Source organism: Mustela putorius, unplaced genomic scaffold, assembly GCF_011764305.1.
Source record: "Mustela putorius furo isolate JIRA1106 unplaced genomic scaffold, ASM1176430v1.1 tig00003834_pilon_pilon_pilon, whole genome shotgun sequence".
Taxonomy (NCBI): Eukaryota; Metazoa; Chordata; class Mammalia; order Carnivora; family Mustelidae; genus Mustela; species Mustela putorius.
In genome coordinates, this window is record NW_025421987.1 from 102,888,041 (window position 1) to 104,041,473 (window position 1,153,433).

Below are 1,153,433 nucleotides of genomic sequence, written 5' to 3' on the forward strand. Positions count from 1 at the left end.
CCATTTCAAATAAAGTAATCAGCAATGGCCTTTTTAAGAAGGTGCTATCCAGTTGGTCTTTAATGAGGAAGGTACCAGCACTGCATAAAATTGAAAGAAGTGTTGAAACTCATTTAAAAAAAAAAAGCAGGAATATTTCAAAGAAGAAGAAATAAGAACGACCAATAAGAAAAAAAGGGGGGAAAGAATGGCCAGTAAGCATATGAAAAACAATCCGCCTTGACTAGCTATTAGAAATGCAGAATGAAAACACAATGAGAGCATTTTACTACACCACATTTAAGAGTCTTGCAGTAAGAAATGTTTGCAATGATGTAGTGAAATAGAAACATACTCTGCTTATAAAAGTGTAAACTATGAAAAGCATTTTGGGGGAAAAATAGGAGGAAGCATTACCTGCTAATTTGGAAAGACACACAGTAACAATTAGTGATCCATTCCTAGGTATATACAATAAACATGAGTAAAGAGTCCATGATCTAAAACCAGGTTAGTCTACATTTGATTCCCACATTTAACTCAAACTAGGTATATAATTTTGGATAACTCAGTTTACCACTCCCAGCATCAGCTGTTGTGAAGACTGAAAAGATCATTTGTTTTAAGTAGGGCAGGAGGAAACGTTTGTAGGTGATAGATACCTTTACAGCATTGATTGGGATGACAGCTTCATTGATTTTCACGTTTTCCAAATTCAACCATATACATTAAATAAATATACATGGCTTTCTGTATATCAATCATGCCTCAATAAAGTGTTGGGGGTTTGGTTTTGGTTTTTTTTTTTTTTTTTAGAAAAAGATCACTTTTTTAGGATGGGAGGTTAGGAATATGGGTATTAGAGAGGGCACAGATTGCATGGAGCACTGCGTGTGGTGCAAAAACAATGAATACTGTTACGTTGAAAAGAAATTTTAAAATTTTTAAAAAAAGAAAAAGATCACTTTTTTATTTATTTTTTTAAGATTTTATTTATTTATTTTCCAGAAAGAGAGAGAGAACACACAAAAGCAGGAAGAGAGGCAGAGAGAGAGGCAGGCTCCCTGCTGAGCAAGGATCCCCATGCGGGACTCCATCCCAGAACCCCGGGATCATGACCTGAGCCGAAGGCAGCGGCTTAACCCACCGAGCCACCCAGGCGTCCCAAAAAGATCACTTTTTTAAACAGTAAATGGTGGACGTGTCCTAATAATTCCTCAAGAAAACAATTTAAATATAATAGTTTAAATTTCTATTGATATTATTAATAGTGTTAGAAAAAACCTTAACCCTCAGGAAGAAAGTTCCACAAATATTTTACTTTAGTATTAAAACAGAAGTTTTCCTGAAGAGAAGTCAGTATTTTCCATTTACTCCTGAAATGACAGACCCAGTTCTAAAGAAATTTTCGGAGCATTTGGGTAAGTCCATTTTATGAGAGGTGATGGGGGTGTGGAGGGAGAAAGGACGGGGGTGATCTATTTGAGTAGTCTTTTCTCTAGAATGGATGAAATCTCAAGAAAACATTAGTCCTAAAGGTGAACAAGGTTTTAAGTTCTATTGCTGTTATATCTTTTCCTTTTTTTCTAAGAATGAGTTAGACACGTGTTCTGCCTCCTAGAAGCCCACAGAAGTATTTCCTTAACCACAGCCTCAGCTCTAGAGCCGCACCGATACCGCGCTCTCTACGGGGCGGAGCCTCGGAAGGGGCGGAGCCTAGCGTGACATTTTGCGACTTCGGTTCCGCCGGCGTCCCTTGAAATACCCGCGCAGATCTGTCCGTGTGAGGAACCTGGGATTCGAAGGCCCCAGGCTGAGCCCTGCGCCCGTGCTGCGCCACCAGAACCCCAGGACTCCGGCCCCAGGAGGCGCCCCCAGAACTCCAGGCACTCTCTCTCTCTCTGCGTCGCCCGGTACCGCGCTCCGCCGCTCCCGCCGCCTCACCTGTCGTCGTCGAGACCTGTCACGGCGTGCAGGACCGGGTCCCTCACACCGCCGCCAGGCCCCGAGAGCGCCGCCCGCAGCGCTGTCCGGGTGATGGGCAGCTGGCCTCGCAGCCCCGGCGCCTACCCCGAGCCCTGCTGGGGACCACCGCCAGGAGGACCCCGCCCTGCCAAGCGCCGCAGAACCCAGGAGCCCGCGGACCTGGAGGGGCCCCAGGCCGCGGACACACTCACCTCCGTGGTGGTCCTGGCCACCGGCTGTGCCCTGCAGCTGCTCCTGGACGACGTAGACCTGGTGCTGGAGCCCGAGCCGACGTCGGCCCTGCAAGTGACCGTCGGAGAGCTCACCCTCGTGCTGGTCCCCGAGGCTCTCCTGCGCTCCGGAGGGCAGGGCCACTCGCCTGCCAGCCTGGAACGGGGCGCGTTCCCGAGCGCGCCCGAGCACGACGTCGCCGTCGAGCGGGGCCTCTTCTGCGTTTCTGCCCCAGAGATGGCCGCCCAAGCAGAGGCCTACGAGGAAGACGCCGACCCCGAGTTCCTGCCGCCTCGGATGGACCCTGCAGCGGGCTCCGTACCTGGGCTCCGCCCCTGCGCTGCAAGGGTGGCCAGCCCCCACCCGCAGGGCCCCACACCCGGTGCCTGGCCTTGGGCCCCCACCCCTAGTCCAAGGAGACGCTCTCCTCTCCGCTACTTCAACCTGGACGCCCACCTTCTGGAGCCATTCCCCAACTCGCCACTCCAACCTCTACCTCCCTCTCCGAGCCCAGGCCCCCACGCGCGCCCCCAGCGCCTTCCGGGTCCCTCTCCCAAGGCCCGGAGGCGCCTATTCCAGGAATGAACTGCTCCCACAATCCCTTGACACCCAGCGGGCCCTTGGGAGAGGCTTCCAGGAGCCGCCGTGTGTACACTGCACAACCCGCAAGAATCACCAAGCATGAATAACGGACAGATGCTCTTTTGATGCAAGCTGCATTGCAAAATTTTGGATCAATGGCGAACCGAAACATCTGAAGGGAAATCACCTCGGCAACGAAATGGTGCTGGAAATACAGTGTGCTTCCAGAAATGCGAAACGCTGCTTAGGTTGTTTTCTCTTAAGGTTACGCCTAAGTAGCTCCATTCTCCTCAGTTTCGCACTTCTTTCTAAAACCCATCCTCTCCCCAGCACCCTACCATTGCACCTCTTCCTCCAAAATTAGACATTCCTAAAAAAAATTGGGGCGGGGGCGGGTTGCGCCTGGATGGCTCAGTGGGTTAAGGCTCTGCCTTCCGCTCAGGTCATGATCTCAGGGTCTGGAATCTAGTCCCGCATCCAACATTCTGCTCAGCGCGGACCCTGCTTCCCCTCTTGCCCTCTGCCTGTCTCTCAGCCTACTTGTGATCGCTTTCATCTGACGAATAAATAAATAAAATCTTTAAAAAAAAAATTTTTTTTCTTAATGGGTTTTGCCCCTAATGTCCCTGCTAGTTTATGACAACCTTGTCATTTTGACTTTTTGATAGCTGTAGATGTTTTTGGCGAATCTAACAAATAGGTATACTGGACAAATGTTTGTTGGATACAAAACAAACACAGAATGAGGAGCAATGATCGTGTGCCCTCCTTTTCTTAATGAAAATGTTACCAAATGGTTTAAGTAATATTGCTGGGTTGGGGGGCTTTTTTCCAAAAGAACCAACTCTTTTGCATGATTTTCTTCCAGATTTTTAATAAAATTCTCCAGTGCTGGAAAAGTTTCTAATTCTAAAGACTCTGTGTTTTGATAGTTCTAAGATCCTGAATATATTTTGTACATTGTTTCTGGTATATGGAAATGATTCATTATGTTGTTCTGATATCCAGAAAAATGATTTAATTTATTTAATGCCTTATCTGTAGATTATCTTGCTTAACTAATAAAGAGAATAATATGTCGAAAATAATGAGAATATTATCTCTTTTTTCGACAAGACTCTTAACATTTTATTTTTCCTTGATATTTTTGCTGGAATCTACTCCAGCTCCAGGTGGAACGGTATGGCTGTTGGGGGCATCCCTATCTTATCCCTTGTATTAATATAAGTGCTTCTAAATTTTACCAAAAAACATGATGTACATGATACTACACATTCATAAAATGAAGGATAAAAATCATATGATCTTCTCAATAGAGACAGAAAAAACATTTGACAACATTTCTTTTAAAACACCTCGACATAATAAAAGCCATATATGACAAACCCACAGTTAACATCATACTCAATAGTGAAAAGCTAAAAGCTTTTCCTCTAAGATCACACACAAAGCAAAGATGACCACTCTCACCACTTTTATTCAACATAGTACTAGCAGTCCTAGCCACAGCAATCAGACAAGAGAAATAAATGTTATTCAAAAGGGTGTGGAAGAGGGTGCCTGGATGGCTCCACTCCTTAAGTGGCTGCCTCTGCTCAGGTCATGATACCAGGGTCCTGAGATAAAGCCCCACATGGGGCTCTGTGCTCACCTGGAGCCTGCTTCTCCCTCTCCCTCAACCTGCAGCTCTGCCTGCTTGTGTGTATTCTCTCTCTCTCTCTCCCTGTCAAATAAATAAATAAAATCCTTTTAAAAATAAGTAAAATAAAAATATTTTTTAAATGGTGTAGAAGTAAAATTGTTACTATTTGCAAATGACATGATACCATATGTTTAAAAAAACCCTAAAGACTTGACCAAAATAAACTATTAGAACTAATAAATGAGTTCCATTAAGTTGCAGAGTACAAACTAATATACAGAAGTCTGTATATTAGCTGTGTTTCTATACACTAATAACAAAGTAGCAGAAAGAGAAATTGAGAAAATGATCTTGTTTACAATTGCACCAAAAAGAGTAAAATACCTAGGGATAAACTTAATCAAGCAGGTGACAGACCTGACGAAAGAACTTGAGTTTTTCACATAAAGTATCATACCATCTGCAAAGAGTGAGAGTTTGACTTCTTCTTTGCCAATTTGGATGCCTTTAATTTCTTTTTGTTGTCTAATTGCTGAGGCTAGGACTTTTAGCACTATGTTGAATAGCAGTGGTGATAATGGACATCCCTGCCATGTTCCTGACCTTAGCAGAAAATCTCTCAGTTTTTCTCCATTGAGAATGATTTTCATGTGGGTTTTTCATAGATGGCTTTGATGATACTGAGGTATGTACCCTCTATCCCTACACTGTGAAGAGTTTTGATCAAGAAAGGATGCTGTACTTTGTCAAATGCTTTTTCAGCATCTATTGAGAGTATCATGTGGTTCTTGTTCTTTCTTTTATTAATGTATTGTATCCACATTGATTGATTTGCAGATGTTGAACCAACCTTGCAGCCCTGGAATAAATCCCACTTGCTCACGGTGAATAATCCTTTTAAAGTGCTGTTGGATCCTATTGGCTAGTATTTTGGTGAGAATTTTCGCATCTGTGTTCATCAAGGATATTGGTCTGTAATTCTCCTTTAGGTTGGGGTGTTTGTCTGGTTTTGGGATCAAGATAATGCTGGCTAATCAAATGAGTTTGGAAGTTTTCCTTCCATTTCTATTTTTTGGAACAGTTTCAGGAGAATAGGAATTAATTCTTCTTTAAATACTTGGTAGAATTCCCCTGGGAAGCCATCTGGCCCTGGGCTCTTGTTTGTTTAGAGATTTTGGATGACTGCTTCAATCTTCTTACTGGTTATGGGTCTGTTCAGGTTTTCTATGTCTTCCTGGTTCAGTGTTGGTAATTTATATGTCTCTAGGAATGTATCCATTTCTTCCAGATTGCCAAATTTGCTGGTGTATAGTTGCTCATAATATGTTCTTATAATTGTTTGTATTTCTTTGGTGTTGGTTGTGATCTCTCCTCTTTCATGCATGATTTTATTAATGTGGGTCCTTTCTCTTTTCTTTTTGATAACTCTGGCCAGGAGTTTATCAATCTTATTAATTCTTTCAAAAAACCAGCTCCTAGTTTTGTAGATCTGTTCTATTGTGGGGTTTTTTTGATTTGTTTGTTTCTATTTCATTGATATCTGCTCTGATCTTTATGATTTCTCTTCTCCTGCTGGTTTTAGCCTTTCTTTGTTGTTCTTTCTCCAGCTCCTTTAGGTGTAGGGTTAGGTTGCGTACTTGAAACCTTTCTTGTTTCTTGAAAAAGGCTTGTATTGCTATATATTTTCCTCTCAGGACCACCTTTGCTGTGTCCCCCATTGTGTTTTCATTATCATTTGTTTCCATGATTTTTTTTAATTCTTCTTTAATTTCCTGACCCATTCATTCTTTAGTAGGATGCTCTTTAGCCTCCATGTATTTGAGTTCTTTCCAAATTTCCTCTTGTGATTGAGTTCTAGCTTCAGAGCACTGTGGTCTGGAAATATGCAGGGAATGATCCTAATCTTTTGGTACCAGTTGAGACCTGATTTGTGACCCAGGATGTGATTTATTCTGGAGACTGTTCCAAGTCCAGTAGAGAAGAATGTGTATTCTGTTGCTTTGGGATGGAATGTTCTGAATATATCTGTGATGTCCATTGGAGACCTGGCAAAAGAACTTGAAGATGACACAAATAAATGAAAAGATAAACCAAGCTCATCAATTGGACAAATTAATATTGTTAAAATATCCATACTACTCAAAACAATCTACAGATTTCATACAATGCTTATCAAAATACCAGTAGTACTTTTTACAGAACTAGAACAAAAAAATCATAAAATTTGTATGGAAGCACAAAAGGCCCTGAATAGCCAAAGCAAACTTGAGGAAGAAAAAGACAAAGCTCGAGGAATCACAATCCCAGGTTTCAAACTATATTACAAAGACATGATAATCAAAATAATATGGTACTGGCACAAAAAAGGACACATATATCAATAGAACAGAATTAAGAGCCCAGAAATAAATCCACACTTATATAATCAATTAATCTATGACAAAGGAGGAAAGAATATACAATGGGGAAAAAGACAGCCTCTTCAATAAATACTTCTGGAGAAACTGGACAACTATATGAAGAAAAATGAAACTTTCTTAGGCCACAAACAAAAATAAACTCAAAATGGATTAAATACCTAAATGTAAGAACTGAAACCATAAAACTCCTAAAACAAACAAACCAACAGAGGTGGTAAACTCTTGAACATTGGCCTTAGCAGTACTTTTTCTTGATCTGTCCCCTCAGGCAAGGGAAACAAATAGGAAAAAATCATTTCAACACATATCAATAAAAAAGAAGTTCCAAAACTCAATAACATCAAAAAAGGCAAAAACATAAACACTCATCACACAGAAGATGTGACATGAATGGCCCATATATGTATATAAAAACATGACCAACTGAGTAGTCAAAGAAATACAATATAAATACATGATATCATTTCACATCATCAGATTGGAAAATGTTCAGAAATCTGACTATGGTAAGTGTTAGCAACAATGTGGTGCAGAGGAAATTCTTACCCACTGTTCACAGAAATACAAAATAGGACAACTACTTAAGAAAGCAGTTTGGCATGAACTATTATTGTTAGGGTGCCACACACTACTACCTAGCAATTACCCATTGAGGGTTTTTGCCATAAATACATAGGTAAAAGTCAAAGACCTCTGTTTTAAAATTAAATGTGTTGGTTTTTAAATCCCAAATCCAACACAAACCAAGAATTTCATTTTCTCAACTTTCCCTTCTTATCTATGAGTTCCACTAATGAGGACTGAATAATCTAATTTTTTAAACAGTATAATAGAAGTCAGGCAGCAAGTCTGAAAATAAAAAGTTAACCTTTTGATATATTTTTGCTACTGTTATTAATCATTACCACAGTCTGACCTCCAAGCAAAAGACTGCAGTTAAAATTTTTTTTAAAGTTTCACTTGATTTTTTTTAAGCTTTTTTATCACAGAAAATTAGGATTTCTAACTTCTCTCCTGATGAATTCCAAAAACCATGTAAGGGACGCAGGGAAACAGTGATCTATGATGAAGTAAAGGCTTTTCAAAGTCTTTAGAGGAGGGGCCCCTGGGTGGCTCAGTGTGTTAAAGCCTCTGCCTTCAGCTCAGGTCATGATTTAGGGTACTGAGAGCCCCCGCATTGGGCTCCCTGCTCGGCAGGGAGTCTGCCTCCACCCTCTCTCTGCCTGCCTCTCTGCTTACTTGTAATTTCTGTCAAATAAATAAATAAAATCTGTAAAAAAAAAAAAAAACAAAAAACAAAAAACTTAGAGGACATTAGATCTAGATTACTTCTTAGAGTAAGCAAATACTTTTTGATTCTGTATTTTGGTTACCCACCTCCCCACATCCCCGCTCTGGCCAAGAATAAAAGCAATAACCCCCATAAGGATATCCTAGAAGTATCTACATTGTCTTAAAAAAAAAAAAAAAACCCTGCTATGGGGCGCCTGGGTGGCTCCATCGTTAAGCGTCTGCCTTGGTCATGAAGCCAGCGTCCTGAGATCCAGCCCCGCATTGGGTTCCCTGCTCAGAGAAGAGCCTGCTTCTCCCTCTCCTTCTGCGCACTTTGTGCTCTCTGTCAAATACATAAAATCTTTTTTTTACATAAAACTTTTTTTTTTTAATTTAAAAGCAGCAAAACAAAACTCTGCTGTTGAGCTGTACTAAACCTATTGCCCTTTGGCAGAAGGAGGGGTTTATATTGAGAGGGTCCCTCGAGTCACCTGACTTCTCCTACCAATAATGCAGTGCTGACCAGTCCGCGGGAGGACTTTCAGATTCTGAAGCCAGAAGTCCGGGGCTGCGCTCCAGAACCCCAGGACTCCGGCCCCAGGAGGCGCCCCCAGAACTCCAGGCACTCTCTCTCTCTCTGCGTCACCCGGGGTACCGCGCTCCGCCGCTCCCGCCGCCTCACCTGTCGTCGTCGAGACCTGTCACAGCGTGCAGGACCCGGTCCCTCACACCGCCGCCAGGCCCCGAGAGCGCCGCCCGCAGCGCTGTCCGGGTGATGGGCAGCTGGCCTCGCAGCCCCAGCGCCTACCCCGAGTCCTGCTGGGGACCGCCGCCAAGAGGACCCCGCCCTGCCAAGCGCCGCAGAACCCAGCAGCCCGCGGGCCTGGAGGGGTCCCTGGCCGCGGACACACTCACCTCCGTGGTGGTCCTGGCCACCGGCTGTGCCCTGCAGCTGCTCCTGGACGACGTAGACCTGGTGCTGGAGCCCGAGCCGACGTCTGCCCTGCAAGTGACCGTCGGAGAGCTCACCCTCGTGCTGGTCCCCGAGGCTCTCCTGCGCTCCGGAGGGCAGGGCCACTCGCCTGCCAGCCTGGAACGGGGCGCGTTCCCGAGCGCGCCCGAGCACGACGTCGCCGTCGAGCGGGGCCTCTTCTGAGTTTCTGCCCCAGAGATGGCCGCCCAAGCAGAGGCTTATGAGGAAGACACCGACCGCGAGTTCCTGCCGCCTCGGATGGACCCTGTAGCGGGTTCCGCCGTACCTGGGCTCCGCCCCTGCGCTGCAAGGGTGGTCAGCCCCCACCCGCAGGGCCCCACACCCGGTGCCTGGCCTTGGGCCCCCACCCCTAGTCCAAGGAGCCGCTCTCCTCTCCGCTACTTCAACCTGGACGCCCACCTTCTGGAGCCATTCCCCAACTCGCCACTCCAACCTCTACCTCCCTCTCGGAGCCCAGGCTCCCACGCGCGCCCCGGAGGTGCCTATTCCAGGAATGAACTGCTCCCACAACCTACCGCCAGCTGGCTTCAGGAACTAGTGATCCTCCATGACACACTCTGAGCACGTGCCACCGATCAAAGATGGAACATCTTCATCGTAGGGACCCGGCAGCTGCGGGTTTGGTTTTTAGCTAAAATGCCTTTATCAGGGCGCTTGGGTGGCTCAATGGGTTAAGCCTCTTCCTTCAACTCAAGTATGGTCTCAAGGTCCTGGGGCTGAGCCCAGCATTGGGCTGTCTGTTCAGCAGGGAGCCTGCTTCCTCCTCTCTCCCTCTCTCTGCCCACCTCTCTGCTGACTTGTGATCTTTCTCTGTGTGTCAAATAAATAAATAAAATATTTTAAAAAATAAAATAAAATGCCTTGATCAGTAGCAGACAAGGATGGATAGATAGATCGACAGATAGATGATAGATAGATTACTTCTGGTAAGGACCTTTAGCACAGAGGATAGACCACATATAGCCAAAGATGGATTTTTAGATCCTTTGCCTGTGCTTGCTGTGTGGACTGTTTCTTCCACCTCTGTTGTCTTCAGCCAATCCTGTATTTATTTTACCCCTACTCTTGCTTCAAATTCATGTCATTCCCCACCCCCCAGTGTATCCCCTTTTCCCATCACTTCCCAATGCATCTCTCCTTTCTCACCATTTCACATTGTTTTTCCTTCCCTTTATAATTGTGAATTTGCCTGTATGAATTCCCCAGTGTCCTTGGAGGTGCTTCTGATCACCAATTTTTTTTTTTTATTTTTAGTATGCACAATACTTATTAAGAAGAGCTTTGTGAAGAAGATGACAAGTAAACAGCAGGGAGAGAGGGGTAAGTTGAAGTGCTGCAGATCCAGTGACAGCCTCAGCAACTTCTTTGGGAGCTCTGGAGTTAAAATGACTGGTCAGAGTTGTCCCAGGTAAGGCTAAAATAGCCCAACTCCCTCATCATCATCACACCATTGGCACCATTGGGTGTGAGGTACCAGGGAAGAATCATAGACCAAGGCAAGACCACTTTCTTCAGCTAAGACAGTCTCTAAAGGGGATCATAGCTGAAGGCTGTCTGTCCATAACCCTCCTAGCACTTATGGAACAATTCTCATTGAAGAGGAATCTGGGTGGTGCATCAGACCACCAACCACAACATCATAATTTTGATTCTATTTAGCATAACATTCATCTCAATTTATTCTGATCTTTAGTTATGACTAGCAATAAAAAAAATTGTAATCATCTTCATATGGGTCTTAGGTATTTGGGTAAAGTATGATCACCAATTTTATCTTTCTCTTTCTTCTTGCTTTCCAAACTCCTTTCCCTGGACCTAGTCAATCAAGATAAATGCCTACTAAATAAATAAATGAATAAATGGCACACAAATGTAATACATTGGACTTTGGAAAATATTTCTAAATTTGGAATTGGAAAAAAAACAGTGAGAATTATATTTAATGGAAGGAGGAAAGGAGAAGCTAGGACATTGTTTCACCCCAGAAGCCAACTGTACAATGTCATATTCCCCTGTAGTTTAACAATCAAGTGGGTATTTTTTTTCAAGTTTTTATTTAAATTCCAGTTAACATACTGCATAGTATTAGTTTCAGGTGTACAACATAGTGATTCAGAACTTCATACATCACGTTGTGCTCATCACAAGTACACTCCCCATTACCAATTACCCCATTCCCCACTCATCCCTCTTCTGATAACCATCAGCCTGTTGTCTATAAAGAGTCTGTTTTTTGGTTTGATTCTTTTTTTTCCCCTTTGTTCGTATGTTTCGTTTCTTTTTTTTAATTTATTTTATTTTTTTTTAAAGATTTTATTTATTTATTTGAGAGAGAGACAGTGAGAAAGAGCATGAGCGAGGAGAAGGTCAGAGGGAGAAGCAGACTCCCCATGGAGCTGGGAACCTGATGTGGGACTCGATCCCAGCAGTCGGGGATCGTGACCTGAGCCGAAGGCAGTCATCCAACCAAGTGAGCCACCCAGGCGTCCCGTATGTTTCGTTTCTTAAATTCCACATACGATTGAAATTGTATGGTATTTGTCTTTTTCTGACTTTTTTAATTTATCATAATACTCTCCAGCTACTTCCATGTCATTGCAAATGGCAAGACTTCAGTCTTTTTATGGCTGAATAATATTTCATTGTATATATACACCACATCTCCTTTATCCATTCATCAGTTGATGGACAGATGGGCTGTTTCCATAATTTGGCTATTGTAGGTAATGCTGCTATAAACGTCAAGGTGTGTGTGCCCCTTTCAATTAGTATTTTTGTATTCTTTGGGTAAATACCTAGCAGTGTGACTGCTGGATCACAGGGTCATTCTTTTTTTTAAACTTTTGAGGACACTCCATGCTCTTTTCCACAGTGGCTACACTACACCAGTTTGCATTCCCATCAACAGTATAAAAGGGGTTTTTTTTCCTCCACATCCTCACCAAAATTGTTGTTTCTTATGTTGCTGATTGTAGCCATTGTAACAGATGTGAGGTGATACTTCCTAGTGGTTTTGACTTGCATTTCCCTGATAAGTGATGTGATCATCTTTTCATGTGTCTGTTAGGCATCTGGATGTTTTCTTTGAAAATGTGTATTCATGTCTTCTGCCCTTTTAAAATCAGATTATTTGTTTTTTGGGTATTGAGTTTTATAAGATCTTGATATATTTTGGATACTAACCTTTTATCAGATATGTCATTTGCAAATATCTTCTCCTCAAATATGCATTTCTGAATTTCATGGCAGCCTGGGCTTTGCCTTGATTTCTCCTCAGGGTGAGAAGAACAGCTACTCAGTAAAAAGCACTAAGCTTCACAGCATAGACATTTGGTATAATATATTATTATGCATTTTTTTCATGCTTATGGGCCCACCACCCAAATTTGGCAGCTCTTATTTCTGAGTTCTTATTTCCTTAATGTCTTTTTTCCTACAAAGAAAATAAATTATTGCAGATAATGAAATCATATCCTTTGATCTCCATTTCCTGTTCCCTCCCCCCATTCCCAGAGGATTCTGGGCATCTTTCTAGTCAAGGGTATCATTCTAGTCAATATATGAATGTTACATGTACACAGGTATAGATATAAATAATCAATATTTATGTTTAAGAATAATTAAATTTATGTAACTACCATCACATTCTTCAGTTTATTTTTTCCCTCCACTTAGCTTAGAAATCATCCTTCATAAATAGAATTGACCCTTGAATAACATGGTTTGAACTGCACAAGTCCACTTACATGTGAGTTTTTTTCCCAATAAATAGAATAGAGTACTATAAATGTACTTTTTCTCCTTATGATTTTCACAATTGCATTTTCTTTTCTCTAGCTCACTTTATTATACCAATACAGTATATAATACATATAATGTACACAATATGTATTAAATTGACTGTTTATGTCATCAGCAAGGCTTCCAGTCAAAAGGAGGCTATTAGTTAAGTTTGGGGGGAATCAAAGTTATACACAGATTTCTGACTGCGTGGGGGTTGGCAACCCTAATGTCACTGTTCAAGGGTCAACTGTATATATATATATGGTTCATTTCTCCTAAAGGTTTCAGTTTCCATCATATGAATATATGATATTTTATTCATTAATATATTAATGGATATTTGTGGTCACAGTTTTTAATGTTACATACCGTAGTAAATATTCTTACACTTGTTATCTTATGCACCTGAGGAAGAGTTCCTATAGGAAATATCCCTAGAGATTGTATTTATGGGTGGTATGAGATGTACATTTACAGTTTTATATGATATATACAAATTGTTCTCTAGAGTGGTTGTAACAATTTAAACAGCCTCTAGCAGTCTTTCACCATACTGGATCACCAAATTTTAAACTGTTTGCAAATGGTATCTCATTTTTTAAAAAAGCAATTTCCCAGTTACTGGTAAAATAATGAATGCAACTTTTCATGTGAATGGGCATAATACTTAAAAAATAATTTCAGGGGCACCTGGGTGGCTCAGTCCGTTGAGCATCTGCCTTCAGCTCGGGGTCATGACCTCAGGGTCCTGAGATCAAGTCCCGCATTGGGCTCCCTGCTTAGCAAGGAGCCTGCTTTTCCTTCTCCCTCTGGCCCCCTCATGCTTTCGCTCTTTCTTTCTCTAAAATGAGTAAATAAAATCTTTTTTTAAAAAAAAAGATAAAAAATAAATTCAGTGGAAGGGGAGGTGAACCATGAGAGACTATGGACTCTGAAAAACAACCTGAGGGCTTTGAAGGGGCGAGGAGTGGGAGGTTAGAGGAACTGGGTGGTGGGTATTGGAGAGGGCACGGACTGCATGGAGCACTGGGTATGGTGCAAAAATAATTAATACTGTTACGCTGAAAAAATAAAAAATAAATTTAAAATAAAAAATAATTTTAAAAATAATAATAATTTCAGATACGGTGACTGGTTGGCTCAGTTGGTTAAGCGTCTGCCTTTGGCTCAGGTCATGATCCCAAGATCCCTGATTCAACATATGGAGCTCCTTGCTCAATGGGAGGGAGTCTGCTTCTCTCTCTCCCACTCCCCACTGCTCATGATCTCTCACCCTTACTCTCTTGAATAAGTTAAAAAAGAAGTTTAAAAGAAATAAAATAATTTCAGATTTACTTTCATACACTGCAAATCTTTTTTTTTTAAGATTTTTTATTTATTTATTTGACAGAGAGAGATGACAAGCAGGCAGAGAGGCAGGCAGAGAGAGAGAGAGGAGGAAGCAGGCTCCCCGCCGAGCAGAGAGCCCGATGCGGGGCTCGATCCCAGGACCCTGGGATAATGACCTGAACCGAAGGCAGCGGCTCAACTCACTGAGCCACCCAGGCACCCCTACACTGCAAATCTTATTGTCTCTCATCTTGTCACTCATCAAATGTAATCTCTTTAACCTTCTCAGTGGGAAACACAAGTACAACTTAGATTAGAGCACTTAGCTTTCAATTTAGAGTTTCAAAGTTGACTCTTTTTAGTCCATTACTAAACAAATCTGAGAATCACATTTTCTCCAGGTAGAAAAATTGCATCTTAATTTCCTAAGCAAAATACCAAAGGCCAATTTGGGAAGTTTGAACATAGAGTTTTAGTAGAAATCATTATGCAGAGAGGATGGAGGAGCTCTTTTTTGTTTTGGTTTGGTTTGGTTTTGGTTTTGGGGTTTTTTGTTTATTTTTATTATTAGTTTCAGAGGTAAAATTTAGTGATTCATTGGTTGCATGTAACATCCAGTGATCATTGCATCAAGTACCCTCCTTAATGCCCATCACCTATTAGAATTTTCCTTATTCATATGGGATTTTTTATATATTCAAGATACTAATCCTTTATTTGTTTTATATCTATAAATATTTTCTTCCAGTGTATCACTTGTTTTTTTAATTGTGCAGACCTTTGTAATTCTCATATGCTGAAATTTCACAATCTTTTCTAGTTTTTACTTTTTGTGTCAGTTTAAGAAGTATTTGCCAGGAAAGATCATAAAAGTTTCCTACGGTCTTTTGATAATTTTAAAGAATTATGTTTACCAACTTAGATATTTAGTCTCTTAGGATTTTATTTTTGTGTTTAGTTTGAAATAGGGATTAAATTTTTTCAAATAAAAAGTCATTACCCCAGGGGCGCCTGGGTGGCTCAGTGGGTTAAGTCTCTGCCTTCTGCTCAGGTCATGATCTCAGGGTCCTGGGATGGAGCCCCGCATGGGGCTCTCTTCTCAGCAGGGAGCCTGCTTCCCTCTCTCTCTGCCTGCCTCCTTGCCTACTTATGATCTCTCTCTGTCAAATAATTAAATTAAAAAAAAAGTCATTACCCCCAAATCAGTTATTGAATAGCTCATCCTTTCCAGTTCATTAGGACAATTCTGATCTATATGAATTCCATATATGATGGCAAATTAAAGACAACTTGACTTAAACAAACAATAAAAAAAAAAACCCTAAATGAGAGGGTCACCAGTAGACCCTCCCTAAAGGAAATCCTAAATGATGTACTTCAAACAGAAGGATAGCGATTCCAAGGTGGAAGTTCTGAAAAGCAAAGGGAAAAAGAAGAACAAAGGACAAAGAGAGGGGCGCCTGGGTGGCTCAGTGGGTTAAGCCGCTGCCTTCGGCTAAGGTCATGATCTCAGGGTCCTGGGATCGAGTCCTGCATCGGGCTCTCTGCTCGGCAGGGAGACTGCTTTCTCCTCTCTCTCTCTCTGCCTGCCTCTCTGCCTACTTGTAATCTCTCTCTGTCAAATAAATAAATAAAATCTTTAAAAAAAAAAAAAGACAAAGAGAGTGGTGCATAACATATATATATATAGTATGTGTATGTATAGATATATAAATTTATAATTTGTATATAATATAAATCTTAATTAAAATATAAATATGTCTTATATTTATATTATATAATATTAATGTTATAATTGATATTAATGACATTGATAGTATTAATAATATTAATAGATAGTAGGGCACCTGGGTGGCTCAGTGGGTTAAAGCCTCTGCCTTCAGCTCAGGTCATGATCCCAGGGTTCTGGGATCGAGGCCCGCATCGGGCTCTCTGCTCATCTGGGAGCCTGCTTCCTCCTCTCTCTCTGCCTGTTTCTCTGCCTACTTGTGATCTCTGTCTGTTAAATAAATAAATAAAAATCTTTTTAAAAAAATATTAATAGATAATAAATATGTCTTAGATATTATATTTTAAATAATATTTATATTAACCATCAAGTGAATGAGGAGACAAATCAGACTGGGAGAAAATATTTGCAAAAGATATATTTGGTAAAAAACTGTTAGTCAAAATACACAAAGAACTCCTTAAACGCAACAATAAGAAAACAAATCAGTTCAAAGAGGAAAGCTCATAGCAATAAATGCATACATTAAGAAGCAAAAAATATCTCAAATAAACAACTTAACTTTAACCTCAAGGAACTATAAAAAAGAATAACCTAAGCCCAAAGTTAGTAGAAATAACAAATAGACAATAACAAGGATTAAAGCAGAAATAAAAGGAATAAAAAATAAAAATAAGAAAAGAAATAGAAATTAAAGACAGTAGAAAAGATCAGTGAAACTAAGAACTTGTTTTTTGAACAGATAAACAAAATAGACAAACCTTTAGCTAGACTCACCAAGAAAAAAAAAGACAGAGGATTCAAATAAATAAAATCAGTAGTGAAAGAAACATTACAACTGATACCACAGAAATACAAACAACAAAAAAAAAATCATGAAAGACTACTATGAACAATTATAGGCCCAGAAAATGGACAACCTATTTAAAAAATAATAAATTCCCAGAAACATTTAACCTACCAAGACTGAATCATGAAGAAATAGAAAATCTGAATAGATCAATTACTAGTAAGGAAATTGAATCAGTAACCAAAAACCTCCTAACAAATAGCAGTCAACAATCAGATGACTGCACCAATGAATCCTACCAAACATTTAAAGAAGAATTAATACCAATTCTTTTCAAAGTCTTTGAAAAAACAGGGGTGTCTAGGTGGCTCAGTTGGTTACACATCTGCCTTTGGCTCAGGTAAGAATCCTGGAGTCCTGGGATGGAGTACCGCCCGCACTGGGCTCCTTGCTCAGTGGAGAGTCTCCTTCTTCCTCTTTCCCTCCCTCTGCCCCTCCCTCTTTCCCTCCCCCTGCTTCTGCACTCTCTCTCTAAAATAAATAAATTAAAATACTTAATTAAAAAAAAAACTATCTCAAAAAAATAGAAGAGGGAACTTCCAAACTCATTTTATGAAGCCAGCATTATATTGATACCAAAATCAGACAAGGACACTATAAAAAAAATTGTAGGCCATATTCCTGATAAACATACATGCAAAAATCCTCAACAAAACATTAACAAATTGAGGGGCACCTGGGTGCTCAGTGGGTTAAAGCCTCTGCCTTCAGCTCGGGTAATGATCTCAGGGTCCTGGGATCAAGCCCCGCAGAGCCCACTTCCCCCCTTCTCTCTGCCTGCCTCTCTGCCTACTTGTGATCTCTCTCTGTGTGTCAAATAAATAAATAAAATCTTTTTAAAAAATTAACAAATTGAATTCAACAACATGTAAATGGTTCTTATACCATGATTCAATGGGATTTATTCTAGAGATGCAAATGGATGGTACAATATCTGCAAATCTGTTAATGTGGTGGTGATGCACTACATTAACAAAATGAAGGATTAGAAATCATATGATCATATCAAGAAAGGCAGAAAAGGCACCTGACAAAATTCAACATCCATTTATGATTAAAAAAAAAAAACTCTCAACAAAGTGGGTACAGAGAGAACATACCTCAACAGAGTAATGGCCATATATGACAAGGCCACAGCCAACATCATACTTGGTGAAAAATCAGAAAGCTTTTCCTTCAAGGTCAGCAACAAGATAAAGATGCCCATTCTTGCTGCCTTTATTTTCAACATAGTATTAAAAGACCCAGACAGAGCATCTGCAGCATTTGCAGATGACATGATATTATATATAGGAAATCCAAAAAAAACTCTACCAAAAAACCATTAGAGCTAATCAACAAATTCTGAAGAGTTTCGGGATACAAAATCAATATACAGGGGTCGCTCAGTGAGGTAAGCCTCTGCCTTCGGCTCAGGTCATAGCCTCAGGGTCCTGGGATCAAGCCCCACATCCGGGCTCTCTGCTCAGCAGGGAGCCTGCTTCCCCCTGCCTCTCTGCCTACTTGTGATCTCTCTCTCTCTCTCTCTCTCTCTGTCAAATAAATAAATAAAATATTTCTTTAAAAATTCAATATACAGGGCGCCTGGGTGGCTCAGTGGGTTAAGCCGCTGCCTTCGCCTCAGGTCATGATCTCAGGGTCCTGAGATCGAGTCCCGCATCGGGCTCTCTGCTCAGCAGGGAGCCTGCTTCCTCCTCTCTCTCTCTCTCTGCCTGCCTCTCTGACTACTTGTGATTTCTCTCTGTCAAATAAATAAATAAAATCTTAAAAAAAAAAATTCAATATACAAAAATCAGTTTTGTTTCTTTTTTTAAGATTTAATTTATTTATTTGACAGAGAAAGCACAGTGAGAGAGGGAACAGAAGCAGGGAAGTGGGAGGGGGACAAGCAAGCTTCCTGCTGAGCAGGGAGCCCAATGTGGGAGCCGAATGCAGGAGCCTGATCCTAGGACTCTGGGATCATGACCCGAGCCGAAGGCAGACCCTTAACAACTGAGCCCCCCAGGCATCTCCAAAAATCAGTTGTGTCTCTATACACTAATCAGAGAAGAAAACAATTCCATTCATAATTGCATCAAAAAGAATAAAGTATCTAGGACTATTTAACCAAGGAGATGAAAGACCTGTACACTGAAAACTAGAAGACACTGATTAAAGAAACACCAGAAGACACAAATAAGTGGAAAGACACTCTGTGCTGATATTCTGTGCTGAATATTACTAAAAAGCCCATATTAACCAAAACAATCCACAGATTCAATGCAATCTCTATCAAAATACCAATGGTATTTTCACAGAAAGAAAACAAAAAATTTTTAAATCTGTGTGGAACCACAAGAGATCCCAAATAGCCAAAGCAATTTGGCGGGGCGCGCGGGGTGGGGTTGGGGGGGGGCAGGAAGCTGGAGGCATTACACTCCCTGATTTCAAACTATACTACAAAGCTGTAGAATTCAAAATATATGGTATTGGCATAAAAACAAACACATAGGGGCACCTGGGTGGCTCAGTGCCTTCCGCTCAGGTCATGATCTCAGGGTCCTGGGATCGAGCCCTGCGTCGGGCTCTCTGCTCAGCCGGGAGCCTGCTTCCCCCTCACTCTCTGCCTGCCTCTCTGCCTACTTGTGATCCCTGTCAGATAAATAAATAAAATATCTTTTTAAAAACATAAATCAGAAATAAATGCATAGAAAATGCATTAGAGAGCCTGGAACAGAATAGAGAGCCCAGAAATAAACCCATGCATATATAGTCACTTAATTTATTTTCTTTTATTTTTGTTCTATTTTTTTAAAATAAACTATACCCCCGATATAGGGCTCAAACTCACAACACTAAGATCAAGTGTTGCTCTACTGACTGAGCCAGCCAGGTGCTCTTGGTCAATTAATTTATGACAAAGAAGCAAAGAATATCCAATGATGAAAGGACAATCTCTTTAATAAATGAAGTTGGGAAAACTGGATAGCCACATGCAAAAGAATGAAACTGGACCAATGTCTTATACCATACACAAAAGTCAACTCAAAGTGGATTAAAGACTTGAATGTAAGACTTAAAACCATAAAACTCTGATAAGAAACACATAGGTGGTAAGCTCCTTGACATTAGTCTTAGCAATGATTTTTTTTTTCAACTTGATATCAAAAGCAAAAGACAATAAAAACAAAAATAAGCAAGTGGGACTACATGAAACTAAAAACCTTCCGCACAGCAAGGAAAACCATTAACAAAGTGAAAAGCCAACCTACAGAATAGAAGAAAATATTTGCAAATCACATATCTGATAAGAGGCTAATATCCAAAATATGTGAAGAACTCACACAACTCAACACCAAAAAGTGAACAAAAACAACTTGATTTAAAAGTGGGCAGAGGACCTGGACAGATATTTTTCCAAAGAAGACATATGGATGGCCAAGAGGTACATGAAAAGATGCTCAACATCACTAATCATCAGGGAAATGCAAATCAAAACTACAATGAGCTATCATCCCACACCTGTTGGAATGGCTATTATCAAAAAGAAAAGTGATAGCAAGTATTGGCAAGGATGTGGAGAAAAGGGAACCTTTGTGTACTGTTGGTGGGAATGTAAATTGGTGCAACCACTATGGAAAATAATATGCAACTCCTCAAAAAATTGGAAATAGAACTAACAAATTATCCAGCAATCCCACTTCTGGGTATTTGTTTCCCAAAGGAAACAAAAACACTAATCCAAAAAGGCATCTGCACTTCCATGTTCATGGTAGCATTATTTGCAGTAGACAAAATATGGAAACAACCTAAGTGTCCATCAATAGATGAATGAGTAAAGAAAATATATATATAAATATACAGTTGACCCTTGAACAGCATGGCTTTAAACTGTGTAAGTCCGCTTACATGTGGATTTTTTTCAAGAAATACAGCACAGTACCGAAGATGTATTTTCTCTTCTTTATGATTTTCTTTTTTATTTTATTTATTTGAGATTTTATTTATTTCATTCAAGCTGCCACTACCTCTATTGTTATCCTGAATTTACAGATGAGAAAACAGGGCTCACAGGATATTAAAATAGGGTCCCCATGGGGTACCTGTGTGGCTTAGTGGGTTAAAGCCTCTGCCTTCAGCTCAGGTCATGATCTCTGGGTCCTGGGATCGAGCCCCACATCAGGCTCTCTGCTCGGCGGGGAGCCTGCTTCCCCCTCTCTCTGCCTGCCTCCCTGCCTATTTATGATCTCCGTCTGTCAAATAAATAAATAAAATCTTTAAAAAAACTAAAATAAAATGGGGTCCCCAAAGTTTCCTACTTTTAATAGTGAAGCTTCACTCTTTCAGGTGAAGTCTAGAAGAACAGCAGCCCAAAGGCCTCTCCTTGGAGATGTTCTGGTGAGGATCCTAGGACACATCCTTGGCAGGCTCGTCTGTCCAAAAGCAAGAAGGCATTGAGACTTGTGAAAACCGCTTCCTGGAGAGAATCAGCCAATGATGAAGGGACAGGCTGAGGTATACCCAAAGGAGAGAACTGGTGTAAATTTTGAAGACAGCCTTTTTTTTTTTTTTTAAGATTTTATTTATTTATTTGACAGAGATCACAAGTAGGCAGAGAGGCAGGCAGAGAGAGAGAGAGGAGGAAGCAGGCTCCCTGCGGAGCAGAGAGCCCGATGCAGGGCTCGATGCAGGGCTCGGTCCCAGGACGCTGGGATCATGACGTGAGCCGAAGGCAGAGGCTTTAACCCACTGAGCCACCCAGGCGCCCCTTGAAGACAGCCTTTATAGCTAGGAAGGAGTAAGTCTCAAGCACAGAGACTCTGGAACAATACATCATATTTCCTTGAGCTGCATGATTCTGTGAAAATCCCTCCCAGTGTTGGGACCTCACTATCTCCATCTGTCAAATGAGCAGGTGTGAGGCCAGATTCCTTCAGGCTAAAGCTGGGAGACATCCATGATAGGCCAGAGTAAAGGGAGGAAAAAGGCATGGGAGAGAACAAAAGAGACAGAATATGAGAAAGTAGGGCAATCTCACCTGGCAAATTCCCGTTCAGCCTGCCTCTCCCAGGAAGCCTTCTCTGAATCCCACCCCCATGACCCTTTTTCAGGCTCCCCTTTCTCACTCAGCCAGGCCCAGCACAAGGCCTGTTCCTGGGGTAAAGGAAATGTTGGTGAAGCTAACTTTGAGGGAGAGAACACATGAACAAAGTAAGCCGCCTCCCCTGGGAGCCAGCAGGTGCTAGGAAAGCCCCGTGGAATCGAGCTGACTGGGCCTGTGAATCAGTGAAGTGTGAGTACATAAGAGAGGGAGCTGGTGAAAGAAGGACCAAGACTGGGCAGCTGCCTCTCCAGAAGGGGCCTTGGGGAAGGACACACCAGCTGGCTGGTTCTGGGGGCAGATGCCAGGCTCTGGCGCCCACAAGCAGGTCCAGAAATGGAGTTCTGAATGCATGCTCAGTGCCCCTGAGGCCTGAGTTGGGAGCTAAGGTTTGGAGAGATGCATGAAGAAGCTGGAAAGCCAAAGCAAGTTGGTGAAGACACTCCTTGACACCCCAACTCTGCAACTTGTTAACTTCTACTCATCCTCTCACAGTCAGCTGACTGTTTCTGACCGCCTGTGCTCATTTCCTTCTGCAATTATGAACTCCCAAACCCTTTCCATCATAATTTTCATGAAATGACTGTCCAGTATCTGATTGCTTTCCCCACTGGCTCTAAACATTCTGGGAGGGCAGGGACGGTGTGCCGTTCCATTGAATGGCTGGCTCCAGCCTTGGGTCTGGCACATGGTAGGCACTCAGGAAATTCATACGGAATACAAGAATAAGTGAAAGAGGGCAGAGGTGGTGGTCTGGCATTCTTCTGGCATTCTGCTCAGGGCCCCAGTGGGGGGTGGCCTGCTGAGGATGGATGGGTGGGGAGTGGAACCCCCTGCCCCTGCTCCTAGTTTAACCTCTGATGCACAGAGAGATGGAGAACCGGGGCTGACACGGCCTGTCTGGAACCACTCAGCATGCTCCAAGCAGCCTTTCAGGGAGTCTTTGCCCTGGCTTCAGGGCCTAGCTGGGAAATTGTTTCAACCAGCTTGCCTTGCCCGGGCCTGACATCATGCCGCCCATTTTCCCGCCCTCTCCTGTGGTTTGGTGATTAGGGAGTTTGCCTGTGGCTCATTCTCCATCACACAAGCCCAGATGAACCGTGGGTGATTCCTCCAATTCACACATGGAACCAAACATCCTGGCCCTGGTTTTACTTTCCCCCGTAAGCCCTTGCGCTTCCCTGTCTGAGGGTCCTCTGAAATCCTAGAGGTTTGTTCCCAAGCAGTGTATTCCATACACAGCTTGAAGTGGGATTATAGTAGAGATAAATAAAAGATTAGTTTCCAAGTTTGGGGACTAAATAAAGGATCAAATTCTTGGTGATTGGGAGATAAAAGGAATTTTTGGGTTTGTTCATGGCTGAACCAATTCAGAAGCAGTTTTGGGTAGTGGGTGGGACCAGGAGCTCAGCTTTCCCTGGGGTCTTTTTTTGGGTCTCCTGTACTACCCACCCTAGCCATCTGGTTTCACTTCTGGGACAAGGCTGAGCAAGCTAGGACAGTGGGGAGCCCAAGTAAGGAGGCTGGTTAGAGTCTCTGACTGGTCCAGGTGTTGAATCAGGGACAGAGAGCATAACCGGTTCTTATTCCAGATTCTGTCTTCCATGTCCTACTGGAATGTAATGTTCTGATAGTACACACTGCACTCCTCTGAAAGTTATGACAATCATAACTCTCCAGAACATCACTAACAACCTAGGATTAAGTAAAAGCAGACTTCTGGCATTGGATATACTCTTTTTTTTTTTTAAGATTTTATTTTTTTTAAATAATCTCTACCCCCAATGTGGGGCTTGAACCCACAAGCCTGAGATCAAGAGTCATGCACTCTACCGACTGAGCCAGCCAGGTGCCCAGATATGCTCATTTTTCATACAGTTTTATCAGCATTATCTGTCTTATTGTACCCAAGGCCTGACAGATTTGGTACAACAAGTTAGAAGGAAGAGTAGAGAAGAGTCTCTGAAGCAGAAACAGTTGAATATCAGAACAGGGAAGGGGCACCATAAAAAACAAGGAGAAAAAGAACTCAAAAAGCACTTGCTGTCCGCCATAAAAAGGTCTGACAATCTCCAGCTGGTGTTTTGCATTCTGAACCCAAAAAACCTAGGGAAAAACTAGGTTGTGCCATGGACCTTTATTTATAAAGGCAAAGAGCCCAACATGGCCTCCATGGCCCAGGTGACTAATAGTACAAAGATCTTTTCCTTTCAAGTATAAGAGTTCAGTTAACTGAGAAGTTAATATCTGTGGGAAATCCCTTTGGTTGGAGAACCCCAATTCTCCATTGGTTTGGGATAATTAAGAGATTGTTTCAGTGGGACTTGTGTTAACAGTACTGTATCAGTTGTGGTAGTAGTAGTAGTGGTAATACAGGTATCAGTGGTAGTACTAGTAGTAGTAGTAAAGAAAAATTGGCATCATTTTATGAGAATTTATCAGGCACTGTTGTAAGCACATTTCACATATTAACTTGTTTAATCCTTAGAAGAAGCCCATGAAGTTAACAGAACTTGTTAGCTGTGGGGAAAAGGCCCTGGGAGGTTTAGAAAGAATCATAATTTTTTTCATTTTTTTTAACTTTTTATTTTTTATAAACATATAATATATTTTTATCCCCAGGGGTACAGGTCTGTGAATCACCAGGTTTACACACTTCACAGCACTCACCATAGCACATGCCCTCCCCAATGTCCATAACCCCACGTCCCCCTCCCAAGTCCCCTCCCCCCAGCAACCCTCAGTTTGTTTTGTGAGATTAAGAGTCACTTATGGTTTGTCTCCCTCCCAATCCCATCTTGTTTCATTGATTCTTCTCCTACCCCCTTAACCCCCCATGTTGCATCACCACTTCCTCATATCAGGGAGATCATATGATAGTTGTCTTTCTCCGATTGACTTATTTCGCTAAGCATGACACCTCTAGTTCCATCCATGTCGTCGCAAATGGCAAGATTTCATAATTTTTTAAAAGATTTTATTTATTTATTTGACAGGGAGAGAGATCACAAGTAGGCAGAGAGGCAGACAGAGAGAGAGGGGGAAGCAGGCTCCCCACTGAGCAGAGAGCCCGATGCGGGGCTCAATCCCAGGACCCTGAGATCATGACCTGGGCCGAAGGCAGAGACTTAATCCACTGAGCCACCCAGGTGCCCCTACAGTCATAATTTTTTAATTGAATTAATTTGAATTTTTAACAAGAGCTCAAAATCCAACTCTCTCTTAATAATTCATGAATTCAGTCTGAATGATGATGATGACAACAGTGATGAATATGACTGTGAAGTCAAATAATATCAACCAAAAGTAGGTTTGTTTTTAATTTCTTTTTTTTTTTTTTTTGAGAGAGAGAGAGAAAGAGTGCATGTGAGCAGAGGGAGAGGGAGAGGGAGAAAGAGACTGAATCTTGTGCAGGCTCCATACCCAGTGTGGAGCCTAAAGCAGGGCACAATCTCATGACCTTGAGATCATGAACTGAGCCAAAATCAAGAGTCAGACACTTAACTGACTGAGCCACCCAGGCAACCCCCAAAATATGCTTTAACAGTCATCTACTTGCAAATTGCATTATTGCCCTAAAACCTAAGGATGAAACATTTACATGGGTGTTTGCAAAAATCTCTGTCTAGCAACACGCAAAATAAAAAAAATCCCAAAATGTTTTTTTAAAGATTTTATTTATTTATTTGACAAAGACACAGCAAGAGAGGGAACACAAGTAGGGGGAGTGGGAGAGTGAGCAACAGACTTCCCCAGGAGCATGAAGCCCAATGCAAGGCTTGAACCCAGGTCCCTGGGATCATGACCTGAACCAAAGGCAGATGCTTAACAACTGAGCCACCCAGGTGCTTCTAAAAAATCCCAAATATTTGACAGCCACTTTCCACTCAGTTGCTTTGGAAACTATGTAGACAGCCAACATCAGGATACAGGTTCTCTCTCTCTCTCTCTCTCTCTCTCACACACACATACATACATACCACCACCTCAACCAGAGTACCAGGCTGAGCCCCAGCCAACCTGTCTCCTGTTGCCCTTCCTGAAGGATCCTGGTCTGAGACTTCAGGATGGAGCTGAGGAGAAAAACACATGATCCACAGGGGATAACTGGTGATGGGCAGCACTGGCAACCTAGACCCCCATCACTCCCATCTGACTTGAGATAAAGGGGAAATGCCCCTGATCTGGCTGCTTCCTATGTAGGCTTCACAGATGAGAGCACAGAAACCAAAGAGCATGAGTCAGCTGAGGATGGGGCCTCTGTGGCAGCAATGAGGGCTGGAGGGAACTGTCCTTCCAGGTGACTCCCTCACAGAGGCTGTGGCTCTGGAAACTCCAAGGTGGAACTCAACTCCTAGAGAACAATGGACAGCAAACCAAGGTCTCTCTGTTTATCTTAACTTCTACTGAAGCCTCCCAGCTGGGGAGCTCTATTTCTCCCTGAGTGGGCACCAGACCACCTGCAGCTGAATCCCCAGGAAATCTGGTTAAACCTGTGGATTCCTGGGTCCCACTCCACACATGCTGGATCAGTTTCCTGGTAGAGCCCAGGAATCTGCATGCTGAAAGGGCTCCCTGATCCACCTCATGCTCTATGCAACTGAGAATTGCTTCTCTAGAGATGTGTTTCACCAGGCTGTAGCTCCTTCCATTTCTGTAAGTTTCATATTTTATCATGTTTCCATTCAACAAAAATTCATGGAAAGCCTGTTCCTGACCAGACTCTTCCAGGCATGGGGGTGCAATGCTGATGGGGACCTGGGCCCTGCATTCAGGGAGGTTACGGTGATGTCAAACTCATAACAATGCCAATGGCCAGAACATATGTTAAGACTTTGCTTTTACAAATTAGAAAAATAGGGTTCAGAGGGTGTAAGCAACATGCCAAGGTCACGCAGCTGCTAGGTGACGGGCCTAAAGCTAGAATCCACCCTCCTCATTTCAGATGATTGCACTCTGCATAGCCCCTCACCACGTTAAAGATTCAGATGGCATAGTCAGAACCAGAAGGACACTTAACAGATGATAAATTGTTCAGGAATATCCAGGAGGTTGTAACTAGCATTTTAACTCTAACTGGTTGACGTTGATTGCCTCCATGTGTGGGGGAAGGCTCTGCGGCCACATCCAGGATCACTGATAAAGACACTGCAATTGATTAATCATGTCTCTAGTGGGTACAGACTAGGGAGTGCCTGCATGTGGACTACATAGGCACATTGGTCCTATCTCTGGACAAATCCTATATTTTACTGGTAGGGAAACTGAGGCCCAGAGAGACAGACGTTGTCCAAGTCACAGACCAGGGGCTGAACTACCAAGATCTCTAAAATTCTAATCAAAGGCTCTTTACACATCTGGTGTTGCCTTTCCTATGCAGCCAAGATGGTTAAACTGAGAAATGCATTAAACTGTCAGGAATCAAAGATCTTCTGGTATTGGTGTAAAGGGTCCTATGCAGCCCGGTGGAAGTAGAGAAGGCTGAAATGGTAAGAGGACAACTAGAGAGGTGGCCCTCCCATTTCTCCCTGCCCAAGGGCAAAAGGAAGAAACCCACATTACTGACCCCTCACCTGTGCCAGGCACCATGCTAACTCTGTCAATTATTCCAGTTAATTCTTGCAATTAACCTCTGAGGAAGCTTCACTCTTCAGAGGGAGAAACAGAGTGGAAGAGGCTAAGTAACTAAGCCAAGCTCTCATTATCCAGATAGCTGAGCCAAGACCGACTCCCAGGTATTTATGGCTCTACAGCCTGCCCACGACTACACAGGGAGGTTTAGAGTACATAATTTGGAGTCAGAAAGACCTTATTTTGAGTCCCAGCTCTACCACACACTAGCTCTGTAACTTTTGGCAAGTGCCCGAACCTCTCCATGCCTTAGTTTCTTCATCTATAAAATAGGGAGATAGTAGGGCTTAGCTCAGAGGGTTGTTGTCAGTATTAAATGAAATAATATATGGGAAGTGCTAAGCCAAATGTAGCACATAGTAAATGCTCAATAAATGGCAGCTGTCACCATTGTCCTGGCACCACACTGCCCCAGACATACCACCTAAACACCTGCCACCCACCACTGGCCTGTATGTCCCACTTGCAGAAGGTCCATTCTCGTTCATTTCACTTTTCCTACAGTTGGAGTTAGGATCCCAGAGCCCCATTTGCAAATGTACTTTTGCAGTACTATATAAATCACAGGGGAGCACGTCTTTAGAGAAGTTAGGAAACCCATTACCCACAGGCAGACTCACGTTAAAGCAACTGCCACAAGATGGCAGCCATAAATCAGCAGAGCTCATCTAAACCTCACACACCCCACACCCTGGGCTTCTCTGTCAGAGGGGATCTCTCCCAGCTCTGTTCAGATCAGTGACTGTAGGCCCTGGCTATGCACAGAACCTCTTTAAAGCTCTTGCTGAGGCGGTCACTGCTTTCCTGACCTTTGTTAGGGATTGTTAGCAATCAAAGCAGGATGGTTGACGTTTTAACCTAAGAAAGTGAGGCATTGTGCTTTTATTTAGTAATTATTCTTTGGTGCCCAAGAATAATTGATGAGTTTCTTTTAAATGCTTCTTTGATGGATTAAGTGTTCCCAAAGTATATACTTAAATAAAAAGGGTTAGTGAGAGGAACAAATAAAATCAACTACTAATGTCTGTGATACACACATGAATAAAGGAACTCCTGGCTGGGGGCATTGCAATCTGTTCTGTCTTCTGATGACATTTAATCTACAAAATACATGGGTACTATAGCTGGGCCTTGGCAGCCAAAGGCAATGGTGTCTATTTTCTATTTTTAGAAATCAGATTTTAGAAAAAAGAAATCAGATCCAAAGGAATAGTGAACTTAGAAGGCCTGAGACCCCACCTCCAATGGGATCCAAAGGAATAGTGAACTTAGAAGGCCTGAGACCCCACCTGCAATGGGTTCCAGTGTGTGCCGGCATCTCCCGTGACCCCCTCACCCAAGAAGGAGCACCCCCACCCTTATTCATTCCAAAAGTGGAATTTTTTGTGCCTTATATGCATTATTTCATTGAATGTTGCTTAAAAAAAAAAAAAAAACCCTTATGCAAGTAGTACAACTACGGTTACAGGTGAGAAAACTGGAGCTGGGTGATGTTAAGTAACTTGCCCAAAGCTCTCAGCCAAGAAGTGTCAGGTCCAGAGGCAGGCTTAGTCTCTGACTCCATTACTTAATGTCTGACAGTCTCATGGCTCTATATCTCCTGCCACCCTAGAAAATCCTAAGCACCATAAAGGTTCAGACTATGAGGGTTGGGAGTGGAAAAACCACGGTTACTGCCCATAAGGGCTTTTCCATCTACCGAGGGCAGGAACAACAGTGACAGTTGCCACCATGAAGCTGGGACATTTTTCTTGGAGAACAATCTATGTTAATGAGTTTATGAAAGAGGAGCTTGCACCAAGAGTCCAGGACCTGGAGCTACTTCCCATGGCCCACTTCTGCCGGAATTCCAGAGACATGTTATTTTGACTGGTGTTTCACTGTATCAGACAATCGGGGAGAGCTGGACCATGTTCTGATGACAGAGCCAGCAGGGTGTAACCTTGACTTGACCTTGATGTCTACCCACAGATGTCCTGGTCCAGAGGTAACATAATCTGTCACCTCGGGCAAGAGCCAATATCAAGAACAGGGTTAGAGTCATTGAGTTTCCCCCTGTGAACTGCTGTGACCAAGAGAAGCACTTTAAAAGGGCAGCTGATAAAATTGCTGTTCTGACCCTCCTTTTAGCTGAAAACCAGACACCATCAAAATAGCTTTTCTTTTTATTAGCTACATTATTGGAGAAATAGTGAGGGATTGATTTCATAATTGATTCTCCAAATAAAGGTAATGTCTGTGGAGTAAGCAGACCAGAGTTGACCAGGAATGGATACAAGCCTGTGTGTGTGTGTGTGTGTGTGTGTGCGCGCGCGCGCGCGCTGGCCTGCCCTATAGTGTGGCTGTGTCTCATCTCAGAATACATGGTCCCTCAGATCCTCTCTTCAGTCTCCTTAGACAAGCTCTCTTTGCCCCCAGACCTCGTGGAATGCAGAGTCATCCAAGAACATCATCCCGGCTTTCAGCCTAAAAAGCAGCAAGCTCTAATGGAACAGCCATTATAGTGACAGCACTCGGAATGAATTTAAAGTTTAAAATAAAGTTATCCAAAAAGAAAGAAAGTTAGTTATTCACTCACTTGGGTATTCAACAAATGCTTATTGAGGACCAAGTAAGTTGCAAGGACAAGGTAAGGTGTTCGGTCCTGGGGAGACAAAATTCATTAAAAACAAACAAACAAAAAAAAAAAGCAAAAAACACCTATTTCCTCCCCTACACAGTGTGTAAACTAGTGGAAGAAGCAAACATAAATAGGCATACCGGCAAGAATAAATTACCAAAAATAAAAAGAATAAGTCACCAAAGATGATGGTAGCTTGGTTAAAGGGATAGCAACAGAGGTGGAGAAAAGACAGGATGTACAGGTACTACGAAGCTCAGACGGAGAGCGTTGGTGATGCACATGGGCAGGGAATGAGGGAACAGTCCTGCTCAACTCTGGTGCCAGTCACCAGTCTTGGAACCTGCAGAAGGACCAGGCTGGTGGTACATATGTCTGAGTTTAGTCTTGGGCATGCAAAATTCTGGATGCCTTGGAGTCATCTAAAAGAGATGTCAGAGAGCATCTGGGTGGCTCAGTTGAGTAAGGATCTTCCTTCAACCCAGGTCATGATCTCGGGGTCCTGGGATCGAGCCCTGGGTTGGGCTCCCTGGTCAGTCTGCTTCTCAGACTCCCTGGGGATTCTGCTTCTCCCTCTGCCTCTTCCCCACCCCCCTTCTTGTGTGGTCTCTCAAATAAATAAAATCTTTAAAATAATTTAAAAAATAAAAGAAATGTCAGATGAATTACTGCATCATAGGTTAGGGGTCCAAGGAACACTCTGGTCCGAAAATAGACATTCGGCAGTCAGTTGACAATGGAAGCTCAGCCTGCATGAGTCTGATTGGGTGGAAAGGATGAATTGATGAGAGAATTGGACGCAAAAGTAGGTTTTGGGGAACTCTAACACTGAATAACCTTTGGGATCTCCCCAGTTATGAGAGATTTCTGTCGTTTTGCCACCCCTTCAGTGGTATGATTTCTAGCTCTGCCATTTTCCCTGTGTGCACCCTGAATCCAGTTACTTAACCTTTCTGAGCCTCAGGACCCACACCACATTCTTTGTCAGCCCTTCATCTCTCCCCTTTACTGCCTCCCTACTCGTGCCCCATCCCTGCCTCAAAACTCCTCTACTCCCAGCCTCTCAGTGGAAGAGAACAAGGGTTTCAAAACCTGCAATTGCCCCTCACAGGGGTTCTCAGGCCTTGGTGCTCTCTGGAATCACCAGGGACCTTAACAGGATACTGAAGCCCAGCCCTGCCCACAGACACTGATGTAATTGGTCCAGGTGGCCTTTGTGGCGTGGATTTTTCATAGCCCCAGGTGATGTTAATGTGCAACCAGGGGTGAGACTCACTAGTTGAGAACCAGGAAAGCTGGTGTTGCCAAAACTGGTGAAATCATTCCTGGCCTTGTACACGACGCTGTGACTGGAAGGGTTTCTCAAGCATCACAGTTGTAGGCTCTGGTTGGGCTCTTGTGTTTCAAGACAACCACCTGTGAGAGGAGGAGGGCACTCCTTGCCTCAGAATCAGGGATTTGTAATCCTTAGAGGCTGAGAGCACAAGCTTGGGAATCAGACAGCCTGAGTCCTAGCTCTTTCTCTTCGGGTTGCTATAACAAAACATCATAAACTGGGTACCTTATAAACAACAAAGATGTCTCCCAGTTCTAAAGGCTAGGAAATCCAACATCAAGGCACCAGCAGATCTGGTGTCTGGTGTGAGCCATCTTCCTGATTCCTGACCTGTGCCTTATTATGTGTCCTTAAGTGGCAAAAGGGAAAAGGGAGCTCTCTGCTCCCATGACCTCATCACTTCCCAAACACCCCACCTCCTCACACCATCACATTGGGAATTAAGTTTTCAACATATGAATTTGAGGGTGGGGGATACAAATATTCATCTATGGCATAGGCCTTGGGATTTGGGCAATCACTAAAGTTTTCTCAGTCTCATTTTCCTCCCCTATGAGGGGGGAAAAAGCACAGTAGTAACATGCAGTGTGAAATTATCATGGGAGGGACTTACTATAATCTCCCTACACAGTGCCCACCCCTAGAAAGTTCTCAATAAATCATTACAAGTATAATTTTATCAGTAGCAAAGTTCTTTCTACCTTCCACAGGCCCACTCTCTCTTCCTCCTCCCTTCCTTTATTCTCTGGATACCCCCGATTTCCTCAGAATGTGGAACAGGGCAAGGGCCATCGGACATGCCCAAGAAATAAAAATAACAATAGCTACTACTTAGTAATTACTAACTGCGTATCTGACTCTTCGCTAATGGTTTAGACTTCAGCACAGATGCTCACATCAACAGCACAAGACAACTACTCTGATCTTCTCTTCTGGGTTCTGGAAACTTAGGCAATGAAGTTGCCCAAGTGACACAAGCAGGTGGTAGCAATGCGGGCCTATCTGACTGTAGAGACAGAATTCTCCCCTGTCTCTTGTCCTAGTATTGCAATACACTACAGTTCACAACTTGCTTACTGGTCCATGTGTTTATTCAGATTATTGTAAAATCACAGACTCTTAGCTTCCATACCAGGAGGGGGGACTGTCCAACTGTGCTCCCCAGGGCCCACGTGTCTGTGGGGCACCCTGACATGCTTAGGACACATGCGGACTGGCTCTGAGACCTCCAGCACCTCCTTTAATGAGAGCAACTCCACTCCTGTCTGTTGAGAAAATCAACAGTTTTACAGATGAGGAAACTTCCAGTTATTTGGAAATAGAAGTCTCCTCTCCTGTCAGAACACAAAAGGCGTGTGATTGCCCAGTCCAGAGTTCATGCCACTATACCAAGCTGCCACTTTTGCAACCACAGGGGCCCTTCCTCTACCTGGAGGGCAGCCATTAGGGCGTGTTGGGAAGCGCCCACCCCACAGGCCAAGAGACCTCACTGCCCTGTTTGTACTCCATTCCCGGGTCATTCCTATCAGCCTTGCCGGCTGTGGTGTCAAAGAGTGCAGGCCGGCACTGAGAGCCGGGTCACCGTGAGCCACAAGGCCGCCCACTGGAGCCCCCTGTTTATTTTCCTTCCTGGACACATTGGTGACTTGGTGTTTGAAAACCTCCAATGAGGCTGGAATGAGAGTCTGCAGGAGAATGGACGGTCACCTCACAGAGGCCTGCTGGTGATTTGGAATGTCCTTTAGAAGGCTTTTTAATAAACTTTGTTTGTATCTGCCTTGATGAGGAACACATTTGCCTGGGACCGTGCAGGGATGTTTGCTTTCGAGGCTTCCCTTTCTTGGCCTTAGAAGTTCTTGGTGGCAGTGGCTGCCCGCAGGCCCTTGGGACTCCCCTGTGGAGGGCTGACCTGCCTTCAGCTTTGCCCTAGTAACTTTAGTCGTGCTACACTCCTGGCCCCCGGGTTCCCTGATAAACTCCAGAGCACAAAGTGCAGGGTCAGTAAGGTTTGAAAGTTCAACAGGAAAAAAGGTCCCATTACCTTTTTCAAGAAGCTTCCAGGCCCGGCACTGGAATTTGGCTTTTTTTCTAATCCAGCAAATGTCTGTTTGACTCCTGCCTCTTCTGGCCTCTGCTTTTCCAGCCTACATCAATTGTGAGAAGTGCTTTCAGTGTCTTACACACACAGCAGTTCCTGGCCATGAACCCCCACTAAAAGAGGCCAACATTTAGGAGTCCGGTCCTCCCGCTGGGTTTACCTCCCAGGCAGGAGCAGGCAAAGAGCAGCTGCCCTCCCAGCTGCTCGTGGGAAGTGCGCAGAACTCAGCTAAGCGGCGGCTGTTCACAGCAATGTACTATTTGTCCAAAGAGGGATTAACCTTCTGTCGCAAGCACTCTGGGGTCTGGGGTGTGTGTGTGTGGATCAGCCCTATTCTGGGGAAAGGATGACAATGCTTCTTGCTTCCATTTGGCTCTGGTGTGCACAAAGCAGAAAGCGGTCTAGGTGTAACAGTGAGGTTGGTGGTAGTTCAGGGGACAAGAAGGAGGCAGCAAGGCAGAGCTCCTGTCCCATTTATTCAGGGTTACTTCCATGTGACCCCATGGATCAAATGTCCACAACGACTGATCCATTTGCCACAAATAACAAAAGCATGGAGAAGAGGCAGTGAGAAGAGGAACAGGTAAGATGCATGACAATTCGCTGAGACCAAGTCTGTGACCTGCTGGGAATGGGAGTTGTCTTTACAGTTAGAAATGACATATGATATCTACTATGTAAATGCATAGAGAAGAATCTGGAAGGATAAACAGCAAAGTTCAAGGAGAGGAGAGGAAGGTGGGGAGAGGCTGGAGTGCAGGAGAAGAGGAGGGCTTGCACCACCCCCACGCAGATAAGGTGTGAGTGGACAGAGAGAAAGGAGAAAAAAGTATGTGTGTTTATGTGATTTATTGTACAATATGCTTAGCGCACTGCACATAGTAAACGCTTAATAAATAGTAACTATTGGTACTCATTTTTTCCCCAAAAGTCCTAGTCACTTATGGATGTGGTAAAGGGCCTGTGATCATCAAAAGCCCCTTGCAGAAGTCCCTTTTGATTCTGACTGGGGACAAAGGAAGGAGTTCCAGTTAAAGGGCCCCTAATCCCTCTTTTATTTTGGTTCAGGAACACCAACAGGAGAGGAAGCTGGGTCTGTGGACACTCCATGGGTCATGTTCCTGTTACGAAATCCAAGAGGGAGCAGACCTGGCGAGCAGACCTGGGGTCTCCCTTCCAGCCCCCGCTGGAGCCCCTCTCAGGCTAGACTCACACTGGCCCGGTGGCCCACCGTACCTCCTTCCCGATGCCATCCTGGAGGGGCAGCCCAGTTATGCAGTACAAAAACACACCAGCAGCAGCCCATTCATAACATCACGTGTCCAAATAAATGGAGCTGTTGACTCAGGCTAATTAGATGAGGGGCCTTTCCTAAAGAGCTATGCGTGTGAAGCTTAGAAAAACAGGATTCTCCAAGGAATTAGGCCCCTAATCCCTGGCTTCCCCAACAGAGCAGCAGTATGGAAGGGCTGAGGGGCCTCCCAGAGATGTTCTGTCGAGGAGCCTGCTAGAAGGCTGCATTCCTTTTCTGCTGCCTGCCTCTGGGCTGCTTCATCCCTCCTGAGCAGGAGGACGGGAGCCTCAGGGCTTCCGTGGGCTGAGCCGTGGGCAGTTGAGTTTGGTGAAGGACCCCCACAATGTCCTCATCTTCACCCCATGGGTTATCTTGACCCCAAGAGGAGAGTAACATCATAAACGAAGGCCACCCAGGCTCACTCACCAAATGGAAATTGACTAAAGGCAAAGATGGGTTTATGGCGACACTGTCCCCCGCAACACACACACACACACACACACACACCATCAGCATGCAAAACAAAAAGTGGAAAGTGGAAAAGTAAGAAGGGTGTGCTCTAAGGCACCTGCAAGGGGCTAGACACCTCACCAGGCCCCCATTCTCTTGCACTCACATCTCTCACTGTGGGAGCCTATGAGCGGACCTTGTTCAAGCCACGTCTGCACTCGGGGCTAGTCAGGATCCAGGGCTTGCTGTGAAGACTAAATCAGGAAATTTGTGGGAAGGGCCTGCCCCTTTGCCCGACCCACAACAGATGCCTTATCAACAGTCTGCCACTGTCTGTGAGGTACGAGAGAATTGCAGAGAAGGGACTGGGGTTGTGGCCCCTGCCAGAACATGGGGAGCTTATGGACTGGGACGATATGACAGACTTCAGAGAGGCTCCTGAGCACCCTCAGCTAAGAAGCAGGACAAGAGGTTCAGAGTTCAGAGGAGAGAAAGAGATTATAGCCAAGGTCAGAGAGGGCTTCCTGGAGGAGCTGTAATTTCCAGTGGAGTCCTAAGGGGCATGTAGGATTTGGACAGGCAGGGAGGATAGGGGTGACATTTAGGTGGGGGCAACAAAAGACTGGCAGTAGCAGAAAGTCTGTGGAGGGTGCCAGCTGGTGACGTCACTTGTTGGAGGAGACGGGTGCGTTCAGCTGGACGCTGAGGGGCCCGAACAAGGCCCTTGACAGAGGGATCAGGGCCCAAACAGGAAGTTGTGCATGAATCAAACCTTTTACCTCACTGACTACCATGCACAGCCAACGTGGTGCTGCCTCCTTGTCTTTACTCACACTGTTCCTACCACCTACCTTCACATATAACCAAACTTATCTTCCCCCAGAAGCCTTTCATGTGGGAAAAGCATGGGTTTTAGACTCAGGTGGGGATTGGGCAAATCATTTAACTTCCTGATACCTCATCTCTATACTCATACTTATCTATCTGTGAAATGAGAAAAAAAAAATCTATCCCCAAGGCTATACAGAGGATGAAATTAGATAAGGTATGTAAAATGCCCAGTAGGCATCTAACACACAGTGGGTTCTCAGGAAACGTTTGTGGTATGAATGGATTCAAAGCCATCTAACTTCCAAACTTCCCTTCACTCTACACAGAAAAACCATCTCTCTATCAGGGAAAACCCAATCCCTTCTTGCCTCCCATACTTGCTAGTATAGACTTCCCACTGGAATGCCTTTCCTTCTCCCAACCTACCCAAATCCCCCATCGAGGCCCAGCTCAAGGCCCAACTCAGCATCCTCAGGTCCGACATCACATGGTCTCCTAAGAGAATACCCAACTTTATACACAGTTCTCTCAGAGGACATGTCTGGCCATCCATTCCTTGGGGGCACAGAACACTACACCTTCCTTCGTATCCTCCAGCACCCCACCAGCACCCAGGACAAAACTGAGCACACTGTGTATGCTGGGCAGGGGCTGCTGTTCAAATGTATTCCAGGACCAGTCAGGTATCACTATAAGGGATATGATGTGTGCCAGTGGGGTATGGTGGGGCCTGTGGCAAGCTGGAGACTCTTGTTATATGTTGACTGGTTATCCATTGGCACAAGGAAGAGACTTGTAGAGACAGAAATCCTAGGTCATTTGCTTGCCAGGTGACCGTAGCCAACTAGCTTCTCTCTCTCTGGACCACAGGGACCCTGTCCAAAAAAGCCAACAATCACTTTCAGGCAGCTCCCAAGCTGTGAAGAAGATCAAATGAGTCGGTGCTTATGAGAACACTTTGAAAGCCTGAGGCTCTGTGGAGATCTGAGGGACCCTGTTCAGAAGTCCTAACATCTTCCCCAAACCAGGCCCCAAATCCTAGATGATCAGGAACAGGTGTATGGTTAGGGGAGCTTAAAAGGTCCCTGCCGCCCTGCTGAGAGCCGCCTCCTATCTCTGCGGGATCTCTGGCAGCCCTGGCTCCACAAGGGGGTTGTAATTGGGTCCCTCTGGAAAACAGCAGAGGCAGCTTAGGGCAGCTGGAGGCGGCAGAAACCCTATCCCCTCCAGAGCCCTGACATTCTCATCAGCTCCTTTCCTGCCTGCCAGCAAGCCTGCAGCTTCCTGGGACCACCTGGCTTCCCCGCCCTCCTCTGTTCCCATGGCTCCCTGCTGCTCCCTTCCACTCCCTGTCAGAAGCCAGTGACTGGAGGTGCCCCAGGGCTGTCTTCCCTCCAAGGTCTTGGTGGCAGCTGCCAAATGGCACAGTGACCTCCTCAAGCCCCAGCTCCAACGTCACTCTCACCTCCTGGGGCAGGGAGGCACCGAACCCCCACCTGTGGTCCAGCTTGACCGCAGACATTGAAGCCAGCTGTCGCTGGTCACCAGAAACACAAGCTGCTCATGAACAAGAATGCTCATGGGCTTTGCATTAAAGATGCTACTGTGATAGTTACCAGGGCTCAGGCACCTGCTATTTGTCCAGTATTTTCAAGTACTCCCAACTGCTCCGAGACTCAATTTCATTATGCCCATTTTTCAGATGGGGTAACTATAGCTCAGAGAGTCTTAGTAACTTGCCAAGATGCAGGAATAGAATTCTCCACCAGTTCTGACTACAAGCTACATGAGTGTGCTATCAAAATGCTTCACAAACTTTACCAAGCACCTACTACATGCTAATCTCCTTTAGAGCACAGAGAATATAATGGTGCACAAAACATACATGATCCCTGTCTGCGTGACATTTATAAAGAGAGAAATAGACACTAAGGGGGTCAAATTGGAGAAATATATAAACACAAATCATGACAAACACTCGAGAATGGTACCAGGAGACTCTGCCCGGAGTGGGGGGTCAGTCCTGAAGGACTATGGTAGCTAGGAGAAGCCAGCGTGCTGAGGGGCATGTGGGCATGGGGGCAGTGCTTCCTGATGTGGAGAACCGCTTGAGCTGGGAAGGAGAAAGACAGGAACTGAAACCCCAGGAGGCCGGAGTGCAGGCAACCCAGGGAGAGCTCCTCAGAGGAAGCTGGGGGACAGCAGGGCCACATCACTTTGGACTTTAGAGGCCAAGGTAAGAATTTCCGATTGTCCCCAAGAGCTCCCCCAACAAGCCACTGGAACAAAAGCACAAGATTGGCATATTCCAAGATCCACCCTGGCTGCAGCAAGGATGAGGACTGTTCACACACACACACACACACACACACACACACACGTGCGTGCTGCCCATCTGATCCAATCATTTCCCCTTCTAGAATCAGGAATCAGGACTCCTGTGGGCCAAGCACCTTAGACCCAATCCAGGGTAGTTTACTTGTCTTGTCCATCTCCAGTGTATGTTTAAGTCTTTCAAAAACTAAATAAAAAAAGAAAAATGTTAGGGGATCTATAATACCTCTGTGGAGGGTAATTTGGAAATATTTGTCAAAATTACATGCATATGATTTTTGGTGAATTTTTACTCTTATAATTTCACTACTAAGATTATACATACACACAAGCAGAATTAGATACATTTCTTGAAGGACTGGAGGAAGATCCCACATACATACCTGCTTCTAAATGCATAAAATAACTCAAAAAGATATACAAGAAGCTGCTCATATTACTTGCCCATAAAAAGGAACTGATTGGTTAGACATTAGGGTAGGAGACACTTGTGTAATGAGCTTTACACCAAGTGTCCATATTATCTATTCAGTAAATTAGGATCTATACACACAATGGAATATTACTCAAACAGGAATGAACCACAGATGAACTCAACAACATGGGTGAATCTAGAAAATATTACACTGTGCAACAGAAGTAAGATACAAAAAACAGTACACAGTATAACTGCATTTATAGGAAACTCCAGAAAGACAAATCTAATCTGTAGTAAGAGAGAGCAGATCTGTGGTTTGGGGACTTAGGGGTGGGGTGCAGGATTGACTGGAAAGGGGAACAAAGGAACTTTTGGGGAAGATGGAAGTGTTCTATACCTTGATTATTCATTACATTGATGTTTAAATATGTCAAACTCCCCCAAAATACACTCTTGAAATAGGTGCATTTTAGGTATGATCATTATACCTCAGTAGAATTGAGGTTTTTTTTTTAAGATTTTATTTATTTATTTGACAGAGAGAGATCACAAGTAGGCAGAGAGACAGGCAGAGAGAGAGGAGGAAGCAGGTTCCCTGCTGAGCAGAGAGTCCGATGCGGGACTCGATCCCAGGACCCTGAGATCATGGCCTGAGCTGAAGGCAGCGGCTTAACCCACTGAGCCACCCAGGCGCCCTAGAATTGAGTTTTTAAAGAGGAAAATATACGTGTTTGATATAAATCAATAAAGAGTTATTAAAGCAACAAAAGTCCAGTATTGAGAGCCAATTGGAAAAGCACTTCATGATAAGCCTGACCTCTCCCAAAAAGCGATCATTGGAAGAGTCACAAGAACTCCCTGGTCCTTGTTAAACACTCCAGAACGGTAGCACTCCTAGCCGCACCCAATAAAGCCGAGTTATTTTAAAAGCAGATTTTCTTTTATCAACCCAACAAATCATCTTGAGAACCAAACGTGGACGGAAGCGAGCCCCTGGGTCAGCCCCTGCACCAGAATGCTGTATGTCAGTTAGCAGGTGATCTCTCCCCGCGGCTCCAACCAGCAAGAGCTCACAAGGGAGAGATCAGCCCTTCCCTAAGCCACAGCTTCTTCCACCTGGAAGGAGTCTTTGCCCTTCTCCCATGGCAAGGTCCATGCGAACACCACCACAAGAGACGGCCTGATTATTCTGAGTAGGTTCCTCCCTGCTGCCCAGCGAAGCTACTATCATCTCTCAGTAACACCTGCATTCCCTCCCTCCCAGCTCATCAACAGCCTGAACAGACGGCCAAGACCAAGTTCCACTGTCCCTTCAGGTGTCAGTCTGGACATCAGATTGGCAGAGGGAAAGATTCAGGACCTGAGACTCTGCCAATAGAAGCCAGAGAGCAGCCACAGGGACCATGGGCTCTGCCCAGAACCTGACACTCAGGGCCAAGAGGAGGGCAGCCATGGGGGTCCCCAGAAGCCAGGATTCCCATCTCCCTCCTCTCTCTCCCCTCTCCCACAGTAAAAACATGCTTCTGTTATTCCCATTAAATAGAAATATATTTATGTTTATACATATATACCTATACGGGTTGATTTATATATGTATAAATATATGTGTACATGTTATATATATTTATTTTATATATATTATTTATAACATACATATTATTAAATATATTTCTATTATGTTATTTATGGTATATATGGTATATATACTGTTTCTGACCCCTGAACACCCCTCTAGCTACTACTCTTTGCTCCTCACTTTTCATCTACTCATTTGAAGAAAACCATGAGTTCTTTCTCTGCACTTTCTCATCTCCCTCAACTAACTATAATCTGGCTGCTACATGACGCTCCCCACCATGTCACAGAAACTGTTACAACAGGGTGCTTGGGTGGCTCAGTCCAGTAAATGTCCAACTCTTGATTTCGACTGAGGTCATGATCTCAGGGTCATGAGATCCAGCTCCGTGTAGGGCTCCACACTGACCCTGGAGTCAGCTTAGGAGTCTCTCTCCTCTCCCGCTGCCCCTCCCCTCTACCCACTTGTGCACATGCATGGGTGCTCTCTCTCTGTCTCTGTCTCTCTCTCTCTCTCTCTAAAAGAAAAGAAAAGAAAAGAAACTGTTACAATAACAGTATTTATTAAAGTATTTAAGCAACTTATTAAAAAGATTTTATTTATTTATTTATTTATTTATTTATTTATTTGACAGAGAGAAAGAGATCACAAGTAGGCAGAGAGGCAGGCAGAGGGGGAGGGGGAAGCAGACTCCCCCCTGAGCAGAGCGCCCAACATGGGGCTCAACCCCAGGACCCTGAGATCATGACCCAAGCTGAAAGCAGAGGCTTAACCCACTGAGCCACCCAGGCGCTCCTTAAGCAACTTTTTAAAAAAGATTTTACTTATTTATTCATGAGAGACAAGAGAAAGGCAGAGGGAGAAGCAGGCTCCCCACTGAGCAGGGAGCCAATGTGGGGCTAGATCCCAGGACCCTGGATCAGGACCCTGGGATCACGACCCAAGCTGAAGGCAGATGCCCAACCGGCTGAGCCACCCAGGCACCCATGTTTAAATAACTTTATCATGACCTCCAAACACTGAATACAGCTCCGATGTTTTAGACAGTTCCTGACCCCTGAACACTCCTCTAGCTATTATTCTTTGCTCCTCACTTTTCATCTACTCATTTGAAGAAAACCATGAGTTCTTTCTCTGCACTTTCAGCTCAGGTGTCTAACAATAGGAAAATGGATAAACTGTGTTATGACCAAACAATGAGATACAACTCAGCAATAAAAGTTAACACACTGGGGCCCTTGGGTGGCTCAGTGGGTTAAAGCCTCTGCCTTTGGCTCAGGTCATGATCCCAGGGTCCTGGGATGGAGCCCCTCATCGGGCTCTATGCTCAGCAGGGAGCCTGCTTCCTCCTCTCTCTCTGCCCATCTCTTTGTCTACTTGTGATCTCTGTCTGTCAAATAAATAAATAAAATCTTTAAAAAAATTAACACACTATTGGTAACACACACACATGACACAAATTCAATCTCAACATCGTTATGCTGAATGAAAGAATACTTGCCAAAGAAAGTATACCTGGTAAGAATCCATTTACATGAATTTCTAGAACGGGCAAAACTAGTCTGGGTGGGTGGGGGGGACATCAAAAGAGTGCTTGTCTCTGGGTGAGTGCCGAGATTGACGAAGCAGTGTTAGGAGAGAACTTCTTACAGAGGCGATAAGGTTCTATATCTTGATATGGATTTGCATTACACAGGTGTATACATTAATCAAAACTCATGGATGACAAAGCTAATAATGGCTGATTTGTAACTAGGGGAATAAAAGAACCATAAACATATATTTAACTCGTTAACAATATGCATGAACTATTTAGGGATGGAGCATACTAATGCCTGAAACTTATTTTGAGATGTATCAAAATGTAAGATGGATAGATAAGGGAATACAAGGATTGGTAAATGGGAGGTGCCTGGCTGGCTCAGTCAGTTAAGCATCTGACTCTTGATTTGGGCTCAGGTCATGAATTCAGGGTAGTGATATCAAGCCCCACATCAGGTTCCACACTCAGTGGGGAGTCTGGCTGAGATTCTCTCTCTCCTTCTCTCTGCCCACCCCCACTGCCCTCTCCTTCTCTCTCAAGTAAATAAATAAATATTTAGAGAGAGAGAGAAAGAAGTATGAGTAAATAGATACAATAATAAAGCAAATAAAGAAAAATGATAATTATAGAATCTGGATGGATTGTACATGTATTATGTTGTGATTTTCATAACAAAATGGGAGAAAAGGAGTTACCATAATGTCCTACATGCTACATTAAGTAGAATCAAAGAAACCTGTGTTCCAATCTTGCCAAGGCCATTTCCTACCTGTCTGATCTAGGACAAAACTTAGATGTGCCAAGATCCAGTCCCATAACACATGAAAGAAAGGAGATGAATAACACCTGTGTCACAGGGTTCTTGTGAAGATGATAGAGAGAACATATGCAAAGGGTTTGGAAAGGTTTCATTGTGACCAAAAGCCGTAAGGAAAAAAAGGGGGGGGGGGTCTTCCATTACAAACTCACAGAAATTCTAGACTTAAAAATAAAAGTATCCATTTTTCAACTTCTAGCTCTCAAGAAAGAGAAATCCCTAGATGCCAGAAATAGAGGGATCAGAAAGCCAGAAGAGGAACACATGAGCTGATACTGGAGAAACCCTTAATAGGGCTTATAGACTGAAAAATATCTCTAAAGATGAGAAGCTTCAGTTCTCACCATCTTACAGGGACAAGATACAGGGTTTTGGGATCATTCAAGTTAAATTAGGAGTATCCTACCTAAAGTCCAGACTTTTGAAGAGCTGCACCCTTAGTGTAAGAGGGCTAGAAAAACTCTCCCAGCAGCCCAGAGACAGAGTCTCTTCCTTGGTCTCCCACGAGAAGCCTGAACACCAAGCTTACACCAGATGATGATTTAGAGTTGGACATATACCATGTACATTGTGCAGATATTCCAAGTCAAATAGTTAAGCAAAATAAAACCTCTCTGTATGGTCATTCCTACAAGTCATGCAGTATAGAAGTACTGTAGGGAAAGAAATCACCAATGAAAATGACAAACCATACCAAAAAAAGTTTACCATCAACAAGAGCTTTCAGACACAATAGAAGAAATGGCATATCAAGGGCTTCTAATAACTGAACATTCTGAGAGACAATAAAATAAGTATATTTAAAATAATAAAAAACAAAAAGAGAAGAAACAGAAACCATAATGAAATACCAGGCAGGTTTCTTGAAGAACCAAATAAAACTTCTAGAAATGCAAAATTTAAATTTTAATACATGAGTCTAGTTGTAGATTAGATGGAGATGAAAAGAGAATTACTGAATTAGAAACAGCTAAGAGGAAATCACTCATAAGATTGTACGGAGAGAGGGACCCCTGGATGATTCAGTCATTTAAGCATCTGCCTTCAGCTCAGGTCATGATCCTGGGGTCCTGGGACTGAGCCCTGTGTCAGGCTCCCTGCTCAGTGGGGAACCTGCTTCTCCCTCTCCCTCTGCTCCCTGGCTTGTGCTCTCTCTCTTACTCTATGTCAAATTAATAAAGAAAATCTTAAAAAAAAAAAAAAAAAAGATGCACAGAGAGAGAAAGCAATGGAAAGAATGAAAGATAATTAAAAGAAAAAAGGGAATGAGAAGGTCTGACAAATATGCAATAGGAAAGAACAAAATGAGAGAGAGATAATATTAAAACATATAAAAACCAAGAATTCTCAATAATGATAAAAATATGAATCTTAATAAGGAACAATCACTCCAATCCCCAAGCAGATTACATTAAAGTAATTTCATGCCTAGATACATCATATTAAAATTGCAGGCCACCAAAATAAAACTTTAAAAGCAACTAGAGAGAATAGACACATTACCTACAAAGGAACAACTAGGTTTATTGCAGACTTCTCAGCTTCTCTACAGAAGCCAGAAAGTAATTGAATATTCCAAGGATCTTCCAGTTCTAAAGAAAAGTAACTGCCAACTTAGTGTTCTACATCCAGCTATATTAACATGTAAGAGGGAATGAAATTTTTAAATTTCAGCAAAAGACTTACTACTTACAAACTTTTGGTGAAAACGCTATGAAAACTTCTACTTCAGGAAGAAGGAAATTGAACTCAAAAGGAAGGAATGGATGAGCAGAGAAAATGGAAACATGTAGGTAACTCTAAACAAGTACTGACTATAGAAATACACAGATAGGGCGCCTGGGTGGCTCAGTGGGTTAAGCCGCTGCCTTCAGCTCGGGTTGTGATCTCAGGGTCCTGGCATCAAGTCCCGCATTGGGCTCCCTGCTGAGCAGAGAGCCTGCTTCCTCCTCTCTCTCTCTCTGCCTGCCTCTCTGCCTCTTTGTGATCTCTCTCTGTCAAATAAATAAATAAAATCTTTAAAAAAAGAGAGAGAGAAAAGAAAAGAAATACACAGATAACAGTGACAAAGGCTCAGTACCCAGGAAGTGATTGACAAATGTTTATTGATTGGTGAGTCTTGACTGTGTGCACCCCTCTTCTGAGACATAATCCCATATATGTTTTGGCCACGAACTCAGAAGCTCTTCAGCTTATGACTGTCACATTCTATTGACTTCTTTATTCTAGGAACTTTATCATTACTGGTCTACCAAGAGTATCCCTCCATAATTTAAGCACAACTCTGTTTTGTTATTTTATCTTTTTAATTTTTACCACCTTCTGTGGGTAAGGGAGGAAATTCCAGTTGGAGTGCAGTCTACCACTTTGAAACTCAATAAGTTTTTGTTGAAATGGAAAAAACTATTCCCACCCACTGATAGTACATCCAAGAAGAATGCCCCTATTGCCTACAAAACTCCAGAGTTAATTGGTTTGGTTTGATTTGGTTTGGTTTGGTTTATTTTATTTTATTTTTTTTTTTTTGGTAGGCTCCTTGACCAATGTGGGGTTTGAAATCCATGACCTGAAGACCAAGAATAACATGCTCTATGGACTAAGCCAGCCATACATCCTCAAGGTAGTTAGATTCTTACGTGGTGATTTAGGGTCCAAGTATAAATGTTCCAACAACCAAAGTAAAGCCTGAGAAATCGCTCAGCGACACCTCTACTGTACCATATTGGTCAAGGTAGTCACAAACCCACCCATATCCAAAGGGAGGGCACGTATACCCTGCATCTCAAAGGGAGAAGAGTCACAGAATTGGGAGGACATATTTTTTAAAGGTTTTATTTATTTATTTGATGGAGATAGAGAGACAGAGATAGCCAATAGAGTACAAGAGGGAAAGAGAGGAATAAGTAGGCTCCCCGCTGAGGATGGAAGTGGGGTTCCATGCCAGGACCCTGGGATCATGACCTGAGCTGCAGATAGCCAGCTGTTCAACCAACTGAGCCACCCAGGCACCCCTGCAATTGAAAGACAGCTGAAATTTGGTGCAACTGAAAGTGAGAAGAACAAGCAACAACAACAATGCAATGAATAATTTATCGAGCATATATACTATGTCCCAGATACTTCCATATATCATTTATCCTTATATCAAACCTGTGAGATAGGTAGGAATCACATTCCCCTGGTAACAGAGGAGGAACCTGCACTCACAGACTTGGTGTGAAAGTCCCAGGTCATGCAACTAACAAGTGGTCAAATTCACACCCATGACAACCACACAGCAAGGCCACACTTTTTATCCACTCTGCTATCGTAATTCTTAAAGCCCCTAAGCAGTGATAACTCACTCTAGTCCTGACTCCTGGGGTTGCCTGGGAGGAATTCAAGCCTGCATCCAGCCATCAGGATTGGGAGGTGGCATCCCTGAGCAGGGGCTTCCTGTATAAACAGGAGGCGCATGGGAAGCGGCTCTGTGGTGCCGGGACAATGGGCAGTGAGCAGGCAGGGCCTCCTGTCTCCGGTGGGCGCTCAGGCCTGTGGGCGGCTGGGCAGGAACAGCTGGGGCCCTGACTCCCCGATGCCTGGCCCAGGAGAGGAACTGCCCCTCTCCTGGCTTTTCCAGGAGGAAGTTCCCCACTGATTCTCGGGAAGCCCTTCCCATCAGAGGCCTTGGCTGTGCCTAGACCTCCTCTTTCTTCTTTGGGAGCATGTTGTCTTTAGGGCTAATCTGGGATACAGGCCTCCTCTGAAGTCCCTGTGGCCTGGAGGTTTGAAGGGTGTGGGCAAGCATGGCCAGCCTCAGATGCCCATCCAGGAGGCAGCCACCACTGAACGTGCACTAAGGAAAAAATCATAGGGTGGTAAAATGCAAAAAAAAAAAACAAACAGGTGGGGGTCCTGTGAAGCAAAGAGACTCCACATCCCAGCTCCAGTTTTAACTAGCTGAAGGACCCTGGCAAGACATTTAACCTCTCTGAGCTGCAGTTTACACATTTGTAAAGTAGAGAAAATACTATCTATCTAAAAAGACTTGTTTAAAGATCAAACATATTAGTGTGTAACCAGCACCTCATAAGAATTACATGAATAAGAACTATGAGTATTTAGGGCACCTAGGTGGCTCAGTTGGTTAAGCGACTGCCTTCAGCTCATTTCATGATCCTGGAGTCCCAGAGGATGGAGTCCCTGCTCAGTGGGGAGTCTGCTTCTCCCTCTGACCCTCCCCCTTCTCATGCTCTCTCTCTCTCATTCTCTCTGTCGCAATAAATAAATAAAATTCTTAAAAAAAAACTGTATTTAAAGCACATAAGAAACCCCCCACTTTGTTCCACAACTAATCTACTGCAGTATCTGAATATTCTCCGTCAGAGAGACTCTGTCACCACTGAAATACCAATCACTCCATAAGGAGCAAGGTGCCACAGGCCCGGGGAACTAGAGAGGGTGGGTGGAGAGAGGGTCCTGAGCAGGCCTGACCAACATCTTCCCAAGGTCTTTGCAACATGGCACACCCTTGCTCACCTCCAGCCTCTTCGGCTGCTCCTGCCCAGCCATGCTACAGGCTCCCCACTCTACTCATCTATCTCTTTCATCTCTTTCAGTGTTCTCTTCTCTTTCCCCACATCTTCCCTGGGTGACTTCATCTTGCCCCACCTCTCTCCTGAGGCCAGGTCTACATGTCCCATAGCCTTCTAGACATCTCTATTGAAATGCTCCTTAGGCACCTCAAATGCAACATGCAGCATGTCCCACACAATCATCTGGCCCAAGAAACCTGTGCCTCCAGCCTTCCCTGTCTTAGCTAATGGCCAGGTACCACATCCAGTGACCCTGGGAGTGGGTTCTAACTCCTCCCTCCTTCCCCCTTCAATCAGTCCAGTCTCAGTTTCCACTTCTTCCTTTTTTTTTTAATATTTTTATTTATTTATTTGACACAGAGAGAGAGAGAGCACAAGCAGGGGGAATGCCAGACAGAGGGAGAGGGAAAATCAGTCTCTCCACTGAGTAGGGAGACCAATGCAGGGCTTGATGCCAAGACCCTGGGATCATGAACTCAGCTGAAGGCAGACGCTTAACCCACTGAGCCACCCAGGTGCTCCTCATAGATTCCACTTCTTTTTTTTTTTTTTTAAGTTTTTACTTATTTATTTGACAGACAGATATCACAAGTAGGCAGAGAGGCAGGCAGAGAGGGGTGGGGAAGCATGCTCCCTGCTGAGCAGAGAGCCCGATGCCAGAACCCTGAGATCATGACCTGAGCCGAAGGCAGAGGCTTAACCCACTGAGCCACCCAGGTGCCCCTAGGTTCCACTTCTTAAATGCCTCTCAAGGTGTGCCCTTATCTCCATCCACCTACCCTGTTCTTATTGTCAGCCCAACATCTCTCCTGGCCTCTCCATACTGCAGCCAGAATCCTCTTCCCAACATACAAGCCCCCCTTTCACTCCCACAGAACACCTCCAGTGGCCTCAGAATGAAGTCCAATTCTCTCAGGGAGGCACCCTTAGCCCTCAGTGATTTATTTATTTATTTGACAGAGAGAGAGATCACAAGTAGACAGAGAGGCAGGCAGAGAGAAGGGGGAAGCAGGCCCCCCGCCGAGCAGAGAGCCCGATGTGGGGCTTGATCCCAGGACCCTGAAATCACGACCTGAGCCAAAGGCAGAGGCCAAACCCATTGAGCCACCCAGGCACCCCGCCCTCAGTCATTTAGACCTTACCAACCTATCCAGCCTCACAGCCCTGTCCATTGCCCCTCCCCACACTGGATGCTGCTAAAACCAGCCACCGTTGGTTTTCAGAGAGCACCACTCCCTCCCTCAACTCTGGGCCTTTATGTACACACTTCTTATTTGAAAGTCCTCCCCACATCTTCCCTGGACTTACTCATCCCTCAGGACTTAGCCCCAGCCTCACCCCCTCCAGAAGGACTTCCCCTACACTCCTGCAGCCTTGACCTTCCCCATCACAGTTCTTATCATCCATATTTGCATTTGTCTGTTTACCCATCCAACTCCCTACTAAACTGCTCTCCCCCAAGGGCAAGAACAAAGCTTTCTTTTCTGGATCCTCAGGCCTAGCACAGGGCCAGTTCAGAGGAGATGCCTAGGTAAGTTCATCTGAATGCATGAATAAATGAATGATAAATTCTACCAACCATGCAGTGGCACCTAAAGGCAGTCTTTGGGGGCAGCAGTCTCAAGCAAACCCACACATGGCAGAAGCCTCCTTCTCCCAGATGGCTCCTATAGTTTAAAGTTTGAAGAAAAAACAAAGTCCCAGGTGCCAAAGAAAATCTGGTGGAATCTTAACAGAAATCTCCTTCCCAGACCTGAAAAATGAAGAAATATCAGGAAATATCAGTCTGTGTTCGGTAAACACAGACTGCCATAAAGAATAGGCATTCTACATGGGCAGATTTCCTAAGACTCAACCTGGCATAGAAGGGGTGTATAGGTGTGTGGGGTGGGTGTGCACGCACATCTTACACAGAGACAAGGGAAGACACACATGTATCTGTGTGTACACCTGTATGTACGTATGTGAGCATACAAGTATGCAATATCAATGTGCAACTGTGTGCCATAGGCACACTCAAGCCTACGTGATTGTGTTTTCTATTCAAATGATATTCAGATTAAGGAAAGACCATCCCTTGACATATAAATAATGTTCTGGAAGCCTTTGCCCAGTCCCACAACCCGTGGACACCCATTTCTCATTGAAAACTAGGGCCAGGGCACCTTAGAGGGCTCAGTCTGTGAAGCCTCGGACTCAGTTTCTGCTGGGGTTCTGATCTCAGTTTCTGCAGGGTCCTGGGATCCAGCCGCATAGGGCTCCACGCCCAGCAGGGAGTGTGCCTGAGGATTCTCTTACTGTCCCTCTGCACCTGCATCCACGGGCTCGCTCTCTCTCTCTCTCTCAAATAAATGAATAGGGAAGGGAAGGGATAGGAAGGGAAGGATGTGAGGGGAGGAGAGAAATTAAGAAAGAGAGGGAGGGAGGGAGGGAGGGAGGAAGGGAGAGAGAGAGAGAGAGAGAGAGAGAAAGTAAGGAAGAAAGGAGGAAGGAGGAAGGAAGGACAGTCCCTCCTGTCCTTAAAGAAGTACCAGCCATTTTCACACAAGGTGTTCCCTCCGTGTGGAATTCACCTTGTCTCCAGCGGTGCCCTGCCTAAGGAAAGCCTTAGTTGCACCTTCTTTGAGCCTTAAAAGCCCCTGTTAAAACGTCTCCGGAAGCGGCCACAGCGAAGCTGCGCTCAGATCCCCCATCTCAGGACCGATGCTCTATTCCCTTCGTGGGACAGGCACCGGAGCAGGGCTTAGCCATGGGAGGCAGTGCAAGCTGGCTGGTCTTGACGGTAGGAAAGTCAGAGGCCTCCCGGTCTCCCGGAAAGCACCAAGGAGGCAGGGAGATGACCAGGCGGCCGCTGCGCAGAACCCCCAGCCCTCCCGGCCTGGGTGGTAAGGTTCTGCGCGCTGCACGCTGCGGTAAGGTTCTCGGGCTCCCGCGGGTTTCCTGCGCGAGGCAGGGAAGGATAACACCCGCCTGGCCCCAACCTCCGACGCCGCTTCCGGTGGCCTTGGTGGGGGAAGTGGCGCGGTACAAAGCGAGGAAGCCCCCTACACGCGGGCGAGCCCCGTTTCCGGCCCGATGGGACACGCTCTGCTTGGTCAGCGTCCTGCACCCTAGCGCCCGGTCAGGCCAGGCACACCGGAAGCTGCCTGAGGCTGCTGATCGCCTTCGTCCTAGAGCCTTCCAGGACCCTCTCTTATCCGGAATTCCCCTCCTCTTGATGCTGACTCCTCGCTATCATAGAACACGCACATTTGGACCCACTCCTGGTGTCTACCTTTCACAGAACTATAATTAAATCCTGGAGCAATTCATACTAAAGTGTCAATGACTTATAACATTTGAATATCTAATCTTTTCTCAGACTAATGTTCATCTGAAAGGCACTAAATATACAAAGATATTAAGAACACAACCACTGGGGGCGCCTGGGTGGCTCAGTGGGTTAAAGCCTCTGCCTTCTGCTCAGGTCATGATCCCAGGGTCCTGGGATGGAGCCCCTCATCCCGGCTCTCTGCTCAGCAGGAAATCTGCTTCCACCTCTCTCTCTCTGCCTGCCTCTCTACCTACTTGTGATCTCTGTCTGTCAAATAAATAAATAAAATCTTTAAAAAAAAAAAAAAACACAACCACTGCCCTCAGGGAGTTTAAAGTCTAGCAGAAGATGGGGGGGGGGACAATTAAAATATATATATACATATAGGGCACCAGTGTGGCTTAGGTGGTGAAGCCTCCAATTTTTGAGCTCAGCCCAGGTCTTGATCTCAGGTTTATGAGTTCAAGCTCTATGCTAGGCTCTACACTGGGCATGGAGTGTACTTTAAAAAGAAAAAAAATATATATATATATATATATTTATGATACACATAATATACATATATTTATGTGTATCATAAATATATATATATATATATATATCAGTAAATAAGTTACAACAGAGGGTAATAATTGTTGGATACAAGGAAACACAAAGTGCCATGGGAGCTCTGACGCCCAACCCAGCTTGCTGATGTAGAGGATTGGGCCAGGGAAGACCTCGAAGAGGTGACAAGCCAACCTGAACAGCAAGCGGCTAAGAAGATGCAAATAGGCAAGTCACCATTACCATGTCCTAGCAGGGCAGACAGAAGACCCACCTGACTAAGGATGCACCTCTAGTTCCGGGTGAGAGGAGGGGTGTACAGAGCACCCAGTCCATGAACATGCTGAGATGATCAAATGACCTGTTGGAGGTAGGGGGCATGACCAACTCACCTTGAGAGCCTGCTTCTGGAGCATACAATAAATGTTCAAAAATTTGTTGAATTACACCCAGTTTTGCTGATCTATTGTGAGTCAAATGTGTGTTTTTTCCTTCCCAATCAGACAGAAGAAAACCCATCAAGGGTGGAAACTAGGTCATTTTTTATGTCCACAAGAGAACTTGATATTTCCCTGGGCAGCTGACAGGTACACAGCTGAAAGTACCCCTTGATTAAAGCAATAACATGCTGCCCTCTGACCTCCAGTGCCTACAGTGTTATTGATGAGCAACTCAGCCATACTATGACCTCTCCTGGAGGACCCGACATTTATCCATTAGGCCTTCCCAGATTACCCAGCCAGAAATCTTTCCTTTCTTCATATTCTATCCTATGGCAACTGTGTCTTGGTTTGGGGGAGCTGTATTCAGGTTGTGCTCTTGTCACCTGGAGCTCCCCAGGGGCAGTAATTGTGCATTTGTCCCTTCAGCGTCCCCATGCCCAGAACAACCACTGCATAGAAAAGGGCCCAACACATTGGGGAGGTTGTGTGCTATGGTGAGTGCTGTGAAATGTGTAAGCCTGATGATTCACACACCTGTACCCCTGAAACAAATAATATATTATATGCTAATAAAAAATAAAGATATAAATAAAAATATACAAAAAAATTAAAAGAAGAAAAAAGAAAAAGGTCCAACAAATGTGTGTGAAGAAAAAAGAAAAAATGATATGTTGAGGGTGCATTTGTTTACTTTTTTTTTTCCTCCTTTCTGTTTTTGAATGGAAGATGCCTCCTAATATCTTTCAGGACCAACAAAATCAGCTGTTTCCTAAACAATCACCTAGAGTCCCACTGTCACTGTCATCAAATGTAAGAAGAATCTATCATTCATCCAACCTGTCTTGAAGGACTCTACCTCAGAGAAGGCAAATTGTTGATAAGGAGAAGTTTCTCTTTATGGAATAGTCCATCACATTTACATTTGAGTTTATCCCATTTACAATTGCACCCAAAACCATAAGATACCTAGGAATAAATCTAACCAAAGAGGCAAAGAATCTATAGAAATAGAATCAGAAATTATAGAAATAGAATCAGAAAAGTATAGGATACCCATGAAAGAAATTGAGGAAAACACAAAGAAATGGAAAAATGTTCCATGCTCATGGATTGGAAGAACAAATATTTGAAAATGCCTGTGCTACCTAGACCAATCTATACATTCAGTGCAATCCCTATCAAAATACCATCAACTTTTTTCACATAAATGAAACAAATAATCCTAAAATTTGTATGGCACCAGAAAAGACCCCAAATAGCCAGAATGTTGAAAAAGAAAAGCAAAACTTGTGGCATCACAATTCCGACTTCAAGCTATATTACAAAGCTGTATTCATCAGGACAGTATGGTACTGGCACAAAAACATACCCACAGATCAATGGAACAGAGTAGAGAGCCCAGAAATGGACCCTCAATTCTATGGTCAACTAATCTTCAAAGTAGGAAAGAATGTCCCATGGAGAAAAAGACAGTCTCTTCAACAAATGGCGTTGGGAAAATTGGACAGCCAAATGCAAAAGAATGAAGCTGGACCATTTCCTTACAACTCAAAATGGATGAAAGACCTAAATGTGAGACAGGAATCCATCAAAATCCTGGAGGAGAACACAGGCAGCAACCTCTTCGACCTCAGCCACAGCAACTTCTTCCTAGAAACATTGCCAATGTCAAGGTAAGCAAGGGCAACTATTGGGACTTCATCAAGATAAAAAACACTTCTGCACAGCAAAGGAAACACTCAACAAAACCAAAAGACAACCAACAGAATGGGAGAAGATATTTGCAAATGACATATCAGATAAAGGGCTAGTATCCAAAATCTATAAAGAACTTTTCAAACTCAACACCCAAAGAACAAATAATCCAATCAAGAAGTGGGCAGAAGGGACGCCTGGGTGGTTCAGTTGGTTAAGCAGCGGCCTTCGGCTCAGGTCATGATCCCGGCGTCCTGGGATCGAGTCCCACATCGGGCTCCTTGCTTGGCAGGGAGCCTGCTTCTCCCTCTGCCTCTGCCTGCCACTCTGTCTGCCTGTGCTTGCTCTCACTTCTCTCTCTATGACAAATAAATAAATAAAATCTTTAAAAAAAAAAAAAAGAAGTGGGCAGAAGACATGAACAGACATTTCTGCAAAGAAGGCCTCCAAATGGCCAACAGACACATGAAAAGGTGCTCAACATCACCTGGCATCGAGGAAATACAAATCAAAACCCCAGTGAGATACCACCTCACATTTGGCCTCCAAATGTCCAACAGACACATGAAAAGGTGCTCAACATCAACATCACCTGGCATCGAGGAAATACAAATCAAAACCCCAGTGAGATACCACCTCACACCTCACTTCCTAACAAGTCAGGAAATGACAGATGTTGGAGAGGATGCAGAGAAAGGGGAACCCCCACTACACTGTTGGTGTGAACGTAAGCTGGTGCAGTCACTCTGGAAAACAGTATAAAGGTTCCTCAAAAAGTTGAAAATAGAGCTACCCTATGACCCAGCAATTGCACTACTGGGTATTTACCCCAAAGGTAAAAATGTAGTGATCTGAAGTGGCATGTGCACCCCAATTTTTATAGCAACGATGTCCACAGTAGCCAAACTACGGAAAGAGCCTAGATGTCCATGAATGGATAAAGAAAATGGAATACCATGCAGGCATCAAAAAAACTGAACTTTTGCCATTTGCAATGACGTGAATGGAACTAGAAGGTATTATGATAAGAAAATAAGTCAATCAGAGAAAGACAATTATCATATGATCTCACTGATATGTGGAATTTGAGAAACAAGGCAGAGGATCATAGGGAAAGAGAGGAAAAAATGAAACAAGATGAAACCAGAGAGGCAAACCGTAAGAGACTCTTAACCTCAGGAAACAAACTGAGGGTTGCTGGAGTGAAGGGGGGTGGGAGGAATGGGGTGGCTGGGTGATGGACACTGGGGAGGGTATGTGCTATGCTGAGTGCTGTGAATTGTGTAAGACTGATGATTCACAGCCCTGTACCCCTGAAACAAATAATATATCATACATTAATAAAAATAAATAATTTTTTTAAAAGAAGGAATGACATAATTAGAATATCACCATTCTGCTAATGGACACTAATAAATAATGGCTCTAAACAGTGGTCATCAATGGCTGTGAAGATCCAAAAGAGAAAAAAACAGACTTTAGTGTCCCCTGATGGAACTACAGAAGAGTGTTGGTGAAATGTTCTTGCCAAAATATCAAAAGTGATCTGACCAACCATCTAGATCTATAATGCACTGGAAATAGAGGACCAGGGAACATGCTAGAAGATGCCACAGGGATGCAATCACCAAATCCAGGCTGGGAGAAACTCCATAGGACAAATGCCCCACCACTGTTAACAGATATATTGCAAGGAGGAAAATGAGAGAAGAGAGATACCTATAGACTAAAAGATACTTAAGAGACATATAAACCAAATGTAATGTATGGATCTTGTTTGGATCCTGACTCAAACAAACCAGCAGTAAAACCCTTTTGAGATTATTGAGAAGATTTTAATATTAACTGTGAATTTGATATATTAAAAATAAATCTCTCTCGGGGCGCCTGGGTGGCTCAGTGGGTTAAGCCGCTGCCTTCGGCTCAGGTCATGATCTCAGGGTCCTGGGATCGAGGCCCACATAGGGCTCTCTGCTCAGCAGGGAGCCTGCTTCCTCCTCTCTCTCTCTCTCTGCCTGCCTCTCTGCCTACTTGTGATCTCTCTCTCTGTCAAATAAATAAATAAAATCTTAAAAATAAATAAATAAAAATAAAAATAAATCTCTCTCAATTTTTAGGTATGGTGATGGTATAGGAGCTATGCTTATTTTAAGTGCTTATATTTTATGGATATAAATTTATATATTTATGAGTGAAGTATTAGATGGACTCTCTGGGATTCACTTCAAAAGAATCTCATCAGGGATGGGTGAAGAAAAAGGTGAGGATACAGAGGAAACCAAATAAGGGTTCATTGTACTATCCTCTCTCCTATTTTAGGTTTGAAATCTATCATAATAAGATGTTAAAAAAACAAAGAGATCAAATATATCATCATTGGGGCACATGGCTGGCTCAGTCAATACAGCATGCAACTTTTTTTTTTTTTTAAGATTTTATTTATTTGACAGAGAGAGAGAACACAAGCAGGAAGTAGTGGCAGAGGGAGAGGGAGAAGCAGGCTCCCCAAGGGAGTCCAATGCAGGACTCCACCCCAGGACTCCGAGATCATTACCTTGAGCCAAAGGCGGATGCTTATCCAATTGAGTCACCCAGGCACCCCAAGCATGCAAATCTTGAACTTGGGGTGATGAGTTTGATGCCCACATCTGGGGTAGATAGAGTTTACTTAATAAAATAATAATAATAATAATAATTGCCAAGATTTTTTAGTGTCTCCTCTGTGCCAGACCTTGTGTTACTTTTCACACTGAATCCTATTTAGTCTTCTCAGAAACCCTGTGACCTAGATACTATCATTAATGTTTTGCAGATGAGGAAACTGAAGCACAAAGAGGCTAAATAATAGGCCCAAAATCACACAGCAAATAAATCACAGAGTCAGGATTTAAGTCTAGATCTGTTGAAATCCAAACCCAGATTCTCTCACACTACGGTTTCACTCATTGACAATGACACTGACTTCTAGGGTACAGACATCACTCTCTCTGATTTACAGATGAAGAAGCTGTTCAACAATAACTAGTAAAATTTGAAGATGTCTGTGCCCTTTGACCCAGCACCTCTCGATAAACTGTAGCACAGAAGCACTAGCAAATATATATAAGAATGTCCATAGAAGGACTACTGGTAACAGAGTAAAGAATAGTAAATAACCCAACCATCCCTCCACAGAATGTGGATAAATAAACGGTGGTGTGTGCACACAATGGAATGGTGCAACATAGTGAAAATGAATGGGGCTTGTTTTTGTGTATCAACTAGGAACTTTTCAGAAACATAAGGCTAAATGAAAAAAGCAAGCACGTGTCTTTCTACAACAGCAGGATACCATTAATATAAAGTTACGCAACACAGAACAATACTAAGTATTGCCTAGAAAAGGATACACATGTAGTACAAGTATAAAAACAGTTATGAGATTACTAAGGACCAACTTTATCCTGGTGATCTCCTCAGGACAGGGAGGGCAGAGAGGGATCAAGGAAAGGTACAGGAGGGTCCTCAACTATATCTGTAAGATTTATTTCTTAAAAAGAAAGATGTGTGTTAGTTAGGCTGTGGAGAAACAGGAATCCCATACACTTCTTATGGGAGTGTGTAATATTTCCATTAATAAGAAGGTAATTGGTAATATCCCAAAGTTACAAATGCACAAACCCTTTAACACCCTTTGACTTAACTCTTTACTTGTAGATTTTTTTACAGATATATGCACATACCTACCATACATTTTTACAGATATATGTCCATACAATACCAACATATACATATATACAAGATTATACATTACAGTATTATTTATAAAAGCAAAAGATTGTGGGTGCCTGGGTGGCTCAGTCAGTTAAACCTCTGACTCTTGGTTTTGGCTCAGGTCATGATCTCGGTCCTGGGATTGAGTCCGCATGCACATCCAGGCTCTGGGATCCATGCTCAGCAAGGAGTCTGCTTCTCAACCTCTCCCTCCTTCTCCTTCTGGCCCTCAGCCGCCCCCTGCTTGCACAAGCTCTCTCTCTAAAATAAATAAATAAATCTTTAAAAAAGGCAAAAGATTGGAAGAAGTCTAATACTCTAAAGTCTAATGCTCTGAAAAGAAAATTCATTGATATAGAAAGATTTCTAAGATACAGAACACTGTGCATTAGATGCAGCCATGTGCAAAAGGTGAAGGAGGGAAGGAGAATGTATGTACATGTGTTTGTATATGCACAAACTATGTCTGGAAGGATGTATGCAAAACCAGAGTCACTGGCTACCTATGAAATGGGTGACCTAAAGACGGAGGTGGAAGAGAGACTTTTCACTGTAAGCCTTCGATATTTTTAATTTTTGGTACATGTGAATATATTGCCTATTTTAAAATGATAAAATTGGGGGCACTTTGATGGCTCAGTCAATTAAGCATCTGCCTTCGGTTCAGCTCACGGTCTCAGGGTCCTGGCATAGAGCCCTAAGCCCCATAGGGCTCCCTGCTCAGTAGAGAGCCTGCTTCTCCCTCTGCCTCTGCCCTTCCCCCTTCCCCCATCCATGCACTGTCTCTCTCTCTCAAATAAATAAATAAAATCTTTTCGGGCGCCTGGGTGGCTCAGTGGGTTAAGCCGCTGCCTTCGACTCAGGTCATGATCTCAGGGTCCTGGGATGGAGTCCCACATCGGGCTCTCTGCTCAGCAGGGAGCCTGCTTCCTCCTCTCTCTCTCTCTCTGCCTGCCTCTCTGCCTGTTTGTGATCTCTCTCTGTCAAATAAATCAATAAAATCTTTTAAAAATAAATAAATAAATAAATAAAATCTTTTTTAGAGATTAAAAAATGATAAAATTTTAAAACTCAGCAAGTTTCCATAATTTCCCAGGCCAATATTCGTAAGAATTGGGACAGAGGTCTGTGTTAACCACTGGTGCCTCCCAGCCTGTGGGGGGCGTGCATCAATTAGAGTACCAGGACCTCCTTCCCATCTGCACTACCTCTGCGGCCTAAAGCAGCCCTTGTATATTTCTGGACCTGAGTTTCCATCACCTAAATGAGTGGTCCCTTCCTGTTCAAATAGGCTACCAATCCCCAATCCTCAGAAATGTTGCCTCCTAGCAAAAGGCTAGGTACCAAGAAGTACCTGGAATAGAACATACCAGAATGCTGGACTGTTCTCATTCAAAGCACCAAAATCCTGACCACTGTTTCCCCAACAAAAGCCTGCTTGTACCACCACAGCAGCCTGTCAGCAATTACCCCCAATTACAAACCCAGAGCCCAGGAAGCCCTCAATTAGTCTGAAAAGGGGCCTGAGGCGGAGCCAGCTGCACAGAGCATAGTGCCCATATATCACCTCCACCCACAGGGCCAGCACACTCCTCTCACTCAAACCCAGGGGCTTGGCTACTTTGTAACAACGCGCTTAGGACCACAAGAAGGCTGCTGGTTCTCCTCTGAGTGACCATTGCCTGCAGGGCACAGTCAAGTCTTCTTGCCAGAAGTGCAGTTCTCCAGATTTCAGGTTTTCTCCCAAATCAGACCACACAGATCTGCCTCCCTACATTAACACTTTCCCAGGCAAGGTGCAACATCTCTAGGTTCTAATCTCCTTCTAGGAGAAGATGAACATTCCTGGACAAACCCTGCAGATAGAGAGGTACCCAAGCTAATGCCCCTCAAGCATCATGGTCATGGGCTTGGCTCAGCATTTGGGAGGAGGACCAAATACCCATCTCTTCTCAGAGAAAGATGGCCTCTAAGTTCTGCTCTGTAGCATCCAGAAGTAGGATGGCCCATGATCCAATCTTCTGCAAATACCCAAACCATCCCTGCACCTCAGTTTCTTCATCTATAAAATGAGAATAGTACCAACACCTTGGATTTGTCATAAAAATGAAATGAGAGCATGCATGAAAAGTCCCTGGCTCAAAATAAGTGCTTATTAAAGGATATCTCTTATACTCCTTAAAATGATGCTGATGATAATTGCTGGAAGTACACAGTGGTTTTTAGAGAATCCTATCTATAAGGAAAAGGCCCTGTTAACAATATGTCTGTCTGTACAGTGCTGTAGTTTGTTCTACTTTGGAAAACCATTGGGCAATATCTTCTGTAACTACATATATGCTTATTCTCCTAGGTATTCACTCAAGAACAATAAAATGCCCCTCACAAAAAGTCATGCACAAAAATGTTGACAACAGCTTTATTTATGATATCTCAAACCTGAAAACAATAAAAATGTCCATTCATAGATGAGCAGATGAGCAAATTGTGTACTATTATACAGAAATAAAGAAAAATTAATGTCTGACATATGCAACAAGATGAATGGATCCCAAAAATATGTTATGCAGAAGAAACCAGACACAAAGGAGTACATGTTGTATGCCCCTTTTATATGCAGGCAAAGTTAATCTATGGTGATAGAAATCAGAATACAGTTATACTTGGGAGGAAAAAATAAAAGGGTACCTTCTGAGGTGACAAAAGTGTTAATATCTTTTTTTAAAGATTTATTTATGTATTTGAGAGAAAGAAAGAGCGCAGTGGGGAGGGGCAGGGGGACAGAGAGAATCTCAAGCAGGCTCTCCACTGAGTGTGGAGCCCAAGTCAGAGGGTTGATCTCACCACCCTGAGATTGTGACCAGAGTGGAAACCAAGAGTCAGATGCTCAACTGCCTGAGTCACCCAGGTGCCCTAACATTCCATATCTTGATCAGGGCAGTGGTTACATGGTATATTGCATATAAAAATACATCAAGCTGTATACTTGAGATTCATATTATTTACATATGCAAGTTATACAGCACACACACACACATATACCCCATTTTGACATAAGGAAAATCTTCAGAAGGCCAGTAGTGCAAATCACAAAACTCAGCCCTTCTCTTCCCCTTCCTCTGGACTTCATCAAAGACGAGTATCAAAAATGCCCTCCTGTACAGAAGGTTTTTACATGGTGCCCATTTGTGGAGAGAAACTTGAGCAGGAAATGAGGATGAAGAGGAAGGGCTCTTTCAGCCACCTCTGCATGGGCCTTATTGGCCAGACAGCAGGTTTTACCTTATAAGCTGGCTGCTGCAGATGCAAAAGCCACTCCATCTCTAGTAAAGTTTATTAAGTGTCTCACACAGGTCCTCAACATGAGAATGGTGGCCTGTCTCCTTGCCTAAGGTTCAGCACCATGGCTGTGCAGCTGTAATGAGCATATAGTCCCAAATGCCAGGGGGACTCTCAGATCCTGAGCTGGCCTTCCGTGGTCCAGCCACTCTTCCCCACCTGCAGTCCCTTTCTTGGAAATTCCAACTTTATTACAAGGAAAGAGGCATCTCTCAATTCTCTCTGTGGAGTGGAGGCATTTTGCAATGCCATTGGAATGCATTAAGTCAATCCTGGTGGATTGACTCAGTGGCTTAAAATCCACTGAGTGACAAGCGGAGGACAGAGTCTCTACCCATCAAGACTTACAGTCTGGGTGTGGAGAAAGGCAACAAGCCAACTTTAAACAACACATCACACTCTCAAGCATGGGGTGGGGGTACCTAGTGGCAGGGTACTCACCATTCAGGGCTGAAGAAAATGGCTTGGGGCCAGGGGAATTACAGCCATGCAACACCAAAGGAAGCTGGTGAGCAGTTCCTGCCTCCCTAGAATTGTCTCTCTGGGAGCTTCCCAAAAGTCTTTGGAGAGGGAAGGTCCCACAGTGTCCAGGAACCCCCACCCCCACCCCACCACCTTTTCTCCTTGAATTAGGCTCAACCAGGAGAAATGCCTACCACTGTCCTGCAGTCTGCCTGGTGAAGGGAAAGGCACACAGTTCTTGGGGCAAAGAGGTGATAGTGAACTTGAGGCCCAACATCAGTGAAGTAGGGAGGAGCCCAGAACTCTAGCCTACGACCTCCCAGCCCAGCCTCTCACAGGGTTTGGCCGGTAGGATTCACTAAGATACCAACTGGAAACAGCTCTCATCTGTGAGTTCTTCCCCAGAAAGTGTGGTGGCTTTTCCTCTTTCTCTCTCTCTCTCTCTCTGTCCCTCCCTCTCCACTTCCCTATTCTCTCTCACTTTCTCCCAAGCACATATTTGGGTGTCTCTGCTAATCCCAAACAGGCCAAATAACACCGGCTGGCCTGGGGCCTGGCTGTGCCGGTGTGTGTAGAAGAACCAAGCCCCTACTCCCACAGCAGCAGGGAGTTCAGCTACAAAACAGAGACCGAACTTGTGTGAATGGCCTGTGTGAAAGTGCCTCAGGGATATGTTCTGTACCTGAGCTTCCCAAAGAACTCTGAACAGCAACCTCACCAAGGGAACATCGGGTGGCCGCCCAGTCACCCTAACCCTGGGCCAAAGACATCAAAGAATCCGCAGGCTTCTGGGAGTCAGACTTGTGGACAAGAGGTCCACAAGTCTGTGTCTTGAGTTAGCTGAGTGCCCAAGTGTGTAATGAGGCTTAAAGTCCAGGCATCAAAGTGGCACGTATTCCACCAAAATCTGCAGGATCTGAACTAGTATTTGTGAGGGCAGTGGGGAAAAGAACTGCAGGGGGTACAGGGTTGACTGGAGAGAAGTGCATGGAGGAATGTGACAGGAGTAGAGAGACCTGGAGTCCACGAGGGTGTAGGTGGAGCTGGGAGTAGTGCTGACCGTTGAGGTGTGCAGTCGTGTAGGGATGTGCAAATGAACGCATCCAGACTTCCCTTTTCCCGGCGCGCGCGCCGCGGAGGCCACATCCACAAGGAGATGGCTGCGGCAGGCTCAGTTCATCTGTCCTCGCGCAGGGCGGGAAGCCCGTGAGTATTTCAGGGCCCCGCCAGAAAAGGGTACCTCGGGACCCGGTTCAAGCAGCCGGCGGCGAAACGGGGCCAGGCGATTCGTGCCCGGGAAGCGCGCTGCGAGCGTCGGGGTCGCTGGGCGGCTCTCCTGGCAAGACCCTGCCGCCGGCATCCAGGGAGGCGCAGCCGCTTCGGCGACTGTTGCGGGATTCCTGGCATTGCGGAGAGAAGCGTCTCCCTTCGTCCCTCCCTCAGGGCTGAGTGAATTGCTGGCAGCGGCTGTCGGGGCCGCGCCCCGTCGGCTAGTCGCCCGCACCGTGTGAACCCGCGGCGCCCGCGCAGGCAGACCGGCAGAAGGCACTGGCGGCTCCTGAGCTGCGACCGCAGGCCCCGGGAACCGCGGGCAGAGAGGCTAGGAGCTCCGCCCGGCCCTCGGAGGTGGGCACCGCCCCGAGGTCACTGAGCTGCGGCTCGGCGTCGCCGCAATGCCGCGGAGAGAGAGGATGCCCCCCCACCAGGAGCCTCGATGCCGTCTGCCTGCCGGACGGGATCCCGACCCCGCCAGGAAGCGGGGCCCTACCCAGCCGCCCTAGAAGGTTGAGAAGTAAACCAAGGCGCGCCCCACCGCTTCCTGGGGAGATCAATACCTGAAAGGAGCAGGACTCCTCCTCTGTCCACTAAGAAACTCCTTCAGAGGAACTCCTTCCTTTACCCCACCCCCTACAAACGAGCGCGCGCGCGCGCACACACACACACACACACACACACACTCTTTAAAGGCTGAAAAGGGAGCCGAGTTTGGAATTCGGGGAAGTGATGACACACAAAACAATGCTGTTACACCTGGCTGCTGCAGGCCAGCAGCGGAAATGCCTTCGAGGGTGAGAGAGAGACAGAGAGCCAGCCTGGGTGGTCAGAAAAAAAAGAAGAGAGGAGAGCGCTCGCGCGCGCGTACACACACACACACACACACACACACACACACACACACACAGGCTGGGGCCAGAACCAGCTGTTTTTTCCCCCGTCCAGACCGAGGAGGAGGCTGGGCGCTAGGGTCAATGTGCAGCAGACCCAAACCTCACACCACTCCCACCCCTAGACTAGGCATGGATGGGGGGTTGGCTGGTGAGGAAGAAGAAAAACACCTGCACTCCTGCTCAGGAGACAGCCATAGAGGTTTTTGAAGAGGTGTTGCTTACCCCGGTGTATACTGGGAGCAGTGGAAGAAAACAATCAAGCTACCTGGAGATATTTTCAATGGTGGGTAGATAGAGGAGGATATTTACTGAGGTGAGTTTAGGAGAGCCCTGTTCCCTCTTACTGTAATGGTCAGACCAGACTGCCCTGCTGACCTCTCTGGAGTCATTTTCAAGACATTGAATTCCAAAGAACCCCTCACCTAATCCTCCTTTCCTTTAATCTCAGAATGTAGATCAGAAAGCTGAGTGGGAAGCAGGCAACACAGGCAGGTGGGCCGTGGGTGCTGCGCTGTGGGTGCTGGGCCCATAAGAGCCCTTAGGCCACAAAGCACTCTTCAGACTTCCTCAGAGACTGGGCTAGGGGGAAGTGGTAGTAACCAGCATTGGGGCAGCCACTCCAGCCATGCTCATCCAGACATAGGACACCCCTTCATGACACTCATTCAGTCCGCCTTCCTCCCCAAAGTATCCCGGCCCCCTCAGTACCAAGCAGTTTGGGGTATGAGGATTCAAAATACAAGACGGACATCTCTCTCACACTTAATGATTACAGATCTTTTGTTAAGGCTAAGTTAACTGTTAAAAAGCACAGCTGTCTTTCCGGCCAGCATTAATTTCCCCTGGAGGTAGGAGCATTCACCCCTTGGCCCTGGAGAAAGATCAGAACAAATGTCTTGTCAGGAGAGAGATTTGAATAAATGCCTCCCTCACCGCCTCTAGCTCTTCCTCCCAGTCTGTGACAGAATATTGACAAAAAAGGGGGGAAGGGGAAGAAAGGAGAGAGGGGAGGAGAGGGAAGAGAGAGGAAAAAGAAAGAAGATGCAACATCCCAGAACCACATTTACTGATAGGTGACACACATGTACCATTACATATCTGTAATTATAAATGATTACCCCATAAATATAAATCTCACCTTGTAAGTGTGCATATCTCTGTTTTTGTCCCAGCACATGAGCACCTGGGCAGCTGGTATGTCACATATCTCAAGAACAGACCCTCCCCATGACTTCTATATGTGATACTGGTGCACATACAAATAAAATCCCCCCAAAACCCCACAGCAACGACCGTGAAGAAGCAGAACTAAAGTGGGGTCTACTTGGTGTTGTTAAACCACAAACCCAACTCGTAGGATTACAGCGCGGATTCTGAGCAGGGGTCTGATCCAGGGGCAGTGCAAGGAAGGGCGGCGCTTCAGACGGAGCTCCTGGGCGCCTCTTCCCGGATCGTCTCCCCAGCCCCATCCGGCCGAGTCACTCTGGAAGCGCGACGGACAGGCCAGGCCAGGCCAAGGTTTCTCGGTTCACTGACACGCGTTTCTGGGCTGATTTTCCCAAAGCCACCGCGCAGCTCTCTCCATCCCAGCGCTGTCCGGCCCCCTCGCCATCCCGCCCCTCCCCCAGCCCCAAGGCAGAAGTTTTGCCCGAAGACCTTAGCAAAGGGCAGATCAGGGGAGTCGTTTTCTTTCACCTGAAAGCCGCGAGGTGGCTTGGCGCGCTAGGGCCCGAGCTCCTTGGGCACTGGCCGAGTGTGGACCGACCCCGCCTGGGCCCTCGCCATCTCCCCGCCCAGTCCGCAGAGCGAGCACCCGAAGATTGCAAGGGCTTCAGAGAGCGTGAGCCGGGTCGTCCGCCGGGCCCCCTCGGCTCGCTGAGAGGGGGCAGGCCGGTCCGGGCTATGCGGGGAGTTTACAAAAAGTGACTTGGAGATGAACTCGCCCGTGCGCGACTGGCCGCCCCGCTATAGGGGCGAAGGCGCCTGACGCAAGCGGAACTCGGCGGAGCCCATACGAATCAGAACTGAGCGAGGCTCCTGGCGCACTAGGGACTCCAGGAGGCAGCTCCGCCAGAGACGCGGGTCTTGCCTCGGGAAACCGGAGGGTGGGGGGAGGGGAAGAGCGCCGAAAAGAAAACCCACCGAGGCGGGGACTGGCCTGGGCGGGGAGGGGCGGCGGGGCCGAAGCCCCTCTCTGTTGGGCGGACTCCCCATGGCCAGAGGCTGAGCTCCACTCCCGCCGGCCGCTCCCTAGGGGAAGGGAAAGAGGAGAGGAGCGGAGCGAGAGGCCGCCAGCGAGCGAGCAAGCACGGGCGGCATCTGCAGTCTCCAGAAGTTTGAGACTCGGCCGTGAGCGGACTTGGTGCGCCCGGACTCCGCCGCGCCAGCACCAAGGAAAAAGAGCAGGGGCTGCCCGGCCGCGGCGCGCCGGCTTTGTCATGATGGCTAGCTACCCCGAACCCGAGGACGCCGCGGGGGCCCTGCTGGCCCCGGAGACGGGCCGCGCAGCCAAGGAGCCAGAGGCACCGCCGCCGCCGAGCCCCGGCAAGGGAGGAGGCGGCGGCGCTGGGACAGCCCCGGAGAAGCCGGACCCGGCTCAAAAGCCCCCGTACTCGTACGTGGCGCTCATCGCCATGGCAATCCGCGAGAGCGCCGAGAAGAGGCTCACCCTGTCCGGTATCTACCAGTACATTATCGCCAAGTTCCCGTTCTACGAGAAGAACAAGAAGGGCTGGCAGAATAGCATCCGCCACAATCTCAGCCTCAACGAGTGCTTCATCAAGGTGCCGCGCGAGGGCGGCGGCGAGCGCAAGGGCAACTACTGGACGCTGGACCCGGCCTGCGAGGACATGTTCGAGAAGGGCAACTACCGGCGCCGCCGCCGCATGAAGCGGCCCTTCCGGCCGCCGCCCGCGCACTTCCAGCCCGGCAAGGGGCTCTTCGGGGCCGGGGGCGCCGCGGGCGGCTGCGGCGTAGCGGGCGCCGGGGCCGACGGCTATGGCTACCTGGCGCCCCCCAAGTACCTACAGTCCGGCTTCCTCAACAACTCCTGGCCGCTACCGCAGCCGCCTTCACCCATGCCCTACGCCTCCTGCCAGATGGCGGCGGCCGCGGCGGCGGCGGCTGCCGCCGCTGCAGCCGCGGGCCCGGGCACCCCGGGCGCGGCCGCTGTGGTCAAGGGGCTGGCTGGCCCGGCCGCCTCGTACGGGCCGTACTCACGCGTGCAGAGCATGGCGCTGCCTCCCGGTGTGGTGAACTCGTACAACGGCCTTGGAGGCCCGCCGGCCGCGCCCCCGCCGCCGCCGCATCCCCACTCACACCCGCATGCACACCATCTGCACGCGGCCGCCGCACCCCCGCCCGCCCCGCCGCACCACGGGGCAGCCGCACCGCCCCCGGGCCAGCTCAGCCCCGCCAGCCCTGCTACCGCCGCGCCCCCCGCGCCCGCGCCCACCAATGCGCCGGGCCTGCAGTTCGCCTGCGCCCGGCAGCCCGAGCTCGCCATGATGCATTGCTCTTACTGGGACCACGACAGCAAGACCGGCGCGCTGCACTCACGCCTCGATCTCTGAGAGCCCAGCGCACGCCGGCTTTGAGGATGCAGGGACGTGCGACGCCGGCCTTAGCCGAAGCCGCAGCCACCGCCGCCGGCCGGACCACGCGCCTTCTGGGGCCATCTTCTGAGCCAGCGTCCAAGGCCCTCTGAGCCTCCTCGCTCCCCTCAGCTCCTCTTGCCCCTCTTTTGTCTCCTCCGCTTCCCCTCCTGTTGCTCGCCTCCCTGCCCTCTCACTCCCCCGGCCTACAGGCCGCCTCTCCGCGCCCCTTCCGCAGGCCTCGTCTCCTCCCGGTGCCCCGGCGTCCAGGCTGGACACCCTTTGCAAAAATTCAGAGCGGAGAGGAAGTGCCGGGGCCGAGGTGCAGCCGGGCGTCGGCGGTGCAGACCTCTTGGCCTTCTCACACAGGTCGGTGCGCTCGCGCTCGGCTTTCCCCACCCGGCTGCCGCGCAGTCCTTGGCTGGAAGCGCCGGTCCGGGCGGGCAATGAGACCCGCGTCGCCCGAGAAAGAGACGAACGTGTGCTTGCTCCACGTCGCCTCTTGGAGCGGTTCAGAAGCCGCTTGCCCGGGCCCACTGGATGGGGCGGGGGTTGGGCCCGAGCGGGAAGCCGGGCTGCCTCGCTAGGCGGCCTGCGCTGGGGTTTACAACACATCCCCGCTCCGAGACAGCCTTCGTGTCCTCCGCTCTCCGTCTCCGCGCTTCGGGCACTTTTAGGCCGGGACCGCCGGCTAACGTTTCGCCCAAAAGATCGGGAGGGCTGTTTTAGATAACATTTTAAAATATTTTTTTAATGGGGGGAAAAACCTAACCGGGAAAACCGGCGAAGTATTGTGGCCTTGGAGTTTGCTAAGCAAAACATGAAAATCTCTTCCAGGAGATTTGAAGTAGAATTCCTGTCGGGCCTTCAAAAAACTATGTTCAGAGAGGTAGAATATATTCAGTAAAAGTTGGTTTCCTTTACGAATTGGGGGGGGGTCCCCCCCATCATTCTAAAAACAAATCAAAAACAAATTTCCCCGGATCTTCCGATGCAAGCTGCCTGCCTGGCGGACGCTGCAGGGACGGCTCGTCCTCTTACTGATTTTTGTTTTACAAACGTCTTGCTTCTCCCACCTTGGGCAGGAAAATTGTGAAACCTGGCAGCAGTCGGACCAGGCGGGCTTGTGGCCCGGAGCCGGCTGGCCCGAAAATCCCTAGACTTGGTTGTTCTGTAGTGTGTCGTTTGGAGGACCAAATTTTCTAGAAAGAACTAGAGCACTTTTGTTGTTTTGTTTGTTTGTTTGTTGTTATTGTCTTGTCAATTCCCAAATAAATTTTTTTGTTCTTTCTTTTCAAGCGGACTTATATTATTTCTGCCTTGCCTACGTTTGTTGAGCTGCAGGTTAAAAGAGGGAGATTTCCAGCTAAGTTTTATCCTTTTTCAGATAAATAAGGGTTGAGGGCAGCCCGAATGGAGGACATTTGTGGTTGTTGCTGCCCCTCTGTTTTCAGGGGGATTGTTTGTTTTCTGTGTCATCACTGGTCTGTAGTGACTGTATAACGTCATCAAAGAGATTTTATCAGTGGTGGTTCGTTCACAAGGCGTGGGTGTAGGTAGGATTTGTTTGATTTCTGCACCTATTTGAATTTGTATTTTACCTCTTACGCTGTCGCACTAGGTGTATGGACTGTGTGCTGATTATATTGAACGAATACGTTTGTTTTTCCAGATAAATATAATAACCAGAAAAGTTCATTCCAAATAGATAAAAATCCTGTTTGGGGAAATGTTCTATAGGCTGCAAACGTCTGTACAAATGCAAGGAGCAACTTACATTGATTGCCTTATTATTTTTAATAATCAGAATTCATTTTCCTTGAGATATGTGTAAGAGATTTAGGAGTATCAGAGAGGAATGAACATACTGCGTGGCTCTAGAAATCTAATTTTTTTTTCATTATTTTCTTCTACTGGGACTCTTCCAACAACGAATTCAGACCGGTACTTCCTCACAGGCACATGGGCAATTGACCATGTTACAGCCCCAGGAGCTCAAGGAGTATTAGGGGTGCTCAGCCTTCAGTCTGCTAATGAGATGAGAGGTACCAGCCAGCTCTCCCCTCCACCGTGGTGCAGCTTGGGCTGGACCGAACTCCCACCATGTGTCCCTCACTGCCCCCACTCTGGGCCTGGACAGCAAGGTCCACAGGTCCAGGCTGACCAGTAGGTCAGAGGCAGCTAGTAACAGGGACAAAGGCTGCAGGCTTCCCACTTCAGCCTATACTAGCGGTCCTGCTGTGGGATCATGAAGGTGGGATCCCTATTATGTGTAGTTGGGCCTAAGGGGAAGTGGCTGTGACTCAGGACAGCTTTCTCCCTTGGGCATCCCTGGGGATACTGAAAGGTGGAGGATGAAGCCACTGCTCTTCTAAGGAGCATCATCCTGAGATCTCCACTGGAACTTGCCAATGCCAGGGAAGCAGGAAGGAGCAGGCTGGAGAGGAAGGTTCAGCTGGGGTGGTAAGCCCGAGAGATGGGTCAGGGCTAGTATCTGGGTGCTTCTCGTGAGCCACTGCACGATTGTCTGGCTAAGACAAGTTGCAGAAAGGAAACTGGGCTTCTGTGCCTGTGTCTATCTGTGCTTTCTGTGGTGTGAACATGTATGCCGTGGGCAGTTGTGTAGTCGATGCCTGCTGCAAATATGTGTGGATAGTGTAAGTCGTTTCCTGGTGACAGACAGGATGGGGGGTGTGTATATCTATCATTCACCTCTGGAGAGGGCACATATCTTGGGCATCATAATAACCATATGCCTAATGCTCAAGGAGTGCTTACTGGGATCACAGTGTGTGTTGCATTCATAAGTCATTGGTAATGTGTGCACTTACGTTCTTGGTATATAGTCCTGGCTTGCTGAATGATAACAAAGAATGCATATAGAGACTTGGCTTGAGCTGGTGGAGGCTGTCTGTTCCAGGGTCGGTCCTAGGCACCCCTTAACTGCTATCCCCAGCAGAGAAAGCAAAAGAGGAAAGTCTCCAGGGAAAAGACTTCAGGGTGGTAGGGATAATTGGCCTAGGCCAGCACTGGAGGACAGCCTCTCTCTGTCCCCAAGAGCTGAAAGACAAGAGGCACCCAAAGTTCACTGGCAGTCTCACCAAGTATGGAGGATAAAATGAAAGAATCAGTGAAGGATTCCTGCTTTCCAATCACAGGGATTGGAGGAGAGATCCCACACAGAGAAGGGAGACAGATTATACCCCACTTCCCAATGGATGCCCACAGGAAGACATCTGTCTCTAATTCCAGCCCTAGGGGTTTCTCCATAACTCTGTAGTTTGGTCATTTCCCCAGTGCTAAGAGTTTGAGGCAATGGCTGCCTTTCTTCATCTCTCATTTCCTTTCTCTCCTCTCCTTCTTTGCATTTTCGATTTTCTATTAGAGAAGATGATTTAAGGAATTCCCTAAGTGAGGGCAGAAGTATTTGAGAGAGTTCCTCATATATAGCAATCATGCTTTAGCATATATAGTCTGGTCTAAATGGCTGGACCATGGGGATGTATGTATTTATGTTTGTCAAGGTATACTAGAAATACAGCTGAGAGTTTGATGCAAAAACCCTGCCAATTTCTGCATGTCCTGAGTAATGAGTTCCTACACATGGTATTGAATGAGGAGTGTGTATTTGCTTGTGTGCGTGTAAACATCCTTACCCTCATCACTGACCATATGAAACCCCCCTCACATTTTCACACAAATTTTTGGTCATCCTTGCCCCCTAAGACTGCCCAGCCAAAATACTACGGGTTAAAGGAGGTAAAGTGTCCTCTTCTCAGGGGACTGTGGGAAAAATCTTCACCAGTGCAGTGCATGCCCCAGGGAACTATGGAATAGAAGGCAACTGGGGTCTTATCTGGGATGGCCTCACTCTCTACTGCAGAGGGTGTCCTGAGCCTGCTTCCCTTTGCATAACTAAAGAGTTCACTGCCCCCACATGCCCAGTTTGGGTGGGCATGAAGCTCAAGATATTTCACCCCAGGTTAGGTGCATCTGGTACTTTCCTGGCTCTCCCACAAAGGGAGGCTGAAGCTCCAGGTTTCTACAAGCCCTCTGGTGGTAGGTGGAAATCGGGGGCAGACCAGGGCTTCTTGCAGTCAGCGGGGCAGGAGAGGATGGGCCAGGAAACTGGGTCAGACCCAAGACAGTCTGCTCATGAATAAGCTCTTCCCTTAATGGAGGCTTGTAGCACCAGAACTACTGGGCCACAGAGTGTGTCCAGGCCAGGAAGCTGCTTGGTCAGGCTCAGGAGCCCAGTGGTACCCCCACTCTGTGGAGCTAAGCTGGTGATGACCATGCCTTGTTGGTCCAGCTGCCTCCATAGGGCTGGCTCTGCTTCTTGGAGTAGATCTGTGGGACCTATAGGAAAGGATGAGACCAGAAGGCACACCTCTCCTGCGTGGTGGGGACCAGAGGCATGAAGTGGTTGGGAGTAACCCTCATGTCCCAGTTCTGCTATAGGGACAAAAGAGATTAAGGATTCTTTTTTTTTTTTTTTTTTTTTATTTATTTGACAGAGAGAGATCACAAGCAGGCAGAGAGGCAGGCAGAGAGAGAGGAAGGGAAGCAGGCTCCCTGCTGAGCAGAGAGCCTGATGTGGGGCTCGATCCCAGGACCCTGAGATCATGACCTGAGCCGAAGGCAGAGGCCTCAACCCACTGAGCCACCCAGGTGCCCCGAGATTAAGGATTCTTAAAACCAGGCAGTCTTATCTGGTTTCTATTTTCTGGAGACAGGGAGCCATTCTGTCACAAAAGAATGAACCCCAACGCTCTCAGCTTACATTTAAGGAACCAGACAGAAGTCCTGAGAAGAGAACGGGCCATCCAGAGGTCACCTAGCCATCTGTGGGGCAAATTGCCTGGAAACTTTATGGAGAGACCTGAGAGCACTGAGCCCAGCTGCCCACTGGGCTCTCGGAGTGGCACAGGCCCCGCAGGACAATGTGCGATGTTCGGGGAGCTGGGAAAGGGGCGGCCAGCCAAAGGAGAAGGAAGTACAGGACTGAGCCACATGCAGATTGTCTCCCAGAACATTCTGCTATCCTGCTGTTTGCTACACAGGCTCCAGCTTGGTGATAAGCTCTGACAAGCTTGTTCTGAGACAGTGTCAGCCCATGGAGGTGGCCTGTGCCGGGTGGGGCAATGCCAGTTCAGCCTGAAAGACCTAGTGTAGAACCCAGCAACCTGCTTTAATAACTGTGTGGCCTTGAGGAAAACAAACATTCTAAATTTCAGTTTTGTCATCTATAAAATAAAAACAATTATATCTACCTTGCAGGGTTATTAGAGTAATTAAATGTTCTAAAGACAAAATGCCCATTTTGTAGTAGATGGTCAATATGGTTTTCCCTCTCATATTGAAAAAAGGAAGATAGAAGAAAAGGGGGGAAGGAAGGGGGGAAGAAAGGAAGGAAAGAAAGAAGGAAGGAAGGGCAGGCCTTGGGTTGTAATCCCAAAGGGTCTGACATTCTAGTGCAGTGGCCACAGCCACCCTGGAGCCCCCAGGAACCCAAACCATGGAGCACTTTTCCAATGCAGAGCACAGGCGATTGCGTCCCCACTGTCCCAGTCCCCGGGCTTTTAGCAAGAGCGCATCCTGCTGTCCCGGCGGTGAATACCTGAGCCCTGGGGACACAGACCGAGAGCCTAGCCCAGGGCTCCTCCAACCGCCCTCTCTCTTCTCCTAAAGCAATCTTCGCGGGTAGTTGAGATTTTCTCCGACAAAGGCCCAGCAGACCTGCAGAGTGAGAGCCAGCCTGGCGCTTGAGTCCGGGCGCAGCCGGCCACGCTCAGGCTCCTCGGCCGGCGCCTCCTGCCTTCAGGCGCCTCCTTCTGAAACTTGAGGGGCAAACGCAGGAAGCGGGTTGGGCCGAGCTACGGCGAGCAGAGGCGCCGCCGGCCCGTGGCGAGCGGGGTTCGTGTGGGGCCAGTGGCTCCGAAGACCCGGGCCTGCGCCGCCGGAGCCTCGGGTTTGCGGGCCTGGTGGCGGCGCTGCCAGCGCGGAGCAGCGGGAGTGGAGGGATCGCTCCCAGGCGGCTCTAAACAAAATTCGGGGGAAATGCCCCGGCCCGAGGGAGCACCGGGTGCTCCCGCCGGCGGGGCGGTCAGAGGAAGCGCAAAAGACCCTGAACGTCCCCAGCGATACCTACCGAACGCAGGGGCCAGAGGCCACCCGAGCCCCCGCCACGCCGGGAGGCCAACTCCATTTCTCTGAGGTGGGAGCTCAGCCTGACCTCGGTAATGATACCAACAAGCCGAATCAAACAAATCCTTTCCCGGGATTTTCCTCTATGTCCAAAGGAAAATTCCTTCTCTACGGAGGCAAGAAAAGGAAAGGGCAGGATCCCAGGAAACTTTCATCTCTATGGACGAGGAGGGAAGGCGAATATGCTTTTTGCTTTTTCTTTGTTTCGGGGAGTGGGGGAAGGAAATTGGACACATATTTTTTAAAAATCCCCCCCTCCAACCCCGGCCAACGCTAAAGGCTGTGTGAGCAGAGTCAGGAAACCGAGCCCCCGCCTGCAGTGACACCGGGCCTTTGTCTTCTTTCCTGAAGCCCCCGACTGCTGACCGCGCCGAGATAAAGGCCGGGTCAGAGCCCGGTGGAATCCCGAGGGAGGGGGCCGCGGGGGCCGTCCCACCGGCCGCTTCCAGCAGGCCGGCCTTGCCTGAACCCGGGCTACCAGGCCAGGGCCCGGCCGCGACACCACGCCGCGTTGCCCGACGTCCCCCGAAAGCCTTCCGCCACTAAATTCTTTCTGCCACTAAGTTCCCACCAGCATTGCGTTCTCCGCTTCAAGGCTCTCAGAGGGTGAGCGACCGTGGTTCCCCGCCCGACCTCCCCCGACGTGGTGCTCCGAAGTGGAACCGTGCGCCGCTTTGGCGGAGACTCGCGTTCGCGGCGGCTGGGCTCGGTTGGCTGGCAGGATCCGAACCCGTGCGGTGTCTGTCGCCGCGGCGCCTCTGTGCCTTCTCGCAGCCCCGGAGATTCCCCCCAGCGTTTAGCCTCCACTTTTCTGCATGAAGCTCTCCTGTCCGCCCGGAATGGTCTGCGGAGACGACGAGAGAGCGTCTGTGACCCTGTCCTAGCGCTTTTTGTGATTTAGAAACACAGGTTGCCGCGGAACTCAGGCCTCGGCCGCGTTGCCTTTGCGTGGCGGCGGCCTGGGTTTCCCAGAGTACGCGTGTCTCCTTTTCTCCGCAGACCCACTTAGGTGATGCGAAGGTTGCATGGCTTGGAATCCTAACCCAAGAGAGGGAAGACGAACCCGGCTACCTGCGGGTGAGGAGGTGGAGCGACCTGCCCACAGTGTGCGCCTCCCCCGCACATCGATTGCAGGGCCTGGGACCCAGGCCGGCCCTGCCGCCGCTTATCTCCCTAGTGACCCGAACCCTCGGGTCTCCTTTTTCGAATGGCTTGTGAGGGTAGGGTGCCCAGGGCATGTTTCCTGCGCTGAAAAGAGGATCAGGATACCCCTTTTGTCTTCCTTGGGTACGCGACCTAGGGAGGTAAAGAAAAGGCGACAGACCTGAGGAGTGAGGCCCTGCAGCTTCCCGCGTTTCCTTTTCTTGCCTCTTGCCCCCACCCGCCCGTTTGGGGATCTTGGTCCCTACTGAAACTGGAGCTGCCCACCGGCTGGCAGATGAGAGATTAAGAAGCCTGGCGGCGCCGAGTCGCTGACCGGATCCGGGCTTTCCCGCACCCTGGAGCAGAAAGTCTCCCCCGATGGCAGTGACCCAGTTCGGGAGAAACGGGTCAGCTGAGCAGCGCCGCACACTCGGACTCCAGGCACAAAGAGCAGCGTTCGCATGCAGAATGCGCCTGCACACGTCTGCACGAGGGTGTCCCATATCTATGTGCATGTATGGTAGATGCATACACGGGTGCACTTGCCATGCACTTAGGGAGACACGTATACACATCTTCACACGAGTGATGTTCGTGTGCACATGTTTGGATGCTGTTCTTGCATGTATCCTGTTCACACATTGTGCAAGCACCAATGAAGTTGGCCACTCCTGAGTGGTAATTACGCCTCACCTTTACACAGACTTAGCCAGTGTTCAATCACAATTTCCACAACTACCATGGGAAATGCTCTCCTTTCACATTTTAGATGGAGAAACAAACTGAGAGAACTTAACAGATGCCCATATGCACACAGTCTGTAAAAGACGGAGGCCAGATAAAGACTGCCACTGTGGAGGTAGATGTGTTTGCCCAGCACGCTCTGAGATTGGCTTGGGTAGCGCCAAGCAACCCCAGGCCCAAGGGCTTTGGCCCGTTTCCAGGCTTGCCGAGAGACTCAACTGGCCGTCACTGGGCTTCATTTCGTTGTCCAATAATTGAGCTCTGCTGGAGCTCGGTGACCCTGGTGCTGAACACAGGGGAATTCAGGGCTCTCTGGAGCGCTGAGATAGAGCATCCAAAATTCCAGGCCGGCCACGAGCAGCTTGGTCCCAAAGCCTGACAGGCCTGTGTCTCCAGTACAACTCCATTATGCAAACAGTGAGGTGATGGGATCTTTTCACCTGAGCAGGCAAACCCAGGAGCCCTATGTTATGCCATAGCCGGGACAGGGATAAAACCTGAATTCATTGAGTTTCTGCTGTCTTGAATCTCTCAAAACCCTACAAGAACCAGAGACCACCATTTTACAGAAGAGTATTGTCGGGGTTGGAATCCCCAGTTATGTCTGTCGGGATCCCTAGACCACAGTTCTTCTGTCCCCAGCACGGATCTCCGGGTCCCTGCTTGAGCCACGTCTCCTGAGAGCCCTGGGAGCCACCCAGCTCCTAGCCTCTGACTTCACTCCCCAAGGACAAGAATATCCTAGCCCTCACTATCATCATTTAGGTTCCTACCAGCATGGAATCTGTTTGTGTGTGTATATATGTATACGTGTGTGTGTGTGTGTGTGTGTGTGTATACATGTGTTCCCTCTGTGTGCAGGGTTTTGCTTCTTGCTGCTTCTCCTAGTGCATTTGGTTACCACCGGCCCCAAATCCTCAGTCTCCGAAACTGAGATTGCCGGAGGGAGGTAATTGACCACAACTTGCCAGATGCCCTTGGGCCTTGGCGCCCGACTCCCGCAGAGATCGCTGGCCTCTGGGCTCCAAGGCCGCCCTCACCCAGCAAAGCCTGGGCGCTGGAAGGGAGCCCGCTGCACGGCGAGGTCGCCAGTCAGCCGCATAGCCTCGAGGCTGCCCTCTGCTGGCACCAAGCGACAGCATCGCCACCTCCCTCAGCGGCTCAGAATCGGAGCCCACAAGGGGGTCGCACAGGGCAAGGCGATCCATTCTCGCTGGATCCTGGCCACCCCACTTTCAACCACAGTCGAGATCCTCCCGTGTTTCTCAATCTCTGGCCCCTGCCCGCGCGGGCACCAAAGACTCTGAGTGCTGGGTTTAGGGGGCTGCTTGGAGAGCCAAAGCTCTATGCTGCCAATCCAGCTGCTCTGCGGCTTCCGCCGAGATCCCCAGGCGACTGACCCTCGGGGAGTCGCAGGACAGGGCTTGGGAAGCCGCAACCCACAGACGTCCGTCAGGTCTCCCTGCAGGCCACTGGCCGACTCTGGGAATCCCAGGGACCCAGGGAGAGCCCCGGGTTGCGTTCAAGCCCTTTTACTCCAGCACCATAGCGTGGATTGGTATCCCGAGGGTTAACTGCCCAAACCAAGAAAACCCTGTCCTCCCGTTCGGATTAATTTAACAGCCCCGTTGAAAAGTAAGTACCCTTGGCGCTGGGATGCCTCTGTTTCAATGCACTTGGCTCCCCCACCAAAGTAAGAGCGCTTCAGGACCGGCAGGGGCCAGTTTCTGACCTGCCCCACACAGAGCCTCTCTCAAGTTCTGCTAGAGGGGACGCAACTGGTCCAAAACGCGTCCATCCTTGCTCTTGAAATGAGCCCTAAACAGTGAGTAGAGAAGACACTTCCGTGGGCTGAAGTCCGAGGTGAGATCCAAATCAATCAATAATCATACCTGTGTACTTCCAGTGCTCTATATTAGAACTTTTCATGTTTTCACATTTTCCCTTCTTTACAAAGATAATTCAGATCGAAGAAAATTGGAGAAATAAAACATTAAAATTCGTAAAGAAAACAAAACTTATAGGAAATCCCGTCCCTCCCCCATGAGGTTACCACAGCTAAGATTCTGGTGACATTCCTCTGTATATAAAATTATATTTTATATAATTTTACATCATTAAACACATATTTTATATAGAATTTGCAACTTTGTATCCTGCATCTTATAACCTTTCACCATTACGGTTTCTCCATGTCTTAATCTAAGATTTTATTTATTTATTTGACAGACAGAGATCACAAGTGGGGGGGGTCAGGCGGGAGGGGAGAGCAGGCTCCCTGCTGAGCAGAGAGCCTGATGCGGGTGCTCCATCCCAGGACCCTGAGATCTGACCTGAGACAAAGGCAGAGGCTTAACCCACTTGGGCCACCGCCCAAGATTTTCTTTTTTAAGAGTTTATTTGTTTAAATAATCTCTACACCCAATGTGGGGCTCAAACTTACATCCCGAAGATCAAAAGTCACATGCTCTTTGGACTGGGTCAGCCAGGTGCCCCTGAAACCTGATTTTCAGTGAATGCTTAATAATCCATCATATGGATGAACCATGATTTTTCTTTAAAGAAAGGGAATTCTTTTTTTTTTTAAGATTTTATTTATTTATTTGACAGACAGAGATCACAAGTAGGCAGAGAGACAGGCAGAGAGAGAGGGGGAGGCAGGCTCCCTGCTGAGCAGAGAGCCCGATGCAGGGCTCCATCCCAGGACCCTGGGATCATGACCTGAGCGGAAGGCAGAGGCTTTAACCCACTGAGCCACCCAGGCACCCCATGAACCATGATTTTTTTATATAACAGTACAAATCTCTTTGTTTCAGGTCCAGGAACGTCTCCTTAGTCTCAGTCCCAGGGTCACTAAATAGATAATCAGTCATTGATCAATAAATCCTGAGTCCTTTGTTAGCCCAAAAAGGAGAGTCATCCCACCTGCAGAGCACAAAGTATTCACCCAAAACTTTGGGATTGCCTGGAGCTGAGAAAGAGCCCTCCAATCCCTGCTGACAACTCTTCCTTTCCAGGAGACGGGTGGAGCTGGAGTGCTGGGGGAAATGTCTTGAAAGAAAGCAGGGAGGGACCAGCAATGTATCTGAAGAATTGCCCTGGACAGCTTCTAGGACCAAAGCCCTATACCCACAGTTGGCACACAGGTGGTGTCTGTAACCTGAGCTTCTGTGTGCTCTATCTTGGGTTTGTTTATTTGTTTGTTTTTACTTGAGAGAGAGAGAGAGAGAGAGAGAGAGAACACAAGCAGGGGGGAGGAGCAGAGGGAAAGGGAGAAGCACACTCCCCACTGAGCACAGAGCCTGACTCAGGGCTCCACCCCAGGACCCTGGGACCACGACCTGAGCTGAAGTCAGACACTAACCACTAACCGATAGAGCCAGCCAGGCACCCCTGTGTGCAGTATCTTGTAATAGGAGACAAATATGCCTTTATTTGTAGCCTGAATCTTCCCCTTTGAGCTGCGTGACCTCAGAAAAACTGCTAAACCTCTCTGAATCTCATTCTTAAAATTGGAAAAATAACGCTACCACATTGAACTTTTACAGTATTCAAATAAATAATTACATCACTTAGCCTGGTGCCTGTACAAAGAAATTCTCAGTACATGGTAGTTACTGCTCCTACTGCCTCTGCTGTTGCTTCTGGCATTCGCTTTGGTCTTGGGGATCACTGCAATTGCCCTCTCCCTCAACTCCTGACCCCATTGCTACTGTTAAACACAAACCTGAATCCTGGCACCAAGCCGGGTCCAGGTTCTCAGGGCTGAAGAAGTCATTCCAGCACTCTAGTTGGACTGCTTAGGACCTTCTGACAATCAGGCCTGGGCTTGGACTGTTTATACTAGAACCGTTAAAACAGGAAAATATGCAAACCCTTCATTCACAGGGATCCGGCTATTGTTGGGTCAGAAATGATATTTTTGTTTCTAAAATAAAGGTACATTTGTTGCTTTACACACACACACACACACACACACACACTTTTTTTTTTTGAAGGGGGGGGGGGTTGTGTCTACAAAGCTAAGAGGGCAAAGCAAATGACCTGGCTTATTTGACCAGCTCAAGCAGTCAATCTAGAAGGGTCCCTTTGGCCTGACTGCTTATGTATCTGGGCTCCTACCGAGATGAGGAGCCTGAATGGCCTGAGACTAGGCTTTTATCCATCTCCCAAACAAAATACCATCTCCCAAACTTGATAGGGATGCCAGCTCCATCTAGAAATAGAACTAAAGAAGAATTTCATAAATTACATTAATTTAGTTTGTCTGATCCCAGTAGACTCAACGGCCTATCAAAATCTCACGGAGAAAGTTTTTAAGGCGTGGATTTCAGGGTCCTGTTCAAACTGGCTAGCTCTTGCCTTTCTGGGGCCAGTGCCTGGCAATCTACGTCGTGTGTAACTGTAAGTCAGTTCCTCCAGGTGATTCTGATGAAGTCTATGGAACCACAGTAGGGGACCACTGCTGTTCCCAATTGAATTGAAAGCTGAGGTTTCTCCAAATGGACTCCAGAAAACAGATTCTGAAGAAACTTCCTTTGGGACCACATGGAGTTACGAAGAGGCTATTCAAACACCGGATGTTTGTGTGTCTGTGAGTGTGTGTGTGTGTCCGTGCATGGGGGGCGGAATACATGTTTGGTTTTGTGTGCTTTTTTTGTGCTGTTGTCTGTATACATGTCAGGCCTCTTTGGTCACAAGTAACATAAATCCACTGGAGCTGGCTTAAACAAAACAGTGGGGATGTCGGTTTGTTATAAGGACTTGTAGGTGAGCCGTGGGGGCCTGAGCGGGGTGGCAGCCAGACTTCCTGAAGGGCTAGAACAGGAGCTGAGATGATGACAGGAACCCAGGTAGCTTCCCTCTGCAGACCAACTTTTCCAGCTACTCTGACCACCCTTTCCTCTGCTCTGTTCAGGGCAGGACTACAGTCACAGCTATAATCTCTGGTCCCAATTCCATTTTCCTGTGAGAGAGAAACTGGTTCTACTTGGTTCAGCTCTGGTCCTGGAGGTCCACCCCTGGTCTTGTCAAATGGAGCTATTGGCAAGATGGAGGATCCTGTAATTATTTCTGATGGTCTCTTCCAGAGGGGAGAGAGCAGTCACAGCTCTCATTGAAGGCTAAGCAGACGCCCACCCCAAAACTTGATTTGTCTCATTTTGGCCCCTCCAACAATGCAATAAAATAGTTAGCTGCACTCCAAAAATCACCTGGGGAGTCAAAATAATATTGCACCCAGGCTCTACATCTGGGATATAGCCAAGGCATCAGGATTTTTCAAAGCAATCCAGGTGAATCCAATATACAGTTAACATTGAGAATCACAGCAATAACCAAATAAGAAACCTACAGCCAATTTAGCCATTTCCTAAATACACAGCCTCAAAGTACAAGTAATTAAGAGGAAAATTATTAAAACGTAATGGGTTGTATATGACTGGTTTTCATCTAAACTGGAGATTGACATCCTAATCCAAACTTCAAATGCCATGATTATTCACATTTGGCATTTTCCTTTTTTTTAAGACTTTATTTATTTGAGAGAGAGAGGCAGGGCGAGAGGCAAAAGCAGACTCCCCACTGAACAGGGATCCTGACTTGGGGCTTGATCCCAGGACTCTGAGATCATGACCTGAGCTAAAGACAGAATCTTAACCCCCTGAGTCACCCAGTTGCCCCTCACATTTAACATTTTCTAAACCTCTTGGTGTGAATGTTTGGTTACATTCGTAAAGACACTTGCCTTTTCTGAAGATCCTGAGCCACTAGAACAAGGGAGGCCTCCCCATGGCCTTGAATGACCCCAACCCCCCACAGATCATCTGCCCCTTTTACCCCAAGGTCTCTAGCTTGCTGGGGCAGTCTCAAAGCTCCCAACCCTCAATCCCACTGACCTTGTATGCTCATGTCCACAGGCCTGTGCTTCAGGGTTCCCACCCAGGAGCTTCTGACACAGGAGCCTAAGACTGTGCCTCCTTCACCAAACTGGCTAACAATGATCAAAACCTTGTCCTAGTCTGTGGCAGTCTTCAGGAATATCTTCATTTTGTTTTGCTTTTTTCCCCTTCCTAGTAAATTCCCAAGCAATTTATCAGCCAAACAGCAAATATTTCCCAAATAACTATGATGTGCAAGGTACAGAATTTAAAAAAAAAAAAAAGTATCAGGGGTGCCTGGGTGGCTCAGAGGGGTAAGCCTCTCCCTTCATGATCTCAGGGTCCTGGAGTCAAGTCCCTCATTGGGCTCTCTGCTCGGCAGGGAGTCCGCTTCTCCCTCCACCCCGCCCACCTCTCTGCCTATTTGTGATCTCTCTCTGTATGTCAAATAAATAAATAAAATCTTTAAAAAGAAGAATCATCCCGAAGAGATCCTGTTACTGGCAGAAGTGCAACAGCGACCCCTCTAGGCCTGGCCTATGCATGGATCCTAAGAGCATATGAAAGGGATCCCTTTCTCAACTTCTATTCTTTCCAGCCTGGTCCAGGGCTGGGACTTGAGCAAATGGAAGAGGATAAGGGATGATAGGAAGAAGGGATCTGTCATGCCTGGTTGAGTGCAGGAATGGGGATGGGAGTTTGGGGATGTGGCTCTTCCCAAGCCTGAATGACCCTGAGAGCTGTTCCCCGGCCCTATTACTAGTTAGACAGACAGCAAGACCAAATCGCCTTCAGAAAACTGGGAAAGGCAGTCACACAAAGGCCAGTGGCTGAGGCAGGATGTACAGGCTGGGCACACATACCGTGACCACTTCGAGGTTACAGAAAGGGCTTGGAGATGCCAAATACAGCCTAAGCTAGCAGTTTTCAAAGTGTGGAACCCAGACCATCAGAATCACCTGGCGTCTGGTTAGAAATGCAAATTCTCAGCCCCACCTCGAACACACTGAATCAGCAACTCTGGGGGTGGGGACAACAATGCAAGGCCTGCAGGTGATTCTGATGCCCGCTCAAGTTTGAGAACCACTGGTCTACTCTAGGGAATGCAGGGAGGGGAGGCACTAACTTGTCTCAGACAGCCCCCATGCTGAAACACACAGTAAGTCTAATCTCTTCTGGGTTCTTAGATCTCTAAGCAGTTTTCATGACCTCAGATGTCACCCCAGCAAGAATTACTGCCAATATCCTTCCCACCACCCACGCCCTATAACACCCCCCTCCCCCCTAAAACACAGAGACTCTCCCTGCCAGAGATGACTTCTGGCCCAGGCACAGTGACACAAAGCCAGGGGCCTCTCTAGCAGTCAGGGATCTGAACAGAAGCATCACACTGCCTGAGTCCTAGGGCAGTTACCAGTGTTCTCCAAAGGCCTTTGGCACTTGCCCCCTTACCTACACCAGCTGCTGGGAAATTCCAGTCCCTAAGCTTTGGAGTACGATTTGCTTGGTTCACTGTAGAACAAAAACCGGCTCCAAAGTTAAGTGAAGCGGAAGCATATTCATCAATGGGTGGGTTCTGTGACAGTTACTGTCTAGTTTCCTCCCTGCCAACCTCTCTGGGACTCAGCCCACTGAATGCCAGGGCAGCATAGCCAGGCTTGCTCCCGCCTACATGTTTGTCAAGTGATTCTCGGAGTAGTGTCCCTGGGCCAACAGCTTGAGCAGCACCTGGAAATGGAAATTATGAGACCCCACCTAGAGAGTCAGAAATTCTGGGGGTGGGACTCAGGGGTTGTGCTTTAACAAGTCCTCCAGGAGATTTTGAGGACCACCGGCAGGGAGGTGATTCCGGCTCATCAGGAGCCGGACCAGCAGCTGGGTGCCTGACTTGGAGTATTAGGCCCTCCCCGCGCCCCGCGCGCGTGCCCTTGGCCCAGAGACCCCGGGCTCCAACCTCCCCGCCCACGTAGCCCCGTGGCCCCCCAGAGTACTGTCCCCGCCGAGCGTCCCGGGATCTGCAGGCCCCGGAGCCGCCGGCAGTGGCCTGGCAGGGAGGAATGACGGCCATGAGACTCCATTCTGACTTATTTTGTTCCATTCCGGGAGGAATAATTTGTTTCGTATTGAAATCAAAGCGCCTCTCGCGGCGCTTCCGTTTTATCTTGGCCGCTCTGGGGCCGGGTGGGAGGAAGAGGCTCTGCCGGGCGCTGCGGCTGCTTCCCATTAGTGCGGGCATGGTCCCCATTACGCGGCGGAGCCTGTCCCGGCTAACAGGACTCAGCTGACCTACCCCGTGCGCCGCGACACCCAGAGACCCCCACCTCCTCCCGCCCTGGGTACAGAAGGCCCTGAAGAAAATCAGGACTCAAATGCCGGAGCCCGCCCTGGCCGTCCAAAGAGCTCCCCTCCGCAGCTGGGCAGGCATGATACCTGCCATTAGACCCTTGGTGGTGCTGGTTAAGGTCCGGCACTGCCCTTCTTCAAAGGGCACTTCCAGACCCCATCGCCTCAGTGGAAGTTAGTTCAGGGGGCTCTCAGCTTTAGGACCTGGGCCTACCAAACGCAGCACCTGAGGAGGAAAGCATCGCAGGAATTCCCCAGAACCCCAGAAAATGTTTCATTTTGCCTGTTTACCTGAGCCCAGGTCCCTCACAGCTGCTCAGGGGAACATGCTACACTGGTCTTTCTCCTAGTTTGGTGTTCATTTCACGAACAGCACAGAACATCAATGAAGACAATACTAAAAAAGAGCCACCCCCTGTTTCCTTGTCTTACAATCTCCTGCAGACAAGGGGGAAAGCTGAAAGCCGATCATCACCCATTGTAGAAGGGGGTGGTCTCCCTACCCTGGCCAAATCAAGGAGCTGTACCTCCACTTCCTGGCTTGCCGGGAGTGGTTAAGATTCTGTGCCTGGATCTGCCATGGCTTGGAGAGCCAGCAGACATCCTTCCAACCACCAGAGCAAAGAAGGTACGACAGAGGCCCTAATATCCCTGTGAGACTTCACATTCACTTTCTTTGACTTCATTCATTTCTTTTCTTATTGCACAAACAGTACTCCAATAATCACAGCAACTTAAAAATACAATGAAAAGAAGTGCCTGGGTGGCTCAGTCCTTTGAGTGTGGGACTCTTGATTTCAGCTCAGGTCATGACCTCAGGGTCCTGGAACAGAGCCACACATTGGCTCTGGGCTGGACATGAAGCCTGCTTGAGATTCCCCTCTCCCCTCACTCTCTCTCACTCTCTTTCTCTTTCCCTCTTTAAACAGAAAAAAAAATTACGGGGCGCCTGGGTGGCTCAGTGGGTTAAAGCCTCTGCCTTCGGCTCAGGTCATGATCCCAGGGTCCTGGGATCGAGCCCCACGTTGGGCTCTCTGCTCTGCAGAGAGCCTGCTTCCCTTCCTCTCTCTCTGTCTGCCTCTCTACCTACTTGTGATCTCTCTCTGTCGAATAAATAAATAAAATCTTTAAAAAAAAAAATTACAATGGAAAGCCAAGAATCATTCAAAGTCCCACCAATAACAAAGCAAGTATTTTCATTTGTCCACATTCCTACACAGTTTACAACTATTTAACAACTGCATCATATTCAACCATGTAGATGTGGCCTAATTTATTTAATTCTCCCACTTAGAATGTTCCCAAGTTTTTCACTTTTAAAAAGGAACACATTGAAGTGGGGTCTTTGATATTTGACTGTTTCTTTCCTTTAAATTTTTTGTTTAGGAAAAATGAATAAATATAGTTTGTTGAGGAGTGTATATTTTAATAATTTCTATGTGATTATATAGGCAATAGATACTTTTTGCAGGAAATTTGAAAAATTCAGGACATTAATAAAAATAAATAAAAATCAACTATCATTCCAACTTTTTGCTCATCAATTTTCTCACTCTGAACTCTTAATGTCACATGTCCCTAGATTCCTATGACTTTGCTCACTTTCATCTTGCTTTATATTTCATAGCTATTTGTCTTTTCCATATCACCTTCATTATTGAAACAAAGACCATACCTTTTTCATCTGGCTAATAACCATAACAGCTACTTTTTATTGGGTACCTAGTCTGTGTTGGGACTGAGTGAGACTAAAATTAAACAACTTGTGCAGGGCCACGCATCTTATAAATAGCATCCTTGAAGAAGTAACTTCACATTCTTGCCCTTTCCCTGTATGGACTTAGACTAGAATTGCATTGACAGATGACCTCTAAAATCTCTTCTGATTCAGGATTACATTAATCTAATTGTGATGAATAACCTGAGGCATCTGTGCATTAATTACAATACTTCTCAATTTTTTTAAGGAATTCTTTTTTGTTGTTAATATTTATTTATTTGTCAGAGAGAGAATGAGCACAAGCAGGGGGAGCAGCAGGCAGAGGGAGAAGCAAGTCCCCACTGAGCAGGGAGCACAATGAGGAACTCGATCCCAGGACCCTGGGATCATGACCTGAGCTAAAGGTAGAGGCTTAACCAGCTGAGCCACCCAGGCATCCAAATACTTCTAGATTATTTAAATTTAATTAAGACAGTGAGGGCTTTATTAGTTCACAAATGAGAACACAGAGATTAGTGGCTCTAAGCTATGGATACAGTCACTCAAAGATTTGAGCGTGAGTCCTTCTACTTGTTGGCTTTTACTTCTGTGGACCATAGCATGTTCAAGTATCACATTCAGATTTTAAAATGTCCAATGGGAAAAGGACTCATTTCTTCCAGATTTTTTCTTAGGAATCTGGACCACTTTCCCAGAAACCCTCAGCAGACCTCCTCACTCATCTCATGGGCCAGGGCTGAGCCACACGCTTGTTCCTATTTGCTGGCAAAGATGAGATCACCATGGGCACCTGGGTTGCTCAGTCAGTTGGGCAGACTCTTAATTTCAGCTCAAGATCATGATCTCAGTGTCATGAGATTTGAGCCCTGCATCAGGCTCTGTGCCCAGTGTGGAGTGTGCATGTCCCTTTCCCTCTGCTCCCCCCAAATACACCCCTAACCCCCACTCACGCTCTCTCTCTCTCTTTGTAAAATAGATAAGTATGCCATTTGCAATGGCATGGATGGAACTAGAGTGTATTGTTTTTCTAAGCTAAGTAAGTCAATCAGAGAAAGACAATTATCATATGCTTTCCCAATATGTGGTTTTGAAGAAACAAAACAGAGGGTCATGGGGAAGGAAGGGAAAAACAAAAGAAGACAAAAATCAGAGAGAGAGACAAACCATAAGGGACTCTTAACTATAGGAAACAAACTGAGGGTTGCTGGAGGGGGAGGTAGGTATAGGGATGGGGTAACTGGATGCTGGGTATTAAGGAGCACACATGACATAAGGAGCACTGGGTGTTATATGCAACTGATGGATCACTGAATTCTACCTCTGAAACTAATAATACACATGTTAATAATTGAATTTAAATTTTAAAAAATTTAAAAATAATAAAATAGATAAATAAAATCTTTTTTAAAAAAATGAGGCCACTGTGGCTGGCTTAGACTAATTAGAATTGGTCCAGAGTGGAGCTATGGTCTCTGCAGTATTTGGGTGGTATCCCTGAACAAAACTAGGGTTCTCTGAAGAAGGAAGATATGGGAATTGACTAAGGGGTAGCTAGCATCATAATCTTAAAGGGAAATGTACCAAAACAGTGATGTATGTGAACTAAAGTGAAAACAACTTGGAAATTTCCTCCCTGCCACCCACATACACTTGGGATATTATTACTCTTTTTTAAAGCTGTCTATAGTTTTAAGTAAATTAGTTAAATGTAAATTGTCAGATGATACTGTCTTAGTTAGACTCTGCAGTTTCCTTGGGGAAAGAAAAAGGGACTCAAAGCCTCAGCAACCAGACAACAAAAAGAAATAAAAGGCATTCAAATTGGCAGAGAAGTCATCAAACTCTCTCTCTTTGTAGATAACATGATACTTTATGTGGAAAACCCAAAAGTCTCCACCCCAAAAATTGCTAGAACTCATACAGCAATTCAGCAATGTGGCAGGATACAAAATCAATGCACAGAAATCAGTTGCATTTCTATACACTAACAAAGTCTCTAAAGAAAGAGAAATTAAGGAATCAATCCCATATACAATAGCACCAAAAACTATAAGATACCTAGGAATAAGCCTAACCAAGAGGTAAAGGATTTGTACTGTAAACACTTGGGAAAAGAAATCGAGGAAGACACAAAGAGATGGAAAAGTATTCCATGCTCACAGATTGGAAGAATAAACATTGTTAAAATGTCTATGCTGCCCAGAGCAATCTACATGTTCAATGCCATCCCTATCAAAATACCATCGACACTTTTTACAGAGATGGAACAAATAACCCTAAAATTTGTGTGGAACCAGAAAAGACCCCAAATTGCCAGAGGAATGTTGATGAAGAAAACCAAAGCTAGGGGCATCACAATGCTTGACCTCAAGCTCTATTACAAAGATGTCATCATCAAGACAGCATGGTACTGGCACAAAAACAGACATATATATCAATGGAACAGAACAGACAGCCCAGAAATGGACCCTCAACTCTGGTCAACCAATCTTCGACAAAGCAGGAAAGAATATCCAAAGGAAAAAATACAGTCTCTTCCATAAATGGTGTTGGGAAAATTGGACAGCCACATGCAAAAGAATGAAACTGGACCATTCTCTTACATCATACACAAAGATAAGCTCAAAATGGATAAAAGACCCAAATGTGAGATAGGAATCCATCAAAATCCTAGAGGAGAACACAGGAAGTAACCTCTTCGACATCAGCCAGAGCAACTTCTTCCAAGACATGTCTCTAAAGGCAAGGGAAACAAAAGCAAAAATGAACTATTGGGACTTCATCAAGATAAAAAACACTTCTGCACAGTAAAGGACACTATCAACAAAACCAAAAGGCAACCTGCGGAATGGGAGAAGATATTTCCAAATGACATATCAGATAAAGGGCTAGTATCCAAGATCTATAAAGAACTTCTCAAACTCAACACCCAAAGAACAAATAATCCAAACAAAAAATGGACAGAAGGAATGAACAGACACTTCTCCAAAGGAGACATACAAATGGCCAAGAGACACATGAAAAAATTTTTCCACATCACTTGTCATCAGGGAAATATAAATCAAAACCACAATGTGATACCATCTCACACCAGTTAGAAAGGCAAAAATTAACAAGACAAGAAACAACAAGTGTTGGCGAGGATTCAGAGAAAGAGGGACCCTCCTACACTGTTGAGGGGAATGCAAGCTGGTGCAGCCACTCTGGAAAACAGTATGGAGGTTGCTCAAGCCATTAAAAATAGAGCTATCCTATAACCAGCAATCACACTACTGTATACTTACCCAAAAGATACAATGTAGTGAAAAGAAGGGGCATCTGCACCCTAATGTTCATAGCAGCGATATCCACAATAGCCAAACTGTGGAAGGAGCCCAGATGAATGGAGAAAGAAAGTATGGTACATATATACAATGGAGTATTACTCAGCCATCAGAAAGGATGAAAACCCACCATTTATATCGACATGGATGGAATTAGAGAGGATTTATGCTAAGTAAAATAACTCAAGCAGAGAAAGACAATTATCATATGGTTTCATTCATATGTGGAACATAAGGAATAGCATAGAGGACCAAAGGGGAAGGGAGGGAAAACCGGGAAAATCAGAGAGGGAGACAAACCATGGAGATTCTGGACTCTGGGAAACAAATTGAGGGTTGCAGAAGGGAAGGCGTGTGGGAAAGGCGTAACTGGGTGACGGGCATTAAGGAGGGCACATGATCTGATGAGTACTGGTGTTATATGCAACTAATGAATCATTGAACACTACATCAAAAACTAATGATGTACTTATATGTTGGCTAATTGAACTTATTTTTTAAAAAAAGAAAGAAAGAAAGAAAGAAAGAAAGGAAAAAGTAAAAATGACCTTGAGACCAGACTGCCAACAAGATCAGATTTTTCTCTGTGGTCTGGCCTTGTCTCTCCTGGACTGCCTGGTCTCACCCAGTGCCTCCCTGCTTCCCCACACATCTCCCTGGTCTCTGATTTCTCAAATGCTCCCTCTGGGTCATTTGAGAAAGCAAATGACCACTGGGTCACTCCTGGATTTGGTGGCCACCGAGTCTCCTCCAACCTCCCACTTCCTCTGCAAATTAACAACCTCTCTTGGAAATTCCTAATTCCAATTGCCGAGAGCACTGACTCTGTCTGGGGCTGCTCATCCCGTCAAGACAAGCCACCTGAGAGGTTGTGAGCCTGCCCAGCATCTGGAGTGGCTGCCCTGAGGAAATGAGCTGCCCCAGCTCCAATCAGCTCTGAACAAGGAAGGGAGCAGGGTCACTTGTCACGAAACCTGACTGCTGAAATCTGCCCCTTTGGGAAGTCTGGGCAGGGCACTTCCCATAAGAAGGTCTGACATCTGGAATTCATTTTGCTTTTCTATAACCAAATGTGCAGTCCAAAAGTCAACTCTTTATCTAACTCAAATCTGAGCATACAGTAGGTGCTCAGTAAATAAAAGCTGGTTGGTCAGCTCATCCTAAGGAGCTGTTATAAGCCCGTGTTTATTCCACTTTACTGTGCATGCAAATCAACTGGATCTGGTTAAAATGGAGATTTTTAAAATATTTTTACTTAAAATTCAATTTAAGGGGCGCCTGGATGGCTCAGTTGATTAAGCAGTTAAGCATCTGCCTTTGGCTAGATCATGATGCCAGTGTCCGGGGATGGAGCCCAGTGTCAGGCTCCCTACAGCTCCCTCTCCCTCCACCTGCCACTCTCCTTGCTTGTGCGTGCTCTCTCTCTGTCAAATGAGTACACAAAATCATTTTTTAAAAAATAAAGTAAAATTCAATTTAATTACCATATAGTGTATTACTAGTTTCAGAGGGACAGTTCAAGGATTCATCAGTTGCATATAACACCCAGCACTCATTACATCATGTGCTCTCCTTAATACCCGTCCCCCAGATACCCCATTACCCCCACCTCCCCTCCATCAACCCTCAGTTTGTTTCCTAGAGTTAAGAGTCTCTTATAGTCTGTCTCCCTCTCTGATTAAAATGGAGATTTTAATTTAAAGATCTGGGATGGGGCTTGAGTTCTGCATTCTACAACATGCACAAGTGATACAGTTGCAACTCCCCTAGAACACACTTTCTTTTTCCTTTTTTTTTTTTAACAGTTCAGTTAGCTGACATATGGTAGGTACATCATTGGTTCTTGATGTAGTGTTCAACAATTCATTATTTGCATATAACACCCATTGCCCATCACAACACATGCTCTCCTTAATACCCATCACCCAGTTTGGAGCATATTCTCAAAAGCAAAGTTGTAGGTGACGCTTAGACTTTCTACAGACCTGGGATGTATGAGGTTTTAAGATTCCATCAGCATGCACCCCTCCACCTCCTGCTGGGCTGCCTACAGCTTGCCCCTTTCAATCAGACACTTTCCTCCTTCAGTTCCTTTGCTTGGAAATTTCCTCTGTTTCAAATGTCCTCCCTAGTTCCATGCTTTCCAGATTACCACAGCACTATTAGCATTTTGGACCAGATCATTCTTTGCTGCAAAGGGCTATCCTGTACGCTGGAAGATGTTTAACGACATTCTTGGTGTTAAAAAGAAAACCACAGGGACGCCTGGGTGGCTCAGTTGGTTAAGCAGCTGCCTTCGGCTCAGGTCATGATCCCAGCGTCCTGGGATCGAGTCCCACATCGGGTTCCTTGCTCTGCAGGGAGCCTGCTTCTCCCTCTGACTCTGCCTTCCACTCTGTCTGCCTGTGCTTGCTCTCACTCTCTCTCTCTCTTACAAATAAATAAATAAAATCTTTAAAAAAAAAAAATAAAAAAAAAAAAAAAAGAAAACCACAGGGGCACCTGGGTGGCTCAGTGGGTTAAGCCACTGCCTTCGGCTCAGGTCATGATCTCAGGGTCCTGGGATCGAGTCCCGCATCGGACTCTCTGCTCAGCAGGGAGCCTGCTTCCCTCTCTCTCTCTCTGCCTGCCTCTTCATCTACTTATGATTTCTTTCTGTCAAATAAATAAATAAAATCTTAAAAAAAAAAAAAAGAAAGAAAGAAAAGAAAACCACAGGCCCAAAATGGCATCACTTGGATGAGGCCAAGTCACCAAACACGGGGCTCACTACCTAACCTAACTGTAGTCTCAATCTCCCCCAGAAATCTAAGTCCCAACCAGTCAGTCAGAGTTCTCTGATAAGAATCAATGAGGTAGGGCGCCTGGGTGGCTCAGTTGGTTGGACGACTGCCTTCAGCTCAGGTCATGATCCTGGAGTCCCGGGATCGAGTCCCACATCAGGCTCCCAGCTCCATGGGGAGTCTGCTTCTCTCTCTGACCTTCTCCTCGCTCATGTGCTCTCTCTCACTGTCTCTCTCTCAAGTAAATAAATAAAATCTTAAAAAAAAAAAAAAAAAAAAAAAAAAAAAAAAAAAAAAAGAATCAATGAGGTAATCTGTCACACAGGCCTTCTCCAGCCCCCAAAGGATGATGAGATAATCCACATCATAAGATCCCCTGTTGGTATCCCTGGATGGCTCTGTTGGTTAAGCCTCTGCCTTCAGATGAGGTCTTAGTCCCAGAGTCCTGGGATCGAGTCCCGCATTGGGCTGCTTGCTCAATGGGCAGCCTGCTTCTCCCTCTGCCTGTAGCTCTCCCTGCTTGTGCTTGCTCTCTGACAAATAAATAAAATCTTAAAAACACCCCCTGTCTTTCTCTGTAAGGGAAGCTAACTTTGTTGTGAACAATCCTTTCTTTTCATTCACTAATAATTTCTTATGCCACCATCCTTCCATAAAAACTCTCCATGTTGCACAAGCCCCAGAACTCCCCTCTGCTTGCTGGAAGAAATGCTGCCTAGTGCATGAATCACTTAATAAAGCTAATTAGATCTCCATACTTACTCAGTTGAATTTTTGTTCTTTAACAGTGGTCTCTACCCATTAGATGCCAGAGGCTTCCTCCCTCAGTTGTGACAACCAAAAATGTCTCCAGACACTACCCAGTGTCTCCTGGGGGACCAAAATCAGCCCTCCTTGAAAACCACTGCTCTAAGACTTGGAATTGGAATCTCCGTCTTAACAAGACCCTAGGTGATTCTCATGCATATTAAAATTAAAGAAGCACTGCTTGAGGATACTGCTGCAATCTAAACACTCACCCTCCCCTCTGAACCCTCACAGCCTTTGCTACCTGGGCCTCTTACCTGATGGATCCTCTCACCTCTCCTGTCTGGGCATCTAGCTGCAGCTGGGAGCTCAGCTTGAGCCTCAAGTGTTCTCCCTGCAGGGATGCGGATGTGACTGGTGAGGCACACACCTGAAACTTTGTTTCTACCTGCATCTCTTCTCCTTCCTTCTTCTAAGGGAACCTCCTTGTTCTTGGGAGAATGATCTTCCCTCACTCTTACGCCAGTCACTGATATGGGGCCACCTCCAGTCTCATGGGAAAGGAGGTCTGTTTCACCCCATCTTCAGCGGCAGGCAATAAATTAAGCCGGGGAGACCAAATTTTAGAACTTTTACAGGGACTAAAGACAAAGAAAAGATCCCTTTGCACCGAGACTGATAGCTATAAGGAAGACAGAAGCCTGAAACTTTTGGGGTCAGTCAAGTGGAAACAGTCAGCCTGAGTGAAGCCAACACAAAAGAAAACAGCACAGAAGAGGGACTGAGTTCTGACCACATTTTTTGAGCTCCTGGTTCCAGCCATACTTGAAGACTTGCCATGAGTTTTCGGTAATATAAAGTAATAAATTTCCTTAAAAAAGAAAAAAAATGAGCAACTTGAGTTTCCATCACTGCTACCAGCAGTGTCCTATCTAACATGTGGGGACTGTCTGAGAAGTTAGCTCATCAGGGATATATGTTGGGGTCCCCTGCAGCCATGAGCTGAGACAGAAGTCCTCCTCAAGAGGGTTCTAAGAGCCTCTGGCCACAAGCAGGGCTACATCTGTGCCGTCACCAGATGCCACCCTGACACAAGGGAGGTCACAGTCCGGCGGCGGCAGGGAGACTCACAACGGTGTGGTCCCTCTGAAACTCAAGGACTGCAGTTTTGCCAGCCCTGCAGATGCCCCCTGGAAAGGAGAAGAGCCTCACAGCTCCGGAGCTGCCACCCTCCAATGACTTCACAGGCAACAAAATTCCACAAGGGGGCGGGGCAGTACAGAGCAGACCAAGGTGAGAGCCACGTGGCTCTCTGAACACTTCCCTGGCAACTCCGGCAGGCAGCATGGAGGGTACCGGGTGGTTTGCGGCAAGTTGAGGTCTTGCATTCTGCAGATGGAGACTGAAGTCAAGGTTAGAGCTGCGTACCCTCACCCACAGACAGGAAAGGCTTGGTGGACCTGAGTGTCAGCAGGTTTTCCTGAGGATGCCCTTGGGAGGAGACAGATGATGGGAGGGAATAGCCACAGGCTCCCCTGGGGCTCCCAGCAGCTTGGTCAGCACCGCACTCCACCACCAGTGATGCCAGGCCAAGTGGACCATGCAGCCTGGGACAGCAAACAACTTGGCAGTAAGGTCTGGCCTCTGACATCCAGCAGCGTGGAGATTAGTCAGAATTGGGATCACTTGAAGAGAACCACAGCTGTGATATTTCTTTCACATGTGTGTTTGTAGAAGAGCATTAGTTCCTCTGTGTGTGGTCTCCGACCTCTCCAGAGCACGCTGGCAGGGGAAGGAAGGTGCGGTGTGCTTGAGCAGACATGGAAGGAAACTCCAGCAGCAGAGACCTTGTAGGAGCCTGGCTAGTCCATGTTCTGGAGCCTCCTTGCCCCTAAGAGCACAGGGATGGCTCGGCGTGAGGTCTCAAGCCAGGATAGGACAGCCACGATTGAGCCCTGTGGCCTCTCTCTTGAGCATAAATACAAGTGGCCCAACCTGCAACCACTTAGGAAGCAGAAACCAAACTCCAGCAGGTAAACAAACAAACTGGCAGGGAAACCTGCTTTGCAAGTCGAAGCACCAGAGGAAACTCTAGACTCAGAGGCTCTGAAACAGAAAGCTCCTTCCACACTGCCCAGCCCAAGTCCCTCAGGAAACCAAAAACCAGAGAAGACAGGGGAGGCTTGCCCAAGGTCACACAGTAAGTTGGTGACACAGCCAGGTGCCAAAGCCAAGCCTCCAGACCCTGGGTCTGGGCCTCTGTGCCATGTGCCACAGGACTCCCCTCCTGAGGGAAGTCTCCGTATTTCAGATGAAGAAGGAGACAAGGATTTCTGCATTTATCACTGCATTTATCAAGCATTTATCACTGCATCCGACTTCACACTCTGGAATGCTACAGTGGGAGTTCACTGCTACCACTTCCTTACAATAATGCCCATTGCTCTGACCTGTAAAGCCATGGCCTTATTAACCCAAACCAGCTCGAGCCACTGCCGACTCAGAGGACAAAAGCGGCAGCCGCCATTCATTGAGCCCTGGTCAAAGTTCTCCAGAGCAGAAGGAGAGAGAGAGAGACTAAGGAATTGGCTCATGCAATGATGGGAGCTGGCCAGTCTGAAATCCTGAAAACTGCAAGGCATGCCAACAGGCTGGACACTGCAGTAGGAGTCGGTGTTCCAGGCTCAAGTCCAAAGGCAGTCTAGAAGCAGGATTCCTTCCTCTTCAGGGGACCTCAGTCTTTTCCTCTGAAGCCTTCAACTCTTTAGAGGTTCTTTCACATTATTGGAACATAATCTGCTTTACTCAAAGTCTACTAATTTTGATGCCAGTCACATCTGAAAAATAATGAGAGCAACATCTAGACTGGTGATTGACCAAACAACTGGGTATCATAGCCTAGACCAGTGACACATAAAAATAACCATCGCAGGAGCACCTGTCTGACTCAGGTGGTAGAGCATGTGACTTTTTTCTTCCCCCCCAAAATTATTTATTTATTTTTAAGGTTTTTATTTGTTTGTTTGTTTGTTTGTTTATAAGTAATCTCTATGCCCAATGTGGGGGGCTCAAACTCATGACCCTGAGATCTAGAGTCGCATGCTCTTTCGACTGAGCCAGACAAGCACCCTGAGCATATGACTCTTGATCCTCAGAGTCATGAGTTGAAGCCCCACATTGGGCATGGAGCCTACTTTAAAAATTAAATAAATTAATTAAATGACCATCACAAGCACTAACTCAGTGCCAGGCACTCAGATAACCCCAACAACAATCCTACGGACAGCCATCATCATCCTCCCCTTTACAAAAGATAAAACCAAGGGCTTAAACCACAACAAGATGGGGACGAGTCCTGCAGACCCAGTCGCCCTTCTTCAGGCACGATGTCTACCTACTTCATCCCTTCCTCACTCTCAGCTGCTAGAGCACCAAGAGATGCTTCTAGGTTACCGGTTCTCAGTCCCTGATACACATTAGGATCGCTGGTAAAACTGATTAAAAAAACAAACAAAAACCAACCTTCAGACCTCACCCCCCCCACCAACTCTGATTCCGTTGGTCAGAGGTCCACTGAGCAATACTGTTATAACCTCTCCCTCTCCAAACATGCAGTGAGGCTGTGGGAGAGTGAAAGGCAGGACCTCTGTTTTGTGGAGTATAGATTGGCCAACAGAAAATACACAACCTAAAGGAAATCAAGTGGCTATAAAGTAGCCTGTGGGGAAACTAGCAAATATTTTTCCTCTCTCAGCATGAAATTGGCCATTTCCCCTCTCATTTTAAAGTAGCTTACAATGAGTACTTCCTTAATTATTTAATTGAAAAGACAAAAGGGTGAAAGCGAGTGTAATTCATTCTGGCAATAAGCATTTCATAAGCACTTGCTGAGTGTTGGACACTGTGCTGGACAACCAAGCAGTTAGATCTGTGGAGGTTCTCATCTTTAACCAGTTAGCCCTTGGGTGGACAGTCAGAACTACAGAACAATGTGGGAAATGCAATGACAGAGATCTGTCCCCCCAAAGTCCCAGAGTCCAGGGATGGTGACCAGCCACAGACCAGAGAGGTGAAATGCTGAACTTGATACTGTGAAGTTTCTGTTTTCAGACTTACATTCCCAAGTGGATGTCCCTCTTTGGTCACCAAGGCCTCAAGGTTCTTGTAGCAGCCAGTCCCTTGTAAAGGGAACCAGCCAGGGCTCCCAGATGTCCAGCAGAACCCATGGTGCCCTTTCCTGCCCCACCAGCCCTCAGTGAAATGAGAAAAACTTCCATTTAGAGATTGCTGCTGTTAAAATGCCCCCTTCTTTTCTGAACTGATCATAGAATTGGCTTTTGCTAATGTCCCGATGTGCCAAAGCAATAACAAGTCTATCCTGTTTCCCCAGTAACTATAGGGGATACTTCCCAGGTTCATGAACTCCAAAACCCTGGAAACCACCACACAAGACAATAACCTGGGGCCTCATCTGAGCAGGAATCACTGGGAACCTCAGCTTCTGGACCCAGACTTGTCCACTCTGCCCACCCACAGGCTGCCTGAATAAACTACATGACATACCCAGATTGTCAGCTCTCAGAAAGAGAATACCTGTTTTTTAGGGCATGACATTGGTAGAACTGTTGAACTGTGTATTTTCATGTGTTTATTAGGAAACAAACAATTACAGTCATGTACCATGTAAGGTAGAAAATGAGGACAGCATAACTTTGCTACTATTAGGACCTGGACTTCTGAGACTGGACACCCCTAACTAAATTAGGGGAGTAGACCGCACAAACTTTGGCCCATCCCTCATATGGCCCTTTGTAACTCAAATCAACAGGAAAAGGGGCTCACGCATGATAACAGTGATTACTAATAAAACAAGGTAAACCTACTACAATAAAATAAAATTCTTTGAGTGGGCAAGAACCTTGTAAGAGCAAAAAGGACCCAAAAAAGTCATCACGTTATGCAAAAAGAGAACTGAAAAACCTCAGGCAAAGCCCCTTAGGAAAAAAAAAAAAAAGTTGGGGGGCATCTGGGTGGCTCAGTCCTTAAGCATCTGCCTTCAGCTCAGGTCATGATCCCAGGGTCCTGGAATCAGGACCCCCATGGGGCTCCCTGCTCAGCCGGGAAGCCTGCTTCTCCCTCTCCCACTCCCCCTGCTTGTGTTCCCTCCCTCACTGTGTCTGTCAAAAAAATAAATAGGTTAAGCGTCTGCCTTTGGCTCAGGTCATGATCTCAAGGTCCTGGGATCGAGCCCCGCATCAGGCTCTCTGCTCAATAGGGAGCCTGTTTCCCTTCTTCTCTCTCTGCCTGCCTCTCTACCTACTTGTGATCTCTGCCAAATAAATAAATAAAAATCTTTTTAAAATTTTTAAAAAATAAAAAAATATATATATATTTTATTTATTTGTTTGTTTGTTTATGAGAGAAAACATAAGCAGGGGGAGAGGGAGAAAACAGACTCCCCACTGAGCAGGAAGCCCAATGCAGAACTGGATTCCAGGATTCTGGGATCATGACCTGAGCCGAAGATCAAAGATTGACACTTAACCAACTGAGCCACCAAGGCGCCCCTTCTTTATTTTTAAAGCGTTCTTTTCATACTCACACATGCCCTTTCAAAACCAGAATAAAAGGAACAATATAGATGGGGTGCGGGGTGGGAGAGGAGGGGGTAACGGACTGCAGAGGAGGGAGGGTCTCTACACCATCCACTAAGGCAAACAAACGAGTTCCATTATCAAGAACTATCCTGTTTTTATGGGCGCCTGGGTAGCTCAGTAGGTTAAAGCCTCTGCCTCCAGCTCAGGTCATGATCCCAGCTCCTCTCTCTCTCTGCCTGCCTCCCTGCCCGCTTGTGATCTCTGTCTGACAAATAAATAAAGTCTTAAAAAAAAAAAAAAAAAGATATTTTTCTGGGGGAAAAAAAAACTATCCTGTTTTGTCATTCCTCAGTTCTTCAAAACTGATCCTGCCGCACCCTGCACATTTCCAGTGATCCAGGCCCCCAACCACTAAGTGAAATGGACTGGGGATCCTGTGTTAGGGGCGGGCCAGGAAGGAGACGCCCAACACCAGGATCCCCCAGCCAAGTGACCCCAAAGGCAAGTCTGGGCGGCGGGCTGAAGCCGCCAGGTGGCGCCCTAACCTCTCCTCCGGCTGCCGCAGGTCGCGGGGCAGGACGCGCACCCACTGGGCGCTTGACGGGACGCGCCTGGTGCCCGTGGACCGTGGAGCTGGACCCCAAACACGGAGACACCAACTGCTTTGACCCCCAAACCCCAGTTCAGGACCGAGGGACGTCGGGTCCCTGGGACACTGGCACGGCCCTCGCCACTGCCTTCTGACCTCGCCGCCCCTCGCCTCCCGCGCGGAGAAGCGGCGGAAAATGAGACCTGAGCTGGGCTCGGGGCAAAGCCAGGCCGTCCAAAACAGGGGAACTCGCACTTGAAAAGCCACATCTTGCGGATGACGCCGTGGGAGAAGACGCCCGAACCCCGACCTCCCTTCCTCTTCCCCGCCGGCCTCGCCGGGCGCTCCGCCCTCCCTTTGCCCTCCTTCCTCTTCTCGCTCCCGGCAAAAGCAGAAGTGTCTGAAGGTCGGGAGGAAACTGGCCGGGAGCTCCCGGGGTTCCCAGCGCCGCAGCTGGGGTTGAGGGGGGTGGGGAAGAGGTCCTGCGCTCCGCCGAACTAGGGGCGCACTCACGCCGCAGGGACGCCCGGCCAATGATGCCCGCAAGGGGGCGCTGTGGGGAGGCCTGGCCGCCGGGGGCGGAGCCGGGCCGGGGGAGCGGCTCTGCAGGTCACACTTCCTTAGAAAAAGCCCAGGGACCTTGAGCCCTGGGTGGGGAGAAGCTCTCCGGATGCTACTGACAGCAGGATGCATGCCCGGCACTGGGGGCAGGTCTCTGCCTCGCTGGCCGCTGAACCTTCACTTCCTGGAACAGTGAATAATAAATGCCATAGTCACCAAATACTGATTGAGCGCCTGCTAATGCTAGGAAATGTCCTTGGCACTGGGGATACATGAGTGAACCAGACAGACAAAACCCCTTTCCTTGTGAGCTTTCTATTCTGTTGTGAGGGCAGCGAGGGGAGGCAGGGAAGACTGGCAATAAACAAGACCGAAGTAGAGAGACGTCAGGAGGGATAAATACAACGGAGAAAACAGCAGAGTAGGAGGAATAAGGAGCTGTCGAGTGAGGTGAGGATTCTTCCTACAGCATGGTTAGGGAAGGCTTCTCAGAGGGAGACACTTCAGACCTAAAAGAAGGGGCGAGGAGGGCCAGGCAGCTAGCTGCGGTAAGAGCAGAAAAATTAACGCTTCACACTGTATTAAGTGAATGAGTTTTCAAGGCAGGACCACTCTGAGCTATGGTTCTTCTGATGTACCCAGGCACCCTCACTCCACACCTGTCTGCCCCCCTTCATCCAGCCAGCCAGCCAGCCATCCTTTTGCTCACCAGTCCAGGGCACTCACCTGCTTCATGCTGCACCTTCTGCTGGGATTATTTCATTTTCGTATCCCCTACACCCAGGATATGGGAATGAAAAAGATACCCTGCTTGGAGGAAAAAGGGCCTTTTCACCTTCACTCTAGTGGGACTGGAGAATGCCACAACTTTCCTGGAGAATAATTTGACAACATCTCTTTTTTTTTTTTTTTTTTTTTTTTTTTTAAAGAAAGGCAGACTGCCACGTGCAGCGCCTCATTTGGATGTGTCTGGAGTCTTGGAAGCTTGACTACCCTACGTTCTCCTACAAATGGACCTTGAGAGCTTGTTTGGAGGTTCTAGCAGGGGAGCGCTGCTACTCGTATACCCTTGACCGAAGAACAGTCCTCTCCTCTATCAGGGAAGGTCGTCCTCTTCGACCGAGCGTGCAGCTTCGGGAGGGACGCACATGGAGCAGTGAGGGAGGAAGGGGACACCCGCCTAGCCAGCCAGATCAGCCGAATCAACCCTGGTGATCAATGGGGTGACAGATGTCGCAGCCAGATCGCCCTCACATCCGACAACATCTCATTTTTAAATGTGGTTACACTTTAAGCCAAATGTGTCCATCTGAGACCACCGACTGGAGCCAGACTGACTGGGTTTGTTTGGGTTTTCTTTTCTTTAAGTAAACTCTACATGCTCAATGTGGAACTTAAACTCATAACCCCAAAAACAAGAGTATGCTCTATCAACTGAGCTAGTCAGGTCCCGCTAGATTGACAGGTGCTGCTAGATTGACATCCCTTTTCAGGTCCAGGGCCCCAGAAATATGTTCTACCTGTATGCCTGAGCTTTCACATCTATAAAATTAAACTAATAATAATGATATCCAACTCATAGGCTTTTTGAGAAAATACATCACAAAGGGTTTAGAGCAGGGCCTGGTTCATAGCAAGTGTGCACTAAGTGTCAGCCATTATTATTTTTTGGGGCAACTACTTGACAAAAACATGAGCTGACCTGTTCACCAAAAGGCTCTTTGCAAGATTATCTACTTAACTCTGTTTAACTCAGTAAAGATCCAACAATAGGGAGATGACTAAATAGACTGTGGTGCATCCATTCTATAAAATAAAATGTAATTTTAGAAACATTGTGTCAATGAAAGACAGCTTCAGACCAATATTGTCAAGTGAGACCAGATGTCCAAAAGCGGTGAGTCCTTCGGAATGCCAAATGAGTCGCAGGACAGGACTAGGGAGGACTTCACTCAGTTCCTCCCAGGAGAGCTAATTCGACCTGTTATCTGAATAGTTAGTCAATATCAATCAAAATCTTAAAATGCACCTATTTTTTGGCCCAGCAATTCTACTTCTAGGAGCTTCTCCTTTTTTTTTTTTTTTAATATTTGATTTACTTATTTGACAGAGATCACAAATAGGCAGAGAGGGGGAAGCAGGCTTCCTGCTGAGCAGAGAGCCCAATGCAGGGCTCCATCCTAGGACCCTGAGATCATGACCTCAGCCAAAGGCAGAGGCTTAACTCACTGAGCCACTCAGGTGCACCTAGGAGCTTATCCTAAAGATATACTTGCCCATTTGCACAAAGACTCATGAATAAGAAGGTTTGGGGCAGTCTTGTCAAAGATGCAGCCAGCCTAAATGTCCACCAACAGAGGAATAGTTAAATAAATTATGATGCATTTATCCAGTGAAAGATTGTGTAGCCATTGAAGTTAGTGAGGCAAATCTATATGTGCCAATGTGGAAAAATCTACAAGATGCATTAAATTAAAAACACAGGTTAATTATATTTCAATAAAAAATAAAATAAGATAGGGGCACCTGGGTGGCTCAGTCAGTCAAGCGTTTACCTTCAGCTCCGGTCATGATCCTGGAGTCCTGGGATTGAGTCCCACATGGGACTCCCGGCTCATCCGAGAGTCTGCTTCTCCCTCTACCCTTCCCGCCTACTTGTGATCTCTCTCATTCCTTCTCTCTCTCATTCTCACTCAAATAAATAAACTCTTTACAAATAAATAGATAAGATGAGATGAGATTAGAAATGCCAAAAAGGGAGCATCTGGGTGGTTCAGTTGGTTGGGCATCCAAGTCTTGATTTCAGCTCAGGTCATGATCTCAGGGTCATGAGACAGAGCCCAAGTTGGGCTCCATGCTGGGCATGGGGCACACCTAAGATTCTCTTTCTCCTTCTCCCTCTCCCTCTTCCCACCCTATGTGTGTGTATGTATGTATGTCCACGTGCACATGCCTCTCTCTCTCTAAAATTAATTAATTAATTAATTAATTCTCCATCTCACAGTCAAAGAAACCACAAAAATTGCTGATATTCAACAATTATTTTTACGTAAAAATCCAGCAATTTCATATGGCTATTATTAACACAAAACAACATTGAGGGGATGCCTGCTTGGCTCAGGCTTTAAGATCTGCCTTCCACCTAGGTCATGACTCCAGGGTTCTGGGATCAAGTCTCAAATCGAGTTACAGTCTTGCATTGGGCTTCCTGCTCAGTGGGGAGTCTGCTTCTCCCTCTCTGTCCACACCCCCCACACCCCGCTTATGTGCTCTCTTTCTCCCTCTCTCATGCTCTCTCTCTCTCTCTCAAATAAATAAATAAAATCTTTTAAAAAAGAAAACACTGAGATACTAACTTTGTCTTTACATACTGGCAAAGATTAAAAAGGTTTGCTAACACCTTGTGTGGGTAAACCTCTGGAGAAATGGACACTGAGAGTGGAAGGCTAATTTGTACAGTCTCTAAGGAAGGTGATTTGGAAGGAAGATATCGTGCTAAGTGAAATAATTCAGACAGAAAAGGACAAATACCAGATGATTTCACTTATATGTGGAATCTAAAAAACAAACAAACAAACAAACAAACCAGAAAACAGACTCTTAAATACAGAGAAGCAATTGGTTGTTGCCGAAAGGTAGGTGGGTGGGGGTATGGATGAAACAGATAAAGGGGATTAAGAGATAGAACCTTCGGGCGCCTGGGTGGCTCAGTGGGTTAAGCCGCTGCCTTCCGCTCAGGTCATGATCTCAGGGTCCTAGGATAGAGTCCCGGCATCGGGCTCTCTGCTCAGCAGGGAGCCTGCTTCCTCCTCTCTCTCTGCCTGCCTCTCTGCCAACTTGTGATCTCTGTCAAATAAATAAATCTTTAAAAAAAAAAAGAGAGAGATAGAACCTTCTAGTTATAAAATAAATAAGTTATAGTGATGAAAAGTACAGCATAGGGAATATAGTCCAAAAAAAAATAAAAATTCACATGACAGATGTAAATACTCTTTGACTCAGCTATTATCTTACAGATAGACTCCTATACCTAGAATGTACATGATTATTCACGCACCAGTTTGTAATCTCAGACATTTAGAAAAAAAAACTGAACACCCATCAATTAGTTGATTAGTTAAATAAATTACTACATTCACAAACACCCCCCCACACACACACACAACAAAGTAAAAGTAAAAATAGAATGAGGAAATAAGCTATAAAATACACTGTTAGATTTTCAAAAACCATACACACCAGGTTCTGAACAATTGTATAGTATGTTACCACGTGGCTAAACAAATACAAATGCGTGTGTTATGGCATCTGGAAAAACTGAAAACATTTGTTGTGCTTAGAAAGGGGAATTTGGGCAGCTGGAAAATAGAGGTAGGAGGGAAACATTTCATTGAATACTGTTTTGTGCCTTTTGAACTTTGAACACTGTGAATAATTACCCATTCAAAAGAAACAACAATGACAACAAAAAAAAACCTAACCAGCCCTGGCGGGGCTCACAGTATATTCTATAAAATATGCCATTCCAACCAAAGCATTGATATAACAAAATTAGATAGATTAACTCAGCACTAAGCGTTCCTCCTCCAAAAGTCTGCCCTGTTCTTTGTAAACGTACAGCCTCAGGACATTTTATCCGGGCAAAGGTCTGTGCAGCCCTTCTGGAGCACTAGAACTCGCATACAAGTGCTAGTCGGAACTTCCTGAGGGCCTGAGGAATTCGTGAAGCCTCCCAGAGGTGCGAGAGGGAAGCCAGAGACCTGGTGGCAGGAGCTTAAAGGCAGTCTGAGGAGACAAAACTAATCCAAGTGGGAGACAGAGTTAGGAGACAGGGCAGGAGAGCCACAAAGGGAGACTGGAGTATAGGCAGCCAAGAGACCACCCGACAGCTCAGCCAGAAAAGGTAAGCTGCAGCGGAACAGAACATCCTCCTGGGTTTGGGAACCAAAGCATGGAAGCAGGAGCGGCCTATTAACCATCTCTCCCGTGACCCAGTTTGTGCTTCCTGTGCCTGCAATTCTAAACTCTGCAAGGTGGGAGGTTCTGGTACCCAAGGGGGCAGGATAAGTTCCCTTTGAATGGCAAGCTACAGCTCCTTACCAGCATCCTGCCAGTGAAAGAAAGAGTTACCATACTGGAAAAGGCAATTGACCCTGATCAGCAGAAGGAAATAGAGCTGCTTTTACCTAGTGGACAAAGGGGAACACAGGTGGAACCAATGACATTTTGGATCTGATCATTCTTTGCAGAGGAAGACAGTGGTATGCATTACACAGTGGTCAGCAGCAGCTCGGGCCTCTACCCACTAGACACTGGTAACCCTCCCACAGTTGGGACAATAAAAATGTCTCCAGGCATTGCCAGATATCATCTAGGGAGCAAAATCATTGTCTGTTGAGAACCACTGATGTAACTAATAACAGCTAAACTTTGAGATCAAGTTGGGGCAGCTGGTTTGTGCACTCAGTTAAGCATCTGACTCTTGGTTTCGGCTCAGGTCATGATTTCAGGGTCATGAGATCTAGCCCCGGGTCAGGGGATCCGAACTCTATGTGAAGTCTGCTTGAGATTCTCTCTCTCCCTCTCCCTCTGCCCCTCCCCCCACTCTCTCTAGTAGTGAAAGACCGCGGATCCCCTTACCCAAGAATCCAACACTGCCACTGGATGCAAACAGCAAGAGGTTTATTGTCACGCAGGTACCGGCGGGTAGTCGGCAGCTCCAGCTAACCGAGCACACCCACCGGAGTGAAGCAGGGTCTTTTATAGGAAGGTACAAACAAGTTTTGGGTGGGGCGCAACTGATTGGTGGACAGTTTGAACTTTTGAAAAAGGCATACTTGGAGTTTGCGGATTGGCTCCAGGGACCCACACGCGCGAAGAGAGCGGCGGGAAGGGGGAACAAGCTGATTGGTTATGAGGGCCCGCGGGTTTGAAAGGAGAGGCGGGGAAGGGGAACAAGAAGGGGGAAGGGAGGAATGCCATCATGGCGTCTCTATTATTTCTATAAGCCATGCGGCTAGAGAAGGGCAAAAGAGAAATTAATAAGCAATTAATCACACAATTGATAACCTAATTTTATACCTAAAAGCCAGCGGTTTACAGAAAAGCAAACAAGCGGTTAGTTATTCTATCTGTCTACTAGGGGAGGGGTCTTTCTAGGAGAGGGGTCTTTCAGTAGATAAATGAATCTTTAAGAAAAAGAGAGAGGGACACCTGAGTGGCTTGGTCATTAAGAGTCTGCTTTCCACTCAGGTCATGACACCAGGTCCTGGAATCAAGCCCTGCATCAGGATGCTCCTCTAGAGCACAAGCTTGCTTCTCCCTCTCCCTCTGCCTACCACTCTCCCTACTTGAGTTCTCTCTTTGCCAAATAAATAAATAAAATCTTAAAAAAAAAAAAGGTGGGGGGGTGCCTGGGTGGTTCAGTGGGTTAAAGCCTCTGCCTTCGGCTCAGGTCATGATCTCAGGGTCCTGGGCTCCAGCCCCGCATTGGGCTCTCTGCACGGCAGGGAGCCTGCTTCCTCCTCTCTTTCTGCCTGCCTCCCTGCCTACTTGTGATCTTTGTCTGTCAAATAAACAAATAAAATCTTAAAAAAAAAAAAAAAGACTGTCAAGGTCATCAAAATCAAGAAGAGTCTGAGAAACTCTCATAGCCATGAAAAGCCTATAGGGGCATAACAACTCAAGATAATAGGAGATCCTGAACCAGAAAAAGGACAATAGGTAAAAATTAAGGTCTATTTAAATTTTCTAAAGAGATGATAAAACACAAATGCTGCAAAGATGTCAATATTCTTCAAAAAATGTTATAAAAATTAACAGAATATTTTTTTTAAGATTTTATTTATTTGACAGAGAGATATCACAAGTAGGCAGAGAGGAAGGCAGAGAGAGAGAGGGAGAAGCAGGCTCCCCGCTGAGCAGAGAGCCTGACTCGGAACTTGATCCCAGGACCCTGAGCTGAAGGCAAAGGCTTTAACCCACTGAGCCACCCAGGTGTCCCCAAGTTTACTTTTTAAAAGTATAAAAATAATAATAATAAAATATTTTTCTCATAGGGTTATCGTGATGATTAAAAAAGAAAATATAGGGGTACCTGGCTGGCTCAGTCAGAAGAGCATACAGCTAGCTCTTGAGCTCAGTGTGGTGAGTTCAAGGCCAATGCTGGGTGTAGAGCTTATTTTAAAAGAAAGAAAGAGGGTGCCTGGATGGTGCAGTCGGTTAAGAATCTGATTCTTGGTTTCTTCTCAGGTTGTGTGATCTCAGGGTTGTGAGATCAAACCCCAAGTCAGGCCATGCACTCACCTCAGAGTCTGCTTGGGATTCTCTCTCCCTCTCCCCCTGACCCCCCCTCCCCCCGCACGTGTGCCCTCTCTCTCTTTCTCTCAAATAAATAAATGCACAGGAAAGAAAGAAGGGAGAGAAAAGGAGAGAAAGAAAGGGAAAAATTACAGGTAGAACCCTGAGAAGAGTGCTCAGCACCTAGTCAGTTGCTAAATAAATGCTAGAAGAATAGTAAATGTAAACCATTGAGGGAAGAAACCACAAGGTATGTTAAAAGATTAGATGAAATGTTGTTCAGGAACAATATTAGAATGGTGACCAAGGGTTACCTCATAATTTACATACTAATTGCAAAAGAGGGAAGTGCCTTTACAATGAAGAACTCTAACAACCACCATGTAAACTCAGTCTTCAAATGTAACAGGACCAGAGGTGGGACAACCTAACATCGTTGTCCCTCCAGATGGGATGCAATATAAAGTACATCATTGTTGAGATATTTCTTACCAAAAAAGTTAACCTGAAGCTAATCAAACTAGAGAGTTTTAGTTGGCAGAAAATACGAAGAACAGAGGAAGAAGTTAAATAACAGCAAGAAGAAACATTGAGGGGTGCCTGCCTGGCTCGGTGGGTTAAACCACTGCCTTCGGCTGGGGTCATGATCTCTGGGTCCTGGGATCGAGTTCCGCATTGGGCTCTCTGCTCAGCGGGGAGCCTGCTTCCTCCTCTCTCTCTCTGCCTGCCTCTCTGCCTACTTGTGATCTCTCTCTGTCAAATAAATAAATAAAATAAAAAAAAATTGGTGTCATAAAATAAGAAAGGTGGTGAGGGAGTGGATCTGTGCTCCACATAATCGCTCAGAGCCGGGCCCTGCCCTCTTTATGATGCGGTCATCCTTAACACACAGCCTACAGGGAAGGGAAAGGGGGCTGCCGAATCTTACAGAGTGGCATTCAATTGGCCACCCCAGAGAGGGATCCACATCAGTTTCCACTTGCATTTCTCTGACACAGCTTTGCCTGGTCGCCATCTAACTGCAGGAGGGCTGGGAAATGTGGCTGGAAGCTTGGGGAAAAGAGGAAAGGGATTCGGTGTGCATCTAGCCAGTCTCCCCACACAAACACCACCACCCCAGGATATAGTTCTCAGCATGACCTCTTTCAGGGAACCCTGAGCCAGGCACACCCTCAGTTCCATACCCTTTCTCCATCTGAGAGGGACCAGCAACCCAATATCCTCCTTTCTCCCCTCATCCCTCATAGTCAGTCAGTCTAAAAACCAACATCTCCAAACTTATGTAATCTCTAAATAGCCATCACCTCTGTGACTGCAACTGCTAGAGCTTAGAACGTCAGCCTCCTGTCTGCCTCTCTTCCTGCAAGGCTCTTATTCTCAGAGGACGGATATTCTTGTGTAAGGCTGAAAGCGAGCAAATAAATAAATAGACAAGATCTTTTTTTTTTCTTTTTGGATTATTTATTTGAGAGAAAGAGAGAGCCCATGCACATGCTTGCACAAGTGGGAGTGAGGGAGAGACAGAGGGAGAGAATCTTCAAGCACACTCCCTGCTGAGTGCAGAGCCCCACCTCATGACCTAAGCCAAAACCAAGAGTTGGACGCCTAGCAGACTAAGCCACCCAAACCTCCATTCAAGATAATTTAAGATAATGGTAGGAACTATGAAGGGACCAGAGGCTAAAATGATAAATAATGGCTATTTGGAGTGGGGAAGAAGAGCTAATTTATACGGAAGAGCTAATTTGACACTAAGGACGTAGCTGTGGCAGATAGCATTACCCAGAATTATCCAGAAGAGCAATCTTTCCATTTCTGTATGAACACTGACACTCTCTCCTCAAATGGTAGAGTCCATGTTCACTCCACTTGAACTTGGACAGGGCTTTTAACTTGCTGAACTAGTAAAGTACAACAGAAGTGATGCTTTGTGACTTCTAAGGTCAGGAAAGTCAATCTGCATGAACAACCAAGGCCCCCATGCCTCCACCCTGCCTTAGTCATGGACCACTGCCAACACCAACATGCCAGCCATGTGAGTGAGCCACCTCAGAAGCAGATCCCCACTCTTGGGTAATTTGCCCCAGCTGATGCTGCATGGAGCCAAAATGCATCTTTCCCATCAAGCCCTGCCCAAATTACAGATACACAAAATAAATGACTGCTGTTTTGAAGCCACTGAGTTTTGAAAGTTTTCATTATAGGGTAACAGTACTGAGCTGAGGCCTAAATACTAAGGAGCCAGCCATGAGGAAATCTTCATGGAGCATTTTAAGCATTGCCAACAACAAATCCTGTGGCACTGAGACAGGAGCAAGCTTGACACACTGAAGGAACCGACAAGGCCATGTGGCTGAGGGAGAGAGCAGTAGATGCATGATGGGAGAGAAAGGCTGGACCCACAGTTACCATGGTAAGAAGTTAGAAATGAATCAGGGGCACCTGGGTGGCTCAGGTAGTTAAGCACCTGACTCTTGATTTCACCTCACGTCATGATCTCAGGGTCATGAGATCCAGCCCTTTGCTGGGCTCTGTGCCCAATGGGGAGTCGGCTTAAGATTCTCTCTCACTTTGCCCCTCCCCCCACAGTGCACAATCCCAGAGAAAAAGGAGGAGGAGTAGGAGGAGGAGGAGGAAGAGGAGGAGGGGGAAGAGAAGGAAGAAGAGAAGGAGGAACAAGAGAAGTTCAAAGAGAATCAAAATTTCAAAAGTTCAGTGGGAGCATTTGGAGTGATGTGAAAGGGGATTTGGCTCGTCCTTGAAAGATGGATAGGGCTGCTGCGAGGTTGGTAGCCTGTAGCAGGACAAGAGTGAGCAGGGAAACCAGTTAGCAGACACTGAACTTGCCCAAGATGAAGATGATTGTCAGTAAGTGGGGGAGACAAGGTAGATTCTGGGCATATGTTGTAGAGGCAACAGGCCTTATTGATAGAAAAGATGAAGGGTGAGGGATAGGGAACAATAAGGGCAAACTTCTCGTTTTTTTCTCTCAAACAGCTAGGTGAGTAACAGTGTTACTGGCTGGATGGGGAAGGCTGGAAGAAGAGCATGAGGCAAACTTCCCTTTCCCTCAGGATATCTGATTTCAGTGTGGTTATCGAGAGCAGTCAAGCTGGTTAAGTACTTCTCACCAAGCAGTTACGGGCAGGGGAGTACAGAGTTTCTGGGTCTGTACTGATAAGTGGAAATTCTGATAACTGCTTGTCTTTTCTTAAGAATTCCTTTCTGGGGCCTGGGTGGCTCAGTGGGTTAAAGCCTCTGACTTTGGCTCAGGTCATGATCCCAGAGTCCTGGGATTGAGCCCCACATCAGGCTCTCTGCCCAGCAGGGAGCCTGCTTCTCTTCCCCTCTCTCTGTCTACTTGTGATCTCTGTCTGTCAAATAAATAAATAAAATCTTAAAAAAAAAAAAAGAATTTCTTTCAGGTTTTTGTCTGCTTATATAGCTTTAAGAACCTCCATGCAGATTGTGGTTGTTATAATTGCTGTGGCAAAGATCCCAGTTGGAAGCTGAAACATACCCAAAGGAGGAAATTGAACTCAACATGTAGGAGACCCAGCCAGGCACTTTCCCCAAACCATACTCCATGAGCCAGTCTGGAAAAGAGGCCCTAGTGACCGAGAAAAGGGAAACAGGCTTTAGGTGTTCACTGAAAGAATGACTGAAAAGAGTCAGGGCAAAGAGCAATGAATGAGCTTCTGGAAGGAAGGACTCTCAAAGCAAGCAGAAGACCTAAGCTGTTGGAAGCAGCTGCTGGATCTCCTATCAGGAAACTTTGAAGGAGAATGGGATAGCGCAAGAGAAGGAGGAGGAAGGATGCCAAGCCAGGCCACACCTCCATGCTTTCCTTGGCTCTCTAGTGATTTGTGGTTAAACTTGCCTTGCCATATTTTGGAGAGAGAGTGGGAAGAAGTAATATTTGGGCAGCAAGTACCGTGGGCTCCTAGAGACAATGGGGGCCCCAGTTCCAGGAGCTTGTCCCATCTGCTCCGTTCCCTCCCACCACAGGATGCACCACCCCCAAAGTTCAGAAGGAAAACTGTTCTCTTTACCTGATGTTCAGCAAAGGTCATTCATCTGCCTGGACTTCTTGAAGATCACCTCACAGGATCCCAGGATGGACTGGTCAGCAGAGGGAAACAGGGTATCCACCCAATCTCTATATGGGGAAAGAATGGGCAATCACAACAGCAGGGACCGGGCACTCAGTGCCTGGGATTGCCTTTGCTGATTTCCACTCAAAGCTCCGATTCCACTAACTCCTCTCTCCTGCATTTGTCATGTTTCTTTCAACTTCCCCCATTGTCTCCAGGAGCCCACGGTACTTGCTGCCCAAATATTACTTCTTCCCACTCTTTCTCCAAAATATGGCAAGGCAAGTTTAACCACGAATCACTAGAGAGCCAATGAGAACCCATATCTGGCCACTGCTCCATGTACAAATTCAGTAACTACTTATTGTGTGCCTACCACATGTGATTGTTAAAGAGCCTACTGCAGTGATCCAAGTGAAAGATAATGGAGACTTGGACCAGTGCGGAAGTAATGAGAAGCGGTTAGATTGTAGATATATTTTGAAAGGTAGACATGGACATGTCCCTGGTGAACAGGACATGACGTATAGAAGACTGGCTGGCTCAGTCAGTGGCACATGTGATTCTTGATCTCAGGGTCGTGAGTTTGAGCCCCACATTGGCCATAGAGTTTACTTAAATGAAAATTTTTCAAAAATGAAGGATGAACTCTGTGCGGTGGCAGTATTGTAGCCAATGAGGTTTATCTGAGGCACGATTATTACTAATTGAAAAATGAAGGATGCTTCCAAGTTTTTGGCTTCTGCGTCCAAAATGATGGTATTGTCATTTGCTGCAATAGGAAAGACTGCAAGACTAGTAAATTGGAAGAACTAAATCAAGAACTTGATTTGGAGACATATAAGTTTGAAATGCTCATTTAGACGTTCCAGTGGTAATATTCAGTAGCAATCCAGAGTTCCTGAGAAGGGTCCAGGCTGTAAGTAAAACTTTTAGAAATCTTAGCTTGCCTTTCTCTACTCATAAGCAAAAATAAATTGGAATGAAAAGGGGCCTACAGAATTTCAACCAATAAATATCAGGAAGTATAAGATTAACCAAGACAGGGGCACCTGGGTGGCTCAGTTGGTTGAGCATCTGCCTTTGGCTCGGGTCATGATCCCAGCCACTGTCCTGGAATCAAGGCCCGCATTGGGCTTCCTCATTCACTGGAAAGCCTACTTCTCTCTCTCCCACTCCCCCTGATTGTGTTCCCTATCTCGCTGTATCTTTCTCTGTCAAATAAATAAATAAACTCTTAAAAAGAAAAAAATAAAAAATACAATAAATAAATAAAATAATTTTTTTAAGTGCTATTTTGTTTTTAGACGTTTGCTGTCCAGTAATTATTGTTCTTTTGCTAGCTGTTTGTTTTTTCTCTCTGGATGTTTGGGTAGGTTTCCCCCACCGCCTTCAGGTTGATTTTTTTTTTTAATAGACTTCACTTTTTTGAGTAGTCTTAGATTCATAGCAGAATTGAGTGGAAAGTACAGAAAATTTCTATCTACCTCCTATAATACAATGATTATAAGAAATGTGTATTTAGTCCTATATTTCTCAGATTATTTGGTCTTCCTCCACAGTTCTTGAAAATGCTTCAGAGCCATAAAAGTGAAATGGGTATCTTATTACTGAAGGTGACTTTTGGACTCCACCCAAGGTCAGGGTCTGATTGCTAGATGGACAAACCTTGGGATTAAATGGTTGGAACTTTCAGTCCCATCCTTGACCTTCAGGGAGAGAGGGGCTAAAGGCGGGATCAGCCAATGGCCAATAACTTAGCCAATCATGATTATTGGGTTTCATAAAAACCCAAGAAGACAGCTTTTCTTTCTTTCTTTCTTTCTTTTTTTCAGAGAGCTTCCACGCTCGGGGAATCATATGTTTCCACATGCCACCAGACCAGGCCCCACGCTCCACAAGGACAGAAACTCCTTTTTGGGGGGAACTTGCCCTATGTATCTCTTCATCTGATTGTTGATTCATAATCTTTATCATAGCTTTTTCTTTGTCATATCCTTTTCTTTATCATATCCTTTAACAAATTGGAAAACATAAGTGAGTATTTCCCTGAGTTCTGTGAGCTGCTTTAGCAAGTTAACCCAACCTAAGGAGGAGGTTGTTGGAATCTCCAGTCTGTAGCCAGTAGGTCAGAAGCATGGTGATAGCCTGGGGCTTGTGGGAGGTGGGGGCAATCTTGTAGGACTGATCCCTTACCTGTGGAATCTCATGCTATCTCTGGGTAAATAGTGTCAGAATTGAGTTAGATTTTTGGACACCCTGCTGGTATCCAAGTATTACCTGGTGTTTTGTGCGGGGAACCCCTCCACGTTGGGTCTGGGAACAATAAAAGATCCCCCTGACACCTGAACACAGACTCTATCAAACATCCCATACCAGACTGGTACATTTGTTAGAATCAATGAATCTATATTAACATTATTATCACTCAGATTTCATCGGGATTCACTCTTGGTGTTGTACATTATATGGATTTGGACAAATGTATAATGCTATATATCTACCATTATAGGATCATACAGAATAGTTTCACTCTCCTAAAAATCCTGTGTGTCACCTTTTCATCCTTCTCTCCCCAGTAACCCCTGCCAATTACTGATTTTTTTACTATCTCCATAGTTTTGCAGATTTTTTTTTTGCATTTTTCCAGAATGTCATTTACTACTTGGAATCACACAGTATGTTGCCTTTTTGAGATTGGCTTCTTTCACTTAGTAACATGCATTTAAGTTTCCTCCATGTCTTTTCATGACTTGAGCCCTCATTTCTTTCTAGCTCTGAGTAGTTCATGTACTGATGTATAATATTTATTTATCCATTTCACCTATTGCCTTCAGCCATTGGTTGTTCATCTGGGTTGCTCTCTGGATACACAGATACTCTTTTTTTTTTTTTTTTTTGAGAGAGAGGGAAAGAGAGTGTGAGGGAGTAGAGAGGGGGAGTAGCAGAGGGAGAGGTAGAGAGAGAATCATAAGCAGGGTCCATGCCCAGCACACAGTACAACCCACAATCCTGAGATCACAACCTGAGCCAAAATCAAGAATTGGATGCTCAACTGACTGAGCCTCCCAGGCTCTCCTGGATACTTTTACTATAGCCTTTTTTTTTTCCTTTACTATAGTATATCTTTGATCTCCTACAGTTTCCCTAAAAAGAAGGTAGGGTGAATTTATTTATTTATTTTTATTTGTTTTCATCCTGGGATTCATTCTGATTTCTGAATCAAAATATTTATATTTTTCATCAATTCTGGGAAATTTCTCAGGTGCTTTATCTTTTAATAATATCTCTTTTTCATGTTTTCCATTCGTTTCTTCTAGAAACCAGTCGTCTATATGTTAGACCTTCTCATTGCATCATTCCCATTTCCTAACATCTCTTTGTATTATACTCTGAATAATTTCTACAATCTATCTTCTAGTTTATTATCTTCCTCTAACTTGTCATCTGACCTATTCACTTAGTGTTTTAAGTATTTAACCTATTCTGGGGCATCTGGGTGGCTCAGTCGTTTAAGCTTCTACCTTCAGCTCAGGTTGTGATCCCGGGGTCCTGGGATTGAGTCCAGCATCCGGCTCCCTGCTTGGAGGGGAGTCTGTTTCTCCCTCTGCCTCTCCCACTCTCTCTCTCTCTGTCTCTCATGAATAAATAAATAAAATCTTTTTTAAAAAGTTTTTAAAGGGGCGCCGGGGTGGCTCAGTGGGTTGGGCCTCTGCCTTTGGCTCAGGTCATGATCTCAGGGTCCTGGGAAACGAGTTCCGCACTGGGCTCTCTGCTCAGCAGGGAGCCTGCTTCCCCACCCCCCACCTGCCTGCCTCTCTGCCTACTCGTGATCTCTCTGTCAAATGAATAAATAAAATCTTTTAAAAAATAAAAAGTCTTTAAATATTTTAATTATTTTGTATAGTTGAAATGTTATATTTTATACTTTTTTTTTAAGATTTTATTTATTTATTTGTCAGAGAGAGAGAGCGAGCGAGAGCGAGCACAGGCAGAGTGGCAGGCAGAGTCCGAGGGAGAAGCAGGCTCCCAGCGGAGCAAGGAGCCCGATGTGGGACTCGATCCCATGACGCTGGGATGATGACCTGAGCTGAAGGCAGCTGCTTAACCAACTGAGCCACCCAGGCATCCCTATTTTATACTTTTTAATTGTAAAAAACATGTAACATAAAATCTACCACCCTATCCATGTTTAAGTGTACATTTCAAGAGTGTTAAGTATATTTACATTGTTGTGCAACTGATCCAGAACTTTTTCATCTTACAAAACTGAAACTCTGTACCCATGAAACAGCTCCCCATTTTCTCTTCCCTCTGGTAACTAACCACCATTCAACTTTCTGTTTCTATGAATTTGACTCTTTTAATGCCTCATGTAAGTGGGATCATACAGGGCACCCAGCTGGCTCAGTAAGAGGAGCATGCAACGTTTGATCTCAGGGTTGTGAGTTTGAGCCACATGCTGGGTGTCAAGATTCCAAAAAAAATAAAAATTTTTTTAAATGGGGGGGGGTCATACTGTATTTGTCTTTTTGTTTTGGGATTTTTTTTAAGATTTTATTTATTTATTTGACAGACAAAGATCACAAGTAGGCAGAGAGGCAGGCAGAGAGAGAGGAGGAAGCAGGTTCCCTGCTGAGCAGAGAACCCAATGTGGGGCTCATTTGCAAGACCCTGGGATCATGACCTGAGCCGAAGGCAGAGGCTTTAACCCACTGAGCCACCCAGGTACGCTGTGTATTTGTCTTTTTGTAACTAATTTCACAGTTAGAAATTCTGTTACATTGCTACAGCATGGGTGAACTTTTAGAAATTATGGTTAATTTCTGAAAGTTCACCCATGCTGTAGCAATGTAACAGAATTTCTTACTTTTTTAAGACTAGTAATATTCTAGTGTGTTTATATATCACATTTTGTTTATCCATTCACCCATCAGTGGACATTGGGTCACTTCTACATTTTAGCCTTTTTTAAAAAGATTTTATTTATTTATTCATGAAAGGGGGGTGGGGGGATGCCAAGGCAAAGGGAGAGGGAGAAGCAGACTCTCCACTGAGCAGGGAGCCCAATGCAGTCTGATCCCAGGACCCTGGGATCATGACCTGAGCCAAAGGCAGACCTTAACCGACTGAGCCACCCAGGCACCCCTATATTTTAGCGATTTTAAATAATGCTGCTATAAACATAAATGTGAAAATATCACTTTGAGACCCTGCTGTCAATTTTGTGGAATATATCCCTAAAAGTGGGATTGCTGGGTCATATGGTAACTGCCATACTGTTTTCCACAGCACCTGTAAAATTTTACATTTCCACCAACAACACACAAAGCTTCCAATTTCTTCACTTCCTCACCAACACTTATTTTCTGCATTTAAGGTTGCATGAAGTTTGTCTGGGGCAGAACAAAGCAGTTGTCCTAGACCAACAAACACAGACTCCTCGATTTTGAACTTCCTCATATTTAAGGGAAGTATCCAACCACCCGACTTGTGGTTAATTGTTCACTGGCCAAGCTAAGATACCAACTCCTGAATGGGGAGTTTCATGGATGTGTGAAAATAAGGTGGGACAGTGTTTCCCCACAGCTTCTGGAGATCAGTCCCCAGAGAAACTTGAAAACAGAACTCTGGAGAAAAGTGGGGCAGGAAGGGACTCCTGAGCTGCTGAGGACACAGCTGTTTCCTCAGGGTGACCACAGACTAGCAGGTCCGTTGAACAAATTTCCTTATTCCCTTCCCCTCCAAAGATAAGAATTCCTCTGCCCTAGCTACAGAATACAGGTCTGCTCTACCCATCCAGGGGATGATACTAAGCAGAAAATAAGGTCAGCCTTTACAAAATGAAAATTTTATTTTTAAAGAATGCTGCACTGGGCATCTGGAGCACAGAACCCTGGGTTTCACTTCTGGTGCTTTGGCTCAGAGGCTTTGTGATGTTCAACAAGCTTCCTTCAGGAATTTCCTTTTTTGGGGGATGCAACCAACTCATTTTTGTGACAATGACTATTATGGTTCTCTGAACATCTATTCTGATTCAACTGTACTTTGTTTGTTTTGTTTTGTTTTTATCATCTTTACAGAGCAGTGAAAAATCTACCTTGATGAGAAGTCTTTGCATCACTTTGTGGTTCTTTGCACCACATCAAGCCAGGCAAAAACGTGACTGTATGTGATTCCCACTCAGGGAAGTGTATAGAAATGAAATGACTCTTGATACGGTAGTGAGACTACTGGATAGGAGGCAAGGTGTACAAGGCACCAGAGGTTGTTTTTTTTTTTTTTTTAAGTTAGCTCAACATAAGGGGGTGCCTATCTGGCTCAGTTGGTAGAATACACAACTGTTAATCTTAGGTTGTGAGTTCTAGCCCCACATTAAGCATAGAAACTTAAAAAAAATTGGTACAACATTATTATATTTCCTGTTCAATGGGGATATTTATTTTTTTTTCTTAAGTCCTTTTAATATATCATTTCTTAAAAAGTTTTATTTATTTAAATAATCTCTACACACATTATGGGGCTGGAACTCACAAATCAGAGATCAAGAATTGCATGCTCTCTGACTGACCTGGCCGGGTGTCCCCTATTCAATAGTAATACGTAAACACAAATTCAAAATTGTATACAGTGGATTCTTATAAGTAATTTACTCAAGGGGCACATGGCTGGCTCAATCTGTGAAGCATACCACTCTTGGTCTCAAGGTTGTGAGTTTGAGCCCCATGTTAGATGAAGAGATTACTTTTTTTTTTTTTTAAGATTTTATTTATTTATTTGACATAGAGAGAGAGAGATCACAAGTAGACAGAGAAGCAGGCAGAGCGGGGGAAGCAGGCTCCCTACTCAGTGGGGAGACTGCTTCTTCCTCTCCTGCTCTTCCCCCACTGCTTGTGCTGGCTCTCTTTCTCTCTCAAATAAATAAATATAATCTTAAAAAAAAATAATAAAATAATTAATCTTAAAAATCAACAAGTAAAGTTTTTATCAAAGAGTAAAATTTGAAAGACCCTCCCCCTATTCTCCACCTACAATAATTTTTTTCCTTTTTTTTTTTTTTTAAAGATTTTATTCATTTATTTGACAAAGAGAGATCACAAGTAGGCAGAGAGGCAGGCAGAGAGGCAGGCAGAGAGAGAGGAAGGGAAGCAGGCCCTGAGCAGAGAGCCCAATGCGGGACTCCATCCCAGGGCCCTGAGATCATGACCTGAGCCGAAGGTAGCGGCTTAACCCACTGAGCCACCCAGGCGCCCCTCCTTTTTTAAAAAAAAAAAAAAAGAGTTTATTTATGTATTTGAGAGAGAGATAGCAAGCAGAGAAGGAGAAAGAAGTGGGTTTCCCACTGAGCAGGGAGCCCAACAACTGGCTGGATTCCGGGACACTGGGATCATGAGGCAGATGCTTAACTGACTGAGCCACCCAGGTGCTCCTCCACCTACAATGATTTGTTATAGGCCAGGTTCCCCAGGGAACAGACTGAGACAAATTCGTGTGCAGGTGGTTTACGAGAAGTATGCTCAGAAACAATGTCTGGAAGGGATGAGAGAAGCAATAATGGGCAATATCTTTGGGAACTCTGAAGCTAAAATTGTCCTTCTGAACTGTCCCAAATTGGGTCAAAGGAACATGTGTTTCTACCGCAAAATAACCAGTCATTGGATGCATTTTGTCCCCAGGAAAGGACTTAAACTTGTCAAAGCACCTACAGGCAGCTGAGGGTAATGCTTCTAAAGGCACTCTGCGTTGCGTTTGCTGTAGGCAGGCCACGTTCCTGACAACTGTCCAAAGTGCCTTGTCCTAAAAAAAAAAAAAAAAAAAAAGTGGCTAATACCCCACAGTATCCACTACACCCCTACACTCCTATTCCCTTCTCCAGAAACAAAAACCATGACATGTCTGTATCCCTCCAGATCTCTGTTTTTAAACTCATATACATATATATTTTCATATACAAGTGTATATGTATAGATGTTTTCTTTTTTTACTTCAAGTGATTCACAAGATATGCATTGTTCTATTGTGATATCCATTTGTGTTGGAGATCTTTCCATTCCAGTACAAATAACTCTCTTTTTTGTTAACAAGTGCATAACATTCCATATTGCAGATGTCAATTTCATCAAATGCTTTTTTTTTTCCATCTACTGGAATGTTCATATAGTAATCCTCAAGCTTACTAATTGTCAAGATGTTTGAAGTAAATATGCATAAGCACAGCAAAAAACATTGTATTTATTCTTTTTTTTTTTTTTTAAATAAAGTCTGTGTCCGACATAGGCTCAAACTTGCAAACTCAAGATCAAGAGTTGTGTACTCTACCAACTGAGCCAGTCAGACATCCCACACCAAAGGACATTTTCAAAAATGATCAGTAATGAAGGAAAAAATAATAAAAAATAAAAACAAGGGGTGTCTGGGTGGCTCAGTCATTAGGCATCTGCATTCAGCTCAGGTCATGAGTCCAGCATCCTGGGATGGAGCCCGCATCAGGCGCCCTGCTCAGCAGGAAGCCTGCTTCTCCCTCTCCCACTCCTCCTGCTTGTATTCCCTCTCTTGCTGTCTCTCTCTGTCAAATAAATAAATTTTTTAAAAAGTAAAACTAAAAAATTAAAAAGAGAAACAAAAAAAATAATAAAAAATAAAAAAATAAATGATCAGTAATGAGGAGAGTTACCATATCAGAAAGCAAGTCATAGTAAAAGGCAATAATAATTGACACAATATAGTTTCATTGCAGGGATACAAACAGATGAATAAAATGAATAGAAAATTAAATAACAGACTTCGTGTTTATATAAAAATATATTCAGTTTATGATAAAGGTGCAATGCAAGGAATTGGGCAACTTGATATTTAGAAATTAAGTTATACTCTACCTCACACCTTATACAGATAAAAATTCTAAACAGACTTAAAATTGTAATATAAGGGACACCTGGGTGGCTCAGTCAGTTAAGCATCTGCCTTCTACTGAGGTCAGGATTCCAAGGTCCTGATATCAAGCCCTGGGGTCAAGCTCATTGCTCAGCAGAGAGCCTGCTTCACCCTCTCCCACTGACTATGGCTCCCTCTGCTTGTGCTCTCTCTCTCTCTGTCAAATAATTAAATAAAATCTTTAAAACAAAATTTAAAACATGAAAGTCTTCATCTCATTACTACAGTTTTAAAAAATGTAATATAAAAAGCCCATAAAACTATTAGAGGAAAATATGAAAATATTACCATAAACTCAGTTCATTAATGGAAACTTTTCCTAAGCATGAAATGAAACCAAGAAACCATGAAGGAAAAATGCCAGTTTATATTGAATAAATTCAAAAACTTCTATGGAAATAAACACTCACACAAAACAAAAAACAGTATTATATGACAAGTAATAAATTAAAAAATATATATTTGAGGTGAGTACAGTTGGGGCACCTGGGTAGCTCAGTCAGTTAAGCATTAGACTCTTGATTTCATCATTGGACTCTTGATTTCAGCACAGGTCATGATCTCAGGGTCATGAGATCCAGCTGAGTCAGCTCTGAGCTGGGTATAGAGCCTGCCACAAACACAGTGTCCTCCCCTCCTGCCCCTCCCCTCCCGCCTTGGCTCAAACACACTCTCTCTAAAAAGAAAAACAAACAAAAAAAAGGAAGTGCAGATAATCATCCAAATCACTAATACACAGGATATATAATAAGGAAGAGACAGTGACAAATCATAAAAAATAATAAAAATGTAATTTATAGAAGAGAATATAAACATCCAATACAGATATAAAAAGTTACTCATCCTTACTAGAAACCACAAAAATGTGAATTAAAACAACATAATACAAAGGTGGGGAGAGAGAATCATCAAGAATTTAAATATCGTGGGCCACCTGGGTGGCTCAGTGGGTTAAAGCCTCTGCCTTCAGCTCAGGTCATGATCTCAGGGTCCTGGAATCGAGCCCCACATTGGTTTCTCTGCTCAGCAGGGAGCCTGCTTCCCCCTCTCTCTCTGCCTGCCTCTCTGCCTACCTGTGATCTCTGTCAAATAAATAAATAAAATCTTAAAAATAAAAAAAGAATTTAAATATCAGTGTTGACTGGCTGGCTCAGTCAGAAGAGCATTTGACTCTTGATCTTGGAGTTGTGAGTTCCTGCCCCACATTGGGCATAGAGATTACTTAAAAATAAACAAATAAACTTGAAAAAATATATATACATGTATATGGGGAAATGCATGCAAGAATCGTGAATGCAGTATAGTTTGTAATTGCAAAAGATTTGAAATGATCTAAGTATCCATTAATGAGAACATTTAGTCAAACATAATACATTCATGCTACAAAATATTGAACAATTTTTATTTTTATTTTTTTTTTAAAGATTTTATTTATTTATTTGACAGAGAGAAATCACAAGTAGATGGAGAGGCAGGCAGAGAGAGAGAGAGAGAGAGGGAAGCAGGATCCCTGCCGAGCAGAGAGCCTGATGTGGGACTCGATCCCAGGACGCCGAGATCACGACCCGAGCCGAAGGCAGCAGCTTAACCCACTGAGCCACCGAGGCGCCCCCTTGAACAATTTTTATTAATATATTTTCAAATATTTTATTTATTTATTTGAGAGAGAGGAAGTGCATGCCTGAGAGAGAGAGAGAGAGAGAAAGAGAGAGAGAGAGACCTCATAAGCGGGGATTCCAGGGGAGAGGGAGTGGGAGAGGAGGGTGAAGCAGACTCCCTGCTGAGCAGAGAGCCAGACGGGACTCCATCCCAGAACCCTGGGATCATGACCTAAGCTGAAGGCAGACACTTAACCAAATGAGCTACCAAGGTACCCTATTTTTTAAAGATTTATTTATTTGATGGGGGAGGGTCAGAACGGGGGGGAGAGAGAAGAATCTCAAGCAGACACCCCACTGAGCATCAAGCCTATTGGTCAGTCTCACAACCCTGAGATCATGACCTCAGCCCAAACCAAGCATTGGACACTTGGCCGACGGAGACCCCCAGGAACACCTAAACAACACTTTAGAAGAATGAGATAGAGCTGGCACTGAAAAGTCTCCTCAATACATGCACAGGATTGATGTAGTTTTGGGGTATTGCTAGGATTTAGAGCCCACAGTCAAGAAAGAATTCTTGAGACATCTTCGGTGCAAAAAGGTGGTTTTATTAAAGCATGGGGACAGGACCTGTGGGCAGAAAGAGCTGCACTAGGGTCATGAGGTGTGTGACCAAGTGTATACTTTCAAGTTGGGAAGGCGTTCGGGATAGTACAAGCCTCCAAGGTATTTTGGACCATGATGGGGCTAGCTATTGTCAGGAAAAGGTCATTTATTACTGTTTAGTAAAAACTCAGTCATGAGAATATTCAGATGTATATCGGTGGGTCTTACACTTCAGGATAATTGCCAACATATATGTTGAGGGGTAAAGATAAAGGAAGTTTCCAAAGGAATTTTTATACATTAAAGTAGACTTACAGGATCCTGAGGGTTGGGCTAAGATTGCCTTTTGCCCCCAGCAAAGTGTTAACAACGAGGCAGCTGGGGTTTCTAGAGGAATGTCACTCTGCCTGTTTCAAGGACCCATCAGTGAGCTATAGGTAAAAAGGAAATTTAATTTTTTTTTTGCTGTTGTTTCCCACATCAATATTAAGAAAAAAAATCTGATCATATATTTAAATACACATATCCTTATTTGAACATATGTATGTATGCATGCATACACATATAATAAATACAATAAACTCTTACCAGTGGCTATACATGTGGAAGAGCACTGGAACTGATCCTTGGGTAAAGTGGCACTTCTGCTTCTCATATGTATTGTTCTGTGTGTTTTGAAAATATAACAGTGAGCCTACATTATATTTTGTGATTTAAAACACAATTTCAAAAAGGGAAAGGTGATACTGACTGGTAGGATAGTACAAAAGAATATAAAAAGAACAACTGTCATCCCATCATTTTTTAAAAAAATTCTTTTTAAATTTTTTGAAGTAAACTCTATCCCCAACGTGGGGCTCAAACTCAAAATTCCGAGATCAAGAGCCCCATGCTCTATGGACTGGGCCAGCCAGGTGCCCCTGTAATCCCATCATTAAGAGAAAATGCGTCAACATCTCTTTTTAAGACTTTAAAAAAAAATTTTTTAAGATCTTATTTACATATTTGTCAGAGAGAGAGATCACAAGCAGGGGAAGCAGCGGGCAGAGGCGGAGGGAGGAGCAGGCTCCCAGCTAAGCAAGGAGCCCAATGTAGGACTCGATCCCAGGACCCTGGGATCATGACCTGAGCCAAAGGCAGAAGCTTAAGGACTGAGCCACCCAGATGCCCCATCAACATTTTAATATAAATCTTTTCAGCTCCTTTTCTTTCTTTCCTACAAGTGAATTCATTTTTTAACCTTGTTGAGATACAGACTGAACGGTATTGAAATTCTATGTATCTTTCTTTCTTCACTTTAATTTTTCCTAGAAGTTATCTAGTGTGGAGTTCTCCTTCCTCCATTAAAGTTGTTCTGCTTCTTGGGGACATGGGCAGCTCAGTGGGTTAAAGCCTCTGCCTTCGGCTCAGGTCATGATCCCAGGGTTCTGGGATCGAACCCCATATGGGGTTCTCTGCTCATCAGGGAGCCTGCTTCCTCCTCTCTCTGCCTGCCTCTCTGCCTACTTGTGATCTCTGTCTGTCAAATAAATAAATAAAATCTTTAAAAAAAAAAAAAGTTATTCTGCTTCTGGGTGAAAGTCAAAGCCACTTACTTGCTCAGGAAGGACTCTTCCCTGCTGATCACCAAGCCAGAAACTCCAGATCCTAGCTCTAAGGCACAACAGGAATGGCTTAGCCACTACCATCTGGTTCAATGAGCTTTAGACTACTTCAGGGTCACCTGGAAAGCTAAAGGTACATCGAGGTGCACGGGTGAGGGCTGGGGGATCAGACTAGGAGGCTCAGCAGACTAGGAGGCTGAGGAGTCCCTGAGTACAGCTGACTAGGTCATTAGAAAGAACTACTCAAACACAATTAAGGAAGTATAGCCAAGGTGAGGCTCCCACAGACTGAACTTTGCTCCCTTCAGCTGGATTGCAGGGCAGCACAAGTTGGAAAGAGGGAGTTTCTGCTAAGGTGCTTTTTTGCAGTGGGGAGATCTTACACTTGAGCCTAGTTCAAAGGGGAGAATGATAACCTAGCCATCAAGAGTAAATCCACACTTGCGGTTTACAAAGGACCCCTGAACAAGGCTCCTTTGGACTTAAACAATGACCAGCAGGAACAGGCCAAGCACGGGAGTGGGTCTTAGAGAGACAACTGCTCACGGCATCCTTTGGGCCCTGCGAAGAACTTTGGTGAGCAGAACCAGCATGTGGGGGACCTGGTCCTGACATTATGGGGGATGGGAGGGGGGCCACCAGTTGTATCAGCATCTGAATGTAATCCATTTGTAACCCTGCACAGTATGGAGTAAGAATCTATGGGTAAGTTTATAATCAGAGGAAATAAACATTTAGTATCCAAGAGTCAGCAAAGAGGCAAAAGAACTGATTACAGAACGCAAATAAATAAAGAAAAGAAAATGGCTAGGTTTCAGGCCCCTTTGTCCTGACTCCAGTCCTGGTGCTTTATTTACTACTCCCCAGTTAACTCCAATGCTTGCCCACTCTTGGCTGCCTGTGAAAGAAACCCAACTAAACTAGCTTAGACAACCACAGGAAGAGCCTCACAGGCAAGTGCAACTCACACTGGCTCTCTCTCTTCCTCTTCTTTCTCTTGTCTGTACATCTCTCTGCATGTCAACTTCACTCTCCCACAGACAAGTTCCTACAAGTGAATTCAAGAATAGCTGTTAGCAGTTTCCAGACCACATCTCCCAACTACCCCACCCAAGAACTTCACTCTTTCTCTTCGTGCCAATTCAAACATCCTGGTGCAGGATGGGGGGCTTGGGGGCGGTGGGGCGAGGCAGCCAGTGGCTTTGATTATCCGGAAGAAATGGGAAGATGCGAGCAGGCAATTAAACAATTAAATGTCCTCCACATGGAAGTCTAATTTTCACTGGCCTCTGTTCTTCGTTGTTATAATTGCATCATTGTTTCCACAAACTCAGTAAAGATATGGATTAAACAGGAGGTTAGTGAGCTCGACTATACCTTTTATATACATTAACAGCATCATTATTTTCATTTCCAGGTTTATTCTATTGGTTAGCTTTTATGCCTATTAGTTCTTTTTTTTTTAAGATTTTATTTATTTATTTGACAGAGAGAGAGATCATAAGTAGGCAGAGAAGCAGGCAGAGAGAGAGGGGGAAGCAGGCTCTCTGCTGAACAGAGAGCCTAATGCGGGGCTCAACCCCAGGACCCGAGACCATGACCCGAGCTAAAGGCAGAGGCTTAACCCACTGAGCCACCCAGGCACCCTGTGCCTATTAGTTCTTGATGGACTGTGACACATGGAAATTTGAGTATGCTGATAACCACCAGATATTTTGGTACATTTTTTTCTTCTTACATGGATTCATCTCTTTCTGTAATGTTAACAAGAGTAATTCTGAAGACTTAAATATAACATTTCAGAATTGATTAAGCATTGTGTACCCCACTAGATAGATTCAAATCAATGTTTGCTTGCAAAAGAATTTGCTAAAGCCCTAGATTTGTACTGTTTTTCTCACTTAGCATAGTACAAAAAAAAAGGGGGGGGGGGATCCAAACTGGGGTAGAGGGCCTGGATTGACTCCCTGCCATATCACACACCCTGTGACCTTGAGCAGGTCCTTTAGTCATTTATGTTTCTGAGTCATTCTCTCTGAAATGGATTACATTTCCTATATAGCAGGGATATTAGGAGAAGTAGAGATAACAGATGCCTAGCACAAGTTATGGGAGGCTTAATAAACGGTGCTTATTGATTTTGGCCAAACCCATAGCCTGCAGATGCCCTGAGAGATCCTTATTCCAGGTTGGGAGGACTTGGACTTGTTCCTCTACATATTTGCCTGCCCAAATTACATAGAAAGAAATCACCGGTTTACAAGGATCTTTCTTCTCCAAGCCCCAATTGCCCTACATAGCCCATGGTCCATTTGATCTTCCTATTACTCTGCCATGGGACATATCTGACATGGTTAACTCAGACCATAAGCTTCCCACATTGTTCACATGTTTCACCATTGGTTGCCAAACTGACCTCATTTCCTGCCAAGCTAACTTCATTTCCGTTTTTGATAGGGTTACTAAACTGGATGGGTTCCGAGAATACTGCTGACACAGTATATCTGGATTCTGCAAAGGGGATGATAAGGTCCCGTGGTCTCTCTGTGGCCAGGATGGCCAAAAAAAGTAATAGGGTAGATAGCAGAAGTTGTAACTGCTAGGAAGCACATTCACTCATTCACACAGCAAATAGCTACTGAGGGCCAATGTGGGGCACTGAATAAGATTCTATGGACAGAAGCGAACAAAAGAGACAAGACTTTCGGAGCTTACCTTCTAGTGGTAGGGAAAGAGACAATGAACACACAAATCATCTGGAAATTTCATTTTATATATATATATATATATATATATATATATATATATATAATCTCAGGGTCCTGGGATTGAGTCCCGGATCAGGCTCCTTGCTCAGTGGGGAGCCTGCTTCTCTCTCTGCCTCTGCCTGCTTGTGTTCTCTCACTCTCTGACAAATAAATAAAATCTTAAAAAAAAACAAAAAACAAGGAGTAACTTTAAAAATTAGCAGAACCATCCAATGAGGGAATAAGCTGCCTCAAAAAACAGTCTGCTAGGAAGAAGAAAATATACATATTCATCATGTCATCTAATTACCCTTTATTTGGTAGTGGTGAAAACCATTGAGATCTAGCAAATTTCAAGTATACAATACATTATTATGAACTCTGCTCACTGTGGTATATATTAGGTCTCCAGAACTTATCTTATAGCTGAAAATTTGTACCCTTTGACCAACATTACTCCATTTCTCAGCCCCTAGTAATCACCACTCTTTAAAAAAAAAAAAAATGATTTTAAGGGCGTCTGGGTGGCCCAGTCAGTTAAGTGTCTGTCTTCAGCTCAGGTCGTAATCCCAGGGTCATGGGATCATGACCTCATCCTTTAGTACTCAGCAGGGAGCCTGCTTCTCCCTCTCCCTCTGCCTGCTGCTCCCCTTGCTTGTGCTCTCTCTCTCAGTCAAATAAATAAATAAAACATTTCTAAAAGTAGATTAAAAAAATTTTTTTAATTTTTAAAAGATTTTATTTTTTTTTTAAATATTTATTTATTTATTTTAGAGAGAGAGCACAAACCAGTGGGAGCGGCAGAGGCAGAGGGAGAAACTCAAGCAGACTCTACCCCTGAGTGTGCAGCCTGATGCAGGGCTGGATCTCAAGACCCTGAAATCGTGACCCTAGCTGAAACTACAACCTGGGGCTGGAACCCACAACCCTGAGATCAAGAGTTGCTGGCTCCACCAACTGAACCAGCCAAGTGCTCCTCGCCACTCTTATCTCTGTTAACTATGCGCTCCACTCACAGATTCCATATATAGGTAAGATCATGTAGTATTTGTCTTATATGTTAAATTAAGCTTATTAAAAATATATATATTACAGAGACACCTGGGTGGCTCAGCTAGGTATCCAACTCTTGATCTCAGCTCAGGTCTTGATCTTAGGGTCTTGCATTCAAACCCTGTGTTAGGCTCCATGCTGGACATGGAGCCTACTTTATACACACACACACACACACATTTTATATGTACACACATTTATTATTATTATTATTATTTTAAGATTTTATTTATTTATTTGACAGAGAGAGAGATCACAAATAGGCAGAGAGACAGACAGAGAGAGAGATGAGGAGAAGCAGGCTCCCTGCTGAGCAGAGAGCCCCATGCGGGACTCGATCCCAGGCCCCTGGGATCATGACCTGAGCTGAAGGCAGAGGCTTAACCCACTGAGCCACCCAGGCGCCCCCATTTATTATTTTTTAAAAACAATTTGTTTTTAAAAGATTTCTATTTATTTATTTGACAGAGATCACAAGGGGGCAGAGCAGCAGTAAGAGATAGAGAGTGGGAAGGAGGCTCCCGGCTGAGCAGAGAGTCTGTCTCGGGGCTCAATCCCAGGACTCTGAGATCATGACCTGAGCAGAAAGCAGAGGATCACCCCACTGAGCCACCCAGGCGCCCTAGCAAAAGCTTTTTTTAAAAAGTCACTAATATCCAGGGCGCCTGGGTGGCTCAGTCAGTTAAGCATCCAACTCTTGATTTCGGCTCAGGTCATGATCTCAGGGTCCTGGGATGGAGCCCAGCATCCGGGTCTCTGCTCAGCACAGTCTGCTTGTCTCCCTCCCTCTGCTCCACTTTCCCTCTCCCCTGCTTGTGGGTGTACATGCACCCACTCTCTCCCTAAAATAAATAAAATAAATATTTTTAAATAAATAAATAAAATAAAAAGTTATTAATATCCTGGAAACTGCATGGGGAAAAAGTACTCTCATAATTGAAGAAAGGAATGCAAATTAATACAGCTTTTACTGAATTTTACTGAATTTTAGATGCTATCTAGTTTTTTTAGATGTTATCTAATTTAAAAAATAGATTACGATTGAAAGAATGGGCTGGAAATACTTATACATGTGTTAGTACACATATAGAAAACAGCCATCCTCAGCATCCTAGAACAGTCCTTATCAGATGGTGGGAAGATTTCAGGTGAAGTTTTGCTTTTTACTTTTGTACTCTGCCATATTGTTTCAATGGGTTACTTTAAGCACATATTAATTTTCTAATTTAAAAACACATTAATAGGGGCGCCTGGGTGGCTCAGTGAGTTAAAGCATCTGCCTTCGGCTCAGGTCATGATCCCAGGGTCCTGGGATCGAGCCCCACGTTGGGGTTCTCTGCTCAGCAGGCAGCCTGCTTTCTCCTCTCTCTCTCTCTGCCTGCCTCTCTGCCTACTTGTGATTTCTGTCTGTCAAATAAATAAAATCTTAAAAAAAAACACATTAATAATGATAATTATAATGAAAAATAAAATAAAAGCAAATTAATAGTAGGTTCTTCCCTAGAGAAGTGTTGGTACAAAGCCAAAAAGACTATTTGTAGTGAACTTTATAGGGAGAGTTCCACCTTGGTAGGGAATTTCAGATTGGATGCCAGCCTTCAATAGAAAACATTCCTTAGTTCTACGATGTATAACTCTGGCTGGACTTTCCAGTTGGATTATAAGTTCCTAAAGGACAGGGAATCTGAATTTTGCTTTTTAAAAAAAATGCCCCTCATCCTTTAAAAGCACAAAAGTACATACTCTTGCCAAAAAAGAATGCAGGGGGATGCCTGGGTGGCTCAGTGGGTTAAGCCTCTGCCTTCAGCTCAGGTCATGATCTCAGGGACCTGGGATCAAGTCCTGCATCAGGCTCTCTGCTCAGCAGGGAGCCTGCTTCCCCCCCACCCTTTTCTCTCTCTGCCAGCTTCTCTGCCTACTTGTGATCTCTCTCTGTTCATGCATAAATAAAAATCTTAAAAAAAAAAAAAAAAGAATGCAGGAACATCTGTTTTTTTCACAGCTGACATAGTGCAGAATCAGTGCCCAGAGCTGTAGGCGACATATTGTTGTTCTAACCTTTCCTATCATAAAGAGAAATGTAATAGCATTTTCCTGGTAAAGAAGGTTCAGTCAGCACATTTTGGTTTTGGAGTGGCAAAACAAGAGTTTATTTGTTCAAAGTTAATGGACCAAGAAGAGTTGATCAGTACATTGCCAGGATCTCAAGTTACACACCACCACCAACTACAGGTCTAGGACCTTACCCTGGGTACCCACTTCGGTCTCTAATTAGTTATCATTGATCCTTCTGGCAAAAACCTTGACCTTAATAAATGTGTTCTGAATGAATGAATGAATGAATGCAATAACAAATAAATACATGCCCAAATGAATAGACAAATTATTGAATAAACAGAGGCATAGGGGGCGCCTGGGTGGCTCAGTGGGTTAAAGCCTCTGCTTTCGGCTCGGGTCATGATCTCAGGGTCCTGGGGTCGAGCCCCACATCGGGCTCTCTGCTCAGCAGGGAGCCTGTTTCCTCTTCTCTCTCTCTCTGCCTGCCTCTCTGCCTACCTGTGATCTCTGTCTGTCAAATAAATAGATAAAATCTTAAAAAAAAAAAAAAGATGCATAAATACATTAACAAATGAATGAGTGAAACATTTTCTCATAGGGCAAACAGACATACTACGGGTCAGGGACACTGATCCTGCCCTTACTGACTGACTTAGAAAGTAGAAATGGGGGTGCCTATGTGGCTCAGTCAGTTAAGTGTCCAACTCTTGATTCCAGCTCAGGTGGAGATCTCAGGGTCATCGGATAGAGCCCCCGACACGCTGAGCTCCACACTCTGCAAGTAGTCTACTTGTCCCTCTCCCTCTGCTCCTCCCCCTGCTTGCTCACTCTCTCTAAAATAAATAAATAAAACCTAAAAAAAATAAAATAAAATAGAAAAAAGGAAGGAGAAACAGACGGGGAGAATTACAGGCTACCTGAGTGGCTCAGTCATTTAAGCATCTGCCTTAAGCTCAGGTCGTGACCCATGATCTCAGGTCATGGCTCAGGTCATGATGGAGCCCCACATTGGCTCCTGGCTCAGCAGGGAATCTGCCTCTCCCTCTCCTTGGTGCTCCTCCTGCTTGTGCTCTCTCTCTCTGTCAAATAAATAAATAAAATTTTTAAAAGAAAGAAAGATGGAAGGAAGGAAGGAAAAAGAAAGGAAAGAAAGAGATGGGAAGGAAAGGAGAGAGGGAGGGAGGAAGAGAGAGGAATGAAGGAAAGAAAGGGAAGAAAAGAGAAGGAAAGAAAAAAGAAAAGAAAAGGAAAAAAAAAGAAGAGGAAAGAAGAGAAGAGGGGAAAAAAAGGAAAGAAAAGAAATGGACACAAGAGCCCAAAACTGGAGCTCTTCTTGCCGAATGTGGCCCCATCTCCTGGTCAGTGGCCAAGAGTGTGCCCAACCAAGCAGAGCACAGAGCACAAGGTCAGAACCACACATACACAGATGGGCCCTGCCAAGGAACCTTTTATCCCTCTTCCGAGCCAAGATACAGCAACTACTCAAAGAAATACTGACCTAAGTTCCCTAATTAAAAATATTTGGTTTCCTCGTATTTGGCCCTTTATGATTCCAGGTATTTGATTCCCATTTTTTTTTTCACAACAGAACATGTCTATGTCAAGAGTGTGATCCTACCCATGTTTGTGTATGTATGTGCCACTTAATATCTCTCCCCCACCCCCAACATACCTCAGTGCAACAGAAAATAGCAATTACAGCTCAAAAGCTAAAGTGCAAAAGATTGAAGTGGTCAAGATAAAAGACTATAGGAGTGCCTGGCTGACTCAGTCAGTAGAGCATGCAACTCTTGATCTGGGGTCAAGAATTCAAGCCCCATGCTGGGTGTAGAGCTTACTGGAAAAAAAAGGTGGTGGGGGGGGGGGTGCCTGGGTGGCCTGTGGCCCTTGATTTCAGATCAGATCATGATCTTCAGGTCCTCGGATTGAGTCCCATGTTGAGCTCTCTGCTCAGTGGGGAGTCTGTTTCTCCCTCTATATCTGTGCTTTCTCCCTCTCTCTCAAATAAATAAACAAAATATTTTTTTAAATAATAATAATAAATAAAAGTAAATTTAAAAATAATAAAATTTAAGGGAGTTTCCTTTTGTTTGTTTAGGCTATTTTTCTTAAATGTTGGGGCTTTTATGGTTTATTTATTTATTTTTTTAAAATATTTTATTTATTTGACAGACAGAGATCACAAGTAGGCAGAGAGAGAGAGGAGGAAGCAGGCTCCCCACGGAGCAGAGAGCCCAATGTGGGGCTCGATCCCAGGACCCTGAGATCGTGACCTGACCTGAAGGCAGAAGCTTTAACCCATTGAGCCACCCAGGCGCCCGTTTTATTTATTTGAGAGACAGAGAGTGCCCAAGCAGGGGGAGCACCAGGCAGAGGGAGAGGGAGAAGCAGAAGCAGACTCCCTGCTGAGCAGACAGCATGATGCAGGGCTCCATCTCAGGACCCTGGGATGACTGCCTGAGCCATCCAGGCATCCCTGTTTAAGCTGTTTTTTTTTTTTTAAGTAATTTCTACCCCCACTGTGGGACTCAAACTCATGACCCAGAGATTAAAAACTGGATGCTCGGGGTGCCTGGGTGGCTCAGCGGGTTAAGGCTCATGTCATGATCTCAGGGTCATTGGATCAAGCCCTGCTATCGGGCTCTCTGCTCAGCAGAGAGACTGCTTCTCCCTCCCTCCGTCCCCCACCTGCCTACTTGTGATCTCTCTCTCTCTGTCAAATAAATAAATAAAATCTTTCAAAAAAAAATGTAAAGTGCTGTGCACATACACAATTACTTTATATACAATAAAGGAATGGGAAAGGGGGAATGTGAGAATAGAAAAAACTCTACTGTATTAATCAGGATGTGATGGAGCCAAATTTTGGTTTTCTTATTGAGAATGTCTTCTTAGTCTGGAGGAACAGAGTTCTGCTGTAAAGTAGCAAGTTCCCCCCACCCTTTTTTTTTTTTTAAGGATTTTATTTTTAACTAATCTCTACACCCAACATAGGGTTGGGGCTCAAACCCACAAACCTGAGATCAAGAGTCATGTGCTCTACTGACTGAGCCAGCCAGGGCCCCTCAGGTTCCCTTGGTAGTACACACCCTCCCATCTGCTGCTGGAACACATCTATTGTGTCTTCATCCCCCATTTCCAAATGTGCAGGTGTGTCTGTTTCATTGATCTGCCTCATTGACAAACGCTGCAGTTCACAATAAGCTTTCATGAGTTTAGTAAGAGGTGTATACCTCTTAATCCTACATTGCACCCAGAACCATCCTGCCTACCACCTTCAAATTAATATGATCCTTCTCAGCCTTGCCTCCTTCCTTGGGCCTGTGGTTGGCTATGAAGAGTGCCAGAGTCTCCTCAGGGCCTGGTTCACAAAGGAGGTATCAGGTCTGCACTGAAGGAGCTTACAAGTGGCACTAAGAGGGGCAGAAGGAGGAGTTTGCAACCATGGAGGAGGGAGAGCTTAATGATTTATTTATAACAGTGAATATTAAAACAAACCATACAAAAAAATAAATAATGATTAGACACATTTTGGCATAGTCCTTTGACTGACTATTGTATAGTCACTACAAATGTAATCATGATAATTTTAACAACTTGGAAAATAGATACTCTGTTAAGGGGGAAAGCAAAATGTAAAATGTAGATGTGGTACGTTGTTACAATTATGGCCCCAAGGAACCACACTGGATGTATCCAGATTTCATGAAGTCCCCTCCACATAGACTCTGGGTTTGACCATGTGACTTTTTTGGAAATGGGACATTAGCAAATGACGAGTCAGATTGCAGCTTGAAAACCGTTTACACAGAGGGGTCTTAACCTTTCTCTCTTACTGTTTTTGGAACACTACAACCCAGGTATTATGCTGGAAATATACCACCCAAGCCCATAGCCAGCTCCCAACATATGGGCATATTTTAGCCAGCCCCAGGGGAACCACCAGAAGACTGCAGTGGCATAAATGACCCTGGTTAACACTACGGAAGAACGGCCCAGGGGCCCCTGGTGGCTCAGTCGTTAAGTATCTGCCTTAGGCTTCTTAGGTCATGATCTCAGGATCCTGGGATCAAACTCGCATCTGGCTCCCTGCTCAGCGGGGAGCCTGCTTCTCCCTCTCCCTCTGCCTGCTGCCCCCCTACTTGTGCTCATTCTCTCTCTGTCCAATAAATAAACTCTTAAAGAAGAAGAAGGAGGAGGAGGAGGAGCAGGAAGCTCAGCTAATTCCTACTCAACTTGAGGACTCACAGAATTGCAAGCAAGTAAAAGCACTAAATTTTGGGTAGTTTGATATAATTTCTACTTTGTTAAAGTAAGTGTGCATATGTAGAAGGAAAGTACCAATGCTGTTTACATAGAAAAGACCTCACAGCAATCCTGTGACAAAAGAAACTCAGGTGAGGAAATCTGTTGACTCTGTGTAACTTGACCCGGGGCCACCTACCAGCAGAGACCAACATAGCCTAGAGAAAAAGTTATTTAAACAATAACCACAAAAATAAGCACACAAAGGAGTACAGACATTGTGTTTAGAGTGATGAAAAATTTTTGGAAATAGGGCTAGTTGGACAACATTGTGGTTTTAATTAGTGTCATTGCATTTATGTATTTTTATATGGTTAAGGGGAGCCTAGCTGGCTCAGTTCGTGGACCACATGACGCTTGATCTCCGGTTGTTAAGTCTGAGCCCCAACCCTACACTGAGTGTCAAGACTATTTAAAAATAAAATCTTGGGGCGCCTGGGTGGCTCAGTGGATTAGGCCGCTGCCTTCGGCTCAGGTCATGATCTCAGCGTCCTGGGATCGAGCCCCGCATCGGGCTCTCTGCTCAGCGGGGAGCCTGCTTCCTCCTCTCTCTCTCTCTGCCTGCCTCTCTGCCTACTTGTGATCTCTGTCTGTCAAATAAATAAATAAAAAATAAAATCTTTAAAAATAAAATCTTTAGGGAAAAAAAAAGTTAGGATATCAAATTTCATGATGTATATATCTTTCCACAAAACCATCAAATCAAAGTCACTCTATCACAAACTTCCTTCCCCAAATGGGGCTCTGTCTCTAACATGCTGTTCCAGGGGCTGCTTGGGCCACCGTGAACTGCCAGCTTGTACAGCAGGCCAGTACTAGCTTTAGGTAATTTTCTGTTTTTATACAGACTTGGGCTGAGTGATGCAACCTGATCCTGCCATCCTTTCAGAGGCCACGAATGTCAGGATGGGGTTGTGGACCTTACCCTCCTCAAAGAACCCCACCCATGTCCGGCCCACTCCCGACAAAGCTCGAGCTCTCTTCCAGGAGGCATCAAGGTGCAGGATGTATTTACAGCCACACCCATAACCAAGAATTCTCGTTTCAAAATGTCCTTCCCTGCCTCCTGTAGCAAGAGGTGACACTCACATCTGGCACCTACCCCTTTGCCCTGCGCTCCAAGCCAACCTGGTTTTCGACAACTCAATGAAATGAAACAAAGTGGGGAATGAAAATGAAACAAAATGGAAAGGGAAAGGAGTTTAAAACAGCACTTTACCCTCAGTCCCCACGCAAACGAGCCCCCCCACCCCAGCAGGTCCAGGACCTCCTTGGTGTCCTGTGTGGGACTGGGATCTCACTTGTCAATGCTCACTAGCCCCCTCAGAGGGTGTTTGCTGAGTGCCTTCCTACTGACTCTTTAATCCTAAACTTGAATCTGCTGGGACTGACTCATCCCTCCCTTGCGGCACCGATACTCAGTATCAGGACACAGCAGCTGCGGCAAAATCCCTGCCAGGCTCGGAGCTTTCTCTCCTCCTCCTTCGAATCCACTCTAACTCAGTACTTGCTGCCTACCTCAGGTTTCTTTTCTTTTTTTTTTTTTTTTTTTTTTTCTACCTCACGTTTCTCCAGTGCCTGGCCAATTCAGCACTGCAGTTTTATTTTTTTGCTTCCCTGAGCCAAAATATATTCGTTACTAATTTCTCCATTCATCCACCTCCTAGGCTTGTCTTTAGCCCTTCTTTCTGGGAGGTACTTTCCCTCAGCTTCTGGGTCCTGGTAATTACCTCGTCTAACTCAATTACGCGACCTTATTTTTTTTCCCACTTCCTTTTTCCTTCCATTGTTATGCAGAGGGAGGGGGAGGCTGCTGAGTGAACAAGGAGAATTGAATTAGGTAGCTGAGTATTTCAGCAGCTCCCTTCCTGGTTCTGCCTTCCCTGAAGATTTCACTTAAAATAGCCCTGCACCCACTCCACACTGTCTTCCCACCTGCAAAACCCCAAGTGAAGGAGAAATCAATTAAGGGTGCCTTAGGAGAGGTGACAAAGGGGAGAGTCTGGGAGATTACAAAGATGATGGTATTGTAGGGGAGGAAAAAGTTTCCCTTGACCCTCACAAGGTCCCTGGCTTGGTTAGAAGATGAAACTGACAAAGACATTAACAGGAGTAAAGCACATATGTTTTCCAAAAAATTTATTTGTACATGGGAGCCTTCCAAGAGAATGAAGACCTGAAGAAGGGACCAGAGCAGTAAGTTTTTATACCTTTTAGGGAAATACAAATTTGTGAAGAATGACAAGACAAGAGGGTTTGGACTAGGGAGAGTAAATGGTGAAGAAGTAACTAGGAAGATAAGGGTTAGTTTAATAATGCTTGTTTACACAACCTTCTTGGCCCTAGATTCTCTATCCGTGGTAACAAGAATGTCCTGCTTTTCCTCCTGTTACAGGGAGGGTTACGGTGCACAGGGGAGTTTTATGACCTGTTTCAGGGAAGAAGGTAAGGTGGGGGAGGTCAGAGTGACCATCTTCTGTGGCCTTTTTTTTTTTTTTTCCAAGATTTTATTTATTTATTTTACAGCGATTACAAGTAGGCAGAGAGGCAGGCAGAGAGAGGAGGAAGCAGGCTCCCCGCAGAACAGAGTCCGAAGCGGGGGGTGGGGGGGCGCTTGATCCCAGAACCCTGGGATCATGATCTGAGCTGAAGGCAGAGGCTTTAACCCACTGAGTCACCCAGGCACCCCTTCTGTGGCCTTTAAAAATTCCTTCAGGGGCGCCTAGGTGGCTTAGTGGGTTAAGCCTCTGCCTTCGGCTCAGGTCATGATCTCAGGGTCCTGGTATCCAGCCCCCTATCAGGCTCTCTACTCAGCAGGGAGTCTGTTTCCCCCCCTCTATCTGCTTGCCTCTCTGCCTCCTTGTGATCTCTCTCTCTGTCAAATAAATAAAATCTATTTTTTTTTTTTAATTCCTTCAGCTAGAGCCACCTGGCTGCCTCTCAGTTCTTGGAGCCTGGGACTCTTGATCTCCGGGTTGTAGGTTTGAGCCCCATGTTGGGTGTAGAGATTACTTAAAAATAAAATCTTTTAAAAAATTCCTTCAGCTTAAGATAAAAATGTAGTAAGTCAAGGTGCCATATTTTGGGGTAGCATGTCCTGGCCCCCACCAGCATCTCGTTACCGTTTAGTCAGGTGAACGGCTGATTCTAACATTACAAAATAAACTCGAGAGATTATAGAGAGGGAGATAACAGTAGTGTGGCTAAGAAAAGTAATTTTGTTCAGAGAAATCAATGCTGAGAAAACTAAAATAAAATCTCCATCCTGAACTATTTTCTCAATGATTACTCTCCTTCGTGGGGTGGGGGAGGGGGATGCCTCTTTGAAAACCTGCTAAATTATGTAGAATCTTATCTCCAGGAAAATGCACAGAAACACAGAAACCAAACCTTAGGGGTTCACCGCCTCTTTGAATCCCAGAGGTTCACGAACGGCTGGTTAAGTGATGTAAGGGAATCCGGAGCCACGATCTGGCCTTTCCTTCTTTGTAAATCCCATCTAGAGTTCAGAGTAGTTTGGGAGAAAGCATTCATTTGTTCATTCATTCAACAAGTAACTCTTTGAGAAACTTCCAAGTGTCAGGCCCCACGCTGGGCCACATTGTGAGGCAGAAAGAGGTGAATCGGACACAGTGCCTGCTCCCGGGACGCTCAAGTCTGGAGAGGGAGACCCACAGAGAACAGACAATGAGCGTACAGTGATGGAGGAGGGACGGTGGGAGCCCCGAGGGGAGGGGCAGAACTCTTTCCCACAGTTCCTCTGGCCCACAGCAGTCAGTTCCTATACCTCTGACTACAAAGCAACTGGTTTTAAAAGCCCAAGTATCCCCTGAGGGGCTAGCAGAGCAGCCGGGGTCAGAACTCTCACCCCACCCCTACCCCCACCGGCCCCATCCAGCTTTCACACCTCCAGTGGGATGGGCCTGGCTTCCGTATTTCCTCCCCCACCCCTGCCCCAACAGTATATACCTTCCCATTAGGGGCTGCTCTCTACTCCCCAGGCCAGCTTTTAAATAAGTAACCAATCCCCCTTGCACCTTCTCTCCTTTCTTTGCTTAAACCCTTATTCATTTTACTAGTCAAGCTGCCTGGAAACAAGGAGTAATGAAAATAGCTAACTTTAAGGAAGTTACAGATTTGCAAGAAACCTGGGGAGGCCCCGTATGAGCTGGTCTTTATTCACAGGCGTTAAGGCTGGGCTGGACTGGGCCTGGCCATGCTTCCTCTCATCTCTTCTCTCAATTCTCTCTTCCTTGGGGACCTCCAGAAAAAGTTTCTGACTCCAAGTCTGGGTGTCAGCAATTCTGCGTGTCTGGGTTGAAAGCTAGGCTGCATTTGATTATCCTGAGCTGCTTCCTTCTCACACCTCTGGCCCGCAGCCCCTGAGCACTTGCAGGCTCTGGCTGGCCCTCCTTCCTTCCTGGATTCAGCTCCTGACTCACAGGGGAGACAGTCCCTGTCTTCCTGATGTCCTTGAAGAGTCCTCCCCAGGCCTCTGGACCCTTTTGCCCTGACTAGCTTTCACCATTTCTGGAGGTTTCTCTGATTTGGATACATTGTCTTTCTGTAATGCATTTGCTTTGTAGACCATTCTATTCCAGTTTAGAAAATGAACGAGTTTATGATCGTAAGATAATGGCAAAACGTTTTATTAAATTGTTAAGGAAAGATAATAAATACAAGATGTATGTATGAAACAGAAAGGACCGGGCACCTGGGTGGCTCAGTCGTTAAGCGTCTGCCTTCAGCTCAGGTCATGATCCTAGGGTCCTGGAATCAAGCCCCACATCGGGCTCCCTGCTCAGCTGGAAGCCTGCTTCTCCCTCTCCCACTCCCCCTGCTTGTGTTCCATCTCTCGCTGTCTCTCTCTGTCAAATATGTAAATAAAATCTTAAATAAAATAACATAAACAGAAAGGATGGAAGGACCAAGTGATACCTAGTGTTTTTGAGGTACTAAGAGAATATGAAACACTCTAAGTATTCTAAGTATTCACGATATCCTAAAGATACATGAGACACTAAATATTCACGCATGAGGCCATTTTTTTTAAAAGATCTATTTATTTTAGAGGGACAGAGGTGGGAGGGGCAGAAGGAAAGAAGTAGACTCCCCGCTGATCAAGGAGCCCAGAAGGAAGCAGGGCTCTATCTCAGGACCCTGAGATCATGACCTGAGCCAAAATCCAAAGTTGAACACTCTACCTACTGAGCCACCCAGGTGGCCCTGATGCCTTAAGTCTTAATGCAGATGATGACAACCAGTCTAGCTCCATCCTCTGACCAAAATATACAAGTAAAACCCATTGTCACTCACTGGGCTGACTGATGAGCTACACTGGTGGCCAGGTGTACTGGCTTGTGCATTTCTTTGATGTCAACCTGTGCCTTTGATGTCAACCTGTGCCTCTGATCTGATCCAGGGAAACTGTCTATGGGTGACATGCCTTTGCTCAAACATCAACTCTAGTTCTTGTAACTGTGCCATTAGCAGGGAAGGCTGACATAGCCAAGGGACAGATCATGCAAACATCATGTCCCCTTCACCCCCAGGCTTCAGGTACCCTCATGCTTCCACCCCACTGCTTCTTATCCTAAATGTGTCAACCTGTCCCACTTTTCCTCTTGCTTCTCCCTCTTTGTGTTTTTCCTTGATTTAATAATGCGTGTGTTTTGAGCATTTAACCTGGTTTGAGACCCTTTCTCTTCCTTGACCTCAGAGATAGTTGGCCTGATAGTGCACTTGGAAGCTTCCATGCCATTACTGTATAACACCTACTCTCCTACCCTGTGTTTCTCCAAATCCTGTTTTGCTGGCTATGACAATGGAGCTCAGCATGGGCTCCCACCTTGCAAAGATTTGCCCCAAACTTTTTTCCTTCCCTTCCCCCACCACCCTCTCGATAGCAGTCCTTCCCCTGATCCCCACAATGGCCTGGGGGTGGGAGGGGCTAGAGGCTAGGTTATCACAGTTAATACCAGTCCTGTCTTACAGAGGCAAGGCTCAGGCCTCCCATGTTTAGAAGGAATCCAAAGCACATTCTCCCAACTGCAGGTGAGACTTTTGCTATTCCTTGTTTTGTTTTGCTTTTTCTTTTCTGTATGTTAGGAGCTCTTCTGCTATAAACTCCTTGAAGGCATGCTTCCTGTTTTCATTGTCCCAGCTCTTACCACAGGGTTTAAGACATACCACCTGCTCTGTGGCTGCTGAACTCAATGAATATTAATGTATCCATTTTATTCACTCATTTTGACAATTCAGCCCTTTAAATCTATCTAATCCCTAACCCAATTACTAGCAGCTCCACCTAAATTTTTCTTAAGTTGGCTTCTCTTCCACTCTTTTGCCACCATGACACTCGGGTCTAAACTACTTTACCTAGGCATTTTTCTAGCTAGGAATATATCAGAGTTTCCCTGCTTTCTGTATAAACTCCCCTAACCTTTCTCTACACAGCTGATACCGTGATATTAGATAGGGAGATGAAAGGAGGGAAGAGGGAGGGAAGGAAGGAAGGAAGGAAGGAAGGAAGGAAGGAAGGAAAGAAGGAAGGAAAGCAGCCAACCTCCTAACTCTGGAACCCTTAAAACTTGGCATATTCTGGGCAAATTTCCCAATCATGGGGAAAGTATGTCTGTGACCCCACAAGTATTTTATTTTTTCTCTTAAGAAAGTGTATCCCAACATGCGGCTTGAACTCAAGCAACCCCCGAGATCATGAGTTGTATGCTCTACCCACTGAGCCAGCCAGGCACACCCCTTTCTATTCTGTTTTAAAAAAAAAGAAATTAGGGGCATTTGACTGTCTTGTGCATGGAGCAAGAGACTCTTGATCTTGGGGTTGTGATTTGAGCCCCATGATAAGTGTAGAGATTACTTAAATAAATAAAACTTAAATAACAAAAGTGAAGAGCTTTCCAAAAAAATTAAAAATCTTAAAATAAATAAATAAAAGAAATTAACTGGCTTTCTACCCTTCACTTCCTCATCTGTCCAGGAAAAAAAAGGTGATAGGCGCTAAAGACACAGGAAGAAAAGACACGTGTCCCTGCCCTCAGTGAGAAGCAACTTATGCATACATGTGCATTGGGCCACTGTTTATCAGATCAGAAGACTCAATGGGTGGTGAAATTAACTTGGTGGATTGCAACTACAATTTTTAAAATGTGAGAGAGAACAGAAAATAGAAACGGACCAGCCAACGTCAGAGTACATCACACATAATGGGTGTATTGTTCCATCACTTTTTTTTTTTTTAAGATTTTATTTATTTATTTATTTGACAGAGAGAGAGAGATCACAAGTAGGCAGAGAGGCAGGCAGAGAGAGAGAGAGGGAAGCAGGTTCCCTGCTGAGCAGAGAGTCCAATGCAGTGCTGATCCTAGGACCCTGAGACCGTGACCTAAGTCAAGGCAGAGGCTTAACCCCCTGAGCCGCCCAGGCACCCCTATTCCATCACATTTTTATTACAGTATAAATATTATAAATTCACACAGAGACACACACAATGTACTGGGTTGTAGTGTGAAGTGCATTTCTTATGGAGTTGGTCAAAAGTTTCGAAAAGCCTGGTTTAGGCTGCTTGGACTGAAGTATGATAAGATAGTATCCTCCCAGTTTAGAGCAACCCAGAGCTCCAGACACTGAGTCATGTCATCACTGGGAAATAACACCTGGGAAGCTCGTTCAAAGACCCAGGGTGGAAGTGGAGACACAATTTCAGGATGCCGTTGCAGGGTGAACTCTGGATTTCTGTGCTTTGGTTGGCTTATGTTACATCCTCAAGGCCATTTTATCATATGCACATTCAGGTGGGCTTTCTTTCTCACTCTTTCTTTTGTTCCCCCAAATAACAGATGACTTCACAGTTTTCAAAGTTGAAAACAAAATTAATTTTTTTTCTTTTATGTATGGTTGGATCATGAATTATATATTCCTAGAAAAAAATTCTGAATTAACTAAATTATTCCTGGAAGAATAGAACTCAGGGAGGCTGGGGGACAGCAGTTAGTATGGTGTGGAAGGATCAGGGGCTATTGTCCTGAACAGAATCTCTACGTTAGCATTTGCTGGCTCTGTGGATTCAGAGGAAGGGACCTAGTCCACATTTGACGAAAAGTGACTCATCAAGGCCCTGTATCAACTCTGGAAGGTATAAAAATAAACACTGTATCTGTATTGTTAGAAAACCACAGGTCCCTCTTCCATTTTGTACAGCCCCTTGGAGTTCCCCTCCACCTACATGATGCAGTGCTACCCAATACATGAGTTGTTTTAAAAAAACCATTAGGTCTTTCAAATGAACTCAGTTGGGTTTTTGTCATTTACCATTGCCCTGTCCCCAAAGAGTTTACCATCTGGTAGAGTTATAAGTGCATAAATAAGTAGTCAAAATATAATCCCTAGAGGTTAATGTAGTTTATCAGTAATAAACTCACTGATGTTTTTTAATCAAGTCGTTTGATACTTCCAAAAATGCGTTTTGAGGATATCTAGATGGCAGACTCTGCTGGGGATGCAAAAACAAATAAGACATTATCCTTACCTTGAAGGAGTTCAATCTGATAGAGTTTTCAGTCTCAAGAGACATACAATATTTCATAAAAGTTAGGCTCATTTGTTAAGGAGTCAGGCAGATCTGGGTTCAGTTTTAGGTACATCACTTCCCAGCTGCTGTTAAACCTTTCTGAGCCTCTCTTATATGCATCTGAAATAATATATAGACATCTGGAAAATGCATATAGTCATAGACCTACTTCCTTGGCTATTAGGAAGATTAAATGAACAAATTCAGATACTTAACCCAGTGCTAATGGATAGTAGAGGAACTTGATAAATGTTTTCTATTCAACTTTATTTTATTTTTTTAATCAATTCAGCTTTATAAAATAAAAAAATACTCTTCAGTGTTTAGGACTTCATATAGAAAATCAGATGCAGTTTTGGAAAATGAGATATTGAAATTCATTATTCACTGAATAAATGTCTATAAATGCAGATGCAACATAGATTGTAGATATAAGAAATTATTTATGTTTAAATTCTGAATTATTTTAGATTTTCTTTTCCTTTATGTTATGTGATTCTTTTTTCGTAAGATTTTATTTATTTATTTGACAGAGAGAGACACAGTGAGAGAGGGACCACAAGCCGGGAAGTGGGAAGGGGAAAGTGGGAAAGAAAGCGGGCTTCTGGCAGAGCAGGGAGTCTGATGCAGTGTTCCATGAGAGGCTAGATCCCAGGACCCTAGGATCATGACCCACGCTAAAGGCAGATGCTTAACAATTGAGCCACCCAGGCTCCCCTACATTATATGATTCTTCTACGGAGTTTCTCAAACTTGGGTCTATATCAATAGAATAGGCTGGGTTTTGGGGCCCTGGGTGGCTCAGTTGGTTAAGCATCTGCCTTCTGCTGAGGTCATGATCCAGGGTCCTGGGATCAAGTCCCTTATTGGGCACCTTGCTCAGCAGGGAGTCTGCTTCTCACTCTCCCTCTGCCTGTTGCTCCCCCTGCTTGTTCTCTCTCTGTCAAATAAATAAATAAAATCTTTTGGGGAAAAAAAATAAGATAGGCTGGGTTTCCTGCAATTACAAACAGCTCCTAACCCTCAGTGGTTTAACATGGTAAAGGTTTATTTCTAGATCATGCACTGTCTGCATCAGCTCCTGTTGGCTCTCCAGGACAGCTGTCCTTGTGTTGGCTCAGAGATCCTGCTCCTTTCCGGTGCTGCCTTCATATTAGCTAGTAGGAAAGAAAAAAAAAATCTACTCTATCTCTTAAATGGTTCCATGGAGAGGAGGAGAAGAAACAGATGCCACTTCTGCTCACATTTCACTGGCTAAAGCAAGTCCCAGGGCTCTGCTCAGGTTCAAGAGTTGCACCTAACTTCAAAGGAGCAGCGAAGTACAACCCTCTCAAGTGCTCTGGAAATACTATCAAGTGATGCTAATGTCTAACTAGGGCATCCCATGCTTTTTTTTTTTTTTTTTTAAGATTTTATTTATTATTTGACAGAGACACAGTGAGAGAGGGAACACAAGCAGGGGGAAGTGGAGGGGGGAAGTGGAAGAAGCAGGCTTCCCACCCAGCAGGGAGCCCGATCAATGTGGGGCTCAAACCCAGGACCCTGGGATCATGACCTGAGCAGAACGCAGACGCTTAACGACTGAGCCACTGAGGCGCCCCTCTTTTTTGGTTTGTAAATGGCCATATTTCCTCCTGCCACAGGACCCTTGCCTTGGCTGTTTTTTCTGTGACACTCTGCTCCCATTCTTTGCCTGGTCTCATCTTCCCTTAGACTGAGGCAAGTTTTCCCTTCCTTAGGGAAACTTTTGCTTTCCCCTCCCATTATCATTTACTTTCATAGCATCGGGCGCCCCATCTTATGGCACTTAATTGTAATTTGCAGTTAATAATGTGATGACTTCATTAATGACTGTTTCTTCCTCAACAGCATCTGCTGTAGGAATCATGTTGTTTTGTTCAGGCCCCTATCTCAACCACTTATCCCAGTGCCTGGGACAGTTGCTGAGTGAAAGAAGAAGTGAATACTCTCAAAGGTCTGGGAACATTTTTTTACTCTCCAAAGTCTCGGTGTATTATTGGATTTGAAAAACAATCTTGTATGAAGTTCTCTTGGTGGCTGTTAAGGAGATATTTGACAAATACTTGCTGATCTCATCCTGAAAGCTGAGTCTAGATGGAACATCTCTATACCCTCTGAGTATGTAAGTCTTGATCTTATAAGAGAAACAATATTTACCTACTCCTTGACCAGTCTGGGGGATTGAGGGCTAGGATAGTCATCTCACATTTCACTCTGGTCCCCACCCTTTCAGATTGAGCAATCCAGAATTTTGTTTTCAAGACCCATTCTACACCTGCAAGTTTCCCCATTCATTTGCATAAGTATTTCAAAACTGCTCTAGACCCCTGAGCCCAGCATGACTTCTGTATCAAAAGTTGGTGTAGGGCCGCTTGGGTAGCTCAGCCTGTCTTTGGCTCAGGCCTCAGGTCATGATCTCGTAGTTCTGGAATCGAGCCTCACATCGGGCTCCTTGCTCTACGGGAAACCCGCTTCTCCCTCTCTCACTCTCCATGCTTGTGTTTGCTCTCTCGCTGTGCCTCTCTCTGTCATGTAAGTAAATAACATAAAAAAAAAAAAAGTTGCTGTAAGGGTAAACTGGGTGTCTCAGTAGGTTAAGCAACTACCTTTGGCTCGGGTCATGATCCTAGGATCCTCTGCTTCTCCTTCACCCCACCCCAACCCCTCCTGTCCCCGCTTGTGTGCTCTCTCACTGCCTTTCAAGTAAAATCTTTAAAAAAGAAAGCTGGTGGTGTGCCTAGGTGGCTCAGTGGGTTGGGCCTCTGCCTTCGGCTCAGGTCATGATCCCAGGATCCTGGGATGGAGCCCCACATCGGGTTCTCTGCTCAGCAGAGAGCCTGCTTCCTCTTCTCTTTCTGCCTGCCTCTCTGCCTGCTTGTGATCTCTGTCAAATTAAAAACAAAAACAAGGGGCGCCTGGGTGGCTCAGTGGTTTGGGCTGCTGCCTTCGGCTCGGGTCATGATCTCAGGGTCCTGGGATTGAGCCCTGCATCGGGCTCTCTGCTCCGCAGGAAGCCTGCTTCCCTCTCTCTCTGCCTACTTGTGATCTCTGTCTGTCAAATAAATAAATAAAATCTTAAAAAAAAAAATAAAAACAAAAACAAACAAACAAAAAACTCTTAAAAAAAAAAAAAAGAAAGCTGGTGTCAAAAGAAGTTAAAGCAAACCAATTCTTCACTTTCCTTGAGGGGAAAAAAAATGTGACGGAGCCCACTTTTTAGCTAAAGTAGTTCCCTTTGAAGTTAAGGCTTTGTTTTGCAAATATAAGGCCTTTGAGCTGCCTGAGGAGTTGAAAATAAGCTGCCCAATAAAAATTCAGTAATGGATGAATCAGGGTGAAACTATAAATAGGCCCCTGGCATTGGAGTTTGAGACATTTCTGCCGTCTTCCTAATGGGCTAGAAAATTCTTGATTCAATGTGTTCAAGGTAACAGATTATTTTTAATGCTGATCTTAATTACATTACATTATCTTCCTTATATATAAAAACAGGTTAAATTGGAGTCCTGGGTAGCTTGTCTGAAACAACAAACAAGGCAGCGCCTTTGTTGATAAATAGTTCTCATTCCACAAGGGAGAGTCACACCCAAACCCCCTGGGAACTAGGACTACAATCTTTGATCTAGCTAACTCTGCATACCAGCCCTAACTGGTTTTAAAAGTGTGATTTATTGTTTTTCAGCATTCAACTTGTATTTCTTTAGTGCTTGACACCATTCTAGAGTTGTAAACGAATAGGATTGAAGACCAATTGCACTTAAAATGCTTGTGATCAGCCTTCTCAGTTTGCAAGCCTAGTCCCTGAACCTACTTCCTGTCCTTCTGGTGCCCTCATTGCCACACCAACTCTCTCACTAGGCTCCACCTCTTCCTCTCTTGGTTTTTGCCTCTTCTTCCTCAGTGATAGGCATATCTCTCACTAAATTAAGCTCCTCTTTTTAGATATGTATTAAGCTCCTCTTTTTAGATATGTATTAATATGTAGCATATGTAAACTTTATAAATTATATATATGTGATGATATGTGAACATGATAAAAATTTCAAATAGCATAAAAGAGAATAACCATAATAATTAATTCTCCCTTCCACCCTTGTTTCCCAGGCTTTAGTTAACCTTTCTGCCAGGCAACCACAGTTACTTTTCTTTTCTTTTCTTTTTTTTTAAGATTGACTGATTGGTGTGTGTGTTTTGTGGGGTGGGGCACATGGGCAGGGGAGGAGAATAAGCAAGGGTAGCTGCAGGCAGAGCAGGCAGAAGGAGAAGCAGGCTCCCCACTGAGCAAGGAGCTTGATACTGAGCTTCATCCCAGGACCCTGGGATCGTGAGCAGAGCCAAAGGCAGACACACTTAACCCACTGAGCCACCCAGGCATCCCCATTGTGAGTTTCTTCTGTCTTATTGATGATAATCACTGCATAGCGAAATAGCAGCATATTTTAGTGTTCTGTATCTTACCTGTTTCATTGAATAATATCTGGAAGATTGTCCCTGATCAGTTCATATAGAAATGCCTCATTCTTTTTTTTTTTTTTTAAGATTTTATTTATTTATTTGAAAGAGAGAGAAAGAGAGCATGGCAGGGGAGGAGCAGAGGGGGAGGGACAAAAAGACTCAATGCTAAACGCAGAACCTAACTCAGGTTCTAGTCCACGACCCTGAGATCATGACCTGAGCAAAAATCAAGAGTTGGATGGTTAACCAACTGAGTCACCCAGGCATCTACTTCATTCTTTTCAAAGTTGTATATCACATAATTCAGCTATAATCTCTGTGCATGTGTGTCTGTGTGTGTGCACATGTCTAAGTGTTTTATTACATTTTCCGTCAAAGCCTTATGTATCTATTGCTTTGCTTTCCAGGAAAATGTAGTGTCTGGTCCCTCTTGAGTAATCTCTGCACCTCATCTGCCTCTCCCTTTCTATTCCCCCTTCCTCCCATGATGGATGGTCCTGGTGTGTATGTGGTTGGACTCCTATGTGCTGTTTTTTTTTTTTTGTAAGTTTTTAGAAATTTATTTTAGAGGGAGAGAGAGTGGACTGGGAGAGAGAGAGGGAGAGAAGCAGGGACTCTCAAGCACCACCATCCCTCACCCCTCCACTGAGTGCAGAGCCCAAGCCAGGGGTTCAGTCCCATGTCCTAAGCTGAAACCAAGACTTGGACGCTTAACAGACTGAGCCACCCAGGACCCCTTATGCTGGTCTTTGAAGGAGGTTGAGGAACGGAGAGAGAGGCAGCATGCCCATAGCTGTGAGCAGAACAGGATGTTTGAGGCTTTGTTGGTTTTCTGCTATGTGAGCTCAGTATCCAGACCTCCTTCAGAATTTAGGAATGATAACTAACTCACTTTATGCTTTTGTGCAATTCTTTTTACCTTTGAGCATTTGATTTCTCTCTGGGTAAGATGAATGGACTTTATAATGTGATTTCTAAGTCTCCAGGTTCCAAGCTTTAAAATTCTAAAAAATAAGCTTTCAAATACTCGGCTAGTGGGAGTGTTAAAAGAGTATATCCCTTGGGGCGCCTGGGTGGCTCAGTTGGGTTGAGCCGCTGCCTTCGGCTCAGGTCATGATCTCAGGGTGCTGGGATCGAGTCCCGCGTCGGGCTCTCTGCTCAGCAGGGAGCCTGCTTCCTCCTCTCTCTCTGCCTGCCTCTCTGCCTGCTTGTGATCTCTCTCTGTCAAATAAATAAATAAAAAATCTTTAAAAAAAAAAAAAAAAAAAAAGAGTATATCCCTTAAGGGGCGCCTGGGTTGCTCAGTCAGTTAGACATTTGCCTTTGGCTCAGATCATGATCCAAGTCCTGGGATCAAGTACCACATCAGGGCCCCTGATCAGCGGGGAGTCTGCTTCTCCCTCTGCCCTTCACCCTGCGTGTGCTCTCTCTCTCATTCTCGCTCAGATGAATAAATCTTAAAAAAAAAATCTTTTTAAAAAATCTAAAAAAAGGGTATATCCCTTAGATGGCAATTGGTCAATATCCTTCAAAATCACAAATATCTATACCTGTTGATCCAGTAATTCTACTTCTAGGAATTTCTTTTGTAGTTACACTTGGATATGCACAAAGTGATATAAATTCAAGATTGTTCATTGTAGCATTGTTTATAGAGCAAAAGACTGGAATCAGTCTAAATATCTATTAATAAGTGACCAGAGAAATAAATTATAGTATATTCTTACAATGGAACATTATGTAGCCATAAAAAATAGTGTAGCTACAATGAAATAGTATTTAGCAATGAGAATGAACAAAATATTGTGACATGCAATTGTGCATAAATATCAAAACAAGGTATGGGAAATGTAGAGCAAAAGAAGCTAAACACAAAAAGAGAACACCTCTGGGGTGCCTAGGTGGCTCAATGGGTTGAGCCTCCTCCTTTGGCTGAGGTCATGATCCTAGGGTTCTGGGATTGAGCCCCACATCGGCCTCTCTGCCCAGCAGGGAGCCCGCTTCTCCCCCTCTCTCTGCCTGCCTCTCTGCCTACTTGGGATCTCTCTCTCTCTCTCACATAAATAAATAAATAAATATTTTTAAAAAAATAAATAAAATCTTCAAAAAAAAAAAAAAAGAGTATACCTCTGGCACCTGGCTGGCTCAGTTGGTGGAGCATACAGCTCAAGGAGCACACCAAGGGCACCTGGGTGACTCGGTTGGGCACCTGCCCTTTTGGCTGGGATTGTGGTTATGGAGTCATGGGATCTGGCCCTGAATTGAGCTCTGTGTTAGCGGAGTATGCTTGAGAGATTCTTTCTCTCCCTGTCCCTTCTCTGCTTCTCCCCCTATGCATGCTCATGCTTTCTCTCGCTCTCTCTCTCAAATAAATAAATTAATTTAATTAAATCTTTTAAAAAAAAAGCATATCAAATGAATCTTTTTAAAAAAAGACTATTTATTTGAGAGAAGGAGAGAGCAAGAACATGAGCAAAGGGAGGTGCAGAGGAAGAAGTAGACTCCCTGCTGAGTAGAGAGCCCAATGTGGGACCCTATCCCAGGACTCTGGGATCATGACCTGAGCTGAAGGCAGATACTTAACTGACTGAACCACCCAGGTGCCCCCAAATGAATCTGTTTAATTAAAAGTTCAAAAACAACAATAAGAACAAAAGTTTAAAACAGAAAAAAAAAATCTCCAGTGCTAGAAGCTGGGATAATGGTTGTCCTTAGGGATAGGGCCATGACTGGAGGGAGTTCAGAGAAGTAGATACTAAGATGTTCTTCATGGGGCATCTGGCTGGCTCAGTTGGCAGAACATCTGACTTTTGATCTTGGGGTTATGAGTTTGAGCCCCACATTGGGTGTAGAGATTCTTTAAAACAACAACAACAACAACAACAAAAACAGAATAAAGGGGCAACTGGATGACTCAGTCGGTTAAGCATCTGACTTCAGCTCAGGTCATGCTCTTGGGGTCCTGGGATTGAGCCTAGTAATAGGGAATCTGCATGCCTCTCTGCCCCTCCCCCTGCTCGTGTTCTCTCTCTCTAATAAACAAATAAAGGCTTTTAAAAATTAAAAAATAAAAAAAGTCCCTCATATTCTTTTTACTGATTTGGGAACTAGTTACACAGTGTGTTTAGTTTGTGAAAATTTAGGATTGTGCAGTTTTTTTTGTGAGTATTCTATACACCAACAAAAGTTTAAAAGACACAGAAACTCCATATGCACTGATATAAGACAACCTGACACACATTACATGAAAAAAGCAAGCATGAGTCAAACACTTCCATTTGTGTAAAAGAAAAGTAGGAAAATATATCTGTATTTTTTAATATATGCATACAATACCTCTGGAAGGATGTTCAAGAAACTGACAACATCGGTTTTCTGAAGAGAGAGTCATAGCTGAGAGACTTGTTGCCCATTTGGTTGTACATTTTGGATCTCAAATCATGCGAATATATTACTTACACAATGAAAAGAAAGCACTCAAATTCTAAAAAGAAAAATAAAAGAAATTCTGTGATTTTAGGAAATATTCAGAAGTACTTAGAAAGAAAATAGAGGAAAAAAACACCAAAAGGTTATATATTGAAATACAATATAGAAATCAGTGATGGAAAAGTGGGGGACATGGAGAACATAAGAGTTTTCTAAAATTGGACAGATAAAACCTTCTCTTTATGTTCACAACTTTTTTTAAGTCTATTTATCTTTTTTAGTAATCTTTACGCCCAACATGGAGCTTGAATTCATGACCCCAAGATCGAGAGTTTTATGTTCTTCTGAATGAAACAGCCAGGCGCCCCTAAAGTTCACAACTTTAACTATCATTCCAGCACTAGTCACAAATTGTTTTTACCCTTAAAGCTATATTTATGAGAGGTGCCTGGCTGGCTCAGTTGGTGGAGCATGAGACTCTTGATCTTGGGGTTGTGAGTTCATGCTCTATGCTAGGTGTAGAGCTTATCTTAAAAAATAAAATACAAGTGGGGCATGTGGTGCCTGGGTGGCTCACTCAGTTAAGCACCTGCCTTTGGCTCAGGTCATGATCTCAGTGTCCTGGGATCAAGCCCCGAATCTGGCTTCCTGCTTAGGGGGAAGCCTTCTTCTCCTTCTCCCATTCTCCCTGCTTGTGTTCCTGCTTTCACTGTCTCTCTCTCTCTGTCAAATGAATTTAAAAAATTAAAAAAAAAAAAAGTGGGGTGTTTATGTGGTTCAGCCAGTTAAGCATCCAACTATTGATTTCGGTTTAGGTCACTGTATCTATGTTGTGAGATCGAACCCCGCATCAGGCTTTGCGCTCAGTGGGGAATTTGCTAGAGATTCTCTCTCTCTCTGCTCCCCACAATTGCATTCTCTCTCTTTCTCTCTCTATGTATGTAATAGATAAATAAATATTTTTAAAAATATTTTATTTATTTATTTGATAGAGAGACAAAGAGAGCTCGAGTGAGGGGAGGGGCAGAGGCTGAGGGAGAGGGACAAGCAGACTCCCTGCTGAGCAGGTAGCCCAACTGGCACTCAATCCCAGGACTCTGAGATCATGACCTGAGCTGAAGTCAGATGCTTAACCAAACTGAGCAACCCAGGTGCCCCACTAAATAAATCTTTAAAAAAATAAGACCAGGGGCGCCTGGGTGGCTCAGTGGGTTAAGCCACTGCCTTTGGCTCAGGTCATGATCTTAGGATCCTGGGATCGAGTCCCACATCGGTCTCTGCTCAGCAGGGAGCCTGCTTCCTCCTCTCTGCCTGCTTCTCTATCTACTTGTGATCCCTCTCTCTCTGTCAAATAAATAAATAAAATATTAAAAAAAATAAGACAAAACTGTATTTATTTGATTAAAAGAATAAGTTAATACATATACTGGTTATAAGAAGTAAGTTAATTCAAAGATCTATGTATGTTTAAAAAAGATTGGGAGGGGGGCATCTGGGTGGCTCAGTTGTTGAGTTGTTTGCCTTCAGCTCAGGTCATCATCCCCAGGTCCTTGGATGGAGATCCCAGTGGGCTCCTGCTCAGCAGGGAGCCTGGTTCTTCCTCTGCCTGCTGTTCCCCTTGCTTGCACAATCTCTCTCTCTGACAAAGGAATAAATAAAATCTTTAAAAAAAAAAAATGGAGGATAATTCTTCCCATCCAAATCTTCCTCTTTCAGCCCTCTCAGGTATCCAAAATAATCAGCCTACTATAAATCCTTCCACCACTTTCTTTTTGCTCATGTAAACATATATATAAATGGCTAGCAATATACTACAAGGGTCATAGTACTTTTTATCACTCTGCAATTTGAATTTTCTACTGTAGCAATATATCTGAACATACCTCTGGGTTAATATAAATACATCTACTCATCTTTATCATTGCATAATATTCCATAGTACAGAGGTAGTACAACAGATTCATGGATTCCATTACCTATGGACAATCAGGTGGTTTCCAGTTTCTTTGTGTTTGTTATGTACCACAAACAATATAAATATCTGTCTTAGTTTCCTGTAGCTACTTTAACACATTACCACAAACTGGGTGGCTTAAAATAATAGGAATCTATTCTCTCAGAGTTGCTAAGTCTAGAAAGCTGAAGTCAAGGGGTTGTCAGGGTTGTTAGCTTCTAGAAGTTCTGAAGGTGGCTCTGTTCTATACTTCTCTTCTAGTTTCTAGTAGCTGCCAGCAATCCTTGGCATTCTTTTTTTTTTGTTTTTTTAAGATTTTATTTATTTATTTGACAGAGATCACAAGTAGGCAGAGAGGCAGGCAGAGAGAGAGAGAGGAGGAAGCAGGCTCCCTGCCGAGCAAGCCCAGTTGCGGGACTTGATCTCAGGACCCTGAGATCATGACCTGAGCCGAAGGCAGAGGCTTTAACCTACTGAGCCACCCAGGCGCCCTTATTTTTTCATTAATGGTTCTGGGCTTAATGATTCTTGCTTAAAATTTCCCCCTCAGGGAAAAGTTATATTACTATTCTTTAAAAAAATTTCCTCCAGGTTTTTTTTTCGATTACTTAGCTATTTGCCTGAGCTATCATAGTAGCAGTAAGTTACAATAACTCTACAATATAACAGCTTTACAGTAAGTTAAGATTTCAGCAAGTGCAATTCAAGCGTGCCACTAAGGAAGAGGGCCATACAATTTCCCGGTCGAGGTCAAAAGATAACAAGAGATAAGTTATGCAAAAAGGGTTGAATAAACTGTTAAGGCACCGCATACAAATGTTAGTTATTACTACCGCAAAAGTGAACACACAGAAAACTAATCTTGGGCTTGGAAGGCTGGACTTTTGCTTTTATTACCATTAACATTTTTGGAATCGAAGGAACAGCTATGAGGCAGCACTCCATCTCCAGAACTCAGAGAAGTGGGAAAAGCGAAGGGCTGTGTCCAATGAGTCTGTCTATAGTTCCAGAACAGAAGGCCAACAAGAAAACCTAGGAACAGAGGGGTGTCTCGGGAGGGGGCTACGAAAGCCGGGGCAGATGGCAGTTGTCCGCTGAAGGCTGCCTGTTGGAGATTGCCGATCCCACGGTACTCGCTGAGCCCAAGAGGAGCCGGACCTGCCTGGCCCTAAAGGCAGCTGGAGACGACGAGGCGACGGTGCGGCGTCCTCCCCTGCGGGGCCAGTCCCGCGGGTCTGGCGGCGGCCGCTGAAGGACCGGGGATTGGTCCGAGTGGCGCAGGGGGCGGGGCGAGGGCTGCTGGGAGGCCGGCCTGGGAGGTGCGCGCGCGCCCGCACGCGGCGGCGGCGCGCGCGTGCTCCGTCGGTCGGTGCGGCGGCGGTGGCTGTGGTGGAGCGGGCCATGGCTGTGGGTGGCTGGCCGGTGTAGCGCCGCGCGGGGCAGGCGGGAGGCGACCGAGAGAGGCGGGGATGAGGGCACCGCAGCTGCATGGTCGCGGTGGCTTGGGCTGCTGACCGTGTCCCCGGAGCCAGGAGTAGGCGGCGGCGGAGCACCGGGCAGGTGAGAGCGGCGGCGCGGGACCCGGATGCGGCGCAGCTGAGTGGCGACGCGGTCGCGGCGGCGGGTGAGGTGCCCCCGCGCGGGCGGGCGGCGCGCTCTTGCCTGCCTCAGCCTCTGGCGCCACCGAATTGTGTCCCCGCTGCGCGCTTCCTGCCGGCGCGGAGGACACCGGTCCGCCGGCCTGCGGGGGCGCCTCGCTCGACTGCGGCCCTCCCGGGGCTCTCTGAGGTGAGAGGCGCTTCCCGGCCTCTGGGCGGCCGAGTCCCGACCGAGCGCCCCGGGCCGCTGGTGCTTCTGGTGGCGTTCCTGAGGGGCCCTCTGTGGAGAGGCGGCGCCCTCGCTCTCGTCTCTCCTCAGCCTATGCGGACACCCCCGGGGCTCTCAGACCCTCAGGTGCCTTTTTACATTGAAGCGCATTTTAGGGGCGGAGATCCTGGGCTGTTGGGGTACGGGCGTGTTTTCAAATCCCAGCGCTTCCACCGACCAGCCTTGGGGCCTTGGGCCCAAGTCTCCTGATTCGTTAATGGGAATAGGAATACGTACTTCACAGGGTTGTTTTGAGGCTAGGACAGGATGATGCGCAGGACCGATCAGCCCGCGCTCGGTACGTGGTAGGCTCTTAGGAGCAGTCCTGGTGCAGCATCTTTTCTGGTTAGCTGTTGCTGATTCCTGGCTGCGGGAGTACGTTTGGGGCACATTTATTTCCGAACTGTTCTGTTGTTGCAATAACCTCCACTGGAGTTTCTTCATATTGGATCCTGTTCTCTTCCAGGGGCCAAAATATTGCCCACCCTAGAATCATGCAGTCTCTCTCGCTGAGTTGGCTTGGGATACCTGTCTCAGGCGCTGAGTGGAAATTGTAGTAAATAAGACCGAATGGATTTTAGATTCGCTTAAGATGGAAGATGGTGGGACACACAAACTGGAAGTGCTTTGCTGTTTAAATAATCTTAAGTGACACTTAACTGTCGCTTGTTACATAGTATAAACACATGAGGAGTCTGGAAACAGACTCCTTTTTCTGCCTTGCTACATCCAAAGGGAGTGACAAGTGCTTTTGTAAACATCATTGTGGGCAGTGTTAGTGTGTGGTGAAGTCATCATAATTAAGTTAGATGAGTACTTATTTTGAAGCCCTGAATAAATGTTTGGAAATATGATTCCTAATAAAATCATCTTTAAGGAGTCAGAATTCTCAGCAGTTCATTAATCATTTGGGGATTTTTATGCAATGCTGCAAGATTTTTATGGTAAAAGCAGAACTGTTTAAGTCATCATAATGTAGCTTAAGAGAGAGTGGTCAGGATAAAGATCTTAGTTTCAGAAGGTAAGTGTGAAAACAAGTAAAAATCTTAAACTTTAATAACCAAAATTGCAGAGGTGCTTGAGTGGCTCAGTTGATTGAGCATCCCACTCTTGAGTTCCTCCTCCGGTCATGATTTCAGGGTCCTGGTATCAAGCCCCCCATTGCGCTCACACACAGTTTGCTGATCCCTTTCCCTCTGTTCTTCCTCATCTCTCTCTCAAATAATAACTTAAAAAAAAAAAAACAAAAAACAAACTGAAATTGTATTTACTAAAGCAAAAATGACTGAAAAAAGCCTCTTGTTTTACACACCCTGATTCATTCTCTGTTGAGAGTCTTCCACCTTCAGGGTGTGTTTTAGAACTATAGAAAATTGAATTGGCTTTTAAAATATTTATTTATTATCACAAGTAGGCAAAGCAGCAGGCATAGAGAGAGGGGGGAAGCAGGCTCCCTGCTGAGCAGAGAGCCCGTTGTGGGGCTGGATCATAGGACCCTGAGATCATGAGCCGAGCTGAAGGCAGAGGCTTTAACCCATTAATTTATAGCCATTTTGTACCTCTCTTTCATGTTTCCTAGTTTTCTTTAGAGACCCATCCATAAAGGCTTTGATTCAGCTTGTTTTTGAATGTGAACAAAATACGTAGAAAAAAATAAAATTAAGCCTTGTAAGTTATGTTCTTCCCAAATTTTGGTCTTCCCTGTTGTCTAACTTCATTCAGACTGGTGACCTGAAAGTAGAAGCATTGCTAGCCTCTGTGAAAAGGCCAGGGATCAGAAGTCACGTCTTGCTTCATTCTAGGCCTGGACTTGGGTTCCTATTAGCTGGGGCTTTGAGGATGTCACTCAGTCTTTTTGGGCCTCAGTCTTTTTATTTATAGAGTGTGAGTGGGTGTGTGTCACAAGGTTTGGGGGTGGTGGTGGACTAGAGAATCACGTTATATAGAAGAACCTTTCAGATTACTACGCTTTTATGGTTTTCCTTCCCTCACTCTTTCTTTTGTTGATTTTTTCTTTCTCTTCCTGAATTCAAAACATCCTAATGCCTGGGGGTATATAGCTCAGGGGTAGAGTATTTGACTGAAAAACCTCCTAATGCCTTAGTGCTTCCAAGCCTTTACCTCTACTTTTTTTTTTTTTTTAAAGATTTTATTTATTTATTTGACAGACAGAGATCACAAGTAGGCAGAGAGGCAGGCAAAGGGGGAGAGAGGAGGAAGCAGGCTTGCCGCCGAGCAGAGAGCCAGTTGTGGGGCTCAATCCCAGGACCCTGAGATCATGATCCGAGCTGAAGGCAGAGGCTTTAACCCACCAAGCCACCCAGTCGCCCCCCCCATTACCTCTACTTATTAAAAACATTTTTTTAAATATATATTTTTATAGTTTTATTTATTCATTTGACAGAGAGATCACAAGTAGGCAGAGAGTGGGGCGGGTGGGGAAGCGGGCTCTCTGGTGGGGCTCGATCCCAGGACCCTGAGATCATGACCTGAGCCGAAGGCAGAGGCTTAACCCACTGAGCCACCTAGGCGCCCCTAAAAACGTTTTTTAAGTAATCTCTGTGCTCAACATGGGGCTTGAACTCATGACCCTGAGATCAAGAGTTGTATGCTCTAGGGTCGCCTTGGTGACTCAGCCTGTTAAGCTAATCTGCCTTTGGTCGTGGTCTCAGGGACTCGGGATCAACCCTTGCATCAAGCTCTCTATTCAGTGACGGTCTGCTTCTCCCTCTTCCTCTGTGATCTCTCTCACTCTCACTGTCTCTATTTTATTTTTTATATTTTAAAAGATTTTATTTATTTATTTGACAGACAGATCACAAGTAGGCAGAGAGAGAGAGAGAGAGGAGGAAGCAGGCTCCCTGCCGAGCTGAGAGCCCGATGGGAGAGGCTCAATCCCAGGACCCTGGGATTAGGACGAAAGCTGAAGGCAGAGGCTTTAATCCACTGAGCCACCCAGACATCTCTCTTCTACTTTTTTCTACTTGCACTCTTTCTGGGTGCTCTTATGTCCACTGTCAATGTGCTGTTGACTCACATTTTCTTTTTTTTTTTTTAAGATTTTTATTTATTTATTTATTTGAGAGAGAGAGACAGTGAGAGAGAACATGAGCGAGGAGAAGTTCAGAGAGAGAAGCAGGCTCCCCGTGGAGTTGGGAGCCCGATGCGGGACTCTGGGATCATGACCTGAGCCGAAGGCAGTCGTCCAACCAACTGAGCCACCCAAGCGTCCCGACTCTCACATTTTCATCTTCAGTCTTGAACTTCAGATTTCCTTTACTGCCTGTGTGGTATCTTCACTCCATTTGTCTATAGGCATCTTAAACTGAACATGTTCAGAGTGGAGCTCTTGATTTCTGTTCCTCAACCCATTCCTTCCTCAGAAGTCTCCATTTCGTAAGAGCACCCTTCTGCCCCCGAACTTCACCATCCTTACGTGAAAAATATGGTGGTCATCCTTAATTTGTCCCCTTCACTGTTCCCCCATCCCCCACACAATCAGTCCTTCAGCAAACCCTGTTAATTTTAGCTCCAAATACCTTTTTTCTTTCTTTCTTTCTTTTTTTTTTTTTTTGAGAGATTGCTAGAGAGCACAGAAGTGTGCAGACTGGGGAGGGCAGAGAGAGAGGGAGAGAGAGAATCCTAAACAGGCTACAGGCTCAGCAGGAGCCCAAGGTGGGGATCCTGACCTGAGTTGAAATCAAGTGTAAGACCCTGAACTGACTGAACTACCCAGGAGCCCCCAAAATACATGTCAAGTGTATTTACTTCACTTTGAATTGCTACCACCCCCATTATTCTTGGGCAGTGGCTTCCTAACTGGTCTCCTTGCCTCTGGTCTTGCTTTACTATTTCAAACAGCTGCCAGAGTGATATTTACTCATTTTCCTGCCTCAATGGCTTTTCATTACACTACGAAGTAAATCCACACTCTTTATACCTGCATTATCTTCTAATTATTTTGCTTATTTTCTTATTTATTTGCTTATGGTCTTTTTTCCTCCAGCATACTCTAAACCCTGAGGGGGAGATTCTTGTTTGTGTTCCCTATGGTTATTTTTTAAAAATTATTTATTTATTTATTTTTTAAGATTTTATTTATTTATCAGAGAGAGAGGGAGAGAGCGAGCACAGGCAGACAGAATGGCAGACAGAGGCAGAGGGAGAAGCAGGCTCCCTGCTGAGCAAGGAGCCCAATGTGGGACTCGATCCCAGGACGCTGGGATCATGACCTGAGCCGAAGGCAGCTGCTTAACCAACTGAGCCACCCAGGCGTCCCTATTTATTTTTTAATATAGGTTCCATGCCCAGCAGTGCTAGAACACAGGTGCCTGATATCAAGACCTGAGCTGAGATCAAAAGTTCAGTCCCTTAACGGGTTGACTGAGTCACCCAACTGCCCGTCCCCCACCGTGGTATATGCTTCGTTATCAGAACAATGTCTGAAACATTTAACTTATGTTGAATGAACGAATGTGTGAATGAAATAAATCACAATCTTTTGATTGCAGGTGCAGTATATACTGAACAAACTACCTTTATTGGTCCCAGATTTGTGCAAATGAAGGAGTAATCAGAGGGCATAGAGTTATTCTGTTTAGGTATTACTCCTTCAGTCTTGGTTAAGGTGTTGTACCTCCTGAAAAGGCTAAGCATTTAGACATTAAGCCATTGATAGCAAATGTGAATTTTACTCATTGTGTCCTTGTTCATTAGTGTTTTTGTAAATAAAGAACCTAATGGGCTTAACAGGCTTTTTTGGTTCTTTTGAGAGACATTAAATTTTGTTCTTTGGGGGGTGGGGGATGGGGATTGGCTCTAGAGTATGGTAGTTTCATCCAGTATTACATACCAAATCCTTTAGGGTAGCAATTGAAATTTTTTAGAGAACAGATATTTTTATTTCAATTACACTATTTAAAAAAAATCTGACATCCTGCTCCTGTATATCCAGCCTCTGAACCATTTGATTTGGAATTACCGTATCTGGGGGATAAGTCCCTATCATTTGGTTTCTTTTCTTTTCTTACTTTTTTTTTTTTTAAAGATTTATTTATTTGAGAGGGAGAGAACATGAGCTGGGAGAGGGACAAAAGGAGAGAGAGAGGGAGAATCTCAAGCAGACTCCCTGCTCTGTGTGGAGCCCCACACAGGGCTCGATCCCATGACCCTGAGACCATGACCTAAGCTAAAATCAAGAGTTGGATGCTTGGGTGCCTGGGTAGCTCAGTGGGTTAAAGCCTCTGCCTTCGGCTCGGGTCGTGATCCCAGGGTCCTGGGATCGAGTTCCGCATTGGGCTCTCTGCTCAGCAGGGTACCTGCTTTCCTCTTTCTCTCTCTCTCTGCTTGCCTCTCTGTCTACTTGTGATATCTCTCTGTCAAATAAATAAATAAAATCTTAAAAAAAAAAAGAGTTGGAGGCTTAACTGACTGAGCCATCCAGACACTCCTCTTTTTTTTTAAGATTTTAATTTTAAGTAATTTCTACACTTATGTGGGGGATCTACACTAAGAAGTAAATCCACACTCTTTATACCTGCATTATCTGCTAATTATCTTGCTTATTTTCTTATTTATTTGTTAACAATACTGAGTTCAAGTCAATAATATTGAGATCAAGAGTTGCATGCTCCACCAACTGAGCCAGCCAGGTGCCCCTCATTTGATTTGTTTTAACTGCTCATTTGAGAACTTCATCAAATTGTAGAAGGAGGGAGGTAAACTTAGGACTTTTACCCCCACTTTAGACCTGTTTTGTAGCCCTAAAAACTTGGAAGTATGAAAAGAAGGGTATGGAAAAATTAAAAGTGTGTAATTCCGTTGTCAAAGTAGAAATACTAGGAAAAATATATTGGAGGAGAAAATCCTAGACTGGAATAATGATACTGACTGAACATTTGGTAGAAGAGCAGAAGAAAAGGAAGATAGAGAATGTCATTGATTTTTAGGCTTGTATGGGACAACATCCCTTACTGCGCCTCTTCTCACTTCCCTTCCCAAACTTTGTCACTTGGATATTCTTCCCACTGCTCTTTCTCTGTTCCATGATTGGTATGGGTTGTTTTTCTAAGGAGTGCCTATGAGCCTTCAGTAGTCTTAATGTCTGCTGGAATGCTTTGTGAGAGGCTTTTCTCCTTACTCCTAGTCAAGGTTTGTCTTCCTGGATTTTCTAGCCATTGGGTCTAGCTTTCCCTTTAGACTGGCTTATTTCCTTTTTAAGTTGTTGTTCCACTGTGTATTCCATGGTTGCTTTTATGTTATTATCTCCAGGTTAAATAGTTCTGAGTCACAAGCTTCTGTTTGAGAGAGGGAAAATGAAAGGGATTAGATGTGTAGTTGGGTGTATATAGTGTGTTTGCTCCAGTTGCTCTGATAATGCAGATTGTGTATCTAATTTAGACCTTTCTTTTTCAACAGACTTTTTTTTTTAGATGACTAAAGAGATTTTGATAAAAAGACATTTCTTTTTCTTTCTTCTTCTTCTTCTTCTTTTTTTTTTTTTTAAAGATTTATTTATTTGACACAGAGAGAGATCACAAGTAGGCAGAGAGGCAGGCAGAGAGAGAGGGGGAAGCAGGCTCGCTGTTGAGCAGAGTGCCCGATTCGGGGCTCAATACCAGGACCCCATGATCATGACCTGAGCCAAAGGAAGAGGTTTTAACCCACTGAGCCACCCAGGCGCCCCTAAAAAGACATTTCTAAAAGGGGTGATGTTGAATTTAAAAACTTTTATACACAGTAAATCTCAAAAATTTTAAATTAGTTTTTAAAAAGGTCCAGTACAGTTAATATACAGTGTTATATTAGTTTGGGGTATACAGTATAAAGTATTCAACAGTTTTATACATTACTCAGTGCTCATCATGATAAGTTTACTTTTTTTAATTGGTTTTTTAATTAATTAGTTTACTCTTTAATCGCCTTTACCTATTTCCCCCACCCCCCACCCCCTCCTCTCTGGTAACCATAAGTTTGGTCTGTATAGTTAAAAGTTGGTTTCTTGGGGGCATCTGGGTGGCTCAGCCAGTTAAGCATCTGCCTTTGGCTCAGGTCATGATCCCAGGGTCTTGGGATCAGGCCCCACATTGGGCTTCCTGCTTGGCAAGAAGTCCTGCTTGTGTGCTTGCTCGCTCTCTCCCTCTATCAAATAAGTAAAATATGAAAAAAAAAAAAGGTTGTTTCTTGGTTTGTCAGAACTCAATTTCTTTCATGTATAGTCCTGAGTTAACACACACATAGATTTTTGTAATTGCAGCCACCACTAACAGTATATAAAACAATTCTGACACCCCAGATAATAACCTTGTGTTACCCCTTTGTAGTCCCCTTCTTCCCTATTCATAACACTTGGGGCTATTTGTTATTTATTTATTTATTTTTAAAAAAGATTTTATGTATTCATTTGTCAGAGAGAACACAAGCAGGGAGAGCTGCAGGCGGAGGGAAAAGGAGGCTCCCTGCTGTCAGAGGATCCCAGGACGCTGGAATCATGACCTGAGCCAAAGGCAGACACTTAACTGACAGAGCTGCTCAGGCATCCCGGGGGTTATTTGTTATTTATTTATTTATTAAAAAAGATTTTATTTATTTATATGACGAGAGAGAGACACAGTGAGAGAGGGAACACAAGCATCAGGAGAGGGAGAGGGAGAAGCAGGCTTCCCGCTGAGCAGGGAGCCCGATGCGGGGCTCAGTCCCAGGACCCCAGGATCATGATCTGAGCCGAAGGCAGACACTTAACCATCTGAGCCACCCAGGCACCCTGGTTATTTGTTTTTTAAGGAAAAAAATTTTCATGGCTAGAATATGTTAGCACTGGAATCAGTGGATGATTGATCACCCTAATTTTTTTTCTTTTTTTTTTTTTAAAGATTTTATTTATTTATTTGACAGACAGGGATCACAAGTAGGCAGAGAGGCAGGCAGAGAGAGAGGGGGAAGCAGATTGCCCGCTGAGCAGAGCGCCCGAATCGGGGCTCGATCCGAGTACCCTAAGATCTTGACATGAGATCATGACCTGAGCTGAAGACAGAGGCTTTAACTAACCCACTGAGCCACCCAGGCAGCCCCATGATCACCCTAATTGTTGGTGTTCTTCTGGAAATATAAGTGAGATCACTCCAGTCTTCAATATGCAATAAAGTAATTATCTTTGTAGATACAGGATGTTTATAAAGGCTTTGAATTTAAAAAAATTATTGTGTAACTTCTGGAACCTATGAAGGGAGACTAATCCGATAATGTCAAGTTACAATAGGGACCATCTAACAAAGAATTTGGGGACTAAGTCTGATAAAATAATAATGGGTGGCATCACATACCCACTTATCTCTCTTTGGTAAATCTAGACTTCCTCTTTACTGCTGTTGCAGGGTTAGCTAGAGATTAATTTTATCAAGGCTTATGTTATAAAGTTTCAGTTTTTCTCCCTCGTTTCTCTCTAGCATTGTCACTTTCTGCTAACCTATCTATTTTTTTCCCAGCACTTAAAATTGTTTCAGCTATTCAATTTCTGTAGGGATTGAGAGGAGGATATGCTATCTGTATACCCGAAGTATATTGCTAATATAGCTTTCAGTCATCCTATTATATTAGTTCCAGCCTAAAGCAGTTAATAATCTAAAAACTCCATCATTTACATACAAAATTCATAAATCCTTATTCTGAGTCCTGGCTCCAGGATATATTTCTCCCCCACCTCTCTACCAACAACCTCCTTATTTCCTGCGTATTTAAAGTGGCTCACTTGAGATTATTACTGGTTGACCCTTTAACTGGGTGTATTTACTGGTGAAATAAAGAGTGTTATTCTGGATGGTCCCCTGTATTGTGGTATTGCTCGAGCCAGATGTGCAGCTCATAGTCCTCTAGTGTAAGCTCAGGAAGAACTGATGGGCTCGTCTCTGACTCTGTAGGTTGTCCTTCCTGGGTGCTTTAGTCACTTGGGAGACCACCAGGCAAACTTAAAGGGAAATCCTGATTATCCATGCCTTCAGGAGGAGGATTATGTGGATTAAAAGAAATCCATGCGTAATCCAGAAGCTTTATTTAAACTGCAGTTTAACCACATTCCTGAGCATAGTTTTTCCTTGCATTTCTAATAACTAATTTATAATATATGCTGATTTCATATCTATCTCCTTCTACCATTTAGAAGTATTGGCCGTTGTGAAGTAGGAAAGGATAGGAGGGGTCAAAGGAGCTAGATAATGAACAGGCATTGCCCTACATAATTTGGTGTTGACTGGGTGGTTTAACCACAGTGCTTACTAGACCCTGAAGACCTGAATTCCATGAATTCCTTACCTGCTGAGCCACTGGAAGAAATTGGAGGGGACTGTCAGCAAGAGGTCAAATTCCATTTTGAGATATTTGTGCTCTACTAGTTCAAATGATTCTTGAGCTTTCATGATTTAATAGTGAGTATTAAGGATTATAAGTATTTCAGAATTATAACTTTAATGCAATTTGAAGTTTTCCTTAATGTTTATTTACTGATTTAGCTTATTGACAATTTTTGTAGGAATTAAACCAAAAAACTGCAATTCCAAATAAGAGATGCTCAGTTTTTGTAGCCAGGCCACCCACTACTACCTCTGACAAGTTACATACATGTAGTTACACAGTAATTTCTATTGATTAGTTGAAACATGGTCCTTTAACATTGTGGGGGGGGGTTGGGTGCAAAATGTGCTTTTTTTTTTTAAGATTTTATTTATTTACTTGACAGAGATCACAAATAGGTAGAGAGGCAGGCAGAGAGAGAGGGGGAAGCAGGCTCCCCGCTGAGCAGAGAGCCTGATGCACGGCTGGATCCGAGGACCCTGAGATCATGACCTGAACTGAAGACAGAGGCTTTAACCCACTGAGCCACCAGGCACCCCCAAATGTGCTTTTGTTAAAAGATTTTATTTATTTGACAGAGAGAGGGAACACAATTGGGGGAGCAGCAGAGGGAGAGGGAAAAGCAGGCTCCCCACTGAGCAGGGAATCTGATGTGGGACTCAACCCTAGGATTATGACTTGAGGTGAAGGCAGACACTTAACTGACTGAGCCACCCAGGCGTTCCAAAAATGTGTTTGTGTTAAAGTATGGGGACAGGAACTGTGGGCAGAAAGAGCTGCCTGACATTGTGTATTCTTGAACTACTGATTTATTGTAGGTCTTGTGTTTAGGTACTATTAAAATAATTCGCTAGGCTTTAGAAATCATTGAAAATTGCTGTTCTTAGGTTATCAGAACAAAAATTAAAATTTGTTAGCTAAAACTTAACTCTGCAGGGGTGCCTGGGCAGCTCAGTTAAGTGTCCGACTTGTGGTTTTGGCTGGAGTGGTGATCTCCGGGTCCTGAGATCAAGCCTCTCATTGGACTCTGCACCCACAGTGGAGTCGGCTTGAAACTCTCTCCTTCTCCCTCTGATTCCCTTCCCATGGGTTCCTGTGTGTGCGTTCTTTTTCTGTCTCTCAAATAAAAAAATAACTCTTTAAATCTTTTTTAAAAAATTATTCTTCTTTAATTTTTTTTTTTTAAGATTTTATTTATTTACTTGACAGAGACACAGCAAGAAAGGGAACACAAGTAGGGAAGTGGGAGAGGAAGAAGCGGGCTTCCCGCTGAGTGGGGAGCCTGATGTGGGGCTCCATCCCAGGATCCATGGGATCATAACCTGAATTAAAGTCTTTTTTTTTTTTTTTAAAGATTTTATTTATTTATTTGACAGAGATCACAGGTAGGTAGAGAGGCTGGCAGAGAGAGAGAGAGAGAGAAGCAGGCTCCCTGCCGAGCAGAGAGCCCGATGTGGGACTCGATCCCAGTATCTTGAGATCATGACCTGAGCCCAAGGCAGTGGCTTAACCCACTGAGCCACCCAGGCGCCCCCGAATTAAAATCTTGAGTCAGATTCTTAACTGACTGAGCCACCCAGGTGCTCCTATAATGGCAACATTTTTTTTGTTTTTGTTTTTTAAAGATATTATTTATTTGACAGAGATCACAAGTAGGCAGAGAGAGAGAGAGAGAGAGAGAAAGAGGGGAGGAAGCAGGCTCCCTGCTAAGCAGAAAGCCCAATGTGGGGCTTGATCCCAGGACCCTGAGATCATGACCTGAGCTGAAGGCAGAGGTTTAACCCACTGAGCCACCCAGGCGCCCATTATAGGCAAACCCATTTTGCCTATAATGGCAAAATTTTAAAGTAACTTAAATGTTCCTCAGGAGGGCATTGGCTTAAAAAAGTAATACACTCATGTGATTGAATGCTCTGTAGCCATGAAACAGATGAGGAAGGTTTTTTCTCTACCCTCAACATGGAGCTCCCCCTCAGGACCCTAAGATCAAGAATCGCACATCCTACTGGCTGAGCCAGCAAGACACAAGGAAAGTTTGTATGTACTGATATGGAATGATTTTTCCATATAAATGGGCAAAGTTAAAAAAAAAAACAAAAAAGATGTGGTCACAGTATGTGTAGAATACTACTATTACTAGTTTTTATTTTTTATTTTTTTTAAAGATCTTTATTTATTTATTTGACAGACAGAGATTACAAGTAAGCAGAGAGAGAGGAGGAAGCAGGCTCCCTGCTGAGCAGAGAGCCCGATGTGGGGCTCGATCCCAGGACGCTGGGATCATGACCTGAGCCGAAGGCAGAGGCCTTAACCCACTGAGCCACCCAGGCGCCCCTAGTTTTTATTTTTTATTTATATTAAAAAATATATATGTATTTTATTTGACAGGGAGAGAGTGCGTGTTTATGTGAGCACGAGTGGGGGGTTGGGGGTGCAGGTAGGGGTGGCGGAGACCAGGAGGGCAGAGGGAGAAGCTGAATCCCTGCTGATTAGATCCCAGTACCCTTTGGATCATGACCTGAGCTGAAGGTAGAGGCTTAACCAACTGAGCCACCCAGGCACCCTCTCTGCCCATTTTCTGATTGGATTGTTTGTTTTTAGGTGTTGAGTTTAGAAGGTCTTTATATATTTTGTTTTTTAAAATTTGTATTTATTCATTTTTTTTTACATAAGGTCTGTGCCCAATGTGGGACTTGAGCTCATGACCCAAGATCAGGAGTTGCTCCACTGACTGAGCCAGCCTGGTGCCCGATGTTCTTTATAGATTTTGGAAATTAACCCCTTGTCAAATATATCATTTGCAGGTATCTTTCCCACTCATTGTTGCCTTTCTGTTTAGTTGATGGGTTCCTTTGCTGTGCAAAAGCTTTTTAGTTTGAGGTAGTCCCAGTTGTTCATACTGGTTTTGTCTCCCTGCCTGGGGAGACAGATCCAGAAAAATACTTCCAAGGTTGATATTCAAGAGATTATTGCTTATGTTTAGTTTTATGGTTTCAGGTCTCACATTTACATCTTTAGTCCATTTTGAGTTTGTTTTTATATATGGTGTAAGAAAGTGGCTGGTTTCATTTTTTGTATGTAGCTGTCCAGTTTTTGAAGAGACTGTCTTTCTCCTATTATATTTTTTGTGTGTTGTTGTACATTAAATGACCGTGTAAGTATAGGTTTATTTGTGGGCTTGCTGGTCTATTCCATTGATCTGTAGGTCTGTTTTTGTGCCTGTACCGTGTTGTTTTGATTACTATAGCTTTGTAGTATAGTTTGATGTCTGGGATTTTAATATTTCCAGCTTTATTCTTTCTCAAGATTGCCTTGGCTATTTGGGTTCTTTTGTGATTCTGTACAAATGTTAGGATTATTTGTTCATGTTCTGCAAAAAATACTGTTGGTATTTTGATAGGGATCATATTGAATCTGTAGATTGCTGTGAGTAGTATGGGTAGTATGGACATTTTAACAGTATTATTCCAGTCTGTAAGCAGGTGTATCTTTCCATTTATTTGTGTCATCTGATTTCTTTTTCAGTGTTTTATAGTTTTGAGAGTATAGGTCTGGTCTTTCATCTCTTTGGTTAAATTTATTCCTAGTTATTTTGTTCTTTTTGGTATACTTGTACATGGGATTGTAAATTTTCCTTTCTTCTGTATTATTTATTTATTTATTTTTATTAAAATTTTTTTTTAAAGATCTTATTTATTTGCTTGACAGAGAAATCACAAGTAGACAGAGAGGCAGGCAGAGAGAATGGGGAAAGCAGGCTCCCTGCTGAGCAGAGAGCCCGATGCGATGCGGGGCTCAATCCCAGGACCCTGAGATCATAACCCGAGCTGAAGGCAGAGGCTTAACCCACTGAGCCACCCAGGTGACCCTCTTCTGTATTTTTTAAAAGATTTTATTTATTTGTCAGAGAACGCACAAGCAGGGTTTGCGGCAGGCAGAGGGAAAAGCAGGCTTTCCACTGAGAAAGGAGCCAAATGTGATGTGGGATTATGACCCTGAGCCAAAGGCAGATGCTTAACCGACTGAGTCACCCAGGCATCTCTCCTTTCTGCTGTTTTGTTGCTAGTATCTAGAAATGCAGCATATTTGCATATCTTGATTTTGTATATTGCAACTTCACTGAATTTTTCAGTTCCATTAGTTTTTTTGGTGGAGTCTTTAGGGTTTTCTGTATGTCCTGTCATGTCATCTGCAAATAGTGACAGTTTTACGTCTTCCTTACCAATTTGGATGCCTTCTATTTCCTTTTTGTTGTCTGATTGCTGTGGCTAGAACTTCTAGTACTATGATGAATAGAAGTGGTGAGAGGTTTTTCTCAATTTTTGGGGGGAACAGCTTTGTTGATTTTATTTACATATATGCACACACATGCATATATGTATATATGTACATATACATACACACATATGTATATGTACATATGCATATACACACATATACGTATATGTATACATATATATGCATATGCATATACACACATGATTAACATACTGTACAATTTATCCATTGAACATGTGTAATTCAGTAGTTTTTTGTATATTCCTATACCAGTTTTTATTTTTTTAAAAGATTTTATTTATTTATTTGACAGAGAGAGAGATCACCAGTAGGCAGAGAGGCAGGCAGAGAGGAGGAAGCAAGCTCCCTGCTGGGCAGAGAGCCCGATGCGGGGCTCGATCCCAGGACCCTGGGATCATGACCTGAGCCAACGGCAGAGGCTTTAACCCACTGAGCCACCCAGGAGCCCCTCCTATACCAGTTTTTTAAAAAAATTGATTTTAGAAAATTTTTTATCCCTACAAAAAATTAACCGTTTAGGGGCACCTGGGTGGCTCAGTGGGTTAAGCCGCTACCTTCGGCTCAGGTCATGATCTCAGGGTCCTGGGATCGAGTCCCGCATCGGGCTCTCTGCTTGGCGGGGAGCCTGCTTCCCTCTCTCTCTCTCTGTCTGCTGTGATCTCTCTCTGTCAAATAAATAAATAAATAATTAAAAAAAAATAACCGTTTAGCTATCACTGTTCAAGTCCATCCATGTCCCCAGCCCTAAGCAATGACTCATCTATTTTATGTCTCTATAGAACTTCCTCTTTTGGACGTTTCATATAAATGGAACCATATAATACAAAGTCTTTTGTGATTGGCTTCTTTGACTTAGCATAATGTTTTTAAGGTCATCTGTATTGTAGCATGTGTCATTACTTTCTTTTTTGCTGAATAATTCTGTTTTCTTTTTAGATTCCATTAGTAAATGTGTTTTGCTATATATTAGGGTTGTTAATCAGGAGATTGTCCATGACCTAGGTTTTTCTTCTGTATATCATCTGGTTGTTAATATATATTTTTTTAAAGATTTTATTATTTATTTGACAGAGATCACAAGTAGATGGAGAGGCAGGCAGAGATAGAGCGGGAAGCAGGCTCCCTGCCAAACAGAGAGCCTGATGCGGGGTTCGATCCCAGGACCCCGGGAACATGACCTGAGCCAAAGGCAGAGGCTCCAACCCACTGAGCCACCCAGGCGCCCCAGGTTGTTAACATTTTGCTGTGTATTAAACTCTTAAAGTATTGGCAGAGAGAGGGAAATGGTGTAAATTTAATTTTTTACTTTTTAAAATTTTTTAAAGATTTTATTTATTCATTTGACAAGAGAGAGACATAGCAAGAGAGGGAACACCAAGCAGGGGGAGTGGGAGAGGGAGAAGCAGGCTTCCTGAGGAGCGAGAAGCCTGATGCGGGGCTCGATCTCAGTATCCTGAGTTCATGACCTGAACTGAAGTCAGACGCTTAACAATTGAGCCACTCAGGCGCCCCAAATGGTGTAAATTTTAAAGCGAGTTTAGCTGTTAGTATCATTAGCAAGAATTTTAAAAGGAGTATGAAATTATGGGATAAATTTAGCAAAATTTGGAAATTAGTCCTACATTTTACTTTTTATGGTTTTTCTCAGTTCCTATTATATCTTACATTCATTTGAACTAATACTGTGTATTATTATATCTAAACCTAAAGTAAGGAGAAAAGTAATCATATGTAGAATTGGAGTGTTGGAAAAGAGATAGTTTCATATTCAGAGTACTTCTATCCTAAAATCCAGTCTAGATGAATCTAGATGAGTCTCCCACAGAATTTTACGGAACACGTTGAGTTGCCTTACTTTATTTAATCTCAGGTATTTTGCCATATGTATATTTTAAAGAATGGTTTCTCAGTTAATCCAAGAGGCATAAAAAAACAGTAAACTCTCATATGTTGTCTTTTAGAAAGAGGTTGGTTCCTGAAATGTTCTGTTTGTTTTTTGGCTCCAATCAGCTTTTTAAAATTGTTTTGTTTGGATTTGGATTGTTTTCAGTTTGGGGCTATTACGAATAAAAGAAGTATGGTTTATTTTTTGTGTGAACAGAAATGTTCCTTTCTCTGATAAATTGCCTAAGAGTGCAATTGCCACCTTGTCTGGTATTTACTGTTTAGTTTTATAAGAAATTGCCACAGTCCCTTTTATCATACAAGGAGTAATAGGGAAGGCTTATGTGAACAGAAGCTAGCTGCAGTATGTAAACAAATCCTAGCTGAGCTGCTGTTCTGGTTGAAGTAAGCTTGGGAGTTCCACCTGCTTGATCACTGCCTAGTGACGGTGCCACCCTTGTGTGCACTCTTCACCCAGACTGGAACTGAGGGCCAGACAGGTGAAATGACATTATTATTATTATTTGGGTGGACAGCAAAGCAGAGTTTATTGAGTGATAGTAAAGCTTATTGAGGAATATAGTACAAAGTTCTCAAAGAGGAAGGGGACCCGAGAGGGTTGCCTGACATTAAAAAATTTTGTAAAAGGGGTGCCTGGCTGGCTCGGTTGGAGAACATGGAACTCTTGATCTTGGGGTCATGAGTTCCAGCCCCGCACTGGGTGTAGAGATTACCTAAATAAAAACTTAAATAAAAATATTAGGAGTGATTTTAGGCTTATTATCAGCAAAACTGTTATTGGTACTCAGATTTCTTGATTACTAATTTTTTGTTGTTTTTATAAATTAGGCTAGTCTTTCATACGTATGTTTTGAATGGTCAAATAGTCCTCTAAGGTTTGTTATGAAAAATAATAGTATTATGCTGTTCCACTTCCTTCTGATAATTGTACCAGGGCATTTACGATTGGTATCTGTATTATTTTGTACTAAATTATCTTCCTTTTATTTCTCCTTTATAATATAGTTTGGACTGTATATAACATATACATACATATAATTATTTAAAATTATGTTTTGTTTGTATTATTTATAAATTTTATTTCAGTGAGGTAAAGAGGTTGTTACGAAATACTTCTTATTCTAAAAAAGGGACCATTGGGTCTGACATGACTGAGTACCCCTAGAATAGGTGGGATTTGGTGGTACAGTGCATGGGAAAACTTTGATGGGAAGGTGGCTGGGGTCTTGGAGAAACTCAAAGGAGGCTATGTATAGTTGGAGAGAATAGAGTGAGTAGGACATGTGTAGGATGAGTGCCAACAGGGAGGCAGGGGGCCATATGGGACCTTGTTGGAAGAAACTTGGAGAGTTGTTTCTCTGGAACTAAAGCTGAGCAGTTTTAAGGTATGAATTGCTTGACCAAGTGTAATTTATAGCTGAAATGGACTTAAAGATCTTATGTAAGTTTATAAGTCAGAAAATGGAAGTTAATGGAATTTTCCCAAGGTCATGATAATGGATGAACTGGAGCTATAACTTGACCTTGCTAGTTCATTGTTTACACTGGACTGCCAGGCAGAGGGAGTAATTTTTTTTTTTTTTTTAATTTTATTTTTAGGAACTCTCTTCACACCGCATGGGAGTTGAACTCCCAACCCCAGGATCAAGAGTCCTATGTTCCACCAACTGAGCTAGCCAGGTGCCCCACAGGGATTGCATTTTAGATAGTTGGGAGCATTTCAGGGTTCACCAAAGGGAATTCTGGGATGAAGATGGCTGGATGGCTGTGTGTAGGCTGGAGGCAGTGGGTATTGGGAAGCCACAAAGTCAGCCTTCCCGCCCCCCTGACTTTATCCTCTGATCAGACTGAATCATGAATTACGAGCTCTGATCTTGACTTATGCTGTTATTTAATAGCTTTTGTGTTAGTATGCTTATCTCTTCTTCTAGATAGTGTGCCCTTTACTTTTTATTTTGTATACATTCTGGCTCAAATACTTTATAAGTAATGAGTTTTACTTGTAAGTTGCCCCATCATCAGGTTTGAATTGGGCCACTGGTTTACTAGAATCTTCATTTTATCTTTGTGCATTGACTTTTTAGCCTGGATATGTATTTTGGTTCAGAAGACTTATGGTTGCCTGCAAAGATAAGTTAATGCTCTCTTTGTAACAAGGTTCATCTCCAGCAACATACTTTGATGACTGCACTTTTTTTTTTTTTTAAAGTAGGCTCCATGCCCAGTGTGCAGCCCATTGTGCAGCCCAGTGTGGGGCTTGAACTCAGGACCCTGTGATCAAGACCTGAGCTGAGATCAAGTGTTGGATGCTTAATCAGCTGAGCCACCCACGTGACCCTGATGACTGTACTTTTAAATAAAACTGAAAATTAGGAAATAGGAGCTCTATAGTTTAGATATTGTTTAGAAGATTATTATTTTTCCTTTTTTTTAAAGATTTTATTTATTTATTTGACAGAGAAATATCACAAGTAGGCAGAGAGGCAGGAAGAGAGAGAGGGAGAAGCACGCTCCCTGCTGAGCAGAGAGCCTGACTCGGGGCTTGATCCCAGGACCTTGGGATCATGACCTGAGCTGAAGGCGGAGGCTTTAACGCACTGAGCCACCCAGGTGCCCCTTTTCTAATTTTTTTTATTGTAATCTTTCCAAAATTTTAAAGACTTTTTTAAAATTTTAATTTTTTTTTAAAAGATTTTATTTGACAGAGATCACAAGTAGTCAGAGAGAGAGGAAGGGAAGTAGGCTCCCTGCTGAGCAGAGAGCCCAACGCAGGGCTCTATCCCAGCACCCTGGGATCATGACCTGAGCCGAAGGCAGAGGCCTAACCCACTGAGCTACCCAGGCGCCTCCAAATTTTAAAAGACTTTTTTAAAAATATTACTTATTTTAGAGAGAGAGAGGGAGGAGATAGAATGTGCTTGTGCAGGGTGGGGGAGAAGCAAGAGAATCCCAGGCTGATTCCACCTTATGCGGGGCTTGGGGCTCTAACCCTGAGATCTTGACCAGCTGAAACCAAAGGAGTTGGACGCTTAACCAACTGAGCTGCCCAGGCGCCCCAGGACTTTTTGTTTGTTTTGTTTTGTTTTGTTATAGTTACAAGTAGAACCTTCCCTTATGTGGATATACCATAATGTACCTGACCAGCCCCCTATTAGTAGACTTTCAGGTTTTCATCTTTAGCCCATTCAAGCATTCATTCAAGTAATGAATAAATAAGATTTATTATTATTATTTAAAATATTTTATTTATTTGACACAGAGAGACACAGCCAGAGAGGGGACGCCAGCAGGGGTAGTGGGAGAGGGGGGAGCAGGCTTCCCACCGAGCAGAGCTGGATGTGGGGCTGGATCCCAGGATCCTGGGACCATGACCTTAGCCGGAGGCAGACACTCAGTGACTGAGCCACCCAGGCACCCTTATTATTATTATTTTAAAGTATTTTGTTTATTTGACAGAGAGAGGGAACACAAGCAGGGGGAGCTGGAGAGGGAGAAGCAGGCTCCCTACTGAGCAGGGAGCCTGCCTGATCTGGAGCTCAGTCCCAGAACGCTGGGATCATGACTTGAGCCAAAGGAAGACCGTCAACAACTGAGCCACCCAGGCGCCCTTGAATAAATAAGGTTTAGGTTTTACTTTGAAACATTTGGTTCAGATTCTGTATGATCTAATGTATGAATTATGACCACTGAAAGAAACAGGGAGGGCAGATAGACATACTGTAATAAATGGCTCAAATTCAGAATAGTGATTAACACATCTGTATGTAAGGATATAATTTATGTGTTTGAGGGCACTTCCACAAAGAGCTATAGGAGTTTTGGAATGATTACATATAGTATAAAGCTTGAAAGTCTGAAAATTTATTGTAAAAAGTAAGCCTCTGTTTCTTTGCCTAGGGATCCCTGTAATGTCCCACTTTCTTGTGTTTTGATGATCGTGTTTTTCAGTGTCCAGCATGTTCAGCATCATCACTGGCCAGTCCACTTGTTTTCCAGGGTAATCCCAGAAATTGCCAGTCTTCTTACTAGTTCCCTAATGTCAAGTTTATTTTTCTTCTGGCCATTCCAGCTCTTTACCTTCCATTGGTCTCTTTTCAAGTCTTACTCCCTCCAGAGTAATTTTGAATAAACAGGTGCCAGATTCTCTAGAGTTCAGTCTTCTCTTCAGTTCCAGCCTTAACCAGATAGGATGTCAGTTTAGTCATTCCTAGGGCTCCTCTGTCTGCTGAGCATGTTTAGTAATCATGTGGCTGGATGAGTACAACGGTGGTTCTCTGGTAGGTTTCTTTTCAAGCCTGAAAAACCACTGAAGGTTTTATAAACAAAGCACTGATGTGTTTATAATGTTATGTTAATCCATCTTTCTCTTAGTCAATATAGAAACTGTTGCTCTGCTGATCTAATTAAGGAAATTCTGATTTTTTTGGTAAGGGGAAGGAAGAATCATTTTATTTATTTATTTATGAAGATTTTATTTATTTATTTGACAGAGAGATCACAAGTAGGCAGAGAGGCAGGAAGAGAGAGAGGGGTAAGCAGGCTCCCCACCAAGGAGAAAACCTGATGTGAGGCTTGATCCCAGGATCCTGAGATCATGACCTGAGCTGAAGGCAGAGGCTCAACCCACTGAGCCACCCAGGTGCCTGTTATTTTTTTTTTTTAAGATTTTATTGATTTATATATGACAGAGATCACAAGTAGGCAGAGAAGCAGGCAGAGAGAGAGGAAGAAGCAGGCTCCCTGCTGAGCAGAGAGCCCGCTCCCAGGCAGAGGCTTTATACTGAGCCAACCAGGCGCCCCAGGAAGAATCCTTTTAAAATGGGAAGTGGAGGGGCGCCTGGGTGGCTCAGTGGGTTTAAACCCTCTGCTTTCAGCTCAGGTCATGATCCCAGGGTCGTGGGATCGAGCCCTGCGAGCCCTGCATCGGGCTCTCTGCTCAGCAGGGAGCCTGCTTCCCCCTCTCTCTGCCTGTGATCTCTCTGTCTCTCTCTCTCTCTGTCAAATAAATAAATAAATAAATAAAATCTTAAATAAAAATACAAATAAAATGGGAAGTGGATTTCCAAATGCTGATATTCTTTATACTTAATGAGTTTGCTAAAGGCTGCTTACACTATACCTAGGAAAGAAAAAGAATTCCTGAGGAGGGGTGCCTGGGTTATGCAGTTGGTTAAGCACCTGCCTTCTGCTCCAGCAATATGTCAGGGTCCTGGGATTGAGCTTTGTGTTGGGCTCTCTGCTCTGTGGGTAGTCTGTTTTTCTCCCTCTCCCTCTTGCTCTCTTGCTCTCTCCCTCTCTCAAATAAATAAATCAAATCTAAAAAAAAAAAAAAGAATTCTTAAGGAATTGTGAATCTTGCATTTAATGGTCAGATTTTCATTTATTTTGTGGAGCTGTTCTTTTTTTTTTTTTTTTTTTAAGATTTTATTTAACAGAGAGAGAGAGCGCGCACAAGCAGGTGGAGCTGCAGGGAGAGAGAGAAGTAGACTCCTTGTTTAGCAGAGAGCCAGATGCAAGTCTCAGTCCCAGGACCCTGGGATCATTATCTGAGCTGAAGGCAGACACTTAACTGACTGAGCCACCCAGGTGCCCCTGTAGAGCTGTTCTTAACAGTTGGTGAGATTAATCACATGAGTATAATGTTATATCTATTTAAAAGCCATAGAAGGCTCTTTGAATAGGTAATATAAAGCATAAATGAACCTAATGGATAATACTTTCTCTTCTGTGACAAGAGAACTGGAAAATAAGAAAAGTTATTTTCTAAACCATTATATTACAGCTCTATGAACAATGTTCTAAGGTTATGCCAGAGTGAATGTCTTAGAATGGTTCTGTATTTACAAGTTGTGTCACTAATGCAAAAATATTTTGTGATTTTATTTTTATTTTTTTAAAAAGATTTTATTTATTTACTTGACAGAGAGAGACACAGTGAGAGAGGGAACATAAGAAAGGGGGAGTGGGAGAGGGAAAAGCAGGCTTCCTGCTGAGCAGAGAGCCCAGTGTGGGGCTCTGTCCCAGCACCCCAGGATCATGATGTGAGCAGAAGGCAGAAGCTTAATGACTGAGCCACCCAGGTGCCCCTATTTTGTGATTTTAAGTACTAAAAGTTTAAGACTTCTGCTTTTATAAAATTTTATAATAGGGGCTAGGAAATTATTTTGATGATTATTATTTTCTAATACTCACATGGCTTTTTCTCCATAAGAGATCAAGTAATTTGTCAGGTTACTTCTGTTCCTGTTTACTTTTCTAGAAAATATAGTAACAGTGTTAACCCATTTATTTTAGGTGATTTAACATTAATTGAATGCTTGCCAATATGTGAAATGCTAGTGAGCTGACTGTAGTCAAAATTCAGACCTTTGGAATGTTAGATGTGTTCTGCCAAGAGGTTGGGACTTTCTTGGGCATGTAAGCTACCAAGACTTCCTGAAAAGTGTGGGAGAGAGCCTCTGTGTTTTAGAGTTTCGTTTTATGGTATAGAGTAAGACCTAGAGAAGGAGGCCATCACTCTAGGGTGTACAGGCTGCTCCCCTAGAGCGCCAAGTTCCTTTAGCTCTGCCTTGACTTTCCCCTTAACTCCTGAGAATTGTTCCAAGAGCTTTTCCCTTTGTCTTGATTGCATAACATCCCATCCCAGTCCCATCCTAGGTCTTACTGCAGAAGGATCTCTTTTTCCTTGGTGCAGGTACTTTGCATATCCAAATAATGGATGAACCTAGACATAATGGTTGAGCATCAAGGTGCTGGGCAGACATATGTGTCCTATCTTCAGTACTGTTATGATACTGTTTAATTCGATTGGGAGGGTGATGTTCATTTTTAGAAATGTAAGGTGGCATTGATTTAAAAAACAATGCAAATAAATACAGGAAAAAATGTTTTTTCGTATTCTAATTTGATTGACAAAATTTCAAGAAATTCATAAGCTGAGAATACCTGTTTCATTGTTAGTCTTCGGTAACTGGCACTCTCTCTACCTAGACACCCAACACTCCTCCCTGCCTTTTTTTTTTTTTTTTTTTAAACAGTGGTTAAATTGTCTTGTTGCGGAGGAAGTGGATACTTCTTTTTGTCAGAAGACTGGAGCAGTGGGTGTTTGTTTACAGTTTAAGATACTTTTTTTTTTTAAGATTTTATTTATTTGTTTGACAAAGAGAGATCACAAGTAGGCAGAGAGAGAGGGAGGTGCAGGCTCCTTGCTGAGCAGAGAGCCTGATGTGAGGCTCGATCCCAGGACCTTGAGACCATGACCTGAGCCAAAGACAGAGGCTTAACCCACTGAGCCACACAGGTGCCCCTAAGATACTTTTTTGAATCTGCTTTTCTTGTTCCTTCAGGGCTGAACTTTGAAAAGGTCTAATCTAGTGTGGTCATACCAAGTCTGAATCTATCCTTTATTCTGTCTCTGGAATTGTTACGGGTATATTGTAAGATTTTTCTTTTTTTTTTTTTTTTTTTTTTAAAGATTTTATTTATTTATTTGACAGACAGAGATCACAAGTAGGCAGAGAAGCAGGAAGAGAGAGATGAGGAAGCAGGCTACCCGCTGAGCAGAGAGCCCGATGCGGGGCTCGATCCCATGACCCTGGGATCATGACCTGAGCCGAAGGCAGAGGCTTTAACCCACTGAGCCACCCAGGCGCCCCTGTAAGATTTTTCTTTTATGCATTTCTGTTAGCTAAAGAACTGGCCATGGGAAATCTACTTTATTCACATACACCTTTTTATATTAAGGTATGTGACTATTTTTCTCTATCACTTATTCATGGAATGTTTATTGAGAGGATATATGGAATTTGCTGTGTGAGGCTCTGGGGATACAAGGTTGAGGGCTCATGGTTCATGGCTTAAAGGAACTTTTTTTTTTTTTTTTTTTAAGATTTTATTTATTTATTTGACAGAGAGAGATCACAAGTAGGCAGAGAGGCAGGCAGAGAGAGAGAGAGGGGAGAAAGCAGGCTCCCTGCTGAGCAGAGAGCCCGATGCGGGACTCGATCCCAGGACCCTGAGATCATGACCTGAGCCGAAGGCAGCAGCTTAACCCACTGAGCCATCCAGGCGCCCTAAAGGAACTTTAAGATAAAGACAGACAAATGAACAGATTATTCTGATGCCATGTGGCAAGTGCAAATGATAGAGCCTATCAGGGTATTGTGGGAGCACAGAATGTAGCAGTAGTTCTTAAAGTATGGGGACCCTGGTAGTCCCTGAGCTCGTGATTTATCTGTAAGGTCAAAACTGTTTTTTAACTTAAGACATTATTTGCTGTTTTTGCTTTCATTCACTTAAAAATATGTGGAAGAGTTTTCCAAAGGCAGTATTATTTGTGGTATCACAATAGATTGAATACAGAAACAGAGATGAGAATCTGGCTGTTGTCTTTTTTTTTTTTTTAAAGATTTATTTATTTTATTATTTTTATTATTTTTTAAAGATTTTATTTGAGAGAAAGAGAGAACAAGAGAAGCAGAGAGAAGCAAACTCCCTCCTGAGCAGAACTCTATCTGGGGACTCCAGGATCTTGACCTGAGCCAGAGGCAGGCGCTCAACCAGTTGTGTCACCCAGGCACCCATTATTATTATTTTTTAAGATCTTATTTATTTGAGAGCGAGAACTTAAGTGGAGGGGAGAGGGAGAAGCAGATGTCCCACTGAGTAGGGTGCCCTGCGTGGGGCTCAGTCCCAGGACCCTGTGATCATGACCCGAGCAGAGGCAGATGCTTAATTGACTCTGCCACCCAGGTGCCCCTATTTATTTATTTGAGAGAGAGAGAGAGAGAGAGAGTATGAGCGGGAAGGTCAGAGGCAGAGGGAAAGGGAGAGAGAATCTCAAGCAGATTCCACACCAAGTGGAGAGGCTGACGTAGGGCATGATGTGGGAGTTGCTCTCACAACCGTGTAGTCATGACCTGACCCAAAACTCAGGCACCCTTAGCTGTCTTCTATTAAGCCAGACATTAAGGAGATTTGCAGAAATATAAAGCAGTATTACTGTTCTCACTAAAAGTTTTATTTTGAAAAATATGGTTTTCAAAATTAAAATATATTTAAAAATAAAATGTGTTTTTAAAAGCGAAAGCGAGCACAAGCAGGTGGAGGAGAAGAGGCAGAGATAGAGAATCTCAAGCAGACTGCATTGTGAGTGCAGAGCCTAACACAGGACACCATCTCACCACCCTGAGATCATGGAAGATGAGGGCAGAGATAGACAGATAGGAGATAATGTAGGTCCACTTAGGTAGGGTTACAATGGGATGCTTTTGGAATGTTTTAAGCAAAGAATTGGGAGTTATCTGATTTATGGTCTACAAAGTACATTTTGGATTCCTCAGGCACAGTTGAATTGTAGAGAGCCTAGAGTAAGAGTCAGAGAGACTGATTAAGAGGGTGTTGCAGCAAAACAGCCAAGAAATACTGATGATGACTTAGACTGAGCCTGTGTCAGAAACAGTGGGAGTGTTGAGTGAGTTTGGTATGTTTTGGAGGTAGAGCCAGTTTTTTTGTTTGTTTTTGGTTTTGTCTGAAATGATGTTTGAGGGGGAGCAGAACAGGAGGATATCAGTAGTTCACATTGTAGCATTGTAAAAAAATATGGGAAACAATATAAATACCCAGCAAGAATGGTACATCCACACAATGGAGTACAGGGCAGATGTAAGTAAAGAATGTGAAAGAGTTCTGTGAACGGATACAAAGTAATTTCCAGGACATACAGTTAATGGAAAAAAGCAGAGTGCAAAAGAATAACTATGTTACCTTTTATGGAAGAAAAGAGGGAAATAAGAATATAGATAAGTATTTCCACATTTGTGCAAGAGTAAACACAAGGAAGGTAGTCCAGAAACTAGTGAGATTCATTTCTTATAGTATTTAGGTGGGTACTGTATGGAATGGAAGGGAATAGGAATTAAGTAGTAGGGATGGAGAGAGGGATACTTTTGTGAAGGTATCTTTTTGTGTAGGTCTGACTTTTGAACCATATTAATGTTTCACATAATCAAAAATAAATACATAGGGTGCCTGGGTGGCTCTGTTGGTTAAGCAACTGCCTTCAGTTCAGGCCATGATCACGGGGTTCTGGGATTGAGTCTTGCATCAGGCTCTCAGCTCCATGAGGAGTCTGCTTCTCCCTCTGACCTTCTTCCCTCTCATGCTCTCTCTTGCTTGCTCTCTCAAATAAATAAATAAAATCTTAAAAAAATAAATAAATACATTAAATCTATTAGGATGGAAAGGGAAAAACCCAAACAAAATAAAAACAAATGAGCTTAACTGGACTTCTAATAAAGAACACCCACATTGAAAGGGAGAATAGGGGCACCTGGGTGGCTTAGTTGTTAAGCTTTCTGCTCAGGTCATGATGTCAGGGTCTTGGGATAGAGCCCCCCCCCCGGGGGGGGGCTCTGCTCAGCAGGGGGCCTGCTTCTCCCTTCCCCTCTAATTGTGCTCTCTCTCACTATCTCTTTCTCTGTGTCAAATAGATAAAATCTTAAAAAGGGGGGGGGAGGATAAAAAACAAAACCAATTAACTGTGCAGAATTTTGACTATAAACCCCGGGCTCAGAACAAAGTAATCTGTAAACACATAATGAACATTTGTTAGTGGAGTTGTTTTTTGTTTGAATTAGGAATTTTGTAACTATTTTGTGTATTTTAGATTATTAGTTTTTTTTAAGAGAGCTGTAAATATGCCTTGAATGACATTGTGGTTGGATTAGAATCTGAGATCACTATGAATTGCTGGTCTTTTTAGATAGACACAGGAATAAATGTAGATGTTTGTATGTATGGATTACAGGCATATATATCCTAGTTATTTCTGTCTGCTCTTCCTTATCATTTTCTGACAAAATAGAATGCTTTGTTGAATTTCTGGAGATGGAGGAGAGGTTCACAGTTAACTAGGATGTATTTAGGAGGAATCCTTTTTTTTTTTTTTTTTAAAGATTTTATTTATTTTTTGACAGATCGTGCGCAGCAGGGGGAGCAGCAGGCAGAGGGAGAGGGAGAATCAGGCTTATCAAGCAAGGAGCCCAACGCAGGGCTTGATCTCGGGACTCCAGGATCATGACCTGAGCCAAAGACAGAGAAGTTTAACAACTGAGCCACCCAGATGCCTCTTAACAGGCATTCTTAAAATTCGATTTTCTCCTTAGTTCCTTGTTTTTTTTTTTTTACCAGTATTTGATAAAATTTGAAAGCACACTCTGAATGATAAACATCTGCCATATAGTTCTTGGGCATATATGAATAGTTGATTATTTCTAGTCTCTGCTTCCTCTTCCTCAGGCCACTTGGGACAGCCCAGATGGAAAGCTTGTGTGAGTTAGTGTTTAAAACACCATGTGGAGAAATGTCTGATCCCTATAATCTTGGCTACTTTCTTAGAAGATGCTGTATATTCTGGGGCACCTGGGTGGCTCAGTGGGTTGAGGCCTCTGCCTTCGGCTCCCGTTGTGATCCTGGGTCCTGGGATCCGGCCCTAGGTCGGCTCTTTGCTCGGCGGTGAGCCTGCTTCCTCCTCTCTCTGCCTGCTTCTCTGCCTGCTTGTGATCTCCGTCTGTCAAATAAATAAATAAAATCTTAAAAAAAAAAAAGAAAAGAAGATGCTGTGTATTCTTATTTTTTGTTGTCATTATAACTTTATAATTTTGTTGTCATTATAACATTATAATTTCTTAAAAACAAAAAAGAGTAAAAGTCATAAAATTTAGCACTCCATCAATTTTGTTTTAATTAACTTTTAATAGGTACACTTTTGAAATAATTTTCTGCAACATTCACGAAGTATTGAGATATTTTTAATTGTTTCATGTTAATATAAGATATTTCTGTAAGGAAGAGTGTTACTGGAGTTGTTTTTTCCTTCAAAGCAGGGAGTGAATGAAGTAAAATGTCTTTGGGACTAAGAGAATATTAAGTGGGATTTCAACCATGCTCATAGTTTGCCTACATGTGTAGTTTCTTTAATTCTTTCAGTGAGCCCTTTTGATTACCTGCCATTTGTAAAGGCACTTTGCTAAGTATTTGGATTATAAGTATGAATATGACTCTCTCTTTGTCCTGAGGGATTCACAGTCCAGTAGGGAAGATAAGCAAACTAATATTTGTAATGTAATGATTTAAAGCTAATAATATACTGTCGCAGGTTACAGCAGGATCCTATGCAAGTGAGCCTTTGGGAATTAGGAAAGGGCTCTAGAGAAAATGTCACCTGAATTGGTACAGGTGCATAGGAGTTAGCCTGATGGATAGGGTGCTGGAATGAGCAGCAATTTAATAGATACCATAGTGTTTTGCATTTTAGGTAAGTGAGTGGTGGATGATAGAATTCATTAAGGAGGATAATTCATGATAGGGGATATCTCATTGTTTAAGGAGGAGATCTCATTGGTTGACAAATTCTGGATGGTTTCTTTTCTTTCTTTCTTTTTTTTTTTTTAAGATTTAATTTATTTATTTGACAGATCACAAGTAGGCAAAAAGGCAGGCAGAGAGAGGAGGAAGCAGGCTCCCTGCCGAGCAGAGAGCCCGATGCGAGAGGCTCCATCCCAAGACCCTGGGATCATGACCTGAGCTGAAGGCAGAGGCTTTAACCCACTGAGCCACCCAGGCACCCCTGGATGGTTTCATTTTGTAGGTTTCCTCATTTATTAGACTGTGACTTATTTGTTGGGGTGAATTCCTGGTTAGTAGGAAAGACTAACCTTTGGACTCAATAGGTGAGTGAGAACCCTTAGGTGAGGCTTTTGTTCTAAAGAGACTCGAGATATGTGTGTGTTTGTGTGTGTGTATATAATACATACACGTACATACATACATATGTATATATACCTACATACATGTATACACATGTACTTACATATGTATGTGTGTGTGCAGAGGTTGACCTTAAACCTAAGAGAAGCAAAATGGAATTACAGAGAAAATATCTTTAGAATACTAGTGTTAAGGGATCTTGGGCTGATGACTTAAGCCAGATGGACCTAGTCATCCTACAGATTTCAGTAAGATAGCTGCACAATGCTGGGGTCTCAGTTCCAGAGATGGTAAAAGGATAGTTCCTGTCATCATGTGTGTATGTTGATAATATTAGGACCCCATTTTGGTTTATTAGTTTACTGACATATTTAGTAGCAATTCCTAAATTGGGATTAAACACTTTTTTAAAAAGATTTTATTTATTAATTTGAGAAAGAGAGCACAAGCAGAAGGAGAGGCAGAGGGAGAGGGAGAAGCAGACTCCCTCCTGAGCTGGGAGCCCGACGTGGGTGGGGCTCAGTGCTAGGAACTGGAGATCACGACCTGAGCTGAAGGCAGATGCTTAACCATCTGAGCCAGGTGCCCTCGGATTAAAAACTTTTTAAACATAAAAAGTTAAGGGTGCCTGGGTGGCTCCGTCAGTTAAGTATCTGCCTTTGGCTCAGGTCATGATCTCAGGGTCCTGGAATTGAGCCCCACATTGGGCTCCTTGCTCAGTGGGAAGTCTGCTTCTTCCTCTGCCTCTCCTCCCCACTTGTTCTCTCTCTGTCTCTGAAATAAGAAAACAAAACAAAGCAAAAATTAAAAAAAAAGAACTTAAAAAAGCTAAACAATGTAAACCTTCCCACCCCTAGCCCTAGGTCAATCCTGTTTCTGTTTACCCCATTCCTCTAGCACACTTACCCCACACAGGAAACTTTTTATTTATGTATCCTTCTAGGGTTTCTTTATGTAAATAAAGGCAATTAAAAACGCAGATTCTTATTTCTTTCTATCTCTACCCTCTAAAACCCACCAAAGCCCCCATATTATACCTGTTGTTCTACACATTGGTCTTCCCACTGTTCCCTTTACATATTGTGTTTCTTAACAATGGAAATCTTCACAAAATCTTCCCAGAGAGTATGTATAATTTTTTTTTTAAGTTGTATGGTTTCCTTTTGGATACTTTATTTAACTAGTTCTCTCTTGGTAGTCATTTGGGTGGTTTCTAGGTTTTTATTTTTTTAAGATTTTATTTATTTGACAGAGAGAGAGAGATCGCAAGTAGGCAGAGAGGCAGGCAGAGAGAGAGAAGGGAGGAAGGAGGCTCCCTGCGGAGCAGAGAGCCCAACTCGGGGCTCTATCCCAGGACTCTGGAATCATGACCTGAGCCAAAGGCAGAGGCTTTAACCCACTGAGCCACCAAGGCGCCCCTTGTTTTGTTTTGTTTTTTTAAGCTGCATATTTTTTTTTCTTTTTTAAAAGATTTTATTTATTTATTTGACAGGCAGAGATCCCAAGTAGGCAGAGAGGCAGGCAGAGAGAGAGGAGAAAGCAGACTCCCTTCTGAGCAGAGAGCCCAAAGCAGGGCTCCATCCCAGGACCCTGGGATCACGACCTAAGCCGAAGGCAGAGGCTTTAACCTCCTGAGCCAACCACCCAGGTGCCCCTGGTTTCTAGTTTTTAAAGAAAATTTTTTTTAAGGATTCCATCTTCTTCTTTATTTGAGAGAGAGAAAGAGAATGCAAGCAAGAATGGGGGGGGGTGGCAAGGAACAGAGCAAGAGGGACAAACAGACTCCGCTCTGAGTGTGGAGCCCAATGCCATGCTCCTTTGCACGACCAGATCATGACCTGACCTGAAATCCAGTTGGTCGCTGGCGCCCTGTTGATTATTATAACAGTGTTGTCATGAATTAACTTGTACGTGTCATTTTGCCCATAAGCAAGTATAAAATTACGGAATAAATTCAGATGTGGTATTACTAATCAAAGGCCATATATCTTTGTAATTTTGATAGGTATTGCCAAAATGCCCTTATGTTTGGACCCAGATTCTCCCATTGATTATAAGGGATAATGTGTATTTCTCCCTTGAAAGCTTTATTCAGATTAAATTGACATACAACATTGTGTAAGTTTAAGGTGTACAATGTGATAATTTGACATATGTATATATTGCAAAATATTTACCGCAGAAGGCTAGTTACTACATTTCACATAATTCACGTAATTACCATTTTGTTGTTGTTATTGTGGCTAGTAGGCTTTTTTTTTTTTAATATTTCATTTATTTATTAGAGTGTGCATGAGAGAGAGCCAGCAGGGGCAGAGGGAGAGGGAGAAGCAGTCTTTCCGCTGAGCAAGGGGATTTGATATAGGGCTTGATCCCAGGATCTTGGGATCATGATGTGAGCCAAAGGTAGACGCTTAACCAACTGAGCCATCGAGGCACCCATCTTTTTTTTTTTTTTTTTTTTTTAAGATTTTATTTATTTATTTGAGAGAGAGAATGAGCACAACCAAGACCTGAGCCAAAGGCAGACGCTTAACCAACTGAGCCACCCGGCATTTCTTCACAGCTTTGCCAAGAAAGTACCTTGTAAGAGTGCCTGGGTGGTGCAGTTGGTTGAGCATTGGACTCTTGTTTTCAGCTCAGGTGGTGATCTCAGGGTCCTCAGATCAAGCCCCCTGTCTGGCTCTAATGCTCAGAGTGCAGTCTGCTTGAAATTCTTTGTTCTTGCCCCTCTGCACTCCCCCCCAACAGGTGCTCAAGAGACTTCTCTCTCTCTCTCAAATAAATCTTTAGAAAGTGCTTTGCTTGGCAAACAGGGATTTTTTTTTTTAATGTTATTTATTTATTTGACAGACAGAGATCACAAGTAGGGAGAGAGGCAGGCAGAGAGAGACGGAGAAGCAGAAGCAGGTTCCCCGCTGAGCAGAGAGCCTGATGTGGGGCTCCATCCCAGGACCCTGGGATCATGACCTGAGCCGAAGGCAGAGGCTTTAACCCACTGAGCCACCCAGGCGCCCCCAGGGATTTTTGATAAACTGCTATGTGGAGGGGCACCTGGGTGGCTCAGTGGGTTGAGCCTCTGCCTTCAGCTCAGGTCATGGTCTCAGGGTCCTGGGATGGAGCCCCCGCCTCAGGCTCTCTGCTCGGTGGGGAGCCCGTGTCCCCCTCTCTCTGCCTGCCTGCGTACTTGTGATCTCTCTCTGTCAAATAAATAAATAAAGTCTTAAAACAAATAAACAGACAAAAAATACCTGCTATGTGGAAAGTGGTGTATCAGTGTAGATTTATTTTATTTTATTTTATTTATTTATCATTCTAGTAAATATGTTTTGGTGAAATGTGTACATAGTTCTTTTGGATGTATGTCTGTGGTGCAATTCCTTATGTCAGAAGATATGTTAATTTCCATTGCTTACATTCTCAGCAAGCCTGGATATTCTTAGTTTCTTTAAATTTTATCCATTTTGGTAGATACGAAGTGGTATCTTACTGTGGTTTTAATTTTTATTTTTATAATGAGAGTGTCCATTTTCCCCCTATGCTTGTTGGCTATACTGTTTTTTTTTAACTTTATTTTATGTTATTTTTTTATTTTAAAAAAAGATTTTATTTATTTATTTGACAGAGAGATACAGCAAGACAGGGAACACAAACAGGGAGAGTGGGAGAGGGAGAAGCAGGCTTCCCACTGATCAGCGAGCCCAGGACGGGGTTCGACCCAAGCCAGAGGCAGACGCTTAATCGCTGAGTCACCCACGTGCCCCGGAAAAACTTTATTTAAAAAACCCCAGAATATTTAATCTCCATTTGTTAAACAAAAAGAAAGACAAACGCTTTTACACTAGCAACCTTAATCTGGTTCGTTCTTGGGTACTATGTATTAAAGAATATTTTTGACTCTTCTAATTGCCTTTTGTAAAAAAGTTAAAATGTAGAAATTAAATTACTTTATCCTTTGATGTACGTCTAGGATTTTGTGGTAGTATGCAAGAAGTACTTTGAATTCAGTAGAAAGGGATAATAAAGAGGAGAGAGAGAAATACTTAGACCTCGAAATGATTTTTGAGTTCACCCGCTTTTGCTTGCTTATTTGTGGGTGGAGGTTGGGAGGTTGAAATCATTGTTACTTAGATAGAATAGTTGAGCCAGCTCTAAAATTATAATATAACTTGCAAGATTGAGGCATAGTATTTGTTTTGTTTTTGTAGGAAAGTACTTTTATGTGAACAAGGACTAGAGATACAAGGACTAGAGATAGACTCTGTGTAGGGGATTTTGTTTGTTTATATGCCGTTATCAGTGCTTGGATAAGCTTTTGAAATCTTCCCCTGCATCTTTTTAAAGTTTAATGGGTGTTTGTCCAGAATTTTTTCCTTTCTTTTCACAATAAAGCAGTGAGAATGGATCTTCATGTGTAAGGTTATTAATAACATTGTTCTTACCCAAAGCTTTAGTAGGAATTTTAAGAGTAAATTTTTTTTTTTTTTTTTTTCTTTTTAAGATTTTATTTATTTATTTGACAGACAGAGATCACAAGTAGGCAGAGAGGCAGGCAGAGAGAGGAGGAAGCAGGCTCCCTGCTGAGCAGAGAGCCCGATGCGGGGCTCGATCCCAGGACCCTGGGATCATGACCCGAGCCGAAAGCAGAGGCTTTAACCCACTGAGCCACCCAGGCGCCCCAAGAGTAAATTTTTTTATTTAAAGATTTTATTTATTTATTTGAGAGTGTGCACGAGCGGGGGAAGGGCAAAGGGAGAAGCAGACTACCTCACAGATATCATTTTTTGTCAGTTTTAGGTTCACAGTAAAATTGAGTAGGAGGTTCAGAGAATTCTCTTATATCCCTGCCCCCACTGCATGCATTGCCTCCCGGTCAACATCCTGCAGCAGCAAATTGCCATTATTTTTGAGTTGACTTATTCCCTTTTGGGAAAGTGAGCAGTTTGATATATTTTAGCATCATCTAAAGTCTATTTTATAACATTCTTCTCATTTTATTTTATTTTATTTTTAAAGATTTATTTATTTATTTATTTATTTGACAGAGCACAAGTAGGCAGACAGAGAAAGAGGAGGAAGCAGGCTCCCCACAAAGTAGAGAGCCCAATGTGGGGCTCGATCCCAGAACCTTGGGATCATGACCTGAGCCAAAGGTGGAGGCTTTAACCCCCTGAGCCACCTAGGTGCCCCAACATTCTTCTCATTTTGAAAACAGTATTATTGACCTTACTACCCAAAGAAACCAAGACTGTAATTGAATTACTGGCTTCCTAACAGAATTTTATTTTGAAGATACAAAGTGAAAAAGATTTTCAACCGTATATCAACAGTTCCGCTCTTTTAATTCCTCCTAATTTTATGAAACTTGAAGATTTTTAAGTCTTTTCTCCCTTTTGTACATCTTTATTTTTTATTTATTTATTTTTAAAAAAGATTTTCTTTATTTATTTGAGTGAGAGAGAACATGAGAGGGGAGAATATCAGAAGGAGAAGCAGACTCTCTTTGGAGCTGGGAACCTGATGTAGGACTTGATCCTGAGACTCCAGAACCATGACCTAAGCCGAAGGCAGTTGCTTAACCAGCTGATCCACCCAGGTGCCCCTGGAGACAGGTGTGATAAAGGAAATACAAGCAGGAGAAGCGGGAGAGGGAGAAGCAGGCTTCCCACTGAGCAGGGAGCCGATGTAGGGCTTGATCCCAGTACCCTGGGATCCTGACCCGAGCTGAAGCAGACACTTAATGACTGAGCCACCTAGGCACCCCTAAATAAAATCTTTAAAAAATTTCTGACTTGGAGTATTATTGAGAAGATATATATAATTCCAGACTTGGTGTATAGCACAAGCTCTAGTCCGATTTGAGTGGGTTTGCCTAGAAGTGAATTAAATGATGTGATTAGGATGCTGCTATCAGTAGAGGACGTAATGTCCCTTAAGATTTTATTAGTGAGGAATGGGACATTATGGCTGAGAAGAGATCCCAACTGATCATTGGGAAAGACCCATGATTTAGGACTCAAATGAGAAAGCAAAGCCTAAAACTTTGTGAAGACTATAGGATTTTTTTCAACGAGACAGAAGGGTCCACTAAAAAAAAAAAAATTAGTAGTTTTAAAGTTAATGTTCATTCAAAGACACCATAGGGGCATCTGTGTGGCTCAGTTGGTTAAATGTCCCAATCTTTTTTTTTTTTTTAAGATTTTATTTACTTATTTGACAGAGAGAGAGAGATCACAAGGAGGCAGAGAGGCAGGCAGGGCGGGGGGCGGGGGGGAAAGCAGGCTCCCCTCTGAGCAGAGAGCCCAATCCCGGGACCCTGAGACCACAACCCGAGCCGAAGGCAGAGGCTTAACCCACTGAGCCACCCCGGCGCCCTAAATGTCCCAATCTTGATCTCAATCAACTAAGGTCTTGATCTCAGGGTCATGAGTTCAAGCGACACGTCAAGAAAATGAAATGATAAACCAACTTGGAAAAATATTATTGCAAATTGGGAAAAATAATTATATATACTAGAGAATTAGTGTTCTAATCAGGCTGCCTTCATGGATGTATAACCTGTAAAGTCACACAGGGCCCCATACTTTTTTTTTTTTTAAGATTTTATTTATTTATTTATTTATTTGACAGAGATCACAAGTAGCCAGAGAGGCAGGCTCCCTGCTGAACAGAGAGACAGTGAGAGAGGGAACACAATCATCAGGAGAGGGAGAAGGAGAGGGAGAAGCAGGCTTCCTGCTGAGCAGAGAGCCCGATGTGGGGCTTGATCCCAGGATCCTGAGATCATGACCCGAGCGGAAGGCAGAGGCTTAACCCACTGAGCCACCTAGGCAGCCCCCTGCCCTGTACTTATTTTATTGTTAAACTGTCACTGTCTTAAAATTTTTAATTTTTGAATAATGGCCCTGCCGCTTTTTTCTAAAGATTCTATTTATTCATTTGAGAGAGAGTGTACATGACCATGAGTTGGGGGAGAGGCAGTGAGAGAGGGGAGGTACAAGCAGAATCCCCACCCAACACATGGGGCTTGATCCCCAAAGTCAGAGGCTTAACTGACTGAGCCACTCAGTTTTGGCCCTGCTTTTTAATTTTGCAGTGGGCCTCCAGATTATGTAATCAGTCCTGGTCCTGATACATAAAGTCAGGTAAGAAAAACACAACCCAATATAAAGGGCCAAAACTGTGAACAAAGGAATTCAAGAAGGAACATAGATAATTAATAACTGTGTGAAAAGGTCCTCAACCTTACTAAGTAATACAGACTGAAATCATAGTATATTTTCTGTATTGCCACAAATTAAGAAATCTGACTTTACCAGGTAGGTAGTGGAGAGGATTGTGTCATCACTTTACATACTGCTGGTGACTTGGTAGAGTGGTACAGTTGGAAGACAGTTTGGCATTTTTGGTAAAGTTGGGAATTTGCATGTCCTATAACCCACCAATTCCACTTCTAGGTTTAAAGCATACCCTAAAGAAATTCTTGTTCATGTGCACCTGGAAAGTTGTATAATAATGTTGATAATAGCAAAAAACTTCAAACAATCCAAATGCCTGAAAACAGAATGGATAAATACATTTTGGCATATTTACATAATGAAACACTACAGAGCAATTAAAAAGTAACATGAATAAAGCTTAGAAAAATATTTCAGCGACAAAATTCACATCTCTGAAGACTGTCAGCATATGAATTTATCAAGCTGAAAAAGGGAGCCAGGAATATAAACCTAAACAAACCATTATTTATGGATATATACATATGTGACAAAGTTCTGTTTTAAACAGTAATGGAATAATTATTTAGGATAAAGGTTGGGATGAGAAGAGCATGTAGGTAGATGTAATGGTATTGGTGTTCTTTGGGATGGTGATTTATAGCATTCATTTTGTTTGCTTGCATGCATCTTTCTGTATATTGTGTGTGCTTTAAATATTATATTAAAGAAGGAAAGGGGGAAAGTGAAATAAGCTATCAATAGTAGCTTATGATGTAGATAGAGGAATAGGTTGAGAAGTAGAAAGAAAGAGCATGTTACAAAAAAGAGGTTTCAAAAAGGTGACCTAAATGAGAGGATTTAGATAGTTGAATAGGATGTCTGCTTTAGGTCCCTTCTCTCTCTAATGCTCTACAATTTTATTATTGTAGTTCATATGTTTTTTATATTTTTCCTCATATTTAAAAATATAGTTATAAGCTATCATGTCATACAAGTAACAACTTTATTTTTAATTTAGCTCATTTAGTGTTAATACCTTTTATCTTCATCCTTTTTTGTAGTGTGTCTTCTAATTTGAAAGTCTTCATGAAAACTTCAGTTTAAAAAAATAATGCCATCTTCTGATAAAATAAGACTGAAATGGGGGCTGTCATTTTGAGGTAAGTGTCATCTTTAATTAGTTGCCAGTTTTCCGGAAGTTGAAAAATAGAAGGAAAATGTGAATATTGGTTAGATTCTAATTTTTTTTTTAAAGATTTTATTTTTAGGTAATCTTTACCCCCCAACATGGGGTTTGAACTCATGACCCTGAGATGAATAGTTAATGCTTTTCTGACTAAGCTGGCTAGGCACCCCTAGATTCTAATCTTTTAGTTAATCGTGTGGAGATTAACTAAATCGTGTGTTTGAGAGGTAGAAATCCTAGGCCGCCTTCTAAAATAGTCTGATAATTAGGATTATGTTTACCCCATTGTTAACAGCTTCATGAAGGAGAGAGGAGGGGACAGTATTGTTGAAAGCTGTTGAGAGAGGTTAATTGAAAACTGAAGCTTTTTGGAGCTTTATTGGAGTTGGTAGTTAGGAGGTTATGGTTAACCCCTTTCAAGACAGTGTTTGTGGCTGAAAATAAGTGTGCAGTAGAAAATAAAGAGTGAAGAGGAGGTGATAAAGTGAATATTTCATCTCTAATTCATTTATTAAATCAATAGGTAGAATGTGCTTAGGATGCAGCAATCATTTTCCTAAGTACTTGAGTTCTAGTTAATGTGATCATGTATCCTTTTAAGACTCTTGTGGTTTAAGACTCTTGTGGATCAATTAATGCCAATTTTTTCCCCCTAGCTTGAGATATAATTGACAAATACCATTCTGTATTCACCCACTTTTTTGTGTGCTATACTTTTTTTATTCCTGTGGCTTAGTTCTTATCTTTTTTTTTTTTCTTTACAGATTTTATTTATTTATTTGTCAGAGAGAGAGAGAGAGCGCGAGCGAGCGTGAGAGAATGAGTGCACAGGTGGGGGAGCAGCAGCCAGAGGGAGAAGCAGTTTCCCCACAGAGCAGGGAGTTGATGTGGGACTCGATCCCAGGATCATGGGATCATGACCCCAGCTGAAGGCAGATGCTTAACCGACTGAGTCACCCACGCATTCCAGTTTTATCCTTTTAAATTTTTTATTGTTCTTTACTATTTTTATTTATTATTATTATTTTTTAAAGATTTTTATTTATTTGACAGAGAGAGACACAGCAAGAGAGGGAACACAAGCAGAGAGAGTGGGAGAGGGAGAAGTAGGCTTCCCGCTGAGCAGGGAGCCCGATGTGGGGCTCGATCCCAGGACCCTGGAATTATGACCTGAGCCAAAGGCAGACACTTAACAACTGAGGCGCCCCTATTTTTATTTTTTAAAGTAATCTCTGTCCCCATCATGGGGCTTGAACTCACAATCCCAAAATTAAGAGTTGCATGTACCCTGCCACCACCCTCCCTTCTAGCCATCCCCAGTTTCGTCTATATTTAGGGATCTGTTTCTTTGTTTGCTTGATTTTAGATTCCACATATAAGTAAAATCATAAGGTACTTGTTTTTGACTTATATCACTTAGAATAATACCCTGTAGGTCCACCCATGTTGTCATAGATGGCAAGATTTCACCTTTTTTATGCTGAGTAATAATTGCATTATATATATATCACATCTTTATCCATTCATCTGTTATTGGATACTTAGGCTGCTTCCATATCTTGGCTACTGTAAACAATGCCGCCATAACCATAGGGGTACATATATCTTTTTGAAGTAGAATTCTTGTTTTCTTTTTTTTTTTTTTTTAAGATTATTATTTATTTGACAGAAATCACAAGTAGGCAGAGAGAGAGGAAGAAGCAGGCTCCCTGCTGAGCAGAGACCCCCCCCCCCCCCGCAGGGCTCGATCCCAGGAACTTGAGATCATGACCTGAGCCGAAGGTAGAGGCTTTAACCCACTGAGCCACCCAGGCGCCCTGAGTTTTTGTTTTCTTTTGGTAAATATCCAGAAGTGAAATTACCTGATTATATGGCATTTCTTTTTAAATTTTCATTTATTTTTATTATTATTTTTTTAGGATTTTATTTATTTGAGAGAGAGTGGGGATAGCAGGGTGAGGGGCAGAGTGAGATGGAAAGCAGATTCCTTGCTGAGCAGGGAGCCCAACCTAGGGCTCCATCCCAGGACCCTGGGATCATGACCCTGAGCTGAAAGCAGCTGCTTAACCAACTGAGCCACCCAGGCACCCTGGTATTTCTGTTTTTAATTTCTTTTTTTTAAAAGATTTTATTTATTTATTTGACAGAGAGAGATCACAAGTAGGCAGAGAGGCAAGCAGAGAGAGAGAGGAGGAAGCAGGCTCCCCGCTGAGCAGAGAGCCCAATGTGGGGCTTGATCCCAGGACCCTGAGATCATGACCTGAGCCGAAGGCAGCGGCTTAACCCACTGAGCTACCCAGGCGCCCCTATTTTTAATTTTTTGAGGGACCTCCATGCTGTTTTCCAAAGTGGCTGCACCAATTTACATTCCTACTGACAGTGCCCCAGGATTCCCTCTTTTCAACATCCTTACCAATGTTTGATACTTCTTGTTATCTTTTTGATACTAACTATTCTGACTGGTGTGAAGTGATACTGTGGTTTTGATTTGCATTTCCCTGATCAGTGATGTTGAGTATCTTTTCATGTGTCTGTTGCTGTGTGTCTGTCTTCTTTGGAATAATGTCTGTTCAGTGCTTCTGCCCATTTTAAAAATCAGATTGTTTTCTTGGTGTTGACTTGTATAAATTCTTGATGTATTTTGAATATTAACTACTTATCACATATATAGTTTGTAAATACCTTCTGTCATATAGTAAGTTGCCTTCTCATTTTGTTGATGCTTTCCTTTGCTGTGCAGAAGCTTTTTATTTTGGCATACTGCCAACTTCCCTCCCCCCTCTTTTTCCTGCTTTGGTTTCCCTTGCTTGGTAAGACAAATCCAGAAAAATACTGCTGAGGTTGATATCTAAGTATTTACTGCCTATGTTTTCTTCTGGGGGTTCTGTGGTTTCAGGTCTCACGTTTAGGTCTTTAATCCATTTTGAGTTTATTTTTGTGTAATGTATGGGAAAGTGGCCCAGTTTAATTTTTTTGCATGTGTCTGTGCAGTTTCCCAGCACTATTTATTGTCCTTTCCCCATTGTTTATTGCCTCCTTTGTTATAGATTAACCATATAATTATGAATTTATTACTTGGCTTTTTATTCTGTTCATTGATCTGTGTGTCTTACTTTTGTGCCAGTACCATGCTGTTTTAATTTCTATAGCTTTGTAGTGTAATTTGGAATCTTGAATTGTGATACTTCAGTTTTTGTTTTTTCTCAAGGTTGCTTTGGTTGTTTGGGGTCTTTTGTAGTTCCATACTAATGTTAGGATTATTTGTTCTAGTTCTAGTTCTGTGAAAAATACTGTTGGTATTTTGATAGGGCTTGCGTTGAATCTGTAGATTGCTATGGGTAGTATGGACATTTTAAGTGTTCATTCTTCCAGTCTGTAAACATGGTATATCTTTCCATTTATTTTTGTTGTCTTCAATTTTTTTCTTTATTTTTAAAGGCTTTTTCTTTCTTTCTTTCTTTCTTTTTTTTTAAGATTTTATTTAGGGACGCCTGGGTGGCTCAGTGGGTTAAGCTGCTGCCTTCGGCTCAGGTCATGATCTCAGGATCCTGGGATCGAATCCCGCATCGGGCTCTCTGCTCAGCAGGGAGCCTGCTTCCCTCTCTCTCTCTGCCTGCCTCTCCATCTACTTGTGATTTCTCTCTGTCAAATAAATAAATAAAATCTTTAAAAAAAAAAAAAGATTTTATTTATTTATTTGACAGACAGAGATCACAAGTGGGCAGAGAGGCAGGCAGAGAGAGAGAGAGGGAAGCAGGCTCCCTGCGGAGCAGAGAGCCCGATGCAGGGCTCAATCCCAGGACCCTGAGATCATGACCTGAGCCGAAGGCAGCGGCTTAACCCACTGAGCCACCCAGGTGCCCCCTTTTTTTTTCACGTTTTTAAAAGTGGAGCATGGATTCCAGTGCAGGGCTTGAACTCATGCCCCTGAGATCAAGACCCGAGCTGAGATCAAGAGTTGGATGCTTAACTGATTGAGCCACCCACATATCCTGTCTTTAGTTTCTTTCATCAGTGTCTTATAGTTTTCAGATTATAGGTCTTTTATAAATTTATTTCTAGGTATTTTATTCTTTTATGCACTTGTAAATAGGATTGTTTTCTTAATATCTCTTTGTTAGTTCATTATTGCATATAGAAATGCAAGAGATTTCTGTATAGTAGTTTTGTGCCCTCATATTTACTCAATTAAATTTTTATTTCTAATTTTTTTTGGTGGAATCATTAGGGTTTTTTTTTAAATTTTCTATATATTGTACCTTGTCATTTGCAAATAGTGACAGTTTTACTTTTTCCTACCAATTTGGATGCCTTTTATTTATTTTTGTCTCATTGGTGGACATCCTTATTTTATTCCTGATCTTAGAAGAAAAACTTGCAGCTTTTCACCATTTAGTATGATGTTAGCTTTGAGTTTGTCATATGTGGTTTTTATTATGTTGAGATGTGTTTCCTCTAAATTTGCTTTGTTGAGAGTTTTTACCAGGAACAGATGTGGAATTTTGTCAAATGCTTTTTCTGTATCTATTGAAATAATCCTATGATTTTTATCCTTCATTTTGTTAATGTGGTACATCACATTGATTGATTTGCAAATATTGAACCACTCTTGCATCTCTGGATGTCCAGCTGTTTTCTTTAAGATTTCATTTTTTTATGTAATCTCGACACTCAAAGTGGGGCTCAAGCTCACGCCCCTGTTCAAGAGTCACATGCTCCACTGACTGAGCCAGCTAGGTGCCCTGGGTTGTTCACCTATTTTTAATTCCCTCTTTTGTTTTTAAGTCTTTTGGTTTAGATGACAAATTACATGGCTTATCCAGTGATTAATACATGGATGATAAGTATAGTTAACAGGGACAGACATTACCTGCCTGGGTTTATTTTGCCAGTATACTGGGCTTCTAGTCTTGCAGGCAAGTTAAGTGCTTAACATATATTTATGAAATGAATTGGCTAATTACAGCTGTGATCAGGGCTGCAGAAGTGAAATAATGACTACCTGCTTGAGTTAATTTGACAACGGAGATTTGAGAAATAGATTTAGCAGAGACTATGGAAGAAAGGAGTCATACAGACGAATCCAGTATTTTGAGGTCTGGTAGATTGAAGTATGATGATACTATGAACAGAAAAAGTAAGGAAACTATGAGGAAAGACTGGTACTAATGATCTAGTGGGTTGGACTGTAATATGATGAATTTGTTAGACAACATTTATTAAATTATAGGTGGAAGTGTTAGAATATCTCCTTAATTGTGGGAATATGAGACTGGAAATTAGAAAAAGATACTTTAGGACCTGGATATAATAGATTTTGGAGTAATCCACACATAAAGTGTCAGTTGTGAAAGTAGGTAACATTTCCAGGACGCTAGCCGAAAGAAAAATGTTAAGTGCTGGACTTTAGGAAATGCCTTTAGTAAATGAGTGGATGTTGTTAGAAAGAATCAATAAAGCAAAAATAAGAAGAAAAGTATTAAGGAGACCAGAATTAACGCAGTTTCTTTCTTTGAAGCATAGTAAAAAATTTCAGGGAGTGGCTCCTTAGAGGGATGAGATGCTGTAGAAGGATTAAGAATTTTAATACCCTGGAAAGCATAACTGAATTTAACTATTAAGAAATTATTGAGGGGCACCTAGGTGGCTTAGTCAGTTGAGTGACCAACTTTTTTTTTTTTTTTAAGATTTTATTTATTTGTTTGAGAGAGAGAGCATGAGAGGAGAGAGGTCAGCAGGAGAAGCGGACTCCCTGCAGGGCAGGGAGCCCGATGCGGGACTCGATCCGGCCACTCCAGGATCATGACCTGATCCGGAGGCAGTTGCTTAACCAACTGAATCACCCAGGAGCCCGTGACCAACTTTTAAATTTCAGCTCATGTCATGATCTCAGGGTTGCGAGATTGAGCCCCTCTTTGGGCTCTGTGTTAGGTGTGGAACCTGCTTAAGATTCTCTCTCCCTCCCTCTCTGCCCTTCTCCACTTTCTGTCTCTTAAAAAGAAAAGGTTATTGATAACTGAGAGAATAAATTAAGTAGACCAGGATGAATTGTAAGAGGTTAAGTAAATGGTTTTACAAACTACACAGCATAAATAAGAAAGTAGAATGTTTTTCAAGAAGTTTGTACAGTTGTGGGGACTTAGCCACATAGATATTTTTGCATTAATACATAGTATATTTTTGGTAAAGGGGAGTGATCCATTGGTAGTTTAAATATTAGAGTGATTAATTGCCAGGAGAGATAGGTTTGAGATCAAGGACGTGGGTAAAGGACGTAATTCTTACAGAAAAGTAGCAACATTTTTGCTTAGAAACCAGAGAAATAGAAGAAAATAAATCAGGGAATTTTTAGGCAAAGAGGAAGAAAACTGTGTAATTCCTTACCTTACTTTTTAAATAAGTTAAGGATTGAGGTTATGTGCTAGGCATATAGTTAATTAGCAGTGGTGTTGGGATCCTGGGTGAAGAAAATATTTAGGGAAAATTTTGTAATCATCAAATTCACGGAATATTTGTTAAACATGTGCTTTGTGCCAGGTATTTGTATAGATAAGATCGGTTCTCATGGAGCCAATTATTAATAATGAACCAGAAAAATACCAAATTGTAATGTGATAATGAAGAGAATTTTAAAACAAGCTTCTTGGTAGAGTGACTGGGTGATTACTTCTTTTAATTAATTAATTAGTTAATTATTTTTGAAGATTTTATTTATTTATTTGACAGAGAGAGAGAGTGTGTGTGTGCACAAGCAGGGGGAGTGGCAGGCAGAGGGAGAAGGAGAGGGAGAGCAGGCTTCCTGTTGAGCAGGGAGCCCATTTTGGGGCTCAATCAGGGGACACTGGGATCATGACCTGATCCAAAGGTAGACACTTAACTGACTGAGGCATCCAGACACCCGCTTTCTTTCTTTCTTTTTTCTTTTTCTTTTTCTTTTTTTTTTTTTAAAGATTTTATTTATTTATGTGACAGACAGAGATCACAAGTAGGCAGAGAGGCAGGCAGAGAGAGAGAGAGAGAGAGAAGCATGCTTCCTGCGGAGCAGAGAGCCCGATGCGGGGCTCGATCCCAGGACCCTGAGATCATGACCTGAGCCGAAGGCAGCAGCCCAAACCACTGAGCCACCCAGGCGCCCCCTGCTTTCTTTCTTTCTTTAAAGATTTTATTTATTAGAGCATAAGTGGGGTAAGGGACAGAGGGAGAAGGAAAAGCAGACTCCACTGAGCAGGAATCCTGATGTAGGGCTCGATTTCAGGACCTTGAGACTATGACCTGAGCCGAAGGGTTGCTTAACTGACTGAGCCCCCCAGGCACCTCTCGGTGGTTACTTCTGAGAAGGTGACATTAGGATAAGGTGTGAAAGACAAAAATTCAGTCACTTGAAAATAAAGCTAACATAAGAATCTCAAAGTGGAAATAAGCTTATTGTGTTGGAGGATCAGAAAAAAGTTGCATACTCTAGAACAGAATGGAAGAGGACCATAGTATCATGAGATGAAGTTGAAGAAGTAGGTAGGGCTGGGCCATGTTGGTCCCTGTGGCCGTGGTAAGGAGTCTAGATTCAAGGAAGTTTTTTAAGGAAGGTTTTAAGCAGAAAAATGTCTTGATATGTTACATGTTTTAATGATTACTCTGTCCACTTTATTAAAGATGGGTTATAGTAATAGAGGGGAAGCAGAAAGGTCAGAAAACTGGCTGTTGGCCAGAATTGACCAGACCAGAGATGATGGTGGAGAAGCTTGATGTGATCAGTAGGATAGAATAGAAAGGATTGCTGAGCAGTCAGTAAAGGCCCAGTTTAAGATAAGCTAGCATAACCTGGCAGGCAGTGTGAATTTAGCTTGCACAGTCGTCTGGATGGAAATGAGAAATTTGACATTGGTGGTTGAAAGAATTATCTCTAGGATTCAGGCTTGGTAAAAGGGAGTATATTAAGGGACTGGAGGCCATGATTGAGTCAGTATATATTTTTGAATATCTAGTATAACAAGAACTGTGCTAGCTGGTAGGGTTACAACAGTGAACAAAAGCAGAGGTCCCTTTCTCATGGAATGGATATTCTCATGAGGATGGGGAAGATAATAAGTTAATATATACTGTGTTGGGTGGTGATGACTATTAAGAAAAGTATATTAGGGAAATATATTAGAGAAAAGTAGATATTGATGGGGATATTGATAGGATAGATTTACTATTTCATGGGGGGTGGTTAGAGAAGACCTCTCTGATTAGGTGACATTTTAGCTGACAGATCTAAGGAAAGTAAGGAAATAGGTCAGGTAAATATTTGGATTAGGGGTTGGGGAGAGTTCCAGGCTGAAGTCACCTAAATACAAAGGCTCTGAGACTGGACTGTGCTTGATGTATTCTGGGAGCAGTAAGAGGGCCAGTATGACCTGAATGGGGTCAGTGAGGGAGGAGGTAGTGGAAGCTGACATTGTGAAAGTAGAGGAGGCTTGCTTGAGTAGAGTTGTAGACCATTGTTCAGCCTTTGCATTTTCTTTTGAGTGGTGATGGGGCTGTAGATCTAGAGGTAAGGATGTGGGAGGAGTGAAAGACAAAGCTATAGCTGAGTGGTGTAACTTGTAGCTAATGAACAGTGAGGCCAGATGTTTGGAGTATCTGAAAGTGCTGGTAATAGAAGGGGGTGCACAATAAAACAGATTTTTTAGTATAAAAGGGATGTGTAGCCATCACTACTATCCATCTCCAGAACTTTTTCATCATCCCAAACTGAAACTACAGTAAATAGTAACTTCCCATTGCTCTCTCATTCTAATCTCTGTTAACCATTGTACTGCTTTCTGTCTCTATGAATTTGCCTCTAATAGGTAGCTTATGTAAGTGGAATCAAACAGTATTCGTCTTTTTGAGGCTGGTTTATTTCACATACCATAATGTCCTCAAAGTTCATCCATGGTGTAGCATGTATCACTGTATCCTTTTTAAAGGCTGGATAATAGTTGATTGTATGTATATACCACATTTTGTTTATCCAAATTTTGTTTTTTTTGACCTTTGGTTATTGGTAGTAATATTACTTGCATTGCAGGGTGAGTCCCTGCTTTTAATGCTTTTTAAAATTTATAAAAAAAAATTTTTTTTTCAAGATTTTATTTACTTATTTGACAGAGTGAGAGAGAGCAAGAGAGGGAACTCAAGCAGGGGTGGTGGGAGAGGGAGAAGCAGGCTTCCCACTGAGCAGGGAGCCTGATGTGGGGTTGATCCCAGAACCCTGGGATCATGACCTGAGCCAAAGGCAGATGCTTAATGACTGAGCCACCCAGGCGCTCTTTTGCCTTTTTTTTTTTAAATTTTTTAAAGATTTATTTGTATTTGAGTGAGTGGGGTACAAGGAGCAAAGGGAGTGGGAGAAGGAGAGAGAGACAAGTAGATTCTCTGCTAAGCCCAGAGCCTGATGTCAGGCTTGATCTCCTGACCTTGAGATCATGACCCAAGCTGAAATCAGGAGTCACATGTATAACTGATTGAGTCACTCAGGTGCCCCCTACTTTTAATTCCTTTGGGTAGTGGAATTTTTGGATGATATGGTAAGTCTGTGTTGAAATTTTTGAGGAACTGCCATGTTCTTCCACAGTGGTTGCACCATTTTACCTTACCACCACTAATATACAAGGGTTACAATTTGTAGTTTATTTTTGGTTTTGAGTAGTGGAATGTTATAATTATGCATATTTTCTTAGAAGAGTATATATCATAGATTGTTTTTAGTAGTTATAGAAGTAACACAAATCCTCATGCTCTGCTATAGGATCAGAACTGGTAAAGGAAGTTGTGTTCTAGTTAAATTCTAGTGAGAGAGCTTCACAAGAATTAAAGTTCTGGAGGCTTAAAAAGAGTATGTTGCAAGAAATGAATGGATACTGCGTCTGTGTAGCTTGGCTCTGATATCTAATATACTAGGACCTTCATTTGGATCTGGAGAAAGCTTTATGTTTTGATTAGTAGGCAGGAATAACTATAATTTCCCAGGGTAGGACAAGATGATTAAATGATCTGGAATGACTACCCCCCTGCCCCCCAGCAAAGAGTATACTTGTTAACTTATGAGATTAGAAATTTTATAAGGAGGTTGGGAAATTTTCATCTTGCTGTTGACTAACACATTGTGTAACAGTTCAGGAAAGATATTGTCTGCTTATTTATTTATTAAAGATTTTACTTATTTATTTGAGAGAGAGAATGAGAGAGAGAGAACATGAGATGGGTGAGGGTCAGAGGGAGAAGCAGACTCCCTGTTGAGTAGGGAGCCTGATGCGAGTCTTGATCCTGGGACTCCAAAATCATGACCTGAGCTGAAGGTAGTCACTTAACCAACTGAGCCACCCAGGCGCCCCAAGATATTGTCTGTTTATTTTTTATTTTTATTTCTTTTTAGATTTTATTTATTTATTTGACAGAGAGAGAGATCACAAGTAGGCAGAGAGGCAGGCAGAGAGAGAGAGGGGGAAAACAGGCTGCCCACTGAGCAGAGAGCCTGATGCGGGACTTGATCCCAGGACCCTGAGACCAGGACCTGAGCCGAAGGCAGACGCTTAACCCACTGAGCCACCCAGGCGCCCTGATATTGTCTGTTAGATGAATAGTAGACCAATAAGTATTAAGGGAAAAAATGTTGATGGGGTTATAGCTCTTACTGTGGTTTTTGAAGCTTTGCACCATGCTTGTAATTGTCATTAAGATTTGTAAATTTTGAAGTAGATCATATTCTTGTCTTCAATATTGCTGTAATTATGCTTTTTGTTGGTAAATGATATGTTTTAATTTAAAAAAGTTTATTTTATGGGGGGCCTAGGTAGCTTGGTTGGTTAAATGTTTGCCTTTGGCTCAGGTCATGATCCCTGGGTCTTGGGACTCAGCCCTGCTCTGGGCTCCTTGCTCAGCAGGGAGCCTGCTTCTCCCTCTCCCTCTGCCTGCTGCCTCATCCACTTTGTACTCTCTCTCTCTAAAATAAATAAATAAAATCTTAAAAAAAAAAACATACTTTAGACACTTATCATGTTACATGAACACTGTGAATAAACTGAGTGGTTTAAACTTGCCTTCCGGTCTTTACTAATTCCTCTTCCTCCAGTTCTTGTCTTTGCCTCAGGGTTCTTTTTCTTTATGTGTAGTGAATGTTTATGCAGTTAGAAAAAAATGTTCATAAAGATCATATTGTTGAGTGCCTGCTGTTTCTGGTCCTTTGATAACATGGTTTTTGCTTTTACTCAGAAAATAACTGTGGTCAGATTGTCCATATAGTCTACCATAGATAGTGAGGATATTGTGAAAGAAATTCTGACTATCTGTGTAGCATGACCTTTCAAAACTGTTTTCTTTGCTGCAAGCATCTCACTTAGCCTTTTGACTGCCACATGAGAGAGGAAGTAGTATATAAAGGGCAATATAAATGGCTGCCTTGTTGATGTCAATACAGTTTTCCAATGTAACAGCATGCTCTTATGTTGCATATATTATTAAATATGATTATTTTGTTTATGTGGAGGAATAACAGTTTTCATGCATAATACAGAGTATATTTTAAGTATAATTATAAATATTATTATAGTTAAAACTGAAATAGAAAATAATTTATGTGGGGCGCCTAGCTTGCATGTGACTTGATATCTTGGGGTCATAAAGTTGAGCCCCACATTGGATGAAGAGGTTACTTAAAAATAAATGAAAACTTGGGGTACCTGGGTGGCCCCGTGGGTTAAGCCTCTGCCTTCAGCTCAGGTCATGATCTCGGGGTCCTGGAATCGAGTCCCGCATCGGGCTCTCTGCTCAGCAGGGAGCCTGCTTCCCTTTCACTCTCTCTGCCAACCTCTCTGCCTACTTGTGATCTCTCTCTGTCAAATAAATAAATAAAATCTTTAAAAAAAAGAAAACTTTAATAATCTATGTTACTTTGAAAAAAGATCTTAATTTTTTTTTAAGATTTATTAATTTATTCGACAGAGATCACCAAGTAGGCAGAGAGGCAGGCAGAGAGAGAAGGGGAAGCAGGCTCCCTGCTGAGCAGAGAGCCTGATGTGGGGCTCGATCCCAGGACCCCGAGATCATGACCTGAGCCGAAGGCAGAGGCGTTAACCCATTGAGCCACCCAGGTGCCCAAAAGATCTTAATTTTTTATTCAGAATTTTTAAAAATTCAGTTTTAGAATTACTAATGATTGAGGATTATTATATACAGACCATGACTACAAATCCACTTTTTTTGTGGGCAGAGATTTCAAAGCAACATTGGAGGTATCTTTCTGCTGTTCCTGAGCAATTAAGAGATTTTTCTTTAAACTCTGTTGGGCCTCTAGAATTGTTGAATTACTGTGTTGAATACATGAAATTAATATAACATTGTATGTCAACTATTTATCAGTTAAAAAACCCAGTGCTGTGAAAGGGCCTGGGGAATATGAATAAGCACCAGCATGTTTTTTATTTTTATTAAAGGTTTCATTTATTTTTCTAGGAGAGGGGGAGGGGTGAAGGGCAGGAGGGAGAGAGAGACTCTCAAGCCGACTCCCTGCTGAGCTTAGCACCTCCCTGGGGCTGGATCCCAGGACCCCAATTTCATGACCTGAGGGGAAGTCAGGAGGTGAATTCCCAGCTGACTGAGCCACCCAGGGACTCCTGCACCAGCCTGATTTTAAACTTTAATCTTATTTTCAGGTAATAGCTTAGTTTTATAATGTTTGTATTTATTTATTCATCATTCAGCAGATGGTTACTCGTGTCTGATATCAGGCATTGTACAGAACCTGAAAGATAAAAGAGCTTGTCCTTGTTGTCAGGAACTCACTATTTAGATATTAGCAAGGGTAATAGGAATAAAGTTTGGTGGAATTATAACTCCTATGTCAGTTAGCTGCTAATGTCAGTTCCCTCCCAGAATCTAGAGGTAACAACAAAGGTTATAAGGCGAAGCAGTAAGGGCATGAGGATGGTTGAGATTCTTAGGTTGGAGCAGTGCTGGAGGAGAAGTAACTGCAGGTGACAGGAGAAATCTGGAGCTTGGGTTTAGTCATCACCAACACAGAGGTCACAGAGCAAAATGGGGTGTGGGTTCCACCATCAAATGCATTCTCTATGCTAGGTGCTGCCTAGAAGCTTTACATATGTTATTGCTTTCAGTCCACTTAAAGAAGTGTGAAATTTAGCATGTATACAGAAGATCAGATGAAAACTGAAATACATAATTTAAAAAACAATAAAAATAAAACCTCTGTGCATATAGCTAGGCAAATCCTCTGTCTTGTTGTAGCATATTTTTCTTCCTTTCCCCAAGCTACACTTAGATGAATATTTTATTTTCTTACTTTTTGTTTTTTTCCTTTTTTTTTCCTTAAAGATTTTATTTATTTATTTGACACACAGAGATCACAAGTACGCAGAGAGGCAGGCAGAGAGAGAGAGGGGAGGGGAAGCAGGCTCCCTGCTGAGCAGAGAGCCTAATGTGGGGCTCGGGCCTAGGACCCTGAGATCATGACCTGAGCTGAAGGCAGAGGCTCAACCCACTGAGCCACCCAGGTGCCCCTGTTTCTTTCCAATTTTGGGGAGGGGGTGGGAAGGACTGAGGGAGAGGGAGAGGGAGAGAGTCTTAAGGAGACTCCACTGTGAGCACAACTCCTGACATAGGGCTTAGTCTCACAACCCTGAGGTCATGACCTGAGCCAAAATCAAGATTCAGATGCTTAATCTGACTGAGCCACCCAGGCACCCCAACCTCGTTTTTCTTTATAGCTTTACCATCTGTATGTATATCTCTGAAAAATATTTAACATATTTGTACTTAAGTAAATGGAATCACATTGTATATATATTTTTTCTCTTAACATTGTAAGCTTCATCAGGGTATTGTGTATAGGTATATTATGCTAATTTTCCATATTATAAAATATTCAGTACAAGTTACTGATCCATTCTATTAATGTATGTTTAGGTTGTGTCCAGTTTTCAAATATTGTGGACAGTTCCACACTGAACATTCATGTACATGGGACATCATTGATTAAGAGTTTTTCAAGGATATGTACTTAGTAAAAGAATTTTTTTTTTTTTAAAGATTTTATTTATTTATTTGACAGACAGAGATCACAAGTAGGCAGAGAGGCAGGCAGAGAGAGAGAGAGAGAGAGGGAAGCAGGCTTCCTGCGGAGCAGGGAGCCCGATGCGGGGCTCGATCCTAGGACCATGAGATCATGACCCAAGCCGAAGGCAGCAGCCCAAACCACTGAGCCACCCAGGCGCCCCGTAAAAGAATTTTTGATTCCAGACTCTGAAAGAGGTTGAATCAGTTTATTCTCCCACTAGTAGTGATCTATGAAATGGTGTCTTCTTTTGGTTTTAATTTATTACATTACCTTGATGACTAATGATGTTGAACATTCCCCCCCACCATATTTTAAGGATTTTTTGAGCTGCTATGAAATTTGTGTTTAATAATTGTTATTATTATTAAAATTTTTTTTTATTTATTTGACAGACAGATTACAAGTAGGCAGAGAGGCAGGCAGAGAGAGAGGAGGAAGCAGGCTCCCTGCTGAGCAGAGAGCCCGATGCGGGGCTCGATCCCAGGACCCTGAGATCATGACCTGAGCCAAAGGCAGGGGCTTAGCCCACTGAGCCACCCAGGCACCCCTGTGTTTAATTATTTTGCCCATTTTTCTCTTGGGCTCATGAATTTTACATATTTATTTTCTCACCAAAAGTTATAAAAATTGTTTATTTGATTAATTTTTGTTTTTTTATTTTTTACTTTTTTAATGCTTTTTTAAAAAAAATTTTTTTTTTTTTAAGATTTTATTTATTTATTTGAGAGAGAGATAGTGAGAGAGAGCATGAGCGAGGAGAAGGTCAGAGGGAGAAGCAGACTCCCCGTGGAGCTGGGAGCCTGATGTGGGACTTGTCCCGGGACCCCGGGATCATGACGTGAGCTGAAGGCAGTTGAACAACCAACTGAGCCACCCAGGCGTCCCTCATTCAGTCTTTTTTTAAAAAAAGATTTATTTGTTATTTTAAAGAGAGAGTGTGGGTGGGGAGAAGGGGAGAGAGACTCCCAAGTAGACTTTTCACTGAACATGTCAGTTGAAGCAGGGCTCCATCTCATGACCATGAGATTATGACCTGAGCCAGAACCAAGAGTTGGACTTAGCTGACTGAGCCACCCAGGCACCTCTCACATGTCTTTCCTTTATAGAATCTTTTCACTGGCTAAACTTAAAATATAATATTGAGGGGCTCCTGGGTGGCTCAGTGGGTTAGGGCCTCTGCCTTCGGCTCGGGTCATGATCCCCGGGTTCTGGGATCGAGCCCCATATCAGGCTCTCTGCTCAGCAGGGAGCCTGCTTCCCTTCCTCCCTCTTTGCCTGCCTCTCTGCCTACTTGTGATCTCTGTCTGTCAAATAAATGAATAAAATCTTTACAAAAAAAAAGGGGGGGGAACATGAAGTTCCTAAGAGGAGGATCGTGTGATAATACATGACAGCTCCCGCCTTACCCCTCATATATCTTTTTTTTTTTTTTAAGATTTTATTTAGTTATTTGACAGACAGAGATTCTTGATGTCTCAGGTCCATGATATCTGGGCCTCAGGTGAAGAAACTCATAATCTGGAGTCAGGAAGGCCTGTTCACTCAGAAGTCTGGCTTTGGTGCTGGCAGTCAGTGGAGGTTGGTCAGACCACCTACACGTGGCTTTTAGAATGACCATCTCACAAGCAAGTGTCTTAAGAAATGACAGGTCGAAACTACCAGTTTTTTTTTTTTTTAATTTATAAAATTTAAATTCAATTTATTAACATATAATGTATATTAGTTTCAGAGGTAGAAGTCAGTCTTTTTTTTTTTTTTTAAATATTTATTTATTTATTTGAGAAAGAGAGAGAGAAAACAGAAGCAGGGAGGAGTCTCAGAGGGAGAGGGAGAAACAGACTCCCAGCTGACCCAGGAGCCTGATGTAGATCTCCATGTGGGGCTCAGTCCTAGGACCTGGAGATCATGACCTGAGCCAAAGGCAGAGACTTAACGAACTGAGCCATTCAGGTGCCCCTTTCAGTCTTATATAATAACTGGGGTTTGTTACATCAGATGTCCTTGATGTCCATCACCCAGTTATTCCATCCATCCCCTGCCCCCCAGCAACCCTCAGTTTGTTTCCTGTGATTAAGAGTCTCTTATGGTTTGTCTCCCTCTCTAGTTACTTCTTGTTTCATTTTTTCCTCTTTCCCCTGTGATCCTCTGCCTTGTTTCTTAAATTCTAATATGAATGAGATCATATGATAAAATTGTCTTTCTCTGATTGACTTATTTCGCTTAGCATAATACTCTCTAGTTCCATCTATGTTGTTGCAGTTGGCAAGAGTTCATTTTTCTGGTGCCTGAGAGGTATTCCATTGTGTGTATATATACCACATCTTCTTTATCCATTCATCTGTCAATGGATATTTAGGCTGTTTACATAGTTTGGCTGTTGTGGGCATTGCTGCTGTAAACACTGGGGTGCACGTGCCCCTTCGGATCACTACATTTGTATCTTTGAGGTAAATACCCAGTAGTACAATTGCTGGGTAGTAGGGTGGCTCTATTTTCAACTTTTTGAGGAACCTGAATGCTGTTTTCCAGAGTGGCTGCACCAGCATACATTCTCACCAGTGAGGCTAGGTCTTCTAGTATTATGTTGAACAAAACTACCAATTTCTTAAACCTAGGTCCAGATACTAGTATAGCATTACCATGCTTTATTTAATTGGCCAAAGAGAGCTCAGGTAAGAGGAAAGAGCATAGTCCTCAATTCTCAGTAGAAGGAAAAAAAAGTGAAGAATAGTAGGAAGTTAGAGGAGAAATAAAGGAGAAGGAATAGAAGTAAAGGAATTTGGGGGGCTTTTAAAAAATCATTGCAGGTCACTAGGCAGAACTCTTTATCATGTAATTACAGTGTTTTGCAGCTAGGTTTTATATTTATTTATTTATTTTTTTAGTTAAAGATTCTATTTTATTTATTATTTTTATTGAGAGAGAGAGCAAGAGTGAGCACAAGCAGTGGGGAAGGGCAGAGATGAGAGGAAGGAGCAGACTCCCTACTAAGCAGGTAGCCCCACATAGGGCTTCATCCCAGGACCCTGAGACCATGACCCCTTGAGCAAAGGCAGATGCGCAACTGACTGAGCCAGATGCACAACTGACTGAGCCACCCAGGCACCCCAGATTTTATTTATTTATTAGAGAGAGCGAGAGAGAGTACATGGGTTCAGAGCAGGAGGAGGGACAGAGGGAGAGGGAGAAACAGACTCCCTGCTGAATAGGGAGCCAGATGCGAGTCTGGATTCCAGGACCCTGAAGTCATTATCTGAGCCCAAGGCAGACAGATGCCCAACCTACTGAGCCACCCAGGTGCCCTTGCAGCTAGTGTTTAAATATTCCATTAGATTGTTTTGTTTCTTTTTTTTCTTTTTTTTTTTTTTTTAAGATTTTATTAATCAATTTTTCAGAGAGAGAGAGAGAACATGAGGGAGAGCACAAGCAGACGCAGGGGAGAAGCAGACTCCCCACCGCGCAGGGAGCCAGATGCGGGACTCAATCCCCAGACCATGGAATCATGACCTGAGCTGAAGGCAGCCACTTAACCGACTGAGCCACCCAGGCGTCCCGATTGTTTTGTTTCTTAAAGCCTTCTTTCATTGCTAATGTTTTAGCCATTCCGTTTTAAATTTTTTGAGAGTATTCCCTCAGTTTCCAGATGGTGTCCTTTTTGAAGCTGAGAAATAGTCAAATGAACCTCAATAGTAACTTTAATTTTATTATTATTTTTTTAAAGATTTCATTTATTAAGTGAGAGAGGGAGAGTACAAGTGGGGAGAGGGGCAAAGGGAGGGGGAGAAGCAGGCTTCTCGCTGAGCAGGGAGCCTGATGTGGGGCTTGATTCCATGACCTGAGTGGAAGGCAGATGCTTAACCAACTATACCACTCGGGCACCCTGTAAGTTTTCCTTTAATAATAATAAAAAAAGACAAGAGGAAAAGTATAGGTTGGTTTTAAGAGCTGAATACAATCAGGAAACATTTTTTTTGTCTCGTTTTTGTATTAGTGATATGAAATTGATACTGACATTTTCCATTTTATTTTCTCTCATTCATTTTGATAGTAAGTGATGTGGGGTGGGTGGTATAAATGAATAAAATGAAAATCACACTCCATAAGAAAACAGTATTTTATTTCATTTTATTTATTTTATAATACTTTATTTATTTGAGAGAGAAAGAGCGCAAACAGGGTGAAGGGTTACAGGGAGAGGGAGAAGCAGGCTTCCCACTGAGCAGGGAGCCCTGTTTGCTGCTGTATCCCATGACCTGAGCCGAAGGCAGATGCTCAATGACTGAGCCACCCAGGTGCCTCCAAAACAGTATTTTAAATGGTATATTAAGAAGAGAAGAGAAAAAAATAATGTTGTTTCAACACCAACAAATAGGACAACCTTAAAGAAATAGATAAATTCCTAGAACCATACAATCAACCAAGACTGAATGAATCGTGACGTAGAAAACCTGAATAGACAGATTACTGGTAAGAAGAATGAGTCAGTAACTAAAAACCTCCCAACAAACAACATTCTAGACCAGATGGCTTCACTTGTGAATTCTACCAAACATTTAAAGAAAAATTAATACCAGTCCTTCTCAGCCTCTTCCAAATAAACAGAAGAGGAGGGAACTCTCACAAACTCATTTTATGAGACCAGCTTTTTACTGACACCAAAACCAGATAAGGGCCCACAAGAAAAGAAAATTATAGGCCAATATTCCTGATGAACATGCATTAAAAAATGCTCGTTGAAATATTAACAAACTGGGGTGCCTGGGTGGCTTAGTCGAAATGTCTGCCTTTGGCTTAGGTTGTGATCCTAGGGTCCTGGGATTGAGCCCCAGAAAACTGGACAGCGACATATAAAGGAATGAAGCTGGATCTCTGTCTTAGACCATAGATAAAAGTTAACTCAATACAGATTAAAGAAGTGAACTTAAGACCTGAATCCATAAATTTTTAGATGAAAACATAGGTGGTAAGCCCTCCTACTTTGATTTTGGCAGTGATATTTTGGATTTTATGATGAGTTTTTTGGATTTGACACCAAAAGCAAAGGGGAAAAAGCAAAAATAAATGGGACTAAATCAAACTAAAAAACTTCCATACAGCAGAGGAAACCGTCAATAAAATGAAAAGGCAGGGTACCTGGGTGGCTCAGTGGGTTAAGCCTCTGTCTTTGGCTCAGGTCATGGTCTCAGGGCCCTGGGATCCAGCCCTGCATGGGTCTCTTTGCTCAGCAGGGAGCCTGCTTTCTGCTCTCTCTCTGCCTGCCTCTGGGCCTACTTGTGATCTCTCTCTCTGTCAAATAAGTAAATAAAATCTTTAAAAAAAAAATCCCTGAGGGAAACTTACGTTTCCTGCAGAAGAAAATAAAAAAGGAAAAAAAAAATAAAAGGCAGCCTACCAGATGGGAGAAAATATTTGCAGAGGGTTTAATATTCAAAAGATACAAAGAACCCATACAAGTTACTAGACACTCCCCTCCCCCCCGCCACCAGGTGGCAGATACCTGAATAGATAGATATTTTTCCAGAGAAGACCTACAGATGTCTCACAGGTACTTGGAGATTTGCCCAGTATCGCTAAGCATCAACGAAATTTAAATAAAAAACCACACGGTAATCACCTCACCCTGTTAGAATGGTTGGTATCAAAAAGACAGGCAGTAACAAATACTGGTGAGAATGTGGAGAAAAGGGATCCCTTGTGTAGTGTTGGTAGAAATGTAAATTGGTGGAACCATAACGGAAAATAGTGTGAAGATTGCTCCTAAAATTAAAAATAGAGAACTACTGTCTGATCCAGCAATCCCACTTCTGGGTATTTATCTGAAGGAAACAAAAAATAGTAACAGAAAAAGATGTCTGCATGCCTCTGTTCATTGTAGCATTGTTTACAATAGCCAAGATGTAGAAGCAGCCTAAGTTTCCATTGATGGATGAACGGATAAAGAAGTTATGGTGTGTATACACACACACACACACACACACACACACACACAGGAATATTATTCAGCCATAAAAAGAAGGAAATCTTACCATTTCCAACAACATGGATAGATCTTGAGGGCATTTGCTAAGGGAAATAATTCAGAGAATGACAAATACTGTATGATGTCACTTACATGTTGAATTTTTTAAAATTCCCCAAACCAAACTAATCAATAAATAGAACAAATTGGTGATTGCCAAAGGCATGGTGGGGTGTAGGCAAAATGGGTAAAGGGGGTCGAAAGGTACAAACTTCTAGATATAAATAAGTCATGAAGAGTGTATTATACAGCATGGTAACTGTAGTTAATAATACTGCATTACATAATTGAAAGTTGCTAAGAGAGTAGCATGACCTTCTCATGACAAGGGAAAAATGCCTTTTATTTAAAAAAATTTTTTTTAAACATTGGGGCTCCTGGATTGCTCAGTTGGTTAAGCAGCTGCCTTCAGCTTGGGTCATGATCCCAGCATCCTGGGATTGAGACCCGGATCAGGCTCCTTGCTCAGCGGGGAGTCTGCTGCTTCCTACCCCTGCTGTTGTGCTCTCACTTGCTCTCTTGCTCTCTCTTTCTCCCTCTCAAATAAGATAGATTTTTAAAGATTTTACTTATTTGAGAGGGAAAAAGAAAAAGCAGAAGCAGCATGCTCATGTGAGCCAGGGAGGGGAGGCAGAGGGGAGAGAATCTCAAGCGTGAGCTCAATTCTACCACCCTGAGATTATAACCTGATCTGAAATCAAGAGGGGATGCTCTCAATCAAGGGATCCACCCAGACATGTTTGGTGATTTAAAAATGGTGTTTTAAAAATAATGCTGTAGGGGCGCCTGGGTAGCTCAGTGGGGTTACAGCCTCTGCCTTCGGCTCAGGTCATGATCTTAGAGTCCTGGGATCGAGCCCTGCATCGGTTTCTCTGCTCAGTGAGAAGCCTGCTTCTCTTCCTCTCTCTCTCTGTCTGCCCCTCTGCCTACTTGTGATCTCTGTCAAATAAATAAATAAAATCTTTTTAAAAAAACGCTGTATTTGAAGTTTTTGTTTTCTTTTTTTTAAAGTTTTATTTACTTATTTGACAGAAAGAGATCACAAGTAGGCAGAAAGGCAGGCAGAGAGAGATGGAGAAGCATGCTCCCTGCAGATCAGAGAGCCTGATGCGGGGTTCGATCCCAGGACCGTGAGATCATGACCTGAGCCGAAGGCAGAGGCTTAACCCACTGAGCCACCCAGGTGTTCCTGTATTTGAGGTTTATGAAACAAAATGTGGTTTATTAGATTAACTATAGGATATTGTTCCAAATTAAATGCAGGACAGTAGCCAGAAGTGGTTTGAAGCATAAATAGATGAAGATTTCAGATTTTTTAAAAAAAGATTTTATTTATTTACTTATTTGAGAGAGAGAGAGAGAAAGAGTGAGCATAGAAGCAGGGGGATGAGGTGGAGAGAGAGGGAGAAGCTGGCTTATGGTGAGCAGGGAGGCCGAGGACCCCGAGATATTGACCTGAGGTAAAGGCATATGCTTAGCTGGCTGAACCACCCAGGCACCCCAAGATTTCAGTTTTTTGAGAAACTAGACATAGTGACATATGATGACTTATACTCCAAACCATGTAACTTCTAGTACTTGTTCTGTTGAGCACAGGTCGTTGGTTGAGGCAATGTGTGGCCATGGGGGTGGGGTTTCATGACAGCAATACTGTGTTGCTGCCTCACCTTTTCAGGTGAGGTCTTCTGATCCCTAGACACTACTTTCCAACCTCCTGTGTGAAGTTTAGGCAGGTACTTTATATTTCTCATTTACAGTAGTCTATCCTTATCTCTTGTGATTGAAGCTCTGTGGGGGTTGAGGTAGAAAACATTAATAGTAATATGAGCCTTTACTTTCTTTCTCTCTCTCTCTCTCTCTCTCTCTCTCTCGGTTTTATTGCCTCTAGTAGTTTCAGACGGTGCACCATCTGAATGAAACAGAACAGACAGATCTCCCATTCATCTGTCTCAACCAATCTAAATGCTTTGTTACTGGCTGGGTTGCAAATTGGTCTTTGTTTTATTTTTGTAATTCCCTCTTCTCCCAGTCACGTGTGTGACTGTGGTGTCTTAAAAAGTGTAAGTAATGGGGCACCTGGATGGCTCAGTGGGTTAAAGCCTCTGTCTTCGGCTTAGGTCATGATTCCAGGGTCCTGGGCTCGAGCCCTGCATCAGGCTCTCTGCTCAGCGGGGAGCCTGCTTCCTCCCCTCTCTGCCTGCCCCTCTGCCTACTTGTGATCTCTGTCTGTCAAATAAATAAAATCTAAAAAAAAAAAAAAAAAAAGGAAAAAAAAGTGTAAGTAATAAATATTTATTATTATTTTTTTAAAGATTTTATTTATTTATTTGACAGAGAGAGATCACAAACAGGCAGAGAGGCAGGCAGAGAGAGAGGAGGAAGCAGGCTCCCTGCCGAGCAGAGAGCCCGATGCGGGGCTCGATCCCAGGACCCTGGGATCATGACCTGAGCCGAAGGCAGCGGCTTAACCCACTGAGCCACCCAGGCGCCCCAATATTTATTAATTTGAATTCCAATTTTTTCCCTGTCTTTTTCTCTTGATTAACGCCTAGCGCTGAGATTACACTATCAGCCTGCCTCTACTGATTTACCATGTCCTCTAGATAGAATAGACAGTGAAAGAAGAGAGTTGGCAGCAACCTCTTTAATTTTTCCTGGCTTTTAAGATTTTTTCAAACTCTGTTTACTGTCAGTAGTGAAGAGGAAATGAAAGACAGAAGCATTTTGTCATTCATGGCTAGATAGCTTAGGAGGATAATTTTCTCTGAAGAAAAGCATTTAAACAGACAAATACTTGCATAGACCAAAGTTAAATTAGTATCTCAAGTAGTAATCCTGAAATGGCTTGGGAGAAATGCCAGCTTTTTAGGATGCTGTTTGAATTTCTGTGTATTACAACTTATTTTCATAATGACAACGGACAGAACTAAAAGGTTTGGAGCCTGGAGTAGTTCTTTTTTCTACAGCTGTAAAGCTATTTAAAATTCTTCTCATGTTACTGTTTGCCATCCAGATGGCTTTTTGGCACTGACTCAGTTCCTGGATGTGAGGGCTGTTGGTTAGTTACTCACCAGCATCACCATACACTTGTACAGTTTGGCTCATGACTCACTCACACAGTACTTAACATGTGGATATCCTTTGCTCGATACAGTCATTTCTGATTGTCATTATGTCACTTGTTATAAATAGGTACCAGAATTGATTGGATAACATTTCTGGGATGAAGATGGTTGATATCCCCCTCCCCTACCAAAAGAAAAAGACACCCAGTGAGTCTTTTGGACCCCCATTGCCTCTGTATTGAGATACAGAAGTTGTCTAGATGAAACTTCTGTCTAAAATATGTATCTGGGGGCGCCTGGGTGGCTCAATGGGTTAAGCCGCTGCCTTCGGCTCAGGTCATGATCTCAGGGTCCTGGGATCGAGTCCCGCATTGGGCTCTCTCTGCTCAGCAGGGAGCCTGCTTCCTCCTCTCTCTCTCTGCCTCTCTGCCCACTTGTGATTTCTCTCTGTCAAATAAATAAATAAAATCTTTAAAAAAAAATAAAAATAAATAAAATATGTATCTGCATAGTAGATCCAAAAGTATATCCAGTAAACCAGAATTATTTACCTTATGCCTGCATTATTAACTGAAATGATTAAAAAACAAAAAAGAACTTTTCTCAGAAGTCAGAGTTGAGATGAGAGGTTAGGGAGACAAAGGGGTTTGTTACCTGAAAGGAACACCCATGGAGGCTCTGAATGCAGTGTTCTATTGCAGTGTTCTGTTTCTTGACCTGGACTGTGGTTTGCTTTACAGTAGGTGTTTGTTTTATAGTAACTCATTGCATACTTTCTTTTTTTGCATGAGCTTTTTTATTTTTTAAACAATATGTTTAAAAATAGAAAATACCCATCATGTACAAGAATTCCTTCAGCAGTATCTTCAAAGGATAAAGAAAGTCACCATATTTTGAACTAGATAATTGTTATTAAGTCTTTTCTTACTAGTTTTATCTATCTATCTATTTATTTATTTTTAAAAAAGATTTTATTTCTTTATTTGCCAGAGAGAGAGAGAGAGCGCGAGCGCACAGGCAGGCAGAGTGGCAGCAGAGGCAGAGGGAGAGGCAGGCTCCCCGCTGAGCAAGGAGCCGGATATGGGACTGGATCGCAGGACGCTGGGATCATGACCTGAGCCGAAGGCAGCCACTTGACCAACTGAGCCACCCAGGCATCCCTAGTTTTATCTATTTAGTAAAATAATCAGTGTTACCCTAAAACATGGTTATGGTCAACAGTGATTTAAGTAGGCTTAACAATTAGTCCCCATGCCCAAAATACCATTCATTTGGACGTGGAAGAGAAGGCACAGGGTGAGGGGAGAGCATTTCTTGGAAATGTATCCGATTTGAGTAATATATTGTCTTTCTTGTTGATAAACATGATCGAATATTTAGAAGAAAGGAGGGCAGACAAATAAAACACTGAAAAAATTAATTAGCATTACTTAATAAAAATTAATATTTGGGGTGCCACAGTGTCTCAGTCCTTTGGCAGTCTGTGTTCAGCTCAGGTCATGATCTAGGATCCTGGGGTCCAGGATCCAATCCCTGCATTGGGCTCCCTGCTCGGTGGGGAGTTTGCTTCTCCCTCTGCCCCTCCTCACCATTCTTGCTTTCTCGGTTGCTTTCTTTCTTTAACTCAAATAAGTAAAGTCTTTAAAAAATTAATATTTATATCAAAACCATTTATTTTATTTTCTGAGGATTTGTTTATTTACTATTTTTTAAAGATTTACTTATTTTAGAGAGAAAAAGAATGTGAGTGCACATGTGAGTTGGGGGAGGGGTAGGAGAGAGAATCTCAGGTGGACTTCTTGCTGAGCCCCATGCGGGGCTCTATCATGACCCTGAGATGACCTGAGCCTAAACCCAGAGTCAGAAACTCATCCAGGTGAGCCATCCAGGTGCCCCAAGACCATTTATTTTATTTTATTTTATTTTTTATTTTTTAAAGATTTTATTTATTTGTCAGAGAGAGAGAGAGCGAGAGCGAGCACAGGCAGAGTGGCAGGCAGAGTCAGAGGGAGAAGCAGGCTCCCTGCGGAGCAAGGAGCCCAATGTGGGACTCGATCCCAGGACACTGGGATTATGTTGAGCTGAAGGCAGCTGCCCAACCAACTGAGCCACCCAGGTGTCCCAAGACCATTTATTTTAAAAGAGTATCATAAACAGGTTAGCACTTTATTTTTGAATAATGGGATGATAAGATTTTTATTTTTTTATAATCTCTGTAGGAAATTATTAACATTCTTTAGACTTAGGAATCTGCTGAATTAAAACTTTTTCATCAGCCCATTTTGTCTGAAGAAATAATACCCAACAGTGTCCCCTCTCCCCATTGGAATTCCACTACTCTATCTAATTTATGTTTAATCTTTTACCTAATAATAATGACTTTTAAAAAGTTGTTGGGAATGTAGGAGTTATTTAAAATTCTCTAGTGTCTTTTAAGTGAATATAGCTAATTTATATAGCTTGTTTCTTTAAAAAAAGGTTTTTTTGTTTTTTGTTTTTTGTTTTAAAGTAGGTTCTATGTCCACTGTGGGGCTTAAACTTACCACCCTGAGATCAAGAGTCCTATGCACTACTTGCTGAGCCAGCCAGGTACCCCAGTGCAGCTTGTTTCAAACATTATTTGTTCAGTGATTATCAGTGGAAGGTGGAAGAAAAATGTAGGTAAATGGCATGAATTGTAGAGCACCCTGTAGTTTGGTGTTCTCCATAAGTTTTGGGATACATTGCACTTTTTTGAAAAAATGTGATTTAATTTTTATTCCAGTATAGTTAACACACAGCGTCAGTGTACAAATAGTGATTCAACAATTTCGTACATCATCAGTGCACATCTCAACAAGTGCTTGCCTCTTGAACCCTATCACCTATTTCACCCATCCTCCCTCCCACCTCTTTTCTGGTAACCAGTGTGTTCTCTGTAGTTAAGAATCTGTTTCATGAAGCCAAAGTTGGTGGCATCACAATTCCAGACTTCAAGCTCTATTACAAAGCTGTCATCATCAAGACAGTATGGTACTGGCACAAAAACAGACACATAGATCAATGGAACAGAATAGAGAGCCCAGAAATAGACCCTCAAGTCTATGTCAACTAATCTTCAACAAAGCAGGAAGGAATGTCCAGTGGAAAAAAGACAGTCTCTTCAACAAATGGTGCTGGGAAAATTGGACGGCTATATGCAGAAAAATGAAATTGGACCATTTCCTTATACCACACACGAAAATAGACTCAAAATGGATGAAGGACCTCAATGTGAGAAAGGAATCCATCAAAATCGTTGAGGAGAACACAGGCAGCAACCTCTTTGACCTCAGCCGCAGCAACTTCTTCCTAGGAACATCACCAAAGGCAACAGAATCAAGGGTAAAAATGAACTATTGGGATTTCATCAAGATCAAAAGCTTTTACACAGCAAAGGGAACAGTTAACAAAACCAAAAGACAACTGACAGAATGGGAGAAGATATTTGCAAACAACATATCAGATAAAGGGCTAGTATCCAAAATCTATAAAGAGCTTAGCAAACTCAACACCCAGAGTTTGTGTATGGTGTAAGAAAGTGGTTCAGTTCCATTCTTTTGCATATAGCTATCCAGCTTTCCCAATACCATTTGTTGAAGAGACTTTTCCTCATTGTATAATTTTGCCTCCTTTGTCAAAGATTAAGACTATATAATTGTGGGTTTATTTCTGGGTTGTCTGTTGTATTCCATTGATCTATGTGTAATATTTTCCAAACAAAAACAAGAATTTTTTTTTTTTTTTTTTAAAGATTTTATTTATTTATTTGACAGAGAGAGATCACAAGTAGGCAGAGAGGCAGGCAGAGAGAGAGAGAGGAGGAAGCAGGCTCCCTGCTGAGCAGAGAGCCCGATGCGGGACTCGATCCCAGGACCCTGAGATCATGACCTGAGCCGAAGGCAGCGGCTTAACCCACTGAGCCACCCAGGCGCCCCAAGAATGCTTTTTGAATACTGATTCTGTTAGTACACAGAGTATGCTGTGCATGGAATTTTTTTAAAGGAAAAAAATAATGGCAGCATTATTAAAATTGAAAAAATTAAATTGAATTATATTGATTAAATTTGAAATTAAAACTAGTTGAATTGGGGCGCCTGGATAGCTCAGTAGGTTAATGTCTCTGCCTTTGGCTCAGGTCATGATCTCAGAGTCCTGGGATCAAACCCCGTATCAGGCTCTCTGCTCAGTAGGAAGTCTGCTTCCCTTCCTCTCTCTCTGTGCCTCTCTGCCTACTTGTGATCTCTGTCTGTCAAATAAATAAATAAAATCTTAAAAAAAACCAGTTGAATTAAATTAAAATAGAAATTACAGTTGAAGTTATTAAAATTGAAATTTAAAACTGAAAAAATAACAGTTTGTGATTATTTCCTTTTTTTAAAACTTTAAAAAAATTATTTATTTATTTATTTGACAGAGAGAGAGAGAGAGAGAGAGATCATAAGTAGGCAGAGAGAGGCAGGCAGAGAGAGGGGAAGGGAAGCAGGCTCCCTGCTGAGCAGAGAGCCGGATGTGGGGCTCGATCCCAGGACCCTAGAGTCATGACCTGAGCTGAAGCCAGAGGCTTTAACCCACTGAGTCACCCAGGTGCCCCTGTGATCATTTCTAATGTAACATACATGACATATATGTTCGCATTCTGTGAAGTCTATTTAGGACATTTCATTAACTGTTAAGCTTTAGTTAATTTAAACTTACTTCAGATGAGTATTCGAAATTAAATGTGTTTGGAACTCTCTTCTTAGAAAGCAGGATTTTATTACGGAGATTTAAGTGTTTAAGTCTCTTGGAGGTTTAAAAATATATTTTTTAAAATATTTTATTTAAAAAATATTTTATTGGGGTGCCTGGGTGGCTCAGTGGGTTAAGCCGCTGCCTTCGGCTCAGTTCATGATCTTAGGGTCCTGGGATTGAGTCCCACGTGGGGCTCTCTGCTCAGCAGAGAGCCTGCTTCCTCCTCTCTCTCTCTGCTTGTCTCTCTGCCTGCTTGTGATCTCTCTCTCAAAGAAATAAATAAAATCTTTAAAAAAAATTTTTTTTATTTAAAAAACATTTTATTTTGAAACTAATATTATATAATATGTTGACTAAGTAGAATTATTTTTTTCAAGGTTTTATTTATTTATTTGGCAGAGAGAGGCAATGAGAGAGGGAACACAGGCATGGGGAGTGGGAGAGGGAGAAGTAGGCTTCCCACCAAGCAGGGCGTCCGATGTGGGGCTTGATCCTAGAACCCTGGGATCATGATCAGAGACGAAGGAAGACACATAACGACTGAATCACCCAGGTGCCCCAACTAAGTGGAATTTAAAACCTTTAAACTAAAAAAAGTTTTATTTCTATACTTTTAAAGATTTTTATTAAATATTTATATACTTATTTTAGAGAGAGAGAGAGAATATGCACGTGCTTGAGCAGGATGGGGGCAGAGGGAAAGAATCTGACTCTCCATGGAGCACAGAGTCTGACTCAGGGCTTCATCTCACAGCCCAGAGATCATGACCTGAGATGAACTTAAAAGTCTGACACTCAGCTGACTGAGCCACTCAGGCACCCCTAAAGATTTTATTTTTATGTAACCTTTATACCCAGCATGGGGCTCAGACTCACAGCAATCAATAGTTTCATTCTCTACGGATTGAGCCAGGCAGGTTTCCCTTAGTGCTCTGTATTATAATACCAGTTATTCTCAAAGCAGATATTCTCTAAGATGCCAGAGTGTTCAGTTTACTTGGATAGTATGCCTTAATGTATTAAAAGTAACAGTCTAAGATAAGGAAGCAACAGGTTAATAAAACCATGATTCATAGTTCTAACATTTTCATATGGTTATCATTTACTTTACAGTGAAAAAAGTATCAATGTTTAAGTGAAACATCTGTGTGACCAAACACATACAGAAATTCAAATTTCAGAAAACTAAAGTTTGATTTTATAAGTAATCAGAAAAATGCAGTTTAACTCACAAGAACTTTTTTTGCCTTCAGGTAATTGACTAAAATTAAAAAACTTGTATTACAAATCTGTTAATACTATATACATCCATCAGTGTAGAGGGAATACAAATTGGTAAAGACTTTCTAGAAAATGTCTTTCTAGAAAGTTAGATAGTACATATAAAGAACCCCGATGAATTTTATAGCAGTGATTCTAAACCCTGTTGGACTCAGTTTTTTCCCTTTTTCTAAGTAGGCTCCACGCTGGCATGGAGCCCATTGCAGGGCTTAAACTCACAACCCTGAGATCAAGAGTTGGGCATTTAACCTACTGAGCCACCCAGGCGCCCCTCACATCCCTTTTTTGTAGCATGTTATGTAATACTTGTACTGTATTGAAATAGAATTTACAGTTAATATAATCTACCTACATATGTTACAAGAAAAATATAATTCTTTAATTATATTAAAAATATAATGCAATATAAAGGAAGATCATTTGTGATAAAAATTGGTATGCATTTCATTATGTAAATACACAGGTACAGCTGTAGAAGCCCAGGGGTGCCTGGGTGGCTCAGTGGGTTGGGCCTCTGCCTTCAGCTCAGGTCGTGATCTCAGGGTCCTGGGTCCTGGGATCTCAGGGTCCATCGGGCTCTCTGCTCAGTGGGGTGCCTGCTTCCCCCTCTCTCTCTGCCTGCCTCTCTGCTTCCTTGTGATCTCTGTCTGTCAAATAAATAAATAAAATCTTAAAAAAAAAATAACAGCAAAATCTGTAGAAGCCCAAAGTTAGGTGCTTATATCTGTGCTTGAATCACTGTGAATGCATTGACTACGAGTAAACACTGAAATAGTGATATTGATTTGAGAACTTTAATTCCATAAGTAGTAATTATAGGTGCTGCTTTTGAGCCTATATTGTGGCTTAGAAAATTACAAACTAAATGAAAAATCCTTAACTATGGTTGCATAGTTTTTATTCATAAACAGTATGAAAAGTCATTAAGCACCTCTTCCTCAGGAACCATGATGGATTTGCCAGGGGTTTTGGCCTTTATAAAGCAAAATTTTTACTCTTATGCATACGTGGTAGGAATTGCTCTGTCATATTGTATGTTACTGATACTGTGCAGTGCCCAGTATTGTAAGGTGATGGAGGAATCTTTCAGCAGCTCATTTTGCTTTCTCTCTGAGCATTAGCATTAACTTTATCATGGTTTTGGAACCTTTTTAGTAGTTGGGGAAATTGGTTTTCTATAAGAAATATATAAAGGTGTTTTGCTCCTCTACTTCTGATTGCTTCATTGAACTGTTTTTGAGCCATTTACCCTCATGAATAATACCACATGATAGTAAAAAATATTTAACAAAAATAAATTGCTGTAACAATGAAGTAAAAATATATTTGCTAAGTCTGGAAGCATCATTTCAACTGTTAGCCAAGAGAAATTAATCATTACAGCTCTGCTAACCCAGAATTGTTTTGTGTGTTTTCTGTACAAACTGTGATTATATTTGGGAAATTATGTGAGCCAACCACCTGGTAGGTCACTAGAAGACCACCTTTTGAGGAACTTTGTTCTAATTCCTTTCACACCAGGCATTCAGGGTCATTGTTGTATGCTGTGGAAAGGAGTCATGGCTGTTCTCTCCTTGGAAAGAAACAATTATTATTGTAAATTAATATTAGTCATCGATTATTGTGTGCTTTTTATTTTTTATTTTTATTTTTTAAATTTTTAAAAAAAGATTTATTTATTTAAAAGATTTTATTTATTTATTTGATACCCAGAGAGAGATCACAAGTAGGCAGAGAGGCAGGCAGGGGAGGTGGGGAGGCAGGGTCCCTGCTGAGTAGAGAGCCTGATGTGGGATTCGATCCCAGGACCCGGGGATCATGACCCGAGCTGAAGGCAGAGGCTTAACCCACTGAGCCACCCAGGCACCCCAAAAGATTTATTTATTAAGAGAGAGAGAAAGGGAGAGGGTGAGCAAGCTTTCCCTTGCTTGTGGAGGGGCAGAAGGAGAGAATCTTTTGGGCAGGCTCGACGCTGAGCACAGAGCCAGATCATGACCCAAGCTGAAACCAAGAGTCAGATGCTTAACCTGCTGAGCCACCCAGGTGCCCATGAGTGCTTTTTATATATAAAGTGCTATGCAGTGTGCTTTTGTGTATACACTATTTTATTTAAAACTTAAACCAACTCTGCAAAGTAGAAATTACTTACTCCTATTTATAAATTAGGAAACTGAAGGTCAGAGAGGGAAGTAAATTATCAGGGTTATACCCTCCAAGTTGTACAACATAATGTGTGGGTGAAACTGTATTATGAAAAGAACTTCTTGGTGTTTCATTAATAAAATCTCTGGATCTGGTTCAATATTGATGCGTCAGATACTCGATTAAAGAGAATCATAGAATTCAATGTTAAATACTTGATTACTTTTATACATTAGATCTTACAGTAACCTTTCAGAGTTAAGTAGCATTTACATAGTGGATAATTTTATCTGAGATGATTGCTCTATTGAATTTGAATATTTTGGAGCTTCTCTTTTAAGACCCAAAGACAGTAGTGATCTATTTTTTGGGAGTGGGGAACTTTAGTAACTATATATGTTTCATTTAAATTTGTGCTATTTTAAGTGTTGGCTGTGTTTTCCTCTTTAGGATGTGTACCATGATGGGAACTACCTGTCTGTGCATTAGAGATTGCTTGTTGGGAAGTTGTTTAAGAGAGAAATTTCCTTAAGCAAGACCGCAGTTTTGTCTGTGCCTATGTTAGCCACTGAAATAATTTTGGTATATTAAGTATATGTGTTGTGGTTTTAAAAAATTGCTCTGTTGTCATGGACATTGAAATAAATCTGACTTATAATGAGAAAACTTGTTCTATAGAGACACACTAAATATTTATTTTTGTATTTTTTTAATTTTTAAAAACGATTTTATTTATTTATTTAACAGAGAGATCACAAGTAGGCAGAGAGAGGGGGGAGAAGCAGGCTCTCCGCTGAGCAGAGAGCCCGATGTGGGGCTGGATTCCAGGACTCTGAGATCATGACCTGAGCCGAAGGCAGAGGCTTAACCCACTAAGCCACCCAGACGCCCCAAACACACTAAATATTTATAAATGTATTTTGTTTATATTGAGGTTAAGTACTAAGAATATAAATCTGTAGTTTAATTAATTAAAAGTAGGCTCCATGTTCAGTGTGGGACTTGAACTAACAACCCTGATATCAAGAGTCACATGGTTCTCTGACTGAGCCAGCCAGGGGCCCCATCTCTGGAGGTATCTTTTACATAGACTTACGATGATTCCAGTCTTTACAAAACAAGTTCTACTCTGTTCATATTTTCAGTGCGTAGTATAATGCTTCTCTGTAAACAAATCAGTTGAGGCTGATTTGTTGTTTTTGAACAATGTGGATATCAGAACTGAGGCCCATATGAATCAAGATCCCATCTTTTACTTGGTGTCTGATTGAAACCTGAATATTTGAGATGGCAAAGATAGTAATCTTCAAATGTGTACAGCCCCTTTCAGTGCTGATTTTTTTTTTTTAAAGATTTCATTTATTTATTTGAGAGATAGTATGAGTAAGATGAGAGAGCACACAAGCAGGGGCAGAGGGAGAGGAAGAGGGAGAAGCAGGAACCCCTGCTGAGTGGGTAGCCCAACTTGAGGCTCAATCCTAGAACCTGGGGACTATGACCTGAGCCAGAGAGAGATGCTTAACTGACTGAGCCACCCAGGTAGCCCAGTGCTAATTTTTTTTATGAACATTCACTTATCTTCTAACTATATCATATAATAAGACAGAAATTAATATTAGGTAAATACTATTGCATTTAATTTTTGTTTTAAGATTTAAAAAAATTTGGGGGGCACCTGGGTAGCTCAGTGGGTTAAAGCCTCTGCCTTCGGCTCAGGTTGTGATCCCAGGGTCCTGGGATTGAGCCCCAACATCAGGTTCTCTGCTCCGCAGGGAGCTGCTTCCTCCTATCTCTCTGCCTGCCTCTCTGCTTACTTGTGACCTCTGTCTGTCAAATAAAAAAATTAATAAATCTTTAAAAAAAAGTTTTAAAAGATTTAATAATTTTTTAAAGTTATTTCCACACCCAGTGTGGGCCTTGAACTCAAAACACTGAGATCAAGAGTCCCATGCTTCACCAAGAGAGCTAGCCAGGCACCCCTGTTGGATTTAATTTTTTTAAAAATTGTCTTTCAGTCTCTCAAAATCTCTTCCATAATTTTGTGGAGTAGTTTTTGGTTAAACTTGTTCATCTATAAGTTTATGTTGGCTTCTACTTATGATTTGATTTAAAGAAGTGTAAAATCTAATGGCTCTGATGACATATTCCTGTGGAGACTGAGAATGTTTAAATCCTTTCTTCTTTTTCTGCCAGTGAACAATTAGCAGGATATAGGTTTATAATTACAGTATGAGGGTTTTAGTTGAGCAGATTGTCATTGCTAAAGTTCCATGCCCTCTGATAGCTTCCTGGAAGAGAGTTGTTTTCATAGTTGTGTCATGCTTGTCCTCACGCTTTGATCATTGCCTACATGTTTAAACAGAAGAGTGATGCAAGACTGGGAATTCTGTGGGGCTAGGTAGCCCTGGGAAAGATACTTCCTTTAAAGGCAAAAGGAGAGGGCATCTGGGTGGCTCAATTAGTCAAGCCTCTGGCTCTTGGTTTCAGCTCACATCATGATCTCAGGGTTCTGAGATTGAGCCCTGCATCAGGCCTCCCCACTGATCTACTGAAGATTCTCTCCTCCCTCTGCCTCTGCTTCTGCTCACAGGCACAAACATGTGCTCACTCTCTCTGTCTAAAATAAGTTATTTCTAAAAAAGAGAAAAGGAAAACAAAATAAGGGGGAAAAAGATTTTTAAAGGTATGCTGATTGCTTGGGAAAAATCTGACTTTGGTTCTAGCTCTGTTGCTGTGTCATCCTCGATAATTAATTTCTTCGGGCCTTACTTTTCTTACCTTTAATATGAGAAGGGTTTCTAACTTTTTAAGATTTATTTGAGAGAGAGTGAGTGTGCAGGGGAGGGGCAGAGGGAGAAAGGATCTCAAGCAGACTGCCTGATGAGCACAGAGTCCAGTGCCCTTATGGGGCTGGATCCCATGACCCTGAAGTCATGACCTGAGCTGAAATCAAGAATTGGAGGCTCAACCTGGAGGCACCTCAGGGTTTGTGACACTTTTTTTTTTAAGATTTTATTTATTTATTTGAGAAAAACTGGGAGAGAGAGAACACGTGTGGGAAGGGGAAACAGGAGGAGAAGAAGCAGGCTCCCCATTGAGCAGGGAACCTGACTCGGGGCTATCCCAGAACCCTGGGATGATGACATGAGCCAACATAGATGCTTAACTGACCAAGCCACTCAGGGGCCCCAAGGTTTGTAACTCTTAAGGCATCTCCCAACTGGAAACTCTTGAGTTAATTCTTAGGCTGGACTCATGTGTGGTGCTCCCTATGAAATAAGGTGACAAAGGGAAATAGGAACCAGATATATTTTACATTTGAATGTGTAGCAGTAATTTTTTTTTTCAAAATATCTCTACAAAAGATTTATCTGTTAGCATTTGGTTTGATACCTCGATGGCTTAGCAACCACATCAGAGTTTTAATTTGATAAAGGACGTGCTATTTTAATAACAGCACAGCACATTTTGTAAGTATGCCCCCTCTCTCAGTACCTATATACAGTGTTGTACATGATATTCTGAAGAGCCACAAGTTATCCTGTGGGTTTAGTTTGACCACCCCATCTTTAAGTTTGTTTACTAAGAGTCATGAAAGTTAAGAGCTAGTCATACTGGCCTTATATTCCTCTGATTGTTTAAGGGGCTAAAGTTTTCTTTACTTTAGCTTCTTTTTTTACCCTTCAAGAATTAGCCAGACAGCATAGCCAAATATAAGAAACGTTGGTTTGCCAGTAGAAATGTATGATAAATTGTGTTCATTACTATTTTAAATACCTAGTATAACTAGGTCTAGATAAAAACATTTCTGGATTGGGGTGCCTGGGTGTTCCCTTTGGTCATAATCTCAGCGTCCTCATATTCAGCCCTGAGTTGGCCCCACCCTCTTTGCTCAGCAGGGAGTCTGCTTCTTGTTCTCCCTCTCCTTCTGCTCCTTCCCCTGCTCATGCTCCTTCTCTCTCTCAAAAAATAAAATTAGGAAAAAAAAAAAAAAAAGACCATTTCTAGGTTACTACTACTTTGAGAAATAATAGGAATTGTCCTAGAGCAGTGGTACTGAAAGTGAACAGTGTGACTTTCCTCCTATAAGATGTTTTTGAAATTTGTGACAGACAATTTTGTTTATTTGTTGATACACTGACTGGGGGAAGTGCTACTTAGTAGTAGGCCATGGATTACTAGATATCCTGCAATGCATTAGACAGTTGTCTACAACAAAAAAAGTCTCATGTACAACACAGTTTTTGAATTTTCTTTCCGATAAGGTGAAAATTCTATTTACTATCTGAGCTGAGTTCTTAACCCTATATTACATAAAAATATAATAGAAAGTATTTTTTTACATGGTTTCAAAATATTGATGTTGAAAGATAAAGATTTAGAAAATCTGTGACACCAGTGAGTGGCATTTGTAGTATTTGATCATCAGTACAACACATCTGGATTAGTCATCTGAATTGTCATATCCATGGTGATTCTGTGTTGAGAGGCAAACCTGACTGCTTCATTAGCAGATGTTTGGTCATGTCCAAGTATTTACATATTGAGAAAAACCTTATTTTTTCTTTTATTTCTCCTTGTATGTTATAGCTGGGGCATTACACGGGTTTATTTTGAAATTAGGTACATATATAAGATATATGAATAGTTTAATTTCAGGTTTTTGAAGTGTTTGTATAATATTTGTTTAATAAGCATATGGAATATGAGAGGATTGAAAACGATTCTTCTACATAGTATTTGGCTTAAAATACTTGAAAACCTTTAACATTGATCTGAACAAAAGTTCTTTTATTAAAGGGACACACAAGTACAACCTACACGTTAGGCTGTAATTACATACCATATGTTTACCTGAGCGGTGTTTTATTTTGTTTTGTTTTGTTTTGTGTTTGTGTTAAGTAGGCTCTGTGCCCAGTGCCCAATGTGGGGCTTGAACTCACAACCTTGAGATCGAGAGTTCCTTGCTCGGGGCACCTCTTTCGCTCAGTTATAGAACATGTAGCTCTTGATCTCGGGGTCATGAGTTCAAATCCCACTTTGGGTGTGGAGCCTGTTTTAAGCAAAAAAAGTTCACGCTTTTCTTTTTTTTTTTTTTTTTTTTAAGATTTTATTTATTTATTTGACAGAGAGAAATCACAAGTAGGCAGAGAGGCAGGCAGAGAGAGATAGAGAGGAGGAAGCAGGCTCCCTGCTGAGCAGAGAGCCCGATGCGGGACTCGATCCCAGGACCCTGAGATCATGACCTGAGCCGAAGGCAGCGGCTTAACCACTGAGCCACCCAGGCACCCAGTTCACGCTTTTCTGACTGAGCCAGCCAGTTATTAGTGAATTATTTATTTATTTGGGGGGAATTATTTATTTATTTTTAAAGGTTTTTTTTTTAATTTATTTGACAGAGATCACAAGTAGGTAGAGAGGCAGGCGGTGGGGTGGGAAGCAGGCTCCCTGCTGAGTAGAGGACCCCACACCAGGACCCAAGACCATGACCTGAGCCGAAGGCAGAAGCTTAACCCACTGAGCCACCGAGGCACCCCTGTTAGTGAATTATTAATATGACAATATTATGGTAGAAATTAATGGACATGTTTGTAATCTTGCAATATTCCCTTTTGATAATTTACTTCTGGTAGAGAAAAACACTTCTGTCTTTTTTAAAAACATAGTATTGCTTAAGAAGCATCTTTATTATCTTGCTGAATCATTGGAGTATTTTTAAAGTAGTTGACATTTGAAAGTGAGGATTTTGCCCTTGAAATTGAAGATCAAAGAGTTAATTTTGGGGATTGGTGTGCTGTTCCTTTAAGAAGCAATGAGCATGATTACCTGTAAAGCTAAATGGTTAAACTTGCCTTTTTGATAGGTTCTGAGATAGCACGAGAAAAACTTATTTGGCCAGTTTTAAAAATTTAATTTATTTAAATGTTTCTAAATATTTCTGTTGTGAAATGTAGCATAGATATAGAAAATACAAAAGCATAAATGTGGAGCTTAGTGAATTATTCTTTTTCCCTATATTAAAAATAATGGTTATCCCTTGACGTCATGGGAATTCTCCAGTCTGTCTAAATTTAGTAGATGTCATTTTATGGGAATAAGCTGTTCTATAGTTAAACGTTAGTTGAAAAAGCATCAGTTTTGGAAGGAAATGCCTGTACTGTTACTGGGTTGCTATATAGTGGGAATGCAGTGCTTAGGTTATAGATAAGATATATTTCATGTTCCTCTTCACATGACAGGAATGTATGGATTGGAAACAAAGTGATATTAAGTGAAGCTTGATCCATTGCAAGTGATTATGTGATCAGAATTCTGTATATTCGTTAATATTTTTCTGGTTTACTCTTTTATGGAAAGGTACATCTATAAAATATAGACAGAGATTTTTGTAAAGCCATGGGCAAATAGATAAGCAATACCTGAATTAGATCATTTCAGTATTTTAAATTTAGTGAGTTTTAGGAAATCTATATGTGTATGGCATTTTATCTGTGTAATGGTACATATTACCATGACTTCATGTCAAGATGTCACGTTTGTGGGCTGTTTATGGAATTTCCTAGACTAGGCACTGAGAGACTGCATTGAAGCCACATAGTTAAATTTTTCCTCTGAGGCATGATTTAGATCACATTTTTAATTATCCAGTACAATTGTTCTCCTAAGTGACTTCCATAGAATTCGTTCACTCATTCATTTATTCATTTACCCATATCTAAATATTTACTGAGGCCATACTATGTGTCAAAGCTGCAAATAAAGAGGTGAGAAAGACCTGTGACCTTCAGTGTAGCGTGCTCTTGCTTTGACATAGATATGCCCTGGTGCTTGGGTGCACAGGATTATCAGGGAAGGATTCCAAGAGTCTAGAAGAGTAAGAGTTAAAACTAATGAGGTACTGTATGTTGACGAACATAACATAATTTTTAAAAAATCATTAAAAAATAGAAGAGTAAGTTGATCAGGAGATATGTAGATAAGGACATCTTAGGGAGAGAGAATGATGGTTAAGGTAGGAGGTAGGAGAGAGTATGGGGTATGTTGGCAAGTATCAGTGGTTCAGGGTGTCAGGATTAAGGATAGGATATGTGAGAGTATTGAAGAACAGATCTAGAAAGGAAGGTAGGTAGGGGCCCATGAATTTATTCTTGTAATTCATTTATTTATAACTATGTCATCAAGAAATTCTTTTTGTTTTTTTAAAGATTTTTATTTTTATTTATTTGAGAGAGTGAGAGTCAGAGAGATCACAGAGGGAGAAGCAGACTCTCTGCTGAGCAGGGAGCCTGACGTGGGGCTCAGTCATAGGACCCTGAGGCCCTGACCTAAGACAAAGGCAGTGTCATCAAGAAATTCTTAAATCTACTATAGTGCTTTTTCATCCAATAGCCCCAGAAGTTCATAATTTTGTATATGGGAAGTTAATGCCATAGGGTGGTTTGAGGTGTAGTGTCTTTGAAAAGATTGCTCTTCTGGGCTTCAGGACCTGGGAAGCCTCAGCATTTCCAGCTGTCTGGTAAGGGTGAGATCTTAGAAATTTTGTTTTTATAGGTTCATGCTCCCTTATTGCTGTTGTTATTTATTAGGTGATTTGGTTTTAGTTGTGAGAATCTTGCCAAAAATCCATGCTAAAGAAAGGAGGGGCATGTACAGGTTTATCATGATTGTAATTGTATGATAGGTGGCTGATGTTTCATAAACCCTTCTCTATTTTAAGTGCAGACTTCTGTTTTTCCAGCTTTTGTTGCAAATTCCTGATTCATGTCATACATGCTGTGACTTGGTATTCAGGAGCTGGCTTTCCCCCATCTTTGTGTGGTGGTGATGAAAGTAAGCAAAGCATGGTCTTTATAATTTTGTGTAGCATATTTTCTTTAACACCTGCTATTTGCAAGGTTGAAGAACAACTCTCCTAAAGACAGTCTCAATAGGCTGTTCTGCAGTGATGTACCTAAAGCTATTCCAGGACCAGTAACTGTTAATGACATCTGTAGTAACTGTGAGTAGTTTGTTCATGTTTATAAAAGTATCAGTTTAGGGCGCCTCGGTGGCTTAGTTGGTTGAGTGTCTGCCTTTGTCTTGGGTCATGGTTCCAGGGCCCTGGGATCGAGTCCCATAATCAGGCTCTCTGCTCAGTGGGGAAGCCTGCTTCTCCTCTCCCTCTGCCTGCCACTCCCCCTGCTTGTGCTCTCTCTCTGTTATATAAATAAAAATAAAAATGAATCTTTGTAATAAAGTATCAGTTTAGAGCGCCCAAGTTTAATGATTTCTTTATATACTGTGGTAAGAGACAGTACTTTAAAAAGCATCGGGGGAAAAAAGCAAAAATAAAAGCATGGGTCAAGCCCTCCAGAAGCTTATAGTTAACGTGTGGTTTATTATGGTTAGTAATAATATAATAATAAAAACTTTTTTCTGGTAATTTAAGAGTTATTATGCAGAGGGTTGTATAGTGCTCATACTCTGTAGCTAGACCCATCTTCAAATCCAGGACTGCTATTTGGTAGCTATGAGATAACAACCTCTTTAAGTTCCTCAAGGAGTAATAATATTACCATAGGGGGGTAATAAGGATAAAATACAGAAATGCATGTAAAGAAATTACTAGAATGCTGGCACAGAGTAAGAACTCACCTTTAGCTATTTTAGATTTTATTACCCTGTGAGCTTTTTTTTGAATTGTAGGAGTAGGGATAATAATGTTTTGTCTTAAAAACATTGAACAGTTAAAAAATGGCTACTATGTGCTGATCACTTTTGGGGAAATGAAAGTAGTTGAAAATATATAATTCATAGCTCAAAAGAACTTAGGGCTTTTGAATTAAAAAAACCAAGTTAGTTGCAAATATTTATATTTAACTTACTAAGTTCCAGGCGTTCTTTCTTTAATTTTTATAGCTATGTGCTCTAAGGTAGTTACTGTTGATTTCATCATTTCACAGATAAGGGAACTTAAGTAGGGGAGAAGATACATGATTTGCCCGAGATCTTTCAGCTGGTAAGGGATGGAACGAACTCTCACAAGTAAGCTGTTGGATTCTGAGACCACAGTCTTTCATCAGTGCACTATCTTGCCATCAGAAACAGGACTGGCACATCAGAAAGTTTCAGGGCCTGTATAAGTGTCAGTGTAATGGGTCCAGATTATAAAAGGGTGTAAGAGTTAGGGTAGAGGAATCAGTAAAGGCTTGAATATTCAGGGAGTGCGGTTTCTTGCATCCTTGCCAACACCTGTTGTTTCTTGTGTTGTTAATTTAGCCATTCTGACAGGTGTGAGATGGTATCTCATTGTGGTTTGATTTGTATTTCCTTGATGATGTGTGATGTTGAGCATCTTTTCATGTGTCTGTTAGCTATCTAAATGTCTTTTTTGGAGAAATGTCTTCATGCCTTCTGCCCATTTCTTAACTGGGTTATTTGTTTTCTGGGTGTTGAGTTTCGTAAGTTCTTTGTTAGATTTTGGAATCTTACCCTTTATCAGTATGCATGCAAGTATCTTCTATTCTTTAGCTGCCTTTTAGTTTTGTTGATTGCTTTCCTTCACTGTGCAGAAGCTTTTTGCATGCTTGTATGACTTGATGAAGTCATAATAGTTCATTTTTGCTTTTGTTTCCCTTGCTTCTGGTGATATGTCTAGTAAGAAGTTGCTACAGCTGTGGTCAGAGAGGTTGGTGCCTGTGTTCTCCCGTAGGATTTTTTTTTTTAAGATTTTATGTATTTATTTGACAGGCACAGATCACAAGTACGCAGAGAGGCAGGCAGAGAGAGAGGGGGGAAGCAGGCTCCCAGCTGAGCAATAAAGCTGGCTTTAACCCACTGAGCCACCCAGGCGCCCCTTCTGTAGGATTTTGATGGTTTCCTGTCTCACACTAAAGTCTTTCATCTGTTTTGAATTTATTTTTGTGTATGATGTAAGAAAGCAGACCAGTTTGGAGGCACTTGGGTGTCTCAGTTGTTTAAGTATCTGCCTTTGGCTCAGCTCATGATCTCAGGGTCTTGGGATTGAGTCCATCAAGCTCCACATAGAGCTCCCTGCCCGGCAGGGTATCTCCTTCTCCTTGTTCCCTGCTCTTTCCCTCTGCTCTTTCCTTCTGCTCCTCTCTGCTCTCTCACCAACTTTCTTTTGACATACATTAACATGATAGGTGGTTCTCCATCTCCAATCTGCGGGTGTCTTTAGGTCTAAAGTGAGTCTCTTGTAGGCAGCGTATAGATAGATCTTAATCTATTAAGATCCCATTTTTAAGTAATCTCTGCACCAGTTGTGGGGCTTGAACTCAACCCCACGAGTAAGAGTCATATGCTTCATTAAATGAGCCAGCCAGGTGCCCCACCACCAGACCATTATTATACTTCACAAATGCAACAGTATTTCCTTAAAATCATCTAGTATGTAATTCATATTTAATTTCCCAGTTTGTCTTAAAGATGTTTGTTGTTTTTTTCTTTTAAAAGATTTTATTTAGGGACGCCTGGGTGGCTCAGTTGGTTGGACGACTGCCTTCGGCTCAGGTCATGATCCCGGAGTCCCAGGATCGAGTCCCGCATCGGGCTCCCAGCTCCATGGGGAGTCTGCTTCTCCCTCTGACTTCTCCTTGTTCATGCTCTCTCTCACTGTCTCTCTCTCAAATAAATAAATAAATAATCTTAAAAAAAAAAAAAGATTTTATTTATTTATTTGTCAGAGAGAGAACGCACAAGCAGGCAGAGTGGCGCAGGCAAAGGCAGAGAGAGAAGCAGGCTTCCTGCTGAGCAAGGAGCCTGATGTGGGACTGGATCCCAGGCATGACCTGAGCTGAAGGCAGAAGCTTAACCGACTGAGCCACCCAGGCGTCCCTAAAGATAGGTTTTTATAGCTGATTTGGTGAAATAAGTGTTGGATTTGGCTGTCTCCACTCCCAACACGGAACTGAGGCAGGGCTTGATCTTAGAACTGTGAGATCATGACCTATTCCAAAATGAAGAGCTCTAGGCTTAACCAACTAAGCCACCCAGGTGCCCCTCCTAAATGTTGATTGTTAACAGTCCTTGCATCATTTTCTTTTCTTATTGTTGATTAGCTTCTTTTGTTTTTGTTGATTACTTTTTTTAATTGATGATTCATTAGGAACTTGACTGATGTTTCCTTGAAGTCTTTAGTTCCTGTCTCTGTTTTCCTATTTCTTGTAAAATGATAAATAATTCAGATTTAGAGTCTTGATTAAATTCAGGTTCTTTTTGTTTGTTTGTTTTCTAAAATCAACTATATCCTATAGGGTGTGGTTAGTACTTCTGTTGCATTGTAGGAGGAGACATATGTCTGGATTAGTCACAGGATTTAGATAGTGTTAACCTGATACTGTTCATTATAAAGTTACTCATCATCCTTTCACTTTATTTTGTAAAATTTTTTAGCATCCATAAATTATGCATTATTGCCTAGATTCATTGTTTCATTAGAGGTTGCACAACGGTGGTTTTCTAATTTTATCGTTCTTTCTGTGCTTATGAACTAAAGTTGTTCTAAAACTTAAGGAAAAACCTTACCCTCATCAGTCATTTGGTTACCCTGAAATATTTGGTATAAGCTGGTCAAAACATGTTTGATTTGCTTCCCCATTCTTTTTTTTTTTTTTTTTAAGTTTTATTTATTTATTTGACAGAGAGAGAGAGACAGATCACAAGTAGGCAGAGAGAGAGGGGGAAGCGGGCTCTCCGCTGAGCAAAGAACCCGATGTGGGACTCGATCCCAGGACCCTGAGACCATGACCTGAGCTGAAGGCAGAGGCTTAACCCACTGAGCCAGTGGTGCCCTGCTTCCCCATTCTTTATCAATTTTCAGAATAGGGACTTGGTCTTAGCAATCTCCAGTGGTGATCAGTAAATTGTTTATTTGTTTCTTTTTATTATTATTAAGTCATTTTTATATTTTTGATGCATTTCAACCCGTGGATGTCATGGATATTTTTGATGCTCAGAAATGCTTCAAGTTGGCTCTTGTCTCTTTTGATGTGATGCTTTCATTCTTTCAGTAAATGGGATTTGAATCTTGATTTAATTAACTTTAGTGCCCGTGTTCCGCCCACTATTATTGCGTGCTTTCTTCAAGGAAGCTCTCAAGGAAGTCTTGAAGGTGCAGTTCAGGGGCGCATTTGTTGGAATAGGGGTTTGATTCCAGGAGTGTCAACATTTGTCTGAACATAGTTCCAACAGTAGATTAGTAGCCTTTGTGGTACAAAGGCTAAGGTGGTGCAGTATTAGGACAAGCAAAGGAACATAGCACAAAAGGCCTTGCCAGCTGGGTTGAGGAATTTGGTGTTTTTAATTCTTAGGTGATGGGTCATGAGACTGTAAGTTCATGACATTTTGTTTCTCACATGAGATTGATAAATTAAAAAAAAAAGATTTATTTATTTTAGAGTGAGTGTGTCTAAATGGGGTGGGGGGAGGCAATTTGAGAAAGGGAGAAAATCACAGACTCCTTGCTGAGTATGGGGCCCAACACAGGGCTTGACCTGATGACCCCAATATCATGATCTAAGTTGAAATCGAGGGTCAGACAGATGCTCAACTGATTGAGCCACCCAGGTGCCCAGATAGAAAATTATATTTGAAAGAAGGCCCTCTTGACTACTGTTTTCATTGGAGTTTGCAGAGAAGAACTCAGCGAAAGCAGCCAATATTATTTAATAAAATCTGGAATCACCTGTTGAGTGGTTGTTAACGGAATTTCTTAGAAACCTCTAATCTTAAATCTTTCATTTTTCATATGTGATACACTTTTGTTGAATTTGAGTAGAGTGTGTGTGTGTAATGGATCTAATGATAACCGACAGTGTTTTTAAATAATTTTGTTTCTGGTGGCTTAATCTTTAATTAGCCATTTGTTATATTATTGGCTATATTGAAATCCAAAGACTAATATGGATTGGTGGTCTTTAACATATTTTATTATAAGATTTGGCTAATTTTCTGTTTCACCACGTTTTACTTAATAATTTTTAGGGCCCCATGGTTATGAATGTGCTTCAATTTCATAATGCCTCCTGCTATGGCAGACATCCTTGACATCTGGGCAGTGGATTCACAGTTAGCATCTGATGGCTCCATACCTGTGGATTTCCTTTTGCCCACTGGGATTTATATTCAGCTGGAGGTTCCTCGGGAAGCTACCATTTCCTATATTAAACAGGTATGTTAATAAGTGGAATTTTTATAAATGTAGCTTACTTACTATATCACTTAGGGGAAGATGTTATTCTATTATAGAAAATGTTATTCTATTATAGAATTTCTATAATCCTATTATAGAAATGTCATTCTATTATATGAAAATCAGGGGATATGATACTTTTAAGAAAAAGTATTTATGATAAACCTTTTTAAAGTTCTTGACTTTAAATAATTAAATGTAAATAATATGGTCAGTTTGAGGGAAAATTAACATTTAGGATTTTGATACATGCTTTGTCTTTTGTAGATGTGTAAAAGGTAATTCTCACTCTCACTTTTAATCTATATGTAATACCTGAATTAAGAAAAATTAGGTTAGTTTGAAATGTTCATTCAGGTTGTTTAAAGGAATTTGACATTGTCAAAGAAAGTTTTGAGTTAAAATCTTTTTAAGTACTATCTTTGAACTTGTCATACTTTTTTGTATGTGATTTTTGGTTGGTTGTCTCTTCCCCTTTTCTTTCCTCTTCTTCCCTCCATACCCTCATTACTCTTCATGATGATTGTGGGGAAGAAAAAGTTTTCCCCTAGTAGTGAATAGCATGCCCTCCTTTGGAAGCAAGTTCTTTTTTTTTTAAAAAAGGTTTAATTTAAATTCAGGCTAGTTAATATACAGTGTGATGTAAGTTTTAGGTGTACAATATAGTGATTCAACAGTTGCAAACAATACCCTGTGCTCATCACTACAAGTGTACTCTGTACTCTTTAATCCCTATCACCTATTTCACCCATTCCCCCAACCATACCTCCCTTCTGTAACCATCAGTTTGGAAGCACCTTCTTCTATTTATTTATTTATTTAGGTTTAAAGATTTTATTTACTTATTTGACAGACAGAGATCACAATTAGGCAGAGAGGCGGGCAGAGAGAGAGGAGGAAGCAGGCTCCCCACCGAGCAGAGAGCCGGATGTGTGGCATGATCCAAGGACCCTGAGATCATGACCTGAGCCGAAGGCAGAGGCTTTAACCCACTGAGCCACCCAGGCGCCCCGCAACTTCTTTTATATAACTAATCTTGCTTGTTTTCACGTTAATTGATGAGTGGTATTGATTTGTGAGTACAATGAAATGTAAATGAAATTATTTTCCTAAACTTTCTCTTTAATGTTTTCCAAATAGCTGAACCCAATATGAAAATCAGGGGATATGATACTTTTAAGAAAAAGTATTTATGATAAACCTTTTTAAAGTTCTTGACTTTGGATAGCCTCTTAACTCTTTACCAAGCTTCTTCATCTGGGAGACATGAGAATTCTAAAACTGCATCATCCCTGAAGTAGAAAACAAAAACACCCCAAAATTATTTTAGGTATCCCAAGATTCAGAGGTATTAACCTGGTGTACAGGTTCAGTACTTATCATTATAGTCATCAGTGACAAGTATGGATGTCTGTGGCTGCACCTGAAGCTGGATTAAGCATTCATGCACTCCATTCTTTTAATTGTAAAACATACATAACGTGAAGTTTACCATAAGAATAATTTTTAGGTGCATAATTCTGTATTAAATACATTCACAGTATTGCCCAACCATCAGCCTTATATAGAAACACAAACACTGTTTTCATTAAATAAAAAACTTTCTTCTCCAAGTCTCTGGTAATCCCTATTCTAGTTTCTGTCTCTAGGAATTTGTCTATTCCAGCTACCTCATAAAAGTGGAATCAAACAGTAGTTGTCCTTTTGTGTCTGACTTATCTTACCTACCATAGTATTTTCAAAGATCATCCATATTGTAATTTAAGTCCAAATTTCATTCTTTTTTAAGACTTAGTAAAATTCCACTGTTTGGAATTTTATGCCACATTTTGTTTTTCTGTTCATCTGTTGATGGATATTTTGATTGTATCAGTCTTTTGGCTATTGTGGACATTGGTGTACAGTTATCTGTTTGAGTCCCTGCTTTCAGTTTTTGGGGGTATATGTCTGGAAATGGAATTTTTATATCTTTTGGTAACTCTGTTTTAACTCTTTAAAGAACTGCCAGACTGTTTTCCACAGTTGCATTATCCTTTTTCTTTCCCACCAGCAATACTCAAGAGTTCTAGTTTCTCCACATCCTGGCCAACACTGGTTATTTTCTGTTTTTGTCGTTTGTTTTTTATAATAACTATTTTTATAGCTGTGAAATGGTATCTTATTGCAGTTTTTAGTTGTATTTCCCTGATCACTAATGATGTCGAGCATCTTTTCATGTTCTTAATGGCCATTTGTAGAATTTTCTATTTAGGACCATTGTACATTTTGTAATTCAATTGTTTGCTTCTTATTGTTGAGTCATAGGAGTTCTTCATATATCCTGGATATTAATCTCTTATCAGATACATAATTTGCAAATATTTTCTCCCATTCTTTGGGTTGCCTTTTTATTTGCAGTACTGTCCTTTGATGTATAAAATTTTTAAAATTTTTATGAAATCCAGTTTACCTATTCTTTCTTTCTTTCTTTCTTTTTTTTTTTTTTTAAGATTTTATTTATTTATTTGACAGAGAGAAATCACAAGTAGGCAGAGAGGCAGGCAGAGAGAGAGGAGGAAGCAGGCTCCCTGCCAAGCAGAGAGTCCGATGCGGGGCTTGATCCCAAGACCCTGGAATCATGACCTGAACCGAGGGCAGAGGCTTAACCCACTGAGCCACCCAGGCGCCCCACCTATTCTTTCTTTTGTCGCCCAGCAGCACTGCTTTCTCCTGAATATAGCTGAATCTGAAGATTAGCTATGATTTTTACTAGGGTCTTTTTTTTTTTTTTTTAAAGATTTTATTTATTTGTCAGAGAGAGAGAGAGGGAGCGAGAGCGAGCACAGGCAGACAGAATGGCAGGCAGAGGCAGAGGGAGAAGCAGGCTTCCTGCTGAGAAGGAGCCCGACATGGGACTTGATCCCAGGACTCTGGGATCATGACCCGAGCTGAAGGCAGCTGCTTAACCAACTGAGCCACCCAGGCATCCCTTACTAGGGTCTATTATTCTCAGTTCTTGGTTTTTATACTGGCTGCAATTACAAATTTGTAATCCACCTTGCCATTTGTATGGTGACCTTCTTTTATATGATTTCATTCAGGAAGCTTGGGGGAAAATGACAAGAGATTGATTCTGCTTCTTCTGACAGGGCACTGTTAATTAATGATGATAATCCTGGTCAATAGAAAAGAATCCAGGAAAAATAATATTTTGTAAGGGAGGATGGTGCATACTTTGAATTTTCTGTTTTTTTGTTTTGTTTTGTTTCTCATTAAACTTTTGTTTTAATGGGTCTCAAAATTCTGTGACAGATTTTTGGTCAAGTTGTTTCCATTAAAAAGTACTGATTTTAAAAACTAATAACTTAAAACTGCCACACACACACACAAAAACAAATGGTCCACAAAACATTCTCCTTTCCTTCTGAAGGTTTTATGATGCATTGTTATCATTAACCAGTCTTTTACTATTAAACTTAAATGGCCAATTGACACAAACAGTTCTGAGACCGTTCTTCTACCACTGATTAAGACTGGGGTGGCAGGTATTGGGGATAATATTCATTTAGCCTTCTGAGCTTTCTGGGCAGACTTGGTGACCTTGCTAGCTCCAGCTGCCTTCTTGTCCACTTCTTTGATGACACCCACAGCAACCATCTGTCTCATGTCACGAACAGCAAAACGGCCCAGAGGAGGATCGTCAGAGAAGCTCTCAACACACATAGGCTTGCTAGGAACCATATCAACAATGGTAGCGTCACCAGATTTCAAGAAGTTGGGACCATCTTCCAGCTTTTTTCCAGAACGACGATCTATCTTCTCCTTCAGCTCAGCAAACTTGCAAGCAATGTGAGCTGTGTGACAATCCAGCACAGGTGCATATCTAGCACTAATTTGGCCTGGATGGTTCAGGATAATCACCTGAGCTGTGAAGCCAGCTGCTTCCATTGGTGGGTCATTTTTGCTGTCACCAGCCACATTGCCATGACGAACATCTTTGACAGATACGTTCTTGACATTGAAGCCCACATTGTCCCCAGGAAGAGCCTCACTCAAAGCTTCATGGTGCATTTCAACAGACTTGACTTCAGTTGTAACATTGACTGGAGCAAAAGTGACCACCATGCCAGGCTTAAGAACACCAGTCTCCACTCGGCCCACAGGGACAGTACCAATACCACCAATTTTGTAGACGTCCTGGAGAGGCAGATGCAAGGGCTTGTCAGTTGGACGAGTTGGTGGCAGAATGCAATCCAGAGCTTCAAGCAGTGTGGTTCCACTGGCATTCCCATCTTTACGGGTGACTTTCCATCCCTTGAACCAAGGCATATATATTAGCACTTTGCTCCAGCATGTTGTCACCATTCCAACCAGAAATTGGCACAAATGCTACTGTGTCGGGGTTGTAGCCAATTTTCTTAATGTAGGTGCTGACTTCCTTAACGATTTCCTCGTGTCTCTTCTGGCTGTAGGGTGCCTCAGTGGAATCCATTTTGTTAACACCAACAATTAGTTGTTTTACACCCACTGTGTAAGCCAGAAGGGCATGCTCACGGGTCTGCCTGTTCTTGGAGATACCTGCTTCAAATTCATCAACACCAGCAGCAACAATCAGGACATTACAGTCAGCCTGGGATGTGCCTGTAATCATGTTTTTGATAAAGTCTCTGTGTCCTGGAGCATCAATGATGGTCACATAATACTTGCTGGTCTTGAATTTCCACAGGGAGATATCAATGGTGATACCATGTTCACGTTCAGCTTTCAGTTTATCCAAGACCCAGGCGTACTTGAAGGAGCCTTTTCCCATCTCAGCAGCCTCCTTCTCGAATTTTTCGATAGTTCTTTTGTCGATCCCACCACATTTGTAGATCAGATGACCAGTAGTGGTAGACTTGCCCGAATCTACGTGTCCAATGACAACAATGTTGATATGAGTCTTCCTTCCCCATTCTGGTTTAGGTTGAGCGGTGGTTTTCACGACACCTGTGTTCTGGTGGCAGACCTGTTACGAAAAAGCTTGTTTTTTTTTTCTAATTAGAAGTTACTTATGTTCATAAGAATGATAAATATGAGGGCGCATTGGTGGCTCAGTCGTTAAGCGCCTGCCTTCTGCTCAGGTCATGATCCCAGCGTCCTGGAATCCAGCCCCACATTGGGCTCCCTGCTTGGCTAGAAGCCTGCTTCTCCCTCTCCCACTCCCCCTCCTTATATTTCCTCTCTCAGTGTCTGTCTATGTCAAGTAAATAAATAAAATCTTTAAAAAAAAAAAAGGTAAATATGAACATCTTCATAGATAATCACTTTTTTAAAAAATTGAAGTAGAGTTGACATACGATATTATATTACTTTCAGGTTTACAAACTATGATTCAGCAGTTACATACATTATGAAATGTTTACCATGATATGTATAGTTACTGTCTATCACCACACCAAGTTATTCCAATATTATTGACTGTATTCTCACTGCTGTACTTTACATCTCCATGATTTATATATTTCATAACCGGTATTTTGATATTTTAATCCCCTTCATCTATTACACCTTTCCCCCCACCAGTTTGTTCTTTGTATTTATTATTTTTTGTTTTTATTTTTGCTTTTTAGATTCTACATATAAGTGAGATCATGTGATGTTTGTCTTTTTCTGACTTACTGACTTAGCATAAGGCTAGGTTTTGATATATACTTATTTTTCTTTGATATAAATGGCATTGTTTTCTTTCTTTGCTAGTATATGGAAACAGGTTTTTGTATATTAATTTTGTATTCTGCAACTTTGTGGAATCATTAGGGTTTTTTTTTTATATATAGTATCATGTCTTATGCAAATAGTGACAATTTTACTTCTTCTTTAACAATTTGGATACTTTTTCTTTTTGTCTGATTGCTGTGACTGGGTCTTCTAATACAGTATGTTGAATAAAGGTGGTGAGAGTAGACATTTTTGTCTTGTTCCTGATCTTAGAGCAATAGCTTTCAGCTTTTCACCATAAGTATGATGTTAGCCATGGGTTTATCATATATGGCTTTATTATGTTGAAGTATATTTTCTCTGTTCCCACCTTTTTGAGAGTTTTTATGATGAACAAATTTGGAATTTGTCAAATGCTGTTTTGGCGTCTTCTGAGATGATTAGATGATTTTATCTTTCAGTTTGGTATATCATTTTGATTGATTTATGGATGATGAGCCATCTTTGCATCTCTGGAATATTTCCTACCTGATTGTGGTGAATGAACCTTTTAATGTCTTGTTGAATTTGCATTGCTAATATTTTGTTGAAGATTTTTACACCTGTGTTCATTGGGGATACTAGTATGTTTGTTTGTTTGTTTGTTTTTGGTAGTGTTTGTTTGATTTTGGTATCAGAGTAATGCTGGCCTTGTAGAATGAATTTGGAAGCATTCCTTTTTCCTTTTTTTGGATGAGTTAAAAAAGAATTGAGGGGTGCCTAGATGGCTCAGTTGGTTAAGTTTCTGACTTTTTTTTTTGTTTTTAAAGATTTTATTTATTTATTCAACAGACAGAGATCACAAATAGGCAGAAAGGTAGGCAGAGAGAGAGGGAAGCAGGATCCCTGCCGAGCAGAGAGCCTGATGCGGGGCTCGATCCCAGGACCCGGAGACCACGACCTGAGCCGAAGGCAGAGGCCCAACCCACTGAGCCACCCAGGTGCCCCTCCGACTCTTTTTTTTTTTTTTTTTAAGATTTTATTTATTTGATTTGATTTATAAATTTTATTTTATTTGAAAGACAGAGATCACAAGTAGGTAGAGAAGCAGGCAGAGAGAGAGAGGAAGAAGCAAGCTCCCTGCTGAACAGAGAGCCTGATATGGGGCTCGATCCCAGGACCCTGGGATCATGACCTGAGCAGAAGGCAGAGGCTTTAACCCACTGAGCCATCCAGGCTCCCCTAAGTTTCTGACTCTTAATTTGGCCTCAGTTCATGACCTCAGGGTTGTGCAGTTGGGCCCATACTCAATGCAGAGTCTGCTTGAGATTCTCTCCCTCTGCCTGTTCTTCTTTCCTCACTTCCATGCTTGTAGCACACGCTTTCTCTATCAAATACATAAATAAAAGAAATCTTTAGAAAAAAGGAAAATGATTGATATTCATTTCTTTTTTTCTCCCCAGCTAGAGAGGGAGAGCAGGGAGGGCAGAGGGGAAGAAAGAGAATCTTAAGCAGGCTCTATGCCCAGCAAGGAGCCTTTGGCCGGGCTCTATCTCAGGACCCTGAGATCATGACCCTAGCCAAAATCAGGAGTTGGATGCTTAACTGAAAGAGCCATTCAGGCACCCTGATACCTGATACCTCATTCTTCTTTGAATGTTTGGTGGAATTCAGCAATGCAGCCATCTGGTTCTAGACTTTTTTTATTTTTTAAGATTTTATTTATTTATCTGACACACACAGAGTGAGAGAACACCAGTGGAGGAACGGCAGGGGGGAGAGGGAGAAGCAGGCTCCCTGCTGAGCAGGGAGCCTTATAGGGTGGGGGTGGGGTGGAGGTGGGGTGGGGGTGGGGGTGTGGCTACTCTTGACCTAAGCTGAAGGCCAACGTTTACTTGACTTAGCCACCCACCGGCCCCTAGACTTTTTTTTTTGGTGCAAGTTTTTTTAAATTACTGATTCAATTTCATTACTGGTTATCACTCTATTTAGAGTATCTGCTTTTTTTCTGATTAAGCCTTAGAAGATTGTATGTTTCTAGGAGTTTTATCTGTTTCTTTTGGTTTTCCAGTTTGTTGCCATATAATTTTTTATAGTAGTCTCTTAAAAATCTTTTGTATTTCTGTGGTGTCAATTGTAACTTCTCTTTCATTTCTGATTTTGAGTCTTCTCTCTTAAGAAGTCTTGCAGATTCTCACTTAATTTTGTTTATGTAAATGCGTTTTTTGTGCGTTGTACTATTACTTACAAATATGGGTTAATACTATATGTGTTCCCTTGTAAGTTGGTATTTTATTTATTTTTTCTAAATTATTTTCATTAACATTTAATGTGTTATTTGTGCCAGAGGTGCAGGTCTTTGAATCATCAGTCCTGCACATTTCACAGCACTCACCATAGCCCATACTCCCCAATGTCCATAACCCAACCACTCTATCCATACCCCTCCACCCCCCAGCAACTCTCAGTTTGTTTTGTGAGATTAAGTCTCCTATGGTTTGTCTCCCTCCTGATCCCATCTTGTAAGTTGGTATTTAAAAACAAACAAACAAACAAACAAAAACCTTAATATATCTTGGACAACTTTCCATGTTACTGTGTATTTTTATTTTAGTTTTACAGATTTGTAATATTTTATAGTTGATTTAGCCAGTCCTTCATTGCTAAACATTTGGCTTGTTCCTATTTTTTTGAGTTTTATAGAGAGTGCTGCAGTGAATATCCTTGTAGATGTATCCTTTGTACACTTGAACAAGTTTTTCTGTTCCAGAAAGTGTCTTATTTTTTTCCTGCAGATGTTATGGAAGCAAGTTCACAATTACCCAATGTTTAACCTCCTTATGGAAATTGACTCCTATATGTTTGCATGTGTGAATCAAACTGCTGTATATGAGGAGCTTGAAGATGAAACAAGAAGACTCTGTGATGTCAGACCTTTTCTTCCAGTTCTCAAATTAGTGACAAGAAGTTGTGACCCAGGGGAAAAATTAGACTCAAAAATTGGAGTCCTTATAGGAAAAGGTAACTTAAAAACTTACTGGTATGAATTCTTTACATATTTATGGTTTATGTATAAACATGTAAGTATGATCAAAGACATTGCTTTGTAGAATGTGGCTCAAAGACCAATACTTACTTGTAAATTTATAACTAGTTTGAGATAAGGTGCATGTAACAATTGAGAATAAATGTTTATAAATTCCTGTAGCAATGTGATAACCCCTGGGACACTATGGTAATATGTTTTGTGTATCTTTTTTAGCAACTTATTTTTATTAGCCAGAGTATATGTCCTTTTTGGCAGATTGGAAAGGAAAAAGTTCTCCCTTTGTCTCAGATAGTTTGAGAAGCCCTTTTCTAAGAGATACATCCTCCATTTCTTTTGAACTTCCTCTACACTATAAACTATACACTATACACAATACACACAACTTCCTCTACACTATACACACTATTTATATAAAATTCTGTATATCAAGACTTTAAGCTAATTGAAAAGTTTCTGTCAATAACCCATATTACTGACAAATTTTACTCCTTAACTAAAATTATCTTTAAGTAGAGATACTTTTGTAGGGAGTCAGGATATGTTATGTCTACGTTATTCTTTGCAAATTAATTCCAGGGAGAATCATGAGTAACAAAATGTGGTAGAGTATCTTTTGCTATAATAATGTTAGGTATCACATGGGCCAATGGTATATCAATATCCTGCTTTAGACAAGATACTAGAATCAAGTACTGTGAGAGGTTTACTGCAGAGGAGGCTTGAAGTTTATTTATTTTGCAGTAGCAGTTTTGTGTTGTTGTTTTCAGTTTTATTTTTTAAGAGACTTGAAATTGAACTAAAAAACCAATCTACCCACTGGAGGCTTTTGGATTTGGATTAGCCTCTTGTATTGACTAAATTCACTCTTAAAAGATAATATGGTACCATCCCATTTAATATTATAAGTGTCTTTAAGATAACCTAGTATCATCCCTTCTAAGAACCATGTCCTAAAGACTGCATTCTTTGATCTTGACCTATAGTGATTCAGACTAACTAATGATTACAAGTGTAGGGCTACATTCTTCCCTCTGAGTGCTTAGAAGAAAAACAGAACTTCGTTGAATTACTGAATGACAGCCTATGTGTATTTCTTTCTCTTTTTTCTATGTATTTCTTTCTCTTTTCTTTCTTTCTTTTTCCTTTACTTTTTTTTTTTCAAGTAGGCTCCATGCTGGGCCTACGAGTACCAGGCTTGAATTCAACAACACGGAGATCAAGATCTGAGCAGAGATCAAGAGTCAGATTGCTCACTGACTGGGCCAACCAAGTACCCAGACAGTATAGTACTTAAAAAGGTTTGATTACTTCAGAGGAGAGCTAGTTCAGTTTAGGAAATAATTTTTTGTTTCTTCAATAAGTTTGTAATTATTTACCATATAGGATTCATCCACCCACCCAACCATCCATCACTCCTTCCTTCCTTCCTTCCTCCCCATCCCCCGCCTCTTATTTTTTTATTTTTAAGTAATCTCCACACCCTGTGTGGGGCTTGAACTCACAACTCTGAGATCAAGAGTCACATGCTCCACTGACTGAGCCATCCAGGAGACCCCACAATTTTCTTATATATTAATGGCCTCATTAGAAAGCACTCCTTTCCATTTGCTAGGGCTCCAAAGATTTTTTCATAAACTTTAAATTCTCCATGACAAAAAGTCTCCTTTGTTTGAATTGAAGAATATATGGGAAAGTAAAAAATAATAATGACTTACAGTGTTATTGAAGACAAGAATATCCACTGATAATATTGAGATATAGTTCTTTCCAAGTGGCTTTTTGTGTATGTGTCTGTGTGTATGAAATATATAGCTTTTAGGTTTCCCTGCTGATGGAAGGAAGTAGACCAGAACCATATTGATTGTTAAGGATTAAATATTTGATAACCCAAAAGATTAGCATCACAGAGAGAGCTAACTTTTGTCAAGATATAGATATCTTTCTGAGTTGTATCATGTTTTCAAAATTTAGATCACTACACTATCTTCTAGTTGAGATCTTCAAAAAATATGGGCTCATTAGCCACTGTTATTTCTACATGAGCGTGGCAGATTTAGCAAATAAAAATATACTAGATGCAAATATTACATGGGATATACTCAATGATGAAAATCATTCATGGTTTATCTAATTCAAATAGAATTGGGCATGCTGTTTTTTTGCCTTTGTTTTTATTTGGTAACCCTGACTTTACCTTGCCACAGTGCAGGGGTCATACGTATGTAATATATAAATTGAATTTTTCTTTCTATAAGCAGTGTGACCATATTTTGTTCTGTATCATAGGTTTATTATATGAAAACTTTTAATGAAGTGTGCCCTGCAGTTTGAGTGATCAAGATGCAAACTCTGTTTTATATTAAACTGAACAGCTTATGGGTCACCTGGGTGGCTCAGTTGGTTAAGCATCTGCCTTCAGCTCAAGTCATGATACCAGGGTTCTGGGGTCAAACTCCATGTTGGTTCTGTGCTTGGTGGGGAGCCTGCTTCTCCCTCTCCCACTGCCCTCTCCATGCTTGTGCTTGCTCTCTCTCTCTGTCAAATAAATAAATAAAATCTTAAAAGAAATAAAATGAACAGTTTATAAATGCTTAACAATAAACTGTACTTGAGATTTTCAGCATATCTAGAAAACCTGATGTTAATGATCATATACACAGATTCAGGTGTTAATGTGCATTTAGGAAGTTGAGTAAGTCTGTTTTAATATTTTGGAGTGAATTTTCACTTTAAGTACCTAAGAAGTCCGTTTTCGCAGTTGCTAATTTGTATGTGATGACTATAACTGGGGCTTGGTGAGGTCATGCCTCCTGGTAAAACAATAAACAATTATTTCAGTTTAACTTCAGGAACGAGTTTGCTGCCTTCTCCTCCCCAAAGAAAACAATGGAACCTTTACAGATGTTATTGCCCTGGTGGGTCTAAAAATACCTTTTCCTGCATGATGATTTATCTCATTTTATTTTCTAATGTTTATTATAAATAATTATTTACAGAATTTCTATTTGTCTTCTGATTATGCTCTGTAGTGAAGGTCACCCCTTCAAATGCCCATTAAATCTTGATCAGAGGATTTTGTCAGCATCCTGAAAAAAATATTTTGAAAACTCCCTTATTTTTTCCCTGACCTATCTTAAGTTGTGATATATTTTAAAGTGACTGCAGGATTTTAACAATATCTTTAATGTGAAGAAAATATTCAGCAATACCTTTTTTCTTTTAAGATTTTATTTATGTGGTAGAGAGCGAGTGAGCACGCGTGTGTTGCACTATCAAGGGAAGTGACGGGCAAAGGAAGCAGGCTCCCTCTTGGGAGCCAGACATGGGGCTCAATCCCAGATCCCGGGACCCCGGGATCATGACCTGAGTCAAAGGCAGATAGGAAACCAACTGAGCCACCCAGGTGCCCCCACTCAGTGCTTTTTTTATGTGAAAAAATTACATTTGGGACACCTGGGTGCTCAGTCGGTTAAACATCTCACTATTGATCTCAGCTCAGGTCTTGAACTCAGGGTTGTGAGTTCAAGCCCTGAATTGGACTCCATGCCGGGTAGGATGCCTATTTTATTTTATTTTATTTTTTATTTTTTTAAAGATTATTTATTTATTTATTTGACAGAGAGAGATCACAAGTAGGCAGAGAGGCAGGCAGAGAGAGGGGAGGAAGCAGGCTCCCTGCTGAGCAGAGAGCCCGATGCGGGACCGGATCCCAGGACCCTGAGATCATGACCTGAGCCGAAGGCAGCGGCTCCACCCACTGAGGCACCCAGGCGCCCCTAGAATGCCTATTTAAAAAAAAAATTATACTTGACTGTAAATGATAAAATATTCTTATCTTGAAATTTAAGGCTTGCTATCAAATTTTCTTACCAGAAGACATGTAGAAATTAAGTTTAAAATTAAATTACTTACCTAATTGTTACATTTATTTATATTTAAAGTAATCTTTATATCCATTCTGGGGCTTGAACTCACAACCTGGAGATTAAGAGTTGCATGCTCTTCCGACTGAACTAACTAGGCACCCCGCTAATTTCTTATTTTTTGGCAAAGTGTCTATTTTTTTAAAAGATTTTATTTATTTATTTATTTGAGAGACAGAGATCACAAGCAGGCAGAGAGACAAGCAGAGAGAGAGGGGGAAACAGGCTCCCCGTGGAGGAAAGAGCTCGATGCGGGGCTCGACCCCAGGACCCTGGGACCATGACCCGAGCTGAAGTCAGAGGCTTTAACCCACTGAGCTACCTAGGTGCCCCAAAGTGTCTATTTTTAAGAACTCTTTGTAGTGGTTTCTAAATTCAAGTTTTATTTTTCATTTATTTTTTAAAAGGAGATTCTCAGATTGGAATTCAGTGAGTCTGTGATGAATTAAAGAAATCTATACTCTTCAGTTGGTTCTAACAGTTATGTGAGCAGAGTTCCTTATTTACAATATATTGAAAAAATTACCAAAGTAGTAGCAATTGCAGTTCAACAGTAGCAGTGAGCTTGGGTCTTTGCTTGGAGCTGACAATGCTGTGGAAAATGTGGATCAGTGAATAGACAATTAGAATACAGTGTGTAAACTGCTATAAGTCAAAGAGGTAAAATCAGCTGAGTGAGAGAGGGTTGGCCTTATAGAAGACACACAACTAAACTGAGCCTTCAGTGCTGATGAGGAGTTGAGCCAGGTAAGGAGGAATTAGAAGGATAATTGAATGGGAAGGGCACGTATGAAGAATGGCCTATTCACGGAATAAAAGTAATTGATTATGGTTTGTGTAAAGGGATAGCTAGGACAAATAGGAAGATGAGAGAGGCAACCAGCTTCAGAGTATGTGGAGCCATTCAGGTCATATGAAAAATTAGAGACTGATTCCTAAATGCAATTGGGAAATCAAAAGGATTTAAATGGTGGAGTAATATGATCAGATTATATTTATAAAGATGATTCACATTGTAAAATAGAGAATGAATCAGATTAAGACTGGGAATAGAGAAGTTAGTGAAAACTGATGTGGTAACCTAAGGGAGGGTTGGTGATGGCCAGGGTTAAATTAATGACTGCAGGAACTAGAAGAGTAGACAGAGTTGAGGAACATTTAGAAAGTGGATTAGACATGACTTTTAGTAGATAAAGGGAGATAAAGAGTTTGATTTTTGTTAGATGTATTAGGTACTCATTTTTCTTTTCTTACCTGTAATACCTATGTTTGTGGGTAGAAGTAGTTTCAGCGGTGCTGGGGAAAAATCTCCAAAGTGCCTCAGCTAGTTTGTCTTAAGTTACACTTCCTTCATAGCTGATTTAGAGTGTGTATTTCCATTCCAGATCTAAAACTCTCCAGGAAGTCACAGTGTACCCTCAGGATTTTAACTTTGCTGCATTATGCAACTTAAACATTTTTATTTTTCTGTATTTAATGCCACAATTGATTCTAATATTTATTTAGTAAAGATTTTTATTTGGGGGAGAGGGGCAGAGCAAGATGGAGAAAGAGTTTTTATTTTCCTTTAAAGTTTTTTTTTTTTTAAGATTTTATTTATTTATTTGAGAGAGAGAGAGCATGAGAGGGGAGAAGGTCAGAGGGAGAAGCAGACTCCCTGCAGAGCTGGGAGCCCGATGTGGGACCCGATCCCAGGATTTCAAGATCATGACCTGAGCCGAAGGCAGTGGCCTAACCCACTGAGCCACCCAGGCATCCTTCTTTAAAGGTGTTTTAATTCATTTGGGATAGAGAGAGAGGGAGAGAGAGAACAAGCACAAGCTAGGGGAGAGGCAGAGGGAGAAGGAGAAGCAGACTCCCCACTGAACTGGGAGCTGACATAGGGCTCAATCCCAGGACCTGGGGATCATGACCCAAGCCGAAGGCAGATACTTAACCATCTGAGCTACCCAGGCACCCCAGGGAGAAAGAGTCTTGAGCAGACTCTGTGATGAGTACAGAGACAGACGTAGGGCGCGATCCCATGACCCTGAGATCATGACCTCAGCCAAAACCAAGCATTGGACGCTTGGCCGACTGAGCCCCCCAGGAACACCTACACAGCACTTTAGAAGAATGAGATAGAGCTGGCACTGAAAAGTCTCCTCAATACATGCACAGGATTGATGTAATTTGGGGCTGTTGCTGGGATTTAGAGCCCACAGCCAAGAAAGAATTCTTGAGACATCTTCGGTGCAAAAAGGTGGTTTTATTAAAGAATGGGGACAGGACGTGTGGGCAGAAAGCTGCACTGGGGTCATGAGGCGTGGCCAGTCTGAATAATCTTTAAATTAAAGTGTTTGCCAATCTCACCATTAATTTTTTTTTAATATTTCATTTATTTATTTGTCAGGGAGAGGGAGAGAGAGAGAGAGCACACAAGCAGGCAGAGAGGCTGGCAGAGGCAGAGAGAGAAGCAGGCTCCCTGCCGAGCAAGGAGCCCATGTGGGACTGGATCCCAGGACTCTGGGATCATGACCCGAGCCGAAGGCAGCTGCTTAACCCACTGAGCCACCCAGGCGGTGGTGAGCCACCTCACCATTAATTTTTATATATAATGTACATATAAACATTTCTGCATGTTCATTTATTATAGATTTCAGAGATTATTTTTTATTTTATTAAAAAAAAATTTAAAAATTTGACAACAGAGATAGATCACAAGTAGGCAGAGGCAGAGCAGCAGGCAGAGAGAGAGCCTGATGCAGGGCTTGATCCCAGGACCCTGAGGTTCATGACCTGAGCTGAAGGCAGAGGCTTAACCCACTGAGCCACCCAGGCATCCCAAAAATTATTTATTAAGATAATGATAAGTTTAAGAAAACGTTGCTATATTTAGTTGTTTTGATGGTAGGAGTGGTCATAATTAAGTACAACAAAGAATAATTTTATGAGATTTTTTATTAATTGATACACTGTAACTGTTGTTAAAATCATAGTGAATTGAAAGTTTATAAAATTTAAATTTACTGAGTTTTAAGTAATAGCTTGTTAAAGTTAATAAAAAGTAATAGTAATAATATTAATATAATAATTACATTATTTATTATATATAAATAATACTTATATATTATATATTAATTATATCAATTATATTATATATAATTATATAGCTATATATAATTATATATTGTATAATTAATATTATATTAATTATATATAATATAATATAATATAATATAATAATAATAATATTACTATTTAAAGTAATAGCTTGTTAAAGTTAAGTAATAGCTTGTATTTTAAGTTCATTAACTGAAAAGTTTTCAGATTCTTAGGTTTTCTCAGATACAGTAAATGTGACTTACTTGGTTTGTAAAGAAAAACTGGATAATTTATATGTGTTTTTAAAGTGTGTACTATTTCAGTGATTGATTACCTTTATAAAACTCATACCAAATTGCATTTCTTTAACGGTTTCAAGTTTATCTTCTTTAGAAATCTAATTATGTTCATCTTCTGTACATGAAATTTGTTACTTTTTCTGGATGTTCTTTTGATCTTTCATCATATTTTCCTGCCCAGTTTTATTTGCGTGATAAAAACCAAATATCCAATATATTTGGTTGAATATATTTTGTATTCTCTTGTATTATTATTAGCTACTCAGAATGACACTTTAAAAAAATTTGTTTAGGTCTACATGAATTTGATGCACTGAAGGATCCCGAAGTGAATGAGTTCCGAATAAAAATGCGCAAATTCAGTGAGGAAAAGATTCAGTCGCTTGTGGGATTGTCTTGGATGGATTGGCTAAAGCAGACATACCCACCAGAACATGAACCATCGGTCCTTGAAAACTTAGAAGATAAACTTTATGGAGGAAAGCTCATTGTGGCTGTTCATTTTGAAAATTGTCAGGTAGTGTTATGTTATTTTAAGAAATACATTGTAAAAAATCTTTGATTTTTACCTGAATGCAACACCAGTCGTAGAGGAGATAGCTGGCAAATTTTATTAAAAAGAGCATTTTTAGATTTAAAGATGGAAATTTAGAATTACGTATAACAATCAAATGACACATCTTTTGCACGTATGATTTTTTGATACAGTGATATATTAGTCTAGATTGGGATTGGGAAACCAGTTTTTGAATGGTATGTATGTATGCATTTATTTTTTAGAAATCATTTTTATTTCACTTTATTTCTAAATTTTATTTAAAATCAATTAACCATATAGTATATTATTAGTTTCTGGTTTTTATTTTAAAAGGATGTTAAAAAACTCAAGGAATTTTTAAAAGATGGAAGGAGAAAGGAAGAGAGAGAGAATGGAGGGAAAGAAAGGGAGGAAGGAAGGGAGGGAAGGAGGGAGAAAGGAATGGGACACAGACTCATGGGTTGTCAGCAAAGCCTGGTTCTTCACAGAAAAAGATTGCCAGTCCCAGTCTAGATAATGTTCTTTAGTGTAGATATTTTATTTTCTTATTTGATTTTTCTGTTGCCTATGAAATGAAAGGTTTGATCAAATGATCTCTTTTTTCTCATATTCTTATATATGCATTTCATGGTGATATGGAAATGGGCATTATATTGGAGTATATTTAATCCATACCTGAACGGTGACAGCTATTTTACAAACCAGATTATGAGACTGCCTTTGTATCTAGTGTGGTCATTTTATCATCTAGGATCTGGATTTAGAATTAGGGTAGGCATTCAAGGGTATTTTGTGGTGTTCTTCAGTTACTGCAATAACAACGACATAAACCATTTCAGTAGCCATTCTGTATTGAGCACTTTACCATGCCAAGAACTATGAAAGATATATATTTTTTAAGTATATTCTCCACTTTCAAAACAACTATAGGGGCGCCTGGGTGACTCAGTGGGTTAAGCCTCCTCCTTCGGCTCAGGTCATGATCTCAGGGTCCTGGGATCAAGCCCTACATCTGGGCTTTCTGCTCAGCAGGGAGCCAGCTCTCCCCACCCCCATCTCTCTGTCTGCCTTTCTGCCTACTTGTGATTGCTCTCTCTCTCTCTCTCTCAGTGTCAAATCAATCAATAAATAAAATCTTTAAAAAAAACTATAAAATGTTATCATCCCCATTTTACAATGAAGAAAATGAAAGGGAGAGAAGTTTTTTTTCCCCCCTCCTCTTTTCTTTTCTTTCTCTCTCTCTCTCTTTCTCTGTTTCTTTGTTTCTTATTTCTTGTTTCTTTCTTTTGTGCCAGGTCTTATATCTTATAGCTGGTCTGTGGTAGTGACAGGATTTTATCCAGGTGTTTAGTTTTATTCAGTTCTGCCTCCTTTCCAACAATATGTTTCTAAAGAATTGTAAAAACAAATACAAAAGAAGGAAAGAAAGAGCCGGCTGGCCTTCTGGCATTTTATGAAAGAGATTTATCTAGCTTTAAAGTTTTTTTTGTTGCTCTCTCCCGAGGTATGTTGAGACTAAAGTTCAGTTTAAATCAAGATTTGGATATTACAAAGTCTCACAATCAAATTTGAAATACGATTTAGGGAATTCTGCAGTGTTGGAAGAGGTGGAATGAAGAATTTTACCACTAAAAGGTGACTAGAATTCAACTTGAAAACACTGGCTCAGGGCAATTTGCCCTTCTAGGTCAGTCTGCATTTCAGTACATATGGGTCAGTTCTCTACTGGATATACGTATTTTTCATGTAATCATCATTGTAACAAAGTATATGTGAAAATAAATGTTTTGAAATAAGAAGAAAAATGGGGATATTGTGAAATCTACTGGATTCCAAGCAATCATAGAATTTTTTCCCAAATTCTTTTATTTACTTCTAGTTTTTTAAAAAATTTATTTTAGGGGCACCTGAGTGGCTCAGCGGGTTAAGCCTCTGCCTTCGGTTCAGGTCATGATTTCAGGGTCTCTGGATTGAGCCATGCATTGGGCTCTCTGCTCAGCAAGGAGCCTGCCTCTGTGCCTGCCTCTCTGCCTACTTGTGATCTCTCTTTCTGTCATAAATAAATAAAATCTTAAAATAAATTTATTTTAATCACCTAGTTGTTAGCAAGAAAAGTGCACTCCTAATCCCTGTCCCATCCACCTACCATCCCATCCCAATCATTTCACCCATCCACCTACACATCTCCACTCTGGCAATGATCAATTTGTTCTCTGTAAAGATTTCCTTTCTTGGTTTGTCTCTCTCTGTGGGTTTCTTTGAGTCTAAAATAAGTGTCGTATAGGCAGCAAATAGATGGGTCCTGTTTTTTTAATCCACTCTGTCACCCTATGTCTATCGATTAGAGTGTTTAGTCCATTTACATTCAGTGTAATCATATATGTATATATATGTATATTGCCATATTATTGTTACCTGCTTTGTGGTTGTTAATGAAGATTTTCTCTGACCCTTTCTTGTCTTTTATCTTTCATGGTTTTCTTATTTTCTTTAGTGATACAATTGGATTTCTTTCTCTTTTATTCTTTGCATATTTATTAGTGGTTTTTGATTTGTGTTGCCATTAGGTTTGTGTATAATCACTTCTGCATATGGCAGTCTATATTAAGTTAATGGTTATTTAGGTTTTAACCCATTTTTTACTATTCTCCTTCCCATGTTTTAGGTATGTGTTGTTATATTATATCTTTTCGTTTTGTGAGTTCCTTGACTGATATTTTGCAAAAATACTCATTACTGTTTTTGTGTTTCCTACCTTCATACTTTCACTTTTGGTCTTTCTTTTCAGCTGAAAGAGTCCTATGTTTAATATTGCTGGTTTAATGGTCATGAACTCCTTTAGTTTTTCTTTGTCTGATAAACTCTTTATCTCTCCTTTTATTTTTTTTTAAAAGATCTTTTAAAGATTATTTATTTGACAGAGAGAGAGAGCGAGAGCGAACTTACAAGTAGGAAGAGTGAGGGGGGGAAGCAGGCTCCCAGCTGAGCAGATAACCTGATGTGGGGCTCAATCCCTGGACCCTGAGACCATGACCTGAGCTAAAGGCAGAGAGGCTTAACCCACTGAGCCACCCGGGCACCTCTTTATCTTTCTTTTTATTCTCAGTGATAGCCTTACTAGATAGAGTATTCTTTACTGCAGGTTTTTCCCATTCAGCACTTTAAACACATCATTCCACTCCTTTTGGCTTGCAAAGTTTCTGCTGAAAAATGGGCTCATAGCCTTATGGGGTTTCTTTCATATGTAACTTTCTTCTTTTGTCTATCTGCTCTTTTTTTTTTTTTTTTAAGATTTATTTATTTGATAGCAAGAGAGGAAACACAAGCAGGGGGAGTAGTAGAGGGAGAAGTGGGTTTCCCACTGAGCAGAGAGCCTGATGCAGGACTTGATCCCAGGGCCCTGGGATCATGACCTGAGCTAAAGGCAGACGCTTAACAACTGAGCCACCCAGATGCCCTGTCTTTCTGCTCTTAATATTTTTTATTTATTCCTTTATTTTGCCATTTTAATTGTAACATGTCATTGTGTGGGGCTGCTTTTGTTGATTTTGTTGGGGGCTCTCTGTGCATTCTTCATCTGGGTATGTTCCCTTCCCCAAAGTAGGGAAGTTTTCAGCTGTTATTTCTTCAAATGAATTCTCTATCCCTTTTCCCTGTCTTCTTCTGGGAGTCCTGTAATGTGAATGTTACTACTTTTGGTGTAAGTATTGTGTTCCCTAAGTCTGTTACTGTTTTGTACTTGTTGCCTAAGTACTTTTTTCTCTCTTGTTCATCTTGATTACCTTCTGTTTACTCTGTCTCCTAGGCTATTAATTCGTTCCTCTGCTTCTTCCAGCCTGATGTTCATACCATCAAACATGTTTTTTATTTTATTTATTGAGCCTTTTAGCTCTACCATGTTTTTCTTATTCGCTGGCTAATGGTCTCACTGATGTCCTCTATTCTTTTCTAAAGTCCAGTTAAGTATCCTTAATGATCATTGCTTTAAATTCTCCATTAGGCATGTTATTTATATTTGTTTTGCTTATATCTCTGGTCTTGGTCTTGGTCTGTTCTTTCATTTGGGACAAATTCCTCTGTCTTCTCATTTTGTCTCTGTGCCTGTTTCTCCATGTGTTAAGAAAGTTAGCTACATCTTCTGTTCTTCTGAGTAATGGCCTTAAACAGAAGAGGTCCTGTAGTGCTCTACAGTGTAGTGTTCCCTGTTCCTCACAGCCTGGTGCTTCCAGTAGCATCTCTGTTGTGTGCTGAGTGTTTTCTGCTTTTGTGCCCTGGCTACTTTATCCTTCAGATCAGTATAGTACACAGAGGCTCTCTCTGCCTGTTGTGGGCAGTGTTTGGTCCCTGGCCTGAATGTGGTGTGTTTTAACTAGATGTGCTCTGGTCTACTTATGAAATGAGATCTGTTGCTGTTGCCACCAGAACCGAGGCCTCACAGAACTCCTGGGTCAGGAGATACGGTGCTGGTCAAGGGTTTGGGCTGGTCGTCTGGGTGTGGAAGCCTGCTGTGGTGGGACTGAGGCAAGTGTAACTGGGAAGGATGGATCCACAAGAGTGCGGGAGGCAGGGCTTGGTATATATAAGCAAGTTACATGTGAGTGCTAATGCTGTGTTCATTACCTCAGGTGGCTCTGTGTTTATGCTGAGGGATAGGGAAGGGAAGTGGTGCCTTGCAGTTCCTTTTTTCCCCCATGAGGTTTCTCTGGGAGGGCTGCCTCTCTGGAACTCTTGCCACTGCTATGAGTTGAGCAAGTAGCTACTCCATTGTGCGTGTAGGCACCCTAAAGATCTCTGTTTTCATTCTGTATTTCCTTGGGCTGTTTGTTCCACCTTATTTCTAAGAGTAGCCCCCATGCCTCTGGACTTTTCCTGAGCCAAGCCACTGCCTTTAGAACTGCAGACTTTAAGCCCCACTGGCTGGTTGCAGGAACTTGTGAAATGGGACTCTCTTGCTTTTCTTGCTGGTTACTATGTGGACTCCTTTTCCCCAGGTGCTCCTCTGTGTTACAGTTTGTCTCTTCTTCTTCTGTGCTGTAGCCGCTCCCTCTGTACTGCAAAAGCCATGATTTGTTTCTCTCCTAAGCTTCATCTTCGCAATTTCCTCCAGTGTGGTGGCTCTTCTATCTTTAGTTCTGGAGTTTTTTCTACCAGTCTTCAGATTCATTTCTGGAGTATTTAATGTAGGAGGATTTGATAGTTATCTGTTGTATTCATGGGACTGGGTGATCTTCTCTTCCTATTCTGCTGTCATCTTCCCCTCCAACAGTCATAGACTTTAATGCTGAAAGTAGTTTGAAGATCATCTAGTTAGATTCTTTATATAATATAATCTTTTCACCATCCCTTATATAGTATAGTTTCTTTATATAATATAATCTTTATATATATAAAGATAATATAATCCTTATATAATATATAATCTTTATATTATATATACAATATATAATATAATCTTTATATAATATAATCTTTTCACCATCTCTTATATAGAGTAGTTTCTCTGACCAAATACATTCAGTACTTGGGGAAGTACTCGACCTTTAGAGTAGCATGTTTTCACTTTTGACAATCACATATTTAAATTTTAATATAAAATGTATTTAAAAATTCAAACTAGCCTTTTAGACTTCTTCCCATGTGGTTGTCCTTTCTCATTTTGCATAAGTATCCATTCAGTCTACCCTTTATTATATGTGTCAAATATTCATATAGTTGAGATAGAGCTATCATAACTCCCCTTAGTTTACTTTTCTTTTAGCCAAACAGTTCCCTGGGGATTAAACAAAAAGTTCCTATTTTGTATTGTATAGACTAGTAAAATTATTGTTATTAAAGAAACTTGGAAAGCCACATAGAGTTTATCCTTCTTTGTTTAGGCAACTAAGTCCATTTTAAAAAACACAAATTTGGAGCCTAGCTGGCTCAGTTGGTAGAGCACGAAACTCTTGATCTCAGGGTTGTGAGTTCGAGCTCCACACTGGGTGTAGAAATTACTTACAAGTAAGATCTTGAAAACAAATAAATAAAACCCCAAATTCCTAATGTATTATCAGTACTATTTCATAAGCGGGTAAATACTTCACCAACAAAAAATAAGAATGATGATTTCAGAATAAAGAATGGTTAGCTTACTGATCCCTCATACATGCATTTTTTTGCCCATCCAACTTCTATATAAAATAATAATTTTGCCATTTTGTCATTACTGTTAATGACCAACATTAGGAACACTAAACATGAGATGAAGTATAACAAAGTACTCGTATAGGTTAAAAATGGTTTTACAGGATAGATAGGGAGCAATATAGACAGTAGTTTCTGTGAAAAAGATGAAGTTTTTGATGACCATATCTTCAGTATCATCCAGTTTAGAGCAGGGCTCTTGAGAAGCAAGATAAATAAAATCATGGAACTGTCATGTTTCTGTTTTAAAGAACATTAGTTCCCAGCAGCCACACCATGGCATTATTTTTAATTCCAATAGTCATAATTTGTTAAGGATACCAATAAACCTGAGCATCACTTTCAAACCTGTGTTTTTTTTAAACCTCAGCCAGCATAAGTTATATGAAATAATTGCATCAATTAAGGGAGAAGGGCATGTGGCATTTGAAATAGTCTCCTGTGTGTTAGGGAACAGGGCGGGTTGTGGAGAAGGTAGAAGGAGGTAGAGACTATATGGGGGGAATTTCAGAGAATGTATCAGAAGCATGGGCAGAAATATGAGAAACAATGAAGCACAAAGCGTAAAACTATCAAGAATAACTTCTTCACCTGTGTAGACATTATCTGAATAAGCACAGATGTCATGATACCGATGTAGTCACAAATGAACTGTATCCTTTCCTTCTAAACAGGAGTTTCTGTTCCGTCCTTATGCCCAGTATCTTCATTGGGTAGTCTCTCATGTAGCTGACTATAAGCATTAAGCAATGCAAGTTGACTCCTGAGGAAAATCCAAGTCTTTTAAAGATGCAATATTTTGTGAAGTTTTTAAAAGAAATGTTGGAAAACTGCTTGATACAGGAAAAACCAGTTGAGTTCTGACCAAGTCAGTCTAATTAACAGTTTATGTGAAGAAAATTAACATGGGTGATGAGATACACCAGTACTTCAGAAGACTTGAATGTAGTCATCATGAGATTATGATTGGTATTTAAAGGAAGGTTTCAAGCCCTTGGTACTATATATAGATCCATTATACAAATGTGCAGTTGACCCTTGAACATGCAAGGGTTGAGTGCCAACCCCTCCACATTCAAAAATCCACAGATAACTTTTGACTCCCACAGAACTTACTAATAGCTTTCTGTTGACTCTCTTACTAATAACATAAATAGTTGATTAACACATATTTGTTATACATGTCATATACTGTATTTTTAAGTAAAGTAAGGTAGGGGGAAGAAAATGTTATTAAAGTCATAAGGAAGAGAAAATACATTTACAGTATTTATTAAAAAAAATCCACATAATTAAGTGGACCCACACAGTTCAAACCCATGTTGCTCAAGTGTCAGCTGTATCTCCATGGTCTCAGGTGCATCTCTCTCAGAACTGATGATAAAGTATGTCTTTTCACATATTTATGAAACATTCATATTTCTGTTGTGTTTGTTTCTTGTCTATTTTAAAACTGTGTCATGTGTGTCTTACTGATTTGTATACGTTCTTGGTTTTTGGGAGTAGTGAATCTTTGTCATTGGGAATGTGTTCTCCCTCTATATAATATAATCTTTATGTGTCTTGTCTTTTTTATTCATTGTTTAGCTAGTTTATTTTACTTGATTTTATCCTCAAATTCTAGTCCATTTTCAGATTTTTCTCAATTCTTGTGTTATATAAATGTATACACACAGCATTTCAAATCCAACATTGTTTTGTTTGAAATAACATCAGTTTATGTATTTGTATTAGAATATACCTAGAAATGGAATTGGTGAGTGATGGGTATATGGGTGTAATTGGTTTTTAATATATATTGCCAAAAAGTTTTTCTTTCTTTGTTTTTTTAAAGATTTATTTATTTTGAGAGAGATAAAGAGCAAGTAAGCATGCTTATGCAAGCAGGAGGGGCATAAGGAGAGGGAGAGAATCCCAAGCAGACTCTGGCTGAGTACAGGGACACGATGTGGATCTCAGTCTCAGGACCTTGAAATCCCAACCTGAACTGAAACCAAGAGTTTGTTGCTAAACCAACTGTATCCCCAGAGGTGCCCCCCAAACAGTTTTTCCAATTTATATTCCTACCAGAAATATATTGAGAGTTTAGTTTCTTCACATCTTTGCTAACACTTGATATTGTCAAATTTGAAAAATGTTTTAAAATTTGTCATGTTCCTTTTCATTGAGTTTTAAATTTCACTTAATATATTTTGTTTCTTGGAGTTCTCTTTGATTCTTCTTCAGTTTTTTTGCTCTTTACTCATTTTCAAACAACCTTTAATTCTTAACACATTAACTAAACTTGTTTTATTTTCTGAGTATTACTTGTAATATCTGCAGTTTTTCAAGCCTAGTTCTGATTTCTGGTCTTTTCGATAGGTTCTTGCTATCTGATAATGAGTGTGTCCTCTAGTTTTTTTTATTTCTAAAGGGTCTGTTTATGAAATAGAGAGTAAATAGGAGTCATAGAATAATTTTATGGTATATTAAGGAGCTTAAGGCCTTATTATTCAGACCTGTATTGTTTAAATACAGTAGCCACTAGCCACATTTATACATTAAATTTGAATTTAAGTTAATTAAATGAAGTAAAATTAAAATTCAGTAATTTGCACTAGCCACATATCAAGCTTCTTGAGAACTTGCCCTTGTGGAGGGGCGCCTGGATGGTTCAGTAAATTGAGCGTCTGTCTTCGGCTTAGGTCATGATCTCAGGGTCCTGGGGTCAAGCCCTGCATCGGGCTCTCTGCTTGGCAGGGAGCCTGCTTCCCCTCCTCTCTCTCTGCCTGTCTCTTTGCCTACTTGTGATATCTCTCTCTCTCTCTGTGTCAAATAAATAAATAAAATCTTAAAAAAAAAAAAAACACTTGTGGCTAAGAGGCTGTTGTATTGGACAGCATAGAATAGACTATTTCCATTTTTAAAGAGTTTTATTGGGTAGCGCTGCTTTAGACAGTTACGACCATTTGTATTATGTTAAAAAAGTATCATATCTGGGACGCCTGGGTGGCTCAGTTGGTTAAGCAGCTGCCTTCGGCTCAGGTCGTGATCCCAGCGTCCTGGGATCGAGTCCCACATCGGGCTCCTTGCTCCGCAGGGAGCCTGCTTCTCCCTCTGACTCTGCCTTCCGCTCTGTCTGCCTGTGCTCGCTCTCGCTCGCTTTCTCTCTGACAAATAAATAAAAAAAAATCTTTAAAAAAAAAAGTATCATATCTCTTTGTGAATCTATTTTTTAAAGTAGGTTACTTTCTAAGGTAGCTGAAGGTTTTGAGGTGGATAGTGCAAGGAAATTAAATAAGAAGCTATATTGCTCTTTAGGAGAAAGATGAAGAATTGCCAAAATAGAGTAGTGTGAATGGGATAGAGAGGAGGTGACAGTTGGCAGCCCAAGGATAGGAGGTTGTTGGTATCTTATTGGGAAGTGAGTTAGGGGAGGAAAGTGGAGTCATGTGACTTTTCAAAGGACTCTATGGATCCTGGCTCATATGCTTTGATGCATATAGCACCAACTCATACAGAACATTAGGAAAAAAAGGTAAAAATACTAGAGAAAAGGAACACCCAGTAAGTTTAGGTTAAAAAAGTTGAAATTTGAAGTACCTTATGGAAAAGGGAGGTGACTTAACTTGGTGAAAATACTGCAGAAGCAACCTCTGGTCAGTAGAGAATTTTCTAACAGCCACAGTTGTGCAGAGTAGCAGTTAGCTGCTTTAGGAGATAGTGAATTTTCTTAAATCCTTGGTATGTGATCATATGGTGGGAAATTACTTTGCTGGATGATGAGAAGTTTCAGTTGTTATTAAGTGATCTTTAATATCTATACACTTGGGATTTGTGATGAGAAGATTTGATATTCAGTTCTGACTATATTTCTCATTAATGAAACCTTCTTTGTTTCTTTTTTACATGTCTATAAAATTGGACTGAATTGTTCATTTATAATTAATTGGTATATTCATTTATAATTTAATTGGTATATAACATAAAATTCTTAGTATGGACTACATTTGAACAACTACAGGATTTTTGGAACTTTTTAAAACAAAGATATTAAAAAATATAAAAGATATTTACTGAGAAATGTATTTGAAACTCATTGGTAAACTTTAGTTAAATATACACTTTAGTTAAATATGAATCTTATCTGTGGGATCTGTAGCACTTTGTATAGTGTAAGATGACTTGCAAATTATCAGAAATCTTAAGTTTGTTGTGGACATACTATATCTAAAAAATAAGAAAATGTACTGGAATGTTAAATGTAAAGGATATACATATGTAACATATATATATGAACATACTATGTATGGCTATATACAATGTAGTAATAAGTATAAATGTAAAGAGAGTTTTTTCAGCACAAATATAAAATTTGCTCCTTTTTTCTACCCCCTCTTTTTAGGATGTGTTTAGCTTTCAAATATCTCCTAATATGAATCCTATCAAAATAAATGAACTGGCAATCCAAAAACGTTTGACTATTCATGGGAAAGAAGATGAAGTTAGTCCCTATGACTATGTGTTGCAAGTAAGTGGGAGAGTAGAATATGTGTTTGGTGATCAGCCACTCATTCAGTTCCAGGTATGTGTATTACTATCACTTTTCCATAGATACGTGTGAGTGTGTGTGCGTGCGTGTATGTACGTGTGTTTTAACAATTTAAATTTCTGATAAAAATACATTATTATAGTTAAGTATTCAGAACCTACAGAAAATTATACAAAATTAAATAATAGATATTCATAATCCTACCCACCTCTGAGATAACCATTGTTAAAATTTTGGCATGTTTTTGTTGTTTACTTGCAGTTATATATTTTTGGTATAATGATTATATTAATGTGTGTATCTCAGTGTTTCCTTTCTACTTTTTTGGTTGTTTCAGTGTTAGCATTTCCTGTGGCATAATGAATTTTTTTTTTTTAAGATTTTATTTATTTATTTGTGAGAGAGAGAGAGAGCGAGCACTAGCAGTGGGGTCGGGCAGAGGAAGATGGAAAGGCAGACCCCCTGCTGAGCAGGAAGCCAGACATGGGGCTCATCCCAGGACCCTGGGATCATGACCTGAGCTGAAGGCAGATGCTTAACCAACTGAGCTACCCAGGCATTTCAGCATAATGAATTATTAATAAAACTTGCTAAAGCTGCCTACTGTTTTATCACGTAAACATAATAATTAGGTAGACAATATTCTGGAGGAAATAAAATACAAGATTTTTTGATTAGGGGCGCCTAGGTGTCTCTGTGGTTGAGTGTCTGCCTTTGGCTCAAGTCATGATCCCAGGGTTCTGGGATTGAGCCCCGCATTAGGCTCCTTGCTTTGCCGGAAGCCTGCTTCTCCCTCTCCCTCTTCCTGTGCTTGTGTTCTCTCTCTGCCAAATAAGATCTTCAAAAAAAAAAAAAAGATATTTTGATTAAATAGCCACTAATTAAATGGTAAAGAAACTTATTTGTGATTATCAGTTAACAGGGTCTTATACCTTTTCATTTTGAATTAGAAAGCTTTTCAGTTCAGTCTAACATTTATATGTGTAATTGTCTTTCCCTCTGTTTTTTGTTACTTCCATATATGGTAGGAATTTTGAAAGCATTAGGTCTGTTCATCCTCAAAAGCTTTCCTCCATCTTTGACATACCTATTTCCATGCAATCACAAGTTCCTTGATGATAGTGCCCCAGATTGTTTTTGGAGTTAAGTAGGGTTTAAATAAGGTAAATGAGGGGCACCTGGGTGGCTCAGTGAGTTAAATGACTGACTGTCATGATCCTTGGCTCCTGGGATCCAGCCCTGTGTTAGGCTATCTCCTCAACTGGGAGTCTGCTTCTCCTCCCCTGCTTGTGTGCTCTCTCTGTCTCTGTCAAATAAATAAATAAATAAAATCTTAAATAAATAAATAAATCTGTAGTGCAACACCTCTCCCCCACCATGATCTGATCAAATAGGATCTTGGATGTGACTATCAGTTAACAAGGTCTTTTTTTTTTTTTTTTTAAAGAAGTTAACAAGGTCAATACATTTTCACATCCTTATACTGTAGGATCTGATTACTCTTGTGATTTTTATTTCTTTTTGTTTTAAAGAGGGATAGAGGTATGCCAGATATTAAGTGATGGCTGAGAAAAAGCTGTGATTTTGGGGTGCCTCAGTAGCTCAGCCATTAAGCACCTCTGGCTCAGGTCATGATCCCAGTGTCCTGGGGTCAAGCCCCACATTGTACTCCCTGCTCAGTGGGAAGCCTGCTTCTCCCTCTTCCACTCCCACTGCTTGTATTCTCTCTCTTGCTGTCTCTCTCCCTCTGTGTCAAATAAATAAATAACCCCCCCCCCCCAAAAAAAAAACCAACCAGGAGCTTTGATTTTTTTTTTATTTAATTAGTGGAGGGCGTATTGTTTTGCCAAAACTAGGATATATGGGGTTTTTTTGAGTTTGTGTTTTAGGATTTGTTATTATAAAGAAAAATAAAGAGTTGTATACATTTTTGTACAAGGTCTTGTGAGAGAGAAAGTATAACATTTAGGTAAAGGAATGTGAAGGAAATGGAATGATACATATTTCATGTGTTTGATTGAATATATTTATCATAATATGTGATTTCTTCTTACAGACCATTCTGGATTTTTTTTTAATTTCTAAAAGTATTTTGTGGTTCTGAATTTAATGTAATATGCTGAATCTATATAGGAAATTTATTCTTCTGAGGAATATATTAAGTTTCTTTCTATCCAGTTTGTTAGGCATCCCTGGTAATGTGAATAACCATCCCTTTCCTTATATGCCTTTGGAGAGTTGTCCTGGTCTCATGGAAATAAAAGAGTTTCAAACTGAGATGGTCAATGTTTTTGCAAGGGAGATAGTAATGGTTGTCTTCTGGAGCCTTGTTCTATAAAGGTACTAGGTTGACTTCAGGGATCTATGGGAAGGTCTAAGATGACCACCTTAGAATGTGAAGAAGTGGCCACATGTGTACTACATGTCTACTTTTCCTGACTGACTGATCAGAGTTTACACTATGATATCACAGTCTTTACCGGTACGTGTGTCAAGTCCCACCCCTGGGACAGTGAGCCACTTGGTCAAAATGTCAGGTATTAAGTGCAAAGAGAAGACAAAACATCAAGCCTGAGGTACGTATTTCTTAAAGGTTTAGCCAAAAAAAAGAGGGAGAGAGAGAGAAACAGGTAGATTTAAGATGCCAGGTATGTAACTTAACTCTTCTTTTAGTTCTTTCATCTGTTAACGGGAAGAAAATCTCTCTTACAGGGTTGTTAGAAAAATTAGTTAGTTCTTCCAGTGCCCGGGTGGCTCAGTCGGTTAAGTGTCTGCCTTCAGCTCAGGTCATGATCCCAGGGTCCTGGGATCAAGCCACATGTTGGCCTCCCTGCTCAGCAGGGAGCCTGCTTATCCTTCTGCCTCTGCCACTCCCCCTGCTTGTTTGTGCTCTCTCTGTCTCTCTCAAAGAAATAAATAAAATCTTTAAAAAAAAAAAAGTATCTAGTTCTTAGGTACTTAGGTATTCAATTAATGGTAGCTATTTTATGTTGTGATTTTAATTTCTCATATTCTTAACATTAGTTGTTAAGATATATTTTCATAGTACATTGGTATAGTGATGTTCATTTAATATTATTCTTCTGTCCATTTAAGTATTTGCTTGAAAATCTTTACCTTATTCTTTGTTGCCTCTGTAGTATATTCGGAACTGTGTAATGAACAGGACCTTGCCCCATTTTATGCTTGTGGAATGTTGCAAGATCAAGAAGATGTACGAGCAGGAAATGATTGCCATAGAGGCTGCCATAAATCGAAATTCATCAAACCTTCCTCTTCCTTTACCACCAAAGAAAATGCGAATTATTTCTGTAAGTTTCATGTGTGAACCTTTGGTAACCCCAAAAAGCGTATAATTTTGTTAGGTTGTGTGCTTAAGCCTCACATATTTTCTCTGCTCACTTCTCATTCTGTGAAAACCAGTGCACATTAGCCGAAGATCCGTTACCATTTATTGGTAATTATCTTTCTAGCTACTGTTCTTTTTCCTCAACTCAAGGAAATGTAAATATGCGATTTCTGGTTTTGGTATTCTTTTGGTATCACAGAAAAATGATACCAAATTAGAAATTTCTTGAGAGTGCAGGTGAACATAAACTTCAGTGAGCAATTTGAGAGGTTCTAGTAAAAAAGATGTTCAGAAATAGTTGATGTTCTTGTGTATTTAATTTATGTCAGCTTAGCTTATGCTAGCAATTTTTATATAACTTGCCTTCTTATTGAATACTTTTAGAATTTAAATATATTAAAGATACCATTTTTTCCCTAGAATGTAATATATTTATATAAAGCAATTCCTGTTTCTGTTTATTGATTAGAACAGTTAACATTTTTTAATAGTTACTCAGTTTTAACAAGTTGTATGTTTAATCTCTCCTTGATGATTAAGATATTAGCTCTGTATTAATTTAAGTGGGCAATTCTTAATTCATCCAAAGCTTTAATACTTTTTGTTTATTGTGTTTAGTTTAGTGAACCTCTTGGCAGTATTGGAATGCTGCCTGTATTTTGCTGGAAGAACTAAGTGGTAGTGGTTGTGATGCTTCATTTAGTATATGGGATTTTCAGCTGTTAGTTCGGAGGTCTATTTTCATTATTTTGCCAGTTGACATGAGAACAGATAAGATGGTTTCATTGCTAGCATAGAATATTTATGTCTTTAATTAAAATACTCTATTTCATTCTTTTGCAGCATGTTTGGGAAAATAACAACCCTTTCCAGATTGTTTTGGTTAAGGGAAATAAACTTAACACAGAAGAAAGTGTAAAAGTGAGTACTTGTTAAGATTTGAGTTTTTTAAAATCTGTTCCATTGTTTTTGTTATTTTTAAAAGATTTATTTATTTACTTTAGAGAGAGAAAGAGCACTGGAGCACTAGAGCAGGGGGAGGGGCAGAGGGAGAGGGAGAGAAGCTGACCCCATGCTGAGCCTGGAGCCAAATGTGGCCTGATCCCAGGGCCCAAGACCATAACATGAGTGGAAATCAAGAGGTGGCCACTCAACCAACGAGTCACCCACGTGCCCCTATCTACTCCATTATTTGAATAACTCACTGATACGCTTAATGAATGTCGCACTGGAGATTAAATTTTCCCTATATTGGTCAGTTACACAAGACAGAATATGGTGACTTAAAGTTAGACGAGAATTTTTGTTTTTATCTTTTTTTAAAGATTTTATTTATTTGACACAGAGAGAGATCACAAGTAGGCAGAGACAGAGGGGGAAGCAGGCTCCCCCCTGAGCAGAGAGCCCAATGCGGGGCTCAATTCCAGGACCCTGAGATCACGACCCAAGCCAAAGGCAGAGGCTCAACTGACTGAGCCACCCAGGCACCCCAAGAATTTTTGTTTTTAAAGTATTCTTTGAATAGTTGGAGATGTACTGGATATAGTGACGTTTTTCTGTATGTGTTGTATAAAAGAACTTGCTTTAGATCAGGAATTCAGCAAATACAATTTAAGCCATAGGTTCCTATGCAAGCCCAACCTCCTTTGTCAGCCTTGTTTAGAGCTGCACTCGGCCTCCTTTCTCAGACCTCTCCTTTTCTTTTAAACTTGCTGAACACAGAGAAAATGTAGTATCATTTCTTGGAAGGAAATAGATGACTACATTATGGACCACAAGTTGTTAGCTCATGGAAATTTATTACATAACCCCATACAATTAAGTAAAGATTTAACAAGGCATTTTGTCTCAAAGTGTAAAGCAGTTTCCCCCAGTTGTGCTTGGCAGGAAATTAAGTGAATAGTTTTGTGATCCAAGAAAGAGATTCACGTAGTTTGAGATATTTGCTGGCATGAGGATATATTCAGGAGCACCTTGCCAAAGATTATCAGTGGCTTGCTTTTATTGGTGGACTTTAAAGATTCTTTGGTTAGCTGTCATCAAAATAGGGATTTTTTTTTTTTTTGCTCTTATTTCCTCAGCTAGGATTTAATTTTTAATGAATATGCTAATAGCCAATTCTATTTTTTATTTAATTTAAACTTTCCTTACTATTTTTTTTTCACTTGCAGAAGTACAACGTGTTTGTTGGGACAGGTAAAATAGTCCAAACACCATTAAAGAAAAAAGCTATTGATCTTTTTTCCATTATAAATTGGATTGAGAAGCTTTCCTCTTATCAATTTTCTGAATAAGCTTATATAGGATTGGTATTATTTCTTCCTTAAATGTTTGGTACAATTTACTCCAAGCCATCTGACCCTGGAGTTTTCTTTGTGGGAAAGTTTTTTTTTTTTCCCTAAAGATATTATTTATTTGAGAGAGAGAGCATGAGCATGAGCAGGGGAGAGGAGTAGAAGGAGCGGGAGAAGCTGACTCTACTCCAGGAAGCCTGTTGTGGGTCTGGATCCCAGGACCGTAGTATCATGACCTGAGCCCAAGGCAGATGCTTAACTGATGGAGCCACCAGGTGCCCCGTGTGGGAAGGTTTTTATTAAGAAATTCAATTTCTTTCTTTTTTTTTTTCTTAAAGATTCATTTATTTATTTGAGAGAGAGACAGAGTAAGCTAGTGTGGGGGGAAGGGGCAGAGGGGAGGGAGAGAGAGAATTTCAGACAGACTACCCATTGAGCGCAGAGCCTGATGCAGCACAACTTTGAGATTATGACCTGAGCTGAAAGGAAGAGTCAGGCTTAACAGACTGAGCCACCCAGGCACCCTTAGGAATTTAATTTCTTTAATGGATATATGGATAGTCAGGTTTTCTATTTCTTTATGTCAGTTTTGATAATTTTTGTCCTTTGAAAAATTTAAGTTGTTACATTTTTCGCATTAAGTTTATAATAGCCTCTTACATTAGTTTTTCTATTACTATTTGACAAATTACCACAAATGTAGCAGCTTGAATGCCTGTTTGTTAGCTTGCATTTCTGTTGGTCAGAAGTCTGAGCATGGTGTGGCTGGATTTTCTGCTTATGTTCTTGTAAGGTTGAAATCCAGTGTTAGTTGGGTTGTTTTTGTTCCTAAAGGCTCTAGAGACGAATTTGCTTCCAAGGGGATTCAAGTTATTGGCCAAATTCAGTTCCTTGAAGTTGTAGAACTAAGGTTCTCATTTTCTTGCTGGGTCTTGGTAGGGGATTGACTGGGGATTGCTCTCAGTTAGTAGAGGTGTCTTTCAAGGCTGGTTTTGTGGCTCTTTCTATTTCTAACTCTATAGAAATGGAGAATTTCTCAAGCTTCAAATCCTTCTCACTCTTTGAATTTCTTGCCAAGAAGAACCTGGTCCCTTTTTAGAGACTGACCAATGGATCAGGCCCATGAAAGATAGTCTCCCTTCCTTGAAGTCATCTATGTTAAGTAGTATAACCTAATCATAGGAGTGAAATCCATTATATTTAGTCCCAGGGATCTTTTTTTTTTTTTTTAAGATTTTATTTATTTATTTAACAGAGAGAGATCACAAGTAGGCAGAGAGGCAGGCAGAGAGAGAGGAGGAAGCAGGCTCCCCGCCGAGCAGAGAGCCCGATGCGGGACTCCATCCCAGGATCCTGAGATCATGACCTGAGCCGAAGGCAGCGGCGTAACCCACTGAGCCACCCAGGCGCCCCTAGTCCCAGGGATCTTAAAGGGCACATGAATGTCTTGACCCTGTGAATGTGCTTAGAATTCTGGAGCATATTCCTTCGTGATTTGGTCCTTTCTTACCCTTGTAGTTCACTTTTCAGGTATGCATCTTTTTTTTTTTTTTAAAGATTTTATTTATTTATTTGACAGATAGAGATCACAAGTAGGCAGAGAGGCAGGCAGAGAGAGTGGGGTGGGGGAAGCAGACTCCCCACTGAGCAGAGAGCCCAATGCGGGGCTCGATCCTAGGACCCTGGGATCATGACCAGAGCTGAAGACAGAGGCTTTATTTAACCCACTGAGCCACCTAGGCACCCTCTCAGGTATGCATCTTAATATTTAGGAGAATCCTGAACTCAGTGCTGTCCCAAATCTAGAAGATGACATTAGTGCACACAGAACTCAAGAAGCCCTCTAGTTATAGCTCTAGTGGGAAGGAGGGTTTCTAACCCTCAGAGAGAGCAAGAATTTCTCTGCTTTTTACCTCTGTTATTTGTTTCCTGTTCTTTTTTCTCATTTGTTCCAGTTTCTAAGAAGTCCTGTGGCAGTGGCAGCAGCAACAACAAGGGGGACAGGCCTAAAGTGCAAAGTTGAACCTTCTCTGATTAGAAGAGTTGTACAGAGAATGGGGAAAATCCTCACAGGCTTTTTTTTTTTCTTTTTTCTTTTTCTTCTGTTTGGCATAGTTGCAGGAAGTGTGGGTAAATAAAGCTTTAGCTTTATGGCTGGGTGATAAAAAAGGGGAGCCCTAGGCAACCAAAAAATAATTGGATGATTGAAGAGTGGGAAGAGCTCGGGAATGCAACTCTTTGAAGTTGTTTATGTTTATAGGTTTATTCCTGAGCTGTACTTATGTGGATTTGAATCTTTACTGCCTACATAATTTGAAGACTGAAATGTAGCATATGTTCCCACCAGGTCTCAGTCTGGTCACTGTATGCTGCATAGAAAGGACAGATCCAAGCACTATGCAACGGATTTTGAAAACTGAACTGATATTAGAACCATAGCTTCACGGAGCTTGTTTCACCTTGTAGTCTGAACTTAACCATTGTTTCCTAAAACATCAGTGTTCTCCGTAGGATATAAACAAAACCCAGAGTCTTAAAACATAGTGGTCATAATGGTCTATGCAATTTAAAATTAATTGACATCATAAAGAGCCAGGAAAATATCAAGCTGTATGGATAATGATAACCAACAGGTATCTGCTCAGATGACATATATGTTGTTAGTTACAATAATGCTCCAAGTAAGGGCAAACACACTTGAAAGGGATGGAAAAATAGAAAGTATCAGCTAAGAAACAGAAGATGTAATAGGAGCTATATGGAAAATTTAGAACTGAAAAATACAGTAACTTACCATTTAAAAACTCATGGAATGAGGTGCCTGGGTGGCTCAGTTGTTAAGTGTCTGCCTTCTGCTCAGATCCTGGGATTGAGCCCCGCATTGGGCGCCCTGCTCAGTGGAAGCCTTTCTTCTCCGACTCCCCCTGCTTGTGTTTCCTCTCTCGCTGTGTGTCTCTGTCAAATAAATAAATAAAATCTTAAAAAAACCCAACAACTCATCGAATGGATTCAGTAGTGAAATGGTAATTAGAAAGGAAAGAGTCCATGAATTTTAAGATTAATAAAAATAATTTCCAATTTGAACAAAATGGAGAAAAATGATTGAGGGAGAAAAAACTCCTTATAGCTTCAGATACCTGTGTAACAATATCAGAAGGTTGAACATTTGTGTAATCTGAGTTCTAGAAAGATAAAGAGTACAGTTAAGAAAAACTATTTAAACAAATTATTATTGGGAGCTTTCCAAAGTGGGCAAAAGACATAAATACAACAGATTAAAGAAGCTCAATGAACTACAAATAGGATAAACCCAGAGAATTTCAAGCTCACGTACATCTGATAGCACACTTAGTAGTCAAAAATCGTTAACACCTCATAGCCTACTTATGTGGGTCTTAGCACACCTAACTGTTAAAAAATAAAAATAACCTGAGGAAAGAAGGAAACTCTCTTAATCTTTATCTGGTATTAGTGCCTGACACACTAAATAAGTATTTGTGCTATGAATTAATACATTTTAATGTAACTATTTCTAACAACCTTATAATCTTAGTTAAAGGTAGCATAACACTCCTTCCAAAAGCAAGAACAAATCTGCCTCTTTATAAAGTGATGCCCTTCATGAAACCATGGGAATTTCAACCTATTAATCCCACTGACCTTTTTCTATGTCTAATATCTAAAGGTAGAAAGTAGTGGATTTTGGCCGTTATTTCTGAATAAGAAGGAAATTAGGTATAATGTTGGGGAAAAGTTTCATGTATTATAACACAGAAACATTTTTAATTGTTGAATTCAGGAATTGTGTGTGTAGCTTTGGTATATCCTTTCTGTAGCACAGTGAAAGGTTCTTTGCATGATAAAGCCTGCCTTCCCTTGTTCTTCAAATGTTGTGGGCCTTGTGAAAAAGGATCTCTTTGGAAGTTTACTAAAGTTGGATAATAAAGCACAACTGTGTGAAGCATGATGGTGCTTTAAAATTCTTTACTTTTCAGAGTCTGAAGATGATTCAGACCAAGTATCAGGGAATGGGATAATTTTGACAAAATTCCATGTGATGCAAGTTCAGAGTATAGTTTTTCTTACTGATTTTTCTGAAAACAACTACTTCTCTTTAATTCTGCTACCATGGGAAATTCTACGTTCAGAAAACAGTTTTTCCCCTATGTTATTTTAAATGTAGATTACTTTTATTTTATTTTTTATTATTTTTTAAAAATTTTTATTTATTTATTTGACAGACAGAGATCACAAGTAGGCAGAGAGAGAGGTGGAGGCAGGCATCCTGCTGAGCAGAGAGCCTGATGTGGGGCTTGATCCCAGGACATGGGATCATGTCCTGAGCTGAAGGCAGAGGCTTAACCCACTGAGCCACCCAGGTGCCCCAAATGTAGGTCAATTTTAATACTCTTTTTTAAACCATGTATTGAATTATTTTAGGGTGGTTTTTTTGTTTGTTTTTGTTCTTTTTTGTTTGTTGTTGTTGTTGTTGTTGTTACCACCCATGCCTTGGTTGGAGTCATTATTTTTATTCTTTTGTAGATCATATCCTTTGCTATTGCTGTTTATAGCTAGTATAGAACTTTTGGAGTTCATTATACTTAAGTTTTTTTGAACTTTGTAGCCACCTGATCCATAATTTTACTTCATTCCTTATATCTGAATTCTTATAGAAGTTGGTTGATGGAATTACAACTAGCATTTTTTGTTTTGATTCTTTAAATGCTAGTATTTTTTGAGTACTTATGTAGTAGACTCTATATGTTCTTTTTTTTTTTTTTTTTTTAAGATCTTATTTATTTATTTGACAGAGAGAGATCACAAGTAGGCAGAGAGGCAGGCAGAGAGAGAGAGGAGGAAGCAGGCTCCCTGCTGAGCAGAGAGCCCGATGCGGGACTCAATCCCAGGACCCTGAGATCATGACCTGAGCCAAAGGCAGCGGCTTTAACCCACTGAGCCACCCAGGCGCCCGACTCTATATGTTCTTATTCTCAAAAATTGTCAAAAACCAAGGAATGCTAACATTTTCGAGTCTAGCAGTTTATTATAAGTAGCTTGTTTCTGTTACAAAAACACTGAAAAATATTCATTTCTTTAAACTTGTAATTTTTCTGAATAAACTATTCCAAATGCCAAGGGTGGTAAATTCATGTCTTGTTAGTGTTAAGGGTCACCAAGAGTAAAAACTGAATAGCATTTTTATCTTGAAATTCATTCTATGCTATCATACAAAAGGTGCAGAATGTGTCTTATGGATATTTTGTTTTATTTATGATATATCAAATCTTACTTTACAGATGTTTGAGCCAAGCGTATGTGTGTTCGTTCCGTCTGTCTCATTCCTCTCTCTCTCATGACACATATGAGAGCCCATATACAAAATTTTGACTTTTTAGAAAATAATTGAGGATATTTAATAGTCAAAAAAGTCAGGAGCAAGATTCACAGAGAGTATGTATATGGTAAGATCCTCCATAAGTGCATGATGTTAGATTTTGCTTTCTTAGAATAGAGCTAGTGGTCAAAGCAAAGAAAACATTGTCAGTTGTACTCAGAACTTCCTTATATAAACACATCTGTTATTCACGTGTCTAGAACTCATTTTCACACTGCTATAAATTGAGAGATGTTAGTGGTTCCTTCTGAATGAGACACAAGAGGAGATAGAGTGGGTACCAACACCCATGCCAGCATCACTACAGTAGATAAAATAATGTTTCACATAATCTTTCTTCTTTAAAAAATTTTCAATTTAAATTCAATATAATTAACATATAGTATATTATTAGTTTCAGAGGTAGAATTTAAAAATTCATTCAGTCTTTTTTTTTAAATTATTTTAAATTTGTTTTCAGCATAACAGTATTCATTATTTTTTCACCACACCCAGTGCTCCATGCAATCCGTGCCCTCTATAATACCCAACACCTGGTACCCCAACCTCCCACCCCCCTGCCACTTCAAACCGCTCAGATTGTTTTTCAGAGTCCATAGTCTCTCGTGGTTCACCTCCCTTTCCAATTTCCCCCAGCTCTCTTCTCCTCTCTAACTCCCCATGTCCTCCATGCTATTTGTTATGCTCCACAAATAAGTGAAACTGTATAATTGACTCTCTCTGCTTGACTTATTTCACTCAGCATAATCTCTTCCAGTCCTGTCCATGTTGCTACAAAAGTTGGGTATTCATCCTTTCTGATGGAGGCATAATACTCCATAGTGTATATGGACCACATTTTCCTTATCCATTCGTCCGTTGAAGGGCATCTTGGTTCTTTGCACAGTTTGGCGACTGTGGCCATTGCTGCTATAAACATTGGGGTACAGATGGCCATTCTTTTTACTACATCTTTATCTTTGGGGTAAGTACCCAGGAGTGCAATTGCAGGGTCATAGGGAAGTTCTATTTTTAATTTCTTGAGGAATCTCCACAGTGTTCTCCAAAGAGGCTGCACCAACTTGCATTCCCACCAACAGTGTAAGAGGGTTCCCCTTTCTCCACATCCCCTCCAACAGCTGTTGTTTCCTGTCTTGTTAATTTTGGCCATTCTAACTGGTGTAAGGTGATATCTCAATGTGGTTTTAATTTGAATCTCCCTGATGGCTATTGATGATGAACATTTTTTCATGGTTCTGATAGCCATTTGTATGTCTTCATTGGAGAAGTGTCTGTTCATATCTTCTGCCCATTTTTTGATATGATTGTCTGTTTTGTGTGTGTTGAGTTTGAGGAGTTCATTATAGATCCTGGATATCAACCTTTTGTCTTTCATTCAGTCTTTTTTTAAAAAAAGATTTATTTGTTATTTTAAAGAGAGAGCGTGGGTGGGGAGAAGGGGAGAGAGACTCCCAAGTAGACTTTTCACTGAGCATGTCAGTTGAAGCAGGACTCCATCTCATGACCATGAGATTATGACCTGAGCCAGAACCAAGAGTTGGACTTAGCTGACTGAGCCACCCAGGCACCTCTCACATGTCTTTCCTTTATAGAATCTTTTCACTGGCTAAACTTAAAATATAATATTGAGGGGTGCCTGGGTGGCTCAGTGGGTTAGGGCCTCTGCCTTCGGCTCGGGTCATGATCCCCGGGTTCTGGGATCGAGCCCCATATCAGGCTCTCTGCTCAGCAGGGAGCCTGCTTCCCTTCCTCTCTCTTTGCCTGCCTCTCTGCCTACTTGTGATCTCTGTCTGTCAAATAAATGAATAAAATCTTTAAAAAAAAGGGGGGGGGACATGAAGTTCCTAAGAGGAGGATCGTGTGATAATACATGACAGCTCCCGCCTTCCCCCTCATATATCTTTTTTTTTTTTTTAAGATTTTATTTATTTATTTGACAGACAGAGATCACAAGTAGGCAGAGAGGCAGGCAGAGAGAGGAGTAAGCAGGCTTGCTGCTGAGCTGAGAGCCCGATATAGGGCTCGATCCCAGGACCCCGGGATCATGACCTGAGCTGAAGGCAGAGGCTTTAACCCACTGAACCACCCAGGCGCTCCCCCTCCCTGCCCGCTGCCATATATCTTTACTTGGAGATTTGTGGAGCTTTGGGTGCATATGAAGCAGCATGAGTTTTTCTGGGAGAAAAATACTCTTTAAACCCTTTACTTCATCCCAACATATATGTCATTCTCATTCTGCCCCACTGACATGACTTCACAATTTAGTAGTATTCTATCTATAATTGGTGAGTATTAGATTCTGATTTTTTTATTCGTTACATAAGTCGATCTTTCTCTTTACTTGCTTTCCTTACCTTATAAATAATAATGGACTAGTATTTCATTATTCTAATATTTTATAACTTCTAAATAGAGTAGTTTGACTGACAGGAGGTATCCATCAAAGCCTGGCATCTTTGGGTAACAGAAAACCCAACAAAAAAAAGGAGCTTAAATAGGGGCTTTGCATTTTAAAAAAAAATAGTTCTCATCTTATAGGAGAGTAAATGATTATGCAGGTTTTCAGCAGTTAATTAAAGGTAAGAAATATTCTTGTAATGATGAAAGAATAATTTTACATTTGAGACTGGTCAGTCTTGACCCCAAACCATGTAGTATGGAGGAGAGGCAGTTAATTAGGTTTATCCAGGATAGAGAATTCAGATGAGTGTGACAGAGGAGAGACACCCATTGACAGAGAGTTTTGGTGAAGGCAAAGGACGACAAAGGTGATAGAGAAAAGCGGGGATTGGGGGGAATATTGGTCATTGAAATGGAGGCCTTAAAGAGGGTAAGTAGATTATCCTGTAGGAGTGTCAGAGTGATTTGGAAGGGGAGGTGAGTAGAGAGTAAGATGTAGCAGGTAGTGATTTGGAGATGCTAGGGTGTGGTGGGAAAGTCCAGTTCTAGATTTGTTTGGGTTTGTGTGGCCGAGGGGAAGAAGAGCAAGCATTACGGAGATCTTGAGATCCCATGGATTGTTTGCTTGAGGCATGTGCACCCTGCCTCAGCAACACCTCTTAGTGTTTTTCATGTCATTTGGATTCTTTATATCTTGAAAAACAATTACTGATATCCTCTTTTTAAGAAAATTGAAAAAACTATACCTTCTTCACTTATGATTCTCAAGCTGTTGGCTGTAGCCTGGCTATCTCTTCAGTTCCAGACTCCTGTTTTCACATACCTCAGTGTATACTTCTTGTTTTGTTTTTTTTTTTTAAGATTTTATTTATTTGACAGAGAGAGAGAGAATGAGTGGAGAGAGTGACAGGGAGAGAGGGAAAAACAGGCCCCCGGCTAAGCAGGGATCCCAACATGGGGCTTTATCCCAGGACCCTGGGATCATGACCCGAGCCAAAGGCAGATTCCTAACCAACTGAGCCACCTAGGTGCCCCGTTACACATTTCTAAAGCCAACTTTATTTAGTGTCCCCCAGTTCATTCTCTTAATTCCTTTAACTCCTTTTCCTCTTATATTTGGTAAAGCAGCTGGAGTCACCACTCTCCCTTACTTACCATATTTATTCAGTTGATCACATACTGTTGATCCTACCTCATTGAAATCCTTTACTATCCATTCTCTCCTCTTTGTCTTCCGTACCATTTCGTAGCTCAAGCATTCATTGCCTCTCCCTGAATTACAGCAACAGCCTCTCTCCAGTGATCTCCTTGCCTCTGTTTTCACATCTTTCACCTTACACCCAAACTTCTCTCTTACCTGAAAACAAAATAGTCTTTCTGTGATTTACATTCTGTTCCTGTTGGGCGCCTGGGTGGCTCAGTTTTTAGGCGCCTGCCTTCACCTCAGGTCATGATATCAGGGTCCTGGGATCAAGGCCCACATCGGGCTCTCTCCTTGGCAGGAAGCCTGCTTCTCCCTCTGCCCCTCCCCCCTGCTTGTGTGTGCGCCCCCCCCCCCCCGTCTCTCTCCGTCAAATAAATAAAATCTTTAAAAAAAAAAAAAAAGTTCCAGGGCGCCTGTGTGGCTCAGTGGGTTAAGCCACTGCCTTCTACTCAGGTCATGATCTCAGGGTCCTGGGATCAAGTCCCACATCGGGCTTTCTGCTCAGCAGGGGACCTGCTTCCCTTCCTCTCTCTCTGCCTGCCTCTCTGCCTACTTGTGATTTCTCTCTGTCAAATAAATAAATAAAATCTTAAAAAAAAAAAAATTCCATTCCTGTTTAGTAGTGTCAGTAGGCACTGACTTTGCTGTTCACCTCTCCAACCCACGCACCAGTGTGGCCCCCTGATGTGCCTCTAGCTGTGCCATAGTAGTTTCAGTTCTTAAGGCATGCCAGGGGAGTTTGTCTTTGCCTAGGCAATAGGCACCGCTTTCCTTTCTTCCTGTTGAACTTCTTTTAAGATAATGACTGGTATGATAGTGGTGGAACTTTTTTTAACCTCTTGATAAACTAAAATTACCATTCACTATGTGTTTATTAACGTGCTCAGTCTTCCTGAGGTATATCAAGGAGAAAAGGAAAACTTCGAAATCTGGATTTTGTGCTCTTTTTAGTTCCCATATAATTTTACTAACACTAAATGCCATTTGTTGAGCATTTCATGATAGGGCCATTTTTTCATTGCTTAGGAGAAAATAATTATGGTTCTTATAGGCAATTGCAGTTTTCTTTATAGAATAATTATTCATCTGTATATATAAAAAGAATAATTGTTATTTCTGTTTTTGTCTTGGGTATTAAAAATTCTACTACTATGATAAGTGTCTCACCGTTTATTTTGAGTATAGAGTAAAGGAAAATACAAAGATTTCCTAATCGTGCAGTTGTATAAATCCTTCTTTATAATTATTGTTACATTCTTCACAGAGTAAAAATGAATCCCCAGACTTTTTGCCTTATTTTGGGGAACACAGGGAAATAGCATTTAAGGTAGGGTAGAGGCATGGACTTAAAAGTTGCTTAAGGCTATGGCTGCTCAATCTTGACATTTTCTATTTATTGATTTATTTATTAAAGATTTTTTTTTAAAGATTTTATTTATTTGATCAGCAGACTACAAGTAGTTAGAGAGGCAGGCAGAAGCGGGGCGTGGGGAGCAGGCTCCCTGCTGAGCAGAGAGCCCAATGCGGGGCTTGATCCCAGGACCCTGAGATCATGACCTGAGCTGAAGGCAGAGCCTTCACCCACTGAGCCACTGAGGCACCCTTTAAGATTTTGACACTGTTTAAAAACAGATAATCTTGGATGGGTTTTTAAAAAAGAAAAGATTTTATTTATTACAGAGTGAGGGAGAGAGTGAGAGTTTATGCGTGTGCACATGTGAATTGGGGGGAGGGGCAGAGGGAGAGAGAGAATCTCAAGCAGACTCCACACTGAGTGTGAAGCCCAGTGCAGAGCTGGATCCCACGACCCTGAGATCATGGCCTGAGCTGAAATCAAGAGTGAGACACTCAACTGACTGAGCCACCCAGGCCCCGTCAGTTGTTGTTTTTAAACTGATTTCCATTTTCACTCACGTTTGCATTAAATTTAATGAATTTTGAATTGATTGTGAGCATTTGGTGTTATGCCTGTATTTAGGATCTTAAATTTAAGTTCATCTAGCTGATTTGTGTTGTACTTTCTAGAATAGTAATTTTAAAATATTTTAAAGATAACATTATAAAATACAATCTATGATTACTTAAGAGAATGATAAATCACCAATATTCTTGCTATCCTACCATAATTAGTTTTATTTGTATTAATTTCTTTGCACCATCAAAATGTGAATATGCTTTTAGTGAGTATGATTGAATTATTTTATTTTTCATTTAAGAGTACGTTGTAGGAAAAAAAAAGTACATTATAGGGATGCCTGGCTGACTCAGTTGAGAGAGCATGGGACTCTTAATCTCAAGGTTGTGAGTTCAAGCCCTACATTGGGCATAGAGCCTACTTTAAAAAAAAAAAAAAAATCAATATATTTTTAAAAATTTAAAAATAGATTATATTATAAATCACTTTCCTCTTGTATTACAGTATAGGCTTGATTATGGATTGAAAGTAGGAAACATGAGTAGACAGACACTGGCACCATTCTCATTATGATTAGTTGGGTTCCAAAGAAGGTTTTTGTTTGAGCTTGACATAGGTGAGAAATGCTTAGGTTTTATAGCCTGCTGGGGAGGGGATTTTTCCAATTCAGAGAAACAAAGGAGCAAGGTCTAAGTACTTGGGAAATTGGAACAAGATGGAAGTAGAGGTTTTGAGTAGAAGGAATAATCCCTTTTCTGTGAATTTGAGGGCAATCAGGTGTGTATTCAGATGAAAATTCTTGGTGGCCTGAAAATTTACTGGAGGTGCTTTTAGCAATTCTTTGTGTACTCCCTATTACTTTAATCTTTATTGTGTAGAAATAACCCATATGTATTTGGAATAACTGATTTTCTTTAGCTTAAAAAATTTTTTTTTAAAGCTTTTATTTATTTATTTGACAGACAGAGATCACGAGTAGGCAGAGGGGCAGGCAGAGAAAGAGAAAGAGGCAGGCTCCTTGCTCAGCAGAGAGCCTGATGCGGGGCTCGATCCCAGGACCCTGAGATCACGACCTGAGCCAAAGGCAGAGGCTTTAACTCACTGAGCCATGCAGGAGCCCTTAGCTTAAAATTTTTTAATGGAAAAACTCAAACATACACAAAAGTAGAGAGAATAGTGTAATCAATTTCTGTGAACCCATCACCATGCTTCAGTAGTTAGCTTTTACATTTTTGCTTTTTAATGATTTTAGCATATCTAACCCTTTTATCTGTGTTTATTTTTATTTAGGATTTTATTTATTTTGAGAGAGAGAGAGATTGTGTGTGTGAGCAGGGGGAGGTGCACTGGTAGAAGGAGAGAGACCCCACACTGAGCACAGGTCCTGGTCTCCGGGGTTGTGAGATCGGCCGCACATCTGGCTCTGAGTCATCTGGGCACTCCAATCTGTGTTTATGTTGTCGGAGATAGATAAATGAATACTGTTCATTAAAGTAAGCCGTTCTTTCCCTGTTACATTACGAACTGACTATATGAACTATGAACATTATGAACTAACCTGTAGTTTTATTTATGTAATTAAAACAATTTTAAACGCTTTTAAACTCAATTCTAATATAACTATTTATAACTTTAAAATTGATGGTATTACTTAAAATTTCTTATCTCTATTGAAATGTTTCTGTCTCAAAAAAAATGTTTCTGTCTCTGATAGAATGGGTATTCTTGATATTACCTTTTTCAAAATGAGGATAGTAACTCTTCTAATAAGTTAGTTTTTATTGATAAGCCCATTTTAAACTAAAAATGAACCTATAAAAAATGAACCTATATATTCACATGTATTAATTTATTCAGTAACTAGTAAATTGAGTACTACTGTGTGCTAAGATCACATTTGAATAAATCAATGTAAAAACATTTGACCATAAAGTCAGTCTGTGTTTCATATTGTTTTGCTACTTTCACCACCTACTTTTTAATTTATTAGTCAACCAGTTTTATTGATGTGTAGTTGACACACAATGTTACATTAATTTCAGGTGTACAGCATAGTGATTGTACCACTCTGTGCATTGTGCTGTGCTCATCACAAGTGGAACTACGATATGTCACCGTACAACACTGTTACAGTACCATTGATTATATTCCCTATCCTCAACCTTTCATCCCCCCTGTAACTTATTCATTTTATAACTTGAAGCCTGTACCTCCTTTTCCACTTTACCCATTTGCCCATCCCCTTCATCTACCCCTCTAGCGACCGTAAGTTTCTTCTCTGTATTTATGGGTCTTTCCTGCTTTCTTTGTTCATTTGATTTTAGATTTCACATATAAGTGAAATCATGCAGAAGTTGTCTTTCGTTCTGACTTATTTCACTTAGCATAATACCCTCTAATGTTGCAAATGGCAAGATCTCATCCTTTGGTATGGCTGAGTAATATTCCATTACACACACACACACACCACATCTTTTTTTTTTTTTTTTTTTTTTTTAATTTATTTGTCAGAGAGCGAGAGCGCATGAACACAGGCAGACAGAATGGCAGGCAGAGGCAGAGGGAGAAGCAGACTCCCCGCCGAGCAAGGAGCCAGATGTGAGACTCCATCCCAGGACGCTGGGATCATGACCTGAGCTGAAGGCAGCTGCTTAACCAACTGAGCCACCCAGGCGTCCCCCACATCTTTTTTTTATCCATTCATCTATGGATGGACACTTGGGTTGCTTACATACCTTGTCTATTATAAATAATGCTGCAATAAACATAGGGATGTATACATCTTTCAAACTAGTTTTTTTGTTTTCTTTGGGTAAATACTCAATAGTGGAACTACTGGGTCATATGGCATTCCTATTATTACTTTTTCAAGAAAACTTCTTACTGTTTTCCATAGTGGCTGCACTAATTTACATTCCCACTAACAGTGCACAAGGATTCCCTTTCTCCAGATCCTCATCAGCATTTGTTATATCTTGTTTTGACTGAAGCCATTGTGACAGGTATAAGGTGATGTTTCATGGTGGTTTTGATGTCATTTTCCTGATGATTAGTGATGTTGAACATCTTTTCATATGTTTCTCGGCCATCTGAATGTCTTCTTTGGAAAAATGTCTGTTCAGGTCCTCTGCCCATTTTTAAATTGGATTCTTTGATTTTGGGGAGGTGTTGAGTTGTGTAAGTTCTTTATATATTTTGGATATTAATCCCTTATTAGATACATCATTTGCAAATATCTTTTCCCTTTCAGTGGACTGCCTTTTTGTTAGGTTGAGGGTTTTCTTTATTGTGAAAAAGCTTTTTATTTGGTTTAGTCCCAATAGTGTATTTTCGCTTTTGCTTCTGCTGCTGGAAGGAACATATCTAGGAAAATGTTGCTAAGGCCAGTATCCACAAAATTGTAGCCTATGTGGAAGTAATTTGAGTGCTGTGATTTCAGATCTCACATTTAGGTCTTTAATCCATTTTGAGTTTATTTTTGTATATGGCATAAGAAGGTGGTCCAGTTTCATTCTTTTCTACGTAGCTATTCAGTTTTTCCAGCACCATTTATTGAAGAGACTATCTTTTCCTTGTTGTATATTCTTGCCTCCTTTGTTGTGGATTAATTGACCAGGTAAGTGTGGATTTATCTCTGGGCTCTCTATTCTGTTCCATTGATTGATGTCTTTGTTTTTGTGCCAGTACCATATTGTTTTGATTACTTTAGCTTTATAGAAGAATATCTTGAAATCTGGGATTGTGTTCTTTCTCAAGGTTGCTTTGGCTATTTGTGATTCCATATAAACGTAAGGATTATTTGTTCTACTTCTGTACTACTCAGTTTTAAATTTAGAGATAATTGGGTTATGTCATAAAAAACTATATGAATGACTGAGTAAAATTTTCTGGGACATTTTGCGTATGTCCTGCATTACTCTGGACCTGTGTCTTCAGGAAAAAATGAAACACAATGATGTGTAGAATAATTGTAAATATGGATAGAATATCTTTAAGAAGGTGGGTCTTAGAATGTCCAGTTCGTACATTATTAAGAAGTAGAAAGAGATTTCAGAGACATTTTATCTATCACTTACTTTCCAGTTATACAAAGAATAAGACAAGACACCCCAAGTAAATGCAGTCGTCCGAGGTGAACATATGATAGTAGTTTTCATACTTACGGTCTTAGTTTCTGTAGATCTGTTTATACCATTGAGACATACTGCATTTTTTAGTTGGTTTACTAAGTGAAAACAGGTTAAAATAACAGTTTAGTGAATTATATACTGATACTTACAGCCTGATGTTTCTGTGGACGAGAGTTGGTGTGCTACTTCTCCTAATAGATGTTTGTTTTTCAGAGTTGAGGTGTTTCAGTGGTGCAGTACTCCTAATTCTGTGTTTTTGTCTCCCTTATTACAGGTTCATGTCAGGGCTGGCCTTTTTCATGGTACTGAACTCCTCTGTAAAACCATCGTAAGCTCAGAGATATCAGGGAAAAATGATCACATTTGGAATGAACCACTGGAATTTGATATAAATACTTGTGACCTGCCACGAATGGCTCGATTATGTTTTGCTATTTATGCAGTTCTGGATAAAGTGAAAACAAAAAAGTCAACTAAAACTATTAATCCCTCTAAATATCAGACCATTCGGAAGTCTGGGAAAGTGGTAATTATACACTACCGAAAAATTTTTTCAATGGAATAATTTTAAGAGACTTTGAAATAATTGAGTAACGTGAAATGATAGCGTATAACTTTCGTCCCTATGAAGTGATTTTAAAAAGATGATAGATCTTCATTTTTATTTCTGTTCATTTATTTCTCTTTTGTCAAATTATTTTAGCAAATACCGTATTGTAAGTGTTCCATTATAAATATAATACTTTAAAAAATATAGATAAAAAAGAATGAAAGGATTAGAAAACTGTATTTCCACAATACCTTAACTGAAATTCTATGTGCCACATATGCTCAAACATTCAGATTTTTGTGAATTTTAGAAAGATTGTACAGTATACTTTATTCAACACATCTGTGGGGCCTGGATCACAAATCTGTAATCAAACACATCATTGCTTGGCAGTGAAGTATGTGAATAGTCACATTAAATGAGACAAATGCAGAATATTAGTTAACTTCAGGCCATTTCTGGCCACGTTTTGCTCTCCTATGAATTATGAATAAACTTTTAGTTTTCAGTTTATTAGATTTCGAAATTGAGGAAAAAGGATGATGGTGTGCCTGTTCTCATATTCCATTTCATATTTTTAGTTCTGTCTTTTTCATTTTCTTTTAAGTTTATGAAAAGTTGTTTTGGAGGGATGGGGACACGAATTTTATATATTTAAAAAAAAATGGTTGCTATATTTATGTACATGAATTTGTGTCCTTTATTCTTTAATGTAAGAATTAAGCAGGCTTTTCCTCTGGTTATTATCATACAGTTTTTTAAAAATAAATTTTAGGGTGTAAAAGTCATGGAAGAGTACTTCCTTAGTGTTTTTTCTTACACTGATAAAGAATTTTACTCAAAGTATTTGACTGTTTATAAGGTTTTTTGATAAACTGTGACCAAGTTAATTGATCTAGGTGTCTAGGCTTCCTTCTAAGAAATAAAAATAAATTCTACAATACCTACAGACATTGTCTTCTACTACATTAAGGTTTAATGAGGTGTAAAGCTCATAAAACATATAACCTGATATATCATACGTATTTTCTTGAATCATTAAAAATTCCTCATCATTTGCATTGTTTATATAAGAAATAATGTTTTTTGGATACATTATTTCATCATGAGACATTAATTGACTTTCAGTGTTTTCTTGAACCATTGTAAAGATCTAGAACATTTTTCCATGTACAGCTTGTTTTATTTAGGATGATTTTTTTGGAAATCGTCTGGAACTCTAGATATTTCTAGATCTAAATTTTTGAAACAAAGGGCATGTACATGTTTACCTTCTGAAGTTCTTTTTCAGGATATTTATACAGTGGTATCTTTTTCAACAGCATTATCCTGTAGCATGGGTAAATACGATGGTTTTTGACTTTAAAGGACAGTTGAGATCTGGAGACATAATATTGCACAGCTGGTCTTCATTTCCTGGTAAGATTTATATCCTAATCCTTAAAGAGTAACTTTTGGTATGTGGACTAGTTAGTTTCTTTATGACTCACTGTTCTTTCAGTTTAGAAAAGAAACCATCTTTTTGTATCTTTATTATTTATTCTAAGGCAGATGCCCGCAGATTGTTTTAATGTATTTAAAAGTGATTTGTATCTGAAGATATTTGTTATCCTGGTGAATATGTTCTTGCTTTAAAAGTTTTATTTTTATAGATTTTGGAGAAATTCTCCTAAGGAACAATATCTTCTTTGTAACAACCTTTTTGCTTCTAGTTGTACTAAATTTCTACACTAATAGAAGGAACATTCACTAATATGGGAGGAATAGTAAAAACACAGCAAGTGTTTAGTTGGCTTTAACCTGAAATTTGAGCTAAGAGGAGCACCTTCCATATGCCTATATTTCTGAAGTACTATTCAGAGCACCCCAATAAGGAAACCAGTTTTGTAAGACTTACAATCTAGGTTCACTTTGGTTCAAAAGTAGGATTTGTACAGAAGACTGTTTGATTCTTTCCATTATTCCATACTGCGTTTCCTGGATGTTTGAAATTTTTAGTATAAACTTTGCATTATAATAGCTGTTTTCATTCCCCCCTGCCTTCATAGTTTGTTAATACAGTTAATAAAACTGTGAAATTACTTGCATTTTAAAGTTATTTTTTGGGTGACAGATACTTGAAAATGTTTATTAGTAGTTGGCATCTGAGAAATTGGTTTTAGATAATCAGTTATTTACAGACATATTTAAAACTTACGTTCTAGGAGCGCCTGGGTGACTCAATGGGTTAAAGCCTCTGACTTCAGCTCAGGTCATGATCCCAGGGTCCTGGGATTGAGCCCCACATCAGGCTCTCTGCTCTGCAGGGGCCTGCTTTCTCCTCTCTCTCTCTCTGCCTGCGTCTCTGCCTACTTGTGATCTCTGTCTGTCAAATAAATAAATAAAATCTTAAAAAAAAATTACGTTCTAATATTTTATGTGTGTATATATTCTTCAGTTACTATTCTTTCCTCATATACCTATAGTAGTTTTTACTACTGCATGTTTTCACCCAAATATAAGAGAGTAGTGTGCATTTATATATTTCTTAAGAGAAACTGTGAGCTTCATAGTTAGAGTAAAAATTATGCATTTCAGCAGTTACACCTTTTTGAAAATTTTAATTTAGACTCACACATGTTCTCCAGAATCACCAAGCAACTCGACTGGTATTTTTAGTAAAATAGACAATTATGGGCAGTATTAACTTGGCATACTGTGAGCCTGACTTTATCTCTAACAAAATGTAATGTGAAAAATAATAAATGAACACATTTGCTATGCATGTATGACTTCTCGAATTGTCAATTTATCGCAGTAGGAGTGAGGCTGAAAAAAAGGAACTACAAATAATCTATTGTATAGAGTCCCTAGGCCATCATTAAATGGTATATAATCACATTACTGGTTGCTTTTTTATCTTTCCAGATTTCTTTGCATATACACTAGGAAATACAAATGTAGATTTCTAGTTTTCTTCTAGTCTTAAAATAGCATTCTGTGCAGTGTTCTCCTTTTTGCTCCTTTAACCTTATCTGTCTATATAGAGTTCTGCTGCTGTTCTTAAACCATACTTACCTTTTGATAATTTAAGCAGTGTTACAGTGAATAATCTTGCTTATGTGCAGGTATATGTCTGAGATAAATTCCTAGAGGTGGGTCTGTTAAGTTAAAGAATAAATACATTTGTTATTGTACACGTGACACTGATATAACTCTATGTTAGCTAACTGAAATTAAAATAAAAACTTAAAAAAACTTGGAATTTTAAAATAAAAAAAGAATAAATAGGTTTGTTATTTTGATAATCACAAATTGCTCTCCAGTTGAGGTTGTACCAAATTGTACATTCTATTTATAAAATATATTAGAGTGCTTTTTTGGTAATCACTTTCAAGCAAGGTTACCTCTCTATGTTTGTTAGTAAGAATACTAAAATGCTACATTTTACTTAGCTAGATTGTATGTGGTAAAACAAAGGAGTATAATGCTACTAGATAGTATAAGTGTAGGATTTTAATTTGCTGAGAAATCTGCTTTAGAGGTATATAAATGAGAATTTCTCCCTTCTGGGTGACAATGGAATCTGAAATTTGAGAGTATTAAACAACTCAAGCGAAGAATTGATCAACGAGCTGAAACGTGGAAATACTCAAAGATTTTCTAGTGGAACTCCTGGGTAGCTAAGGTGGTTGGCATCTGCCTTCATTTTAGCTCAGGTCACTAACACCAGGTTTTGGGATTCCCACCTTTCCCCCACCCCCCCACCCCAACAGCCTCCCTGCTCACTAGGGAGTCTGCCTCCCCCCCACCACCCCACCCCTGCTCCTGCTCTCTTTCTCTCTCTCAAATTAATAAATAAAAAGAATATTTTCTAGCATTGGTAAATAATTTGAGTATGCATAATATCTAGACATTAGGACTGGACACAGTGGATTTTTATTTCTTTAGGAGAGAACAGCTGTGCTAAAAGTCTGTATAAGAAAGAGATAATAGTTTGGAGAAGAGAGACTTTAGGTTGTACTGCTAATTCCATTCTCTTGAGTTTATTGTCTCTTCGACAGTTTACTACTTATCTGTGAAATGAAAGTTTTATGAGAACACTGAAATCTAAGAATCCCATGCACAATTCTGTGAATGTACCATGGGGGAGCAGAGGGAGTGCCTTAAAGAAATAAGCAGTTTATTCAGTTAAAGGAGTACCATTTGAATGGAGTGTTGCAGAAATTATCAGAGAGCCCTTTAACTGTTATCAGCAGTTTATGGGCTAATTGAGAAGCATAAACAACATTAGATATGTCTGAAAGAATGTCATTGATGATTCTCAGAATATCAGTTTGGGTACTGTGATGACCATGGAAAAATAAGGAGTCCATATATGTGGTGAAGTAATAAAAATTCTGTGAGTCACTTTATATTGATGGAGAACAGTTTCCATTAAGTTTTTTTTTTTTTCCAAGATTGAGAATACTAGTCAAATTTGAAGAAAGAGGTGAGGTGGGTATTTTTATAAACTTTCTCATTTTAGAGCTGTATGTAAACTCACATTCAATTCTTGTGTCAAGTATAAACAGAAAGTTAGAAGCTTACTGATATGATTGTCTACCAAATTCCTTAGGTGGCCTAGTTGTAAAATAATTTTTTACTAAGGATTTATTTTAGTTTAGTTTTTAAAAACATTTTTTAAGAATCAAAATTATTTGTATATTTTAGATGAACTTGAAGAAATGTTGAATCCAATGGGAACTGTTCAAACAAATCCATATACTGAAAATGCAACAGCTTTGCATATCAAATTCCCAGAAAATAAAAAACAACCTTATTATTATCCTCCCTTCGATAAGGTAAGCTAATTATTTAAAGAATCAGTATGCATGAAAATTACTGAATCATTAGTTCTTGGCTCTGCATGTTTATAGTTTAAGCTTTCCATGTTTGTTTCTCTTTCAAAATGTCACATACATTCGCAGCTTGGTTCAGTGGAAAGACCAGTGATCATGGAGCCAACTAAATTTGTATTTAATCTTGGCTTTATCACTGACCAGGTGAGACATAATATCTTTGAAGGTCAGGTTTCTCATTTATAAAATGAGAAAATCATAATTGTTCTCTCAGGTTCTTTTCAATGCATTTATATAAGTCTGAGTATGTGATATGTACACTGAAGCTTGCCCGGCATCTTAGTTTAGGAATTAAAGACATGGTAACTGCTGTGTCAGAATTGGTATTCAAAAAACAGAAGATTTATGTTGACTATTACTATTAGTAAGACTTCCTAAGGTATTGTTACTTGTGTAGAATCTATAGCAAGGACTTCCATTTCTAAACCTGTTTCCTTAGTATACAAACTGCTTATCTTAGGTACCAGGAGGATATCTGCTGGAGTTGAAAATGGGGCTATGCTAATTTACATTCTGAACATATGCTAAGCAGTCATATGTTTTATCTTCAGGTTTGGCATCTTTGTTGCAGGTATGATTGATGCAGTTTTTATGAGAAAATCTTGGAGCAGATTCTCAGATAGTAACAAGTTTATTCCCTTCATCTATGTGAGAAAAAGCTTCCTTTAAAAATCAGTATTATACTAAATAATATTTACATTAATCCATCTTTAAACTAAATTGTATTTTAAAATTCAGCATTGCCAGACCTGTATAGAGTAAATTTTTAAAGTAATACATAAATTAATGTTACCTAATGTTTCTTCTTTACTCTCATTTTCATTGAATTTTTTCCACACAAGGTAACTTTTCATTTCCAATTCTTCTGAAATGATTTTCTAATCAGTAATATACAACCAAATTAAATTTTGTGGTTATACAGTTGAAATCCCACATATGTCAAGAACCATCTACCTTAGTGTACACTGAGTTGGAAAAGGTGCATTTCTGACTCATCCATTGCATTCCTGCCATGGCTTTATTCCTTAGAATAGCCTGGGTGGCTCAATTGGTTAAGCAGCTGCCTTCGACTCAGGTCATGATCCCAGCGTCCTGGGATCAAGTCCCGCATCAGGCTCCTGGCTCGGCGGCGAGCCTGCTTCTCCCTCTGCCTCTGCCTGCAATTCTGTCTGCCTGTGCTTGCTCTCTCGCCCTCTCTCTCTGATAAATAAATAAAATCTTAAAAAAAAAAAAAAAAAGAGTGCTAAGAATAGCAATTTAACCAGAAGGCATAGTTACTTGTGATACATTTTATACTCCATGCTATGACTGTTTTTGTGTTCGCTTAATAGTATGTGTTCAGCAATCAGTTATAGTTTCTTTTGGATCAAATGAGGTGCTTTTTGAACCATTTTTATGACTATCCTATGCAGTTACATGTAGTTTTCATGTTATATTTCAAGAGAAGTCCAGCTTCTTTAAAATATTTTATTTCAACACTGCTTAAGTCACTAAACTTTCCTTTTGCCTTTGTAATCTCTTAGAGAGTCCGTCTTTGAAGATCAACTTGTGATAGAGGATTTGTCTTTAAATATATATAAATATACTTACTGGGATTTTATAAAAATTGTATAATTTATAAGTGCACCATTTAAAAAATCAAATAATACAGATAGAAAAATTGAAAGTTCCCTGTATTCTTTTTATTTAATTTAATGATTTTTGTTGTGATCATTTGTGTACATTTTGCTTTTCAAGACAATTTTATGGTTATTGATAATTTTAATAACTAACTTCATTTTGTCATTATAAAAACTGTATGAAATAAAATAACAGTTATCACTGCACTTTACATTTGTGGATATAGTTAAATTATTCATTTAGTATTATGTAAGTCAGTAACTGGATATAAATCTTCAGATTCTTTTTTTTTTTTTTTTAAGATTTTATTTATTTACTTGACAGACAGAGATCACAAGTAGGCAGAGAGGCAGGCAGAGAGAGAGAGGAGGAAGCAGGCTCCCTGAAGAGCAGAGAGCCTGATGTGGGGCTCCATCCCAGGACCCTGGGATCATGACCTGAGCCGAAGGCAGAGGCTTTAGCCCACTGAGCCACCCAGGCACCCCTCTTCAGATTCTTTACCCACTGATTTTCCCATCTTTTTAAGAATCAGAGCCCCCTTTTAAGTAAAAAAATTCAAAAGATATTTTTAGATTATCCCCTGATAGTCTATTTTTTTATGTTAATTTAGGAAAAAAATGACAAATGAGAAAAACTTACTTATTTAGTAATTCTTACATATCTTTGCATTTTCTTAATCAGAAAATATTTACCTGTATTTAAAATTCTTTCACATACCAAAGAATTCTTTCACATACATATTCAAACCATTGCTTATTTTATCTACAGACAATGCTAGTAGTGTACCCTGGGAGTCACAGTACCATTGACTCTTAGTTGTCAGGAGTTTGAAGATTGGGAATCCCCACATAATACCATTTTCACTTAAAATTCATGTTTACATTATAAAGTATAGAAATGCCAGACCCTATGTTGTTTCTTGTAGTCTAAGTACAATTATAATAATTTATAATTAAAATTTTACAAATACAGGGCGCCTGGGTGGCTCAGTGGGTTAAGCCACTGCCTTCAGCTCAGGTCATGATCTCAGGGTCCTGGGATCGAGTCCCGCATCGGGCTCTCTGCTCAGCAGGGAGCCTGCTTCCCTTCCTCTCTCTCTGCCTGCCTCTCCGTCTACTTGTGATTTCTCTCTGTCAAATAAATAAATAAAATCTTAAAAAAAAAATTAAAAAAAAATTTTACAAATACAAGCACCAGAATTTAATTAAAAACTTTTTTTAACAGATAATTGAGAAGGCGGCTGAGATTGCAAGCAGTGACAGTGCTAATGTATCAGTAAGTATCAAGATTTTAAATGGCCCTTTCTTATTATAACATTGTGTTCATTTTTAGTTACCTTTATCTGATATATGCTGATGACTTACAGACTGTATGTGAATATGTACATACTAATGTTCTTTTGAATGGCAGCTGTTTGTAGATATTCTGTGTTCAATGGTAAACCCTTTTCTGATATAAGCACAGGCTTAGCAGTTTGTCTTTTTTTTTTTTTTAATTTAGTTAATTTATTTTTTAAAGTAGGCTCTCACAAACCTTGAGACCAAGAGTTGGATGTTCTATTGACTGAGCCAGACAGGTGCCCTCAGTAGCTAGTCTTTAAGAGACGCTCTGGCACCTCCGCATCGAGTAACAGTACTGTTCTTTTAAATATTATTCAATTGAATGAAGAGGCTGTAATTTTCTTTCTTTTTCACATGTAACAGCAGATATAATCAGGTCAGGATTTACAGTGCTAGGGAACCAGTTTTCTTCCATCTTGGTGCTCTGTCTTGTTAATATGTAGTTTCTGTCTCATGGTTTAATACTAGTGCTTCAGTTTCTCATATTGTTATGGTCCAGCCAGCAGGAACAGGAAAAGCAAGAATAGAGGCCACACCTATTCTTTTTGAGGAAATCATTAATATGCCTCATTGCTGCTCACATCTTATTAGCCAGGAATTAGTCACATGGCCATATTTTAACCACAGGTGAGGCTGGAAATACAGTCTTTAGTTGGCCAGGCATGTGCTTGACTAAGAATAAGAGATCCTAGTTAATAAAGGAAGAGCAGAAAGAATACTGTGGGACAAACGGCATCTCTGCATACACACTATGCCTATCATTTTTACCAGAGACGACAAAATAGATTATTTTGTTTAGTTTACAATATTTGTAATATTTCTATCACTTATACTTTTTAGCTTAATTTTTTGACTGTTAAAATAGTTTAAGACGTTGCCGAGTCTAATCTGATACTCTTTTTTCATGTTCATCTGTTTATAATTTTTATGTGTTTTCAGTATAGAACATACATTTTATTTACATAAAATGGCAATAATAGGCCAGGTGGCAAAATGGAGATAATGTATATTTTTATCATTTACACAGAATCAAAGCACTATGTTATGTTGGCTAGTTGAAGAAATGTCTGGCCCAGGGTGTCTTCTCCTTTGCCCTTGGAATTCTCAAAAATATCCATAGTCCTGCAGTGCAAGTCATCTACTATAAATACTTCGAGCACTTCTCTTTAGTGTAATAAAAGAAGCTTATTACAAGTATACACTTACCAGTTTGTCCATCAGTTATATTGAAGATACTGTGGGTTCTGTTCCAGACCACTGCAATAAAGGGAAAATCATGATAACATTAGTTGTGAATTTTTTGGTTTCCCTGTGCATATAAAAGTTAGGTTTACACAATACTGTAGTCTGTCACATGTGCCAGTAGCATTATGCCTAAAAAACAATGTATATGCCTTAATTTAAAAATACCTTTTATTTTAAAAAGTGCTGATCATTAGCTGATCTTTCAGCAAGTTGTAATCTTTTTGCTGATAGAAGTTCTTGATGTTGATGGCGACTGATTGATCAGGGTCGGGGTTGTTGAAGGTTATTGGGATAGCTGTGGCAGTTCTTAAATTAAGCCCACAATGCAGTTTGCTGCATTAATTGACTCTTCTTCCTTTTATGAATGATTTCTTTGTAGCATACAATCTGTTTGGTAGCGTTTTACCCACAGCAGAACTTCTTTTAAAATTAGATCAGTCTTCTCCAACCCTGCAGCTGCTCAAGTAAGTTTATGTAATATTCTAAATCTTTTGTTGTCATTTCAATAGTCTTTACAGCATCTTCACCAGCAGTATGTTCCATCTTAAGAAACCACTTTCTTCACTCATCCATAAGAAGCAAGTCCTCATCCGTTCAAGCTTTTTTCGTGAAACTGCAGCAATTCAGTCACATCTTCAGGCTTCACTTCTAATTCTAGTTCTCTTGCTCTTTTTACCGTATCTGCATTTACTTCCTCCACTGAGTTCTTGAACCACTCGAAGTCATCTGTGAGGGTTGGAATCAACTTCTTCCAAACTCCTTGTAAATATTGATATTTTGACCTCTTCCTTTGAATCCCAAATGTTCTTAATGGCATCTAGAGTAGTGAATCCTTTCCAGAAGGTTTTCAGTTTAGTTTGCCCAGACCCATCAGAGGCATCACTCTGTATGTACCTTTGATTTTATGAAATAAATGTCCTAAATAATGAGATTTGAAAGTCAGAATTACTTCTCCGTCCATGGGCTACAGAATGGATATTGTGTTAGCAGGCATGAAAACAACATCAGTCTCATTATACATCTCCATCAGAGAGCTCTTGGGTGATCGGGAGCATTGTCAGCATTAATGTTTTAAAAAGAAGGTCTCAGTAGGTCTCAGTAGTGAGCATAAAATATTCATTAAACCATCTTGTAAACATACGTGCTGCCATCAGGCTTTGTTGCTCCATATATAGAACATAGGCAGACTAGATTTAGCATAATTCTTAAGTGTCTAGGATTCTGAAGTGGTCATTGAGCACTGGCTTCACCTTAAAGTCACCAGCTGTTTTAGCGCCCAGAAAGAGAGGTCCATCTGTCCTTTGAAGCTTTGAAGCCAGGCATTGACTTCTTTTCTCTAGCTGTGAAAGTCATAGATAGCAGTCTCTTCTAATAGAAAGCTATTTTATCTACGTTGAAAAGCTGTTGGGTTAGTGTAGCCATCTTCATTAATGATCTTAGCTAGATTTTCTGGGCAACCTCTTGCAGCTGCTATGTCAACACTTGCTTCTCCTTACATTTTTATGTTATGGAGATATTAAACCTCTTAAACAACTTCTTTTAGCTTCAAATTGTTCTTCTGCAACTTCCTCACTTCTCTCAGCCTTCATGAACTTCAGGAGAATTAGGGCCTTGTTTGCATTAGGCTTTGGCCTAAGGGAATGGTTTGATCTTTTATCTATACCACAAACACTTTCTCCATATAGCAATAAGTCTCCTTTGCTTTCCTGTCATTAATGTGTTCACTGGAGTAGCACTTTTCATTTCCTTCAAGAACTTTTCCTCTGATTCACCACTTGGCTAATTTTTTGGCACAAAAGGCCTAGCTTTTGCCTGTCTTGGCTTTCAACATGCCTTCTTACTAAGCTGTATCATTTACAGCTTTTGATTTAAAGTGTGAGACGTGCAGCTTTTCCATTCACTCTAACACTTAGAAGCTATTGTAGGGTTATTAATTTGCTTAATATCAATATTGTTGTGTCTTAGAGAATGAGGAAGCCCTAGGAGAGAGAGAGAGATGGGAACAGCTGGTTGGTGGAACAATCAGAATGGGTATAACATTTATTAAGTTTGCCATCTTCTGTGGTATGGTTCATGGCACCCCCAAAAAATTAACAGTAGTAACAGCAAAGATTGCTGACCACCAATCACTGTGACAAGTATAATAATAATGAGAAAGTTTGAAATATTCAGAGAATTACCAAAATGAGACATAGAGACAGTGAGCAAATGCTGTTGGAAGAATGGCACTGATGGACTTGCTTAATGCAGGGTTGCCACAGGCCTTCAATTTGTGAAAAAAATATAGCACAGTATCTGTGAGGTATAATAAAATAAGCCTGCACCAAAACAGATAATTACAGTTTTAGGTTTCAGAGATAATAGTTATATAAAGATATCTTCATTCTAATTCCTCTTTCTGTTATCCTTTATTAGTCTTTATATTGAACCCAAGTATCAGAAGGGTAACTGATAATTTTTACTATTTCTCTTATGCTTTTAACTGCTCCCTCACTTAAATCAGAAGGTTTCCTTCTTACTGAGGTTGTGATATTCTGGCCCACATTAGATGTGCCTTTTTTTTTTTTAAATCGAGGGCATAGTACAATTAATAAATGGTGAAACCAAAAATTAAAGTTATTCCTATAACTGCCATCTACTTTTTATCCTCAGAGATAACTTGTCAGGAGTGTAGCTTATAGGTACTAATCCTAATGCAATACATGGATTTACATACCTTTATATATAATATACCCTTTTTTAAAAAAAATAAATGAGATCATATAGTTTCTTCCTTTTTAATTTAATGCATTTGTGGATTTTGTCTCTTTCAGAGGTTCACTTCTCTTTATTTACTTTGTAATTTTTATTTATTTATTTTTAAAAGACTATTTATTTATTTATTTATTTGACACAGAGAGAGAGAGAGAGAGAGATATCACAAGTAGGCAGAGAGGCAGGCGGAGAAAGAGGGGGAAGCAGGCTTCCGGCTGAGCAGAGAGCCCAATGTGGGGCTCGATCCCAGGACCCTGAGATCATGACCTGAGCCGAAGGCAGAGGTTTAACCCACTTAGCCACCCAGGCGCCCCTCTTTTTATTTACTTTTTTATTTATTTATTTATTTATTTATTTATTTTTAAGATTTTATTTATTTATTTGACAGAGAGAGATCACAAGTAGGCAGAGACTCAGGCAGAGAGAGAGAGGAGGAAGCAGGCTCCCTGCTGAGCAGAGAGCCCGATGCGGGACTCGATCCCAGGACCCTGAGATCATGACCTGAGCCGAAGGCAGCGGCTTAACCCACTGAGCCACCCAGGCGCCCTTATTTACTTTTTTAAAAAGATTTATTTATTTTAGAGAGAGAGAGAGAGTAACAGTGTGAACAGAGGGAGAGGTCCTGGGAAAGGCGGTGGGAGTGGAATAGAAATCCTCAAGTAGTCTCCCAAATGAGTACAAAGCCCCTGACCCCCAGGGATTGATCCCAGGACTCTGAGATCATGACCTGAGCTAAAATCAAGAGTCAGAAGCTTAACTGACAGAGCCACCCAGGCACTCCCCACTTTTTAAAGTTTTTTCAACATTCTGTGGCATTATTAGCAGCTATTAGTTATTGAACATACATACTCCTGGGGTTTTTTTGTGTTTTGAGGGGTTTTTTCCCCTCGTTTTTACTAAAATAGTGTTGTAATGAATATTTTAGAGATACTTCTTTAAATATGTATTTTGTGTTTTTAAAAGTATGTATGTATGTATTTATCTATTTAAGTAGGCTCTGTACCCAGCATGGGGACTCCTGACCCCAAGACCAAGAGTTGCATGTTTCACTGACTGAACCAGCCACATGCCCCTACATACATGTATTTTATCAGATGGATTCTTAGAAGTGAAATTATTAGATCAAAAGCATCCCTTTTAAAATAAGAATTCTGCCAAATTGCATACCTTAAAATACCTTAAAATTTATAACCCTAGCCACACTGTGGAAGAGCTTTAATATCATTCTACATGTCCTCCTGCCCTTTTAATCCTTTTTTTAACCCTTTTAGTATTTTAATCCATTGGACAAAAAATTGATGTCACACTACTTTAACTTGCATTTTTTTTTAAGGTTTTATTTATTTGTCAGAAAGCATGTATGTATGTATAAGCAGGAGGAGCTGCAGGCAGAGGCAGAGGGAGGAGCAGACTCCCCATTAAGCAAGGAGCCCGATGCTGGATTTGAACTAATGCTGCTATGAACATGAATATACAAATATCTTTTTAAGACTCTGCTTTCAGTTCTTTTGGATATATATACAACCAGAAGTAGAATTGCTGAATCATATTGTAGTTTTCTTTTTAATTTTTTTAAGGAACTGCTATACTGTTTTCTATAATAGTTGTACCATTTTACATTCCCACCAGCTACAAAAGCAATGTTTTTTATATCCTTGTCATCACTTTTGTGTTTTTTGACAGTAGCCATCCTAATAGGTGTTAGTATTTTTTAAATTGGTTGTATGCCAAGGACCTTGGGTCTGTAGAATAGGAAAAATGTGATCCTTGTGAATTATGATTATAGAATTGGCAGTTTTTATCTTCGTATCTAGTGGAACTCAACCTGAGACTAACTTGCCCTTTGTGGGCCATTTGGCATTGTTTAGAGGTTTTCTTGGTTGTGAGGGTGTTCCTGGCATCTGGTGGGTAAAGTTCAGGGGTCTGCTAAATTCCTACAATGTACAGGACCATCCTTCTACAACAAAATAATAATAGCACTGAGGTTTAGAAACCCTGCTCTAATCTAAAACGTCCATATTATAATTTTATCTTATTTTCTACTGTGGAAACTCAGGCATAAAATTTTAATGGTTGGCTTTGGAGTATGCAGATGTGATAACTTAAGCCAGTGTTCACAAGTCCTAGAAATCTACCTAGGAAGTTTTCTTAGGAGAATGATTTGGAGTTTTTATAGCCCTCAATTTTAGGGAAGGAAATAGCAAAAATTTAAAAGATTTTTTAAAACTTAAGTCAAAATTTGCAGGAAGTATTCAGAGAATTCCCATATAGCCTTTCTTCAGCTTCCCCACCTGTTAACATTTTGGCACATTTGTTTTCTAAAAGATTCCATTTATTCATTGACAGAGAAAGCAGAAACGGGGAGTGGCAGGTAGAGGGTGAGGCAGAAGCAGACTCCCCAGTGAGCAGGGAGACCGATTTGGGGCTAGATTTCAGGACCTCCAGATTATGCCCAAGCTGGGGCAGATGCTTGTTAAGTCAGTTAGACTGAGCCACCCAGGCACCCTAGGTGCGAGATACAGTAATAAATGTTTATTAAAACAAGTGGGTGAAAGTTTGATGGGAAACAGGACGGTTAGTCTCAAAACAGGCCCACAAAATACTTCTTGTTAACTTTATCCCAGAAAAACCTAGTAGACACTATCCTAATGAAGTAATAAAAATTAACATCAAGGGGCACCTGCATGGTTCAGTGGGTTAAAGTCTCTACCTTCAACTCAGGTCATGATCTCAGGGTCCTGGGATTGAGCCTGAATTGGGCTTTCTGCTCACTGGGGAGCCTGCTTCCTCCTCCCTTTTTCTCTGCCTGCCTCTCTGCCTACTTGTGATCTCTGTCAAATAAATAAATAAATAAAATCTTTTAAAAAATTAACATCAATAGCAATAGGACAAATTAACATTATTTGCCTCCTGTAAGAGGCACACTCCACCAATTCATTGTATTCATACCAAAAATACATAGCTGGAATCTGATTATGACAAAACATTAGGCAAATACATGTTGAGTAACATTCTACAAAGTAATTGACCTGTATTCTTAGAAAATGTCAGAGTCAGTGAAGGTAAGGAAAGACTGAGGAACTGTTTTAGAATGAAGAAACCTAATGATAAATGACAGCAAAATGCAACAGTTAAGCCTGGGTTGGATCCTAGATCTATAACAAGCATTGTTTAGAAAACTGGAAAAATTGAATGGAATATGTGAATTAGACAATAGAACTATGTCATTATTATTTTCCTGATTTTTGTGAACAGATTCTGGTTAAGTATGAGAATGACCTTGTTTTTAGGAAATATACACTGAAGAATTGAGGAGCAGAGGGGAGTATTGTGTGTATGCCACTTAATATTACATGTTAAGAGTCTTGATTCCATATGTGGAAAGTATTTAGAATCCAAGATTTGGGCACTGTATATGCTCATTGCTATTGGCATGCACTTGTATCTAGGCCTTTTCACAAAACAGCTAGGTAACATATATATATTTGCATATATTTGGGCATATATAAGCACCAAGATATATTGCTTTATCTATTAAAAAACATGAGCTCTTATCAATGTTTTTAATTTATTAGGTCCACCACTACAGGATTTTTTCTAGCCTTTGCCTTTCAATATTTGTAATTCTGTTTTCTGACATTGAGAAATCTGGATGTCTGTTAGCCACAGTATATTTGCTTATTTGCTTAATCCCCTGTTTGTAATCAGTCTCCCAGTCATGTAACTCTCTTGTCAGTTTGTCTGGCCACACATAGTTAATTCTGTCCTCAGCAGGCATACTGGTAACATGCTGAGTTTAAGTATGACTAATGAGGGGCACCTGGGTGGCTCAGTTGGTTAAGTGTCTGCCTTTGGCTCTGGTCATGATCCCAGGGTCCTGGAATTGAGTCCAACATTGGGCTCTCTGCTCAGCGGGGAGCCTGCTTTTCCCTCTCCCTCTGTCTGCTGCTCCCCCTGCTTGTGTGCTCCTGCATGCTCTCGCTCTCTCTCTGCCAAATAAATAAATAAAATCTTTCCCCCCCCAAAAAAATGACCAATGAGTTTTCCAGTCTTTCATTCCCCTCCCTCAAAACCAGATCCCCCATTTAGAAGAGGAAAGAAGCACAGTCATTTTTTGATGTACTTATAGCAAAGTATATTTGCTTTGTTCTATTTTCATTAGTAATGGTTATTACATCATAATATGTATATGATTTTGAAAAATCTAAACATAAAGAAAGAGAATATGAATGTTACTCTTCATTGCTTTCTGCCATTACTTTAGTTCAAGCATTTGAACAGATGTATAAATTCACCATTTACCCTGTGCAGTTTAAGTTTTCATTATTGATTATTTGGGGTTTTGCAAAAGAATGTAAGATTCTGTGTTTTCTTTGGGCTTCCTGCCACATTTCTGGTAGTTGTTTATTTTTACCTTGGCTTTATTCAGTGTTATGCTTTTCATAGCTTAGTAAACAATCATAGTACAATTATACAGCTAAACCTCTATTCTCCCCTCTTCGTTTACTCTTAGGTCTTTAGGATATTTACTTACAGTAGGTCTGTAGAGTCTAATTTTGATTCACAAAATTATAATAGGTTTGTTGGCTTTTTGCCATATTTAACTTAATAGTGGTCTGTTTCTCTGACATGAACAGTTTAGGCTCTGTGTTGTTTGCAGTAACAGGTTTCGAGATGTGTAAGTGTAGGAGTTTGATTTTCAAATTCCGATGACTTGTGATGGTAACTTTTCAGAGAAACCCAGTCAAGCCTGTAAAATAAAGCATACTCTTTCTACGTTGAGGATCTGAATATAAAACCACTGTAATCATAGCCTTTGTGCGTGTGTGTATGTATGTTTAAAATAAGATTTTTAAAAAAATTTTTTATATTTAAAAAAGATTTTATTTATTTATTTAACAGAGACCACAAGTAGGCAGAGAGAGAGAGGAAGGGAAGCAGGCTCCCTGCTAAGCCAAGAACCCGATGCGGGACTCGATCCCAGGACCCTGGGATCATGACCTGAGCTGAAGGCAGAGGCTTTAACCCACTGAGCCACCCAGGCACCCAAGATTATATATATATATATATTTTAAAGATTTTATTTATTTATTTGACAGAGAGAAATCACAAGTAGGCAGAGAGGCAGGCAGAGAGAGAGAGAGGAGGAAGCAGTCTCCCTGCCGAGCAGAGAGCCCGATGCGGGACTCGATCCCAGGACCCTGAGATCATGACCTGATCCGAAGGCAGAGGCTTAACCCACTGAGCCACCCAGGTACCCCCCAAGATTATATTTTTTAAAGAGCAGTTTTAGGATCACAACAAATATGGGAGGAAAGTACAGAGATTTCCCATATATTCCTGTCCCTTCACATGCACATCCCTTTCCCATTATTAGCATCACTCACCACAGCAGTACATTTGTTACCAAAAAGAAACCTACACTGACACATCATAATCACCTAAAGTCCTTAGTTTACCTTGGGTTTCATTCTTGGTGTTGTGTGCTTTGTGGGATTAGACAAATGTATAATGATACATATTTACCATTATCATATCATACAGAGTATTTTTACTATCCTGCATATCCTCTGTCCTCTGCCTGTTCATTCTCACACCCTACCCTGGCAACCACTGATGTTTTTATTTTCTTCATAATTTGACCTAAATTTTGTATAATTTAGAATCATACCAAAAAAAAAAGAATCATACAGTTTGTAGTCTTTTCAAACTGGCTTCTTTCCCTTAGCAGGAATTAAGGTTCCTCCATGTCTTTGTGGCATGAAAGCTCATTTCCTCTTAATGATAAATAATATTCCATTCTGTGTATTACAGTTTATCCATTTACCCCACTGAACGACATCTTGGTTGCTTCCAAGTTTTGACAGTTTTGAATAAAGCTGCTCTGAACATATGTGTGCAGGTTTTTTGTGGGCATAAGTTTTCAACTCCTTTTGGTAAATACCAAGGAGCGTGATTACTGGATTGTATGGTAAGAGTATGTTTAGTTTGTAAGAAACTGTGAAACTGTCTTCCTCTGCATTATTGTAGTATTTTACATTCCTGCCACCAGTGAATAAGAGTTGTTCCACATCCTTGACAGCATTCCATGTTGTCCGTGTTCTGAATTTGGGCCATTCTAATAGGTGTGTAGTTTTACCTCACTTTTGTTTTAATTTGCATTTCCCTGATGACATAGGATTTTAAGCATCTTTTCATATGTTTCTTTGCTGTGCCTGTATCTTATCTGGTGAGGTATTTGTTCAGGTCTTTGACTCGTATTTTAGTTTGATGGTTTATTTTCTAATAGTTAAGTTTTTAAAGTTCTTTGTTTATTTTGGATAACAGCCCTTTATCAGATAAGTCTTTACAGATATTTTCCCCCAGTCTGTAGCTTGTCTTTTCATTCTCTTGACAGTGTCTTTCACAGAGCAATTAATTTTAAATTTCATGAAGTAGTTAGTTTATCAGTTTTTTTATTGATAGGTCGTGCATTTGGTGTTAACATGTAAAATGTCATTGCCAAAGCCCAGGTCATCTAGGTTTTCTCCTGTGTTATTTTCTGGGAGTTTAATAGTTTGGTATTTCACATTTATTTCTACTAATTTGGGTAGTATCAGTCCTTCACCTTTTTCTTCTTCAGTATTGTGTTGGCTTTTCTGGGTCTTTTGCCATTCCATATAACTTTAGAGTCAGTTTGTCAATATCTATAAAATTTTGATGGGGTTTGCATTGAATCTCTTGATTACATTAGAAGAGCTAATTTTGGACATATATACAATCTTCCTATTCATGAACATGGAATATCTATTTAGTTACTTGATTTCTTTCATCAGAGATCTATAATTTTCATTATATATGGATTTTGTACATATTTTGTTTAAGTTTTCATATTTTGGGGTGCTAATGTGATATTAGATTTTTAATTTCAAAAACCACTTGTTTATTGCTGATATATGGAAAAGCAGTTTACTTTTGTTTACTAAATTGTGTCCTACAGTCTTGCTTTAATTATTCATTGGTTCCAATAATATTTTTGTTGGTTCTTTCAGATTTTCTACATAGACATCTATGTAGATAATCATAACCCCCATTCTTTTGTACATATGTGTTATTTTGAATCTCATTACTTTAGAAAATTAGCATTTTAACTATTAACTATTTTAATGCTTATATGAAATTCCATTTAGAAACATCAAGTACAAAATTATAAATAATAGAATATACGATTTTACAGAATCTTGCCTGGTTATTCTGGAGAGGTTTTTTTGTTTTTTTTAAAGATTTTATTTATTTTAAAGAGAGCATGCACACATAAGCAGTTGGGTGGGGGAGAGGGAGAAGGAAAGAGAACCTAAAGCAGACTTCCCACAGAATAGGGAGCCCAGCACAAGGCTTAATCTCTGACCCTGATGTCATGACCTGAGCTGAAAACCAGGAGTCCAGCCTTCAACTGACTGAGCCACCCAGGTGTCCCTGTTTTGTTTTTGTTTTTAATGTATTTTGGCCTAAATAGTATAGTTCTACTTTAAGTGTGGGGAAATGAATCTCTTTCTTTTAATGTTGCTACAATTCAGAGTGTATATCCAAAAAATAGATTGGGCCATCTTCATTATTTTGGTATACTCTTGTACAAATTGGGGAAGAAAATGGGATAATATTTGTTTCATGTTTAGTTTTAGCCAGGATTCAGTTCTTTTTTTTTTTTTTTAAGATTTTATTTATTTATTTATTTATTTATTTGACAGACAGAGCTCACAAGCAGGCGGGGTGGGGGGTGGGAGGGTGGTAAACAGGCTCCCTGAGGAGCAGAGAGCCTGATGTGGGGCTTGATCCCGCATCACTACCGGAGGCCAAGGCAGAGGCTTTTAACTCATGGAGCCACCCAGGTGTCCCAAGGATTCAGTTCTTAATCTAAATCTAAATGGTTTTAATGCCTCTGAACCAACAAGACACTTATGCTTTTTTTTTTTTTTTTTTAACTTTGTATGTTCGGGGATGTCTGGGTGGCTCAGTCCGTCTTTGAGTCAGTCATGAACCCAGGGTCCTTCCAGGATCATGCTCCTTGCTCAGTGGGAGTCTGCTTCTCCCTCTGGCTCTCACTCTCCTTGCTTCTGCTCTTTTTTTCTCTCTCTGACAAATAAATAAATAAACTCTTAAAAAAAGAAAAAACCTAGTATGTCTGTTTTGTCTTTGTTGATTTGTTTATAGCAATTGAAAATTAAAATGGAAGGATAGAAAGAAACAATTTAAATAATAAAGGACTTTTTAATCCAAATTGCAATTCTGCCACCTAGCGTTTGCATGGATTTTTAAAGAAACAGGAAGGGGAAACCCCCTTTTTAGAACTCTTGGAGAATACTTTATTTCATCCTTAGCTTACAAATTTAATATGCTACCAACTTATGAAAAGGGCATCCATCTTTATTAATTTTTTTAAGGGATCAGATCTTTAGTATCTTATTTTAAAGCTTATAAATTATTTATAAATTCCTTATAATATAATTTTGCTAAGTGTTTGCCAGTGATGTTCATGGAATTAAATTATGTAATAAATGAGAAATTTTACTTTCTTAGAGTCGAGGTGGAAAAAAGTTTCTTGCTGTACTAAAAGAAATCTTGGACAGGGATCCCTTGTCTCAATTGTGTGAGAATGAAATGGATCTTATTTGGACTCTGCGGCAAGATTGCAGAGAGAATTTCCCACAGTCACTGCCAAAATTACTGCTGTCAATCAAGTGGAATAAACTTGAGGATGTTGCTCAGGTAACAGAACATAATTTTTGTAATTCTTTTTGGGGACATATATGGTTAATCTCATGTAAATTGTCCTTTCTTATACAGGGATATCTCCATACGTTGGATAACTTTCTATAATAAGAGAAGTTTTCAGATTTTAAACTCTTACATATACTCCAAATGACAGACTAGAAAGTTCAAGATTTTAAATTCCCAGATTCTAGATAGGTTTCCTGTATCTTCCACTAAGAACAATTAAAACATTGCTTTTGGTGTAATCATCTATAATTACTGCCTGCATATAGTAAGTTCTGGATTATTTCTAACAGATTCATCAGTGAGCCCCAAAGTTTTAATCTTAAAATGACTTTAATCTTTGCATTGACTATTCTAAAATGAATATGTATTGTTTGAAAATTACTTCTATTTCTAGAAGCTAATACTTTAGAGCGTAAACCTTTTAGATCAGTTTTTAACATTCATTTTGGGTGGGCAGTATTTTTTTTTTAAGATTTTATTTATTTATTTGACAGAAATCACAAGTAGGCAGTATCACAAGTATCTCTGCTCCACAGGGAACCTGCTTCCCCCTCTCTCTCTGCCTGCCTCGCTGCCTACTTGTGATCTCTGTCTGTCAAACAAGTAAATTTAAAAAAAAAAAAAATGTCAGGGGCGCCTCGGTGGTTCAGTGGGTTAAGCGGCTGCCTTTGGCTCAGGTCATGATCTCAGGGTCCTGGGATGAGCCCCGCATCGGACTCTGCTCAGCAGGGAGCCTACCCCCACCTCACCCCCCGCCTGCCTCTCTGCCTACTTGTGCTCTCTCTCTCTCTGTAAAATAAATAAATAAAAAATCTTAAGAAAAAAAAAAAAGAATTAGAAGAAATTTCTTGCTGTACTCTTAAAAGATACTGAGAGAGAGGTTTCTTGTTTCATCTGTCAGAAAACAGAACGAAGGGCGTCTGCGTGGTTCATTTTGTTCACCACTGACTCTTGGTTCTGGCTCAGGTCATGATCTCATGGGCTGTGAAATCCACCAGGGCTTCAGCCTCCATGCTAAGTAAGGAGTGGGCTTGAGGAACCTCTCCCTCTGCTCCTCCCCCCACTAGCATGCCTGTGTGTTCTTTCTCAAATCTTTAAAAAAAAAAAAAAAAAAGAGCTAGTTTTTGCTTAATATTTCTTTCCTTTTTTTAAAAAAAAATATTGATTTATTTATTTTGAAGAGAGAGAGAGCATGCAAGTAGGGGAGGGACAAGGAAGAGGGGAGAGAGAATACTAAGGGCAAAAAATCCCGATGCTGGGCTGGATCCCAGGACCCTGCAATCATATGACCTGGGTTAAAATCAAGAGCCAGTGCTTAACCTCTTGAGCCACCCAGGTACCACTACTATTTATTTATATGAGCATAGGGATATAAATTTTTACATTTTGGAATTTGGCACACTTATCTCATTTCCAAGAGGTAACCTAAAGCGTTGTTTTGAGATAAAACTAACATCTTCAATTTAGGATTAGCCAATCCTAATCCCTATTTTTAGTAGTCTAGAGAAAAAAAAGTTGTTGGAATAAAAAGTGTATGGATACAAAAGAATGAATAAACTGTATTTTTAGTAAATTGACTACTTTAAGAAGTGGAGAGCCAGAAGTCTGGTGTAAAGTTTGTATTCTGATCCTAGGGGATAAGCCATGGGTGAAAATTCTATAGAAGCCTTTCTCCACCACCCCCACCCCAAGAGAAAAAAAAAAGAGTAGTCCTCCATTAAGCCACAGGAAAATAATAATGTAGAAGTGTTTCAATAGGCTTTGCAGAAGGCAGGTAGTTAATTAGCACTGTTTTCATTATTTATATCATTGAATCAGATTTCTCTTCCCTATTCACTTCCTTAGCTTTACGCAAACTGAAGTAGTAAGTTTTGATATTTTATTTCGTTTTACATTTATATAAATTAATTCTTTAATAATTGTAAATAAATTTACCAAAGGCAACTTCCTTCCAATAGTAGAGCTGTTTTTAACTCACAGCATAGTTTAACCTTTAAACTATTGTTTCAGACCTTGGATATGGTCCCCCTATTTCCCCTATCCATAATGGGGATTTCTGTTCCCTTAGGACCTTGGGCAAAGTGGGGAGGGAATCCCATCAGTGATGAAAAGTGGTATGAGGTAGGTGTTTCTTACCTTTAAGCCCATATTTGTCAAAATTTTTTACACTTGTTAGGAGCACTTCCCCCCCCTTTAAAGATTTTGTTTATTTATTTGAGAGAGAAAGAGTGCTTACGTGTGAGTGGCGGGGAGGGGTAGGGAGAAGCAAGGAGAGGGAGAAGCAGACTCTCCATTGAGCAGGGAGCCAATAAGCAGGGGTTGGCTTACAGAACCCTGGAATCATGACCTGAGCCACAGGCAGATGCTTAACCAACTGGGCCACCTAGTCGCCTCTGTTAGGAGCCTGTTTAGACATTTTTTCCCCTAATAGCCCCATCCCCATGATATATTTTTTTTTTCCCCATGATATTTTGATCCATGGGTAAGTATTTGTCTTTTTATGTACAATATGTATATATGTGCTTATGTGCTGTATACATAAAAAGAGCAAGTATAAAGCTTATTCCTTTTATTTACACAAGTTTAAGAATAATTAAACAAAAATTTAAGAAAAAGTTAAACTAATATTTTACTGTATTTGAATTATTTATATAATTATGTAAATTGTAATATCAAATTCATAACTGTGTTAGTAGTTAGTAATAATAGCAATATAATCAAATTGTTAAAAGTTATTCAAAGGTTATTTTTTCTGCAAATGTGAAATTAATAGAAAAATCAATTTTTAAAAAGTATCTTTAGTGAGGTAAAATTTGCTTGATATGAGAAAATAAACAGCTTCTAGATATTCATTCAAGTATTATTGACCTATTTTGGCACCTGACCTAATTAATGAGAGAGCCTGAATAATTAGTAGAATTAAAATAATAAAATAAGAATGATTTTTATTTAGTTCTCAAAGCCCAAGTCTCATAAAAACTTAAATGACAAACGACAAGGTAGCTAGACAGCAGATATTCTTAGGCCACTTTTTGCAGTATGACTGTGAGGTTGGCAGTCTGTTGAGAGAAGTCCTCCAGTTACTGCCATCTCTTTTCCATATTTTTGTAACCCTATTCTTGCACACATTTTGTGTGTCTTCTTTGGATTCCAGGTGCTACTTACATGCTACTCATGTGATACCAAATATCACATAGATATGATGTGATAATATAGAATATGGTTTTGTCAGATAGAGTTGAACTTTGGAGGGCCACAAATCATAGTTATCAAAATTTTTTTTCTCTCTCTTCCATAATCACTCCTCTTCTCATTTAACCATCCCTAATAAGAGTACATGCTATAAATATAATTAACCTTGAGGAGGAGGATGAGTCTCACAGTGCTCTGATGGGAGACAGATAAGAGTTCTTTCTAGGTTGGGCTCTCTGGAAGTAGGGTTTCCAAAGATGAAGACATTTCTGCCCAAATCCACCCTCCTCTGCAGTCCCCACTCATCCCTGTGGAGGGATTCCTTTTTATTCTGTCTAGATCATTTCTAAGTGGCATCTGTAAATAGGGGACTGGCTGTTTTTACCTTGTTTATAGAAAATAAACTATTTATTTTTAGTCACTTACTATGATTTAAAGGGTGTAAACTTGTTATGGTCAATAAAAAAAATCTGTTAAGTGATAGATATTCTGTTTTCTTTTTCTTTCTTTCTTTCTTTTTTTTTTTTTTTAAAGATTATTTATTTATTAATTTATTTGACAGACAAGAGATCACAAGCAGGCTCCCTGCTGAGCAGAGAGCCAGACTTGGGGCTCCATCCCAGGACTCTGGGATCATGACCTGAGCTGAAGGCAGAGGCTTTAACCCACTGCGCCACCCAGGTGCCCCAGTGATAGATATTCTTAAAAGTATTAAGAACTGGAAATAAGCTCCCTCAAAATAATTTTATGTTGAGTTATTAATGAACTTTTTATATGTAAATTGCCTGTCATTAGCTTGAGTGTGTACTTATATTTGTACTTTGAATTTTACCTTTAAGTATTTCTTGATCTTTTTTCTCTCTTTTTTCCTTTGAAAAGTTATTTAATAGTTAATGATTATATTCAGTGTATCATTCTATTCCCAGGTAAGTACTTCATTGCTTATTTATAGAATATTTCAACAAAGATAGTCTTTACTAATCCACGTTAATAGGAGTGGAGTTTTGAGGCCTCAGTAATTGCAAGTATGCTTTTCCTTTCTTTTGACCAATCTCTGCTCCTGTGTGTCAAGGAGAAGTAGATTACTTTTCTCCCTTATAATTTCTGAACCAGTTTTAATTTTTCAACAGCTTCAGGCACTACTTCAGATTTGGCCTAAACTGCCCCCCCGGGAGGCGTTAGAGCTTCTAGATTTCAACTATCCAGATCAGTACGTGAGAGAATATGCTGTGGGCTGCCTGCGACAGATGAGGTATTCTCCAGGTGGCTTTCTTGGGGGAGAGGATATATAATAACTTGGGGGGTAGATAGAGAAGGTGATGTCTGCTTGAATGTGTCATAAGAAAGGAAAGAGCTCGGAATTATTCAGATTTTAAAGTGTTTTTTCTCTCTCCCTTTTGATCTCCATCTCTCCCTCTTCTTTCATATTTATTCTATTATAAAACAAAAAGCAAAAAAACACTGGGTTAGGAGGTACCCAAGATCACCCTTGGTTTCTACAGTTCATTACAATTCACAAGATTCCACATATATTCATACTTTGGCTGTGATTTATTACAGCAAAAGGAGGCAGTGTAGAATTGGCAAAAGAAAAGGATTCATAGAGCAAAGTCTAGAGGAAACCATGTAGGAGCTTCTAAGAATTCTTTACTAGTGGAATCACAGTGAATATACTTAATTCCCCCAACAATGAGTTGTGACAACATGTCTGAAATAATTATCCACTGGGGAAGCGTCTTAGAGATGTGGCAGTCAGAATTTTTATTGGGGGCTAGTCACAGAAGCCCCCTTTGCCTAACACAAAAGCAAAATTCTAGACTCCCCAAAAAATGAGTATTGAGCATAAACCATACACTTTGTAAGAATAGTTTATGCACACAAAGCCACTCTTACCTGTTAGGTGGTGGGAAGCCTTCTGAAATCTGTTTCCAAATGCCAGCCAAAAGGACCAGAGTGTTAACAGGCTTTTTTTTTTTTTTTTTTTTTTTTAAGAGGATAAAGTTCAGGCCTGCTGTTATGTTAACTCTTTGCTGTCCACCACTCAGAATTAAGAAATGTTAGTATTTTGTCATTTTTTAAAAATACTTCTAAGCAAATAACATTATAGTTAAAAGTGAAATCCTCGTAGTTACTTTACCTAGTGCTAATTACTTTTACTTCCCCAAAACAGCCATTATCATGAATTTGTCATGTATCCTTCTGTACCACATTTTTTTGTTTATACTACATTTTTATAACTATAAAAATATAGAGTAACATTGTGCATTTAAAAAAAAAATTTTTTTTTTAAAGATTTTGTTTGTTTATTTGACAGAGATTACAAGTAGGCCAAGAGAGATGGGGAAGCAGGCTCCCTGCCGAGCAGAGAGCTCGATACAGTGCTTGATCCTAGGACCTTGGGATCATGACCTGAGCTGACGGCAGAGGTTTTAACCCACTGAGCCACCCAGGCGCCCCAACATTATTACACCAATATGTCTTACTATATATTTTATTTTAAATCTTGCTTTTTAAAAACCCACCGTAGGTTTTTGAGGTCATTCTCTCCCATTGCATATAGAAAATAGTTTGTTTCTTTGACTACTGTGAAATATTCTGTTGTAGAGATATATCTTATTTACTCCATTTCCTTATTGAGGAACATTTTTGTTTTCTCCAAATAAACAGTATTATAAGCAGTGCTGCAGTGAACATGCTTATACAGTTCCCTTTGGCCAGTATATGTGTGAAAATCTGTGAGCTTTATTTGAAGAAATGTCGTTACTGAAACAGTCTCAGACACTGGGCATTTTCAGGTTTATTCATTGCCATTCTCAAAAATGAAGATTATACTATATGTTTATTTGAAAAAGATAAGTTCTCAGAAAATTATGGATACTGTTATCCTTTTTCTTCTTTTTAAAAGTCATTACAAAAGAAATTACACAAACTCTTCCATAGTTGCTGTTTTAGGGGAGTAAAGTTCAAAGTATGAGGAAAAAAGGAGCCTCCTTCTGTTTCAGTACTTCCTTTCTGTCTTTTACATCACTTGCAGGTTTTATAAAGGGCAAAGATTTTACAGTAAACTTAAGATTGTTGAGTAGTTTTAAAAAATGAGGCTCCCAGTTGCTTCTTAGTTTCCCTATGTTTGGAGACCTGAGGGGAAGCGGCTACTTGGCCTGCTTTGGGCTGAGCCAAGTGGTTGTTTGTTTGTTTGTTTGTTTTTAAGATTTTATTTATTTATTTGACAGAGAGAGATCACAAGTAGACAGAAAGGCAGGCAGAGAGAGAGAGGGAAGCAGGCTCCCTGCTGAGCAGAGAGCATGATGCGATACTCGATCCCAGGACCCTGAGATCATGACCTGAGCCGAAGGCAGCGGCTTAACCCACTGAGCCACCCAGGTGCCCGGCCAAGTGTTTTTCTTAAATGTGTTGATCTCCAGGAGGAGATTGCGGTGATCTCCGTGTTCCATTTGGTAATTCTGATGAGTTTTCCTTTGATAAATTTTCTGCTTATGAGGTTTTTTTGTTTATTTGTTTGTTTTTAAAAATAGTGCCCTGGGTTTCAGTCCCAGAGCTGCATTAGATTACTTTCTTAACCATTTATTGCCCAAGACTACAGTTAGCAAGTAGAGGACTTGGGATTCATATCTTACCTGACCACTCGAATTGCCTCTGATGAGAGTGTGTTTATATATGACACAAACTAAACTACTAATATTAATTCAGCTCATTTAATTACAACATTATGTTGTATTAATTCAGTGAATCAGTTCCCACTTGTACATATACTCATTTCCTTATCCTTTAAACTATTAAGTTAATATTTTAACATTCACTATCTGTGAAAAGGAATTACTTAATCCTAATGATAGGAAAGAAAAATAACTTGCTAGATTACTGATGGAATTTTTATTTTAAAAAACTGGTTGACTGAGTATATCATTATTCCAGCATGATCAGAAATCAGTATTTAAGTACCTGATTTTTTTTTTTTTTTAATTTCTGGGCTGATTGTAAGTACAGTCATTAATCATATCAACCTAGATAATTAAGATGCCCCACATACTTGTTCTTTGCTCCTTTCCTTTTCACTTCCCCTCCTGCCCACAGGAAGGGGAAGTGAGCTTTTCTTGTGTTATTTTAACAGTGGAATAGTGAATGTAAGCATGCAACAGGCCTTACCCCCACGAACCATTGTGTTTCAGCAAGTTAGTATTTGATAGTTTGATCAGAAGGGTCTTTTTCTGCCACTAGTTGTTGAGTGACTTATTCTCTTCTTTGTTTCTTTTAGTGATGAAGAGCTCTCTCAATATCTTTTACAACTGGTGCAAGTTTTAAAATATGAGCCTTTTCTTGATTGTGCCCTCTCTAGATTCCTATTAGAAAGAGCACTGGCTAATCGGAGAATAGGGCAGTTTCTCTTTTGGCACCTTAGGTAAGTGTTCTGTATTTTTCAATTTGAGTCCCCCTTGTGCTTTTGTAAATATAAATCAGCATAATACAGGACATTTAGTGTACTCATCAGCTGCTTTTGTTGTTTCTGAGCCATCTGTAACATTAGCACTTGTCTTGGTGTCTTCTCCTATTTCTTGATACCCAACTCTTAATTTTCAGGATTTGGCAAACTAATTCAGATTAAGTATCCCACCAAGCCTCCTTGATTTTTAACAAACATAATTAATGTGTTGCTATTTTCTTGTCAAATGTACTTATTATGTACTTACAATGTATTTGGGCTAAAACCTGGCTTACAATTCTTTCCAAAACGCTTTGGGTAGGTAGTAATATTATCATTGCTACTAATAGGTAGAGGTTTTAAAGTTTTTCTGTAGGAACAGCAATGTTATTTTTGGCTTCTTTATTAGGCCATTTTCAGAAATACATGAGTCTTATTTTACCAAGTTTACATAGGAGTAAAATCAAGAAGGATAACTAAAATTCTTCTTTCCTGGGAAAACTGTTGGCTCCTCATTTCTGACATTTTTCAGTCATTTTCATCTGCACGTCAGAATATTAAAACTAATGATTATCAGAAAAATATGACTTAACTCCATTTTTGCCAAAGTTCTTAAGGAAAATAAGCTCTATATCATTTTGATGTTAATTTGGGGGGTTATATTTCTGAATCTTGACTTCCTTATTATTCATAGAGATTTTCCTTTCTTTTTTTTTTTTTTAATATTTTTATTTATTCATTTGACACAGATCACAAGTAGGCAGAGAGAGGGGAAGGGAAGCAGCCTCTCTGCTGAGCAGAGAGCCCAATGTGGAGCTCGGTCCCAGGACCCTGAGATCATGACCTGAGCCGAAGGCAGCGGCTTAACCCACTGAGCCACCCGGGCGCCCCTCCTTTCTTATTTTAATCTTATTATCTTCTCCTGCAGTTCAGTCTTCCTAATTTTAAGTCCTCCAAGGAATAACAAAACATGGTGTTCCTTCCTTTTTCAAACATGTACAGCATTCTTTAAGTGAGAGAAAATTGTATAGAAGCTAATTGAGTGACTAGTCAGTTGTGTGATATGAATCTTCACTTTTTTATTGTCATTTAATTGGCAGTATTACCATTTCAACTATAAAAAGTGATAAGGTGAGATGTGAGTATTTTGAATTTTTTTTAATAAAAAATTAACTACAAAATCACATGGTTTTGAACTGTGGTGTTTAAAGACTTGGAAAGTTGACCATCCCACTAATAATTGTGAATAAGATAATGTGTTCTTTTTTTGATTGGCATCAGAAGTTTATTTCATAATAGAATATGAAGTCAGTATTTTTATTTGGTGATCTGAAGTGTTTTATAAGCAGCCTGTCTAAATAGTATTAATTTATTTGTAGGTCAGAAGTGCATATTCCTGCTGTCTCAGTACAATTTGGTGTTATCCTTGAAGCATACTGCCGGGGAAGTATTGGGCACATGAAAGTGCTTTCCAAGCAGGTATCTGATTTTTTTTTTAATCTTCTGTTCAGTTTGCCATATGGCTTTTGATAAATTGTATCATATGCTGTTTCTCACATTATGTCATAGAGGTTTTAGTAACTAAACCTAGCTAATACATTTTTAAATTATAAGTCAATAAATGAAGTGTCAACAAACTGAGCAGAACATTATTTGAGTGTCCCCCCAATTACGGATTCCTCGTTGTATGTATATTAAAACATGCCATACATTTTAATAGGAAATGCCTATTTAGACATGCTTAACAGTGTGTTTGATGGTGATGATGACAAAGGTCATGAAATAGGCCCTGTATTTTCATATCTCTGAGTTACCCTTTGCAGTTAGTATTTATGTTTCAGATATTCTGCCATATGTTTTAGTTTGAGATATTTTGACAACTAAGTCCATAGTTGTTATAGGATCTAGAATTCAGATTCTTCAAGCTGCTTTTTCAAATTGTGTGTGTGTGTGTGTGTGTGCGCAGACCCTTATCTTCTTTCCAGGCCTTCATTTTCTAATCATGACAGATGATAAGATATTAGTGATATTGATAGGTCAGGTACTAAATGCTTATATGCTAAGAACCATACTAAGTGTTTGAAGTATATTTCTTGAGTACTCTCCTAATAATATGCCATAGTAGTTGCCAATAGTGTCTGGATTTGACAAGGGGGAGACTGAGGCTCCAAGAGATTAAGTATCTTGCCTGAAAACCCACTATTAAGTGACAGGAATGAATTTTAAAGTTAAGTCTGTCCAGCTATAAAATTAACATCTTTTTTTTTTTTTATTTTATTTATTTACTTGACAGACAGAGAGATCACAAGTAGGCGGAGAGGCAGGCAGACAAAGAGAGAGGGGGAAGCAGGCTCCCTGCTGAGCAGAGAGCCCGATGCGGGGCTCGATCCCAGGACCCTGAGATCATGACCTGAGCCGAAGGCAGCGGCTTAACCCACTGAGCCACCCAGGCGCCCCCAGTTAACATCTTTTTTAATCCTACTGGGAGTTTTCACACTTTTAGCACCATAACTCTATTTTATAAATCAAAACTTAAACATAGATTCAATATATAAAATAGCTATGTTATTTTATCAGTATAAATATGTTTTAAGGCTAAAATAAAATGAAAGCCATTAAACAGAACCATGAAACTATTTTACTAAATATAGAATTTCAAAATCTGGGACTATTATTGACAGTTGTAGTCTTGGTATCTATTTATTTCTTTTGTTTTGGAGATAATCCTGATTCATACAGCTAAGTGTTTGCAAATAGTAAAGGTTTTTTTAATAGCTTGCTTGCAAGTAAGAAGCATAACTGTGGCTCAGGCTTGGTTTGTTGGTAGGTCATTGGTCCCTTGAAGGTTGTGATGAGAGCATTTCTGCCATCAAAATAAAATAGCCTTCATTGACAGGTAGCAATAATCTTTCTTAAATTGAGTATCCTCTAAATAAACGAAAGAAGGTTTTATTAATGGTTTAATATATATTTACTCAGAACTTTCTATATGCAGGATTTGTGTTAGGTTCTGGTAATGTGTAGTGAATATAGTTGTGTTATTGTTATCAAGGAGTTTACATACCAGAGAAGATATACAAGTCAGTGATTGTTAGGATAGTATTATTATAATGGGAATATTATGGAAGGACAAAAGACAGACATGTAAACAAACTTAGGACATTAGGGAAGAGTTCACAGTGGAGGAGATGCTTGTAGCTTTTGATGTTGTAGTTGGTGTTAGTTCAGTGAAGAGTATGTTAGTATTTTACAAAGAAACAACCAAAAAGGGGTATGTGTGTTTGTGTATGTGTATGGTTGACACTTGAACAATATGAATTTGAATAACATTTGTCCACTTATACACTTATTTTTTGGGGTATAGTACAGTACTGTAAATGTACTTTCTCTTCCTATGATTTTCTTCCCTCTAGCTTACTTTATTGTAGGAATATAGTATATAATACACATAACGGACAAATTATGTTAATCGACGGTTTATGTCATTGGTAAGGCTTTCCATCAACAGTAGGCTATTAGTAGTTAAGTTTTTTTTTTTTTTTTAAAGATTTTATTTGTTTATTTGACAGAGAGAGATCACAAGTAGACAGAGAGACAGGCAGAGAGAGAGAGGAGGAAGCAGGCTTCCCGCTGAGCAGAGAGCCCGATGCAGGGCCCGATCCCAGGACCCTGAGATCATGACCCGAGCCGAAGGCAGAAGCTTAACCCACTGAGCCACCCAGGCGCCCCAGCAGTTAAGTTTTTGAGGAGTCACAAATTACATGCATATTTTCAACTTCATGGGGCTGGAGGTGGAGTCAGTACCTCTAACCCTTTATTTAAGGGTTAGCTGTATAGAGAGAATGAAGCCAAGGAAGACGGAGATTGTGATTTATTATAAAGAATTGGCTCATGTGATTATGGAAGCTGAGAAGTCCTGAAATCTTCAGTTATGGGAGCTGGAAAGCTAATGTTGAAGTTCTAGTCTGAAAGCAGACAAGCTTAACACCTAAGGAGTTTTAATTCTGGGCAGGAAATGACCTGTGTCCCAACTCAAGGCAGTCAGATAGACAGGGTTCCTTCTTATTTGCTGGAAAGTCTGCTTTTTTATTCTATTCAGAACTTCACAGATTCTGACAAGACCTACCCATATTAGGAAGGGCCACCTGCTTTACTGGGCCTACCCATTCAAATGCTAATTTCATCCCAAAACACCCTCACAGACACACCTAGAATGATGATGGACCAAATTTCTGGGCACCTCATGGCCCAGTCAAGTTAACACTTAAAATTAACCATCATAGATCAACTTGGCATGTATACACAGCTCTGAAAACCATATTTAATCTCCAGGTAAAGACTGTAGCAAGTTCAAAATGCCCTTAACATGATAAAATTATCCTGAGTACAACCAAAAATGCACTAACCTCTTTCCCAGCACAAGAAGTAATATCTTTGAGTGTTGCCTACTCTTGTTTCTCTGAAAATTAAATCATATGTTATAAAATTAATGCTTAAATACTACGATACAAAATCAGTACATCTTATGTTACATGATAAAGGAAGGGGCACCTGCGTGGCTCAGTTTATTAACTGCCTTTGGCTCAGGTCATGATCCCAGGGTCTGGGATCAAGGCCTCTGTTGAGCTCAGCAGGGTTTGCTTCTCCCCTTCTTTCTGTCCTTTCCCCCTGCTCGTGCTCTCTCTCTCTCTTTTTCTGTCTTCAAATAACATCTTTAAAAAAAGAAAGATAAAGGAAAACAGTGGGAAGGAAACAAGGACTGTGTGTCTGTGTACAGATAGTCTATACACATATATACACAAAAACATGCATACCAAAACAAGGAGGAGATACTCATGACAGTTAATCCTCATTTCTGTAACTAGTCATGTGGTCATAGCTGGTATTTGTTACTAGCTTCTTCCAACCCTTTCTGTATTCCCCTTGCCTTTAGTAAGCATTTCACTTGTGGTTCTTTACCTGCATAGTTAACCCAAACCTTCGTTCTTTTCTTTTCTTTTTTTTAAAGATTTTATTTATTTGAGCAAGAGCACATGGGAGTCAGCTACATAACCAACTGAGCCATCCAGATTCCCCCCAAAACCTTCATTCTTGAAGGGTCCAGGTCATTAGTAGTCCTACCTGAGTTAGCTTTTAATTGTCCATTGGTCTAAATGATAGGATATGGTCATGCTTAGAAGAAATATTCTGTATTCTAGGCATACTTTTCCTTTTGTCTGTGGAGTAGTAGGCCGGTTTCTCTATGTTAGTCAGGATCAATCACTCCAGCCAGCATCACCGTGCCGCCCTTTGCCTGTTGATATGAAGACATAAGGAGCTCAAAGTGGCTGGGCTGGAGTCTTAACTTTTAGTCCAGGGGAATCATTGTCATGTCTCCCACTGGAACCATTCTTCCTTCTGTAACTAAGACCTCTATGTCCATAAAGCATAAGGGTGCAGGAAAAGGAAGCAAAATTTTTGCTTCCATTTTTAAACATTGATTTTTGACCCTTGAGTCCTGGCTGTGGGAGAAACTGTCATGTAGCAGATGATGACTTGGATCATATACAGCTTTCTGGAGAACTTTGCCCAACTCCTATAAGGTATTGCCACCTAGCTGGTACTGTAACTTAGTCTTCCAAAGGCCATTCTACTCTTCTGTCAAGCCAGCTACTTCAGGTTAAGAACATAGTAAGACTAATGAATACCATGATCATGAGCCCATTGTTAAGCTTCATTTGCTGTGGAATGAGTTTCTTGATCAGAAGCAATGGTGTATGGAATACCACAATGGTGAGTAAGGTGTTCTGTGACTCCACTGATGATAGTTTGCCAGAAACATTGCATGCAGAGAAGGCAAATTCATATAGAGAGTTGAGTGTTTATTCCAGTAAGAAGAGAATATTGCCCCTTCTATAGTAGAAGCAGTCTAGTGTAATCAACCTGTCACCAGATAGCTGGCTGACCATCCTGGGTAAAGGTAAGTGGTGCTATATTAGGGTCTCAGTGTTGGTCTCTGCTGCTGGCACAGTAGTCACTCAGTGGTGGTCATAGTCAGGTAGGCTTCAGTGAGTGGAGGTCCATATTGCTAAACACATGTATAACCTCCATCCCTGCCACCTATCCCTGTCACCTTGGCCACTTTGTTCATGAAGCCATTGCATGATGACAGGGGTGATTGGAAAAAGAGGCTGACAAGTATCCACAAAATGGGGCATCCTATCCATTTGATTATAAAAACTCTCTTCCAGAGACACCCTTTGGTATACATTCAGAGAGGTTTATTACATATCTCTTCCCCAAATTTCTTTGTCACTAATTTTCTAGTCATGTTCCTTCTCAGTCCCTGGCCATCAGCCAAGCTTTAGTTACATCTCATGAATTGGTATATAATTGCATGTCTGGCCATTTCTCCTTCCAAGCAAAGTGAACAGTGAGTTGCAGTTTCCAAAGTTCTGCCCAACAGAACTTGAGCACAGTCCTTTAGAAATGTTTCAGAAAGGGACTGTAGTACCACAGTTGCCAAGTTTCATATGATGCCTACATACTGTAAATCATGTTGAGTCTTCTCTTTTCTTCCTTTGTTAACTGACTAAAGGGAACTTCCTTTGAGGACATAGGGGCAGGCTGAGAAAAAGAAGGTAGTGTAACAAGTCCATGGGAAACCATGGACATTTGAGTCACTTTTTCATATAAAACTTATTGTGCCTTCAGGACCTGCTCTGGTCTAGTCTTATATACACCACTTTCATTTGTTGATGGAATACTATTTTGCTCACCCATTTTTATGGCTTGGTGGGTCAGATAACACCCAATTCATATTTGGCAGCTCAGTTCACATGCTTCCTGGTGGCCAGTGTTTAAACATTCAGTATGAAATCCCATTAGCAAACTAAGAGCTGTTTCTCTAAAGGAGAGTATTTATCTACTGGAGATGGCAGGTGTTTTTTGTTTTTTGTTTCTTTTTTTTCCCCCAAAATCCTGAGGACCTGTGCTATGGTTTACCTATAGGGGCCTACCAGAGGCTCCAAACAGCATCTATATCTGCCACTGACAGTTCAAGAACCATTAGATCTGTTGGATCATAGGACCAAGTAGCACAGCAGTTTGCATAGCAGTCTGAACTTATTGCAGAACCCTCTCTTATTTGGGATCTCATTCAAAACTAGCACCCTTTTAGGTCACTTAGGAAATAGACTACAGTACATTACCCACCTGAGGAATATGTTATCTTTACAATGCAGAGAGGCCCCCTAGCTACTGTGTCTCATTTTTGGTTGTAGGAGGGCCCAGAGTAACAAATTTTTCTTTACCTTAGAATATCTTGATAATACTCCATATAAATTGAGTGCTTCAAGTTTCATTGAGGTAAAAGGCCCCAAATTTTTTTGGAATATTTCCTACCTTCTAAGTTGCTATTTCTTACTCACTAGGTTGGATCAGCCTAATATTATAAAGGTGTCAGAGTGGTATCTTGTTGAGAGTAGATGTGATCAAGATCTCTGTAAATTAAATTATGACATAGAGCTGGAGAATTGATATACCCCTGAGAAAGGACAGTGAAAATGTATTGTTGGCCTTGCCAGCTTAAGGAAACCTCTTGTGATACTTTATTGACAGTTATGGAGGAGGAAAAAGCATTTGTTAGCTCAATAGTTGTATACCAAGTACCAGGGGATGTGTTACTTCGTTCCGCAACAAAACCATATTTGGTATACCACCTAATTATAATGTTAGGATGATCCACTGTAATTCTCTAAGATCTGTGTGTCCTTTGCATAGGCCAAATAGGCAAGATGAATAGGGTTGTGATGGGAATTACCACCCCTGCATTTTTTAAGTCCTGCAGGAATGGGTACTGCTTTTGGTTTATTGTTTGCTTAGGTAGAGATGGTTGTGATAACTTCTGCTTGACTTTTCCACCAAAATAGCCCTCACTCTATAGGTCTAGGAACCAATATGGAAATTCTGCCAGCTGCTGAGTATATCTATTCCAATTATGCATTCTAGAATTGAAGAAATAGCCAGAGATGGGTTTGGGACCCATTGGGCATACTGTGAAACATATCTGTGCTTACTTCCATAAGCATCTACTCTGGTGGACCTCAGTGATATTTTGAGTCTCCTAGAGTTAGTGTCATTTCAAAGCAAGTATCTAGAAGTTTAAAAGGGTCTGGTTTTTTCCTTTCCTCCAATATGCAGTTACCATGGTTAAAACCATAGGTTCCTTTGGAGAAGCCAGGGAAAAATCTGTTTCAGTCTTGGCACTGATTCTCCCCAAACATTGGGGAGAATTAACACCTTTACTGTGTCTAGGTGTCTGGGTGCATGTTAGAGAAATGAGTCCTGAAGGTTTTACTGTAGGTGTTAATTATTGTCTGGGTGTAAACATCAGACTATAAACTGTATCTGACCAGGAAGTTTTAGCAAGGTAGTTATATCTAGCTGATGTAATCTGAATCCATGTATTTAGTCCACTTAGACAAAATATTTTGTAGAATTAAAAAAACCTCTTCCAGGGCACCTGGGTGGCTCGGTGGGTTAAGCCGCTGCCTTCGGCTCAGGTCATGATCTCAGGGTCCTGGGATCGAGTCCCGCATCGGGCTCTCTGCTCAGCGGGGAGCCTGCTTCCTCCTCTCTCTCTGCCTGCCTCTCTGCCTACTTGTGATCTCTCTCTGTAAAATAAATAAATAAAATCTTTAAAAAAAAAAAAAAAGACCTCTTCCAGACTTTGCTTCTTGGTACATTGTTTTTTCCTCATGGCAGAGACTCCCTACCTTGCTATATTTTCCAACCTCTTGATCTCATTTGAAGGCCATTTGTTTCCTCACTCTTAACCTACTCATTCCTATACCTCTCTGGTGTCCACCCTATTTTATAAACTATCCTTGTGGTAATTCCCAGTTTCATTATACTTTTCTAACTCATTTGCATTGCCAAAGAAGCTCCCATAGCTTTTCATACATGATTTACATTATATATGTGTAATATATTATTATATTATGATTGTATTATGATTTCTCATTCATGTTAAAACAACTATTATCTGATCCTTTTGGAAAGCCCATTAATGGTGGTAATAATAGCTAACATTTACTCACCATTTATTATGGGCCATTTTATCTTCACAATTACATGAAATGGATACTATTAGTCCCCTTAATTTTATAGTCCTCTTAAAAATATCTCATACCTATCAGTGTCTCTTGTGCTCATGGCTACTGTCCTCTACCAATCCATTATCTTCTCTCACCTGAATGTCTTGTTGTTTGTTTGTTTTAAGATTTTATTATTTATTTGAGAGAGAGAGAGAAACAGCAAGAGAGGGAACACAAGCAGGGGAGTGGGAGAGGAAAAAGCTTCCCACTGAGTAGGGAGACCGATGCAGGGCTTGATGTGGGGCTCGATCCCAGACTCTGGGATCATGACCTGAGCTGAAGGCAGGTGCTTAACAACTCAGCCGCCCAGGCGCCCCTCACCTGAATGTCTTCATTAACTTCTTAAATTTTGCCTTTTGTTTCCATTGTTGCACACGTATCTCCTGTACTGCATAGCAGATAAAGTAACCTTTTAAAAATGTAGATGTATTACGTTATTTTCACTTTTAAAATCCCTGAGTATTCATTTCATGGAGAATAAAATCCCATTTTTTAAAAACCATCTAATTGGCTTTATTAATTGATTCATGAATTGGGCAGTGTCCTATCCAGCTAATCTAGTACAGGGGACTTTGAGTTGCAAAATAGAAGGATTTTGTAGGGAGTAATGGGGGATGCAATTAACAAAAGATAAGAAATGTTTGTTTTAGGACAGAAATGATTGTTTTAGGACAGTTACCTTCCCTTAGGGGAAGGGGCCTGAGGGTCTTATTATTATTGGAGGTGGATTTCCTCATTTTCCTTTAGGGGTTTGAGAGGGCTCCTGTGACAGATTACCTTATTGGTACTGAGCAGAAAATTCCTGCCTAAGACTATACTTTGCTTGGAGGTGGTGGCATGTGGGTGGCTCAGTCACTTAAGCATTGGACTCATGATCTCAGGCTCATGAGATCAAGCCCCGCTGTTGGGCCCTGAGCTCAGCATGGAGGCTGCTTGGGATTCTGTTTATTCCTCTGCACCTCTTCCCACTCCTGCTTTCTCTCTCACACACACACACACAAAATAAACAAATAAATCTTAAAAATGAAGAAAGAGGGCGCCTGGGTGGCACAGTTAGTTAACCGTCCAACTCTTGGTTTTGGCTCAGGTCATGGTCTCAGGGTTGTGAGACTGAGCCCTGATTAGGGGCTTTATTTAGCATAGAGTCTACTTGAGTTTCTCTCTCCCTCTCCCTCTCCCTCTTCCCCCCTGTTGCTCTCTCTCAAATAAATAAATCTTTTAAGAGGGGGGGAGGAGAAGGTTGAAGTTGCAGTTAGGTTAGGTATTAAGCCCCAGTTTGGTGACTTGACCTAGCATTTGGGGCCTGTCCTTTTCTTTCAACATTTCCCTTTTGATCAGGCTCTCAGCTTAATGGAGAGATGTGATCAAAATTTAAGGCGATAGTGTCACTATCAGATACTGTTTTGAAGTTCTCAAAGTTTTTGTTGTCTCTTGTGTGGATTCCATTATCCATAGGTTAGAATGTTTTTGCTTAATCCCTGTGGTATTCATAGGTTATGGAAATCAGTCATTCTCTTTGTTCTTTTTTTTTGACATTCCAGTCTTAAGGAGTTCATTTACTTGATGGTTAGTGGCTTAACATTTAAAACTTGTGAGAGAATTACTTGGTGCAATTATTATGATAACTATAAGCAGGGTAATTCCCAGTGTTTGTGGAGTGCATTGGGAGATATGGTCCGCAAGACCCAGACCAGTCAAAGAAGACCCTATTGAAAGAGTCCTTTTAAGGCAAGTAGCTTGCTTAGTGATCTTATGTAACCAAGTTTCAGCTTCCTGTGAAATGTTAATCCAGATATAGCAGGTGTTGTTGGCCACAGCAGAGGAACTCCCCTACTTGGCTAAAAGATAATAGAGGGCTGTCTTACTATTAAGAACAGCCTTGGCTAAAGAATCTAAGGATGGTTGTTGGGCCTCTGTTGCTTTAGCAGCAGATTCTGCAGTAATTTCAAGAATTGTGAATTTCCTGATCATGAGCTAATTTACATTTACCTGTAACCAGGAAAGTAGGGTCCTGTCAAGAGGAGTGAATTCCTGAATCATGAAAGCCTCCCAGCAGGTCCTTTCTAACTCAACAGTGCAACTTCAAGGGAGTCACCCAATGTGTTGTCTTATTTTGCTTGTGAAAAGTTAGGGTCTCAGATTTTTCTCTTAACCTGAACTATAAGGTTGTTTTAAAATCCAGATGTTACCTCCCTTAAGCAATGGCCTGGGGAGAAAAAGATGAGGGCATTATCTTTCAGGCTAATGCCAGAGTAAAAGAAAGGGGAAGAAGAAAGGTTTTCATGTTTAGTTAAGGTCTGAAGTCTTGATCTGTCGCCTTAGGCAGAAGCAGTCTGCCTCAAGGTCAGCTACATCTCTTTCTCATCAATTTGACTTAGAGGTTGCCAGCCTCTGCACAAGACCAGGTTGGAGGTGGAACTGCCATTAGCTGTGAGATGAATACCCAAGCAGTGTAGTGGTCAAGAGCACTGGGTAAGGTCCCTTCCAGTGGGGTTATAACAGCTGTCTTCGATGACATTTCCAGAATGACCATTCACCAAGCTCTAGACTCTGACCAACAGGAACCTTTGAATTGGGATCCAAAAAATCTTTAATCTGTTGATGATAGTCTTGAGCATAAGAGATTTACAGTAGCTGGTCTTAGGAGCATGAAACAACAAGGGATCAGCATAAGGCTGTATACTAATAGACATTGGTCTACTGGTGACTGTCATATAAGCGGTAAGTTTGTTTCCTAAAGGGGTAACTACTAATAGTCAGCAAGACCAAAGATAATGCCGTAGGTCAGGAAAGTCCAATAGTTGAGGCAAATTTAGAAATTTTAAGTTTAAGAACCCCATTAATTCTCTCAGTTTTGCCTTATGATTGAAGGTGATAGGGACAATGTTAATTCTAAGAAGTTTGCCAGGTTTTTATTAAGCCTTATGTTATTTGTCCAGTGAAGTGGGGGCCTTCATCACTGGGGATTGTGGAAGGTATACCACAAGTGGGAAATACAGTGTGAGGACATCAGCCTTGGAGTTTCGGAATGCTTCAGCCCATCTGGAAAACACACATACAATATCAACAAATTGGTAGTCCATACTGCGTGGCAATTGAATGAAGTCATCTACAGATATTCAGAAGGCCCAGAAGGTGGAGGTCTGAGATCTCTTGGGACAAAAATAGTTATTCTTGGGGATTGTGGACCTGACAGGTCAGACATTACGAGTAGACTGCGTTTGCAGTTTAATAAAGTCTTTTTACCAATCTCTGTTCATAATTTGTATCATCTTAAATGCACTCTGGTGGGTGAAGGAATCCACAAACTAAAAAATAAAGTTTGCCAGGGAATCACCAAGAACCGAGAAGCCATCTTGGGTTTCTCATAGCCTCAAACGTTTGTTTAACTTACAGCTATTGCTCACACATGCTAATTTCTCTAATTCAGGAACAGACTGTTGCCATCTTCCAAGTCCATCAGGATGGCAAAAGTCTGGCAGTGAGGGGCAGATTTTGCAGAAGCAGAAAGGATTTCTTCCACATGTGCCATAATCTTTATAGATGTGTTGCTGTTGCCTTAGCATGAAGGTCAGCTGGGGCATTTTTCTGATACTCAGGCTTAATTCTTTTAGTGTGAGCCTCAGTTTTAATGACAGCAATTTCAGAAGGGAAGCGGTAATAGTAAGAAGATGGTTCACTTTTGCCATTTTTTTATTGGGGTCCCAGAGGATGTCAAACCTTTTAAGATAATCAGAATTACAAGTGATAATATTATACTAGGGCATGCTAGGTTTCTAGGAATTTCATATAATTTTTAGAACACAAATGCTTTATAATGAAGGCTTACTGATATTATTATTAATTTTTTTTTTTGGTGAGTTAAAGCATAGAAGTTTATTAAGTGAAGATAAAAAGCTCTCAAGAGTGAGGGGGTCCCAACAGGGTTGCCCAGCTTACTTCTTGTTTGACAATATTTTCTACGTAATTTCACGCACGTATCAAATAAACCTAATTAGTTTAAGAGATCCCTTGAAATATTCTAGGAGCCTTTGGAAAAATCCCGAAGTTTATTCCAGGTCAAAAAGAACATTTATAATTTGATTTTGAGAAGTTTATGGTGGGGGAGAAATGAAGTGTTAAAGCCCTTGAATAGTTAGATAGGATTACAGATCATTATGAAACTTAATTATCTGTTTGCAACACTTAGCTCTTTTAATACTGAGAAGACTCAGTTTTCTTAAGTAATCAACAACCTAATAAAGAGGGCAACCACAGGAAATTATTTTGTTAAAACACAGTATCTTTGTTTTCTAGGCAGATCACTTAAAGGTAAAGAAACTTCTACACTCTGTTATCAAAAGTACACTAAAAGTTAAAAAATAAAAACCAGAGAAAACCAAATTCTAATTTCATACCAGCTTACTTTTTTTTTTTTTTTTAAAGAAAGAGAGAGAGAGGAAAGCAGGCTCCCTGCTGAGCAGAGAGCCCAGTGCGGGGCTCAATCCCAGGACCCCAAGATCACAACCTGAGCTGAAGGCAGCAGCTTAACCCACTGAGCCACCCAGGTGCCCCCCAGCTTACTTTTGATATTAAAACTTACTCATTCCAGTCTTAGCCCTGACCAATATAAAATATCTTTCCAAAGATTTATTTTTCACAAACTTTCTACAACTTTTTACTCCTCAAAAATGTATCTTCATTTCTCATACCTTCTTTTACCAAAAACACACATTTTGCTTTCTTTGCATATGGAGATGTTTCCCTTACTTCTGCTGGCTCTAATTACATATATTAATTAGAACTCTTAACTTTTAGAAACCTTAGTTCCTGGTAAAAATCTAGAAGAAATTATGAATTGTTAACACCAGCATTCTTTAGATTGGCAAGTTTATGAATACATTTCATAATTTCTAGAAGCATATGCCTTTTTCAATTTTCCAGTGCACTAGGATATCCAAATACCTTTTAGTTTCTCTCTAATAAGAAGCCACAAGTCCATAAACCTATATTCAGTAATTAATACTTCAGTATTTTCTTATTTGTGAATGATGTAAATACTCAGCAGATTTCTGTTACTTTAACTCAGCAAAACTAAAATTTCAAGTTACCAGAGATTTGGGAAGCTATTTTTAAGTACATATACAATAAAATATAATTGTTGCTAAAAACTTTATTAATTCTTATTCCACTTAATCTGTTTAAATCATTTGTTCTCAACAGTTGTTTATTTTACCCACGAAAACTTCATGAGACATTAGACAAAATCAGCCATCATTCTAAGTTATTTTTCTGTCAACAAATTAGGACAGAAGTATATGAATTTAGCTAGAAAATTCAGGTAGAATAAAAGTTGTTTATCTACCTTACAGTTGTAGATAACTCTAAAGATACACCTCTTTCCACTCAAGCAACAAACTGAAACTTGCTTTAATTTACCAAAAATTATTTCAGAGTAGGTGAACTTGAAAAACTTCTGGGATAGTTTCTGTTACATTTCTGAGAATTTTGTGAAGTCTAAATTTATGTAAGTGCCTTTTTTTTTTTAAAGCCACAAACCGCGCTCTTCTACAAATTAATTTTGGCAGTACCATATGGAGGTAGAAAATACTGCACATTTAAAACACATGTATGAACACACATACCAACACAAATGGAAGCAAACAGAGACCTTATAGCTTATAGCTTTAAATTACTACCATGAATTAGGTATAATAATACAAAACTCACTGCTTACGAAAAATAGTTGGCTCTAAATTGTTTTTCTGATGGATGGAGTAAATTCAGATTACCTGCTTAGGGGCCTCAAACTGTTTTCTAATACTTGTGGAGAAGAGCATTAAGAATTGTAAATTTGTTCTTAACAAGTCAAGTTCCAAATGACCGCCCCCCCCTTTTTAATAAACTTTATTTTTTCAGTGTTCCAAGATTTATTGTTTATGTACTACACCCAGTGCTCCATCCAATATGTGCCCTCCATAATACCCACCACCAGGCTCACCCAACCCGCCCCCCCTCAAAACCCTTAGTTTGTTTCTCAGAGTCCACAGTCTCTCACAGTTCATCTATCCCTCTGATTTCCCCCAACTCCCATCTCCTCTCCAACTCCTAATGTCCTCTGTGCTATTCCTTGTGCTCCACAAGTAGGTGAAACCATATGATAATTGACTCTTTCTGCTTGACTTCTTTCACTCAGCATAATCTCCTCCAGTCCTCTCCATGTTGATACAAAAGTTGGGGTATTCATCCTTTCTGATGGAGACATAATATTCCATTGTATATATGGATAATATCTTATTTATCCATTTGTCTGTTGAAGGGCATCTTGGTTCCTTCCACAGTTTGGCGACTATGGCCATTGCTGCTATGGACATTGGGGTACAGATGGCCCTTCTTTTCACTACGTTTTTTCCCCTTTTGATAAGGATTACTTCCCTGAAGTTTACTTGTCAAAGAGATGGTCTAGATAAGAATTATGGAGAGGACTCAGGTAGGACATGTAGTACTTCAAAGACACAGGGGAAAAAATGCAGGCTCCTATAATTTTTGTTTTCTTAAAGCCAGCATTCATAATACTTACAAGGCTATTGAGATAAGTGGGAGGTTTTGGGTTTGGTAAAAAGTATTGATGGATTTCGAGTTGCTTCTTGTCTCTGGTCCTATAAAGACTAGACTTGTAAAACAAAAGACAGCTATTTTCAATTCCTCAAAGACTTGGGTTGCTGCCTAAATTATATCAAAGGGCTAATAACATCTATGCACCTATGTTAGAATGTTTTTCTTTCCTGCTGGATAACCGTTGGGGAGAAGGCCTAAAAAATTCCTATCAAGCTCTGAATAATATCTTCCAATTTGGGCAAATTTCTCACCATAAAGTCCTTTCAAATATCTTGTCAGGTTTCAACCTTGACAAACAGTCAACTCTTTCTGGCAGTATTGAACAATCCCATGGATCTACAAGGCATCTTCAAAGTATATGCAAAAGATGTTATCCTCACAAGATCTAGAGTTACTCCTAAACATAACCAAAACAATAGCAACAACAGAAAAACACAACAACAACTTACATAGCTCAGGTGAGCAGAAAGCCAAGCCTTAGGATATAAAACAAGACCAGCAAGCAAGAAAGAAATACTTTTCTCTGGGAGAGAAAGAATCAATAACCAATTGGTCTGGAACTGGAAAGAAAGGGATAATGTGAAATTTTATTTCCTTCTCTTCCCTGGGCTCTAGGGGTAATTTGCTTATAGAAATTTTCAGAATCCTCTCCTGGATTTAAGAAATTCTTTGTGGCCGATAGTTCTGCCTTTGAGCAAGATATGAAAGTTAGGAGAAGAGAATGGCCCATAGCCTCAGGTGGTCTTATTTTATAAGCTAACTGTTTAATAGTCTTTTTAGAAAGGCAATTCAGACAGGGGGTTAGTAGAATGGGTTCTCAAATTAAGGATAAAGGGGAGCAGTAGAAATTATGTCACTCTTATGCCTCTGTCTGTTACAGTTTTTGTTTTAAATACCCTTTCTCTTTAATTTTTCATTAGTCTTTTGCAGTGAATCTTCAATGAAACTGTTTTGGAATTTTGAAGCTTTTAGAGGCTGCTTCATACTCTAAGTGCATATCCCATTCTGTTTATTTAATTTGGAAATGCTTGATTTCAAGTGCATTTCTTACGTGTTTTATCTAATTGGAAATTTCCACATAATGGCCATTATATTTCCAGGTTTTCTTCAGTAAGATTTTGCCATTTTACTAGCTATCTGAAATTTCTAGTGTGTTGTCACTCCAGATCAGATGGAGGCCCCCAAACGTGGGGTGATGGTAGCCTAGAAGCTGATGGTATGGGAGGTAAGAGGGTTCACCCAAGGCAGAACAAAGGAGATAGAAGTTTATTGAATATACTGCAAGGGAGCAGTGAACAGGACAGCAAAAAAACCCACAAAAAACAATCTGCAATGAGGCAGTGGGTGGGGGCTGTTTTTAAAGGGGGAAGGTGAGGAGGTATGGGGACCTATGGAATTATCCCCTTTTTGGTAACTGTGCCTGGTTGTAAGAAGCCCATTGGTCAGTCAGGGCTTATGGATATTTTGAAGTGGGTCAGCTGTCTGTATTCAGCCAGGTACCCACTGTGGGCCCTTTTGCCTTGTTCTACATTTCATTGCTCAAGGCTGTTATCTAAAAGTGACCTCTACATGTAATTCTTAGACATAAAATATGCAGTTGTGCTAGAAGGTGGTGTGCTCAACTCTTTAGGATCCTATTTGTTTTAGCTAGACCTTTGGGTTTCTTGGAGCCAAACTAATACCTAAGAGGGGCATGTGATGAGGTTGGGAATTGTGGGGTGTGTTACAATATACCTTGTTGCACAGAAGTTTTCTTGCTGTTGGCAGGTAACCTAGTGTCATTCTAACACATTCCTGACCAACTTACCCTATTACTTGAAGTGGCAGATGCTCTAACAGCCTTGATTGTTTGCCCCGCTTTTTGTAGCTTTTGGACCTCTGAGTTCCCTCAGAGGAAGTAGCCTTTATCTATATAAAACAAGACAGAAAACCATATGCTCCTTAATAGATCACCAGTGACCAAGAAATGTTACTTTGTCCTGGCCAAGAGAAGGCCCTGTATGCACCACCAGTTCCCATCAAACCTTGGACTGGGGAAGGGATAAATGAGCAAATGCCAAGGAATATGGAGTATGGACTAATTCCAAATAAAATGGAGAACCACAGCTGCCTGTAGCATTTCCTAACATGGAATCTGGGGAAGGATTCCAAACAGAGAATTGCAGACTAAACTGTCAGCAGTTTCCAATTTGGAATCCAATGACACAACTAAGATTCGGGTTTTCCACCTGGGAAATTGTATTCTGAAAGGCTAGGGCCTTGGCTCCGGGCAGCCCTGTCTGCCAGCTCAGTTGGGCTTCAGGGTGAACTGCCAGCTAAGGTGAGCTCTGGGCAAAGCTATCTGCCAGCTCGATCTGACCTGCCCTATAAAGGAAAGCCAGTTAGATCAGGAACTTGATACAAAGAGAGCAGAGCTCAGAGCTGAGAGGAAAATGGCGAGAAAGATAGTAAATTCAAAATGGTTCACAGTACCGCACCCGTGTTTCTCATCCCCGAATGCCATGGGAAGTTTGCTTCAGATCTTGAAGTTGTCACAAAAAATTCAACTGAGTATGTTTTAATTATTAGCTGTATTGATTGATTCGTGAATACAGCAGTATCTCACCTAGCATGTAGAGGGATCTTCCCCAAACTTTTTAACAAAGCCTATAAGGCCCAACTTGATGAGGTCCTGCTTCATTGACTTCATTCATGATCAAACCACACCATACATTTCTTTGGTTCTCTGCGAACCTCAGTTTGACTTATATAACATCAAACATATGATGTATGTATGATCACTTTATTTTTACTCCTAATTGATGAGTAGCAAGGGGAATACTCTACACTTTACATTGGAGATTCTTGTTATCACTGTAAACCTGTGGAAGGACAGGGTATCAAAACACTTAAAAGTATTTGACTTAACGGCCACGTGGGTATTCAGGACACTATTCCAGGAAATGGATATCAACACAATTAGTGATGGGGCCTGAAAATTCCCAACTGTACAAACATAGAAGAAATTCAAATTTGAAATACTTCAAAAAGTTCCTGTTTGCACAGTCTGTATTTCAACTGGTTCCCTTTTCGCCAGTGTTTGTACAGCTCCTGAAACTGTTGAGAAATGGAGTGTCTGTGGCTAACTTGGCAAGCTTCAGCCCTCTCGATTTTCATCAAGCTACATAGAACCTTCCAGTTTCCTGTGAGCAAGCCTGTCTGTAAAAACTGCATGACTGAATTCATCTCCCTACAGAGTCTTAGTGGTTTCTTCTCATAGAAGCAATGTTTGAAAATGAAAATAATCTATAAAATAAATCTCCTGTTAATGGAAATTCAGGCCAAGGTGTTCATAATGTTTATTGTGTACATGTTTTATATGCTTGTTATAGTCGATTTATGTGTTAATATAAATGTATTTATATTAACAAGCTGTTTCAGCTTTAATAACATAATAATAAAATAAAATGTCTTTTTTATGGCTTATGGTTGGCCAAGGCTGTTTCTAATGGATTTTTACGTAACACAACATGGAAAGACCTCAGTTATTATTAAACAGTGAAGTTGACTTTTAAGCACAATGGTTTTCATTGAGTTGGCCGTTGTTGATTGACTTTGTACTAACTGCATAAGTTTTTTTTTAATTTGCATAAGTTTTGATAGCTAGAGTTACTTCATAAAAATAAGTAATGTGGACTTGGACAACAAATACTGTTCTCTATATTCATATTTGTTTTATTACACAATAATTCATTTAACTGTATTACTCATGGAAAGAGAATATAAGAGTATATTGAGAACATGTTACACCAGAGTGATGACAAGAACTAGATGTTAAGGTTGAGTGGCAGGAACCCCAGGATTACTTGTGCACAGATTTTCCTTTTTTACTATGAAGCTGGCCAAATGGAATGGTTCAGACTGTGTTTCAAATTCTACTACTTGTTGAGCTGCAGAGTGCTGAGTTCTTTGTCATACTTATCTTCTTAACAGCAATGTATGTCCCTTTACTTTTCCCTGATTTTGAAGATTGAAAAAATTGTGCTTAAGTAACGTGATAAAAATGAGATTTTTACTCTATTGTTTCTAGTATGTTTGTCATAAACCAAGCACTGATTTTACTTTGGTTGGTTGTCAAATGTTTGTGTTGGGGAGAGGAAGGGAGTGGTTATGAAATAATATGATCACATGAAACTATAGTACTTTATATTATTTTTAACCATAAATAAATTTTGTTGGCGCGGACACTTATTTTTCAGGTTGAAGCACTCAATAAGTTAAAAACTTTAAATAGCTTAATCAAACTGAATGCAATGAAGCTAAACAGAGCCAAAGGGAAGGAGGCCATGCATACTTGTTTAAAACAGAATGCTTACCGGGAAGCCCTTTCTGACCTGCAGTCGCCTCTGAATCCATGTGTTATCCTCTCAGAACTCTAGTAAGTGACCGTCTTTGCTGTGCTCAGTGAATTTTCCATGAAAATGGCAGTGCGGAAAGGATTTCTGAGTGACTGCCTTGCAGGAGCAGTAGGGCTAGCTGTTAGCCTCCATAAGTACAATATATTTAAAGAAGGAAAATCTTAAATTTCTCAAAGGTTATTCTTGTATGTGTTAGGATGTATACCTATTAGCTAAATTTACCTGTGGGGTTCATAAAAGTTACTGCATGTTATTTTCCTTTCAATTGTATGTGACTAAATTTGTTTTCTATATTACTGGTTTCTGAGAGTTAAAAATCCTGTGTATGCAAAATGTTGGCAACCATCATAGATTATTTACTAATTTGTTTTCCTATTTCAAATGAGATCTTAAATTAATTTGAAAGATTATTTCTTGCTTTTTTATTCCCTTCAAAAGTACTAATAGAAAGGTAATGATAAATATTCTCATATGTCAGTTTTCAAAATTGATCTCTTTAAGAAATCAAGAATGAACTCATAATATTCCTAATTTTAATCCAATGATATCTGGTTTTTATTGACTACATATAATAACACAAGGAAGAATAAAGAAAGAAAAGGAGGAATTTTAAATGTAGGTAGTGAGAAGGATGAATCTGGGTTTTCAGTCTAGCCCATCTGGCATCACTACATGCCAGTGAAAACTGTCATCCTAGTTACTTTTTTACCAGGAAGATATGTTCTAGTTCTGACTTCTGCAGAGCTAAATGAAACAGGTGAGGGTTTTCCCCACATCTAATATACAGTCTTGCCATTTCTTTAAATTGAGGTGGGTTAATTTTCCCCTTGTTTGATTTCAGTGTTGAAAAGTGTAAATACATGGATTCCAAAATGAAGCCTTTGTGGCTCGTTTACAACAACAAAGTGTTTGGTGAAGATTCAGTTGGAGTGATTTTTAAAAATGGTGATGGTATGTACTGAGGTTTTTGCAGTACCAAATTCCTTAGTATTTTTCATTTGTTGTCAGTTTGCTTTATCTGAAAGGTGATGTGTAAATGTGTAACAGATGCTATCAGTGGTCATAAGGTTGAATTTGGCATGTCTTAAATCCCTTTTTTTTCCTCTTAGAAAATAATGCTTACAGCTTACTTATATACATTGTTCTAATAAATCTTTTTTTTCCCCTACAAAATACAAGGTCTAATTCTTTGGTAAAAAGCTTGTGAAGTACAAGAGAGTATTTTCAGTGGTATATTCATATATTCTGTTTCAGTGGTAACAATTTTGATATTGCTGCCATAGTTTTGTATTTTAATTAAAATATTTTACTGACAAGTATTTTTAAAAGGAATGCCTCTGAGGTGATTACACCAATCAGAAGGCAGTTATGACAACCACCACTTGTTATTGTATGATTATAGACAAGTCACATAAAATTCACTGAGCTTCAGGTTCTTCACGTCCAAAAGGATTATAGTATTGTATGTTGGGTTTATTAAAAGGAATTAAAGGAACATAGGTAAATGTGTTTATGTCTATTTTAAAATGAACTCATATTGTTTTGCTAGACATCTATCTCCACTGTGACCATGTGAATGTCATTGTGTAGAAGTCAGTACTTTAACAGCCCTCTGTTAGCTGAAAATTATCCTTAGATATAATAAATAAAATTGACTATTAGAGTTCTGTAACCCATCATATAATCACTTAAGTGATTTTTAAGAACTTTCTGTGTATTTTTAAACACAACCAGGAAAGAAAAAAATTAGCAGTGTGAATTGTATGGATGCTGTACACAGCATGACTGTGCTATATAGTATTACAGTATCCATACAATTAGTATAGTAGCTTACAATGAAAGTTGTACAATTTTCATGAAAGTGAAATAGTGAGAATTTCCTTAAGTAATCTCTATACCCAACATGGGACTTGAACTCATGACCCTGAGATCAAGAGTCACATGTTCTACTGACTGAGGCAGCCAGCTGCCCCAATTAAAAATATTGTTCAACTTAATTTAGTTACTAGTGTTATGGGCACATGCTAACCAATAAACCTAATATATATTTTTAGATTTTATTTATTTATTTGAGAGAAAGAGTGCATGAGAGCAGAGTGAGGGGCAGAAGAAGCAGCCGACTCCCTGCTGAGCAGGGAGCCCAGTGTGGGGCTGGATCCCAGGACTCTGGGATCATGACCTGAGCTGAAGGCAGCCACTTAACTGAGCACCCAGGTGCCCCAGACCTAACATTTAACAAAATAAATATGGTCAGTATTACAGTTTGGGGGAAGTATTAGCACAATATTTGTCAATGGTTTTAGTTAAGTCTGGCTGAATTAGCTAATCTTGAATTAATGTTATGAGACAAAAATTGGAAAGTATTTATAATAAGCAGGATTTTTACCCCCCTTAGATTTACGACAAGACATGTTGACACTCCAGATGCTGCGTTTGATGGATTTACTTTGGAAAGAAGCTGGTCTGGATCTTCGGTGAGATTTCTAGTGACTTTATTTTTGTCTCATGTTGTATTCCTTCCACAGCTGAATTTTTAAATTTTTTTTTTTTTTTTTTTTTTTTTAATTTATTTGACAGACAAAGATCACAAGTAGGCAGAGAGGCAGGCAGAGAGAGAGGAAGGAAAGCAGGCTCCTCTGTGGAGCAGGGAGCCCGATGCGGGGCTCGATCCCAGGACCCTGGGATCATGACCTGAGCCGAAAGCAGAGGCTTTAACCCACTGAGCCACCCAGGCGCCCCCACAGCTGAATTTTTAAAACTTCCTTTTTATTCCTTCTCTCCTGCTATTATTATTAATTGTTATTTGTGGTAATATTTATATAGCATTTTACAGTTTATAGTGTACTGTCAAATACATTGTCTTATTGAAGTCTCATCAGATGTAAAACTGTATATGTACAGAGATTCCAGAAAGAAAGAGGCTTGAACTTCCAGTAAAACCTGGACAGACAGCAAGAGTCACGTTCTATCTAACCTATGATTTTAAAGGTGCTCTCATGAAGGATGCACTGGCTGGTGGTCCTGGGAATGACAAAGCCAGAGAAGGGCCTGCCTGTCTTCTTAGCCTGGTAGCATTGATTCCACTACCTTTCGGAAAGGGAAGTTTTTAGGGGTTCTTTTAGGGTTTTCAGCTTGTCACCATTATTAGGGGTAGACAGCAGAACAGCTATATGCAACAGAAAAAAAGAAAACATAATGGATTTTATTTATTTATTTGACAGAGAAATCACAAGTAGGCGGAGAGGCAGGCAGAGGGAAGGGGAAGCAGGCTCCCTGCTGAGCAGAGAGCCCCATGAGAGGCTCCATCCCAGGACCCTGAGATCAGGACCTGAGCCTAAGGCAGAGGCTTAACCCACTGAGCCACGCAGGTGTCCAACATAATGGTTTTAAAACTTTAATCATTACCAAATCTTCTAAGGTGAGGAGCAAATGAAGATAATTACCCCCCCCCAAAAAATGTTGATTGCATTTGTATAACAATGTAAGATATGAATCTTATAAACCTAAAAAATGTCAAGCCTTACCCTGGGCATAATATAAATAATGAACAGGGTAGAAGTCTGTAATAATCCTAAATATTTTAAAAGCTTATAGAAAGAGATATGGAGAAAAGATGTAAAAAGGCTGTTGATACAAGATATAAAATAAATACACTAAAAATTATATGAACACAGTCAATTCCAGCATAGACGTACAAATTACAAGAAGAGTTGGAAACCACTAATTTCCTAGCAAAGATTTTGTTAAATGATAAACTTGTCTAAGAGACCATTGAAGAACAGAAACAAATATTTTCATATACCTTTGTAAATTAATATAAACCTCCCTGTATCAAGTTTTTTTTTTATATCCTCTATCCAGTGTTTCCAGAATTTACTTTAAAATTAGAAATGTGGGCGTGCCTGGGTGGCTCAGTGGGTTAAGCCTAATTAAGGGTTAAGCCTTAAGCTTTCTGCTCAGGTCATGATCTCAGGGTCCTGGGATTGAGCCCCACATTGGGCTCTCTGCTCAGCAGGGAGCCTGCTTCCCCCTCTCTGCCTGCCTGCCTCTCTACCTACTTGTCATCTCTTTCTCTGTCAAATAAATAAATAAAATCTTAAAAAAAAATAAAATTAGAAATGTGGAGGGGTGCCTAGGTGGTTCGCTTGATTAAGCCTTTGAGTCTTGATTTCAACTCAGGTCTTAGAATGGTGAGTTCAAGCCCTGCATTGGGCTCCCTGCTGGGTGCAGAGCCTATTAAAAAATATTAAAAATGTGGACAGAAATTTATGCACAAGGATATTCATCCTTAATTTATTTACAAAAAAAAGAAAATTAGACCACTGTGGTTAAGTGTCTGACTCTTGGTTTCAGCACAGGCCATGATCTCAGGGACCTGTGATGGAGCCATACATCAGGCTCCCCATTCTGTAGGGTGTCTGCTTGTCTCCTCCTTCCTCTGCCCCTCCCCCTACCCTTTCTCCACATCTCTCTCTTCCTTTCTCTCTCTCTCTCTCAAATAAAGAAAGCTTAAAAAAAATAGCGTACTCAAATGACCAAGTATTTCAGGTATTTTACATTATTGTTCATAGAGAATTGCTTAACAATTTGGAGAAAAGGCTTATCTTCAAATGTCAAGAAGAAAAAGTGAGGTGCAGAAGTGTTTTCATAGAATTATTTCAGTTGTATTAAGAACTCACTGAGGGGTGCCTGGGTGGCTCAGTGGGTTAAAGCCTCTGCCTTCAGTTCAGGTCATGATTCCACAGTCCTGAGATCGAGCCCTGCATCGGGCTCTCTGCTCCGCAAGGAGCCTGCTTCCTCCTCTCCCTGCCTGCCTTTTTGCCTACTTGTGATCTCTGTCTACCAAATAAATAAATAAAATTTTTAAAAAAACTCACTGAAAAGTGACATGCTAAAATATTGACAAACTGGGGTGCCTGGGTGGCTCAGTGGGTTAAGCGCTCAGGTCATGATCCCAAGATCTTGGAATCGAGTCGCTCAGTGGGAAGCCTGCCTCCCCTCTCTCTCTGACAGCCTCTCTGCCTACTTGTGATCTCCCTCTCTCTCTGTCAAGTAAATAAATAAAATCTTCCAAAACAATTTTGGAATAATAAATTTTAAAAAATATATTGACAAACTAAAATGGTAATGGACATTATTTCTGGGTGATGTAATTAAAGACAATTTCACCCTTCATGTACCTATTTCTTTTCTTTTTTTCTTTTTTTTTCTCAACATTTTATTTTTTTATTTTTTATTTTAAAGATTTTATTTATTTATTTGACAAAGATCACAAGTAGGCAGAGAGGCAGGCAGAGAGAGAGGGAGGAGACTCCCCACCAAGTAGAGATCCCCATGTAGGGCTTGATTCCAGGATCCTGAGATCCTGACCGGAGCTGAAGGCAGAGGCTTAACCCATTGAGCCATCAAGCACCCTATTAACATTTTAAAGTAATTCCTACACCCAGTGTGTGGCTTGAACTCAACCCTGAGATCGATAGTGGCACGCTCTACTAACTGAGCTAGTCAGGCACTCTTCGTATACCTGTTTCCGTTGTTTTCTTCAGTGGGCTTGTATTCTTTTTTTTTTTTTTCAAATCAAGGATTAAAAAACAGCATGTTTTGTGATAGTAATATAGGTCCATACAGTTTTAAACTTTTTTCTATGCTAGTTGATGGTTTTACCTTTTCCTCTTTTACTTAATTCTTTTATTTTTCTAAATTGTGGACTATTTCATACATGGAAGTACAGAAAATAATTTATTATTTTTATATTTTTACATTGGGACTTAATAAATATATCTTTAGCAATTAAATGAGAGTTATTAACATGTTTCCTACTTTTTTAAAAAAAGGAATTAAACACGCAGATAAAGTTAATGCATTCTTATCCCATTCTGCCTTCTCACGTTTGAGAATTAACACTGTTTTAAATTTGTAATATGTATACTTTTAGGCTTTAACTATATTTTGATATCTATTCTATGTTTTAAACTTTAAATAAATGCTATTATATCACTTGCAACTTTTACTTTTTGTCTTCACAACATTTTGGGGGATTTATTAAGATTAATATGTGAAGATCTAATTTCTTACTTTCACTTCTTTACTAATACTTTGAATAAATATAAAAATGTATCCATTCTTCTGTTACTAGCTATTTACATTGATTACATTGATTCTTCTGTTACTAGCTATTTACATTGATTGTTTTTTCAAGAATAACAAAAGCTTGAGTTTGAACACTTCTCAACAGCTCACTCTTCACATATAGAAGAGATGTTTAGTTTATATAGCTGGAAGTGGAATTGCTCCATCATAAGGCATGTGTATTTTTACATTGACCACCATTGTCCAAATGGTTGTACCAGTGTTACACTTTCATCCAGAAATATCTCCTTGCCAAGCAGACTTGTTGATTTTTTGCAAATCTAGCGGATATATCGTGGTATCCCATAGAATTTAAATTTGCATTTCTTTTATAAATAGCTTGGTTCTTTGTGTTTTCAGTGTTGAAAAGTACTGTGTTTTTCTCTCTTCTATAAATTACCTAGATTCCTTTAAGGTTTATACTTTTAGTTAAGTTTTAAAAATTGTTTTCTCTGTGCAGTTATCATTAAAGATACTCTTCTAGGGGGTGCCTGGGTGGCTCCATCAGTTAAGCATCTGTCTTTGACTCAGGTCATGATCCCGGAGTCCTGGGATCAAGCCCCACATAGGACTCCCTGCTCAACAGAGAACCTGTTTCTTCCTATGCCACTTACCCTGTTCATGCTTTCTCTCATGCTCTCTCTCTCCCAAATAAATAAATTAAATCTTTTAAAAGAAAGATACTCTTCTATATTTTATTTTGTAGTGTTCTTTTCCCTCTTCCGTCTCTGCGAAGATTTGGTTCTGGTGTTGTTTTTTTTCCGAGTCCAGGTCTTTTTGACTATGATTTTTCTTTTCTTTTTTTTTTTTTTTTAAGATTTTTTATTTATTTATTTGACAGAGAGAAATCACAAGTAGATGGAGAGGCAGGCAGAGAGAGAGAGAGAGGGAAGCAGGCTCCCTGCTGAGCAGAGAGCCCGATGCGGGCCTCGATCCCAGGACCCCGAGATCATGACCTGAGCCGAAGGCAGCGGCTTAACCCACTGAGCCACCCAGGCGCCCTTGACTATGATTTTTCTTAATGGTTATTGGACTCAACAGATTTTTTTTCCCTCTTGAGTTAATTTAGAGGCTAAAAATTGTCCAGTTCATCAGTGTTTTAAGGTTTATTATCATACATCTTTTATAACAGCATCTTTTAATTTTTTTTTAAAGATTTTATTTATTTATTTGACACACAGAGAGAGAAATCACAAGTAGGCAGAGAGGCAGGCAGAGAGAGGGGGGGAAGCAGGCTCTCCGATGAGCAGGGAGCCCGATGTGGACCTCAATCCTAGGATCATAACCTGAGATCATAACCTGAGCTGAAGGCAGAGGCTTAACCCACTGAGCCACCCAGGCGCCCTAATTTTAAAATCTCTTCTGTGTTTAATTTTTCTCCTTTTTTGCATGTGTAAAATTATTTTATGTGCACTGTTTTTCTTTGTTACTCTAGAGGTGTGCTGCTTAGTATTTCAAAAGAAGGAGCTTGTAATTTTGTTGATCTTTTTTCTATTTTATCATTGATTACCTCTTTATGATTTCCCTTTAGTTGTGTTTATTCTGTACTGACTTTTTGACAAGCAAGTTGACTCAAGCATTTGACTCTTGATTTTGGCTCAGGTCATGATCTCATGTTGTGAGATTGAGTCCTGTGTTGGTCACCATGCTGGGCATGGAGCCTGCTTAAGATTCTCTCTGTCCCTCTCACTGTTCCCTCCCATCCCCACTCATACTCTGTCTCTCAAAATAAAAAAATAAAAATAAAAATAAATAAAAAATTCTCTGATAGCCTTATGGGGTCTTGCTGCTTTTTAAAAAATTTTTTATTTAAATGCAGTTAGCCAACATATAGTACGTCATTAGTTTCAGATGTAGTATTCAAAAATTTATCAATTGGGTATTGTCTTGCTGCATTTAAAATTTTTTATCAGTATATTTTGCCATTTTAATTTTAATATGTCTCAGCATGGGTTTGGTTTTATTGATTTTGTTGGGGGTTCTCTGTGACTCCTGGATTTGGATATGTTTCCTTCTTCAAATTAGGGAAGTTTTCAGCTATTATCTCTTCAAATAAATACTCTGCCCCCCTTTCTCTCTCTTCTTCTGGGAATCCTGTAATGTGAATGTTACTACAGTTGATGGAGTCACTGAGTTCGTTAAGTCTATTCTCATTTTGCATAATTCTTTTTTCTCTCTTTTATTCATCTTGATTTCTTTCCATTATTTTTTCTCCTAGATCGTTAATTCCTTCCTCTGCTATTCCAGCCTGCTGTTATTGCATCAAGCATGTTTCTAATCTTGTTTATTGCACTCTTCATCTCTGTTTGATTATTTTTTAAATCTCTGTATTAAGGGTCTTCAACTCTTTCTTCCATGTCCAGGGGGTGTCTTTGTCATAAGTACTTTAAATTTTCTGTCAGGCATGTTACTTATTTCTGTTTCACTTAGATCTGTAATCCTGGCCTTGTTGTGTTCTTTCATTTGGCACAGATTCCTCTTTCTTATTTTGTTGAAGTTGCTGTGCCTACTTCTATGTGTTAGGAAAGCTGGCTACATCGCCTGTTCTTGAGGGTAATGGTCTTAAGAAGAGGTCCTATAGTGCCCTGAAGTGTAGTGTCCCTGTTCTGCACGGCCTGGCACTTCCAGGAGTGTCTCCAACATGTGCTGCATGTGCTGTGCTATTGTACCCTGGCTCTTTTTCTTTTCTCTCTCTTTTTTTTTTTTAAGATTTTATTTTATTTATTTGACAGAGAGATCACAAGTAGGCAGAGAGGCAGGCAGAGAGAGAGGAGGAAGCAGGCTCCCTGCTGAGCAGAGAGCCTGATTCGGGACTCGATCCCAGGACCCTGAGATCATGACCTGAGCCAAAGGCAGAGGCTTAACCCACTGAGCCACCCAGGTGCCCCTGGCTTTTTTTTATCATCAAGGCTAGTCATCTGCAGAAGCTCTCTTTGCGTTTTTTGGGCAGTGTTTTGTTCCTGGCCTGAATGTGATTTTAACTAGAGCTCTGGAATCAATGCCCTGCATAACTCCTGAGTGGGGAGATGTTGTTCTAGAAGGGGCTTGGGGCATTCTTCTGACAGAGGGGTCCTACTGTGCTGGGCTTAAGGCAAGAAGGACTGGGAAGGGCAGGTCTGCAAGAGCACGGGGAGATGAGACTTGATATAAGCGAGTTAGGTAGTGGGTGTTGCCTTTGTGCTCATTCCGGGAGGAGGCTCTATTTATGCTGAGGTGCAGGGTGCCTGCCAGTTTATTTGTTTCTGGAGGGGTCTGTCCTTGAAGCCTGCTTCTCTGGGATGCTTCAAGATGAACAAATAACCTCCCTATTTTGTACCCTATGCACTCTTCAGATAGCTATTTCCAGGCTCTCTGTGGCAGGCTGTTTGCCCTGCTTTCTCTCCAGGAACAGCCCCAGTGCTGAACTTTAGAACTTTAGGCTTTATGCCCTGCTGGTTTTAAGATGTCACAAAATTTGGGCTCTCTTGTTTTCCAAGCTAATTGCTACAGGGATTGGTTTTCCTTGTGCACTCCTCTGTGTGGTAATCTGTCTCCATTCTCCATCATAATAGCTCCCTCCCCACCACAGTGGCCACAGTCCATTTCTCTCCCACGTGATGTCTCTGTACTTCTACCTTCTTCAGTGTGGCCTCTTCTCTACCTGCCAGTTTTCAGGTCGATTTCTGGGGTATTTAGAATGATTTGATAGTTATCTAGTTGTATTCATGGGACAAGGTGAGCCTAGGGTCCTCCTGCTCTGCTACCATCTTTCTTTCCAGTGGCTCCACTCCTGATCTAGTTTAAATTACTATAACTTCCAAGAGCATTGGATTTTTTTTGTTGCTGTTGTTTCTGGTTTTTTATTTTATTTCTTTATTGTCAGAATTATGTGGTCAGTATAAATATCACATTTCTTAAGAATTTCTTTATGCGGGACGCCTGGGTGGCTCAGTTGGTGGAGCAGCTGCCTTCGGCTCAGGTCATGATCCCAGCGTCCTGGGATCGAGTCCCACATCGGGCTCCTTGCTCCGCGGGGAGCCTGCTTCTCCCTCTGACTCTGCCTTCCACTCTGCCTGTGCTTGCTCTCGCTCTCTCTCTGACAAATAAATAAATAAAATCTTAAAACAAACAGGGGCGCCTGGGTGGCTCAGTGGGTTAAGCCACTGCCTTCGGCTCAGGTCATGATCTCGGGGTCCTGGGATCAAGTCCCGCATGGGGCTCTCTGCTCAGCAGGGGGCCTGCTTCCCTTCCTCTCTCTCTGCCTGCCTCTCTGCCTGCTTGTGATCTCTCTCTGTCAAATAAATAAATAAAATCTTTAAAAAAAAAAATCTTAAAACAAACAAACAAAAAAGAATTTCTTTATGCTTTAATAAAAATGTCCAGTTTTCAAAAATCCTATTTGTGAGTGAAAAGATTCCATATGCTGTAATTATTAGCAGTAAGGTTATAAATCAGTGTATTTTATCAAGTTTGTTAGCTGTGTCCAAATCTATACTTTAATCAAATTTTTACTTAATTTTCACTTCGAAGATATGTTAAAACCTCCCATTATAATTGGCATTTGTCAGTTTCTGCTTGCAGTTTTGTTAGTTTTCTCATTCTGGTTTTAATTTGTATTTGCCCAATAACAAAGGATGTTGGCCAGCTTTTAATGTGCTTACTGGTCATTTGTATATCCTCTTTGGAGACACAGCTATTTAAGTCCTTTGCTCATTTTTTTTTTAAGTCCTTTTTTTCCCCCCCAGTAATCTCTACCCCCAACATGGGGCTCAAACTCATGAGCCCTAGATCAAGAGTCAGATGTTCTTCCTACTGAATCAGCCAGACACCCCTTCGTATATTTTAGATACTAAACCCTATTAAATAAATTATTTGCAAATGTTTTCTTGCATTCTGTGGGTTGTCTCTATACTTTCTTGATAGTGTCCTTTGATGCAAAGTTTTTAATTTTGATGAAATTCAATTTCTTTCTTTTTTTTTTTAAGATTTTATTTATTTATTTGATAGACAGAGATTACAAGTAGGCAGAGAGGCAGGCAGTGAGAGAGAGGAGGAAGCAAGCTCCTGGTGGAGCAGAGAGCCTGACGGGGGCTCAATCCCAGGACTCCGAGATCATGACCAGAGCCAAAAGCAGAGGCTTTGAGCCACCTAGGCGCCCCTATTTCTTCTTCTTCTTCTTCTTCTTCTTTTTTTTTTTATGTTTTTGGTGTCAGTTTTAAGAAGCCATTACCTAATAGAATATTATGAAAGTTTATATTTATGTTTTCTTCTGAAAGTTTTAGTGTCTCTTGATAGTTTCTATTTGATGATTCTACATTTTTGTACTTTTCCTTTAGTTCTTTAGACATGGTTTCTTTTAGTTCTTTGAACATACTTAAAATAGATGTTTTAATTTATTTTTATTTTTTATTTATTGGGGGGGAGGGGTAGAGGGAGAGGTGCAAGAGAGAGAATCTTAAGCAGGTTCCATGCTTAGTGTGGAGTCCCAAGACTTGGTGCTCAGTCTCACAACCCTGCATGACCTGAGCTAAAATCAAGAGTTGGATGCTTAGCTGAGTCACCCAGTTGCCCCTTAAAATGTGATGTCATAGGTCATGGGATCAAGACCCATGTCAGGTTCCATGCTCAGTAGGGAGTCTGCTGGGAGATTCTGTCCCTCTGTTGCTCCCTCTACTCTGCATGTATGCCCTCTCTATCTAAAATAAATAAAGTCTTTAAAAAAAATAAGTGTTTTGGGGGCACCTGGGTGGCTCAGTGGGTTAAGCCTCTGCATTTGGCTCAGGTCATGGTCTCAGGGTCCTGGAATTGAACCCTGCATTGGGCTCTCTCCTTAGCGGGGAGCTGAGCCTGCTTTCCCCTCTCTCTCTGCCTACTTGTGATCTCTCTCTGTCTGTCAAATAAGTAAATAAAATCTTTAAAAAATAATAAAAAGATAGGAGTTTTAAAATTTGTGTCTGAAATGTTCAGCATTTGGGCTTCCTTGGTGACATTTTTTATATGGTGCTTTTTTCTTATGTATGGGTAATATTTTCTTGTTTCTTTGTATGTCTTACACATTTTTGTTGAAACCAAACACTTTAAATAATTTGGCAGCTCTGAAAATCAGATTCTAATAATTCTTTGTGTTGTTGCGGTCTGTTTATTTAATGTTTTATCTGAAGTAATTATATGTAAAGTTTGTATGCTCATATGTGGTTACTGATTTCTCTTCTTGATTACTTTATTGGTCAACTAGTATTTGACCAAGGCTTCCTTGAATCCCTGAAATCTGTAAGTTTTCCGTTCTTTACTGAGAGACTCTATGTGTTAGGGTAGTTCCTTCAGCAGCCAGCCAGATAATTCAGAATTGTGTCTTAGCCCTAACTTGTGTAATGTCTGAATGTTAGCAAGAAGTGATAACTATGACCATCTAAATTCTTCACTGCACTGTACACTCCCCTGGGTATGCGTAAAACCCTATCCATGCATATGGCTTTGTAGAGTTCTATGATTATGTTGGAGTTTTTTACTGTCCTATATGGACACCTAACTCCCCAGCTTTTTCCTCTAAGCTTTTTGGTTAGCCTGTTATTTGCCCAGCTGTTACTTACTCCGCTTTTACTTACCCCTTAGATAGCTGCAGTGTTAGTTGATAGTGAATTTTTTTCCCCCCAAAAACCACAGTAAACGGCACTTCACAGTAGGTGAGGTCTGATTCAGATCAGAGAAACAGAGAATTGTGAGTGAGCTCTTCCTGGGAACCACTAGAGAGTTTGAAGAATGTCAGCTCTAGAAATGGGGCCAAAGGACCTCCAACCCCATTTTGCCCCCTCTAATGGCTAGTAGATTACTCTATGCACTGTGATTGTGGACTATTCATTGTCAAGTCTACTGTGGAACTGGGAAGGTGGGAAATTGAACTATGTGATGATATAAAACAGCCGAGATTCAGCTATTTTCTTCAATAAACACTTGCTGATTGCTGCAACTCTTTCTTACATTTCTATATTACTTAAATAGTCAATTCTGACATTTTTTGGCTAGTGTTCTTGTTGCTTTTAATGAAAGACCAGATTTTTAACTTCCTTTTTTTAACTACCTGTTTTTGCAGACATCACCTAGTTATAGAATTTTAAAATCCAGATTTATAGCTGCTTTCCCTAGAAACCTTGAAGATGTTATTCCATGGTATTCTGACCTCTGTTACTTTGTAAAAGACTGCTGTCAGTCTAAATAGTTTTTTTTGTTTGTTTTTTGGGGTTTTTTTTTTTTTGCCCATTGTGGAAAACAAATTTCTCTTTGCCTTTGTTTTTTGCAGTTTTTACTGCAATTTGTTGGCATATGGGTTTCTTTTAGTTCCTACAAAATGTATCCATATTTTTCAATATTGCGTTACTTCCACCTTCATAGTCTTCTGCAACTTTGGTAGAGGTGTGTTGGACTTTTCTGTCCTGCATCTCTCTTAACCTGTCTTACCTATTTCCCATCTTTAGGTGACATTCTTTGTAGTTTCTTATATTTGGTCTTCTAGTTCACTAAATCATCTAGTTCACTAAATTTCTCTTCTACATTGTCCAATTTCATTTTGTTGTGTAGTTGACAAAATTTGGTTTTGAATTCCTTTTAGTGTGGATTGTGTTTTCTCTGAGTGTCCTTTGCTCCATAGGGTGTGAAAGTATCCTCTCAAAATATTTTGGGTTTGAGTTTAATTTGTGCTGTTTCTCAAGGTCTTTACACACGATCAGTCAGTTTTTATTTTAACGTTTTGCCTTCATGCTCTCAGATTTCACAGGTAGTTTATACTTGGATCTCATGAGAATGTAGGAAGTCTTGAGTTTTTGCATTTTCATGAAACTTTTCCCCCCATCCAGTGCTCAAGGTAGATGGCAGACTTTCATGCTACATCTTCTGATCAGTGAGCAGATATTTTCTAGTTCCTGTTTCAGACACTTGAAAGCCCTTTCAGATCCTCAGCCTTATATTAGGATCTCAGGTCCAGATTCTGTCTCTTCTGGGCACAACAATGTATCTGTTTTCTCTTGGACATTAAAGTGTCAACCAAGTCAGTGACTTCCTCAGTCAGTGCTATGAATAATCTATTTCTGGAACCCAGAGCTTTTTTCTTTCATTAACTATAACTGTTTATGGAACATTTTTGACTTTATCTTTTTTTTTTTCTAAGATTTTATCTATTTATCTGACAGAGACATAGCCTGAGAGGGAACACAAGCACGGGGAGTGGTTCCCACTGAGCAGGGAGCCTGTTGTGGGGCTCGATCCCAAGGCCCTGGGATCACAACCCCAGCCGAAGGCAGACACTTAACAACTGAGCAACTCAGGCATGCATTTTTTAGTATCTATAGCAGCTTAGTTTACTAGTTTGCTGTAAACAATTTTACTTGTCATTGACTTTATCCCTTTAAGATTATAAGAGCGTTTTTTGAATAATTTTTGAAACTTGAATTGTTTTCATTACTAAATATATTTTAGGATTTTTTAAACTTAAAACACTTGCTATTTATTGACTGAGCCGGATGTTCTATTAGGTTTTCACATATGTAATGTCATGTAACTTAAAACTGTGAGATTGTGTTACTTTTTTTTAACAGATGAGAAAATTGGGGTGCCTGGGTGGCTCAGTGGCTTAAGCCGCTGCCTTCGGCTCGGGTCATGATCTCAGGGATCTGGGATCAAGCCCCGCATTGGGCTCTCTGCTCCGCAGGGAGCCTGCTTCCCTCTCTCTCTCTCTCTGCCTGCCTCTCTGCCTACTTGTGATCTCTGTCTGTCAAATAAATAAATAAATAATCTTTAAAAAAAAAAACAACAGATGAGAAAATTAAGGCTCAAGGGCTTTTAGACAATTTGTCAAAGGTTAAACAATGTTAAGTGAAGGAGCCTGATTCAAATCTAGGTCTGTCAGCCTGGCTAGCTCAGTCGACTAAAGAGCGTGAGACTTTTTTTTTTTTTTAAGAATTTATTTATTTGACAGGGAGAGAGAGACAATGTGAGAGAGGGGACACAAGCAGGGGGAGTGGGAGAGGGAGAAGCAGGCTTCCTGCTGAGCAGGGAGCCCGATGTGGAGCTCGATCCCAGGACCCCATGATCATGACCTGAGCTGAAGGCAGACACTTAACAACTGAGCCACCCAGGCTCCCTGAGCACAAGACTCTTAAATCTAGGTCCATCAGACTGTATACTTCATGGCACTTTTTCATTTTACTAGTAGAAGCAAGAAAGCAATCATGATGAGGCAGCTCTATAACCCTTTGTTTATCAAAGTGTTGTGGTGCCTCAAATACATAACTTTTCATTGATTTGTTTTTGTTTCTGTTTTTTTTTTTTTTTTTTTTTTTTTTTTTTTTTTTCTTTAAAGGAGTTTTAGTCTTAGATCTTTCCATGCTGTTGAGGTAGAAAGAACAGTTTGTGTTGGCATTGTTACTTTTATGGGACTTGTGACTGAAATAAGGAAGTAAGATTATGGTTTATCTAAAGAGGACCCTTTGAGTATCACAAATGACAGAGTTTTGCTTTTAATTTGGGAGGAATTTCTAATATAGCTATGTAAAAAGTAGAATTATTTTGGAATAGGCAGCAAGTTTTTTTTAGTCAAGCACATACACATAGGAAATACAGTATAGATAAGAGGAATGAGTGATTGTGAACTCTGCCTGAAAGACATAAACCCAGAGAGAGATCTGGTTTACAGCACCCCCCCAACCCCCACTGTTTGTATATAAAGTTTTATTGGCATGCAACCACGGCTCATTTGTTTACATACTGTCTGTGGCTGCTTTTATGCTGTAACTGCAGAATTGGGTAGTCTGCAATGCCTAAAATATTTACTATCTGGCTTAATCTCCAAAAGTTTGTTGACCCTTCCTATAAACTCAACTCCTGCAAAAATTATTTTACTTGATTTTTTAAAAAGATTTTATTAATTTATTTGACAGAGAGCAGGAGAGCACAGGCAGGGTGAGCAGCAGAGGCAGGGGCAAAACAGGCTCCCCACTGAGCAGGGAGCTCAAGGTGAGGCTCGATTCTAAGACCCTGGGATCATGACCTGAGCTGAAGGCAGTTGCTTAACTGACTGAGCCACCTAGATGCCCTGATTTTACTTGATTTATCCCATAAAAATGGAAGACTTTTCAAGTTTAGTCTAGTAATTCATTGGTTTTTCCCAAAATTATCATGTAAGCTACAATGTGGTCTCCTTTGCTAAAAGGAGATTCAGAGCATATGGGGAGTCATGTTCAGTTATGAAAGGTTGAGGTAAAATTTTTGTTTTTAAGTTTCAATGTGTACAGGGAGCCTGGGTGGCTCAGTTTGTTAAGCTTCGACTCTTGAGCTCAGATTATGAGATCAAGCCCCATGTCAGGGCTCCATGTTAGACATGGAGCCTCAAGATTCTCTCCCCCTCTGCCTTCTGCAAACCCCCGTCCCCCACCCACTCTCTGTCTCTCTCTCAAAAAATTAAATAAAAAATGAATTAAAAAGTAAAGTTCTGATGCCTACAAGCCAGGTCCAAGGGACCCAGGAGGGATCCCACAAGACCATCCAAGAGGGTCTTTGGCGTCATGCAGGACAGAAATTTACCAGGAGCCAGCAGGAGGTGAAAGCAGAGTTTATTGAGGATAATAGGGAGAGCAGTTACAGATGGACTGTCCCAGACACTTGGAAAGGAAAGGAACCCAAGTCTTATCTTTGTTCGGGGGCTGGGGAGTTTTATTGAGGATGGTGGTCTGACCTAAGTGTCCTCTCAGGTATCCAGGAACCAGTTAGAATAAGGACAAGGTCCAGGTGTCCATCATAAGTCACTTATTACTTGAGGCCAGGGTCTTGGCTTTAAGATGCCTAGCACAGTGGTTTAGATATTACCTACAGTGCTAGAGGAGTCCAAAGATACCATTAACTTTGTCCCTTACAAGGAAGACATGCATTAAGGCAATTTGTAGGCCAGAAGTGCAGGTCCTTGCAAGAATAGAAGCAGGAAAAAAAAGCAAAAGGAACAAAACAGCTTTTGCTTTCATGGGGTCCCTTTGGTTTGCCTGTCTCAGTTCCATCAGCCTAATTAAAAACCCCAATCCTTTTCTTTTCTCTTAGCTTTTTTATTTTACCTATTCTACTCAAATGTAAAGCTCATTTAGCTTCAAATGAAGTTCATTGTGACCTCAGGCAAAGGGAGGAAACCACTTGTTGGAGTGCTAGAAACAAACCTAATGTTTCTCTTATGGGAAGCAACAAGTGTCTAACAAGAAAAAGGAATTCGTCTGTTCAGTGAGATCTTTGCTGACTTCTTGTACTCTGACCCCATGTTTTTAAAATATGTAGAACTATAATTCTTTAGGGTTCATTTCTAAATGAATACCTTTTTCTCACCAAACTTTTTTTTACTGTTTCTATAAATACGTGTTCCAGTATTCCTGTTGTTTGTTTTCTTTTGGCCAGCTGTTGAGGTTAAACTCGGTCACGTAGCACAAACTCTTCTAACTTCAATCTTAAATCTTCAGGTACATTCTATACTTATTACTTTGACCAGAATATTTTAGTACTTGTAGCAGTACCATGTTAGCATGAATGAAAGTGTGTATATCTCATTTTCATTTTTCTCTGATGTCTCAAAAATACTCTTGGTATCTGTCATGTCAAATTTTAGAACATTTGTAAGCCATCAGTATGTTAGAACTCTCTGACCTCTTTCAGTCAATAAATAATAGATACTCAGCCTTTTCTGTCAAGTTTCACTGGTGGTCTATATATAAATCTATCTGAACTTTGGTAGATTTGACAGTCTTCTTCCACTCCCTGAATTTTGGATGGCTGTCTTCATTGTGACTTTACATCTGAATTACATTAATGGGATTTAGTTCCCTTTTAAGAGTGCTAATAAACAGTTTTGTAATGACACTGGTATCAGTAATCTTGGAAGGAAGGATTAAGGAAGAAGATGGAAGCAATGCAAACATTAGGTAAAGGAATTATAATTTCCTCCTTTGGAAGCAAGGGTCTCTGGTACCATTCTGATTTGGGTTGATGTGTCAGAGTCAAGGCTGGAGAAAATTTTCTACATACCCACTGAGAGTAGGGTTATGGGTCTGCCATCCTCTCTGCTGTAGAATTTGTATGTATGTATGTATGTATTTATTTATTTATTTATTTGACACAAAGAGAGAGCGAGCAAGGGAAGGAACACAAGCAGGGGGAGTGGGGCAGGGGAGTAGTAGGCTTCCTGCTGAGCTGGGAGCCTGATGCAGGGCTCAATCCCAGGACCCTGGGATCATGACCTGAGCAGATGCTTAACGACTGAGCCACCCAGGTGCCCCTAGAATTTATATTTTAATTCTTGTTTAGTGGAAAGGCAACAAATTGCTCCTTGGGTCAGAGATTGTGACAAAGGAAGAGAAACATTACTAGTTGTTAGAGCCTTTAAAAGAAGTGTGGAAGTTGAATGCAAATTGGGCCCATGTAAGATGGTCAGGACTCCGGGAGTTTGTCCCCAGCTTGACTTCTGTCAAACTGTCTAACAAGGATATTTTTTCCTTCCCATTGTGAGATTTTCATCCTCAAGACACTGAATGCTTTTATTATTGCATGCTTTTGAAGAGGAAGTTGTTGGATTTTTGCCCAGTTTGGCTGCAAATGAGGTGGGAGGAGAAGCAGGAAAGTGAGCCAAAGTTTAACCATGCACTGTTTACCTCCCATGTGTTGTGTCATGAGAAGGACAGGGATGCTGGGAAAGCTTCCATGCTCCAAGCTACTTTTCTTATTGAAGGTAACTTTTTAAAAGGAGAAGAAAAAAATTAATAATGCAAATATATAGCAGTGTACTGGTATATCAGGCTGCCAACATGTAGTTTGACAATTCTTCTGCCAGACTTCTTTTGTTAAGACTAGGAAAGTGCCTAAAAGAGGCATAAAATAATTGAATTCTTGGTTGTATGGAAACTTAGGGATTATTTAATGAAATATGGCTCTTTAATTGGGTTGTTACAGTAATACATTTATACATTTTCCCGACACACAAACACCCCCCTCTTTCATAAAGTCCTTCAAAGCTTTCTCAGTGCTTTTAGAGAATGACAGAATCCCTTACATGACCTATAGGGCCCTGCATAGTCTCACCTTGCTTTTGTATTCCCCTTATATTTTCCTCCAGCCCTGCTGTCCTTCCTCCTCATAGAGATCTTTTTAACTCTTGACATGTTCTCATGGCAGTTCTCATTCATACAAAGATAATATACGCATTTTGTATGAGTAAGGACTGCTTTTTTTTTGCTCCTTTCTGTATCACCAACAGCAAATATGATGCATGGCACATAGCTGTACCCATATATCTATTGAGTTCTAGAATCCCATCCATTGCATTTTCTGTAGTCACCTTTCATTTGAACTTCCCAAAGTATCACATTCTAGTTTGGAGGTGCTGTAAAGATAATGTAGTGTTTACAAAACTGAATAAAGGGGTGAGCACCTGGGTGGCTCAGTCGTTAAACATCTGCCTTCAGTTTGGGTCATGATCCCAGGGTCCTGGGATTGAGCCCCGCATCAGGGCTTGCTCAATGGGAAGCCTGCTTCTCCCTCCCCTACTCGGGCTGCTTGTATTCCCTCTCTGGCTCTCTCTCTCTCCCTGTCAAATAGATAAATAAATACTCTTTAAAAACAAAAACAAAAAACTGAAGAAAGTATTTATAACCAAAAGAAGAAAAGGATAATATAAAGAAGTCATATAAGTCACTAAGGAATAAATAGGGGAAGAATGTGAATACCTAAGTCATAAAAGAAAATCTCCTTAAAATGATTAAAAGAGATACGTGAAAATTTTTATTTTCTATAATTTTTCTATAGTTTTCTATAATTGTATAAATGAGATTCAGAGCAGAATGCTCCTTATCAATTAGTAAAAATTATTTTACGCAAGAGCAGTCTGAGAGGCCTGTTATATAGTCAGTGACTCCAGAGACTTTTGGGTTTAAAAGATAATTTTAGAGCCACGCAGGCCTAGTTTTAAGTCTTAGATCAATTGCTTAGTTAAATGTATGGCCTTTTGCAAATTGCTTTTGTTTCTCATTTGTAAACTGGGAACTTACCTTACAGGGATTTTGTTGTTAAATTTATCTGTTCATTCAGAAATATTCACTGAGAGTCTGCTTTGTGCCTGGCACTTTTTCAGGCACTGAGGATACAGCCAGGAACAAACATCCCTGCGGGGAAGAACTTCCATCCAATAATGGAGAGAGGAACAATAAAGAAACAAAGTGTACAAGATGTCTGGATAGTATAGAGGGCTATAGAGGAAAATTGAAACAGGGAAGAGATAGTGTTATGTCACAGATAGTTTCATAGTTTCAAATAGGATGATCAGGAATTTCTCATTGAGACAGAAACATTTCAGCAAGGACTTCAAAGAAATAAGGGAGTAAGTCATATAAAGGTCTTGGGGAGAGATGTTCTAGGCAGAGAAAATGGAATGAGAGAATTTTGTTCCTGCTGTGGTTAAATAAAGTATGGAAGCCAGTGTAGTAGGAATAAAGTGAACAAGGGGAGGAGATGAGAGGAGGTGAAGGGCCTTGTGAGCTATGGCAAGCATGTTAGCTTTCACCCTAAGGTGGAAAGCCAATGCAGAGCTTTTGATGGAGAGGAGTGACATAATATGTATATTTTTAATATGGATTATATTGCTGTTGCATTTAAATGCTGTTGCATTTAAAACAAACCATGGTGTGGGAGAAGGGAACTTGAGGAAACTTAAGGAAACTTGAATAATTGAGTAAGGGTTGATGGTGATTTGGTCTAGTAGGAGCTGGAGGCAGAGAAGTCTTAAGTATATGTTTTCAAGATAGGTAAATCCTGGTCATAAGAGAATGAGTCAAAGGTGACGTTAAGATTGTCATCTTGAACAACTGGAAAGATGGAGTTGCCATTCATTAATAAAAGTAATGTGTAAAGTGCTTAGCCTGCTATGTGGCACCTATTGGTGCTCCATAAAGGATGGTTTAGAATAAAAATAAAAGACTTTTCTTTTATCTGATACACTTCTGTCCATCTGCACAAACAAATAGAATATTTCACTAGAATAACTGGATAACAAATTATACATCTAGGTACATTGGAGTTCTAGTAAACTACTTCATCTGTTGGCCAGGAGATTCCCCTCCCCAACCGAAAATAGGACTTTTATTTTTCCATATGACAATAAAACAGAAACGGCAAGCATATCAATAGTAATAAAGCTTTTTAAAAATCAAAGAAGAGGGTGGCTCAGTGGGTCAAGGCCTCTGCCTTCGGCTCAGGTCATGATCCCAGGGTTCTGGGATCAAGCCCCGCATCGGGTTCTCTGCTCGGCGGGGAGCCTGCTTCCTCCTCTCTCTCTCTGCCTGCTTCTCTGCCTACTTGTGATCTCTGTCAAATAAATAAATAAAATCTTAAAAAACAATCAAAGAAGAAGCTTACTCTGTTAAAGTTTCATTTTATGAGTAACATATACATGTGACTATGCCCATTTTTTTTCTCTTTCAGGATGCTGCCTTATGGCTGCTTAGCGACAGGAGATCGCTCTGGCCTCATTGAAGTTGTGAGCACCTCTGAAACAATTGCTGACATTCAGCTGAACAGTAGCAATGTGGCTGCTGCAGCAGCCTTCAACAAAGATGCCCTTCTGAACTGGCTTAAAGAATACAATTCTGGGTTAGTTTGTTTATCATTCTTCTGAACAAATAGCCGAACAAATAGCCAAACAAATAACTGTTCTTTCAAGTAGAATCATCTGTCCTAGAGGAAATGTTAGTGTTATTTATTGCTTTATTTCAGGTTAGATCAGAATGACAAATAGGCCTTCCTAAAGGCTCACAGATGGTTAGCATTAAATTCTGCTTCATCTAGATCAAATTTCAGAGCCTTGTAGTAGTTATAATCTAATAATTTATTTATTATTTTAAATTTTAAAATAATTTTTTGAATTTGTCAGCTTCTGTAATTATATGAATGTATAAACTTATTAGTAAGTTTTCAGTAGATTTTTACAGTAGAAGTAAGTGAGTTTGTAGACTGTGATTGCTCCAAATTTAAAAAAAAAACAGGGCTGGGAATTGTGTTATTATTGGTTACTCTGTTGGACATAGTATCATGGACATTTCACATTGAATTCCTTGTGAAATTCACAAGGAATTTCACATTGAGGGGAAACACTGCAGGTATTTTTGGCTAAAGACTTAAAAGTCAGATTTATATTTTATTCATTGGCAAAACCAAAGGACTTGAATGTAAGGATTAGTTTTCAAATTTTGATCTTAAGACCTTGTCTGTAAAGGGTCTGTATTATTAACTTCTAATTTAAGTTAGTGCTTTAAAGTGTTGTAACTATAATACTTAACTCTTAAATATGGAATTAAATTATTCTTACCTAGGGTTAGGTCAAAACTGACCAAAAAATGTCCTATAGTCCAGCATCAGCCAGCAAAGCAGACAGTCTCCTCTTGTTATGTATTTGAGCTTACTCCCAACCCCAGTGAATCTCAGTCCCCAGGACATAGCAGTTTGAATGGCTGAGGTCCAGTTATCTGAAGTCTTGGAGACTTCCTGCTGACTCCTTTCTGCTCCGCTCCTGCAGTGTTCACCCTCCCTCTCTTGGCTGATCCAGAATGTTCTGCTCATAGCAGCTCCATATTGCCTTTGTATTCACTGCAGCTCATGGCAGCTCCGTGTTGCCTTTCTACTCACAATTAAAAAGGAAGCAAGTGTGAATTGGATCTCATCCTGTACTTTTGGAGACTGAAAACCTTTGTTGATTCTATTATTTATTTTTTTCTCTTTTTTCAGGGATGACCTAGACCGAGCCATTGAGGAGTTTACCTTGTCCTGTGCCGGCTACTGTGTAGCTTCTTATGTCCTTGGGATTGGTGATAGACATAGTGACAACATTATGGTCAAAAAAACCGGCCAGGTGAGCTGCTCCCTAGATCTGCTAAGGGCCTCGGTGATGCTATTACTTATATACAGCACAATCTCTTGTGCAATCCAGGCAGGTTCTTTAGTGATTCTTGGAGTCATGTCTTCATGCTTTCCTTTTATTTCCCAAACCTTGTTTCATATACCACATCTGCTTCATATATTTGTTGGTTGTTTGCTTAAAGTAAGGTGATAAACACTTATCTACTGTTTGAAAAGTTATTGCAGTTATTTAAAATGACATTTCAATATAAGATTTGGGGAGAGGGGCACCTGGGTGGTGCAGTTAGTTGAGTGTCTGACTCTTGGTTTCACCTCAAGCCATAGTCTCAGGGTCATGGGATTGAGCCCCACTTCAGGTCCCGCACTCAGTGGGAAGTATGTTTGGGACTCTGTGTCCTTCTACCTCTCTCCCTCCACCCCAGACTCTGTGTGTGTGTGTCTCATTCAAATGAATAAATAAATCTAAAAAAGTTTTTAAAAATGATTTGGGGAAGAATTATTGAGGTGGTCCTAGGACACTAAGCCAAAAAAAGCTTTGTCAAGGAAAAAGATGGGCAAAAAAGGAAATATAGTTGTAGTAGACTGTTGCCACATGACTTAGCTTTGAAATGGATTTACATAGCCTGAACAGTATAAACACTGAGTATTGATTTAACCAGAAATTACGAGGCACAGTAGTGCCTCATTGTATAGTATTACATCCGCACAAAGTACTAAGTCTTTTTTTTTTTAAAGATTTTATTTATTTGTTTGACAGAGATCACAAGTAGGCTGAGAGGCAGGCAGAGAGAGAGAGAGAGGCAGAAGCAGGCTCTCCACTGAGCAGAGAGCCGGATGCGGGGCTCGATCCCAGGACCCTGGGATCATGACCTGAGCCGAAGGCAGAGGCTTTAACCCACTGAGCCACCCAGGCGCCCCACAAAGTACTAAGTCTTTACCATCCATAATTTGCTTCATTTTTAGAAAGTGGAGGAAAGGGGCACCTGGGTGGCTAAGTGGGTTAAGCCGCTGCCTTCGGCTAAGGTCATGATCTCGGGGTCCCCGGATGGAGTCCCGCATCGGGCTCTCTGCTCAGCAGGGAGCCTGCATCCCTCTCTCTCTCTCTCTCTGCCTGCCTCTCTGTCTACTTGTGATTTCTCTCTGTCAAATAAATAAATAAAAATCTTTAAAAAAAAAAAAAAAAAAAAGTGGAGGAAAAACCCCTGAAAGAGTGGCGAGAAGTTACCTCTAAATAGTAGCACTCAGGGTGTTGAGGGGGCTATAAGGCTTCTTTTTTATTTCCATAGTAGAAATATTGACCAAAATAGTTTGATATGTAGAACTATTTGACTTTTTAAAATCAGACATATTTATTATTTGGATGCATTTTTCTTTTTCTTTTTTTTCTTTTTTTCTTTCTTCCTTTTTTTTTTTTTTTTTTTTTTTAACTTGCACTTTTTAAGCATTTGTCTTTCCCACTGGGTAAATGCAGTTCAATAGCTGGTCTGGGTTATTACTGAGTATAAAAGATCTTTGAATGATAGAAACACTCTTCTCAAGTGACCCAGTAGCTTTTGAAAAGAGAAGAGGGCTCATGAACATTTTGTAATGTATGTAGTTATCAAATCAGTATGTTGTACACCTGAAACTAATGTAATACTGTGTTTCAACTATATGTCAATAAAAGGAGTGAAAAAAGGGCTCAGTTGAGGATCAGTGTGGTGTTGAGTCTAAGACTGCTGAAATATTGCCTTTCTCTTTGGAACTAAAGAAACAATAGAAATTAAGTGCCGTTTGTTTTCCAGCTCTTCCACATTGACTTTGGACATATTCTTGGAAATTTCAAGTCTAAATTTGGCATTAAAAGGGAACGGGTGCCTTTTATTCTTACCTATGATTTCATTCATGTGATTCAACAAGGAAAAACAGGAAACACAGAAAAGTTTGGCCGGTGAGTATTGTCCTCAGATAAACATATCTGACATTTTCTCATCTGACTAGCTAGACTAGCATTTTTTAGCTGAGATATATTTAGATCAGGTAAATATTCAGTCTGCTAACTGGGGGCTTTTGAGGAGTTTGCCTGTCAGATCCATGTTCTGGTTCAGAGAGGAGAAATAATATAGAAATTTGAAATAAGTTACTGTGTCTTATTCCATTAGTATTTATACCATTTTTTATCTGTCTTAGAAAATTCTCTGAAACTGTTAAGACATTTCATAATGAGATGTTGGGAGCGACAGGCACTTTGCACTCATTCTAAGGGAGCCAGGGTTCAGAACTTTATAATCTCTAATCTAGTCCTCACTACTTGTTTCTAAGCACATTACTTGTCTTCTTGTCTTGTTTCTTTGTCTTAAAATAGGGACAAAAATAATTAAGTTTTAGGGCTATTTTGGAATAGCTGGTGGCTCAGTCAAGCATCCAACTCTTAATTTTGGCTCAGATCTTGATCTCAGTTTCGTGGGATTAAGCCCCATTGTCAGGGATCCTTGCTCAGTGCGGAGTCTGCTCCTCTCCCTCCACCCCTTTCCAAGCTTGTTTTCTGTCTCTCTCTCTCAAATAAATAAATATTTTTAAAAAGAATTTAGAGCAATTATGATAATTAGAGTTAAGTAATGTGATGTGACCAACTTATACTATATGCTTGCCACGTGATTGCTATTATCATTTCTACTTCTGCCTCGAGTTTCTGCAGAATATACCTCTTGGGTGTTCATTTGTTTGTTTATTTGTTTTGGGGGTTTTTGTGGGGGCAAAATTAGGAAAATAGTATTGGATGGTCCTTTTTTTTTTTTAAGATTGATTTATTATTTGACAGAGAGAGAGACAGCTAAAGAGGGAACACAAGCAGGCGGGTGGGAGAGGGAGAAGCAGGCTTCCCACTAAGCAGGGAGCCCAATGCCGGGCTTGATCCCAGGACTCTGGGATCATGACCTGAGCCAAAGGCAGATGCTTAATTGACTGAGCCACCCGGGCGCCCCTTGAATAACTGTCTTTAAGAGGAGAGAGAGGAAAAATAAAAAAATTTAAAAAATAGAAAGAGGAGAGAGAGGGAAAGCAGTGCAAAAGTATTGATACTAATTGGGGGGAAATCAAATAAATTAGTCTCTGTTAGATTACAAATAGACTACAGTGGAATTTGGCTACAAATGTAGAATCTGCAAATATGTTCAGAAATCCTCATGGATTATAAATTACCACTTGTTTTAGAACTCGTTTTGGGGTCTCAATTAAAAAGCACACAGTAGGGGCGCCTGGGTGGCTCAATGGGTTAAGCCTCTGCCTTCGGCTCAGGTCATGATCTCAGGGTCCTGGGATCTTGCCCCGCATCGGGCTCTCTGCTCCGCAGGGAGTCTGCTTCCTCCTCTTTCTGCTTGCCTCTCTGTCTACTTGTGATCTTTGTCTGTTGAATAAATAAATAAAATCTAAAAAGAAAAAAAAGAAAGAAAGAAATACACAAGTCTACTTTAAAAAGAAAAAAAAGCACACAGTAAATGTTACGTAGTCTGTTATAAAATTTCAATTTAGTGTGTGTCATTTTAGACAGATTTATTAGTCTATGTAGATTTTATTCTTGAGACAATTTTCAGAGTTTTAAAAATCAGAAATGAACTGTTCAGTAGAAATTAAAGTCTAGATATGTCTCTCTTGCTTTCTTTTGTGAAATTTGCTTCCTTCTCTAATATCATGTTGTGATTTGTTGCATCAACTGAAGCTTCCGCCAGTGTTGTGAGGATGCATATCTGATTTTACGACGGCATGGGAATCTCTTCATCACTCTTTTTGCACTGATGTTGACTGCAGGGCTTCCTGAGCTTACATCAGTCAAGGATATACAGTATCTTAAGGTATGAACCCCTTTTCTTTGTATATGGGAGTTCATAGGCATGAAGCTCAGCTATACCTACCTGTTTCGTTCAGACGTTCAAAGGGAATAGAACAAAGCCATTTCTTGTTAGACTGCTTTTACCCAGCAGCTGAGTAATTGTCGTGCAGTAATCATAAAACGTCATCTTCAAAAACCCTTTGGCAGAGATTATATTATCACCCTACCTTGTGTCATTCTCTATCCTGCAAAAGGGATTTAAATAAGACCATGAGACACACAACTTAATGGTGCTAGGGAGGTATGACTTAGATTTTGACATTTGCATGTCACTATGGAAGATATATGAAATCAGATTTTTTTCCCTTTTATTTTTAGGACTCTCTTGCCTTAGGGAAGAGTGAAGAAGAAGCGCTCAAGCAGTTTAAGCAAAAATTTGATGAGGCACTCAGGGAAAGCTGGACTACTAAAGTGAACTGGATGGCCCACACAGTTCGGAAAGACTACAGATCTTAATGATCAGCCTTTGCTCCTAATGTATTTGTTGGTTTTGTTTAGTTTTCAGTTTGCACTTGCACTAAATTGAACACGACCCTGCCAGAGATGTTATAAAGGGAATGAAATCCTGGAACTCAGTTAAATTAAGAACAAGGCATCCCACAGAACCTAATCTGAACAATCCCCGATGACCACCCTCTGCTTCATTGAATGCTTCCAAGATTCATCATAAAAACTCCCAACATAATGGATAATCATTTCCTGCTGACTTTGCACGCCGAAGAATGCTACTAGAGATTGTTTTCTGTCTTATTCTTCTCCTCCTCCCCCCCCCTCCTCCTTCTCCTCCTCCTTCTTCTTCTTCTTCTTTTTAAGTATTTGGTACTTTTCCAGAAAGGTGTAAATACTTCTTTTTGTATTGTGACCAAGTGTTATCACTCAGCCAACTTATCCACACCTGGGGACTGGTAGTTGTTCTTACTTTCCAAATGAGGCTTAAAAGAAAGGTATCTTTCTTCCCTTTTTAAATTATATCATCTATAAATTATAACATAATTTGAAGTTATTGTTATTTTTCAAAAGAAACCTTTAAATCTTTAGAAAGAGTAACTCTTTTGTTGATATTTATCTACCATGACCGCATCATTCCTACCAGACTTGGTGAAAATCTGCTCATGAGGCAAATATAATATATATGCTGCATATATATTTATAAATTTCTAGTGGGAGTTCTATATAAAAAGACATATCTTTGTTTTTTTCTGTTTTTTAAAGTTTTACAAAAAGCAGAGCTTTTTCTTGTTACTTTTTTAGTTAACTGTATGAGATCCAGTTCTTCCAGTTGCTTCTGTAATGAGGCACATAGTAATTTCAGTTTTACATGGTATCTATGAAAGAGTTCACTTCATAGAGCATAATACTTGAGCAAATGCATCCAAGACAAAAAGCAAATGAAAAGAAACTATTTATAGAATCATCTCCAGATCTAAAATTCAGTATTTTAGTAAAATGCCAGCTGTTCTTACTGTATTTATTAAAACTTGTAATAATGTGATTTTTTCAAGGATATTAGTTCAAATTGAAATGGTTTCATGCCACATGGAATTCTTTAATTTATTTGTTGAGGTACCATACATTTAGGGTGCTAGATGGCAAATAATGTTAATATGTGCAATAAGAACTACTGGTTTGAATGTGTAAATGGATGCTCTTTCGGAGTACTGGCAATATCCAGCAAAACTACTGCTTTTTCTCCAAAGACTTTTGGGAGCTCTCAATCCTCAGTGACATGAGAAAGAGAACTGAGTATTTACCCTGTGACTGAGTTTTCTATAGGAATTTTATTAAAGATTGTTTAATTTTGTTGTTCTCCTTCATGTTCTCAGTCAAATAAATGGGTGAGCTGGTTTCAGCTGCTCTTGGGATGTGTGGGCTTTTTCTTTATGCACAGCACAGGCTTTTGGGTCTCGGCACTGGGACCCTAAGAGATCATCAAGTCAATAAACAAATCAATCTGAGAAGCAGACTGAGGCTCATGGTCTCTTTGACTTCTCTCTCTCTACTTCTCAGCCCAGTAGGCAGTGTGGGAGGCCTCTTGGACTTTGGTGGGAGGCTGAGGCTTATCAGGTTTTCATATCTTGGCAAGGCACCCTGAGGTTGGGGAGAATGCCCTTTCAGTGACTCAGTACCCAAGCCAAGGCCAGACTATAGCCACTTTGTAGCTCTCTTCCATGAGGCAGATGGTCAGAGCAAGTCATAGTTTCTTAGAAATGTCAGCTAAGGATAGAGACTGACCTCTGAACTGACTATTCCAAGAGCTGGCCCAGACTCAGAATTCCAGGAATAACACTGTGGAAGGATAGATTTGTTCAAGGATCTTTGTCCGGTAGCAGTCTACCTTTATATGCACTACGTCTTGCAGGTCAGGGGTTTGGAGACTGCTGAACATTGCCAGCTACAAGTGGGCACTACTGTTTGAGGAATCTCCTCAGCCATAGGGAGCCTTGGTAAATATATGCCAAATCAATGAATGTGAATGTCAAGAGTAAGAAAGGGAAATGAGGGGCACCTCGGTGGCTCAGTAGGTTAAAGCCTTTGCCTTCGGCTCAGGTCATGATCCCAGGGTCCTGGGATTGCGCCCTGCATCGGGCTCTCTGCTCAGCGGAGAGCCTGCTTCCTTTCCTCTCTCTTTCTCTGCCAGCCTCTCTGCCTGCTTGTGATCTCTGTCTGTCAAATAAATAAATAAAATCTTAAAAAAAAAAAAAAAAAAGAAAATAACAGGACATCATTTTGAAAAAAAGAAAGAAAAGAAAAGAAAGGGAAATGAACCTCCCTGGACAGTGCTGGGCCTGAGCTCAGGATGGCTCTGGAGTCCTCTCTATCCTCTCTGCCATAAGTCCCTCAAAGATAACCAGTACTCTGTGACACAGTAGCCTTCTGTAGCTGCTGACCACTCCTTACAGGTGCTTCCCACATACTTACTGAGTTGCATATTTCTGATTCTCAGGGGCTCTGGCAGAGCCAGAGAAGAGGAGGTAGAAGGCAGAGGATACCAGCCTAGAGGTCTGGGCTGCAGGAGGAGCTTGTTGTTGGGGGCTGGTTATCTAGCACCTTGGTTGTTAAGTGCTCTCGTCAACAATAAATCTTAGCAGAAAACATTTGGCTCCTTGTCTTTTGGTCCTTTCCCAAGTTTATCAAAACAATGTTTTGGAAACCCTGTGCATTTCAATACTTGAGGGCAGCCTCTGTGTCTGCCTGGGTCTGGGAAGACAAAGGATGGGTATATTGAACAAGTAATTACCAAGTATTAACCTCACATATCTGTAGGCAGACCCTGGGCTGCAGAGACCAATATTTGCAATCCAGTTCTTTTCTGTGACCCTAGAGTAAGGTAATTTATTTCTCAGGGTCTGAGCTTCCTAGTATATAAAATGGGCCTGATAGTAACTGCCCTACTCATTTCTGTGTGTTGGGGAGATGCTAGGTTAAGATCTTCAATGAGAATCTAGGCTGAATCCCATAGGCTCATCAGCTCTTAGACTCATAGGCTGAGTCCCCTAATAGCCTAGACTGTTAGCACCAGACCACTCAGGTACCCTGCCTAGGACCAGACTAGGCTATTAACACCAGACCAGTCAGGTACCCTGTAATTCAGAGGTCACTTGTATGGAGAAGGTAAAAGACTAGTCCATGGGGTGGAGAGCAGAGAGCGACTATGCCATGTGACCCTGACTGGTGGGAATGGGCAGCTTTTAAAAAAGGAGGGGGCAAGTGCAAGGTTTTCTTAGAGCAGAGGGCTTCTGGGCTGAGTCTTCAAGGACAGGTAGAAGCTAGGTGAAGGGGTGATAGGTATGACTAAGCAGGAAGGTACAGCATATTACAAAGGCTTGGAGGGGAGGAAAAACAGGATCCATGGGCACTAATAGGCTCAACAGTTCTTTCTTTGCCTCTGCCTCTTCCCCTTTCTCCATTCCAGAATGCTGCACTTCTCAGGGATCCAGACAGGATCTAAACTTCAGTCATGTCATCCTGGAGCCTCTTCCTCTTTAACTGTCTGTTGGCAGTTTTATCCCCTTGTCTGATGATGGGAAAAGGGTCTGGCATTACTTTCTGAGCTATTCCTGCTCTAAAATATGTAACTAATGGATTTTTGGAACTCAGGGTTCCTTTCCACTTTTAGTAAAGCCCAGGTTCAGAAAAAGTCTGCCCTTTCAAACTCCAACTTTTTTTTTCTATTGTGAGAAATGGCACACAAAGTATACAAAACAAAGTATATAAATAGGCTTAGCAAATATGCTAGAGCAGACATCCAGAGAACCATCACATAGATCAAGAACATTACCAATAGTTACAAAGCCCTACCAGTTCCCCTTCCTGGTCAGGACTCCTTCCTCCCTGCCATCGTAATCACTGTCTCTTCTTTGATGGCAATCATCTTATTTCCTTACTTTACAGTTACACTGCCTACTTCTTGGATCAGGTTTCTTTTGCTCAACATTATGTCTTCAAGATTCAGCCATGCAATGGCATCATTCTTTATCATCACCACAAAATATTCCATCTTACGGGGTTCTTATAATTTAAATATCCTTTCTACTGTGGGAACACGTAGTTTCTAGTTGGAGGCTGAGACAAATAAATAATGCTGCTATGATGATTATAATTTATCTGCTGATTCACATATGTATGTATTTCTTTGGGTGTATATATTTAAGATTAAAATGAATTGGTCATAGGATTACGCATATCTTTATTTTGACTAAGTAATGCTAAAAGTAAGTGGTTGTGCCAACTCACTCTTCCTCCAGTACTTAATTCTTGTCACTCCATATTCTCACCACTACCCAGTTAACCAACATTTTACAAACTTTTTAGCCATTCTGATGTGTGAGGTGAAAAAATTGTATTCTCTGATTAGTAATGAGATTAAATTGCTTTTTCATATTTTTGTTTATTTCTGTTTTCTCCTTTGTGAAGTGCCTACTTAAGTCCTTTGTGCATTTATTTGGATACCTGCCATTTGTTTGTTTTTGTTTTTGTTTTTGTTTTTTGGTTCTGAGGAGGGTTTTATTTTGTTTTGTTTTTAGATTTTATTTATTTATTTGGCAGAGATCAAAAGTAGGCAGAGAGGCAGGCAGAGAGAGGAGGAAGCAGGCTCCCCACCGAGCAGAGAGCCCGATGCGGAACTTGATCCTAGGACCCTGAGATCATGAGGAGCCGAAGGCAGAGGCTTAACCCACTGAACCACCCAGGTGTCCCAGAGGGTTTTGTTTTTAATACTGCTTGGGCGCCTGGGTGGCTCAGTGGGTTAAGCCGCTGCCTTCGGCTCAGGTCACGATCTCAGGGTCCTGGGATCGAGTCCCGCATCGGGCTCTCTGCTCAGCAGGGAGCCTGCTTCCTCCTCTTTCTCTCTCTGCCTGCCTCTGCCTACTTGTGATCTCTCTCTGTCAAATAAATAAATAAAATCTTAAAAAAAAAAAAAAAAAATACTGCTTTTTGGTTTTTGTTAATGTGAAATTACGTATCAGTGTAGAAGCCTTTTGTCAGTCACATGTTGAAAATATCTTTTCCACTCAGTTTGTGAATTTCTCAGTCTCTTAATGTTTCTTCTCATAACACAGAATCTTAATTTTAATGTAAAATTTATCATTATTTTCCCTTGTTAATACCCCTTGTGTAGTACTTAAGATATTTTTCTGGATTATTCTCTAAAAGCTCTTAAAAAAAAAACCAAACCTATTCTGTTTAGGTCTATAATGTACCTGGAATTGCTTTTTATAAATAATGTGAAGTGTTTTTTCCTGTGTGGGCACCAAGTGTTTCTAGTATCTTTTATTAGGACCCTTTGACCACTGATAGATCCACCTTTGACATAAACCAGGTGTCCATGTACATAGGAGTCTGCTTCTGGACTCTAGAAGATATCCAGTAGATTTCACCTCCCTATTTTTTTAAGTTAATTTATCATATTCATATGTAGCATCTAAACAGTATATATTTAATCTGTATAACAACCTTACATACAGGTGCAAGTGTCCTTCCCCACTTTACAGATGAATACAGTGAGGCTTAGAGGTTAAATAATTTGTCCATAGTCACAAAGTAAAAGGAAGCATTCAGACTCAGGGACTCTTGTCTTAAGTGTTAATGCTCTTTCCTCACAATTACCAATGATGCCTCAATACACATTTCATAATCTGCTTGTTGAGATCCACGAAAAGAAACCTGAGGAAATTTTGAATGTAATTGCATTATAGATGGGGAAGTAAATTCACATTTTAAGAATATTGACTCTTCCAATCTGTGACAATGGTGTAACCTTCATTTAGGTCTTCATTTTAGGTCCTGTGCATATGATTTATAGGTTTTTTTTTTTTTTTAAGATTTTATTTATTTATTTGACAGAGATCACAAGTAGGCAGAGAGAGAAGGGGGAAGCAAGCTCCCCACTGAGCAGAGAGCCAGGACCCTGGAATCATGACCTGTGCCAAAGGCAGAGGCTTTAACCCACTGAGCCACCCAGGTGCCCCAATTTATAGTTTTCTATGTAGAGTCTTGTATATCTTTTGTTAGATTTCTGGGTGATTTTAAGTTTCATTGTTGCTGATCTATAGCAGTGGTTTTCCAAATACAGTCTCCTAAGTAGGATTATTAGCAGCATCTCCTGGGAACTGCTTAGAACTACAAATTTTAAGGACCTCCCCTCCCCTCTGCAAGACCTACTGAATCCGAACCACTAGAGATGGAATTCAGCAACCTATATTTTAGCAAAGCTTTAACAAGTTTTAGAGCAATTAATAGATAGATACACAGTTGATGTTTGCATTTAGCAGACATGCTAAACATGCTATTAATCCTATTTATAGAACTTATTTTGGTTTTACATGATCTACAAATACAGTTTTATTTCTTCCTTTCCATTCCCTTCAACATTTTGTTTCTTTTTTTTCTTTTTCTTTCTTTTTTTTTTTTTTTTTTTTTTTTACCTTTGGCTTGCTCAGGAATTGCAATACAATGTTGAAGAGAAGCAATACTAAATCTTTTATTGATCTCAAAGGGAAAGTTTTCAATATTAAGTATGGTGTGTGCTCTGGAATCTGAATCTTTTACCAATTAAGAAAGCATACTTCAATTCTCAAGGGATTTTTTTTTTTTTAATCATGAAAGGTTGCTGAGTTTATCAAATTATTTTTCTGCATTTTACAAAGGTTTTCCTCCTTTGGTAGGTTATATGGATTAATGTTCAACTTTTTTTTTTTTTCTTAAGATTTTACTTATTCATTTGACAGACAGAGATCACAAGTAGGCAGAGAGGCAGGCAGAGAGAGAGAGGAGGAAGCAGGTTTTCCGCGGAGCAGACAGCCCGATGTGGGGCTCGATCCCAGGACACCGGGATCCCGACCGAGCCGAAGTCAGAGGCTTCAACCCACTGAGCCACCCAGGCGCCCCAATTAATGTTCAAATTTTAAGCCAATGTTTACATTCCTGGAATGAGCCCAACTTGATTGTGATGTATTTTTTTAAATATACTGAAAGATTAGATTTGCCAATATTTCATTTGGGATTTTCGCATCTATTTTTATCAGTGGGATTTGCCCATATATTTCTTTCTTTTCTTTTAAGATTTTATTTATTTATTTGACAGAGAGAGAGAGAGAGGGAATACAAGCAGGGAGAATGGGAGAGGGAGAAGTCGGTTTCCCGCTGAACAGGGAGCCTGATTTGGGTCTCAATCCCAGAACTCTGGAATCATGACTTGAGCCGAGGGCAGATGCTTAATGACTGAGCCATCCAGGTGCACCAAGCTCATAAATTTCTTTTAAGATCTGTGTTAGGTTTTGTTAACCAAGATTTTGTGACTTTTTAACACAGGTAAGATTGGTATTATCTTATTTTAAAATCTGATGGAATTTTGCCAATGACCTTATATCTGATGTTTTCTTGGAGGTATGAATTTCATTAATAGCTAGAGGAATATTCACATGTTTATCTTATTGTGCCCATTTTATTTTTTTTTTTTTATTTTTTTTTTTTAAAGATTTTATTTATTTATTTGACAGAGAGAGATCACAAGTAGGCAGAGAGGCAGGCAGAGAGAGAGAGGAGGAAGCAGGCTCCCTGCTGAGCAGAGAGCCCGATGCGGGACTCGATCCCAGGACCCTGAGATCATGACCTGAGCTGAAGGCAGTGGCTTAATCCACTGAGCCACCCAGGCGCCCTGTGCCCATTTTAAAGAGTTGTGATTTCTAGGAATTTGTTCATCTACATTTTAAATTTTATTACTATACAGCAATTGATGTGTTAAGAGTTTATTAATGTTGCAGGATTAATACTGATGTCTTCTTTTCATTCTTGTCATTGGCTAGTGCTTTCTCTGTTTTCTTAATTAGTCTCACTAGAGGTTTTTCAGTTATAGTCGTCTTTAGAAAGAATTAGTTTTTTGGCTTTTTTGATTCTCTAATGTATGTTTGTTTTTGACATTCCTTTCATCCCTATTATTTCCTTCCTTCTGCTTTATTTGGTCTTACTTTACCCTCTCCAGTTTTGTAAGATGGTTGCTTGACCAATCGATTTTAGCCTTTATAATAAATCTTTATCTGCATCCCTTAAGTTTCAAGATGAAGTCTTTTCATCACCATTCCATAAAAAGTATGTTCTAATCTCCATTTTTCTTTCTGTGACTTGCTGATTATTTAGAAATACATTTCCAAATACATATGAATTTTCTCATTACAATTTTGTTGATTTTTAGATTGATTGCTTAGCATTCAGAGAACATATCTATATGATTTCAAATCTTTTAAATTTGTGAAGCTTTTTTAAATTTTAAAAACCAAAAAAAGAATTTTTAATGGAGAAAAACCCAGAAAACACCAAATATCCTTCATAAGTAGATTGAACAAATTTGTGAAGCTTGTTTTTATGACTCAGTATGGTCAACTATTGTAAATGTTCAGTGTACATGTGAAAAAATCCATGTGCTATGGTTGTTAAGTGTTCTACATATGTTCATTAGATCAGTTCTGTTGTCTGTATATCTTTATTGAGTTTTTTGTTGCCTAGTATTTATGAGAGATAAGTTAAAATATTCCATTATGATTTTGGATTTGCTTTTCTAGTTATGTCAACTTTTATAGTCTGAGGCAATATTATTAGGCGCTTACAAATTTAGAGTTGATTTATATCCCTGGTGAATCGAATCATTTAAAAAATTGTTTTAAAGTCTTCCGTGTGTTTCTGGCAATACTTTTTGCTTTGATGTCCACTTTAATTGATATTAATATAGTTATGCCAGCTTTCATTTGGTTAGTGGTTGTATGGTATGTTTTTTCCTTTAAATCTTTTATAAACCTTATAAAGTTTCTCTTGTAAATAGCATGTAGTTTTTTTTTAATCTATTTTTTAATACTCCTTATCTGTTGATTTAAGTATTCACATTTACCTTTAATGTAATTGCCAATATACTTGGAGTTAAGTGAACCATCTTACTATGTAGTTTTATATTTTTCTAGCTTTTCTTTATGTGTTGCTTTTTCCATGATTTTCTTTCCAGTTTTAATGGAATTCTAAAATACTTTTTTTATTAATTTGGAAATCACACTCTTACAACTCTTTTATTGATATACTAGGTTACAACTTGCATACTAGAATAATCTTTGTTTAATGTTATTGGTACTTTCATCATCTTCCCAGACAATGCAAGTAAATCTTTTTACTTCTCTCCCAACTAGATGCTATTGTTGTTAAAATTGTTAATATTGTTAAAATTATATATCATTGTTAAATCCCACAAGAAAGTATTGTTTTATACAGCCCCTGTTCATTTAGCTGTACAGATGGACCCTGACTTAACAGTGGTTTGACTTAAAATTTTCCAACTTTACAACAGTGTGAAAGTAATACTCGTTCAGTAGAAACTGTACTTTGATTTTGAATTCTGCTCTTTTTTGGGCTAGTGATAATATAGTATGATACACTCTTGTGCTGCTGGGCAGTGGCAGCAAACCATAGCTCCCATTTCAGGCATGCCATCATGGGGGTAAACAACTGAAAAACTTAAAACCATCATTCTGTACCTATAAAATCATCTTGTTTCTTACTTTCAGTATAGTACTGAATAAATTACATGAGACATTGAACACTTTATTATAAAATAAGCTTTGTGGGGCTCCTGAGTGGCTCAGCTATTAATCATCTGCCTTCAGCTTGGGTCATGATCCCAGGCTCCTGGGATCAAGCCCTGCATCTGGCTTCCTGCTCAGTGGGAATCCTGCTTCTCCCTCTCCCAGTCATCCTGCTTGTGTTCCCTCTCTTGCTGTCTCTCTCTCTCTCTCTCTGTCAAATAAATAGATAAAATCTTTTTAAAAAAATAAATAAAATAGGCTTTGTGTTAGATGATTTTGCCCAGCTTGAAGCTAAAGTAAGTGTTCTGAGCATGTTGAAGGTAGGCTAAACTATGATGTTCAGTCAGTTTTAAATGCATTTTTGGCTTTCCAAATTACAGTGGGTTTATTGGGACATAAGTCATAAGTCAAGGAAGATCTATACATACATTTTTACCATTCTCATTGCTTTTCTTTTCTTTTTTTTTTTTAAGATTTTATTTATTTATTTGATAGAGATCACAAGTAGGCAGAGCAGCAGGTAGAGAGAGAGGGAGAAGCAGACTCCCTGCTGAGCAGAGAGCCCGATGTGGGGCTTCATCCCAGGACCCCGGGATCATGACCTGAGCTGAAGGCAGAGGCTTTAACCCACTGAGCCACCCAGGCGCCCCATTCTCATTGCTTTTCATCCTTTTTCTTACATTTTCAAGTTTTCATCTAGGATCCTTTTTTTCTTAGACCAAAGAAAACCCTTTCATATTTCTTTTACTTGTTCTACCCTTGATTAAGTTCATCAAACTTTTGTTTGCCTGATAATTAATAGTAGATTTGCTGGATATAAAAATTTAGGTTGGTATTTATTTTAGCACATTGAAGGGATTTTTCATTTCTTTTCTACTGAAAAGGTAACATTTTAGTGTGTATTTTTTTCTACTAACTACTCTTAAAGATTTTCTGTGTCTTTGGTTTTTAGCAGCTTTACTGTGATATCGCAGGGTGTTTTGTTTTGTTTGTTTTTTGTATTCTCCTGTTTGGTGTCTGCAAAACCTCTTGAATCTATAGCTTGTTATGTTTCATCATTTGGAAAATTATCTTCAAATCTGCTTCTGAATAATTCTCCTTTTGGAACTCCATTTATACTTACTTGACCTTTGACTGTGCAGTTGATATTTATTACTTTCTCCTCTATAATCTCTTTGTATTTTTCTTCTAGATATTTCCGTCTTTCCTGTTTTCCAGTTTAGTATTAGTATTTTTCTGATTTTGAGTTATAAATGTCAGTATATTTTTCAATTCTACAATTTCTATTTAGTTCTTTATAATTCTTTTTTTTTTCCTGTTGCCTTTGAAATTCTCAGAATTGTCTTTATTATTTTGAACATTTTAAACATAGTTATGTTTAAATGCTAGATGTTTATGTTATGTTTAGTTATGCTAGATGCAGAGCTTAACATAAACTGCAGCCCTTGTGGGTCTGTCTCTATTACTTCATTATTTTTGTTGACACCAATTCATGTTGTAGTGGCCATTTGTTTGTGTATTTATTTATGCTGCATGCTCACATCCATGGTAAGTCTAATTTCAAAACAAATAAACTATTATTATTTAAGTTATGCTCTTTGGGCCCCAAATGTGGGAATTTTGTTAGAATTCTCCAGCATTAGCATTCGTAGACCCCAAGTTATATCCCCCTAGCCCTGCTAAGCTATCAAAACTGCTGTTTAGTCTCTTTACCTCTTGTGGAATCAGTAAACATTCCCAGGGTTAAGTGGTTCCAAATGCATGGCTCACAACTTTGGGTTTCTGTTTTCTGCTACATCTTGGCACAGAAATTCATCACTGCCTTTTTAGCTCTCTGGTGCCTTCAAGAAGATATGTTTTATATTTTTATCTTTTTTTTTTAAGTTGTCATTAGCAAGAGAACTGTTAGCATTGCCTTTTCCAACTTTATTCTTAGCCCTACAAACTCTCCATTCACTTTAATGTGGCTTCTGCTTCAGTTCATTCACACTGATTTTGTTAATTTTGTCACAGACATCCTGGATGTTGCCAATCTAATGCACACTTTCCAGTTCTCATGTTCCTCACTTAAACAGCAATGTGACATAGTTAACTATTTATGTTTTGTAGTATTTTCTACATCTTAGGCTTTTCTACCATCTCAAAACACTCCTCATTCAATTTTACTAACAATTTCTCCTTTATCCAATTTTTTCTTTGTATACTTTTTAAAAATTTTTACATAAAGCATAAAAGTAATAACAAATGCCTAGTTTTTAAAAGTGGAGTCTCTTTAAAAAAAATTTTTATTTGGTTACCCTTTCCCCATCATCAACATCATTCCCTATCCCCACAGCTCATGCTGTCTGTTTGTATCCTTCCATATTTCTCTCCATGCTTTCATAATTGTATACAGAAAAAATCTTTAAATATATTTTTTTTTTATTTTATTTTATTTATTTATTTGACAGAGAGAGATCACAAGTAGGCAGAGAGGCAGGCAGAGAGAGAGAGAGGAGGAAGCAGGCTCCCCGCTGAGCAGAGAGCCCGATGCGGGACTCGATCCCAGGACCCTGAGATCATGACCTGAGCCGAAGGCAGCGGCTTAACCCACTGAGCCACCCAGGCGTCCCAGAAAAAATCTTTAAAGATACACACATTACAATAGGGTATCTTTTTTTTTCCCCCTCAAAAAATCGCACTGTTATAACTGCTTTTCTGCAACTTGCTTTTCTTTTACTCAAAAGTACCTTATGGAAATCTCTGCAGTTCATTCTGAATGGATGGATTATAGTTTATAGTGTATTATAATTTATTCAATCATTTCTCTGTAGATGGGCATTCCTAATTTCCAGTTTTTTCCCCACTATGAACAATGCTGCAATAAACATCCTCATGTGTATATTGTATATTTATTGTTATTGATGGCTTTGTTTTTATGGATTAGGTTCCCAATAGAAGACTGCATGGTGTGTGTGGTGGGGGGAGGGGGTGGTGTGTGTACATGCTGTTTTAAAAAACTTTACTGTAAGTACACCTTAAAATCTTTTTTGAAATTCAACATTCATAAAGAACACATAGGCAAAAAGGTAAAAATCACATAGTTAAATAACTTCATTAACTTTCAGGGAGTAAATACATCTTTCTAACTAGCACCCACATCAAATAGATTACTATCACCTCAGAAATTCCTCTCATGCTCCTACTTACTAACTCCCTCCTTTAGTGAGTATTATATGGACTTCTAAAACTACATATTAGTTTTTGCTTATTTTTGAACTTTATGTAAATGGAATTTTTAAACTTAACAAATGTCAGATTTTTTCCCTGAGAACTTAAAATACTATATTTTAACCCTCAAAGTGTAAAGGGATAGATTCCCTTCTACATCTCAGCAGTAACGTCACTATTCTTTTTTGTTTTGTTTTCACTGTTAAAATAATTTTCCTAACTACAAATTAATTGGAGAATTTAAAAAATATATTTGCTGGCTATTTTATTTCATTTTCCATAGCCCATTCATATCCTTTCCATTTTAAAATTAGCCTGATTCTTATCACCTTCTAAAAGCTCTTTATATATATCTTTGTCTTTTACATTACCAATTTTTCCCAAATCTCTTGCTTATTAGCTTTGTTTATGGTATTATTTACCATATAACATTTAAATATCTACATAGTCAAATATGTCTGTTTTATAGCTTTAGGATTTTCTTACTTAATGAAAATCTTCCTTGTCCTTGGCCAGTCTCAGATACTGTAGCTCTTCAGGGTTTAATTTTAAGCTCTCTTCTTTTTTTTTTCTGTACAAACTCCCTACCTGATGTCATCCATTCCCATTGCTTTAACCTTTCCCAAATGCTGATGATGCCCTTATGTATATAGCTCCAGCCCAGACCTCTGAGCTGTAGTAACAGAATATCACTGTCTACTGTCAGTGAGGGGTGTGTTAAATCCTGGGGGATACAATAGTATGTGGTCCCTGCCCTCCAAGCTTGTTAGAGAAAGGAGATACTGTGTTAATTTAGAGGGATGACTGGGAGACTTGTTGATCTCTTGCAAATTTTGGACTGCTGTAAGGGAAAGGCTACACCCAAAAGATTAGTTCCAGAATATATACAGAACTACTACAAATCTACTAGAAAATGTCAACTCAATAGAAAAATAGGCTAAATAAAAGAAAAGGTAGTTCTTGGAAGAGAAAACCTGAGTGGCCAATAAACATAAAAGACAATCAACTTCACTAGTCATCAGAGAAAATAAAATGAGATACCATTTTATTCAGGGCACCTGGCTGGCTTACTCAGCAGGCTGTGCAACTCTTGATCTCAGGGTTGTGAGTTTAAGCCCCACATCAGATGTAGAGATTACTTTAATAAATAAATAAATAAAAATTTAAAAAATAATAAGGTAAAAAGATACAATTAAAAAAAAACCATTAGATTGGCAAAATTTTAAAATCCTGACTACTTTAAGTGTTGAAAATATGAGGAAAAGAACTTCTACTGCTGGTCAAAACTTATAATGGCACACAACCACCTTTGAAAGCAATTTGGCAAATACCTAATAATGAAGATAGACCCACCCTTTGATTTAGCAGTTCTACCTCTGAGTATCCTTAGGGCAGCGTTTCTCAGTCTCAAAGAGATCTTCTCAATCTTTGAGATTGAGAAGCACTCAATCACTACAGGGTCTTGTTAAAACACAGATTCTGATTCAGTAGGCCTGGGGAAGGACCAGAGATTCTTAATTCCTAACAAGCTCCTAGGTGATCTCATTACTGCTAGTCCAGGGACACACTTTAAACAGCAAGGCCCAAGAGAAACTCTGATGTATATCCTCAAGGGACACACATAGAGATGTTCACTAGAGCACTGATGGTATTAATGAGCTTCTGAAAAACTACTGAGGTGAGTGGATGGCTAAATTCGTATGGTTGAAAGCAAGAGTTAAAAGGAACTGGAGTTACACATGTCAACCTAGATAAATCTCAAAAACAATGTTGAGAGGGGAAAAAAGGCAAGTTGCAGGAAAGATACATAGAATAGGATATTTAACATTTTTAAATAATACTGTATATTGTTTAGAGATATATGCCTATATGGTAAAAGAATGTAGACTTGCATGGGAATGATAAACATCCAAATCATGACAGTGATCCCTTAAGCAACATAGGGGCCTCGGGATAGGGAAGGCCTATGGCACTTCAGTACTATAATGCTTTTGTTATTAAACTGAGTGAATTGTATGCCCAGTTAAATAATAATAATACAACTGGGATGCCTGGATGCCTCAGTTACTTAAGCATCTGCCTTGGGCTCAGGTCATGACCCCCAGGTCGTGGGATCAAGTCCCACATTGGGCTCCTTACTCAGTGGGGAGCTGCTTTTCTCTGTGCCTCCTCTGCCTGCTGCTCTCCTTGCTTGTGCTCTTTCTCTCTCAGGCAAATAAATAAAATCTTAAAAAAATATATAATACAACTGTCTGTTACATTTCTATTTTTTGTACATCTGCAGTATATCATTTAACAACTAAAACAACAAAACAAATAGGCTAATGTTTTAAAATGAGGAGCCCGAGGCTCAAGAACTGACCCTGTGTTCCTTTTACATCACCATGCTACTTTGCACTAACAAAACAAACATGGGTTCACCGAATCTGAAGCATCCCTGGGTTTGGTTTCCACAAAAGCCTGAATCAAACTGTATCCTCAAGTGTTTGCTGTGGGATGCAATGCACAGGTTTTGATCTCTAATAACTAGAGTTCAAAACAAAGTGCCTAAAAACATTTGTTTTGCTTTTGGACATGGTCTAAAACATTTTTTTGGTGTCCCAGAATATGGCCATTAAAAGCAGCCCATTATTCAAGAAAAAAGAAAACAATACCCAAACACTTGAAAACACCCAAATGTGAGTTTAAGAAGCCTCAAAAGAGCGCCTCTTTGTTCATCTCCTGGTTTTCCACAGGCAGTGAAGCAGAGCTGGGGGGTGGACAAGGGAGAACAGGGGGGCATTTCTGTGAAGGTAGTCTGTGGACCCACAAATTGGGAAGAACTGAAAAAAAAAAATGTTAGAGGCAGCAAGTAGTTACAGGCTAATTTTAATATGCTTTCTCTGCCATCTAGCATGTTGCCTGGCCCAGGCCTCTTTGAGCCACCTTTCCTCTCTGTTCTCCTGTTCTCTTCTTAGTTCTTTCCTGGTGCTTGAACCTGGTTGTGCCTCTATTCTGCCCCACATCTCTTAGAAGTACGTTAGTGGCAGGGAGATAGTAGTAAGGGTGGGGGGGGGGGTTTCAGTGTCAGAAAATACCTGGGTTTAAATCCTGCCTGTGCCACTAGTGAGCAGCTCAGTAAACCTGAGACAGCATATGCAGGCCAGTGCCATGCAATGGAATGTGGGAGGATGATGGAAATGTCTGTGTCCACACTGTCTAATGTGGTTGCCGCCAGCCCCAGGTGACTATCCAGTACTTGAAATGTGGCTAATGTGATAGATTTTTTTTTAACTCTATTTAATTAATTTAACTGAAATAGCCACATGACTAGTGGCTCTCATATAGGACAGAGCAAGTCAAGAAAATGAAGAACCCCTCCTCTTAGAGGATCACGGTGTTGTAACAGACATGAGACACCCTGACAAAAAGGCCCTACTGGTAAGCGATATCCTTTCCTGAAAGACTGTCTAAGCAGAGCACTGAGTGCATAATCTCAGGCACTCACCTTCCTGAGGAGGCCTGGCCTGCCTCACGCTGCTGTCACCTCCCAACACCAGATGCAACTCCACTTTTCCAGCACTGCCTGAGGATGCAACTGAGGCAGCCTGGTGTAAAGAAGTTTCCTTCTTCCTCTTGTTCTTTTGTCCTCACTGTGCTGATTAAACAAAATGACTACATTTTCAGAAACCCATTTTTAATTAAATACTTACATGACACTATTTGGTATTTCTTTAAGTTTTCAGACAGAAAATGTTTCTCATTTTTTCCAGGTACACTAATCATATCATTATGTAGCAAATGCTTTAAACTAAAGAGACAATCTACCTGTATGGATTAAAAATATATGAAGATAGGGGCCCCTCGTGGTACAGTCGGTTAAGTGTCTAACTCTTGATTTTGTCTCAGTTGATGATCTTTGGGTCATGAAATCAGGCTCTGTGCTTCGCATGCATCAGGCTCTGTGCTTCACATAGATTCTGCTTGAGATTCTCTCTCTCTCTGCCCCCTCCCCTGGTTCATGTGCTCTCTCTCTAAAATAAAATTTTTTTTTTCAATGAAGATATCCATTTTCAGAAACACAGATCAAGCAGCACCAATTTTATTTTATAGCATTTATTGTAGTAAAAATTCCTCTTGTAAAACATGAGTGATTTTGGTCCATATCTTATTTTCCATTTGGCTTTAAAACATTTTACATTATTTACAAAATAAATTGCAATTTTTACAATTGATTGTACATAATTTTTTTGACCCTTGGAATATTACAGTTTCAAGTAACTAAAAAATAAACACCTGGCAGACTAAGTGTACTGAAAAGTACATATTGAACATACTTAATTACCACAGTAATTTAAAAGTCTTGATCTTTACATCTTAAGATTAAAATTCATTATCATGAAGTCATTCAAGAATCTCTGGAATTTCTCTATTATCCACAATGAGACTATGGATTATCCCTTCTTTCCGCTTCCCACTACTGACAGCCTTTATGTAACAGTCATGGTTCCCAACACTGAAGTGAGTTTCAGTCCCGTCATCTACAAACTCACCCTAGGCCAACAAAAGAAGGAGGAATTAGTGTTCCAGAAACATTTATCTTTGTCTAGAGTATCAACACCATCTAAAAAGGGTGGTATAATGAATATCTATTAGCTAAATGTTAGACTTACGAAAATTAAAGTCAGAAGCTTGTATTGCTAAATGCTTTTCCATGTCTGCTGTGAATTGAACATTTCTTATTTGATCTTGAACAATCCTGAGTTTCAGAGGGAAAAAAAAGCCCTTATGTCTTATGGCTCTGTGTCTATAACATGCACTATGAGACAACACTGACTACTAAAGTACAAATGGGAAGCATGATTGCCAGCACTTACTTTGTACTGAGTCACTTGCTCTGTATCAAGAACAGTGTGTAAGCATTACTTCACTGAACCTTCTCCATAACCTGACAGCAGCATTATTACTCTCCTCACTGTACAGACCAGGGCATCGAGGCACGGAGTAGCAAAACAACCATCAGGAAGGGATACAATGCTCTTAGCCCACTCTGAAAACCCAATTCCTCAGAATGCAAGGTGACTTACAGTAAAACACACAGATAACAAGACCAAGCACTACCTAAGCTCGCCCTGTTCTGTTTGCCACAGCAGCTACCAGCCGTGTGTGGCAGTCAAGCACTTGAAATGTGCTGAGTCTGAAATACCATGTGCTGCTTCAGTGAAAAACAGACACGGAGTGTGGAAGACTTAGAATGTAAAATAACTCTAAAAACTTTTAATATTGATGTTAAAGTATAATATTTTGGATATATATCTATGGCTCATATTATATTTTTACTGAACAGGAACTGAACAGGAGTTAATTTAGAGTAAAAAGATAGGGGCCAGGTAGTGCAGAGAAGAAAGGAAGAACAGGAGGGTTTGAGGATGAAAGTAGAATATGCCAGAAAACAAAGAAAGCACAACCAGGGTTAAAACTTGGCCACGAGCTTCCTGGCAGCTGGACCCGACCCAGGGAGGCCCCACAGCCATTACCCAGCCTGAGAGATCATAGGCCGCACGAGGAAGAGCTTTTTCTGAGCTGTGGGGAGAACCCAGCCCATAGCTCTTTACCAGAGGAGTACTGACACCACCACAAGACCCTGTGGTTGCAGAATTTGCTAGATACATAATCTTGGTCATGATGCTTTGAGATGGAAAGAAAAAGGAGGGGATAAACTGTAGCTCACGGGCAGCAAGAGCAGGGGAGCACCTACTGGGGAAGGCTGCCCACATGCGGAGCTGCAGAAACTACTCTGCAAATTCAGTTTGAGTTATAGTGAGGAGGCAACACGGTTGTAAAGTGCTATTGTCCAAACACCTGTGGTTTCCTGCTAATTACTGAGGAACAAAGACATTGTGTAAGAACATGACTTTGAACTTCTTACTTATTTACAACCATATTCTTAATATCACAAAACATCTCTTTACACTTGCACTGGAGAATTCCTTGAGGGGGAGGGAACAGGATTCAAAACTGCCAATTTGGCATCTAGAGAATTCCAGGGAAGGAAGGAAAGGACAGGAAGGACCAGCAGGTGCCTGATCCATGCTAACGATAACGAAGCTATTCCATAGGGACACTGAAGAGCTCTCCAAACCTCTCTGCATAAAAGAAGTCTGGATCAGTAGATTGAACCCAGAGAGCTCTAGATTTAAATCAGTAGATCTAACCCTGCTCAAGCTCTGGTGATGGATTCTGAGTGAACCCTGATTCAATAACCCTTCAAGAATTCAAACCAGGATTAAGAAAGAGAGAAGCATCTATTTTTGTAGCATTTGGTTTCTGGCATAGGCACTTCCTCAGAAGCAGACAGCCACAAGACCCAGCAGGCAGGTCCTAGATAGCAGCTGAACAAACTCATCCCAGACTTCCTGCCCTCCGAGCACTGCTCCTCACCTTCCTGCACCTATCCCAGATGGAGACAAGGGCAGCACTCACCATGGACAACTAGCTAAACCTGACTAGAGCAGAGTGGGTCCCATTATCTCTAGGCCTGGTGTTCATGTTGGAAGCCAGCATGAAAGGTGGGGACAGAGGAGAGTACCTCTGGCTTGCCAGCAGACTCCCCGGCCCTGGCAAATTTCCATCCAGGTACTGCAGCTCCCAGTCCCACACTCCATGCTTCCCTTGATGGTCTCCTCTGCTTCTGCTTGCTCCCTGTGCTATGCACACTGCTATTTCATTCTTGCTGAAATCACTCCAATAGTCATCCCATCCATGGCCATAGTGGTGCAAGCAGCTGCCAGCAAAGGCCAGACACTGTGGGGCTAGATGTGGATGTCATCATGCTTGGCCACAATGAGTGGGGTAGCCTCTGGGCACTGCTGGTCTATACATTCCACCTGTCTTCTGGGGTTGGTGACAGGGCCCTTTCCTATCTGCCTTTGTGTCATCTGACATGTGTATATTCCTCCTTTTTAAAAAACTCCACTTTTAGAAAAGTCCTATCTGCTTTGAGGGTATGGTGTAAAGCCTTCCTATTTCAAACATGACCCGTGGGGCAACATATAGCATTGGTACCAGGGGAAATGTTAGAATTTGTATTTTAACAAGATCCCACATGATTCCTACACATGCAGGTTTGAGGAGCTGTGGAATGAAGCTCAACCTTAACTTGGACAAACACAGGAGGATGCCAACCTCTGTGGGGCAGTTTTTGATGGATGGATGTGTGAATTCCTTTTAGGACAGAGCCTGGTGCAGGAGAGGAAAGGCAGCATGTGAGCTGGGGTCAGCTCTCAACAGAAGGTGTTTCCAACCCCTCCCTGCCCCAGGTGCTCTCCTGGAAAGGTCTCCAGAATTTGGAGTCAGGAGTACTTCATCTCTTTCTTGTTCTTAACCTAGAGGACCTTGGTTAATTATCAATCTCCATCATTAGGAAACGCAGCAACATTTCAGCAGCAACCCTTACCCGTGGCACTAAGAGTAATCAAAGGGTCAACTTACTGCTGTCTCCATTCTTTTACCATTGCACCATACATCCATAGTGTCTTTTTCTGTAAAAGTAACAACAACAAAAGTTATAATCTATGATTCAGACATAAAATTAACTCTATTATTTTAAAAGAAGTTTGATATACTGGACTTCTAAAACTCTATTAACTTTTCATGGCTTTCCAATTTTTCTAAATTTGAAGAAACTGTTTACTCTTGGTTCACAAAATAAAAATGAAACAAAATAATCTTTTAAGAAATGATCAGAGCCTCGGTACAAATGGGTGAAGCCCTGTTGAACAAAATAAACACTGCAACACACACTTCAGGATTAAGGATGCACAGAAATGAGTATGAGGAGGGCCCTCACCACAGACTGTTGTCAGTGACCAGATAATCCCCCAATGCCTTGCACAAAGAGCCCAGTGGATGATGGCGCAAAGAGGTCACCAAGAAAGGCTGCGACAGGGTTCATGTAGAATGGACAGCATACAGGCTTAGAAATCTAACCTTAAATTTCATACTGGAGGGCCCAATAATCTCTATTCATTTTTGCGATGATTTCATTTTGGGGGAAAATTTTTGGATCATAAGGAAAAACACAGGCATCCCTGCTGGACTGTGCAGACTCTGTGGAGCAAACTGCTACCACGAGCCACCTGAGCATTAGTTTAGGTGTCAGGGCTCGCTTTGGGAGGCATATGTATGTATGCAAGTGTGCAAGGACACGTGTGCATTTTGGGGGAGGATCCCCAGATCCAAGTGTAAATATCAGTGTTCTGGTGGGTGGCGGGGGAGAAGATTGTACTCATCAAGCAGCCACAAGATGAGCTGTGGGCATTATAAGAAGCCTAGAATCGGGACCTGTGTGCATGTGAGAAGCCTGGGGGTCAAAAACTTGCCTGCGGGTCACAGTTGAGGTGCCAGGCAGGGGCTTCATTCTAACAGCCTATCTATTCCAGGAACACAGTCTAGTAGGGACTCTTTTCTCCTCACACCTTGAGAAGGGAGCCTCAGAGAACAGAGATAGGCCTTTGAGCGGGGCTAAAGGGGAGAGAGGCCGAGGGGCCCAGGAGATGTGGGCCATGGTTGCCCTAGTGGCAGCCTGGGGTGCAGGGGCAGGGGCGCATATCAATGGCAGCAGCTGTAGGGAAACTGAGCTCGTTCCAACACCTGAGCAGAGGATATACTGTTGAAGTAAACCATGATGGTGGTGAAGAATGGAATTTATACTGAACTCTGACCTTCTATAAAGCTATTATTAATGTGCCTCTGAAGAAATCTAACCCAGAAGACAAAAGAGAAAATTGCAATACATTTAACTATGTAAAAGTAAAAAATATTCCTGCATCATTTAAGAAAACACATATGTGCATAAGCAAAGTCATACAATAAATGACAAAGTGGAAAAAAATAAGCAAAGCTCACAGCACAGACAAAAGTTTAATCTTACTAACATAGAGACTCTGAGTAATCAACAAGAAAAATACCAACAACCCAAAAGAAAGTAGGTCAAAGGACATGAAGATGCATTATCAGGAAAGAAAAACAAAAGGACCTCAAATGTGAAAAGATGTTCAACTTCACTTAATTTTGAAAAAGGCAAATAAAAACAACTCTGAAATATCATTTTTCATGTAGCAGAATATTAAAAAAAATTTAAGATCTGACAACATGCTCAGCTGGAGAACCTGTGAAGAAATGGGTACTGGGAGCACAAAACAGTAAAAACACCAGGAGGGGCAATGTTTGACAAACATCATGTGCCTCTTGATATAATAAAACTATAGTCTTGCAAAAAAAAAAAAAAAATTAAACCTAAATTTGACCAATTCTTCAGTCAACTACCAATGTATGGCAAACAGAGAAGAGGGACTGCCTGGCTGGCTCAGTTGATAGAGCATGTGACTCTTGACCTTGGGTTGTAAGTTCAAATCCCACTTTGGGTGCAGAAATTACTTAAAAATAAAAACTATAAATGATACATATTTAAAAAAAAAGAAAAAGAAAAAGAAAAAGAAAGAGAAACATCACAGAAGTGCTATCAACAAAATCCAGACCACAGGAAACTCTTCAAGACAAATTGATCTAGTTCCTTCAATAAATAAGCTATATAGGAGTTTCTGGGTTTTTTTTTTTTCCAACTATGTGCATTTAATTACTGAATAAACATTTTTTTTAAGTTTATTTAAGTGATTTCTATACCCAGTGTGGGACTTGAACTCATGACCCTGAGATTAAGAGTCATGTGCTCCACTGAGCCAGTCAGTAACCCAAACATTTTTCACTTTTTTTTTTTTTTTTAAAGATTTTATTTATTTATTTGACAGAGAGAGATCACAAGCAGGCAGAGAGGCAGGCAGAGAGAGAGGAAGGGAAGCAGGCCCCCCGCTGAGCAGAGAGCCCCATGCGGGACTCGATCCCAGGACCCCGAGATCATGACCCGAGCCGAAGGCAGTGGCCCAACCCACTGAGCCACCCAGGCGCCCCCATTTTTCACTTTTTAAAGAAAATATTTATTTATTTATTTGAGAGAGAATGAGGAAACTGAGCAGGAGACAGAGGGATAAAGAATCTGAAGCAGACTCTGCAATGAGCACAGAGCGCAACACGGGGCTTGATCCTGACCAATGGTGAGATCATGACCTGAGCTGAAACCAAGAGTCAGAGGCTTAACCAACTGAACTACCTAGATGCCCCCACATTTTTCATTCTCAAAAAAATTTTTTTAAAAGAACATGGTAGCATTTGAATAGACTGTAGACTCCTTAAGGCATGGACAACATCTCTTTTTCTACTGCATACTACAGTATGCTAACTGGTATTTAGCAGGTACGCAATATTATCTAAATAAATGAATCAGTGAATTACTGAGATAATCCAAATGGTCTTAACTTTAGTGATATGAGAAGCAGGAAATACGGGAGTACCAGAAGAGAGAAAAGATAGCAACTTGTAAATATTTATTTTATAGGCCCAGTAGAAACAACATAGATAGCGATCTGTAACAGCAGAGCTTAGCTTAAAGATCAATGGCTTATTACTCTTTATTTTGTAATCTACTTTATCTGGACTTTGACAACTTTGAGGTGTTACAGTACTAAACTGTTTGCTACCTAGAGAAAAATTCCTTTGTTACTGATCAATCTTCAATTTCTACTGTCTCTAAACATCATTTTAAAGAGAAGTATCAATAATGACAATAATATAAATATCAATAATAAATAATAATACATCATTATTTCTTTTTTTAAACCTGTTTATAGTCCTTAAATCTATCACTACAAAATCTGGCTCTCATATAGATCAGTCATTTAAATGAATACTTCGTTCATATGGTACATCAGAAATACACCTACGCATACTTACACTCTCTCTACGCAAAGCTCCTATAAAGGGTCTGGATAGTTGGGGGAACTAACAACCACCATAAAAAGCCAATAAATTCTGCAGAAATAGCGCTCACTTACCCAACACAACTCGAAAGTCCTCACCATCCAAACGTAATACCCAAGTATTGGTGGTTTTTGACCTGTTCTCCATATACTTCTTGAGACTTTTCCCATTAATTTCCAGAGTATATTCATATGCAAATCCACTGACAGCATCTATATTTATGGTTGCTTTTGTCTTTGCAGCTCCAACGCAGAAGGTTTCTTTGCCCACTAGTTTGAACATCCATTCTTTTCTTATCTCTTCCTAAGCAACAAAATATGAAAGTTAAAAACACACAAATGGAAGAAAACTTAATATTTAGCTTTAGAAATGCTGTAATTAAAGTGAGTAAATAGCAATGTTATTTAGATGTAATTTTATTACTTCATGATTCAAATATTTTAGAAAATAAAAGCACTTGAAGTTTAAATGTTACACTCTATGAACTCTATAACTCTTATTAGTTTTCTTTGTCCAGTAACATGATCCAGGCCCAAATATAAAGATAATCAATGTAAGAGAAAAGCCTTGAATTACATATGAAGAATCTATGTTAACAAATTCAAGCTTCTATGTATGCCATAATCTACAAAGTAATCCATGTTTTCCTACCTTCCCATCTACATATACCACTCGTTTGCCTGATGTGGTTCCATGTTCAAACTCGATCTTATGGACTCCATCACTTAAAGCGACATCCCAAACGGCTACGAGATCTGTCATTTTTTCCAGGCTATAAGGAGGGCTAAGGGAATAAAATAAAGCAATTACAATAGGCCAAAAGCAGTAAGAATATAACAAATAAATCTTTCCAAGATGAAAATACCGGATTTTTTTAAAGCCCTAAAATTACAAGATACTAAAGTGACAGTACCTAAGAATTTCTACTCACAGTACATATAACTATCTTCTCCTTCTCCCTCTTACTCTTTCTTTAAGATGAAACTACTATATATGGATATATAGTCGGATAATTCTAAACAAAGTCACCTTAATATTAATAGGATTAAGAACCTATCCAGGATAGCATTCTAAGCTGGGCTACAGAAGAGTGCTTGGAAAGGTCAATAAAAAGTCTCTACTTCTTCCCTACATCCCCATTTAAAAAGCACAGTATTTAATTCTGGTATTTCTTTTTCAGATCCATTCACTCCAAAACAGGAACTCCCCAAACCTTTCATACTTAAACCCGTTAGGATTCATTTTAACAAAAACAGTTCTAATTTATTATACTGAGAAGAGAAGTCATAGAAGAAATGTCCTATCACAAAAGAAAAAAAATGTATGGAAAATGGTAATTCTTGTCTTTATTACCATAATCTTATTTAGAAAATAAAGGATTTTTGCCATAATACTTTATCTGGCACAACTTAAATACATACTTTTGATATTAATATAAAATATATAATATTTATGTCTATGCCCAGCATGAGTACATATATATATTATGTAATACCTATATACAGACTATATTTGAGCCTGCTCTCTTAACTACATCTTACTCTTTACTCACTCTAATATTGTTTGTGTACTCTACATCAGAAATGGTAAGTGGATTTTACATCATCTTGAAGTGATTGCTGAGAACTTGGGGCTAACACAGATTTGGAGACCTTACATCCAGGCCCCATGGGAAAAGATGTGTGCCATTAGCGGCCACCTCCATTCCAGGTGTTTACTACCCTGCTCTTAGTCACAGAAAAGCAAAACCATCTTGCAATCTGCAAGTTTAAAAAATGTGTCCTTAACAAAGTAGACTGGATAAATAATACCTGAGTGATTAAAACAATCCTGAAAGTTTGAAGAGCTAATTTTATTGCCACACAAGACATTTACCTTTCATCATCTTCAAAGATAGGACTGTCATCTCCAGATGCCATGGATGGCAAAATAGTCTTTAATCCAATTAGCAGGCAGGAAAGAAAAAAGCAGAATTGCAGCAAAGAAAGACTGAGAGCAACAAAGAGGACATCTGCAAAGGGTTTTTTTCTAAGTTTGCAATCCATTTCTCAAATTGCATGCAGTTTCTGATGAAACAGCTTATACATACAATAGAATTGCAATCTCTAGTTGTCAGGAAAAGAAATTAAGTCATGCAAATTGGCCAATCATATTTTTCCCTGTTATAAATTTATAACTTCCTAAAACTAGAGAACAGACTCTAGTTTATTTCAAATATGATACCACATCAGAGCTGCAAGAGACCTAGAGACCCAGTCCTCTGGGTCCCACGCTTCTCAAAGTGAGGTATAAGAAGCCTCAAGGGTATGAGGCAGTGGGTCAGGGAATACATAAAACTCCAGGATAAACAGTATACATCTTCGGGAAGCATTGATGTTACACGGTGGTAAAAAATTTAAAATGCAATCCTAATATTCAGTTTTAGAAGGCTATATATTATGGTAGAATATATAATTTAAAAAATATTTTAGAAGCACCTGTCTGGCTCAGTTGTAGAGCACATGACTCTTGATATTGGTGTTGTGAGTTCAATCCCTATGTTGGGGGTAGAGCTTACTTAACTAAAAAAATAAGTAAAAAATTAAAAAAAAATTTGTAGATACCTTCAAAGAAATTATTGGTTTGCAGGAAGCCACCAAGGATATGCTAGATCACTTTCGAACAGCAAACTTAATTTACCCATTTACCTAAGCCCTCTTACTTTACTAGTGCCAATAATGAATCCACAAAATTATGTGGTTTGCTCAGGTCACTAGTAGGGCCTGAGCCAGACTAAAGCCCAGTACTCCCATGCAATTACCTCAGAATTAACTGGGGTGTAATATTAATTAAATTTTACTAAAATCAGAAGCACACATATATTCATTCACACATGCATAGGAAACCCTCCATGTTTGGAGATTTGGGATTAACAGCTGTATCCTTGCCAAACCTACTGAAAAATAACTTCAACTATTTTTTGCTCTCCGGATCTACTCTGGCCTGGCCTTCTCCCTATAGATGTCCAAGTGTGCGCTCTCCTTGTAAAAAATGGGAGATTGCCAGACTTCTTTAGCTGGAAACAGCCAGAAGCCACAAACTGTTTTTAAAAAGATGTTAAAGAAGGGATTAACATTGATAAAAGCAATCCAGCAGCACAGAAAAGATGAAAATTTTAGAATAAAAATTAAAAACTCAAATACTTTGTACCTAAAATAAATCCCTGTTTTGAGAGCACTTTACAAATTTGTGAATTTTTCTAATCTTAGGAAGCCCTAGGGTATCTCCTAGGGTGGAGGGTATCCTGCAACTATAAAAGCAAAGAGAATACGCAGCAACAAAGGAAGCCAAATAGCATAATATAAATTTGGATAAGCCATCTTTTGCAAATCAGAGTGGGTTTAGGGGTATCTTCATATTTTGCTTTATAACTTTTAGAGACCCTAGAAAGTTTAGTAATTCACTATTCAAACTTGAAAGAATTGCTCAGTTTTCCATTATAATGAACTTCAATATTATCATACTACAATAAGGCATGGTATCATCTTAATTATAATAACTTTTCATATATAATATAAAAGACGACACAACAAATTAGAAGGGAAGTGAGAAATCAAGATCACATTTATTTCTTGAAAATTTTCCCTAAATCATCAACATTCATTCATATATTCATTTATTTATGGAGTATCTATCTAAAGTGCTGAAAAGTTTTAGAAATAGTGATGGCTACACAAAATTGTGGTTGTACTTAATCCCACTGAACTGTACACTTAAAGACAGTTAAAATGGCAAATTTTATGTGATACATATTTCACAACTTAAAAAAAATAATATTGTAATATACAAAAAGACATTGAATTATATACTTTAAATGGGTGAATTGTATGTATGTGAACTACACCTCAACAAAGTTGTTTAAAAAAAGGAAAGATCCAAGTGCCCTGCTGGTAGTGTTTCTTGGAATGCGACCATTATCTATAACCAAAAGATGATCACAACTGTCCTTGTCTGCAATATCTACCTCACTGATCTGAAAAATGAGAAATACCTGTCACACACCTTCAAATTACAAACTGGACTTAATAAACACATGTCATACTCTAAATTCATTCACCATGTTAACAGTCACTTACGTGCCAGGCACTGAATTGGACACTAAGCTTAGTGAGAGGCTGTAGAGACCAAAAGATGATTATGACACAGCCATGGGACAGTCCTTGTAATGGGAAGAAGTAAAGGACAGAATGGACCCCCAGAGAAAGGATCCCAGCCCTACCAAATAGGTGGGAAGGCCAGAGAAGACTCTGGTTTAAAACTTGAGAGAAAGGAATTAATCCACTGTCATTTTTTTTTTTTTAAGATTTTATTTCTTTATTTGACAGAGAGAGGCAGGCAGAGAGAGAAGAGGAAGCAGGCCCCCTGCTGAGCAGAGAGCCCGATGCGGGGCTCGATCCCAGAACCCTGGGATCATGACCTGAGCCGAAGGCAGAGGCTTTACATCACTGAGCCATCCAGGTGCTCCTCCACTGTCATTCTTAAACTCTTACACATATACTTAATTTTCAGGATCAAGTGACCAAATTGAAAAATGATCATTATAAAGAAAACCCCCTCTATTTTAGCACAAAATTTTAAAAATGTAAATGAAGGGGTGTCTGGGTAGCTCAGTCAATTAAGCATCCAACTTTTTTTTTTTTAAGACTTTTATTTTATTTATTTGACAGACAGACTTCACAAGTAGGCAGAAAGGCAGGCAGAGAGGAAGGGAAGCAGGCTCCCTGCCGAGCAGAGAGCCCTATTTTGGGCTGGATCCCAGGATCCTGGGATCATGAACTGAGCCAAAGGTGGAGGCTTTAACCCACTGAGCCACCCAGGCACCCCAAGCATCCAACTCTTGATCTCAATTCAGGCCTTGATCTCGGGGTGGTGAGTCCAAGTCCTGCTTTGGACTCCATGCTGGGCATGAAAACTACTTTAAAAATAACAATAACATAAAAATAAAATGAATTTTAAAACAAAAATGTAAGTGGAAAGGATGGAAAAACAAATTCCATTTATTTCCACTGATGAGGATGATGTCACTCACTTGAAACTTTTTTACATGTCTTGGAAGAAAGCTTTTTGAGTAACTAGGCATCAGCATTATCTTTTTTAAAATCTCTTCCCTAGCAGTTCAACGGTCAGTTTCAGAGTAAGACCTAACTATTAAGACGTTTCTACTCTTCATCGAAACCATCTTGCCCTTAACTTGGGTTTAACCGTCCTTGGGGCTGTTTACGGTCTGTCCAAGCTAAACCCAAGTCCGTTTTAAATATTACTAAGATATTCATAGTTCCCATTTCAGCAAAAGCTCTAGGTAAGGCCAGCCACAAAGTCAGTCTTCAACAAATAGGTGTTGACTCTGTGCGTCCAGACCCATGGGAAGCATTGGGACCTCCAGCAAAGTGCGTCAGGAAGCTTCAGGAGCCAGGTGTCCCCAAAGGCTACCGGAGGTACAAGAACCGGTAACTTGGGCACCTGGGTGGCTCAGTGGGTTGGGCCCCTGCCTTCGGCTCAAGTCATGATCTCAGGGTCCTGGGATCGAGTCCCACATCAGGCTCCCTGCTCAGCAGGGAGCCTGCTTCCCTTCCTCTCTCTCTGCCTACTTGTGATCTCTCTGTCAAATAAATAAAATCTTAAAAAAAAAAAAAAAAACCAAAAACCGGTAACTTTTCTGAGGAGCATTTTTACCCCGTAAACCACAAGCCTTACAACAGATCCACTCTAAACAAATCATGCTCAACACATCAGACATAACAGTGCTCAAGGAATTGCTTTCCGTATTGCTACCCACTGCAAACCACGTTCACCAGCAGGGAGGGAATCCACCAAGTCAGTCGCAGTGCGGTCACTAAGACACTGCACGGCCAGCCTGGGCTAGGCCCTGCGGAGGGACGCTGCGCTCAACCTGGCGCACACGAGCGCAGCCCAGGGAGGCCCAAAGATCGCACAAAAACACGTGAAGCCACGGGGAGCTGCGCGAGCCCCACGCTTAGGTAAAGGAGCCGAGTTACAGCACCTCACGACCTTGACTCCGCTGAGGCGTCCAGGAAAAAACGGCTGGAATAGTATTACCTTCAGGTCGCAGGGCCTGGCCAGGAAGGAGAGACCCGCAGGCTGCTCCCGCCCCCACAGTTCCCGCCTCTGCCTCCGCCCTGGGCCCGGCCGACAGAAAACTCCCGAACACCCCGGTGCCTCACCCTCCCGGCTCACGGTCCGCGTAGACACCACCCACCGCTCGCGGCGCCCGCCGCCGCCGCCGCCGCCGCCGCCGCCGCCGCCGCTGCCGGGAGATGGCCGCAGCCGCGCTACAGCGGGGACGCCGGGGCTGGGCGCAGGGGCTTCTGGGGCCCGACCCGGGGCCTCCCCACCTGCGCCGCGGGGCTTACCTGGCCGCCGGGCACCACGGGAGGTTCTGTGCCACGGAGCGCGCGGGTTCCGGCGGGTTCCACCCGGGCCGCGTGGCCTTGCTCCCCTCGCCGAGAACCGGGCGCCTCCTCCTCGGAAGCTGAAAGCTCGGCCGCCGCCAGTTGCGAGCGCGCCGACTCTGTGGCGCTTCAGGTCCCCTGAGGTGCCCAGCGCTGGCCGCCACCCGCCTCCGAGCGCCGCGGACGCAACCCCCGCCCGCTGCCTCAGCGGAGGGCTTGGCGCTCTCTGCAAGAGCCCTGCCTCATTCCAAACCCCAAACCTTAAGCCCTGGCTGGTGGGACCCGCTGATAGAAGGCGCGGGGCCGGACGCTGGGGATAAACTGGTGGCAAAAAGAGACCCTGTGTCTGCTCTGAAGCCACTGGGCAGGTAAATCTGATTATGGCGTTCGCCCCTTGAAATCTTTTCTGGTTACTTCTGTAAAGACCCAAGCTCCTTAAAGCACGCGTGAGGCCCCATGTAGTTCTCGAATGATGCAAGCTTTTTCTCTCCACGGGCCTCTGCAGATGCTCTTCCCTCTGCTGGGAGCTCCTCCCTGCCTCTTCCCTTAGTTATCCAACACTTGGTTGTTGAGCTTGCTGCCGGACATATAATTTTTTAAGGAAAATTATCCAGGCCCTGAACCCTTGAATTCTCCTTAGCCCTTGTCAGGGTGTGCAGTTATTTCTGTAATTTTTGCTTAATGGGTAACTTAGTCATGGACTGAGGTTCTTGAAAGGCAGGGGTTGTGGCTGCTTGGCTTTCACTCGTGTATCTCGCACATCTTCACAGTGCAGGCTCATAGTAGGCTCTGATAAATACTTGTTTAAGGAATGAATGTAGAGCATGCCTGGGTAAGTTTCACGTGGTATCCATTTTCGCAACCAGCAGAGAGGGAGGAGAGTTGTTGAGTGGACCATTTGAGGAGGCCAGTGAGTGGCCCCGGGGACAATAATATACAGACATTTGACAGTATTCTGGTGAGGACTCTGATGGCCCAGAAGTTTGGAGGGGCATGGAGGCATCCATGCTCTAGTGTAATTTCTTCCTCCCGCTTGAGGTTAATATAAAGGATCGTTTTATCTTTAGGGTTGGTAGAGTTGAAGTCATTTCTAAATGCTGAGCAAGTATGTGAGAGAAGGGGGATAGAGACACAAAAAGAAACAACCTATTAATCAGTCTGCAAAGTAATAATGACTGAATGCTTAAGCAAATTATATCATACAGATTCTGCTTTGTGAGCACGGATTTTTTGTTTGCCACCCTGTACTGAAAGCTTCTGGAAAACAAAGACTTTTCATATTTGTATTTTCTTCTAAACCGGTGTCTTGAGCAGAGTTTTCAATAAATAATTGTTGAAAGAGTGAGGTAGTGGGGAAAGGGTAAAAGGCCCCAGAGTGGAAATTTCCAGTGATGGGATAAGGTTAGCTGAATGATATTCCTAATTACTTTTATCTAGTCCTTATTTCTTCTAAGAAACAATGCTGAGTTGTTTCTTAGTTGGGCTAGCGTCAGGAAACCCTGGTTGGGGAGCAGCTCAGTGATACCGTTTAATGAAGGATCAGATTTTCTTGTAAAACTTCAGACGTCTGGATATCCTTTATAAGACCAGTAAGATGTCATTTATTGGATGTTTGCTATGTCCTTATATATTGTGTGTATTTTTCACAACAGCCCAGTACTTACATTACAGAGGCCCAAAGCCCTTCAGAAGTTACAGGGCCAGCATGTAGAGCCAGACCTGTCATGTTAACAAGGCCTGTGGTGACAAAATGGTTAAATGTGCTTGAAGAAATATCTGGGCCCTTCCTTAGAGGCCTGAGAAGCTCCTTTGCCCACAGAGCACTGAGGTGCATTCATGTTTGCACCAAGAATAGTCAGTGCAATCTGATTCCTCAGGTGCCTTGTTCTGTGTCACTGTTTTCTCTTTGGTATAATTCCTGGGATACCTGAATTGAGGAACATACCAGTTTGGGCTACATTTTCCACCTACTCATTCCCGGGGACCAGGACACTGATGGTAGCATTAGTCACTTGTTACTAGACAGAACTGTTACGAAAAGAAAGTCTGAAGAAAATACTGTGAAAGGTAGTGAACTTGAGTATAAAATGTGTTCAGTCAAGCTGATCCTGCTTTTGACTTGACACCCCCACACACACACCTCAAGGTTATCTCTGTGCCCAATATGGAACTCAAACTCACAACCACAAGATCAGGAGTCACATGCTTTCCTCATGGAGCCAGCCAGGTGACCCATGCTTTTGACTTTATTCTCATTCGCAGATTATTTCCTTGTTTCCCAGGGTACCTAAATGCTGTTCTTAACCTCTTAAACTGCCTCTCACCAGTTTGCCCTTTGACATCAGTGACTGATTGATTGATGGACGACTTTTTATAAGATTTTATTTTATTTATTTTTTAAATAATTTTTTTATTTAAAGATTTTATTTATTTATTTGACAGAGATCACAGGTAGACAGAGAGACAGGCAGAGAGAGAGAGACAGAGGAGGAAGCAGGCTCCCAGCTAAGCAGAGAGCCCGATGTGGGGCTTGATCCCAGGACCCTGGGATCATGACCTGAGCAGAAGGCAGAGGCTTTAACCCACTGAGCCACCCAGGTGCCCCTATAAGATTTTATTTTTAAGTAATCTCTACACCCAACGTGGGGCTTGAACTTAGAACCCTGAGATCAACAGTCACATCCTCTACTGACTGAACCAGCCAGACCATCAGTGGCATAGTTTAAGAGAGTAACAAAATGTTTTCATTCACCATTCTCCGTGCTTTCATTTTGCCTCCTTTTGAAAAAGGAATTGTTAATGCATTGACGGGTTTTCTGAACTTACTTTTTAAAGAATGTGAATGGAGATTAAAATAAAAGGGAAAAGTTACATAGTCTGATAACAACAAGACTTAAAATTCTCCACATGCCCTTCCAGTATTGGTTCAGCCTGATGACTGGCGATACGTTTAAAGGAAGAAGAATCGGGGCTTTAGAAACAAGCCCTGGGCTCAGAATTCTGGCCTCAGAGGATTGTGTGTCAGAGCCAAAGCCAGTACCCACAGTCTCCTGCTGCTGGCTGGGTTGCTGCTGCTTAGACATCTTCCCCTCAGCCTGAGGACGCTGTGGTTCTACCTACACAAACACAGCAAGTGGGGAAGCAGTGAAACAAGGTGATTTTGCAGAACATCAAACAAGAGAAACTTGACAATTTTAGAAGAATGTAGGCTTTGGTTTAAGTCATGTGGAGCGTGGGGACTGTAGATACACCCTTAATTAGAGCCAAGAGCCAAAGGAAGGCAGTACAGACTCATGTTCCAGTTGGTTAAGACTTTGTAAAAATTTGTATTGTGTTTATTTAGAGAAATTTTAAAAACATAGAAAAGTATAGAAATTAATACCCATATTCCTGCTACCTAGAATCAACTGACCATCATTAAATATTGGCTCATTGAAAAATTTCAATGGAAGAAAACATTGCAGATAAAACACTATTGGATTTGCAAGTCCAGCACTATTACTTGCTTGTCTTCCTTCAAGGCCAGTATGAACATGAATTTGATGTTTTTTTCTGAGTCTATTTTCTATAGTTATATAGAAACTATATACATGAATAGCTCATACCTGTTAGAATGGCTGTTATCAAAAATAAATAACAAGTGTTGGCAAGGATATGGAGAAAAGGCAACACTTGTGCACTGTTGGTAGGAATGTAATTTGGTGCTGCTACTATGGAAAACAGTGTGGAGGTTCCTCAAAAATAGTAAAAATAAGAGTGCCCTGGTGGTTCAGTCCATTAAGTGTCCTACTCTTGATCTTGACTCAGGTTATGATCTCAGGGTTGTGAGATAGAGCCTGCCACAGGCTCCTCGCTGTGCATGGAGCCTGCTTGAGATTCTTTATCTCCCTCTGCCCTACCCTGTCCCTCTAGAAAAAAATTAAAAATGAAACTACCATATCCAGCAATTTTACTTTTAGATATTTCTCTCTCTCTCTCTCTGTTTCTCTCTCTCTCTCTCACACACACACACAGAGACATGAATACTATTATTAAGCCATAAAAAAGAAGGAAATTCTGTTTGTGACAACATGGATGGAGCTTAAGGACACTATTCTAAGTGAAATAAGTAAAAAATGACAATTACTGTATATGTCTCATGTGGGTGGGATCTAAAAACAAAACCAAAAGATTGGTGATCATTAGAGATTGGTGATCATTAGAGGTTGAGGGGGGAGAAATGGGTGGAGGGGATATAAATTTAAAAAATAATAATAATGAAGAAAGGTGTTTTGCACTATCCCACTGTATTTAGCTTGCCTCTACTATCTTACCTTTTGTTATTTGTCCCACCTTTGATCTGCCTTTTGTTCTCCTTTCTTTCATTCCTAAAAGTAGCCTGAATTTTTGTTTTCATATTCCACTTTTTCCATCCCCTGGTTTGGAATTCATTGACTCTATTCCTGTTCTTAGAGAGGCTACCCTTAAAATTTTACATTGCACACTTAAGAGAGCCTAACCACCCCGCTTCTCCTTTTAGACAATACAGGTATCTTGGAATACTCTAACTCCAATGCCTGCCCCTTTCACCGTGTAATCAAGTTTCATTTGAGTCTGTCCTTTTTCCAGCCCACATAGAGAGGCTACCCTTAAAATTTTACATTGCACACCTAAGAGAGCCTAACCACCCCGCTTCTCCTTTTAGACAATACAAGTTTCTTGGAATACTCTAACTCCAATGCCTGCCCCTTTCACTGTGTAATCAAGTTTCATTGAGTCTGTCCTTTTTCCAGCCCACACATTTGCCTTTGTGATCGTTATACTGAATTATACAATGTTTGTTTATATTTATCTGCATGTTTATCATTTTTTCTCAACAACCCTTGCATCTCATACTTGTCTTCTTTGATCACTTCTTTCTAACGTACATACTTAGAACTTCTTTTAATGTAGGTCTTTGGTGATTTTTAAAAAAGATTTATTTATTTTAGAGACTGATAGAGAGCACGAGTCGGGGAAGTGGCAGAGGGAGAGAGAGAATCCTCAAGCAGACTCCCTGCTGAGAGCAAAGCCCCAGTTGGGGCTTGATCCCATGACCCTGAGATCATTACCTGAGCCAAAATCAAGAATCGGCTGCTTAAATGACTGAGCCATCCACGTGCCCCAGTCTACTGGTGCTTTTTAAAAAAACTTTATTTTGAAATAATTGTATCTGGGAGCTAGGGGGAGTCACTGAATTCCAGTCACCTGGGTCCTATCCCCTGCTTCCAGGGTCCTATCCAATGCAATAATCTTGGACTCAGTTCCCCTAGCTTGCTCCTAGCTCTGCCAGCCCTCCTAATTGTGCTGAGTAGGCATTTTCTAATGGTTAACACTCCTCTCTAAATTTGTACCCCCCATAGCTTTGGGTCCAGCTCAAAAATTTTTTTCATCTCCTTTGAGAATTCACTTCCTGAAAAACTGACAGTGAAATAAAAATTATGGGTTTCTTTAGCAAAAAAAGAAATTATGAATAAAGGTTCTTGGGCATAATAGAATCTTGCTTTTATTTATTTTTTATATTTATTTGACAGAGATCACAAGTAGGCATAGAGGCAGGCAGAGAGGTAGGGGAAAGCAGGCTCCCCACTGAGCAGAGAACCTGATGCAGGACTCGATCCCAGGACCCTGAGATCATGACCTGAGCCAAAGGCAGAAGCCCAACCCACTGAGCCACCCAGGTGCCCCTAGAGGCTTGCTTTAAAAAAATTATTTGAGCTGTGTCTGGCTGGCTCAGTCAGTGGAGCATGCAACTCTTGATGTCAGGGTTGTGAGTTCGAGCTGCATGTTGGGTGTAGAGATTACTTAAAAATGAAGTCTTAAATAAACAAATATTTGAATGCTGCCATGAAAGGCAACTGGGAATCTGTGTGAGAGTAAGACAGGATTGTTGTAGGGAGCTCATTCTTTGGAATTCATATCATTATCATCATTACATTTATTCAGTATTTATTGACCATCTGTTCTATGGCAAGTCCTGTGGAGAGAATATTACAATGAACATCACTGATGTTTTTCCCCACTCATGAAGTTTACATTCTAGTGGAGGAGGCACAAAAAATGAGCAAGCAGACTGATTAGTTGCTTACAAAATGGCTCCCAAGCATCCCCACTTCCTGGTATCAACATCCTTGTGTAGTCCTCTATTATATTTTACCATAGTTGGTCTGTGTGATTAATATCATATAGCAGAAGTGATGAGATGTCACTACCCAGAGGAGGTTCTAAAAAAGACTTCTGCTTATTTCTTAGGCCCTCACACCTTTTCTTGGATCACTTCCTCTGTGGGAAGCTATCATGTTGTGGGTGCTACTCAGGCAGCCTGTAGAGAGGCCTGCTGCTAAGGAGCAAACTGAGCCCTGCCAATAACCACTTGAATGAGTTTGGAAGTGAATCCGTCAGCCCCAGTTGAACCCTGAAATGACTGACTGTGGCTAAACAGGTTGACTGCAACCTCATGAAGGGTTCTGTCCAGACCATCCGGCTAAGCCAGTCCTGTATTACTGATCCACGGACATGTCAAGATGTTAAATGTTCCAATTTTAGGAATAATTTGTTATGTATCAGTAGATGACTAATACACAGACAGATGAAATAACTGCAAATTGGAATAAATGCCTATACCAATCTTATGGTAGAGCAGTTGCTCATCAAGAGAAGTGATATGATCAGATGGTTAACGAAGTAGGCTTTGGAGCCTGAGTGCTGGTTTCAGATCCTGGCTCTGCCACATACTGGCTGTGTGATCTTAGCAAGTCTTTTTTTTTTCCTTTTTTTTTTTAGATTTTAAATTAATTAACTTACTAATTAATTAATATTAAAGATTTTACTTATTTATTTGACAGACAGAGATCACAAGTAGGCAGAGAGGCAGGCAGAGAGAGAGAGAGAGAGGAGGAAGCAGGCCCCCTGCTGAGCAGAGAGCCCAATGTAGGGCTCGATCCCAGGACCCTGAGATCATGACCTGAGCTGAAGGCAGAAGCTTTAACCCACTAAGTCACCCAGGTGCCCCTTAGTTTATTTTTGAAAAAGAGAGCAAGCACAGGAAAGGGAGAAGCAGACTCCCTGCTGAGCAGAGAGCTGATGCAAAACTCTATCCCAGGAACTTGAGATCATGACCTGAACTGAAGGCAGATGCTTAACTGACTGAACCACCCAGGCACACATTTTTTTTTAAATTTCTGTTTTCTAATTTGATCATTTGTAGAATGAAGATAATAACAGTACTTACGTTAAGGTTGTTCTGAAGAGTCAAGAAGTTAGAAAAAAGTGTGTAGCCCAGAGATTGACACATTTTAAAGGTCCAATTAATATAGCTGTTGTTAATCTGTATTGATTCTTGAACATTTGTTATTAATCTATTTTTTAAGATTTATTTATTTATTTATTTGAGAGAGAGCATGAGTTGAGGGGAGGAGAGGAGATTCCCCACTGAGCAGGGAGCCCAAGACGTGGGGCTTAATCCCAGAATCCTGGGACAATGACCTGAGCTGAAGGCAGCGGCTTAACCAGCTGAGCCACCAAGGCGCCCTATGTTATCAATCTATTTGTTTGAGCTATTTGCCTGTGCTTGTTTATACTGGAAAATGGCTACTGAAGGTGAATGCCTCTGTCTAAATCTGACCCAAAATTAGCAGGGCCACTCCACACTGTATTGCACACCTATGTGCCGGGGATAATGCTCGGTCCTGGAAAAAGTAAGATATGATCCATATCCCCAGAGTTCAGATTCTCAGATGGGAGGCAGACACAAGGGTTATTAATGTAATTAAGGATTAATTAAGGATTCTAAGTCTAAAAGACTTGTGAGTTGAAGAATCTTCAAGAATTTATCACCAAATGCCATTTGAGTTTGGTATATTCCTCGTTATGAGGAAAAACTTGATAGGTCTATGCCTAGGAGAAAATTTGAGAATTAGTTTAGAAGTTTAGAAATGAAAAGATCTGTTGTAATTGCTAGGAAAGGCTGTAATTTATACTGGGAAGACAAAGCACAGAGGAAAGCAGTAAACTGAAATGAAGACAGGCTTTGGATCTCAGCTTAAATGCCACTACCTGAGAGAGCCTCCTCCATGTGCCCCTGTTCTCTTCCTTCTCTTCATAGCACTTATCATAATTAATGCTTATTTGTGGTTTTTTTCACAACCACTGTGAGGGCAGGAATCTCATCTGGTTTACTCACCACTGTGGGTATACTGTGTTTATACACAGTATTTAGTTTGATCCCTGGAACTTAGGTAACACGTACTTAATACATTTTTGTAAATGAATGTTAAATGAGTGTTTAGAACCATTGGCACCCTGGTGAGTCATTGAAGACCCATAGAAAACTCTGGGTTCCTGGCTGGCTCAGTCAGTGGAGCATGTGACTCTGAATCTTGGGGTTGTGAGTTTGAGCCCCACACTGGGTATAGAGATTAATTAAAAATAAAATTTTAAAAAAGAAAGGAAAAGAAAACTCAAGACCCATGCAGCAGTGTGCTGAGTCAAAGACTGAACTTGTGTACAGTCTTTTACTTCTCTAGCAAAGAGTGGGGCTGGAAAGGCCTTGATGGTCCATGAGAATGGAATTCCTTTGGAGGACTGTAGAGTACTATAGAACTTCCTCCCCTCCACTTGATACACACAAAATCCAGGAGTGATGAGGAGGAGGCTCTCTTCTTAGGAAATAGAAGATAATCAGCCTTCCTGTGCTTTGAACACTGTAAAGAATACTGGTGATCCTACATCTAACATCCATGGTTCTCTTGGCCCTTAGCTTTACTCAAGTAGCCATATCTCTCCCTTGCAACTTATGTGATTCAAGGAGCACCCACCCCATTGCCAATTCCAATTATGGTAACCTCTTTTCCCTTCTGGAACTCAAGGTTAAGTCTTCTTTACATTTGCTAGTCAGTTACTGATTGGGAGGCAGAGTATGTGCCTATGTGACCTAATTGGTCAGAAAAACCCAACAACAACAACAACAAAAAAACCCACAAAAAAAAAACAAAAACAGAAGGAAAGATTGTAGATGGAAAAGAAAGTATGTGGTCCTGATTGCTCCTGGTAGACCTCTGGAAAATCACTTTAGTATGAATTTGAAACCTACCATGTTTGTAGGAGAGCAGAGAGACTAATAGATGAGGTCCTTGATAACTTGTTGAGCCATTGAATTCACCAACCTAAAAGTGTTTTGCCTGTGGACTTCCTGTTGTGTGAGATGATAAATTTACTTATTGCTTAAGAAGACAGTTTGAGAAGACAGTTTGAATCAGGTTTTCTATTTGCAGCCAAAATGGTTCCAACTGACATGTGATATTTGACTTTCTGGCTCAATTAGTGCAGCTATAATCAGAAGAGTGGGTAAGTCACCCTATTGTCTTGGAAAAGGCAAGCAGTTGGACTCTGTGTTTCTAGGGTTGAAAATGAAAATCTACTGGGGCATCTGAATGGTTCAGTTGGTTAAGCTTCTGCCTTCAGCTCAGGTCATGATCCCAGGGTCCTGGCATTGAGCCCTGCATCAGGATCCTTGTTGGGGGAGTCTGCTTCTCCCTTTCCCTCTGATTGCTGCTCTACCTACTTGTGATCCCCCTCTCTCTCTATGAAATAAATAAATTAAAAAAAAACCTTAAATAAAAAAAGAAAATGAAAGTCTGTTTAAATATAAACTACTGCTAGTGTGAATAGCTAGGTAAGGAAAGGGATTGGGGACAGCATTGAGAACATCTTTGCATGGCGCAGACACAGAGATCAAACTCACAGTGGCCCCAGCTGCCTGGGAAGAAAGCCAAATATGGGCCTGAAAGTATTTACCCTAAAAGCTGTGACCCTAAGATTTCTTGTGAGACCCGGAATGATTGATGCCCTCTGTTGGAGATCGTCAGCCCTTATGGGACCTGCACCACCACAGATCTGGAAAATACGGGTCGTCCAACAGCGACACTATGTGGCTGTAAGATGCAAGAACAATAGTGGGCCAATGAGACTTCTCTTCAGGTGTGTGGAAGTTGTATTTTCTGCTAGGAATTTTTTGATCACTTAACCCCTTATGAGTTTTTGAAAATGGTGGGCAGGGACCCTATTTGTAGTTTCTGACTTTATTAATCTGAGAAATAAAATATTGAGGTGACTTCTTTTTGTGAGGGGGAAAAAGCAATGATCATATTTGTACATGGTGGAGATGTTTTTACAGTTTTTATCTGTATTGTCAAGATGCATTAAAATTAGGCTTGAAGTCACCCCAACAAGAAATATTCCCATTTTATTACTTCCTTTGAAAACTTGTCTATGGTTTCCCATTACCCCCTGGATAAAGTCCCAGGTCTTTACACACCTCCTAAAGCCTTCCCATTCTGCCTTTCCAGGGATGCAACATAGTACTCAGTTTCATCAGGGAGCCCTCAGTAGGTTCCATTATATTTGTAAAGGCTTTTGGAGATAGGTTTTAGGGGAGGGCATATATGAGTCATACCAAAGGGGCCCAGGTTTAATGACAAAAAATAATAAGGTTTACTGATTACTTGTGATTTAGGCATTATAATAATGTGCTTTGAAACTATTTAATTTGCTCAAGAAGTTCTCTATAATTATCTTTCCTCCCTGTGTTGCTGGGGAACTCCTACCATTCAGAATCATTCAAGTATTTCTCTAAATTTGCAGTTCTTGAGCTTGGAGGCAATTAGAATCACCTGGGGAGGGGAGGATGGGGAAGAGACGTTATTGACAAACTATTAACACCTGAGGCCTAGCCTGGAGATTCTGATTTAAGTAGTCTGGGGATTGATTACCAAATTTTCACAGCTCCTGGGGTGATTCTAATATGCAGTCAGGGTTGAGACTCACAGGTTTAGGAAGACTAAAGTGACCCATTTAGGTAATTCTTCTCTTTTCCTTCTGTACCCTGCGCGAACTTCTTTGATTATGCCTATCACACTGTATCTTAATTTCAGAGCGTATATTCAGTCCCTAACTAGACTGAGCATTTCCAGTCAGCCACCTCTGCATTCCTGGAGCCTCATGGAGGGCCGGACACTTCGTGGAGATTTGAAAATGCTGAACGTAAGGGTAAAATGTCATTAATGAACACATACTGGGGTCCTCCAAATGCTAGGTGCTGCCGCGATCAGCAAGGTCTGGAACTTAGAAAACAAGCTGACTAGTCCTGTACAAAGGCTCACAGTCACAGCTTGAATGTGTGTGGAGGGCAGAACGCGTTGGTTACGTTGTCGGGGCCTCATTTCCACCAACGGCCCCAATTATGTATTTCTGTGGTCCGGGCAAATGAGTTTCCAGGTGTCTGCTAACAGCGCCTGCAAAAGCACGGCTTGTTGTCAGTGCGGCGGCAGTGCGCAGTCGCAGACCGTAAGCTCGGCGCGCTCTCCTCTGAGTGACTGTAAGTCCCGCCCCCAAGAGCGAGGGCAACTCGACGCGGGGCCGACCTAGACACTTCCGCCCCGCCCCCCCATTTCCCCGGGCTGTGGGAAGAAACAGGGCCCGCGCTCTGAGGCGGAGCGGAGGTGGGGCTTCTCGCCGCGCTCCAGCTCGATTGGCCGGCCTCCCGCGGCGCGGTAACGGTCGCGGGGGCGGAGCCAGAGAGGGCTGAGTTGGGCCGGGCCGGGCCGGGCGTGCTGCTGGGGAAGGCCGCGGCGGAGGAAGGTGAGTGGCGTCGGTGTCCCTCCCCCGCGCATCCCGGGGACCGGCCCGGGCCGGTCTGGGAGAATGGTCACACCGACTCTTGTCGGGCGCCCAGGGAGCGCGTCAGTTATAATCCTAGTGTAAGGGTGGCGGTCCCTGACTAACCCGGCTGGAGTCGTGACTGCCTGGCCTTGGGCACCTCGGGCTGCTCACCGCAGGCCACAGCGCCTCCGTTTCTTCATTCGCAGCACACAGCTGGTAATTCTTGCGCTGAGGGCTGGTTGAGAAGGTTGAAGAGGCAGTCGTGTGAGGCTTAGAATGACAGCCGGCGCAGACCGCACTGCGGCCGAGTCCTAGGCGAGTCCTCCGTGTGCAAGAGCCGACCAGAACGGACCCGCTTCGCTTTTCAGGGTTAGGGTGTCTGAGAAGTTTGCTGTCTAGAGGAGACTCGGAGCGAAAGGGTGGGTACCCGGGGGAGTAGGCGAGTTGCCCTTCCAACTACTCATGAGGCTCATTCCAGGCTCGGAGGACGGCTGGCTTTCGGCGGAGTCTGAGTCTGTGAGGTGGGAATGTCAGAAGGCTGGGATCCGGCCCCTAGAGACCGCACAGGAAGGGTTTCTGCTACCATTTATCTTCTAATCATAATAATATTAAGCATTGTGCAGGCATCACCTGCGTTGGTTCCAGCCCTCTGCAGGAGTTTGTTTTTACTTTCTTTATTGCCAGGTGGACTCCTGCCTGCCCCGCCACACCTTGAACAGGTGGCTAACTGGGGTTTGGCCCGCAGCTTCTCCCTCAAACGGGGAGAGGCGGCTCTGGCCCTTTGTGTACCCTCTCCTGGGGCCCAGTTACTGGGTGGAGATGACATCCAATCCCAACTCCCATTTCCTTATTTTCAGTAGATTCACTAATAAGAAAATTGAGCAGCATGCTCCTCTGTTTTGGGAGTAGAGCTTTCGTATTTAATTGACAGTAGAGACTTTGAAAGCATTGCGTGTTCCATTTATTGCAGTAATGTGAGATATATGCTTTTGAGATAGCTAATGACAAATTTTGGTGAGTCTCCATGGAGAAAGAATCACCACATGCCATGGTTTGTTATCTCCAGCTTTTCCCCAAGAAAGTGTTGAAAAATACACATTTTATTGGATCCTGCTTGTTAACTGGGCTTCAGACCTGTGAAGGGGAAGTTACCAGAGGACTCTTGGAAAACCTGGACAGTGCCAGAAGATACAACATGCTTTACCTCTCTCTGCATTTGGCTTTTTATGTTATGTGCAAACAACTTGTCTCCTGCAACTCCTATTCCCACAGTCTTACTTTAGGTGTGTTGTGGCACTGATTAAAGGTATAGCGTCTTCTTTGGCCTTGGAAAACATTTGGTCTTTACCTGTGACTCAGTTCCAGATCTGTGTCCTGTCACAGCTTATAGTAGGGGGAAAGGCTGGTGCATACTATCAGCACATTAATTTCACAACATGGACTTCTGGAAAGGAATTAAAAATTACTTAAGAACTTTTTAAAACAATTATTTATTTAGTCACAGGTGGAATTGAGAAGATAGTTTTTATTCCTGCCTTTGCCGTTTGTGTTTAGTGGTATTTGTGTGAGAGCGTTTCATTTTAGTACCCTTGCAAATGAAAATAATCTACCTTTGTGGTCAGAATTATCTGTTCTTACAGATAATAGTTTATGATAGATTTGGACTCCCAGCTAAATGTTTCAAAAAGCAGGGAGAGGAATGAAGAGAAGGAAGAAAACACAAGATGATGAGTGTTGAGTCCATCAGTGGTTACTTCAGCTGTTCCACTTCAGTTCAGTGGTTACCAGTGCCATAGATGCCTGCTCTGGGAATAACACAAGACCATTTTCACTAGAAGTTGAACACTTTAAAATTTTTGGTTTATCTTTTGAAATCTAGATGAAGATCCAGTTTCAGACATAAGACTCACTGGGTGATCATTTCATTGAGATCAACTTGAATGACTAGGTGAAAAGTGCAAGAGGAATGTGCTATGACTGAGGTATGTCTAATGTGACTGATAATTCTCTCTGGATGTTGGGAGGCCTAGAAAAAGACCTGTTATTTGTTGAATACTGTAATAGATACATTGTATATATTTCCTTCTGATCTCTTGATAATTGAATTAGGTAGATATTTTAAACTCAGCTGAGGAAACTGGAGCCCAGAGAGGTTAAGTAACTACACTAATTCAGGTAGCTGGTGGTCACCAACTCTGATCACCAGCTCTGTCAGCTATGAGTCAGGCACTGTTTTATTTTCTTTCTATATTAACTCCTAATTTCCATAACACCCCTATGAGCTACGTATTTTTTACTCTCCTCATTTTATGATAGTGAGATCAAGGCGTAGAGTCATTAGTAATTTCCTGGCTGTGTGGCAGAATCCACAGTTCAAATCCAGGCAGCCTGGCTACAGAGCTATACCAGCTTTCTTTTGGTTAGTGTTTTTGGTATTAATAAATTATTAAAATAAGATGATACCCCTCAGATTAGGGTGTAGAATCGTGCTCACCATGCCAGAGCCCCTCCATTGCTCAGTGCCAGTCTCAGTTATTTCTGTACTCCCATTAGTAGCCATTCTTCAGATTTCTATAGTACTTATTTTCTTATGCTTGAGTTTTTTTCCATAAATGTATATTTCTAGACACTATAGTGTAGCCTTACCAGTTAAAAATTACTTAAGAACTTTAAAAAAAATATATTTTAGAACAAGCAGGGAGAGGGGCAGAGAGGAAGGGAAAGGGAAAGAATCTTGAGCAGACTCCCCACTGAGTGTGGAGCCTCATACAGGGCTCCATCTCATGACCCTGAGATTATGACCTGAGCTAAAATCACGAGTCAGACACTAAACCCACTGGGCTACACAGTTGCCCCTTAAAAACTCTTTAAAATATCTGTAGGTTTGCAGGGTGCCTGGGTGACACAGTTAGTTGAGCATCTGGCTCTTGGTTTCGACTCAGGTCGTGATCTCAGGGTCACGAAATTGAGGCCCGCGTTCGGCTCCATACTCAGCCTGGATTCTACTTGAGGCTCTCTCTGATAAATAAATAAATGTATTTTTAAAAATCTGTAGGTTTTTCTCTCTGTTCCTCCTTTTCCCTTATAATTTATCAGATCTAGAATCTGGGTTTGACCTATATATACTGTAGACTGGATTTTGCTGATTATAAATTCATATACAATTCAGTATGTTCTGCCCTGGATAATTCCTGCACACTTATAGCTGGATCCAGGACTGGATCAGACTCAGATTCAAGTCCTTTGGCAATTCTCTAAGCAGTGTTTGTCAAGTCCATTGGAGGTGCCTGTGCCTCTTTGTGATCTCAGCAACTCTTGAAACTTCATACCTATATCTATTCATTTAAGGTTGCAAAACAGTGGTATTTTCTATCCTGTTTTTTTTTTTCTTATTAATTGGCATACTAGTCCCTTATATAGCATCTGGATACACAGCTATATGATTCCTTTAGGAAAGGCAGCATAAATGCTTGATTCTTTCCATTTATTTACCAATTTTCAAGATAATGAATTAGTTCCTTATTTTTTATTTTTTTATTTTTTATAAACATATATTTTTATCCCCAGGGGTACAGGTCTGTGAATCACCAGGTTTACACACTTCACAGCACTCACCAAAGCACATACCCTCCCCAATGTCCATAATCCCACCCCCTTCTCCCAACCCCCCTCCCCCCAGCAACCCTCAGTTTGTTTTGTGAGATTAAGAGTCACTTATGGTTTGTCTCCCTCCCAATTCCATCTTGTTTCATTGATTCTTCTTCTACCCACTTAAGCCCCCATGTTGCATCACCACTTCCTCATATCAGGGAGATTATATGATAGTTGTCTTTCTCTGCTTGACTTATTTCGCTAAGCATGATACGCTCTAGTTCTATCCATGTTGTCACAAATGGCAAGATTTCATTTCTTTTGATGGCTGCATAGTATTCCATTGTGTATATATACCACATCTTCTTGATCCATTCAGCTGTTGATGGACATCTAGGTTCTTTCCATAGTTTGGCTATTGTGGACATTGCTGCTATAAACATTCGGGTGCACGTGCCCCTTTGGATCACTACGTTTGTATCTTTAGGGTAAATACCCAGTAGTGCAATTGCTGGGTCATAGGGCAGTTCTATTTTCAACATTTTGAGGAACCTCCATGCTGTTTTCCAGAGTGGCTGCACCAGCTTGCATTCCCACCAACAGTGTAGGAGGGTTCTCCTTTCTCCGCATCCTCGCCAGCATCTGTCATTTCCTGACTTGTTGATTTTAGCCATTCTGACTGGCGTGTGGTGATATCTCATTGTGGTTTTGATTTGTATTTCCCTGATGCCGAGTGATATGGAGCACTTTTTCATGTGTTTGTTGGCCATCTGGATGTATTCTTTGCAGAAATGTCTGTTCATGTCCTCTGCCCATTTCTTGATTGGATTATTTGTTCTTTGGGTGTTGAGTTTGCTAAGTTCATTATAGATTCTGGACACTAGTCCTTTATCTGATATGTTGTTTGCAAATATCTTCTCCCATTCTGTCAGTTGTCTTTTGATTTTGTTAACTGTTTCCTTTGCTGTGCAAAAGCTTTTGATCTTGATGAAATCCCAATAGTTCATTTTTGCCCTTGCTTCCCTTGCCTTTGGTGATGTTCCTAGGAAGACGTTGCTGTGGCTGAGGTCGAAGAGGTTGCTGCCTGTGTTCTCCTCAAGGATTTTGATGGATTCCTTTCTCACATTGAGGTCCTTCATCCATTTTGAGTCTATTTTCGTGTGTGGTATAAGGAAATGGTCCAATTTCATTTTTCTGCATGTGGCTGTCCAATTTTCCCAGCACCATTTATTGAAGAGGCTGTCTTTTTTCCATTGGACATTCTTTCCTGCTTTGTCGAAGATTAGTTGACCATAGAGTTGAGGGTCTATTTCTGGGCTCTCTATTCTGTTCCATTGATCTATGTGTCTGTTTTTGTGCCAGTACCATGCTGTCTTGATGATGACAGTTTTGTAATAGAGCTTGAAGTCCGGAATTGTGATGCCACCAACTTTGGCTTTCTTTTTCAATATCCCTTTGGCTATTCGAGGTCTTTTCTGGTTCCATATAAATTTTAGAATTATTTGTTCCATTTCTTTGAAAAAGATGGATGGTACTTTGATAGGAATTGCATTAAATGTGTAGATTGCTTTAGGTAGCATAGACATTTTCACAATATTTGTTCTTCCAATCCAGGAGCATGGAACATTTTTCTATTTCTTTGTGTCTTCCTCAATTTCTTTTCATGAGTACTTTATAGTTTTCTGAGTATAGATTCTGTGCCTCTTTGGTTAGGTTTATTCCTAGGTATCTTATGGTTTTGGGTGCAATTGTAAATGGAATTGACTCCTTAATTTCTCTTTCTTCTGTCTTGTTGTTGGTGTAGAGAAATGCAACTGATTTCTGTGCATTGATTTTATATCCGGACACTTTACTGAATTCCTGTACAAGTTCGAGCAGTTTTGGAGTGGAGTCTTTTGGGTTTTCCACATATAGTACCATATCATCTGCGAAGAGTGATAGTTTGACTTCTTCTTTGCCGATTTGGATGCCTTTAATTTCCTTTTGTTGTCTGATTGCTGAGGCTAGGACCTCTAGTACTATGTTGAATAGCAGTGGTGATAATGGACATCCCTGCCGTGTTCCTGACCTTAGCGGAAAAGCTTTCAGTTTTTCTCCATTGAGAATGATATTTGCAGTGGGTTTTTCATAGATGGCTTTGATGATATTGAGGTATGTGCCCTCTATCCCTACACTTTGAAGAGTTTTGATCAGGAAGGGAGGCTGTACTTTGTCAAATGCTTTTTCAGCATCTATTGAGAGTATCATATGGTTCTTGTTCGTTCTTTTATTGATGTGTTGTATCACATTGACTGATTTGCGGATGTTGAACCAACCTTGCAGCCCTGGAATAAATCCCACTTCGTCGTGGTGAATAATCCTTTTAATGTTCTGTTGAATCCTATTGGCTAGTATTTTGGCGAGAATTTTCGCATCTGTGTTCATCAAGGATATTGGTCTGTAGCTCTCTTTTTTGATGGGATCCTTGTCTGGTTTTGGGATCAAGGTGATGCTGGCCTCATAAAATGAGTTTGGAAGTTTTCCTTCCATTTCTATTTTTTGGAACAGTTTCAGGAGAATAGGAATTAGTTCTTCTTTAAATGTTTGGTAGAATTCCCCCAGGAAGCCGTCTGGCCCTGGGCTTTTGTTTGTTTGGAGATTTTTAATGACTGTTTCAATCTCCTTACTGGTTATGGGTCTGTTCAGGCTTTCTATTTCTTCCTGGTTCAGTTGTGGTAGTTTATATGTTTCTAGGAATGCATCCATTTCTTCCAGATTGTCAAATTTGTTGGCGTAGAGTTGCTCATAGTATGTTCTTATAATAGTTTGTATTTCTTTGGTGTTAGTTGTGATCTCTCCTCTTTCATTCATGATTTTATTTATTTGGGTCCTTTCTCTTTTCTTTTTGATAAGTCGGGCCAGGGGTTTATCAATTTTATTAATTCTTTCAAAGAACCAGCTCCTAGTTTCGTTGATTTGTTCTATTGTTTTTTTGGTTTCTATTTCATTGATTTCTGCTCTGATCTTTATGATTTCTCTTCTCCTGCTGGGCTTAGGGTTTCTTTCTTGTTCTTTCTCCAGCTCCTTTAGGCGTAGGGTTAGGTTGTGTACCTGAGACCTTTCTTGTTTCTTGAGAAAGGCTTGTACTGCTGTATATTTTCCTCTCAGGACTGCCTTTGTTGTGTCCCACAGATTTTGAACCGTTGTATTTTCATTATCATTTGTTTCCATGATTTTTTTCAATTCCTCTTTAATTTCCCCGTTGACCCATTCATTCTTTAGAAGGATACTGTTTAGTCTCCATGTATTTAGGTTCTTTCTAAACTTCCTTTTGTGGTTGAGTTCTAGCTTTAGAGCATTGTGGTCTGAAAATATGCAGGGAATGATCCCAATCTTTTGATACCGGTTGAGTCCTGATTTAGGACGGAGGATGTGATCTATTCTGGAGAATGTTCCATGTGCACTAGAGAAGAATGTGTATTCTGTTGCTTTGGGATGAAATGTTCTGAATATATCTGTGATGTCCATCTGGTCCAGTGTGTCGTTTAAGGCCTTTATTTCCTTGCTGATCTTTTGCTTGGATGATTTATCCATTTCAGTGAGGGGAGTGTTAAAGTCCCCTACTATCGTTGTATTATTGTTGATGTGTTTCTTTGATTTTGTTATTAATTGGTTTATATAGTTGGCTGCTCCCACGTTGGGGGCATAGATATTTAAAACTGTTAGATCTTCTTGTTGGACAGACCCTTTGAGTATGATATAGTGTCCTTCCTCATCTCTTATTATAGTCTTTGGCTTAAAATCTAATTGATCTGACATAGGGATTGCCACTCCTGCTTTCTTCTGATGTCCATTAGCATGGTAAATTCTTTTCCACCCCCTCACTTTAAATCTGGAGGTGTCTTCGGGCTTAAAATGAGTTTCTTGTAGGCAACATATAGATGGGTTTGTTTTTTTATCCATTCTGATACCCTGTGTCTTTTGATTGGGGCATTTAGCCCATTAACATTCAGGGGAGCTATTAAGAGATATGAATTTAGTGCCATTGTATTGCCTGTAAGGTGACTGTTACTGTATATTGTCTCTGTTCCTTTCTGATCTACCACTTATAGGCTCTCTCTTTGCTTAGAGGACCCCTTTCAATATTTCCTGTAGAGCTGGTTTGGTGTTTGCAAATTCTTTCAGTTTTTGTTTGTCCTGGAAGGTTTTAATCTCTCCTTCTATTTTCAATGATAGCCTAGCTGGATATAGTATTCATGGCTGCATGTTTTTCTCATTTAGTGCTCTGAAAATATCATGCCAGCTCTTTCTGGCCTGCCAGGTCTCTGTGGATAAGTCAGCTGCCAATCTAATATTTTTACCATTGTATGTTAGAGACTTCTTTTCCTGGGCTGCTTTCAGGATTTTCTCTTTGTCACTGAGACTTGTAAATTTTACTATTAGGTGACGGGGTGAGGGCCTATTCTTATTGATTTTGAGGGGCATTCTCTGAACCTCCTGGATTTTGATGCTCATTCCCTTTGCCATATTGGGGAAATTCTCCCCAATAATTCTCTCCAGTATACCTTCTGCTCCCCTCTCTCTTTCTTCTTCTTCTGGAATCCCAATTATTCTAATGTTGTTTCGTCTTATGGTGTCACTTATCTCTCGAATTCTCCCCTCGTGGTCCAGTAGCTGTTTGTCCCTCTTTTGCTCAGCTTCTTTATTCTCTGTCATTTGGTCTTCTATATCACTGATTCTTTCTTCTGCCTCATTTATCCTAGGAGTGAGAGCCTCCATTTTTGATTGCACCTCATTAATAGCTTTTTTGATTTCAACTTGGTTCGATTTTAGTTCTTTTATTTCTCCAGAAAGGGCTTTTATATCTCCCGAGAGGGTTGCTCTAATATCTTCCATGCCTTTTTCGAGCCTGGCTAGAACCTTGAGAATTGTCATTCTGAACTCTAGATCTGACATATTACCAATGTCTGTATTGATTACGTCCCTAGCCTTCGGTACTGCCTCTTGTTCTTTTTTTTGTGGTGAATTTTTCCATCTTGTCATTTTGTCCAGATAAGAGTATATGAAGGAGCAAGTAAAATACTAAAAGGGTGGCAACAACCCCAGGAACATATGCTTTAACCAAATCAGAAGAGATCCCAAATCGTGAGGGGGGAAAAAGGGGATAAAAAGAGGTTCAAAAAGGAAGAAAGAAAAAAAAAGAAAAAAAAGAATTAAAAAAAAAGAAAATGAATAAAGAAAAATATAAAAAAGAAAAAATATATATATTAGATAAACTAGTTTAAAAACGTTAAAAAGAAGATGGTTAAAGTTAAAAAAAATTTTACCAGAAGGCGAGATTAAAAAAAAAAAAACAAAAAATGAAAAAGAAAAAAATTAAATTAACTGCAAGACTAAAAAAACTCACAGGGAGAAAGCCGTGAGTTCAGTGCTTTGCTTTCTCTTCCTCTGGAATTCTGCCGCACTCCTTGGTAGGTGAACTTGGTCTCGGCTGGATTTCTTGTTGATCTTCTGGGGGAGGGGCCTGTTGTAGTGATTCTCAAGTGTCTGTGCCCCAGGCGGAATTGCACCGCCCTTACCAGGGGCCGGGCTGAGTAATCCGCTCGGGTTTGCTTTCAGGAGCTTTTGTTCCCGAGTGCTTTCCGTAGAGTTCCGGAGGACGGGAATACAAATGGCGGCCTCCTGGTCGCCGGCCTGGAGGAGCTGAGAGCCCGGGGCCCCACTCCTCAGTGCGCCCTCAGAGAACAGCGCCCGGTTACTCCCGTCTGCCTGACCTCTGGCCGCGCTCCGAGCTCACCGAGCCTGTGTTGGTTCAAGGTACCCCCGAGCTGTGAGCTTACTGTCGGCTCTGTCTCTGTAGCCGGCTTTCCCGTTCCAATACCCGCAAGCTCTGCGACACTCAGACACCCCCATCCTTCTGTGACCCTGCGGGACTTGAGGCCAGTCCTGATTTTGTGCTCGGTTGCTCCGCCGCTTGCCGGGAGCCGGCCCCTCCCCCCGGGGTCTATCTTCCCGTCGCTTTGGATTCACGTCTCCGCCAGTCCTACCTTTCAGAAAGTGGTTGTTTTTCTTTTTCCAGAATTGCTGTTCTTCTCTTCGAGCTGCCGATGGATTTGCAGGTGTTTGCAATCTTTAGATGAGCTATGTAGCCGATCTCCTGCTAGCTGAAGTAGTCTCAGCCTGCTACTTCTCCGCCATCTTGACTCCTCCCTCAGTTCCTTATTTTTTGATAAACATTCTTTTTAAAAGAATCTTTAAAGATTTTTTAAAAAATATCTAATGTCAATATAAGGTCATGAACTTAAACGTATTTAGTTCATTGCAGTCATTATCATTATTGAAGCTTAGGTTATCTCATCTTTGCCCTGGGCGGGAGATTTAAGCCTATTTTTTTGATAATGACCCTTACTAGTCTGTTGCTTGTTATCTGATAGCTTGAATGTTCTGTCCCAAATCTGACAATCTGACATCATCCCTTGAAACTTTTTGTTTTTGTTTTTTCAAGAGGGAAATTGCATTTCAAGGTTATATCTGTATGCTAGGGATCCATAGTTATTGTTGGAGGTTTTTCTGTAGGCAGAGCTAGAATTCCTACATGTGTCTATTTATATAGAGGCACACACATTAAAGATTTAGTATCTTATGAGTTCATATAAGTACTTCCAATACAAACTGAGATTATAGAGCTTTCATTGAATTTCTCTATTATATCTATAACCCTATTTTTCTTTTCTTTTTTTAAAATTTGTTATTGTTTGGCAGAGAGAGAACAAGCAGGGGGAGTGGAGGAGGGAAAAGCAGGCTCCCCCTGAGGGGCTGGATCCCAGGGCTTGGGATCATGACCTGAGCCGAAGGCAGATGCTTAATGGATTGAACCTTTCAGGAGCCCCTATGTATCATTTTGGTTCCCCAGTGCTCCTTTATTAGGTTTCTTAGGAAGGAATAGTCCCTGAGTTCTTGTATGTGGATAAAAGTTTGTCTTCTTTATACTTGAAAGGCAGTTTTGCTGATATAAAATCTTTGGTTCACACTTCTTTTCCTTGAATTTCTTAAATATATTAAAGTCTTTCTTCTGGTATAAAGTATTGGTATGAAAGCCAGATGATAATCTAATTTTTTCCCCCTTATAAGTATTGTTCTTTTTTTCTAGATGACCAAAGAATTTTTTTTCTATGAAGTCTAGTAATTTTATTAGGATGGGTCAGTGTTCTCGAGTATGTGATACGTTCTTTCCATATGTAATTTCAAATGTACGTATTTTTTCATTTCAGGAAAGTTTTATTTTTTTAACAGATTTATCGAGATATATGTGATAAAAAATAAGCTGCACATATTTAAAGTATACTATTTGATAAGGTTTTGACATACATAGGCACCTGTGAAACCATCACATAATCAAGATTGTGCATATATCCATCACCCCAAAAATCCTTTGTTCCCCTTTGTGGTCCATCTTCCCAGCCTCTCATTCCCCTAGCCACCACTGATCTACTTAGATTAGGTTAATTTTTGTTCTCTAAAATTTTATTTTTTTTATTTTTAAAAGATTTTATTTATTTATTTGAGATAGAGCGAGAGGGAGAGAGCACAAGCGGGGAGAAGCAGCCTCTTCACTGAGTAGGGAGCCCAATGTGGGACTCAATCCCAAGACTCCAAGATTATGGCCTGAGTCGAAGGCAGACACTTAACCAACTGAGCCACCTAGTCGCCTGTTTTCTAGAATTTTATATAGATGGAGTTATACAGTATATAAATCTTCAGCTTCTTTTACTCAGCAATAAGTGTTTTCTGGTTCATATGTATTGTTGCATATATCAATAGTTTATTCCTTCTTTTTGAAGGTTTATTCCTTTTTATTGCTGAGAGATATTCCATTGTGTACATATACTAGTTTGTGTATCCATTCAGCTTTGATGGACTTTTGAGTCGTTTCCAGTTCCTGGCTATTACAAATAAATCTCTAGAGAACTTTCATGTACAATTCTTTGTGTGGTGGCTGTATGCTTTCATTACTTTTGGGTAAATACCTAGGAATGGAATAGCTGGATCTTAGGTATATAGTTAACCTTTTAAAAAATTGCCAAAGTGTTTTTCAAAGTGATTGTCCTATTTTACATGACCATCAGCAGTGTATCCGAGTTCCTGTTCCTTCAAGTTAAGAGTCTGGTCTTTTGGTTTGTCTTTTTTTTCCCTTTGCCCTATTTTGTTTCTTAAATTTTACATGAGTGAAGTCATATGGTATTTGTATTTATTTATTTGACAGAGAGAGATCACAAGTAGACAGAGAGGCAGGCAGAGAGAGAGAGAGGGAAGCAGGCTCCCTGCTGAGCAGAGAGCCCGATGCAGGACTCGATCCCAGGACCCTGAGATCATGACCTGAGCTGAAGGCAGCGGCTTAACCCACTGAGCCACCCAGGCGCCCCTTGGTATTTGTGTTTCTCTGATACTTCACTTAGCGTTATACCTACTAGGTTCATTCATGTTGTTTTATAGCTGAATAATATTTCATTGGATATATATATTGCATCTTCTTTTTCCATTCATCTGTCAGTGAACACTTGGGCTGCTTCCGTGGTTTGGCTCTTGCAAATAATACTGCTATAAGCATAGGGGTGCATGTATTCTTTTGAATTAGTGTTCTCATATTTTTTGGGTAAATACCCAGTAGCATGATTATTGGATCACAGGGTAGTTCTGTTTTTAATTTTTTTAAGAGCTTCCATACCATCTCACATGGTGGCTGTACCAGTTTGCATTCCCACCAGCAGAGCACAAGAGTTCCTTTTTCTCTACATCCTAGCCAGTACTTGTTTGAATTTTTGATTTTAGCCATTCTGAGAGGTATGAGATAATATCTCATTGTGGTTTTGGTTTGCATTTCCCTGATGATGAGTGATATGGAGCTTGTTTTCATGTGCCTGTTGGCCATCTGTATATCAGCTTTGGAGAAATGTCTGTTTATTGTCCTCTGCCCATTAAAAAAAAAAATTTTATTTATTTAGTTGTCAGAGAGCACAAGCAGGCAGAGTGGCAGGCAAAGGCGGAGAGAGAAGCAGGCTCCCCGTTGGACAAGGAGTCCGACGTGGGACTCGATCCCAGGACCCCGGGACCATGACCCGAGCTGACGGCAGTGGCCCAACCAACTGAGCCACCCAGACATCCCTCCTCTGTCCATTTTTAATTGGATTGTTTTTTCAGTATTGGGTTGTATAAGTTCATATGTTGTTGTTTTTTTTTAAAGATTTTATTTATTTGATAGAGATCACAAGTAGGCAGAGAAGCAGGCAGAGAGAGAGAGGGAGGCAGGCTCCCTGCTGAGCAGGGAGCCCGATGCGGGGCTCGATCCCAGGACCCCAGGATCATGACCTGAGCCGAAGGCAGAGGCCTAACCCACTGAGCCACCCAGGTGCCCCAAGTTCATATGTTTTGAATACTAATCCTTTATCAGATATGTCATTTGCAAATATCTTCTCCTATTCTGTAGGTTGCCTTTTATTTTGGATGGTGATTTTCTTTGCTGTGCAGAAGCTTTTTATTTTGAGGTAGTCCCAATAGTTAATTTTTGCTTTTATTTCCCATGCCTCAGGAGACCTATCTAGAAAGATATTGCTGTCATCAGTGTCAGAGAAATGACTGCCTGTACTCTCCACCTGCTCTTCCATGAGCAGGTGGAATGTCTTTCTATTTCTTTGTGTTATCTTAATTTCTTTCATTAGCGTTTTATTTTCAAAGTAGAGGTCTTTCACCTTATGGTTGTTTATTTCTAGGTATTTTAATATTTTTGGTGCAATTATAAATGGGAATGTTTCTTTTTAAAGATTTATTTATTTGAGAGATAGAGTGTGTGAGTGAGAGAGAGCACATGATGTGGGGAGGGGGAGAGCAAGAGGGAGAGAGAGAGAATCCCAAGCAGACTCCCAGCCGAGCAGAGCTGGATGCAGGGCTCCATCTCATGATCCTGAGATCATGACTTGAGGTGAAATCAAGAGTTGGATCCTTAACCGACTGAGCCACTCAGGCACCCTGAGATTATTTCCTTAATTTCTTTTTTCTGCTGCTTCATTATTAGTGTGTAGAAGTACAGCAGATTTCTCTACAGTGATTTTGTATCCTGCAGCTACTGAATTAATTTATCAGTTCTAGTAGTTTTTTGGTTGAGTCTTTAGGGTTTTCTTTAGATAGTATCATGTCACCTACAGATGGCCAAAGTTTTACTTCTTCCTTACCTTTTTGGGTACTTTTAGTTTCTTTTTGTTGTCTGATTGCTGTGACTGGGACTTCCTGTACTGGATTGAATAAAAGTGGTGAGGGTGGACATCCTTGTCTTCTTCCTGACCTTAGAGGAAAACCTCCCAGTTTTTCCCATTAAGTATGATGTTAGCTATGGATTTTTCATATACAGCCTTTATTATTTGAGGTATTTTTCCTCTAAACCTACTTTATTGGGATGCCTGGGTGGTTCCGTTGGTTGGACAACTGCTTTTGGTCCATGATCCTGGAGTCCTGGGATCGAGTTCCTCATTGGGCTCCCAGCTCCACCAGGAGTCTGCTTCTCCCTCTGATCTTCTCCTTGCTCATGCTCTCTCTCACTGCCTCTCTTTCAAATGAATGAATAAAATCTTAAAAAACAAAACAACCTACTTTATTGAGGGTTTTTATCATGAATGGATGTAGTACTTTGTCAAATGCTTTAAACTCATCCATTGAGACGATCATATGGTTGATGTGATGTGTCACATTGACTGATTTGTGAATATTGAACTACCCTTCTATCACAATATTTATGAATATTCAACTACTCTTGCATCCCAGGAATAAATCCCACTTGATTTTGGTGAATGATTCTTTAAAATTTGTTGTTAGATTCGGTTTACCGATATTGTTGAGGATTTTTGCATATATGTTCACTGGCGATATTGGCCTGTAGCTCTCTTTTTTTGCAGTGTCTTTATTTGGTTTTGGTATCAGGGTAAAGCTGGCCTCATAGAATGAATTTGGAAGCTTACTTTTCTATTCTATTCTTTGGAAAAGTTTGAGAAGAATTGGTATTAACTCTTCTTTAAATGTTTGGTAGAATTCCTCAATGAAACTGTCTGGTTCTGCACTTTAGTTTGTTGGGAGTTTTTTTGTTTGTTCATTGGGAGTGTTTTTTTCTAGCTCTTTAAATGTAAGGTTAGGTTGTTTGAGATTTTTCTCGTTTCTTGAGATAGGCCTGTATTGCTATGAAGTCTCTTAGAAGAGATGCTTTTGCCTCATCCCAAAGATTTCAGACCATTGTGTTTTCATTTTTCATTTGTTTCTGTGTAATTTTTATTTCTTTGATTTCTTGGTTGACCCATTCACTGATTAGGAGCATTTCATTCAATCTCCATATATTTTTGCTCTTTCCAGATTTTTTCTTTTTTCTTTTTTTTTTTTTTTAAAGATTTTATTTATTTATTTGACAGACAGAGATCACAAGTAGGCAGAGAGGCAGGCAGAGAGAGAGGAGGAAGCAGGCTCCCTGCTGAGCAGAGAGCCCGATGCGGGGCTCGATCCCAGGACCCTGAGATCATGACCTGAGCCGAAGGCAGCGGCTTAACCACTGAGCCACCCAGGCGCCCCCCCAGATTTTTTCTTATAGTTGATTTGTAGTTTTATAGTGTTGTGGTCAGAGAAGATGGATAATATGACTTTGATCTTCTTGAATTTGTTGAGACTTGTTTTGTGGCTTAATACGTGATTCTGCATTATGTTCCATGTGCACTTGAAAAGAATGTATAGTCTGCTGTTTGTGGATGGGATGTTCTTAATATATCTGTTAGTTAGATCCATCTAGTTCAGTGTGTCATTCAAATGCAGTGTTTCATTGTTGATTTTCAGTTTGGATGATCTGTCCATTGATGTAAGTGGAGGTGTTTAAATCCCCTACTATTATTGTATTACTATCAGTTACTTCCTTTATGTTTGTTATTAACTGTCTTATATATTTGGGTGCTCCCATGTTAGATGCATAAATATTTATAATTGTTATGTCCTCTTATTTTATTGTCCCTTTTATTATTATATCGTCCATTGTCTCTTGTTACAGTTGTTTTAAAGTCTGTTTTGCCCGGGGGCACCGGGATGGCTCAGTCAGTTAAGTGTCTGCTTTCAGCTCAGGTTGTGATCCCAGAGTCCCCAGATCAAGCCCTGTATTGGGCTCCCTGCTTGGCTGTGAGTCTCCCTCTGCTCCTCACCCTGCTCATGCTCTCTCTCTCAAATAAATTAAAAAAAAATTTTTTTTAAAAGGTGTTAAAATCTATTTTGTCCAGTAGAAGTATTGCTACTCAGCCTTATTTTGACATTCATTTGAATGATAAATGTTTCCCCATGCCGTCACTTTCAGTCTGCAGGTATCTTTACATCTGAAATGAGCATACAGATAGGTCTTATTTTTTCTTTTTCTTTTTCTTTTTTTAAAAATCTATTCTGTCACTGTATGTGTTTTGATTTGAGCATTTAGTCCATTTGCATTCAAAATATTTATTGATATATATTAATTGCCAGTTTGTTACTTGTTTCATGGTTGTTTTTGTAGTTTTTCTCTGACCTTCTCTTGTTCTCTTTCACAGTTTGTTGACTTTCTTTAGTGATATAGTTGGCTTTCTTTCTCGTTATTCTTTGCATACTTATTACTGGTTTCTGATTTGTGGTTACTGTTAGGTTTGTATATAATGTCTTCTTTGTCTAGTGATCTATGGTTAGGTTTGCAGTCACTTAAGTTTGAAGCCATTTTTAGGTATATGATGTTATATTTTACAGCCTTCTATTTTATGACTCCCTTGAGTGATTTTTACAGAAATACTTATTTTTACTGCTTTTGTATTTTTTACTCTTCATTTTCTCACTTATGGTCCTTTTTTTTTTTTTTTAAAGATTATTTATTTATTTATTTATTTGACAGGCAGAGATCACAAGTAGATGGAGAAGCAGGCAGAGAGAGAGGAGGGGGGAAGCAGGCTCCCTGCTGAGCAGAGAGCCCGATGCGGGACTCGATCCCAGGACCCTGAGATTATGACCTGAGCCGAAGGCAGCGGCTTAACCCACTGAGCCACCCAGGTGCCCACTTATGGTCCTTTCTACTCAGAGTCCCACTTAATATTTCTTGTAGGGCTTGTTTAGTGGTCATGAATTCATTTAGTTTTTTTGTTTGAGAAAGTCTTTATTTCTTCTTTTGTGAATGAGAGCCTTGCTGGATTTTCTTGGCTCTAGATTTTTTCCTTCTAGCACTTGGAATATATCATTGCACTCTCTTCTGGCCTGCATAGCTTCTGCTGAAAAACTTGCTGATAGCCTTATATGTAAGTGTCTTCTTTTCTTTTGTTGCTTTAAAAATTTTTTTCCATATTACTACTACTTGCCATTTTAATTACTATGTGTCTTGATGTGGATCTCCTTGGATTGAATTTTTTTGGAAATCTGTGCCTTCTGAATCTAGATATCTGTTTCTTCCTCAGATTAGGGAAGATTTCAGCTATTATTTTTTCAAATAAATTTCTGCCCCCTTTTCTCTTTCTTCTTTTGGGATCCCTATAATGCAAATGTTATTATGCTGGATGGGAGTCGCTGAGTTCCCTGAGTGTATTCTCAGTTTCCATATTTTGTTTCCTCTGTTTGTTCAGCTTGGTTACTTTCCATTATTCTATCTTCCAGGTCATTAATTTGTTCCTCTGCTTTCTCTATCCTGCTATTTATTCCATGTAATATATTTCTAATTTGATTTATTGTGTTCTTCATCTGTGGTTGGTTGTTTTTTTATCTTTTTGTTAAGATCCTCACTAATGTCCTCCACTCTTTTCTCAAGTCCAATGAATATTTTCATTACTTTAAATTCTCTATCAGGCATATTGCTTATATCCATTTCACGTAGGTCTTTTGTTGGTGTTTGGTCCTGTTCTTTCACTTGGGACATATTTTCTGTTCTCTCATTTTGCCTAACTTTGTGTCTGTTTTTGTGTTTAGTGTCAGTTATGTCTCTTGCCTTTGATGGTAATAGTGTTTTGAAGACAAGGCCCCGTGGTTCCCTGCAGTACAGTGTCCCCTGTTTCTTAGGACATGGTGCTTCAGGAAGTATCTCCTATGTGTGTTGCTTATGGCCTGCTGTTGAGTCCTGGTTGCTTTTTCCTTGAGTCCAGTTGTCTGCGGAGGTTCTCTTTGCTTGTTGTGGGAAGTGTTTGGTCCCCTGCTGAGTAGGATGTGTTTTAACAAGTGTGTTGTAGTCAGTTTGTGAAATGAGTCCTGCTGCTGCTGCTGCAGCTGAGGTCCTATAGGTCCTACAAAACCTGTGGATTAGGAGATGTGGTGTTGGTGAGGTTTGGGTTGGTGTTCTCAAGAGGAGGCCTGTAAGACTGGTACAAAGGCAAGCATGATGGGGAAGTTTGGATCCACTGAAATGTGGTATGGGGAGATGGGGCTGGCATAAACAAGTGTGGTATGGGGAGATGGGGTTGGTGTAAACAAGTGTGCAATGGGGAGGTGGGGCTGGTGTATGCAAGTGAGTATTGGCACCTGTGATGTTCTTGTTGAAAAATTAGCTGATAGCTTTATGGGGTTTCCCTTGTAACGTTTCTTGTTGGTGTTTTTAAGAGTTTTTTTTTATCATTACTTTTTGCTATTTGCCCTGTTACGTGTTTGATGGTGGAACTTCTTGGGTTAACTTCATTAGGGCCTTTCTGTCCTTCCCGGATCAGAATGTCTGTTTCCTGCCCCAAACTGGGAGGTTTTCAGCTATTATTTCTTCAAATAAGTTTTCTGCCCCCTTCTCTCTCCTCCTTCTGGGATCTCTATTATGTGAATGTTATGCTTGATTATGTTGCAGAGTTCCCTTCCTCTGTTCTCCTATTTTATTATTCTTTGTTGTTGTTGTTGTTGTTGTGCAGTTTGGTTGCTTTGCATTAATTTGCCTTCCAGATTGCTAATCTCTTCTGTGTCTTTTAATCTGCTACTGATTTACCTCTAATATATTTTTCATTTCTGTGTTTTTTTTTAAGATTTTTATTTTTATTTATTTGACAGAGAGAGACAGCGAGAGAGGGAATTCTTGAGCTCTTACTGGTTATTTTATTTACATATATATTTTTAATAAAATGTTTATGTATATATTTTATATTTAGTGTCTCTGTTGACATTCTCACTGAGTTCATTCACTCTTTTCTCAAGTCTAGTAATTAACTTCATGACTATCACTTTTGAAATCTTTATTAGGCATATTGCTTATCTCTCTTTTATTTATCTTTTTTACTATGATTTTGTCTTGTTCTTTCATTTGGGTCATATTTCTCTTTTTCCTCATTTTGTCTCTATTTGTTTCTTTTTTTTTTTTAAGATTTTTATTTATTTATTCAACAGACAGAGATCACAAGTAGGCAGAAAGGCAGGCAGAGAGAGAGGAGAAGCAGGCTCCTCACTGTGCAGAGAGCCTGACGCAGGGCTCAATCCCAGGACCCTGAGATCATGACCTGAGCCGAAGGCTGAGGCTTAACCCACTGAGCCACCCAGGCGCCCCTCTCTATTTGTTTCCAAGTGTTAGGTAGGTCAGCTACATCTCCTGGTTTGAAAGGGAGTTGAGGGAAATTGGAGAGGGAGATGAACCGTGAGAGACTATGGACTCTGAAAAACAATCTGAGGGTTTTGAAGGGGGCAGGGGTGGGAAGTTGGGTGAGCCTGGTGGTGGGTATTATGGAGGGCACATATTGCATGGAGCACTGGGTGTGGTGCATAAACAATGAATTCTGGTACGCTGAAAAGAAATTTAAAAAATAAAAAATTAAAAAAAATGTAAACCTAAAAAAAAAAGTAGTGGCCTTGTGTAGAAGAGATTCTGTGGTGCCATATAGTGCAGTCTGCCCTGGTCACCAGAACCAGGCACTCCAGCTGTGTCCCCTTTGTAGGCTTAGCACACCCTTCTGTTGTGACTGAGCTGCTATTGCGGGTGTGCTGGTGGGAGGGGCTCACTTCCGGCTTGACTGGCTAAAGTGACTTGATTTTGCTGATGTGGGTGTACTGGGCACAGTTTGCTCCCTGCAATGTGGAGAGGCCCACATGCTACCTATGTGTTCACTGGTAAGTAGGGTTGGCACTTAGCCTAGCTAGCTATCTACAGTTAGTATCTGCCATACCTGCAGGAAAAGTGAAGGGCAGGACTTATACTCTGTACAGCCAGCTTAGAGGCTCAGGTAGGAACCGTGGGCACACTGGTGTGCATGCTGGGGCAGGAGTTACTTTGGAGTGTACACTGTTGGCAGAGATGCCTTCCAGGTGTGACAGGGCAGGAACTGTTTTGGAGGGATGGTTGCCAAGGTGGGCAGGTTGGGTGGGGTGGTCTGCATGAGAATATGGGGGTGTGGCACTCATTGGTAGTAAGGCGGATGGAGAGTGTTAGAACTGGCTCCCAGAAGCATCTCTATCTAGGCTGCAGGAGGCAAGGAAAAATGGCACCTGCCATCGCTTTTGTTGCCGGAGAAATTTTTGACCCCTCTAGTACATATTCTCAGATTAGTCAATAAATCTTTCATGAATACCTCCAGGTGCTTTTCAAGCTGCTGCTTCTGTGCTATGTCTCTGAGTTACTTAGTATGTTGGCTCTTTAAGGGTAGGGATTCGGTTTTCTTTCTTGTCTTTTTTTAAAAAAATTAATTATTTATTTGACAGACAGAGATCACAAGTAGGCAGAGAGACAGGTGGGGGTGGGAGGGCGGGGAGAAGCAGGCTCCCTGCTGAGCAGAGAGCCCGATTCGGGGCTCGATCCTAGGATCCCAGGATCATGACCTGAGCTGAAGGCAGAGGCTTTAACCCACTGAGTCACCCAGGCACCTGGGATTCGGTTTTCTGTCACCCTCTAGCTCTCCTGGAGTTAAGCCTGTTGATTTTTAAAGTTCCTGGAGTTAATCCCTAGTGGTCTTCAAAGTCAGTTTTTGTTTTTTGTTTTTTGTTTTTTTAAGATTTATTTATTTATTTGAGGAAGAGAGAGAGAATGAGCATGAGCAGGATTCTGAGGGAGAGGGACAAACAGACTTCATGCTAAGCACAGAACCAGATGCAGGGCTCAGTTCCAGGACTCTGGGATCATGACCTGAGCTGAAGACAGACACTTAACCGACTGAGTCACCTTGGTGCCCCTCAAAGCCCGATGTTAAGCTGATTTGTCTTCCTAGTGTTCCCAGTTCTAGGGGTTTACCTGGTGTGGGGTCTGATCCTCTTGCTTTTCATGCTTTGATGTCCCTCCTGTTTGTGGTTAGTTTACCAGGGGGTTGGTTCCCAACTGCATCTCTGCCCATTCTACCCTTTTCTGTGTGGCTTTCTCTCTATAATTAGCTGTGGAAGATCTGTTCTGTCAGTCTTCAGATATTTCAAAGTTAATTGCATAGCTGTAGTTGTTGCCTCAGTGTGTCTGTGGGACAAGGTGAGCTCAGGATCCTCCTACTCTACCATTTTCCCTTACACTTCCAGGCATGGGTCTGCAGTCTCACTCTTTATTGGTGCATTTAAAACATAAGAGAGGGAATTTAAAGTGTGAAAGGGGGGAAAAAAAAAACAAGTGGCTCAAATGTCCAGTTAATCAAAATTAACCAAGGTCACTAAAACAATAGTGCCTCAGTTGTGGGAAGTGGCCTAGCTCTTTAGTCTTGTGGTTGGCCCTATGTTTATTGGAGAGAGCTGTCTTTGAAATGGATCCCTTCACAATCAAAGCTTAAGTCAGGCACTTGCATTACAAAAAAGAAAACTGCTAGAACTTAAACTATAACCATGTTAACCATTGTTTAAATGTACATTTAGTTCAGTGATATTACATATATTCATAATGTGCTACCCTCACCCCCATCCATCTACAGAACTTTTTTTTTTTTTAAAGGTTTATTTATTTATTTTAAGCAGTCTCTACACCTAATGGTGGGGCTTATACTTAAAATCCCAAGATCAGGAGTCCCATGCTTTTCCAACTGTGCCAGCCAGGCACCCAGAACTCTTTTCATCTTGTGAAACTGAAACTCTATACCCATTAGACATTAAGTCTCCCATCCCTCAAAGCCCTGCCTGGTAACTGCCATTCTACTTTCAGTTGCTATGATTTTGATTGCTCTACGTCATGTAAATGGAATCATATAGAATTAGTCTTTTTGTGACTAATATCCTCATGGTTCACTCATGCTGCAATATATGTCAAAATTTCCTTCCTGTTTAAAGCTGAATAATATTCCGTTGTAAGGATATGTCATATTTTGCTTATCCATTCATCTGTTGATTAATGCTTGGGTTTCTTACACATATTTGGTGTTGTGAATAATGCTGCTATGAACATGGAAATACAGTTATCTTTTTGAGACCATGTTTTAAATTCTTTTGAGTATATACCCAGAAGTAGAATTGCTGGATCATATGATGATTCTGTTTGATTTTTTTTGAAGAACTACCATACTGTTTTTCACAGTAGTGCACAAGGATTTCAGTTTTTCCACATTCCTTTTTTTTTAATTTTTAATTTTTTTATAAACATATATTATTAGCCCCAGGGGTACAGGTCTATGAATCGCCAGGTTTACGCACTTCACAGCACTCACCATAGCACATACCCTCCCCAATATCCTTAACCCCACCACCCTGTCCCTCCCCCACCTTCCCCCAGCAACCCTCAGTTTTTTTGTGTGAGATTAGAGTCTCTTACGGTTTGTCTCCCTCCCGATCCCATCTTGTTTCATTTATTCTTTTCTTACCCCCCAGTTTTTCCACATTCTTGGCAATACTTGGTACTTTTTGTTTTCCTGACAGTAGCCTAATGGATGTGAGGTGGTAGCTCATTGTAGTTTTGATTTACATTTATCTTTTTTTTTTTTTTTGCCATAGCATTTTGATTTGCATTTATCTAATAGGTATTGAAGTTGAATATCTTTTCAAGTTTTTATTGGCCATTTACATGTCAAGTTCTTTGTCTGAAAGGTCCCCCAATAATGAGTCCGTGATTAAAGGAGCGAGACTGATACAAAGCAAAGGTCAAGCAAAGCTTTATTTCGCGCCAAGCATCAAGAATCAAACCAACTGGCCAGGGTCATGCCTCTTACAGAGAGGGCAACCCCTCTCTGCTTTACAGACTAGCTTTTAAGGGCAAAGGCCATGTGGTTGGGCCTGGCCACGCACAGGTGGCCAATGAAATTGTAACACACAGAAAAAGCTGCACAGTCATGCTAGGTCACATATAAGTGACCAATTGAATTATGATTTACTCTAGTAGATATTTGAACTAGCCTATCACCTTGGTCAGAATTGGCACCCAATAGGCAGGACCCACACTCCTTGGTAGATAAGGAGACAGTATGCCCCCCCACTGATTGGATACCTCCACCTGGCCTGATGCACCCTTGTATTTGGGCTTTGTCACCTGGGACTGGTTGCCCTGATTTGCATTTAAGTAAGTCCCCTGGGGGGAGCAGGGTCAGTTTAAGTTTTACTGCATAAACAACAAAATGATTGTTTAATTCAAGATGGAATTACTCTGGCTAAATAGGCCCTTATATGTCCATTTTTTATTCAGATTTTTTTTTTTAATTCAGTATTAGAAGTTCTCTATTTTGGATATTGATTCCTTATCACATATATGATTTGGAAATATTTTTTCCCATTCAATGGGTTGCCTTTTTACTATGTTGATAGTATCTTTTGATGCACTAAAGTTTTTAAATTATTTATGTGACAGAGACACAGTGAGAGAGGGAACACAGGTAGAGGGAGTGGGAGAAGTAGGCCTCCCACTGAGCAGGGAGCCTGAGGTTGGGCTCTATCCCAGGACCCTGGGATCATGACCCAAGCCAAATGCAGGTGCTTAAAGATTGAGCCACCCAGGTGCCCTGATGCACTAAAGGTTTAATTTTTGTGAAGTCCAATTTGTTTTTTCTTTTGTTTCCTGTGCCTCTTGTGTCAATCCAAGGAACCACAACCAAATCCAGTGTTGTGGAATTTTACCCTATAATTTCTTTTAAGAGTTTTATTATTTTGACTCTTACGTTTAGGTCTTTTATCTATTTTTAGTTAATATTTGTATATATCGTGTTAGGTAAGGGTTCAGCTTCATTCTTTTGCATGTGCATGTCCAGTTTTCCCAGAACCATTTGTTGAAGACACCATACTTCCTCCATGAACGATTTTGGCATTCTTGTTGAAAATCTTTTCAAGGTTCCTAAGTGGCTCAGTAGGTTAAGCCTCCAGCTCTTGATTTCAGTGCTGTTTATGATCTCTTGGGTCATGATCTCCTGTGTTCTGAGATCCAGCCCTGTGCTGGGCTTCTTGCTCAGCAGGGCATCTGCTTCAGGATTCTCTCCCTTTGCCACTCCCCATACTTGCTCTCACTTTTTCTCTCTAAAATAAAGAAATAAATCTTTTTTTTTTTTTTAAAGATTTAATTTATTTATTTGACAGAGAGAGATCACAAGTAGGCAGACAGGCAGGCAGAGAGAGAGAGAGGAGGAAGCAGGCTCCCTGCTGAGCAGAGAGCCCAACGCGGGACTCGATCCCAGGACCCTGAGATCATGACCTGAGCCGAAGGCAGCGGCTTAACCCACTGAGCCACCCAGGCGCCCCAAGAAATAAATCTTAAAAAAAAAAAAAGAAAGAAAATCTTTTGATAATATAGGTGGGGGATTATTTCTGGCTTATCTGTTCTACTCCATTGGTTTCTATGTCCGTCTTTATGCCAGTACTTTTTTAAGATTTTATTTATTTATTTGCCAGAGAGAGAGAGCGAGAGCGAGCACAGGCAGGCAGAGTGGCAGCAGAGGCAGAGGGAGAAGCAGGCTCCCCGCTGAGCAAGGAGCCCGATGTGGGTCCCCCAGTACCACACTTTTAATTTCTGTATCTTTACAGTGAGTTTGGAAATCAGGAAGTATAGGTCCTCCAGATTTGTTCTTTTTCAAGACTGTCTTGGCCATTTGTGGTCCCTTGAGAGTCCCTGTGTATTTAGAATGATTTTTATTTCTGCAACAACAACAAAAAAGTCATTGGGATTTTGGTAGGGATTGCATTGGTTATGTAGACTGCTTTGGGCATTATGGGCATCTTAATACTAAGTCTTCCAATCCATGAGCATAGGATGTTTTTCCATTTGTTTGGTTTTTTAATTTCTTTGATCAGTGTTTTGCAGTCTTGATTGTACAGGTCTTTGACCTCTTTGATTATATTTCTTTTAATGCTATTGTAAGTGGAATTGTGTTCTTAAGTTACCTTTTGAATTGTTTATTGTTGGTGTATATACATGTAGCTGATTTTTGTGTGTTGACCCTACATCCTAGTATTTTTGTTGAATTCATTTATTCTAAAAGGCTTTTGGGTTTTTTGGTGGACTCTTTAGGCTGTTCTACATACAAGATTATATCACCCTCAAACAGGTAATTTTACTTCTTCATTTTCAATTTGGTCATCTTTTTCTAGATTTCCCTTTCTAGATTAATTGCTTTGGCTAGACCTCCCAGAAATATATGGAATAGAAGTGGTGAATGTGGAAATCCTTGCTTTGTTTCTGATCTTAGAGGAAAAACATTCAGTCTTTGACCATTAAATATGATGTTCACTGTAGGTTTTCATATGTGGCTTTTATTATGTTGAAGTAGATTTTTTTTTTCTTTGTAAAGATTTTATTTATTTAAAAAAAAAAAGATTTTATTTATTTTAGACAGAGTGTGTGTGTGTGTGTGTGTGCAAGTGTAGAGGGGGGACAGAGGGAGAGAGAAGGAGAGAATCTCAAGCAGACTGCTCACTGAGCATGGAGTCTTGACACGGGGCTTAGTCTCACAATTCTGAGATCATGACCTGAACCAAAACCAAGAGTTGAATGCTCAACTGGCTGAGACACCCAGGTGCCCCAAGCTAGATTTGTTCTTTTCCTAGGTTGTTCAGTGTTTTTTTTTCTTATCATGAAAGGGTGTTCAGTTTGGTCAAATGCTCTTTCTGTATCAATTAAGATGATCATGTGTTCTTTTTGTCCCTCATTGCATTAATGTAGTCCATTACATTGCTTTTCATATGTTGAACTATTTTTTTGTTTGTTTGTTTGTTTATTAACATAAATGTATTGTTTCAGGGGTACAGGTCTGTAATTCATCAGTCTTACGCAATTTACAGCACTCAGCATAGCACATACCCTCCACAGTGTCCCATCACCCAGCCACCCCATATCTCTCACCTGCCTCCCCTCCAGCAACCCTCCATTTGTTTCCTGTGATTATGAGTGTCTTATGGTTTGTCCCCCTCTCTGGTTTCAGCTTGTTTCATTTTTCCCCCCTTTCCTCTATGATCCTCTGTCTTGTTTTTCAAATTTCTCGTATCAGTAAGATCATATGACAATTGTCTTTCTCTGACTTATTTCCCTTAGCTTAATACCCCCTAGTTCCATCCATGTCATTGTAAATGGCAAGATTTGAGGCTTTTTTGATGGCTGCATAGTATTTCATTGTGTATATATATACATATATATACATCTTCTTTATCCATTCATCTGATGCACATCTAGGCTCTTTCCATAGTTTGGCAATTGTGGACATTGCTGCTATAAACATTGGGGTGCACGTGTCCCTTCCAATCACTACATTTGTATCTTTAGGGTAAATACCACGTAGTGCGATTGCTGGATCGAAGGGTAGCTCTATTTTCAACTTTTTGAGGAACCTCCATACTGTTTTTCAGAGTGGCTGCACCAGCTTGCATTCTCACCTACAGTGTAGGAGCGTTCCCCCTTCTCCGGTGGTATCTCATTGTGGTTTTGATTTGTATTTCCCTGATGCCGAGGGAGGCTGAGCACTTTTTCCTGTGTCTGTTGGCCATCTGGATGCCTTCTTTGGAGAAATGTCTCTTCATGTCTTCTGCCCATTTCTTGATTGGATAACTTGTTCTTTGGGTGTTGAGTTTGTTAAGTTCTTTATAGATTTTGGATACTAGCCATTTATCTGATATGTCATTAACAAATATCTTCTCCTATTCTGTTGGTTGTCTTTTGGTTTTGTTGACTGTTTCCTTTACTGTGCAAAAGCTTTTTTATCTTGATGAATTCCCAGTAGTTCATTTCTGCCCTGGCTTCCCTTGCCTTTGGTGATGTTTCTAGGAAGAAGTTGCTGCAGCTGATGTCGAAGAGGTTGCTGCCTGTGTTCTCCTCAAGGATTTTGATGTATTCCAGTCTCACATTGAAGTTTTTCATCCATTTTGAGTCTATTTTCGTGTGTGCTGTAAGGAAATGGTCCAGTTTCATTCTTCTGCATGTGACTGTCCAATTTTCCCAACACCATTTGTTGCAGAGAATGTCTTTTTTCCATTGGACATTCTTTGCTGCTTTGTCAAAAATTAGTTGACCATAGCGTTGAGGGTCCATTTCTGGGCTCTCTGTTCTGTTCCATTGATCAATGTGTCTGTTTTTGTGCCAACACCATACTGTCTTGATGATGAAAGCTTTATCTTACTCTTTCTTCTTCTTTTGGGATCCTAATTATTGTTTTTATAAGATTTTATTTATTTATTTATTGGACAGTGAGACAGTGAGAGAGGAAGCACAAGCAGGGGGAGTGGGAGAGGGAAAAGCAGGGAGCCGGATGTGGGGCTCAATCCCAGGACCCTGGGATCATGACCTGAACCAAAGGTAGATGCTTAACAACTGGTGCCCCATCCCAATTATTCTAATATTGTTTTGTCTTATGGTATCACTTACCTCTTGAATTCTCCCCCTCATGATCCAGTAATTATTTATCTCTCTTTTCTCAGCTTTCTTTATTTTCTATCATTTGGTCTTCTGTATCACTAATTCTCTCTTCTGCCTCATTTATCCTAGCAGTAAGAGCCTCAGTTATTAATGTAAATGTTTATAGCTACAAATTTCCCCCATCACTGCTTTTACTGAGTCCCATAGGTTTGGTATTTGTATTTTTTATTTTGTTTTTGTTTTTAAGTTTTATTTAAGTAATCTCTACACACAAGGTGGGGCTCAAACTCATGACCATGAGAGATCAAGAGTCTGATCTGACTGAGCCAGCCAGATGCCCCTATTTTTGTTTTTCTTCATCTTTAAGTATTTTTTTCTTTCTTTCATCTTTGTTTTTTTTTTTTTTTTAAAGATTTTATTTATTTGACAGACAAAGATCACAAGTAGGCAGAGAGGCAGGCACAGAGTAGAGAAAGCAGGCTCCTTGCTGAGCAGAGAGCCTGATGCGGGGCTTGATCCCAGGACCCAAGCCAAAGGCAGAGGCTTAACCCACTGAGCCACCCAGGCATCCCATATCTTTTGTTTTTTAAAAAAATCTTCTTTATTTGAGAGAGAGTGTGCAAGCATCAGCAGGGTGTGGCGGTAGAGGGAGAAGCAAACTCTTCACTGAGCAGAGAGCCCAACTTGGGGCTCTGTCCCAGGACCCTTAGATCATGACCTAAGCCAAAAACAGACACTTAACTGACTGAGCCACCCAGGTTCCCCTCTAAGTATTTTCTAATTTATCTTGTGATTTCATCTTTGATCTATTGTTTGGTTGAGTATATTGCTTAATTATCGCAAATTTCTGAGTTTTCCATTTTCTTTCTGTTGTTGATTTCTAACTTTATCCCGTTGTGGTCTGAGAATGTACTTTCTATGATCTACCTCTTAAAATCTGTTGTGACTTAATTTGTGGCCTACCATATAGTCTGTCCTGGAAGAAGTCTCATGTATACTTGAGCAGGTGATGTATTGTGTTTTTGTTGAGTATAGTGTCCTTTATAAATCTCTTTGCTCTGGTTTATTATGTTTAATTCCTGTTTCATTACTTATCTTCTGCCTGGTGTTCTGTTTTTTTTTTTTTTTTTTTTTAGATTTTATTTATTTATTTGACAGAGATCACAAGTAGGCAGAGAGGCAGGCAGAGAGAATAACATGAGCAGAGAGCCTGATGCAGGGCTCCATCCCAGGACCCCAGGACCACGACCCGAGCCGAAGGCTGAGGCTTTAACCCACTGAGCCACCCAGTGCTCCAATGCCTAGTGTTCTGTTATTGAGAGTTCTGTTATTGGTATTAAAGTCTATTTAAACTATTATTATAGAATGATTTCTTCCTTCAGTTCTGTCAATTTTTGCCAAACGTGCCTTGATCGTGTTATTAAGTATATACATTTTTTTTAAAGGTTTTATTTATTTATTTATTTGACAGAGATCACAAGTAGTTAGAAAGGCAGGCAGAGAGAGAGAGAAGGAGAGGGAAGCAGACTCCCTGCTAAGCAGAGAGTCTGATGTGGGATTCGATCCCAGGACCCTGAGATCATGACCTGAGCCGAAGGCAGCGGTTTAACCCACTGAGCCACCCAGGCGCCCAAGTGTATACATTTTTTTAAAAGATTTTATTTATTTGACAGAGATCACAAGTAGGCAGAGAGGCAGGCTTAGAGAGAGAGAAAGAAGGAAGCAGGCTCTCTGCTGAGCAGAGAACCCAATGCAGGACTCAATCTCAGGACCCTGAGATCATCACCTGAGCGGAAGGCAGAGGCTTTAACCCACTTTGCATGTTATTGTTTTTCAATAGCATGCAAAAACTCTGTTCTTTATATAGTTACAGCCCCACCTCTTTCAGTTTTTGTCACATGATTATATGTTTATACATGTGTGTCCCAAAACATAAACCAATAATTCTTTTTTTTTTTTTTTTAAGATTTTGTTTATTTGACAGACAGAGATTATAAGTAGGCAGAGAGGTAGGAAGAGGTTGAGGGGGAGAAGCAGACTTCCTTCTGAGCAGAGAGCCTGATGCGGGGCTCGATCCCAGGACCTTGGGATCATGACCTGAGCTGAAGGCAGAGGCTTCAAACCACTGAGCCACCCAGGTGCTCCTCTTTTCCTTTAAAACAATATTTTCCTTTAAAAATTTTTTTAAAATTTAAATTCAACTTAGTTAACATACAGTGTGTTACTAGTTTTAGGGGAGAATTTAATGATTCATCAGTTACGTTGCATCAAGTTGTGCTCATTACATCAAGTGCCCTCCTTCATGGGCATCACCCAGTTACTCCATCCCCCTACCCACCTCCCATCCAGGAACGCTCAGTTTGCTTCCTATAGTTAAGAATCTCCTATGGTTTTCCTCCCTCTCTGTTTTTATCTTACTTTATTTTTCCTTTCCTTCCCTTATTTTTTGAAAAAGACTTTTATTTATTTATTTTAGAGAGAGAGAGTGTAAGAGTGGGGGGAGGGGCAGAGGAAGAGAATCTTTTAAACAGACACTCCACTGAGTGGGGAGCTTGACACAGGGCTCAGTCCCATGGCCCATGAGATCACGAGGCAAAACCGAGAATTGGATGCTCAACTGACTGAGCTGGCTAGGTGCCCTTCTTTTTTATTTTTTTTAGGTTTTTCTTATCTTTATTGAGATTTCCATTTTGTTCATATATTGTTCGTTTTCACATCTTCCTTTAGTTTTTTTAAGATGGTTGTTTTAAAGTCTTTGTCTAGTAGATCTGCCATCAAGTCTCCCCCCCACCCTTTCTTCCCCATGGATAGTTTCTGTTAATTTTTTTTTCCTTTAAATGGGCCATAATTTCCTGATGCTTTTCATGTTTGTTACTTTTTTGTTGGAAACTGGACATTTGAATTTAATAATGTGGTAATTTCTGAAAATCAGATTCTTCTCCTTCACCAGTGTTTGCTGGATTTTGTTTTTGTTTTTTGATTGTTGTAGTCTGTATCTGTGCCAAGGATCAACCTGAGGTGTAAACTTAAGTTTTTCTCAGGTTTTTTTCAGCCTGTACCCTTCCCTTAGCATGTGCCCTGACATTATAGTTTCCCAAATGTGCCTTTGCCTTTAAATGTGTAGTCTTCAGTGTCTGACTCCCAAAAAGGGTGAAGACAGAACAATGAAGAGGAAAAGAAAAGGACAATGGCCCTTTAAATTTCCTGGAAGTCACTTAGCTTCTTTTCTCTGAAGTTAGAAGTAATAATCACTGATCAGATCACAGAACCCTGATATTTGGAGCAAAGGGTTGTTCTTGTTTACCCTACATGACCTGGGGGCAAGCTGCTCCTGGTATGCTGTGAACAGCTGCCAGTTGTGGGAATGGGGGTGGGGAATGGATATTACTGTGCTCAGAGCTAAAATTGTAATTAACCACAAATTGTCATTCTAGTTTTCCCTGGAATTTGCAAACCTCAGTAGACTCCACAGAGTTCTAAAATACTTACTTGAGATAGATTCTGCCAGTGCAATTGGTGTCTAGGTGCAGAGACAAATTCCTGGTACTCTTTACTCTGTAGTCTTCCCAGAATTCTCTCTTCTTGGACTTTTACAGTGGGACAGAATTCAGGAAAGCCATTCTGATTTCTCAGACTTCCCTCTTCTGCTGCTTCTGTGTAGTGTTAAAAAAAATATGGCAGTTTGTTTTCTGAGATTTCTTGGGTCTGTTACCCAACCCACTTTGGTCTCAATTTTCCCCTTCCTCTCTCTTGTTCCTGTCTTGCTCAATTTTGGTTCCATTCTCAGAAGTGTCTTCTAACTGTGGGCCCTGTCATGGAGTTCTTACATGTCAATTTTGAGTGTTCATAGGACTCTAACAACTATAGTCCTTATGGCACAAGTGTAAAACCCCTTCCAGATTCACCTGTTTTCATATTAGTGCAATAGTGAATATTAGTGAATACTAATGATTTGGGAATCCTCCTGTTTTTATGACTGTTAAATACTGCCTGTTGCTTTTTCTTGTTTTCTTACACAGATGCTGACACCTTGTAGTTCTTGCAGCCTTAGTGATTTGTGTCCACCCACTTCTATTTTAATGTTTGTGGGGGACAATTTATGTCACTATGTTTTGATACAAAAACTGTTTTGGGGGTTTTTTCTTTGATACCTAGTTGTTTTAATACAGGGATTCAGAGATTTAAAAAACTTTGCTATTACCATGTCATCAATCCTTTCTTTATTATTTATCTTTACCATTTTGTATGTTCATATTGTATATGGCTTTTAAATATTTTAGTTGTCTTTTTTCCTTCAAAATGATATAGTTTGACTTTTTTTTTTTTTTAATCCAGCTTGATAGTCTTTCTCTTTTAACTGGAGCATTTAATCTATTTACATTTAATATGATTACAGATGTGAGTTTAAATCTGTATTTTTGTTCCATTTGTTCTCTGTTTCTTCCCTTTAGATTTATTTTCATTCATCCTCATGGTTCCTTTTTTTTCCCCCTTTGTATTATACATTCGAGTTCTGTTCTTCAGCGGCTGTTTCAGAAATTCTTAAGCATCCTTAATTTGCAAAATACTGATATTAAAAGATGCCTTTATCTTCCTCCTGAATTATAAACAAAATTGGAACATTGGTATTCTATTTGCCCTACTCCCAGCTAATACATTTTATTATTGTTCATTTTAGCTATGTTTTACTTTTATTTATTTTTTAAAGGTTTTTATTTATTTGAGAGAGGGTGAGAGAGAGAGGAGGGAGCACAAGAGGGAGGAGGGGCCGAGGGAGAGAGAGAAGCAGACTCCCTGTCACGTAGGGAGTCTGATGTGGGACTCAATCCCAGAATCCTAGGATCTGACCCGAGGATCATGACCCGAGCTGAAGACAGATGCTTAACTGACTGAGCCACCCAGGTGCCCCTTAGGTATATTTTTAAATCTTCATAAGAGATTATTTTATGTAGTCAGTGTTTCTTTGCAGTATTCATTTCTTTGCTCTTTATTCCTTTCTGCATTTTTGTCTTTTTAATCAAGCAATCTTTTGCATGAAGCATCTCCTTTAGAATTTTTTATAGACTAGTTCTGTCAGATTTGTTTTGTTTGCTTGAAAATGTCCTATGTCCTCATTATTAGTGGATATTTTCACTAGATTTAGAATTTTAGATTGGCAATTATTTTCTTTCAGCACATCGAATATATTAGTTCACTATTAGTTTGCATTACTACTGCTAAGAATTTAGCTGACATTTCAGTTGTCACTCCTTGAAGATGATTTTTTTTTCTGTAATTCCTTTTGAGCTTTTCTGTCTTTGTTTTACTGTACTTTAATATTATGTGCCTAGGTGTGATTTTTTTTTCTCTGTTTTGTTTGCAGTTTGCTGGGCTTCTATAATTGGTGGATTTATGTCTTTCACTGGCTCTCAAAATTTCTTTGCCATTATATCTTCAAATCCTGCTTCTTCATTTTTTCTCTATTTCTTGGATGGCAATTATTTATGTATCCTCTCCATTTGAAGTAGAATGTCTGCTGTGTTTTCCTGAATGTAGCATAGAGAACTAAAAAGATGGAGTCTGTTCTACGTTCCTTTCATTTATTTGTTTAATTTTCTCTTCTGCTTTCTTATCTACTTTAAGCTTGTGATTTGAGATCTTACTTTCAGCTATTGTAATTTTTGTTCTAAATTTTTATTCTTTTTCAAATCTTTTTGTTTCTTTTCTTTTCTTTTCTTTTTTAAGATTTTATTTAGTTCTTTATTTGAAAGAGAGAGAGAGCATGAGAGGGGAGAAGGTCAGAGGGAGAAACAGACTCCCCTGCAGAGCTGTGAGCCTGATGTGGGAGTTGGTCCTGGGACTCCGGGATCATGACCTGAGCTGAAGGCAGTCTCTTAACCAGCTGAGCCACCCAGGTGCCCTGTTCTGTTTCTTTTTCAGTTTACAGTTCTCTAGTAAAGTTTCAAGCTTTGATTTTTATTTCTTGGAACATTGTCAGCATAATTGTTTTATTGTCTCTGCCTAATAACTGCAGTATCAGAAGTCCTTCTTTCTTAGTTGGTTTCTTTTGACTGTTGTTTCTGTCTCTTTATGTCTTATTTCCTGTATGCCTTGGTTATCTTTGACTATTTGCTGGATGTTGTATTTGAAACATTTTCTGGTGGGGATATTTTAAGGCCCTTTTCCAGAGAAGATTTCATTTGCTTCTGCCAGGTACATGGAAGCACTATTTTTCTTTAAAAATTTTTTTAAAAAAGATTTTATGTTTGGTTATGGACATTGGGGAGGGTATGTGTTTTGGTGAGTGCTGTGAAGTGTGTAAACCTGGCAATTCACAGACCTGTATCCCTGGGGATAAAAATATATGTTTATAAAAAGTAAAGAATTAAAAAAAAACTTAAAAAAAATTTTATGTTTTAGAGAGCAAGCATGAGCAGGAGTGGGGGGGCAGAGAGAGGGAGAAGCAGACTTCCTATTGAGCAGGGAGCCCAAAGTGGGGTTTGATCCCAGGACCCTGAGGTCACAACCTGAGCTGAAGGCAGATGCTAACCAAATGAGGTACCAGGTGCCCCATGAAAGCATTTTTTTTTAAGATTTTATTTATTTATTTGATAGAGAGATCACAAGTAGGCAGAGAGGCAGGCAGAGAGAGGGAAGCAGGCTCCCTGCTGAGCAGAGAGCCTGATGTGGGGCTCGATCCCAGGACTCTCAGATCATGACCTGAGCCGAAGGCAGAGGCTTAACCCACTGAGCCACCCAGGCGCCCCTGAAATAGTTTTTAATTTGGTATCTTCTTGAGATACTGAAATGACTCAGGAGAGGAACCAGTTTCAGTTCATGGTATGGACAGTTTGCTTCTAGTTAACTCTTATCCTGAACATTGTAGTCTTTACAGTTAACAATTTTAAATGTTTGGGGGATGGCATTTTCATAGCTCTTTCTTTGGATTGCCAAATGCCTTTAGGGAAATAATGGGTTCCTATCTCCTTGATTTTTTTTGCCCGGTACTTCCTTAGTATTGTGTTAGTTCTTTAATGCTTGTAAGAAAAATAGTTTAATGTTTTTTGTTTGTTTTTGAAAGTAACCTCTGCCCCCAAGAGGGGGCTCTAACTCATGACCCTGAGATAAAGAGCTGCGTGCTCTACTGCGTGAGCAACCAAGCTCCCTGAATTTAATGTACTTTATTCAGCTTTCTTAGTTGCCTTTGGAGACAGAGCTGCTTACTCCACCATTACCATTTCATAGAATTTAGTCTTACCTAGACATGTTTATGTAAAACAGATGTATGAGGTGATTGTCTGATTAATTTGTAGAAAACATCTAAGCTAATATATGATTGTATGATTAAGATCCATTTTGTTTAGCATACTTTTTATATAGCAACTGCCACTTATCTATAAGTTTCTATATGCCAGGTATCTCACTCTAAGGACTTTCTATATGTTGTATGACTTAATTTAACCCATGAGATATAAGCATTACTGTGTTCCTTCTTTACAGATGAAAAAATCAATGCTCAAAGAGGTTAATGAGTTTGTCAATGTCATCTAGTTACATAGTTAAGCTGTTAGTCACTCTGGCCATCTGACACTGAATGCTAAACCTCTATACTTTATTCTTTATAGTGCTACAAGAACATATAACACGAGGACCTGATCTGGTCATGGGATTAGGGAAGTTTTTCCCGAAGAAAGAAATCTGAGTCAGGATCTTAAGGTCAAGTATGAGTTAACTAAGTGAAGAATAGGATAAGAGTGGCCAGGCCTTGAATCTGGAAAGACGACATTTTGATGATTTGAAAGAGGTCCATTGTGGTAGTTAGGGAGATTGTCAGATTATGTGGCTCCACACTCTTTGGGGATATCAACCACCATTATGTCTGGTCTACAAGGATGTATTCTTCCCACTTTAAAATTCTGGCTGACTCTTGGGACACCTGGGTGGCTCAGTTGGTTAAGCGTCTGCCTTTGTCTAAGGTCAGCATCCCAGGATCCTTGGATTGAGTCCCACAACAGGCTCCTGGCTCAGCAAAGAGCCTGCTTATCTCTCTGCCTACCTCTCTCTCTAACAAAACTAAACAAAACAAAAAATCTTTAAAATTATGGCTGACTTTTGATGGTGTTAAAATAAAATGAACACAGCACCACCTCTGAAGTATTTTTGCCAGAAAATACTGAATCTGAATCTAATAAAGCCTCTAGATGTAACCAGTTTACAAGAAATATAGGGGATGGAGAAATAGGTTAAAAGACAAGGATACAGTAAGCCAAATATGAAATAAGGGGAGTTTTGCGAGACTGATGACCTATTTTTTCAACCAAAAAAGAGGGAGTGGCACTGCTATAGATTAGAAGAAATTTTAGAGTGCCACATGTGGACTTCTGGATCCTGATTTGGAAAAAAAATAAAAAGACATTTTTAGAACATTTGGTGGGGAATAGAACTTGGGCTAGGTAATAAGTGGTAGTAAGAAATTATTGGTTTTATTTGATGTGATAATGGTATTAAAACTGTGTTGAAAAAGAATTTGTATTTGAAATTATACAGTATACATTATAAATTATTATAAAGAGAAGTTAGCATAAAATATACAGTATACATTAGAAATGAAGAAGAAATAAGAATGAAAGAATGTTGGAGCTGTATTCATGGGTTTATTATATTCTTTCTCTATTTTTGTGTATTTCTGAAAATTTCTCTAATGAAAAGTTAAAACTAGCTGAAAGAGTTGTAAAAGCAGGAGGGATTAACATTGTGTGTGACTGAGTTGTTGAAAGAGACCAAAGCTTAAAGGAGAGATAGTATGATATCAAGTACAAAAGTGGCAGAATTTGAGACTTTGTAACATGTTATTAGGTTTTTCTGAAAATAAAGTGGAAAGACTACATCCCGTAGGCCAGACTTAAGGGTGAATAGTAAATTGTTTAGTTGGATTTTGCTATCTGAAGCATAAGAAGGAGAAGGATGCTTTGGAGGAAACACTGACCTGGCAGCCAGGAGGCCGCCTACTTTTCTTACTAATCCTGAGAAGATCATTATCCAGTCAAACAAATAGTTCTCTCTCTCTCTCTCTGTGTGTGTGTGTGTGTGTAAAACCCATAATGTTTTATTTGTAGAGGAGAACTAAGATAGAGTTTATTCTAATCATTCTTAAAATCAGCTAAGAAGTCATACAAATTTTGGCACAGGAGACACAAGAATGGCTTAAATTGCCGAATAGCTAATAGGTTCTTTTAACAACTGAGCCACCCAGGTGCCCCTAGTTACAGGTTCCTTTAAATATAATTTCCCTTAACACCTATTGCACTTTTTCTTTTTTCATTTAGGCAACGTGAATATTTTTTCTTGCCAAGCTACTTCTTCCAGTTTTACAAAAGATACTATTATCTCCAGCAGCCCCTAAAGCCTAGGAGTCCAGTAAATCATCAAACACACTCATGACGGAAAAACAGGTAAATGTAAAATATTTGAAGCCAGTGTTTCTTGAAGTATGTGTCAAAGAATATTATATCTACGTATATGAAAAATCTTAAAGGATTCTTTAGTAAAATAATTTTTGGGAAATCTTGGGTTAAAGATTATCTAATGATTTCATCATTCTCAGACTTCACAAATAGGTTTTAGCATACAGTATTTCCTGTTTATTTAACATTAGTCTCATGAACATTTAATTAGTGTTCTGTAACACATACTTTAGAAAAGACCGTTATTGGCTTTTCAGAATTTTCAAACAGTTACATTATTCTTAAGAGAGTTATTAGAGAACAATATACATTTATATCATTTGATCATTCAGAATATGTAGCATTATTTACAGAGTACTTGGTTTTTATGAGTCATAATAGACTAACATTGAGATGTCCACACATTTGGCTCCAAAACCAGTTATCTTCAATAATTTTAATTCTGAGTCATGAATCTTTGTGACCAGAAGACCTACAACATAAGTAAGGGCAAAGAGTGTAGGAGGGAGGAGAAGTGTGGAAAGGATAAAGAAGGTGAAGAAACTCAGCAGTCAAAAGGAAAGATTAGGCGCTGTTAGTAATAGTGCTGTGATGAGGGTAATTTGTTTCTTTCTTGTCTTGAGAGATTCTTTGATGTTTAGGGGCATTTGGATGTGGAGAGTAATACTTTTATATGTACTTTGTAACACCTATATATATACTTTGTCTGTTACCTAAATTATTAATCTTAAAGGTATTACAGTATTTAATACTATAGATCACTAGTGAAAACTATTGTGTAAATTTTATTTTTCAAGCACTTTGATTGAAAATTCACTCAAATTACCTTTTCAAATATACTTTAATAACTTAAAAAGTAAGTTACTTCACACAGTGATTTCAAATTGATCATTAAACGACTTATAAACTATTATCATGGATTTAATTTTATTTATTTATTTACTTAATCTAGAGAGTTAGGATTCCCCTCTCAGGTTTATGGTATAAGTACTTATTTAGAATCAGAGATGCAAACTTGGGAGAGTCTCTCAGAGGGATTCTATTAGAATCAGTTACCTAGATGGACAGACTCCTTTTTATAGTTGGACCTTGTCTGCATCATTGGTTTTGACCATTCAGATGTTTTGATTTTTTTTTTTTTTTTTTTTTTTTTTTTTTTGGTGACCCTGCTCATTAAGTGATACTTGTTTTTGAGTGACTTGCATTTATTGACTGTTCAGTTAACATGACCTAATATGCAGGTGTTTCTCTCTCTTTCTTTTTTTAAACCTTGGTCAAACTTTTTTTAAGATCTTACTTATTTCAGAGAGAAAATGAGAGTACACACAGGAACAGGAATAGGGTTAGAAGGGAGAAGCTCTGTGTGGAGTTCTATCCCATGATTCTGAGATCATGACCTGACCTGAAGTCGGATGCTTAACTGACTGAGCCACCCAGGGACCCTGCAGCTATTTCTTTTGAGTAGGGCTTGGTGTGATTCAGTTAAAAAAAGAAAAACTAAGGTCTGTTTGGTTCACTGATTGGTTTTTGATTGGTGTTTTTGATTTAATTTATCCATTAAGACCGTATGTATGTATGAGTATGGAATTCTGTAATATAATTATTTGTGCTTATTTGCATTCTTTTGGACTGCTAATTTTGTTAGAAATTTGTTTTAATTTTAATAATTATATGTGCATAAAAATTCATATTACAAACCTTTGGGGAAAATTTTCCATTATTCTGAAAACAATGAAATTATATTCAAGAGGGTGTTTCTTCTCTTTACATGTTAAAGTTAATCCTTTTCTTGCTCCTTATAATTACAGCGGGAAGAAGCAGAATGGGAAAGTATAAATATGCTGTTGATGAGGCATGGCTTAGCACCTTTATCTCTAGTCAAAGGAACTGATCTTAAAGGTAACCAGATCCTATTCTTGATATTCCTATTCTCACTAGAGCCTATTCTTTCTCATTATGGTAAAAAATCTCTTTTTCCTTTTAAAACTTTTTATCTTTTCTTTTTTTAAATTAACATATAATGTAGTATTTGCCCCAGGGGTACAGGTCTGTGATTCATCAGTCTGACACAATTCACAGTGCTCACCATAGCACAAACCCTCCCTAGTGTCCATCACCCAGCCACCCTATCCCTCTCCTCCATTCCCCAGTAACCCTCAGTTTGTTTCCCGAGTTTAAGAGTCTCTAGTGGTTTGTCTTCCTCCTTGGTCCCATCTTGTTTAATTTTTCCCTCCCTTCCCCTATGAACCTCTGCCCTGCCTCTCAAATTCCTCACATCAGAGAGGTCATATGAATTGTCTTTCTCTGATTGACTTACTTTGCTTAGCCTAATACCCTCTAGTTCCATCCATGTTGTAAATGGCAAGATTTCATTAAAGCTTTTAAATCTTAAATATTTTTTGCCTTTTATTTTTACCATCTGTGTTATATTCCAAAAATATAGATCTCATCGTTTTTGACAAACAGTCATCACAAAGGATGAGGCAGAATTTGAAAACATTGGTGGAAGAAACAGCACGCCAACAGAACATGATCCAGGAACTCATAGAAACTAATCAGCAGCTTAAGTAAGAAAATAGAAAGAATTCTCTTTTGAATTGCTTTTGTATAAGGAGTATGCATTCTAGAATAATTGCCTTGAAAATAATTTTTGATTTTTTTATCTTAATTTTAAAAAATTAAAAAATTTTTTCTATTTTAATTAAATATTAAGTTTAAAAATATTTTTACTAGGTAAATCTTATAGTAATAGCTTAGGTTAGATATGTAATGGTGCCCTATATTTCTCCTGTTGTTTTGTGCTATATGATGGAAATTTTAAGAATGCAAAGAAATTTTAGAAATTCAATGTTGTTAGATGGGTGTGTTTGTTGATGTGATTTATTTTTATTATTAAGGGAAGCATTTGTGTGTCTGTTATTAGAAATGAACTTCAGTTAGAACAAAGCCGAGCAGCCGATCATGAACAACGAGCTAATGACTTGGAACAAATTATGGAGAGTGTGAAGTCCAAAATTGATGAACTGGAGGATGAATCCCTAAATAGGGTTTGCCAGCAACAGAATATAATAGAAGACCTTCAAAAGGAGTGTAGAGCGTTACAGGTATTGATTTAAGTGTTTTCATAGATGATAGTACTAAAGCAACTTATTAAGGTCACAGGTGACTTCTGTGTTGCTTAATTCAGTCGTCTTTATCTTATTGACCTATCAGTGTTGCCTTCTTAAAATTCTTTGTTTCCAGAATATCCTCTCTTCTGGTTTTCCTCTAACCCCACTGGTCATTCTTTAATTCCTTTGCTGGTTCTTATCTTCCTATCCAGCTAGTACTGGGATTCCCCAGTACTCCTTAGACTTTTCTCTTTCTTATATATTCTGACTCTCTTGATGATATTCAGTCTCATGCATAACATAAATTCATTCATAATTTTTAATCTGTAGTCCAGGCATCTTCCCTAATTCCAGATTGATAACTTGCACCTATTTAATATTTCTACTGAATGTCTAATGGGTATCCTGAACTTTACATGTAAAATGGAGTTCCTGAATTTCTTGCCCAAACTTATTTTTTTTGTCTTCACTCCAGTCCAGGTCACCTTCATTTCTCTCCTACCTATGTGTTGGTCTCCCTGTTTCCATCCTTGCCTTTTTTGCTAAGCTGAAAACATAGTAGCTCAGAAACCTCTAGTGTCTTTCCTTCCTCTTTAGATAAAAATCAAAAAGTCTTACCATGGCCTCTAACGTCCTACATGATTTGGCTTCCTGTTACCTTCTAATTTCATCTAGTTTACTCCTTGCTTATTCTACTCCAGTCACACTGACATTCTTGCTCTTTTTTTTTTTTAAAGAGAGAGCGCATGTGTGCATGGGTGTGAGCAGTTGTGAGAGGGGTCGGGGAGTGAATCTTAAGCAGGCTCCATGCTCCATGCTCGGCATGGAGCCCAATGCAGGGCTCAATCTCACAACCTTGAGATTATGACCTGAGCTGAAATCAAGAGTCTGTCACTTAACCCACTAAGCCACCCAGTTGCCTCATGTTCTTGCTCATCCTTGAATATTTCCCTTGAACAGAATTCTCATCTCAGGGCCTTTGTACATTTTGTTCTTTCTTTTTCCTTTGCACTGCATGCTTTTTCCTACTTAACTGCATGACTTGTTCTCTCCTTTCTTGGATGTCACCATCTCTCAGGGATTGCTTTCTTGAGTACTTTACTTACCATTACCAGTTCCATCCCCCACACATCATCGTGCCTTCCCCGATTTAAATTTTACCTATAGTTCTTACCATCATCCAACATCCTAACATACTATATCATTTATTAGTTTTGTTTATGTATCTCCCTTGTTAGAATGTAAGCTCCATGAAGGCAAATATTTTTGTCTATCTTGTTTAGGCTAAGAGAGCCTGTTTTATTATCAATAGTCAATGCTCAAATATTTGGGTTATTGAATTAAATTTACATAACATTTTTATGGAATATCCTTTGTAATTATAAGTTGTTTGGCTACTTTTCTTTTTATATAAATATCAATATGGTAACACTGAATGCTTTGTTTTCTAATTTTAAAAAACTTATTTTACGACATGGGAATTTGTTATAATTAGAAGAAAATAAATGTTTTGTAGTGATAACGAATGTTTAGTTGTATGAGTTATTACAGATCCTTAAAAATATTATATCTTAATGAACATCAAATCCTTAAAGCTGTTTTGTTGGCACAAAAGTGTATTTACCTAGCACACAGGGAGTTAGGCTACCTAAAAGGAACCAGTAGTCATCAGACCAGGTCTAGATGTCTGTTCAGTTTATGCTGGCAACATTGAAAGGATCAGATGAGTAATATCACGTCCCAGGGTCAGAGAGAATCAGTCAGAGACCACAGGGAGTGCTAGTATGAGGACAGAGGCAGTTGCTGTTCTACCCTCATTTAGGCTGCCAGCTTGGGGTACACAGTGCTAGAGCTGCTGCTGTTGATCATAACTCTAGAAAAGACAGCCAAATCTGTTTTTATTACTTATCAGTAAACAAAATCCTCAACCATTAAAATACTGTGTTTTTAGGTTGGCTTTGTTAGGTAGTTTTCCTCATCAGTGGAACATTATACAATTATAAAGTCTATCTAAAGGAGGGTGGAAATATTTTGGAAATATTTATATATGAATTTTATTTTGACCTTTCTCTTAGATAGAGGGCATATGGAAATCCAAGACCATTTAACACATCAACTTATTGATATGAGAAGGCAGCCATCAGGAGCTGTAAAGGTGCTGGGTCCTTGGTTGACAGAGGGAGTTGAGGTGGAGGATACAAGTGCTATTTTTCTAGGAAGATATCTATTTGTCTCTTCAAGGAGGTTGATATATAAATAATTACAAAGTTAAATTATTGAAACATAAGATGTATGAATTTACCAGTGTGACAGGCACTGCAAAGAACTGATACTTGAAGGTTCATTGGTAAGGGAGGACTTGTATTTTTCCATCAAGTAGTCCCATGTGTCATAAATGACTTTTGGTATTATTAGCATTCTATTCAGATTAGCTTTCTGAAATAATACACCAAACCATAAGACAATGTTTCTTGGGGCCAAATGAAAAAATAGACCTAAAACTTTTTAAAGTCAGCAAGACATTCAGAATATATGACTGTCTCATAAGTACTAAAAGTAGGGAGGAAAGAGAGATACGGGAAGGAAAAGGACAATTTATTTGGCACAGGCTATTGTTACTGGTAGGAGATTCTGTATTGTGTGAATGGAGGTCTTGGTTCTTAAATTCCCCGTGAAAGATTTATATGAGAATCCACACTCCAATAAAAGAGGAAAGTATCAAGTACAAAGCAGTTTATTAAGGGCAGTACACTCTCAAGATGGGTGAGTGGGCAGGCCCAGAGATGGCGACTACACTGGAGTTAGGGGTGTCTTTTCTTTTTATGTTTGCATCGCTACAGTGGTCTCTGAGGTTGTTTCCAGTCATCTAAGGGACTCCTGCTGGTAGAGAGGGGGAGTTCTTGGTCTCACAACGTTCTGGCCAGAACTGTCATGGCCATCTTTCCCCATGGGAAGGGAGGAGTCGAAACCACAGTGTAAATATAAGGAAGATGATGTAGGTTATTGTAGGACACAGGCTGGAAAGGAGAACACATGCTCTGCGCCTGCTATTCTTGATCTGATAGCCCTGGGAGGTGGGCAGCTATTGCTCACCACCATCCTTGCCTCCAGCTCTTATCTAGCTAACTGCCTACTCTGTCAAAATCAGTATCTAGTCCTCTTTCACTCAGCATAATTATTTCAAGATTCATTCATATTGCTGGATGTATCGTTGGTTAATACTGTCTTATTACTGGTAAGTATTCCATTGTATTGATATACCATAGTATATTTACCTCTTAGTGTACTTTTGAGTTGTTTCCAGTTTTTGACTATTACATATAAAACTTATTAACATCTGTGTTCTACTCTTTCTGTGAACATATGCTTTCATTTCTCCTCAGTAGATACCTAAGGCTGTAATTGCTGAATGTATGATAAATATATATTTAACTTTTTAAGAAACTGCGTGTGACTTGTCTTCAGTTTTTCAGTATTCTTCAAGGAGCTTAAGTTCTTAAATTTGATAAAGTTCAGTCTATCAGTTTTTTTTTAATAGATCATGGTTTTGGTTTGTATCTAAAAAAGTGGTGCCTAGCCCAGGCTCACAGTATCCAGTTGTCCTATCACCATTTGTTAAAAAGAGTATTCTTTCTCTACCAGATTGCTTTGTACTTTCGGTGAAAATCAGTTTTTGTATGTGTGGGTCTATTTCTGTACGCGGTTCTGTTTCACTGATAAATGTATCTGTCTTTATGGAAGTACCACACTGTTTTGATTACTGTTAACCTTGTAAGCAGGCACTGTAAGTCTTTTACATTTTTCTTTGTCAATGTTGTTTTGGCTATTTTAGGTCTTTTACATTTCTGTGTGAATTTTCTAATTAGCTTGTTGATTTCTACAAAAAAAGCCTGCTGGGATTTTATTGAGTACATAGACCCATTTGGGAGAATGGCATTTTAACAATATTGAATGTTGTGATCCATGAGCATGATATTTCTATTTGTTTAGGCCTTTAATTTCTCTCAGCAATGGTTTTTGTTTGTTAGTTTTATTGTTGTTGTTTTAAGCCTTACACAAGGTTTAACCTTAGGACCCTGAGATCAAGACTTGGGCTGAGATCAAGAGTCAGATGCTTAACAGACTGAGCCACCCAGGTGCCTCCTCCTAGTAGTGTTTTGTAATTTGGAGTACGCTGGTCTTTCACATGCTTTAACAGATTTATCTCTTAAGTATTCAGTATTTTAATAGTATTGTAAATGATTGTACTTTCTATTTAATTTTTTAAGATTTTTTTCAAATATTTATTTGAGAGAGAGGGAGAGCGAGAGAGCACAAGCAAGGGGAGTGGCAGAGGGATAGGGAGAGGCAGACTCCCCCGCAGGGACCCCAAATGGGGCTTAATCCCAGGACCTTGGGATCATGACTTGAGCTGAAGGCAGATGCTTAACTGACAGAACCACTTAGGTGCCTCTAAAGATTTTTAGTTTATTTTAGTTAGTTAATTTTTAAAAGATTTTATTTGAGACAGAGATCATGAGCAGTGGGGAGGGGTCGAGGGAGAAGCAGACTCCCCAGTAACTGGGAGCCGGATGCAGGATTCGGAACCTGGATCCTGGGGTCATGACCTGAGCTGAAGGTAGACACTTAACTGACTGAGCCACCCAGGCACCCTAAAGATTTTTTTTTTTAAGATTTTATTTATTTATTTGACAGAGAGATCACAAGTAGGCAGAGAGGCAGGCAGAGAGAGAGGGGGAAGCAGGCTCCCCATGGAGCAGAGAGCCTAATGTGGGGCTCGATCCCAGGACCCTGAAATCATGACCTGAGCTGAAGGCAGTGGCTTAATCCACTGAGCCACTCAGGTGCCCCAAAGATTTTATTTTTAATTAATTGCTACACTCACTGTGGGGTTCAAACTCATGACCCCTAGATCAAGAGTCACACGCTCTTTCACCTGAAGCCAGATACTTTAATTTTGTTTAATTTCTTACTGTTCATTGCTAGTATATACAGAGAAATTGAATTTCCCCCTTTTTCTATTGTAAATTATACTTAACATAAACTTTACCATTTAAAAGTATACTCTTCAGTGGCATTAAGTGCTTTCATGTTGTGCATCTGTCCTTACCATCCATCAACAGAACTTTTTTCATCTTCCCAAACTGAAACTCCATCCTCTTTAAACAGTAATTCTTCATTCTTTGCTCTCTGCAACTCTTGGCAACTACCATTCTACTTTCTGTCTTGTTATTTGACTATTGTAGATACCTTGTCTCATATAAGTGGAATCATACAATATTTGTCCTCCTGTGACTGACTTATTTCATTTTAGCAAAATGTCTTCAATATTTATCCATGTTGTAGCATGTGTTGGAATTTCCTTTCTTTTTAAAGCCAAATAACATTATTTTGTGTACATATGCCACATCTCGTTTATCCATTCATCCATCAATAGACGCTTAGATTGTTTTCACCTTTGGCTATTGTGAATAGAACTGCTATGAACATATGTATACAAATGGCTATTCAAGTCCCTGGTTTCAGTTCTTTTGGTATATCCGAAGTGGAATTTGTTGGTCATATGGTAATTTTATGTTTAATTTTTTTTTTGAGGAACTGCAGTATATTCTCTGGAGTTGCTGCACCATTTGACATTTCCACTAGCAATGTACTAAAGTTTCAGTTTCTCCACATCCTTACCAACACTTGTTATTTTTTATTTTGTTGTGTTTTCAATAGTAATAGTCCTAATGGGTGTGAAGAGTTATTTCATTCTGGTGTGGTTTTTTTTTGAAGATTTCATTTATTTATTTATTTATTTGACAGACGGAGATCACAGGTAGGCAGAGAGGCAGGCAAAGAGAGAGGAGGAAGCAGGTTCCCTGCTGAGCTGAGAGCCAGATGCAGGGCCCAATCCCAGGACCCTGGAATCATGACCTGAACCGGAGGCAGAGGCTTTAACCCACTGAGCCGCCCAGGCACCCCTCATTCTGGTTTTGATTTGCATCTTTCTGATAGTGATGTTGAGCATTCTTTTCAGGTGCTTATTGGTCATTTGTGTATGTTCTTTAGAGAAATGTCTATGCAAGTCCTTTCCTTGTTTGTTTGTTTGTTTTTAAAGAATTATTTATTTATTTATTTGACAGACAGAGATCACAAGCAGGCAGAGAGGCAGGCAGAGAGAGGGAGGAAGCAGGCTCCCTGCTGAGCAGAGAGCCCAATGTGGGGCTCGATCCCAGGACCCTGAGATCATGACTCGAGCCGAAGGCAGAGGCTTTAACCCACTGAGCCACCCAGGCACCCCCCTTTCCTTGTTTTTCAATTGGATTTTTTCAATTGGATTTTGTTTCAGAGTTCTTTATTCTGGATATTGACCCCTTATCATATATATTATTTGAAAATAGTTTCTCTCTTACCGTGGGTTGTCCTTTTACTCTGTTGATTGTGTCCTTTAATGCACAAATGTTTTAAATTTGGATGAAGTCCAGTTTGTCTATTTTTTTTCTCTTGCTTATGCTTTTTTTGTCCTATCCAAGAAATGATTGCTAAATCCAGTGTCCTGAAGCTGTTGTCTTCTGCTTTCTTCTAAGAGTTTTCAAGTTTTATTTCATATATTTAGATCTTTGATCCATTTTATTTTATTTTTTTAAAGATTTTATTTATTTATTTGACAGACAGAAATCACAAGTAAGGAGAGAAGCAGGCAGAGAGAAAGAGGAGGAAGCAGGCTCCCCATGGAGCAGAGAGCCCGATGTGGGGCTCGATCCCAGGACCCTGGGATCATGACCTGAGCTGAAGGCAGAGGCTTAACCCGCTGAGCCACCCAGGCGCCCCTCTTTGATCTATTTTAAATTAATTTTTTGTAATATGGTGTTAGATAAGGGTCCACCTTAATTCTTTTGCATGTAGATACCCGGTTTTCCAACATTATTTGTTGAACAAAGCCTGTTCTTTTCCTATTGAATGGTCTTCGTATCCTTGATGAAAATAGTGTGATCATATATCCACAGGATTATTTTGGGGCTCTCTATTCTACTCCATTAGTATATACATCTGTCTATTTCAGTATCACACTGTTTTGATTACTGTAGTTCTGTCGTAAGCTTTGAAATCAGAAGTGTGAGAGCTTTAACTTTGTTCCTTTTCAAGATTGTTTTTAGGACAGATTTTTCTGTGTCCGCAAAAAAAAGTCATTAGGATTTTGGTAGGAGTCTCATTGAATCTGTAGATCACTTTGGGTAATATTGACCTCTTAACAATATTAAGTCTTCCTGCCTGTGAACAGAGAGTCTTTCCATTCATTTATGACTTACTTACTTTCCTTCAGCAGCCTTTTATAATTTTCAGTGTATAAGTCTCTTGACTTCTTGGTTTATTTCTATTTTATTCTTTTTGATGCTTTGTAAATGCAATTAAGAAAATATTTATTTACTTATTTTGAGAGAGAGAGAGAGAGTGAAGGGGGTAGGGGCTGAGGGAGAGAGAGAATCTCAAGCAGACTTTTGTTAAGCATGGAGCCCAACATGGGGTTTGATCCCATAACCCTGAGGTCATGACCTGAGCTGAAATCAAGAGTTGGACATTTAACTGCTTGAGCCACCCAGGCATCCCTGGAATTGTTTTCTTAATTTCCCTTTTGGATTGTTCATTGTTAGTGTATAGAAATGCAATTCATTTTTCTGTGTTGGCTTCATATACTGCTACTTTGCTGAATTCATTCATTAGTTCTCACACTTTTTTGGTTGATGTTTTTTGTTTTCGTTTTTAATTTTGCTTTGTTTTTTGTTTGTGGACATTTTAGATTTTCTGCATATAAGACCATATCATCTGCAAACATAATTTTACTTCCTTCCGAAATGGATGCTTTTTAGTTCTTTTTCTTGGCTGATCAGTCTGACTAGGACTTCAGTACTATGTGGAATAGCAAGTGCAAGCATCTTTACCTTGTTTGTGATCTTAGAGAAAAAGCTTTCAGTCTTTCTCTACTGAGTATGAGGTTCACTGTGTTTGTAAATGGCTTTTATTATGTTTAGATTGTTTCCTTTTATTCCTAGTTTGTTGAGCATTTTTTCATGAAAGGTATTGGATGTTGTCACATGCTTTTTCTGTATCAATTGAGATGATCATGTGCTTTTTCTTCATTTTGTTAATGTGTACTACACAGATTTTTCTTAGTTTTTTTAAAAAAAGATTTTATTTATTCATTTGAAAGAGAGAATGAACAGGGGGAGAAGGAGAGGGAGAAGCAGACTCCAGCTGAGCTGGGAGCCCGACATGAGGATTGATCCCAGGACCTAGAAATCATGACTTGAGCCAGAGGCAAATGTTTAACCATCTGAACCACCCAGGCACCCCTGTTTTTCATATGTTGAGTCATTCTTGCATTCCAAGAATAAATCTCACTTGGTCCTGGTGTACAGTCCTTTTAATATGCTGCTGGATTTGGTTTGCTAGTATTTTGTTAGGGATTATCTGCGTTAGAGTTTATAAGGGATATTGTTTTATGGTTCTTTTGTATTGTGTTGTCTGGGTTGGTATCAGGGTAATGTTGGCTTCATAGAATAATTTAGGAGAGATACAGTTGATTCTTGTATATTGCTCTTATTCCTTCAACCTTGAAAAACTAAATTATTCTGGTTTTATGGCTAATGTATAGTTACAGGTGTAACAGGGACCCACATCACTTGGCTATACAGCAAATACCTGGCTTCCAAGTTGGGGCTGAGGCAGATGATCACTGGTTACTGGGAATTGTTATGATATCAGAAGCCGAGTCCCCTTTCCCCCTTGTGGTTATCTAAGTCTCAGTAACTTGTCACTATGGGCAGGTGAACATGTGCTTAGACAAGGCATTCTCTTCTAAAAATATGTCTTAGTTATATGGAGTATAACTTAGTATAATATGTCTTAGTTATATGGAGATTAGATGGGGATGGGGATGGGGTTTCTCACTGAACTTAATAAAAAGTGTATCAATAACAACAATGATGGGGGTGCCTGGGTGGCTCAGTGGGTTAAACCTCTCCTTTGGCTCAGGTCATGATCCCGGGGTCCTGGGATCGAGCCCCGCATTGGGCTCTCTGCTTGGCAGGGAGCCTGCTTCCTGTCCTCTCTCTCTGCCTGCCTCTCTGCCTACTTGTGATCTCTCTCTGTCAAATAAATAAATAAAAATCTTTAAAACAACAACAACAACAACAACAACGATGGTGCTCTTGATAATGAGCCTTCAAGGGACATTGAAGGATTGAAGCTAGGGAATAAAGGAAACACCAGGCCAGTGATATTTCATTGAAGACCAGAGAGTGTCCAAGATTTATATTCCTTATATTAATATAAGGAATATAAAGTTATATGTAAATTTATATGTAAATATATATTTAGAATATAATATATAATTTATTCCTTATAAATCTTGGGGTATATATTATTTCTTAATAATAAATCCTCATTAGGGAGTTACTCTGAGTTTACTGTCTTCCATATTACATGATTGCCTAAGTTGATCAAGCCATCTGAAATCCGAATTATTGATCACTTAAGAATCTGAATTTTAGGGGCGCCTGGGTGGCTCAGTGGGTTAAAGCCTCTGCCTTCGGCTCAGGTCATGATCCCAGGGTTCTGGGATTGAGCTCTGCAGTGGGCTCCCTGCTTGGCCAGAAGTCTCCTTTTCCTTCTCCCACTCCCCCTGCTTGTGTTACTTCTCTTCTTCTCTTGCTGTCTCTCTCTCTCTCTCAAATAAATAAATAAAATCTAAAAAAAAAAAAAAAGAATCTGAATTTTAAATCAGATTTCTTTTTTCTTCTCTTTTATGTTATACTTCTTTTTTTTTTAATTAGGTTCCATTAGCCAGCATATAGTACATCATTAGTTTTTGATGTACTGTTCAGCAATTAATTAGTTGCATATAATACCCAGTGCTCATCATCACATGGTCCCTTCTTAATACCCATCATCTGGCTTCCCCATTCCCCAACCCCTCTCCCCTCTGAAACCCTTAGTTTGTTTATTTATTTTTTTAAAAGATTTATTTATTTATTTATTTGACAGAGAGATCACAAGTAGACAGAGAGGCAGGCAGAGAGAGAGAGAGAAGCAGGCTCCCCGCTGAGCAGAGAGCCCGACATGGGACTCAATCCCAGGACCCTGAGATCATGACCTGAGCCGAAGGCAGCGGCTTAACCCACTGAGCCACCCAGGCGCCCCCTTAGTTTGTTTCTAATCTTGTTTCTTTTTAACATTCTTAAAATCCCTTCTTGATTATTATTTTCATCTAAACCTATACACAAAATTATATCAGTTTTAGGGAGTTCCTTTACTTATTATAAAAACTTGAATGCATGTGATTAATTATAAACTAATTTTTCCTATTTTACATTGTATTTTTTGTGTTCATGGCTTATTAATGTTCTTGGAGCTTGCACCCATTTAAAAACAGTTCTTGGGGCACCTGGGTGGCTCAGTGGGTTAAAGCCTCTGCCTTCGGCTCGGGTCATGATCTCAGGGTCCTGGGATCAGGCCCCGCTACACAGGGAGCCTGCTTCCTCCTCTCTCTGTGCCTGCCTCTCTGCCTACTTATGATCTCTGTCTGTCAAATAAATAAAATCTTTAAAAAAATAAATAAATATGAAAATAGAACTGCCGTATGACCCAGCAATTGCACTACTGGGTATTTACCCTAAAGATACAAACGTAGTGATTCGAAGGGGCACGTGCACCCGAATGTTTATAGCAGCAATGTCCACAATAGCCAAACTATGGAAAGAACCTAGATGTCCATCAACAGCTGAATGGATCAAGAAGATGTGGTATATATACACCATGGAATACTATGCAGCCATCAAAAGAAATGAAATCTTGCCATTTGCGACAACATGGATAGAACTAGAGCATATCATGCTTAGCGAAATAAGTCAAGTGGAGAAAGACAACTATCCTATGATCTCCCTGATATGAGGAAGTGGTGATGCAACATGGGGGCTTAAGTGGGTAGGAGAAGAATCAATGGAACAAGATGGGATTGGGAGGGAGACAAACCATAAGTGACTCTCAATCTCACAAAACAAACTGAGGGTTGCTGGGGGGAGAGGGGGTTGGGAGAAGGGGGGTGGGGTTATGGACATTGGGGAAGGTATGTGCTTTGGTGAGTGCTGTGAAGTGTGTAAACCTGGCGATTCACAGACCTGTACCCCTGGGGATAAAAATATATGTTTATAAAAAATAAAAAATTAAGAAATAAATAAATAAAAATAAAAACAGTTCTTGAAGTTCTTAACTGAAGCATCCCAATAGAAACTGTGAAGACAGCTTTTTATACAATATTGTTAGGACACCATGTCCTAGATGTACATATTATAATTATATTTTTTTGAAAACTTTCTTACAGGCAAAATGTCAACACTATAAGAAAAAACGAATGGAACAACAAGAGACTATCGCTTCTTTGCAAAAGGATATCTATAGATTAACAAAGGAGGAGGAAGAACGGATTGTCACTCAAAACAGAGTGTTTGCTTATCTCTGCAAAAGAGTTCCTCATACCATCTTGGATCGACAGTAATGTTCCCTACATAAATTGATATGTAGATTTATTATCAGTTTTTAAAACAGATTTTTTTCTTGGGAATGGTTATATCTCTTATAAACTGGATGAGTCTTCTTCCTCCCCCTCTTCTCTGCTTTCCCACCTCTATGCTCCTCCAAGGAAGAAACTTGTCATTTGGCCTGGAGAAGTTCATGCTATATTTTGCTTCCTTATTTTGTCATTTAGTTTATTCTTTTGTCTCCTCTATGTGTCTAAACTGGAAGTTAGGACTAAATTCAGATAAAAATATTTTTGGCAAAATACTTCATATGTGGTAATGTAGGCTTCTAATTGTAACATGTCAGGAGGCACATATTGTCCAGTTGACTTACTCTTAAGGATGCTAAAATTGTTCAGGGGGTTAAATCCTTGATCCTTGATCCTTCCACTATAGAATTCCCCATCGTTCCTTCTGATGATTTTGCAAGATGGTGATTTTTCAATTCTTTTGTTTCCCCCATTCCCTCATGGAATTCTGTAAAAAGAACCTTTCCTATTGACTAGGGGCTATTTGGTTGCATTGTGTGGTTTGTTATAGGGAAGGTAGAATTACTGCTTAGTTTTTTCATTTTAATTCCCACTTTGGAGTAAGGAGTTGATGCCCTTATGATTTCCAGTGATAAGCAATACGATTTTTTGTTTGTTTGTGACTATCCTCTCTTTTTTCAGATGTTGTTATTAACTCCTGGAACTTCTTCATGCTAGTATTCTTCTTCATGCTAGTATTATACACTTTTGACCCAACCTCATTGATACTAGATTTCTTTTAGACAGTGCTTTTTCTTTCTTTTTTTTCTTTTTCTTTTTCTGTCCCAGAGCTCTTTTGGGGGATGAATTCAGATATTTGTTAAAGCTAACACTAAACATTTAGAATTAAAATTAACTAAATTAAATATAAGATTAATTAATTAGATTTTTTTTTTTAAGTCAGGAGTGGTTTTTAGAGACCACAGTTTGGTATTGGGGTTGCTTGTCATGCATATAATGTTTATTGTTTTGTCATTGATTTAGGACTTTTTAGAAGAGTACAAGGAATTATGTATATTTCTGGGAAGAAACAAATCATTAATTTTTTTCCAGCTGAAGTTAACATTATAGGATTTTTGTTTAAACTCTGATTCTACATTTGTAACTTTCTGTTTATACTAGAAATCCTTACTCCTAAGAACAATATCCTGTAACTATTTATTTGCTTTATTATATAACATATAAAAATAGTTGACCAGAATTACTGCTAACAATAAGTCTACTTTATGAAATTTAAATCTCTTTGCAATTATCTTTGACATTAATAGTATTTTCTAGAATGCAGATACAGTTTTCTAAAATATCTTGAAATATTCCTTTGTATGTTTGTGTCACCAAATTAATGTTCAGTTAAGTTGGTTTCGATTTGTTTTCAATATTTAGGGATTGCTTTTTTATTTTCCATTTACTTTTGAGTATGTAAGACATTGATACAATTCCAAAGTCAAAACTAATTATTTATATTCAGAAAAGTTGTGTTTTAATTTCTGTCCCCTTGGGTCTATTCCATACCTTCCATTACAGGTAATTTTAAATGTTTAGTTTTATTTTTATCAAATACAAGCAGTATGGATATTATATTCATATTTTCCCTTTTTGTATAAAAAGTAGCACCATGTTTTTTTCACTTAATAGTATAAGCTAATTACATTCTAACTAAGTATTTACATAGTAGGAGTGGGGATCTTTACTAACTAGGTATTTCTGTTTTGTTATAAAAATAAATGAGGTCTCATAGAAACTAAAAACAAGATTATAGATTTTGATAATTATTTAAGAAAGAATACATACATGTAATTTTCATCTTTTTTTTTTTTTTAAAGATTTTGTTTATTTATTTGTCAGAGATCACAACTAGGCAGAGAGGCAGGTAGAGAGAGAGAGGAAAGGAAGCAGGCTCCTGCTGAGCAGAGAGCCCAAGGGGGGGCTCGATCCCAGGACCCTGAGACTGTGACCTGAGCCGAAGGCAGAGGCCCAACTCACTGAGCCACCCAGGCACCCCAATTTTCATCTTTTTTTTTTTTTTTTAAGATTTTATTTATTTATTTGACAGAGAGAGATCACAAATAGATAGAGAGGCAGGCAGAGAGAGAGAGAAAGGGAAGCAGGCTCCCTGCTGAGCAGAGAGCCCGATGCGGGACTCGATCCCAGGACCCTGAGATCATGACCTGAGCCGAAGGCAGCGGCTTAACCCACTGAGCCACCCAGGCGCCCCCAATTTTCATCTTTTTGAAGGAAAGAACAAGGACAAAAATCTAAAAATTACAATTAAAATACCATAAAAATAGAGATAGATGTGAATAAATTTCAAAAAGAGAGAAGCAGAGGGGAAAATATAAGAGTAAAGAAGAACAAAAAGAAGAAAAAGGAGAGACAGTTACAGTGGGATAAATAAGAGAGTAAGAGAGATGGAGGAAGGGGAATGAAAACAAGTATAAAAACCAGCCAATCTGAGTGAGTCAGACAGTCCGTAAAAGAGAAGCATTGAGAGAACTTATGTACCATATGAAGTCAAGCTAATTTAGGTGTGAATTCGTCTGATGACCTAGAGATTCTCTATTTGATTTTTTTTTTTTAGAGTTTATTTATTTATTTGACAGAGGGAGATCACAAGTAGGCAGAGAGGCAGGCAGAGTGGGGTGGGGGGCGGGGAGCAGGCTCCCCGAGCAGAGAGCCCAATGCAGGGCTCAATACCAGGATCCCGGGATCATGACCTGAGCCGAAGGCAGAGGCCTTAACCCACTGAGCCACCCAGGCGCCCCTCTCTATTTGACTTTTAATATAGCTAATTTTCAGTTTGAGAACAGAACTTAAAAATTGTGAATTAACATTATTAGAAATACATGAGTTGTAACCACTGCAGCTATTGTTAAAAGTTACAAAGGCACTGGGAAGAACAATATAAAACATACACGGTTGAGTAAAACCATGTTTCCTGCCATATATGGATCTGATAGTCTAACTGGGTAGATAGACACACACTGAGGCAAGTAAAATACAAGGCAGATAGTGGTATGTGCTATAATAATGGGGCAAATAGGATAATAAGTGGGCATGACAGAAGGGGAGATTCATTTACTTTGAGGGATATGGAGATGACCAAAAAGTCTTTATGAAGGAGATAACTTATAAACTAGATTATTAGGAACTATAGAATTTTAATAGGCAGAGGTGAGGGAAAGGTATTTTAGTTAGAGAAATATAGTGACAGGAAAACTGAATATATTTGAGAATAGTCCAAGTAGTGAAAGAGTTTTGGAACATAGGGTGCAAATGATGATGATGGTAAGTGTTTTAGGAGACGATATGGAAAGAAAGGTGTGCTGGGACTTTGAAGGGCTTAACCTACAGGCTGAAGAGTTTGGGTTCTGCTTACTATATATACTATATACCAGCCCCCCCCCCCCGCCACTGAATTTCTTCTTCTTCTTTTTTTTTTAAAGATTTTATTTATGTATTTTACACACAGAGAAAGATCACAAGTAGGCAGAGAGGCAGGCGGGGTGGGGTGGGGTGGGAAGCAGTCTCCCCGCTGAGCAGCGAGCCCAACTTGGGATTCAATCCCAGGACCCCGAGATCATAACCCGAGCTGAAGGCAGAGGCCTAACCCACTGAGCCACCCAGGCAATTTCTTTTGCTTTTTCTTTTAAAAAATATTTTATTTATTTATTTGACAGAGAGAGAGAGGATCACAAGTAGGCAGAGAAGCAGGCAGAGAGAGGGGGGTAAGCAGTCTCCCCACTGAGCAGAGAGCCAGATGCGGGGGCTCTATCCCAGGACCCTGAGATCATGACCTGAGCTGAAGGCAGAGGCTTAACCCACTGAGCCACCCAGGCAGCCCCACCCAGGCAATTTCTGATCGAAGAAAAAAACCCAGAGACAGAAAGACAAGTTAATAATCACTTGTAATAGCCAAGATTGGAGATTGCAAAGGCCTGCATTAGGTAGGGCCAAAAGAAAGGAGAGCTACTGGAAAGATAGACAGGAATTGTTGAGACTAACTGGCTGTAGATCCTGAAAGAAGGACAGAAGTCAAAGATAGCCAGATTTTAAGCTAGGTTTGGGGAAGAGGGTTGGAAGATGATTAATTCATTTACGGACATGTGCTTAGGCACCTTTGTCAGCCATGTAGAGATATCAGGCCAGCAGTTAGAAGGGCCAAACTCCAGAGAACTTCCAAAATTTCAGATAAGGGAAGAAAGTAGGCAGAAGAGAAGTTAACGTTCAGGATAACTAAGGAACAAAAGTATTTCAGGAAGGAGGTGATAAGAAGTGTTACATGCTTCCTCATCAGTGTTTGCCTTCTCACTGTCTTGCTCAGAATTCCCAGTGTGACACACAATTACGTCATCTCTAAAAGTTTATTGAAGGTATCTAGTAACAGAATGAATGAAGTTTGCTGTGAAGGAAAAGATAGAGATGAAATGGTAGTGTAAGGCTGTGGGGAGTAAGGGGGGAGGGTTTGTGAAGGATATAAAGGAAATTAAAGGATTTTAATTTAATATAAAGGAAATTAAAGCATTTTTACAGGATAATATGAGAGCTTATATGTGTTGAGATGAAGAAAGAATAATCCAGAAAGTTGATATATTTAAAGCACAATTGGTTGAATTAGCTCTGAAAAAAATAATTAAGTTTCCCAAGATGGGGAAATAGTATAAAATCTTGCTTTAAGAAGAATAACATGTGGGGCGCCTGGGTGGCTCAGTGGATTAAAGCCTCTGCCTTTGGCTCAGGTCATGATCTCAGGTTCCTCTGAGAGCTCCGCATAGGGCTCTTTGCTCAGCAGGGAGCCTGCTTCCTGCTCTCTCTGCCTGCCTCTCTGCCTACTTGTGATCTCTGTCTGTCAAATAAATAAATAAAATCTTAAAAAAAAAAAAAGAATAATATATGAAAACATAGTGTTATTTTTTCCTTTGAGGATTTTTTAAAATTACAAAACAGTACCTGTTTATAAAAGTTCAAACAATACAAAAGTGTGTTAAGTAAAATATATCTGCTTACCCCTCCTGATTTCCATATTCCAGAGATAATCACTTTTAATAGTTTGGTTTGTATCTTTCCTAGTGTTTAAAAACAGGAGTGCCATTGGCATTTTGGGTGGGATGGTTCATTGTGTCAGTTTTTTGACAAATTTTTAACATCTTGCACCCTCCCCAACCAGTCAATGTGACAACTAAGATTTTCCCTTAGGTTATGTTACTGTTCCCCAGTTAGGAACTCACAGAGTTTTTATTCAATACAAATACAACTTCACATACAATTATTTCTTTTCAAAACAAAAGTGGAGAGGCACCTGGGTGGCTCAGTTGGTTAAGCAACTGCCTTTGGCTTGGGTCGGGATCCCAGGGCCTTAGGCTCGAGCCCCACGTTGAGCCCCAGGGAACCTGCTTCTCTCTCTCTCTCGGCAGGTCCCCCTGCTTGTGCTCACCTACTCTGTCAAATACATAAAGTCTTAAAAAAAAAATGGAGTAATACTCTACATTTGGCTATGCAACATTACTTTTCTTCCTTATAATTTTTATTAGGACGTACAAATTTACGTACATTATTTGAGTGGATGTGTCATTATTTATTTTACTTTACTCTTATTGTGTCATTTCCAGAGAGTGGATGTGTCATTATTTATTTCACTTTACAATTATTGAATAACATTTAGAATGTTTCTGGGTTTCCACTCTTGTAAATAATGGTGCAGTGAACAACTTTGTTCATTTTGAGTTACAAGTTTGAGAAAATATTTCTGTGGAAGCAGTTGCTAGAGATAGAACTGCTAGGACAAAGGAGATATTCATTTAATATATTGATAAAATGTTAGTGATTATTTTAAAATCTATACATCAAAATTTTAAAATATATGGCTTAGTAGAATATTTCTGACAAAAATCACTTAAATTTTTTTTATAAACTTACTAAATAACATTTATCCTTTATTGCTGTAATTTGAAATTATGTAAAGAGAATGGTATAGTAAATGATCCAATATCACATTTTAAAAATTTAGTTTATCTTCTGTTTTCTAGGTTGCTTTGCCTAATTGATTACTATGAATGTAAAATAAGGAAATTGCATAAACAAAGGTAAGACTAATCCTGTTTACAATTTTTAAAGTTAATTACCCAGTCATGAATCACACCAAAAGTTTTTATAGTCCTCTGAAACTTTAACTATGCTTTGGAAATCTACCTAATACATAACTATGAATTTTTTTTTTGTAACGATTTTGAAGACTGTTTTAATTTTTATGTTTAAATGTATTGTTGCATTTATTTTAAAATATTTATATTTAATAACAAAATGTATTGCATTTATTTTAAAATATTTGTCACAGCATTATAATTTGTTCTACTGTTGTCATTTAGCTACTGGACAGTTACTAAGTATATCCATGGAGTGCATAGGATTATACTAGCTGCCTACCGAAGTCCAACATAATTAAAGATAGTGGTCTTTGACTAATCTAAAATAACTGAGGGATATCTAAGGCCAAATAATCTCAACTACTTTCAGGTCATTAAAACAGCTATTTTGTTTCATTGTTTATAGATGGGATAATTCTTTTTTTTTTTTTTAAAGATTTATTTATTTATTTGACAGATCACAAGTTAAGCAGAGAGGCAGGCAGAGAGAGAGAGGAAGGGAAGCAGGCTCCCTGTCGAGCAGAGAGCCCGATGTGGGGCTCGATCCCAGGACCCTGGGATCACGACCTAGTCGAAGGCAGATGCTTTAACCCACTGAGCCACCCAGGCGCCCCTAGATGGGATAATTCTTTTAACAAATATTTTTGAGCACCTACCTCATGCCATGTTGTCTTAGGTACTTAGGATACCATAATAAACAATACAGATAAATTCCCCATTTTTGTCAGGTGTACATTCTTGTATTCTCTCCCCTAGAATAATGACGTTCCAGAAACACAGCAGGACCAGTGGCAGAGTTGTGCCGGTTGCTGATCCCTGGGGACTCTAAAAACAAAACAAAACAAAACAAAAAAAAAAACAACCAACCAACCAACAAAAAGTCAGAATGTTGGGGAGAAGGAAGTGAAAAAGGGAGAAAGGAAGACAAGAAGAGAACAACTATTGATAGAGCAATTCCTTGTTTCATTCTGTTCAGAAAGTAGCATTCTATCAAGTAACTTCAGAGACCTCCCGATTCCAAATGAAACTGTCTTTTAGATGATAGGCATGGTGTTAGATTCTATAGAGATAAGACAAAGCTTTGGATGTGGTTCTTCCCTTCTAAGACTTTACAATTTAGTAAGGGAGATAAAATGTAAACACATTAATAATTAAGAAAAATAATAGATTAAATACACTAATACACATAATGTCATTATAGTGTAATTATTAAAAATTTTGCAGACAGTATAGGTAGGAGTTTAGAACAAGAACAAACAGTTTGGATGGAATGAACAGAGAAGCCTTTACAAAGCAGATGAGGGTTTGCTTGAGCTTGAAAGGTAAGTAAAATTTGAGAAAGTAGGAAGGCAAAAAGGTAGTCATTTTGAGCAAAAGTGCATAAATATAAAAGTATAGAATGTTTTTATGGCACTGTGATTAAACCAGTTTGGCTGGAGTTCAGGGGATTTGTTGGTATGTTATAGATAGATGTAATCTATAGAGAGCAGTCTTTCATATACTTGACCAAGTAGGCTGTAAATGAATGAGAAGGCAATCATTTGCCTTGGAAAGAAGAAGGCACTTTTTCCTTTAATACAGAAAAACTGGGTGATTAGGTTATAGATTAGTCAGCATTCTTAAGAGAAACAGAACCAATAGAATATACATTTCTATAGAGAGGAAAACATTTAATATAAAGGAATTGGTTCATGTGATTGTGAGGTAGGCCTGCAGGCTAGAGAACCAGGGAAGAGTTCCTTTTTGTGGGTCTCAGTGTTTGTTCTTAAGGCCTTTAATTGCATGAGGCCTACTCACATTAGGAGAGGTTCTCCTTTACTTAAAGTCTGTTGATTTAAATGTTAATCATGTCTAAAAAATACCTCATAGCAATAATTAGACAGGCGTTTGAACAGCTAGGCACCATAGCCTAGCCAACTTGACACTAAAACGGATAGTCATAGTGTGTAAGAGTAAAGAGAAGGAAAATGAAGAATTTAATGGCTTGAGAGGTTGCAAACTTAAGCTTACACAATCAAGAAAATAATGAAAGTGAGTGAAGCAGGCTAGGTGAGGACTGTGGCAAATTGGACAGCTGTATACCATCTGTCTGAACTGGTCCATTACACATTCTAGCCAGTCGATACCTTGTAAGAATGTGAATTCAGTGTGGCTAGATTTGCTTGTTTTTCGAGATTTATAAATAAGATTTTTAATATTCACAATTAACTTAGTGATTTTAAAAATATTGTATGGTCCACAGGGAATAAACTGTTGGTTGTCAGAGAGAAGGGGAGTGGGAGATGGCCATAGTGGGTAGGGAGAGAGGGAGGGGAGATTTCCAGTTATGGAATGAGTAAGTCATGTGAATAATAGGGAAGGTGTAGGGAATATAGTCAATGACATTGTAATAGTGTATGATGATAGACGGTAGCTACACTGTGAACATAAATTTACAGAGAAGCTGAATCACTGTGTTATACACCTGAAACTAATATAACACTGTATTGTCAACTGTAGTCATTAAAATTTAAAAAAAGAAAAAGCAAAAATATTATATGGTCCAAACTGAATTTCAGTTGCAACCTTTGGGCCATGTCTGTAGTAGATTCTAATCTAGATTTAGGTGTTTGCAAACTATTCTGTAATGGGCCAGACAGTGAGTATTATAGACATTTTAGGCTGTATAGTCTCACAACTCTTCAGCCTTCCTCTTGTAGCACAAAGCCAGCCACAGATGATAAGTAAATGAATTGGCAGGGCTGTATTCTGTAAAAATCTAATTACAAAAATCCACAGCCTGCATGTAGCCCACAGGCAGCAGCTTGCTGATTGCTGACTTGATACATGATGAGAGTTTGGGATTTTTAGTAAGAGAAGATTTAGCATAGCCATCATTTGAAATCTGTCATGTGGGATATAGTATGAGAAGTTGCTTCTGAGGTACAAACTGGGGCTCTCTGACTAGAAATGATAGAAGGATTGAGTCCATTTTGGGGATTGTTGAATTTGGTTATGAAGAATTTGTAGTAAAAATCCAGGGTTGAGGGGCACCTAGGTGGCTCAGTGGGTTAAAGCCTCTGCCTTCTACTCAGGTCATGATCCCAGGGTCCTGGGATCAAGCCTCACATCAGGCTCTCTGCTCAGCGGGGAGCCTGCTTCCCTTCCTCTCTCTGCCTGCCTCTCTGCCTGCTTGTGATCTCTATCAAATAAATAAATAAAATCTTAAAAAAAAAAAAAAATCCAGGGTTGAGTAATGAGAAGCTTGGTGGAAAGGAATTCCCTTTTCACTTAGCAATCCTGTCATCACTGAGCTGAAGTGGGATAGTTTGGCTTATAAAAACCTTGCTCAGACCAGATATTTGGCTTGAAAGTCTCTCATTAAGGGAGAAGGAGATAGGAAGAAAATTGGAGCTGCAGTATAAATAATCCTACAGATGGAAAAAATTAGAAGTCATTTATACTTTGCTGCAATGAAAATTCTCCAAAGGAGAGGGCTTTTCAGGGTTCATTGACCTTATAGACTCCAGTAGTCTCCTTTCTAAGAGTATGAACTTGATCGATTGTAGCAACTTCAAGGTGGATTTTGAGATCTATAAATAGGGTTTATTATCAGGAGCGGGAGTAGTGTAAAAACAAGAAATAATTGTTAAGTATTACATTACTGAAGAAAAGGAGATGAAAGAGTTGAGAAATAAAAGAGCTGAAACAGAGAAGATGAGGGATTTGCCTACTTAGGATTCACAGGAAACACAGGAGAAGGAGGTATGTATCTGTAGAGCTAGGGGAACAAGACCAAGGGAAGAAGACAGATGGGGCAAAAGCCCCTGCTTAACATTTATTTATCAAGCACAGTGTTGTCTGACGTTTTTCTCACTATGAAACACAAATATTGCTGTTTGTATACCTCATTGGGGGTATATACAGAACTGTAATTGGAAGCACCTGGTTCAAGAACTCTGCCCACCCTAAGCCCTGCCCAGTTGTCCTGAGGCCTGAGGAGGATGAATATGTTGCCATAGCTATTTTGCACAGCACACCTATGGTACACTATTTGGGGGCTCTAATTGAGGGCACAGGTTTGGGGAAACTTCCAGAGGGACTTGTGAAGGGAGTTTCTGCATACTACAAACTGGTATTACTTTCTGTCCTTACACATGAGCAAACTCGGAAAGGAAAGGAAGCAGCAATCAAGGCACTAGAAATGTGAATACATGGGTTAACCAATTGGAAGTCTTAGAAAACTGCAAATGTGCTATAATCTCTGAAAAAGAGGGAAAGTACCTTTTCATATGATGGGTTTTCAGCTATGTAATTTATTATTATTATTATTTTTTTACCCAGTGTTACTACATCAATATAGATTACATGAAATATATTGCTAGTTATTTCTGTTAGTATTTCCCTGACTTGGTGGATATGATTGAAGAGCCAAGGAAAGTAACATAGGAATGAAACCTATTAGGCTCACATTTTCTTCTGAGATGTCAGAGACACTTGAAAAATTAACACAGGGAAAATGGTTATGCAGTGAATTAGTAGTTAGGTGAAGCTCCCTTGTTTAATTCCATCTTTCTCTTTAGATAGAAATTTTAAAAATGATCTTGGATAATGGAAGCAGGTGATTTTTGAAGTTCACTTCTGACTTCCTAGACATGAGTGCTTTAATATCTTTTATTTACTTTTAACACCGGTCCTGTGAGATAGATGTGATAGATACTTCTCTGACAGAAGACAAATTCAGAGAGATTGACCTATTCAAATAGCATCAGGTTAACAGTGTCAAGTCTTGAACTGGGACTATTAAATCTGTTGCCTCATCCACTCATACTCTCTCTCTCTATTTTTTTTTTTTTTTTTGTATAGGTTTTTTGGTGACCTAAAAGTACTATAAAGTAAAAACAGTATGCTTTGTTTCTTTATTCATTCAAGAAGTGTTTTTTTCACCCCCTTTATACCCCATACTCTTCTAGGCAGTGAGATGCAATGGTAAACAAAATAAAGTTTTAGTCCACATGGATCTTGTGTTTTAATTAAAGGTGATAGTGAACTGTACTGTACTGTGAAATGTACTGTAATACTGGGTAGTAGTATGTTCTAATACCGTTCTCTCTGAGAACAAGTAAGAAATTTGGCTTAAATTTAATTCATGTTTAGGTTATCAAACACTTATTGGGTTGATTTTTGTTAGCTGTATTTTTTCCTTTGAAGATAGGTTTTTCATAAGTACACATTGCATATCTTTTCACAGGCAATATAAAGAAAATGAAAGTCTGTCAGAAGAAGAAAAGGACTATAGAAGTTTGGATGCCTCACCAACTTATAAAGGCCTTCTAATGGTATGGGGACTACTTGACTAATAATTACTTTTTTGTATAAAGTAAAACAATAATCTAGGAAAGTTAACTATTTTTCTATGAAATGTGTTTAAGTCATTACAGAATCAACTCAAGGAATCGAAATCCAAGATTGATGCACTTTTAAGTGAAAAGCTGAATCTCCAAAAAGATTTAGAAACCAGGTCAGAGAAACTTAAGTAATTTCTATTTAACTTTTGGAAAGTAAACACATACTGGAATTTGGGGTGTTAAGTGAATCTTTCCAACTCCTTTACCATGAAACTAATCTTAGAAATGTCATACTTTTTTACACTCATTTTAGTTAGTTGTATTTCATATGATGGAAGGAACAAAAACGCATGTAGGTAGGCAAGGGAAGTGAGAACATAGGAGCTCACATGGAAAAGATAAAACTGGGTAGGAACGCAGAATAGATTCAGATTTATATCAGCAGGTTTCCTATTCCCAAATTTCTTTAGAATGTCTTAATATCTTACCTCTGTGTCATGAGAGGAAAAGAAAACTAAAAAGTTTAAATGTCATACAAAAAGGAGTGTATATATATATATATATATATATAGCATGCCACCACAAAAGGATGATGTTCTGCATGTTGGCAGGGAATAACAAGGGATGAACATTGTTAAGATTTTCTTCATTTGACAAGTGTTTGTTGAATACCTCTTACAAGTTAGATACTGTCCTATGCTTGGTTATAATATAATGACCAAAATAAATAACTTGTTCTCATAAGGATTATATTTAAATGGAGAGGAAACTGATACCAAAAGTTTATGTCTATATAAATACATAGTAAAAATTTTAAACCATGCATGGGAATAATGAGCAGTGAATTTGGGATAGTGGTTAACTAAACAGGACACACGTGGAGTTTTAACTATATGTATAGTGTTTCAGTTAAAATTTGAAACAAATCTGTCAATATTTAACTTTGGTGAAGCTGAGTAGTGGGTACACCATTATTTATTTTACTATTCTCTCTTCTTGTCTGTACATTTGAAATATTTCACTATAAAAGCAAGTAACAGATTGACAACAAACCAAATGGGTAAAAAGTTTTGAACAGGAAATACATGGAAGGAGAAATTCAGTGGCCAATAAACACCTCACTGGCAGTCATGGAATATTTTAAGATTTTTAATAAGCATTTGTGACAAATAACATGATGAAATATATTTATGGTTTTATTCAATAAACTGAATGTGCTTAATGTGATTTATTTTCTACAGGCCCACACAGCATGAATTAAGACTTTATAAACAACAGGTGAAGAAACTGGAGAAAGCCCTTAAGAAAAACATCAAGTAATTATATTTTACCAAAGTTACAGATTCATTATAGTTTAGTATCTTATTATTTTTATTACCTGTAAGTTTACTTCATGCTTTCCTCATAGTGGCCTTTGTTTGAAATTACCAGACTGAAGGGGGGGAAATGACATAAAAGGTATTTCTGGTTCTAGAGTTTAAAAACAGTTTCTACTGTGTTGGATTCAGCTATATATTTATCTTAAGAACAAAAAAAGGCATTTATCTGATGTAATAAGGGCAAAGATTTTAACTAGAAAATTGTCTTTGGAAACCATAGTGGAATTGCAAGTGAATCATTGAAATTAGACATGACAAGCCCCCAATTTTTCTTGGTGCTGGTTGTGACCTGAATAATACACAGCCTCATCACATTTTAAAAGTATTAGAATGAATGCAGAGAACCATTCACAGCCATTCACATTCACATAAAAGTATTTACTTGTGCTTTTCTTGATTTTGAAAGGCACAGTCTCAGAGGAGTTTGAAAAAGTTGGTCCTAAATAGTGTTAGTATTTTCTGAAGATTGTCCAGGTATACTCTTTCATTTAAGGGAGTGGGACCAGAAGAGGTAGTGTAGGGAGCACTGGGAGGAGATATTTTGAAAACTGTATTAGTTAATATATGCATTAGCTGTATTAAGTCAGTTGTATTAGCCTAAGTTATTTCAATTTTTCATTGACAACTATGTTTCTTCCTTCCCATGGCAACACATGCCACAGTGAAAGGCAAATATTCTGGACATCCAAGGTTTAACATACTGAGTTAAATTAAGATAGTATAGAAAGAGAACTAAAAAAGAAAAGAAAAATGGAAGGTTTGGAAAGGTTGCATTCATTAGTTCACTTAATATTTTTCCCTTCCTACTTATTCCTTAATATTTTGGGTATCTTTAGTACTTCCTGCTATTTGCTTGGCATTTTGGGTACTGAAATTGCATGATTAGCCAAATAGAAATGGTCCCTGCCCTCATGGAGATTACATGAGGGGAGAAGGACAATGAAAAAAATAAGATTATTTTGATGTAGTGTAAGTACTAAGTGTGAAATAGTATGAGAGTTGCTATTGTGTGAGTTTGGACAAGAAGTGACATGGTCACAAGGGGCAGTAGTGGCAGAGGTGAGAAGTCTTTGGAATATTGGAGGTAGAGCTGATAGGACTTGGTGATGGATTGGATATAGCAGCTCAGGGGGGTAAAATCAAGATTCCTCTAAGTTTTAAGCCTGAATAGCTAGATAGTTCTTCATGTCTAAATGAGATAGGAAAATTGATTGAGAAGCAATTGGGAAAAGGAGGAGGTAGGGAGGTAAGAAGAGGAGGTGTGGATAGATGATAGATGTTATATGTGACTATATGAAGGTATTCATAAGGAAATGAAGGCCTAAAGAAACAGTTAAGCCTAGTTAAGCCTGAACCTTCTTCTTAAACTACTTCTGTTGAAGAGTGGGAAATTGTAGAAAAACATGATAGGACAAAAGGGCATGAGCTAAGTATACTGGGGGGAACTCAGATTCTTTCTTGGAGTTCCTCTGTCTGCAGAGATAAAAATGCTCCTTTAGCTGTATTGGAGGGCCCCTATTACATGAGGGTCTTAAGATCTGCTTAGGAGAGGAGGAGGTCAGAGAGTCTCTCCTGCATCTGCCATGTCTCAAAGTCCTTTGACTTAAAACATTTTATATGTCAAATGGCATATTATGGAGTGACATGTCCTGATCCTCTTCAAAGGAATTTTACTCACCTGAAGGCAAATATATTAGCGAAGACACACACACACACACACACTTACGTATGTACACCTATGTATACATAGAGATAGGTAGTCAGTCTTCTTTATTCATAGATTTCATATTTGTGAACTTGCCTACCTGCTAAAATTTATTTTTAACCCTCAAATCAGTTGTTGTAGCACTTTCATGATCATGAGAGGACATGCCCCAATACACATTTCCTGCTGTTGAACAAGGTGATGCTCTGTCCTCTTGTTTCAGTTCTTTTAACTCTGAACAAGCATCCTTGTTGTTTTCATATTACCACTTTTTTGCTTGTTTCTTTGTATTTTTGCACTTTTTTTGGTGATTTCTTCATGATGGCCACTAAGCATAGTCTAGTGTCCTTTCCTGGGTGGGAAGAAGGCTATGATAGGACTTATAGAGAAAATACATGTGCTAGATAAATGCCATATAGGCATGAGTTTTAGTGCTATTAGTTTTGAGTTCAATGTTAATGAATAACAATATCAAATAAGGTGTTTTTAAACATGGACACACATAAAACAAGTTTATATATTGATCAGTTGAGGGAAGTGTCACCAGCTGCATGTAGGAAGCCAACTCTGTATTAACCCTGGGAGCAATGGCTCAGTCTTTGATAATTCAGTGTTTATGGTGACTTTATAGAACATAACTACCACAAATAACAAGAATTGACTGTATATGTCTTTGTTGTTCATTTTGGGTTGTCTTTAGATTGACTTTTCATGATTAGCCTTTAAAATTATGATTTAGGATTAATCCCTGCTGCATTTTTCTATTGAATTTTGAAGAAATTAATTGTGCTTTAGAAATTTAAATTTGGAATTTAAAAAATTAATAATTTTTTTTTTTTAGGTTTGGAAGTTTTGTAGAATCTAGATGTGAAACAGGGAATTAGGAATGTTAGATAAATTGCCTACATCACACAGATGGTATGTGGAAGAACTTGGAAAGAAATTAGATCTGTACCCAGTCATTCTGACTCCAAAGCTCAAACTCTTAGTCATCATACTAATTAGAACCAACAAAACACCTGATGAAAAACATTTTTTTAAGGTAAAATTTCTCAAATTTTTATTTTCTGCAATGGCAGAGACAAAATAATTTTTAAAGAACTACTGTGTTCTCTTTAAAGAATGTAAATGTTAGAGAATTCAAGAACTAAATGTTGGGCAAATAACTAAAAATATCCTGTCAGTCCAGTGAATCCTCTCCATATATATAGAAAAAAAGTTTTATTACTGATTAACATCCAGCCAGACTGTGATGTACATTATAGGCAGTCTGCTGAAGCGATTACAAAGCCAGAAAGAAATCTCATTCTTTTATATAGACAGGCATGTACAATTGATTACATATATTGTATATGAATTTTGTCTTTATCCTAAGGAAAAGTAAAGCTTCCCATGTTTTTTTATGATAAGCAGCAAGGTACAACCTAGAGCCAGGAGCCTAGACTAAACTGCCGCAGAGAGATACCTACATTTCAAAATGTGGTTCAAAGGCTCCTACAAAGAAAGACATTCCTGGGATGTAACTTGGCAAGAGGCTTATTTAAATCTTAGAAAGGTTTATATACTTCTCAAAGACATAGAGAAAGATTTATAGCTGCAAGTTTTCCAAAGAAAATGCTACAAGAAGAGGAGGGAAAAGGCTCTCTCTCTCCCATTTAGAACCCGAGAGAATTCAATTTTTTTTCTTTAGATTGGTTGCCTTTCCACCAGCCACCTTCACTATCAAATGAGTCTATTTGACATGGAAAAAATGAACTTTCTTGTTTGAATTAATATAAAAACGGGTTGATTATTAGGAGGTGATCAAATAGGTCTGCCAGTTAAAAAAAAAAGGTATTACACTAATCTCATTTAATTTCAGTGATATTTATATTTGGTAGGCAAAAACAGAATCATAATCCTGTCACTCTAGTGTTGAGTTGATGTATGGTAAGGTGGTTAGGACAGTGAACCAAACTGAAATAAATAATCATGGCTTTATTCACTTACTACAACAGTATAAGCAGCCAAAAAGTATTCCATTTTTAGTATTCGATTTTTCTCTGTGGAATGGCACAAGGGAAGGGTCAGTGAATGACATGCAGCACTGGTAGGAGGAAACATCTCACTGCCTAGGAGCCCTGCACAAAAGACTCCTGCTGTTTCATGGACCTAGTGCAGGCCTGGGAGTGGAAAATACTTCCTCAGAGTGGAGAAAAGTAGGTTAGTTAAGACTGCCCCCACCCCATAAGGAGAAGTGGCAAGTCCCTCAATCAGGGTCACCCCAATAAAGAGGCCTCAGGATGGAGGCACCTGGACTGGTAATGCTGGCCTGGGTGTTGCAAGAAAAGGGAGGGATAAGGGGGGCTGAGTTCTCGACAGCAACTCCCTCCAGAGAGTGCAGTGCATAGACTGTATTCCAAGACTGATGTAGGAAAGCAACTTTCCCCCATGAAGCTTTCTAGGCAAAGCCTTTCTAATCATCTGGTTTGGGCCTGAAAGGTACAGTGTGGGATTTTGGCCTGGAGCTAGACTACTTTTCTAAAGAAACAGTAGCCTTTAGAGTTGTAGCATTGGAGTTGATAGATTGAAGGGAACCACCCTTCTTTTCATCCTAATCATATAAAAAGTCCTAGGAATGTGGAGAAAAAGATTCAAGGAATATACAACTTTGAGAGGCTCACATTGGTGGATATATATGTGTTTTGTATCTTTGTGGCAAAACAAAGTAAGTGGTGTTTTTTAAAGATTTTTTATTTATTTGGCAGAGAGAGCAAGAGAGCACAAGCATTGGGAGGCAGCAGAGGGAGAGAGAGAAGCAGGCTTCCCACTGAGCAGGGAGACTTATGCGGGCAATGTGGGACCTGACCCCAGGACCCTTGGATTATGACCTGAGTTGAAGGCAGACACTTAGCCAACCGAGCCACCCAGGTGCCCCAAAAAGCAGGACTTTTTTTAAAAAAAGATTTTATTTATTTATTTGACAGAGATAACAAGTAGGCAGAGAGGCAGGCAGAAGAGGTAGGGGGACGCAGGCTCCCTGCCAAGCAGAGAACCCCATGCGGGGCTCTATCCCAGGACCCTGAGATCATGACCTGAGGCAGAGGCTTAACCCACTGAGCCACCCAGGTGCTCCTAGCAGGATTTTTAAAAACAAAATTGGCATTCCATCTTTCGATTTGTTTCTCATCTCCAGAATGGAGTCATCATGAATCATGGAAAGCCTTCATCAGACACAGTTAAAAGCTATAAAATATCTGCACATAGAAATATCTTATGGAATTGTCTATAGAAAACAGGAGACTGGGGCGCCTGGGTGGCTCAGTGGGTTAAAGCCTCTGCCTTTGGTGTTGGGATCAAGCCCCCATGAGGCTTGATCTTCAATCTATCAACTCCAATGCTACAACTCTAAAGCTCTCTGCTCTGCACAGAGCCTGCTTCCTCCTTTCTCTCTCTCTGCCTGCCTTTCTGCCTACTATTGATCTCTGTTTGTCAAATAAACAAATAAAATCTTTAAAAAAAAAAAAAGAAAGAAAAGAAAAGAAAACAGGAGACTGCACAGCGTATTTTAAGCTGAAAGTACAATTTGCTGAGTATCCCAGACTTCATAGAGAAACACAGCTATTGCTCCTGGCTACATGGAATAAATATCCATTAAGTATGTAAAGAATCCTTTAGCTACTCTTAGGGGATTTTTTTTTAAGATTTTATTTATTTATTTGACAGAGAGAGATCACAAGCAGGCAGAGAGGGAGGCAGAGAGAGAAGAAGCAGGTTCCCCACTGGGCAGAGAGCCCAATGCAGGGCTTGATCCCAGGGTTCTGGGATCATGACCTGAGCCAAAGGCAGAGTCTTTAACCCACTGAGCCACCCAGGCGCCCCTACTCTTAGGGGTTTTTTTTGGCTTTTAAACCTTTAGCTTACTGCTCTGGAGACAACAGAACAACCCTAACATATTTCTGAATACAGCCTATACTGCTAAAATACATCTCCAAAACATCAATGAAATCATATGCAATTGAGAAATTAGGGAATGATTAGTAGTGTAAAATAGACATTACATTGTTCCCAATTTTTTTCCTAGGTACAAGGAATTAGAATAGCAGTAGTATTACAGCGTTCAGCAAGGGGAAAACCTTTGTTAGTGCATAGGCAACTGCCTTTTCAGTTCTATTTTAAGGAAGTTTATTTTATTATTTTTTTAAAAGATTTTATTTATTTATTTGACAGTAGATGGAGAGGCAGGCAGAGAGAGAGAAAGAGAGGGAAGCAGGCTCCCTGCCGAGCAGAGAAGCCGACGCGGGACTCGATCCCATGACCCTGAGACCATGACCCGAGCTGAAGGCAGTGGCTTAACCCACTGAGCCACCCAGGCACCCCTATTTTAAGGAAGTTTAAAATGAGAGGCTGCACCCTAGGGTCCCTCCTTGACTCTCACCATTAGACTCCAGGCTGGAGGCAAGTTACCCTTCTTCCCTTACCTGTTTTAACCTCAGCTTCTTCAGCCTGGAGTTGGATTCATTTCCATCTTCATAGTCTTGACATTCTCAAGCCAATATTTCTGCTCTGTGGTCTGTGCATTTTTAATATCCCCTGAGGCAACCTATAGACCTACTAGGGCTATGTAACTTACCTCCTGAGGGAATGCCTGGTGGTTGTTCTCTGGTTACAAGCTGCACCAATTTTATGTAGACTGGTTTCTAACACTGCTTTTCTCTTGAGCTCTGTTATTTTTACCTGTGTGGTTTTGCAGAATACAAAGTTTTCAGGAATATTGGGCTTTGGCTGATATTTATTGTGAGAACAGGCAAACCAAAGGTCAATATCCCATGAGTGCCTAGCTTTCACTAATCCTCATCTTCTGTTAACTTAGAAAAACAATGAGATTAAATGTATACATGTTGTCAACCAAGAAGGAATTGACTGAAAATTTAAACAAACAGATACTAATCTGGGCAATTAGAATTGGATTTTGGGAGACAGATTCAGGTAGAAACCTGAATTGTGTTTTGAGGGAGACAGAGAGGAGGCAGAATTATAAAGGTAAAAGCTAATGAGTGCCATTCTCATTTAGGTCCTCTGTGCAGAACTGATTGAAACTAGGTTAACTGGCTTGAGTTAATTTAATATGCATATGAAGTATTGAAACTTGCCAAAATACAAATCTCATTGGTTCCTTTTGAAGTATAGAATGTGAACAGTTTAGGTGTCCTGGTGAGGAGGAAGTTAGATCCAGAAACAGCTGGCTGAAAAAAATTTTTTTCTAATTATTTTATTTTATTAATATAATGTATTATTTGCCCCAGGGGTATAGGTCTGTGAATCGTCAGGCTTACATACTTCACAGCACTCACCATGACACATATCCTCCCCAATGTCCATAACCCAACCACCCTCTCCATACCTCCACCCCCAGCAACCCTCAGTTTGTTTTGTGAGATTAAGAGTCTCTTATGGTGGGGCGCCTGGGTGGCTCAGTGGGTTAAAGCCTCTGCCTTCGGCTCGGGTCATGATCCCAGCGTCCTGGGATCGAGCCCCACATCGGGCTCTCTGCTCAGCAGGGAGCCTGCTTCCTCCTCTCTCTCTGCCTGCCTCTCTGCTTACTTGTGGTCTCTGTTAAATAAATAAATAAAATCTTTAAAAAAAAAAAAAAAGAGTCTCTTATGGTTTGTCTCCCTCCCGATCCCATCTTGTTTCATTTTTTCCTCCACTATCCCCCAAACCCCCCACTCTGCCTCTCAGATTCCTCACATCAGAGAGATCATATGATAATTGTCTTTCTCTGATTGACTTACTTCGCTCAGCATAATACCCTCTAGTTCCATCCACGTCATTGCAAATGGCAAGATTTCATTTCTTTTGATGGCTGCATAGTATTCCATGGTATATATATACCACATCTTCTTTATCCATTCATCTGTTGATAGACATCTAGGTTCTTTCCATAGTTTGGCTATTGTGCACCATGCTGCTATAAACAAACATTCAGGTGCACGTGCCCCTTCAGATCACTACATTGTATCTTTAGGGTAAATACCCAGTAGTGTGATTGCTGGGTCATAGGGTAACTCTATTTTCAACTTTTTGAGGAACCTCCATGCTGTTTTCCAGAGTGGCTGCATCAACTTGCATTCCCACCAAGAATATAGGAGGGTTCCCCTTTCTCCGCATCCTCGCCAGCATCTGTCGTTTCCTGACTTGTTAATTTCAGCCATTCTGACTGGAATGAGGTGGTATCTCATTGTGGTTTTGATTTGTATTTCCCTGATGCTGAGTGATGTGGAGCACTTTTTCATGTGTCTCTTGGCCATCTGGATGTCTTCTTTGCAGAAATGTCTGTTCATGTCCTCTGCCCATCTCTTGATTAGATGACTTGTTCTTTGGGTGTTGAGTTTGATAAGTTCTTTATAGATTTTGGATACTAGACATTTATCTGATATGTCATTTGCAAATATCTTCTTCCATTCTGTCAGTTGAGGCTGAAATTTTTTAAAAATTTAGTTTCTTCCTATGAGAATATGCATAAAATCCTCCTCCTGAATGGCCTCCTTACCTTATTTTAAGAGACTCTTAGCTCGGTTTGCTCACTCCATTTTGAAATCTTTTACAGTGTGAAGTGCTTAAAAGAGTTCTTCATAGAGAATGTTCTCAATAAATATCTTCATCATCAGTTTCCTAATATAAGTTGATTATTGTCATTATTAAATGAGGGTATGTCTTTATTCATCTAGTTAATTGAATCACATATCATTTCCCAGAGTGACTGTAAGTTTTACATGCAATTTTATATTTAGGTTACTATACTTATAGCTAAATGTTGTATATCCATAGCATAATATGTATTAATCAGATCTGCAGGGCGCCTGGGTGGCTCAGTTGGTTGGACGACTGCCTTCAGCTCAGGTCATGATCCTGGAGTCCCGGGATCGAGTCCCACATCAGGCTCCCAGCTCCATGGGGAGTCTGCTTCTCTCTCTGACCTTCTCCTCGCTCATGTGCTCTCTCTCACTGTCTCTCTCTCAAGTAAATAAATAAAATCTTAAGAAAAAAAAATGTTAAAAAAAAAAATCAGATCTGCAAACAGTTTCAATGATCAGTTAACCTGACTGAAAGGTTAACTAACACTTAAGTTCAGGTATATCAGTTTACTTGTATTCCCATTAGAGAGCATATTGGCTTTTCTATCTCCTGTTTGTATTTTAGATAATATGCTCCTGGCACTGCCATCATCCAAACTGTAAAGTATATGAATTTGGTAAAGAGATGGGAAGTGAGGTGGAAAATGGATTGTGAGGGACACCTGGGTGGCTCAGTTGGTTAAGCAACTGCCTTTGGCTAAGGTCACCATCCCAGGGTCCAGGGATCAAGCCCCCCGTTGGGCTCCCACTGAGCGGGGAGCCTGCTTTTGCCGCTCCCTCTGCAGCTCCCCTTGGTTGTGTTCCCTCTCGCATGCTCTCTGTCTGTCAAATAAATAAATATTAAAAAAAGAAAAAAGGAAAATGGATTGTGAGGTCTTTATATCTACTGGGTGAAGGAGATTGGCTTTTTACCTAGAACTAATTCCACTTACTAATAATAATTTGTTTTTGACATACACTCATCAGAGAGCAGAGAAAAGCAATAGAATGAAGATTAAGGGTAATACATATGACTGGTGTAGATAATTGTAGGGTAATAGTAAGAGTTGAAGTAAGAAGGGAGTCAGGAGGAATATTAGGTAACAGCTACTGGCCCTGAGTTGTTCAAATGCTGACCTAAGGAGATTAGATTGTTTACAGTGCAGTGGGAAGCTATTGATTGTGGGTTTTTTTTTTTTTTTTTTTAAGATTTATTTATTTGAGAGAGAAGCAGGGAGAGGGAGAGAAGCAGACTCCCCGCTGGGCACAGAGCCCATGCAGGGATTGATCTCAAGACCCTGAGATCAAGACCTGAGCCGAAACCAAGAGTCCAACGCTTAACCAACTGAGCCACTCAGGTGCCCCGCCATTGATTTGTTTTTTAGCAGGCAAAGGACATGATGGACTATTGCTTTTTTTTTTTTTTTTTTTTTTTTTTTTTTTAAGACGGCTCTATGAGGAATGTGGAGCCCAGCTCAAGGCTTAAACTCACAACCCTGAGATCAAGACCTGAGCTGAGATCAAGAATTTGACACTTAACTGACTGAGCCACAAGTGCCCTGGAATATTGCTATTCTGTTTTAGAAACAGCAGGTCAAACTCATTAATGAGTCATGGAATGGATTTAATGGGTCTGGGTTCTGCAGGAAACTGATAGGCATATTCAAATTTAATATGGTTAACTTGAAGTAGGTTTTAATAAAAGACTACTTTTTCCCAAAGGCATGGTGGGTGGGAGGAAAATGTTTAGTACAGCCTGACTTAAGAGATATTTGGTGAAGGGAAAAGGTTTGCTACTAGGTAGATACACTAGTACATAGGTTTCTAGGCAAAGATTTCTTTTAGGCACCTGGAACCGTGGTCTCTTGGGTTTCCATGCCCTCTTAACTAGCCGAGGCATCACTGTTGTTTGATCTTTGGTACAAATGGAGTATGAAGAAGGAAGGACCATACTGTCTAATTGTTGCTGCTACAGTGAACAAAAAAATTGCCCTGATCATTGCTCCTTGCTCCCTTTATCTATAGCCTCCAATCTCAGTACCTTGGAAGTTTCTTTCATCTTTTGCTGTAGTTCTTTCCTGTTCTGCTTTTTTGCAAGTGTTGGGGAGTGGTTAGAACTTACATCTTCACTCTGATCCCTTTTGTTTTCAGGGATTTCTTCTAATTTGTGGTCTATTGAGAGGATATTCTTGTTTTCCAGTGACCATATGACTTACAGAATTAAATTTAAAAAAATTTGTGTATGTGTATGTACACATAAATATATATGTAAAATTACACAAAACTTTTGGAGGGTTGGGGTACCTGGGTGGCTCAGTGAGTTGAGCGTCTGACCCTTGATTTTGGCTTGGGTCATGATCTTGGGGTCATAGGATCAAGTTCTGTGTCAGCTCTGCCTTTATTGGGGAAGTCTGCTTGAGATTTTCTCCACCTGCTATCCTGCCCATTTCCTTACCCCACCCCCTGCTCATGTGCACTCTTTCTCTCAAATAAATCTTTAAAAAATTAAAGATGGAGGGTAGCTCAATCATTGACTCATTTGTTGTCTTAATCCAGTGTCTAGGAAAGTATTTTATATTGTCTTGGTTTATTTTTTTCCCCTTTAGATTACAGGATCTTATCAGTCAAAAAAAGGCAGAGGAGCCAGAAAAACCGGATGAACCCAGCAAAGATAACCCGCAGCAGGCCCTAATTGACCAGAGATACTTTCAGGTATTGAATAACTGGCAGAGACTAGTTATTTGTAGTGAACTTTAGTTAGTTTCTTTCTTTCTTTTAACTTTTTATTTAAATTCCAGTGAGTTAACATACAGTGTAGTATTAGTTTCAGGTGTACATTATAGTGATTCAACACTTCCATGCAATCAACAGCTGGTGCCCATGATAATAAGTGCACTCCTTAATCCCCATCACCTATTTCACCCATTCCCCCCCACCTCCCTTCTGGTAACCATCAATTTGTTCTTTCGTAGTTTTTTTCCCCTCTTTTGTTTTCTTTTTCTTTATCATTATTTTTAAAGATTTTGTTTATTTATTTGATAGAGATCACAAGTAGACAGAGGCAGGCAGAGAGAAAGAGGGGGAAGCAGGCTCCCCACTGAGCAGAGAGCCTGATGCAGGGCATGATCCCAGGACCCTGGGATCATGACCTGAGCTGAAGGCAGAGGCTTTAACCCACTGATCCATCCAGGTGCCCCTGTTTTCTTTTTCTTTAATTAAAAAAATTTTTTTTTTACATTTTTAAGTCCTCTTGACTTGCTACCCTGAGATCAATAGTCACATGCTCCACTGACTGAAACAGCCAGGTGCCCCTGTTTTGTTTCTTAAATTTCACATATGAGTGAAATCATGTGGTGTTTGTCTTTCTCTGACTTAGTTCACTTAGCATAATACTTTCTAGCTCCATTTGTATCACTGCAAATGACAAAATTTTGCTCTTTTTTATGGTTGAGTAATATTCCTGTGTGTGTGTGTGTGTGTACACACATGTATATGTGTATATACATACATACCACATCTTTATCCATTCGTAGGCTGTTTCTGTAATCTGGCTCTTGTAAGTAATGCTGCTATAAACATCAAGATGCATGTATCCCTTTGAATTAGTATTTTTGTATTTTTGGGGTAAATACCCAGTAGTGTAATTGTTGGATCATAGGGTACTTCTATTTTTAACTTCTTGGGCAATCTCCATACTGTCTTCCAGAGTGGCTATACCAGTTTGCATTCCCACCAACAGTGCACGAGAGTTTCTTTTTCTCCACATCCTTGCCTATACCTTCTGTTTCTTGTGTGGTTGCTTTTAGCCATTCTGACAGGTGTGAGGTGATACATCCTTGTAGTTTTGACTTCCATTTCCCTGATGGTAAGTGACGTTGAGCATCTTTTCATGGGTATGTTAGCTATCTGTATGTCTTCTTTGGAAAAATATCTATTCATGTCTTCTGCACCGCCCCCTCCCCCCGCTATTTTTTTTAAAGAAAGGCAGACTGCCACATGCAGGGCCACATCTGGATGTGGTCTAGAGTCTTGAAAGCTTTACTACCTTATATTTGCCTACAAATGGACTTTGAGAGCTTGTTTGGAGGTTCTAGTAGGGGAGTACAGCTACTTGTATACCCTTGCCTGAAGAATAGTCCTCCTCTACTGGGGCAGGTTGCCCTCTTTGACTGAACCTGCAGCTTCAGGAGGGATGCACAAGGAGTGGTGTGGTGAGGGAGGAAGGGGACACTTGCCTAGCCAGCCAGATCAGCTGAATCAATCCCAGTGATCAGTGGGGTGACAGATGTCACAGCCAGATTGCCCTCACATCCTGCCCACTTTTTAATTAGGTTGTTTTTTGGGTGTTGAGTTGTATAAGGTCTTTATGTATTTTGGATATGTCCCTTTATCAGATCTGACATTTACAAATATCTTCTCCCATTCTTTAGGTTGCCTTTTAGTTTTGTTGATTGTTTCCTTCACTGTGCAGAAGCTTTATATTTTGATGTAGTCCCAATAGTTTATTTTTGCTTTTGTTTCTCTTACCTCAGGAGATGTATCTAGGAAGAAGTTGCTATACTAATGTCAGAGAAGTTATTGCCTATATTCTTTTCTAGGATTTTTATGGTTTCAGGTCCCACATTTAGGTCTTTAATCCATTTTGGGAATTTACTTTTGTGTATTGCATAACAGTATTTGTTCTAACAATCGGTTAGTATGGAATGTCTTTCTATTTTTGGTGTCATCTTCAGTTTCTTTCATCAGTATTTTATAGTTTTGAGAGTATGGGTCTTAAACCTCTTTGGATACGTTCATTCCTAGGTATCTTAATTGTCTTGGTGCAGTTTTAAATGGAATTATCCTTCCCTCACTCCATCCTTTCCTTCCTTCCTTCCCTCCCTCCCCCTTTTTTTTTTTTGAAATAAGTTTTTATTTATTTGAGAGAGAGAGCACGAGCAGGAAAGAAGGACAGAGGGAGTAGACACCCCGCTGATCAGTGAGTCCTATGTCGGGCCCAATTCCGGGACCCTGAGATCATGACCTGAGCTGAAGACAGCCACGTAACCGAATGAGCTACCTAAGGTGCCCCTGCAAATGGGATTGTTTTCTTAATTTCTCCTTCAGGGCTGCTTTGTTGTTAGTATACAGAAATGTAATAGATTTCTGCATGTTGATTTTGTATCCTGAGACTCTACTGAATTCATTTATTAGTTCCAGCAGTTATTTGGAGGATTCTCCCGGGTTTTCTATGTATAGGATCATGCCGTCTGCAAATAGTGAAAATTTCACTTCTTCCTTGCTGATTTGAATGGCTTTTATTTCTTTTGTTATCGGACTGCTATGGCTAGGACTTCCAGTACTATGTTAAATAAAAGTGGTAAGAGTGAACATCTCTCTCTTGTTCGTGCCTATAGAGGAAAAGCTCTCAGTTTTTCCCCATTTCGGTATTAGCTGTGGGATTTTGATATATAGCCTTTACTGTGTTGTGATATTTTCCCTCTAAACCTACTTTGTTGGGGCTTTTTATCATGGATGGATGTTGTACTTTGTCAAATGCTTTTTCTGCCTCTGTTGAAATGATCATATGGTTCTTATCCTTTCTTCTTATTAATGGGATGTATCATGTTGATTGATTTGCAAATAATGAACCACCCTTGCAACCTAGGAATAAATCCCACTTGATTGTGGTGAATGATTTTTAAATTGTATCATTGGATTCTGTATGCTAGTATTTTTTTGAGAATTTTTGCATCTATGTTCGTCAGAGATATTGGTCTATTCTCTTTTTTCGTGTGGTGTCTTTATCTGGTTTTGCTCTCAGGGTAATGCTGGCCTCATAGAATGAATTTGGAAATTTCCCGTCCTTTTCCAATTTTTGGAAAAGTTTGAGGAAAAACATGTATTAACTCTTCTTTGAGTGTTTGGTAGCATTCACCTATGAAGCCACCTGGTCTTAGACTTTGGGTTTTGGGGAGTTTTTGATTACTAATTCATTTTATTTGCTGGCTATCAATCTGCTCAAGTTTTCTATTTCTTCTTGTTTCAGTTTTGGTAATGTTTTTGGGAATCCATTTCTTCTAGGTTGTCTAAATTTATTGGCTTATAGTTTTTCATAATATTCTCTTATAATTGTGTTTCTGTGGTGTTGGTTGTTACTTCTCTCCCATTTGTGATTTTATTTATTTGGGTCCTTTCTCTTTTCTTTTTGATAAGCCTGATGAGAGGTTTACCAATTTTGTTGTTCTTTTCAAAGAACCAGCTCCTGGCTTCATTATCTGTGCTAGTTTCATTGATCTGTGCTATTGTTTATTTAGTTTCTATATCATTTATTTCTGCTCTAATCTTCATTATTTCCTTTTCCAGGCTTCAGAGTTCATTTGTTCTTTTTCTAGCTCCTTTACATGTAAAGTGTTTGAGATTTTTCTTGCTTCTTGAGATAGGCCTGTATTGCTATATACTTACCTCATTGCTTTTGCTCCATCCCAAAGATTTTGGACTATTGGGTTTTCATTTTCATTTGTTTCCATGTATTTTTAAAAATCTCTTCTTTATTTCCTGGTTTAGTAATATGTTTAGTAGTATGTTTAACTCATTCATTGTTTAGTAGTATGTTTAACCTCTATGTATTTGTGCTCTTCCCAGATTTTTCCTTGTGGTTGACTTCTGGTTTCATTAATTTGTAGTCCGAAAAGGTGCATGGTATGATTTTAGTCTTTTTGTGTTTGTTAAGGCCCGTTTTGTGACCTAATATGTGATTTATTCTGGAGAATGTTCATGTGCACTTGAAAAGAATGTATTCTGCTGTTTCAGAATGGAATATTTTGTCCATCTGGTCCAGTGTATCATTCAAAGCCTTTGTTTTCTTGTTTCTGCTGAGTAGAGAGCTCCATGCGGGGCTTGATCCCAGGCCCCTGGGATCACAACCTGAGCAGAAGGCAGAGGCTTTAACCCACTGAGCCACCCAGGTGCCCCATGGTTTGTTTTTATTTAGATATTTAGTCCATCTGAACTTTAATTTTCTATATGGCATGTTGTAGAGATCTAACCTCACTGGTTTTATAGACCATTTATTGGATAGATGAGTGATTAAGCCTGGCTGTTTACTGACTGAACTAGACCTATGCTCATATTTTATTGGACCCACACAGGGCTTTTTATACTTTGAGTTAATTATCAATATTTTAAAAATTAAGATTTTGGGGGGCACCTGGGTGGCTCAGTGGGTTAAGCCTCTGCCTTTGGCTCAGGTCATGATCTCAGGGTCCTGGGATTGAGCCCCACGTTGGGCTGTATGCTCAGTGGGGAGCCTGCTTCCCCCTCTTTCTCTCTGCCTGCCTCTCTGCCTACTTGTGATCTCTGTCAAATTAAAAAAAAAAAAATCTTGAAAAAAATTAAGATTTTTATTAAGTTCTTAATTCTAAGCTTATTTCTAAGCTTCTCTTAAAAAGCCACAGAATCTGACAACAAATCCTGCATAGTCATTATCAGAGCAGAATTATGCCTCTCCTCTGTCACATAGAGGCCTGTATTCTTCAGTTAGCTAAAGCCCCTGGCCATCATCCTTGCTTCAGTAATGGTCTTATTTTATATCTAGAGGCATTTGAGTTTATAGTTTCTCATAGACCATTCTTTCTCTACTTTATTGAAATGAAGCTTCTGTCATTTCTACTCATATACATATGTTTGTGTCTAGACTCTGGTCTGTTCCATTTTTTATACTATTTCCATATTCTTTTAACTTTGTCATTTTGTAGTAGGTTTTGATACCCTTTAGGGTAAGAATCTTGTCATTGTTCTTGTAAATATTTTTCCTTTGCTATTTATTCTTCTGGATGAACAATTTGTCAATATCAAAAACAGATCCTATTGAGATGAACTATAATTGGATTGATTTTTTAGATTAATATTTGGAAAGGTGACACCTTTGTAGTTTTGAATCACTCAGAAATATGTCCCTAATTTTATGTGGCCCTTCCTTTATGTAGCCTTAGTAAAGTTTTATATATTCTTAAGTTTAGCTCTTGAGTATTTTTGTTAGGTTTATTTCCTAGGTATTGTATAATTTTTATTTCTATTGAGAATAGCATCATTTTTTTCCATTACATTTTCTAACTAATTGTCGCTGGTTCTTCATGTATATCTGAGTTGATTTTATTTCCAGGCACTTTTCTGTCAACTAATTTTTTGTTTTGTTTTGATAACTCTCTTGTACCTAGCATATAACTGAATTTCTTTTATTTCATTTTGTTTCTTAGATTAAATTTGAGAGGCTTTAACCTTTAACAAGGCAATTAAACCATTCATGGATATTGAGACCAACTCATATATCTGCTTTTATTCCTGACATTTTTCTGTTTTCTATATGTGATTTTTGGTTCTGTTCTTTACTTGGCATTTGCTAGGTTGAGATTTGTCTTTTTTTCTCTTCAAGTACTTAGGACATTTGTCATCTTAATTCTTTTCTACTTGTCAAATAATTACTCTTAAGATACAGTTTTTATCCATAGCAAGAGTTTATCAGTATCTACAAACTGTTCCTGAATAGATAAGACCTATTTTTAAGTTATTTTTTTTTAAATTCCCATCTCTCTTGTAATTGTCATTTTACTGTTTGCTCACTGTTAATATATATTTTGCTGCCAGTCATCTGATTGTGGTCAAGCCATTAAAATATGCTCTGCTGGGGGTGCCTGGGTGGCTTAGTGGATTAAAGCCTCTGCCTTCTGTTCAGGTCATGATCCCAGGGTTCTGGGATCGAACCCAGCATCGGGCTCTCTGCTCAGCAGGGAGCCTGCTTCCTCCTCCCTCTCTCTCTGCCTACTTGTGATCTCTGTCTGTCAGATAAATAAAATCTTTAAAAAAAAAAAAAAAGAATATGTTCTGCTGTCATTAATAATTCTGTGGAGGAGAATTGATTTTTCCATTAAAATATGTTTAAGTACAAGAGAAGAAAATGTTGAAATATTCTTTTAAACTCAAAACAAGCTCCTCAGTAAACATCTGATATCTTAGTACCAGGAAACCTGTGAGTTATAGCTTGAAGTATGAGTAGGGACAAAGATTTGAGATCAATATAGTGTCTTGTTTTTATACTTAAATAGCTGTTTATTAAATGGTCTGGGTTTGATGGTGGTAAATAGGGAAATTACTCTTCTTTGTTTATACTTGCTGTTTTGGAGTGTTTGTTTCCTCTCCTTAGTAGAACTCATACCTTTTGGCAGAGGGGTTATAGTCACATATTAAACATATTAAGACACTTAAGTTTTACTCCAGGCATTGATGGTATTAGGGAATTACTGTTAAATTTCTTTTTTTTTTTTTAAGATTTTATTTATTTGAGAGAGAAAGTGAGAGAGCACAAGCAGGGGGAGCGGCAGAGGGAGAGGGAGAAGTGGGCTCCCCGTTGAGCTGGGAGTCCCATGCAGGGCTTGATCCCAGAGCCCTGGGATCATGACCTGAGCCAAAGGCAGATGCTTAATTGACTGAGCCACCCAGGAACCCCTAATTACTGTTAAATTTCTTATGTATAATAATGGTTTTAGGATTTTGTAGGAGAATATGCTTACTTTTAAGAAGTGCATACTTAAGTATTTGAGGATAAAGTTTTATCATGTCTTTTCTTTAGAAGGTTGAGCTAAGTGAGCAAATATGGGAAAATGTTAACAATTGTTAAATCTAGGTAGAGATTATGTGGGTATTTATGATGGTTCATTTTATGTATCATCTTGACTAGGCTACAGGGTGCCCAGGTACTTGGTCAAACATTATTCTGAATATGTCTGTGAAGGGTATTTATGGATGAGATTAACATTTGATTTGGCAGACTGGGTAAAGCCGATTGCCTTCCCTGATGTGAATGATTCTCATTCAATCATTTGAAGACCTGACTAAAACAGGATGAGTAAGAGGGAGCTCCACTTGCCTGACTGACTTCCTTTGACCTGGGACATCAGTTTTTTTCTGCCTTCATTGTTGAGCTGAAGCACGGACTCTTTCTGCGTCTCAAGCCTGTGGGCATTCAGGCTAGAACTGCTCCATTGGCTCGTTTAGGTCTCCAGCTTGCCTGTTGCAGACATTGGGACTTACCTGCTTCCATAATTGTGTGAGCTAATTCCTTATAATAAATCTTTTTAGATGTATTTATATGCATACACATTGCTCCTGTTTCTCTGTAGAACCTTAATAATACAGATTTTGATACTGAGAGTGGTTGTAGAGGAACAGCGTTTTATGGATTAGTTCTCTGAATTGGGTCTGGGGTTTCAAGAATTGCATGATGTTTCCAGGATTTCTGTATATAATGTGTTGGACTTTATTTTTCATTGCCCTTGAACTTTAACTGAGGTTATGAAACAACAGGAAATGCCCCCTTTCACCATCTGATTTAGCTTAAATATGAGGAGATAGAATTAGAGAAATGTGAGACTCTAGCTAAAGATGTACTGATGATTATTTTTTCCCTGTGTGGATTATAATAGGTCATGCATAATCTACTTTAAAGTCAAAATAATTTGAAAATGCATTTTAGCTTTTCTTGGAAGTTTCTCATTCTCATTAGAACTTATATGTTTAATTTTGTTGATAAAACTGCCATCTTTCCAAAACATTACAAGTATCAGTCTTATTAAAGAACCTCTTAATGCCTAAAGTTAATTCTGAAAATGATGATACATTGACATATAAAGCACTCCCTTAACCTAAATCACTTTGATAAGACTATGATAAACATTTCAACTTAAAACCATGGTCTTTTTTTTTTTTTTTTTTTTTAGGTTCTGAATAGCATCAATTCAATTGTTCATAATCCAAGAGCTCCAGTAATAATTTATAAACAGAGCAAAGGAGGAACCCAACATTTTAATAAAGATCTTGTTCAGGATTGTGGATTTGAGCATCTTATTCCTATAATAGAAATGTGGGCAGATCAACTGACTTCCTTAAAGGTAAGGGGTTGAATATTTTTTACATGCTTTGAAAATCTATTGGAGTCTCTGGGCTTTATTAATAGGACTAGGCTCCATTTTTTTTTGTTTGTTTGTTTTAGCTGTAAAGCTTAGCTTATTTAAAATTTAAAACTTGCTACTTACCGTATCAGTTTTAAGTATGACCTATTTGATATTGTCATTACTATAAGCTTTACCTCCTATAAAGTTCTACCAAAGACTCAGGCCTGCTGCCATGTTGAAAATCTGTAGTGGTTCTGTTTCACACCTCCAGGTCCTTCCCTGTTCTACGTTCATCTACCTCTTTTTGGTATTTCCATGCTTCAGATTTTCCTGGCCCTTATTCCTCTTTAGATGTGATGTTTTATCTTTCATTCCATTTTAATTGGGAATTTTTTTTTCCCCTCTTCATATTTGAAATCATTTTCCTTCTCTCAAAACTGTCCACATCTGTCTATTCTGTAAAGAAGTGAATAGTTCAGTAGCAGCCATACTACTTTTACTTATTCTCTCTGTCCATAGAAGAAAAAAATTTCTTTACTTTGTAGAGTTATTGTGCATTTCTTATCATGCATCTACAGGTTTTTCAGTTTTTTTTGAGTAGTACACTGAAAGGTGAATTGCTGAAGTCATTAATATTTAGTTTCTGGGGAAAGGAGTCAAGATGGCGGAGAAGTAGCAGGCTGAGACTACTTCAGCTAGCAGGAAATCAGCTAGATAGCTTATCTCAAGATTGCAAACACCTACAAATCCATCGGCAGATCGAAGAGAAGAACAGCAATTCTAGAAACAGAAAAAAAAACCACTTTCTGAAAGGTAGGACTGGCGGAGACGTGAATCCAAAGCGACAGGAAGATAGACCCCGGGGGGGGGGGGTGAGGGGCCTGCTCCCGGCAAGCGGCGGAGCAACAGAGCACAAGATCAGGACTTTTAAAAGTCTGTTCCGCTGAGGGACTACAGAGGCTAAACTGGGGTGAAGCCCACACGGGGTCAGCGTGGCCTCAGGTCCCACAGGGTCACAGAAGGATCGGGGGTGTCTGAGTGTCACAGAGCTTGCAGGTATTAGAACGAGGAAGCCGGCTACAGAGACAGAGCCGACAGTGAGCTCACAGCTCGGGGTTACCTTGAACGGGTCGCAGGCTTGGTGAGCTCGGAGCGCGGCCGGAGGTCAGGCAGACGGGAGTTACAGGGCGCTGTTCTCTGAGGGCGCACTGAGGAGTGGGGCCCCGCACTCTCGGCTCCTCTGGGCCAGACCAGGAGGCCACCATTTGTATTCCCGTCCTCCAGAACTCTACGGAAAGTGCTCAGGGAACGAAAGCTCCTGAAAGCAAACCCGAGCGGATTACTCAGCCCAGCCCCTGGTAAGGGCGGTGCAATTCCACCTGGGGCAAAGAACCTTGAGAATCACTACAACAGGCCCCACCCCCAGAAGATCAACAAGAAATCCAGCAAAGACCAAGTTCACCTACCAAGGAGTGCAGTTTCAATACCAAGGAGAGCAGCAGAATTCCAGAGGAGGAGAAAGCAAAGCACGGAACTCATGGCTTTCTCCCTATGACTCTTTAGTCTTGCAGTTAATTTAATTTTTTTTTCTCTTCTTCTGCTAAAATTTTTTTAACTTTTACCCTTTTCCTTTTTAACGTTTTTTAACTAGTTTATCTAATATATATATATTTTTCTTTATTATACTTTTCTTTATTCGTTTTCTTTTTTTAATTCTATTCTATTCTATTCTTTTCTTTTCTTTTCTTTCTTTCTTTCTTTCTTTCTTTCTTTCTTTTTCTTTCTTTCTGAACCTCTTTTTATCCCCTTTCAACCCCCTCACGATTTGGGATCTCTTCTGATTTGCTTAAAGCATATTTTTTTCTTTTTTATACTTTTCTTTATTCGTTTTCTTTTTTTAATTCTTTTCTTTCTTTCTTTCTTTCTTTCTTTCTGAACCTCTTTTTATCCCCTTTCAACCCCCTCACGATTTGGGATCTCTTCTGATTTGCTTAAAGCATATTTTCCTGATTTGCTTAAAGCATATTTGCCACCCCTTAGTATTTTACTTGCTCCTTCATATACTCTTATCTGGACAAAATGACAAGATGGAAAAATTCACCACAAAAAAAAAGAACAAGAGGCAGTACCGAAGGCTAGGGACCTAATCAATACAGACATTGGTAATATGTCAGATCTAGAGTTCAGAATGACAAATCTCAAGGTTCTAGCTGGGCTCGAAAAAGGCATGGAAGATATTAGAGAAACCCTCTCAGGAGATATAAAAGCCTTTTCTGGAGAAATAAAAGAACTAAAATCGAACCAAGTTGAAATCAAAAAAGCTATTAATGAGGTGCAATCAAAAATGGAGGCTCTCACTGCTAGGATAATGAGGCAGAAGAAAGAATTAGCAATATAGAAGACCAAATGACAGAGAATAAAGAAGCTGAGCAAAAGAGGGACTAACAGATACTGGACTATGAGGGGAGAATTCGAGAGATAAGTGAAAACATAATTATTGGGATTCCAGAAGAAGAAGAGAGAGAGAGGGGAGCAGAAGGTATACTGGAGAGAATTATTGGGGAGAAATTCCCCAATATGGCAAAGGTAACAAGCATCGAAATCCAGGAGGTGCAGAGAACACCCCTCAAAATCAATAAGAATACGTCCACTCCCCGTCACCTAATAGTAAAATTTACAAGCCTTAGTGACAAAGAGAAAATCCTGAAAGCAGCCCAGGAAAAGAAGTCTCTAACATACAATGGTAAAAATATTACATTGGCAGCAGACTTATCCACAGAGACCTGGCAGGCCAGAAAGAGCTGGCATGATATATTCAGAGCACTAAATGAGAAAAACATGCAGCCAAGAATACTATATCCAGCTAGGCTATCATTGAAAATAGAAGGAGAGATAAAAAGCTTCCAGGACAAACAAAAACTGAAAGAATTTGCAAACACCAAACCAGCTCTACAGGAAATATTGAAAGGGGTCCTCTAAGCAAAGAGAGAGCCTAAAGTGGTAGATCAGAAAGGAACAGAGACAATATACAGTAACAGTCACCTTACAGGCAATACAATGGCACTAAATTCATATCTCTTAATAGCTCCCCTGAATGTTAATGGGCTAAATGCCCCAATCAAAAGTCACAGGGTATCAGAATGGATAACAAAACAAAACCGACCAATATGTTGCCTACAAGAAACTCATTTTAGCCCGAAGACCCCTCCAGATTTAAAGTGAGGGGGTGGAAAAGAATTTACCATGCTAATGGACATCAGAAGAAAGCATGACTGGCAATCCTTATATCAGCTCATTTAGATTTTAAGCCAAAGACTATAATAAGAGATGAGGAAGGACACTATATCATACTCAAAGGGTCTGTCCAACAAGAAGATCTAACAATTTTAAATATCTATGCCCCCAACGTGGGAGCAGCCAACTATATAAACCAATTAATAACAAAATCAAAGAAACACATCAACAATAATACAACGATAGTAGGGGACTTTAACACTCCCCTCACTGAAATGGATAAATCATCCAAGCAAAAGATAAACAAGGAAATAAATGCCTTAAGTGACACACTGGACCAGATGGACATCACAGATATATTCAGAACATTTCATCCCAAAGCAACAGAATACACATTCTTCTCTAGTGCACATGGAACATTTTCCAGAATAGATCACATCCTCGGTCCTAAATCAGGCCTCAACCGGCATCAAAAGATTGGGATCATTCCCTGCATATTTTTAGACCACAATGCTCTGAAGCTAGAACTCAACCACAAGAGGAAGTCTGGAAAGAACCCAAATACATGGAGACTAAACAGCATTCTTCTAAAGAATGAATGGGCCAACCAGGAAATTAAAGAAGAATTGAAAAAATTAATGGAAACAAATGATAATGAAAACATAACGGTTTAAAATTTGTGGGACACAGCAAAGGGAGTCCTGAGAGGAAAATATATAGCGGTACAAGCCTTTCTCAAGAAACAAGAAAGGTCTCAGGTACACAACCTAACCCTACACCTCAAGGAGCTGGAGAAAGAACAAGAAAGAAACCCTAAGCCCAGCAGGAGAAGAGAAATCATAAAAATCAGAGCAGAAATCAATGAAATAGAAACCAAAAAACCAATAGAACAAATCAACGAATCTAGGATCTGGTTCTTTGAAAGAATTAATAAAATTGATAAACCCCTGGCCAGACTTATCAAGAAGAAAAGAGAAAGGACCCAAATAAATAAAATCATGAGTGAAAGAGGAGAGATCACAACTAATATCAAAGAAATACAAACAATTATAAGAACATACTATGAGCAACACTACGCCAACAAATTTGACAATCTGGAAGAAATGGATGCATTCCTAGAAACATATAAACTACCACAACTGAACCAGGAAGAAATAGAAATCCTGAACTGACCCATAACCAGTAAGGAGATTGAAACAGTCATTAAAAATCTCCAAACAAACAAAAGCCCAGGGCCAGATGGCTTCCCGGGGGAATTCTACCAAACATTTAAAGAAGAACTAATTCCTATTCTCCTGAAACTGTTCCAAAAAATAGAAATGGAAGGAAAACCTCCAAACTCATTTTATGAGGCCAGCATCACCTTGATCCCCAAACCAGACAATGATCCCATCAAAAAAAGAGAGCTATAGACCAATATCCTTGATGAACACAGATGTGAAAATTCTCACCAAAATACTAGCCAATAGGATTCAACAGTACATTAAGAGGATTATTCACCACGATCAAGTGGGATTTATTTCAGGGCTGCAAGGCTGGTTCGACATCCGCAAATCAATCAATGTGACACAACACATCAATAAAAGAAAGAGCAAGAACCATATGATACTCTCAATAGATGCTGAAAAAGCATTTGACAAAGTACAGCATCCCTTCCTGATTAAAACTCTTGAAAGTGTAGGGATAGAGGGCACATACCTCAATATTATCAAAGCCATCTATGAAAAACCCACTGCAAATATCATTCTCAATGGAGAAAAACTGAAAGCTTTTCTGCTAAGGTCAGGAACACGGCAGGGATGTCCATTATCACCACTGCTATTCAACATAGTATTAGACGTCCTAGCCTCAGCAATCAGACAACAAAAGGATATTAAAGGCATCCAAATTGGCAAAGAAGAAGTCAAACTATCACTCTTCGCAGATGATATGGTACTATATGTGGAAAACCCAAAAGACTCCACTCCAAAACTGCTAGAACTTGTACAGGAAGTAGTAAAGTGTCTGGATATAAAATCAATGCACAGAAATCCGTTACATTTCTCTACACCAACAACAAGACAGAAGAAAGAGAAATTAGTGAGTCAATCCCATTCACAATTGCACCCAAAACCATAAGATACCTAGGAATAAACCTAACCAAAGAGGCTAAGAATCTATACTCAGAAAACTATAAAGTACTCATGAAAAGAAATTGAGGAAGACACAAAGAAATAGAAAAATGTTCCATGCTCCTGGATTGGAAGAACAAATATTGTGAAAATGTCTATGCTACCTAAAGCAATCTACACATTTAATGCAATCCCTATCAAAATCCCACATATTTTTTTCAAAGAAATGGAACAAATATCCTAAAATTTATATGGAGCCAGAAAAGACCTTGAATATCCAAAGGAATATTGGGGGGAAAAAAGCAAAAGTTGGCGGCATCACAATTCCGGACTTCAAGCTCTATTACAAAGCTGTCATCATCAAGACAGCATGGTACTGGCACAAAAACAGACACATAGAATCAATGGAACAGAATAGAGAGCCCAGAAATAGACCCTCAACTCTATGGTCAACTAATCTTCGACAAAGCAGGAAAGAATGTCCAATGGAAAAAAGACAGCCTCTTCAATAAATGGTGTTGGGAAAATTGGACGGCCACATGCAGAAAAATGAAATTGGACCATTTCCTTACACCACACATGAAAACAGACTCAAAATGGATGAAGGACCTCAATATGAGAAAGGAATGCATCAAAATCCTTGAGGAGAACACAGGCAGCAACCTCTTCGACCTCTGCCGCAGCAACATCTTCCTAGGAACATCGCCAAAGGCAAGGGAAGCAAGGGCAAAAATGAACTATCAGGATTTCATCAAGATCAAAAGCTTTTGCACAGCAAAGGAAACAGTTAACAAAACCAAAAGACAACTGACAGAATGGGAGAAGATATTTGCAAACGACATATCAGATAGAGGACTAGTGTCCAAAATCTATAATGAACTTAGCAAACTGAACACCCAAAGAACAAATAATCCAATCAAGAAATGGACAGAGGACATGAACAGACATTTCTGCAAAGAAGACATGCAGATGGCCAACAGACACGTGAAAAAGTGCTCCATATCACTCGGCATCAGGGAAATACAAGTCAAAACCACAATGAGATACTACTTCACACCAGTCAGAATGGCTAAAATTAACAAGTCAGGAGATGACAGATGCTGGCGAGGATGCAGAGAAAGGGGAACCCTTCTGCACTGTTGCTGGGAGTGTAACCTGGTGCAACCACTCTGGAAAACAACATGGAGGTTCCTCAAAATGTTGAAAATAGAACTGCCCTTTGACTCAGCAATTGCACTACTGGGTATTTTACCCTAAAGATACAAATGTAGTGATCTGAAAGGGCACGTGCACCCGAATGTTTATAGCAGCAATGTCCACAATAGAAAGTCCAAAGTCCAAAGTCCACTATGGAAAGAACCTAAATGTCCATCAACAGATGAATGGATCAAGAAGATGTGGTATATATACACTATGGAATACTATGCAGCCCTCAAAAGAAATGAAATCTAGCCATTTGCGACGACATGGATGGGACTAGAGTGTATCATGCTTAGCAAGATAAGTCAAGCAGAGAAAGACAACTATCCTATGATCTCCCTGTAATGAGGAAGTGGTGATGCAACATGGGGGCTTAAGAGGGTAGGAGAAGAATAAATGAAACAAGATGGGATTGGGAGGGAGACAAGCCATAAGTGACTCTCAATCTCACAAAACAAACTGAGGGTTGCTGGGGGGGGGGGGTTGGGAGAAGGAGGGTGGGGTTATGGACATTGGGGAGGGTATGTGCTTTGGTGAGTGCTGTGAAGTGTGTAAACCTGGTGATTCACAGACCTGTATCCCTGGGGATAAAAATATGTTTATAAAAAATTAAAAAAATATTTTTAGTTTCTGTTCCCTTTAATCTTCCTTCCTTCCTTTCTTTTTTCTTTCTTCCTTTCTTTCTAGAGAAAGAGGGGAGGGGCATGGCGGAGAGGGAGAGAAAGAATCCTAAGCAGACTCCATGGAGGCACAGAGCCTGACACTGGGCTCAATCTCATGACCCTGGAATCATGACCTAAGCTGAAATCAAAATTCAGATACTTAACCGATTGAGCCACCCAGGCACCCCTTATCTTTAGATTTTTTTCAGTAACTAATATATATATCATGTTCATGATGTATTCTGTCATGTTCATGAAGATGTGATTCAGTAACAGTATTTGTCAATTAAGTATAATTGCATGAAGTATAAATGGTACAGAAGATATCTGTAAGAATATATTGCCTTATTGCATGAAGTATAAATGATACAGTAGATATCTATAAGAATATATATTGCATGAAGTATAAATGATACAGAAGATATCTGTAAGAATATATAAGGTTTATGAATTGTACCTTTTTTAATACTCTCATATGTCCCAAGGAACTTCCTAATACATAATGTGTGCTCAAAATTTGTCAAAAGAAAGAAGCAAAATAACAAATTCCAAGACAGCAAAATGAAGATGATGATATTGAATTTAAAAAAATAACAAAAACATACCTGTAATTGATGAGAGAATCTTCTCATTCACCTAATTTCTTCTATCCTTTTTATATAGGGATCAGATAGAGCTATAAAATAGAAAACATTTTAATTGAGTGATAGTGTTAGATTAATATACCTATCGTATAGACCTGAGTCTCTTCAGTTTATATCTTAGCAGAAGGTAAATAATTAGTATTAATTATGTAAACCATGGTTAATTATGTAAATCCAGTCACCGCTTGCTAGGGGGTTCTCCCAGTAGAAGGAAATGGTGCTAACCCCACTTTAAAAAGATTTATTTATTTATTTTAGAAAGTGCACGTGAGCAAATTGGGGGAGGAATAGAGGAAAACAATACTGGAGCAGAGTCCCTGCTGAACAGGGAGCCCAGTGTGGGGCTTGATCCCCATGACCCATTAAATCATGACCTGAGCCGAAACTGAGAGTCCCGCACCTAACTCACTGAGCCACCCAGGTGCCCCATCATGCTAATCCCACTTCAATTCCTCTCAAGGAAGATGGGCTCGAACATGCCCAGCCTTCCCAAGAGAAGGTTAAAAACTAGAAGAGTTTATTTATTTTAGAGTGAGAGAGCACAAGCAGGGGTAGGGGCAAAGGAGAGGGAGAAGCAGGCTCTCCGCTGAGCAAGGAGCTAGATGGGGGGCTCAATAAATAAACTCTTAAAGACAAAAACAAAAAAAACTGGCCCATGATGAAGTGCCAAGTGAATGAGGTAGATGACTTGTGCTCCACATTCTGGACGAGGAAATCCCCCCAAGAAAAGCTTTGTTAGTGGTGGTAAGTTCTTGCTACTGTATAGTAGCAAGACACTAGAAGACGACAAAGAGTAAACTCTGTAATTAGAATATTCTGAGGACTCCTGAGAGGAATTTAGTGGCTCTGCCACTGAAGTAACTCATCAATTTTAGGCGGTGATTCAGATATTTATTACTGCACAATCAGGATCCAAATTGAGAAACTATGTTAAGTTCTTTGTGGCCTCATATGGAAGGTTTTCTTTATTGTAGTAGCCTTTAAGGTTGGGACAGCCATTAGTTAGGCTAGGACAGCCCAGATTAGTTTTTTTCTTAGGATAGATTTGGCTTAAAAGAGAAGGATGGGAAAGGCAGAAAGTGCTGTCTGCTTTCTTCCTTCTGTCTTCCCAGGGAAGTTGAGCTAGACATTGCTTTCCCAACCCAGTATGCTGTTGTACCTTGTGGCTTTCCCATTCCCCAGTGCTCTAGAGGCCTGCTGTATAAAGACAGGACATTGGTTGTACATCTACATCTCCACAGCTGAGCAATGTGGAGAACAAAGGAGACCCTTTTTTAGATTTTTCAGGGCTTGGTGGACTATGCTACAACCATCCTGTCACTGCCAAGTAGACCAGAACAGTTCTTTATCTTAACTATCTAATACTTTATTCCCAAGCAAAATTTATATTTGGTGTGCTTTTTACTGAAGACCGTTTCTTTATAATCATACCTTGGTGGTGGTGCATTGGTCAATTAAAGTATTTATGCTGCAACTTCTTGACTTTTTCAAATTCTAATGGCACTTACTGTTTAAAACATTCATTTGATACTGATGTATTGCATAGAATTGCTGAAATAGTAATTGCCTTCTTAACAAATGAGAGGTAACAGATAACAGTATGTAAGGTCCGGGAAGTCACTGGAGAATGATAAATAAGTTGAGGACAAAAATAAGGAGTTGGAAAAAGAATTTCCTATGCTTCTTTCTGTATTTTAGGATTGCACTAATACAGTAACCACTAGCCACATTTAGCTTTTGATCACCTAAAATACACTAGTCTCAATTGAGATGTACCGTAAATTTAAAATATCTACCAGATTTAAAAGACTTAGTAGAAAAAAATAAAATATTGATTATGTATTAAAATGATAATATTTGGATATAGTGGATTAAACCAAATATATTATTAAAATTAATGCTACCTATTTCATTTTGCTTTAAGTGTGGGTGCTCAACAATTTAAAATTACCATGACTATAGTGGTCCTTTAATAAGCAATGTAATGGGACAGATGGTAGCTATACTTGTGATGAACATAGCAAAATGTATAAACTTGTCAAATCACTAAGTCATATATCTGAAACTAATGTAACATTGTGTGTCAACTATAGTATTAAAAACATAAGTAAATAGAATTACTCTGACTTACATTTCTTTTGGACATCATTGTTCTAAAGGGCCAAGCACTGTTCATGCACATAGCAGATGCTCAGTAAATGTTTATCAGTTGACCAGTTTTAAACTTCCAGTAGCTTTGTCCTTTGTGCACAGGTTAAAAAAAATTAGGAGAACCTGTCTAGGTCAAAAGGATTAAGTAGGCTGTCAACAAAGATTAAGTAAAATTAATTTGATTTAGAATCTTTTTAACTATTTTTTCAAATTAAAACCTGCCTAGAAATAAATGCTATAATGGATGAATATTGAAAACATTATCCTAAGTGAAGGAAAGCCAGTTACAAAAGGCCACTTACTGTATAATTCCACCTTATGTGAAATGCCTAAAATAGGCAAATCCATAGAAACAGAAAGTATGTTAGTAGTGACCTAGGTGCTGGGGATAGGAAAGAATGGGGAATGGCAGTAAATGTATATGGGATTTCTTTTTGTGGTGATGAAAATGTTCTGAAATTAGATAATAGTGATGGTTGTACATCTCTCTGTAAACTGAATAAAGTTACTGAATTGTACACTTATAGAGAATGAATTTTATGTGAATTATATTTCAGTAAATCTGTTAATAGAATTATTTAAGGCCAAAATATAAAGGATAAGCTTATTTTTTATCCATCAACAGTGCAAAAATAATTACTTAAATAACATAAACTACTAATACATAATATCATTACTTTAAATATCCAGATTTGAGATAATCAATATATCATGTCTTTTTGAAGCCCTGTATTTACCTGGAGAAAACAAATTTAATAGACTCTTTCTAAACTGGCAATGGTAGTCAAAAAAATACTGACGATAGTTTATATATATTAAACCTGCCTGAATAATATATTTTATTAGCATTGTTACAGAAACTTTTTTAAGGTCAATAATACCATGTTTTTTCTTTTGTTATAAAGGATTTGTATAAGTCCTTGAAAATACTATCTGCAGAATTGGTGCCTTGGCATAATTTTAAAAAGCAGGATGAAAATGAAGGTATCAGAATTGAAGATCTGTTGTTTATAGTAGATACCATGTTAGAAGAAGTTGAAAATAAGGAAAAGGTAATGATTAATACTTAGTAAATGTTTACCAAAATTTTAATGTAATCTTATCTTAAAAACTGATAGTGAAACAGATACTGATTTTATTCTACTAAGATTCTTTTTCTCTTTTTAAAGTTTTTATTAAAGTCTTGGGATTATTTTAATATGTGAATGGTTTCTCCCTCTCTTTTGGACAGGACAGCAATGTGCCAAACTTAAAAACTTTGCAAGCTATTGTTTCTCACTTCCAAAAGCTATTTGATGTGCCTTCTTTAAATGGAGTCTATCCTCGAATGAATGAAGTTTATACTAGGCTTGGAGAAATGAACAATGCTGTGAGAAACCTCCAAGAACTCTTAGAATTAGGTGATGACTTTTGTCCTTTCTGGCCCCTATTTAAGAATTATTCCAGAGGGATGCCTGGGTGGCTCAGTGGGTTACAGCCTCTGCCTTCAGCTCAGGTCATGGTCTCAGGGTCCTGGGATCAAGACCTGCATTGGGCTCTCTGCTCAGCAGGGAGCCTGCTCCCCACCCCCCCTGCCTGCCTCTCTGCCTACTTGTGATCTGTCAAATAAATAAATAAAATTAAAGAAAAAAAAAAGAAGAAGAAATTCCTGCAGCGCCTGGGTGGCTCAGTGGGTTAAAGCCTCTGCCTTTGGCTCGGGTCATGATCCCAGCGTCCTGGGATCTGCCGCCTCTCTGCCTACTTGTGATCTCTGTCTGTCAAATAAATAAATAAAATAAATATTTTTTTTAAGAAAGAATTATTCCTAATAAACAAAAAGTAGATTAAAAAATTGAAAAGTAAAAAAACTGAGGATAACTAAAGCATAAAATATTTGATTTAATGATGATGAAATTCTCTTTTAAAATATCCTTTTAGGGACACCTGGGTGCTTTTGTCATTAAGCATCTGCCCTGGACTCAGGTCATGATCCCAGCATCTTCCCTGTTTGGTGGGAAGCTTGCTTCTCTCTCTCCCCCTGTTTGTATTCCCTCTCTTGCTGTGTCTTTGTCTCTCTTCAAATAAATAAATAAAATCTTTTTTTTTTTAAAGATTTTATTTATTTATTTGACAGAGATCACAAGTAGGCAGAGAGAGGAGGAAGCAGGCTCTCCAAGGAGCAGAGAGCCCACTATGGGGCTCGATCCCAAGACCCTGGGGTCATGACCTGAGCAGAAGGCAGAGGCTTTAACCCACTGAGCCACCCAGGCGTCACAATAAATAAAATCTTAAAAAAAATAAAATATCCTTTTCTTTCTCTCTTTCAGATAGTTCATCCTCATTGTGTGTGTTGGTGAACACAGTTGGAAAATTGTGTAAACTGATTAATGAGAATGTGAATGAACAGGTTATGCAGGTATTGGGACCTGAAGACCTCCAAAGGTATTTATTTTAAAAAGTATCTTCCATAGTGCTTGGATTGGTGAAATTAAAGACTTTCAGAACTTCATAAGTTATTTACCTTTCCTGTTTGGGTTAGCGTCTTTTAAATAATTTGACAATCTAAAATAGTCTCACACCTTATTGATGGAGAGAATGCCAAGCATTTTCAAGATAAAAAGGGATTGTAGGGCCTGTAAGTTTATATAGGGTGAGTCAGGACTCCAGCATTATTGCTATAAGCATGTTTCCAAGGGAAAGTATATATGGAGAAAGTCATACCTTGTTAGCAATTTCATGTTAGTGTTTGGAATATATGAACAAGTCCTATTTTTAGTATACTACCATAGATCATTTAGTAATTGCTAACAATGTATTATTTGATTAGAAGATAAATGTTAAGGAGTTTTTTTTAAAAGCTAGTCATCTCTAAAATAAAACCTGATTTTTTTTAAAAAAAAGGAAACATAGTTATACCTAAAGCAACTCTTCCACCTCCCCTCAATTTTATATTGTAACATATATACATATACCACCTATTCCACATATTCCGCATGTTTTCTAGGAATATCTGGCACTTGAGTTTTCTGATACTTGATGCTTTTAAAAGGAACATATATCTCACTATTGGTCTTTTTCCCTTTCCCACATTTACACATTTACACATTTCCCTTTCCCACATTACATTAAGTTTAATAAGATACAGGATATGAAAAACAATTTTTAGAAAATGTTAAAAAGCAAGATCTCTTGGGGCTTGTGGGTGGCTCAGTCAGTTAAGTGTCTGCCTTCCGCTCAGGTCATGATCCTAGGGTCCTGGGATCGAGCCCCACATTGGGCTCCCTGCTCAGCAGAGAGCCTGCTTCTTCCTCTCCCTCTGCCTGCTGCTCTGTCTACATGTGCTCTCTCTCTATCTCCCTGTCAAATAAATAAATAAATAAATAAATAAAAAAAAAAAGGAAGGTCTCTTAAAAATTCTCAAGCTTTCCACATTAGGAATGTTAAATAAATATAACTTTGGAACACATGTTTACACTGATAATAAGAATTTTTTTTTTTTTTTTTTAGAAAAGTCGTATTAGATGAAAAAAGACCTTTTTAAAAGGACGGATTGCAGTAAATGATTATTAAATTTATATTGAAGTTAGGAAATTTCTTTCCATTTTGAAAATGTTTTATTTCAATCAGATGTAAGAACCTTAAGTTGGAAATTCAGTGTAAACTGTGCATTTTTCTTTAAAAGCATTATCAACAAACTGGAAGAACATGAGGAATTTTTCCCAGCATTTCAGGCATTTACTAATGATCTACTTGAAATCTTAGGTAAGATCTTTGTTGGTAGTGGTTAAATTTCGAGTCTTAAGATGTCAATGGGTTTGAGAGATGAGTGTTCCTTAGTCGCTGTATTAGTGCTTTTACTTAGAGTGTTTTGGTAGAAGGTGTCTAAAAAACACTAAAAGTTAACTTGTAATTAGAGTTGGTTGGGGTTGGTCTATAAAAAAGAGAAGCACATAGCCTTGAAAGAGCTAAGGGCTGCCTTTATTTTGAAACTGTAAAATGAGAAATGGTATTTCTCTGGGTAGGCCCAGTTAACCCTGACTCTGGCATGGCCTAATGAGAAATCTTTGTAGGATTTATGATTTTGAAGGTGTTTAGTTTGGTTTTTTTTCTTCCTTTTTTTTAAAGATAGAACTTACCTACTGTGTTTTTTTAAATATACAAATTAAATTTCTTAGGTGGTAAGAAGTAATCTAAGGTAAACATCTGTAGAAAAAAAGAAATAAATCTGTATAAGGGAGAAGATACATTTGTATTCTCAGTCAGATTGAGGGTTCTATTATTAGTATTATCTTTTAAAGGGGAAAAAATGTAATTTGCTTAGGAATCATAGGCAAAATAGTGACCCAAGGCTCTCATTTTAAGTGTGATTATATATGGCTATAAAAGTAATTTATCTTACTATTAAGAACACTTTAAGGTTTAAAGTGATTTATTCACTGATGAATTTTTTTTCTATATAATTCAATTGAAAGATTTTTTTTTTTTTTTTTTTAAAGAATGCCTCGTTGACATAGGAAATTAAATTAGAAGAAGAGGGGTGCCTGGCTGGCTCAGTGAGAAGAGCGTGCAGCTCTTGATCTTGGGGTTGTGAGTTCAAACCCCACGTTGGGCAGAGAGCTTACATAAAAATAATAATAAAATTAAATTAGAAGAGGAAATGAGGTTTAGTAGAAGATAAGGGAATGAGTAAATTAAAATTTGGTAAGAAGATGAATAAATGAAAAGAAGCATCTGACTAGAATACCTGCCCTGGTAAACATAAAGGAAGTTTTGTGGCCAGTTTTATGTAGACTGTGGAAGCAAGGGGGACAGTGACTGTGCATTAGGCATGTGCATATATTTGAAAAGAACATAGCAAGGGGAAATGTAATTTGAAAGCTAAACTTAAAATGAGACATGAAATTGTAGAAATGTGTTGCCTCATATCCCCAAGACCCTCATTTCATAAAATAATGTGATTTTACAGGCTTTGGGGTAGCAGTTAAACAGGGAGGTTCTTCTCATTAGTAAACATTTTAATAGGTGCACAGGTAACACTTGTTTTAGAATCCTTCTACAGAAACTTCCTCTCAGATACTATGACACTCAGCATGGTTCATGGGGGATCATTTACTTCAAGAAGCCATGTCTCCCTGTATATGAGCTCTGTATTTATGTCATAGTTGAAATTCTGGAATTAAAAATAACACTTAACATTGGGAAAGTTAAATCTGGCAGACATAACTATGTTTATTATTACTAAATGTCATTTTAAGCATCAACTACAGAATGTTGAACTGAATACTAGATGTGGAGAAGGACTTTGTTGTTCTCATATAAGGGGTGTGATTAGCTGAGAATATTCTCATATTAGCTCACATCCTTTTCAAGTTTCATTTATAAGGCAGATACCTCATTTTTAGTGAGAATACAGGTACGATTTCAGAATGGGGTTCAGGGATTAACTTGATCTTATTATGATGCAAGGTGTGAATCAAATTTTCTGTTGTAGATTTGCTTATATTTTTTTCTGATATCTTGACACTTTGTAAGTGGATCTAGATAAGTATTCTGACTAAAGTCAGGAGCTTGAGTAGCATGGGCTATACGTTTAGGTTAAAAAAAGCAACCAAAATTCAGCTAAACATGGAAGAAGAGAGGTGGAATCTAAGGAAGCATGTTTTATATAGAGGAAAATGAGTTTATAAACTGTGGCCTATCAGAATAAGGTAGAAAACAATGGTAAGAATCTAGAGAACTTGCCGCTGTCACTTGTAGGGTTGGAGCCTAGATAATGAGAGAAAAGGACCTTGTTTATTCAGCATCCAAAAGCTTACAGACAGTGAATTTAACAGGCTGAGTGTAAGAAGACAGTTTCAGAAAGAGAAATCAAATTCACAAATAATCTGGCAGAGAAGAACCCGAACTAGTTGATCTCGTAAGCTGGACCAGCCTAAGCTCTACAACACGTTGCATCTGAGATTTGTACTTTGCCTCACACTTTTTACTAGGTAAATGTGTTTCATCCTAAAAAGGTAGACCTATGAATGATCCTGCTAATGAGAAATTTTTCCAGTAGAATTAAGGAGAGGACTACCTTCTGTGAGAAAAAATCATTAAGTGCTCAGATGGGACCCAGAACAGAGACAGCTTTTACCCAGGATTTCACCACGTGGGCTCACCCATGTAATTACATAGATTTAAAGCGGCAATAACATCACAAACGTGGCCAGTAGGATTGCTTAATAAGGGCACACTGCTGATGAGATTAATATCAGAGTCAGAGGATACTTGAAGGTATATGGTAGCTTTACAAACAGATGCCCTGTGAAGCAACTGTGTCTGAATCAGTGACACTCTTATTATCACCATTAGAGAAAAATTTCACATGCATTAAAGTGCTAGTGTTGCCTTTGCATTTGAGATTTGCTTTGCTTAGAAATTCTCATTTCATCTGAGCCTATCACTAGATAAAGCTACTCTTTTCTTATTTTTGTTTTTCTGTTACAGAAATTGATGACTTGGATGCCATTGTACCTGCAGTAAAGAAATTAAAAATACTTTCATACTGAAAACAAATCAAATCATTTTTACTGTGTAAATTGCATTCTTACCATTCTGAGTATTTTGTAGGATCTTGCTTTGAGATAAAGGTTATAAATGTATTTACTCTCAGAATTCATCCCCTTCTTAGTATTGGGTCCTTCCCATCTATATTTTCATTAACTTTGAGATTCTTATATAGAAAACATTGTAAGCTAAAGTGGTAAGCATTTCTTCAGTGCTTAAAGTTTAAGACTGTTTTAAAGTGTAGTGTATGAGTAAAACAGAAACTCAGATTGCAGATAATAAAAAGGTTGTATTTAGGTTGAGATTTTAGTGACCTTTTTGATTCTGGGAACAAGGATTGCCTGTGGCTCTCTTGAATTCAGCCAATAAGAACCTTCTGCTTCCTGGCAAGGAAATGGCACATTCTGTTAAGATAACCCTCAGGGCACTGCCTTTTCAAAGCAGGAGGAAGAAAAGGATGAAGGAAAAAATGTTTTATCATTGTGTTAGGATAGGAAATGAATTATGAGGTAATATAAATGAGCAGATAGTAGTCTCTCGTTTAAAATATCTTTTTACAATCTTGATGTAATATACTTTTTATAAGGACATGAAATCTTAAATAAAGTTTTTGTGAAGAATTTCCAAATATAAGTGTCCTCAGTGACTTATTTATATTATGCACAAATAATGAATCATATTTTCTTACAAGGCTGAGCCTTGCTGCATTTTATTTTATGTGAGAATACTTTCCTTGCTGCCTTCTGCTGCTTCTCTGTTCTCAATATTCAGTCTGATTTTTTAAGGGACCAATGTTACTATACCCCCCCCCATTCTTTTATAAGTAGCAGACTAGATTTAAAATTCTTTAAATTGTTTTGCTAGGCTGCAGTTATATTTCTAAACTCTAGCCCAGAATTTGTGAAAGAATCTGTGTCTTTGAGGGTTAAGTAGAAAAAGTGATTGGGTACTCAATAATGTAAATACTCTGAGTTGATTAGATTACTCCAAGAAATTGCTATGAGGCAGTTGGTAAATCTAACATTATATGAAAGGAAGAAATGTAATTTAAAAATTATGTTAATTTAAATTCTGTTAGCTAGTTTAAGAGCCTCTGGTTAGCTCTTAGTTTAAAACAGGTTTTCAGACTCTTCCTCGAGGCCTCAGAGTTTTTTTGGAGGGTCACTGGAGGAAGAACTGCAGATTCTCTCTGTTAGATCTACTTTTATCCAGTTTTATTTATTGAAAATATAAGTACTGCAGTTATTGTTTAGCTCCTTTTTAAACATTTTAATTGATAAATAATTGACTAAGAAGCTATATGTATTTAAACTATACTATTTAATAAATTCTAATACACACACATATATACCTGTGAAACCATCACCACAATCAAAATACTGAACATACCTATCTCTCCAAAAGTTATCTCTTTGCCCTTGGTAATCCAACCCAGCACCCTCCTACTCGTAAGCAACAATTGATCTGCTCTCCCTCACTATAGACTCATTTGCATTTTATGGGATTTCATGTAAATGGAATCATACAATTGATTTTATTTATTTATTTTTAAAAGATGTTATTTATTTATTTGACAGAGATGACAAGTAGGCAGAGAGGCAGGCAGAGAGAGGAGGAAGCAGGCTCCCTGCTGAGCAGAGAGCCCGATGTGGGGTTCGATCCCAGGACACTGGGATCATGACCTGAGCTGAAGGCAGAGGTTTAACCCACTGAACCACCCAGGCGCTCCTCATACAATTGATTTTAAAAAGCTTTTTTCTTTTTTGGTCTGGCCTCTTTCCCTCAGCATAATTATTTTGGGATTTTTGCATGTTGTTGTATTTATTAACAGTTCATTTCTTTTTATTGTATAGTAGTCCATTGTATGAGTCTACCACAGTTTGTCTATCCATTCACTTACTGATGGAAATTTTAGGTATTTTGAGTTTTTTACTACTACAGGTAAAACCGCCATAAAGATTCATGTTGTTCAGATCTTTGTATGGACATATACCTGATATCCAGTGTCTTGAAAACTGTTTCATATACTTTGTTCTTTGTTTTGTTTGGGTTCTGGTTGGTAGAGGTAGAAGGGTAAATTTGGTTTCTTTTACTACATCCTGGGAGTGAGAGTTTGGAAATATTAAGTCTGAAAATATATAAAGTTTCTTGGGTTGTCTCTTCATTATTTTTTTCTAATTTTATGGCTCCGTAGTCAGAGTTTTGGTTTGGGGTTTTTTGTTTGTTTTGTTTTTTTGCATCAAGTCTTTGGAATGTGCTGAGAGTTTCTTTGTAATTTTCTATGTCATGAAATTTATACATATTCTACATGTTGCTTTAAAAAAAAGCGCCTCATCTCTATTTGATATATACTGCCAGTAAATTGTTTAAATCTACTTCATTTCTGTCCATTGTTTTGTCTTCTTGATTTGTTAGTTTATCGGAGATACTGAAATTTCTCTGGATTTGTCAAATTTGTTTTATGTATTTCAAACATATTTACATATACATATAAATTCATAGTTGATAATATCTTCTCAATAACTCTTGCTCCTCAAGCATTTCACTTTGAATGCGGGATTATCCTTTTAATTAATAGCTGTTGGATATTTATTTTCCTTATTTATTTATTTATTTATTAATTTTTTAATTGTAAAACATAACACATGCTAAAAATGGTATAAACCACAAATGTCAAGTATGATGAATGATTATACGTGAGTACCCATGCAACAATCAAAAATATAGAACATCACCAGCACTCCAAAATACAACCACCATGTCCCTTCCTCCAAAGGGTAACTATTAGCTTGACTTATGTTTAGTCTCTTCCTTTTTTTTTTTTTTTTTTTTAATATATAAATTGCTTTGCCATTTTTGTGTATGCCTATACCAGGATAGTTGAGTTTTACATGCTTTTGAACTGTATAAAAACAGTGAATCATGTTCTTTTTAGTGTTTGTTCTTTGGTTCAATATTATTTTATACTATTGATCTATGTTTTGTCTGTTGGGCCAGGTTATTTTCATTGGTGTCTAGTATTCCTCTATGAATATTACACAGTCTGTTTGTCTGTTCTGCTGGCAATTGATATTTGGGTTGTTTCTTGTTCCTGTCTGTTGTGAGCTTCTCTGTTATATATATGCATCCTTGTACACTTGTGCGCAAGTCTTCTGGAATCAATATCCAAGAAGTATAATTGCTGGGCCCTAGGGGAAGACACTTAATGTATACTGCCACAGAGGCTATGGTAGCTTGGGGGTTGTACATTGTAGCAGTTTTGATAGGGAATGCTTACCTTCAACTTAAGAAAATGCCATACTATTTTCCAAAGTGATTGTACCAATTTATACTTCCACCATTAGTGTGGTGGTGGAAGTATAAATTTTTTCCACATCCTGACCAATTGTTGGTAAGTCACATTTTTAATTTTACCATTGTAGTGTATAGAGTTATTATTATGGTTGTAATGTTTATTTCTGTGATTGCTAATGAAGTTAAGCATCTTTTCCTTTGTTGGCCATTTGTATTTCTTTTTTGAAGTGCTTAGGTAATGTCCTTTGTTCATTTTTCTGTTGGACTGTCTTTTTATATTGATTTGTAAGAGTTATGTATTTTGGACATGAGCCATTTGACTGTTAAATGTATAGCAAATGGTTTTTGCAATTCTGTGTCCTCTTTCCATTTTCCTATATAGTTGACTGTTGAACAACATGGGGTTTGGGGGTGCCACCCTGCCCCCATGTGGTCAAAAATCTGTGTACAAGTTTTGATTCCTCAAAAACATAACTACTACTAGCCTACTGTTGACCAGAAAGAAGCCTTTACTGATAATGTAAGCAGTCAGTTAACACATATTTAATATGTTCTATATATTCTGTACTGTACTCTTATAAGAAAGTAACATAGAGAAAAAAATGTTAAGAAAATCATGGGGCTCCTGGGTGGCTCAGTGAGTTAAGCCTCTGACTTTGGCTTGGGTCATGATCTCAGAGTCCTGGGATCAAGCCCTGCATTGGGCTTTCTAACTCAGCAGGGAGCCTGCTTCCCTTTCTCTCTCTGCCTGCCTCTCTGCCTACTTGTGATCTCTCTCTCTGTCAAATAAATAAATAAAATCTTGAAAAAGAAAAAAATGTTAAAATCATAAGGAAGAGAAAATACATTTATAGTATTACACAGTATTTATAAAAAAAAATCCACATGTAGGTAGACCCATGCAATTCCAACCCATGTTGTTCAAGGGTCAACTGTAGTTTCTTTTTGTGAACTGAAGAACCCAATTTTAGTATAGAGCTGTATGGTCTTTATAGTTTAGTGCTCTCTGTCTTATGAAATCTTTCTCTAGTCACAGTTGTAAAGTTATTCTCCTATATTATCTTAGAGTTGTACAGTTTTGCCTTCTCACATTGAATCTAATCACCTGGAGTCAGTTTTGTTTTGTTTTTCTAAATGAAAGTATAGTTGGCATACAGTGTTACATTGGTTTCGGGTGTACAACATAGGGATACAACAACTCGAGGCATTATAATATGCTCACCATAAGTGTAGGTGCCATGTGTCACTATATAGTGTTATTACAGTACCATTAATTATATTTCCCATGCTGCACCTTTTATCCCTGTGATATACACATTCCCTAACTAGAAGCCTGTACTTCCTACTCTCCTCCACCCATTTTGCCCATCCCCCCAAAACCTCTGCACTCTGGCAACTACCTGCTCTCGACTTATGGATCTCTTTCTGCTTTTTTTTTGTTCCTTTGTTTTGTTTTTTAGATTTCACATAGAGGTGAAATCATAAGGTTTTTTCTTTCCTCTGCCTCAATCGTTTCACTTACCTTAATAACTCTATTGGTTCATCTTTGTTATCTTAAATGGCACAGTCTCATTTGTTTTTATGGCCAAGTAATATTATATTGTGTCTATATACCATTTATCAATGGGCACTTGGATTGCTTTTTAAAAAAATTTTGCTTTTAATGATTGTAAATAATGCTACAGTAAACATAAAGGTACATATGTCTTTTCAAATTAGTCTTTTCATTTTCTTGGAGTGAATACTCAGTAATGGATTTACTGGATCATATGGTATTTCTACTTTTAATTTTTTTTTAAGATTTTTTTATTTCTTATTTTATTTATTTATTTGACAGATGAAGATCACAAGTAGGCAGAGAAGCAGGCAGAGAGAGAGGAGAAAGCAGGCTCCCAGTTGAGCAGAGAGCCCATGCGGGGCTCAATCCCAGGACCCTGAGATCATGACCCAAGCCAAAGGCAGAGGCTTAACCCACTGAGCCACCCAGGCGCCCCTCTACTTTTAATTTTTTGAGGAACCTCAGTGACTGTACCAACTTACATTCCCATCAGCAGTGGACAAATATTCCCTTTTGTCCACATCCTTGCCAACACTTGTTACTTCTTTTCTTTTTCATACTAGCCATTCTGATAGCTACAAGGTAGTATCTCCTTAGAGTTTTGATTTGCACTTACCTGATGATCAATAACATTGAGCATCTTTTTTTTTTTTCTTTTTTTTTTTTTTGAGTAACCTTTGCCCAACATGGGGCTCCAATGCATGACCCTGAGATCAACAGTCACATGCTGTACTGACTGAGCCATCCAGATACCCTTGATTTTGAGCATCTTTTCATGTGTCTGTCAGCCCTCTTCATGTGTTCCTCAGAAAAATGTCTGTTCAGGTCCTCTGCCCATTTTTTAATCAGATTATTTGTTGTTTGGTGTTAAGTTGTATAGGTTCTTTAGATAATTTGGATATTAACCCCTTACCAAATATATAATTTGGAAATATGTTCTCTCATTTGGTAGGTTGCTATTTTTTGTTTTGTTCATGGTTTCCTTTGCTGTGCAAAAGCTTTTTTATTTTTTATTTTCATTTTTATTTTTAAAAAATATTTATTTATTTTGAGAGAGAGAAAGAGTGAACTTGCAGGGGGAGAAGAAAGAGACAGAGAGGGGGAGTCTTAAGCAGACTCCTTGCTGAATGCAGAGCCCAACACAGAGCTCCATCTCACAACCCTGAGATCATCACCTGAGCAGAAATAAAGAGACGAAAAGCTTTAAATTTTGATGTACTCCCAGGAGTTTAACTGCTTTTCTTTCCTGTGTCTGAAGAGACATATCCAGAGTAATGTTGCTAAGTCCAGTAACAAAAAGATTACTGCCTCTATTTTCTTCCAGGACTTTTATGGTTTCAGGTCTCATATTTAGGTCCATTTTGAGTTTATTTTTGTGTATCATGTAAGAAAGTGGTCGTTTCATTCTTTTGCCTATAGCTGTCCAGTTTTCCCAGCATCATTTGGCATTCTAGGCTTTAGTAGTGGGTTTATAGTGAAGGTAAATGTATTTAGAGATCGTTTGACCATCTTCTTTAGTTTTTTCCTAATTATCATTTTTTTCTGTGCTTTTTTCTTTTTTTCTTTTTTTTTCTATTACTTTTTTTTCTCCATCATTGATTTAGAAGTTTTATAGTACAGCTTTGCTGATTTTTCTGTTGTTACTCTATCTTAGTAATTATCTTAAAATTTTAAATATATATTTAGGGTCCAATTAGCAGACAAACCACGTTGCATAGTTAGCAAACAGGAAAATTTAAAACAAGAATTGCTAACTAGCAAAAGGTAGTTAACTACTATAAAAGGGGATAAAAGAGGACTCTAAGAAGTACAGAACAGCAGCTGCAGAAAGCATATACTACCCTCAGGGATAAAGGAGAGTGAAGAAAGAAATTGTGAAATTTGGAAGAATGCCTTCCAACTAGGTTGAGATTGAAAACTGAGGAGAGTTTTAGTGGCCATAGGAAGAAGCCTCCTTGTGGCAAAAAAAGAGCAAAACAACCCAACTTGCTTACTGGTGTTGAACCATGAAGGCCATGGTTATGTGGCAGAACCCAAGGACAGGAGCCAAAAGTAAACTGTAAGGGGTGCTTCACTAACGGAGAACAGCCTTCACACAACAACCAGCTGGCTGCCATGGAAAACAGCACAACAAAAGAAAAAAGAAAAGCCCCTTTTTCTTTCTCCTCTGGCCTTGCGGTGTCTCTCCAATGCCTTCTACTGGTAAAGCATTAAGCCCCCTGGCAAAGACACAAGTTTGGTGTGCCCTGAATCAAAGCAGGACAAAGATAGGTTGATTTGGAGCTGAGAGGTGATAAGGTAGTATCTGACCCAAATCTATCTATAATTTATTTTTAAAATATAAAACTATATTTAGATTCCTAAATAAGATAAGGACCTGAACACTTTAACTTTCCACTGCACCAGCCTCTTATTCCTTTTTAAATGTTAATACTAGCATTTTAGTGCCACTGTGTTTTTGAAACCAGTTTTTCCAAAAATTTTTGGTTGCTTGTTATATTTTCTAAGCAGTCAAGACTTAGGTTAACATTTTGTGGATTTCTTTGGTCCCCATTGTTTCCCATGTGCCACTTCTGAATATTATACTTTCTTTCTTACCTATTGTAAATATATGTATTAATATGTAAATATAAATACCTATTTCTTACCATATCTCAAGACCATTTTTCAGTTTGATGTTCTCATGTGTTTCATATTTTTTAAATTCCAATTTTATTTTATAATTTTGCCTGTGAGCTTCTTCTAATGGGAATTACCTGCTGCAGGGGTCTCACATGTACCCTGGATGGGCATGGCAACCCTGACAGCCAGTTTTGTGGTTGCCTGTGTCAGGGCTTCTCGTGATTGTAGATTCTGTACCAGTTTTCACATAAGTTACAAGGTTTGGTGTTTCTATACCAAGTCAATTGGGTGTAACCTCAGACCCCGTGTTCCTGTAAGACAGATGAGTTGACTGTTTCCACCCATTGTTGACAGCCAACTCCTTGTCCTCATTGGCAGCCAAGGTGTTTTCTGTTAAAAAGCTTTCAGGCTTCTTGTCCCTTACACAAGCCTTGCTTCTGTCAGTGTATACTAAAATTCTGCTTCTTATCAACCCTTAAATTTCCTCTTTGACCATCACCAGGAAATTTACCTGTGTTACTTCTTCATCAGCCCTGTTTAAAATAAATGCTGTTCATGGTTTAAGTAGGTTTTTCTCTGTGTTTGGAAGAGGAACGATAGGTTTTCGCTTGTTGGCCATCTTAACCAGAAGTTATTTTAGGGTTGCTAATATTCAGGATGTGATACATGATGTATTCCTTTATACATCTCTGATGCTTTACCATTTTCAAGGCACATGTACTTAGTGAACATTGCAAGGCCATTGTGAAGTAGACAGGACAGGCATCAGTTGCTTGATTTTGTTATGAAAACTTGTCACTCAAAATAGAAATCTTAGCAGAAACAAATTTTATTACACATCTTCCATGTACTTAGGATAGTCTTGGATGATGGGGGTTGAAAAGTCAGTTACAATAACTTAGTTCAGCTGGAAGGACAGTAAACAGAAACATTAAAATTCAAATATGAGTAGTTCTTAGTGTGTGACCTTCATAGATAATCTAATAAGCCTTCTTTTTTATTTTTAAAAATTTTTTATAAACATATATTTTTATCCCCAGGGGTACAGGTCTGTGCATTTCCAGGTCTACACACTTCACTGCACTCACCATAGCACTTACCCTCCCCAATGTCCATAACCTCACCCTGCTCTCCCGACCCCCCTCCCCCCAGCAACCATCAGTTTGTTTTGTGAGATTAAGAGTCACTTATGGTTTGTCTCCCTCCTGATCCTATCTTGTTTCATTTATTCTTCTCCTACTCTCCTAACCCCCCACGTTGCATCTCCACTTCCTCATATCAGGAAGATCATAGGATAGTTGTCTTTCTCCGATTGACTTATTTCACTAAGCATGATAGCCTCTAGTTCCATCCACATCATCACAAATGGCAAGATTTCATTTCTTTTGATGGCTGCATAGTATTCCTGTGTGTGTGTGTGTGTGTGTGTGTGTATCACATCTTCTTTATCCATTCATCTGTTGATGAATCTAGGTTCTTTCCATAGTTTGGCTATTGTAGACATTACTGCTATAAACATTCGGGTGCACGTGCCCCTTTGGATCACTACGTTTGTATCCTTAGGGTAAATACCCAGTAGTGCAATTGCTGGGCCGTAGGGTAGTTCTATTTTCAACTTTTTGATGAACCTCCATGCTGTTTTCCAGAGTGGTTGCACCAGCTTGAATACCCACCAACGGTGTAGGAGGGTTCCCCTTTCTCCGCATCCTCGTCAGCATCTGTCATTTCCTGACTTGCTAATTTTAGCCATTCTGACTGGTGTGAGGTGGTATCTCATTGTGGTTTTGATTTGTATTTCCCTGATGCCGAGTGATGTGGAGCACTTTTTCATGTGTCTGTTGGCCATCTGCATGTCTTCTTTGCAGAAATGTCTGTTCATGTCCTCTGTCCATTTCTTGATTGGATTATTTGTTCTTTGGGTGTTGAGTTTGCTAAGTTCTTTATAGATTTTGGACACTAGTCCTCTATCTGATATGTCGTTTGCAAATATCTTCTCCCATTCTGTCAGTTGTCTTTTGGTTTTGTTAACTGTTTCCTTTGCTGTGCAAAAGCTTTTGATCTTGATGAAATCCTGATAGTTCATTTTTGCCCTTGCTTCCCGTGCCTTTGGCGATGTTCCTAGGAAGACGTTGCTGCGGCTGAGGTTGAAGAGGTTGCTGCCTATGTTCTCCTCAAGGATTTTGATGGATTCCTTTCTCATATTGAGGTCCTTCATCTATTTTGAGTCTGTTTTCATGTGTGGTGTAAGGAAATGGTCCAATTTCATTTTTCTGCATGTGGCCGTCCAATTTTCCCAACACCATTTATTGAAAAGGCTGTCTTTTTTCCATTGGACATTCTTTCCTGCTTTGTCGAAGATTAGTTGACCATAGAGTTGAGGGTCTATTTCTGGGCTCTCTATTCTGTTCCATTGATCTATGTGTCTGTTTTTGTGCCAGTACCATGCTGTCTTGATGATGACAGCTTTGTAATAGAGCTTGAAGTCCGGAATTGTGATGCCGCCAACTTTTGCTTTTTTTTTTCCCCAATATTCCTTTGGCTATTCAAGGTCTTTTCTGGTTCCATATAAATTTTAGGATTATTTGTTCCATTTCTTTGAAAAAAATATGTGGGATTTTGATAGGTATTGCATTAAATGTGTAGATTGCTTTAGGTAGCATAGACATTTTCACAATATTTGTTCTTCCAATCCAGGAGCATGGAACATTTTTCTATTTCTTTGTGTCTTCCTCAATTTCTTTTCATGAGTACTTTATAGTTTTCTGAGTATAGATTCTTAGCCTCTTTGGTTAGGTTTATTCCTAGGTATCTTACGGTTTTGGGTGCAATTGTGAATGGGATTGACTCCCTAATTTCTCTTTCTTCTGTCTTGTTGTTGGTGTAAAGAAATGTAACGGATTTCTGTGCATTGATTTTATATCCAGACACTTTACTAAATTCCTGTACAAGTTCTAGCAGTTTTGGAGTGGAGTCTTTTGGGTTTTCCACATATAGTACCATATCATCTGCGAAGAGTGATAGTTTGACTTCTTCTTTGCCAATTTGGATGCCTTTAATTTCCTTTTGTTGTCTGATTGCTGAGGCTAGGACGTCTAATACTATGTTGAATAGCAGTGGTGATAATGGACATCCCTGCCGTGTTCCTGACCTTAGCAGAAAAGCTTTCAGTTTTTCTCCATTGAGAATGATATTTGCAGTGGGTTTTTCATAGATGGCTTTGATAATATTGAGGTATGTGCCCTCTATCCCTACACTTTGAAGGGTTTTGATCAGGAAGGGATGCTGTACTTTGTCAAATGCTTTTTCAGCATCTATTGAGAGTATCATATGGTTCTTGCTCTTTCTTTTATTGATGTGTTGTATCACATTGTTTGATTTGCGGATGTCGAACCAGCCTTGTAGCCCTGGAATAAATCCCACTTAGTCGTGGTGAATAATCCTTTTAATGTACTGTTGAATCCTATTGGCTAGTATTTTGATGAGAATTTTCGCATCTGTGTTCATGAAGGATGTTGGTCTGTAATTCTCTTTTTTTTTTTTTTTTTTTTTTTTTTTTTTTAATTTATTTGACAGACAAAGATCACAAGTAGGCAGAGAGGCAGGCAGAGAGAGAGGAAGGAAAGCAGGCTCCTCTGTGGAGCAGGGAGCCCGATGCGGGGCTCGATCCTAAGACCCTGGGATCATGACCTGAGCCGAAAGCAGAGGCTTTAACCCACTGAGCCACCCAGGCGCCCCTGTAATTCTCTTTTTGATAGGATCCTTGTCTGGTTTTGGGATCAAGGTGATGCTGGCCTCATAAAATGAGTTTGGAAGTTTTCTTTCCATTTCTGTTTTTTGGAACAATTTCAGGAGAATAGGAATTAGTTCTTTAAATGTTTGGTTGAATTCCCCTGGGAAGCCATCTGGCCCTGGGATTTTGTTTGGAGATTTTTGATGACTGTTTCAATCTCCTTACTGGTTATGGGTCTGTTCGGGCTTTCTATTTCTTCCTGGTTCAGTTGTGGTAATTTATATGTTTCTAGGAATGCATCCATTTCTTCCAGATTGTCAAATTTGTTGGCATAGTGTTGCTCATAGTATGTTCTTATAATTGTTTGTATTTCTTTGGTATTAGTTGTGATCTCTCCTCTTTCACTCATGATTTTATTTATTTGGGTCCTTTCTCTTTTCTTTTTGATAAGTCTGGCCAGGGGGTTATCAATCTTATTAATTCTTTCAGAGAACCAGCTCCTAGTTTCATTGATTTGTTCTGTTGTTTTATTTGGTTTCTAATTCATTGATTTCTGCTCTGATCCTTATGATTTCTCTTCTGCTGGGTTTAGGCTTTTTTTGTTGTTCTTTCTCCAGCTCCTTGAGGTGTAGGGTTAGGTTGGGTACCTGAGACCTTTCTTGTTTCTTGAGAAAGGCTTGTACTGCTATATATTTTCCTTTCGGGACTCCCACAGATTTTGAACCGTTGTGTTTTCATTATCATTTGTTTCCATTAATTTTTTCAATTCTTCTTTAATTTCCTGGTTGACCCATTCATTCTTTAGAAGGATGCTGTTTAGTCTCCATGTATTTGGGTTCTTTCCAGACTTCCTCTTGTGGTTGAGTTCTAGCTTCAGAGCATTGTGGTCTAAAAATATGCAGGGAATGATCCCAATCTTTTGATGCCGGTTGAGGCCTGATTTAGGACCGAGGATGTGATCTATTCTGGAAAATGTTCCATGTGCACTAGAGAAGAATATGTATTCTGTTGCTTTGGGATGAAATGTTCTGAATATATCTGTGATGTCCATCTGGTCCAGTGTGTCATTTAAGGCCTTTATTTTCTTGTTTATCTTTTGCTTGGATGATTTATCCATTTCAGTGAGGGGAGTGTTAAAGTCCCCTACTATCATTGTATTATTGTTGATGTGTTTCTTTGATTTTGTTATTAATTGGTTTATATAGTTGGCTGCTCCCACGTTGGGGGCATAGATATTTAAATTGTTAGATCTTCTTGTTGGACAGACCCTTTGAGTATGATATAGTGTCCTTCCTCATCTCTTATTATAGTCTTTGGCTTAAAATCTAATTGATCTGAAATAAGGATTGGCACCCCAACTTTCTTCTGATGTCCATTAGCATGGTAAATTGTTTTCTACCCCCTCACTTTAAATCTGGAGGTGTCTTTGGGTCTAAAATGAGTTTCTTGTAGGCAACATATTGGTGGGTTTTGTTTTGTTATCCATTCTGATACCCTGTATCTTTTGATTGGGGCATTTAGCCCATTAACATTCAGGGGAGCTATTAAGAGATATGAATTTAGTGCCATTGTATTGCCTGTAAGGTGACTGTTACTGTATATTGTCTCTGTTCCTTTCTGATCTACTACTTTAAGGCTCTCTCTTTGCTTAGAGGACCCCTTTCAATATTTCCTGTAGAGCTGGTTTGGTGTTTGCAAATTCTTTCAGTTTTTGTTTGTCCTGGAAGCTTTTTATCTCTCCTTCTATTTTCAATGATAGCCTAGCTGGATATAGTATTCTTGGCTGCATGTTTTTCTCGTTTAGTGCTGTGAATATATCATGCCAGTTCTTTCTGGCCTGCCAGGTCTCTGTGGATAAGTCCGCTGCCAATCTAATATTTTTACCATTGTATGTTACAGACTTCTTTTCCCGGGCTGCTTTCAGGATTTTCTCTTTGTCGCTAAGACTTGTAAATTTTACTATTAGGTGATGGGGTGTGGACATATTCTTGTTGATTTTGGGGGGGGGGTTCTCTGCACCTCCTGGATTTTGATGCTTGTTCCCTTTGCCATATTAGGGAAATTCTCTACAATAATCCTCTCCAATATAGCTTCTGCTCCCCTCTCTTTCTTCTTCTGGAATCCCAATTATTCTAATGTTGTTTTGTCTTATGATGTCACTTATCTCTCGAATTCTCCCCTCGTGGTCCAGTAGTTGTTTGTCCCTCTTTTGCTCAGCTTCTTTATTCTCTGTCATTTGGTCTTCTATATCACTAATTCTTTCTTCTGTCTCATTTATCCTAGCAGTAAGAGGCTCCATTTTTGATTGCACCTCATTAATAGCCTTTTTGATTTCAACTTGGTTAGATTTTAGTTCTTTTATTTCTCCAGAAAGGGCTTTTATCTCTCCAGAGAGGGTTTCTCTAATATCTTCCATGCCTTTTTTTGCTTTTATCATTGATCAGTGAGTTTGTTCTTGGATGGATGTTCTTGCTGATCTTCTTGGGGAGGGCCCTGTTGTAGTGATTCTCAAACGTCTTTGCCCCAGGTGGAATACATTGCCCTGCCAGGGGCTGGGCTAAGTAATCTACTTGGGGTTCACTCTAGGGGGATTTTTTTCCCTGAATGCTTTCCCTAAAGCTCTGGAGGACAGGAATGAAAATGGCAGCCTCCCAATCTCTGGCCCGGAGGAGCCGAGAGCTCGGGCCCCCACTCCTCAGTGCACCCTCAGAGAAAAGAGCCCAATCACTCCCGTCTCCCTGGCCTCTGGCCGGGCTCCGAGCTCACCCAGTCTGCGACTGGTTCAAGGTAACCCCGAGCTGAGAGCTCACTCCTCGGCTCTGTCTCTGTAGCCAGCTTCCCTGGTCTAATACTTGGGAGCTGTGTGACACTCAGACACCCCCAATCCTTCTATAACCCCGCGGGACCTGGGGCCACGCTGGCGCCGCGTGGGCTTCACCCCGGTTTAGCCTCTGGAGTGATGTCCCTCAGTGGAGCAGACTTTTAAAAGTCCTGATTTTGTGCTTCGTTCCTCCGCCACTTGCCGGGAGCTGGCCCCTCCCCTCGTGGTCTATCTTCCCGTTGCTTTGGATTCACTTCTCCGCTGGTCCTACCTTTCAGAAAGTGGTCGGTTTTCTGTTTTTAGAATTGCTATTCTTCTTCTCTTCAATCTCCCATTGGATTTGTAGGTGTTTGCAATGGTTTGATAAGCTATCTAGGTGATCTCCTGCTACCTGATACAGTCTCAGCTTGCTACTTCTCCGCCATCTTGTCTCTTCCCTCTCCTCTAATAAGCCTTTTTAAAAATTAAATGTTACAAGGCAGGGAATTATTAAAATTAAAAATATACAGTATTGACAGTAAATGCTGTAGGAGATGAGTGAGCCCATTTCAGTGTGGACTGGCATAGAAGAGGTGGGTTTTGAGACAAGGCTTTTGAAGAGGATAGGATTTGAGTAGGTAGGATATGATATATAGACTAGTCTGGAATAGAGCATCTGCACATAAATAAAGTAGCAAAACACTAGGGACTAGATTGTTAGGGCCAAAGGACAAAATTAAATGGGTTTTATTCTTTTTTTTTTTTTTTTTTACGATTTCATTTATTTATATGACAGAGAAATCACAAGTAGGCAGAGGCAGACAGAGAAAGAGAGAGGAGGAAGCAGGCTCCCCGCTGAGCAGAGAGCCCGATGCGGGGCTCGATTCCAGGACCCTGGGATCATGACCTGAGCCGAAGGCAGACTGCAACCCACTGAGCCACCCAGGTGCCCCAAGTGGGTTTTATTCTTGTAGAAAACAGGAAATGATGGATATAAGTGAGAATAACATAACAGAAACTTTAAGATGTTACCATTCTTCAGAAAAGCAGCAGTGAAGGCACTGAGGGGAGGGGAATATGAAACTGATGGCAGGAGCTGTTGCCTGAGTGAAGAGAAAAGGACGTAAATTCAACAGTAGCTCTAGAATAACATCAGAGAGGATGAGAATATTTGGTGGTATAAAGTTTGAAATGTAAAAGAGGAACTTGTTTGTGCAATTTACATATTTTGCTTTTGAATGTTACTTAAACAGCCATCTTAGAAAGGTAGAATAGAATTGCCAACCCATCTGAGAGAGAGAGAGACAGAAGCTTCTTTCTTCTGGCATCAACACTCTGTAGCAGTCTCTAGAGCTCTGCTGTGGTAGTGGAGATACAGACCTGGACTCGGGGTTCGGTTTGCTTTTTCCTATGAAAGTGAGGCCACATGCTAGAGTTTGGGGCCAGGCCATCCCATGTTGGAGTATTTAACTCAGAGTATTTAGGTATATCACTATAACATTGTTGCCATTGGAAAAGTACACTTTTGTTCCTTTATCTACTGTAGAACTAATTTCCAGGCAGTAAAGTACCAGAGGTGGCAGAAGGACCAGAAGGGCTTAGGTAGTGTTGGCTTTTGGCACTTTTGGTGTGGGTCACTTTTTATTCCCATAAAAGAAGCGTCTTCCCTTGGTCAGTCACTGGCAGCTGTTCCAGGAACAGATCTCCTTCATCCCTTATGTCTGAGACAGGACACTTTTGACACATACATTTGGGCAAATCCCAAGTTATATGGTATATAATTACCTACAAAAAAATCACCAGTGAGGTTCTGATAATTTATTAGGTATGAACACCACATTTCTTTCTGGATTTCAACAACTAAATCCAACCGAGAGTAGTACTTTTATATATGTTTACCTCTTCCTAATATTATCCAGTCATGTACTTAAATTTCACACAAAAATGTATGTATATATTTTCAAATAGCTGTTCTGATTTAAATTACAAAATATACATATGTACACATTTTAATATAAAGGTGGTAAGGGTGCTCATCAACTTCTGGGCTGCCCATCTGGAGTCAGCTCGTACCTGTAAAACAGTTGGGTTTGGACTTGTGTTAGTATCACAGGTGTGTTGTGGTGCCAGCATCAGGACAAGCAGCCTTGTCTAGCTAGCCTAGGTCCATCTGGGACTGGGAGAACCCATCCCTCTGTAAGTCGACCAGCTGGGATTAAGACTAGGGCTTATAGAGAGAGGTCTGTTAAGTAAGTAAGAACTATAGGCAGAAAATCCTTAAGTATAGGTGATAATGTGTCTCCTTCCTTGATAAGCAAAGAAGCTGACATGTACTGAAAAAGGAAGAATTTTGGAAAAAGATCATGTGCAACTGCTGGAGACCATGTCTTAAGTACCAGATTAATGTGATAAAATGAAAGAGCTCACTTACCATCGTGAGAAGCCCTTAATCAGATCCTCTTTTGATAAGTCAATCAGTACCTAAACAAACACAAATAATCAGGTTCCTTCCAAAAAAACTGCATTAAATGGAAACATATTGAGACAAATGGAATTAATCTAAAAAGGGGCTCCTTGGGTTTCAGTTTTGAGCAGGGACTCTTTTTCTTTTAGCTCTCAACATGGAACCTCTCCAGAAGTGCAATACAGGCACTGGCCTCAGTGTACCAGGAAAAGGTGAACTGCTCTTTGGAGTTAAACCTCAGAATTTTTCAATATTCCTGAGAGAACAACTTGCCTTTACTCATGAACTGAATTGTAATTTTAAGCAAGACACCATGGTTGCCTCAACTCTAAAAATAAGGATAACTTCACCTACATCACAGAAGTGGGATCTTAAAAAGATGATTATAAGAAAGTGTTTATTAAACTACAATTGCAAAGTATTATATAAATATTCTTTTTGTCTGTACTTGGCATCTTCCTGAAGATTATATATTCTCTACTTCAAGTAAAATCCCATCTCCACAAAAATCTTGGACATAATGAGACCCAAGCTTCACACAGTGCTGTATTTATTAAAACAAACTTAGTAGATGTTCAAATACTTGTGCAATGATGAGTTTGGATAGATTCTCAAACTTGGTAAAATAGTATTTATCATATTAATTGACCCACCTGTTTTACTTTTAGCAATGTTAAAATACCCTCCACCCCCAAAACCTCCCAATGAGGCTCTAACCTCCTTGAAGCCAGTTCTGGTAACAGCCAGATGATATCATCAGAATTTCTGCAAGGTGTTCCACCAGTGAACTCCAGGTAGAGTGCTGGGGGAGGCAGAGTACCAAGAGTCCCTCTTGTACTTACTTTTCCTAGCTCCTTCCTTCTGTGTGAGCCAAGTGGCCTACTGTTTTTCACTGCAACATCTAGTGACCTCTTCTTTACTTCTTCCATGGGAACAAAAAATTCAAATCTTAAAGATGCAAAAAGTCAAAGTGAGATTTACTCTTCTTTTTTAGATTTACATATTTTAATCATTTTGAAAATCTGAAGTGTTTGATCCATTTTCCTACTTTCAAAACAGAAAATATATTCTGGGGACCATTTAGAATAGTGTTGGCTCATAGCAGATATTCAGTGGATCATTATTACAGGTAATCACTGTCCTATGCTAATCACAAGCTCTAGAAGTATCAAGAGGCTGCTTGCCTCTCTGTGAAGGCCTTGGACTGTTTGAACTACTACGTTTTGGGGTTTCTTTCTCTGAGCCTACCCTGGTTGCCTTTCCTTCAGCTGCCCCTTCAACAGTGCATACTCATAGGACCACCTCAACCCCTATCTCTTTTGTTTTTCTGACCAGCTAAGGACTAGGATGCTGAATAGTCAGGTGTATTGGAGCTTCATAGAAAACAGTGGACCTTCCCCTTTCTGCCTGTGGAGTAAGGCCGAGGAATCTTAGGGTACAAGCTTTGTCATAAACTCACAAGAGGCCACTGGAATTCTTATAGGTAATTTTTTGGTTTTTTGTTTTTGAGGTAAGGGAACATTAGTTTCAAGTGTTTAACAATGACTTGACATTTGTATATATTGCAAAATGATCACTGTAAGTCAACATCAATCACTATACATAGTTAAAAAAATTTTTTTCTTGTGATGAGAACTTTTAAGATCCACTCTCCTAGCTACTTTCAAATATGTAATATATTATTAAATAGGATCACCATGCTGTACATTATTTCCTCATTACATCATTTTATAAATGGAAATTTGTTCCATTTGACCTGACCCCCTTATCTCTACCCCTCTTCTCCCTCCTGCCACACAACAACTACCAATCTGTTCTTTATATTCAGGAGCTTGGCATCTTTTGTTTGCTCTTTTATGGGTTTTTTGTTTCTTTTAGATTTCCACATACAAGTGAGATCATACAGTAAAAATTTTTTTTCTGTCTGACTTATTTCACTTAGTATAATACCATAAAGGTCCATCTGTGTTTCTGCAAATGGCAAGATTTTTTATGGCCAAATAATATTCCACTGTGTATATGCCACATTTTCTTTATCCATTCATCCATCAGTGGACACTTAAGCAGCTTCCATGTCTTGGCTGTTGTAAATACTGTCACAGCAAGCATGGGAGTATGTATGTGCTTTTGAATTAGTGTTTTTATTTTCTTTGGATAAATATCCAGAAGTGGAATTAGTGGATCATATGGTAGTTCTATTTTTAATTTTTGGATGCATCTCCACACTGTTTTCCATAGTGCCTGTACCAATTTACATTCCCACGATCAGTGCACAAGGTTCTCTGTCTCCACATTTTCACCAACACTTGGTAATAGTCATTCTAATAGATATGAGGTGATAGATAACTGTGGTTTTGATTTGCATTTCTCTGATGATTAGTGAGATTGAGCACCTTTTCATGTGTCTATTGGCCATCTGTATGTCTTCTTTGGAAACATGTCTGTTCAGTTCTCTGTCTTTAAATCAGATTTTTTTTTTTTTTTTTTTTTTTTTTTTGCTTTTGAATTGTGTAAGTTCTTTGGATATTTTGAATATTAACCCCTTACCAGATAAATGGTTTGCAGATATTTTCTCCCATTCAGTAGGATGCTTCTTCATTTTGTTAAGTTTTCTTTGCCTGTGCAGAAACTTTTTAGTTTGAGGTAGTTTCACTTATTTTTGCTTTTGTTAAAGTTAAAAAAATCATCAAGTTCAGTGTCAAGGAGCTTATTGTCTACATCTTCTTTTAGGGGTTTTATGGTCTGATCTTACATTCAAGTCTTTAATCCATATTGAGTTTATTTTTTGTGTATAATGTTAGATTGTGGTCCAGTTTCATTCACTCATTTAAATGTGACTGTTCAGTTTTCCCAGCACCATTTATTGAAGAAACAGTCCTTTCCCCATTGTATAAGTTGTCATATTAATTGACTGTTGTCAAAAATTAATTGACCATGTATGTGCCAGTTTATTTCTAAGCTGTTTTCTTACATTGATCTTTGTGTCTGTTTTTATGCCAAAACCGTACTGCTTTGATTGCTATAGCTTTTTAACAGAGTTTTATATCAAGTAGTGTAATTCCTTGAGCTTTTTTCTCAAGATTACTTTGGGGTTTTTGTTGTTCCACACCAATTTTAGGATTTGTTCTGTGAAAAATGCCATTGGAATTTTGAAAGAGATTACATTAAGTCTGTAGATTGCTTTGGGTAGTATGGACATTTTAATATTAATTCTTCCATTCTATGAGCAGTAACTATCCTTCCATTTATTTGTGTTGTCTTCAGTTTTTTCACTAGTGTCTTACAGCTTTCAATGTACAGATCTTTCATCTCCTTGGTTAAATTTATATGTAGGTATTCTTTTTGATGCAACTATAAATGGAATTGTATTCTAATTTCTCTGATAATTCATTTTTAGTGTTTAGAATACAACAGATTTTTATATATTTTATATCTTGCAGCTTTACTGAATTTGTTGATTAGTTCTAATGGTTTTTTGGTGGAATCTTTAGGGTTTTCTATAATGCCATGTTATCTGTGAACAGTGATACTTTTACTTCTTCCTTTTCAATCTGGATGCCTTTTGTTTTTCTTGCTTATATGCTCTGACAAGGACTTCCAAAACTAAAAAGCTGGCAAGAATAGGCATCCTTGTCTTGTTTCTGATCTTAGAGGAAAAGCTTTCAGGTTTTCACCCCAGATTATCATGTTAATTGTGGACTTGTCCCCTGTGGCCTTTATTATGTCGACATATGTTCCCCCTATACCCAGTTTGTTGACAGTTTTATCATAAATGGATGTAGAATTTTGTCAGATGTTTTATCTGCATCCATTGAGATGAACATATGATTTGTTAATTTGATGTTTTATAGTGACTTGCAGATGGATACTGAATCATCCTTGCATCCTGGGATCCCCACTTGATCATGATGTATGATCCTTTTATTACAGAATTCAGCTTTCTAATATTTTGTTGAAGATTTTTGCATCTATGTTCATAGAGGGTAATTTTTTCTTATATCCTTGTTTGGTTTTGATATCAGGATAATGCCTTGTGAAATGAGTTTGGAAGTGTTCTCTCTTCTGTTTTTTTATTTGTTTTTTGTTGCTGCTGTTGTTTTTGAAGAATTTGAAAAGGATTGGTATTGTTTGAGTGTTTGGTAGAATTCCCCAGTGAAGCCACTGGGTCCTGGACTTTTGTTTGTTGGGAGATTTTTATTTTTTTAAAGATTTTATTTATTTATTTGACAAAGAAAGACACAGCAAGAGAAGGAACACAAGCAGGGGGAATGGGAGAGTGAGAAGCAGCCTTCCTGGGAGTGGTGAGCCTGATGCAGGGCTTGATCTCAGGACCCTGGGATCATGATCTGAGCTGAAGGCAGACACTTAACGACTAAGCCACCCAGGTGCCTCTGTTTGGAGATTTTTGATTACTGATTCAGTCTCCTTATTACTAATTGGTCTGTTCAGGTTTTCTATTCATTATTCAGTCTTGGTTGTATGTTTCTGAGAATTTACCCATTTCTTCTAGCTTGTCAAACTTGTTAGCATATAATTTTGTTCAGAGTGGTCTCATGATCCTTTAGACTCCTGTGGTATTATGTCTCATTTCTGATTTTGTGTTTTTTCTTGATGAGTCTTAATGATGGAAAACTAAAGAAAGTTTTATCTTTCCAGAGAACCAAATTTTAGTTTCATTAATCTTTTCTATTTTCTTGGTCTCCATTTCTTTTTTCTTTTTTTCTTTTCTTTTTTTTTTTTTTTTAAGATTTTATTTATTTGCCAGAGAGAGAGCGAGTGAGCGAGCACAGGCAGGTGGAGTGGCAGCAGAGGCAGAGGGAGAAGCAGGCTCCCCGCCAAGCAAGGGCCCCGATGTGGGACTCGATCGCAGGACGCTGGGATCATGACCTGAGCCGAAGGCAGCTGCTTAACCAACTGAGCCACCCAGGCGTCCCTTGGTCTCTATTTCTATAGTTTATTTCTGTTCTGATTTTTATTTCCTTTCTTCTGCTAAATTTGGGCTTTCTTCATTCTTTATAGTTCCTTGAGATATAAATGGAGGTTGTTTGAGATTTTTATTGTTTACTGATGTAGGCATTTATTACTATGAACTTTCCTCTTAGAACTTCTTTTGCTGCATTCCACAAATTTGGCAAGTTGTATTTTCCATTTGTCTGAAGATATTTTTTATTTCTTCTTTGACCTGTTGGTTGTTCAATAGCATGGGGTTTAATTGTAACAAACTGTGAATTTTCTGGTTTATTTATTGTTCGTCATTTCTAGTTTTATACCTTTGTGGTCAAAGAATATGCTTGATAAAAATTACAAGTCTTAATAAATTTAAGAAAACTAATTTGTGACCTACATATGATCTTAGAGATTGTCCCATGTACACTTGGAAAGAACATATATTCTGTAGGAATGGATGAAATATTCTGTATCTATTTGTTAAATCCCAGTGCTCTAAAATGTCATATAAGGCTGCTATGTCCTTATTGACTGTCTGGATGATCTACCATTAATATAAGTGGGGTATTAAAGTCCCCTACTAGTATTGTATTGCTATCTCTTCCTTTCGGTCTATTAATATTTAGCTGTTCCTACGTTGGATGCATAAATATCTGTAAATGTTAGATCCTCTTATGGGATTGACTTCTTTATCATTATGTAATGCCTGTTTCATCTCTTATTATAGTGTTTGGTTTTTTCTTTTTTTAAAGATTATTATTTATTTATTTGTGAGAGAGGGAACACAAGCAGAGGGGGTGGGAGGGGGAGAAGCAGGCTTCCTGCCACACAGAGAGTCTGATGCAGGGCTCAATCCCAGGACCCTGGGATCATGACCTGGGCTGAAGGCAGATGCTTAGCGACTGAGCCACCCAGGCACCCCTACAGTGTTTGTTTTCTAGCCTATTTTGTCTGAGAGAAGTATAGCTACCCCAGTTTTCTTTTAGTTTCTATTTCCTTAGAATATCTTTTCCCATCCCTTTACTATTTGTGTGTGAAATGAGTATCTTACAGACTACACATAGATGGGTCTTGTTTTTTTTATCCTTTCAGCCACTCTGTGTCTTTAGATTGGAGAGTTTTATATTTAAAGTAACTATTGATAGTTTATATTAATAGTACTCAATGCCATTTTGTGCTTTTCTGGCAGTTTTGTAGTCCCTTTCTATTCCTTCTTTTAATCTCTTCCATTGTAGTTTTAGGACTTTCTTTAGTGGTACGCTTAGATTACTTTCTTTTTACGTTTTGTGTACCTACTGTAGGTTACTGCTTTGTGGTTACACTGAGGCTTACATAGAATGCTCTTCTTTAAGTTGATAATATCTTAAGTGTGAAAGGATTCTAGGGGCGCCTGGGTGGCTAAGTGGGTTAAGCCTCTGCCTTCGGCTCAGGTCATGATCTCAGGGTCCTGGAATCGAGCCCCACATTGGACTCTCTGCTCAGCAGGGAGCCTGCTTTCCCCCTCTCTCTGCTTGCGTCTCTGCCTACTTGTGATCTCCGTCTGTCAAATAAATAAAATCTTTTAAAAATAAATAAATAAATAAATAAATATTTTTTAAAAAGATTCTAAAGCTTCTACCTAGCCCTGCCACATTTTATAGCTTATTATATCCCTATATCACTATAGTGGTAGTTATTTTTAGTACTTTTTTTTTAACCTTCATACTGGCTTTATACGTGATTAATCCACTACTTTTACTATATATTTGCCTTTACCAGTGAGATTTATACCTTTATATGTGTTCTTGTTACTAATTAGCAGTTTTTCTTTTCTGCTTACAAAGTCCCTTAAGGGCAGTCCAGTGATAATAACTTTTGTCTCTCCAATTCTTAATGACAGCTTTGCCAGGTAGAGTATTCTTGGTTGGGAGTTTTTTCTTTTGGCACTTTGACTATATTGGGCCACTCCCTTCTGGCCTGCAAAGTTTCTGCTGAAAAATCTTCTTGTTATCTAAAGGGGTTCCCTTATGTGTAACAAGTTTTTCTCTTGTTGTTTTTAAGATTCTCCCTTTACCATTAACTTTTGACATTTTAATTATAATGTGTCTTAGTATGGGTCATGCACTCACAAGAGATGTCCAGGCTCCTTACTTCTAGGTTTACTGTTAGGGTGGAGGTTGCCAAGTCTGCCCTCCAGATAACCTGGCCATATCTTATTGTTACAATATTGAGGGAGATTTACTAACAGATCAGGTTTGTTTGTCACAAAAGCCAAATGTCAAACCTCTCCCTCTTGTGTTGTCACATAGCAATTGTGAAATCCTTTTATAATTGTGTCATAGCTCTCTTTGAGTGCAAAGTCTTTTACTTGTGTGGCTCTAGAATATAGGATGGTGCCTGGCATGAGGTGTTCAATAAATAATAGATTCTCTCTCTCCCAAACCCTTTCTTGATATCAACTCCAAGTAAAGCTCTTAAAGGGAATGTTTTAGTTCTTAGACAAGGCCCAAAGAGCATCCAATGCAGCTCTTTTAAAATGAGTAATTACTGATAAGAGGAAATAAAAATTAACAGGTGTATTATCTCCCCAGATGTCTTTTGTTAGGATTCTGAAGCAGAAGGAAGCAATAATGAGATTTTGACTTCTTGACTTCAAGTTGACCTCAAGGTACAGAATATTTCACATAAAACTTGCCATACGTGACCCATCAAAAGCAAGAAATGTGATTAGACTCTGTCAGTCATGCACCTAAGGACACTGGGTGGACAAGTCAGTAAGGACATCTGTTTCAACTTGCTGCCTATGCTTTGTTGCAGAAGGGAAGACAGAGCTTCCAGAGCTTGGAGCTTTAGAGGAAATTTTAGGTCTCTGGGTTTAAGATATGTTTTTAAGATATGTTTTGTTTTTAACTGCTACTTTAAAACAGAGTTAAAGAAAACATATTTGGCCAGATTTAAATCCTTTTACCACTAAAGAGGCTTCATTTAAAGAGAAAAAGTGTGGAACAGTTCATAATCAGGAACATTTTAGCCTCTATGAGCAAGAAAAGTTGGTAGTTGTTTTGCTAAAATGCCTTGGCAGTCCTTTTCTCCCATTAATGTATAGAAATTTCATGAAGACGTAGAACATGTTATTCTGAGGCCCACAGATCTAGCCCTTCACAGTGTCTGGCAGGTTTGCCAGGCACTCAGAAAATATTTGAAGGGATAAGAAGACACTCCATAGGCAGGGGAGCTTGGTTCACTTACGTCTCATCAAACAGGGGCTCCAGGGTCTTCCGTTTTACTGAGGTCTTCTTACGACTTGCCCACCTCCTTTCTGGTAACAAGTAGACACGGACATAGGGATCAGCTCCACTGCTGGTACAGGGTGTCAGGTTTCTGATTTGGTTTCAAAGACATTAGAAAGTAAGTTTTCAAACCCTGAAAGGACTCCATTGGAGAGGCTGTACTATGGCTTGTGGATAAAAATGCCCTGTTGATGACCAAAAAACAAAAGTCTGCAGAATTGGAGGATAAAACAACGGAAGCAGGATTTTGAAAACACGTGTTTTTTAAAGTCAGGAGTAGAGCAAGTACTTCCCTTCTAAAGGAAATTGGAGATTCACACTTGAGAAAAGGTACTGGCTCCAAGTCACCCCAGACAGTTTTTGCAGCAGTTATATTTAAACAAAGTCCGTGGCTCTGGAGCCTGCCCATCAGCATCACTGAAGACCTTGTCATTCACGGCTTGCAGCCTTCAAACCTCGCTTCTTCCTTGTGTATTACTTGTCTTCCTCAAGGATGCCCACCCCCACTATAGCTTTAAGCATCTCCACCCTTTCATTCACCTGAGGCCATTGCCCTGCCCCAGCACCCCATTACCTGCAGCCATTGATGAGCACACTGAGGCAGCGCCGCAGACACACATAACGCACAGTGAGCTGAATCTCACCCAGCCTCCACTGCCTGAGATCCCCACCTCTGTAAAGAAAGGTTTGTTAACTTCTGTTGCCATTAAAGGTGTTGGCCTCTCCCCCAGCCCCTGAGACAGAAGCATGTCCTGCTTTAGGAGCATAGAGCCATGTGGGTTAATAATTCAGTGAGGTTCCTTTCAGGCATAAGTCAGTTCTATCCATTCACATGTGACTGTCCTACTTCACAGTAGGAAGAACATGAACCCAGGAGTGGGATTTGCTTTTATACCATGATTTCCTGTGAGACTGTTGGTTATTTAACCTTTATGATATTAACTTCTATCTCGTAGGGTAATTGTAAAGATGGAATTAAATAGCATGCTAAGTTCGTAGTTAACAATAAATGGCAGCCATTGAGGATCTATTTCCACATTCTAAGTTTTCCATAGCATCCCACACTTGGGAATGTAGGAAGTGTTTCTGTGGTAAGGAACCATAACAACCAAAGCCCAGCACCTGTTTTACAGTGGGAATGCACTTGCTCGCTCTCCCCCTTGCCCTGGGTTTCTAGCATATTCCATGCTGCCTCTCATGAAGCCACTTTGTAAAAGATCAGAACTTGCAGAGAAACGGGAGTTTGTATCTACTCCATTCAGGAATGTATTTTTCACACAGGTCGTTTTAGACAATATGAAGCAGAGAGGTGCATACTCAATGTTGAAGCTGATATCTGTCAGGTCAAAGCAGGAGGAGGCCAAGGAGTTGAGCGAGGACATGCTGGGAGCCACCCTCTTGGGCGGCCATGCGAGTGGGGAGGCAGGGCATTTCAGAGGTCTGGGTGACTTGATGGGCCCTGGAGAGTGGGAGCCTGGGACAGTCAGGAAGATGGTGCCCGAACTCTTCTTCTTCCCCAAGGACTCACAGAACCCTTTGGCATGGTCCTTGCCTTTGGGCTCTGAGCCTGTCTCTTGGGGCATGGGCTCAGTGGTAACAATAGTGGCACTGGTGGCTGACATGGAGCTCTTGGAGGTTTCTTTGGTATCAGAAGCAGGATCTGGGGGGCATGACAAATTTGCAGGGCATTCTCCCTGGGATGGGGCTTTAGATTCCTGGTTGGTGTCCACCTTCTTAATGAACAGAGGACCTTTCTTTAAGGCTTCAGGTCCTGTGTATGGGCTCCCCATCTCTCGTTCTTCCACACGCAGGAACTGCAAGCAGATGACAGGATTATGGGCTGGGCCCCCCACATCCACTTTCTCCTCCTCTGCTCTCATGTTAATTTCTGGGAAGCGGTTCCTTCCTGACTACCCAACACAGTGGATTTCTACCCCCCTACCCCGCCCATATCTTCCTTAACCTCTCTCTGCCCCTGGGTCCCTATAACCATTTTTTCTCTTTTTCCGTTATTCCTGCCTCAATAGTGAGTCTTCATGAGCGCTCAGTCCTGCCCCCACTCACTGGCTGGCAGAGACCTGGCTCATTCTTAGAGCATGTACTGTCCCTCTCTGCAAAGGACTCTCAGAATCTACACCTCCTTCACCTTCACAGATATCACACCCTGCCTTCTGTCACCCTATTCACCATTGTTTTCCCTAAAATGTGTTTCCTGTCCACACATATCCCTGTGCTCCTACAAAGTTTCAAACCTCAGCCATTGTGTTTCTCCTTCCCCCTCAGTCATCAAGACCATTTCTAGGAACTTACATTTCTAACACTATAATGGTCAAAATATTCTATTCTGAAAAGCCTCAGTAGGAATGACTAATAAAATGAAACAAACATCCTTTTTAAATGCACAGCCAAGGGGCACTTGGGTGGTTCAGTCATTAAGCAGCTGTCTTCTGCTCGGGTCATGATCCCAGGATCCTGGGATCGAGGCCCACATGGGGCTCCCTGATCGGCAGAAAGCCTGCTTCTCCCTCTCCTACTCTCCCTGCTTGTGTTCCGTCTCTGGCTGTCAAATAAAATGTTTTTGTTTTTGTTTTTGTTTTTTAATGCATAGCCAAATTTACAAGAAAGTAAGGAAAACCCCTAGGGTTACTGAAAAAGGCTAAGCTTTCCTAGGGTCATTTATCAACCTTGAATAATCCAAGGGGTGGGGAGAAGAGGCCTCAGGTCAATGTGAGGCTGAGTTGAAGTAGGAACCACGAAGGTGGGGTCTCTTTAGGGAAAAAAGTAGTCTAGGATAAACATTTCCACCCTGCTCAAGGAAAGACTGCAAAGAACTAGGTCCATCTTGCCTGTACTCTGCTGGGTGTACTGAAGACTTTCCTGAGGATATGGTACCTTATAGGACTGTCTTATATGAATTTTTGGTTCATAGTCATACCTGTGGAATCCTGAAACCTAAAACTTTAAAAATTAACGTAAGAGTGGACCCTAGCTTGTAAGGCTCTCAAGGTACATGGCTATAGCAAAACAGAATCTCCTTGGAAGCAAGCAAACTCAATCTAGGTCACAAAAGAATACAATATATGTTTGCAACCTAAGTCACCAAACATAGAAATGAGTCACCCTGAAAAAGCATCAACAGATACAACAAATGTCAAAATTTCAACTCTCAAGATCTTCAGATAATAGAACTCACATTATAGGTATACTTTATAGCCTAGATATTTTCAGATGGTTAAAGACAGAATATAAACATGATAATAAAATACAGTGAAAAAAGACAATGAACTTGGAAAAGATAGAAATAAAAAATAGTCTTTGAAATAAAAACCATGAATAGTTAAAAGAATTAGTGGTCTAGAAGACAGATCTGAGAAAATCAGAATGTAGCACCAAGAGACAGTAAGGTCAGGTGGAGACAGAAGAGATGGGAAGAAGGTCCAGTGCAGGAGTTCTAGAATTAAAGATTGAAAGAATGGAGAGCCAATATCTGAAGAGATAATGGCTGACAATATTCCAAAGTTGATGAAAAATATAGTTCTATTTCCTAGCTTTTCAGCAAAGAGCAGATACTTAGTTCTGAGATAGTCTGCCTTGTCCATGCCATGGCCAGAGCCATGGAAGATGGGGAACAAGAGGAGATAGTTACCCGAAGCACCAGCCTCATGGAGATGAGGCTGTCCAGGCCTGAGTGGTCCAACTGAAAGCGCTGCTCGAGGGTGAGGTCTGTATAGGGTAGAATCTGGCACAGGGGAATCTCCAGCACTCCCAGAGCATACTCTTGGTCATCATCAAGAACCTGGGCAGTGGGCCAGTCACAAAACAGGAGAACCAAGACCCACACCCACCACCACCATTCTCTGGGCCCCATTCAAGTCTACGTTCACTTCAGTAAGCGAGTACTGTGCTTCTATTGGCCTCTGGTCCTGTTCTGAAAACCTGGCAGCTGGATCTCTATGAGGCAAATGCCCGGGGCCTCAGGGGTTTTAGGGACTGATGGGCTAAGGGCCTGAAAAGATCCCAGATCTGCCTTTTTGTTAAGATTTCTTGACTAAGTCACTGTTTGTACCTCTGTTTGCTTATGTGTAAAATAAAGAAACTTTTCCACAGATCTTTTGTGAAGGCTAAATTATTGTTTAAAGAAGTACATCATCACTAAGATCCTGGGAGGATCCCAACCTAGGCCACTCTAGGTGCTGGGTAACAACTGGAAAGATTCTTGCAGGGAGAGTCAAGGGACTTGAGGGTTTGTCCTTCCAAGCTCTTACCCACGGTCCTTAGGCACCAGGCTCATGAAGATGAGGGACCTCTGCACCCTCTCCCACAGAAAAGGGGCTGACTTTACTGCTGGGAGAACCTGTTTAAGTTGCATTATCAAGCTCCCCACCCTCGTGGCTTAGATACTGATTAGCTTTGTTCCAAGAGCCCAGCTTTCAAACCTTCAGATGCAGCTCCTCAGCTGCCACGTTGGACACAAAGAATGAAAACACCTGGCTCCACACTGGGTCCTTGCTGTGGGGGCAAGTCTGGGGACAGAAGAGAGAAAGATCATTGAAGGGTCAGGAGGGGCAGAGCAGGATATTGGCACCCTCTGCTTTCAGCTGGCCACCCAATGGGAGCCTTCTCAGCCTCTGCCCAGGGGTCGGAGCCTGACACACTGCCATTTAGGGGACGCATGAGACAGGGCAGCCAGACTCAAGGCAAGGAGAGCTTTCCCAGCAAGTTTTGCAGGAGCTGAAAAGCATAGCAGCAGCATTAGAGCTCACTTCCAGGAGAGGAGACCAACAGGATTTCTGCTGCTTTCTAGCAGGTGCCCTTGGACAAGTCAGTCATCTCTGACCCTCAGATTCTAAAAGCATAGAACTGTTTAGTGAGGCTGTTCTGAAGACAAAGTGCCCCAGTTGTAACCTGGCACCCACGAAGCATTCAGTTCTCTAATTCCCTTACCTTTTCTTCTCTCCTTGAAAAGGCATGGAGCCCCCAGTTCTTTGTCCCATGGCTACACACCAAGCTGTCTTACCTTGCTCATGTGTGTCTTCTTGCCTACAGATAGCTTGACATAGGAAGAAGGGTCTCTGCTGACTTTGTTCTGTGAGGGGCAAATCCACAGCAATGGAAGTGGCACCACTGGCTTGAGACACCACCCCAGTGTACTTCCCAGCTCCCAGATCTTCAGTGGGACCTGGGGCCAACCAGCTGCTTCCCTTCAGAAGAAGGCTACTATGATGCTTCCAGGGCCCTGGGCTGCCAAAGCTGTGCAAGGACCAGGATAGGGCTAACCGGAGGAGAGGTTCCAAGTCCATGACAGGAACCCGGGAGCTAGGCCTGGTTCCGGCACAGGCTCTTGTTCCCTGGGGCTATGGAAATGGTCAAGTTCTGGCTCTTTAGCTTGTGACTCAGGTGCTTAACCTTCTGGGTGCTACTTGTAAAATTGCAAAAATAGACACACTCATCATGGGACTCAGGCATAATAAATGGGGACAGGTTGTAAAGCCCAGTGCCTGGCACACAGCAGACTTAATGAATGGCACTGTTGTCATCCATAGGCTGTGGGTGCACAGATGATCACCCAGAAGACAGGCTATGGTTACTCTGGGGAAAAGGAGCCATGACTTGCTTTCACTTACCTTGGTGAACCTGGAGAGTTTTTTGGCTTGATATTCACCATTCAGGTAGTCAAAAGGGTTTCTCTATGAAGAAGAGAATAAATGAATGACACTTGGACATTTTCAAGTTATGGGCACAAGGCAGGGTGTGACATTGGTCATGTCGTCACTCACCGGCAGGTTGCAGGCACTCTCCAAGAAGACCACAAGGATGGCAGTTGAAAGGCCACCTTGGTCCTACAAACAGACATAGACTCTCAGTAAGTGCTGTAGCATCAGGAGACAGACTGGCTTTGGAGAAGCCCATTCATGGCAGAAGGAAGCCAGCCAGCACTTGCACTCTGGACAAGCCCTAAAATTCCCCACAACCTAGCTTTTTGTTGAGACTGTGTTTACATCTGCAGCAGGACAGATTCAAGTCAAACACAGGGGTGGACTTCCCCATGAACTGGGCTGACCAGCACCAGCATCCTTTAAAGATCCCATCTTCCCTGGGCAGACAGCCTCTGCTGAGAGATCAGGAGCTGCCCTGTGTGGAGATGAGGCTAAGGGACAGGTTCAGCAGAAGGTAGGGGCTGGCTGGAGGATTCTGTGAGTGAGATATGGAGGCTTCATCTCACCCCCTTCCACAGCTCACACATGGACCGGCTGTGCCAGAAGTCCCACCCCCACCCACATACCTTTCCTTTAGGGAGCACTGACACCCCAAACTCACTTCAATCAGAGCTTCTGGGTTGGCAATCAGTGAAAGCCACTCCAGCCGCAGGTGCAGCCGCCCACTGGTTGTGTCGTTCAGGACAAACCACTGTAAGGTGGGGAGTGAGAAGGGAGAGGAAAGCTCAGGGAAAGGGCCACTGAGGTGCTACAGACCCTCTTCAAGCAGTTCAGTTTAGGGACCTTTATTAGGTGGCTTTAGGGAAAAGGTGACCCAGCCCAGAGGGGATGGGCTCTGGCTTGAGGGACTGGAGAGGTGGTCATAGAATTGCTTCTGTCCTCCTATAGACAGACGGAAACCAGGATGTCCACAGGGAGGGGGTTATAGGCACCAACTCTACCTCATCCACCACTCTGTTCGTCATGACATCCCCAAGGCAGATCTGCAAGCTGGAATACACAGGAAATCAGTTCAGCTCCAAGGAGGCAAGAAGCAGATGTGAGTGCAGTCCTCAAGACAGGAGCTTATCCATCTCAAGGAACCAATGGGAGACCACTTGCAGCTCAAACAAATGAAGGCCTGTCTGGTCATCAGGGCTACTGCCTGGGCAGGCAATTGGCTCCGATCCCCAGAGGAGAATGACCAGACACTGGACACACTGGCCCTGGATTTCTGTGATGGTACTATTGGTGTTTTGAATGGCACGGTTCTTCATTGTGCAAAACTGCCCATGCATTGCAGGAATTTAGCTTCCCTGTCCTGTGCCCTCTAAATGCCAGTGGTAGCACCTTCCACAGTCATTGTAACAACCACAAATGCCCCTCCAGCACCTCTCCAGATGCCCTCCAAGGGGTAAGTATAGTTGGCATGGGTGTGAGAGGAGGTACCGGCCACACTCACAGTGTGCCTCCACCTACCCAACCCAAGCCCAAATAGATGATCCCAATAGCCAGTGGGGAGACTGTGTAGGTGTTAGAAATATGCTTGAGCTCAGAACACACTTGAAATCAGTTACAACATCAACTACAAGCCACACTTCTAATCTGCAATAATACAAAACCTGCAGCTTTTTCCATTAAGATGAAAAGAAAAATAATATCTGGTGGTAAGCTGTTTCTTAGGCTGTCAGATCATGTCCCTCACACTTTGCTTTGTTTCTGCTTTTAAAATAACTTGTTCATGGAAATAAGCTAAACAATACAGCAGTGCGAAAATTTGGTTAAAACTCTCTTTTCTGCCTCGCAATCCCAACCTCCTGGAATGAACAGTGTAACAGCCTGCTCTGTGGCTTCCATGCTCTTCTCTGCTCACACAGACCCGTACTCAAGAGTCCTCCCTGCAGAAATGAATCAAACTGCACAGGTCACTTCCAACTGCTTCCCCCACCCCTATACTGGCATCGTCCAGGTCAATACACACAGATCCTTCTACTCATCATTTTTTTTAAAGCTGCAGAATAGGGGCGCCTGGGTGGCTCAGGGTTAAAGCCTCTGCCTTTGGCTCAGGTCATGATCCTAAGGTCCTGAGATCGAGCCCAGCATGGGGCTCTCTGCTCAGCAGGGAGCCTGCTTCTACCTCTCTCTCTATCTGCCTGCCTCTTTGCCTACTTGTGATCTCTGCCTGTCAAATAAATAAAATCTTTAAAAAAAAAAAAAAAGCGGCAGACTATCCTGTAGTTTGGCAATGGCAAATTTATTCAAACATTTTCAACCAGTGTCCTCTGAGGCTGGTAGGCTCCGGACTATTCATGTTTCCAGCCTTTTTTGTTTTGCCACCACAGTTTTGCTCATTGTAGAGCATTTCAGGTATAATGCTTTTACTTTACAGGAGATTCCTGGAAGTGGGGCTAATGGGCCAAAAGACATATGAATTTAGAGTTTCTACAGCCAGCCCCAGCTTAGCCATTTCAGTTCTCCCACGGCCCTGAGTTTGGGTTCTTCCCCAGAGCAAGTGGCCAGGGCTCCTTGGCACAGGGGACCTGCCCACCACGCCAGCCTTGCCCCTACGACTGTTCCAAATGGGGACTTCTACATCATTAGGAGTGCAGGAAGCAGAGCCCATGGTACACAGACCTTGGGGTCTTCAGTATCCCCATGGCCCAGCTTAGGGCTGGCACTCAGACCTCTAGGAAGGTTAGCGGTAGAACCATGAAACAATGAAGCTGGCTGCCTAACACAGTCACTGTATCAGTGTAACCAAGCCAGGATTGGAGGTCACTGAGGTGGAAGCAGGGGTGTTGTGTCCCAAGGGCCAGCCCAGTGCCCCCAGGCCCAGCTCAGCCCTCCTCCTCACCTGCCCAGGAAGTCATCCCTGTCGGGATCTTCATCATACAGGTCTACCTCCAGGTCCTGCCCAGGGACTTCATACACTATAAACTGTAAGGAAAGACAGGTGACTTGGTCTGCAGCCCACAATGGCTGATGAAGCAGACCTCAAGCATGACCCAAGGAGAATCAAATTCCAGCTCTGCCACCTGCCAGTGCAGAGCCCTGGGTGTATTCCTGCCTTCCAGTGCTTTTGAAGAATCCCACCTCTAAGAATGGAATAATGTCCTCTTGCAGGATGGGGAGGATTTGGGTGGGTGCTCGGGATGGTGGCTGCTGTGTGTTCTGCATGGGACTCGCAGCTTCTGGAGCACTGAACAGGCTGTGTGTACTGCCTTTCAAGTAGTAGCAATTGTGGGTGAATTTAAGGGAGAACATTAAGCTCCTGGTGTCAGGCTCTGGCAGGGGAGGTTGAGAGGATCTGGGCAGAACAGATTCTGTCTTTTCCTCTGGTTTGAAAAATTTCAAGCTGTCTGGTAAGGAAGGGAGGTTGGAATTCCCTCCAGCAGGGCCACAGCAGCCCCCCTCTGGAAGCCTGGTGGATGTGGGAAATCGGCCCACTCCTCTAGCCTACTGTTGCCCATGGGTACGTGAGGCCCTCCCTTGTTCGGACCCAGCATGACCCAGCATGAAGTCTGGAGGGCGTGAAAAGTAGCCAGGAGACCCTCACCTCAAATACCTCATTCCAGGTGGGGTTCAGGTCCTTGTAGATGGTCCTACTCCGGAAATGCTGTAGGCCAATGCTCACCTTGGCGTAGGGGTCTGACTTGCCTCGGATCCCTAGGAAGCTGTCCTTCTGAGCCAGCATCTCGGCCTCCAGCAAATGGACTCTGATCACTCCCTGGAAAATGCCCCAGCCCAGGGCTCACAGCTGCTTCCTGAGCTGTGCCAGCCCTCAAGGCCCACAGCACTGGGGCCAAAGCCATCAGACATCATCCCAGTCCCATCTCACTTGCTCCAGGTTCAGATGAAAAACAGAAGCCAGATCTGGCAATCTCCTCGCCATACAGCAAGTGATATCAGGGCCCAGGGCTCTGTCCTTTGCATCATGATGCCCGGCCCCCCTTCCTGGCCTTCCTGACCTCACTTGGCTCCAACCTGCCATGTGACTGGCTTGTTTAACTGCAGCCATTTCCTCCTGTGCCAACAACCACCATCTGAGGAGGTTTCCTCCTATACTCCTCACCCTCCCCACCCCGCCCAATAACATGCATGGAGACCAAGTTGAAGTCATTTTTTTTCTGACACCCAGGGGTACTCTCCCCTGTGGGGACTGCCTGCTGTGGGCAGTGGGTCCCTGTGCTCATAAAGGCCCCGCACTGACTCCCACTCCATCCCCACATTCAGCTTTGTCCTGAGGCAGAACAAACCACAAGACTTAGGAAATACAATTCATGGGGCCAATAAGGGCTCCTGCCTGGAAACCGTTTTTCTTCTTCTTCTTCTTTTGTTTTTTTTTTTTTAAATATCAGTAGATATGTGTACACTTAGGATAAGCGCTGAGGAATTGCTGAACTGCTGAATCACTTTACTATACATCTGAAACTAATCTAACACTCTATGTTAACTATACTGGAATTAAAGTAAAAGAAAAAAATACCAGGAGATACATTTCCATTTATCCTTTGACCCAGCAATCCCACTCTCAAAGGATACTGGTAAAAATATAAAAAGACACATACAAGGCTACTCATGACAGCACTATTGGTAATAGTCAAAGACTGACACAACTCGCTGTCCATCAGAACTAGCTAAGTAACACAGCACACTCACGCCGTGGAGTACAGTGTGGCTGTGAGGAGAAGGGCCCTGTCCACGCTGTCACTGAGTGGTGCCCGTGACGTATGGAGTGATAAAAACAAGGTGGAGAAAACTGTAGTTCATTGCCATCCATCAGAGAAGGGGAATGGGAATGTAATTAGATATGCACACAGCTGCTCATATTAGAAAAGGAACAGTGGGGGGATAAACCATTACTTAAAGGAGGAGGGTGGTGGTTAGGTGGAGGGAACAAGGGATAGAAGTCAGACTCCTCCAAACAGAATTTGTTTTTTATATTAGATTTTAGAAGCTTGCAAATATTTTACATGGTGGTAAAAGGAAGTTATGGTCAAAATTAAGCCCTAAAAATAGAAAATAGAATGAAATAGAATGAAACCTAAGTGTAAATATTCATGGCCAGTTGTCACAAATACACAAAACTATCCCAAGTGAGTTTAAATCATAGCAGCTTCCCAGGACATCTTGGGAATCTACCCCAAGGACAGACTGTTTTCAGTAATGGTGATGCAGGTGATGGTATTGAACTGTTATTCTAAGATTGCCCCACGCAGTGTGGGCTAAAGCCCGCATCACTATGGCAAGGCTGTGAGGACGCCTGTACTCTGTCTCCCTGGACAGCCCAGGCCTCCCCTGTGTGCCGCTGCAGCAGACCGATGCCTCTGACATTGCGCTGATGGTGAAATGGGCACGTCCCCCTCTCCTGAGCCCTAACTGCCAGTCCTGAAGGGCACCTCCTGTAGGGAGGCCATGTGTCTGTCCTCAGAGGCCTCCCAATCGGGGCCCAGGATAGAGGGGGCAGTGGGGCTGAGCACACAATAAAGCCCCCCATCCTGTGCTGACTCAATATTTTCTCCTGGGGATTCTTTCCACCCCCAAATGATGGGAATCAGGGGAGCCTCATGGAAGAGAGGATGGGAGCCTCCTGGAGTTTCCTCAGGACGGGGGTAACTACCCACAGTCCCCAACCCAGGCTGCAGCTGGGACCAGGATCCAGGAAGGAATGCCACCTGGGCTCTGCCTCTCCCTAGATGGGTGGCTTTGGGCAAACCAGTCAACCTTCTCAAGATTCAGTCTTCCTCCAATAGAATAAGGAAGCCATGCTCTCACAGGACAGAGACAATTGTCATCTGAGAATGCATTCCCTCTGCAGGCCCATGCATCCGTCAGTCCCAGGCCCCATGCTCCGTGGCTGGTGCTGGTACTCACACAGGGCAGAGGGAAGAGCAGGTTGGTCACGTCCAGCCCCTTCTTCACAGGCACAGTAACACGATTGGGCAGCACCAGGTGGGCAGCAATGAGTTCCTCCAGCAGGCTGTCTGACACCTCACTGGGGACATGGGCATGGCCAGCTGTAGAGGGGTGGCATTGCCTTCCCCCAGGTTACCTGCCCCGCCACCCAGCCCCAGAACTGGAACCAGGAGCAGAGTTGGTGGGCTGGGCCCTGCCTGGGAGAGACCAGCCCTGACTCCAGCTTGCCTGGCTTGGAGGGGAGGTGGGCTTACATTTTGACAGCACCCAACCACCCCTTTTCCCCATCTTGCTTTGTTCTCTGAGGCATCACGGAGGGGTAGCTAAGAGGGGTGACCTGGAGCCTGTGTGCCAATCTTGGCTCCATCGCCCATGAGCTGTGAGGCTTTGGGTAAGTTGCTGACTTCTCTGGACCAGTTTCCTCATCTCTAAACTGAGGATATTAACACTACCTCCTAGGGTTGTTACAAGGAGTTAAAACACGGAAAGTGCAGAGAATGGTGCCCGGTGCACAGTAAGTGCTACCTAAGTGTTTGCTCCCGTGGCCCTCCTACTCCCTGACATCCCATCAAAATTCTGCTTACTGCCTGACTCTCTCTCCCCAGTAGAGCAGCAGGGATAGTGCCGAGAACAGGACTAGCACACACTAGATACTCAGTAAACATCTGTTGAACGACACCACGGACAAGTGGATTCTCTGAATCCAGGGGGCCAAGATGGGGGGAGAACATCCTCAGTGAGGGAGCCCGGGGTCCCTCCTGCAGGCAGGGGAGGTGCCTGACCTCGGAAAGCCCCAGCTTGCCCTGGTCAGTCCAACCATCCTTCCCTCATGGGGACATGGGTCCATGAGGGGTCAGAGCCCTCCTCTGCTCCTACCTGGGGGCCTGAGGCCCTGCGTGCAGCAGCCCCTAGATCCAGTCCCCGGAATGTGCAATCTCCCAGACCGGCTTCTCCTCACTAGCCTCTGCTGTGACAGCAGCCCCCTGTGACCATGGTTGGGTGAGGCCTTGTGGGCTTCTCACCGCCCACTTGCAAGGAGGACGTCCTGTGTGTTCCTGCCCACTGTGCCGCCGCACACACCTCAGTGTTCTCCCGAAACCATGACACAGAAGAAGCAGGCTCCCCTTTCAGGGAGGAAGAGCCCAGAGGGGTATAGGAAATTGTCTGAAATCACACAGTGCTGAGTGACCGAGCCAGGAGCCTGGTCTGGCCGGGGCTGGTTACAGAGGCCCCAGGGCTCTCAGTAGGCCCCAGGGCCTCCCCCAGGACGTCTCATCTGGCCAGCGTGTGCCCGTGCATTTGAATGTGTGCTTGCATGTTCTGGGGACAGCACTGCTCCCCCTCCAAACACACCACCCCTCCTCCCTCCGGAGCAGGGCCAGCTTGGTGCCAGCCCCAGTCTATATGCAGGGGCCGGGAAGGAGGGCACCGCCGCTGGGCAGCTCCAGTCACTGGCTGCCCACTGCTGAGGGTCCCACTCCGGGGGTCTGCCCGCCGTTCCCACAGTGCACTTACTTGATTCCTGGTGCATCCAGCAGGTTGGTCAGGCCTGTCCAGTTGATCTGCAGATGCTGCAGGGGCAGAGGGAGGCTGTTAGACTGGAAGAAGCCAGAAGCCCAAGGCTGAGTCCCTTGGCCAAGCCCCTAGCGCCCACCAGCAGGTAGAACACAGCCGCTGTGGAGGGCACTTCCAGGGGGGTGTCAGGCAAATGAGGGCACCTCTTAGTCTTACGCAGGCCTCAGTCTGCCGCCTCCCTGCTGGGACCACACAGGAGTGGGGCTGTGCACAGGGCCACAGGCTGGCCCGGACTGAGAGGTCTCAGAGACACACTCCCCTCCACCTTGGACCCTCTGTGTGACCTGGGCAAGCCACTCTTGCGAGCTATTTCTTGCTTTTGGGTTTAGAGCAGAGTGGAGCACCTCAGGCCACCTAAGATGACAGGACATGAGGAGTGTGGGGTACCCGGGTCTAGGTTGGTGTAGGCAGTTCTATTCTTGGGTTCACATTAGCACCTGGTGCCCGGCAGGCGAGTGCTTACTCCCCAAAACAGGCCTAGGACTCTCCTTGGCACCCACCGGCTTTTGAAGGAAGAACACGGTCACAGCTCCCACGAAGGGCTTGTCCACCAGGAGGGGCTCCAAGATGACCCGCAGCGTGCCCTGCAACTGGATGGGCACGCAGGACCTCAGCCTCTCCCTGCACCTGTACTCAGCCGAGGCCACCTGTCTTGCTCATGCCCATGCCACCCCCAAATGTCGGGGCCACCTCAGGGGACAGAAACCTGCACATGGCTGCCACCCCTCTGCCGGCTACCAAGGGCCATGAGCTAGCTGCCCCTGCCATCCGCTAGTGCTCCAGCCTGAGGGGCCTGCAGCCCTGCCCCAATCTCCAGCCAGCCCAGCCAGGCAGGCCCTGGTGCCAGTATGCCACTCTGCCATAAGCTCTTTCCCCCTCCTCCATCCACCTAGTTTCTAAGCACTGGCTCGGCATCACTCCATAAATAGAATGTCTCCCTTCCTGCCCCCCTGAGGGGGACTCTTACAGAGGCAGGTGTGGGGCCACAGGGCCAAGCAGAAGGTTGGTAAAGCCCAGTCGCCTCTTTCCAGCCGTGTGACCTCAGGCCTGGAGTCTTGGGATGATCAGCCCCTGTGTGGTGTCCTCCCCTTCCCTGCTGCCTGCTCCAGTGTGAGCCTGCTTCCCCCTGCCCGGCCTCCCGCCCCAGGGGCAGGAAGCGGGGGAAAGGGGGTGGGCAGTGCCACCAGGTTCCACATACCTGAATCCCATTCACACCGGCCTGTATCTTCTGCAGCTCTGCACTGATCTCACAGTCCCCGATGTAGCTGAAAGTGGGGAGGAAAAAGGAAGGCCGAAAAGAAAGGCAGGTCCGCCAGTCAGAGAGACCAGGAAACTTGCCCCGGGCCATAGAGCCCAAGCTCAGGCATCCAGTCACCAACCCTGAGCCCAGCATCACCAGGCTATGGCCTCCCCCAAAGCCTGAGCTGGCTGAGAAGCTACATGTGTGCCAGAGGACCCTGGTGGATCTGGTGGCAGAGCCTTGGAGCCAGGCGTGCCCAATAACCATCAACTTCACACATCCCCCAGATGGGGACACGTATTCCCAGAGCTGACTCCTATCCACCCGATATGCTCTCAGTGCCAGCCTCTGGGCTATGAAAATAAGACACTGGAGAGGAATGCAACATTCTGGAACTTTCAGAGTTAATCATTGGTCCTTTATTTATTTATTTATTTATTTATTTATTTAGCTGATTTATTTTAGAGAGAGAGAACAAGTGAGTACATGGGGGAAGGGCAGAGGGAGAGAATCTTCAAGCAGAGTCCTCACTGAGCACAGAGCTGGACCCCACCACCGTTGAAATCATAACTTAAGCCAAAACAGAGCCGGACTATCATCTGACTGAGCCACCCACGAACCCCTAATCCTTGCTCCTTTAAAGCACAATTAAAACCTTACCACCTCCAGGAAGACTACCTGGATTGAATGTCCCTTCTCTCAGACTCCAGCTTGCTACAAACATCATTCAGAAGAGGTACCTTTGCCCAACCTACTGAACTAGACACAAGGATGTATCTTTGCATCCTTGTTTTCCTGACGCTTCAGGGTCCAGTTCTCCCACGGATCTCATAGCCTGTGCTCAGAGCTCCCTGGGCCTTACCACAAGTCCCCACATCATGTTGTTGTACTTGCTCCCTCTTTCCACATCCTCTTTAAGGCAGCTGGTCTGAGCATCCAGGTAACTAGCTGTGACCTCCAAGAAAGCTCTGCTGCCTGGGCCTTGGTATCCAAGAGCCTACCTGGTGCCAATTCTTATGGGAGAATCTGGGCCTGGGCTGAGGGGTCAACCAGCAGTGGCTTCCTTGGGACTGTCCATTCTCCTGATACTCTTTCCTGTCCCAAGCAGGGACCCTGTGCTCCTGCCCAGGGTGGGGTGTGTGTGTGTGTGTGTGTGTGTGTGTGTGTGTGTGTGTGTGTGTGTGTGTGTGTGTGTGTGTGTGCGCGCGCGCGCGTGCGCTGTGAGTCGCTTTCCCACCCCAAATCAGAACATAAACTACACTACTCCATCTTCAAGCTGGCTGTTCTCACACGGCATACCCCGTACCCTGCACCTGGCCCGCATGGGCAAAATGGCTCACCATATCTGCAGGTCCAGGACTACCCGTCTCCGGTTGCGCTGGTTAGTGTGTGCCTTGACGCCGTTGACCCGGGGGCACTGGAAGAGATGCCAGAGGGATGGGTGAGCAGGGATCTCACAGCAAGGGGTGGCTGCTGGCCCCTGCCCGGCACTGGGCTTTGGTCGCAACAACATGACCACCACAATTCTTGGATGGGGCACAAAAAGAGAAATTCACACTGTGGCCCGTCTGTCCTCAGACCTATGATACCTCCCTCCCTAGAATGTGTACCCTTCCTTCTCTCTCTCTCCTACCACAGATATTTACAGAGTACCCGCTCTGTGCCAGGCACTGGACCAAGGACAAGGTAAGGAGCAAGACAGGCTAAAGCTTCCCCTCATGGGTTGGAAGCCCAGCAGAGGAGACAATGGTGGGGGAGGGCATGAGGAGGCGCAGTCCCTGCTGTCACATAGGGGTCGGGGGACTTAAGGAGCACCTTCCTTGTGGCAGGCCAGGGTTAGAGAAGATTTTTGGAAGAGGTGGCACTTAAATAGTTCTGGCCTATGAGTAGGAGTTGGCCCCCCAAGGGCAAGAGAAGAAGGCAGGGTCCCTAGCTCAGGGGAGCTGACCCTAGAAATTAAAGTATCCCACACCAGGGCCGAGCGCTGAGCTCCTAGGTGATCTCCCCCACCTCACTTCTCTCTCCCATCAGGAGGCTAGTGGGCACTGGAATGGGCTCTGGTTAGTATTTACCAAGAATAAAAGAGAAGTATCATTTGAATTTGAGTTATATGCATGCTGAAGTAATTGGGGTGGAGGCCACTAATGTTTGCAATCTGTTTAAAATACATTAAAAAAAAGATGAGGAGGAAAAATAGATGTGTGGATATGTGCTAAAGCAAATATAGCAAAAGGTTAGTGGCTATACAACCCAAACGGTCCACGGCATAATACTGGCACATCTTCTGCAGGTTTGAGATTTTTCACAATGAAATGTTGGAGAAAAAAAAAATTCAATCAATCATACTAGAGAAGATTCCATTATCTTTCTATTCTCTCCTTAGAAAGTGACATTGACAGGGCATCTGGGTGGCTCAGTCAGTTAAGTGTCTGCCTTTGGCCTCAGGTCATGATTCCAGGGTCCTGGGATCAAGCCTCACATTAGGCTCCCCGCTCAGCAGGGAGCCTGCTTCTCCCTCTCCCTCTCCCTTTCCTTCTGTGTGCACGAGCTCTCTCCCACTCTCTCTCTCTCTCTCTCTCAAGTAAACAAAGTTTTTTTAAAAAAAATGACATTTACAAATGCATTGTCACATGAAAAGCTTATCAAAAAGTACAGAGACCACAGATTCAGAGGAAAAAAGTAGTACAGGGACAACTTGAGCAGTTAATTAAAATCATCACGTGGTTTTTCCCGAACTTGTGATATGTGTGGTATGTCAGCTTTTTTAAGTGTTTAATTTTCTGTGGTTTATTTTCCCATTCTTTCTTTCGTTCTTTCTTTCTTTTTTTTTTTTTTTTTAAGATTTATCCATTCATTTGACAGACAGAGATCACAAGGAGGCAGAGAGGCAGGCAGAGAGAGAGGAGGAAGCAGGCTCCCCGCTGAGCAGAGAGCCCGACATGGGGCTCGATCCTAGGACCCTGGGATCATGACCTGAGCCAAAGGCAGAGGCCCTAACTCACTGAGCCACCCAGGCGCCCCGTATTTTCCCATTCTTTCTCATATTTATTTAATATTCACTTTTGTCCTGGTTTTACATTTTAAATTTTATGTTCTTTTTCTTTCAGAGGGTCCCCCAATCACAGGAGCTTCAGGCCGCATGGCACCTGGCTATACCCTGGCCTCCAAGACCTACCAAGGCCTAGATGGTAAAGACCCAGAAAAGCCAGCGGCAGCCTGGGGACGAGGCTGGGGCACTGTACGGGACCACCCGCAGCCTGGGGCCACTGTGGGGCCTGCTTCTGCTGTGGTGAGGGATGGCTTCCCAGCAGCACCACCTCCCACAGGCATCCGGCTCTGCTCTACAGCGGTCCACCACTGCTTAGCTCCTAGCCTGCTGAGTCCAAATGCAGGATCCCTCCCTGCAGTCCTCCCAGATGACCACAACCCCTGCACCCCTCCACTCCCGAGTTCATGCATTCCTCCAGCATGGTGAGTACAATGCCATGGGGTGGCCCACCAGTTTGGGTGTCTGTCTCTCTAACAGAACACTGACCTTCCCAAAGGCAGGGGCATAAGTCACACCCATTTCTGCCTACGGGTCCTTGCACATAGCCATGCTCCATGTGCGGACATGAATGAAGCAGAAAATGAATAAAGGAACTCATAGATGCTGAGACAGACCAGTCCTGGCCAAGTCTGAAAGGCACAGACTAGAATCTCCAGGGGCCAGGCATGCCTGCTGTGCTCCCCACTCAGGTAGCCAGTGGGGCAGGCTGGCCTGCACCCTGACACCTGCCTGTCCCCCAGCAGGGCAGATGCCAGTGCACCTGGTTTACCAAGGGGTGGACATCAGGCAGTTCTCTGCCTGTGGGAGGCAGCTCTTCTTAGGTAAACCCAATGCCCAATGTGGAGCTCAAATTCACAACCCCGAGATCAAGAGGCATATGCTCTACTGACTGAGCCAAATGACAAAAATAAGACACACCAATGGGGCAGCAGAAGTGGGGCAAAAGGGTGGAGTAGGAAGCTGTCAACAATAGAGAGAGACATGATGTTGGGTATGTCAAAAGCAAACTTCTTTTATCCTGGGTCGCCCATTAGCTTCACAGAACTAGTGCTGGGCTTGTGATGCTAACTAACAGAACCGATCACCTGGTAGAGAACTCTCCCCTACCTTGGGGCACTGTCTCCCCGTGTGGAAATCTGTTCTTCCTTGCTGATGCCCCAGCAAGCAGTACTTGGACATGTTCTTATCGGACTGGCTTCTACTGCACAGCATGTTTTCCAAATTTGGCTCAAGAAAAGTGGACTCGTTTCCCACCTTTTTGTTCTAACCCAGGCTTCCTTTGCACCTACAAGGATGGCGGTGCTGGGACTTGGGGGTGTGGGGTCTACACTTGGGCCAAGAGGCTGAAAAGTGCACATGGGGAGGTCCCCTGCAGTATTTTCAGGCAGGCAGGGTCTGGGACAGGGAAAAGACTACATGGCAGATCCAGGCTCCCCCTCCTGAGACATCACCCACCTTTTGTCCGAAGTAGAGCTTGGTGAAGGTGAAGGTTCTTAAGTGGATGCTCTTCTCCCGGATCTTGGGCTCGAGTTTCTCCCGGAACTTGTTTTCCATGATCATGCTCAGGTAGGGCCAGGTCTGAGAGATGATCTGTGCCAAGAGGAGGCTCTTGGGGGTCAGGTCTGTTTCCCCAACAAGACCCAGGACAACCTGACCCAGGCGTGGGGATCCCGTGGCCCTTACGCTGCAGCACCCACAGGCCTGCCTGCCCACCCACTGACCCACCTATCCGTCTATCTGTCCATCAGACATCGCATAACTCCAGCAGTGCTTCTCACACCTGCCCAGGCAGTGGGAACCCAAGATTTGGTGCTCTTTTGCAGAGCACCGTGAAACAGTCACTAAACATAGTATTATGAAACTTCTCGTTCTGTGCTAAAACAGAAGCTATCAAAGGCAACACTGTGGTGTAATCAACAAGTAGCAGGTGCCATGGGGGGGGGGAAGAGACGTGGGGGGGGGGTGCCAGTGAGGGGTACGAAGGGAGCAGCAGCAGCAGTTCTGTCTGGGGCAAAGTCTTCTCCCTTTCCTTCTCCTGGACCTGGGTCATAGTTCACAAGATGCACCTTGCATTCCCCAGACCCATCATGAGAGGAGCCTGAGGCAGTCATGTTTCAGGGCTTTACCACTTCCATCTCTATTAAGAGCTCCCTTAGGGCTGGTCCCATCTTCCTGACTCCCTGCTTTGTGGTCTGCCAAGTGCATCTTGAGCACAAAGTTCTTTGGGACACAAGCAGTACCCCCATGTAGGGTCCGTCTACACAACTGTATCCCCATCCATGCCCTGAGCAGAGGGCAGGAGCCTGGTCCAACCAGTCACAAGTCCCCAGCACCTTGTGTGCGACTCAGTGTCAATGCAAGAAAGGACAGAGCATACACGTGCACCCGTGAACTGGTGGACATGCAGGCAGGAAGAACAAGGTCTGTCCCAGGGATCCTGGACCCTGCATTAGTCCACAGAAACCAGGTGACTCATCTGAAAGGAGCCCGCACTTCCTCCAACTTCTGTCTGCCAGCTGGGAGCAGCTTCTGACCCACATGGCAATGACTTATCTGGTAACACAAGACTTTCAGCCTTGGCTCAAAAACCATCAGAAAGTCCTTTTTTATACCTAAACTCAAGTCATTCCTGCTATGGACTTTTCCAACCGAACAGAGGCAAGGTCTCTATAGAAAAAGTCCTGAATCAGGATACCTGAGTGGGTGGGAAGGTACTAGAGTTTCCACATCTAGGAGACAGTTTTGGACTCATCAGGCAGGGGCAGACTCTGTTTCCTCATCTGTAAGAAAAGGCCAGACCAGGAGTCTCAGAGCCAGGCCCTCCCAGGGCTTCCCGCAGCAGGCCCCAAGGGTGTGACCAGCAGGATCCCACAACAGTGGTCATACTGATGATGACAGTGTTCCTGACCTCTGGGCCCTGTGGCGCTTACATTACCTGAGGGATCCTCACAACCTCCCAAGGCAGGGACCATAATTATCCCCACGCACAGATGAGGGACCGGCTCTGAAAGGCTAGGCACCCTGTGGGAGGGTGCCGAGTCATTGGAGGCAGATCTCGGCTGGCCACAGGCAAAGGGCAGCTGGGGTGAGATACCACCCTCCTCTCCTGGGAGGCCCTGATCCTGGCCTCCTGGCCGGATCTCCTTATCCGGGCTGCATTTTTCTCTATACTTCCTGGTGTTTTCTAACATTTCTGCTCTGCCTGTGCATTAATTTCACGCTAAAGAAAGATGTTTGTTTTTTAAAGAGAGTCACTGGCAAGGAGAAGAACCCTGAGGGTTACTGCCAGCAGGCCTTTGTGGCACAGCTCCCATCACTGAGCCCAGGGGCACCAAGGGGACCAGGCCCAGGAGGCCGGCCCCGGCAGGCCCACCTCAGCCTTACCTTGTTGGCCCACTCGACCCGCTCCACATCCGGGAAGTGGATCTAGGGAACAGAAGGCGCTAGGGTAAGTCAGACTCAGCCCGTGCCTCCCCCTATCCCCCAGACCCTTCCGCTCCCACCCCACGTTTGCCTCTGCTCTGCCTCCCCACCCCGGCTCAGCACTCGCCAGGCACCGACCAGGAGACTTGGCCAGCCCTGCCCTGGGGCACACTGTCCGTCCGGTGGGGCAGGCGACAAGCGGCCAGACCGCACCAACGATGCCCCAAGGCTCGCAGGTAGGCGGTTCTGGGCAGACTGCGCCCAGCAGCCAGGAGGCTGGAAGGGCGAGGCCAGAACCCCCTGTTTGCTTATGCAAATAAGCCCCGCCTTCTGGGGGGGGAAATGTGGAATCCCCACCCGGCTCGGCTCCTCGCCAATTCCGTCCTGCTTAGTCTTTTAATGACACAATTAATTGCCACTGCCGTCCTCCATAGTCTTTTAATGACACAAGTAATAGTGGCCTCTGGAGAAAAATTAGAAAACTGTAGGTGAGCAGAAGGAAAGACTTTTTTCTTTTCTTTTTTTTTTTTTTTTAAAGATTTCACATATTTATTTGACAGAGATCATAAGTAGGCAGAGAGCCAGGCAGAGTTGGTCCCGCCGAGCAGAGAGCCCGAAGCGGGGCTCGATCCAAGGACTCCGGGATCGCGACCCCAGCCAAAGGCAGAGGATTTAACCCACTGAGCCACCCAGGGACCCCAAAGACATATTTTTTTTTCAAGATTTTATTTATTTATTTGACAGAGAGAGACCACAAGTAGGCAGAGAGGCAGGCAGAGAGAGAGAGAGGAGGAAGCAGGCTCCCTGCTGAGCAGAGAGCCCAATGCGGGGCTCGATCCCAGGACCCCGAGATCATGACCGGAGCAGAAGGCAGCGGCTTAACCCACTTGAGCCACCCAGGTGCCCCCCCCGCCCCGACATTTTTATCGGAGAGTGCTGAGTGACAACCACCATTAACAAGTGTCTCCTTCCAGCCTCTTATAGAAATAAGCATATGTAGTTTTCACAGAAATTGAGATCAGTGTTTGGCTGTCTGCTTTTTTCAGTTAGCAGCAGGTAGGATGGTGGTGATTCCTAAGGTAACAATTGACAATCCGAAAGGCTTGGAAAGGGGATCATGTTGTTTGCCTAGGCAACAGGAGAATGGGGAGCACCCCTACCCAGCAGGCCAGATCCTGTTCTCACACAGGGAGCTTCCTTCAAGTCACAGCCCCCAGCCACATCCCTGGGTTGCCTGGCAGGGGGGCGGGCTGCGAGGGGCTGGGCAGAGGGTTGAGGGGGTGAGGGGGTGATGATCCTATCAGCTAAGCTTTGCACGACCTGATTCTGACAGTTCTGAATCCCTTCCCTGCCAGAGGCTCAATCTCCACCAGTATCTGCTGAGCTTCTCATAGACCCTCCAGCCCAGCCCCAAGGTTTTCAAGGACAAACGGGCAAGACCACTGGTGCCTGACACAAAACGTGGTCAGTAAAATGGCAGCAATGGCCATTTCTGTTGCCAAGTCCTCAGAGCACAAACCAACTCAGGATCACATTCATGGTGGGCAGAGGACCTCCCAAGGTCAGGAAAGGAAACATGTCCATACAGTTCACACACCTAGTGCACACCAGGCCTTGGGGTAGCTCTGGGGGTGCCCTGAAGGCCCAAACATAGACTCTGGCATAGAACACTATGCCCAGGAGTATAGAGTAATTTAATTCCTTTAGGAATCTGACTTTTTAAAAAAAGATTTGGAGTGGGGAGAAGGTGCTGAGGGAGAGAGGGAGGAAGAGAGAATCCTAAGCAGACTCCCTGCTGAGTGTGGAACCCAGTACAGAGCTAGATGTCACGACCCTGAGATCATGACCCGAGCCGCTATCAAGGGTGGGTGACTTAACAGACTGAGCTACCCAGATGCCTCTTAGGAGCAGTTTTTTTTTGTTTTTTGTTTTTAAGATTTTCTTTATTTATTTGACAGAGATCACAAGTAGGCAGATAGGCAGGCAGAGAGAGAGAGAAAGAGAGAGAGAGAGAGAGAGGAGGAAGCAGGCTCCCTGCTGAGCAAAGAGCCAGATGTGGGGCTCAATCCCAGGACCCTGAGATCTTGATCCAAGCTGAAGGCAGAGGCTTTAACCCACTGAGCCACCCAGGCGCCCCTTAGGAGCAGTTTTTAACAGCCTTGAGAAGTCTGAGAAGCCCAGTGCTTCTGGGACTCCCAGAACATCCAGCCCTTCTTCCAGCCTCAGTTTCCCCAGTTCTGGACAATGATACATATTAACTTGAAGAAACATCTAATATTCCCAGGTGCTAAAGGAAAATCACTGCCTGGTTCCCAGAGGAGGAGCTGGCCCAGTCCATAGGAACAGAAGGGAAAGAGGGGAAAGGGATCTGGGGGAAGTGGGCAGGAACTACGGCCGGCCCATCCAGCTCACTGGGGAGCAGCAGCCTATTCACCAGACACTCCCTGCTGCTGCCACCCTGGGTTAGGTTCCAAGCCCCTAAGAGGCAAAGGGAGCTGAGGCCTTTCATTGCTCTGTATCACTCCTCCCAGCACTGACATAACAACTCCATGTGGGGCTGAAACTGACATCCCCATCTCTTTGATTGCTCCATTCATCACCATCTTCAACTTCACTTCTTCCAGGAAGCCTTTCCTAATCTCTCAAGTCAGAGACAGGTGTCCCTACTAGGTATCTGCCAGTTCTGCATTGCGGCTTTTAAAGGACCTCTTTAGAGCTGCTGGGTCTTACTGCCTGCCTCCTTACTAGCCTGTAAGCTCTAGTGGGCTGACCTATTAGTGCCTGACCCCAGCATGTGACTATCTTAATAAATATTTGTGGAATGAATGAACACATAAATGAATGCAAGCTTCTTGCCTTCCAACAGCTCCCAGGCTAGTAAAGGAAGCAGGCAATTAACAAACCATTCCAGTACAGGATCATACCAAGGTGTGGGGAGTGGGACCCTCACAGAGGAGAAAGGTGGGCTTTCCCTGGCACCCTTATGCCTCTTCTGCCAAGCCAGCTGGCTGGACCCCTCCCTCTCCTCTTTCCATCCTGACCACTTTACTCCCATCTTGCCCCTGGGCACACCTGATATGTATATCCCCTCCACCTCCTATCACACCTCTCCAGGGGAGGACCTAGGGGGAGGTTCTGCACCACTGGGAGCTAGTTCTGATCTCCTGCACCCTGGAAAAGTGATCCAGCCTGGCAGGTCCTATCCTGGCCACATTTGGGAGCCAGTCAGACTCCCAGACGCAGATTCCTGAGCTGCCTTTCACACCTACTGAATCAGAGTGTTTCCAGGTGGGGCCTTGCAATTTATTTTTAACCAGCTCCTGGCAGGATTCTGGAGATCCGGCAGAGTTGGTTGTGAAATATCAATGACTAGCCCAGCCCTTGCATTAGAGTGGCCCACACTCACACTGACTGTGTGGGCAGCAGCGGAGTGCCCAGGGCCTGCACTGTTTTCATGTTCTCTTGGCCAGCCACACTAGTGTTTGAGGCTCCTTGCTAAGACACTCCTCTAGAGAACAAGTCTGAATGCCCTGATGAGAGCAATTCAGGCCAAGAAAATAAGGGATCATCAAGTCAGCCTCTTCTGCCTCAGGCACCCGGCTGGCTCCTCTCTGCCTGAATCTCAGCACCCGTCAGGACTCCCCAGTGAGCCAAATCCTGAGCCAGGCCACCTTCTCTGTGACTGCTGCAGAGTAAGTCCTGGGCCAGGGAATGACATCAGAGAGGCAGACACTTACTGAACAACTACTCAGCACCAATTCTCCCTGGAGACCAAGGAGTCTTTTTTTCCATTATAATTGGCCTTTTAAAACACTCTTTCCCTACTTCAAATTCTCGAAATTATTTCATGTTTTTAATCTGTTGACTTTATATTTTAGCTCTGTACTTAGGTCTTCAGTCTGTCTGAAAGTTTTATAGCAGGTAGGATAGGTATAGAATTTCATTTCTCTCCAAACTCTCACTAAGACAATTTTTAAATAACACATATCTAAAAAAAAAAAAAAAAATTCCATCTTTCCTCCTGATTTGTGAAGCGACTTTTCTCATATGTCAGCTTCTCATGTGTACTCTGGTGTGTTTCTGGACTTGGCAAGGAACTCCATGGTCTGAGTGCCTGTTTCCTGCCAGCACCACACCATACTAATCACTGTAGCTTTACAGCATGACCCAGGGTAGGGGGGTTCCTGTTTGCTTTTCTTATTCAAACCAACTGAGCTAATAGTATTTATGCTTCCAAAATGAATTTTAGAATCTTGTCCATCTTCCCTCCAATAATCCTCCTGGGATTTTATATATTTGTGGGAGAACAGATAGCTTTACGATATTAAGTTTTGCATCCACGAACAGAATATTTCCCCTTATTAATTTACATCTGATTGTATTCACATTTAAGATCATAAGTCTTTCTTTATAAAAATCCCGTTTTTTTGTTAGATTACTTAGGAGGTTTTTTTTTTTTTTAAAGATTTTATTTATTTATTTGAGAGAGACAGTGAGAGAGAGCATGAGCGAGGAGAAGGTCAGAGAGAGGAGCAGACTCCCCGTGGAGCTGGGAGCCTGATGCGGGACTTGATCCGGAAACTCCAGGATCATGACCTGAGCCGAAGGCAGTCGTCCAACCAACTGAGCCACCCAGGCGTCCCTACTTAGGAGGTTTTATGGTTATTAAAAATGGTATTTCGTTTTCTGTGCAACTTTGTTGAAATTTGTTGTTGGTTCTAATTGTTCATTAATTCTCATACGTTATTTATATATAATCTCCAATAACCTTTTTTTTTTCTTATCTTTATCCTTCTTATTTTTCTTAAGTTTGTCTTCATTGGCCAAGCGCTCTGGTACCACACCAGACAGTGGTGGTGACAGCAAGCATCTCTATCTTGTTCCTGACATCAAACAGAAGTTTTTCCATGAAGCGTGCTTTTCGCTGTAGATTTTTAGAGGAAAGCTATCAGATTGAGGATGTTCTTTTCGATAGCTAAATTTTCAAGAGCTTTCGTTAGAAATGGGTATTGAGGGCGCCTGGGTGGCTCAGTGGTTAAGCCGCTGCCTTCGGCTCAGGTCATAATCTCAGGGTCCTGGGATAGAGTCCCGCATTGGGCTCCCTGCTCAGCAGGGAGCCTGCTTCCTCCTCTCTCTCTGCCTACTTGTGATTTTTGTCAAATAAATAAATAAAATCTTTAAAAAAAAAAAAAGAAAAGAAAAGAAAAAGAAATGGGTATTGAGGGACACCTGGGTGGCTCAGTGGGTTAAACCTCTGCCTTCAGCTCAGGTCATGATCTCAAGGTCCTGGGATCGAGTCCCGCATCGGGCTCCCTGCTGAGCAGGGAGCCTTCCCCCTCTCCCTCTGCTGCTCCCCCTGCTTGTTCTCTCTCTCCTCTCACTCTCTGTCAAATAAATAAATTCTTTTAAAAAAAAAAGAAAAGAAATGGGTATTGAACTACATTCAATGCTTTCTCAAATCTATTGGGATAATTGTGTTATTTTTCCCTTTCGCCCATTAAGGTGGCCAACTTAAGTGATTTCTTAATAAAACAAAACCATCTCTAGTTCTTGGGATAAGCCCCATTTGAAGCAGTACATTTAGTTAGCCTGATATCACATTTAGGTTTTATACACTCACGATTCAAAGTGATATCTATAATTTTTGTTTTTGTACAATTCATACCTAGTTTTGGTATAAAGATTTTACAATAAATTATAACACTAGTGATAAAGCTTTTCCATATCCTGTTTTCTGAAACAACCTGTAAATAATAGGAATTACCCAATCAGTGAACTTTAGTGTTTCTTACCTATAAAGCCATCATAGCCTGAGGCTCTTGGAGTGGGAAATTACATTTTCTGTCTTCAGTGGTTAATGGTGTATTCAAGGTCTCCTTATCTCTTATTGTGGTAATCTGGGCATTTCTAGAAATGTATCTAGTTCAACTAGGTTTTCAAATGTATTGATATATTTTTTTTATATTTTATTATTTTTAATCTGCTTTATCTGTAGTTACTTCTGTGTTTTCATTCCAGATTTTATTTTCATCTTTTTCTATTAATAGATCAAGCTTGACTAAGATTTTGCCCATTGCACTAATCTTTTCATAGAACTAACTTCAGTTGTCATTCTTTCTCCTTTACATTTATAATCAAAATTTTTGTTCATTTTCACAATTATATATATTAATTCTTTCTCTATTCCTTTGATCTAAATCTGTTGCTCTTTTATGTTCTTAGAGTTGAAGAATTTATTTCAGTTTTTGGTTTATTCAAATTCAAACTTATAAATTCCCCTATGATTTTTGCCATTGTATTTTATCATTATTCAGCTTCCTGTCTTTTCATAATTTCTATTACAATTACTTTTCAAAAAATAATTTTTAAATAATGATATTTTAAAATATGTAGACATATGAGATTTCTAAGGCTATTTATTGTTTTCTGATTCCTTTTCTTTATGGTCTGCACAGTCTGTAGGATAGCAATCCACTGGAATATATTGATAATTCCTTTGTGGCCTAGTAATGATTAATTCCTGTGGCTACTCCATATATGATCAAGTTATTAACCATGTCCTTTGTAAAAATAAAAAAATCATGCCCTCCCAATATTCTTTATCCTTGTTTCCTCTTTGTCTACTTGATGTATCATTTTCAGAGAGGAATGTGTTAGAATTGCCAAGCCCAGCTATGGATTTATCTACTTCTCTGTGCAGTTCTCTTGGGCTGCTGGTTTACATTTCAGGTTTATTTTATACAGCACATACATGTCCATGATTGCTGTGTTACCTTTTTAATGCTATATGCTATAACATCCTGGTCTTTAGGATGTACCCAAGTTACATTCTATTTTGTCTAATATGAAAATTGCCATTCTCCCTTACTTTTGTTTCAGATTTGCCCAGTTGTATCTTTTTCCACCCTATTTTCAAACTTTTTTGGTTCATGTTATCTCATGTCACTTAAAACTCACCTTAATTCCTTATCAGCCCCATTGTACTGATGAGGAAAGTAAGGCTCAGAAGGGTTGCTCATAGTCACCAGCTATGGAGTCCAGAGCTGAGACACAGACCCAGGTCCATCTTACCACCAATTCTGTACTTCGGCACCTGGCTGCTCTCACTCCTCTTAAGAAGACTTTATGGACGACTCTTTTACAGAAAGTCTAATTTAGCAGAGGATTGCCCTCATGGTACCTGAGTCTTCACTGGTACACCATGCTTTATAGTTTACAAAGGACATTCTATAGATACTTTCATTTCACCTTCCTAATACTCCATAAGGTGCACAGCAAAGGCACAATCATCCCCATTTTACAGATGAGGAGAGGCTCAGAGACCAGTTGGTACCCGCCCAGATCACCCAGGTGACCGGAACTCACATTTCACCTGCATACAATTTGAGCCCAGCCTACAAACTTTTTCTCCCCGCCTGCTGCACCTGAAGTGTCAGCACGTGAGGTCCACATCTTAGTGTAGAAGTATTCCTTGTGCATTTAAAATTTCACCTCTGACAACCTCAGTTTTCTCATCCACAAGATGGGTACAATGCTGCCAGTTTCACAGAGTCCCTGAGATGAGTAAATAAGACAATGCTCGGTCCCCTCCCTGGCTCAGTACAAATGCTCCAGAAGTGGTGACCGTTGTTGGCAGTTGTCAGTTGCCCGAGATGCAGACACTCAGCCACCTCTGTCCTCGGGTAAATGACAAGAACAATGTCTCCTGGGCTATGTGTCCAGCTCTGTCTGATCCAAAGTCCGGCAAATTGTCTATGGGATCTCCAGATGCCTGTGGCTCAGCGCTTTGGGAAGCCACACAGAAGGGAGAAGAGAAAATGAGAGAACACAGTGAAGGTGCCTGAGGCCAGAGAAGGAAGGCAGTTGAGGATAGTTTTCTTAGCCTCTGCTGATTGGCTGAGGGGTACGCTGCAGACAGCCTGGGTCCAATGCCCAGGAGGCACCTGCATGAAACTGCCCAATGTGGGGAGGGCTCCACAGTGAGACGTGGCAGAGGGACCCGTTCAGAGCCTCTCTGCGTGTTTTTCCTCCCTAAACAAAGGAAGGGAAGGCAGAAAAAGACTGGAGGCCTGTGCTCAGGCTGAGTCCTGAAATCACTGAACTTTTGTTCCAATACCTCACAAGGCTGGGGATCCCTGAGACCAGCTGGCTGGGAGACACCCACAGCTCCTGGCATTGCAAAGGGCCAGACTCAGGCAGGGGGTTTCAACCTTTTGTGTGTACAAGACCTCCACCTGGAGAGTCCCTTAAAACGTGGATTCTTGGTGAGGGCGCTCAGAGATTCTGATCCAGGAACCTGAAGCCTTTGGGCAAGGGCCCGGAAACTTTATCTTTAACCAGCTCCCTGGTTGTTCTGATTGAGGTGGTAGAGAGTGTGGGACAGTGAGTGCTCAGGGCTTGCTGGAGGACCTGCTCAGGCCCTGGAAGAAAGTGGCTCCTCCACTCTCTGCGGCTCCTGACTAGGGCTCCAAAGTCACAGTCTGTGTCTCCAGCTGTCATTCTTGGGAGAATACTGCTTTGTCATAAAATTCTTACCAGCAGCTTATGGACCTTGATTCTTTTACAAAGGGAGTATCTTTTGTGCCACAATGAGCAAGGGGAGGCAAGAGCTAGCAGATAAAAAATACCATTAGTCTGCCTGGCTTTTTTGGGTGCTGCCCCCGCCCCTAAAGTGTGAGCCACTTCCACTCCCCAGCTGCTTTCTCTAGCCAGACCCCAGGAGTAAGAAGTACTGCCGGGGGGTCCCTGAGGAGCAGGGTCTGGTCCTGACCCCTTCTCTGCAGCCTCAGGTTTCTCCTGATTGAGGGAAGTGAGGCTGCCATGCCTCTGCTCCCCAGGTCTACAACCAGGAGATGATGAATGCGAATCCCCCACAATAGAGACACACTCAGAACTCTAGCACCGTTCATACCCCAGACCATGAACACTACCCTGACTGATGTACTACAGGTGTGAGCACTTCCCCAAAGCAGGCCTGGAAAATCTCAAAGTTGCTCTGGCCTGTGGTCAAGTCACCAGGACCCTGGCTGCCTGCCCTTCCCCCTCCAGTGCCTCTCAGAGAACCTTAGAAAGGTGGGGGGGGGGGCTCCCCCAGCCCCTGAGGTCTCCCTAATGCTGACTCACATCTGCTGTTAGTGTGCATACGCCAAAGCCTCCCAGGCAGCATGGCTCATGTTTTGATGACAGCAGTTTTTAGGCAATGGAGGTAACGAGAGCTCAGAACAGAGAGATAGACTAAAGCAAAGTCAAGTCCAAAACAGAATTCCAGGCTCGCAGAGGCCAAGACCAGGGCCCTGCACATCAATGCTTCATCTCCAGGTGGTCATGTGCTTTATCTCGTAAACCCTTTAGGAAAAATGATCCCACTGCAGTGATGCAATGAGCCAGAGGGATGCCTGCAGCCATCAGAGCAGGAGCCCAGGCAGGACTCACAGCCAGGCTGGGAGGCCCGGGCGGCAGCTTTGGGTCACCAGACCCTCTCAGGAGGCAGGGGGTGTAGGACAGCTGCACTTAAAGGGCCTGCCTGTCACCAGGCCAATCTGGCTCCCTCCCTGTCACAGGGATGGTAACTCCTCCCATGCGAGCAACCTTGGACCGACCCGCAGATGTAGAGAGGTACAGAGAAGGCCTGTGGGTCTCCTTGTACCTCAAAAACCTGAGACATGCGCCCTCAGAATGATGCAGACACAGCCACAGAATCACACGTACACACAAGGACACAACCTCTTTGCTTGGACAAAAGCCTCACAGTTCTTCTCTGCACCAGTGGGCATATTGTTACGCTCACATGCCCGCAGACTCAAACTGCTGCGGCCAACTCCCTCCCACACTCAGAGAGGAGAGGAGCCCCCTCACTCCAAGTATCCCCCAGGGAAGTCCGACACAGGGAGGCCCTGTGGCTCTGGTCTTCCCAGACAGGCTCCCGCCCCGTTGTTCCTATTTGGTGGTTCCGCCTCTGCTGGAAAATGGTCCCTTATTTCACACACTTTTTTCCTGGTGAAGCCCAGCCTTTGACCCATTTTCCCTCTGTTCTTGAGGGATAAACATTTAACCATAAAAACGGCTTCTAGGGCGCCTGGGTGGCTCAGTGGATTAAAGCTTCTGCCTTTGGCTCAGGTCATGATCCCAGAGTCCTGGGTTCGAGTCCCACATCAGGTTCTCTGCTCAGCAGGGAGCCTGCTTCTCCATCTCTCTCTGCCTGCCTCTCTGCCTGCTTGTGATCTCTGTCAAATAAATAAATAAATTCTTTAAAAAAACCAAAACAACAAATGGCTTCTAAATATGTCCACTGTTCTACTTTAAATCTCCTGGCTAAAAGTGCTTTAAAGGAAAAATTTTTGCCAACTTGAAATACTGCCTAATGCTGTTCTAAAATCCACAGGCTCTTTAGCAACACACCTGGCCCGCAGACCGGCCTGAGTCACCTGGACCCAGGAGGAGGACAACGAGTGGGTAAGACTGCAAAGGCAGCCACTGGGGACAAGAATCCTGGAGACAAGAGCCTGTCCCCTTTGCTGAGGAAGGAGGGCTTGCTGCACAGAGGGGCTGCCCTTAGCCGTCCACAGAGGCGTTTTCTTCAAGGAGACCTGAGAGTAATTGTGGGTGACCAGAGAGTTCCGTCAGACAGTTGGGTTTGGTAATGCCCAAAGGTTAAAAATATAAAAGTATCTTTTTGCTTATCGACTAGTATAGGCATTCCTCAGAGATACTGCAGGTTTGGTTCTAGATCATTGGGATGAAGTGACTATTACAATAAAATAAGTCAAATGTATTTTTCAGTTTCCCATATAAAAGCTATGTTTACACTATACTGTATTCTATTAAGTGTACAATAGTATTACGTTAAAAAATGTACATACCTTAATTTAAAAAATACTTTATTGCTATAAATGCTATCCATCCCTGAGCTTTCAGGGAGTCATACTCACTAATCACAGATCACCAAATATAATGATAATGAAAAAGTCTGAAATACTGCAAGGATTACCAACATGTGACACAGGGACATAAAGTGAGCAAATGCTGTTGGAAAAATGTGTTGATAGACTTGCTCGATGCGGGGTTGCCACAAACCTTCAATTTGTTAAAAAAAAAAAATGCAATTATCTGCAAAGTATAATAAAATGATGTATGCCTTAGAATACCAAAAAGTATAATCCCTGATGCTGATGAGGCCACAGTGAAGAGGGAATGAGAATCGTTAAGGTGTTCCTAAGCATTTTTTTAAAAAGATTTTATTTATTTATTTGGGAGAAAGAGAGAGCACAAGCATAAGCATAGAGAGGGGGAGAGGAAGAGGGAGAAGCAGGTTCCCTGGACCCCGAGATCATGACCTGAGCCAAAGGCAGATGCTTAACCGACTGAGCCACCCGGGATCCCAGGTGTTCCTAATCATTGACGTGAGTTTAACATGTAGGAATCCATGGTAAGGAACTTGGGAAACATGGACTAAGATTCCTACCTTCTAGGGCCCGAGGGACAGACTTCTCCTGAGCACCTATTGTGTACTGGGCACCAAGCAAGGAACTGAGAAAACAGACGTGAGCAGGAAACATACTTTTGTCCTAGAAGAGCATTCAGTCTGGAGGAAAAGTCAGACACAAAAATCAGGTGCAAGTGCAGAAAGGCTCCGGATGCTGTGAGGGCCCCGAGGAGTAGGATCTGAGAGTGGGGGGGCCTGAGCTTGGACTTGAAGGAAAAGTCAAGGGAGCCAGGCTGGCAGATCAGGGGGAGAAAATCCAGACAGATCTAGGAGAAGCTGCCTGCCTCGGCTACCCGTAAGAGGAGGACATGCTGGGAAATAACAGATCATCAATGCTAGTGAAATGGTTCAGCAGCGCAGGGTACATTCATGTGAAGGATAGCATAATCCTTAAACAGGTTTTTGGGAGAATGTTGGTAATATAATATTACAAACAAAAATATAGGAAAAAGAAAAAAGGCACAAGTTTTTAAAAGAACTGTTTTATACACCTTCCATACAAAAGAAGTACACGCAAATAGAACGGTGTGTTTCTGAGTGGAGGGACTGTAAACACTTGTCCTAATTCTCTTAGGCCATTTCCAAATGTTCTACAATGGGACTACTTTCACTTTTATAACCAGAAAAACCAGATTTTTTACCAACTTACAACCAATGTGAACTAAAAAACTAAACACAACCCAGGCAAAAGGATGGAGTAGGTGACTCTGGGGTTGAGACATCCTGTGTCCCTGAAAAGTCCCTGGCCCTCTACTCTGAGTGTCTGGGAGACTCCTGGTACACTGGGATGGGGCTTCTAGGGCAGGAGCGGCCACTCCAGCTCCGGCCCCGACTCCCCGTGTGGTCTGAGGGGGTGAACTCTCGTTCCCTTGGCTTGAAGGGCAGGGGAAAGAGAATGGGGCTTTCCCTTTTACTAGTTCCCACTGGGACAGAAAACATTTTCATTCTTCTTCTCTATTTGCGGTAAAGAAGGAGGAAGAGAGAAAGCACTTTCCTCAAGCACGTGTGAACGTGTCTGGGCTGTAAACTCCAGGTTCCCCTCAATTAAAAACCCCTGGAACTCTCCGGGGGGAGAAACTCTGAATGGAGGGATGGGAGGGTCACGAAGGGGGCAGGGAAGCCTAGGTCCCCGTCCCCTGCTCATTTGTGTAGCTGGGTTGTGGCCTCCAGGGGACAGCACACAGCTGCCAGAAGTGCCCTTAGAGTGACTGGGGCCATTCCCACTGAAGTACCAGCTCAACCTGCTGTCAAGACCAGGCTAGGAGGCGGAAGGAAGCTGGTGACCAGCTCTTCACACTTTCTGCCCACCAGACAGGGGGCCACAACAGAAGAGCAGGACAATGGCTGTCCCCTGCCTTGGCCCTGAGCCTTATCTACATCATGATCTCCCCCATTACCAAGGTCCTCAGATACTTGGTCGGAGAAAAGGTTGCTGCGGACACTTCTGTTGCAGAAAAACTCAGCCCCTTACACCTAAAGCAATAGGACGTCCCATGTGAGTTTGGGTATCACAAATTGCTGTCCCAGAATCTGCTCACCTCAGAAGGAGCTTATGAGCTCAAGTGACCAAACCTGCCCAGAGGCTTTCTCAGAGCCTTGCCCTGCCACCTCTGAGGACCGATCACACTAAATCAGGAAAGGCGGTTCTAGCAGGTCTGAATCCCCACCCAGACCAGGGATTCCTTGCAGGCGGGGGCCATGTGTCACGCATATCATCATGGGCCTGACACACTGTAAGTCCTCAAGAGATGCTTGCTGACTGCATATAGGAATGAATACGCGGATGCCTAACATCCCTGTGTTGGGCCTGGAGGGGTGGATGCCCACATTCTGCCCCTCTTCTTGCCCAACCCTGACCCAAGATGTGAGAAGTCCATGAAGCATCACAGAGACGTGGGGCAGAGACCCACGGGTCATGACTAAAATGTGCCGTGCCTCTTCCTTCCCAAGGACAAGACTGACTCCCAGCCATACTCAGGACCTCGCAGGGCTGCAGGGACCTCACAAGTAAGAAGTCCCCTGGCTTCAAGCGGATGTTTAAGACCAGGTCCCCAAGCATGGGCTCTGAGAATTGAGGTAATCTGAGTGGCCCGCCCAGCTCAGAGCTGCCACTGCATTTATTTCCTCTAATTAACCAGAGTGTCAGTACAAGGAGGGATCATGAAAGATGGGGCCAGGGCAGAGGGCTGCCCCACCCTCGGAAGGAATGTCATGCTCAGCCCCAGGGAAGCAACACACTTAGCTCTAGTCCTCGGCCTGAATGCTGGCAGGAGCCTGGAGGAGACCATCCCAGGGACACTTGCTGGGAGGCCTTGAGTGTACCCTGCTTTGTGTGAACCAATTTAGATGATGGGTAGGCAAGAAACGCTGCCGAACAGTGTCCTGGGGGCCAGCAGCAGGACAGAAAAGCCAATTGGGCTTTTAGTCGTGAGGGCAGACTCCAACCACTGAAGACTCTGCAGAGCATCTCCTAAAGCCTTGCCATTTTCAGAGGGGAATCAGGGACCCCGAGAACACAGGGAGCCTTCTCAAGCTTCCCACCCACCCCCACCCGTGAATGAGCATCGGACTCCGAGCCTGTACCTGCCACCACATCACATCAGCCCCACCCCCATCTCAGCAGATACAGAGTTAATTGTCCCCAGCAAAACTGCCAACTAACTGATTGCTATCAGCTGGCAGGAGAGAGCAAGCCCGGCTGGAGCAGGGATCACAAATAGAAGTGTCTGCTGGTGAGACACACTCACTGATGAGTGTCAAGCCAGGGAAAGGTCCCGTAAGAGGCCTGGGAGACTGAGAATCCTCTTCCCCCACCCCCCACTGATCACATGCCGGTGCCTCCTCTCCACAGCCTCCCTCTCGGGCCAGGCCAGGGCCAGGCCACAGTCACCTGCAGAACCGACTTCCCAGGGCCTGTGGTAAGATGGGATGGCCGAGCTGGGCCTTCTCCAGCTCTGCAGCAGCAAGGGCTTCACTTTCCACTCTGTGCTGTCCCTAGTCCCCAGCCCTAGCAGGGTGGGCTCACTCAAGAGGCTCTTCATTCCCCAAAAAACAGACCTAAACACTGTGCCAGATCTCTACAAAAAAATCTATCCCAGACCATTCACACACAGAGACACATAGAACACTCACACATGAACAGTGAGCGGCAGCTGCTCCTCCGCTCAGAGCGCCAGCAGTGGAGGGCAGCTCCCTCCAAGGGACCAGCCACGTGCACTCCACAAAAGAATCCACAGCTTCTTTACCTGTGGCCCCTTTGAAGGCGAAGGAATCCTTCCTTCCAGCTAGCTCTTCCATGGAATGGAACCAGAGGAGGGGCAGGGCAGTGTGATGTTTGACCCGAGAAACAACCCCTTTCACAGGTGGGGACACTGAGGCTCACGGAGGGAAAGGACTCACTAAGATCACCTGGGGACAACAGCTTGGAGCAACGTGTTGAGAAGGAGCCTTGACTTCATTGAGAACTAGTCATGGCCACCAGGGCCTGGCAGGAGAGTCTTGTTCCAGCTCAGCCTGGCCCGGGCCTCCACCCCCTCACGGGGTCTTGGTGCAAAGTAGAACTAGATGCCCTTTCCAAGCAGCAGGTGCGCTGGATTCCCCACATCCCTTCACTGGGAAATGCCATGCAGGGGACGACTCGCAGGGCTGTGCCTGAGTGCTATAGCCAAGACCCTTCACTCCTCATCAACCCCTGCCCTTCCCTGCCAACTATGGGCTTGTCATCTGTTGTTTTGTAAAAATATTTCTTGAGACCAAAGGAGGTGTTAAGTCATCAACCCTGCTTCCGTGCAAGGCAATCAGTTCTCCAAACGGAAACGGCACACTGAAAGGCCCATGTATAGGATAAGGATTCCCATGCTCTAAAATCATCGGCAAGGAGCACACTGCCTCTGCCATACCCAGAGCCAAGGCTTTCTCATCTGGTCTCTCTTCTCCAGGTTTATTCCTCCCTTTGTGCTGCTTTTTACAGGGCCTTTCCAAAGCCTTCCACAGGCTCCTTGTGACCTTCAGAATCAGGCCCAACCTCTATCAAGCCCACCTCAGTGGGGCCCCTGTCTGTCAGCCCCTACTACACACTTCAGCCAAACCAAACCAAACCACACAGTACTCTCTCATACACTGGCCACGGTGTGCTTCTGTGCTGTGCTCGAAAGCTTCCCCCAGCTTGGAATCCCCTTCATAGCACCACTGCTTCAATCCAAAAGGCAATCCAGGCCCAGCCCACCAGCCAGGAGAGTCTAGAGAACATAAACTGAGGTCAGGCCCCTCCCAGGACTCTGCCAAAGAAGAGGGAGGCTATGGTCTGGGGACAATCTACTATGGAAATCAAGTGGGATGTCCTTTACTCCATGCTTTCAACCCTTGGCTGGACCCTATTCAGGCTACCTCTGGCTTCTCTGAGACCTCCATGGCAATTATCTATATTGCATCTACTTCCTGCTCCAGACTGCCCTCTTGGAAGGAGAGATGCCATTATCTTCCTCTGTGTGTCCCTATGCCCAGCTGGGTCAGGTGTGGGGTATAGTTTATGAGGTTAGGTAGCTTCTTGTGTTGCCTTACACATCAGGCTGAGCTCCCTGTTGGCTAGTTTCATGTTGCATCTGGTGTTTATGTGCATGGGGGCACGCTGGGGGGGGGCACATCAATGCCCCTACAGGATGTGATTCTTGCCTCAATTTCAGAAACATTGCCTTTTGTACACAACCGAGTGTCTGGAGGTGTTCCCTAATCCAAGGAAGGGCGGAAAGGGAGGCCTGTCACTAGGTGAGGCCTCACGAGCCCACCCTCATGGACTGAAGCCACCATGGGGTCCAAACAGAGATATGACAGGCATCCAAAACTCCCTCAACAATGAGCAAGGCACGTGGCTAGGTCCCGGCCTGCTCTCTGGATCTAGATCTTTCAGGATTACAACCCCCCAAAGAATAATCAGCATAATCAAGAGACAGACCCCAAATACCATTCCCATGGCTGCTCCCCTACGAAAGTTGTCATTGTGCTTTTTTATTGTGCACCCTTATAGAAGGTTTGGGCCCCCTCGTCCTCGGCATATGTAAACCAATTTACAAAACTGTACTCAGTCCGTGTATTAAATATCAGTGTTTTGCAGTGAGCCATATTCCCCAAATTCTTATGTTGAAATCCTAACTGCCAGTACTCCAGAATGTGACTCTTTTTAGACAGTGTCTTTAAATAGGTGCTTAATTTAAAAGGAGATTATTAGGATGGGCCCTAACCCAATCTGACTTGTGACCTTGTAAGAGGGGGACATTTGGGCACGGATATGTACAGAGGGAAGACCCTATGAAGACACGGGGGAGACAGCTACCTACAAAGCAAAAAGAAGCCTCAGAAGAAGCAAAGAGTGCTGATGCCTCGATCTAGATGAATTTTTGTTGTGTGTCTGTGCTACTTTGTTATAGCAACCATAGCAAACTAATATAGTAAGGCTTAATTTCTCTCGTTTTAAAGATAAACAGGCCTTTCGAATATGTTCTTGGCATACCTCATTTTGTTGGCTACTCTCACGGTGGGGCTGGATTTTAGAATAAAGTCATCAGGTCAGAGGAAATGTGGGGTCTGGTGGCTTCTGGTCATCTCCCCCTGTGGGCCTGAGAGTATCTGGGAGAATCAGAGAAGCAGCCAGAAGTGTAGTTTGCCACAGACCAAAGCTTGGGCCCAATGCCCCTGTTGCCAAATTCATCCAGGTGCCTCAGTTCCACCTGGGAGTTGTGAGGTGGGGCTCAGAACTTGTTTTTGTTAAGCAGGCCAGGTGCTTCTCAGAACTGGTAGCATTTGAGAAACCCTAGTCCAGGCCATTGCACACTAGGAGATGGGTCTGTAGTGTGGAATGTGAATGTTGAACATCCCTACCATGTAGAGGAAGGGAGAGAAGCTGGTGATCCAGCCTCCCACCCCATCCCTTCAATCCCATCTCTAGGCCAGCCTCCTCTGTCTGTTGGGACCTCTGTTGAGGCAGCTAGTCTGCAGTTTTGTCACTGCTGCATTTGCGGATCAGTTTTGCACCCAGTTTTTTTTTTTTTTTTTTTTTGAATCAACACGTGTGTGGAAGAAACGCCTTCTGCTCCCCCGCCCGAGTAACTTTGCGAAGTCCCAGACGCCCTTTTTCCCCTGGGTGTGGCCCGCCCGTGACTTTTCTCCCAGGCTCTGGGCCCTTAAGTGAAACCTAGGTTCCCCCCAACCCACGACAATCTCCCCCCAACCCACAATTCTGGGAACGGCGGTGGAGAGGAGACTGAGGGACGGCCGTGGCGAGGGGGTCTGTGCTCCGGGCTTGGTGGGGCAACAGGTGTGCGGATCGCGCAGCTGCAGCCCCCACCCAGCTCCCCGACCGAGCGCAGGTTCTTTCCAAACCTCTAAGAGCATCCGCCCCACTTCCGACCTCCGCCCGGCTCCCCCCAGCTCACCCAGGCCGGCAGGTGCTGGTCCCTCAGCTCGCGGCTAATGAACTGGCGTTCGTTGTCCAGGAATTCGAAGGCGGCCGCCAGACGCCCAAGCTTCCCGCGGCGGTTCCTGCGCCACCACATCCACAGCAGAGCGCCGAGCAGCAGCCAGGTTATGCTGAGCCCCACGTAGCCGGCTAGGTAGACGGGAGCCAGGTAGAAAAGCACTCGCGCCGCAAAGGTGTACAGCTCCGGTAGCAGCTGGCTAGACAGGCGCGGCTCTGGGCTGGGTGCGCGCTGGTCTCTCTGGGTACCGCGGTCACCGGGAGCGCCGGGGGCGCAGGGCTCCTCCGCTTCCATCTCGTCGCCGCCTCGCTGTCCTTTCCCAGAGCTTCACCTGAGCCCAGGTTCCCGCGCCCTGACACCCGGGCACATCGCTCGGCCAAACGCGAGAACCCGGGCACCGTGCTACACTAGCCCTGCGGAACTCGCCTGTGCAGTCTTCGCGCTCAGCTCTCAGAGGTCCTCGCGCTGGAGGGCCGGGCGTGCCGACGCCGAGCGCCGCTGCGCTCTTCTCTCGGCTCTGTTCACAGCTCCGACGTCTCCGCCCCCCAGGGGGCGGGCGGGCCCGGGGAAGGGGGCGGGGTCAGGCCGTGGGCGAGGCGGCTGTTGGGTTCTGAGGGGCGCCTTTAGACCCGCGACGTCGCGCGCGGCGGTCAGAGGAGGGTCCGGTCGCAGCGCCCCGGTAGAGCCTTAGTTGGACTAGGTGCTGCCGCAGGCGGTGTATGACTCATCGAGGCGTGTGGACAGATGGCTTGTCATGGATAAACATCACAGAAAACCTGTTTCCTACACCCAGTCTACCAGAGGCAGTCTAGTATGGGCTGTTAGCTGGGTGTCCGAGGCCCTCCACGGACCGGCTCGCCGGGCCTCCCCACCCAAGCGTGGGCCTGACTGAGCCCTCCAACTGGCCCCTAGAGCCCGGCATCGCTGCCCTCCTCTGGCATCTCATAAAGCTTAGACCTGGCCCCCAGCAAAACCTAGCCAGACCCAGGGTCCCTTTTGTCCGCCGCAACAACCTCTGTCCCGCATTCTCCATTCTCTGTCGGGTGTCAGTTTGGATCTTAATTCCCTGCATCATCAGACCTGGCGTTTCCGGGTGGCCAGGCCAACCTGCTAGTCTCTGGGGTGCCCGACCCAGCAGGTGACAGGTGGGTACAAGAGAGATGAAGGGCAAGCCCTGGGGAGCTTGGGGATCAGTTGTGAAGCCAATAGTTTCTACCTAATCCTTTTCTGAATTATCTGAGCAGGGGAGTCTCAGTCTCCACATTCAGACAGTAAACCGTCTTGTGGAGGGGCATACATTTTAGGCGGGTCGCATGAGTGAGCACATCCATTCCTGAAATGTGATTTTGGAGTTGACAAATGTACTGAAATGATTCTAAGCTTTCAGTAATTTCATTGAAAGCCTGGCCCCAATGGACAAAAACCAGATCACTTGATTCTCTTTCTCTCTGTCCCTTCAGGTATTCCTCTCTCACTCTGGCCTTATCCTTTTTACCTACTGGATAAAATTACTCGCTGCAATGAGTGTTTTCAATAACAGGCTGGTTCCAGGTGGTTGGAACAGGTGGGCTCTCCTCTATCATTCCCAACCTTACAGGACTCAGTCAAAATGGAAATTGAAACCCTTCCAGCTTAACACTGCTAAGCTATTTCCCAGTGCAGCCTGGGAAAGCAATGTAGGAAATGCATCTCATATGAGGGTTTGTTTTGTTTTGTTGTTTTGGGTTTTTTTTTTTTGAGAATTCCTTTTTGGATATACACAATCCTATTAAAGCCTCTGAGAAGTCCTTCAGATAGAAAGCTGTTAAATTTTAATGAACTCATGGATGCCTGGGTGGCGTTGTCAGTTAAATGTCTGCCTTTGGCTCAGGTCATGATCCCAGGGTTCTGGGATCAAGCCCAGTGTTGGGCTCCCCCTCTGTTCCTTCACCCTGCTCATGTCCTCTCTCTCACGCTCTCTCAAATAAATAAATAGAATCTTAAAGTAAAAATATTAACATTGAGTTAAATAAAATTATTAACATTGAGTTAAATAAAATTATCCAAGGCATCCACGATGCCTTGAGGCTTTTTTTTAAACCACAGAATTCTTTTACTCAAAACTCTTCTCTTCTTGGTTGACCCAAATCAGCTCATGCTAAAGAACTCAGAATGTATGTTAGGGATGTTGGCAAGTGCCCTGGAACCTGAGGCAGGAATCCTGCTGGCTGTCAGGATGGGTGCACCAGGAAGCTGACTGTTGACTGACTCAGCTCTAAATCCCTGCTGCTCTTCCTACTGACCTGCCTCCTTTGTCTCTGGCTGAAGTGGAGAACACAGCACCTTTCCCACAGCTTCCGGGGTCACAGAACTTTCCAGAGACTGTTTGACCCTTATCCTGTCCCAATTCCAAATGCCCAGAGAGGACCCAACTGTATCCGTCATCCCCCTTCTTCACACACAACAGGTCCACACTACATCCTTTTTGTGGGTTAGTGTCCTTGCAGAGGGGGTGTGGAAGTTAAGGTGTTTGGAGGACTTCAGATAATGGAAGGTTGCTGGTTTGTGAGCTGATGGACACCCACAGAGATGTCCAGCAAGAGACTCGGATCATCCTGTGAACCACTGCTAACCCCTGCTGCACTGCCTTCTCTGCTCCTTGAACACACCAAGCTCATGGATGTCTCAAGGCTTTTGTACTTGGTGTTTCCACTGCCTGGAAAGCTCCCCTCCTGAATTTTCCCCAAAATATGTTAGGGTAGTGGGATGATGGTTGGTTTTCTTGTCTAAACTTTATTTACAATGCCTTTAAATCGCTCTCATAGATTAAATATGTAAGAACACTGAGATTGTGGCACCTAGAAACTTCATATCCCACCTGAAGTTGAATCTGTGCCTAGAACATTGAAGCCATTATTTCCCTTGATTTGGGCTCTCCAGTTACTATCGTCAGCAAAAGACATTTTTTTTTCCTTTTAGACTTTATTTATTTGACAGACAGAGATCACAAGTAGGCAGAAAGGCAGGTGGGGGGGGAAGCAGGCTCCCTGCTGAGCAGGGACCCCCCCCCTCAGGGACCCCCCCCACCCCGCCCATGCAGGGCTCGATCCCAGGACCCTGGGATCATGACCTGAGCCAAAGGCAGAGGCTTTAACCCACTGAGCCACCCAAGCACCCCAGCAAAAGACATTTTATGTACTGTTTGATCATCACAAAACCTGGGCAGAATGATGCCTTCCAAAGCCTTTGCTTGAATTTATTTGAGAGTTTATCATATTATAGCATTTTTTTGGAGAACAGGAGATCATTTGTTCAATATATTTATTAGCTACTCTTGTGGGCCAAATTGTGTCCCCACCCCCACAAATATGTTGAAGCCATAATCCCTGGTATCTATAAATGTTATTTTATTTGCAAATGGGGTCTTGGTAGATGTAATCATGTTAAGATGAGATCACACTGGATCAGGGTGGACTTTAAATTTATATGTGGTCCTTGTAAACACAGAGATTTTGAAACAGACACAGAGGAATCAGGTCGTGTGATGACAATAATAGAAACTGAAAAGATGCAGCTATAAACCAGGAAGCAAGGGTGAAACAAGGAAGGAGTCTTCCCCAGAACCTTCAGAGAGAGAGTGTGGTTCTGCCAACACTGTGCTTTCAGATTGCTAGTTCCAGGACAGTGAAAAAAATAAATGTCTCTTTTATGCCCTCCAGTTTGTGGTATGTTGTTATGGCAGCCCTTGGAAACTAATACTGCTAACTGCTATGTGCCAGGCACTGTTCTAGGTGCAGGAGACTCAGGGTGAACAGAATAGGCAGGATCCCTGCTCCTACAGGGCTGATGTTCTAGGAAGACAAAGGAAGACAAAGAACAGGAGAATAGCAGGTAAGGAAAAACACTACGAAGATGATGCAGTGAGGGGGGTGAGGGTGACTGGTGGAGGGTGGAGGGCTCTTTTCGCCAGGGTGATTTGGAAAGGGCTCTCTAAGAGGGAGACATTTGTGTTGAGACCGAAATAAAAAAGAAGGCTAAAGAGGTACCTATGATTTCATTAAAAAACAAAACAAAAAAAAAACTTAACATCTCATAAAAGCACCTGTCCTTTGGGACAAAAAGATAAGTAGCCTCTGCTGTGTAGATGTCATTAGCTTTGCTTTTGCATTTTCATGTGGGGCTAGGATAATTTTCTTTGTGTCTGCCCACTCCATTGGACTGGGACTGCCTTGAGGGCAGTGGCTAACTCTGATGCCCCGTAGGTCCAGCAGAGTTAGACATGCAGGAGGCTGAAAGAACACTCTGGTGAGAGCATGGCTTTTGTCCTCCATGTGCCTGAGTTGAAATCTAGACTCGAGCACTTCCTGGCTCTGGGGAAGGTCCCTAAATTCTCTGCGGTTCTGTTTCCTCGTCTGGAAAATGGAGATCACAGTAATACTTAAATCATACGGGGGTGTGAGGACTCAATAAGACACATGGGTACAAAGCTAGATATTTTGATGGGGAGGCCATCAAGGAAGACTTTAGTTTGGTCTATATTGTTTGACTTTTTACAACAAGGATGTACTTAAATACTATCTGTATAATTATAGTTTTCTATTGTGAGAAAATGCATATAACAGATTTTTTATCTTAACCATTTTGAGTGCACTTTGGTGGTATTGAGTAATGTTGTGCAATCATCACCCCATCCATCACCAGAGCTCTTCATCTCACAAAACTGAAACCCGTGTCCCCTCCTTCCTCCCCCTGGCAACCACCATTCTGTCTCTATGATTTTGACTAACCTAGATATCTCATATAAGTCATATACATCACATGGAATTGTCTTTCTATGACTGACTTATTTCACTTAGCATAATGTCCTCAAGGTTCATTCATATTTTTTTTAATATTTTATTTTTTTATTTATTTGACAGAGAGATCACAAGTAGGCAGAGAGGCAGGCAGAGAGAGAGGAAGAGAAGCAGGCCCCCCACAGAGCAGAGAGCCCGACGTGGGGCTTGATCCCAGGACCCTGGGATCATGACCTGAGCTGAAGGCAGAGGTTTTAACCCACTGAGCCACCCAGGTGCCCCGGTTCATTCATATTAAGGCATAGGGCAAAATTCCCTTCCTTTTTAAAAAATTTTTAAAAAAAATTTTAAAGATTTTTATTTATTTGATAGAGAGAAAGATCACAGGTAGGCAGAGAGGCAGGCAGAGAGAGAGGAAGGGAAGCAGGATCCCTGCTGAGCAGAGAGCCCGATGCGGGGCTTGATCCCAGGACCCTGAGATCATGACCTGAGCCGAAAGCAGAGGCTTAACCCACTGAGCCACCCAGGTGCCCCCAATTCCCTTCCTTTTAAAGGCTGAATGATATTCCATGGTGTGTATACACCACATCTCGCTTACCCATTCATCTGGTGCTTAGGTTGCTTCCACATGTCGCCACTGTGAACAATGCAGCTGTGAACATGGGGAATACAAATATCTCTTTGAGACTCTCTTTCCATTTTGAGGGGTGTAAACCCAAAAGTGGAATTGCTGGATCATATGGTAATTCTATGTTTAATTTTGTGAGAAACCACCATCCTGTTTTCCACAGGTTTTACCATTTCACATCCCCACCAACAATGCACAAGCCTCCACTCTCTCCACCAGCCCATGTTATTTTCCATCATTGTCATTTCTTTTTTATAGTAATCATCCTAATGGGCATAGAGGTATCTCATTGTGGTTCTGACTTGCGTTTCCCTAGTGATTAGTAATACTCAGTGCCTTTTCATATGCTTGTTGGTCCTTTATATATCATCACTGAAAAAACACAGAAACACTTCTGGGGATATAAGGTATAACCATGGTGACCATAGTTTTAAACCCAGTATACCAAATTTGAAAGCCGCTAAGAGCACAGATCTTAAAATTTCTCAACACACACACACACACACACACACACACACACACACACAATTGTAACCAGGGAAGGTGGTACATGTGTTAACCTTATTTTGGTGATCATATCACAATATATACATATGTCAAATGATTACATTGTATACCTTAAGCTTACCCAATGTTATGTGTCAGTTATATCTTAATAAAGCTGGAAAAAATTAAGAACGCTAAGCAATGATTTGCTATATGACCATAAGCAAATGTCATTCCCACTCTGGACCTTAGCAACCCCTTGTGTCCAATGTGAAGGGTTTAACCAGAGCATCTGTGAGGTCTTGGGTGTCAGTTCTCTCAGTGGGTCTTGATAACTCACTGGGTTCCCAAGCTTAGTACCCAGCACTAGGTGCTGTATGTGTGTGAAGGAACACACAAGAATGAAGACCCGAATGTGTTTGAGCCAAGAACAGTATGGCCCTTAATCATATCCTCTGATAAAAAGCCACAGAGGGAGCTGCAAATCCATAGCTCCTTAGCCTGGAATCTTTCCAAGCCAGGCCTGAAAACCGCACAACCAGTGAAATTTGACATTTACAGAGCACTGTTTGGGGTGCTGGGGGTGGGAAAGTGCACAAGCTATACCCAAGAAGTCAGTTATTTCAAACTTTCATCACGAAAATGTGGTAGAGTTGTATGTGTCTGTCTGTCTGGTGAAGGAAGTGTGGCAGCAGGAAGGCATCATTGGGGGTGGGAGGGTGGAAGATGTCCCTGCAATGTCCTTCATGATTTGACCACTGCCTGCCACTCCAAGACCACCGCTGACGGCTCCAGCCTGTCTGTGCTTCCTGTGCCCCCTCACTTCTCACATGCTCTCACGTCCTAAACAGGAACACAGTGGCCCTGTGGGTCTTCGTTGTTCTGGGTCAACATGGAGTTCCTGGGCACATGCATTAGGGCACAGAAGCATGGCCATTGATGCCATCTCAGAAGGTCAGGCTCTAATTGCTCCCCCCCTTCTCCAACCTGGTATGGGGGACACGGCCATGGAGGGGGACATGGCCATGGAGGTGACCACTTTGTTAAAGGTCTCAGCCAGGTCTCCCTCAGACACTCACCGTGGGCAGGGTCTGTGGCCTCCTACCCCACAGATGTGGTTCCAGAACTCCTCACACAGGTCCTAGAGGCTGAAGTCTGGGGATGTTGCCTCACCCTGTCCTATAGTAATCTTCCCACCCTTCCCCCACTTCCCCACTTTTTGGCTCTGTTTCCATTTCTGCCATTCTTGACACCTACAAACTAGTACTTTGATTACCAAAAATAAATGAAATCAAAGGTGTCTTTTTTTTTTTTTTTTTTTACTGTGGTGAAACACACTAACAGAAAATGTAATATTTTAAACCATTTTAAGTATATGGTTCGGTAGCATTAAATATGTTCACATTGTTGTCCAACCAGCACACCATCCATCTCCAGAACTTTTCCATCATCTCAACTGGAACTCTGTACCCACAGAACAGTAACTCCCCACTCTCCTTCCCCCAACCACTGGCAACCACTATTATACTTTCTGCCTCTATGAATTTGACTACTCTTAGCTACCTCATATCAGTGGAATATTTATCTCTTTCTAACTGACTTATTTCTCTTTGCATGATGGTTTTTTTCTTTCCAAAAGCCTATATACATATATATTATAAGGGAAAAGAGACAAAATGTTTTATTTTAGAATCTATAATTAGATCAGCCTTAAATGTGTTGATGATTTTCTTTTAGGTCATAGTATTATGAAGGAAAACTGCAACTATCATTCCTTAATTGGGAAGAGTAGGTTACTGGGAATGTTAGTTTTTTATACCTGTTGGGGTGGATAATTGCTTTATATCTGTCAGCAATTAAAATTCTGACTATACACACTTAGAATAATTAGATTTTTAATGTGGAAATATGATCTGAAAGTGTTGATAATTATTTGATTTTGACTTTTGCATAATATCCTTTCCATTACCTGTATTCTCTGGAAAAAAAATGATTCTTCTATTTGTTAAAAAAGAAGTCTATGTCCTCCAATTTTCTGTTTAATTCTCCTCCCAGATTTTCCACATTTGTCTTTGGCTGTTTCATTCATTTATTCAACAAGTATTCATGGAGCGTCTTTTACACACCAGGCACTGTTTAGAACACTGGAGATGGTCACAGTGAATAAAACAGATAAAACTGGGCAGCTGAGTGGCTCAGTCATTAAGCATATGTCTTTGGCTCAGGTCATGATCCCAGGGTCCTGGGATCAAGCCCCACATCAGGCTCCCTGCTCGGCAAGAAGCTGGCTTCTCTCTCTCCCACTCCCTCTGCTTGTGTTCCCTCTCTCTCTGTGACTCTGTCAAATAAATAAATAAATAAATCTTAAAAAAAAAAAAAAGACAAACTGCCTTGGGAAATTAATGTTTTAGTTTTGCTTTTCTAGCCTAGCTGGCTAGCTAATATATTTTTTTCTAACATCTTCCACTCTATTCTTTAGGGATCCGATATAATTCTTGAGCTTCTTCCTCCCATGAGTAGAAGGAAGTAAACTCCATCATTTGACCTCAAACAGCAGTCCTACTTATCAGTAGAGATCTCTATGTAGAGTCTTTTCACACAATAATGTTAGATACTGTTTCACAATTTTTTGCTTTCCTTTGGCCTGAGATCTTTTGTCACTTCCAGTCTGTTTACCCAGCTGAAGATTGCTCCTCACTGATACGGTCTGGGAGACCCCTTGGTTGCAGGATTGTGTCCCACAGATCTTCTTGGAGCTGGCAGATGCAGGAGTGACAGAAATGCCCACTGTGGAAGGTCTCTCAGGCAGGCCACACTGACACTGCAACTCGATACAATCAGCACTGACTAATCAATGCTGGTGCTGACCAAGGTGCAAGCCTGGCCCTTTAGGGACAAGGACTAAGTGAGACATGGACAGTCCTCTTTCCTTACTGTCCTTCTGAAAAACTAGCAGGCTGTCCAATTGTACATCTCCATGCTGGCAGTATTTCTACCTCCAGCCCTTCAGCTCCAACCTAACCCTTCTATATTTTCCATCACATTGTTTTAATAATTCTAAGATTGTTAAGATTGTCTTTCTTTTCTTGATCAGTTGTGTTTTGGAAACAAATTGTGAAGTTGTTTTCAAGGAAATTTTCAATTTTGCCTAAAATTTGAAACATGTTGGCATATGGGTGTTTATAATATTTTTATTTTTTTTAAAGTCTGTAGGATCTGTAGTGGTGTCCTTCATTTCTTCTTAAATTCTTTTTTAAACAGGGCTTGAATTCACAACCCTGACATCAAGATCTGAGGTAAGGTCAAGAATTGGACACTTAACCAATCGAGCCATCCAGGCACCCCCTTAAGTTCTTGTTATAGATACTTTATATTTTTTCCTTTTGTCTCCTTAGCCAGTCTTCATAGGGGTTTATCAATTTTTTGAAAGGATTTAATTAATTAATTAATTAATTAATTTGAATGGGACAGAGAACACAAGCAAGGAAGCAGGAGGGGCAGAGGGAGAGGGAAAAGCAAGCTCTCTGTTGAGCAGGGAGCCTGATCTGGCCCCATCCCAGAATCTTGGCATCATGACCCAAGCCAAAGGCAGACATCTGTGTGACTGAGCCATGCAGGTGCCCCAGAATTTATGAACTTTATAAATCTTTTCAAATAACCCACTTTTGGCTTCAATTATTTTCTCTATTGTATGTCTACTTATTCCATGATTGTGCTTCTATATTTCCTTTTTCTACTTTATTTGGGTTTGCTTTGCTGCAATTTCTTTTTCTTTGGCTAACTTCTTGAGATAGAAGTTAAGATAATTAATTTTGGCAGGGGGGCACGTGTGTGGCTCAGTCAGTTGAGTGTCTGACTCTTGGTTTTGGCTCAAGTCATAATCTTGGGGTCATGGGATCAAGTGAGACCTCCACCCTATCAGGCTTTGCACTCGGGGGGCATCTGCTTAAGATTCTCTCTCTCCCTCTCCCCCTCCCCCCATGTGCATGTTCTCTCTCTCTCAATAAATAAAATCTTTTTTAAAAGATAGTTACTTTTGAACTTCTTTTCTTTTATAATATACACACTTAGAACTATAAATTTCTAAGTACAGCTATAGCTGCATTCTACAGGTTTTTAAAATAGCAAAACCCTGGCATTTATTCAGGCCATACTGTGCACAAAGCACTGTATTAAAAGCTTAACATGCATTTTCTATTTATATATTTATTTTTAGTAAATATAATTTACAAACAGTAAAACACACAAATCTTAAAGGTACAACTTGACCAATTTCTACCAATTATACATCTGTATAGTCTCCAGATCCAGATATGGAACATCTTTATCCCTCCAGAAATTTTCTTCATACTTCTCCAGGTAACATCCATGTCCAGAGGTAACCACTTGTCTGAGTTCTGTTATCATTGATTTAGTGTGCTGTTCTTCAACTTCATATGAATTAAATCCAACAGTAATTCAACAGTATATTTCTGTATCTGGGCTTGTTGCTCAATTTAGAGTTTTTAATATTTATCTGTGCTATGGCAAGTATGAGATTTTTAAAATTGCCATGTAATATTACATTGCATGGATATCCTATAATTTGTTGATCCAGTCTCCTAAAGATGGAAATTTAATTTTCTTTCTAGTTTTTGGTTATTATGAATAAAGCTGATAAGAAAATTCTTACATATATTGTTAAGTGGACCTATGCTCTCTTGGTCTTATGTGGAATTGCTTGTTTGTCATAGGATATGTGAATTTTTACTTGTAGTAGCTATTGAAAGTACTTCTCATATTTTAGATTATATCATATAAATATTAATTTTACTATTTCTCTAATTTCCCAGTTTATTTATAATTGGCAGTAAGAACATTTTTAATAAATTCTTTTTTTAAAAAATATTTTATTTATTTATTTGACAGATAGAGACCAGAAGTGGACAGACAGGCAGGCAGGCAGGGAGAGAGAGAGGGTGAAGCAGGCTCTGCGAGCAGAGAGCCTGATGTGGGGCTCGATCCCAGGACCCTGAGATCATGATCTGAGCCGAAGGTAGAGGCTTTAACCCACTGAGCCACCCAGGCGCCCCTAATAAATTCTTTTTAAAAATTCAATTTAGTTAACATGTACTGTATTTTTCGTTTCAGGGGTAGAATTTAGTGATATTTGCAAAGGGGGTTTTTAATGTTTCATCAAACACTTTTTTTTTAATGGGGGGAAGGGGCAGAGGGAGAGGGAGAAAGAAAATCTTAACCCAGTGTGCAGCCCTGTGCCTGGCTTGATTTCACAACCTTGAGTTCATAACCTGAGCCAAAATTAAGAGTTGGATGCTTAACCAGCTAAGCCACCTAGGCACCCCTTTGTCAAATACTTTTAAAGATCTGGGAACAATCATACATTTTCCCATTGATTAAGTTTCAGCTTGTCCCATTTAATGTGCAAAGTGAGGACTCCCTGTATATATGCCATAAAATAATCACAGGTGTGACAGCCCATCACTTTTGTTATGTTCTGTTGACCAAAAGCAAGTCACTGGTCTCCCCACACTCCAAGAGACTATGACTTAATACCAGAGGGCAGAGATCATGGGGCCATCTTAGAATTTTGCCCATAAAAACATCTTAATAATATTGGGTTTTCCAACCCACGAACATGTTAGAACCATTCACGTATTAAGGAGTTCCATAGTTTATGATTTGGGGTATTTTTGCTTTTTGGGTTTTTTTTGTTTTTGGATGTTTGTAGCTTTCAGAATAGAGGATTTGAACAACTTCTCTAAGAGTTATTCTTAGGTTTTCAATATTTTTGATGCTATGGTAAATGGTGGATTTTAAAATTTTATTTTCTAGTACTTTATGGCTAGCATATAGAAATACAACTGGTTTTTCTTTTTCTTTCTTTTTTTCTTTTTAAGACTAGTCAAGGGAATCAGTGGGAGTAGAGAAGGAAAAAAGAAATCTGTAACTGGCTGTGATCAATTAATTATGAACACTACAGCACTCAGACCAGCCAACAATTAGTTTTTCTGTATTGGCTTCGTATTCACTAAGTTAACTTATTAGTTTGAAGATTCTTTTGAATGTTCAAAAAATATAATCATGTTATCTGCCAGAAAACAGACTTTTCCCTTCTTTGTTTTCGATTTTTATATTTTTTGTTTCTTTTCATTACCATTTTGGAATGGCTAAGACCTCCGGTATAACATGAAACAAGAGTGAGAGCAAATCTTTGTCTTATTCCTGATCTTAGAGGAAAAATCTTCAATCTTTTATCACTATACATGATTTAGCTGTAACTTTTTAAAGATATTCTTTATCAGAATAAGGAACTTCCCCTTTTACATCAGTTTCCTGAATTTGATTAAATGCTTTTTCTGAATCAGTGGTGATGATCATATACTTTTTCCCCTGTATTCTGTTGATGCAGTGAATTATGATGATTGGCTTATAGTTGTATAATTGACCCCACATACCTAGAATAAAACCCATTTGGTTGTTAGGTATTCCTTCTTTTTAATTTACTTGTATATTTGATTTTCTAATATTTTGTTTAGAATTTTTACATCTATGTTCATGAAAAATATGGTTCTGAAATGTTCTGTTCTTATAATTTTCTTTTCTTGTCAATTTCTGATATCAGGATTATGCTGGTCTCTTAAGTAATTTATGAAGTTTTCTTTTTCCTCTGTGCTTTGAAAGAGTTTGTATATGGTTGGTATTTTATCTTCTTTTGATGTTTGGTAAAGTTTACCAATGAAATAATATTCTCACTGGGAAGGTTCTTGATTATTGATATAATTTCATTAATATCAACTACTATTCAAACATTTATTTATTTATTTTAAGGTTTTTATTTATTTATTTGACAGACACAGATCACAAGTCGGCAGAGACAGGCAGAGAGAGAGGGGGAAGCGGGCTCCCCGCTGAGCAGAGAGCCCAACACGGGACTCGATCCCAGGACCCTGAGATCATGACCTGAGCCGAAGGCAGAGGCTTAACCCACTGAGCCACCCAGGCGCCCCAAACATTTATTTATTATATCAGGTTTACGTTTACGTTATTTAGTTAAAAAATTATTCTATTTTCTGTTGTGACTTCCTCTTTGACCCATTGATTCTTTGGAAGTCCTGTTTAATTTTTAATTGCTGGGGGGGTTGGTTTGTTATTATTTTCTAATTTAAATTCATTGTGGTTAGAAAATATACTTTGTATGATTTCAACCCTCAGAAATGTTTTGAGGTTCTTTTTTTAAAAAGACTTTTTATTTATTTATTTGACAGACAGAGATCACAAATAGGCAGAAAGGCAGGGAGAGAGAGAGGAGGAAGCAGGCTCCCTGCTGAGCAGAGAGCCCGATGCAGGGCTCGATGCGGGGCTCTATCCCAGGACGCTGGGATCATGACCTGAGCTGAAGGCAGAGGCTTTAACCCACTGAGCCACCAGGCACCCAATGTTTTGAGTCTTATTTTATGGCCCAGCATACAGTCTATTTGGGTTCTATGCATGCTTGAAAAAGTATATTCTATAATTGTTTGGTATCATATTCTATAAATATCATTTAGATCAAGAAGACTGAAGGGCATCTAGGTGGCTCAGTCGGTTAAGCATCCAACTCTTGATTTTGGCTCAGGTCATGATCTCAGGGTCGTGAGATCAAGCCCCATGTCCAGCTCTGCACTCAGCATGGAATCTGCTTGAGATTCTCTCCTTCTGCCTTCGTTACTCTCCCTCTTTCTCATATAAATAAATTAATTAAATCCTAAAAAGATAGATGGTATTGTGAAGAACTTCCATATCTTCACTAATTTCTTGTCTAGGTATTCTATAAGTTACTGAGAGGAGGGTTAAAATCTCCAACTGCAATGGCTGGTTTGTCTATTTCTTCTTTTAGTTCTGTCAAATATTGTTTCATGTACTTTGAAGCTCTAATACTAGGCATACTTTGAAGCTCTAATACTAGGCATATACACATTTATAATTATGTATTTCTAATGAATTCACCATTTTGTTATTATAAAATATCTGTTTGTATCAGATAGTCCTTATCTTTTTTTTTTTTTCTAAAGATTTTATTTATTTGACAGAGAGAGAGATCACAAATAGGCAGAGAGACAGCCAGAGAGAGAGATGAGGAGAAGCAGGCTTCCTGCTGAGCAGAGAGCCCCACTCGGGACTCGATCCCAGGCCCCTGGGATCATGACCTGAGCCGAAGGTAGAGGCTTAACCCACTGAGCCACCCAGGCGCCCCACAGATAGTCCTTATCTTAAAGTCTATTTGTCTCATATGAATATAATCACTTCAGCTTTCTTGTACTTACTGCTTGTATATCCCTCTCAATCCTTTTACTTTCAGCTTATCTTTCTTATATTTAAAGTGTGAGATATATATGTGTGTACAAATATATATATCTACACATAGAAATATACATATACATATTGGGGTGCTTGGGTGGCTCAGTGGGTTAAAGCCTCTGCCTTCGGCTCGGGTCATGATCCCAGGTTCCTGGAATCAAGCCCCACATTGGGCTCTCTGCTCAGTGGGGAGCCTGCTTCCCTCCTCTCTTTCTGCCTGCCTCTCGGCCTACTTGTGAGTTCTGTCTGTCAAATAAATAAATAAAATATTAAAAAAAAGAAATATACATATACATATATGTGTATATATATGTATATATATGTATACATTGCTATAGTAATGTCTGTCGAAGTGGCTAGCCATAAAAACTCCAGCACCACACTCATCTGAAGGGCACTCCCAACGAAAGCGACTGATTTTGCCATTCTCATCCACCTTATAGTATTTCAGGACTGCCAGTTTAACCTTCTTTCTCTTATGCTTATTCTTCTTGGGAGTGGTATAAGGCTTCTTCTTCCTTTTCTTAGCACCACCATATGTATATGTATATATATGTACATATATATGCATATATATATGTACATATAATGTAAATTTTAATCAAAAGACATAAGGTAATTGAATGGCTAAAAAAAAGAGATCCATCTATATGCTACCAATAGAGACTCACTTCAGACTTAAAGTCACATACAGACTAAAAGTTAAAGAGATAGAAAAAATTACCATGCATGGGGTGCCTGGTTGGCTCGGTCAGTTAAGTATCTGCCTTCGCTCAGGTCATGATCCCAGGGTCCTGGGATGGAGTCCCACATCAGTCTTCCTGCTAAGCAGGGAGCCTGCTTCTCCCTTTCCCTCTGCCCTGCTTGTGCTCTCTCTCTCTTGCTCTATTCAAATAAATAAATAAATAAAATCTTTTAAAAAATTACCATGCAAATGTAAGCAAAATAAAAAAGTTAGGGCAGCAATACTTATATCAGATAAAATATACTTTAAAACAAAAGACTATAGCAAGGGGCACCTGGATGGCTCAGTGAGTTAAAGCCTCTGCTTTCGGCTCAGGTCATGATCCCAGGGTCCTGGGATAGAGCCCGGCATTGGCCTCTCTACTTGGCAAGGATCCTGCTTCCCTTCCTCTCTCTCTGCCTGCCTCTCTGCCTACTTGGGATCTCTGTCAAATAAATAAATAAAATTAAAAAAAAAAGACTATAGGGCGCCTGGGTGGCTCAGTGGGTTAGGCCGCTGCCTTAGGCTCAGGTCATGATCTCAGGGTCCTGGGATCGAGCCCCGCATCGGGCTCTCTGCTCAGCAGGGAGCCTGCTTCCTCCTCTCTCTCTCTGCCTGCCTCTCTGCCTACTTGTGATCTCTCTCTGTCAAATAAATAAATAAAATCTTAAAAAAAAATCTTTAAAAAAAAAAAGACTATAGCAAGAGGCAAAGAAGGGCACTGCAAAAATGATAAAGAGATATATCCAACAAAAGTTGTATACAAATTATAAATATCTAGGAACACAATATAGGAGCACCTAAATAAAAAAAAAGCAAACATTAATAGACATAAAGGAAGAAATTGAGAGAGGGGACTCAAATAAAACCAGAAATTAAATAGGAGAAATAACAACTGACACCAGATAAATGCAAAGGATTATAAGAGAATGTTATGAAAAATTATATGCCAACAAATTGGACAACCTGGATAAACTCCTGGAAATATATAATCTTTCAGGATTAGAGGACTGATTCAGGAAGAAATGGAAAATTTGAACAGACTAATTACTAGCAATGAAATTGAATTAGTAATGAAAAATTTCCAAAAAACAAAAGTCAGTACTGATGGCTTCATAGGTGAATTCTACCAAACATTTAAAGAAGAGTTAATACCTATTTTTCTCAAACTATTCAAAAAAAAAAGAGGAATAGAAGCGTCCAAATACATTCTGCAAGGCCACCATCATCCTCATACCAAAGCCAAACAAAGACACTACCAAAAAAAGAGAAAATTAGAGCCCAATAGCTCTGCTGAGCACAGATGCAAAAATCCTTAACAAAATATTAGCAAACCAACTTCAGCAATACATTAAAAGGACCATTCATGACAATCAAATGGGATTTATTTAGGAAGCAAGGATAGTTCAATACTTGCAAATCAATCGATTTGATACCTTACATTAATAAGAGGAATGTTAAAAACCATATGATCATCTCAGTCAACACAGAAGAGCATCTGACAAAATACAATAGCTGTTCATGATAAAAATTTCAACAAAAAGAGTGTAGAAGGAGCATAGCTCAACATAATAAAGGCCATATCTGATAAACCCACAGCTAACTTCACACAATGGTGAGAAACCTAGAGCTTTCCTCTCAGTGAAAAAGACAAGGATGTCCACCCTCACTACTTTTATTCAATATAGTAATGGAAGTTCTAGTTGCAGCAATCAAATAAGGAAAAGAAATAAAAGGTTTCCAAATTAGTAAGGAAGAAGTAAAGCTGTCAATATTTGTAGATGATACGATACTATACATATATTTTTTAAAAAGCCCTAGGGTCACCTGGGTAGCTCAGCCAGCTAAGCATCTGCCTTAGGCTCAGGTCACAATCTCAGGATCCTGGGATGGGGACCCACATGGAGCTCTCTGCTCAGTGGGGAGCCTGCTTCTCTCTCTCTCTCTCTCTCTCTCTCTGTCTCTGCCTCCCATTCATTTGCTCTCTCTCAAATAAATAAATAAAATCTTTTAAAAACAAACAAATAAATAAAAACCTAAAGACCATCAAAAACTATTAGAACTGGTAAATGAATTCAGTAAAGTGACAGGATACAAAATTAATATGCAGAAAAATCTATTGCATTTCTATACACTAATAATGAAGTAGCCAAAAGAGAAATTAGAAAAATCACTCCATTTATAATTGCACCAGAAAGAATAAAATACATAGGAATAAACTTAACCAAGGTAGTGAAAGATCTGTACTCTGAAAACTATAAGGCATTGATGAAAGAAACTGAAGATGAAACAAAAAAATGGAAAGACATTCCATACTCATGGATTGGAATAATTAACATTGTTAAAATGTGCACACTACCCAAAGCAGTCTACAGGTTCAGTGCAATCCTTATCAAAATACCAACAGCATTTTTCACATGACTAGAACAGATAATCCTAAAATGTATTAGAACCACAAAGACCTAAGAGCCAAATCAATCTTGAGAAAGAAGAACAAAGCTGGAGGTATTACAATCTCAGTTTTCAAACTATACTGCAAAGCTATAATAATCAAAATAGTATGGTACTGGCACAAACATAGACACATCAATCAATGCAACAGGTAAGAGAGCCCAGAAACAAGCCATACCTATATGGTGAATTAATCTGCAACAAAGGTGGCAAAAATATACAATGGGGAAAAGACAGTCTCTTCAATAAATGATACCGGGAAAACTGGATAGCAACATGCAGAAGAATAAAACTTATCACTTTCCTACATCATATGCTAAGATAAACTCAAAATGGATTAAAGACCAAATGTGAGACCTAAAACCATAAAACTCTTGGAAGAAAATAGAGTGAGTAATCTCTTGGACATTGGCAACATTTTTCTAGGTATGTCTCCTCAGGCAAGGGAAACCAAAGCAAAAATAAACCATTGGGCTACATCAAAATAAAAGCTTCATAGTGAAGGAAACTATCAACAAAACAAAAAGGCAACCTGGGGCGCCTGGGTGGCTCAGTGGGTTAAAGCCTCTGCCTTCGGCTCGGGTCATGGTCCCGGGGTCCTGGGATCGAGCCCCACGTCGGGCTCTCTGCTCAGCAGGGAGCCTGCTTCTTCCTCTCTCTCTCTCTGCCTGCCTCTCTGCCTGCTTGTGATCTCTGTCTGTCAAGTGGATGAATAAAATCTTTAAAAAAAAAAAACAAACAAAAAGGCAACCTACTGAACGGGAGAAGATATTTGCCAACTACATACCTCAATAAGGGGTTAATATCCAAAATATATAAAGAATTTATACAACCCAACACCACCCTCCCAAACAAAAACAAACAAACAAAAAGCCAAACAACCTGATTAAAAAATAGGCAGAGGTTTTGAAGAGATATTTTGTAAAGAAGACATACAGTTGACCAACAGGTATATGGAAAAGTACTCAACATCACTAATCATCAGGATAATGCAAATCAATACCAAAATGAGATATCACCTCTCACCTGTCAGAACGGCTAGTATCAAAAAAACAAGAACCCACAAGTGCTGGTGAGGATGTGGAGAAAAATGAATACTCGTGCACTGTTGGTAGGAATGTATATTGGTGCAAGCACTGTGGAAACAATATGGAGTTTCCTCAAAAGAAGAAAAATAGGAATACGATATGATCCAGTAATTCCACTGTTGGGTATTTACCTAAAGAAAACAAAAACAGTAATTAAAAAAGGTTAATGCACCTCTATATTTATTGCAGCATTATTTACAATAACCAAATTTGGAAGCAGCCCAAGTGGCCATGGACTGATGAATGGATAAAGAAAATGTGGAGTATACACACAACTTAATATTACTCAGCCACAGAAAAGAAGGACATTTTGCCATTTGTGACAGCCTGGATGGACTTGAGGGTGTTATGTTAAGTGATATAAGGACATAGGTCAGGCAGAGAGAGAAAAATACCACATGGTTTCACTTACATGCAGAATCTGAAAAATAAATGAACAATAACAACAACAAAAAACACAGACTCTTAAATACAGAGAACAGACTGGTGGGTGTCAGAGGGGAGGCCGATGAGGGGATGGGTGAAATACATAAAGGGGATCAGGAGGCACAAACTTCTAATTATAAAACAAATAGTTCACAGAGATGAAAAGTACAGCATGGGACGCCTGGGTGGCTCAGTGGGTTAAAGCCTCTGCCTTTGGCTCAGGTCAAGATCCCAGGGTCCTGTCATCAAGCCCCACACTGGGCTCTCTGCTCGGCGGGGAGCCAGCTTCCCTTCCTCTCTCTCTGCCTCCCTCTCTGCCTACCTGTGGTCTCTGTCTGTCAAATAAATAAATAAAATCTTTAGAAAAGTACAGCATGGAACTGTAGTCAATAATATTGCAATAATGTTGAATGATGACTACATTTGTCTTGATGAGCACTGAGTATTGTATAGATTGTTGAATCAATATATTGTACACATGAAACTAGTATAACATTGCACGTTATTTTTACTTCAATAAAATAAACAAATAAATGTGATTAGCAAAAATAATTAAATTAAATACCAATAAGATTGATAAGGTTTTAGCTAAACTGCCCAAGGAAAAAAGAAAGAAGGAATAAAATATTAGTATCAGGGATGAAAGAGAGGACATCACCATAGTCTCTGTAGACATTAAAAGGATAATAAGGGAATATTATGAAAAACGTTATTCCAGTAAGTTGAACAAACTTGATGAAATGAACAAAGACAAAAACTGCCAAAACTGGCCTAAGAAGAAACAGAAAATTTGGATAGTCTTATCATAATTTCAAACATTAAATTTATAATTTAAAACTTCCCACAAAAGAACTCCACACCTTTTACTAATGGAGCTTATGAAACATTTTACTTATTTATGTATTTATGTATGTATTTATTTGAGAGAGAGTGGTGAAAGAGAGCACAAGCAGGGGGAGCTGCAGAGGAAGAGGGGGAAGCTGGATCCCCGCTGAGCAGGGAGCCCGATGTGGGGCTCCATCCCAGGACCCTGGGACCATGACCTGAGCAAAAGTCAGCTGCTTAACTGACTGAGCCACCCAGGTGCCCCTACGAAACATTTTAAAAAGAAAATACAAATCCTACATAAAAGTTTTTTTACAAAGAGGAAAATATGGGGGTGCCTGGCTGGCTCAGTCAGTAGAGCATGCAACACTTGATCTTGGGGTCATGAGTTCAAGCCTCACATTGGGTGTAGAGCTTAATAAAAAAAAAAGGCAGGGGAGTATAGAACATTTCCAAATTCATTTTACAAGGCCAGTATTACCTTAACATTAAAACCAGATGAAGACATTACAGGAAAAGAGTACTACAGACCAATATTCCCATGAACATGAATGCAAATGTAAGTGAAATTAAACCGTAGACCTCCATGTGTATGTGTATGTTATCTCTAACCTTCTACCTGTAAATGTGTTCTGCAAGACACCTGGAATGATGTTTACCTAATATTAATAATGACTGTTTTTGGTTAGTTGTTGCACTTTTATTATTGCACTTTTCTGCATTGTTTGAATTCTTTTTTACAAACATGTATTATACAGCAGAATAATTATTCTTAAAAATAAGCGGTAAGCAAATTTGCCCACTTATAAGTTCTAGGTGATGGGAATATGAATGATTTGTTTTCCTTTGTGCTTTTCTGAAATATTAAAATAAAAATGGAGGCACCTGGGTAGCTCAGTTGGTTAAGCAACCTCCAGCTCAGGTCATGATCATGTGGGATCAAGTCCCACATCCTCCTCCCAGCTCCATGGGGAGTCTGCTTCTTCCTCTGACCTTCTCCTCTCTCATGCTCGCTCTCTCTCTCTCTCTCAAATAAAGAAAATCTTTAAAAAAAATGGATATTTTTTATCCATTACTGGTATCAGGCACATAGTCTAAAATTTTAGGGAGTTTCTTTCTATTCCTATTTTATCAAGTGTTTTCTACTGGGATGTGTACTGAATTTTACCAAATGTCTTCCCCACATCCATAGCTTTGACCATGTGATGTTTAAGTTGTCTTCCTCCTGAGCTACACTTGCACACCTGGTGGAACAGCTGATTGCACAGATGTCTCAGCAACAAGGTACAAGTGGAAAAGCAACCTCCTCCCACTGTCCTTCAAGCCCACAGTCTAGGTGAGCCCTCCCTCACTCTGGATGAAATCTTGGGCAGCTTGCATAGCTTTTCCCATAATTTTTACTCTAAGAACGGTTTTGTTTTAGTCATACCATTGGATCCAATATTTAAGCTTGAAACTTTTATCTAATTCAAATTGCCCTCTCCCTTAGCTCTTCCTCAGACTGGAACATCTGCCATGGGGACAGGGATGCCACCTCTTTCCGAAGTACTGGTCCAGGCTCTTCAGAGACACAAAACCATATCTGTGTCTCTGTATTCAGAGATATTTCTGTCTTTATATCTGCATCTTTTATTAAAAAAGATTTTACTTATTTATTTGGCAGACAGAGAGAGAGCACAAGCAGGGGGAGTAGGAGCAGAGGGAGAGGGAGAAGCAGACTTCCCACTGAGCAGGGAGCCCCATGAGGGGCTCCATTCCAGGACCCCCGGGGATCATGAGCTGAGCTAAAGGCAGATGCTTAACTGACTGAGTCACAAGGTGCCCCTCCACAACAATTTTTATAAGGAATTGGTTCACTGATAGTGGAGGTTGAGGAGTCCCACCTTGTGGGTCTGCAAGTTGGGAGACCCAGCAGAGCCGGGTGTAGTTCAGTCCAAGTCCGAGGGCTTGAGAACCGGCAGCGCCAGTGGAGTAAGTCTCAGTCCGAGGGCAGAAAACTGCTGTCGCAGCTCATGTAGTCTGCAGACAGTGCGTGTTCTGTCTCTGCCTTTTTGAACCTTCAGCTCTCCCAGATTGGATGATGCCCATCCACTTTGGGGAGGGCAACCCTCTTTACTCAGTACCCAGATTCAAATGCTAACCTCGTCCAGAAACATTCTAAGAGACACACCCAGAGTATCATTTAACCAACTATCTGCACACCGCATGGTCCAGTCAGCTTGACAAATAAAACTAACCATCATTGGGGCCTTCTAGGAGAGCAGAGATGAGCAACAGAAAGGTCTTGCTAGTTTGGTGCATTGTCACCTGGTGTTGGTGACTTTGGAGTGTCACCACTGAGTGACACTTATTGAGGGGGGCTCAGTAAGTGCAAGTAAGTAAGTAAAGGGGGCTCAGCCAAACTGTGTGACACTTACTGAGGGGGGCTTAGCCAAACTGTGGCTCCCTCTCCTGTAGAGCCTTTGACCCAGTTAATGCCTCCTCCAGTTGGCAGTGTGGATTTCTCCCCTTAACCCTCTGGCTATCCTTTGGCCTACGATAGGGAGTCTCTACTAAATACCATCTCCTTCCAGGGGCCCACCCCTCACTCATAGGAAATACACACATGGCTTTCCTGCAGCTGGAGGCTAGAAATGCAGGCCTTCCTTAAAGGGAGCCCTCACCTACATCTGCTACCAGACTAGGGCAGCTCCAACCACAGCTGCTCATCTTGAGTCTTTTTTTTTTTTTTTTTTTTAAGATTCTATTTATTTATTTGAGAGAGAAAGAGAGAGAGAGCATGAGCAGGGGGAGGGGCAGAGGGAGAGAGAGGAGCAGACTTCCCATTGAGCAGAAAACCCATGGGTTCAATCCCAGGACCCTGCAATCATGAGTTGAGCCAAAGGCAGACACTTAATGGACTGAGCCACCCAGGGTTCCTAAACATATGTTCTTGTGTTAGTTTCTTAGGGCTGCTGCAACAGATGACCACAAACTGGGTGGTTTACAACAAGAGAAATTTCTTCTCTCCTTATTTTAGAGGCCAGAAGTCTGAAATCAAGGTGTTGACAAGACGAGTTTGTTCTGGAAGCTCTCAGCCAGAGTCTGTTCCACATCTCCCTCCAGGGTTTTGGTGGCTGTCAGCAATCCTGGGTGTTCCTTGACTTCTAGACACATTCCTCCACTCTCTGTCTTCATCTTCACAAGGCCTATACTTCTGTGTGTTCCCTGATCTCATCTCCTTTCTCTTTCAAGGACAACAGACATTGGATTTTTGGGACCTCCTCTAATTTCAGGATAATCTCATCAAAAGATCTTTAACTTAATTATATCTGCAAAGACCCTAATTCCAAGTAAAGTCACAATCACAAGTACTGGAGGTTAGGACTTGGGCATATATTCTGAGGGACCACTATTCAATCCGCTATACTTCTATTTACACAATTATTAAAAAAAAAAATCATGAGAACGGTGTTGAGAGTTTCAGAGAAACAAGTTTACTTATAATTAGAATAAAAATATTTTCTGGAGTCTTCTAGCATCATTAGTAGAGCCTTGTTTACATAGGCCAACAGCCCCTTTTTCATGGAAAATAATTCTACCTTTTCTCTCTCACTGCGTGTTTTTGGAGGGATTTGGATGGTGGTGCTGAGTTCTCTCTTGCTGGTCACTGGGAGGGAAAGGAATGAATCTTTCACACTTCTGCCAAAAGGTTATCTGTCTCTTTGAGATTGTGAGCTTCCTAAAGAATGGGCCTGTACCCAGTATTCCCCCAGGCACCACACTGCTCCTATCCCAGGTCTGGAACTTCCCCAGGGCAGGGCTCTCCACCTCAGGGGGGGTGGGGTGTGGCGGGGATGGGGGGGGGGGTGGTGGGCGGGAGCAGGGCTGTGCCTCCTCTCCTTTCACTCCAGAACATGGCCACCACAGTGTCTCCAGGCAACCTCCCCTTGCCTTAGAGGAGAAAAACAGTACAGCTGTTGGAAACAAGACAAATCACGAGATCTGATCATCTGTCAAGTTGACTGTCACAAGTCAGGGCTCTACTTGCTAAGCAACTGTACTGAAAACACCACACACTTTCATCAAGATGAAAATGAAAACCACAATAGCTTTGAGCCTTGTCAAACGGGGAAACACCTATCACAACCATGTCAGGGGCGCGGGCGCACCTCACAACCCCAAAATCACACCACCGACAAAACCTGCAGCCCCTTGGAAATGATGAATTAGAACCCACCAGGGCTCTGGAGGGAGATCTGGGGACGTTTGTGGACAGCAATCCTGCGGCCACAGAAGAGAGGAGAGTGTGGGCCTGGGAGTTACAAACTTCCCACTGCAGGAGAATCTCCTGGAGGGCTTGTTAAGGTAGGGGTCGCTCACCCCACCCCCACAGTTCTGGGTCTGGAGCCCCTCCCCCACCCCCGCCAGCGTGACGGGTAGCAGCTGTCCTGGGACCGCACGCTGAGAACCACGCGCCCAACACGGAGCTTTGGAGTCTGTCCTGTTAATAGGCTCCATCTGTGATTTGAGGCAGGAGGTCCTCATACAACAGTGTGAGATGCTGGTTGCCAAAGGACAAAGGTCAGAGACTCCCAAGTGGATGGCAGGTTGGGAGGGCAATAAATGGGTGTGGAGCCCTGGGAGAACCAAGGCAAGAAGAGCCTTCCTGAAACTCCTTTTGCCCCCCATCCCCCAATTTCCTTGTACCCACCTGGAAACTTTGAAGCAGATGAAGCTATTCCTAGAAGGTGTTTGAGGTCAGTCCTGCAGGGTTTAGGCTTGGCTGTCCGCAGGTGTTCAGAAGGAGCTAGCCCGGTCTCTGGTGGGGGTGTTTAGGTCCAGGGGGACCAGCAAACAGTTCCTGAGCAGGCCTCTCGGCTTGCGTGACCCACGCGGCACCTCATACGAAGGGCCAGAGGCCAGAGCCTGCGTCCCTGGGGTGTACGCTAGTCTGGGTTCAAGCAGCCCTGCAGGGCAGGTATCCCGCGGCAGGCGTGACAGCAGGGACCCACGCTAGCGCCCTCTGAAGTTTGTTGAGACGGAGGCGGCCCCGCCCAGCGGCGCTGAGAGGAGCCTGGGGAGCGGCCCATGCGCTCTGCGATGGCGCCCCCTGGTGGACGAGAGGGACACCGCCTGGCTTCCCGCGTTGCCGCCCCCGGGGCACCTGGGATGGGGGTAACATCGCGGCTGCTGCCGTGGCTATAAATGCTAGTGATGCTGAAAACAGCAACTAAGCATATCAGAACCTTCTACGCGTGTGCCACACACTACTGTAAGCCCTTTGAATGCATCAACTCATTTAATCCTCGACACCCCCTGCAGCAAGTTCTCAGGGGAGCTCCGTTTTTCGGGCGATAGAACCTGTGCCCATAGAGTTAAGACAGCTTGCCAAGGTCAGAGGGACGATCCCAGTTAGGGGCTGGCAGGGAGGACGCGCTCAGAGTCGCGGCAGGACCGCGGGACTTACATCTCCGCAGCCCGGTTTCTCACCCGAGAGGAGTTCCACATCTTCCTCCCGCGGCCTGGGGGAAGGAACGGCGTGGAAGCCCTCGCTCCGCAGGCCTGGACTGCTGGGGAGGTCAGAGGGCGCCCTTCACACAAATGCCCAGTCGGCAGTGCCCTACCCCCTCCCCCAGGACGCCACTGGTTGCACCCAGGACTCTGAGAGCCCTCTAAAAGCGGCATTTCAGCTCTGCCTGATCAATAAAGACCTCTCTGTCAAAAAAATCCCGTCTCCTTCCCCAACCTTTTTTTTTTCCTTTTTTAAAAAGATTTTTATGTATTTGACAGAGAGAGAGACAGCAAGAGAAGGAATACAAGCAGGGGGAGTGGGAGAGGGAGAAGTAGGCTTCCTGCTGAGCAGGGAGTCCAACAAGGGGCTTGATCCCAGGACTCGGGGACCATGACCCGAGGCCAAAGGCAGATGGTTAACGACTGAGCCACCCAGGCACCCTTCTTCCCCAACTTTTGATAGTATGCTTATCTGAGAAAATATGTCACTTGTACACTTTCTTGCAGAGGTGAATTATAAGAAGGAAGGTTAACACTGAGCCTCAGACAGAGGAAAGCTGGCTGTTAGGGGACCCAGGAATTGGCAGTGGCCAGAAAGACTGGTTGGGTGGCCCCCAGGGGATAGAGCACCCCTCTCATCCCCCTCACTGCCACCCTTTGGGGACAAAGGGCCTGTCCTTTCTTGGCTCCTATGTGGCTCACCAGCTGGGTTAGGGGCTGTGGGGACCTCGGCTGAGGAGACTCAGTGACCTGTGGGAGTGCAGCTGGAGAAAACCTGAGTCTCATTGGCCCCACAGAACAAAGAGAAGAGAGAGAAAAGTGGACAAAGACTGAGGCCATGTGGTGCTGAACGTGAGCTAGGAAAGAGCATGGCAGGCTGAGCATGTGTTGGGTCTGCACCCTACTTAGGAAACCTGTTGTGACACAGGCCTTGACCTTGGAATGGGGGAGAGTACAGGATGAGAAGGTGAGCAGGGAGCTTTGGAGCAGCCTTCCTCCCCAGCCCATAGCTCTGTAAAGGGAATCCCCCTGAAATTGGGGTCAACACAAAAAGATTGCATTCCAGCCACTGGCTTTTTGATGACAAAATGTATGATCAAACACACAGCATTGGGACAACTCTGGCTCAACACAAAACCAAAACCTATTTCACACCTACCTCCAGAAAAAATTTCCAGTGAGTTAGTTGCAATTAATAATAGCTAACAGTGACAGAAGTACCACTATGAGCCAGTTGCTGTTTCTAGAACTTGCTGTGAATCAGCTCATTTAATCTTCACTATAAGGGTACGAGGTATGGACATTTCCATTTTATTATTTCATGAGCAGGAAATCACCTGGATAAAAAGGTATTAAGTATGAAGGTATTAGAAGAAAATACTATTTGGATGAGAAAAGATCCTGTTAGCATCACATCAAAGACAAAAACCATAAGAGAGAAAATGATAGTTTTGAACATATAAAACGTAAAATATCTACAGTGTAAAAAAAAAACAGATGAAAAGAAATTACATGCTAGGGAAAAATTTGCAATAAATATGACATATAAGTGGTCAATAAAGTTAATAGAAACTAACAATTAAGAAAAATGAAATATCCAAAGAAAATTGAAGAAAGGGCATAAATAGGCAATTCATAAGGAATAAAAATTAACAAATCTGAAAAAATAACCATCCTTATTGGTAGTCATGACCTGAGCCGAAGGCAGCAGCTTAACCCACCGAGCCACCCAGGCACCCAAGGTCAAATCTGTTTTGATTGGTAAGGGGAGCTTGGTCAGAGCAGAGTTCAGAGTAGCCCTGGACCAGGAAAGGAGACGACAGGCAGAGTGAGTGGACTGTGGAGGCCAACTTTTAGAAGAGCATTGGTGCAGGGGGAGTGATACAGGCTGGGGAGAGGAGGAGGGCAGGTGATGTGGCTGGAGGATGGGGGAACAGTACAGAGACTTTCAGAATGGCCATCCAAGGGAAGGGGGGCAATGGGGTGAGGCTGAGCCTTCCCACTGATGGCCCGCCCAGGGCCTGCCCTGCAAGGGAGGCAGAGGGGTCCATGCAGGGCAGCTTGGCCTAGACTGGGATCTTCACTTACTAGGGTTGTGTGCTTGGGCAAGTCACCCAGCTCCTCCAAGTCTTACATGGGGTGACCCACGCAAAGCACAATGACAGGTGCTTGCTAAGTGTTCAATAAATGGTGGCTGGAGTTATTGGGAGGCACTCCAGAAACATTTACTGATGGGATTCTGGGATATTGGCTAACATTTAAATACAGATTCTACATGCCAGCCGTTATTCTAAGTGTGCATTTCTAATTCATACCTAATAATAGCCCAATAGCCCTAGGAAGTACAGATATTATCATCCACCCAAATTGACAAATGAGGAAATCGAGGCACAGAGTAGTCAGGCAACTTGCCCCAAATCCTCAAGCAGCAGCATAGCTAGGTTAGACCTGGGCAGTGTGCTCTTACCCCCTACTTACACAGCCTCTGGGTACCTGTAATACTGGAAAGTTCAGCATTGCCAACCACAAATAGGGAACAGAAGTCTGGATTCATCTGGTGGTGGGGAAGATCTGTGATCGTCCCAGAAAAGGCAGTTATAAGACCCTGCATCAAGGGCTCCCCCAGGCAGCCTTCAGGGGAATAGGACCAATGTGGAGGCCCATGGGATCCCTAGTTATGGGGTGCTCCCCTGGGCTGGAGGACAGAGGACCCCAGACTTGAAGCCTCTGGGATCCTACTTTACTAACTGCTGGGGTGGGCTGGCCAGGCTTGGAGAGAGGCTGGAGAAAGGGGCAGGAGGGACAGGACTAAAGACTGTCTCTGGGGGAAGGTCCAGTGCAGAAGTTCTGGAAAATGTCCGTGATCTGGGTTCAAAATGCTGCTGCTGAGTCACCCACGGGAAGTTGATCTGCATTTCGCTTACTAAAAGAAGGCGGGGATGTGGGAGATTCACTGCAAGACTTTCCTCCGACAAGTTAAAATTAAAAAGGGTGGTGCGGCTAGCTGGGAGCAGCTTGTCTTCAGGGTAGCGGGGGTGGGCATATAAACTGAACGCCAGCCTTAGCCAGAGAGAACCGGGTGCAAATCAGTCTCCATCACCAGGCAGTCCCCGGACCTGGGTTTCTCTTGCTGGAAAATAAACATCGTATCGCCTACCTCACAGAGGGCCTGTGAGGATTCATGAGATGATACATACAAATAGCAGTGTCTGGCCTACCGTCAGCGCCCCACCGAACATTCTCCCCTCACCAGGACCCGTTGTGCACGTACCCGTGCCAAGCCCTCCACTGAAGGCACGATACGTGTTAGCTAATCGGGGTTCTCAGACTGTGCTACAAGACCAGCCACCTCACATCCCTGGGCAGTTGTGAGATCCTCGGGCCCCAGACCTGCTGAATCGGGAAATCCTGTGTCTCATCCAGCCTCCCAGGTGCATAGGATGGCTGGTAATTGTTCGAGAACCACCGCCTAGTTTAGAGTTGTTAGTATTGTTGTTATAGAACAAGCTGAAGAATTTGATTCTTACCAGTAGGGTGACCAATTGTTGTGTTGTTAGCCCTGAAAGGCCCACGTGCTAGGAAAACCCTTAGTCCTGAGCAGACTGGAAACTTTAGTCACCCTAGTAACTGTCAGAATAGTATTACAGCCTTGGAAGGCATTATGGGATTGTGGCAAAAGGAAGTAAACCAGGCACGGTGAGGAAATCTGAAGGGTGGCTGCTTAGCTGACTCGGTGGCTGGTGTTGGTGGGAGGGGGTCTTCCATGACAAGGGAGAAGCCCTGACAGCGGAGGGGACATCCTTGGGACCCCCAAGTCCTCAGCAGAGCTCAGGAATGGTTGCTGAGAGTGAGCTTTCCTTGTGGAAACTGAGGCAGGGGCTGAACTTCAGAGCTGGGACGCTGTGGGACGAGTCTGACTTAGGCTGAAGGCATGGAGGCCCCTGCTGGTAGCTGATAGTTATTCATTCATTTAATAAACATCAAGTGTCAACTTTGTACTAGCAGGCTTCCCTTGGGACCTGGGGATATAAAAATGGAAGGGATGATGTGAGCTTGTAGTTTGTGACCAGATGAATAACAAGGCAAGCCAGGCTCCAAGAGGACCTGCCATCATGGAAAGAGGAGTCCCTATGGTCAACTGTTTACAAAGGGCTGGGAAACCAGGGTCCTTTGGTAACTTCAGACACCAGCACGTCCAGGCAGCTGTTTCTTTTATTAAGCGATGTTCACTGAAAAGGGACCAGAATAAAGTGGAACCAGCCAGTGGTCTCAGCCCTGACTGTGGAGCTGAATCACGTGGGGACTGAACCCAAGCAAACTGCACCAGATTCTCTGTTTTTTTCCCCCCCTTAAGCTCCAGAAGTGATATTAATGCTAACACCCAGCACTTTGCAGCCCAGGTGGTTATGAATTCGAGAAGGGACATCAGACGTCAAGGTCCTTTGCAACGTGCCTCACATCCTTCCTCTGCCTGCCTTTCCCAGCCAGCCTTCCACCCCAGCAGCAGGCTGCAAGCTAGTCCCAGGGCTATCAAGCATCCTGATTATCCCCTCCCCACTTCACCAATTCTGGACCAGGGTATTGGGGCCCAAGAAGCAGGTGGTGCAAATCACGGTGGGGGTGGGAGGTGAGTGAGTCATGTGTGGGTCACACACTTAGTCATGTGGGGGAACTGGGAGAAGGGTGGCCATCCCCCTCCCTCAGGATGTTGTGGGGGCGGGTTCAGGGATGTGTCAACCATATGAAGAATTTTGTCAGAGCTTCTTAGAAAAGTAAATGGATCTTTGCTTCTTTCATTTCCTCTTCCGGCTCTCAGTGGCTGTGAAACTGCCAGAATGGCCTGAAGTCAGAAAAAAGAGGTTCAAGTTTCAGTTTTCTGTTGGATAAAGCACAGTGGTACGCTAAGAATCTGATACAGTAGGATAGTCTCTAGAAGAATGCACATATATGCATAATTTTATATATGATTTCGGGGAAGGTAGGGGAGGGACAGCGACCCCATTGTCCTCCCAGGGAGGCAAGGTTACCTACCTCTGCGCTGGGGTCCCTGGGTTCCAGACCTTGAAGGATCCTCATTAATCAGATGCCAGAAGGAGGGAGCAGGACCTGGACAGCTCTACCCGGATTACCCACTACTGTCTTACAAATGAGAACAGAGTAAGCTGCCATTTACCTGCACATGGTGGGGGTTTTTATTCTTACTTACATGTTTTAACACAGAGGTTTTCGAACTTGAGAGAACACTAAAATCTCCTGGAGGGCTTGTTAAAACAAGGGGGGACTTGTTAAAACAATTATGGGGACTCCCTCAGGATTCCTGACTCAGTAGGTCTGAGACAGGGCCAGATCGTCTACATTTCTAATAAGTTCCCAGGTGTTGCTGAAAGCTGCTGGTCTGGGGCCTACACTTTGAGAACCACTTACACAATTACTTTCCTTCTGTTCATCAGCCCAGTGGGTGTGGGTGCCGGACTGACTAGGGAGCTGGGTTCGAGTCCGAGTTCATAGTTTATCGCATCATCGCCAGGCTATCCATTCTACCGCAAGCATCCATCAGCGCTTGGTTCTGTGTGAACTCAGCTTTCTTCCCTATGCTTCCATTTTTACATGACCATGATAATGAGCTATTGACACACTGTTGGAGCTTTGTAAAGTTCCTGGGGGAACAAAAGTATCTCCAGCTTGCACAGAATATTCCTCCTTCAGAGTGCCTGAGGAACCCAGAGCCTTCCCGTGTTCTTAGCCCAGACTGGGAGTTCTCTTGTTCTTTACATTCAACACAACTGCCCACACTTGCAGGCAAATACTAGAGTGCTTGAGAAGCTAACTGGGATCTCACTCCCGTTTGTGTAGAACTCCCTCATAATTAAGGGCACTGCATGCTGACCGGGAGGACCCTTGGGAGCACACTGCCTTGCTAGACAGAATCTGCTGCTGCTATGGGCAGAGGAGCAAACTGTCACTGCCAAGTTGAATGCCAAGGAGGCTTCCTCCAGCTGGACGTGGTCCTGGGGCAGAGTGAGCCCAAGACTAGATGGCAGTCTGATGCCGGGCTGATGTTCTAAACTCTATTGCGCCGCACACCTGACTCCCCTGCAGATCTGCTAAAATGCGGATTCTGACTGAGCAGGTCGGGGCAGGCCCCAAGGTCTGCGCTTTCAATAAGCTCCTGGGTGATGCCAATGCCAACATGACTGACACCAGCCAACTTTTATCCACTGCCTCTTCAGACATGAGCGGAGGTAGAGGTGGACTTTATTTTAAAGAGTCCTGGGAGCCTGGGCAATGCAACCCTTAATCTTCACAAGTGATGGAACGAGTGGGCCCAATATGCACCTGAAAATCTCATCTGGTCAGCGAACAACCTCCTCATCTTCTGGGCGCTAAGTTTATGAGAGCCCCTTTCAGCTCCCCCAGGTGGAGTGATTCCTCTTAATGCACAGGTCAGAATGGTTCATCATCCCTATTGAGCTGGGAACCCCTGTGACACAGAGACTTTGTTTAATTGGAGTAAAGTTGAGGTACAATGTTAGGTGTACAGCACAGTGACTCCACAGTTCTATACCTTACTCCATGCTCACCACAGTAAGTGTAGACTGTCACTGGGCTAGGTGGCTTTTTTAATTACCTGGAGGAATTTGTTTTTTTTTTTTTTTTAATTTAAGTACAGTTGACACAGTGTTTTATTATTTCAAGTAAAAACTTAGTGATTGGACAAGTTTATACATCACACTATGTTCACCATAGGTGTAAGCTACCATCTGTCCTCTTACCTCATTATTATAGCATCACTGACTCTATTCCTTGTTCTGTGCCTTTTATTCCCATGACTTGCTCATTCCCTAACTGGAAGCCTGGATTGCCCTCACCCTGCACCTATTTGGCCCAAATCCCCATCCTCATTCCCTCTGGCAACAAAAATTTGTTCTCTGTATTTGTGGGTCTTATTCTGCTTTTTCATTTATTCACTTGCTGTTTATTCCACTACTTATGAGTGGAATCATATGATTTTTTTTCTGTCTTAGTTCACTTAGCATAATACCCTCTAATGTTATCCATGTTGTCTCAAATAGCACAATCTCATCCTTTTTTATGGCTGCATAATATTTGTGTGCGTGTGTATGTGTATGTGTGATTTTCCTTATTTATTCATCTGTTGATGGACATTTGGGTTGCTTCCATATCTTGGCTATCATGAATGATGCTGCAATAAAATAGGAGAGCATACATCTTCTTGAATTAGTGTTTTGTTTTCTTCAGATAAATACCCAATAGTGGAATTACTGGATCATATGGCAGGTAGAGAACCAAGGACTGAGCTCTGGAATGCTCCAACAGAGGAGGAGGAACAAGCAAAAGATTTTAGGGAGTGACCAGGAGGAAGGAGAAAAACAAAGAGATGGCAGCATCCTAGAAGCCAAGGGAAAAAAGTTGAAGAAAGAAGGAGTGAAAATCTGTGCCAAAGCTGCAAGATCAAATGCGAAACGACTGAGAACCAGCCACTGAATTAGCAAGATGGAAGCTATGGCTGACCTTGAGAAGAAGGGTGGTGGTGGTGGAACGATGGGTGAAAGTCTGTTTAGAGAAGTCTAAAGAGAAAGGATGAGAGTGATTCATGAACCGAGTGTAGATTACCCTTTTAAGATAGCTTCCTGCAAAAGACAGCAGAGAAGCCAGTGGTATCTGGCAGAGGCGGTGCTTCAAAGGAAAGTTTTGTTCTTGTTTGTCTGAAGATGGGAAAGATCCAAGAAAGGGAAGAACAGATGATGGATAAGAGAGGGGGTGAAGAGCTAGAGGGAAGTCCTGGATGTTCTCGTACGCATGAGAAGCAAGAGAAGGGACTGGCTTCAGCCGGGAGCATGGATGGTCTGCCTATAGCAGCCAGGAAGGCAGAGTGTGTGGGTGCCCATGCTAGAGGTGTAGGTGGAGATGGTGGAGGGGGGCTGTGGAAATTCTGTTCAGCTGCCTTCAACTTTCTCAGTGAAGGAGGGAGCATCAGCTTCAAGGGAGGGAGGCTTGTCATAGGAGGAGAAGGCCATGCGGAGATAGAGAAGATAGAGATTTGAAGATGCTGGCCTTGAAGACTGGAGGGAAATGGCCCCAAGCCATGCAATGCCAGAAGTTCTAGAAGCAGGAAGAAGCAAGGAATGGGTTCCTCCCGAGCCTCCGGAGGGAGCACACACCTGCCCACACCCTGACTTCAGTCTACTGAGTTTGGACTTCCGGCCTCTAGAACTGTGAGAGAATAAACTTCTCTGTTAAGCAGTGGCTTAAGTTTGTGGTACTTTGTTACAATAGCCACAGGAAGCTAATTCAGGATTAAAGGAGAACGTATGACCAGAAGACCACCTGCTCTGCTCACTACCATGGACCTAGCATCCCACCCAATACCTAATCAATACATGCAGAATGAATGTGCGGGAGGCCAGGCCCAGCAGCCACCACACCACTGCGCCTACCCTAGGCTGCTCCAAACCCAGAGAGCGCGAGGAGCCCCCAGGTCTACACACTTTACCCATTACTCCCCAAAGATAGTACATAGGAGGGATATAGTCGGTTGGTCTCTAGTTCCTGGATAAAGAAGCCAGAGAGACTCAACTTGGCCAAGTACCCACCAGCTTCAATTAACAGGGAAATGAAACCACACTGCACAAAAGACTGTGATCTTGTGGATGGGGGCAGGGGGGCATTTCTTTCCACGGAAAGCAACAGTGTCAGATAGCCCAGTGTCCTCTACAAAGAGCGCCACTTCTGAGATCCATACCACCATTTAGCCGCAGTCCTCAGGCTGTTTAGGAAATACACACTATTATCCTGTCCTTGGGCAGCACTGCAGGAGACCGAAGCAGGGAAGTTGCTCAAAGGCACAGAAAGCTTGGTGGCAGAACTTGAATCCAGGGCTTCAGGCATCAGGAGGCTATGTGCTCACTTGCCCTCATCCTCTGGCTCCAGGTAGGAAGGAGACACTTCTCATGGTCCCCAGCACTCTCCTCCCTACTTTAGTTTGCTCTGGGCCAGACATGGACAACTTATGTTCTCAGCAACACTTCGGGAGTATCTGAATAAGAGGAAATAAGCCAAGTGTTCTTCTTTTCTTTATTAATGAGTTGAGATACACAAAGACTTAATAAAAAGTTACATAAAAGGCTCAAGCATCATTGAGACCCTCAGGCATCACTCCCATTTCACAGCGATGGCCATCTGTTAATACTGGGTAGCAGAGGCTGGGCGCTCACGGGCGCTCAACAATTCAAGTATCTTTCATTCTATGTAAACCCAACATGGAATTTCTAACCCAATGGGCTGCTAATGGAGGGAACCTGTCTGTGGCTCCAGATTACTGTCACATGTGGCCTTTGGGTCAGAGCTGCCATGTGTTAGTGGGTCATGTCTCCTGGCAAGGTGAGATTGGCCACACTAGGCCACGAGGCATTCTCCACAGCAAACAACACAAGGTGGGGTCAAAGTCCTAAGAGAGACCATCCAAGGGACCCCTCTGTGGCCAAGTATAGGAGAAGTCAGTGGCCAGAGCCCCAGGCTGGAGGGGTGGGGAAGACGGCTAAGATTACCTGTTGGGTAGAAAAGTAGCCCTCTAATTGGGGGTGTCAAAATTTTAGGAGAAAAATTGAGAGCACACAGTGGCAAAGGCATGGGGTGAGGGGGTTTCAAGAAGGGCATGTTCTAGGGGATGTGAAGGTAGCACTATTGAGGTGGTCTGCAAAACCAGTGGAAATACCAAAAGGTCACCAAAGACCTAAGTCCCATTGGACTCCCCAGTCATGGAGTGGCGTGGCCAACTGGTGTTCCAAATGACCCTCTCACAGGACCACGGAGAAGCTACTGTACTGGGGATGCCCCAGGGTACACTCCATTCTGGCCTATCTGGAAGCCCCCACTCCTCCAAGGGCCCACAGTTCCCTTAAACACAAAGAACTGTCTTCGAAAAGTGTTATTTTTCTGTCTCATCTCTGGGGAACACGAGGTCACAGAACATAATGCCTAACCTTGACTCCGCAGCAGCAGGCCTTCCCTTCACCAGTTTGTTCCTCAAGCACTGTGGAGCTGACCTTCAGGCTGACTGCAGGACAGGTGTCCTGGAAGATGAGGCAGGGGTGGGCAGAAGCACGGCCCCTGTTGGGGGAGGGACCAGTAGCATATGAACTCATGTGTCTGGTTACCTTCATGGCTAAGGGCTTCATTCTAGGGCGGCTGATCTTCCAACAGGACTCCCCACTCAGGGTTACCAAGGAGCTGCAGACTCTGCACAGGGCAGGGGGCAGGGACCTGCTGGCAATGGTCCATGCCCAGAAGAAGCTTTCCAGCGGCGGCTGCTGTCCTGTGTGCACGGCTTCCCTTCCCACCCACCACTCCTCCTTTGCAGAGCATCTCCCTCAGTACTTCGTCCCGCCTGTCTTGCTGCCGTGTCCTCCTCTCCTTTGCACATGGGTCTGTTGAGGACTCAGCTCAGAGGAGCAGAAGGGTTGGAAAGAACCTTGGCCTGTTTGTGTTTAAAATGCCCATTAGCATTATAGGATCTTGGGACACTCTGAAGTGCCTAATCTGGAATGTTGTTATCTTTCCGTTCAGGGTCGGGGAGGGGGGCGAGGGGTGAGAAGACCATTGAGACAAATAAAGGAGTTCGAATTTCCAATTAACTGAGGTCCCAATGATTTCATTCAATGCTCTTTGGATGGGCCCCCTGGTGCTGGTGATCTTGCTGAGTCAGGAACACAGCATGCTTTCAAAACCAGAAATGATGCGAGGTGTCTCCGTGTCCAGGGAGGTGCTCACCTTCTCAGGGCTTTTCTCTCAAAAGAGCAGCCAGGCCACCTGCTAGGGATGCTCTAGTTTGCCTCGTGACCTGATTTGTAAATGAAAAATGGGGTCATGAGGCAAGCTACCTCATATTCTGATCTTCTGTCAGGGATGGGGAGCTTTGTGGTCGCTGCTGCCCCTCCACCCTCTGACTGGGAAAATCCAGTCTCTGGATCACGGCGGCAGCACCTGAGAGGGAAGTGGCATTGTCAGGAAGTTGGGGGAGTGTCCCCTTATAGAAGCAGGTGTATGGGGTCATGTCATCACCCCACCCTTTCTTTCTCCTTTAATTATGTTACAGTGAAGATCCAAGAGGTGAAGAAAAGTGTGTGCCAGAAAGGCAAGTGAATCCTAAGTTTGCAAATGCTTAGCCGGGTTTGCTTATTTACTGGGCTTTAAGAAGTGGTCGTCAGTGGAGTCAAAGGGAAAATGGCTTCTTGTCTTGGTTGTGTTCTAGTAACAACAGTGTTAGATCGTTTTTGGTTAAGATTCAGCATGAACCAGAGCTTTCTGGATGGCGTTCACATTAGCTTACTGGGACACGCTGAGACATACGTGCCCACGTCCATGTGTTTGTGTCCAAGAGGCATGAGGCAGCACAGGTAGTGGGAGAGCAGGAAGAGACAGATCCAGGAGAGCTCTCAGGGCACAGAACTCAATCCACACAGTCTGGAAAGCCAGAAGACACTTTTGCACAGCCAATCAGCTAACTTAACTTATACACGTCCAGGATCATGAAAACCCCTCCAAAAAAGGACATGCTCGTGCCAGCCTCTCTGCTAAGCAAAATAAAATTTCATTTCCTAATACCTGCACCCTTAGGCACAGCAAAACCCTCTGGGTGACCGCACCTCTCTTCTGTGCTTGGAGGCTGGGAGTGGGATGTTCCTCCGAGGCCTTGGGCCACTGTCCCCACTCACCTCCATGCTCTCAGTCCCTCCACTTGCATGTTGAGCTGAGTTTTGGCACTGCTGGGAAAACTCAGTCACAAACAACAACATTATTCCAGACGTGTTCTCAGAGTGGCCTGCTGAAGACCAGAAGCTCCGCCCATCCGTGGGCACAGACCCCTTTAATAAAATAATAATCACTAAAATAATTTAAAAAACTACAAAAGCCCCCCAAGCTCAGACACTCTGGGCTGGGGGCAGCGGGGTAGGGGTGGATCATGGCTTGTTCAGTACTCTGTCCGTGGACACACTTCCACATCACACCAATACTGTGTACTTCAAAGGAACAACACAGCCACCGAGAGACAGGGAGGAACCAGGTTGAATCAACACGAGGGGCTTGGAGGCTGCTTCCCTATCTCTTGTGAGACTCAGGAAAGCCTGTGCCCTTCGGGCAAAGCCAGAGCCGAGCTCCTCCCTGCCCTTTCTCCCTTCCTGTGCCAGGTCCTCGGGCCAAGGGTCGTGGTTAGACATGGTTTTCAGTGCGGTTAGGCAGTGGAAGGCCCCAGAGGCCGGCCAGGTCACGGTCACCGCGGCCAGGGCCTCAGGCCCGTCACAATATCACACACTGCAGTTTGTGGGTGCCAGTGGCCCGATCTCCCCGCCATTTGGTTTTCTTCTTCTTCTTCTGACTCTTTTCCGGAATCTGTTGCCTTTTGAGATAGTGAAAAGCAGAAAAACAGTCAGAACAGGCTTTGCTTCTCTCGGCCCCTCTCCTCCTGGGCCCCAGGGGTGCAGGCAGTAGGCCTGTTCTGGACGCTGGGGGAGGGCCTGGCCTGGACGGCGTCTCTGGGGCCCAGAAAGTGGGAAGGCAGGGAGGGCAGGGCAAAGCCTGTGGCCCCACGGGTGAGAATTCCTCACGTCACGTTGTGGCTGCAGTTACTTAAATCTTCAGCTATGTTATGTGTTATTCAATACTGGCCTCTATTTTTATGTCTCATATTTTAAATAAAATGACAAGTTTGTTGAGTCCAAAAGCTTTTTGCATGTTTTCCGTTAGCTATTCCTGCGTATAAAACCTGCCCCGGAACTACAGGTCCATAACCAAGATAAACCAGTTCCCTGCAGGGCCACATGTCCCAGCTGGAGGCAAGATGCCTACAAGAAAATCTTTCCATGAGCGCAAGCGTGAAGTGAGGGCTATGCTAGCACAGCGCACCCAGGGGAATGGGGAGGAAAGGGCTCTGTGTGTGTGTGTGTGTGTGTGTGTGTGTGTGTGTATGTATCCTGGGGGCACCGGGAAGCCACAGGGGAAATACGCTCTGTCAGAGTCATGCCCCTGAGTCCACAGCTAACCGACAGCCATGGGGCTCACCACACACAGCTTCACGCTAAATGCCGGATATTTGAGGACCACAGGTTGGGCTGTTCCGCATGTCCCAAACCTTGGAGTCAGGGAGCAGCCAGGAGGCTGTGGCAGCCCTCTGAGCACAAGGTGGCTAGAGCTGGGACCCTGACTGTAAAGAAATGCATGCAAGACTGCTGATGAGGATTTCTGGCCACCCCTGGAGCCCGGCAGAATGTGCAGTCTGGAAGCAGGGGCATGTTCCATACAGTGGTGATGGCTCCGGTGCACTGTCACATGGCGCTCCGACCTCCAGCCAGGGGAGAGGACAGGGATTTACTTCTACGCTGTTGACAGGTGTTGTGTTGGGAGAATACCGAAGGCAGGCGGAGGGAGCCCGAGCTGCAGAGCTGAGGGGAGGCTGGAGAGGAAGCTAAGCTGGTACCCTAGGCAGGAAGGCACCCTTATGCTCCCCTTCATCCAGAGGTAGGAGATGTGAGGGGGTATGTGTGAAGGAAGGTGGGAAGGGTGAGGAAAAGAAATGGATGGAGGGATAAGAAATCCAAAGCAGGCCCAGAACTGCATAGCCTGGGCCTTGGAAGAAGCAGTCATGTCCCTCCAGTCCTTCCAGTGCCCATCTTTCTGCAGAGAGCCTGCTTCTGGGGGCGTGCAGCACTCACCTAATTACCCTGACCAGGTCATGGAAGGCTTTGTCCACGTTGAGAGGTGGGTCCTTGGCACTGGTTTCTATGTATGGAATCTGGAAGGCAAAGCTCAACTTGGTAAAAGTAGCACTGAGATCCACAAAGCCCTGTTCCCTAAAACTGCAAATTCTCAGAGGTCCCGAGGGACCCCCCTGCTCTCAGAGACCCCCACAGAACCCCAGTGCCAACAACCTTAAGCCCCTGGTGGCATCTTATTCCTTAAGGGTGGAAAATGTTATTGACAGCTTCTTAAATTCCCTCTTATTCTCTCGTCAGAGAGATCTTTAATAGCCCTCTAAAAATAGAAAAAAAGAGATCTTTTTATATGCTTGAAGACTAAAGACTGTTTCATTTATCAAACCAAAATAGGGTCTGATGCTATTCTTTTTTCATTCTGAGGCCTGTTTCTCCACCATGACGGGACTTCTGCCTCTTCCTGGACCCTCCAGAGGGGACTCTGGCAGGAGAGGCTGATGCGAGGCTGGGCCACAGGCAGGACACTATGCCTCAGTGACCCCTAGCTGCTCTGTGCCTCCTCATCCCTAACAGGCTTGCTGGGCTCAGCTCTTAATTGGTCTGTGTCTACGAGTCCAGAGCTCAGCCATGTGTACAGAGAGCTTGTGTCTGCACATTTGGTACTGTGGAATGATCACCTCACTGAAAGGTGGCAGCTCACAGGCAGATGTGGCTGAGGGGCCCCACAGGACAGGTGTTGAGGGCCATGTCACCCCAAGTCTCAGGCCAGCACGGGGCGGAGAACAAAGGTTGCATGAGGTCAGGATGCCGTCCTATGCACACCCCTTCTCCTGTATCATGGACCCCACACAGGCAGGAAGGCTTTGTGCCCACTCCTCCTCGAGAGAGTGTGGGGTTTGTGCAAAATATACAGGTTTCCCAGGCCAGAGAGGGAGGACGACTGTGGTCAAGGTGAAGAACTCGGGGGTATTTCATAACTTTTTCCTGGCTACAAAATTAAGGCATTTCATTATAACACTTTCAAAAAAGAAAAGCCCAGTGAAGAAAATAAAAATATTCAGTGGTTCAAATGCATGGGCAGTGGGGGTGGGGTGACAAGGCGAGCTGTTATTCTAGAGGAGGATGTTATAAACGACTTCCCAGAACACATCCTAAAGTACCTTCACACATTACTGTGGCTTCAAGCAGAGGTCTCATGGCTGGCCTGGATGCAAGGGGCAGAGCCTGCGAAGCATGGCTCAGACTCTTAAAATAGTCATCCAATCAGTCTCTGAGCCTCTGACGACACTGCAAGGAAACTGTCCTCCACTGTTGGCTGTTTGACAGAAAGGAATCTGGGCCCTTTACCTGCCAGGTCTCAACATCCCTGAGCTCAGTTAATCCCCACCTCCACCCTTGGGGGTAAGCATGTATCTCCTCTGTGTGGCGGGGGACACTGAGAGCTCAGACTGGAGATGTACTGGCCCAAAACCACACTGCAGCTGATAGGGAATCAAGGTTTGAAGCAGGTGCATGTCACACTTCCTGCCTGGCCACCCACGGACTGCTTGGGATGCTGGGGGAAGCTTCAGGGCCCCTCCCAGTCATGGTGGGGGGCATCCCTGCTGGGCCCGAGGAGCCAGAGTCCCATGAGGCCGGGCAACATGCTTCCTGTTGCACACACAGGGAGGAGGCAGGAAGGTGCCTGTAGCTGGGGCTGGGACCCACCTGGAGCCCCTTCTTGGGCTGGGATCCTGTCAGGACAGCAGGTGCAGGGTTCCAGAGGACTCCGACCACCACTGCCGGCCGTCTCACACACCACTCAGAAGTATAGGAGTAGTAGTGCCCCCCGGAGCCTGGGGCACCTTCTGCCTTCTTTCTGGGGGTCCTGCCTCTACCACTGAAGAAATGCTGGGGTGCGTTATCTGGGTTCTTAGAATTCTAGGGTTTCAGTAGCAAGGAGAGTTGAATTAAAGGGAACGCTGCACTAAATGGTAGCATGGTCTGACTCCACCACAGGGCTAGGAAAGGCCACCTTCTGGCACCAGGTGGGGTGCCTGCCTTGGCAGCGAAAGAGGAACTTGCCTTATGAATAGCATGTTGTGATAGTAGCTCAGATTTGCTCGGTCAAATGATAAATGAGGCAGTGGCATTTGCTGCGGGAGCCCCAGGCTGCAGGGCAGGAGGGCAGCCTCTGCTCTGAACCCCCCACGCCGTGGCTTGGGAGGGTGCGCATGTGTCTGAGAGAGGCCTGAGGGAGTCTGAGCCTGGGGAACAGAGCCCCTCAGACTGTTTCTACTCAGAAGCCAGCGGGGAGTCTCTAGCTCTCCTCTGGGGGCTGTGGGGCAGCCCTGTCCATTCCCTCCTCCTTGAGGCAAGTTTTCACTTGGCACCCATGATGCCCCACTCTGGCCCTCATGTGTCACCCACAGCTCAAGCCCTTTTGTGGCTCCCTCCTCACCTCTCTGCATCACTAGGTGAAGTGTCGCAGCCAGCTCTGGGATCCCTGCCTTATGTACACTCGCTTCCTTGGTGTGTATGGCTTCAAAGGCCATAGACATGCTGCTGATGGCCAATACGCCCCCAGGTGCTGTATCTGGCTGCCATCTTGGCATTTCCATCTGATTATCTGCTCAGCCCCTCAAACTCTACGGATCTGCAGCCAAGCTCCTGTCTCGCACATACCTCCTCCTATCATCTCTCCTGCCTGGTTACCGACACTCTGGTCTCCTGAAAGTTGCTCACACCTAAACCACAGAGTCACCTGCCATTCCTTCTTCCTCTCTCATTCCACATCCGATCTGTGCACATGTCCTGTTGGCTTTCTTAGAAACACGTCCAGAATCCAACCATCTCCTTGCCACCTTCACCGGCACCCCCCTGGGCCAGGCTGTTACTGAGCAGACCCTAGCTGGTTTCCCTGCTCCCACAACTGGCCTCTAAGGGCCCATCTCAGCATGGCCACAAGCGAGAAGCTGTGCAGCCACGAGCCAAGACCTCATCATCACTCCTCACTCAAAGCCCTGCAGTGCTTTCCCCTCTCCCTCTGAGGAGAACCCTATAAAGCCTTGAAGCCCTTCTCTGAACTGGCCTCCTACAGCCCACCCCTCCCACTCCTGCTCGGGCTGGCCTCCTCGCCCATCAAGCCTCAATCTCCCACCTGAGGGCCTTTGCACTGATTACTCCCTCAGCTGGAACCTTCTTTCCCCAGCGATCAGCCTGGCTTCCTCAGCTCCTGGAAGTCCTTGCTGAAATGCACCCTCCCTCACAAGGCTTTCCCTGACTGCCCTGTTTGGAAAAGCATCTTCCTCCACCTCACATTCCTGACCCCCTTCCCTGATTTCCTTTTTTCCACAGTACACATTACACTGTAATTTGCTTTTTTATTATCTGTCTCCTATCACTAGAAGTAAGTACCATAAAGCCAGGATAGTTATGTGAACACGTGAATGAAGCAGAAGGCAGAGACAAACAGAAGTGATTTGCACTGAGTGCCCTTGCTCTACTCACAGAGCTGGACCCACCAGGCAAAGGGAAGGGGCAACCTTGCATCAGAGCTCCCAGCAGGCAGAGTGGACTTCTACATAACTGACCCATGAGACCAGGGGCCTGGGCTGTGCCGGTGCGGGGGAGGGGTAGGAAGAAGCCCAGTGACCCCACCTGGCACACCCAGAGGGCAAAGGGGCATCTCAATGAACTGAAAAAAAGAAAACAAAGATGTCTACTGATATTCATGGTGTGGCCTGGGCAAACCTCAGTATGACCACCTGTAAGATGGCTGTCACGATACCTAGCTCAGCATGGGCTGGTGAGGAGTGAGTGCATCCCGGCACAAGGCCTGGCACAGAACATGGCTCACCAGCTGCAGCTGGCCTGATGATTAGAGCAGAATCAGGCAGCGGGCTCAGAGAGTGCTCATAAGCCACCCCCCAGCACAGGCCAGAGATGAATCTTCTGTGCTAGTGGCAGGAAGTGGCCTGAATGCCACAGCTCCCAGGCCACAGTGAAGGGACCTGGTCCCTCCACCAGAGCTCCTCATGACTGAGAAGAGGGTGCTTTCTCTCGGACCTGCTGTTTTGTTTCCCAACATTGCCCTTGTCACATATGGCCTGCCAGGCCTCTCTGTGGAATCTAACCCATTACCCAGGAGGCCCAAGGTCCTGCAGGAGTGATGGGCATGGACTCCTGTACATCCCTGACCACCCCACACATATATACTCACATACACACACGCATGCATGCACGCCACCTACATTGTGTTTGGTCGCCATTTCTTTTCCTTGCTCCCTGGTGATCTTCCTCAAATGCATCAGATCGACCTTGTTGGCCACGAGGATCATCGGAAAGGACTCTCTGGGGAATAAAGGAACAGCAGCTCATGAAATTTCACTGCCTCTACACCTGCTGAAGGCAACACAGCCACACCTCGGGCAGGGCATAACGCAGCCCACGCAGCCTCCCCAGTGTGCCTGGGGCTGACTCATGAGTCCCTCCCCCACCCCAGACTGCTGGATCTTGGGCTTACTGCAAAGAGAACAAAGGGGTCCCTGCCCCCCTCCTGGGGCAACCCCTGGCTCGACAGCATCGGAGAGGGCTCCCGAGGGGCTGCTGGGCCAGGAGCTGGCTTCCCAGACCTCCTCCCTCCCATCTCCTGGTCATCCTGATGCACCAGCCAGCCGTGCAGGGCTCCTGCCCTTTCAGCAGTGGCTGGGGAAGAGCACCAGGACCGGTATCTGGTATACAGCTGGCACTCAGAAAATAGCAGCTGCAACATCGGGATGGCTCCCAGGAGAGGAGGGATGGGATTCCCGAGGCACGCCTGCCTTAGAGATTCCCACTGGTGTGTATAGCTATATTGCTGTCTGAAGGTGAAGGAAAGACCAGTCTTATAGCATCTTTAACATCAATGGGGATTTTTTATCTAAAAAAGTCATAATTTAACAGGTGAAAAATAATACTTTATTATTTTCCCTTGCACTTTGGTTAGCCAAAACGTTGAATATTTTCCTACTTCAGAGTCATTTATGTTTCTTCTTTTGAAATTCCTATAGATAGGAGCTTAACTTACATTTGTGGGTCTGAGTTTTATGCATATGAGTACATGTGAGTGTGTATCCCCTTACCTGGTAAAATTATTAACACTTTGCCATTGGAATAGGTGTTAACTAGATTTTTCTGAATTTACTGAGATTTGCTCAAAGCTTGCTGCTTTCTTTTTAATTTGTCCTTTTACTCTCCTATGTTGCCTCTTTAAGAGCCAATTAACTGAAAAGACCAGTTAGGCTTTAAGAAACTACAAATTATTTAATTACTCCATGTAATACTAAAGGAAAAAATGAGCCTTTAATTAGGGGCTTGTATATCTCACAGTCAAATGTAATGTAACCACTTATAATGCATACTGAAGAGGAAATTCACTTTTTCTTCGAACCTGGTAACATTTGCTTAAACTGGAGCCATCAGTGGGGACTGTTCAGGAGACATGGGAGGGGCTAACTTCAGGGCCTGGAAGCAGTCTGGCCCCATGGAAAGAACCGGGGTAGGAGTTGGGGGTACCGATGTGTGAGCTCAGCTCTGCCCTTCTGTGTCTCAGCTTACACCTGAGACTCTGAGACACAAGCAGGCAGACAGACAGACAGGCGGCCTTGAGGCAGGGGCCAGGAGGTCCTGGCCCAGTGGCTCTCACCTGTCCTTGACACGCAGGATGAGTTGGTGGAAGCGGTCCACGTGCTCGAAGCTGGCCTTGTCCGTGACTGAGAAGACGATGAGGAAGCCATCCCCCGTGCGCATATACTGCTCCCGCATGGCGCTGAACTCCTCCTGCCCAGCTGTGTCCAGAACTGGGGTGGGAAGAGTCCACTCAGGGGTGTCACCACCCCCGGTAGAGCTCCCATGGCCTGCAGTCCCCCATGCTGCTGGGCTGTTCCCAGGGTGCCTCGGCCAAGCTGCCCCCACAAGAGGCTGCACGGCTTTCCCGAGCTAAAGTGTAAGGGACCCAGTGAGGCCCTAACAGACTGTGGACCTGCCCATTCCAACCTACTTGCCCCCCCGGGACTTAACTGTCTGTCTACAGAAAAGCCTCATAAAACCAGTGATCAGCTCTGCTACAAAATCCCTGGGTGGGGGAGGGGGGGTACCCATACCTGGGCTTGGCTCCCTGTCGCAGTCCTTACAGACTGATGCCTGGGGAAGTTGTCTGACTTTCTGAGCCCCCTTTCCTCTTTTATAAGATGGAAACAATGCCTCTACCTTGCTCCCTTTAGGGAGGAGAGCCCCAGGACATGCATTGGGGAGGCCCCAAAAAGGCTGGTCAAGTAGGGTCTTCAGAGCCTGTGTGGACAGACAGCAGGCAGGCTACGGGGAAGGAGAGGCCTCTGAGAGCCAGGATCACTTGGCCCTAGGATGGGGCTGTCACAGGTTGGTGGGAAGGGGCACTGCGATAGGAAGCAAGAATGGCTGGGAGAAGGTGGGAGGAGCCATCTCAACAAAGGCAGTCTTCCCAACCCATCCATCCCCCTCTCCCTCCCCCCTCCCCTCAGACTCCTGAAGCCCTCTCCCCTTCAGCTTCCTTCCCCGTTGAGATAAGATCCTCCCCACAGGCTGTTTCAGAGTGGTCACAGTCACTGGGGGAGCTCCTTTGAGACCCACATGCTTGACCCCCTGAGGCGCTAAAGCCCTCAGCCTCCTGCAACCCCCTGCTCACCATCCGGCCTTCCCCATTTCCTAGCTCACTCTACTCCCTGACAGACCCATTTTCCTTCTCCTTGGAGGCAGTGGAGCAGATGGCTACGGATTTTGTAGCCAGATTCTGGGTTGAGTCTGGTTCTCCATTCCTAAAGTATGATCCCGGGCAAGCTCACTTCTCTGTGCTTTTGTTCCTATGAACAGGGATCCTAAGGTCTGTTTTGAGTTAAAATACTAAGACCCAGGATGCCTGGGTGGCTCATCATTAAGCATCTGTCTTCAGCTCAGGCCAAGATCCCCGGGTCCTGGGATTAAGCCCTGCATTGGGCTTCTTTCTCGGTAGGGAGCCTGCTTCTCCCATTCCCTCTGCCTGCTGCACCCCTTGCTGGCGTGCACTCTCTCTCTCTCTGTCAAATAAATAAATAAAATAGTTTTGAAAAATACTAAGACCCTTGGAACAGTGCCTGACACAAAGAAGCCCTAGAAGAGGATCTGGTGTGAACCTGTTCTCCTCACCTGGGGTGCTCTCTCCAGCTCTGGGTCATCCCCCAACCACCCATCCTGTCCTGCTCCCCTTGCCTTGGCCAGCTGATTCATTGCATTCTGCTGCCTGGGCTCCTGGGGGGGACTCTCCCCACCCCTGTACAGACCCTTTATGGCACACTGTCCTTCCTGCCCATTTAAGAGGCTCCCATTTGGACTGTCACTTCCAGAGGCAGGGACCTGGTCTGCTTGGAAGCTGGCACAAAAGAACTCAAATAGTAGCTGAATGAATAAATGAATGCAAACAGTCTACCCAATTTTGTTCATTCATTCATTCATTCATTCATTCACTGAAGAAATATGTGAGAGCCTACTCTGTGCCAGGCAGTGTTCTGGGCACTACAGATCTAGAGTGAACGAGGCAAAATCCTTCTTCTCACAGGCCTCATAATCTAGTAGGGAGACTGAAGAACAAAAGAATGGGTAATATAATTTCTGGTGGAGACAAGTACATACTGTGAAGAACAGTATAGACAGCTGAAGGTCATTGGCAAAAGTTGGTGTCATGTTGGATAGGGACCAAGGGCAACTAAATAAATCCCACCAGCAAAACAGATGAAAATGTCACAGATTTGGCTGAAGGGATGGGAAGGTGAGTAGAACAGCAGAAAACATTCAGGTGATAGGTAACTAATGGACTCATGGATTCTGAAGATGTGCATTGCCCAAAACACAAGCTAGAGATCTAGGATGTGTGAAAATATGTTCATCCAGGATTAAAAAAAACCCAACTCAATAGGAAGCTGAAAGTCAAAACAGACTGTGGGGAAAGGAAAAATGGTTATTTCATACATTGATTGCCTTGAAAATAATATTATCCATGCTTTTGAAAAGAATTCTTGGAGGAAATACTTCAGCACAGTGAAAAATAGATCCATGAAAGAAAAAAAAATGAGTGGTATTATAAACAATGATAAACAAAGAACACAGCCAAACATAAGAGTTAAGTTTAAATAAATTTTGTTACACAGTTTGAAGAAAATGAATGACAGTTTAGAACTAAAATCTATGATGATCCATATGTGAGGGTAGGGGATGGAGGAAAGTAAGTTACTACTAAATTTCTTGCCTCGTTTGGGAAGAGGCGAAGATAATAATTACATCCAGATGTTGGTAGAAAAAACAGAATCATACACACATAAACACATGTAGTGTATAGAATAACCACTAGAAACAAAGCTCAAAAGTTCCTAGTCATCAGAAGGGGGGGAAAAACCAGAACAAAATAAATGGGAAAAATCCAACAAAAGGCAAAAACAAACTACACAAAAATAAGAAAGCTAAGAAAGGAGACATGGAAGAAGATGGCAGATGTAAATCTAGCTATAACTAACAACGGTTAAACACAAATGGGTTAAATCTACCCATTAAAGCAGACACTCAATACAAAATCCATTTGTCTGCTACTACGATAGAAATATACAGAGCAAAATGACACAGAAAGAATAAAAAGAGAAAGGGTATAAAAGGATATGTTAGCCACACGCATCCACAAAATAGGATTCAAGGCCAACGCATTGAACAGGACAAACCAATGTATTTACAATGGGACAAAGGACAAGTATCAAGAAGTGCCGAAGTCATGAATCTTAAGTATATAAGAATATAGCCTAAAACATACATGTATAAAAACTTGATTTCTAAACCCAGTAGGTATAGACAATCCCATAACCATTGTGAAAGAACTTGAAAAGATCTCTGTCAGAGAGAGACAGAACCATTGACCCCCCCACCCTGGAAAAATAATGATCTAAATAAAGCAATTTAAAAACTTAATCTGAGGGGGGAGCCTGGCTGGCTCAGTCGGAAGATCATGCGACTCTCAATCTCAGGGTTGTGAGTTCGAGTCCTATGTTGGGTGTAGAGATTACTTAAGTAAGCTATAAGAAAACAAAACAACAAAAAAAAACCCACCTTAATCTGAAAGAACACTTGAACAGTAAATAAGCATTTTCAAAACACATGAAATCGTCACGAAAATTGGCCACATGTTAAGTCATAAATAAAAATTTCAACAAATTCCAGAAAGCAGATGTCAAATGGGCTATGTTTTGCTTTTATGCAATAAGGTCAGAAATTAACAGCAACATGAGTATAAAAGAAACTATCCACTTGAAAGTTTAAAAAGCTATAATGCTCTATAATACTCTAGTTAAAGAAAAAAGCAAAGCAGAAACGACAAACAATTTAGAACTGAACGACAATGAACAATAATAAAAGCTCTGGTTTGAGGCCAAATTGGTACTCAGAGGAAAATTATAGCTTTAAATGCACTTCCAAAAACGAGGGAGACTGAAAATTATCTAGGCATTTAAATCAAGGGCTAGGAAAGAAAAAAATAAAACCAAGGAAAGAAGAAATCATCAATGAAAGTAGAAATTAAGAAAATGAGAGGAAGAAAAAAGTAGTAGAAATCCAAAGATCAAAAGCTGACTCTTTGAAAGGACCAATTAAAAAAAAAAAAAAAAAGAAAGAAAAAGAAAAGCCTTTAGCAGTTCTTAGCAGCAACAAAAGAGAAGAAAGTCTAATAAGCCTTTGGAATGAGAAAAGGCCTATGACTATAGATCTGGACATACATTTAATTCGGAGAGAAAACTATATGCAGTTTTATAGCAAAAAAATTTTTAATTCTTGATGAAACGGACCATTTTAGAAAACATAAATAAACAAAACTGGCTCAAGAAAATAATAGAAAACCTGAATAGGCCAATAATTATCCAAGAAATCAAACAGACAAATCTCCCCCGTGAATGACACCAAGCTCTTTTTATTACCTATCTACAATCTGCTCCAGAGACTGGAAAATGAAGGAACTTTCCAGCTCATTGTACCAGCCTCAGCATACTCCTAGTAACAAAACAGACAGGGGTGGCAGGTGGTTGTGCGGTAACGGCCAGGCCCGTCCCACCTTGCAGGGGCAGGAGCAGCCTACATGTGGGACCGAGAGAGGGGCGTTCAGTCACCCATTTGTCAACCCTCTTCTGAGCGCCTACTCAGGGCTCTGCTCGGTACTGGGGGTGATTAAAGACTAGGCTGCATCTCCCTATCAAGGTACTGAGAGGCTAGCTGGGCTGGTACGTCAAGAAAAATAACACACAGGATAGAAAGTGATACATACTATGGGGAAATCTAGGCCAAACAGGGAGGTCCCTTCAGCTTGGAGGGATAATGCAAGGTTTTAGCCAAGAGGGGGTATTGATCCTGCCCTTGAAAGAACAGTATTTGATATAAAAAAGACAGGGTCTGGGGAAGGGCTTCCAGGCAAACAAACAGCATGAGCCAGGGCCTGGACGCTGTGAAGAAAAGAGCTGAGGGTTCGGGGAGGGGGTGGGGGGTTAGTGTCCTGGCATAAAAGGGACCGGGGCAGAGGCAACCAGGGCATCAGCGAAGGCAGGTGTGCCCGAGAGGCAGAGGGAACAGTGAATGGGGAGACATTGAGGGCACAGGACACAGGGAATGGGGGTCAACTGGAGAGAGGAGGGTGGAGAGTGCCATGGGAACTCTAAACCTTGGAACCCGAGCAGGGCAGGTGTAAGCTGGGAGGGGCAGATGTGGTGGGGCTGAGCTGGGCCTCGTCTGGTTTGGGGTTCATCCCTCCCCTCCGCACACATACACCTGGAAGTGCCCGGGCACAGCCCCTCATCAGCAATTCTGCCTCCCAGGGAGGCCGAAGATAACGGGCAGCTGTGCTTTTAAGAAATTATGATTCCACCTGCATTTCCCATGTCTGATGTCAGGAAGGTAGGAGGACTCTGGAGACAGAAAGTATTAGTCACTGTGGGAGAAGAGGTGCTGTGCCAGCGTGTGTGTGAGTGTGTGTGAGGAAGAGAGCAAGTGAGAGAAGACAGAAGAGAGCCACAGAGAGGCAGAGGCAGCCAGAGGCAGCCCAACTATGGAAGGAGGAAGAAGAGAGACAGATTTTGGAGACAGTGGGTCAGTGCTGTGTACCTGTCTGGCCCACCTCATTGTCCCCACTCAGAGGCTGTGGGCCCAGCAGTATGCCTCCGGACGGTTTAAGTGGAAACCCCAAGGCTTCTCTTAGATAGTGTGGCTCTCAGAAGCCCAGCCCCCCAGGCCAGCGTGGCACGAGGTCTCCAACAGGCGGGCAGCCAACACGTAAGGGGCACCAGCCTGGGTCCCGGTGGAGCCCTCCTCCTCTCCCACCCTGCTTCCTCTTCCTTCTTTTCTTCCTCCTCCTCTTCTTCCTCCTCAGGGCTTCCCGAGGGAGCCACACCCTGGCATGGGCTCAGGGCTCGGACACTGGCAGCAGCCCAGGGTACAGTCTGAGCTCTTTGGCTGAAAATGGTCCTGCCCACCATGTTCCTACTGGCAGCGGGCATCGTGCTGGGATTTTAGACATACATGCCCTCTGGATCCTCTCTGTGGCCTAGAACAAATGTGGAAACTGAGGCCCAGAGAGTAAAGGGGATCCCCTCAAGGCCACACACTGGGAAGGAGGCCGCCCCAACTTCCCTAAGACCCAGCTGCCCCTGCCCGTTCAGGCTTTTATCTTTAACCAGAGGGTGTGGGTCTGGCCACCCACAACCAGCCAGGCTGTGTCTCAATTCCAAGCCTTTGCACAAGCCATGACCTCCAACTAGAATGCCCTCTCGCCAGCTGCCCCAGCCTCCCCCCAGCACAGCTGCCCTCTGCCTCCTCTTCCGAGAGCCCCAGCCTCGGACTTCTGTCTTTGAACCCTTCCTATTGTGTGTGTCCTGGGTTCTGTGAGTTCTGTGGGTTTCTCCGAGTCAGTGCCCCTAGGCCTGGCTCAGCTCCCCACCACAGGGTGGAGCTCCACAGGAGGGATGGGAGGGAAGCTGGGCTTTCATTTCCCTGTGTCTCTCAAAAGCTTCGGCACCCAATGCAGGTTCAGAAAGTACTTGCAGAATGACTAGACAAATCACGTGTGCACTATAGGAAAGGCAGCTGCTGTGCTCAACCAGTCCCTGCCAGCTCTAAGGGAAATCACCAAAAGGTGACCTTCACCCAACATGGAGAGGTAAGGGTTCTGGAATATGAAACAATACAGATGAGAATTTCTAGACATAGAAATGACTCCAAAGACCATGCCTCATGATTTCTATCTATCTCTAATCCACAGACCCATGGTGGGAGGTGGGAGTGATCATGCCCATTTCACAGGGGAGTCAGGTGGGGAAGTAGATGCTCTTCCCAGGAGAAGACTCAAATAAAAATAGGCTACCTAGCTGAGCATTGGTAGTGATGAGGGCACTCGACTATTTTTCTTGTGTTCCCCTTTCCGGGTAAGAGTGTGTATGGCACGGGCTGGGTGCTGGGCAGAAGGGCTAGACGCATTGACCATGCACTGTTTCCAGAAATAGGGCTACTTTCTTCTCCACAGCACTGGCAGGGTGTGGAAAGCCAGGCCACTTGGGACTCGCTGAGGGGGAGGGAGCTAAGTCGTAGGGCATGTGGATGGCTTCCTGATGATGGAGAAGTTTCTCTCTGGCAGTGGCCCCAGCCTCAACTCGCTGATTTCAGGATGGACTGAGGAGAAGTGCTGGCCACCAGCCCCAGGGGACACTTGCTCCGGAGGCCACCCTCCTGCAGCTGGGGGAATGGTTCAAGGAGTCCTTGGGATACACTTTCATGAGGGCCTAGATTCTCTGACTTGGTGAATAGCTCACATGTGTGGGTGCACATTCTTTCAGGGAGACGGTCCATGGCTTTGTGGAATTCTCACAGGAGCTGGGAACACCCCACCCCCAAACAAATGTCACGGCTGGGGAGGGAAGAGTAGAAAAGAGGAGAGAGGGTAGCAGGGGCAGGGGAGCATCTCAGCTGTGTCACCAGGAACACACCAGAAAGAGGAGGTAGCCTGGGAGGGACCTGGCAACAGAAAGGAACAGAGAGACAAAACGCTGGCCTACAACCCCATTTTGTCCTCAGGGTGTTGAGGGAGGCAATGTTCTACAGGTGACTGGCTCAGTTTCATACTGCTAGAGAGCAAGAGAGGTAAGTTTGAACCCCAGGGTGTCTGGTGACAGCCTGTCTTTTTTTTTTTTTTTTTTTTCAATTTAAAGATTTTATTTATTTATTTGACAGAGAGAGATGACACGTAGGCAGAGAAGCAGGCAGAGAGAGAGGAGGAAGGAGGCTCCCTTCTGAGCAGAGAGCCCGATGTGGGGCTCGATCCCAAGACTCTGGGATCATGACCTGAGCCAAAGGCAGAGGCTTTAACCCACTGAGCCACCCAGGCGCCCCTGACAGCCTGTCTTTGAGCAAGAACACAGCAGGGTCCCCAAAGCCTGTGAAGAGGTGCAGGTTTAAATGGAGGAGGTGGGGGACAGAACACCTGAGTTCCACAGAGACAGGAGACAAGGCCTGGAAGGGATTCACTTACTCCACACCTGCCCCTGGGTGGCCACCTGTAGCTCAGGGGAGAGGGCTCATGGCTAGGCACCTGGCTCCCCTTAAAGTCCCAGCCCAAATTCTGGGGTCCTTAGGACCCCCAACAAACCTGAACACATCCCCATCCAGTCCTCTCCCACTCCTGAGGCCACCGCTTCCCACCAACTCCCGTTCTTCACCCTCCACTCCCAGCTGAGTGTGAGAAACAGAGATCACCAGCTAAATTCCACAAGCTTCCAGATCAATCCACCTCACAGACAGCAGGAGCCTCACACACTGCGGCAGGGGTGGGGTGGGATGGGGTGGGGTGTGAGGCAGGCAGGGCCACTGCAGAACACAGTTTTGAGTTTCCTCAAAAAGCAGAATGTAGAGTTACCATTTGACCCAGCCCTTCCGTGCCCAGGGGCAGACCCAAGAGAAGTGAAAACATATCCACACGACAACTTGCACAAGAATGTCCAAAGCAGCATGATTCCCTGATGGCCCAAAGTGGAAACAATCCGAAGACCCACCAGTGTATGAGTGGATAAAGAAAGTGTGATGCATCCATACATCAGAATATTATTCATATATAGAAAGGAATGAGATTCTGATACACGCTGCATGAAAACAGTCCACAGAGTGAAAGAGGCCAGTCTCAAAGGCCGCTTACTGTATGGTGCTGTTGATACATAGGAAATGTCCAGAACGGGCAAATCTGTAAAGACAGAAAGTAGATCACTAGTTTCAGGGGCTGGGGGAAGGGGAGGGGAGGACAGGGAATGGCTGCTTTAATGGGGTTAGCATTCCAGGGGGAGGCAATGGAAATGTTGAGGAATCCGTGGTGATCCAAGTGATTGTTGGTTTGTGATTCAATCAGTAGTTGTGGGTGTGCAACTGTGTATATGTACTCAAAAGCACTCAATCGTATACTTTACATGTGAGTTACAAGTCAATTAAAAACATTGTATGAGGAAGCCCCCTGCCTTTTTCTCTGCAACACATACTCCATTGCCTTCTTGCTATGGGGGATGACCTGGCCCTGCTCCTGTCAGAGACGATGCCCTCCAGCCAGGCACTGGGTCCTGTCCTCTGTCCCCCAGACAAGAACACTGATGCTATCATGGCGCCTTCCCTCTCTGGCACTGTTTCTCTTTTGTTTCATTTCCACCAGTATGTAAACATACTATAATTTCTCTCACCTAAAAAATAAAATAAAATAAAGCAAAAAAAAAATCAACAGTGGAAACCCTGCCCTTTGACCTCTCATCTCCCTCCAGCTACTGTCCCTTCTCTGTTCCTCTTTACAAAACACATCCCTTGACTTATCTGTTCTCACTGCCTGCTCTTCCTCCCCTCCACTCTCTCTTGAACCCACTCTCAGGGCTGATCATTCTATCAAGATTGGTCTTGTCAAGTCACCAACAACCTCTGTGTCACTAAATGCAGTGAGTACATTTCGGTCCTCATCCCTCTGGGCAGCCTGCTGACACTGGAAGTGGTTGATGGTTCCCTCCTTGTTGGAGAGCCTTCTTCCCTTGGCCTTGGGACATCACTCTCTTCTCGGTTCTTCTCCTACTGCAGTGACTGGTCCTGCTCTGTCCCTTCACCACCCTACCCTCTAAATGATAGGTCCCCACACTCAGTCCTGGGACCCCTTCTCTAACCCACGTTCACTTCATTGGCCATCTCTCATCTCATACTGCTTTACATGTCCACTCCCAAATGTCCATCTCCAGCCTATACATCTCCCAGTACCCTTAGTACAGACTCTGACATCCATTTGCCTCTTTCACTTCTATTTCTATGAGAGAGGTGCCTCAGATTTAACATGTCCAAAATTAAACTGATTCCCTCCCCCAACAAACTTGCTTTTCACCAGTCTTCTTAATGTTGATAAACATAACTATTCTACCAGTTGTTCAGGCCAAAGACTCTTCCCACTTCCCCCACCTCATGACATATACTCTATCCACAAATCTTGTTGCTTCCTCCTTCAAAACACATCGAGAAGCTAATTCTTTCTAGCTATTTCCTTCAGTGATGCCCTAGTCTGCTTGGCTTCTTAACTGGTCTCCCCGATTCTGCCCTGATTCCTCTATGGTCTATTCTCCACTCCTTTTAAAACATCAATTGGACTATATCTCCTCTCTGCTCAAAACCATCCAATGGCTTATTTTTTCTACATTAGCCTATGAGATCAGTGCCTCCCTGCTGTCTCTCTGACCTCTCCCATTAGTGCCGCCTTACTTGCTCTGCATCCTGGCCTCCTACCTAGTCTCCAAAAAGTCCATACCCCTGTCTCAGGGTCTTTGCAACTGATGTTCTCTGTGTCTAAGATTCTCTTCCTTCAGGTATAAGTACAGCTTTATCCTTCACATCTCTGTTCCAACATCACTCTATCAGGTGCTTTGGACATTCTTGTGCAAGTTTTTGTGTGGACAGGTTTTCGCTTCTCTTGATCAGCCTGTGTAAGATAGCAACCCCTTCCTCACTGTCTGTTTCCTTTACTTTGCCTTATTCTCCTTCATAGTATTTATCATCACTTGACACATTACATAATTTTTTCTGCTCTGTCCCTCCTATTTTAACAGAAGCTTCATGACACCTGGGACTGGACTTTGTCAAATGCTGCCTCCTTAGAGCCCAAAAGAGAGCCAGGCACATGGCAAGTACCCCGACGTATTTGTTAAATGAATTAGTGAACTCATCCATGTACACAAAACTCAGAGGCCAATCCACACATCAATGGAGAGGGGAGGTAGTAGCTCCAAGTCAGGAGCTCATGTCTCACTCCTGGAGCTCCCAGGAAGTGGGCAGAGGGACTGACGGCCTCTCTTGCACCTGTGATAAAGCCTGTTCCTGAAAGCACCAAGCCACCATCCTGACTAGTACCGTAAGTCATATCTGAACAATCACAGCAGTGATAGGCATCTCCCAAGGTCTGCTATGTGTCACGCCCCTCATAAGGTTCCTTATTCCCTCCCTCACCCAATAAATAGGTTCCATCTCCAGGCTGGCATTGGAGAAATGGTGGTAGACAAAGGACAGTTCTCCCTCAAAGAGCTTGCAATTTGTATTGCTTCATTTACTCTTTGCAACAACTCTGAGCATACATCCCATTTGGGACACAAGCCCCACCAATGAGGACACATGGTCTTGGTCCAGAGGCTGTCTGTGCCTGAGGGAAAGAAGAACCTGGGTCAAGGTGACAGCAGGCAGGCAGTGGCTGCGCTGGGGCCTGGGGCAGGTGGTCTCACGCTATGCATGGGCAGACCAGGAAGATCTCAAATTTACTAACCCAGCTGGTGCACTCAGCCCAAACAGGTCACGTGACTAAGAGCAATCAGCATGAAATTCTGAAGTCAGGGCAAAACCCAAAAGTAACTCCCAAGTACAGGACTTGTCAGCAGTGTGAGAGGAACTCCGCCTGGGATTTGGGGTGCAAATCCCCAGACTGACTCCAGGCTGCACTGTGACTTTGATGGGGGACGGGTGTGCGTTGCATACATCATCATCATGCAGCCTTGCTGAGCTGACCCTAGGTCACTGGCTGATGGGGGGGGAGGGTCCCCTCAGCTCCCAGGCCAGCAGGTGGGGTTAAGCTGGCACAGAGCAAGAGTAAGATCCTTCTCTTCGGGGTCAGAGGAAGGGGGCTCTAATCAGTTGGGTAACCTTGGACATGCTATTACCCCTCGCTGACTCCTGGTCCTCCCCTGCAGGGCCTGACTGATTGGAGGACTGCTGGACAGGCGCTGAAGCAGGAGGTCTGGGTCCCCAGGGGAAGGGCCTTTGTGGTCACAGGAAAGCAGCAGTGTGATTTTCCAACCGCACTGACAGTTCACGTTTACCACTCCATCGGCTATCAGGGTAGTGCCGGTGCACACTGGCGGAGGCTGGGTTACACTCACCTAGAAGCTAGAGACACTAATCTCCATGTGACATAAGTGTTACAAGGAGGAAACACAACCATCCCTTTCAAGCCCCGAGCACAGGTTCTGGTCTTCCAGAAAAGTCTGGTCAGGAGTAACCACTCCCCCACTGCTGGGAAGTGGAAGGAGCCACAGTGAGGGAGGGTTTGGGAGGTGATCTGGTTTCAGTATACCCGGAAGCACCGCCTGAGGCAGCTCACAGATCAGCGAGTTGCACATTCCTGGAAGCATGCAAGCAGTGATGGCTGACTGGCTGACGGAACCAGGATAAAGGGTCAGGTTGAGGCCTAGAGGGCTAGATTTCATAATTTGAGGCCAGGGGCCATGTTCCCTCATAAAAGAAAAAGGGGGAATTCCTCCTGCATCACTGCTAGCAGGAGAAAGGGAGGATGGCTGGACAGGTAGAAGGACCGGGCAGCTCTGCCTGTACCCCATTCTCAGCTGGGGGGACATGGGGAAGTGCTTACTCGGAAGATGACGCTCCAAGTAAAGCCTCTAGACCAGAAAAGTACACTCGATAAATGTTCCTTTTACTCTCGCTGCCCTTCCAATGTCCTCCTTCCCTCCCCCCTCCAGAAAGAATGTGGATTCAAGTGTTCAGGGAAAAGCCAGGTCCAAGCTGCTCCGAGAAGACAACAGCACTTGTGTCTGAGGTTTGGGCAGAAGCCAGGGTGGAAACGTCCCAGCTTCTGAGGGTGCAGGAGAAGAGCTGGAGCCTTACTCTTTGCAAAGCCCTAGCTGTTGCAGGGGATATAGGGGGACAGAGAGGCTACAGAGCTGGGCCCAGGAGTCCCAGTGGGAAGAGGTGGAGGGAGATTCAGGGCCTAATGCTGTTCTCTGTTGGTGGACGGAAGATGCCAGGTTGGGCAGAGGGCAGGACCAGGAGGCCATATAGGAGAGAAAGCCTAGAAACACCTGCTCCTACTCTAAGTGGGCAGAGGATCTGGTCAACATCCTACACCACAGGACCAAGGCCTGGGTCAAAACAGGAGGCAGCAGGACAGGATGGGGGATGTGCCCTGAGGAGCCAAGACGCCCCAGGCCTGGCTCAGCCACTAGTTAGATCTGACCTCAGGCCAGACCCTTCTCCACATGTACCAGTTTCCTCAGGTGTAAAGTGAGGAAGGTGATAGCCTAGAGCTCAGGAACCTTCCAGTCCTAGCCTAACAGAAAAAATAGGCACACAAGAACTCCAAGATGAAACATGTGAATGCATGGATTAGAAGAAATCTTTGTACACTCGTGTGTACAACAACAGTATTCACAATAGCCAAAAAGTGGATACAGCCCCTGTGTCCATTGCTGGATGAATGGGTAAACAAATGTATATGCATGTGTATATATACACATATGCAGTGGAATATTATACAGTCTTAAAAAGAAGAAATGCTGACACACGTTATAATGTGGATGAGCCTTGAAGACACTGTGCTAAGTGAAATAAGCTGGTCATGAAAGAACGAGTCCTGTATGTGTCTGCATATGGGAGATACTTGGAGTGGCCAACCTCAAAGAGACGGCACGTGGCATGGCCATTGTCAGGGCCTGGGGGAGGCGAGCAGGAGTTATCATTGTGTGCACAGAGTGGCGGTCAGAGATGACCAACAGTGGTGGTGATGGCAGAGCAGTGTGGATGGACTTAATAGCACAGAGCCGGACCCTTAAAAATGGTTACAATGGTCAATTTTATGTATATTTTATCTCTCACACCAAAAAAACCCCCACAAGAATAAATACAAAATTTCAGGATTCTGCTTAGGCTTGGTTCTTCCTGATCCATGAAACATGAGAACTGGGGTCGGGTGAGTCCTATAGCTAAATTTAAGCCAGTGTGAGAGGGGGTCCAAAGTCAGGGACCAGACGAGAGGGCTGGAGGGCCAGGAGGTGGGGAAGTTGATGTAAGCCCACAGAAGAGAGGTAGGCACCAGACTCAGAGGAGATACTTCCAGAAATGGGCCCGCAACAATGACAGGTGAGATGGGGGTCCTGAAGCTCTGGGGAGCAAATCTGGGAACTGGGAGCAAATCTGCTCCAAAGCCTGAGGGTCCCAGCTATGGAGAGCATGGCTGCTGGCCTCTGAGGTCAGCTGCCTCCCATGTTTTAGTTTCTGGGAGAACCAGGGCAATGAGGTCTCTTGAAAGAAAGCAAGAAACAAGTTTGTAGGTAAGCAGGAAGCCTGTGAGAATCCTCAGTGTAGCCACCACAGAGAAGGCTCTTTGAGCAAGCTGAGGAAGGGCACCTGGACCTCTGAGGGACCCTGGGGTTGTAAGAAGGACAGGTGAGGGTGTCTGTTGATCCTGTAATCCCAGCCACACTCCCCTCTCCCCAGAGCCCCAGGGATCAGTGTGTGAGGTGGGAGGGGATTTCCCTACCCCGTCAGACTAACAGAGAATCCAGGACACAAAGGGGCGTTCAAGCCATTGCTAGCTCTGTGAATCTCTCTGTGCTTTACTTTTAGGACAATAACAACAGTAGCTGGCACAACGGTGCTGAAAGGATTAAAAGAGAGCATATTCAACGTGCTCGGCATTGGGCTTCCGCAGAGTCATTGCACAATACATATCGTTACTGTCCTCATAATTAGCCTCCTTCTCCTCATCATCATGATCAAGCTGCCATGTTCTTGCTCTTCCTGAATACAGAAGAAGAGCAATCCAGAGCTCAGAGAACTTGGAAGGCACCTCAGGCCTTGCCCCTCCCCCAGGATGGTATGGTCTCCAGGGAAGCATGATGTCCGGACTCTGGATGCCCTTGGGAAAGTACTGTCTATTCTAGGACCGCAAACCACCCCAGAAGAGTCTAGCCCCAGAAGGTGCCACAGTTATATTCATGCCTACATACAACCAGTCTTTGATTAAAGTTCCCCAAATATGGGACATCCTTTTAAATGCCAGACTAATTAATATTTAGCTGTAAAGTTTTAAGCCTTCCTTTTCTTAATACAAGAAATACTTGAGTGGAGAGTATACTAATCTGGGAATCCGGTATCTGTGCCTGTGGCAGGCGCTGGGTGGGCAGTGCCCTAAATTAGGCTTGATTCAGGTGGCAGATTTAGAGGCATAGCACCCAAGGGAGCCCAGATGCTTCAGAACAAAAGCTTTGCAAGTTCATGCTTATAAAGTAATGCTTTGGTCATGCTTCCCTTTTCCCTGCTGTTGCAGCTGCTATAAATGTTATCACTGGGGTGCCTGGGTGGCTCAGTTGATGACGCATCTGCCTTCTGCTCAGGTCATGATCTCAGGGTCCTGGGATCGAGCCCCGATTTGGGTTCCCTGCTGGTTCCCCTGCTTCCCCTCTCTCATTCTCGCCCTCTCAAACAAACAAACAAACAAAACCCCTTAAAAAATATATATCATAAAAAAAAGTTATTACACAATCTTCCTAAAAATCACCCCTGAAAAATTTTCCAGTCTCAGAAACTAATTTAATACACCCAAAGTTACTTTAAGAAACAGTCAGAGAGGGGAGAGTAGTCAAGACGGCAGAGGAGTAGCAGACTGAGATGACATCAGGTCGCAGGAGTTCATCTAGATAGTCATCAAAAAATTCTGAACACCTACAAACCCAACAGGAGATCAAAGAGAAGAAGAGCAGCAATTCCAGAAACACAAAATCGACCACTTTCTGAAAGGTAGCATGTGTGGAGAAGTGAATCTGAAGCAACGGGAAGATAGACTGTGGGGGGAGATGTCGGCTCCCAGCAAGCGGTGGAGCAATGGAGCACAAAATCAGAACTTTTAGATGTCTGCTTTACTGAGGGACATTGCTCCAGAGGCTAAGTGGGGGTAGAGCCCTTGCAGGGACAGCATGGTCTCAGGTTCTGTGGGGTCCGAAGGATCAGAGGTGTCTGAGTATAGCACAGCTTGCACGTATTCGAGTGGGTAAGTCGGCTACAGAGACAGAGCTGAAGAGTGAGCTCTCAGCTTGGGGTTACCTTAAACAGTGATCCGTGGCACAGTTGGACCACTGCTTTTTGAGCAGGGACCCCACAAGTAGTAGAACTGGGGAGACTCACCTTCCCTCTCTGAATGCAGGAATCTGCTGGGTTTGGAGACTCCAAACCATGTGCCAGAGACAGAAATGGCTGGTCACAGGCCGGGTGCAGCCGGAGACCAGGGAGACAGGAGTGATTGAGCACTTTTCTTTGAGGGTGCACTGAGGAGTGGGGCCGAGAGTTCTCAGCAACTCCGGGCCAGAGATTGGGAGGCCACCATTTTCATTCCTGTCCTCCAGAGCTCTGGAAAGAGCTCTACGGAAATCGGAAAGCATTCAGGGAACAAAAGCTTCCTAGAGCGAACCTGGAACAGATTACTTAGCCCAGCTCCTGGCAGGGCAACATATTCTGCCTCGGGCAAAGACATTTGAGAATCACTACAATAGGCTCCTCCCCCAGAAGATCAGCAAGAACATCCCTCCAAAACCAAAGTCACTGATAAGGATAAAAGCAGAATTCCAGAGGAGGAAAAAGTAAAGCATGGAATTCATGGCTTTCTCCCCATGATTCTTTAGTCTTGCAAATTCAATTAAAATGTTTTAATATTATTTTTTTCTTATTATAGTTTTTTAAACTTCCACTTTCTTTTAACTTTTTTTAACTAGTTCATCTTAACAATACCTTTCTTTAAAAAAAATCTTTTTAAACCTTCATTAATATAGTCACATTTTATCTTTCATTGTCTCTAATTTTATTTTTTGTATACATATAGGGCTTTTTCTTCCAAAAAACTGTGGGGTACAATTTCTTCTAATAGATCAAAATATACCCTAAATCTAGCACAGGGCTTTGTTCTAGTCTCCAGCCTGAGCAAATTCTCTCCACTTTCTTTTTTTTTTTTTTCCAACCAACTTATCTTATCAATTCCTTTTTTAGAATTTTTAATTATCATCTTTATAGTCATATTCCATCCCTTCATTGTGTTTACCCTTATTTGTGTATATATACAAGTTTTTCTTTCTTTAAAATTTTGGGAGGTAGTTTCTTCCAAGAGAATAAAATACACCCCAAATCAATTAGGTGGCTCTGTTCTATTCCCCAGTCTCATATATATATATATATTTTAAATTTTTAAAAAATTTCTTTTTAACCCCTTTCTTCTCCCTCAGATTTGGGGTCTCTTTTGATTTGGTTAGTGTACATTTTTCTGGGGTCTTTGCCACCATTTTGGTATTTTATTCTCTCATTCGTATATTCTTATCTGGATAGAATGACGAGGAGGAAAAACTCACTACAAAAAAAAAAAAAGAACAAGAGGCAGTACTGAAGGCTAGGGACCTAATCAATATGGACATTGGTAATATGTCAGATCTAGAGTTCAGAATGACGATTCTGAAGGTGCTAGCTGGGCTCGAAAAAGGCATGGAAGATATTAGAGAAACCCTGTCTCAAGAAATAAAAGCCATTTCTAGAGAAATAAAAGAACTAAAATCTAACCAAGCTGAAATCAAAAAAGTTTTTACTGAGGTGCAAGCAAAAATGGAGGTTCTTACTGCTAGGATAAATGAGGCAGAAGAGAGAATTATTGATATAGAAGACCAAATGACAGAGAATAAAGAAGCTGATCAAAAGAGAGACAAAGAACTACTGAGCCATGAGGGGAGAATTAGAGATAAGTGATACCCTAAGACAAAAGAATATTAGAATAATTGGGAATCCAGATGAAGAAGAAGGAGAGAGGGGGGCAGAAGGTATATTGGAGTGAATTATTGTAGAGAATTTCCCTAATATGGCAAAGGGAACAAGCACCAAAATCCAAGAGACATAGAGAACCCCTGTTAAAATCAATAAAAATAGGTCCACACCCCATCATCTAATAGTAAAACTTACTAGTCTTAATGACAAAAAGAAAATCTTGAAAGCAGCCTGAGACATGAAGTCTGTAATATACAATGGTAAAAATATTAGATTGGCAGCAGACTTATCCACAGAGACCTGGCAGGCCAGAAAGAACTGGCATGACATATTCAGAGTACTAAATGAGAAAAACCTGCAGCCAGGAATACTATATCCAACTAGACTATCTTTCAGTATAGAAGGAGAGATAAAAAGCTTCCAGGACAAACAAAAACTAAAAGAATTTGCAAACACCAAACCAGCTCTACAGGAAATATTGAAAGGGGTTCTCTAAGCAAAGAGAGAGCCTAAAAGTTGTAGACCAGAAAGGAACAGAGACAATATATAGTAACAGTCACCTTAAAGGCAATACAATGGCACTAAATTCATATCTTTCAATAGTTACCCTGAATGTAAATGGGCTAAATGACACAGGGTATCAGAACGGATTAAAAAAAAAAAAAACCCATCATCAATATGCTGTCTACAAGAAACTCATTTTAGACCCAAAGACACCTCCATATTTAAAGTGAGGGTGTGGAGGGGTGGGTGCCTGGGTGGCTCAGTGGGTTAAACCTCTGCCTTCAGCTCAGATCATGATCTCAGGGTCCTGGTATCAATCCCCACATTGGGCTCTCTGCTCAGCAGGGAGCCTGCTTCCCCCCCAACACACACCTCTGCCTGCCTCTCTGTCAAATAAATAAATAAAAATCTTCAAAAAAAATAGTGGAGGACTTTAATATCCCCCTCACTGAAACGGACAGATCATCTACACAAAAGATCAACAAGGAAATAAAGGCCTTAAATGACACACTGGACCAGATGGACATCACAGATAAATTCAGAACATTCCATCCCAAAGCAACAGAATACACATTCTTCTCTAGTGCACATATAACATTCTCCAGAACAGATCACATCCTGGGTCGCAAATCAGGTCTCAACCGGTACCAAAAGATTGGGATCATTCCCTGCATATTTTCAGACCACAATGCTCTGAAGCCAGAACTCAATAACAAGAGGAAAGTTGGAAAGAACTCAAATACATGGAGGCTAAAGAGCATCCTACTAAAGAATGAATGGGTCAACCAGGAAATTAAAGAAGAATTGAAAAAAATCATGGAAACAAATGATAATGAAAACACAATGGTTCAAAATCTGTGGGACACAGCAAAGGCAGTCCTGAGAGGAAAATATATAGCGGTACAAGCTTTTCTCAAGAAACAAGAAAGGTCTCAGGTACACAACCTAACCCTACACCTAAAGGAGCTGGAGAAAGAACAAGAAAGAAACCCTAAACCCAGCAGGAGAAGAGAAATCATAAAGATCAGAGCAGAAATCAATGAAATAGAAACCAAAAAAACAATACAACAAATCAATGAAACTAGGAGCTGGTTCTCTGAAAGAATTAATAAGATTGATAAACCCCTGGCCAGACTTATCAAAAAGGAAAGAGAAAGGACCCAAATAAATAAAATCATGAATGAAAGAGGAGAGATCACAACCAACACCAAAGAAATACAAACAATTATAAGAATGTATTATGAGCAACAATATGGCAGCAAATTTGACAATCTGGAAGAAATGGATGCATTCCTAGAGACATGTAAACTACCAATACTGAACCAGGAAGAAATAGAAAACGTGAACAGACCCATAACCAGTAAGGAGATTGAAGCAGTCATCAAAAATATCCCAACAAACAAGAGCCCAGGGCTAGACGGCTTCTCAGGGGGAATTCTACCAAACATTTAAAGAACAATTAATATTTATTCTCCTGAAACTATTCCAAAAAACAGAAATGGAAGGAAAACTTCCAAACTCATTGTATGAGGCCAGAATTACCTTGATCCCAAAACCAAACAAAGACCCCACCAAAAAGGAGAATTATAGACCAATATCCTTGATGAACACAGATGCAAAAATCCTCACCAAAATACTAGCCAATAGGATCCAACAGTATATTAAAAGGATTATTCACCACGACCAAGTGGGATTTATTCCAGGGCTTCAAGGTTGGTTCAACATCCGCAAATCAATCAATGTGATACAATACATTAACAAAAGAAAGAATATGAACCATATAATACTCTCAATAGATGCTGAAAAAGCATTTGACAAAGTACAGCATCCTTTCTTGATCAAAACTCTTCAAAGTATAGGGATAGATTGTTCATACCTCAATATCATCAATATTTCATAGGTTTTCACCTATGAAAAACCCACAGTGAATATCGTTCTCAATGGAGAATAACTGAGAGCTTTTCCGCTAAGGTCTGGAACACGGCAGGGCTGTCCATTATCACCACTGCAGTCTCGCAATCAGACAACAAAAAGAAATTATAGGCATCATAATCAGCAGAGAAGTCAAACTATCCCTTTTTGCAGATGACATGATACTTTATGTGGAAAACCCAAAAGACTCCACTCCAAATCTGATAAAACTTGTACAGGAATTCAATAAAGTGTCAGGATATAAAATCAATGCACAGAAATCAGCTGCGTTTCTATACACCACCACAAGACAGAAGAAAGAGAAATTAAGGAGTCGATCCCATTTACAACTGCACCCAAAACAATAAGATACCTAGGCAAAGAATCTGTACTCAAAAAACTATAAAGTACTTATGAAAGAAACTGAGGAAGACAAAAAGAAATGCAAAAATGTTCCATGCTCACGATTAGAAGAACAAATATTGTGAAAATGTCTATGCTACCTAAAGCAATCTACATGTTTAATGCAATCCCTATTAAAATACCATCAATATTTTCCAAAGAAATAGAACAAATAATCCTAAAATTTATATGGAACCAGAAAAGACCTTGAATAGCTAGAGGAATGTTGAAAAAGAAAGCCAAACTTGGTGGCATCACAATTCCAGAGTTCAAGCTTTATTACAAAGTTGTCATCATCAAGACAGTATGGCACTGCCACAAAAACAGACACATAGATCAATGGAAGACAATAGAGAATAGAGAGCTCAGAAATAGACCCTCAACTCTCTGGTCAACTAATCTTCGACAAAGCAGCAAAGAATGTCCAATGGAAAAAAGACAGTCTCTTCACCAATTGGTGTTGGGAAAATTGGACAGTCACATGCAGAAAAGTGAAACTGGACCATTTCATTATACCACACACAAAAATAAACTCAAAATGGATGAAAGACCTCAATGTGAGAAGTGAATCCATCAAAATCCTTGAGGAGAACATAGGTAGCAACTTCTTTGACCTCAGCCGCAGCAACTTCTTCCTAGAAACATTGCCAAAGGCAAGGGAAGCAAGGGCAAAAATGAACTCCTGGGACTTCATCAAGATCCAAAGCTTCTGCACAGCAAAGAAAACAGTCAACAAAATGAAAAGATGACTGACAGAATGGGAGAAGATATTTGCAAACGACATATCAGATAAAGGGCTAGTATCCAAAATTATAAAGAACTTACCAAACTCAACACCCAAAAAACAAATAATTCAATCAAGAAACGGGCAGAGGACATGAACAGACATTTCTGCAAAAAAGACATCCAGATGGCCAACAGACACATGAAAAAGTGCTCCATATCACTCAGCATGGGGGAAATACAAATCAAAACCACAATGAGATACCACCTCACACCAGTCAGAATGGCTAAAATTAACAAGTCAGACAGAAACGACAGATGCTGGCAAGGATGGAGAATGGAGAACCCTCCTACACTGTTGGTGGGAATGCAAGCTGGTGTAGCCACTCTGGAAAACAGCATGGAGGTTCCTCAAAAATTTGAAAATAGAGCTACCCTATGACCTAGCAATCGCACTACTGGATATTTACCCTAAAGATACAAATATAGTGATCTGAAGGGGCATGTGCACCCAAAGTTTATAGCAGCAATGTCCACAATAGCCAAACTATGGAAAGAACCTAGATGTCCATCAACAGATAAATGGATAAATATTTGGTGTATATATATATATATATATATATATATATATATATAAAATGGAATACTATGCAGCCATCAAAAGAAATGAAATCTTGCCTTTTGCAATGACGTGGGTGGAACTAGAGGGTATTATACTGAGCAAAATAAGCCAATCAGAGAAAGACAATTATCATATGATCTTCCTGATATAAGGAATTTGAGAGGCAATGTGGGGAGTTTGGGGGGGTAGGGAAAGAAAAAATGAAACAAGATGGGATCAGGAGGGAGACAAACCATAAGAGACTCTTGATCTCACAAAACAAACTGAGGATTGGTTGCTGGGGGGAGGCAGATATGAAGAGGGTGGTTGGGTTACGGACACTGGAGAGGGTATGTGCTATGGTGAGTGCTGAAAAGTGTGTAAGCCTGAATGATTCACAGACCTGTACCCCTGGGGCAAATAATATATTATATGTTAATTTAAAAAATTAAAATTAAAAAAAATTTTTAAAAAAGAAAAAGAGAAGTCAATATGGCTATATAGAGAAATAGTATTTACTGAGCTTCAACAATGTACGAGGCATGGTATTACTCTCTCCTACATGCATTAGGCAATGTGTTCCAGAATATTTTCTGTGGAAATATCCCAGAATGATGTGTAAAACGTAGTCATTTGGGAAACCCTAAAGACAATATACCCACCAATATATCTCCAATATTGTGTTTGTATATGGACGACTCTTTGAAGCCCCAACAATAAAGAAACTGTTTATATCTCTTTAACTCAGTATATCCCAAAGTGTGGTATATATTTGAATGGGTAATGTATGAGATGATTTTAGAAAATGCATAAATATAAGTTTTATATTTTAGTGGTTATATATATTTATTTTATAATGCAACTAAAACATTAAACCTATGACTGCACATACATTGTCCAGGACTCATTCATTCATTCATTCATTTCTCACCCATTTACTGAGGACCAGTGTTCTAGACACTAAGAATCGAGCAATAAATAAAATTAAGTCCTTACTCTAGAAAATTTTTATTTTATTGGGGAGCAACAAAAACTCAAACAAATAAATATATTGAACAAAAATATGTTCAACAGTAAAAGGCAGAATAAAGAAAAAGAGTTGTTCAGAGGGACAGAATGTTGGGGGTTGGGGGTTTGGATACTAGTAGAGATGGTCTGGTCAGGGAAGACCTCCATGATAAAGTTAACATTTGGGTGGAGACCTACGTGAAGTGAGAATATATTTCTGAAGGAAGCACATTCTAGGCAGAGAGAATACCCAATGCAAATCCCTGAGGTGGGAGTGTGCTTGGCTTCTGGTGAACTAGTCAAAGTTTCAGGGCTGAAGACGAACCCCCTGAAGAATGGTGCTTTTAAAAATTAAGATATAGGGCACGTGGGCGGCTCAGAGGTTTAAGCCTCTGCCTTCAGCTCAGGTCATGGTCTCAGGGTCCTGGGATAGAGCCCGGCATAGGGCTCTCTGCTCGGCAGGGAGCCTGCTTCCTCCTCTCTCTCTGCTGCTTCTCTGCCTACTTGTGATCTCTGTCTGTCAAATAAATAAATAAACTCTTTAAAAAAATAAATAAAAATAAAGTAAACAATTCAATACACACACACACACACACACACATATAAAGTTGTCGCATTTTTTTTTTTTTTGAAGTGATGATTTGGTACTGGTTCTGACCAGGATAGAGTAACAAGGACCAGATCTGTCTTGTCGCCTGAAACAACCAAAAGTCAGACAAAATAACAAGCATTCATAAAGCATTCCACCCAACAATGGCAGAATACCCATCCTTTTTATGTGCACATGGAACATCTAGCCAGAGAGACCAAATCCTGGGTCATAAAACAAGACTCAATGAGTTTTAAATAACTTAAATAACATACTGTATGTTCTCTGACATAATGAAAATAAAATAGAAACCAATGACAGAAGGATCTCTGGAAAATTCCTAAATATACTTGAATACTAAATGTTTCCAAATATCCTATGGGTCAAAGATGATCTCAAAAGGGAAATTATAAAGTATTTTGAACTGAATGGAAATGAAGACATAGTGTATTAGAATAGCTTGAATGCTGCTAAAGAAGTAGTTGGGGAAATTTAGCACCAAATGAACATCTTGGAAAAGAAGAAATGTTCCAGTCAATGACCTCAGCTTCCATTTTAAAAGGTTAGAGAAAAACAAATTAATTCCAAAATAGACAGACAAAAGGAAATAATGCAGGTAAGAGTAGAAATCAATGAAACCAAATGAGAAAAGTCAAAGGACCCAAGAGCTGGTTTTCTCATGAAAATCAATGATGTTGCTTCATCGCTTGCTTGCCTGATTAGGGAAAAGGGGAACACACAAATTAACAATATCAGGAATAAGAAAGCCAACATCACTATGAACTCTACTGTTATTAAGAAAATAATAAAAGGGGCGCTTGGGTGGCTCAGTGGGTTAAGCCTCTGCCTTCGCCTCAGGTCATGATCTCAGGGTCCTGGGATCGAGTCCCACGTCAGGCTTTCTGCTCGCCAGGGAGCCTGTTTTCTCCTCTCTCTCTGCCTGCCTGTCTGCCTACTTGTGATCTATCTGTCAAATTAAAATAAATAAAAATTTTTAAAAAAAGAAAATAAGAGAATATCATGAACAACTTTATGTCAGTAAATTTGGTAACTTTGATGAACTGAACAACTTTTTAAAAGATACAAACTACCAAAACTCACTGAAAAAGAAACAGACAACCTGAATGGCCATAGATTTATTAAAGGAATTGAATTTGAAGGTAAAAGTCTTCTGAAAAAGAAAACTCCAAACTCAGATGTCCTCATAGGTGAATTCTACTAAACATTTAAGAAAGAAATAGTACCAGTTTTATTCAAACTCTTCCAGAAAACTGAAGAAGAGAGCATACTTCTCAATTCATTCTATAAAGCCAGCATTACTCAGACATAACAAGAAAACTACAGACCAAGATAACTCTCAAGAACATAGATGCAAAAATTCTAAACAAAATTTTAACAAATAAAAGCCAACAATATGTAAAAGGGTAATATATTATGGCCAGGTGGGATTTATCCGAGGGATACAATGTTGGTTTAACATTAGAAAAATTAATGTGATTTTCCATATTGACATACTAAAAAAGAAACACCATCTGAGTATGTCAGCAGACACACAAGAAGCATTTGACAAAAACCAACATCTACACTCATAAAAATTCTCAGCAAACTAGAAATAGAAAGAAACTACCCCAACCTGATAAAGGGAATGTATAAAAAACCTACAGCTAACATCATACTTAGTGCTGAAAGATTGAAAAGGAAAGATCTCCTTAAGATCAAGAGCAAGACAAGTATGTTTTTAGTCAGTGAAATAAGGCAAGAAAAAGAATCAGAAACCATCCAGATTGGAAAGAAGTAAAACGATCTTTACTTACAGACATGACCATCTTTGCAGAAAATCCAAAGGAATCTACAAGATCCACTAGAATAAGTGACTTAGTAAGGGTGCAAGTTACAGTTAACATACAAAATGCTCCTGTATTTCTGCATATCAGCAAAAAACAATTCCAAACTGAAATTAAGGGGCTCCCAGATGGCTCAGTTGTTAAGCATCTGCCTTTGGCTCAGGTCATGATCCCCGGATCCTGGGATTGAGCCCCACATCGGGCTCCCTGCTCCGCGGGATGCCTGCTTCTCTCTCTCCCACTCCCCCTGCTTGTATACCCACTCTGTCAAATAAATAAATAAAATCTTTTAAAAAAAACTAAAACGAAAACCCAATATAATTTGTAATACAGACTGTATATATAAATCTGACAAAATACATAGAGACCTATGCAGGCAAATCTGCAAGAACAATTGATGAGAGAATTAGAGAAGACCTAAAAATACGGAGAAATACTGTATTCATGGGTTGGAGGGCTCAACATTGTTAGGATGTCAATTCTTCTCAAATCTATAACTCTATATAGCTTTAACACAATTATCAGTCTAAAATCTAAAATTTTTGAATTTAACTGATTCTAAAATTCATATGGAAATGCAAAGGACCTAGATGGGCCAAAGCAACATTGAAAAAGAACAAAATTAGGGATTTAATGGGATGTGATTTTAGGACTTATTGTAAGGCTACAGTTATCAAGATAGTGTGGTATTGATGCTAAGAGAGTCAGATCAAACAAAATATATGAGCAACTAATTTTCATCAAAGGAACAAAGGCAATTCAGTGGAGAAAGGACAACCTTTTCAACAAACAGTGCTGAAACAATTGCATCTCCATAAACAAACAACCAAACCAAACCAAACTAAACTAAAACTTGCGCCATATCTCACACAATTACAAATACAAAAATTAACTCGGGGTGGATCATAAACCTAAATACAGAGCCTAAAGCCATTAGATAGCTAGAAGAAAACACAGGGGAAAACCTTTGTGACCTTGGGTTGGGCAAATATTTTAGACAAGACACCAAAAGCACAGTCCATAAAAGAACAAACTGATAAATGGGACCTCCTCAAAAGTAAAAACTCTAGTCTTTGAAAGACACTGTTAAGAGAATGAAAAACATGCCCCACACTGGAAGCAAACACCTGCGAATCACACAGCTGACAGAGGACTTGTATCCCAGTGGCTTTTCAAGGCCCCCTCCTACAATGACAGTCTATCCTGAACGGCTCTATTTAAGAGACTCAGAGAGTGAACCTCTGGAGCAGCAGTTCTCTACTTCGGCATCGCCTGGAGAGCTTGTTAAAACACAGACTGCTGATCTCCACCCTCTGAGCCTCTGAATCAGCAGAGCCCAGGGGTTTTCATTGCTGATAAGCTCCCCGGTAATACTTGGGTACCCCTGGGGATAAAAATATATGTTTATAAAAAAATTAAAAATTTAAAAAAAAAAATTGGGTGCTGACCTGGATACCACGATTGGAGAACTGTTCATCCAAACCAACTTAGACTAAACTAGAAACAAAGTCAGATGTAAGATTTTCCCTCCAAGCAAAAATAAACCATGCTCACTAAAGAATAATTTATACACCCACCCCCCCCGCCTTTTTTTTTTTTTATTAGCCAGAGACATCTGTAAAATGCTAATCAGCGCTTCTGATCAGCAAGCAATAACAAACATGACATCATTGAGCTGGCATGAGGCTAGCTTTGCCTCTTTGTTGAATACACATTTTGGTTTCCACAAAGCTGTTCAGAATTCACCCTGGAAAACATACACAGCCTTATACCAACCATATCACAATGACAACATGAGAGAAGCCATCTGGGCCCAGTGAAGCTCATCACCTTCCCCTGACCCTCTGCCTCCTCCCCAAGCCACCCCTCGCCCCATGCAGGGCTGCCATTGGGGTCTCACCATCCAGGATGGCCCACTGATTGTCAATCTCTGTGTGTTTCAGGTAGGAGTCTTCAATGGTGGGGTCGTAGTCAGGCACAAAGATCTTCTGGAAAAACTGGATGGTGAGGGCACTCTTGCCCACACCCCCATCTCCCACCACCACCAGCTTGTATGTGGGGAGGTTGTCACTGGGGACTGCACTGGTTGCCATGTTTCTAGTAGGTCAGACCTGGGGAAGCAAGACATGCATAATGAGGCCTGGGGTTTTTTCCTTTTGATCTCAGAAAGTACCAAATACTCCCAATTGTATATTGATTCAATCATTTCTTGAATACCAACCATGTGCCATACCCGGTCTTGGGGACACATACTACTAGATGCCCTGAAGTCTTTAATAAGCACAGCCAAAGCCATATCAAAGAAGCATTTCCACCATTAAAGTCTGCCTTATTCCTGTACAGGTAACCATGTGGGTGCTAATCTGAGCAGGGATGGCACCTTTTACATCAACTCTGGTCAGGGGACTGCTGTGCTCAGAAGGATATGAGGTTGCCTGAGCTAAGGGAAGGTTGGCCATAACAGCCTTGCTAACTGGAGGAGTTCAGGATCTCTGTGCCCCAGCCCCTCAGAATTTAGTGATTGTGGCTCCTCTCCCTCAGTCTCCTTGCCTTTTGTCATGCAGACAGCTGTGCTGGAATCTCTTGACAACTGGTCAACCCTGTGTTAGCTGGGCAGGAGGAAGAGGAGGAGCAGGGCTAAGTTTTGTTTTAATGATGCTGAGTCCTGCTAAGGCAATGGTTCTCAACTGGGGGCAATTCCGCCCGTCAGGGACATCTGCAACATCTGGAGATGATTCGGTTGTTAAAACCGAGTGGGTGTTACTAGCATCCAGTCAACGGGCCAAGGCTGTGGTTCCACAGCCTATGAAGCACAGCGCATCCCCCCAAACAAAGAACTGTCCATCCTAAGATGTCAACGAGCTAAGGTGACTAGGCAAAGAGACGGAAATATGGGGCCAGGATTCTAAAGAATAATTGAGCCTGAATAGATAATGACTGATTATGAAGAGGTAACAGTAGAGAAGTGAAGAGTGATCTTTGGAAGCAGCATCATGAAGTGACAAGGAGGAGAGGGAGGCAGGGAGTGCGGAAGGAGCCCTTGGCCCAGGGATCTGGACTACTAACTGTGGACCCCTCCCGGGTGCCAGGGAGAACAATGCCTCCTCCTGGGGAGCAGGAGCACTGACCTCATGCCAAGGGCGTGCAAGATGGATCCTGCCTCACGGTACCAGGAAAGAAAAAGCTCTGCACAATCCGGGAGGCAGACAGGCATGACGTAGGCATGACAGGGGCATTTGAGGGTGCAGACTGGGTGTCCCACATGCTTCGCTGCTGCTTGGGAAGGCTGCGCCAAGCCATGCTTTCCTGACCCATCAGATAAAAGGGCTGGATTTTTCAGTTATGTGCAGCCTAAAAGAGTCCTCAGTTCTAGATAGCAACAAAAGGGTGTTAGACACAAATGTGGGATATGTGGCCATGCTGATTTGCATGAGGTTACGGGAGAGAGGCATTGCAAAACGCTCTATAGTTACTGAAGCTTGATGTTGACATTTAGGATTTCCCTGTAGTGCGAGGAAGTATAGGCGCTTTTATACACTGCCGATGAGCACGTAAATCTGTCCCGACCGGGCTGAGAATACATTCGCATAAATATACCAAAATTTAAAGTGACATACCCTCTCCCAAAGCTGTAGGGTATATGATGATTTATTCCAGGAAATAATCAGACAAGTGTACAAAGATGTGATGAATGGGGGAAAATGAAAATCACTTACATGTTGTGGGGGGGAGTTAAAGAAAAATTTATCTACACAATGCAATACTGTGCAGCCATTAGAAAGGATGATAGTCCCTAACCTAGGAACATTAATATATTATGCATGAAAAGAGCCCCAAACAGGCTGTGAAACCACAAGTACATATGATTGATCTCTATGAATGAATCTGTATGTCTAGATGTGGTTCTAGGCACAGAGAGGACTGGCAGATTTGGGGGCACTTTCTCAATTTTTCTCAACACTTGCTACAGTAAGCTAATATTGTATATGTATCCCGGGAAAGTTTAACAATATTAAAATATTCCCACCAATGGGAATAAAAGGCACAGCACAGGGAACATAGGCAATGGCACTGTAACAGCACTGCATGGTGACAGATGGCATGCATCTGTCAAGCAGAGTGCATAGAGTTGATGAATCACTATGTTGTACCCCTGAAACGAATATAACATTGTGTGTCAACTATCTTCAAGTAAAAAAATAAATTAATGTTCCCACCAAATGAATGTTCTGGCTACCTGAAAATGTAGGACTCCATGTCCTTCAGGTGAGGAGTTGAGCTCCTTAAGTGCAAGAAACTAGGCCCAGGGGCTGGCTGCAGCCCCAGCATCTGGTGCCCAGTCTCCCTAAGTAGGGTAAAGGTGGGGACAAGTTGAGGTTTTGGCAACTGAGCTTTCCCACATGACAAGAGATGGAGGTCCAAAGGGGCCACAGGGCAGCTGGAAGGAAACAGAAATGGGGAGAGGAAAGCAAGGTCCAACTCCCTCTTTCTGCCTCTCCGGTCAGGGGAGCAAAGTGTCAGTCTCTCCTTACCCACCATCTTGGCTGAGGGAGGACAGTGACACTGGGCCAGGGTGAGCATGTTTGCCTATGAAAGAGGCTATTTTTTAAGCTCCCTTCTATTCTCCGCTGGCAGTGACATGAATAAAAAATACTCAGTGGGTGGGAAGATATCAAGAAGGGAAATTATTTCTCTTGATTTTCTTCTCAAAATAAAACAAGGTAAGAAATCTTCACTAGTAAGTATGATAGAGGACATGAACTGAATCTCTGAATTGGTACAGACCACCCACAGCAGAGCCACCTGGGACCTGCTTGCCAAACAAGGCAGCTGGCAGGAAATGGTCAAATGAGGGGTTCCTTCCTTTCAGAGAGTTCCACACTCAGGGGCTGAGCTCCTGAGAGACCACAGGCAGCCAGCTCGGGGCTCCCTCCCAACTAAGACTCACTGGAAGCAGGTTAGAAAGCACAGTCAGCACAAAAATTGGACCGGATCCCTCAGAGTAAAAAGCCCTTTAGTGCTGCCCAAGGCTGATGGGCCAAGTCCCGGCTCCTTCACTGGACATTCAAGGCTGTCACGGATCACCAATGCTGACCTCTCCAGTAGTGGCTATACCACAGCCTCTCACATTCTATTCGCTCTCCAACCAGCTTTATGTTTGCCCAGTGTACCCTGGGGTCATACTGAGTCCTCTACAGACCCTTAGGGCCCCCTCTTCACAGGTCAGCCCTGGGCCCAGTAATCACATCCTATGGGAGGCATGTCCTTCTACTCTGCCCCCTGCAGTTACTGGTGCAGAGGCCACCAGTGCCCTCGAAATTGTCTATATTTAATGTTCACAGAAGGGCAGGGGATGGCATTTTGCCCCTGTCTCTATTACCAAAGCCGGGCAGAGCATTAGCAAAGGGCAAAAGGCTGCCTAAAGGCATTTCTGAACCACTGTCAGACCACCTACTAGCCACAGCATTGGCCCTGACGATGGAAAGGGCTAAGGGGCAAACCTCCCAGCCAGCAGTTAAGACCATCTCCCTCCTTCTACCAAGTCAGACCAGTCACACAGAAAAGCCCTTCTGGAAGCAAGTGTGAGCCCACGAAGGAAAGAAGGTGTGGCAGGGGTAAAAGAAGGGGTCCAGAACCGGCCCCTCCCCCCAGTTCATAAAGGCTCTTCTCCTAATAGACATGTTTCTTCCAGGCTTTCAGCCTCCCCACAAATAATCCCTGACTATACAATGTCTTTGTAAGTGGGGAGGGCAGTCAAAATGTATCACACTCCTACAAAATGGGCTGGACTCAAGTGGTAAAGAGAAAAATTTTTTTCAGTCACCACAGGCTATGACGAAAGACACCACAGGATAAAATGTTGGTTGGTGGTTAAAGAGCAAACTGCTTACATTCACAAGAACCCCCCTCCCTCCTCTCTAGACTATTCAACTAGAAGATCAGGGATCTTTCTCGATCTTTTTAGAGATCATTCTAGAATGTCAGTTCTTTACTTTTGGAGGGTTCTGGATGGCCCCTTTGAGGTGGGAGGGTGTTATAAGGTGGATCAAGTGTCTCTAAAGTTCCCCCACCAGTTTTCGATGCTGGATACTCTTCTACAGACCAGGTAAGTGACACTGTTGGGCAAGTTACATTCATAGCCTCAGTTTCCTCTTTGTAAGACGGGATTGGTTAGAAAATTATACTTTGCAGGATTGCTCTAAGCATGAAATTAAAATGTATGAAATGTGTTCAGCTTAGAGAAGGTGCTCCAATGTTTGCTCTTGTGCCTTGTTGACTTTGCTCCCTGGAGAGACTCCCTCCATCTCTCCCTCCCTTCCTCCACTCACAGGCTCCCCCACGAGAAGTCCCGCTGCCATCTCAGCTCCACGGCAAGCCTGTGGGGGATCGTCAACCATCATTTAGAATGTTGTTTACATGGGAAATGGCTCCGAGGTTGGAGGCAGCCCCCTCCACTCAGAAACCAACTTTTGGAACAGCAGCCACTAGGCGGGGCATTGGTGGCTGAGCGCTGGTTCCCATGGCAACCACAGCTCCCAGAGCCCCTCCCAGTCCACCAACAACTCAAATTCGCACATATGCTGGAAACTTTTTCCTCAAAGGCAGCATTGCTGCTTGAGCAATTTTAATAACACATATTCAAGCATTTTGGGCATCTTTAACCAGAGAAACAAGCTTTTTTGGGCAGCTGTCTTTTGCTCCCTCTCTCTCAAGGTTAGCACCATCTCACAAGGTGTGAAGTTGTTTCCTGAAGGGCCGATTGGTCTCCCCAAGCAGCTCTACCAGGACAGGACAGGAGCCACATCTCATTCCCTTGCCTTTCGCAGGGCCAGGCAGGGCCCAACACATGGGAGGTTCAGGGTCTATTCATTGACTGCTAGATATGCCCCAGAGCATCCTTCTCCCCAGCCAGCCCTCCCTTGGGCCAAGAAGCAGGGGGTGATGCTCCTAGGAGGTGGGGGGGCTGGGTGGACAGATGAGCCCAGAAAAACCTCTTCACCTAGCAATTTTCAAAGTATGCTGGGAGAGTTCCGAGACCTCCTGGGGACAGTTCTGTGCAAAGCCTCCCTTGGCTCTCCAGCTTGAGTGGGGGGAGTGACATTAATAGCCTGTTACTACAGTCAGGCAGCTCTAGGTCCAGTCGTCGTGTCTCCGACATGGACTCCTTGTGTGACCTGGAACAAGTTTCTTAACTTCCAGGACCCTGCTTCCCTATCTATGAATCAGGAGAACAGGACACTCAAGAATGTGTGAGGTGCTGAAAAAAATTGCAAAGCCCCAGCAAAGGCATATTTGCACTGACAGGCAATGTAATTGGGCCCCTGGCCTCCCTCCAGCCAGGTCAGCCCCAGTGATATGGACCACTTACTGGCCCCACCGACAGCCCTAAGAGCACCTGTACTGCAGAGGTCTGGTGGAGGACCCATTATAGGAATCCATATAAATGCCTGGGACAACAGAGGGCTCCAGCCCCCAAAACAGTGTCCAGTGGCTGTGATTCCTTACCAAATCTGTCATCTTCTCCCAGAGTCCCAGGTTCTAGGGCTTCTACAGAGCTTGTTTCCCAAAAGAATAGCCCCAAACACTGACCATTTTTGTAAACAGACCCATAAAAAAGAAATAGCTTTGGCTGCAGATATTGTCAAGAGGTCTGTAGGGTCCCTGGCCCCTCCATGTACCCTTTCCCCACAACAGGTGCACTTCCAAAGCAGTGTCAGATGGTCCTGGTCAGAAGAACTGGGGCCCAGAAGAGGCTCTACGACAGTAACCCTCCCCACCATGTAGTGATCATCTGCAGTGGATTAGCTGGACAATAAAGGTCACACTGGGAACCATCACACCACACTGCCTTAAATTCTTTGGATGATTAGTTTTACAGCATCACACAGCTTTTCTTTGATGGTCACTGTGATTTCTCTAACCCACTGGGCACTCTTCATCCTTGCTGGTTGCTTCCCTGGCCCTGACTATAGGACCACAGATTCTTGAAGCTGGGGCAGTGGCCAACCCAGAGCCTCACCCAAAGACACTGCTAACTTTATTGAAAGTTTAGTTTTCACAGCTTTTTGCTTCTCTACTTTTCTACTAATCATTTTAAAGATTCCCTCCATCCCCTCAGTTGAAGTACAAGTTGTCTGGTAAATAAGGTTCCAAGAGAAAGGGACACGTTCACTATTAATGAAGCTCTTGGGAGAGTGAATGGATTTGCAGTCACATTGAGCTGAATCAGCTCTGGAAAGCTAATCTCATCGCCATGATGTCTGGGTGTGCCCAGCTCAGGGGGATGAGGACACGTTGAGGGGAGCGACCCAACCCATGTGGAGGAAATGGCTTTGCATTCCAGGAGCTGCCCTTCCCTTCTGCACAATTCCCAGAAATGGGCAGCTTCCCCGGGGCTGTGGCCTTGCAGGCTGTGCAGAGATGGTGTGCTGTCCGGCCGGGGGGTCTAGGCCACTTGGTATCCCTTAAGGCTTCACTCTCCCCTCTCCGCTCCCCAAGACGTTGCTCTAACCCTCTGTCTCACATCTCTGATAATGCAAACCCAGCTCTGGACTGCACCACTCCACCCCTCCAGGAAGCCATCAGTGCATCCCGCTTGCTCCATTATTAAGACTTCACCCCCCGCCCCCAACCAGACCATGTGTGTTATTTTATGCAATAAAGGACCTCAAATACCGTGGAATTTCAGATGGTTAGTATGCGGCAGGAATGCAGTTCCTCCCACTCCCAAGCCACGGCAGACATCATATAAACGACCGCTGCGCTCTTCCCTGCTCAATCTTAGAACCATTGTAATGCAGCACCTTGGCAGCCAGGAGCAGGCAACTAAGCCAGAGGGGAATCTTGTGTGGCACCCCAGATCTAGCCCACTACTCTTTTGGTTCCCTCTAACATATCTCACTTACGGTCATCCTGTTCTGTGGGAGGGTCTCAGGACCTTTAGTGGAAGCCCATCTGGTTATCTGTGGAGAACTCTATGACCCAAGTCTTGTGTTAATACCTCAGCCCCTGCTTAGCTACCCCATCAAATCCAAACTCCGCTGCCAGGACCATGCCTGGACCATGGGCAGCAGGGCAGAAATGGCCAGACAGGGATCCAGAGATCCAGGCAAAGGCCAATGCTGAAAGTAAGCCAGGCGAGGGATGCCACGCCCTTGGCCTTACTCACAGACCCCCCAGTACCATGGACTTCCTTCTGTCATGACCGTTTCCCCTTGGGTCTTGCCCGCTAGCTGGAGAGTGGATCCTGACAGGGCTTGCAGCTTAGCTGCTGAGGACCCAGCACTGTAAGTCCCGGAAGGGTATGTGGAAATACTGCTGTTAGAGTTACAGGAGTGATCAATGTTCAAAACAATGAATAATTCATTCATTCATGTAAGTGAACCATCTGATGCTGTTGGAAGATTTTACCACATTAACTTGCTTGACTCTCACAACAGCCCTCTGAGGTATGACTTTGATTATCCCCATTTTATGGTTGAAGAAACCGAGACACAACAAAGTAAAATAACATTTCTGAGGTCATCCAGCTAGACAGCGGCAGCGCCAGGATCTGAAACCGTGTCCTATGGCTCCGGAGCCCATGGCCAACCCATTGTACCAGGCATTTTCTCATGGCTGGTGAAATGGTGATGGGGGGGGGCAGTGGGCAGAGTCAGGCCAGGCCAGAGGCAGCAGATCCAGGACGAGGTCAGCCATGAGGCAGGCAGGTGATTTCAGAGTCACAGAGGCCTCCAGGGCCACCACGTCCCTTCACCTGTTGGGGAAGCATCCCAGGCAGATAATAGTCCCTGGGAACAGCCCCCACCTCCACCCCAACTGGGTCGAAGTCTGCCAAAGAGGTTACAGGCCTCATGCTACTTCCCTGAGGACCAGGGAGGAAGCAGGGGGATCCGGCAGCTGCCTAGCACCATGGAAGCGCCAGGCAGCTTTGAGACCCCCGTTCCAGCACCTCTGTTTGGGCCCCTCACCACTGCCTTGGTTGCTGTCCCAGTCCCAGCCTGCCTCCTTGTGCCTGTCTGCCGGCTGCTCCCTGCCCAGCTTGGGGCTGCTCCCTGACCTGGAAACCCTCATCAAGGAGCTTGAAGCACTGACTCAGCCTGCAGTCTTAAGCAAGTTACTTTTCTTCTGTACCTCAGTTTTCTCTTCTGTAAAAGTGGGGACAATGGCAGCCTTTGCCTTCTGGTGGTCATGTTGGGCTGCACTGAATTGCCTGGCTGTGTGTGGCCCACAGTGAGTGCTCGTAAACCTCGAATTGATACCATCACCAGTGTTCTTCAAAATCCATCCCTTCCTCCTGCAGGCCTCCTGTCTTTCCAGAGTCCTGCCTGAGCTCGTGCCCTGTGAACTGGCTGGTTCCCGTAACAACTGAACAGAATTTAGCCCTCACCACTCCCTCAGTGCTCTCATGCCGACTGTGCATAGGCCTCAGAAGCAACCCCCCCCCTCAATTCTGCCCTGCAGGGTAACATTCACATCTCAACCTACCTAATCCAGTGGACCCCCAGCTCTTTCTGCTGCCTGCAGTGTGGTTAACCAGGGAGAAGAGCCAGGGCAGACTGGATAACTTGCACAAAGGCCCAAGGCATGGTCGCATTTAGTCTTCCCATTTTACCAGTGCTGAGACAGTCACAAACATTAAGGCCTTTGCCCAGGGGAACAGCTTGGTAAAGGGGGAAGCTTGGACTTGGCAGGTAAAATCGAAAACTGCCCCCACTCACCCCCCAGCTAGTCCAGGGCACTAGAAGTTCCAAGGCTCTTGGAAACCGAGAGGTTAACGAGGGGCCAGTGTCTCAGGGTCCACACAGCCCTTCAGAACAATGAGCCCCAGTGGCATCCCTGGCTCCTGGGGTGCTGCCACCTGGCCCTCTCAGCCTCAGAGCTCCCACCCCAGTGGCCCACCTCCCCCAATGTCACCATGTCCTCCTGCCACCCAAGGCAGGGCAGGGGGTGGGAGTGAACTCAATCCAGGGGTGCAGGCAGCTCAGGCCCCTGAGTCACAGCTTCCTTCAGTGGCAATAGGGGCCAAGAAGAGGAAGTAGTTTTACATTTAAATCTTACTCTCAGCTCTAGTGGCCTATTAATATTTTCCTAGGGCTGGGGCAGTCATGCCTGCAGCCAAGGAGAACGTCTCAGCTTGAGACGGGAGCCTGCATGTCCACCAGAAAAGTCACTTTGGCAGTCACCCCACCAGGGATGGGTGGATTCTGGGTAATCTGGGCATCCCCAAAGTGAGGTCCCTCAAACCCCCCTGAGCCTGGCTGGCCGCTGTCCTATTCTTTCCCCATTCCAAGGCAGCTATTTCTTCATAGCTCCTCCAGGGCTGCTTAGGCTCAACCCTTCACAGCATGAACCCAGCCAGCACCACTCCTCAACAACCAAACCTCCTTTAGACCCCTTGTCCCACTTTTCTGCTCTGGCCCTCTTTCCCTCTGCCTTCCCCTAGCAACTCAAAAAAACCCTTTTCCTCAAATCCGAGGCCAAGGCCTAGCAAGTCCACCACTCACGGCAGGTGCATTCAGTGGCTTGGCTCTGCCCTCTGCAGGGCCCCCTCCCAGGTCTTACCCTCCCATCACTCTGGCGTTGTCACCCCATAGTCAACCCCCATGGGTGTCTGAAGCTCTCCCCGCTGACCATACCATTCCAGGCCCTCCCTGAACTGCCCTCAGCCCCGCTTGCCCCTCACGCAGCCTCTGCTCCCGCTGATTCCTGGTATGGCGTCCCTGAGGATGGAGATGGTGCCTAACTTGTCAGCGGCTCCAGCCCCTGGCAGGGCACCTCAGAGTCTGCCAATGACTGTACTCTACCGTTTCAGCTTTCCTCCACCTGTGAGAACATTCCCTCTCTAAGGAACCGCCTCCTGAACCTCCCTTCCTCCCCAGCCCTCTCCTACCATCCAGGTCTCCTTCCTCTCAGCCACATGCTCGTGTCTAAGGAGTGCTGGCCAAGTGGCAGGTGACAGCCAGGGGCCTTTGCAGCTGTTAGGCCATTTGACTCCTCATAGTTACCACACCAAGAAGGCCTTGTTCAGCACCTGTCAGTGATGAACCCCGAGGTCACAGAGGTTCTGTGGCTTGTCCGTCTGCGAGTCCAAATGCAAAGCTCCTAGCTCAGCTACATGGCCATTCTGTTCCTTCTCGGGAGCATGCCCCACTACTTCTCCCTTCAAATCTGGGAGTTGGGAGTTATCTTCCTGTCACATTTGCCCACTAGGGTGGGGCAGGCAGGGGTCTGATGGACCGCATCATCTTTACGTCTCTAGAGCCCCGGCACAGCTTTCTGCACAGACACTCCTGGTGTCAGCTGTCGGCATTTCCACAATGTGGGGTGACACTGGGAGCCAACTGGGATTCTGGCTTGGGTAGAGAGGCGAGGACAGAGGTAGTGTGGGGACTATACCCAATGGGCCAGGCGGGTCCCAGAGTAGTAAGTGGTGACCCTCATAAGGGAGATAATACGTGAGGAGTTCCACTAGGTACACATGGGCCCCAGCCCAGCAGAAGTGGGTGACAATGAGCAGATGCTTTCCTGCCACGCACGCTCCCAAAACAGTGAGTCCCCCCAGGTCCCAGCTCCCTGACCACTTTGCCTAATGGTCTGGAGATGCCTAGGAGCCTCCTGGTGGCAGCAAGGCAAATCTAGTATTATCTTTCCCCTAAGTGAGAGGGTACAGTTGGGGGGAGGTGACAGTTAAGCAGAACACAGCTTCATGGGTTGTGCCTCAGCGCTGTCCCAGACCAGAGCTGCCTGTCTCATAGAACCATGGCCTTGCACTGGCCCACTGAGAAGTTAGCAGCCTGGGAGAAGGGCAGGGGTGGTGACAGACAGTAAAGGGAAGGTCTGGAGACCAGGGGCAGGCATCGCTCTGTGTCAGCAGCCCCTGGCTATGAGATGAACACTTCTTACCAGGTCTGACTATGGCTAAACTCCAGCCCTCCAAGTCCTGGCTGTCCCACTACTTCAACTGCTTTACCCTGCAGTGACAGAAAGAGGCGCTCAGGGAAACAAATGAACTTCCTCATCTCATGTGCTCACAGAAGCCAGGTGGATAAATGAGAGAAAGGGGCAGGTATGGGCAGTAGGGAGCAGTGGGGCCTGCGGCAAACAGGAGACCACTATTACCCTCCATCAGGAGGTGGAATCATGTTGACCGCGGCAACAAGAGCATATCTGCAACAGGTTGCCCGATGGTCTAAATTTTTAAAGAGTAGCCAGAAATTGGAATTTTTACGTGAAGCTGAGGGTTCTTTTTTTAAAGATTTATTTATTTGCAAGAGAGAGAATGAGAGAGCATGAGATGGGGGAGGGTCGAAGGGAGAAGCAGACTCCCCATTGAGCCAGGAACTCTATCCAGGACTTGATCCCAGGACTTCAGGATCCTGACCTGAGCTAAAGGCAGACGCTTAACCAATTGAGCCACCCAGGTGCCCTGTGAAGCTGAGTTTTTAACGTTAACTACCCACCATTTGAGCCAAATGAATCCCCCACCCCCCGGGGGGGCTTCAGCCCACAAGGGCACCCGCTGCTGCCCCTGGGCCACTAGAGCACATAAGGCAGTTACTCTTTGCACCGTTGTGGCCTGGCCCGGCTTGGGCCACAAGAAGGTGTGAGATTCAAGGAGGTGGAAATGACACTGAGAAGTAGCAGCAGCAGGGGGTTAGCAGTCTTTAGGGGGAGCACACGGCCCACCTCAGGAGTGTTCAGGGGCCAAGGGAGGTGAAGGGCAGGAAGGCACACATTGCTTACATGTGTTTCTATCATTGATATTCAAGATGTCACACACAATTAATGAAAAACGTAAAACTTTATATGTTTGACCAACAGTGAGACAGAAACACAGTTGAGGCTCTTGTCTGAGATGGGGGGAGGCAATCCAATCTCCATTTTAAACAAGTAACCAGGCTGGAGAGAACTAGGCTGGAGCAAAATAAAAGGGAAACTTCCTGAAAACGAGGTGAGCATGACAATGAGCAGCTGGGGAGGTGTGGGATCTCCTTGAAGCAGGATGGAAGAAGGAGGGCCCAGCAGCCGGCTCTGGAGGGGTGAACCAGGGCTGCGGGGTGGGGGGGGAGGAGTGGTGACTTTTCAGGGACCCTCCCAAACTCCAGATTTTAAGCCCACTCCGCTGCAAAGGCGGGAGGCAACTTTTCACACCCCTCTCCCCAAATGCAAAACAGTCGCAGCAGGTCTCCTCCCCTCCTCAGCAGACAGGCCAGGACTTGGGGAGGGAGCAGCTGGCGAGCTGGCAGAACTGATCTGTCCCCAGCAGCCACTACTGGCCTCCTATCTCCCTTTTTCCTACAGACAGCACTTTTATAAAAAGCCCCTTGTCATTGGCCCCTCTGCTAGGTGTGTGACCTCAATCTGTGTATGCCTGTTTCCTCACTTGCTGATACCAGTATCCACCTCATAGGGTTGTTTTGAGGATGGGATGAGCTCACACAAGCAGGTGCACAGAAAGGATTGCTATTCTTCTCGTTCTTGTTACCATTATCACCATCAGTATGTTGTGGGAACTCCTGCCAGTGCCCCTTCCACCAAATTGTGCAGAAGAACGCCCGGGGCTACACACGGGTATTTTCCAGGTTGTCCCAAAGTGCTCAGGGTGGTGGTGGGGGGGGTTGGTAAGGGAGGCAGGTGCTCCCGCTGAATCACCTCCTTCAGGCTGAGAAGCTCTTAGTACAGTCCATAGGCTTGGCTATCCCAGAACTTAACAAGGAAGCGTATTTTATTTCTGATAATGGAGAAACGACCAGAATCCACCCCCTGGGCTGCCTTGTTTCAGGGATCTGGAGAAAGGGGGACGTTTCAGAGCTATGCCCATCCTACAGCCCATCTCATGGGAGCCACCCTAGGGGCAGGAAAGTCAGAGGCAAAACAGATGTCAGGAGCTTGGAAATGGGTCTGATGCATCAGTTTTGAATCCTGGGTGTCTTACTTCCTAGCTGTGGGTAGCCTTGGAAGAGTTATAAACACTTCTCTGTGAAACCACTGTTGCTAGAAGCAGCAGCCTGCTGGACATGCACTCGGGCTGAATCTGTGGCCGGGACCGAGCATACTCTAGTACCTGTTTATTACGTCCACCCCACATACTTGGCACTTCACGTGTATTCCTCATGCACCCCCTACCACACCTCAGGCCAGGTGAGATTACTGTTACACTCCCAAACACTCGGCTGTCCCACGACCCTGTGCACGCGGCCTCTCCGGCTCCCAATGTGTCAGTTCCATGAGCACAGGGCGCGTCCTCTGTTGGACCCTCTGCTGTCCCAGCACACGTATGACACAAAGAAGGTGCTCAATAAGTGTCTGCTGGTTTACATCAGCTCCAATCCTCCCTGCTACCCTGCAGAATGTTCTAACAGGAAGGAGAAAAGTTCACTCTTGGGTTCGCTCTGGCCATTGGGACTTGATGTGTCCAGTACTTAGTGCTGTTACACCTGGCTAGCCATGTAAGGATAGGGGGCCTACCTCTTGCCTAGACAAGTTCTCTAGTAGGTTTTTCTGAGACAAAAGCCTAGGCCCACAGCCTGGTCCAGGACAGATTTCATGACAGCTATGCCACCAAAAGTAAAGAACATTTGGAGTTCTCAAGACTGGGGAAAAGGGGTGCCTGGGTGGCTCAGTGGGTTAAGCCGCTGCCTTCGGCTCAGGTCATGGTCTCATGGTCTCAAGTCCCACATGGGGCTCTCTGCTCAGCGGGGAGCCTGCTTCCCTCTCTCTCTCTCTGCCTGCCTCTCCATCTACTTGTGATTTCTCTCTGTCAAATAAATAAATAAAATCTTAAAAAGAAAAAAAAAACTGGGTAAAAGTGTCCAGGAAAATTAGTCCCTGGAGAAGGGGCACAAACTAGACTTGAGGAGACAGACTGACCAAGAGAAGTCTTCCGAGGGTAAGCGGGCAAGAGGAAGAGGTCTGCTATTCAATTTTAACTTCTTCCCTGTTCTGAAAGCCTGTTAGCTGTGGCTTAATAGGGGTTAAGGAATGAGGAAGCCAAGCAGATTGCACACATGCACGGGGGCAAAGCTGGGGCAGCTGACCCGGGAGGCCGGATGGCCAGTGGACATGGTCCCCACCTGGAAATCCTCCAAAATACTACAGGTGGGGGGCATTTTCATCAATGCTTGGGTAATTTTTAAAGAAAAATAAACAACAGGCACCTAGGTGTCCCAGTTGGTTAAATATCTGACTCTTGATCTCATCTCAGATCTTGATCTCACGGTCATGAGTTCAAGCTCAGCACTGGGTGTGGAGTCTACCAAATTAAAATAATAATAAATAAATAAATAAAGCAACTTTGGGGGGCCTGGGTGGTGCAGGCAGTTGAGTGTCCAACCTTTGGTTTCTGCTCAGGTGGTAATCTCAGGGTTGTGAGACAGTTCCCCCACCGTCCGGCTCTGTGCTCAGAGTAGAGTCTGCCTGTGACTCTCTCCCTCCATCCCTCCCCGCTGCACTCTCTCTCAAGTAAGTAAATAAATAAATCTTTAAAAAAAAAAAAAAGGAAGAAAAAATAAATAATGCACTCAGAAATTCTACACAGAGAAAATCCTTTGGGAAGAATGATGAGATATTGAGGACAGCATGTCCCCATTTCCATGGAGGCATGGATGTGCTATGAGGGCCTGGCCCAGTAAACCTGGGTCAGGAAGAACTGGGATGGGGTGGCTGGGACATCTGCATTGTTCCCTGTTGGGGACCTTGCAAGGGAGGCTCACAGAGTGGGGGACTGCCCAAGTCTCAAGACAACAGGTGGCCGGGCAGCAATCAGAGAGAGGCTCTTCTGGCCTGCAGCCCATGCTCCTTCCCACTCTCCTGTGGGTCTTCTGAGGAAGGAAAGGACGGAGACCCCCTTTGGCCACCAATTCAGCAGCCCTGCTGGTGGCCCCAGCCCCATGCCAAGGACCCTGCCTGGGGCCCTCTCCTTCCACACACAGAGGCTCTCCCAGCCCTCCGCCCTGTCTTTCCTATTCACTCACACCAACCCTAAATAGAAAAAAGTCCCTGTTAAGGGCTTTATTAGAATGGTTATTTTGTTGGAGCGCCAAGTGGCCTACTCCAGCTCCCCCTTTCCATCCCTCCAGCCGTCCCCAGTTTGAGTCCAGAAGGAAAACAAAGGCTTTGTTTCTTTATTTTGGTTTCCTCTGTAAAATCTCAAACATGCAGGAAACACCCACCCAGGCCCAGATAAGTGGACTTGGGGCCACTGTCCTCTGCAGGCGGGTGGGGTTGGGGGTCAGTGAGTAGGGATGGGCGGGAAGATTCTGATGCCAGCTGACCTTAGTTCCCTGGGAGGCCAGCAGGGCACCTGGGGCTGGGCCTGGCTTCCTGGAGAAGAAGGGCTGGGCCTGAGAAGCACCAGGCCTTCTGGGCTCCGCTGCCCAAGGAAACTCAACCTGAGGAATGTGGGTGTGGAAGGAGGCTGAGAAGACAGATCTCATACAGTTATTTTTTAGTATATGCCCCCAAGGCTTTGGGACAGTGTCTCCACCCTTTTCCATCATCCCTGGTTACAATAAAGCCGGCATTGAAATAAGAACTTGATAGTGGCTATTTTGGACCACTGAGCCAACTTGTGAGAGAATGGTCCTTGCCAAGAGGAGATGGGCTCGCTTGGGTCTCCCTACATTTCCAGCAGAATTCAAATACAGGGGGATGAATGTGTAGGTTATCCAAAAGGGGGAATTTTCAAGAAGGTATGTTGAAATTCTAAAGGATAAAAAATCACCTAAATGAAATGAAAATTTCAGGCTCTCTGCTCAGCAGGGAGCCTGCTTCCTCCTCTCTCTCTCTCTGCCTGCGTCTCTGCCTACTTGTGATCTCTCTCTGTCAAATAAATAAATAAAATCTTTAAAAAAAAAAAAAGAAATGAAAATTAATTTTCCTTTTTTTTAAAGATTTTATTTATTTACTTTTCAGAGAGAGAGGGAGAGAGAGCAGAAGCAGGGGGAGCAGCAGGCAGAGGGAGAAGCAGGCTCCCCGCTGAGCAGGGAGACCAGATGCGGGACTCCATCCCAGAACCCTGGGATCATGACCTGAGCCGAAGGCAGATGTTTAACCAACTGAGCCATCCAGGGATCCCAAATTTTGCTTTTGAAATGAATATATGCTGCTTTCGAGAGGCAAGAATCTGTCCCCACGCCTGGGTGGCTCAGTTGGTTAAGCAGCTGCCTTCGGCTCAGGTCATGATCCCAGCGTCCTGGGATCGAGTCCCACATCGGGCTCCTTGCTCCGCAGGGAGTCTGCTTCTCCCTCTCTGACTCTGCCTTCCACTCTGTCTGCCTGTGCTCGCTCTTGCTCTCTGACAAATAAATAAATAAAATCTTAAAAAAAAAAAAAAAAAAAAAAAAGAATCTGTCCCCAGATGCCCCTGAGAATGATCAGTTTCTGTGGGGTGAGTGGGCCTCCCCACCTCTACCAGCCATCCAACAACCTCCAAACAGCCCTCTGTGCCCACAAACCCTGTCACTGCTTGGGTACTGGGCTATATAGTCTGGGTACTTGGTATAGTAGGGCCGCCTCACACATAGTGTATACAGTAGGTTCCATCTATGAAATCAGAACTTTTCTTTTGAAAGTAGGCCTCATTTAAAATAAAAAGGGGTTTTTTTTGTTTGTTTTTTGAGGGGCAGGAGGGACTTTGAGGGAGGCACTCTATTCTGTTTCATTGACCTATCTATTCCTGTGCCAGGCCTCCACCACTTTATTCTGGTTTTATAGTATCTTAGTGTCTGGTAAGACTGGTCCCCTCTCCTTACTCATTAAGGTCTATAAGCAAGAGAGTAAAATGCTCAGATTTCATTCTGAAATTTTTGTCCACGTTAAGATGGATTTATAGGGGGCAAAATTATAGACCGAGAATCAGTTAGACTGGTATTGCAGTAACCTAAGTAAGCCATGTTAAGGCTGGAGCCAGAGTAAAGATGATTAGCAATCAGGGGAGGAATTAATTAGAAATAATCCAAATCATCATATTCAAAAAAGAGAGAAGTGGGCTTGTAAACATAACAGGTCTGTGTATTTCCAAATAATCAAACAGGAACTGGTTTTAAAGTACGTTTCACGGCCTTCCCTGGTGCAGTCTCTGGACAGCTCTTACCAGACAACACAGCCCGACAAGCAGGTCCCTCTGAGGTCCCCGTGCCAGTGTCTGGCAGCACCCCCGTCAGACTTGGGAAGGACATGGGCCATGCTGCTCTCCCTGGGCCACTCAGGGACAGAGAATATTTCAATTCATTCTTAACACTTAACAAAGAGAATGTGAGGCCCGCCTCAGGTCCCAGTGTTCTCTTGGGCAACTAGTTCAAATCTTCCTCCCCATCGTGACTCCCTGCAAATGGAGAATGCCTGAATGTGGAAGGCTTTCCTGGAAGTTTCTGAATCTCCTCGGCATGGCTTTCCAAAACACTACTCTGCTAAGTGTTCTAACCCAGGCTGGGGCTTCGAGTTTCAAGGGGCGAGGCAGGCTACCGCTCCGGCCAGGAGTCCTGGGAGTCCTGGAGTCCGCTGGGGGTGGAAGGGAGAAGGCTGCAAACAGCTGCCTGTCCCTCCTTACTGGGCCTGCAGAGCGGAGATCAGAAACGTACCCCACTGCACCTTAAACTAGTTCCACACTTTGGAATGGAAGGGGTGTTTTGCTAAGGTTTGTGTAAAATGAGCTCCTTAGCAAATCACTGTTATCTAATTATAAAATCATGTTTCTTCTCTATTCTAAACACAGAAGTCTATCACTTACACAGCGTATGCTTTGAGCAGGTACGACTACACTCTGCTTGCAGCCTGGCCTGAACCTGCAGTGGTCCAGGCAGGTGCTTCCAGAGAAGATCAACATTTTGGACAAGGGTTAAATCCAAAAGCACCCACATGCCCACCGCCCCCACCACCCCCGGTGGTTTCTCCGCAGCTATGGGCAACCTTGGTGGAGGCCCAGAGGCCCTTGCTGAATTAGTGGAGGACAGGAAGCTGAAAGAGCCAGTATGCAGAAGCTCCAAAGCCCACCTCAGGCCGAGGACAGGCCCAGACCAGCGAGACCTTATGACCAGGGACACGGCCAAAGTCCTGACCTACTGGGCAACAGATTGAGTATGGATGAAATCGCTGGCCTCTGTCCATTTTGGGAAGGGACCCATGGTGCTTGTTACACGATCCTTTATATTGTCATTTTTCTATTTGTCAAAAAATTAAAAAAATAAACTAAGTGCCCAAAAGATCTAGGGGTTTGCAGTTGACTGTAAGATTAATGGGCGTCAGGGAGTACCATGGCCACCCAGGCACTCTGCCTCTCTTCCCAACCAGCGGCTCCATCACATCCTCTAGCATAGGCCACTCTGTCCCCCTCCTCACAAGGGCTCGCCTGCAGCCCTGGCCATTGGTGCGCAGACCCCTGAGGGACAGACCCCATGAGCACCAGGAACCAAGAGAGGGGCCATTTTTGGTCACCCAGTTGTGGGAGTGGCCCAGTGTCACAGAAGGATATGTACTTGGGGACCAGATGGACCTCGGTCAGACTCCTGGGCTCTTCTTTTCTCAGGCTTTGACTGGATGTGGCCTCCTCGACCTCCCTGAGCCTCAGTTTCCACATACGTAAAAGGCTAAGGGCAATTGCTATGAGGCCTGGTATGGCTAATAGAGTGTTTAGCCTAGGCCCAGCCCCCAAGTCTTTGTTGAAGGGAGGGGGGGAAGGAAGAAGGAAGGACAGAGACAAACTGTCTTTCAACCATTTGAGGAGCTGCTGGAGACAGTGGAACTGGTGATGGAGAAAAGCATGACTATCAGGGATTCGCCAGGGACAGATCCAGGGCAGGCAGCTTCAGGGGAGAAAGGAAAGAACCTGGCAAGGACGAGAGAATCCCCAAATGGAAAAGTGGACAAATTTGGGGGCAGCAAGCTTCCTATCTCTAGAAGTGTCCAGCTGAAGCCAAGGGAGGAAGGGAGGGACTGTTAGGGAGAGACTCCCTTGAAAGTTTCCCAGCCTTTATTCAAGGGCTCACTTTCCCATTTGTTCCATATTTGTTCATATTTGTTAATTACTGAACTACTACTGGCTTAATCTTTACCTTAAAATCATAATACTTTGGGGCACCTAGGTGGCTCAGTCAGTTAAGCGTCTGCCTTTGGCTTAAGTCATAATCCCAGGGTCCTGGGATGGAGCCCTGCCTTGAGGGGGGAGGGTCCTTGCTCAGTGAGGAGTCTGCTTCTCTCTCTGTCTACTGCTCTGCCTGCCGTTCCCCCTGCTTATGCTATCTCTCTGTGTCAAATAAACAAAATCTTAAGAAAAAGAATCAACATACTTTTCATTTACTTTTTTTTTAAGATTATTTTTTAGTAATTTCTATACCCAACATGGAGCTTGAACTCACAACCCTAAGATTAAGAATCACATGCTCTTCCGACTAAGCCAGCCAGATGCCCTCATCATACTTTTTAACTTAAAACCTTTCTCTAGTGTTAATTTGAACAAAATATCCATTTTCTAAAAATGGATTTGATGTGATGCCTGTATTGTTATAATACATATAAACAAGCATATTAAAATGAAACGATGCTGTATGTGCCTCACCTAAAATTATCTGCCTGACCATGCTAAGAAATCTGCCCTACAGGATCTGAATCTAGACTAACTACGCTCCAGGGTCCCCTCCTGGATCTATGATTCTGTTACGTGAGGTTGCTTGAATACTGATGATGCTCTTAATCCTTACAGCCCTTTCTGGTCTCCCAAGCATGTTCTCATCTGTGTATTTCATCTAATCCCATGATGACCCTGAGGGCAGGCAAAGAAGTCACAGATGGCACCTGGGTCCCTGTAGTAGGAAATGTGCCCAAGGCCCTCTAGTTAGTCACAGACCAGAACCAGGGTGCAGAGCCCCCAACCCCCCACCCTCTCCTCATGCTACCACCACACTAAACCCCAGTCCATCCTTGGTGCTCTCCCCAATCTCATTAGCATCACAGCCCAGATGTGAATCATAGTGTTTTATCCATTTAGGTGGCCAGAGGCCAAGCTCTGGAGATGAAAATACACCCCTCTGAGACCCATAAAGACATTTCAGCAACTAGCTATGACCTAGATTGTCATTTGGCCTTCTGGCCATCAGCAGGCCCCACCTAGAAAAGCTACCCAAAATACTAAAGGTCAATGAGAGGGACATTAAAAAGTTAAATACACACTGTTACTTCCTGAACTTTCTGAAAGGGATGGCTGCAGAAAGCTGCCTTGGATCTTGCCAACCTGGTGCTCAGTGTTGGGGGCCGGGGCGAAGTCTCTGGGGGCAGGTGAGATCAGCCTCATCACCTGCAGCAGACACACCCACCCAGAAGGCTGAAGACAGCAGGTGCCCAGGGGTGTAAAGGACTGTCACTTCAGCTTCAACATCACCTCTGTTGTCTGAAGCAGCCACCAAAACCTGGCCTTCACTCGTAACATCTACCATCCTAACATGACAGCCTGGCTGTGGGGGCAGAGCCATTGAGTGGGTTCCCGGTAACCACTAGAGAGACAACGTGGCTTAGACCAGGGGATTTAACCTGGTCTAACCTGGAGTCTAACCAGGACTTTGTACACCCAAGCAGCTTTTCTCTAGGCTTCTCCCTGGCATACTGAAGAGGCTGTGACCCAATAAGGTAAAAACCATTGCTCTGGTCACCAGACCCTCAGCCTTCTTGGCTGCCTTTCCCATGTAATAGATTGCTGGAAGTGGTGCTAATATCCAGTCTCTGTGTAGAACAACTTCACATCTTCGGCATCTTTGGGAGATCTAAACTCTGCTTTATCTACTATTCTTGGGTTTTGTTGTTTGCAGCCAAAAGCAGCCCCATCGATCCAGTACCATAAGGCCCAGTGGTAATACCCAAGACGATGAAGGTTGTCCAGGCCTCAGAGTCCACCCATAAAATCTTTCTCAGGGCCTGAAGTTTCTGTGCAGCCCTTAGACAATGGATACTTGCCAGGTGCCCCAGGGCACAGGGAGCTCCTTCAGCTCCCTCCTTTATTTCGTCCCCACTCAAAGGTAACTACATTTTACCTGCCCTGAGCCTGGCAGGTACAGAACCTCTGCAACTCACTGCACACTCTGGATGCTTGAGAATATTCCAGTTTTGCACAAGAACGTGTTCCCATTCAGGTCACATAAGTATGGTTTGTACGAATTATACAATGCTCATGAGCAGGTGTGCTTCCCATCGCTTACAGGGAGGAACCCTTCCATGTGGGGGCATTTCACTGGCAGGACTGATTACACCAGGTGTGAGATATAAAGTGGGGTCCATGTTTCCCTGAGAAGTCACTTGATCCAGCCCACTGGTCACCATGCAAATCTGACTTGATGGGAGGACCAGTTGCCCCGGGACCTAGCTTGTTTCATCTGAGTTTGGTAGTCCTCCCTGACTCCAGGTCATCCATCACTCAAACTCAGGAGTCAACCCCAGAGATCTATGACTTTATGAGCAGCTCAGATCAACTCACTGTGTGAAATACATATGGTTAGAGCTAATAATAAAATAAAAGTTACACCTGCCACCAAAACGCCTTCTGTAGGTGAAAGTTGAGTAGTGGAAAGTGCAAACTGCCTTTTGCAAGAGCAAAGCGGGCAAATCTTGGAAGATTGTCTCTTGCTCACTGGGGTTCTGCAGGGGGCTCTGACCCTCTTCTCCATAAAGAAATGTTGAGGGGCGTCTGGGTGACTCAGTCCATTGAGCATCTGCCTTTGGCTCAGGTCATGATCCCAGGGTCGTGGAATGGAGCCCCACCTCAGGCTTCCAACTCAGTGGGGAGTCTGCTTCTCCCTCTCCTGCTCCCCCTGCTTGTGTGCTCTCCCCTTCTCTCTGTCAAATAAATAATAATCTTAAATTTTTAAAAAAAAAAAGATGTTGAGGCCAGGGGCTGGGGTGGGGGCAGTTTCTGCTAAAGCACCCCACTTCCTCAACACCACCCACCTCCAAAAGAGGCTGGTGGACCCTGCAGCCATAAAAACCCCAGAGCATTGAAGCCCAACACCTCCTGACCTGGCAGAGAAAGTACAGACTACACCATAAACTGCAGATAGAGAAACTCACTGGCTGCCGCAAGTGAGAGCAGACCCAAGGTTGAAAATCACAGCCCGAAATATTTTCAGCCCCTGTCAGTAGGGACTTGCAATTTACCGGAAATTAGTAGATTTATAAAATGTTAGCCAGCTCAAGTTTCTTCTCTGGGAAGACAAGCAGAGAATCTCTAAGAACTGTCTCCGGGAAATGCTTTGTTCACTGCAAAGCCCCTGACACATGTCAGTTATTAATCCCAAGAGCTCACCACCCACACTTCAACCAACCTGGGCCTGTCAACAGAGCAAAAGGTTACCACAGGCTGCACCTGGAGCCCTCAAGCCAGGGAGAGCTCCGCCCTCAGAAGAGGGGCCTGAACAGCCACAAGGTCTCGAGATAGGATCCTGGGCAAGTTACTGATACCCACAGCAACCCAAATGGATGTGGGTGCCTGGGTCGTTCAGTCTATTAAGCGTCTCCCTTGGGCTCAGGTCATGATGTCAGGGTCCTAAGATCGAGCCCCTTATCCCCTGGCTCTCTGTGCGGTGGGGAGCCTGCTTCCACCACTCTCTCTGCTTGCCTCTCTGCCTACTTGTGATCTCTTTCTGTCAAATGAATAAATAAAATTTTAAAACAACAACAATAAACCTCTGGGAGAGTCTTGTCAAATGATGAGCAAGCACACTCTGGGCCAGTGCCTGGTCTGTGGGAGCTCTGCTGACTGCTGCTATTACAGGGGGGCTTTGGGTTTTTAAGTCAGATCTCCCTTAATACTCTTTTCAGGCTAGAATTCTGAGCCTTGTCAGTCATTCTCTACCATCGGGTCCAGGACAGACTGTGTGTCTTGGAGATGCAAGAACCATTTAGCTCAAGGAGGTTCGGTACCAGCAGGGGCCCGTGAGGGAGGAGGTGGGGGAATCCCAGAGCTCTGAGATAGGCTACCCCATGAGGTGGCCCTTGTCCATCTCTTCAAACTTGGCCTTCTCGAAGGCGAGCACAGACCTCAATTCCAGCCACAGAGTGTAACTGGGTGTTCAGTGCCCACGCTCCTGCCAGGCATCACCTCCTCTAGGAGGCCTCCCCTGACCTTTCACACTGTCTGTCCCACAACCCCTGATCTTCCCTGACTTCGTCACGGACCACAATGCGCTGTCGCTCATTTTTTGTCCTTACCTTCCCCGCAAAGCAAGAACGGGCACCATGCCCCACTCAATGGGCGCCCCAGCCAAGTCCGGTCAATGAATGAGCCGGGCCCCAGTGGTGAGCAGAGCCCCAAGCCCCGGGTGCCGTGAAGGGCCGTTTGTGCGGCAGGCTGCCTTTTATTTTTGAGATAAATTTGACAACACCCGCGGCGGATCCCTGCCCACGTTAACGCCATTTTAAAAGGGGAGAAAGGGTCCCCCCACCTCCCCCGCCGCTCCCCGCCGCCCACCACCCCGCTGGTCCCCGCCGAGGCGGACAAGAAACCGAAGGGCGGTTCCATGAAAGAGGATCTCTGGGCGGTGGACAGGCCCTCCCCGCCGCGGTCTCTATTGTGGCGGATCTCTTGATCGCACGACGTTACGCCGGAGCCCGCGGTGGGGGCAAAAGGCCACTCCCCGCCAGTCCCCGGGCGCGCTCCGTGAGTGCGGCAGGGCCCGGGGGCGGCCACACCTCCCGCCCCGAACAAAGCGCCCGGCCGGGCCCCCTGCCCTCCCCGGCGGCTGCACCACTCACCGCGCGCTCCAGCCCCGGCTCGGCTCCGGTCCTCAGGCCGCCTCCTCCATGCCCGCGCGGCGGAGGAGGCAGCGCCGCGCCCGGCCGGCCCCACTGCAGCGGGACTGGCGGCTCCCGGCCAGCCGGCCCTCTGGCCGCTCCGGCCCGTCTCCGCCCCGGCGCCTCCTTAAAGCGACCGCGCAGCCCGCGCGCGCCCGGAGCGCCCGGCGCGCCGCGCATTCCTTATATTGCAACAGCGCCTGCTAAAAATAGAGCTCCGCGGCATGCGCCGGCGCTGGGGGCGGGGGGGGGGGTGCGCCGCGACCCCGCCGCCCCCGCGAGCACCCGGGCTCCCCGGACGCGCGGCCCGCTCAGTCCCTGCCACACGGGCAGACTGCCCCCGGGCGGGCTCCGAGCGGGGTCCGCGCCGCCGCCTTCCCCGCGACCCCGCGCATTTACCCGGTCAGACCCCGGCTCCGCCGCGCTGGCTTTTAAAGTGGACGCGGCATGGGAAATCGCTCGGGCCTGTTTAAGAGCCTCTGGCCCCAATCTTGAAGTCTCCGCTCCGGCCCGGCCAACTTCTGAGACTACCGACGCCTCCCCAGTCCTTAGCCATCGCCACCTCAACGGAGTTCGCTTCGAATCCCGGGAGGGGTTTCTTCCCAGATCCCGAAGCAGCCTCCCTTCCCGATAGGCCTTCTCGGTGCACCATTTCTGGGCCCTCAGTTCGTTCCGATGGATGCGACGGGCACAGGAGACACTCGTGCTCCATTTCATTGTTTCAGTTCTGCTAACTCCTCTCCATCGATGAAATTTTTTCGTTTAAAAAAAAATGGAAATATAATTCAGATACCATAAAACAAGACTTTGGAAGTGTACAGTTACGTGGTTTTTAGCCTATCAGCTAAGTTGCTGGACCATCACGGTTAATTTCAGAACATTTTCATAGCCCCCCCCCCCCAAAATGCCTTACCCATTTGCAGTCACTCCCCATTCCCCACCCCCCAGTCGCTGGAAACCACTCCTGTCCTTTCTGTCTCTATGGACTTGCCTATTCAGGACATTTCATATAAATGGAATGCTACCACATGCGGTGTTTTGTGAGCAGCTTCTTTCACTTCGAATTATGCATGCATTCAATGTTGCAGCATGAAACAGCGCTTGTTCCTTTTTATGACCAAATAATATTCCAATGTATGTATACACTACATTTTGTTTCTCCATTTCAGATGATGTTTGTTAGGCTCTTTGTATTTTTTGGCCGTTAAGAATACAGCTCCTGTGAGCATTCCTGTACAACCCCTTGTATGAACGCATGTTTTAACTTCTCTCGGTGATATACCTATGAGTAGACCGCAGTAGAAGCAGAATTGTGGGTCACGTGCTTAGCTATGTTTAACATTTTTTTTTAAAAAATTTATTTATTTATTTGACAGAGATCACAAGTAGGCAGAGAGGCAGGCAGAGAGAAGGGGGGGAAATAGGCTCCCTGCTGAGCAGAGAGCCTGATAAGGGGCTCAATCCCAGGACCCTGAGATCATGACCAGAGCAGAAGGCAGAGGCTTAACCCACTGAGCCACCCAGGCTCCCCAACTATGTTTAACATTTTGAGGACCCCTCCTCCAACTGTTTTTCAGAGCAGCTGCACCGCATTCCCACCAACCATGTCTGAGAGCACCAATGGCTCCACGTCCTCACTAACACTGTCTTTTTGATTACAGCCACTCTAGTGAGAGTGAAGTGATAGCTTATTATAATTTTGGCAATTGGTGTTATTTTTGAGGACTTTCTTGTGGGTGGACCTTGATGATAACTTGGAACCATTTTACACGTCCAGGTTACTCAACCCCTTGTCATTTTTTTAAAAGATTTTATTTATTTATTTGAGAGAGAGCGAGCTTGCGCATGAGCTGAGTAAGTGTAGAAAGAAGCAGACTCTCTGCTGAGCAGGGAGCCCTGTTGGGGCTCCATCCCAGGACTCTGAGATCATGACCTGAGCTGAAGGAGACACTCAACTGACTGGGCCATCCAGGTGCCCCTCACCCCCTTGTCATTTTGAGAGCTTCACCTCTACCCCACCCACCCCCACTGCCACCCCAAGCCTAGGGGGAGCTTACTATTGAGTCCTTCCTGTCGTACTGGGGCTTCCAATCCGATTTTTGGTTTTGTTTGGCCTCCCAGGTACCCATGCAGCCATTTGGTGAGAGTTGTGTCCCCCCACTTCCATTTGCTGCTCTGAAGTCTCTGGGACCCCAAGAATCCCCATGGCGGGGGGAGGGCATTAGGTGCTATCAAGTATCTCACCTTGGTAGGGAGTCAAAGAGCTTGGCTGAGGAAGGGCTTGAGGGAGAAATGCTTATTGTGACCAGCTGGGTCTTGCCCTGAACCTGCTTCTTCCTCTTCCTCCCATTTACCACAGGCCTTAGGGGAGACTGGCAAAGTTCTGTGTGTCCTGGTTGTCTGTCAGCACCTCCTGGGTTCCCTCTGTCAAGAAACATCCTCTCCTGGGCCCTGACTTGCTCAGGGCTCTGGAAGTGTTGCCCTCAGCTGGAGCTGAGACAGCATCTGCATGAGAGCAAAGATTTGTCTTTATACACAAATCTTTAAAAATCTGTCTCCTCAAGAAATGGAACTGAAACAGCTAGTAATCACATACAGCTACCTGGGATTCTCTAATGTACATTGTGGCTGAGGACTTACAACAGGGCCCTTGTCCCATCTGGACTGCCTCCTCTGCTCTTTGAACCCTGAAATAAAGTGTGGCTCAGTGGCTGGCAGACAGGGGCACTGGGCAGGAAAGGGAGGCCCGAGTTTGACAGTTTGTTCATTCAGTAAACACTGCCAGAGCACCCACTGTGTGCCAGGTGCTGTGGTAGAGACCTCCCTCCAAGCCAACTCAGAGTGCCAGCCGAGGGTAAGTGGTGGGAAAGAGAGCAGTCCCCGGGCCTGTGGGGCCCAGCGGAAGGGCATCTAACCCTGAGTGGGGAGGGTGTGGGTGCCCAGCGCAGGCTTTCTGCGAGAAGTGATGGCTGAGCCAGGGCTTGAGGGACAAATAACACTCAGCTAGAATGAGAAAGGAGAGACAAACCCTTCCATGCTGAGGTATGAGTGAGATGAAGTCTTCGCCAAAACTCCCACAGATCCATGTGTCTGACCAGGTGTGTTAGCAGCATGGTAGAAGGCCGGACTCCAGGCCCAAATGCCTCCTGGCCGAAAACCCAGACTGGGCTCAGGCCCAAGTTTCAGAGCATAAGTCCAAGTCCAGCCACAGGGCCAGGAGCCAGCTCTTGCCATAGGGCAGAGACGAGAGTTGCTGGGCTGACCCAGAGTAGAACTTTCCTGCTCAGAGACACAAGCAAGTGTACCATGTCCCCTGCAGTGTCCTGCACTGGCCTCTCTGCCCCAAGGCTTGCTGAGTGCTGTGCCTCAGAGCAGACCCAAACTGGTGCCTGGGGGTTCAGTGTGCAAGCCTAGGGGGCCTGGGGACTTCAAGGGCCAGGAGCCATCCCGTGGGACAATGTTCTTCCAGAACTCTCTGCTACGCTGTGGTCCCTGGGGGCAAAAGCTGCTCTGAACGCCTGAGCACTCACGGGTGCTGGACATGGGCCTAATGTGAGTCTTCACATGTCCCAATGACCTATGCAGGTCTTACCTGCCCTGATTTAGACACAAGGAGACACAAGCCCAATCCCAACCAGCCAGTAGACTCAGAATCAGGGTCTTCTGACCACAGAGCCCAGACTCTTTCCCGTATGTCTGGTGGCCTCGACGGGCAGGTCAACTGTGTGTTTGGTGTTGGGAAAGCAGGGAGAAGGTGAAGAGGATACTAGTCTCCTAGACCTAGCTAGACTTAGACCTTTTGCTGACCCTGAAGCATCAACCATATGTTAACAGAAGAGCCTCACCCCAGCCCCATGCCTATTCATCCTCTCCGCTGACCTTTCTTTTGGGCCAAGTACATGCTGCTGTTCGCCGGCCTGCCCATGATACAGCCCCAAGAATGACACAGTCTTCTCTTAGGGTTCTCATGGCTCATCCTGATCTAAATTCAGTTATCTCTCATCTTCAGCTGTCCCTGCTACCCCTCTGTACATCCCCAGCTGCCTCAGCCCCACGAGGAGCTAGCCCTCACAGGATTTTCTTCTCTGATGCTTCTTGTTCTGATGCTCATGGTTTATCCCACACACAGACTCTTGCTCGCTGGGGCCAGAAGAGCAGCTTTCAGTCAATCCATTTCCCAGTCATGGCCAAACTTCTCCATAAAGTTGCCCATACTCAGTTAATATGTTTGTTTCTTATCACTTGTTTTTCTCTCTCTTAGCTCTTTCTCTGTTTAAAGTCCAGTGGCTTTTAAACATTTTTGGCTGCAACCCATAGAAACAAATAGGTTTTACATTGAAAACCAAACACATAACCCACACAAGTGAAATAAAAATTTAACTAAATGATACTTACCTTTACTATATGTGATGCACTCTAATCTATTCTATTCTGTTTCATTTAAAAATTCTTTCAAGACCTATTAAAATGATTTCATGCCCCATTAATGGGTTGTGACTTACAATTTGAAGAACATTGAACTCAGATATTTTGACATTCAGAACCTCAAAGTAGGGACATTACAACAGAAATTTGTCAGGAAAGAAAAGTCAACTTGAAGAATTTGAAATACATGTTACAGACAGAAGTTTGAAAAGAAAAGAGTTTTGAATCTCAAAAGCCTAGATTTCTGGGGCACCTGATTGGCTCAGTCAGTTAAGCATCTGTCTTAAGGTGGTGATCCCAGGGTCCTGGGTTCAAGTCTGGCATAGGGCTTCCTGCTCAGCGGGGAGTCTCCTTCTCCCCCCCCCCCACACCTGCTCATGCTCTCTCTCACTATCTCTCTCTCAAATAATTATATATTTTTTAAAGCCTAGATTTCCTCTCCTAGATGGGATGTAGTAGGTCATTGTAGGCCAATGGTCCCACAAGGTCCTACGATGAGATGAGTCTCTCCAGCTGTCCCCTCACTCATCTCCCTGGACATTTGTCAGTTTGGGGCACTGCTTAACAATTAAGTATTGCCCAAAAGAAAGATCTCTAATGGAGGAAAGAGAAACCAGTAAAGCTATTAGTGGCTACATGGTACTAGAATGAAAAATGGGAACATGGAGTCTTTAAAAACACAACCATTTTCTCCACGGGATGTTTGCTCAGTTCTGGGTCTGGCTGCATCTAAAAAGGAGAGTGTAATCTTCCACAATATTACAGCACTTGGAAAACAAAGAAAGTCTCTCCAAGAAGAAAAGGCCTGACTCAAACACATGGCCATTCTTCATGACTTTTCCCAGATTTTGAATCTGCAAGGGGACAGAATCTAGACAGTTCGATTATGAACCTGTGAAGGGCAGAACTGAATCTCTACAGTCCTTCATGGCTGAGGGTACAGAGACTTGCAAAGCTCTCAGTATAAATCCGCATGTAAGGAATAAGAATAAACAGAGATAGATTGTTTTGTAAACACTGAAATCCAGCCTCAGTTCAGCTTAATCCTTCACCAGACTGAGGCAATCATCCCTCATGGCTATCTGCTTAACAGAAGAAAGAAAGAACATTCTGTGTAGCAAAATATATCATCTGGAGTCTCTATGCCTCTTACATACAATGTCTGCATATAGTGAAAAATAATCAGGTGAAGAGGCAGGAAATGATAACTGATAAGCAAGAGGAAAAAACAGACAATAGAAGCAGACACAGATCTTTCAGATGTAGCAGTTAGTAGATAGGACTCTAAAATAACTGATTATAGAAGCACTGGAACTCTCATACATTGCTGGTGGTGATGTAAAATGGTATATCCATGCATCAGTCAGAGTTAACTCAGGATACAGAAACCACAAAGTAATTTGGACAAGAAAATTTTAAGGTAAAGAATTATTAAGTATAAAAGGGGACTATGTGCTAAGAAGGAAGGAGAATTCCAAGGAATATTGTTATAGCAGGTACAGAGAGTAGCCTCTGAGACTGCAACAGACCACCCTAGGAAGGAACAAACCTGTATGAGGTCCTTCCTCACCCTCTCCCCAGGCTGAGGTCCCTACCTTGTTGAAGACAGTGTAGTCATGACTCACGGATGATGAAGAAGTTTGCTGAAGTTCCGTGCACATGGAACACACTGGAAAAGCATTCCTCTTGGGTACTGAGAGAAACCATCCAGGAGAAGGTGCTACACTGTGGAATTTGCTGGAAAGCTTTCCACAGGAATGATGCATTCAAAATCTGCCCTCTGTGGTGTCAGAGGAAGCTGTCAGTAGAGACATGCTGTGCGTTTCTGGCTGCCCCGTGTGCAGGAAACATGTGCACCAGGAACCTGCCAAATGAGCCCATCAGAGCCAGGAAGAGAAGCCACTTTCTCTAGCGGTGGCTGCTAGCACTGTCTCCTGGCAAAGCTTAGCAATGTGCCAAAGGGCGGAAGAGAAATGTTTAAGGGTCCAGCTTCATTATCACAGAGCAGGTAATAAGGATGGGTTTGGATCTGAACGTCAATAAATTGACAATGAGCACAATCAGCTTTGAAAAGATGTTTAGTAGAACCTACTAAAGCTAAACATACATCTACCTTCTGAGTCAACATTTCTACTTCTAGGTACATACTTAAGAGAAATGAGCAACTATGTTCACCAAAAAACATATATAAGAATATTCATAGCAGCTGTAGTCATAATGGCCTAAACATGGTGACAACCCAAATGTTTATTAACTGGAGGATGAATACAGAAATTATGGTCTACTCATACAATGGAGTACTATACTGCAATAAATGAGAATGATGTACAGAGACATAAGCAACATGAATGAATCTCACAGACATTATATTAAATGAAAGGAGCCAGAAGGAAAAGACAACATATATGAAGTCCAGTAAATAGTAAAATCAGTTGATAGTGACAGAAGTCAGAATCGGGTTATCTCCAGAGAGGAAGACAGACCATAAAAGATTATTAATCTCGGAAAACAAACTGAGGGTTGCCAAAGGTGAGGGGGGTGGGAGGGAGAGGGTGGCCGTGTGATGGACACGAGGGAGGTATGTGCTATGGTGAGTGCTGTGAATTGTGGAAGACTGATGAATCACAGACCAGTACCCCTGAAACAAATAATACATTATATGTTAATTTTTAAAAAAGTATTGGTTATCTCTTGGCAGAGGGGAATGATGCCTGATAGGGAAAGAAGTTCCAGAAATATGATGTATCTTGATGTGGATGATGGTTACATGGGTATAGACAAATGAGAAAATTCATCAAACTGTGTATTCATGATTAGCACCCTTTTGCATCATTGCGTGTGTGTTATACTTCAAAAATTCAAAATAGCCTCACTTAGATTAATATGTTGCATAAAATAGAAGAAGAGGTAGATAAAATAGATAAATAAATAGAAGAAGAGGTAGATAAAATAGATAAAAGGAAAGGAAATGTCATCAGGTAAGTGGAATCTACAAAAAATAAAAATAGAAAGAAAATGCACACTCTAGAACTTAAAAAGTCTATTAACAGAGGTCAAGGACACATTGGATGAATTTAATAGCAGATTGAATACAGATGGGAACAGGATTACTGAACTTGAAGACAAATTAAAAAATACATTGAAATGAAAACACAGGAAAAAAGACTGAGAGAAAAAGAGATAATAGCATAAAAGATAATCAAGCTGTTTGCAATTGTCTAACATTCATATCACTGGAGTCCCAGAAAGAGACGAGAGAGAGAATGGGACAGAAGCAATAGTCAGAGAGGTAAGAGTATAACATTTTCCAGCTGGTGAAAGACATAAAATTCATAGATTCAAGGAGCTTGGTAAATCCCAAAGAGGGTAAGCACAGAGAAAACTGAATGCAGGCACATCATAGTTAACTGCTGAAAACCAGGCAAGCATAATTTTTACAAAGATTATTTATTTTATTTTTTTTTTTTAAAAGATTTTATTTATTTGTCAGAGAGAGAGCGAGCGAGAGCGAGCACAGGCAGACAAAGTGGAAGGCAGAGTCAGAGGGAGAAGCAGTCTCCCTGCGGAGCAAGGAGCCCGATGTGGGACTCGATCCCAGGACGCTGGGATCATGACCTGAGCCGAAGGCAGCTGCTTAACCAACTGAGCCACCCAGGCGTCCCAAGATTACTTATTTTAGAGAAAGAGAGAGAGACAGGGACTTAGAGCACACACAGGGAGGGGCAGAGGGAGAGAAAGAGAGGGAATCTAAAGCCGACTCCTCACTGAGTGGGGAGCCTGGCACGGGGCTTGATCTCACGACCCTGAGATTATGACCTGAACTGAAACCAAGAGTAGGAGGCTCAGCCAACTGAGCCAAACAGGCACCCCTCAAACATAATTTTTAAAGCATCAGATATCTTCCTTCACTGATAAAATCCTTTGATGAACATTTCCTGGAGCTCAGAAAAAGTGGAACTGGGGTGAGAGCCATTATTTCCCACCGCAGGAACGGTGTGGCGAGGCCTGGCCTCACAACAGGAGACAACATTCTGCAACTAGGAGCTGAGCCCAGCATCCGGAGCATCTCTCCTCGCTAATTACCCAACCTCAACTGGCCCAACAATGGAGAAATGATCATCCTTTGTAGCCACAAGTGTTTGGGAGTCGTCGTATTTGAAATATTGTAACACCAAATTAGAAAAGCAAAAACTGCCCAGATTTTGAACCTGCAATGCAGGATTTGCTCATTTCCATTTAGCCCCGTTCTTTTAAATCCAATTTACATTACCCCTGCTAACAAACAAGACAGAAAAAAAAATTAAATCTTTGATGGTTAGAATTTTAAAACATTTTCACACTAAGACAAATACGGATTTGTATGTAGTATTTCAGAATATGCATACATCTTAACAAAGTTTAGAGAACCCAGAAGGCCAGTGAGCATGAGGCCCTCTGATGCCTGGGGCAGTCATTCAGGAAGCCTTGGGGGACACCTAGGGGAGCAGAGTCTTTAGTAATGAGATCTGTGTGGCTGACTGAGATCCAGATCTGCCTCAAAAGCTTCTTTTGTCTGCCCAAAAAGATGGGCAAGGAGTTCTATTCTAATGAGAAATTAGATGGGAAAGAAGTCCTGCTCTTTTTTTTTTTTAAAGATTTTATTTATTTATTTGACACAGAGAGAGGAATCACAGTAGGCAGAGACACAGTAGAAGCAGGCTCCCCGCTGAGCAGAGAGCCCGATTGGGGGCTCAATCCCAGGACCCTGAGATCATGACGTGAGCCAAAGGCAGAGGCTTTAACCCACTGAGCCACCCAGGTGCCCCTAGAAGTCCTGCTCTTTAATCTCCCAGGAGAGCCTAAACAATCAAGGGGCAAAGTTCATTACCTCTTGGGTGATATCAGGAACTATGAAGGTCTGAGATTTTATCCTACTTGCAAGCTAACAAGTGGTGTTTCCACAGTTTTATGGACACTGGCAGAAAACATGAAACTCCTGGGTTAGTGGTAAAGGATAGGTTATTTTGCAGAGCAATAGTAGTCATCAGGGTATTCGCATTTTTGAACAGGATTCCTTGGCCTGGATTTCCAGAGGACAACACGAAGAAGGCCAACTACACCTGCATGTGCAGTGGGCTGTGTTATGGAAGAACAGCTCTGAGCTTTGGAAAGCCAAGCTTTCACACTGGAGAGTGGCTATGCTTGCTGTAGAGGGAGACACGACCTCCATCTTCCAAGGCTGTAATGAAACCTGCCCTTCGTTTTATTTTTATTTATTTATATTTAAAGATTTTATTTATTTGAGAGAGAGAGAGAGAGACAATGAGCACAGGGAGAGGCAGAGGGGGAGCAAGATGCAGACTCCCACTGAGCAGGGAGCCTGACATGAGACTTGATTCCAGGACCCTGGGATCATGACCTGATGAAGGCAGCCACTTAACTGACTGAGCCACCCAGCAGCCCCTGCCCTTGGTTTTAGAAGGAAATGCTATCTCTATCTGTCAAGGCCTGTCCACTGTATAAACGTTCCTCTGCTTGTGAAATGTGCAGAAACGTGAGACAGCCTCGAGGAATGCTGCTGATAGGAACCTGAGATCAGACTACTGTGCGAGGTGCAGATGTCTCTTGCTATCTCCTTTAACCTCTGGATATGCCTGAGTGGTGAGCAGCACAGAGCTCACCATTCCTGCGTGTGAGGGGTGCCTGAGGGTTTGTGGTAAGAGTCACTAGGAAGGAGCTGAAATCCTGATCAGCAGTTTGATGAGACCTCCAGTGACTGCTACAATGTCAAAAGAAATGCTAGACTCTGACGCAGGTTGGTGGACTCAGAGACAGGTTGCTTTCATTTTGTGGCTCACGAGCCTTTTCAGTCAGCCTCATGATCAACAAAAAACTACTAGAATTTATAGGTAAAGTTGCAAGAATACAAAGTCAATGTACAAAACCCAGTCTATATCTTTGTAGTTTTTTTTTTTAAGATTTTATTTTTAAGTAATCTCTACATCTAACACGGGGCTGGAACTCTCAACCCCGAGATCATGAGTGTCGGGCTCTGCCAGCAAAGCCAGCCAGGCATCCCATAGAATCCAATGTATTTCTACGAATGGGCAGCACATAACTAGAAATGAGGTAAAAACATAAGAGCAATTTCATTGGTAATAGCATTAATAAACACAAAATACAAATGACTTCCAGCAAGTATAAACACTGATGACATGAAAGAGTAAACAAATAGGGGGATGCCTGGCTGGGTCAGTCAGTTGAGCCTCTGACCCTTGGTTTTCGCTCAGGTCATGATCTCAGGGTCCTGAGGTGGAACCCTGCATGGCCTCTCGGTGCAGAGTCTGGTTGGGGTTCTTTCCTTCTAGCTCTCCTTCCTCCTCTACTCCTCACCGAGCTTGTGCAGGCATGCTGTCTCTTAAAGAAAGAAAGAAAGAAAGAAAGAAAGAAAGAAAGAAAGAAAGAAAGAAAATCTATTTTTAAAAAAGAATAAGTAAGTGGAAAGATGCCATATACATGACTGGAAGACTCAATATTATCAAGAAGTCTATTCTCCTCAAGTTAATCTTTAGATTTAACGCAAGCTCCATCAAATTTCCAACAGAATTGTTTAAAAGATACTAACAGACATTCTAAGACTTGTATGAAAATAGCCAAAGCAATTTTCAAACAGAAAAACAGTTAGAAGGAGGACTCAGATGACTTGATTTTAAGACTTACTATGTCTTAGCTCAGGCTGCTATAACAACATACTATAAAGCTCACAGTTCTGGAGGCTGGAAGTCAGAGATCATGAGGGCAGCACGGACAGGTAAAGGCAAAGGTGCTCTTCCTGGTTGCAGACTGCTGACTTTTCCTTGTGTCCCTGCAGGGCAGAAAGAGAGCTAGCTAGCTCTCTGGCTTATTCTTAAAAGGGTACTAATTCCATTCGCAAGGGGTTTTCTCTCATGATATAATTACCTCCCAAAGGCCTTACCTCCCAATACCATTTCATTAGGAGGATTAGGGTTACAATATATGCATTTTGAGGGGACACAAACATTCAGTCCATAACACTGCACAACTGTAGTCAAGTTAGTGAAGTACCAGCATAAGGATAAATAAATCAGTGGGATAGACTAGGGCGTCCAGAAAGAAACTCACACGTATAACCAGCTGGTATTTGACAAACATCCCAAAGCAACACAATGGGGTAGAGCCAAGTCTTTTGAACAAATGGTATTTGCGTAAGCAGAAATCCATATGGGGGGAAATAAAAGGAAATCTGACCCCTACCTCACATCTCATACAAAAGGTGATTAGAAGCAAACTGTGGTATACCCATTCATGAAACATGCAGCAGTAACAAGGAACCAAATATTGATACATGCAACAACTTACATGATTCTCCAGGGAATTCTGCTGAGTGAAGAAAAGCCAATCCAAAAGGTTACATGCTAGATGATATGATCTATATATCATTTTTTTTAAGTGACAACATTTTAGAAACGGAGGACAGAATAGAGATGTCGGAAGTTAGGGGGAGAGATATAGGAGAGAGGTGGGTGTGGCTGAAGGGCAACACAAAGGGTCTCTGTGTTCAGGACCCTAACTATGGTGGTGGATACGTGAACCTACACAGGTGATAAAATTATACACACACACACACACACACACACACACAGAGGAGTACAACTAAAACTCAGGAAATCCGACTAAGACAGGTGGCTTGTACCAATGTCAATATCCAGATTGTGATATTAGACTCTGGTTTTGCAAAATATTACCATTGGGGAGACTGGTCAAAATGTACAAAGGACTCCATGTTATTCTTACAACTACATGGACCTACAGTGATCTCAATAAAAATTTCAATTAAAAAATGAATTTGAGATGGATCACAGGCCTACATGTAAATTTTTAATAAGTCTTATCATTATAACTTTTTTGTAATTCCTAGGAGAAAATAAAGGGACTATCTTCATGATCTGGCAGTAGGAAATCCTTAGTAACAGATTTCTTAAACAGGGGGAAAACGCCCAATACACATAGAATAAAAACTGGCAAATTGAATAATTGAATTTCATCAAATTAAAAACATGTCTGGTCATTAAAGCCATCCTGGTCACAGGAAGCTTGCAGACGGGGGGGGCAGAGTGTGGGGGTGCAGAAGTAGCATTCATCCCCGCCACCCTGATGGAGGAAAACTAATCAAATGGCTCCATCTGGCTGCCAGGGCTGGGGATAGCCACTGTGAACCTTGCTGGGGAAGCTGCCTCCCAGCGGTGGTCCTATGCTGTGAAGAGGGGATGACACCACAAGCAATAATAATGGCTTGACTACCAAGAAAATTTGGAAGATGTTATCTCTCTCCACAACATTTCCAAAATGTAGGTATTATATTCCCCATTTTAAAGACTAGGAAACTGAGGGTGCCTGGGTGGCTCAGTAGGTTAAAGCCTCTGCCTTTGGCTCAGGTCAATCCTGGGGTCCTAGGATCAAGCCCCGCATCGGGCTCTCTGCTTGGCAAGGAGCCTGCTTTCTCCTCTCTCTCTGCCTGCCCCTCTGCCTACCTGTGATCTCTGTCTGTCAAATAAATAAATAAAATCTTAAATAAAAAAAAAAGACTAGGAAACTGAGTCTGAGGAAGTTGAAGTAAGGTCCCCAGGCTCACACAGCTGTTGGGTGGTGGGTCCAAGGACCCAGGCAACGGCTGTGAGATTCAGTTACTCCAGCACCATGTCTGTGAGATGCTCCCCATTCTGCTACTCCTAGCTGCCTTCCTCAGAGTCAGCCATAGTAGGGACATGCTGGTATTTATGGAAAAAAAGAAACCATAATATCTGGAAGCAGAGAGGTGTCAGTATATATACATTCTTATCAGCTAACACAAAAAACTGGAAACTATTTGGTTTTGTGATTTGCTCTCAAAGTGAGTAAGTTCATTGTTGTTTCACACAGCCACGACACAATTCTCAGTGTTTAAATAAAGAAAATGCTCTTGGCATCCAATTTGGATCACAGAAAGGTCTTGTGGCAATAAACATAACTTGGCAGAAGAAAGAATGATTTTAGTTTGTTTTTTCAGTCTTTCAGATACCAAAACACAGCAGTAACCTCTGAAGTTAGAAGTCTTTGCATGAAACAAAAGCAAAACAAACAAACAAAGCGCCTTCCTTTGGCCAGGACTTTGAGGCAACACAATCTAATCACTGATGGAAATCATCAAATATGTAGAATATTGAACTTTCATTAAATCAAGATGCAAAAAGCGGGGTGATCCACTTGGGAAAAATTGAGGAGGCTCTATATTGTCCAAACTGTACGCTTTTGAAAGTAAAAAGAGTTGTTATTAATAATTGCACAGGACAACAGTTACGAAGTCAGGATATAAAGACATGTAGTTGCCCTAAATTTGTTCTGTGGTTTAATTTGGCAAATATGTGTCTACATTTTATGGTGGAGACCTACCAATGGTGAGAAACTGAACCCTTTCAAAAAGAGCAAAAAGTATCTCTCAGTGTCCTAGCATTATTTTTCAGTGTCCTGATTTGAATTTTATTTTGGAAATAAAGTTCTAAGGGAGATTTCAAGCCATTCAAGAGCATGAGTAACCCCCACTCAGGGGCTACAAACATCACTTGCATTTAGTAGACCCAATCTGCAATTCTGTGTTTTACAGACACCCCTGTGTTGATGTGCTTCAGTTTCCTTATTCATTCACCTATTTAGGACATCTTGATTATTTCCAGTTTGGGGTGATTGTGAATAAACTTGCTATAAATATTACATGCAGGTTTTTCAGTACACCTGAGTTTTCCGAACAACTGGATAAACATGTAGGAGTGTCATTGCTGGGTCATATATAAGATTACATTTAGCTTTGTAATAAAAAAAGGGGGGGCGCTTGAGTGGCTCAGTGGGTAAAGCCTCTGCCTTCTGCTCAGGTCATGATCTCAGAGTCCTGAGATAGGGCCCCACATCGGGCTTTCTGCTCAGAAGGGAACCTGCTTCCTCCTCTCTCTCTGCCTGCCTCTCTGCCTACTTGTGATCTTTGCCTGTCAAATTTAAAAAATAAATAAATAAAGACAACAGTTAGCTTTGTAAAAAACTGCCAAACTGTCTTCCAAAGTGGCTGTATACCATTTTGCATTCCCACCAGCAATAAATGAAGGTGTCTACTACTCTGGTGTTCTTCACCAACTTTTGTGAGCCAATATTATCAATTGTGGGGGGTTTTAGCCATTCTAATAGGTTGTGTAGAAGTATGTCCTTATTGCTTTAATTTGTAATCCCTAATGAGAAATGAAGTTTTTTTTTTTTTTCATTTGTTTACTTTTCATCTGTATATCTTCTTTGGTGAGGCATCTATTCAGATCTTTTGCCCATTTTTTAATTGGGTTGTTTGTTTTCTTTTTGTAGAGTTTTGTGTGTTTTGGATAACAGTCCTTTATCAGATATGTTTTGCAAATATCTTCTTCCAGTTTATAGCATTTCTATTTAATTCTCTTAACAGTCGTTCACAGAGCACATGTTTAAAATTTTATTTATTTAAAAATTTTAAATTTGCGTATAGTTCATGAAAAGTTAATTTTAATGAACTCCAAGTTATAATTTTTTCTTCCATAGATCATGCTTTTGGGGTCAAAATACAAGATCATCTAGCTTTTTTCCTGTTTTCTTCTAGCAGTTTTATAGTTTTACATTTGTATCTATGATCCATTTGAGTTAATTTTTATAAAGGCGTAAGGTGTGTTCAGATCCAGTTACTCCAGCACCATTTTTTGAAAAAAACTATCCTTTTTCCATTGACTTTCCTTTGTCCCTTTGTCAAAGAACAGTTGACCACATGTGTATGGGTCTGTTTCTGGTCTCTGTTCTGCTTCATTGGTCTATGCATCTATTCTTTCACTAATATGCTGTGTTGCTAAGTCTTGAAGTTTAGTAGTGTCAGTTCTCCAACTTCGTTACTCTTCTTCTTCAGTATTGTGTTGGCTAGTCTGGTTCTCTTTACCTTTTTATATATATTCTAGAATAAATTTGTGGGTATCCACAAAATAGCTAACTAGAGTTATGACTGAATTTGTGCTTAATCTATACATCACATTGGGAAGGACTGACATCTTTGGAAGATTCATTTTTCCTACTCTTAAACCTGGAATAGCTCTCCACTTCTTTAAAACCTTTTGATTTCTTTCATCAGCTGGCACTGATTTCTAGTTTAATCCCCCTGTGGTCTAGAACAGACTCTGTATAATTTCTGTTCTCTTAAATTTGTTAAGGTAGGTTGTATGACCTGGAATGTGGTCTGTCGTGCTGAATATTCTATGTGCATTTGAGAAGAATTTTTAAAAAATTGGGGTTCATCTATTTCTTTCTCACACTTCTATACATTTTTGTCACATGTATTTTGATGATCTCTTGTTAGGTGCATACACATTAAGTATTGTTATGTCTTCCTGGGGAACTGTTCCCTCTTAACATTATGTATTACTCTCTCTTTATTCCTGATAAATTTCCTTGCTCTGATGTCTGCTTTGCTTGAAGTTAATATAACTATTCCAGCTTTCTTTAAAAAAAAAAAAAAGATTTTATTTATTTATTTGACAGACAGAGATCACAAGCAGACAGAGAGGCAGGCAGAGAGAGAGGGGAGGAAGCAGGCTCCCCGCTGAGCAGAGAGCCCAACGTGGGGCTTGATCCCAGGACTCTGGGATCATGACCTGAGCCGAAGGCAGCGGCTTAACCCACTGAGCCACCCAGGCACCCCATATTCCAGCTTTCTCCACCCCCTTTTAAAAAAGACTTTTAAAAAGATTTTATTTATTTATTTATTTGACAGAGAGTGAGAGAGTACAAGCAAGGGGAGCAGCAGAGGGAAAATGAAGCAGGCTCCTGACTGAGCAGAAAGTCCATGCAGGTTCAATCCCAGAATCCTGGGATCAGGACCTGAGCCAAAGGCGGAGGCTTAACCACTGAGCCACCCAGACGCCCCAACCCTGTTTTATTTTTACTTTATCTGTGTCTTTATATTTAAAGTTAATTTCTTGGGGCACCTGGCTGGCTCAGTCTGAAGAGCACGTGATTCTTAATCTTGGGGTCATGAATTTGAGCTCCACGTTGGGGGTACTTACATAAATAAAACTTTTAAAAATTAAATAAAGTGAATTTCTTACAGACACACAGTTGGGCCTTTTTTTTTTTTTTTAATCCATTGACACTCTTTTAATTGCTATAAACTGTTCACGCGATGTGTACTGTTTTCTATTTGCTCCACTTGACTTCCATACATAATTTTGAATTGATAATTGTGTATTCTTTCTTAAAGGGAATCCCTTCAGATCCCTCAAAACCTGGAGCCACCCCTGCCTGGCATGCATTAAGTAACAACAGAAAAGCTGCACACCAGGCTCTGGTTGGGCTGGAGGTATGCAGGGCTTCGGGGACGCGACTGTACAGTACCTGAGCTCACTGGGTCTCTGCTTCTTAAGTCTAAATGCCTCGGACACTAACAAACACATCAGCCAACCCGAGCGCCCCTACAGCACACTTCAGTTTGCAAGGGGGCGGGGCTTGCGGGGGCGTGGATTACGGGTCAGCAAGTTTGTTACCTGGACGACAAACAACCCCCCCCAACCCCGCCCGGCGCTGTGTTGCCCTGACGACCGTGGGTCGCTGCAGAATAGACTGGAAACTCGCTGCACTTTGAGGACCGTGGATCTGTCGAGGGATCGAACGCGGTGGCTCAGTTTCCTAGGAATATATTGCAACAGTAGGGATAACAGAGTTTTAAGCCTTTTCCTGCCCGAATTCCTCGGCAGGCGCTCCGAAGCGTTATGGGCTGCGTAGCCGGGCTCCCCAACTCCATGCTGGGAAGGAACTTTGCGGAAAACCGCCTGGCAAGCCACGACCCTGCGGGCGGCAGGCTCCGCTTCCCCGGTGGGGTGTTCATTTTGCATCGGGGCATTCATTTATTTGCTGCTACGTATATTTACTTTACAGGGACGGGGGCTTTGTCTGAAGGAGGCTCTGGATTTGCTGGTCTTTGCAGCGATTTGTCTCCACGCTGCTGTTGGGAACAGCCCCAGTCAGAAGTTAACAGGGCTTCTGTCTTTGCAGAGCCATGGGCAGCAAGAAGAAGGAAATTGCCCTGCAGGTAAGCCTCAAGTGTCGCTTGCTTCTAGCGCTTGGCTGGGGGTAGGGGTTGAGGAGGAGTGAAAAGAAATGTAAAAAAGTGTTACTATTTGCCAGCAGTACCTGACGGACGGTGTTCTCAAACTTGAATATTGTACCCTTCCATCTTAAAGGGGGAAAAAAAGAAACCAATCTTATCTCGACCCTCCAGTGACCATTTTTTGTGCCCTTAAATATAAGCAAACATAAGATGGGGTATAAGCTCTTTATGTTTATAGTACTTATGCAAACATAACCCAAACATGAATTAAAATAAAACTAAAAACTCAAGAAAATAGGAACAAATACAATTTGATACTGAATTATCTTTTGTTGAAATATAAATACAGCTTGCTTCGAGAATATGTAAGGTTTTTTAAATCTGGGCATGCGTCTGTAACTATGTGCTCTCTAGAGACCCAGTTCTCCCACCACTGCCCTTTGCAATCATTTGCTTATTCAACGAATATGTTTTGATATTTTATGTGCTACACATTTGTTGTATAGAGGGCTTTACTTTATTTGCACCTGGAACAAACAATTCTGTAAGCCAGCATCTGCTTTTGTTCCTGGTTCCAGACAAGAAGGAGTGCTTTGCCATAAGCAGATCGCCTGGATGGCCCATAATACATGCACGTTTGGAAGCAAATTTTTTCAGGGTCTCCTGGTCAGTTTGGCTCATCTGGACACGCATTCAGGTGCCCGCTGTGGAGCAGAATGACAGTGGTCTTGAGACACCTGATTTCTCTTTAATTGTCCTTTGTGGCATGGGCACTCTACATGTGAGTTTCCAAAGCCTAATAACTTAAAAAGGGAGAAAGCAATGTCATTGTAAGGACAGTATGTACTAGGAGAGGGTGGAAAGCACTTTGGACTGAATATCCAAAGACCTGATACAGTTCTTGACTCTTTTCTTAGTCACCTCTGAGACTTGAGATCAATCACATAACGTCTCTTGCTACAGCTTGCCCATCAATAGAATGAGTGAACCATCCCTTAAGGGCTTTCCAGCATTGGTACTCTAGTACTCTGGAGTTATGAAACTTTTTGTATGTCTACATTCTGTTTGTAAATAAATTCTAAGCACCTGGACCTATCATTTACTGTCTTGTGAATGACTTCCTCAACCTCTCTGAGACTCCAGATCCTTTATGCAAACAGGAAGGATAATACAGAGCCTGCAGAGTCGTTGTGACGAGATTCCTTTAGGTATTTCAAGGCTGGACTGATTGCTGTCTGTAGTGGCTCTAAGATTTTTGCCCCATATGATTTTTCATCTGTCTATGCCCTGTGTCCCCTTTGGGAATACTTTTTGGTGATTTCACAAAAATGTTGTTCCCCAGGGCTCTGAATTCAATGTGGTACTCGAAGTAAGTACTCCGCCTACTGAGGGATGTTGCCACTCTACCAGATCAGCTCCTTTTTTTTTTTTTTTTAATATTTTATTTATTTATTTGACAGAGAGAGAGAGAGCAGGGGGAGGAGCAGAGGGAGAGGGAGAAGCAGTCTCCCCAGTGAGCAGGGAGCCCGATGTGGGGCTTGAACCCAGGACCCTGGGACCACAGCCCAAGCCGAAGGCAGACGTTTAATAACTGAGCCCCCTCCCAGGTGCCCCCCAGATCAGCTCCTTGAAATCAGTGCTCTAGGGTTTGCCAGTCCAGGAAGCCTGTCCTCTTTTTTTTTTTTTTTTTTAAAGATTTATTTATTTATTTGACAGAGAGAGAGAGATATCACAAGTAGGCAGAGAGGCAGGCAGAGAGAGAGTGGGGAAAGCAGGCTCCCTTCTGAGCAGAGAGCCCGATGTGGAGCTTGATCCCAGGACCCAGAGATCATGACCTGAGCCAAAGGCAGAGGCTTAACTCACTGAGCCACCCAGGTGCCCCCCCTGTCCTCTTTTTGAGTAAGACTATCTGGGGCTCCTTCTGTGACTGAAACAGAAATTACAGGACATCAAGAGATGGTCTGGGTAGATAGAATGTGCCACACATTCCTCCTTCATTCCCGACCAAATGTAGGGCTTAGTGAAGTCAGACATTTTCCATACTCTCCTGCTCCTGGCCTGTTCCTAAGAGAGATTCTTCAAGTGTTCAGAGTCCCAGCCCCACTGCTGGTGAGGGTTATCCCATGACAAGGGTGTACCACAGAGAGTTGCTACTGAGCAACAGCTGAGCCACGGGAAGTGACTGTTGTGTGTGTGGGGGGGCACACTCTTCTGAACCCTCTGTCACCTTCTTTAGGACTACAGGTGTGAGTCCAGGATGATGCTGGTCCAACTCTCTTAGATCATTCAAAGCATCAAGAAGACTGTTCCACTTTTTCATAGAAATAAAGAGTATGGAGCTATGATTTCTTTAGAAAGACGGATCTTCAGCAGAAGATTTGCAGGTGTTACATGTCTCCAGCCCTTTTAAAGGAACAAAAATCTCAGCATACCTGTATTAAGAATGAGTGGTCATTGTCATGGTCTCTTGATTTTTATGGTTTTAAATCAGCCCCACCCAAACTTACTTATTACAAAGTGAAAGAGAATAATTTCACAGTGCAGAAGACTGACAGAGCACCTTAATCAGTGATCCAAGTGCATGTCAGCAATAAGGGGCTAATCGAAATTGCGTGTCACCTGATAGGACACAAAAAGAGAACACTCTTCTGCTTCCTTGACACTCCACCCCAAGCAACCAACTCCAACCAATCCAAAGATGCACAGCCTGAGTCTAATCAGGAAACATTAAACAGACCCAAACCGAGGGAGAGACTACAAAAATAACCCTCCCATAGTCGTCAAAAGTGACCCGGAGGTCATGAAAATCAAGGAAAGACTGAAGAACGATTCCAGAAAGCAATTAATCCAGTATGTGATTCTGACGAGATCCTTTGCTATTCAGGACATTATTGGGATGATTGGTAAAACCTGAATGGGATCTGAAGATGGCATAGTAATAATATATCGGTGTTTACTCCCTGACTTTGAGGGTTGTGTTGTAGTTAGATGGGATAATGTAGAAATTGACAAGCTGGTTCTAAAAAAATGGAAATGGAAAGGATCAAGAATAGCCAAACAGTTTTGTAAAAGAAAAACAAATATGGAAGAGCCACACTGCCTGATACCAAGGCTTATTATAAAGTTACAGTAATTAAAAGAGTATGGTGTTGGCAAAAGAAGAGAAAATAGGTCAATGAAACTGAATAGAGTCCAAAATGAACCCATGCTTCTGTAGTAAACTCATTTCAGCAAAGATGCCATAGCAATTTAATGAGAGAAAAAAAATCCTTTCTAGAAGTTTTGCAGAAACAACTGTACCTCTACATGGAAATAAAATTAACCTCAATCCTTTTGCACAATATAGATAAAAATTATTTTCAGATAGCTCATGGACTTAAATGTGAAAGCGTAAATTACAAAGCTTCTAGAAGAAAACAGAGGAGAGCATCTTTCTGATATATATATACACATATATATAAAATATATTATTAGGTTGTGTATATATTGATTTATATTATATATTGATCAATACTGTATATTGATATATAATATATATATTATTAGATTGTGTGCATATATATACACAATCTAATAATAAAAAGGCCAACAATCGAATAAAGAAAATGGGCAGACCAATGGTCACTTCTCACAGAAGACATATAAATGGCTAATAAGCACACTAAATAGTGCTTATTTTGATAATAAATACCTTTTTAATAATTTTAACAATAAGCATTATTTAATAATTAATAATGTTTAACAACCTTAGTCATCAGGGAAATGAAATTATAGCCACAATGAGATACCCACTACATTACCATTAGTGTAGCTAAAATCTAAAAGACTAACATTACTAAATTTTGGTGAGAATGTGGAGCAAGCAGGACTCTCATACCTTGCTGATGAAAGTTTAAAATGGTACAACCGCTTTAAGAAAAGCCTGGTGGTTTCTAATTAAACTGAACACGCATTTACCCTATGTCCCAGCAATGTCCCTCCTAGAGTATTTATTTACTTACTGAAGATAAGTAAGAATGTGAGCACAAAAGGATTTAACAGGAATGTTCATAACTGGGGCACCTGAGTGGCTCAATTGTTAAACATCTGCTTTTGGCTCAGGTCACGATCCTGGGGTCCAAGGATTAAGCCCCGCATTGGGCTCCCTGCTCAGTGGGGAGCCTGCTTCTCCTTCTCCACTGGGCTCCTGCTCTCTCTTGCTATCTCTGTCACTGCCTCTCTCAAATAAATAAAATCTTTAAAAAAGAATGTTCATAAGTTGTTATTTGTAATAATCCCAAACTAGAAGTGACCTAAATATCTATCAAGCAAATTACGATACAGCCATACAATGAAATATGCTCAGGAATAAAACTAGACAAACTACTGACACTCAACCACACGGATGCTTCTCCAAACATACACTGAGTGAAAGAAACAAGCATAAAATAGTGGGTGCTGTGCTCTTCCATTTATAGGCAGTTTTACAAAGCAGATCAGTGACCACCTGGGGTGAGGAGCAGTGGGGGGGGGCTGTGTGTGTGACTCTGGGGAGACAGAGGAACTTTCGGGGATGATGGAAAAGTTCTGTATTGTGAGAGGAGTGTGGTGACTTGGGTTGTGTGCATTTGCTAAAACTCGGTGAACTGTAACCCTTCAGTTCTGTGTATTTTACTGTACATGAATTGTTTCTCTAGAACATGTAAGAAGACCAAAAGAAAAAAACAAATGAATACCTTTCTGTATATGAATATAGATAAGTGTCAAAACTGGATTTGAGTGAGAACAAAAATGGCAAAAAGATCTCTATCATATGATATTATTTATGCACATTTTATGGACCCAAAACAATTTTATGTTTTTATTTTTGCACAAGCAACAAGAAAAAATTATTTTTAAAAAAATGACCGAGATTTCCTTAGGTGAGTTATTCGTGTGGATTGGAGGCAGGAAAAGAAAGGAGGAGACGGCAGATTGGGGCAAGAAGACAGCTTGCGCCTGTGTTTGTACACATTTCAGAGAGGGCGGAAGAGGAGGAAAAGGAGGGAAGCGGGAAGAGAGGGAAAGAGAGCGGAAGGGAGGTCGCGAGAGGCAGGCAGGCAGGCAGGCAGGTATCTGGAGCAAATACATCCGATCCTTTCCCCATCCATGCCCTCAGTAATAAAGCCTTTGTTCTTTGACCTTAGGTTAACATCAGCACCCAGGAGCTGTGGGAGGAAATGCTCAGTTCCAAAGGACTAACTGGTAATTTAAGTTTTTAGATCCAACCTTTTCAATATTTCTACACAGTATATTGAACCAGGAAGAGGAAAGCTGCAATGAGCGCCATTTTCCTCTAATCTTGAGTTCCGTAAATGAAGGGCCGAGTCTTTTCTTTGTGTGCGTTGATACATCCAACTTGCACATCTGTTAGTATGTTCAGTTCAGGAAAGCCATCAGGACTGCTGGCCAACAGGGCTCTCTTGTCTCAGAGCTGACTGTTAGACCCAAGGGTTGTTTGGTGTGAAGGAATGAAAACCTCTTCTGACTGCCTGAGTCGTAAAGGGGAATGTACCGGGAGGAATATGGGGACCTCTTGGAACTCAGGGGCTGGAAGGAGAGCCAGGCTTCCCGAGGGGCTGGAACCAGGCACTGCCCCACTATTAGGATACAGCATAGCCACTGTCCCCTGGGCCTCCTCCTCCCTATCCTCTTGTTTGCTATCTATCGCAATTTACTTAGTAGTTTTATTAAAAAATTAATATTTATTTTTTAAAAGATTTTATTTATTTATTTGAGAGACTGAGAGAGTGCAGAGGGAGAGGGAGGAGGTGACTCTCTGCTGAGCACGGAGCCCAAAGTGGGGGGGCCTGATCCCAGGACCCCGAGATCGTGACCTGAGCCAAAGGCAGACGCTTAACTAGCTGAGCCACCCAGGTGCCCCCAAAATGAACATTTATTATTCCATAGTTTCTGTGGGTCTGGAATCCAGGTGTTGCATTGCCTTTGGTTTGAGGTGTCTCTGGTTTGGGGTCTCCCACCGGGCTGTGATTAAGGAGTGAAACAGGGAATGTCAAAGCTCAACGAAAGTTTCAGTTTGCTTCTAAGCTTGGTCATGTGGCTCTGACAGATCTTAGAAGGTCACTTCCAACTTTGTTCCTGTGACTGTTAGCAGGACTCAGGGCCCTGCTGGTCATTGGCCAGAGACATCAAATTCTTGCTATCAATTTCCCCACAAGCCTACTCACAACGCAGTAACTTTCTTCTCCCTGAGGAAGAGGGTAGGGGGAGAGAGACACACGTAAGTCAGAATCTTTCTGTAACTGAATTTCAACAGTGACGTCCCATGGCTTTGCCCTACTGTTTATTAGAAGCCGGTCATTAGGCCTGGCCTGCACTCAAGGGCAGGGGGACCTCCCAGGAGACAGGACTCCCCCATCTTAGAGGCTGCCAGCCACATCTGCCGCTGCTGTTCCTTTCTCATCTTCATTGACCATGCGTGTCTCTGGGCTCCCTTTCTCTCTCTGTATCTGCTCAGTTCTCCTCCCTATACACCTGCTTGGCAAGCTTGTGTCTGCTCTTATCTCTCCCCGGTGCCACCCGCACCTAGGGACTTCATCGAGGCCCCTACCCCTCTCCTCCCCCATGACTCAGTTAGTCTTTTCCAGCCCCTTCCCCACTGTTCCCAGAGATATGTCCTGAGCTCCAGTTCAGTTTCCTGAACATGCCACAAGTTTCCCCACTTTTTCACTTTTATCCATGCTGTCCCTGCTCCCTGGAATATCATGACCCCCAGGCCCCGCTCCAAAGCAGCAACCTCCTTACATGAAATCTTTCCAGAATCTCTGTGCAGTCACTTCCCTCTGGGTGTCACCTGGGCATTTGGCGTGGGTCTCTGTCTCCCCCTCTCCACCCAGCACACACCCAGCTTGGTGTGGCCCCTGTCTCGGGGAGCAGTCACGGCTTTCCCCCTGAACTCTAAACACAGGGGCATTGTCTTTTTCCTCTCTGTCTCCAGCAGACTTGCCCGGGCCTGGGGCAGAGTGCAGGTCGCACTGATTCGGCAGCATGGGTGGGAGTCTTGCCACATTCAACTACCTGAGGGATTACACAGCTTTTTTGATGGTGTCAGGTCTCAACTATTTTGTCTGCATGTCTTGTGGGTGCAGCTGGAGCATGGCTGTAGGGCAAAACAACCATTACTTCTGTTTCTTTAACGGCAGTAAGAAAACTATCCCTTCATCACATTTTGAGAATTTGCTGTGTCTCAGGCACCCTAGGTGATCACAGCGGACATCTGCTGGGTGCGGACTCTGTGAAGCCCTGCTCTAAGCATGTCAGGGAATCGCATTTTCTGGGGGCAGCAGGGGCTCGTCCTTCCCTTCTGATGGGGCGGTCTCGAGGAAGCTATGCTCTTCCTTCTTTCTAAAGCCAGCAGACATGTGCTTCCAAAGGAAACTGCCATGTTGGAAATCTCACCTTCTCCTGGCTCATTTTCCCTTGCCTTCAAATAGGCAAGTCAATTCAGATTTACACACGTGCACACACAGGCCTTTTCATTTTCTCTGCCATGCCTTTCCTCCCAGATATCTTCTCTGTTTTGCTTCCTTTCAGTCAGACTCTTGATAGACTTCCTCTCCAGACCTGCTCTCTCCCCCATAACGTTGTGAAGTATGCCTTTGCTCCACCACTGCTAAGACAGCCAAGGACTATGAGGGGAGACAGGAAGCTGAACTAAGGGTGCAAATCCTGCAGAGAGATTGGTGAGCTAATGGGACCCCATTTTTTCCCCCAGTGGGGTGTGAACATGCTTTCCTTGGTGGGCCCAAACACAGGCTCTCTAAGTCTCCAAAGACTTTTTCCTGGCTTGACCCAAATGATTTCTTCCCCCATGACTATGGTGTATTGAAATCCCCAGACCTCTCAAGTGTGATGCTGTTGTCCTCAGAGAAGCCCAGAGCTTTAGCTTCTGTGTGGGTGCCCAGGAGGCCCAAGTCTGCCTCCATCTCTGCTGGTGCCTGGCTACCTTTGAGACCACTGGCCTTAGATTTTCTTGTTTGTACTAGAAACCCAGCGATCTAGAATCCATTTGACATTTCTCCTTCCCCCAAATGATCTCTCCCTGCCACCACCCTGTTCTTTTCCTCTGCCAGGCTCCTAGGTGGAGTCTTTTCCATACCCACGTGACTTTCCTCACCTGTCTTTCCCTTTCAAAGTCTGTGGATTCTTCCCTTCCTCCCCTCCCGCCTGCACTGCCCCCCTGTGCCTGGCTTCCCCATGCCTCCTATACCCCACTTGGTTCTCAATTTCTCCCCGCAAAACTGCGCGGCTTGGCTGAAGCTAACCAGCGCACCTGAACCCATGCATCTCACTTCTTTCCTGGAGTAGTTGAAACAGCATGCACTGAGACGAACCTGGGATCAAAGCTAGGTTCTACCGCTTGAGAATTCAATTGTTTTTTCTTTTCTTTTGTACCCTGGGTTACTTACTTCACGTCTTTGAACTTCACACAATCTAGCACCAGCTACGTCGTCATGATGGGGCTGGGTACGTCCTGCATGTGTCTGGTACGCATGTGTTGGCTTTGCTTAGCTTTCTCACAGGCCCTGTGGCCTCATACAATCAGACCAGACGGTTCCCTCATGCCCAGTCCTGGCATACTCCATAGACTGCAACTGACAAAGAAAAAATAATCCGAGTTTCCATCTAGGTCTCTAGCAGGTATACTTTTCAGGAGAACGACATTGATTTTTTTTTTTTTTTAGATTTTATTTATTTATTTGAGAGAGAGACAGGGAGAGAGAGCATGAGCGAGGAGAAGGTCAGAGGGAGAAGCAGACTACCCATGGAGCCGGGAGCCCGATGCGGGACTCGATCCCAGGACTCTGGGATCATGACCTGAGCCGAAGGCAGTTGTCCAACCAACTGAGCCACCCAGGCGTCCCGAACGACATTGATTTTATAAAGTAAATAAAACCTTCCTTTACCCAAAGAAGAGGCTTTCAATTCTCAGGGGGAAAATGTCAAAACTGTGCTTATTATCAAAGCAGCTAAGAGTTGACTGTAGGTTGACAGGCCGCCTACAGTGACCTCTTTTAGAATAGATCATTTTAGTACAATTCAAATATTTATTGAGGGCCACTCTATGCCAGCCCAAACATGATGGTAGCCTGAAAATCACTACAGGGAAAGGATCCCTATAGAGAAAACTGTTTCCTACCACACTTACTTCATTATGTGTAGAGTTAAGAACACTGAGTTGTAAGCATGAGGGGCGGCTGTGTCTCTGTGCTGGCTCCCACTCCAAGGGGAGAATAAACCCCGTGAGCCATTGAATAACCCTGCAAACAGACGTGTGTCTGGAGGGGGTTCAAGTTTGCAGGGGTCAGTTTTACCTGACCTGGAGAGTACTGGTGCTCACTTAATGTTCCTGCTTCTTGGATGCACACAGTTGTCGATGTCTACCAAGGCTGGTGTGGGCCCTGCAAACCCATGGTAAGCCTCTTCCAGAAGATGAGGATCGAGGCCGGCCTGGACCTTCTGCATTTTGCATTAGTAAGTTCCTCACTAGGGGGGTGGGGTTATGGACATTGGGGAGGGTATGTGCTATGGTGAGTGCTGTGAAGTGTGTAAACCTGATGATTCACAGACCTGTACCCCTGGAGATAAAAATATATTACATGTTTATTAAAAAAAAAAGTAAGTTCCTCACTCAGCAGAATGCCACGCAACACTGTAAAATAAACATTTAAAAGCGGGGACAGGAAATGTGAGCTGCCCTTCCCAGATGATTGAAAAGGCATCAGTTGTGAAAATTTTGGTCATCAGTTACGAAGCTTTATAGTTTCTTCCATGATGAAGGGTTCCTACCCCATCCCCACCCGCCTGACAGTCAATGTGAGCTCAGGCATCTCGACCCTGTGCACAGGGAAGGGGTGTGTGTCACCCCACACGTGAGCATGCCATGGCTTCTGGCTCATGAGCCCTGGGAACTCTGAAGTCTTACTCTCAGAGCACACAGTTCCAAGAGTTTTATGCTCTGCTCCATCACGGGGAGCTTCTAGCCAATGTTTACTTGGATCAATGTACGGAAATGGGAATAAATTCCAGAGAAGCGTGTGAGAGACACTCGGATTAGAGGTTCTAGGAGAACACAGGAGAAAAGACACTTGCGCTCACCTCTCAAGGACTCGGCACTTTCTTCACGGGGAGTCAGTTCTGGTACCTCTGGGGAAAGTGTGCAGTGGGAATGCCTGCCCCCGTACAGGCTTTCTCAGCCTAGGAAGGCAAAGACTAAGGACCTTCTCCCTCTGTGGGTGTCGGTCTTGGCAGCAGCAAGGTGGCATGCAGAGCAGGAGCTGGCTGGGGAGCAGAAGGAACCTTGTTTCCACCTTGTCTTATTCTTCCAAAAAGCCCCCTGCCAACAATTTTTACCAGTATGTCCACAGCAGAGTTATTCTGATGAAAAGACATTAGGGGCCGAGGCATGAGAGCCTGCCAGGGCATCCTCTGGGGCGAACAGTCACAGTGTGGCTGTGAGTGTGGCCGTGCATGGGGCGAGGTGTGTGTAAGATGGATATGTGTGAGTATATACACATGGGTGTGTGTGCGTATGTACTGTGTGTTTATGGCGTCTATGTGTGTATATAAGGGGTTTGTGTCTGTGTGGGTATTGTCCCGTGTGGTTCTCCCACCAGCATGCCCCTGTGTTCCTGGCACCCTAGGTCCCCCCTGACAGCTTGTTTTCTTTAGGCAGAAGCAGATTGTCTTGATGTCCTTGAAAAATACCGTGGGAAGTGTGAGCCGACCTTTCTGTTTTATGCAGTAAGTATATCTGCAGAACCAGAAACACATTACAGATCATCAGGGTTCTATCTCACTGAAAGTCACCAAGAGGCTTCACTGATCCAAATGAGGGACTGCCTTCTCCTTGACTGCGTTTGTTATTTGGGGTAGGAAGAGGCACGCTTACTTACTTCATGGTGATGCAGGTGCCTGCCTCGCATGATGGCCCGGCTCGCTAGCAGGGAGGCCCGGCACGACACAGCTCCTGATGGTCCCTCTGGGCCGGCTGCATATGGGAGAGAATGGGAGTCACTCAAATGCGTCTGCTCCTTCTGGCTCACGCGTACGCTTGACTAATGCTTCATGATCAGAGAGCAAAGTTTTCAAGATTTCCTCCACCATAGAAGGAAGCTTTCAGCACACACACTCTAAGGGGGCAGACAAGCTCTGCATTCATTTTTATTGAATTGTAAGATGTGAAGATATGCTTCCAGACATTCAGAAATGAGAGCCAAGTCATTCCATGTTTTGGAAGAGAAATTGGACGTCTTTGGGAGTGACATCGATGGTCTGGCCCCATGCCCCTCAGGGCCTACTGCCTCACTCCTGGCTTCGTAGCTTAGGCTACCTGCCAGGCCCTAAAGGCAAGTGCCAGAAATGCTCCTGCTGACTGCAGGCCCCTCCTCGTATAGTCAGGGGAAACTGAGGCCTACCCACCCACTTCTCCTGACAGCCAGACCAGGGTGGCTGAGTTTGGAGACCTTCAGATTCCTGCCCTCAGCACCGCACGTTTCAGAAACTGGAGGCTTCTGGCGAACATTATCTGGGTGTTGATTCGTGATGGAAGACTGGAAGGGAGGAGTGGGAAGGGGCCCCAGTGACAGCAGAGCACAGGCAAGGAAATGCGATCGCTGGCACAGGGGTTCGTTCGCTGGCTTGCGCCTGTAGTGATGAGGGTATGAATCATACTGGGGCGGTGTGGGGGCAGGTGCCAAGGCGGTGGGCTCCATCACAGCCTCTCCTCTGCGGGGTGGGGTGGGAATGGGGAGGGCCTGCTCGCCACCAATTTCTGTGAGTAATAGGCATAGATTGACTGTCAAAAAGGTTAAAGAAGGAGACTCAGTCACCCCAAACGCCACCTTGATGTGAAGGTGAACAAAGCTTCCTCTGACCACCCCATATGGAGCTGGGAATCCATTCTTGCCCTAAATGCCAAGCATCCTGTACATTCCCCCTCTTCAAGCAATGATCTTATTCTATGGTGATTGTTTCTTTGATATGACCACCTCTCCCCACTTGACTTCCCATTCCCTGAAGCAGGCAACTCTGGCTTTTCACATTGACTGTTCATATGCTTTGCCTCTGTCTTGGCGCTTAGCAGAGTAAGTGCTCAATAGGTACTTGTTGAGTGGACGAGCCACGACTAGGCCACCCTTATTCACTCACAGCCTCTTTGCCCTGCTTCTCCCTTAACTGATTCCCTGTTTCCCTGAAGGCAGTTCTGAAAGGAGAGGCATGGGGGAGACGGCAGAGAAGTGGATAGAGGCCTCAACCTTGGGCACGTGCCTAAGCAAAGCACTTGGACACTCGCTGTCTCTTGAAAGACATGAAGATAGGTGAAGATGAGTTCAGGTGGTTTGGGTGGCGCGTGTGTTCTGTGTTCTAGGGTGGAGAGCTGGTGGCTGTGGTTAGAGGCGCCAATGCCCCACTGCTGCAGAAAACCATCCGAGAGCAGCTGGAGGCTGAAAAGAAAGTTCTGGCAGAAGGCTGTGAGCGCAAAGTGGTAAGGAGCCCTCCCGCCAGAAGCAAACTCAGTGTCTCCCTGCCCCATGAATTTTCCTGGAGTGCTCAGTGACATGTGTCATTAAATGCACACCTGGGGTCTCTGAAGGCTCAGGGGGAGGCAGTGCCCACTAGGCATACATGCATTTTATCTTATTTTATTTTGGATTTTATTTATTTATTTGACAGAGAGAGAGAGAGTGGGGAGAGGGACACAGAGAGAGGGAAAAACAAACTCCCCACTGAGCAGGGAGGCACATGCGGGGCTGGATCCCAGGACCCCAGGATTAGGACCAGAGCTGAAGGCAGACACTTAAACAACTGAGCCACCCAGGTCCCCCAACATGCATTTTAAAAACTTTAAAAAAGTCACCCCCTTCATCCAGAGCCTTGAACTTCTTTTACCCATTTCCCATGCATCCCCCACTTCAATTCTTAACGGGGGTTTCGGGACCCCTGACAATGAGTTCAGAAATGGAAATAAAGTTACGGAGGAGAGTAGTAGGTAAAGGTGAGCTCTCTCCTGGTGACCTGCCCTTGCCTCCCATACCTGAAAGTTTACTTGAGATCCCCAAGGGATTATTTAATTTAGAAATTAAGCTGTCATTCACACGAGCAATCAACATGCCTTGTGATTTTGATAAATTGTTTCTATGACAGCACAGTCTCTCACAGTTTCTCACAGAAACTTGGCTGCCATCGAACACAGACACCAGCGTCAGTTAGAGGCATTTCCTGTGCTTTGAGCTTCCGTCCAACGAGCCTTAATGTTGTTGTGTTCATTGTTCAAGTTTTCATATTCACTTTCAAATAGTAAAGGCCTATTTATATAGAACAGATTAGAATCAATTATATTTTTTGCTGAAAATTACACATGCTTGTGCCCCCTCCAGGGGGAGATGATGTGTCTTCACGACTAACATGCCCAGGGGAGGCAGTAGCTAAGGATCTCCCTGTGTGTCTTCTGGCCGACTCCCTACTTCTTCTTTTCTACTTGACGCTTGTGGAAATGGGCCGAATCTAAACCTTAAAGTCAGCATGGATTTCCTTGTCTTCGAACACCCTCACCCCCACAGTCATCTGGCTACTAAAAAGTTTCAAAGGCTGATGGTCTGATGGTCTCGACTCCCTTTTCTTGGTTCTGCATTTCAGGCCTTTGTTTTTTGTTGTTGTTTGTTTGTTTTTTTTTGCTTCTGCCGGTTTCTGGAGGCCGTTGTGGTAATTTTAATTAGTTAACCACTTTCTGTTTGTGACCAATTTGTTGCTCTAGATTAGAGATGAGCCTCTGTCGGATGAAGACGGATGCCTCTCCCACGACAAGGACATTGGTGACGACGAGGACGTGGGTGAGTGCAGAACCGGTCAGCAAGGTGAGAAACAAAGGACAATCAGTGATGTGGGCCTCAGAACTCTGGGAAGATTAACCTCAAAACATTCTGTTTCCATTACCTGGCTTCAAACATGACTTTGTCAAATCTTCCTTCTGCCCTTTCTTGCCATCGTAGGTACCTTTCACAGCTTTCCAATCACGCTCACCTATAACAGGTATGACTTTTAAGGCAATAACCCAGCACCAGGAAAAGCCCCACCTAATAAAAAGGAAGACAGAATTTCAAGTAATGAAGCTGGTGTTTCCTGGGTCTTTGTTTGAATTAAATCGCTCATTTCTTTTCTTCACCTTTTTCTGAAGGGTCCAAAAGTCAGGAGTCCTGGGCGTCACAGTTGTTCCTGAACCTTCACTATGAGAAGAACATCTTGACCTGACAGCAGGGAAACCAGAAGTTAGAAGGTGGCTTGTGACAGTAACTGAGATGCCAGGGGAAATCAGCATTAAGTTCAGGAACTGAGTTGAAAGGATAAGGAAGATTTTTATTATTGCGTGAACCAGAAAGGCTATTTGTTCATGTGTAGATAATGGAGGTGGTTTGAGTTGGGATTCTAACAAGGAAAGCGGCACAGTTTGGAGAGGAAACAGTTGTTACTGCCTTTTTTGGATGATCTCCTTTACCCTCCCTCATTATCTCCTCTCAAATCGAATCTCTCCACCTAGAAAGTAACATAAAATCTGCTCTTGCCCTTGGCCTTCCTCTCCTCCACGCCTGAGCTTCCTGAGCTCCCTACTCCTTGGGTACCCCTCACCTTTGGCTCCTGCCCGACCTGTTTCCTGGTGCTCATGGGGCACTGCTGACCTTTTTGGTGCCAAACCCAACACATGGTGTCCAGTCATATCCTACAGCCTCTCTCTGAGGACTTGGATAATGTCGACTGTACCTTCTTTCTCCAAACCCTCGTCTCTTTCTCGTTTTCCTTCTATGTCTCTGGCCTCTCTGCAGCCTCCCCTTCATTGACCTTTTCTCATTTGCTCCCCTTTCAAGCTGCAATTTTCCAGGCCCTGATCTGGCCTCTTCTCTTCTCACCCTGTGTCTCTACAGGATCTCATTAATGGGTCATCATATAAGGGATTTCATTTTACGAGTCCCTTAAAGACTAAGTATTCATAGGATGTTACAAATAAAATAGAAGAATGGATAATCTGTTGCTTTAAATGATTCACATTTTTGCAGTACCCATGTTTTTGAGATTTTTTGAGTAGGAATCTCTCCTCAAAAGCAGATGTCATGTTTCATTGCCATACAACTGATACAAAGGCTGAGAACAGAAAATAGGCTATGGGGGATACAGAGTCTGTGGAGAAGACAGGGAGCTCACCAAAGCCAAGCTGATACAAACAGGAGTACAGCAGGGATGGGCTTATGGACTGGACACCGAGCCCCCTACAGGCCTGAGCAGGAACTGTACTCACACACCACCTCCGCAGGGCCTATGGACACTGACCCAAGGACAACCATCAGGACACTGTTCAGGGAGCTATGACTGATACCTTGGCTCCAAACAATGAGCCAGCCAACCTGGTCTTCTCTCAGGAGAATTTGTGTTGACAGAGAAGATGGTTGTTGCAGTTTGGTAGAATGTGCTGGTGCTGAAGAGTCGTAGAGACTCAGGGCCTGGGGCAGTCTTCACTGCCCATATGCCAGGAAAGTTAAAAAGAAGCTCTGGCGAAGTAGCTAGAAGAGTGAGAGGAGAACACAGTAGACAGCACTTAGAGGCTCCAAATCAGGGGAGGTGACAGGAAGGCACAAGCGAGTGTTCCCTCTGTTCCAGTGTTCCCCAGCTCCAAGCCAACTCTTTCAGTTGTTGCTGGGCTTCTGTTCCTGAGTGGTTGGTCTCTGATCTCTTCCCTGCTCTCCCTTCCCTTCCTCCCTCCCCACCTCCACCTCACCCCTCTTCTCCCAGGATCAAGTCGTTTGTCTCTCTCCGTCCCTTGGAGCCAGGTAGAGGGTGAGGTCTGTAGCCTGACCCACGCCTCGACTAGAGTCCAAGTGTGCAGGAGCACAGCCCAGAGGCCAGCACGGGAGCCCTGGGAGCTGTGTGCAGAGGCTGCATGGTCCCTGCGGATACCCTGAGAGCCTCAAAGATGGGTGCCAGGAGTCCAGCGTCTGACAGCACTATCGTCTGCTTCTTGCAGCTTCATCAGGGAAGACCTGCACCTTGGCCATCATTAAGCCAGATGCAGTGGTCCATGGAAAGACTGATGAGATTATTATGAAGGTAAGAAAGACCAGGCTTCCTGGACAGACTGCCCTCATGTCTCCTCTGGTGGAAAAGCAGGGGCGGGACATAGAACAACAGTGTACTATTGGAAAAGGAGGCTGCTGAGGAGCTCCAACCAAAATGCCAGTTAAGTCAATCACACATTTTTTTTTTTAAAAGATTTTATTTATTTATTTGACAGAGGGATCACAAGTAGGCAGAGAGGCTGGCAGAGAGAGAAGGAAGCAGGCTCCCCACTGAGCAGAGCCCGACGTGGGGCTCGATCCCAGGATGCTGAGATCAGGACCTGAGCCTAAGGCAGAGGCTTAACCCACTGAACCACCCAGGCGCCCCAAGTCAATGACACATTCTATAGCTGTTTGGGACAGATGTGATGAGGATGAGGGTCTTCGCTGCCTTTAATGTTCCCTTTCCCATTATCTTTTACTTTTCAGCTCACTTAAATGTGAATGTGAATTTGGGCTTGATTTTCCCTTTCACAACATATATATATGCACATTACAGATCCACGAAGCCGGTTTTGACATTTTAGCAAATGAAGAGAGAACCATGACAGAAGCAGAAATGCGGCTTTTCTATCAGCACAAAGCTGGAGAGGTCAGCTCCTTTGCTTCTACATGTCCAACCCACTCCCATATCTTTCTCTTTCCCCAACATATGTTTATAGATTGATGTTAGTTTGGGAGAAAATAGAGTATTAGGAAGAACAAGAATATGAACAGCTAGAAGGCCATGATTTGCTCTTAAAGATTATAGTGTGTGTTAGGTAGAAAGTTCTTTGGCTGCAAGGAAGAGATTTTGATTCTAACTTAAGTGATGACATGAAGAATTTCTTGGAAGAATACTCCATAGGTCCCAGAACTGAAGAAGAGAGTTGAAGGAGTTGAACAAGAAGGTGCTGGGGAGAAGAACCTCTGCCCTGGGTCACTGTTTCCTCTCCTTGTGCTAGGAGGCATAGAGTTATAGGGAGCTTAGGAGCAGAATCCCATGAACAGTCACTTTAGGTGCTGCTGTTGGACAACTTAGATTCAACCACTTTCCACTCACTTCCGCTTCTGCCTCCCCTACTTGGGATACTTGGGATGGAGGCCTCATGGACCCCGCTTGGCCGTAGCCCCACCTTTCAGGTGAGGTGTGTGTGTTTAGAGAGTGGCAGTGGAGGGGGTGGAGAGGCATCACTGTTGTCAGCCAGACTAGGCCAAGTGAACCGGGGAAGGGCTCTCCCCAAAGGAAAACTGCTACTTGAAGCAGGGGGAAGAGTTGTAAGGCATTGCAAAAAATAAGTCTTAGCTACACGGCACCCCATGGTTATCCAGCATCCACATGATTTCCACACACATGTCCCTACTTACCTTGTTATAGTCTCTCATTCAACCCCAAATAAATCAAATCCAAGTCTCATTTTCCTGGTTTTGCCTTCGTCTGGGTTCTCTTTGTGTTGCTGGTCACCACCACCCTGCCCATGGGCCCTCCATGGACATGGTGGCTGGTGGCAAGGCTGCTCACTGACTCCTCCCTTCCTGCAGGTGCTATGGGCCCACTGACCCACTAGAGACCCCAGTAACTCTGCCCTGGGTCATTGTTTCCTCTCCTTGTGCTAGGAGGCATTTGAGAAGCTGGTTCACCACATGTGCAGTGGACCGAGCCACCTCCTGATCCTCACCAGGCCTGATCCCGAGGGCACTGAGGACGTGATCACTGCCTGGCGGACGCTCATGGGGCCCTGTGACCCTGATGTAGCAAGGAGGGAGCAGCCTGACAGGTGATGTCACCAGCTGTCGTCTTTTCATTTGTCTCAAAACCTGCATCCAAAGAAGCCCAGAGCCTTGCTCTATATTCAGCCCCAAATCCCGTTACATATATTTGGAGAGACGCTGACCTCTTTGTTATCTATGTGAGGAGACCCTGCTACCCTCACTCTCAGATCTAGTCCTACAGTTAGGGAGTTCCACAGTGTGGTTCCAGAAACAAAGGCAACACACATCCAGGAAATACGGATTACAGGTCCCCGCCAAAGTCTGCCAAGTCAGAGACTCTGGGCAGAGCCTAAGGATTCACACAGGGTGTTCTGAGGCCCCCTGGATTCTGAGCACTTGGTTCTGCACTTTGCACGAGGCTGCCGTGGCCCTGTATTTAGCCTGGCATCAATGCCAAACCCACTGTGCCTTGTCTTTGAAGCTGAGAGAGCCCCAGTGACCAGAAAGGAAATGAGCAAGAGACTAAATAACTGCAGTTGTACCTTGCAGTTGTGGGAGACCAGAACATTCATACATGGGACTAATAAGACAGCCCAGGGTTCAGATCCTAGCTAACCACATACTCGAATAAGTCCTTTTTCTGAGCTTCAGTTCTCATCTGTAAAATGGGGTTATGACACCTGTCCTGGGAGCTGTTAAGAGTACTCCCTAGGGCCATACATTAATCCCTCTGTGCCTCAATTTCTTTATCTGAAAAATGGATACTACAATGACTCACACATTGATGAGAGGATTAAATGAGCATATGTACGCATGTGTGTGTGTGTGTCTGTATGTGTATATACATATATGTATATGAAACGCTTGGAACAGTGCTTGATGCAAAGGAAGCCCTGGCAGTATTAGTGTTATCTTACGGGGTTATTAAGGAATTAACGAAGCACACCTACATCGAGCTCTTGGCAGGGCGTTAGTCCCTGGTAGTGAGATCAACAAAATGGCAGCTCTCGAGCCTACACTGTGACTCACGCATATTTAAATTGAGAATTGTGACAGAGTGTCCTTCACAGAGCTGTGGCACAAACGAAACGGGATCGTGTATGTGAGTACTTGGCAACATGCCCAGCACACTTCTTGCTGAAATAGATGTCAGCTACTGTCCTTGCTGTTGTTCTTGGCGTTTCCAATGCAGAAAAAACCATTTCACAGAAGTGCAAGGGGCTAACTGGTTGCTGGTGCCCATGTTGCCAGAGAGCAAAAGTTTCTTTTCAAATGAAACAATTGTTTCTTGTTTTGCCAATGTTCGCAGTCTCCGAGCTCAGTTTGGCACAGAAATGCCCTTCAATGCAGTCCACGGAAGCCAGGACAGAGAGGACGCCAGCCGAGAACTGGCGTTGCTCTTCCCCACATTTAAGTTTTCAGATGAACTTCTAGAAGCTTCTTTATGTAAGTCATCAAGGCAGTTTGTCTTTATTAAATCTGCACTGAATATTTGGGGGGGTAATAACTATGTGGTAACAGAATCTTCGATCTAATAAGGTCCTATTTGATAAAGAGGGGCCATTATATAACTTTAGCAGTAGTCCTAGTCTGTTCTCTGTTTCCTCAGAGTAATGATGTTGCTTTTTAATCTTCATTACCTTTTGTTTTTTTCTGCATTTGTACTTTCATTGCAAAGTTACTTTGCATTTTCTTGTGGAAACCACAGGGAAAATGTAACTAGCTTACTAGAACCCTGCTTCAAAGCCAGTTAGAGGCCAGATTTCACTTCCTCACTTCCTCTGCACTTCCCAAACCTCATGCCAGGCCCGTGGGGGTGTTGCTGGGCAGTGGAGCATTATACGAAAGGACTCTGAGCCTGCTGTGGTTCTTGTTCCTCTGCCCCCACATTTTGGGAAAAGCATGCTAGGTCATCTCCACCTCCAAATCTGGGTGAGAAACCGGAGAGGTCCAGAGTTCATGTGACTTACCCCACTCCACAAGTAGAACTAGGCCTGGCCCCTGATGCTCCCGCTGCCGAGTTGGGTATCTGTGGTCTGAGCCTGAGGTGAGGTGGGAGGGACCAGGGGGTGAATATCCTAGGAAAAGCAAAGGATATGAGGGTGGCATTCCTGGGAGAAGGCTGGATGTAGATCTGAAATGGTAACATACTTGTGCACCAATGTTCGGGTTTTAACCAATACACTTACCTAAATGTTTTGTATGTTCAGTGTCCTCAGGATCTGAATCCAGCTGAGTGAGAATAGGTGGTCTGAGGGCATCGGAAGAGGGGATGGGAGCTGGCCTGTGCTGGCCCTCATTTAATTCTCGTGGCTGCCTGCTGCCAGCCAAGGGGCGAGCTGGGTGTGATGGTGGGGTGTACAGTGGAGAGATCACAGCAAGTGTGGCTTTATAGGGACCCGGGTTGACACATGTGAGTGTGTGCTGTGGTTCTTCGGCCATTCCCCGGCTGGGAGGAGATCTTACTCTGGTGACGAGGGCCTGCTTTCCTCAAGGAACCTGCCCTCAAGAGAGTGCTCATGATGTATTTCCTTATGTGTCCAGGGTCATGACACATCTTCATCCTTTTTGGGGGGCCATCGGAAACAAGTGGTAGAACTCAGGGCCAAGTCTGGGGAAAGACGAGGGTAGCCCGGCTGGGAAATACTCAATGGAGCTAGAGGAGAGTGTTGGGAGATCATGAGCCTGACTTTTGGGCCCCAGGTGATAATGAGCTATGGGGACACTTCACAGGGGTCTGAGCCCAGAGACATCCCAGGAATAAATGCCCAGCCTCCTGAGAGCATGACTCTGAAGCAGCCTTGTAAGGGTACTGAAGTGCTGCTCATTTGATGTGTCAGGCCTTCTCAGTCGTCAGGAGCAGTTTGCTTCCAACTTACCCATCGCTTTCTCTGCTAAGTGTCAGGGATCAAGGGCACTGGAGACAAGATCATCCTGGGTTTGAATCCTGGCTCCGCTAGTTATCAGCTGAATAGCCTCGGGAAAGTTATTTACCTTTCTGGGACCCAGTTTCCTCATCTGCGAAATGGAGATAATGACAGACCCATTATTAGCCCCATAATAATATCCCCACAATAGTGATCTTCCCCACAGGGCTGTTGTGAAGATGGAAAGAGACAAAGGATACTGAAGTTCTTAACCTGGAGCCTGACACATTTAAGTCCTCAACATATTACTCATTCTCCTGATTTTTAAAAATGGTTTTATTTTTAAGTAATCTCTACACCCAACATGGGGTTTGAACTCACAACCCCAAGATCGAGTCTCGTGCTCCATCAGCTAAGCCAGCCAGGTGCCCCTCATTCTCCTAATTTTTAATTCCTGGTCTGGAACACACCTATTAGGACCTTTCTCTGCTGTCCCTCCCACCCTGACCCCTTGCTTCACTGTCTGTGATGTATTTAGATCCCCTTTTCCTGCTGCCTTGTGGATGGTGAGTGGGACAGAGTATAGGAACAGGGTTACATTTCAGAAGTCCTGTAGAACATCTGTCATCCCACAGGCCACGGGGCTGAAGGAGCGGTGGGCCCCACTGAGGCACGTTGCTTCCCTGAGGACACAGACTGAGAGGCTGGGCTGCTGTTCCAGAGCATGTGACCAGGGGCAAGGCCATATGAGCTGTCAGTGCGCTTGAATCAGTTGCCCATAGGGCAGCTCCAGAATTGGAACTCACTCTTTTCAGCCCCAATACTTTTTTGGTTTAGTTATGTCTTATGAACAATAAAAATAGTATATATTTTCTTGCCTTATTAAACAGTATGTAAAACATACAGGTTTTTGTTGTTGTTGTTTTTTGCTACCTCTGGGATTTTATAAAATAAATGGACATCTGTTTTGGTACCCTGGTATGGTATGGTGTCATCTCAGAGGATACTGAGTTATATAGGATAGCGTTTCCCCAATAACAAATCTACTCATTGGACTAAACAGGTTTAGAGTGAACTTGAAAATAGTGCAAAAAGATTGGCTATAACACTTCTAGGCATATGGACATGGAAGCAGATAGAAATTGGCTTTAATCTTCCTGCTGCCTACCCAGTCATGGGGACAGTCCTGCAATGCTGCCCAGTTGGCGACCTGAAGCTTTCCATGCATCAGGCCATGTTCATAAAGAAATGCTTGGAGGGGCTCCTGGGTGGCTCAGGATTAAATATCTGCCTTCTGCTCAGGTCATGATCCTGAAGTCCTGCGATCGAGTCCCACATTGGGCTCCCTGCTTGACAGGGAGTCTGCTTCTCCTGTTGACCTCTCTCTCTCTCTCTCATTCTCTCTTTCTCTCAAATAAAAAAAAAAAGAAATGCTTGGAGTTATATTTGGAACCAGGAGTCATCTGATTTTCTTGGTGCTCCCTTTCCCCATTTCTTTGGTTTCTGATTCTGGCTACTACCTAATTTTAAAGTCCAAGAGCTCCCAGTAGAGCCATGTTGCCTCCGGCTTTCACTAAATCACCTGGTTGAGCCATCCTTCCATGGCTGTGCCCCTGAGGTTGAACATTTCATGAGGTTCTCAATAAAAAGTAACTATTATTACCTCTGTGAGTATTAACATGGATAGCCATTCCCTCCTGCTGGTTTGCTCTTTGGTCTATTTGAAAATTCACTAAGCCCAAGCATCCACTTTCCTTTCTGAGGAAAAGGCGATGTTCTACTCCCCAAGGCAAATGTTAGCGACTTCCTTTCACTTGCTGGTTTTCTCCAGAAGACTTCGCTTGTGACTTGAAGTTCTTTAAATGCGCAGTTAGCTCCCAGAAGACTGCTCTTCATGGGTGCATTACTCTTTATGCCAATGCCATGCAGGCACTGGGGACAGAAGGATGAAACAGGCTGTGTGAAGTGGGGAGAAAGGCCTGTGATGCTGGGTGGGTGGCTGCATTCCCCATGACTTTTTGTCACTTTTAGATGCAAAAATACATGCCCATTGTGTTCATAGCATCTGTACTGACCTCCATGAGAAACAATGTACTCAGAGGGTCTCTCCATGACAGGATGTCAGGAAAACTGAATTCACCATGGGGCTGTGCTCTTCCCTTGTGAGTGGGCTCAAGAGGGGGATTCAAAGCCTTGGAGAAACATTAGAACCCTGCATCTGGTCTTCTACATGCACAGGTGTTACATGGCTCTGAATGAGCTACTTAGGGGTAACCGCCATCTGATCTCCCCAGAAGTTGGGAAGCCAAGGATCTTCCATCACTGAAGAGATGAGAAATGGTTTGCCCAAAGCCTCTGAAAGCAATGGGGTGAGAGGAAGAGTAGGTGGGGGAACTGAGACTGTAGGGGTGATGCACGTTGCTGTCTGTGATGGCCTTTGAGTCTCCCCAGGAAGTAGCTGGGAGTAGTGGGGCTGGCAGAGGGGAAGGCATGAGGGGCAATAGCAGGGGAATGTGGGGACACCCCCTTTCCATCTATAACTTGGTAGAACATTTCTTTTCAGAATCTGTAAGGTTCAAAGCAGAAGGAATAGAGGTGCAGGGGAGGGAGTGGTGTTGGAGGAGAGAAGTCTCGTGAGAGTGGCTAAAACGTCAGCCCACTCTCAGGGTGGAACTCCTTGGCACAGACCCTGGGTCTGGCTTCCTACAATGGGAGCAAACCAGGGTATGCAGGTGGGTGCTGTTTTGGCCATTAAGGCCTCTCAGCTCCTGGGTGTGAATGCCTAATAGGATGGACGGCAGGCCCCGCTGCATGAAATAGAGGGTGGTTCCTTTCTTTTTTTTGAAGATTTTATTTATTTATTTGACAGAGAGAGAGAGAGAGAGAGAGAGATCACAAGTAGGCAGAGAGGCAGGCAGAGAGCTAGAGGGGGAAGCAGGCTCCCTGCTGAGCAGAGAGCCCAATGCGGAGCTTGATCCTAGGACCTGAGCCGAAGGCAGAGGCTTTAACCCACTGAGACATCCAGGAGCCCCGGGTGGTTCCTTTCTAACACTGGCTCTGGCTCCCCACTCAGCAAGAGGGCCACGTACACAGCAGAGCCAAGACCAGGAGCCAGGGGCTACATAAAGGGAGGAAAGGTGGCTACGTAGGCCATGATGTGGCCCTTGAGGTGGGGGTTCCCAATTTTTCCAGAGGCCAGGCAGTACACCAAAACTACTCTCCTGCTGGAAATGGACACACGCCTCTCTGCCCAGCAATCAGGAGAAATGTGCAAAGGAGCAGGACTGGGGTAGCACCAGCCCCTATCCCAGGTGGCAAGGTGTTGGGACCTCCTCCTCTCAGCTCTCCATTAGAACTTGGGGTCAGTCTCCCATTTCCCAGGTCTCACTTTCCTGTTTGCCCTGTGGCAAGGGAGTTCCTTCCCCTGCCAACCACCTCACCACCACTCACTTTCTCCCCAATCCTCCACGCTCTGGGGTAGATGTCTCTGGCTTTCTGTTTCTAGGGAGGCCTAGAGGTAAGAGGTGCTTCTCTACGTTTTAGAGATGGGGAAAAGAAGGCAGTGTGCAGTCGTGAAGAGCACCTGGGCTTCCTTGCAGAGGAATAGCTGCTTGTGTACGGGGCCGCTGGTCATCCACCAAATTCTTGGCCTAAGTCCAGCGGGTGGTGACAGTGGAAGCGTGGCATTCGTAAGGGGCTGAGGAGAAGATGGAGGCAGTGGGCACAACACTGGGGAGGTCCTGGTGGCTGGGAGTGGCCACTCGTAAAAGGTCCGCTAGACTTCAGGAGGCCAAGAAGAGGGTTCCCAGACTGCTGCCGATGGCCCCTGTAGCACAGCTGTAACCACCACAGGGCACCGGCACCCATTCTGAAATGCAGTCACTTCCCGGCCTACTATTCACCAAGAAGCATAGGTTCCAAAAAGCCAGGACACGTTATCTTCCAATGTTTCCTAATGTTCTAGACATTTGGAAAACAGACTCCTTTTTAGAAGTTGCCATGATTTTTTTCTTGGCTTTTATTAGCATGTGTTAAAATCATTATCCAAACACTACCAGAAGAACATGTATTGTTCTGCATAAAGTGCTTAAGGAAAAAAAAAATGCAACTTATTAAATTGGACATTCTTTTCTAGTTCATAAATTTTGGGTTACAATCAGGGCACAAAAGGAGAAACAGAATGCAGTATTAGAGAGAGCGAGAAGCTTAGTGAAGGACTCGGGTGGAGACACAGACCACGCCCCATTCCTCCCACTTCCTTGCTGACTGAACACTGCACCTGCCTAAAGCAGCAAACAGCTTTGTTTAAATAAATACATTTTTCCTTCATTCAAATCAGAAAAGTTAATTATAGTAAAGCACTTTTTCTTTGACCATCTGTTTATAGCCACAGGCAAGATTTATCCACAGAGTTGAAGTGTGAAAATTTTATTTCATTGGGCTTTCAGCTTTCTAATGCTATCTGGGTACAAGATTGTCTCAGCAATTCATTATTGGTTTCCTTAATATTTACCTGGTACTTTTAAATACCAACTCTATAGTGTGTGTATTACAAATGCCAACCAAGGATATTTTCTCAGTACTAGAAGTTTCAATGAGTGGGCCTATATAAGGCTTTATTCCCAACAAATTTAATTCTCTTTAAACTGGCGTTCTCACATTAGCACTGACGTCCACACAAAACCCAAGTTCCTGTTGTGACAGACTTTTAAATTAGTGATGTTCTGGGGAGAAAAAAAGAACTTTGAAATCTCTGTGTTTGAATCTTGGGTGGTCATGCTGAGAACAGGAAAAACTGCATTAAATACACTTAAAAACATTCATTTGCAATCAAACATATTTAAATCCTCCAAGGAAGGTGCAGGTTGGTGATGGGGTGACTGCGGGGTGAGCAACCCCATCAGGAGTGGCTGGTAGGCTTGGGACTCTGCCAGTGGTGCACACTCATGGCAAGCTTCTGGGCCACAGACCTTGATTCTGGGCCGCAATGCCTCTGAACTTCTTTTAGCAAAGGGAAAGGAAGGCTGGTTGTTCTTTCAAACAGTCAAGAGCAACCTCTGCGAAGTTCACTTTGAAGCCGCCCCAGAAGCTGGAGCTGGGTGCCACGCGAAGGGCGAAGTAGCACTCTCAGTACAAGAAGCCATCTTTCATGCTCTGGCGAGAGTCCCTTTCCCTCGATCAAACTTCAGTGCTCTGGACTTCATGCAGGAGATCTCAGCCACGTCTTACTCAAATTTTGATCTTGTCTTAAAAAAGCACACTGAATAGCAGTCCTGAGTGACTAGTAGAATTAGCTGAGTATAGCTAAGAGAAAACCAGCTTTCTAAACTATCCTGTTCTTCACTTCTTTCTACAGATAAGTCTGTAGAGCATTCTTTAGTTTCACAGTGATATGCTGTTTCAGGAAGCACAAGGTGATCGGACTTTGTTTCCAGGAAGTGATGACTTACTTTAGTTTGAGCATAAGTTTCCATGACTGGCTCTAAATCCTGCCAGATACCGTTACACCAGTGACAGGATTTAGGGCTATTGGGAGGATCCTGGTGCCCAGTTCCTGCCAAGTGCAGCCGGCCAGAGTCAGGGCTGGGCTTTCACTATCAGTAGTTCTATTTCCCCTTGATGGTTCAAAAATCCTATGATTTGTTGCCTCACTCCACTCCACCCTGTCCATTTGACTTGGAAGCCTGAGAGCTTATTGAATTAGGCTGAAAAGAGGCTCTGTACCTGCTGATATTGATGGCAGTAAGATGCTAGCTTACTATTTTGCACAGCACCATATATCATGCCTGTTACTCAGGCCAACTATAGCCAACCTTTTTTTCTTTATTTTTCTTTTTTTTTTTATAAAGAAAATCTATGTAAGTTGAGGTTCAGAAATGCATATATTTTTTACTTACAAATATTCATCTGACCAAAATTCAACATAACCTTTATGGAACACTTAACAATTGTTTTGTTTTTAAAATAACATTTCATTCAAACTGTATATAATTCAGTAAAGTTTTTTATACAGCAAGCAATGCTTAAACCCTGGAAAATCTGTAGAAAAGAGATTTTCACACAAAATAAGAAAAGAAAAATTTGAGGTATCCCTCACACACACACACATCCATTCATTCTGACCCACGTGCATACACATGCACACACACCTGTGTGTGCAGAGACACATTCATTCTCACTCACAAAGTGGCTGCAGCATAGGCAAAAAATTGTAGGTCCAAAGGAAAATGATTGATTGTTCTAATAAAGAGTCCAGGTAGCTCAGAAAAAAACAAAACAAAACACAACAGTCCTCTGAGGAAATTACTACCTCAAAAAAATGTTCTCAAGATGAATTTGAGATCTAAGCCTACCAAATTGCTTTTGCAAAACAGCTCCCTGCAGTCCAAGGTGACTTGTGCAAATAGAAGGAATCAAATGAGGCTAGTTCCTGTACTTCCTTTAACAAGGATGTGGGATGCTTGCAGGTGCCCAGGGCGCTCCCATCACGCCAGGTACTGCTGCAGTGCCATCTTTGCCCTGAAATCACAAAGTTCCTGTTAGCCATCATCTCATAAACAAGGCATAAATAAGGCAAAAATCCTGTGGCTCAAAGATGGTAAGGGAGGGGAGGTGTAAAAAGATCCCCAAAGGGAATTGGAGTGAGCACAACTGGGCGACTACCATAAGGGGCAAAGATCTGTGGTCAGCAGGCAACCTCAAACCCACACTGCCTACATTCCTCTTCCTGAAGTTCTTTTAGGAAGGGCTGTTCTTGTCCTTACACCTGCTGCAGTGACATTCTATAGTTTCCCTTCAAAACTGGCATTTGGCTAGGATGGATCCAGAATTCTTTACTTTCTCCCACTGTCATGCAGGTTTTTAGCTGGTGCTGCAGGACACTGGGGATGACACTTCGGATTCTGGGAAGCTAAGAGGAAAACTGACCCAGGGAGCACCATTCAGGTGCTGATCAGAAAGTGCATGGGGAGCCTAGAGCTCACAACCCAAAGCTGTCTCATGGTTCAAATGCCTTCAAATTGAGGAAGGAGGTTATAGTTTCATCTCGTTCTTCTTATCATGCCTGCTGACACTGACTAGCAGGGGATGTGGGTTGTTAGGGTGGTTGGGGAAGAAGGTAGCTAGTTGGAGAGAAGATGTGATATGGGCAGTGGCCTCACCCATCCTGATCCTTGTACAAGTGTCTTTCTTTGACCTGGGACTGAGGAGGCCTCCTTTACTACTCCAATTATGAGCTTAATAACATTTCTCAAGAGGCTACAATTGTGGGAATTAGGAAGTTAGGTTTTAGCAACGGTCTCCCCCAGTAGGTTATGGAAAGAAACGGGTAAAATGTTCAGTTACCATTAGCTGATGAAAGTAAGCCAAGGTAGACTGGGCATGCAATAAGCTGGATGCAAGTGCAGTCTCTATGGTCAAGTAATGGATATGACCTACAGTTTTAAAAGTGGATACTAAGAGATATTCTTGCAATTATCTAAGGCTCTATATAGTAACTGCAAATAGTCTAATCCATCAAAATGGAAAGCCCTGTACAGATGGTCTCTGAGTTATAAGCGAGTTGGATTCTACAAGGTCATTTTCCTACAGAAACAAGCTTATGAAGGATGCCACAGGCTACCCCTTAAAGACCATCTACCTCACCTCACAATCCCAAGGCCCTTGAAGCCTGGGGTGGAAAGGGCTGGTTGGCAATAGCACCTCATCTGTAAGTGTTTGAAAGTCAAAAGATCACAAAGCCTTAATTAAGCCTTAAGGACAGAAGGAACCTGAGATATCTTCTTTAGGTAACAGACCTCCACGTGCCATTGTGGGAAGGTCCACATGAGGGTTTTGACTAAAATGAGAACTACCAATTCAGACTCCTCCTGAATCCTTCTCCGGGGATGTCTACATTTGTTATATTAGACCTCAGAGAGCCTGAACTTATTTTTCTCTTGCTATCTCTTAATATCTAAGGAGTCTTTCAGATAGATGGTCCTTAAGGCAAGGTCATCTTTCCTTAGATGGACTAGGTAGGGTAGCTCAAACCTTGATTCTTTTAATGCGGTTTAAGAACTGCTGAAAATTTATGTGCCATACAAATATGGGGAAACAGCACCAGACAGATCTAAGCCAGTGTAGGCCAGGGCTGAAACCTATTGTACGTCCTGCTAATGAGGCCACTTTTAATGTTCCAGGTCATCCTAGAAAAGATTTCAAGCAGAACTATTTTCATTTCTGGAAGAACATGAGAAAAGAAACACAGGGAGTGCTCTGGCTCTTAGCCAGGAGAGATGGGCTGACAGAGCCCACCATTTAGGTCTGCAGCTGCTACTGCTGCTATGGAGATGGAGGCCAGTCCTCAAAGTACAGCTCAGTTCCAGCCTTCAGCAAGTGCCTGGCTCTCATCTGCCTTTGATGGGACACTCACCTGAGCAGCAGCCTTGGGCTGCAATTATTTAGGGGATTTGTCTTCTTTAACCCACTGGATGGCAAGCTTCAGGGAGGCAGGGCCCCAGCCTGCTCTGTGTGCTCCAGAGTCTGGCACAGCCATTCACCTGAGGAGCAATTACCAAGCGCCTCTTCCCTTCAGTGGGGCAGACAAGGAAGCTGACAGCCATGACACAGTGTGGTATGTCCTATGGGTGCTACAGGAGTCCCTGGCAGAAGGGGTCCCCTGACAAAGCCTAGGGTGGAGAATGGGTCAGGCAAGACCTTTTGGAGAAGGTGACAACCGGATAAGATTTGTGAAGGGTAAATGGCCATTGTCCAAGCATTCTCTTCCCTTGCTTTCAGGACAACTCCTGTGCCTGGGTCTCTAGGCCTGCTTCATTGGTTGTTCCTTCCTTTCCTTTACTGGATCTTTCACTTTCCCCTAAATGTTTGAGGGCTCCAGAGCATAGTCCTTAGCCCTCCTATCTTCTTTCCTCTTACTTTCCTTAGGTGACTTCATCCAGCTGCATGGTTTTATATACTCTCCTAGTTTACACCCTTAGCCCCACTATCCTGACAAGTCCCTTGGATATCGAACAGCATCCAAAACTTGGCATGTCCAAACAGGAACCCTCGATTTTCCCTATCCCAACCCACTTCTCATTATCTTAGTAAATGGTAACACCTATCCAGTTGCTCAGGCTAAAACTCCAGGCATTTTCCTTTCCTCTCTTTAATATCCTACACACTGAATCCCTGAGCAAATCCTGTTGTCTCTATCTTCAGACTGAATTCTGAATTTGACCACTACCACCCTCGTCTCATACCTACAGGACTACAATAGCCTTGAACTGTTCTCCCTGCTTCTGGTCCTGCCCAGGTGATTCTCTATAGAGTCTCCAGACTGATTTTATACAAATTCAAGTCAGATAGGGTCTCTTCTTCTCAAAAATCTCCAATGACTTCCTATTAAACTCTTAATAAAATCCAGAGTTCCTACTATGGCCGACAAGGCTTTTCACTTGCCCCCCACTGCCTCCTGGAGTACACTTCTTATCACCCTACCCCTCATTTATTTTTCAGCAGCTCCACTGGTCTTCCTGAACATGCCACTCTCATTCCTGCCTCAGAGACTTGCACTCACTAGTCTTCTAGAATACTAGTCTTCTGAACATCTACCTGGCAGACTATCTCATTTCATCCAGATGTTTGATCAAATGTCACATCCTCAGAGAGGCCTTTACTGGCCAATCTATCTGAGAAGAAACTTCCTTACTCTTCATTCCTTCATCTTACTATTTTTCTTCATAGTACGTCTCATGACTGGCTATCATATTACATATTCACTTGTTTACGATCTTCTTTCTGTGCTAGAATGTAAGTTCCACAAGGGCAATGACTTTAACAATTTTATTCATCATTTTATCTCCAATGCCTAAAACAGTCCCTGGTGGAGGTTAGTATTAAAAAAAAAAATGCTGAATGAATGGGGAATTCAGAGGAGAGGGGACTGGGATGGCAAACCAGATGAACAGAATGTATAAATGCATGAAGATGTGACATTGCAAAGGGGCAGGTATGCCTAGAGGACATGGTCAGGGAGCATGGAAGTGAGCTGCAGAGTGAAGCTGTGGTAGGAGGAAGGGTACATAGGAAGAACATTTTTGGCTACTTTGAGGTTAGAGGGATCTCTGATTATGATTCTTGTCTCTCCCAGTAAATGGTGAAGACAGGAACCCCTCAGTGGTCACTGTCATATTCTCAGCAGCTGGGCCAGACTTACACAAGGCAGGCGCTCAGTGAGATTTTGAGATAATGGATGTTTTTATTATTTGCCTTCCTTTCTATTTTAACATCAAGAGAATGATCCCTGGATTCTCTCCAGATATACACTAAGATGGCTCAGGCTCATGTTAACTCACAATAAGATGAAAACCTTTAAAAGTTTGCAAATTATTAGTTTATTTCTTACTTAAAAGCGACAAGAGTTGGCTCACAGAAGATTAAGAAGGGAATTCAAGAATCTAAAAGATTTTGAGTCCTGGATGGCTCAGTTAGTTAAGCATCTGCCTTTGGCTCAGGTCATGAACCTGGGGTCCTGGGATTGAGTCCCACATCGGACTCCCTGTTCAGCAGGATGCCTGCTTCTGCCTCTCCCTTTCCCACTGCTGTGTTCCCTCTCTTGCTCTCTCTCTCTCTCTCTGTCAAATAAATAAATAAATAAAATCTTAAAAAAAAAAAAGGCATCTATAAGATTTTAAGTTTGGCAGTGTAAATTACTAAGCAAGCTAAACCCTTTCATAAAAGAATCCAACATACAAGGCCCTTTTACTTTGATACTTACTTGTCACAAAGGTTTGAATCTGGTGACTGACTCAGTTTGTGTAGAATATCTACGATGCCCATGTCTCGTAATTTATCCTGGCGTTCTTGTGAACCTAAGAGATTAACGCTAACAGGTTACTGGGAACATGACCCAGGTAGTTGGTCTCCTTGATGTGCAATCAACAATCTAGAGCATTGCCAGGGTCCTTTACTCCCCACCCTTCTAAACCCCTAGTCCCCAGTGAAGCTGGACTGTCTCATGCTTAGATCCTCTAACAACATTCTAACTGGTCTCTCTGCTCCTTGACTCTCCTTCCTGCAGTCCATCCTGGATTCTGCTGATAGATTAATTTCTCCATGGACTATAGGTCAAGGTCAGATTCCTTAGCCTGGCACAAGGCCCACTGCCATCGGCCCATCTTCATTTCATCTGTCTGGGCATATCAACCCAAGCTCTTTCTACTCCAGACAGGTCTTGTTTTCCCCCTTCTGTTCTCTTCCACTGTCCTCTGACCTCCCAGCACTTCCTAATGCCTCCTGGTTAGCACGTGGCAGTTCCAACTTCATACTGTTCTATCTTCCAACTAGACTAGGACCTCCTTGGGGGTGGCTCTGTTTCCCTGGCACCTGGATGATACTTAGTCTCTAGGCCTACATATTGAATCCAATTTCTCCTCCTTCCTTTGTTCTAGACACAGCTGCTGGGTAGAGTAATCCTCCTGGAGTCTTTCCTTTCTGTGAAGAACCTGCAGTGACTCACTCATGCACTTATCTCTAGACCCAGTGAATCAGAATCTCTAGGTGTAAAAACCAGAAATCTGCATTTTAAAAAGTTCCCTAGGTGATTCTTATGCAGTCAGCCCAGCACTGAGAACCACCACTATTCCACATCTATTTGCTACATCGGAATCAGCTGGAGAATTAAAACAAAAACAAAAACAAACTTGTGCCTGTAACCCGCCCCCTCTCCCCCCAGAAATTCTGATTAAACTGGTCTGGTGCAAAATTCCTCAGGTGACACTAATATGCAGTCAAGGTGGAGAACCTCTGATCCATAGAAACCGCCTTATAGACTGACTGCTTCCCTAGTCACAGTGTATTTCTCATTTCTCACCAAGACACCCTCTCCTCCATTAAGCTTATGTGCCTGTAATCCTTACATGTGCCCCTCTGCACACAATGAAAGATGAATCTGCCCAACCACTACCACCTCTCATCTTCTTCGAGTTCATCCCCCAACCTCCTCCCTAGCTCTCTCAAGGGCACAGACTGCCACTTGTTTCTCTAGGGTCTCCTTTATCCCCATCCTCTGTAATCTCCTGCAGTGTTGACTTCAAGATGGGGCTCAGTGTTAACTGTTGAGCCAACTCTGGCTAGTCCCTATATGGATTCTTATACCAAGGTGACTTAGTTGGATGTTCAGGACCCACTGAGTGATGCCTGCACCTAGGATCTCAGGGGCATCTGCTACCTTCCCTCCCATAATTTTCCACAAAACAGATCTCACCAATCTCTTACCTTCCTCTTCATTCCATATGAGGTTTGATATACAAAACATAGCGGCAAGCTGAAGTTTCACATGTGAATGACCCTAATTGATGCAGAAAAAGAAAAAAATATGGAGGCAATCTGATTTGAGGAATTTTTTTGGTAACATACCATAGACAATTCTAATAGATTAAAAGTGTGAAGCAAGGCCCTCAAACTCAAATGTCTTGAGGGGCACAAACTCATCACTAATGGGTAAATGGGTTATGCTAAAGACAAGAGAGTGGTGGAAATTTGGTAAACTGGGGAGTGAAGACTTGCCAAAAGACATTCACATTCAAATTTTAGAAACCCTCTGACAGGCCAAACAAGACACCTCTAGGGCTACAACTGCAGTTTGCAAACATCACTCTATCCATTCACACAAACTGGCATCAGACGGGTCTATGCTTTACACTTAGGCTATGCTTGATCTACATCAGGAAACTTTCAGGTCACCAGGCGCCAATAAATTAGATGAATGCGGCTTTGGTTTTTGGCCATTGATTATTGATTATGATTCAAATTACCCTTATCTGGGGGGCCTTGTCCCCCAAAACCTGAGTCTTTACTTGATTCATCTAATGTTTCTACTATTGCTAAAGGGCCTCCTATTCCTCTGAAACACAATTCTTACTTTTCTTTATATACTAAAAGTACAACCACTTTCCTTAAGTTGGATCATTTAGCTATAGGGAGTGCTTTTTCCTACACAACAGAGGATCCAATGGTAAAACAATCTCTATAAATGGTTTTCCTATTGGTCAATTAAAAAAACTCTCCAGTACTTTTAAATAATATGCATATCTAGGGAATTATCAGTGGTATAGTATGTTCTAGGGAATTATCAGTGGTATAGTATGTTCAACAGTTTCTTGAAGGATGAGATGTACTTATTTTGCCAAGTAGGCCTATATTTCAACTATGCAGAGACAAAAAGTAGACGACATGGCTTTCTTCACTAGAATTCTATGGCTGGTGATTCTCTTTTCCTTTTACCTGCCAAGACTTTTAAAGACATGCCCAGTTCAGGCTCCACAAAGACAAGATGGAACAAAATTTATCATTGCTTTCAGCCTCAGGTCATGAATGGGGGCAATTTGTTGAATAAATGAACTTATACAGAGGAAAAAAAAATAAGTGCTTACAATGTTAAGTTCATTCAATACATATTTTTTTAAGGAAACAAATTCTGTGGAGAAAACTGGAGATCTTTTTGAAGGAGGCAACATTTAAGCAGACACTTAAAGGACAGGAAGGTGCCAACTGTGCAAAGAGCAGGGCCCTAGGGGCACTGAGAAGAAGGAAAAGTTCCTGAAAGGGTCTGAGGTAAGAAGGAGCTGTAGAGCTCCTGCATACTAAGAAGACAAAGTGCAGCAACATTAGTTCAAGGAAGTAGATGTGGCTAAATTGTGGGCCCTTGTGGGCCCTAGGGAAAGGACTTAGATTTCGCTCTGAGTTGACAGGGAGCTTCTAAAAGATTTAAGGAGTGAGAAGTGAAGACGTGATTTACAGTTTTAGAAGGTCACCTGGGCTGAAGGGATTGGAAAACAGTGCAAAGGGGTCTAGGAGGCTTTTATGGTCAACCAGGCATAAGATGCCATGGCTTGGTCCAGGGTGAGGGCAGTGGTGATAGAAAGAAGCAAAAAGAATCAAGATGAGGTTTTGAGGAAAGGCTGATAGGACCCGCTGATAAATCAGATTAATGAGGTGAAAAAGCTGAAGAAATCAAGACTGACTCCCAGGTTTGAGCAACAGGATAGATGGCAGAGGCACTGTATTAAGACAAGAAAGAATAGGAGAGAAGAAATTTAGGTTTAGGGGAGATATTTAAGAATTCATTTTTAAACATCAACTTCAGGAAGCATGAGACAGGTGCATGGAGATGTAAAGTAGGCAGGAGGATATAGGAGTCCAGAGTTCAGAAGACAAGTCTGGAAGTACACCCTCCATGGGACCCTCTTACCTTGCTCCTCTACCCTCTACCCCCATTAGGAAAAGAACCAGCATCTGTAAAGCTGCAAGTACCATCAGGAAAGCTTATTGTCATGGCTTTTGAAGGCCAGTAACCATTACTGTGGTTGTGCTTTCTATTGACGATGCTATGGAAAGTGTAAATACTGTAATGCTTATTCTATTTATCAAAACTGACTACAAGACCAGAACCCAGAAACCAAAAAAGCATAGAGTTGATAGTAAAAGCCATAGGAGTGGATGAGATTCTCCTAAAACAGTGGTTCTCAACTCTAGCTGTACATAAGAACTGCCTGGGAAACTTTAATATTTTTAAAGATTTTATTTATTTGAGGGGGAGAGAGAGACAGATTGAGAGAATGAGTGGGAAGAAGGGCAAAGGGAGAGGGAGAAGCAGGCTCCCCACTAAGCACGGAGCCTGATTAGGGGCCCAATCCCCAGGACCCTGGGATCATGACCTGAGTTGAAGGCAGACACTTAAATGACTAAGCCATCCATGCAACCTGCCTGGGGAACTTTTAAAACCCCTGATGTCCAGGCTATAACCCAAACCTATTAAACAGAATCTTGAAAGGAAAGGGACAAGGCTATCATCTTTGAAAACTCCCTGGAAAATGCCATTGTGCAACAAAGATCACAGACCTCAGGAGGCTGTGTAGGAGAGAAAAGAAGAGGGGCTAGGGCTAAGCAGGGAGGGATGGTGTACTGAAAGCCAAGAAAAAGGAATGTTTCCAGGAGGAGGAAATGGTCAGCTGTGTTGAAGGTTGCTGTAAGTGAGGTGAGATCAGGAGAGAAAATGGTCCTTTGGATGTGGCATCATGGAGGTCACTGGAGATCTTAAGCAGAGAAGTTTCAGTTGACCGATGTTAGTGGAGGCCAGATGAAATGGGTAAGAAAAAATTTAAAGGCGAGGAAGGAGACAGCATGTGCAAAAGACACTTTTAAGAAGTCTGGCTCTGAAAAGCATAGCAGAAATAGGTATATCTCAGTGGATATGGGAAATCAAGAGTAACTTTGAAAAGATTAGGGAGGCTACGTGGATCTGGTATTGGAAAGATAGAGAGTTCCTTGTTGAAGCAGGAAGTTTTCATTCAACAAATATTTACTGAGTACATCCTAAATTCCAAGCATCGTCCAAGGTGACATACAAAAATGTGCACAAAACACATGAAGCTTTGCCCTCATGGAACTTACACTCAGGCATACAAACAAACACATGTGTATCACTATAATTGAGCTACTGCTCCGAGGGGAACAGAATGCAGTAACAATGAATAACTCACATAGATAAGAGCACACAAGGAAGTTGTCAGTTGAGCTCAGATCTGAGAGATGAAAAGGCATGCTGTGAAGGATAGAGGAGAAAATTGTTCCAGGCAGATTAGCCAGCATGTGCAAAGATCCTGAGACAGGAAAAAACATGCATGGCCTTTTCCAGGAACAGGAGTCAGTGTAATGAACAAAGATAAGGAGAATGAGAGGAGCTAGGATACTGATGAGCCAGGTCATGCAATAGTTCATAGGTCATCACAAGGGGGATATGGATGTTATTCAAGGTGCAAAAGGGAGCCAACTGATGGACTGTGGCTTCTATTCTCTTAACAAAACAAAAGGTGAGGTCACCACTAAGAGTGATGAGGGAGAGAAAACTCAAGGTTTAAAGAATGAGAAGGTAAAAACCCATTCTCAAAGAGAAGGGAGGTGTCAGCTTGCAGGAGAATCACAAGTGGGTAGTAAGCAGTGCTGAGTACCCACAGGGGGTTTGTAAACAGGAAATTAACACGAAACCAATCAGGTTGGTTCTATGCCTTTCTCTGCAGTTGCTGACAGGCAGGCAAAAAGAAGACAGACTCACCCACAGCTATGGTTTTGCTAGGAGACACGGACAGAATGAAAAGATTGCCAGGTTTGGCAATGGGCAGTTTCTGGTGGTGACAAGATCCATGGGATGGCTGTGGCAGTAGGTGGCTGAGGTGTTTGTGCAAGCAAACCAGTCAAAGAACAAGTGCCAGAGGTGCCGAGGGTTTAAGAGGTAATGTACATCAGATAGAAGCCTTGAGAGGGAAGACAGGGATGTGGATACACTGAAAGAAAACCAAGAGCCCAAGTCTTCACCGATTAAGAAGGAGGCAATCAGGAAACAACGAAGGCAGGGAATGGGGCAATGAATGGGTGGTAATACTGCCCAAATGGCACAAGCTTCAAGGCCTTCATGTCTGTTTCTTTTTCCTCGGGATGAAAGAGAGTTCCTTGGATCTGCTACAGAGTAGTCTATTCTTTTTTTTAAATCTCTGCACAATTTGTTTTGAGCCTTTTAATGCAGCTACCACAGAGCAGTGAAAGGGACAAAGGCCTACCATGTAATACTTGATTTTCTGCAGGATGTCATCATTGGTCATAATAAGTTCTTTTGCTGTTGTTCCATCTGCTATGTTGGCTAAGATGCACAGTGTCTGGAAAAGAACAAAGGGCCGGTGATCAGGAAAGCTCTGAAGTCTCCAGATGCAAGCTCTCTCAAGAACTTGGGCAATTTCTACCTGAAGCACATGGATTCTCACAGGTTCTATTCTGAATGCTCTGATTTCTTATCTCCTGACATTACTGCCAAGAAAAGTCTACCTTAGACAAAAGAGAACCCAAACATTTCAGTAGTTTCTTTTGGGGCATCACTGGGTAAAGGCAGCTATGTCTTATGTACATCAATCAAAGGGAAAACGTGAATTGTTATTATTTCATTTCTAAAAGAAGCTCTTGTTACTAACCCAACAAGGTTTGTTCAAAAGTGTAGTCTTTTTGGTGGAAGCATCATAGGTGCTGAAACTCTCTCCCTCTACCTCCAAATGCTGCTTGCTCCTGAGCTCATGACCTTCTGGGTGAAGGCCTGTACCCTGGTCCACTAACCATGTAAATTTAGGATTTCATGACTTTTTAAAAACCTGATTAGAGGAACAGAAAGGTAAGGAAAATGTGTGAAGGAGCTTAGTCAAGCTTGGCCTAATGAGACTGGAGGGGGACTATAACATTTGGCAAGATAGTGTGACTTGAAGATAATCACTATATTGGTACTGGGGGGACTTTCCTGTCAGCTGTTGGGAATCTCATAGCCAGACTAGCAGGAGGGCAACGTAAAGGTGAAAGGACTGTATAAAGAATACTGAACCAGTGTCAGTCTTTGTAATTGAGCAAACATCTACTGAGCACCTACAATGTGCATGTACTCTGCAGGGTATCAGGGTCAGACAGGAATAAGACACACTACCTAATCTTGAAGCGGTCACACAATTACATTTCACTGTGGTGTGACAGAGGAAAAACAGGACTGAGAAAGCATGACATGCACTTGTTTGATACCGCAAAGATCAGGGAAGGCTTCTTGGTGGAAGTGACACTGAAACCTGGAGCGCAGTAAGGAACCACTCAAAGATACTGGTAGGAAGTGGGAATGGGGTCTAAATTCAAGTAATTTTCTCCAAATTTAACCTTTCTTTTGGTAGACTTAAACTAATTAAGCTTGTAGATTATACCTAATTGATGAGATTGTTTTCTTACTATGGCCTAAGGCCTCAAATGTAAAGAGTGTGTGGTCTTATTCTTCTTAGATTAATACACTGATCAGAAAATGAGTCCTGAGGTTTGAACCAAAAAAAAAAAAAAAAAGGCTGCCTCTGGGAGGGGAAGGAGTGACAAACATCTTTAGCCTCATCTAGGGAAGAGGTATCCCTCTCTTAACCACTAAGACAGAATATGAGGGGGATTTCATGAAATATTTCCGACAATAGACTTGTTTAGCAAGACAGGCAAGTGATTCCCCTTCTTGGAATGTTAGAATATACCCATGCATCCTCAGGTTTGAACAGTATGGCAGCATGAGCTACAGTTCTAAAGCCCCACAACCCTTACTACAAAATTGGTAAACAGATCAATTAGTTCTTGGGCCAAGCCAATTTAACATATAAGCTAGGGGAGCAGAGAAAAAAGCTACACACACACACACACACATGTCCATGCTTACACACTCAGGTGAACAACCAGAAATTAATGATAAGAGTAGGGAGAGGCAAATTATGGCCTGTGGACCAAATCCAACCCGCTCTCTGTGTAATAAACAGAACGTTACTGGAAGATGGCCATGCCTACTTGCTTACATATTGTCTATACCTGCTTTCAGGCTGTGGCATAGCACAGTTAAGTAGCTGCCTGCCACAGAGCCTGAATGGCCTACAAAACTTAAAATATCTATCTTGCCCTTTGTGGAAACAGTTTGCCAATTCCTGAAATAGAGAAATGGAAAATAGGGGGAGAAATCAATGAAACCAAAAGTTGCTTTTCTGAAAAGATTAAAAAAAAACCCAAAAAAACAAAACCTGATAAACCTCTAGCTGGACTGACGAGGGAAAAAGGAATTATCAATATAAAGAACAAAAGAGGGGATATTGCAAAGAGTGCTATAACCTTAAAAAGATAATGAGAATATTGTAAACAATTTTATGTTAATAAATTTGAAAAAGATGAAATGGACAAATTCTTGAAAGACACAAAATTCCAACGCGGACACAAGAAGAAAAATAATCTGAGTAGCCTTATTTCTATAAAAGAAACAAATTTTAGCTAAACATCTTTTTTATACTGAAAATTTCATTTAATAAAACTCATTTGTCTACCGTTCATTCTAGGTTTTCCCTCTCTACTTTTTTTTTTAAATTAACATATAATGTATTATTTGTTTCAGGGGTACCAGTCTGTGATTCATCAGTCTTCCACAATTCACAGTGCTCTCATCATAGCACATACCCTCCCCAAAGTCCATCATCCAGCCACCCCATACTTCCCACCCCCACCCCCACCCCCTCCAGCAACCGTCAGTTTGTTTCCTGAGATTAAGAGCCTCTTGCGGTTTGTCTCCCGCTCTGGTTTCATCTTGTTTCATTTTTCCCTCCCTTCCCCTACGATCCTGTCTTGTTTCACAAATTCCTCATATCAGTGAGATCATATGATGATTGTCTTTCTCGACTGACTTATTTTGTTTTAGCTAAACACTTTTCCACAAAAGAAACACCAGGTTCCAGATGGCTTCACTTGTACGTTCTACCAAAATTTAAGAAAGAATACCAATGCTTCACAAATTCTTAGAGAAAACTGAGGAGGAATGCCTTCACCTCATGTCCCAAGGCAAGTATTATCTCCATAATCAAATACCAATATCAAAACCAAACAAGGACATCACAAGAAAACTAAACATCAGTGTCTCTCACGAATATAGATGTGAAACATTCCTTACCAAATTTCAGTAAATTGAATCCAACAACATATGTAAAGGATAATAATGACATTTTAATATGGTGTATCTCCCCACTTATTTAGGTCTTTGATTTTTTTCATTATCAGTATTTTGCAGTTTTCTGCACGGAGATCTTGCACATACTTTATGAGATTTATACACAAGTATTTCATTTTTTCTGAGCTACCATAAGTGGTACTGTTTTTAAAATTCCAAATTCTACTTGTTCATGCTAATGTATTAAAAATACAATTGATTTTTCTATCTTGTGGCCTTGGCTAATTCCTTGATTACTTCTAGCTTTTTCTGATGAGTCCATGGCATTTTGTACATAGGCATTCATGTTGTCTGGGAATAATTTTATTTCTTCTTTTCCAATTTACATGCCTTTTATTTCTTTTTGTCTTGTTGCACTTGGTAGCAACTCCACTATGCTGCTGAAGAAGACTGGTAACAATGGACATGTCTTTTTCCGAATATAAGGACAGTAACAGATACGTTCACTATTTTGATTGTGGTGATTATTTCATGGTATATACATATGTCAACATATCACAGTATATATTTTAAATATATGTAGCTTATTGTATGTCAGTATACCTCAAGAAAAAAAAAAAGCTGAATTATCATAGTGTCTGGGAAGAATTAAACTTCCAGCTAGCAACCAGACAGTTTAAGCCTCCCCATCATCACCTACTTCTGGACCATGACCAAAATCTGCATGAAAGAGTATAATTTGAGTCCTGTCAGAACATATTACTGTTGTTGGCCTTTCTTTTTTGCCTTCTTTCAAATCCTGCCTCACCTTTTTGCCTTGCTTCACTTTTCAAGTCAGAGGAATTCTATCTAGGTGAGCCATTTTATAGACAAAATTCATTCTTATGCTCTTCAGGTAAAATAGTTTAAATAAAACAGTTGGGCGTGGAGCCTGATGTGGGGCTTATACTCACCACCCTGACACTGAGACCTGACCTGAGGTCAAGAATTAGACACTTAACCGACTAAGGCACCTAGGCATCCCCAGGCAGAATAGTTTATTTTGAGCAATGGATCTTCTTCATTGTTGTATTCCTATAACGGATATGTTCAACCTAGTATTAAGGATGCCTGAGATTATAGTTTTAATGTGTTAAATTTTTGTTCAAAAGAAAACATGGTTGTTTATTATTGAATTTTAAGGGAAATCACCTAAAATGTTCACCTTAAAACCACTTTGTTAAATCTATTGCCTTTTTTGATCACGAATTCAATTACAGCTCTTATATCCTACCATTCTTACTTCCTGGACTTTTCTTCTGAAGACTGCAGAATTACTCTAATTCAGGAACACAGAGAAAGCAGAGCACGGGTCTGCAGCTAGACTCTAAGTTCAACTCCCCACTGATGACCTTGAGCAAGTTTCCTCCACACACATAAATACACAGCTCAATGAATTCTCAAGTGAACACATTATATAGCTAACATTTATGTCAGAAAGTTGAACATTAGCATTGCCTCAGATCTTGTATCAGAAATTTAAGTTTGTAGGCGACCTTTCTTTTTATGACAAAACATATACTATGTTTAAAATGCTGTAATAAATCCCAGAAAATATAGAAAAGTAATTCTAAAACTGTCCCTGGATGAATGCATAGCCTCTGTATTTTTATGCCTATCCCAAACCTGCCCTACTAAAAGACAAGAAAAAGTAGAAGTATGGGATAGGAATAAAGAACATTAGAGTAAAAAAAATGAAAAACAACTCCAGCATAAGGGATTACTTTATCAGGGTGTTATAGGAATAAGGAGTTCAGAACATGGTGGATATAGAAAGCTGGAAATGATGAATCCAAGAGAGTGGACTCAGTCTAGGATGATTAAAGATGGTATCTCTATAGAGACAGGGACAGTGTTGTACAGTGCATGACACGGAGGGTGAAACAATAGACTCTGGTAATATTTTCTTCTATTCCGGGAGCAAGAGTTCTTGAATAGTTTTGGGCGTGGTGGAGGATCTTTCTCCTCAAATCTTTCTTGTCTCTATAGCACCTTTATCTCAGCACTCCGTCTTTCACAGATCTGAATATTTCAGGAGACTCCTAATGAAGATCCTTTTTGGTATTCACACTCAGAAGATACTTCTCAGGAAAAAAAAATAATTAATAATAATAAAAAAGGAGCACATACCTGCTCTTTGACCTCAATGTTATGCTCCCCTTCCAGAATAAGCGTGACTGCTTGCATAATTTGCTTTCCATGAGTACTCATTATTTTATCTATATGCTGCAAAAACAAGGGAAATCCACAGTTATTATCTGGGGAACAAAGAAAAAGATCACAGAAAGGAAAAGAAAGCTTCTAAGTTAAACAATGTAATACACAACTGCTTGAAAGAGAAACCACAGCATATAGAACTAGATGCCAAAAAATAGTGTTTATTATAGCATAACATTGAATTTTGCTTTCTGTGTGTGTGTGTGTGTGTGTAGATTTATGACTTGAAGTTTAAAAATAACAGACTTGGCCTGATAAAATACAGAATTATATTTTCAATACAGAATCCTCAAACCCAAAGATTTTAAAGAAAAAGGAACTCTAAAGAGGGATGGGAGGGGAGCCTGGGTGGCTCAGTGGGTTAAAGCCTCTGCCTTCGGCTCAGGTCATGGTCCCAGATTGCTGGGATCAAGCCCCACATCGGGCTCTCTGCTTAGCATGGAGCCTGCTTCCTCCTCTCTCTCTCTCTGGCTGCCTCTCTGCCAACTTGTGATCTCTGTCAAATAAATAAATAAAATCTTTAAAAATAAATAAATAAAAAGGGGGGAAGGGGGAAAAAACCAGAGACATGGAAAATAGGGCACAGATTTACATTTGCACCCTGCAGTACAAATGAACGAAGAAGGCGCAGAAAACAAGTGAAGCACAAAGGAACCACCCATGTTTCTTCATCTACCTGAAGGCCACGGACTTCAGGCAGGCTCAAGGAACTACAAGAGGGACCCCAAAAACAGACTCAGCCTCTCCTGCTTTGATATATAACCACTGCTTCCACACTGACATCTTCAGAGTCAATCTACTAAATGTTGGCAGCATGGGGATTGGTCTATGGAATAACACTGAAAAGGATTCTCTAAAGGGAAAGAAGCAGAGGCCCCAGGGATGAGTGACTTAGACATATGAGAAAACACATTCTGGCCAGCAAACCAAGTAAGAACGAAGTAAGAAATCAAGGCAGGCTCATATCCGCTATGGAGTAAGGAGAGGGAGACAGAACAGGCAGTGCAAGAGTGGAGGGTCAGGTGGCTGTATGGTAAAGCAGTTCCCAGATCACCTATGAAGGTGACAGGTCTAGATATTGACTTCTTTTTGGTAAGGGACAGTATTTGTTTTTTTTTTTTTAAAGATTTTATTTATTTATTTGACAGACAGAGATCACAAGTAGGCAGAGCGGCAGGCAGAGAGAGAGAGAGAGGGAAGCAGGCTCCCTGCTGAGCAGAGAGCCCGATGCGGGACTCGATCCCAGGACCCTGAGATCATGACCTGAGCCGAAGGCAGCAGCTTAACCCACTGAGCCACCCAGGTGCCCCAGGGACAGTATTTGAATCACACTTCTGGGCAGATATTGATGGGAGAAGTGCAGGAGAACAGTATTTTGTACTGCATACACAGGGCAGCTAATGTGGAAACTTTTACTTACAGGCCGAGTAGAGAGGAGATTTCTAAGAAGTCCCAATGTCTTCATCAGCACATTCAAATCTGAATCTGATAATAACCGGAATAGCTGTTCAGTACTCAAGCTTCGTAAAATATCGGCTTTTATTTTTTGTTCAGCCTGAAATGCCATATTCTGAAAGGATTAAAGAAGTTTCAAAAATCATGTTTAATTTGCTTTATTAAATTATATTTTGATAATAACTGAAAATTTTCAAAGTATAAAAAGAAGCTGCAGATAATTTAAGTCATACTATTTTTTTGATTCTTGTTAATTACTTACAATTCTGTCTGTCAGGAGAAAGATAACTATCTCCTATATATACTCCTGTATAAGGAATATGACCACTTCCTGATATGGGCATTTGAGTGTCCTAAGATTTGTCTAATAAATATAGAATCTATGGTTTCTTTTTTAAAAATTATTTTATTTAAACTGAAAAAAAAAAACAACCCAACCAAACCCCCTCTGCCCAAAAGCAAACCCAAAACACAAAACTGAAATGAAAAAACAGTTCACTCATTTCTCCCACCCCACTTATCTCCTACTTCTGGCAACCACTGATCTCTCACCTCTATGAACTTGGTTACTTTTCAGAAATGTTTCTGGTTATCAAGTTGCCTTCTGTGCACCATTTTTTTTTTAAAGTAGGCTCTACAATGTGGGGCTTGAACTCACAACCCTGAGATCAAGAGTCAAAATGCTTTTCCCAAGAAGCCACCTAAGCACCCCGTCTTCAGTGTACTTTAATACAAAATTGCTACTAATTACACTGTGCCACTCATTTTGAGAATGACTAAAAAGAATTCCCTTATTATGGATGAAAATAAGTAGTGGGTTTTGTTAAGTTTACTGGCACAGAAACACATACTATATTCACAATACTATGTTGGGTGTTGATATGGCAGGTCTATATTATAAAGGAGGCTCCCCAAAGGGTAGAAGGTATATCCAAGCTACTAGCAACCCCAGATGGCTCGGTTTTTTTCTTGCTCCTTTTTCTCCTTTCTGGACACATTATGGATTACCCCAGTTTAACCTGAAGGTATAATAACACATCTAAAGAAAATAAAAACACAGCAAATGCCAAATAACTCATAAATCAACTTTTGGTAAGTCTTTTGTATACGAGAAAGTTACTATAATATGTGGTTATTCCCATATATTTGTTTTTCTTTAAAGATTTATTTACCCAAAAAAGGGGTATTATTTATTTATTTATTTGAGAGAGAGAGAGAGAGAGAGAGAATGTAAGCTTGAGTGGGGGGAGGGGCAGAGGGAGTGGGAGAGAGAATCTCAAGCAGACTCCTCGCTGAGCCTGAAGTGGGGCCAATTTCACAACCCTGAGATCACAACCTGAGCTGAAATCAAGAGTTGGATGCTTAACAGACTGAGGCACCCAGGTGCCCCCAGGCTTATTTTTCAAATTGAGGAGCTAAACCATGCAAAAGATCAAGTTACCTAATGATGTGAGCAGCATGGCAGAGAGAAATGAGTACTGACTGGGCTGGTGTCGAGAGATCCAAGCCAAAAATGACTCCAGGGTTTTATAGTTGGTGGACAGAGAAGAAAACAGCTGGTTATATGGTGACTAATGAGAATAAGATAGTTAATATGGATTTGAGGAGTGGGATAATAAGTTCAGTTTTCAACAATAAAATTGTACATGTCCCAGGGAGGCCTTAAATAAAATCTCACAGGCCGTTTAAGTGACAGACCTGGGGTATAAGGAACAATTATGTCCGGATCTGTACATCTCAAAGTAACTTCTATTAAGTGGGGCTAAAATCATGACAGTAAGATGAAGTCCTTCAAACTGAAGTATAAAGGGAAATGGAAACTGGGAATTGAAACTGGGGAAATATTCCCTGAGAAGGGGTTTGAAAATGGGGATAGGTAGAAAGTGAGGCTGAAAAAAAAAATTAAGTCCTGGAGTGGAGTTTTAAGAAAGAAAAGTGCTAAAAGCTGATACAAAGTTTAGGAGAATAAGAACTGAAACTACTGGATTTGCTATTTAGAAAATGATTATTTCTATCCCAAATTTGTGTGGAAAGACAACAGATATACACAGAACAAGGAAAAGAATATGGGTTTGGAACAGGTTCAGAATCCACTGTAATCATTTGTTTGCTGTGACACCTTGGAGGATTCATTTATCCTCCAAGTCCCAGGTTTCCAATTGTGAGGTGGATATAAACCAATATAACTTAAAATAAGAATCAGAAATAACAACTGAAGATAAACACATTCCTTAGTGTCTGGTACATAGTAATTAAATTATAACTACTATAATTATATTTGAAGAAATCCATGTCAATTTTAAAGATTTTATTTATTTGTCAGAGAGAGAGAGAGTGAGCGAGCGAGAGAGCACACACAAGCAGGCAGAGTGGCAGGCAGGGGCGGAGAGAGAAGCAGGCTCCCTGCCAAGTAAGGAGCCTGATGCAGGACTCGATTCCAGGACCCTGGGATCATGACCTGAGCCAAAGGCAGCAGCTTAACTGAATGAGCCACCCAGGTGTCCCATAAACCCATGTCAATTTTAATTTCAATATATTTTTAGTAAATCTTAAGTCATACAGTGTGACTTCATAGTTATACAGTTTTATAAATTTAGATTATTATAAAGTATTTACTTGAAATTGTTAAAACATTTTTATTATTTTTTAAAGATTTTATTTATTTATTTGAGAGATGAAGATCAGGCAGAGAAGCAGGCAGGGAGGAAAGGGAGGAAGCAGACTCCCTGCTGAGCAAAGAGCCTGGTGCGGCGCTTGATCCCAGGACCCTGGGATCATGTCCTGAGCCGAAGGCAGAGGCTTTAACCCACTGAGCCACCCAGGCACCCCAAAATTGTTAAGAAATTATTAAGCAATTATGCATCACTTCTGTTGCCCTGGGCAAGTTATTTAATCACTCTGTGCTTAGTTTACTCATCTGTAAAATATGAATACTCTCTAGCTTATTTCAGATCATTATAAAGAGCACAGGAGAAATGAAAAGGCTCTGTCAAGTAGGTAACTCTAGGCAGGTTATCAATACTTCTGATGAGGAAAATTTGTTTTTCCTAAATTAGATGTCCAATATTAAGACCTGTTTGCTTTTTTCTTTTTTTAAAAGATTTTAAAAATTTATTTATTTGTCAGAGAGAGACAGAGAGAGAGGGTGTGAGAGCGAGCACACAAGCAGGCAGAGTGGCAGGCAGAGGCAGACAGAAGCAGGCTCCCAGCTGAGCAACGAGCCCAATGCAGAACTCGATCCCAGGACCCTGGGATCATGACCTGAGCCAAAGACCGAGGCTTTAACCCACTGAGCCACCGAAGCATTCCCGGTGTCTGCTTTTCTTAATAATAAACAGGAGAGGGGCACCTGGGTGGCTCAGTGGGCTAAAGCCTCTGCCTTCAGCTCGGGTCATGATCTCAGGGTCCTGGGATCGAGCCCCACATGGGGCTCTTTGCTCAGCAGGGAGCCTGCTTCCTCCTCTCTCTCTGCCTGCCTCTCTGCCTACTTGTGATCTCTGTCTGTCAAATAAATAAATAAACATTAAAATAATAATAATAATAATAATAATAAACAGGAGAACTGTGGCGCAGAGTGGCCACATGCTAATATTCAAATCCAAAAGCTGAATACTAAGTGTTCTAGGTCCAAGGTCATTAGAGAACTGGGCCAAAATAGCAACATTTATTAAAAAGCAAATTTCAGACATTTCAAACAATACATTCTTTAGTTTTAACTTTGATAACAGCCCCATTCTCTTCACAAGTGATGAGTTATATAAGAGAGTAAAACATACCATTAAAGCCCAAATACCATTCACTCGCAATGCAGGATTTTCACTTTGGGTTAATCCACAAAGTAGTTCTACAGCTCCAGATTCTAAAATTGGCTGTGATTGGAAAGGAAAAAAAAGCACAATTTTAAAGTCAAGTTTGTGACTAAATGTGATTATACCCTGGCACTCTGCTTATGATTTCCTTCCTACTCTAATGCAATTCCAGGCAACTTCTGCAAAGCAGGAAGTGAGGTGAACATAAAAATTACCACAAAAAGGACAAAAACAATTAGGTCTTTCACAAATTCACAACCCAAAATAGTCCCAGTCATTTCTCTTTTTTTCTGTAGCTCTGACTCAGGAGCTGTCCTAATTCTGTACATTCTGCACATGCCTTATGATTCCACTATCTAATTCTACACTCTCCTTCTCACTGTCCTTTGAGACACTCACTTCCTGTGTGGTGTACGGGTGTATCCCATGTGTTCTTTACAAGCTGGGACTGACAACATGGCTGGATTACATGGAACTTACATAACGGAACTATCTTCTTTTCCAGACTGTCAATATTATTCCAAATGTGCTGAAGAATCCATTTTTTAGAACTACTTTCAGGACCATCTCTCAATTGTACAAGCAAAACAGTTGTATACTTTTATGGTCCTATTACATTCTCCACCTAAAATACCTTTAGCCTAACCACTCATTTTATTTATGATCCTTGGCTGAAAACAGGGTTTGAAAATTTCTAAAAAATTAACACCTTTGAGGACTGATCTACTGTCACCAATGAATGCTTAAAAGGCCCTCTTTTCAAGTGGACTCTAGAATTGTGTTAAGCAATTCAGACTTACGTAGGGAGGAAAAGGGCAGTGACTTTGAAGATGCTATTTTGAAGGATACACATTTCTCCACTTGTACAAAGTGGTTTTGTTTCTTTTTAAAATTTTCTTTTTTGAATATAGTTCACACACGATGTTACTTTAGTTTCAGGTGTACAACATAATGATTTGACAGGTTTATACACTATGGTGTGCTCACCACAAGTGTAGCTACCATATATCACCATACAGTGCTATTATAATCCCTGTTATTCCCAAAACCTACTCATTCCGTAACTGGAAGCCTGTATCTCCCTCTCCTTTTCATCCATTTTGCCCATTTCCCCACCTCTCTCTCTTTTTTTTTTTAATTTTGAAGTAAGTTCAAACTTATGAAGTAGCAAGAATAAGGTGCTTCTACCACACAGTCTTTTCCTCAATTCAAAATTTTTAAATATTTTGTCATATTTATCATTACCTCTCTCCTTCTGCATGCCCACATCCACATTATTCATCTTTTCTGAACCACTTGAAAGTACAGCATATACATCATGCCCCTTTACCCTTAATACTTCAATGGGTATTTCCTAAGAACAAGGATATTCTCTTGGAATCACACAGCAGTTATCAAATTCAGAGATGTTAACATTAAAACAAGACTTTTATTAATCTATAGCCCATATCCCAATTTTGTCAACTGGCCTAATAAGTGCTTTTATAGCATTTCCTTCCTCTCAGTTCAGGATCCAGTTTATTTTTAACATAAAAAAAAAAATCAATCATATTACTGACCCTATACCTGAGCCCATCTACCTTACTTCTAACCAGACCTTATCTAAATATGCAGAAAGTGGCTCTGAGGCAATATGAATGCTGTTCAGAGTGATTAATGGTATAGTACTGACTGCAACCAGTTCATTACCATGCAAGGACCTCAACCACCAGAGCAGAGGAAAACAGATGGAAACTCTGGCATCCTGTCTAGACTTTCTCTTCCTTCAGAGTAACTATCAGTTTCTCTCCTTTTGTTCCAATTCCAAGATTTCTGCTTGTTGAGTAACTGTCTCTGAATCTCCACCTTGCTACCAAATGCCGTTCTAACTACCAGCCAGAAGACTACAGGTGTTATAGTGATGAAAGGAAATTCAACAAAAATGGAACTACTAAATAAAGGACAGTGTCTAAACCTCAGCTCACAACTGGGCAGACCAGAGATATTTTAACATGATGAAACTAACTCTGTAAGGTTCCCTCCCTCCTTTATTAAAGCTTATTGTAGTTTTCCCTAGTATAAAAACAATACATGCTCAAATACATTTATAAAATGTATAGAAGGGAAAGAACATCCCCATATGTAATCCCTCCCCAAATAACAATCTAACATTCAACATTAAAAAGATTATTTTCCTGGGGCACCTGGGTGGCACAGTTAGTTAAGCATTTGATTCTTGATTCTGGTTCAGGTCACGATATCAGGGTTGTGAGACTGAGCCCTGAGATCAGCGTGGAGCCTGCTTAAGATTTTCTCTCTCTCCTTCCCTGTCTGCCCCTCCACTCATCCTCTTTCTCTCCCTCTCCCTTAAAAAGAAAAAAGGGTATAAAGACTATTTTCCACCAGTCATCACCCTGAAATGATTTATAATCCTGATTTACAAAACTGACCCTTAATTTATTCTTAATATATATAGTTTGAAAATAATCTACTACTTTTGTAATTACATTTGTAGTTGTAGGCAGTTTAGATTAAGTGTAAGCTATAGTATCTTTTAAATAAGTTTCACATGCCAGGCAGAAATGGGAGAATTGGAAATTAAACCATTTTAAAATGATTTTATTTGCACACACACCACAATATAATTCAGAAGTAGTTTTGTTTTTTTTTTTAAAGATTTATTTATTTATTTGAGAGAGAGAATGAATGGAGGCAGGGGAGAAGCAGAGGCAGAGGGAGAGACTCTTATGCAGACTCCCTGCTGAGTACAGAGACCCACACGGAGCTGGATCCCACGACCCTGAGATCATGATCTGAGACAAAACCAAGAGTCAGATGCTTAACTGACTAAGTCATCCAGGCAGATGTAGTATTTTACTCCAACAGTAGTTTTTACATGTCAATCCTGAAATTTCAAAGTCAACTACTGTGAAAATTATATGATTAAACTCTAAGTAGACTGGGCCAAGTCTAGGAAGAGAAAATCGATACTAACCTCTTTGCTTGGAGAAAATTCAAGAAGAAGATTACATAGCATGGAAGATGCTACTACTAGGATTTCATCTGGTGCATTTTGTAAGACCTATGGAGTTTAAAAAAGGGATGCTATTAATGGTTTGGAATGATGGAAGCGAGATCATAAGAACAAATGAGAACCAAAAACAATTTATCTTTCAACTTGGCTTTTCATATTGGATAGTTAGGAAAGATCCACTTGTAATCATGTCAAACTTTACCTGGTGCTCTAATTATGACTAAGGCCCTCACACTATCTTGCTGGAGAAGCTACAGCCCCACTGCCAGGATGGGAGGTGCTGCACAGAAAGAGATAAACACATAAGTCAGCGAGGGGGTGCTCTGTATGAAAAGTGTGAACAGCACGGGACTGCTTTAGGACAAGTTAGTTAAATTTACCCCATTGTATCAGGCCACTTATGAAACCACAAATTGCCCCAGAGCCTGAAACATTCTGATTTGTATGTCTCTAGAAGGGCTTGTTTGACCAAAAGCAGGGGTGAATCAAGCTACTATACAGCTAGGGCAAGGTGGGGACTGGTTTTCAGGACTGGAATCTCAGTCCTGGTTCCAACCCTTCTTTTCACTTAGTAGATGTGTGAACTTGAGCTTATTTCTTAACCTCTCTGAGTCTTTGAATTGAAGAAAACAACACTTCCTTGACAGGAGTTTTTAAGATTAAATGTGATATAGTGAATATTAAGGGAAACAACATGACATGCGGGTGAAGAACACAGACCGCCTGAATGCAAATTTCAGCTCAAACACTAAATAAGTATATGAATTCCTTGGCTATAAAATGGGGACGATGGTATTACCGTGAGAATTAACATATAAAAAGATTTTAGAATAGTAACTGGCACATAGTAATGGCTATAAAAATAGAGTTTTTACAAAGGTAATTCATTGTTGTAATTGTTATCATCAGGCACGTAGATACAAAGCAAACTAACTGCCATGGACTCTCACTCAACTCAGAAGACAGCATAGCACAATGACAAATGTTAGTCACCATTAGCTGTTATCAGAACCTGTTGTTTCTAGATTCCAAGAGTGAAGGCTCATAACCACCACCACTTTTATGTAATATCCACTTTAACTAAATCTTCTGTATTTGGGATCAGATCAGGATCAGACTCATGATCCCAAAAGGAATCTTAGAAACTCTCTGTTACGCAAACTGGAAATGGATCATCACCAAAAACTTCAGAGAGTTAAATATATTACCTGCTTTCTTCAGCTAAATCAAGTCCAAAGTTCCCAAGTTAATAAGCAATAATTATAAAATAGATAATAGTTATCTTAAGATACTGCATTTTAAACTCTCCTGTGAACTGTCAGCTAGTCGATGAAAATCGAAACTCATATACTATGAGTTTAGTTTATGGATCCTGATGGGTGTTTGTCACAACCCCTTCTGAGATCATACAACCCTTCCCTTCCTTTGCCATGCCCTTCCTTTATCCCTCGGGTACTCACCCTACCTATTCTTTAAGGCCATCCCCACTCCAGAAGCCTTCTTGAAGCCCTTCCAGTCAGAAGTCTTCTCCTGGGACCCTTATTACTACCTACTATTCAAATTCCTTGTGCAGCCATGCCAATCTCCTTTTCTATTTACAAATTTAAGCTTCCTGAAGGACTAATCTATGGTCTAATTTATCCTGGCCCATATCAACTGAATGGCACTGCACAAAAGGGGTGCTCAATGAACATTTGTGAATTAAGAAAAATAATCATTTTCTAAAACTATACTACTTAGAATCATTGCTTGAAATAAGTGAGTGCTTACCAATGCAATTCACTTTAAAAATACTACTATTTTTGCTATATGGAGACTAATGTGCTTTTATCAACTTTTTTTTTTTAAGATTTTATTTATTTATTTGACAGAGAGAGATGACAAGTAGGCAGAGAGGCAGGCAGAGAGAGGAGGAAGCAGGCTCCCCGCGAGCAGAGAGCCCAATGCGGGGCTCGATCCCAGGACTCTGAGATCATGATCTGAGCCGAAGGCAGTGGCTTAACCCACTGAGCCACCCAGGCGCCCCTATCAACTTTTATTTTCCAATGAGATAACAATGATAAACTAAAACAGAATAGCTATCGAAATTTTAAAAGCATTTACTCAGTGCAATATAAGAGGACATTGAAATTCACAAGCTGACATCTAATACTGATCAAATAGAATTTCAACAAAATAAGGACCAAAAAAATCACAAATAAAATTTTTAATTAAAATGTAATGCCTACTCTTCTGTAGTTTGCTAACCAACAGCTGAAAACATGGCAAAGCAAAAAGGGGGAAAAAAATCAATAGACATGCAAATAGCCTTGAACTACGAAAAACCTAAAAGTATCTAGATAAATTACTGACTTACTTCCAAGCTCAAGCTTTTAGTATTATACTTTGTACAACAAGGTAGTAGTTTGATAGTAACTATATTCACAGGTACCCAAGTATACAAAATCCTTCTAGATTGCCCACCAAACCTTAGTCCAGGTAGAACTAGCTAGAAACAGTATGTTGCCCCATTTCTGAGTCATACGATAAAGGGATAGTGTGCTGAGCAATTAGAGAAAATAGCTCCAGAGAAAATATTTGGAAGTTATTTTGGGAAATAGAAGAGCCTTAAAAAAAATTTTGAGCGGACAGAATCCATAAATCAAGATTAAATTGTTATGCAAAAGTTATAATCTAAAATAAGAAAGAATGCCCATAGCAAAATAGCTTTCCTGAAGAGAGCACTGGTCCAGCTCTTTCCACCTGGTGATCATACCCCCAACACCCTTTCTACTACGGTCACGAAGACATCCTTATGCTTCCTTTACGGACCATGTGTAGTATTTCACTCATGCTATTCCTCTCTCTGGAAAATCTTCCTGCCTTCCTTTTTCCTTCAAAGTCCACTTCATATTTTTCCTGCCTGAAGCCTCCCCTGGCTATTTTCTACCACAATGATGCCCCTACTGTAACCCGAAGCTTTAAGATGAGGGCAAGAGCTCTGGAGTAAAAATATTCTAGTAGCCTCACTGTGCCTAAGAGATTTTCACAGTAGGTAATAAAGACCAAAAACCAAAACCAAAACCTTAAAAAATTCTGCTGATTAAATGCAACGTATATGATCATTGAAAAAGAAAGAAAGAAAGGAAGGAAGAAAATAAGAAATTAAGAAAGAAGATGGACCAGAGACCAACTTGACCCACAGTTCTGTAATATATCAGGGAATAACATAAGCAGCAACCTAATGCCTCATCTAAGTCTTGATTCAGATTTATTTGACCTCAACCACTTTTTTGTTGTTGTTTTTGGCCCTCAAGGAAAGACCTAAGACCAAAGAAATTATTTTGGTGAAAGAGAAATAGGAGATAACATTGTGGTAAAAAATATCCAGGGATTGCCAAAAGATTAAGAACAGGTTATACCTTCCCATGACTGATTCCTTTCCTTTTTACAAGTAAAAATTACAAAGATTCTGGAAGAAGTCTAAAGTGTAATAGCAAACACACAGGGAGGTCAGATGAGTAACTAAAGTTTTATTTAGTTAAAAGAAAACTAGGCATCTGCTTCCCTGTCACACTTGAGATGCTGACCTTGGAAACATGTTCTACAGATCTAAAGATGCTTAAAACATCAGATCTGAGGAGGTGAGTATTCAAAATCTTTCACACAAAAAAATAGCCATACTCCCAGACCAGGGAGTATTATCAGCTACTTTGGCTCACTACAAAGGCTCTGTGGGAATGGGTGCTACTTGCTGGTTTCTTACCTTCATTAAAGGTTTCCACACAGCGTGATCCTGGAAACTGGTTCGAAGCTGCTGCACAGATCTAGATAAACTGTGCAAACATCTACAAAGAATAATCAAAATTAGCTTCAAAAGAAGCCAAAACTTTTACTTTTCAAACACACTGCTTTGGCATTTCACTAGTTACTAATATGCACGTCAAGTATATCTATAGACATTGTTAATTCAACTACTTCAGGACTTCATGGGCTTTCCAGGCTAGCTTCTCTGTGAAATGACGTTACACACTGCAGAAGTTCACCCAAGAATACTTTTGAGTAACATTTGGATTCTGCGCTTACTTGGTGAAGGTCCGGAAAGGAAACAGGTTAAACACACGGCAAAGGGTTTTTATTCAGACCATTTAAAGCTCATACCTGACGGCAGCTAACCGCACCTTGACACTAGACTCAGACAAGCCAGTCACAATTCGGTCCATCATATTTTCAGTCTCAATGATCTGGAGAAAAAGGTTAATGCTGCATAAATAACAACACGAAGAGGACAAATTTCACTCTTGTAAATGCAAGTATGTTAATATCCATTAAAAGTTTAATGTTTTTAGCAAGAGTTTTTACCTCTGGAACAATCGTTTTGTGGTGTGGCAGACAGCTCATCAGAAAGGAAGGACTATCCACTAAGAACTTGCCAGACTGAATGACAGGCATGAAGGGGCAAATTATGTTTATTTTTAAAAAATACTTAAAACAGTAACTAGATGGCATAAATATTGCAGAGGTGTTACATAAACAGTATTGAGAAAAACTAAAAGATGTAACTGAGTTATCACTAGGCAGGTTCCTGCCAGAGTGAGATTCTAGAAAAATTATGGTTCACACTCAGCCCCTTATGAAATGCAACCTGTGGGTTTCTGACAGAGCCACCTTGTGGCTACCTTCTTACCAAGCAAAAGGAAACTAAGTTAAATATTTTGAAAAGTAATCCTTGCCATCTCTTTACTGTAACACTAACTCCTGTTACATTTAATCACCATAGTCACAATTTTTTTAAAATTTAAAAATAAGATAGCATGTAATTTTCCTTCATTAAGCAATAGACAGATACAAAATAAATATTATATGGAAGAAATTAAGCTTAATTTGTGTGGTCCTATAGAAAAACCACCTATTAGAAAAAAAGCTAATACAATCAAAACCAAAATGTTAACAAAAACAACTAACATTTGTTAAGTACATCAATGTGCTGAGCATTGTGCTACTACGCATATTACATGATCTGATTTAACCCTCTTGCAGGCATTATTATAATTATTCTCATTAGCCTGTTAGGAAACTGAAGGTTCTAGATGATAGAGTTTGCCTGGGATCACAAAGCAGAGAGGAACTCAGGCATCTGACTCCAGACTCCTGATTCTTAGCCATGCTTGTAATACGGCCCTGGTTAGAGAACTGTGCTCACAAGGTAGTCCCCAACATGAGTGACAACGTTAATGTGAGTCATTACTCCCACCTGGAAAATACCTCACTGGGAGGTATGGGGAGATCACCTGGGGAGCTCCTTAAGCTGTAGTCCTCTTATCCCTTCCCTTCCTTAAACAGACACAAGGCTCTGCTCATCTCTCATTCTACATATGACAATGCTGGTACTTCAAAATCAGCTTGATATTCCCTAATCTAAAATTCTTTATTCCAAGAACAAAGTCGTGGTGGGGGTGGGAACACAAGATTATCCTCCGAGAGCTAAGAAATGTTATTAGGCTGGCTCCAGATGCTTAGGAAACCTGGACATGACCAAGAATTTAACGAAGCTTCTGGATAATGTTTATTGGCCACATCCAACCAAAGATGTAAATCTGCCAAGGGTCAGGACAAGGGTAGCAATCATTAGGCATATAGATTTGCTCTATGATCCTGACCAAATTATTTGACCTCCGTGGGCCTTCAGTAAAACGAGGGGCTAGAGCAATTATTATTCTACCTTCAATCATTTGCAATCAGCATGTAAAGAAAAATCATGTTTGCCTGGGCAAAACTATCATGTTATCCAGAAGCAACATGGGAAGGTAGAGTAGAAGAGACGAGACAGTACAGGCCTAGTTAGATAAGGAGTCATAAATCAGGGAGCAGGCTAGACTAAGAGCAAATAGGGCACAGCTCCTATTTACAAGGCCACATTTACTTATTCAGTAAATATGTGAGTGCCCACCAAATGCGAGGCACAGTTTTAAATCTTGAAGATAAAATGGTGAGGCAGAAAAGCCCCTGTTCCCACCAAACTTACAGTGTAGGTTAAGCGAGTGCAATGAACTACTGAATGAGTGCTATAGCACTTGCTGTTAGCAAAAGCACTTTAGGAATGACAGGAGCAATAGGGCTTAAGGCAGACAGAATGAATTAAGTGTCCACAAAGGTAAGTGGGAAAAATACCCACTCTCAGAATGCTGGGAAATGGCCATTAATGACCATACCAGACAATACTGAGGCTTAGGCCAGCAGACAGTGGGGAACTATGTAAGCAGCCAATCATTATATAGAGCACCGTTTCATGCTTTAAGTTTCCTGGGGGTGTGGGAGCTAGTATTCTGGAGCTAGAGAATAGCTATAAACTGGCTGGTAAACCTTTCCCCTAATTTAGGATATAAAACAGTAGGACTATTCGGAGGTATTTTTCTCTTTCAGGCACAAGGTGACCCTTCTTAGGTTACAATCTATCAAAAAACGTCTACAAGTAGGAGGCCTGGATTTGTATTCAAACTTGTTGTGGAGGGACTTTAGTAACCCTGCCAACATCTTGGAAAGCCCATTACTTGAATGACTGGCCCACCTTTTCTATCAAGATACCAGTCTGGGAGCAAGAGGGTGAAAATAATGCAAAATCAGAATGTGAACCTAGGATTCCAATCCAAAAAGGTATCCTGAGAGGCTATGTGAATGAGCAACATAATCTAACTGTGATTTTGTATTCTTTAGGGTATTCAGATCATCTGGTAAGGGATAAAGGAGCAATACAGTGAACATACTGACCAAAATAAAGATTAAAATGAGATTACAAAGCAGAGAAAGGTTTGGAATCACATTCAGAGAAAAAATTTTTAGGTCAGCTGGGAAGGAGTTGGCAGTGGCTGTTGCCATAGATCTCTGACCCACTGAAGGTCTAACAGCACCAGATAACTTTTTAGACCTGGGCTGGAAAGGCAAGCACAATAAAACTTGCTCTCCATGGGACATTTTTTTTTTTTTTTAAGATTTTATTTATTTATTTATTTATTTGACAGACAGAGATCACAAGTAGGCAGAGAGACAGGCAGAGAAAGAGGGGTAAGCAGGCTCCCTGCAGAGCAGAGAACCCGACGTGGGGCTTGATCCCAGGACCCTGGGATCATGACCTGAGCAGAAGACAGGCTTAACCCGGTGAGCCACCCAGGCGCCCTCCATAGTGCCTTTTAACAACTATACTGGGCTACAAAGTCTTGATAATGACAGCTAAGTCCTAGCCCCTGTAAAGGATCTTAGGTCTTTCCAGAATACAAGAACAATGTCAAATAAAGTTTCAAATTGTTCTGCCTCATGGTTCTGGTTGGAGATTCCTCAGCCACAGTTCAGCAAACTTGCCCTGTGGCATAGCTTATTGAATTTGCTTTAAAAAATAAATAAATAAATAAATAAATAAATAAATAAAAAGAAAGGAAGGAAGGAATAAAAGGAAGAAGGAAGGGTGGGCAGGTGGGCAGGCCCTCTGTTACACAGACACCGTGCCTGGCCAGGAGTATAAGAGGTGGACTGAATCTTCAGAGTGGAGGCACCCTTTATCTCTGCTATTCTAGTGGATTGGGTTGCAAATTTAACTACAGAATTAAACCACATAAAAATGCTGCATCATAAACTGATGAAGTTTTAGGTTAATGGACTAGGCGCTAAGTTCTCTCTCTGCTGGTGTCTTTAGTGCTCATGACTATATGTTTTTGCTAAGCTTTTTTCTCTGACACTGTAGCTCTTTGCAGGGGTAGAAAAGGTCCCTGTCATTGGGACAGAAGAACCCTATGGCCTGTGAGAGAAAAGGGCAGCAGGCTAGAGGGTCATGGGGAAAATGCAGAATCCAGATAATCCTAAGGTTCATGGCACACATTGGAATGTTCTTAAGATGAAAATGGCATTGACTTACAAGGGAATTCCCTAGCCCTCCATAAGCCCTACTGGACTCATACCTTAGCTGTGGCCAAGTCATATACCACCCATTCCTGAAAGCCTAAAAAGAACTGGAAGAATCAGAGTTAAAAATAAGGCCCAACTATTCTCCCAGCATGAATGAGAATGAAGCATTTTCCAGGTATTAGCAACTTCAGATTGGACCTTGAACTGTGATCAAAACAGGTCGAGCAGAGAATGTAAAAACCAGGCAAATTCTTACTGGTGTCAAGAAACTTCTCAAACAATTCAAAGTGGGTTGACTTGGGGTCAAGGGAGTTGGGATTGTAAAACAGGCATTTTCTTAACATCAATTACTTATACTAATGTGCACAATGGTCAGGCAAATACAATTCCAGGTAGGCTTTTGTGAAAGGTTCCCAGAAAGTCTTCACAAAAAATGACAAGAGAGAACTGGCTAGAAAGAGTAAAGACTTGGAACTGAACTAAGATTTAAGTGGATAAGGTAGCAAATCCAGAAAATCTAGTTACAGGAGCAGAGACTAAGCAGCCAAGCAAGATGCAGAACAGGGAGGTCAGAAAAAAGAGTAGGTCTGGCAAGGAAAAAGGGTCTACAATGGACACTGCACCCTGTTGGGTATGGATGGCAACCCTTTCAATTCATAAGTGTCAATGTAGACAAGTCCCAGGATACAAAGTTGAGTCTTGCTGACCAGGGGTCACCTATTTAAGGTCCAGCTCCTCATAAAACATCTTTTTTTGAGCAGATGAGCTCTATGAACACAAGGTCTGATGTCAGTATAGTCAAGAGACTGGTTTTAGAAACATGGTAGAGGAAGGAGAGGGGTTATGAGATAACAAGTTAGATGCTAGAGTGAGATAAGCATGTACAACTAGCTTATCCAGTAGCCTGAATAGAATCAATAGGGGCCTGGGGATCCAAACTTAAAAATGGAAAACCAAACTTTCCCTAGGTTTTAGGAAGTGGCCATACTGATTTTATCAAAAAATACTTAACTAAAAGACACGATGCCATGTATATAATGGAAATGCACTTAATATTTCTAATTCCTGAGTACATCCTTATACCCATTCCTTTATTAAAACAGAAGAGCAAAACAAATACACCCCAACAGTATACGGCCTTCCACAAATCAACCTAGGGGCAGCTGCTATGCTTTCCTAGAGAGGTTCACCTGGGAACCCAAATCCTCAACTGCTTTCTTCTCAATGCCACTGACGGCAGCAGACATAACTATCCAAAGGAATTAAAAATATGTATAGTTAGGTTTTTAATTGAGTAATGTTAAAATCTTAAGGGGTTTTAGAAATAAACTCCTCCTCAGTTCATCACTGAGGTCTTTGAAATTAAAAAAGATTAAGTTCTTGGTCAAGGTTCTCCAGGCAAACTGGGACAGTGGTAGGGCTCCACTGGGTTTTCTTACTAATAGTGTGAGGTCCATTTCACTTGCTGTGCTAAAGGATGAAATTTTTGCTTAACCTTAGTAACTAAATTGAGATCTGACTTGGAAAACTGGGAGAAAAGTAGTTAAAAAGTTACCAGTACTTAGAAAGAAAAGAAAAAAGAAAAGAAAAGAAAAGAAAGAAAAAGAAAAGAAAAGAAAAAGAAAATGTTATCAGTACTGTGGAAACTACAGCCTATATGCTGACATCCTAGGCTGATAAAAATTAATATACTATACAAGTAGTATACAAGAGAGGTCATCATTAATAAACTGAAATGACAAAGATACAATTCATAGGGCCCCCAAAGAGAGAGAATAAAAATCAATGATTCAGCTTTAGTTGGGGGTAAAAATGCCAAAGGTGGGAGAGAATGGAAGCCAATGAAGAAAAGGTAAGCCAAGGAAACACTGTGAAAAAAGCCACAAGAGTGAGTTCCACTGATTTTTCAACTCAGTTCCCTGATGACTTGATCTCCATTCTAGAATCAGTGTCGAGCTTCTGTAGATACTAACTAAACAGAATATTCTACTGTTCTCAGGCCATAAGCCCCATCTGTTCTGGATAAGAACTGTAGGCTTTCCCACCCACAGTCTATTCTATGTAGTATCTTTGCTGTTGCTGACATTTTCCTCAAATAGTTTTTTTAAAAAAAGGGTAGTTTCTACCAAAGGCTCTTTTTTTTCTAAAAGATACACAGCTTCTCTTAGGACAAATAGCTGATCAACCCATTATATTCCTGAGTCTCAGAAAACATTTTACGAAGTATTTCTTCCCTTCTCTCAGTCTTCCATTGCTACCCACTCCCACATTCATATCAAATTTCTCAAACTCCATGATCTTGGGACATAGAGGGTAGGAGGAAATAGTTAACTTCTCTCAGCCAGAGAAGTAAAAGCCAAAACATCCCAAGAGTTGATCTACAAGGCCTCCTTTTTGTCCTTTTTCCTAAAGACACTGAATTAAATTAACATCTAACTCCTCTTACAGGCCAAATGGGAATGGTATCACTTCATTTTAGGAGTGGAGGACAAAGAAGAGAGCTCGTTCTTGCAGTGGACATATTCTTAACCTTCTAGATTTCATTCTTGCTTTTAAGTCTCTTTAAGTGGTATTTTGTAATTTGTACCTCAGGACCTTTTTCTCTTCTTAAGAGCTAAGCAACTTAAGTGTTCACTAATGTTAAATATTTAGAAGAAATACTGAAAGTTCTAAACTTCTCTACACTTTGGAAAGAAGTTGGCCCAATGTCTCCTTCTCATAAAACCAAACACACCGTGTCAGAAACACTTATGACATCTAAAAATAAATCAATACTTTCTCAAAAAATATTTCTCTACATATAAAAGTTCAAAAGTTCAATTTTAAAAACTCAACTATCAGCTTAATGGCAAAACAAAACATAAATAGCTGCTGAATTCTATTCTTTCATTTTAGCACATAAATAAAACCATTAAAAAAGTTACTTTAAATAACAGGACTAGAAACTTCCCCTCCACCTTTTACTGTTTTCCAGGGATCTGAATGACGCACTGCCCCAAGAACTGTGCAACACAATGGCTCTGTTCAATCCCTACTCCTCTATATACACAGCTGTGTATGCAACAGTCTTAATTATCCTATAGGTTGGCTGGCTGAATTTTCACGTCCAGACTTACACAATTGACTCATAAATACAAGCACAGCATCCACTATTTGCCAGGTAATGCTTCTATGGAGTTTATAAACATTGTTTGACAAGGGATAACTAAGAAGATACAAGGATTTCAAAATGTTGCTTTAAGTTTAAATCTATTCCATAAGGAAGCTATCTACAAAATAAAATGCTGTAACAGTACTTTGGTTATATCATTCATTCTGGATGCTTCTAGGACATTAGTTTATAATGTGATCACGTCTAGACAGTGCCCTTAGAAAAACATTTCCAACTGATATAGAACAGAGATATGAAGATTCTTCATTCTGTGGGTCAAAACTTCTGAAACAACTTATTTTAATATTTTAGAAGGAGGTGAGAATGCTTTCAAATACTCTTATTTTAGATGAGACTATTATATAAGATATATTATCTAAATATATAATGTAAATAATACATATTATACTATGACATACACTGATTATTATATAATGACTCTTCCAGATTCATTCAGAATAGGCTATTTTAATTACAGCCATATCTTAATCGTATGTGGCTGTACCGATCATGGCAAAACTGGCTTTCAATGTGGACAACACTTTATCACACATGAGGCTCTGGAATTATTATGTAGCAATTTAGTGTCTCATCTCCTTAACTACTTTAAATTGTGAGCTCCTAAAAGGTACACACCAGTGTTCTTTATTCCTGGACACACAGGAGGAGGTACATATTGTAAATGCCAGATGAATAAATGGGAATAATAAAAGCAACTCACTGCCTACTTTGTACCAAAAGCTATGTGAGAAAATAGACACGTTTTTCTCAATCTGATGCTTTGTAACCAGCTAATAAAAGCTATTAAGTTCTCTCAATTCACAGCATTTTCTTTTTCAACTACTTTGACTATTGCGTTCTCCTGTGAGTTTTCTTGCCATTTCATACCATAATTTGGCTCTAGTAATGGTATTTAACTTTACATGAGTAAAGTAACAGTTCACAGCATGGGCTTTGGAGTCAGAGACTGGGATAGAATGTAGGTGGTGTCACTTACTATCTGGGTGGCCTTGGTCAAATTGCTTATTTCCTGATCTGCAACAGCTATCTCAGAGGGTTATTTGAGGCTTAAAGGAGATGACGTGCTAATGCCTATCACCATGTCTAGCACATAGTAAATGCTCAATAAATGGTAGCAGTTATATTAAAATTAAATTTCCTAAACAGATTATCTGATATTTATATCTGAGTTATGTAATTGTTCTATGCCCCCATACCACATAACCCAATGCTTCATATGTCACAAAGGTTGAATAGACGTTTTCTTAATACACACACTGGACCTTTATTTTTCTCTTTGACATAGTGAAATATCTTATTCAGGCAACTTTGCTGACCATTACACAGAACATATAATGTTTCCTACCATAAACCAATGTATAGCTATTATCCAATTTGTCTGGGGTCCGTTATATGCCAAAATCATTCAAACCAGGGAATCACCATGTAGAAAAGTATCCAGTGACCATGACATATCATCAACACTTGATGATGCTTCTCTTTCAGGAAGTTAGACAATTGATCTTACCCTCCCCTAACTTTTGTGTGGCCCCATTTCTTTCTACAGTCCATTACAAAGAGGCAAACAGGAAACAGTTTTTCACCTAACTGGTTTATGATCATTTATATTTAGCTATGCATTATTAGCACAGGGTGGGCAAACTTATTTTAGGCTTTGTGGCATATGATTGTGTTGCCAACTACTCAGCCTGCCACTGAAGGGTAAAACAGCCACAGGCAACAAAGAAACAAATCAATATGGTTATATTCCATAGAATTTTATGAATATTTTATCAACTAGACTTCAATAAAGCTGACAAAAAGTAGAAAAAAAGTTTATGAATACAAATTTGAATTTATTTCTCAAATGTCAGGAAATATTCTTTTGATTTTTTCCCACCAACCATATAAAAATGCAAAAACCATTCTGAACTGTCAGGTTATAGATTATATTACATAGGTGTTAAGTACCTACAGGGTACAGTTTGCCAAGCCCTGTGCTAGCATTTATAATCATGGGAAAAAGTGTAAGAGCAATGGTCCTGGTTCATCACAAACTCAATTTTCTCAAGGTCTACTATTCCACAAATATTGTATCATTATAAACATTTCATTCATTTCCACACAGAACATTCTGAAAATTAATTTTAGTTCCAAAAATCTAATAAAGATCATATTTTAACCCATCTCATGGTTTTCATCTGTCTTAGATTGTAAACAACAAAATAACCAACTTGTACTTCACATTTTAAGAACAAGAATTATAATTAATGGTTTATGCAACTACAACAACACAAATAACATAATATTCAATTTTATGTCCCCACTTAATGAAACTCAAATAAAAATCCATTACTTGATTATATAAATACCTCTATTATGCATATAGCATTATCACTCCCAGGTTTGCTTCTTTCAGTATGTTGAAGGCCAAGGGTCTCAATACTGTGGGCAAGTGGCAAAACCTGGTACGGTCATGGTTAACTCTAAAATTACTTACCATTATGAAAGAATGTTGCAGAGTTCATTTAAAATTCTTTGGTAGATTAGCCTTAAGAAGATAACTAACAATTTAACCACAGATTAAGTCAAGGAATTCTGAATTCTGCATGAATTTGCTATTACTCAGTAGCAAAGCCAAGTCCTGAAGGGTGCCACTTCTGTGGTACCGTCGAAAACTTTCAACATGTTCGTTTCAGGCGTTTGTTTCAACATGCAGGCCAAGGCTCAGAAATAATTCCTTGCATCTGCCCAATTTCATGGCAGAGAAATTTACAGAATTTTGACACTGTGACTTTTAAATGACCATTTAAAATTACTGAACTTTGCAAAAATATTTAAAAATAGAAATTCACGGTATAATTACACTGTTACTCAGAAAACCAACTAGTAATAAAATCTACCTACAACCCATGATAAAAATGTTCAAAAGTGAAATGCTTAAGTTTTTTATAGCAGAAAAATATAAGGAAAAACTAATCTATGTTTATCAATATATTTTAAAATCTTGTAACTTTAAAAATACAGAAGAACTTGTATTTGTTAAAAATTTGAACATATATGTTTGAGATATGATTTTATACAAATGATGATGCTTTGGAGAAATGACATCTGAGGCAATCATGGACAGTAGTACTTAGGTAACCAAAATCAGGTAAAACTTGGACTCCTCAATTTTCTGAAGACATCTATTATTACCTACGATTTTACCAATTATTGATATATATTGTAATATTCAACTTAACTCCAAGAAAATATTATATTTGGTGCTTTGGATACCATACTACAGCGATGGCATCAAATAGTTTTGAAAACCAGTATTTTAAATATGTTTTAAAATGTAAGAGTAAAAAGACATCTTCTCCTTAATGAGAGATGAACTAAAGAAAGGGCCTATGCTTCTGAAGTACAAATATTCTTTTTACTAGAATGAATAATAGTTTTGGAAATTTATAGCATAAGCATCACTATCTTCATTGCAAACTTTTTAAAAATTTATGCTCCAATGCTGTTTAGGTTTTTCTAAGACACTTCAAAATATATATTTATTTTTACTCTTCCAATTAAGTCATTTAAGATATTCTAACAAATGCTTCCTTTTATTGAGCACTTACAGTCACCCTGCTAAATATTTTAAATACTTTAGATCTCATTCTCACAATGACCCTGCAGATATAACTTCCTTTGCTGGGAAAAAGAGGGTAGAAGACAAATTCTCCTTCTTTGTTTTCCTTTTTTTTCTTATTTTCTCTGCCTTAAAAAACAAAACAAACAAACAAAAACCCACTGTTCAGTTGGGAAAAGAAAAAAAATCTCACCCTTGGCTACTGTCTTTACATTTATCATGTAAAAAACATCTGAGACTGGATGATTTTTTTCCACCCCAAGGGAAAAAAACTTAAGAGTTCGTGTTTTCAATTCTTGAAAATATAAAAGGCATTTAGAAAACATTAAAAATAACAAAAATATTAAATTATTAATTTCTAACTTGATTCAAGGATAGCTATATTGATATCACCATGTTCATTTTAATTAGTTCCCAATAATTCTTTGAACCCCTAGCAAATTCTTACTGTTCATTTCTTACTTTTCTCTGACTTACTGAGATTTTATTATAAATGCTGAATTTTAAGGCTGTGTTTTACTGCTCTTGATCTCACCTCTGCTTTCCACTGGACAATGTTTCTACAATGTAGGAAGTTCAATCAATCAATGCACAATCAAATTACTAATCATAAAAAATCCGATATTCAGATAGTATTTTATACAGACATGTATAACTTGCAGAATAGGTTGATTTCTAAGAGGCTAATTCCTATAAACCAAATCATATCTTTATCCCTACAGGAAAAAAAACAAAAATTGGTCCAGATTCACAGTTGTGAATGCTATAAATATTTTTAAACTCATACATTTATACATCAAAAGAACCCCTAAGAAATAATAGTAAAAACCATTTCAAAATTAAACTACCATACCATAAAACATGTTCTCTTTGATCTATTATCAAAATGAAAAGACACACACTTAGAATTGTCTGCCTCTTGAAAAATGGGAGTTTCTTACATTTTCCCTATGCTAAATGTAGTGAATCCCCTTGACTATATGGTCAGATAGATTCCCTGTATTTTAAGGCCCATCTCTTTACAAACCTGTGTAACTACTAATAAAGTTATGTTAAGTTCTCAATGCAAAAACACCCATGTATAATTGGATTAAGGGTGCTTAATGCAATTTTACAATATGGTTCACTCATCCATTTGTCCATTCATTCATCCATTCTTCAAATATGTATTAGTGCCAACTATGCACCTGGCAATGTTGTAGATGCTGGGAATACAGTGATAAACAAAACATAAAAAATCCCTGCCCTCAATAGAGCTTACATTCTAGTTCCTCAAAATGGATCTACAGCTAAAATATAAGCATTCAAAATGCAAGAGGAAAACTTTCTGTAAGGCTCCATCAGTCAGATATCTCAAAGAAGCAAAGGCTACCATAGTACTACACTTAACATTTGTAATGTGCCTTACTTTTACCAAAAATAAAAATCACACCATGTTAAGTTTATTAACTTCCTTGAATTTTAATTTATATTTACTACTTCGAGTTTTCCTCAATTTACACTTTCTCTTTCTGATAAATTCTACTAGTTCCTTGAAGAGCGTAAAAGTCAAACAATCCTTTCAAATTTCCAACCTAATTGATGATCAACAGGTATTTATCAAGTGATGGTCTTCTTAAGAGCCATTTTTTATTATAAAGGACTTGGCTTCACAATTATAGGACTGTTTGCCACTGCTGCCTCTGAAGGACTTAACCACTGACTGGAGTTTTGACTGGGAATGGCAGTATTTGAAGTAATCTTAAGTATCTTAACTTCTTTCTTTTGTTGCTGTCCCAATAACCTAACATATGCTTCTTAGTCAGCATTAACATGTGGTTAAGACCATCATTAGAAACTAGACTTTGCCCATGGCAGATATTACAGCTAATCTTTACCTGGCATTGCTGCCAGTACACTTAATGTGCCCTGGACCCTTCTTCCACTGAGTAGCTCTCAATTGCTGCCTCTGCCCTTGCTTTCTCCAACCAGAATCTTTCCATTATTCTAAGTTGAGTATGGCCAGACCACACCTGTTGTCAAGCTCAGTGGTTCTTCATCTTTCTTTGGGCTTCTCCCTCCTTATGTCACAGCCAAGAGTAGTATTGCCCACTTCCAACTGCAGATTTTTCCACCCTCCTTCACTTTCTAATAGGGCACTGTGGGAAACTGGGAAATTTGTAAGTATACCACAGAGTGATAAAGGATGCAAAGTCAGGAATCCCAATACCAACTTTGCTCTGCACAGAAGGATACTAAAAGATTCAAGCATATTAAAGGAAATGCCACTCTGTATATGGTTTCTGCATTTTCATTTCTATATTTATTCAACAAATATTTATTGAGTGCTTATTAAGTTCCAAGGACTGTTATACAGATGGTTTCTTTTAATGGGAATACACTATCACCACTCCAACGCAGGAGTGGTAAATTTCTGATCTACAGGTCATGTTCAGTCCTTAGCTTCATTTTTTCCAGCCCAGAGAGAATGATCAAGAAACAAAATCATGACAGGACTTTAGAAGTCTTCAGAAGCAAGAAGACAGACTAAATCTATGATGAGAGAAGGCCTGTATCTTTTCCCTTTATTACTGTGTACCCGTCTCTACCTCTTTACTCTGGTTTTCTCTTCTTCATTTTGCCTCATTTCTTTAACTGGCCATTTTAGGGTAATGGGATATATAGATTATCTCCTGTATTTAATGAATTGCATTCTCATTTTTCATTTAAAAGGCAGACCAATTTAACATTTCATATTTTTATCCTAAACAAAAAGGCTTTTCCCTTTTGTTTGGAGGAATGGGGAGGTCTACAGCCCTTGAAATTTCTTTCACAGAGTCTCCACTCATTAATTCAAGTAAACTGAAATTCCATCTCAACAAGCATAAATATTGCATTAAAAAATAAAACAATAATAAACATTGTCTTCAAGAATCTACACAAAAAGGGAATACAATCAAAGTTTATAAGGCATAAGTATAAAAGGTAATTAAATATTTCATGGAGAAAGTAAGTAAAAAATCTATCCAGATAATTATTTTGACAAAGAAATGGAAAAGAAATAAATGCATTCAAAGGAAGAGTTATCACTTTACCATTTTTTATACACTGAAAATAAAGATTCCCCACTCCTAAGAACCATTTTCATGCAGTTTTTATCACAAAATTATTTTATATTTTTCATTTTACAATTTCTCTCTTCAGTAGTTGCTATAAACTGTAAATTATTCAAACACTTAATTTCCCAGATTAAATATCTTCCTAAAAACTCTATAAATCCCCATTACATAAGAATGTCACAGTATCTTTTCTTTACCACACAAAAAACTATAATAATTATAACTTGTTCTTTATTTGTCATCTTTCTACAGAAGTTATCAGGATTAAGCCTTACCAGTAAATTATACACATTATGAATACAAGTTTTAATACTGATCAGACTATTAACGTTGCAAGTATTTCTAGAACATGATATCACAAATTAAGTCATTAATTCCAAAACAACAGTTTATTAACAAAAAAGTACAAAGAAGTACAAATGGACATCCTATTTCCCCCCATTATGGTCCATCTATCTATCTCCCTTTCAGTCCATGGCACAGCCTTCTTGAGCTAAAAGAATAGGTAAAATACTTCTCTTCCCAATGGGCCTAATAACCATCTAAAACCAAATCATTATGTATTTAAGTTATACAGTCCATGTCAATTTTTTAAAAAATGTTTTATCTATATAAGTTGCTATAAAAGCCTCTTCCCCTGCAATATACCATGTACCTAAGCTGAATGAAACATATCAATATCAACATCCAGAAATCATGCTTACACACAGGGAATATCAGATCATTAGTATATTTGCCTTGAAATAACAGATTACAAATGAAAGAAGTGTCAAAAAGGATTTTCATAGATATTTACTAAACACTTCAAGTCAGAAACATCTTGTTAACTGAACGAAATTGAGATACATGGAAAGCATTCAGTTTAGTCGTGTTTTTTGCACTGATTTATAAATAAAAGCTACTCACATATCTAATCTCTCTGGTATTATTTCAATTTTCTTCAATAATGGTTCCTTTCCAATTTATTTCAAATAAACCTACAGTTTTCCCTATTTCTCTCTATACAAGCCCAAAGTACTTCTCTGAATCATGGTAAATTCCCAATACTTTTTGATTTTCCTCACAGGGCTTTAGATGGGAGTATAATAAATCACCATGTTTCAGTAAATAATGCCCTCTTTCTGCTATAATTCATCAAGAGAGATTATGTGGATCAATTTACTGATGTTCCTAAAAGCCATGTATAAAATTTATTAGATGATGTATTTTTTTTTGAGTGGTAAGCTCCAGCCTTTTGGTTTGTGGAGGCAGCCAGGTCAGAGCTTATCACCTTCCTTTAGTCCCTGCTTAGAACTACTCTATAAAGAACACGAGTTCAGTGTTAGACTAGGCTGTAGTAACATAAGGTGCTAGACCAGTGACACATTTTTTTGGGAACTGGAAAATTCAGATGACCACTCACTAAACATAAAATCATTATTCCACAAAGATTTTATTCACATCAAACTTGCACAGCAGCAAAAAAAAAATCAAAACATAACTAAGCCACATATCAAAGAACAATATACAATAAAGATTTGAATTTCTCAATGGCATTGGAAAGTTTTTCCATAAATAACATTTACAATTCTAGTGTTAGATCTTTCAAGGTGTCTAAAGCTTCACAGTGCTAGAATTGATTTTTATCAGAACACATGCAAAAATGTGCAACATAATAATTCATATTAATGACAGAAAAAAGCACACCAGTTATTTGTCATTCCAGCACGGCCATGCCACTCTATGTTCTAAAAACAAACAACCCCCAAATCCGGGTCCCATTCATTCTTCAATTATGCCTTTAGTCACTCTGCTTTATTATATTCAAACAGTCACTGTTAGTGCTCTTCACCACGACTTTCAGGTTGACGTCACTCCCTGCCTGCTGGCTGTCAGGACTGGGGGACGCCCCTCTCCCAGACTCACCTTCTTCCGGATGTCTTCATCGTTTGCTCCTAGAGAGGCATAGAGCTTGAATGCAGCCTGGCGGAGTTCATGAGCATGTTTTAAGTCATGATCAAGCTATGGAAGGGGAAAAAAGGTATATTGCAGCTCAGTCCACAAACCTAATTTTCAATAAAACTGAGTAGAAATAAAAATTTTTGAAAAAAATAACTGAACTATTAAGATATTAATGCTCTCATTGACTTCTTGATTACTTCTGGGTTCTGTTCATGTATGACTAAGACCTTGCTGCGTTTGTGTCAGCATGACCTGGAATGCGTGCAGTCTGCTTCTATCTAAGAGTGAACACCGTAACACTTGACACTGGTATATGAAAAGTCTTTGTGAACCTCTGACCCTTAAAAATGTAGTGCTCCCAGATGGTAGCTTTAGTGGCACTGATGCTTGCTTATACCAGCTCTTTGAAAGCACTCAAAAACTAGGCACTCGGGCTTTTTTAGCCCCCAGACTACAGCTGATAATGTGAGTACTGCTGCAACCAGGTTTCTAGGAGATTTTCTTAAACACTAAGAGCAGTGCTAGCCCAATTTCAGGATTTAACAAGATTTTAGAAAGAGGAAAACCTTTGTGAAAATCCTTAATAAATAATACACTATGGTAGTCATTACTATGTTATCTATTATAATTATCTGAGATTTATGTTCAGAGATTTTTTTGATAAGTTTAAGGTTATTCACTGGTACGAAACAATTAATACTATTTTTCTACATGCATAACTGCTAGGTTATCAGTTCTTCTGTACAACTGATTTATCATTAAACTACCACAAAAATGAAATAGAAGCATGTTCTCATGACACTTTCAATGACTAAATACAAATCAGTAAATATATAAGGCACATCAATAATGTAATTTATAACTAATTCATCCAAATGACTACAACTCCAAATGAGTTGCCTTGAAAAGGTTCATCTTTATGCAATGATATAAGTATTGTGTATAACCTTCTGAGATCTTATTTTGAAACTTCTTAAAGAACAAAGTGGCATATTAGGTAGAAAACCCTGAATTCATCAGTTAAGAGTTTTATTAAATTGTCACTGACTGTGGTATATGAAGATGGGGAAATAAATTTAGCTGGGTAACATTATTTAGGGTAACAAATAACAACAGCAGGGGTGCTTGGGTGGCTCAGTTGTTAAGTGTCTGTCTTCAGCTCAAGTTGTGATCTCATGTCTGACTCCCTGTTCAGTGGGGGGTTCGCTTCTCCTCTCCTTCTGTCCCTTCCCCCCACTCGTGCTCTCTTTCCCTCTCTCTCTCAAATAATGTAATTTAAAAAACAAACAGACAAAAAACAAAAAAAAAGCCAAGTAACAACAATAGTAGTTTCAAAATTTTGACACATTTATTAACGTGTAAGAATTTCTCACTATGGGTCTAGTATCTATATTTTTATGGTCAGAAACCACTATAGAAGCCATCATCAAAATTAAAGATGACAAACATATTCAAGGTTTGGTATAAAAGATCATTTAAAAAATTATTACTATTCTAGTTTTACTGTGAGGGAAATAAAATGGAAAAACCCTAACAGAGGGATAATGTTCTATATACTGATTAAATGATTTATACAGGTATAGGGTACAAGTTCTTACAACTATGTTTCCTCACTCTCCTGTCCATCCAAGTGTTCCATTTGCCTTGCTAGGATGGTCAACTAAAGAGGTTCATGAGGTCACTCTTAGGACTTGCTCATGTATCTTTGTACCAGTGAGATACTGTGTCCATGTGAGCAAGTGGCCAGAGGGAAAACAGACAAGGTAGCTGGCTCAAAGTCACCCATCACCTATACTGGAAGAACAATACTGTACACTGAAGGAACAGCAGGCACTAATTTTAATTCATAGAGGGCAGGGTACATTATTAATACCATTAACACAGAAGGTTACTTTGGGCCCGTTCTAGAAGAAAAAGATAAACCCTTAAGAGTTCATTGTTTTCAGTGTTAAATGCCAAATGAACAGTTGCCTGTCAAATGAAGTTTTAGGAAACTCAAGGGCATGGGAGAGGTCAAGAGAAAAGTAAAAAAAATTACCATTGGGATGACTGGCATCAAAAATAGTCATAATCATGAAACAATACTGGTTACTAATTAGGAGGCAATGCTCTCTCTACTATGACCTCCTTAAATAAACTTTCTTTAACTGAATATTGTTCTCTTATACTTAAAGAAATGGATATGACAAACAAGCTGAGAAGAACAAAGTCGAAAGAAATACCTAACTATTCTACGGAACTTACAGCTTGAGAAAAACTGAGAAAAGCACAGTCTGGTTCTTGATGGTTGCAAACTAGAGGTTAAACAGTGCTTTAGTTGACACTAGCAGACCCAAAGCACAGTATAAAACTGAAGGAAAGATGACAAAAGTTAGAAAAGATAGCAAAAGAGAAAGTGGTGGAAAAGTTAAAATAAGGCCACTCATATCACCTGTCACAGATAATTACCCTTGATGTAAAGAACAAGAATATAACAAGAGAGATGATCCTGGGAACCTCAACAGAGTAAAATGATGTTGATATAATATCAATACCCAGTTTTGACACCCCACTATTTTAGGGTTTTAGTTGAGAATTAGGGATGTAATTTTCTTCCTTCCTGATTACCTGCTTAGTGACTAATTTCTGATGAACACATGAGATAAACTGGATTCAAAAACCCATAGCACCATCTATGTTATCAAAGGGAGAAGATTTTCTTCATTTAAAAGGGTTTTGAACTGTAATTATCAATTGGTTCAAAGTTGTGAGCAGTAAGAAAATCTTAAAAATCCCTTGCTTCAGCTGCTGAAAAGAAAAACAGAACATACCCTTTTAATATCAGTGATGGCACTCACTGAGCTGGGATACTTGAAATAATCAGCAAGCATGGCAATGAGGTGATCAGTTATGCTAGCGATTCTCTGTAGTTCCACATCTGGTTCAATCAGATAGGCGAGTGTCTCAGCTCCTTCAACTCTCTCCTCTAGCAACCTCTCCTTACTGCACATTCGAACCAAACAAGGCAGTGTCTGGAAGGTAGTGAAATTAATTATTTGCTTTGTGGTAAAGGCAAAAGCTTGATGGAGAGCATATAGTGACTGAATCAATGCAATGGTTTTTATTGGCAATCATGTTACTGATCAAATGTTTGAATAAACATTCAGAGAATGAAAGGCTTGTTGGAATGTAAAAACAAAGTTCAGTGTATATTAATCATTTGTGCTGTTATACTACACCCTAATCATACAATCAAAGCACATTAATGCAAACTCTGATCAGGCTTTGTGACAGATAAAACTGAAACTTTATTCCACAACCTTATAAAAGACATTTATGAATCCCTGATAAAACATGTCTGAGGTTTCTGTCCCATCCATATATTTATTTATTTAAAAGACATCTAGCAAAGATGCCAGTTAGCTCAGGTGGTTAGAGAGCTGATAAAAGACATCCAGCAGTTTAATCAGGAAAAATTCTGCCGCAGATAAAGTATGCTATCTTTTCTTTAGTGAATAGTATGACTGGGGTGACTTTTATTTTGGGGGTATGATCAATACCTATAGGTGCAAAACTGAAATACAGCTTTAAAAATTCAGGGATCTTATCATTACTGATTCCATGAGTTTTCCTATAATGCTGATGAAATGCATCAATCGTTCCTAGGTTTTCTAAATCAATCCCTAGAATGACTATACCTGCTAGTCCAATCTTACTTCTGCGGTCCTTCAAAAATCCTGGTGCTTGTTTTGTTAACTCAGCTACATTAGGTCCTCAATAAAAAAATTCTAAGTATTTACTATTTCTAAGGCTGATGAGCACATTTTAAACACCACCACAAAGGTGGAGATTGAAATGTTGTAATTATAGGAAGCCTTCCTCAATTACTGTCTGTGCTATGCTCTTTTCTAAGTTCCTATTATATCTTTACCATAGAGTTTAGCACTTCATTTTTCACTACTGATAATCCTATCAGGCTAGTGCAGGCTTTATAATACAACCCTAGGCTTCCAAGAGGAAAGTCTTATTATTTTTTTTTGAACAGTTACTAATATTTATTAATACCATAAATTCATGGATTATTGAATTTAACACTCACAACTACTACATGAAGAAGATGCTATTAACCTAGTTTTACAAATAAGGGAGAAGAGAAGGGGTAGAACAGTTGAGCAAATAAACTAAGGTTACCTGCATGGAAGCCCTTAGAACTCTACACAATGTTGCTAACTTAGTGGGTCCTCAGTTCTAATTAAGTGACTTGCTTCACCAAAGACTAAAGCAAACATTAGTATTACTGCTCTTTTATCCTTGGGTTCACTCTGTACACTGATAATGAGCATAAAATCGCAATCATAAAATGAAACATAACCAATTTATTTACACTTAATTTTGTTCTTTGTAGCTAATAAGATGTTTAATATATTTAATATATTGTTATTTTTAAAATGACCCTGTGGGATAGATGAGCAATTTTCACGAAGCACCAAAAGAGTAAGGGAGGTACCCAAGGTTACCCAAGCCAGTCAGTGGTGGAATGCTGAAACCAGAATCCAAGACTTGTAACTTCTAGGGCCAGTCTCTTACTTGGGTTTTTCTGAGTTCTAGTTGCTTTTGACATCTCACAATGATGTTGGTTTTCATGTACTATTTACTTTTTCTTTTTTCATTATGTCTTTTGATTATCTGTCAGGAGGGTGATATAAAGTCTTTGTCTACAGAGCTAATGAACTGCTTTCCTATAAAATTACACTGCAAACTTGATGAAAATCAAGGATTAAAATATGTTTTCTATTTCACCTGAATTTTATGTATTTTTACAACTTCTAGATCCTCCTAATTTCCGTAAAGATGAAAAAGGTGTGACAAGGAAAAGAACTATTTCACTTTGCCTCTCAAAACACATCTAAAGGGAGGGAGACAAACCATAAGTGACTCTTAATCTCACAAAACAAACTGAGGGTTGCTGGGGGGAGAGGGGTTGGGAGAAGCGGGGTGGGGTTATGGACATTGGGGAGAGTATGTGCTTTGGTGAGTGCTGTGAAGTGTGTAAACCTGGCGATTCACAGACCCGTACCCCTGGGATAAAAATATATTGTATGTTTATAAAAAATTAAAAATTAAAAAAATAAACAAAAAAAAACACATCTAAAAGCAATTTTTTAAAACTACATGGTATGCCATTAAAAAGAAAAGCATGCTGTTTTAATATTATTTTATGCTATGCACATATACCATAGTTACATAAAAAAGAAATAGGAGGAAAAAAAGAAATGGGAATGTCAATATTTATATTCAACACTTACGAGCGGGGGAACTTTTGCATGTGTTTAGAAAGAATTAATTAGCTCACCTTTAATACAATACAGTTGTCATCTGTCCGAATTGCTCCAGCTCTACACATATAAGTTAAACTGGAATAAGATGGCAGAAAGTAAGTTTTTGCTTGTGTTTTAAAGCTTTAAAAGAAAAATTCCTTGCCTTTAGGATTTTATGGAGAAAAAAAGACAGCTACTCTTATTTATCTTAAGGAAGAAGGTTTTCAGATTACCTCATATGCGGTTTCACCAATTTAACACTCAAAACCAACTAACTGATATATAAAGATAGTAAGTCAGGTATTTTTCAAAAACATATACAAAATTGTTTTAAAAGTAAAGGCTTGGGGCGCCTGGGTGGCTCAGTTGTTAAGTGTCTGCCTTCGGGTCAGGTCATGATCCTAAGGTTCTGGGATCGAGCCCTGCGTCGGACTCCCTGCTTGGCGGGAGGTCTGCTTCTTCTCCCACTCTCCCTGATTGTGCTCCTTCTCCCACTCCCCCGATTGTGTTCCCTCTCTTGCTGTCTCTGTCTCTGTCAAATAAATAAATAAAATCTTTAAAAAAAAATAAAGGCTTAATGAGCAGATAAAACTTTGAAGCTATATACCAGGCACAGTGGAGTTCCCTATACTTTAAAAATTTTTATTTTTTATTTTTTATTATGTTAGTCACCATATAGTATGTCATTAGTTTTTGATGCCTTATACTTTCTTCTATAATTTTCATGTGAGAAAATTTCCATAATAAAAAGGGGGGGAAAAGTTAAAAATAAAATATAAAGTTCATAAAGTGTCTAAGATTAAATTAAGCTAAGCTGGGATATTCTAACTCCAACACCAGTAGTACAAGAATCACAAAAGAAGCATTTAACTCTTAGTGGTAGCCATAAGAAATTAATAACTCTTCAGAGTTTTCCAGCAATGGCTTTGACAACTGGTCAATGATTTGGCTCTATTAAAAAACAATCTGCCTTCACAATGATACCTGTCTTTGAAAAAGAAAACTACTCAGTACTCCCTAAACAGGTACTGAACACTTCAGAAACTTAAATTAATGAATTTCCTTCTTGGATTAGATTCCTTCAGTAAGCTGGGGAGAGGGAGCTAAAACACTCCATATTCTGGCTTCTATAGAAAGCTATAAAAAAATCAATAAAATTTACTTAGACTGTACAGGATTGAATTGTTTATAGCTGTTATCATCTTAAGACTTGTTACCACATTTTTTTAAACCAGTCCCATGAGAGCATTTATCTTACAACAAAAAGGTTTTTGAAGACAAAAAGCAAACAAGCATATAAATAATACACTAAAAACAAAGCAATTCATTGTGCAAGAGTAATTCCCTGAAAATTCCTCATCCTTGTCTAAAATACTAGACAGCCACAAATTCTTGAATACTGGAACAATTAATTTAGCAAAGAATCTTACAGAGCAGGTGCTCAACCTATCTACTAAATGTGCTCATAATTACTGAATTGACATATATTGAATGCTTATATGTGCCAGGACTTGTACTAATAAGAACTTAACTATCTTATAAACTGTCGCATCTCTATGAGAATTTTATGTCTTGTTTTTCTAAAGATGAGAAAGCCATATTTTCTGAAATCATGCCTTGGTTATCAACTTCAACTAATTCTCACTCTATATTTTCCTATATTTATAGTTTCCTAATTCTTAGCATAAATTTGTTAGTTAAATCTAATTCTATATCATTTCAACTGAAATATAAGGAGAGTATGTTGAGAATGTAATAAAATAATTTTCTGTGGTAAGTCTTAGCTGTTACATGAGTGTTGCTGCTCTGCATGCCACTAGTAGTATGCTGAGTAAAAAATTCATACCCATTTAAGAAAACATGAGACAACCTCATGACTTGCAAATCCCCAAATCCCAAAATAAGATGGGGATTGGAGGAGCTAATTGGGCTGTCCAAAAACACTCTAATATATTGATAAAGCACTATTATTCTTCACACATTGTCTTGACTTTTACCATTTTGCTGATGTCAGCTGCATCTCAATAGGCTTATCCCTCTGTAACATCTTCACAAATATTTGTGGTAACAATTCTCCATCAACCAAAACTAAAAATGAAACAAACGACAAGAATTAAGGAATTCTTTAAATCTACAAAGTTTATAAATCAAATCAAGTAGGTACCACTGAAAGTTTCAGCCTACCATTTACCAGAGTCATCGATACCTGGGGGTTTTCAAAAGCTAAAACTGAGAAGCATTTCAGTGCTTGCATTCGAACCTGTAATAATAAACAAACAAACAAAAAATGCATTGATCTTGATCTTGCAAATAACGAACTTTAATGTCAAAGAATCTAAACTCTTCTGAAGAAATAACTGTTTAAATCTGCTTAAAATATTAAAAGAAGGCCTCAAGGGAATAAAAATAACACCTGAATATCTGGAGTACAGTAAGTTAAACTTAATTATAAAGAGTTAAAATTAACTGTGAAGTAATAGAAAAGAAAAAACAGGAAAAAACAGCAACTAAAATTTAATCAGATAAATTCCTAATCAAATTAAAAAGAACAATGTACAAAACATAATATTGGTAAGCCAGAGAGAGCTTAATAACACTTAATTACCAACTGCCTTTCAAGTGGGACATTTCTGCTCCCCAAACTACAAACCAGAGAACTGAAGACAAAAAAAAGGAAAAAAGCAAAAAAATAGTGTAGTCTTATAGTAGTGTCTAGGAGGGGTTGTGGCAAAGAGAACAGAAGGAAACAAAGTTACAGTAAAAATCTGGAAAGGACTAAACTAACAACTTTTATTTTACTTTCTAAAGATTTATTTATTTATTTGAGAAAGAGAGAGGATGGAGGGACAGAAAGCCCCAAGCAGACCCGATGCTGACCGCAGACCTGACAGAGGGCTTGATCCCATGACCCTGAAACTACAAACAGAGCTGAAACCAAGAGTCTGATGCTTTAACCAACTGTGCCAACCAGGAACCCCCTAATTAAACTTTTAAAGCACTGGATGTTATTCACAAATAATGAATCATTGGACATTATACCAAAAGCTAATCATGTTTCATAAGTTGGCTAACTGAATTTAAATAAACAACAACAACAAAAACATTTATAAATTGTGTTACATTCCTCAAAACTAGTTTTTTGGTCTGTGACCATAAGATGGGGTCAAACCCTTGACTACATACAATATACTTTACAACCCGCAGGAGCTTCTTTGAGAACAGTTATTTTTCATTCTTTCTGTTTAGTTCTCACCAGACTATCTAATCCTCACTTCCAAGCCTGAGTCTACAATATGATGTTCTTATGCGGGAACTAGAGATTGGTAGGATAGGTAGCTCAAAGTGTGAATTACTTCTGTCCGTCATCTCAGCAATGATCAGCAGCACAGCATGTGTACACCTAAAATATGGGAGCTAAAACTGCCAATGATACTCTGACAATGGAGCAAACCTTGGCTAAAGAATAATGTTACCAAAACCTTTTTCCTTTCACAATGTGTAACCTATTATAGTAGATAAGGAAGCTTGGTGCAGAAAAGAAAAGAAAAAAGGAGGGAGAACTGAGGGAATTTATGAAGCTAGAGGATGGAGAAGAGGAGAAACAGTAAATAGCCACCCCAGCAATTGTTTCTTGATGTGCCAATGCTGACTGGTTTCAGCCTCCATGTGGCACGGGGTAGAGGAAGCAGCTTTCAGTATATATTTCCTTCCCCCCTCCCTGTGGCTAATTCCAAGCTGACTCCATTCCCCATTCCTGTCCTTGTGAGTGCTTCACCAAGATCAAACTTTGGGTGTCTAAAGTAGGAAAACATAGATATTAGCAGGCTGCAATACAGAGCAGATTAGAATCAGTGCACGAGGACAAACAACAAAAATGAGTACTTCTCTCAATGCTCTGTGTCAAAGTCCTGGCATACCAACTCTAATGTGACACAGTAAAGACAATCTGCTATAAGTTGCTAGTTGGACAACAATGAAATAACCAAATTTTTAACTTCATACTTAATAATGTATCATGATGTTTTCTTATACATAAAAGACAATGAAGGAAATTTAATTAACAAGTCTGAAAACCTCTGACTTTTTAACTCAAAATACAAAACAGAACACATTTAAAAAAAAATTACAGCATCAGACAAAAATCCAACTTTTTATGAGACTTCACATTTTGAAATACCTAACACATTTTAAATGTTGATGTGTATGTAGGTATGTGTTCTAAATCTGAGTCACTGTGGCTAAGTCAGGTCTCAAATATGAAATCAAAGTATTTCCTGATATAGCAAGCCAGTGTTCCTATATACTTCAAGGAACCTCCTCCTCATGAGCAGCTTTGGCACTGACATCAGAGCAGAAGAGACTGTTAAAATCAATAGCAAATCAAACCACAACAATATTCTGAAAGAAAAAAAAAATGGAAAGGCAAGGTAGCTTTTAAAATTCTTTAAAGAGGATTATATAGGTAAAACAATGCCCCACTTTATTAATAAAATGTTATTCTTGATCACAATATCTATCAAAGCAGTAAGATATGTGGGCCTCCATCTAGATCAAGACTCTAGGAACCCAAAACAACATAGAAGAATCTGGCCATAATTTTTAACATCTTACTTTGTAAGATACTGAGGTTAGTAGGTGAGCAATATTCTGAACTGCACCATGGTTAAATAAAATTGTTTGATGATCTGGACCCTGTAAGAAAAGAGAACATAACATTAAGAAGAGTAATGACTGATTCCAACAAAACATTTATTTAAGTGTAGGAAGTTCATTTACTACAAATTCTCACCTACACTTCTCTTGCATAAATCCATCCTAATAAAGCAAGGCAGACAAAGCGTTGCCATTTCTTATGTCACCCCAGTTCTGTAGAACTACTGCTTCCTTACCTTCCCCCCAAGGAATGAAAGGGACACAGAAGCTATCCTGGCACAGGCCCTTTGTAGTTCTTAAATAACACACCATCACAGCAACAGAACCACTGCGAATTCTGCATTTCATGTACACAACTCTACACTATGCTGCTAGAGAGAACAGCAGTCATTCTTACAACTTTAGACTGATGAACTAGTCAGAGGAACCCTAAAACTAATTAAGTGCAAGAACTGGATCAGAGCTTAACCTACCATCAGGGAAGTCTGAATTATGGATGGTGGAAAACACAACACTCCATACATAGAAGTGAATATGGTTTGGTTTCTGTTTCTATCTCGTTTCTCTTCTTAAGTTATCATTTCTGAGAGTAGGAAGGTAAAGAAATGGGAAAATTCAGGATTTTATTTTTCATCAGCTGTCTTCTACTAAGCAATTTATTGAAATCTTCAAAGTGACAGAAGCTAAAGGTTAATGCAAGGCTTTGAAATTGCCACAGTTTGTATATACTGATTTTTTTTAAAAAAGTTCTTCAATATTTAAGTAATCTCTATAACACATGGTGGGGCTTGAACTTATAGCTCTGAGACCAAGAGTCGAATGCTCACCAACTGGGCTAGCCATATGCCCCTCCTAACACACTGATTTTATGTACCACCCACCCATTCAAATAATGAAGTGACAGCAAGGACAGGGATGCTATTTTATGCTTATCATTATTCAGAAGAGAAAAACACAGCACTGAAAGTCAGCTACCTATCTGGGTTCACCAAAGAAAACCAGCTGCTAGTCTAGGAAAAAAAAAACTCTCAAATCAATTTTTCCAAGGCACTATTCAGCTAAGTAACAATGATCTTGAAGATGCCTCATTCTTTTCTGGATAAAAGTGGGGAGATCAGTATTCATAGTCCTGAATCACAAAACAGCCATATTCTATTTTATAGGTAGTAATTCCCCGAACATTTTATATACCATTAAAAGGCTCCTTTAAAAAACAAAAACACTTCAGCAATTTCTCTAACTAACTTCTAGTTTCTGATTTTTGATGCAAAATATTCCATACTCTACTCAGGCAACCCCCATTACATATATTAGGTAGATTCTAATGTTTCACTATTAAAAACAATGTTTTGTTGAACATTATTAAGAGTGGAAACTCTTAAAAGAGTATAAGGATAAATTCCTTGCATACCCCGCTTGGTATATGTATACTAACATATCCATCCAGAATAATGCAGGCTTGCTTTTAGAACAACTAAAGATACTGACATTCTCAAGGCACAGGATGGAAGTATGCTCTTTATCTTCCTACCTCATCTTCATCCATGCTTCTGCAATTACAATTACAGGTACTAATTATTGGTATTTGCTATGAGTTGGGCACTGCTCTAAATGCTTTACTTGAATTGTCTCATTTGAAACAGGAGTCTCCTGCTAATTCAGTATAAAGATAATTGTGGAGACTATAATGGAGAACCTAGAAAAAGAAGGGTTTCCTAAGAATCTGACTTATTTTTTTCTTACATAGTAACAAGAAGGTAACGAGAATAAATTGTAAAGATAAGCCTAAATTACACTAAATTATGCTGACATGTTAGCATACTAAGGTTTTTTTGTCTTCCATATAAATTTCAACATCCTAATTTAAATACTGGCAGTACTTAGAAGAATAGCTAGTAGATGAAGTACTGCCTCTACCCTTGCACCTCATGGCTCTTCCATCTCTGTATTTATCTCTGTTCCTCTGCTTTGAGGTGACCTGATATTAACAGACTGTCTTATATTCTTCAAGCCTTACATACATATACAAATACATAAGTATATCCTTTCTCCTATTTCAACACAAATGGCAGAATACTACATATATTTGTGCTATATGTACTATACATATACTATACATATTGCTCTGAACCTTTGATTCCTTTATAGTACTTCCCAGAAATCATTCACGAGTACCAAAAAGAGCTTTATTTCTTTTTTGACCTTACTCCGCTATATGGATAACCCATACGTTAGTACCCTATAGTTACACATTTAGATTGTTTACAATCTTTTACTATTACAAAATCACTTCAGTAAATACCCATCCACATACATCTTTTCTTTTTTTTGCATGCATCTTTTTTTAAGAGCTAGATCACTTATGGAATATCTGTACTGATGAAGTTATATTATGAAAAAGATCAAGCACGATGCAATTCATTTAATATAACTATTCCCTCTGCTTATAAGATATTGTAGTTTTTAATCCCTGAATTTCTTTGCCCCAGAGATTACAGGAAATAATTATAACAAAAGAAGCTCTTCCTCCTCCTCTCTGTGGTTGTACACAAGATTGTATAAAAACAATTGCAAAGAATGGAATTGTTGGCTGAACCAACCAGAGTAAAGTTATCATTTGATTCTTACCAAGTCTCTCTTAGGTCTCTCCAAATTAACTCATATGGACCTGGACTGGTGAGGCAACATCAACAGGGTGGGAAGCAAATAAGCCCTCAAGATTTTAAACTCTAAAGGACAGGTCTCAAAAGTTTGAGTAACCTGTTTAAGAGGTGGCAACAACTTAATATTACTAGCTTTTATTTTTTTTTGCTGCTTAATACATCAGGGAGAGAATTTCTAAGGCATTATTAGGATTATATTGGTAGTTAAGTTCTAGGGGAGTCAGAAGTTATATGTCTATTTCTGACTGAGCAGGGTTTGGTACCCCTGACCCTCCCATTGTCCAAGGATCAACTGTATATGTAAAATTGTGAATGAGTCTGAAAATTCTATTATGAATCTTATTTTAAGCCTATATGTAAACTGAACAACATGAAAATAAAAGATTTTAATAGTTAATGACTATACAGAGATCATCAGATCTATTGTTTTTAAAGATTCATGCTAGTAAATCTGTAGAAAAAGTAATATTTATATTAGGCTATTGTCTTTGGGTTTATAAATCTATAACATTTCCTAAGGTTTAATTATATCTCAGAACACTTAAATTTGGTTGTTTAATTACAGTGGCAAAAGCTAATTACCAGGCTAAACAAAAGATGAGTTAAGGTGATTTTCTCTGATAATATCTTCAGTTCTGTTAGTGGCATGAGGATGCCTACAAATTCTTGCTCAGCATAAGATTCTCTCCAGCAAAAGAACTAATGATTTAATGGCTTTCTTTTATCCATGATTTCAGCTAAAAAAGCACTGAGAAATTTTAGATGAGCAAGCCTAAAGGGATTCAGAAGTTTCTGATGAGTAATTCTAAAAGCTATTTGGGTAACTTCTGAATGTAACATAATAATGTCACATGTAGTAATCATACCTCCAGGTCTAATTTTCAGTACCCCTTTGGGATTACTGTAACTATTAGATGCTGTGCTCTCAAGCACTTAGGTAGAGATGCAGAAAGATTTCTAATGAGGTACAGGAGTTCTGGAGTATCCTCCTTTACCTATCTGCCAGGGCTGGGCTACTACAAGACTTAATTTTACTGTTGAAAAATTCTACACCCTATGAAGTTCAGCTCATTTTTAGCAAATAAATGGCAACAAAATTGTCATTTTTTCAAAGTCTTTCTTTGCCCACCTCAAAAGATTAAGGGAGTGTTTGACATCCCTGCACCTATGAGTTGACCTCCACACTGTCAAAGCAATCTGGGAAGAGAAATTCAAAGATTTTTGACAAAATCTTTAAATTCTAAATGTCTTAAATAGAACCAAATAGGCTGTGAAAACCTACTAGGATTTGGGAGGGAAGGGTTAAACAAATTATTAAGGTACTTCTTCTGGAACCTAGTGATTTAAATTTTCATTTATTTGGGTAATTATTCTAAAATAATATACATGTATGATCTTCCTGGTTTCATATGTAGGCGTTCACTTCTCTTTCCTTTATTTTCTACAGTTCCCCAAACTCCTTACTTCGTCTTATTACAAATATAGGTAGGTGAGTAATGCTGTCCTGAAAAATTTATAGTCATCAGAAGATAAACATGTGGTTAGAAATTGGCAAATGTGTAGAAATTATGAAAGATCTCAAATAAATAATCACCCATGGCTATCAAAAGACTATACTCCATATGTAAACTATGAAACAAAGTAAGTAGCACTTTGCAGCACTCTTTAGTTTAGGTTGAGACCCTTTTAGGAACAGAAATTTCTCTCAACAGACAGCAGAGAAGCTGCTCTCATTTCACCTTATATGAGATCACTTAAAACAATTTCCAACAATGAGTGTGTGGGTAAACAGTTATGATCACACACTGCTGGTAGGAGTATAAAATGGTACAACCTCTATACAAGACAGTATGTGGTAAGGTTACAAATGCACACATTCTTTGACTCAGCAATTTATTATAAAATATCTTACCCAAGATATTTTTGCAGCACTGTTTTATAATAATGCAAGACTGGAACAAGGCAAATGTCCAACAATAGAGAACTGGTTATACAAATTATTGTACATCTTTATAGTAAAAGATATAGTAATATATTTTATAGTAAAATACTATACAGCTGTTGGGGAAAAAAATGAGGGGGCCTCTTATGTACTGATATGGAATAGCTTTCAAGATGTGTTAAATGAAAAATACAAAGTATTTGTATATGTATATGTATGGAATGTATATGTATGGAAGCTACCATTTGTGTCCAAAAAGGGGAAGGGTAAAGGGATATATACATAGGTCTGCTTATATATAAAAATAGGGGAGAGGGGAGAATATACAAAGGTCTGCATAATTATATATTACAGGTTATCTCTGGGAAGATACACAAAGAAGGCACATCTCCTGGGGGCATAGATGATTTTACATTACAGAGAACATTTATTCTGGTTCTTACTTTACAGCAGTGTGAGAAGATCTGACAGATGTACTCCTGTGTGTAGCGGGACCTGCTAAGTAGCGCCATGAGGTGTGGTATCACTGTGGCATCCTGGAGTCGAAGGAAAAGAGCACAGCAACAAGGAACTTAGGCATTGTGAATACATGTAACTATTTCCATGAGCAGGCACATATGCAAGCTTCTTAATCACAGTAAATCAACAGTCTTTAAGGAACACAGCAAAACAAAAAAGAGAATCACCAAATTGTTTAGGTAAAGGATGAGAGGCTTCAATATTCATCCTCAATAACAAAATATAAGAATGGGGAATTCTCAATTTCTCCCACATAAACAGCCTATACCCTCACAATAAGACAAAACTATTTCAAAAGACATGACAGGGACGCCTGGGTGGCTCAGTTGGTTGGACGACTGCCTTCGGCTCAGGTCATGACCTCAGAGTCCCGGGATGGAGTCCCGCATCGGGCTCCCAGCTCCACGGGGAGTCTGCTTCTCTCTCTGCCCTTCTCCTCACTCATGCTCTCTCCCCCTGTCTCTCTCTCAAATAAATAAATGAAATCTTTAAAAAAAAAAAGACATGACAGAAATCTGTTCTGAAACCAAAATGTGAGCTAATGAGATATACAATAACAAATAGCCTGTAAGGAGGAATTATAGTATAAAAATAAAACAACAGTTTTGATTTCTGAGATGTTACGGTAAGTATCAGTTACTAGTAAGAATCACAATGACTGTAGTTAGCTAATTTCAATCTTCACAAGACAATTTGTAAAATATCAACTCCTCACTTAGAGCACATTCTCTGCCTACTGCTGACACTTAGCAATATAAAGTTGGTGCAGTAGACAAGAGGACAATCTGCCCAATCTGCTGCAGGGCGGGCTCTCCAAGAATCCTCTTCTTCTTAGGGTGCAAAGGGAATTAAAAGCTGAAAGGGTATTTGGTCTGAACCACAGAAGGAAAAGGAGACTTAGCTCAAGCCTCCCAGTCAATGCTGTCATAGTCCTAAAGCTGTACTTCTCAAATATGAATGTATATGCAAATTCCCAGGAGATAGTCATTGGGTACAGATTCTGATTCCATAGATTTGGAGTAGGATCTAAGCTCCCAGGTAAGGCTGCTGCTGCTGGTCCATAGACCACACTTTGACAAAAGACAACAGAAGGAAGGAAGGTAACTTAAGAGTACTACTGTTGGGATGAACAAGATATAGGGTTTCCCTTAGAAAGAAAAGAATGCCCCAAATCCTTAAAAGGCTAAGTGAAAAAAACAAAAGGCAATTGATTCCCTCTAAGCAGAATCTTTCCCTTTGCTTATTAGTATAACCCTTTTGTGTTATCACAAGCAGTTTAAAAACAAATGAAAAATTTAGAAAACCCCAAAGAAGTCAGGTACTAAATGTGTAGAAAGAAACGGAAGAGAGAAGATGAGAATGTTAAGTACATTTCTATTTCATGGAGGAGAGAGGGGAAACAGTGATTCCGTTGGCAGAAAACAGGGAAGCAAGTAGCAGCTAAGAAAGAACAGGCAATCAAAAGATGATATGAAAGCTTCTATTAAGCTCCTGAACTTACTCCCACCTCCTTTCTTTCCTCCATTGCTCTCTCATCTCTCGGTTTTCCTATAATAACAGCTTCATCCCGTTTCTTCACACCTGCCCCCTTTCTGCCAATTGTCTTATATAGATCTACGATTTATAGTTCATTAAACAAGAAACAGTTACATAATTTGCCCAAAGTCACCCAATTGATAAACAGGATTTCAAACTAGACATCCTACCTTCTTCTAAGCAAACTGCCCTGTTTTCAGTTTAGTATCTAAGTTGCTATGTCAGCTGGCTCTATACAAGCCAACTCACAGAGGGCAGTTGATTACATTAAAACATTACTCTCTGTCATCATTCCATCCAGCACTCTTCACAGATTCACAGATTCCAAACCTGAGGCATAAAACACTGTCACTGTGAAAGTCACTTAATGTCCCTGGGTCTAAAAAAGTTAAGCTGGGTGGACTAGTTTTCCGAATTACGTACCATGAACCATTAGTGGGTCATAAAATCATTCTGAAGAGCAAGGAGAAAGGAGTTAAAATGGCTGGCCAGGACCAGTTTCTCACTCACTAGGCTAGGGGTTGGAAAGAAACTTCTAGGGTAAAGAAGACGGGTGATTGGTTTAATCTCTTTGTAAACATCACAATATGACCTTCAGGGAAACAGACTGATATTTACTAGGAGGTGAGTCCTTCTCTGTATAAAGCTTGGAGAAGGAGTTCCCAGTTTAGGACTGCTTATAGTAAACCAGTGGTCCATGGACCAACAGCCCCTGAATTACCTGGAAACTTGTTAGAAAAGCAAATTCTCAGGCCCTATTCCAGATGCACTGACTCAAAAAGTCTGGCAGAAGGCTCCAGCAATCTGTGCTTAATAAAGCCTCCAGCCAATCGTGGTCTGTGCTCAATTCTGAGAACTGTTATAGTGAACAATACCAATTTATATGGCATGGTTCCCTGAAGAATACTGCACAAATCCCTGAGGTGTAAAATTGAGATATTTCATAATTTAGAGCCTCCCACTGTGTAAAGTGACCCATGAACCTCACTTACAGACTTTATGTACAATTATGGGCCAGAGGAGCATGTATCTGATGTGGGGAGGATGACTATGGAGCCTCATGACATGCCCGTGTCTCCCTGCTTCCATTGCCTATGCCTCCTGATTGCTTATGCTCTTGAAGTATTCGTAAAATGTGATTCCAGATAAGATCTCTGGCTTATATATGTTCTATATGACACTGTGATTCTCTGTGTTGGCTCACAGAATCACAACCAGCATTTTTCTAAAAATGAGAAAGCATAGACTAGAAACCAGAGGATATCACATTTATGGAATTGTTTTGTGAAGACTGTCTCAGGAATATTCTCTCTCTCTCTCTCTCTCTCTCTCTCACACACACACACACACACACACACAGTGTGACGATGGAAAATGTTTTTCTTATTGTGGACTGCAGATCAGGGAGTATGAAAAATACTGGCCTGAATAATACTCATTAAGAAAGTCCAATGTATTCAATAGATTAAAGATCCCCTAGTAATCCCTAAGGTTTTTGAAAACTACTACATGACTCCAAAGATCTCTGGATTCTTTCACACATATTCTCTGATTCTAGCCTGGCAAGTAAGCCTCCTGCAAGCTGTTTTCTGGTTCACCTCTTCCGTTGAAATCAACAGTGATTTCAACAGTGATGCCCTTCCTATAATTAACTATTCTGCCCACTGTCCTGTATCTTCTCTCTTACACAGATCTTTCCTAGAATGGCCTCTTTCCTCTCCACTTCTCTAAATCGTATCCATTATTCAAGATCCAGGTCAAATTCTCTGTAAAGCTTACTCTGCTGGATTTAATCTAAACTGAGTACATTAAATATACTGCCTTAATTTGATATTAAGAGAGCAAAACGGGTCTTTTAAAAAATAGCTTATAAATTCCTCAAGGTCTGATACTATCTTTCACTTCTTTACAATACCTAGAACATTTGATATTTGCAAATTAGCAAGAACTGAAATACTTCTTGAGACTTTTCTGTAACATAGTTATGATGAATTTTGAGATGTTGAGTAAAGTAAAGGTATGATATTAGTGAAATGTACTGGTGGTTCAAAAACTTCTAAAACTCACTGTATATAGAAGCTCCTCTGGAGTTACAGGACTGGTGAAGATGGTGCGCAGGCATCGGAGGCAAGCTTCAATGAACTTCAGGTCTGGAGACAGTAGTCCTATTAACAGAAAATGGAAGTGAGACTCATCCTTTCAGTCTGTATTTTAAACCCTGCAAACTGTTTCTAATTTTTACTTGTACAAAAATGACTTCCTTACATACCTTGCAGTAAGGCTGGGATAATATGGCAATCTAGAAGAGACTTGACATTGTTTTCAGTACCCATAGCAAGACTTCCCAATACCACTGCACATTCAGTTTTCAGCTCTGTACTTGAGGTTTCTTGCTGAAGCAAGTACAACAATCTAAAAAGAAGGACTTTGATAAACAGAGGAGACTAAAACAACTAAACAAAAGTAATTTAGCTAAAAGTAATGTGACAGAAAAATGCTACCAATATATCCCACATATTAAAAATATGGTTTGTGAGCTAACAGAAGGCTAGGAAATGATCATTTGTTTGTACCAACTATTCATTTAAAAAAGGAATATTTGGGGACGCCTGGGTGGCTCAGTTGGTTAAGCAGCTGCCTTCGGCTCAGGTCATGATCCCAGCGTCCTGGGATCGAGTCCCACATCGGGCTCCTTGCTCAGCGGGGAGCCTGCTTCTCCCTCTGCCTCTGCCTGCCATTCTGTCTGCCTGTGCTCTCTCTCTCTGATAAATAAATAAAATCTTTAAAAAAAAAAAAAGGAATATTTGGGTAAAAAATCAAAAGAGATTTCCTTTATTTTGAGCAAAAGCACTATATATATATATATATATATATATATATATATATATATAAAAAATCTCAGAGTTTATCAGAACTATTAATCTGAAAGTTGTCTACAAGTAGACAAAGCAGCCCCAAAGTCAATTCATGTTATCTGCTGCTCCAGGATATGAAGACTCAGAATATTCAATGCCAACCATTGTCAGATCTTAAATTCAGACTAGCACGGGACCTGCACTATCCAGAAGTATGGTTCAGAAATCAGAGGCTTAGCCTAGAGGGAATGTTCAGAGTCCTTGCGCAGCTCTTTCAAGCAAGGGAAACTTGTCTTTCTCCAATTTTCCCATTTGGGGAATCAGGAGATCCTCGCATTTCTATTCTAGCCCTGCCTGCCGAGCAACTAATTCCCACACTCTAATCATCCACCACTTATGATTACCTCCTTTATGTTTTAAGGTAGAACGCTCATGTGCCTTAAAGTACATTTATATACAGTGAACACTTATCCCCTAAGAAACGCTACTGAGAGCTTTATGGTTACCAAAGTATATATTTGAGATCAGTTACAATAAAAATAATAAGATCATCAATACTGTATCAGAAAACAGAAATGAAAAAAGAGAAAAACCAAAACATTAAAAAACAGCAACTGCACATAAAACTTAATTCTGAGAAGCAAAGGCGAAGAGAAAGTTATACAACCATCATTGTCTACCAGAAAAAAATTTAGATCATCAGAAAAAAGATCAAGCTTTCCAAGTTAAAAAAAAGCAAATTCTAAAAATTAGAAATTAAAAAAAGAAAGTCAGGATTAAAAACCAAGCAGGATTTTTTTTTTTTTTAATTAAAAAAAGGTTTTGAGAATGCTAAGAAATTATTATCCAGTCATACAAAACTGCCGAAGCCGGAATGCTGGGTGGCTCAGTCGGTTAAGTGTCTGCCTCTGGCTCAGGTTCAGGTCACGATCCTCACTTCCTGGGATTGAGTCCCACATCGGTCTCCTTACTCAAGAGGGAGTCTGCTTCTCGCCCTCCCTGCCACTCGCCCTGCTGTGCGTGCTCTCTCTGACAAATAAATAAAATCTTAAAAAATAAAAATAAAAACAAAACAAAGCAAAAAAACCTGCCAAAGCTCTGAGGAAATAAAGAATCAGGCTGGTGTATATTGTCTATCTATCCAACACATCCTTTTATTGCAGGGACAATGATCTTCCTGAATTTCCAAAAAGTATTAATACATTTGCTTCATATTCCATTCTCTGATATTTAAAAATTTCTAAAGAGATGCTTCATATATTTCAAAGCATTTATTTTAAAAATTAGGAGGTTTTCAAAAAAAGGATAGACAATACAGAAAAAAGGTGGGCTTTACGGATGAGAATGAGAAATATACTAGAACTTAGTATGAATATCAGAAAAGGAATTGATAGCAAACATACCTTGGAACGGCTCCTAAAACAATGAGATTGGCTTTCTGCTTGTTGTTTCCAATTACAGCATTTTTCATGTCTCTGAATTCAGGGGAAGAGAAGAGAGTAAAGTATGCTGAAACATGACAGAAAAATCAGTAATCAATTCATTCCACTTTATTATGCAACATCTTGTATTAGCAAACATAGAAGTCCATGACCAAGTCAAATCCACCTGAGTACCAAAGAGAAGGAACAGAGACAGGTACTGGATGAGCCTGGGGCCTGTAAAACACCACAGTGTGGGAGTGGGGAAAGTGGGAGATACCCTAAGCACTTGTGAAAGACTTCCAATACAAAGCATGTTCTTTAGACAAGGCCCACACATTTTATCTGACCTTGTTTCAGGGATCATGACTTTGTTCCTTTGTTTCCTCTCTTTCTGAATTCTTTGAACTGAGTATTTCTTATGATTCTGTTTTATCTCCTTTATTGCCTTATTAGCTGTGCCTCTTTGCGTTTTGTTTTATTATTTTTTAGCAGTTGTTTTACAATTTATAATATGTATCTTTTAACTTATCACGTAGTCTTCACAGAATAGCATCTCATTTCATTTGTATTTTAAGAGTCTTGCAAGCATATACTTCCATTTCCCCATCAAGTCTTTGTGCTACTACTGTCATACATATTTTTCAATTGGTTAGAAATAACAATATACTGTTACTATTTTTTACTTAAGCAGCCAATTACCTTTTAAAGAGATTAAAGGAAGAAAAAATCTTTTATATTTCTCACATACTCACCAGTATTTTTCATTCTAGCTATACTCAGATCTTCATCAGGGGTAAAACTTATGGAATAAGAAAAGTATCTCTATGAATGGCCAGTTGTTCACAAACACTGATTGGTCCCAAAGGATAGGTGGAGAAAAAATATATGGCTCAAAATAAGCCTAGTACTACTAATAAAATGATTAATAAAAAATACTTACCCTAATTGGTAAGTAGTGCTATCTTAATAAAAAACACTAGAACACTATGTGATTCTATACAGCAGTGGTTCTCAAAGTGGGGAAGAGAGCATTAAAGCCCCATTGGGGCATTTCAGAAGTTTATAAGGGTGTCTGGAAATTTCTGGCCGTAGTTTTACAATTAGAAAGCATTTTTGTACAGTTTAAAAAAAAAACAAAAACTTTATTTTTCAGTACTGCATCTGGCCCTGTAAATAAAAAGGAAATTATACTTTTTATTAGAAGTTATTTCATTTTGGAAAATCAGACCACCCAGCACAGGGGCCACTCCCAGTACTGGAATTATTGATACCAAACATTTACACGTGGAAACATTAAAAAATACCTTTTTAAAAAGTTCTCCCATTATTAGCAAGGAAGGCATCATATTATTTTTGGAGTTATGCATGTGAGGAGTTATATTATTATAAATTTAATTTCAGTGGTCATTAAATATTTACAGGGGGGAGTCAGGTCTGTGTTAAGACCATCACTATAGAGCCTCAAAGTTCTTAGCTCACACATTTCGTTCATATCCCAAAATAAGGTCCCCTACATTCCCAACCCAGCATCTCTTTTGACTCTTTTAGGTGGCCATGGTCTAATGTATACCAGATGTTTTTTTGCCAACTTTGAAACTTAGGATCCTAAAAAATTCTGTAACTGGCAAACCATGATACTGTAGAAAAACAGCAGAAAACAGAAGGAGAAAAAGTTACTTTAAAAAATCAACTAAATGTTATAGTCAGTGTGTGTTTCCAATACCAATCAAATTCACTGGCATTAAAAACCGTGGTAATAATTATAATACTCTTTCTCCTTATACTTATAATACTCTTTCTCCTTATAATTATAATACTCTTTCTCCTTATACTCTCCTTATACTCTTTCTCCTTTCTTCAATTATGGCAGAAAAATACTGTTATGATACAGTGATGCATTGAAAGCTGATTCTTGCCACAAGTTTCTGAATGGCATTTTCACAAGTTTTGAGACAAAGACTATTGGCCTAGTCTTCCAGTAGCTCAGCGGAGCTGAGGGTAGGTCTATTTTTTTCAGGGCCTCATTTAGTTCTCTCTATAAACTATCACTCAGATCTTCCATATGGTTCACAGGGGATAAGTATTAGTATTTCTTTCCTTTATGGGGATTTAGCTGAATGACGCTTACTATAAGGGTTTTAATCAAGTTCTCACAGACAACTATAAAATTATATGACATTAAAGCCGCATTCAGCAAAGCATAGTAGGTGAACTATACATCTAGGCTTCTAGATCTATACTTCTAGGATTCCTTATACAGACTTACTTCCTAATCATCAGCTTATAAACCCTATCTTAGCAGTATGACATTTATTTTCATCTTTCCTTCTCCGAATGTGTTCTGTCTATACTAATGCAGCACATCCATTTGTCTAGCAGCGATCTATTAAAAAAGAGTCTATTTTGTGCCAGGTGCCATTTTGGATGCTCTCTCTATTCTGGAGATCCCAACAGCAACATTTCGCCCAGATTTCTCTCCATTTCTTCCTTAACTAAGCAGAAATGAAGTTTCCCCACATTACCTTATAAACATACTCCAAATATCTGGAGCCATGCAAAAGTAAATGTTTTTATAGACAAAAACAAACAAAACCCCCTCCAAAACCAATTTTCCAGTTCTCCTAATAGTTTGCAAAGAAGACACGAAGGAGGCAATTCGTAGTTATAAAGTAAATGCAGACTGAAGAGAATTAATAAAATGGACCAATGTCTAAAGGAGGTAATTCTTGCTGTGACTCTAATAAATAAAATATATCGCTACATAAGGAAGAAGAGATGTTATCACCAAGCAAATAAATTCTATTCAGTTGTTACTATAAAGGGATACTAGGAGATCATTCCTATGAAACAGTTACAACTAAAAGAGATCATATTTATCACATATACCCATCTTTAGCAGATCTAAATATGGTATAGGATTCAATTTCGGAGCCAGCCAGAATGGAGCTATTCTCTCTCTCTCTCATTTCCTATCCTTTCCTCCTCATACTTTTCCCTGGCTACCTTTACTCATCTTTCAGGTCCAGCCTTAGATAATTTCACTTATCTAAGGAATTTAGATCTAATTTCACTTCACTTCCAGGAAGCTTGCCCTGACAGCTACCAGGTCTGGGTGAGGTGTCCCAGTGGTGCTCTATGGTACTCTATCATAGCGCACACATTACTTTGTTAGGATAGAAGTCTGTTTCCTCTTGAGAGGCAAGAAAGCCAGGATGACCTGAAAATATCAGAGAACTTATTATTGCTGGATCACAAAATGCACTATAAAGAAATCTGCACTTTTGTAAAATACAAACTCAAAACTATCATCCAAGATGGGGCACGACAAAATTATGCAAAACTTATATATTGCTTTGAAATTTACAAAGCATTCCATATCCATTATGGTATGTAATCTTCATCACAACCTTGAGTAATATTAACCCTATTTTACCGATGAGGAAGGTAAGACTCAGATTTGGGGCTTTTCTCAGAGTTCCACATTAAATGACAGAGCCAGTTTCAATTCCTGTCTTTTATGCCAAGTGTTTTTTCCATTACCTCCAATATGTCAAGCATTCAGAACAAACTGATCGAAAAGAAGTGAGCTAACATATTGCCTTTTCCCTCTCATGTTTCAATTTTACACTTTACACAAAACAATAAAGCATTTCTAACTTTCAATTGAAGACATACTTTTCCCAGTAATCAAAGGAATATATCCCATATCAACCAGCTTTTAATGTTCGAGGGGGAAAATGCCCTCTTATATACTCCTGAAATTCAACAGTTAAGGTTTGAGCTCAACAATGTGTTAGGTTCTATGAAGGATATAAAAGCTCACATAATGGGTTGCTTGAAGAGTTTACAATCTCCTTGAGGAGATAAAAATAATACTAGCAATGTAAGGCAATGCTATATTATAAATCAAGTGCTTATATGGCTGAGATAAGTAAATGATTAGACAAGCTTAACAGGTTTTAAAGCAATGGTAGAACTAAATGAACCTTAGGAAATGGCCAGAATTTGGCCAGTGAATGGAAAGGGCAAATGGAAAAGCCATTCATAGAAGACTGGAATGAATTTCCAATACTAGAAATAAATACATCATGTTTCTGGGGCAGGACCAGGAGCCTGGGTTGAAAAGAAGTGTCCCTTTAAGGTGGGAACATTTAGCAGAGCATAAAGAAAAGTGATGGTAAGAAGAGACAAACTAAAGGGGAAGAATAAAAGAGCAATCGTGTTTCCATCAGAAAAAGGATATGAAGAAAGCAGTGACTGAGCAAGATAAAATGAGTATCAGATGGATGGGAATGCAGAGAATATTAGAGTCAAGAGAGGCAATTAAATGGCTAATGCCCTTCCTCTGTGGTCCCAAGATTGCCCTGGGTTTAGGATTATCACAGCATTTACTAACCAAACCATAGTGGCCTATTTAGTAATCTAATTCCTTCATTAGACTTCTGGATGCTCCAGAGCAGTGACTACATTATTCATTCTTACATACTCCCCTCACATTACAATCCTTGGGACAATGTAGGCACTCAATAAATGTTTGTTGAAGGAATTATGCAATCCATCCAGGTATCTGGTCATGTAAGACTGACTAGGATGGCAGCCACAGGAATCACTAAAACAGACGACATTCTGAGGAAGCAGTTAATAAGACGATTTGATGGGTAAACGAAATGTGATATGATACATGTCTTGAGTGATTACTTCTAGTCTCACTTCCTGAAGGGAGAGAACACTAGGAAGCTTAGAAAATAAATCCCTTAACAAGACAAGGATCTATATTGATTTCGGATACAATGAATGATCTTTCAGGTAGGATAAAAATACCAGGTAGAAAAGCTTAGAAAGTAAGCCTTGGGGATACCCCGCTCTTGGAGGATGGGAAAAGCAGCCAATATTAAGATGTGACAAAAGAGAAATTGCCACAGAACATTCTCAGCTAAAATCTAGCTAGAAACTTTCATTTGTCCACTAATAAATGGACTCAACAGGCATCTAGTTTACACAGAGACTAATCTTTCTACCTCCTTTCTTTACTCTAAAAGAGATTAATTTTCAATGTAGAAGAAGTTCAGATATTAAACCAAAATGTACAGTGGCTACCATAACTTATGTCTAAATGAGCATATTAGGATGGAGATCAAAACCAAAAGAGAAAGTTGAGGCACCTGAGGGCTAAGTTTTTTACACATCTGACTCTTCATTTCGGCTCAGGTCATGATCTCAGGGTTGTGGGATCGAGCCCTGTGTCAGGCTTCACACTGGGCATGAAGTCTGCTTAAGATTCTCTCCCTCCCTTTCCCTTTGCCCCTCCACCCACTTCTCTCCCTCTCTTAAAAAAAAAGAAAAGAAAAATTAAAACCAAGACAGAAAGTAAACACTGCACTTTACAAGCAAAATAATAGGAAAAATTTTTTAAAGAACTGGGATCTAGACCTACTAGAGAAACAGTTTCAGTCAATCAGTCAAAACAGCATAAATTTTAAATGAAAACTTAATATCTAAAACCAGAAAATTATCTTTAAGATCATGGAATGCTAGAGTCACAAGCTAAATATCATTTTGAACCAGTATTACTTTTTACTTACCTGAGGAAGCTCCTGTTTGGAATATTGTACATTCAAACCTTGGTCTAATTGATGTGAAGTAGACAAAAAATACACTGGATACTGAAAACTACAATCTGAGTATAAAGTTTAGCCTATTTCTGAAAACTCGCTGGTCCTAAGACATCCATAAAATGAGGAGAAAATATACATTTGTGGGTAGCTAGAATAAGGCAACATGGTAAACAACTTACAAAATTATCTGGACTTAGAAAATTACAAACATACTCACTGCTCTAAAATTAGGTATGCCTTTTTAGAGAATGTAACATTCAAACATCCAAGTATAATAAGCTTTCTGCTATCTAGCATGGTTAGGGAGTGAGATATGCTCGTATTCTAAAGTTACCATTGCCACGTGTGAACTTCCAACTGTAAAAGAATTAGATAATGGTTATCTATTATCCAAACCAAAGCCATTTTTAAGATAAGGCTTTGATCCAGGAGGCATTTGAGAAATTTATACTTAAATTCCCATTTCAAGTCAACTGAGGCACATACTATGCCCTACTATATGTATAAATTGAAAAGAACTGAGAATTGATGATAATTTAGTTTTTTTTTTTTATAAACAAGTTACCCTGTTGTGTAGATTTTTGGAACGTATGTATTGTTAGATACAGTTCTACTTTGTATAAATACTACCAAGCTCAGAAATCAGAATTCTATTTAAATCTTTGTTTTATCAATGTGGGATTACAAATCACCTTATATTTTCAAAAAATGACGAGTACAATGTAGGAATTGCATTAAAATAAATGCTAAAATATTTTAGAGCATATTATTATTTTTAATACATGTAATCATTCCAAAGAGCATCAAAAATGTTATAATATGGCAGTTAAATGTTCTACAAATATGACAAGATAGATATATACACACACTCGTATCCATACAAATATACAGCTGTTCTTGATGTTTGAAGTTAATACCACATACAAACAGCTTATCTATCTTTGTGTAAAACTGTCAATCTGATCTAATAATTTTTGGAAAAACTTGCCACCCTTTTAAACAGACTGAATTGTCTCAGAATACACAGTTTTAAACAAGACTCAGAGTTACTTCATTTCATTTGGGATATGGTCATCTTTATTTATGTTTATCTGTAACACTCTTAAAAATAACCAATAGGATTATTTATTTTGAATTATTCTAAAAATTATCCTTTAACTTAAAATTTCTCAAAACCCAAAGCTTTTGTTTTATGAAAGCTCATATTTTTAGTTCATGTAAGAGAAATGGAATCTGTCTATATTCTACTACCAAAATAAACTTACATCATCGGTACATTAAAATACTTCAGAAAATAATTTTTAGAAGTGGATACTTGGTGAAAATCCCCCAACAATTCTAAAGTACCCTCAAGAGCCTGGCTGAGTTTACCAAGAGATCCAGTCTAGTTTCCCAGTTCTATTCCACTTGGAAACTACAAAGCCAGCCACATTAACTTGTATCATCTTTTGCCCTTCAACACAGGGCCACATAGGGATATCTGCAGATCTTTTCCTGGAGAATCACTAATGTAAAAACCAGATGAGGTGCTTTAATTTATTAATTATGTTTAAAAAAAAAAACAACACAGTATTAAGCAGCTTGGACTTTACATAAACAGTTGAAGAGTTATTCCTTCTTAACTAGGAGGTTTAACAGGATTGAGCTAACTTCACCAGGATTGAGTAACTTCACCAAAAAATATCCTGTAACTGTTTAAGGTAATATACAGATCTCCATGCTAGAGGAAGCTCAGAATTGCAATGAGGTGTAGTTTATTTGATATAGCTACTCTGTTTCAGTTGCAAAGGCTATAATTTATAACCTACACAATGGACCTATCTTATTCCTACCTAATGATTTTTAATTTGAAACTTTGCTCTTTTAGGATCTGATTCTGTATTCAAACCTTTGATACAATAGAATCATTTAAATTTATACCAAATAATGTACTACTAACAAAACAGTTATTTCTAAAGAACTCCTCATTCTTCAACAATTAAAATTAAGCACTTCTGTTGCTTAGCAGTATTTTTCAGTAAGGGCACATTCACTTACGTAAAATGGTCCTTTATGACATGGGTTAGCTACAAAGAAGCTCCCTATATGTATGGGTAGGACTATGGCCCTAGCACGCTGAGTAGATTACAGATCATGATGAGAAGTCCTTACTTGCCTTTAATTTCTTCAATTTTGTTTTTCCTGCTGCTATGTTTTATATGTTCACAATCCTTATTAAGCAAAATCAAATTATAGTTAGAAAAATGATAAAGTTCTGTTGTTTCATACCTAAACCTAGTTGTCAATTTTTAAATGTCTTTCCAATGGGATATTTTGGACTCAAAGCTGATTACATCAACTTCTATCTTCTCCCTCAAAGTTAGTATGGTACCTTTGGTTGTTTATACTCTGTGGCTACTTCGCTTCTACCTACCTGTTTTGGTCTAGTAATGGTCTTTGTAGGACTCAATGGTGTCTGTGTGATGTGTGTAAAAGAGGAAAACTGGTCAACTCTCTTATCCTAAACCTCATTTTGGTTCCTCCTTTCTGCTATCAATACTGTAGTATTCTAGTACTAGACAAGGTTACCTGAGAATGAAATGTTAAAAATATAGTTCATTTTTTATGATCTTGACTATGTACAATTAATTTTCAGACAGTGACAATGTTTAGGAAAATAATAAGTCAGAAAGAATAAATTTTTCTCTCTGGGGAAAAGGGCACTTTATCAAATCAAACTATACATATCTATATAAGGCTAGCTCTATTCTGACACAAAGTAAAAAGATTTGGAGGGTTCTGTACCTTTCCGACTTCAAATAGATTTTACTATTTTAAGTAGCAATCATATTTATATGTTACCACTTGGATTCTCATCTGAATCAAGAATTCTGGCCCCTTTCCCTCATTTCCATCAGTTTAAATTGTTTCCATTTGATATTTTTTGTTTTTCTTGCTCTTCTTTGAAAAGAATCATCTCATTTTTAAGTTGTTTTAAACTAGGATCAATAATGATTAAGCAATTCAGTGTCAATTTGTGGCTATCAACATACCAGGCACTGGATTTTATATTTCTGACTTAATTCTTACAACCTGGCAAGATGGGCATATTACTCTCCCATTACAAATGATGAAGCTGAGGCTCACGGATATTAAGGAACTTGCCCCAGCACACAGCTAAGAAAGGCCTCCAGTAGGAAATGTCAGAACCAATAATTCAACCTTTTGTTGTCCAACTCCGAAGCCCATACTCTTTGTATTCCACCACCCCTACACAAAAATCTTGCTAATCTGCCTCAGCTAACAGTTTAGTGTCCTAGACTTGATACTTTTTAAAGAGGTGCTAAAGGCCATCCAACTTCACCTTCGCTGGTTTGTTATAATACACTCTTTCCGCTGCTTTTTATGCCTTATTTATCAACTTTCTTTGGGAAATGAGAAATTCCACAAAGTGACAAGTAACACCTGAATCAGCTGCTCATTTCTGATACAGGAAAAAAGACTTTCACACAGAAATCTTGATAAAATTAGCTTCTCTCCTAAACCACTCTAGCAATCATAATAAAAATAAAGATACAACATCATCTCTATCATTCATGGAACACTTAATGAGTCTAAATTAAGCTACTTATTGAGCTAAACTACTTATTGAACAATCCTAAATGATATCAAGGATTACTAACATACAAAACTGTCTGGGTGTGTGTGGGAAGTGTCTGTCTAAAGAGAAGTGTTAATTAAAACTATCCCCACAGCTAAGCTCTATGTGTAGGTACAACCCAAGCTAATTTATTTAACAGATGAATTCAATACCACTTTTTCTGGTAATAATCAAACTAGTCTACAAAGCGGCTGATTAAATCATCACAAAGTCTCCTAGTGAAGGGGACAAAGGCAGAGTCAACATAATGAGAAAACAAGAACTGTAATCTCCTGTTTCTGTACTGAGAAAATGTGAAGTAAGGCATCCAGTATGCCAGGCGGGTCTACATCCAGCTCCTCACCTTCTTTTCCAGCTCAATTTGAATAGTCAAGCAGCCTTACTCACTTTTATCTTGCCTCCACCCTACAAAATCCACATCCCCAAGACATGTCCTATACAATATGCTTTGGGGAGGGGGGCTGCTGGGGGAGTGGTGTGAATAAGAATTAGAATCGGTTGATACTTCTATAAATAAAGCATCCTCGCCTTGCCATGACTGAACAAAAGTTAAACTGGAAAGTACTATTTGGCTGATGACACTAACAGGGTAAGAGAAGAATAAAAGGACTCATGTGTGCCAATGCTATACCAAACATCCTGACTCTTTTTTGTTTCCTCCTTTGCCTGAACACAGTTTGAGCCTGTGGGTGCTCTATGTTTGCCAACCCTAAGAGGAGAGTCTTAGGCTAGACCTTCTCCTGTAGAAGTCATATGTCAAGAGCATGATAATCTGCTCTTAGGATAGAGAATTCATCTTTCAATCACCTGCAATCTTACCACACTTATCTGACTTAAGTTTTTAAAGGTATTATCACCTCAGATATCTTGCTTAAAAACGTTTCCTCTCATTAAACACCAGGGAATTTTGCAGAAAAAAATGGGTATTCAAGTTTTCAAGAATTTAAATTTCCAATAACTACTTTCTAAATTCTGAGATTTAAAACATCAGTAGGAGATTCAAGCCTTATAGTCAGTGAGTTAACCAAAAACAAAACAAAAAACCCTACTGACATATTCTCCCATCCCTTTCAAATTATAAAAGATAGTCAATTTTATTCCCTTGCTTTTGTTGGATATAAAAGTCACAAAAGCATTCTCCAAAAACATGTTTTAAAATGGTAAAACAAGTGTTCTACAAAAAAGTAAGTGAGCCATGTCAGTGAATAAGTATCAGACAACTCTTTACAGTACAATATTAAAGTCATGAATGTCAGGATCTTTCTAAAACAGAAGAAAAAAAATTTAATCCTGCATTTTCAGAATTATAATATTTGGCAAATTCAAACACAAAACCAAACAAGACTAAAAAACCAAAACAAAACAAAAAAAGACTTTTGATAGACTCTTAAATACATACTACTTACATGACACCTTGAAGAACTTTCTGGGGATCAGGGTCAAATAGCCTGTCAACATAGTGGCGACTGCTAGCTGTTACTTCCTAGAAAGTGGGGGGGAAAAATTATGACATCTGAAGCCACGCAAATCACAAAATCACAGCATCACCCAAAACATCAAGTAGCTATTTAATCTAATTTAAGGCAGGTGCATTAGAATGTCTACAAAATACTTACTGTATTAAATCATTCTGAGAGAAGCTTGTGACGAGAAATAATAAGATGGGGAAGAAAGAAAATAGCTTGTTCTCACTAAAACCATAACTAGACAGTGGTATCTTTGTGGTGAGCCTTGCAAGCTTTGCCAACAGAAGAACTGGGGATAAGTGTTAAGAAGCAGGGTAAGTTTCTTAATCAACTGTTGGATGTCACCTTCATAAGAACAATAGATAGGTATGTTGCTTCTGCTTAGTACCCATTAAAGGGAGAGAGAATCTGGTTCTCAGCAAGGAAAAAAGAGGAAGCACTTCATAAAAAGTCCAAGAGGGGTAGTCCACTTGCAAAAGGAAGACGTTCAGACTGATGGAGAGAAGCTACACTGATAGGAAGCAGACATATGCAAACATAAAAACAAGTGGTCACACTTTCTGTGAAGGAAAAGCAATTAAGAATTAGAGGGATTTAGGGGTGTCCAGGTTAAGTGTCCGATTCTTGATTTCGGCTCAGGTCATGATCTCAAGGTCCTGGGACGGAGTGCACCGCACTCCATGCTCAGGAAGGAGTCTGCTTGAGACTCCTCCTCTCCCCCCTCAAATAAATAAATCTTTAAAAAAAGGGAGAGAGATTTATGAAGTCCAACAGAACTGTCTAGTCTGAAGTGGCTGAGGCTGAGTTAGAAGAGTTAGAAGAGTTAGAACTTTCAAAAAGCAAAGGGAGACACCTTTTATTTGTATTGTGGAGTTTCCTCTTTTACGTTATTTTTTTTATAATACTTATTTGGGGGTAATATTTTTTATATTTAATTTTCATTGCTTTTTTAAAAAGATTTTCTTTTAGTAAGTGATCTCTAACCCGAAAGTGGGACTCAAACTCATAACCCTGAAGCCAAGTCACATGCTTTACCAACTACACCAGCAAGGCACCACATTTTTTAAAACAAAGAACCAGAGAAAAAGAATTTTCGTCCCTTCTGTTTCTTTCTGATGCCTGCTGAAGTATCTCATGTACTTCCACCCATCTGCAATGAATTAGCATCAAGAGGAAGAAATATTGTTCCAGTTTACCCAGAACCCCTGATCAGAAACAGTTAAGTCACAAGACACAGTGCCAGCTTAAACTTCTGAGTCACCAAAAGTATCTCTGGAGAAAAAGTACATAAACTCTAATTTTCTGATAATAGAATTAATTCAAAATCGAAATACCTTTTCTATTATGAGCTTGCTACCAAAATATCCTCATAGGCAACCCAAATACCTACTTTTAGTATGCACTCCATTTATAAAAAAACAAACAGGGGCAGCAAACAAGCAAAAGTAATCGAAATACTTGTGTCCAACAGGATACCATTAAAGTACCTAATAATAGGATTTGGTTTACTCAAAATAATGGAACCACAGAGTTAGAAGGATTCTTATTAAGTATTTGTCCCAATCCCTACGGCACCCAGGTGGCTCAGTCTGTTGAGCTCCGTCTTTGACTCAGGTCACGATCCTAGCATTCTGGAATTGAGGCCAGTGCCGGGCTCCCTGATCAGCAGGGAGTCTGCTTCTCCCTTTCCTTCTACCCTTTTGCCTGCTTGAACGTGCTCGCTCACTCTCTCTCTCTCAAATAAATAAGTAAAATCTTTAAAAAAAAAGTTTCATAATTTAAGAAAAAAAGTATTTTAACCCAATCCCTTAGTTAACAAATGATGCCAGATTATCAAAGTTTAAGTAGGGATGCAAACAAGTAGGGATACAATCCACCAAGAAATAATATATCAAGAGCAAAATCCAGAGTAAAACTGAAAACAGTATTCCTGTCATAACAAACAGATGAGTTTCATCACTCCATTTGAATACATGGAAGTGTACACATAGTACTTTCTTCTGAATATCTTAGACCCTTCTACCTAGGGACTGATCTTGGATTTTACTGTTCCTCTTCACACACTCTCTCACAGCTCTTTATCTCTTGCCAAAAGACACTTGGGTTTAAGACCTGAATCTTAAACAACCCAAGTTTTGCCCATTAACAGCAACTCTCTTTACTGCTCTGTAGCTGGTTCATTCAATTTTACAAGCACTGAGTACCTACTATAGGCAAGGCAGTGTGGAAGGCATTAAAGATTTTTAAATGAGTAAGGCATGGTCCCTGTCCTCAAGAATTCATTTGCTATTGTAATTATGTTTACACAATTATGTTTCCTACTAGAATACAAAGCAGAAGTATACATACTTACATACTTCTGTTTTGAAGACTCCTTAGAGGAGTTAATTCTGGAAAACAAGTAAGAGTGCACAAGACTGGACAAGGAAAAGTGAATGTCCCAATCACAGCCAAAGCCCATAGCCCATGTGAAGCCAACACACATATATCATCAGCAAATGCATACCAGTTGCTAGCACTGAGAAAAAAGGGAAGGGCAGAGGCCACCAAGAATATGTAAAACAAAAGGCTAACCAGTAGGTGGCCCATAACTGGAGTACAGATTATCTTTTGGTCAAAGTTCTAAGCTAGATGCCAAAGAATATACAAAATGATATTATGGCAGAACTTTGCATTTAAGGAGTTTACAATCTGTAAGAGGATCAAGTCATGTACATACACACGCATAAAAAACAATCCTCTGAGCTGCCTAGGTAGCAGCAAGCTTAGGGGATATAGTCACTTATTCAATTTTACTCTATACTTTTGCCTAACATAAATCATTATTTGTCTATATGGGACAATTCTCGTATTTTACTGCTTCCCTTTGTAGATCACGTCCCCTTTCAGCCCTCATCTCTCTTTTTTTAAAAGGCAACCTGGAAATGTAAGAATATGAGACAGAAGGCAAATGGTATAGATAATAAACTGGTCAGGGAAAGCTTCTCTAAGATGGTGACATTTGAGCAAAGACCTGAAAAAGATGAAGGAGGAAGTCATGCAGCCACCTGGGGACAAAGCTTTTTAGGCGAAGAGAACACCAAATGCAAAGGCTCTGAAATGGGAAGTGTCTGCTGTGATCAAAGACAGAGGCCATTACAGTTGGTGCAGAATGAATGAAGGAGAAAGCTACAGAAGATAAGGTCAGAGAAGAAGGGCCAGATGCTAAAGAGCTATATTGTCTAATATGATAGCCACTGGCCTCATGTGGCTATTGGCATTTGAAATGTGGATAAGAATTGAATTTTAAATGTTTTTAACTTTAATTAATATTTTAAATTTAGAAAAACTAATATTGGATTAGTTGTTAGGAAATCTTTAAGAATGTTTAGAATTACTTGGGTATGTAAATCTGCTTGCTCAATTATAAATTTTATGAAACCTAACTGCCAAACAAGGATTTCCAATCAAAATTTGAATCCAAACTGTATAAAATACACACCAGATTTTGAAGACTTATTATAAAAAATATAATAATTCAATTAATAATTTTTATATTGAATTATACTATTGAAATAACATTTCAATACATTGGTTTAAATGAGATACATTAAGATTAATTTCATGTTTTCTTTTTACGTTCACAGCATGACTGCTAGAAAATTTAAAATTACGTGTATAGCTTGTATTATTTTTCCACTGGACAGGGCTGGCATAGAGCCCTGGCATACGGAGTCACTGTAAGGATTTTGCTTTTTATGGTTCGAGTTGGGAAGCCATTACAGTTTTGGGAAAAGAGAGACATTAACTGACTTGTTTTAAAAGGATCACTCTGGTTACAACCTTAGAACAGACTAAGGGCTGGAAGGACTAGAGGACAAAAGCAGAGAGACTAGGTAGGAGGCTGTTTCAGTATCAGAAGTGTGGTCATTTCAGAGAAATGATGGTAGTCTGGACTAGTACAAGAGCTCTGAAGGTAATACAATTCATTGATTCCAGATAAATGCTGGAAATTGAAATGACTGTCAAACTGGATATGCTGTCACAACAGATGTGAGGTGTGAAAAAAGAGAGGAGCCAAGGATAACACTTGAGGTTTTTGCCTGAGTATCTAGAAAGATTTGAGTTGTCAGTTAATGAGATGAGGAAGACTCTGAATAATACAGGTTTGAGTGAGAAGATCAAAAATGCAGTTTTGAACATGTTAGGTTTGGGAATTTTATTAGCCATCCAAGTGAGAATGTCAAATTGGCAGTTGGATACATGAATCTGGAGTTTAGGAGACAGTTGTGGGTTAGATATACTAATCAGGGAATTGTCAGCATGCGAATGGGATGAGTTCACTAAGGGAGTTCACTTTACCATGGATAAAGCAGGCCAAAAGACTGAACACCGGAACACTTGGATTAAGCAGAATAACAAGAAGCCAAATGATAGACTGTTACAAGGAGAAAGTAATCAAATATGCCAAATATTAATAAAGTATGACTAGGGCCTGATACAGAAATACGGAGATCATCAGCAACCTTGACAACAACAGTATGGGCAGAGTGGTGAAGCCAATGCCTGCTTGAAGAGGATCGCAGAGAGTATGGGAAAAGAGGAATTAGAGAAAGTTAGACAACTCTTGCAAGGAATTTCATTTTGGAAAGGAGAATGAAGGAACAGAGTAGTACCTAGAGGGAGAAGTGGAGTGCTCGCTTCAGCAGCACATACACTAAAATTGGAGGGAGAAGTGGAGTCAGGAGAGCATTTTTTAAAAGATGCAATAAATTAGAGCATACTTACTTACTGATGGAAATTTTTTTAACAGAGAAAAAACATCCTGCATTGGGGTAGGGGGAACTTTTGGAACAATGTTCATAAATAACTGAGAGGGAATGGAACTTATTGGGCAAGCAGAACATGGAAAGTACAATAATCAGAGCGAATTAAGTAGATGGTACAGCAGTAATCACTTGTGGATACTGTCTGTGATTACTCCTATTTTTACAGAGTAAAAAATGGTGAGGATGGTGGAGAGGTGGGTGGTTTGAAGAAAGGAGAAAGACAACACTGAATGGGCCAAGAAAATGTACCAGGACTGCCAGACAGCACTAGCCTTCTTGAAGTTTACTGTTATGAATTTAAAGTACGACCAGTCAGCATGGCTGTTTTTTTCCTCATCAACATTAAACTGTAAAAGTAGGCATGAAAAAGAGTTGGATTTAACCAGAGTCGGAATTTCATCACATAAGGATGACAAAGCTAGGGGAAGGGGTCAGCTCAGTTGAGTGTATATGCAGTTGTAATTTAATGATGGAGCTATTAAAGGCCAGTGAAAAAATGGTACAATTAATAGACTGCAGATAACAGATGGACTGCAGAAGGACTGTTGCTATTGGGCAGTAGAAGCAGTGGCTTGGAAGGACAGAAGGTGGTGGGCAGGATATTTGAATTTGAGATTATGGAGGAACTTTAGTTATTGGTAAGGCCAAGGTCTAGGAAATGACCATGGGAACAAGTACCTCAAAGCAGGATGGAGAATATGATCATCAGGGAAGGCTATAGTTTAAGAAAAATTATCGGAGTGCCTGGGTGGCTCAGTCGGTTAAACATCTACCTTTGACTCAGGTCATGATCCCAGGGTCCTGGAATCGAGCCCCACGTCATCTGGCTCCCTGCTCAGTGAGGAGTTTGCTTTTCCCTTTCCCTCTGCCTGCCACTCCCTCTGCTTGTGTGTGCTCTCTTTCTCTCTCTCTGAAAAGTAAATAAATAAAATCTTTAAAAAAAGAAAAATTGTCTACATAGGCAATGAAATTTCTATAAATTATCACGCAAGTAGGTGCTAGAAAAAGTGACCATAAGCTAGCAGCTAAAATCTCAAAGAAATGAAGAAGAATGAACCAGGGGGTCTGTAGATGCACAAGATAGACTCTGATAAAATATAGAGCAGGAGTGTTTAGAAAAAAGGGAAAGAAAGGGGTCTGAAAAGAGCAATGACAAGCAAGTCTTTATCTCCATCTCTAGGGACAGAAGGGTTATGAGATAGAAGGAAAAAGAGCCAGCTGAGAAGTTTACAAAAGAAAGCTGGGAAAAAGTTCCATCAGGGAAAAATCCCAGTTCAGTCTGAACAAAAAAGATGAAGGAAATGTTCAAAGAGGCAGGAAAAAGGTAAGGGCTCTGGACAGAAAAGCAGAAAGACAGTTAAATGCACATGAGGAATGACCCTAGAGCCCTGAGCTTCTTATGGTAGTTAATGTAAACAGATACAAAGAGCTTAATCCTGACGACCTCAAGGGAAAGAGTTGGAGTGTGTGGGGGAAGGTAGGGGTGGAAAGAACTTCAGGGCTCTTCATTCTTGCCAACAACAATATAGGGAGGAACAGTTTGATCTGGGCACTTCTCATTTACTCCAGAAATATGAGAAGCACTGGGATTCCTCCTTCCAACCTGCTCATAGAGACAAAAAAGGTTAGGATGGTTTCTGATGCTCTGTCCTTTCAAGATGTGGCTTCACCTTCACTTCAAAACACCTATGCCCTTTTATGGGGCACCTGGGTGGTTCAGCCGGTTAAGTGTCTGACTCTTGATCTGAGCTCAATCTTCATCTCAGGATGGTGAGTTCAAGCTCCACATCGGGCTCTGCACTAGTCATGGAGCCTACTTAAAACAATAAAAAAACACCAATGCCCTTTTAAATTGCTTTCTGTAGCTTCCATTAACTGTACACATGGTGATTCTTCCATACTTCCAACTGACTAAATGTGCCAAGTAGCCAGCTAAAGCTCAAGGTACAGTCTGTGCCCATAAAGGAGAGCAAAGCTAGCCAAGGTCAGACTGTGGCCTCTGCCTTTTGGTACAAGGCTTCAAACAAATGACCTAGCAAGCCCTTAAAACCTGGGTCTCAACTCATTTTATACATTCAAAGCTGTAATAAAACCACCACAAATGTGTATATTAAAAACCTGTGATGTTTACACTTCCTAGCACCCCCTGAAATTCTATTAGATGAAAACATATAATTCTAAGAAGAGTTGAATCCACTGTGTATGCAAACAGGTACTGATCACTCTAAAAAAAGAATCCTGAAGCAAATTTCTTCTTGTAGGAAAACAAAAACAGAAAGAGGTAATGGGTTACATTCCATTATGGAGAAATATTAATGGAAGCACTTGCCCTTTTATTAGGATTAGGCAAATTCTAAATGGCCCCCAGTGATATCTACCTCCTGGTACTTAATTCTAATGACAGAATGCAGCGAAGGTAACAGGATGTCACTTCAGTTTGGTATGTGTGTGTGAAAAGCCAGCTGCCATGCTGTGCTATGGAGGCTCATGCAGAATGGAACTGTGGAAGGCCTCCGGCCAAGAGCCAGCAAGGAACTGAAGCCCTTAGTCCAACAGCCCACATGTAACTAAATCCTGCCAACGATCATGTGAGTGAACTTGGAAATAGAGGCTCCCTCAACTGACCTTTCCAATAAAACATGGCTTGGGCTAGATGTACGTGGGTGGCTCAGTTGGTTAAGCGGCCTACACTGGATTTTGACTTAGGTCATGACCCTGGGGTCCTAGGATGGAGTCCGCCTGAAGGTTTTCTCTCTCTCTCCCTCTCCCTCTGCCCTCTCCTCCATTCATGGTCTCCCTCTCTCAAATAAATCTTAAAAAACAAAAAACAAACTAAAAAACCCCACAGAAATAAGAACAAAAACAAACAAACAAACAAAAACAACATGGCTCCTGTTAAAACCCTGACTACAACCTCTCAAGAAACTTTGGGGCAGAGGTACCAGCTAAGCCACACCTGAATTCCCGACCTACAGAAACTGTGAGATAATAAACATGTTTTAAGCAGCTAAGTTTTAGAGTAATTTGTTACATAACAATATTACAGATAATGGGGCACCTTAGGTGGCTCAGCTGATAAGTGTCTACCTTTGGCTTGGGTCATAGTCCCAGGGTCCTGGGATCGAGCCCCTACTTGCGGAAAGCCTGCTTCTCCCTCTCCCACTCCCCCTGCTTGTATTCCCTCTCTCGCTGCATCTCTCTCTGTCAAATAAATAAATAACATAACAAAAAAATAAAAAGTAAAAACAATATTATAGATAACAATACAACTTCAAATTTATCATCAAAGTAGGATAATTTTAAAGAGGGAAAGAGGGCACTATTAATCATTAGCAAAAAGTAATACACATAAATGAAAAGTGCTACAAACAAATCAGGTTGTATGATCATCCTACCTTCAATTCTTCAGTAGTACAGAAGAGGAAAAAAGTTAGAGCTCAAAAAACTGGTCAGTCATCCTGAAAAGGTAAACTAAAACAGTCTTTGAATACCCTTTTGAATAAGCTATCCATGACTGGGGTGAATTAAAACCTTGCCTTTTAGGAGGAGGATCCAAGATGGCAGATTTTAGGAAGAAGGAGAACTGCAACCATTTGTACACACCTGCACCAGCCAGGGAGTCTGGGGGACACTCCAACCACCCATGCATGCCTCAGCAAATGCCAAAATCCTGAACTCATCTCTTCCCATGGACACACAATACAGCTACGAATAGACCCATTTCCCTCTTAAAAAGATTTGAAAACTAGATGAAATGCTCTTCGTAACAAAGGATAAGGCTGGGTAAGAGAGGAAGAGACACAGAATTGCAAACAAAACAAAACAACACTACCCTGGCATGGCACACAACAGGGAAGGATCTTACCAGTTAGGTGCTTCCCCCAGAGGTGGGAGGGGTTGGTGTGCACATTGGGTGCCCTGGCCTCTGAGATCTATACCAGAAAGACCAGTCTCCAGAATGGCTTAGAAAACCAGTGGTGCTAATATCCAGGGGTCCCAAAGTTCTACAGGATTTTCCTTTTGAAGAGCTCATATATGGTTTCACTCTTCTAGGACCCAGCAAAATATAGCTGTTTGAGAAGCATGTAGATTATATGTGAAAGAGAATCATGTGCTGATCTAGAGGCATCAACTAGAGGGGTGAGGGACAGCTGAAGATACTCCCCAGAAGACAGAGCTGCTGGTTAACACCATTGTTGCACTCTTCCCATAGACTGCTATGCTAGCACAGGTGGGTAACCTTGGACATGGCACCCTCCCCCTGCCTTGCTGGGATGTGTCGGAGTGAGTGGTCCTGGCACTTGCCTAGGCCAGAGAGCATGGGTGGTTGGACTGCTACCCTGCTCCTTGGCTAGAGCAGGCAAGTGCAAATGGTCTCTGAGTTCTCCCACTCCCTACTTAAAGTACACAAGTGCCAAGTGGTTGTGATATTCCCCTACCACTTAGCTGGGATGACACCAGTGGCAGTGGCATTCTCCCACTTTCAGCCTAAAGCTGGAGCACACACAAGGACATGGCACTTTCTCATAGCATTGCTGAAGCCCATGGGTAATTACAGACAAGACATTTTTCTGCTCCTTCTCTGAAGCCTGTTGAGTCTGCACCACGTACCACACTCTCTGGCTGCCTTGCTAAAGCCACATACAATCCAAACAGGGAACATCTCTTGATTCCCTGGCCCAGGTACCCAAGAGGGTTGGCTTTTCAGAGCTGTACAGTTCTGTAACAACTAGAGAGACAGCTCCTGTGGCAGGCTACCACCTCCAAGGCACTGCAGAGACAGAAGACTGAAACTCAACCTCAGTCTTCCTGCGGAAAAAAGACTATTTGCTTAGCCCAGTGCTTTAGCCTGAAGGACAGGCATCAAGTTTCCCATACACCTAGAGGCCTTCCAGGGAAACACCACACTGGTTCACTACCTTGGCTCAGCAAGACTCCCCAGGAAGGAGTTTATACATCTGTCTAGAGCCCAGACTTTTCAATTGTTGCCCTGGAGACACCTCCAGATCTTCTGGTCTGGAGGCCCTCAGGACTTATCCTAATATCAGATGAGATCAACTTTAAAACAAACACTGTAATAAGGGACAAAAAGAGGCACTACATAATAATTAAGAGGTCAATCCAATAAGAAAGTAAACCATTTATAAATACACATGCACCCAACAGAGAAGCTCAAAAATACATACATCAAATACAGACATAAAAGGAGAAATTGACAGCAATACAATACTGGTAGGGGATTTTTAACAACCCAGCTTACATCACTGATCACCCAGACAGAAAAATCAGTAACAAAACATTGGTCTTAAATGACATATTGGACCAGATGGACTTTAAATAGACACATTCAGAACATTCCATCCAAAAGCAGCAGAATACACATTCCTCTCAGGTGCACATGGAATATTTTTCAAGATAGATCACATGTTAGGCTATACTACAAGTCTCAGTATCAGGAAGACTGAAACCATAGGAAGCATCTTTTCTGACCAAAATGGTATGAAACTAGAAAACAATTACAAGGAAAAAACTAGAAGAACTACAAATACATGGGGATTAAACATGTCACTGAACAACTACAGAGAAGAAATTAAAAAATACCTGCAGACAAATGTAAGCAGAAATGCAACATATCAAAATCTGAGACGCAGCAAAAGCAGGTCTAAGAGGAAAGTTCATAACAATACAGGACTATCTCAAGAAACAAGAGAAATCTCAACCAAACAATTTAACTTTACATTAAAGAAATTAGAAAAAGAACAAAGCCCTAAGTTAGCATAAGGAAGGAAATAATAAAGATCAGAGTGGAAATAAATAAAACAAAAACTTAAAGATAATAGAAAAGGTCAATGGGAGGAGGGAGGCAAGATGGAGGAGGAGCAGGGGACCTCGCCTGGACTGGTCCCCTGAACTCAGCTGGATATCTACCAAACCATCCTGAACACCAATGAAATCAGTATGAGATTGGTGACTTCAGACTGCTCCAGATTTTCCTTGGGTGCATTTTGCCTGGGTCGTGGTTGATATTTTGGGCTCTGTACATTCCCTCAACCATCTCTCAATGGAATGACTAGGAGGGGGAACTCCCAACAAAGAAAAGAACTACAGACAATGGCCTCTGCCATAGACTTAATGGATATGGATATAAGAAGATGTCAGAAAAAGGCTTCAGAGTAACATTTATAAAGTTGCTATTTAGTCTTGAGAAAAGTACTGGCAAAAATATAGAATCTCTAAGGGCAGAATTGAGAGAAGATCTCACCAAACTTAAAAATGCTATGAAGGCGATGCAATTTAAAATGGATACTCTGAATGCCGGGTAAATGAAAAAGAAGAATGAATTAGTGATCTAGAAGATAAGCTGATAGAAAGGAAGGAAGACAAGAAGGATAGGGATAAAGTACAAGCTCATAAGATCATACTTAGAGAGATCAAAGATGCCATGAAATGTTCCAAAATCAGAATTATTGGGATCCCTGAGGGGGGTGGAGAGAGAGGACTAGAAGGTATACTTGAGCAAATCATAACTGAGAACTTCCCTAATCTGGGGAAGGAAACAAACATCCATGACCAAGAGGCAGAGAGGACTCCTCCCAGAATAAATAAAAATAGACCAATACCCTGGTACATAATAGTAAACCTGCTAATCTTACAGCCAAGAAAGTTACCTGAGAGCAGCTAGGGGTAAGAGATTTCCTACCTATGGTGGGAGGACCATCAGAATAACATTAGATCTGTCCAAAGAGACCTGGCAAGCCAGAAAGGGCTGGCAAGACATAATCAGGATACTAAATGAGAAGAACATGCAACCAAGAATACTTTACCGACCAAGGCTGTCATTCAGAATGGATGGAGAGAAAAAGAGCTTCCAGGACAGGCAGAAAGTGAAAGAATATGTGACCACAAAGTCAGAAATAATTAAGGGGGGGGGGTTCTATAAAAGAAAAAAGACCCCAAGAGTAGTATCTAGAAAGTAACAGAGACAATCTATAGAAAAAGGGACTTTACAGGCAATATGATGGCACTAAATTCATATCTTTCAAAAGTTACTCTCAATGTGAATAGCCCAAATGCTCCCATGAAATGGCACAGGGTTTCAGACTGGATAAAAAGACAGGACCATCTATATGCTGCCTACGATAGACTCATTTTGAACCTAAAGACACCTCGAGATTGAAAGTAAGGGGATGGAGAAATATTTATGGATATGGATCTCAAAAGAAAGCTGGGGTAGCAATTCTCATATCAGACAAATTGGATTTTTAAACCAAAGACTGTAGTAAGGACCAATTTTTAAACTAAAGACTGTAAAGGAACACTGTATCATACTTAAAGGGTCTATCTCACAAGAAAATCTAACAATTTAAAGTGTCTATGAACCCAACATGAGAGCACCCAACTACATAAGCCAACTATTAACCAAAATAAAGAATCATATTGATAATAATACATTAAAAGTAGGAGACCTCAACATTCCACTCTCAGCAATGGACAGGTCATCCAAGTAGAAGATCAATAAAGAAACAAGAGCTTTGAATGACACATTGGACCAGATGGACTTTGTTTTAGGGTGGAATGTTTCCACCCTAAAACAACAGAATACTTATTCTGTTCGAATGCACATGGAATTTTCTCCAGATTAGATCACATACTTGGTCACAAATCAGGTCTCAACCTATACCAAAAGACTGAGATTATTCCCTGCATGTTATCAGACCACAATGCCTTGAAATTGGAAATCAATCGCAAGAAAAAATTTCGAAGGAATTCAAACATGTGGAAGTTAAAGAGCATCCTACTAAAGAATGACTGGGTCAACCAAGAAATTAAGGAAGAACTTAAATAATTCATAGACACTAAAGAGAATGACAACACATCAGTCCAGAACCTATGGCATACTACAGCAATGTGGCAGGATACAAATCAAAACCACAATGAGGGACGCCTGGGTGGCTCAGTTGGTTAAGCAGCTGCCTTCGGCTCAGGTCATGATCCCAGCGTCCTGGGATCGAGTCCCACATCGGGCTTCTTGCTCCGCAGGGAGCCTGCTTCTCCCTCTGACTCTGCCTTCCACTCTGTCTGCCTGTGCTCGCTCTCGCTCGCTCTCTCTCTGACAAATAAATAAATAAAATCTTAAAAAAAAAAAAAAAAAAACCACAATGAGATATCACCTTACACCAGTTAAAATGGCAAAAATTAATAAGACAGGAAACAATAGGTGTTGGTGAGGATGTGAAGAAAGGGGAACCCTCTTACACTGTTAAGGGGAATGCAAGCTGGTATAGCCACTCTGGAAAACAGGATGGAGTTTTCTCAAGACATTAAAAAGAGAGCTACCCTATCACCCAGCAATTTCATTACTAGGTATTTACCCTAAAGATACAGGTGTAGTGAAAAGAGGGGCCATATGTATGCCAATGTTCATAGCAGCAATGTCCACTGTGGAACAACAGCCACTGTGGAAGAAGCCAAGAGGTCGTTCAACAGATGAATGGATAAAAAAGATGTAGTTCATATATACAATGGAATACTACTCAGCCATCAGAAAGAATGAATACCTACCATTTGCATTGACATGGATAGAACTGGAGGGGATTATGCTAAGTCAAATAAGTTAAGCAGAGAAACACAATTATCATATGGTTTCACTCATATGTGGAATATAAGGAATAGTGCAGAGAACCACAGGGGAAGGGATGGAAAACTGAAGGGGAAGAAACTGGAGAGGGAGATGAACCATGAGAGACTATGGACTCTGGGAAACAAACCGACGGTTTCAGTGGGGAAGGTGTGGGGGGATGGAGTCACCGGGTGATGGGCATTAAGGAAGGCACGTTTTGTGATAAGCACTGGGTGTTATACTCAACTAATGAATCACTGAATAGTACATCAACAACTAATGATGTACTATACAGTGGCTAGCTAACTGAACATAATGAAAAAAAAAGTGAAAAAACAGTCAATGAAATTAAGAGCCAGTTCTTTGAAAAGAGAAACAAAATGGACAAACTTGCAGTTAGACACACCAAGGAAAAAAAAAAAAGAGAAAACACAAAATTAGAAATGAAAGAAGAGACGTTATGAATGATAACACAGAAATATGAAATCATGAGACTATGTATAATTATGTGCCAACAAATTAAACAACACAGAAGAAATGGATCAATTACTAGAAATTTAAAATCTTCCGAGACTGAATCATGAAGAAACAAAATCAGAATAGACCGATTACTAGTAAGAACATTCAGTCAGTAGTCAAAAACATCCCAAAAAACAAAAGTCCATGACCAGACAGCTTTATTGGTGAATTCCAGAAGATTTAATTCAAAGATTTAAGGTGATCCTTCTCAAACTCCTTCAAAGAATACAGGAGGTGGAAATGCTTCCAAACTCATTTTATGAGGCAGGCATTACCCTGATACCAAAACCAGAAAAGGATACCACAATAAAAGAAAATTACAGGCCAACATCCCTGATGAACATAGATGCAATAATCCTGAACAAAATATTACCAAGCTGACCTCTACAATGTATTAAAAGGATCATACATCATGATCAAGTGGGATTTACTCAAGGGATGCAAGGATGGTTCAACATCCAACAAGCAATCAATGTCATACACATTAACAAAATTAAAGAAAAAATTACATGATCGTCTCAATAGATGCAGAAAAAGCATTTGACAAAATTCAACATCCATTAAAAAAAAAACAAAAACCTCACTAAGTGGGTATAGAAGAAACATACTTCAAAATAATAAAGGCCATACATGACAAACCCACAGCTAATACGCTCAACAGTGAAAATCTGAAAGCCTTTTCACTAATATCAGGAACAAGACAAGGAAGCCCACTCTTTCCGCTTGTATTCAACACAGTACTGGAAGCCCTTGCCACAGCAATTAGGCAAGAAAAAGGAAAGGCATAATATTGGAAAGGAAAAATTCAGTCACTATTTGCCAGTGATATATACAGAACATCCATAGATCCCACCAAAAAACTATTAAAACTAATAAAAGAATTCAATAAACTTGCAGGATATAAAATTAATACACAAAAACTAATAATGAACTATCAGAAAGTGAAGTTGAGAAAACAATCACATTTATAATTACAACAAAAAGAATAAAATGCCTAGGAATAAACTTAACCAAGATGGTAAAAGACCCATACACTAAAAATTATAGGACACTGGGAAAAGAAACTGAAGACACCAATAAATGGAAAATTTTCTGTGTCCATAAAGTGGAAAAATCAGTATTGTTAAAATAACCACACCATCAGAAGCAATCTACAGATTCAATTCAATCTCTTAAAATTCCAATGACATTTTTCATAGAATGAGAATAAGTCTAAAATTTATATGGAACCACAAAAGACCTGGAATAGCCAAAACAACCTTAAGAGGAAAAAAAAAAAACAAAACTAAGCCGGGGTATCGTGCTCCCTGGTTTCAAATTATACTACAAAGCTATAGTAATCAAAATAGTATGGTAATGTCAAAAGACACATGTAGATCAAAGAACAGAGTAGAGAGCTCAGAAATAAACCCAATTATAAATAGTGAACTAACTTACAACAAAGGAGTCAAGAATGGGAAAGGACAATGGGAAAGGATGGTTTTTAAATTATGTTGGAAAAACTGAATAGCTACAATGAAAAATAATTAAATTGGACAACTATTTTACACTACTTATATAAAAACAACTTTAAATAGAGGTGCCTGGGTGGCTCAGGTCATGATCCCAAAGTCCTGGATCAAGCTCTGAATCAGGCTCCCTGCTCAGCGAGAAGCTGCTTCTCTCTCCCCCACTCCTCCTGCTTGTGTTCCCCCTCTGTCTCTCTGTCAAATAAATAAATAAAATCTTAAAAAAAAAAAAAAAACTTTAAAAGGATTGAAAACTTCAATGTACAACCTAAAACCATAAAACTCCTATAAGAAAACATAGGCAGGGCGCCTGGGTGGCTCAGTGGGTTAAGCCACTGCCTTCGGCTCAGGTCATGATCCTAGGGTCCTGGGATCAAGTTCCGCATAGGACTCTCTGCTCAGCAGGGAGCCTGCTCCCTGCCCCACCATCTCTCTGTCTCTCTGCCTGTGATCTCTCTGTCAAATAAATAAATAAAATCTTAAAAAAAAAAGAAAAGAAAAAGAAAACATAGGCAGTAAGCTCCTTGACAATGGTCTTGGCAATGTTTTCTAGCAATAGAAACAAAAGCAAAAGTAAACAAATATGAATACAGCATATTAAAAAGCTTCTGCAGAGCAAAAAAACCCACTCAAAAAAAAATAACAAAAAAAATCCCACAAAAAACAAAAAGGCAATAAATAAGAGGAGATACTGGCAAATTATATATCCTATCAGGGGTTCATATCAAATATATATACAAAGAACTCAAATAACCCAGTAACCAAAAAAAAAATCCAATTTAAAAAATGGACAGAGGATCTGAATAGACATTTTTCTAATAATACATAGAGATGGCCAATAGATATATGAAAAGATGCTCAAAATCATTAATCATCAGGGAAATGCAAATCAAAACTACAATGAGATATAACCTTACAGCTGTGAGAATGGCTATGATAAAAAAAAAAAAAAACCCACAAGAAATAACAAGTGTGGGCAAGCTGTGGAGAAAAGGGAATCCTCATGTACTGCTAAAAATATAAATTGAGCAGGCACTACAGAAAACGATATAAAGGTTCTTCAAAAACACTAAAAATAGAGCTACCACATAATCCAGCAATTCCACTATTGGGTATCTAGCTAAGGATATCAAAAATACTAATTCAGAGAGATATATGCACCCTTATGTGCAAGGCAGAAGTATTTACAATGCCAAAGTATGAAAAAAACCTACATGTCCATTAATGTACTAATAGATAAAGAAAATGCAGCATGTATAACTTGATCCTTATACAACAGTCTGAATTTCACAGGTCCACTTACGTGCCGAATTTTTATAGTACTATAAATGTATTTTCTTCCTTCTGGTTTTAATATTTTATCTCTAGCTTACTTTATCATAAGAATACAGTATCTAATATATACAATATATGTGATATTTGGCTGCTTATGTTATCAGTAAGTCTTCTGTTCAAACATAGGTTAGTAGTAGTAAAGTTTGGAGTTTAAAGTAATATATGGATTTTTGACTGCATGGGGGGGATCAGTGTCCTAATCCTCATGATGTTCAAGGGTGGACAGTATACACTCTGAAGTATTACTCAGACATAAAAGAGAATGAAATCATGGCATTTGTGACAACATGGATGGACCCTGAAGGTACGATGCCAAGTGAGATAAGTCTGATTGAGAGAGATAAATAATTCATGTTTTCATTCATATATGGAATCTAAAAAACAAAAACAAAATGAAATCCAGACTCACAGATAGAAGAGATTAATGGGGGGGGTGGTGGAAGCAGGCCAAATGGATGAGGGGAATCAATAAATACATAGTTCCAGTAATAAAATATATGGCATGGGATGTAATGTACAGAATGGAACATGGGAAACAGAGTCAGTAACCCTGTACTAACTTTGTAAGGGGATAAATAGTAACTAGATATATTTTGGTGACAATTTCACAACACATAGAAATGTCAAATCAATATGTTGTACCCCCTGAAACTAATATTATACTGTATACCAATTATACCTCAATAAATGAAAATAAACAAATCCCTGTCATTCGGAAGAAAAAAAAAAAAAACCACCACATTCTTAAAAAAGGGTTTGAATGCCAAATTACTAAATCCCAGACTTGCCATGAATGGGATTTAACTTAAAAATTAAGAGCTATAACCTAAAGCAATCTACACATTTAATGCAATTCCTATCAAAATACCATCCATTTTTTTCAAAGAAATGGAACAAATAATCCTAAAATTTATATGGAACCAGAAAAGACCTCGAGTAGCCAAAGGAATATTGAAAAAGAAAGCCAAAGTTGGTGGCATCACAATTCCAGACTTCAAGCTGTATTACAAAGCTGTCATCAAGACAGCATGGTACTGGCACAAAAACAGACACATACATCAATGGAACAGAATAGAGAGCCCAGAAATAAACCCTCAACTCTACAGTCAACTAATCTTCGACAAAGCAGGCAAGAATGTCCAATGGAAAAAAGACAGCCTCTTCAATAAATGGTGCTGGGAAAATTGCACAGCCATATGCAGAAAAATGAAATTGGACCATTTCCTTACACCACACACGAAAATAAGACTCAAAATGGATGAAGGACCTCAATGTGAGAAAGGAATCCATCAAAATCCTTGAGGAGAACACAGGCAGCAACCTCTTCGACCTCAGCCACAGCAACGTCTTCCTAGGAACATCACCAAGGGCAAGGGAAACAAGGGCAAAAATGAACTATTGGGATTTCATCAAGATCAAAAGCTTTTGCACAGCAAAGGAAACAGTTAACAAAATCAAAAGACAACTGACAGAATGGGAGAAGATATTTGCAAACGACCTATCAGATAAAGGGCTAGTGTCCAAAATCTATAGAGAACCTAGCAAACTCAACACCCAAAGAACAAAGAATCCAATCGAGAAATGGGCAGAAGACATGAACAGACATTTCTGCAAAGAAGACATCCAGATGGCCAACAGACACATGAAAAAGTGCTCCACATCACTTGGCATCAGGGAAATACAAATCAAAACCACAACGAGCCATCACCTCACACCAGTGAGAATGGCTAAAATTAGCAAGTCAGGAAATGACAGATGCTGGCGAGGATGCGGAGAAAGGGGAACCCTCCTACACTGTTGGTGGGAATGCAAGCTGGTGCAGCCACTCTGGGAAACAGCAAGGAGGTTCCTCAAAATGTTGAAAATAGAACTGCCCTATGACCCAGCAATTGCACTACTGGGTATTTACCCTAAAGATACAAACGTAGTGATCCAAAGGGGCACGTGCATCCGAATGTTTATAGCAGCAATGTCTACAATAGCCAAACTATGGAACGAACCTAGATGTCCATCAACAGATGAATGGATAAAGAAGAGGTGGTATATATACACAATGGAATACTATGCAGCCATCAAAAGAAATGAAATCTTGCCATTTGCGACAACGTGGATGGAGCCAGAGGGTATCATGCTTAGCAAAATAAGTCAATCAGAGAAAGACAACTCTCATATGATCTCCCTGATATGAGGAAGTGGAGATACAACATGGGGGGGTTAAGGGAGTAGGAGAAGAATAAATGAAACAAGATGGGATTGGGAAGGAGACAAACCATAAGTGACTCTTAATCTCACAAAACAAACTGAGGGTTGCTGGGGGGAGGGGGAGGAAGCGGGGGGGGTGTGTGGTTATGGACATTGGGGAGGCTATGTGCTATGGTGAGTGCTGTGAAGTGTGTAAACCTGGTGATTCACAGATCTGTACCCCTGGGGATAAAAATATATGTTTATAAAAAATAAAAAATTAAAAAAAAAAACAGATGTTACCTAAAGAATAGAAAAATAATAAATGCTTCCAGGGATACTGCCAAAAAAAAAAAATTAATCAAGAACTATGACCTAATATACTAAACAATACTAAAAATAAATAAATAATTAATTAAATTTTAAAAAAAAGACAAGAAAAAAAAATTAAGAGTTATAAAAGTGTGCAACTGCTGTTTTAAAACTTGAAGTAAGGGGCACCTGGGTGGCTCAGTGGGTTAAGCCTCTGTCTTTGGCTCGGGTCATGATCCCAGCGTCCTGGGATCGAACCCCACATCAGGCTCTCTGCTCTGCAGGGAGCGTGCTTCCCCCCCTCCCCACCTGCTTGGGATCTCTGTCTGTCAAATAAATAAATAAAATCTTTTAAAAATTAAATTAAATTAACTGCTAGACAATTCTTTCCTAGCTTTGAGGGGAAAAAAAAATCCATCCATCTCGGACAATACACAAAAATAAAATCCTCAACAAAGACTGGCTTTTTCCTTGCAGGTAACTATCATACCCTTCCTATTTTTCCAAGATTCCCACTTGCCTCCAAAAGGAAGAGAAATGAGAAGAAAATGCCCATGCACTATTCAAATCTTGGTGTTCTGTTGTTTTTCTTTTACTTTTTGAATTCTAGTAAACTTCTGGCCTCATTAGAACTAAATCAGATTCTCGGGGTACCTGGGTGGCTCAGATGGTTAAGCATCTGCCTTTGGCTCAGGTCATGATCCCACAGTCTTGGTATCAAGCCAAGGTTGGTATCAGGCTCCCCACTCAATGGGGGTCAGCTTCTCCCTTTCCCTCTGACCCTCCACTGCTCATGCCCTGTCTCTCTCAAATGAATAAATAAAATCTTTTAAAAAAAATCAGATTCTCATTCAAATTCTTTCAAACCTGTCACATTGGATTTTTTGCAACTATTTTAATCCTTTTTTAAATTTTTTTATTTTTAACCTTTATATTTTCTATCATGGGATTCGTACCTTAGTGTTTCTAGAGGTTTACAGCATCGTCTCTCTCCATATTAAGCAAAGCCCTATTTTTTTTGCAGCCTCTAGCAAATTTGGAAGGCTTATAAAATAGCACTTCAGTTTGGGTGGATTCTATCTGTATAGAATGTAACATAATTATGACAGCTGAGACTCCTAGAATATAATTAGGTTTAAATTTCATAAACACAATCTGAAAATACTTAAATACATAATTTTTAACATAACTACCTGGGTAAGAGGTAACCCTGAACTCTCAATAAATAAGACTCAAAATCGGAATTTACATGTTAAGAAAACACTTTAAAATGGTAAATCAGTGCTCAGAGTTTGAAAATAAAATTCTAAAATATAAGGCTGTGCACACAGTTGTTTTGTGTTTTTTTTTTTTTAAGATTTTATTTATTTATTTGACAGAGAGAGATCACAAGTAGGCAGAGAGGCAGGCAGAAAGAGAGGAGGAAGGGCGCCTGGGTGGCTCAATGGGTTGGGCCGCTGCTTTTGGCTCAGGTCATGATCTCAGGGTCCTGGGATCGAGTCCCGCATCGGGCTCTCTGCTCAGCAGGGAGCCTGCTTCCCTCTCTCTCTCTCTCTGCCTACCTCTCCATCTACTTGTGATTTCTCTCTGTCAAATAAATAAATAAAATCTTAAAAAAAAAAAAAAAAAGAAAGAAAGAAAGAGAGGAGGAAGCAGACAGCCCGATGCGGGACTCTATCCCAGGACCCTGAGATCATGACCTGAGCCGAAGGCAGCGGCTTAACCCACTGAGCCACCCAGGTGCCCCAACACAGTTTTGTTTTTTTAATTAGGTGTTTGGATATATGGCTCTGACACTTTATATAATAGCATATACAGTGAGCAAGTCTGCCTCTCTAGTTCTCAGTTTTCCCCCAATTAAAAAAAAAATGATAAGAATGAACTAAAGATTATCTGCAGATTTCTTCCAAAGACTCCATAACTTACACTCACAGAAAGAGGGACTTCTTTCATAATTTAAAAAGCACAGCACAGTTAATTAAATGAGATAAAAGTGTTGTAGCCTTTACTTTTTCTGTACTGAGTTTTTAATATAATAAAATACTAGAGACCTTTTATAATATCAACAATTGCCAGAAACATGTTTTGGTGGTCACAAGAACTGGAAGCAATTTAGCATTCATGCTCCTTTCTAATCAGGTACTGCAATGTTTATCCTTTTAAAGTATGGTCAAATCATAAGGAGTTGTTTGGGTCTGAACGATCTATAAGGTTCCTTCTCACTATTAGATTCTATTCACTTGGGATACCTGGGTGGCCCAGTCAGATAAGCAGCTTCCTTTGGCTCAGGTCATAGTCCCAGGGTCCTGGGATGGAGTCAGGACATCGCATCAAGCTCCTTGCTCAGCAGGGAGCCTGCTTCTCTCTCTGCCTCTGCCTGTCACTCTGCCTACTTCTGCTCACTCTCTGACAAATAAATAAACAAAATCTTTAAAAATAAATAAATAAGTTTTATTCACTTACTCTTCAATGTAGATGGGAATGTCTAAAAACTGACGGCTAATAAGAGATCCTTCCAGATAAAGAAAAGGAAATAAGTAAGGATCAACATACAAAGCAGCACAAATGTCTAAGTCCAAGGAGGCAAAAACCATCTCTGGGACATACGACTAACAAGGGTTGTGAGGAGTTTTACTAAGATTGAGATATTCTCTGGGTTGGCTAGGTTCATTCAAATGCCTCCCAAGATGATAAGATAACCCAGGAAATCCATTAGGATGTATTCAAATGCTTAATACTGAATCTTGACAAAACACAGTGAGGTTATTCATACATGGATGGGCCACAAGAATAGTTTAAATTATTATTCAAGACTGAAATGATATAATGACTTAGATATCCTGGGTACCATCTTTCATGGTACCCCCTGTAAGTGGAAGCATTCAGATAGGCTAGCTGTCTACTGATTTTTTTTTTTTAAGAGAGTTTATTTTCTTCAGGTTCTTATGAACCGTGAACACCATTGCCTCGGAGCTATCCATGGTGCTTGACTCAGACTCAGCCCACCACTTCCAACAATTGATGCATTAGCTTTCCTACTATAGTACCACTAAGGATCTGTCTGACCCATCATCCACACTGTGGCCTGGACAATCATGCCAGTATTATAGGCCACTTGTAATCTTTCTATTCCACTTGGCCTGTGCCCAGACCCCCAAGGTATCCTACTGTGGATCTCCAGCTAACCTACCCTTTCCCCCCAGATCTGCTACACCATCTGCTACACAAAACCCTTTCTGTAGAGATAGCACACCCCACAGATCACCACTTACTCTGGGCAAAAGATTATGCTTCTTCAGAGCCAAGCCCCACATGATACCTTATATGAGTTTTAAAATCTTATTGTTACAATTTTTACCACTCAAAAACAAATGTAAATGACTTCTAAATTTTGCTATATATGTTTTTGTGACTGACTGATGTTTACTGATTTTTTTACATCAGTAAAAAAGATAGGAATTATTAACTCAAGACTGATGTGTAGGTTCCAGGGATTCATGAACCAACTGAAAATACGTGATTCTTTAGGCAGGTGCATGTTTTCCTGGGAAAGAGGATGTTGAGACTCTTATCCTTAAAAGGTAAGAACTACTGATCAATATGGTGATAATAATAATAACTTCCAAATAATGATCACCCCGTTTAAGTACCAGATCTTTATGTTTGTAGTATAATAAATATATGTTGTCTTTGTCGCAGCTCCTGTCACAAAGCTATTAAAACCCTCGGGATTTCCTAAGTGATAGGAGTGTCTTTGGTTATTCATAAGAATCCCCCTTTGAGCACACCTGAGTTTATGCTATGAACAGTTAGGCTCAGGATGAGACTGGTGACCTTTAGAAAGACCATGTGACTAGAGGGCTGAAACTTCCAGTCCTATGCAGCAAATTCTGAGAGGGGAAAAATGGGGAGGGGGAGATTAAATCTCAATAAAATCTGATGAACTTCTGGGCTGGTGAACACATCCATGTGCTAGAAGGGTGGCATACCCCAATTCCAACAAAAAAGAAGTTTCTGCATTTTGGACACTTCTGGATCTTGCCCTATGTACCTCATTATCTGGAGCTATCCATGTTCATTTATATCCTTCATAATAAACTGGCAAACGTAAGTAAGGATTTTCCTGAGCTTTGTGAACCATTCTAACAAATTATCGAAACCAAGGAGGGCATTGTGAGAACCTCTAATTTATAGCTGATTGGACAGAGGCACAGAAGAACAACCTGGACTTGCAACTAGTGCCTGAAGAAGGGCAGTCTTGTAGGAGTGATCCCTTTACCTGTGGGATCTGACTCTATCTTCAGGTAGACATGTCAGAATTTAGTTAAATTGTACAACACCCACATGGGGTCCAGAGAGAATTAGAGAATTGCTTGGTGGTATGAAAAACACTCCAGAATATCCACCTGCTTATTTGACACCTCTAAAGGAATGTCCACAACACACAGCAAACTCAGCATGTCTAAAATGAAACTTACTTTTCCTCCTTACTTCCCTAACATGTTCCTCTCCTAAACCTCAGTCGATGATACCACCTAGTTGTAAAGGTAAAAATCCTGTCAGTCATATTTGATTATGATCATGACTCTTTTCCTTATTCGATCAGTGACCACCTATAACTTTCTGAAAGCCTAATAAATTCTTAAAACACTTAAAAAATTTTATTTATTTATTTGAGAGAAAGGCAGTGAAAGAAAGCATGAGCAAGGAAGAGAGGAAGAAGCAGGTTCCCTGCGGGCAGGGAGCCCAATGTGGGGCTTGATCCCGGACCACAAGATCATGACCTCAACTGAAGGCAGCCACCTAACCAACTCAGCCACCCAGGAGCCCTTAAAACACTCCTGAAGAGAAAGAATCTCGCATTCTATAATAATTTTGTAGGTCCTAAAGACCACCAAATATTAATAGATCCTGTAAGCTAGAAACTCTTCCCTCTGGACCACAACTTTTCATTTTCATGAGGCAAGCATAAAACTCTCTTATTATTCCCCCTACTCCAATAACTGTACTATGAACATACTGGAGAATGTAACTAACTCATTATTCTTCTGATTTTATAGAAAAAGGCCAGTTTTCCCTTATCAAAGTGACAAGTGGGGGGCTGTTTCTGCAAAACGGCTCTTATTTGGAATACCTTTCATTCTTATCTAAATAGTCCCAAGGATCATAGCACCACTGTTAAGTGAAGGCAGCTGTTCTCGGTTTCCAGAAGGTAACAGAAATTGTTCTTTGTCAATCACTCCGTATCTTTACTCAGAAGCCAACATGACAGATGGCACTGCAAAGCAATTGCCAAATCAAAAATGAAAAAGATACAAGTCAAAACCACTGAATTTCCTGGCTCCTGGCACTATTTTGAAAGTCTTAAAGAGAATAGGAGGAGACAGTGAAACAGAAAGACCCTATGCTGTTTCTAATTCTTGGTAAAGCTTAAAAAAAAAAAAAAAAAAAAAAAAAAAAAGCTACTTTTTAAAAAAGATTTTATTTATTTATTCGAGAGAGCGAGCGAGCGAGAGAGCACGAGAAGGGGGCAGGGAGAGGGAGAAGCACGTTCCCCACTGAGCAGGGTGCCAGATGTGGGGTCCAATCCCAGGACCCTGGGATCATGACCTGAGCTGAAGGCAGACACTTTATCAACTGAGCCACTCAGGTGCCCCAAGCTTAAAAAACTTCTTGAGCACTCAGTGTCTGAATTCAGGCAGCAATCTTCCCTTAAAGAGACAACACAATGCCTGGACAAAGACAATGAACATTTCCCATTCCTCATACATTGCAAGTAAAGATTTGGAAGTTCATACTGTTAAATCACTATTAGGAATACCTCCTAACATAACTGAGGTTCCTGGTGCTTGTGGAATGAATTAATGGAAAACTAAAATGTGCTGACCAAATTTTATTTTGCATTTATTACAAAAAACCAAGAGAGGTCAAATTCATGCTTATGGTATAGCTGGCCTTAGCATCACATAAAATTTTTTCCTATTGTCAGATGTCCATTAAGAGAGCAAATCAATATGCAGCTTAAGGCCAACAAACGCTTATAATTATCAAGAACAGAACAAAATCAAGGAATACTCAGACTTGGAATACCCTGTACAGTTCTACTAGCTGCTTGTCAAAAAGACATGATGGCACTAGGTAACACTGTAAAGGAGACAATTAAAATTAATAGATGCCTTAGTTGTCTATACCAGCCTACAATGTTATTCAATAAAATTTTATTACCTTGCCTCTCTCAAATCATTAGAAGTGACCAAAGTAAAATGCAATCATCCTCTTAAGAGTCTTTCACACAGATAAATTTTCATTTTTGTAAAATCCAATTATTAATTTTTAATTTAATATGTTTTTAAATACATCATGGTTTTGGTGTTATGTCTAAACTTCTTCATCAAGTCCAAGATTCTGCAGATTTTCTGTTGTTTACTCTTAAAGTTTCATTTTATGTTTTGTAATTAAGTCTATGATCCATTTTGAATTAATTTTCGCATAAGGTGTGAAGTTGAGATCAAAGTTCATTTTTTTAAAATATTTTATTTATTTAAGAGAGAGAGAGAGAGGGTGTGCATGGGGTGGGGGGGAGGATGAGAGGGAGAAGCAGAATCCCTGCTGAGCAGAGAGCCCTATGTAGAACTTGATCCCGCCAACTCCAGGATCATGACCTGAGCCAAAGGCAGTCACTTAACCAACTGAGCTACCCAGAAGCCCTCAAAGTTCATTTTTTATCCTATGGTTGAAAGGATGAAAAGATAAGCTACAGATCTGGGAGAAAATATTTGCAAAGCACTAATCTGACAAAGCACTCATACCTAGAATCTATTATAAAGAGCTTTCAAAACTCAACAGTCAAAAAACAAACAGCCCAATTAGGAAGTAGGCAAAAGGATACGAATACTTCACTAAAATATTTCTTTATATCCAATAAATATGGATGGCAAGTAATGAAAATATTTTTGACACTATTTATCATTAAAGAAATGCAAATTAAGACCATGATGAATTATCATTATGCATCTATTTAGAACAGCTAAAATAAAAAATAATGACTACACCAAATGCTAGCGAGGGTACAGAGAAATTGGATCTCTCATACATTACTGATGGAAATGTAAAATGGTATATCTACTCCAGAAAGGTGTCAGTTTCTTTAAGAACTAAACATACGTTTACCACACAACCTAGCAATTAACACTCCAGGGCATTAATCTCAGAGATATGAAAAAAGTTACCTCCACAAAAAAACCTGCACCTGATTATTCACTGCAGGTTAGAACAGCCCAAAACTGGAAATAACCAAAATGTCTCCTAGGTTGATAGCTAAAATGTGACATCCATACCATGGAATACTACTTAGCAGTAAAATAGAACAAACTATTGATACGAACAACTTGGATGGATCCCAAGGGCACTACGTTAAATGACAAAACCAATCTCAAAAGGTCACATACTGTATTCTTGTAACATAATAAAACATGACAAATTTTCAGAGATGGAATTAGTGATCACCAGGGGTTAGAGGCAGGGGGTTGGTAGGTCTGACTATAAAGAGATAGCATAAGGGAGATTTTTTGGTGATAGACTAATTCTGCATTTTGATTGTGGTGATGGCTACATTACATTCATGATAAAATGATACAGAACTCTACATATACCATTATCAACTTCCTGGTTTTGATACTGTACTATAGTTACATAAAATGTAACCAACAGGGGGAAACCGGGTGATGTGTACACAGGGATCTTTCTGTATTATCTTGTAACCTCCCATGAATCTATAATTATTTCAGAATAAAAAGTTTTAAACAATCTGATCACTGTGAAATCATTCAAGAGTTTGGGAAACATGAGAGAATTTATACATTTGTTGAAAAGGGTAATAAAACCAAAGTGCAAACCAAAGATGGATAGGGATGATCATGGTGCAGTCTAGAAAGATAGCTGGAGAGTTTGTTCAACTCCCCAAAACAAATAGTTTAACCAAACATTTACTGAATTATCTAGTATATGCAAGACATAGTTCTATAAATAGCAGTGGGGTTAAGAAAAAGTCAAGTACTTACCTCTGAATTAATTTACTAAGAAGCTAGAACAATTATTAAAGGTCTCAGGGCCTCTGCAAAAGCAGTTCCCTTTGCATGGAACACACTTCTGTTTTTCTAGTTAGTTCTTAACCATCCTTGAACTCTCTCAGTTCATTGTCACTTCTTCATGGAAATCCTCCCTAGCTCCCCTCATTGCCCTCTACATTAAATTCGTTCCCCTACTACGTGCTCATACAGCACCCTATATTTTTCATTCATAACACTAATCACTATTCACAACTAAAGAACTGTGTAATGGTTTGATACCTATTTTCCCCATTAGGCTAAAAGGGCAAAGACAGGTCTATGCAGCTCACCACGGTATTCCCAAACCCAATGACATGCCTGGCAAATGACCGAGAAGTCCAAAATATATTAGATGAATGAATCCATACAAAGCTATAATTCATATGTACAAATGAGCAGGCAGACAGTAAGAGTTACTGGGTTTGGAAGAACCTAAGATCACTTCACTTTGAGAAAGCCGGTTTACATGGACTAGAAGGCTCATGCAAAGGATAAAGAATCTTTTATCCGAAGTTGAACATGATTATCAACCTTTTGGCAACAGGAACCCACTAAAGAACTGAAACAGGAAAGCAGCGTGTCCAATGTTTTCTATAGGAAAATTACTAAGGAGAATGGACCCGAACTGAGAGGGTAAGACTTAAGAAGTGGTAAAAATAATTCCGATGACACTGTGGTAATGAAGGCACAAAATGATGAGAGGCTGGCCATGGGAACAGCCACATGTGTGAAATACTAAGAACCAATAGAACTTAAGGACTGATTAAATACAGGGGCATGAAGGGGGGAAGGACCAAAGATGATCCAAGAGGTTTAACAGTGAGTAATCAATGAAAACCAGTACTATTAACAGAAATAGAAAGTCATAGTTAAGTCCTCTTAGGATAAGGGAATGTGCTTTGTTACAAGTCTCAGGTAACATCCACGAAATTAAAGATATGAGACTACGCGGGAAAAAAGTCAAGGTTGGCAATGTAATATGTGAGTTGGTCACAATTAAGGTTTAAAACTGAATGAGATTTCTCATTGGGGAGAAGGTATAAAGGGTCTTGAATGAAACCGTTAAAGCCATACGACTTGCCCCTTGCTTGAATGATGCTTATCATGCCGTGGACTCATTCAGACTGTGAGATCCCTGAGGGCACAACTTATCTCATCCTCACATTCCCTAAAAGTAAACTTTAAACAGTGTTGTATGTAACTGGTGCACAGTAAGTAGCCTATTAAAGGAATCAATTATTTTCAAGGTAATTTCTGATTAAAATTTCCTGTTCTACCTGCACTTTGTATTTCAAAAGGCAGTGCCATAGCAGTGTCTGATTTCCTAAAGCTCTATAATTGATGAATTGACAGACAAGACTTTGGGACTGTGAAAAATACCTAAGCCCCCAATGAGATTAGAACTAAAGCAAATCCCCACTAAAAGCTTCTGCATAAAATTAAACAGGAAACATTATTTACTAAGGGAGTGAAACAAATGAAAATTTTCAATTGTAAGCCTGATAAAAGTTGACAATGTACAAAAAAAGAAGCTTCATGTGAAATGAAGGATAAACAAGATAATTAAAGGGACTTAAGGACAGTTGAGAGGCATACTTTAAAAAAAAAAATAGGGAAAAGTCATTTACCTGCTTGCCCACAAAATATTAGAGAAGTAGAATAAAAGGCTAACCTGATTCAATACTTAGATGAACACTGTTTCCCCAAGCTGTATAAAATAAGGAAAAGGACTGCTAAAATCGATCAAGAGACAAATTGGATGACAGCCCCCACCCCCTTAAATTATCTAGTCTACAGTATTTCAGTGTTCTAACCCTGAATCATAGCAAACGTCCTAAGTGCTTCCAGATAGGTGAGTGCCTCTGTGACAGAAGTCCGGGAAGAGAAGAGAAACCGGATGGAATCACAGATTTTAGGAACCTGACAAGTCAGGTAAACTGTAATCCAACCACCTTCTCAGTATCGGACAGTTTCCGCAAGTCTAAAAAATGGCCAATTAGTCTTTGCCTATTTCCAACAACAGCAAATGGACCATTCTGGATGGCAGCTCTAAATTGTTGTAAAACCCTTTGAAGTTAATCCCTCAGTAACTTTCACTCTGGGTCCGGGTTCTTAAGAGCTACACAGTGTAAAGTAAAAGTTGTATTTTGGATTTTTATTTTAACTTAAAAAAACCCCAAACAACTAGGTGTTACTTCCTGGCGGGTCAATACATTCCCTCTTTCAATAATAGGAAAATTGAGTTTTCCCCCTAGTGCTTGACTCCCCTTAAAGGAAAAAGTTATGCCAGGCACAGGTTCCTTTAGACTCCGAGCAGCAACTTCCAAAGCAGAGAGGATAAAAGGGGCTTAAATAGCTACAGACATTAAGATATGCTGCAGCTGACATGAAATCTCCGTTGCCCAGAAGCAAGCAGTTCTAGCCCGTGCCGGGACGCGACAGAAGCCACAGACCTGCCCTGACCCTCTCAGGCTGTGGGGGCCCAAAGTGCCTGCACCTCTCCTAGCCAAAGCCGCGGGGCGCTGAATGGGCGCTCTTTCCCAGGCCAGTGGCAAGCCCGGCACCTCACAGGGCAGAGCTCTCGGCCCGGAGAAGCAGCAAGGCGGAGAGGAAGGTTCAGTGAAGCACCTGGCAAAGCCCACGCCGAGCCACCGGGCCAGCTGCCCGTACGCCCAACCACCCTGTCCGCCAGAGGCCACCCGAGAAACGGTACCGGTGGGAGCTCCTGGAGTTGGGAGACGTTTCTGGCTCGGTCGGGGTCCCGTCTATTCCTCCTGCCCACCCTCTCTCTCCATGGCCCAAAGCTGAGCCGGAAGCCACCCCAAGGGGTGGTGTCCAGGAGGCACTCCGCGTTTGGGATGAATGCTGCCGGGCAGCCCGAGCTCTCGAGCCGGCGGGCAGCTGCGGCGGTCACTCACCGAGAGGACGCTCATGCGGATTGGGGTCTCCAACAGGCACGCCATCTTGAGCCTTCCCACCGGGCTACGGCCGGTGCCGGCGCGGGGGCCGGCACTTTCGACAAGGAACTATTGGGCCAACGAAAGGCGCCGTCTGCAGAAAGTCAGGCAAGTAGACGAGAACACACCACGCTCTAGCACAGGTGAAGCACGGCCAGGCACCGCAGAAGGGAGAGGAAAGGAAAACCGCGCCAAGGGCCTCCTCACGAATCGTCCTCTCAGAAACGGCAGCTACTCTCCGCCTGCGTTAGAGGTGGGAGCGGGCAGCAGTTTCCGCATGCGCAAAGAAGGTCTGCGAGCCCCACCTGCCGCTCGCGGTGGGCGGAGCTAGGGGGCGGGGTCTCGCTCTGGCGCTGCGAACTTCACCAGTTGATTCGTTACAATGCTGGAGCTCACGTATTCATATTATGAAAAGCTCGTATGTGGGGTCACACACGTAATTTGAAGTTCACATTCATATTCATTATCTCACTCCTTTGCACCAGACTCCTAACGTTGTTATTATCGCCATTTTACAGACGGAGGGACTGTGGTCTCAGAATCAGGTCTTAAGCATAATCTGCCATACCCATTTATTCTGGTGTAGTGCTAAGAATAGATACACTAGAACCAGAACGCCTGAACTTAATCTTTACTACTTCCCTTATTAGCTGCATTACCTCCAGCAAACTACTTAACCTGCTTATGCTTCAGCTTTCTCTTCTATAAAATAAGGGTTATGAGAACGGAAAACTAAAGCTCTTTCTATTTCTATAAAATAAGGGTTATGAGAACGGAGAACTAAAGCTCTCTGCCTGGAATGTAGAAGGCGTTATATATGTGTATTTCCCCAGCATATGAGTCAAACAGAAAAAAGGTGAGGGGGGGCAAATATCTGAAGAATTAACACTAAAGTGCTCTGGTAACTGAAGCCAAATAAAAACATGCTTCTAATTAATTTTTCTGATTGATTAATCCAGCTTTCCCATTCCGTGTGTATGTGTGTGTGTTTGTGTACAAAACTGTCCTGGACTTGGCTGGACAGGTTTCACCTGCCTGCTGCCTATAACCAGTAAGTTTTCATAGAATGGTTGCAACGAGTACATTATTTGTCTTTTTTTCTTCTTCCATTTTATAGCCACTCCTTAATTCAAGCTGTTACTACCTCTCCTGTGGACTAGAGCAATACCCTTCCAACTCTAGCCTTTACACAATACCCTTCTAGACTCTAGCCTTTACACTTTGCTCCTCACTGCTTACCTATCATCTTCCTGTTTCGGTATCCCCCTCTTTTAGAACGTTCCCCTTAATTCACTTTGCTTTTAGAAAAACCCTACATTAGAACCTGTTTTTGCTAACCAAAGAAATCCAAAGAGAATTTTTGCTTTTATGAAAAAGGTAGTAAATAAAATAGCAGTGAGAGTTTGTTTTGCAGTGAGTCTTGTTAAAAGCAGCTCTCAACCCCAGGCAGCTGGGGAGAGTGACATCCCCAAGCTCATTCCCCAAGAACTACATTCAGCATCTTAGTATTAAGCCACCCATAGCTTGTCTGTGAACATCTGTGCCTTATCTCCATTTATTTTGTGTATTTCTTAGCAAGATATTTCCTAAAGTATCAGAAATGTCTAAGGTCTGGAAATGCTCAAAAATGTCTCCATATAAAGTAATGGTAATTGCTTCTTCACTTCATGCCATTTGGATTTAGAAAGTTTTAAAAGAGCTAATTTTGGATAATGGGGTAAACCTGTACTTGGTTTCCAAATTTATCGTAACCTTAATCATCCTTGCTCATGGCTTTGTGTTCCCAAACATCTGTTGAGTTTCTGGAAAGCAACAATTTCATTTTTAGATTTTTCCTTCTGCAGTATTTCCCAAACTTCAGTAATCTGCATACCACCCATGCAGTCTTTGTCAGTCTGCACCCAGGTGTTATTATTCACTCAATATTTTTCTATAAGGTTAATTTCAATTCATTAAATAGTTTTATCTTTATCCTAAACCACAATAGTCTATAAAATCAACTTTTTTGTGCTCCTCATTTTTTTTAAGATTTTATTTATTTATTTGACAGACAGAGATCACAAGCAGGCAAAGAGGCAGGTGGAGAGAGAGGAAGGGAAGCAGGCTCCCTGCTCGATCCCAGGACTTTGGGATCATAACCTGAGCCGAAGGTAGAGGCTTCAACCCACTGAGCCACCCAGGTGCCCCTGTGCTCCTTATTTTTATTCTAGTACATATTAATGTAATAACTACAAAAAAGTTTAAATGTCCATTGATCACCTAGAATCATGTCATATACTGTTTATCATAAGAGAGCAGAGCATAACCTTTGAACAGAGGATACAAAAGTATCACTTGAATTTTCAGCTGATATTTGTATAATATAGAGTTGTGATAGCTGTATTTATCCATGCTTCATCTGTTAGCTCAAGCAATACATCTTCCAGGAAACCCCTTCCCCAAGTATAAGTTAAGTGATTCCTTCCCCATGTTTTTATGCATCATGTTTTTGCCACTAATGCAGCATCTCCACAGGAATGAGCAGAGAGCCTGATCCAGGCACTCCTCCACAGGAATGAGCAGAGAGCCTGATCCAGGCACTCCATCCTGGGATACCTGATCCTAAAGCAAACGCTTAACTAACTGAGCCACCCAGTCACCCCGAGCAATATTAGTTTCTGAAAAAAATGACAACAAAGTGTGAATTTAATATGGCAAAATAGAAATACAAAATAAAAAGTAAGTAGTTGGAAAGAAATCTGAAAAACATTTGTAAATATCTAAGTGCAATGGCCAGGATAGAGAAAGCTGAATTTTTGAAAGTAGAAACATACCTATGCAAAAAGAGGTAAGCATAAAGTATAGAAAGATAGATGTAAACCAAAAACTGAAGGGCCTCAAAAGGACTTTAGGAGAACCTTTAACAAGATTTGACAACAGAGAGTCTTTAACTAGAACAAAAAGAGAAAATGCACTAATGGTGGTACAGAAGAGATATAGTTCAGTTTAACAGTCACTAACTGTGGGTTTACTTGTGCCCATATTATACTAGGTATTCAAAGTAGTATAAAGAAATGGTTCCCAATTTCAAGCAAACAGGAATAAAAGTGAGACTCGATTCAACAATGTATTTAAGGTTTCTCAGAGTATGAATAAGAGGCTGAATTAATTTGGGCACAGGCTTCTGTATTTCAAAATCCTTATCAGAGCCCTCACAGTCTCCTGGGACTTGATAGGTCTATCCTACACAGGACAACTAAGCACTCACCTAAACAACCAGCTAATTAAGCAAAATCTACTAAGGGCTTTGCATTGAGAAACAGTGCATCAGTAATTCATCAGGTGTTTGAAGGGTGTAAAATATGCATGTGCATAAAGCAGTAGAAAGATGTTGAAAAAGTCTTTTATTAAAAATTACAGGAAAAATATAGAAAATGTTCTTTTTAAAAAAGATTTTATCTATTTATTTAACAGAGAGAGACCACACGTAGGCAGAAAGGCAGGTAGAGGGGGAGTGGGAAGCAGACTCCCCACTGAGCAGAGATTCCCAATGTGTGGCTCAATCCCAGGACCCTGAGACCATAACCTGAGCCAAAGGCAGAGGCTTAACCCACTGAGCCACCAAGGCACCCCGAAAATTATCTTTTTATAACCAAATTATGATGGAATTTTAACTTACAAATATGGAAGAAATGATGGAATTTGAAAGCCACCACGTGACAACCTTGTAAGCTGTAATTTTTTGAAGAATCATCAATAGATGCTTAAACTAATTGGTGAAAATTTAATGAAAAACAAGATATTTATCCAGTCTCAAAGTATCTTCCTCCAAGTGACTAATGATAGAGAAACTTGATAGACACCAGTTTATTCAAGTGATTGCAGTTAATATCACTACTAGTGGGATAAATAAACAGCATAATACGCTGCACTGATAAGGATACAACATCACTTTCATGGGATTCCTGCTGAAAATGCCCAAGTGTAATCAGAGGAAACATCAGACAAACCCTAACTGAAGGAGATTCTACAAAACAACACACCTACATCCCTTAAAATTGTCATGAGACAAAGAAAAGCTGAAGAATTGTTCTAGATTAAAGGACACTAAAGTGACATGACAACCAAATGCAACTTGTGATCTGGGATTGAATCTTGGAAAAGGGAAAAAGCATTTTCTCCTCTTGCTTACAAAGGTCATCAATGGGAAAGTTGGAAAATTTTATCAAAATCTGTAGGTGATTGCTAATCTTTGCTACTGTCCTGAGTTTGGTAACTACTCTTTTTATGAAAAGAATGCCCTTTTTCTCAGGAAATACACAGTGAAGAATTTAAGTATAAAAAAATGAGTAGCTGTGAATTAAGAATTTTTTTCTTTAATAATGAAAAAGGAACTCATTTGAGAATAATTTTTAAAAAGAGGACCAAGAATGCTGAAAATATATTCTTTCAACAAAATGTATGTACTGGGTACCTACTATATGCCAGGTACCATGCCCAGGAGTGGGTAATACAACTGTGAACAAGATAGACACATTCCTTGTTCTCACAGAACTTTCAGGCTCAGGCACAAGGTAAGGAGAGACAAGAAAATAAGTCACTAGACTTTTCCTTTTGGTGCTGCAGCCACAGCCATGAATATGCTCAGGCTTCAGAAGAGGCTTGCCTCTGGTGCCCTCCTCTGTGGCAAAAAGAATGTCTGGTTGGACGCCAATGAGACCAATGGGCATTAGTAAGAGAAAAGGTCCTGCCAATGTTCAAATGCCTGAGAAGGTAACCTGCATGAGGAGGGTGAGTATTCTGCACCGGCTGCTCAGAAGATACCATGAATCTAAGAAGATGACTAAGAAGATTGATACTAATCAGTATCACGCAGCCTGTCCCTGAGAGTGAAGGGTAGCATGTTCAAAAACATGCAGATTCTCATGGAACACATCCACAAGCTGAAGGCAGACAAGGCTCGCAGGTTGATGCTTCTGCTTGACAAGGTTGAGACCGACAGATCTAAGACCAAGGAGGCTCCCAAGCACCATGAAGAGTGGCTCCAGATCAGGAAGGGGGAATCATCAGGACTCTGTCCAAGGAGGAAGAGACCAGGAAATAAAACTCCCTCTCTTTTGTCTGCACATAGTGGCCTCAGCAATAACACGGATCAGTTATTTAATAAAACATTATCTGAAAAAAAAAAAAGGACTCCAAAAAGGAGTCATTAGAATGTAGTCAAATAAGTAAAAGGGTATGGTCCTAAGGCAGCCTCTAGGAGGAAAATGTCACCAGGACTGACATCCTTTCCATGGAAGTGGTCCCCAAGCTCTGACCTGAAGTGTCAAGAGGAACAGACCAGGCAAAGCCCTGGGTTATATTCCACACACAGAGCTTGGCTTGTCCATAAACATTCATCTAACTGAACAATTAGGGTACCATTTCACTGTATTTAGGTGTGGAAACACTGACAGATCATTTAAAATCAATGCTAGAACAAGAGTTCCAATTATTTATAGGAAGAGAGGTACTGTAAAAGCAGCAGGTCTTCAGGTCGCTATACCATTTTCTGGATTGCCTGGGTAATAAAAAGACACCTCTGCACCGAACAATGGGGACCACATTAGGCAGATGGATTTGAAAACGAAGACATGAAGGTAACAAGTTAGATAAAGTAAAGCCAATCTGTTCACTATTTACGATGCAGGAATGGAATCTGGAAGTTACCAAACTTGTAACCAAGAGGTACTGAGGTTTGTTTGTATTTTTTTATCTTTTTAGTGAAATCGGAAAATGCAATGTAATGTCTAAGTTTAAGATTCAGAGGCCAGAAACAACATAGTACTTTTATTCTTTTGTGACGTTTGCCTCTCTTTAATTTAGTTTTACCACCAGACTTGCTCTCTTAGTTTTCCTCTAGAGTGTGCTGCCATCAGGTGGTGGCAGGTGCCAAAATCACTAGTTCAATGATAAGATGCAGATAGCTAGGATGGATTTTTTTTCTTGAGGTGTGTCACATTTTATTTTAAAACAGACTTGAAACAGACTTACTGCTCAAATATCTCCCTAGCTCACTCCCTTACTTCATGAAGGTTTCTGCTCAATGTCACCTTATCAACATGGTCTTCTAGAACCACGCTGTATTCATGAAATACCCTATTCCTTATTTCAGCATTTATTTCCTATCCCATCATACTGCCCTATTTTTAATCATCCATCTTTTAAATTGGTTCTTTCTCCCTGTGTTCTTTATTTTTACTCAACTCTTATTTGACTGTATTTCATTGTCAAGTCATTTTTTTCCCCCATCAAAAAGTGCCTTTGGGTATTGTTTCCTTGGAGTTCTTTTATGGCTGAAAACATCTGCTTGTTGCCTTCTACTTGAATAACACCTTGCCTCGTGTAACGTATTGGAAAACAGAACCCATTCTAGGTATTTTTTTAAAAAGGGTTTTATTTATTTGAGAGAGAGAGAGGGAACAGAAGCAGGAGAGAGGGAACAGAAGCAGGGGGAGTGGGAGAGAGAGAAGCAGGCTTCCCTCCAAGCAGGGAGCCCAGTGTAGGACTTGGCTCAGGGCTTGATGAGTCGCTTGATCCCAGGACCTGATCATGACCTGAGCTGAAGGCAGATGGTTAAGGACTGAGCCACATAGGCACCCCCCTATTCTAGGTATTTCAAGCAAAAAAGATCACAACATTTTTGAAAGAGCTAAAGATGCAAATGAGGCAGTCGTGGGGGAACATACCTTACTTGAGATCAGGAACAGTAGGAAGTTCACCACCACTGAAAGACAGAAAGAGCTTTCACCTGTCTTTTCCTTTCTAATTTCACTCAAATGTTTCTTATTTGCAAAACCAAATCTGGACCTTAGCTAGCAAGTGAGTCTAAGAAATGTAGTTTCTTAGTTCTAGCCCCTGCACTACATGGGCAGAAACTAAAAATAAACACACACACACACGCACACACACAGGGAGGGAGTATTTTATATATCTATGATACATTATATATATAAATTACGTATCTGTCACATATAATAAGTATTACGTATATGAGAGTAAATGGCAGAATGATGCTCCTTTATCCCTAAATGTATTTTATATATGTATACATGTATATACATGTGTATATATGTGTGTATATATATATATATATATATATATATATATATATATGTTTCTTGTTTTAGGAAAGTTTCCTAAAAACAAGGAATTCCCTTATATAACCACAGTAAAATTAACAAAACCAGGACATTAACCCTGACACAATGTTATTGAATTTACAGACCTTATTCACATTTGGCCAACTGCCCTAATTCCATATTCATGAAACTTCTGTCTTCTTTAATTTTTAATCTTTCTCAGTTTGTCTCTTCTTTTATGAGCATATTTTTAAGAAAGATAAACCAGTTATTTTTCAATTGTCATTCTCAATATGTTTGTCTCATATACTTTTTTAAATTATTTATTTATTCATTTATATTTGACAGACAGAGATCGCAAGTAGGCAGAGAGGCAGGCAGAGGTTGGGTGGGGTGGGGGGAAGGCTCCCTGCCTAGCAGAGAGCCTGATGTGGGGCTCGATCCCAGGACCCTGGGATCATGACCTGAGACGAAGGCAGAGGTTTTAACCCACTAAGCCACCCAGGTGCCTCTTCTATTTTTCAGGATTAGATTTGAGTTATGGATTTTGGGTAGGACTACCACAGAAATAACATATAACAAGACACATGATGAAGATTAGTTCACTCCTAATAAGGTTAACTTTGATCATTCTGTTAAAGTGGTATGTGCTAGGTTTCTCTACTGTAAAATTCTAATTTTTGTGTTATAATAAGTATCTTTTGAAAAAATACTTTGAGACTATATAAGTAGTTTCAAATAACAGATACATTGAAACTATGTAAGTATCCTATTATTCTCTAAAGTTTTACTCAGTGGTTTTAGTATTAATTGAAGATACTTGCTGGAAATGATGATGATGATGACTATGATGATAAAATGATAATCTCTAATCCAACTTTCCTTCCATATTTACCAATCAGCATTCTTGTGTAAATAAGATCTCTCTTTCCCCCTATTATTTATTTTTATTAGTATAGAATAGAGTTGACCCTTGAACAAAATGGGTTTGAACTGTGTGGGTCCACTTATACATGGATTTTTTTTTCCCATCCTCATTCAGAATGGGAAGAGTGTGAGGGTTTCTATCAAGTCTGATTCTTTCTGGATTAAAGAAAGTCAATGAGACTTCTCAAGTTTGTTTACTCACTGGTATGGCCTCTAGAAATGGGGTGTAGGTTGGAATCAGGAGCTGAGCCACAAAGCACTTCTTCATTCTTATTTTCATCTTTTATTTCCTGCTTTGACCACTAGTTTTTTGAATGTTATGGTATTAAGATATTGTTTCCTATTGGTCACAAAAGAAGAAAATTCAAGTTGACTGATAAATTAAAATTTTCTTCTAAACCATACATTTGGAAATCATAATGAGATACCATTGCACAAAATGCAAGGAAATGGCTAAAATGTAATAGACAGATAATACTAAGGTAGTTGAGCACCGGGAATAATTGGAATGGTTTTATATTCCTTAGGAAAGTGTAATTGGCACACTTTGGAAACAGACCTATCTATCAAAGCTAAACATATATCTACTCTATACACAGAGATTATATTACTGGACATAATCCAAGGGAAATAAGTGTAATGTCCACTAAAAGATTTGTACAAGAATGTGCATGGTGGTTTTATTCATAATAGCCCCAAAGTAGAAACAACCCAGTTGTCCTTCAGCAGAACAATAGACAAACTGTGGTATGTTCACATAATGGAATACTACACAGTAATAAGAAACAGCATCTTATGGTTTTATCTATTTATATTATAGATTTACAGATGAATACCACAAACATTAAATTAAGTGCATAATATATACTGACATTTATATGAAATTTGTAAGCAAGCAACATAGGGGAAGAGAATTAAGAGTCCACTTATGATGAGCATTCCATCTATGTTGATAGAGGTTAGAACAGTGCTTTTCTTTTGGGTTTAGGGCCTTGTGAGGAAGTATAAGGGAGTCTTTCTGAATGCTGGAAATACTTTATATCTTGATATGGATGGGGTTTATATGAGTGATTACATATGTCAAAATGGGCTCTTAAGTTTTAATTTGTTGCTTTAAGTTTAATTTGTTACTTTAAGTCAGACAACAATTAAAATATTTTACATGGAAGAAAATAGGATCCAGAAAATGACAATTCCTGTAGATTAAAAATCAAATGGGGCGCCTGGGTGGCTCAGTGGGTTAAGCCGCTGCCTTCAGCTCAGGTCATGATCCCAGGGTCCTGGGATCGAGTCCCGCATCGGGCTCTCTGCTCAGCGGGGAGCCTGCTTCCTCCTCTGTCTCTCTCTGCCTGCCTCTCTGCCTACTTGTAATCTCTCTCTGTCAAATAAATAAATAAAATATTTTAAAAAATAAATTAATTAAATAAATAAAAATCAAATGAATCTATGGCCATGTAAACTTTGACAAAACAGGAAAGAATATCCAATGGAAAAAAGACAGTCTCTTCAACAAATGGCATTGGGAAAATTGGACAGCCACATGTAGAAGAATGAAACTGGATCACCTTCTTGACACCATACACAAAAATAAACTCAAAATGGATGAAAAACCCAAATATGAGACAGGAATCCATCAAAATCTTTAGAGGAGAACACAGACAGCAACCTCTCTGACCTCGAATGCAGCAAATTCTTACTAGACACGTCTCCAAAGGCAAGGGAAACAAAAGCAAAAATGAACTATTGCGACTTCATCAAGATAAACAGCTTTTGCAAAGTAAACAGCCAACAAAACCAAAAGACAGCCTACAGAATGGGAGAAGACATTTTCAAGTGTCTTTTCAGACAAAGGGCTTATATCCAAGACCTATAAAGAACTTAGGAAACTCAAAACCCAAAAAGCAAGTAATTTGGTCAAGAAATGGGCAGAAGACATGAACAGACATTTCTCCAAAGAAGACATCCAAATGGCCAACAGACACATGAAAAAAATGCTCAACATCATTCAATATCAGGAAAATACAAATCAAAACCACAATGAGATACCGCCTCACACCAGTCAGAATGGCCAAAATGAACGAGTCAGGAAACAACAAATGTTGGCAAGGGTGTGGAAAAAGAGGAATACTTTTACAGTGCTGGTGGGGATGCAAGCGGGTATAGCCACTCTAGAGAATGGTACGAAGGTTCCTCAAAAAGTTGAAAATAGAGCTACCTTATGACCCAGCAATTGCACTACTAGGTATTTATTCAAAGGATACAAACATAGTGATCCTTTGGGAGATGCACCCCAAAATTTATAGCAGCAATGTGCACAATAGTCACACTATGGAAGAGCACAGATGTCCATCAGCAGATGAATGGATAAAGAAGATGTGAATATATATATACATGTGACTATATATATGTATACATGTACATGTATATGTATATATATGTATATATGTGTACATATATATATATATATATAAAATGGAATATCAACCATCAAAATAAATGAAATCTTACCATTAAAATGATGTAGATGGAACTAGAGGGTATTATACTAAACAAAATAAATCAGAGAAAGACAGTTATATGGTTTCACTCTTATGCAGAATGTAAGAAACAAAACAGAGGATCATGGGGAATGGAAGAAAAAATAAAACAAGATGAAATCAGAGAGGTAGACAAATCCTAAGAGACTCTTAATTATAGGAAACAAACTGAGGGTTGCTGGAGTGGTGGTGGGGGGGGAAATGGGTTAACTAGGTGATGGGCATTAAGGAGGGCACTTGATGTAATGAGCACTGGGTGTTATATGCAACTGATGAATCACTGAACTATATCTCTGAAACTAATAATATACTATATGTTAATTACTTGAATTTAAATAAAATTAAAAAAATCAAATGGAAAAAGTTATATTTAGCAATGCTGTAAAAAGCATCTATTATATATGTAAAAATCCAAACCCAAAGGAGAACATATTAAAAAAAAAGATTGGAAGTACTAGATTTCCATTCCTTTCTTTTCTCTTGATCAGTTTAAACATCATGAAAGATCTCTCTTGTAAATTTGAAAAATATTGCCTGTAAGCCCCTGTACGTACAATGTCTTTCAATGGATTTCTTCAACTTTTCCAGGATTTTATTGTCATGGTTCTGTTAATATCTTCTCCTTAGTTCTGAATTAATTGTGGTGTCATTGTCCCTACAATGTTATTTTACACATTTTTTAAAAAATGAGGGATGGTGGGGCGCCTGGGTGGCTCAGTGGGTTAGAGCCTCTGCCTTCGGCTCAGGTCATGATCCTGGGGTCCTGGGATGGAGCCCCAGGCCCCGCATCCGGCTCTCTGCTCTGCGGGGAGCCTGCTTCCTCCTCTCTGTCTGTCTATCAAATGAAAAAATAAAATATTCAAAAAGAAAATGAGGATGGATTTGTTACTCCCTGTATTATATTGATTAGATTACTTTTCTTCATTAAATTGGCGAAAGGTGTTTCACTGTTTTCCTTGTTTCTATTTCGGCCACTCATTTTTCAATTGTTCGGTTTCCTTCCTGGATATTTTCCAGACATTCTTCTGCTTTCATTGAGCTTACAGTCTAGTTATGGAAACAGCTATTTGGTAGGAAGAAGAGTCCACAGCCCCTTTAAAAAAACAAAACAAGACAAAAAATACCCCCATAATTTTAGAAACTCATTGGATAATTCAGAAACCTTCAGTGAGTTTTTAAGTTGTAGTTAATAATTATTTTTAGTTTGACCTCTCTTCTTAAAAAAATCTTTCAATTTCTAATTCGCTTTCAGGCAGTTATCTTTGCCGTCAAGAGTTTCCTCCTAGGAAATTAGCCAATCCCGCGGTCTCACTTGTTTAGTTCGGCTTAATTTTATCAAACTAAACTACTGTTTCTGGACTTTAAAAAAACCCAAACTTTTCCGGTTTTGATCTTCTAAAACAGATTTTATTTATTTATTTATTTATTTGTGAGAGAGCGAGAGAGCGAGGGTCAGCCAGAGGGAGAAGCCGACTGCCGGCTCAACGAGGAGTTCCACGGGGCAGTCAATCCCAGGACGCTGGGATTATGACCTCAGCAGAGAGCAGACGCTTAACCGACTCAGTCACCCAGACCTTTCCTGGTTTTGATTTTTATCATCCGTCATACTGCCAGAATTCGAAGACCCAGAAGATAGGCAAAGCCCCATTCCATTAGAAGGCTCTCTCAAACCCTGTAACTCTTGCCCTTGCCCATCCCTCTCTCGCGAGATTTGGAAACCGGAAGTGAATTCTATTTCGGGCGTGTTTTCGAGGGGTGGATTCAGTCAGTGTTGGCGGGAGCTGAACGGTCTGGCCGCTTCTTGCTGTCTGGCCTGTGCTGGCGCTGGTGTAGGGGCTTGCAGGCAGCCCTCCCAGCCTCCAGCCGTCAGAATGCGGGTGGCTGTGGCCGGCTGCTGCCACGGCGAGCTGGACAAGATCTATGAGACGCTGGCGCTGGCGGAAAGGCGCGGCCCTGGGCGGATAGATCTGCTGCTGTGCTGCGGCGACTTCCAGGCGGTGCGCAACGAGGCCGACTTGCGTTGCATGGCCGTCCCGCCCAAGTACCGCCACATGCAGACCTTCTACAGGTGAGCGAGGGGACTCGGGCCCCGGACCTGGCGGTGCGAGGTGTGACTATCCAGCAGGGAGTGGGAGAGAACCTGGACTGGGTTCCAATCCCCCTGCCCCCCGCCCCCGGCCTTGACTAGCTGTCTTGCTTAGTTACCTTCTTTGTTCACCCGGTGTCTAGGAATGGGTGCTTAGTAAATGTCACTTTTCTCACATCCTTTCACCTGTCCGTCTGTTTCGGAAGGGATCGAAGCCTAAGGGAGAAACCTGCAGGAAGGAGCTGACAGGTTAATTACCTTGTACTTGATAGGACTCTGGGACTGCTTTCTTTACTGATCCAGGAATTTTTATTGGACGCCTGCTCGTCCGCGTTCTAGAAGCTAAGGTTCGGAGCTTGACCAGGTTCTTGCTTGACCTTATTGAATGCGCGCTGGCTTGGAACCCAAGGTGGCAGCTCCTGAATTCCTAAGGACTATAGGCAATTAGTTTAGAAAGAGCTTTTTAATTTTTTACAGTGGGCTCAGATTTTTCCTTTGGACCTAATTTTGCTTTTCTGCTATCCAATTTTATGGGCATCAGTTACTCCTTTCTCTATGCCTAATTTCTGCTATGCCAACTGACAACTTTACCCTTATGTTCTAGGTATTACTCTGGAGAGAAAAAGGCCCCAGTTCTCACAATCTTTATTGGGGGAAACCATGAAGCCTCAAATCATTTGCAAGAGTTACCCTATGGTGGCTGGGTGGCGCCAAACATTTATTATTTAGGTATGTGTTCATGGGTAATTTTTTGGTTTGTTTGGAATGGAAGAGTCTGTCAGGATTTGTATAATATTTGGGCAGTGTCTTGAGATGTATAGTGTTTTGGGAATGCCTCTTAATTTAAATAGTTAATTATGAAAATTTAATTAAAACAGTTAATTTAGGTAATCATGAAAATATGTCCATGCTTCATCTGGTGTTTAAGCAATTTTGATAATGTAATATAATGTAATAACTGCAGAGGCCTTTTACACTATATGTGCAGTCCCTTTATTTTTCTCTTTCTGTATTAAACTAGAAAAACTTAAACTTATTATAATGGAAATTGTTAAACATACACAAAAATAGAGAATAATACCTATTAACCAGCTTCAACAACTGTTACCATTCTGCCATCCTTATTTCAACCTCACTCTCCTCCAAACTTTTTTGTGGGAAGAAGTGACTGGAGTATTGCAAAACAAATCCCAGCCATCATATTATTTCGCCTGTGAATACTTCAGTACATATTTTTAGAAGATAAGTGTTTTCAAAAATACCACAGCTACAGTACCATTATTATACTTATCTAAAGTAGCAGTGATTCCCATTATCTGTTGCTTACTTCATGTTCAGATTTCTGTGATTATCACCAGGAGTTTGATTTTACAATTGACTTGTTCAAATAGAATCCAAAGCAGGTCCACACATTTCATTTGCTTGTCATGATTCTAAATCCTCTTAGGCTATAACGGTTCCTTTTTTCCCCCACCCCATGTTGTTGATTTGTTGAAGAAGATGAGAAATTTGTCTTACAGAATTTCCTGCTTTCTGGATTTAGCTGATTGGAATTTCCTATGTTGTTTAACACATTCATTTTATCCTTTGCAGAACTTGTAATCTGTGTTTAGATTCACAGCCTGATTAGATTCAGGTTTAATTTATATATTCAATTTATATTCAGGTTCAATTTGTATAGACCTGTTAGACTATACAGTCCTTTATTCTCTTTATTTAAATGTTTATAGTGGGGTGCTGGGGTAGCTTACTCAGTTGAGTGTCTGACTCTTGGTTTCAGCTCAGGTCATGGTTCAGCATTGTGAGATAGAGTCCCATGTTGGGCTCCTCGCTCATTGTGGAGTCTGCTTGATAGATTCTCTCTCTTCTCTCCTTCCCGCTCTGCTCCTCCCCTAGCTTGTGCTTTCTTTCTCTCAAATAAATAAATAAAATTTAAAATATATAAAAATGCTTATAGCTCTAATGATGACATCATAACTTCAGAAATGTAATTTCTCTAGTTAATTACTGGTTGATCTTTTGACAGCCCAATATTATGAGGAGGTTTGAAGATGGTCAGTCAGAAATGAAGTATAGAAACTGTAGGTTCTTTATATCTGTTGACTTTCAGATTTATAACATACAAATCCATCATAGGACATTTTTCCTTTTTTCCTACCCAACCCACTGTAATATTCGATTAGGTACCAAGTTATGTCTGTTTCTCCCTTAACACACCTAATCTCATGCGTTCCTTACTTTCTGCTTAGTCTCTTGCCTGTCTGCTTCTAGGCCTCTCCTCCCTAGTCTGCCTTATATATTGTTGGCTTATCACTATGTAAAAGAGTAACTTCATCATGACATTTAATTTTCAAATAATTTTAGGACTGCATAGAGTTCTAGGCCTTTATATTATTCATTTAGTTAGTAAAGAGATTGCTTCTGCTTATGGTAATTTTATTTAACTGTGTACTTTTTCAGGTTTGGCTGGTGTAGTAAAATACCGAGGCATAAGGATTGGTGGCATCTCTGGTATCTTTAAATCTCATGACTATCGAAAAGGTATTATTCTGAGAATTGTTTTTAAACTTTAGAACTTGGTATGCCTCAGAGTAACTTAAGCATAATATAGAGTTTGACTTTTTCATCGGATTTTTTTCTTTGAACTATTATTACTTTTTTTAATGAAATAGTTTATACATATGAAAATGTTGAGAACATTAGAACATACTATTTATGTATCCACTATCTAGTTTTATCAAGTCTTTGTATTTTGTGACTTTTAGTTAGGATTTTAAAGAAATAAAACAGTATGGATATAGTCAAAGCTCACTGTTTATCTGTCCTCAGTCCCATTCTCCTCTTATCCTTCCCTTTTCTCATCAGACAGTCAATTCTTCTGAATTTGGTATTTGTCTTTGATTTGATTGTGTCATTAGGAGATGTGTAACGGCTTTATACAGTGTATGATATAGTATGTTTCAAACTTCATGTGAATGTATCATTTTGCATGTGTCTTCCTGCAGCTTGCTTCATTGTTCAATATGTTTTTGAAATCCAAGTTGATACATCTCACTCTATTCATTTTAATTTGTGAGTAGTATACCATTGTAAATGTATACTACGCTGTACTTATTCATTCCACTGTATCTGAAAAGATTATACCTTGGTTTTAAAGTTAAAAGAATAACTTTGCTTCACACTGACTTCAGAATTTTATGAGTTGGCAGCTAAAACTTGTATCCTCAATGTAACTATTAAATCATGAGTCTGTTCCCTGCTGTGCTGTTCCCCATGATTCTAAACTATTGGCATAAGAGTACAAAAATAGGCTATCTTCTTCATGGCAAGTGTGGGTACAAACTGTCTTCCACTCTTTGGAGGATAGCTGGTAGTCTGTGGAAATTACAGAAGTACTCTGACCCAGGCGTTCTATTTCCAGAAATGTAATTTACACATATATTCCACAAGTGCAAAGTGATGTGTACAAATTTTTTTAATTTCAGCCTTGTTTGTAATGGCAGAAGGTAGGAACTCATTAACTATATCGTGATAAAACAATACAATGTAGTGCTATGAAGCTTTTTTTAAAAAAAGTAGAGAAGCAGCTCTATTTCGGAGGTATACAAAGAGCTCTAAGATACGTGAAAAAAAAAACAAGGTACAGAACATGTATAAACTCTACTGCCATTTGCATTTAAAAAAAAAAGAAAGATAAAGAAGTTTGTGTATTATAACGTGCATAATAGATATTCTTGGAATAAAATACTAAAACCTGACTAACACTGGTTGCCTCTAGGTAGTGTTACTGGTGGCTGGGGGACAGGAATAGGAGGATCCCTGCCTCCCATTGTTTTAGCAGCTTTGTAGAGGTAAAATTTACATATCTTTGGAAGTATACAATTCAGTGATTTTTTAGTAAACTTCTAGGTTGTGCAACCATCTAAATTATAACATATCTATCATTCCCAAAAGTTTTGTGGTTAATCCCTGCGCCCACCCCAGCCCTATGCATCAGTGGTCTACTCTCTGGAGGAATTCTTCTTATTCCATTCTGATGGTATCTTTTAAAATTTAAACTATGTGAATAAACAACATATTCCACATTAAATATAATTTAATTTAAAAATTCACAAGCCCCTCAATTATTTAGATTTATAGTTAGTGATCACTAGTAGAAAATACCAACATTTTAAGAGCAGTGTCTTTATAAAATTTTTAAGAACCAAAAGCATTAATGATAGACCTCAGTTTTGGAGAAGTGTATGTATATATTTGTATTTGCAGTATTTAAGGGAGTTGAATATAGCTTATTTCTCTTCTTTAATTTAAGGTCATTTTGAGTGCCCCCCTTATAATCCAGCTACAATAAGGAGTATATATCATGTGAGAAATATTGAAGTCTATAAATTAAAACAGGTATGTAAAAAGTACATTACAGCAGACTTGAAAAAAATGTTAAAGTAATTCTGTACCAAAGTGTATTTTGATCATTTTGGTATACGACTTCCAAGAAGAACTTAATTCAGTATTTCTAAAATTTGGATCTTGAGTGCTTTTAGGAGGTTCACAGATGAACATGTTAAATTCTAATGTTATGAATTTATTTTAGGGAGTAATAATAAAATAGAACATTTAATCCATGACTTCAGATATTACTACTTAGAATAAGGCTAAAGAATATATATTGGCGTAAAGTGAAACTTTAAAGAAAATACTAACATATTTCAGATAATGGTATTAAATAGGAAATAAATAGTGGTAAAAAATGATAGAGAATATGGTAAAATTGTGAAGGAGGTATTGGAACACTGGCTTAACTGGAGAGTAGGCAAAACCAGGTTTTTTGTTTGAGAATGCATTAAATGCCTGACACTGGACTAAGCAGTTTCCACACAGGGTATTTCATATAATTGCCACACAAATCTGTGAACTGGTGTTACTCTGACTTTGTCATATTAAGGATGCAAAGCCAATGCTCAGATAGGTAAGTAGCCTGCCCTGGATTTCCCAAGGAGTTAAGGGATGCGGGCCTGGCTGATGCTCTCAGGCCCTCCCACCGTACCCGACAGTCTCAGCAGGAGCACGAGGATGCTTTGCAGGCATTTCTTTAATACCCTACTCATAACAGTTCTCTGCCTTGAATGCTTTTTCCGTTTTACTGATTTCAGCCCTACCAGTCTTTGAAGAACCTCCTTAGATACCAGTGTTCTAGTTTTTTTTTTTTTTTTCCATAGTCTCCATGCCTAGAGTGGGGCCCAGGAAGGGTTGAGAGGCTTGAACTCACAACCTTGAGATCAAGACCTCAGCTGAGATTAAGGGACAGATGCTTAACCAAGTGAGCCACCCAGGTATCCCAACAGTGTTCTAGTTTAAAACCATCAGCTTATTCTGAAATTTCATTGCACTTACTGCCTGAATTAGTTATTCCGTGATTAGTCATATCTGTCATCTTGTATCAACTTGAACACTTAAGTTATTTTAATTTAGTTTTCCAGGTATTTTTTGCAGATTACTTGAAGGTGCTAGGGATCAGTAAAGTATGGAGTGTATTTTGTGGTCTTCCCATGAAGACACCAGCCACCTTAAATACCTCTACTGTAATTTATGTAGTAATCAGAGTTTTTTAGGTATATGCTATATGAGTCCATTAGGGGGGAAAAAAAGGGAAAATACCTTTGGGTTTTACTATACTCTTTACATTAGATATCTCATGAAATCTGGTGTCTGTGTATCTTAAAACAGTTTCTTCACTAGAAAGGAAAAGAATGACGGTTATTATATATTTTAGAGGCCCCATATGAAAGACCATATCTGGCTGACAGTCTGATCAAAGTGTGTCTGCATGGCCCTGCCTTGCCATGGAAGACAGAGGTGATTTGTGAGGAGAGAGAAAGTGGTTTCTCCTGGCTTAGAGGAGTGAGTTTAGTATTTCTTAGTGTTTCTGTGACCTTCTTAAATAAAGTTTCCTTGAAATGAATTACACAGAAATCTAAAGCTCGAAGTGGGCAAACGGTTGTGCGGTAGTGGAGAAACAGTCAAGGTTTGCTTTTGATCTGTGTTTTAAAAAGTTTTCTTTCTTTTTTCTGTTAAAGCTGAAGCAGCCTATGGACATATTCTTATCTCATGATTGGCCAAGAAAGATCTATCATTATGGAAATAAGCAGCAGCTTCTGAAGACTAAATCTTTTTTCCGACAAGAAGTGGAAAATAACACATTGGGAAGTCCTGCTGCCTCAGAGCTCTTAGAGCACTTCAAGCCTACATACTGGTTTTCTGCGCACCTTCATGTGAAGTTTGCAGCCTTAATGCAGCATCAGGTAGAAACCAAAAATATTATTTTTTCATTTAACAAACACTTATCAAATATGTATTAAATAACAATTATCAAAAATAGTTGTAAATTGAGAGAAAGATATCAAATATAACTTTGCTTTTGCAAGTAACTCCATATCCTTGGGAGGAAGAGACATGCAGGTGATTATAAGATAGTGTATTAAATCAGTGATGAAAAGTGCCAGGAGACTGTGGGAGTACCTCTGCCATACTGTGTTCAGATGGGGATGTGGACAGGAGATGAAGAGATGAAGAAGGTTTTCCAAAGGAATTGACTGTCCCAGAAAGCAGTTGAATCTAGGTAACACCATCGAGGTAAAGTGATCAGTGTGTATAGAGACTAGTGGCCTGAATGCCTCGCACTGGCATGTGCTGGGGGACTGCAGCAGTCCCTTTGATTGAGGCAGAGGGAGAGATGAGGCTGGAATGAGATCATAGCTACCTTCGACGTCATGCTGTGGAGTTTAAGTTTTAACCAGAAGGTAATGGGGAAAGTTGGGGAGTGATGAAACCAGATTTTCGTTTCAGAAAGGTTAGTTTCATAGCAGTTTTGTGTATGGATTGTAGGAAGGAAAATGGGAGGCATATTTAAACAAAAGATGAGATTCTAAACTGTGGCGAAGAGGGAACACAAAGAACACAGGTTCCAGAGAGATTTTGGAAGCGCAGTCATCAGGATTTGGTGACAGAGAGGAACTCCCAGAGTTTTCTTTGGGAAACTGCTTGAATGATAGTGCTTGATGGAAGATAGAGAATAAATTTATACTTACAATTAGGCTTTTATGGAATGTGTGGTTCTCTCTTTCCCCGCCCATTCTCACCAAAATCTGACTTTCCCCATAAAGTATTCCATAGGGAAAATGTTTAGAAAATCCTGGGGTAACAAGGTTAGAGATTTCTTCTCAGGGGCTTCTATAATTTCTGAGAATCTCGAATGTGTTAATGGGCACTGGAATGTGGTGTGCAGTGCTTCCTGAACTTGACCCAACACTTTTCTGTGGTGAGGGTGCACTTTAATGATGTTACTCAAATACAGTTTGGAAAGTTATGTTTGAAAACATTCCTGTGGGCCCTTGCTGTTATGGGCTTATCCTCACTCCCCAGTTTCACTGAGATGAAGAGTCAAGGTTACTCCTTTTCTTTTCCTTTGGGCCACTGCCAAAGTGATTATCCTCTTTTAATATCCAAGTCATCCATTTATACCCATCACCTTTTTCTACATCTCTGTTTCTGTCTTCTATCTCCTAGGGCTCATGATATTCCTGAATTTTTACTGAAGCATCAGATTTGGTACTTTCCTCCCCATCCATCTTCTGTTGTCAACCTCAGGGACTTCAGTTTCTGAATGAATATGTTTGATCCCTTTTTCTTAGCTCCTCAACCTCCTCTGACTTTGCCAGTGTTCTATTTCAGCCCCTTGTCCAACACCAGAAATCACCTTTACTCAGAGCTGCCTTGCTGCTACCATCTGTCTGTAATCTGTGTACCTTGCACTTCTCCTAGTCCGTCACCACCAGTGAACTGAAACCTGGCCTACACCAGGATGGCACAGAACCTGCTTCCTTTTCTGTTTTTCTCCATATGCCTTACTGTTCTTCCTGAGTCACTTTTTTACTGCATCCAATAAAATCTTCATGTTTGTGACCCACCACCTCTTGCCCATGTTTCTTTCTGCCAGTTCATTAAAAAAAAAAAAAGTTTCATTGGCATATAATTTACACAATATAAAATTCATCTATTTAAATGTACCATTCAGTGAGTGAGTTATAGTATATTTCCAGAGTTCTAGATGTTTCCAGAGCAAACATCATATAGCCCAGTTTTAGAACATTTCCAGCACCCCCAAAAGATCTTTTGTGTCTATTTCCTGTGAGTCTTGTTCCCACCCGCAGTCCTGGGCACTCACTAATCTGCTTTTTGTCTCTCTGAATTTATGTTTTCTGAACATTTATATAAGTGGGACCAAAATCTATAGTCTTTGGCTTGTGGTTTCTTTCCTTTGTTGTTTTTGAGGTTCCTTCAGGTAGCAGGTTTAGTATTTCTTTCATTTTTATTGTTGAACAATATTTCATTCTGTAAATGTATCATATCCACTTTCAGTGTTTATCTAAGAGAGCTTTGCCCGACCCAAGGTTATAAAGATTTTTCCCTATAATTTCTTCTAAAATTTGTTCAGAAGAAATTATACAATTTCTTTCAATCTGCCAGATTACTTTTAAGCTCTTCTGTTATCATTAACCTTTGTATTATGTGCTTTGATTTAACTGTATCATTATCTAATTCTCTTTTTTAAATTTACTTTTTAATTATTATTATAATTTAAAAAATCCAGTATCATTATCTTCAGCATTTGTGTCTACCTTTGACTTTTGTAAGGAAGTTGAAGCCCAGAGAGTTTAAGTACCTTGCCGGTCATTATACAAGTGGTTATAGAACTGACTTATTTTGGAATGGTGACAGTTGTTGCTTTGACACATGACTTAGGGGTATATTTAATAAAGATTGCTTCCATCCTGTTCTGTGTATGAATTACCTTTGATGTTTTAACATTTTTTTCTTAAATCATGCTTCACATTTCTAGGCCAAGGATCAAGGACAGGCAGCCAAAGAAACCAAATTTTTAGCCTTGGACAAATGCTTACCACATAGAGACTTTCTTCAGGTAAAAAGAAAATGAAATAACTTTGCAATATAGTTTTGTTCTTCCAATGACTAGAAACATAATAATTTTCCTTTTAGAATTTATTTATGCTCTATAATTTATATATTCTGAGAATTTTGGGGGGAATACTTAAGTTATGTTAGTGTTTGTAAGCTATTAAATTCCGTTTACATTTTGTTATATTGAAATTCTTTGAATATTAAAAATAGAAATGTATTTCTTAAAATTACTGATTTCTTTTTATAGGTGATAGAAATAGAACATGACCCCAGTGCTCCTGAGTACTTAGAGTATGATATTGAATGGCTCACTGTTCTCAGGGCTACTGATGATCTTATTAATGTGACTGAGCGTCTATGGAATATGCCTGAGAATAATGGCCTACATACAAGGTAAGTCTGACCTTCTTTAGGGTTTGCTGTCTCTGTTGCATGCCCAACTTTTGTCCCATCCACCTCTTACTTTTCTTATTTTTTTAAATCAAGGGAATTATTGTTAAATGAATGTCAGAGTAATTCAGGGTTTACTGACTGGTATGGAAAACTATAAATTTTCCTTCTAAGGGATATAAAAATGGATGATGGAATACCAACCCAAATAAGTGTATAAATGAATAAGCATGCATAGAACTGTAATATGGCAGAGATTTGGTTCACACATTAAAGTGATTTATACTTGTTTTAGAGGGTGAATTAAGAATAGTTTTTTCTAAGAATTTTTTTTTATTTCAAAATGGTCCTTTGGAAAATTAACTATAATTTTATTAGATGGAATTTTTATATATGGTTTATATGAAGTCCATATTTAGATTTCATCTTTTGTTGTCTGAGGCTAATGTAAAAAGCTATTGTTCTGGACTTTTGTAGGTGGGATTATAGTGCAACAGAAGAAGCTATGAACAAAGTATTGGAAATACTGAATCATGACCTCAAAGTTCCATGTAACTTCAGCATAACAGCTGCTTGTTATGATCCTAGCAGGCCACAAACACAAATGCAATTGGTTCATAGGATCAATCCTCAAACTACTGAATTTTGTGCCCAACTTGGCATCACTGACATGAATGTCAGGCTTCAGAAGGCCAAGGAGGAACATCACTTATGTGGTGAATATGAACAGCAAGATGATGTGGAGAGTAATGACTCTGGAGAAGATCGTAGTGAATATAACACAGATACATCTGCCCTGTCCTCTATTAATCCAGATGAAATAATGTTAGATGAAGAAGAGGAAGATGAAGATAGTATTTTAAGTACGCATAGTGACATGAATACACCATCTGTAGAACCTTCTTCTGATCAAGCTTCTGACTTCTCTGCCAGCTTCTCTGATGTCAGGATCTTGCCAGGTTCCATGGTTGTATCTTCTGATGATACGTTGGGTTCCCCAGATGGCAGAGAGGGGAAACTTGGTGAGGCTCCAGAGTCAGGGGATGGAAACGACTTAACTGAGTTGCCATTGAAGAGGCTGAGTGATGAACATGAACCTGAACAAAGAAAGAAAATTAAGAGGAGGAATCAAGCCATCTATGCTGCAGTGGATGATGATGATGCAGCATAAGACAATTGAGTTGCCTCTGTATTATATGTAGATATGTGATTTTTGAGACTATATTTTTAGAGCTGGATTTTTGACTCAAGATTTAACTTTGTAATAATGAAGTTACTTAAGAGAATTTTAGTTAGGTATTGACTTTGTCTTTAGTCCTTTGTATATTTCAGATGAAAATATTAAAATTTCATATATTTACTTGGATCGAGTACCTTTTTTTGGAAGATGGATATTATTCACTTTCATTTTTTTCAGGAAGCACTTACTGAATACCTACTTTGTACCAGGCACTCTTCTGTAGGATGGCTCTATAAAGATGAGTAAGACAGGGATTTTTACCTTCAAGGAGTTACTACCACTATGAATATTTTGGTGTATAAAATAAGGCATATTTAATATTTTGTTTTGGGAAATCATTATTATGTGTGTGATTTTGTATGCTTTCTTTTTATTTGTTATAAATATTTTCCTGGTCTGCTCTTAATGTCTGTCAAATATCATTGAAATTGAAGATGGTAAATAAGGTTTCAGGAAATAAATTCTTCTAAATACTAAACATTGGTAAACAAAATTTTACACTTAATTGCTGAGATTCATACAGCCTTGTAGACTTTAGTATATTTTAGCTTTAGCTTTAATTTTAAGGTAGTTATAGTAAGTGTTTCAGGTCATTTGGGTACAGTTCAGCTTAGTCTTAATTACTAGTGGGGACTGAGTTGCATAAATGCTGCCCCTTTGTTGTTATGGATTACTAGTAGTAGACTATTTTTAAAGATCTACATGGAAAAACTATACTTCTATCCTGGTTCTGGTTAAAATGCCTGGGTGACCCTCAGAGATGGTTGCCCTATACTGGGTCAGTAGCCATGAATTCAGATTGTTCTAGGATGTCATCATCCCATAGTAGTCCACATCCAGGGGCCAATCTAGGAGAATGATTTAGTAGTTGACGTCTATTCTGTCAGCATCTGGCTTGAAGAAGGTTGGGCACTTTATCCTTATTGCCATCTATTTTGTTTACTTTCTTTTTGGAGTGAATTTACTTCACTAATTTAAATTTTCATTATTTACATGAAGTATTTAAAAACTATGGATTTCCCCTATTCCTGATTTAATAGAATCTATTAATAGCTTTAATAGAACCCCATAGTTGTGACACAGAGGTCTCTCCCCCAAAATTCTTTAATAAAGATAAATAAAAGCAGAAAGTAATTAGATGTAAAATAAATAACAGAGTTTGTTAAAAAAAAAAAAGACAATCCTTTAGCTTGCTCAATCAAGAAAGAAAGCACAAATGCCAAAAATAAATTAAAAAATAAATAAAAGGGAGAAATAGCCAGTAAAACAGTGTATTCAAACAAACATAATCATGTGATAAATGATTAGTAGGAAAATAGAATTCACTGAAATTCATCCTACTGGAGGTAGAAAGTGGCAAAAATTTCCACAGAAGGAATAGAGAAAGTTATCAAAAAATTAACGCCCACAAAGGGAGAAATAGCCAGTAAAACAGTGTATTCAAACAAACATAATCATGTGATAAATGATTAGTAGGAAAATAGAATTCACTGAAATTCATCCTACTGGAGGTAGAAAGTGGCAAAAATTTCCACAGAAGGAATAGAGAAAGTTATCAAAAAATTAACGCCCACAAAAAAGGGCTCGGCCTAAGTGGATTCAAGAGGAAAGTACCAAATAATCACTAATGTCAGGTAAACTTACAAGATGTAGAAAAATGAAGGAAAGTTTAGTTTTCTTTTTATGAAGCAAGTAAAATGTTGGTATCTAAATCTGAGTCAAGATTGCATCAAAAAACCCACAGACCAATCTCACATATGAAAATTGCTGCAAAAGTCCTAAATAAAATACTAGTAAACAGAATCTATAGCACATAAGGTGATTTAGCATGACTGATACAAAGATGGTTCAATAATTAGGAAATGTGTTCATATAACTCACATAGTAGTAGATCTAAGAACAAACATGGTTATCTCCGTGGATGATGAAAAGGCCTTTTGGGCAAAATTCAAGACCCATTTCTGATTTTTTAAAAAGTAAAATCCAAGGGTACCTGGGTGGGCTCATTTGGTTTCTGCTCAGATCATGATCTCACAGGTCTTGAGATGGAGCCCTGCATTGTTGGGCTCTGAGTTCAGTGTGGAGTCGGCTTGAAGATTTCCCTGCTCCCTTTAAAAATACATAAATCTTTGGGAGAAAAGATCTAGCATCTTGTTTAATGGGGAAACACTTTTGGTATTCTCATCAGAGGAAAGCAGAAGGTCAAGGAACAAGACAGGATATCTGCTACCTCCATTATACTTTAACATTATATCTGTGTAAAGAACAAAGCAATTAGACAAAAGAAAACAGTGAGGGAAATCAAGATTGCAAAGGAAGAGGCAAGTAAATATAGATGAACTGAATGTTTAGGTGGAAAACACAAGAAAATAAAAATTAAAACTAATACAGCACAGTAGTAAACAGTAATGTAATAAGATAAAAATCAACATACGAAGCAATAGCTTTCACATATACAAGTACCAATAACTAGTGTGATACAAACAATATCAAAAGGAAATACCTAACAAGAAATGTGCAAAGCCTGTAATGAGGGAAACCTTAAAATATACCCCAAAATGCAGAAGTAGACTTGAATTAGTGGAAATATCTCTTATTCTTGGATAGGTAAACATTTTAAGGATGCCAGTTCTCCCAAAGTTAATATGTAAATTTAACAGGACCTCAATTAAAATATCAATACATGGTTTTGGTTTTTGTTCATTTTCCTGGAGCTAGGCATGTTGCCCTACTGCCCAAAAGAGCAGTAGATTATACTGCCTATATCACCTATTGAAACATATTGTAAAACCTCTATAATTAAAACAACGTAGTATTGGTTCATGAATGACAGACCAATGGAACAGAAAGACAAGAAATAGGCACAAACATATGGAAGATTTTAGTGTATGATTTAAGTGGCATCTCTAATCACTGAGGGAAAAGATGATATTTTAAATATACAGGGTTGAATCTCTGGGTATCAATTTGTAAGAGAAAAAACTTGTATATATATATATGTCATAATGTTTATGCATATATAAATTGTGTGTGTATATGTATGTGTTGTGTGTGTGTGTGTGTATATATATATATATATATATATATATATATATTCCAAATAGACCAAACTTATACATGAGAAAAATGAAACATAAATAGCATATGAAAACCTGAGTAAGGGTGCCTGGGTGACTCTGTTGGTTACGTTTCCAACTCTTGGTTTCAGCTCAGGTGGTGGTCTCAGGGTGGGGAGATGGAGCGGGGATCTTGATCAGAGAGATACAATGATGAGAGTCATTGGAGCTCCTTAGTTGCAGATGCAGCACCCTGACAAACCTATTTTACCCACTCAGAATTGCTCTTTTCTGTGCATAGGGTTTCAGCCTTCCTTTCATCTTCTAATCCCCATCTCCTTATCTCCTTCCAGTAAATTCCCCATGTTTAATTTAGCCAGCCAGAGTTTTGGTGCTTGCAGCCAAAATACCCTGACTGATACATATGCTCCTGAGTGTTAATGAGCTTGTAATTGGAACAGGGGACGAAAGGCAAGATAAGAAAATTATGGTACTCATCTATTATGATTTTCTTTAATTCTTATTTATCAGCTTAGGCCATTCATTTATTCATTCAAGAAATATTTATTGAGATAAATACATCCCAGGAATTATGCCAGGGATACAATGTTGAGAAAAATCAGGTATAATTCCAGGCTTCATAGAACTTATAATACAATAAGGGAAATTAATAAAAATAATCACCACAATAATTATGAAATTCTAACTATAGCAGTGTGGCAAATGAGGGAAATATGGTACTATAGGAGCAAATCAGAGGGGCATTGAATTCACAAGTATTGTTTAATATAATACCAGAGATCTTGGTCAAATATAAAAGAAAATAATAGATAGGTTGGAAAGGAAACATCATTATTTGCAGGCCATCGGTATGTAGATCACTCATATAGGAAGTATAAAAAGCAAAATAAAAAGATTCATAGAAATAAGGCCAACAAAAGTTTGCCAGGTACAAAGAGAACCTCAAAAATCAGTAGCATTTTTTTCAAATAACAATAACCGGTAAGAAGAAAATGATAGAAAAACAACACAACAACAAAAATAAAGTGTTTCTGGAAATTAATTAATAAAAAAATTTTCAACACTTCAATAAAAAAAACCATATCAAGGAAATAATTTAATATTTAAATAAATGAGAAAATAGTCCAGGATTCTGATTGTGATGGCTTAACATTATAAAGGTGTCAATTGTTGCCAAATCAACAAATACCAATGATCACAAACTACCTAGGAGGAAGTATGGACTCTGATCCTGGTAATTTAACAAATCTGGAAAGTTAAATTTTAATATAAATATAATAGTGATACGAAGATTCAAAATCAGTTCCTAAAAGTATACAGAAGTCTGGTGACAAGAAATAGCATTGTGAAATATTGATGTGACTCCAATTTTTATTTTTAATATTTCAAATATCAACGAACTCCAAAACAGTTGATTTCCTTTGTCTATTTTTGGACTTCTCTGTGGATTGACTTATTGAATCCAAAGCAGGAAGTTCCTAGTGATTTCATGAATCCTTCATTAATAATTGTATTAAACTTCTGAGCTTTCTTCATGGGTCTGTGTTCAGTCACTGTTGGGATACCCAATTATTCTTTCTTAAATCTATTGTTTTTGAAATTGCTTGCATATACACATGGTACAGAATTCTGATAGTACAAGGTACATCCAGTGAAAGATCTCAGTTCCTTCTATGTCTGCCAGTCACTCAGTTCTTCCCAGGGTCAACCAACATTATCAAATGAATTTCTTTCTCTCCTCTCTTTTGAGAAATGTAGTGGCAATCCACACATTCTCTTTACTGTGGTTTTTTTTTTCCCACTTAAAATATGTTTCTTGGAGATGAATCTATGTCTGCATTTAAAAGTCTTCCTGCTTTTTTATGGATGCATATTATTCCATTGTATAGGTGTATCTTAATTTATTAAACCAGTCCCTTCTAATGGACATTAGGTTGTTTCTAATCCTTTGAAAATAAAAACAATGAAAATGAAAATATATGTTACTTTGTTCATGTGCAGCTAGATCTCTAGGATAAATTCCTGGAATAAAATTGCTGGACATATGGGATATTGGTTTTTCATTTCAATAAGTATAGTTTAACTGTCCCCAGCTGAGGTTATACAGATTTATGCTCCCAGCAACATGTTTGAGTGATTGTTTTTCCACACTCTTCCCAATGCCTTGTATTATTAAACTTTATAGGCATTTGCTCATCTGAGAGGTAAAAATATCCCAGGGCAGCTTTAACCATCTTACGTAAGGTTGAGTGTCTTCATGTATTTAAACCTATTCATATTTCTTTTACTCTGGATTACCTGGTTATAGCTCTTGCCTGATTTTCTACAGAAATGAAGTTTAATTTCTTACTGGTTTTTAGGAGTTGTGTAATAGGCAGTTTATAACTTTGGTATTTGATTGTTTCTATTAAGGAGTCAGTAACCACTGCATCTTTAGGTATTTTTATAAAATAAGATTGTAAAATATTTAGATCACAGCATCAGAACACTCCCAAGACAAATGTATCATTCCTGAATTATTATAAGGTGAATGAGCACCCCTGTAACTACCATCCGGGTCACACTCATGGCTAGAAAGTTGTCATTTACCCCAGAAATCCATCCATATGCCCCATTCTGATCTCAACACCCTCCCTTCTTCCCAAAATATCCATTATCCTGTCTTTTATAGTAATTGCTTTCTTGTGTTTCTTTAAAGCTCTTCACTTGTAGGCAATCCTAGACTCTATAGTTTAGTCCTGAACATTCAAAAAATTGCAATGGCTTTAAAGGGTCTTTTAATCTTGAGGACTCCTCTCCATTTTTTTCTTTATTCACACCTTTTCAGATGACAATCTCAGGACTTCTGTGTAGTTTTCCATAGTCTAGATTTTGCTCTTGGTGCAGTTCAACACATTCCTCTATCCTCTGTATTTCTTGCAAACTGGCAGCTGGAGCCAGATGCTTTATCAGACTTAGATAAAATCCCTTCGAAAAGACCATAGGTGGTGCTGTTTTCTTTCATCAGGAGGCTACACCAGGTCTGGTTTTCTTTCTTTTTGTGGCATTAGCAGCTTTTGATGCCCAGTGTCTAGAACGATTAGCTTATTGGGAGTTGTAAAATAAGGATATTCTAATTCAATACCTCATTTTTCATTTATTCATTGAAATATTTTATATATGTTTGTAAAGTGGAGTATTTTTTTTTTATTTAATAAGAATTCCATTTTTAGAGTCAATAACTAAAAGTTCAATTCTATGTGGGATATAGAGGATAAAAATATGATTTTAAGTTTTTAGATTGTGAATCAAATCCCTATCACAATCCAAAACTGGCTGGCTTTTTTTTTTTTTTAATCATTATGAATCTATGGATTCAAACATATTTAAAGAGTTTCAATCAGTTGCATTTAGGCCTTTTAAAGCTAAGAGTGTTCTGCTTTTGTTCAATAGAAATCCCTTCAAGTCGGCCTCTGAATCATTTTCACATAGCCAAGTAGCTTTCTTTATCTGGTGTGAAAATATATTCTTGACTTACCTTATACTTTTTTTCTGCCCCAGGCGTGGAATGGACCATTTCCCCATAAAAACCCTTATTTCTCTTAGTGAAACATGGTATTTCAAAATCACGATCTGGGTACAAGGGTTGCTAATTGCTACCAAGGATTAGTCATTGTTTCTAGGCTTCTTCAATGGACAGAGCTAGGAAAAGCACACACACACACACAACAAAATACTTCATGAGTTCATACTGATATTTCCAGTGAAAATTCAGGACTATTGGATGTTTTACTTAACCTCTTTTATATTACATCAATACCTCCATCTTTTACACTGGAAATCTTGACTTCAAGGACCTGGAGTACTAAATAGAATTAGAATCTCCTATAATCACTAATTTACTTTAACCTCTATTAAACATACATAAATCTCAGAGTAATACAATTACTGGGAATAGTCATTTTTTTGCATATGTACGATTTTCTCCCCATTTTGGTTTCTGACTATTGATGTGGTTAATTTAAAAAAAAAGATTTTATTTATTTATTTGACAGACAGAGATCATAAGTAGGCAGAGAAGCAGGCAGAGAGAGAAGAGGAAGCAGGCTCCTCGCTGAGCAGAGAACCTGATGCGGGGCTCGATCCCAGGACCCTGGGATCACGACCTGAGCTGAGGCAGAGGCTTTAACCCACTGAGCCACCCAGGTGCCCCGATCTAGTTAATTTTAAGTCTATCATCTGATCATTTTTCTCTCTTTCTCCCATCTGTATTTTGTTCCCCTTTTCTTCCTTTTCTGGCTTCTTTTAGATGAATATTTTTTAGGATTTTATTTTATCTCCTCTGTTGGCTTATTAGCCATAAACTTCATTGTGAACTGACCACCAGTTGACCTTTGAGCCGGACCCTAGAGAAGGGAAGGTCCTCATCTCCTCCCCTGTCCTTAGAAAGTGGGTTCTGCTTACCTTTCCCATTCCCAGTGGCTCTCCAAGGTCCTAGCCTTGAGATAACGATGTGTTGTTGAGACCACCTGCACAGTATACGTGATTGTTCTCAGCTAAGGGTATAGACAGTACCCATGTCTCTCCATATACATTTTAAGACATGGCAGGCAGATTCCCGGACCCACTTGTCTTGCTGCAGCCCAAGACGAGCCTTATAATTAAGTTACCTTTGCTTATCAAAACTATTACCTACTAAATAAATAAATAAAATCTTAAAACAACAAACAAACAAACAAACAAACAACTACTACCTACTAACCCGGAGTGGCTTGCCTCTTCCTTTGGTCTCTCCCTGCCTTCTGCATTTGGGGTCCAATTTCAGATTACACCTGGAATGTTCCCCAGAAGGTTGCAAGCCAACAATCTTTTACATTAACAGCTTACATTCAAGTGTTAGTATATCACCTCACATACAGTGTAAGAACCTTACCAGAATATTCTCCCATTGCTTCCCCTTACACCTCAATGCTATTTCACAATACAGTTTGTTTTTACATAAGCTACAAATCCCATACTATATTATTTTGATTTTTATTTAAAGTGACATATTTTAAAGTGATTGAAATAATAAGAAAAATACTTGCATATTTCTCCACGTTGCTACCATTTAAAAAAAAGATTTTATTTATTTGACAGAGTATGTGCCCGAGAGAGAGCACAAGCAGGGGGAGCAGCAGAGGGAGAGGGAGAAGCAGGTTCCCCACTGAGCAGGAACCCAGCTGTGGGACATTACCATGTTTTAAATAAAAAAAAATTATTTATTTATTAAAGTTTATTTATGTTTTTAGCAATCTCCACACTGAACATGGGGCTTAAACTCATGACCCTGAGATTGAGTCCCATGCGCTTCTGACTGAGCCAGCCAGGAACCCCATCCTATGTAGTTACTATTTTTGATGTTCTTCATTCCCTTGTAGAGATCCATCTTTCCTAGTATAACTTTTCTTCTATCTCAAGGACCTCATTTAACATTTCTTGTAGTGCAGGCCTTCTGGTGATTAATTCTTTCAGCTTCTATATGGCTAAACAAAACTAAACAACAACAAAAAACAACTTTATTTTGCCTTCCATTTTGAAAGACGTTTTCACTCAGGATAGAATTCTTGGCTTAAAGGTGCTTGTTTTTGTTTTTGTTTTGTGGTTGAGTACTATACATTGTTACTTTACTGTTTCTTTTTTAGGTTGCTACTGACGAGAAATCTGGGATCATACTTATCTTTGTTCCTGTATGTAATGTGAGTTTTTCTTTTTTTGCCTTTAATATTTTTTCCCTTATCCTGGATCAGAGTAATCTGAGCCAAACCATGGGCCTTGCTGTAGTTTTCCTCATATGTCTGTGCTTGAGGATAGCTGAACTTTTGAATGTAACTTTATAATTTCTATCAAATAGGGGAACATTTAGGCTATTATGATTTTTTTTTTTTTTTACTAATTTCCCTGTTTCTATTGTCTGCCCTCTTTTGGGGGCTCCAGTTATCCATGTATCAGGCACTTGAAGTTATGGCACAGTTCACTGATCCTCTGTTAATTTTTAAAGATTTTTTTTTCCTCTGTGTGTTTCATTTCAGATAGTTTCTGTTGTTAGGTCTTCAACATCTCTATTGCTATGTCAAGGACATTCTTTTCTTGTGCAGTGCTAAATCTGCCACTACTCTCATCAAACTGTTTTCATCTCTGACATTGAAGGTTCATCTCTACAAGTTTCATTTTTTTTTATCCTTCTATGTCTCTTCATAGCTTTCTTGAACATACATAATATTTTTATAATTACTGTTTTAATATCTTTGTTGGCTAATTCTAACGTATGTCAATTCTGGGTTGATTTCAATTAATGGAGTTTTCTTTTCCTTTTCATTATTGCTTGTCTTTTCTTGCTCCTTTGCATGCCTGGTAATTTTTTTATCAGATGTGAGAGATTGCGGGTTTTCCTTTTTGGGCACTAAATGTTTTTGTTTTCCTATAAATATACTTGAGCTTTGTTCCGGGACTCAGTTAAGTTACTTGATGCTTTTAGGTCTTGCTTTTAAGGTTGGTTAGGTGGTGTCAGAGATGTGTTAGTGTATGGCTGATTTTTTTTCCCCTAATACTGAGACAAGGGCCTTCTGAGTTCTCTACCCAATATCCTATGAATTATGAAGTATTTAACCTTGATTGATGGGAACAAGAACTATTTCTGACCCTGTGTGACCCCACGTACATTTCCTCTAATCCTTGCTGTTGGTTCTTTCTCTAACCTCAAATTGTTTCCTCACACACTTGCTCAATTATTTCCCTGATGAATTCGCAAGGAAGACTCTCTGTAGGTGTCCAGAGTTTTTGCTCCGTGAAGCTGTTTCCTCTCCAGCACTCTGCTTACCTCAATCTTCCTAGAATCTCAGCTTGTCTTTTCAATGCGAGAAGTCTGTGGGTTCTTCCTGAACTCCCCATCCCTTACACTGAGGCTTTGAAATCCTCCTGTGGCAGGAGGCTGGGGCCATCAAAGGGCTTACCTTGTTTGTTTCCCATCCTTCAGGAATTACTGGCCTTCATTGCCTGATGCACAGTGTCTTGAAAATTGTTTCATATACCTTGTCTATTTTTGTTGATGTATTTTTGTGCATTTTCTGTATTTTTGACTATTTCTTTTTTGTTTATATTTTCATGTATTTTTTGTTGCAGGTAAGAAACAGGGATTCTGGTATTCTGCCTTCCTGAAAGTGGAATTCCATATCTTGTACATTTTTGTTTCCATTCCTCTTGGTATCTCCTTAGTGTAAGTCCTTTTGTTGGAGAGGAGGCCTAGTTGATTGATTTCCAGAGTTCATGGAGGCTCAGTGTATTCTAGCCCCTTCAGATTTTACTATGGGCTCCTTGCTCTTATCTGCTACTACTGGAAATGCCTTCCTGTCTTAGTGCTGCCACACTCTCCAGCAAATATCTGTTAGATATTTTGAGTTTCTCCTGCTCTCAGTTCTGATTGCTTCTCTCAGCTTTCTCCAGCACAGAAGCCAATACCATGGAATTCTTGGGGCTACAGATGGATCATTGGCATCTGCTTGTATTTTGAGATTTAGGAGGATATCCTGTCACTTAGTTTTGTTGTCAATGTTATCCAAGGGATCTTGTTTTATAATTTAGTTGTTCTTCCTGCTTTTACATGGGGATTTGGAGAGATTCAAAAATCATGCTTCTGTTGACATTTTTCCAGAGTCCTATTGAAATTTCTCAGGAGACATTTATGTTCTCACCACATTATGCATTTCTTTTGGATAATCATTTTTACTAATAGTTTGTGCTTTTCCTCCTAAATAATTTAAATTCTTCTTCTATTGTTTCCCCCTTGGAAAGCTGTGGCTGTGTCTCTAAAATTTTTTTCTCTGTCTTCTCTTCTTTCTCTTCCTTTTCCTTTTAAATTTTTTCCAAGAATATGTTTAATCCAGCTACAACATTTGGCCTGTTTTTTTTTTTTTAAAGATTTATTTATTTGAGAGAGAGAGAGAGAAAAGAGAGCATGAGTAGGGAAAAGGGCAGAGGGAGAAATTCTCAAACTGACTCCTTGCTGAGTGCAGAGCTCTACCCAGGGGCTGGATCTCACTACCCATGAGATCATGACCTGAGCCAAAACCAAGAGTCAGGTGCTCAACTGACGAGTCACTCAGCTGCCCCTTTACCTGTTCTTCTTCTTTTTTTAATCTCTCCATTTCTATCAGTTTATTCTACAGATAAGCATTTCACCATCACTTCTCTGGTCACCTTGTCCTGCCAAGTGCAGTTGCTCCAAAGGCATGGGGGGAAATCAGAGAAGGGAGCAGTCCTTCGATATTTACCACAGATTAAGATCTACTTAAAAAGCCAGAGGAGGGCGCCTGGGTGGTTCAGTGGGTTTAGGCTCTGCCTTCGGCTCAGGTCATGATCCCAGGGTCCTGGAATCGAGCCCTACATCGGGCTATCTGCTCCGAGGGGAGCCTGCTTCCCCCTCTCTCTCTCTTCCTGCCTCTCCGCCTACTTATGATGTCTGTCAAATAAATAAATAAAATCTTAAAAAAAAAAAAAAGCCAGAGGAACTTAAGAACTACAGGTATAAGAAGAGAACAATTGAGAAGTCAAGATGGCGGAGAAGTAGCAGGCTGAGACTACATCAGGTAGCAGGAAATCAGCTAGATAGCTTATCAAACCATTGCAAACACCTACAAATCCAACAGGAGATTGAAGACTTAAGAAGAACATCAATTCTAGAAACAGAAAATCGACCACTTTCTGAAAGGTTGGACTGGCAGAGAAATGAATCCAAAGCGAGGGGAAGACAGACTGTGGGGGGAGAGGCCAGCTCCCGGCAAGTGGTGGAGCAATGGAGCACAAAATCAGGACTTTAAAAAGTCTGCTCCACTGAGGGACATCGCTCCAGTGGCTAAACCGGGGTGAAGCCCACGTGGGGTCAGCGTGGCCCCAGGTCCTGCAGGGTCACGGAAGGATCAGGGGTGTCTGAGTGTCACACAGCTCATAGGTATTAGAGCGGGGAAGCCAGCTGCAGAGATAGAGCCGAGGAGTGATCTCTCAGCTCGGGGTTACCTTGAACAGGTCGCAGGCTTGGTGAGCTCGGAGCATGACCAGAGGCCAAGGAGACAGGAGTGATTGGACTCTTTTGTCTGAGGGCACACTGAGGAGTGGGGCCCCCAGCTCTCCGCTCCTCTGGGCGGAGACTGGGAGGCTGCCATTTTCATTCCCATCCTCCAGAACTCTACGGAAAGTGTTCAGGGGACAAAAGCTCCCAAAAGCAAACCCAAGCGAATTACTTAGCTTGGACCTGGTAAGGGTGGTGCAATTCCGCCTCGGGCAAAGACACTTGAGAATCACTACAACAGGCCCCTCCCCCAGAACATCAACAAGAAATACAGCCAAGGCCAAGTTCACCTACGAAGGAGAGCAGCAGAATTTCAGAGGAGGAGAAAGCAAAGCACCAAGCTCATGGCTTTCTCCCCATGATTCTTTAGTCTTGCGGTTAATTTAATTTTTTATTTTTTTTTCTTTTGCTAATTTTTTTTAACTTTTACTTTTTTCTTTTTTAACTTAAAAAAAATGTTATTTATTTATTTATTTGAGAGAAAGATCACAAATAGGCAGAGAGGCAGGCAGAGAAAGGAGAGAAGCAGGCTCTCTGCTGAGCAGAGAGCCCAATGTGGGGCTTGATCTCAGTACCCTGAGACCATGACCTGAGCCGAATGCAGAGGCTTAACCCACTGAGCCACCCAGACGCCCCTCTTTTTTAACCAGTTTATCATATATATATATATATATGTATATATATATATGCTCTTTTTTATATTTTTCTTTATTTGTTTTTATTTATTTATTCTGAACTTCTTTTTATCCCCTTTCTCCCCCCCCCCACGATTTGGGGTCTCTTCTGATTTGGTTAAAGCACATTTTCCTGGGGTCCCTGCCACCCTTTTAGTATTTTATTTGCTCCTTCATATACTCTTATCTGGACAAAATGACAAGGTGGAAAAACTCACCATAAAAAAAGAACAAGAGGCAGTACCGAAGGCTAGGCACCTAATGAATACTGACATTGGTAATATGTCAGATCTAGAGTTCAGAATGATGATTCTCAAGGTTCTAGCCAGGCATGAAAAAGACATGGAAGATATTAAAGAAACCCTCTCTGGAGAGATAAAAGCCCTTTCTGGAGAAATAAAAGAACTAAATCTAACCAAGTTGAAATAAAAAAAGCTTTTAATGAGGTGCAATAAAAAAATGGAAGCTCTTACTGCTAGGATAAATGAGGCAGAAGAAAGAATTAGTGATATAGAAGACCAAATGACAGAGAATAAAGAAGCTGAGCAAAAGAGGGACAAACAGCTACTGGACCACGAGGGGAGGATTTGAGAGATAAGTGACACTATCAGACAAAACAACATTAGAATAATTGGGATTCCAGAAGAAGAAGAAAGAGAGAGGAGAGCAGAAGGTATATTGGAGAGAATTATTGTAGAGAATTTTCCTAATATGGCAAAGGGAACAAGCATCAAAATCCAGGAGATGCAGAGAACCCTCCCTCAAAATCAACAAGAATAGATCCACACCCCATCACATAATAGTAAAATTTACAAGTCTTAGTGACAAAGAAAAAATCCTGAAAGCAGCCCGGGAAAAGAAGTCTGTAACATACAATGGTAAAAATATTAGATTGGCAGCAGACTTATCCACAGAGACCTGGCAGGCCAGAAAGAACTGGCATGATATATTCAGAGCACTAAATGAGAAAAATATGCAGCCAAGAATACTATATCCAGCTAGGCTATCATTGAAAATAGAAGGAGAGATAAAAAGCTTCCAGGACAAACAAAAACTGAAAGAATTTGCAAACACCAAACCAACTCTACAGGAAATATTGAAAGGAGTCCTCTAAGCAAAGAGAGAGCCTAAAAGTAGTAGATCAGAAAGGAACAGAGACAATATACAGTAACAGCCACCTTACAGACAATACAATAACACTAAATTCATATGTCTCAATAGTTTCCCTGAATGTTAATGGGCTAAATGCCCCAATCAAAAGATACAGGGTATCAGAATGGATAACAAAACAAAACCCATCAATATATTGCCTACAAGAAACTCATTTTAGACCCAAAGACACCTCCAGATTTAAAGTAAGGGGGTGGAAAAGAATTTACCATGCTAATGGACATCAGAAGAAAGCTGGGGTAACAATCCTTATATCGGATCAATTAGATTTTAGGCCAAAGACTATAATAAGAGATGAGGAAGGACACTATATCATACTCAAAGGGTCTGTCCAACAAGATGATCTAACAATTTTAAATATCTATGCCCCTAACATGGGAGCAGCCAATTATATAAACCAATTAATAACAAAATCAAAGAAACACATCAACAATAATACAATAATAGTAGGGGACTTTAACACTCCCCTCACTGAAATGGACAGATCATCCAAGCAAAAGATCAACAAGGAAATAAAGGCCTTAAATGACACGCTGGACCAGATGGACATCACAGATATATTCAGAACATTTCATCCCAAAGCAACAGAATACACATTCTTCTCTAGTACACATGGAACATTCTCCAGAATAGATCACATGCTGGGTCATAAATCAGGTCTCAACCGGATTAAAGGATTGGGATCATTCCCTGCATATTTTCAGACCACAATGCTCTGAAGCTAGAACTCAATCACAAGAGGAAATTTGGAAGGAACACAAATACATGGAGACTAAACAGCATCCTTCTAAACAATGAACGGGTCAACCAAGAAATTAAAGAAGAATTGAAAAAAATTAATGGAAACAAATGATAATGAAAACACAACGGTTCAAAATCTGTGGTACACAGCAAAGGCAGTCCTGAGAAGAAAATATATAGCAGTACAAGCCTTTCTCAAGAAATAAGAAAGGTCTCAAATACAGAACCTAATCCTACACCTAAAGGAGCTGGAGAAAGAACAGCAAAGAAAGCCTAAACCCCACAAGAGAAGAAAAATAATAAAGATCAGAGCAGAAACCAATGAAATAGAAACCAAAAAACTAATAGAACAAATCAACTAAACTAGGAGCTGGTTCCTTGAAAGAATAAGATTGATAAACCCCGAGCCAGACTTATCAAAAAGAAAAGAGAAAGGACCCAAATAAATAAAATCACGAATGAAAGAGGAGAGATCACAACTAACACCAAAGAAATACAAGCAATTACAAGAACATACTATGAGCAACTCTATGCCAACAAATTTGACAATCTGGAAGAAATGGATGCATTCCTAGAGACATATAAATGACCACAACTGAACCAGGAAGAAATAGAAAACCTGAACAGACCCATAACCAGTAAGGAGATTGAAACAGTCATCCAAAATCTCCAAACAAACAAAAGCCCAGGGCCAGATGGCTTCCCAGGGGAATTCTACCAAACATTTAAAGAAGAACTAATTCCTATTCTCCTGAAATTGTTCCAAAAAAACATAAATGGAAGAAAAACTTCCAAACTCATTTTATGAAGTCAGCATCACCTTGATCCCAAAACCAGACAAGGATCCCATCAAAAAAGAGAACTACAGACCAATATCCTTGATGAACACAGATGTGAAAATTATCACCAAAATACTAGCCAATAGGATTCAACAGTACATTAAAAGGATTATTCACCACGACCAAGTGGGATTTATTCTAGGGCTACAAGGTTGGTTCAACATCCGCAAATCAATCAATGTGATACAACACATTAATAAAAGAAAGAACAAGAACCATATGGTACTCTCAATAGATGCTTAAAAAGTCTTTGACAAAGTAGAGCATCCCTTCCTGATCAAAACTTTTCAAAGTGTAGGGATAGAGGGTACATACCTCAATATTATCAAAGCCATCTATGAAAAACCCACTGCAAATATCATTCTCAGTGGAGAAAAACTGAAAGCTTTTCTGCTAAGGTCAGGAACATGGCATGGATGTCCATTATCACCACTGCTATTCAACATAGTACTAGAAGTCCTAGCCTCAGCAATCAGACAACAAAAAGAAATTAAAGGCATCCAAATCGGCAAAGAAGAAGTCAAACTATCACTCTTTGCAGATGATATGATACTATATGTTGAAAACCCAAAAGACTCCACTCTAAAACTGCTAGAACTTGTACAGGAATTTAGTAAAGTGTCAGGATATAAAGTCAATGCACAGATATCAGTTGCATTTCTCTACACCAACAACAAGACAGAAGAAAGAGAAATTAAGGAGTCAATCCCATTTACAATTGCACCCAAAACTATGAGATACCTAGGAATAAACCTAACCAAAGAGGCTAATAATCTATACTCAGAAAACTATCAAGTATTCATGAAAGAAATTGAGGAAGACACAAAGAAATGGAAAAATGTTCCATGCTCCTGGATTAGAAGAACAAATATTGTGAAAATGTCTATGCTACCTAAAGCAATCTACATATTTAATGCAATTCCTATCAAAATACCATCCATTTTTTTCAAAGAAATGGGAGAAATAACCCTAAAATTTATATGGAACCAGAAAAGACCTTGAATAGCCAAAGGAATATTGAAAAAGAAAGCCAAAGTTGGTGGCATCACAATTCTGGACTTCAAACTGTATTACAAAGCTGTCATCATCAAGACATCATGGTACTGGCACAAAAACAGACATATAGATCAATGGAACAGAATAGAGAGCCCAGAAACAAACCCTCAACTCTACGGTCAACTAATCTTCGACAAAGCAGGCAAGAATGTCCAATGGAAAAAAGACAGCCTCTTCAATAAATGGTGTTGGGAAAATTGCACAGCCACATGTAGAAAAATGAAATTGGACCATTTCCTTACACCACACATGAAAATAAGACTCAAAATGGATGAAGGACCTCAGTGTGAGAAAGGAATCCATCAAAATCCTTGAGGAGAACACAGGCAGCAACCTCTTCAACCTCAGCCGCAGCAACGTCTTCCTAGGAACATCACCAAAGGCAAGGGAAGCAAGGGCAAAAATGAACTATTGGGATTTCATCAAGATCAAAAGCTTTTGCACAGCAAAGGAATCAGTTAACAAAACCAAAAGACAACTGACAGAATGGGAGAAGATATTTGCAAACGACCTATCAGATAAAGGGCTAGTGTCCAAAATCTATAGAGAACTTAGCAAACTCAACACCCAAAGAACAAAGAATCCAATCGAGAAATGGGCAGAGGACATGAACAGACATTTCTGCAAAGAAGACATCCAGATGGCCAACAGACACATGAAAAAGTGCTCCACATCAATCGGCATCAGGGAAATACAAATCAAAACTACAATGAGCTATCACCTCACACCAGTCAGAATGGCTAAAATTAACAGGTCAGGAAATGACAGATGCTGGCGAGGATGCGGAGAAAGGGGAACACTCCTACACTGTTGGTGGGAATGCAAGCTGGTGCAGCCACTCTGGGAAACAGCATGGAGGTTCCTCAAAATGTTGAAAATAGAACTGCCCTATGACCCAGCAATTGTACTACTGAGTATTTACCCTAAAGATACAAACGTAGTGATCCGAAGGGGCACGTGCACCCGAATGTTTATAGCGCAATGTCTACAATAGCCAAACTATGGAAAGAACCTAGATGTCCATCAACAGATGAATGGATAAAGAAGAGGTGATATTTATACACAATGGAATACTATGCAGCCATCAAAAGAAATGAAATCTTGCCACTTGCGATGACGTGGATGGCGCTAGAGGGTATCATGCTTAGGGAATTCTGGGGTATGGGGCACACCTGTTTCACTCAGAACTATTATTTTCTCTCATCTCCCTGCCTTTGTTCCTATCCCTTTTCTTTTACTCACAAGTACATCTTTAAAAAAGGGGGAAGTGACATGTGTGGATACAGTAATTTCCTGAACAAACCCAGACACACATTCTTGATGGCTACATAAAATTTTGTAAACAGAAGCATATTTAACTGGTATGGCTGAGTGGAGAGCAAAAGGAGTTATTTCCAGAAACACAAAGCTAGAACAATTTTCTTAAACATTCAGAATAGTTCAAAATATTACCCTGAGAGAGGGGATCTTACTCTGGCACCAATTCACTAATCATTAGTTAAAATATTTTTTTCCCCAAGACTTAATGTTGATAATCACTCCTTCCTGTTTCAATTACTCTCCCATGCGTGTCAAGTGTTAGGCTCTGGATTACTTCTCACTCTGCAGGGAGCTGCCTCTGTCCAGCTATCTTCTCACTATTCATATAAACCCAACACTCCAGTTTTTGTTCCAGCTTCAGAACAGTAGTGAATGGAATTAGCAAGGTTGATAAGATATCACCATATTGGTTTTGTCCTATTGATAGCTGAATGGTTTAACAAATTTATCAGTCCCACTTGCTCAACAAATAAGTTAAAAACCGGAACTGTGGTCCCCAAAGTTCCAAAGTAAATAGGACAAGTATTGTGGGCTTGCATATTTCCTTCTCACAGTCAATCAGAGTTCAAAGAAGTTACAGAATTGAGAAGTGTGCTTTCCACGTGTTATTCAATTCAACAAACATTTATTGTTAAAAATGCCTTTTACCTTTTCCTTCTCAATACAGTGAGTCCTTTATGGCAGAGGGAGTTTAGGCCCAAACACGGAACTACTTACAGTAGAAGTTATCAGAATTTTTCCACAGGGCTAGGGGGTTGGGGAAATTTCTGCTATGGTTCTGTGGCTTTCTTTCTTGTACTGCTTTTTATTTTTTATTATTTTATTTATTTTCTTTTTAGTACTAGTTACAAATATCTGAATAACAGCATTGTAAAATCCAAAGAACACTGGATTCAGAGTTTTTTTCTCCATCCTGTTCATTCCTTTGAATCTATAGCAATCTGCCTTTCCTAAGGTCTCATTACTTAGCAGCAAATAGCAGGCTCCATAGTCCATGGGATTGACCAAGTTGGGCTTATATTGCAATGGAGGAAATAAAAGATCTTTCACAAGTGGTAGAAACTCCTAGGAAAGTAGACACTATCTGGATACACATGTAACTGTCACCAGTGTATTTGGACCCATCCACTCATCAAAGGTAAACAGCTCTTTGCACACATCTACTCAGATGTCTGTTTTGGGGTCCCTAGGACCTCCTTGGCTGGTTGGAGAAGGCCTGCAATTGTGTGTTGAATAGTTTGATGAATTTTAAACAGCGTTAATGTCACAGAGGGTCAAAGAGCAGGGACATTCTTGAGGTGACATGTAGGAGAAGCTATGGATAGGTGGCATCCAGGTAATGGGACTGTTACAAGCTGTGGGCCCAGGGCATAGGGTCTCCTGAAGTCTATCCTTGGAGCCTCTGGTGAGGAGCTGCTGCTGGGGCACCTGGCCACAAGCACAGAAGGTTAGGGTGGTCCAGCCAAGCAGAAAGGGGAGCAGAAGGAAGGAAAAATAGTTCTGTTCTGAAGGAGGAGGGAAGACTGAAGGGATGGATTTGGGGTCCTTGGGAGGTTTCTGATAGAGTGGTTCAGGTGACAGGAGGCCTCCTCAGAGGGACTTAGAAAGGACCTCACACTGAGGCCCTGAAAGGTCCCTGCCGCACTCCGCCACACCCGCCATCCTGTACCAGTGATACACTGCTTGGCTTCTGCACATGCCTAATCCCCTCTCACACAGGGCCGAGGATTTCCTTTTTCAAGGTTTACTGGGAAATAGATTTCTTTAATCTGAAAACAATAATGTTTGTCATCAGGTAGTTGAAATACCATCTACGGTCATCATTTTATATTCTTTTTGTCCCTTCTTCACTGTGGTGGACAGTGAGCATTGCACTTTGCCTTACCAAGAGCTCTTTCACGCTCACTGTGGGCCTGCAGTCAGTTATCTTCCAGAGTGCATGAGGGAGCCAAGGCTCCCAGCAGACCTGGGGTCTTGTCCTGGTGCCCTCAGCCTGGGGCGGATAGTGACATGACTGTAAACTCAGTGCTCTTTTCTTCATACCATCTCCTTAGATCTTGGGTAGACAGGTCCTACTTCTTGTGCTTTAGGATTTCAGGGCATCATCAAGGTTTACTTTCATTTTTGGGACAAAGACTACGAACTACTTCACTGTTCTCTGATTCCACCACTTGCTCAGTGATTTTGACCATGCTGCAAGCAGCTAGAAGGCACTAGGATATGTGAGTACCTGAGACATAGGCATTCGAGATGTATTGCTCCCCCAAATTGGAGCCCTTTAGTTACCCCAGAGTGGGGAGCAGGAGCTCTGCTCTCCCCTACCCACTGCAGAGAAAGAAAACCAATCCATCCAATGCTAGGGAACTCCAGAAAGATGCCAAGGCACGCTGAACATAGAATTCCTAGGTTCAGAGAATAAATTCAGTTGCAAAGAAAGGTGTGTGTGGAGGCCCAAAGAGCTGTCCTGGGGAGCCTTGGCCACATAGAAACAGGAAGCCAGAGACGAGTGGGAGAGTTATACCTTCCTTGATGTAGGACCTGTTATGTCAGGATCCAAAATTTGCTCAGGGGGGTACCTCCGTTTTCACACCAGAACACCCGGGGGGAACACCAGGTGGATACTTGATCATGGCTGGGAGAATGAGGCTCTGGACTGAAGACAGGTAACTTCCTGAGCAGAGGATGTCTCTGAATGCTGTTACTGAGTGATCCTGTCAGGGGTGCTGGGGAGCAGACCATAGGAAAGTGACGCTGACTCCTGAGATGTGGGGGCTGCTGCATCAGTGGAGGCTAATGAAGCTGACCTGAAACTGACAGAAAGTTTCTACACCAAAGGGCGACCGCTGGGCAAAAGCACCCTTTCCGAACCCACTTCACTGAAATCGGGGAATCAATTCCCATTCCAGATCATCAGGTCCTTGGACTACTGGGGTTTGTCCATTGCTTTGTAGTGATGGCTTTGCTTTTCTTTTAATCCAACCTGTGTTTGCAAAGTTAGAATCCATTTATAGGACTGTCTAATGAGGAAACTTTCCCACATCTCTGCCCATAATTTTGACTGAAGTGAACTGCCCAGGTGCACAGTCTATTGGCTCCAGGGTTGTGCTATGATACATTTAACCCTCCCTGATAGGTCCACAAACAGGCAGGATTAGTGTATAGGTCACCTGATAGATGGTGCAAACACCTTATATTCCCCAAGTCTCTGTGTTTGAGGCATCTTAGTAAAAGGAGAAGCATCCTGAGAAATTCTTGTGTTTGGTGTTGAGCTTCTGCCAATGATTTAATTCCCCCAGTTTTTGAATTGGATGATTAAGCGGTGATTTATTGGGAAGTATAGTAGGATATCAGGAAAAACTTATCATTGTTAAGACTTCAGATATTGGTTAACTGCAAGTTCCTGGCTGGAAGGTGATAAAATAAAGGAATCTTTCAACTTCTAATGTTTGTGGGTCCTGCCCCTGGGCTTCCAGGGAAGCTATACTTAAACACTTACCAAGGTCAAAATGACTTTGCAAAACCTCAGAGTATGGGCTTTAATTCTGCCACGAGCATACACTGTACATCTGATTTGTTTAAAAAAATAACAAAAAAGGAGCATTCCAAATGCAAAGATAAGAAAAAGGAAAAAACCACCCTGGTTCCCATGATTTTTAAAGTTATACAGCCTTGCATATACTAGAAGCTTATGATAAGGTCTGCATCTTTCTGAAATGTCCTTTGTCTAATTATTTGTAACTTTTTAAGAGTGCACCAAATGTTCCTTCAGCAGATCACCCTCTTCTTTGTGAAGATTGTGTATCCTGGGCAACTGCCCTAGCTTGAGTTCAAATAAAACTCTTTCTTTTAAATATTCTAGAAGGTTTATTCAATTTGCATGGATATAGCAATTTTCTTAGATATAGCCAGCAGGGTAGCAGAGCAACTCTTGTGAGATCACCTGGGGGTCCCCTGGAACACAGGCTCGGCACCAGCAGGGGTCTTTGGGCCCCTCCAACCTCTTAGCACCTCGAAGGTGTATTGGGTGAGTTCTTCCCATATCTGAACCTCTTCAACTGGAGTTGAAGAGGTTCCTGACTTTTACTGGAGCTGTTGAGGGTTACCAGTAATATTCTCTAGGTGGAGGTAACCTAGAAGGGTTGGGGTGGATGGGCTGGTCGTTTTGATTTGGCATTATGCTAATTGATGTTATTAATATAAAGCTTTATTGAATTTTCCGGCTAGAAACATGACAGACTGAATCACTCAGCTTCAGGGAGAAAGGACACTTGCTCCTTCAGGCCAAATGGTGCTTTCAGGTGACTGAAAGCCTAAAGGAGCTGTCTCAGAAAACTCCTGCAGGCTCGATGCACCGCACACACTGAGCCTCTACTTGGAAGTGGTTACTCAAATGGGACATTTTCACTAAGAGTGACTGGAGTCTCAGATGACCTAAGTGAGAATCTTTTGACATGTCTGAATTTGTTTTCTTGTGCACACAATTAGAGAAAACCAATCATAAGACTAACCAACCAGAAGCTAGGAAGCCATTTGTTTCGATTAGTAAAGCCCCCAACCTTGGGGAGGGACCAATGACCACAGAGGCACTCTGGGTTTCATTTGGCTTGTTGCTGCAGCTTTGGTATCTTTGGGCAAAACTGGCCTTGTTCTAATTGGAAAATGAAAAAGGACTCATTAATGGATTCATAGATTATATTCTACCTTATGATTAGATTTGTTTTATAAAAGAGAGATATTTGGAAATTGGATCTGTAATGTCCTCTCCACAAATGTTAGTGAATTAAAGGCTAGATTTTGGTAGCATCTTGTTTGTGTATATGTGTCTATATGTGTTATAAATGTGACATATTTTCTCTACCTCCGAATGGTATTGCTAAAAATTAATTTGTAAAAGAGCTCTTTTTAATTAGCTTAAAGGCAAACACTTGTAAAAACCTGCTGTTCTAAAACTCAGAAAGGTAAGAACTAATCCAAATGTTTTTCAAGTTCATGTGATCTGGGGTAATCTTTAATAAGTTAAAATTCAAGTTTTTTGGTTTAATTAAAATAGACAGGGCAGCTGAAGGGGGCATGGAGGGATGAGGTAACTGGGTGATAGACATTAAGGAGGGCATCTGATGTAATGAGTGTTATATAACACTGGGTATTATATAAGACTGATGAAACACTGACTTCTACCTCTGAAACCAACAATACATAAGTCAATTTAATTAATTAATTAATTAAGTCTCCCACCCTTCCAAAAAAATTAAAAATAAAGTTAAAAAATAGACATGTCTTTAGAGTTGTTAACATTAAAAATAATGGTTGATTTTGTCAGCCTCATGAAGTATTCATGGGTTATTGTTAAAAACAAACAAGTTGAATGAATAAAAAGTTTTTTTAATAAGGTGGAATACTGAAATATTAATTACTAAACATAGGTTTATTTGCTTTTGGTTCTTATTACAAAGAAACTAAAGATAAATTTGGGTCTGCTTATAAACATGCATTATGCTTTATTGAAAGTTGTACTATGAAAAAACACATTTTTAGAAATTATTAAATATATCTATAAATTGGCCAATTTAAAGAATTCTGATATAACAGACAGCTCATAATTGCTTCCTACTTAGTTTTCACCTACAGACTGAGGTTTTTAAGAATTAAAATTCTGATAAATGTGATTGAGACTGTTGGAAGTAATATGGAAAGCAACTCTGTACACAGAAAAGTGAGAGGTATATATTGTATAAAGAATGAAGATACATTTTTGTTGAGGAATAAAAATGATTTTGTCCTGAAATGAGATTGATTGTTTAGAGAGGAAAAAGGACAAAGTCTTAATGGAAAAAGAAAGTCATAAAATGTTAGTGAAGGAGAATTCTTAGAAAATAATTTTATATATGGTCAAGACTAAGATTGGAATGAACGAATTTTGAAAGTGCACTAATAAAAGATTGGAATTTGGTTTTTCAAATTCCAGGGGAATTTGATTGTTTGTCGGCTCTTGGTAAGAAATTATGAAAATTTTTTTTCTTTTTCTGCACAGAAAAAACAAAGATCTATGTTTTGTCTTCACCAGTTTTTTTTGATTATGTAAGAAAATTAAAACTTCTCAATATTAAAAAAGCTAAATTTTGTTAACAAATATGTATGCTATATTTGCTTTTGGTATCTCTTAAGGCCACCTTTGTTAAACAGATTAATTAAGGTTTCCTTTTCTCAGATTAATTAAGTTTTAAGTTTTGTGATGATCTGTAATCCTATTTAAGGATACGCTTTTGAAACTGCTCAGCTTTTTAACAAACTTCTCCCAAATTCAAATTCTTTTTTTTTTTTTAAAGATTTTATTTATTAATTTGACAGACAGAGATCACAAGTAGGCAGAGAAGAAGGCAGAGAGAGAGGGAGAAGCAGGCTCCTTGCTGAGCAGAGAGCCCGATAGAGGGCTCTATCCCAGGACCCTGGGATCATGACCTGAGCCGAAGGCAGAGGCTTTAACCCACTGAGCCACCCAGGCGCCCCCCAAATTCAAATTCTAAATGAAGACTTTTTGACTAATTAGAGTTGTTTATTTGGTGTGTTAATTGGTACTAACCAATTAGCCAATTGGTTAGTACCAATTAACATAATTTTGGTATGTTTATTTGGTATGGTACATGGGAAGTATTGTCAAACAAATGATGGTAAACTTTCTTAAGTTATGTTGTGTGGGCAAACGCTATAACCATTGCAGAAATTACATAAAATTCCTAGTTTTAATATGTCCTGTTATAATGTTATCACTTGAAATTCTACTTTTTGAAATGTTGTGTGTCACAAAAATAACCAAATTTCCTTGTCAACTGCATTATAACAATCAGACTTTTAACCATGGCTATTTTTGAGTCGTTTTTCATTTACAGTTATTGTCCTAATGCTCTTGAAAATGCCTTTCAGCTTTAAGAAGATCCATGTAAAGGACTTTTGATGAACACAGGTTTCTGGTATTTTTAAGATCATAAAATAAAACTGGGTAAGATCTCTAGAACTAATGGAAAAATTGCATTCAAACAGAACAAGAATGAATTACATGAGACGAACTGAATTGAAAAAGATGATTATAATTTTTATGATTCTTGTTTAAAACATTGCTCTTTCTCTATTGTTTGCCCTTCCAGATTCAAGGAAACCTTTTCTCTTAAGGTATCTGTGAGTTAATAGAAATTTGGTAAAATATTCCATTGTAAGCAAATAAAAATAATGATCTTTTCTCCCTATCCAAATCCTCCAGAATTCAGAACTCAGTATTCTTTCTCTCAAGGCAATTATAGTCATTTGCATAAATCCAATGAGAATCTGTTCTCCTTGTAACAGGACACCCTTAAGAACATTGGCTGTATTACCAAAGCTTTAACTGGAATGTCATATTTGAGAGACACATGCATAGACTCAGATATGACTGGAGAACTTTAAGGAATGAAGGTTGGCTTTATGGAGTCAATAAAGCCCTTTGGAAATATTGGCCTGATACCTTGCTTATAGAGTTCCCAGGAGCCTTACCAGGTGAGTAAAGAATGTCACTTCCTGGCAGATACAGGAACCTCAGGATATTTTGGGGACTTCAGGAAGAGAGGAATTCTCCCAAATCTATAGGTATTGTAGATGAGTCTGATGGCAAGTATTTGGCTTGGCTTCTGGCCTTGAGAGGCTATTAAAAGTTCAGTGTGAAATTCCTTATAAAAAGTTCCAGCAGAGCAGATTGTCTGAAACCCATATGATTGATCACAATTCTTGCTATTAATAATTAGGCCAGGGGCGCCTGTGTGGCTCAGTGGGTTAACGCCTCTGCTTTCGGCTCAGGTCATGATCCCAGGGTCCTGGGATCCAGCTCCCCATCAGGCTCTCTGCTCAGCGGGGAGCCTGCTTCCTCCTCTCTCTGCCTACCTCTCTGCCTACTTGTGATCTCTGTCTGTCAAATGAATAAAATATTAAAAAAAATAGATAGGTCATATTTGTTAAAATGGACTTTTTTCCCCAAATGAATTAGTTTTAATTTGGCTATCTTCAACAGAAATGAGGATGATTTTAGGGAGAAAAATTAAGTTGAAACAACACATCCTTATAGGTGTTAGATTCTAGTTCTGATTAATTGTCTTTGAATGGTTGTTGTGTGCCTATAAAACTGGGCTGGATCCTGAATTCTTCTGATTTCCTCAAATACCTGGCTATGACTCTCCAAATGAAGGTTTCCAATTTTCTCCCATTCTCTTGACTTAGAAACCCTGAGAACCAAAAATGCCCCTTTCCCTGAAGCCCTGGAAACTGAAGCAAGACAACCTGGGGCAAACTTCAGAAAAATTTCTACCATAGCTCATGTCTTGATGCTCTCTCTTCATGCCTGGTATTCTATGGATCCCTCAAAAGGGTGAATGATTATTTTCCTCAAATCCCTCAGATAAACCCTAGTGAATGCATTTTTCTTTTACTATTATTGTACTTGATTTGACCCTATTTTTTTAGGATTTATAAATCTAATCTTAGAAATGATATATATGTCCCGTTTTCTTGCATGCTGTCTTTATCAGGTATTGTGTGTGTATTTTTGTAATGAATTGTGTTTCTTTCAAGCAGCAGGCCAGGAGAGAGACGTAGACATGCTGAAGGAGCTCCAGCTCTTCCTGTTGGGCATCCTGCTGCTTGTCTGTGTCTTCTTCTACCAGCTCAACGTCAAGTCCAGCTGCCTCTTCTCCTGCCTTCCTCCCCAGAAGTCCCAGCAGGACCCTGAAGCCCTCCTGGGCCATGGGCATGGCATCGTGTTCATAGAGACCTCAGAGAGAATGGAGCCAACTCCACTGGTCTCTTGTGCTGTGGAGTCTGCTGCCAAGATTTATCCTGGGCAGCCTGTGGCGTTCTTCATGAAAGGTCTCTACGACACCACATGGCTACCCTCAAACTCCACTTACCCAGGCTTTTCCCTCCTCTCAGCAATAGACAATGTTTTCTTCTTCCCTTTGGATATGGAAAGGCTGTTTGAAGACACACCATTGCTTTCATGGTACACTCGCGTAAGTGTTGAGAGGCTCTTAGAAGGTCAGTGTTGGGATGGACAGAAAAGGGGTGCCATCTGCTCATTTTATGGATAGGTAAACGGAGCACAGGGACTCAGTGTCAGAGATGGGACTAGGACCCAGATCCTGGCCTTCTTTCTACAGCGTTGAATCCTGATTCAAATAAGCAGGAGAGACTTAAGTTAGGTTCATCCTGAGCCTCTTGTCTCATGCCTCCAGCCTTATTTCTTAGGAACAAGTTTTCCTTTGAGACTATTCTTTTTTTTTTTTTTTTTAAGATTTTATTTACTTATTATTTGAGAGAAAGAGAATAAGAGAGAGAGAGAGAGAGAGAGAGCATGAGAGGAGAGGTCAGTGTGAGCAGCAGACTCCTTGTCAAGCAGGGAACTGGATGTGGGACTTGATGCCAGGACTCCAGGATCATGACCTGAGCCAAAGGCAGTCGCTTAACCAACTGAGCCACCCAGGCGCCCTCCTTTGTGACTATTCTGAACCGAATGAGTTTCTAGATCTTTTCTGGGGGCTATAACCACTTATTTTTAATTTATTTAAACTTATCTATGTTGAACTTTATTTTTTTTTTTTGCATCTAAGTGGGAATCCAGGCAATATTTAATTTGAAAATTATGTGAACAGAAAATTCGTGAAGGATCAGGCAGAGTGCTGTTATATGAGATTGGGTTATATTAGGATATGACCCAAGAAATATCTTTTTTCTTGGGTCATATCTTATGATCCAAGAAAACTCCTGGAGCTCTTGAGAATTTTGTAATCTTCATCTTGATAACATAGCATAATAAGGAAATAATATTTCAATTAAACATTTGTCTCACAGAGGACCCATGATTGGATAATGCTTAAGGAAATTACAGTAGAACCACTTAATAATTTCACTATGCAGTTTTTAGCTGTGACATCAATACAATAAAAGATTAAGTACACTTATGTTATAATGTAATTGTAATTGTTTTAGTTATATACCCCACCCCTCCAATCTATGTGGAAGAAAACAACCTGAAGAAAATAATACAATGCATGATAATAGTATGGGTTTTTTTTTTTTTTTAAGATTTTATTTATTTATTTGACAGAGAGAGATCACAAGTAGGCAGAGAGGCAGGCAGAGAGAGAGAGAGGAGGAAACAGGCTCCCCGCTGAGCAGAGAGCCCGATGCGGGACTCGATCCCAGGACCCTGAGATCATGACCTGAGCCGAAGGCAGTGGCTTAACCCACTGAGCCACCCAGGTGCCCCTAGTATGGGTTTTTATGTGATTCGATTAGGAGTGCATTTAGTGATGAAAATATGTTCATTTAAACTATCTTAAAAACTCAAAGGTAATTTAAAAATCAACATACAAATAACACCATTTGCTTGCCATATAAAATCCTTTCTAAGTTTAAAGCAGAGGCTAGACCAAATGGCAGCAAACATTTTCTCTGTAAAGCGCCAGACTGTAAATCCTTTAGGTTTTACAGGCCAAGAGGCAATAGTGAAGCCACTGTGCACCTTCTTGTGTTAGTTTCCTATGGCTGCTGCAATAGATGTGCACACATTGGGTGGCCTGAAACGGCAGACATTTCTTCTCTTACAGTTATGGAGGCTACAAGTCCCAAATCTGTTTCACTGGGTGGATGTCATGGTGCTGGCAGGGGCCCAGTTCCCAGAGAGGCTCTAGACAAAAATCCTTCCTGTGGAGATCTGCACGTGTCCTTTTCCTGTGTGTGTGTGTGTGTGTGTGTGTGTGTGTGTGAGAACTTTCCCTCTACATCTTCTTTAAATGATACTTGTGATAGCATTTAGGGTTCATCAGGACAAGCCAGAATAATCTCCCTATTTTAAGATCCTTACTGTAATCCCAACTGCAAAGACCCTTTTTCTCCACACGGTGATGTTTGCAGATTCTATACTCTAGTGCCTGAGGTCTTTGGGTGGTGGTCATTATTCAGTATACTGTCCTGGGAGGAGGACACCCCAGTTGCTACATACTGCCATCTGGAGGCATTTTCTGGACTATGCGACAGGCCTGTGGGGGCGGTGCCTAGTTTTATTCTTGGCCCTGTGGGACTTCTAGATCTCAGTGTGCCCATCTCTTCTCCTGAAGAGTCTTGAGCTCTCAAATTGACTCCCATCAGGAGGGGATGGAGCAGCTCACCACACTAAGATTACACCTGCATCCACCAGCACACCCCAACAATTAGGCAGCTGCCAGCATGAACCCCTGGGAGGAAGCAGGGCAGGCCACAGGCCAGGGAGACAGTCCCTGGCAGTTGAGGGGGCCCCTGGGGTGAACAGGCTGGCGAGGTCCCTGTCGCTCTCAGGGCTAGCCTGCTAGAGGGTGTTCCAGGAGGACTAAACAAGAACAGGCAGTGTGTTGGCCTACTTTCCCCACACCTGGGGTAGGCAAACATTAGCTAAATGGTGCTTTGCTCCTTGGACAAATAAATCTCTGCTCCAATTGTCTTGGACGATGCCACATACTACACTCCCTTCCCCCCGCTTTTTGCCCCTCACAGACTAATCTACACGAGAAGATGAAAGCCTCTGCAGTTCTGAATTAAAGAAACGTTAACTTGATTCAACACAGCATTTTCCAAACTGATTTGAGCATGGATGCCTCGGTAGGACATCAATGTTTTCTTGGAGCTAATGTTCCAAAGGGTGTAGTTTGGGTTCCCCAAGCGGTACGTCAGTTTTACAATGTTAAGTTTTCAGAATAGGGTGGCTCTGGGACACATCTGGCCACATCAACAGCCTTCCTAACTTGTCTCTGTGCTTCCACCCTTGCCACCTCCCAAGCCCCACCCCTGTCTGTTTTCCACATAGCAGCCAGCATGACCCTTTTAAGACTAAGTCAGATCACTTGACTCCTTTCTTCCAAACCTTCCAAATAATTTCAGCCTTTACCCCAGCCTATGTGATCTGCTCTCCCTCTCCTCCCATCCCTCTCTGCCCCCACATGCTATCCCTCTCCTTCACTACTCTGCTTTGGGCACTCTACCTCTTTTCTGTTCCTGTACATAGCGAGCGAGGTCCTACCTCAGGGCCTTTGCACTTGCTGTACCTCTACCTAGAACCCTCTTCTCTGAGATATTGGCATGATTCCCTCATCAAATTCATTAGGTTTCTACTGGAAGCCAAGATAAGATAGGGCTCCATCCTGTTCCCTTCATAGTCCCCTTATCCAGCATTTTTTCCTGCACAGTCCTTATGAACCCTCAACTTATCATATATTAATTTGTTTATCATCTATCTCCACCTAGCAGAGATTTTTGTCTGTCTGTTTACTGCTATCTCTTTAGCAACTATAACAGAGCTTGGCACATAGAAAGTAGGCCCTCCATGGATATTATTCAAGGAATTAACTACTGAAAGAAGACATGCACGCATTTTAAGAGTCTTCTACCAATTTCTCAAAAAACATACATATTGATCTATTTACAGTTTCCTAGTTTATTTTTTTTCTTTATCAGTTTTCAGCATTTTTAGGACTCAAGAAATTCTTTCTTCACAGTTTCATATTTGTGGTCAATGTACACCCTGCTGTGGGCTCCTGGGTAGCTCAGTCCTTAAGTGTCTGCTTTCAGCTCAGGTCATGATCCCAGGATCCTAGGAGGGCTCTCTGCTCAGCGGGGAGTCTTCTTCTCCTTTTCCTACCTGCTCCCCCACCCCTGCACCCCCACTTGTGTTTCCTTTCTCACTGTGTCTCTGTCTGTCAAATAAAGAAAATGTTTAAAAAAAAATTACACCCTGCTGAAAATGACTCAATGTGTTTATCGTGAAATCCCTGCTGGGTTTCTTCTTTACCATTCCATTGTTTCATTTTTTTTTTTTTAACAAATTCACAAAATCTTTAAAAGCTGCTAAAATCTTCCCATTGTTACTGACTGCTGCAAACTTGTCACTTGAAGGCAAATTTTTGGGTGGAACTAAGTTTGGTAAATTTGCAAAATTGGGCTTTTGTCCAGTAGATTTTTGAGAAGCTGGCTTGCTTCCTTCTCCACAGCCACCCTGGGCTGGCCTCCTGTTGGGACAGCCTGCCCTGTCCCCCTGCTGCTGGGGCTGATTTGCTCTTGTTCTTGCAGATCAATGCCAGTGTGGAGAGCAACTGGCTCCACGTCAGTTCTGATGCGTCCCGCCTGGCCATCATCTGGAAGTATGGCGGCATCTACATGGACACCGATGTCATCTCCATCAGACCCATCCCTGAGGAGAACTTTCTGGCTGCACAGTCTTCTCGGTACTCTAGTAACGGGGTGTTTGGCTTCCTCCCCCACCACCCCTTCCTGTGGGACTGCATGGAAAACTTTGTTGAACACTACAATTCAGAAATCTGGGGCAACCAGGGGCCCAGTTTGATGACGAGGATGTTGAGGCTGTGGTGCAGACTTGGAGACTTCCAGGAGGTGAGTGACCTCAGGTGTTTGAACTTGTCCTTTCTACACCCCCAAAGATTTTACCCCATATCCTATCCGGAATGGAGGCGCTACTATGAAGTCTGGGACAGAGACCTGAGCTTCAATGACTCATACGCCCTGCATCTGTGGAACTACATGAACAAGGAAGGGATGACTGTGGTCAGAGGAAGCAACACGCTGGTGGAGAACCTCTGCCGTAAGCACTGTCCCAGGACTTACAGGGACCTGATTCAAGGCCCAGAGGGCTCAGGGACTGGGACGCTGAGTGCAGGTAACAAATAGAGGCAGCACTGGGCTGTTGCTGCTGAGTCGTAGGACCGAACACTTCCGGGAGTGGCAGTGTTTGGTTCATGCCCACATTCCCCAGGGGGGTGGGGCTGACCCATGTATCAGTTAGGGTCATCTTTCTCTGTAGTAGAAAATTCCCAAAGACATCAGTGTGTAAAATATAGAAGCTTCTTTCTATCTCATGTAAAAGATGTCTGAAGGCTGGTGATTCGGGGAGTGGGGGTGGGTATTGTCATTACGATCATTGGGGACCTAGGTTTCTTGCATCTTTTTGTTTATCATTTGCCATCCTTAGTGTCCCATAGCCCATGGTCTATATGGTTGCTTGATCTCCAGCCCATTATGTCTGCACTTTGGGTAGGAGGGAGGGGGGTACACCTCCTTTATTTTATGAAGACCTCCTACAAGTCCCTTATAACACTTCCCCTTACATCTCACTGGCCAGAGTGTAGCTGCAAGAGAGGCTGAAAAATTTAAGGAGGAAGAGAAAATGGGTGTTAGGAGAGACAGCTAACAGTTTTGCTACATGTTACATTTACTTCTGTAAGATTAATTTTAAGACCTGTTAGAGAATTGACTGAGGAAAAAGAGACTTGATCTCTGGTCCTGATTTTGATATTCATTAATGCTTTCAGTCAATGAGCATTAACTTAGTCCCTTCGGTGTGCCAAGCACTGATTGAGTTGCAGAAGATAGAGTTGGATCCAGCAGACAAGGTTCTGTCTCAGTCAGTCTGGGCAGCACTAGCCAAGTGTCACAGCCTGGGTGGCATATAAACAACAGAAATTGAGTTCTCACAGCTCTGGAGGCCAGTAGTCTAAAATTAGAGGGAGGATCCTCTTCCGGTGGCAGAGGGCACTCTTCTTGTTGAATTTCGTATAGTAGAAAAGGTCAAGGGGAATCTCTGGGGTCCTTTTTATAGAGGAACTGATCCCACTCATGAGGGCTTCACCCTCATGACCTAATTTGCTCCCAAAGACCCCTCTCCTATCATCATCCCATTGAAGGGTAGGATTTCAACATATGCATTTTGGTCCATTGTAGGTCCCTCGTACTTATTCTAATGACTGGCCACATCCCCCCTCTGATACCCTCTTGCTTTTCCCAGGGAGTCTGCTGATCCCTACCCTACCTTAATTGGCTTATAAAAGCAAATTACAAATTCTAATTTTTACAAACCATTTCCCCTTTAACAGTCACATAAAAATTTATCTCCCCCCTCCAGGATGTATGAGAATCAATATTTCTTCTATAGATATTCATCAACCAAGATTTTCTAGCACTTTCCTTTTGGCAGTTGGCTTTATTGGAAAAATTGTTTCTGTTTTTTCCAAATATAAAAATATGATGAGTTTTCAAACTACATGGCCCCCCACCCCATCCCCTTTTACTGTGCTGTTTCCCCCTTTGGGAATCAATGCTCTGACAGTCTTATTAAAAAATACAAGTTATGTCTCTGGTCCAGCTTTATTTATTTCTGGCTACTTGCTCTGGATTCTTAGATATCTGACACCATGGTCAGATTTTGGGGCCTGCTGCTCCCCCTCACAGCTAAACTCCTGCTGGTTTTCAGCTCTCATGATTGTCCCCCCAGGTGAGGATTTTCAGAGCTCACCCTTTCTGAGAGAATAGTCACAGACATTGGATTTCATTTCTGCATCTGAAGAATACATGAGAAATGGTTCTCCAACTAACATTCCCAAAGGTTCTGAAGGGTTTAATTAGGAATAACTTTAATATTTCTTTTTCCTTTCATTTTCTTTTTCTTTTTTTTTAGAGAGATTGTGTGCACACCCCTGGGAGCAGGATGGGGGAGGGGCAGAGGGAGAGGGAGAGAGAATCTCAAGCAGAACAAGCCCGAGATGGGGATCAAACTCATGACCCTGAGATCATGACCTGAGCTAAAATCAAGGGTCCGGTGCTTAACTGAGCTACCCAGGCACCCCAGGAATAGTTTTAATATTTTAAAAATATCTGAGGTGTTTCATGATGGGACCAAATAGGTCAATCTGAATGTCACATTTCCTTATGTGGGGCTGTGATTATACGAATTCATTGCATTAATGTTGATAATTTGATGTTTATAGGGAGATTTATCTGAGAATAAAATGTCTTTAATAAAGTGTCAGAAATAAATTAATAATGTATTGCTTAAGAAGTACAGTTTGTTTTGTAAGAAAGGATATGTCAAGAGGTGGTAGTGAGGGTGGTGGAGCAAGGGGCTAAAAGCAGTGAGTAGTAAGAAGTGTGGGATTTCTGGGGTTCCATTTGGCCTGATTCCTTGTGACCTCTTCTGTTTGTCTGCGGCACATGTTTATGTCACGATAGACTTTGAAAATAGGCCATGGTGGTATTATTAATTTTTTCTATATTAATTTTCCTATATTAATTTTATATTAATTTTTCCCCCAAATCCCACACTCATTCTTAGAATTTCAAGCAATAAGATTGTATAGAGCAAAGAGTACCTCTTGTACCACTGTCAAGTTTGGTATGTCTCTCCCCTTTTCTCTGCATTGGTAAGAAGTTTTGGTCACAAAACTAATGAAGTACTGTATGGGGACTAAGATAACATAATAAATAAAATAAAATAAAATAAAGGAAGTGCCTCTTGCATTACTATCAAGTTGGTATGTATCTCTCCCCTTTTCTCTGCATGTATAGCGTGCTATCAGTAAAATACTTTGGCCACAGGCCTTCCAAGTATTTCCCACTAGCACCTCGTCCACCCTAGCTCTTCCTTCCAGCACCCCCACAGTGTAGAAAGTAAAGGGTTAAGACTGGCCCTAGGAGGCTGTCCAGTTTCCTGTGGGCTAGTGGCTAGTGGCTGTGTAAGTCTGATAGTTAAATATTTGAATATCACCCCTGAATTTCTCATATGATTATTATGTCAGTTATTTTTCACTTTAACAGTACATATCCTTGATACCCTTTCTCATTAGCATAACTTATTCTTCCCAATGGTTGCAGAATGTTTCATTGCAGGATATATATCGTAATGTATTTAGTGAGTACCCAACTGGTGGACATTTAAGTTCATTTCAATTTTAATAGTGCATGTAATGCTGTAGCAAAAGCTCTGATTCCTACATTTTTGAGGAATTTACATTTTGATATGTGGTGCCAAATTATTTTCAAAAAAGCTCTTCAAAATTGCCTATTTTCCCATCCTTCACCAATGCCAAACATCTATTAATTTTAACCAATACAATAGTTTTAAAAATGTACTTAATTGTCACATTAATTTTGGTAAGACTTAGTGTTACACATTCTTAATAATATATATTCACTTATTCTGTGAATCGCCTAAATATTTTGTCTGCTTTTCTATTGGGTTGTTTTCTATTTCTTATTGATTTATATACTTTTTGTATACTAAGGAAACAAACATTTAAAATATTTTAGTTGCAGTTTTTTTTTAGTTCGTCCCAGTTTGCCATGCCTTGGGTTTGTTTCTAGACTCAGAGAGCCAGTCCTGGTTAGGCTGACAGTGCCTTTTTCATTTTGCGGAAGAGAATATCTTTTTCCTGAGAAAGGAGATCTCTTCTTAAGGGCATCAATATCCTTCAAAATGACGTTTTTTCAGGGAATAGACTAGAGTGTAGGCTGTGCCTAGGGAAGAGGCCCCCTGTCAGCATCAGCCAATACTTGATATGTGAGAGTACAGGCCTCTTGTTGCCAGATCTTCGGATTTTTCAAGAGAAATCAACAAACCAGTTTTTTATGTAAAATCTCCCTTTGACTCTATACCTGTCTACACATCAGCACTGTGAACCCAACAATATAATTTTGACCTAAAATTACCTCAGTTACCATGCATGGCCAGCATCTCCGCTGGGAGATCTGCCTCGTACACCTCAAGTGTCCTTCTGGAAGCTGGAGCTGCCTCTGGAGCTGGTTTCCGAGCTGTGATGCCACAGTTGACAGCAGAGAGTACTCCTATTGTGGGCTTCCTAGGTTCCAAAGTCCACCTTCAAAGGGCAGTCTGTCACACTGTCTCCTAACACATCCCTAAGTGTAGGAAGGAAACCTGCTGTGATGGCTGTGCTGAGTCAGAGAGTGAGTGTCTGTCACTGGCTGAGGAAGGGGTGAGAGGCAAAGGGGCCAGATGCAAACCATAGGTACTGAGAACCCACTCTTTTCTCTTCCCATCCAATAGTTATGGCTCAGCTTCTCCTGGAGACAGTGATGTTCCCTGGCTTAGCCATTTAGGGTCAGTCTCTTTTGGCCTGTTCCTTGTCATGGACTATATCCCTGTCCCCACTGGTGCTGCCAACTCTTGCGTGTGCTGTGGCAGAAGTGGTACAGCAGAGTGTGACCGCTCCCCAGTGCTAATTGACTAAAGCCTTGATTCTTTTCTCTCTTCTAGTAGGTGGCAGGAACTCCTGGGGTGAAGTGTCCTGGCCAAGAGGGAGAGGAGGAACAAGGTTTCCCATCAGAGTAGATGGCCTACAGACATCCATACTTGATCTTGGTCCTGACCACCCAGGTCTTTTTTTTTTTTTTTCCACTTAAAAAATTGGGATAAAAGAAATATATATATATATACCATTAAAATTTACCATTTCAATCCTTTTCAAATGCACAATTCAGTGGCATTAAGTACCTCCACATTGTTGCACAGCCAACACCACTCTTCATCTTTAGAACTTTGCCATTGAAACTCTGTACCCAATAAACAATAACTTCTTATTCACTACACTCCTCTCACCCTGCTCCAGCTCCTGGTAACCACTATTCCATTTTCAGGAATATCTCTATGAGTGTAACTATTCCAATTACCTCGTATAAATGGAATCACAACATTTCCAAGGTTCATTTATATTGTGGGATGCATCAGTATTTCATTATTATTTTTTAAAAAGTTATTTATTTATTTGAAAGAGAAAGAGATAGAGAGCATGAGGATGGAGAAGCTGAGGGAGAGGGAGAAGCAGACTCCCCACTGAGCAGGAAGCCCCAGGTGGGGCTCCATCCCAGGACCCTGAGATCAAGACCTCAGCCAAAGGCAGCCCCTTAAATAAATGAGCCATCCAGGTGCCCCCAGTATTTCACTATGTTTTAAGACTGAATAATAGTTCATTGTATGTATGTAGCACATTGTGTTTATCCATTTATATGTTCAAGGACACTTGTTGGCTATGGTGAATAAGGCTGTTGTGAGCACAGATTTGTTTTGGTCCCTGTTTTCATTCTTTTGAGTATATAACAAGAAATGAAATTGCTGGATCATATGGTAATTTTATTTTCACTTAGTAAAGGAATCACCGTTCTCTTGTTCTCTTTTTCACAGCAGCTGTACCATTTTATATTCCCACCAGCAATGCACGGGGGTCCGATTTCTCTACATCTTCTAACACTTGCTCCCATACACTTTTGCTTTGGCTGCCCCAAGACCCAGTGTGGCAGATTGAGACTGGAGCGGGGGTGGGGTGGAGTGGGGTGGGGTGGGGTGTGAGGCTTTAAAAAAAAAGTCCCAGAAATCTGGGTCTCAGTAAAGCAGTGACTGGCTAGGGATCAGGGACCAATAGCAGGAGAGAAAGAGTTCTTTGGTCCTGGATTTCAGAGCTGGATCCATATAGCAAGCTAGAAGGTTGGGGCTTGTGGGGTTGCTTGCTTTAAGTACTAGTTCTGCAACTGCTCGTGCTTTCCAGCAGGCCAGCCTTTGTTGTTGGCGTGTGCGCGTATGCGTGTGCGCGTGTGTGTGTAGGTGGGAGCGCGTCCAGCTCCTTGGTTTCCACGCGGCCGCTCTCTCAGCAAGGCCTGGGAGCCACTCTGTAGGATCCCGGATTTTCCCGACGGATTAAACGTGGCATTCCCTTCCCTCCAGCCTCCGTAACAGACTTAAAAATAGCTTGCCCCGGGGGCGCTGGGGAGAGTCTCCACCCTCCTGCGGGGGAGGTGGGGCTGCGATCCCCGGAGCCGGCGGCATCGCAGACCCCGGGCCTCCAGCTGCTGGCGCGGAAGGCTCGGGGGCCCGCGGGTCTGCAGGTCTGCGGCACGGAGTTGGGCTGGTCCGCGTTCTCCCCGCCGGGGAGGTAGTCCAGGCTCTAAGCTCCGGGGGGTGCATCCGCGGCCCGCGTGGCGCGGGCGGTTCCGGGAACTGCCTCCCGGCGGTGGGGGCGGTGGAGCGAGCCGGGAGGCGGGGCCGGGGCCAAGCTGGGGAGCCCGCGACTCTGGACAGCTGCCGGCTCTGGCGGCACCCAGGTGAGCAGGGCCGCGTGGGAAAACTATGGCAGGAATTCGGCCCGGGGAGGGCTGGGGTGCGGAGCGCCCTTGCAATCCCAGCGGAGTGTGTGCCGAGCCGCGGGAGGTTAAACAATAGCGGCTCGGACGCCCTGTCGGGGCCCAGCCCGGGAGCTGCGGGAGCGGCACTGCCCAGCTGCCTCTAGACCGCCGCTAGACCGCCGGGCGACCGGGTGACCGCCGCCGCTCACCTCCAGCTCCGTTGGCGGCCTCTGGACCGAGGTACCTTACCCCTAACCCCGCCCCGAGGGAACCAGGAGTGACTGCATCCCCCAGGACTGGGCTTCTCTTGGTGGACAGACTTGGATGCTTACTTTTTGAAAAAAGTAAATATGGTTTGGAGGACTTGATGCTTTGGGTTCTGCACGTAAATGGCGATCATTCCATAACGAGATCTAGGGGAGACTTCTTTTGTTTGGAACGAGGGTCTAGAAGGGGGTCTGGAGGACTTGGGCAGGCCTACTCTTCATCCAGCACTCCTTAGGGCTCAGGGCTTTCCTGCCCCTCGGTTGTCTAGGGGAATTTGAGTTCTAAAAGGACTTTGAAGAGAGGCCTGGTGAGTGTGAGGTGCTTTGACTGTGGCCTCTCACACTTTACTCAGCAGACAGGGCGGGTGGTCTACCGCCTCTGTCAGGGAGGTCTCTCATCACCTTCTCCTGGCCCCCAGAGCTGAAGACTAGCCAGTGAGAACTACTCCTCTTAGAGAAGGCCGGTCCTCCAGTCAAGTGGTTGATAAGCAGTCTTTTTTTTTTTCTCTCTCTCTCTCTCTCTCTCTCTCTCAGCATCAAGAGTCTAGAGACATCTTCCTCATGTGGAAATAGTTTTGGATACCATCCAGCTTGATAAAATGGTCCCATGAAGTTATATACTTTAGGTTGGGAACAGAAACCTGAATTCCTTCATGGATTTTAACTGGGTTCTGCCAAAAAGCTGGAGTTTGGTTAAAAGGCTTGTGGCTCAATGGACACTGCTGGGAGCAGGAAAGGGGACAACATGGTGGTGAACCTTCTTGTGGGCCCTTTTCAGAGAGGGCGGGTCCTGGCTGGGGGGCTGCTGCTAGGCCATGCACCCCTAGGGAGGATTTTGTGGGGGTTTGATGACTGAAAATAACACCTGCCAAGACGCAATGACTCCTTCATGGGAAAGAAAACACCATTATATTCTAAACTCATATTTTATTTATTTATTTTATTATTATTATTATTTTTTTAAACTCATATTCTTTTAGATGTGAAAAGCAGTGCTGATTTTTGACAATTCTGCACCTGGGAAGACAGGTCATGTCAGTTTGTAATCTTCCCCTCCAAAATATTCCTAAGTAACGCCAGTTAAAATCCTAGCCCTGATTTTAATTTTAAGGAAAATTCTTTTGTGACAAAAACTTAAGAGATGTTTTTTTACAAATCTGCTGGTTGTGTCTTTTAAAAATACCTTCTTAGAAGGACATCCAGAGCTTCAGTTCTGGAGTGAGTAAGTCACAGGACTAAAAAGCAGAGCATAAGGAATGCAGTTAGTGATACTGTAGAAGTGACATAAGGGGACAGATGGTGGTTACACTTGTGGTGAACATAGCATAAAGTATTAACTTGTCAAATCACTAAGTTGTACATCTGAAAGTAGCACAACATTTTGTGTCAACTGTACTAAAAAAAATAAATAAAACTACCTCCTGGTAAATAAAATTACCAGGTAATTCCCTGCATTCCCGGGAATGCAAGCCAGCTGTAGGGGAGAGCTGTGTGCCACTCGATGGTTCGGGCAGTGGGTGCAGCACCTGGGAAGGGCAACAAGGAGTAGAAAGTGTACATCTTTCTTTATAAAACAGCAGAGGCAGAGAATAAGTCGAAGATCTGTAACGATAGTCTTTCAGGAGAGCACCTGAGTCACTCTCCTCTCCTTTGGGATCCCTTGCCTATGGTGTGTTTGCATGGCCTGTTTGCAAACTGTGTGAAGGTTTCCTTGGCAGCCACGACAATTAGCGCTAATGACAAGCCTGGGCTCCCCAGGGCAGGTGCTGCTGAGGGTAGCTCAGGGAGTGAGGGCAGGCTTGTCAATAATTGCCTGGCAACTGCCTTGATAGCTTGGCTCTCCTAATAGCTCCTCTTGGCTTGAGGAAGCAGAAGAGACAGTAAAGTGGCAGCTGCAGTGGTAGAGTCTAGTCTATTAAAAAAAAAAAAATCAGAATTTAAAAAGATCAGTTGTCTGGTTGAATTTTGAGCAAGTTCTCTTTGGCCAATTATAGCTGGGCAGGTTTCAGAAGAACCATAAATCCTCCAGGAGCTGTTTCACCGTGGGATGGCTGCCTTGTGAGGTGGTGATCACCCCATCATTGGGGGTGTGCAAAGCAAGGGTGGTAGATGGGCTTTTTCTCTTGACTGTGGGATTGCCCCAAGTAGACACTATCTGTTCAACAATGAAGCAAATTTAGAATGCTAGCATAAATAATCGTTCCTTTGGGTCCTACGAATTCATGACATTGGTATAGGATTGGGAAGCTTCCTGGGACCCCACCAAAACATGCAGAGATGGTTAACACAGCTTTGAATTTTCTAATGATAGCAAGTCATTTCTGCCTTGTGTTTCTACTCCTAGGTGTGGGGAAGACAGTCCGCTGATGCCTGGAGAAAGCACAGTGTGACTGCCCTTTGGGGTGTGTAGTTTCCAGGTAATCTGCCACACTCTCTTTGGGCTTTGTCTCCCGCCATCCTAACCTGGATGCCGGCTGTGCAGTTGAGTCCCGTTCAGCTAAGCTCCGTGGAGATACAGAAGGGATTTCAGGTCCCCAGCACTGATCCTGTTGTGATTTGCCGTCAAATTTCAGTTCCTGCAGTTTGGTCAAGAAATCTGAGGTACTGTCATTTCCATGGTGGGAAGTAATTTCTGTGTCATTATCGTCATTGTTGGGAGGTAGCTGGGCATAATTCAAAAGCTCTGGAGTCAGAACCTGATTTGAATCTTGGCTTCATTATCTCGTCGCTGAGTGACCTGGGGCCAGTCCCTCAGCTTTTCTGAGCCTCAGTTTCTATGTTGGTCAGATGAGGCAAATCATAGCTACATCCAAGGTTGTATGATGGCTAGAAATAGTACTTTTAAAGGCTGGCATGGTGCCTGATACACAGAAACTTAATCAGTGATGGCTACTATCATAATCTTCAAATTCCCCCAGTTCTTGCTCACCTTTGGATGGCAGAGCCCTAAGACTTCTGAGAACCTGGGGGTTCTAGTGGAAGACAGGCATGACACTTCTGGGGTTCAGTAAGATCACATGCACTCAGGTCCCTAATTCAGAATTCTGTATAACTGGGAGTGGGGTGCTATCCTCAGTGTTTACAGAATATGGTCAAGGTGTAAACATGAGGGTTTCAGGTCTGCAGCCATATCTGGATAGTTAATGTGGGCCCTGGGGCTTCTCGCTGAGGAGCCTGAGCCCACCCATAACGGGCTCCCATTTTCTAGGCTTTCATAAGCGGCCAGTGGGATCAGGTTGTGGACACATACTGTAACAAATCCAGCATTTTGGTAAGTCTGAATGGCATTTCTCTCCTGTGGGTCCAAATTAAGGACTCCCAGCTCTGTTCTTCCTCTTTATCCTATTCTTGCTGGTTCATAGGCTCATTTCTCCAAATACCCAAGAATATAGACTTTCGAGGGAGATAGTAAGATTTTGATAATTCTGCCCAGGTCAATAGCAATCTGGGCTGCAAGTCTTATTCTCAGGGTTGGAATACAACAGATATGAATAAGCCATGGTCTCAGCCCTTGCAGAACTTCTAGCTGGGAACTTGGAGGAGAAAGGAGGCAGGAATGTCCTGCCATGGGCTCTCTTTGGTACACCCACTGCACCCTGTCCCAGCTCCTACCCCAGCACATACCATTCTGTATGGTCAATCCTGTCTGTTTTTCTGTCTTTCTGAAGTCTAGCACCAGACACCATCATTTACTACTAGTTGTATGATTGTGGGATGTTGTCTGCCCTCTTGGGTCATCTCTAAATTTCTTCATCTGTACACTAGGTGGTAGGGAGAACTAAGTGGGATAGTGCATGGAAGACCTTATAATTGTGTGTGCAGAACTGGTAACTAGATTTTTTTTTTTTTAAGATTTTATTTATTTGACAGAGAGAGAGAGAGCACAAGCAGGCAGAGAGAGACAGGAAAGCAGGCTACCCACTAAGCAGAGAGCCTGATGCGGGGCTCAATCCCAGGACCCTGAGACCATGACCCGAGCTGAAGGCAGAGGCTTAAACCACTGAGCCACCCAGGCGCCCCCTGGTAACTAGTTTTATTAATGGTGGCAGGGACTATTGCCTGGGTCACCGTCAATTCTGAGTGTCAGTTGTTGTGCCTGGCACTTGGAAGGGGCTCAGGAGTCATTTGCTGATGGGATGAATAAATGAATGTTGCACAGAAACACCAGTACAGACCAGAATATGGTAAGGCACCCAGAGGAGAGTATACCCTGGGCTCCAGGAGTCCCAGGGAGGGGCAGGGCATTTTGACTCTGGGCCTGGGGAGGGATTTATTATGGTAGCTGTCAGGTGTGAGCAAGGCCTTGAAGCAGACACTCATTCACCTGCAGCAGGAGCAGGGGGAGGTGGTGGAGGTCCATCTGTACGGTGGTGGCATAGTGGCTAAGAGCTCAGACTCTGAAAGCAGGCTGCATAGGTTTGGATCTTGCCTCCTGCATCTGGGAAAAACTTCTTTACTTCTTTGCGGTTTGGATAATATGAGGACCTCCTTGAGGGATTGTTTTGAGGATTACATGAGTTATTCTTCACGAAGCATTTAAAAACAGTGCCCATAAATAGATAGCCTGAAGATATGAATGTGTGGACAGCAAGTAATATTGTAAGTGGGAGATGCTGGACAGCAAGTAATATTGTAAGTGGGAGATGCAGCTAGAAAGGTAGTTTGGAAACGGTTCATAAAGGTGTTTGAATATCTTTTTAGTGAATTTGGGATTAGCCAATGAAGAATGCAGAAAATCCATTCTCCTGTGGCTGAAGCCCAGGGGTGGCTGCCCTTTCTTTTGTTTTGTTTGTTTTTGTTTTTTGAGATTTATTTATTTATTTTAGAGACAGGGTGATGGTGGTGGTGGGTGGAGCAAGTGACTGCATACAAATTGGGGGAGGGGCAGAGGGAGAGAATCTTAAGCAGACTCCCTGCTGAGCACAGAGCTGATCCAGGGCTCCATTCCAGGACCCATGAGATCATGACCTGAGCCCAAACCAAGAGTCAGTTGCTCAACCAGCTGTGCCCTCCAGGTGCCCCAAGGTGGCTGCCCTTCTAAACGGGTCATGTACTCCCCAATTTGCCACAATCCCCAAGATTCCCTCCCACCATGGCTCTGCATCAATAAATTCTGAAATTCACATTTCTAACAAGTTCCCAGCAGTTGCTGATGCTCTGATGCTGCTGCTCAAGGACCACACTTTGAGAACTGCTGCCTAATTGGATCCTGGACACTAAGGTAGGGAGTCAGTTGCCTTTTATCCTCAAGCTTGTACTGTGGTTTTTCTTATACCTGGCACATTCCTGTATTTAATGCTACTTCCTGGACCTGGGCGAATTTGGATTTGCAATCTCTCTCTCTCTCTTTTTTTTTTTTTTTTAAAGATTTTATTTATTTATCTGACAGACAGAGATTACAAGCAGGCAGAGAGGCAGGCAAAGAGAGAGGGGGAGGCAGGCTCCCCACTGAGCAGAGAGCCTGATGCGGGGCTTGATCCCAGGACCCTGGGATCATGACCTGAGCCAAAGGCAGAGGCTTTAACCCCATTTTTTTTTTTTAAAGATTTTGTTTATGCAGTTTCTGATATAATCAGTACTGGAAGGCTGGATCTAAAGGTCCCAAGAGAGAAATGGGCCAGAAAAAAAGAGATCTGGGAGTTGCTGAGGATCAGCCTAAAGCAGGCCTTTGGTTGCTGAAGCTGTGGGTATGTGTGAACTTATCATCAGGGAGAGTGTGCAGGGAGAGATGGGTCATGAGTGAACAGCAGAATATCACAGGAGCACTGCCCGTGCCCTATCCCCTCTGCCTTCTCCCCTTTCCCCCACCTTGTTAATAGAAGGGTAAAAGGATAGTAATTACTCATGGAAGATGCTGGAAGGAACGTTCAAAAAGGTGAGAGTTGCCTTTGCCGATGGAGCATTCTTAGCCTTCCTCTTAGAGAGAGAACTGCGGGCACACAGTTGAGGCCAAAGCTTAAATAGTTAAACAGTGAGTTGTAGGTGAGCTCCGTGTTGTCTGGGGGAGGACAGGAAGCAGGTGTCCTGTTACCCTTGCCCACAGCATGCCTGGTAACCTGCTGTTGCTCCAAGGCATAGCTTGTTGTGACAATTATCTCTGAGGCTCCAGGGACACAGTTGCAGCTTGGAGCTCAGCATGGTAAGTAGCAGGACTCTAGTCTCTCTCTCTCTCTCTCTTTTTTTTGTTTGTTTGTTTAAATAACAGAACACAATAAGTAGAAATGGACTGATCTTGTCATGGCCATGATGGGGGTGCAGGTGGCTGGATGGTTTTGGTTTTGGAGTCTGGTTGGGGAAGAGTAGATGAGAAAGGAAGCGTGGGAGCTTCAGTGGAAAAGGTGGGCCATTGGCAGCCTGCGGGCAGTCTTCAAGGCTGGGCTAAGCAGTTTGGACATGGTGCGGTGGCAGCAAGGGGCCACGCGGAGCTCCTGGGTGAAGGACGGTATGTGGTTCCTGTCCCTTGGTGGCCCCAATGCCCGGCACGGGGTCTGGCCCGAGTAGGCATGCTGTAAATGAGGGGGGCAGTGGGTGAATGAATGAATGAGTTTGAGGGATAAGCGGTCATGATCTGATCAAAGCCAAGTTTAAGGGCAGAGAGTCTCAAGAATCAGTGTTCAGAGTCCATAAGCTTTACGGCCAGATGCACCTCCAACTGTGCTTCAACTCTGGCCTCCCAATCTGGGGCAAGACTCTTAGCCCCCTCCAGAAATCCGTTTCCTTGTTTGTAGAATGGGAATTGTGACAGCTGCTTGGAGGTTTGCATGTAGAATTTGTGTCCGGCAGGAGCTGGCACTTGCTGCACTGAGGCCCGCAGGGTGCAGGCATGTGGTGCAGGCCCCTCACTGTCTTTCTTGGGTGAAGGCTCAGGGGTTTCAGGGACCTTTCCTGGAGGCCCCTCCCCTCTTTACAAACCCACAAGGCCTTTCCCCTTCATGAGATCAGTTACCTCTCTCTCCTCTGACTTTCTCTTGTATTTAAAAGTTTGAATCACATAATCTGGAAAGAACTTGATTAAATAAGTTCATCTGTCCTTATTGTTCCCAGGTCATATTTGAAGGTCAAGGGCAGAAATTGTATTATTTCTATAAAAATTATTAAAGTAATAGATGATGATGTAAAGATATACTGGATAGTATAGGAAGGGGGAAAGTGGAAAACCGAAATCTTCCGACTTCCTTTCCTCCTCCCAGAGGCAACCATTACTAACAGCTTGCTCATTTTTCTAGAAATACCGTAGTCTGTGGTAACGAAATGATAGACAATGAAGCACATATAGGAACCATAAAACAGTGTATTCTGTTTTGCTATTATTACGTATGAGCAACAAATATGAATCATTCATACGTGTGTATATATGTATATATATTATATACATGTATCATTATCATCATTGCTCTGTGTAAGGCTTGTCTATTTATCCATCTCCTACCCATGCACCATCCATGTATTCGTTTATTTATCCCGGTTTCACCCCTCATTTCCCTCCTTCCTCATAGGCAATAATGTGAGTTATATGTATAGATCTATAGCTATGTGACATATATTGAAAGATATAGATAGGTACATATGTGAGATATATATATCTTTATTTTGCAAATCATTATTTGATGTGATTATGTTATCATTTAAATAGGTGTGGAAATACATATGTATATATATGTGTATATTTATGTGTGTGTATACTTGTATTTATGTATATGTATACACAGACACATAGTCATTTCTCTGTTTTATTGTGTGAATAGATGCCTTATTCTTATCAATAGCTGCATAGTATTTCGTTGTATAGAATTACCATTTGTATCCCCTGTTGTACTTCGTACTTCACTTTCTTGTATTTTTTCTTGTACCTTGCTGTTACAAACAATACTACAGGACCCTTTTGCACAAGCGACTTTGCACACTTGTATATGTTTATCTGTAGGATAAATTAGAATTCTTTGCTGTGAAATGTTCATTTTAAAATCTTCTTGCTACTGTCAAATTACCTTTTAAAGAGAGAGAACAATTTATGTGTCTTCCAAGAGAGTGGAGAGGAGTCTGAGAACAAACTGGACCTCTTTTCTAAACCAGTAGGTTTGAAAGGAAGACCATCATGGATGGAGTAGAGTCTGTGCAGAGACATGACTGCTCTGTTAAGCCTCCCCAGACCGCGGTGGCCATCATCTTACTCACATCCCCCCAGGGGGACCATAGTCCTGTGATCACACTTTACAGTTGGGGCACACTTTATGGAATGTAGCGCATTCCTGGTCGGCTGTAGTCTTGTAATGACGGGAGGACAGGATGGAGTGTGGTGGTGGTTAGGAGGCTTTGCCTCCCACGGCAAGTTATTGGAACTTATCGTGAGGTCAGTATAGGGTTGCAGAAGGACCCACTTAGACATTTGACCCCTCCCTCTGACAAAGACCTCTGGCAGGGACACACACATAGCAGTGGGGGAGAGTCACTTGCCTCATTCCTAGCAAGAGGACCTCCTATGTTTCAGGTATTAGGCTGGGTGCTTCACTTGCCTTATTCCTAACCACAAGCCTGAAGAGTAGACTCCAGGATCCCCAATATACACAGAAGGCATAAGGATGTGAAGGAACTTGCCCAAGGCTTCGATCTGAATCCCCATCCCTGTGATTACAGAGTCACACCATTGGCTCCCTCAGCTCTCACCCAGTCAGTGCATCCCATGGGTAATATGGCTGCTGTCCAGCTCCCTCCCTTTGCCCCACTTAGGCTCCCGCTGGCCAGGTGTACAGTACCTGCAGCCAGATGCATCTCACCAAACTCGGAACCCCTCCTTATTTTCCAGGCCCTCTCTCAGCTCCTGTGCCTGCTGCCGTGGCCTTGGTGGCACCCTCCCTTGGTGGGCGGCCCAGGGCTTCCTCAGCCCATGCAGTCCCCAGCTACCCCTGCTGAAGGCCTCAGTGGCACCTTCTTTGGGGCCTACCCCCTGCCTACCTTCAAGTTCCAGCCTCGCTCTGAGAGCGTGGACTGGAGGCGCATTAGCGCCCTGGATGTGGACCGTGTGGCGCGGGAGCTGGACGTGGCCGCCCTGCAGGAGAACATCACCGGGGTGACCTTCTGCAATTTGGACCGAGAGGCATGCAGCCGCTGTGGGCATCCTGTGGACCCGGTGCTGCTCAAGGTGCTGCGCTTGGCCCAGCTCATCATTGAATACCTGCTGCACTGCCAGGATTGCTTGAGCACCAGCGTTGCCCAGCTGGAGGCCCGGCTGCAGGCCAGCCTGGGCCAGCAGCAGCGTGGCCAGCAGGAGTTGGGGCGCCAGGCCGACGAGCTCAGGGGTGTGAGAGAGGAGAGCCGACGGCGTCGCAAGATGATTGGCACCTTACAGCAGCTGCTCCTGCAGACAGGGGCCCACAGCTACCACGCGGTGAGGACTCTCTGCAGGGTCGGGGATGGGGAAGGCTGTGGGCTCAGTCACCACCTGGCCACCTGGGCACCAGCACCCCGGGTCCCAGGATTACTATGGGCTCTGCTTTCTGGGGTGAAGAGCAGATGTTAGAGATGTCTCATCAAGTTCTCCAGCATGTGTGTGTGTGTTGGGGGGCAAGTGTGTATCTGAAGGATGTGTGTGCATACGTGTATAATATGTGTGTGTGTTTGTGGAGAGGGTGCCTGTCTAGGGTGTGCAGGTATGAATGTAGAGGCTGTGCATGTTTAAGGACAGTGTGAATATGTGTGTCTACCATGTGAATGTTTGGATATGTGTATGTATGTATGTAGAGTTTGTGGTGTCTAACATATGTTTGTGTGTGAAGTATGCATCTAAAGATATATTTATGGTTCGTGTGTGTGTGTATGAATGAATGAATGAATGAAGGATATATATGTGTGTAAGGGTGTGTGTATTTATGGAGGGTGTGAGTGTGTGTGTTTGAAAGGTTTGTGTGTATGTAGCAGTGTGATATAAAAAGGTGTGTTTGTGTGTGTGTGTGTGTGTGTGTGTAGAATCAGTCTGTAGCAAGCGAGTGGTACTGTGGTACCACCAGCCCCATTCCTGAAAGTGACTCCATCATTCAACCTAGTGACATTTCATTACCTGGAGTGGCATATGAACATTTGCATCTGCATGGCAAGTGTGGCCTGAGGACATTACACTTTCATGAATTGCTGTGGGGGCCTGGCCCTGGACCAGGCTCTGAGGAGGCAGGCACAAGTCATGCTGGCTCAGGTGTTCAAGAAATTCATAGTCTGGGGGTGGGTGGGACAGAAGGAATAATATGATACAATGTTAATTATGATAAAAAGGTCAGAATCCTTTTAGTAGTAAATGCCAGAGCAGCAGTTTAACTTGGTTTAGGCCAATAAAGAATCTATTGGTTACTTTAACTGAAAATTCAGAGCTCTGGTGGGACTCATACGTGGCTTGTCCTTGGAATCAGATGATGGCACTAGAAATTAGTTTGTTTTTCTGTAGTTGTTGGCAACTCTTCTTTAGTGTGGGTTCCATTCTCAGAAAGAGTCTGTCTGTGTGGTAGGAAGTGGGGCCACCATGCCAGTATCTCATTTTCCCAGGTTCAAGGCTGGCATGATAGAAGGCCCACTTTGGTCCCAGAGATCTGGGCCATTTTTCACTGTCCTGTATTTGGCTGTTTTTGATCTCCTATCCATCTGGGAGCCACTCACAGGTCCCTGGGAATTCAGGATTGTGACTGGCTTTGGTCTAGGTCACATGTCCCACCTTGGAGCTGGGGATGGACAGAAGCCTGTGGTTGGAGAGTGAGGAGCAGGGTAATTCCCCTGAAGAAAACTTGGGAGTTCTGTTGTCAGAGGAAGAAGGAGCTGGTACTGTGCGGTCCTAACTCCCTTAATGATACTTTCTAGAAGTTGTGTATATCACTTCTGCTTATATGTCATTGGCCAGAATTTAGTCACATGGCAAGGGAGGTTGGAGCATAAATTGTTTATTCTCATTAACCTTATGATCAGCTAAAAATAAGGGTTTCTATTACTGAGGAAAGAGGGAAAATGGGTCTTGGGGGACAACTGGCAATTTCTGTCACATTTGTGTGAAGATCGCAAATAATCTGTCCTCTTAGTCTGCTTGAGTAGGATTGGCAACCTGCAATTTTGTTGTGTTGGAGAAAGTTTGAAATTTTACAGTGAAAAGATGATATGATAGATTGGCAGTGTCTGAAATGCTTGAGGAGAGTGAAGTAGAATTAGAGATCTACTATCTTCTATCCTCTGGTTGTTCTCAATTCCAGGGGTGGGACCTGGGCATTGGCTTTCTTTCTTTTTTTTTTTTTTCCTTTGTAGTGTGAAGATTTTTAAATGTGTACAAAAGAGAGAGTAGTGTAATGAACCTTCATCTGTACATTACCTTATCAACTATCAATATTTTTGCATGTGTTCCCCTACCCACTTGCCCCACACCTATGTCACTTTGAAGTGTGTTAAGTGTATGGTGTTATCTATACCTATTTCAGTATGTATCTCTAAAAGGCAAGGACTCTCACTTTTAAATATAAATACAAGGGAATCATCATGCCTTGAAAAAACCAACAAAAATTCCTTGGTGTCCTCAAATACCTAGTCAGTGCTCACCAGTTCCCAGCGCACCGTAGCATTCAGATCAAATCTTCATTTCTGAAGCAGCCCTGGAAGCCCACGGAAATGGGAATTTTGATATTGGGAGGACACCAGGTTGAGCCAGGTGTTGTAATCCTGGCTTACCACCATTTCCCTTCTGTGCAGTGCCACCTGTGTGACAAGACGTTTTTGAATGCCACCTTCCTCCGGGGCCACATCCAACGCAGGCACACAGGCACAGCAGAAGGCGGTGAGTCTAGGAGGCCCTCCTGGGATGGTCGAAGAGTCTGGGCTGGTCTGCAGTGGGTGTGGGGCATGTAGACCATCACAGCTGTCCTCAGACCTTATCCAGTAAAGAAGGGGATGATCTCATCATCTACTGTGGGGTGGTGGGGGACCCATCCCATGTGGGTCTGGAAGGGTTTCTGACCATGTGTGTAGAGAAGAAGGGAGTCAGATAGGTAAGTTCTGGTGTTAGCTCTATTCCTTTCTATGATGTGACCACAGTCAATGCACCCCCTCTGAGTCTCAGTGGCTTTTGCTGTGAATGGGGCAGTCAAATGGCATGACTCTGAAGGGTCCTCACCTTCCATTCTCCTATGAATCTGCTATTTTTTGATGCTAACTAGGAAGGGGCTTAAGGGGGGTTAATGAGCAGTTAGACCAGGTCTTTGACATTTTGTATGTACATGAGCTAACTATGACTTAATCACTTTAATTTTACCATTTCAAATTCCAAAACAAGTAGAGAGACTGTATGTTCCCCCATAAAGAGATTTACATTCTTTATATCTACATTTGTGGTTCATAAGAAATAGCTATTAACACAAAAAATAAATATAAATATGAAAATATAAATCATATAAATATAAAAATCTCATTAAATAAAACTTTTTTCTTATTTTTTTCATTTTAATTTCCTTTTCAAAGAGCAGACTTAGAGTTTAAAACAGCACCATTTACTTAATTGTTATGCATTTATTATATATCTAATTCTTCTTGGCTCTGTATTGGAGACTGCTAAAGAAAAACAGATTTTCTACTTTTTTTTTTTTTTAAAGATTTTATTTATTTATTTGACAGACAGAGATCACAACTAGGCAGAAAGGCAGGCGGGGGCGGGGTGGGAAGCAGACTCTCCGCCGAGCAGAGAGCCCGATGCGGGGCTTGATCCCAGGACCCTGGGATCATGACCTGAGTCAAAGGCAGAGGCTTTAACCCACTGAGCCACCCAGGCACCCCCAGATTTTCTTCTTCTTAAATGAGTTTTTCTGATAAAAAGACATGTCTTTGAAGAGATATTTGTATACCGATGTTCATAGCAGCATTATTCACAGTGGCTAAGATGTTGGAGTACCCAAATGTCCATAGACAGATGACTAGATAAACAAAATGTGGTATATACATGCAAGGGAATATGATTCAGCCTTAAAAAGGAAATTATGTAACATGTTACAACATGAATGAACCTTGAGGATATTATGGTAAGTGAAGTTAGTCAGTCTCAAAAGGACAAATTCTGTGTGATTCCACTGATACAAGGTACCTAGAGTCATCAAATTTATAGAAACAGAAAGTAAAGTGATGGTTGTGGGGGGCCGGGGGAGGGGGTCCATGGGAGTTATTTAAAGCATATAGAGGGTATGTGCTTTGGTGAGTGCTGTGAAGTGTGTAAACCTGGTGATTCACAGACTTGTACCCCTGGGGACTAAAAATATATGTTTATAAAAAATAAAAAATTAAAAAAAATGGTTAAATGCTGAATTTTATAGTATATATATTTTACCACAATAAAAAGCTGGGAAAAATGTCTTTGACCTGGAAAAATTTTTTAAAATTTAATTTATCTTTTTAAAATGTTTGTTGATTTTTAAAAAGATTTATTTATTTATTTATGTGCCAGAGAGAGAGAGAGCACACAAGCGGCGGGAGCAGAGGCAGAGGGAGAAACAGGCTTCCCACTGAGCAAGGAGCCTGGTGTGGAACTCAATCCCAGGACTCTGGGATCATGACCCGAGCTGAAGGCAGAAGCTTAATTGGCTGAGCTACCCAGGTGTCCCTTGACCTGGTAAATTTAAATACAGAAGTGTAGAAAAGAGAAAATAAAAACCATGGACAGTATCAGCTAGTTAATATTTTGGTTTGTTCTATGTCATTATTTTTCTGTGTACATATATAATCCTATACTATGCAGTTTTAACTGTTGCTTATCTTCAATTAAGAATATATTACATTTTCAATGTCATTCAGTCATCTTAGAAAATATGATTTTTAATGGCTGCATAGTATCCCATCCTCTGATTATCATAATTTATTTCACGATTAAATTACTTTGTACTTTATATGGGTTACTCATAAATTTCCCTTTTGGGGGCGCCTGGGTGGCTCAGTGGGTTAAGCCGCTGTCTTCAGCTCAGGTCATGATCTCAGGGTCCTGGGATCGAGTCCCGCATCGGGCTCTCTGCTCAGCGGGGAGCCTGCTTCCCCCTCTCTCTCTCTGCCTGCCTCTCTGACTACTTGTGATTTCTCTCTGTCAAATAAATAAATAAAATATTTAAAAAAAATAAATTTCCCTTTTGGAAATCATATGATGATCAACATTCCCGTATATAAATCTTTGTGCATATTCCTTGTTATTTTCTTAAGGTTAAGTGCTGAAGGAGAGGGAAAGTATGTTCTTAAGGCAACTTTTGCTAAATTAATGTTCATGATCTTTTTATTCTCAGGCAGCTGGCTTTTCAATACCCCTGTTCTTCTTTTTCATACTATCTCAAATCACTTTGTTAACCCAAATTAATTTTCACTACATCTAAAAATTGCTTGTTTCCAAAAAGTCCAATCTGGGGAAAACCATATCTCATTTCAGAGACAGGCTTAGAGTTTTAATAATGATGCCATCTATCTAATAGGAACTAAAGGTACTTTGAAAAGTAACAAATGTTCAAGTACTATTGGTGTCTTTTTCATTAACCTGTAAATCTTGGTTTATAAATATGTGGTTTAGTTAGAATGTTCTCTTACAATTCATTCTTTTTTATTAATCTTAGAAAAGTTAAAGCATCCATGCACTTAAAGCAATCTTGGCTGAAATTTTTCTTCATAATACATGCTGCTTTTTTTTCATTTGAAACTTAATACTTTGTTGTGTTTCTGAACAAAGTAAACTTCAAACTACAATTATCTTCACTATGTTCAACTCCTCTCTGATGGCTGTCAGGACCCATTGATATGTTTTTTGTATCAATAATCACTGTGCACGTGCTATTTTGTATGCTGCTTCTGTTACTCTACTGATCTCGTGTTTACATATGCATGAGTCAGGACTGCCCAAATAGTTATTTTCAATGGCAATCATAGTTCACGTTTATGGAGCTGTCAGGCCAGGCAGTATGCTAAGCACTTTGCACTATCACATTTCATCCTCACAACAACCCATCTGAGCTGGGTGCTGTTATCTTCATTTATCAACTTGGGAAAACTGAGGTTCGGGGAGGTTAAGTCACTTGCCCCTGGTCAGTGTCCAATGGAAGTGGCAGAACTGGTCTCAGCCTGAGGTGTGGCTGATTGCTTAGGCGAGGAACGGCGCTCCACTCACTTTTTCACTTAAACTGGCCACCCTTTCTTTTCGTGGACCCCACAGAGAAGCAGAAGAAGCAGGAACAGCCAGTGGAGGAGGTGTTGGAAGAGCTTCGGGCCAAGCTAAAATGGACCCAAGGAGAGCTGGAAGCCCAGAGGGAGGCGGAGAGGCAGCGGCAGCTGCAGGTGGGCATGGAGAGGAGGCACCAGGGAGAGCTGCTTGTGGACTACCCAGGAGACCCATGGGGCACCTGTCTCTCACAGGACCAGAAGTCTGGCTGGCTTTTTGCTGCTGGGAGTTGGCACCAGGGTGGCATCTTCCTGAGTGTGGCAAATGATTTGGGGTTGTCTGGGAAGGAAAACTCAATTATTTTTCCAGATCTGTATGACCAAATGTAAAGCGGAGAATTTCACTTTCCTGCCTTTTCTGGCACCCTGTGAGGGCATTTGGACCAGAATGTTAGCTTCTTACTTTACCTGGCTGGTTCGCTTTTTTGAGAACAAAGACTGGATAAACTCCAAAGTCCAGTTTCAGGGATGCACTTAGTAGATAATTGTAGAATGAAGATATGTAAACTTGCCTCACTCCTTCCTTCATGTAGTCATTCTTCATTCATTTCCTCATTTTATCATTCCTCGTTTATCGAGCGTCAACTATGCCTCAAACAAAGGGAGAGAAAAGACAGGGTCCCTATCCTCAAGGGTCTTTACAGTTCAGATAAGACTTGTCCCGCTCCATGACCAAACTGTGGTAATGAATGTTCTTTGGGTCTCCATAGTGACTTGCCCAGACAAGGAGCCCTAGCATTTTCTCAATCAATATTTGCCATAATGTGGAATTAATGAGTCTATTGTTCTTGCTTTTCTTTCCAGGAAGCAGAGATCACCCGTCAGAAGGAAATAGAAGCTAAGAAAGAATTTGATGAATGGAAAGAAAAAGAGCGGGCCAAGCTATATGAGGAAATAGACAAGCTAAAAAAATTATTTTGGGATGAATTTAAAAGTGTTGCCAGCCATAACTCTGCGCTAGAAGAGGTACCCAACACAAAAGCGTTGAAAGTTCTTTTGCTAAAAAGCTGTTTATTCTCAAAATTTATTTCTTAGTTTGTACTAGTTTTATTTCATCTGCCATTTGGGCTAATATAATGTGAGGCCGGGTAACAGAGGCTGGTGCCAGGAATCGAATCCCTGTTCTGTCACATACTGGCTGTGTGACCTTAGGTGAGTTACTTAACCTTTTTGTGCCTCAGTTTCTTTTCTGTAAGATAGGTTGCTGAAAGGGCTACATTAGCACATAGAGAGCACTTAACATTGTCTGGTATGTAGTAAGAACTTCCCAGACATTATCTTTATTTTTGCAAAGAGCTTTCTTTCATCACTGGACAAGAGATGAAGCGGAATTTAAATGAATGCACTTTTCTCCCAGCAAATTGTGAGTTGAGTGCTGCTTACCTGCCAGGCATTCTGCTGGGGTCTGTGGAGATCACACATAATAATAAGATTTACTGACTGTAGTTACTGGTTCCCAGCTCCTGTGTGGGTCACTTTATATATAGACATTAACTTTTAATCCTCACAACAACAAAACAACCATAACATTCTCAAAGTAGGTACAATATCCGTTTACTTATTTCTTTTTTAAAGTTCCTTAAAAGAAAGCTATTATCATTCCTCCTTTGCAGGAGAAGACATTGAGGCCCCATGTTATGGGATCACACAGCTACTAAGAGGTAGACCTGGGATTTGAACTTGACTTATGAAACTTCAAAGCCTCTGCTCTTCTACTGGGTCTACTGTCAGGTTTATTCAGGAAAACCTTATTGTAGGTTATTATCCCTGGACTGTATCTTCCCATATAAGCCTGTATGACTGTATGGCTGAAAATGTTTTGAGGAGAAATATGTTCAGAATATATAGAGCTCTAATTATTGGTCCTGCTAGCATCAAGGAGAATATATAGATATATATATTTTTTGTTTTGTTTTGTTTTGTTTTTGAAAATGAACTGTCTGATCGCATTTCTCACAATCATTCTATGTTTTGCTAAAGAAACACCTGGACAACTTTTCCAGGAGGAGATCGTTATAGGTTATGCGTGGGATCTTGGGTGGTCCATCATCTCAATCTGAGATGGGAAGTCATGGATGGGGAAGGCTTGGGGTTGAGATGATGTGTGTGTGTGTGTGTGTGTGTGTGTGTTTATCTCTAGTGACCCAAGTCCTCCCATCCTAAATGTTCCCGCATGTGGTCAGGGATGATTTGTGGGTGACAAGATGCCACTCTACCCCACGGAGCTCATGCTCTTACCAACTCTGTGCTCATCATTCCTGAGCTCGCCCACACCTCTGCTGACTCCCATTCCTCCCCCAACATGGTGTTAGCTGACTAGACATTTGATAGATAGGTATTGGTTTGAATTTGGAGTTATTGTTCAGAAACCACCTCAGAGGGTTCCTTCAGTTCAGACATTTGAAGTTTTGATAAATAAGGACATAATTCTTACCATCCATGTTTCTTTTTAACTTGGATCACATTTTCCTAAACCAGAACATCATTTTTTTGGTCTTTCCTCTATAGGATTGCTTATGCTGTGTTTTTGTGTCCGTATGTCGCCCCCATCTCCTCTCAAGTGACATTTTATTATAGGAACCAAACTGGATACACACATCTCAGTGTATTTGGATAATTATTTTGTTAGTTTTTCTTCTTATTTGGGGGAGAAAAAGATAAGATTTCATTTACCATGGGAATAAATAACACAGTAAGACTGTCTGTCTCATTACACAAGAAAAGATTCCCCTTGGTGTTAGGAGGGCCAATGAAAGAGAAATACTTCTTGAAGATGTTTCTCCTCAAAATTTTCTCTTTGATACCAAGGCCTGTGAGCTTACTTTGGCTAAGTTGCCTGACTGCAGAGAGAACTTGAGAGAAGATGTAGGGTAAATCCAACTGCCAAAGGAGTCCCTAGTTGAATGGAAATTGCCATGAAGGTTTGTGATGCCGAGAAATCCTGCTCTCTGGTTGTCTAAACATCGGTGTGAAGACAGTAATGACACATCAGAAGCTGAGGGTTGCACATACACTTGAAAAGCATTTTACTCTATGATAATACTCAATTAGAAATGGTTAAGATTTTACCTGATACTGCTTTAGCAGTCTAGAAGAGTTGAAGAATGGTAAATTAAACTCAGGGACGTGCAGTTCTTTAAAGCTTTAATGGGGGGGCTTGTGAGTTTGGTATGGTAATAGAGATGGAGATAATTTGCTTTTGTGACTGCAGAAGTGGTATGTTTAAAAGTGTAACCACAGGTGGCAAGGCCTGTTCTCTTGGATCCCCCTTTCTGTGCCTTTTCCTTCAGATTACACACTGCACGCTCAGGAATCACTAGGTATTGGTGACACCACTCCAAGCCAGGCAAAGCCAGGCCTTCTTGGTGACAGCCAGCAGTTTTTGATGGGAAGAGGGACAGGAGTGTTCAGGGAATGGTCGGTCCAGAGTGCATGAGACCCTCCCAAAGCCTCTAAGAGTCTAATTCTCTTCAGCGTATTCAAGACTGAGGAGGAAATGGGGGCAGAAATGTCTGGTGAGCTTTGGGCTTTGGGGACAGTTGAATTTCAGTGCAGTTGAAATTCTGCTCTTGAATTCTTTTTGTCCATGGGCTCCTGCTTCTCCTGCGTAAGCACTGAGCTCTCAGGGGAACCCTCGTGGAGGGGAATGAACACTTGTGTGAATATATATAGGCACATAGATGTCCGGTGAAGACAAGCTGGAGTTTGTGGTGGGATGTGGTGGACCCTTCTGACTGTATAAAAGACAACATCAAGATTAGATCTTCATCTGAATAAAATTGGGCCCTGACTTTTCAGAAACTGCAGGTGCTGCAGTCCCACAGTGTGGTGGAGTCCAATCTCGGGTCACTGCGGGATGAGGAGTCTGAGGAGCGACTCAGGCAGACTCAGGAGCTCCAGGTCCTGAGAGAGAAGATGGATATTCAGGTGAGCTGAGGGCTCTTGCCCTTTTCCCCACAGCCAGCCATATTATTTTCAACAAAGTCTCTCAGTTTTGCTCTTGGCTTTATGGAAGTTGGAAGACATTAGGTTTTTGTTTTGTTTTGTTTCTGTTTTTTTTAACCTTTAAAATTTTTGAATTCATGCACAGTAAGAAAATTTTACATTTTACATATACATATATGTGCACATATGCAGATAGACCTATGTTGATGTGTTCATGTATGTACAAATAAAATGGAAATATATTTTATACAAAATAATATTTATCTTCTCTATGCATTATGCAGTTTGATATTTTCTATTTTATTATTATTATTATTTTATTATGTTCAGTTAGCCATTGTATAGTACATCATTAGTTTTTGATGCATTGTTCAGTGATTCATTAGTGGCTTATAACACCCAGTGCTCGTCACAGCACATGCCCTCCTTAATACCCATCACCCAGTTACCCCCTCTCCCTCCTCCCCTCTGAAACCCTCGGGTTGTTTCCTGGGGTCCATAGTCTCTCATGGTTCATCTCCCTCTCTGATTTCTCCCACTTTGGATTTCCTTCCTTTCCCCTATGGTCCTCTATGCTATTGCTTATGTTCCATATATGAGTGAAACCACATGATAATTGTCTTTCTCTGCTTGACTTACTTCACTTAACATAGTTGTCTCCAGTTCCATCCATGTTGATGCAAAAGTTGGGCATTCATCCTTTCTGATGGCTGAGTAGTATTCCATTGTGTATATGGATTACATCTTCTTTATCCATTTGTCTGTTGAAGGGCATCCCAGCTCCTTCCACAGTTTGGGTATTGTGGACATTGCTCCTGTAAACAATGGGGTGCATATACCCCCTTTTTTCACTACATCTATATATTTGGGGTAAATATCCCGTAGTGCAATTGCTGGGTCATAGGGTAGCTCTATTTTCAACTTTTTGAGGAACCTCCATGCTGTTTTCCAGTGGCTGCACGAGCTTGCATTCCTACCAACAGTGTAGGAGGTTTCCCTTTCTCCACATTCTCATCAACAGTTGTTTCCTGTCTTGTTAATTTTTGCCATTCTGACTGGTGTAAGGTGGTATCTCATTGTGGTTTTGATTCATATTTCCCTGATGGCTAATGATATTGAGCATTTTTTCATGTGGAAGACATCAGGTTTTACCTTTGCAGACCTTCTGCCGATACATGAAAGCATGGGATCAGATTCTTAGGGTTCTCAGGTGAGGCTGGTATACACATGGGAGCAATATCAGGTTTGCTTGGCATCTTTTCAAAATACATACAGTTATGTCCCTTACTGGGTACCTTCACCCTCATTTTGGTTCCAACCCAGTTGAAAACAACTCTAAGGAAGTGTGACAGTGTCCTGTTTTGAAGGCATTTCCAGTGGATCTTGTTGGTGATGGTAAATATCCAACAACCACTCTCTGGACCGAAAAAAGCTTTAATTTGTAAAGCAGTTGCCATTGTCCATGGTGTAAGTTTTCCCACCCAGTTCGATTTCATGCTGCCGCTGGGAGGCCCCTGGGTGTGGAGTTGGAGAGGCTGGCACCCAGTCTGCTTTCTTGAGGCTGCAGGAGGTGGCTCCGCCACCACTGGAGGAATCTTACAACGGTCCAGCTACATTTGGTCTGTGTCACTGATTGCTCCAGGACAAGGAAGGACCTGATCACTCTATCAGATTGTGCTTCTGCTTCTGCTTGCTAAGATTGTTAATAAAGAGTTTAAAGTCTAACTGAGATTGGTAAATTGTTTTTACTACTTGATGTTTTACAGGTTTCACTTTAAGAAATGACCTCTGTTCTCATCATTTGCCTCCTTGTCTATGGATTTCCTTACCAATTTGAGAGTTTCTATGATATATGGAACTTAACCCAAACTTTTCTTGTTCTTGTGGTTATTTAATTTTTAAAAATGATTTTGTTTACATACTTGTCAGAGAGAGAGAGAGTGCACAAGCAGGGAGAGCAGCAGGCAGAGGGAGAAGCAGGCTCCCTGCTGAGCTGGGAGCCTAATGCTGGACTCAGTCCCTGGACCTTGGGATCATGACGTGAGCCAAAGGCAGATGCTTAACCGACTGAGTCACCCAGGCGTCCTTGTTCTTGTGGTTGTTTCCCCCACAATATTGTGCCTCCAGTTTTGTTGGCCATATGAAATTAATAATGTTTATGTGGTCAAAATGATCAAATTATCAATCTTTTGTATATGGCCACTCAGAGGTTTAAAAAGAAAATGTTTCTGTGTTTCCTTTAAGGCCTTATTTATTTATTTATTTATGTATTCCTTCATTCATACGTCCCTCTTTATTAAGGTATGATTGGCATGTAAGAAGTTGTGCATATTTGGTGTACATGACTCAGTGAGTTTGGGAATAAGTATTTACCTTTGAAACCATCACCACATCAGGGCACAGTCATATCTATCACCTCCCAAAGTTTCTTCCCACCCTCTTTATTATTATTATTATTTTATTTGTGTGTGTGGTGATAACACAACATAAGATCTACCTTCTTAGCTAATTTTAAATATACAACATATCTTGTAGAACAAACCTTGTACCCTTTAACCATAACCTTCCCACTTTCTCCTCATCTTAACCCCTGGCAACTACCATTCTCTCTCTGTTTCTATGAGTTTTAGATTCCACAAGTAAGTGAGATCATACAGTGTTTGTCATTCTTATCTGGTTTATTTCACATAGTGTAACGTCCTCTAGGTTCATTCATGTTGATGCAGGATTTCCTTCTTTTTTAAGACTGAATAGTATTCCAGTGTATGTATGTACCATGTTTGCTTTATTATTCATCTATCAGTGGATTATTAGGTTTCCCTGTTTTGGCTATTGTGAATAATGCTGCAATGGACATGGGAGGGTATCTCTTTGAGATCCTGATTTCAGTTTTTTTGGGTCAGTATCAAGAAGTAGGGTTGTTGGATTACATGTTAGTTCTGTTTTTAATTCTTAAAAAATTTTTATTTATTTATTTATTTGTTTGAGAAAGAGAGAGAGGGCATTTGCAAGAGAGGGGAGGTGCAGGGGAAGAGGTACAAACAGACTGTACTCAGAGCACAGAGCCCGTTGTGGAGCTCATCTCATGACCCTGAGCTGAAATCAAAAGTCAGATGCTTAACTGACTGAGCCACTGAGGCACCCTTAAATTTTTTTTTTAATAACAGAAAAACAAACAAGTTTATTAACAAATACATTTCATGTCTACCTGGGAGATACCAGGGGAAATGAGTAAGTCTATTTTTAATTTTTGAGGTACTTCCACTCTGTTTTTCATAATAACTACACCAATTTATATTCCCTCCAGCAGTGTATGAGGATCCTCTTTTCTTCACATCCTCACCAACACTTGTTTTATATATCTAACTATCTACCTATATCTATTTTAATAATAGCCATCTTGCAGGTGTAAGGTGTGGTATCTCATTGTGGTTTGATTTACATTTTTGTGCTCACTAATGTCTAATGTTGTAGGCCTTCTTTGGGGAAATGTCTATTCAGACTCTTTGTCTATTAATTTTTTTTTCTTTTTGTACTGAGGTATAGAAGTTCCCCATATTTTGGATGTGAGCTCCCTATCAGATATGTGGTTTGCAAAATATTTTTTCACATTCCATAGGTGGTTCTCCTGTTGCGTGGAATGTTCTATATATTTCTGTCTTGCCCATTTGGTCTATACTGACATTCGAGTCTAGTGTTCCCTTTTGGTTTTCTGCATGGATGATCTTTCCGTTGTTGAAAGTGGGCCATTGAAGCCCCATACTCTTACCGTATTGCTATTTCTCCCCTCAGTTGTATTAATATTTGCTTTATATGTTTAGGTGCTCTGATTTTGGATGCTTCTATATTTACAATTGTTATATTGATGAATTAACCACTTTATCATTATATAGTGACTATTCTCTTGTAACAGTTTTTTACTTAAAGCCTTTGACGGAGTTATAGCTACCCCATTCTCCTGGTTGTGGTTTGCATGAAATATCTTTTCCCATCCCTTCAGTTTCAGCCTATGTGTGTCCTTGAGATGAATCTCTTGTAGGCAGCCTATAGCTGGATCTTATTTTTCTAATCCATTCAGTCACTCTGTGTCTTTTGATTGGAGGACTTGGTCCATTTAAATTTAAAGTAATTAATGGTGAGTAAGGACTTACTATTGCCATTTTGTTAATTGTTTTCAGACTGTTTTGTAGTTACTTTGTTCCTTTCCTCCTCTCTTGCTGCCTTCCATTTTGATGTGATGGTTTTATTTTGTAATGGTATGCGTTGATTCCTTCACTTTTTGCATATTTGCTATAGGTTTTTTGTGGTTAGTGTGAGATTTACATAAACCATCTTATAGTACAGCAGTCTATTTTAAGCTGATAATAACTTAATATTGGTTGCAGGTAAATACTTCTCCTCTTACACCTCCTGGTGTCTACAAACCAGCCAGTCGGATCTGTGGATGGTTGTTGAGATCCCCATGCTGGGTGCCACAGGCTGATTTGGCTCTGCCCTGTCCCCCAGTTCTGAGGGCGGGGGAAAGAAGTGGGCCTCCTGGGCAGCACCCCATGAGGCTGGGGCGGTGGGTGCTCACTTGCTGTCACTTTCCTTCATAGGAAAAATTGCAGGCTGAGGGGGTGTCTCTTTAGGCATCAAACTGTGCCTCCTTGGGGAGAGCTGAGGCAGGTAAAGTGAAACTTCTCTGGACTGCATCTATTCTCAGGTTTATTTTTTATTTTTTATTTTTTTTTTTGTTTTCCTCTTTTGAAGTGTCAGAAACTCTCAGCTGGGTTCCTGGGCTCCCACAGAGGAATCTGCACCTGTGGGTGGTTTGAGAGCTGGAATTTCTTATGGTACCGTTTTACTGATATCACTTCCAATTTTTAAGTTTAAATCTTTGACCCACCTAAAATTTATTTTGGTTTAAGATATGAAATAAAGATTGAAGTTCATATATTTTTTTTCCAGGTAGTTAGCCACCTGTTTGAACTCCATTTGTCAATAATCTATTTCCCCCAGAGTAAGATTCTATCCCCCACCACCCCCCAGTCTTTGTCTGGGCTTTCTGTTCTTTTTACTACTCTGCCTAATCATGAGCCAGCACTTTTTAATTCCTGTAGCTTTGTAGTACATTCTGATATCCAGAGTCCTGTTTATCTTTTTCAGAAAGCAGAATGGAAGAGAAAAATGAAGGAACTTCAGGGAAAGCATGCAGCTCAGAAGCAAGAGGTAACTCTGGGTGGTCAGAGGGAGCTGGGTTTCCTGAAACCTCCTCTTACCCTACGGCACCCCCATCCTCTATCACTAGCCCCCTCAAACTGACCAGTATTTGGTTGCTGATGGTGTTCCTGGTGGTTGACCCCAATCAATCCCCAGAAGGGGTCAGCCACCCAAACAGCAGCCTCCCTGGCCCGGAGTCAGGGCCTCTGGGACTTGTCTTCTGAACCCAACACCTGCTTTACTCTGTGGTCCCCTATGCAGGGACCCCTTCAGGCCGTCCACAGAGACCAGGCCTGGAAACCTTAGATGCATTGTCTGGTCATTTCATGTTTGCGCTCTTCCTTGAAACCCCACCCAGGAGAGAACCTCAGCCATCATTCAAGGGGAGCCCACATGGAAAGGGTCAAATACTGAGATCGGGGAATAGGGAGCAGCAGGCCTCAGAATGAGAAAACAGCTCCTATGAAAATGCCCCTGAGGAGGAAGCAAGTTGAGGAGGAAGCTGGTTATCAGAAGCTCCAGGTACTGCCTACAGAAAGCCCAGAAGAAGAAGGCAGGTGCTCAGATCAGAGGCCAGCACTCCCATTTCCAGTAATTCCCATCTGATGGGTTTTTTAAAAAAGATTTTTATTTGTCTATTTAACAGAGAGATCACAAGCAGACAGAGAGGCAGGCAGAGAGAGAGAGAGGGGAAAGCAAACTCCTGGCCGAGCAGAGAGCCCGATGTGGGACTTGATCCCAGGACCCTGGGATCATGACCTGAGCTGAAGACAGAGGCTTTAACCCACTGAGCCACCCAGGAGCCCCGACCATCTGATGGTTTTATTTTATTTGAAACATCTTCAGATGGGAAATACGGTTTAATTTATTCCAAAAGTGGAAGAAACATATGAAGGCACACTCAGTACAATGTACTGAAATATATGGAGGTTCACTTCCACCCCAACTCTGTCTACCTGCCCCCATCACCCACCCCGTGGCTCTCTGTCCACTTGTACTGCTTTCTTGGGTATTTTTCTAGAGTATCTTTATGCAAATAGAAAGAGTCTCATCTATCTACTCTTACAACAGCACGGGACAGTATTTTCTTCACCTTCCGGTTTTTCCCTAAGAACACTATTGGATGACTCATGAATGGCCTCAGGTTATCTGACTGTCCTTCCGTGGGTGGTCATGCTGGACAGAAAGCCTGTTTGCCCTGATTGTAGGGGTCTGTATCCAATTCTCACTTCCCCTCAAGCACAGCTTGGAAATATGCCCAAACTGGAAAGTATTCCATCCTGTTAGAAGCCACCTGCCCAGGTCTGGAAGCCCCCACCCCACTTCAGGTGAAACTGCAGCCAGCATGTGCCTCCAGGAGCAGGCCCTGCAGCTCCCGGGCACTCCGAGGTTGCTGTGACACCTGACTGACTGAGTCCCCTGTGCCCACCAGCTGCAGGAGCAGAACGAGATGCTCCGGGCCTCCCTGTCTCAGGATCAGAGGAAAGCAGCTGCCCGGTCCCAGCGCCAGATCAGTGCTCTCCGCGCCCAGCTCCAGGAACAAGCCAGGCTCATTGCCTCCCAGGAGGAGATGGTAGGTCTGTCCCTCCTCCTTGCCAGGCCCTGGGGCCCCTAGGCCTCTTCTCTGTGAGGATCTCCTTTGATTCTCCGGACTCACTGGCAGTGGTCTCATTAACGAGGCTCTCTCAGGAGAGAAAAGAGTGATGAAGCTGCGGCTGTCTCTTTCCAGGCTGAAGATAGCCCTGTTGTCCGGAAGGCCTGAGCTAAGTTCACACTAACACCAGACACTGTCTAAAGGCTGGCACCTACTTGATACTTGGTATATTACTTCATTTAAACCTCACTGCTGCCCTTCAAGGCAGACATTGGCTTCCTCCCATCTTCCTTTGACAGATGATGGAACAGGCTGGAGAAGCAGGTGCCTCCCTCAAGTCTACAGAGCATACCCTATAAGAGCCAGTGTGGGGATTCAGCCCTGGCCAGGCAGTGCACTGCAAAACTTGGGCTCTTTTCATTGTGTTCTCAGACATCTTTTCCTGGTCAAAACACTTGTCCTAAATTAATGGACGCTGAAGATGTTGTCACACAAATTAGTATGGTGAGAAGTCATCTGCTCACACAGCACCTCTCTCCTAGAGCTGACCCCTTGACCTACTGCTAACTCTCTGCCCAGTCTGGGCTCAGCTCCCCCTTTTGAGTTGCAAGTCAGGGGACAGGTGTCTCTGCCATCAGAGGGGCCCCTCTGTGGCTTCAGGGCCTTGCCTTGCTTCTGAAACCCCCTCCACACAGATTCTCTGAGCAGAGCACCTCCTGTCACTATCTAGTTCAGTCTTGTTCCCACTCCCTGGTTTTTGTGTTTTCAGTTCTCCCAGCTGTACTTCACTCGGGTAATGGATCTGACCCTCTCTTCTGCTTTTCATTTTTCTGGGCCTCCCGCCACTTAGCTCTTCACTGCTCTGGCCACCTCAGGTCCAGTCTGGAAATTTCTTCCTTCTGTTACCCAGGACTCCTGTTTGCAGATATTTCACTAGGGAGCCCATTGGCTAAACCTGGATTTAGAATAGATAAGTAGGGGTTTATTTGTATTGTAACGTCAAAAGAGGTGACAGTTGATGGCCTTGATTTGGCAGCAAAATTATGTCATTGAAAATCCAAACTCAGTTTTTCTTTTTTATCATCCTCAGTGGGTTGACTTTTGTTTTCATGTTTGACCCTTATCATTGCAAGATGGCTGCCATAGCCCCAACCATCACAAGCATATTCAGTAGAAGAAGTTGATGAAAAGGCCCCTTCCTCAGACTTTTGCTTATATTTTATTGGTCAGAGCTGTATTACATGGGCAACCATAGCTGCAAGGAAGGTTAGAAGGCAAATAATTAGTTTTAGAGTCTCTAGAATAGAGGTAGGCAAAGAAAGAAGTAGTTGGAAATTGGCATTGGATGTGTCATTCATCAGTAGATAATAAAAAACAACTGAAGCTTAAGCAGAAGAGGAAATTTGTCTTAAGGATAGACAGGGTGTCTCAGAAAGTTCAAGGCAGGAGAGCAGCTGAGTCTGGGATTAACTAGAACGAGAGACATGAATGTGGTCAGGAGTTTTCCTTTGCTGTGTGTCTCTGTCCTTTTCTCTAGATCTGCGTAAACTTGTTCCTTTTATTCTGAAGATCAGCTTTCACATCATACCTACCCCATATGGCAATACAAATAAACAAGCAGCAAACAAACAAACAAACCCCAAACCAGTTGGCTGCCACTGGCTCTTGACTTCACATGTTTCCAATTCAGAGTTCTCTGCCCCAACCTAGACACTTGGCTATGGTTGTGGTGTGCGGTCACGTTGTCACAGATGGCTGTCCCATGTGCAACTGTGTGGAAGGAGGATGAAGAGGCACCTTCTGGAAAAGGAAGGGCTCAGCAGTTTAATGACTGTCCAGCTCATGCCTCCTTCCGCCCAGGGGGCCCTCAGCTCATGTCCCCATGGTGGGGGGAGCCTGCCTTACCCTGGTTGTCCACCAAGTGTACCAGCAGTATTGCTGTATGCCTGTCCCACTCCACTCATGTGGGGCTCCTGCCCTTCAAATCACAGTCCCTCTCTGAAGAGGAGCATTCTTGCCTCCCCATCCTGGATGCTGCTGTTCAACCTCAGTGCCACCACCCCCCTTACATATGGATGGCAGGAGGCATACTGGGGGGTTGGGGCAGCGTTCTCCGAGTTCCTTCTAGTTCCCAGTGGGGGATATGGAAACTGACTGTCCCTTCTTTATGGTGCTGGGCAGGCCTACGGCACAGAGCAGGGTTCCCGGCTGCCTGTTCTGTTCTGTATCTTTGCAGATCCAGACCATGTCTCTCAGGAAGGAGGAGGGTAAGTTCTCATGGGGTGTTTTCTAATAGTCTTGGCCTCTTCTTTCTCCTGTCCCCCACCAGTCAGTTTATAGAATGAGGGGGTGGCAGTGAGAGCAGCTCCTGGGTCATGGGGTGTCAGGCTCGCTGGCTGGGTGAGGGAGGGCAAGAAGAGATCTGCTTCTGGGACAGACAGATGGATTCTGGCCTGGCCTGGTCTTCTCTGTGGGGTAGTGGAGACCCAGGGAACAGTAGGATCCTGCGGACAGTGACTGATGGAGCTTTTCACGAAAAGATTCTAATTCCTCATGCCTAGGGTTCGAGCCATCAACTTTGACCTTCCTCTCAGGGTGTAGCAAGTTGAATATGAATGTGGCCTGTCTAGAGTATGTGTAGTCTTCCTCTGGGTACCCTGGTGTGCTGCTGTGTGTTTCTTGTGTGTGTGTGAGTGTCTCATGGATGCACGTGCTGGTGTCTAAAGGGAGCCAGTAACACACAGGAGACCGCCCCTGTGTGGAGGACCTTGGCCAGGCCCTTATGAAACCTGGCCCGTTGGACTCCCACTTCTTCTGTCCTGTCTCTTTAGCCACCTTTCTGCCTTTTCTTGCAAACCCACATGCCTGTCCCTAATCCCTGCCTCTAGGTCAGATGTTCCTTCCCCAGCTTGGCCAGCAGGTCAGAGAAGCACCCTCCCTGTGGCCTTGAACGTCCTGAGGGCTGGGGCTGGGATGTGTGCCACGTGTGTCGCCAAGCACTTTAGATTCATTGTCTCATTATGTTGTCCCCACTACTTAATGTGGACCCAGCATTATCAGACTCATTTTTTAGATGAGGAGACTGGGGCTTGCTGAGGTTCTGGGACAGCCCCCTCCCCCCCGCTCCCACCACGTGGGGTTGTGAAGGACCAGCAAAGGGCAAGCTGGGCTGGGAACTCTGGTCTTTCTGGCTCGAGCTGTCTGTGCTCATGACTGCAACTCCATCCGTCCTGCCTCTCCTGGTGAAGAAACGACTGGAAGGCTTGCTCTTTCTGGCCCGCAATCACGTTGTGTTCTGCACTTTCCTCCAAGTCAGGGATGGTATCCGGGGCATTGGGGCCACTAACTGTTGGGCTCTCCTCAGGGACCTGCGAGGGCCTGAAGGCTGTGGTCACAGAAGACTCTTCTGAGGAAGGTGAGGCATGACTCTCTTTCCCCGGTGTCTAATGCAGGATTCGTCCTGCATTAGATTTGTCCTCCTTGTCCAGTTTGTCTCTCCCTCACTGTGTCTGGCTACCGGAAGCCTGGGAAAGGGAAGTAGGAACATGAGACGAGTACTTTAAGCACCTTGTGTGTGCCAGGCAGGTTACACACAGGCCTTAAGGTGCGATCTGATGGCTCACTGATGGGGAAGCCCAGAGAGGGCCAGCGACTTGCCTGGAGTTACAGATCCGGCAGGTAGGCGGAGGCGGGATTCGGAATCTGCCTGGGCTCCCTCTCCACAGTCGTGGGCACCTTCTGTTTTCATTCAGTCCATTCGGTGGTGAGTCTGGTATGCAGAAAGAGCTCAAACAGATGATTTAGGGGATGCAAAGAAGAAGTGGAAAAAAAAAATAGCAGTTTTCCTCTGACTGTGGGAGCTCCTGGGGGAGTTGGGGAGAAGAGCTCCCAGGAGAGATCAGGGAGTGCGTGCAGCTGACCTGCTGACCAGGGCCTGCCCTCTGGAGCTGGGCTCTGATATGACAAAAGTGACCCAACCAATGCACCCAGGAAAGGGTTTTATTTGTGTCACCAAAGAGTTCTCCATGGGAATTTTTTTTTTTAAAGATTATTTATTTATTTATTTGACAGAGAGGAGGATCACAAGTAGGCAGAGAGGCAGGCAGAGAGAGAGGAGGAAGCAGGCTCCCCGCTGAGCAGAGAGCCCGACACGGGCCGATCCTAGGAACTTGAGACCATGACCTGAGCCAAAGGCAGAGGTCTAACCCACTGAGCCACCCAGGCGTCCCTGGAATTTTTTTTTTTTTTTTAAGAACATTCTTTTTTTTTTTTTTTAAAGATTTTATTTATTTATTTGACAGAGAGAAGAGAGACACAGCAAGAGAGGGAACACAAGTGGGGGAGTGGGAGAGGGAGAAGCAGGCTCCTCGCTGAGCAGGGAGACTGATGTGGGGCTCGATCCCAGGATGCTGGGATTCACTACCCAAGCTGAAGGCAGACGCCCAATGGCTGAGCCAGCCAGATGCCCCGGAATTTTGTTTTTTAATGAATATTTCTTCCTTTACTTCTGAGACAGTAATCTATGCTCTTGGAAAAAAAGAAAAAAACAAGCAAGCAAGTGAGCAAGCGAGCAAAAGGGTGTGTGTACAGTGAGAAGTATGTCTCCCTCCTGCTGTGCTATCCAGTTTCCACCCAGAGATCACACTGCTATGCTTTCTCATTTATATTTCCAGAGATATTTGGTGCAGATATAAGCACATATGTGTATGCATTTTTTTCCTTTTTCCCAAATGGGATCATACTATACATACTGCTCTGTATTTGGTTACTTTCTCAACAACTTATTTGGGAAATCATTTCCTGTCCCTTTATGTACAGTTGCTTCATTATTTTTGCAGGGCTTTACAGTATTCTGTTGGATGGGTAAACCAAAATTTATTTATCTGTTTATTTATTTAAAGATTTTATTTATTTATTTGACAGACAGAGATCACAAGTAGTCAGAGAGGCAGGCAGAGGGAGAGAGAGGAGGAAGCAGGCTTCCCACTGAGCAGAGAGCCCGATGTGGGGCTCAATCCCAGGACCCTGAGATCACGACCTGAGCCAAAGGCAGAGGCTTTAACCCACTGAGCCACCCAGGTGCCCCATCAAAATTTATTTAACTAGTCCTCTACTACTTCCCACCCCCATCCTGTGCACTTAACCTTGGAATTTAGAAGTACAAATTAGAGATGCATGTAACTTTGTTGGGGGAAGCTCTCTGCTGAGTAACACAACACATTACTGGACCTGCTGAGGTCCATAGAGTGGAGGAACCAAATCCTTCCGCAGAGGCTGCTGAGTCATGGAGAGCCGAGCTGAGGAGGGTGCTTTGGCTGACCCCTACCCATCTCACTTGTCACACGAAGCTGGTGTCTCCCACACTGATCCACTGTGCTCGACCTCTTTGTATGCTGGCCTGCCTCTTCTAGTCCCGGATCAGCAGGAAAAATACCACTTGGGAACTTGTTAGAAAGGAAAGTTGTCAGATTCTCAGCCTTATCCCACATAAGCAGAGTCAGAAATTCTGGGGTGGGGTCCCGCAGTTTGCAATCTCCGGGCATCCTGATGCTTGTTGGAGCCCCACTGTCACACCAGTGGCTGTCTGCAGCTGACTGCACATTAAGAATCACCCAGGTCACTTGTAACTCTCCAAGGACCCCACCAGCCCCCCACCCCCGACCTTAACAGAACATATAGGAGGTGGGTTCCAGGCATCGTTAGTATTTAAAGCCCCTGGTGATTCTGATGTGTGGCCACGGTTGGGGCTTGTGCCCCAGCGTGGACTTGATGGAGGAGGATCAACCTTGTGGGGGGCAGCTTGCTAAAACACAGGTTGCTGGGTTTCCAATCCATAATTTTTGACTCAGTAGGGTTGGAGTGGGATCTGAAAATCCGCATTTCTAATAAGTTACCTGGTGGTGCCATCGCTCAGGCTCACAGTTCGGGAACCATTGCTCTAGAACACTTGGTTCTCAGGCTTGGGTGTTAGAAGATCTGAGGTCTAGGGCCTAGCTTCAGAGATTCTGATGTCATTAGTTTGGGATGGGGCCCAGGAGATTCAAATGTGCAGCCACAGTTGACATCATTCTTGAATGTGAGCCCCTTGAGGGTCTTCTTCTGTGCCCCCCAGCACCCCAGTACAGGCTTGTTCATTCTCCATATTACTTATCAGAAAATGTCTACTGAGTGAATCTAAGGGCTGGTCCTGCTCTAAGGGCAGTGTGCCCACCCTCCCTCCCACTGCCCACCCCACACTAGACCCGTCTCCTTGGAAGGCCTCTTTGCAGCAATGGCCACATTTTATTGTAATAGCTTATTTTATTATCCTCTGGGTCCACATTTCTCACAGTATGGTCTGTGGCTCACCTCCACCATAATTGTTTAGACAAGTTAAAGTGCAGTTTCCAGGGCCCTTCCCTGGACTTACGGAATCAGACTCTCTGGAGGGTGGGGCCAGGGAATATGCATTTTTAACTCTTGTGGTCCTGCTTTGAAGGGCGAGTCTCTAACCTCTAGAGACAGTAAGCTTGAAGGGAGTTTATGGTGTCTGTCCCATGAAGAATTCAATCCCCTGGATGGGAGCAGACGTGGTACAGCAGTAAGTGAGAGTGTCAGTTGGGGCCAGAATCACATAGGGCTGGCAGCCGGCAGGGCCTGGAATCTGCGGTTTACAATCGCCAACATACAGAAACAGCCTAAGTGTTCATTGATGGATGAATGGATAATGAGGTTGAGGTATATATATATATATATATATATATATATATATATATATATATGAATATTATTTAGCCATAAAAGGGGGGAAAGCCTGCCATTTGTGACAACATGGATGGACTTTGAGGGCATTGTGTGAAATGAAATAAGTAAGAGAAAGACAAATCTGTATCATCTCCTTTATATGTAGAATCAAAACAAATCAAAAAACAAACTTGTAGAAGAAAAGATCATAATTTGTGGTTACCAGAGGTGGTGTAGGGGAAGGGGATTGGAGGAAGGTGGTCAAAAGGTACAAGGTGCCCGTGAGAGCAGAAACGAGTGCCAGGGAGGTCATGGACAGGAGGACCAGAGTTAACACTGCTGGAAGACAGACGGGAAAGCTGCTAAGAGAGTAGACCCCAAGAGGTTTCATCACAAGGGGAAACTTGTTTCATTTTTTTCTTTTGTATCTGTATGAGAGGGTGGGTGTCAACTAAGCTTACTGTGATAATCTCTGAATAAAGTCAAGTCACTATGCTATATACCTTAAATGTATAAGCTGCTCTGTGTCAGTTATGTCTCAATAAAACTGGGTTGGGGGGAGGAATGGAACTCAGCAACAAGCTGCTGCTAGGGCTCAAGAGCAAGTCCAAAGCCCACAAATCCCAGATTCATCTGAGCAGCACTGAGCCCCAGATCTTGGCGGCCCGGACTGGCAGGGGAGGAGAATCCTGCAGGCAGGTATGTGGTCTGAAGCAGTGGGAGCCAGCAGCAGAAACATCCCCAGTGTCTGGGAGGGGCACTCAGGTGGGGTCCGTGGCTCTGGGCTCATGGTCTGGTGAGGGCCACGCAGGTGCTACGTGACTTTGAGAATGGAGGTTTTGGGCGGCTAGGCTGACCTTGGTGGATTGTTGTGTGCTGCAGATCTGGAGGACTCCCGAGACGGACAGCAGAATGTGCTGGCTGCTCTGAGGCGAAACCCCACCCTGCTGAAGCAGTTCAGGCCAATCTTGGAGGACACCCTGGAAGAGAAACTGGAAAGCATGGGGATAAAGAGAGTAAGCGCAGGGGCCACAGCTGCAAGGGCTGCTGCCTACCATTTGGATATGTGGCATTCTTAACCTGGCAAGTGTTTGATTGCTCTTAGCTGCATAGGCTTCTTCGTCTTACTTGTTCAGCTGGGAAGCCTTTCATATCTGGGAATATAAACCCACATGGCTTCTCCTTACCTCATGGCAGCAGTGTGGTCTCTCTCCTCCGTTTCAAGTGGTTGCTGGGGGTGTCACCCTGTGTCCTGACCTCTCTGTGCTCTCCACTCATGGGCTGCTTTCTTCTGTGCCCATTTATTATTTTTATTTTTATTTATTCATTTGAGAGAGAATGAGAGCAAGAGAACACAAGTAGAGGGAGTGGCAGGGAGAGGGAGAAACAGACTCCCCGCTGAACAGGGAGCCCTATGCCGGGGTCCATTCTAGACCCTGAGATCATGATCTCAGCCAAAGACAGACGCTTACCCGACTGACCCACCCAGGTGCCTACCATGCATGTTTTGACAAGGCTCCCAGACCCTAAACCACCACACTTTGTGCAGAATGTGCACCCCCTGCCCACCCTGCTCTGACGCTCACCATATCCTCTGCCAGAGAACACCCAGCGCTGATCACAGGGACTCCTAGGCCAGCAGCAGGCACGAGAGGCTTTGAGGGAGGACGAGGAGGCTTCTGTCTTCAAAGAGGAATGTCTGTCTTTTTTAGGATGCAAAGGGAATCTCCATTCAAACTCTCAGACACCTTGAGTCCCTCCTGAGAGCCCAGCGGGAGCAGAAGGCACGGAGGTTTTCTGAATTTCTGAGTCTGAGGGAAAAGCTTGTCAAGGAAGCCACCAGCAGAGTGAAGGAGGGACAGAGGAAGAGGGCACCAGCGTCCCAGCCAGACACCAAGGCTCCAGGTGAGCGGGCAAAAGGGCATCCCTGGGGGCTGTGACTGGGAGGATCTGCGCTGGTTTGCACACAAGGAGGGCGCACTGCTGTCTCCAACAGGGCATTACTTTCAAGGGCGAGAGGGGAGCATCCTCACAGATGACTGAGTCCAAAAGTTCTCTGTTGAGGGAACGCCAGAATCCAGGAGTGGGCCTGAGTCACCCAGGGAAGTTGGTGGAGAGCCAGAGTTGGGCCTGTGGTCAGCTCTGAGCTTGCTGCCCTACTCAGCAGCTTGGCTCTACACTACTTTACTTGCTTTGATCACAACTTGAACTTTGCTCTAACAGAGAGTAGCCCATTCTGTTTCTGGCTCTGAAGTGGGGCATGTCCGTGCCGGGAGAAGACCCAAGGCCTGAGAGCACTGGGGCTGCAGGTGGAGGCAAATAGGAATCAGATGGAAAATCTGCTGGGGAGCAGAGGGAGGGCGTGAGAGGCTGGGTGGAGTTCTGCCTGCCCACACATCCTCAGAGCTTGACTGTGGTTCCCTGGGCCAGATCACAGTCCCTGATTTGCCCCTGGGACTTGTGACAAGGACAGGCCCAGTGGTTCTTGGGGAGAATTCAGATGTGTGCCTGACGACCCTCTAGTCTCTGTCCTCCAGGTACTGAGAAAGAAGGGAATTTGTGTTCTTAGGTTTGAGAACCCCCCCATTTCTGGAGGATTCCCAGATCCACCGGGCTGCTGAAACTGGGGGCTCTAGGGAGGGCCTCAGGGGCTCGAGGCTGTTTGTGCAGGATGATGTTGCAGCTCCTTTCCCTCATATGTGGCCAGAGGGATACCAATTCTCTTATCTCCTCCTGTATAGGCAGACCCAACCTGAACTCTTCATGCTAAGGAATTTTCCAGAGTGTGGACACATTCTCTGGGGATATGAGATGATTTTTGTTGGTACAGGGACCGATAATTTTAAAATCTATTGAGGCTGATCTGTGCCAAGGCTTGCCACCTCAGCTGGGAAACCAGCCCAGACTAGGAGGTGTGATGGGGCCAAGCATAGGGGTGGGGTGTGTGGGTGCGTGGGCTGAGAGGAGAGAGGGGACAGGGAGGCAGGGAAGAGGAATGAGAGCATCTTCTGAGGACAGGCTTCCAAAAGAGGAAAGGTACCTCGTTCCTCCAGGTGCCTCTTCCTGTCTGGCCCTTGCTCCTGTGGTCAGAAAGCCAAGAGTGAGAACCACCCCTTGCCGAGCTCCCCTTCCCAGGCCCAGGGGCCCCACCTTCTCCAGGGCATGTCTCGGAGGTGTGAGATGAGTAATGTGTTTTTACAGCATTTTGTAGATCTCTCTTTCCAGCTCTACATGCTAGTTTTCTAGGTCCCATGAGTGCTATGTGAATGCTCACCTCTGATTTCTGCCTTGATTGCGCCTCCTTTTGTTTTGGGGCAAAGCTGTGGGATGAAGCAAGGCCATGAGTAGCAAGAACCCTGGCTTTGGGGTGGCTGATGACCTGAGTTGGGGAGTGGTCAGTTGTACTGACCACTTCCTTCCATGGAATTGTGGGCCTTGATTGAGTCCCTGGATCTCCTGCATCCTCAGTAAAGCAGGGAGAACAACACTGTCCTAAGGGCTCGGGGCTTGGTGGCTGCTGTAGGTAGAGGGCTTAGCTTGCTGTCGGTGTGCAGTAACCAGCTGTCGCCGTTCCTTTCCCTCAGTCAGTTTGTCTGCCTTCCCTTCCCTTCAGTCTGCCCCTCCTAGAAGATCTACTTCTGTGTAGATGCGTTCTCAGAGAGCAGTGTATTTCAGACGTTTTCTATCTTGGACTACAGTAAGAAACACATTTACACGGTGACAGTCCACACATGTGAGTTTCATGCAACAGAACTTACTCTGACTCCCTGCGATGTGCTTCTCTTCCATTAAAAAAATTGCTGATCCTGGATCCTTGCCCCACTCCTACCCCAGCCTCAATGGGACTTGATGCAGTTCAGAAGAGGGAGGCACTGGGTCTGGGGTCTGCCGTTAGCCCTCCTGCCACTGGCATGTTTGGGAGGACAGTGGTGGATGTGGGTGGCCCATGTGGTCCTGTGGCGACCTCTGGTGGCAGCAGGGCCTTCCTGCAAGGTTGTCTGAACTCTTGCAGCTGCAGCCTGGGTGGGTAGAGAGGGTGGGGCTTTTGGGGAGATCAGGCCCTAGGACTGCAGGGTGAAGCTGCAGGGAAGCCGGGCTCCTCTTCAGACCTGCCGACTCCCGTGGGACTCCTGGAATGATGTCATGACCCTGGAACACAAGCTGCTCTCCTGGTCTCTGGTGGAACTATGGGCCATCCCCAACCCTGAGTCAAGCCAGCAGCAGGACAGACAGTTGGGAGTGGGGGCAAGGACTTTATTGGCTGTGGCTATTATGGTATAGAGTGACAGAGTGACTTGTCCATTTCTAGTGGGCCAGAACCTCTCTCTCTGTCTTCTTCAGGCTTGAAGGCCCAGATAGTCATGCCCTGGAACTTATTCCTCTCTGTGTTTCTAGTCAAAAGCCAGCAGAACACATTGGTCATCAAAGAGGCACAGACGAAGTCCAGGACCCTGCATGTGGCATTGCCATCCAAACCAACAGAGCCTCCCACGTCGACTCTTCAGAGCCGCAGCAGCCATGGCCCCGGCCTGGCCCACATGCCCACCCCCGCCCCACGTCCCAGAGCACATGGACGCTCCAGCACCCCTGCTTCCCCAGGGCCTGGGCTGAGGTGAGCCCTGGACTCTGCATTCCTACTGGGTCTGTGGCTGCGGCTCCCAACCTCAGGCAGTCCTTATCAGGGCTTCCCACAGGCTTCTGCAAACAGGTGAGGGGCAGAGACAGAAGTGAACAGGAGGCGCCTCAGGTGGGGTCCCCTCCCAAGCCCCCATGAAGAGACCAGGGTCCCTTGTTCCCAGGCGGGACAAATCTACCCTTCCTTCCCTATTTCTTCCTTAAGCCTTAGTTGCTGCACCAGGAGGGTTTGGTCCCCATCTTCTAACAGAGTTGCTGGTGTGGCTTCTGTGCTCCAGGGTACCTCCTGACTGTCACCCGGGCCCAAGGAAGGAGCAGGGCTGGCTCAGGCCAAACCAAACATGCTTACAAGTGGTGAGGTTTGGCTTTTAAAGTGTTTCTGGTCCATATAGGCCTCATTTCTTCCCCTCCATGACAGTACGCCCCCGTTCAGTTCTGAAGAGGACTCGGAGGAGGGAAATTCGGTGCAGCGGACATCCCTCCAGCCCCCACGAGGTCCCTCCAGAATGGGGTCCCGGCCAGAGGATGATTGGGACTGGTCTGACACTGAGACCTCGGAGGGGAGTGCCCAGCCCCCTAACAAGGGCTCAGGTGGGCTGGCTTCCTCAGGTGAGTGGTCTGGGACCACTGGGAAAGACCTTTTCCAGGCCAGATTTCTCTAGTTCTGGAAATACCCTGTAATTTTCTCTGGGTTTTCTGGTTTGGCAACTCATTGAAACTTGGGGAGAATGACCCTCCCTCCTATCAGATATTTTCCTGGGATTACAGAGATATCAGAAGGAAGAACCTGAGAGAGGTTTATTTTGCCCCTTTTTTTGCTTAACTGTTGGAGACTGGAGGAGCTCACTCACTCATTCCAAGCCTCCCAGTCCACCAGAATCCACCAGAACCAGGTACTGATAGCCACCAGGTCGGATGACAGGGTGGAAAGATTTTGGAAGCAGGAATTGGGAGTCCTCTGAGACAGTCTGGGCTCTGTCACTTGCTACCTGCTTGTGTCTGAGTGAGGGGTTTTGGTTCCTTTGCTGTAAAATGAGGTACTGGTACAAGACAATGAAGAGTAAGGAACACAGTGCCTGGACATAGTGGCCCTTAGCAAACAATTCTTCTTTTTTTTTTTTTTTTAAGATTTTACTTATTTACTTATTTATTTGAGAGAGTACACCCATGTGAGTTAACGGGTGTGTGTGTGTGTGTGTGTGTGTGTGTGAAGGACAGAGAGAGAGAGAGAGAATCTCAAGCAGACTCCATGCTGAGCACAGAGCCTGACTCAGGGCTTAGTCTCATCACCCTGAGATCATGACCTAAGCTGAAATCAAGAGTTGGGTGTTTGGGACACCTGGGTGGCTCAGTTCATTAAGCGACTGCCTTCGGCTCAGGTCACGATCCCAGGGTCTTAGGATCAAGTCCCACATCAGGCTCCTTTCTCAGTGGGCAGCCTGCTTCTCTCTCTGCCTCTGTCTGATTATGTATTCTCTCTCTCTCTCTCTGACAAATAAATAAATAAATCTTAAAAAAAAAAAAGTCGGATGCTTAACTGACTGAGCCACGCAGGCGCCCCTTAACGAACAAACAATTCTTGAATGAATCAATGAACCAAGGGCTGTTGTAGCCCCAGACATCTGCTGAGGCCCTCAGTCATTTGAACCCTATGAGGTGGTGGTTAGCACCCTGCTTCCTGGCTGTTCCTGAGGCCTGGACATCCCGCAGGGTTTAGCATGTCACCAGGAGTCTGTTCATAGTCTATGTCCCTGTTTAGCCCTCTTCCTGCATGGAGTTTGCAGAAAGTCTGTCTGGCCCTTGGCCCCTCTGTGATAATTTACATTTATGATACTTCTTCTCTTCTCAGTGAAGATGTTGAAGGAAGCTGTGTTTGCCTGTTAGTCTTGCTTTTCATATACCAGCTGGGCAGAGGTCCTGCCATTAAGAGGGAAGACCAGCTTCCTAAGCCTCTGTTCACGTCATTAACTGAAGTTATATTTTTAAGATGGGCAAAGCCTCTTTTTACCAGCACACGTTGGCCTGGGCCTTCTCTCTGCCCGTGCGCCTCTTCTTTGTGGCTGCCTTTCCTTCTCCCTTCGGACCCTTCTCCACACTCCCTCTATCCACACCAGAGCCTGGTCATGACTTATAAGGATGAGGCATTCATTCTCTGGAATTTCCCCTCCGGTGTCTTCCAGGAGCACTAGTGCAGTCGCTGGTCAAAAACCTTGAGAAACAGCTGGAAGCTCCAGTGAAGAAGCCCTCTGGAGGGGTCAGTCTGTTCTTACTGCCTAACACTGGGCCCCAGAGGGCTGCCGTGCCGGGAAACAAGCCTCAGGTAGGGCATAGGACTCTTGGAGGTTGTCCTGCCATTTCCAATAGAGCCAACTCCCAAGTGTTGGGGCCCTGGGGTGGGGTGTAGTGTCAGCCTTGGCCCTAGTGGGACATTGCCAGTGACCTCCCTGTCTCTTCTGCCCCTGCACAGGGGGAGGAATGGCCACTTCTTATTTGTATCCTTGTTGATGTTAAGAAGCCTTTTGGTTCATTACACAAGGAACTGCTCAACAGATTGTTTCTCCTAGTCACTCATGCTCCTATGTCCCGCCTCTGACAGAGCTGGGACCTGGTTCTGTGCCCGGATGCTTGCAGTAGCTACTGTCTTCTGGCTCGGCTTCATCCCATCATGGGCCCCACCTCCTTCCTTCAGTCAGCTCTGGACCCCAACTCCAGGATGTGTGTGCAGAGGAGACTTCTCTCTGAGGGCAGGGTGTTGGAGGGGCATCCCATAGCACATAGTAGTAGGGGAATATCTAGAGATCTTTGTTCAGAATATTCAAGGTCATTCCTTATCACTAAGAATGTCTTGGTGGTCTTCCCTCTCTGAGACTCTAGCTGCCATCAGCCTCTGCGACCATTACCATCAGGACCCCCTCCCCACTGCCTCCAGTCAGGGAACAACTCCTACATGCCCATTACCTGCTTAGGCAGAAAGATGTAGAGCTCGTTACTTCACATTCCTCTCTCACCCTTCTCAGTTGAAAAGGCATCTCTTGGGATGACCAGGAGAGTGGACAATCACTTTTTGGTCCTCACGAGATCATACACTTATTATATAATATGTTTGTTTTCTTATGCAGGCCGTGTGCGGTTTATGAGTAGGAAGTCCAAATGATTAAACAAGTATCTGTCCCTTCTCCTATGTCCCAGAGCAGGTTGAGGCTCTGCTCAGAGCCTGCTGCCCTCGGCCCAGGGTGTTTCTAGCTGCTTGGCCTTACATTCTGGGAAAAAACGCATAGGATGTTCCTATCAAAGGCCAGGAGGGCACTGAAAGTTCTGGAGTGGGGTCCATGGCCCAGAGGTTGCCTGGGCCCTTGGCCTGCTCAGGCTTTTCCGTTGGCTACAGCCCAACCACTTTCCAGGCTAGGGGATCCTGGTGTTCTGGAGCGTCTGCTACTCCTCGAGTCAGGGTGTTTAACCAGGCCTCAGAGCAGCTGTCTGAGAGGAGGGGAGGTGTGCATTAGCCTGGGCTGCATTCAGCTCAGGGATTCAGAAAAGTCAATGCTCTGGGCTTTCAGCTCCATCAATGTGGGGAATTAACAAATCTGAACAAAGTTTAAATTACAAGAGCAACTTGACTTGCCATAAGCCTTTCCAGAGAACTTGCCTTGGTTTGGCCAGTGGGATTTCAGGAGCATTTGAAATCACTCTGATTCAGGGTCTCTGAATCAGGTCTTCCAAGACAGGGAAATGGGAACAAACAGGAGAAGGAGCATCTCCCTCCTGCTCCTTCCAAACCTGCATTTTGCCCCCATGTCTGTCCAGCATTTCGTCCTCCATTGTCAGAATGCATTTTCCTCTTCCCCTTCCCTCGCTGTAGCTTTCTGATGCTGAGAGTGACTTGGAGATTTCTTCCTTGGAAGAGCTCCCCCAGGACCTGGGCCAGAGAGAAAAATCAAAGATCCTGTCTCGCTCAAAGCCACCGGAGAAGTCTGATGCCAGCCCTTGGAGCCCTGGCCGACCCAGGGTCCCTGGTTGGTGATCCTGCCCCAGAGGCGGGCTCCCTGAACAGAAGAGGCTGCTAGGCCTCTTGTCTTCGCCAGTAACCAAGAGATCTCCTTTGGAAAGAAGCAGAGCAGAAGTTGGATATAATTTCTTCCCTCCCACCTGTCCTGCTTCCAAGCACCAGGGGTGCTTGTTGCCCCTGGGTCCCAAGGCTTGAGAAAGGGTTATAATGAGTTATAAAGGGTTATAATGAGCAGTCTCCTTTCCCACCTCCATGTTCACTCTGGCCTGAAGGAGCCCCTTGATCTTTATTTGCTGGCATTTTGTAAATCTGTGGGAAGACTGTGTAGATGAGTTACCTGCAGGGTAACACTCATGGTGAGTGTCTTTGTGGGGACACATGCCTCAGTCAGTCATTCAGTGACTGATTCAAAGTCATTTACTGAGTGCTTGCTCTGTGCCAGGCCCTTCATCCTCTCCCTGCTGAATTGGGGTGCTGGCAGAGGTGACTGGGGTGGAATTACAGGGTGCTAAACTAGTGACAGAGCTTAGGGTGCTATGGTAGTAGAGCCCGAGCCAGCCAGTGCTGTAAGGGGAGGTCCTGGAGAGGGTCTCAGAGCTGATGTCTGGCTGTGCTTCCACAGTGGCAGGAGGGAGGGAAAGCCACCTGGATGGGACCCCGTGCTCAAAGACCCACAAATTTAATTTTTGATATTATCTCCAAAATTAAGTTATCTATGCCACCACTGTATTTTTTTAATGTGAAGAGCTTAATTTATTATATGTGAACACTTAAATAACACAATGGTTACAACTCGTGTGTACTCATTATTTTGGAGCTTCAGCAGGGGCAGAGTGGGGGTGAAGCGAGTGCACCTTGGTCATGTTAGGTGAGGTCTGTTGGGATGTGGTTGCCAAGATGGAGTTAGGAGTGCCAGAGGTTGGCTGGGCTGAAGGCGGAGGAAGCAGAAGGGACAGGGAGAGCCCTCAGAGAGTGGGGGAGGTCCCACCACAGGGAGAGGAGAGGGAGCCCCCAGACTGCCTGGCAGGGCTGACATCTCCGCCAGCCCTGTGGGAGCTGTGGAGCAGGGACCCCTCCTACCACCCCCCACCGCCACTGGGGAGAAAGGGTTGGGCTCTAGTGCCCCCACCCTGTCAACCTACTCCATTCCTCAGAGTCCAACGGCAATTTCTGGCCTCAAGGGAGATGCAGCCTTGTGCCTCCAAGACTCACATGTAGAGGAACCCCAGTCCATCTGCCCACTGAGACTTTGAGTATGCAGCAAGGAAAGGGTTTAGTGGAGAGGCAGCCAAATGGGGAGACAGGAGGGCAAGCCTCAGACCTCTCTTTGCAGGAGGAGAGTAAGGGAAATGTAAAGGCAAACTAAGAGAGGGCTGGGTAAGAAGTTGCAGCTGTACTTACCATTCTGCTGCTGTGATGGGTCCCCATTGGTCATAGGTTACAGGAGTAGTGTAATCAGTGCACACCCAACACCCAGCCTCAGCCATTAGGAATGAAACTCATGGCCAGTTTTGCTCCATCTCTCTTTTCCCCCCACCTGGGGTCTTTTGCCCTCCCCAACCCTCCATCCGGGCTTCTTTTGACCTCTGGGTTCTGACACCTGGCCAGGCCCAGAAGTTCTGGTGGGAGGAACCAGGGGAAGCAAGGGAGGAAAGGCACTGCAGAGGACAAAGGGTATCTGGGGTCGGGGGGAGTCTTAGGGGGCCACAGTACCAGACTGTTCACTGAAGCCAGAAGACAGCTTATGAAGGGCATGATGTGGGACTTGGGGCTGGTGCAGCCCTGGCCGCCCGGGGGTAAATTCCCTTTGTGTTTCTCACACCTTTGAGCAGCTGAGGACCTGTGCAGCGATGGTCGCAGGTGAGTGTGTGAGGAGGAGAAGGGGCAGTGAGTGGGAAGTGTGGTGGGTTCATCGGCCTCCCAGGATTCTCCCAACAAAGTCCTGGTTTCCTGTTAGCGGGGTTTGGGCAAGGGAGGTATGAAAGATGGTGGCTCTGCATCCAGGTCTCCTCCGTCCCCACCACATCCGGGTCTCCCCCCATTACATCCGGGTGTCCCCCCACCACATCCGGGTCTCCTGCAACTCTGAGCTGATGTTGGATGGCAGCCCACCCACTTCACACATGCATCCTAGGGTCACTGCTCTTTGGCCAAGGGGTGTCTCTGATGCTGTGGGAGGCTGCGTAGCCTATTTGCAGATGTAACCCTGAAGCGCGGGAGAGCTGATGCTACCAGGGTAGCCTGCAGCCCAGGTGGGAGGGGAGTTGAGTAATTGCTCCAGCTTGCCTGTGCATTGGTGGGACAGTTCTGAGGTTTATCACAGCTTCTCAGAGAGTGCCCAGTGGGAGTGAATTCCAGTTGCTTGCAGCAGTTACTTTTTACTAGCACTCCTCTTATTGGCCTTTCTCCCCACTGTTGCATTTTTTTCCACTGTCACTTACGCTTCTTCTTCTTTTTTTTTTTGAAGATTTTATTTATTTATTTGACAGAGATCACAAGTACACACAGAGAGAGAGAGGAGGAAGCAGGTTCTCTGCTGAGCAGAGAGCCCGACGTGGGACTTGATCCCAGGACCCTGAGATCATGACCTGAGCTGAAGGCAGAGGCTTAATCACTGAGCCACCCAGGCGCCCCTCACTTATGCTTCTTGGGAGCATCTCTAAATAAATGAACCTGTTCCCAAATCCTTCCCTCAGGCTTTGCTTTCAGGGGGAACCCAAAGGAAATAGATGTGTGTGCACATGTGTTTGCATGTGAACACATAGACACTAGTGATAATTACCGAGAATGACTCTGTACCTGAGTGTTCACTATGAAGTTATATGTTTCCGAATGTGTTTTTCTATCTACTCTGGAGGCTAACATTATGCTGCTTATCCCTCACCACTTTCAAACCAATTTTAGAATGTGTGGCAAAATTGATAAGAACTTTGGAACATATGTATATTAATCAGGGTTTCCAGAGGAACAGAAGCAAGAGAATATTGGTGTGGATATAGGTATAAAGAGGGAATTTATCGTAGGGATTTGCTGATATGGTTATGGAGATGGAGAAATCCCATGGCCATCTGCAGATTGGAGAACAAGGAAGGGTCCTGGTGTCCAAAGGTCCCAAAACCAGAAGCTCCAATGTCTGAGGGCAGGATAAGAATAATGTCCCAGCTCAAGAAGAGAAAGCTATTTCATCTTTCCTCTGCCTTTCTTTCTGTTCTGGTCCCCAGTGGATTGGATGATACCCACCCACATTGGGGAGGATGCATCTTCTTCATTCAGGCTACTGATTCAAATGCTCATCTCTTCCAGAAACATCCTGAGAGACATATCCACAAAGAATGTTTTACCAGCTATTTGAGCATCCCTTAGCTCACTCAAATTGACTGAGATTAACCATCTCAGTATGCAGCATAATAAATTATGTAAAAATTATATGAACAATGAGATTGATCTAGAAAAATTGGAAGACACAATCAAAAAAGAAAAATAAATTTGAGTAACCCCCAAATCAAGGGTCAACACGGTTAACATGTCTGTTAACAACAAGCTATACATTCTCTGATTAAAAAACATGTATGTCTCCTTCCTAGGGTTCCATTATATTTATTCTTCCCTAGCTTGACCTCCCTTCTTGAAAACAGAATATGAATGTGCTCACATCAGTACACATGTATCAACATAATTATACTTAATGGGCCCATAGTATTACAAGGTAAAGTCTGCAAAAATTTATTTAACCAGACATTTCCACTTTTGGCCTTTGCTAAATAATGAAGTGATAAATGCATATATACATCTTTGTGCCCTTAATTAAGATTTCCTCAGGATAAATACGTAGAAGTGAGGTTGCCTGGACCAACATCATAATGAAAGCCATGTTATGTGCCAGGCACTGGCCCAAGGTGCTCATGAATATTCACTGGCTGAACCTCACAGCAGTCAGGGTGCAACTCTTTACAGTCACTGAACGACTAGTCACTGAGACATAGAGCAGTCCTTGAAAGAAACTTGATTCAAGTCCTGGTGCCAGCAAGTAGTATAACTGCGATCTGCCCTGACTGGCTGCCCTGGAGCCCTGGCTCCAAACCACCTACTTTTGGGGATTTTTGTCATCAATGGCCAAATGCTCCCCAGAAAACCCAAACCAATTTAGATTAATGTTTGCAGTGTGAGCTCATTTTCTCCTTCCCTGGCCACCAGGGGGTATTGTTTGTCTTTAAATGTTGGGATATGACAATGTGATGAGTGAAAAATGAAAACTCACTTTAAAAAAATTGACATTTTTTAGTGATCTTCTATTAGGAGTCCATTTTTCATTGTCATATCAATTATTTCTATTTTTCCTTGTACAAATTGTCTGATCATATTCTTAATCTCCCCCCACCCTGTGTTGATGTGATTAACTTTTTCTTTTTGTTGTATACTACAGAAACTATTTGGGTTATACTGGGTGTTTCTTTTGAATACATCTGGGTAGAATGGCCCATTCCTCACAATCCTGAGATCAAGACCTCAGTTAAAATCAAGAGTTGGATGTTTAGCTAACTGAGATGCCCCCATGCCCAATAAATAGATGTGTCTTCTGACACATTCAAAATTGTGACACTTCAAAATTTGACACTTCAAAATTGTGTTTAACTTAGAGGCACTTGGCTGGCTCAGTCAGAAGAGCATGCGACTATTGATCTCAGCATCATGAGTTTGAGCTCATAGAGCTTATTAAAAAAAACGTTTAACTTAGACACGTGGGGATGACATTGATTAGAAGTTAGTAATAAGTGTACGTTTACAACCTGAAACCATCTAAAAATATAAACCCACAATTTAGGGAGTAGAAGATGCTCTGGGCTCGTGGCTGGAACTTGGTAGTAGTAGATAACTAAAACGAAGATTAAGACCATTATTAATCGCTTCTCGGCCTTTTGGCTAAGATCTAATGTAGTAAGACCATTTTCAGCTTCGGAAAGTCTAATGTGAAATAACCTAAGTTGTTTTACATACTGTAATCAAACTGTACGTTTTTATAGGAAATTCAAATAAAGCAAACTCTAAAGTCAACAGAACCACAAATGGAATTCTGTACCTTTTTTCTCTTCCCTCTGCCCTCCTCGCCTGCTACCAGTTTCTGAAGGGAGTTACAAATATCCATCAAGTCCTTTTTAGGTTTAGGAGGAAAGGACTGGAAGGAATCATTGTATACCTGCATGGCTTGCTCTATGTCTGTTTCATGCCTGTTACAAATGGCAACCATTCTGTCCTGCTGGCGATAATGCTGCAGGCTCCACCTTGAGAACAACAGGCAGAAAATGGTGGTGCCAGGCACCAACACTTGCTAAGTTCTATAGGGAAGAGGTTGTGTTGCTGACCCTTGGATCACTTGAACATGCACAGAGCAGACGCTTGCCATCTGATATGCTGAGCTGGGCCAGTTCCATGTCTGTTCCTATGCCAGGAGTGTCTTCATACATTGTTCTACCTAATGACAAGACTAGATAGCGGAACTAACCTAAGCAAGGAACCAGTAAGAAAAATATTTCCAAGGGGCACAGGGGGCTTAAAATAAAGGTGTGAGGTGGCAGGTAGAAGGACCCGACCCAGGGTGAGATAATGATTGGAATTGTCCTGCCACTGTCAATAGCTGGTTGTTACTAGGCTCTTGTAGAAGCTGAAGCTGCATTTCATAGTCCACGGAATGCATCAGAGGACTGGATCCCATGGGTGGTCTCACACAGGTTCTAACCACAGCCGACCTTACAGAGGAGACTGTTGAGAACTCTGGGGCCTGAGAGATGGTCCCTGAGGTCTCTTGCACCCTAAGGCTCAACAGCCTTTTCTCTGCATTGATTTAGCACAGTAGCCATGCAAAGAAAAGTGCTCAGGGTTCCCTGGCCTGAAGTGATATATTGGCTTAAAGCTTCAGTTCTATTAGCCAACTGGTGCCTACCACATGGTGGCACTGTGGGCTACAAAGCCATGGCCACACTCAGACTTAACGGTATGGGGACTTCTCTGCAAGAGAAAACCAGGGTTCTTCCAGCCCCCACCACCTCTCCGGGACAGGTGGGCAGGATTTGGCAAACTGTCTCATTCAGCCAGGAAACTCCCTTGTGATTGAAAAAACCAAAACCAAAAGATAAGGTAAGATAAGGTACTTGCCTTGTTTCCCTGCTTACCTTAGTTTGGGCAAGGTGTACCTGAGAGTCTTGCATGGAAAGAGCAATCAACAGATATCTATGGGTTTCCACCAGGTGTGCTCTCCAAGAGTCTCACCGTTGGGAAGTGTTCCCTGTCCTGGGAATAGCCAACATGCATGGCAATCTTGCACTGAAAAATCCTTTGTTGCTTCCTCAGTTGCCATATTATTTCTTGTATTTTGTTTATAGATACATCTAATTGATTTGTCTCTACCCACTGCACCATGTTCCTCAGTCCATCAATTTTTTAGATGTACCCTGTTACAACTGAATCTCAGCTTTGGCTGACATGCCCTTGAGTTGCCCTTAAACTGTCCCCTCGGCATCTATCTATCTATCTATCTACCTATCTCACCAGCACCACTGGCTCCTGCACCACCACCACCTACACAGTGACCACTCCCATCCACCACCACCACTACCACCAGCCTGCATCTGTTCATGTAATTCTGGGGTTGTGGCCCATTTGGGAATGCAGCTTCTCTTGTAGACTGAGTGGAAAGAACCTGAAGAAGCAAGTCAGGAGCCCTGATTCAAATCCTGACAGCCACAAACAGGTTTGGTGGCCTTGGGCAAGTCATGTAACCTTTAGTCTTCTCACCTGGGGACTGGGGAGGTTGGCAGGGGACATTTCCTAGACTTATGGTATTCTAGAATCCCATGAAGGCCTTAGGCTTTGGAAATTCACTTTTACCTTTAAAAAGGTTAGTCAATTTACTAATTATAACCTGAAAGTCCTTTTGATATTTAAAAAATCCTCTTGCTTTCTCTTTGTTCTTTGAAAATTTAGAGCTGCCTTATTTCATAATGCCTCAAGCCTATATTTATAATCAGCCTCTATTTCATGGTTCTGAGCCGTTTGTCATATAATTGTCTTATTCTTTTTTCTTTCTTTCTTTTCTTTCTTTCTTTCTTTTTTTTTTTTTTTGCTTTAGAATTAGTTCTTTTGTGGTTAATGTATAGCAGAAACAAAATGACTTTTGAAAAAACCCTTTAGGAATTATAGGTTCAGGGCGGTATCACTAAGGGCCCATGTGGCTGTGGGAGAGACCTGGGTCTGGGCAGAGGGGGGCCACTGAGGTCAGAGGCAGTTCTGCTATGGTGAGACAGTTGCTTTGGGGTGGCCCAGAGGAGGCCAGAAAATGGTTAGTCTGAACTCCATAGCGGAGGGGATGAGGCACATCTGTGAGACAAGCAGGGACAGCAGGACACAGGGAGGGGGAGAGATAAGGGAAGGTGCAGGTAGAGGTTCTGTTTTTATGTGGGGCCTCCCAGGCACTCCAGGAAGGAGTATGACCCTACTTAGGACCCCCAGGTGAGCAGACTGAGGCACATTTGCATTTCACATGTGAATTCTGAGAGATCTAAAAAGGTTAGGAAGGGTTCTGTGGCAAAAGATGTAATTTCCTACTGGACAAAGTTGGAGGGGCTTGGAGCCCCAGTATTTGGAATGTGGCTCTATATAAATGATCACAGAATTTTTACTCAGCAGCAGCTGTGGCACAGGTGGCAAATACACTTGGGTTTAATAGTCCATGAACTTGTGTGTTTTTCTCATTTCAGAGTGTGGATTTGGGCATTCTCAGTACATTCCTCAGTCACTTCCAGTTTCCATAATGGTGGGGTTTAGGGGTGACAGTCTGAGGGGGGATAAGGCTCGAGAAGACCTGTCTTGTAGTTGCATGGGTTTAGGGATGCTCTATGCTTTTACACTGGGTGCCCTTAGAGTAAGTGAAAATGGAAAATAGAAAGATTTCACTCTCATTCTTAAAAGACAAACTATTTAGGTATAGAATACTAGGATGATAATTGCTTTCTGTCATTACATTAAAGACACGATTCCATTGTGTTCTGGAGAATTCTGTCATCATTCCAAATGCTGTTACTTTGTAGTCAATCTGCCTTTTTCTTGATTTAAGTTTAAGTTGTTCTTTCAATCTCTACAATTCTATAAAAATTGCAGTGTTTGTAGGTATGGATGGATTTGTTTTTGTCTATCCTTACTGGGATACAATGTGATTTTAAATTAGAAGACTCATATCCTTTCAAAAACACTTTTAAAAAATGAAAGTATGCTAAATGTAAAGATAAATGGGATAATTAACTGGATTTAATAGAAACAGATCTGGGATTTTTTTTCCCTGTATATGGTTGGCCTGTTACCTCAACAAATAAACAATAACAGTTTATATCGATTGAGCATTTATTATACAAATAGTATGTCATGAGAGTTATACAAATAGCATATCAATGAGACTTTTGAGACAATGAGACTATGAGTACTATTATTCCCCCATTTTACAGAGCAGAGTACTGAGGCTCAGATAGGTTCAAGGTCACATGACTATAAATGATGGAAGTGGGGTTTGAGGCCAGGGTAATTGGCTTTAGAAGCTACTGTTCTTAACTACTGTGCTATACTTCCTCCTGACATTAACCTAAAAGGTTCAAAACTTTAATTTTGCTCAGTTTTCTTTTTTACAATTTATTTTTATTCCATTTGGAGAGGATTTTGGAAGGATAATGAAGTTATTTGAAGGGGATAAAAGCCTCCACTCATTACTGGGTTCTTTTGTCCTCAGCTTTGAATGCACTTTCCCAAGCAGGCCTCTGTCCAGCTCTTCCCCACAAACCCCATTCCCCTGCCTCCAAAAGACACAACTGTGCCCAGGCAACCTCCAGGGGGTACATGGCCTTGGACAAATATTTTTCATGGGGCTGCCTGTATAAACAATTTGATTGAAACGAAGAATTACAAAACTCATGGGCCCATGAGCATAGACAAATTGGTGGAGAAGAGGTACTTAGGGATTTGTTTCTTGTCGAGTCATTGCGTGTGAAGACCCTGGGTAGTATCCTGGCAACATCTCTTCCTGTTCTTTCTTATCAAATGTACCATTCCTGGCTAACTTCATATCCTTCACCATGAGGAAAAGGTAGCAACACTGTTATTTCTCCCAAAGCTGTGGCTGTGTGTATTGAAACAATACAGATCTACTGGTCTCTGCAATTCCCTGAGACCTATTATTTAATGCTAGTTTCATCATTATTTACAATCATGCCACCTGTGAATACAGCCTTCCAATGACACTCTCAAATCTTATAGTGTTTCGTTGTAGATGAGTGTAAATATAAATCTTGCCCACTGTATATAGGAAAATCAAATGGTAATTTTCTGGTCTTGGTAAATTTACCATTTAGAATTTTATAACACAAATGTAGACTAACATGTCTTCCAACCATGTCTTTTCTTGAGGTTGTTAGACCTTAATCATTGCCTTTCTAGAATGTGTTCCCTTTCAATGTTGACCATGCCCTTGCTTTCCACAGACAGATGCCTGCAGCAAGGATAGGAAAGGGGTCCTTGGGTGGAGGGAGAAGAGCAAGGTGTGTCCATTACGCAAGGCATGTCCATATGCAAGGCATGTCCTTGTGTTCTCTACCATGGTGTAAGACTGACCCGGGAGAGCAGGATGTCACCACAACAACTGGAGGTAAGAAAGGACATCAACTGGAAGAGTCCATTTGTGTTGCTGTGCAACAGTCTTCAAACACCTCAGGGGGTACAGAAGGGACCACTCTCAGAGGACTGTTGAAGCCTATGAGTAGTCGGAGGACTGTCCTGGGTGTCAGCAGTGAGGGACATGCAGGATAAATGTCACCCTTTGCTCTCCCAAGTTGTCAGCCTGTGGCAGCGCTGAACTAAAACATGGATGCGTGAAAATTGACACATGGGCCCGTTCATGTGGCAACGGACTTTTGGTAAGTAAGAACCTTGAATTTCCTCTGTGAAAAATGGGGGGCGCCTGGGTGGCTCAGTGGGTTAAAGCCTCTGCCTTCAGCTCCGGTAATGATCCCAGGATCCTGGGATCGAGCCCCGCCTCTGGCTCTCTGCTCAGCAGGGAACCTGCTTCCCTTCCTCTCTCTTTGCCTGCCTTTCTGCCTACTTGTGATCTCTGTCTGTCAAATAAATAAATAAAATTAAAAAAAAAAGTGTCACCCCAAATTAGCATGTTAGTAGCATTTTTGGAACCCAACTTTCATGCTCTCACAAGGAATCACTGCCCCAGTTAGTAAGAGCATATGTCTGCCACAAGTCCCAGAGCCCCTTTGGGCATCTGATTGACCCCTCATTCAGGGTGGAGAGTCAGCGAGAACTGAGAAGGGGAGAAACAGGGACTGAGTTCCCTGCACCCTCATCTGGACTTGAGGCGTCCTTTCAAATGGCACTGCTGCCCCAGCCCATTTGGGCCTTAGGGAGGACTGAAAATCCCAAGGAGGACATAGAAAAGAGCCCCTTGAGGCCTGGGATGCTTGCTTTCCTTTGTCCAAGTGATGTAACTATTCCTGCCCTTCTAGAACATTGTTAGGTGAACACACCACCATTAAGAGAGGCTGATGAGAACCCTAGGCCCCTGCACACTGGGCCCAGGAAGTGAGGCTGCAGTGAGCTAGGTCTTAATGAATGATGATAGATGGGAGTCCTCCAAGTTCAGTCTCCTGTTAGATATACTCACCTTTTTTACCAGTTGATGCATTAAAGTAAGTACTGTCCTGAAGACATTTTGTTCTTGACCGTACAGTCTGAACCCATAATGAGGAAAAGGCATTTATTCTATTTGCAGAAGCCTGTCCTAACCTTGGCCTTAACAGGTCTCTATGGCTGGGTAGAGGAACTTTTCTTTTTTGCTTCATCTGGAAACCTTTCATTAAATGTTCATTTTTTTTTTAAATTTATTTGACAGAGATCACAAGCAGGCAGAGAGGCAGGCAGAGAGAGAGAGAGAGAGAGAGGAGGAAGCAGGCTCCCCATGGAGCAGAGAGCCTGATGTGGGGCTCGATCCCAGGACCCTGGGATCATGAAATGAGCCGAAGGCAGAGGCTTTAACCCACTGAGCCACCCAGGAGCCCCAAATGTTCTTTCTTTTTTTGTTTGTTCTTTGCTTACCTCAGGTCTCCTGCCTTGTATAAGCTCGTTCAAATCTGGAGATACTCTCTAGTAGAAGTGTCTGTATGTGTGGTGTTTTGGGAGCTGTTGTAGATGTTGGTTTATTTTTTCAATTATTCCTGTGACATAAGGTATATTTTTATTTGGGTGTGTTTCATGCTCTAGTAGGTACTAGCTTCCTGATTTAACAGAGGAGGAAATGGATGCTCTCAGGGACCTGAATGTACAGTGTCCCACAGCAAGGATTCACACCCTGGCATTTACAGCCTGGGGTCCTCACACTGAGGTCACCTCCTGGGGTCACAACACCAAAGCTGCACCCTAGGATCCCATACTGAAACCACACCTTGGGACTCACACCTTGGGATTATACTGAAGAGGTGCAGGATGAGATACCCCAAAATGGGCCACTTTGACATAAAGATTATTTTGAGTTGAAAATAATAAAAAACCCAGCAGATGCCAGAAAGGTGCTCTGCCTCCCTCATAACTGACTAAACTTACATTGGAAGGAGAGCTTGCAACTGGAAGAGAAGTATTGACTAGGCCCTCTTTACAGAAGGAACTCAGCTACATGATAGAACAATCCTGTTTTTTCCAAACACCTTCTTACTAATGAGTTTTCTCCCCTTTGTGTCCTTAGGCCTGTGCTTAGCTCATATAAGCTTCATGTTCCCTCATTGTCTTGAGAATTTCACGTCTGTGGGTTTTCCATAGGTGTGCTATTAAATTTGACTTTCTGCTGCTAATTTTTCTCACACCAAATGGATTCTAAGTCCAGCTAGAAGAAGCAAAGGGCAGAGGAAAGTCTTCCTCTCTGGAAATTCTATGGTATCACACAAGGCATCCACACCCTGGGATCACATCCTGGAATCACACCTGGGGTCATACCCTGGGATTATACCCTGGGGTCACACACTAGAATACATGCCTTGGGATCATATCCTGGGATCACAACTTGGGATCCACACCCTAGGACCCACATCTGGGGATTATGTCCTGGGACCGCACTTTGGGTGGGATCCACACTCTGGGATTCCATCCTGGGTCCACACCCTGGAATCATCCCTGGGATCACACTCTGGTATTGCATCCTGGTAAGTCAGGTTCTCACATGCTTTGGCAGCCCACAAGGGAGTGGGGCTGCCACAAGGTTCCAAAACCCCCCAGGAAACTAAGGTATGTCTTCCTGAGGTTTCAATTTTATTTGAAAATGAGGGCCTAAAAGTAGAACATTTTAATTGGTAAATAACTTTAACCCTTGTTAAAAAGTTAAAAAACAAACCCAAATTGAAGTCATTTGCCCCCACAACAGCAAACCAAGACTTAATTATAGGAATTAAGTCATTAATTCCCAGCAATGTGACCGGTATACATTTATTTATTTATTTATTTGATGAAAGAGTAGAGTGGGGGTGTGGGGGAGGGGCAGAGAGAGAGAGGGGGAGAGAGAATCAGACTCCACACCCAGCGCAGAGCCTGACACAGGGCTGAATCTCATGACCCTGAGATCATAATCCTGAGATCATGACCTGAGCTGAAATCTAGAGTAAGACACTTAACCGACTGAGCCACCCAAGTGTCCCAAGTTCTATAACCTGTTAAAAGGCAATCTGAAATGTCGTGATCAGCACTAGTGAGATAATCAATATGATAAAAACCCTGCAGTTCTGCCCTCCAGCCCCAAACTACTCCCCCACAAAAGTTCTGGCCTGAAACAGTCCTCTCTTTTTTTTTGCTAGTAACTCATTGCCCCAGCCTCCTTCCTATAAAAACCTTCCATTTTATAAGGTTCCTAGGAGAATCTCTCTACTTGCTAGATGGAATGATGCCCAATTTATGAATTGCTTCATAAAACCAATTAGACTTACAAACTCACTTGGTTGCATTTTGTTGTTTAACTCACTTCAAAAGCCACAGCAAGTGGAGGTTATTCTAGGGAGTGAAATGCAACAGGCACGTGAGAGTCCCTACTTTGAGCTGTGCACTTGAGTCCAGGCCCTTCAGGCCTCCCAAGGATAAGTTTCCCAAGGCTGTTTCCCTTGCTTTTGTTTTGTTTTAATGTGTTTTTTATTATCATGGAGATGAATTTATAGAACATAAATGTCATCACTGTACAATGCACAGTTCTGTAGTTTATGGTCTGTTCACAGTGTTGTGTAGTTACCTCTGCCATTACTCTATTTTTAAGGGGTTCTTTGCTAAAAAAGTGTGGGAAGTGCTGCTTGCCTATGCCACTGCCTCCAAAGTAGGATTTGCAACATTGGCGACAAGAGATAAGAAAACAAGTTTATTGGGTGGCGGTGGGGGGTTGCTTGGGGTGTCATGGGGATGCATCTTCAGTTTCTCTCAAGTCCTTCCATTCAGGCAATGATCCTTCCCTATTTGGGAGGCAGCCCGGTCCTTGAGGGTTCATGCTGCACCATGGATAGATTATCTCTAGAAGAAACAAAGATGGTGTCTTCCTGTCATAGAAATTGCTGAATCACAAAGGACTAACCAGCTTAGAAACTGTGGGGACTCCTGAGAGAACAGAGGGGTTGGACTTGCTTTCGATCAGGTTTCAGTGCAGAGAGAGGTGTCTTGCCAATTCCCTCATTCAAGGACACATTTGTCACGGCATTAAGGAACAAAGTCAGCTTCCCCCCAGAGACCAACAGAAGCCTGAACCGGTATACCTTTGTGCCCTTCTGTAGAGATTTGCTGTGGGATTCCAGGCAGTTTAGATAATGGCCTTCCTCTCACTGCAGATGCTGTGGCAATTCCAGGGGGCCAGACCTGGTAGTTATCACTTTTCATGCACAATCAGGAGCAGACTCAACAATGGTGAGTCCTCTTGTCATTCCTGACCAGCAGTTCGGCTGAAGGAGGACTTGAGAGTAGGAAAGCAAGTCCTTGAACTTTCCTCTGGTTTGGGATTTTCTTTTCTTGAAGACTTTCCTGAGATTCTTGAGATAACCATATACTTTCTCAAAGCCATATAACAAAATAACAAAATCTTGTTAACTTTGACCCTAGATTTCAAAATTTGTACCCAATGTAAGCTCTGAGAATTCAATGTGTAGGGAAATGACTCCTACCTCTTTGAGAAATGGTAATTTACATGGATGTGAATAAAATAAGGTATTTTTATAGACTCCCATGTGCTAGGTGCTTTACACATATCTTCTTTAATCCTTGCAATAGCCCTGCAAGGTAGGTATTAGCCCGTGACTAGGCTGGTGAAGCTAAGAGTGGGTAACTAAGAGTGGATAACCGGCCCACTTTCACACAGCTTGCTGGGAAGTACTCTGACTCCTAATTTCCCAGGACCCTCTTCCCACTTTCCTATGAAGCATACTTCTAATTTGGTCTTCTGTCATGGTGCATTGAAACACGATGGGCTTTGAGTCAGACAGGATTCAAATTCCAGCTCCAGTAATCACCAGATGAGTGAGTCTGCAAGTCATGTAACCTCCCTGAGCCTCAGTTTTCTTGGCTGTGTTTGTGATAGTGATGCTTTGGGAGGTTGTTATGGAAATGAAATGAGCTGAAACACTTCAATGTTCCCAACAAGGTATTGGCATGTTGCTTAGCACAGCAGAATCTCAACAAATGATACTTTCTCTTTCTTCTTCATTCATCTCTGTACCTGCCATGGCCCCTGGTACAAAGTAGGTACTCAAGAAATATTTGTGGAAGTAAATTCAAAGGGTTCTGCATGGCCTTCCTTCCCAGGGACATTGTGAAGTTGGACCCTCTCCAAAAGCTCCCTGAAAGAACAAAAGAAGTTTTGAAGCATGTCAAATCTACGCATGGTTTAAATCTTTAGTACGAAGCAGGAAGACAAGAATAATCCTAAAAACAACAATAGTACTAAGATTCTGAAGTGAAATTCACTAGGTGGAGTGCTGTTGCTTTTCAAGAAATAGCAATAGTTGAGGATTGTTAAGTGCTCTGAAGCATAAGGGACAATAAATGCGATGAGAATGGCTCTTGGGTTTGGTGGATTGTTCAACAAGGACTGGATTGGCTGGAGACAGTGCACTTTTATAAGTACACCCTTGCTTAAGAGGAGATAAAAAATAAATACAAGATTTTTGAATGCCTAACACAAGATGTTGAAAGAAGCACATCCTTACTATGATGCAGGGGATGCTTGGCTGAGTTCCATCTCAGGGGGATTCAGGAGGGTGAGTGTGTGGCAGGTCTGCTGCCATTCCCCAGCCAGTTCCATGACAGACATTGTTCACTGATCTTGGCTTTCTCTCATGCCTGAGTCCTTCTAACCACAGTTCATTGGAATCAGTCTGTGTTGACATTTAAGATCCAACCATTTATTGTCCCTGGCTCCAAACAAGGAGACTTAATGTCAGCTTAGTACCCAAGATTCAGAGACCAGTCCTTCTTCCCGGGACACTTTAGTCCCATCTCCTGATACAGCCAGATCATGGAACCAAACCTGCTAGTACCCTTCAAAGCACATCATGGAGATTTTAGTAAAGTAGTTGTCAATATTTTTCACTTCTTTTTGTAGTGCTTGCCCTCGAATTCAGATACAACACTATGCACAGTAGATTAGAGGACAATCAAAATGAAACCATCATACTGCATCCAGAATCATCCCAACTCATCCTTGAAGAAAACTCGTTCTTTCCCGATTTTCTTCCCTTGAGATAGGATGTCCTAGGACATGCTTTGGTTTTCACTCTCCTCATGTTCACCAAATCCATGTGGCACAGTGGATATTTCTGTGGGAGCTATATCTGCCCATGGTCTTTGATGAAAGCCTGGCTTGGGTGTCCATGTTTGTTTGGATTAGGAGGCATTGGCTTTAAGTGATAGTAAATCCCAACTGAAATTAGTAAAGCAATAAAGAAGGTAATTATCATACATTATGAAGAGATCAGAGATGGGATGTCTGCAGGTGAGGAACATAGTCCAAACTATTGAAGAACAAATATTCAACTGTATAAATTTGAAGATCTAATTGGCTTTATTCAATAATTGATAGTGATCTTATCTTTAGTGAAAGAAGTTTGCATATGGGAAGCTCAAGTATGTCCTGGAATGTGGGTGCATCTGTATGGAGTACCTACCATGAAGCCCTACAGTATCACTTATTTCAGACAGTTTTTCTCTCTCTTTGATGATTAAAAAAAAATTTGCTACATGATTCATAAATATTGTATTTTAACAGCAAATTTTCTTTATTTTGGTGTAAAATAGACATTAAATACATATTTATTCAGTAAGTGAGTACAGTGAATCTTGAAAATATATTATGTGCAGGAAACTCAATTTGGAAAACAATAAATTCAGTGCCAATCCTCAGGTTCACACAAAGGGGAGCTAGTGTCCCTGTAGAAAAGAAGAAGTTAAAGGGTTGCACCTAAGTGGAGCAGTCCCATGTTCAACTTCTTTTTAGAGTTTCCATTCCATAGCAACATGAATCAGAGCAGGGGATGGGAGGACAGCCAACCATGGGGCTCACAGTAGTGTCTTTATTCCTGTCCGTCCTGCCCTCTTCTGCAAAACACACCCCTCAGCAGCTCCCTGAAGCTAAGCTGTCCACTGCAGGGGCCCAGTCATTCCCTTCAAACAGTCTGGCCTGACGACTGTTGTTTCAGAAAGGCTTTCTTTCCACATCCAGGAGGGAAATATGCTTAAAGGGAGGGCAGAGTTGAACTATTTGCCATTAATGGTGGTGACCAATTGACACTCTGTAGTCCTTTTGTGAAACAGTTTCTTGGTGATTAAAAGCAGAGTGAAATTAATTTCATTTCTTTTAAAATCCTATCTCCCTACAGCTTTCACATATACACAAAATTCTCTCACTATCACATTTGTGTGGAGAAGTTATTTTAGCAGGTATTTTCAATCGATTCAATGTGCTAGGCATAACATAACTTTTTTTTCTGTTATTCTTCTAGAAGTCAAGAAGTCTTCCATTACTTAGCACATTCTGGTTGAGAACCAAAGACTATGGAATTGACTTTGCTCTACTTTGTGTCACACAAAGTACTCAGTATTAACACACAATAAAGGGGAGACTAAAATGTAAGAGGAGATGTCTAAAAAACTGGTAGCTTGGTGACAAATACTAAATGAAAAAAGATTTTTTTTTTTTTAAAGCTGACCTTACCCCCTAGTGTGGGACAAGACATGCAGAGAATGACCAACTGATATTTCTTTGTCTTTTGTACTGGCTTTTTTGATCATCTAGGGCCTTCTTAGGAAATGCCTTTAAGATATGGGGATTGTGAGGAAATTTGCATCCTGGAAGCTTCTACTTCTATATCAAATGTCTACAGAATGATATTTCTACAATTGTTCTTTCAATTGGTTTCCAAAGTTAAGAATTTCCTGGTTTAGGGGCACTTGGGTGGCTCAGTCAGTTAAGTGGTCAACTCTTGATTTTGGTTCAGGTCATGACCTCAGGGTCCTGGAATCAAGCTCTGTGTTGGGCTCTGTGCTTAGTGGGGAGTATGCTTGAGAATTCTCTCTTTCTCTCCCTCTCCCTCTTCTCCACTCATGCACGTGCACACATTCTCTCTCTCTCTCTCAAATAAAGAGATAAAAATCTTTAAAGGAACAAACAAAAAGAATTTCCTGGTTTAGTACTGTGTATAGGGACTGCCAAGATTTGCCAATTACTATTATACATAAACAGATATTTGCTTTTTAGTGTGGCTCCATAGAAACTCCCAGTTATGTGGGGAAGTGTGGATCACTGACAGCTGCCCAGAACTGCTGTGGTGGTTACAGTAGGAGGCTAGATGTAGTACACTGACTGTTCAAATTCTTAACCTAGAACCTGGCATTATACCTAGTGATATACAATGTCCTATTTAATAAGGTCTGTTTCTGATACTCTTCATTTCTTCCTGAAGATCCTAGTTTCCATCTGGCATCATTTCCCTTCAGTCTGAAAAACTTTCTTTCCTTCTTTTTTTTTTTTTTTTAAAGATTTTATTTATTCATTTGATGGACAGAGATCACAAGTAGGCAGAGAGGCAGGCAGAGAGAGAGGAAGGGAAGCAGGCCCCTGGCTGAGCAGCAAGCCCAAGGCAGGGCTCGATCCCAGGACTCTGAGATCATGACCTGAGCTGAAGGCAGAGGCTTTAGCCCATTTAGGCACCCAGGAACCCCTGAAGAACTTTCTTGAGTATTTTTTGTAGGGCAGATATGCTGGCATCAAATTCTCATGGTTTCCTTTATCAGAAAACTGTATTTTGCTTTCATTCTGGAAGGACATTTCAGCTAGATATAGAATTTTAGGGTGACAGTTTTTTCTCAGCACCTTAATAGTATCACACTACTGTCCTCTGATGTTCCTAGTTTCTTTTTGATATTATCCTATAAGTCCCTGAGGCTTTATTAAAGATGTACTATATGTTGGCTAATTGAATTTAAATTTTAAAAAAACTCCACAAAACACCCCTTCTTTATCTCTATTTTTGGATAATTTCTATTGATCTGTCTTCAAGTTAATTGATGATTTCCTGTCACCTCTATTTTGCTTTTAAGTTCACATAATATATCTAAAAACTTTTCAGACATTGTATTTTCAGTTTTAGAGTTCTTGTTTTAAAAAAATAATTTCTACTTCTCTGCTGAGATTTTCTGTCATAATGAAAATTCATTATAAGCATGTTTTCTTTTGTATGTTTAAGCAGAGTTACAATAACTGCTTTAAAATCCTTATCTGCTAAATCTAACACTGGAGTTATTTTGAAGTTAGTCTCCCCGATTGATTTCTTTATGAAAAATGGGTCATGTTATGTGTGTATCAAATAATTTTTATTCTATTCTGGGTATTGTGAATGCATGTTTTAGGAGACTATGTATTTCATTGTGTTCTTCCAAAGTGTGTTGAATTTGTTTATTTGTTTGTGTAAACAGTTAACTTGCTTATACTCTTACTACAAACTCCGTGTCTTGGGGGTATCTCAAATCTCCTTTCATTTTATTATCCTAAGCCATCTGTTTGTAAGTCAGCCCTGTACTTGTATAGTTCAGGATTTAATCAGAGCTATGGGGAAAAGTTTACATACAAAATTTGGACATTACCTCTCTGGGTCTGTTTATTCCAAGATTCCCTTCTCATTTTATGGAGTCTATGGTTACCCTAAACCCTGTTCTTTGACTCCTCAGGCCATAAAGAATGCAGGTTTTCTAACACAGTTTTAGCTGCTCTGGATCCATGCTGCCTGACTTTGGTCATCCTTTGGGCCAGAAGCCACCAAAATGGGAAACTTGCCTTATGCTTTTCCTTTCTTCCAAGTGTCACCTATCCTCCAGAATATGCCTGTCTTTGTTTGCTCTTAGGTGTCTTCAGGTGGTTGTTTTTTGTATTTTTTTTTAAATGGAATTTATATTTGTTATCTGCAGGAGGATTATTCTAACGGGAACTTCCTAAGTTGTACTAGAAGCTGAGCTGCCCCAGATGAATTTTGGTAATAAGTTCTGTGCCATGGAAAAACCCCTAAGCCAGGAAAAACTGGGAGAAGCACAGATTTTAGGCCTTGAAGTCTTGTATACAGCATGGAATGTGGGTTCCTTTTCCTCACAGGTAATCTCTTTTCCATCACTGGTGTACAATCCGTGGCACATTCTGTTCAGTGTTTGTGGGATAGTGAAGGCAGTATTTCTATTTCCTTTATGTAGTGAGCTCAGTTCAAGTACTTACAGGCATGGCGTCTGATGCTTCCCAAAGGAGCTTAAAACACAAACCTCATGATGCATATCTAGTGGAATCCCCCTGTGGGTCATATGGCATCAACTCCCACTCATCACTTTGGCTTTGAGTTCTTTCTTCATTTCCAGCACTTGTGGTTGCCATGCTCTCTAGTTTGGCTAAAGATTAAAAAAAAATTTTTTTTCCATTTTTTTTTTTCCCCCAGCATTCCTATGTGTTCAAACTGGCTGTGGGGTGGGGTGGGCTTCCCATGTCAGCTCAGCTTGCTGCCTTGACTGGCAGGCAATGACTGGGACTCCTGAAGATCTTGGTGTCTGTGCTTAGCTGCTTCTGTCTGAGGTTGGGGGGAGGAGAGGCTCTCATCCAAGAGGAACAACACCCATTCCATTCCAGACCCTGCCCAAAATCTTATCATAAGGTCCCAGGAGCTGAGACAAAGGGCAGTTGAGGAATGCCACCCTGTGTTTGATTTTAAAATGTTCTATCCTGAATATGCTGAACCACTGTTCTAGGACCACATTGGGGCACCTTGCTTCTTCTGCTTCAGACTGACTTTCTTCTGTCCAAGTAGAGCCCCTCCCTTTTTAATTTTGGAGACAGACTGTTCTCTCTTGTCGCTAAAGCCCTTTAAAAAAAGATTTTATTTATTTATTTATTTGTCTGAGAGAGAGAGATGAGGGAGGACAAGCACAAGCAGATGGAGCAGCAGGCAGAGGGAGAAGCAGGCTCAGGGTGCCTGATGCAGGTCTTGATCCTAGGACCCAGGATCATGATCTGAGCCCAAGGCAGACACTTAACAGACTGAGACACCAGGCCTCCCAAATATTTTTTTTCCCCCTAAGATTTTACTTATTTGAGAGACAGAGAGCTCAAGAAGTGAGGGGGGGGGAGCAGAGGGAGAGGAAGAAGCAGGCTTGAACCCAGGGCCCTGAGATCATGACCTGAGCTGAAGGCAGATGCTTAATGAACTGAGTCATTGAGGTGCTCCCTCTTACTGCTAAAGCCTAAACATTTTGTGTTTGATCTAAGCATCGATTAGTTGCACAGATATATGCAATCTTCCTCCTAGATCTTCCTGCAAACAGATCTCCCTCATGGTGTTCTGTTCTATTGTGTGAGAATTCCCAAGGTGGGCATATAGGCTCCACTTCTCTCATCCCCACCTCTCCCCTCCATGTCCTTTCATGTCTCCTAAAGTCCTATTTTCTTCTCTAGACACACAAAATGTGGTAATTAATTTTTCCCTTCAAAGTTGTCTGAAATTTTACTTCCCTAAAGAGTTTGCTGTGGGATCGGCACATTTGCTGTAGCAAAAAGGTTAAAAGGAGGAAATTAATTTGCTCTTTTTCCCATTCCTCTTCGCTGGTGGGTGGAGTATTCACCTGGGATGGGCATGCCAGTGGGAAGAGAGCTGTGTGGGCTCCAGGTCCCAGCCACACCTGGGGAGAAGGGAAAGCCCGCTGATTACATAGGCAGGCAGGTCCTCCTGGCTGTTCTTAGTACAACCTTGCCTCTCTCTCTCTCTGCTTAGTCCTCCCTGTCTCCACTTTGTGGTGTTTTTTTGTTTTGTTATTTGTTTGTTTGTTTGTTTTTTTTACAGCAAAAGAGGAACCAAAAGGGAAATGTGTTGAGAGAGAACCACTGCTTTTAAACATGGTTAACTCTAGCTATGGCAGGGCTTCCCAAATTTCAATGAGCATACAAATTACTTGAGGATCTTGTTAAAATGCAGTTTCTGATTCAAAAGGTCTGGGATAGCATGGAGATTCTGCTTTCCTATTTGGTTTTAAAGCTTTTAAAATAATTTTTAAGAAAGATTTTATTTATTTATTTGACAGAAGGAGAGAGAGAGAGAGAGAAAGTAAGAGAGTGTGAAAGCATACAAGCAGGGGGAGCTGCAGAAGGAGAAGCAGCCTCCCTGCTGAGCAAGGAGTGGACATGGGGCTTGATCCCAGGACCCTGGGATCATGAGCTGAGCTGAAGGCAGACACTTAACTAACTGAGCCACCCAGGTACCCTGAGATTCTGCATTTCTACCAAGCTCCCTGGTAATAGCCAACCCACTGGTCCTTGAGTAACAAGATCCTATGGTTGAGAGGTGTAGCCATGTACTAACATCAAGAGGAGGGCATCTGGGGCTGGGGGCAGAATGCCATGTGAGATTTTTTTTTTTTAAGATTGTATTTATTTATTTTACAGAGAGAGATCACAAGTAGACAGAGAGGCAGGCAGAGAGAGAGGGAAGCAGGCTCCCTCCTGAGCAGAGAGCCCGATGCGGGACTAGATCCCAGAACCCTGAGATCATGACCTGAGCCGAAGGCAGTGGCCTAACCCACTGAGCCCTGCCCGCCATGTGAGATTTTTGTGATACTTCATGGTCTCTGCCACAGTGGGTAATACCAGCAGAGACATAGAAGGGATGAGAGGGCATAAGGATCTCTGTCTTGGCAACAAAACTTACTTTTATATACTTCCATAAATCTGGTCTTTGCTTGGGTGTGATTTCAAAGGGGAAGAAGTCCACACTGAGAAAAGAAATATCTGTGTGACCAGTATGTGCTATGGAATTTTATCAGTATTAAACTCACATATGTACACACTTAGCCCAGGCTTAAGAAACAGTACAATTTTATCAGTTAGGAACACATCCAACTTCCAGCAACAGAAAATCCAGTAGCAGTGGGATTGATTGCTTTCACATAAAGGGAAGTCTGAATCATTGGGTAGTGTGGTATTACCTCTGACCTCTTTTTCTGTATGCCTCCAGAACTGGGTTCTCAGCCCTGGCCAAGCCACCTGGGGAAGTTTTAAAAATCCCGATGCCCCGCTGACTGCCTAGACCAATTAAATAAAAGTTTCCAGGATTAGGACCTGGGCTTTTGTATTGACAAAATCTGTCCACATGACGACGGCAATGGTTGAGAACCTCTGCTCTTGGCCTTGCTGCCACACAGTTTCCTCCAATACTTTTCATCATGGTCTTAACAACCTCAGCCACTGGCATTAGTTCAGGGCCCAGCTTCTGATTCTCTTGGCCTTCCCAGCTTGGTTCCCAGATGACTGTTACTGCCCCATTTGCCCACCATGTCTGCAGTCTAGGCAGGAAGAAGAAAAAAAGGGCAAAGACAGGGCTCAGACTTCCACTCACACCTCACAGCTGTAACTGTGCCTTATGGCTTCTGTTAGGACAAAGATGATTGGAAAAGTGACAATTTGAGCTTTTCCAGCCTCTACAGTAGAAGCGGGGAAGAGCTAAGAGGTTGGGGAGTGCTATGAGGTAAGAGAACATGTGTAGGTCTTGCAAAATGTTTATCATCATTGCAAACATAAAAACTACATTCCCATTATAGAAAATTAAGAAAAATGTAATAAGAGAAAATAAACTTACCTAAGTCTCAGCTTTAAGGCCAGAACTGTTAATAGTTTGATGCATTTCCTTTCAGATTCTTGTCTGTTTCCCCCATGATTCAGATTATAGTGTATTTACAATGATGAATTTTACCCTTTCTTGTAACATGAAAGGATGAGATTTTCTCCATCTGTTATGATGATTTCTTAAACACAATTTTATGTTCTGTATTTATATTTCATTATGCTAGTGTGCTACAGTTTAACTTCTCTCCTGCTCTTAGGATTGTTTTTTTTTTTCCTTTTCCTGGTTTTACATTATTAAAAATAACCTTGCAATGAACTTCTTTGTGTCTTCAGCCTTTTGTCTCTTTTGTTCTATGTATATTTTTTTTTTTTTTTTTTTTTTGGTTGGGGAGGAGAAAAGGTTAAAAAAAAGTTTGGTGTTTGCCTCAAAGAGCTTTCGCAAACAGTAGTGATTCATTTATATTACACATCACTGTGGATGAACACTGTACTCCAGGCTTTCATGACAGTTTGAATTCAAGATAGTGTGTGTAATAAGCGTTTTTCTGAAATCTGCTATATTCATTTGCACCTATGAAGCGTGGTTCCTTGTGTTCTTGTTCTCAGATGAAAGCTATTGGGATTTTGGTTCCAAGGACAAATAAAAAAAATCACAAATACAATCTATTTTTAATTTGGGTCTAGACTAATTACTAAGGGAGCATTCAGCAATATTAGTCTCAAATATTTTTAAATACTTGTGAAGCAGCAATGAATTGAATGACTGTTGGCTCGAAGAATGAGGCAACCAACAGGGACTGAGGGAAGAACTTTAAGTTTGGACACCAAGTTCAGAGCCAAACATCAATAACTTCCCACTCACGTCTGCAATATCTATAAATAAAGTGGAAGGAGAGGATAATAAGAATTATTTGAATAATGTTAAGTAATAGTACATATAAAACAGGGGAAATGTTTTTTTCCACTTAATCTGTCACTCATTCCACTTCAATAAAATGCTTGTAAGCTGAATAACAATTTAATGCAGACGACTGTATTGTTGCTGATCAGAACTTCTCTAGAGCAAAAGAATGAATATTGATCAACTTCCCTGGTTTAAACTTAACTTTATTTATTTATTAAAATATTTTTATTCTTTATCTGTCAGAGAGAGAAAGAGCACAAGCAGTGGCTGAGGGAGAAGGAGCAGCAGACTCTGCTGAGCAGGAAGCCCAATGCAGAGCTTGGTCCCAGGACCCTGGGATCATGACCTAAGCTGAAGGCAGACACTTGAGACTGAGCAAGCCAGGTGTCCCTGAAGTTAACATTAATTATGTGCTTTAAAACATGTTATTTTGTGATTTGAACCACTATGTTATGCCTTCAAAAGTCCAAAAAGAAAGTAAAATCATATAGAAAGCCAGAAACTTCACAAATACATCGACAGACATTTGTGATTGCTTTTGGTATCTGAAACATTTCCCCCACAACATCATACTGATGTCCCTTTTGTAGGCATAGCCTTGGCAGTAATGAGAACCCAGGTAGTGCACATAACTTTTGCATTCTCCAAGTGGGGAGCTTATTCTTTCCATGTGGATCGACTCCTGCTTTTTTGAAGTCAAGTCTTTATTTTTGTTCAGCTTTCTTCTACCACTTTCTGTGGTATTCCTTGGACATGCAAAGACTGGAAAGATGTGTCTGGAAAGATAGTGGTATCATGTTTCTTTTCATATTCTCTGCCTCCCAGCCTTCTGCCAATGGCTCCCTTAGCAGCAGGACCACAGTCAGGCAGACTTCCTTTGGGAAGATTCCCGGGGATGGAACTACTGGATCCAGGAGACTGAGCCAGCCTGAGTCTTGTGTGTATGTTGCCAGAGAGGCTGTGAGGGTCATTCTGACGCCAATTTTCCACAAGCCTTCATTGGGTTTTCTCTGTTCTCTTGGCTGTGCTCCTCTGCAGCTGGATGGGATGGTCTGTCTGCATGAAAGCTACTGGTGGGAGGGCTCTGCCAGTCCTTGTGAGAAGCCATGCACTCACCACTGACATTAAAAATATCTCCATCCATATTCTGAACCTCCCACTCCAACCCCTCAACATGTTTGTTTGCAGCTGGACATTTTTGTTTCTCTCTCTCCAAATTATGACTTAACTCCTAAGACTTGGGCAAACACTCCCAGTGTCATAAGAGACCGGCAGGCTGGGCGGCCTGTGCCCCATTATGGAATTTTATTGACCCTTCAGCCTCACTCCATTGTCCTTACCAGAGCCATTTCCATGGCAACTGTCCTCCTTTGGCCATGGGTGGCTAAGTCTTACATGCTTAACATGTTTGGTATTTCATCTTCCAAAAAATTCAAGTTGGCTTGTCGAATAGAACAAATAAGCTTTTTATAGTCAACAAGGACTAAGGGCGGCCACTTTGATAACAGGGAAAGGCCAGAAACCTCAGGCCAGTCACATCCAGCTCCACCTGAGATAAGAGAGGACTGGGAAGTCTTTAGAAGGTTGGGGGAGACTGACTCAGACCCAATGTTGGGGCTTCAAGTTAAGAGTAGTGCTGACGGGGCACCTGGGTGGCTCAGTGGGTTGGGCCTCTGCCTTCGGCTCAGGTCATGATCTCAGGGTCCTGGGATTGAGCCCTGCATCGGGCTCTCTGCTCAGTGGGGAGCCTGCTTTCCCCCTCTCTCTCTGCCTGCCACTCTGCTTACTTGCGATCTCTCTCTCTGTGTCAAATAAATAAATATAATCTTTAAATAAAAAAAAAAAGACTCTCTCAAAAAAAAAAAAAAAGAAAAAAAAAAGGAGTAGTGCTGAGATGACATGGGTCTTGACCTAAACCCCACCTCAAGGACCTTTGGGTGGCTTAGCTATCATCAGTGGAGGAGTTCACCTGCAGACAGTGCAGTTTGGGGACCCCGGGGTTTCCATACCCTTCGCATAGCATCACACCACAGTGCTATCTAGCTAGCCCAGGAGCCCTTAAAAGTGCACACATGTTGCGTAGCACCCTGAGAACTTTGCTGAGGTAGATGTGTCAGCTCGGAAGGGACCAGTTGGCCTGATGGTCTCCTCCATTCCCACCATCTGTCCACCATTTACAATACATTTGCTCTTGTTCAACATTTTTTTAAACTTGAGAATTAAAAGTTGAATTTACAGTATGTTAAGTATTACGCTTCTTGGATTCATAGGCAAATACCCTTATCTTTAAAGTAGATTTGTTCTTTCCTCCCTTTGCTGGGGGCTGGAGGTTTCCTGGAATGCAGGACTTTGAGTCTAAATTGAGGACCATCTTGAAGAAACCAGGACAGTTATGACCTTACACGGGCAAGACAGAACCTTACTGAGCGGTTTCTTTATCTATGAAATGGGCATAATAGTACCTGTCTCCTGAGTTATTCTGACGATTTGAGTTAGTATTCATAAATTATGTGAAGTTATATCGGAGATCTCCTAGATCTAAACAGATGATAATGAGGTAATATTAATATTCATAATTGTCTCTCTTTTTAAGGCTCAAAGTGATCTTTCATCATCATTCAATGCTTTTTTTCTTCATTTCTAATGTCTCTTCAGGAAAGGAGAATTTATTCTGGGTATGGGTATAAAGTGAAGATATTCTTTATACTGAAAAGTATAAAGAAAAAGTATCATTATCATATCCCTAACCTGAAGCAACCACTTTAAAAATAATTTGGATTCAGGTTTACTAGTCTAAACAATTGATATATATCTTTGGGCATAAATATTTTTGATTATTTCCTTAGGGGAAATTAAATAACAGGGGCTTGCTCAATTAAAAGACAAATATTTTTAGCTTTCTTTTATATTAGATATAACATTATATTTACATTCCTCCAAAAATCTAAGTCTACAGAACAAAATATGATGTTTTCTATGAAGGGAGTTGTGTGTTCCTTGGCTCCACACAGGATTCAGCTGTCCCTAAAGGCTCTCTAAGGAAGAAGTTTGATTTCTTTCAGCAACTCTGTGGTGGTGGTGGCTAACGGATATCATCTTATCTCATCATTAGGTAGCAGTACTGCTTTTACTATTGAGTATTAGTTTAAAATGGAATGTAATGTCATGCTCAGTTTTAGGTCTTAATTATCCATTTTCTGGGAGAACTAGAGTAATCACTCAGATCCTCCCTCTCTGTACTATAAATACTATGCTGTTTGGTAATTGGTCAGAGAGGTTTAGAGGTTGTGCCTCTGAAGCTGTTCCTGGAGATCAGGTTCAACCAAAGGGGTAACAATGAGGCAAAGCAATGAATTTGCCTGATTTCTAAGGACTCTGAGTCCTTTGTGGGATATGACAAATCTCCACATTTTGACTATGGGACCCAGGCTCAGCTAAGCTAAATATGACTGCTCTGGTTATATGAAGATGTTTAGGGGTGGCTATGACTCAAACAGTGCAATAAGTTTTATCAGATTTTTTTTCTCCTACAGATATCAGGAAAGAGATACTTCCTTTTGGCAAGATACTCCAGCTGAAAGATGGCATATGCCTAGAGATATGAGCAGCCATCATTGCTATCCTGTGGGTACATCCTGCCTGAGAAGCAAACCAACAGAGAGGAAAGGAGAACTGAGGTACAGACAGAAAAAAAAGTAGAATCTTGGTCATATCCCTTGATCTATCCCTTGATCTATGCCTGAAACCAATGCTGGCCTCAGATATCCTAGTTACTTAAGTCAATGCCCTCTTTGTCTTAAAGTTATGCAAGTTGAGTGTTTGTCACTTAAATATGTCCTTTACTTGCATTATACCATTATGGTTATTATATTCATTCTATAGAAACCAGGACTCAGAACGATTAACTGCTTTGCTCAAGCTAACACAGCTGGGAAGTGGGGTGGTCTGGGTTTGTGGTTGGGTTGTTATGACTCTACAGGTCATGTTTCTTAGCTTGATTCAGCCTCAGTGAGTATAACAACTTGAGCTGGTGAAGCCAGCCCTTGACAGCATTAAGATAGGCATTGGCTCTCCTGTTTTACTAGCTTGTGGGCAGGCCAATGACATTAGGCACTTCAGGCTGGTGCACTGAGGGTCAGACAGGCTAAATGTGGCCCTGGATTACATGCTGCATGCCTGCCTGCTCTGGAAAGTCCTTTTGATTCAGGCTTCTTAACTTGCAGGAACCACTGAGTGTGCGGAATCAGACCTCATTGGCCTCTAGTCAGCCAGGCTACTGCTGAGCAGGGAGATTCTGCAAGCAGAAACATTCCAGAAGATGCCCTCAACTTTGAGGTGCTGAGACACGCCCCCTCCACGTCCTGAAGCTTAGGACAAAAAAGCAGGAGCTATTCAAATGTGAGATAATAGTAATTTTAATATTTAGTTCACAAAACATGCAGGTCAATGGTCAATGCATATATAATAGGCTAGAGCAACAATAACAAAATTACAAAGCACAGTCTAACTCACAGAAGCTTTCATACAACAAAGTGTTGGGTAGAGAATGTGCTGATTAAAAACCCAGCTGAGCCACACCTCAGTGCCTCAGACTGGACCAGTGACTTTCTGGTGGTAGCAAAGAAAGCTCATTGTGCCCATGGCCTTCAAGTCAAATCCTGAGAACCCTCACAATCTCCATGCCCTTGGTTGTTCAGTTTTGTCTTCTCCCATCTCTGCCTTTTTTGTTGTTGTTGTTTTTTTCCTTGAATTACCTATCCACCCTTTATCCCATCTCAGGCAATGAGTTCCATGAATACTGTATCTGATGTAGCTTAGAACCATTGCGGTCTCAGTGAGAAGGGTCTCTTGAGTTTGCTTTGTATGTTGGTGAACAAAATTCCTCTCTGTTTAATGGGCTGTGATCTGGTTTCTCCCAGACATACTCTGTTGAGTCTGAAGACCTCTATGAATAGTCACCCAAATCCCTGGAGGCCACTTTCACATGCACTATTGGTGTAGGGACTTTTTCCCCCAAATAATAACCCAATGGTGAAATTCCCCCAGTGCCAGTGCTGCTCCCTGATTGGGTAGTTTTGAGAGACTGTTCTTATTTTACTTCCCTGGGGACCTATTCTGGCTCTGGTGCTGAGATGGAATTCTGGTGGCCTGGAAGGAATTCAGGCTTTCTGCAGCAGGCATGTGAACACAGGGAAGGTGTGTGGCTGTCAAGAGCTTTCAGTCCTTGAACATCCAATGGTCCAACCACTGTAGGTAAAGTTAGTGAAGGGAAGAGCTCTCTGAGTATCAAAGCTGACCACAGTGCCTAGTAAGTGCTCCTGTCAACTGACAATGACCTCTAGCCATGCAAGTGTGCATAGGGGTCACTTGCGGGATCACATTACATCCAGGCTCATCACTTTTTAGTTGTGCTTGTCTTTTGAAAGAACTGGTTTCAACTCATTCCTTCAGCTTCATCATTTGGTTTTTACAGAGTTACACTGTATCTATAATGTGTAGTCATAGTCCTGGAGAGCTCAAAGGGAAATACTTAGGATCAGTGAACATTTAATGGAATTCAAACTTAAGGCTGATTTTACAAAGTCAATATAGACAATACCAAAGCAATTATTTTTTCATTTTCTTCTACTCATGTGTAGGGGTGAGGCTAACTCAGTGTATTGTTTCACTAATATTTATTCTAACTATATTGAGAATACCACATATATTCAGATTACCCACAAATATCCTTTTCTCATTCCTCTAGGGACACTTTCTGGCCTGTGACAGAAAGAGGACCTTCAGTGGGGAGCCCAGGAGACCCCTGGGCACATTATACTAGAATTAGCAGTTGCCAGCAAAAGCAGAAAGCTTTCCTTAAACTGAAATTGCTTTGGTCCAGGTAATGTCAAGATCACAGTGTAAGAAAACTCAGATAATGAGCTGGAGACATAACAAATATCTTTCCCTATCACCTCTTCTCCAATCAGTGTTTATTAGTAGCCAAGTTGGCAGGGGAGGTTAAAATCAAATAGCAGGAAATGATGTCTTTTGATGGACTCTCCTTTTTTCCTTGCAGAATTGTTCTGGGGGATGAGTTGGGAAATAGATCATCGATGGGCTATTGTCTGATAGGAATTCAAACCACAGTCTATCATCAGATTAGAAAGGTTAAATAAAAAAAAAAATAGGGGATTGGAAACTGTGAACGGTAGCCTCTAATTCATATCTGATAACTCAGCTGTTTTTGTGATGGAACATTAGAGACATAGAGACATGTGGCCCAGACCACCTGGCCACCTCACGGGTGAAATCAAGGTTTTTCTAACTTTCAACTGTGAGTCAAAAGCAATCAGGAGTCAAGGTAAAATTTCCTTGTTTTTCAAGTGCATTCTAACTGGGGGATTCTTTTGCCCATGCCGAGGTGTCTTGGAGTGCTACACGTAGTCGTACTTGGAAGGATGAGACTGTACCTCGTCTTCTGTGCGGGCACCCCCATCGTATATCTTCTTGTTTTTGCTATTGGGCCCAAAGGCAGTGCTAGCCTTGAAGCCTCCGGACTTATAGGCGAGGTTGTGGCCTGAGGCATGATAAGACACAGCTTTGTAGCTGAAAGAAAAAAAAAAGAAACATTCCATGACCACACATGTATTTGGTAAGAGGATAACCCACTCCATTTGCCCCGGGATATCTTGGTTTTAGCACTGAAAGTCCAGCATCCCAGGAACCCTTAGTCCTGGGCAAACTCAGATGGCTGGTCACTCTAGGCTTTGAGACTGGTTTTTCTGCCTCTGCACTGGAGCAGAATTTCTTGTTTTGTATTAGAGCTGGTAATTAATGACTAGTGAGTTCCTCTGTTAATCAATTAAAATAAAGCTGAAACAGAAACAATGTGTGGGGGGAACATGGTTATGCCAGAAAAAAAAAATCACAGAATTTATAAGCTGGAAGGCACATACATGGAGCCACTCTTCTCTCATCTGCTCAGTTTATGGATGACCTAACAGAGGCCCAGAGAAGGCAAATAACCTGCTAGAAGTCACAGGAATAGTTAGCAGTAGATCTGGCCCAGGATCCAGGTCTCCCAGCTCCAGTACAGTGGGGTTTCTCTGAAGCAAAACTTTGGCATTTTGGAACAGAGGACTCCGTCATGAGGGCCTCTCCTGTGCGTCGCAGGAAGTTTAGCAGCAACACCCCCCCCCCCACACCCCCTGCACTTGATCCCAGTATCACCCCTGCCCCACTGCAAAGCTGCTGCAAGAATCAGGAGACTTCAGCTGTTGCCAAATATCCCCTGGTGGGCAGACTGCTTTCAGCTGAGAACCATCGAATCCTGAAGTCAGAAGGAACCTGGGGGGATATTTCTTTCTCTCAAGCAGGATCATTCCTAAATCCACTCAGCTGAAATATTCCTATTTCGTTCTTTAGGTTCCCCATAAAAGAGAGGGTTCAGGATCCTTTAGTTAATAAGTTCATCCATAAACCTAGACTGATCACTGTGGCTCCAAATTATACTTTAAAATGGACTTGGATTAAATGTTTGATTGCACTGGGATGGGGAGACTCACTTGGTTTCCTCAGGCGCCAGGCCCCGACAGGCAATGCACATCATCACACCCCCAATTAGTGTGAGGCCTCCAGCGACCCAACCCACGAACAAAGCCGAACCAAAGGTGTACCTGAGGGGGGAAATGAAGCAATGAATGTGGGCCACTCAACCCTCCAGACTCCACCCACTGTACTTGGCCACACCCATCCTCTCTTGTCCCTTCCTGCGGCTTCCATACCCATCCTCGCCCATGCCACTGAACACACACACACTCTTTTGGGTCTTGGCCAAGGGAATGAGGTGCCTTCGAGAGCAGAACTGGGACGGAAGCTAGTCAGCCAAATGGCAGTGGGATTCTCTGGCCCCTAGCATCACTCAGGCATGGAATTAATTATAAGTCTCTAATCTCAGAGAAACATCTCTGGAAATCCACCTCCCTCCCGACTGGCATTAGGGAGTGTCTTAAAGGTTTGGCAAGAGGAATTTGAGAGACGTGGAATCAGTCTGAAGTTATTATTTCTGAAGGTATTTTGGCCCCTTGAGTTCTTCCTGTGGGCCAATAAGCTGTCATCTTACCTAATTCAAGTACCCTGGAAACTGCCCATGCAGGTAGGAGCATCATCTTCAGAAAGAACTAGTGTGAAGGGACCATTCATTCTTCCATTCATTGTTTATGCATCTGTTCAACACGTATTTATTGAGCTCCTACTATGTGCCTGACACTGCCCTGGCACTGGGACATAGGGAACACAGATTCTACCTTCCCAGTGCTTCTGTTCTAGAGCCCACACTGAAACTTTAACCTGTGTCATCTGCCTCCAAAGCTGGTACACTTCTCCTAGGAGGGATGCCTCCATGGGACTGGTTACCTCATTCATAACTCAGCAGGATTGTCTGAGAACAGGTGTCCTGAAAATAAAATAATTCTCATTCCAAATGGACCTTTGTGGGTAGTGGAGACTGTGACCAAAAGCTGTTAGGAAGTCAGTGGGTAATTCAGTGTTAGCTGGTAACTTTCCCTTCATCTCCAAGAATCTCACAGGAAGGGAGAGCTCAGCACAGTGGATGCCTGCCCATGGAGGTTTTCCCCTTGGGCTCATTAAGGATCATGGGGATGTTTGTAGAACACTGTGAATCACTCGTATGTTTACAAATCACAAAATAAGAACATTATGCCAGTACTTGGAAGACAGAAATGTGTGCAGACCTCTGCAACCCAAGAAAATAAGATACTTTAGATGTGGTTAAAAAGTATACACATTTTAGCAGGATCAAAGTAAGCAATATAAGCTGGATGACCAAGTGTAATGTAAAGGGCAGAGCTGGCAGACTTAGCTCAGGGCTTGAAAAAGTTCTGGGAGAACATTTAGTTGTAGGCTATTTTTATTTCCTTTGGACTAGGAAAAGACAGGCATTTGGTTTGAGTGCTGTTGGCTTGGAATGAAGAACCTCATCTCACCCTTGGTCTTCCCCATTGTAGCTAGGGGTTTAACAGCTGACCTCTTCCTAGGACTCCTCTTCAGCCCCTGGGTGAATCTCCTGGGGGCAGTCCTGGTCCCTCTGCCCTGAGAGAAATCCTGTCCTTGATACTCCTACGGATGTTTGAGTGACTGCACAATGTTAATGATGACAAAAATCGCTCCAGTTATTGAGCCCTTACTGAGACTGTGATGACTCTTTTATCACAATTTTATTTAATTCTTCCATCAGTCCCATTTGGCAGGATTTATTATTCCCATTTTATAGATGAAGAGACAGAGGCTCAGAGAGGCTAAGCAACTTTTTCAAAGACCCAGGAAGGAGTTGCTGGGATTCAAATGCAGATCCCTCTGTCTCCCAAGCCCTCATTGTTAGTCATGAAGCTAATTCTATCTTCTGTGTAGGGGGAATGAGGTGCCCTTCTTTAACTTAGACCTCTTGGTTAAGGTCAGCAAACTTAAATACTTAACTGGGATGGCTATGGACTTTAAATGAGTGAAGTGGGTTGGGTATAAAAATATTTCACTTTCTTAGCTCTCTCTTTTGGGGGAAAAAACCCCACAAGCCCAATGATAAATGACCTCAGAGCTGGGACATTTGATAAACTGGAGAGCGTGAGTCCTTGCTAAGAGGGCGTTCGTCTCTTAACTGCAGAGATTGTCATCATAGAGGATGAGGGCCCAGTACTGTCAGATCTGTTTTTTTTTTCTTGCAAGAAGCTGGGAAAACAGGGTGTGTGTGTGTGTGTTGTGAAATATCCTTGTAGAGAGCACTAATGATGCTCCACCCAGGTTCCCTATGTTCCTTTAATCATTTCTTCAGTTCCTGTGGTCTTTGCCTTTGCTTGCCAGCCCCCATGTTTCCCCCCGGGAGCTTTAGCTTTGGTACAGTCCCTGGAGCCATTTCACCCACAAGCACAGAGGCTGACTAGTGTGACAATTTGAAGTCAGGGCAACTCGGAGGTTGTCTTGTTCACAGCTCCCCAGGATTGGGTTGAGTCCCAGACTTCATTGCAATTACTCCCTTTTCTATTCTGGGTTCCTCTCTCCTACCCAGTCTCCCCTTCCTTAATAAATCGCTAAACAGAGCCTTGGGATCTGTTTCACAGGATCTGTTTCTGAGTAACCCAATCTACGACACACTTCTACTTTTTAAAAGTTGGTGATTAATGCAGGTTATAAAGTGCAATGTGTAGGCTAATACAACATATCTCGCAAGCTGTGTATAGCATGAAGGCAGGCAGTTTGCAGCTCAGGTACATTCAGTGTAGCAATAGCAGAGGAAGGGATACCAGAAAGCCCAATGGGGTACCAGAAAGTCCCTTCAACTGACTGCCAAGGCCTTTCTTGGAAGCTGTACTGTCCTGGGTGATTTCTGGGTAGATAGGATAAGAAGACAGAAGAAAGGGAAAAACTGCTGCCCATCCATGGAGGAAGGAATTCAGGAGGACTCTCAGAATACTATAGTCTCGATCTCAGTATATAAGTTGGCTGCCGAAGGGATGGGGCAGGTTTTAGGGAGATGGTGTGGGAGAATGATGGAGGCATTAATCCCAGGTGCCATTGGGTGGATGACCCCTCTAGGCAGGGACAGTGGCCCCAGGCACCCAGATACTCCAGATAAGGTGGGCTCTTCTAAGTAGGCTGACCAACCATCCTGATTTGCCCACGAAGGAAGAGTTGCTCAGGATGTGGGACTTTCAGTGCTTAAATTGGCGAAATTCCCAGAAAACCAAAATGGGTTGGTCAGCATACTTCTAAGTTGTCCTTATAACCAAGAGATAATGGAAAAATCATATAGGAGGATGGGAAGAGCTTATGGGGATCATTTCCTCCTCTCTTGAAACAAAGCAGAGCAAGGATGGGGACTGGAGTTCCAGGGAGTCAGAGATTAATGGATTCATCCCAACATCATCCCTGCTTTGTATCCCACGATGGTGTGGCTGGAGGAATACCTAGTGTATCCACTCCACAGATGACAGGTCACTTAGATATAATATTTACATGACTCAGTACAAGATCTTTCTTCTTTAAGAATTTGCTGCTGCTTCTTGCTTTGAAATACATCTCTTTGAAGTGGTTAAATGAACATCGGTTTCAGAATTGCTCTTCCATCATTTAGAAGTTCTATCCTCCTTTAGACACCAAATTATCATGGGGGTTCATCTCCTTCAGCTAGACCACAACCTCCATGAGGATGGGGACCTTGTCTTATCCCCAGCACTCAGAACAGTTCCTGGCCCACAGCAAGTGCTCCATACATTTGTCGAATGAATACATGTATGAATGAAATGAAGATGCAGCTGTACAAGGAAGAAACATAATATTACTCTTCACACCTGTACTGCACTCTGCTCAGTTCTACTCAAGCTTTCACCTGTCCCTAGCCAGGTTCCTGTCATGGCCTGGAGATGCAGGTTGAGGTTCATTTACATGCCTGGGCTAATAGTGCCTGTTTCATTGCCACCACAATGGGGCCTGTGTAAGCGTGTTAGATAAATACTGTGTACTGTCACTGTATTTCAATGCAAATGTCAGCTCAGCCTCAAGTCATAGCACCAAGGATATTTCACTGAAATGAAGTTTATGAATTTACAGATCATTGTTGATTTACGATATGGCATGGTTGCCTCTGATAAATTTTTGCTATTTCAGGCACTGACAGTCACATTAGGCATATGTGTTTAATAGGATTTTTACAACTGTACTCACCACAGAATACTAAGACTAGATTAGGAGATTACCTGGTCTGAATGGTCTGCACCATCCCACCCATGCCGGTGTACATGTTAGCTGTAGACATCCAGAAGTTGGTAACCAGCATGTTGGCAAATACAGATACTCCAACGATTGCACAGAGACCTGTGGGCCAAGAACAAGAAAGCTCCAGAGTCAGCTTTAAAGGGATCACAATGTTTCTGAGGCAATGTGTGCTTAAAGAAGTTTAGCTGAGCAGGATGCAGAATATTCCATTCCTGTAACAGAATGGCTAATCCAATCCTTGATTCTTGAATTCCCACTATGTGCTAGACATTGTGTTAGGTGCTTAGACTCTCTTATCTTGCTAATTGTGGAAGGATTTGTATGTGTGCAGAAAGAGATTTTCCAGTCATCTTAGGACAAGGGATTAATAATACAAATATTTTGGGCCTGGCCCTTTCATGATGTTAAGTGCTCTTCCCTTAAAATCATTTTTCTAGAGTCTTACCAAAATAATGCCTTTAGGGACTGAGTCACATGACTACCTTAGGATTGATGATCTCTTCTAATAAAGTGGGGTGGCAGTTAAGGGGGACCTTAACACTCATGACAATTCTGTACAGCATAACTGGGCCCTAATCTCAGATCTTGAATCCCAGTGTGTAAAGCTCTGATTCATGGTCCAGTCATGTTCAGTAGAGAGAAGTCGTGTTTCCTCTGCCAGAATGATTTAGCTTTGACATTCCCAGAAGCCCATTTCAGAGAGGGAACTTTAGCTCCTTGTTTACCTGAGATGATGAACATGATCCCAGAGGTCAGTGTCATGTTGGCTTTGGCGGCGTCCTCCATGCTGCCAATGCGGATACACTTCAGGGCAAAGATGGACACCAGGAGGCTGATGGCACCCAGGACAATGCCCACAATCATCAGGGCTCGCACTGCTTGTAGCATGGCTGCAGAAGGAGGAACAAGACACGAGCTGCAGGTAAGGCCACCTCCACATGACTGATTAGGCTTTGGCTCAGTAAGACAAAGCAACCACAATCAACCAGCACCAAATTCCCAAGAAATAGCAAATCCATAAGCTGTGACCCTTGCCATCGCCAGGGGACGTGGAGTTGTGAGAGATGCAAAACCATATGTATAATCCTCTGATTGTTGAAGGACCTGGCCATGGTTGTCTGTAGAATGAGGACATTGTGGAGCTGGGACAGCCAGTGGAATTGATCTATTCTGTTTCCTCATTTTAAAGCTTGATAATCTGTGGTCTACTTAGAGGAAATGGCTTGACCAAGGTGACATGAAAAATTATTGATAGAACTTACAGTAAAACTGTGTGACTTTGATTTCTAACCCCAACTTTTTCTCCTTTAGTCTCTTCATATGGGCTCAAAGCTTCGTATTGTTGTGTCCATTTTAGGAAAACCCAATATTCATTTATAGCACGTGATGAGCAAGTTTACTAGGTGATATACCAAGGGCACCGTATTTTTGTCTCTTTGCAAAGGGACTATTACAGTCAGGATGAGTCGTAGGCTTTGGGTGTATAAGAAAAGCCTGATGTCTCAATCACAGGCCTTTCAACACAACCAGTTTATCATCAGTTCCCTTCTCTGGAAGCAATGGAAACTGTAGGTCCCTCCAGCAGTGACCTCCCTTCCAGATATATCCACAGTGGTTTCTAGTGTGTCCTTAATATGCAGTGACTCATCCCAACAGTTTTTTTCTGAGCCCCTATGATTAGGCACAGGAATGACCTTAATTAATAGGTCAGCATGGCCTCTGCACTCATGGATCTTATGCCAAAGTGGGGAAAAACAGTCATTAAACATGCCCACTACAAGCATAATGCATTTTACAAAAGAAAGACAAATGAGTCCCTGGTGTTCTTCAGAGGGAAAGGACTGAGCATGGGTATTTCTAATAGAGTAGAACTGGAGAATTGTGGGAAGCAATTGCAAATGTAGCCAGTTGCTACATTTTGATTGAAAGCTATCAGTGGCTTTTTAGACATTAAAAACCTTAATCCACAGTAAAAAAAAACAAAACAAACCCTGCAATGTGGGTGATATGATTACCTCCATTTTATAGTTGAAGAAACTGAGAGTCAGAGGTTAGAGAGCTTCAAGGACACATACCAAGGAACAAGCAAGACCTGGGGGTCAAACTCAGAACCATCCCAAAATGGTTACTTTCTCCATCACAGTACATCACTTTGAGGTACCTAATCCTGGAAAAGCAGGCTGCCATCAAGGTCAGGTGATCTGTAAGCACCTAAGAGAATGTATCCTCCAAACATGGAGACTCAGCCGTGAAATATCATCCCCTCAAATGGATGCTAAGAATGTACAAGGAAATAGTCTCTAAAAATCATCTCAGGGAATAACCTGTCCCAGGAGATTATTTCTAAATGTGACTCTCAAGACAAGGAATTTCCTGGGAACAGTTTCTCTCTAATCTCTTCAGGAAGATTTCTGTCTGAAATATGGCCTTTATCACTGGACCTGCCAGCTCACTCACTCTGAGGTGCATATCACAAAGCAGCTGGTCAGATGGAAGAATTGGCAATCGATGAAGTCTATTGAAAAAGGAGAGGTAGATCATGCGGAACTCATTCAAGAGCCTTCTGCATTGTCTGAGGAATGGAAGTCCAGCAACCTTCTCACCAGGGTGTCTTCTTGTATGGAGATGATGGTATCCAGCCATTCTAGTTCTACTCCATTTGATTCTGATTCTCTTCTCCCTGAACAAACTTCTGATTTTAACTTTGCTTCTCTGCTGAGAAGAGAATTCTACATGCAACCATCATCAGTCTTGGTCCCATTGGCAACTATATTAGCAGAGTAAATGTGTTGGTTTATGGTGTGGGTCAATCCTGTAGGATCTGACCATTCTTTCCTGGGAAAACTGAACTGATTAACACTGGCATCTTGAGATTACAGCTGAGTTCTCATGCCAGAGCCGTGGTGACCCCAGTAGGACAAGGAGAGCTCAGGAGGGCCTTTAGAGTGGCCCTTGGATCCACTCTTAATACAGAAGGGCTTTAGAGTGTCACCTATGCTCTCTGAAGCTTTGCTCAAGGGCTTGGCTGGCCCTGTGGGAGACTGGGAACAAACAGCCTATTCATTCCTTTATTAACAAATATAAGCATGTGTCATCTACTTGTGTATTCCTTTACATTTTTGTGTTTGCATCCAGCATATGTTGGTATACACTCATAGCCATATGTCACATAATCATACAACTCATCAATGAGTTCAGTCATTCATTCATTGAATATTTTAAAGCTCAAATTCTCTACAAAACACTTTGTCAGATGCCATAGGAGGTATAAAGTTTCACAAAAAATAATCACTGCCTTAAAGCAATGTCTGTCTTGGGAAGGTCATATTTTTAAGGAAATCCTTAATCCATATTTTCAGGAAATCCTGAACCTCAAGTTTCTTTTCACTTTGGGAGTACCTTGGCTAAGTAATAATAGACCCACTTTCTAGACCCACAGTTGCTCATGATATGGTTCTAGTTCTCTTTAACACATACAATTACACTACAAGCCTGGTTCAGGACAACTATGGAGAGAACATTCAGGCAGCAGCACTGGACTTGAGAAAATATCCTTCAGGCTCTACTAATATGTATGTTATTACCAGAAAACTGGACATATGAGAAGAGAAAGGGAGTTGACTTTCCCTTCATCTTGTCCCCATGGGCCTCTCGTGAGCTTCAAATCCACCCAAAATCCGGTTGGAGGTTTTAAACACTGCTCTCATTCTGACATTTTAAGTCTTAAGCTCTTCAGAGAACAAAATCACTTATCCCTTTTGAGAACCACCTAGCAGGGCATCTGGTTAAAACAGCCAAAACCCAATCAACCAACCAACCAAACAAATAAAAACCAAATAAACAATATTAATGAGGCAAGCTAAAGGATGTCCCTTCCTCATTCTACATTTCTGCTGGACTCTTGGTGAGGGTGGAATCATGAACTCTTTTGACTGAGTAGTTTTAATGTTTGTTCTGGAAAACATAACACCAGGTGGCCGTGGCTGAGGCACATGATCTTGCCTGACATTGCTGGATTAGAATGGCGGTGAGACTGGCAAGTGGGAGGTGAAAGCACGGTGGGCTTGCCTCATGGGGAGAGTTGCCGCTGCTATGCCACGGGAGCCCTTGGGTACAGGAGCCCTGGGCAGCCTGTCCTGGTCAGCCTTTGCCTTCAGGCTTTCAGAGGTCCTTTTGCCTCTGTGGAGTCACGTTTGCATGACAAGGCCTCGTTTCTTTCCTGCTCTCTTGATCTCTGGATTTTGGATGAACAATGGCACCTGTGCTTGGAAAAGACACAACATTGTTTCATGTTTTATGTTTTATATCTTGTGGGATGACTGTCCAAGTCCCAACCCTGGACCTGGATGGATGGACCAAAGACTGCCTTGCTTTAGAGATTCCTTGGGGGGTTCTTCTGAGAGTGGGAGCTGTGGTGGGGGCAGGTTCCAGAAAGTAGGAGGAAATGTTCTCCACCACTCATTGCTAGAAACCCCCTAAGCCTAGAAATGACCATGGACATGCATGGGGGGTGACCTCCTTTCTAGTTGGAAGATTCTACCATCTGGAGTTCTAATTCTTCATAGATAGGTAACCAGAGAAACTGCTCCCAAAGGAGGTAGGTTTCTCTTTTAGCCATTCTGTCTCTTATTTGCTATTCTAAGCAAGAGGCATATAGGCTTATCAGCTGATAACAGGTGAGTCAACGACTCTGTAGACTGATTCCCCGCACCAAAGGTGTGACTACAGCATTCTTTCCAATGAACAATGAGGCATTATCAGGCTTGAAGGGTGGGCAGGATTCAGGGCTGAAAGAAGCAAACAGAAAAAATGGGAACTCAGTGTTCCCTCCCAGTTGCAAAATATCTAATTCCCCCAAACCAGCTATGGACTGACAGGCAGGGTGCCTTTGGGTGTGGTTCTCAGCCCTGGTTGTACCTTAGCATCTCCTGGGGGAAATTTTAAAAAAATGTTAATGTTTGCCTCCACCCCTAGAGATTTTCATTTAATTGTTCAATAACACAAAATTTCAAGGAGTAATCTTGGAAAACAGCCCTCCACAGGGCTCAGGAGGAGGTGCTCAGAGTGACGAGTTGAGAGGAAAGAGTCCCCAGTGGCTGTCATCCCTGAGCTAGCTGGGGTGTTGGGGAGTGGGGCTTACAAGACAAAGGTGTGATCTGGGGCAGTTAGAGAGGACCCACACCTCAGACACAAAGTGGCTTCAAACTGGAGGCAGGGAGGGCTGATGGAGGAGTCCAAAGGAGGGGAGCCCAGAGGAGGGAAGTCTGAGGCCAGACCTCAGAGAAAAGGTCCTTCAAAACAAGATAGAAGGGCCTAGATTCTCCCGAGATCTCAGGGAACCAATATGGAAGTCCTTTATATCTCATGAAATTCTACAGAACAATGTGAAGCCAGGTAGGTGTTGTTAGGCAAATCTTTTAACCTCACTGAAGCCGAGTTTCCTCAGCTCTGGAGTGGGACAGAGCTATCTCTTGCAAAAAGATGTTGTGAGCACCAGATGCTACTTGGCACCAGCACAGAACTAAGCCAGGCTCAGCAAATATCAGGAAAAAAGAGAAAAGAAAAGAGAAGAGAAAAGAAGTTCTCTCTCTTCAGCCCCACATGGCTTTGGCTGGTACCAACGGTATAAACGTGAATCCTGTCACATGCTGATAAAATACGGTTGAGGATTTGAGAAAGCCATGCATGCAGGAATATGAGGGGCCAGGAGGGGAGAAGATTTGAGACGAGAAGGAAGAATAAGACCTGGACCAAGGTGGGGGGTGTTGTGGGGGAGAAGATCAGGAAAAATGGGCTCAAGATCTGACTGGCAATGAGGGAGGGGGCAGGTGACGGGTGAGGGGGGGTGGCATCCACCTTCACTGCTCTTCCTTTTCATCTCTCAGGTGGGGTCCAACTATGTGACTCTGGCCACATGCGTCCCCGCTAAGAAATGGTGCCCACCACTGACTGGCTTGGGCTGGAGCATGATACTTTTTGTGTGGCTGCCCATGCTCTCCAAGCAACAGCCTTGGCAGTCACAAGCTGGGGAGGCATTCTGATTCCTGGGTCTGCATGGGGCGGGCAGCCTCATTTCATGCTGCAGGCACAGATTCTCTCCGGCTTTGTAGATGTGTGCTCAGTTCTCTGTGGGATCTCCTTCAGACACACAATAGTGTGCACGTTTAGATATTTGTCCACATATTGAAAAAGACCTGTTTGGGCTAAAATATGTTTCTTTTGGGAAGAAAGAGAAAGCATCTTGAGCAAAACCAAGAGGCTCCCCCAGATTTAATTTCAAGTGTATAACTAACTCATAACCACTTTCCTTCTTGGGGCCAGTTTCTTCCACCAGACATTGGAGCACACCTGGTTTCATAGGATTACAAATGGTATTATTACTGCTTCATGTGAAGCAGTCAGCCAATAGGAAGGAGAAATAAACCAGGTGGCTCCTTTGGAAAGGATGCTGAAAAGCAGTTTCATATTTTTTCCTTTGTGGATTTTTGCTTTAGATTTTGTGGAATTGTTTTCTGGGTGAAGGGTGATTTTGTGAAAAAACTCCATTCCTGTGTGTGTAAATAGATCAATAGGTTAATGGGAAATTCCCTAGCTTTCCAGTGGCTGTTGTTTTTTCACATTGCAATAGAAAGGGGCAAATGCAGTCAGTTGTATGAAAAAAGAAAAAAAAGACCCTCAGTGCCTGCAAAGGGGCTGGAAACCAATGATGTGCCCAGAACATAGTTAGAATGGAGGACTGAAAGGAGAAAAAGAAGGTCCCTAAATAATCTTTACTTTGCATAAAGATTCATAAAAGATGCTTGATTTTGGAGAAGGAGAAAACCCCGGAAGATCAAGTGTCCTAACTGTTGTGGGTGTTGTAGACAGGGCAGTAATGATTTATTGACACCAAGAGCCAGATCTTGTAAATGGTTCGCAGAACACTTTCATACAGATGCCTTATTGTGAGGCATTTCACAGATGGGGAAAGCAAGGTCAAGAGTTGTACCTGGTCAAGCTATGCTCTTAATCCCAGCTCACTTGCCTCTATCACAGGGCCCTACCACAGCACCATATTCAATCCAAATATTTGCAAACACATTAGAAAAAACATTACTTGGGGTGGCTGGGTGGCTCAGTTGGTTGAGCGTTTGACTCTTGATTTTGACTCAGGTCATGATCTTGGGGTGGTGGGATGGAGCCCCATATCAGGCTCTGTGTTCAGTGGGGAGTCTGGTTGGGATTCTCTCTCTTCTCCCTCTGCCCCTCCTTTTGCCCTCTTTCTCAAATAAATACATAAATCTTAAAAAAAAAAAAAAAAGAAAACATTACTTGACCATGATGCCATTATGGGACCAGGGCCATGGTCCTTGCCTCCTCTCTACCCTGCTCTTGGACTGCCCTTTCCCCTACCCCCACTGTCTCCAGGGTGGGGGAAAGGGAATGATACACAAGTCATCCATTCTTTAAATTTGATACTCCTAATTGTGCATTTGTGATGATAAACGGGTCAAGGCGCTGGTGTACAAGTGCAGAGCACTCTCTTCAATTCTAAAGGCAGACTCTTCTAGCTGGAATGCAGAAGCAGGGCCTGAGCATGGGCAGGGGAAGAGATACAGACTTGGAAGGTTTACGGCCTCATGTTCATTTCCTGCTTCTGCCATCTTCCATCCATGGGAAATTGGGCACCTTACTTTGTCTCCCTATCTCAGCCTCAGTTTCCACTTTTATAAAAACAAAGCTAATACACATTTTGCTGTATTGCTGTTAAGATTAAACTGGAGGGTCTATGTGCAGTCCAATAAATGGTAACGGTTTTTATTTCTGGGCACTGTCCTTGGAGAACTACATGCTGCATTAACTGTTTGGAATATAATGAGAAAGAATATTTGGCTATTCATCATACAGAGATGGTCATTTACAGGTAAACAGTTCTGTTACCACCAACACTCATGTCATTGGTCTATCTTTGGTTACATAATACAGCCAGTTGAATGGAATTAAATTATTCTGTGGCTGTAAGTTCTAAATAAATGTGATACATTTTAATCAGATGAATGAAGGGTTATGTGACATTTTGCAAGAAAAGAGCTTGTCCTTAGGAAGAAGTGGATAATTTTTAGTGATTTTATTATTGCTAACTCAGGTATTACAGGGGTACCTGCCTCATGCTTTTATTATATACCTTAAAGCTTACTTCTCTGCTAGAGGGTGGTACTCCTCTGAGTTCTAGGTCAAAATTAAACTCTCTGCAACCTTCATTTCTGTTTTAAGGCATTTCACTCAGATCCTCTGCTTCAAGTCTCTCTTCCCTACGCACCTTGTCATCCTCAAGAAAATGCTTTCAGCGGTTATTCTTTTTTATTTTTTTTAAAAGATTTTATTTATTTATTCGACAGAGAGAGATCACAAGTAGGCAGAGAGGAAGGCAGAGAGAGAGGAGGAAGCAGGTTCCCTGCTGAGCAGAGAGCCCGATGTGGGACTCGATCCCAGGACGCTGAGATCATGACCTGAGCCGAAGGCAGCGGCTTAACCCACTGAGCCACCCAGGCGCCCTCAGCGGTTATTCTTGATGGCCAAGTTCCCCCTAGGTGCTAAGTCCTGGGTGGTTAATATTACCCATTTCTGCTTCCTCAGAAGCCCCACAAATGTCCACCACTGGACTCCTCTCTGGCTGCTCCATCTTCTTATATTTCTGCCTTTAGTTTTGGAGTATCTTTTTACCCTTTTCCTTATGACAATCTACCAGCCCATCCCTTACTTTAGTCAGCCAAATATTTTTTGTTTTGTTTTGTTTTGTTTTGTTTTATTTTATTTCATTTTATTTTTGAGAGAGGGTGCAAGTTGGGGGCAGGGGAGGGAGAGAGAGAATCTTAAGGAGGCTCCAGCCCAGCATGGAGCCCATCTCTGGGCTCTCGATCTCAGGACCCTAAGATCATGACCTGAGTTGAAATCAAGAGTCAGACACTTAACAGATTGAGCCACCCAGGCACCCCAAGTCGGCCAAATCTTAAGTCACCAAACAAATTTATATATTATGGGATACCAGTTTACATTTTGGTCACTTCTGCTGCAGGAGGCCCAACTGTTCTTAAATCTGCACTCCATGGCCATACATTATCAGTTATTTAAGGTATCTCCTTTTTGGCAATTCAGGCTCAAGAAATGTCTTTCCTGGCTTTTGATGGAATCCTCTTACCCCAATCCAGGCAGGAAGGACTGGGGGTATATCTGTGTGAGGCCTGCCTGGAGCTTTTCAGCTTTTCAAAATTATGAGCAGTGTCACGAGGGTGGATACGCTCAATGCTGTCCGTGTGCCCTAGGTCTGTCACAGAGATTTGTGGGATCCTATTCAATTTGAGCATGTGAGGAGGCCTCACAGTGGAGGTCATATTTGAGCTGGACCTTGCACATGAGAAGATTTGTGAGATGGCAGTGGGGCGGTGGAGGGGGGCTTTTGGCATTGGGGGCAATGGATATCCAGGACCAAGCTCATGGTATAGTAGATGGACAGGGGGGAGCACAGCCTGGGGGCAGAGGAATATTAAGAGAGAAGTCAGGCAAGGTGAAGCATGGCTGTGGGCATCAGGCTGTCATTTCTGCCCTGAATTTATGTGAACGGGGAATCCATGGGAAAGTTTGTGTTTTAAAATATCTCGGGAGATAAGAACTGAGAACTAGAAGCTGGTGACTGGAAGGTCTACCTGACCATCTGCCGTAGTCAAAGGAGTAAACACTCCAAAAGGGGGAAGGATGGAAAGCAGACTGAGAAAGACAAAGAGTGAGAAGGGAAGTAAAATTTATCCTTTTAATTTGGTTTTCAGTGACCCAGGGAGAGACAGAATTTGAGAATGATCAGAATCATGAGATCTTCTAGGAGAAGAATATAAGCCTAAGTAAGGAGGAGAGATGAAGGAGGCAAGAAGGACAGGGGCTGATCAGAGGGCATGATGAGGGAGGATGGTGTGGGGCTCCATGAGTGGAAAAGAAACAGAATGAGAGAGAGGCTGGTAATTCTGTGGGGCCCTGGTTCAAGGTTTTTCAGTATGAAGTCATAGGATGTCATCCCTTAATTTTGAGTATGAGGTCCATCTTTTTCCTTCCCTTAATAGTTAAAATAAGGTGAGGCTAACAGCTCAGCAATCCATGTTTGTACCGTCTGCCTTCTTTTTTTTTTTTTTTTTAAATTTTTTATTTTTTATAAACATATATTTTTATCCCCAGGGGTACAGGTCTGTGAATCACTCTGCCTTCTGACCTCTCCCCTCGCACCACAGTATAATACCTCCTCTGTGGCTATCTGCCCTGCGGCCAGGTCCTACCTGCCTTGTTTCCCTAAGCAGGTCTCAGTTGGTGATCCTGCTGGACCTGCAGTGCTAGTGACTTCCAGAGGTGCCTGGGTAGCTCAGTCGGTTAAGTTTCTGCTTTCAGCCCAGGTCATGATCCCAGAGTCCTGGGATTGAGTCCTGTTTCCAGCTACCTACTAGGCAGGGAGCCTGCTTCTCCTTCTCCCTTTGTTGCTCCCCCTGCTTGTACTTTCTCTCTTCTCTCTCTCTCTCTGTGTCAAATAAATAAATAAAATTTTTTTAAAAAGTGGCTTTCAAAATGCAGCAATTATTCCAATTCTACTCTCTTACACATCTTCTATTTCTTTCCAAAAATGAAGACACATTAGTTGCATTGCTTTTCATAATTCAATTTCAAGTGCTGTATAGGTAGTGTCGTGAAAATTTATTTCCACCTACCTGCTTACAAGGTGCTTGTTTCAGAGTGGCAAACCTAACATTTCCTCACCAAACTCATATCTTTGGCCATTCCTTGGAGCCGCTAGTTAGAATGGCCTTTTATTTTCTTTTTGCCCACCTTCTTTCTTTAAATACAAGTAGATCCCAGGATATCTAGAATGCAAAGTTCCTATGAGCACGTTTGAAATAATAATCTGTATTAAAAGTAGGGGTTTAACGTACTTCATCTTCAGGGGTGAAAAGATGTCACATTTATAATTGTATTTATATTGTGAGATTATTTTAATTATAACTTTGTAATATTCTGGCATATGTTGTTTTTTAGGAGTGCATACTAGAACTTCTCAATGCAAAGCAAGAAAAGGGGTATTTATAATTGAATGGCAATATATATTTTCTGGCACTCACAGAGACTCCAACTTTTCTTTTCTTTTCTTTTTTAAAGATTTTATTTATTTATTTGACAGACAGGGATCACAAGCAGGCAGAGAAGCAGGTAGGGAGGAGGGAAAGCAGGCTCCCCGCTGATCAGAGAGCCCGAGGCGGGGCTCGATCCCCGGGACCCTGGGATCATGACCTGAGCTGAAGGTAGTGGCTTTAACCCACTGAGCCACCCAGGCACCCCGAGACTCCAACTTTTCAAAGAAAAATTGAATTGAACTGAAAATGAAAGGAAGTGAGCTCTCAGTCAACATTTTTTGGCTAGAAGAAAATATTCACCGTCCTACTTCCTTGCTTCCGTGTCTGTACAGGCAAGAGCAAGTCAGAGGCACATACATACCCATGATTTCCTCCTTTGAAGACCATTATGCTAGTATCCCAAGCATGCCCTAAGAACAGATCCCTTTTCTTCATGCCCTGTACTTCCTTTGACTTGAGTATGAATTCTCCAAATTTTCTCCCATATGATCTAGCCCTCTCTGTCACGAGGCCAACTTCTCTTATTCACACCTTTTATTCCGAGCCAAGGCATCAAGGGTCACTCCTGGTGCTGCAGGGAGCGCGGATCAGTCCCTGCCCAGCCCTCACCAGCCGGTCCCCCGCCCGGCCTACCTGGAAGGCCTAGGATGGTGAAGTAGGGCCGGCACTCGGTGAACCCTGAGCTCTGCCTCACGCAGCTCCGCCAGAGCCCCTCGTACTGGAACACAGAGGTGACGGGGTTGTCATACAGGTCCTGGGTGCTCCACATGTCCATCCCCGTGGCAGCGATGCAGCCGGCCAGGCCCAGGAGGGACAGGAGGAAGCCCACCACTTGGCATGTGGTGGTGGACATGGCCTTAGCCCGCGCACCCTCCGATCACCTGCTCAGGACGAGCTGCGCCTTCCTCCTGAGCCGGGTGTGGGCGGGCGGGCAGTGCTCCTGAGCCTGGCTGCCCTAATCAGATGGTTTCCCTAAGCTCTTGGTATTTGCTCACAGTGTTTTCCTTAGATAGTTCAGTTTCACTCTTGGTTCAAGGGCATTATTTTTTCATTTGTTAGGGTAGCAGCCCCAAGAGGCACTTGTCCTGTCGAGCTGCGCAGGCCCAGCTGGTTTGAGAGCTGAGCCGTCCGAATGGACACCTTGCACAAAGGCCGTGCCAGCCTCTTCCGGGTCCCTGGCTCTGGCTCTGTCCCTTAAGCTCACTGGCCACCACCTGGGGAGAAAGCTGATGAGTCCAGCACCCCTACAAGCTTTTCCTTGAGACTCTGTTCGTCACAGGAAACCACTTTGGCTGACCTCACTTAAAACAAAGGCCCGGGAGACTGTACCTTGAATCAGACTTCCACATTTTCTCCTCACAGCTCATAAACTACTTCCCATGCACATCTTTCCATTTTGCTCTTACAGAAATGGGTAGAGTAGGTATTATTATCCCAACTCATATCTATTTTGAGGCAAGTGAAGTAGGAATAGATTGAAGAACTTGTTCAAGTGCCTTGGATCACACATGCATTAAAGTCAGCAAGGATTGAGCTCCAGTCCCTACTTCTAATATTCTTTCTCCATTTCTATGTGGAGTGGCAGAGGCAGGCAAGGTGTCCCCACTTTTGAGAAAAGGAAGGCAAATCCTAGAGATTTGCTTTTGTTTTACAGGTATTGGAAATAGGGAGGTCAGCGAGGGGTCCAGCTGACCTCCATGTCACACTTTCATTCACACCATGAGAACCACATGGAGACCACATGGCAGACACAGAAGGTTCTAGAAAGGCCAGAGAAGGGCTCAGGGCTGGCTGGGCCCAAGTGCTTGATCTGGTTACTGAGAGCCCTGGGATCTGCGCCTAACACTGTCACTAACATGCTGTATGCTAGATGATTTGGGGCAAACTGCTCAGCATCTGCAGGTCATGGTTTTTTCGTCTGTAACATTTGCATATTAAAGTAGAATACTTCAGTGCCCTTTAAGATCTCACACTCTTGTCTTCAACATTTTGCAGAAAAGTTTTCACTATAATTGGTCAAAATATCAGGAATTATATAATTACAAAAAAGAGAGACCTGGCCAGAAATTAGCCATTGCATTTTTCCTACCCAGCTCGATTTTGTAAGAGAATTGACTGACCTGCTAATTTCTTGGGGTCATGTGTGTCTTGCCTCTGAATTCAGAACCATCTTTTTTTTTTTTTAAAGTTGGTTCTCTCCACCCAAGCATGGAGTCAACATGGGGATTGAACTCACGACCCTGAGATCAAAACCTGAAACCAAGAGCTGAAACCAAGAGTCAGACACTTAACTGACTGAGCCACCCAGGCACCCCCTGAACCATTATAATTACAGCTTCCCCAGCTCTGGATTTCCAGGCCTGGAAACACATCCAACATACCAATCTCTAGCCTGTACAAGTTCTCCAGGAAATAAGCCTTTGCATCTGGACATTTCAATGTTATCTTGAGTACACCCAGCCACTGCTCCCATTCCTTTTTTCTCCTCAGCAAACACAGAAAGCAAATATGGATGGTCTCCCCCCTAGTTTGAATAGACACCACACTCCCCTCAAGTGCTTATCTTGCTCTAGGTTCTGTGACCAGTGTAGAGAGTGAATCATGAGCCAGAAAACTCAAAAAGAGAGAGTAAGCAGGAGTTACATCCCTTTTGGTGAACCAGCATTGGTGTCCGTTTTCCCTGAACTGAGTTACAAGGCCAAGTACAAAAGGTAAGGAGGAAGCAACTAGAAAAAGGGCCTCTAGTATCTGGTCCTGGATGGGGATTGACCAATTCGATTGGAAAGTACTGGAATAGTTCAAGAATGATTCTGCCACTGTTTCTATGGAGAGAGTCCATTTTGCTCTTGTTTCAACCAAGAAGCAGTATTTTTATTCATAAAGAGCTTGGTTTCCAGTTGTTCTTTTTTTGACCTTCGTCTAACACCCACCCCATATCTTGACTATAATGCCACTGAAATAGTAGATGGAAAACAACAACAACAACAACAACAAAAGAAATAGGTTATTACAAGTTCCCTATTCTCGCTCATTGCTGTTTCCCTCCCCCTTCCCTATGCAAATACTTTAGGCAAAATTATAAGACCTGGGGAAAAACATTATTCAGGTAATAATGAATTAGCTTTCTTTCTTGTTTGAAATGGTGACAGTCTATGGCCATACCACCCTGAACACGCCCGATCTCGTCTGAAATGGTGACAGTGACTTCATTTTTTAGAAGGAAAAATTAATTTTAAAGGATAAACTAAAGCTACTTCTATCTAGTAGAATACTGAACGAATATAGAGAAAATGTAAGTCTCCATATTTTTTAAAAATATTTTATTTATTTATTTGACAGACAGAGATCACAAGCAGGCAGAGAGGCAGGCAAAGAGAGAGAGGGAAGCAGACTCCCTGCTGAGCAGAGAGCTTGATCCCAGGACCCTGGGATCATATGACCTGAGCTGAAGGCAGAGGCTTTAACCCACTGAGCCACCCAGGCACCCCATCTCCATATTTTTTTAAAAAATGTAAGTCTATGTACTTTTTAAATGTAAAATAAATATTGATAGACTTAAAAACATCTGGAAGATGGAATCTGTCACTTCCTGGTGGCTATAAAATGAATGGACCATGGCTTTAAGGGTAACTGCTTAAGAGTGAATGGGGGTCCACAGAGGGTTCCTCGCTCATGATCAAGGCTTTGTTAAAATACATTAAATGTATCTCTAATAATAATAACAACTCATGGTGTGATTATAATAATATGTAATAATAATAATTCATGGTCTAATTCTGTTTAACAATAATGGGGTTGGTATAACTTTGTTCAATAATCTTTAAAATGGAGGAAAATTTTTTGCTGATTTCTTCAGGGAAACCATCCCTATATTCAGGTTTAAATGTGGTCTGGTAGTGCCATTTTGGGTCATAAATGTTCAGCAGTTCATATTATTTTACTGATATTGGAGAAAAAAATTTCTCCCACCCTTTCCTTACATCATTTTAGGAATAATAATATGTAAAATGTCTTCTGTGGTAATTAGGAAAATATGGTGATTGAATAGCAACATAAAATATCACAGCTAGGAATACAGGAGGAGTAGAATGAATATACTAGCAAGACAAATCACTGATATGTCTGTTAATTTCTTTTTAAAAAAATATTACCACATGGTGTATCCCTAATTTCTGATTAGGGATTAGAATAGATTTTTTGGTGCTCATAATTGAAAATTTGGAAGTAGAGGAAATTTTACCAAGTCACTCATAATTTTAAATACTAGGGAAACTATTTGGCTTATTTCCTTTTTATCCTTTCTCTGTATATGTATTTTCACATGATTAAGAGATTATATGACTTGATGTTTTGCTCTTCTAACTTAATTGCATACATAGACAATTAAAGCTCTTTGTAAACATCACTGAATGTGTGTAATATTAAACATTTATTTCAATATGAGCAAGGTAGTATTTTAGTACTAGCAGATTAATATTCTGTTACATAGAGGTGCTATTATTCACCTAAACAGCACCTATTCCTATGCAGTTGGATTATACCCCTCCCCAAGTTGTGTGTGTGTGTGTGTGTGTGTGTGTGTGTGAAAAACAATGTTATGATGAACATCCTTGCAAAACGATTTGCCAGCATTTCTGATTAAATCAGTTAGAATAGATTCCTAGGAGTAGAATTAAGATGTCAAAGGGCATGAAGTTTTTAAAAAATCTTTTTTATATAGAACCAGATTTTTTTCCTATGAATTTTATTCTAGCAGCAGTATTTGAAAGATCTTGTCTCATTGCACCCTTATCTAATTTGTGAATTTGGTAAGTTATACACAATCATTTGTTTTAATTTGCATTATTTTGATTACTAATGAGTTTGAAACTTTAAAAAAACCTAATGCTTATGAAAATCTATTACTTTTCCTTTTCCTGAATTGTCAGATTATACGCCTTTCTCATTTATTTACTGGAATTTTAGGACTTTGCCTATTGATTTATTGAATAAATTTTCTGTTTAAGATCTTAATATACCATTATTTATTTATTTATTTTTTATTATGTTCAATTAGTCAACATATAGTACTGTTATAATTACTAAAAAGATATTTTCTCATTGATTATTTGCTTTTTAAATTTTTTCATGGTTTTACATATTCTATTTATTGCTTCATAGTACCTGGTGCATAATATGTGCTTAATAAATATTTGTTGAATAATGTAGTTAGATGAGTTTGCTTTTGCATTTCCTTTATCATTTCTATGCTTAGGAGTATATTTTCTATTTAGAGGAAGAAAACAATATTAGAATTACTTTAGAATTTTAGAAGATTTAAAAGTATTTTTTTGTTTTTACATTACTTAATCTGGAATCTGGTTTGGTATTTATTTTGGTTTTATCCCTCAAAAAAGCTAATCAATAATTTCTGCAATTTCTTTATTGAATAAACTTTCCTCTCTCCATGGCTTTGTAAACCCTCTCTATATGAAATTCACATATATGTGTTTTTAATTTTAGATTTTGTTCCATATACCTTTCTGTCCATCTTTGGGCCAAATTACCACAACTTTAAAATTTGGTTAAATATCCAGTGGAGTTAGCCCACTATTTTCATTTTATTCTGTAAGAAAACTATTAAAAGTTAATTTCCTCTGCCTCTTCTTATAGATAAACAACTCTGTCAAGTTCCTGAAGGAAAACTCTCAGTGACATTTTGATTAGAATTCTTGGTATGTAGCCTAGGTTCTGGAGGAAGTCTGCCTGGGTTTGAATCTTCCCCTATCACTTACTATTACAGTATCATCAGGCAAATTCTTTAATTTTTCTGTGCTTCAGTTTCTTCATCTATAAAATGGAGATAATCTTACTACTTAACATCATAGTGTTGCTGTGAAAATTTAAGTATGCATAAGTAACTTATGTAAATGTATATAATTATGTAATTTATGCACATTAACATATGCTAATTTATTAAACAAATACCTATACATAGTTAGGTCTCAATAAATTTATTACTAATAATAATAGTAAAATAATAAAGGATTTATTATTATACATTAATTAGGGACAAATTCCCATTTTCAAAAATTCATATCTTTATAATACTATTATCTAGGAAACTGTAGTATATATTTCCATTTAATTAAGACTTAACTTTTTCTCAGTAAAGCTTCTTTTTCACTCCAAGAGGGACACTTGTCCAAACCCGATCAGCCCAGGACAGGCTAGCTTCCAGTTATGTGGCTAGTGAAATGATTTTATCTAGGAAGGTTGACTACCAGTCCTATGCCTCAAGTTTCTCTGGAAGCTTTGATTGGGCCTGACTTCTTCCCTCTGAGCCTGAGTCTGTGCTTGCATTTTGGGGTGTGCAGCGTCTCAGTGGACATTTAAAAATTCTGTACTTTTATCTCAGTGACAACGAAAAGGACATTAAAACAAGTACATTCCAGATCCTCAGGCTGGCTCTTAGGGTTCATGTTTGTGTTGGTGGTAATTATCATGTTTATACCAGAAGACAATTAAATATTGTCAACTGCTATGTGAACAAAGGGTTCATTCTTGCTCAAACAGAAAATACAGTCAGGGGAACCTCTCCTCGCTTTGTGGTACTGATGCTCCAAGCTAGGGCACCTGTGCCTTGGGGTCCACACCACACCAGCTTCCCCTGCAAGCATTGCCTTGCCGGGTCCTTGCACATACATGATAGCAGCAATCAGTGGTAGTAAATATATAGCAGAGAACGTTCCCTTCCCAATTCCAGAAATAATTGGGTTGATAATTTTAGACCCACATTTCAATACAACATTACTTCAAATAAACAAGACCACTGCAGAGAGCCATTGAGACTCAGAAACCTCATTACCACAGGAATGACAGGGTTGTGCTTGAGTGTGAGAGGTGAGTACCTCAAACTTACTAACACCATTTTGTAAAACGAACCTACACAAGTAGAGAATCTCTGTTAATGATACTGAAGTTGAAACACAGAAATAAATAAAATGCAGCAATGGCCTGGAGGCTGTATCTTTGTTAAAATCCAAATGCAAATGAACACTATCCCTAACACCAAACAAATTTTGAACTTTGGATTGATTAGCTTTTCAGTGTTATTTATATTACATTTGCAAATGTGTCCTTTGTACTTGTAGAAGACTTACATGCATTGGGAATTTAAATCTATTGTTCTACTTGGATGCGTTAAAAGTAACATTAAAATAAGTATGATTTAAGTGAACATTGAGGGTCTGTAAGAATTTTTTTTTTCCTTTAAAAGGGATTCCTATAAAATTCTTTATAAAAACTATCTACTGACAGGACTTATATATGCGTGTGCGCACACACACACACTCGAAGCTTCTGAGAGAAGGCCTAAAGGGCAGTTTCGGTCTGGCCCAATTTTAGCTCTGTGAGTTTGGGCGAGCTGCTCTGCCCCTCTCAGACTCCATCTGTAAAATACACATGGGGCGTGTTTACAGCTGTTGTTAGTCCAGGACAGCTGCCCAAGGAGAAGTCTGTGTGGGGCTGGGGCACCAGGCTTTGGCAAGAGGTGAGGCTAGGAAGACCCCTTTGCACTGGGGGCTTTTGCTTTGGGTGAGGTGAGATTTCTGTTTGGAGCCCGTGAGTCTCAGGTCTTCATATTAGGGCAAACCTCTGAGGCTTAGGTGAAGGCACAACAGGGTCTGAGCCCTGTCTCCAGCTGTATTTGACCTTGGGCAAGTCACTCAAACTCATTTTTCTTGTTCCTAAAAGGGTGATAATAATAGCCCCAAGCTCACAGGGAAGTTTGCAGAGGTTACACAAAATGTTGCAAGCCAGTTGTTTACTCAAGTCCTAGTACATGAGCCACCATTTTTATCCTCCCTTTGTGGAACCGTATGAATACCTCAGATGGGCGCTCTGTGCGGCTGAGTCCCTCCACCAAGGCCTCTAGCTCTGCGTGGACGCAGGTGCTTGTCTCTGGAGAGACGGAACTTTTGCATTTGAGGTGAGGGAGTCTCAGAGCTAAGCCTGCGTCAGCAGGATACAAGGATGTGGGAGAGGCTCATCTTTGCTCTAGTCCCTCGTGGAGAGAAACCCCACTGAATCTGCAGTTGGTCACCCACTGATCTGACTCTTGTCTGCTTGTTTATACCCAGTCCCCACCTCTGAAGAGAACATTCACTGCCTTCTATGATTGTGCCCACACGAACCCTCTTCTCCAGCCAAGGTCACTCTTCAGTTTTCCCCCAAGTCATACTTGAGGGGTAGCACCCTCATGTCTTTGCTCATGTTGCTTTTCCTTCCATGTCCCTGCCCTTTCCAAACCCTACCTGCCTTTCCAGGCTCACTTATGGTTTTTCTTCCTCAGTGGAGCCTTTTCTGAGCAGTTCCATACTCCTTTCATCTCTGCAGCACTGGCCCTCTGGCCTCACTTGTCACCCGGCCATACCCAGCCTGGGGTGCACTTTCATCATTTCAAGGGTGCTAGCCCCAAGAATCTTGAGGTTGCAGTGAGCTCTCCATCAGTAGGTGTGGAGTGTATAAAAGAATGATTCACTGTGTGACTTAAGTCTTTACTTGTTACCTTCTGTGCATTTCTAAGCCTTGACCCTATAGTCAGATGGCAAGTTCCTGGAGGGGAAAGCCCTGTTTTCTATTTCTGGTGCTCCCTCCAATGCCCTTCTTGGATCAGTGTCCCTCTCAAGACTTTGATGTATATTTACGGAAGGAACAAAAAACTAAAAAATAAAAATGACAAGTTTATTCAATGTTTTACTCTGTTATATGAGTGAAAGACACTTCTAACATTTCCTCTTTTTAAAAAAAAAAAAACAAAAAACACTTTTAAAACCTATTCTTGAGACTTGAATTTTTCTTCAAGTTAAAATGACCAAGCTACTAAGCCAACGAACACACAATCCTTGTGTGGTTCATACCAATCTGGGGAATCACAGCTACACAGCTTGCCTCCATGGCAGAGATCCCTTACCACAGAAGGCCCCTGTACAGAGAGAGCACCCAGAATCTGACTCCATGTGGCCAGTATTTTCTGGAGGGCAGGAGCCGAGAGCCCAGAGAAGGGGCCTATTCAGCACCCCTCAGAGAACCATGGCACTCAGTTCTTTTTCTGTATGAATCTCTTTCCTCTGTCCCTTTCTGTTGTTGCTGCGGGCTCAGGCTTCCTGGAAGCCGGACCCAGGAATAAAAGGCCCTGGAGATAAAACTCCGTTTATGAGATCCACAGTCCCCATTTCAGAGAGGGGGAATTGGGGGCTAAAGTTGGGCCTCTTGAGTTCTGTTCCTCTGTGTGCTTGAGTCTCCATGCTGTTGGTCATATAGGAGTTGTGAAACGATGGACCCCTTGGGGAAAACTGGGCACTAGCCAGTGAGGGAAACAGCAGCCCTGGCAGCTCAGGAAGAGCCTCTCCCTAAGGTTGCTGCACTCCAGTTCTGACTCTGGTGTTGGTCGCTGCTGCTCCTCATTCCTCAGCCATCCCTCTGTGGTGCCCCAGGCGGCGGCCTCCATCTCCCTGCCGGCCCACAGCACAGACCTTACCTGGCAGTCCCAGTAGGGTGAAGTAGCCCCGGCACTCAGTAAAGCCTGAGCTCTCACGGACGCAGGAGCGCCACAGCCCTTGGTAGTTGAAAACAGCTGTCACTGGGTTGTTGTACAAGTCCTGGGTGCTCCACTGGTCCATGCAGGTGGCAGCAATGATGCCAGCAATCCCGATCAACGAAACGACGAACCCCAAGCCCTGGCAGGCAGTCACGGCCATGGTGGAGTGCAGCCTTGACCCAGAGCACCACACGACAGAGGGACAGCCCGGTTCTGAGTGTGCAGGGTGTAGGGATGGTGTTTTCTCGGGGAGGTTGGTGCCCACGTCACAAATGGGCCATGCAATGGAGGAGGGGCTCACCTGAGCTTGTCCTCCTCCCTTATCTACCCCAGTGAGATAATTTCCACAACATGGTACCAAGACCCATTTGTTTTCTACCATATGTACACTCTACTCACTGTTTACCTTCAGAGGGAGTTTCTTTCCTGATTAGCCAGGTTCCCCTGTGTAGAGGATAAAGAAGGGGTAGAGGGCACTGCCTGGAAGGGCCTGCAGGTTGTCATGCCTCAAAAATAGTTGGAGATGAAAAGGCTTTGTCTGTGAGGCCCTCCCACAGTATCGATGCTGCTCTAATTCAATAAATTAAATAGAACTATATATATATATATAACTGAGAAATTGATGCAAAAAATAGACAAAAATCAAGGGATAGAAAACATGAACCAGCAGTAAGAAGCTTGGAGTGTAGAATGAGAAGCTCCAACATATATCTAATAGGAGTCCCAGAATGAGAGAGTAAAGAGACTGAGAGGAAGACACTATTTGGTAAGTGATTGCCTAGGAATTTTCTAGAATTGATGAAAAGCATTAATCCCATATTAAAGATGCCCAGCATTTCCACAAAAGGTTAGTAAAATAATCAACATCTGGGTGCATTGTAGTATTGCAAAGTACAACAGATAAAGGGAAAAACCTTTAAAAAACTTGAAAGAAAGAAATTATTGTCAGGTTATCAATTGCAGCAATAGAAACCAGAAGATGACAGAATTATATCTCTAAAAATCGAGATTAAAAGTAACTATCAACCTCAGAATAATGAGAAGACAAGCCACAGATAGAAAATATTTGCAAAAGGAAAATATTTTCAAATAAATATTTTATATCCAAAAAACCTACCTGGATAAACGACTCTTGTCCAAAATCTACTAGGACCCTAAAACTCAACAATAAGAAAATGAACAGCTTGATGAAAAAATAAGCAAAATACCTGAACAGTGCCTCATCAAAGACGACACACGGATGATAAATAAGCATAGGGAAAAAATGTCATTAAGGAATTACAAATTAAAACAACAAGGTAATAGGGATGCCTGGGTGGCTCAGTTGGTTAAGCAGCTGCCTTCAGCTCGGGTCATGATCCCAGCGTCCTGGGATTGAGTTCCATATGGGGCTCCTTGCTCAGCAGGGAGCCTGCTTCTCCCTCTGCCTCTGCCTGCCATTCTGTCTGCCTGTGCCTGCTCTCTCCCTCTCTCTCTCTGATAAATAAATAAAATCTTTAAAAAAATTATAAAAAAACAACAAGGTAATAACTTCATATTTATTAGAATGGCTAAAATCCAAAACACTAACACCAAATTCTGACGAGGATGTGGAGCAACAGCAACTCTCACTCATTGCTGGTGGAAATGCAAAGGTACAGCCACTTTAGAAGGTAGTTTGGCAGTTGCTTACAGATATACATATTCTTAGCATAAGATCCAGTGGTTTTGCTCCTTGGAGTTTGCCCAAATGAGTTGAAAACTTACATCCACACAAAAATCTGCATCAGATGTCTATAAAAGCTTTATTCATAATGGACCAAATTTGACAGTCACAAGATATTTTTCAGTAGGTGAATGGATAAATAAACTGGTATATCCAGACAATGAAATATTATCCAATGCACAAAAAAGTTATCTATCAAGCCTTGAAAACACATGGAGGAACCTTAAATGCATTATTACTAAGTGAAAGCACCAATCTGAAAAGGCTTCTGTATGATTCCAACTATATGACATTCTGGAAAAGGCAAAACTGTTGGGGCAATAAAAGATCAGTGATTGCAAGGAGCTCAGAGCTCTGGGAAGATTAATCAAAGGAGCATAGACGATTTTTAAGGCAGTGAAGCTATTTTGTATGAAACGATGATGGGTAAACACTTGACATTGTATACTTATCAAAATCCATAAACGTATAACACCAAGAGTATATACTAATGTAAACTATGGACCTTGGGTGATAATGATGTAGTGTTGGTTCACCTGTTGTGATGGATGTGGCACTCTGGTGCTGGACATTGATGGTGGGGGAAGCGACATATGTATGGGGGCAGGGAGTATGTGAAACTCTCTTTGCTTTCCATTCAATATTTCTGTGAACTTGAAACTGCTCTAACAAGTAATATCTGAGGGCTGAGTTCCGTATTTGTGTTGATACTTGAGTGCATAGAGGAGAACAGCTCCGGAAGGGCAGAGCAGAGAACAAGGCTTAAGTATGGGCCAGGAGTTGGAATCAGCAGTGGGTGAGAAAATGTAAAATTTGGAGTGGACAGTAGACTTTCCCAAAGTGGATGAGGGCTCAAAACAATCTCATTTAGTTCTTCAGGGAGAGGGGAACTGCCCAGGAGAAATCTCATTACATGACCAGCAGAAAAAGCGGGCCTCGTATCTTGGGGATGTCCTCTGTAATTGGGCAACTGAGAGGCCTCAACTGGGAGAGGATTCTGACCCAGAATGCCCTTCCGTTGACTGTGAGGCTTGTTCCTTATAGCTCTGCCCTTCTGGCCGCTGGAGGTACACCTCACATGGTAGTCAAGAGAATACTTCTATCTAACCTTCTCTCCAGATGGTCAGTGGTCCAGGGTTCTTGGAAACTTGCAGGATTTTTTTTTTTAAACCAGATCTGGGGATCAGAGGCAAAGCTATCTTGGTATGAATGATAATATGTGAAGAAGTGTATGTCTTAACTCTCACATTGTTTTACCATTTCACCAAAACAGGTGCTCTGTTTTCCAGAAAAATAAGGAATGTTTTTTACCCACTGTATAGGAATATTTTGAAAACACAGGCTGCATAGCACTATGTCCAGAAGTCCTTAGCACTGTGCGTGGGCTCCAAAAAACAAAACAAAATAAAACAAAAACCCAAATTAAAATTTGCAGAAGTGAGAGAACCAACCTGCTCTTTCCAGGTAAAATGTCCATTCCAGAATCTATAGAAGAAACTCAGCATGTTCTTGTCTTCAGCTCATGCTGCCAAGTCAGCTATGACTCAGGAAAATGACCACTGAACCCTGAGTTTCAGCCTAATGTGGATGTTCTGTAGACAGAATTCAGGCACTTGGTGACTCATTTCCACTTGGTTTGGTTTGTGGGAGTAACAAGATAATTGACTGTGGACAGGGGGTATAAATGGTTCAAATGTCCCATGCCATTTCAGTCTTGAGATTTAATTCTAAAGCCTATAAGTATGGCTATCTGATACTGCCCAGTGTTCTGTTGGTTCTTTAGATCTGGCCATATTTTTGAGTCTCAGTTTGAGTGACTAATAATATATGGATTTTTAAAAAGATTTTATTTATTTATTTGACAGAAAGAGACACAGCGAGAAAGGGAAAACAAGCAGGGGGAGTGTGAGAGGGAGAAGCAGACTTCCCACTGAGCAGGGAGCAGGATGCAGGGCTCCATCCCAGAACGCTGGGATCATGACCTGAGCCGAAGGCTTACACTTAACAGCTGAGCCACCCAGGCACCGCAGTATATGGATTTTTAATAAAAATACACATAGCATATTTGGAAAAGAATTTGAACATTATGCATCCTTTCGGGTAAGAGAAGAATTAGATCCCTATTTGTTTGCTAAAGAGTTTTAGTTGGGAAACCCAAACACTGCCCCCTTTGGTGATAAAGAAAGATGCAGAAGGAATATGGACAATCCACTATGTCCAGATTTTTCCTGTTGCCAGCACATGTCAATATCAAGGAGTACCCTAAAATATAGGAGGCCCCTCTAGGGCAAGTGTTTTAAGACAGAATCAGCCCTTGGCACCTGTGATGACATCATAGATGATCCTGACTGCCCTATCCTCACCTGTCTTTCTCTAAGAGCATCCCTTTCTCACTGTTGCTCAGTGTTCCACATGCTCCCTGACTTCCCAGCTCTAAACTCTGCTACTAGGAAAGAGGTGTGCTAAAACCTAATGGTTGAAAGGCATGACTTTTTTGGTAACCTCTTCTGAACTATTCGTATTTCACCCCATAAATCAGCTTCTCTTTTCTCTACCTTAAAAACAAATCAAACAAAACCTTTCGTGTTTGCTGATGGTTTGGTAATCCCCAGACTTTTGAATTGTATGAATGAGAATATTTTCGTACAAAAGATTCCAGGACCCAAAGAGGACACCAGGTTTTGACTTTGTCTGATTGCAACAATCAGTCTCATTTATAAGAACAAGAATGTTTTCTATAACAGAAAAATATAGAAAACCACAATCTGAGAATAAAGCATATTCATGGATAGCTATGACATATGTATTCATATTTATATTCCACATTATCCTCATTTTTTCCCTCATTTATTTTCAGATGGGAAAACCATTGCTATGGACCAGCCCAGAGTTGGAGGATGCTAAGAGATGTCTTATAACCAGTGAGATGCTGGCCACTAAGATTGTTGGAGGGGAGCAAGCCAGGATATAGGGGCAGAGAGATGGCTCTTGAGCTGAAGGTGACACAGGGAGAATTTTGGTGATCCTGAGGGGAGGTATTGACTTTGGGAGGAGATGTTGATGGACAAAGACAGGAGATCTTGAGGACTCAGGATGATCTGGTTGAGAGGACAGGGACTAAGGTGGGTGGAGGGAGGGGGTGGTGTGTTTGGTGAAAAATCCTTTACCTCAGACAATGGAAGATAAAGTAAGCAATAAAAAGTCCCTAAGTGCAGTGACTATGACCTTACAAGAGACTCATCTAGAATGCTTTAGGGACAGAGACTAAGAAACATCATTTATTGATTGATTGATTTGATTCATTCAGGGATGCATTTGTTTAAAAAGCTATTTGTGAGCCAGGCAGTACACCAAGCACTGGGAATATGGAAATAAATAAGATACCATCCTGGTCCCCAGATACACATAATCATAAATGATCTATATGTGCTACGATTTTTAAGTATTATGTTGTAAAACATAGCCTAACATGGAAACAAAAGGAAGATAATATAAATGTGATTGTAAATAGAAGTTCTGAAATTATCTTTCTGTGCCCCAGTGGATTGTTTGATCCATGTCTGGGCTGTGTACTTTCCCTATTTGGAAAGTATTGGCCAAGGCAGTTGTAATTAAGTTGAGGGAGACTGGAAAGTATGAATGATGTGAAAGCAGCATTACTCTAAGGCTGAGAATAGACATGGGCTTGAAGAGAGAGTCGCCCTCATTCTCTAGGATCAAAGAGAAAAGAGGGAAAAAGTGAAGAGAAGTGGAATGAAGCAAGAGAAGAGAGAGGAACCTGGACATGGGCCAGGGGGGGGAGTACAGTGAACAAGAAACATAATGAGTGACCTTCAAGGCAGAGCTTACCAACAGAAAGGGCACTTGGAACTCTGTTTGGAGTGTATCAGGCTCATTTGGATCTAGCTAAGTGAGTAGCATGAGACTGAGGTCTGCAGTTTACCTATCTATCCCACACTGCAATACAGTGATGACTGAGAGTGTGTGCTCAGCCACAGAGGATAGGGCAGGAAGGGCTTACATGAGATCCGAAAGAGGGAGAAGCATACATTTTGATGGAGAATCTTGTACTGCTCCAGATACATACATACGTCACAGGGCACTGTGGCTCAGTGTTAGTTTTTTGAATCATTTGATACCAGCATTAGTGTGACCAGACATTCTGGTTTGCCTGAGATCATCCCACTTATATCACTGAAAGTCATAGGACCTGGGAAAACCCCTCAGTGTTAAGCAGACTGGGATAGCTGTCACCTAAGTTATTGCACCTTGCCTGCTCTTTTGAGGAACAACCCTGTGTCCTTCTCAATCCACTAGGTTCCAGGGGATTGGTTTCCTCTCTGGAGGCAGACATGTGACTGGGTGCTGGCCAACCAGTGTCTTTCACCACCTTGGTTGCTGTGGTTGGATCACAGATGGGCACATGAGGCAAACCAGGACAGTGAGACTCAATTCTGGATATTTTGTTAGGACTGTTGGGAAGGAAGAGGGGCTTATTTGCTGGGCCTTCTGGCACTGAGTCTGGCAAATGCTCGGAGATGCTGGGGCCTCCTACTGGAATCTGGAATAAAACCAATTTTAGAGAAAAATAGGAAGGGGAGATAAAGATACTAATTCTTTATTTTTTGTTTTTTAAGATTTTATTTATTTATTTGACAGAGAGAGCAGGAGAGCCCAGGCAGGGAAGCAGCGGAGGGAGAGGGAGGAGCAGGTCTCCTGCTGAGCAGGGAGCCCAATGCGGCGCTCCATCCTAGGACCCTGGGATCATGACCTGAGCTGAAGGCAGTTGCTTAACTGACTGAGCCACCCAGGCGCACAAGAGATGCTAATTCTTGATGATGTCTGAGCCCTCTACTAGACAATGCCTGAAGAGAGCTTTACTCTCAAATTTCTTCAGTTATATGAACAACCAAGTCTCCTTCCAGACACACTGTTCCACTTTACCCTTTGATCAGGCCAGTTTGAATTGGGTTTTTCTACCTTTAACTGACAGAATCCTGACAAATGCAGCTTGTCCTGATCAGATAGAGAGAAAGAAATACATGTTATATTACCCAGAATCCATCTTTCTTGGATGCACCTTTCTGCATATTGATGCCTGGGGACAGTCTTCCCTAAGATAAAGGAGATAATCAGTAGTTGCATGGAATTTAATGGGTAGGTATAAAAGTGAAGAACTGATATGTAGTGGGACTTGGTTATTATTTCAGAAAATGGTAAGGAGTGGTAATACAGAACTAATAATGTAAGAGGCTTAGAAAATTTCAGATTTTGATTTTTATTTTTTGTATTTTGTATTTATTTTTTTATTCTTATTTATTCCTTTGCCTAGAATGATTTTTTATTTATTTCTTTATTCTTATTTATTCCCTTGCCTAGGGTGATTAACAGCAAAATTTTGAAAAGCTACACTGAAAGTGGGTTTGTGAGTGTCTTTTGGGGAGCACCTAAGCTAGGGGTAGACAAAATCAAGGAACATTTAAGCAGACTAATAACTTAGAGCCTTCTGTCCAAACTTAAATCTTTAAATATTTGTTCAACATTTATTTAGAAGTGGCAAGGACAACTTATTTTTATGAATAACTCTCTCCCATTGATTAAAGCTGTCCTAAAAATATTCCATAAAATATTCTTCACTTTTTTTTGAAGTTTTCATTCTCCCCATAATTTTATTATTTTCTGAAGCAGACATTTCCTTGGTAGGCTTATTAAAAAGTTTAAAAATTTAAAAATAAATCTCAGGAAGTGACCCTATGCCATGCATGATTCATTTTTGTAATTTTAATTCTCTATAATAGAGAGCTTCAGCAACCATTAGCAGACAGGCTCTGGGTTGGAGAAGTTCAGAGAAAAATATAGGTGCTGAAGAGATGTGTTTTAAATTTTTTTTCACCACAGGGCATATTCTGCTTTGGAGGGAGTTATCTATTTAACTTTTCACCAACAAGGTAAGGAGTTGTATAAGGAAACCTCAGCTAATTGATATTATATTTCCAGTGTATTCAGTGATGGTTTCATATCCCATATGGACCAGTTAGCCTGGCCCTAATCTAGCTATGGAGAAGAAAAGTGGTAGCACTGAGAATTCACTGAATAGGAGAAGAAGGTGGATCTTTGAATCTTCAGGAAAGGATGCTTTGAAAAGTATAGGAAAAACTGTTCTATTACCTTTAGGATGGGCAGCAGAAATGGTGAAAATGTCAGCCAAGTGGGGAGGTTACCTATTTTTAGGAATGGTGGGCAAGCTAATTTGATCAAATCTCCTACTAGGAACTATTTAAAATTTCAAAAAGTTAATAAAAATCTTCTTGAAAACATAATAAACTGACAATATTACAAAGAATTACCAGACCAAAAGTGAAAGGAAAGTGGAACTCTGAGATGTAATTGAGCATGGAAATCACTTTTAACTAAGGACATTTGCTGATGCTTCAAAATTAGGACATTTGTTTTAACAACTTGGTAGGATATGTACAGAAGAAAAAAATCAAAATTCCATGAGAACTAGATGTGGACAGACAATACACTACCCCACATTAAACTGGGATCCCAAAAGTGTAAATGCTTAAGATAAGGATGATTCAGAAGTCCAGAACTGTAGCTTTAAGAAATTCCTAGTACTACAGATAATTTGGTTTAAGGTAGTTTCATGCTAGCAACAACCCGGAGCACTTGACATAAAGGAAATTCAAATTCTCCCTTGAGCACTATCTCTTTATTGTGGGTCTCAAATTATTCCTTTAAATAATTAAAAATATATAATATACAACATATAGCCAAAAATAACCAGGTATGCACATAAATAAGACTCCATGAGAAAAAGCCAGCAAAAATAAAATCCAACACAATAGCAAATATTCAAAGAAGTCATTAATGAAGTGATAGATCCATCAGAAGAAATTAACCAAAATATTATATGTGGAAAAATGAGAGAGGGGGTGGCAGCAAGAAAGGAAGGAAGGGGTGGGGAGGAAGAAAGAAAGAAAGAGAGAAAGAAAAGGTTGTAAGAGTCATAGAAGATACAGTGATAGGATACAAACTTATGTTTAATGAAATCCACAAAGGAGAAGTGGGCAAGAATGCAGCACATGCTGTATTTGAAGAGATAATCTCTGAGAAATTTTCAGGACCGATGAAAGACATCAATGCACAGATTTAAGGTACCCATATTCTCAAGCAAGATAAATAAAAAGAAATCTATTCCTAGACACATCATGGCATTGCTGAAAATCAAAGATTAGGAGAATTGTTAATAGCAGCCAATGAAAAAGAGATGACTTTCAAATGAGCAGTAGTTGGACAGTCAGCAACAATGGAAGGTAGAAGACAGAGGGATGATACCTTCAAGGTGCAATAAAGAAATAACCGCTGGCCTACAATTTTACATATATTTGGCAAACGTATCTTTCAAGAATGAAGATAAAGAAAAAAAACATTTAAAAAGATGAGTGAGTTCTTCATCAGCAGATGTGTAACAAAGAAAGTTCTAAAGGATTTTTTTGGGAAATAAAAATATGATTCCAAATGTCCTAAATCTGATATGGGACACTTACGAAAACCCCACAAATAACAACTATCTAATAGTGAAAGACTGAATGCTTTCACCCTAAGATCAGAAACTAGACAAAGATGTCTACCTACTTTCATCATTCCTTCAACATTTTATTGGAGGTCTACACAGAGCAATTAGGCAAGAACACGGAAAAAAAAAAAAAGGCATCCAGATTGAAAAGGAAAAGGTAAAACTATTGCTATTTTCAGATGGCATGATCTTAAATATAGAAAATTCTAATAATATTAAATTCATGAAAAAACTAATGGAGCTAATAATGAGTTGAGCAGGTTGCAGAATACAAGGTCATGGGACGCCTGGGTGGCTCAGTTGGTTAAGCAGCTGCCTTCAGCTCAGGTCATGATCCCAGCGTCCTGGGATCGAGTCTCACATCGGGCTCCTTGCTCGGCAGGGAGCCTGCTTCTCTCTCTGCCTCTGCCTGCCATTCTGTCAGCCTGTGCTCGCTCTCTCTCCCTCTTCTCTCTGACAAATAAATAAAATCTTTAAAAAAAACATAAAAAAAAGAATACAAGGTCAATATGCAAAGATTAATTGCATTTCCATATCCTTGCAATGAAAAAATCTGAAAATGACACTAAGAAAATAATTCCACCCAAAATATCATCCAAAAGAACAAAGTACTTTGTAATAAATTTTATGAAAGAAATATGAAACATATTCTGAAAACCATAAGACATTATTGAAAGAAAGTTTTAAAAAAGATTATTTATTTATTTATTTAATTGACAGAGAAAGAGAGAGAGCAAGAGAGGGAACACAAGCAGGGGGAGTGGGAGAGGAAGAAGCAGGCTTCCCATTGAACAGGGAGCCCAATGCAGGGCTCAGTGCAGGGTTCGATTCACAGGACCCTTACGTCATGACCTCAGCTGAAGGCAGAGGCCTAACTGACTGAGCCACCCAAGTGCCCCCAAGAACTCATCTTATTTAAGAATTTAGAATCAAAATCTCAATTTTGAGGGTGGAGGCATGCTGAAGGAAAATACACTGCCAGTCCTCCTGGGCTAATAAAAGGGAGTGCAGTGATGCTGCTTTCCTAAAGAGTTGGTGTACATGTACTGGGGAAGATTGTTTTCCTCCTGACTTTTGATCACTGGAAATAAAAAATACTAAAATATAAAATTAAATCACCTTTAGCTAATGTATGCAATAACCCCCTATATGGTTGGGGTGAGGATCACTGCAGTTTTCTTTTACCCACCAGCACACACCTTATCTGAATCACCACTCAGAATCAGGAAGCTGTGGTACTTCGTGTCTCATGCTCTCAGGAGAGAATGAGGCAAGAGAGCAAACAAGGTGGGGACGGCTGGTTTCTGTTTGACTAGTTGTAGGTCCTCAAGCCTCCCTGCCTTCTCCTGAAACTCAACACAGAAACTGCAGGTTCACCTTTGGGTGCTTTTGTTCAGGGGAGCTGAACAGACACCCAAAGTGTTTCTGAGTCAAGGGGAAACGGGAAGCTTCAACTTGCATTTACCTTCACAAAAGGGTTTCTTTAAATGACAGTATTTGTTTTTCTCTTACCATAACAGTGATATAAAATGGTAGAAAATGTTAAAGAATCAAAAATTTAGGGGCGTCTGGGTGGCTCAGTTGTTAGGCGTCTGCCTTTGACTCAGTTCATGATCCCAGGGTCCTGGGATCAAGCCCCACATTGAGCTCCTTGCTCCGTGGAGAGCCTGCTTCTCCCTCTCCCTCTGACCGCTGCTACCCCTGATTGTGCTCTCTCTCTCTCTCTGTCAAATAAATAAATAAAATTTTTTTAAAAAGAGAAGAGTTTAAAGATCCCAAAGAGGGACAAATAGGTGGAACATAGGATTTTTAGGGCATGGAAACTACTCTGTATATTACTATAATGGTGGATACGTGTGTTGTCCTATATTTGTCTAAACCCAGAAAGTGTACAACACCATGTGTCAAAGCAGGTTCATCACTTGTAACAAATGTACACTCCTGTGGAGATGCTGATCATTGGGGGAGGTTGTGAATGTGTGGGCAGCAGGGAGCATACAGGAAATCTCGGTATTTTCCTCTCAATTTTGCTGTGATCCTATAACTGCTCTAAAAAAAATACAATAAAATCTTTATAAAAATAAAATTAAAGTAATTTTTTAAAAAATCTGAGAAACAAAAACAGAATAAAATGATAAACTATGATTCTACCTCTAACATTTGGCTTTATTTTGGTTAACATTTGGCCAACATTTTGGCTTTATTTCCTTCTAGTCATCTTTCTTTGAATATGTATCTTTTTTACATAGCTGAGATCAAACTAAACACACAGTTTTTAATCATGTTTTGTTCTTTTAACTTTGTCTTTATCAAAAAATATTTCTTACTTTATCCAAAATTCACTGCAAGCATAAATTTTCACATTTTATTATATGTAGCTGTATCATGTCTGCTTAACCTTTCCTTCCCCGTTGAATATTTATGTTATTTGCAAGATTCACTTTTTATGTGCAATATGAGTTTTGAGAAACAGAACTTCTCTAATTTTTGAAAACTTGAGGAGGGAAGTTGAAACACTGGCATTTAAGCTGTAAGCACTTTTCTATTTCATTAGAGATTGGAACTCTACTGCTCCTTCATGACAAGCTGTACCTGGAATGAACACTACAGTTACACACATGCAAATTACTTACACACTTAACTCTTCTTGGGGAAAATGTGATGTCTCCACCCACCGTAGCAGAGTTGTTTGTAGGTTGAGAATTCAAGTATCCTGATGGCTAAGGTACATTGTTTTGGTGTATGCCTGAGTCAGATTTGTGTCTGCAGGGTTTTTTTGTTTTTGTTTTTGTTTTGGAAGGAGAAGTGAATAGAGTAAAAAAAAAAAAATTTTTTTTTTCTCAGTTTGAATGAAACTACTTTTTGCCTAAAGCTTGTTCTCCTGGGTATGGATATATGTCTGTGTATATGCCATAGTTACCCAGAACACTTGAGATCTAAGTAAGACCGGTTTTATTATTCATTCTGGAGCTCATGGGTCTCCAAAGCCCTGTTCAAGAGTTCTGTGATTTTCTGAGGGTCTTACGATCTCATTGCTTTTGCCTCTGGGATCCTGTGCCCCTGTAGCGGTTCCTGTTCTGTACCATCTACACTCAGATGTCAAACTCAGCTGCTTCCTCAATTTCCACAATACTAACTCACAGAGCACCCCTAGGTGGAGAAATAATAATGACCACTGACATTTATGGAGCACATACATTGTACCAGGCCTTATTATAACAACTTTAGACTTATTGCCCAATTTAATCTTTGTAACAACTCTGTGAGATAGGAACTTCAATATCTTAACAGATGCAGAAACTGAAGCACTGAGAGATTAGGTACAATTTATGCGCAAGTATGTTTGAAGCATTCACTTATTTAAAAAGTTAATAAGTGTCCTAATCATTCCGTGAAGTGCTAGGGATTCAATGGTGAATAACACAGATATAGTCTTGCTCTGTAGAGAGCTCAGTCTAGAGGCAGGAAACAGACAGAAGAAGTTACCAAAATGAAAAAGTAGTTGAAGTACAGAGTGATACTCCAGAGAATTTTTTTTTTTACCTCTGTAGTTATGGAAATTTCCTGAAAAAAACTGACAACTAATAAAGGCTTGCAGGATGATTGGAACTGAGCCTTAAAAGGGTGGGAAGAATCAGGTAAAGAATATTCCAGGTAGAGAGAAGTTCTTGCGAAACCTGGGAGTGAAGAAGGGATCAGGAGCTAGGGGAGGTTGGGAATGGCTGCAGCACAGAGTGAGGCAGGGTAGACAGGGGAAGAGTGGCTGGGCAGAAGCCAGGACATGGAGGCCTTATAGGCCATGGAGGGTCTTGAAGTCTCATTAGGAATTTTAGACTCCAATCCAAGGGTAAAGACAAATCAATGAAAGGTTTAAGGAGGGGAGGGCCATGATCACATCTGCATCTTAGAGGGTTACTTTGGTTGCACATGGAGAATGTAATTGACTAGTGGGTGAGGACTAACAGCAGGTAATCGAGCAGACTCTTGAGCGGGCCATGCAAGAAGTTATGGTGGCCTGCACCCAAGGAGTGGCAATTCCAGTGGAGAGAAGCAAATGGATTTGAGATTCACTTAGAAGGTTGTATTAGCCTGGGCTTTTAGTTATAGAAAACAGATTCCATTCTAAGTGATGTAAGCAGGAAGGGGTTTATGGTTGGGTATTTAGGAGATTATAGTATATAACGTGAAAGAAAAAAAATCGAGAAAGAAATGACCATTTTAGAAAAAGAAGTAACTGACTAAAACCTGACCAATTTACAAAATTAAAGGAAATCTAAAACATTTCCTGTGATTTGGGGTGTGCTCTGAGAGGACATCAGTGACTTAGATCAGACCAGGGGCCAAGAGGGGCCCCTGGATAAGCAAGGGGTTATGTGTTTAGGTCCCACAAAAGTTCCAAGTCAGTTGACTTGGAGAGAGAAGGCAGTGCTCCCCACCCTTCTTAGGCTACAGTTGGAGAGACTCGAGCCCGGAGGGGTGCACCTCCTTACATGGGATCATCCTGGATCAAGGAAGGGATAGCTTTTTGGGTGGCTTTTCTTTCTAAGCCATCTGCCTCCAAAGTCCAGAGTCCATAGGTCACTGTTAATTTTGCCATTCAATCATCTTAGTTGCTCTGGAATTTATTCACTATCTCAAAGATGCATTCACTATTCATTCATTCATCCACCCACTTACCCACATATTCACATTGTTTATTCAACAGAACTCTTATGTGTTGTATATGGTGGGGATAGAGGAGGAGAGAGGTGGGTGGCTTCAGAGTTTGAAATATAGGACTGTCTGCCTTGGCAGAGGGCGCTGGGAAAACTCACCTTCCTTTCCCTGTACCCCTCCACGTCTCTGGTGGCTCTCAATCTCAGTGCTTCTAAAACGCTGAGGTCCTCATGAATCATGTGTGATCCTGTTAAATTGGAAATTCTGGTTCAGTGGCTATGGGTGAGGCCTATGATGCTGCCTTTCTGACAAACTCCCAGGTAAGACCCATGCTGCTGCTCTTCAGACCACATTCTCAGTAGCAGGAATCTAGGCTGGTGTTATCCAATAGACGTACCGGGGGTTCCATATATATGAGATACCCAGTTTCATCTGAACTTTAGATAAACAATAAATTTGATTTTTAGTCTAAATGTGTCCCAGATATTACATGGGGAATATTCATACTAAAAATTTACTAAATAAAGACCTTATTTGTGTTTATCTGAAATTCAAACTTAACTGGGCATCCAGCATTTTTCATTTGTTAAATTTGGCAATCTTACATATGATCTGAGCTACAAATGTGAGCCACGTACGTAATTTTACATTTTCTTGTAACTACGTTTTTAAGTAAAAAGAGGTAAGTGAATTAATTTAAAGAACATACCTAGCCCAGTATATCCAAATACCATTTTAACTTACAGTTAATGTAAAATTATTAATGAGCTATTTCACATTCTCTTTTTTGTTCTACGTGTGTGAAACCCAGTGTATATCTTACACTTAAATCTCCGTTCAAACTAGCCACATTTCAAGGGCTCCATAGCTACATGTGGGTAGTAGGTACTATGTGGGACACGGTAGGTCTAGGTCTCCCCAAATAGTCTTACCTCATTGGCTTGGGGAATGGGTATATTCTAATTGCTTCCCCGTGATTCCAATGAACAGTCAAGTCGCCACGGGCTCTCAACCAGATTGCTTGGTCCCAGATCATTCCGCCGTGAGCGGCCGCTGCCACAAGAGGGAGCCAGCTTCTTGGAATAAAAGCTCCAAGCCACCTGGTCTTCACTGGGCAGGGACTCTGGAGATGCTGGGTGAACCCATAGGCACAGCACCTGGACCGGTTCTTCAGTTTCCCTCCCACTTGCTTTCCCAGCCAAGGTGTCCCCCAGTCTGAGTCACTACTGCGGATCTGTCTGCTAAGTTGCTCTGTAATTATCTCTTTCATCTGCAGTATCTTTCCACCTTCCTTCTACCAATAAGGTCTTCCCCACCACAGCAGGGTGGAAAGGTACAAAGACTGGGAGCAAGATTGAGGTCCAGGCCCCAGCTCTGCTACTTACTGGTTAAGGGCTCTTTAACAGGTCACATAACTGCTCTCAGCCTCCTCACTGGTGTGAGGTGGTACCAATCTCATCACCATGTCAAGGAAGGACAACTTGTGATGATATACGTAAAGCAGTACACAGGAGATGCTCATAATAAGGTAAAGAAGTAGGTGCTCAGGAGATCATGGTTCATTCCCCACCCCCCGCCCTACAGATATATATTGGAGGTAATGTGATACGCCTAGTATATTAGTTGCCCAACTTGGCAGCACCACCGGATCACCTAAGGAGCTTATGGATATATCCTATTTCTTGATCCTCTCTCCCAGGGATTCTGATTCTGTAGGTCTGGGATGAGGCCAAGGCTTATGGATTATGACGTTTTCAAAAGTTCTCCAGGTGATTCTGAGCAGCCAGTCTGATACTGGTTTTGTGGGTTGTTTGGGAACCATTGATGTGTGGAAGGAACAAGGGATTTGGAATCAGGAGTCCTGGACTTAACTTCTTGCTTTGTTGTTGACTTAACTTCTCTGAGCCTCAGTGGTGCGATTTGTTCCAGGACAAACAAGACAGCCTGCTCAGGAGGTGGTGATGCCCATAACGTAGAATAAGGGCGGTGGTTATGGTTTTTCCCTTCCTCACCCACTCTCTATGCTCCCTCTTTCCTAATTCCCAGAGCTACCTACTGTTTCTAGCACAGGTCATTCTATTTCATCTCCCAACCACTGTCTAGTCCTTTCTTGCCACTTGGGCTTTCCTCTGCTCCTTTTTCCCTCTGTCCCTCCTCTATCAGAGCTGGGCCAGCTAAACCGATAGCCCCACACTCCCTGTGGACTTCAGATTAGATTCTCTTTGGTGTCCCATTGCTCTATTGTTTCTGATTCAATGTCTTTGACTGAGCAAGGAGTTTACCATTAGACGAGTTCAAATAAGGCCCTTCCCTATCCCCTCACCCCTCCTCCTGTCCTACCCCAAGGAGCCAGACTTAGCTGACAGTTCTTTTTGGGAAAGGATGGGTGCCAGAGGAGTGAGGAGAAGGGAAGTTCTGTGTGGGGAAGAGCAAAGAAGACAATCCCATCCTCCTTTGTAATAAAAGGCTTCTGACCTGAAACAAATTTACTTTATAGTAAAACATCAAGAGAAAAGCTAACAGACAAATGACTAATATCTTAATAGGTATCACACATAAATGATATTAAAGCAAGTTTGGAGTTTTGATTAATATCATGGACTAACCATTGGACTGAGACAGTAATTATAACTTAAAGTGGTTGCAGATTTGTCTAACCAAGAGTGAACAGAAAAATCAGGGGCCTGCAGTTGTTGTCCTCTAGTCTCAAAGAATATTTACACATACTGACCAAATTTTAAAGTGATGAGAAAAGGCCCAAGATAAAATTGAATTATTATTATATCCACAGTCATGCCTATTCATTGGACTGGTCTTTTCCAGTATTCTGTAACCTTTTAATTTTTAATATATCATGGAATAATGTTTTATGTCATTACATAAAAATATTCCTCAATCTTTTAAAAGACTGCATAGGATTCCATCGTGTGACTATATTATATTTAATAATTCCATATCAACATATGTTTAGTTGTCAATGTCTTTTATTAGAAAGAACAATGATCTCTTAGGACATTAATCTTTTCCCACTTGTTTCATTATTTCCTTAGGAAAAACTCCCTGAAGTGAAATATGTAGTATAAACATTAAAAAAAGAACTTAAAATTTTGATCATACTGTTCTCTCAAAAAGTTAGATCAGCTTATACATTTGCTAAAAAAATTACGCTCGTTGATAATTTTCCATAGCCTTGAAAAACTAAGGATTATCAATATTCTTATTACTTTCAGGAGAGAAGAGACAGACATGATGTCCCATTTTAACTTGGAATGCTTTGGTTATTGTCCCCCAGTGAGTACCTTTTCTTGTATTTGTGGACATCTTTATTTCTTCTCATTTGGTTTGCTTGTTCATGGTGGTGAGTAAAATTTTTATCAGATTAATAATTCCATTACAAGGTTGTGTTTCTAATATCTTCTTTTAGTGAAATTAATGTCAGATTGGTGGGCAGAGGTCTTTACCCTCCAATTAAAAAGATTAATGCCTCCAATTACAGTTTCAGATTAGATACTTTTCAAATTCTTATCTTCTGTGCAACTTGAGGTTTTATGGTGTTTCTGTTTTTGTTTTTAAAGATGAGTTTCAGTGTAGCATGGAGCTTATTTAGAAAGAAGTAAGTTTGTGAATGTGGCCTTTAGGGGGGGCAGGTGCTGCTTACCTTGTTACCTCTCCACAGGACTCTATTATTGATTCTGGAAGTCCAGCCATTCGGATCTATTTGAAACAAGCTTGGGAGATGTTTAGAAAGACTAAAATGGGGTTGTTAATGAGACTGAACTCATTCTTTTTTTTTTTTTACAGGACCATTAAATTGAAATGTTATTAAGCATATGCAGATGGGTTCTATGATCAGTTTTCTCTTCACCAAGGAGCTAGTTGAAAGTCTCCTCCTGGGAGGATGACTAGAATGGTGGTTTCTGGTCTGTTGGCAGCAACCAGGTTTCTGGAGACCAGCTCTGTGTGTCTCCGCATCTCTTGCTGTCTTCAGGCACATCTTTACATGAGGGGGTTGTGACACCTGTTGGCAGACATTTCCAGCTCTTTCCATCATGTTTCAGTTTGGTGTAGGGGCCCAGTGTAATCATGAGGGTAAAGCTCAGGATTTTCCTTCCTTCCAGTATGTTTTGCAAAATACAGTGCAGGAGCTGAATCCATAGGTACTTTTTGAAGTTAACTTCTATGTAGAAAATGTTTATTGAGGTGCCTGGGTGCCTCAATCAGTTGAGCTACTGGCTTGGCTCAGGTAATGATCCTGGAGTCCAGGGATGGAGTCCCCCGTCAGGCTCCCTCCTCAGTGGGGAGTCTGTTTTCCTTTGACCCTACTCCCTCTTGTGCTCTCTCTCATGATCTCTCCCTCAAATAAATAAATAAAATCTTAAAAAAAAGAGTTTATTGAAAAAAAAAAAAAGAGTTTATTGAAAGTGAAGTAATGAAAATATGCTGATTTGAAGCCCATGTATATATTATTAATACTTAAGGGTAACCATAGCGATTGTTTAAACATTAAACCAACAAAAAATATTTTTGGAGAAGAATTTTTTTCATTGACATAAATTATATAGAATTGTACATGATAATACTTAAAAACAGGCTGATTTTGAATAGATTTTATTATTGCTTTTAAATTTTCTACAGACAGTGCTTCTCTAATGCTTTGGTACCATATAAGCTCCCAGGCTTCAACATTCAGGAAAACATAAGGAACGAGGATCCATCGAGTGAAATATGGCTCAAAGTAGAACTTACACTCAGTTGTTAAAGAATTGACAAACTTGCTTTCTTAAACATCTGAGTGTGTGACTGGAAACTTGTACTCAGTAACTTGTTATTCTGGAAACTGCTTCTTGGTGCTGTGGTGTCCTTCCGTCTCATCTCAGAGGAACCCTGGGCCTTCTTCCCATATGGTACACTTTCTGTTGCATGGATAGAAGAGATTTTAAACTTCTAATTTGGAAAGAAGAATCACTTTGTGAATAGGATCCACACTGAACACTGATGTTTTCCCCGGGGCAGAAGTGAAGCTGTGAACCCTCAGTGTATAACCTGCTGAAGTTTAAGGGACGTCCATGCTCAATGGCAAGTGTCTTGGAGGATTCTTTCATCTTCACTTCCCTCTCCCTATTCAACATGTTCTAGGCTCTCATCTGCTTTGGCACTTCCTGGCCTTAGACTATTATTCTAGAAGGCTAAAGGGGCAGGTAGGCCACTGCCTGCCAAAGTCTTCTTTCTGAAAAGCATTGATCTGAATGTCTGTGACAGCAAGGGAAGGCCTGCTGCTGTGGAGTAGGGGCTCTCTTGTAGGGCACAGAAATTCCTCTGAATAGTGAAATCTAGTGTGGCTTTGCAAATGACCCCTGCTGAGTGAATCGTCAATCAGGATGCCTCCTCAGTGGTGTTTCAACTTGCAATTATCTCCGAAGTCCTCAGGGGGAGGCACAGTTAGTGTCGTCCCTCATCGGGCCTATAACGCTCCAAACCCTCCCTGTGGATGTGGTGCCCATGGCCAAGAAGGTGCTGCAGCAATTAAAGAAGGTTTTCTCCCTGAGCTCTGGGGTATATTTATCTTCAAGCTAATGGTACGGTTGGTGCTTTCTCTTGCCAAGCTTCAGAACAACTGGGCCTCCTATTCCTTCACCGCCTCACAGTGAGAGCAGGGTTCAGACCATCTTCCTTCTGGTGAGCTGGGAAGAGCGCTCATTGAATATCCATTAGCTTCAGTGAGTCAGCCTCATTTCAAAGGCATCTTGTCGACCCATCTCTGGTCCTGCCGAAGCTGTGACCTAGAAGAGGCAGGCGCTGGGCCTTTTGTCCCCAAGGACTGGTGGGAGGGGGGCTGGGCCGCCTGGAGGATGCCCTGCCGGACGCCCTGCCGGACAATGGGGAGCATTGATGAAGTGCTCGCATTTATTGGTTGAGCGGCCATATCAGTCATTCATTCACAGGCACAAGGTCTAAATTGCAGAACCAATTAACAGCACTAATAGCCCTTGCCTGAATTAATCTTTGAGACAAAAGGGAGGAGAAGTGGAAGTGCTATTAGCAAATCAAGCTGTACCATCCCTGCTTTATTGCGGAAATCTCAATGTCTGTATGTGGCTATTGTGCTCTGACTGCAATTACAGCCCTCATTTAAAAATGATTAAGTGGTTATAATTATTTTTCAATTAAAACTTGTATCTTCCATTTATGCAACATTTCAGACTTCAATTAAACTTCTTTTTAAAAGTGCCACCGAACCAAAAGATTCCTGTTTCCTCTTTTACCAGGAAACCCTAAACTCAACCCAGACAGGATTTTGATTTCCAGACTTCAGGAATGGTTTTGTGAAATTTAGACATCGTGTTGAGGGTTACCAAGTAACACAAAAATGTGTGGTGCCCACTGGCAGTGATCAGCAGGGCCATGAGTGTAGGGGGAAAGAGAAGGCTCCTGGAAATTTGGGAGTGCTGGGAAGAGAAGTGTTCTTCTTGCCAGTGGAAGGTGGCATTCCTAGAAGAGTTGACTTCTGAGGCCATGTATGTAGATTAGCTCTCACCTTTGCTCATAGGACAGTCATGATTACTACAAGAAAACCACAATGTTTTGAGCAATTTAATTCATTTAAAAATTAGAGCAGTTTCAATGTTTTCCCTTTAAAACCCATCTTATTTCCCTTTAATGTGCTTTTTTTTTGAGGGGGAGAAGAAGGAATTGCTAGGAATTACCTATAAACCACAGCCTATGTTATCTTGCTGCTGCTTCTGATTATGGAATCAGAGCGTATTCTTGGCATATGACCCTCGTGTGTGTGGTGGTGGAAAAAAGGGTTCAGGACCTCTGGGGTCTAGCGGTTCCAACCTAGACGGTTTGATAGAGCCCTGCTTATCACCTTTAGTGAGAACCAGAGCTCTAAAAAGCAATTTTTGGCTCCAGAGAGGCAGTGGAAAGGGTTAGTTGTTGCCCAGTTTTAATTGGGTATTCTGAGTTAATAACTTCAGTTTTATTCTGTGTTCTTGAAGGCACACATGCCCCATGCAAGAGATTTTCAACTCACACAATGAAAAGAAACCATTTATAATTCTTGTTCCTTAGTAATAAAGTATTGGTTTCTCTGACCTAATTCTGACTCTGGTGAGGAGGTAAATTATGTCTCAAGAAATGGAAGGCAACAACGTAATGAAATCTGGGGCCTGGGCTGTGGACCAGACCCTGCCCACGAAACTCAGACAAAACTGGTTGTCCCTGCAAGGAAGAGATACACTATTGTAATATATTTTTTCCCTTTAAAAGATATCATCTGGTATTGTTGATACCTCCAAAGTTTCTTAAGTTTTTGTTTATAGAATAATATGTTAATTGTAACAAATAGAAGATTTGGGAAACATACAGACAAAAAAAACCCCATATCAAATCAAATTACCTCTAACCATTGTTAAGAGTTTCATGCAATATTTCCTAGTGTTACGAAAGTTATTGCTAGTTAAAGTTAGACAGCAATATCCCTATGAACATTTTATTGGTCCATTGCTGCCGGGAAGCTGGGCTGTGTGATCCTCCTCTGTGAAGGTTTTATCTTTGGGGTCCTGGGATAGAACCAAGGAATTTACTGAACCCTCTGCTTTTGTGCCCAGGGCAAAGAAACCTTTGAGAACTTCTTGATTCAGGGGAGAACAAGGAGTTGTGGTTGGTGCAGACCAGCATCAGAAACAAAATGGTGGTCAAGACCTTATAGCAAGTGAGTGGCTGGCTCAGAAACTTTAAGATTTTTTTTTTTTTAAACATGGGTTAACAGTAGAGCAAAGAGGGACTATGAAGACTAGGTGAAGCCAGAACATTTGGAAGTATAATTTTCCCAATTAATGTTTTGTTACAGCTGAATTCTATTTTTGGGTTTTAGATGTTTATCTAAATATCCTTTAATATGTCCCTATAGTTTCCTACTGAACTGACCACTTCATGTCAGTTATTTTATATAGTTTATATATATGGGATGCCTGAAAGCCTCAGTCAGTTAAGTATCTGTCTTCCACTCACGTCATGATCCCAAGGTCCTGGGACTAAGTCCTGCATCTAGCTCCTTGTTCTGTGGGGACACTACTTCTCTGTCTGCCTGCCACTCTCCCTGGTTGTGCTCTCTCTCTCTGACAAATAAATAAATAAATAAAATCTTTAAAAATATATGTATAGTTTATATAACATACCTATGATGTAGATGTTATAAAACTAAATTTCCAGATGAGATTAAATAAATTGTTCAGAGAGGCTAAAAATTTTGCTCCTGGTCACACAGCTAATAAGTGACAGAGTTGGATTTACTAGTCCATCTTGGCACCAGTACCATTCTTTCTTAGTTATAATGGCCTTAAGGAAAATCTGATCTCACGTAAGGCAAGGACCTGGCTCTTTGGCCCCTTTACCAGCCCACAGTCCCACCCTCTTCCCACCCACCCACCTTGCTCCTCTTCTTCAAAAGAATCATTGATTTTCTTGGCTCTTTACTCTTCCAAGTGAATTTAAGGATGAACTTGTCACATTCCATAAATAAAGCCCCTGTTGGGATATTGATTGGAATTACATTAAATTTATAGGTTACTTTGGGGAAGACTTGACATCTTTATGAGATTAGGTCTTCCTATCTATGAATGTGGAGTATCTCTGTTTATTCAGGCCTGCTTTCATTTACTTCAATAATATTTTATAATTGTTTTTTCATAAAGTACATCTACTTACCCCAAGATTCCTTATAGAGTTTAATATTTTGGTATCATGAATGGAACCTTTTCCTATCATCTCTTCTATTTGATTATTACAATTGTATGGAATTTCAATTGATTTTTGTATATAAATCTTGTCTCTAGCAAGCTTGCTGAATTCTCTTATTTGCAAATAAAGACAGTTTTGTCTCTTTTTTAAAAAAAAGATTTTATTTATTTATTTGTCAGAGAGAGGGAGCACAAGCTGGGGGAGTGGCAGGCAGAGGGAGAAGAGGACCCCCATTGAGCAAGGAGCCTGATGTGGAGCTCAATCCTAAGACCCTGGGACCTTGACCTGCACCAAAGGCAGACCCTTAACCGACTGAGCCACCCAGGGATCACAAGACAGCTTTGCTTCTTCATCTCAGTTCTTACGCTTGTGTTAGAATTGAATTGCTTATATTCAATACAATGTGGGTATGTGCAATGATGTAACTGTTCATGCCTTGTTCTTGATTTTAAAGGGACAACCTCTAATGTTTCACTGTTAAGAATATATATATTTTTAGGTTTTGATAAATGCTCTGTGTCAGATTAAAGGAAATATTTTGTTTCTATTTTATTAGAAGTTATTTTTAGAACTGAATAAGTATTGAGTGCCTTCAAATCTTTTTTTGCCTTTACTGAGATGATTGCATAGTTTTTCATGAATCTGGTATTGGGATATGTATATTGTATTAACAGATTTCCTTGCATTCCTAGGGTATACCCTGTCTTATCATAATATAGTGTTGTATTCAATTTAATTCTATTTTGCCTAAGAATTTTCCATCTGGTTTTATAAATGAGACTGATCTATAATCTCCCTTCCTTCATACTGAGAGTATTCCATCGTTCTGTTTTTTCCCATTCTCTGAGACAGTTTATTTCTGAGGAATATTGTTTACACAGTACATATTTTTGAATACTCACTATATGCCAGGCCCTCTTCTAGTCCTAGGGACATGGTAACAGACAAGTTAAAGTCTCACTTCACACATTCCTTAACATTTGGACCACATGCCCCTGGCTCCTTTCATCTTCCAATTCAATTTTTTTCATGGGTTTTGGTCTCTTCTTGTTTCCTATTCTTCAATTTTTTTCTTTTTAGATTCTTCCTAGGAAATTTATAATATATCTGTTTACCCATATATTGAATTGAATTATTTATAATATTAAATTATAATTTTTAGCTGATTGTAGATGTAAGTTTGTCTTTTTCCCCCTCTGCAATACAGCTTATTTCTGCCTTTTCATTTGTGCTCTGTCTGGTTAAGGTTCTGGTTAAAAGTGTATCTATTTTAGTATTATTAAACTAATTTGATAAGTTTTTGCAAGGAACCATCTTTTAGTTCCTAATTTCTGCCCTTAACTTTACTATTTTCTCCTATTTCTTTCTAAAACAATTTTTGCTTCAAGCTTCTTTAAATAACCACATAAGTAATTTATTTCTAATCCATCCATTAAAAATGCATTTCTCTAAATATCATTCCCTCTGAAAAGAATCAGGGCTTCTTGAAGAATGGCTGAGTCCAGATCTGGGGCAGAAAATGTACAAAATTAGCTTGGAACATCTGTCACAATAGATAACAAAGACACTATCAAAGACTACCAGGGTCATAACAATAGGACCCTGAAGCTTAATTAAAAGGGTTCATTCCTACTGGCCAAAGATGGGACAATACGCTATCAAAAAGAAAAATATCAGCGGTGGATTGAAATACATCATGTATATTAAAATCCATGAACTCATAATGATGTTAAAAATATCTTCCATGGTAATCTTTGATATTAGGATATCAACTCGTTATTCTGAAAACCCTTTAAAAAGGGAAGGTATCAGTATTTATCCTGCCTTTCCTATAAAAACTATTCCTCAGTGTAACTAAATAATTGATGAGGGAAAGCTCCTTTTAGAATAATTATAGTTAATAAAGAATGACATAATCTCAAGGAGATCATCATTTTCCAGATCTTGATGGTCAAATAGAGGGGGGCAATGACACTGAGTGGCTTCCAGAGTATCCTGAATTGAAGAGCTGGGAGCACACATATCCATCTATGATGTGTTTTTGCCCCAAATCTAAACTTCAGTTGAATTAGTGCTCAACATGTAACTATTTTATAGTTTATAGGCAGTACAGGCAACCAAAGAACATGGTAAATGACCCCATGGAGAAAGAATCAAAATCCAGACTGTGTGAAATTCTGCATAAAAAACACCAGACTTCACTGAGAAATGATTAGCAAGAAGAGAGAGAGAGCTGAATTTATAGATTAAGATACCTATGAGGAACATGTAATATAACATATGGACAAAATATAAAGACCTTGCTTAAAATCATGTTTCGAACTAACTAGCTACCTAATTATATAATATATAATAATATAAAAGATTATTAAGGAATTATTAGTTTTCAGTATGATGATGGAATTGTGGTTTGCTTAAAAGAAAGAGATGCTTTTAGAGATTCAGACTGAAGGATTTATGGATGGAATGAGATGATATATTTTGCTTCAAAGTAATCTCGATTGCTAAATGTGAATAATGGTTACAGTTGGATAATGGATAAAGTTGGATAGTAGGAATTCATCATACTCCTCTTATTTGTGTTTTAATTTTTCCATAATGAAAAAGAATGCATCTCAAACTTTAAATTTGCTGTCAAGTAGTACTTCAGCTTCTTCGTACTAGTTTTCCAGGTAGCACTTTCATTGTTTTTGGTTCTAAACAGTTCTCAGTTTCTATTACAATTTAAACAATGAATTAATTATATATATATATGTATATATGTGAGTTTTAAAGATATAACACTTATTTTATATTTTATCATCTTGTTATTATTTGTTCCTAATTTAATTGTGTTATATCAAGAAATGTTGCGCTTTATATAGGTTTTATTCTTTGAGATTATTTGAGACTTCTCTTGTAACCTAATATAAAGTTAAGGTCAATTTTTAAAAAATTATTTAAAAATAAATGTTGCATTTGGATTCGTAAAGAGAATATTATTTCTTTTGTGGAATCAGAATTTTCCTTTTATCTATTAGAGCAACTTGCTAATTGGGTTGTTTTTTATTTTTATTAATTTTTAAAATTTGCTTGATCTATTGTTTTTTGATAGAGTCATCTTAACATTTCCTACTGTGATTATAAATTCTTTAGTTTTTTTGGTAATTTTATAACTTTTTACTTTAGACATATTGAGGCTATGTTCATTTTTACTTGATTTGTTCTTTGAGCTTATTCTGGTTATCAATCACTATAAAACAGAGCACGCTTAGTGGCATAACATAAGAACCATTTTTATTATGTTCATGGATTCTGTGTCTGGAATCTGAAGGGGGAACTTTGGGGGTGGGTTGTCCTTGCTCACAACCTGTGGAGCTCCAGTAGTGAGGACACAAAGGGGTGGGGTTGACTCCAGTGGCTGAGTGCTGGAATCACCTGGAGGCTTCTCCATTGGAATGTCTAGGATCTGAGTGGTGGTGACTCAAAGGCTGTGGGTAATGTCTGGGCACCTACACATGTCCCCTCTAGGAGCATGGCCTTCTCATAGCATGGCCTTCAGTTGGGTTCTGAGAGGGAGTTCCCCAAGGGGGAGTTTTCGAAGAGCAAACATTCCAAGAGGCCAGGATGAAAACTGCAAGGATTCCTTTGACCCTCAAAAGTCTCATAGAGTCACTTCTGTTGGGTCTTACTGGTTTCAACTCAGTGACTAAAGCCAACTCAGATTTAAGGGCAGAAAAATCAGCCTCTACCTCTTGATAAGGAGTGTCAGGGTCATACTGAAAAAGAACATGTAGGATGGGAGGTATTTTTGCAGCCAGCTTTGGAAAATCTGCCTTAGAGCCCATATTATTAGATGCTATTTGCTGCCTTTATTATCACACATTTTTTTTTGTTTGACTGTTCCTTTTATTATTATATTGCTCCTCCTTACTTTTGTTCATCTTAAAAATTTTTTTGATGCAATTAAAACTGCTTGCCTTTGTTTTCTTTTTGGTAATATTTTTATGCTGTATCTTTTTTGATTCCTTTACTTTTCATCTTTCTTGTGGTTTCACTTTGTTTTGGTCTTTAGAAAGTTTTATAGTCTCCATCAATTAATTGGTAAAGGTAATGATATAATCTGTTTACATGTATTGTGATTCCCAATATATTGGAGTTAATTTCATTATCTTAGGCAAATGCCTGGCATGTAGTAGATCCTCAATGTTAACTCCTACCACCTACTTCTGTGACTATTATTTCTGAGTTCCATACCAGAGCTCTCAGTCATGAAACTAGAGAGAAACACTTCCTCATCTTCTACTTACTCATTTCCCAAACATCTCTACTGAAATATGCTCTGTCTGTATCTCTGTAATTTAAGACTATTCTTCTGAGATTTTCAAGGCTTTCTGGCATCTGTCTGGAGGAAGACAATTTCTTTTCTAGACCATAACTAGGGGGAATTTTCAGCACAGGCTCAATTTCAGATGCTATGATTAAGGACATCAGTTTAGAATCACTTTCCCAATCACTAGCTGTTTGATTTTGGACAAGTTACTGAACCTTTCAGAAGCTCAGGTTTTACATCTGGAAGATGACCATGCCAAGTGTAGTGAGAATTAAATGAAGTAATGCAAAGTGCTCAGCACAGTGATTTCAAGGGAAGATACGGTTATTAGTCTCATTTCCAGGGATACTCTCTGAAAGCCAACTCCAAGTCAGTCCCTAAACTGAGCCACAGGTATTGTACCCAAGCACCTAGTGGGTGAGCAGCAAAGCAAGCCTAGTAGGCAGGGGAGCAAGCCTCCCCTACCATCTCCCACTTGGGGATACACACCTTGGCAGGGTTCCTCCTCTCCTGACCTGGAAGTAGACATTACCATCTTAGTTTCATGGCACAAACTTGATCCAAACAGCATTCCCAGCAGTGGATCCATTTAGGCTGTGAGCTGCTTAGCATGAGGTCTCTAATAACCTTCTTTGAAGGTGGGGTTGGTGACTCAGCTGTGTGTAAGTACCTCAATAGGTGGTAGAAGAGCCAACATATTGCTCTAAAATCACCACTTTGTTCTTTCTGCCTTCAGATGCTAGTGAGTTTCTTGTCCTAGGCTGGGCACTAAGTTACCACCTCCAACAGCCCCTCCTTAGTGGAGGGAAGCCCTATTAAATGCTGGACATATTGCAGGTGGTTAGAAATTTTTTGTCAGATGAACAAATGAATAAATGAATAAAAATCCTCCCCCAGACACTCATGTCCCATGCTCTTTGGGCTTTTCCCTGCCTGATTTTACCTGCTGCTCCATTTCAACTTGAACCTTATTCTGTAACCAACCTGATCTTTTTCCCTACCAGAGTGCTCTTTTTCCTGCCATTATCCATGTTTCTTATGCTGTTAGCTCTGCTTGAGATACCCTCTCCATTTTCCACAAACATAAATATATTTTCCCCACCAATACTGATTGCCCCTCCTACCCTCCCATAAAATTTTCTTTGAATATTCAGGATATCACAGACCACCAGTTTTCCTTTTTTATGGCTATTTATCTTTGCCTTTCCAAGTAAAATGGCAACCTCCTTGATTAAGAACATATAGTATTAGTTTTGTGCATTTTTCTCCAACCCATGCAGTGAATGGCTAATAACAGGCAAGTGATAAATGATGATTGAATATACTTTGCAGTTTCTACCACTCAGCAGCTGGGGGGACTAGGTCAGACTATGCAGTGTCTCCAAGGCTATATGCCCAATTATAAAACAGAGATAATAATATCTACCTTGCAATATTTTGATAATTAATTGAGATGAAATATGTAAAGAACTTAGCACTATCATTGCATTTGTTACATTAGGGACTCAGGGATCAGGCTGACAGATGTTCATCTTGACATGTGCTTCCCTGATCACCTTGGAAGGGGGAAAAGAATGTAGTAAATTATGCATTGATTCTTAGAGCTTGTGCCTGAAGTGACAGATCACTTCCACTCACATTTCATTGGGCTAAGAAAGTAACATGGTCATGCCTAACTTCAGGAGTGCAATCCTACTGGAAGCCTGCCCAGGTTCCCTTATCTGAAAAGAGGTAATGATAATGGTTTTACCTATGTGATAGAATTGTAATGAAAACTGAATAAAGAATGCATGTTAAATCCTTACAAATGTGCCCAGCACACAGCTAAGTGCTTATTGAATATTAGCAGTTAAAATTCTTCCTATGGGATGAGCCATTTGATATATGCAATTATGTGGACTCATTTACATATTTCAAAAACTTGACTGAGTGCCTGCTAAATATTAGACCATGTGCTACATGGTGGGGATTGTGGAAATGGATGACCTAAGTGCTGCTATAAAGTAAGGATGCGTTGAAAACTCTTTGAGTTCTGATTCAAATCTTGACTTATACTAAGAAGTACCAAGTAGGATCCTGAAATATTACAAAGAACATGGGGTCTATCTACCAACTGGGCTTATTTTAGGTCACTAATATATTTGATGTATTATCAAATTTTGATGGCAGTTGTGAAATTTATTTGTTGTGTTTTAAATTAGCCAGATATTTGTCTCACGTTTTACCCACTGCCTGAACTTCTCTTGTGGCATCCTAACAGTATGTAACAATAAAGCTTTCTGGTTATGTGGTTGAGGGGCCTGAAGACTGTATTGCTATGTCCCCACAAAGTAATCAGTCCAAGGGCTGATTTTTGGGGAGGAAAACTAATCATCTTATAACCACTAGAGGTCAGTAGCAACTCATTGATGCAATAAAACAATCTTCTACTTTGATGGAGTGGGATTTATCACCAAGACCTAAGGATAGTCTACATTTGCAAATCAATATACGTGATACATCATGTTACTGGAATGGAAGATAAAATCAGGTGATCATCTCAGATGCAGAAAATGAATTTGACAAAATTTAACATCCTTTCATAATAAAACAAAAAATTATGTGTAGAAGAAATGTACCTCAACATAATAAAGACCATATTTGATATGGCCACAGCTAACATTATACACAATGGTGACAAGCTATAAGCTTTTCCTCTAAGATCAGGAATAAGACAAATGTGCCCACTCTCACAACTCCTATTCATTGTAGTACTGGAAGTTCTAGCCAGAGCAATCAGACAAGAAAAAGAAATAAATTACCTAATCATAAAGGAAGAAATAAAATTTCTTTTGCTAGGGTGATTTTGTCTTGAGTCAAAGTTTTATGGGACAGCTTGAACTGAATAACTGAGTAAAGTTGGGGCATACAACTTAGCCACTTTGACCTGACATGGGCAATAATGACTGGCATTATTTGTTCCAGATCCCTTCACTGGGTTGGCTAAGGTTTTATTAGAGCTGCATTGACTTCTCCTTCTGCCAAATCCTACTTCCTGCCTTTGAATCCTTCTATTTTGATTGAAAAACATTTTTGTACCTCAACTCATCTCAGCTGTCTGTTTCTGTACAATCCAACTAGTAACATTTTGCCTTAATCTTTAAATCTACTAGTTGTTTTATAATTCCAGGCCTTACCACAATTTCAAGAAAATAATATTTTTAGCAAATATCAAAATAACTGAAGATTTACAGAAAATAAAAGTATAGTGACCTTCTTGGCTTATTGCTTCTGCCCTTCTTTAAGTCTGTCAACTAGCACCATTAACTTGGCCCCAGTTAGAAGTCTGAGCCCAGTCCTTGTACTTCAGATCTAAGTAACTATGTTTTCATATTTATGTATGCCTAAGCCCCCACTTTGTTTCTTGTGTCCAGTGACTGCTCAGTTTTGTGTCCCATATGGGTTGTTTACCCAAGTGGTCTGGGCTGCAGTTTTAAATCACAAAGCACAGAGAAGAATTCACCAGCTTCATATAGGTTTTCTTGTTTGCTGTCCCTGTTCTCTTCTATCTCTGCCTACACTGGCACATAATTTTCCATAGTGTGATACTCCATTTTCATATAACCTGGAAGTGGTTCTATTTTTCCTTTGTATTGCCTCTTCTTTCCTTTTCCTCCTCCTCTCCACATCTTCCTCCTCCTCCTCTTTTTTCTTCCTGCAACTATTGACTCCTTCTCCATGTCAGAAGCTCACACTTAGGCAAAGAGATAAAAGACACGGTCCTTTTTTTCAGAGCACTCCCAGTCTACCAGGGGGAATCCAGGAAAATAAATATGTGATCTCCAAGTGAATTAGTGCTCAGCACATATTAGCATGGGCCAATTGCTCTTTGAGAGCAAGGTGTGCAGCTTCATGGAGAAGTGAGTCTTGGTGTGGACTGTTAGAGGATGGAAGTATGGTCATGTTCACTTCTGGATTCTTGGCTACATTTGTACTTGAAGTTTTGGGGAGTTTAACCTTCAGGTAAGTGAAAAGAAAACTTATTTTTTATATAAATGACTGCTTCTGATGTGTTTGAAGAGTATTTTTAAAAGTCTTTTTCAAAAATACATAAAATAGTCACTCAATACAAAATTTTCATCTGAAATCTTATCTCTACATTATTAATTTGCCTTACAAACCATTTCATTCCAGGTGACAGAAAAACTAAGTTCATCCTAAGTTTGACCACATCATCTGAAAAATCCTCAGAAGAGCTGTGGCCATCAAGGAAGTTTAGGAGTACATTGAATGTCTCCATATTTCCCTTTGGCTATTTAGTACATATATGCAGATTTACTCATCACACATGAAACTCTACATTTTAAAAGAGTACTGATATTTGTCAGTCAAAGCACTGTTCATTAAAAAGGGGCCATTTTTCAAACCTAAGATTTCATGGCTTGGGGTATATTCTGAGGATGCCTCAATGCACCAGCATTCTTTCTGCTCTCTGATGGTGTGTTTTCCACTCTCCTGGCTGTGGTTGCTGGATGTTACCATGCCATTCCCAGAAAACTCTGGATCATGGTAATATCAGACCTTTGCCATGTATCAGATATTTAGCTTAATTTCCTCATTTTTCAGGGGAAATAATAAAAAACAGTGTGTTGATTACTAACCTGTCCCAAGAATTTTACAAATGTCTGATAAGAGTAACATTTGAATGATTGATTCCTTGATAATGTATGTTTAAATCACTTTTAAGGCTATATTATTACTGATTTATTTTTTTCATCAATAATTTTGTTGACACGAACTAACCTTTACTGTTTAGAGTTAAGTAGAATTTATAAGTAGAAATAACATAAATTTTATCACAGTGTAATGTCCTAGAATTAACTAGCATTCATACTCAAGATCATCAATGGAAAAATATCTAAACAGTACACAGCATCTGAAAAACTAGTTCTAGTTGACTTAAAGGAGGTCATGAATAATTTAGGTTTGTTCAAAGTTACACATCCCCCACTCACAATAAAACCAAACCAAATTGATGTTAGCTTTTGAAAAATAACACATCATCTAAAGTAAAATTGGTCAATCCCTGAGAAATTATGGAATGTTGAATACTTGTCTTGATTAGTTCTAAGTCCATCCCCTTGGTTATTGGCATTACCCACAAGTAAGAACATTTACCATCCTGAATCTTATGTGGAGAGATGATGGGGCTTGATCAGCTGCTGGCCAGTGCATGGGTCACTTCTCAGTCTCCACCAAAATAATGTTCTGAAACAAGTGTCTTGTTAAGTCATCAGCTAAAGTGCCCTTCACAGCCAGATGGTCAGGTCACAGTCCTGCCTGTTTTGCAGACATTTTGGTGTCAAATCATCAGGCCAAGGGATTGGCATGGATCGTCTAATTGATGTCCACATATTCAAGGAAATCAGGAAGGATGAAGAGATGTCTTCAGAAACATCACATGTCCAATGGCCTCTTGATCTGTAGTGCCTCAGGCAAGAAAGCTCCCAGGTGTGTCCACAGAGAAACTTATCTTCTGGAAATGCATGAAGACCCTATAAACAACCGTCCTGGTGAGCACTCCCACTTATTAGTTTTCCCTCATCACAAACACATATCCAAAACCTTGAGGAATTATGCTATTTTCTCACAAAGCCAAAACAAATCAAATACTCATCACATCCTCTGTTAATGTATTTGACATAAATTGCATTTAAGCAGACCTAGGGTGTGATCGCATAGCTGTTTGATAGCAGCCATTTGTGCATACTGCTCACTTATGCTCTGGGTTTATTACAGATATTATTCTGCACCAAAAAGAATGAATCTTCCCATGTTGAGAAATTAACTTGGTCTTAACGGAGAAAGTCTAGAGGTCCCCAAATTGTACAATTAATTCAGCACTTCTGTCTCCAAGTGACTGTATTGCAACAGATTATGAAGTGTAATTATAGTTATAGAACATCAGAGCATTTGGCAAATTCAGTTAATTCTGTTAAGACGAGTCATTGAGAATTGGCTTTGGTTCCTGAATGAATTATTTGCACCTTCATTTGGTGCTTTGCCATCACATATACACATGTGAGGAGGCTTTAGGGGCTGGGTTTTGGTGGGGGTGCCAAATCTGAGAAGGAAAAGAGAATGGCCATGGATATACATTCTCTGTTTCTTGAACTCACTTACGAAGTCACTACTTTGGAGATAACTCTGCTGAAGCCCAGTATATTGCATCTCTGCTTCAGTTTACAGTTCAGATTAGCACATGTGGTTGCTTGGAGGATTTCGAATGAACAAAATGAAACACAGATACACAAGGGACCCAGTGCTGGGTGAAGAAAAGGAGTCTAAGAAGACTTGTCTTGCTCCTTGCCTTTCTGGCTAGAAGTTAACTTGTTTTCTTTCTGTGTCACTTTGTAAAGCATAGAGCTGACTGTAGAAATCACAGGAAGAACTGACCAGGACAGATGAAACGCTTTGGGGAAGAACGCTCACTCAGTACCTACTGGAAGCACGTCAAGCAACAGACCATCTTCCTTTCCACCTCCTTTCCGCAGGGAAGAAAACCACAAAGCACCTGCTGGGAGGGATTAGATAGCTCAGTGGGAATTCCTCAGTGGAAGACTATGTTTTTTCAAATGTGTTTTCAAATATGTCTTATCTGAAAAGAGACCAGACTATGAAAGACCAGATTTGATGGGACTGGATTTAGGGTGTTCACAGCTCTGACATCCTGGGACCTAAGTGCTAAACTCCCTGGAAGGAGGAGGAGGAAGGGTCAATGAAGCTGTTTGCTAGGTTTATCTAGGGGAGTTGGAGCTGGAAGAAATCTATTACTCCATTGTCCCTAACCTACTCACGCGTCCCATTCTAACCAAGCATTTTCAAGATCAGAACCTTTAAACAAAACCAAACCCCAATATGCCATTTTTGTGGGTACAGCAAATACAGAAAGGAGTGTAGACACTGACTTGCACTCTCCCTAAATTCTCTGGATTTTGTCTAGGATGGATGTGGCTGCTGACAGACATGATGGTGATGGTCTCTCAGATGGGCTCTTGTCAGATGGTGGCTGCTGGACTCTCCACCTTCAGAGACATCTGCATGACTTCCAGTGAAGCAGGGACACCACTTTGGGACCAAGGCTCACTTCTCTCATAATGTTTCTCTTCCCAGTGTAGTTATTCCAGGAGCTGGTACTCTTTTTTTCATTGTTTATTATATACCTAAGGCCTACCTAGTAGAAGCAGGGGTCTAAATGTCGTTGGTTATATTATTTTATCTTCCTTACTAAGTTTGGTAAAACACTGGAAATTAATTATTCCTGTGTAAGTACTTGATGCCCAGTATAAAGTTGTTGCTTTTGCTTCTTGACCAACATAAATTAACAGCCCCTTGTTCTCCTTTATTTATAAGACATAATGATAATCACAAACACCTTTTAAACAAATTCATTTCATACTTCGGTAAGAAAGAAATTAGAAGAGCGATCTCTTTTTGAATTGGTCAGCCCCAGGGACTTCAGGTGTGAAGTTCCTGGAGAGGGAAATTTTCAAATGACTGGAAGAGCGTGAGCAAGTCTGAATGAAGGAGCTGTTATAGGAAATAGGAGAGAACCTAGCTGTTGGGGGTTGACTGCAAAGGAGATAAAGCTAAAACAGCATGTTGAAGTCATATTCTGTACAATCCTGAGTTGGGTGAGGAGTGTGAACTGTTAAATGTAGTCCATTAAATAGATCCATGCACATTATCCATTACCATCTCACTTTCAACAACAGAATGCTGAGCCCTGCTGGGGAAGTTTTTATAACTTTGCAGTTATAACTAAAAATGCATTGTCTTTTATCTCAGCAGTTTGGATATTCCAGCTTAGCTATCCTTCTAGGTGATGTCAGTCTGTTCCTCATGTATTTGCAATTGTAAATTATCTGTATCCCTATTAAAAACTGTTTCATTATGACCTTTGGAAATTTCTTATTTAGTAAGTCAGACAAAAGTTTAGCTATAAATGGTGAGAAAACATTTTAAAAAATCATAAGCAAAAAAACCCCTCTGATTTGCATTTGAGGCTGTTCACTTAAGGAGTAATGGAGAAGGGACTGGTAGTAAGGTTTGGGGGCAATATTTGAAGGAAGAAGAGGAAGGAGAGAGAAAATGGGGGTCTAGAGTCATGAACTACAATGGAAATGAAGGGGAGAGCATCAATGCAATGATGTTCCCAAGAATTGGATTATAGCTTGGATGTGAAGGTTGGAAAAACAGGTGCATCCTCCCAGGTTTTTGATTTGTGTGACTGGTGGACGATCATACTGTTAGGGAACCTAAGATGAGGTACAGTTTGGAAGGAAGATGATAAATTATTTCTGGGATATTTAGAGAAAGAATTGTCTTTAGAGTCTGCTTATATAATCATTTAAAAAATTCTTTTTAAAAAATATTTTATTTATTCATTTGACAGACAGAGATCACAAGTAGGCAGAGAGAGAGAGAGGAGGAAGTAGGCTCTCTGCTGGGCAGAGAGCCTGATGCAGGGCTCGATCCCAAGACCTGGGATCATGACCTGAGCTGAAGGCAGAGGCTTTAACCCGCTGAGCCACCCAGGCACCCCTTAAAAAAATTCTTAATTTTGAAGACAAGCCTGCTACAGTTGCCAAAGTTGTTTTTAATATGAAACTTGCTTGTTTCATTGAGTTGTCTCTGCTTAAGCATTTCTTGTGACAGATGTGTTCCATCTCAATTATTCTCCAAAGTGGGCATTCCTCAACAATTTTTTTTTTAAACTTCTAAATGCACCACCACAACTTGGAAGCTTTCTGGATTGATTTGGAAAGCATCAAGAGAATTAGAAGCAGAATAAGAAAGAAATTCCAGTCATCATTTGTTCACTTGTCAAATGTTCACCATATGTGGGCTTTTTGTCAGCTATTGTAGTGTTGTTAGGACTCTAGAGGTGAAAAGAGGCCAGGAGCTCCCACAGAGGTAGGGAAAACTTTCAGTACAGCCTGATAGGTTGACAGATAGGATTAAGGCAGAGGCCTGTGGGAGAAGGAACCTCATCCAGCATCAGGGTAGGAAGGTTAAAGTGAATTATGAAGTAGGAACATCAATATTGTGGTGGCATGAGTTATTCCCTTTATCTTTATTTTTTTTAAAGATTTTATTTATTTGATTAACAGAGAGAGAGAGAGAGAGACTGAGAAAGGGAACCCAAGCAGGGTGAGTGGCAGAGGGAGAAATAGGCTCCCCCTGAGAAGGAAGCCCAATGTGGGGCTTGATCCTAGGACCCTGGGATCATGACCTGAACCTGAGCTGAAGGCAGACACTTGCTTAACAACTGAACCACCCAGCACCCCTCCCTTTTTCTTTAAGTTATAGTCAATAGAACAGTCACAGTCCAGCCAAGGATCCTCTGCACAGCATACCAGGATGCCTGAGAGACATGCACATCCCTACTTTGAAGGTGGGTGAATTGAATCTCACAGAAGTGGCAAAACTGGAGGAACACGAGTAGCATTACCTGTGATCCTAGCGACACTGGCAATGACAACTGTGACCCCGTCCAGGCGACCCCAGCACTTGGGGCTGTGCCTGTTACTCCCCTTCCCAAGTAATATCTGCAACCTTGGTGCTCCCAGCAGCTATCACTGCCTCAGCAACTCTAGAGACATCCAGCCACGTGGCACGGGTGACCCCTCTGACAGAGGGGGTGTAGGGTGGAAAGCACACTCCCAAATATAGCTAGGAGCCAGTTCAACAAGGAGGAAAAAGAACCCCCCCAAAAACAAACAAACAAAACCCCCCACAAAAACCCCAAACCAAAAACTTATGCTATAGCGCCACCTGCTGGAAAACAAGAGAAAGACCCCCTTGTTGCCAACATGTTAAACTGCTAAAATCAGAGTAATTTACAAAGATTTACCTAAATAAGAAAGGAGTTCACTATTTCAAGGCATCAGCAGAGACACATCTCTTCAAAGACTATGATAAATCAGTAATAAAGTATCAAAAAAAGAAAATTACAATTCTCTAGCAACCAAACCCAAAGTCATAGAATATTGGAGTCTGACAGAGAGTTTAAAACAGCTGTTATGAAGAAATTCAGTAAACTATGAGGAAATCCAGAAAGGCAATTCAATGAACTCAAGAATGAAATTAGAAGAAGGAGTGCTTTACCAAAGAGATTGAAATTCTAAAGAAGAATCAAAAAGAAATTCTGGAGCTGAGGAACTCAATAAATAAATGAAGAATGCATTAAGAAAGTATTGGTAATAGAGAAAAACAGATAGAAGAACCTAGAAATTATTTGAGTGGAAGAGAAGAGATAATTAAAATTTTAATAAACTGAAGAAGCTCTACAAGAGCTATCAGACTTCATTAGGAGAGCCAATAGAAGAATAGTGGGTATACCAGAAGGAGAAGAGAAGGGGGAAGAGAGGTTATTTAAAGAAATAATGGCTGAACTTTCCAAACCTGGGGAAAGAACTAGATATAGAATTCCATGAAACTAGTAGATCTCCTTACTATCTCAATGCAAAAAGAGCTTTTCCAAGACACATTATAATTAAACTATCAAAGGTCAATGATGATGAAAAAATCTTAAAGACATCAGAGGGGGGTGGTGGGGAAAGTAATCTACAAAGAAACCCCCATTAGACTATCAGCAGATTTCTCAGAAGAAACTCTGCAGTCCAGGAGAGAGTAGAATAACATATTCAAAGTACTGAAAGATAAAAATTGCCAGCCAAGAATGCTCTATCCAGCAAAACTATCCTTCAGTTACAAAGAAACAATAGAGGTTTTCCCAGAAAAACAAAAGTTGAAGGCATTTGTCACCACTAGACCTGCCTTACAAGAAATGTTGAAGGAACTCTTTTACCTGAAACAATAAGACAAAAACACACAATATTTTGAATAAGGTGTTAAGTAGTTATACAGAATCAGAAAATTGTAACTCCATTTTAGACTAGGGTGTTAAACAATTATAGCATCAAAATGAAAAAAAAAAAAAGCACTAAAAATAACTATAGCCACTACCATTTGGTAATGTGGTCCCAGCATGAAAAGGGAAAATTTGTGATGACAAAAGTATAAAGGAGAAGAAGAAAATGACAGAACATTTTTAAGCAAGTGAAAATATGTTTTTGTCAGCAGAAAAAGACTATTTTGTCTGTAAAATGTTTTATACCAACCTCATGGTAACCACAAGACAAAAATAGCAGCAATGATCAGACACATGAAAAAATGTTCATCATCACTATCCATTAGGGAGATTCAAATTAAAACCACATTGAGATACCACCTTACACCAGTTAGAATGGCCAAAATTAGCAAGACAGGAAACAACATGTGTTGGAGAGGGTGGGGAGAAAGGGGAACCCTCTTACACTGTTGGTGGGAATGCAAGTTGGTGCAGCCACTTTGGAAAACAGTGTGGAGATTCCTCAAGAAATTAAAAATAGAGCTTCCTTATGACCCTGCAATTGCACTACTGGGTATTTATCCCAAAGAAACAGATGTAGTGAAAAGAAGGGCCATCTGTACCCCAATGTTTATAGCAGCAACGGCCACGGTCGCCAAACTGTGGAAAGAACCAAGATGCCTTTCAATGGATGAATGGATAAGGAAGATGTGGTCCATATACACTATGGAGTATTATGCCTCCATCAGAAAGGATGAATACCCAGTTTTTGTAGCAACATGGATGGGCCTGGAAGAGATTATGCTGAGTGAAATAAGTCAAGCAGAGACTCAATTATCATATGGTTTCACTTATATGTGGAGCATAACAAATATCATGGAGGACAAGGGGAGATGGAGAGGAGAAGGGAATTGAGGGAAATTGGAAGGGGAATTGAACCATGAGAGACTATGGACTCTGAAAAACAATCTGAGGGTTTTGAAGTGGCGGGGCGGGGGAGGTTGGGGGAACCAGGTGGTGGGTATTAGAGAGGGCATGGATTGCATGGAGCACTGGGTGTGGTACAAAAACAATGAATACTGTTACGCTGAAAAGAAATAAAAAAATTAAAAAAAATAGCAGCAATGTCCACAACAGCCAAACTATGAAAAGAGCCCAGATGTTCATCAACAGATGAATGGATAAAGAAGATGTGGTAGATATATACAGTGGAATATTACTCAGCAATAAAAAAGAATGAAATCTTGCCATTTGCGAAGAAGTGGATGGAACTAGAAGGTATTATGCTAAACAAAATAAATCAGTCAGAGAGAGACAAACACCATATGATTTCACTCATATGTGGAATTTAAGAAGTAAAACAGATAAACAAAGGGGAAGGGAAGGAAAAATAAAATAAGATAAAAATAGAGAGGGAAGGGTGCCTGGGTGGCTCAGGCAGTTAAGCTTTTGGCTCAGGCCATGATCCCAGGGTTCTGGGATTGAGTCCCTCATTGGGCTCTGCTCAACAGGGAATCTCCTTCTCCCTCTTCCTCTCCCCTTGCTCATGCTCTCTTTCTCTCTCTAAAACAAATAAATAAAATCTTAAAAAAAAAACAGAGAAGGAAGCAAACCATAAGAGACTCTTAACTATATGAAAAAAACTGAGGGTTGCTGGAAGTGTGGTGGGTAGAGGATAGGGTAATTGGGTGATGAGTATTAAGGAGGGCAATTGATGTAATGAGCACTGGGAATTATATGCAACTGATGAATCACTAAATTCTATCCCTGAAACTAATAATACACTATATGTTAACAAAATTGAATTTATTTTTTATTTTATTTTTTTCAAAGATTTTATTTATTTGAGAGACAGAGATCACAAGTAGGCAGAGAGGCAGGCAGAGAGAGAGAAGAGGAAGCAGGCTCCCTGTGAGCAGAGAGCCCGATGTAGGGCTCGATCCCAGCACCCTGAGATCATGACCTCAGCCGAAGGCAGAGGCTTTAACCCACTGAGCCCCCCAGGCACTCCAACAAGATTGAACTTAAATAAAAAATTTTAAAAAATATAGAGAGCAGACACAAAACATAAAATGGGGGAAAATTGAACAAATTATCATAGAAAATCACCAGCTTAAAAAGGTGGACCAAAACACAAGGAAAAAAAGAAACAATGGTGATAAACAACTAGAAACCAAAGGTAAAACAAAATGGCAGTTTTAAGTCCTCATGTATCAGTAATCACCTTAATTGTAAATAAGTTGAATTCACTAATCAAATGGCACAGAATGGCTGGGTGGGTTAAAAGCAAAACCCAACTGTATGCTGCCTTTAGGAGACTTATTTCAACTTCAAAGGAACATAGGCTCAAAGTGAAGGGGTAGAGGATGATACTCCAAATAAACGGTGACCAAAAGAAAGTGGGTATAGTTGTACTTATATCAGAAAAAATAGTTATCAAGCCAAAAATGGTAACAAAAGACAAAGAAGGTCATTATATAATAACAAAAGGGTCAATGTATTAAGAAGATACAACAATCATAAAAACTTACACTTCCAACATCCAATAAAGAAATGCAGTAAGCAAATATCAATGGCTCTTAAGAAATAGAAAGGAACACAACAGTAAGGGATTTCCATACCCCACTATCAGAATGGATAGGTCATCCAGACAGAAAATAAACAAGGAAACATTGGAATTGAACTATATTATTTTTGTTTTTGTTTTTCTTATAAATTATACTGATAAACTTTGCTATTTTAAAAAATATTAACATATAATGTATTGTTTGCCCCAGGGGTACAGGTCTGTGAATCATAAGGCTTACACATTTCACAGCACTCACCATAGCACATAACCTCTCCAATGTCCATAACCCAGCCACCCTATCCCTACCTCTCCAACCCCCAGCAACCCTCAGTTTGTTTTGTGATATTAAGAGCCTCTTACGGTTTTGTCTCCCTCCTGATCCCATCTTGTTTCATTTTTTCCCCTCTGTACCCCCCATGACCCCCTTTCCTGCCTCTCAAATTCCTGATATCAAAGAGATCATATGAGAATTGTCTTTCTCTGATTGACTTATTTCACTTAGCCTAATACCCTCTAGTTCCATACACATCATTGCAAATGGCAAGATTTTGTTTTCTTTGATGGCTGCATAGTATCCCATTGTATATATATATACCACCTCTTCTTTATCCATTTATCTGCTGATGGACATCTAGATTCTTTCCATAGTTTGGCTATTGTGGACATTGCTGCTATAAACATTCAGGTGCACATGCCTCTTTGGATCACTACACTTGTATCTTTAGGGTAAATACCCACTAGTGCGATTGCTGCATCATAGGGTAACTCTATTTTCAACTTTCTGAGGAACCTTCATACCGTTTTCCAGAGTGGCTGAACCACCTTGCATTCCCATCAACAATGTAGGAGGTTTCCCCTTTCTTCTCATCCTTGCCAACATCTGTCATTTCCAGACTTGTTAATTTTAGCCATTCTGACTGGTGTGAGGTGGTATATCACTGTGGTTTTGAATTGTATTTCCTTGATGACAAGTGATGTTGAGTACTTTTTCATGTGTCTGTTGACGATTTGGATGTCTTATTTGCAATAATGTCTGTTCATGTCTTCTACCCATTTCTTGATTGGCTTATTTGTTCTTTGGGTGTTGAGTTTGCTAAGCTCTTTATAGATTTTGGATACTAGCCCTTTATCTGATATGTCATTTACAAATATCTTCTCCTATTCTGTTGGTTGTCTTTTGGTTTTGTTGATTGTTTCAATAAAACAATGAAGACCCAATAGTTTATTTTTGCCCTTGCTTCCCTTGCTTATGCCAATATTTTTAGGAATAAGTTGCTGCAGCTGAGGTCAAAGAGGTTGCTGCCTACGTAAGGATTTTGATGAGTCTGTTTCACACTGAGGTCTTTCATCCATTTTGTGTATGGTGTAAGGAAACGTCCCAGTTTCATTCTTTTGCATATGGCTTTCCAGTTTTCCCAGCACCATTTTTTGAAGAGGCTGTTTTTTTTCTATTGGACATTCTTTCCTGCTATGTCAAAGATTAGTTGATCATAGAGTTGAGGGTTTCTGGGCTCTCTATTCTGTTCCATTTATCTATGCGTCTGTTTTTGTGCCAGTACCATACTGTTCTGATGATGACAGCTTTATAATAGAGCTTGAAGTCTGGAATTGTGATGACGCCATGGTTTTCTTTTTCAACATTCCTCTGGCTATTTGGGGTCTTTTTTGGTTCCATACAAATTTTAGGATTATGTATTCCATTTCTTTGAAAAAAATTGATGGTATTTTGATAGGGATTGCATTAAATGTGTAGATTGCTTTAGGTAGCATAGACATTTTCACAAGATTTGTTCTTCCAATCCATGAGCATGGAACATTTTTCCATTTATTTGTGTCTTCCTCAATTTCTTTCATGAGTTCTTAATAGTTTTTTGAGTACAGATTCTTTGCCTCTTTGCTTAGGTTTATTCCTAGGTATCTCAAGGTTTTTGGGTGCAATTGTAAATGGGATCAAAACCTTAATATCTCTTTCTTTTGTCTTGCTCATGGTGTATGGAAATGCAATTGATTTATGAGCATTGATTTTATATCTTGACACTTTACTGAATTCCTGTATCAGTTCTAGCAGTTTTGGAGTGGAGTCTTTTGGATTTTTCACATAAAGTATCATATCATCTGCAAAGAGTGAGAGTTTGACTTTTTTGACAGTTCGGATGCCTTTTATTTCTTTTTGTTGTCTGATTGCTGAGGCTAGGATTTCTAGTACTACGTTGAATAGCAGTGGTGATAGTGGACATCCCTGCTGTGCTCCTGACCTTAGGGGAAAAGCTCTCAGTTTCCCCCCAACTGAGAATGATATTCTCTGTGGGTTTTTCATAGATGGTTTTGATGATATTGAGGTATGTATCCTCTATCCCTACCTTTGAAGAGTTTTGATCAAGAAAGGATGCTATACTTTGTCAAATGCTTTTTCAGCATCTATTGAGAGTATCATATGGTTCTTGTTCTTTCTTTTATTAATGTATTGTGTCGCTTTGATTGATTTGCAGATGTTGAACCAACCTTGCAGCCCAGAAATAAATCCCACTTGGTCGTGGTGAATAATACTTTTAATGTATTGTTGGATCCAATTGGCTAGTATTTTGGTGAGAATTTTTGCATCTGTGTTCATAGAGGATATTGGTCTGTAATTCTCCTTTTTGATGGGGTCTTTATTTGGTTTTGAGATCAAGGTAATTCTGGCCTCATAAAATGAGTTTGGAAGTTTTCTGTCCATTTCTATTTTTTTTTTTTTTTGGAACAGTTTCAGGAGAATAGGTACTAATTATTCTTTAAATGTTTGGTAGAATCCCCCTGGGCAGCTTTCTGGCCCTAGGCTCTTTTTTGGGGGAGATTTTTGATGACTGCTTCAATCTCCTTACTGATTATGGGTGTGTTAAGGTTTTCTATTTCTTCCTGGTTCAGTTTTGATAGTTTATATGTCTCTAGGAATGCATCTATTTCTTCCAGATTGTCAAATTTGCTGGTGTATAGTTGCTCATAATATTTAATATGTTCTTATAATTGTTTGTATTTCTTTGGTGTTGATTGTGATATCTCCTCTTTCATTCATGATTTTGTTAATTTGGGTCCTTTCTCTTTTCTTTTTGAGAAGTCTGGCCAGGGGTTAATCAATCTTATTAATTCGTTCAAAGAACCTACTCCTAGTTTTGTTGATCTGTTCTACTGTTCATTTGGTTTCTATTTCATTGATTTCTGAGCTGATCTTTATGATTTCTCTTCTCCTGCTGGGTTTAGGCTTTCTTTGCTGTTCTTTCTCCAGCTCCTTTGGGTGTAGGGTTAGGTTGTGTATTTAAGACCTTTCTTGTTTCTTGAGAAAGCCTTGTATCACTATATACTTCCCTCTCAGGACTGCCTTTTCTATGTCCCAAAGATTTTGAACAGTTGTATTTTCATTTTCATTTGTTTCCATGAATTTTCAAAATTCTTCTATACCTTCCTGGTTGACTCACTCATTCTTTAGTAGAATGCTCTTTCCTTTTGTGATTGAGTTGTAGTTTCAAAGCATTGTGGTCTGAAATATGTAGGGAATGATCCCAATCTTTTGGTACCAGTTGAGATCTGATTTGTGACCTAGGGTGTGATCTGTTTTGGAAAATGCTCCATGTGCACTAGAGAAGAATGTGTATTCTGTTGTTTTTGGATGGAGTCTTCTAAATATATCTGTGATGTCTGTCTGATCTAGTGTGTCATTTAAAGTCTTCATTTCCTTGTTGATCTTTTGCTTAGATGATCTGTCCATTTTAGGGAGGTGGGGGTTTAAAGTCCCCTACTCTTATTGTATTATTGTTGATGTGTTTCTTCAATTTTTATTTCTCTCTTTTTAAAAAAAAATTATTTATTTATTTTACAGACAGAGATCACAAGTAGAGAGGCTGGCAGAGAGAGGGAGAAGCAGGCTCCTCACTGAGCAGAGAGCCCAATGAGGGGCTCGATCCCAGGACCCTGAGATCATGACCTGAGCCGAAGACAGAGGCTTAACCCACTGAGCCACCCAGGCACCGCTCTTCAATTTTGTTATTAATTGGTTTACATAATTGGCTGCTCCCATGTTAGGGGCATAGATATTTAAAATTGTTAGATCTTCTTGTTGGACAGACCTTTTGAGTATGATAAGTGTCCTTCCTCATCTCTTATTGTAGTCTTTGGCTTAAAATCTAATTTATCTGATATAGTGATTGCTACCCCAACTTTCTTATGATGTCTGTTAGCATGGTAAAACCCCCTCACTTTTAATCTGGAGGTGTCTTTGGGCCTAAAATGAATTTCGTATAGATAACATATCACTGGGTCTTATTTTTTATTCATTCTGATACCCTGTGTCTTTTGATTGGGGCATTTAGCCCATTTACATTCAGGGTAACTATCAAAAGATCTGAATTTAGTGCCATTGTATTGCCTTTAAGGTGACTATTACTGTATATTGTCTCTGTTCCTTTCCGATCTACTACTTTTAGGCTGTCTCTTTGCTTAGAGGACCCCTTTCAATATTTCCTGTAGGGCTAGTTTGGTGTTTGCAAATTCTTTTGATTTTTGTTTGTCCTGGAGCTTTTTATCTCTCCTTCTATTTTCAATGATAGCCTAGCTGGAGATAGTATTCTTGGCTGCATGTTTTTCTCATTTAGTGCTCTGAATATATCATGCCCGTTCTTTCTGGACTGCCAAGTTTCTGTGGATAGGTCTGCTACCAATCTAATATTTCTACCATTGTGTGTTACAGACTTCTTATCCTGAGGTGCTTTCAGGATTTTCTCTTTGTCACTGAGACTTGTAAGTTTTACTCTTAGATGATGGGATGTGGACATATTTTTATTGATTTTGAGGTGGGTTCTGTGTGCCTCCTGAATTTTCATGCTTGTTCCCTTTGCCATGTTAGGGAAATTCTCTACTATAATTTGCTCCAATATACCTTCTGCCCCTCTCTCTTTCTTCTTCTTCTTCTGGGATCTCAATTATTCTAATATTGTTTCATCTTATGGTATCACTTATGTTTTGAATTCTCCCCTCACAGTACAGTAGTTGTTTGTCTCTCTTTTGCTCAGCCTCTTTACTCTCCATCATTTGGTCTTCTATATCACTAATTCTCTCTTCTGCCTTATTTATTGTAGCAGTAAGAGCCTCCATTTTAAAAAAAATTTATTTATTTATTTGACAGACAGAGGTCATAAGAAGGCAGAGAGGCAGGTGGGGAGGAGGGAGTAGGCTCCCTGCTGATCAGGGACCCCCAATACAGGGCTTGGTCCCAGGATCCTGGGATCATGAACTGAGCTGAAGGCATAGGCTCAACCCACTGAGCCACCCAGGCACCCCAAGAGCCTCCATTTTTAATTGCACCTCAGTAACAGCTTTTTAAATTTCAACTTGGTTAGGTTTTAGTTCTTTTATTTCTCCAGAAAGGGATTTTATTTCTCCAGAAAGGAATTCTTTCATATCTTCCATGCTTTTTTAAGCCCAGCTAACACCTTGATAATCATCATTCTGAACTCTAGTTCTGACATATTACTAATGTCCATATTGATTATGTCCCTAGCCATTGGTACTGCCTCTTGTTCTTTTTTTTTTTTTGTGGTGAGTTTTTCTGCCTTGCCATTTTATCCAGATAAGAATAGATAAATGAGAGAAGAAAATACTAAAAGAGTAGCAACAACCCAACCCCAGAAAAATATACTCTAACCAAACCAGAAGGGACCTGAAACCAGGGGGAGAAGAAAGGGGGGAGATATATATATTAGACTATTGAGTATAACACACTTGATTTTGGTGTGTTTTGGTCTGTTAGAGGAAAATATATCCCAAAATTTTAAATAAAGAAAGAAAAAAATATATATATACACACACACACACAAATAAGGTTAAACACGATGAAGGGATGGAATATGACTGTAAAGAAAAATTTTAAAAAGACTTTAAAAAAGGAATTAATATGATAAGAAGTTGGTTGAAAAAAGAAAAGAAAAATAAAGAGAATATAATATGATCAGGCTGGAGATTAGAACCAATCCATGTGCTAGGTTTAGGGTATATTTTGATCTATTAGAAGAAATTATATCCCAAAATTTTAAAGGAAAAAAAAACCTATATGTATACAAAAAAAAAAAAGGTTAAAAACAACGAAAGGATAAAATATGACTATAACAATGAAAATTTTAAAAGATTTTTAAAAAGGTATTGATAAAATAGTTTAAAAACATTAAAATAGGAAAGAGGAAAAATTTTTAAAGATAGAATAAAAAAAGTAAAATTAAAAAAATTTAACCTTCTAGTCCCATCCATGTTGCTACAAAAGTTGGGTATTCGAGAGGGCACAGATTGCATGGAGCACTGGGTGTGGTGCAAAAACAATGGATACTGTTACACTGAAAAGAAATAAAAAATTTAAAGAAAAAAAAATTTAACCTTGAAAGATTAGAGGATCATGGGGAAAAAAGCCATGAATTCTATGTGTTTCTTTCCCTTAGCTCTGGAGTTCCACAGTTCTCAGTGATAGTGAACTTGGTCTTGCCTGGATGTTCTCCTTGATCTTCTGGGGGAGGGGCCTGTTGCAGTAATTCTCAAATGTCTTTGCCCAAGGTGGAATTGCACTGCCCTTGCCAGGCACTAGGCTAAGTAATCTGCTCGGCTTCACTCTCAGGAGCTTTTGTTCACTGAACGCTTTCCATACAGGAATGCAGATGGCAGCCTCCCAATCTCTGGCCCATAGGAGCTGAGAGCTCGGAGCCCCACTCCTCAGTGCGTCCTCAGAGACAAGCAGTCAATCCTTCCTGTTTTTCTGGTTTCTGGCCCTGCTCCAAGTTCATCAGGCCTGTGACAGAGCATTTCTATCTCTGGTGCATGGCTCTGTTTGGAGTCTTCAAACCCAGCTTATTCCCATGGCATATTGTCATACCACTCCTCCTGGAAGAGGAAGGTGAGTGTCCCTGGATCTGCTGCTTGTTGGGTCTCTGCCTGAAGAGCAGTGGTCTGACTGTGTCATGGATCACAGTTTAAGGTAACCCTGAGCTGAGAGCCCCCTCCTCAGCTCCATCTCTGCTGCAGGCTTCCCTGCTCTAATACCCGCTCTGCCACACTCAGACACCCCTGGTCTTTCTGTGACCCTGTGGGTCCTGAGACAACACTGTTCCCATGAGGGCTCCACCCCTTGCTTAGCCTCTGGAGCTATGTCCCTCAGTGGAGCAGACTTCTAAAAGTTCCGATTTTGTGCACCATTGCTCTCTCACTTGCAGGGAGTTGGCTTCTCCCCCATGGTCTATCTTCCTGAATATTGCCTTGGATTCTCTTCTCCATACATCCTACCTTCCACAAAGTGATTGATTTTCTGTTTCCAGAATTGCTTCTCTTCTTCTCTTTTCTCTCCTGTTGAGTTTGTATCTGTTCAGAATGGTGTAACTATCTAGCTGAACTCTTGGGATCAAATGATATTTAGGTCTCCTACTCCTCGGCCATCTTGCTCCTCCTTCCTGAACTATACTTTAAAGCAAATGGACTTAACAGGCAATATATAGAACATTCCATGCAACAGCAGCAGAATACACATTCTTCTCAAGTACCCATAAGACATTCTCCAGGATAGACCATGTGATTGGCCACAAAACAAGTCTCAGCAAATTTAAGAAGCCTGAAATCATGCTGTTTTCTCTGACCACAATAGCATGAAATTAGAAATCAGCAATAAAGAGGAAAGTGAGTAAATCTTTAAATACATGGAAATTAACAACACACTTCTAAACAATCTTGGGTCAAAGAAAAAGTCAAAAGAGAAGTAAAAAAATTATCTTGAAACAAATGAAAATACAACATCAAATTTTGTAGGATGCAGCAAAAACAGCTCTGATAGGAGAGATTATAGTAGGGAACACATACATTAAGAAATAAAAGGACGCTTGGGTGGCTCAGTTGGTTAAGCATCTGCCTTGGACTCAGGTCATGATCTGGTGGTTCCCTGCTCAGCAGGGAGACTGCTTCTCCCTCTGATCCTCTCTCTCTCGTGCTCTCTCTTTCTCTTATTCTCTTTCTCAAATAAATTAATAAATAAAATCTTTTAAAAAAGAACTTTAAAAGATCTCAAATAAACAATCTAACTTTACATATCAAGAAACTAGAAAAATAGGAACAAGTTATACTCAGCAGAAGGAAGGAAATAATAAAAATGAGAGCAGTAATGAATGAAACAGAGACCAGAAAAACAATAGGAAGGCTCAACAAGACTAAAAGCTAATTCACTGAAAAGATAAACAAAATAGACAAACTGTTAGCCTAAGGAAAAGAGAGAAAACTTTAGTAAATAAAATTAGAAAAGAAAGATGAGACATTATAATTGATATAGAGAAAAAGAGAGAATTATAAGAGACTACTATGAACAACGTGAAAGAACCATGATGAACAAAAACTTACATAACTGAGAAGAAATTTATACATTTCTAGAAAGGCACAACTCACCAAGACTGAATCTAGAATAAACAGAAAATCTGAAAAGACCAAGGATGAGTCAAGAAATTGAGTCAATAATAAAAAAAACTCCTCAAACAGAAAACTCCAGGGCCAGATGGTTTCATTGGTTATTCTACCAAAACTTAAAGAAGAGTTAACATCAACCCTTCTCAAACTTTTCCAAAATACTGAGAAAAGGGAACAGTTCCAAACTCATTCCACAAAGTCAGTATTACCTTGATACTAAGAGCAGATAAGGATATTGCAAACAAAGAAAACTATAGACCAATGTCACTGATGAATATAGATGCAAAAATTCTCAATAAAATATTAGCAAACTGAATTCAAGAACACATTAAAAGGATTACACAGCATGACCAAGTGGGATTTATCCCTGGGATGCAAGGATGGTTTGACACATGCAAATCAATAAATATAACTCAATAAAATGAAAGATAAAATAAACACATGATCATTTCAAAAGATGGAGAATCAGCATTTGACAAAATTCAACATTCATTCATGATAAAAGGCCTTAACATATTGGTATAGTAAGAACATACCTCAATATAATAAAGGCCATATACAATAAGCCCATTGTTAACATTAAAATCAATGGAGAACATTGAAAAGTTATTGCTGATGTCAGGTGGAAGACAAAAGAATGTCACCATTCTTTTTTTTTTTTTTTAAGATTTACTTATTTATTTGAGAGAGAGAGAGAAAGAGAGAGCATGAGTGAGGGAAAGGCAGAGGGAGAGAAAAAATCCTGAAGAAGACTCTGTGCTGACCATGGAATCCCCCATGGAGCTTGATCCCAGGACCCTAGGATCATAATATGGGCCAAAACTAAAAGTCTGCCACTCAACCAACTGAGCCACCCAGGCAATCCCTCACTTTTACCATTCTTATTCAATATAGTATTGGAAGTCCTAGCTAGAGCAATTGGGTAAGACAAAGAAATAAAAGGTATCCAAGTCAGGGGGGAAGAAGTAGAATTGTTGTTATATGCTGATGATATAATCATATATGGGACATCCCAAAAAGTTAGTTAAAAAATTGTTGGAATTAATCAGTGAGTTTAGTAAAGTGGCAGTATACAAAATCAACTTATGGAAGTCAGATCTAATGTGCAATATAATGAAAAATGTCAATAGTACTGTACTATAATGAAGTAATGTGATAAATATTGTTTCAGTGGCAATCATGTTACAATATATAGATGTATCAAAGTAACATGTTGTACACCTTAAATTTAAAAATTGTAACATGTCAAATTTATCAAATAAAAAGAATATATATGGATCCCACACACTATACATCCAAGTAGTGAAATGATGTAAACCAAACTATTAAATAAACTCTATTCTACCAAAACCCCCTGAGTTATGAAGAGTTGAGTAAAAGCTAACTAGGTAAGAGAGGAGAGAAGGGATATGAAGCAATGGGACAACATGAGCAGAGCAATGGAGGAGTTTGGGACCGGGATACATGATGGGGAAGATGTGAGTTGTTTTGCCCTAGATAGCTTTAAGAAAAGGCTATATTAAATCTCCTCGGATGTGTGTGCAGGGTGTGTGATGCCTGAAGCCAGGGCAAGCCTCGTGGAGTGTGATTTCACAAGGTTACTCTATCCCCAAGGAATATGCTGAGTATTTCTTTCCCTGCCATGTAAAATTTCAAAGCACCTTGGGATTTTTAGAAAGTTAGATGACAAATCCAAACACATCAGCCTCATGGTAGTGCCTTCAGCATCTCAGTGCACCCTGAATTTCCCTCAATGAAAGCAAAACTCCACCTGCTTCTTGCTACTTCTCTCCTAAATGGAGGGGTCCTGTAAATAAACGCTCTAGTTGCATCCTTCCTTTGTATAGAGGCATGAAACACATTATGTTTCCTGCCTGCCATTTCTTAGTAAAAGCACACTTTTCCTCCTTCGCCTCTCTGTATTAGAGCCCCTTAATTAGAACAAGCTTTATCTGGCAAGCTTAGAATTCCTCTTTTTTCTATCCCTCTTCTCCAGCTATACCTCTCTTGATTTCTGAAAGCAAGGACAGGTCACTTGCTTTTGTCATGAACATTGGGATGAAATACTCTGAAAAACACATATATGTGTGTATACAAAGGCATGAAAGCCCATTTTTAATAGGAAGTGTTTTGTTTTCCTTGGGTTTTAAACTTTAAATGCAGCTCACAGTCCCCCTCTCAGACTAATTTTCCAGGCAGCTTTATTTCTCTGTGTCCATGCTTTCATAGTGTAATATAATAGCTTTTGTTTCAGAAGTACAGGGCAAGAGGACCCCGAAGGCCAGAGGTCCACATTATATCCATAGCAGTAGATTTGGATGGCATGGCAGAGGTTGGGGGAAGTTGGGAACGAGTGTTTTCAATTGGTGAGTCTGAGTCCTTCTAGCAACATGGGCACAATGGGCACCACTCTGAGCACAGAACAGGCTCTGGCGGTAGAGGCACCACTACTCATTCATGTCCCACACAATGGACCCCTGCACTGTAACCTTGCCCAACATGATGGCACCCACTTCTCCTGGTAATTGTTACAGAACAAAAATAACTTTGTCTTCTGTCTATCCACTGAAGCTTATGTGTTACCATGTCTTTCTTTAAAAAGATTTAAATTTTGTTTTCCCATTCTTTTCTTTATTTCTCTCTCCAAAGTGAATGGACTGAAGTGAATATCAGCCTTGGTTCCAGAATCAGGAAATCCAATGGAGAACTTGAAATGGTTGGTACAAAAAGAAGAAAGTGGATGGAGGTAACAAATTAAAGAAGCTCTCAGTTACTGCATTTCTTGATTCATATTGTTAGTGAGGAAGGAGAAAATGCAGACAAGGTGGCTGTGTCAGGCTTGGAACTCATGAAGACTGTTGACCAATGAGGGCTTGTGCTTCTGGGTCAACACTAATGAATAATTAATGGCTCAGGGCAGGACCTAGCCAGAAGCGTGGCTTCTCTACTAGTTGAGAACCTAAGCCCCAAGTCCTCACCTGTACTCTGTTGCTATGGAGACAAATTCAGATCTGTGTAAGCATCAGTATTTGTGAAATCCCAATGCCTTCAGGCTTATTTAAATTTATTATCTCAATTTTTAATTGTTTATTTTAAATTTTGTGTTCACTTATCGTCTGTTTTGTTTTGTGTTTGTTTGTCTTTTTTTGTATTCAGTTAGGCCATCTTTCAAAGTGCCCTGATATGTTTTGGAGCTGATTTTTTTTTTTTCCTGAAAGTTGGCTCATTTGGGGATTTCTGGAGTCAGACTGTATGGGTTGGAACCCCAGCTCCATCTGTCAGTAGCTGTGAGACCTTAGGCAAGTTAGTTATTATCACAGGTCTTTCTTTTCCTGTCTGTCAAATGGGGATAATGATAGTGCCTTTTTAAGGCTGTAGTTAGTTATAGGATCAAATGTGGGGCACTTACAACAGCACTTGGTGCCTAGTGAACCTCAATACACTTCAACTGATGCTAATGCTGATCAGATAGACACCAAAAGCCCCTGAATGACTCTTCCTGTGTTTTCTTACTATGGTGGATGGTTTTTCTTCACCCAAATCACTGGTTAGCTACATAGTTGCTCCTGTAGCTTCCCTGTGGCCAGGAAGGATGGGTGTACCTTTTAAGTCCTTGCCCTACATCCTGTGTGGACTAGTCCACCAGTATCTGAACTACTTTTTCCAAACAAAGGAGGATTTTTCAGCCACTTTACTAATGAGCTGCCTTTCTCATTCCTGGTCAATACATTATTTTAATAACACAGTTTATGTTTGCATGTTAAACATTTCACTGCAGTCCTTAATCACAAGTTTGACTCAAAAGTGAAAAAAGAAGTCAAGTCAAATATCTGGTATCATAATGATTTATAAACATTTTTATTATGATAATTTTTCCCACAAATATAAATCGTTTCTTCTATCAAATCAGTTTGAACATGGGGATTCTGGTCAAAGGTAGAATTCTTGCCCATTCTCCTTGCAAAAGGAATGCATAATATTAATTTAAAAAACTGGATGTGAATGCGTATTAATCTAAAAAACTAGATGTAAATGCATATATATATAAAAATATATAATCTTAATGAAACGTCAAAGCAAAACATGAAGTGTGTCAGAGAGTTTATGTATAGGCAAAGGGCGAGTTTGTTGAGGTGGCAGGGAGAGTGAAGTGGGTGAGACTGGATTTGTGGGCCCTGTCAGAAATGGCAAACAGTCTGCTTGAAGGACAGAAGATGAGAATAATGTGCAAGGAGAGATTTCCAAGAAAATCCCCTGGTCTGAAGGTTGAGATGTTCCAATTCTTCCATGCCCCTGATTCAGGCTATGACTATAGGTGGTATCACCAAAGTTAATTACCTGTAAATTCGTGGCTATGATCTCCTTCTTACCTATATTATAGAAACAGAATTGAAAGGCTCAGTATCCGTCTAAATGAAAGTTTTTCATCATTTAGAGGACCGTTTCTGGGAGATCCTGGTGGATCTGATCTGTAACAGCACAGTGGCAAAGAGGGAAAGAGGTTGTTCTATGTGGCATTTATACCTTTGAGGAACTGCTTACCCCTTCAGGCTTCTGTTTCCTCATCTGTAAGCTGGGAATAAGTAACAACTACCTCTTAAGTTTGTTTGTTGAAAGGAGAGCTCACCGCTCAGTATCTGACATGTAGGAAGGGTTCAGTAAGCATCACCATCATTATCTTCATGATCTTCATCACTATCATCATCGTCAAACAGAATAACTGAACTGGTTGTGATCCTGTGTGCCAAAATGCATTGTACATCACTGAGCATTGGTTTATTCAATCTGAACCCCTTGACACCCTCACCTGGGACTTTGTCATTCCTATGTCCTGCTGATGGTAAATATTTCTACTGCAAACCTTTCAAAATACCCTTCCTTTTAAAACCAATGTATTAAGCTCATATTTGAAGCTAAAATGTTGTCAGATACATTCTGAAAAAACTTTAGGCACTGGGTGTTTTTCCACAATGGACCTGTGTGTCTGCTCTAGCCAATGGAACCATCTTTTATCTAAGAAATGTTGATTAGTTGATGAGATATATATCATCTTGGTTTCCAAGTCCTAGAGGCCATCAAAGGTATCCTGATGTTAAAGATATCACTACTTTAATGATCTCTGCTTTAATACTCTTCTGCTGAAGAGTATTAAAAAAAAAAAGCTGTGCTTTCAGAACTTAAGACTTATTGCTTGTATTTTCACAGCTTTCTTAAAGTAAAAAGGGGTGTTGTGGAAAATGATAAAATTTATCATTTATAGCGAAATATTAATGTAGCAGCAGGAGATTCGATGAGGCCATCTATCTATGAGCATTCAGACTTCAAAGGAGGCATAAACACGAAATTAATGGTTTGTCTAGTGTAAGAGACAAATAAATGCAAATGTGGGCTCATTAATATCAAGTGGATGACTTCTTGGTTTATGGGGTTTGGATTGATTTTGTCAAAGGCCAATAGATTTATTTTAAAAAGTCTTTGAAATTTAGCATCCATACACCCATTATTGAGAGAAATAAAACTCCTAGCACTCCCAGACGGCCTCTCTTCCTCCTCCTCCTTCCCCCCTTCCTAGATGTTGCTTTACTGAGATAAAGTTCTTACATTAGGACTTACTTTCACACTGAAATATGTCCCTTGTAGGAACTGCTATAAACGCCAGCATTTTCTACAGCATTAGTTTATGGGCAGAGTGAATTTTAATGGCATCATAATCTCGTGGCAATCAATTGCGGTGCTTGGGGAGGAAAAAAAAAAAGCTCTAGGGGTGTCCATTAAATGGGCTTTGCATCACTTTTAATGCTCCAAAATCTTGAAGTCTCTCCTCGTCTTTCTTGTTTGTCTATAGACAAAATAGTTTCCACACCTCCCCCCAACCCCGTTTTAGGCTGAAGTAGAGTTAAACACTTTTATTTACCATTTAATTCTCTGATGGGGAGGGGAAAATCCCTTTTTCTCTTTTATTTGAACAAGATCATGACTCTCTTGGCTCTGATACAACATAGGAAATGGAAGCCAGAGTTTTGGTGGGTTTTTTGCTCTTTCTGAGTTGTTGTCAAGTGCCTCTGCCATGCTCTGACTCTAGCTTTTGTTGTTGTCAAGTTATCCTGAGTGGAGGGGTTGCCATACTTAAAGGAAAACCCTACATAGCAGCTCCTATTCTTTCTGAGCTTATATTTTCTGTCTATTCTATTCTACCTCCAACTCCAATGTGATCTCCATATCTATTTTTATATACCACACACCTGAATACTGAGCATAGATAGAGTATGGGTTGTCATAATTATTCAAGGTATACTTTCTATTCCCATTCTTCTTTTTTTGCTTAGTTTTTCACCTTCAAGAGATGACATGAATTTTGGGGAGGTTAACAGTCTTCCTATTTCCTAGCCATTTCGCAACACTTGCTTGCTTCAGTATCTCTGACCTCTCTTGAGGATTTATATTCACAACAAACTAATTTGGGAAAAGAAAGGCTTGGACTTGGACTTGGTTCTGTGGTTGATTCTCAACAAACTTGAAAGTGGAGTTAATAATATTATGCTCTGAGAGTTAAATTATAAGGTCAATACATGATGATCAAGAACAAAGGTAGGTAAAGTAACCACAAAGGGAGAAAAGCACCGAGGCCAGCAGTATTAACTCAGATCAGACTTAGTACATTCACCAATTTGATGAACAAATTGATGTGTCAATTTGGTGGTCAGCTATAGGAATGGAGAGAAAAACCACAAATGTTGGTGTTCCCATTCCAGTCCCATTTGTGGGAGGAGGATTCATATTGCTAAAGGAAGAGAGATAATTCCTACAGTGAAATGGCTGCATCAGGAGACATTAGCTAGGGCAATTTGTGAAAGCCACTTTCTAGAATGTCTTCCTGTTTCCAAATCCTCTTCTTTGAGACTCTGTCTCCTCATCTATAAGTGTAGGCTTCTCCAGAGTTGACTGCATCAGGGTCAGGCCTCTGACCCAAGTTCAGCTTTGTAATTTGGCTCCTACAAATTTGGATGATGATTCTGGATAGTCTCAACTGGCCCCATGAACTGAGGACATAAAATTCACTAGCCTTGAGGAGATCATGTTTGGCCATGAGCATGCGCAAGCAAAAACCAAGTCAATAGAGAGAAAGATGAGAGAAGGTTATAAAGTAAGAAATGGAGACACTAGGGAGAGAGAGACATGGTGAGACAGGGTTTGAGTTCCTGCGGCTTTCTGGCTTCTAGTTTTATCGTTAATGATGCCAGGACCCACTTTATGCCTTAGGGATACCTTTATTCTTTGTAAACAATCCCCCTGATCCAAGGGAAGAAGGCAGCCATTGAGAGAAAGCTCTCTCACTCACAACTTCACTTTCAGGCTTCTTCAACATAGTGCAGTTGTAAGAGTGCTGGGTTATGTAATGTAAAGATCATATAATATGATTTTAGTTTAATAAGAAATGTTGGTTGAAGATGTTGCTAACAATGGAAGCATAAGTGAACAAGAAAACAGCTGAGCTGACCCTCTGATGCCTCCTTGACTGAGTGCTTAATCATTCACCATATGAGGTAAAAAGAATAAAAATCTAATCAAGTATGAAAGGAAGAGAAGCAACTACAAATTCCAAATTTTAAAGACTATTAGAAATACAAATTACATCCACTACCACTAACAAAAAGCCTTTATGCATGTTATACATTGACCTTGAGATATTAACTGAACTAAAAATTAGCAAGATGTAAAATCCAGATATTTAGAGCATTGAGGGTAAGACTCTATAATTTTTTCAAGAATGTCTAAAGTGGTTTTCAACAATGTTTAAAGTTTGCAATATTCAATTCACTCAAGTGTTTAAATGAAATTAATGATAAAAATGGTTAGAAGGAGGTGCTTGGGTGGCTCAATCAGCTGAGTGGTTGACTTTTGATTTTTGCTCAGATCATGAACTCGGGGTCCTGGGATCGAGTCTACATTAGGCTCTATACTCAGTGAGGAATCAGCCTGGGATTCTCTCTCTTCCTCTGCTCCCTACCCCAGCTCATGTTCTCTCTCTAAGAGTAAATACGTAAAAAATTTTTTTTTTTTAAAAAAAGGTTAGAAGTGCCTTAAATTTCTAACTTAGGAGTGAATACAAAAAGCCAAACATTGGGAAGATACTTAATTCTCCCTGCCATGGTAAAAAAAAGAAAAAAAATTAATACAATATGGTGAAAAGCCAAAACATATTCCTTTGTTAATAGATACTACTAGAGACACAGAAAACATTGCTGCAGATTTGATTAAAGAGGTATTGGAAAAATCACAAAGTGTGGGACATTTTCTACATACTTAGATCGATGAAAATATAGATGTTTCATGTATGATTCAGCTGGAATTTGTGGTAGGAGACAGGTACACAAAATAGCCCCAATCTGTAAATAACCCAAAAGAAAGTATTTGCATACATAGAAATACCACATAGCAATAAAAATAAATGAGCCACTCACGGTATATTGGCCAATGATTTTTAAAACGTGGTCAAGATAATTAAATGGAGAAAAGATAGGTTTTCCAACAAGTAATGCTGGAAAAGTTAGATATCCATATGCAAAAACAAAAACCTCAACCCATACCTTACACCATATAAAAAATTAACTCAGAATAGATTTAGAACTAAAGGAAAAACTAAAAACCATATCACTTCTATAAGAAAATATGATAAAAACATTTAGTGATCTTTGGTCAGGCAAGGAATTTTTAGATAGGACACAAAAAGCAGGAACTATGAAAGATTCTATTACCCCTCCCGCCCCTCAGGTATTAGTCTGTTGGGACAATCTCTAGTAAAGAATGAGAGGTCCTGGTTTTCCATAGACTTGACAAAGGAGTATTCCCAAACTGCTTTTCCTGTGTGGCTCTCTTGTTGGTGAAAAGTTTAGCTTAAGGTTGCATTTCTTTGTATTTCTTTAACTGAAATGAGATTGACTTCCTTTCATATGTTTCATCTGATGAAACATATGAAATGTGATGAAGAAATTGTGATTAAGAGTTTGAAGCATTTCAAATCCTGTACTTACTTTTCTTTTGGGCTCTTTTCCCTTCTATTTCTTTCTAAAACTTCTTTATTTTATTTTATGATTATATAATACTGATACCTCACCCTGCTCAAGAGATTTTGGAACACTCTATCCATTATAAATAAGCATTATCCAATTCAAGAAACTTCTTTCATGTGTTAATTTGATAGTGCTTGTCAATTAAATGTGGAGCCCCAAATTTAAACTTACGATCTACGTGGCACTATGGACATTTATTTAAGGCGTCGTGATTTTGGAGTCCTCTATTAAATGGGAACAAGACAGAGAAAGTGTTAGAAATGGATTCTCCCCTTAAAAGAACCTGATTAGAAGAAGGGAAGATTTTCATAGGAAGTAACTCGATTCACATTTAAGGAGTGACTTACTACCAACCATGAAATAATTTGACAAAAATTAAACTGATAGGTTCTGATGAGAGAAGAAATGAAGGTGTAATCAGGGTGTTGTGTGGAAGTTAACTGATGAGTTCCTGTAGGAGATGAAATTTGAGCTGAGATTCCAAGGAAGTAGTTGTATTTCAGACACTGTAATTTTTGTAGTGGATAGAACATATACATTTTGGGTAAAAATAATACTCCATCCTCAGGGAAAACTCAAATTTACTTTGATTTGGTTTATTTTTAAGATGATAAAGGATGAGAGGAATGTGACATTGACTTTCATTTTGCCCGTATGAAGCCAGCACTGACTGAATGGTTCTGCCAAAACAACTTTGTTTGGTATTCTGTCATCTCTCTGGGAGTTAGGTGGTATTTCCAATCAAATTACATTTTCTGCTCTTTTCATACACATAACTAGTTTTCTGAAGAGTCTTGCAGTCAGCTTCATTTCCATTTGTGTCAAATGATGATAGAGAATTTGAGAAAGTTAAGAGCTGACAAAATTTTTGCTTAATTTGGTCTTTATTATATCATATTTTTAATATTTGTATTATATTATAAAGTTTTCTGAATCTGCTTGTTTCCCTTTATCCCTTCTACTTAATAACTTTTTTTTTTGAGATACTGTATAACTAAATTTGTGCAGTTACATAAGATGAAGTAGAAGTGAACCAAAAAGTATGCTGGGCCAGAAGTCAATAAGAGGCAAAATATTTCATTTAGTCTAAGACACACATCTTTAGGACAGTTTAACATCTCTGAAACTGGGATGGCATTTTAGCTTAGAAGGAAGTAGAGCTCTTCGAGAAATTATTTTCCCATTACCTGGGGGTACTGTCAACCTGAGATCACTTTAAATTTGTTACCTGAAGTTTTTGGAAACACTGATAGTTAAAATTTAGACAGAAAATTTGCTTGAATACTGGTTTATAGTTCAAATTCCTTCAAAATTATATAGTTCAAAATCCAAATTATAAAATTATAATTATAATCCAAATTGCAAAATCCAAATTATAAAATCTAAAATCAAAATTACAGTTCAAAATCCAAAGCCAAGATTAAGAAAAGTGAGTAGATTTGTTTTCAGTCCTTTATTGAGGGCATATAGCACTTTCCATGTCTCAGCTCTATAACCCATCTTGGGCATGTTTTTCTCTTAATGGTGCATAAAGGTATATGTGTTAGAAATCTTGGAGCCCACAGAAGATGAAGACCTGATTGTGGGAATTTCTATGGAGAATAAATCTACAAATTCTGTCTTTCTCCCAAAGGGTGATTTTCATGACTCAAAGTATGATTTTAATGAGCCATCATCATGTAAACAGTTTGCTCCATGGTAACTTAACTGTGAACTTGACATCTGAATAAATCATTGAATATTTCACTTTCTTTATGAGATATAATGAGAAACAAATTTGATTTTAGGGAAATAATGTTTTCAGTTTTTAAAAATTTATTATTATTATTTTTTAAAGATTTTACTTATTTGTTTGACAGACATCACAAGTAGGCAGAGAGGCAGGCAGAGAGAGAGAGAGGAGGAAGCAGGTTCCCTCCTGAGCAGAGCGACTGATGTGGGGCTCCATCCCACGACCCCGGGATCATGACCTGAGCCCAAGGCAGAGGCTTTAACTCACTATGCCACCCAGGTGCCCCAGTGCTTTCGGTTTTTAAAGAAGTCTTTTGACATTTCTTTCTGGGCTCTATTGCTTTCTTTATTTATACCTCTTAATCACATTCAAAAAGTTAAAGTCTCATTGACTCTCAGCTTATCAATGCATGAGTTGATCTCCTTTTGTTCTGGACAGCTTCACAGTTCTGAGTTCTCAGTTCCTGAATGAGATCCAGGGTCTAACACAGTGAAAGTGGGTCAGTTGGACTTGTATTAAAGAAATGGAAGGGGAGAAGTGGTCAGATTCAAGATAGAGCCAACAGGATCTGCTGGTAGATTTGAGGAGAGTTAGAGAGAAAGAAGTGAAAGATGATGGTAAAGATTTGGAGACAAATAGCAATGGAGAAGAAACAAGTCTTGGGGGGACATTTCTGCTGAGTAGGTATCACTAATTTCCATTACACTTTTGGAAAACTCAATCAAATAATCCAAAAAAGCTTCATGAAATGTGATGCTGCCGCTAGCAGCAGGGTAGTCAGTTTTGTCAGAAAGAACATGCCTCCCAAGTCACTGGAAATAACTGAAGAGCCAAATAGAAGTGCAGGCTCATTAGGGCTATCAATGGGACATTGGTCTTTTTGATCTCTGCCTGCATGCTAAGGAAAGGGTAAGTGAGGCTCCTTTTCATCTTCCCCATCACACTTTAAAGGCTGCTGTAATGTTCCCACCAACTGAATAATTTTCATTTCCAACTCTAATCAATTTGTGAATAAATATCCTTTGGAGATGTGAGCTGCTTTAAATGATGGCTGCCTTTCCACCTTTAATCTATGACACTACAGTTCTCTTAAAAGAAAATAGCTCCTTGTGTCTTTATTCCCTCTCTGAGTTCATATATGCAGCACACCTCCTTTTTTATTATTATATAATAATGGCTTTAGTAGGTGAATAAAAGGTTGCACAAGTTTTACAAAAATGAGAGGCTATTCACCCTTGCTACCTTTAATCTCCTGCATTCTCCTCTTAATGACTATAAATTATCAAAGCTATTTCTCAAAGTCTTTATATAGGACAATACCAGGGGCAGATCATTCTCAGGAAGGGCTCTTTTAAAATATAATAATTAGTGGTATTATCTTTAATCTTTTGTGGTGTGAAAATCAAGGACAACATGAAACTTGATACAAGATAGGAGATTGCTTGTTTGGGTGAGTTTTAGGGATGAAAATGAAGGTTTGAGTCAGGCCTTCTTCTTTTGGAGAGTTCTTAAAGATTCCAAAAGTATGAGAAAAACTGATAAATTTCTTTGAGTATATATATTTTTCAGAATTGGTTCATTGCTTTTATCAGATGATCAGTTTTAATTTGATCCTCTTCCCTCAGTACAAAAGAACCAAGAGCCAAGCATTTTCTGGAAAGGTCTGAATATACCAAATTAATTGCTCCTAATGGAGCATTTGGTTTTGGGGGCCCTATTATATTAGTGTTTTAAATAATTCATGTCAAACTTCCAGGTTTAAGTCAGTGAATTGAATCAACATAGTTACTTCTCTTCCCCATCAAAATCCTAAAAGTATAATAAAATGTAAAAACACAACAAAAAAATAAAACCCGACCAAACAAAAACATCTGTGACAGCTTTGGGAAATTGTGTGGGGTACCACATACATAGATTTAAAACTTTGAAGAAGTTCTGAAAAATAGAAAACAAATTGGATAAAACTAATAGAAAAGTCAATCCATCTTTACAAATGCCATTAATCCGTACCAGCAAGAAGGAAGGCATGTGGGACATCTGGGTGGCTCAGTCATTAAGCATCTGCCTTTGGTTCAGGTCATGATCCCAGGGTCCTGGGATTGAGTCCCACACTGGGCTCCCTGCTCAGTGGGAATCCTGCTTCTCCCTCTCCTACTCCTTCTGCCTGTGTTCCTTCTCTTGCTGTCTCTCTGTCAAATAAATAAATAAAATCTTAAAAAAAAAAAAGAAGGAAGGAAGGAATTTGATGGATTTCCCTGGTTGAGTTCCAAGAAAACTGAAAGCCTAGAGCGAGAGGGACAGGACATTGCTTGGAGGGGGTTGCTAAGAAAACTGTCAGCACTATTCTCTCTCCCTACATCCCCAATACACACACATCCACACACACACACCCTTAGATTGGCTAAGATTAAGCATTTAATCTCTGGCCTCACTTGGTATTCCTCTTGCTAAGTCAAAGGGAGGATTTTTCTTACAGTTATTTTAGCTTTGAAAATATGTCCAAAAAAAGAAGGAATAGGATTACAAGTTATTTTAAACATTACAGCAATAATGGCAAAAGCAACCAAATAAACCGTTTTACTCTCTATCAGCTTTGATATTCTCTACTGGCGATTAGGTTTTTAATAGATCCAGGCATATTTTATTTTATTTTTTAAAGATTTTATTGATTTATTTGACAGAGATCACAAGTAGGCAAAGAGGCAGGCAGAGAGAGGGGGAGAAGCAGGTTCCCCACTGACCAGAGAGCCTGATGTGGGCCTTGCTCCCAGGACCCTGAGATCATGACCTGAGCCAAAGGCAGAGGCTTTAACCCACTGAGCCACCAAGGCATCCCTAGATCCAGGGATATTTTAGATGTCCCCAGCAGAAACCAGAAAAAAACTTCAAGAAGGGGGCACAGGGAAGGACCTTAGGAATTGTGTCAAAACCTGAACATGAGGTGGCTGGCCACCATGAAGCAGTTGGCAGCTGGGGGAAGCCTGGGCTTTTTTATAGGTGGATCTCCACAACTAGTGGCCATGACTGAGGCATGGGCTGCAGACCTGTAGTCTATGCCAGGCCTGGGATCACAAAGGGAAGCTTGTCTGAATGTTTGCCTTTTCCCACCATTCACAATGATAACAAAATCTTTACAGATTATCTAAGATGTTAGAAATGCAAAAATTTGTTTATACACCAGGAGATTGGTGGTCATTGACTGGCAAGGCTATTGGCTTATTGGAATGATAGAAACATTCTTTATCATGATCTGGATGTCACTTACATGGGTGTATACATATGATACAGGTATTGTATAGACACTTAACATTTGTTCATTTTATAAATAAACAAAAATACATAAAACACAGAATATCATATTGGATAATGTAAATGCTTTTAAAAAAAGTGAATTATAAAATTCACTCAAGAAAACATAAAATACTTTGAAAGAACACAAATGGTAGAAGGAATAAAAGATGTACCTCTATATATACTCATGCCAGATTTATTATTAGCTGGGTTTGATTAAAACTTCAAAATCCAGATAATTTCTATATTGCATAAATTTTCATACTTCAGGGAAAAATTAGAAGTGTTTTCCATCTCTTCTTTTGGAGATAACCTAAATTCTAAAATATAAGAATGTACTGGCAACATTAAACTATAAATTAATTTCATGTTTGAATATAAGTGTAGAAATCATACATAAAGAAGGAGTAGATAAAATATTAGCAGTGTGTTAAAATAATGATTCAATATTGCTAAATAGCTTTATTCAGAAAAATATAAGAATAGTACAATATTTTAAAATCTAGTAATATAATCTGTGATATTAATTAATTCAGTATTGATTAATGAATTAAAGGGGAAATAAATGATTACAAAGACATTTGAAAAGCAGTTTTAAAAAATCCAATGCCCATTCCTGTTTTAAGAAAAAGCAGTATTGCAGAAATAGAAAGAAACTTTATGTTTTCTTTTTATAAATGTACTTTTAAAGATGTGCCACATGAGCATGGCTTAAAATTCCAAAGATGTGGTATATATACACAATGGAATACTATGCAGCCATCAAAAGAAATGAAATCTTGCCATTTGCAACAACATGGATGGAACTAGAGCGTATCATGCTTAGCGAAATAAGTCAAGCAGAGAAAGACAACTATCATATGATCTCCCTGATATGAGGAAGTGGTGATGCAACATGGAGGCTTAAGTGGGTAGAAGAAGAATAAATGAAACAAGATGGGATTGGGAGGGAGACAAACCATAAGTGACTCTTAATCTCACAAAACAAACTGAGGGTTGCCGGGGGGAGGGGGTTTGGGAGAAGGGGGTGGGATTATGGACATTGGGGAGGGTATGTGATTTGGTGAGTGCTGTGAAGTGTGTAAACCTGGTGATTCACAGACCTGTACCCCTGGGGATAAAAATATATGTTTATAAAAAATAAAAAATTTAAAAAAAAAATTCCAAAGGTCTAAGAGGGTAAATATCGAAAAACAAGTCTTCTTTCTACATAGTTGGCCAGTTACTCAGTTTTTACAAAATCTGCAATTTCCTAATTACAATGTTTTGCAGCTTTCTACTCCCACCCAATGATGTATCTCAGTAAGAAAAACCTGTAAGAATGTGTAGAATGACCTTATTTTTAAATGGCTTCGTAATACTCCAATGTCTGGAAGGACAATGATTTTCTTATCAATCTTTTATTAGCAGTGATTTTTTTCATAGTCTTGTTAGCTCACACAGTGCTAAAGTATATCTTTGAAATGAATATTTGTGCACTTGGATGAATATATCTGTAAAAAATTTTCCAATGTAGAGTTGGTGATCAAACAGTGGGTACACTTCTAATTTTGAGATTTTACTGGATTTCTCTTCTTGATTTGCTTGTACTAATTTGTTATCATTTCCTGAAAGTATGAGAGTGGACTCCTTATTTTCTTGACAATATGGCAGATGAGGTTTCTTGACCCACTCTCTCAATGAAAACAATTTATAATAATAGATAATATAGATTTTTCAACAACAATGACAACAAAAACTAAAATTTCCCACTAGCAGTTCTAAGTTACTCCTTTAAAGCTGTGACCAGTGGAGAAAGACAAGCTCCCATCAACTCCAGCCCAAGAAAGAGAGGATGGTGGGAAAGCTCTGCATGGAGTCTTTGCTTGGCCATCCCACCAGCTCCTGTGAAAAAGGGTAGAAACTATCCCCTAAAGGGAAAGTTAGGTCCTGAGAAGAAGGACAGAGTATCTCACAGGAGGGGAAAGATGCTGGGTAGATAGAAACAAGAAAGTCTACTATAGTTTCCCAAACAATATTTGCAATCACCCTTTTTTCCCCCCAATGTCACCTAGTATTTATTTTATATTATTTTTTACAATATTACATGCTTAATTGTTTTTGCCTGAAAATGTCTTTATTAATCAGGGAAAATATTACAAAATCTATGGAAGGTTAACAAGGATAACCAGGTGTTTTTGTTTTAAAGAGCAAACAACTCAACATCTTGCTGGTATAACCAGATGTACCTTGGTTTTTGTTTTTGCATATTCATTAGCATATTCATTGTTCAAACTGATCTTGTAAGAATCTGGCCAAGCTTTGCAAGAGGATGTCATGCTGGCGTCATTCCAAGGAAATTAATAATCTTATTTCAAGCTGTTCTCTCTTCTCTTAGCCGTGGACGTCTAGGCAAGGCCACTGGTATTCCCCTTTCTATGAATTACAAGGTGGTTCAGGCCCCCAATATTTCTATTATAGAACATCCTGTCTTTCATTTAAAAATTGCCTCTTATGAGTGTTATTCTCTGTTCTAAAAAGATTTCATTGTTTCACTCCTATTCTATACTCTTTCTGTGTTCAAGGTCGCTAGTTACTCTATTATTCAGGCAGACAATCTTTTCATAATTTTTTTTTCCAATCAGTCTCAGTTCAAGGACTTACATTCTCAGTATTCCCCATAAGTTTTGCCATTTCTTCTCATGAAAACATTTTCCAAAGCTTCCCTTTCTTCAGTAGCTTCTATGTATTCAATTCCTCCTACTGCACTGCTGTGTGGAATGCAGAGAAGCCTTGATTAAGATGGGTTTTTAGGGGAAAGTGATTTTTTAAATATTATTTTCTTAGAATCAGCAACAACTAACTAATGTTTACTAGCTGACTTTGGAAACCTACTGTTCTCATCTGTCTTACCTGGTTAGAGTTCTTAGCTTCCAAGGGGCAAGAGATAAAAGTTTTGAGAGTAGTAGAAACAACATTGGTCAAAGCGCAACGTTAATCGAAGCAGGAGTTTTACCAGAAAAATGCAGAAAGTAAAAAGATCTTTTGTGTCAAAGCTCCAAAATAAAATCCAAGATGGTCAGAAATCTTGCTCAAACTGAAGGTATATGTATTTTTTTAAGTTGAGAGACCATTCGGATAGTGCTTACAGTAACTACTAATTAAGGACAGCTTATCACATATAGCTTGCAACTGTGAAAACTGCAGTCAAAGGCTTTATTTGACAAAACCCCAAATCAGATAGCTGGTAAGAGATGGGTGTGTTTAATTCCAAAGTCAGTTATCTTTGGAATTAAACAGTGTGGACTAGGCTACTTCATAATGCAGCATGCGACATGGGCAAAACTGATCCTTAGATCAAAAACTGTATGGTGACTAAGATAACACAAGATAAATAAATAAATAAATAAATCTTTAAAAAACAAAACAAAACCTGATTCTTTTTAGAGACACTATTCTATGTGTCTCTTAGTCTATGAAATAGACTAAGTGTTCTACAAAAGAAATAGGCTTAAACCTCCTTGTAATACCTGTGAGCGCCATATCTAATTTTTCTTGGACTGAAACTCCAGATAGACCCAACAGTTTGACTTTAGGGAGGCCTCTGGAGTGAAAACATCAAACAAGGACTCTACTCCTTCCCTGCTACTATCATTATCCCCACAGATATTCATTTCACATGATAGGAACTAGCGCTGCCACACTTCCTACCTGTGTAACCTGAAAAGTTACTTAGCCTCTCTGAGCTTCAATTGTTGCATTCCTAACACAGAGAGAAGAGACCAGCATACTGAACATGTTTCACCTCCTTTTCTCACCCTAAAGCCTTGGAAATGACAGGAGAAAATATCTCGAATACTCATAACAGTTTAGAAAATAAGAAAGGAAGAGACTGGGTGGCTCAGTTGGTTAAGCATCTGCCTTTGGTTCAGGTCGTGATCCCAGGATCCTGGGCTCCTTGCTCAGTGGGGAGCCTTCTTCTCCTTCTCCCTTTGCCCGCTAGTCTCCTGCTTGTGTGTGCTCTCTCTCTCTCTCTCTCTCAAATAAATAAATAAATATTGAAAAAGAAAAGAAAAAAGAAAGGGTGATGTTAATTGACCAGACACTAAAAGAAGTTGTTGAAAATCAGAAAGCAGATGGAACTTGATGTGGGAATCATAGCCCAAAACATTCTGGAAATGATTAGCGGTGGTGGGAGGCTCGAAGAGGCTCAGAGGAAGTAGATACAAGTACAGACAGAAATCCTGGGACAGCTGCCTGGTTGCCGCCAGGATACCTGGGCTCTTCTTCAACCTCCCACCTTTCCTGTGTTGTGTAGTAGATAGAAGAAAGATACAGTGCCTCAGTAGGAGCAGAGTTCCAGCCCGTGAGCCAGGGAAGCACCTGAAGTGGCCAGGCACACTCAGGAAGAAGAGTAGTTCATGGCCAGTACATACAGAACATTCCCAGAACCCCCAAACTCTAGAAGCAAAATATAGCACCCACAGACAGGCTGAGAGATTCTGCAAATAGAAATACAAGAGTCACCAAACTGGTGATTTCAAGAATGAGCAAACTTCAACAAATGTAATCCCCCCTCCCCCACACACACGCATGCACACGCACAGCATACATGCACAAAACTACAAATCAGTGGATAATAGAATACCCAAGGAACATGTAGTGGTAGAAACAATAAAATATGTTTTTTTTTAATGTAAGAAATAAAAATTAAAAAAATAAATGATTGCCAAAAAATGTTTAAAAATATATAACTATTATCTTTAGATGGATACTGAAAGATACCACAATTAATTCCTTCAGTTTATTCATCGAGCACTATTATGTGCTGAGAATACAGTAATGAACAAAATATTTCCTACTCTTTCAGGACTCAGAACCTAGTAGGAGGAATAGGAGATAATATATAAGTATATAAACATGCAAATATGTCAGTAGGTATTAAGTTCCATGAAGAAAAATAAAACAAGAACAATTTTTATGTAAAAGAACCAGTTAGAAATTCCTGAAATGAGATACATGACTATTGAAATGAAATTCTCTATAAATGGGCTGAATAGGCGTGCCTGGGTGGCTCAGTCAGTTGAATGTCCAACTCTTGACTTGGTTCACGTCATGATTTTGGTGTAGTGGGGTCAAGCTCTACACCTGGCTCAATGCTCTGCAGGGATTCTGCTTCCCTCTCCCTCTTCCCTCCCTGCAATTCACACATCCTTTCTTTGTCTCTGTGTCTCTCTCTAAAATAAATAAATAAATCTAAAAAAGGGGGGCGGTTCTGAATAGCAGAATGTCCGTAGCTTGAAGGAACATTTGCAATTTGAAAACTGGAGCAGTGCATGAGGATGAAGAGTCAGGAATATGAAGGAAAATTAAGAAACATGAAGGATAGACATACAAGTTCAACATTTGTCCAGTAGGAGTTCTAGGAGCTAACAGAGAAGAATGCAGGGTGGTGGTGGGTCACACAAATAAATCAGAATAGAACATCTTTCTGGAGCTAAAGAAAGACCAGTGTCCTCAGATTCCAAGACCCTGCATGATACTAAGCAGAATTTCTGATGAGACATAGCCTGGACACAGTCTGGTAGGTTTTCAGGACATCAAGTTTAAAGAGACAATCTCAACAGCTTCATTTCTTCTTTTGACATCAATAAATAATCATTTACCAAGCACTACTACATATGTTACAGGCACTGTTTGAGGGTCTGAAGATTGTGGTGAACAGCACAGATGAGGGGTGGGGCAGGAGGCTCACACCAAGGCCAGCTTATCAAATACATTAAATACATTAACTACTTGCAAGTGTATGGATGGAAATGATCAGGGTGAAGAAATTGGAAGCAAGTGGGAGCAAGAAGGTACTATAGGAAGAGAAATCACAAAGGGATTCTCTGAGAAGCTCTGAGACTGGAAGGACAAGAGACCAGCAATGGGGTGACCTGGCAGGGGGACCAGAAGTGCAAGGCTGCTGCGTAGGAAAGATGGAACATGTTCTAGGGCAGAAAAGACCTGAGTGTAGATAGAGTAGGGGAGTGGTGTGAGCATGGAGATAGTGGTTGAGATTAGGAATTCCTGTGAAGCACCAGCGTCTCTGAAGGGCATATTGTGTTGGAAAGACTTCATGGAGCATGAGAACCACTTATAGTGCTGATGACTTGTTCTTTGATGCTTGTTCTGCTTTGTCTAGTATCAGTAGGCTACGACTTCAGCCTTGTCTGTCCTGGAGAACTGAAGAGAGCTTGAGGGTTTGATGGGCATAATGAGTGATTTGTCAAGCTCTTCACTGATTTAACTTGAGGTTTCTAGCTCAGAGGGAGAGTTTCCGCCAGAAGGCAGTTGGATGGGGCAGCCTTGGGCACTGAAAGTGAAGGGTTGAGCCCAGGCCCTGAGCTGTTGGATGAGGAGTGATCAGCTTACCAACATGAACGGAATGGCCATTCAATCCCTGCCCATACTTGGCTGACGCAAAAGCCTTTCTTATCACATATAAGCTGATTTGGAAGTTTGGTGGGTGGGTGAGGGTAGAAGGCTGTGCCAGGAGAACCCCAGAGAGCAGAAAACTCCTACATTCTTTCTGGCACTGAGGCTGGCTACCCCATTCATTTCCCCATTCACATCTGTGGTTCCTAGAGCTGAAGTGGGCTATCAAGAATACATTTAAGAAGTAAGTATGGAGTAGCATTTTGAGTGTGGACTGATAACAGCTCCTCACTTATCAGCAATAATGCATGCTGCAGGGCAGCCTTATGGGAGGTCTAGTGGACAATGAATTCCACATTCTTTATCAGCAGGGCCTTACCTGCAGAGAGGGAGTGACATTCGGGAAACTCAAGAGCCTGGAAATTGGCCTGGGAATGGGGCTGGACAACACGCTTCACCACTTCCAAAGATTCTTCCATGATAGTCATAAAACAAATAACTCTACATCTGTGGTCTCAACTCCAGGCAGGGGTGGAAGCTTATGAGAAGAAGTTTTAGTAGGAAGATTTCATGAGGTTGAGAGCCATGGAGGGGAAAATCGTAAGGGTTCTGCTGCAAAATTTCCTGACAGTGATGAATTTCTGAGCAGTATTATCTGCATTGCAGAGCCAGAGGCTACAAAATTGTTAAAGAAAAGCTCCACCATAACTGGGTAAGTAGGAACCCAGTTTTTCAATCATATAAAACATTGGGGGGCAATATATAGAGGCTTAATAAAAAGCAGTATTTTTCAGTGAGTCAGTATTGTGCAAAAATGGTGGAAGTGGACATCTGTGAAAGAGGGTAACTCTGAAATGACCACAGGCTGTTGCTTCCTTTCTACCTGTCCCCCTCAATTCCTCCCCAACACAAGACCTTCAACTGCTCCTGCCTAAGCACATTCCCTCCCAGTTTGCATCCTGAGGGGTGGGTGTGGGTGGAGGTGTAGGCATTATTGTCCTGGAAAAACTCCCCTGTGGTGCTGAGTGAGCCATGGTGACCTCAGGCATAGGGGAAGCAGAAGAAGTTATAAATAAATGTGGGTCCATCCCGATGGGCCAAGGAACATTCAGAGGAATTAGGACACCCCTACTCAATCTATGTGTGATACAAACTGTAAAGTTTTGCAGGCAAGATAAACATGACACCAGGTGAGGTAGGCGCAAAGCCAGATTTATTAAAGGCGCTCTCTGGCCAAGTTTCAGGGCTCTGGAGAAGGGGAGCCAGGAAAGTCCCACGGGGAGGAGGTGGGCACCCTTGGGCGAGGTTCCTCGACTCACAGAAAGAGAGAGAGGGAGAGAGACAGTGAGTCAGGGAAGTCGCGCTGGGAGGGAGTTGGCAAGGTCCTTTTATCGGTTTGAGGTAGGGCATAGCCTTGCGTCCCTATAAGGCAAGGTATGCGGTGATCGGAGGGTATGGGGCGGGGAGAGTGTATCCGACCAAGGTAAGGCATGGGCTCGAGTCCATATGTGGCAAGGTATGTGTTGATTGGGTGGTATGGGGCAGGGGAAGTCCTTGATGCACAGTTCCCGATTGGGAAGTTCCTGGGTGGAGAATTTCAGTTTCCTGGCGGTGACGTGGAGGTGGCAGTGAGGGTGGCGGGAAAGTCCGCCATCTTGGAGAGGGTTGGTGGGAAGACCCGCCATTTTGGAGCCCCAGTTTCCCAGCCGGCCCATCAGAAACCTACTCTCAAAGATAGGAGCAAGAGACAGAGAGGGAGGAAGAAGAGCAGGGAGGGATCGAAAACGCAAACCAAAGAAGGACAACAACTAGTATGCATCAGCTTACTGTACATTCAACCTGAAACTCAAAACCTCAGATCTGTGGTGACAAACCACTTCTGTCATGAATCCTGAGTACATCCTATCGAAGATGAAGAAGCATCTATTATTGCATAGAATATAAGGAAAAAAATTCTTCTCTAAGCAAATTCATTCCAATCAAAGGAGAGACTTAGGAACTTGGTTATTATGGAAAGTGTTTTAATTAGTGAAGATCAAACTGTCTATAATTATTCTATCTCATTCCAAAGAAATGGGTAATCCAATGGAGGCAATATGTAGGTCCCAAGTAGGAATTATATTCTGCTCGCCTCGCTCCTAATTCTTGCTTTTCAGGCCAGAGCCAGGTGGCTTGTTGGCCTCTGTTTTCTACTTTGCTGCAGACAAAGGGACAGAAAGTATAGTCTCATTTCAGATTGCTCAACTGAGGACTATTCTCCAGGGACCTATTATAGGTGTGCTCCTGAGGCATCTTAGCATAACACAGTGAGACAAAAACTCCCTGAGACCCTGTGTGATTCCAGGACATGCAAACCAGATATGGGCTTCCCTTCAGATTGGAGAGCTGAACACATTTGCAGACCTTGCATTTAAAGTGCACCTCTCAGGACCCCTGTCAAGTTATGGAATGATCTTGGAGACTAGGGTCAGTCTGTCTCAGTGGTGTGTTAGCATTCATCCTATCCCCCACTTGGTGGAGATCCCACTCAGTGCTAGTACCTGGACAGTCACACAAAGGACACAAGACAACAGGCAGATCTCCAAAAGGACCCAAGGGGCTCCAATATTCCCCTGTCAAGAAGGCAGTGATTGTGAGTAGGAAGAGGTGATGACAACTGGTTAGGTAGAGTAAGTGACAATGAAGTCTGTATTGAGGTGGAGTACCTAATACCTCATTTTAGACAGCAAGCTGCCTCTGTGAATTTAAATCCATAGGCAATAACATTTGGGTCTAGGGGATTTGGATGGAACATCTGTATCAGGAAAAATTAGTATCACCAAAAGAGGGTGAGGATAGCTATGGGAGTGAAGAGAACTATGTTTCTAGAGGAGCAGGTACCACTTTTCAGAGGACTCTGAGAAATTAATAAAATAGCTCAGTTATTCATGATGTCCTGGGTGGATGTGCCTGAGAGGTGGACATCTCTTGTGAGGCCAAGATGGTGGTATAGGACATACAATGTGTTAACTCAGATGTTCCAGCCTTTTTAATTAACCCCATGGGCAGGGGCGGAATAAGTATTATAGTTTTTTCTAAGGGGTGTTAAGTTGTTCTATCTTTCTATGTGTGAGGTATAGGAAGGGCTCTTTTCTAATATGGCTCAAGGTGAGATCAAGTCAGACTCTCTCTTGGATGGTAGTATATTAGAGATGTACTTCCAGGTTGTACTTCCAGACTGATTTTGTAATCAGTCTCTCTTTTGCGACAAGCCCAGGCTTGCTTTTCTCCTTGGTGTGATGTATTTGTACCTTACACATTTTAGACCATATCCCCAGAATGGAAGGGAGTAGGAACAGGTCCACCTTTGGCCCTGAAGAGAGTGCAGCCATTGCCTCAGCATCTAACGTGACACACTTGGATTTTTTGAATCCTTTATTGAAGGGTTTATTTTTTTATTTTGTACTTTATTTTTGTTGAACTTTATTGAACACTGTGTACGCAGCCTGATTAGGTCAATCCTGATCACCAACCCTAAACAATATTTTGTCATGCTCATACCACTCTGGATGATTCTAAGACTTATTTAGGTGCAGGTTCTCATATAGGACTTAGCTTTTTAAAAACATTTTGTCATTTTGGATATATCAGAACAGTTCCCAAGTCAGGTATAAAGCATCCTTGCTCAAAGGACTTTTCAAGTAGTCCGGGCTTTGTCCAGGTGGCACAGGGTACTGAAGACAGTGGGGTGGCTTGAGTCAGATCCAAAAGCACTTTTCCACCTGAGAAGTCTTTCCCAACCAAAAATCACACTATGGGAATGTATGCATCTTGGTGATCATGGTAGCAGTGATGCCACAACTCTGACTTTGTGTATTAGGTTCTCCTAGCTTGACCTTCAACCCTCTTCTCATTTTATAGAAGAACTCAACTCAAACTGCTCCTTTTCTTGATTTCTCTTGTTGATGTTTAGGGAAAGCCTATCACTCTTGCCATCTTCTTCATACCCTAGAGGAGGAAGAGGAGCACATGGAGAAGCTGGGGCCAAGGGCACATGATGCTGAGGGCTGGGGATTAAGACCCCAAGTTGCTGTGTGGTATGTTGGCTTTGGTTTTCATCTCTGTGAAGCTCTGCAGTGGACTGGACTTGATGAGAAACTCTTTCCATTGCCTGTTCTCTGCTTTGCTTCTTGTTGTGAGGGGTTCTTATTCTGGGGTTGTACTGGGAGGAAGGAACAGAGGAGATCATCTGACCGGTTTGGGCCCAAGCACAAAGGCAGCATGATAGGTTGCCAGCAGTCTGATCCAGCTCACAGGTTTGGCTTTCCACAAAAACAAACAGACCCAACAATTGTGTCTCTTGTGTTGCTCCCTCAAGAGCTACAGGAGTGACAGGCAGCTGGTTGGGATCAAGCTGCTGGCCATCTCTATCTCTTTCTTCTTTACCCTCATATTAACTTCCAGAGCTGATGTCTTACTTACTTGAGTCCCCTTTGGGCTTTGTGCAAACATTTCTCATATCACCAATCACTCAAGGCTGTGATTACTTTTTACTTGTGTTTCTTCCCCTTCATACTCTGAGCTCCAGAAGAGCAGTGTACCAGGTAGAATAGCTTCTGTCCCCTCACCCTCAATTCCATGTCCTTCCTGGGACCTCAGAATGTGACCTTATTTGGAAATAGGGTCATTGCAGAAGTAAATAGTTAAGATGAAGCTGTACTGGAGTAGGGTGGACCCTTAATTCAATTCCACTGGTATCCTGAGAAGAAGAAAAGAGACACATAGACACACACAGAGGAATGATGATTTGAAGAGACACAGGGAGAATGCCCTGTGATGACACAGGCAGACGCTGGGGGGATACATTCACAAATCAAGGAACAGTACAGATTGCTGGCAAGCCACGGAAATTAGGAAGAGGCAAGGACCGATCCTTGCCTTCTCTCCCCACAGCCTTTGAGGAAAGCATGGCATTGCTGATGCCTTGATTTCAGGCTTCTCAGCCTCCAGACCTGTGAGAGAATAAATTTCCATTTTAAGCCACCCAGTCTCTGTTACAGTGGCCCTAGGAAACTCACACAGAGCTGTGTTCTGGTCACTGTTGTATTGTAGGTGCCTAAAACAGGGTCTGGAATGGAGAGGCAAGCTGCTAATGTTTGCCAAAGATGAACTGTATATAGAGATAGGGGACAAGAGAAATGTGATGGAGGAGAAACCAGACACAAAAAGGGAAAAAGCTTGCCTCTCTAGTGCACAGCCCAGTGGCTGGGATGCCTGGAAATCAGTGTATGCAGCAAATGCCTAGCAAGTGCTCATTCAGTGAGAAAATGAATAAATGAATGAATGAATTTGTGATATTGGACTTCTCTCATCTTCACATCACCTCAAAAAGAAGGGTCGACCAATTGACATGCCTGCTAGCAGGAAACAATGAAACTATATGCAAAACAGCAACACAGCAGAACTGTGGCAGAACATATATACATATGAATGATTTATAGAAAGTGACAGTTCAATATGCCCCAAAATTTCAGGGGCTGTAACACCTGAGGATAAGACCTGCCTCAGTTATGGAGTGATGCTTAGTACTGTGCTCTACCTGCCACCCTGCCTGACCTGATTCCTGCTGAATTGCACCCAAGCTAAAGTCTTTCTTCCCTGTCTTAGCTCTACCCCAGACCCCACACCTTCACTGCTGGCATCTCTCTGGGGAAGCAGGCTGGTTTCTCTTGCAGCTGTGCCACTGCCCCTACCCTGCTTCCCCTTCCTTCCCTCATTGTTCTTCATTGGCCAGCCTTGTTTGCAGCACAAGGACATGAAGAAGACATTCTCCTCATTCTCCAGTCATTGTCACTAATTGAAATGGGAAGCAAGACAAGGCTCCAGAAGAAAAGCTTATTATGGGCTGCCTTGTTGGAAGAAAATGAATCACCTAAGCAGATAGGTTTCCGTGATCTCAGGCAAACCTCACTCTTTATTCTATACAACCCCGTCTAATTGTTCAAGAAAATGTTCATCTGCTTCATAATGCAACAGCCATAATGGAAGTGTTGTGAAATCACTGAAAAGTTTATTCAAGGCTCGCTCCTGAAAGCCCTGCCATAATGCGTGGGCTTTGGAGGAGTTAATAGAATTGGCTTTCATTGAAATTGCATGGATAACAAATTTCCCTAACACATATCCTTTTAAATATGCTTGCTGATGGAAGTCTGAACTGGCATTTGACAGATGCAAAGCACTAACAAAAGGGTGAATTTCCCAGTTCCACTGCTAGTCACTCCCCTTGTCGCTGTGTTGTCAGAGTCCCTGCCCAGCCTTCCACAACTGAATGAGGCCTAGAAACCCCCATGGTTCCCATGAAGCTGAGACTTATAAATAGCAGATATTGAACTCTTTCCTTTAAGTGTAAAACAGAGAAAGAAGAGAAGACCATTTGTCTTGGTCCATTTGGGCTGTTGTAACAAAATACCATAGACTGGGTGACTTAAAACAATAAAAATTGGGGAATCTGGGTGGCTCAGTGGGTTAAAGCTTCTGCCTTCAGCTCAGGTCATGATATCAGGTTCCTGAGATGAAGCCCCGAATTAGGCTCTCTGCTCAGTGGGGAGCCTGCTTCCCTTCCTCTCTCTTTGCCTTCCACTCTACCTACTTGTAATCTCTGCCAAATAAATAAATAAAGTCTTAAAAAAAAAAACCAAAACAACTTTTTGCTGTGTCTTCATGTAGTGAAAGGAGCAAGAAAGGGGGGGGGGGGTCTTTGGGATCTCTCTCTTTTTTTTTTAAAGATTTATTTATTTATTTATTTGACAGAGAGATCACACGTAGGCAGAGAGGCAGGCAGAGAGAGAGAGAAGGGGAAGCAGGTTCCCTGCTGAGCAGAGAGCCCAATTCGGGACCCCAGGATCACGACCTGAGCCGAAGGCAGAGGCTTAACCCACTGAGCCACCCAGGTGCCCTTGGGATCTCTTTTATAAGGCTACTAATCCCATTTACACTGGCTTCATCCTTACGACCTAATAACTTCCCAAAGACTCACCTCCTAGTATCCTCCCTATATTGGGGGGAGGGGAGAGTGGTTAGTATTTCAACATGTGAACTGTGGGTGGACAAAAACATTCAGACCATAGCACCATCCTGGGAAGTGGAAGGAAAACATCCACAAGGAATGAATGGACAAAACAAGGCTACAGAGCACAAGCTACCTTGTTCCCTCCAATTACTTCAGATGGAGGATTCAGAATTAACTGAAGAAAAAAAACCACAAAAACAATAAAGCCAACGTGTGTACTCTTCATCCACCACACCTCTTGATGATTACAAAGAAAAAGTTTGAGATGAATTTCTGCACTCAAGAAGCCTCGTTAGATTTGTTCATTCATTTATTCACTGAAGATATGAATAATTTAGAGTCTGTAGCCTTTGAAAAACAATGATCATTTAGATGTAAAATTAGGGCAAACTGGCCATGAGTCTAAAACAAGTTCAGAAAAGGAGGTAAAACAGTCGAATTGAAGATTTGGGAAATTTGTTTGAGGGTCTCTCCTATGCCATGCACATCCTGTATCTTGTCTGAGCTATACCTAGTTCTGCCCTTCCAGAAACTTTTGACCTGAGGTACTGGGCAATAAACATAAGAGTGTTTCCCTTTGCTTCTTTTAATGTTCCCAAATGCCACTTACCATCCTGGGAGCCATTTATAACCTTTTTTCTCTTTCTGCTTTTCCACAATGAAGAAACATGTAGCAGATTACAGATGACTGCATATTCATAAATTGAGTGGTGAGGTCTATGGCTCCTCCTCTGGAAGGTCTGTGACTGTTTTGGTCAACAGAAAACAGTGGAAGTGATGCCATGCCAGCTTCTAGACCCAAGCCTTGAGAAAGAAGGTGCAACTTCTACTTTCTATCTCCAGGAACATTCTCTATGGGAGCTCTGATCTGCCATACTGGAGAGGCTCTGGTGGGTGCTCTGGTCATCAGTTCCAGCCAAGCTCAATCTTCCAGGCATCCCTTCCTAGGCATGAGATCAATAAGTTAAACCATCCTGGAATTTCCAGAGCAGCTTAGGTGTCAGTGGACTACCATCAGGTGCCCTCAACTGATACTACGTGGACCCATGAATCATCCTACTGCACCTGCCTGAAATGCAGACCCCAAATCTATGAAACGTACATAATAAAATGTTTTCAGCTAGAAGGTCTGGGGCAGTTTATTACACAGTAACAGATAATCTAAAGAGAAGATGAAAAGCACGAAAGATAGGCATGTTTCATTTCCTCCTCTATGTTGAAAACTTTTTTGTCTTCCTTGGGTGCCTGGCATTAATCTTAAGTCACTCATGCCATGGGTCCTTTCTGGTGACCGATACCACAGCTTGAAGGCCATGTAGTGAGGCTCTAGTTGAGGCAATTTTGTTTTCTTCTTCTCAGACACATCTCTGGGCCAGAAGGAACTTGGCCACACTATGGTCGATGTGTATGAAGGTGTGTATGTGTGTGTGTCAGTTTTTTACCTGTGTGAGAAATTTGTTTCATTTCCAGACTTTATTTTCTGTCCTCAATGGAGCCTTTTTCTTTTTCTTCTCTCTTGTGGTAGGGACTATAGAAACCATTTCAAGGCGAGGCCCTGTCTATTGCTTTTGTTTTTCCCTCCCTGTTTCGTTGGAGCCTTCCGCATTCAGCACGGTCGTTTCTGGAGGTGGTCGGCATTGTTCCTTCCTCCTGGGCCTGGCGGAACGCTTGGAGGGTCAGTTGGAAATGAAGCTTCTATTATTATCTGCGATCTGCCTCACCCTCTAAGCCCGTCGGTCCCTACACTAAGGCTCAGCCAAGCATGAAGAAAACTAATTGTCCCCACTCTCTGCTCTACTGCACACCAAACCCCTGCGTGTGCTTCCCCTGGTTCCGTGACAGTCAGAGAAAACCTGGCCCAGCAGAGTCAGAGGGACATACGTTTCCAGGTCCCGTTCTGCCCAGACGCAGGGCCTCAGCGGCCAGGACTCAAGCCCGCGGCTTCCTGGAGCGCAGCCAGGGCCAGGAAAGGGGCGGAGGGAGGACGAGAAGCTGATGACTCTGCGTGTTCCCAGTAATTGCAATGGGCATAGGAAAGGGGGACTTGATTAATTTGCCTGATGAATTATGCATCACCTCTGCGAGCTGCCCTCCCAGCCTCAAAGCTTTATTATTCGAGTTGCTTGAATCCCACCACCTCACCCCTCCTTGCCTTGGAAGCTGCTGCCCAACAAGTATCAGGGAAGCCTTTGGCACCTGATCTCTAGGACCACCTAACAGAGTGCCTCCAGCAAATTGGCAGAATTACTGAAATATGTGTAACTGTTTAAAAACACATGCGCGTGTGTGCCCTCTCTTTTCCTCCCTCTCTGTCTCTCTTTCACACACACGTACATAGAGCTGGAGGAATTCATCAATAACAAGCCCAAGATTTATGATGTGAGGGGAAACTCAGCTGTCTTTTGTAGTCTAGGACAAAAAAATTTAAATACAGAAGTGGCAATTATTTTGTTAGCCGTGTTTTAAGTTAACACCACATGAAAGAAAGTCTCCTTTAACAAAGAAAGAAGCAACAAGGAATGCCACAGCGGTGAGATTAACTTTGGGTGTTTTCAAGGCTTGTGGATTGCAGATTTGATCTCCCAATTTTTCATCTCTCTCGTCTGTTCTATCTTGGGTTTAACCAGGGGCCCTTTCAATCCCTCCTTAGTGGTTAGTGGTAATCTGGTCTTTCATTAAGGATCCTAGCACCTCCTAAATGATGCAGTCTGCTTTGCTACCCATCTCTCCAGGTGAAGACAGAAAATTCTTTGTGTTACTAATCAGAGCAAAATAAAGGCAATACTTCCTGCCCCAAGTTAGGGTTGAAGAATTAAGGAGGGCCTTTTTTTTTTTTTTTTTTCTTTTTGCCAAGCTTCTTCTATCAAAACTCAGTCTGAGGGGTAAAGCTAACAAAGGAAATAAAATAAGTCTACGATTTTTATTTTTTGTAGATTTAGATTTTTGGTAACAGCTTTATTGAGAAATAATGCACATACATTACAATTTACTCCAAGTATACAATTCCATGGTTTTTAATATATTCATAGAGTTGTGCACCTATGACTACAATAAATTTTAGAACATTTTCACCATCCCTGAAAGCAACCATGTTCTCTTTAGCTATGACCCACCCTGTACCCCCAACCCAAGGCAACCACTGATCTGCTTTCCGTCTCTGTAGATTTGCCAATTCTAGACATTTAATATAAAAGGAATCATAGAATATGTGGCCTTTTGTGTCAGACTTTTTTTACTCAGCATAAGGTTTTCAAGGTTTACCCATGTCATAGCATCAATCAGTACTTCACTCCTTCTTGTGGACAAATAATGTTCTATTGTCTGGATATACCACATTTTGCATAACCATTCATCAGTTCCAGGAGCAATATGATGATTTTCCAAGCTTTTTATTCGGAGTTTTTATGCTTTCTGTCTTTATGGAAAGAATCTCATATCAAGTTGACAGGAAAGCTTTTAGGTAATGCACTACGTTAGAAGACCAATGTAAAATTCAAAGAAAGAAATAGATTCTAGTTTCTTCCAAGCTGGGGTTAGAGCAAATAGTGAGGTCCTAATGTCTCCTATAGCATTCAGAAGAAGATTTACAAAATGAATTCTTTTTCAAAGTACTGGTAAAAAAAAAAAAGTGCTTTGCATCTTTTCAAAATAGCAAGATTCCTATTCAACACACATATATCGAGCATGTACTCTGTTAGAGTTGCTGATCTCAAGGACTCACAAGTCTAATGTGGGGGTGCCTGGGTGATTTGGTTGGGTAAGTGTCTGCCTTTGGCTCAGGTCATAATCACAGTGTCCTGGGATGGATCACCACATTGGGCTCCTTGCTTAGTGGAGAGCCTGCTTCTCCCTCTCCCCGCCACTCTCCCCGCTTGTGCTCTCTCTCTCTCCTTCTCTAAGACAAATAAATAAATAAAATCTTAAAGAAGGAGTCTAACGTAATAACAACAGTCCTAGATGATGGATGAGATCTAATGACAAAAGTGGTAAAGACAACATATGAGGGCATGGTAACAGTCTGTTGCGGTGGGGAGGTTGAGAGCCCAGTAAACCAGAGGCCTGGCTGGAGGCAGGCTTGCCTCAGTTTTATCAGTTATAGACTGAGCTTTCAAACTAGTATTTCTCTTAAAAAAAAAAAAAGATTTTATTTATTTATTTGAGAGAGAGAAAGGGAAGGAGAGAGAGCATGAATACAGGGGAGGAGCACAAAAAGAGTGTCAAGCAGACTCTGCTCTGAGCATGGAGCCAAACTCAGGGCTCAGTCCCATGACTCTGAGATCATGACCAGAGACGAAATAAAAAAAATGGATGGATGCTTAACCGACTGAGCCACTTGGTGCCCCAAACTACTATCTCAGTAATGCCTCTTTTCATCAGAGGAGGCAGCTGTAGTCCAGCATTGGGGGCTCCCCTCTGCCTCTGTGTATTGAAGACTCACTTGAATCAGTCATCTGGAAGACTTCATTTTCCTGGCTGTGGGTAAAACGAGGTATTGGACTTGCTACTCTGCAGTATCTCCCAAGAAGCAGAGAGTGGAATGGGAAGACTTCTGTGTTTGGCTTTGAATCTCTTCCAAAGGATAGTTCTCTCTCATCTATAAAATGGGAAGAATACACCTTACCCTAAACGTAGTGTAAGGATGGAATTAGGTAATGACCACAGGTGCCTTTCATTATCAGGTGCTAAATAAATGGTGGTTACTTGAGGCTCTACTAAGGCTCACAATCTCCAGTGTGATGGTGGGTCAGCTACTCAGGCAACAGGATATTTAATTGAGCATTTACTATGTACATGTCCCCAAACATGAGGTAATAAAAGAAGAATGTGGTGAGGAGCCCAATCTAGTCTATATGAAACAAATAGTGACCAGGACAAGATACTTTCCCCCTAGCTGGAAGTGGCTGTTGTCACCTCCCACTCCCAGTAGCAGTGGCTTTGTCCCCACCTCAGGGTTCTCAGTACTTTCTCCATTGGGTTTGAATTATTAGGTTAAAAGTTTTATCTTCTCCACCAGCCTGTGATGTCCTTGAGGGTGGGACCACGTTCTTTCATATTTAAAATCTGAGCTTATCAGGGATTTCCCTCTGAAACCACACTGTTGTCTTTTCTTTCTCTTTCTCTTTATACTTACTTGTGATTTTATAGTTAGAATGTCATTTTTAAAGGCCTCTTGAGTCTTATTTCCTTGCAAGACATAACTCTACCGTCATGACTCTCCTTCCCTAGAACATTCAGATGTTTAATTTCTTAAAGTCTAGGGCACCGCTTTGGTTCACGTGATTGACAAGATGGGGCACTGAAGAATCCTAACCACTGGTGAATTTTTTTCTCTTATGCTGATTAGCAAACTCGAAACAGCAATTACATTCATTGTTTGCTCTACTTTTAGAACCAACCAGTTGTCAGAAAGGCAAGGCAAATGCTCTTTCTCTAGGAGAACAAGACTTCCCATTGAGCTCTGGAGACCTGAAGTCTCTAAGGCTTCCCCATCTTGCCCAGGTGCTAGGAAATCTTGTGTGACAGATGGCCACTGACCAATCTAGCTAAGCTCTACCCATCTCTAGGTCAGGCTAGGACTCAGATTCCTTCAGAAAGAGAGAGGATGTTTGAGCAATAAAATGCTAGCTATAGCCTGGAATAGGTAGATGACTTTATGGATGTATTAATGTGTACAGAAAGATAATGTATTGAAAAGACTCTGTGGTGGCTCACAGGATCAAGGAAAGAATGAATTCAGATCTCATGGAGTGCAAGAGTCAGGGCAAGAGCTTCAGGTGATGTCAGCAGTAGGATCTGTGAACCATGTATCTAGGAGCTACCATTATGTTAACTCAACTCTGATTCTTCAGCCTTTGGATATGTAAAACTGTTCAAGATTCAAATTCCAGAAGGGGCACCAGTTGGCCCTCCTTGGGTCTCAGTGAATCCTTTAACCAATCTTCCTCACATGGCATGAATGTAGTCGTTATGCCCACCTTTTTGTTTGCAGCCATTCCTAGAGAAGGGAGGCTTGTTGTGAAGAGAGAAGCTGCCACTCTAGTTGGTGTCTAACACAGTGGTGCTTACCTCCTTTCCCCAAACTGATCAGCAACAAGCAAGGCAAGGAAAAACTCTACCCAAGACTCTCTGAGGCAATCACTCTTTCATCTGGGAAAAAGTTACAAGATCAAAGGGGAAAAAAATCACCAACCTGTAATTTTCTGGTATTTACGATGCTATCTTCTTTTACATGCTTACCTAGCATTTTAAGTTCTGTTATTTAACAGGCTAGAAATTCATGAGGCCAAGTATTTATTGCAATACGCAAATTTTATGTACCTAAACTGTGCAGCTGGGAATAGGCATTTTCTTAAAACATAGTGCAGCCCACAAGGAAAAGACTCTAAATCAGAAGCCCCCAGGGATTCTTATCCAACAAAAGAATTCAAGAAGAACTTGGCCCTGAAGGCACTATAGGATCTGGGACAGGAAAGGTCACTCTTCCATTTATCTTTTCAGTGACTATTGAGTGAGCACTTACTCTGTGTCAGGCATAGTGCTAGGCACTTGGGATACCAAGGCGATATAGACAGATGTGGTCACTGCCCTTAGAGATCTTATGGTGTTCTCTTAAACTTGCATTAACACTCACTGGGCTCCCCTGGGTGAAGGGGATGTATAGAATCATGCAGCAAGATGATTTCACCTTGCCAGGGAAGATTAGTCAAGGGAGGCTGAGACCTGAGAAGAGATGTGAAAAGTAGAGGAAGAGTATTCCAGGCAAAAGGATGTGCAAAAGAGATAAGAGAGAACATGATTCTTCCAAGGAACTTTATGAGTCTAGGATTGTCAAAGTGTAGATAACCAAGAGGCAGTATGGCAAGATGAGATAGGAAACCAGCTCAGGGATAGCTTGAATTAGAACTTTATCCCAGGAACACTTGGAGAGTCACTGAAGGTTTTCAGTAGGGGGCTACCTTCTGGATTCAGTAAGGAGAAGTACAGGACTGGGTAGCCCAGAGACCAGGCACATGGGAACCTGGTAGAAGAAAACTCCCAAAGACCTAACAAACCCTTTTCAGAAAGCTCTTTTGAGAGCTAGTGCTTGCCTCCCTGAGACTTAGGGGAGGTTCTCAGAGAGTCAGGGCAAAGTCCTGGAGACCGTGGAGCAGAGTGGAGTGGCTAAGGCCAAGGCAGGGTTCAGAGAAGGGTTTAAAGAGCTGCTCACAGCCACCATGAGGCTCCATATACTGACACAGGACAGACCAACAGATCCTCAGGCCAGGCATCTTTTCTTTTCTCTTTTTTTCAAATAGTGTCCATGCTGGCTTCGTTCACCTGGAGCTGAATTCACTACTCTGATATCAAGACCCGAGCTGAAAACAAGAGTTGGACACCCAGGCTCTCCAGGCACTCTCTTTTTAAGTGTCTTCAGAAACCACACTGCTGGCCTTGAGCTCCTGGTTTCATTCAGGAGGAGAGGCTCCCAACACTAGGCCCAGGTTCAGAACCTTGTGCTGATTCAGAGCCTAGAATATGTACAGCCTCTCAGCCACATCCCTCGCCGTGCTGGGTAGGTTCAGCAGCTGGTCGTGCTCCTGTCACCTCCGTTGCATTTCTTTTTTTTTTGCTTGCTTGCTTTAACAAAAAATTACTAATTTTCCACTTCACTTTCCACTCATTTCTCTGTAAGAAGTGACCTTTTGTTTGAAACGGCCAGACTGAGTTGTTGCTTTGTCACGTATTTAGTGTTTATTGACAATCTGTGGGTAAATCTGCATGTAACACTTTTGGGGGAGTGTCAAATGAATCAGATGCAAACTTTGACTTCAAGAAACTTGCAGTGTCCCATGAAAAATAAGATATGTTGACTCAGCATATATTTGTTAAGGACCTATCATATGTCAGGCTCTGCAATGGTTTTCTGAAACATAGCAATGAATGGCCACTCTTGTAGAGCTCATGCGAAAACACAGAAGTGCACACCATGTGTTGAATATGTTATATTCACAGTTAGCACATTGGTTTCTTGGAGAGAGAGAGAAAGAGAGAGAGAGAAGCTATCCTTGTCAGGAAAAGGCATTGATAAGGGTAGAGTGTGGAAGCTGGGCCTCTAGGCCTTGGCCACTGGATGCCAGTGCTTTTGAGGAAGGAGATACTACTCGACATGACAGTGGGGAAGAGTCTAGTTGCCAGTCTTCCTGGTACTGTGAGCTGAAGGCTGGGGGCAGAGGAGGGCAGGGAATCTCATTTCAGGGTAGTGGTCAGAACAGACATTCTAGTGGAAACATCACCTGGATGTTAGTTATCTGGGCCACCTGGAAGAAAAATACCCCAGGCAGGGGGAATAGGATGTCCATCAATAGAGGACAAGTTAAGTAAAATGTGAAGTGTTGCACTATAATGAAATTCCATAGAATAATGAAAAACCAGTCTCTAAATCTGTATGTGTCAACATGGGCAGGCTTGAAAACAAGGCTGTGTTAAAAAGGCATAGATAGATAGATAGATAGATATTTGTATATCTAAACCTAGAAGAAAAACACAACAAACTCCTTGGAGTGATGACCTCTGGGGAGTGGAGAAGGGATTGAGGATGGGGTTGGGATGAAGAGGTCTTAAGCTTGCCCTGTAAGTGTTCAGGTTTCTTACAAGAAGAATACATTGATGTGTTATTTAGGGAATTAGAAATCTACAATACAAGATGAAAATTGGTCAGTGCTATCGACAGATAGAGATGGGGTCTATGGGTCAGGAATGGAGGGAGAGAGCACTTCTAGCTGAAAGGGGTGGAGGAGACTTGGTGAAGGAGACAGCCCCTGGCTGAAGGATGGGCCAGATCTGGCCTTGTGGAGATGGAGCAGGCACAGGGATGGGAAAGTGCACAGTGGGGGAGGGAAGAACAATAGTTTACCTGGGACAAGCATGTGGCAGGGAAGATTGGAGGTTGGGGAAAAAAGAGGAAAAGGAGTGAGAACCTAGTCATAGGGGCCAGGTTGAGGGTTTGGGGGGCTTTGGAGCCAGTGATGCACTCAGCAGGGCTGGTAGCCACAGGCAATGCAGGAGGTGGGGGTCAAGTCAGGAGGCTATGACAGTGGCCCAGGAGGCAGAGGTTAGGGGCAAAATGGGATAGAGGTGTCAGGCTCTGTGGGTGCAGAATGCTAGGGCACGTCTGCCAATGATGCAGTTTAAACCTAAAACCCCTGCCCAGCTTCTTAGAAAGGTTCTTATCTGCAGCCTTCAACACTGTGGGGCAAGGCAAGCTCTGAAGAATGACATGCTCTTTAAACTGACACTCTCAAGGAAAGCTTTAGTTTCCTTGAAAAATTCTTTATTAATTTAAACACCACAGCTTTCTGCTAACACTAAGAAGAGATTATAATATTCCAGCGGGACTTCCTTTGCTTAACATGAAAATAAACCTGACAGAAGGATTACAAAACTAAACACGGAATATTACAAGAAACACTAATTACCTCCCATTCTTTCTTCTCACTCACTAAAACAACTATTTAGACAAACAAAGAAGTAGAGAGGAGGCGGGAGCAGAACTGAAGAGTGTATGGCTCTGCTAATCCCCGCTGCTTTGATAAATCTGAAATAGGATCATTTGACATCTGAGAAGTGGGAGGTATCTTTCCAGGAGCCTTTGCTTCGAGTTACCTCAGGTAACTCTGATTTACCTTTTGAATCAAACAGGCTTTGGGCTGAACATATAATTTCTCCTCTATGAAGCAGCCTTAGAACCCTCCCCTCTCCTTCTCTGGCTGGGGTAATTACCTCCCCTGTGGGCCCGAGCCCCCTGCTCTGTGACAGCACCTGGGCTGGGATGCAGTCTGCAGATGGTAAACTCAGCGAGCCCAGGTCCGCAGGGAAGACATGTTTGGTGCCCCCCTGACTAGTTCAGTGCCTGTGCTCATAAGAATTTTCCTGAGTGGGACATACATCTGGGGAAGGAGAGGGGACAGAGGAAGAGGGAGAAGGAAAGAAAGAGTGTGGGTGGTTCCATACCTAATATTTGTGTTCTGAACTCCGGATTTCAATGCAATAGTTAAGTGCCGCCCCCTCACCCCACCTTCCATCAGATCCCTCTCTTCAGCAACTTTTGGAAGGACCCTTATGATGTAGAAATTCTTACTAAAAATTCAAGAAGGCCTGAGAGCACAGCATGAAATGAACTAGATAGTCAGCCTGAGCGTGGGCCCACTCACATCAGTTGTATATACAGAAATACCGGCGTTGATGCCGCCGTTATTAGGTTCTTCGGTGTGACGACCCTCCCCCTCCCCACCCTTGTCCCCCCCCAACCCCCGACCCCCCCACCTCCGTCACACCTTTCTCTCTCTCTCCGTGACAGGGGCAGAGTTTCCGGTTCTACCCTTTTTCCTAGTTTCGCCTCAACTGCCGCCTTGCACCTGCATCTTCTGTTGTCTGTCTCATCGTGATCAATGCCGATGAGACGAGTGGATTCTTGGTCTCAGGGCTGAGGTAGTAATTGCAGGGGATTCTCAATTCCTCTGTGAATTTTCTTATCCTACTTATTGTTGCTGCTGAAATCCTGCAAATCCTGGGAGAATGACTCTCCCCCCTTTCAGCCCCTCCTGTGTGCCCCTGAAATGCCTTCTTCTCAGACCAAGGGGGCATTTGGATGGAAACAGAACCGTTGCCAGTCAAAGTGTCACTAAAAACTGTTCTTGCTTGCATTATCATTTGCCCATCTTGTTAGGTGACTTGCTACTTGCTACTTTGTTTGTTTTATGTTTACCTATGTAAGTAGGCAAATATTTCTCAAATATGTATTCCTAGAGTTAGTCAAATAAGTAAAATAACCTGAAACCTAATACAAAAATGTGTATCTATTTAAGCTTTTCACTGCCAAGGACCACATAAACCAACTCAATTAATTTCTGGAGGAATTATATCAAAGTTCTCCAAGAGTAATTATTGATTCACAAAATGCTCCTTTTCAGGAACATAATTCTGAAAAGACAAAAATTAAGAAGATTTGAAGTAAATAAGCAAGAAAATAAAAGAGATTTGGGTCACCAGAATTGGATTACTATGATTCAGCTTGGGAATTGAGGACCTATTAATAAGATCCCACAATAACTTCTTATCCTGTTTGTTTTAAACTAAAGAGTCTCCATGGGATCCTCAGAGTGCGTTGTAAGCCTATTTGGGGTGAACATAGTAAGACATACAGGCAGCAAATAAAGATTAGAGCTCTGCAAGGAGAGGGCAGCCCCAGAGTGTTCCTGAGCTCTGAGGCCTGGGACAAGGGGGAGGACGGTCAGTTTCTCTGAGTCAAGGTCTTCTGCTCATAGGTACAGCCCAGCACTGAGGAAACTTACAAAAGAACATGAGTTATGAAACGAACAGTATCCCCCCAAATTCATACATTGAAGCTGTAACCCCCATGTGACTAGATTTGGAGATAGGACATTAAAGATGTACTTGAGATTAGGTCACACAAGTATGGCCTTGGTGTCATAGGACTCGTGACCATGTAAGAAGAGGAGGAGACACCAGGGATCCACATGAACAGAGAAGAAGCCTTATGAAGACACAGCAAGGAGGCAGCCATCTGCAAGCCTAGGAGAGAAAAGGCCTTAGGAGAAAGGAAACCTGCCAACACCTTGATCTTAAACTTCCAGTATCCAGAACTGTGAGCAAGTGCCTTTCTGTTTGTGCCACACAGTCTGTGGTGTTTTGCCAAGGCAGCCTGAGCAGACTACCATGGTGGTGAACACTTTTGTCCATCTCAGAGAAAACAAGGATGGTAGAGCTGCCAGTGAGGGGGTCGGAGGATGCGAGGGATGGAGGGGCGGTGTGTGGATAAGGAGGAAAAATTACATCTTGCCATTTTCTATTGTCCGGAGCTGTCCAAAGATTTAGTGGCTTGCTTATGGAAATAATGAGCTTTCTGTCCCGAATTTTAAGTTAGCATCTGCTTGATAGAGATTTTAGAGCTGGACTCTAAGCATCAGCCAAGGGATTCTCGACTAGGGCAGTACATTCTCTCCTGGGTGTGTTTGGAAGTGAGTGGATGTGTGTGGGTGAGTGGCTTTGGCTGCTATAATGACCAGGTAGATAAAACATATCTAGGTAACCACATTTCTTTGAAGATTCTTCTCTAATAACAGCAAATTCAAAGGTCAAGTCTGTGACTTTTCTTTTTTAAAAGCACCTTTTATTCATGAATGAGAGCACAGAGCTACAAATGGAGTCACTCAAAGGCTGTGGTACACAGTGCTTCCACATCTGGTCCTGTAAAGGAATGTTCCCAAACTTGCTGAATGAAAAAACAATTGCTGCAGTGCTCGTTAAAAAACCCAATTCCCCAGGTCCTGTCCCACACAGCCTGAATTGGGGTTTCCCCAGAGAGGCCTTGAAAAGCTCTGTGTAGGTTTCTGAACCTGGCTGTGTACTGGAATCATCCAGGGAGTTCAAAAAAGTCTGATGTGGGGATGCTTGGGTGGCTCAGTTGGTTAAGCGTCTGTCTTTGGCTCAGGTCATGATCCCGGAGTCCTGGGATGAAGCCCTGCACTGGGTTCCCTGCTCAGTTGGGAGCCCATTTTTCCCTCCTCATCTGCCTCTCCTCCTGCTCATGCTCTCTCTGGCCCACTCTCTCTCAAATAAATAAATAAATAAAATCTTAAAAAAAAAAAAGTCTGATGCCTGGGCCTCACTCCCAGAGACCCAGAGGCCTCTGGGTCTCATTCCCAGAGATTGGCATAGCTGGTCTGGTCTGGGGGTCCTTTTCTTAAAGTTCTCTAGTTGATGCTCCTGTGTAGTCACAGCTGAGAACCGCTGCCCCAAGTGATTCTTATATGGAATCACAATGGGCAATGTGTATTGAGGAATTAAGTGTTCCTCAATAGTCTGATTGGTTGTTAGCACAGGCAGGTGTGACCTGGGTGTAGGATTAAGGAGTACATCTCTTCTGGAGAATCAAGAATATTTGGGCCTAAGTTTGACTGGTAATAAGTACCTGAAGTCATCTGCACAGCAACCAGTGCTGTATCAGGCTTGGGTAACTGGATGGAGGGTGCGAATGAGGGGTTGAGGAGAGATGCTCTCCAGTGAGGAGGAGATTTTTATCACTGACATTGTGTACCATTGCGGGTGCATAGTGATAATAGAAAGTAAGCCAGTGTTTAATTAGCTTCATTATTGCTTTTTAAAAATAAGCTTTTAATTTTGAATAGTTTTAGATTTACAAAAAAGTTAGGAAGATGATACAGAAGGGTTCTGTACACCCTGCATCTATTTATTCCCTTGCTAACATCTCACCTGACTATGATACATTTGTTGCAATTGATAGATCAATACCGAAACCTTATTATTAGTTAGAGTTCATATTTTATTCAGATTTCCTTACTTTTTACCCAATATCCTTTTTCTGCCCCAGAATCCCACCCAGGATACAATGTTAGAGTTAGTTATCATGTCTCCTTAGGCTCCTCTGGAGTGTGACAGTTCCTGATACTTTTCTTCTTTTTGATGGCTTTGGTGGTTTTGAGGAGTACTCATCTGATATTTTGTGACAGTGATCCCTAAGAGAAGAGAAACAAATGAGGTAAGCCCTAGGAATGTTCCAGTTTACTGTTTGGAGTTTCTAGCACAGGAAGGAGAAACACAGTTCCATAGTCTTCCTGAGTTGAGGAAACAATTCAGAGTTCAGGGAGACCAAATCTACAACAAATCTGAGGGCAGCATACCACAGAGGAGAACTCTGTGGAAAGAGAACACTCGAGAGAATGCAGGAGATTCTTCCTGCATCTTCAACTGAATACTGATCAGGGCATACAAGTGAAGAGACCATTCAAGCCCAGGGAAAGAGCCACTGGAAAAGAGCAGGGAGAACAATCACTACAGCTCACACAGGGCCATGAATTGTTTCAGCGTCCACCAGCCAGAGTGGCAAAAGTTCCAAACACATTGGATGTTGAATAGGGTTCTCCGAAGGTTATTGCTTACATAGAAGGGCCAAGTTATTCCCAGATTGAGGGTGTGTTGGGCTCACTGAAGGAAGCTTAAAAGCAAACCTTGAAAAAAAATCAAATTGTTTCCAAGAAATGTAACAGTGTCTGTGAATAAATACAAGACCTATATAAAGGAATACAGAAAAATTCCTGTAATTAACAACATAAAAATCACATCTGATATCTCGTAAAACCTTATCAGACACGCAAAGAAATAGAAAACTATAATCCATAATAAGTAGAAAAACTGATGGATTAGAAATAGCTCCAGAAATAACACAGATGATAGAATTAGTAAACCAAGATAGATATTCAGACAACTGTTATTAATATGCTCCATGTGTTCAAGAAGGTAGTGGAAAATGTGATGAGGACAGGTATGAAAGTTTTTTTTTAAAGACCCAGGTTAAATTCTAGAGATGAAATGCAATGTCTGGGATACAAAACACACTATATGGTATTAACAACAAAATAGACAATGCAAAAAAAAAAGAATTAAAAAAAGAGGTAAAAAATTTTTATAAATTCTTTTAAATTTTATAAATTTAAAATTTAAAAATTAAATTTAAAATTTAAGTTTAAAATTAAATTTAAAATTAAAAATTTTAAAATTTTAAATTTAAAAATTTTATAAATTTTTATAAAATTTATAAAAAATATTTTAAAATTTATAAATATTATAAAAATTTATAAATATGTGATAAACATTACATAAACCAAAAAAAAAGGATAGACAATGCAGGAAAAAATTTGTAAACTTGAAGACATAATAGAAAGTATCTGAAATGAAACACAGGAAGAGAAAAGATTGAAAAAAAGAAGAATATTGAGTAGTGGGTCAAAGTCATGTAGCCTGGTATATGTGTCACTGGAGTCCCGGAAAAAAAAAAAATTAAAAGGCTGAGGAGGGCAGAAAAATAACTGAAGAATTAGTAGCCAAAAAGTTTTCTACACAGAATGAAAGTCACAAGCCTGCAGTTCAAGATGTTTACATATGGAGCTAGTTATGGTGTAAAGATGAAGATTCTGGACTCAGGAATAGTCAGATTCCCAAACAGTTTTGCGATGTCTTGTCTGTGTGCCTTGGTTTACTTAAATGAAGCTTCAGTTTCCTCATCTGCAAAACAGAGATAAAAATTGCACAAAATACTCATTTTTTTCGTGGTTTCTAACAGAAAAATATTTGCGACAACTTAAATGTCTCTCTGTAAGGCGTGGCTAAATTAGTGATGGTACAGCTCTAGCATGGAAGGGCATGCTGATGACAAAAAGAGGAAGTCTATAACAACTGGTATGGAAAGGTCTCAGAATACTGCATGTGAAAAAGCAGATTGCATGGTATGATTTCATTTAGGCATTCAAAAAGCTTGTAGAGATAGATGCATATTTGTGTGCAGGTACACACGAAGGGGACTGGAAGGATGCTCAGCAACTGGCCTCTGAAAGAGAGTGAGGCATGAGAGATGGCAAACCTCTTCCATGTTTATCTCTGTAAACCACTGCATTGCACACCTTGTTCACAGTGACCGTGAGATAATTTTTGACAGAGGGCACATGGATGGAGGATGGTTGTGGGAGTGTGCCCTGGCTCCCTGTGCTGGAGGGTGGAGGATTCATGCAGCGCTTAAAAGATCAGGTGAACAGGTGATAGCAGGTATTCAAGCAAACCACTCCCCTGCCAAATATCCTCCTGTGACTCTCTCTTACTGCAGAATAAAATCCAAGTCCCTGAGTGGAGCTCATAGGAGCCCATCTGATCTGGCCCTGCCTGATTTTTCTGGGTTTATTTCCATCCAGGAACACCTGAGAGTTCTTCCCCCTCTTGCACACTGGCTACTTCTGGTTGTTCTTCTGTACTTGGATTATTTAGTACATTGCTTCTCTGTTCTCTCCATCCCTAACCCTGAAGAGTTAACCACTCACTCCTGTGCCCCCTCTCACCTACACATACCTTCAGATTGGCGTTTAGTAAAATGTAATGTTGCTGTGTAATCACATGTGCATTTAGACAAAGGGGGCTGATATCTAGAGACTGAGAAGTCCAAGATCAAGGTGTGAGCAGGTTTTGTTTCTTCTGAAGCTTCTCTCCTTGTCTTGCAGATGGTTACCTCCCTACCTTGTCCTCTGATGGTCTTTCCTCTCTGTGTGTGCACTCTTGTGGCTCTTTCCTCCTCTTATAAGAACATCAGTCACATTGGATTAGGAACCATCCTAACAGCCTCATTTAAACTCAGTCACCTCTCTAAAGGCTCTATCTCCAAATACAGTCACATTCTGAAGTGCCAGGAGGGGTTAAGGCTTTAACATATGAATTTCAGGACAATACAGTTCAGCCTGTAACAGAATTGCTGAAAGTCTTGGAAGAAAATGCTCACTTCATTTTGGAGTTGGTAATATTAATAGTTGGTCATTAATAGGCGTTAAATAGGTAAACCTGTGAAAAGACATATTTGAGGCAAAGACAATTCAAATAAAATCACACAGCTAGAAACTACACATGCAGATTCTGTTCAACAATTTTATAGGCTGCAAAATAAGGTAGTGAGACCATCATCATTGTATGTATTCCAGGAGGAAGATGGCTGCATTGGATAGGAATCATGTTCAATGACCGCTTAAGCCCCCCTTCATTCTACATTCCTCAGACCCCAGACTGCAAGACCGAGCGATAAGATAAAACTCAAATCCAATCTTTCCTAAGTGAAATGGGAAGTGAAAAAGAAGCCCTCTGAAAACCAGAATGGAAGGTGGGAGACACTGATGGGGACTGCCCACCACCCAGGGGGTGAAAATACAGACAGCCAGGGGTGAGGTGGGCTTGCTCCAACTCTTGGCATACCCTTGGAAATACCGCTAGCTCCTGTGGTCTTAAGAAAGAAGGCTGGTTGCAGGTTTTTGATGTCTTTGTCCTGGCACCCGTGAGGATTGAGCCCTCAACTGAGCTCTTTTTCTGTGGCTCCTGCCTTGCCTGGTTAGTGCGGTCCTTGGAGGCATGTGCCTTCTGACTATCTGAAGACGTATATTCTTGCTCTTCCTATTCAGAGCCACACTGTGAATTGGGATGAGATATCAGATGCCCATCGCCCTTAAATCTATCTGTGTTAAGAATCTGTACTTTGAAAGGAATATTGGAACTGTTGGGATGCAGTCTGCAAGAACCAGGGCTGCTTATTATACAATCCATACTGATTCCCCACCCCACTTTTTTTTTTTTTTATTATTGAACTGGTTACTCAGTCATACTAAACATGGAATAAAGTGAAATAAATAAATATATAAAACTCAGAGTGCACTGAGTCTTTTCACTGTCAAGCTGGCTCAGATGTTCTCAAAGTTTATCAGAGAGCTTGGTTGCCCCGGTGAAAATAGCATTGTGCAGTGAAACAGAAAATAAGATGTCATGGCAAACTAAACATCTTCACTTTCTGGACAAATATCTGAGTTGACTGGACCATAGAGAGAGGCCTGGGGAATGACCAGAGTGGGGACGCCCAGATTCCCTGCCCCATGCTTTGGGCCTCTCTGGGGTTCAGGTGAGCACCGACACCTGGCTCCTGCTAAAGGTTCTGGCAACTTATGACCAGGTCAAGTCTATACTCTTGTGGCTCTTTTGTTTGTTTGAAAGTGATGTTTAGTTTGCTGTGACATCTTATTTTCTGTTCTACTGCACAGCGTTATTTTCACCCAGGTGCCTCCCTCCCTCCCTGATAAACTCACGGGGACTTGAGATCTGCCAATAACTCCCATTAAAATACATGGGTATTAAAATCTTTCTGTACTATATGTTGGCTAATTGAATTTAAATAAAAATAAATAAAATGAAATCACTGTGTGTGTGTGTGTGCATGTAGAAAGGAGAGGGTGAAAAGTAGAGGGGAGGGGAGGGAAAAGTCAAGTCCATCTATATTCACTTACTAGCTTGTTATTTAATCTGTATACAACTCTTAGTTAAAAGTGGGGATAACATTGCTACTAACCTCAGGTGGTCTGTTATGAGGATTTAATAAAATACTTGAATCATACCAAGCAATCCATAAGTAAAATCAAATGAGCACTGGCCATATGGAGCCAGTTAAGTGTTAACTGTATTTTATTATTTATAAAATAAATAATAAGAAGAAAGAAGAAAGAAGAAAAAAGAAGAGAAGTTTTAAAAATTAAGAACACATTGGAGACAAGCGAGAAAAGGCCTTATTTCTTTGCCAAGATTCTATGAAGCCAAATTCACACATTTATTTATTCTGTCATTCAACAAATAAGGGCAAATAATGTATGAAACACTAATAAATGTAGGTAATGCAGGAAGGTAGTCTAAACTGTTGGTATTCCATTAATATCACCATGAGTCCTTTACCGTTTTCTTGCATGCTAGTTCCTCGGATACTTTCACCCCTAACAGCTAGAACCTGGGCCTCTTGTCAGAGGGGTTCCCTCAGGGACCTTAAAAGCCACTTCTTTAGAGTCCCCAGAGAGTCTAAAGTGCTTGAGGATTTCTGTCCCTTTGGGAGCAGCTCTTGAGTGAGGGATGCCACCCTTGCGTGTCCCTTTTGTTTTTGTTGGTTCCCTTTCCCTAGTCCCTATCTGTTTTTTTGACGACACATCTTTTTTTTTTTTTTAAAGATTTTATTTATTTATTTGACAGACAGAGATCACAAGTAGGAAGAGGAGCAGGCAGAGAGAGAGAGGGAAGCAGGCTCCCCGCTGAGCAGAGAGCCTGATGTGGGGCTTGATCCCAGGACCCTGGGATCATGACCTGAGCTGAAGGCAGAGGCTTTAACCCACTGAGCCACCCAGGCGCCCCTTGACGACACATCTTAATGAATCATTTCAACATGAACTCTTATCCCAGGCTCTTGTTTCTTGGGAATCTAGCCCAAGACAAGGACGTCCCCAACTTATAAACTGTTTCCCAAAATAAAAGCTTTGTAAGTCAGTTTGGAAGTAAAACAATATTCTTTTGCAGAAAATGTGAGAATCATTAGAATCCTCAAGAGTTCTTTAACTAATTATGTAATTAAAATACTGAGCATTGCAGAAAAATGCTGCATAGAACTTTACTGTTGCTCTGCTAACAAGTTGTGACGTGGGGAGAAACTAAACAGGAGCTACAACACCAAAAAGCAGTTTTCCTTGAGCCTCAGTTCGTGAGGGAGTTTCTAAGGATTTCCAGGAATATGAGAAGTTGCTAAAACTGGCTCTTTTTTGCCAAGTCTTTCTTTCTTTCCCTTTGTGCAAATGCACCACAGTTAAGTACCATTCTTTCCTTTCAAAGCAATGCAGGATCTTTCTGAAACCAATCGTAGAGGGAGCAGGAGGCCTGTAGGAGGACCCTGTGGGAGGAAGAGAGGAGGAGAAAGATGGGAAGGTACTCTTAGGATCAGAAGAGGTGCTTAAAAAAAAAAGACAAAAAGGGGAAAGGGATTTAAAAGAATGACTATAAACATGGGGAGAGAGGTGTAGAGGGAGGAAATCATCAATCAATGCAGACAGTCAAAAAAGAACAGTTCTATGTCCCCAAGTAGCCACCGTTGGAAGTTATGGAGAACTCAGGAACAAGGAATCAAGGGTGGAGAGAAAAGTGTTCTGAGAGGCACGAGGAGGATTGGAAACGTTTTCCTGGATACCTTTCCTCTCATTGCCTTCCCTTTTGTGCTCTAGTGCTTTTTCTCTTTCAATGGACCCTGTTCTCCCTGTTCCAAGATGCTAAAGTTAATGTAAAAGAGTTTTGAGTCTCTTTTCCTCAGGGGTTCTTAAGCTCTTTTCAGTTTGCCTGGCAGCCAACTGTCAACACAAAAATCAGTCTAGTTGAGACTGGAAGAATCATGTAACTGAGCCAGCCCAGCACAAATTGCCAGTCCACAGAATCATGAATGACCTCAGTTGTATTTAAGTCCCAAGTTTTTGGTGTGGTTTGCTTTACAGCTGAAGTATCTGATGTAGTATCTGATTCAGTATTTTAATGATAATGCATTCATCATCATTAAAAGAATAATAATTACAATGCAAATTATGCAAAAGATGTATTAATACTACTTGAAAGTAACATGATTATAGTATGAAATGAAGTTTTTAGCTTTTCATTTCTTTGTTAGTTCTCTAGTGTCTATAATCAGCTCAGAGTCTTTCTTTTAAACACCAGTGCACACTTAAAGACAAAGGGTTTAGGCCTGACTTCTGCAGCTGTGGAGAACCTTGATTTATGGCACTGTGTGGTTCAGGGTCAATATTTACTCCTCAGCCTTCCATCTAGACATTCCTCATGCACCGTCCCTTGTGTCAAGGAGGGTCCAGTCAGAAAAGGAGAACCACATTCGTTATTTTAATAGAGGGAATTTAAATTAAGGAACTGGTTAAAGGTACTGGAAGACTTAAAAGACCAAAAAGGAACCCTGTAGTAAGAAGCCACACACCCAAAAGTTAGGAGAACACAGTGATAGAGGTGTAACTGATTGAAACTAGACACTGGGAGGAACACTGGGAGGAGCACTGTGGAGGAGCACAGCAGAGGAGCACTGTGGAGGAGCACAGCAGAGGAGCACTGTGGAGGAGCACAGCAGAGCTCCTCAGAAGGAAGAGGAGAGGCACTACCTGGATAGTTCTGACACTGGCATATGGATGTAATGAGGCTATGCCTGGGAGTGCTGGAAAAAGCTAGAAACTGGACCCGACTCTCCCTGGAGTGAAGACCCTTTGCTGGGCCATCCTGATAGAAACAAGTAGCAAGCAAGCAGGAAGGAACAAGTTCTGTCTTCTTCCTGCCTTCCAGTCTCCCTTTGAAGCTCTTATCCTGAGGACTTAACAGGACTCATTCGTTTAGGGCAAAGGAAAGTTATATTTTCAGAGTTCCAGTACCAGCATCATAGAGCAGCATGGAGAAGAATGGGTTTGGAGCTAAGATACAATAGTTAATAGCTGGCATTTCCCATCTTTGTCTTAAAGACTCCCTGAGCATGGCATTCTTCTCTTTTCTCTGTGCCCACCTTGGATGTCCCAGAAACATCAAAATCCACATCAAAATAGCAAAATCTCAAAGCACAAAGTTGATGCTTAGTAACTTTTGGTTGAATAACTAAATATGAGGCTATAGAGTTATTTTTTAAAGTCCTCTTTAAGGTCAGATGCTGTACTGAGCATTCCTTACATGTATCTTCTTTAATTCAACAACCATATAAGGAAGGAGATCATATCTCTCTCTCTTTCTGTCAGTCAGGAAAACAGAAATCCATCTAGGTCTTTCAATTAGCGGAAACTTAATATGGAAAATAGGTTACAAAAGTAAGATCTGGAGGAACGAAAAGGGAAGGCTACGCTACCCAGAGCCCATTGGTGTGAACTCAATACTGAGGCTTACAGAGCTCTGCTGTTGCACTCATGTGCTGGGTAGAACCACACGGCTGCTGCTCAGCACGAAGTGCAGGTGTCCTGCCCTCCACTGCTGATATAGCCACTGCCTCAGCTGCAGTGACCACTGCCACGATCGCAGGGACCTGTCATTACCTGTTGTTGCATCCATCATCACTGTTTCACCTGCAACAGCCTCCAGCACCAGTGTGGTCACTGCTAGGTCCTGAAGCAGAGAAACAACTCCTCTCTTCCACCTGTCTTCTAGTCTCTGGCCAGCCCTTCCTTTTGCTGGACTTTCAGAAGTCAGCAGGCAATAGAGTTTGGGAAATGTAGTTTTCAAGCTCCTGGTCCTGGAAGTATATAGAAGAGTACAGAAGAACCAGTGTGAGACTGAAACATCCACCCTTTTGGCTACTGAGGATATAGTATATAGAAGAGTACAGAAGAATAAGTGTGAGACTGAAACATCCACCCTTTTGGCTACTGAGGATATAGCCTCCTCTTCCTTTTGCATATACTTTTTAAAATTTTCACCAACAATATCAACAAATTCATGCTTTTGTTTAATACAATGGACTATCTCTTATATAAACCAATATACTTTTACTCTCTTCCCAAGAGGAGAAATAGAAAGTTCAAGTGGTTATCCATTTCTTGTACTCACCTCAGTTGGCCCAATCCAATGTCTTGCTCATCTTCCTTGGTCTAACAGCCTTATAATCCATTTTCGTGTATACTTCTTAGGGTTTGCCAATATGAATGGACAAAATCTTGCAATTATTTAGGCATGTAAGTCTTCAAGGCCAGACATTAAACTTTTACCCTTAGAGTTGTTGGACTCTGATACTAGTTACAAGTCTGGTGGCCATGAAGGTTGGAGAGAGTGAATCTTGAGAACTGCAACCTCTTTTAAAGCAATGCCTTGGGGTGAGGTTATTAAGAGGGTCTTCTAGTCCTCTCAGGTGGGGAAGAAAGGACTGTTCCAAACAACGGGACGTGGGAGATCAGGAGTTTCACACATCTGCATTAGTCTGTCCAGATTGGCCTCCTTCCAATTCTCAGGGTCCCACCCACTCCTTCCAAATCAATCCTCACAACTCACATACAAAATCTGATTAGCCCCTGAACTCAAATTACATTGTAATTCTCCAACCTGTAGGACAGAATTTGGGGACTATATCCATCCTGTGGCTGAAAAGACAAGAGATTCCTTTAGGGCCATCAGAGAAGCTCTCTGGTTCGGTGATCAGAACTTGAGCTGAGAGATTAAAGCCCTAAGCTTGTTATTCTCTTTCTGCAATGTGTCCAGAAAAGTCAGACACAGACATTCCAGCTATGGTCTTACAATCATCATATCCCACCATCATGCCTACCCTGCTGTTATGGTGATCACTATCATTCTTACAACGGCCCATAATTACCCTCTGGGGGCCTCCATAGCAAGTGTTGCTACAGGAAAATGACCCTCTTTTCCTGTTGCTTTTAATCTCCCCCCAGCGTCTTCCATTGGCAGAGACTAACCTGCATGCAGCTGGCATCAGAGACAGAAAATAATGTCATAGGTAGGTTTCCTCCTTTGGCAGTACAGAATAGAACTAAAGGCCAATTGTTGGACTGAGGGCCAACTAGTTATTATCCCCATTTTAAAGATGAGGAAGCTGAGGCTGGGGTGCTTGAATAACCTATCCTAGGCCTTACAAACAGAACTCATAACAGAGCTAAGACATTCTGATCTCTCTAAACCTAAGTCTCTGGTCTTTCTGTCATACAATATGTTCCCAGGAACCAATTGTCAGAGAGTCTGAAAAGTGACAAGAGTTTGACCATGTCCAGCTTTCCTGCTGCATTTTATATTCACCAGTCATTGCTCCGAACTGACATCTTGCACATGTTGATTGGCCTCCTTGTTATCAGTGACAGTTCAAATTTTGCAGGGATGGAGAAAGTGCAGTGACAGACTAGAGGCAGCCATAATGTCGTGGTTAAAGTCACAAACTTCCTGGGTTGGTAGCTCTGCCCTGTGACTTATAATTTGTCTAAACTTGAGCAAGTTATGTAACATCTCAGTGCCTCAGTTTCTTCATCTGTACAATGGTAATAGTACTCCCTGCTTCACATAGTTGGTGTGAGGAATAAAGAGTTAATCCATGAAGAACTTAAAGAAGAGTATAATCTAGTTGTTGTTATTATGATGTTTCATTGCATGTGATTTCTAAGAGACTCCTAAAGATGGAACATTATCTTCAATGTCTTTCTCAGAACCAACTGTGTCTACTAAGAGCTCTCAAGAGATGCAGATCCTAAAACTCTCCTCCAAGTCAATGGCAAGGTTGTGTGAGGGAGACCCAGGTGTTCCCAAAGACAGGAAAGTCTTGAGGGAGAAGGAGGCCTGGAATGAAGGTAAGGGTCCACCATTTATGAGAGAGCCCAGGAGGCCAGTTGAAGCTGTGGACTGAGGCCAAACCTTGTGCCAACCTGGGAAAGGAGAGTCAAAAAAGTTGTCTGCTTCCTGGGGAAGAAGAGGGACTCTGGTATTGGGCTCTGTAAAAAATAAGGCAGAACCAGGAAGAGAAGCCATATCCCTCAGGCATCCTGGCCAAGGTATGATCTGGAATGAAGGGCTGTGTGAGATCTCAGACCTTTAAGACTTAGCCCCTGGCTGTGCAAGTCTAACCCTATGACCCTGGATTATAACTGGCATTATTATAGCTCCTTTATTTCTTATTTCTCTCTCTCTTTCTTTCTAGAAAATGCAAGTGAGTGGGGGCAGGGAAGGAGAGTGTCAGAAGGAGAGGGAGAGAGAGAACCTTAAGCAGGCTTCACACCCAGTACAGAACCTGACCCAGGGCTTGAGCTTACATCCCTGAGATCATGACCTGAGCCAAAATCAAGAGTCAGACACTTAATTGACTGAACCATCCAGACACCCCTCTTATTTCTTTATCTCTTTCAACAGCTATTCATTAAGCAGCAACATATATGTCAATCTGATTTGAGTTCCTAATACTATCCCCATTTTACAGATGAGGAAACTAACATGCAGACAAGTTAGATAACTTGCCTCATCCCACAGGAAGATTTATCGGGGAATTCTCATTACCCCTACAGCTTACTCTTCCATAGCTGTATTCTCTTAGGAATCCCTAAGTCTTCTTTGGGGTAGCAGAGAAAGTAGGAGTGAGGTCAGGTTCCTGCAAGGTGTGTCACAGCTATTCAGGCAATTGACCAACGGGAAAAGCATTAGGTAATGCTCTTCATTATCCAAGGAGAACTCTTGCTGCCTTTAAGAGGTTTGGTCTGAACACATTTTGTGTGTGTGAAGGACAAGACAATGTAACTGGGTTTCCTGGAAAATCTGGTGGACTCTGCTTTTGACCCAGTAGGAAACCTGAAATGCACCAAACTTGCTGTGAAGGGACATGCTGCAGTGGATTTTGGCTCAAACCCTAGTTCTATATGAAGGAAGGGGTGCTACTTTGCCAGTTCTGCGTCTGTTTTATTATTCATAGTACCTGGCTGATTGTGCAAGATAGGGTTAGGAAGGTCAGCACAGCATTAATATGTTGAATTGGGAGATGGCATAGACTGGAGATGGAACCTGTCACACCAGAGTGATTCTTATTGAGGGGGCTTGATTTGATATTAATATTAATTTGATGTTTCTTCCCATCTTCAAGAAATTTGTCTTACCCAGATAGGAGAAAGCCTGAATGCCAGCCACATGCAAAGCAGTAAAGTCTGTTGGATTTTATGGTGGGGGTGGGGAGTTGGGGGCAAGAGGAAAGAGGACCAGAGTGTCTACAATCTTTAGTGGAGGCTCTACCATGGATGTTTGGGGAGGTATGTATGGAGCCTTTAATGAGAATTAAAGATTCCAAATTTCTGCCCAAATGTATTGGGATTCTCAAAAGGATTCTTGACCTTATCCATCGATCATCTGAAGAAATTTCTGTTTACTGTGCAGCAGGCAGGCAAACATGCTGCACAAATCCAATTTGTATACTTGCCAGGTTAAATTTGACATTACTTTTAAAGAAAAAAAAAGTCTCCAACTTGCACATACACCAAAATTACCTTGAGAGCTTGTTAAAACAGATTGCTGGGTCCTACTGCACAGTTTCTAAATTCAGTGGGGGTGGGGTGGGGCCTGAGGATTAGCGTTTCCACCTATTTGCAGGTGCTGCTGGTGCTGCTGGTCTGGGGTTCATAATCTGACAAACACTAGCCAACACAGATGAAAGTTTCAGCCAGTTGAGTTATGAGATCTGTGTGATGCTGAATAGCTGTTCTCACTAGCTTTGTCAACGGATGAAATTTTGTTCTAACTTGGCTGCTGCAGCGAGGCTGGTGACAGCAGCACTCAGGCTCATGATTTTGAGGCTGGTGGTCAGCAATTGATGCCAGTGTTTGTCATGGCAGACACAACCCAGTGTCCTGGCATGAGGTAAGCTTCCTGAGACCACTCTGGGAATTGGCAGTTGCAGGACCCTGCGGACCTGATTAGAAACAAGCCTTGCTGCTGATACAGGAAGCCCAGGTATGACACCGAGATTCAAAATTGCTTCTGGAGTGTGACCTTCCCAAAGGTAGGGTTGTGTCCCTTCACATCTGTATGGCTAGCACAGAGCCTGGGAGGGAGTGGGCACTAAGAAAAGTTTTGCTGAAGGAGGTTGCCCCCATGCATGCCCCTCAGGCCAAACCTTAGCCCTGTCTACACTGTTGGGCCCTGCTGAGATTCAATAGAGCTGGCCTCTTTTGGCATTAGAAAGCCAACAAGTCTGTCATCAGAACCACCAGCATCTGGTTCTCTTTTTCTTTCAGCAGTTCCAGACATTTCTGCCTCCCCTCACCCACAACAGTTACATTCCACTTATATCTGGTTCTAGTCAATGGTCTGTTAGGAGAAGTGACCTGGGTCACTTCCGGGCTGAGACAATGAAGAGCCCTGTATGTCTTTCCGAGCTCTCTCCCTTCCTGGCCAGTGTGGAGGTCCTGCACTGAGATGGCCATGCCTCAGATGAAAGCAGTCTGGATTATCAGAGCACCACACATAGGACAGCTGCCCTGGACAGCTTCCCGATCTGCTTGAGTGAGAATAAAGTTTGCTGGTGTCATGACCCTGGAATTTAGCTTTTCTTCAGGAACTTGAGATTTTTAACACCTGGTACCTTGTTTTGAATTTCTCTCCTAAGGGCAGATAATGCCTTCCAGGTTTTAGATTCAGCCTGAGATAGGAGCTGGTACTCTTTGCCTGCTCCACCCAAACTCAGAAAACATTGTAAAGTCATCATTTGTCAGGTTGTGTCATGACTGCTTCCCGTGTGAGGGAGAATGGGACTCAGTGTGATGCTTCTCCTCCCAGATATTTGCACATTATAATTTCTCCCTTTAATCAGGGGGAGGAGTAGGGGAGGAAGAGTCAGGGAGAGGGAGGAGGAGGCAGAGAGAGATGAGAATTTTCTGTGGATTGAAGAAGTTTTATACACCGGGATCGAGTGGAAATGTGGGGAGATTTGAAGGGCTTAAGGAAACTTCTTAGCAAACTTGATATACCTCTCTGTAAGTGATGTCTTGAAGGCAGACTTGTTATAAAAATAAAAGAGGATACCATGTTTGACCCCAAACCAACACATATTTGTTTCCTTCTCCCCCATCCTGCAAGTTAGTTACTAATCCAACTTTCCAGAGGAGGTTACTTTGCCTTCAGATGTGATGTCACTTGTCCAAGGTTGCATAGCTGGAAAGTAGCCCAGCTGGAATTCCACCTCTGTCTGCCTAGCTCCATATGCACCATTTTCTTCATACTTCATTTTGGCAGAAGTTGCTCATCTTAGGACAAAACCTAATAGCCCCCAAGCATCATTCTGTGTGTAATTCCTGGAAAGGGATGCAGCTGGCATATCTTCCCAGGATCCTGAACCTATTTGGACTGAGCACAATCCCTCAGATCCCTCCCTTCAGCTCCTCCTTTGACTGCTGCCCTCTCTTCCCCACTGGCCCAGAATGTGCCAGGACAAGATTCCCCTTTCACCTCCCGCCCAGGCCAGTCCCTTCTATCTGCAGCCCAAGGCTTCAGTGCCAGGACTCTTGAGGAAATGTTACAACACAGTATCCTGGGATACTGGGAATGGGCTATGGTATACCTATACTGATTACTGCTTCCCTTCACTCCAACTTGGGACCTGGAGCTCCCCTACCATAGGGTTGCTTCTGACATGAGCAACCTCATCTACTTCTCTCAGCATGCCATGCACACTCTATCATCTCCCTGTGCCACACCATCCGAAAGGCTGTGGAATGCTACCTGGGAGCATATTCTACCTGCTGAGAGGAAAAAGCTGGTAGAGACTGTACTGGGGGAGAAAAGAGGTATAATTATTGGATAATGGATATAAAATTCTTATACATTACAAAGTGCTATGAATGTTTACATTAAAACCAGTGTGTATAATGACCTTTTTGTGGTTTATATCTTGCTCCCTTTCAGTTAATAGCATGTTGGTTTGCTTTCCATTATAGCACTTGTAGACTCACCATGTTCTTTTAAATAACTACCTGTGGCTCATCCTTTGTTTGTACTATATTTTGCTTGACTAGTTCTTATTGATGGATGTTTAGGCTGTTGCAGGTCTTCTTTTGCTACTATAAATAATTTTGCAACGAACATCCTTACATACATGGTTCCCTTTTTTTCTTTTCCATTCATTTTTGTCCCCCTATTTTTGGAGCTTAGATATTAGGTAAATTCCTAGAAATGTAATTACTAAGTCAAAGTGTATGTTTGATTTTAATTTTAATAGCTATTGCTATATTTAAAGGCTTTAAAATGTAGATAGTCCACCTTACAAATCTTTTCCATTATGGTTTATGGGGTTTGTGCCATGCTTAAAAAGGTCTTCCTTCTACAAAAAGTTTCCTTCTGGTGCTTTTATGGCTTTATCTTTTTAATGTTTAAATCTTTGCTCCATCTGGAATTCACGTTAATGTAAGGAATGAAATAGAGATCAGGTTTTATTTTTCCCCAAATGGCTAGCTAGTTGTCCCAACACTGTTTATTGAATAATCCATCTTTTTTTCTTGCTGATTTGAAATGCTACTCTTATCATGTACAAAAACTCCCACATGCATTAGATCTTTTCTTTTTCAATTTTCTGCTCTGTTTCATTTAAATCTTCTATCTAAACTTGTGTAAGTTTTGATTACTGTAGCTTGATTATGTATTTTAATATGTAGCTGGGTTAGTCTCCTTCATTACTCCTCCTTTTCAGGGATTTTCTGGTGATTCTAAATTTTTTAATTTTATAGGTGAACTTAAATATGATTTATTCAATAAAAAACGATACAGTTTTTTTTTTTTGACTGGGATAATACAGAATGTAGAGATACACGTAGGAAGACTTAACTTCATTCATTAATCTTCCCATTCACTAGAAAGGCATTCCTTTCTATTAAAATATTTGTTGTAGCTTTTCTTCAGAAAATAGTAGTGAGTAGTTTTCCTCATTTGGTCTTTCACAGTTATTTCAAAATTTATTCCTTTTTGGAGGGATGGCAGTAGAAAGATGATATTTTTCCTTTTGACATATTTTCCAATTGGGTATTATTTGAATACAGGAAAACTACTTTTTATATTAACTTTGCAGCAATTCATCTTAATAAATTCTCTTACTTTTTAAAATAGTTCTCAGTTGATTCTCTTGGGTTTTTTATGTGTGCAATCATAGGACCTAAAATCATGCTACTGTTTTTATTCCGATGGGAAGTCTTCCAGTGCTTGGACATCAAGCATAATTCTGGCTTTTCAAATATGTGTTATTTTGCACCTATGTATTAACATACATGTGTACATATAGATTTACTTATACACACATGCAAACATACCTGCATATAAATCAAGTTAAAATTTCTGTTTATACTTAGAGTTTCCATTTTATATTTATATTGAATTTTACCAAATGCTTCCCTTACATTTATTGAGATGATCACTTTGTTTTCCTTATCTGACCTACTAGTGTAATGAATTATATGAAAAGATTTTCTAATATCTAACCCTTCTTTAATTCTTGAATGAATTCTACTTTCTGGTGGATTTTTCACTTAAACAGTTCCTATATTCTATTTGCTAATATTTTATTTCAGATTTGTGTATCACCATTTATAGAATGATTAGTCGATATTTCATTTTTGTGCTATCTTTGGCAAGTTTTGATAAATCTTTTTCTAGATCTTTTACTAAAGGAGTTTGGAAGTATAGTAGTCTTAAAAGTGCATATCAGGAGTGAAGAAAGGTGTATATGTGCCAGACTTCAGAGCAAGCCACCAGAGATTCTGCTACTTGCAACCTATACAGCTTTGAGCAAGTTACTTAAATTGTTCAAGCCTCAGTTTTCTTATCTGTAGAATGGATATAGTAATGTCATGAGGATTAAAAAAGACAGCCCTTAAAAAGCTCTTAGCATACGAAGTGCTCGGTCAACCTTAGCAGATTTTTTTAAGCCAGCATGAAGGTGACCTAAAGCAAGCACAGCCCAGGCTGGTCAGAGGGGTCACCGGGAAGGGGTGTCGGCCTCTGGTCAGGGCCATTGCGTCCTCCTCATTCCAGGATAGCTAGGGTGACAAGGTCAGGGCAATCTAGCCATCTTTGTTCAGTGAATTATCACTTCAGATCTGAGGGGCTGTTTCTTCCAAACATCCGAAGCTCCTCAGTAGCTAAGATGTTAGCTGTATTTCTTTCTTTCTTTTTTTTTTTTAAGATTTTATTTCTCTGATAGAGAGACACAGCGAGAGAGGGAACACAAGCAGGAGGAGTCAGAGAGGGAGAAGCAGGCTTCCTGCCGAGCAGGGAGCTCAATTTGGGGCTTGATCCCTGGATCCTGGGATCATGACCTGAGCTGAAGGCAGACACTAAATGGCTGAGCCACCCAGTTGCCTCTGCATTCCTGATCCAACTAATGAACCAGTTCAGAGTTTTATAATAATTCTTCACACAAAGCTGCTTTTTAATTTATTTATTTGACTAACAACTGAGTGTTGCTATTAATTATATATAACACTAATATTATTTATTAATTATATATAATAAATAATATTATTTTATTGTTATGTAAATTGGGGATGGCTTGGTTTCTTTGTAGAACAGCAAGAGATACTTATATTTTCAATTTGAAATAATTCTTTATATTTAGTTTTACAGTAAATAAGAGAAAACCTTTTATTGGGCTTCGTGATAGATAAGAGGCATCAGGTGTCAGAAGTTAAAGAAAAATGTGTGGGAAGAAAGCTTGAAACTGAGAATATTCTACTCAGGAATTGACTGTTTTCAAATATGAACGGGGCAGGCTGCTATTGTTTCAATTGCCACATTGGCACAAATAGTAGAACACCAGGATTCTACGGGAGCATGGTCTGAATACACTCTGTGAAAATCTGTAAGTTTTTCATGGTCACTACATATTTTTTCTATATTTTTATTGTGATAAAGTCTACGTAACAAAAGATGTCCATAATTTCACAATTTAAACGAGTATATTTCATAATGTTGGGCAACCATTCTCACTATCTTGTTACAGAATTTTCCTTCACCCCCAGAGGTAGCCCTGTACTCACTGAGCAGTCACTCCTCATTCTGTCTGCCCCTTAGCCCATGGTAACCACTACTCTGCTTTCTATCTCTATGGGTTTGCTTATTCTGGGTATTTCATAGAAATAGAATTGTACAATTATTATGTGTTTTCAAAGCCTTAATAACTCAAGCTGCCTTTTGTTAAAGGTGAAGTATTATGTACTCTTTCTCCTAAGACCCCACCTAAAGGAATATAATACATCAGCCCACAGGGACAAAAAGATTGTGCAGAAGATAACACTGAATAAAGATTTCAATACATTTTTAGATGCTAGAAGGTAAATAGGGAAGACACAGTGCGAAGTATGCATCAAACAGAGCCACTTTGTCCTCAGAATTCCAGAGTGGGGTCTAGGATGTCATGGTATGGGATGAGGTAGGGGACCAAAGACAAGAAATTAACCCCGAAGATGAGCACATACCAGTGAATTCCAGTCACTCATTGTCCACTACCTTACTTGCAGAATGTCAGTAATCAGGTGTCTACCGCGGTGTGAAGATCAGAAGTTTCTCTCTAGATGGCCTATTGAGTGACACTTAGGGGTGTCCCAGCGACCCTGCTTGCTCAATCTGGAACACAGACCACCAGTTAGCAAGCCCTGCCCTGGTGACCCTCAGCTTCCAATTATCCTTTTATCACCACATAAGTATGAACAGATGATACGCTCTAGTTCCATCCATGTTGTTGCAAATGGCAAGATTTCATTCTCACAAAACAAACTGAGGGTTGCCGGGGGGAGGGGGTTTGGGAGAAGGGGGTGGGATTATGGACATTGGGGAGGGTATGTGATTTGGTGTGTGCTGTGAAGTGTATAAACCTGGTGATTCACAGACCTGTACCCCTGGGGATAAAAATATATGTTTATAAAAAATAAAAAATTAAAAAAAAAAAAGTATGAACAGATGGCAAAGAGTCACCAGGCATTGAAGAAGGCTTCCAGCAGAAAAACAAAAATACTTTTATAAAAAAGATTTTATTTATCTGACAGAGAAATCACAAGTAGGCAGAGAGGCAGGCAGAGAGAGAGGGGGAAGCAGGCTCCCTGCTGAGCAGAGAGCCCAATGCGGGGCTAGATCCCAGGACCCTGAGATCATGACCTGAGCCAAAGGCAGAGGCTTTAACCCGCTGAGCCATCTAGGTGTCCCTAAAAGGAACTTTAAGAGAATAAGAATGAGGCCTTGGAATTGAAAAACATTGCTAAAGTTAAAAATTCAATAGGTGTTAGAACATAAAATGGAGGAAATTTCCTGAAAAGGAGAGGAGAAATAGGTGAGATTGAAAGTTAAGAACTATTGAGGATGTAATCCAGGAGGCCCAACATTGGATCCATGGGTGTTATTCTGAAAGGGAACCCAGGGAGAATGGAGAGGAGAAAGTTATTATTTTTTTTAATGCAAGAAAATGTTACAGAGCTAAAGCATGAAAGTAGAGACATTTATTTTTTTTATTTTTAAAAATATTTTATTTATTTATTTGAGAAAGATAGAGACATAGATAGCAAGAGAGAGCACAGTGGGGAAGAGAGGGAAAAGCAGACTCTCCACTGAGCAGGAAGCCAGAGGCAGGGCTGGATCCCAAGACCCCAGGGATCATGACCTGAGCTTAGTGCAGACACTTAACTGACTGAGCCTTCCAGGTGCCCCAAAAGAGACTTGTAGTTAAAATCCTACTAAGTATCTAAAATAATGAATTTAGAAACAGCTAACCTTAAGGCATATTATCATGAAATTTCAGAGCCTTTGGGATAAAATACAACTCTAAAAACTTCTAGAGCAGAAAGAAAAAGAACTACAAAATCAGAATCAGAAGAATCAGAATGGTATCAAACTTCTCAACGGTGGGTACTACACACTGGACGACAGCGGTCTGGTGCCTTCAAAATGGTGAGGAAAAATAATTTTTGATTTAGAATTGTACATGCAGAAGCGCCTGGATGGCTCAGTGGGGTAAAGCCTCTGCCTTCGGCTCAGGTCATGATCTCAGGGTCCTGGGATCAAGCCCCGCATCGGGCTCTCTGCTCAGCAGGGAGCCTGCTTCCTCCTCTCTCTCTGCCTGCTTCTCTGCCTACTTGTGATCTCTGTCTGTCAAATAAATAAATAAAATCTTAAAAAAAAAAAGAATTGTACATGCAACCAAAGAATCCATCCAAATGGGGGAGAAAATGGACACATCTTGTACAGGCAAAGATATGAACAGCCTCTTGTCTTAGAATGTGCTTGAGTAGAACCAGGCATGAAACCAGAGAAGGAAGTAACCAACCTGATATGGGAAGCCCTAGAATCAAACTCTGCAGAGAGGAGCAGGAGCTTTTCAGGAGAGCGCTGGGCTGCAGAACAAGATGATAGCTGGTGCTGGTTGGAGGGAAGACCCTGAGTAATGGGGCTTCAAGAAAAAGGAGACTCCATACAATGTCCAACATGATGAAGCATTTGGAAATCATGTGGTTATGCTGATGCCAGAAAAGCACCAGGAAATCAGGAAGGCAACTAGAGACACCAGACGAAACATAACAACAACAACAACAAAAAACTATATATAAAGAGAGAAAAGGTAGTCATGATACATTCTTTTGCTTTGCAGAGGATGTATTTACTGTGTCATAATGCTGTAAACTACCGATTATGGATTTAACAAAAATAGTGAAATAACTATATTAGGAGGGTGTGGACAGGTGAGGAGGGGACAGCCTAAGAGAGTTAAATAGCTATTAATCTTACCACCATAATCAATAGATAATGTCAAGAGTGGATAAATCAAGAAATAGTAGTAGAAGCACATTATCTGGAACTATAGAAGTAACCAATAGAAGAAACAGCTTTAAAAAGTTAAAAATCCTGGCATCTAGGGAGCAGGAATAGAAATGGGGAGGACTAGGATAAAGGACCATTGTTTTCTCTATTTTTAAAATGCAATTTTAAAAACCGTGCATGTATTACATTGATAAAAAATAAAGCAAATAATAAAAATGAACTCGAGCTGAGGTATGAGAAAAATATGTAAATGGCATTCAGAAGCCAATTTATTTGTGATTAAGACAGCTATGCTATACAACTGTAGACAATTTTTTAAAATTTCGAATCCTATGACAAATGAAAAATGGCTTCCTTAGAAAAGAAGATGAACCTGCAGCCAGCAGAAATGAGCTTCTATCCATTTCCAGAAGAAAATTCATTGCTCATTATGGGAATACATATAGGGTGTCTCTATCAACCTACAACCCAAGTTGTTAAAGTTAAAATTTAACAGTTTTTAAAACTTTACAAAGACCATGAAAAGCCTTCATAATGCTGTAAATTCTAACCTGGTTGGAGGCATGAAGTCCACACAAATTCTGGCTTCCTTCAACTTCAAGTAACTCAGCATGTAAATCCTTAGGAATCAGATGAATCTTGAGAGTGAAATACTTTCACCTTTGTAGAAAAAGCAATTGAGCAGCATGTAGGTCAGTAAGAAAGGGATTCTAAATTCCACTCAGCATGTATACCCAATATGGGCCCAAAAGGGCTTGGGGCTGTTGGAGAAGTTGCAAGCGTTGGATAAGTTGGGCAGGAATAGATTCCCCTCTCTCCCCTTAGCTCCAAAACATTAAAAAACCATAAAGTGTGTCACTCAGCTCAGGCTGCCACAGCAAAATAACACATGTTGCATTTCTTAAACAACAGAAATTTATTTTCTTACAGTCCTGGAGGTTAGCCATCCAAGATCAAGGTGCTGGTAAGTTTGCTATTTCCCGAGGCCTCTCCGCTTGGCTTGCAGGTAGCCATCTTCTCATGTTTTCACGTGGTCTCTTCTCTGTGCTTGGACATCCCTGGTGGCTCCTTCTCTTCTTATAAAGACACCTGTTTGATTGGGGCCCACCATTATGCCTCATTTTACCTTGGTACCTCCTGAAAGGCCCTATCTCCAAATAAAATCACATTGGGTGGTTAAGCCTTCAGGATATAAATTTGAGGTGGGGGGCATAATTCAGTTTATAAAACACTTTATAACACAGTTCCATTAGGAAGCTCAGGCTGCCACATAGAAGAGCCCCTCAGAGAGGAATGCTGCGTGACAGTGTCATGATATGGACACAGGAGACAGCCAAGCGGATGTGTTTCCAAAAGAACACTTCCAATTTACCAGATTCAGTGATTTCTGAGTCAACATACTAAGGCATAGGAAATTGGCTTGAGCAGAGTTTCCTGTTTCTGTTCTCCGAAGGACTCTCCAAGCTAAGTCACAGTTCAGAAGTTGGAGGAAGAATCTCCAGTTCTCTGGCAAAGGTTCCTGTGGATGCAAATAGATTCTGGGCAAGAGCATCTGAGCACATGCTTGGTGAACAGAGGTTGTGCAGGAAAGGAAAAGTATTCATATGTTACTATATGGCTTAGTTGTTACAGTGCTTAAGTGGTTATAGTAATATCCACATGAAATATTACTCTAATCAAACTAAGACGAACTCTAGTGGGAAGAGCAGCGATGAGGAGGGAGCGTGAAGGTAATTGACCAAAAAGTAGGAAAGGAACCTGAATCCCCATCTCTCATAGGAAGGTCAATAAATCCTCATCTTAAAAAAAAAAAGTTTTATTTATTATTTATCTCAGAAAGACAGCACAATCAGGGGAGTGGCAGGCAGACGGAGAAGCAGGCTCCTCACTGAACAGGGAGCCCTATGCAGGACTTGATCCCAGGACTCTGGGAGTATGACCTGAGCAGAAGATAGCCACTTAACCAACTGAGTCACCCAGACCTCCTGATATATCCTCATCTTTGTGAGAGGGAAGTCACCCAATAATGCCTAAAATAGGAAATGTCATAAATTGACAAAATAGATATTTTGAAACATGGACGTAAATCCTAAGATGTCAAATAAAATAAGAGAAAAATCATTGCCTGTGGAAAGGGGGAAGAGACAGAAGGGTGACCTGCAATTTTTTAAAAAAGTTTTTAATTAACATACCTTATAGAACTAGTTAACACTTTAAACTGTAGGCATGTATAATTTTGATTAAAAATAAATAAATAGGGACCCCTGGGTGGCTCAATCGGTTAAGCATTCCACTCTTGATTTCAGCTCATGTCATGATCTCATGGATTGTGGGATCAAGCCCTGTGGCAGGCTCCATGCTCAGTGGCGAGTCTGCTGGAGATTTTCCTTCCCTTTCCCTTTCCCCCTACTTGTGTGCCCTCTCTCTCTCTCCCTAAAATAAATAAACAATCTTAAAAAAAACAAAAACAAAAACAAATAACACTGTTAAGGGAAAAATGGAAAAAAAATCACAGTGGCTCAATTTTGTTTGTCCTAAAATGACTATATAGAAAAGGCAGCAGTTAGAGGCAATAACAGTGATGGCAATAGCAAAACAGTTTCCATCACTAAACACTTTGCTGAGAAAATGCATTCTTTCAATAAACATTTTTTTTGTTTGTTTTTGTGTCTTGAAAGATTTTATTTATTTGACACAGAGAGAGACATCACAAGTAGACAGGCAGGCGGGAGGGTGGGTGGGGAGCAGGCTCCCCGCCAAGCAGAGAGCCTGATGAGGGGCTCGATCTGAGGACCCCGAGATCATGACCTGAGCCGAAGGTAGAGGCTTTAACCAACTGAGCCATCCAGGCCCCTCAATAAACATTTATTGAATACCTACTATGTGCCAGGCCATAGTGATTGTGATAGTCAAGATTCCTGCTCTCATAGATTTTTTTTTAAATTTTAGTAGGGTACATAGAAAAACACATAAGTGGTCAAATAAATAGGATTATTTCCTATGATGTTGAGTGCTTTGAGGAAAATAAAGGACAATGGTTTAATGAGTCATGGGGAGATACAAATGATTATTTAGACTGTATATTCAAGGAAAACCTCTTTTAAAAAAGTGAAGTTTGACCTCAGACCTGAGCAAAGAAAAGGCAGCTGTGGGAAAGGCAGATGTAGCAGAATGTGCAAAGGCCCTGAGATAGAACTAAGTTTGGTGTGTTTTAGGAATAGTCAGGAGGCCAGTGTGACTGGATTGTGGTGAGCAAGACAGAGAGAACATGCAATGGGGTATATGAGGTAAATTTTATTCTGAACTCGATGGAAAGGCATTGGAGAGTTTTTAGCAGTGTAGTGATAAGGTCTGATTTATACTAAAAAAAAAAAAATCTGGTGTGGTTGTGGGGTGATGGCTGGATTAGGGCAAGGGATGGAAAATGAAAGCAGGTTTAATTTGGGCACTTAAGGAATTTGGTACAGGGTAAAGCTGTGGAGATAGAGAGCAGTGGACATATCTGGGCTGGGAATCTTAATATTAGTGTAGCTCTAGAGGGTAACAAAGAGGTTGATGGAGAACCTCTGAGGGAGAGGGGCAAAAGGAAGAAATTTTACTTCTGCAGTCGATCTCCCCAAATTCCCAGGCTCCCTTTGACATATGTGAACAGGAAGCTCTGGTCAAGGGTGGCTGAGGGATCTGAGTGATTATGCAGGGAATAAAGACTTGCCAAATTGCTTTCAACTCAGCCCATCTCCATCCTGGCTTTCACCACACTTGACGTGAACGTGTAACTGAGCTTGTAAATAACTGTGCTTGGAGGCAGAGCTGGGAATTACGCCCCTCTAGACAGCTATTCAGAGCCTGAGAGAATAGGGCCCACTCACTGTAATGCTATGCATTAAAAAGCACTTATGCTGCTCAAACCAGCATTAGAATTGCACATAAACATTGCTGTCATGCTCTCAATGGGACTCTGGAGTCCAAGTGGGACTCTCAGAGTCTGCAGAGGGGAGAAAAGCCATCTCAGGCAGTGCAATGATCTCTCCTCCACAGCCCACGGAGCAACACCGCCTCTCTCTTGTGGAGACTCCTCTCTATAAATGGGGAGAAAAATGAGCTTATTTCCAAACCAAGATTAAACTGGGTCCACACTGCATGGAGATGATGGGTCTCTAAGAAAAGAGAAATAAAACGAAGCCAAGAAAGTACATTCATTCAGAGGTGGCAGGCTAGGATGAGCCTGGGGTTCTTGGGAGTTACAAGCAGCTCCTTGCACAGGGTCTAACACACGGCAAGCTGTCAATGAATGGATGGATGGGTGGATGTGAGATCCACACACTCCTGAAGGTCTAGCCTCGATAGTCTTTTATTCATTAAGTTTCTGTTTAAGAATAAGATGAATTTCATTATTCTTCTTCTACCCACTTAAGCCATAAGTGACTCTTAATCTCACAAAACAAACTGAGGGTTGCCGGGGGGAGGGGGTTTGGGAGAAGGGGGTGGGATTATGGACATTGGGGAGGGTATGTGATTTGGTGAGTGCTGTGAAGTGTGTAAACCTGTTGATTCACAGACCTGTACCCCTGGGGATAAAAATATATGTTTATCAAAAATAAAAAATTAAAAAAAAAAAAAAAAAAAAAAAAAAAAAAAAAGAATAAGATGAATTTTCTGGGCCAAGTCTTTACAAAAAGACTCAGGGGACACATGTGGACAGTTGGCACCCATCCATGAATTTGTGTTGCATACAGAATACCTCCATCCCACTCCAGTAATTCATCCCCTAACGTGATCTGAAGTCTAGAATTATCCATGACTCCCAAAGAGCAGGAAGTGAGTCAAGATCAAGTGGTGAATCTGGAGTATCTCTAAGGGACCACAGTCCACCCTAAGGAAGTAACTGCTAGGATTACCTGGCTGTTTAGATAATCACCAACTCTCAGATTTACTTGGTTCCTAGAGAAATGAAAAGAGATATTTCTGAAAATTCAAGTGGCAGGGAGGAAAAGACCCTGGACTAAGACAGCTGCCCTAATGTGAGCTACACTCTGCACTGTGCCTCCTTCCTCATCTATAAGAAGGGACCAAATTACTATCAGTTTTGAAAGGATGCTACTTGGAGAAATAAATCCATATTTAAGATCACTCTACTTCAGGCCCAAATTATGTGAAATTCATAGAAGAGAAAAAAAATTGTCAAAAAATGAACAAAATCTCTTTAAATGCCTGACATAGCTGTCCTAAGGTCTTGTCACTAAAACGTCCTTCACTGGGCTTTTTTTGCCTTTAATGCCAATATGATTCTTATTTCACATGTAGTTATGAGTAATTTATATATGACTCTACAAAAACTTAAAAATAATGTACATTAAGGAAGTGTGGACATTTAAGAGAAAGGCCTGATTTTAACTAGAAAAGACCAAAAATCAGACACAAACTTATCCAACCTCATGTTATATTTGTATATCTAAAAGAGATACAGAGAAAGAAAGGGAGAGAAGAAAGAACACAGCAAATTCTAGCACCCCCTGGCAATAACAAACAACAAAGTTATGTTATGTTTCCCAAAACCAAAAAAAGCATGTCAAAGTTTTCAGAAATTTAGTCATGAAAATGTCTAAAGTCAAAAAGTTCTAGGAATTTCTGTGAGACTTTTCTGGAAATATGTTCTATTTTGATGTAGATTGTGGTTACATGGGTGTATAATTATATAAAATTATTGTTATTAATTATGATTTGTACACTTACTATAAGCATGTCATACCTCAGTTAAAAAAATTCAAGACAACAAGGAATTAAAGTCTAGAAAAATTCATTCACATGGAACATCTTTCCAAGTGTTGCCTGATAAATGAAAGATCATTTTATTTCTCTTACATGTTAGTTGTAAAATAGTTACCACTAATGGAGCAATTACCAAGTACCATAACTCTGCTAACCCCTGCATAATCTTCACAAATTCCAAGTCCTTGATAAGAACTGAGGGTCATAGAGACTAAAGTAGAAGATTTATAACAAGAGAAAATGATATTGTGATTCTGGCCCACCTGTCTTCTGAATCATTGTATTCCCAGTACACAAAATGATGTCTGGAATATGGTAGGTACTCAAAAAATATTTGTGGTGGGTATTATGGAGGGTATATATTGCATGGAGCACTGGGTGTGGGGCATAAACAGTGAATTCTGGGATACTGAAAAGAAATTAAAAAAAATAAAAGTTTTAAAAAATTTGTGAAATAAAAGACACTTTGCACAATGTCACAGAACTAGTATCAGAAGATTCAGGTTTGGACTTTGAGTCTGCCTCCAAAGTTCAGGTTCTTAACCATTCCATGATATCTTTCTCTGACAAAACAACTGAGTCTGTATACTAGTCTCAAAAAAATTACAAACCAACTTTAGGAATATGTAATGGAGGTATACTATACCTGCAAAAAAGTGTATAAAACCTAGCTAGAAGCTTAAAGAGTAATAATAAAATGAACACCCCTGTACCCACCACAGTTAATAAATACAATATTATTAGTACCTTGGGAGCCCTGCATATCCCTTCCCTGAATGTATCTCCCTCTTCAGATCACTAAAGGTGACTTGAATTTTGTGTTTATTAATATATTTATCTAATCCTTGAGGCTCTTTATATGTCATATTTTAAAATTTTTAGTAATTAAACAGTAATTTTAGTAATCCTCTTCCCAATATCATAATCTCTTTAATCTCTTTCTTTTTTCATTCAGTAGGATGCTTACAAATATTTAACAAGCAATTGAGTCAGTGGCTGATTTTTAGCATTTGCTGATTTCCATGATGTAAGTTTTCCCGTGGCTTGATGATTTCAAGCCATCACCATGATGCCACTGAACATAGGGTTAGGGAGGGGTGTACACAGTTGGCTCCTGACAGCCTGTACAATCCAACTCCATTATCCCTGAACCTACTACACAAAACGTCATCCCTGGATAAGTCTGACTGAATACTTTGTTTCTAGTTATTCCTGAATAATCTTAGATCCTATTATACAAGAGTAGCCAACTGGGCCAAACTGACCAGAAATGAGAGGGCAAAGGAGCCATTTTAGAGTCTATGCAGGGCAGAGAATGGGATTGTATATATTTTTTCCTATTTTTGTTGCAACAAATGAACGCAAATGTAGTGCTTAACTACAGAAATGTATCCTCTAGCAGTTCTGGAGTCTGGAAGTCTAAAACAAGCCTTATAGGGGTCAAATCAAGGGTTCCAGGGGATGACCAGTTCCCTTGCTTTTTCCAGAGTCTAGAGTGACATTCCATGAATTTTTTTAAGGCTCTTGGTCTCTTTCTGCATCTTCAAAGCCAGTGATGTACATCTTCCCTCTCTGACTTTGCTTCTCTCTGCTTCTTTCCCATGGCCTTCTTCTCTTCTGCCTCAGATTCTCCTTTCCCCCTCTTGTAAGAACACTCTGATTGCATTTAAGGCACAGTGAGATAATCCAGGATAATCTCTCCATCTCAAAATCTTTAACACTATATAAGGTAACGTTCACAGGTTCCCAAGATTATGACCTGGATATCTTTGGGGCCTCCCACAAGAGCAGAAAAGGGTAGATAGTGGATGCGAAAGAACAAATGGAAGATATCCAGTACTATTCAACCCCTTGCCCCACAGCATCCATTCTCCTCTTTCCTTCAGGTGAAGAGTTCATGTCTCTGGCATAGGAAACACTCAGTGTCTCATTATATTATCATATTATTGTGGAGTGACATCAATTCATCATACTCCCTTTGGTAACCTAAAATATTAATCACCACCCATAATCTCCATATATGATAGTGCTAAGGGAATGGGGGAAGAGGAACAATAAATTCACAGAGAATATAGTTTCTATAGTTCCTACTTCTCCATATGGTCCCGAGGTCCACATTAATAATCAAAGATACCAAGGAATCTTCTGGGGTCCAGTTAGCATAATGTCATGAAGAATGTAATGTAGGGATGATGTTCTGTGGGCTGTCAAAAATGATAGAAATCCCTCCACTGTACAGCTGCTGCACCAGAAAGGCACGGGAATTATTCTAAGAGGCTCGCCATCACCCTGGGTCTTACCTTGGCATGAGGCATGAGTCCTCTCTACTCTTACCCCTCTTGATGGAAGTGGAGGGGGGTGTCTGTCAGACTCAGTCCAAGGTGTGAGTAAAGCATTTCTGGGGGTCTTTCAGCTCAGCGGCAAGGGTAGGATAAACTGGTTCTGTAAGAATGTGTCAGAGTCTTTTTACCTTATACCCAGACAAGTCCATTTTGAACTGAAGAGCCATAATTTGCTGTCATTGTCTATCTGGTTCCATAGTGACCTCTTGTCCCAAAGCAGTATATGATTCCTGTCTAACGGGTTGGCTGGAATCAGGGAAAGTCCCTCAGGGTATGAGGGGAAATTCACTGAGAGCAGAGCAGGTGGGAGTGGCAGGGAGTACATCAGTAAGCTCTTTGAAATATTATCCACAGCATCTCTCTCATTTGTACATCACCCTCAAGCAGTCACTCTCTTTCCTCTTCCCCATTCTCTGCCCAACTTAGTGAAATCTCCTCATTTCCTCACCTGCCAGTCACTCTGCAGCCCACTCCATTCTGACTTCCACAAAACTCTCCACCCAAGGGCTCCTCTAAGTTCATGAGGACCTTGATGTCTGGTGGTGACATTTTCAGTCCTTATCTTGCTTGTCCTACCAGCAACAGTTTCCCACTACTCACATGTAATGGACTGTCTCTGTTTCCTGCTCCAGATCTGTTCCTCCTCCTTCCCACCCCGCCACAGGTGCTGATTTCTCAAGATTACATCAACAGGCCCCCATACCTTCTGGCTAATAGTTAGGGTTGGCCAATAAAAATCCAGGCAAAAGATCAGAGGGAAGGAATAGAGAAGTTTTGGGGTGTTAATCCCTCTGGCTTTAAGTTTTGAGACATTGATGGGCATTATAAAAAATGTTTTGATAAGATCCAGTCTATCAAGAGATGAATTAAAAAATAACTAAAAAATGGAGTTGTGATAAATGTGATGGGCATTGAATCCATTAAATATAAATTAAAATTAGGGGTTCCTGGGTGGCTCAGTGGTTTAAAGCCTCTGCCTTCGGCTTGGGTCGTGATTCCAGAGTCCTGGGATCGAGCCCCGTGTGGGGCTCTCTGCTCTGTGGGGAGCCTGCTTTCTCCTCTCGCTCTCTCTCTGTCTGTCTCTCTGCCTACTTGTGATCTTTGTCTGTCCAATAAATAAATGAAATCTTTAAATATATATATAAATTAAAATTAGACAAGCGTGTGAACAGTGGTTAAACATGGTTTCATTTATTTGTGGAGTATAACAAATAGCACTGAGGACCAGAGGAGATGGAGAGGAGAAGGGAGTTGAGGGAAATTGGAAGGGGAGGTGAAAAAAAATCCTTACCTGATCAACAGGTAAGGATGGGTTTGGAAGGTGGAGGAGATGATAGGAGGGAAAATAAGAAGGCTAATTTCTTCAACTTTTAGACCAAGTTGTCGATCACTGTTGCTTAAAATTTATGCATCTAGTTTATCCAAAAAAATTATGGCCTCAGTCTCTTAAAATGCTTCCCAAACTTTGTTCATAATCTTAGTGCTACATTTTTAGCAATTTCATGTAGTAAAGAAGCACTCATCTAAAGTTCAGGCATTTCTTCAGATTCATTTTGGTTCCTCTTTCTTCTTGAAATTCAGTTAAATTTCAATGTAATTTTCCCCTTAAAATTATATATAGAATTATTTTATCTTTACAGGAATATTTCTCTATTCATTCTCTCTCACTCATGAGGAAGTGTCTGAAATGAAGTTAATCTATACCAACAATAGTCATTTCAGGGCAGAATTTGGGCACATTTTCCTATGTTACTACAATTCCATTATAACAGCTAACAGAATTCACAAGAATACCTTGATATCATGTAATACCTAGTCCATGTGAAAAATTCTCCAACTGTCCCCAAAATGGCTTATTCAAACCAGGATCCCAACAAGGACCACACACTATATTTCATTGTTATGCCTGTCTCCTTTAGCCATATTCCCTTTTGTTTCAATTAACAATACCTTGTGACACTAGGCCAGCGGTCCTTTGGAGTGTACCACCTTGTGGATGTATGATCCCTGTGAAATTGTTTCACTTGTCCCCCTAATCACTGTATTTCTTGCAAACTGAAAGTTAAAGCTAAAGGCTTGGTTAGATTCAGCCTAACTAGTTCTGGAAGAATATATCACAGCTGATGTTGTACTCCACGTGGCTTTCACCACAAAAGGTTCATCCTTTCTGGTTGTCCCACTACTGGTGAGGCTCAGATAAAACACCAATCCCCATTCTGAAAAGCCTCTACCTTGTAATCTACAGGGTGATATGCTAGCACCAGAAAACTGTCCCCTAATGATTTTAGCATCCAGCAGTGATCCATGCCTTAATCATTCCTCTTATTAGGAGTTGTGATGTAGTGATTTTTTAATTCTGTAAGTCCACCTATTATTAGCTGAGGTTTTACAATAAAGGAAAAATGTCTTCTGGTTACCCTGGAAAATAGCTGCTACTTGGAAGGCAGGATAATGTCTAATTCTTTCCTATTAATTATAAATTTTACAAGTAAACAGTTGATGGAATAGCCTTCTCTAATGGTGACAAATCATTTTTTTCCCTTTTCTCTTTTGAGTATCACTGTAGACTTATGGATTTTTCAATATATTCTATTTACAGTTATCATGTATTTAATGCTTTAAACTCCCCAACTTTGACCAGTAGGAAGCCCTTCAAGCTGATGCCTATATTCTTTTGACACAACTGCATTTTTCTTTGAAAGCTAGCGTGCTTGCTTTCTGGCTCAAGAGACTTGAGTTTTAGGGAGTAAATTCCATTTATTTCACACCAGGTACTGAAGGGAGAAATTTACTCAAGCAGGTATATCTGATGCATCCCTTTTATATACTTAGTCCAAAGCTGGGTACTTGTGAAAGAAACCAAAGCAAAGGTATGTTCCTATTAGCTAGTGAGAAGCTCATACTCCTGCTGCAGAGATGCCTGGAACCAAACACAGTTAGGAGAAAGTGGAGGAGAGCATTTGTTCTGTGTTGACTGTCAATCAAGCACAGGGGCCCAGGCATAATCAGGAGGGAGTAGGGAGTTCTGACCTGACCTCAAGGGCAGGGTGGGGAGGCATGGGCTATCTCCTGCCTTAATGAGACCTGGGTTGATATCCAGTGTTTACCTGGTTGCCAGAGTGCTCAAACTTCACCACTAAAACAGCACTTGTGGAAGTTGCTGGGGGTTATTTGAGAGCTTGGCTTTGAAAAGCAGTACAGACTTTTCCAGGAAGAGGTATCTGGGATGGTATACCACTTTACACCAAACCTCACAGGCAGAGGTCATGTTCTTGTGGCTGCTGATTGACTCAGGTAAGTGCTTGTACCACGTCTGTCTCCCCACTATATGGTTGACTTGAGGGAGGTAGCAGCTTGCCTCGCTCCCCTTCTGATGCTCAGAGTCTGGCACCATGCTCTGTACATCAATAAGTATTTGATGTGAGTAAATCTTTAAAAGCCATTGAATTTAGAAGTTGAAGGAGTAAAGAGGAGAGATAGAGCGTATTTTAGGCAGAAGACTATAAGCTTGGCATTATAGTAGGCTCACGGTTAGGTAAGACAGGAGAAGATGTGACACCAAATAATTAGATAATACCTATAAAGAACTTAGCTTCATGCCAGTAAGGTAGTAAGACTGGGTAAAGGTTGTTGAAATTAGCATAACATCTGTCTTTGCCAGGTACTTGTTTATGCAATACTGGAAAGGTTACTTTACCCCCTGAGTCTCAGTCTCCTCATCTGTAAAATGGGGACCCATAACAGAATCAACCTCACAGGGGTGTTGTGAGGATTAAATGAAATAATGCATGTAATGTGGTTACCTGGAGCCTAGCACAAAGTCTCTGTTCCATGTGTGTTGGCTGCTGGTATTTTTACTGATAGGAGGCAAATGTTGCATGTGGTCAACTGTGTGAGATGTTTCAGAGAATTTCAGATTATCAGGAATGGGAAAGGGCCTTTGGCATTGGAGCAGATGTCATGGGTAAATTATGAGGAGAGCAACTTTACTACAGTGGTAGGAAATAGAGATACATTTCGTCATGAGAATGAAAGAAAAATGGAAATAGCAATTAGGACACTCATCTGATAAGTTTAGCTGGAAATAAAAAAGAGAGATTTAGACTGGTAGGTAGGAGGGGCAGTAAAAATGGCAGGGGTTATTTTAAGGGGTGTTATTTTAAGTAGAGGAACGGCCCTTACCTATTTGAAGAACCCAGAATAGAAGAGGAATATAAAAATGCTGGAAAGAGGGGCAACAAATGTGGGTTCAGTTGGTATCTGACACAGATCCATCTACTCTTCCTGCTGTCTAGCTAAGAAGAGGCAGAGGGACCTTCCATTGAGCTAAGAAGAGACAGAGAGAATAGACTTTCCTATCCAAACAGCATCATTGCTCTTCTGTTAGAACCTGGCAAGGGAATCCGGGAAGACTTGAGCTCTGTCTGTGCACTATCGGCCACATTGCCTTTTTCTGGTTACTTTTTCTGTGAAATGGGTTCCCTTTCTGGAAAAGGGAGATACAACTGCTACCATGGCAGGGGTGCCTTAAACACGAGAGACAATGCAAATGTGACTCCATAAGTGATGAGTAAGTGGGAGTTACAGCGTTATCAGTGGATCATATCCATGCTCTGGGCTCCAATTTTATAAGAGATTTTCTTGAAAATAGTGCACCTTGTTATCAAAGATGTTTTTGACAAATTATTTAAAGGGTTCTTGTAAAGAACAGCATTTATATAAGCACATATATTCCATACTGGAAGATTGAGGGAGGCAATCATAAGTTCAGGCTAGTAGCATCACCACATGACTTTGTTGCTCACTTGTCCTCCCAAAATACAGGTCCACCAAACACAGGGGGATTCCTCAGTGTAAAGTAGGGATGAGTTGGAAGGGAGCCAGAATTATTAATTTGAAGAATTTTCTTCTTCTTTCTCCTTTTCTTCTTCTTCTTCTCCTTCTCCTCCTCCTCCTTCTCCTTGTTCTTCTACTCCTGCTCCTCCTTTTCATCTTCATTATCACCGTAATGGAATAGAATCAGAACTGGTGTTCTATTTAACTGAAATTTCTGATTAATTGAGGTGGATCAGGTAACTTGTGCTGTTTCCGTATTTGTGAACATCGTTGTGCAACACATGAACCCACTATATTGTCTAGTAAGTGTCATCATAGAATATAATTGGATCTCTCTTTGAGGATTCAAGATCCTACAGTGCCACAGGGTGGTCAATAGAAACATCAACAGGAAGTACAATATTGTAGGGAAATAAAGTTGAAATAATTGAACGAAATTGGTATTGACCCTAAGACATAAACTCTTTATAAACTCACTTTCATAAATTTCTTCTAAAAGACATTCTGGCTTGCAATGGCAGTTTGTTGGTTCTGGTTAATCTGATTTAACCAGGGAGTTAAGAGGGCTCCCTCAGCAGTGTTTATTTCTCTCAGGACCCATGATGACCCCCTGGAAGTTCGTTCTTTGTCTGCCAGGCTCTGGGTTCAGGGCCATCCTAATCTGGTGTTATTAGCTACTTTCTTCTCTGACTTGCCATCTTGTCCTGTCCTACCTCATCATTGAATATACACCGTTGCAATGGAGCTGAAATCAAACATCACCACAGTATTCCTGTTTAGATATCTAATTGTGTGACAGTTATATCTTTTCTTGTGAGATGTTTTGCTATTTTTACAAGCTTGTAGTAAGAAGAGCTTATTTGCATTTCAAAATAGAATTTTACTAGCGGAGAATACACACCAAGAAGACAGGATCTGAGATTATTTTCTAACAGTGATAGCACTGTAAGTACAGCACATCTTAGTTGAACAAATAGCTTTCTTAGGAGTGACTTACATTCACATAGCTTTCTTTTCCCAAGGGACACTAACAGGCATTCCAGTCTTTAGCTGAACCATATAAAAAAATAATCCATCGAAGAGAAAGTTTGTAAGCTTTTTAAAGAACAGAGTTTAATCACAAAAAATTAATTTTTTAATTAACTGTTTGCTAAACTATGTAGTTTCTGTGCTGATTCAAACATTTCTCCCAAATAATTTTGCATTTTTTAAGCATCACTAAAACTTTGTGTGTTCTATCCAGAGGTTTAATACATATTTCAACTGGAACATCTAATTCCACAAAGTTCAAAAGCATGCGGGTGAGTTTCTGTAGTGGAAATAGTTCTCATATTCAAAAGATTATATCACAGAACCTATTCTTCTGGAGACCAAAGTCTCATAGAGTCATTTTTCATAAGGGTAAATCCAGTCACACAGCATGCCAGTTCACCTATGGTACAATATTGCAACATTGTTGTATTATTGGAAAAAATGTTCTATTAGGTCTGATACAGATTTTGTAAACATTTCTGACAACTCTCATGCAGTAAATTCCCAAGGTTTGTTTAAGATGTTTAGACATGGCAGGATGCCTGGGTGGCTCAGTTGGTTAAGCCTCCACCTTTGACTCAGGTCATGATCCCAAGGTCCTGGAATCAAGTCCTACATTGGGCTCCTTGCTCAGCAGAGAACTTGCTTCTCCCTCTGCCTGCTGCTCCCCCTGCTTATACTTTCACACCTCTCTCTCTGGCAGATAAATAAATAAAATATTTTTTTTAAATCTCAAAACATGGCCAAGAGGCACTACAAATTGCCCACGCCAAGCGCTCTTGACATCTTCAGTCATCTGGAGCCCCATCAGTCTAGAAATGGAAGAGCAGTAAGAAGACCATCTCATTTGTGCCTGCAGTTGGGAAAATGCAACTTTACTTTGGGATGAAGTCACAGCATTCCAACTGCCCACAAGGTGGCACCATTGCACCTATGCAACCATGTTGGAGTCTCCTGGGCAGGGGCTGCAGAGCCTAAAGTAGGGGAACATTTTAGATACGGGTGAAAAGTCAATGGACACCCAGCAAAACAATGAAGAGTGTTGCATAGCGAGTGTGGAAAGCTTAGGGAAAGGAAATCTGGGTGAGCTAGCAATTCATGAACTGTATTTATAAAAATATTATAATTTTATATACCTAGGTGCTGGTTACTTTTTGAGAAAGAAGTGACACTTACGGGCCATTTTAATTTTGAATTAAGTTCCCTCATGGCTTATCCTCTTATCATTTGCCAGAAAAGCAAACTGGAATCAGAGATTTCTTTTAGGAAGAAAGTTGCAGACCAAACCCATGCATAGTTCAGTGTATCCTTTCTGACCCAAAAGACTTAATTCATTGGAGAACAATTTTAAAATATCAGTTATCTATACTATTACTACTTTGGATGAGTGTAGTATCATTGGACATCATGGGGGGAAAAGCATGGTTTCTTTTTCATTTTTTTTAGTCTAAATAGATCCCTGGCCTCCACACTTGGGAGGCTCAGGGGGTGTGTATGTGGGTATGTGCACATGCTTCTGTGTTATACTGGGAAGCTTATTTGATAAGGGCCAAGATTGACCTTGAGGCCTTCAGACACCCCCTGTCCCCCAGCCTCCTCCTACTGTGCACCTCCAGAGCATAAGGATTTGTCAGTAACACTAAATCAGGCCATACTTGTTCTGTTTTCTACAAAAAGAACTCTGTTTTTATTTTAGAAAAGGAGAATTCTAGACCCTTTTGCTTGAGTGGGATGGACAACTAGGAAAAACCAGCACTATGCTCCTTTGATAAAGACTCTAATTCACGTAGGAATATGGGAGTCAGTTCAAGTGATGTGACAGTATAGACCTGAAGTCTAGGGCTGGAACTTTGAGAAGATCAAATTTAAAAATAAATGTATTACTAAGAAACAAAATAGATGAACATAAGGAAAGGAGAAAGGGAAAAAAAAGGGAGAGGGAGGCAAACTGTAAGAGATGTTTCACCATGGAGAACAAACTGAGGGTTGATGGAGGGAGGTGGGTGGAGAATGGGCTAGATGGGTGATGGGCATGAAGGAGGGCACTCGTGATGAGCATGGGGTGTTGTATGTAAGTGATGAATCACTGACCTCTACTCCTGAAACCAACATTACGCTATATGTTAACTAACTAGAATTTAAATAAAAGCTTGAAACATGAAAAAAAATAAATGTATTATACAAAATTAGACTAAACAAAATGTAAGACAACAGCACTCTATTACTATGATAGTATATGTTGGAATACCCTTTTCAAAAAACAAAATGCAAGGGACCTTAAAATGTATCTATACTTTAAGCTGCTAAGAACAGATATGAGAATTGTTCTAAAAGGATCACTCAACAAGAAAAAAAGTGCCATAAGCAAAATATTTTTTGCAGCATTTTTTGTAATTGCAGAAAATTAGAAAACCTAAATGTCAAACAATATATATGAATAGTGGTTAGAGAGATTAAGGTACACCTAGCTATTAGATGAAACAATAGGCAATACTACAAATAAAAATAAACATCAAATGTTTAATAACATTTTGAAGTCCTAATTTCAGGAAGTAGAGTGAAAAGCAATGATCCGCATTGCTAAGGAGGCTGGGACTTTCCCAATTAGAGCAATGGGGCTTCTCTCCAAACAGTCCCCTGTGCCCAGTGTGTTCAGATGGAAGCAAAGGGTATATCCATGTCTCTAGAGTGAGTCTTGTAATCAGCATCTATGTGTCTGGTCAGTACACTTTTGCTTTGTTGCAAAAGTGAGCTTGGTGTTAGGACATCTGTGACAGTGGACTTGGCTTCCAAGTTATTGGTCACATCATCTCATGGACTCTCAGGGTCTCCAACAACTCCTGTGTATTGCTGAGTGCAATCTGCAAAATGGAAACAAAGAAATCACAACTGCCCCCATAAGCCTTCCATCCCCACTTCTATCCCCACCTAGCACTGATCTGAGTTAGCAGAACAAAAGATGCTATAAACAAACGAAGGAACATCAACTTTTCCCTGATTATGAAGCAACATCCACTTTGCAGATTATTAACCTTGGGGATTATACAGGGTGAAAATTTGATTTCCCCATCACTGACTGCCCTCCTCCCACCATCTAACAGACTACTTCCCTTCCTTCCCTTGCTATGTACACAGACTGCAAATGAACTTTCATATTAATCTAAATTATACACAATTATGGAGGCAATTTGGTTGAAATGTAAATCACATCACATATTCCCAAAAACAAATATGAATGGTTTATGGATAGGGTTATAAATTCTCTGGAAGGTGTGTGTGTGTGTGTGTGTGTGAGAGAGAGAGAGAGAGAGAGAGAAAGATATCTTCCTTTCAGGAGTCCAAATAATTGACAGTTAATTGTATATTGATTTTTGTGCAGATACAGTATAATATAAGCTGATAAAGTTCTGGGTTCCTAACCACATAGCCATCAGAGTCAAAGCAGTAAGACAGGGAGAGTTTCCCCTGACTCAGCAAGCTCCTTTCAATATCAGTTTTTCACCTTGAGGCACAATTTTATTTACTGGTGATCCTACTGTTGCCACTCCCCCTCCATTGGGTAAACAATTAGTATGAAGAAAATTCAAGTCAGTGTGGTTGTCTACAATGTCAGTAAGAGAAGCTGTAATTGTTTTGTGAATTATTAACTGTGTAAGTTAGAATAAAATATTGTACTTATCTGGGAAAGATAAATTCTGTCTTTGTGACCAATCTGGATGGAAAAGGGATCGCTGGTGAGATATTAAGATAATTTCAAATGCCATTTAACTTTCACATAGAGGCTTTTATTTTTCTTTTCACTTTCAACATAAGAGCTAGTTACATTTTGAATTGTGTTTTAAATGCTGGTCATGTTTAATCTTTGTCAAGTTTTGAGGTTTAAGGGGGAAAGTGGCAGAGGTGCAGGTTGTGAATTAAGTGCTATTTCAATTAAAATATGGCGTGGAGGCCCCCTGCTACTTACCTATATGTGGTTTGCTCATGAGGGCTTGATGGAGGTGGGGGATGGGGTCAGAAGACAGAAGGATATTGGGCTGAGCTTGAGAGGGTCACCTTGAGGGGCCATTATCAGTACCATGTTACTCCCAGAGGGCCAGGCCTCAAATAGCAGCCAAGTTCCCAGGGACAAGGCCAGCATCTAGGAAGGGAGGGAATTAAAAACAAAAGCAGGCATCACTTCCCTGGATTAACTTTCTTTTCATTGTAATGCTTTTATACACAAAAGGGCTGCATTATACCTCTTATGTTTTACCTATGGCGAATCAATTGGAACTCAAGCCTTCAGAGTTTAAAAAGCTATTACACCTCTGTGTAGGAGCCAGGACCAAGGGGCTATATTCATTAGTAGATCACCACTGTGTACTGGCCTGGTCCAAGGACAAGAATGTAACCATCCTCCAGAAGATGACAGAAGATTCCAAAGGCCTCACTTATTATTTGCAACTTTAGGAAATGAAAGTCACAAAACTTCAAAAAAGCTGATTAATGAGAATTAAACACACACACACACACACACACACAGGACAGCATCACTTTGGAAAATAGATGTAGTAAGTGTCTTCCTGTGCCAGCCAGATGATTAGCTAATGGTCTGTGCGTAACCTCTATTCACAAACACTGAAGAGATTTACTCTAGGCCTCTTTCTCACCTCTCCCATATCAACAAATAGATAGAATCATGCTTTAGCATCTTGTTCAAAGAAACATATACATGCAGGATTCTACTCCACATTTTCAGCAAATTTTTTTTTTCTTTTTGGAAATTGATTTTGGAATGGAGGGATAGTGGGAGACATAACTGGTCTGTCTTACTTAAAATTTTAAAAGGGAGGATTTTTTAAAAAATTAAACAAATATGGAGATTGCTAACACAACATACCAAATCCATGTATGCTGTGCTCAACTTCATAAATAGTTGTATTTTTTAAATAAATATAAGATTTGGTGAGTGCTGTGAAGTGTGTAAACCTGGTGATTCACAGACCTGTACCCCTGGGGATAAAAATATATGTTTATAAAAAATAAAAAAAAAAAAAAAAAAAAAAATACTGAGATAAATAAATATAAGATCTAAAAGAAACATAAAGTCTTCCATTTCCTCTTCTTGGCTCCATTCTCTCACCCTCCCTAAATAAAATCACCGTCATGAACTTGGTATGTGTCTGGTCAATGTTTCTATACTTAACTGTATACATAAATAATGAATTTTGTGGGTGCTTTATAAAATTATGTAGATGCAGGCTCTCATATCTTATATAATGCTCTCCAGCTTTAATTTTTTACAATTCTTATTTTTTTTTATCTCTATTATATAACTATGGATTTGGTCAATAGATTTATTTCATCCTAGGGACTATGCCATCGTTTAATCAATGACATATCTGGATATTGAATTATTTCCATCTTTTTCATCTTTACAACTACATTAATTGGGCATTCTTGTTCATACTTCCATGGGCAACTACAGAGGACTGGCTACATAATTCATGGCCCAGTGTAAAATGAAACTATAGGGCTGGCCCCTGCCCCCTATTCAAAACTGGGGGAGAAGTGCTGTTAAATGTACTAAAATATAAAGCCTTTCCTTTTCTTCCATGATCTCTCTCTCTCAACTTGTCATGGTAGGTTTTTTGTTTTTTGTTTTTTAAGAAGGTTCCATGCCCAGTGTGGAGCCCAATATAGGGCTTGAACTCACAACCTGAGATCAAGACCTGAGCTGAGATCAAGAGCTGGATGCTTAACCGACTGAGCCACCCAGACAACCCTTGACTTGTTATGGGTTTTTTTTATTTGCCATCCTGATGTTGATCTAAGAAAAATTAAAATGTAAGTTAACATCATGAATTTTGCCTTTTATCATTACATTGTGCAATGCCATGTTTAAAATGCAAATAGGAGCATATTTATCATTTATGGGGAAATCACTGAAATTATACAATTTGCATTTTGTGATTTCTATATGCATAAATATTCCATTCTTACCATATCAATGAAAACACTGTACAAAAGTAATTGAACTGCTTTTATTTCACTTGTAGATCATACACTTTCTAGCCACACTCTCTGCCTTCAGCTTATTGATGAGTAAGGAAAGACTGAAAGGAAAAGAAACTGAGTTGCTCCCTTTTCCTTTCCTGCTATGTCATCATTTTCAATGTAAGTGGTTGGTTGATAAAGGAAGGTAACATAAGTAAGAAAGGATATGATAGAGTTCCTTGGTTGCTCATGCTTTCTTTCTGCCTTTGAAGCAAGTTCTGGTTCATACAGAAAGCATGGTCTTTGGAGCTGTCAGCACCGGGCTTACTCAGTCCTAGACGTCACAAGCTTACCAACTGCTGGCTCTGAGTCCTGCTGAACTCCCATGCATTGTGTGTCAGAGGGAACCCCAATGCTGTTAGTGAATGGGACAGCAGGGAAAGGGGGAAGGGGAGCATACACACTGCACCCATGTCCTCTGCTCACAACATACTCCGTCGTCCCATCCAACTTCACTTAAAAGCATAATTCCAAAAATGAAACTATTAACATATCAAGATGGTGAAAACAGAGCATTAAACCAAGCATGGGGGCCTCCTGAGGACAGAGCCCTGAAGACCACACATGCCCAGTGGAGCTGCTCCTGCATCTGACCGAGAATTTCTTTGGGAAAGAGCTCCACAAATGGGTTTCTGAGTGGTTATGCACGTTGCCAGTTTTAACTTATGTTACCAAAATGGGTTCCAAAATGGCTTACAAATATACACTAATGCCAGTAGCATGTGACCATTTTTATTGCTGCATATTCTCACTCATACTTAATAATCAATTTTTGCCAGTTTTATTATTTTTGTTGTAATTTCCCCACAAGGCTGAACATCTTTTTCACTTGTTTTTTTCAGGGTGGGGTGCGTTTCTCTTCTGTGAACTTCTTGTTCTAATAATCTTTGCTCACTTATTTACTGCATTGTGTGTCTTAAGGTATTAATCTGTAGGAGATTTTTTTTTTTTTAAACATTCTCAATACTAATCTTGGTTGATATGTATCTTGACAATATCCTCTCTGGTAGTGTCTCATCCTTTATGTTTGTAAGCAAGGCCCTTTTTTTCTCCAAAAAGTTTAAAATTTCTAGTAGCCACATTTATCAATCTTTCCCATTATTACTTCTATTTTTTTGTGTCTTCCCTGCCCCAAGATCACAAAAGTATTCCTTTATATTTTTTTCTAATAGTTTCAGAGATTCTTTAAAATATTTTGTTTTATTTTGATCTTTAGAAACATAAGCCATCTGGAGTTTGTTTGTATGTACAAGGTAAGGCAGGAATTTAAATTTATATTTATTTTTATACGGAAATTCAGTTACACTAATACTATTTATTGAATAGCCTGTCACCTCCCTCACTGACTTCTGCTGGAATGATTCTCAGATCTCCATATCATTCCACTGGTCTCTTTATATTTACCACTTACTAGCAGAGTTTTTAGTGAGTACTGACACCTGGAGAACTGAGAACCCAGTACTTTTAAATAATACAAATCTTATTCCTTAAAAAAAAAAAAACAGAAACAATTAAAAACAAACAAGTTTTCTTACTTTTGGGGGATGCATTAAGAAATTCTCCAACCTCCCTAGCATGAAAACACAATGACTTTGAAATCAGACAGGCTTGTCATTTGCTGGCTGTTTGAACTTGGGGCATGTTTCCTAAGCTCTGAGGCTAGACTCTCTAATCTGTAAAATGGGGATAATAAGGTCTACAACCCACAGCTATTGAGAGGATTAAGAGAGTTAAGTGCCTGGCACAACCTGAACACTCAGGAAATATTACTTTTCTTCCCCTTTCCTGTCCTTGAAAAGAACCCCGTGTTTCTTAGTTATTCTATTCACTTGTGGACTCTACAAAGGATGACTGGAGCTTGCTTAAAGGCAAAACAAAATCCATCCCATGCTGATGATCTGATTCAGTCACTTTTCTAAAACCCGAATAATTGCCTGGGCTTTGAAACAGCAGAAGCTGCAAGGATGTCCTTAAGTGGTTCGGCAGCTGGCTGCTGCTTTTCTTATTAATTAAATGACACAGATAGGTCATAATAAAACCAGACCCAATCAGCTCCCCTCCAAATTACACAAACTCACCTCTCCTGACAAGTGCTGAAAAGATCAAAAGAAAGAGGAATCAATAGGATTAAGAGGTTGAAATTCTAACATCTTACCCACAGTGAGTCTGGGACCTCCAACTCTGGCACTGCTCAGACCAGTATCATTGCCTTGGATGGAGAGTAAGTCTTTAAACTAATACACCTTGAAACCTGGGATGGAGTTAAGAACATGCTTGGAATTTCATCATGCCCAGGTAGAAACCAAAATTGAAATGGCTGTTCTGGAGGATCAAAGGGAAAAAAGTTCATTAAGAATAAATACACGACTAATCCTGCCTCAGCCAAAGGAGGAAGCTAATGGGCCTAATGAAGAGGGTGGTCAGGCCCTCTCCAGGAGCTCCCACAATGCCCGGGTATACTCCCAGGGAGAAACAAACCAGCAGGTGAGTCCAAGAGCCAGCTGGGTCCGTGTAGGTGATGCTCTGGGGCAGTGTCTGATGGAACCAAGCAGCTGAGCTTGGTGTTGAAAGCAGATGCTGTGAAGAAAGGAGTCTGAGGGGGCAACTGTACCTGGCAGTGGCCATCTCTCTCCTGGAAACACCACTGTGCTTTAATACCTTCCACAAGAATGAGAGTAGAGTGAGATATGACTCAGTGAGATGGGGGAGGGGGCTTTGGGAGAAGAGGCTCATAGGTCATGCGCAGACCTATGTTTGCATCCTGATTGCAGAACATGATAGCTGTGTGACCTTAGACAAGTTAGCCCTTTCTGAACCTTGGGTTCTTTATCTATGAAGTGGGGGAAAGAATTTCCAACTGAAAGCATTGTTTGAGAATAACCTGAAATGAAGTATGATTTATAGGGTTCTTTATACAAGAGGGGTTCCACAAAAGCACCTATTAGCATTTTCCATATTGAGAAAAATGTTGTTGTCTTTGGTGGGTCTGAGGCATGAGCAGATTTGGAGTTTTGCAACTTCCCCAGAGCAGCATGGAGCCTCCTATTTCCTGGGCCTCCTACTCCTACAGGAAGGTCTCTTCGGCAAGCTTCCCATCACCTCCCCACCTCTCAGCACAGCCACCCTGTTCTTGGTTTGGCTTTATTAATCTGTGTGTGTGTGCGCATACACAGAATTACATGTATGTGTAAGATCTGAGTTTAATGGGATGTCTCCCCAAAGTCTGTAAATGGGATGTTTGTGACTCAGGACACATGACCCCTTGGTTATAATATTCCAAGTCAATGTTTCCCTTGTATATTCTGATTCAGTGAGTTAAATACAAATCTGTATTTAACAAGTGGCTCTAGATCCTTGCTATGAGTGTAGTTTGGCAGCTCTGGCACCTGGGAGTTTGTTAGAAATGCAGAATCTTTACTTCAGTAGTACTGACTCAGAAGCTGCACTTCACAAAGATATCAGGTAGAGTTGCCAGATAAAACACAGGATGTCCAGTGCAATTCTAATTACAGAGAAATAATGAAAAGCTTTTGAATATAATTATGTCCCATAAGTATATCTATATTTTTGTTTGCTAAATCTGGCAACAGATTCAGGTGATGTTTATGCATGTTAAAATTTGAGCAATCCTGGTTCATATCAGAAGACTCCAAACTTTCATATGTTTCCCAATCACCTAGAAGTCTTGTTAAAACTGAGATTGCTCCCAGAGTTTCTGGTTCAGTGAGACTGGGAAGAGGTCTGAGAATTTGCATTTCTAACAAGTTCCCAGTTGCTGATGCACACATGTCAGGGGTACCACAGACTTATATATGACTAAATTCTCATGTCAGCCCACAAAAATATCTCTGTAGTCCTTAGAGCTTGGATAAGATAAGAGCTGAGGTTTCCTCCAACACTCATGTCTATGAATAAAGAGAGAGAATAATTGTCTGATTCCAAGCCAGTGGGCTGTAAGGCCTGATCACCATTTGGGGCAGCTGGGTGGCACCATTGGTTAAGCATCTTACTCTTGGTTTCAGCTCAGGTTGTGATCTCAGAGTAGTGATCTCAGGGTTGTGAGATGGAGCCCCATATTGAGCTCTAAGCTCAGTGTGGAGTCTGCCCTATTCTGTCTTCCTCTCCCTCTGCCTCTCTCTCAAAATAAATAAGTAAATCTTAAAAAAAAAAAAAAAGACCACCATTTATAACAAGGTCTGTAAGCATAAGTGCATGAATGATCATGTGGAGTACCTGGAGCTCATCTTTTGACATTGTGTTTCTTCCCAGCTCTGAAGCTACTGGAGGTGGTTTCTAGAGCAAAGAGAGGCAGGATAGGAAGGCTGGGGCAGACGGGGATTCAAAGAAAAGGCAAACCACTTAAGGGGATAGGTGAGGGTGGGGTCACATCTGGGGGAGGGGAGAAGACCAAGTGGGTAGAGTGGGAAATGGGGTGGCCACTGTTGAGGAGTGAGAAGTGGGAGGGGGAGGAGAGGTGGGGTAGGACTGGCTCCTCAGGAGGACAGACAGACTTGTCTCATCTGAAGTGGCACTAGAGCTCAGAGGAAGGATACCATGTCTTGGAGTCTGAGTCTTAAGACCCTAGCTCTGCAGGGATTAGCCCTGTGACCTGTGCGCGTGGTTCCACTTCTCTGAGCTTTAGTTCCCTCATGCAAGCAATGGCTTCCCTTCTTTGAAGGATGATTGTAGGGACAAAAAGAGACAATGCATATAGATAAAATTCCTGATTACTTGAGTAGGCACTCAATAAATGATAGTAGTTGCTATTTTAGTTGCAAGAGGGTTTAATGCTACTTTAGAGTAACATTCTGTTTTAGAGAATCTCTTTACCTATATTTAATTTCATAAGATAATAGGTTTAGGAGAAATGTCATTCATACTCTGTGATGATAGAGACCTCTTACAAAAAATATGCATTATTAAGGAGATACACATTATCACCTGACCTCTCACCTCCACCCAGTCAACTTTCTACTGGCTCAGACAGAATAGGAGGGCCCATGGAAGTGTTGAAGCCTGGACTTAGATGAAAGAGGCCCCTGGCCCTCAGTTGGTACCATAGGAAAGTAGCTGGACATCAGGGTGTCTGGTGAGACGACAGATCAGAGGCCAATTTAACCTGATAGGTTTATATCCTTGTGAACACAACCCAAGTGCTCTTCTATAACTTTCTGTGCCTCATTTTATAGCATATTGTTTTATTTTCAGTAGATACATACAGTACAATTGCCTTTTTGATGTACAGTTCTATCAACATTAATGGGGTGTGATTGCTACTGCAATCAGGACACAGAACAGTTTCTGCCCATTTGTTACCCACCCCTTCTTCCACCTTTGACCCTTAGCAACCACACTTTTGACTTTTCAAGAATGTCATACAAGTGGAAGAAATTCTGCTGAATGGAAAAGTCAGCCTTCCTTTATTCTATATTCTTTTTTAAAAGATTCATTTATTTATTTTAGAGAAAGAAAGAGCAAGAGTGGGATGGGACAGAGGGAGTGGGAGAGAGAATCCCAAGCAGACTCCACCCAAAGTGCAGAGACTGACTTTGGGATTGATCCTATGACCCTAAGACAAAAATCCTGAGACTACGACCCTAGCAAAAACCAAGAGTCTGACACCCAATGACTGCCAGACAGGAGCCCTGCCTTATTTTATAGTCTTAAATAAAGTCTTCAAAACTTAAAATTATTTGACATAAAGCTGAATATGAGAAACTCCATTTGTAAACATGACTTTCATTTTTATTGTCATACTTCCCTTCTCCCTCTATACACTCTCCTTCCATTCTTTATAAACTTACTTCTTCCAGAAGGCTTCTCCTATTGGTTCCCCAGAACTTCTTTATCTTCCTTCTCTGGGCCTTTCTTCCACAGTCTGTCCCTTTCTGTTGTCACTCTCTCAAGAAGTTAGTTCTGAGCACAAATTGAGCAGCATGACGCAGGGAAAAGCACATGTTCCCTGAAGACACACATATCTCAGTATCAACCTGAATTTGATAGGGCTGTGGGCATTAACGGAGCCTCAATTTCCTCAGGGCAGAATAACATCTTCCCTTGTGAGTGAGAGAGAAGATGAAATGAGAGGACAAATACAAAACCCCTGATGTAGGGCAGGCAGTCAATTGTAGGCAGTTATTATGTTGAGCTATCATTATTATGAGTTTGCATCTGCTTGGGCATCACAGAAGCCTGTAGACCATTCCTTTGGAGGCTGCCATATAGATACAGCACAAAAAATCATTCAATATCAAAAAACAGTACATTGAACTTTTCTTTTTTTTTGTCCATTGTACTTGTAACATGTGAAGTTCAGCTCACTTAAGGGTAGGTACCAAAAGACCTTGCTCTGCCATTGACTCCTTATGTGGTTTTGACGAAGACACCTTGGCCTCCCTAGTCCTTAATTTTTTCTTTTTTTATATGAAAATGCGAGGCTGACCTCAAAGTTCTCAAAGGTTTCTCTCAGCTCTGAACTTCTAAAACTCCAGGTACTCAAAGACCACTTTAGAAGTTAGTAAGCTCTTATATACTCTTTCCCCATTCCATCTGGTTTGCTGGTCTGTTTGCTGACCCCAAAGGTGTAGGCCAACCCCTCTCCTTCTGTTTATTATTCTGACAGCTCATTGAGTCTATACAGAAACTTAGATATTCTTAAGTGAATCATTATATAAACAATGACTAGATAGTTGATTTAAAAAATATACAGGTCCTCGCTTCTCAAATATCATGCGAAAGGAAAAAAAAAAGAGAATGAAAAGTCTGAATTAAGAAAGAAGCTCCTGGGACTCCTGAGTGGCTTGGTCAATAGTGTGTCTGACACCTGATCTCAGGTCTTGATTTCAGGGTTCAAGCCCCATGTTCAAGCCCCATATTCAAGACCCCTGTTGGAGAATGAGCCTATGCGAAAACAAAACAAAACAAAACAAAACAAAACAGTTCTCTGCTTTAGTTTCTGCCATGTAAATACAATTCAATAATAATTCATGTCAATCATTACATTTCCTGGCCATTTAATATGCACCAGGTACCAGGCTGGGCACCGGGCATGTTATCTCATTTAATCCTAATAACACACCTGGTGAGGAGTTGGGATTGCTACTTGAATCTCCTAGTAGAAAATTAGACAGAGCTAAATAAAGTATAGGTAATTTCAGAATAGGTATTATATTCATTCCCATAATGAAAGGGAAGACAGTAGTCTCCAAGGGTTGGCCTCATTCCCCTCTGAATTCATAGAGCCAAAAAGTGCTTGAATGTGACTAGCCCTCCATGACTGTGGGTTGAATGAATACATGTATAAAGGGAAAGAAGTAGGAGGAAGCTGGTTTAGGAGGTCGAGAGAGGCCTGGAGACTGCATTGGGCAAAAAGGAAGAGAAGAGTATGGAGATCAGATAGGAGGTGGGGGTTGGCTGGCAGAGGCTGGCTCTGGGAAAGAAGACTGAGTACAGAAAGAAGGGTGGGACCTGCAGGGAGGCAGTTACCCAAAAAGACTGTGGTGAAGGCAGAAGGCACTGGACTCTGGATCTGAGAACAGCAAGCAGGTGTTGGGTGATGGTCTCTCTGATCTCAGAGCTGAGAAACCCACTGAAATCCCCCTTGCCATCTCCAGTGCCTGATTAGCAAAAAGACCAGTGTTTCTGAAACAGGAAGGAGGTTTTTCTTTTCAATATAACCTGGATAAAACAAACAAGATTTGTCAGTTAAAACATTCCTAAATTGTGTTTTTACTCCCAGTGATGCTATAAAGAAAACAAACTGTGACCTCCTGAGAAGGGGAGGGAGGCTGGGGATTCTCTTTATATCATTTGAAAAAGAAAAATCCGCTTTGAAAAAATGGACAGAACATACCCTAAGAACATAGCCTAAGCTTATATTCTCACTCACCATAAAAAAAAATGGAGAAAGGGATTTTAAAAAGTGAAAGAAAATAAATCATAAATCCCAAATTATAGCTAACACTTATTATGTGTTATAGTTCTAAGTATTTTATAGCCATAACATCTTTTAATCCTCAAAAACAATCCTGTGAGATTAGTACTATTTCTACATCCATTTTGCAGACGAGGAAACCAAGACAGAGAGGTAGCACAGCTGGCAAGGAGCAGAGCTAAGATTCAGGTCTCCAGGGTCTGACTGGAACACCAAGGGATTAACCAAAACGGTAATGAAGACTGAGAGACACACAAAAGACAAAACAAACCCATGGCAGAGGAGTCCTAATGAATTAGTAACTGCTGCAGAGGTCAGTAATGAAGGACTCAGGGTTCTGGAGAAAGTGTGTGTTGACCTGAAAGAAAGGCACACAGGGGGCCAAGGGGAGAGGCTTGGTGGGGTGGGAGCAAGAACCCAATCTAGGAAGGATGAGCTTCAGGTCCTCTTCTTAGTGGCTTTGTGATTGTAAGCAAGTCACTTCTCAAAGCTCTAGTTTCTTCTGTAAAATGGAGATGGTGCCTACAGATGGGTGTTTTCGAGTATTGCCATAAGCTGAAGGAAGACAGGGTGAGCTGGGAGTGAGGTGTTGAGCTACATGATAGTTCTGGAAGAGAAAGGCTGAGCAGATGGAAAAATAGTAGTAGGTGAGAGGACATCAGACCCTCAAATAACAAATAAAGAAAACCAACATGGGTCTGCAACAAAATATTTGATTCCTCGGGAGCTTTTTTCTCCTATGGAACTAAACTGCTTTACTGGCTCTTGGTTTCTTTTACCTTTTGCTGAAAGCTACTTTGCAATCTGTGCTGGCAGTGACAAATACAAGGCCTCCGGATTTTGGAAACAATCACAGACCTTTCAAGACCACCGATTAAGAACTCAGCCTTCTTGGGCCACAAGGTGCTCTAAGTTCAGACAAATATCCAGGGAAATCAGGAAGGCTGGCCTGTGCACAGACTTGGGATCCCAGATGACACTGCTGCCATGACTTCCCTTCCCTTCTACCCTCACCTGCCCTTCTGACCTTCCTAGAGGACACACAGCCCCTACCTCCCAGAGCCTGTTCTGATCCCTCCTCCCATGGAGCCCCTTCTTTTCCCCCCCACTTACCCGGGGAAATGCTTGTATTTATTTATTTGACAGAGAAAGATCACAAGTTGGCAGAGAGAGAGAGAGAGAGAGAGAGAGTGAGAAGCAGGCTCCCCGCTGAGCAAAGAGCCTGATGCGGGGCTCGATCCCACGACCCTGGGATCATGACCTGAGCCGAAGGCAGCAGCTTAACCCACTGAGCCACCCAGGTACCCCTGACTTTTTTTTTTTTTAAATTTGACGGAGAACTTGATGGGGGGGCTTGATCCCAGTGTCCTGGGATCATGACCTAAGCCAAAGGCAGAGGCTTTAACCCACTGAGCCACCCAGGCTCCCCGCGTTAGGTTTTCTACAGTGTAAGTAGTAGACTGAAGATATTCTGAATAAGAGATAAGGCTTAGCACTACGAAGAAAACACTTCAGCTTTATGAAAGAACATGGTGGATCTTCATACTCCCCGCCCCTCCACCCCGGCAGCAACCTCCCATCCCCAACAAGAGAACGTGCTAATTGCCCAATGCTTTCTTTTTGCCTCTGAAAAAAATGAGAAAAATAGAAGGAAACAGTGTTGGGCCAACACCTAAAAGACTTGCACTACAGACTAGCCTTTCCTGTTGTCAAGCTGTGTGACTTTGCACAAATCACTTCACGCCTCTAATCTTTGTTCTTTTTCCTCTGTGGTGAAGTGTGCACAGTAGATCCGTGTTGCTCAAAGTGTGTGACAAGATATTATGACTGTTATAAGGCAAGAATTTTAATTTCAATTAATATTACCAAAAGAATGATGACAACAAACTCATAACTCAAGTACATTATTGTGTAGGATGAGGCTAAAGTGAAAAAAAAAATGAGTCAACTTAAACACATAAACTAATGTTATAGAGGGAAATGACCAAAACTGCAAAGGTCATACTTGAAAGAAGGCCAACCTTGGCCTTTTATTCAAAGGGCAGAGACCAGGACCAGCACTCAGGCTCCTTGTGCTCTCTTTGGCATCCCCTCTTCCCTGCCCTCCCAGCCTTAAGGGATTCCTATCAACATTATTGGAAAACCTATCCAACATACATCCACTGGTTTGTGGTCTTTTTTTTTTTTTAAGATTTTATTTACTTATTTGACAGACAGAGATCACAAGGAGGCAGAGAGGCAGGCAGAGAGAGAGGAGGAAGCAGGCTCCCTGTTGAGCAGAGAGCCTGATGTGTGGCTCGATCCCAGGACCCTGGGATCATGACCTGAGCCGAAGGCAGAGGCTTTAACCCACTGAGCCACCCAGGCACCCGGTTTGTGGTCTTTTGGGACAAAACTGTAATTTGCACAAATGATCATGTTCTCAACTGTAGTTCACAAATAACAGTCTTAGTAAGGCCAATAACATGTCAACTCTCCTTTTGAAATGTTTATAAAATTATCAAATTTTGCTCACAATTTTCCACCCTTCAGTTCTCCACGGACTCTCTCCTCTGCTCCATACATTCATTTTTACTTGACTTCTTAGGATTCATTTTTATTCCAACCAAGGGGATGATTCTAAAAGTAGAAAAGGAAGGAAAATATGAGCATATTTCTGAGCAGTTCTGTACAACTTGTGCCCAAAGGAGGGACTGAGCAACAGAGGAACTTTGGAATGTCCCCAAATTTCCTTAAACATAAATATTGTGATTAATAACTTCTGGTTTATGGCAAGCTTTGATCTTCCCAGAAAGATGCAACTCATGCAAACTATTATTAGCAAGGAAGTGCGAAACCACTTGATATACTATGATTGATATGCAGGAACTCAATACAGGATGAGCTAGCAAAAACTAGTGTTTGAATCTTAAAGCAAAGCCACAGAAGCTGGGCTGATTTCAAGAATCTGGCTGAGGATTCAGGGGCATGATAAGGGTAACAGATTTACTAACCCTGAGTAGGAGCAAGAAAATGAAAAACAGGATTGAGGGAAATACTTCTTTCCCTTCCCAACACAGCATGCCTTCAGTTGCCAAGCTCCCTGGGGTAGGAGGTCCCTTGGAAGTGAACATCATGAAATGAGTCCGGAAGGGACTGGGGCCTGATTGGCCCTGCAGGAAATCTGTGTCTGTGAATGTGCCCCTCCAAATCTGTGATGACTTAGGATTAATTTGTTGATATCCTGGTCCCTGGCCACCATCTGCAAGATGCAGAGGCATCAGTGAGACTTGGGTCAAGAAGACTGAAGCATTGTGGGCACACCTAATAAGAGAGCTCCATTCACTTTAACAGGAGAATTGGATTCAATTTGATTCTGCATAATCTGCTCATCTGCCTGAGAAAGGGAAAGTGTTGCAATTCTCCACCTTACCCCAAATTTTATATTTTCTCCTCTTCCTTGGTCTTGTCCCCAGCTGTGAATTCCTTCGGTCCTCTGCTCCTTCCCCCATCTTCATTGAGCCCTTGATTTTATAGATAGTCATGGGCAGACAGCGAGAATTGGTATAGCAGTTCTATCGTGAGGGTCATGAGCCCTCGGGTGAGTCATTTTTTTTGTCTCCAAGACTCACTTTCTTCCTATTTCAAATAAGGGTAATAGCAGTACATACCTTCTGGTACTTTGGAGAGAATTTAACAAGATGGGGTATCTTACATGGCACCTTACATGGTTCTTTGCACAGATTCTCAAATAATATCCATTTAGTAAACAATTGTGGCTTTCCCTTATTGAAAACAGAGTACATCTCCCCAGGGAAGATGGAGAAAAATCTTCAGAGTGCTAGGAGGAAATACAATCAATTAAAACATAGTCCCAAAACATATTTTACTGAAAGAGAAAGTATTCTCACTTACACTAGCTGAGATGGTACCTAAACACAGTTGACAATGTTGGCTTTTCTCTCAGTTACTGATTTCAAAGAGATCAAAATCTTACCCCTTTGCATGGAAGAGTGTTTTACCCACCAGTGCAGGCACAGTGGATGCCCTCTGGAGTAAAATATGGGTTTCCTGACTTATTTTTCTGCATCTAAGCCAGGGATTTCATTAAATGAATGGTCTGAGGCTTGGTGCTCAGGTTTTTGCTTCCATGCCAGGCAACAGCTCCAGTGGGCTCTGGGCGTCCTCCAGGCTGGTCTGATCACACTCCAGGTTTTGTGTCTTTCAGCATTGGGGATTTCTCCTAGTAAGGCAGTCAGAACTTTTGTTGCTGCCCTCCCTTATTAAGGGAAAGAGTATATGAGTGAACTTGATATGATTAATAGGGAACTAAAACACAATTATTAGAACTTTCATGAGTAATTGGCAGAGGCATGCCACTCCCTTCATTGTTCTATTCCCAGCACATTGCATTGAGAGTGGTGTGGAACCTTAGCATAAGGTCTCTGGGTTCCTCTGGGTACTGGTGACTAGCTGCGCATTGAGGAAAGTAAGGGATTGGGACCCTAATGAGCTGGCAAATGCATTCACAAATCAAGGTTTTTTTTTTCAACTTGTTTCCCCTTAGTAACTAAAGGAATGCTGTTTTGACATTTAGTTGAAACTCAAAGGATGGCCGGAAGACAGAAATCAGTACATACGCTTTTTTTTTTTTTTTTTTAATCTCAATCCAAAGATTTTTTTTTTTTTTCTTGTTAAGCTTTATCCTACTTTGGAGCCATGGCCAACTAAGAGAAGTGAAATCATAATGGTACTTTTCTTTTTGGCAACAGTTTGTCACAAATCAAATTTACCTGTTTTCCTCCAGATTGTCTCAAAAGGGAATGAGGGCTCCTTTTCCAAGTGGGTTTGATGATTTGAATGTCCATCATATTACACAATGGTGGGTAGTAGAGATAATCTAATTTCTCTCTCCATTAAAAAACAAACAAAAAGGGAAGACAAGAATAAAATGTTCTTATAGGATGTCTTCTGAGAATTGACATGCGGTGGCAAAATGTTGTCCCCAAAGAGGCTGGCAGTCTTGGTATGCCAAGAGAATTCCAGAAGAGGTCACCTGCAGAAGGATGGAGCTATAGCAGAGAGAGACCTAATCACAAGGCTTGGCTTCAGATTTGCTCTTGGAATTTCTCTTCCTAAAATAAAAAATCAAAACCCACATCCATTATCACTCATTTCACCTGTTTATTACAAAATATGTTTTCAAGAAATGTTGGAGCAACGCCAACCATCTGCAAAGGAACTAAAGTTGTTAATTGGATAGCAGACTGACCTCCTGTCTGACTCCAGTCCTCCCTGCCTAACAAGCTGGCCACGAACACTGCTACAGTTGTGTGATACACTTTGAGTTTCATCGAACCTACGCTGCAAGGCAGGTCTGAAGCCCAGGAGTCAGCTGGAGCTGCCACAGCAAGCCACTAGGTAGTCATTTACTTTTACACCTTGTTTGTGTATAACCTATTTACATAAATGTATAAATGACACATTGTAAACCACGAGTATATTTGGACAAGAGAAAAGTTCATCTCACCTTTTCTGCAGAGGACATACCTTTAGGCCTTCAGTGTTGTTCTCAAAGATAACTCAAAGCAAATGGATCCTTCTTATTAGGTACAAGTATCACAAACATTCCAGAGAACCCAGGAGGTAAAAGACAATGGTAAGGAGAAATTTTTAAGTGTCTTAAAGGTGTTTTCTCATCCAGCAATTTAGATTATAAACACTCACTCCAAAAGAGTTGAGAGTTGGAGGTAAGAAATACACCCAGAACATTTCAACTTCTGAAGAAAACGTTACCTCTTTTGCCTCTTATTCAGTTTGCCTGATAAAAAATTAGATGGGTAAGAACATGTATTACCAAAGTGGAAGGAGGTGAAACCAGGAAGAAACCAACATGAAGAAGAATGATGCTGATAATCTATGAAGACCTACAAAGGAAATTTCTAATCTAATAGTAGTGTCCACATTTTAAAAAGGAAAACTAAACAAGAAGGGGACAAGGAAGGGGAAGAGAAGGAAAAAGAAAGGAAAAACAAAGAATTACATAATTAGTCTTCAGTCTGGGGAAGATTTATTCTGTGTGAATCCATTTACTATATCTCTTACTTGTGAGAACCATCGTCAGATATTGATGGTTGTTCTTGTCCTTTCTTATGTTTGTAGGTCTCCTATCATCTATTTGGGTGATATTGTAATGGGGTGACATTACATCACCCCTTTACTTGGGTGAATGTGGGGACAGTATCTATCATGCTGGTCACTACCTTTTATTTCAAGAGAAGTAAAACCTATTCTTAAGTAATCTCTTACTCTTGGAAGCTCCCAAGTGGCAGTACCTCTTATTTCTTTCTTGATATGTGCAAATTTTAGTACACAATTATTTAGACCTGGCAACTTTTAACACAAAAGATTTGATGCTGCTATTCCTACCTTGACCAAGCAGAAAATCCTCAGGGAAACATGAACTTGTTTGAACCCATAACAACTGTTTTAGGGAAACAATGCGTTATTGACCCAACATCTGACTATACATAAAGATTTGTCCTTTGCTATATTTCTATGTTACAGAAAGGTTTTCAATTGATAAATGTCTTTCTATTGCATGCATATTTTATAGAAAAATAATTGCATATCCTCTGCATATAATTTTTCAGTCATGCTGCATGTGCTCAAACTGCAGCAAAGAATGAAAGGTGAATATGGTTAAAATTCTCTCCCAAAATTGTAAGTTAAATTAACAAAGATATTTAAAAACAACAAAAATCTTCCCTTTTCTATCTTAACCTACTTCATCTCAATCTCACATTATTTTAAAGAAAGAAAACTTATTGCATATTCTAGCAAAGTGTCTTGGTAGGCAAAGGTTTAACAGAGCCAGAGAGGATGTGCAAGGAGTGAGAAAGTGAATTGATGGATGGATGGTTAAATGAATATAAATGAACTGACACCTTTACAGGAAAATAACATTTCTTTTCTTTTTTTATTCTATAGATCAGTGGGTTTTGTATCTGTAATTCTTTCATATCAGCAAAGAGGAAATAAACTCTCATGTAAATCATTTTCCCCCCATCTGGAGCATATTAAAACCATGCCTTTTTTTTTCTTTTAAGCAGACTCCTTTCTTCCTATTTGCTTATCAGTTCATCCACCATTACATTTTAAATGAAATTGCAAGACCCTTGTCCCTCCCCCAAATTTCAGCCTGATGTAGGAAAGTGGGAAGCAGACTTTTCTTGCTTTAGAATAGTGACCTAGATTCAATTACAGATAGACCCAGAAGAGAGAAGTGACACCTCACAATTTTCTTAGAGGTCTTGAAAAAATTAGAAATCCCAAAACAATACTTAACGGAAAAGAATCTGTTTATTTCCCCATTCTTCCATCTTACTTTTTTTTTTTTTATCTTAATTGCATTGCTCTGGTACATTTAATTGTTCCTGGTAGAACATTGCAATATGTTTCCCACGGGATATTTAGCATCCTAAGAATGGGCATTTCACAGAAATCTCTGAATTTGGTTTTTGAGAGTGGGTGTCTACATACGGAGTGTGTGCAATACTTCAAGCCGAGCCCAAACAAGATGAAAAATAACCACATACGAGGCATATTTTACCTTATGTTCTTAAGAAGGCAAACAAATTACATTACAAAAAGCACACCTATTATAATTGCAATGCAGACAAAACATTGAAAGAAAAAAAATAACGGGGGCATATGTATTATACAGCATTCCCAATTACGTGGAAAGATGTGGTCAGAAGAAATAGAGAGGAGAATCCTCTGATTCTGTTTATTGACTTTTATCACTAAATTAAGCATGTAAATGACTCGAACGGGTGGCTTGGTATATTAAATTTAAAAAGAAGAAGAAGAAGAAGAAGAAGAAGAAGAAGAAGAAGAAGAAGAAGAAGAAGAAGAAGGAGGAGGATTGTCTCTTCCTTTCCCTCCGTTTCAGATTTCAGCCTGAAAGGAGTCTCCTAGAGATAAGAAAGATGGGATTCCGTCCGTGCTGCTCTGGTTGGTCCTACTTATCCCGGAGCAGCGAGGCAGTGGCCTTCCACATAGATTTCCGTTCCGGGTTCACAATAAGCGGTCTCAAACGGGGGCACATTCCTTACCACCTCTACTGCCCCCCAAACAGAGAAGTCAAAATTGGCTGTCCCAAGCCCAATGTGCTTGAGAACCTTCGAGGTGCATGAGGGCGAGACAGGCTGCTGCGGGCAGTAGCGGACTCCTCAACCCTCTCCACGGCTTTGGAGCTGCCAGGCGTAGAAAGAGGGCAGAAGTGGGCTCGCGTCTATGCGGGTATCCAAAATGAAAAAGGGCTGCAAACCGCGCGGAAGTCCGGGGATAAGGTTCAGAAAACAGAGCAGGGGCGCCTCCTTAGATCTCAAACACTTTCGATGGGTGGGTTATCCCCGAGAGATTATTTCAGACCCTGGGAAGTAGTGTTCCGTTGGGCAATGGCCGCAGCAATGGGGCCGTAGGTGCGTGCCCGGCCCTGAAGAAAGGGTCCCCCAGGCCTCACCGGGGAGCGCAGCAGGCACCCGGCCCCGAGGGAGTCGGCAGAGGATTGTTTCATTTCAAAGTGAAAATCTGCAGGCTTTGGGAAACGATATTCAAAAAAGTATATAATCTCCATATGCCGCTCAATGGAGGATCCTCATAATTTACAGCGGCAGATAAGGCTAGAGGGTGTAATAAAAAATCTGAAGCCCTCCCCTCCCCCTCGCCGCCTCCCCGGAATTGCACCTTGGGCAGCGGAGCAGAATCCGGAATGTGAACTTCTCCCGACATATGTTTCCCGCAGATAAGTAAACAATCTGGACGTGAAATGGAAATGGTAATTAATGCAGTAATGCTGTTACACCTCGAGTGTGCAAATCCCATTGACTCGCCGCGCCACGGGGGGTGCCGGGCGAACGGGGACCAGAGGCGAGCGCCTCGACCGCCGGCTCCCTCCCTCCCCTCTCCCTCCTCCCGCGGTCCCCGGGCGGGGCGTCCCGAGAGCCCGCGGGGGCTTGGCCCCGCTACAGGAAGTCGGGAGCCGCTCTTCGGCTCTCGGGACTCCCGGCTCTCCGCCCTCCGTCAGCTAGGCTGAAGCGCCGCTCCCGTCTCTCCCGCGGAGCCCAGCGCGCGCCGCACACCCACCTCCCTTCCCGCCTCTCGCAGCTGTAGGGCCCGAAGAGCCTCCGTGCTCTGAGGGGCCACCGAGCCCTGTGGCACCCAGGAGAGACTGAGCTCTCGAGCAGCGAGCAGCAGGCGACGCGGCGAAGGGGAGGCAGAAGGGGACCTGCTCTCTAGAACGACCGGTCTTCCCCGCTCGCCAACGTCGGGTCTGGGCTTGGTCTCCTCCTTGCCCCCGGCGGAGTGCGGTCCTGCCGGCTGGGCTAGCAGAGCTTCCCTGAAGTCCCTTCCAGCCCTGCCCAGAAGGCACGAATTGCGTTTGATTACCTTTCTCCCTGGCCCAAGAGTGGAAAAGTTTGGAAATGGCCACTGGCCGCCAGAATAGCGCAACTCCTACATTTTGTAGCAAAGAGGAAACGCGGGCTCCTTTTTGTCTGTCCGCCCTGAGGACCCGTTCCCTTCCCCTACTCGGACCAAATTCCTGGGACATTTTGGGGGGGTCAGAGAAGATGCCCAGAGCAGGAATTCGAGCGAAGAGGACGAGAATCTAGGGAGGCCGCTCAAGAACTTCCTGGGCCCGACCGCCTTCCAGCTTCTCAAGAGCATAACTCCGACACCCCAACCAGGGACTGGCAGGGGGTCGCGGATGGCAGCTAAGCCGGACGCAGGGTCGGGGGCTAGGCGAGGAGGAGGTGTTGAGGCTCTCTTTTCTGCCTCCAGCTCTCTTCCCAGTGCCAGGGCAAACACCACCAAGTCGCCGCCCCGGGAGCGCACAGAGCAAAGGTTAGGCCGAGGCGACCGCGAATCTCCTCGTCCGCGTCTACGCCTGCCCCAGAATTTCTAGCGATTCCCTCCCGTCCACAACTTTATTATTTCCTTAATTACTCTGCAGCTGCCAAGCGCCAGCCCTTCTGGTTCCAGGACGAGGCCCAACCCCATAGCGCCAAGAGAGTAACAGCCCAAAGAGTGCCCTCAAAGCTGGGTCGAGCGTCTGGAGGCCAGGGCAGGGCCAAGAGGCTAGGAGGGCGTTCCCCTTGGTCAGGGCGGGGAGGGGGGGGGGTTGAGGCCCTGGCGTGTCCTGTACCCAAAACTAACGTGCCCCTCTGCCTTCCTCTGTCACACTCAAACACACGCACAACCCACTCAGCAAATAGAGATGAGAGTTCTTAACACGAATCTTGTGAATTACATGATATTCAAATTCAAATGACTTGAAATTCATTGTCCTCTTGAACAATGGTGACAAGACCAGAGCTGGGGAGGAGCTGAAAGAGAGTCCTCGAGGACAACCCTAGTGCCAGGCTCACGGAGTTTTCCGGACCTTGGCAGCCTCAGTTCTCCAGAGAGGCTCCCCACGAGGGAGAGCTTCTCTAGGTAGCGAGTCGCAAATAAAGTCCCCCAGACCCTACCCTGACTGAAACATCACCCTAACGGGAAACTCCTGGAGGTTATCTAGATCCCGTTTTAAAATGCAAATGTTAAGGGGGTTTCAGATGTCAGTCACACCTCAGAGAGATTTATTTTACTTTACATAGCTGGTGTCTCCCACCTATTAAGTTAGTGGTTCTAAGGAAATTAATACTTAAATGGGAAAACTCAGAAACTGGAAGGGGATTAAAGATTTCTGGAGACAGACCCAAAGCTGGGGAAGTGCCTGAAAGGCTGCAGAGGTTATCCACGAGAGGCCAGGAGCGGAAGGGGGCTAACGATCTTGAATCTCCCAAACGATGTGGCCAGTGTGCCCCTGAGCTAGAGGGCGGCCGAGGTTTAAGAAAGACAACCTAACTAAAACCCGAACAACTCTGCCCCTGCCGCACCAGCGCCACCCACTGCCATCTGGAGCCCGTGTCGGTCAGGACTCCAGGGTCCTAGAAAATGGCCAGTAGAGGAGAGGCGAGAGTAAGCGTGCCGTGTTGTGGGGTCAATTTTTTTGTTCCCTGGAAGCAGTCGCAGTCGCAGTCGCAGGAGAGCGGCCCGGGGCCTCTCTGGCACCCTTGCCCCCTGCTCCAGGGAGGCCAAGGCTGCGGACAGAAGCCCGGGACTCCCAGGCTGCGGGACGCGCTCAGAGAGTGAAGGAGTCCACGGAGTCGGCTCCGGCAGGGTCCCGGCCGCCCCGCACGCCTCGGGAGTTCGCGTTCTCCCGACGGCACCAAGAGTCTGTCTAGGGCGACTCTTGACTGCTCTTTGCTGCGAGTAGCGCGCACGGAGAAGCGGCTCTCCTTGACTCCGGGCGGGCGGGGCACTCCTCTCCCTACCGGTTTGCTTTAATGATTTTCTTGAAAGAAAGAGACAGTTGTGAGCAAACAGGTTTGACAGGGACTGCGGCCCCCCTCCACCCCTCCCCCAGGGGATTTCTTTTTGTCTGCCCCTGACTTCAAAGTCAGTAATCGGCCCCTGTCAGCGGCGTGACGAGGTGGATTTCGGCTGTTTGTTAGGGCGAGTCGCAGCCGCGCACCTCGGTGAGCCTCTGCGGCCCGCGGAAGGCTAGGCAAAGGCAGGCCTTGGGGGGCCGAGGCTGGGGCCAGGCCTAAGGAGGACAGAAAGGGGGGACACAGCCCGACTGGGAAGGAAAGAAGCGAGGGGGAACAGATAGACACGGCTAGAGCTAGGTCTACGGCTTTGGGTCCCGGGACCTGCTCCGGGCCCCGCGCTCTCTACTGGTTTTAACGAGTCTCATTCACACCAAGCCGCGGGCACATGGGCGCCTCCCCGCTACAGCGCATCCCAGTTTCCTGGAGCTCCCTTTGGAGTCTCCAGGGCCGGGCGCAGTCTGGAACCCTGGTTTCAGTTTTCCAGCTTCCGCCGCCGCCGCCCGAGGTACCCCTCTCCAGCCTAATCTAACCCGGCACTTTCCCGAACATCCTGGTGGGGCCGTGCGCCCCGGAATCCTCCTCCGGCCGGGGCGCTCTATGCACCTGGGGCGCTGGTGCGCCGGGCTCTGCGGGGAGACACCCAGACCCCTGTAAGCTTCATCTTAGGAGATGTTAAGGGACACTGAGCTATGAGGGAGATCAGAGCGGCTGACAGGACTGTCAGTTAGGGTTATATCAGACAGCGAAACCTTGATGCCTTCGCCCCAGGCCTCCTGGGCTTCCGAGGGGGCGGAAGGAGGGGCCTTCCCTAAGCGCCTAGAGCCCCCAGACCCGACCGCCACCAGAGGCAAGTCACTTCCTAATTGTCTCGATTTGTAAGAGGGTTTTGTGATGCTAAGTAAGCGTGGCGCACCAGCCCGGCCTCCCCCTACACGTCCCCAGGCCGCTTTTGTTTACCTTCGCCTGATCGCTCATTTATTTATCTATCTATTATTTATAGGCGTCCCCTCCTATTCAGCGCCCGTGTATGTTAATTGTGTTATACCATTTAATTCTAACATCGGTCTCAAAAGAGCTCTTAATGAGAAAAGCATATACAACACGGATCACTTTGCTATTCAGCTCAGCCAGATGGACAACTGCTAACTTTTTTTTTTTTTTTTTTAATAAGGAAAATCCCCCTTGACAAAGGGGCTTGGATGAATAGGCTCCAAATAACACCTCAAACACTTCTAATTGTTTTGAGGACAATATGCTAATCGGTGGTTTTTGGCTTTGGTGTCTGTTGACAACGTTTCCCTTGCACTTCCAGCCACCGACTCCTTTGGAAGAGGCAGAGGCAAGCCCCAAAATCCCTCAACAGAAGCAGAAAGCAGACAAATCCCTAGGCTGCCCCCCACTCCCATCCCACACCACATCAAAGTCAGTGGGAAAAGCACTCGACCTACCGAAAAACATGCAAGAGCAGGGCTTTGGGGGTGAGACTGGTGAGAGATGGGGTGAGGGAGCACCCTTCCATTTGAGAGCAAGTTCCAAAGAGTTGGGTTGGAAGGCATCAGAATGTCCTTTCTCCCATACGACAAACAGAGCAATCTTGAAGCGAACATTTGCCCAGTGGGGAAAGGAAAGGCTCTTTTGCTTTTCTGTTAAACACCAAGGACTAAAAGTTATTGAATCTTTATGATTTTTTTTTTTTTTTTAAACTCCGTGCCTGAGCCGTGTTGCTTTCCTTTTTCCTGGGCTCCTGCAGGGTCTAAGTAAAAAGTCTCCCATAGTCCAGAGCAGGGACCTAAGGCACGTTTTTCTATATTTCTTAAACTTTGATTGTTTAACTTAGGAACCAGTATGGAGCCCCAAATCCTAAGAGCCAGCAGCAGCGTTCTTAAGCATCTTTAAAAATTACCACACCAGTCATCCCCCCATGCGTTGAACTTAAACACCCACCACAGGACTGCGTGCGTGGTGCGCAATTGTTCCCAGTACACTATATACTTTTCTCCATTCTTTGGAGTTTAGTTTAAAGGAAAAGAAAATGCACCCAGGTCTCAGAGGTCTGGGTCGGCTTTATTCTTAGCTCATTCGCTCCTTGAAGTGGTCTGACCACTTTGTTAAAGAAGACATAGAAGTGACGTCTGAGGGATAGATACCTTTGTCCAGCCTCTAAAGGCCAATAGCGGGTCCAGAGAGCACAATCGATCCCGACAAATCCGACTCTGGGCCCCTTTGCACTTGGACCACAGGCCACAAGGCTCAGCCCACGCTCAGCCCAGCTCAGCTCTAGCAAGGCCAGTCGCCACTGCTAGAGTCACTCTACGCACTCTAAAACTCCGATGACCCTACTCCACAAGCCCTCAGGCAGGGCTTCCTGACTTCAGATTTTATGCACACGAAAGGTTACTTTTTGCAATGACAGATTGTCTTTATTCAAAACGTCTTTGTTCAACAAATGAACAGAGTAAGGAGGTGAACCTTCTAGGTACATTTCCAAGACATCGTCAAAACATTTATGACCATTTAAGATGTTTTTATTCTTGTAATTTTTGTCGACTTTCTACTTCCTGACTTCATAACCCGACATTCTGTCTAAAAGTAAACTTAGGTATCTAGGAGCACTGCTTTATACAAAGAAAATAATCATGTGGGTCCCTTTGTTTTAACTTTAAAGAAGCAAACACTATCATAGCATGATTTTAAATAGAAATATTTCCCTTTCTGTAGTTTTAAACTTTTAAGACTTTCCCCCCAATACATAAAGAGCAAATGGCACCTAGTTGTGTCTGATGGCAAAACACAGAGACACAGCTAACTCTTCAGGGTGCAAAAGAAAAAAAATATATATGCATATTCTAGATATAATACCAGGATCTGGGAGTTCTGGAGTCCAAAGCCCATCAGAGGAGAGAGAAGGGGACATAAATAAAGCAAAACTGCCTACTTTTTTTTTTTTTTGTCCAAAGGGGGTACAGTCGGAGATTTGTTTTGGGACAGTCAGGATAGGGGCAGCTATATAGCTGTCATATGTTCACAAGTTTCTGGCACCTGTCTGCGCCTTGGGTCCGGGAGGACGCCACTACCATCCCCCTGGAAGAGAGGCAGAGTCTGGGGTGGGGTAGCGGGCAGCGGAACGGCTGACCCAAAGGCGTCTGCAGGACCCGACGCGGCGCAGAGAACAGGGTGCAGACCCCGCTTCCAGGTCACCCTCCAGGTCTGGTGGGCTGGCCTGGGGTTACATGGCCGTGGCATGGGCTGACGAATAAGGGTCTATGCCAGTCTTGGTCATGCCCGGGAAGAGGATGTAGGCGACGGGGGGCTGCAGGGTGGAGGCAGACCAGGCAGTACAGTTACAGGGCACCACGTAGCCCGGATTGGTGGGGGACGGGTGCGTGTGCGTGTGTTGGCTGGGGCAGCTGAGGCTGCCGAAGGCGCCGTTCTGGTAGCCCAGGGTGGACGCGTAGGGCAGTGCGCCGGTGGCCAAGGTGTGGGGCACTTCACCCATCTTCTGGATGGCGCTTGAGCTAAACTGCGCGGGGTCCAGCAGGGAGTAGGGCGCCGAGGCTGGCGGCAAGAAGGCCCGGGCTTTCTCGGGCGCGCTCAGGAGGCCGTCGGAGGCCCCCACCGGCAGGCCAGCCGCCTTGAGCGGGTCCGTGTCGCCCAGGTAGGGCAGGGGGAAGACATACCTGTCCTTCTTAAGCAGGTTCTTGGGCTTGCGCCGTGGCCGGTACTTGTAGTCCGGGTGTTCCTTCATGTGTTGGGCGCGTAGCCTCTTGGCCTCATCGATGTACGGTCTCTTCTCTGCCTCGGACAGAAGCTTCCATTCGGCGCCTAGGCGTTTGCTGATCTCTGAGTTGTGCATCTTGGGGTTTTCCTGGGCCATCTTGCGCCGCTGGCCTCGGGACCATACCATGAAGGCGTTCATGGGTCGCTTGATGTGGTCTGAAGGTTTGGACATGGTCCCGAAGGCGGCTAGGCAGGTGGGGGTGGGGTGTGTAGGGGCTCTGCAGGCGAGCCTGGGCGCGGTTGTCTATCTGTCTGTTTGTCCGTCCTGAGCCGGTGCTCTGCACTCCCCTCGCCTCTGCACCGCTGAGGGGAAGCCAGAGAGAAGCGCTAACCCCGCAAAGTTCAGCTGATCATGCCAGTCCCGGCACCCACGCAGGCCCCGGGGTGGGGGGCGAGTGAGGACAGGAGGGGCGAGGGAGGAGAGGGCAGCCAGCCGGGGGCTGCCGGCACCAGAGGGCCCAAGTACTGGAGTCTTTGGGATTAAGTGGCCAGGTAATTTGCTGGCTAGGACAGGAAGCTCCTCCTTCTCCCCCTCTCCACCTTCGCCTTCTCTGGTTCTCCTCTCTCCTATGTCTACGGCTGTGGTTCCCTCCCCCCTCCCGTGGTTTTCCCGGAGCTGCCTTGCCTAGCACAGCACCTGGCTGAGAATGCAGGGAGGCTGGTGAACGAGAGCCAAAAGCAGCGAAGTTCAAAGGCGAGGTGGGCCAGGACAGCACGCACTCTGACATAAGCGTGGGGCGGTGACTCCCCAACCTGGGCGCCAATCAGCAGCAGAGAAGGCAAGGGGGCCCACCTGCCAACGCGCCCGGGGAGGAAAGAGAGAGCGCGACTAGTGGGGGCGGGGAGAGGTGTGAGGGAAAGACGGAGAGAGGGAGAGAACAGAGCGGCCAGCTCAGGACTGGGGACTTAGATTCCACATTGTTTCTGGCACTGTCAACAAATAAAACTCTTCGTGGCTGCTTCCTTTCCCAGTCGTGCAAAGGAGAATTAGGTCTTAGAATACAAAGACCTAGGGATGGGGTAGCGAAGCGAGTGAGCCCAGAGCGCGTGTTGATAAATAGGACAGCCTCGCCGCTAAATGCAAGGACAGCACTTCCCTCTTTGTCAAAGATCCTCTGAAAAGAAAAAGAATATATTAAACTCAGGTTAAAGAGTGAAATAAACTTTTCTAGACATACCCTTTGGCGGTGTGCTCAGGGGATGCCCCTCCGGCTCTGCCTTCACCTCTGCCCCAGGATGTGGAGCTGGGGCGAATCGCTGGGTCCTGGGCTAGCACAGTGGTGCGTTCCAAGCCATTGCAGGAAGGCCTCCTGTCTGGCAGTGCAGTTTTCAAACCCTGGTTGGTGAGCCTTGAAGAGCGCAGCGATCCGCTCTCCACTTTTGTGGAGCGGCCAGGGAATGGGATTTCCGTCGTAATTCCTAATTACGATATTATATATTTAGGGTTTTTAAACCTCCAACTTCCCCCCTACATCTGTTTGTATGGGAAGGATAGCCTGGAGGCCGGGCCTCCTCCCGATGGGGTATGGGGGCTTTCCCGTTGCCCCTTCCGCAGATGCCCTAGAATGGAGTCTCAGGCTGTATGGACACGCAGGGTTGATTTGTCCCTGGGCACCTCTTCCATCTAGCGAGAATTAGAGACTCGTTTCCTGCGTCAGATGAGCATTCTTCGGGTAAAAAGGACGAAATAACCCGCAGAGCCAACCTGCGTGCCTGTTTCCTTTGAATAATTGCCTGCCCAATGTGAAATGCCCTTGGGGGAAATATTTATTAAATGGAAACCATTGTCCCAGGCCCAGCAGGACCTGCATGTGTTCCAGGCTTATTGGCTTTTGCACCAGCCTCTCTTGGGAGGACCGACCAGAAACGCACAGCTCCGAGGGCTTGAAGGGGTTGGTGGTGGGGGAGGTAAGCAGAAAATAAGGAGGCAGGGAGACTGGCTTTCTTTAGCATGTAGTGTATCAAATTTGAGGGGAAGGCTTTGTGTCTCCTTCCTACCGTCCGTGGCATTTCTCATCCTGAGAAGGCTCATCAGAGAGGTGGGCGCTATGCCCATTTTGCAGATTAGTAAACTGAGGTTGAGAAAGGCTAAGTGATTTGCCAAATAACTCCAGTGGGGAGTGGTGATGCCGAGTGTATGAGATTTGAAAACCACTATTTTGTTTTCCACCCCAGGCTGCCGCAGGTCTGAAGATTAGGTCGTGGGGCAAGCCAAAGGCGAACCCTTGATTCTCAGAGCCATTGAAACCTGCCATGTAGATAAAGCTCACTGGAAGACTGATCTTAATGTCTGCTCTTGTTTCACTTAGGGTCTGGTCAGTATCCTGGCTTCCCTGGCCGTAGACTACATTACTCTCAGCACCAGCCCTGGCCTTCACCTTGCCCTCTAACCTTGTTCTGTGCAAGAAGTTTCACTTAGCTTGGTATACCAGGAAGTAGAGGTGTTTTCCAGCCCAGTCCGGGGAGGGTGTCAAGAGTCTCAGGCAACCCCTACTCAGATCGGACTAGCCTGTGGACTAAGCGCTGCGCTCAGAGCCTGCCAGGGATGAAGGTCTAAGAGCCAGGCAGTTTGAGTTCCACTGGGTGATCTCCACGGACTGAGGAAAGAGTGACAGAAATGCTCGTATCTGCAGAGAGCTATAGCATCTGGCGGAGACCCGCTGACTCTCACTCCGGAACCCTCAGAGGACACCAAATCCACACACGAAGTTAATGGGCTAATGCAAACAAACCTCCAAGAAACTGCTCAAGAAGGGGATCTGGCACAAATTCCTAAACCCTTTCTCTCTTCGCAGCCTCTGAGCCAACTCATTCCGGTTGCCCCAGGGCAACTCCCGGCAAGCAGGTGCCCTTCTTCACTTCCTTAAATTTTCTCCTCCACCTCCAGTCAGCGCTACTCTCTAAACATCTTACACTCCCTCCTAGTTCGTAATCCAAGACTCCTGAGCGGTTTAGTACAAAGGGCAAGCAATGGTGGGGTGGCAGTTTGTGGGTAGGGTCCCAAAGTACTTCCCACGGTTCCGGAGCCGCAGGCGCCAAATGACTGCACCGATCCTGGAGGGAGCCAGTATCCCCTTGCGCATCTTGGCCTTCAGACTCGAATTCGCGCGGGCAGGGTACTGAGGGTTGAGGGCCTTGCCTCCCCGGCTTGGCATCCCGGTGTCTCTAGGCGAACCGCGCAGCCGCTGACAACCCTTACACAGTGCTGGTTGGCTGCGGGTTTATTCAAGACTCAGTTCTGGGCCCCTCGAAGGAGTTCCCGTGATCCCGGAGTCTTTACCGGTGCTGTCTCCAGCCCATGCCTCTACCTTCTTCTGAGCTGTCCCTCTAAGCTCTGCCTCCTCGCCAGGCCTAGATCACTAGGCAGAAGTCCTGGAGAGGTGGCCCCTGGGGGGAGTCAGCAGCTTTGGTCACCGCCCAAACAGGTCTTAAGACAAAGGTCGCCTAAATGAGCCCCAGTTTTCTTCGCCACCTGAAGCTGGTACCTCAGGCGGTCAGGCCACTCCCCAAAGCTGGAAACCTCCTTGGGAGGAGGCTTTTCCGCTTCCGCGTTTGCGGGAAGAATCCACTTACTCCCTTAAGTATGTATGCGCACCTTTACGCAGCGTAATAACTCAAAGCACGGCGCGTGCCAGACTAAGCCTTGTGTCTGGACACCTGAGGAATAGGAATGCTGCCAGCGAAGTGTCCTGCTTCGTGTAGAAGTGAAGGAGGGACCTCGGAGGTCACGACCTATCTACTTCTGGCCCAGCTCCCTCCCCACCCCCATCCTCCCCGGACTCCGCACGGTCCTAGGTGCGCCTTGCTTTTCGGCGGCTCTGGGTCTTGAAAGGGAGCATCTCCTTTCTCCTTTCAGCCAACTCCTAATGGTACTTCAGATCTCTTTCAAGGCTTCACCTCCTCTGGGGAGACCACTTCGATTCCCCTGCTGGGCTAAGACCCCTTCCTATGCTCTCACTCTCACGTCCGCTCCAACTCATGCCCCTTTCCCAGCCTCGCGTGGAGCTCTGTAGTAGCCCGTGTAGTCCATCAGACTTCGAGCTCCTTGGAGGCAGTAACTGCATGTTTTATCTTTGAGCGCCCAGTGTCCGCGCAACTCCGAGTGCAAAGTAGACGCTAGATAGTTTTTTCTGCTCCGGCTTAAACTTTTACAACAGGCCTTTCCCAGCCTTGCGGCAGCTGGGGAATATCCCAGGCGTAGCCTGGTAGAGCCAAACGCGGAAGTCCTGGGCTTCCAGGCCCGCACCCACCTGCCTGGCTTCAGCGTTCTGCCTCCCTCCAGCCACCACCTCCTCCTCCCTAGTGGGCTGAAGGTCTCAGCTCCTAGGCCTCCGGGACCGAACGACAGAGCTCCGAGAGGAATGCGCGCAAAGGTGATTTGGAGAACACGGCTGTGGGGTGGAGGACGTGAGGGAAGCTTGCCACTCGGCTCGCGCCCGGTATGTTTTCGGAAGAGGCCAGGAGAGTCAACCGCGTTCGCATTGGCTGAGGCGCCGGGCACTCGCAGAATGCCAGTCTTGCGGACTTACCGCAGCCCCGCCGGCATTCCGGAAGAGGAACTGAGGAAGTTCCAGGTATCGGTTTCAGGGACCCTCCGCGCCTCCCTAGCTTGCTGCGGAGAGTGTGAGAGCGAGGCATACTCAGGTGTTTACAAGAGCGTTAATCCAGCCCGTCCATGAGCGTCGACAACCTAGGAGTCAACATCGAGGATAAGAAATTGAGCTTGGGAAAAGATGCACCTTGGTCAAATTATAAACAAAATTTTTCTTATTGCCAAAAATATTGTAATATTAGGCACCCCTGCTTTTTCTTTATCCGTGTTCAGACATATATCCCGTAACTCTAAAGTGCTCAAAAGGACGCAGGACTCTTTCTGGTCCTATTAGGACTTTTTTTGGGGGGGGGGGTAATTGCTGTAGGATCTTCCCTCCAGAAATCAGCCCACCTCACTGGTATTGAAATTTTTAAAAGACTTTAAGTGTCCCTCGAAGCCAAGATGGCACAGGAGAGCATGACTTTCACCAAGAAACAATGAGAAAGCTAACTTAACCGGGCCCCACATGCCTGAAGTGCCTGCTACCTCACATTTGCAAGGCCCCGCTGGAAAACCTGCTTGATTGGGCTGAAGGACACAGCTGTCTCAACACCAAGAGCCTGCCCAGGTAAGGAGAATTTTTGATACTTCAAACTGCCTTACCTTAGCAGGAATCTGTCTGAAGCAGAGCTCACGTGATTCACGGACTTGGTGAAAACTAGTGGAGGATTGCACAACATCTACACGCATATCCCCAAAAATGGAATGGGTGGGAGCAGCAGTAGGGCTTTGATATATCTCTCTTCATTCATTCATTCAAAACCTATTTATTGAGCACCTACTATGTGCTAGGCACCATGCTGGGATACAGCAGTGAACAAGACCTGCAAAGGTCCTTCTCCCATGGAGCTTCCAGCCCGATGGAAGGCAGACAAAAAACAAGAAACAAATCCTGGGGTGATTCCTGGTTCCACCACCCAGTAGCTGCATCACTTCAGGCAAGGTTCTTAACTTGTGTCCTGGTCTCTTCACCTGTAGTGGGTATAATGGATTATTATCAGAGCTAAATAAGTTATTATAATGAAAACCCTTAAAACGGTGCTTGGCATGTAGAAACTGCTCAATAAAGGTCAGATTGTATTATTTTATAATTCATAAATAAGTTATTTTTCTGTTAGTGTTCAGTGGCATAAAGGGAATCAGGGTGATGGGACAGGCTGAGGGAAGGAAGTCTCATTTACATTGGGTGATCAGGAAGCTGAACACAAGAAGGCAGTCTGATAAAGAAAAGGGAGAAAAAGTAGAAGCAGCAGGAAATCTCACTGCCTGGAGAGGTGACTAACTAAGGATGCCTGAGAATGTAAGGGACCAGGGTGGCTGAAACCTGGCCATAACCCTGGGAGAGTTTAAGGTAAAGGCTGGGTGAGGTTGGCAGCTTCTGTATTACCCAGGGCCTTCTAGGCTCCACAAAGAGTTTAAGTTTTATTCTAAGTGTACTGGGAAATCACTGGAATGAGACACACCAAAATTAGGTAACAATCCTAGAACCACACATACAAAATACTGGTTAGGAGACACTCTGTTTCTAATCTATTTAGATTTCTCTATTTATGGAGGAATCTTACCTTAAATTATGGGCCAGAAACTTTATAAATGGACAAACTATTGGCCCTGGGGTCAGCTCTTTACTGTGCCTTAAAAAATAAGGCTACTCCTGCTGAGTATTTTGGATTCCTCTTATCTCTCCTTTCCCTTTGGGAAGCTAAGGGGGGAAAAGAAAGGATGGTCATAGCTCTTCATGAATCTGAAAATTTGTCCACTGATATTCAGTACATATTAGCAGCTTAATGGGTCCCCGACTTACTCTTCCTACTTCCCACCAAGTGGTCCTTTCCTCTGTCCCTGTGGAGAATGACAGGCCTCTGAGCTGGCCCTTTCTTGAGACACTGAATCTACATATAGGCATCTTGAATATCTCAGACTGAGAAATAGAGGATTTATATGTGAGCAAGTGATGTTTCTTGAAATTAAAAAATCCCAGTGTTTATACGACTAGGAGAGACATTTTATTCTAAAAGAAAAGCCAAAAGAATGTATTGTATGCTTCTGTCTTGGGTTTTATTGTGTTCAGGTGTTTCACATGCATTAGGGATCCCCCACCCCCATTCTTCTGATTTAAGAATCCTTGGTCAGCTTTTTCATAAATAATACTCTTTAAGACTCTTTTGCCTAATGCAATCGGCCAAGTTATTGGAGCATACATTCTCTTGCCAGTTTTATCACAAATTATGCACTGCAGAGGATAAGACCAAACTCTGGCAACAAGCCCCAATCAAGGATCAGAATAACACTTCTTTTTGTACCTACCTCTGCTCACAGCCTAAATAGCAGGAAATATTGGGGCTCTCAGCAAAAGGTGCAACATAAAGTGTGTTTCTTTTCAAGTACTTGTTGTTTCTTTAAAGCATCATTTTTACATGTTCTGAAGACCAACCCCTTGGTATTTTATTTAATACTGAAGTATTTGTTAAGTTGATTTGTTAAGCTGATGCAGTTCAAGACCTAGAGCTTCCAATTACTGTGAGACCTTAGGCAAATTACTGGACTTCTTTTGGCTTCTCTTTTCTCAGTTGCAGAATAGGGATGATAATACATTGGATGGTCAGGAACCTGAACACAGGTTGTTTGGTTGGTTGGTTGGCTGGCTATCAGCCTTGCTATTGCATATCTATTGCAATTACTCCTAAAACTTAATGGCTTAAAATAACAAATTTTTATTATTTCATATGTTTTCTGAGGTCAAGAATTCAGGAGTTGCTTAGCTGGGTGGTTCTGATTCAGGGTCTCTTAAAGGAGTACAGTCTAGGTGTTGCTGGGGTTGCAGTCACCTGAAGGCTTGGCTGACTTGAAGGATATGCTTCCAGGCTCACTCATGGAGCTATTGGCAGGGTGCCTCAGTTCCTTACCACACTGGCCTCTTCATAAGAACTACTTGCGACATGGCATTTTGGTTCCCCTTGTGCAAATGATATGACAGGGACCGAGACAGATTTCAGGTATGGTGTGGGAGGAGACTACACAAGGGAGCAAATACTAGAAGGAAGGATCACTGAAGGCAGTTCTGGAGATTAATCACCACTACAGGCTCCAAGTGGGTAACAAAGGAAAGAGCTTTAAAGGCAGCAAAACACTGTGAATCTAAGTTACCCACACTGGTTGTTTCTTCCAGACATGATCACAGCTTATTCCTGGCAGAATTGTGCAGAGAAACCCATTTTGCCTTGAATTCTACCTCTTCTGTCTGTCAGTGCATGTTTGGTCTTGCTGGGGTTGGCCCTTACTCATTTTCCAGTTTCTTTAACACCATCCTACTTGTCACCATTTTCATCCCCAAACTGTGTCTTGTTAACTTCTGTCAGCTTCTATGAGCTAACAGGCTCACTCATTATGGTGCTGAGAAAGGACTCAAAGAGCTAGGTTTAAGGAGAGGGCTGCAGGAGACCCTGGTCAGTGGGCAGGAGATGATAGGCAGTCTTATCAATACCGTTGAGCAGGGAGCCTCTAGCAGCACCCCTGAAATGATACCACTTCACTCTCTGTTTGCTCTTCAGCTAGTCTGGATCCTGAAAAATACAGTTTGATAAAATATGGAAATTAGTCAACACTCAGTTGCTGAGGAGCCAGTACATTGACTTGGAGTATGCTGATCAATTTGACATTTTTCTTTTTGTTGTTGTTGTTATTTAACTTTTGGTTTTACTGAAATGATCTGTTATATATATTCTGAAATAATCTGTTCACTTAATTTAAAAAAGCAGAAAATACTAAAGTCTCTTGCCTCAGGAAACTCCTGCTCTTTGTAAACCCCAAAGTGACTCTTCCCAAAGATAGTCATTTTCCATTCTTTGTGAATCTCTTTAGGTCTCCATGCTTCTAAAAAGTGTGCAAACTGCTATTTACTGGCCTGATAGTCGAGGAGTTAGCTTTCTGATCCCACCCCCATGCCATCTGCTTTCTCTCCTCCACCTTCCTGATGAAGTTCTGTTACAGGTTGGTTTTTGTTGTTATTAAATTAACAGTATTTACATTATTATACCTATAGAGTTATTCACAGTTGAACATTGTAGGGTATTATGACAACTTCCATTTCCTACTTGCCACAATTGCCCTCTTCTCCCACTTCCAAAGTAACAGCTTTGTAGCTGTTACTAACTCTCCCCAGTTAGCTGTTACTAACTCGCCCCTCATACAATTTCGCACTAGGTCCGCCATGTTAGGAAGTCTACCATTCTAATCTCTTTCTTGAAGACGTCCTTTCTGGAGCTCCTTTCCTTCTGGGTTGAGTTTCCTAGCTTCTCTCTCTCACACCTTCCCCGTTCTTATTTACTGCAAGGCTTAGTTGGAGTGTACCTTCCAGTGTTTTCACCAGGTTGAAGAGATGGCCTGACCGCGGCATTCCTCAATAGGAATGTTTTTTTTTTTAAATTTTTAATTTTTTATTATGTTATTTTAGTCACCATATAATACGTCATTAGTTTTTGGTGTAGTGTTCCAAGATTCATTGTTTGCGTATAATACCCAGTGCTCCATGCAATCCGTGCCCCCTCCTTAATACCTATCCCCAGGTTCACCCATCCCCTACCCCCTCCCTTCTAAAACCCTCAGTTTGTTTCCTGAAGTCCATAGTCTCTCATGATTCATCTCCCCCTCTGGTTCCCCCCCTTCATCTTTCCCTTCCTTCCCCTAATGTCCTCCATGCTATTCCTACGTTCCACTAGTAAGTGAAGCCATATGATAATTGACTTTCTCTGCTTGATTTATTTCACTCAGCATAATCTCCTCTAGTCCCATCCATGTTGATACAAATGGTGGGTATTCATCTTTTCTGATGGCTGAGTAATATTAATAGAAATCTGTTTAAGTCTTACTGTTCCGGTCTGGAACAGGTGCTTCTCTGTCTGGTGCCTAGGGTCCCCTTCACTTCCCTCCTGTGTTGGAGCTACAGTTTTTGTGTCCTGTCTTCCCCCTCAGGCTTTATGCTTCATGTTTGCAGGAATGTCTACATTATTTTATTTAATACTCCGTAAGTCTAGGTGGAGAAACCTTTATTATCCTCATTTTGAAGATGAAGACTGATGCCTAAAAAGTCAGAGAGGACTTTTAGTTATAGAGCTAATAAGTGGTGGAGCCAAGATTTGAACTCATGTGTTTTCTGACTCAAGAGCTTGCCTTTTGCTATCCGAATCCCCTCTGTGTGAACATGGTGTGAGGCAGAAGAGGGACTGTGGATTCTTGAGATCTGTATCTTAAGAAGACTCCTTGAAAAGGGACCTTGATCATCTTCCTCCAGGAAAGGATGGGAAGGATTGCATAGGCTGAGGGGAGGGAAAGAGGGAAAGAGGTTGGGGGAATCTGTATGCATTGGGGCAGGTGTATGGATGGGGTGGAGAAATCGCTGTGAACCAGAAAAAGGTGAAAGTTTAGGCAAACCAGGTCTCAGTGTCACTGGATGTTAGAATGAGGGGCTGGCAATTTATCAGATGGGCAACAAAAATGGTAGGTTTTGGAGATAAGGAGTGAGAGGCTAACAGGAACTTCATGAAGTGCAGTATGAGAATGTTATATGGATAGATGGAGATGGGAAGACACTGGAATTTACTCTGTGCTTATTTACTGTCTTTATTCTGGGTAAGCATGTGCAATGTCTCTGCTAATGTAACATTCACTTCAATAAATTCCCCTAAACTTATACTTTTATCAGAAAGCAGAAATGTCTACTCTGCTGATGAGGACTTATTTTGGTTTATTATTATGGTTTTAACCAAATATATCTTGCAGCAGCTTTTTGCTAAAAATATTTTTAGGTTTGTACTTACTATGCTAGGGAGTGGATTGATTCTCTTATCAACCTAGGTTCAAGAGCTAAATTCTGTAGGATAATTTTAGCAATGATTAGTCTTCAAATAAATCAGGGCAGTCCATTTATAATCCTAGGATTATAATTTAAAAGGTAATCTCAGTCCTTGTATTCCATAGTACTTATCACACACTGAGATTCCTTGTTTATTAATCTCCACAATAGACACAAGCTTGTGAGAGAAAGAAGCCACCTTGGAATGGCACAATGAGGGTCACTTATGTACATGCATATCATGGGGCCAGGATTGATATATAGGTTTGTCTGATCTTACTCTATCATACGGGCTTGCTGAAATAGTTGTTTAAATATGTTGAAACATAAGGCATACTTATTAGATATATGAAGATGATTTTGAGCTAAGTAACTAGGTCATATATCTTGAAGTTGTTTTGCAGTACCGATAGGTGGCACAGAACCCTCTCCTCCATTGTTTTTGTTTGTTTGTTTGTTTTTTTAAGATTGTACGTATTTATGTGTGGGGGAGGGAGGGAGAGAGAATGAGTAGGGGGAGGGGCAGAGGGAGAGGGAGAAGCAAGCTCTCTGTCAAGCAGGAAGCCCAACACAAGCTCAATCCCAGAACTATGGAATCATGACATAAGCCGAAGACAAATGCTTAACTGACTGAGCCACCCAGGTACACCCTCCCTTCTATTGTAAACTGTCCTATCATTATTCTCTGATTTGTAACATGAAATCTGTGAGACAAAGCTCACTGGCCAACCAAGAGTCATTTCCCCTATTCTTCCTTGTTAATCAGACCTTGAATTTTAAAAAAATTTTTATTTTTTATAAACATATATTTTTAATCCCCAGGGGTACAGGTCTATGAATCGTCAGGTTTACATACTTCACAGCACTCACCATAGCACATACCCACCCCAATGTCCATAATAACTAGCACTTAGGGGCTGCTTGATTAAACCAATAATAGACTCTCCATCTGCTTGCCAGGGATGGGTTTAAAGGTGGGCATGTGACCCAGGCTGGCTGAGTGGAAGTCTGCTCTGGTGTGAGGTTTTGGGAAATGTTTTCTTTGCTTTTCAAAAGAGTTGCACAGGAGGAAATGATGCCGTTTTTCTGTTTGGGGATGTTGTTGTCAGCATATCACCACAATTGCCGCTGGGACTAGGGTAGCCTCCTTAGAATCATGGAGGGAATGGGTGAAGAGAACATGTTAGTAAGACAAGAATGGGAGTGGGAAAAGAAAGGGAATCTGGTTCCTTGGAGAATTTGTAGAGTTGCTGAATAATCAGCTTTGGAACCCAATTTTGAAACTTCTTGATATGTGAGAAAATTTGTTTTTCCTTATTGTTTAAGTCCTTTCTAGTTAGGTTTTCTTTTGGTAAGAGTGCTGAATCCTAACCACTAGGCCACCAGGGACAGGTTTTCTATTGGTATAGTCAAAAGCTCCATATGTATGGGAAAGCCTCCCTTGTTCACTGTTTCAGGTTTTGTCTAGACTTAGACTTAGCTGAATTTATACAACCATGGCTAAGCTTTTATGTGTAGAAGCTGAAGCTCTTTTGGTATGCACATCTGAACTTTCTTTTTATGGATTTTCTGTTCACCTATACTCTATTTTCACATACTTTAATGTAGTAAAATTGTGTTTATTTTTACTGACCAGTTTCTTTATGTTGGCATCTGCTTGCTGTATAAATAACCCCTCAGTTTAACAATCTAGGGGGAATAGGATGGAGCTGGGCTGAGTTTCTTTCTGTAATGTTCTTGGAAGAGCAACTACTGCTGTCCCTCAGCAGCTGCTAGAAACCATGGTGTTGGCCTCAATGAGACTGGGGTTTGGAATCCAACACACATAGTCATTTCTCAGGTCCTATCTTGAGTCCTGTGGTTCTGCTGTTCTTGCCAGTCCTGTTGCAGCTGCATGGCTAAGAAGTTTCTCTGTTCATCTGTGGCTCAGAACATACTGTCTTCCATGGGGCTGTCCTAAAGACCCACCCCACCTGTGAAGTCTTTCTTAGCATGTTTCCATGTCCAAACTTGGTTGTTTCTTTCTCATTTTTTCCACTGCTCTCCTGGCTTATAGGGAACTATTCAGCTGGTTCTTCCCAGTTCACTGTTGCTTAGGGGAGAACACTTCCCTCATGGCCATCTGCCACCTAAAGGGATTGAGACCATTAGATCATGGGTTTTATGTAGATGGTGGGTCAGTAGGGGCATGGAGGACCTGGGAGTGCCCTCAGGTTGGTGACACTAAGCAGGATTCAGTTTATTCTCAGTTCAGGTCATTAAAGTGCAAAAATTCTACCAATCTTCCCTTCAGTAGAACTGAATTTTCCCTCCCTTCCCATACATCTTAGTTGCCCTATGCTTCTTCCTCCTCCACTCTCCTGTGTAGTCAAACTTTCTTTCCAGTAGTAGAAAAACCTCCTTGGGAAAATAAGCAACCCGCTCATCTGTCTTTTGCTTTGAGGTACTTGGTATTTATAGATGCTTCCCCAGTTAGTGGCTCTCACAACTATGGGAGTGGCCAGGGGAAAGTAAAGACCCCGAGGATACCTCTGAGAGACAAGGGGTGAGGGAAGTGTGCTGAAACACAGGGTAAGTTACTAAGGGAAATAGCCTTGCCACTCTTACATAACTCTCTTTGTCTTTTTTTTTTTTTTTTAAGATTTTATTTATTTATTTGACAACAAGAGAGCACAAGCAGGGGGAATGGGAGAGGAAGAAGCAGGCTTCCTGTTGGGCAGGGAGTCCAATGTGTGACTTGACTTCAGAACCCTGGGATCGTAACCTTAGCTGAAGGCAGACACTTAACCAATTGAGCCACCCAGGCACACCTCTCTTTGTCTTTAAAGTAAATTTCAAATGCCTCTTTGAGCTTCAGTTTCTTAAACTGTAAAACAGATATATTAATGCCTTCCCCGTGGGTTGATGTTCGGATAAAAAATGAAATTTGGCAATAGACCCAACAATTTGGAACCAAATAGAAACAAAACAAAGTGCTATCATTTCTCCATTATTCCTCTTTCTCACTATAGCTCCCAATAGCCCCTGACTCTTACCCTGAAGTTACACATGTTATATCTGTTCCATTGCATTGTCTAGACTTGAGTCAAATGACCAACCTGGCTGACAAGGAAGCTTGGATTGGCAGTCTTTGTTTTGGGAAGACAGGTGCTTTCCCAAATATTCTGTTATTGTGGAAGATGAAAAGATGCTGGGGACAGCCAGTGGTCTCTGCTGTTATCAGAGGGTAGGCTTTCTCCCCTCTTCTTTCTTTTCCTTGGGCACAGATTTTTAACAAGGAGTTCATGAGAACACCTTAAACTAATTAAGAATATATATCACACCCTCTTGTATCTTCCTGGCAAAAACTACCTTTCACCCTAGAAGTTAAAAATAGAAAATACACACATTCATAGCTTCTGCATTTATGGGTAAGCATGACGCCTAGTCATGGATGAGGAGGCCATGAGATATTACATAGGTGGTGTCTGTTGAGGATTTGAGGGAAAGATTTTCTTCCCTAATGAAAAAAGAAACTGCATTGGACATTGCTGGTGTATCCCTTCAAAATCCCCTCAGCCCCTCTACTGGGGTGACCACCTCTGTACAAACCAGTGCCTGTCTGTGCAGGTAGGGTTTGACAGGGCCTCACTTGGGCCCAGGCATCAGAATTCTCACTTCCTGTTCTGGAGCACCTTTGATGCTGCACTTCTGGAAATCCATAGGGACCATGTTCTCTGCCCTCATGCAAGCATAACCTGGTGGTGTGGGAGAACTTAATACCTATGAAGCAGACCTTGACCACTGGAAGGTCAGGGGGGATAAACCCTTTTCTTTTTGTCTCCTGAATGAACAGTTATGAGATATAGTTCATAAGGCTTCTTATAAAGTCCCAATATGTTTGAGAACCAGTTTCTCACAGAAGTGGCCACATCAATAATGCATCCTGTATTGACTTTCTTCCATTCCTGTTTAACTGCCCATATCTGAGACTCCTATTCTTTATTAGGGAATCAAATTTCCTAACAAAATACCTGCATACAAATCTTTGTCTCAAGCTCTGAAATCAGAGAAGCCTAGACTAAGAATTCTTCTAAGAGAGATTTTCTCTTTCTTTTCTTCCCCTTCCAAACCTCTCTTCCCTTCTCATTCCTTCCAGTTGTCTCATAGGGATGAAGTATGTAGAACAACAGCAAACATTTTGTGACCTTGAAGAGAAAGTGCAGGGAATCACTGAATAGCTGATGTAGGGTCTACATTAGTGAGCCACTGAACCAAGTCAGAAATGATCTATCTACCTTACATGTTTCTGTTATGTGAGAAAAGTAAACAACAATTATTTAAACCACTTCTAGTTGAATATTATGGTACTTGTAGCTGAAAGCATTTTAACAGAGTCCACGAAATCATTCGCTTATAGACGAATATATAAAACCAGCACACAAATTTATTCACTCTTGTTTTTCAAGTGCATGTTAGTGAACTACAAATTCATTTAAAAGGAGATGCAAGCACTATTGTTTGGTGCCTGACATGTTTTCTGCCCTTCTTCATAACAGAACGCATTCACCCTTTTCCTTGCCCTCAAGAGGCTGGGGGAAGTGGACCTCACTTCCAGCTCCAATAGTGAGCCTGGTCTGTTTCAGTCTAATCCTACTCTACGATCATCATTGGTCCAGGAATGGGCTTATGCACATAGTTAGGCTAATGAAACTTGAGGAGGTTTCTAAGAAGCTTCTGGGGACCCTTTCCCTTCTACAAAGGAGAACTACAGGAAGAGGTAGATTTTCATAGCTTTCACATATGTGTCTGAATTTGGTAGCTGGAGTGCCACTGCTGTTGTGCTGCCAGTCTGGGGACAAAACCCACAGTGAGGGGGTGACTGGGTGGCTCAGTAGGTTAAAGCCTCTGCCTTCAGCTCAGGTCATGATCCCAAGGTCCTGGGATTGAGCCCCGCATTGGGCTCTCTGTCCCGTGGGGAGCCTGCTCCCCAACCCCCGCCTGCCTCTCTGCCTACTTGTGATCTCTGTCAAATAAATAAATAAATAAAATCTTAAAAAAAAAAAAAACAACCCACAATAAGGAGACAGAATTGCATGATAGAAAGACCCTGGGGCCATGACAATGATACTGATCTGGTAAATCAGCTCTCTCTGAAGTGCTTTCTCTGGCCTTTCTGTTGTATGATATTATATATGTATATACATATATACCTATACATATGTACATATATACAAGAATATATATATTCTTTTTGTTGAAGGCAGGTTGAATCTTGATTTCTGTGTCTTGCCACAGAAAGCATCTTAACTGTTTTAAATTGTTACTAATTTAGTTTAACTTTTTGTTCCATATTTTCTCAGTTATCAGGTACTCATAGCTTATCCCCAGTCATGCTGAAATATGTGAAATACTGGGATGTTAGAAGGGATCTATATCCCCTCCAGTTGGAAATGGTTATGTTATAGTATTTCTCAAGTCTGTTGCACACCTCCTCTTTTGGTTCTTATTGGCTTTTTTCCCCTTTCTCTTCCTCCAAGGTCTTAGAGGGTATTCAGGGTGAGAAATCAAGAAAGAATTAGTAAGGGTACTTTCAGGCTACCTTTTCCAATGCAAGGGAGAAGGTTTATCCAGAGGAGGGTAGAGTGAACACTGCTTGGGGCAGAGCTTGTTTTTTTTTTTTTTTTTTTTTAAAGATTTTATTTATTTATTTGACAGAGAGAGATCACAAGCAGGCAGAGAGTGAGGCAGAGAGAGAGGAGGAAGCAGGCTCCCTGCTGAGCAGAGAGTCCGATGCGGGCCTCGATCCCAGGACCCTGAGATCATGACCTGAGCCGAAGGCAGCGGCTTAACCCACTGAGCCACCCAGGCGCCCCAGAGCTTGGTTCTTGATGGTCACTCAGTAATTGGCTGATTTTAATGAGCTTTTATGGGAATGACAAGAGGTAGATTTTGTAGGTGCTTAGTAGAGAACTAGCTCCAAAGATGTGGAGTAACCTGTTCATGGTGGAAAATTCAATTAAATTACACTAAACTCAGTGAATTTACTCTGAGATCTAATATGGTCAGTGATGCATGAACTATCATAGTATATAGTTCCCACTCCTGTCATTAAAGCCCAAGAGCAGTTCTGTAATATACAAGATGCCACCTTATGCTGCATGACACATGCTATCAAAATGGTTGACAAGTAAATTGTAACATCTAAGAAGCAAAAACTACTGGCTCTTCAGACTTTGAGAGCTTACAATCCAGCTTGGGGAAACTTTGCTCTGCTGTCACCGTTTGGACTGAGTGATAAAACCAAGAACATCTCTATGTGGGGTGAAAATTGAATAAAGTGCGCAGAGACTGGCTCTACCAGATGTTAATCAATGTTATGAGAAATATGTTTCCTGAAATCCAATTCTTTTAGGAAACCCCAAGTTTCCTAGGTTAAAAGTAGGTATAAGGTTCCTTTACTGACAGTTTTCTATGGCCTTTATTTCATATGCCAGTGGGCATTGTGAATGAATGCTATATGAATCTTCCCAAATTTATTTGGCCAGGTAATTCTTTTCCTTTTCCTTTCCTTCCTCTTCCCTTTTGCTTCCCCTTCCCCTTCCCTTTCTCCCCCACCCCCACCTCTTTCTGTCAAGGATTTCTTTCTTCAGAGGTCTGATCTTGTGGACTGTCTTTTGGGGAACAATAGTCTAGTCTAATGGAATCTATTAATAGGGTCCTCTCTAAAAATGAAGCACCTGCAACTAAAAATACTGGATTATTTGTTGAGAATGTAAAACTATCACATAACTGAAGTTAAAATCAACTGACTCTGTGCTCCTATATTTCTTTTCTTTTTTTAAAGATTTTATTCATTTATTTGTCAGAGAGAGCACAAGCAGAGGGAACAGCAGGCAGAGGGAGAGGCAGGCTCTCTACCAAGCAAGGAGCCCCATTTGGAATTGGCATTTTCTCTTAAAGCGTCACAAAATTTTCCTTTTGGTTATCACTTATGTGTTTTTTTTTTTTTTCATGAAATTTCAGCTTGTGGTGTTTTGACTTTATTTTATTTAAATATTTAATTTATTTATTGACAGAGATAGCAAGAGAGAGAGCACAATCGGGGGGAGCAGCAGGCAGAGAGAGAGCTAGATTCAGGGCTCAGTCCCAGGACCCTGGGATCATGACCTGAGCTGAAGGCAGATGCTTAACCGACTGAGCCACCCAGGCTTCCCTGTCCTCCTATATTTCTGATACTTTGCCCTGTTTAGAATCTCTCTTTTGGGAATAATAGCTAACAACATGATCAGTTTACTTTGGGAGTAACACTTAAGTCAACAGTGTCTCTGAGTATGACCAATGTGCTTTCTCCAAGAACATCTTACATTGGAATACTATTTGTGGTTTTCCCAGAACAGTATCTGACATCCAGCAGGAATGAATGCTTCAGTTGAGAAGATTGAGACTCCTCTCTTTTGACCATTGTTTTCTCCCCACTAGGGGTTAAAGAAAACCTCTCAGATCCCCAGAGATTCTTAAAATCTAAAATGTGAAAAGACTTTGGATGTTATGTGGCTAGTGGTGAAATCTCTACCTATGTGGATGAGAAGCACAGGTAGAATAGTGTAAACCCATACCAGCCAGCCTTTGGGTAAGTGAGATTCTTGATCACATAAAATGCCTGCCTGAGTCATGAAAAATATATCAAGTTATATATCCTGCATGAATTCCATGCAGGAAGAATTTTGTGCAGTTACTTATAATTAACATGTGGTTTCCTCATGTTTCAGGAAACAGAGCATTGTCTGCTAAGTGATGGTAAGCAAAGAAGACCTTTAGGCAATTGCTGTAGGTATACTCAGCAGACCCACTTACCAGGAAGTCAATCTCTAGGAGGGTAGGCTATGAAGAGGGAAAATGGCAGTGATATGTCAGCTGATGTCCAGAACTAGCAGTGGGTGACATCACCCTGGAGCAAGAGAAGAAACAATTATTCATGTTACCTAGAACAATAGTTCCTAAACACAAGCCAGTTTTTCTCTTGTAGGTAAATGAAAGAACTAAGAGAAGAAAGGTTATATGGTGTCTTTTCTTGTCTAAAATTTAAAGGATGAGATTATGTTTTCCTCATTCTTAAAAACATACATGTCCTTGGTTAGGAAATGATAGTAGGTAGTAGCCATTTTTTAAAAAAATTTTCAATATACTTGACTAAATAAAAAGTTACTAACTCTCATGTTAGTCTCATGGCTTTAAATTTTTGTGTGTTACAATTTTCTTGTGCTTTGTTTGAATTAAAAAGAAAAAAAAGAGAACAAATAAGAAAAATATAAAAAAGAAAATATATATATATTGGATAAACTAGTTAAAAAACATTAAAGAAGAAAAAGGTAAAAGTTAAAAAAAAATTTACCAGAAGGCGAGAAAAAAAAAACAAAAAATGAAAAAGAAAAAAATTAAATTAACTGCAAGACTAAAAAAAAATCACAGGGAAAAAGCCATGAGTTCCGTGCTTTGCTTTCTCCTCCTCTGGAATTCTGCTGCTCTCCTTGGTATTGAAACCGCACTCCTTGGTAGGTGAACTTGGTATCAGCTGGATTTCTTGTTGATCTTCTGGGGGAGGGGCCTGTTGTAGTGATTCTATATCATACTCAAAGGGTCTGTCCAACAAGAATATCTAACAATTTTAAATATCTATGCCCCCAACGTGGGAGCAGCCAACTATATAAACCAATTAATAACAAAATCAAAGAAACACATAAACAATAATACAATAATAGTAGGGGACTTTAACACTCCCCTCACTGAAATGGACAGATCATCTAAGCAAAAGATCAGCAAGGAAATAAAGGCCTTAAACGACACACTGGACCAGATGGACATCACAGATATATTCAGAACATTTCATCCCAAAAAACAGAATACACATTCTTCTCTAGTGCACATGGAACATTCTCCAGAATAGATCACATCCTCGGTCCTAAATCAGGACTCAACCGGTATCAAAAGATTGGGATCATTCCCTGCATATTTTCAGACCACAATGCTCTAAAGCTACAACTCAACCACAAAAGGAAGTTTGGAAAGAACCCAAATACACGGAGACTAAACAGCATCCTTCTAAAGAATGAATGGGTCAACCGGGAAATTAAAGAAGAATTGAAAAAAATCATGGAAACAAATGATAATGAAAATACAACAGTTCAAAATCTGTGGGACACAACAAAGGCAGTCCTGAGAGGAAAATATATAGCGGTACAAGCCTTTCTCAAGAAACAAGAAAGGTCTCAGGTACACAACCTAACCCTACACCTAAAGGAGCTGGAGAAAGAACAAGAAAGAAACCCTAAGCCCAGCAGGAGAAGAGAAATCATAAAGATCAGAGCAGAAATCAATGAAATAGAAACCAAAAAAAAAAAAAAAAAATAGAACAAATCAACGAAACTAGGAGCTGGTTCTTTGAAAGAATTAATAAAATTGATAAACCCCTGGCCCGACTTATCTAAAAGAAAAGAGAAAGGACCCAAATAAATAAAATCATGAATGAAAGAGGAGAGATCACAACTAACACCAAAGAAATACAAACTATTATAAGAACATACTATGAGCACTCTACGCCAACAAATTTGACAATCTGGAAGAAATGGATGCATTCCTAGAAACATATAAACTACCACAACTGAACCAGGAAGAAGTAGAAAGCCTGAACAGACCCATAACCAGTATGGAGATTGAGACAGTCATTAAAAATCTCCAAACAAACAAAAGCCCAGGGCCAGACGGCTTCCCGGGGGAATTCTACCAAACATTTAAAGAAGAACTAATTCCTATTCTCCTGAAACTGTTCCAAAAAATAGAAATGGAAGGAAAACTTCCAAACTCATTTTATGAGGCCAGCATCACCTTGATCCCAAAACTAGACAAGGATCCCATCAAAGAAGAGAGCTATAGACCAATATCCTTGATGAACACAGATGCAAAAATACTCAACAAAATACTAGCCAATAGGATTCAACAGTAAATTAAAAGGATTATTCACCACGACCAAGTGGGATTTATTCCAGGGCTGCAAGGTTGGTTCAACATCCGCAAATCAGTCAATGTGATAAAATACCATGTTTTAGGTACATTAGTTAGACAGAAGTAATGGTGATATAGCTATGATACTATAGCTAAGCAGCTGCCAGGGTAGCTTTGATGGTCCAGCTCCCTCAGAGTTGGTTCTGGTCCTCTATCCTGAGCAGATCTGTGTTTATCAGCTTCAAGGGAAAGAAGCCAGCTCTTTCTTGGTAAGAAGAGGGTTACAAAGTTAATGCTCTTGTTTTAAGCACAAAATTTTAAGTTTATTATAAAATATTGTTCTGAAAATTACCCATGATTCTGCTACCTATTAAGTGCTAGTTAGAAGTTAGCAAATCATATTTTTTTCCTGATAAAGAATTTTTTATCAAAAATGGTGAGACACATGTTTTGAAATCCTAGGATAAGAAGTTGCTGGACTCAAGCTATTAAGGTTTTACTAGCCCTATCTACTCATGATACTAAGATACTTCATATATGAGGTTTGATTATAAGAGAATGGTATTAAATGCATGGTTGATGAAATCTGTCTCATTACTCTATAGTAATATTATGGCATGAACAGAAACTTTTGACAGGGAGGGAATGTCGTAACTTTGGAGTCAAACTGATTTCAATCTCTCAAGCATAGAGAAGTCACTTAACTTTTCTGAGCCTCAGATTCCTTAACTGTAAAATGAGGACAATAAAAGTTCCAGCCTGAGGAAATTATATTCAATATGAGCTGAGAAAATGCTAAAATCTTCCACTCATGCACTGAATCACCAAAGTTATAATAAATATATACCCAAGCTTTAAGACAACAAAGAAGACTGTCTGTGTACTATAAACAGAGAATACTTAATGGAAAAAGTGGAACAGGAACCAGATCAATAAACAGAGACCATCATACTACTCTCGAAGGCCCAAGTGGTCTCTGGGTTTTTGTATCATGTTCTCTGAGTCTGAAGTGCCCCACCAAGAGGCTATAGGCTATGTAAGTGACCCACAACAAAGTGACCAGTAACTCAGGGAAGTCACCTCAAAAAAAGAGGGACAATGTGACAGATTATATTTTCTTAATTGGCTATAATAATGTCTCCATTTCACATTCTATTCTCATAATGTTACTTTGACATACCTTCCACTGAGAGATGGAATCTAGGTTCCTATTTCTTAAATTTTCGCAGGTTTTTGGCTATGGCAGAAGTAGTTATGGGACTTCCAAAGCTAAGTCATAAAAGGAAATACAGATTCCACCTAGGTCTCTCAGGACACTTGCTCTTGGAACTAAACACTCCACACAGAAGCCCAAGCACTCCATTGTGGAGGCTCAGATAAAGAGAAACCAAAGCCCCTGATTCTCAGTCTGGGCTGAGTTTTAACTGATAGAAAACACCAACTGGCCCATCACATGAGGCTATCTAATTTATCTACTTATAGCCATCAGAAAAAAAAAAGAACCCTCAATTTATGGTTTGAATAGCACATTGAACTAGCTGAGGAGTGAATCAGTGAGCTGAGAAATTCTTCCAGAATGTTATATAAAGAGAGTAAGAGATCAGAAATAAGGAACAATAATGAAGGAAATGATATAGTCCTAGCTTAACTGAAGTGAGGAAACCAACAGAAAGACAGCAGCAACCCTTACCCGTAGATGAACATCCCACAAGCATTCTAAAGGTGTAAATCCATACAACTGTGACATTCTACTACACCTGACTACTATTCCAGTGTGCTCCAGAGTACACAGTTTAGCCCAGCTTCTACCAGGAATGTAAAAATAAGTTTCACTTTCCCACAAAATATTTTTATTTTTTCTTTTATAAAATTTATCTCACTTTTGTTTTCTGGCAATCAATTTGTATGTGTTTGATCTTCCTCTTAGTCAAATAAATTTCAGCTGTGCTTTAACTAAACTGAATGTTTGTTATTTGACAAAAGTATGAAAAAAATAAAGAAAAAATGGAAATAGGTAAGGAAATTCAAATATTCTAATAAAAGTCCCAGGAAGAAAAAGTGAAGAGAATTGAAGAAAGGCAATATTTTTAAAAATAATTGAAAATTTGCCAACACCTGAGATGGTCTTAAGTTTTCAGATTATAGAGCCCATCAAATGCTGAACAAGATGAATAAAATAAACCCATATTTAGACACATTGTTTTCTTAAAAAATATTTTATTTATTTATTTGAGAGAGAGCTAGAGACCATGTGACCACAAGCAGTGGGGAGGGGCAGAGGGAAAGGGAGAAGCTTAGCAGGGAACCTGGTGTGGGGCTCAATCCCAGGACCCTACGATCATAACTTGTGCCGAAGGCAGATGCCCAACCAAGGTGTGCCATGCTTAGACACATTGTATGAAACTTAAGAACATGGGGTGCCTGGGTGGTTCAGTGGGTTAGGGCCTCTGCCTTTGGCTCAGGTCATGATACCAGGGTCCTGGGATGGAGTCCTGTGTTGGGCCCTCTGCTCTTCGGGGAACCGGCTTCCTCCACTCTCTCTGCCTGCCTGCCTCTCTGCCTACTTGTGATTTCTCTCTGTCAAATAAATAAATAAAATATTTAAAAAAGAAACATTAAGGAAAAGCAGAAAATTTAGTAGGTAGCAATTCCAAAAGGCATATTAACTACAATGGAATAATAATATGAATGATACCAGGTTTTTATTTAACACTGAATTCAAGAAAACAGTGGAGAAGTATCTTTGAAACCCTGATGGAAAATAATATTGAACTTATTTTTATACCCAGCCCAACTGTAATTCAAGTGTGCATATAATGTAAGTACATTTTTGAGGCAACAAAGGCTTAGAAACTTTACTACTATAGATCCTCACTAAAAGAACTTCTAAAAGATGTATTCCAAAGAGAAGACAATTAGATGAGATAATGTGTGGGAAGCATTTAATATAATATAATATAATATATAAATATAATATATAAATATATAATATATAAATATATAAATCTGCCTTTTTTAAATTTAAATTTAAATTTTTAAAAATCTGCCTTTTAAATATTATTAAAAAAAAGACAAATGCCTAGCACCATTATTTTCCTTTTCCCATTATTCATGTCTTTAATGTGGATGTGGTATGTGTACCCACCCAAAGCATTTTTGACCATGAAACAAGAAGAAAAGAAAGACCAAAGAAAACACAGAAATGTAGATCCTGATATTTTTAGCTTATCATATAATCTCTGGTAATTCACCTACCTTCTTGTTATGTGAGGAAAAATGAATTCTTATTTATTTAGGTCTTTGTTGATTGGATTTACTGCTACTTCACCTGATGCATTCCTAAGTGACTAGCTTTCCACGTTTTTTATCTTTTTTTTTTTTTTTTTTTTTTTTTTTTTTTTTTTTTTTTTTTTAAAGATTTTATTTATTTATTTGACAGACAGAGATCACAAGTAGGCAGAGAGGCAGGCAGAGAGAGAGAGAGGGAAGCAGACTCCCTGCTGAGCAGAGAGCCTGATGCGGGACTCGATCCCAGGACCCTGAGATCATGACCTGAGCCGAAGGCAGCGGCTTAACCCACTGAGCCACCCAGGCGCCCCGTTTTTTATCTTTGAATTATAAACTATAAGGATTAAATGGGAGGATAGGTTTAATTTTTCTGGTACCTAATATAGTCTCCAATAAATATTAAGCCTCTTCTTAATCCTCCAGACTGTAAGCTCAAGAGACTTCATTGTATTTGCATTCTCTTTGCTTAAGCAGTTGAGTACAGTTCATGGGATAGTTATAGAATGCCAATTTATGGGCTAGGTACTTCAATAGTTGATAACTCATACTAGGATATCAATAAATATCTGTTGAATGGATAGATAAATAAAGCTGTAGATTAGGTCTCTAGAAATTAATACTGCTGTTATCTTAAAAATGATCAAATGAACCAACTACATTTCAGTTTTTTCCTGTTAACACAGCTTCTGCAGTGTTCAAAAGAGTGCTTCTTGCCATCTTCCTAGCTTCTTTGACTCTTAAGATTCAGCACAGAATTTTTAATTCATTCTGAAGAGAGCTGTAAGTGGAGGGGGAAAGTGACTTTATTGTCCTTTCTGTTCTGACCCAGATTTTGTCATTTTAAACTTATTTCAAGAGTTGTGAACCCCTTGAATTCTCAAACAAGTAACCAAAAGGCAGTATGTACACAATGGGGGTTTTGTTGTTGTTGAAATAATTCATACGCAGAGACACAAAGTGTTCTGAGTGTTAGTCTTTGAAAAGGAAGTGTCAGGGAAAAGGAAAAGGAAAGGATGAAGGCGGAAGACCTAAAACATTTTCAAGAACATTGTATACAAAGAAGTGTCAAAGGAGAGCCATACCCATAAAATAGAAAATGATGGATGAATAGATAAGGTTATAAAAAAGGATTTGTAGAGGCTGCATGAAATAGAATAATTTGGCCAAGTTGAGAATTCTTATAGACTATTACACATTAAAAACATCTGGGAAAAAATAACTAGCATCAGGTTTCAAGTAAGAAAAGCACTATGTGTCTAAAGCAAGGGTATAGGGAAGAAGAAACACATCAACATTCAGTCTCTGGCATATAGCAGGAGATTTGGAAAGCTGGCTGCTCAGGAATATGGAGACAAAATACTCAGGAGTTATAAAGAATGAAGGCAGCAGAGGCAATAGAGGAATCATGAATTGGGCACTTTGGAGGCAGTGGGACAGAGGAATTGCATTTGGGACAAATCAGGAAAAAAGAAACTTGCCCTGTGAATTGAACACACTAGGAAATGAGAGACGAATGAAATGAAGGAAAGAAATTAGGTCAGAGTATATGAGAAAACCTAACTTTGTAGTACAAGTTCTGTGATTTTTCCCTGCCCACTGTTGCCTCTAATCCCTGCCAGTACTATTCCCTTTTCTAGGATATTCTTCACCCAGCCAACATCTGCTCTTCCTTCTGCTCTCAGCTTAGATGTCTTCCAGAAAGCTGCTTCTAATTCTGCTTCCTCTGCTGACTTTAGCCTGACGCTCCCCATCTGTGTTCTTACAGCATCTTGCACTTTGCTAGTATAGCTCTGTCACTGGGGATCATAACTGCCATGTTTACTTGTCTGTCTTATCCACTATCCTGTGAGCTCTTTGAAAGCAAAAACATGTCTTATTAATATTGGTATTCTAGAACTTGCACAGTGTGACTCATGATAGTCCTTAATAAATTTTGGTGAATAAGTGAATGAGTGAATGAATGGTATGAATTTGTGATTTATTTTTTAAAATTCCAGTACATTATTATTCTTTGTGAACTCTTTAGAGCATCTGGAATTTGTTTTACACTGAGTTACATTATCTTAGTTTTATATTCCAAAATGTTTTTTGTTCACTATTAACTATTTCCCTTCTAATTTTCAATGCCACTTTAAAAAAATTTTAATTCCAGTACAGTTAACATAGAGTGTAATATTAGTTTCAGGTCTACAATATAGTGATTCAACACTTCCATACATTATCTGCTGCTCATCACTAAAATTGCACTCCTTAATCCTTATCACCTGTTGCACCCACCCACTCACCCACCCCTCTCTTCTGGTCACCATCAATTTCTTCCCTCTTGTTAACAGTCTTTTTTTTTTCTCTCTCTTTTCCCCTTTGCTTGTTTTGTTTCTTAAATTCCATATGTGAGTGAAATCATTTGATATTTGTCTTTCTCTAACTCATTTTGCTTATCCTTTAGCTCTATTCATGTTGTTGCAAATGGCAAGATTTCATTTTTTGATGGCTGAATAATATTCCATTATGCATATACTATATCTTTTTGATCCATTCATGTATCAATAGACACTTGAGCTGTTTCCATAATTTGGTTATTGTAAATATTGCTATTATAAGCATAGAGGTATGTATATCTTTTTGAATTAGTGTTTTTGGTGATCACAGCTTTGTAGTAAAGCTTGAAATCAGGTAGCGTGATGCCCTCAGTTTTATTTTTGTTTTTCAACATTTCCTTAATGATTCGGGGTCTCTTCTGATTCCATACAAATTTTTGGATTATTTGTTCCAGCTCTTTGAAGAATACCAGTGGAATTTTGATCGGAATGGCATTAAAAGTATAGATTGCTCTAGGCAGTATAAACATTTTAACAATGTTTATTCTTCCAATCCAAGAGCATGGAATGGTCTTCTATCTTTTTGTGTCTTCTTCAATTTCTTTCATGTGTGTTCTATAGTTCCTCGAGTACAGATCCTTTATGTCTTTGGTTAGGTTTATTCCCAGGTATCTTATGGTTCTTGGTGCTATAGTAAATGGAATCAATTTTCTAATTTCCCTTTCTGTATTTTCATTGTTAGTGTATAAGAAAGCCACTGATTTCTGCACATTGACTTTGTATCCTGCCATATTGCCAAATTGCTGTATGAGTTCTAGTAGTTTGCGGGTGGAGTCTTTTGGGTTTTCCATATAAAGAATCATGTCATCTGCGAAGAGAGAGAGTTTGACTTCTTCATTGCCACTTTGGGTACCTTTTATTTCTCTTTGTTGTCTGATTGCTGTTGTTAGGACTTCTAATACTATGTTGAACAAGAGTGGTGAGAGTGGGCATCCTTGTTGTGTTCCTGATCTCAACCAGAAGGCTGCAAGCTTTTTCCCATTGAGGATGATATTTGCTGTGGGTCTTTCATAGATAGATTTGATGAGGTTCAGAAATGTTCCCTCTATCCCTATACTTTGAAGCGTTTTAATCAGGAACGGATGCTGGATTTTGTCAAATGCTTTTTCTGCATCAATTGAGAGGCCCATGTGGTTCTTCTCTCTTCTCATATTAATTTGTTCTATCACATTGATTGATTTGTGAATGTTGAACTATCCTTGTAGTCCAGGGATGAATCCCACCTGGTCATGATGGATAATCTTTTTAATGTGCTGTTGGATCCTGTTTGCTAGGATCTTGTTGAGAATCTTAGCATCCATATTCATCAGTGATATTGTTCTGAAATTCTCCTTTTTGGTAGGGTCTTTGCCTGGTTTGGGGATCAGGGTAATGCTGGCTTCATAGAAAGAGTCTGGAAGTTTTCTTCTGCTTCAATTTTTTGAAACAGCTTCAGAAGTATAGGTGTTATTTCTTCTTTGAAAGTTTGGTAGAATTCCCCAGGGAATCTGTCAGGTCCTGGGCTCTTGTTTTTTGGGAGGTTTTTGATCACTGCTTCGGTCTATTCAGATATCAGTTACTAGATATCGGTCTATTCAGGTTGTTGATTTCTTCCTGGTTCAATTTTGGGAGTTTATAGTTTTCCAGGAATGCATCCATTTCATCTAGGTTGCTAAGCTTATTGGCATATAACTGTTGGTAATAACTTCTGATGATTGTTTCTACTTCCTTGGTGTTAGTTGTGATCTCTCCCTTTTCATTCATAATTTTATGAATTTGGGATTTCTCTCTTTTCTTTTGGATTAGTGTGGCCAATGGTTTATCGATCTTATTGATTCTTTCAAAAAACCAGCTTCTAGTTTCATTGATACGTTCTACTGTATCTCTGGTTTCTACTTCATTGATCTCAGCTCTAATCTTGATGATTTCCCTTATGTGTGGAGTTGGTTTGATTTGTTGTTGACTCTCCAGTTCTTTAAGGTGTAGAGACAGCTGGTGTGTTCTGGATTTTTCACTTGTTTTGAGGGAGGCTTGGATGGCTATGTATTTCCCCCTTAGGACTGCCTGTGCTGTATCCCATAGGTTTTGGACCGAAGTGTCTTCATTCTCATTGGTTTCCACGAATTGTTTCAGTTCTTCTTTGATCTCCTGGTTGATCCAAGCATTCTTAAGTAAGATGGTCTTTAGCTTCCAGGTGTTTGAGTTCCTTTGGAACTTTTCCTTGTGACTGAGCTCCAGTTTCAAAGTGTTGTGATCTGAGAATATGCAGGGAATAATCTCAGTCTTTTGGTATCGGTTGAGTCCTGATTTGTGACCCAGTATGTGGTCTATTCTTGAGAAGGTTCCATGTACACTTGAGAAGAATGAGTATTCTGTTGTTTTAGGGTGAAATGTTCTGTATATATCTATGAGGTCCATCTGGTCCAATGTGTCATTCAATGCTCTTGTTTCTTTATTGATTTTCTGCTTCGATGATCTGTCTATTTCTGAGAGAGGCATGTTAAGATCTCCTACTATTAATGTATTCATATCAATATGACTGAATTAGTGTTTTTGTATTTTTTAGGTAAATACCTAGTAGAGCAATTGCTGGATCACAGAATAGTTCTATTTTTTTTTTTTTTAAGAGAAAAAGGGCAAGCACGAGCAGGGAGGGGCAGAGGGAGAGAGAGAATCACAACCAGGCTCCATGCCCACACCCAGTATGAAACCTGATATGGGGCTCCATCTCCCCACCTTATCAGAGACTTGGCTGCCAATTTTCTCTTCTAGGATTTTTATGGTTTCAGGTCTCACATTTGGATATTTAATCCATTTTGAATTTATTTTCTGTATGTTGCAAGAAAGTGGTTCAGTTTCATTCTTTTGTATGTTGCTGTCCAGTTTTCCCAACATCATTTTTGAACAGACTTTTTCCCATTTGATATTCTTTCCTGCTTTGTTGAAGATTAATTGACCATATAATTGTGGTTTTATTTCCAGGTATTTTAATCCATTCTATTGTTTTATATGTTTTTTTCTGCCTGTACCATACTGTTTTGATTATTAGAGCTCTGCAATATAACTTGAAGTCTGGAATTGTGATACCTCCAGCTTTGCTTTTCTTTTAAAAGATAGCTTTGGCTATTCACGGTCTTTTATAGTTCTATGCAAATTTTATGATTATTTGATCTCATTCTGTAAAAAATGTTATCGGTATTTTGATAGCAATTGCATTAATATGTAAATTGTAGTATAGACACTTTAAAAAATAATTTTTAATTTTTTATTAACATATGATGTATTATTAGCTCCAGGGGTACAGGTCTGTGAATTGCCAGGCTTACACACTTCATAGCACAGACCTTCCCCAATGTCCATAACCCTACCAACCTCTCCCTACCCTGCTTCCCTCAGCAACCTTCAGTTTGTTTTGTGAGATTTAAGAGTCTCTTATGGTTTGTCTCCCTCCCAATCCCATCTTGTTTCATTTATTCTTTTCCTACCCCCTAAACTCCCCACATTGCCTCTCCACCTCCTCATATCAGGGAGATCATATGATAGTTGTCTTTCTCTGATTGACTAATTTTGCTAAGCATAATACTCTCTAGTTCCATCCACATCGTCGCAAATGGCAAGATTTCACTTCTTTTGGTGGCTGCATAGTTTTCCATTGTAGATATATACCACATCTTCTTTATCCATTCATCTGTTGATGGGCTGCTAGGTTCTTTCCATAGTTTGGCTATTGCAGATATTGCTGTGTAGTATAGACACTTAAACAATATTTGTTCTTCCAATCCATGAGCACGGAATATCTTTCCATTTATGTTTGTTATCTTCCATTTCTTTCATCAGTGTCTTAAAGTTTTCAGAGTACAGGTCTTTCACCTCCTTGGTTAAGTTTATTTCTAGGTATTTTATTATTTTTGATGTAATTGTAAATGGAATTATTTTATTAATTTCTCTTTCTACTTTATTATTAGTATATACAAATGCAACAGATTTCTGCACATTGATTTTATATCCTGTTACTTTACTGGATTAATTTATCAGTTCTAGTAGTTTTTGGTGGAGTCTTTTGGGCTTTCTGTATATAGTATCATGTCATCTGCAAATAGTGGAAGTTTTACTTCTTATTGATTTGAATTCCTTTTCTTTCTTCTTGTTTTCTGATTATCATGGCTAGAACTTCAAATACTATGTTGAATAAAAGTGATTAGGGTAGACATCCTTGTCTTGTTCCTGATCTGACAGTTTTTCCCCATTGAGTATGATGTTTGCTGTGGATTTTTCATATATGGCCTTTGTTATGTTGAGGTATGTTCCCTCTAAACCTACTTTGTGACAGTTTTTATTGTGAGTAGATGTTGTTTTTTTTTCTTTGTTTCTATTGAAATGGTCATATGGTTTTTATCCTTTCTCTTATTGATGTGATTTATCACATTTGATTGATTTGTGAATATTAAGCCAGGCTTGCATCCTGGGAATAAATTACACTCAATGGTATTGAATAATTTTTTTTAAAGATTTTATTTATTTTATTTGAGAGAGAGAGGGAAAGAAAGAGAGAGAGTTCACAAGCAGAAGGAGGGGCAGAGGGAGAGGACTCCCCATTGAGCAGGAAGCCTGACACGGGACTTGATCCCAAGACCTTGGGATCATGGCCCAACCCAAATCCAAGGCAGACACTTAACCAACTGAGCCACCCAGGCATCCTGGTGAATGATTGTTATATATTGTTGGATTCGGTTTGCTAATATTTTGTTGAGGATTTTTCATCTACGTTTATCAGGGCTATTGTCCTGTATGTAGTTCTCTTTTCTTTGTGGTGTCTTTATCTGGTTTTGGTATCAGGGTGATACTGGCCTCATAGGAAGAATTTGGAAGTTTTCCTTCTTGTGTTTTTGGAATAATCTGAGAAGATTAGGTATAAGCTTTTCTTTAAATGTTTGGTAGAATTTGCTTGTCAAACTCCCTGGTCCTGGAGTTCTGTGTAATGGGAGTTTTTGATTACTGATTCAATTTTCTTGCTGGTAATTGGTCTGTTCAAATTTTATATTTTTTACTGCTTCAGTTTTGGTAGGTTATATGATTCTAGGAATTTATTCATTTCTTCTGGGCTGTCTAATTTGTTGGCATATAGTTTCTCACAATTTTTTTTTTTATGGTTGTTTGTATTTCTCTGATGTTGGTTATCTCTCCTTCCTTTTTCATTGGTGATTTTGTTTATTTAAGTTTTTTTTTTTTATGAGTCTTGCTAGAGCTTTACCAGTTTTGCTGATCTTTTCAAAGAACCAGCTGCTCCTGGTTTCATTGATCTGTTCTATTGTTTTTATTTGTTTGTTTTGTTTTCTGTATCATTTTTTTCTGCTCTAATCTTTATTATTTCCTTCTTTCTGCCAGTTTTGGGTCTTGTTTGTTCTTCTTTTTCCAGCTCCACTAGGGGTAACATTAGGTTGCTTATTTGAGATTAGGTTTTTATTTGAGATTTATTTATTTGAGAGAGTGAGAGAGAGAGCATGAGCAGGGGGAAGAGCAGAGGGTGAAGGACAAGTGGACTTTATGCTGAGCGGATCATGACCTGAGCTGAAACCAAGAGTTGGACAGTCAACCAACTGAGCCACC

The 1,153,433-nt window shown here is 41.6% G+C and overlaps 15 protein-coding genes, 2 long non-coding RNA genes and 3 pseudogenes across 56 annotated transcripts; 12 read left to right on the forward strand and 8 right to left on the reverse strand.

The window, feature by feature from the left end:
• The first annotated feature begins 1,941 nt into the window (after positions 1-1,941).
• LOC101686123 (proline-rich protein 23B-like) lies at positions 1,942-2,760 on the forward strand. The gene has a single exon (XM_004762515.2). It carries the CDS (start codon positions 2,017-2,019, stop codon positions 2,758-2,760), a length of 744 nt encoding a protein of 247 aa, XP_004762572.1. The 5' UTR covers positions 1,942-2,016.
• A 6,031-nt stretch (positions 2,761-8,791) lies between these two features.
• Positions 8,792-9,646, forward strand: LOC101686399 (proline-rich protein 23B-like). The gene is made up of 2 exons (XM_045088136.1): positions 8,792-9,231; positions 9,439-9,646. The coding sequence occupies exons 1-2, from the start codon at positions 8,867-8,869 to the stop codon at positions 9,644-9,646; spliced, it is 573 nt and encodes a 190-aa protein (XP_044944071.1). The 5' UTR covers positions 8,792-8,866.
• A 55,494-nt stretch (positions 9,647-65,140) lies between these two features.
• FOXL2 (forkhead box L2) lies at positions 65,141-67,988 on the forward strand. The gene has a single exon (XM_004762516.2). The coding sequence runs from the start codon at positions 65,536-65,538 to the stop codon at positions 66,667-66,669; it is 1,134 nt and encodes a 377-aa protein (XP_004762573.2). The 5' UTR covers positions 65,141-65,535; the 3' UTR covers positions 66,670-67,988.
• A 30,471-nt stretch (positions 67,989-98,459) lies between these two features.
• LOC123394448 lies at positions 98,460-122,655 on the reverse strand. Its single transcript, XR_006609222.1, has 3 exons — positions 122,456-122,655; positions 109,678-109,784; positions 98,460-98,510 (listed from the first exon to the last, which is right to left on the reverse strand). It is a non-coding gene; the product is annotated as an uncharacterized LOC123394448 (long non-coding RNA).
• Positions 110,366-110,497, forward strand: LOC123394563 (annotated as a pseudogene).
• A 29,845-nt stretch (positions 122,656-152,500) lies between the features above and the next one.
• On the forward strand, positions 152,501-359,924 carry PIK3CB (phosphatidylinositol-4,5-bisphosphate 3-kinase catalytic subunit beta). 4 transcript variants are annotated; one of them, XM_004762402.3, is made up of 24 exons: positions 152,501-152,633; positions 189,538-189,636; positions 234,001-234,187; positions 242,659-242,884; positions 250,512-250,735; positions 261,324-261,503; positions 264,611-264,781; positions 265,663-265,740; positions 282,432-282,683; positions 284,030-284,126; positions 287,400-287,530; positions 290,432-290,482; positions 303,103-303,291; positions 307,626-307,747; positions 310,769-310,912; positions 312,313-312,412; positions 330,906-331,084; positions 331,906-332,015; positions 333,460-333,538; positions 352,665-352,832; positions 353,964-354,087; positions 355,880-356,025; positions 357,793-357,925; positions 358,282-359,924. In XM_004762402.3, the coding sequence occupies exons 3-24, from the start codon at positions 234,017-234,019 to the stop codon at positions 358,417-358,419; spliced, it is 3,213 nt and encodes a 1,070-aa protein (XP_004762459.1). In that variant the 5' UTR covers positions 152,501-152,633; positions 189,538-189,636; positions 234,001-234,016; the 3' UTR covers positions 358,420-359,924. The 4 variants fall into 4 exon arrangements, with proteins under 4 accessions (XP_004762459.1, XP_004762462.1, XP_004762461.1 ...); XM_004762404.3 differs by lacking the exon at positions 152,501-152,633 and adding an exon at positions 152,730-152,861; XM_004762403.3 differs by lacking the exon at positions 152,501-152,633 and adding an exon at positions 152,922-153,026.
• On the reverse strand, positions 237,634-239,130 carry LOC106006817 (annotated as a pseudogene).
• A 15,389-nt stretch (positions 359,925-375,313) lies between the features above and the next one.
• On the reverse strand, positions 375,314-388,647 carry FAIM (Fas apoptotic inhibitory molecule). 6 transcript variants are annotated; one of them, XM_045088864.1, is made up of 7 exons: positions 388,499-388,647; positions 383,964-384,022; positions 382,740-382,872; positions 382,163-382,391; positions 378,705-378,754; positions 375,887-375,972; positions 375,632-375,767 (listed from the first exon to the last, which is right to left on the reverse strand). In XM_045088864.1, exons 2-6 carry the CDS (start codon positions 384,005-384,007, stop codon positions 375,898-375,900), a joined length of 531 nt encoding a protein of 176 aa, XP_044944799.1. In that variant the 5' UTR covers positions 384,008-384,022; positions 388,499-388,647; the 3' UTR covers positions 375,632-375,767; positions 375,887-375,897. The 6 variants fall into 6 exon arrangements, with proteins under 6 accessions (XP_004762464.1, XP_004762467.1, XP_004762469.1 ...); XM_004762407.3 differs by lacking the exon at positions 375,887-375,972 and having other exon boundaries at positions 375,314-375,767; positions 388,499-388,633; XM_004762410.3 differs by lacking the exons at positions 375,887-375,972; positions 383,964-384,022 and having other exon boundaries at positions 375,314-375,767; positions 388,499-388,641.
• Positions 388,648-388,816: 169 nt separating this feature from the next.
• Positions 388,817-517,458, forward strand: CEP70 (centrosomal protein 70). Of its 8 annotated transcripts, none has more exons than XM_045088860.1 (19): positions 388,817-388,905; positions 402,093-402,195; positions 435,077-435,167; positions 436,778-436,903; positions 438,724-438,814; positions 439,359-439,482; positions 439,839-440,019; positions 451,391-451,560; positions 457,639-457,695; positions 462,986-463,073; positions 463,167-463,255; positions 464,324-464,398; positions 475,369-475,474; positions 483,517-483,687; positions 494,598-494,744; positions 494,924-495,092; positions 495,999-496,113; positions 497,354-497,433; positions 516,838-517,458. In XM_045088860.1, exons 4-19 carry the CDS (start codon positions 436,889-436,891, stop codon positions 517,149-517,151), a joined length of 1,992 nt encoding a protein of 663 aa, XP_044944795.1. In that variant the 5' UTR covers positions 388,817-388,905; positions 402,093-402,195; positions 435,077-435,167; positions 436,778-436,888; the 3' UTR covers positions 517,152-517,458. The 8 variants fall into 8 exon arrangements, with proteins under 8 accessions (XP_044944795.1, XP_044944798.1, XP_004762476.1 ...); XM_004762419.3 differs by lacking the exon at positions 388,817-388,905 and adding an exon at positions 400,011-400,192; XM_004762421.3 differs by lacking the exons at positions 388,817-388,905; positions 516,838-517,458 and adding exons at positions 400,021-400,192; positions 500,161-500,848.
• On the reverse strand, positions 516,028-588,546 carry ESYT3 (extended synaptotagmin 3). 7 transcript variants are annotated; one of them, XM_045088858.1, is made up of 25 exons: positions 588,189-588,546; positions 569,129-569,182; positions 545,765-545,806; positions 545,076-545,160; positions 543,836-543,970; positions 540,672-540,748; positions 539,290-539,356; positions 538,592-538,681; positions 538,032-538,087; positions 536,475-536,595; positions 534,157-534,327; positions 533,455-533,537; positions 531,563-531,611; positions 531,223-531,312; positions 530,682-530,744; positions 530,529-530,591; positions 529,922-529,990; positions 529,341-529,427; positions 528,551-528,700; positions 526,222-526,718; positions 525,479-525,577; positions 524,864-524,995; positions 517,531-517,636; positions 516,656-516,705; positions 516,028-516,297 (listed from the first exon to the last, which is right to left on the reverse strand). In XM_045088858.1, exons 4-25 carry the CDS (start codon positions 545,130-545,132, stop codon positions 516,261-516,263), a joined length of 2,349 nt encoding a protein of 782 aa, XP_044944793.1. In that variant the 5' UTR covers positions 545,133-545,160; positions 545,765-545,806; positions 569,129-569,182; positions 588,189-588,546; the 3' UTR covers positions 516,028-516,260. The 7 variants fall into 7 exon arrangements, with proteins under 7 accessions (XP_044944793.1, XP_044944794.1, XP_012916901.2 ...); XM_045088859.1 differs by lacking the exon at positions 545,076-545,160 and having other exon boundaries at positions 588,189-588,544; XM_013061447.2 differs by lacking the exons at positions 545,076-545,160; positions 569,129-569,182 and having other exon boundaries at positions 588,189-588,544.
• LOC123394449 lies at positions 572,903-587,047 on the forward strand. The gene is made up of 4 exons (XR_006609223.1): positions 572,903-572,940; positions 573,943-574,003; positions 584,688-584,831; positions 586,515-587,047. It is a non-coding gene; the product is annotated as an uncharacterized LOC123394449 (long non-coding RNA).
• A 9,524-nt stretch (positions 588,547-598,070) lies between the features above and the next one.
• MRAS (muscle RAS oncogene homolog) lies at positions 598,071-659,746 on the reverse strand. Of its 2 annotated transcripts, none has more exons than XM_004762423.3 (6): positions 659,591-659,746; positions 635,319-635,529; positions 608,384-608,537; positions 606,951-607,050; positions 602,719-602,798; positions 598,071-601,406 (listed from the first exon to the last, which is right to left on the reverse strand). In XM_004762423.3, exons 2-6 carry the CDS (start codon positions 635,509-635,511, stop codon positions 601,307-601,309), a joined length of 627 nt encoding a protein of 208 aa, XP_004762480.1. In that variant the 5' UTR covers positions 635,512-635,529; positions 659,591-659,746; the 3' UTR covers positions 598,071-601,306. The 2 variants fall into 2 exon arrangements, with proteins under 2 accessions (XP_004762480.1, XP_044944800.1); XM_045088865.1 differs by lacking the exon at positions 659,591-659,746 and adding an exon at positions 659,153-659,363.
• A 16,477-nt stretch (positions 659,747-676,223) lies between these two features.
• NME9 (NME/NM23 family member 9) lies at positions 676,224-720,821 on the forward strand. Of its 3 annotated transcripts, none has more exons than XM_013061435.2 (13): positions 676,224-676,346; positions 676,577-676,730; positions 681,914-681,971; positions 686,158-686,261; positions 687,459-687,530; positions 689,158-689,274; positions 690,544-690,643; positions 692,800-692,882; positions 693,390-693,482; positions 694,487-694,647; positions 695,892-696,028; positions 716,720-716,859; positions 720,644-720,821. In XM_013061435.2, exons 2-12 carry the CDS (start codon positions 676,698-676,700, stop codon positions 716,818-716,820), a joined length of 1,059 nt encoding a protein of 352 aa, XP_012916889.1. In that variant the 5' UTR covers positions 676,224-676,346; positions 676,577-676,697; the 3' UTR covers positions 716,821-716,859; positions 720,644-720,821. The 3 variants fall into 3 exon arrangements, with proteins under 3 accessions (XP_012916889.1, XP_012916890.1, XP_004762484.1); XM_013061436.2 differs by having other exon boundaries at positions 690,544-690,619; XM_004762427.3 differs by lacking the exons at positions 716,720-716,859; positions 720,644-720,821 and adding an exon at positions 698,085-698,352.
• ARMC8 (armadillo repeat containing 8) lies at positions 682,645-809,416 on the reverse strand. Of its 8 annotated transcripts, none has more exons than XR_006609227.1 (28): positions 809,108-809,415; positions 778,739-778,815; positions 768,057-768,128; positions 766,068-766,210; positions 765,866-765,963; positions 762,187-762,279; positions 757,097-757,177; positions 754,670-754,745; positions 754,483-754,573; positions 752,521-752,581; positions 749,999-750,199; positions 747,153-747,248; positions 731,639-731,721; positions 731,244-731,325; positions 727,460-727,546; positions 724,453-724,545; positions 720,642-720,791; positions 719,135-719,230; positions 714,048-714,143; positions 709,708-709,780; positions 708,209-708,302; positions 703,803-703,968; positions 697,462-697,600; positions 696,553-696,660; positions 687,683-687,777; positions 686,886-687,068; positions 685,196-685,381; positions 682,645-682,975 (listed from the first exon to the last, which is right to left on the reverse strand). XR_006609227.1 is itself a non-coding variant. In XM_004762424.3 (22 exons), exons 1-22 carry the CDS (start codon positions 809,150-809,152, stop codon positions 703,935-703,937), a joined length of 2,022 nt encoding a protein of 673 aa, XP_004762481.1. In that variant the 5' UTR covers positions 809,153-809,415; the 3' UTR covers positions 701,562-703,934. The 8 variants fall into 8 exon arrangements, 4 of the variants coding, with proteins under 4 accessions (XP_004762481.1, XP_012916887.1, XP_044944801.1 ...); XR_006609226.1 differs by having other exon boundaries at positions 696,553-697,146; XR_006609225.1 differs by having other exon boundaries at positions 696,772-697,600.
• A 4,220-nt stretch (positions 809,417-813,636) lies between these two features.
• On the forward strand, positions 813,637-814,229 carry LOC123394355 (annotated as a pseudogene).
• A 7,205-nt stretch (positions 814,230-821,434) lies between these two features.
• Positions 821,435-832,528, forward strand: DBR1 (debranching RNA lariats 1). The gene is made up of 8 exons (XM_004762428.3): positions 821,435-821,778; positions 822,401-822,525; positions 824,257-824,337; positions 826,109-826,194; positions 827,871-828,095; positions 830,693-830,773; positions 831,020-831,165; positions 831,640-832,528. Exons 1-8 carry the CDS (start codon positions 821,582-821,584, stop codon positions 832,331-832,333), a joined length of 1,635 nt encoding a protein of 544 aa, XP_004762485.1. The 5' UTR covers positions 821,435-821,581; the 3' UTR covers positions 832,334-832,528.
• A 21,664-nt stretch (positions 832,529-854,192) lies between these two features.
• On the forward strand, positions 854,193-867,392 carry A4GNT (alpha-1,4-N-acetylglucosaminyltransferase). Of its 3 annotated transcripts, none has more exons than XM_004762430.3 (4): positions 854,193-854,385; positions 858,603-858,750; positions 858,957-859,390; positions 863,478-867,392. In XM_004762430.3, exons 2-4 carry the CDS (start codon positions 858,720-858,722, stop codon positions 864,090-864,092), a joined length of 1,080 nt encoding a protein of 359 aa, XP_004762487.1. In that variant the 5' UTR covers positions 854,193-854,385; positions 858,603-858,719; the 3' UTR covers positions 864,093-867,392. The 3 variants fall into 3 exon arrangements, with proteins under 3 accessions (XP_004762487.1, XP_004762486.1, XP_004762488.1); XM_004762429.3 differs by lacking the exon at positions 858,603-858,750 and adding an exon at positions 857,700-857,888 and having other exon boundaries at positions 854,194-854,385; XM_004762431.3 differs by lacking the exon at positions 854,193-854,385 and adding an exon at positions 857,799-857,888.
• A 2,280-nt stretch (positions 867,393-869,672) lies between these two features.
• On the forward strand, positions 869,673-912,681 carry DZIP1L (DAZ interacting zinc finger protein 1 like). 7 transcript variants are annotated; one of them, XM_045088869.1, is made up of 19 exons: positions 869,673-869,691; positions 872,937-873,193; positions 873,801-873,863; positions 875,729-875,813; positions 879,396-879,977; positions 882,305-882,389; positions 885,780-885,901; positions 886,589-886,750; positions 889,583-889,711; positions 894,878-894,940; positions 896,364-896,504; positions 898,762-898,792; positions 899,890-899,940; positions 904,131-904,264; positions 904,961-905,153; positions 907,644-907,860; positions 908,302-908,492; positions 910,064-910,203; positions 911,743-912,681. In XM_045088869.1, the coding sequence occupies exons 5-19, from the start codon at positions 879,477-879,479 to the stop codon at positions 911,902-911,904; spliced, it is 2,322 nt and encodes a 773-aa protein (XP_044944804.1). In that variant the 5' UTR covers positions 869,673-869,691; positions 872,937-873,193; positions 873,801-873,863; positions 875,729-875,813; positions 879,396-879,476; the 3' UTR covers positions 911,905-912,681. The 7 variants fall into 7 exon arrangements, 6 of the variants coding, with proteins under 6 accessions (XP_044944804.1, XP_004762490.1, XP_044944803.1 ...); XM_004762433.3 differs by lacking the exon at positions 869,673-869,691 and adding an exon at positions 869,828-870,566; XM_045088868.1 differs by lacking the exon at positions 869,673-869,691 and adding an exon at positions 869,828-870,305.
• A 27,700-nt stretch (positions 912,682-940,381) lies between these two features.
• CLDN18 (claudin 18) lies at positions 940,382-959,937 on the reverse strand. The gene is made up of 5 exons (XM_004762437.2): positions 959,531-959,937; positions 948,479-948,643; positions 947,735-947,852; positions 943,532-943,642; positions 940,382-942,572 (listed from the first exon to the last, which is right to left on the reverse strand). The coding sequence occupies exons 1-5, from the start codon at positions 959,748-959,750 to the stop codon at positions 942,401-942,403; spliced, it is 786 nt and encodes a 261-aa protein (XP_004762494.1). The 5' UTR covers positions 959,751-959,937; the 3' UTR covers positions 940,382-942,400.
• A 160,439-nt stretch (positions 959,938-1,120,376) lies between these two features.
• SOX14 (SRY-box transcription factor 14) lies at positions 1,120,377-1,122,421 on the reverse strand. Its single transcript, XM_004762439.3, has one exon. It carries the CDS (start codon positions 1,121,925-1,121,927, stop codon positions 1,121,205-1,121,207), a length of 723 nt encoding a protein of 240 aa, XP_004762496.1. The 5' UTR covers positions 1,121,928-1,122,421; the 3' UTR covers positions 1,120,377-1,121,204.
• Positions 1,122,422-1,153,433: the final 31,012 nt, after the last annotated feature.

Excerpts from the sequence above, each read along its gene's own strand:
- LOC101686123 (XM_004762515.2), top strand. The coding sequence starts at position 2,017 with ATGGGCAGCTGGCCTCGCAGCCCCGGCGCCTACCCCGAGCCCTGCTGG.
- LOC101686399 (XM_045088136.1), top strand. The coding sequence starts at position 8,867 with ATGGGCAGCTGGCCTCGCAGCCCCAGCGCCTACCCCGAGTCCTGCTGG. Across the intron at positions 9,232-9,438 it reads GAGCACGACGTCGCCGTCGA|TCCAAGGAGCCGCTCTCCTC; the intron begins GCGGGGCCTCTT and ends CCCCACCCCTAG.
- FOXL2 (XM_004762516.2), top strand. The coding sequence starts at position 65,536 with ATGATGGCTAGCTACCCCGAACCCGAGGACGCCGCGGGGGCCCTGCTG.
- PIK3CB (XM_004762402.3), top strand. The coding sequence starts at position 234,017 with ATGTGCTTCAATTTCATAATGCCTCCTGCTATGGCAGACATCCTTGAC. Across the intron at positions 250,736-261,323 it reads TTCATTTTGAAAATTGTCAG|GATGTGTTTAGCTTTCAAAT; the intron begins GTAGTGTTATGT and ends CCCTCTTTTTAG. Across the intron at positions 333,539-352,664 it reads GAAGCTGGTCTGGATCTTCG|GATGCTGCCTTATGGCTGCT; the intron begins GTGAGATTTCTA and ends TTTCTCTTTCAG.
- FAIM (XM_004762407.3), bottom strand. The coding sequence starts at position 384,007 with ATGGCATCTGGAGATGACAGTCCTATCTTTGAAGATGATGAAAG. Across the intron at positions 382,873-383,963 it reads ATCTTTGAAGATGATGAAAG|CCCTCCTTATAGCCTGGAAA; the intron begins GTAAATGTCTTG and ends TTATTCCCTTAG. Across the intron at positions 375,768-378,704 it reads GTAAAAGAATGGAGACAGCA|GGTGAGTTTGTAGATGACGG; the intron begins GTAAGTTGACCC and ends TTGTTGGCCTAG.
- CEP70 (XM_045088860.1), top strand. Across the intron at positions 438,815-439,358 it reads CAAAGGAACTGATCTTAAAG|ATCTCATCGTTTTTGACAAA; the intron begins GTAACCAGATCC and ends CCAAAAATATAG. Across the intron at positions 496,114-497,353 it reads GGACCTGAAGACCTCCAAAG|CATTATCAACAAACTGGAAG; the intron begins GTATTTATTTTA and ends TTTCTTTAAAAG.
- ESYT3 (XM_004762416.3), bottom strand. The coding sequence starts at position 564,049 with ATGGAAGCGGAGGAGCCCTGCGCCCCCGGCGCTCCCGGTGACCGCGGT. Across the intron at positions 526,719-528,550 it reads CCATGAGGCTGGTGCTTCGG|TTCCTGCGTGTGGAAGAACG; the intron begins GTAACTATCTCC and ends ATCTGCTTGCAG. Across the intron at positions 516,298-516,655 it reads ATTAAGGGCTTCTCACGATG|GTACGAGCTGACTCCAGATG; the intron begins GTAAGTGAGCTC and ends ACTGTTTTACAG.
- MRAS (XM_004762423.3), bottom strand. The coding sequence starts at position 635,511 with ATGGCAACCAGTGCAGTCCCCAGTGACAACCTCCCCACATACAAGCTG. Across the intron at positions 608,538-635,318 it reads TCAGTGGGCCATCCTGGATG|TTCTGGACACAGCTGGGCAG; the intron begins GTGAGACCCCAA and ends TTCCCACCCCAG. Across the intron at positions 607,051-608,383 it reads ATCCTGCGTGTCAAGGACAG|AGAGTCCTTTCCGATGATCC; the intron begins GTGAGAGCCACT and ends TTTATTCCCCAG.
- NME9 (XM_013061435.2), top strand. The coding sequence starts at position 676,698 with ATGGGCAGCAAGAAGAAGGAAATTGCCCTGCAG. Across the intron at positions 676,731-681,913 it reads AGAAGGAAATTGCCCTGCAG|GTTAACATCAGCACCCAGGA; the intron begins GTAAGCCTCAAG and ends CTTTGACCTTAG. Across the intron at positions 686,262-687,458 it reads ACCTTCTGCATTTTGCATTA|GCAGAAGCAGATTGTCTTGA; the intron begins GTAAGTTCCTCA and ends TGTTTTCTTTAG.
- ARMC8 (XM_004762424.3), bottom strand. The coding sequence starts at position 809,152 with ATGGCGTGCCTGTTGGAGACCCCAATCCGCATGAGCGTCCTCTCG. Across the intron at positions 765,964-766,067 it reads TATCCCAGCCTTACTGCAAG|GACTACTGTCTCCAGACCTG; the intron begins GTATGTAAGGAA and ends TTCTGTTAATAG. Across the intron at positions 762,280-765,865 it reads CAGAGGAGCTTCTATATACA|GATGCCACAGTGATACCACA; the intron begins GTGAGTTTTAGA and ends CTTCGACTCCAG.
- DBR1 (XM_004762428.3), top strand. The coding sequence starts at position 821,582 with ATGCGGGTGGCTGTGGCCGGCTGCTGCCACGGCGAGCTGGACAAGATC. Across the intron at positions 822,526-824,256 it reads GCCAAACATTTATTATTTAG|GTTTGGCTGGTGTAGTAAAA; the intron begins GTATGTGTTCAT and ends GTACTTTTTCAG. Across the intron at positions 830,774-831,019 it reads CACATAGAGACTTTCTTCAG|GTGATAGAAATAGAACATGA; the intron begins GTAAAAAGAAAA and ends TTCTTTTTATAG.
- A4GNT (XM_004762429.3), top strand. The coding sequence starts at position 857,765 with ATGCATAGACTCAGATATGACTGGAGAACTTTAAGGAATGAAGGTTGG. Across the intron at positions 857,889-858,956 it reads GTTCCCAGGAGCCTTACCAG|CAGGCCAGGAGAGAGACGTA; the intron begins GTGAGTAAAGAA and ends TCTTTCAAGCAG. Across the intron at positions 859,391-863,477 it reads TGCTTTCATGGTACACTCGC|ATCAATGCCAGTGTGGAGAG; the intron begins GTAAGTGTTGAG and ends TTGTTCTTGCAG.
- DZIP1L (XM_045088867.1), top strand. The coding sequence starts at position 876,205 with ATGGGCCAGAAAAAAAGAGATCTGGGAGTTGCTGAGGATCAGCCTAAA. Across the intron at positions 876,280-879,395 it reads TTTGGTTGCTGAAGCTGTGG|GCCCTCTCTCAGCTCCTGTG; the intron begins GTATGTGTGAAC and ends CTTATTTTCCAG. Across the intron at positions 885,902-886,588 it reads AGAGGCAGCGGCAGCTGCAG|GAAGCAGAGATCACCCGTCA; the intron begins GTGGGCATGGAG and ends TTTTCTTTCCAG.
- CLDN18 (XM_004762437.2), bottom strand. The coding sequence starts at position 959,750 with ATGTCCACCACCACATGCCAAGTGGTGGGCTTCCTCCTGTCCCTCCTG. Across the intron at positions 947,853-948,478 it reads GATCATGTTCATCATCTCAG|GTCTCTGTGCAATCGTTGGA; the intron begins GTAAACAAGGAG and ends CTTGGCCCACAG. Across the intron at positions 943,643-947,734 it reads GTGCAGACCATTCAGACCAG|GTACACCTTTGGTTCGGCTT; the intron begins GTAATCTCCTAA and ends TTCCCCCCTCAG.
- SOX14 (XM_004762439.3), bottom strand. The coding sequence starts at position 1,121,927 with ATGTCCAAACCTTCAGACCACATCAAGCGACCCATGAACGCCTTCATG.